The following is a 1153433-nucleotide window of genomic DNA, read 5'->3' as shown; positions in this document are numbered from 1 at the left end:
AACCTTGAATAATTGAAACATAGACACAAGTATATATAAGTATACACATGTATATAAATACACATACGAGTTTGACTTCGAGACTTGAGTCCTCTGAGAGGTGACGGCATCCTCACTGGAGGATGCTTGCAAGAAGCCAAAAGCCTAGGATCTTGATGAGAAAGAGGACAGAAAAGGGTCCATTTTACCAAGCACAAGACAGATGCACACCTCCTGCCTCCCTTCTCTGTGCTGCCAGGGTTTGAAACCACGCTTTTAATTTGTTTTCCCTTGTCTTTAGCACTGTTTTTTTTCTAGATGCTGCACATAATGCATGCACTTTTGAAAGAGGAAGCTGACCCTGTAACACATGTTTTCAAGAACTAGGATCAAATTCTCAAAGTTACTTCTGATATTGCTTCAAAAAGAATACACAGAAGTATATCTGAAGATTTTTTAGGAGTTTCCATCAATAATTTAAGTTTTCTTATTATTGCTGTTGTTTGGCTTTCCTTGTTTCAATTATTCCGCATTGCGGTATGATGTTTTAAGCGCCTCAAGTTATGTTTGCCTAATGTTGAGGCTCAAAACAAAATAAACACATCAATTAAAAATATTGCAAGCATAAAAATTGCACGTATTTTATTTTAGAAAAAAACCAAATACTAGAAACTTTCTTTATACATATTACAGCCTCTAATCTATTTCCTGGGGCTTCAGAACACCTGAATTTTATTATTACTATTAGTAGTAGTATTATTATAGATCAACAAGCTCTCAATACAGTAATGTACAAGTTCATCTGCCTAACCTGGAACAGAACCAATTATCCTCACCAGAACTGACACACATCACTCACACAATGACTGGTAAAGCAGGGCTCCTTTTTAAGTAGTTACATTCAACTTACAGACGCAAAATTTGATCCTGGTCCAACTTAACAAACAACGAGGTGCAAGCTTTCAAATCCACAGCCGTACTTATTATGGTGGAGAGGATATGAGTTGCAGCACCTTGCAGGACAGAATGTACAATAAAGTGATTATATTCTCAGACCGTACACAATAGACACAGGTTTTTGCTGAAGTTATTAGTTTACACTGTGTGAAAGCAGGAAAAGACAAAATTGTTTTTCTTTGTTCTTGTGCAGTTTCTGAACAAACAATGTGTGTCAGGAGCAATACATACTCATAAAAAGCAGAAAAGAAGAAAATCTGTTCTGAATTTGAGTTTGACTCAAGGAGAGCATCAGGTGGACTTTGGGTCTCATCTGCAAGTAGCTGAAGAGCCTGCAAAAGAGAAACAAGGTGGAAGTGGCTTTTGGTTGCTGCACGGCAATGGAAACAAGAGTAGGAGCTCTGAAAAAATTTCTCGTCAAACCTTCCTACAAGATTAGGCTGTGCTTAGCTCCCCAGTCCTTGAGGCCTGGGACTCAGTCTCAGGGGTTTATGCGTGCAGGTCTGAACTAACAACTGATGCTGGTGCTTACACTTCAGGTCCCTTGTCTGTGAGGAAAAGACCAACAGAGCCCAAAAGTGATTATACAGGGGGTTTGCTTTGGTTTTTTGTTTGTTTAAGACTGTCTGTGATTTCCACATACAGATTTTAACTCATGCCTTTGCACTGAGGTTTTGTGCACCCTTTTCCACAGTTGCCTATGACAATGGATGTTTCACAGGAGACTCCTTAAGGAGAAATCCTATGGCAGCCCCTTTCCACCTCCTTCTCAATGGGAGCACTGCACACTTTCTCCACCTTTACCCAGTTCCTCATCAGAGGACCCTGTACTGATCATAGAAGATACTGCAATGTTGCATCCTAAAAAAAAATATAGAAAATCTAGAACAGCAAACATCTTAAAGAGATTAAAAACTGTCAGTTAGTTTCAAGGAAATGGGAAGATAGATGTAGTTGTTACCTTGCCTTCCTTTCATATTATTTTTTCCGAGGCTTTTTTATTGGCATCTGGTCAGCCTGTCTTGACACAGTCCAGTTAAAATTATACATTATCACAGGTATCCTTTCACTAGTGCCAATGTTCCCACTGGACAGATTTTTCTGATAGCATTTTGGTGTCCACTATTCAGTGTTTTAATTTCCTGGCAAATTTATCACGTGTAATTTACCATCAGGGCTGTTCAATCGCATAGTAATAAAAGGTAGAAAAACAGTTTTCCATACCGTTTTATGTATAAACTCTTACCTACATTTAAACTTACATTAAAACTGCAGATTTCTCTAACATGTTCCTTTCCCTGACATGCACACATCTTTGCATTTGGTCATGTTCAGAAGATGTTATTGGTCTGTTTAACTATACAAATCTAAGAAAATATTTAATTATTTTTTGAGTGCCAAAAATCCAACTTGTATCTAGTCCCCAATGTGTTACAGCAACAAATTGAAAAGCAGCAGCCTGTTTTAAAAGCTTGTAGCTCAAAAGAGATGTGCAAGTTTCATAGAAATAACATTTTCCACATTTTACACTGTGATAGCAGAAGCAGGCAAAGATTAATAAAGCAGAAAAAAAAATAGCTTAAAGCCATTTATAAAGTTCCACTGGAAGCTTGTGGGGGAGCAAAAACTTGATAACTAAAGTACAGTTCAGTACCTTTACCACAAAACTCATTTGTCCTTTCATAAATGTCAAATATTGTTAGAAAAAGCAGGTGACTTGCACAGTACTTTTATTTCCTCCTGACAATTGTCTACATCCAAAAACCTAAATTCTATCCCAATGAATATTTTAGACGATTTAAAGAATTTCCATTCTTCAGAATTTCTTCAGAACCATTACCTGAAGCTTGAAATACTTTTTTTTTTTTTTTTTTTTTTTTGAGTTCTAACAGCTGGCAGTATTTCTACTTCTCTTTTAACTGAGAAGGACGCTTAGCATGTGGGATAATGCACATTTTGAAACTAGACAGAGGCAAAAGACAATAACTAATCCAAAAGAGTCACTATGCACTGCTGGGATGGTGATTCATAGAGGAAGAAGATGAGAATCAGTGACTACATTTCTGGGTATTGTTCTTCTCCCAGCATGGTTAAGTTTAATTTAAAGGCTCTTTAGCAGGAAATTTCCAAACTTACACAAATTGCCTGTGCTCCAAGAAAATCTTCCCTTACAGCTTCTGAGCAGTAAGTCTCATCTAAAACAAAAAGGCAATATGCTTGAGATCTGCTCCAAAAAAACTGGAGTTGGATTTTGCTTGTTTACACAGAAATATACTGACTCATGCCTGTACATACTTTTTTATTAACAGTAAGAAACATCTATGTAATAATTATGCTCCAAGGAATATAGTCTAAAGATGTCAGATCACAATGTTCATGTATTCCATTCACCATTAAAGATTTTACAGCCTGATTTGTGAAACACCCATACTCCACAGTATCCTGCCTTCTAGTAGTTAAGAAGCTATTTTAAACTTCAATGTCCATGACTGTATGCAACGTACATATTCCTGTTACATAGGCTACTAAACTTTGAGTATGCTTCTATTCCCAGGAAACACATAAAAGTTACACATATCTGGCAGAATAAAACACTAAACACCTTCAGTTTCCCTTTCTGAGGAGCATTTTCCCATTTGACCAGGAAAAATGTACAAATTCACAGCCACCTGCAATTCAGAGCAGATGTCTACAAGGTTTTGCATCCCCTCAGTCTATCTGCATTTTGTATTTGTATTGGATAACCAGATAATGAACTGAATCCACTACTTCATTTCACACCAGGTATCAAACTTTACCGGCTTTCAACTGCTACTGATTTTTGTCTGAAACTAGAGGGTAAAGAATTTATAAGCCCCTTACCAAACCTTCCAGTCAGTACTCACTTCTCTACTCCTCAATTATCCTACTCTCAGCCTACAGATACACGAGGGATCTATATGTCTAGCAAAGCCCCACAGAACCATGTTTTGTCTCTTCTATGGAAAGAATTTTGCAAGCAAGGTGAAAAACAATTTTAAGTAGTATTTTTACTGATTTTCCATTATAATTTTATGATGCTTATAAATTTATAATTCTATACACAAGCTTATTAAGGTTGAAGGCCCGTAGGAGATAGTTTTTATGAGCAGCAATTTTTTTTCCGAGCCTTGACTGGAATGATTATGAAAGATCCCAAGGCATTTAATTCCTACATGGTAGCAGCTGAGGCTGTCAGCAAACCCTTGTTTTGGATAGCATTCTAATGATAAAAAAACATACTTCTGGGGGCACCTGTCGCTGGGTGCTGACACAAAAAAATCCCATGGATGAATCCATGCATTTCTTTTTTCTCAGCTCTGTGGGTTCAAGACCTGATTCTTCTTTCCTATGTATCACCTGTGCACCTTATTTACACCAGGATGTTCAGAGTTGGGTCATCTGCATGTGATGGTTGCTACTTTTACATATCCTATCAGCCTGGACACGAGACTCCCCGTTTGGTTATATAAAATTATAGAATCATTTCGGTTGGAAAAGACCTTTAAGATCATGGAGTCCAACTGTAACCCAGCACTGCCAAGTCCACCACTAAACCATGTCTCTAGGCACCCAGATTAACTGTGTCAGCTCATAAACACAACCTCAGCCCCTCCACATGTGTACCTGGAGTTTAAATGTGCCTGTACCTGCAAATCTCTTTGTGCTGCTTGTGGATACAAGTAGGGGAAATTCTGAAGCTCCATCCCCTGGTACAGAAATGTTTTCTGTTTCACTGCATCCACCCCCTGCCCACATGAACTGTGAGCAGCCTGAAGCTCATCTGCCCTCAGACTCCTGTTAGCCACAAGAGAAGCAACCTGCTTCCAGACCTTCGCAAGTCACAGAGGTTGCTCTCTCCAGCAGAAAACAAAACAAAACAAAACAACAGAGCAGGTACCTGTGGGTCACTGCAGGTGCAGAGGACTTGTAGAACAAGCTCTTTAAAGAGGCAGAGGTGCAGGTACACACTGCCTGAACGCAACTTGTTTTCTCACAGCAAAAAGTGGAAGCCAAAAAGGCACATGATGAGACATATGGGAATAACAGGGTCAGAGAAAAGGAGGTTAACAAAGGGAATAAGTGTATGAAATGTAAAACGCAGAGAAGCCTCTTTTACACTGAGAAGCATGTCAACAAGAAGCAATTTCCAGACCTCCCAGAAGATGCTGGAGATACAAATCAGGGGGCAAGTGACTGTAATCCAGGTTGGGAAGTGTTCTGAACTGGGAAATCCCTAGCGGTGAAGAGATCTGTGAGACCTGTGGCAAAATCAAAGATTATAAAGGGGAAGGGAGGAAAGCTGAAGATAAATAGTGGCATAAGTATTAAAAAAACAAACAAACAAAAAAAAGAAACAAAGACTTTTTTATAAGCTAACTTTGGAATTACCAATTCTTTTCCTTCCCACTGTCAACCCTTTTCCAATTTCCTATTGAAGTACTCTGATCTTTTCTTTTACTTGCAAGTACCTATATTTACAGTATGTAGATTTTCAACATTATTTAGGTTTAACAATTTAGATTATTGACATTTTTTTCCTCCTATTCTGCTCATCTCTTCAACTGTAATTTGCTCTTCCCAGCCAGCCATGAGAGAAATAAATACAAATGAAAGCTGAATAGCAACACACTTATCCTAATTTATTGCTTTCATTTAATTTGTTCTAGTTCTCTTCCTTTGTCTCTCCTTCATTCCCTACATAATATGACATATCCTTCCCCTCCCCCCATATTTTTTCTTTATCAGCTGCTGTTTTAATTCTAATCTTATTTCTTTGCCTTTTTCAACAGCCAGAGCCTGCCTCCCAATTTTTGGTCACTCCACCCTTCTTTCTCTTTGCAGTTTGCAATACAAACATTGCACATATACACATGCTACCATCTCCCCTTCCCACATATTGCTCCCCTTCCACTACATATAGCCACCATCTCCACTCTCACTGTCTCATCTCCATCCAGCTGTCTTTCCCATGTGAATTCAGAAATCCTTCCATTGAAAAGCCATGTCCACAAAGCAACCCACTCCTCTGCTCCGGGCTCCTGGCTGGAGCACCTCCCCTACTTGTCTTGAATTAACATTACACAGACAAGAAAGGCTGAGAGAGGAAGGAGTAGCTAGAAACTCATTAGACCTTGACTATCTCTCGATCCTAGCTCCTGCCCTTTCAAATATGGGATAAATGGAAGCAGCAGCTGGTAACTGCAGATCACCATGGTGGTTCATCCACCAATAGTAACTGACAGGGAGTTTGTATTTTCAGAAAGCAAAAATAGTTAAATAGTAACTATGACTTTAGCTCAGAGGAAAAGATTGGTTTGATTTTATTTAGAAGTAGGAGAAGAAGAAACTAGCTAGACTCACATCATTATGAGTCTAGATAAGTTCTAGTGTGTTCAGAGAAGTTACTCCAAAGGAAGCACAATTCCATTAGGTGTCTAAAAAATCTCCTTTTTGTCAATGTACACTGTAAGTACTGGGTTATATGTTAGGTGCACTGAAGACTACTACACATGCATTGAGATGCAAGCTTTTGAACATGCAGGCTAGCAACAGCTGAAATTGTTAACATTCAGGAGCTGACTTCTGAAACGTGGGCGAAAAAAAGGCAACGAAAGAAACAGCACAATTCTCTCCTGACAGACCTCTTCAGTTGTGGACAGAGTCGTTTATAGAAAAATTATGTACTAATTAGCATTTCACTTTTCTTCAGCATTGTCAGAAATTTAAATATACCCAATATCTACATAATAATGAGAAACAGCTAATTCCTCTATTACAGGTAATTTTCCAGAGTATCACAGAAGTAATTCATTACCTACTGTGAAAAATATATGGTGGCGGTGACAGCTAGTTCCTTTCCCACCTTCTTCTTAATCTACACACAATTTTCCTTCTACTTGCAGTTTGGTGTTGCACATAATTCATGTGGCATTCACATCAGTCATGTAAGAAAAAACGGTGTAAGGTGGCCAGCAAGCTAGACCTCCTGTGAGATTTCCCCAGTACTGCACCCAGTTCCCCCAAAACAGAAAGCCGCTCTCCCTCCCTTATCCGTGTGCCAGACCTTGCATCAGCGCCTAATTTGTGAAAGGAATTACAGGCAGGGAAAATATTTCATATGAATGAAGCTGGTTTGAACGGATTTCCTCCTTCCTAACATAAGGTTTTAGCCCCTCCGAACTTCTGGCTGCTAAAATGTCACATTATTCATTTCCCCTTTTGTAATTTCAGAAGACAAAATAGGTAGTAGGACAGAAAAGAAACATGAGGCCATAACCACGACGTCCTTACTCTACAACTACACATAGTTATAGTTTCTTGTCTTGGTCCAGCTTGCATTAGGTGAAATCTACTTGTGGGAGTGGGAGAGAAAGTACCATCCTGCCTGGGAAAAGATTTACTAAAATTCAGCCTGAGCGCCAGGTGGGGGGTGTCGGTAGGGATGACTGGGAGATTACTCAGGAATTAATTTATTTTTCTTAGAGAGGACTTTGATTTTTTTAATGTTGTGAAATCTGACTTTTCCTCTTTTTATCTTTGTAATATTTCCTTCAGTTATAATATATTGGTTGTGTTTAATTAAATGTCACATTGCATTGAATTCCTGATCCTCACAGACTCCATTTACAGGGCCATGCTACTTGTTAGATCAGCTGTGAACACACTGTATTAATCATATTGCATAACGCTACAACTAAACGCAAATGTTGTTTCCCAAATAAATGTGACTGATTTGGGCCACTGGAAGCCAGGCAAGTAGTGCATGTCCAAGTCTCCTGCAACATTCTGAAAGTCTCTGCAAACCATTCTAAAGCCCAGCTATAACTTAAATATGGAAACTGCTATATATATTTTATATCTATATATAGGCTGCTATATAGATAGGTAGGAAGTGAATCAAGTCTGGTTAGAAATAATAAGCAAAGGCAAAGTAATGGAGCAGAAAGGCTTATAGCTCCACCGGGAGCTGCCCAGGAACAAGAAACACTTAGTACTGGTGTGAGGCAGACACAAAATAAAAATTTTCTGTTTAGCACTGGTATCCTTTACCTGGATAAGAAGGCAAAAAATTGCAAATAAAAAAACCCATCAGAATAACAAATAACTGCAGAGAGTCACTCCGGACCTATTCTGAAACAACAGAATACACTTTAAAAAGTAGTAAAACCCATAAAAATCCAGTCATCTTGAAAAAGGAGAGTCTTTGCTGCAATAAAGGCAGTCAATAAAGAAGCTCTCTCATTTAAACATCAAATGCACATTGTTTTGCAACACCTGTTATTCAGCCATAATAGCTTTCTTAACCTGTCAAAGTGTTTAAGCTGAGGAAAAGAAATGGGCCTCCAGCTGTGCACTTCGGTGGAGAAAGCCTGCGCAAAGCGATATTAGTTTAATGAAATGTGTACAGATTGTAATTGTGGTAATAAGAGGGCAATTCCCCAAGGGGCAGTAGGAAGGCGGTGAGTGCAATGAAGCAGAAAACAGAAGCTGCAGACTGGAGAGAGAGACTGATATCCCGCACATGGACCCTTGCTCTCCAGCCTGCTTGCCGGCTGCACAGCCCTACAAGATCTCCTCCCCGGCCAGCCCCAGGACCACCCCATGCCCTATCCTCGCCCATTGCCCCACAGTACTTCCCCAAGAAGAGACCGAAGGCAGCCCAGCTCTCAAGCGTGGAGCCTGCCGGCATCTGTAACCCAGGCTCATAAATACACGTGGATATAGAAGAGCCAAACAAAATAAAAAATTAATGCCAAATACATTAGTGTGTATTTCACTGCTCTGTTAAGCCTGAGACTCTGCAGTGCCCCATAAGTTACAAGACATGTTTTCCCAGCAAAAGAAACTGTCATAGTCCTGGAAAAATGAGAAACAGCATTCAGGGAGGAGATGAGGAAAGAGCAACACCAGACAAGATATGGGTCTTTCCCTTCAGTTTCTTAAAAGAAGAACAAACACCGTTGATTCAGCTTGCTTGACCATGTAAGCACAACAAACCCAGCCATACCAGGCAGACTCCCACACGAAACCTGCCAGCACTCAAGTGCATCCCAGGGTTAGTCTAAGAGAAAATGTCAAAACCAACACTCATCACAGCAAGTACTGTTTACAAGAACTTCGGAGCTATGAAATCTTTATCAGCTGATCCTGCTGTAGTAATTTGACAGTGTAATTCAATAAATCCATCCTCACAGTAGTTTAGTCAGACTAGTGGGTGTCACAGAGATGCACCAGCTTCCAGGAGTATTTTCATAAGTAAACACCTCTCTCTGTCTCTCCATCCTGTGAATAGCTTAGCAGCCAGCACGAGCTAAGGCGGAGAGGCACAAGCAAAGCCTGACATTCTTTCCATTAATGTGGAGGTATTATGGAAATACGGGCAAAAACATGATTCCTCAACTCCTTCCAGAATACAGAGATAAACCGTAACTAAAGAAGGCTGAAGAAAGCGGATGGGGCAGAACAGTTTGGTAGAAAGCTTTGGGATTCAGGCTGCTTCAGCTTTCTCAGTGGCTCACCACTTCATGTGTACAGGGAAAAGGACCAAGGATCTGGGGAAGCTGTTGCAGGACTGAAAGGAATGTTTTCTGTATGACAGAAAGAAGATGACCAGGATTCCAGGAGGATTTAAAGACGTACCAGGGCAGAGATGTAAGGACAATGAACACCAATTAACTGTTAAGATCACAGAGTGCTGGGCTTGTAAATACACATGTACATAAGCAGAAACAAATGAATAAAATTATGCTTCACAGAACTCTAGAGTGCCTTTCACTCAGAGGGACAGCACCAGATAACCTCCAAGAGGGCACTTCCCAACTAAATTATTATAAATTTCTACATAAATACGGCAGCAAAGGAGGAGAGGGAAAGAGGAGCAAAGCTGGAGACAGAAAAAGAACAATGAAATCAAGGAATAATAAATGGTCATAATAGAGGAAGAATTAATTACCTAATTACAAGAAGATGTATTGGCTATGTGTGACAAGGTTTTGGTAGCAGAGGGGCTACAAGGGTAGCCTCTGTGAGAACCTACTAGAAGCTTCCCCATGTCTAATGAAGCCAACGCCAGCCAGCTCCAAGACAGACCCACTGCTGGCCAAGGCTGAACCCATCAGCGACGGTGGTAGCACCTCTGGGATAGCTGATTTAAGAAGGGGGGAAAAAACTGTGCAACAGATTGCAGCAGAAGAGAGGAGTGAGGCTATGTGAGAGCAATAACTCTGCAGACACCCAGGTCAGTGAGGAAGGAGGGGCAGGGGGTGCTCCAGGCCCCAGAGCAGAGATCTCCTGGTGGCCTGTGGTGAAGACCACGGTGAGGCAGGCTGTGTCCCTGCAGCCCATGGTGGTTAACGGTGGAGCAGATATCCACCTCTAGCCCATGGAGGACCCCATGCTGGAGCAGGTGGATGCACGAAGGAAGCGGTGACCCATGGGAAGCCCATGCTGGGGCAGGCTCCTGGCAGGACTTGTGGACCTGTAGAGAGAGGAGCCCATGCTGGAGCAGGTTTGCTGTCAGGACTTGTGACCCCACAGGGAACCCACCCTGGAGCAGCCTGCTCCTGGAGGGTTGCACCCCATGGGAGGGACCCACGCTGGAGCAGTTCATGAAGAACTGTAGCCCGTGGGAAGGACTCACATTGGAGCAATTCATGGAGAGCTGTCTTCCACGGGGGGGACCCCACGCTGGAGCAGGGGCAGGGTGTGAGGAGCCCTCTGCCTGAGGAGGAAGGAGCAGCAGAGACAGCATTTGATGAACTGACCACATCCCCGGTTCCCCATTCCCCTGTGCTGATGGGATGAGGAGGAGACAGGGGAATCAGGAATGAAGTTAAGCCTGGGAAGAAGGGAGGGTTGGGGGGAAGGTGTTTTTAGGTTTTGGTTTTATTTCTTGTTATCCTACTCTGATTTGGATGGTAATAAATAAGACTAATTTCCCCAAGTTGAATCTGTTTTGCCTGTGAAAGTTATCAATGAGTGATCTCCCTGTCCTTATCTTGACCCATGAGCTTTCTGTTATATTCTCTCTTGCCCTTTCAGTTTGAGGAGGGGAGTGACAGCAGCTTTGGTGGGCACCTGCTCTCCAGGCAAGGTCAACCCACCACAGAAGGTTAAAAAAACGGTATGAGAGAAAAGAAAAAAAAAAATTAAGACATTTTAGACTGAAAATACGTGAGTACCAAAACCTAAATCATGGTGCAGAAAAGTCTCAATACAAAGGAAGAGGCAGAAAATTGGAAGTATTTTACTTTATAAGCATAAATGAAGGAGCTGAAAAAAGGAGAAAGAGAAATAGATGTCAAGCTAAAGGAATGTCCAAGTTAAATGCACTTAAATGCAGTTAAAGTTTGGAGTTGAGGGTGGGGAGAATTTTTAACCAGGGTCATTATTCAGGAATAGAAAAAAAATTATTCATCTAGTTTCTCCTAGCAGTAAATAGTACCGTGCTGCCTTCTCATTCTCAAAATTGTCTTATTTACCAGTGGTATATTAGGAAAAAAAAAAATACAGAGCTTTATTAGGTGATTTGCAGAATAATGTTTTTTTTCAACTCACCAACGAGCGCTGTATTGTTGTCAATTGGAAAAAAAGGCTGAAAAACATAATTTGGAAAGCAACCACTCATCTGACAGGGTGACACTCATCTGAGTGGTGGAACACACTCCGCCTAACACTGCTCCAAGCAGTTCTAACCCTCTTTTATAGAAAATGTATCTGTGGTTTAGAGTAGGGAGAGCATTTCCTACAGCTACTGCAGGTGAGCACAGAGATATTGCAGACAGCAAGGGAACTTCAGCTATTTGTTTTAGAAACAATGGGAAGCTTTAAAAGGACTATTATTGTTTCAGATCTTCGCTTTCCCAGCTCTGCAACACACACTTCTGCTTCTTTTATGCAGGAACAAGCCAGAGCTGCCTGTTGCTGTTTAGTGACATTAGTGAGCTACCGACCTTTGACAGTGCCAGAGGGAAGCTTGTGAGGAGTAGCTTGCAAAGTGATTGCTGTAATTAGTTAGGACAATGTTGAGAGCATGGCAACAAGGTTCATCAGTCTCAGAGCAACTACAGTTGCTGACGGATAGATTTATGTCACTGATACAGATGTCATAGAGCTCCTTTCTACATGCCTTCAAAACTTCTTCAGCTACAAGTCTTGATTCAGGCTAACTTGGATGACACAGCTAGAAAAGCATGCAGTGTGAAAAGGACTGGAGAGCAAGAAAAGGATGTAAGGCAGTGCTGCGCTTCTCCATCCCGTGTCCCTTTTAATGATGTTTGAGAGAATTGCTCAGACTTCTCCAGCTGAGGCCTCGGTTGTGATGTGACACCATCGCCTCTCATCAGTCACATCTCCTTCCAATCCAGGATGTCATGGAGGACAATGTGACTGATGTAACCTGACACACCATGTCACCATGCCAGGTCTACCAGCTGGGAAACTTGGGAGGGCAGGGGGAGGAAAAAAAAAAAAAAAAGAAAACAGAAGAAAAAAAAAACAGGCTACTGCCTGCAAAAGCCAAAACCAAAGATACAGAACAGAAAAAAAAAACCAAAAAACAAAAAACAACCAACAGATGGGGGACAAATCAGTGACCAAATATTCTACTGAAGGTCTGCTAGAGGTTTAGACAGACCTTCCATAGGGAAGGGAGGGACACAGCAAGGCGGATAGGTCTTTGTGCTGTTCTAGAAATCTACCTTTCTCTCTTTTACCCCTGCTGAAAAACTGTGCCAGCAAACTGAGCCTTTTCTCAAAGGGAAGATTCATGTCCCTAAGGATTGGTCTAAAACGTGCATCAGATGTGTTCTTTTTTTTTTGAAGTGAGAAAGCAAAGACACACTTGTTTATCTTTCCCTTGAAAATAATCAAAATAATTTTAGTTTGAGACAATGCATAATTATGGAAATCATTAAACACTCACACATTTCTGTGATACATACCTTAATATTGGCTGGAGGAGTAGAGATGCAGTTGAGATGCAGCTCTCCCACTGTTGGGGACAACTCCATTGCTTCTTCACTGCAAGCTGGTGAAGAAGCTATACAAAGCAAGAGGATTTACTTTGTAAAAAGCCTCCTACTACAGTCAGATGCTGTAACTAAAAGTCTTACGAGTCACAGGAGCTTCTGTTAATGGTATCTCTGCCAATGCACTTCTGCCACAAGTGCATGATTTGCCTCATTCATGATTTTAACAAATCTGAGATGGCTATATAGACAAATTTAGCAAAGAAAAGGCACAAGCACTTTGAGTTAACAGTGCCTAGTTAATTTCTAACTACTTACTGCTTTTATTTGCTTCTTCATTTTTCCATCTATCCCATAATCCAACAACTGGACGCTTACATATAAGAAGTTACACCACCATGCAACCATACAACTGAAAATCAAATAGTGAAATAGTCACATCGGTTTCCACTGCAACTTTAGCTAAGCTACGTATTGACCCAGATTTTAATAAATTCCGTTCCTGTTTTTGAACAAGCAGCTTTTTGACACAGAAAATGCTGTCACTGGAATGCCAGAGTAATTGTCTGCACATACAATGCGGTACATATATTTGCAATTTGACAAGCATTATGCCTGCCAATAATCATCAGTAGAAAAAATTTTAACTAAGCAAGATCAGCCTGAAATTCTGACACATTACACATTGTAGTTTTTGTTGCTATTTTCATAGCTAAATGAAATTTTGAATTTGCAAGAAATACCACTCAAGTACCACTACCAATTCTACAAATCCCTATCATATCAAGTACCAGTCTTAACAAAGGGAGTTTCCTGATTTTCTAATGCCTTAATTACCAACATTAACTTTTTCAATACAAGACTAGGTGAAAGTTAAATGTTAGTGTCAGTAAAAATCATGTCTCTTCCTTTTTCTTCCCTAGACAGTGTGGAAACATGCAGTCAGCCTGAATGAACTGTCCTGCCAGGGCAGCCCTGTACTGGCAGGCAGGCATTGCTGTCTAGTCCTTCTCACTTATCAATGGGCTTTGGGCAGTTTAGCTGCTGATGCCAATCACTGAGTGAGAGGTTTTATAGTGACATCTGGCTGTCAGCAACTCTGACTGCTTGTGTCTGTCTTCCAGGACAAATTTTCTTCTTAAATGTCAGTTTGCTTAACGACAGTCTGATCGCAGCTGCCAACTATATGCCATAATAGTATTTCCAGTAGAAACCAAGATAAGAGAAAATCTATTAAACACAAAAACATTTAATTCTGGTTTAGCCTCAGGCTTCATCATCCTTAGGGACTGACCCAAGCTCATTGCCGATATCAACAAATTATTTTTATTGCCTTGTTGCTCCTTTGCTTTAATTGATTTTGTTGTTAGTATCACACTGACTCTAATTTGCAGATGACCCACAGCCAGCCAGGGTGGGCTAGAGAGCCCTCTATTACAGTTATGGTGTAGCTCCCTCCTCTTTACTAACAGATTCCTGTCCAGAAGACATTCACTAGCCTGCTTCAAAAACAAGGTCTTGATTCCATTTTGTGGAAGTTACCCAGCTGTCTTTCTAAGTAGACAAAATGCCTATCTTATTGGCTTTCCTTCTTACTATTGGTGAAATACTTAAAAGTTTAACCATGTGAACAGCACTGCTGACTTCAGTATTACCTGCACACTATTTAAAAATTAAATTAATGTTTATGCTTAGTTTACTGATTTCATACCTTTGGTATTTGTGGAAAGGCTGAAATATCAGCTCCCAAAAGGTACTACATATTAGCAGAATTATTGGGGAAAAAAGGCAGGAAAAAGAAAGACCAGTGCAGGTTTGAAACAGGCCAGTACCTTACAGACTTCGTTAGAGGCCTCCAGAATTAAAACCACAACCACTAGAAAAGATGCAAACAGCCAAAGGATGTACATTCTGTGTGATGGAAAGATGACCCTCCCATGTGGTCCCTTCCTAGTCCATCAGTCCTGCCATGGAGAACAGGGCAGCCATCCAGCCCTCAGCACTCTGGGGAGATGCCCACTGCCACTGCTAGTGACAGCCTCGTATGTTGTGATATGGAGCAAAAATCATTTGCATGCACTGCTATGTTCATATCTCATACAGGTGACTGAGTGATCATGTGTGGCCACAGCTTTCACTCAAGCTGAACAATGCAATGAAGCTAAAAATATTTAGCTGGGTTTTCAAATAAGTACAATTACAAGTTTGCACATTGAACTTCAGCCCTACGTGCATTTTAGGTTATTTTTTGGTAACAAATTTTGCAAATAAATTTATTAACAATATCAATCATGGAACTCAGTATGTAACAGCAACATTGTAAAATAACAAAAATTCCTATTTATAAGTTGTTGGTGACCAAAACCATACCCAGCCAGAATGAAATGAATTCAAAATACCCAATGTTCACAATGATTCTCTCATAGTAAAAGCAGCAAAACAGTTAAAATGCAGAGACAAAAGGAAAAACTTTGCTCATGCATATAAAGTACAAATATTACAGCTTCCCCTGGTCCACTGTAGGATACATGAGACATACCAAAAATACATGACAGATTAGAGGCAGTTTTCTTAAAATAAACTGAAATTCAGATCAGGTTGCAATGTCCAGATATCAGGTCCATCAATACTATCGTCCTACTCCTTTATCTTTACCACTGCCTTTGAAGGAGATTGAAGCCAGCAGCATGGATATGAAATGCTGTCTCTACACAGCCACCCAGATTTGTGTTTCAGATTCATTTTCTCCTTTCTTTTCTGTTTATACCTCTCATTTTTAATTTCCTCCTTTATAAAAAGCTATACTTTATCTAAAGCTTTAGCCAGCCAGATAATTTTTCTATGTTTCTGTGTATTTAACACTGGACTGAAATGAAAATTAATAAACCATTTAGAAAATGTGCAAGTATTTCTATACACTACTGAGGCTGGGATAGCCTATTGACAGAGCAGTCTGTTAATGCTATGCAATTACAAAACTATTCCCTTCAAGTAGTGTCCCCTCCCTGGCCCTGGTTTTTAGCCCAGTTCCTTAGAAGACCCACACTGCTCAAGCCACAATCCAGATCTACTACCGAGGGCAAAACAAGAAGCGAAGCCCCAGAGGGAGTGATGACTGCCAACGGATCTGCTTCTTTAACTTCCCTCTCATTAATCCGTCCTCTCCTCTTTCATTCCCCTATTTTTGTCACTTCCCAGATTTACTTCACTTTTTTCCTTTTGGAAGTTGGCTGAATCTTCCTTCCCCTATGCTCCATTTCTTTTCATATTCTTTCTCTTATACCAACAAATGCTCCATAGCAGACATATTCATTCATCTCTAGCACCTTATCTGGTGGAGCATATGTTTCTTTTCTTTGAGGTCAGATTAAGTATTCCTTAAAAATGGTACAAAGAAAAAATATGTGTTGGCAGCAAGTTCTGCTACTCTTAGCCATCATTTTTATCCAGTGCATTAATCCAATTTAACATGCTTAAACATGCCTTTTGTCAACAGCAACAAAAGCAAAAAGCAGCTGAACTATAGTTAATAAATCACTTTCTGGAGGTAGAAAGCGCCTGAGAAACATGATGCCAAGTAGTTACTGCATGTTATACTTACAGTGAGGAAAAATGAGGAGAAAAAGTTAACCAGCTTTCAGTGAGTATAAAAGGTGCTTTCTGTATATGTATATACCTGTGTGTGTACTCACTGAGCTAGTTTAAAAAAAAAAAAAAAAAAAAAAAAAAAAAAAGAGATCACACTGAAGTCCGGTATGTCCCTTTAGACATGGATTCGCCCAGCCCCACTTGGTCTAATTTCCTAATTAGAGAACCAATTCACTAGTATTTAAATTTGAAACTAAGTCTCTATCCCATTAGGCCAACTTCTGCAACTTTTATATATGTGTATACATTAAAATAATATGCAAACCAACGTAGAATATAAACGCTGGAATCACATGACACAGAACCACAGCATTTTCTGCTAGCTCATAGCTTTCCCTGTTCACAGGAAAAATCCAACAACCATAATAACCAAGCAGTAATTAAAGAGAAGTCAAGATGTTCTAGAAGTTACTATTTTAAACCAGACAAATCATTATTTTAATGTCTGGGATGGACGAAATGTAAGCAAAAAGTGAAAATGATGAAGGCTGATTAAGCACCATATTATGATCTGTCATTAATCTGCACTGGTTATCTAAAAAGATCAGGAAGAACAGACAGGAAGGATGAAAGGAAGAATGTGTCTTTCTTCATCTTTTCTAGCTATCCTATCCTTGTTTCAGATAGTCAGTGTAAGCAATAATATATAAAACGTAGATTTCATACCAGGACTACTGCGTTACACCCTGTGAAGGCAAATATTGCAGGAGCGTATTAGCACCTCTGCAAGCCTGGCCATGGAAGGGCCCTTAAACATAGCAAGAAAACAGGATTTTTAGTCAAGTTATCTGCCCTATCTACCTCCTGCCAAAAATACTGCCCAGCTGTCTTGGCTTCAGAGGTGGCTCCTAACGTTCTTTCCATCCTCAGAGTGCACCTCACCCGCTGAGGGAAAGTGGGCAGATTGTTTCTGAACATACCAGTCCTCTGGCCCATTCCTCAAAACCTCATCCCCTTGCTAAAGGGAAGGAAAACCCTCTTGCAAATCTGTTTTTGTATAGCATACATGGTACTGAGCAAAAGATACAAGGAAATTAGCCTAGAAGTGCAGAAGTCTAGAGACAATTCTGTGTCTGCTGGGGAGCTGTATCAAGAATTGGATAATATTGAGGAGAGTTGTCCTGGCAGTGCTGCCTTTCTAGCACAGGGAATTTTGTTCATTCCCAGAAAACTCTGACCGACTGGAATGTACATGCCCAAGGCTGTAACAGCATCATCCAAACTACATGCAACTACACCACTGAAACATTTTTTTATGTTACTACATTGCCTTCTGAGGATTTTAATTTTTTTTTTCGCCACTTATTTTGTTCCAGTGCTAACCCTTCTTTCCTCTTGATATTACAATGGATTTAATCTTCCAAAGGCAATTAGAAGGGAAATTGAAAGTTTGTCTGCGCTCAGTGTTTGAGTTCTGTAACAAAAGGACAGTAGGGACTAACATGAAGTTTTTGTATGTACCAAATTAAATATATATTTAAAAGTTACTACTTTATGAAGTCACATGGGAAACTCTATATAAAGGCTTCTACTAGAAAACGGGGGGCGGGGGGCAACAGATAACAACAGGTCATCGGTGAAAAGCAAGAATTTGGCTTCTTTCACATGTAAAGTAATTTGGTTTTAATTGCATTTTCCTGCACGCACTGTGGCTGCTCTATTCAGAGTTTGCAAAGTTAATGAAAAAAACTAATGTAACTATTGATTAAAAAAAATTTGACAGTTCATAAATTTCAAGCACAAGACTTTTTCATTAACCATGTCTCCTCTAACATCTCCAGTGCTCTTACTTGTTTTTGCTGAGGGACAAGAGCAGAGAGCTGTACCTACAGTTTACCATTTCCTTTCTAAAACGCAATACGGATGCAACCAGAAGCGTGTTGCAGCTTCCAAGCAAACCCATTATCTGCTACCTGTCTTCTGTACCTCAAGGAATACCAATTCACTCTAATGAAAGAAGAACTTATAAACAAATGCCAGACCGCCAGTATTTCCACAGATAGACTGGAAAGTTCTGCTGCCAAGGAATTTTGATTTATAGTGGGGTTTTCACCTGGCAACTGAAAGAAGATGTGTTTGTACTCCCCAAAAAATGGGAGTCATCAGAGCTGGAAAAAACAGCTTGGCCCAGATTACAAGCAGTGCTCAAAATGCTTGGTATAACTCAGAAAAGAAAGCAGTATAAACATAATTTCAGAATATTTGAGTGCTTCTCCCACCTCTGAGACCACTCAGCTACAGGCAGGTCAAGTTATGAATTAAAGAAGCCCTATGTTTGCAGAGGAAGACCCAACAGAGAAGCATAAGAGTGACCAAATAAAGCGCTCTTTTTTTTTCTTTTTTTTTTTTTCTCCCCCACACCCCGTCTTCCATAGCCAGAAGTGGAAGATGGGACAACATGTGCTGTTTCTGTTCCCCAAATAAAAGTCTGAAAGAGTTTTTATTCTCTGAAACACTGAGAACATTGTATAACCCCAGATACCACTAGCTTGCATCTCCACCATAAACCTGTTATTAGGCTTGCACAAGACAGCAGAACCCCTAGGTTAGTCTCTCTCACTTCTTCCCTTACAGGACCTGAACATCTCCTTATACTGCTGTGAAGTTTGGGCTTAATCTTCTCTATATCCTAGGTCTAATCTGAAGGATGGATGGCTATTTTATCCAGTATAACCTGCTTCGGGCAAGGAGAAAGAATAAACATTTCACTGTTCTCACCTCCAAACACTGCTTTTTGTGCCTGCTGTTACTCGGACCACTCTAAAAAGCAAGCCACCTGCCTAGAATAAAGATAATTTATTGAGATCGCTGTCTTTTGATTTTTCCTGCCCTTTCTCTACAGAGGAGAGAGGTTTTAGACCAGACAACACTACCTTTACCGGTAGGTTTCTTGCAAGAAGGTGTCTCACTAGTGTAGAGCACTGATACAGCACGTCCTCCTCAGGTTTCCCCATACCTCTGGGTGGATGAATAAGGGTGAAACTGTCCCAAGCCTTTGCAGCTGCCAGCTGCAGTAGTTCTGACTGCAGGCAGCAGATGGCAAACCCAACCCAGCGTTGCAGTGTTGACAGATGGGAAAGCATTGGATGCAGCCATGCCAGACTGGTGTGTCTGCAAGTGGGGTTAAACTCAGGGAAGAGTTGTACCTTTTGGGATACCCGTGGCACTTAATTCAAGCCTGATTCTTGCATGTGCTATCAGCAGGAGGGAAAGAGTAGGGATTCTTGAACACACCCTCCCTTCATGCTGTCCCCCTTCCAGAGAGCACAGGCAAAGGTCGAAGGAAGAAGGATTGCTTTCCCTTTGAGCCACAGTCAACCGATCAATGCAAGTATATCACCATCATGTCACAAACCCTATGATTCAGAGACTCTTAACAGAGCTCTGAGAGGCATTCACAGAAAACTTATGTTTCCTCTAAAGACTGATGGACTGTAATGGAGCTGCTACTCTCTTCTGCGTAGGCAGATTTTGGCTTTTCACAGAGCACACCCAAGAAGCCCGTAACTGACCCAAAAGCAGAAGCGCAGGAAAAGCTAATGTCCCACCAACTCAGGGCCAGGGGTTGCGGTAGTATTTCCTCAAAATACTTTTAGTGTTTGCATATGGCAGATAATTTCTGCTGGAAAGAGATGCATTTTTCAGCTGATGTCATTCTGCAAACATTCTTACCAACTGCAAATGGAAGAGGCATTGGGGATTTTGGTGCCTTTTACTTGTCCACTCTCTACGGAATAATTTTTTGTTAAATTTAATCTGTCTTTCAAAGCAGTGTGTGTTGCCCCTAATTCTATTCATCTAATGTATGCATATTTGTAGAGAATGTTCCTTTGAAATATTCCCTTATCTGCATTATCAAGATTTTTAAAGAATGAGTCCTTATCATAACAATAACGGTGTTAGATATTATTACACTGTACATTTCACTCAAACTAGATTTTTTAAAATATAAAAAAGTCTTGGAATCATCATTAACAGATTCAGCAAGTTTTAATTTGATCCATATCTGACAGAGACATATGTGACTACACAATTTATTGCAAGAAAATGAGGGGAAAAAAGCCTCTTTCAAAGATTAATGGTTTCCTTTGGGTCTATCTAGCAATCTTATTTTAAAACCTCAAAGGAAATTTCAAGTTCAGAACAACTGCAGAATATTGGACAGTGGGATATGGAAAAAACAAATGTGTCTCAGCTTTCTACATCAAGCAAAAAAGTTTTCTTTATTCACTGTATCACCACACAATAGCTAGCATGCAACATGACTGTGTAGAAAACCTCATAACCATTGCGACACACTGTTTACTTCATGTTATATGTTTGATATAAAAACAGATTATGTTAATATATAATGATTTATAGTTTCACAGACCTTCTTAGTCAATCATTGCCAAGTCCATTTAAAATTTATAGAGCATGATTATTAATTTTTTTAGGTGGTTTTAGTGGGGTTTTGTTTGGGTTTTTTACAACGAAGCAGTATTAAATATTCTTACTCCTCTGGTATAAATCAGCAGCAGCCTGGTGCATCTTCCTAGGATGGCACTCTTGTCTAAGTATTAATCAGCAAATGCACCAAACATTTCAACATCATTTTTGATCATTTCCATTCACACACACACACATAAAAAAAGTACAATCACAGTAATATTCATGCAAGTAACTAATTTTTGCAAAAATATTGGTCGTTATTCTATTTGCATTAATTTGCAAGATATAGCTAAAGAAATAAGGCACATGTTGCTACATTTTTTTACATATGCTGATATCTGATATGCTACAATCAAAGGACTATATTCCTTGCCACGTATACTGCTAAGAAGGGACACTGCTGGATGCTGTACAAGACAAACTAGTGCACAATCTTCCACACCAGGTTTACCAAACTATTTAAAAAGTAAAATGCAGTGGTATACCAAAATCAGAGTTCAAAACATGCACTTTTCTCCCCTCCTTTTTGAATGCAGCTATTAACAGTGACTCTCAAAAGGAGATGACAATAAGGCTTCAAGCACCAGGATGTGTGATTAGTCTGATTGTGAGAGTAGCCTGTTTATCTCAAATCAAAATTTTTCCCTCTTTTTACATCAGCTCCAAAATAATTTCCAATACCAGATTTGAAATGCCGTCCTTACAAATCACACCAATGTATCTCTAAACTTAATCCCACTTTCTGCACCAATATAACAACAGATGGTCACACCTCATTTAATTTAGCACCGCTTGCTTTTTTTTCTTTCCTTCTAATGTCCCTCTGTGAATCACATCAGTTAAGCTAAACAACAGTATTTAAACTTTTTTGGAGCCGCAAACAACACTCCCTTGAGTTTTCTGTGGCTCTGACCTTTACCAGACAACAAAGCTTTAATTTATATACCTGACCACAAACTCTCATCTCATCCCCAAGAAACCTAATTGGTAAAGGATTACTACCACTGGACAGGCTAGGACTACCAGCAAATTAGAACAGATGCTGTGCAGCCAGCACACTTCCAGAACAATGGTGCATCAGTTCTGTTCTCTGCTGCTCACTGTTACCATTACGGAAGCATGCAGCAGCCATAAAATAGAAATGCAAAGAACTGCATTGAATTTAAAGTGTAAAATTGGGGGGGGGGGGGTGGGGGGGGGGGGAGTAGAGCAGAAATCAGTCTTCTGATGGGGAGACAATACTTAGATGCTGGAAACACCTCTGAACTAACACACACTCAAATTCCTACAATGAAATTCCATATATATTTTCCATAGGGATCTAGAGAGAGAAGACTTGGTCTGCAGGTGAGATTGAAAAAGCTTTCTTGTTCAGAGGGAAGTGTTGCCAAGCTCACTAAAATGATCACAGAAATCACTTCACTCCTGAATGCTAATGCAGCATATAGGTTTGGAAGACATGACCACACCTATATTTTGGGATAAACCATCAAACTAACGCAGAGACAGAGGAATACGAACAAAAGAGCATTTCATTTGACTAAAAAGGTCTTTATAATGTTTTTAATCCAGCTTTTTTTCCTAATAACAATGTTTTCAACATCATGTTGATTTGGTCAAGATTCTGTTGCATTGTGGAAAAATGAAGTATTATGTCACTACAAGGCAAGCATCAGAAAAAAAGAAGAGATGTCAAATCAATATGAATCAAAAAAATAAGACTCTTGATTGACTAGTTAATCAGAGGGGGGAAAGGCAGAACTCCTAAGAGTTTCAGGAGTATATCAATAGCTTGCCCTCAAAACACCAGGAATTTTTCTAAAGCATTTTTAAGACACTTTCTACTTTTTTTAAGTAATAAAGGAAAATATCTCAAAAGTCAATTAAAAATAATATTGCTAGCCCAGATTGGACAAGTCTTCTGTAGCTTTTTGCATAACTAAAACATTCCACCCAAAATTTTTAATGTAGAGTTCTGTACAACATTTGATTAAATATAACTTTTAGATACATAAAGCCAGGGGGGAAAAAGAGACTATAAAAGCTTTTTTGTGCAAGATGTATTTTTGAATCAATACATAAATGTTTACTTAAAATACTTTTACATACGATAGGTGCTTTGAAGATCGATACAGACAATTCCTAGATAAAAAATAGCCATTGTAGACTTAATGATAATATATTTGCAGTGAAAGCATGTACAGTATTTCAAAGCCTACAACAAATAATCTCCCTCTTGAGCATTATCTAAAATATTAACAGGGGGAAAGTGAATAAAACAAATATAGAGATGGCATTTAATAAAAAAAAAAAAAAAAGAAAGAAAAAAAAGGACTCTCAAAGATGGGGAAAATAACCTTTTTTTATTATTATTCTCTCATGTTAGAAACCTGCAAGTCTGACACAGCTCATATTTATTTAAAATACTTCGCTTTACCAGTGTAATATATATGAGACATCTTACATAGATTCAGAAGGCTTGTGTCAGAGATGAATTGGACACTCAGCTTTTGAAATTCAGTTTACTTAGTAGCAGGGTTCACTTTATGGCTGTAACAGAGTTTTCTTTTACATTTTTACTGCACTTTGGTGCAATTCAATTTGAACTCTAGGCAAGATCTTCCATGTGGGGAAAAATACAGAACAGACTCTGAAGAGAGCATGAAATTTAAATGGCACAAACATAGCTTTTTCTGTCCATGTCCTTTATTTTCAAACAAATGGGCTCACATATAATGCATTCCTTCATGTGGAATATTGTTAAAATATACTTTTCACATCAGAAAATAGATTCATGCATGCCAGACGTGCTGCAAAGTTGTTGTACATGTGCAAGTGGAGACCAGTTGACTGAAAAATCTGTGCTAGTCTCAACAAGGCCACAGCAAACTCTGCTTGACTATCTAAAAATGTCAGTATATGAAAGGACAATTACAATATTTAAGCAGTGAATATTCTCCTGCTTCCTGAGTCACGCGTGCCCAATGGTGCCACTAATTTCCCACAGTACCTATTTGATACAAAGCAGTAGCATCACAGAAGATCCAAAAGATCATTCTCAGAGAGCAATTATTAGTTTATATCTGCTACACTCAGTGGTTATTTTTCCCAACACAGGAATTTTCCCATAGATGGAGGGATTATTTTTTTTTCTGAAATCGAAGGAAGTGGGAATTTGGTAAAATCGGAGTTGATGGGAGAAAGAGGATACTAGGATGTACAGAGAACCCCTTGTATATTATCTCAGCTTCTATCTTCATAGTCTTGTTGGTGACATGCAAAGCCCTCTCCTAAAAATATTCTTATAGAACCACAGAAAGTCTTTTTTCCAGTGTGGTAGCCACCAGCTCCTCAATAACTGGGAAAGGAGAAACGGAGGTAAAAGGGTGATGCTCTGCCAACCTTCAGAGAACAAGCCAACACGGGTTCTCTAATCAAACAAAACTCAGAGGGGCCGCTCAGGGCTCCTAATAAATTTTTATCTAAGGAACATTGATATTGCAATCCTCCTGCCAAGGTCACTATTTATATCCCATTAATGTGAGACCATGGCAGGACCAGTCACCACTCAGTTCTGCCCATGAGCTGCAGTTATGGTCAGGTGTCTCAGAAGGGCCCGCAAGAGCATGGCAACGAGAACTGCATGCTCCAGTTCTCAAGCCTCGTCCAGTTATACCATAAATGCTCCATTCACTTTGCAGCCTTTTCTCATCGTCTAGATCCATGCAGTGATATTCCCAAATTCCATTTTTTTTCACCCAAATTACACATCTCACACGCGGGAAAAGGTAGGAAACAAGGCTCTACACATAAACCATGTTTAGCTCTGATGGGAAATCACCCAACGTGCTTGTTCAGGTGTCTAAATTAATCCGAATGATTACCCAGACTGACAAAAATTCAGAGCATACTCTCATACACATACATACACAGATACATATACACATGCAAACACAACAGAGTTGCCAAAATCTCTAGCCAAATGCATTCCTGGATCTAGTTATTTAACCCTGGTAAACTGGCATATTTCAGGAAACAAGTGACTCAACGCATAGGTTCAGAAATCTAGAAGCACCTGCTTAGACAGGTGGGAGGTCATGGGATGATTTTCCCAATTGTGGCAACAAAATTACAAGGATTAGCCACAGACATATTGAAAATTCAATTTTAAGATAAGCATTCTAATAAGCATACTTTAAAGTTACACCATTTTAGCATTTGTTATGCATTTGGGCTTGTTCTTTAAACCTTGTTTCTCTTGTTAGTGATGCAACTTTGTAATCTTGTTAAAATAAAACTTGCATGATGGCATTTATGCACCTAAATGTCTGAACAACAGCAGAACTTCATAGCCAGAAACGTAATGCTAGCACTTACACCCTCCAAAAATCATGGTTAAATTCATTGAAAGTTTGTGCTATCTATAGCTACGTGTTGTAAATGAAGTTCATTCAATTAGCCAGAAACTAAAGCCATTACAGAAAGAGAGCATTTTATGAAGTAACACCACTCAAAGCAATTCCAATCTGAAAGGACATAGAAGAGCACAATGCATGCTTACATTCCTTGAAAATCCTACATAAATTTGAAACATTTCAAAAGAAATATCACTAGCTGCAGATTCATTGTGCAACACTTGCAGCCTCCTCAGAGGACGTGCAATACACACACAGGGTTCTGCATTACACATCCTAACCAGCAAGACAACTACTCTCCAGGTGCTACTCACCAAGCCAGCCCCTTCAGGTGTGAAATCCTGCTTTCTGGGGATACTCAGCTTAGATGACATCAAATCTTTCTTCTTCCCAGATGTCATTGGGAAAATACCTGCCAAGGTGATGCAGATCACCACCCCTCCAATTAAGGTTAGCAGTACTGCCTGGTATCACAGGCTTGTTTCTACAACTCCAAGTTTAGTTTCTGAATTTTGATTTGGAAATTTAGGTATCTGTTTAAGATTACACAATTTCAGCTGCTCCCGATTCAAACCAATAACACAAAGGTGCACTCCTTTATACCATTCTCTGGAGCTATTCACCCCTGTGATTTTGAAAACCCACCTATAGACTGACCTAAAAAAATTTTCTGAAACCTGATGATCCCAAAAGGCTTATAATACTAATGAGAATCTGTTAATGTTTAATTTTGCTTGTAAAGCACAGGTGAGCAGGTGCTCTTTAAAGCATAAAATGAAATATTAGAGGCAAAGTATTTCTTATTTATTATCAGAAAGTTTATCAGACTTAAAAGATTTAAAAGATTTCAGTTGCACATTAGTGGGTATCTTTGTCACTCTCCCTAAAGAACTGGTAACATTTAGCCAGGCTCTAGGAGTAACCTTTAAGATGCTGCTTACAAAGGCACCACAAGGGATACTTCAAGATACACAGGCTGCAAACTTTTCCTTGCTGATAGGGGGAGAAAGGAGAGAGGGAGGAAGAATAGAGCATGTGAAAAACAGTTCTTCATTTGTAGTGTATAACATACAAAAGGTTAGTTAATCTAAACCAAGACATATTGTAGCTAAACATTCTAATTGTGTCTCTCAGGTATGTTTCTCCAGGCTCTCAGAACACAATATTAAAACAAAGCAAAAAGCACCACCTTTAGAAACAAGAAAAATCCTTAACTGAAGTTAGACAGACAAGATAAAGATTTTTCTCAAAGATTTTTCAGCCTAGCAAGAAACATGGGAGGTTATAGAGAAGAAACATCTGTATCTGCAAATCAGATCAATCAGGTTTCATGCAGGGTGTAAGTCTGTTGCTGCATTTTAGCAGTTGAAGCACTACCAGACGCTACAGAATGGCACTGGAATCAGCCATTTTATCTAACTTCACATGAAAAAATCTGCCCCTACAAATGTAGTTTTAAAGTCTAACTTTCACCTGGAATGTGTACTCTTTCCCACATGAAAAAGTTGGGTTGCTGATGAGGAGCTACGTATTACAAATAAAAGTTGTTAGTTTACCCTTCAGGCTGGTTGTGGATGTGACAGTTACATCACAGGGGGGAAAAATGCAAGTGTTTGCATGTCATTAATTGCCTGATAATCAATAGGCTATTTACTTATCTTACGATTTCAACAGCAAGGCACTTTGTCTCGCCAGATGTGACCTTATCAACAAAAGCTCCAAAACAAATGTCAATGTCAAAAATATCCTGAAAGTCTTGTTTAACAGAGAACAGGAAGGTTTCAAGATATAATCATACAGCAAGCCTCTGAATAGCATGATCACCAGGACAATATGAATAATGAGTTACAATTGACAGACCAAACTCAATCACACGTCAAAACTTTTTGAAGTCTACCTTACAACGTCTAGAGTCAGTATTGATATGCTGCCTCTAACATGTCAAAAGAAAATCTGGCTAATTTGGGACAAGTCAATTCATTTGTTATCTCTACTGCCACGTGATTCTTCATGCAGGTAAACTGTCCTACAGAAGTCCATAAAAGTTTTAATGACACTGGAAAGTGTAGAAAGAATACTCAAATATTCAAACCATCCCACAAGTTCCAAAACCACAAAAGCTTTTCACGCTTCAAAACCGCGCCAGAATTGAGGTATTTGGGTGCAAGGCAGAAAACAGATTAACAAGTTGGATACACTGGAAATGAGACAGATGCAGCACAGTGAACAGTAGCAGAACTGCCATAGGGACGTGAGTTGCTCTCTGCCACTTTGGTGGTGTTTATGAAATCTCCCAACCCCAGGATTTTTATTTGAAAGCTAGTGCTACAGAGGTACAAAGGATCTGAGCAATCATCATGTCTTGGACACAAGCATCCATTGTATTTAACATAAATGCTGTGACAGGATTCCCTGGACACTTCTGAAAATCTCAACCTAAGCCTTTCCATGAGTAAAGAAATGAATGAGGGATCAACTTCAGAACAACCTGCTGCCTTCCCTCAGCCCCAATGCCTTCCACGTAGCTCAGCTCCTCTGCACTCGCTGTTGCCTGCTTCAGACTGAGACAAATGGCATCACGCTCACAGCATTCATTTGTACTCTGTGATTGTTGCTTTGCACAGGACGACAATTGCCTTTTCATTGACTCCTAGCAGAAGAGCAGAGCAGATTTCAGTTACAGGAAATATTTCCTGAAAGATATTTACAAATGAGTTTAGATGAGATCAAACACGTAATGGGAAGAACTTATACTATACATTAATCCCTAGACATAATTTGTTCATATGCCACTGTCGTCAAACATCATCTGATCCTATTACAGTATTTCAAGTACAAAGGAGTTTTTCTCATAATCTCTGCCTCTTTAAGCAATGATTTGTGATACTGATCTTTCACATATTTCTCCTGAACAGTTATCCATGTCATTTTATAAAGTCCTCAAATGTTTGCTATTGAGTAAAATGTTAAGGACTCCAGCACTGTTCTTTTCAAGCCACAGGCAGGTCTTATAAAACTGATGCTATTGGAAGACATTCATCAAGCAGGCACTCAAGAAAAAAAAAAAAAAAAAAAAAAAAAAAACAAAAAAAAAACCAAATGTGCAGTGATGTGTTACTCATGCAAGCATTGGCTCCTGCTTAGAGCTACAGAAGTCATTTTACAGACACCCCTTTCCTTGGCACTTAGTAACAAGTCAGGTCAGTCTGAGCATTCCTATTTGGTGTCAATGGGCAGAAATTGTCCAAAAAGACAGACTTACGAGCAACAAGGAGCACACAATTATAACTACAGAAACATGGGAAGCAGAATCTGAGCACAAACTATGGCTGCAGTCCTGCACAGATCAGGCATCGTTCAATGTCACAATATTTTCTAAAGGCAACGACTGAGGAAACATCCCAGATAATTTGACTATATGGAACAGAGCAGAATATGGAGAAGGTGACTATATATTATTCATTAAAAGACCAAACGTTTGAAAACAAACAGAGACAATGCTTACACCCTTTCATTGTACTGGTATCTAAAAATCTCACTGTCATCCAGATTACTTCACAAAATTAGTCTGAAGCACCTAAGATGTTTATGTGCAGCTTGCTAGCGTTACTTCTTTTGTAAAACACACTTACATGCTGATTTGACTTGTACGACCTGGAGCGATTGGCTTGCCCACAATAGCTACTGCCACAGCCAGAACGGTAAGAGAGCTGACACACACAGGGCCTGTGTTTTTGCTACTGAGTAGGTCAGTGTGTCCGATATTCCCCAGTGATCTAGGCAAGACTTACAGCGTATATGTCTCCTGGCAGTGAGACTCTGGCATGTTCCTCTGTCACAGAGACAGCCTTCATACATTGTGCAAATCCAAACCCACTCCCTGGTGTGGGGGATTTGTTTTATACCAAGGTCAATCATGTCTGTTCTTCTCTGTAAAGGATAATTTCTTAGACTGCTTTCTTATGAAGGATATAATCTTAATTCCCTAGATTTTGCCTTAAAATACAAAAGTATTCCTAGTCCTTCCTGGTTAGGACGCAGACAGCTTGGGTCTGTGAATCCCTCTGCTTTCCTTTTGCCTGTTTGCTGGATGCTGTCTCAATAGTTGTTTTAAAATTCACAGTCTAAATAGCAATAGGCTGCCTTGAGTTACACTAGCCACCACAGCGCCAAGACACAGCAAAGGAGAAGTCAGTGACATGGGAAGCAGCAGTTTTGGAAGGCTAGCCACGGAGCTGCAAGCACAGGATTACTGTGCTCTACTGCCAGCTCTAGCACCATTTCTCTCTCTATGATCAACACACTATATTTGCCTTGGGATTTCTGGATCAGGTTTACTGAGAAAGCCCAGAAAGCCAACATAGACCTCAGCACCATGTCCCAGCTACAGAAATTCTACCCTGAGTCAGGTTAGGATGTGAAAGTTGGCTGAAGACCCAGACCAGAGTCTGGGAGGTATTCGGTTTCCTACCATGTATGCACGGCCCTTATGAAGTGGCCCTGAGCTGCGGCAATTATTTTGTGTACCCCTTGCACAGAGATCTGTCAAGGCTTTACCTTATACTCATGCATGGGTTGCTCTGCAACAATATCTAATCAGTTTGCAAGTCACATTTAAGAAAAAGAAGAAAAAAAGAAAACCAAGGCAGTCCCATGCTTTCAGCCTCCACAGGGGACAGGAATTGTCTGAGTGCAGAAAAGAAAGCTGACAACACCATTTAGGAAATTAAGGGTTCTGAATATGTTTCTCAAACTGCTTTTAAGCATCTTTAATGTCCAAGAAAGTCAATATAGACTAGACAGACAGAAAACAAAACAAAACAAAAAAAGCAAGCAAAACCCTGGAGAATATAATAGAAAAGAAGTTGTCAAAAAACAGCAGGGAAGAAAACAAAAGATGTTTTCATCAAGGAACACTGCCCACTGAGAGGAACAATGAGAGAGAAGCTAGGAACAACATACTGTGACAGGACACAGAACAGGGTAAGAGAATGAGCAAAGCACATTTATGTGGGAAGTTTTACGGAAAGAGAAGGTGCCATGACTGGGGACCTGATCAAAAGGCTGCATGTCAATACAGCAGAGCTTAAACATGTTTGCTCCAAACAGTACCTGGCACACAAAATATAATGTAATGGATGTAAATCAGCCCAGGGAGGGGAGCAGTGAAACAGGTCTTATTCTGAACTGAGAAGGGCCACTGTATCAGAGGTGTGCTTTGAACAGGAAAGAGACTAATGATAAGTAGGTATATTAAGGTAAGAAACATGTGATGCATATCAGTTACTTAGCAGTGATGCACAGAACACACACCTTTTCTCTAAGGTAGGCAACTGGTGAGTCCTATTCCATTCTATAAGGTATTGTACACCATCAGTACAAAATTTAGCAGACAAGACAGCACTAGAGAAGGTAGTGAAAATCAAACATATCAAGTTCTATATCCCAGTCTACTTGAGCTAATGTACTAAATGGGAAGGCATTACTAGTACTCCCTGGTTAATGCTTTATAGAATTAAATATCACAATGTAGCTGGACATTCCAGGTTAGACTCCCAGCTGGCATAAATAGCTGTAGCCTCACCGCAACCTGCAATTTTTAAATATTATTTCCCCCTGCCAGCCTTTGGAAGGAGGCAGCTGAATTGCAGTTTGCATGTTTGGCACCTCATCTAAAACTTCCTGGTCAACTTGGCCTAATGATATGATTTCTTTTTCTTTTAGCATGTTAAATATCGTGCTTTACAATTTACTTCATCTGCAGCTGACTCTGAACCTCGTCAGCCTTCTATATTAAAAATCATTCTTGTAACTCCACTCAAACACACTGTGTAATGACTGAATGTTATAAAACAGTGGCTGCTTTGAAAGTGACAAAGCAAACAGAACTGACTCACCCATCCACTTATTTTCCTACTTAATACGATTAACTGTCTGAGTCAAACTTCACCTTTTTCGAAGGCTTGCAATGACAAGGATTATCACTACTGAGACACTCCAACGATGATTAAGCATGTATTATTGCTCCCTAAACCCAAATCAACTCTTCCACCACATCTCCATCCCATGCATGTCCACCAGTATTCTTGCTGGACTGAGGCTGCAGTATGCCTTTGCTTTGTGTAGCAATCACATTATGACTTATAGTTATTAGTCAAGAGCAACACGCAAAGGCATAATGGCTTTAAAGCACCAACAAAGTATCAGTAAAGAAAAAATCCAAAATAACTTTTCCCATAAGCAGCTAACAGTAGCTTCTGTGAAACTAATGACATCTTTGTGTGCCTGCAACTAGTTAATTTTGGAGAGTTGGACTGTCTTCCCGCCACCCCACCCCCAGTGGTTCACAGCTCCAGTTAGGAACAAACATTAGCCACAAATATGGCTTAGATGACTCTTTTTACAGAAAGCTTCTAAGCCGGTTTGCATTGTGAATACTGATGGCCCTAAAGAAAATGAAGGGGAAAAAATAAATAAAGTATTTCTCCATGAACAGCAGCAATTCATTACTAAGCAATTAGCTTATTAATAAGTTCCCATTTCTCAGTTTGGGAAATTTCCATGAATATTGGTAATATAATTATGATAAAGGTTGAAGGCATACTACAGTACTCAACTGCTAACAGTCCACGAACAATCTGTCTTCTCATGATAGACAGGAGAGGCTCTAATTACACTGAACATTTCAAGGAAAGATTGAATGTTTGCCAGACAACTCTCCATTGATTGTCTTTAAAGCATAGTACTGGACTGCTGAAGGGAAAATACAGATTCTTGGCTCCAGGTAATTAACTTTCATGCTGTTCTCTTCTTAAACCCTAATGAAGCCCCCTTAAAGTCTTCATTACCAAAGGGTATTTGTTAATAAAAAAGCAGAGAGACAGCCAAAGGTCCTGTTTCCCTCTCCTTCTCTATAAACTCCCCTCTGTTATACATTTCTCAGGACTCAGTAATGTCTTTGAAGTGAGTAATTATGGCCTGAAAAGCGCAAAGGGTGAGGGATACCTAATGAGACAGGGCAAAGCAGGAATGTGGAAAAAGCTGGGACCTGAACAGAGACTTAAAGGAGAGAATGGGCATGTTTGACAGGGAAAAGAGCAGGAGGAAAGGGAAGAACCGTATCAATATTTTGTGAAATGACATTACCATGAAGTTAAACTGATGAAGGAAAAAGAGCAAATCTTTAGGAAAAGCAGCAACTCAGCAGCTGAATCTCAGGGAGATACAACGTTTCTCAGAGATAGTAAATAGCCTAAGTCTAGATTTCATAAGGTAAGGAATAAGATCCCTGGCTGACACTGCTGGCAGAGCTTCCAGGAGGCATCTGCTCAGATATTTAAAGTGTTTAGTGTATCTGGCAGGGTTCTCCACAACAAAGACTCCAGTCCAAGGACAGTGAATCCCCTTGCTCCAGCCTCAAATAAATACTGTTGAGCCAGCTGAGGTATACTGACTACCTAAGGGAATGTGATCCCTTCTGTTGGCTCCACTGAAGACAGTCTTTGGACTGCACTGACCGGGTGGTGATATTTCAATGTATCCTAGTCCTATCCAGCAAAGCACCAGAGTGTTTTAATACAAGGTTCCTGTGAAGTCACCTAAACCCACATTTTCAGTGACTCTTAATTCCTGAGACAATCATACAAGCATTTGTGTAAAAAAAAATAAAAAAATGTCCACAATATTACAGTTGGAGTCTTTGTTAACCAGCACCTGAGTACTGCAGAAAAGTCAAGATGTGCGGTCTACTTCCTCTTTCATTGTCCAGTTGCCTGAATCCAAGCCAGGAGCCACCAGCAGAAAGGAACAAACATTTCTATGTTTTCATTTTCATTTATTTTGTATGTTAATATGTCTTTTCAAGATATTAATCCACATGCTTCACTAGGTCTAAAACCTACATCAAAACCAGGACCTAATCTCTATCCCTTCTTCATGCATTGGCAACAGAGTCTGGCATATAAAGAGCATCACCATCATTCTTAGTCTATATCCACATAGGAGATTTTCCTGGAGTTTCCAAGCTTGCACAGTTCATTCCTGCTGGCTTCACAAAGAAACCATATCCCCATCGCAATTTTGCAGGGACAGCTTTCACATTATAATCTGATAAATTTTAAATAGCACATACAAAAGCACATCCTGGTGATTTATAAAAGGATTCAGATAGAATACCCTCCCTAATCCTCACTAGTCACCATTTGCAATTGCTGAAATGACCTTTTTGGGACACTAAGCATCTGAAGAGACGACAGTGGTTCCAAGTTCATGAATAATTTCTGTTTCCCAAACCAGAAAGTGTTGCTGCCAGAAGTATTTTGGTTGGGGGTGGGGGGTGTTGCTCTTTGTTGTGTTTTGTTTTAATAAACCAAAACCAAACCACAAAACAAAACCCAAAACCAATCTGCAAAAAATTTTCATACTCAAGTGATTTATTCAACTTTTGGGAGAGCACCCAAATTCTACACAGCTGAGTGTCTCACATTTGCTGAAGTTCCACATCCTAGGAAGATATAGCAAAGAATGCTATTAGCAATTTTCTTTGTTAAGCTTATGCTTATGGTTTCTACAGTTGCTGTACTAGTTAAGCCTCTCTAAGGCTGGGATTTATCTTTCTAATTTTGGGATTTATTTATTTTTTTTTTCAGTTGAGACTATAGCTGTCTAATCAGTAGCTGCAAGAGATGTTCATTTAGAAGAAATGGCTTTTGGAGCAGGTTGGAGGCTAGTATAATCTCTTGCTCTTAAAAGTATCTATTAAAAATACAAGCAGGATGTCTCATTAAATAGTATAGAAGCCAAAGCTGCATGAAAGCTAACTTGGGTGAAATGCAAAAACAGTAGTGCAAGTAAATCCAAACAATTAAAGGTGGCATACATATCCAAGAATTTCCTCAAGAGTATCAAACATGAGCAAATATCCTATCAAAACAGGCAAGGAGCTTGCTTTTAGATTTCTCAGTTCAGGAATATTTGGTACAGCTCATATAAATTATGAATTATCACAGAACTAGGTTTTGCATCCAAAGGCCATTATTACTTTGCACCACTTCCATTCAAAACAGCCTAACCACCAGTGATAGGCCAAAGCATCTATTCCAGATCTTTGATATTACAGATACTGGAGAAGCAACAGGTCTTCTGATTGCAGAGGAGAAAAAACTCACCTACAGAGCAAAATGTTCTGTAGTTTCGCTGAACAGGAATCAGCCACTGATTCAGGAACAAACAAAACATTTTTGATCACTCCGAAACTACATTTTCCAAAGCTTTCACTCTGAGAAAAATATGTTTTACTTTTCTACACTGACTCTGCAAACAAATCAGATACAGTATTCAGTTATCACTAGCTCCAAGATAACACTACAGCTTTCATAATAATGCTGATCACCTGTGCCACAGGGCATCGCAACTGCTTATATGTTCAATTGGTCTCTTCCTCCTCAATCTTTTTACCAAAAAGACACAAGGCAGCACTGATAACAGCTAATGAAAAATCTTCTCTAGCAGCAGAAGCCTTTACACTCCTACACTCAAAATCCCAGGTTTTAATACCCTTCCTTACATCGCAGTCTAAATGCAGGCTGTGATGACCTCAGGGGATTCAGGTGTGAAAATGAACTAGCTTCACATGCATCCTGGTGGGGCACATCAGAAAGATGATGCAAACTGATAGGAGATGCATTACCCTCATAATCACACTTCCCAGTGTGACTTCTATGCCACAACTCATTGCAGCAGGGACAGTGACAAGCAAATATTCAGTCCTAGGAATAGAGTGGAAAAAGCTTTTGTCACATTGTTTGTAGATGGTTTGTGTTTTTCTTCAGGAGCATACTTTTGTGGACTATCAACATCTTAGGTCCAGGAATAATGGGAATGGAAAACAACTGCCAATTTTCTCTTCCATTCTCTTCTAAGTTCTTATGTCTATGCTCATTACTGGAACACTTGAGTGCTTTCTAGTAGTTCATGAAGTGACATGACTAACATCTATAACATGTTCATGTCCTCATATCCTTCCCAGGGTAAAATTATATGCAGTGAAATGTTTGGTTTTGCCCTTTCTTCTATTTTTTTATTAGACTTATACATAGACTGCTATATGTTATGTTAGTAAAGACAAGGTCAAACACATGCTTTTCACTTAGCACAGAAGGTGCTTTGGTTTGTATCAGTCCCAGTTCCTGTAGGAGTTCGATCCAGAGTCCTAAACCATGCTCAAGCAAGTCTTTATGTAGCTTCTTGTCTTGCCAGTGACTGGTCAGAGTAGCCACCTACCGTGGAGAGGAAACTGGAATGCAAAAGGATCATGACCTTCCTATGAACTTCAGCATTTGGCTACACTCAGCAAAAACGAACTGGCCATATTCCCCCTAATGCATTGGGCCACCACAGTGGCTCCTTTGCCTTCATGATCATTCCAGATGGGACCATGTACCTGAATCAAATTCCACCTGGAAGAGGCAATGCTGTTCCTCCTCCTCCAAACCAGCACAAGAAACCAACAGGCATTATCTTTTCTTTTACATAGTCTGTAGTAGCTTTCACTTCCACTTTTCCCTGCAATGAAAAAAAAGTAAACCTAGGCCAGGCATTTCCACAGGGCTGTTCTGTTCTTCCTTTTTGTCTTCTCAAACTAGAGGCCAAAGACATTAAGACCAGCACGTCTTCGTGTTCTGCATCTCTCTACTTCTTCCTTCACTTGCTGATCCCTCCAGTCACAGGCTATGACATTTATGGGTCATTTCATTTCCTAACAGAAACACGGAGTTGTAACAGCTCCCTAAAAAGAGCAGCCCATCAAACATGATCTCTTTTTTTTTTTTTTTAAGATGTTGTTGCAGGACTTGATCCTAACACATTTCATTACAAAACAAGGGCAAAATCCAGCCTTTTCCTAAGGGTTTATTAAAAACACAAAAACCCCAGTGAGATTTAAAAAGCAAAGGCAAGTGAAGCTGACCCATTTTTAGATGTTAAAATAAAGCACCAGCACCCTCTATCAGGATATTTCAAATACTGGCAACAGAACAGTGATTTATTCTGAATTGAAAATATGCCTTTAGTAGATATTTAGTATGTGCTGCGATCTTTGTAAGTCTGCTTTAATTAAAAGTGCTATTTCTGTTTTAAAATTGACATGAACCACTACCATCCAGAGCTCTGTTTTGCAGATATTTTTCAGAGCTGTAGAGCAAATTGTTATGCAGTATCACTCAGATAAAGGCCTGCAATAACAGAAGTGATAATGAAGACAGCAGCTGTTACTAAATTACAAAAACAAGACAGATTTGTTGGCAAACACTAACAATCTGGTAAACTTTTTTGCAAGTTCGCCACTTCTGCAAACAGTCCCTATTTGGGTTCCCTCGGTGGAGTGCAATGGTGCCAGCAAAGTTGCTTCACAGGAGACTTACAGCCTTGCTAATGCAACCTGCTGCATCTCACGCTGATCTCCTTCACAGGGAGGAATGATCGTCCACCTTGACACTCCATGCAACCCCTTTTTATGGAAAGGACTATAACATACCCTCCCTTTTCTAAATATTGGGTGCCAGACAGTCAGCAGAAGAACATGCTTCCCTGTTGTGCCTCATGAAAATCATCAATCACTAGAGAAGCAAATCTTTTTCAGTACCGAGGGGCAGTTTTTCACCAGCTCTTTGCATCTAAACCATTGAATAACAGCAGCTTCCAGTCAGTACAGAATCATGACAGTTTTCAAGAGGGAATCTGAAAGAGAGATTTCATAGCCTTTCTTCCAGCTTGTTGCAACTACTGTAATGCCACTGGCTTCTTTAGAGCACTGGCAATTTAAACAACTGCACAGATTCAGGAGTTTTCCAGTGCCCTCTGGTTATGTGCATTTTATCTCTCACAATGACCTTGCATAGTCAGGAAATTTCCGTGTGGAAATTATCAACTCATGGTTTTTCCAGTGCACTATACGAAAGGGCATAGTGTAACACAACTACTCAGCCATGAGGATTACCAATCACTTTGGGCTTTTCATGTGTGTGCAAGTGTACAACATGGATTTTGAAAACCATTTTATTTGCTTCTTTCCTTGCCCCGTCTCCCCAGTAGGTGGCCAAGTATATCCTTTTCTCCTGAAAGGAGCCTCAAGAGCTGCATTTTTTTCTTTCACTGTTACCATCATTAAATTGACATTGCTCAAAACTCCACTCGGTGTCATGGAAGTTCAAGAACGCTTGCTGAAAAAAAATGTAATTGCATCTTCAGTGAAGCAAGGTTACCAGGGCTACTGAAAGTACTGCAGTATGCTTTGACAAAAGAGGCCAGGAAAAACTCACCCCAAAAGATTTCATTATTGTTGAATCTGGTCTCAGTTGAGACTCAGTAAAAAGCAACATGAAGATGTGGAGAAATTTGCCATGTATGTTTCAAATACACAGATCAATATAGGATATAAAGTCTGTGGAAGACACATTCTGCACTAAAGCAAGCAAACTGGAGTTTTGTCCCACTTAAGTAAAGCTATACTTCCTTGAAGTTTCTAGTCCAAAAAGGGGGGGGGGGGGGGGGGGGGGGAAATTTGCATGTCTACATCTACATAGAAGAACCAGTTTTTAATTTGGAAAAGCGATCAATCTCTTTGGATAAGAAATAAACAATGACTTTTGGAAGGAAAGTTTTAATCTGTCTACATTTCTAGAAATATTTCAGAGGGGAAACTGCTGTAGCAGCTATCATAATCATCTGTGTGTGCTCTTTGCCTTTTTGCAATATTTTTTTGAAGGCTTTGGTATACAAAATAGTACTGCATGGAAACAGTTTGCTTTGCCTCAGCTGCTTTGTGGTAATTTCCCAAATGCATGGGATGTTCCCAAATGCGGAATGCCCCATTGCTGCATGTTAAAGGGAGCTTAGCCCTTTCTCATCAAGGGAACTCAAATCTTCCATGGCACATTACACATTACAAATACAAGTACAGTTTCTTCAAATCATGGTAACACATGATTTACCTAGAATCTCTAGGTTCTGTGACTATTTGCCAAAGCAACTTAGGTCTTCTAATACTAATGCATACACTGAACCTCAAAAGTGAAGGAAGTATGTGGTGCTGTAGTAACGGCACTAGTTTCAGAGCGACAACCATCTATCTTGAAACAATAGGTTCATTGGTAAGATTTAATGGACTTTTCTGCAGAAAATTATGGCAAAAGAAGGAAAAATAATAAATTAAGACAAGCCACAGATTCAAATTACAGTCACATTGATGAAAGATATGCTCACTACGAGGTTTCTTCGCAGAGATTACAAAAAGCAGATACTCAAAAGTAGAAAGAGACATTGCTCAGCATAGTTATGCTCCTCTGTAGTCAACAGAAAAGGGTTGTTACTGAGGAACTTGTTCTGTTGTATGTTAGATTTTATATCAAGTGGCACTTCTTGGACAAGAAAGTTGATTTTCAGACAAAATCTTTAGGAAAAAATAGTTTTTAAACAAAAAGGAGAGAAGCAGGGAGCAGATAAGGATAGATAATACTGGGCAGGTATAAAAGATGTAGAAGATTAAAAAAGAAACTTCCTCAGCTCTTCTCAAGGTGGTAGTAGGACTATTCTGGACAGGGAGAAAAGGATCAGTCAACATTGACATCACGTTTCATTTTTTCAGTTATTAGCTTAAATATTTTTTTTTTAATATCCATCAACTGCAAAACAATGATAGTCAATACAGATAATTATTTGGGTTCTGACAACATCAAAATTATCTCTGCCTCTACTAAAAGACTTGATATAGAACATACACTTACTCATCATCTTCTATGTTAACCCCATTTAGTGGTTGTTTCCTATCCAAAATGAAGTCATGCTAGTCAAAACTCGTATTGCATACGCTGCAAGCTTTTTTCATCAGAACTGTTTTAATCATTAAAGATCCCACACCACCTAAGCACAGTCTGGACCGGCTCCAATGGAAGGATTGTTTTCTGTTGGGTATAAAACATGAACTTACCCAGTCATATAATTGTCTGATGGACTCCTCCCAATCTTTTGGGAAGGTAACATGTTTACTACTAATCACAAAGGGACACTGTCTGCTTTCACTGACATTCATTCAGTCCTAACAAGGCTGAGGAGACCTGTAGAGTCTCGTCAGGAGACTAAGGGAGAAGGACACTAGGATCTGATCCTCCAAATATGGGAGAAATACAGAGATCGTATTAAGTAAATACATGCTTTTCTAAATGCTTTACACAAGTAAAGCACAAAGAAGTTGAGCAGCTGGAGCAATAGTCTGAAAACTAAAGACAAAAAAATCGCATCCCAGTTCTGCAACAGACATTGTGTAAATTGAGATTTACTCTGTGAACATGTATAACTCGGTTTCCCTAAAAACAATGTGAAAAGTGATGAGATATTGTGTACTTGCTTCACAGAGGAGCTGTATACATTTGGATATCAGGGTCCCCAAAACTGTAACCAGATCTGCAACATCCAGCTGATTTCAATGGAAATTTTGGCAAGGATCTTCCACCATAAATGCTATAGGTACAATGACTACTTACAAAATTAGTGAAAGTTTGTTAAGTACTTAAGAGTTTCTGAAATTACAAGTGCTATATAAATGCAAACAATTACTGCTATGGCATGTCCATCCTGAGAGAATACAGTGACATTTCTGGAGCTGTTCTGCGAGCTGAGGTGAATAATAGACATTTCATAATTTACCATAAAATACTCATTTATCTTCAAAGACCAGCAACAAGAAAATGAAATGCTAAAAAACAAAAAAAAAAAAACAAAAAAAAAAAAAAAAAAAACAAAAAAAAAAAAAAAAAAAAAAAAAACAAAAAACAAGAGAGAGAGAGAAAAAAAAAGTACACCATATTTTCCTACAAACTGGAGAAAACTCTTGGAAACCAGAACAGCTCCAATCAAATCAGCTAGAAACTAGAGGTGGCAGCCAAGGAGCAGGATTTGATGAAGCAGCCAGTGCTGGTAACAAGGCAGTAGGCAGGACCAGCATTTAAAAGAATTGTATCAATATTGACCAGGGAGGTATAGCTGCATCTGCTGCTGCAGTCCCTCGGGGAACCGTGAAGTGGTTTGGCATTAGCGGTATCCTCAGCAAAACACCATAGAGAATCTGACTGATGCTGACTTGTCTTCAAGGAAGGCATGATCTCCTGCCCTGAGCTGGGATAGCCCAGCACATACAAAAGCAAGGGCTTGTTTCTTGTGAGTCCACTGCTCTTCTCCTTCACCTTCCAGTTCAGACCTGACACAAAAGCTACACCTCCCCAGGCAGAGTTCCCTGCCAAGGCAGGAGGCTAACTGTGGGTCAGAGAGCAGAGAGCCCATCTCACCAAGGCAAGGCAAGTTATTTGGTTTTGTGACAGGAAACTGGTGTTGTCTAGCACTGGGTAGAATTAAACTTTACAAATCCCAAGCTTGGGAGATCTCTGACCAGTTACCAAGTTGCTTGCTTATTTTTGTGAGTAGTCTTCCTGGCTGTAGCTAAATAAAAGGCTATCCCCAAAAACACTTTCCTCTACAAGCACTGAAACTAGCTATGGTGGGTTGACCTTGGCTGGACACCTGGTGCCCACCAAAGCTGCTCTGTCACTCCCCTCCTCAAACTGAACGGGCAAGAGAGAATATAACAGAAAGCTCATGGGTCAAGATAAGGACAGGGAGATCACTCATTGATAACTTTCACAGGCAAAACAGATTCAACTTGGGGAAATTAGTCTTATTTATTACCATCCAAATCAGAGTAGGATAACGAGAAATAAAACCAAAACCTAAAAACACCTTCCCCCCAACCCTCCCTTCTTCCCAGGCTTAACTTCATTCCTGATTCCCCTGTCTCCTCCTCATCCCATCAGCACAGGGGAATGGGGAACCGGGGATGTGGTCAGTTCATCAAATGCTGTCTCTGCCGCTCCTTCCTCCTCAGGCAGAGGGCTCCTCACACCCTGCCCCTGCTCCAGCGTGGGGTCCCTCCCGTGGAAGACAGCTCTCCATGAATTGCTCCAATGTGAGTCCTTCCCACGGGCTACAGTTCTTCATGAACTGCTCCAGCGTGGGTCCCTCCCATGGGGTGCAACCCTCCAGGAGCAGGCTGCTCCAGGGTGCGTTCCCTGTGGGGTCACAAGTCCTGACAGCAAACCTGCTCCAGCATGGGCTCCTCTCTCTACAGGTCCACAAGTCCTGCCAGGAGCCTGCTCCAGCATGGGCTTCCCATGGGTCACCGCTTCCTTCGTGCATCCACCTGCTCCAGCATGGAGTCCTCCATGGGCTAGAGGTGGATATCTGCTCCACCGTTAACCTCCATGGGCTGCAGGGGCACAGCCTGCCTCACCGTGGTCTTCACCACAGGCCGCCAGGAGATCTCTGCTCTGGGGCCTGGAGCACCGCCTGCCCCTCCTTCCTCACTGACCTGGGTGTCTGCAGAGTTATTGCTCTCACATAGCCTCACTCCTCTCTTCTGCTGCAATCTGTTGCACAGTTTTTTCCCCCCTTCTTAAATCAGCTATCCCAGAGGTGCTACCACCGTCGCTGATGGGCTCAGCCTTGGCCAGCAGTGGGTCTGTCTTGGAGCTGGCTGGCGTTGGCTTCATTAGACATGGGGAAGCTTCTAGTAGGTTCTCACAGAGGCTACCCTTGTAGCCCCTCTGCTACCAAAACCTTGTCACACAAAGCCAATGCACTATCTGTGCCAACTGCCTGTTAACCTGCTCACAGAGCAGATTTCATAGTCATTTTCTTTCTGTGGGAGCCTTTGGTGGCAGGGGGGCATTCAGTTACCTCAGAGATCTCCTGAAAGCCTGTGAAAACTATGCTCTGGAGGGGACAGGTGACAACCCATTTCTCCCCCTTGGATTGTCCTTACTTATAACCTACTCCCCCAAACACACACACACCTACACAGCTCCCAGCCATCAACTGATCTGGGAACCAAGTCTTGGTCCTAAACATCACAATGATGACCAGACCAGCCTCTCTGTGCTGCATACTGAATTTTGCCCCACGAGCTCCCAAGACAACTGCTGCCCTCTTGGACAAGGCAGATGACCGTGCTCCAGCAGCAGCAAAGCAGGGAGCCAGGTGTTGCCAGCTGCAGGAATGCTACGGCCACAGCCCCAGAGGAGATGTGCTGCGTGTTGACTGCCTTCAGAAAACTCTGCAAAACCTCCTTCTGTCATACTGCCTTCCCAGCAGTAACAAGGATGACATTCACCCTCTGGGATCCCACTGGTATTAACAGCAGAAAAAAACACTCACTGAAGCAAATGAATACCCAGAAAAATAAACAGATCTCCCAAAGTACTGTACCAGAGACCCAAACACTGCTCGAGCCTGAGGCCGAGATTTTGAACATTTAGAAAGTCCAGAGGCTTTGTGAAGTCCAGTTGGTGTTTTATACCAGATACTGGAGTCTCTATTTAAATTTATTCATATACTGCAATAACAAGTTTCACAGATGCTGAAAGGCACACAGCGCTTTAAATATTATGGACTGTGAGAGCAAGTAACTGTGGTACCAGGTAGCAGAGTTTATACTCACTGCATGAAAGGTGTGAATAGAGCCACTCTGAAAACCAGTGGTTACTTTTCCCTCCTCTAGCACCCAGCACACTGTCAGTGTAAGGCTAAATCCCAAGGTTTTTCACTGAATATTTATTCTGTAAGAGTGCCTGAGAATCATAGGTGAATGATAACCACAGCTTCTGTGGTTATTAGCATAATACAGTGATGGGATTCTTGCATTAGGAAAGGGGGTGGACGGGTGGGGAGGGGAATTTGGCATTCCTCTCCAAGCTTATTTTAAGACACCATTTTCCATCTGGGATCATTTTCATCAGCATGCCTTCTCCCTCCTTTTTCCCATTAAAAGGAACTGGGAATGAACAAGAAATTTGTTTAATCATCTTCTGTGAGATCAGCTGAATTCTAATGCTGTTTGATTACAGCTAGTCACAAAAATGTCAAGTGCATTTCCATTTAGAGTGCTTGCTTAAACAGCCGTGCAAATGGGGACCACCCAAAAATCAGCATACATCATGAGAGATTTGAGCTTCCTTATGGTGTATACTTGTTTCAATCCACTCTCTTCCTTTTTAAAATTGTGCATTTTCACAGCACATCATTTCCCTAAATGAGCATGATACATCACTGCTGCAGATTGACTCATGAGGCCCATTAATAAAGGCCAGGGTTTCTCAGCAGCTTTTCTCATTGGGAAGGTGTTATCTTACCATCTAAATTTGTAATGAATATGACACTCTTAGCCTGTGCCCACCCCACTGTTCCAGCTCCCCTTGTCAATTTGGTTGGAGGTTTTCATTGCACAGGCTGTGGCATCATGTTAGAGAATAAATAATGTATTATTTCTTTCCCTAAGTAAGTAGCTATTCGTTTCAAATGCAGCAAAAATGCTTAAAGTGAAATGGTTACCCTTGTCATATGGGATTCACCTCTTATAAAACACCTCTGCCCTGAGTTTCAAACTTATTATATAATTCCTAGTTTTACACTTCTGTTTGATGCACTATCAGTATTAGACAAGAAATACTAATATTCAGATAGCCTCTGATACTAGGCTTATAGTTTTCCCACATACTTTTGCTTTCCAAAACGAGTAGGACTGATCAGAAAACTGGACTGGAGACTATAACAAGATATGCAAGGAAAAAACCTGAAATCTCAGTTTGAAGAAATGTTGTCTATAAAAATGCTTGGCGGTATCAATTTTTCAGTTTTCCAAGAACAACAAAAGAATAAGGGGGTTATGATGAAATACTGATGAAAAGAAAAAAGTTTTGTTTAAAAATGTAGGGAGTGTAGTATATTATACAGAACAGCATATTTTCTGACACAGTCTGGAAGAGTAATATGTTAGATGTAAATTATCTGATTGGGACTGGGAATTTCAGAAGTCCCTGTAGGGATCAAAAAATCATACAGATATTCACTGAGAACTGGACACTTGATTCCCTGATTGTTTAAATTGGATTATTAAATGATATCTTGAAATGATCAGGTAAATGTTTTGGTTCCCACAACAAAAGATTTTGCAGATTACACAAAAATTATTAGCTTTCATGATCTTCTTTAATTACTAGCTTTTGTAGTCTTCTTTCTTCTTTCATTTCAGGTCTGTGTATTATTGAGAATGGTATATAAGAAATTATCCATGCTTTGGAGGCTTAGAAAAGGTTTCTACTCAAAGCTTCACTAAAATTTGGGGGTGTAGAATTGTACAACACGCTGTACTGTACTCTCAGCCAGCTGAAAACTGTTGTGGTATTTCTCATGATGGTACTTCCACTTCCTCTTCTGGTCAAAATTAGGAAGTGCACAAATATATTCCCATCCTTTGAATTTTAACACAGCACTTTTGAATCCTCAAACATTTCAACAGTCTAGAGCTGTGTTCATTCACCATAGGTCCGGCTCTTCAGCACACCTGTGCAAACTAATTGTTGTTAGCATATGGAATATATACCAACTGTTGGATTTTTACAAAATACTTTTTCCAGCACATAGTAGTATCCCTCCAAGGAATTCACTGTGCAAATATAAAAGTGGAAAGACATTTGGAAACATCACCTCCCTATTCATTTGATTAATTTTAAAGAGCTGCATCTCAAACCTAAGCTGAACAGGCTTAGGCTCCTGTTAGGGCCTGATGAATTTTTAGCAGTTCTAGCTGGTTTAAATGCAGTGACTGTATTTATTACTGAGAGGTATTATAAAACAGACAATGAAGAGCTGTTTGTTCAGAAGCAAGATTTTTATAAAAAACAAAACTCTAAAAGAACAAGAGAATAAAAGCCAAGCGTACCAAGAGACCCCTTAAAGGTATACAACATTGTTACAATGGGAGTAACAAAACATTGGGTTCTCTTTTGTATATTAATTCCACAGAATCAATTAAAACAGAAAATTCAGAATAAGATTGCCCAGATACTTTGGAAAAGAAAAAAAAACCAAAAGCCTAAGATTTACCTAGTTAATTGGACACATTCTTTCTAGATCTAGATAAGATTCTCTAGCCTTACTCTCACAATTCCCTGTAGTCTGCTAAAGTTTCAGATCTAGCCTTGTCTGATGGAATTCAAATTAATAACAGTGTCTTTAAGACACAAGAGGTTTGAGCAACTTTGCAAAAGGCCAGTCTAATAAATGGAAGGTGCACTAGGTCAGTCAGACCTGCAAACTGCATTACTGTGCATACCTGCAGGCTATATTGGACCCAGGAGAGGAGTAACCAGATAATTAGATAGACTGACATTTTACTGCGGGTTGAAGTAATTAGGGATCAGGCAAAACAGAAGAATGACTTTCTAAAGCTTACACGGTTGCATATATTGCCTAGAGTTTAAAGAGAAGAATAGCATAAAGGAGAAAACGTCTCACCCTCTGATGTATCAGATACAAGATTGCCAGATACAGACAGAACCAAGCTGTTTCATTTCAGCTCTGAAATTCTTGAAATTTGTAAGGGCCAGAGCTGGTGTCCTGGTTTGAACCTGCATACAGAAGAGTAGCAAAAAAAAAAAAAAATGTTCACAACAACCACCAAAAAAAAGACTTTAATGCATTTTTGTATATTTAATACGTAGTAATGCTACATGGTAGCTTCCAGAGCTGTAAGACAAGAACACACCTGGCCGCAGCCATCACTCTTTGTTTGCTTCACAAGTTATTCTATACACTCTGTCCACACAGAAGGCAGCAAATAGGACAAAATCCCAATCTGATGTTCATAATTATGCCTCTTAGCCCTTTTCCATAATGTTTTATAACCATACATCAGCCACAAGTGGTAAGCATATTTCCCATCTGCTGGGGCTACATGTGCTGCGATCAGTACCGGCAAAGAGAGACAGAGAGACACTGATACTCTGTCCAACTGGATTAAAATCTGGAAAGCCATGTTATCCAAGGGATGCATTGATTCTGAGGATTTCAGCAATATTTCATGCTGCAGAGCCACTGTCATGAGCTGAACCGTGGTGCGTTGGCACCAAACCTGAAACTTTTCTCTTCAACTTTAATCGAACATCCAATAGTTTAAAAAAAAAAAAAAAAAGCCAACAAAATGGAGGAAAGCAGGCTTTATAATAAAAGATGATTACTTGTTTAGTAAGTACTGACACCCCATAGAAATTGTGCATGCTAAACAGCACTCCACTTACCTCCTCACAAAACCCTCTTTATGGAACCAGGATAAAATACGGTTGCCCCAGGACATGGCACATTTTTATAAGGCCACTCTCTTCATTAGAGAGGCTGAGGTATGGGTAACAATTTTTCTCCTGGTTAAATTGCTGCTGAGAATTGATCAGACTCAGCATGGATGGATGGACATGGAGTTTTTGTCCTCTTAGCAGTTGTATTTGCTTCATTTTACTTAAACTCCTTAGGGACAAGCTACTGTCCTGTGATCCTGACCAAAATACTGGGTTAGACTGTATCACAAGTACTCCAAAGGGGCAGCATGTTTCCTGTAACTTCTCTGGGCTTTTGGCTGTGGAAAGAGGCTGAGAGCCCACCTCCATAGGAAGGACACCTGCCTGGAAGGAGAAAGCAAGAGCAAGACCCCCTGTCATGTGATCAGTTACCCTCGATTTGTAATGCAGAGATCTATAATAAGAGCCATCTGTCTTGCACAAAGCCTCCCTACAATGAACACTTTTACCCAGGGCCCCCAAACCACAAAACCAACTGAGACTTATCCTGAGGCAGTCTGCAGATGAGAAGAAAAGATTTGGATTAAAAGAGACACTTCCCAGGGATGCCTGCTGAATGGTTTTAGGAAACCAGCCAAGGCACTGAAGCCATTACTCACCAAAGACAAAAATCAACCCAGCTGACAATTATTTTCAAGAACCAAGGTTTACTGCCCAAGCTATGTTGATTCCTCTTCTGCATCAGTCACCCCCTCATTTCACTCATGCTGTCATATTCTGCAGCAATGAGAGGAATCCCTTCATGGCAGTAAGCATCAGCCAATCATGCTTTCACATATGTATCTATGATAGCAAAATTTCACAGTTCCTGAGATCCTACACTTAAACCACAATAATTACAAGGAATAAGAACAGCACTTTGCTTTTTCCATAGGGGCTTTTTGAAGTAGCCTTATATGAAAAGGTCATTCATAAGTCTGGTCAGTGCTATGTGTTTTCCTCTGAAGTAAATGCAATGTCTTAAAACGGATTAGATCAGATGCAGGAAAGAAAAGCAGCTTTTTTACTCCAGCTGAATGATCAAAATTTACACTAGCTCAGGGTTCTATCCATTAATCCTGCAAAGTTCATTAAGCTCTTGTGAGATAATAAAAGTTATTACATAAACTTGATAGAAAAAGGAAAAGAACGGAGTATTACACAAATTTTATGGCATTACATAATCTTTAACAGAGGACTTGATAGTTTTTGTTACTTTTTGGTTACGAATGAAACTCAGATCTGGCAGGATCACACAATCACATGGGACATGCTGTTCATGTCACATGCCATATTGCAGTGCCTCTTACCATCCACTTAGCCAGCACAGCATGTAATGTTGCCCTCAGTGCACTGAGGGGATGGCTATTTGTGGGGAGCTCCTCAGCAGACTTCCATGGTCAGCAGCAGCCTTGGAAGAAACTGCAGATAAAATCCCTACAATGCCACTGGGATGGTACTGCACAGGTTATCTGTCTTTGGTCTGTGTGTGCATGCCTGTGTGTACCAACCTTCTGAATGACTTCTGTGAGCAAGCTGTACTAAGAGGCAGCACAGGCTGGAGCCTGGCAGTGGTCCCACAAGCAAGAACGCAGCTGCTTATGGTTCCTGAACTGGAAAACTTGTTTCCTGTTGTTTCCAGAACAGTAGGATAAGCCTCCAAAAAGCAGTGAAGGAGTTATAGTTTTCTGCAGCTGGTGCTATCGCTAGTTATGCTCTCTAATAACAAAGATGTCAAGGTTTAGGCTTATGCTTCGTTCAGCAGCAATGTCTGTGACAGCAGTAACGAGAGGCAGCAGGGAATAATGAACAAGTAGCAGGGAAATGCCTAGAGGGCAGATTTCAAGGTGGCAATGGCAGGGGTCACTTTGATAAATCTGTTTGGTAAGGAAGATGATGAATATATGTGTGCCACGGGGTCTTAAGAGACCAGAAGACTGCCATGTTCATGAGCCTACGTATTCCTGGAAAGAGGGCAAACCTATGACAGGGGGTGGCTGGCCCAGTCTCTGGTGCTAAGGGGCAAGAAACCATGGCAGAGTGAAATAAAAGGATACAGAGGGTAGGACGTTGTGATTCCGATGCATGTCACACACTGTCAGTAAAAGCATTTCTTCACAGCAGCCAAGCAAAGCTGTGCCAAGGGTGTCCTGATGCCATTACTGAATGAGATGCACTCGAAGCACAGGCAGGAAGAGCAATCTGTGCAAGGCTGGCTGGGAGGCTTGCCAAGCTGGTAAATGACAGGGGATTGCTATTTTTATCTCTCCAGCTACAGTACAGTATTCCAGGTCCTAATGCATAAGATGAGAACCTGTGAGTGATTGAGGATATCTTGAGGTTGGAGTTAGGGGGAAGAAAGGAGTGAGGGAATGAGAGCCACCTGGAAGTACTCAATGGCATGAATTCAAGATAAAAACTGACCAGCTCAAAATTTTTTAACATTTCAAAAGGCTGGAGATACAGTGCAAAAGCATGACCGGCATGACCCGTTTTACTCTTCAGCAGTTTGATGAGAAAAGACCACTCAAGCAACTTAAAAGTACTCAGAGCCCCCAAAGCAGGCTTCCTTATTTGACAGCCTAGTTATTTTCTGAATTATGGGCATCTTCTTCAGCACTAGCTGTAACAGTCTTGTGCTGTTCAGCTACTGGGTACCCAGGGTTTGTTAAGATCTGCTGTACAACCCACCCTCACTGTAAGAAGTTGTTGAGCTGTTCCTATTACACTAATGGGCAGGTAAGAGAGCATGTGTTGGTTGCAAGAGTAACTCAAGAGAAAATTACCAATGTGAAAAAAATAAAACCCTAAGGAAAAAGAAAAGAAGGAAATTCAGAAGGCAGCAATTCAACATGTGAGAGGATCAGCCATTACATTTCCCATGCTGTCAACGTTTTAATCTGCGCTGTGGATCAGGATCCATTATGCTTATTATTGTGGGAATTTATATGGAACAAAACCATCATCTTCACTCCACATGTTCTACAACTCAGCTACAGTCTATGTGGGAAAGACAAACAAAACCAATCACTTCTATATTTCTAGTTTACTTGTAAGGTCTATGAATACAGATCTATCCTTCTATGACACCTAGGTGTCCCCAGGAACTGACACAAAATTGACACACAGGGACTAAGAGGGAAAAAAAAAACACCATAGCTGATTGTGAATTCTTGCAATTCCCAAAGAATAGCTGATCATTGACATTTGGCTTAAGGGTATTCTGTGATTTTCACAAAATATTATTACACCATGTTTTATCAAATTCATGTGTTCAGAATACCATAAACTCAAGAAAACATAAATATAGTGTGACCTTTTATTTCCAAGGCACAGATGATAGTGATTCAGTTTTGTCATAGTCTGCCTGTAAGTCACAGATAATTATATACTATATTTGTAGGGAAACTAGTCCATAAATCTTTAAATATAGTACTTTAACCAAGTTTCAAGGAATGAACAGCTGGATAGAATTGAAATGATATATAATGTGGGAGCATAAAAATTGAAGCCTTCCACTTACCTAGTAAATTTTCTCGATTTTATATTTATGTTCTCATCTATAACTTTTATGAGATATATATATATATATATATATAATTTACTTTGGTACTAAGTTTCTTTCTTCTTAACTACAACTATATACAGAGGACACCAGCATCTATGAGTATGGCAAATCTGGACAAGTCTAAATTGATTTGTAGATACAAAAGACACAGCGATTTTCTTAAGCACTTTATAAAAAGCAAAGGGAGCACTTTAGGGTTTATGTTCTCAAACTCTGGCACTTCACAGACTGTAAGGTCATGCAGGCCTGACGGTCTTCCTTCAGTAACAGCCTTGGAAGTTCAGCTGGGCTGGAGAATTTGTCCACCAGCCCAGCTCTGACTCCAGTCACCCGAGCATGACTGAACTATATCTCAGAAGGCATTTGGGAAAGATTCATCTCAGCCAAATTTAGACACTTGGAGAGGCACGCCTGAGGCGTGACTGGTCTCATTCAAGGATAATCTGTCAGATGAAACACTGGCTCTGTCCTCCCCCTTGACTATACAGGCAGTCTAGGCAATTAAATCAAGTGACCATGTGTTTGTTATTTAGACATGTAAAGGGATGTGAGGCACACTGCACCTTGAGCCTTCACCTGAAAGCCCAAGGACAGAGAATGTCTTGTTTATGCAATCAGTAGACCACCGCTTTAGCAGTTTGTGCTGCGCTCACTGCAGTAGGTGCTACCTTTCAATCAGACTAGCTTGCCTGTAATTTCCAGTTTATTATGATTTTTCTCTGGCAAATGGAAGATGCCTCTAATACCAATAGTTTTCACAATGAAAATGCTTTTACATCTGTCAATCTTACCATCACTATCTTCTACTCGGTCTCACTCAATTTAAATGTTGATTTCATATTTACCTATGCAGATGAAGTTTCCTTAGAAAAACATCAACTATGGACTGATATGCTCTGAAGTGTAGTTATCCCACTGAAAAGTTGGCAGCTGGCCTTTTTTCTCCCACTGTAAGATATTTCTAATGCTTACTAAATACAGGAGGGCTATCTCACCTTCTGCAACAGAAATGTATGACTATGATGCAATAAGGGAAAAGCTACATTACAAGCAAATTAGCTTTGAAACAGTAACAAAAATTCATTGTAGATGTCAAACAGTGCTTATGTTTAACTGTAAATTGGTACATTACATACTTTCTCCAGTTTAATGATCAAGGAAAAAAAAAAAGAAAAGCTAGATTTTGAAAAGGTGGATTTTGCAGGGAGATGTCCTGTTGCCCTCTGTAATTACGTTAGTGTGTAACATAAACAGTCATATTTTCTGCTTAGAGCTTAATGTCATTTTTTGGGTAAAATATACACTTTACTGGGGAAAGCAAAGTGAAAGGAGATATACTCCTCCCAAACTAATATTTAAAATATAAAAATATATTCAAATATAAAATATAAAATATAAAAATGGCTATGACAAGCACCTTCTTCGTGGAAGTTTAATATCTAGGGATAGTATAGAGCACAGCATGAGAAAATAATACCAGCCTCCACCTAAAACACTAGTGGTTCTATCTGATAAAATATTTAATTTGAAAAAAAAAATTTAAATGTCTTGAAAAATAAACAAATCAATGATTTCATCATTCATGAGAATTCCAGAGCAAATCTCATTATGCTGAAAGGGAAAGAACCCATTGATTTCAGCAGACTTTGGATTAGGCAATAAAATAAGAAAGACAAAACAGTGGAGAAAGAAATCTGCTAACCATATGTTCAATTCAGCTATGAAAAAGAGTTGCTAAAAATATTGTGAAACAGCCTACTACCTGAGAAAATCTGACAGAATTGAAAGATTTGACTTATTTAGGCAAGGCATATAAAATCTGTTTAGACTTCAACACCTGAACTGAAAGCAATTTACAAACTTTTACAGAGGTCACTTATCAGTACTAATTGTACCACATAAAAGTTTCTATTTAAAAGATTACCTATTTATTATGTTTTTATCTTGCTCCCAATGGATCTAAAACCACTGCCTACAACACAAAAAAATCTGCTATCAAGGCTTAGATGTTCACAATAGTTGTCTGTCTCTATATTGAACCAACCATTGCACCAATTGATGTGACCAACCTCTTCGAACCAGTTCAGACTTGGATCTAAGCTTAACAGTTAATTTTTCTTTCTTTCTCTTTCTACCATATGACAAAGAAAACATTGTTTGTGGCAGCTCATGAGTATGAAAAAATTTGAATCTTATCTCTCATTTTTGCAAAACAGACAAACATAGCATTAGTTAACTAATAAATAAAAATTAGCTTTCTTCTAAAGTCTCTCTAGAAATTAACTTTGAAAAGGAAAATATTTTTGAGAGATTAGAGATGTGAATTTTGCTTCAATTTTAAGACACAATAACATTATTGAATTCATACTTCATTCTGTTTCTGTGTAAAAGAACCCTGCAGTTCTAGAAAGTGCTGAGAAGGGTTTCAGAAGGAAAGTAAGAGGCAAATTACCTCTATGTAGTTGTTTAGATCCAGGCTATGTACATCTACCTGCATCTTATCTTGAGAAATGACAATGCCATGAAATGGGTTTGATATTTCTTCTTAACCAGACAGACACATCTATAACTTCAGGCAGGTATCATCTCATCCACCAATTTCCTCAGTGTTTTTGCAATTGAGGGAAGGTTTTAAATAACAGTGTTCCCTGATTCAGCGAGACTTTTGTAAAGATTCATTGGCAAGGAGGACTCATAGCCAAATTAGATTGTTTTGACTGAGAAAACAGTCATCTCATAATCTTGAATCCTCTGGAATTGAGTTCGCTTTTTTTTTACACTCATAGAAAACAAAATCCAAAATTTTGAGCTGAGGGCATGACATAGCAATTGAAAACATAAAGCTGTGGAATATGTTGTGAAAACGTCCTTCAAATTTTCACCCACCTTGTTTGGTTGATGATATGCCTTATCAAAGAGAAGTGTTCTTTCATACTTGTCAGAATACTTCTTGCTAAGCTCTGCTCTCCAAGAGGACTGCTTCATGACAGCTCAGCTGTAGCTTTTCAAGCCATCACTTTCACAGGCCAGTTAGGAATCCCTTCTCGTACTCAGTCACCAAAAAGATTTAGCATAGAATTCTCAGAGTGGTTCAGAAACTCAAAAGAAAGAAAATATTTTATGAAAGTACCTGTAGCTGTATAATGTTTTTTCAGATTGGTTTCTGCTTCTTTCCAGTCTTCCCAGTCTCACCATTCAGCTCTTCTTTCCAAGAAATCTGCCCACAGTTTATTCCTAGTGTCTGAGGGTTTTAAGTTCAATTAAGGAACTGAATTACATGTTACAATTATTATTGAACAAAATCAGAGCTTTGGTAATATCTCATGTCCAGTTCTTTAAAATTAAGGAAAATAGTTGACAGTTAGATGTGTGTGTCTAAATTTAGTAATCCTTTCATTCTGTTAATATGAACAGATACTACCTGAAGGCCAAGAATGTTGCCTGTTTTAATAAATTCACTTTAGGTCAGGAAACAATATTCTTTGAATTTAAAACATTTTGGCATTTAGATTAGAGATATGTGTTGAGATAATAAATAATAAATAAACTGCATAAAGCTTCTTCTTATGCTATTTTTTTCAACCACTTTTAACGAACAATGAGTGGGAAAAGGATAGAAGAAAGGGAATAAAATGAAACAGATGGAAGACACTTTACTAGAATGTCCCCAGTATAGACCTGCAGCAGATAATTTAGTTAAGGCACACTTGCATGGTTTGCTTACTGAGCAGAACAAACAATCAGATAAGCTGGCTGGAGCATATACACAGGCTTTCACTGAAACAAAATAAAAAATCCCAGTTCCACAGTGTGCTGAGCACTGACCCTAAGACATGGAACAAACAGAAAGTATGATTTATTACAGCATTTATATTACAGAGAATAGTATATAAAGGTGCAGCAGTGGAAAAATGCTTTTTGATCATCTTGTAGTTCATCCTTTTCTCTCTTCCATCATTGAAAAAGAAATAAAAGTGTGCCATTGACCTACAGGTTCCGGGTTTCCAGTAGCACAGCATAAGCTGTAAAACATGCTCTATTCTGCTGGTTCTGTTTGTATGCACACCCAAGTTAATCAGAGTATCTGTTTTCACATTCAATAGGCTAAACCAGCAGAAAAGGAAAAGCAGTAACTGGCAGGCAACTGGCCCAAATGGATCACATGCATTTTTTAATGGATATGCTGAATGCCCTCTTTAAAAATGACATAATAGCCCAGAAAGATGAATTATGTATGAATGGAATTCTGTGATGTCTGTTTCTGAGAAACTACATATACACTTTTTTTTAACTGGCATGCATGTGTATACCAGGTATCTGAAGGCAAGGTAATTTCTTTTCTTGAAGTGGAATACGTGCAGTACAGGGGTATAACATGAGTCATTACACCATGTATTCTCTCTCATCTATACATGCACACAGGCATCTGTATATCTATACCATGTATTTTCTAGTCATGGAGCCTTCCAAAGCTTTAGGATTTCTACAGCTGCTACAGAATCACTCAGCCGTTCTGGAAGTGATTTTGGGTTTTTTTTTCCTTTGAAAGACCACATAGCTCTTCTTAGTTAGTACTGATCAGAGGATCTACCCATATCCTTTCTTGCCAACATGAAACACTAGTCACTGAGACATGCAGCATACCAGGCTAAAATACAATGGCAATTAACAGTGCTTTCAATAACCCGAGTCACTGTATCTGCATTAGGACAAAACTATTTCCATGTTAAAATCATGCACTTTTGGAATATGCTTGATAGATATCAAGCCCTTCTGCAATATACTTGATAGATGTAGGTGTTATATTTAGTCTAACAAATGAATAGTATCTACCACAGGCTAGCAGTTACATCAGTTCAAAATCTCTAGCTGATCCTGCCTTTACAGGTGTACTCAGCAATTGCACATTCATCTTCACCTTTTAGACAATGTTCCTTCCACAGTCACAGTATTTTTGTACAACAGAACTGATATTATTTCTTATGATTAAAGAAACACAGAACCTAAATAATCCACATAATATGAATCATCTCCTATGAATTTTCCTTTTATCTTCCATTATTAGAACTACCCAATATAAAATTCTCAGAAATGCAAGCAAACAGAGCTATCTCTAGCTAAAATCTTCCCTTGCCAAACAAAATTCTGGCCAGGTTTCAACTATTCTCCAAAGTAATTTATGACTTACATTTATTTTATGTATTTTGTCTAGGATGGAAGGCCAAACAATGACTGTTAAATACATTCCAGAAGCTAATATTAAGCTTACAAAAAGTTATTCTTCGATGAATAGTTATAAAAGGTGCAAATAGCAAAGGCCAAAAGAAAATCTAAACACACTCTCTCTTAAATGTCAAGTTTTCCTTTATTACACGTCTCATAGTATAAAATTATCACTTTATCAATCCTAGTCCTACCTCCTCTTCCCTCACCTTCCCTCATCTCACTCCATGCAACTTAAAAAATGTCGGTATTAGAAGGGATCAGAGGGCTTCTTAGAAGGGCACTCACAGATGGTGTTTATGAAAGACAGTCAGACATGCTACGTGCTCACACACGCACATGTATATAAAGTTAAGATACTTCTTACCAGTAGCTGATATAGAGAGAAAATATTTGGAGAGTTTAGCCAGTGCAATTCAATCAATTCATGCATTCTGCAAAACCATTGCTCAGAAAGGTTTTCAAGGAAAACACCAAGCCAGGTTAGATGTGGTTCTATTCAGTCTTCAAAATCACAGCACGTTTTATTTTCTTCTGCAAAACTAAGCATGTGTGAGTGGGTACACGCATATCTACCAACATCTTTGCCCTGCCTTCACTACCTGCCAGACACCAGACCTCTGACAAACTCCACTGCCTTTTTCAGCCTATCTGACCTTATCACTGGCCACCATGAGCTGCCCCTTGGCTGTTTTTTGCCCAGTTTACCAGTTTAAAGTCTTTGCCATCACATTCCTGCCCCCAAACTCCATTTCAAGATGCATTTCCCAACTCATCTTTCAGCACTCATCCCAACTCCTACAAAAGTACCAGTACTCATATTCCTAAGGGTTTTTTTTGTCTTTTATCACATAGTAAATATTTGATGAGCAACACAAAGACTTTCTGAAGTGTCCATTCCCACTGAGTTTCCAGTGAAAAGCAGTACAGAATCAACTTCATAAGGGGAATTAATGCTGTGAGCACATTGAAAAACCTACAACTGGTGTTCTAGGCATTTCCTTTGGCAACTCTGATTTTTTTTGTGGAAACAAGTCATGTATTTCCCAATAGGCAAAATTCAAAAAGAAGGTCTTTTGCACATTTTGGTTATTTTAGATGCCCCAGCACCTTTGTCTACCACTAATTCTTTTACAACTTTGAACATTCACTTCTCATTGGTTCAAAAAATATTTCTTGCACTATCAAGTATTTTGTTTTGTATCACATAGGACTGGTTTATTTCTTTTTTCCCCATAACTTTAATCCTGGCCAATACTGACCTACTCTGGACAATCATCTCATTGTCTCTCTCACCAGACACCGCCTTTTACTATTCTACTTATTAACAATAGTTGCTGATTAGGTTACTATCCAGCAATACCATCAAAGGGTTTGTGCTCAGTAACCTACATGTGGATCATTGATACTCCTGTGTAAGCAGTTGTACAGATTCTGCTGACTAAGCCAGCTTGAGTACTTCTGAAAGGCACTGCTATGTGGGGAGGAATATTTATCTATCAAGGGGAAGGACCGATCTGAACAGCTATTACAACAGGGAAAACTTTCTATGAACATACATGGCAGCTGGTGGCATTTCTAGTGCATCTAGGGTACCGAGATCTCCTTTCTAGGAAAAAAACATCACTGCAGTTACTATTATTAAGCCCTGACAAAAAGCTGCAATAAATTGTCTTTTCACATTCTTAGTTGGTGTGACATTGATGACTACTGCTTGATTATATATGTAAATAAAGTAGTGGCCATCACCTCTCTATGATTATGTTGCTCTGAGTTAATGATGAAGTGAGACATGGGGAGGATATGGGACATGTCAGTGTTAATGAAGATTTATTCAGTAGTGACATTTGATCAAACCTACTTGGCGAAGTCTTAGGTTTCATTAGTTAAAGACATAAAGCAGTCTGTCTGATTAGAGGGAGAAAAAGCAGTGGGAAGCTCACATAAATTACTACAGCTCAATTAGGTGCAGACAGTTTAGTGAGTGTTTATTACCAGTAGAGAGGAAGATTTTCCAATTAGATTAAAAGGTTTTGAAAACAACTCTTATAGTGCATGGTGATTTAGACCCATTGCTGGAATAATACATTGTGAGAAGCTGCATTGATTAAAAGTAAGCTGGTAAGTTATCTGCATTGCTTCATTGTTTATCAATGGAGCCCCTGCTGCCTAGGTACAATTTACCTCACAAGATCAATGTCTGGACTTGGCTAATTTTCTCCTTGCCCTGAAGATTCATATGGATGTAAAGGGCATATGCATCATGGCTGAAAATACCAATGAGATATATTCAAGATAATCATCAAAGAAGTGAAGTTATATCAATCACCAGAAGTGTACCCTGGCCATGCTTGTATCCCTGCTGAAAAGCTGATTTTAAAGAAAAGACATTTTAATCAGAAAGGAACTTGATTCTGGTGAGGTTCCACAGGCTCATTGTGAAAACTGAAAAGGCATTAAAACAAGAGTGAAAGTATATAGAATGCTCAGGCAGTGGTCAGCCAGTGTTTCTGACAACTGATTGAAGGTACTCGGTGTACAGTGCAAGCCCGTGATTCATGAATCCCAGCGTCCGGCAGCGCAGAATGTGACTTCCAGCAGCGCTGAGCTAGCTGGAGTCCAGGTCTGCTTTGCCAAAGGCTGCAAAAGGTAGGGGGTCATTGTCCACGGCTTTGAATGAATGTTTGTTTCCCATGCAGAATGGCATGGGGAAGGCGGGGGGAAGAGGAGCAAAGGAAAAGAAAATTAATGATATTTAAATTCCTTATACTCCAACTGTGCCCTTCAGATCACATGAAGGCCTGCAGCTGCTTCTAATCCCTCTCTCCCAGAATTGTTTATTGTGAAGACTGGAGGAACTGAGACCAACAAGTGGAAAAATAAATAAAATAATTCTAATTTTACATGTTTAGTTTAATAATGACAGAGTTCCACACTGAAGCCTTTCTTTTACTTTTCGTGTAAATAGGACTCAAAAAAATAGAAATGTTACAATATTGAACTCTCATACCTTTACTTCTTTTCCTTGCAACACTTGCACATGCAGCATTTCTCCTCTGTTAATGCAGGTCCCCAAAGTCTAAGTTAAAATCAATGCTGTCAGAGATGCTGACGCTGTTCTGACTGATTGCCGTGAAAGCAGAATTGTGCCCTTCCTTTTGGCTCTAACAATCAGTCCTTTGGCCTTCAGAAAAGTGTATGTGCATAGGGTTGGCAAGGGGGAAGGAGGTATGGCATAGCATCTTCCACAGAAAAATGAAAACTGGGTATGCAGGGGTTGTTGTCCTTCGTTGCACTAACACTCAGAAAAGTACTTTCTCCCCCAAACAGGTTTCCTCACATTTACAGACAGGATGGGTAGTTCTCCTGTATAAACATTTTGACATGTACAACAGCATTGTTTAAAAGCACATGTGTAAGCACAGACTGTTGCACAAACAACACACAACATTTGCTGCTTTTAAAAATATGGTTCTTTGAAGCTACAGCAGTGTGGCACTTACTCATCTGAATAATCCCATTGTTCTACAGGCATGTGCTCACTGCATGCTTCTAAATTACACATTTGAGCCCTAAAAGTCTTTGTTCTTACTTCATAATGAGCAGAGTTCATGTAGTCCATATTCAAAGTGCTTTGTCCTCTACAGTTAAGCCACAAAGCTTTCCATGGGGCTTCTCTGCATTTCACAAGACATCACTGCCCTAACCATAACTACACTTCAACAAAACAACCAGCAACTATTTTTCAACAAAATAGGCACATTCAAACCCCTCCAGGCACCCCAAATATTATCTCTTTACCATATTCAATAACTACTCATGAATAAAACACTGATATTCTTTGTAATGTAAACATCCTTTTGGTTAGCAAAACTGGGCTTTTGGTTTGTTCTCTTTATAATTGGAAGGGCTTGTCATTTAAGGGAACAATTAACATTTGTTACAAGCAACTTGACTGTGAATGAGTCCTGCTATTACACTAAATACATTTAATTATGGTTTATTGGCACATAGCAACAACCTTTCCTAACATCGTAAGCCGACATCCATATCCATTTTAACTTCATTAAATTCATTATAACAACACTTTGCTGGGGGGGGGGGGGAGGGGGAAGAAAAATGGGCAAAACTCAAAATTCCATAATTAACTGTTCAAAATTAAGGTCTTAAGGTAAGTGTGCAGCACATTTCCTAGTATTAAACTGCTACTTTTACTAATTGGAGAAAAATTTGGAAAAGATGTAGATATATGAAGAAGACTCAGGCTTTTGGTATTAGCTATGCGGTTGAAACATTCTTGAACATGGCTTGGGACAAAGGCATCAGCATCCTGCATTGCTCAGTTTATTGATATTTCATCTGTAGGATTTCCTGCATTGTCTTGACTGTTCTGTTCCAAATTAAAAAAAAAAAATCTTGGAAGAAAAAAAAACCACTTTTATTAGGGTCTACATATACAGCACCTTAGCAACTGCCTTTGCCCTCACAACCGGTGACATGGCATTTCATTAAAATTCTTTAAAATACAGTGGTAAAGAATGTTAAATATAGGAGAGAAGGATTTGAATTATTAATCCCCAATAAACCTAGATCCTCCTAAAACTATATCTAAGCCACTTCAAACTAAAAATAAAATCCCTGAACTCAATTTTGTGTGAAATGTAGTGTGACACATTATTTTGTTTAAAATTTGCCAGCGTTGTGGTTTGACATCATTCATACAAAGCATTTAATGGGGACATGGTCAAAATGATGTGTGAAACGTCCTCAGATTCTTTTCTTTCTAACAGGGTTTACTCCTACAGCTCCTGGGTGGAGATTAAAACTTCACCCTGCACACAGACCCCTTCCTTTTGGCTGTTAATCACGAGGTCAGAGCTAAACTACAGCCTGTCAGTACTTCTAATGAATATGTTTTACACATCGTAGCTGGTTGCTTGCTCAGCCACAGCCTGTGCTATCTGGAGGCCAAAGATAAATGCTCAGGGATTACCTTTAAAACAATCCCCCCAGCTCTTTTGTCACTAAGAGCAGGAAGTCAGAACAAAAACTGAGCTGTAATCCTCGTTTCTGTGGACTGGCCAATTTTTAACAATTGAAGGTTCAGAAAAAAGCCCTTGAAAATAGTATCAAAGCTCAACCACAGTGCTGCAGCTGTTGCAAGGTCAGGTTGTCTACTTCAACTCCCTTCTATCTCCCTCAACTTTTTTAACTATTTTACTCTGGTTTGGGCTGTAAGAGCTTGTGCAATGGGGGGTAGGGGTGCTGGGGTTTTTTTTGTTGTTGTTTGTTTGTTTGTTTGTTTTACAAATAAAGAACGAAATCCAGCACAAACACCTTCAGTCCTGGCCGTCACCACATGTGAAGGTAATGCACTGTTGGCCTGTAACTTGCACGGGACAATGGAGAACAAAGAGCTGAGAGAGGAAACGTGCTCTGCAGGGCCTGCCCAGGTGCCCGGGGAAGGAGGCAGCCCTCCGGGCCGAGTTGTCAGTATTTCAGCCACATCCATCGGGGTGCGTGGCACTGACATTCTGACTCTTGAGCCCTTGTTACCCACAGGTCCTGTCGTGGTCCCAGATTTACAGGGCCATTGCTGCACAAAACCTGATTGAAGGGCAGTGTTTTCCCTTGTCAGAAGGCAAGGCATTTCAGAAATGGTCTGACTTTGCTTTGCCCCTTCAGAAAATGAATATTTCCAATTTGTAACTGTGACCAGTGGGTTTTTCAAAAGGAATTCATAAGATATATGGGTAGATACAACTATGACCGTAGCATCATTACATCCACTAGTCAGAGCTGGTTTCCTTAAAACTTAATTTCTCCTCACTGTGCCAACATCTCTGAAGGACCATAAAACACAGTGCTGTACTTACTCCATTGTCTTCAGTGCCTTCCAGATACAGAAGCAGAAGAATATGGATCTCTCCACATTCAACAGATCAGGACTTCAATTGAGCAAGCAGATTACTATCTTACCTTGCAATTTCTCCAAGGTATTACTAAATATTAGCCACAACTTATGCTTGCTCTTCATTTTAAAACTTAATAATAATAATAACAATAATAACAATAATAACAATAATAAATAATAATAATAATAATTTAAAATAATCTACTTTGTTAAGTCCAGACAACAAAATTACAGAATGAACACAAATTTTTCCTCTTCTTCTGTTAGACTACCTGAAAAATCCTCAAACCAATTCTGTGGTAGCTGTGACTTAATAAAAAGAAATTTTCACATTCATGCTAGAAACCCAACCGTGTACTTGAAGCACGAAAGAGGAAGTGAGAAGAAAAAAAATAATAAAAAAATAAAGTCAACCACAGAGGAAAAAGATAACCACAGAGGAACTGAAAGGAGCGAATAGCATGCAGCTAAAATACAGTATCCAGTATACCACCATGGGGTCAGAAACTCCTCAGGATCTTTTAATGATGTAAGAAATTATACTTGCTCTTAAACTTAATTGAAAAGAGCTGCATCTGTAGGCAACAGCCAGCACCACGGGCTTCAGCTCTCAATGCACACATTAAATTCAAAGCTCTGCCTACAGCATGCTTTGTATGCACTGTGACTTGTTCATACGTGCAACTCTGGATTGCACATATTTCCCCCTGCAGACTCAAAACTGCAGGGACAAGCCACAGACAGACCACATAACTGTTCAGAAAAGAAACTCAAACCTTGATTTACCATTTGAAAGGCTGTAAGGTCACCTAGCTGCCAAATCCCCTGTCGTATGTCTTACCCTGGAAGAGCTCTCTAGGTTAATGCGTAAGGACCAGCCCACCCTAAATGTCACCTCAAATCAGAAAGCTTTCACTTTGTTCTGTCACTGAGGAACAGAAAGATCATTGTGGACCATTGCACACTGTGATTCCTATAGGTATTTTGGCTGCATCTGCCATGCCATGCACGTATGAAAATGTCTCAAGGCTGTTCTCCTGCCACCGCCATATGTATACCACCAACACTCACATTCCCTTTTTATCACTTCAGCTACAAAAGAAAAACATGCAAGCAAATGGGCAATTGCATATGTAATTCTTTCTCTTTTTTTTTTTTTTTTTTTACCTATTATTTTGCAATGTGTCTCCTGCACTGCTCCAATCTGAACTTGCAAATGCAGTTGCCACAGCAAGGAAAAAACTGTCGCTGATAGGAAACACATCAACAGCTTGTTCTGAGTATTGCCAGTCAGGATGTTTTTCTGGAAATAAAAAGAGCAGTAATAGTTGAAATATTTAAATTTTACAATATGTTATTAATTCTGCATGGCACTATGGCAGTTAATTATTATGATATTTTATATAATGATACCAGATCTTATTAAAATAAACTGAATGCTCATACAAGTCCCTTAAGTCTTAGCACAGATTTTATGTCAAAATACTTTATTTTCCAACTTCACAACACTAGATCCTATTATTAACACCAATGGGGGCTGCTGTACTAAGAAATTTTTTTGTACTGCTTCTTTTTTGTGGTGTTTAATACAATAAAAGTCTTTACAATCAAGTCAGGTATGCTCAGCACTTCAAAGAAACATGTTCCAGATTAGTGAAGCAGGACAAACCCAGAATGAGTTATTCCAAACCAATGGCTGATTGGAATATCTTTCACCCTAAGAGCTACAGATATTCAATAGACTATGATGACTTTGCTATGCTGGGTGTTGTTTAGTTACCTTATAAATACAGCACTTATCTTCATGCAGCTCATCTTCATGCAGCTCTTTATTTTTTTTTCTTTTAGAGACAAAAGATAAATGTTTTTCATCAATGCCCTACTTTCAAAAATGTTTCAAAACATGTTTCCATGACTGCAGAGCTTTGTTTCCATTTTCAGTGTGCTGGTTAAATGAAAGGAGTTCATGAATTGTTTTGCACTATGAATTTTGCAGAGCTACAATTTCTGAGAATGACTTTGTAGTAGGAAAAGCTCTAGTAGCTAAGCACTGACTTTATTAGGTTGTGATAAAAAGGAGTTATCAATGACTACATTTAATTTTAGACACTTTATTGCTGAGCATTGCGACGATATATTGCAGAATGCTTTTTAATTGGTAGTTAGCTTTCAGTATTTTGCAAAGACCTGCAGTTTACATTTATTCAGTGCCCACATAAAATCAGTTTTACATTTGCACTCAAAATTATTAGTCAGAATTAACAGAAACATTTTTTCTATTTTCAAAAGTTCTTATCTATTAAAGTTCTCTTTTTTCCTTGGTTTTATCCCACTGGTTAAATATCAATATGAAAAGATATGGAGCAATCATTTGTGTATTACATACAAACACTTACCCTCTATCTTATGGGCGTGCCTCATTCCAGAAGAGACGAGTTTTTTCATGGTTACATGGTTAAACTTTTTTTCTTTTATTTTCAATTGTTCATCCTAATGCCTCCAGAACCTCTAAGGGGTGGTACCAGTGACAATAAAGAAGGGAGAAAACTTACTAAGCTACAGTATGTAGGTCATCCTCTTAGTGTATTCTTTGACAAATACTCTAAATTAGTTTTTCTAGTTGCTATCCATTTAAAAGAAATACTTCAGAGGGCCTGAGTTACTGGAAGGTGTTTTCAGTGTAAATAATTTGTGTGTTTACTTACAGGTTCTTGGGAGCAGGGGGGGAGGGGAGTGGGAAGTGGCTTTCAGAGGTACCGCTTTCAGTATTCTTTGAATAAGAGATTCAGAGAAAATTCCTGACACATGAAATCTAGTACTTGCTTCAATGCCAACCATCATAATGAGAAAAGACAGGACCAATGATACTCTAAAGATATAATATTGTACAAAACAGAAGAGATATATGTCATAGCTTTGGCAGCCTGAGAATTCTCTTATTCCAGTGATATGATTTTGAAATTTTTCCAGTACTGGAAGTCTGTGAGATAACAAATCCTGAAAAGACACTGCCTGGATTTCCAAATTATTATAGTTTATTTTGTTGGTTTGTTTCTTAATTATTTAAATTCCAATATTTAGGCAGCCACTATCCTGAGAATTGCACAAATGAAAAGGCATCTGAAGCATGATTCCTATTTTGTACAGCACACAATGCCATATTTTAAGTTTTATATTTTGTAAAAAAGGAAAACTATGCTAGAAGTGAAGTGGGGAGCAATACCATGACATTACCTGGCATGTCACAATAGTACCGGCTGTTCCTGTCACTATCCACCATCGCAATCAATCCTTTGCTACTATTTCTACTTTCTACACTTTTTAAGAAACACTGGAAAAAATGAGTAATGGTAAGTAATGATTCCACTATTCTCCCCTTTGCCTGGTTTACCCTGCTTGCCCAGTTTAGGAGGATGATGGCCATAGTTCTCTTCAGAGGTACTTTTCCCTTCACTAGGATTGTATTTGTCATCAGGGATGAACCTGTTCATTAACCGAGGAAGACTTTGCCTATAGCCAAGTAACGGTACTTATAGGTCTCACCTTCCAACCACGCTGCCATAGACCCTGGTTCCTACAACAGCAGAGCTCCCTCAGCTGGCTGAGTACTCTCCCTGTCTGGGGGAGCAGAACACATGGGACTTTGTTTGATCCATCAGGGATATGAGGGATGTCATTATTTAGTAGAGTAAAATCTACATATGAATGTTGTTACCAGCATAATTCCAATGAAAGGTGGGCAGGTGGGTGACTGAATAAATCAGAGAAGTACAGAATCAGATATGGAGAACTTCATTGTCAATCTGCTTTCCCAGATGTGAATCCCTCACAAGAGCTCTAGGGGTGCTGAGGACCACCCTCCCAGCTTGGAAGGGAAGGGGCAAAGGAAGTCTTTCCTCTGCTTAAAGGCAGTACAGATATCAACCACAGAAGGAACAGTACAGGTTTTCCTTTCTTCTCTTCTATGCCTGTGATAGACTTTTTAGCTCTGTTGGGTCAGTCTGGCTGTAAATTAATTCCCCATGCTAAAGACAGAGGGCAAATGTTTCCACGTTATGTAGAATTTAAAGTTACACAATTTCTGGATTATTTAGAAAAGACCTAGGAGGAAAATCTAATGCTTGTATTTTTGCTCGTACTGTGAGAATAGAGAAGTATGGCATCCAGTAAGAAAGAACAGACATCTGATAAGAAGGAAAAAGTTTAGAGCAGAGAAAAGTCCTTGCAAGAACAGTTTTCCTTTATCAGGAAGATATAAGAACAGCTATTTTGAGCAGCTGGGGATCACCATGAAAGGAATTTCTCCTTTGGAAGGAGCTTTCTGTTTGTCTTTGTCAGTAATGTACCGATGCTGGATTAAGTACTGTGTGCAAGGAAAAAAAAAGAAAAAAAATATTCACTAAATGTAACTTGTCTAAATCTGAAATTAAGAAATGTTTTCAAATCCTCTCTAGCTCATTATAAAGAAAATTTGTTAAGGTCAAATTGCATCCAGAAGATTTATCCAGCTACTGCAGGTAATTAGTGAACCATTAATCTATGTGTATTAAGCTTGGCTGTAAATCTTTTCTTGCAACTACTAGCCAGCCTAAAATTAGCAGAATACATATTGGTGGACCACAAAGCAGAGATGTTAAATTGAATGGTATGTCCTGTAGTCAACAGTTTTGAGCAGAACTACTACTGCTGCAGGACCTGTGACACAATTATTCAGAGACCAGCTTTAAAACATAATCTTCATTGTAGTATAAAAGATTAAAGGTCAATTGGTCACTTTGGTTGTATTTGTAATATACCTTGATATTCAGAATCCTAAACTCATTTGTCACCTTCTGCTATTCACACCCCATTTACAGCCTTTGGCAACTCCCAAGTGCTCATTGTTTTCCTTTGTGGTTACTCAATATGCAGAATTGCATAAATTTGACACCAGGAAAACAAGTTACATCAATTAAAGGTTCAGCTGACAGGCCAGTGATGCTGACTGCAGCTCACAGCCACTGAGATTTGCAGATATTAGATGAAAAATTACCTGAACGATTAAATTCTTTTCTTAGTTAGAATCAGTTGGAAATGCAATGTGGATTTTTAGCAGTAATAAAGACAGGATGGGATAACCAAGCTACCTTTAAAAAAAAAAAAAGAAAAGAAAAGAAAGGGGTTGTAATTTGGTAAGTAAATAAGGAAATATTTCAAATTAATTTGGGTGAAAAGGAGATGAAACCAATATAAATACATCCAAAATTTAAAAAGAACTATCAGAAAATATAGATTTGATATGTCTTTGCCTTCCCACAGGATTCTAATAGGGCAGAAGAAATATATATTTCAGTATAATGCAGTTTAAGAAACCTAACAGTATGCTGCATAACAGACACTACTAGAAGAAAAGTTTGTTGTTTGGGAAGCAAGTGCTAAAGCAGCATTTTCTAACATGGAACCTCAGACAAAAAGTGATATTGCAGTTTCTCTGCAGTACTGGTTGTATGTGGTAGTTAGAGGTAAATAAGTAGTCTTCAGTGATTAACTCAGTTTTCTAAACATTCTTTAATGGTATTTTAGCCTGTTTAAATTAAATGTTTCTTGAATCGTGGTTTCTTTTGCCTGCTTTTGTAATAAATTCAGAATATAGCCTTCATAATCATAATTGTTTCCACAATAACAGAGTACAACACTGAGAGTTCATTGCCCTATTTCTTAGAGAAAAAAAAATGGCCTGTGGAGAAGCCTGCCATCTATATTTCATTTGTATGTAACTTCTTAGTTCCTCCAACATATATCCATAGAAAGTAAACATATATTTGAAAACAAATGGAAATTAAATAGATGTTTTTACCCATCCCTGCAACAATTATAATTTTTTTTAGCTAAAAGCCAAGGATTCTGTTCTGAAATAAATTTTAAAATTTAGTTAATCGAATATCATTCCTTCTGAGTGCAGATATGAATGCTTAGGTGGGGAACTGTGAGTACATTCATTACTTGTTTCTCCACCATACAGAATAATGACACTGCTTAATCAGACAAACAAAGTAAAAATGACTACATTTCTACTTTGGACAATATGCTAGAAAATGCAATCATCTATTTTGAATTTTTAAGGTTTCTAGCAATATAACAATACTCACCATCACAGACACACAGGGGGTCATAGCTTCCTCATTTTTGCAAAAGTGCTTTTCATCCGAGTGGCACCAGGATTCTGTAAAGTAACATTAAACATCCTCTGGAGGCTGGTGTCCTTGAGCAATGGGCTTAGTTGTGGATATACAACCATAAAAGTACCATACAGAAATACAGCAGATGGATCAGGAGTTGGCACACAAAATACAAAACTTTAAAATAATCTTGATTTTATCACTGCTTGGCAAACTACTGGGCAGACGGGAACACACATACCCATTGTAAACACCCACATTGCCAATGCTTCTGTAGGGAAAAGCACCAAAACCTGTTTGCCATACGTATTACTTATTATATACACTGCTGCTTTTGATTTTAAATTGTCAGTTTTTAAATAGTGATGGGAAATGCAGAAGCTTGGTATTTTTGAAACTCAGATACCATATATTTATGTATCTAAATATGTATTCAGGACCCTGGCACAGCAATCCTTTATGACAGCCCTGAAGCCCTGGGGTGACACATCAGGCATAAGTTAGTGCATATATAGGCTAGAATGAATGATAAAACAGAACGATTTTTTTTTTTTCAAAGGAAAAGGGAAAAAAGAAAAAAAATACACAGAAAAAGTAGTGCTTTGGAAAATACTACCTTTCAAGATAAAGATAATTTTGCATTTATAGTTCATTTTTTAAAATATTTTTAGTTATTCATATTTGCTTACTGCTTTGATTAACCACATAATTAAAAAGATTAGAGTGTGGAAACCAACAACTTTAAAGTGAACATACCTTTTGTGTTTGGAATATATTCTGGAAGCTGCTGATACATAGGACTGATAATCAAGACCTTTCCTTAGCAGCCATTGTCTGAACATTCATTAGCTGAATTAAAATGTAATTTACAACCAATGTAACCCACCTTCCAGATAGGTGCTATTCTCAGGGTAACTTTCCCCATGAGAAGGGAAAGCAAAATGTAGTCTGCCAGCAATATTCTAGCGAAGAAATGTGAACAATGGTGCATAATACTTTTCTCACCAACAGAGGAAAGCCCATCGCTTTTGCGGTATCCCTAAAGCCTCCCACGGTCCTGCCAATATCCAGACGTGCCCATAAGTTGAACTCGGACCTGAGTACATCAGCCTGCTGCTTTGCTGTCTCCGTATAGCTTATCAACCTTTTCCCTACCATGCCTGTGCCTCCGTATGTATGTACAGTAATTGAAAGTAGGAATGTGTAATTCAGCTACAAATGACAGAGGTGGTATCTTCAGTAAAACAACCTCAAATTCTACTGTTGGGAAGGGGAAGGTGGGGGTGGGAAGAAGTCCCACAGAACAAGCTTTAGGAGAATACTCTAAGTGGTAAATGTGTCTGAAGGAAACACAAGAAAACATGAGAAAGCTGGAAATAAGATTAGTGTATTTTTGGTCAGAAAACTGCAGACCAAAAAAAAGGAAAAAGAAGTTAGGGAAAACCCTGATTTAGTCATTGCAGGATTGTGTAGGAGCACAGAGGACCTGGAGAGTAGGAAATGGCAAAGTACTGCAGGATTAGGCAGTAGAGCATCCTTCCTACCTCTGTAAGAAACTTCCTTAAAGGAAAATAAGCTGTGGGTGTACATTCATATGTTTCTCTCACATTGAGGTAGTCAAGGCAGTAACAGCATGGCCCAGAGGTCACACACACAACACTAAAACACTGCATACAGGGGGTTTCTTATTTGCTGTGAAATGGAAATACCTGCACTATTAAGAAAAAACAGCAAACCTTTAGAGGATGCTAGTAACAAAGCCTCGTCTCTTTGACAACTGGTGGTCCCACTAAAAGGATTGTCAGAAAAGGTGCCAGTTACAGCGTGTCTTGTAATCTGACCACCTTTCCAGTAGTAACTTGACTAAGACCAGCAACTCATTTTACATAGGTCACTGACCAACCATTGGACAAAAATGAATTTTAGTCATCAGCCTGAGACAGAAATGAACCAGTGAACAGGAGGTGAAAAGACTTACATTGCCAGTCCTCTAATCGATCTTGCCCTTGAACATCTAGCTCCATTCCTACTGTTTACATGTTGTGCAATTTGGTATACTACTTATATTGAACTTGTTTAGCATAACTTGGTTAGCAGTAGTAGCGAAATTTGCTGAAGCCATAGGCCACAAGCTGTGAACTTTCACCTAGACAAGTAAAGAAGGCCCCAGAGCCAGTTTAAGGCAGAAGTCAGGGAAGCTAGATTCATTAATGGAAGCGGCAACCTCAGAGAGAAGAAAGGAAACGGCCTGCCTAGAGACAACGAAAGGACTCGATGAAGAGTAGCAAGCCCCAGACCCTAATATTACTATTAGTCCAAACTGTCACATGAGGGGTGGGGAATTTGGATTGTAAGGGTATTAACCGCATGAGGATTTCTTTGTTCAAGGTCCCTCTTTGGAGACACTCAGCTCAAGCTATAGTGCTATTAATAAAAAGAACTTTATAGAAGAATCTCTTTTGGGCTTATTGAGTCAGAGGAAGCCTAGTGTTGAACCCCATTATGGTGGCTGGCATGCATAATTTCCATAATGTACAAGGGATCAATCACTACAGACACACAATATGAAATATCATTCAGTACTCAATCACCAAGAATTTGGGTCAGGTTTACTTAGCTCCAATCATCAATTATATTACATGATATCATTCTCGAAGAAATTGAACCTAATTGCACACTAAAGCATTAAAAGAATTTGTTATTTGCTGCTCTATAAAAAAATCTTCTGCAGGCAAAATACTTCTGATAAGAAAGAATTTATAATAAAGCAATATGTCCAAAATGTCTGTGTTAAGTGTATTGGGTCTGGCTGAGCCCCGTGGCAGCCCTCCCAGCGCTGTGCTTGTACCAGTAGCTAGAAAGGCGCTGATAACGCAGCGGTGTTCTGGCTGGTGCTGAGCAGCGCTCACACAGCGTCAGGGCTGGCTCTCCAGCCTTCTCCCCAGCCCTCACCAGTAGGCTGGGGGTGGGCAAGGTCTTGGGAGAGGACATGGCCAGGACAGCTGACCCGAAGTGGCCAAAGGGATATTCCATACCGTATGATGACTGCTCAGATATAAAAGCGAAGAGAAAGGGGGAGGAAGGGGAGGTCTTCCAGAGCAATTGCTATGTGTACTGAAGCCCTGCTTCCCAGGAAGTGGCTGAACATCGCCAGCTGACAGGAATTAGACAATAACATCTTCTGATTTCCTTCACTTCTGTGCACGTGACTTCTGCCATTGCTTCATTAAACTGCCTTTATCTTGACCCACAAGGCTTTTTTCCATCATATTTTCTCCACATCTGTTTAGCTGAGGAAGGGAGTGATAGAGCAGCTTGGCAAGCACCTGGTGTCCTGCCAAGGTCAACCCACCACAGTAAAAAATGAAAACCAAGCCAAACCAAAAAAAAGTCCAAAACAAAACAAAACAAACAAACAAACAAAAACCTCACCAAAATAAAACAAACAAAGAAAAAAAGAAGAGGAAATTGAATTACATCTTTGAGTCTCCAAGGATAAAAGAGGAAAAAAATTCAGGAATATAAGCAAAATATTTAATTTATGTTGTTTTCAGGCTTCTGTCAAAAAAACATTATTTTCTGCTGGACAGACAACAATAGTATTTTTCTAGTATTTCTCAGCCATATAAATATGTAACAATCTCTGAGTTGTCTTAATTTATTTGAAGATGCTTTCCTTAATAATCCTTCCTTTAAAGATATCTCCCTGCTTTAACTATCACCATTTTACCATTTTCATCCTAGCTTCTAGCAAGCAGCTTTACAGCTTTTATTTCTCCACATTCAAGTGGCTTTCTGTAATCACACTTCCATTTTTATGACTGGGACTCTAAAAACAAAACACAACAAAACCCATGGCTTTTCCTCTACCCATTACTAGACAGCAAATTAATACAGCTGGTACTATTGACAACCACGCATGGCACTCCCTAGTCTCTTTCTCTCTAGCCCCTCAAAAAGTGGTTATCCTGATGAGATTCTGATGGTTCTCCAAAATTTTATGACGGTAATGGTCCTTTGATTGAAGAATGGGTGGAGACTCCGAGTCTTTTACTTAACTGAAGGTAGCACAGATGCAAAACCAGGAAAAAGACAATATTGCAAAGAGTACATCCATTGAATTATCAATCCTTTAATGCAAACATATTGGCAATCCCAAGCACATGTAAAGGCTGGGTGGAGAATGGATTGAGAGCAGCCCTGAGGAGAAAGATTTGGGGGGGGTGGTTGCCCAGAAGCTCAACATGACCTGGCAATGTGTGCCTTGCAGCCCAGAAAGCCAACTGTATGTTGGGCCACATCAAAAGAAGCATGGCCAGCAGGTCAGGGGAGGCGATTCTCCCCCTCCACTCTGCTCTTGTGAGACCCCCCCTGGTGCACTGCCTTCAGCTCTGGGGCCCCCAACATGAGAAGGGCATGGACCTGTTGGAATGAGTCCAGAGGAGGGCCACAAAGGTGGTGGGAGGGCTGGAGCACCTCTCCTATGAAGACAGGCTGAGAGAGCTGGGGTTGTTCAGCCTGGAGAAGAGAAGGCTCTGGGGAGGCACTATTGCAGCCTTCCGGTACCTAAAGGGGGCTTACAAGAAAGCTGGAGAGGGACTCTTTACAAGGTCCTGTAGTGCCAGGGCAAGGGGGAATGGCTTTCAACAGAAAGAGGGTAGATTTAGATTAGATATTAGGAAGAATTTTTTTTAATGTGAGGGTGGTGAGATAGTTGAACAGATGGCCCAGAGCAGCTGTGGATGCCCCATCCCTGGAAGTGTTCAGGGCCAGCCTGGATGGGGCTTTGAACGACCTGGTCTAGTGGAAGGTGTCCCTGCCCGTGGCAGAGGGGTTGGAACTCAATGATCTTTAAGGTCCCTTCCAACCCAAACCATTCTATGATTCTATGATATAATACATGGAAGCATACAAATTTACATGTTACATACTATACCTTTACTGCTAAGTAAATAGAGGCATATGTAAAAACAATTTGTAAATACACACAGCTCTGCAGCCTTGACTGTTTGTCTCCATCACTCAAAATCTATTTTTACTATAAAACGTTATGCGTGGACTTTGAAAAACTTACTGGGCTTGCAATATAGTTCATTGTAATATTTCTGAGCTGGGTGTAAATTCTTCCATGTTTATAAGTTCATATCCTGTAATCAACTACTTAACTAAGATCTTCATCAATTACTGAGATTATTTCCTGACTGCATATCATAAAAGGATTACATACATTAAATTAATATAGAATTGGCAAGAGCTTTATTATGCATGAAACTACTTAAGGGCTCAGTTTTGCAGAATGTTACTCCTAAGTGTACCTTTTATTTCCATAAGTACTTCAAGAAACAATGTATATAAGAAGGACTTGTGCCAGTGCACATTTACATTAGGAGCTCTGAGGTTTGTGGAGTTAAATTAAAATCTCTATAGGTATTTCAAATGTCTACCTCTGCTCCTAAGGTGTTATTTATATTTTTGCATCACAAAAGCATCATATCCCAGAATTATAATGAACTCCAGAAAAAATCATAGCTCTAAAATGAGATTTCAAGGAAAGGTTCTTAAAAGTTAAAAAAAATGGATTTATGATAGATTAAATAGATGTTGTGAATTCAAATTCTTCATTGATTGTCATGTTCTTTAAAAAAAATAAGAGGAAATGTCTGAGCAGAAAAGGGTTGGTAGCAATGAGTTTGAGTTGGTATAGCTGAACATTCTGGAAATGACTAAAGCACAGGAGTATTTAGCCAGTTTAATGGCCAGATAAAAGAAGTGCATTTAAAAAAAAATAAATACATGACTGCAGGTAAAACAAACAATACTACTATATTATATATGTAAGATATTTGGAGGATGCAGAAAAGACGGCCTGATTCTTTTTTTACTTTCAAATTCTTCAATTCTTTTTTTACTCTTCAACTGCTTTACACTGTTTTGGCAGGAGAAAGCCCTTTGAAAACTTTCCAGCATGTTAGACAGGAATTCTAAACTGATGCAGAAACATCCTTCCAGGTTACTTTCAATTTTTCAAGTTTCAGAGAAAACTAAAATTACCTTGCAAATCACAAGTCAGAACTACAGTCTGCAGAACATATTTGTGAAGAATGAGTAACATTTACAAGCCTTCTTTCTATCAGCGAGTCACCCATGATGTGACTCATTGTTATTTGTAATTGTCCTATTAATAATCTGTGAAAACACATTTCAGCATCAACGTTATTTACAAATGTTTCTTTATACTGATGACTTCAGATATTTGGTGTTCAATATTCAATGACTGCATTCCAAACCAGGTTTTTAGGGAACTTCATGTTCCCTATATAGATAGTGAAGTAAGGGAGAGAGAAAAAGCAAGCACTTTCAGAAAAGTAAAAGAGGAGCACAGAGTACACCTTATCCTGGAAGTCACAGACCAGCCAGAGGCTGATAGTGTGTAATTTCTGAGGACTTTGATTATGCCATTATATATGCCATTATGCCATTTGATTATGCCATATAAGAGATGTCCAGGAAGAGGCAAGAAGTGAGGCCATAAAACAGAATGAAAAAGAAATACAGTTTAAAAAAATAAAGTTGGGGTGGGAGTGGGGGTGGGGGTGTGTCGGGGGTGGGGAATAGTAGAGAATGAAAATGGGAAAGAAGGAAAACTTCAAGTAGCAAAAGTTCTGCACTGATAGTTACTGGTTCGCAGGAAGGAATCTGGAAAGCTGAATGAAAAAAAACATGAAACTTAGAAAAGAAATAAATGAAAAGAAATCAGTGGTGATAGCCAAAAAGATAGCACTAATGAAGTGCCATGGTTTAACCAGTACAGGAGACAATCACTCCCCTTGTCCTGCTGGCCATACTGTTTCTGATACAAGCCAGGATGCTATCAGCCACCTTGGCCACCTGGGCACACTGCTGGCTCATGTTCAGTCAGATGTCAACCAACACTCCCAGGTCCTTTTCCACCGGGCAGCTTTCCAGCCATTCTTCCCCAAGCCTGTAGCATTGTGTGAGGTGGTTGTGACCCAAGTGCAGGACCTGGCACTTCTCCTTCTTGAACTTCATACAATTGGCCTTGGCCCCAGCAATCCAGCCTGTCCAGGTCCCTCTGCAGAGCCTTCCTACACTCAAGCAGATCAACGCACACAACCAACTTGGTGTCATCTGCAAACTTACTGAGGGTGCACTCAGTCTCCTTGTCCAGATTGTCAATAAAGACATCAAACAGGACAAGCCCCATTACTGAGCCCTGAGAAACACCACTTGTGACCAGTCACCAGCAGGATACAACTCCATTTACTACAACTCTTTGGGCTCAACTGTCCAGCCAGCTTTTAATCCAGCATAGAATACACCCATCTAAGCCATGAGCAGCCAGATTCTCCAGGAGAATGCTATGGGAGACCGTGTCAAAGGCTTTCCTAAGGTCCAGGTAGACAACATCCACAGCCTTTCCCTCATCCACTAAACAGGTTATCCTGTCATAGAAGGAGATCAGGTTCATCAAGCAGGACCTGCCCTTCATAAACCCATGCTGGCTGGGCCTGATCTCCTGGTTGTCCTGCACATGACAGATGATGGCTCTCAGGATTATCTGCTCCATAACCTTCCCCAGCACAAAAGTCAGGCTGACAGGCCTGTACTTCCACAGATCTTCCTTCCTGCCCTTCTTGTAGATGGGCGTCACTTCGGCTAACCTCCAGTCTTCTCGGACCTCTCCAGATTGCCAGGACTGTTGATAAATGATGGAGAGTGGCTTGGTGAGCTTCTCCACCAGCTCCCTCAGTACCCTTGGGTGGGCCCATCCAGCCCCATAGACTTCTGCACGTCTAAGTGGAGCAACAGATCACTGACCAGTTCCTCCTGGACTGTGGGGACTTCATTCTGCTCCTCCTCATCCCGGTCTTCCAGCTCACGGGGCTGAGTACCCAGAGGGAAGCAGGTCTTGCTATTAAAAAGTGAGGCAAAGAAAGCACTGAGTACCTCAGCCTTTTCCTCATCCTTTGTGGCAATGTTCCCCACCACATCCAGTAAAGATTGCAGATTATCCTTGGCCCTTCTTTTGTTTCGAATGTATTTGTAAAAGCATTTTTTGTTACCTGTTACAGCAGTGGCCAGCCTGAGTTCTAGCTGGGCTTTCACCTCTCTAATCTTTGCCCTGCATAACCTCGTGACATCCCTATAGCCCTCCAGAGTTGCCTGCCCCTTCTTCCAAAGGTCATAAACTCTCCTTTTTTTCCCTGAGTTGCAGCCAAAGCTCTTTGTTCAGCCAGGCTGGTCTTCTTCCCTGCCGGCTCATCTTTTGGCACACGGGGATGGCCTGCTGCTGCTTCCTTAAGACTACTATCTTGAAGAACATCCAGCCTTCCTGAACCCCTTAACCCTTCAGAACTATCTCCCCAGGGACTCTGTCGACCAGGCCCTTAAACAGGCCAAGGTCGTCCCCCTGGAAGCCCAAGGTGATTCTGCTGACCCTTCTCCTTCTCTGAGAATCAAAAACTCTCATGTCTGATGATCATTACGCCCAAGATGTCCTCTGACCACCACATCACCCACTAGTTCTTCCCTGTAAACAGGAGGCCCAGTGGGGCATCTCCTCCCCTGGCTGGCTCACTGATCAGCTGTGTCAGGCAGTTCTTCCACACTCTTCGGGAACCTTCTGGACTGTTTCCTCTTGGCTGTGTTGTATTTCCAGCGGATGTCCAGTAGGTTGAAGTCCCCCGTGAGAACAAGGGCTAGTGATCCTGAGACCTCCCAGCTGCTTGTAGAATGTGTCATCTGCTTCATCCTGGTTGGGTGGTCTACAACAGACTCCCACCAGGAGTGGCAGCTTATACAGCTGCTACATACACACCAGACTAAATGACTGGCCTGGACACACCTATTATTTCAACATGTCCTTTGGGAAGACTTTAAGCTTTGTACTCCTGTTGCCTACCAGCAACTTACACCAATTTTCATTCAAGGCCATGTTGCTAAACATGCGCTGGGCTGTGTAAGCACATGTTGATCACTTATCAAGTGCAATTGCATTGAATATAAGTTTTAATTTTTTGTTGATTTGCATTGGAGCCATGTACAAAGTGCAGTGTTTGTGAATACAAAATCATCAGAAATGGCAGCGCTTCTGTAGAGAACCATGGTTGAGCATAGATTTCATTTCACTTAAAACTTCAGTGATAAAACATAGCTCAACCAATGTTCATGGAGGTGTTCTCATTTTGAATCTATTCTAGAACTTTAAATGAAAATAAAGACTAACTGTTTTTATATGCAAATCACATTCCACTTTAACAGAATTGCATTTATTACGCATTAAGTATATCTTGAAAAAGATCTCGCTGCCTTCTCTATCCTACTTTATTTGTATTTCTAATTGTATAAAAACTGTATATAATTACTGTGTACATACACACACACACAAACACACACACATTTTTTCCCCCTGAGATTTAAATGTGTCACTCCAGTCTCTGAAAGCTGTTCTTTACTAACTGTCCTTTGTAGCTGCATAGCCTGGTGATCAACATTCAGTCTTAATACTAAATTCAAACTTCTAGTGATAGGTGAACTTGGTTCAGCAAAACTACCTCTTCATAGACTCTAAAAATGACGAATTTTCTTTGACTTAAGGGAGACATTTTATGGCACTAAATGGCTACACTGCTACTGGTTAGATTATCAAGTGTTCTTGAGTATCTAGAGACAATTGCACAATACTTCTGTCCTCTCCATGGTATATAGTGGAGTTCATTAACTTTGCAAGTGAACATAAAAATGCATCCAGTTTACAGAAAGGTAGGTTTGTCTTCTGCAGCATGCTGTCATGGCTCAAGTCAAAGATCTGGGATTTTATTATTGGTCTGAGATAGAAAAAAGTAAGCATAGGACCCATTTTTAAAGTGGTTATCCACATATACTCAGCATAAAAAAAAAAAAAAAGAAACCAACCCAAAATAAAGGTACAAATCAGTAAGTAGTGTAAAGAGCATAGTAAATAAAACATTCTTAGATGCTTGATTTTATATCTAACCTTGTAGTAAGTAATAAAATCAAAATGGAATGGCTGAGAATAATTTTAAACCTACCCAACACAATTCAAAATCATACTGCATCTTTCAACCAAGGATCTCCAGATATTTTAAAAACTGGGCAGGTATCCCTACATTTATTTACAGATTGCACAAGTCAGGTAATTATATTTGTAAGGTAGAACAATTATGCTTTGTTGCTGCCTGCCTGAACCAGTTTGGAGTGTAAGTAAACTTAAAGACAACAAGTTGTATTAATGCTGAGTATAACTGAGAAATCTGGGACAAACTCTGTAGGAAAATAGGAAAGGTTTACATGAACAAGCAATTATAACTGCTCTCTCTGATCAGAGCCTCATATGAGGTGCATTGGATTGAGAAGTTCAGAGAGGATGATGTCCATAATTTTGGAATTTGGAAATAAGCATTGATCTAATGTGGGAAACAGTGAATAACAACATACAACTGAAAATTATTGGTACAAATACTGACAGCATTTTTATTCAAGTGTTTTAATATTAATTAAAGCCAGTATTTTAATGCAATTTTAACTCTTAAAAGACTATATACAGGGAAATGCTTTGTCTAACATGAACTGAACTGAATTACCATAAACTGAATAAGTTAATATTAAAGACTATTAGTGAACTGTAAATCTACAATAAGATCTTTCTTTGGTCCTTTAGGTTTGCATTCTAGGTTCTTGTTAAAATGAGCTCAATGAAAAATAAACCCATGAAAATTCAGAAATATGCAACCAGTAACCTCTCTGAAATCAAGCTCTAGGTTTGTTGTCTTTGCAGATTAAAAAAAAAAAGGGGGGGGGGGGAAGAATGCTTTGTTACTTCACATTTAAATTGTGTTAAACATTTTAAACATTTTCCACTGTCAAATATATAGCAATTCAAGCAAAGGCTGCATTGTATTAATATTTATTACTCTACTGCATTTACAGGCAAAGCTTCAGGTAAAGGTGAGTGCCTTCCTCATTAGCCTCAATTTATATAAATGGAAAGTTAAATTTGGGCCAATATGTTTTCAAACTCAGCTGAAGTAATTTTTTCTAACTGCTTTCCCCTTCTGTTCAATAAATGAACACCTATAAATACCACTAGATTATTTTAGATAACACACATTATCTCACAATCGGACATAGCTCTTCAGGAAAATGGTTACCTGAAGACAGAAATATCTAACCAATATTGACCACACATACTGCAATTTTACTGCAAATTTGTGGGTTTGTACCTATATGAGGAAATGAATTATGTTTACATCACAACTGTTGGTTCTGCATCAGAAGATTCACTTCTACCTCACTAACCACACACTGCTGGAAGCCATGAATCTTTTCCAGGGTATGTAAATATGTTTCTTAGTTACAACTTTCTGAAAATAAGTGTAAACAATCTTGTCTTTTAATGTCATAGGAGGAATAACTATAAAAATTCAAGATACGAAGAACAGAACTCTGCAGATAAAAGACATTCACAGAACAAGAGCCAGAAAATAACCTTATTCTCTCCTTCAGGGTACAAACTTTGCAGATTCTCTTGAGAAGACTAGCAAGGCTTCAGGCTTCAAAAGGAGGAGCTGAAGAGCATTAATTAAAAGAAACAGAAACTCCAGTCTCCTGAAACGAGCATCTGGTCTGGATTTAGTACTGAGGATCACGTCCTGAAAAAGCGTAAACTGAAATACACTTGAGTCTTTCAAATTTCACAAGAAGGTACCTTGGAAAGATGTTCCCAACTCTCATTCACATCTGGCCTTTCTTCCTACATATTCAAGACAATGAATGGTTTCTAAATACATCCATTTCTCAACACATTTCATCCACCCATTTCTCTCATCGTAAACATAAAATCTGGGGTTTTTAATTAATGATAATTCTCTAGCATTATCATTTGGGAGAACACAGATGCCAGATTTCCTTTTTTGCAAATATGTTGGAAGCAGATGAGTTCACACCTACCATTTTGCTGGAGAACTTATCCTATAGATAAGGCACAAACAGATGCATTTCCTCATCCAGAATAATATCAAGTGAAAATCAGCTACCCAGAAAAACGCAAAAATCCAGCACTTCAGAGGAACAGTTAGAACAGCAGAATGACTTCTTCGGAAATAGTCACATAGTCTTAGTGTGTACGTAGATAGCTTCAGGTTGGATGTGGATTGATGTCTATTAAAAGCAGCATCCCACAGAGCAAAACTCTGCTGTTTCAAAAAACACCACACTTCTGAGACACTGAATATCTTTCCACCACACTCTACAGTTTTAGGAAGCCAGGAACTTCTAGTTTCTAATCAAGGCAGACAAAACTATGTGTTTATAAAATTTGTACAAACAAACTTTGCTCTCTTCAGAACAAAAATCACCCTCAGCATCAGTTCCCAAAAACCTGGCCTTTACACTTTCAAAGTTTGAGCCCTAAAAGTAGTTATGCAACTGCAGTTAGTCATCTGTGTCCCCTGGTAGGAGTTCAGAGTTTTTCACTGCTAGCAAATATTCACACAACAGCATTCACAAGTAGCATTTCATTTCATGTCTAGTTAGCTAAAAGTGCACTTCTGAGCACCAGGATAGAATGTCTCATTTAGACATTTAAACTTCAGTCCTTCAGCAATGTGACATCTCTACAGATGAGGACAGTAGGTTTTTTTAGGACCCTTCAAACACCACAGCTTGTAATATATTCTTGTTTTTTTAACTTCAGGACAGTCAGAGCCTAGATACTGCAAATCAGAAATGCCACCTGAAATTACATGAGTTCTTAAGGATCAGCATGTCACTTTAATCAAGGCAAATGTCCTCTGGGAAAAAATGAAAGTGCTCACCTGATCCAAAAATATGAAAAAAAACCTGCACAGGAATGAAGAAGCATCATAAAGCTCACGATTGCCTGATTGAAAACCTGTTTGGGTATGCTTCTTGAAATTTTCTTCTCTAATATACCCATGCAGAACTTTAGTTCAAAAGAGACAAAAAAAAAACCCACCAAAACCAGAACATCAACTTGAGTACTTAATTCTCTAGAGAAATAATAAAAGAATGGCATATGTGGTACTAGACATGTTTGTTTTATGCCCTACAAAAAGTACTTTGCTACAATGGTAGTGCAGGATGTTTCTGGAACTGTTTTGTTTGGCATTCCAGCTGTGCTGCAGTTTCACAAAAAATACTGAGAACCTTTACTTCATATTTTCCCCTTTTAGAACAAGCTTAATGATATCCAGGTTGCACATCTATAAACTTACTAACTGCCATTTCTAAAGTACCCTGGATTATAAAACAATCATTGTCATCAGTGTGTATGGTTTTAGATTGTACCATATTTAAATAGAAAAATCACAAAATGAATGGGAAGACCATCTGTAACAAGTAGCATGAAACAATTCCATTGCTAGAAGGAAGAAGCTGTCAGTAGATATCAGGGACATCTACCAAACTCACCTGGAAGCTGTACAGGGCGGGGCAAGGGGACTCGTTACAGCTCACTGCAGATGCACCTGTGATCATACACAATCTTCCTGACAAATCAGCATTTCTCACCCTACATCTATTGGTGACGGTAGCATCATAAGTGATCTGGGCACTGATTTAGTTTCCTTTGGGAGTTCAAAATGACTATTGGAATGGAAATGTTATTTTCACAATTGATTGTATGCTGTTTGCAAGATAAGGTAGAGAAGGTATGACTTCTGTTGCGTCCTGGCAAGTGTCCAGTCAAATTTTCGTTTCGTAAGAGGGTTGAGCTCTCCCATAAACTGGAGTTGGAAATGCCTCTTGAGTAACAAGGAAGCCAAAACCTTCAGTATTTATTACAACAGAAAGACAAACTCTTTTCACTAGTAACAATTTAACCCTGATACAGTAGAGTCCTAGGAGCTACTTGGAGCAAAGTTAGTAGGAAGAGGACTGGCAGCATAATCCTTGAACAACCACAAGTAATCAATGAAAGAATGATGTCCCACACTACACAATTAATTTCCCAGCAGTGTTCCCAGATAAGTTAATGATGTTGTGGCACAATTAAACCACATTGTCCACTTCTTCCTTTCTTCCTACATAAACAAGACAATATAGGGAAAGAAATTAAGTCATAATGTTTTAAAAGATGCAGTTTCCAGGAAATGCTTACTATATATATTAAGGAAAGTATTTCTAGAAATTCTTAACTGGTAAAAAGATGGTGCTTTAAGGTAACAATCCTACCCCAGGAATCTGCCTCAATAAGAAGATGGAATTGTAGCAAATGTTCCACTTTGAAAAAGAAATACTTCTAAGTCCTAGAATTTTCAACTCAGATTGTTGTCTCCCCATATTTAATCTCAAAATGCTTACACTCTTGAAAAAGTATGCTAGCCTTGAAGACATCTCAGACTGGACATAGGTGTAGCGTATTTTAGTGTAAATAGGATGGAAAGAGTTTAAAGTATCCTGTGGGACAGCTTGACTTGCTGTACAATTTGCAAATCACCAGACATTTTCATGCAGTAATTGGTTATCACAGGCAATAATTAACACTACAGTAAAAAGCTAGGAAGTGAATCCTCTCTAATGTTTTCTTAAAAGGCCATAAAATTTTGAAACTTTTTTTGCCCCCTAGAGCAATGAGCAGTATCAGAAGTCCAATTCTTTACTGATATTGTTTTTCCATCTGATGCCAAGCCACTAGATTAATTTTAATGCTTTAACTCATTACACGGATTAAAGTAGCAGCACAAACAAAAGAAGTAGCTTTGTCATCAGTAAATATGAACATTCAAAAAAATTTTTGTAATAATTTGGTAATAAACCAATTATAATAACATTTATGTTTTGCATAGTGTATCCAAAAAAAAAAAGAAAAAAAAAAGCGCCAAACATTAATTTCATCATTCTACCTGCAACAAAGCTCATACTACTTCACTGCAAACATTTGTTGCAAATAAACTCTCACTGCAAAAAGCACTTTTCCAGTTTCCTTGGAAAAACAAAAGTGTTGCTACTAACATCTGTGTTTAAATCCAGCTACTCAAAATTACTTCAATGAACACAAAAACTCTTAAGGCATGCAAAAACCTATAAGGCTACATTCTCAAAGTTACGGTATCACAAAGTATTTATTCACACTCACACAGGGCTAAATGACAATGATGGATGCCCTCCTATTTTGCTGTAAATTATTCCAAAAGATCCTCGGTCTGAGCATTAATATATGGTTAATGTTAATATAACATTAATATATAAGCCAGGCACAGACCCCTTAGTTCAGGAAGGTATAACTGCTCATGGATAAATCATGTCCAGTCACAACTTTATCTTCCAGGACAGCAGTAAGCATAAGCAAGTTACTGTTATTATCAGGCAAACAAACTGTTATTGTCAGTCAGGCACACAAATATAATCAAAAATAAATTACTTGAAAACAACAATTTATATGTAAACTGGATCAAGGCCAAATGCACAGCACAACAAAGGAGTGAGATATGTTTTCAGGTTGTTCTCTCGTGCTGCATTTTAAATAAGAGTAATTTCCATGGAAGAGCAGCTGATGCGTGCACAGCTCTGTAACTCACAATATTGAAACAGTACTAGTAAAAAAGAGTAATTGCCTCTTGTAAAAAAATTGTTCTCTGTATGCTTGTATGGTCTTTCAGTATTCTGGGACAAACTAGTTGAAGTGTTATATAAAACCCCCGTGATATAAATTTTGTATAGGCAAAATGAATAGATGGAGAGTGCATAGAATAATACAACTCACAAGCATTATCATGTCACTCTTTTACAATTTTTACTGAATAGATAGTACATGATGCATACAGTATGGCAGTCAATTTAAGGGCTGAGTGAGCTGCAGAGATATGGATATACAACCCATCAGAATGTATTTTAAATATAGCGATAACTTTCCTTTTTCACTCCCTAATACCTTAATTTTCTGTTTGTATTTCACAAATTCTAAATGTTAGTAAAAAAATTCAAGTAATATCTTTTTTTTGATGACATTGATGCAAACTTTTACATCAGTGTGGGATAGCAGGAGAGCAGTAGAAAATTATTAGCATTTTTTATTTGATTTTAACAATTAAGCTCTGTGCATTTTCTGAAGAATGAAGTTTAGCAGTTGAACAAAACACCTATTGTAACTCCAAGCAGCAGGAAAAAAGCTGCCTCTGGGAAGGAATTTATTAAACTAGTCTCCCCCCTAGACCCACACTGAACTCAGAATTACACAGCATGCATCCCATCTCCAGATCATGATTTGCCCTTCAGTCAGATGTTTCCTGCTGCTGGTGAAACTTAAGCTGTGTTCCCTGAAAAGGTTCAGCTTGAGAATTATTGCACTGCCATGGTTACAAGGCAAAATATATGGTGGGCTCAGGGGGCCACCAAAGGAAATTGGTGGTCTGAGAAGAAAAATAACCTCTCTATTTGGAATTTTACATATATATATATATATATATATGAATATGACCTTTTGCATTTATGTATGCTACATATCTGTAAAGTTTGAATATCTCATAAATATAATAGTGACCTAATTTACCTGCAGTGCACCAAGTGTGGTCCAACAGTTTGCAACATAGTAGTGTTATCTACCAAGAACATTACAAGAATATTTTCCAGACATAAATGCGTTAGCAAAGCAGCTCTTTTCTTTATTAAAAAAAAAAAAAAACAACAACCAAACAAAAAAAAAAGAGGACAACTTGTGTTTTTCTCAAGAAAAACTATGCATATTTAAAGGTCTGACAGAAAGCCTACATGCATCACAATTCCTGCAACTGCATGCTGTTAACAGCATCCTGTAACATTGCTGGTGCCTCCAACATAAAGAAGAGCTTACAGCTATTTAGAACTGTGAATCAAGCCCTCACCTGGATTTTATTGAAATGTAGGCACAAAGACAGTGGTATCTCTTGAATAGAAAGCAAGGTATCCTTTCTAGAGAGAGAACTGAAAGAGCCAGGTTTTTAGGGGTCCTGAAAACTCTCCATTCCTATACTGTAGGATAATGTACGTGCTGTACATGGCAGGATCTGGGCCCTAGTGTCATTTTTAGGAATATGCTAAGGTTACTTAGCAGGGATAGACAGAAAAGGTATGAAGTCATTAATGTAGACATTACCCACCTCCCCTTTGAATGCATAGGTACAACACTGGGATTACTATTAATCAGAAGCTTAGAGCCAATTCCTGTAGCTGTGAAGGGGAATACACAGAACAGCAAGCAGTGTCCTCAGCAATAAGAATTTATATGACTGAGTATCCAAAAGAGCAGACAGATATTTTCCCAAGGCCTATGAATGTAACAGTCAGAAGACAGTTACTAAAAGGAAAAATAAGATAGAATGCTATTCTGTGAGGAGATAATCCATGGCTCACACATGGTTGCTCATGGGCCTCCGGTTTTCAATTACACATAAGGGATATAGCACTTATTATAGAAATTATCGAGATTTTTTACAGGTTATCCCAATGAAAAGTATCTTATTTATATGGTACAGAACATCTAAGCATTTTTTCCTGATGCATGTATATATGCAGTCACAGAAAATTATTATAATGTATTTAGTACACAGCTTCCATTCAGACTTCAGGTATTGTATAGAGCAGTGATAGACACGCTTTGCTAATCTAATATCCCTTCTGAATGATCCTCCCAGATGACACTTTTCTGTTCACACTCCACAGTTACACTTATTCTTCTCTTCCATATCTCAAATTCCTTATGTCATTTCACAGCACAGTTATGCATATCAGTCATTTACTGTTTTTCTCAAACTTTTTCCTGCTTGAGTACATTTTTTTTCTTATCTCTTTTTAAATTTTCTTACTTTTTTTTTAATATTTAAAATATGAAGTGAGGCAAAATATGAGCCAAGATAAAATGTAGTAAAATGGTTTTTAACCTTACTGATAGCTGTGAGACTCTTCATAAAAGGTGTCTATTTTTCTTATTGCAGTCTGCCAGAATTTGTAGGCATAAAACACAGGAATTCCAAAAGGAACTTGGAACTGAAGAGTATATAGATTCAGAATGTTAAATGTTTTTTTTTCATTTTCCAACATGTTTTTCATAGTTGGAGAACAATGCTTGTAAGAAAGCAGAACTGAATGTAACATTCAATTGCAACTTTATTATTGTTTCATTTAGAAAACAGCCTAATGAATTTATGCTGTATTATGCATTTTAAGACTTCTTAAAATGTTAAGAAGTAATAATGAACTTCAAAATGTTTTTCAGAGTGCTTCTCTTCAATGGAAATTTGAAAATCTAGGGTTATAACTGAAAAACAAGCATATTCTCCCTTGTTGATAAAAAATTGTAATGATTCAGACAGTTTCAAAAAAATATTCTATAAACTGATTAGACAATGAAGATTTTATCATTGCCATTCCTTCTAACATTCAAGAATATTGGAAAAAGTTTCAGAAGTTCAATATAGCTAAACACAATTTTATCCACATTTATATACCTATTTATACAACAGCAGAAGGTCTTATGCAGAGCAAAAGTTCTTGTACTTTTGACAATACATATCATTTATGCATATGCAATCACATGACTGCAAAACAGATCAGTACACAACCTGTAATTCAGTGTATAGCAACAATTTAAAATGTCTTTAATTAGCAAGCATATGGAAAGCTAAGATAAACTAGTTTCATATGCAGAAAACCAAATCCATTCTAAATACAGTGTAACTTTTCTCCTGATTAAATATACTCAGTTGAAGACCCACTGAGGGGGAAAAGTGATCCTGAAAGTTGGTAATCAGCCAGTCTGAGCAGTAAAAAATACTTTTCTTAAAAAGCAATTCAAAGAAATTTTAGTCTGAATGATTGCTGAGTTTCCACCAGAAGTAATCAAAACTGGCATGCCCAGAGATCAGGCAAAACTTCTGCACAGGTAAAAACACTGGATGATTGTCAAGAACGACCACCTCACCATATTCCATATGCCAACAGAAAAGTCTGCAGGCTCTGTAGCAAAAACTGTCTTCCAGATAACATCTACCCACTGAAGCCAAGTAGTATAATCCTAGATTAAGCTGAGGGACAAAGAGAATGTTTCACCTACTAGCACCTTCACCACATAAGCATTTTTCCCATACACAGGACTAGCCCGCTGTCCAAGTAGGCTGACCCAGTGTTCAGCCACTATGCACAGTCCTTAGACTTTGGGAAATCATGGCACCACCATAACTGTAAGGAAGTGAAAGGACCAGGACAGTTAAAGAGCAGAACCATGCATTTCTCAGTACTAAAAAGAAGGCAAGAAAAAGATGAAGTAAACAAAACAGATGGTTAGTCTTTATATTAGGGATATCACATTATGCAATATGTACAGCACTTCTTATCTTCCAAAAAAATTCAGAAAGCATCCATATAGCAAATGTGATTTTAAAAAGACATATTGCCATGTCATCATTCTAGATACTCAAAAAATTCTTAGAAGAATGAAAGTATTTTGGGTGATGACCTAAAGCATTTTAAACCTTTACTTTTTCATTCTCTCGGGTTTAAGTTACCGAAGTACTTTAAAGCACTTGTTCACAATTAATTACAACATTTATGACACTGCAGTATTTCTACAATATTGTACTACTTTGAGTGACATGTTTTACCCAAAGATGCAATTTAAGCAAATGGAAGTAATTGTATTTTACACATAGTGTGTAGCTGGGTGCTTCACCTGCATTTCTGAAATGGAAGGACTAAAGCAGTAAGCTACAATGCATTTTATTCATAATAAAAACTGCACAGAGGAAATCATTATGTCTCAACTGGTAACAAAAGCTGATTCAATGAAATGCATATTTTTGAAGACTCAGAGGTACTGCAATGTACTATTATTTAAGAACTATTAAGTATGATTGTGACAGTAGCTCTACTAAACATTTTATAGTCTTCTCAGTGTATGTATATTTTCTACATCAGCTTTTGCTCTTTTTCAATATTGTTCTAATAATTCAGCATCTAAGCAATGCCACACTTCAACAAATTGAAGTTAGCAGGACATTTTTCTGGAAAGGGAAAAAAAATGTTTATGGCAAAAAGCCTACCTCATCTACATGAATTATAAGTGGTATAAAATATATTGCTGTCTCCAGGTCTCTAATCTTGCAAGGAAATTTTTAAGTGTTTCAGAAGAAAATTTTCATAAATGCAATAAAAGTTTCAAATCTTGGATTTGTACTTCCCAAAGCACCTTTTTGCCATTAACTTTTGGGTTTAATGGCAATAAGAAATGAAGCCTTTGTTCTAGCTATTTGAAATAACGGCATCTCCATACAGTCCTTTAGATTAAAATATCCATTAGCTAAATGAAGTCACAATATGAAGGTGATTTACAGGTAACAGATGCAACTCTAAGCCTGACCAGCTTGTAGGAAGCATCCCCCAGGTGGACCCTTGCCAGGACAGGTGCTGATTCAGCATTTGTAACTAACCATACTGTGAGTGTGACACACTGCTCCTTGGAGCCGAGGACAGCTGATATGAACGCACTTTTCACTCCAGGCAAATGTATGGCTGTCAGAGGTCCAGAATCTGCTTCAGCAGCTAGAAGCGTGCTGTTATGTATTTTGGATAAATGAATTTGAAAGACTCTGTAAATGGTATCACTTTTCCAGGACTATAGCTGGATGTAAAGTTTAGAACTAGATTTTTGACCTTTGATGCCTGTCTTTCTCAAAACTCTCCTATAGAAATGGCCTTCAGTTACAACCAGGATCTAATTCTTCCTAGAGTTTGACGTTGTTCAGTTATGCCAGTCAATAAAAGTATTTTCTGTTTAAAACCAAAATCATTTTTAAGCTATATATTTTGTCGTAACATTTGGCAGGAAAAAGAAAAAAAGCCTAAGTCAATGTCTATACTAGTTCTGGTGGCAGGAAGTATTGAACAAAATATATTTCCCTCTGTGAAGGAAAGCTTTTCTGTAAAAACCTAAATGTTTTCATTTGACCTGTCTGCCTGTTATTGGTGCACATTGCCTGATAGTGGTACACATTGTCAAGTGTACCAAGGACAGAGTGCAAATAATGGATTAACTTTTGCTAGAAAAGGAACTATGTCAAAAAAGAGCTAAATGATTAAGCAAATAAACATTGATTTAAGGTAAGCGCAATGCAGCAGTAAGAGTAATCAGCATCTTTGGAACAGCTACTACAAGGCACTTCTATCTGTAAAGACTGTTTCTAGATGGTAAAATGTTCTTGATACATGTTACAAGCTTGATTCATGTTACATGTTGAGGTCCTAAATACTGATAATTATGGCAACCATCTCACGCAGAAGGTAATCCATATTAATCACACAACAATCATTAATGCTCCACACATAATAAAAAAAGTGAATTGTTTCTGTTAAGATACTTAGCATTACTTAATAATCCTCTCAAGAGAACATTTCAGTCACTTTATCCTTGCGAATCTGAAAGATTATTTAAGGTTTCTTTCTGTCATTTTAAAACATGTCCATGGTAAATTCCTGCTCTAACATGGCACTCAACGTATTTTTTAAAATTAATCCTATGAAATAGCATTCCTCTGTGTGAGAAAGTTTTAGGATATGAAAAACAGTTAAGAAAAATTATGGTCTTGATAAGCAGAAAAAAATGTTTGCTATATCTTAGATTGAAGATTTTCCCATGATGCTTATGAGTAACACACAGGTTATCTTCTTCTTTTTTTTTTTCCCCCTCAAAAAATCTAAGACTTCAACTAAAACTACCTTGGATTCAAAGACAAAATTAGACATTTTTAAGAGAGTCATAATACATAACACTATTATATTGTACACTTAATTGAAAATACCCAGAAAAGTCCAAAATCTACAGGATGGATTTAACACGTGGTGGAGCCTGAACTTGAACTTACAATCTATAAACAGTTCTGGTTTTGAAGTTCAGTGGTTACCATTAAAAATAACATGACAGCAATTTGCTAACGTAGCGTGGATGACTACCAAAGCATATTGTGCTTTGCAACACACCTTTTAATCAAGTTTACTTATATCTCATTTGCCACAAATCAGAAAATCAAAGTGAATAATTGCTTACATAGGAAAGATGAAGTGTCTAGGTTTATTTATATATTTTTTTTTAGATAACAGGGGGGTTTCCCTATAGCCCTATCAAAAGCAGGTAGGGAGGAGAGGATGTCAAGTTCCTAAACATAGAATAGACACTTTCAAGTCAAAAAAGTAGACAAGTTTCTGGATACATAAGGATATTTTTTTTTGCCTAGGCTTTCTCAAAAGTTTATCTCTTCTTTCCCAGGCAACACTAATTATTCTAATAAGACGTGCCTATAAATATGCCTCTGCCCTCAGGCCACCACAACTGAAATAAAAATACCTGAAGAAGAAAGGAAGGAAAATAAAGACTGAAGAATTTCTTCTCCAGCTTTCAGCAGCTAGTTCTTTCCCCTTCTTTTCACTAATTAAAAATTCTTATTATATCATTTTCACTTGACAGTTGGTTCTTCAGTGAAGTAGTAGGAAATACTTCTGGCTACTTAGCATGATTTCCCAGCTGTTATAGAAGGTACTGGAGTCACGAAGAGATGGTTACTCAGAACACTCCCCTCTCTGTCACCACACTCCCTACCCACCCCCAATTCAAACTGCACATTTCTTTAAATGGGAGAGCCCTTAGAGTAACTCCAGGTTAATGTCTTTGTCTGTCAAAGGCTTGTTGCTATCCTGACACCGAACAGAATGAACATTTTACCATATTGATCAAAGATCCTAGACTTTCCAATTGCTATTATGAGTATTAGAAAACTCCTTTATAATTCTTTTTTTCCATTTCTCCTTCTCTCAGCCTGCCTTTGCCTATATCTTATTTCTGTTCTTTTTTCTTACTGCTTTGCCTCTCAATCCATTTAAACTGACCTGCTCTCTCCTCATCACCCACCCTTATGCTGCTTTTTGTTTATTTTTTGTTTCTAGTAATTCACCTTCCTTCCTTCCAGCCCTCACTTCTGCAGGGAGGTAAGATATATATGGATATATACAGCAAAATTCTGGTTTCCTTAAAGTTGATAACACAGCTTCCAGTGACATCAGCGCAGCAAGGATTTTAGCTGTGTACTGACATTTTATATGAAACTATCAAATAGTTTTCCCCCTTGTTTGTGATAAACGCATGTGGATTTTTGATAAAAAATAAGTTCAGGAAAGTTAAACTGCACACCCTATTCAGGAAGGTAAAAATGGTCTCATATCCACACATAATATGTAGTTGTAGGAATCATGAGACACATTTCTGAATGTAATATCTTTTAGAAATTACATACTTCAAAACTTTTGCAGCTGTAAAAGCTTTTTTTCCTTCTCTGAAAGGAACCACCTCTCTCACACCCTCTCTTCCTCCCCTGTGTCCAGTCAGGTAATAGCGAGCGATCCCTAATTCCTGGCTGATGAAGTGGGTGCTACATAGAAGGGTCATAACACAAGAACCATTAGAAAACTATTTTCCCTGAACGTCTACCACCATCCCACTGCCCCAGATATTTTTTGTTTTTCTTTCTTCACTATTTTAATATTAACTATCTGTTATTTATCACTGTAGTTACTAAATGCCTTTTGTTACAAGTGTGTGAATATAGTTCACGTTAGAGTCCATTCTCACTCATTAAAATTTAAGTCAAGATGTACTCCTTTCATCTTCTAAGTCACTCTAGATTCCTGCCAGTGAAATGGTATAGTATTTGGGATTTTCTTTTGCAGTGTTAACAACGGAATCCCTTTCACTATTCTGTCATTCTGCTGCATTTCTTCTGGCAGTAATATCCTAGCATGGGTAGCATGAAGCATTTCTCCTTACAGATTGTTACTTTATTCAAACAGCTGTTACCCATGCACTAAATAGAAGGTGGATGATAGAAAAAGACTTTGTGAACCCATATATCAGGAAGAAAGTTTTATAGCTTTAGTGTTGCTTACAAATCAATTCCTCTGAGTTGGGCTACCATTAGTAGCTTTTAAGATTGCCTAGAGCTGTGTCATTCACTGCTGTTTTGACACATTAATGCATTAATGGTATGTGCAAGCTGACATAACTTGTCTGAAGTACTATTACAGTAATTACTAGAAGTCTTCATTCAACATGACATGCAAAGTTAAGAAAGGTGACAAAAGAGTGTGTAGATACTCAGGCAGTCTTAAAACATTCATTCAGCATTGACAGTGCATAATTAAGAAACTACAAAAACATCAAGACAAGGATTGTCTGCTATGTATACTGTCAGAGAAAACAAGCATGAACGAAAAAGGTAATTATGTGAAAATGATGGCTGATACTATCAAACAATTCTGTTTCAGTAAAAAGAGGTTAAGAGAATCAGGGTTAAAAGTACTAGGTCTGCTCAGTTCAGTTCTTTCACAAAGAAAAATTTAGCATTTAGTAAAGAGGATGCACATTTTTAAAGCCATTTAGGAGGCAGCAGATGCTAGTAATGAATCCTGAGTCTGTGTTTAGAACCTTTGAAACAAAACACATTTCTGCATTTTTTTCAGTTATCACAGATGTCTCCTAAAGCAAATCAGTGAGAGTATAGAACTTCATCTGGAAAAAAGATCTTTGCCATTACAAGTCATTTTGTATTGTGATTCTATAATCCTACAATTTTACTTTATTTCTTCTCGATCAGGTTTATTTTTCCTGAGATAAGTATTAGTCTGAATTACAACTTCAAAATGCTGAAGTTTACTTCCTCTTTTCATCTAAAACCACTCTTTCATCCCCCACATGTACTGTCTAATAAAATGGTTCAATGAATCAAGTACCTTTACATGAAAATTCCTCAACTGTCCTCACTTCACTTGCAACTAGAGACCACCAGTATCTTCACAATTCATTGCCTCATGGTCTGTTGACTGAAGTGCTATATAGGAGTAATTCCTTGGACGACATCTTTGTGGTGGTGGGCAACAGCTGGGATTACTGTGAGAAAACAAGCCTGGACAGCTTCTAGCTTGAGGCTACACATAGGTGTCCTTGGGATTCTGAAGTCTTTATAGTACATTTAAATATCATGCTTAAGAGGATGAAATCACCATTCTTAGAGAAAATATAGTTTCAAAGAATTTCTGTAGGTTGTTCACTCTTGGTATACACATAAGAAGAAATATACAATTATGTGTTATTAATCCAAAAAAAATAATCCTTTTAAAAGTCATCTAATATGTGTATAAGACGTGGAGAGTAGTCTCAAGCTTTTCACAAGCTTTATTTTATGTCATTGAAACCGCTTCTGAATACTTCCCCTCTTGCCTAAGACCCAGCTGCAAATCTACTACTTCCTTCACATCCCACTCCATGAATGTCAGGCCAAGAGATAGCCTTCCTTAAAGTCATACTTGATACTTGTAGTATAACCATTTTCAGCAGGTAAATGGTTAACTCTCTTAGGAAAATATATTTTCAAATCACCATACTTAAACCTAAGTTGGTGTTTTGCAAGAACAAGAGCTGATTAAGGACATCAACACTTTGCTGTTAATTGTTTACAGCCATAAACTATTTCTATATTTAGCCAAAGACACATTTAAATCACTGTGGTTTATTTTATAATCTGAATGAACAGCAAGAATATGGGTGATATTTTAACTGATTCATAAATATGTAAAAGGCTGCTGATTTTCAATCATATCTTTCTGCAATCTGTTTTTCATAAATACTGAATTTAGTGACAGGTTATTTTCAGTAAAATAGCACAATTATCATTCTTCCAGAAAAACAGTTAAAATAGCACAGAAAATCTTTGACTAGGAAGTTCCTTAGTATGATTTATTACCTAAAAGGTAGTAACGTATTTCAGAAGCATGCTAGAGCTGTATTTCTGTTGTTCCTGTTAAGAAATTCTAGCTTCCAGCTTGCCAGTTTGATAGATGTTTCTTCATATGTCTCATGTTTTTCACTGTTGTCATAAGGGCAAAGCGAATTTGACAGCAATATTTACTACTATTCTGCCAAGGCAAGAATATCTGAACACAGATTAAGGAGGAAAGCAACTAAGAAAAGATGGCTTTAATAAATAAAATACTACTTAAAAAAAAAATCCAGAGGCCCTTATGAGGGGGAAATAAATAAATAAAAAGTTTTCCTTTCTCTCTCTACAGCATACAGAACTTTTAGGTTTAAATGTAAACTAATTCCATGGATAAATTTTTACTTGTTAGGAAATTAATGCTACAGATCAGCTATGATATGATGGCACATTCAAACACTGCATATGAATATATAAATACATACATCGATAAATATAGATAAATATAGATGTTTTGTTAGCCATCCCCTTCTCCCACCAGAACTGGGTGATTTTAAATAACCAGATATTTGGAGCAGAAGAAGATACCTTGGTATTTCTCTACCAATTAAATGCTTAGTAGCTATACCTAGTACTCAGTTTTTTGATAATATGGAAACTGATTCTAATGTAATGCACTATAACAGTATAATATTGACTATTGGTCTTCACTGGCTGACTGCTAGCCTAGCCTTTGTGGAATGACCAACTCATAATCCCATCACTAGTCCCATAAAAAAAGCTGCTTTCAAGAATTAATTAGTCATAACATACTCCGTTTGCAGGCCTACCATTCCACAGAACTAAACCAGCAAAAGTTAAATCCTACAAACTACTCTTTTCAATTTCATAAAAACTATTACAAAAAAAAAAAACAAAAAAAAAACAACCACCCTGTTCTGATGACATCACACTGTGATGATAGAGACTCATATAATACAGGGTTAGAAGTCATATTTCTGTATGTTGATGGCAACTTAATAGGCATATGCTCCTGAAAACATCAAAACTCATCTGGGAAGAAAATTTATTTTCAGGACAAATGACAAACAAAACAAGAAAACACTTGATTACCTGAAAATCAAGTTGCTTTCTTAAGAAACACAATTGAAGGAGATCTCAAAATTACTTAATTACATCAGACTACTTAGAAATCATAACAACTTCCTTCTAGGTAAGAAATCAAAGATAAAACGTGAAAATTATGTATAGCTCAGTCAGTATGTTTCAGAAGAATTAAATACTTCCTTAACATGGACCCTTTTAATGCGAAGATTTAGATTAAAGTAGATTCAATTGGTAGGAGGCAAGATAGCCATGAAGTGTCACATTAACGTGTTTTGATATAACTTTTTTTAATTAGGGAAGCAGAAAAATTGTATCAGAAATATCAAGGTTTTATCCAAGTTTGGTTGAATCACTTCAAGTTTGAAAAGCCAAAATGACAGAAAAGCCTTTGAAATATACAACACCGAAGTACATCAAAATTAACAGAAGCGTTGCTCGCCTAGAAACATACACTGTGTTCAATTAGAAACATACAAAGTAATTCCAGCACACCAGTTGAGAATAAATAAGTACAGAAACAGAGATTAAATATTTACATATGCATTTTATACTGTAGGTTATGAACAACGGGTGCAACATTAGGGAACAGATGACCCCAATCGCTTTACTCCTGGAGGTGGCTTTTTCAAGTATGTTTAAAAGTAACAAAAAACCTTGCATAGAGACAGATAATCTTAAAAACAAATTTAGACAACCTAATGTAAAAAGTGTTTACAGATTAATTAACCTGTCCGGCATGAATGAAAAACAGAGTTTCAACTCTACAAATTTAAGAAGGATTCGGTATTACTTCTGGAGTTACTACAGGTGCCTTTGTTTAGATTTCTGTCTTTCAACAATAGCAATTTCTTTCTAACGTAATTTTAACAGCTATATCATAAAGTGTTCTTTTCTATAGTACATCATAAATCTTCGTAGCAGCCAGGATGTGAGTCAAGCTCTAGACTATTCACCCCGTGAAGGCTAAGACATATGAACTACACACAGATAAACGTGTTTTTTAATTTTCAAATTACATATTCTGACATCACAGAACATAAACCTTTGACATACAAATCCATCTATCAGGTGCTAATCTAAAATTGGAGCTAAGGCAGTAAAATGAATGGTTCATTCTGTTTCTAGCAATGCTTTGTTTCACAAGAATAAATGTCAAATCAGTACAAACTATTGGGAAAGTCTAGAGCCACTAGTAAAGAATCCCCAAAAGAAAAAGGGGGAAGGAAAGGGTATACTACAGAGCTTCTTTGCCTGTATAAAGTAAACACAAGAAACTTGAGGAATACATTGTCTCTCTGGAAAGCTTCTTCGCAGAAGCAAGACATTTATGTAATGCCTAATGTACTGCATTCCTCTTTCATAAAGATTTCATAAGTATGTAACAAAATAAACAGAATGACTGAAACAGCCCGGGGGATACCAGTAAATAGAGCTCATTTCATATGCAAAAAACAATAATGAGGAAAGATCAGTTACTGCGCTTCTAATAACAAACAACAGATGGTTCATAAGAGAAACTTAAATAACACTGTGTTTCAGGTGAGCAATCCACACCAGGGACTGGAATTTTTCCTCCCGCTCCCCTAGATTTTCATTTCACTCTGGAAGTACAAAGGAAGTGCAGCGGCATCCTGGTCTTCCCCACAGTATTTTGTTGCTGCATCAGGGCCTTGCAGTGATACAGGATGACTGCAACTGTCCCCAGGGCTCCCCCCTTTCTCAGCCAAAACACATCAGGACGCTGGTAGCATCTTTACAACCAAAATGGTTCTTGGCACTGAAAGCTAATGAGAATAACTTTGAAAAGGTTTGTGCTAGATACTGTCTAAAGGTATAGTGAATAAAATTCATGTATCTCTGCACCTCTCTATCTGATCATTGTGCTGAAATACAACTCAGCAGGAGCTGAGAATAAGGGAGTATTTGCCTCAAGATTTCTGGCAAGATCAAAATAGTTTGTGACTGTGGAAATCTAAGTTGTAGACACAGATTTTCTGCCACACTCCCCTGCCTATTATTTACCCCACATCTACAAGGAAAACATTGGTATCTATTTCAGTTCTTATATTTGATTCATTGTTGACCCATGCAAATTTAATGTTCAGAACAGTAGCTACAGCAACAGATAATTTTTTCATATTAAAAAATGAGAAAGGTGAGGTTACAAATTTGAGGTGGATAGTAGAGTTTTGCTTTGTTATCTCTAAAAGCAGTTGAGCAAATTGAGTTAACTATGTTTAGAAAAAGCAATTCTATGAAAAAACTTTAAAAATACATATCTTCCAGGTTTCACATATCAAATCCTTGATTCAACTTCACACAAATCAAATCTCTCTAAAAGTAGCCAGAGAAACAAAAAGCATAATCTGTATTAATGAACACTTGCCACACACTGTTTCTTTCAAATGCTTTGGGTTTAAGTCATATTATTAAGCACACAGTTGTGGTTTGTTTGGGTTTTTTTAAAACAGAAGTATGAGCAAATGTGAGCTTCATAGTCCTAACACATATATCCTCTAGCTGAAGCGCCCTGACAGGAACCAAGAATTGTTTGTCTGGCTATGGTATAACTGCAATAGAGGCAACCACTGAAAGAACGCAGACTTGGCAGAATCTACTTACATGTTTATGACCACCTACCTTTTCACCTTTGCATATGCCTATCCACATGATGGTTACAGAAACCTAGCCCTGCCTTCTGAGAATCCTACATCACATACGATTAGTGGCGGCTTTTTCTGTGTCATCAGTTGGTACTAAAATATCCCAGGTCATCAGTAGTTTAACTTCTGCATCAGCTTCAGTAGCTTATTCTTTAAAGTAAGTAAATTGGTGTCACAGATAATTTTAGATGTTCAAAATTCACCTGTTTTGCAAAACAGCTTGTACAGTTACATTGCACTTTACTGAACTACGATATCAAACTTTAGCCTTATAGCCCAATAGTTGGATTAAAAGGTTCCTAAACAAAGGTTCCAGAATACCCAGAGTATATTTCTACCTTTAATTTCAGACATTTAATAGTTTTCTTCCTCTTATCTTTGCACATCCTTGCTTACAAAGTCATCCTTTCCACCTCTGTGTGAAATGCATCTTATCTAAAAGCCATAGTTGCTTAAGAATAGAAAATAAATCCGAAACAAAGTCAGATGCAAAGATGAATAGACAGGCATACACAGAACTTAAATATAGCTTTCTAGTAGTTTGTAAGTCACCTGTAAGCTAAGAAGCAACATCCGTGTGACCAAAACATCACTCTGTCTGTTCAGAAAAAAACATTAATGTGACTTCTCTAGGTCAGAAAAGAGGGTGTTATATGACCAAGCATGAACAAAATAACTTAAGAATACATTTGAGATATGGGAAATTTGAAATATTTCATATAACTGGGTTCCAAGAGATCCTGAAAATCACATGAAATCAATGACCACTTAAATGATTGTCCCAAGCAATTTTTTTTCTATCTACTTTTTTCAAGGGCAGAAGCATAATGTTTTCTTTCTTTTGGAAGACAGCAACCTCTAAGAGTTGTAAACGAAATGGAAGTTATTCGCAATTTTACTCATCAGATGTGTATGTTAATTGCCACATAATCAAGCGTTACCAGCAGATCCTAAATATTTTATTATTTTCTTGGCCTCCATTGAAATGCTGAAGTTGCATTAGATCATACGTGGCACATACACTTACATGAGAATAAGACTCCTGCATCAGGAGGGAGGATAATTCATAAAAATTGCATGCATATATCTGGGTCTTTCTTGAAATCAGGATGGAGAAGTGACAAGTCCGTGGCAGCAGCCGGCTCTGCTAAGTGCTGAGATACTGAGCCTGAGCAACTTGGGCCACATGGAAAAGACACGATATGTGTAGAACTGCCACCCACACAGGGAAAAAGTTCCCAGTGAATTTTGGAACATTCAGATTTAAGCAGTGAAAACCGAGCAAAGATCTTGTGGGATGGCAATTTTGACATTGGCTGCTTTCATTTCAGCCAAGCCGTCTTTAGATACCTCAGTCCTTCAGTGGACCTAGCTCTTCCAGATGCATGTGCGGTCTGCTACAGTTCTTCTGCTTTTGATTAAAAGAAACAGATTAGGTAACCCAAGTCCTAATTATTTTTTAGGCTTTTTTTTAGGGATCTTTTCAAAGACCATTAACACATTTTCTCAGTAGTGGACATGACAATTAGACAGAGTATTTCAATAGTTAATCAACCATCATAAAATAGTAATGAATAAAATTCACATATAATTCCACTCAGGCTCTCATAACAGAGTTTAATTGAGCTTTAAGTGATTTGAAACACTTCAGTTGGTTCCTTTCATAAAAGTAAATTTCACTCATTCTGAATTCTTCTGTGTGTTTCTTAAAAATGCCACATTTAAAAAACATTATTTCCACTAGCAATTGTTTACAACTTTGTATGAAATATATGTAATCAGAACAGTTTTTATTCTGTAGTATCTCATGAGGTCTAAGTACTGTAAGTTTTTTCTACCAAAACATTAATGGAAATGTAAGATGAAAGTTGTATCTTAATACCCTGAATATATACAAAACATTATTTTCTGGTGGATGTCAGTTTTAGTTTGTTGTTGCACCTACTAGAAGGGTTTTCCTGTATGTTCATAAAAGACTGGGGTTTGAACTTTTAAACAAAAGATACTTTATTTGAGAAGCCCAAAAGCTTAAGATAAAAACATTAGGGTCAACATTTCTCACCTATATTTAGATTAAAATCTCTTTAATATAGTGGGAATTTCTGAGTAAACACTACAATAAATGGTTCTTTCTGAAACTAGTATATGATATGATTGATGAGATTTCCAAATGTGGAATTCAGAAAATCTAGGTGTAAGAAAATGTCTTTGGACATAATGAAACTTAAGTTTCTGCTATTTTCTATTCCACAGATCATGTGAAAATTCCCCATATTCATGTTACAGTAATACTCTTATTAAAAGTATGTTTTTAATCAATTTTGGGGAGAAAAAAAAAAAACAGCTTTCAATTCAAGAAGGCAATAAAGTATACATAGAAAAACATTTTAATCACAGTTTTAGGCTACAAATAAATGGCACTATTGAGGATAGAAAATACCTCAACTGGACTATGATTATTAACTAAATAATATAGATAATTACTTTCATTTCCTCCCTGAAATAGATTCCAATATTTTTCCCTAGAATACCCAAACTTAGCTCAGAATTAATTGTTCTAGTACCTGTGGAACACAGTATAATAATAAAAAACATCTCTAGAAATGCATAGGCCTCCTGTAAAGGCATATCCAAATGTATAGGCCAGCATGTAAAGAATGTAACCTTCAGATTCACTAAGTTTCTCAGTTGCTGAAAATGTTGTCCAAATAATTTCAGAGTCTCTGTAAAACAAATAATTTGAAGAAGAACCTCTGCTATCTACTGGGATGTGTTAAAAGAAGTTTCACTGTTACATTATTAAGACCATTTTGTAATGTATAAAATAGCTGACAGTTTAAGAAGAATACACGCTTCTCTGGATGTGGATGAATACAATGACACAGGGAGGCACAGTACCTCAATGCTAACTCCCAAGATTCATGTCTCTCCCTATTTGCCATTTACATGTACCTAATTACCAATTCTGATGTTGAAGAAATCATCAGCCATATGGTAAATTTTAGGCATGACAGCATTATTATATAGAAGCTATAATTCTGCTAAAATCTACATTACTAGCTTTTAAGAAGCAAACCATTATTTATAACCCTGAAAAAAAACATATTAATATTTATGACATTATATATCTCCATGAAAGCCAGTGCCTGTTAATAAAGAAAAAAAATTATGGGTTGTTAGGAAATATAATCATTTTGCCAAAGTCTGCAAAACCCCATGGAATGCATATTGTAGCATCTGAGCCATCAGCCTTCTCTTCATGAGTACATCATAAACACTGCTATATAACTTACATATTCCAGTATACCAAGTTATTAATAAGTTTTTTATGTCAGGAAAACATTTTGGGAGGAACTATGAATGGACTGAAATATAGATTGCTTCACACTTATTTAAAAGGTTCTGCTTATTTTTTAAGAAGTTCAGATGATACCATTGCTCACAGGAGATTTGAAATTTTCTGGAGAAAACATCCTATGGAAAGAAAAGTACATTTTCCCTAACAGACTAAACACCTGGCAAGCACAGCTGAGGGGAAGCTATTATAAATTATTGTCCCCTTCACTGATTTTGATTTTACAGGTAAAATTTTGGTAAGTCTGCCAAGCTGCCTCATGAACATAGTAATTCTTACATGGATCCCTCTGAGCACTGAGCAGACGTAGGACCATAACACCTACAGATATTGTCCAAGAAAGCCAAAGAAAGTGTGGTAATTAGGCACCAAATCTACCTGATAAAGCTGAAGGTTCAGTGTTCCATATATCATCCTCATAGTATGAAAAGCAGAACAGTACCTCATGCTAACTCTCAAGGAGATTCACACATCAACCCCTACTTGTCAGACTACTTGTTCTCTGACATGTGATAACATTTGATGTATTATTATCTAATAGAGCTGCTACCCAGAAAGTCATCTCCCACATACCGTAGGTGACAGTTACTTAATTGATACAAAACAATTTTAAAATCACAATTTATGCATACTATTCCATTAAAATTTAATCAAAATGCTCTGCTATATGCAGATTCTCAACATGTGCTAAACAGCAGTCAATCTCTTCATCATCTGCAAAAGAAATGCTTCAGATTTGAAACAGGAACACAAATGTGTAAATGAAGTACTCAATATCTGTGCAGAAAGAAACACCAGGACAGTGACTCAGATTGGAAGTTATCTTTGAGAGACAGAAAAAAATAAAACTCACAGTTTAGAACAGCCCGCGCCTCCCCCCACCCCACCCACCCTCCCAAACAGAAAAATAAAGATTTGAATTTGATTACCACGCTTTCTAAGAAAAGTGAGTATTTTCTTGAAAGTCATACATACAAAACACATAGCATTCTCCTAAAGCTGAGGATTCCAAAAAAGCTGATAAATATGAAATACAGCAAAGGAAAATAAAAATCCTACCCAGGTTTTTTACTCTCATTAATTATAATGCTTTTTAAATAATAAACTTGCTATCATTACAGATGCTTCATGTAACAACTGCACAACCTCAAGCAAGTTGAACCATAAGAATGTCCTGAGGATCCAAAAAATAACTAATATGACTGTTTATTCTATTATAATAACTAATATATTTTAGAGGAAATGAATGAGAGGTATTGAAAAAAGTAATTGAAAACCAGACAATTAAGAACTAGTAACAATTAAGAGCTGATATTGGCACAAATAACTATGACTTCAGAATGACGTCCTGGCAAACAATACCAGATTTTTTCAGGCTTGTTATTAATTTGGACAAAATTCATACTGAAAATCACCTATAGATAATAAGCATAGAATGTGAAGATCTATTAAAGAGTCTCTTTTCAGAATTCAATCATACTGTACAGGGAAAATGAGTTCTGCTGTAGCAAAGAGTAAAAGTTACTAAACCAGTAAAGAACAAGAACAAAACTTAATAGCTTGTATCAAATGGATAGGTATATTTTGAATAAATGGAAACTGTGACGAAAAAGTGGTACATAGGAAAGAAAATGGAGAATGTAATTGTCATAATACAGCACATCAGTGGTCCATCTAGTCCAGCGTTCAGTCTTCAGAAACATGCATTAAAAAAATGCTTAATGAAGCAAACAGGACATGCATAAATCATCAGCTGCCTTCAGCAAATGCTTCATGGACTCAGAGCTGACTATGTCAATAGTATTTAAAAAGGGTATATGCAGAACAGTCTCAAACTATTCTTTAAAAAGTGTATTCGATTCTGCAATTATCTTTTCTGCAAATTTCATATTGTGCTTCTTTTTGTATTTTCATCAGAAATACCACTCCTTGGTATTCAGGTTAAATCTGCTGATGTATAGTAATATGTTTTGTCAGCCTATTTTTTAAAAACCTTGTCTTATAATAGTTTAGAAACATAATGAATTACAGATGTAAGGCTACTGCAGCATCACATGAATTGCTTGTTCATGAAGACTGCGATTACTGTCTGCTTTCTCATTAATATTTCTCATTCCTATATCAGTAATTCAACTACTTTTTTTGTTCTAGTCCCTTATGAACATACACATCCCTACTTTACAAAACTAAGGGAACAATTTATGAATTAACATGGAGTTAATGAATCATAATAAGAATCATCTTGCAGAAAATTACTAAATGCAAAGATTACCACAAAGACAAAGATCTCATTTAACTACTGGATTCCTGTGGCAGAAGCCAGAGGAAGGAAACACTGCAGGATTATAGTGATAGAAACTTCACTCAGAGAGGAGTCAAAGTAACAAGAAGTTACCAAAAAACGCAAGTACCAAGTCTGAAACCAGTCTATCAGGTCAAAGGGGCAGAGAGCAACAGAACAGTATGATGATTCATCAAAAGTTCATTTCAACATGGTGATAACAAATCCATGCAAGAGATGGTATGATAAAGGGCACATGCCCTATCCTTCCTAACTTTCACATCCTTGGGGCACAGTCCTTTCACAGTTGCCACCTTCTAAACATGGTCTGGTGTGTGTTCACAGGCTCACTTGTAATTTGGGGATGTTCTTCACTTTGTAGACTAACCAGTCACTTGGCTTTCATTATTTGATTGCAGACCCTTACTTACAGCCTGCAAATTAGTATAGATGAGGTCTATTTTAAATTCTATTTAATACCAACTTATTTCTAATAGTAACAGTATCACTTGTGACTAGCCATCACAAGAGTGCATCTGACACCAGCATACAAAAAACAATTTAAAGAATGATTTAGCATTAATCCATAAAAAGGAATTGAAAATATGAAGGCCAGCAGAACAAAATCAAAACTCTTATTAAGATAAGCACCACTTCCTACTGCTTTCTGAAAAATGATCTTCTAATTTAATCTTTCTGATACTATTTTCATTTTCAGAAGAAAAAACAGCATGAAGGTTCATGATCAGTATGACCCATTTTCTTCAAGATTTATTATTCTGGACAATCAAAATATTTCCCAAAGTTTTTAGAATATTGAAGTAATATTTTATATTAAGGCAAAAGGACAGAAAAAATTACTTACATGTTAAGTACTTGTTGAATTAATATTCCAATTTATTACATTAATTTGTTCAATTCTAATTATCAATTAATTATTCAATTATTTTACACAATCATTCTGAATACAAGTGGCTACTTTGGCTTCATGGCCAAGGACTGGAAGGAAGGAATCTGATTATTTGAGTGACAGAAGTCTAAATGCTATGCCATGTACTAAGTGTTGGTCATCCTTCCTCAGACATCTACCCTGACCACTTAACAGTCTCTCTATTACAATTGTCACTCAGTCAATCTAGCATTATGTTATTGTGGCCATTTAGTCACACAACTGGCTCATAAAAGGAGGCCATGGGCCTCTTCAGGCTTATTATAAACTGTGTCTGGTGAATGATGTATTCCAGCTGGGGGTACTGCCCTGCTGCATGGGAAGGCAGCATCCCTAACTCATGGATGGCTGACTTTTGATATGACATTATGAGATGGACTGAATGTGTTCTTTGTTGATATACCAAGAAGTCAGGAAGGAAAATTCATCTATTTTTCGAACAGATCTTTCCCTCACTAAAAAATGCCTGTGCAGCATCCTCTCCAAACCAAGCAGGTCTCATTCTCAAAAGCAAACAAATCAGGGTTTCTATTGCAAGCAGTATCCAGTTGGTCTCTAAAAGTATATGAAAAATATAAGATTAATAGGAAGAAAAGATCACAATTTCCTTTTATTCAGACCTAAGTTAACTTCATACTTCTATGACAAAAGTCTATGTTAGAAGTTAGAGGAAGTATCACTGTACATGTGCTGCTACAGAATTCTGCTAGAAAAGACTTCTTGTGTTAGGGTTTTTGAGTCCAGCCCTAAAAATCTGCTTTAATTTATGGGTGGGGTAGGTGGTAGTTGTCTCCTCTCTGCATGTTCCACTTGCAGAAGCTAAAAAAAAAAATCAGGAACTTACTGTTTGTTACTCTGGTTGAAGTTACCAATTAACAAGTAGCGCTGGACTTCAAACAGTTCTCAAGTGCAGTAAATGATGTGATCTGCCTTATTCTAATACGTCTATAGTCCCATTATATTCCAGCAATCCTTTATTGTAAGGATCACACAAAAAGAATAACAGTTGTTTCTTGTTTTTTTAAAATGAACTAGTGCTCTGGTAACAGTAGGAATTGCAATTTTAAAATTCGTTATTAAAGGAAACTCATTACCATTAACAGTGTCTATGTATGTTCTCAGTGTATTTAACATCTACTAAAAAGAGAGGATATTAACTCAAAGTCGTCTTTTCTTCCCCTTCTGTGCCTTCAGATGTTGTAAGCATAAGAACTGGTATGCTGCCTGCACCCAATTTAGACCTCGAGAGGACTGGCAAATGGAAAAAGTACTTTTTCTTCCTTACTCAAAGTGGGCAAAAGGTGGACACGATCTGCATTTCAGACCACGTGACAAGTCTAGTGCCCATGTACAGTGATCATTGATCCAGAAGTCACAAAGCCCATGTATGTTTTCCTTTATGATCTTGCTCTCTAGTCTCCTTTTATTTTTCAAAACTGCAAAATGTGTGAGACATTCATTATACTCACAGGAAAACCATCACTGGCTAATGATAAAAATTTTGTGAGGTTCAAGGAAAAAACATGTTAGATGATGCTTACATGACTGAAGAAATTTCCTTCAATGCATAGACAAGCAAAAAAACAGTCTTACAAGGAATGGTGAAGTTACTTGGTTTGGCATCGCTAGGGCAAAGAATTAACCATATTTAATGTGATCTTGTTCATCATAATGAGCCTCATCTAATTCCATCCTTCAGAAACCTTCATTTATCTAACTTAGAAAGAATATGTTAAACAAAAGCACTTCACAGTATTAGTGCAATTTACATCAAATGCGCTAGAGAAAATTACCTAATACAATTTTCTAAACCATTTAGTAGTATGAACTAGGAACTAAAAGAGAAAATTACATCTTAGGATTTGTAGGATGTTGAAAACACTCTACACCTGAATTCACACTATCTGCATTACCTCACTGTGCTCTCAATGGTAAAAGACCTTAGTAAACCAGAGAACCAGAAATAATCTGCGAATTGAGCACAAAAATATGTTAAGTCCCTCTGGATCTGCATGAGCAAGACACCGCTTGTGGTCTCTGCGCAGACATTGGCATCTGAGCCAGGGAACGTACTTCCACTTTGGCTTGGTTTATTTCCAAAGCAAATTGAAGACAGGAGTGCTGAAACAAGGTTTAAGTTTTCCAAATGCAGAATACACATCTGGACAAGTATTTGGAGATATCATTGGCATTTTTGTTGCTTTTCTGATGTTTGCACAAAATGCCATGAATACAATTGAGCCAACACCCCTCCAACCTGAAACATTAAAAAAAAAAACAAACCAAAAAACAAAACAAACACCACCACCCCCAAAAAAAAAAAAAAAAAAACCCAAAAAAACACAACCAAACCACTTGAAAACTACCAGTAAAGCAAAAAAGGATGAATTCCAGAAGTATTGGTCAACTTATAGGCCTATGCTATGGAAAATTATAGACCTAGAAACTTTCCCAAGGATTCTCCCTCCTGTTACTCAGTAGCTGTTCAGGAAAAATTCACTGCCAAGTCTAAAAAATAAAATTCGATGAATGCCAAGGACTCAAAATTCTCAGTACAATACATAGATTTGGTACATGATCAGACATACTTAGAGCTAAAAAGCAAGAATTCTTCCTGAGAGAAGAGGAAGGTATATTTTGAACAGCAAAAATTGAAATATGTTGACATTTTCTGGAAAAATCAGCTCCAAAATTCCAATAATAATAGTTTTTCAGATACGCAAGCAGATGCAGCAATAAAAACTGTAAAATCTTTAAAATATAGAAACCATTTTTTTCCAAAAGGCAATCTTTGGAGATCTAGTAAAATAGCTCTTTACTAATAGTAATTATTTAATTTCAAAATTTACGTTTATTAATATTAAACTAACTTGCAGTAAACTTTCTTTTTAGGGTCAAGAAATGAGAAAGTCAGATTGCATATGATTTATATTTTGACACAAATCTGTAAGTCGTAGTGTCTAATATACAGAATTTCTACTTCAATATAATATTCTGCTCCCTAAGGGTAGTAAAGGGTTTCTGTTCAATAATCACTAAGAAGCAAATATTTCCAGGAACTTAAGAATTACACAAATACCAAGATGAACAGCTTGCTTCTATTAACTGCTTTAGAAGTAATAAGCTTCTGTTAATTGCTTTGGAAATAATAAATCATTTCATTGTTTTATATTTTTCTCTTCCCTTATGTCTTCTGCTGCTTTTCTAGCATAAAATTACTGGGCTTACCTTTGTTAAATTAATGACAGTCAAGTTTAACCTATGTTAAAATATAAAACTTCAAATAAATGTTTAATTTAGAATTGACTCTGTGTACACCATCAGGAATTCAGGTCATGTCAACATAGGCTATTGTGCTAACAATCCACTACAGTCATCAAACTTTGGTTACTAGAACAACCAAATAAATGTAGAAGTCCTAGAAAGCAAAATTATAAAATTGTGTGTCTGTAGTTTTTATCTGACAATATATGATCAAATGCAGTGGAGCCAAATTGCGAAATGATATCTCAGACTATAAACTTGAAGTGTGTTACAGATGTTCTTATGACTTTCACTTAAACAGCAAAGACTATTTCCCCTTTCCCATGTGCCATAAAGGTCTTTTAGACCTTTAAGATGTCAGAAAGATTGAAAAATACCAAAGTAACTGTATCTCAGCTAAAGAAAAAGGATCTGCTCCTTTAGGGATTTACAGAACTCTCCAGGACAGGTAGCACAGAAAAGAACAAGGCAAAATTGTCTAACGTAATTCTGTATATGAGGTCAAGAGAAAACAGAGGCCACAGAAATACTTTTTTTCTAAACCAAGACCTATTGAGAGAGAAACAGTTATTAAATAACGCTATGTTGGGTAACAAAGATAATGTAAAGAAACTCTGCAGACTTCACCTTTTTCCTGGATAGAAAGATTAATAGCTCCACAGTTAGATTTCCTCTTTCTTTTATGTGATCTGGATCCCATACAAGTGTTAAATCTCTCCGGGGATTTGGAGAACTTGTATATAAATTGTGGAATAAAAATAAAGGTCCTTAAGTATGCAGCTATAACAAATACATCACTGATCATACATGGCAGGTATTCTAGCAGCCTGATACAGTGGAAAACATAAGCATCAAAGTCATATGGGACTCTGTGGGATTTATGTCAAACTGCAATGGAAAGGAAACTGCAGAGAGCATCTCAGTCATTGTAAGTTCTCTTAAATAGCATCTTCACAGAAATCCAGGACAAAACCCAAGAGTGACTGATAAAACTTTCTGTTGCTGTAGCAATTAGTAATATCAATAGCCACCCATTAAACATTTGCTATAAAATCTCTACACAGCAAAATAAATCAAAGCACTTCATTGTTATTCCTTACCTTAAAATCCTAAATACTGAAGGTGGAAAAATAAAGTAGCCATCAGAAAAGTTTTTATCCAAGAGGCCTGATACAACTGACATTCAACTTGAAATTAAAATAATACAAAACTTCAGAACTCTAGAGCTTAGAAAGACAGTCAAAGGCAAAAATAAATTACAAGACTTAATATTTGGTGCTGTGTATGAATAATGGCACAGATTTTATAACACCATCATATTTAGTTAGATAGTAGCAAAGGAAGCAAGTGTGCAAATTGTGTTACCAACACATTTAACAAGAAAGTAGCAAGGAAAGCAACTTTGTAAAAATGAGGTAAAACTTCCAAGTTATTCAAAAGCCTTTAGATGAAAATTACCTTGCAATTGTTCTGTTTATGTGCATGCAATTTTTCCTGAAAGGTTTTACTTTTACTTTGGCCCTTAGTTTTTGTACTAATTTTTTTAAACTCTTATAAAGTATGTATTTAAACACTTTCCTTTAGGTTTTAAACAGCTAGAAATTGCCATATTTAGCACTCTGAGTTTTAAAAAGGAATTAACAAGATAGGTAAAGCAGTAATTACAGCTATTTCCTTCTAATAAAAAATAATATTTCCCACATGTGCAATATACTCCATCCAAGAGTCTCAGCACTGTAGGATGCCTGAGGGTAGAGCTCTGCAGTGATGTGAAAGTTGGGGTACATTACATCATATAAAATATATATTAAAAAATCTGGCATCTACTGCATGCCCAAGTGTAAAATAGTACGGACTGCAGTAAAAAGCAACAAATAGGCCTCTAAAAGATGACGGATGTCTCAATTGAGAAGTCTGCTGTGTCATAAATTCCTTTCCTCTGGTGTTCTCAGAAGGTTACGCTGGTTCAAAACTCTTAACAAACTGTCTGCAGAGTTCTCAGACCGCAGACTGGAAAACCTCTTGCACAGAAACTTGTATTGAACAGGGGAATGCCTGGGACAACTTGTGAACTACACAGGCTGAGTAACTTCCTCTGAAGAAAGCTGGAGAGCAGAAAGACGACACCAGAATTGGCACTTTTCAACCTTTACAGGAAGAGAAAGCATTTTTGTAAAAATGCAGTGCAAAATCATGCTGCATGGTATGAGGGCAAGAAATTTATCATCAGTGTTCAAAACTCATGGATTTCCAAAGAAATCTAACATGTGTTGGAGAAGGGAAGTATTTAGTCAAAAGTAACCAGGGAAGATGCACCTCTTATTTTTGCAAAAACACTACCAACTTTTTTAAATCATAGCCAGAGGTTCCAGGCTTCAAAAATCTAAGGACAAATTACTTTTTTGTCTTTTGCTGCTCCTAAGAAGCATATTAATGCAAAAGCTGTCCTAGGCAAGTACTGTCAAATATGAGACCAAATGGTAGAATCTGACTATAATAATATTATCGGAGACAGCTGCACTTTGGTATCATTTCCATGATAAATATGAACTTTGTATACCAATGATATACTGCAAATTTACACCATAAAATTCATAAATAATGTATCTCTCTTAATGTTTTACAACCAGTCTAGCCTTCTGAAAAATTTTGAGGTGTAGACTACTTGGTATCTAAATGTCAAAACTGTATCAGCAGCAGGTGCTAAGTAGTACCCTTACTAGTAATCGTGTTCAAGCATAGAAATTTAATCAATCATATTCTTCTATCATGTAACTATGCCTAATCTGAACCTATGGCCCTGTGATCTAGAACTGACTGGGAAAAGTCTGTTACCTCTTTTCCTGAAGGTATAAACTAAGCTGTTTCTCTGTGTTGCAGGCAGATTTTGCTAAGAAACCAACAGGTCTTCTTGTAGTTCAAGCCACGCTACTCCAACTCCATTTTTAGTCAGCTCTCCCTTATGCTCCATCTCTATATAAAATTCTTTGACTACCCGTATTGACTACAATAATTTAAAGCTCCTTTCATCTGCAGCATTAATATCAATGCATGCAGTTTAAATATTTTTATGCTAAAATACTTTCAATGCATTTCTGGAAGGAAATTTCTAAGGTGATTTGAATGTCTCTAAAAGGAAAAATGCATGTAGAAATACTCAGTTAATGACAAGAAATAGTTTTTCTTCTTTCCTTCAGCTTTCCTCTTTAAATTTCCAGAAACTAAGCACCAGATCAAAAAGCAGCTCAATCTGGAATACAGTAAAGAGTCTGAACACCAGCATGTTAGGATAAAATGAGCATTAAAACACAAATAACATAATTTTAAAAGATAAACTTGATGCCACAGTGACTCTGTGAAAAAGGGAGTATGTAGTACACAGTCTGACTGAAAAGTGAAAATAACACAAAGCCAGCCCCATTTTTAACTTCACAAATGAAATGCCTCTGACACATAAGAAATGGGTCTCTACATCTTTTGCAATATATAAAATATTCATCTATTATGAGGCTTTAATTCATAACCATCTACCAATGGATAAAGAGTAAGTATCCACACTGGTTTTAACAGATCAAACAGTGGTATTAGATACTCACATATTTTTGTATTCATGTAATGTCATTGAATTCAGAAGATAATTTCTCAGATGAAATCATCCTGCGTTAGGGATGGTTGGAGTAAATGAGAAGCTGTAGAAGCATCAGCTAACTAGGATTGCCACTAGCCATAAATAAATGCATGCAACAGGCAAGCAGCTCTTTACCTGTAAAGAGTAGCAATATTTTTTTAATGTAATTTTTAACTATATGGTAGAAAACATCACTCTGTTGAAGTCAGAAATAAAGTAAATTATTCAAATACGAGCGAGAGAGAGATTGAAATTGTGTTTGTGTTACACTGCTTCTACCAAAATCCCAGGTAAAATACATTGGTGCCATAGCAGAAGTTACAGATCCTATTTAGAATCATGACTGGAATTAACACTGCATATGAAATGAAAAGTCCTCATTATTTAATTGCAAGTATGTGTGATCGATGTGATCTACCAACACACTTGAGGAACAATTCAAATTTTATTTTTCAATTGCAATTGTTTTATTTAAATAATTGTCTTTGATTATATAGATCTTAAATCACCACACAAATATCCTTTTCAATTGACAAACATGTATGTCCCATGTTTCATTTTACCTTATTTTTTTTTCAATTCTTTTATCTATGGGCTCTTCAAATCCCAACTCACCACCATTCAGCTTTGGCTGAAGGCTATGGTTTACATCCTCCATGTACAAAGAAGTACAAGCTCATCAACTGAATACTTAGGTAAGTCTGTCAGCTCCTCATCCATTTCAGAAATTAATTAATTTCCCCCTTAGTATATTTCTTCCATCTTTCCTCAGTGAGTTTCTGTCTTCAGCCTTTGCTTTAAACTGCCTAGGGTTTGGGTTTTGTCCTTCTCTGCATATAAATTACAAACCTGCTGCAAGTCTAAGGACAAGCCATAAAATGTACAATCTACTTTACAGACAATCTGTGGGCTACAAATGTCACATCACTGATGAAGGTAAAACAAGAAAGAAAGAATACTGTTTTCTTTATACATGTTTTATGTGTTACAAATACTAGAGAGCTATATTAATTTTAATATCTAATGTATTGTTTGTTTTGTTGTTATTGTATATGAATAAACACAGGTTTGGGAGCAGAATATCCAGCAGGGTCATCGAGGGTCTAATGAAAGAGGGTGAGGGAGACCTCTACATCAAAGAAGGCTCAAGTTAGTATATATGTGATACAGAAGCCCAGAGGCTTGAAGGGCAAGTGCCAAAGCTGTAATGACACAGACAGAAAATTATATTTTCAGTGGTATTTTGAAGACAAGCAGAGTATCAGAAAATTAAGGACAGCCAGCAGGGAGAAGACTGATGGACTTAATATGTGATAAGGCTAATATAGAATTGCTGTATTTGGCATGTAGATTTTTGGGGGGTAGGAAGAATGGTTGTAGCCGTGTGATGGAAAGATCCTCAAATACAACAGACATTCCATCTGCTCCCTTTTGTGCCGAGTGGCTCATAAGAAGATTATTACTGGAAGCTTCGCAAATACAAGTCTTATTCCCAGCCTGATGTTTAGTGTCGTTTTGAGAAAGCCCATTATGTTTTCCCAAGCTGCTGTAGCTCTCTCTCTACTCACAGAGGAAAGGGACCCCAGAAGGACAGGGAGAACCAAGTGTCTCAGTTTGGTGCAACTAGTTTGGCCAACATTGCTACCCGGAAACACTACGCAACATCTTACCAGGAAAGGTAAGAATTATGCATACTCCAAGCGTATTATAGGTCCTGGAAGTGCCATATGAGGAAGACCGCCTCTGCTGTCAGTGCAGCAGGACACTTCTACAGCTGCCTGACTTTTGACTGCACCTCAGTGGAACAGATGAGTTCATACTTAGAAATCCTTTAATTTAATGTTAGATTTGTAACCTTCTCAGTTATTAGCTGATTAATTTATTACCCCTTAAATGATAGTAGAAAATAGCACACATAAAACTCTTATATTGTACATTAGAATTTAAATATACAGTCATTGCTTTTTTGAATTAATCTGAATCTGTCCTTATCCGTTATGCTGAAGTAAATATCACAGCTGAAATTCCCACCCAAAAATCTAAGCATCCTGAACTTTATTCTTCTTGAATAACTCTTACTGCTGATCCAGATATCTGCATTTCCAAAGTACCTCATGCCAATATATTCCATGGTAAAGGAACAACATTCACCTGTATCTACAGTCTTGGCTCTTTAAAAATTTTCTTTTGGTAATCAAATAAATCCAAAATAATCCCTCATGATCAAATTTATGAAGCCTGAAACAGCAACTTCTTTGTGTTCGGGGTTTTTATTGGAATGTATGCAAACCAGATACTTGGGTTTCAGGAAAAAAAAAAAAATCTTGTAGAAAAGGAACATTTGGGGTTTTTTTCAAGGTGGCTCAAAGCATGATATGAAACAGTACTTTCTGGTTCAGCACAGGTTAGTGTTAACTAAGTTTCCCTATACTGATTCCTATTTAATTTCTAATACGGAGTTAGTATTAATTTACATCTACAAAAGAATGATGAATCAATTCTGTGCAATAATAAACCAAGCTAAATATCTAGACTTTCATTACATACCTAGAAAACAATAATCTATTTTCCAGGCATGCAGTACTTCACCAGAACTCTTGAATACTTCACCACACTTTTCACCAAAGACTTAACAGCAAAATAAAATGTTATGATAGGATAAAATTATGACTTCATTGCTTTCACAGAACATAAATACAATAATGTTTATATACCAAAAAGACATTGTGATAAATTCTAAGCACATAAATGTATATTGGGCACATAAATCAAGCGTCATATAATTTATAAAAACTATTTTAATTAAAATTTGTCAAATGCATGACTAAAACATATTTTGTAATTAAAACTTGAGCATTTTCAAGAATTTAGCTTCTTTATTTATCAAAAGCCAAATACAGAGAAGTGGTCCAAAGAAAGATGGGGCCTAGCAGTGAAAACTACTATTGATTTCCTCAAAACTACTCACATGTTTAAAGTGTGTGCATAAGTGTTTTGCTGGGTCACAGCCCAATTGCCCAAATATGTCACCATTAATCACATTATGAAAGCAATTACTACAGGTTTAGCTTCATTAACTTCAATCTGAAAAAAGTCAAGATTCTATAGGAGACATTCAGTAGCCATCCCAAGGCCATCCTGCACTGTGCACTTTCTTCTGTTCATATATATGTACATAATCTAGCAAGCAACACAGTTTTTCTGTGTTTGTAACATAGGTACAGTAATTGTCGGTGGAGAAACAAAACTGCAGGTCAGACTTGAAGTAGCAAATACACTGCCTCAATGGTTACCTAGCTTTATGGACAATACTGAAAAAAACGCATAATATACTTCTGAATCACCCAGTGGCTGATTTTATTTCCAGTATTATAAAAACATCAACATTTGTGAACACTATTCCTTAGTCTTAAGAGATCATAGCCTACATATATAAAAATCATTATTTTTACATAAGACAAAGGATGAAAAAAATCAAGCTGTCTCACTTTCAGTTAAATGATTTCACAACTTATTTCACATCCTAAAAATATCTTTAGATAGTCTGTATTTCTAAAGGAGACATTTTTCAGGTTGTAAAATGACATGAACTCATTCAAGTCTGAAAGAAATTTTAATTTCTTCTAAAAATAACCCAACAATATTTGAATGCACTTAAAAAAAAAAAAAAACAAAAAAAAAAAACAAAACACAACCACCCACAACTACTTCACCCACCCACCCAAACACTGGGAAGAAGCAAGTGATTCCTACAGAGAAAAATCAGACATTTGCATGGCTGTTAAAGGATTCAAATAGAACAGGAAAGTCATTCAACCAGTAACATTACTGGAAAATTTCATATGTTTATGTCCACACTTCTTTCACATGAAAAATCATGGCTCCCGACTTTGACTTCACTTACTGAAATAATGTTTTAGTGCTGTTATAGAGGAAAAAAACATTATCAGAAAATCACTGCACTGTCTTCCTAAGTGAATAACTACGAACATTTTTTTACCTCATATATATTCAGCAGCTGCAAATTACAACAATTTTTCAGCATTGGCAATGGAACATTTGATCATAATCAATAACAATAATGTCCTCTCAAGCAACATTAGAAAGACATGAACTTGCCTGATGTTAATGTTCCTATCACATTCAATTAACACTAAGTGCCACCACTTCTAGATTGTCAGCACTAGGGAAAGGTCCAGAATGAGATGCACAAATGCAGGCTTGACGACTGCACTGACAGTGTAATGAATAAGGAAGGAAAGGTGGATGTTTAAAAATGTGATTCAGCACAGGGCACTGGCAGGGAAGAAGGCATTAAATCAGCTGACAGGTAGCTAAAAGCCACAAATTAAGTACACACACAAGACTGCAACACCATTTCCTGCAATTTTGTGCCTCAGGCATGTCTTTGTGGTGAAAAGATTCTAATAATAAGAGAAGGAGCAAAAGGTGCTGACAAGCAGTGCTAAGCTTGCTCACAATTATATGAAAGCATTTAAATAAAAAATTTGACCAGGAAGTGGTAAAGCTGGATTTTTGTCCCTGTCTCAAGAATGATTATGGTTTTGGCAATTGGGTTAAAAAAAAATAATCCTATAAATAATTTTGGAGCAGGATCTACAGACCCAGGATTTCCTTCTGCCAGGAAGTGCTCTTGTACATTGTCCTGCTTCCCTAGTCTATAACTCATTAATCTGGCAGTACAGCGGCTAACTTTGAGTCTCCATTCCCCTTCTTGCCTCTTTTGGGTGTTAGGATATGGGTGTATTTTCACTTCTAGGTGATTGCTTTCTCTGACCTTCACACAAAAGATGACTACATCCTCCCTGCACTTACTTCCCTCATGCCTAGCAAGATTGTGTGCAGCCCTCTGGACATCTCACTTCAGTAGAAACTATTCCAGCTCTAGGTATCTACACACAGGGATTTTTTTTAATCAGTTAAAAAGACAACAGCATTCTGTCCCTTAGTCATCTCTGCCAAATCAACAGAGGAAGAGTTAGCAAATTGAACTGACAGCAATGTAAACGTCTTGCTAGGCTGTTCTGCTGGTACAAAATAATGGACCAAACTGTTATTATTCCTAGTACTGTCATACAAAGTTGGGAACCAAACCAACCTCATAAAACAGCAGCCACAGCCGTTTTCCACAAAGCACATCAATGTTCCCTTTTAATAGCCCTGGACATACTACGCACACCAAGAGGAATGGAAAGGTTCAGAAAGAAGGTAGCTGAACATTAACTGTCCTCTCAGCACTTGCCCTCATCAGCCCCAAAGCTCAGCCCATTCTTCCTAGCAAACCCAATTTCTTTCCTTCCCTGCCAGTATTACTGCCCTCTAATGTGGTGCTGTAAAGGCTTGCCGACAACATGGTTACGAGACTCCAGATAAACATGGATACGTTTACTAATGAAGCACTTAGAAAAACTGCAGTGTGAAGAACAGTGAAATTGGATTCTGAACAGTGAAAAGGTCACTTATTTTCCACACATTTCCTAAACCAGAATTTCTCAAATCAGCCTTGCTAAAACCAGGTGCAGCCTTTAACGTATCCAGTAACTGCACACAGCTTTTGAAAATCAGTGGTATTGTGAGAGTCTGTCTCTCCTGAAACCATGTTTTTGCAAGTTGTCAAAAACTTCCTCAGGATAATTATGCTTCAACAATGGCATTTTTTCCTTTCCTAATCCTCACAGTACCTGGTAGTGGATTGAACTGCAAAACCTATCAAGGGATACTAAAAAAATGGTACAATATCAAACAAACACGGGAGCTCAAATATTTAGTTTCCTTTGCTTCCACACTGCAATACAATCTCTCTGCTTCTCACAGTAAGATGAAGTGTAGAGCAGCATACTATCAAGCTTTTCATGCAGAACCCAAACACCAGTAAAAACACTTATTTGTGACATGATACCATAACAAAAGCTCAACTCTACAAAGCAAAATAAAAACACATGGAAATTTTTTTTGAATATTTGTACTCTGTATTATTCATAGAATCACAGAATCATTTAGGTTAGAAAAGACCTTTAAGATGATCAAGTCCAACCATTAACCAGGACTGCCAATAGAGGTATGTTCTGCAGGAAAATGAAAAATGTAAGGAAAAAGCAGAGTACTGTAATCAAATGACTTAGCGTACAAGCAATCAAATTCACCCACTCTACAAGAAAAAAGAAAAAAAAACCAACAACTTTGAAAATTTGATCTTAGGGAGCCTGGAAGGATTAGTATAAACTACAATGTGCATTGACACTTCATTTCAGAAATATTCCTTTTACTCAGTAGCAAACTGATCCTTCTATACTGTGCTCACATGCTGGGTCTGTTGTGCTAAATGGAATTAAAGAATTTGAAGTACTTTGAAAAAGAATACATCTGATTTTTCTGAGTAGTCAGATATAAGGGTTTTCCAGGGATAGACATGTTTATTTCATTTTCTTGGCTAAATTCTAGCTTTCATTAATGACAATGTTCTCATCCACAGTTTTAAAATTCTCCTGTAATGTCTAACATCGTCTGTCCTACCACTGAGTGAGAAATGTCTGCATTTTAATACCTGCAAATCTTCCTCTACTATATGTATTATGTAGAGAAATTAATCAGGTTCTGTAAAACTGTTACATAGAGGAATTAGTCAATGCAGCATTTCTGAAAGGACCATAGATCTACCTCATGCTTACTGTCCTTCATGCCTTCCCCAAGATACTTTGCCCTTTGAAATATGTTCCTGTGGCAGAATAAATCCATGAAGACAGAAGCCAAGGGAAGAAACTGCAGTGACCTCAAGATATATATACAGGACAAATGAAAAGCCAATAAAATCCACCAAGCAAACAAATTCCAAAGACTGAGAAGGAATATATCATACTGGAGAAGACTTCTGTTGCCAAAGAACAAAACCAGGATATTTGATTCTATTGATACTTCTTTGAAGAAAACTGATGGAAATACAAGCACCTTGGTTTTATTTATGCTGTGCCACTGGCCTGCCAGATAGCTGTGGGCAAGTCAGAATAGTCTCAGTTATGCTGTAGTAAACTTAGAATAGCTGGGTATTGTCAATACATTTGTATCAGACACACTGTTTTGATATTTGGTATATTAAACAGCCCATCTTGCAACTCTAAGAAATCACAAAATGTTTGAGGTTGGAAGGGACTTCTGGAGGTCATCTGGTCCAACCATATAGCTACCTATAGCTGGCCATCTATAGCCAGCTCTCCAGGATCATGTCTAGATGGCTTTTGAATATCCCCAAGATAGAGTTGGACTCTATGATCCTTATGGATCCCTTCCAATGTAAGATATTCTGTGATTCTATGAAACACAATGGATGTATTTATACATGCATAGTTTTAACTATTTTCTGAGAAACTGGTTTAAAATTAATTTGCTTCAGATATTATTTTAATGGTTATTATATATCATTTTGTATCAGATACTAAATATATATATTAAATCAACTTCTGAAAGAAACCCCATCATTAAAATAATCAATACTTAAACTATTTACATGACAGTAAACATGGATAGTGATGTACTTAAGCTCCTGGTTCTAAATGATGAGTCTACCTGGAGCAGCTTGACACTGACAGAGTGTAAGTACCCACTCTGGAAGGAATCTGCTTGTTCGGTTTGACGACTAGTTGCAGGTGATGCCATTCAAGCAATAAAAAAAAAATCTAAAAAATGTTCACAATATGATGTCAATAGATGGCTGTGTGATTAGGATACAAAAGAAAAAATCATTTGGGAAGAAAAAAAAAATCCACCAATGCTACTGAAAAAATACATTTATCGCTGCATAAACTAATTAATTTAAACATTAATTATATCTAGTCCTTTTATAAAAATGTGCTCTTCTAATACTTGTGGTGAATGTGGCTTGTATTCTAATTATTCTTGTATTAACTACAGTTGGTAGGAACCTATAATCCACAGTAAATAATACAAAATAGTTATTATTTTTATATTCTAAAATAAAGATTTAAGTCATCAAAGAAGAAAATTTAAGACCATGAGTTTCTGCGTATAAAAAGTATCTTTACAATAACTTCCAGTGAAATACATAGATGATATAGCAGCGCTATTTGTAATAGATACCTTTGTGTAAAATGCACAAACTCCAAGAGCCTGCTTCATTTGATTTATTAATATCTCAGAATCACTGTTAATGCTGAAATAAAATAATTCTGGTTATTATTACCATATGTCAATCTGCTAGAATATTATACCTGAAGAAACTTGTGCCATTGTCATAAAACTTCTATTATGTTAGAAATCTATTAGCAACGATTGACTGAAGAAAAAGTAGGTCAATTTTTAGAAAACAACATAAATTACTTTAAAATACATTGAAAAGCTGACATCACCTTGAAGACTAGTGTTATCTTCCTTCATCTGTCATTGTTGATTATAGGGAATGAACTCCAGCCCAGCAGTGCTAGGCTTATTTATGCTTACACTTACATTGCTGCTATGTATTTTAACTCTTCTCATCAGAAGATGGATTGGCAGGCTCTGGAAAAGCAAGAAACTACCATCTCCTGACTTCTGACATATAAACTGCATTCCTTCTCCACCACGACCCCCCACCCCATTCTCAGTTTATTCTCATTTCCATTCAGTTTAGCTGAAAACTCATATCTTTTTAAAGGTAACTATTCTGATTTTCAAGTCCCCAACTAATGGCATCTGGTAATCTTTTCTGAAATTTCATTTGCTATATGCTAGGAAAATGGTTAAACTTGCTTAAGTTCTAGTCTTGGATATTTTAGAGAATTTATCTGAAAGACTGAGAAACACATAGCAGCACATCACTGGGTAAACACAGATAAAAAGACACTATCCAGCTCTCATACAATATCAGGACTGTTTACGCTTTTTTTTTTTTTTTTTTTTAAACCACACCCCCAGTTGTCTATCTGACCACACAGTGGACTGACTGCTCTTCCTTAAGACTTACAAAATCTGGTTTTCACAAGTTTCTTTATTATTTTGTTATCCCCTGGATCCACCCCTCAATGTTTTCATCCTTATTGAAATAGGATGTCAAACATATCTAGTATTAAGTTTATTAATGTTCTATCTCATCCTTGTCAATGCTGCATATATACGAAAGACCAAATTCCCATGTCAACTTTTAGATATAACTTCTTACTAAAAATAAACAAAACAACACAAACAAACAAACAAAACCACAACCAAAGCATCACGCACACACAAAAAAAGCCTTTTTAGCCATAGTATTTCTGCAAAAGTTCAAAATGGATCTTTAAGGAGGTTGGTTAGTTTTAGGGGAGAGATGGATGAAGTGCTCTGTAGTGATGGGCCATTGTGGAGGGTTATGGTTTTGGTTTCCTCTCCAGTGAGCTGTATTTTTGAAAACAGTGTCCCTTATTTTCATTCTTTGCTCCTGGATGCTCAGATGAGTTGTGTTGAAACATATAGTTGAACCTTATCAGATGTAAACCATTTCCCAAAACTTTAAACTGATAAAGAGATGTCATGAACTTTACCCTTTCTATGAAATATCACTGAAACACCATTATATAATGTGGAAACATGTAGAATGATTATAGCAAAGTTATGGTAAGTATTTTCAAATAGAAATGGATTGATCCAGAAGCCATACAGAACTTGGTCCAGGTATTGCAAGTGTCAGGAAGGGAATATTCTTACAATTGCCAGATTTGTAACAAAGTAGTCTCGGAATGATGTTGTAGTCTGCTTTATTATAAATATGGAGAGAACAAAAAAGAATTACTATAAGCAGATATGTCTTTTTTCAGAAACTTTCAGATCTTACACAAAGGAAATAGATATTATTTCAAATCTATAAATGAAGAATTGAATCTTTAAGAGGAGAATGGACTTGCCCAAAACACAAAGGCATCCGGCCCAGGCACACTCAAATGACTACAGTCTTTGAGTTGGATGATTGCTGTGAGTCTCTTCCAACTGAACTATTCTTTCCTGTTCTACTGTCCACAGAATTTAATAAAGCTGTACCTAGATCATGAAAGACAAATATACCTCTTTGCATCAAACACCCAATTTATCCAAACTAAGAAAGCATTTGAAACACCACATGATTTCAACTGCTGCTCCTTCTAAGTCAAGAGTAAAAATCCCAACTCTTTCTGCCATCCAAAGTCAAAGATGATATCTAAATCTATTACATTTAATCAAGCATTTCATAAAATGTGAAAAGTTTAGGAGCACTTTCAGCTTGCTTTCATATAGCTATTGCCTATAAAGACACAATAGTTAATTTTAGTGTGTTTAATGAAAATCTAATTTTTTAAACATGAAATATTCATATATTAGTTAGCTCTGCCTTTATAAAACTCACTTCAGTAAGAATATTTTGATACATTTTATAAGGCATCAATAAGTAAGCACTGGTTAGGACTCATACTTTTTTTGAGGATAAAATTAGGTCACTGTCTACCACATGCTGGCCTTTTTTAGCTTTCATAAATAATTAAACAAGTGTAATAGAAAGGTTGTAAAATTAAAAATACATATGATCATTTTTCATAAAATCCATTCCTATAATTTCAGATTTCTAAGGTGAGACTTTAATTTTCAACAGTGTATTAATTATTCTATGGAACTAAATTAGCATAAAATTTCTCTACTGTAATTCTATATAATAAGAAGTGACATATGTAGAATTACTGTATACCCTTTTAACAGGCCCATATGAAAAGAACAAAGGCTAAAAATGTCACTTACTTTAGGAGGGATGTTGTTGCTAGGTGTACAAGGTTGGGTGAGCTGTCAAAATAAGATAAATGGAGCTCAGTTGTGCCATTAACCTGTGACATTTTTGACAGTGCAAGGCTATGCACTGTGAGAAAAGCAGAATATGTATCTTTTAACTTTTTTCCTCTCGGTTAGTAATAGAACTAAGAAAAAAGATGCAATGGTCTAATATAAGAAAAAAGAAAGACAAAACAACTCTTTTTCCAGCCCTCAAAAATGTAAGAGCAAAACTGAAGACTCATGCCTTAAGGATATTCTGCAGATACATTCCAGTACAATATATAGAAAAGGAAAAAGTAACTTAAATAAGTTGTATTAAAATTTAGAACACCATAATAATTTATTTTTCATATATCTTGACATTTAAGAACAACAAATAATAACCTCCATACTGAAAATGTGATTTATACTCTGTCAAGCTAACTTTAAGTAACCAGAAAGAAGAAAAGGAATTAATCATTATAAAATTACAGTGTACATGAGGCAACAGTCAATCATTATATTAGGTTCTAGTTTAAACATTATAAATTCCACCAGTTCTTCCTTAATAATATGTGATGTCTTACAGAAAATACAAAAACCACTTTTACAACTTTTTTCAAGTATTTTACAAGTTAATATATGCTAAAAAACAAGGAGACACATTGTGAAAAAAAAACTTTAGATGGTTGATGATCAGAAACCTTCTTCAGTGAATTCAAAATATTAAAACAGTGCTTTTCCAGTGAATGAGAACTGAACGTTTCCTAGTTTATCTAGATATCCTTTGAGGTATAGACAATTTTTATACAGTAAATACAAAATTTATGCATATTTTTATGTATTTAGGAATGATTCTGGGTTTTTATTCTCTTTAGTTTCTGGAATCCTCCATTGCCTACTCTAATAAAGACAGGATCTTTAATTTCTTCTCATGCAACTTTATAGTGGACAGAGCATTAAAAGCCACAGCATACACAAGGATTAGAATTTTTTACTCTACTATTTGATCACATTTTATAAAAGTAAAAAGGTCTTTTACACAATAGCGAAAGTAAAAATATAGTTATGTAGCAAACATCAGCACTGCTAGCATCAGTAGAAGATGCTGGAACCAGTTCTATTAGGATAAATACAGGTCAGTTGTTCATCATTTCTCTTTATTACTCTACCAGCCTTTTTGTCTTTAATGCATGATGGCATCACCAATCAAGGATTTTGTGATGTCTCCCCTAACCTTCCTAAAAGTCCTATCCTGAGAGTCGGTGAGCATCTTCAGTATCAGCAGACAATTACTACAGTCAGGAATTCACATTATCAGTTTATTCCTTTTTTGTATGCCAATACAAAATAATTTTCAAAGGAGTCAAAAGCATATCACATAGCCAGTAATACTGCATTTTATTCTCTCAAACTCTTTGAAGAGTTTCAGATTCATTATCCCATGGAGTATAACTGTTGCTAGCAATAAAATAGAAAAAAAATGTACTACCATAAATAGTACCTTATGAAAAGGGAATCTAAAAATTCAGTAGCTCAGTTACTGTGAGCTAAGGCTTTGCCCTGTGAAGTAGTGAGCCATCACCTCAATCCAGTGAGCAGCGAAAGCAATCTTAGGAAGAACAGCAGCAGTCACTCTGAAGATTGAAAATGTTTCATGGAGTAACTGGAGTGACATTTTATGGCAAAATAGGGTGGGTAAACTCATTACATATCAGCCCTTTGAAAAACATGGTTTCTCCTGCTATTTCAAACAGATTGATTTGGTGGTAGCCAGGAGGACTACAATGTTCATGGAAGAATAGAGGGTCAAAAACTACTGTGTGTCCAGCACAAATTCAGAATGCAAGACTGGTATTTTTGTTTTGGAGTTCAGTTACCCCAGCAAAACTATATTTTCATCAGTCAAATGGCTACCATAGCTTTGATGAAGGCCACATCAACTCATTGACCTGAGGCAGAAGTGAAGAGGTCTGAAGGCCTCCATGAAGGTATATGGAATGGAGACATGAGAGAAGGGGAGAGGCTCTTTTGTCATTGGTGTCAGTCCTTAAAGTCAATATAACCGACAAGGAAGGATGTTTAAGGAACTCAACCTGATCTCTACCTTGTCAAAGCAGGACAGGGTAGGCTACATCCAGAGTGCAAGCTGGTGCTCTGCAAAACAGAATTGTAGACCTTGTATGTTTTGAGGTTTTACAGACCACACAAACAACCCTGGGACTTTTGACATCAGCCTTCCCCCCCCAATAGATGCAACCTGGAAATAAATCTGAAACTGGACTTCCTCTTGTAGGCAGAGCAAACCCAGGGATATCGGATAAAACCCAGAGATATTTGTTTAAGCTCTAGTTCATGATGCTTTGATTGCAAGAGACAAGTACTTTGACAGGTGACTGTAGCTGTGAGGCAGTTGTGAAAGAAAAGAGACTTTAACATTGCAATAGTATCTAGTGATAATTTACTAAAATTGCAAGGAAATGTTTCCTAAATTCAGACAGTAAGAAGCTACACACTGAGGCAACAGATAGCTGAAAGAAAAGTTAAGTCCAGCTTATGCACTTTGCCCTACAAAGCACTAATAATCTCTGGACACATTTGCTGGGCAAATACTCTGAGCTCTAGTAGACAGTTGCACACTTACACCAGGAGTGGAATGGGCATATAGGCAATCATTTGAATGAAAATCCACACATTTCAGTGAAGGATGGTGGAAAGCATAGATGTGTGAAAATAAATCTACTTAGGACAGAACCTAATTCTAGCAAGCAATGAAGATTTTCTCAGCAAAACTGCTTTCCCTAAGTGTGTGAGTCTGTTACTACATTCTGTGCCTCAAAAGTACTGCTGTGTAAAAGCATAAAGTGCTCAAAGTGCTTTACAGAAATCATTAATTCAACCTCACGTCTTCCAAACTGCCATATTGCTTGTGGAATAAATCTGGAGGCTGTCTGGCTCTGAAACATGTAATCAGACTCCTTTCATTTAATTTTAGTACTACTTTGCACAGTTTTGAAACTGAAAGCACACCAGAAAATTTTAAAATATATCTCTTTTTTTATTTTATCCTCAAAATCATAATCCAGTCTAGGTCCAGAAAGATATGGAGAATTGTTCAGATTTTATCTGTATCTAAATCAGAACATCTTACAAAACACTTATCAGAGATTACTGTTGGAGTCAGTTACCAGCATTTTATGGCTTATGCAGGTATTACTAACTACCATTGATGGTCTGCCTCACCTGAGTATTCTTGGAGGGCTAAGCAAGTAAAAGCACTTTAAAAATAAAAGACCTGTGACTAAGAAACTTCCAACCCCTAATCTATTCTTTGAATAGCAATATGTTCCCTTTCTCTCTGTGACTTGGGAAAAACACCATCCAGAAAATGTACCGCAACAGTGCCTAGGTATTCTCTTCCCTGTAGACAGAACAATCACCATTTGCTCCTTTTTGGAGTGATGTAAAAACCCACAATATTGTATTTTAGGAATCGCATATTGTCTACACACTGATGTAATGAATAATTGGATCTTATTTCAATCCTGAAAAAAAAATGGCTCCTTTTTTCAGGCGAGCACCTTACAAAAAACTGTGTCAATGCCAAAGATGAGCCTGACTTACTGAAAAACTGATCCTGATGAACGGAACACTCATCTAGCCTTAGCTATAAAATGACCTACACGATCTTGTGTAGAAAGTGTAGCTGCCTAAAAAATTATTCAAAACTGAAATTGAGCCTGTACTAGAATACCACCCTTTTAAACACAAGAATTAAACATACTAGTCAAATGTAATTAATACATGCTTATTGCAAAGAGAAATTACCAGACATGAGTAAGAATGTCCCCAACTTCTTCTTGCAAAATACAAGTTGATTTTTTCACAGGCAACCATCAGACATTGACATGAAAGATGTTTACTTTTTCATTGAGAAATTCAGCTGGTAGCAGTTTTTTCTGGCCTCAGTGTCTCTCTAAAAGCTGTATTTAGTGTGCTTGTGTTTTTTTGCTTTTGTCTATATGCAAAAAGGAACTTATTATTTCAAAAAATGTTCTTGGATTGACTGACCACAAAAAAAAAGCTTATATCCCTTTAAAATGCAGGACAGCCTCAAATCCTCTCAAAAAAAGTCTACATTAGTCTTCTTACTTCAGAAACACAATTTAGAGCACTACTATATTACTATACATAAAGCAATAAACTCTGCTAAAAACTGTGTGGGCAATCAACTGGAAAATCATGGTTCTTAAGAGAAACAAATCACATGGGTTATGCAGAAGGAACAGGAAAGACCTATGACTTAAAATGATCTACACATATTTATGAAAAGACAGAGCAGGACAACACAAATAAAAACTTTTTGCACTGGAAGCTTGAGAACTAGAAGAGTTCTTTTTTGGGTCAAATTGTGATTATAAGTTATTTTAGGTTGAAATTAATGGGTTTCTGGGGGAAAATGGAGAACAGGGGACTGAAAAGTATTTCTGAGAACAGAAGTGCGGAGGAGAAATTTAACAGTACCTTCTTAAGAATAAGTATGTCCTGACATCTTTCAAATTAATCCAATATCCTTTCTTAAAATGTTACAAATTACTGTTATGGAAATTAAAATGGTATCATACAGCCAGGGCTATTCAGACAAGGACTAAGGTGCAGAAGCTACAAAGCAAACATTTTCATGCAAATATACTTTGTAATAAAGAATAAAGGAAATAGAAAAATTAATAAGGGCATCAACACAGACTAAGATGAAAGAGCTGCTAAATCTCATGCACCTTTTGAAACGAGTCTTGTTACCATGACATGGAACTATAGGTATATGCAAACCCAGTACTCCATATGCTCCATAAAGTACTCCATATGGTGCCACTTTTCTACAAACTGATATAGATATCAATGTTCAATCTGAATCTTATTGTTTCATATTCACCCACACAAAAAGCAAATATAAACAGAAAATACTTCATCAATGCTATCACTCGCACAGTTTTCCTCCTTACAGGCATGACTTTTACCCAACACATGCCTTACATCTCCTTTCTAAGGAAAAAGTTTAAAGCATTCTTGTTATTTTCCACTTTATAATCCCTTTGACTAAATGACATTTTACATTTAGGGGTGTAACTGATCATGGGAAAAGTCAACAGAGTAATATTGCAAACAAATGAAAGTCAGATTTCAAAAGATAACATATTCTTCCAAAAGGCATTCTAAAATGAAACACAAAAGCAAAAGATATTTTCCTGAATGCTTTGTAAGTAATGCTGTGTTGTGTCAAAGAGGTAAAAATCTCTGAAGTCTTTCAAGCTGCTAATCAATTGCCTTTTCTCTTCCACATTTTCTTCTATACTTTAATAGGGGTGGAAAAAATATTTGTCAAGGAACAAGTCACAAATACTGAATACAGCTCTCCTTTATCCTTTTGTTTCATGGTTCCCTTTCATCAAAATCTGAAAGCTGATATGGTACTGAGTTGCTGGAGACCTCTTCTTTGAAATAAATTATTAAGCTCATCAGATGATACACCACTCCACTCATTGATTTTTCCCTGCCTTGGGTCAGATTTAACCAATGAAACACATTCACTTCTTCCATCCTCAAAAATTAAAAATAATAAATGGTAAAAGTGACTTGGCATTATCTTCCAGTAATAAGCAGCATGAACTTATACTGAAAGAAAACCATTTATTGTCCACCTTTAAGAATTGCTTTTTCATTTACAAAAGAACAGAATAACTTTTTGAAATATATTAGAACAAAAAAGAAATATCTATTTTCTTATCTATCAAGTTTTTCATACTGTAAAATTTTCAGCTATTTCCTAATCACAAATCTGGGAACAGTAGGTAAAATTAAGGAGGCAAGGATTTACATGTGTATCAAAATATTGTATCCACCTTTGGCATTTTTATCTAGGGAAAACACATTTATTAAAAGAAAGAGTTCAGCAGTACAGCAATTCTTCCAAAATATCTGAAAATATTTCATGAAACAATCTAATTGAGAAAAATCAGGAATGGGTTGTTTAAATGCCCTCATTTGTCCACAGTGAATATAAAACTGACACTCAACCTATGCTGAAGTTAATAAAAGTGAGGGCTGTTAGCAGTCCTCAGGACTGGCTGCCCTGGGGTGTGTACACTGAGGAGTACAGCACAGATAGCCCAACAAGGTTCTTTGTCTACACAATATACAGCAATGCTACGTAGAAAGCAGTGCAGCAATATTAGCATGGCGCTGCATCTGAACTAGAAAGTCTATCTCCTAACAGTGGTTACACTGTTTTCAGTATCCTAGGAAGGAAAACTGCTACCAGCTCCAGCGACTCTTTAACCTTTAATTGGCAAGTATAGACAAGGCTTTAATAAGCTGCAGGTATGTCTAATTTGCAAAATACAATGCTGTATAAAAGCAACATCATGGCTAATTCTAGGTGAGCTATTTCAGGTACTGCTGACAGCACAGATTAGCAGTTGTTTCTGTTCCTTACATTAAGCAGTCACAGGCTGAAACTCATTACCAATCCTGAGACCAGGAAATTAATTGCAGGACTCCTCCATTCTAGGTAAGTGCTTCTAATCACCAGGGTACAGAATCATGTTCCTCCTTTCACAGACTCTTTTTCTGGCACAGTCCCTGAACTTTTCTTTCATAACTTTAGTAGAACACATAAGGACATGTCAAATTACCACTAATGTGGAGATTGCTCAGAGAGAACTGAATCAGATCTTTCACTTCATGGGCAGAGTGCAATTATTCAGCCATTACAGAAAAGATGGGCAGCGTATTAACCCTCCTTTACAAAATCCTCTAGGATCTATTACTGGACTTAAATGGAAGGGTGTCATTTAATGGTTAAGCCTCAGTAAAGAGCTTTCTTTCAGATGGGCCAACCTGAGGAAAGGCAATTTTTCTAGCACTACTGCTCAAATAACTTGATCTTGTAAGCGTGAATATGGAAAAGACCTATGGGTAAGAGCTAGGTCTATATCACACAGCTACCATAGCAGGCATTAGCATGAATTAAACAACAACAACAAAAATTTCTTTCCACTTTTAGGAGGTCTTGTTTGCTGTCTAATAAAATATATAGACTACCTTTTATGAGACAGTTGGGGAAATCAATGTAAATAGTCTACCACTATTTCACATTCTTCTTACTTAGCAAAGTACTATAAAAAAAACCACCACACTTACACTTATAAACGCAGTACTTTAGTACATCATTGGCAATGAAGATCACATACACGATTGCACATCTTCTGTACCAAGTGCATAAGAACAATAGGGCTTACCATTAGTTTCTGCTTATGTGAGGATGTAGGGTTGATGCAATACATTTCCTCTCCATGCACAGCTGCACAAGACCAAGGGCACATAAATCCCAACACATGAGTCAGTCCTGCTGTATTTATACCACCCTCTAAAGACACTAGATGAACCTGGGAAAACTCTTAACAGAGCTTATCACTGAATGATAAGAATTCTGCATCATCCCCAGCTCTACAGCATCACAAACGTTATGTCTATTGACACCTTTGTGGTACAGAAAGTCCCTAGTTTTGCTCAGAAGTGATTTCTCTTAGTTTTTACCTTGATGGGTTTTGACAGCAGCTCTTCATCCACTTTAAATTCTCTGGAATCCACACCCTACATGCCAGGGGGGTATTTGGGTTTCTCCAGGACAGATTGTTTTCACAGGCATTAAGAGAAAAGAATTGTGCGTTCTCCCAGGTGTCTTTTACAGTGATTTATTTCACTTCCTAGCAATTCCAGGCAGGAAAATGCCACAGGTAGTCGTAGTAACAGAAGCCCCCACCAACTCTAAATGGGAAGCAAAGTTAGCAAGTAACTTACCTCATCAAATTGATTATGTAAGTGTCTGTAGGTGGAAGTCTGTATATTACTTGAACTGCAACTTTAATAGTCAAGAAGGTCTTATCCTAGCTAGTACGAACTTTCAAGTAAAAAGACATGGAGAAATTCAGATCACTTATCTGGCATTAAATATCACAGAATCATATAATCATTTTGGTTGGAAAAGACCTTTAAGATCATGAGGTCCAACCATTAAGCCAAGACTGCCAAGTCCACCACTAAACCATGTCCCTTAGCACCGCATCTACATACATGTCTCTTAAACATCTCCGGGAATGGTGATGCTATCACCTCCCTGGGCAACCTCTTCCAATGTTTGACCACCCTTTCAGTGAAGAAGCTTCTCCTAACATTCAATCTAAACCTCCCCTGGCACAACTTGAGGCCATTTCCTCTTGTCCTATCACTTGTTACTTGGGAGAAGAGACCAACAGCCACCTGCCTACAAACTTTCTTTCAGGTAGCTGTAGAGAGAGATAAGATCCACCTGAGTCTCCTCCAGACTAAACAACCCCAGTTCCCTCAGATGCTCCTGATAAAGCTTGTCCTCTAGACCCTTCACCAGCTTCGTTGCCCTTCTCTGGACACGCTCCAGCACCTCAATGTCTTTCTTGCAGTGAGGGACCCAAAACTGAACACAGGATTTCAGGTGCAGTCTCACTGGCGCTGAGTTCAGGGGACAATCACTCCCCTGGTCCTGCTGGCCATACTGTTTCTGATACAAGCCAGGATGCTATTGGCCTTCTTGGCCACCTGGGCACACTGCTGGCTCATGTTCAGCAAGCCATCAACAAGCACCCCCAGATCCTTCTCCACCAGGCAGCTTCCTGGCCACTCTTCCCCAAGCCTGCAGCATTGTGTGGGGTTGTTGTGACCCAAGTGCAGGACCTGGCACTTCTCCTTCCTGAACCTCATACAATTGGCCTTGGCCCCAGAAACCCAGCCTGTCCAGGTCCCTCTGTAGAGCCTTCCTACACTCAAGCAGATCAATGCACACAACCAACTTGGTGTCATCTGCAAACTTACTGAGGGTGCATTCAATCCACTCATCCAGATCATCGCCATAGATATGAAACGGGACAGGCCCCGATACTGAACCCTGGGGAACACCGCTTGTGACCAGTCCCCAGCTGGATACAACTCCGTTTACTACTACTCTTTGAGCTCAGCTATCCAGACAGCTTTTAATCCAGTGTACAGTACACCCATCTAAGCCATGAGCAGCCAGATTCTCCAGGAGACTGCTGTGGGAGATGGTGTCAAAGGCTTTACTAACGTCCAGATAGACAACATCCACAGCCTTTCCCTCATCCACTAGGCAGGTCATCCTGTCGTAGAAGGAGATCAGGTTTGTCAAGCAGGACCTGCCTTTTCATAAATCCCATGCTGACTGGGTTCTGATCCCCTGGTGGTCCTGCACGTGGCCGATGATGGTGCTCAGGATGATCTGCTCTGTAACCTTACCCCACACCAAGATCAGGCTGACAGGCCTATAATTTCCCAGATCCTCCTTTCCTTGCCCTTCTTTCTGCCTTCTGTGTCATCTCAGCTTACTTCAGTTTTCAGTTTTGAAAACTTTGGCCACATCCTTTCACATTGGCATAGATCAAGATAGTCTCAATGAAAGCCTGCAGCTCATCCTTGTAAAAGGATGACTTTGAGGAGTGTGCTTCATGCGTGCAGAGTCAATGATGATCTTTCCATAAAGGAACTGCATTGGACAAAGCTGTAATGTACTTATTTGTATAAAAACACATTTCATCTTTTGGGAGCAGTCATCATAACCAAACTGAGATATGATCAGACACCTGTTAAAGCTCCATATGAGTAATTTTTAAATAAGCCTTGAAAACAAGCTGATCCAGCAGCTTCATAATATTGCTTCAGGACAAACAAAGCTAAATTAAAATGTTGCTTGTTGACTCATCATGTCACCATCTAAACTTTCTATTTTCTAAATATAGAATTTTATATTTAAAATATATATTTAATATATTTAAATATAAAATATGTATTTAGATATATCTAAACCATCTAAACATCTATTGTCTTCAGGAGACGACTGTCTGCTAGTCAGAATACAAATATACCCAGAATAGATGCTTGCAAAGTTCATACTTAAGTATGTGAATAGCCCGGACTGTTAAATCTTTTGTTCCCTTTAAGAAAACTGGAATACTCTACATAACCAGGAGAATTTAAAAACAACATCAGTAAGTTAATGACTCAGGACTAAGAAGAATAGATAATGAAGTATAGCTGATGAACTTTTCCTCCTTAAATGCTCATCTGTGGATAGATCATTTATTCACTCTGATCAAATCTCCTCTGTAAGCCAGATATACACTTTTGCCTCTCTTGCCATACTTAGAAGATGGAGGGTTCTGGAATCTGTCAAGGTCTGAGACACAAATTGATGTTGACTGCTGCAGAGCATTATGCTCAAAATCTCATTTATGGGGACAGAATAAAGTGCTTTATATATAAAGCTGAGAATTTATTATTTGTATAATAATCTGTCGTTACTATTGAAATCTTAAAAGTCTAATCCAAGAATCATTATAAGTACACATGTAATTACTATCAAGGAAAGAGAAAAAATGCTTCTATTTAAGATTTTTTTTAATAAAAATACAGTTAAAATTATTACACATAGAATTCTTAGTTCCTTTTCCTGACATTAAGCTCATGCTTCCTACAGGTCCTAAGGCAAGTGGTGTCATTCTGCAATTGGCAATGGGGGATGCTACTCGTTAATTACCGTCATCTGTTGATGTGTTTTTTCTTCTGTCTAAAACCCATGTGGGGTCATTTTTATATATTTGCTAACATGCTTTTACACCTTGCTTTTTCTTCATTGGTCTGCAGCTATACGTGACAACTGAATTTACATATATGGTGGTTTTTATGTAGGCAAGATACTTTCTATTTCTTGTCCTTGTTACCCCTAAAACTAGTTTTGTCCATTTCCAGGTCTTGATTTCTTTAACTGACCAAAAGTGATTCATTTACAGACATGGGGAATGCAGTGTCAACCCTGTGCCCCATGTTTTATCATCCCACAGCAGTACTCCCCTAACAATGCATCCTGAACTCTTCTACCATGTATCCTTCCCCAGCCCTCTGCTATCATACCAAGACTGTAATTCTCTACATTACATCATTATGTTAGATAATAAATATCTCATTCTACATAAAAAAAAATCTTGTTTCAGCTATCTATAATAAACTATTGTCATAATGTACAAAGGGTTTTAAAAAAGTCAAATTAGCCACAGACACCTGGTCAATTAGAGAAATTGCTGTCACAGCTAAACAAAGTACAGCAAAGCTGCAAGGAGGTAAAGAAAAGTTCAGAGAGAGTAAGTCTGACAAGCCTCAGTCCTGAGGCCTTGCAAACTCAGTGCAAAGTTTATGGCCAGTTGCTAGCAATTGGAGTAGGCTATGGCAAGGCAGCACAGTTGCAAGAGGTACCTTCTGCCAGCTAAGCTGGCAACAGCTTCAGACAATGACTGAAGCAGCCAAGGCATAAGTTGAGCTAGAGAGCTCACTGGAGAGTATCTGTGTATGTTTGTGAAAAAGACATTGAAACAATTGCTGCATAATGGTAAGTATAAGCTCATACAATTAAAAAATAATCTTCACTTGAATGAAGGGCTTGATTAGATTTAAGGTATTTTCTTTTATACGTAATGAACTCTGAGGCTTAAAGCAAATAAGCAGTTTTAGAAATTAGTGATGAAAGGATGCCAGAAAGTTAGTGAGAGCACATTTATTATTAAAGATCCTTTAATGCAATCTTTCTGTTTTAAGATGATGAACTGAAGAGAACACAAACAATAGCCTTCATTTAAAAGAAGAAATCCAGCAGTGACAAAGGCAGATTAATATAAAGACGAACATGATTTGAACATATGTTATTTCAAATGATAATAATTTTATAATGATTTATATTCTTCAAATGCTGAAATATTACTAAATGTTGAAGGAAAAGAAGGTTGAAAGAAACATTTCAGAATATGAGACAATAAAGTAAATTTGTTTTTCAAATGCCATAGCAGGTACAAAACAGCTGTAGTCAATTTCCATTCTGGAAAAAAAAAAATGAAATCACAAAAGTTCTTCAGGTTAGCAATTCAGATTCTGCTGCAGTGAGTGAGGGGGAAAATAAAAGCTCCAAGGAGATCAGGCATGTATCACTCCATTTCATGTAACAGCTATTTACAAAAGATGATGGAGCAGAAATCTGCAAATATAACCACTGCTTTGTTCTCTTAGTTACAGAGACACAACAGCAAACTACTTTTCCACTGTGAAAAGGGCTATAGAAACACCTTATCTTTTAAATCCATATATGTGCCATGTTTATTAAAGTTCATACTCTTTGCTAGGTAAAAAACTGGCTGGATGGCTGACCCCAAAGAGTTGTGGTCAAAGGAGTTAAATCCAGCTGGGGACTGGTCACAAGTGGTGTTCCCCAGGGTTCAGTATCGGGGCCTGTCCCGTTTCATATCTATGGTGATGGTCTGGATCAGGGGGGATTGAATGCACCCTCAGTAATTTGGAAAATGATACCAAGTTGTTGGGGGAGTGTTGATCTGCTTAAGTGTAGGAAGGCTCTACAGAGGGACCTGGACAGGCTGGGTTTCTGGGGCCAAGGCCAATTGTATGAGGTTCAGGAAGGAGAAGTGCCAGGTCCTGCACTTGGGTCACAACAACCCCACACAATGCTGCAGGCTTGGGGAAGAGTGGCCAGGAAGCTGCCTGGTGGAGAAGGATCTGGGGGTGCTGGTTGATGGCTTGCTGAAGTTGCTACCAGGAACAAAATTCTCACAAACCTTACTTTGTAGGTTTTTAAAAAGTAGCACATAAGTTACCTCATGTTCTGAGTACAAGTTGAAGTTTGTCTGAATTCACTTTATTCTGACATTTAAAATGTTGGAAACATCTTGTAACAGAAACCCTTTCTTAGGTCCAAGTATTTTCCTTAATAGAACTACCACACGCTCACTACTAGTAGAGAAGGTTAATGTCTTCTAAGAAAACAATCCGCCATTTCCACTTAAGAATACCTAGATGTGATACTGCCTACAGGGTTACTCAACCAGGATTACTATGAGTTTGTTTCTCACCTACTATTTTCTCCTTTTCATGCATCACCTATTTGCTTTTCTTAGCATATTAACATTTGAAGCTGAGCTTTTTGAGGCTGAAATCATACTTCTTCAGTTCAGTAGCTTCTAGCATATATGGGTGATACATGAATGAAACACATTACATTAAAACATATATTAAGAAATAGCTTTTGTCTTTGTAAATGAAATTTTGCTGGACTTGTTATTTGCATAAATTGTGTTTTGAAGAAAAATCAAGGAGGTCATGACAGGGAATATCAGAGGCTTTTTTACTTGTATGTTAAATAAAAATGTCACAAACAAATATGTACAGAATACTGCCTGCTCCTTTAAAAATGAAACACTAATAACACAGTCCTGACACATAAATTCAAACCAAACTTGCATATGCACAGCTATTTCAGTAGGATGTCTGTGTCTGTGAAAACTGACAAAAGATGTTACAAATAAAGAACTGTGTGTACTTTTAAAATTTGAATCATTTTAAGCAGTAGAAGTTATCTGAAAATATCCCATCGTTTTCTTAAGATCTAAGAGAAATTCGTATTTTCTTTCTAAAAGAATTTTTTCCAATTTTATTTAATAAAATGAATGGGTCATAGCAAGAACAAAAAAAGTTGTTTTGGTAAAACTAAGCCAATTTCATTTAGTTATATTTGACCCCAGCAGTCTTCAAGATCCCTGCTTCAGACATTGATTTCAAATGAAATTTATATTTACTGAATTCATGGAGAAACATATCCCTCGTTTCTGGGACACAAATAAAAATTTAAGGCTCGGTATTGGAAACTACTGCAGCCAGTGCCTAACAAGGGCTTTTGTCCTATGATATATCAAATTTTACAAGTCACTAAGGGATGAATTTATTCAATGTTTAAAATGACAATCAAAATCCTTCTCCCAGAAGAAAGAAGTGTTATTAACTTGAAAAAAGACAATGTAAAATAGTGCTGGATTCATCCTTTAAATTACTTTAGGGGCTTGGAAAGAAGTTGTTGTTGTAGGAAGAGACAGAACCATTTTATGATTTTGGATATTTAAAGTTCCTAGCAGCCCTTACCAGAAGAACTGCAATGCTTGCTCCTGCATATGGACAACTTTATGTCTGACTATGTGTCCCATTCAGTAGGACTGCCAGGAATATTTTTGAGAAATGTAACGTAATTGAACAGCTTTTCTAGGTCTCAGTTACCACATTAGATCTGATTGGAGTGAAAGGTGAAGAAGAAACCTGAAAATAGATATCTTGAAGCAAATTATTTCAATTAAAAAAATCAAAGATATGTTCTTTTTGTTTTGTTTTGTTTAATTTGTAATCTGAAAACTGATTACAAATCCAAGCTGCTATCCTACAGTCAGCTTTCTGTTGTTCTCTAGCACCTCAGAGCTCAGCTCCATGCCTTCCTTCACCTTCTGTCTTGAGATATCGTGCAATCTTCATTTATGAAATTAGTAAGTCTTAAGTTTCAAAGGAGAGAAGTAACTTTTGAAAGAAATATTATAATAGATACCATGTTATTATATCTGTTTTCCTTCTCACACACAAACACTTCCAGAGGAAATATAACAAACACTCAGGGAAACAAATTATATTTAAAACATGTAAAACACTAGGATTTTTAGATTTCTCACATTCCAAACAGAACATTTATAGTTATCTAAAGAACCTCGGTTTTGCTTTGTCAAACCATACTCAAAAAATGGTTTACAATGCATACGGTATATATCTCTCAATGGGATGCATTAGCAAATTCAATTTCATTCATCAAAGAGAAGGCTTAGACACAATTTGGTCAGGGTGTGAAAAGTGCTTTAGTAGGGACCAGATTTCTGATACAAGTAGGTGAAGACATGATATAGTCTAAAGGCCAGAAATAAGCCAAACAGATTGAAAATTAATTAATAGTGAAGACAATGAATGAGAACAGCTTATCTAAAGATGTACATGAACTGTTCAAAACCACAGTTTTCAAATCGTGAGGAACATTTTCCTTGGCCAGAAGTTAAGAGCAGGAGGTGAGAATTATTGCGGAGCTCTGTGGCCTGGGTTGTACAAGAGGTCAATGTGCACCATTATATTGGTTTCTTCTGAAAACAATCAATCTCTCTACACTTTAATTAAAGATAAATAATATGTCTTCCAGAAACATGCCTTGATAGCTGTGCTACTGAAATACATTAAGTGTCCTCGTTCCTCAGAAAGTGTGAAAATTATAATTCTCCTTGAAGACCTGTGGGTGAGGAACGTAACTGTTCAAAAGGAGCCTGCTTCCTCTGAGGCAAGACATTAGCAAACTCTCCCAGCTCTGGATCCACATGGAATTTTTTAACCCCCATGGCATGCCAGTATAAAAGAATAAACTCTACAGTACCTTCTTCCAAAACCAGTAGTCATTATTTACTAACATAAGAAAGCACAAGACCTCCTGAGAGAAAATACATCAGAAGTGGAAGACATTTTCCAAGATCTAATGGAAACAACATGAATGTGATGTACATACTGATCAGTTTTAAAAAGTGTCCACAAAGGATGCTTGTGGCACAGTGGGACCCATGAGTAAGAAGCCATTTCAGTGTAGGCTGTACAACACAGCTAAAAATTTGGAGAAAAATCTCTTATTGAGCTCTGTTTTCTTAACCGTGTTCTCTAACTTGAGAAATGTGTTTGCTTAGAAATTAAAAAAAAACCAGCCTTTAAAGAGTCAAATTCTTTTAAATTGTCCAGCCTTTAAAGAGTCAAATTCTTTTAAATTGTTTGTAAGTTCTTTTGTTTCTGCACATGACCTTTACTGTAAAATTATTTTCGTTGTGATTACACGATGGCAATGTTTTTTTTCCATCGGTTAAAAGGTTTTAATGGATAACCTTTTAAGAAGCTGTTGAGGCACTATTTAAATATAAGATTTTTGAGCCATTTATGTTATTGCAAATTTCAATAGCACACACAAAATAAATCTCACTTAATGCAGTAAGTGCATATGGAAAAGTATTTACTAATATCCTCTTTATGTAACTGTCTTTTTCATCAACTGAATAGCTTTCATAATGCATCAGCAAACACCATTGTGATAAGTAGCTGGGGGCATTTGTTCTCTTTTAATGACCAATATTGATCTTATTTCTAATCTATCACTGCAAATGCAATGTTCAATGAGCTCGGTCTGCCTAGAAAGAATGTAGAGGGTCACATGTCAGGATACATAGCATTTGAACTTACGCTTCTACATGGTGAGAATGCCACATGCATGCACGTCTTTGAAATACCAGACTCAGTTTTGGCAGAATTCAAGAGAAATTCTTCTACGGACATGAATATAATACATACTGTATTGTTGCCTACTGAAACACAGAGGAACAGAACAGAATACAACACAACACAATACAATATAATAGACTATCTTAGCTAGAAGGCACCCTGTTGAAGTTAAACTCATCTGGTGACTGGTCACAAGTGGTGTTTCCCAGGGTACAGTAATGGGGCCAGTCCCGTTTCATATCTATGGCGATGATCTGGATGAGTGGATTGAATGCACCCTCAGTAAGTTTGCAGATGACACCAAGTTGGTTGTGTGCATTGATCTGCTTGAGTGTAGGAAGGCTCTACAGAGGGACCTGGACAGGCTGGGTTTCTGGGGCCAAGGCCAATTGTATGAGGTTCAGGAAGGAGAAGTGCCAGGTCCTGCACTTGGGTCACAACAACCCCACACAATGCTGCAGGCTTGGGGAAGAGTGGCCAGGAAGCTGCCTGGTGGAGAAGGATCTGGGGGTGCTTGTTGATGGCTTGCTGAACATGAGCCAGCAGTGTGCCCAGGTGGCCAAGAAGGCCAATAGCATCCTGGCTTGTATCAGAAACAGTATGGCCAGCAGGACCAGGGGAGTGATTGTCCCCTGAACTCAGCGCCAGTGAGACTGCACCTGAAATCCTGTGTTCAGTTTTGGGTCCCTCACTGCAAGAAAGACATTGAGGTGCTGGAGCGTGTCCAGAGAAGGGCAACGAAGCTGGTGAAGGGTCTAGAGGACAAGCTTTATCAGGAGCATCTGAGGGAACTGGGGTTGTTTAGTCTGGAGGAGACTCAGGTGGATCTTATCTCTCTCTACAGCTACCTGAAAGAAAGTTTGTAGGCAGGTGGCTGTTGGTCTCTTCTCCCAAGTAACAAGTGATAGGACAAGAGGAAATGGCCTCAAGTTGTGCCAGGGGAGGTTTAGATTGAATGTTAGGAGAAGCTTCTTCACTGAAAGGGTGGTCAAACATTGGAAGAGGTTGCCCAGGGAGGTGATAGCATCACCATTCCCGGAGATGTTTAAGAGACATGTATGTAGATGCGGTGCTAAGGGACATGGTTTAGTGGTGGACTTGGCAGTCTTGGCTTAATGGTTGGACCTCATGATCTTAAAGGTCCTTTCCAACCAAAATAATTCTACAGTTCTACAGTAATCATATAGTGCACTGCCTGACCAATTCAGGGCTAAGTTAAATCACGATATTAAGGGCATCGTCCAAATGCCTCAATCACTGACAGGCTTGGGGCATTGACTACCTGTTCCAGCATTTGACCATCCTCTCAGTAAAGGAATGCTTCCTAACATCCAGTCTAAACGTCCCCTGCTGTAACTTTGAACCACTGCCATGCATCCTATCACTGGATACCAGGGAGAAATGATCCAGCACCTGCCCCTCCACCTCCCCTTCCTCAGGAAGTTGTAGAGAGTAATGAGGTCACCCGTCAATCTCCTTTTCTCCAAACTAGATAAGCCCAAAGTCCTTAGCCATTCCTGATACAATATTCTTTCCAGCCCTTTCACTAGCTTTTTTGCCCTCCTCAGGATGCATGCAAGGACCTCCGCATTCTTCTTAAATTGCAGGGCCTGGAACTGCGCACAGTAATCAAGCTAAGGCTGCACCAATGCTGAATACAGCAGGACAATCACCTCTTTAGACCAGCTGGTTCTCCTGTGTGTGATGCACCCCAGGAGGTGGCCTGCCCTCCTGGCTGCCAGGGTGCACTGCTGACTCACTGAGCCTGCTGCCAGCCAGGCAGCCTGCAGCTGCCCCCGATAACGCCTCTCAATGACGAAGCCTTTTCAGTATCTCCAGTACAACACCAAGATGATCTCATCTGAAGTGTCTCTGGTTGCATATATAAAATTGAGAGCTTTTAAACACTATTATGTGAATTGTCTTAATCAGTGTCATCAACAGAAATAATAAATATATTTGGGGTTAGCCTATTTTAGCTAAACTCTGACATGGCTCTTTTCAATTTAGGCATCATATAAATACTGTGAGCATGCCACAGATTTTTCTCAATAATACTGTCAACCAAATTCTACATATTAACAAGCAGTTTTGGTGGAAAATCTGATAAGAAATTTTGTATATTAAAGAAATCTAAAACATTAATCAGAATCTGTAAATACTTGCTCGCTATTAAGTTATATATAATCTGAAAATATCTTCATGTTGCATATCTGTTATCTTCTACAGACTCCCAGTGTCCTCTTTATGTATAGACATGCCTTCCATGGGAACATATTTTTGCTGGCTTTATTCTTTTATTAAATTCAAATTCATTTTTCACTGAATCATTAAGTTACACAATTAGTTTCTTATTTGTTTATCATTTAAGCTGTTTACTTTGCACACCCAAACAGATCTAAGGTACATAGTAAAGCAAACAGGTTCATATATGATGTTCTTCTCAAGTATTAAGAAAACTATCAATTTAAATTGCTTTTAACAATAAAAGGTATCTGAATATTCTTTTGAATTTTAGATAAGTATAACAGTAATGTTGTATGTGATATTAAGACTTCTAAAAGCAAGTGTCTTTTTACCTCTCAGTGAATATAAGGCGGGGGGGGGGGGGGGGACGGACACACAACAATGGACCCAAAAACAGTTAAGTCACTTGAGAACATATTTGACTGCTGAGAAAAAAGCAGTCAGGCAGGATCTGAAATAAAATGTGATCATTACCTATGAACAGTGATTATAATATTCAAAATCAGAAATTATAACTGCTAAACTCAGTCACGTGTGCTTTTGAATTGGAAAAGTAGGCAAATGTTACATGTTTGTGCCTTTTAGCACATTTTTACTACTCATAAGGAATATAATTCCATGGGGTTAAACACCAAAGCACTTAGCCCAGATTCAACAAGTACTTATACACAGTTCTAGCTTTCAGACGATGATATCAAACACATACTATGTGTTTTCCTGAATGGAATTCTTAGTAGCTAACATAATTTTGTTTTCCCCATTTATACATTATTGACTAAATAGCTTACTTTTGTTCAAGACAAAAATATAAGAAAATAAAAAACAGTGTCTATAAAAGTCTTCTGTGCAGCTCTTGAGTTCAAAGCAAATTTTCCAGCTGAGTTATAAAGTCCTGAAATTAATTTCTAATGAAAATGCTAACAGGCCTTTAGCTACAGTGGTGCATAGCGGGTGTTGCTAAAATAAATACAAATCCCTGCCAGTGCCAGAAAAGCGTCCCATCATTAAAGGCACTTTTCTAGAAGCTTTTTATTGTATCTGGGTGATGATAATCTTCCCAGCAGCAGGCATGCTGGGTTTTGGCACATATCAAGCTTGTCAGAATCATTTTACACATTCCAAACAGCAGGCAGAATAGACAATAACAAAACAGAAAAGAAACTTTTTCAACATGATGCATATCTTTTTTTCTCAGGAGCTACTATTGCCTTTTTAGCAGGGAATGGAGGCAACTTTTTAACTAACCCACTATGAATATTAAAGCCACTGTCTCAAGTTACAGCAGGTATACCAGTGCTTCTTGTCCACCCTCAGCTCTGGCAGAAGAGCGCCGAAGTTAAGTCTGTGTGAAAGTGGAAAACAGTTTTATGACATTTTTCTTTCCAACCACATACACACTATTGTCTTGGTGCTTAGCAGGCCCTGATGCAGCCTGCTACAGCTCTGTGTTCCCTGAAAGCTATTAGGGAAGACCAGGTTCATCATAACATTAGGATATGATAGCTAACAGTCTCCTAGCACAGATCCTTACAAATTGAGTCTTGCAGAGGAAAACAGCACAGGACACAGTTATTCTGAATCAGTCACAGAAATTATCCTTTTCAGCAAAAGTCAGCAGTTGCCATGCGTGCCATTCTCAGTGTCAAAATAAGGAGAACTGCTACCGGGTTTTCCCAGAGCAGCCAAAACCTTAATTTTTAAAACACTGCGACACCATACCGCAGCTGAAAGAGACAAGGGAATAACACAAGGCAATCACAGGAACTGAGACCTAATCCTGCAAACACCAGAAAAGGCTGCTCATGGTAAAAGCATGAGCCTCCAGAGAGGTATTGGAAGGGTTGGATCATACTGGAAGCAAAATCAGGAATGACACTGGACTTTACTGACCATATTTCCCAACAGAGCTGATGCGTACCGTCATGTTACCTCACTTTTTGAGTGATGTTAATAACACAATGTCAGACTGCAAGTGACAATAATGTGCTGTACCCACAGAACAGGAGGAGAGAAAGTAGGGGTGAAACCTGGCCTACAGGACTTCAGTTGCTGACAGCTTTCCACTGAAGCTGGAAAGAAGGCAATTTGTCTCTCATACCGGAGATAATTTGGAGGGATAGAAAATTAAAAACCAGCCAACCTGTTCTTATACTAAGTTTAGCACGTTCACACTGGAAATGACTGAGAAATGACCAATATAGGCCCCACAGTGCTGTTCTCAATTGCCTTTCAGAACTTTTAAAAAATTTTCAAAACAGAACAAATCAACCGATAGTTGTAGTAAAATATCAAATACCAAAAAGGATGTGTCATGGGTGTCATGTCTGCAGAAAAAGTATCTTGCATATGAAAATTATGCAGAATCCTTCATTCTGCAAAGTTATCCCCAACTTAATTACTTCCTCATACTAAAATGTACAGTATTCATAAATGGCTAATTAATGCAATAGATACTATCAAGTGTGAATCTGATTTCACAAAATTACACATATAAGTGAAATGTGTAAATTCATACACTCTCTTTCCTGAACTAATGCCCCCTGAGGTATGTAACTTGCTACAGTCACAGGATTTAACTAAAAAAAGTGCAACACTTGACAGAATTGGATATTTTCTCCTTTCTTTATCATACGAAACTCAAAAATATCTATTATGTTTGCCAAACGTGGCATCACATTAACGTTTTTACACTGTTCTTTACACACATTTCTTCCCACAGTTGTCAGTAACAGCTTTACCCAGACACTGAACCTTTTGAATGACAAGACACTTTCATGCCTTTAGATCCAGCTTTTCAGATGGCAGCACATGGGTGAAACTTGACTTCCACAACTCTGAGTCTGTCATGAACTGAGTCTGAATGACCACCATCAAAAGCAAAACACTCAGGTAGAATCATCTGCCTTAACACATAAGTGAAAACAAAGGGCTAAATCAAGGATTTAGATTAAGATAATATTTCCTCCTTTCAAAGCTGAAAAGAATTTTCTCAACTCTGTATGTAAAAACATACTTTTGTTCATAACTTTCTTCCAGGCTTTCTGCCTACCTTTCAGAAGTAACAGTATCTTAAAAAAAAAAAAAAAAAAAGTGGTACTAAGTCTTCTAAAACTTTTTCCAAAATAATATACATGCTTCACGCTTTATATATCAAATTTTGGCTTGGAGCAAGTTTTTAATGCTAATTTACAAATCCTTGAAATATGGGGTTTAGAACAGAATGCTAATATAACTCTAACTATAGAAATGCTTGCAGGCACTGCTATAATGAAAGAAATAATTACATCAATAAAATTATACTAGTCTGACATTAACAGTTTGCGCAAACAAACAATTCTGAATGACTAACAAGTATTATAAATATGACTGCTGTCATAAATCAAAGCTATCCATGACCAGGGTTCATGCAGCTCTTTGGAATAATATAAAAAGAAAGCATCATTAACAGTATTAGGAATTTCATTAATCACACAATTATGAACTTTGTCTTCCTCTGAAAATTTCATCAAGTAACATGCTTCGGAGTAAATACAACATAAAAGACTTAACATCTCTTTGAGTGATTGTAGTTATTTCTGAACATAGGAAATTACCATATCATTATTATCTTTGTGGTAAAATTTCATATAAATGTACATCATCCAGTTTCTCACATCAATTATTGCAGGCTTTTATCATAGTCGTTTTCTATTTCTTAAAGATATTTTTCTCTATATTTTCTTTGAGGGATAGAAAAAAAAACAATCTAAAAACATTGAGTGATTTTAGCATGTAAACATTTTCATCAAATTCAAAACATGAGAGTCCACAGATACACACCCATTTAAGAAGCTGGCTTCCTTTGATGTTCGATTTTCTTTTCTTTATCTGGTCTAAACTAGAAACAAAAAGTCTTAAAGCTAAATTTGCCCTATCCCATCTTTAAATTTGCTGGAGCATGTCCCAGGAATGGGAATATACAAAATTCCTTATACATTTAGGAACTGAACTGCTGATTCAAAGCTTGTAAACAAGTCTCAACATGGGTTAAATGGTCACCTTTCCCTACAAAACACGTGGCTACCAATAAGCTAGTGAGCTAAGAAAACATTTCTTTTCTAGCTTCCCTTAAGAAAGCAAGCATCACATTAAAGAGGGTAGTAAATAAAATAAATTTCAAACCAAAAGCCAAATACATTTTCCTAAGTACTTGCAACTGCCAGAAACACCTGCCAAGGTAGGACAATACCTTACTGAGTGAAGAGGAGAGTTTGCATTGGAAATATAGCAATTATTTTGTGGACACTACAGAAGCGCTTTACAATATTTCTCTTGGTATATTCCCAAATGTGTTGCATTGATGAGATGATGAGTCATTATAAAGTAAAGCCTGAAAACATAATTAAATTTAAAAACATTTCCCAATAGTTTCTGAAGGAGTCAATATTTTTCAGGCAGTTATTAGAATGGAAGAAAAATGAGTTTTTCATAATCTGGCTATTCTGTTACGGATTGCTCTCAAGTCCAGCGCACTTAATTTGTGTAATGCATAGTGATGATCTATGACATGTAGCATCATCTCAAGCAGAACTAGTGAACTCTTTATTTTTCATTTTGGATAGTGCATCCAGAGGGAAACATTTACATAAAATGAAGAGCTTTAGCATGCAAAGTATGTTGCTACAGTAAATTAATGAGTTAAATTATATTGACAATTCTTATCCTGATGAATATCTTCCTGACCTTTGCTATTATTACATAACAGACCATTGCCATGCACATAGTTATCAAACCTAAATATTATTTCCTTTTGTTACAAGCATGTAAAATTTTCTGCCACTACAGGGATATAGCACAGCTTGAACTATAAAGACCAATGTATTGATGCAGTAGATAACCATACACTGTCAAAAAGCTCAAAGGAGAGCTTCAAGAAAGAGAAAAATTTCAAAACAGGTCTTATGTCAGGTAATCAATTACAGCACTGTCATACTAATGGCTACGAAAAAGCAGAGGAGCAGTGACAATAGGTGCATTCATCTTACTACTGTGCTGGAAAAGCTCCACCTGTATCCCCAAGCACTCTGTCTCCTGCTGTCCCCCAACAAGTGCACCCCATGACAGTGGATCTGATAGTGGGAATATTACGTATCTGTCATCCCTTCTTCCTGAAAGGCACCTTGACTACAGCTAATGACTAAAGGAGAGCCAGCAGCTACCTTCTCCCTCCAGCCACAAGCAGGTTCCTTTGTTATGATACTGAATTTACAGTGAAGTACTGAATAAATCCAAATGTCTAAGGAAAAGATAAAGCATCTTAAAACCCTTTTTTCCAAGTATGTAGAGATGTGTGTATGTGTGTGTGTGTGTGTAAAATATGTTTGCTTTCTCCTGTATAGTTCTGTAAATCTTTGCAATCTTAATCCCCTTGTGGTAAATCACAGTAGCAGGACAGCTCCTGTTGCTAACAACCCTCATACCAATATGGCCAAAAATTACTGTGGCAAAAAAAGGGAGATTCCCCACACCCTTTTGATTTCCTGGTATTCGTGGGACTACTACAGTTTAAAGGGTCTTTAGATCTTGTGCTATCAAAAGACTGTAAACAAATTTTCAGGATTATACCTTGTTTCACTTTGTCTGTGGCTAAAATGTAGGGGAATCACAAAAGCCCTTCATTCTAGTATGGGTTCACAGTCTGAAAAAGACTCTGAAGCAAACCAGCAACCAGATCTGCCTTGGGCTGGCAACACTGAAAAGAGTCACAGTCAGCTGAAAATTCTGGGCCTTAATAATAATCCTGTTTTCTTTGATAAGAAAGAAGGCAACACCTCCACATATATTATTTTTCAACAAAGGCCATTGCTAAGTTTTCCTGTAATTAGATGCCTTTGCAGCAATTACTGTAATGTGATTGATACAATGAATTTTGACAAGATTTGGGAAATCTAATCTTCCCATCTTTGTGAACTTATTTTTTTAAGTAATAGATCTTTTGTTGTGTTGTTGCAACCCCATAAAATTTTACTGACAAATTATTTATTATAGAGAAGTTTAGCTTCTGGATTTCTATTGGCATGGGGTTTACAAATGGAGATAAGACAAGGGAGAATGTTCATTTTCATGATAGCGATAGTGCCTTTTCTCCATAATGATAATAATAATTTGTCCCATCTGTCTAAATCTAATTTAACAGTGTTTATGAGTGGATGAAGGCGGATTTTAATTAAGTCTTGTAGTTGCATTGGTATGTATTTCAGTCCCTCCAGGGATCATTTAAAATCCCAATTTTCAATATAGTCTATGTGACCACTACATCATGTAGGAAGCAACCTGGGCTTGAAGCAGTTAATTTTTCATCTGGATGTGGACCTATTAGCCAGTTAAAACAAACATTTCTGGAAGGGCAGAGGTTCACTGTTCACCACATTCATACCCCAGAAGCTGTTCTAATCTGCCAAGAGTCAAATACCCAAGGTAAAATGTGAACACTTATACTGTTTCCATTTTAACACAGAAATTATATCATAGAACCCTATTATGTAAACATATATTTTTAAGCAGATCCTTTTTTTAAAATCCATTGAAACTCTTTACCTAAAATTCAGTGTCGTAATATTTCTCATAGTCCTTTCAACCTTCAGCTGCAATCCTAACAGGATAGGCTGTATCCGAACACAGAATAAATCTACTAGATAAAACTACTTGAAAGGCACTTGCGTTAAAAATAAGAGTTTTCACTTTTGAAGGAAATTCCTGAACTTTAGACTGCCTAGGCCAGCCTACTGATATCAAGCACACCAATACCGAGGGCACCTTCAAAACTGATATGACATTTCTACTGTCCAACCTGCTCACTCAAGCTTACAATGAATCTCTATCTGTGCACTTCCATCAATGACAACAATTTAAAAACTACTGACTCTCTTGGTCATATTTTGCCTCTGTAAGGGCATATGTTCAACTTTCACATTTTAAAAAGAACAGTGATTACAGACGTAAAGCATTTAGGTTTAGGCCTTGAATTTGTACTCAGGCAAGTCTCTACTGAAGCGACCTGAGCTTTATTCACAGTAAAGTGCATGCAGGCACTCCACACATTCCAGCTAAAACCACATATTCCATACAAAACCTACAAACTTACTGTTTAAGTATGTGTTTTTGTCAATCCCAGCATTTAGGTGTTTATATATATATATTTACAATTACAATAAACATACATGAATCATTGGATTTTAATAATATCAGAGATCACACAGACTACAGGCATAAAGAGTACCTTACAATTTTTATAAAATTACAAATAATGCTCTTCAGAAATTACTCAGAATCATCTAATCTAACCTTACCAGTGTAAAAATAAATTGTATGTCTGGTCCAAGCCAGTCACCTACACCAGTTCTGCAGTCAATAGGGACACTTGTGCCACTGCAATGGACGTCTCATCCCAACAAAAAAAAAAAAAAGCACATACTTCTATATCTGTGCTGATTTTATAGAAAGTCTCTGAAGTCAGGTTAGACTGGACAGTCAAATTACTAGGTTTGACTGCTTTTGGAAGTCAAAAAGTATATCAAATATACCCAGCATTTCTCAGCATGAAACCTATGTGTCGCTGAAGTAGTGCCTGAAATAGATTACTACTCGGAACTTTGTTTATTTCTGTCATGATTTGTATTGTACATAAAAAAACATGCAAGCCCAAGAAGAACTCTCTCCAATACAGGTTTGCTTATGCACAACATAAGGTCCACAACCTTATGAGTTATGACAGCTGCTGAGGCTCAGGTTAGTGACTTTCTGACATTACACTTCCATTAAAGGAAGTCATCCTGCTATGGAAACAGTAATACATCACTCCTTTTTAAATCAATAGGAACTTTGCTATTGACCTGAGCAAGAGTCAGATACCTCCCTTTCACTGTTACTGATATTCATATGATAAATTCTTTCATACACTTGCTTACCCATACATGTTTGCATACCCTTTAAGAGCATACAAAACATGGAAAGCTGGTATGATCAATTCAACTAAATAAAATACACTAAGCATAGATTTAATGACAGCTAAATGCTTTCTTTCAAGCTTTTTTGCTTATTTTGCTTATTTTGCTGTCTTTGCTTAAATATACAGGAAATACTGTCATAAAAAAAAAAAAAGTCTGATTAGTGTGCAAGTATAGCAAGTATAAAAATTACTTAAAAATTGAAAGGTTTTGCTTCCGGACCCTAGTTCTACCAGAGAAACAGATGGGACTCTTTCTTTAATGCTTTCTCTCTCTCTCTCTCTCTCCCTCTCTCCCTCTCTCCTTTAAGGCACTAAAAGTAACCTGAGAATTAGAGATTTTAAATGTTGACTGCTTCAGAATTAGGTATATTGGTTCAGAAGAGTTAAAATGGATTCTCAAACAAAAATGATACAACAAGGACAAAGCAACATGAGTTTTTAATTGTGTATTGTGCTGTTTTTTACTGTTAGACCACTCTGGGGATGCCAGACAAAACATAGACTAAGGAGAAACAGTGGACATATTTTATCTGGATCTTTCAATAGGTTTTGAAATCATCCCTTTCATGAGATTATTAGGAAAACCAGTACACATGGGCAAGTAACGTGTTATCATGGAGTGAAGACTGGATATAACACCCAAATACTGCCAATAAATATTCAGAATTCTTAACACTAATTACTAATTTTTGAGGGTCCTCAAAAGTTTCATACAAGGCTTGTTGTTAATGCTTGTGTTTGGTACGGTGAAGTCACAAGTCTAGACAATGAACAAGTGGACCATTGCAGGAGTTTTGACAATATAAAATACGGGAAAGTCAAAGACTACAGTAATTACTAAATAGTATAGTTTCTGCTAATTATATAAGACATCCCCCATCCCACTACAAATTCAGGGTGGGTTGCCTGTTTTCCAAAGGAATGCTTTAAATTTTGACTAGGTATGTTGTCTAAATAAGTAGTCAATGAAGGTTATTAAAAAAAATCCCTAAATTTGTAGAATGGGAATTCCTACTAAGATAGTTTAAAACCTAAACAGTTTCACTGTGTTAAACTATTGGACAAAGAGCCAAGGCTTTTATTGTTTTTTTAATAACTATTGTTTTCTTAGCAGATGATGCAGAACCAGTTATAGTTGTGAGGCCAATTTAATCACATAAAACAACAAATGATGATTTTTAAGTATAACACTACTGTAGTTAATTTTGTCCCATTTATAAGTCACAGTATAATTTCAACAGTATTGTACTCCAGTACTTGTAATACACAGTGCTTTTGCCACAGATAGATAGTGGGAAAACATGATAATTAGATATCTAAAAAAAAAAAAAAAAAAAAAAAGATCACAGATTTACAAAGAGTCCTCCCCACTTCTTTAGCAACAACAGATCTGATAATTAGATATCTAAAAAAAAAAAAAAAAAAAAAAAAAAAAGATCACAGATTTACAAAGAGTCCTCCCCACTTCTTTAGCAACAACAGATCTATGGAAGTCTTGCTATGATAGTCCCAGCCCTGAAAATTACATGCAATTATCTGGGGCTAGTACTGCACAGAAAGAAGTCCACAAAAATTCCCAAGCACAACTTGCCAACAGCAATGCCACATGGCCTAAAAGATTACATAAAATTTATGAGCACACTGTGCAGCAAGACAAATTTTGGACCATTTTATTTCCTGTTATTTTTCAGTACTACTGAGACATAGAATTGGAAGAATTTCAGAGAAGGGCAGCAAGGGTGACCAAAGGCATGTAACAATCATCACTAAGCATTCTAGGACTTTATTACATAAAGAGGGGGAAGGAAGGAAAAGAAGAAAAAAAAAATTAATTGAGAGCCACTGCTATCATAGAGGTCTATAAAATCATGAGGCATGGGAAGATTGGGTAGGGAGCAGAAGGTTATTGCTTCTTCCAATAAAGGACCTAAGGAGCAGCAACTGAAGCTAATAAATTTGAAAGTGATTAAAGAAGGGAATTGTTCATACAACATCATTAAGCTGCAGAACTCCCTTTTGCAAGATGTTGTAGCTGCAAGAGGTTCACATGGGTTCAATGCAAGATTAGACAGCCTAATGAAGGAGAAACCCATTTCAAGTTTACTCAAAGAAATACACAGAAATACACTTCCAGCCTCCTTGAGATGCAAATTTTTGGATGTCAGGAGAGTTATTCATACAAAGTACTGCTCTCTACTTGTCCCACATTTACATGCTTCCTTGCTGGTGAAGGGATTCTAAGCTACAAACCTTTGATCTAATCCAGTACAGCTATTCTTAAAGGGCATATGAAAGTCCAGACATGAGCAAAGCATCATTGCAGTTTTAGTTTCATGAATAACACTGAGCAGCACTACTCACCATATATAAATCACAACTCTTCACCACATATCCAGTGTAACAGTTACATATTACTCTTGCACAACACTTGCAGAGAGTGGAATCTCACCTGGTGTATATGATCTGCCAGTTGTATTATTTTCCTTAGTCTTAGCAAGTACCCCACTTACTCATCCTTAAACTGTTGATAAGAACAATATAGTCATAGTCATATTGTTATAATTCTTATTCAAATTAATTTGAAGCCAAAATCAATTGACCCATAGTAGCCGGATTACATAATTTCCATCAAAAAAAACCCCACAGCCATTCACTGAAGCAACCTCATTTTGCAGCAAACCAAAAACTAAAATTTCACCAGTTTACGGAGTTTATCTGTTGTGGAAAACCTGTTGTGAATCAAATTAAATATAATGATGGATTGTAATGTTTTCACTTTATTTCAAATGTAGAGATTGTGCACTGAATGCCATTTAAAGCCTTTTTCTAAAACCTGCTAAAAGCCATTTTTTAAAGTCCACAAAGCGCAATTCTTCCATAATCATTAGTTCCAGCACAATCTGACCTCATAGGCTGCCCTTTGCAGGTGACAATAAATACACAATATCGCTTTCATGTCAGCCTGGCTCTGATGCAAAGGTATACGTTTCAAATACTGTATAATTTTAACAGTTTAATATTAAAGAGAGTAGAAAATAAAACTTTTAAGAATATGCTTCCTTATAATTGCAGATAACAGCTTTGTAATGCAGTTCTGCAGGAATTCAAACAAGCTGAAATACTTCAGCCAAGTGCTGCAGAAAGAAAAAATTCATATCAGTTTCCTGTCACCTTCTGATTTGGCCTGAGGCAGAACTATAGCAAAGCACTGAGAGATAAAACACATAGCTTACGGTTCCGATGAGACAAACAATAATGGACTAGAATCAGATTTACTATGCCATATCGGAAATCAAATAAGCAAAATCAAGTACCCAACAATATGTATTAATACTTTATTGGTAGTTTCAGATTTACTATGTATACTGTTAGACTACAAAAGAGATTGTCTCTTGTATAAGGATTAGGATTTGTATCCTGATGTCCTAAATAAATTCTTCATTAACAGCCAGCAGTATATTTAATCAAAATTATCCTTGCAGTTCCAGTGGATAAAACACATTAATTATTATTCTAAACTATTATCAAATATACTTGTTAAAGGCATACATATTCTACCCAAAAGAAACAACAGTACTTCAGTGTTGAATGAAGTTATATAAACAAAATCTTGATATTCTCGAAGTATATTTAAGTGTTTTAAAATCTTTTGCATTAAAAAAAAAACCCAAGTTTTATTTACTGATTACTGCATTTTGCAGTCTTAACATACAACCTCAAAGTCTGTATTAATGCATCAAACAAGTAAAGGCTCTTTTCTAAAGAAAAATAATGCAAAATAATACAAGCTTTTGCTCATATTCCTATTGCCTTATTTTTTTTTGTTATTCTGCAATACAAAGGCAAAAATACAAAAGTTTTTATAAATAACAGGACCAAACATGTAAATAACTAAAAATGATCAGTTACTAAGTAAACTAAAGACAACAGACTAGAAGACTCTTAAAAATTCTCATTTTAAAAAAAAAAAAGTATTTTTAAAAGAGCAGTACAGCATTTAAAGTAATATTCAACTACAAATAATATTATGGATCAAATGTGTCATTACATGGATCAACTAATACTAAGTGAACTTTTTTCTCTCTTCAGACAGATCTGCCTACCATGGTTTTCTTTCAGTGTCCATTGAGTGCTTCCTTTGATTCTCCCCAAACCATTCTCTCCCAGGTTACTCCCATTTCTAACACCAAATCAGAGTTACAGAGAAACAGAGAAAGCTGAGCTTGCCCTCTGCTCTAAGGCTGGGTAAAGCACATCTGTGTATTTTGTTATTGCCACATGAGGGATATTTGTCTGCATGGACCACTGGCCTGAACCACTATGGTCATTCTTACATTCTCTGCTGGCTGAAATGTCATACACTTGCTTGCACCTAACCTATATCTTAATAATCACTTAACGGGCAAGATAGAGATTCTTCTGTCATGAAACCCCTCAATCATTAAGGGGGGGTTTAAGGTTATTGATCAAATTTTCTGGGTGCTTCCTTTGCTTTCTTTTCTGTGCTCTTTCACAGTAGTCATCAAGATCTTATTTCTTCTCTCTGCTCGCCATGGCATTCCATCAGTCCCTACTTCTCTGCGTCTTTCCTATGTGAGCTGATCAATCAACCCTAAGCCTGTAATAACAGATATCTCTGTTTGCCACTTCTCTCTTCCTTCAGGCCCAAATCTCAGATGGCTTCTTGAAAACTTACTACATATAATAGCATTAATCTTCCCTGAGGTTTTAAATTTAAAAAAATAAAAATCTTCTTCTAAACTTTTGGCTCATCATCTGCCTATAATCTTTAAATACACGTTCCTCCTACAGTCATACTTGCTTAAAAAACGCTTCCTTCTAATTACACACAAGATTCAGTTCTCTGTCCAAATTATTAAATGTATTTTCAATATATCAGCCATGCAGTCCCATGGCTCTATTGTTTGTCTTGCCTGCTAATCAATTCTCTAGTCATTCTACAAATTTCAATGATACAACCCTAATTTTGAGCACAATAATGATTATGCTTACACTTGTACCAATACATTTGTCATGGTTTAACTCCAGCCAGCAATGAGGCACCAGGCAGCCACTCACTCATTCACCCCACAGTGGGATAGGGGAGAGAATCGGAAGACTAAAAGTGAGGAAAACTCATGGGTTGAAATAAAAAGTTTAATAAGTAAAGAAAAAGTTGCCTATACAAACAAAACAACACAATGAAGTCATTCACTGCTTTCCATCTGCAATCATCCCCAGGAAAGCAGGGGTCCATCATGTGTAACAGTTACTTGGGAAGACAAACACCATAATGCTGAACATCCCCCCCTTCTTTCTTCTTCCCCCAGCTTATATATTCAGCATGACATCCTATGATATGGAATATCCCTTTGGCTAGTTTAGATCAGCTGCCCTGGCTGTGTCCCCTCCCAATTCCCTGTGCCACTCCAGTCCTCTCCCTGGCAAGGCCTGAGAGACTGAAAAGTCCTTGACTTAGTATAAACCTTACCTAGCAGCAACCAAAACCATCAGTGTGCCCTCAACATTGTTCTTACACCAAATCCAAAACACAGCTACTAAGCACCAGCTACTAAGAAGAAAATTAACTCTATCCCAGATGAAACCCAGACAACACTTCAATGAACAAAAAAAAAAGGAAAGCCCTCAGGAATCATTTTGGTGTATCCATCCCTCTGAATTTTACTGGGAACTGCTCACTATTTAATCAAATTGCATGCATTTGGAAAGAAAACTACTGCTTTCTAGAAGTACTTTTATGAGCTCATACCAAAGGTTATCCCAATGGTAATTAACATCAGGCTTGTCAAGCAAATTCAATTGCATTCTTTGCAAATATTATGTAAAATAGTTTAAAAAGGGGGGGAAAGTGTGTGCAATACATTTTTGCTATTTTGTTTTGGGGGTGTGCATTTCCTTTGTTTAAATCATGGCTAAATACAGCTTGGTAAATCTAAACATGGTCACTTAAGTAAATATGCTTCCTTTCAGAAGTGGTACATAAACACAAACTTATTAATTAAGGACACTATACAGATACTTATGTTTCTTAGAACAGGATAAAAGTCTTGTGTACATTATAAAATCAAAGGGAAATTCTAACTATGGAACTTTCATTAAAGCAAAACACCAAAGAACACACACACACCCTCCCCACCAGCGCTCTGTAGGGCTTTGAAAACTTACTTGATTCTATTCCTCTGTTAAAGAGGGGGGGGGATTCACATTGATTTTTTTTCACCTAAATAAAAGGAAAACACTCTTTGTTCTCAAAATACAAACAGAGGCAAACTGATTGAATTACTGTTGCTGGTTAGCTCACTAAATGTTATGAATGCTGCTGTAAAAGTTTAAGACTCCTCTCATTTACACAAAGAGCATTAATGGTTTGCGGAGTGCATAATTAAGCTAAATGTATGCTTCCCTCAGGTCAACAAAAAATGAATACCAAATTTCCAAGAGGAACTGACCCTTTTGAACATAGGGACTTCTACTTTTATTTGCTTACTTTGTTAGATAGTATCCTCTACTTGTGAAAAGGTCACTGTTAAAGATACCAATAAATCAGTAAGAAAATCATCCATTTTCCTTAGAACATAATATGTTCCTCTGCCTCAAATTATTGACAATTAAGATTTGAAGATTATATGGCAAAAGAATAGGAAATTATTAATTAAAGTCTGAAGAGGAATTAGAATTCCATTTTGTTCTTGATGTTCTCTTACATCTTAATCATGAGAATGTCACATCCATGATATACACAACTAATGAAAAATACATACTTATGCGGAACTCTCTCTATATACATATGATAAAATCCGTTTGCCTTCTCCAGCTGCAGAACTCAGAACTGGTTTGCATGAAGTGCTTCTCAGACTCCAGTGCTTTTTGTCCCAGCACAGGTAGCTCAAAGAATTAGAGGACCAATGAAATTTTGAGAGTATATTATTTAATACAGATAACAGAGTTTTGAGTAAGAAGCCCCTTACTCTTAAAGCTAACAAATGGCTAGCAGCTCCACAACAATAATATTAATGGTTTTGTTCTGTTGTTAAGTTTAGGGATATTTAATTCTGCATTGCAGAATAAAGCTTTATTACTTGTCTGTAGTATCTGAAGCAAATGATGAACCAAGAATATCAGTTAACTACTTGTGTTTTACACCATTACATTTCCTCCAGGTCAGTGATCCTAACCAATCAATGCAGAAGAATCAATCAGAACATCTTGATGAACTCCACTAGACCGGTATTTAAGATGAACATACTAAGGGCAATCATTGGGTAACTTAGGTGGAGAAAACAAACTATTTCATTTAAACTGCCATAAGCAGTTAGGAAAGATAAAAATGTTTACAAATTAGGATAAAAATTTGACAAAATCTGTATGTATTCTGTAAATTTTATTCTATTTTTATATGGCAAGGGGAGGAGCACTCAGATAGAAAAATAATGTCAGAACCAATGTTTAGTTCCCCTCAGAAAAGTTTAAAACAGAAACATAGGATCAGGCACCCAGTTAGCGTAAAACAAAATAGGTTTGCTGAAGTCAACAGCACTACACTATTGATTTGATTTTAAAAGCTGCTCAATAAATTCTGTCTACATCCCACACTCCTTAAAGTAAATTGAAATTTGTGTTTTCCTGATGGTGTTTTTTCCATCAGCAGAAAATCTCTGAAGTACCTAAAAAATAGCATTTATTCATTGTCAGCTAACAGAGCCCTGGAACACACAAAAAGCTTGTTCTGTCAGAAATCCAGCATGATGAAATACATTGAATGGATCACCGCATTCAGCATTTAAAGAATTAATCATTCAGTCTGCATTTCATATCTGAGAAGCTTATTACTGCATCATGTAAATAAATATTTTTTTTCCTTAACTAAACTGAAACACTGTCTCTGTTAGCCAGTTATGCCAGTTTCCCTTCTCAAATACCCACACTTAATGAGCTATTATACTGACTGTGGTGACTCTGTCTGTCTTAAATGCTACCTGTGCAATATCTGAGCAAGAAACTAAGATTATGGATACACAGGAAAATACAATGCCTCGCAGGGATAGTATACAAGCTGGGAAAGGAGAAGGGTACATAGGCAAGCATGATTTTGGAACTCAAGGATTGGTGGATATATACAAAAATATATATGGGAGCCCACACTAAAAAACAAATATACCTACTGGAATCCTAAATATTCTGCTGATTAAACCCACAAGCAAAGGAGGACATATAGTATGACCGAATGACTATGTCAGCAAGGTTAACAGGCAACTCACTAGTTCTTTCTCATAAGAATAAATAAACTCCATTTTCTAGTTGATCTTCACACTGAGACAGGCTAAATTACCAGAAACATTTAATTTTAATATTTGGTGTTTAGGTGACAAGACCCTAGACTAATGTCCACCTGCTGAAGACTAACCATTTCTCTCAAAGGGTTATCTTACTCTTATTTTCCCCCTCTATGGACTGCTTTTCAGAACTCATACACATTATATGACCTGACAGTTTCTGTGTTTGTACCTTTCTCTTCTGTGGTGAGGTTTCTGAGGTCTGGCATTGTAACCTTGATTGTAACCTTGTATCATAAACAGAAAGTTTCCCAAAGAAATCTAGTCTTTCAACAAAGCCCTACTACATATATGGTAGTGTAAATATAAGTATAGTAGTGTTCACAATTAAAACAGGAGTTGAAACAACAAGGAAGTGTGAATTCTACCTATTGTCTTATGTATGAATATACTATAGCATATGAACTATTTAAAAAAACAAAACCATACCCACAAATTTAATATTTAAACTGTACAAATAAAACAAAGGTTTGTAATAAAATAGGCAATCATTGCCATTATACTTGAAAAGGAAATAGAAATAGGAAAACAACTTGTTTGATGCTGTGCTATTTAGATCTAGAAGTAGTAATTACGATACTGAGTTTTATACACCACCTTGCTTTCCATGACACAAGGTATACGTGACTTCTGTATTAACTGCAATTTTATATTATCCAGAATCAATCTTATTCTACTGTGGTGAATAGAGGATGTAAAAATATATACAATTTAAGTCTAAGTTAAAGCTTCAATTCAATGGATATGACCTCATCCCAAAATTCCTGTCAATTATATTAACTCAAATGAAAATAGGACAGTAAACAGAGAGGCCAGAATAGTTCTTACAGTTTTGTTGTTAGATTTATGCACCTCTCATTAAAATTTCCTATAAAAGAAAGCGGCCTCTTTTACTCTGAAATTCATTGCAAACATTATTCCAACTTTTCCAACCACTTGCCCAATGGAACTGTAATTTTCACATGTGAAAGTACACCACACTGCATTACTCAGCAGGCTTAGAAAGAAGTGTCTTTCTAATCTTCTCACAATGGGGACCCACTTTAACTGTATGTCAATAATGTTATACACAGCAACAATATTTACAAGCTAAACAAAAATATTTGTACATTTTATACCGCAGTATTTCTTAAATACATGTAGTTCAACACATTGGATTCCATATAAGTTAGTCAAACTTCTCCAGATTGTACCACTTCCACAAAATTAGATGACAGAAAAACGATCAGATTAGTGCTGCCTCCATTGAAGTCTGCAAATGGTTCACATTCAAGAAACTAAACAAGTTATGATCTTGAGCACAAAGAGTTTTCAAACAAATCTGTTACAAAATGGACTGACACACTTGCTCCCATACTGCCAGGTTAAAAGGAAGCAGCATTTAAAATGAAACAAACACCTATCCACTTGGCATAGTTAATTTTACTTAAAATATCAGAGAGCATATGCAATAAGGATTATATTTTATTAAAATTTTGCAAATTAAAATGAAAACCTAAAATTCATTATCTCTAGCCAAAATGATATTTTGCTGTTTTTTGTATCTGTAAAATATTCCAAAAGTTGTACATTTTGAAAGTATTTTGTGGAACTGCAAAGGACCTGATATTTTGAAGTGTTTTGAGTGAAACTGCAGCTACAAATTTTTTTAAAAGTCAAAAGTCACTGAAGACCTGGGTTTGTACTGACTATGGTGTCCCACCTGTTGTTTTTCAGGATAAATCATTGACTACAAAACCCATTACTTATAAGTAATTCTTTGGTGTGATGTTATAACTATATAGAGACTGAGCCAAAAAATGGTGTTGGCTTACATTTACATCAGGAAATATCAGAGTAAAAAATCATTAGTCTAGTCATGTTAAAAGTCAGCCCCAATACATGTCTAATAATATCACAGAACGGCTGGGGTTGGGAGGGACCTGCACAGTCCATCTTGTGCAACCCCCTGCTAAAGCAGGTTCGCCTAGAGCGGGTTGCACAGGGTCGCGTCCAGGTGGGGTTTGAGTATCTCCAGGGAAGGAGGCTGCACAGCCTCTCTGGGCAGCCTGTGCCAGGGCTCCGACACCCTCCAAGTGAAGACGTTTTCCCTCACACTCGGATGGAATTTCCTGTGTTTCAGTTGGCGCCCGTCGCCCCTTGTCCTGACGCTGGGCACCACTGAAAGGAGCCTGGCCCCATCCTCTTGGCACTTGCCCTTAAGATATTTATGTGCACTGAGGAGATGCCCTCTCACTTTTCCCCAGGCTACACAGGTGCATCTCTGTCAGCCTGTCCTCGTAAGGGAGATAGTCCAGTCCCCTGATGGTCTTTGTAGCCCTCCGCTGGACTCTCTCCAGTAGTTCCCTTTCTCTCTCAAACTGGGAGCCCAGAAGTGGACAACAGCACTCCAGGTGCAGCTGTACTCATAGGCTCCAGGGCCAGCAGTGGTCTCTTTTTGTTCCTTAAAATATCTCACTTTGGGAACAGATGCAGAAATGTGGGAAGCTGATTTCATCACATGTCCCAAGATCAACAAAATTAGAGAGGAGTACTAATGAAATTATTAAATTAATAACTTTCTTTTGAGGGATGTTGTTTTGCTTTGGTTTAGGTCTGAAACATTGCATCATCTAATTCTGTAAATAGACACACCTCTTACTATCTTCTGGGGAAAAACGTGTTAGTAGGATATTTAACCTTTAAAAAATAATATTCATGATACTATCAGAAACAGATCATGCATTTAAATCTTCTGGAAAACACTGTTGTGAAGTAGTCTAGACCTGCTCACACCACCCTGACAAAATGGCTTAGCTTTGCTTTGGAACTATTAACTGAGAGGTGCTAATCCAGTCTCCATTCTGCAGGGGACTCTGGCATTTCTGGCAACATTAGCTAAAATAGAAAGGACCAAATGAGATAACAGTAAGAAAGAAAGAACCAGTTAATATCTTCATAGGACATTAGGGATTATGAGTTTGCAGAATCACATTGGGAACTAATATGTTTGAGATGCTGGTGTTTGTTTTCAGTCTGTGTTTTCATCACCAAAAAGGAAATCAATACATTCCTCACTACTGCAGCTCCACTCACATCGAATAACCCAGTACAGCACATCTGAGCAAGACAGTCTGTGATAACCTCATCTAAATTTCCTTAGCTATGTGAAGGCTCCAAGTCTTGTCTAGGAGATTTTCCAGCATTTTACCCTCAGTTTAAGTTCTCCTTGCTTGATCATACTGGTTTTTTAGCTTACAGAAGGCCTCAGTAAGTATATTAGAATTAACATACAAGAACTGCTTTATCCCTATGTGCTTGTCACAAATTTGGAAAGCACCGCTGCTGAAAGAAGGAAGATTTCTTTTCTTTATATATGTAGTTTTGTTGCTATGTTTTCCAAAAGTGGTGAATATATCAGTATTTATTTTCTTACAGCACCATTTTTTAATTAAAATACCCTTAAGGAAAAATTATTACTCTGCATATAGATACATATTTTGTTTAAAAGAGACACCACCACCACCACAAGAAGAAGAAATAACTCAAGTATTTGAATACACATAGAGAATATATGTTTCCCAAAAGCCAATTAAAAAGAATGGTCAATCAAAACCCAGCCACCCGAACTCTACTGGAAGTCTCAGAGCTGCTGACATTATATAGTAAAAAACCAGGAAGGTATACTGAGTAAACATTTCATGATAGCAAACTTAAAGTAAAATACTCTTTTCCTTCAAAAGCATTCTCCTAAGACTTTTTTAAAATTTTAGAAAACATTGTTACAGTACCGAAAGATCAAAATCTGTTTACTTAGCTGTTGAGCATCATACGCTCTTAATAGTAGTATGGATGGACTTTATTAATTAAACACAGAACTGTTTTTTTCTAAACCATCTATATTGAGACTATCAAAGCAGGGTACAGGAGTTAGGTGCTCATGCTATCTTTGTGCACCTAACATACAATGAAATTACAAGCTTTGTATGATCAACAGAAAAGAGAAGCGAGGAGAAAAGTGCCAAACTGAGCTCAAAAAGCTTCCAGAACAAAGATTTTATTAATTTTGTGGATGAGACTGATAACATTCACTTCAAATGTGAGTTGTAAAAATATATCTTAGCTTCTTCTCTGGTAGCTAATCAATAGCCCTTTTCACAGGTTTGTTTTCATACATAGTTTATTGCATGTACTCTGTTGCCTTCCAGCTTCTGAGAAATACTAAATCTGTTTACGACTACACCTAGATAAATGTTGAGCCATTTTCCTATTCAAATACTGCATTTCCTAGCATAAATACAAAATACTTCACGTTATATTTCCAAGTGACTCTTTCTACGTTTACTGGGGAATGGGTGTTTTTTCTTACAGTGACTAGTTAATGGAGGACAGGAGCTTCGTGATTAATTTAGTCTTAGCCATAAAAGCAGGAGATCACCACATAAGGATCACTAGATGGGAAATCATCTTTTTATAATTTTCGCTTTGCCAGTATCAATCTGGAATTTCACTGTGGATGTATTTTCCCATTTAGTCTCTGATCTCTGCCCAAGCCCAGATGTGTAACATTTATGTTCTCAGTTATCTTTACCTTGTGTATTTGTATAGCAGTTAGCACACACAGCCTTGCTCAGGGTTCCCAGGTACTGCTGTGATAAAAAATAAGCAAGTATTTTTCTTAGACAGTGTCCAGGAAGTGACTGCATGCAGGGTTCAATCAAACAATGAAGTCTGTTAGAACAGGATCAGAATCTCATTTATTGGGAACTGTGTGTCTAGACCATGGCTAATCTGAACAGAAAGAAAAATACACACCATCTTACGAGCAAGATTTCCTGATGTTCATAGAACATGAATACATATTTTCTAGTGAACTAGTTTTGAAAATTATCCATCTGTGGTTTGATACCTAACACGTTTTCTCCTTGTAAAATTTGTTGTGAGTTTACTTCAAAAAAGAAAAAAAAAAAAACCCAAAAAAAAACCAACCCCACCTTTCTCAAAGCATGTGTATAATTTTAAATACTATAAAACAATTATAATGAATTACTTAATTCATTAACTTTATTAAATTTTAAACCACTGTCACTGTGTTGAGTAATAAATAAAAGACATAATTTGACAATCTGCTTGATGTCATCTTTTTCTATTCTATACTATACCTGTTTTAAAACACTAAGCATTTTCTGTACTATACAGATTTTTATCTAAGAATAGTCTCAATTACTTATGCTGCCACTCACGTGATAGAGGTCAAAGACCTGCATAGGCTCTCAAGCATAACTTCTGAGCTGAATTATGTAGAAAGTATCTTTCATTTATTTACTAAAATGCCACACTTTAATCACAGGTCAATGAAGAATAAAACCTTCTCATTAGAAATTAAATACCTATGAAAGGTATGTCTGCATTCTGATTGGTATATAATGGCAAAAATCAAAAAAGTGGGTGACTCGTATAATTATATGCTTTCCAGCCCTATGGTAGCTCACTCTCTATGAAATGTCAACCAATGCTATGGGGCAAAAAAACAGCAGAGAACATGAGGAATGGATAATTTAAAATGAAAATCCGTGCTTCTGGCTTCACACTCTGAGTATTCTACTACATTAGAAGAGGTCTGGAGAACTATTGCTTTTGCAAATAAGAGATTTGAAATCCAAACTAGATCAGAAGCATGAATTCATCTTTGTGACAAGGAAAGAATTTGTTATCCGCATGTTATTCCTCTGCATTACTGGTAGCTACTTTTACTTTTTATATAAGGTAGAAAAATCTACTCTGAATGAATGCTGATGCACAAGAAGGTATATTAGAGGACATAGAATAAAGTGTAATTTCCTAGAGGAGTTTTGAGAAGTTATGTTTCTGATTTATTCTGATGCAGCAGCAAGAAATGGGGAAAATGAATGTATAATGGAGATAATATATTCCCATTTAAGATGCAAGAGGTTTATTATTCTTCTAATACTTCTGTCAGTGAGGTACTGAATAAAAACAGCACAGAAAATAACTTATTACTAACTAATCTATATTTCAATAAAACATTAACATGCAAAGTAAAATATTGCATGTGAACAGATACAGAAGACTGTACCAGACTTTACTGGACTTGTGTGATCTGATTTTTGTTTACAATAAGGAAATTACATTGATTGTTTCAGGGCTAGAAACAATCAAAGTATTACAGGAAAAACTGCTTAATGTTTCAAGTAAAACGAATTTGAAAAATCTTTATTAAAAAAGACACATTCTCCACATCTTACCCTACAAGAAAAACAAAGTACACAAGTCCCTTTTAAATACTTAAACCTTAAGCGTTTTGTTAGGATGCAGTTGGGGCTACATTAATCCCTTCAACTAGGTAGAAAATTTGTTCAAAAAACATTACTGGACAATAATGAAATTAATTGCTTGAACAGAAGTTCAGAAAACAGCATAGCAAGCTCCAAGTTTAATTTGGAGTTGTAAATGGAATTATTAGCATTCATGCTCCCACATCACTCTGCTTACCAAGCCACCGATAGTTTTTTCTCCACTTCTCAAATATGTGAAAGCCTACACAGATGAATGAACTCAGTGTTCTAGGCCATGGAAGGACCACCCACTTTGGGAATTTTAAAATATTTTACAAACGACAACCTTATTAGACAAAAGACTGTTACCCTCACTCCCCTCATTCAGAAAAAAGTCACCATAACAGAACAGCTTTTACATCTACAACTGCATTTAATTGGTCTCAGCTGCACGTGATTAAGTCAGGTTGAAGACTCAGAGTTTACAGCAGTTGTCTATATGGGGAAAAAACATAATACAGAAAAAATACTGAAAGCTTGGTTTCATTTAAGGTTATTTCTCTATTTTAAAAAAATCAGATGCCTTCACCCAAGTGGACATTAGGACTCTGGGCAGACTCTCTCCTCAGCAGTTGCCTTAGTCCCTACACCTGCACATATAGCCTACATCTTTTCCCATATATAATTTGTCCCACCGCACTGTGTGTTGTAAATCCTTTCTTTAAAGACTCATATAGCAAAGTGATCTTCTATTCCAGCTTCTCCTCCCTCTCTTTCCTATCAGTCCTGCATACTGCTGCTCAGGTCCCCCCAGCTGAGATGAGGGTTGGGTGCAGGGTCCAACACACCAGCCAAGAGGATCCCTTCCTCTACCACACCATTTAGGTCCTAATCTTAGGTTCTGCAAGATTATGAGATGCTCAGGTAAAAGATGAAGCAGGGCAACTTTTATTTAGCTGTTCCTGAGAAAATTAATGAATATCTTATTTTCCCATTTGGACAAGGACTTTACAATAAATATTCATGTTAGTCATGTCAAGATTAAATTTTTTTAAGATTTTCTACTATTGAGAAGCTGAAGAGTGGGTTGTTGTGTTTTACAAAGATAATTCTGTAATTTGTGACTACACCAGTAAGGTTTCTCATTTCAAGGTTAAAGTTTTATATGCTTATCTAAGGGATCCTTTTGTAGTTTATGAGAGGATACCCTAGGTTAAGAAGATCTGAGACAGGTAATAAGAACAAGCTGCTGAAAGAACAGGCTTTGTCTACAGCCTCGACTTGTCAATCCTCTAAGTGTGCTACAAAGCTCATCTTTCACCATTCTCTGTTTGGGTTGTGAAAGTAAGTATATTTATGGGGTCTGGTTACTCTAATTGCATGCAATTATTAATGTACAGGAGAGACAGTTTTGCAAGCAGTGGAAGGAAGATTCCAGAAGCCAAAAGGCAATACCCACTAGACCAGAACACCATTTCTGTAAACCAGTTAAGCTCATTGACTGCTGAAGCACTGGAACACCATTTGGGGTGCCATTATAGTGGCTCTGTATCTAGACAGAGAAAGGGGAGAGGAATCAAAAGCAAAGATTTATGAACCTGTGAGGCTCTTGAATCTCTGGTGGGAAACATTTAAAGAAAATAAATCACTTTGTTTTCATTGTAAGGCCTGAGGCATATAAAGGCGTTGTATGTGTTACTTCTTTCAGTGTGTGGAACTGAAGTTGGATACAATTGAACAGTACGTATGTATGAATCAAAGGAATTTTATGGGGCTAATCTGATTAAGGACATAAGGATTTTATATTTTTTATGTAAATTATTTCCATATTTCTTATTCATATTATTAGGTCACCAACAAATGTACTGCAGAAAGGATAAGACACTGTTATGTTATAGATAATGAAGAAGTTACTGTACCCTTCAACTGGAAGTTCCTATAGTAAAAATGGAAAAATTCTTACTATCGTCTACTTAAAAATGCAAAGGATGCAAGTTTACCAGGAACTGAAGTATCATATGTAGAATAAATTCCTGGCCCATAATCTTCTCAGAACATGATCTTTTTCTTTTAACTTTTCTCTAGAGTGCCTAAACTGTTGGTATTATACAAGATACATGCAGATATTGGTATTTGTCTGGTTTCAAAAAGGACTGAAATCCAACATTTCCCAGTGACTTGCTCAAGAACACCATCACTTCTTTTTCTTTGAATATCAGGTACATACCTCAGATACAGAGGAGTAAAAGTATCTACTTCTGTGATTCTTAAAATGTTATTCTTTACAATTGTTTGCAACTTCAGGAATTTTGAACTCTATGAACAAGATGTCCAAGCAAAAAAGTCAATAGGTCAATGAAAAGGGAAAACAAATACTTTCACCAGTAGTAAGCTCTTTCCCAGGTATCTTATGACTTATCCTAAAAGCTTAAATTAAATAGGAGGTACCTCTAAGGTCAGATAGCTCTTCTGGCTTTCATAAGTTGTTTTACATCAGGTAAAGATGCAAGCTATATAAAACCACAAGACAGACATATAGATAAAAGATTATTAGGTTTATACCTTATCTCCTCCTTATTTAATTTTTCAACTCAGTTGTGTATGAGCTTAAATTCTGTGGGCTTCTGTGAATGTCCCCCCCCAACAAAATCAAACAGATCTTAGCCTTCAGGTATATGGATTGAAAGAAAAAAAAGAACACAAAAAATAACATTAGTAACACTGAAAAAAATTATTTTCCTATATTTCCCTAGGTACTGTACAATATTCTGATATCAAATTGTTTGACAAACCCTTCCAGAATAACTTAAACAACCCTATAACCAGTCATACAGTTACATTAAAAACCCCACATATTTTCTTCAGATAGGTGATAACTGAGCTTTTGTGGGTGGACTGACAACTGGACACATTTTCCATTTGGTATCAAGGAAAGACATGTCATATTTAAAACAACTTCATTCACGACAACTGCCGTATATTATAACTTTGATTCTTCATTCATATTTTGATTTTGATGATGGCTTTAAAGGAAATTCTATTAAGAAAAGTGAATGCAACTGCAACATCAGTTTCTACTTTTATCACCTTTCAACCACTTCAGTTCACAAATATCTGTCAGTCTCTGAGCTCTGACAGCATAATGGGCATTTTCTGCTTATGCATCATTATCAAATAAAAAGAAGATCTTGCAGTGTACCCTTCTGTCACAGCAGACTACGTTATTTTCTGTTACACTGCACAACTCACTGTATTCATACTACACAGGAATATATCCTCCTTCTTCTCAAAAAGCTGCCTTAAAAAAGCAGTGATAGGAATAACATCTGTTTCAAAATGGTTTTTGTAACTAAAAGTGTTAGATATAATTTAATCTATATAACAAGAAAATCTGTTAAGAGAACACCATTTACAAAGTTACCATGCAGAGGGAAAAAAGTATGTAATACCATAAATTACAGGTAATCATTACTACTTACTGACCTTTAAAAAAAAAAAAAGTGTTAATTGATGCTGATGGATGAGACTGTGTTCAAGAAATTTGGTGAAAACATAGAAAGGCACCTCTTTGTAGTAAAGTAATATATGAAATAAACATTCCATATTTATTGTGTTGGTTTATAAACCATACTCAAAAATAAGTACCCTTATAGCCCAAGATTTTGCTGACTACTTTCTGGTGTGCATCATTGTAAGCCCGCAAGTTTTTACTATGTTTGATCTTTTATTCTCAATACATGCTGCAACAAACATGTAAAGAAAAGGAAAAGCAAGTGTAGGTTGCTTGTGTGCTTTTGAAGATGCATGCTTTTCAGTATGAATCTCACAGCCCATCATGAAGTTCATGTCTTCCTTGAAAGATGAAGCAATTGTTCACTTTACCCTGAGTGACCTCTGCTGGTAAAAATAACTTACAGCCACACACATTAAAACACTTAAAAGCCCATTTGCGGTTAAGTCATGTTCATACCTGCACGCATACAGAAGCACATTCTCAGTGATTATTTTTTTTTTATATCAGGTAGATGTACACATAACATTCAAATGTTTGCATGCTCAGACAGTTAGTGCGCAAGAAGCATTGACTAAATTTGTTGAACCACTTAGTTTATCTTTCTCCCAGAGTCTTTTAAAGAACTATACAGCTAGAACCTGGTTTAGAGGCAGCATATTTGAAGTAGCAGCTACTGAATAACTAGTGGTATACGAATTATAAGCCTGGAGTTTATTTTTACATGTAGGTCTGGGGTAATACTGTGGTACAGAATAGTTTCTCCCATTCATCCTTCTAGAAGACATATCTGAATCTACAATGCAGCTTTATATATTTTGTGAGGGTTTTTCAGAGTTCATAAACTGATCCATTTAAATTTTATTTGGTCGTTACTTTTAGTAAATAGAAGTCAGTCTTAAGAGTGAGTTTGTTTCACATATCCTTAATGGAGCATAACTAAAATGTATTTATTTTGCAGTACATCAGAACGATACCATGAAAGATTCCTGTTCAATGCATGTCTCTAATTTAAAGAAAAGTGGTTAGAATCATGAGATCATTATAATACAGCAAAAGACAACTAAATTATATTAATTTGTAGTGTGATGCTTGCATTAGAAAAGTATTCACATACTACTAGATTAGAAATGGCAAGAAAACACACCAAGGTACTAATTAAGAATAGGCACCCAAAAACCATCAGTTTTGGTATTTATCAGTAAATATTGCTGAGATAGCATGGAAAACACCTTTACAGAAGCAAAAGGTGTTTCAGGTTTTTGACACTATAACTGATACCTAAACTCTGAGGTCTCCACAAACGTGTCACAGTTGATGCACTCTGAAGAGTTTTGACAAAGAAAATTATTACAATTCATGACTGCTGATCACTGCAATATTCTATCTTATTTAACAATGTTCATGGAAAAAAGAGGAACATATTAGGTCTCTGCTTCAGCAAATACTGAAGTCTATTTATATGCAAATAAGCTATCCATTATTAGTATGAGAAGAGACATAGGCATAAAGGAAGAAATAAATTATCACCAGAAACCCTTAATGAAATCTATTTCAAAACATAACATTTTACAAGAGCCCTCACTCATGTAATATTTGTTCAAGCCTAGAAGGGAATTGGCGAGTTCTGCACTTAGATGAGAACCGATATCATATTATTTCCCATGCCAATTTGTTATATAAAATGCATTTATCCTTCCTTAGGAACAACTTGGTAATTGTAAATTGACTGTTTTCTTATAAAGAACCGTATTCTCATGCTACAATGCAATTTTATGCTCATTTTCCTACTGGCAATATTAAATTATTTCCATTTTTAGTTGAATTATGAACATAAGAATGTGAGAAAATATCAAGATTGTACACTTTTATTCTAAGAATATTAATCTTCAAAAAATAAGGGAACCTCTAGGAAAACTTGATTTCATGGCTGAAAATCCTAACTTTGGTCTAGTGCTGGCTTTTTTGTTTGAAAAAAAATAAAATAAAAACAAAACCAAACAAAAAAAAAAATCTTTCCTGCTTATATATAAGATGTCAACAGTCTAAAGCTTTTTTCACTGAAATAAAAATGCTAGATATTTCAACTGAAACATACAGTGAATACAGAAAAGCAGGAAATAATTTAATGCAAACTTCCTTCATTTAGAGCCTTGAATAGCTGAAGGCAAGCCCAGATGTCAAAATTCTAAATCCTATCTCTTCTTACTCCTCCAACTCATTATTATTTTCATTCCCAGAAGATGAGCTCATGTAAACTATACTTAAAAGAAGATAGGCATGGGAAGTTTAACACTGCACTATGATATCTTAACAAAGACAAATTAAAATACCTTTTTTTATTCCAGAGTATCAGCCAACTACCCCAAAACCCATTCTCTTCATACTTAATTTTAAATAAATCTTATTTCTGTGGAATCCTGTTGAGTACCTTGAGAACTTCATTCAGCAGAACCAGAAAATTCCCCCTTCTTCTTACTTCTAGCCCCAGTTCCAAGACACAAATACCTCACTGTATGGTAGCCAAGAAAGAGGCTTGCTGCATCTATGAGATGAAAGTAAACTAAGCAGGATGTTAGTAATATTTGCTTGACTTGAATCCCAACACAAGTAACCAAAATAACAACTAGTGACAGTGTGTAAGTATTCTGTAACATTGCTAACAGATAATCAGTAACAGTATATGAACACTTTCTAGTATAGCCGAGTAAGAGTATGTAAACAAGGTGTAAGTACACACAGTCAATATGGAGACTTGTGGTGCTGCTGCAAAACAGGGAATAGGAAGAAGGTGCAAGCCGTAAAACCTGTAATGGGATATTTAACAGGCAGGGAGAGTGAGTGTTGGCAACAGAAGAAGTCCCAGTCCCAAAAATAAGATGAGATGAACTGCCTGAGGCAGTTGAAATCCTGTCCCTTTTCTTCTGAAGAGCAGGTGAGAAGCATAAAACAATGATTAGTGTTGAAAAATGGGGAAGAAGAAGGTCGCCCTTCAGCTACAGCTCCCCTTATCTAAAAGGGATGGAGCCTGGTCCCTCTGCCTCAGCAACCGAGACCAGAGCAGACCACAACCACCGGTGCTAATGACACAGCATCCACTTTGTGGGACTGTACAGGCAGAGGTAATGTGAGATATGATTGTTACGGACCATCTGTTTGAATACTTAGTGATAATGATTGATAATGAGTAAGAGCTAACCATTAACACAAATTGTATTACTAATGTACATCAGTCAAGCAAAGGGGTGCTCTGAAATTTGAAACTGGTCTGATTCATCCATCTTCCAAACATGCCTGCCACAGCAACCTCTCACCCCTTTAATTTATATACAGATTATACGCTTGTTCAGTTGTAACAGCACACTCAAATATGGGGAATGATACCAACAAAATTAGATTATTGAAAAATACTAGTCACACTGTAACTAGAGGATCTAGATGTCAGTGGTATTGCTATGAAACTATCAAAAGGGTTTTTTAATGCAACACAAGGAACTTCAAGTTCATCACCTTATTTAAGCATATATTTTTCTCTGTTTCAATCCTTCACTTCCTAAATAAAATAGAATATTTAATAGCTTTATTACATTGTCACTGAGCTTCTTCTGGATCTTGCTGAATTAGTCATTCCAGACATAATCCTGTGCTGAATTACAAATTAGGTCATGAAAAGGACAACTCCGTAGCTACTGTATTTTAAGAGGAGTAAGAAACATGGTTTCACTGTCAAATCTTATGATTTATGAATTCATAGTGACACCTTAAAAATGGGGCATTTGCCAATAATGCTTTCAGTCAAATTTTGAACTATCTCTACCTCTGCTTCCAGTATCAGTGGTACAAAAAGAATAAGAACAAAAGAACAAGAAAATTCCTTTAATGGCTATAATAAATCAAAATTACATCAGTAAGAAGCAATTATAGCATATTTAACTTCATAGCACTCATACCACTCAGGTCAATCTCTAAAATTATGTGTTAATTTCCATTCAAGTGATATTAAAAAAAAGCCCTAAATATTTCCCCCCATGCACCTCCTCTTTGATCTTTTCATTGATCAAATTATCCCATATTCCCTCAAAACCTTTTGACTACAGTGACACTATTAGAAAGGCCATACCCATTTAACATGCTGCTGGTGAAATCTGCCAACAATAGCATTCATACCATTACTAAAAGGATGTATTTTTCAGAGATTGTGGTCTCTTTATGCCTTGAACTAATGTCATATCTCCCAGTTGCTTAGACCCTACAAAATGCTCAATACCAATTACTTTTTCAACACTAATTTTAAGCTCTCAGTGTAAGACGAAGAGGTGAGGGGGGAAGCAGTTCTGAATATCTCAGTCTTTCTATATAGGGAGGATGACTCCTACTTGAGATTCACATTGGGATATGTCAGGACTACTGCTTTATATCTTAGCATGTAATATAAATTGGCATGTTAAAGAAATGCCTATTTCAAGTTTTTTCAAAACAGGAAAAAATACTGGATGACCCAAAACTACTGACGTTAATACAACTGGATTCATTAAGGTATTCAATGGAGTATTTAGGCAAAACACTATAACTCATAAAGCTCCGTTTCCTAGCTAAAATGATAAACTAGAACTAAAAATACACAATAAATATACACCAACATACCTGTGTATGAGTATTAATTTATAATTTAATTTTTAATGGTTAATTAATATTCCCAACTATACCAGTCAAATTCTCAAAGACAAGAAGAGTCAGGAAAGTATAGCTATTTTTCGCTGGGTTTAGTTATATCATTTGTAGATAAATATATCTGTACTAGACTACATGGCATTATTTTTCTTTCTTATCTCCAATTTTATTCCTTTAGTCTAACAATCAGTTTTACAAAAAAGCCTTTCTTTGCCTACAACTTGCACCAACAATTGCACCTGAATCAGTAAAATAAGGAATATATTGACATTTGCCATTTGGGGTGGAAATAACATGAACTAAAAAGACGCAATGCTATATTGTGACAGTGTATTCGTAAGCTTATGAAAGAAACACCCTATCATCCCCAGAGTATTTTGTCTTCAGCCCTCTGTCAATTTGGCCTAACTCCAGACATTTTGCAAATATTCAAAAAAAACCAGAAAGAAACCAAGAAATTATCTCTTTCACCTAACTAATTCTTGAAGAGATCAAGCAGAAGAAGAAAACCATATACATTCCAACAAATTCACAGAGAACAATCCCAACACTTGTGGAAACACTACAATTTAGCCAACATCAAAATTATTCAGTACCAGCCATTCAGCACCACACAACAACAGCAATGACAACAACTATCTCAACATCAAGATGACTACATGAGAAGAAGCATAGTAATATAAAACTATCACTATTTAACATATGGATGGAGGTACCATTCAACTTTCCAATTATCAGCTTAACCAAATTACCACTATACAAGAACACTCTGCCTCTGTAAAGGCCTGTGGCTCCAAGAAGCATCTAAACAACATATAGATATGTGGGGAATTAGATAGATTTTTTCACTGACTGAGTTTTAACAAAAAAATCATTCCATCATCAATTAAGCAGACCTTTCCATCATGACAATCCCTCAAAAGAGATCACTACAAAAAAAATATTAGACGTGCCATATGCAATGCAATCATATCTTGGACCTCTACATTAGGAAATCAACAGTGATGTGCTCAACAAAGTACATATGCATTCATTTTCTCTCCCTCTCTCACCCAAAAGAAATCTATGCAGGTTTTAACATCCAAAACCCAGCAGTTAAACCTGCAGACAGAGCATGAGCTATAGTAACTTAACCATTAAGACTACATTAACAAGTCTAACAAACTACTTTCTGACAGTTCCTACTATGAGCTACAAAGAAGACAGACCTACATAATTATGTAACTTCACAATCACCATTAAATCATTTTTCATATACTCCAAGAAAAAAACAGGAAAAAATAAATCTTTCTTCTCCTCCTCCCACCTCAGAAATACTACACATGCTATCCAGACCAAGAAGGATGATAATCCTGGCAGGTCCACTAATGTGTCACTATGGGAAGAAATTCAGAAATTATTAGATCATCAAAACAGTCCTTAAAGACTTTCTCTCATAATTCAAACAGCAAATTTCCTCCAAGATACATCTGATTTCTACTGAAAAGTTATCCAACATAACCCATCTTTCTGCCCTTCAGGGCACAAAGAATGCCTCCACCAGTCTGTGTGCCAGCCTCCCAGCCCATGAAAGTGTTGTGACCTACCAGGAGTACTTAAAACAGCAAGACAAAATGTTCACAGTTCATTACAGAGATACACATTTCTACTTAACCCACAACAATCCTTTAAGAAATCACATTTATTAACCAACACATAATATATAATATGATCCCAAAATATACAGCTTTCCTCATGAGACATGCTGAAGAAGAGATTTAAAATAACTGTATCGCCTAGCTTTTGATAAGCCTGTGGAACACATTCCCACAATTTGCAGCAGAAGCCTGTACTTTATCACTTATTTCCACCATGAACTAAGTATTATACTTCCATCGGGCTAACTCTAGAATATACATACTCTAACATAATTTTCATAGACACTCTGATGACTACCCAAAGTGTCAACTTCAAAATTGTCATACACAGAAAATCCACAAACAGATCTTGTTCCATTGAAACAGTCACCATCCAAAGTCAGTCTCAATCTTTGATACATGGCTAGGTGCTCTCATATTACCGCATTTGTTCTGGAAAGAATACCTGTGAGACTCACCAAAACGGACCTTTATTCAAGAATAATATTGCTGTAAGAAATACATTGAGGGTTTTTTTAAGCTATCAATTAAAATTCAATAATTTTCTTCAATACAAAACCAAAATACAAATCATGCAGTCCCAGTTGTCACATACTACTCTACCAAGACATTTAAGCCACAAAGCATTAAACTATCTACGTTGGCAGAAAGAAATCATGTCAGAATGATGTCTCCTAGTTTTCAAATGCTCCCAAGCTTAACCAAACTCATCATTAGATGCAAATTTCCCCAAGTCTGGAAAGCACCAAATGAATCTAACTGTGACTGAGTGGGAAATGTCAATTTGCTAATACACGTCCAAAAAAAGTCATGATAAATACTCCCTAAAACAGAATAACCAAACACCCAAGATTTTAGTCTCAAATTTCCTGTAAACTTAAAAACATCAAGTAAACGTATATTTTTATAGACCAATTACTTCTTTGATATCTCTCACTCAGATCCTCTAAAAGAATAGAATTCCTTCCAAAAATGAAGCTAGAAACATGAAATGATACCTGTATTGTATACCAAACACCATAGGCTCCATAGAGGGCCTGCTGTTAGGACATAACTCAACCTTCCTCTCCTCCATTAGCTTCCTATAATCTCTCTTTTTCCGTAGTAAACAACCCTCATAGCCCTTCTTTCTGTCTCGTCCTCTCATCAAAATTCTCTCCCCTCCACAGGTGACAGCTGCTTCTCCTCCGAGATGATCTGAGGCATAGCCAGTTACATGCAAAGCAACAGTTTGCACATTGTATTTTGCTTTGAAGTATGGCACTTCTCTCAGACCTGAGGAAGGGCCTGTGTGCCACAGTCATTCTCTTACACTTGCAAGTACCTGTCAGGACCGCAGAACATCCATCCGTTTACAATACAGTTTATTCCATTTCTAATCTAAGGCTTGAATCCTCAGGGTAGGTGGGGGGAAGAAAAAGAAGAAAAAAAAAAAAAAGACTAAAAAGGAAGATAACAGGGAAAGTGGAAAAGTGAAACAGGACAACTGAGAGAGACTGGAGATTTTCTGGCAGCAATGCTGCAGCTCTGTCCTTTGGTACAGATTAGAAACCACCATTCAGGAACTGTCTGAACTTGGCAGCAAACAAAAGGGACTACAACTGCTTGCACAATTTGTAACTGCAGTTTAGGAGAAACACAAACAACACTCCAGCAAGTTTTGCTGAATCACCCCAGCCAATTATTCCTAAGCAATATTACAAGATCAAAAGTAAGCTTTATCTCTGTTATTCTCAGTAAAGAGGTCAAGACCTGATGCACTTTATCTGTGTGTACTTCTCTCACCTGCATGTTCGTTTTGCATGTGCGAATGAGAACTCAGCTTATTATACTCAGTGAAAGAAAAGGGACACAATTTATTCTTAGGATAGTGAAAAACACTTGTAATGGCAAAGAAGGGACTACCATAACCTTCATTTTAAAATTTGTGATAAATCATTTCCCTTTCTATTAGCGGACTAAACTGATCACTAGGTTTGCAAAATCTTCCCTTATATATACTCCTTTACCATAAAAATCTTGAGTAACTTCCCAACATACTCTGCTTTTGTCATATCTGATATTTGAAAAATCTGAGAAAATCTGAGGAAAATCTGACACAGATTTTCTCATATCTGAGCCCAGATAATAAGCAATATCTTCAAATCTGAAGATACTTTTCAGGTTTTTTACTTGCTCGTGTCTGTAAGGACTGTTCTATTTTGAAGCTTTATAATATTTTTCAAAGTGGAAAAAGAAATAAAAATACATCTTTGCCTCAAGGCAAAATATCTAGTCGCACTTGTATGATTTTAATGGGACTGCTATATGAAAATAGAGGAAAATTAAAAATTGTGAAAGACAACTCTGGTTTATACAAAAGAAAATTAACAGCTAAAATTTCACTTTGGTGCATAATGAGTGGATAATTGACGCTCTGGGGATCTCTACTGTCTATGAGAACACACATCCTAATAGAAAGAAAATAAAACATTATGCTTTTTTATGTAGTCCCAAAACATTAGCATCTGCCATAAAACTAAAAACCTGGGAAGAAAAAGCAAGACTCACAGTGTGCCCAGAAAGATAAAAATTACATTTTATGTATATAACCCACGCTTCAGAAAACCTACATGCCTCTGAAATTACAAAATGTCCTTGAAAGTATTTACCTGAATTAGCTGCAGCATAAGGTAACAGCTCAAAAATGAATTAAGATTTCCTATGTGATTATCACACAGAAGTGGTACTATTGAATATTTTTTTTTAAAATTATAGAATAAAAATATATAATTATTTCTATAAAATTCAGTATCATCAGCAGTCACTACATCACACACGGTGCTGACATAAATACTGTGAGTGACAGGTGCATTGCTTTCTTCGTGTACCTTGAATTTATAGTCACAGTTCAAGACAGAGATAGGCTGCTGACCGTTTCCTTTCCTGAGAAGCACTCTGTCAGAGCCTGAGTCTGGCATATGTACCACAACGGTAAATTTATTTCATACATTTTTGTGGATAGACTGCTCAAACACTTCAGAAAAAGTTGTATATTTCATCTCTTCACTGTGCGTAAATAAACAGTCCTTTAGGCCCAACATTATTCTTACAGAGCTATTTCTTTCTCAAACTACAGTAATCCTGCCAGATCTCCTTGAATAATGACCCTTTCCATTCCAGTTATACAATTACCTTTCTTCAATGACATCTTTGACATCCGTGTGTATAGAACCAAACACACAGGTCAACTAAAAATATCATTCTTGCCACTCACACCAACAATTTTTGATCCAGTTTGTCATCATTCCTTCCTTCAATAGATGCACTTGAAATGCAGCCCCATTAAAGAAACATTAATGTAGCTCCATTAACAGCATTTCTGAATGAAGCAATGTACTGCCTTTTCCTATATCACATAGAAATAATAATGCCTTGACATTTCTTGTCATCGCTTTTGTCAAAAGCATAGGCATTTAATCAAAATTTCACAAACTACTTGTGATTTCACAAATTAGTCTCTAAAAAAGACTTATTTTTTAAAGATCAATTAACAATTTGCAGTTTAACATTTTACAAGTATCTACAATGACTTTATACCTGTTATAGCACCAACCTGGGTCACTTCTAACGTGTTTTTTTCATTCCACAGCTTGATCCAAACCACTGCTACTAACAAGGCTCAGCTAATTCACTTTCACCTTTCAGGCAAAGCTTTTTAATAGTATCTTTTAACAAGCATGTCTCCTGCATGTTGCTACCTGAAACCATTTATCTGCTATCACTCAGGTACACAGGTGACCCATTATAGCTACCTAGACACAGAGGTCTAGAAGTACATAAAATGTAAACTTGAAGTTAAAGAGGAAGGACATTGCTGCAAGAGCAGTAGAAATAAACTAGTCTAAATCCTCTTAAAAATATTAAAACAACAACAATTCTTCAAGCAGGTGAAATTATTCTGAGTATATGCAAAAGTGTTGCTATGTTTATATAGCAAATACAGACAGTTAAACATTTAAAATTCATAATATGAAATGTAATACTATTTAAGACACTAATTATGATAGCGATCTTACTATGGCACAATTCATAGCGTGCATGCTGATTTAAGAACTGTACTTCAGAAAAGTAGTAAAGGTTACTGTACTAAATAATGAAAACAAAATATTTCCCTCTACTGCCAACTTTTTCAAAAGGCTAAGTTCACTCCAGAAAATATTACAAGAAAAAAAATTACCTGGCTTCAACAGGTCAGATCTTCAACAGTTTATCCTTAAGCATATCAGTTTATCTTTTTAGCAATAATTTGATGTCTGAATCCATTTTCAAGGCAAATGATGTCATTCCTGTTTTAGCAGGTCTTTTTAAGCATTTTCTTTAGTTTTCTTTATTAAATAACTCTTCAGTCATCACAAAATAGCTAAATACTCTTTCTGCAACAGTCACTGTCTTCCTTCTTTCTTGTTTTTTTAGTACTTTCATAGAATAAGAGTATTTTTCTTTTGAAGTCTGTGAAACACAGCAGATTTAGTAATAATGCATTATAACTCTAACACTGTTTTGTGTTCCTCCAGCTTCCAAGAATCAAATGACAATGAATCACTTCTAGCAACACTTATAAAAAAATAAAACTAAAGTTAATTTTAAACTTTCAGACTTGGTTAAATGAATACTGTGTTAACATCCTCAAATTTGATGAATAGACAAACAGGACAATTATGCATTTTAATCCAAAATTCATGCAGAAAAGTAAGACTCAAGTATCTAAAAGCTGAAAAACTATAGTCCTATCCATTATCCCTCAGACAGCAAGTCTTTCCTCTGTTGAAAGCAACAGGCCTTAGGGATTTTTGATAAGACACACCTCTGTACATGTTGAAGTGCTATGCAATAATATATGAAGAAAAAAAACCATACAGCTATATTGCAGTTATGTGCAACATAAGCAACCATGTGGTAACTCAAACCCTGCTTTGTAAGTCTCCCATCCCTAAATTATTCTATAATGCCAAAATTACTTTTGTTTAAGGCTGACACACCAAGAACACATATAAAACAATTTTTCCAAGCACAGCAACTTAGTACATTAGTAATAACCCAAAAGGCATAAAGTCAGTTTTGTGCACTTTGATGACAAAACCCCTACTGCAATTTCTACTAATCTCTGGACTGTTTTATCACGCACAGTACCAAGTATATCCAAGACTATTTTAGAACAAGAGATAAATGGAGCACAGAACTGCTCTGTCCTGACAAGACTCCTCTGATTTTCTTCTGCCTCATCTGTTAAAATGTGATATTTACCTACCACACAGGGGAATAGGTTTAGACCTTGCTAAATGAGGATTATGAAATACAGAAGAATTTTTGCAAGAAATCAATGGAAAATACAGGAACAGAATGCAAAGCCTCTAGGCTGTCCGCAAACTGAACATGGCATTCTGATTAAGACAAATAATCACCACTGTTTCAAATCAAAGTTTAATTTCAGTTTAATCCCTCTTTTTTCCCCTCTGTTCTGTTAGATCTTCCTTAGACGTTTATACCACATAAAGCACTATTTGTCTCTAACCCACTTCAATCAGACTGTGAAAAGCAGGGCGCTGCCACTACAGAGCACTGTATTTCCTCGCAGATCAGCTATTCAATAGATCAGCTGAAGATGTGGTAACAGATATGCTGGGGAAACTTCACCACTGGGAGGGTGGGAAGCAGTAGGTGAAAGCAACTACATAAGATGCTTGCTTGTTCCTCAGACTTTGTTCAGCACTTTTGGGCTAAATGATGGCAACTTCACATGCACACAGCTAAAGGAATAAGATATAACTTAATACTGAACAGAAATTAAGTCAAAATATATATTCAAAGGCACAGAAGTGACCCTGGACTCACTGGCTATTCAAGGCAAAAAAACAAAAGAAGTGGGGCCCAGCCCAGGCCATAGCCTGGTATGCCCAATTTCATCACTAAGCTAAATGATTTGCAAAGGCAAATCTTATGGTACTAAGATTTCCATGACCTCATCAATTACCCATGTCTAACAAAGTACAAAGCCATATTTTTTCTAAGAAATAGAAAGAGAAATGATAGATACATTCTTAAAGTAGAAACACAATATGCTAGGCTGTATTCAGCACTGCAAAAAATTACATTCAAGTCAATATTAAATTACTTCAGAGATATTCTTCAGGAGAAATAAACTATGATTAGGAACTATGATTAGGATTTAATGCAATTAAATTCAGCACCTCAAGGCTCACTGTCATATTTGGGGAAAAGTTACCACCATCTAAATTTTACATAAGGACCTTGGAATAACACCATTCTCTACTATAAGTTTCTGCACAGGAGTCCACTGCTGTTGTCCTTCTTGTTTGTCTCTGTACATCTTAGCTCCAGGCATTATCATCTACTAATGCAGCCTCAATATCTATGTCTAGCCAGTGAATATAAAACTGCCTTTCTAGGACAGACAGAGATCTTCCTAAGAAAACTAAATTTTGATCTTTCTCTAACATATTCTTACTGATAACTTTTGTCACCTCATGAGGATTTGTAAAACCTAGCTGTTAGTCTCTAGAACAATTTTCCAGCACTACGGACAACATCATAATCTTTTTTGTCCCTGAGAGGAATAAACTTTATTGGATGCTCACATCTTTCTGATTCTACAGCCCAAACTAAGTCTTGCAGATTCCTTCTTCATAATCAAATGAAGATGTGGCCTACCCACAAAGCAGCTCCTTCTCAGCTGATCAGTATGTCTTAGTTACTGTGAGTTTGGCAAAGTTGTTAATACACCTGAGCAAGCAAACTGCTTAAAAGGAGCAAAATCTTAAAAGAAGCTGAAGAAAAAGAATGTCAGCATAGAGAATAGTTCATCTGGACAGCATTTCAAGTGCCTCATTAAGCAGTTAAAAGAAAATAAATCAAAGAGGTAATAACGCCAGATTTTAACGGCCTGTGGATGAACTCAGGTGAGAAAGACATTTTGAGAGCTGACTGTCAGGGCAAAGAGCAACAGTGGAAACATACATGCACACAGAGACACAATAGAGGTCTATAAGACTATCCAACACTGAATTTTGGAGGTGGAATCCAACAAGGTTTAAATCAAACATAAGAAAAACAAATTGCAAAGAAGCTGGGAAACACCAACTTAATTAGTACAGCACCAATTATTCCAGTAACACTCTGCAGCTGAGTTGATATAACCTCATTCAAAGCCTACTTAAATAGCATAGGAATCCTTCTCCAAGCTTTAAATCAAGCTGTCTGGAAATATAGAGGTTGAAAGAAAGATTAGGAAGAACCAGTGAAGTCAGTGTGGTTTTAATCTTTTATTTTTTCATCTGCAAATCTCAGATTTTGTCTGCTCGATACTTCCAGAGTCTTTACAAATCAAGAACTATTTAATTTGTATCTGCATGCATGTATAGTAGAAAATTCGAAGTTTCTTAATCACCAAAAAAACACTGCAGTAATAAAGAATGGGAAAAATTTGAAATCCTCATTGTTGTTGTGTGGAGAAATGTAAAATTCCAAAACTATCCAGAAACTCTTAAGAATATTAGGACAATATAAATTTGCCTTACTAACTTTTATCTCATCAGCACTTTAACTGTTGTGTAAATTTGGACTGGAGCTTTAACTATGAAACAAAATGCAATATATCTTGAATACAGACAGGATGCGGATGAACCTAGATGGTAAGAATTAGTATTATTCATATACAACAATTAAAAGAAACTATACAGAAGAGAAAAATGTTATCAAAATAATGATTCAAGAGCCTGGAAGCAAAGTATCTACAGACAAAGAATATTTCCCACTTTTCAAAAAGAGCCAGCGTGAAGCTAGGAAGCCAAAAGGCTTTTGTATCACTTTTGATCAAAGATTACAACACACATTTTTAAAAAAATCCACAGTGCTCTTGCTATAGAGAAAATTGGTAGATGGAGGAAATGCAAAACTATCTCTAAAGAGGAAGACTAAAAAACACCTACAAAAGTAATTGTTTTGAGCTGCTTTGATTTTTTTACCTTTTTAAGAAGCTTTGAGTAGATCAAGCACCCTCATGCTCTTACTGATTCTTATACAGCTAACTTTCTTGAGGCTAATACTTGACATAGGTGTTTTCCTCATTTATAAATAAAACAAAGGAAAATACCAGGAGGACAAAAAGCAAGTTCTTAGAGATTTCCAAGACAATAATCTTCTATCAGTAAGAGAGAACCAAACTACTTTTAGAGATTCAGAAAGATAGTAAAACGTAATCTTCTCCTTTGGACATGAAACACAAAGTTTGCCATGACATGATTATCACACAGAAAAATTAGCATTTTCTTACTTGTCATTCATTCTCTGTTGTTACATCAGTATCTTTTCCCCTTTTGTTAACTACTACATATCTCACTCTTGAGTAAAGATATTATATAATTTACAGATATATATTTATATATATATACACACACTGTAAAAAAAACTTCAAGGTAGCATCAGATTTTCAGATTAAGAATTTTCAGATTAATCATATAGTTTACTAATATAAGAAATAGTTTCAAAAGCTGAAGATGCTAGTGGGATATGTAAAGGGGACGGGAAAAACTGAACAGGGATTCCCTCCACTATTGTGTAACACTAAAGAATCATTAGTGGAACAAAGCGTACATCTGCTTAAAGTAAGGTTCTTTCGGCAGCACAATTAGAACAGAGATCTGACATGTTAAATAAAGTTAATGATATGTTCTTGCACTTTATCTTTAAAGTGAAGACTAGGATTTAAATTTGAGATGTTTAAGACACAGCGCCATCTTCATTTCAAAATTCTGCCCTTGATAACAATTTAATTCTATTCAAATTAAAATTGTTTACTTCTAAAGGAAGGTTCCATAATAAAAATTAATCTCTGAGTGGCACTTTTAAAAGCAGAGTAGAATCAGTTTTCACATTTTCTTGACACTTTTACTGCTCTCTTACTATATTTTGAAATTATTCCCTCAAGCCTTTCTGTTTTACCTGCCAACACCTCAGATGTATGGAATCTCACTACTAAGTTAATAGAGCATGGATTTCCTTTGCAGATTTTAAGGAATATAAGTACGTGCTCTGCTACAGCTTCCCTGTTGCACTCCACTAACAGCTGCGTTTGGATCTTTACTGGTATATGTATTTAAACTTATCATTACTTTTTCATTTAAAAGCTGTATATACATCCCGGTAATGATCCTAAATCACAAAGAAATTTTAAAAATGTCTCCACATAACTGCGAAAGAACAACAGGGTAATATATAGTACCAATATTACAATCCAGTCTTTACAATGTAGTGTAGTAATTTTCTAAAGGATTACTGTTCCTTCTCATTTCAGCTCATGACTTCAGAAGGAATGTTTCAGTCTATAAATCCAAACAGCAATTGTGCACAAACATTAGATTTTGACTCTTCTTACTGACACTGGATGACCACAAAGCTCTCTGCCTCACTATGTCTGAACAATTCAAAAGGGAAGTTACATCTCTGCAGAATAGTTTTACCAGGATGACTGTCTTTATGCACTAGAAGCTTCCATTTTAACCTCTGAACACAAGAACCTGCAAAGATAAAGATACAAATTCCAAGGAGACTTACATGCATGCTTAACCATAAGCACTGCAAAGAGCCCTTTTAAATACTTTGTAATATTGAATTGGGCATAAATTTATGACTATGATTAGGTGAGACATCAACATTAAGAAAATACAGACTGCAGAAAGACCTACAAACTGCTTGTATCTTTCTTGTGGAGGAGTTAAAGCTACATTAAGAAAATACAGACTGCAGAAAGACCTACGAACTGCTTGCATCTTTCTTGTGAAGGAGGTAAAGCTAAAGATAATCTCTTATGTACTAGAAAATAATGCTAGATCAAATTTTAAATAACATTGTATAGTTCGTAGTTCTCACCACTTTACTAGTCCTTCTAGTTGAAGTGTGAACAAATGAAAACATCCTTGAACAAATATTTACATCACAAAGTTATTTAATCATTGCTGTGTTTTAATCCCAGCTGGCAACCAAGCACCAGTCAGTCAGTCACTCACTCCCCCCACAGTGGGATGGGGTAGAGAATCAGAAGACTAAAAGTGAGAAAACTCATTTTTTTTAAAACAGGCAAAGCAAAAGCTGCACACACGAGCAAAGCCAAACAAGGAATTCATCTACCACTCCCCATGGGCAGGCAGGTGTTCAGCCATCCCCAGGAAGGCAAGGCTCCATCATATGTAACAGTTACTTGGGAAGACAAATGCCATCACTCTGAATGTCCCCTCCCTTTCTTCTTCCACCAGCTTATATACTCAGCATGACCATCTATGGTATGGAATATCCCTTTGGCCAGGTCAGGTCACCTGTCCTGGCTGTGTCCCCTCCCAATTCCCCGTGCCCCTCCAGCCCTCTGGCTGGCAGGGCCCAAGAAACTGAGAAGTCCTTGAGTTAGTATAAACATTACCCAGCAACAACAAAAACCATCAGTGTGCCCTCAACAGTGTTCTCACATCAAGTTCAAAACACATCACTGTAGCAGGTACTAAAAAGAAAATTAACTCTATCCCATCTGAAACCAGGACAACCATCTAATTTATTATGAATTTTGTTTGCATTTATTCATCTAAGTTTCTTCTGAAGTATCTCTGACAGTAAGGCAAACAATAAAACTTTATTATTATTAATGTCAGTGAACCAGATGAAGTCTAATAGATAATGTGTGATGGGATTAGATGTAAATATAGCTAATCTGAGGGATATAATGAGATGTACATTATAGTGCAAATATATAGACCAAATAGCAAAGAACCATTTAACTTCTGAAAGCTCATGTGGAAGGAAGAAATTAAATGGTGACCAAGAACAGAAACAAAGAGAACAGAAAGCTACCAGACAAGAAAGAAACTCTAGTGGGATGGCATGCTGCACAGCTGCAATACCATGGCTGCAAGCTAATAATAAAAGAGGAAGATAAGAAGAGTCAACAAATAAGAAGTCATCTAGTACAATACCAAGATTTCAAAATAAGCAGGGCACAAAGTGACACAAAATAAAGAAACAGATGGGGGGGGGGGGTGTCTACAAAACAATGGCAACAGGTAATAAGCAGAGGCAGATGGAATGAACTTTTTTTCAGCATAAATCTGAAACAGTGAACTGAGAAAGAGTGGGGGAAAACATATTTGTTGTCTTCAATGGACCATTATCTCAGTTCAAACAGCAAGGTGACAAGCATCTAGACTAAATGGACACAAAACAATAACATGCTTTTTATTAGAGACACTCATAAAAATCATAGAATTAAAAAGAACTGAACTGTGCTTATAATCATGAGGGTTATCTCCTCAAAATGTTGTCTCCCCAAAACCCATATGTGATAGCCTGAGAGTTACATTGAAGACCTCTAGATATGTCTAGGAGACAAACATGAAGTAACGGTACAGAAGTCGTGTTATATTAATATTAGACACTGGAATATCCCTTAGCCAGACACTATCATATTCTGGAGTCCAGAGTTCAATAAATGTGTTGATAGGTTAGAGAAGGTTCAGGGGACAGGCAGAAGAAGAGCTGAAGAACTGAAAAACAAATCATATGCCAAAATGTAAAGGACCTAATATATGAAATAGAGTTAAATTACAATGTAATCACAGACTATGAACTTTAATAGCTCCCTTAGACGGGTAAGTTACTAGAGGTTACTGCACCTTGGCAGGCAAAGATATAAGCATGGAAAGGGGGGAGAACAAGACCAAATGAAACACTGCAAGTGGAAAAAAAATATTAAAGCAAAACACATTCAGACTAAAGAGATAAGATTACTATGACAATGAATATAAATGATCCTTGAAATAGCATTGAAATCAAGATAAACCACTTCAAATCATACTGGAATTTTTCCTTAAAAGATGACAACCTACTTTAACACAGGGACTGGAATCTGAAATGGAAACAGATACCAAGAAACTCTGTTGTCTGTGACACTGTCCCATGAACTCTTCTAGTCCTGATATCAATCACAATTAAGAAAAAAAAAAAAAGATGGTAATGATTTTCTGAAGTTGGAAAAATCTTTCTTCTATTGATCTTACCATATCCTACATTAATAAAATAATAAGACGTATATAGCAATGTTATGTCTTTTGCAATACTGACAGACATTTTCAATTGGGAATTTATTCAGTAACTTTGGAATTAAATCACAAAGGGCTAGTCTAATCCTTTTAAACAAATAAATTTTCCCACTGGATCCTAAATACTCCTTATCAATTAGAAGAAATACATGTGTATACACTTCATTTTTCTGTAAAGTGAAATCACAAACAGTATGATGTTGAGTATGTAAAGAAAAAAAGATTTAAAACATGGAAAAGTATCCTTAAGATCTTCTTTCAAGTTTTCTTTATTTTATGAAAGTAAAGCTTCTTGGACTTCTAATGTCACATAATAAACATCTTTCTGATCTCTAAGTGATGTCCATTTCTGTCCTTCATTTATATGTCCTTCAATATAATATAGAAACATATGTTGGTAACTCTTACTTTCTTTTTTAATGTATTCAATAACCCCAATGTTATTTTTATCAAAAGAAAATAAAAATCACTTATATGTATCCTTTGTTCTTTGTTTCTTAGCTTTGATCTGACATTTAAATTCCTCTCAAATGTCATCTTGCTTTTCTCAGACTACAGACAGTATTGAGCCTTGCTGCAGTAGCCATTTGATTACAGGAAGAAGGGCTGCATGTTTAATGAACTCCTTATTTGATCTGACAATGCAAATGCATTTTTATGTTATTTCTAGTATTGACTTCAAAATGCTTTCACCATTACTGCAAGCAAGAATGGAAAACAGAATAGGAAAGCTAAATAGCCACAGACACCATCTTATCTACCGCTAGCAATACAGAATTTTCAAGGCAAAGGCTTCTATGTGAAATATGATGATTAGCACAGGACACAAATAAATACAATATTTTCTTTGGCACAGCATTTTTAACTTAGAAAATCTTATCGGAGTTATTTCAAGTGACACAAAACTAAACGACAGAGAAATAAGAAAAGTGCAAAAATGACATTTTAGCTGTTCATAAAATTTATGAGGAGCTGAAGTTCAGATGGAGAGAAAGATTATTCTGTATGATAGAAAGTGCAGAGAAGAACAAACCAGAAACCAGTGACAGACTATGGATATACAAGGGCAAAACCCAACAGGACTCTGGAAGATGGCAAATACCAGGAAATACCAAGAAACCAATCTCTATCAGTATAAACCTGTATAATCTGTATGTTTAAAAAAAAGTTAAAAGCTAGATTTTGGAAAGCTGGGAGTTGAAAAAACCTGGAGGGAAAAACTGCAATTTTGAAAGTAATGTGTAAGATCCAAAAAAAAGTGGATTGGAGATATTAAAGTGTGTCATATGTGGGAAGTGTTCCAGAATGAGTGAATAACAAGGTATGTCCATAAAGCGAAAAAACCATGAGAGTTTTTTCTATTGTGATTTCCTGGTCAGGGGCTGATTATGGAAGTGAATGACCCAGGATATCAGTTTGTGTGATTAATTGCTCATTGACTGTCTCTGTTGCATGTGCAACTTAGAGACTGTGTCTTATCTGATGCAACAATGAAAACTTCAGAAAAGTGCTGGAAAACAAATTTTGTGTTCATATGAAAACGTTAAAGGGTACTATGTACATTAGAGTTTTGACACAAATGTTTCCAGACTTATTCCTAAGAAGTTATTCAAAGACAATCAAAAGAAGGCTTCTAAATTCTCCTTTTGTCTCCAGGCTTACCCCTCCCCACGTTTTACATGTGTAAAAATTAAGGAAAAAAATTTTAATAGATAAAGATGAAAGCAGCTAGAAAGACTAGAAGACATATACAAAATTGTCTTCTTATCTACTGACATTTATATGTGGATTCTTGCTTCTTTAAATTGTTTCTAAAGTATCTAATTTAACCTATAAAGTCCTCTCCCACTGTGTTTTGGAAATTTTTTCTTCCTATGCATCCTTCAGTCCATGTTTGTCATATAAGAATTATTAACCTAATCATAAATATAGTAGACCAATCCAAGACACACTTCTTCATATGACCTATTCTCGAAGATAGATAATTTTCCATACAAGATCCTTCCTGGATTTCCAGTTCCCCTGAAGTAACTAAATACCTGTCACTAATCTGAAAAGTGGCCATAAATAGGCAGGACTTGCTCAGTATTTCATACTAGGCCTTCAAAGTGAAGGCTACTACACATAAATATAGCCATGGATAAAGGAAAGCATTCCTTACACAAGGTCTTAAATCCTAAACTATGCTGATTTCCTGACTCAACTGCTTTTCAAAATAGACACATTAAACTACTAATATTTTCAAGACAAAATATTTGGTGAAGTAGACAAATCCAGTCGCGATTAATGTTTTAGAAGCTGATTATGTAAACTTCTTCCATCAAATGAAAATAGGATTTTTCACAGCAAAGCGTTTCTGTATTTCCCTCTGACACTGGTGGAAATAAAAATCTTTTGAAGGGAACCAGTAACTCCACTATAAAGACATATCAGATTGAGTATCTGAAAAGCAGAGATTTAGTATTTTGTCAAACAAACTTCATGCAGAATACAGTGCTTAGGAATGAAATGAATATGATATTGTCTTAGAAGCTTATCCAGTCATATTTTCTATTTATGACAAATAGTACACGTACCGTGCATTGCCTTGCACATAAATTAAGAACACATTTTCCTACTGCTTGATTGAGCTAATTTAGTAAGAAAAGTCAGTAAAAACATACTCCAGAAAAAGTATGTCAACAGCTTAATTCTGTTGGGGTATTTTATCACCATCTGATTGGAAGCCATTCACTGATGTAAATTTTTTTCCAAATTAAATATGGAATTATCTTTCTTAGATGCCTATAATTCTGTTTTTCTTCTACACCCTTCTGAAAGAAACTTTGATTACTTACACTGATAGCATATCTGTCATTAATCTTGTTTAAAAAAAAAAAATGCACAGAGCTCTATAGGGGAGGGAAATTGTGCTCTTTATTCTGCCATTTCATGTAATCAGCTATGAGTACACGACCAAAGAAGCAAAAATGACCTTTTTGATGAATAATACTCTTTTTATTCTTACTGTTGTAAACAACATTGCCAACCAACAAAAAGAAAAATATATCAGAAGTCTTCCATGCCTAATATTTGCAAGTTTGGAGAATACTTTCTTTGTAATTAATTTTTTCTTTTGTTCCTTTCATAAAAAAAAGGCTTCTTCAAAATATGCATTTGTGAATATAAAGTCATGCTCTTCAAGAGCTCAGCAGCCCCTCTGAGCTTCCTGATATTAGATTAAAAGATGCTTTTCAAAAGGAGAAATAGATGAGCATTACAAAGTTATATCAGTGTGTAATACAGATTTATCTAAGGAAAGGAAAAAAAAGAAAGAAAAGTATAACAAAAAATTCCAACCTTCTTCCACTGGAATAAAAAATGGTAGCACTGGTTAAAAAGAATAATCATCACATATATTTTGCTTAATTAATCAAATTAGGAAAAATAAATAACCACAGGATTAAGAACACTGTATTTAAAAGCTAAATACATGTTAGAAATAAAACCTAAGTATGTCCAAATGCTCCTGCAGTATTGTAAAGTGAAATTGAATTTTCATAGGATCGGTGTTAGAAGAGTTATTTAACAATGTAATCACCTAGATAATTATGAAAAATATTGATGTTTTATTGTGATGTAAAAGGTTTTGTGATTTCTCTAACTAAATGCAATTACGAGAAATTCCAGATACAAATACAGAATCTGGGTGCATAGCAAGGGCTGATAAAAATAACCGTTGGACACACACCATACTACTTGGGAAAAAACACTTTAAGTTTCTTATATAGACTGGGAATTCCAAAAGAAGAGTTCTGATCTCATAATGGACTTTCAGGTTTCTTTTATAGCAGCAGGTATTTAGCGCTCCTTGGCTACTCATGTGAATTAAAACTAGATCTGAAGTAACTACAAAATATGTCAAGTGACAGTCATTCAGTGCTTGACCATTAAGATGATAAAATGCAGTTGAGGTCTCCAGAGAAATTACAACAAAAATTATTTACCGATGTGGCTGAATGCAGAAGGAGACCAAGAAAACATCCCATGGTGTGAAAAGGAATCATTAATGCTGAGCTGCAATGGCAAGGGAGTTTGAGGCAGCAATCTGATCTGGAACTGAAGCTGCTGGCTTGTTCCCAGCCCCCCTACCACCAAACCAGCCTGAAAAGCTTAAGCCATAGTCGCACTGTGTTTTCTACATCAGCTTTTACACAGACTGCTGTATATGATAAGCTATATTTGCCCCAGAAGAATCAATAAATTACCTAAAGAATGAGTTCCATTTGGTGGGATTTTTTTAAGCCAACTTAAAATTTGTTTTCTAAATGAGGAAAAAGAGGCTAATTCTGAAACTAGAATTTTCCCGACATAGATCAGTGTAATGGCTTTTCCAAATATCTGAAGTAGGGCAAGAGATACATGCAAGAGGAAGAGACAGAGACAAACATTTTAGCCCTCAGATCACTTATTTGAAAGTAACTGCTGTACAATATTATAAATCCAAATATTTTTAGTTCTAAATGTCAACATATTTATAGGTAAAGGAGGAAAAAAAAAAAAAAAGAGGAAAGGAGAAAGGGGAGGGAGGCTTAACTGGAATAACACTACCAACCCACCCCTCAAACTGGGTGGCAAATGCCATAAAAAAAAAAAAAATACATACTTGGTGAGTTTTAAAGATTCAGTGCTTTGCCCAGACAGTCTTTGAGGGCCTGGGAGATGTTAAGTTCGCATAAAAAACAGCATCTTGAAAATAAAAAAATTACTTCTGCTGATCCTCAGGTAATACTACCTACCACTGCTTCTTAATTTTTTTGTCCATTGTAGGAAAAGTGAAATGTATTACATAAGTTTGTTAGAAATTTTTTGCCAGTTGAAAGTCAATCTTCAGAGGAGCAATGAAATCCCCAGAGAATCAAAGATTAAGAAAGCCTGTGGTCATGTAGCCACCCAGACACTTTCCAAAAGGCTGGGTAACATTAGGCTGCACCTGAAGAGAATTAAACACACATCAATTTTCTGGAAACTGTTCTGTGGAATGAAAAGTTTCACAATCAAGGACAGACTTCAAAATTTAAATGACATACCAGATAGTATGTTTACTCTGTTTTTCCAGGAAAAAAAAAAAAAAAATCCATGACTACTTCCATCAATCACTGCAACAAATATCACATGGAAAAGACAGGTAAAAAAGTAAACATTATGTTAAGATTATGATATAGAGAGAAAAGGCATTTCAAACTGAAGTGTGAGTTTCTCTGAGATCTGCCCAAGGCAGAGCTTATTTCTGCCAGGAATACAGGTTCTATCATGCAAAAACATTTTTCTCTATTTCACCATTGTAAACTAGTTTAATTACAGTTATGCTTCAGAATAGAAATATGCAAATACACATGCACCACCCTTGATTTTTACTTTTTTTAAACAAAATTATAATAGTAAAAGTACTCACAGAAACATAATATTTAAGAAAATGACAAAATTCCTCCTCCAAGTAATCTCTCCTAAATTCTGCAGGGATTAAAAGACAAATAATTTTAAAAATCTACATTAAAAGAAAAAGAAATAACTGCCACAATTTTAAAACTTATGTCAGAGTTGAAACCATGACCTAATAGCTGACAAACGTAACCAATGTATACACAGCCAGCACATAACACAGAAAAGAAAGCACTGGAGAGGCTCTTGTAACCAGTCACAGAAATACATTATTACAAGGGCAGAGCAGCTAACAACAACTATTGCGATTTAACTGACACATTTGTCCACCTCTGTACAGCACAGCTGAGACTCCACTCTAACAGGGTGATTCCACCCCTTGGAAAAGGCTGCAGCCTCCACCTGCTACCCCACTGGGCAGGGATGCCTGTCCATTTCTGAATATCTGAAACTGCCCCAATCCCCCCACACATTGGACATTCCTGATACCCAACAGGTAAAGGAAGAGGAAAAGGAAATATTACTTCATTTTTGTCAACTGTTTGAACGAATACAAAAATGGGGGAAATCAAACACTTAATCATTCTTTTGTCTTTCCTTCCAAAATTTCATTTACCAATCCTTCATAAAACCTTTGTGAAATCATTTTCTTTATCTTCTAATGGAGCACACTATTTCTAGAAATTAAGATTAAACTGCTTTTGAGTCAATTTGAGTATCCTATCAAACACTATCTGAGCTCTGCTCTGTACTTCCAGATGGGAATGACTGATGATTCACTCTGAAATTCCTTGTATTCTACACAGGAACAGATGGCTTCAAAATCATGGGAAAAATTCTGCGGACATCTCAGGGCTTGTGCCTTCAACCAGCCAGTTAGTACAATATTGGCATTCTAAGCTGTTTAGAAAGGTGAGCTAGCTCCTGAACAAAAATACAAAACTGATTTTTAGTTTAAAAGATCCTTTTACTCTCTGAAGTATGTTACATAAACAAAGGAAGCAGAAACCTGCAACAGAAGTATCCCTACATGGCCATATTTATTTTTACTTCTCTTAGTGGTGACACAATGTAAACGTGTTCATCTGGTCATCTCTAGAATGGAGAGGTACACTTTTGCAACTTCTGAAAGCTTCCCTTTTCCTGAGAAAGGTCATGACTGATTGACACATTTGAGTCTGCTACTTCAGAAGCGGGTAAAACTCATACACTGGAAAAGATTTACTTAGGGAAAGCACTATACATTCATAGTACTTTAAATACAGCTATTACTCAAACCTCACAAACCTTCCACCAGAGTTCTAAGTAATCACAGTGGTACTTTTACCCCCACTTGCAAAGAGCAAAGCACAGCACCTCTATTTGATTTTGGTATTTCCATTCTGACATGGGTTCACTTCCATTTGTATTCAATAAAATCCTGCAGCTGAAGTATGAGTACTGTTATGAAAAGAAGCAATGAGGTGGAAAACTGTCTTTTGAACTACTTCTTTTACTGTTAAGAAAGTCATGGTATATTTCAAACAAATAGGAACTGTTACTATCTCTGAAAGCATGTACCCTGGAATGAATCTAATTTAATCCTTACAAAATAAGCTGAGTGGAAAACACAGTTCAGAAAGCAATACTGTACAGTGAATTTCATTTACAAAGAAATGAAATGACTTACCATACAACTATAATCTTTCCTCATACTCTACTGTGATGTTATGATTTTATATAGTGCTATTTTCTTTCCTTGTATTGAATACAATTTTAGTTGTCTAAAATTATTTAGATTAACTTCAAATACATATAATCCCTTGACAAATATTTTACATTATTAAATAAACCCACATTTTGGGTTTGCCTGGCTTCTTTAGTGGGGGCAACGTTCATCTTAGCATGAAGTAAACAATGAAAGATTCCAGAATAACAAACAACAGCAACTAATACAGACTTCTTGAACCACATATGAGGCAATGAAAGATCAATAATTACCTGTTCCCAAGAGTTTATTTCACTGGTGGTTTAGTTCTCATTAAAGGTTAGCTCAAAATTTATTACTATATTCAAAGTAACTAAAATATTCAGCCAAATCCTGGCCTTTAGCTAAAGGCTGCAAGGCAGAGCAGCCTGGTGAAATACAGAAGCATCTTTAAGCAACAGAATGACTTCTGAGGTCCACTGAATACATAGATGGCTTTCCAGAATCTCCACCTATTTTTAAATTATGTTGAGTTGAAAAACTTGCTCCTCACTTAAGCAAATGAATGGGGTTTTACAAAACCAACTGTATTACAAAATCCATCTTTGCGATTTCTTCCATAATAAGCAAAGCCACAAGGGACTTAGTAGTCCCCAACAAGCAACTAGTTTATAATATCACTTTCAGAATTGAAGAATGTGAAATGGACAATATAAAATGAAGAAACTTATTTCTGAGAATAATAAAAGTCTTAGTTGTAAGCTATAGATATACTCCAAAAGCCAGATACTGTGGCTGAAGGACTTCTTGATTCTCTTAATAGCTCTAACAGATTATTTCTTTTCACTGTTAGAAAGACAAGTAATACTAGAACATAGATGCAATTCAGTGCAGTCCTGTAAACGATCTCCATGTTACACAGATATCCCCTGGGCATCATGTTACCAATGGAAAACATACTACAGCAACATAGTAAAAAAAAATACAAAAACCAAACCAACCCACAAAACACAAACAAACCACAAAAAAAAAAAAGCAAAAAAAAAAGGCAAGCCCCCACCACCACCAAAAAATAAAATATTCCATGTGCCACCAAATCTTGGTGGTCCACACTATGCCTGAATTATATACGATTTCAACCAAAGACTATTTCTCAAAAAAACGTGCCATCCAATCTCTTAGAAGCATATGGAACACAAGGCTAAAATTATGCAGGATTTTTTATGTATACACATAAACAAGCATACTAGGGAGTCACCATTTGTTACAAAAAATATTGCTATATTGAAATGAAGAAAAGCAAGAACACAGGTGTGCCTCCTGAGTTTCCAATTGCAAACCCCTAAGGATTCAAGCTTTTCTTCCGACAGCTTCAGAGAACTCATGCAATGACTTAGAAGCCAAACAGAAGAGAAAAAGGAACTTATTATACATGCTACAGCTGGGAAGACACATGGGTTTGGTTTGGGTTTCTTCTAGCTTTGTCTTCTTTTTCTCCCACCACTGGCCAACAGATTGCACAGCCCAAACAAGGCCCCAATGCAAGGTTAGTTGAAACCCATGTGAAAAGATGATCCTTCGTTAACCTCATGTGCAAAAATTTCCAGACATAATCTGATAAAGTCAGATGAGTACATGCTTACATTATTTCAGTGCTTAAAATTTAGCATGGACTCATATGTGCTTCTGCACCTAAGTCAGAAAAATCACAAAGTAAACACTAACATAGAGTTCCAAACCACCAGTCTATCCACATGTCAGTGGAAAAGGATTTCAACACAGGAGTATGTTATAACCTACCTAAGAAATGTCTGCAGATCTTCAAATCCCAGAAGTCTGGAGAAAAATGAAATGTTGACATGGAGAGCTTCTTTCAAAATGTCAAATGCACTGCAGAGATCCCTATAGACCACTCCTGTACTCACAAAAACATGGAAAAAGTATGAGGATTTGTCTGCCACAAACACAGACATAAGAGAATATTGTCTCATATAAATTCAGTAATACTTATATGCATGCCTCTTTAAGGGAATAAAAACAAGTAAAGAACTTGGTTTTGAGTAACTGAATGCAGTACAGCTTTAAATTGAGATGTTGAATAACAGATGATTAAAACCAAGGACTTGGAAATACAATTATAAAAACAGATTATGCAGGGTCACAAGCCTCCAGCTTTAATCATAATTTGAAACAACTCCCACCATGAATAGCTTCAATTGCACCACTTATAGGAATGAATGCAGATGACAGTGCATCACTAAAAGCATCAGGACAAAACATTTCCAATATTAAAGCTTACAACACCCATATCACCTAAATTTTCCATTTGAAAGGCAACTACTCATACACTGCAGATGGTCTTTCCCCGAGTCTAAAATAAGAAAGAATTAACGAATTATCGGCATTCAAGCTTTGATTTTCCCATGAACTTTGGAACACAGAATTAGGAATTAACATAAGCCTGATAGTATCCCAGAAGTGATGGATACAAACTGCACGCACTGACAAAACACACAGAGGTAATGAGCCAAGTGAAGATCATCATCAATGTTGTAGTAGTTCAAGCACTGAGGAACAGAGTAAGCAAAAGAGTTTCCCAAAAGAACATATGGAGTGGGTCATTGTTTCAAAGTTATACAGAGAAATATTTTAACACGGTACAGAGTTAATACAAGTACATTAATAATTAAAGTTTTACAAGGGGTGTTAATTCCTTACTTAGCAGAAGATAACTGGTTCCACTGTATATTAACATAAAGGGGAACTGCAATGTAATACAGCAGTAACAGATAACATCCTATCAAAATTATTTTGCAATAATGTATCAGAGTTTCTTACAAGAGTATGGAAAAAGATATCTTCATCATATATAAAGATAGCTATCAAAGAACAGGAAGGTCTAATGTAATTCTTAAGTAGGAACCCTCCTAATTTTCAGAAACTGTAGGGTAGTCTCAGAATGAAAAAGATTGCAAGTGGTCTGGTATGGTGAAGTAATATCAGAAAGAACAGGAAACAAAGTCTGTGCATAAAAGGCAGAACACAGACGTGATTTTCAGCTTGTGTTACTCTTGAAATGTCTTAATTCAGTTCATGTTTTAGGATGATACTGTTCCTTGAAAAGCAGTAAGGTGGATGATGGTGTAAGCCAACACTGCAAAGTGGAAGGAAGCAGAACCATTCCTAGCCAGTTTTCTGAGCTGCATAATCAAAATCTCACACACTTGGTGCCAGAATAAAAGTAGACCAATACATGCAGGAAAGATTTATTTCACTGTGAAACATCAACAAAGTTTCATCACAGCTCAAATGTACATGGACTTAAGAAAATAAACAAGTATAAATTAATTAATTACTGTATTAATGAATACTAGGATGAACTAACAAAGGTTATCTTTTCAGAGGGAGGGAATACTGGAGACCAAGTTAGTGTAACGCACTGTTTTAATATTGCTGTAAATAAGAGATTCATTTCTTCTAAAATCCCTTAAAACAAATACAAACCTTTGGGAAAACACCTCTAGGGATGTATTCAAACATCTGGTTTTCTGCCTTTAAGTTATCCAACCATATCACTCATATGATTAGAAGTTTTGCATATTTAGCTCTACCTCACACCATAGCTTCAACGTACGCCTGGTCCCCTAGAAGCTAAATTTCCACTAAAGGAGGAACTACACCACAACCCAGAAAACGACCTCTGGTTCACATGGTTTGTCACGTTCACTATCGGATGGTGTTTTAAAAGACTACACTTTTAGTGTAACAGATTACAGTAAACTGTCTAAAGGATCTCCATTAAGATAATAAAGGACTGAACATAAAAGAGGTTTTAACATGTATTGTTAAATCTTCTGCAGTTAATAATACTGTGTACAGCTACATCCATAAGTATACAAACATAGGCTATAAAGGAAAAGAATGCAGCTGTCCAGCTCATGAAGCTGGCATATGGAGTTCACTCACTCTAGCTAAACTAGTTTGTCTCATTGTCAGAGACCCCACATAGTTAAGTAATAATAAAAGTATGAAAATAAGCAAAAATATACTTACTATTTCCCTTTAAGGTGTGCCCAGCATCTACCTACAGTAAGGGAAAAAAAGAGGAGGGAAAAAAACCCACGTAATTTACAACCTGAGGATCCACTCCAAAGATCACTCAAGTCAGTAAGAGCTATTTTCTTCACTCACCAGATACCAGATGCTATTGATTAGAAATCTGGATCAAATTTTAAATGTATCATTTTAGAAACTTGCTTTCACTTAAAAAGGCATCAGAAGCAACAGAAGTAGTTCAGCCTTTACATGTAGTTCCCAGGAACTAAAAATAGTGCTGCTTACAAGACACAGGGGTGGTTGGGTGTTTTTCCCCCTAGGATTTTTTTGGGGTTTTTTTTGTTTGTTTGTTTTTTAGAGCTGACAGTATATATTAGCACACATTAAATTACTAGAAGGATGTTCCTTTGAAATGGTACATTTCACACCAGTTTTTCAGATATTTTATTATTTTGTATGTATTTCCTCCTAAATTTTAGGAGATTGCAAGAGTGGGGCATTTAATTTCACTGTTACTAGTCTGATGTTATTTCAGCTGATTATAAGCTTCATTTTGCATAAAATGTGTCAAAATATTCTGAGAGCTTTTATTCTGAAGCAGTACAAATTAAAGCAAGCAATCAGAATGTATAGAATATTGTTTATGTTGCCCTTTACTAGTACAATCCTTTGAACAGCATCCCATTTAGAAATTAGCTGGCCTTCCTGTAAACAAGTTGATTGCAATACAAGTTTGAGAATTGATCTCATATCTATTCAGTAATTTTGAAAACCTGGAAAAGCATTAGAATTTTTATTTGTATCAGTTTTATTGTTTTTATTTCCTTGACCTGATTATTTAACATCTTCTTTCACGAAATGTGAGCAGCATTTTATGAAAAAGTATCCAGGTGTATCTGAATTATGAGATCGAATCTGCTGATCAACAATGCTGTCAATGTTGCATAGAGCAATTTGTCATAAGCAATATCTTAATGTAGTGACGTATCTTGCAATTTTCAGGTTACTAAACAAATGAAGTTTTCTAGGATCTTTCACAACAGTTCAGAATAGACTAACCTCCAGCAATGCTTATTATACTTACAATACCTACACTAATTAACTTTTGAATGCAGATTAAAAACTGTTGCCAAGTGTTTTCTAACAATGGAAATCCTTGTTAAGAAGTAAAAAAAAAAAAAAAAATGTAATGAAGAAAAATAATTATTTTATTTAAAAGTCTAGTATTTTTTAATTGTAAAATAATGGTAAAAATACATAATTATGTTTTACTAACAGGTAGATGCCAATCACTTTACTTTTATATTCCATCTGATTCCTTGATGTGTCCTCCCATTTTTCTATCTTCAGATTGCATGGTCTATAAATTGAGATAGCACATTCAAAAATACCTGGCTTATTTATCCAAAAATACTCATTACTATTCAAGTGTTGGCCAAATAGTTTCATTTGCTGAATACAATCTCTTATACATGTCTACCAAGATTCCAGATCCATGGTTTAAAACTCAATAGCAGTCAAATATTTTCAGAAATCATTGAAATTTGAAAGATTCTGAATGAAAGTTAGAACAGCAGCACTGGATTTTTTGAAAATGTATAAGGAATGCTTGTGAAGTTTATGCTCCAAGTTAACAAATTGTTCTCAGTTCCCTTCTACCACATTTGGAAAATTCATTTTAAAATGTCTGATTTTAGGACAAAATAGAGAGAAGTTAACCCAATTAATTTTGAAAATGATGGCTCTAATACAGGTGCCAGAAATTCTGTTGTCTGGAAATGTTTGATTAAGCAATAGTGAGATGGAAACCTAAAAGAAAACCATAACCATTTAAAATTGCATCCAGATAAGCTTTCTACAGTCTTTTGGCATGAACATATCCTGCTTAGCTTAACTAAAAAATGCTGTAATAACACTGATTGACAAGTTGTTAATAATGCATGTTTTGAATTTTCTCCTTTGTAAAGAATGTACTGAAATAGAGAAAGCAAATTAAAAGTAAGCATATGCATATGTCCATTACTAATACAGGAACCTGCATACCTATATTTCACAATTACCTTGTAATATGTTGGAGAGAAACTAATTTTTTAAGCCACTGGAGCTGGATAATGCCTTTTAATAGCTGTTTTGCCCCATTACTTTTAATTTGAGTAAAAAAATAAATTGCAGTCTTTTGTTAGAATTGTATCATAAATAAAACATAGTGCAATTAAATAGCTAACATTCAATGTACTAACCAATACTTGTAAAATGTAGGAAAAGCGTTAGATGGTGTCTCTGGCTGCAGATCAGTGAAGGAAGTAAGAGCAGGATCAGTACCTGCCACTCTAATGGTACAGTTGAATTCTACAATAATTTTTGCTGAAAATACAGAAAATATTATTTTTTTCTCACTTGTTTTATACACTTTGTTTGCAAAAACCTAGAAAATAATGACTATAGTAACAAAGGTCTATGGGCTTTTCCACTATAAAATAAATAAACATAGCAGAAGTGTTTACTTCTCCTGCCTGTCAGGCCACTAAGCTGGGGTCATTATGCACACCTGGAGAGCCAGGCTGTGGCCACACTACACACATCTTCCCTCTCACTGCAGCAGTAGGTGACAATGGCTTAAACTAGGAAAACACAAATACTGTTTTCTGGAATAAATCTATTTGCATCTCAAAATGTACTGGCATAGCTTACATTCACAATATACAACATGCAATACAGTAAGTCCACTTTTAGAAGACTAAATAACAGGGCTATACTTTAGAAATACGGGAATTATTCTGCAGTTCAGGATGCATATCAAGAAATAAGTTTATTCCTTCCAATATAGACATAATGACATGAGAAAATGTCTCAAGGACTTGAAAAACAGATGTTACTTCCTATTCCCTCACCCTTATTTTTTGTAGCTTTGTAACATATTTATGAAGCATCAATAAACAACAATTGATCAACACTGTTTTTACTGTTTAGGTCTCCAGATATCACTTGCACAGAATATACTATATATTGAGAAGTGCACTAAAAATTTGGTAGGAAGTATCATACAACATAGGCTCTTCAGTGTTCATTTTCTGTTTAATTCAAATATGACAGCTATTGCAAGGTTGAATCTTTCCAACTGGTATGTCCTTTAAAATTTCTTAATGCCCAAGGTGTCTGAAATATGTCAAAGTTGGTGGAAAAGAACTGTCATACTCTTATTGAGAGTAACCATTCACCAAACTTCAAAAAAAATCATTGATATCAGGATAAACTTCAAGAACATCCTATGGAAGTACAAATGCTTATGCCATGTGAATTATAACCATAATCAGAGCATTTTTTGTTTGCCACAATTGTTATGAAAAGAGTAACACAGGCCACATATTTCAGTATAAAGGACTTTGTGCTAACAGCTATCAGTGAAAGAACCTGTGGTTTTGTCTTTGATTTCAGTAATGTCAATAATTCATTACTGGCCAAATTGTTCAAATTGAGGAGTTCTCAGTATCTGAACACTACAAAAGGCAGCTTTTGAACTGACTTCTTCCCGATCCTGCCCAAAGGGAAATGAGAGCATTTTTGGAGAAGAAAAGACTGAAAGAAAAATACCCGAGGAAAAGGAGATCAGGTGGAAATCTGAGCTTTAGAGTTTTAGCAGATTATTCCACAATTATTCTCAATCCTAAGTATTGGCAATAAACCAATAGCAATATTTTCTGTCTAATTCTAGCAATTTGCACTTCAATTTGTACCATGCACATCTAAGCTAAATTTCTACAGTGTCACTCTGGGAATATCATTTGAACTCTTTTAATGTCCTACTAAAGCCAGGATAAGTTGTGGAAATCTTTTCCATTTTCTACCTATTAAAAATTAAACGAACTCACAAAGTACAGCATTTAAATATTGATCTTTACCGTATACAAGAAACTAACATTGTTGCTGAGTTCCTGCTGCTGAATATGAGGTGGGCCATAAATACTGCAGTAACACTAATTGCAGGTAAAAGCCAGTATTTTAGTGCCAGACACAGTAAATTAGAATAATTTCCTCTTGTTTAACGTCCATCATTAATACATTAGCATACATTTTTATGTTCTTAAAAATGACTGCCCTATTACTGTAACAATATTTGAGAAGATATTTAAATTATATTTACTGATGTGTAACCCTCTGAAGAATTCCTTTGGGAAAACAGGTACTACACATTCATGCTATGCTGGTATTTTATGATCTGTCCCATTCTGATGCTGGTTTTTTTTAAGTCTCTTCAACAGTCTTTAACGCTATCTCATTAATCATTTTAAGTTGATTGAATCAAATTAATTGACCCCCACAAACCTGCCCATTAATATCTATTCTTTGGCTTCAGCTCTGTGAAATTAAGAATCTTCATTTCCTTTATTGGACTTCTTAATTCTCGCCTTTTCTGTTCCTTTTAATTTAAAGTATAAATTGTTTTCACTGACATATTCAAAGCCTTAAGGAGAAACATTTCCAACTTCAGTGTAACACAAAAGCTGTTACAGATGAAATCTAATCTTTAGGCTTCACAGTTTCTTTTTAATACACTTAATGATAACACTGTTATGATCATTATGAACCAACCATATAAAAAAAGCTAAACAAGCCAAGAATACCCCCTAAGTACTACTACACTTCATTTCAGTTCCAAAGAAACCTACATTTCAGACAAATGCAGGGGGGTTTAATTTCCTTTCATATGAATTATATTTGATAAGAACTACTTTTGAAAGAAATATAGAAGTATGGAGTCAGTTAACAGAATTAATAAAGAAACGAATCTCACATCACTTTACATCATCTGAACACAACTTTTGTCCCTTATTTGGGTCTCTGTTGTTGACTATATTTCAAGTTTACATTTTCACATGTTACAACTACCTTCATAAATGAAGAACGATCTTAACATTCCATATAATTTTCTTACAAATACCACTGCTGCTAACTGAAAACTTTGAAGACAGCATAATTAGTAGCCCCTCATCAATGAGGTTTTTCATAGGCGGTGGCCCAGCATTATTTTTAGTGGTACTCAATTCAGAATAACTCTTATCCAGATTTTAGAAACTCAAAGGTTTTATTCAAAGGGATTTGTCATATCCATTCTGATTATAGCATTGCACACTCAAAACTTGAAATTGCTGTGACTTTAGCTAGGCACACACCCTTAGAGGGAAACTTGCCAACAAATGTGCCCAACTATCATTAGTAGCAGCAGCAGCAGAGTTCAACAGTACTTTGCAGGGGGTCACGGTAACAACTGTATGTATCAGCAGTTGCCTTGGGACAAGGTGTATTTTCTTCCACTCTGGATCTCTTGTATATCCTTAACTCACCCTCCATGCCTCCCAAAACTGAAACTCAGGTCAGCTTCTTCTTGCAGAGTGTCATTTTTCAAAGGTATCTGCCTCTGGGAAAGGTTTTGGTTCAGCCAGAGATTAAGCACACCTTACAGGTTAACCAAAGAAACGTTACTGTGATTAATCACTGCAAATCCATTGCCTCCGACCACCAGAAAATAGTTCATACATCATTATGCATAGCACACTGCCAATTTTTAAATCAGGGGCATTTCTAAACAACTGAGAGAATTTTTCTGTAAACAGAAATGCTATTATAACAGTGTATTGCTAATACAATATCATTAGTATTATGTTTGGAAAATGAAACGATGTTATCATTTACAGGTATAAGTATTTTTATCATAAAAATTAAATATTGCTTCAGGGAAAAAACAAATTGCTTGAAGCACTGTCCAAAGGTTTTCTCTTTTCCCCCTCCCCATCCAAAGAAAAACGATGGTTTATACTTCATTTGATTTCAGATATTAAAAAAAAATAATAAAATCAAGTGATAAATTAAAATAATCTAAAAACAAATAGATATTTTTGTTCAACTTAACTTTTATCTACACTGTAAGTTGAGAACCACATAATACAACTGAAGGAGTTGTATACTGCATTATATAGTTTATTTGGTGGGGTCAGTTTTTTACAATTTTTTTTATCTTTGTGATTTGTCTTTTAAAAACCCTATTAATACCTTCAACAAAATAAACAGTCATTTTCTTGCTTTGGGACACACATATTATACTCTTTTTCCTAAATTCATCTGTCCATTAAGTTTGTAATTTCCTTTGCTTGGTATCAGCTGCCTGTAGAAAATTGACATTCTAAATATGAAACAAAAAAAAAAATCAATTTAAAATTGATATGACCAAAATTCATATAGAGATCTCAGTACAGCTGCAGATCTCACATAACTATATCAGCTGACCATCATGAAGTTTATAGGTTTAATTTAGCTTGTGATTTCTTCTGCTATTTTTACTCAGCAATGGGCAAAGAAAAAATTCTACCAAATTCCTGCAATATTAAATACACCAAAGAAAGACCACAGTATAACCAATTATGGGATAAAGCACCCATGATTGTCAGTAGGGAAAAAGTGGATCCCTTAAGACATACTCTTAGAGCCAGTAAGAAGCAAAACACCTTCAGTCTTAAAGATCTTCAGAATTGCTGACACTGCCCCTAGTCACACTCCGGTGCATCACTTTTTCTACCCCAATTTCTCCCTCAAGTCCTTTCTCATGGAAGCATATCCTGTTTACTAAGTAGCATTTATAAGTAACGTGATGATTCTTAGTGAGACCTTCATCTTCACGTGAGAATTAAAGTACTTGCTTAAATGCAAGTTTGCTTCAACAAATAGAAGCAGACTTCTAGAATCATTTAGGCTAGAAAAGACCTTTGAGATCATCAAGTCCAACTGTTAACCCAGGACTGCCAAGTCCACCACTAAACCATGTCCCTAAGCACCACATCTACACATTTTTTAAATATCTCCAAGGATGGTGGTGCCATCACCTCCCCAGGCAGCCTCTTCCAGTGCTTGACCACCCTTTTCAGTGAAGAGTTTTTCCTCATATCCAGTCTAAACATCCCCTGCTGCAAGTCGAGATCATTTCCTCTTGTCCTGTTGCTTGTTTACCTGGGTGAAGAGACCTGCCCTCACCTGTCTACAACCTCCTTTCAGGTAGTTGTAGGAAGCAGTAAGGTCACCCCTGAGCCTCCTCCTCTCCAGGGTAAACAGCCCCAGTTCCCTCATCCACTCCTCACAAGACCTTTTCTCTAGACCCTTCACCAGCCTCATTGCCCTTCTCTGGACATGCTGCAGCACCTCTACATCCCTCCTGAACTGAGGAGCCCAAAACTGAACACAGCATTTGAGGTGCAGCCTCACCAGTGCCAAGTACAGGGGGACAATTACTTCCCTGCTCCTGCTGGCCACACTGTTTCTGATACAAGCCAGGATGCTATTGGCCTCCTTGGCCACCTGGGCTTATGTTCAGCTGGCTGTCAGCCAGCATCCCCAGGTCCTTTTCCAGTGGGCAGCTTCCCAGCCACTCTTCCCCAAGCCTGTAGTGTTCCATGCGGTTGTGACCCAAGTGCAGGACCTGGCACTTCTCCATCTTGAACTTCATACAATTGGCCTTGGCCCCAGCAACCCAGCCTGTCCAGGTCCCTCTGCAGAGCCTTCCTACACTCAAGCAGATCAACAGCAGTGCTGGTTGTGGCTTCACCAAATGCAGCAGAAGCAACACTGAACAGCAGCTTTGGAAAAAAAACCCTAAGCACAAAAGAACTACTCTGAAATAGTACAAGCAGCAGCCATCTTTTGATATCAACAAACTCTTTTCCATTTCTTTGTCTTTCAAATAATGTCAGATAAGACATTTTACCATTTTCCCAAAAGCAGCTGTGGCATTTGTCATCCAGGGATGATAAACTCAAGTCCAGCCTGAAAGAAGTATAACAAGACATACCTATCAATCATACAACCACTGTAGAGTATGTAACTGGAAGAAAGAGGACCCCAAATAAAAATAAAGAAAAGGAAAACAAAATACAAACCACATAACAGCCACTAAGGAAATGATTAGTGGTTTATGTCAGGGGGGAAAGAACAAGGGAAACCAAATCATTGGTGTGCTGAGAGTGTGAGTGTTAACTTTTTCTGGTATGAGAAATATTTAAATTTATGATCTTACTCTGTTTTTTATTCCTGTTATCACAGATTTAAACAGGATTAGCAGATAACTTCCAGCAAATAAATTCAGATTTGCCATCCCTCTTATTTCTGCAGAACACATGGAAAAGAAAAATGCTATAGATTCAGAAACACACATAATGCATGCTGAAAACTTACATGACATTGTACAGTACATTCTGGAAATCAATTTTTAATACCTAAAAATCGACCATGTGTAATTATGCCAAGTCACTGCCATGCTAATGGATCCAAAAGTGTTTCATTAAGCAGCAGCAAACCAGGAAACAGTGACGTGCTCAATATAAAATGAAGATGCAGTGAATATAGAGTATTTGCATGATACAAGCTTCAAATGAGAAGTATCCATCTGCATATGACTAATGATTTGTTTAAAATACATATCTGATACATTGTATCTAAAACATTGCTGTAATTTACATTGACCCTGTCATCGTATTTGATTTTATCTGTATTATTTTCACTGATCCAAATTTATCTTGTATATTTTAGATGTTCTCCTGTAATTTAATTTTAAAATGATACTGTAGTTTAATAGCCATCTTAACAGTCACTGGTCTCTAAAGAATGGGATAATATTGCAAAAATTTTTAAAAATACATTATTTCACTGTAAAAATTATCCCTGTCATGCTATTCCACTCACTTTAACAAAACCACCATAATTTTGGCAATGTTTCCCCATAAAGAGTGTCCCCCCTACACCCACAAACCCTTGTGCATTTGTTAACACCTCTCTGGCTAATTGGAGTACACATGTTCTTATTTCCTAAACACTTCTTCACTCCTCTCCACAATGACATCTTTCTTAGAAGACTCTTAAGAGTTATTAACACCTATATGATTCATGGCATACATGTCAATCTCTGAAACCAGAGACTATCACCCCAGCAGTGGATTTCAAGGTGGCTAGAAAATTAAGTATTTTTTATCAAGAGCAATGAAGGTTAACTGTATATTCAGCTGCACCAGAAAAAGGACAGATTTTCAGAACCTGACAGATTTTCAGAACTTGCACAAGATTTCAGAATCTTGTGCAAGTCAGTCTAACTGTGAAGGCTTTGTGTCAGAGGCTGGAATAGATGACGTTACAGGGTCCTTTCCAACTTCAATTTTTCTTTGATATTATGATTTTCAAAATCATAAAAGAAACGTGTGTTTTGTTCTTTCTGCAAGGTTTTGTGAAGAGTCTTTACTCCTTTACCTGTTTGCTCCCTCATGCCTTGAAATAACCTTAAAACTCTTCTCAGTGCTACTACATATGATGCAAAAGGAAGAAGATGGCAGCTGAAGATCTGCAGAGCAGTGTTCGTGAAGCTCTGCTCCATTAAATTTCTGTCAACATCAATGGTCAAAGACAATCCTTTCTCAGCACTGCTTGGTTTCACATAAAAGGGACTGTCAGCCACCATTTTTTGTCCTTCAAGCTAATTAACAGTGAAAGCAGTTGAAGCAGATTCCAATAATCTATCAAGAAATACGTTCTAAAACTCAAGACAACAACTTGTAATACTCAACATAACAACTTATGATCTGAAAATTGTGGTGATTTCTGTAATACCAGAGAGATAAAAAACAATGCTTTCACAGCCTAAAATGTGCTAGATACACATATTAAGTAAATAACACTGCCTTGATATTTCCACAATAAAAATTCAAGATTTTTAAACAAATTGTTGACATTGCAGATATTTTAGAAGTACAAATGCACTTTGAAGAGCTTAAGTAAGCATTGAATTATCTTCATAAATACTAGACAATAGACGACAATAACAATCCCATTATGAATCTTCAGCTTTATTTGTCCTCTTGGATAAGTTCATTCTATAATACATTACTGGCACTTTAACAGCCAGCAACTCTTAGAATTCCTGATTACATGATTACACTCAAAAGCCTCATTATTTCAAAATGTTTTATCATCAACTGATCGCTTTTATACCGCTTTGGGGACAACTCAACAAGGCTGTTCTTACAAGATTAGCATCACAGTCGTTACCTACATTTTGTTTACTTAACTCTACAGGCCCCTAAAATCTCAAAATTTGGAAAAGGTAGAGAAAAGCTTCCTCATCTGAAAGAAACAGGTAAATGGTTTATTTTCATTCATCTGGTAAAGTATCTTCCCCAATGTAAAGATTTTATTCCTTTTTATTCTTAATTTGTTACTTGGGTGAGGATTAAACAATGTACAAAGAACAGAGCACACTACAGCTGTATCTTGCATGCTGTGATCTAATTAGTCTTTATCAAGTAAATAGGAAAGGACTCAGTCAATATTTGAATGAAGGATTTCCAGTTAGCATCTGCAGTGACAGTTCTGACAGTTTTACATGCAAGTCTGCCTTCTGAACCACAGTCAATACTCCAGCCTAGTGTTAACAGCGCAGGAACATTTTTCTGCCATTTAGCTATTGATAACTCAGTAACCCATATTTTCTTAGTCACCAGCTAGGAGGCAGGAGACACCAGCACTGGGCTGAATTTAAAAGCTCCTCTCCTTCCACTGCAGTTCGTTGCAGCCATGGAGTTGCATGTGTGGCTTCAATCCACTAAAATGCAGTTTTGGGCTGGGACTCAGCAGAGAAAACAGTATTTGCCCCTGACCCATGCAGCACATCTGAGGATCTGAACCTGAAGAAGTAGATCCTCCTTCAGCTCTAGTACTGATATTTCACTGTCTCTTTCTCATCCCTAATTTCTCACAACCTGCATCCAGGCTGTCCTTGACCCACTTATACTACACCTCCAGCTCCAGCAAACCAGCCATCAACACCTTCTCTACGCAGTCATGGCTCTGTGTATCAGAAGGTGTAGCTTCCCAGAGTATCCTTGACTCAAGGAACTTCCAAAGTAATTTAGCTGGGATGAGTTTATATGACTTTTACCAAGCAGACTCCTACAGTTATGACTAAAAAGGCACTCTTGTTAAAAGCAGCAAGACACAGAACCTGTCCAGATAGTCACAGAGAAAACCTGTAACAGTTTTTCAAGGTGCAGAAGCACTAATCCCTCTTGTCCACTTATTGCTCCCTCTAGTTTCAATCCACTGCTGCAAGAAATGTCCAGCAACCTTCCTCTGTCTTCTATTGGATGATGAATCAATATTCACTTCCACTATTTTTACAGCCTCAGAAAAAAAGCTCTACTTATTTTTTTTTACAACTCCTTAATGACAGATAAAATGGCAGACCCATCTAGATGCTTACTTATGGAAGCAGAAATGTTTCAGAGACACTACTACTATGAAAAGAAATTGCTGAAGTGCCACAAAGAAGGACCTACCTTTTAAGACTTACCACAGTTTAATTCTAACCCAGGCCTGTGAACAGGTTGTCCATTGTTAGCTAAAAGATGCTCGCAGTTAATTTGGCAGGGTTTATTGTTTTTTTTTATTTTGTTTTGTTTTGTTTCCAAAAGTATGCAAAGTATTCAAGCACTCTGAAAATATACTGTTCTCTGAACCAAAGTGATGAAACTAGGAATGATCAGCAGATTCACCTCAAAATGTTATGCTTACGAAGTACTCCAAACTACAGTGCAACAGTAAGTGTTCAGAATGTTCAGTAGATGCAATGCTACTGAAAACGGAGCAGAACATAATTTCTTATCAAAAGGAAAAACTGAGAATATTTAAATACACAGAACTTGGAATGCAATATTTATGACTTCCTGCTCTTGGAGAACAGGCCCATAACCTGAGATTCATTTTCATTAAAGTATTTTTATACTGAAAGCTATGAATAAATAATAATTCAAAAACAAATAAAACTTTTTGAAAGCAAACATAATTCTTACATATATGTTCCATTTGTGCATTATTTTGAATAATTTTCCTTCTCTTTGGTTTTCCCTTTCACTTCTAATTTATATTCTTCAATTTCATATTTTAGTATCATGAACAAATTATTTCAATATATTACAAAGACAAATTGTTCCATAAGTAACAGATTGAATGATATTCTGTTTCCTATAGCTTAATGTTTTATGGTTGAATTATTTGATGTCTGGTGAGTGAACACTCCAATAGGAATTATTCCTGTAGCTAGGAATTCATAAAACCTCTCTGCTTTCTTGATTTTTCTCTAGTAAGGAGTGAATTCGCAGTATACCCTTTACTACAGTGAGGGACTAGGAGCCTCTGTCTCTGCTATCCAGCTACCAACATTCACGACCACAGCAGAAATGTATTTTAAGACTAATGTTATTTCTTGTGTTTAAATTGAAGGAAACACATGCAGGAAGGGAGCACGTCAGCACAGAACAAGCACACAAACTTAGCTAAAACCCTTAAACTATGTTAAAGGAAAAAACTATTTTTCCAGCAAGGATGTTGTTATTTCAAGCAAATTTAGTACAGAGGTTCAGATTAAGTGTAAATTATACATGTAAAGTTTTTCTGTTAACACCTGCAGTCCCTTTTTTGCAATTAACAATACAGCTTTTTCCAGACTTAGATTTCATATCAAAAATGTAAGACGTCACAATCTGAATGATAAAATAGCACATTCTCTCTGACTTCTTTTTGTATGATTGATTCTCCTTTAATAAATTTTGCACTTAGAACTGCTTTTTAAGGAGCAAATAATTTTGTAAATATTTGAAAAATTCTTACTTTTATGTTGTTTTTTCTCACTTTGCACAGACTTACAAAAATACAGAAGTCTAGCAACAGACATTATAAATGGGTTTGTAGTTAGAGGGAACCTAATAGTTGCTGGATTCAGAAATCTTCTAAGGATATAAACATTAGTATAAACAAGTAACCTTTAATTCCTGCACAAAAATTAAGATGGCAGATCCACATCTTTTCTTTATCAATTACACTAATACATGAAAAATGGAAGAACGAAACCTACAAAGGAATCAAGGTAATTTTGATCTATTGCATTATAACATTTAATTCTGAGAATACACTATGTTAACAGTTAATTGATTTTAATACTGAAAGTGGTTTCAAAGGTGTTTTAAACACACTGAGTCCAACTGAACAGATTAATATTTTTTTCCAGGAGTGAAACACAGAATATCAGAAGAGGGAAAACACCACGATTTAGAATAAGACTATAATTTAGTACAAAAAGAGTTTTCCATAAGAAAAGACTGATTAGCTTAACAAAAATCCTAGCAAAAACTTCAGGATGCACACAATGGAATAATCAAAGAACTGAACTGTTTTAAAATCAGTCCAACAAGCAAAGAGAAGAAATAATTAGTTCTTACAGAACACTGACTTTTATATCAAAGGTACTGCTTGTAGTCACTGAAAAATGTGGACAAAACTACCTCCATATGGTATGTTCAATTAATTTTAAATGTACGTTTTATTTGTTAAAGTAATTTATTCTAGGATTATGTCTAGAAACATAATGATATTTTCATGAAGATTCAATTTTTTTCTCTGTGACAAAGAAAGACTTTGGTGTAGTGCAGTACTTCATTTTCTCTCTGTATCACTCAGTATCTACCATATATTTTGTGCTGGAAAAGACATGTACAAAATATAGAATAAAGGATAAAATACTCATGATAAATCCAGCCGAATATAGACCTATGATGATTCCTAACGCAATGACTTTCAAATCACTGATATAAACTGACGTAAAATCATTTGCAAAGCTATGAAGGAAAATTCAGTACAGTAACTGAAGACTCACTATCACTGGACTTACTTGATACTACTTTACAAAATGAAATCTGCTAAACTCATACTCCCATTTTCCTAAATAATTACAGGGAAAAGTATACAAAAGAAAATCTCCCCAGAGAAGCAGAAAAATATAAAATGCACATTATCCTGGTGTAAACTTAGCCTAACTATTATCAATAAACTGACAGAAGAGGACCTGTCATTAAAGAATAAGAGAAGTTTCAAGCTCCTTTCATGATATCAGGAATAGAGACCAAAATGAACACTGTGGATCCATACTTGATTCTTAGCATCTATTTCCAATTCATACATCTTATAAACCAAATCAACATTTGATTCATTTAAGCTTGTCAAAGCTGTTTTTAAAAAATAACTGGTAAGATGAGAGGAAAATGTAGAGGACCATTTTCAAGACAAGGACGACTCTAGAGAGCCACTGACCTCCTTTTAAGGAGGGTCTCAGAGAAGTGATATGACTAAGTAATCCAGACGCTTTATACAGGCAGTTACCCAGTCTCAGTTATTTTATTTTAGCTGTGTGGTGAGGCAGACTGCAACACTAGGAGATGAGGGAGTCTGGTAAATATCTCCCTTGGGGCAGAGTTTAAAGCAATCAATTGCCGGCAAAGGGAAATCCCTAGGAACAGAATAGAACAGAACTGTGCATCTTGAACTATGGTGGGCAAGCCTATAACAGCAAATACATTTTGCAGTGGCCTAGAAGACAATAAGGTTTCACAGATGAGACAAAGATCCATAGACCTGACCAGTAAGGGTTTCTCTTTTCACATTATGCCTAATAAAATACCTAACCTGGGACCCAGAATGAGTTAGCACAGTGAAATCTGTACATATACGCTAATACTAGACAGAGTTTATACCTTGATACACACTTTTGAAATAAAGAAACCAGGCAAACAAGCTTGGCCATTCACTCATGCTTTTACATGGTATCAGAATAACCTTGTAATGCTGGGAGGCAGCAAGACCTTTGTGCTTAATGCGATGCCAGATTTTAGCACTATTACTGGCAAGATTTTAAGGGGCTACGTTTGCATGCTTTCTGAAACACACCTGCATATAGGGGCACGGAGATATACACTGTGTGCACACACCATTTGCAGAGTGTTCTTCAAAGAGCATCTGGGCAAGCCACAGAGGCCCAATGTTCTCTCTCCTAGCGTAGCCTGCATAGGCATGCTGTGAATGACTGGCAATAGGATCATCCTTACTTTTCAAAATTCACCATTTTTAGAAGCTGTAAAAATTATATACAATAAGGAAGTAAATATACTTTATTTATTTCATAGCCCTTAACTGAACAGCTCATTTCATTTTAATTTGGGAGTTATATTTATTTTACAAGATGAACCTGTTTAATTCACATTTAATAATTTCAATAAAGCTAAAGCATTTACTGTTTCATCATTTTAAACCCTTAGTGCTTTGCTCCAGTTTTAATAATTTAATCTACATCAAAGTAACGTAAGTATGAATAACGATGATAATAAATCTAGACTGACATTTGAATTTTTGTATACCAAAATTAACAGTTTAATAGCCAGTCTCCCTGTGGACATTAAAACTTACATTTAATTGCAACTTTTTGATTTTGCATTTTTATTTCCTTTTGTTGTATTTGTACCATAATTTTTTTTATTTTTATGTTTTTTTAAAGAAAATCTTCCTTTTTAGATTTATATTGGCCCCTACTCTACACAAAGGCATAATTCCATGTTTCTGACATCACAGCTTCCACAGTAATCACTGCTATGATCCAGAAGATAACAATTTTGAACAGCAACCAAAGGGAAGAAAAACACATTAAGCAACTTTAATCTGGGCTCTTCAGCTGCAGAACCCCTGTATACCTTCAAGGAAGAAAAGCTATCTTCCTCTACCTGCATGTCCCAGGTGTTATGATGCTGTTATTAGCTAACACTGCTTATTGCACACTCACAAAGAAAACCAAGTATTTTTACTAAATATACAGGAATAAGTTAGAAATTTACTGTGTGTACAATAATTCTCTGTCCACATATATCCTTTGTGAAAGCTCATATGCTCTGAAATGAAATAACTCTGACTAGATGACCGTTGTCTCACAGCTCAAATATTTCAGCACTGAGTGTTTAATGTTAGAGATCATTTAAAAATAATAAAAGGATGTAAAATATAAATTGCATACCTATTGCACATTGCCAACTCCTCAACAAACCTGCAAGGCAGAAGAAATTCCCACCAATATTTTCACATGAAGCATGTATAATGTTCATATCAGCAAGTGGGTTCCAGTGAGACACTTGCCAGATGATCTTTGTGAACATGTATATTAGCAGACTTACTTCTTTTACATTACAAAGATAGTAAGTAATGCTTTCACATCTGTGAATAGATTGGCATTTAAAGATTGAAAACTGGCCGGCCTGCCAGGCTCAAAGGGTTGTGATCAGCATCACAAAGTCTGGTTGGAGGCTAGTCACTAGTGGGGTTCCCCAGGGTCAATACAGGACCAATACTGTTTAACAACTTCCATTAACAACATGGAAAATAGGACAGAATGTACCTTCAGCAAGTCTGCAGATGGCACAAAATCGGGAGGATTGGTTGATGCACCTGACACCCATGAAGGACCTGGATAGACTGGAGAAAAATGCTGACAGGAATCTAACTGAAGTTCAGCAATGGGAAATACAAAGCCCTGCACATGGGGAGGAATAACCTCATGCACCAGTACAGACTGGGGGCTAACTGGCTGAAAAGCAGCTCAGCAGAAAGAAGAGTTGGGACTGGATTAAGGGACTGAAGCATCTGTCATATGAGAAGAGACCAAGAAAGCTGGTGTTGTTCAAACTAAAGAAAAGACTCAAGGGGATCTTATCATAGTATATAAATACCTGGTATGGGAGAGTAAAGAAGATCATGCCAGACTTGTATCAGTGGTATCAAATTACAGAACAGGAGGCAATAGACATATATTAAAATATAGGAAATGCCATTTAAACATAAGAAAGGGTGGGGGTGTGTGTTGGAGGGGTTTTTGTTTGTTTAGCAGTTGGTTACTTGTTTGGGTTGGGTTTTTTACTGTGAGGGCAGTCAAACACAGATGACCCAAAGTAGTTGTCAAGTTTCTACCATCCCTGGAGATACTCAACACCCAAGTGGAGATGACCCTGAATAACCTGATACAGCCGACCCAGGTTTGAACAGAGATGGGCTAGATGATCTCCAGACATGTCTTCCATCCTGAATGATTCTGAAAAAAAATTAGCAGCTGCATAAAGCACTCTCTCATGAGAACAGCAGCAGCACTCACATCCTAGATCAAACAATTTCTTGAGCATTTCTCATGGTGGAGGCTGTCTACATCATTTGTATAAAGAAATCTGTTCTTCCCTCACATCCCTCCCCAATCATATACTTGTTCCTACCTATTCCCTTTACTAGTACTAGCAATCATGCGACCATGGAGAGTCGAATATATGGGAAATGAAACAGGTAGAAACAAAACAATGAAATAAACTAAATTTCCAGCTGACACAGCTGACTACATAACACACAACCTCTACTGACAAGTAAAAGACTGTTAGCACCTTAAATTCTTTCAGTATCACCTTAGACAAGTTAAAAAACTGCACTTCAGGCCAAAGTGCCAGAGCCAGATTTTACAATTCAAAAAGACTAGTAAAGGAAAATCAAGTGTTGACATAACAGAAGAAATAAGGAAACACTTCAGCCAAAAATATGACAGCAGCAAAAGGAAAGATTCTCCATTTCAGATAAATACACACACACACACACATATATATATACATGGAAAGGAAAGCCTCTAAGGAAGCCTCTGATATGAAAACAAAGAATATGCAGGAGTGTTAAAAAAATGAATATTTTTTTAATATATTTTTCCACACCCAGATTCATATTTCTTGTCCCACTTAAAGGAACATGATTGCTCTGTCAGCTTTTACATAGTCTATATGTATTTATGTGTTTTAAGCTCAAATTACCACTTGTTTCTGGATAGGCAAAGGGTAATTTCCTAAATCAGTTCCAAGACTAGAACTCAAGAGAAAAGGTAGATTAATTTACTGCCTGGTCTTGGTATCTGGACTCTTAGCAGGTCTTGGGCAGCTTAAACATACCACTCCAGTGGGTAAAGCACAAAACAAGCATCAGATGAACATCCAGCACCTGCAGATGCATCAGATGAACATCCAGCAGCTGCAGATATAATACCAAACAAAAATCTTCTTTACCTTGGGAAGCAGTCTTCAAATGGAATAATTTAGGTTGGAATGGACCGCCTAAAATCATCTGTTCCCACCTCTGAACCACAGCAGAGCTGCTCTCCCAGTTAGATCACAGCGCTCAGGGTTATATCAAGGTCTGAAATCTTCAAGGGTGGAGGTTCCACTGCTTTTCTGACCAGCCTGTTCCAATGCTGCATCACTGTCGTAGTGATGAATTTTGTCCATACATCTAAGCAGTATTTCCCGTCCTGTAATTTGAGTCTATGCCCCTCTGTGAAGAGTCTGGCTCCATGTTCCAACAGCCCTCCCTCCCTTTAAAATAGTGGAGTACTGCAAGAAGACGCCCCTTTATCCTTCTCCATCCAGTCTAGTTACTCTGCTCTGCCAGCCACCTCTCATGCACCACATGCTCCTCTCCCATAACCATCCTGCTGGTGTCCTGCTGGTCTCTCTTCAATACATCGCTATTTCACTTATGCTGGGAATCTCAACACCAGACAAAATACTCCAGATGCACTGCTGCAAGAACTGAATGGAGGGACACTGCTACATACTTATTAACATAGACCAGTACACGATTAGTCATGTCATTACTTAAGGGCATGCCAATAAACTTGTCCATCTAGACAAGCAATGTTCTTCTCTGCAAAGCTGCTTTCTAGCCAGCCAAACTCAACTCCACAGTCACATGGGGTTAGACCATCCCAGCTGCAGGACTTTGTATTTGCCTTTGCTGAACTTCATGAGGTTGCCATCATCTCTGTCACCCTGTCACAGCCCTTCTCAATAGCACTCATACCTCCAACATGCTGATTGCTCCACACAATTTCACTGTCCACACAGTAGGAGTTCTTTTCCTTTGAAGAAGTACAATATGCACCAAGCAGTGGAGGATAGTAAACAGATTCCCAGTTAAGTACCATACAATATAACTCCAGACTCAGAAACAGTTTACTCACATCTGCACACAAAGTAATGAAAAGCTGTAACAAGCAAGACTTTTGGCACCTGAGCCAGATTCTCTGCATAGTGTTGACCTATTCCATGTAGTTTGCCCAGAGCTGAGATATCTAATACAGCACTGCATTATGCCAAGACAACAAGCCCTACTCTTAATATGAGCCAAAGGTATATTCATTCAGTCAAGCTTTCAACCCAGAACACAGATGCTAACAAAGCAATAGGCATAGACCCCTGCTTTAGGAAATAGTATTTCCCTGTAGATAAGCATTTGTTGCAGCATGCTAGTAAAATGAGGGAGATCATTATTTATATACAGAATATTTTGTAAATGGATAAACAAAAACATTTTCACCAGATGAGCATGTCCTCTGAAATACCATGAAAAATCTTCCATGTATGAGAATTTAAAATTTCTTAGTTCAGAATACACTAGCCAGCAACATAACTTAAAGCAAAAAGTCCACTAATTGCTGTACTCCAGCATGATATTTCAGCATTATTCCTTCGGATTAGATGTTTTTTTAAAAAAAAAATTGTATTTACTTGTTTGCTACCATTTACATTACTCAAAATGCTCTAAGCACAATACAGATATTTAAATAAAATATTAATTAATACCACATTAAAAAATGTAGGAAGCAACTGGCAAATAACATATATTCCACATATTTCAAAATCAAGTTCACTATTTCATGGAGTGTAATTTTTATGTCTTGCAAACTAGGCACGTTAACTAACATAGCATCTTACATCTGGAAGTTATCCAGAGAGTATGCATTTTAAGAATGCTTTTAGGTTTGCTTCTGGAAATTTCTGTACTTCCAGTTTATATAGCAGACCTAGTCAAACATTCTCTGTGAGCTTCTCTAAATATTACCATCACAGTGAAACAGGGTAAGTAAGAGAGTGAGCCATAGCTCTAGGAATTTTTAAAAATAATTCTGTCATTATTTTTATTTCCCAGACATATTTTTTTTTTAGTTGGTTTGCCCATTCTTGGAGACACTGGTTTCAGAAGTCTCTTCCCTAAATTTCACAAAGTTGCACATAACATGAAATGCAAAGAAAAAAGTGAACTACTCAGCCTTTTATAACTCTTCCAGCCTTCACAACTTTTCCCCTCATTTATTGGAAAAATAATTCTTTATATATCCAACACATTTGCAAACAGACAAGCTCTTCAGTCACAGTCTCATTTGTGTTAAATGGAAATGTCTGTTATACAAATAAAGCAAAGAAATTGCCATTATGTTACTGGCATGTTGGAAGTTACCAGCTTAAAATCCTTCATAATCTGAATTTATTCATGTTTCACTAAGTGAAAAATCACATACGTGGATGAAAATCATCATAAAGGATCTGGAATCACATGTCTATCATGACCATGTCATAATGGGTGGACAATAGGCTAACCATGAAGGCTGCTAGACTTGCATTTACTTTCTCACTTTTCCGGGGAATAAGAGTTTGAAAATAAGAAACATTCTGTTGCATGTCAAACAAATTGAATAAAGTAGTAATTAAAATACAACTAGTAGTGGAAATAAAGCATTATTCACCACCTTATTTGCAAAGTCATATTATAAGTATCTAAAAATCTTAATTTTTCTCTCTTCTATTCAGAGTCAGAACTTCTATCACACACATACTGATATAAAGTGAATTTACTTTACGGGGGGGGGGGGGGGGGGGGGGGAACAGGAGCTAGTTCTTTTTTCTTTTCCCCAACTAGTTTAGGGAAATTCATTAAATGAACTCTCTGAAATGAGGAAGAAATGGATCAGAAGCATCCCCTGAACCAGTTTAGCTGATCCACACAATGATGTTTGATTTCTAACTTTTATCCCAAAATGCAAAATTCCTATCCAATTTTTATAAAGCAGCTTGAAAAAGGGTCCATACTAAAATAGAATAGTGACCTAAACTCCTTAATATGACCAACCTTTACATTAAGACACAATTTAATATTTTTGTTCATTATCTTACTACAATGTTTGCTTTCTGGAGGAATATCATTAATACTGGACAGGGTAATTCCATTCTTACCTGAGGCCAATGAAAGTCTGTAAAAGGTTTACAATGTCATGAAAAGGGAAGAATCACCTTCTGCTGCAACCCAAGTAAAGACAAGTATTTCTAATAAATGTATTCCAAAATCATTAAGGAAAATGGAATTTCCAAACTGACTAGAAATTTCCTATTGACTAGAAACCTCTTCAACCAAGAACCATCTGACAGGATGATGAAATGCAAGCCACCTGAATATACCCTTAGTTTGGAGGTGAATGACTAAGGATTTCCTGGTGGAAAGAACAGACTGCTATTAATAATGTAATATTTTAAACAAGAAAACACAGACACTGAAATAGTTTAAAGGCAGGAGGACCCAGGAGGAAAACTACAGTTTTATGAGGAGTAGGACCAGACCAGATACAGATAGATGATTAATTTAAACTAAATAAACAATACAATAAATCCTGAGAGGTGTGCAGCCTTTAACGTCATAACAAACCAGGTAGGTCTTCCACTCTTACAAGGTAAGAGCTGTCTTGTTTTAAAGCCACTAACTTTAAATGACATTAATCCAAAGCTAAGGTGTTATCCAAATGGAGAGAGGGAACTTCATTTTGACTAACATCTACAGTGAATATCATCATGCTTTCTCACCTGCTTTATTGAAGGTTTGTGTTATGTTTTTCAGTACAGTTTGTTCTATGTTTGGAATGCTGCCAAAAGCACTATGAAAGTACTAACTTTCTAAAAACTGTGATTTTGCAAAAAGTAATTTCTAAAGGTTTATGAATTGGTTCAATCACATATATTTTCAATGGAATACAAAATACCTTCTCTGAAAAAGGATTAATATTCAGTTGAAGTTTCCATCCCTCAGTCATCAGTACTACAGGAAGTGCTGAAAAGGGGTCCAAAACCTTTTAATGGAAAAAAGTAAGGTCCTCTCTCCCTTTAGAACTAAATTCAATGTTTTGCGCAATATTTTTTAAGTCACATTCAGGCAGAGACCAGACCTGGAAATTTTAAGTAAAACAGAACACATTTTTTAGACATGCACAGTAAATGAAGCTGGAGTACTTCCATTATGAAATACAAAAATTTTCTACAAACATCTACAATCAAATAATTTACATAAATTTTAAAAAGACACTTTATAGTAAAAGCGTGTTTTTCCAGTGGTTTGCAGTTGTGTAGTGTGCCAGTCTCATCAGCACACCACTCAGGTTTTTTTTGTTAAGGCTAAAAAAAACATAAATATCAAAAGAAAAGTGTGGGAACTCCCTTGAAGTTATATTTTTTTACCATTGTTATTCCAAATTGTGTATTGTTTAAGTGAAGTAAATTGAAGGAAAATGCATCTTGGCTGACAGGCATACGTGAGAGAAACAGCCTGAATAATGGTTCTTTCTTGCCTCATTTGTAGCTAGGTTTGTTAAAAAAAAATAGACCTTGATGATCTCAACTGCAACTGACATATCATAATTTTATCTTCACCAACTCTATCCAGCTCACAACAGATACGAACAAAAAATTCCTTCTCTGAGGGGAACTGAAACAAAAGCATTTTGATAAACCAGGCATTTCACTTAACCAGCCAGTCAGCTATCTAACAATCATTTGGAATCTCATGGAGACATTTGAACAGATGCTTCTATAAAGCACAATACACAAATGTCTACTATATAAAGCACGTAGGGTTTTTTTTAAGGTCTTTGGAATTCCATTTATGTGGCAGTTATAGAGGTGCAACAAAAGGTTAATATAACTAAAATAGCAAACGGGTCAGTCTTTTTTACTTCAAGTAAAGGTACTTCCAGTCATTCAAACTAACAGCACGTAATGCTTTGTATTGGAAGATCTACTGGGCTTCAGCAGCACTGATTTTTCTCTCTTCAAGCAAGTATAAATGATTCTGTCCCAGAAACAAGCTCCAATGTCACCAGATAAAAGAATATCTGTGGATAAGTCATCTTGATGCTCTGCTAATATAAAAGCTCCTGACTTAGAATGAACAGAACTAGAAGCACTTAGATCTTCTCTTTCTGTGTCATGTTGCCAATGTTGTTATAGTTACCTTGAGTTTATACTACCTATGCTCTCTCTCCACAGGCTGTGGAGGAAAAGGAAGGCCTGAGAAAACAAATCCTGAGGTGCAAAAGAAAGGCAGCTGGTGTAAACTGAGGATCCATTCTTCAGCAGAATCTCAGACATTCATTCAGGTTTCTGTCAGCAGAAAAAAAAAGGAGAAAAAGAAAAAGGAGAAAAAAAAAGAAAAAGGAGAAAAAAGAAAAAGAAAAAGAAGAAAAAAGAAAAAGAAAAAGGAGAAAAAAGAAAAAGAAAAAGGAGAAAAAAGAAAAAGAAAAAGGAGGAAAAAAAGAAAAAAGAAAAAAAGAAAAATAAAAAAGAAAAATCTCCCAATGTCACTTCTATGCGTGACAAACATCTGATAATCCAGATAACATTTAGAAACCATCTTTTCAACTAATTTCACCAACTTCAGTATTGTAGTTCAGGTTTTTGTATCAACTACATATCAGTCTTGGATCCAAATATAATATTCAGGCAGGCATTCCTGTGTTCCAAAAGAAGCATGCCAGCAATTCCTTCTCTTTGGAGCTCATATACAGAAAGTTTGGGAGTGATGCTTCTATGAAAAAGTTTTATCCTAACTGATGTATTATATTTTGTCTTCAAAAAATTTTAACAAAACATAAGGAAGCAAAGAGAGAGATTCATACAGCTCTTACTGTCCACCTTCTTATCCTTCTTACTCAACATTCTGTGTTTAGGACATTATCAGAATCTGATGTTGCATTTTCTTGCAAGTAGTAACCTATAAATTTTTCTGGTAAGGAGCTGATCTCAGTTGCCCCTCTTAATGCTCTTCCACAGTGTTCAAAATACAGTTGTTAGTAACTATTCAGATACAAGGCACATTTGATTTAGTTAGTATGGAAAGCACCCAATCCCTACCTGCACAGTCTTACATGAGTCACAAATGAGCAGCTGGCCAAATGGTCCTTACGGATTTGGGATTTTCTGAGGCAGACAGTGTATACAAGCTTCAACTCAGACTAATCCCGCTTTTGGTCCGAGCCACTGCCTTTTTGTAGCTTTCAGAAGGCAATGCTGAGTTTCTACTGGGACTTTCTGGGTCATGGACTTCTGCTTTTCATAACTACACAACCAGCCTTGGCGCTCTCTCACTCATTCTTCCCAACCCATACAGAGAAGCTACGAAGTTTGTATCAGCCTACATAGCAACACATGGATACTCATTAAACCTGCTAGTTACAGCACTGACTTCGGAGACAGGGACACACAGGCTCCAATTCACCCTCCAAAGGACAGGCTTGCTTACTTTTCATAAGTATGAAAAGCAATTTCTCAAGAAAAGAATTAACAGTTGTAAACTTTTGAAATGGCATACTGAATATGACATCAAGCTCAATATAAAATAATAATATTGACACTATAAATAAATAAATAGGTGTTAAATAAACACAAGTGAAACTCATCCTCATATAAAGCAATGAATTTCTTTCACTATAGTGGGACTGGGACTAAGATTACATAAATTAAGACAATTTTAATGCTTTTACATTGGAAAGGTTCAGAGGTGCACAATTACAACTACTGTATGTGACCAAATCACACTTTGTAAAATGAGGCCAAAAGCTTGATGCTTTGTATTTCAAGTCCTAAAACTTCATTTCAGGAATGCACTGTCCCCAGTCTGCCATTTTTGCAACTTTCAAATTCCTTAGATAAAGGTTATACAATGACACAACGCATCCCATTTGTCTATGGCTTGATAAACAACATGACTGTTACAGTCCTTGACAGTGGAAATGGAATACTATTCACTGAGGACTCTACATAGTCCATACAGATGATCTGACAAGCTTGTAAGTGACTACATCACCATGAAAAATGAAGTATCCTTAGTCCCTATGCCCTGCCTTTCAGTGTACTGGTTTTGGACCATCTGTAAACACATCACAAGCCAGGAGAACCAAGACAGGAAAGCAATCAAAGCACATAAGTTAAAAAGCCTTTCCCTCTTTTATCTCAGGTCCATATGTTTCTACAATTTCTTTTCATTTTTTTCTTAATATACAACAGAGCTGGAAGCTGACAAATGCAACAGATGCCATCATCTTTATTCATCTCAACACCAAGCAACTTACATTTTCATTATTGCATAACCAAAAAAAGGCTTCCTATTCATGTCTTAGGTGGCTGATGGTTTCTAGTTACCTTCCATATTTTGATTTGGCTGTCCATTTCCACTGGGCAACAGACACAGTAGGCTGACTGGAATTTTCATGATACGCAGTACTTAAGGGATAGAAATTCTTCATTGAACGACTCTTTAAAAATATAATCATATTCCCTTGTAGTTTTCAAATCAATTTCAAATATCAAAATGCATAAGAACTGTCATGTAATCGTAATTCAATTTGATTCAGATGTAATGCAATTTTACTAATCTCTATATAAGACATAAAAAGATGAGGCACCTTATACAGGACTATATCATTCATTAATATTATTGAGGAATTGTCATACTAAAAAGTTACTTCTGAATTTTAACATGTCTTTGAAGATTAAGCTAAATTGTCTTTTGCATTATTTATTGCATAATTTTTAAATGTCTCTAGCACAGTCATTGTGAATCTATAGCTTAATACATGAAAAGGAAATGGAAAAAATCTGGCTATAACATTTAGGACAGGCAAACAGAAAGTACAAATATTGCCAGTTCCATCAACCATTCAGAGTCCATCAAACAATGGCTACTTAATCTCAAAATCTATAGAAATAATGTTTTTAATATTTCAAAGATGCAAGAAAATGTTATACCTCAGTGGCTCAATTCCTATCTAAGTTACAAAACCATAACACAATTTAACAGAACACTGAGTGCCATGTATAGAGATTAAAATATTTTCACACATGGATAGGCAGTTGATATATGCACTTTTAAAAAATGTAAAAGTTCTCAGTACTGTTTGGGTCTTTTGTTTTAGTAAATACCATATTCTAGTATTTGAAATAAAACTTCTTATGTAAGCCATATATCATTAAAATACACATCTACCTTAATTCTTCCTAGAGATATTCTGCTTACTATTGTCAAATATATTCAGATGCATATACACTTTATCATTTACTCACTTTACTACATTTTAATGCTTTAAGAACATTTCTAAAGTGAAAGAAATCTTTTTTAAAGATTGACAAATTGTTATTCACCATTTTGTCATTATTCTAGGCTATTAGATACAGATTTGGCTTCTCTTATTTTCAGAAGGAATCAGCACCAATATCTGGGCATGGGGAAGTGAACAGGGACATGTGCTTCAATTATCACAGTTTTTGTAAACTATACTCCTCAAAACACACTGAATTCATAGAAAGAAATAAAAATTTAATTAGTTATCTTTTCTGCTGTACAAAATGCAAACTATGAAAAGTAGTTGTGAAGAATGTTCTCAACAAGAAACTACTTTAGAATATTTTGTTCCAGTCAAAACATACATTGTGAAAATGAAAACACCAGAAGTAAATATATTAAAAGGATTTGATCTTTCCCATGCAAGTAAATTACAAAAAGCTGAAGTTATTATTTGCTTTTGTATGGTCCTATAAAAACTGTATTTACTGTTCAGTATGTACTTTATTCAAATGTTATTACTTCCTTGAAAAAACGACATTTCTGATTCAAATATATAACCTTATTTCAATGATCATTTTCTCAAAAAAAATTTTTTTTAACCTAATTTATTCTTTTTTTGGTTAATTAAGTGGAAACTTTTTCTCTGTATTTTGCTTGTGTCAGTAATACATAGTGCTGGCTCTTAAGTTACTCCTTTTTTTTGTAGCAAACCAAATTGTAGTACTGGAACAATTTCTCACTTGCAATGAGAAACTTCTGAAGTGAGGAGTATATCATAGCATTATATTCTTTTCCTTCTGTTTCTTAGACAAGTACAAAGTGATTTGGTAATCAGCCAAAAATCGGGATCTAGATGCACTAATCTAAAGGGAAAACTAACTGCTTTATAAATATATAATATATAAATGTACAGATACATATCAGCAGGTTTGAGAGACTTAAAAACCACATTTTCTAATTTAAGTTTCCAAAGAAAAGCATAAACTTATGTAAAATCTAAAAGACTATAATGAAATGTCACAGGTTAAACAGAACTATATAATTATGTTGAACAAATAACCAAAAAATTTGTATGAATATATACTATTTAGAAAATCATAGCAAAGAATTAAAAAATAGAAGTTATGGAAGTTTCTTATGCAACAACACCAGGCAAATATCTTGGACCTTGCCCTAAAGCTGATCCAAATCAATGCAATGACTTCCACTGATTTCACCAGGTTTTGAAGCAGACTTTTAAGTCATTCAGAATTGGAACTATTCACAGATGCAGAATCTAGACATATTTAAAACATTAAGGTAAAGTATACAATCAACATTAACTAATCAGCAGGCTTTTCCAATTCTATAAAGAAGATTCTGGAAGAAGTGATAATACAATATTTTAAGGTCTAGTTATTCAATGAACTACTAGCCATCTTAACTTTAAAGACAACAGTATGAAACTCTCCACAAGTATCACCATAGCTTCCTCAAGAACTTACTAAAACACAGAACATCTGAATCTAACTCCCTGATGCCTGACCAAGTCATACACATATGTACCTTGGTAGTTTCTACATATCTAACAAAACAGAATATTGTAATTAAAGTAGGTGTTATTCACATAAAAGAAGAAATTAATTATGAAATGTTTCTTGAATCTATGTAAACACCTAGTTTAGAGCAAATCCGCATCTGCAGTGTTTCAAAGATATTTCTATTATGAAATAAATATATTATTTACTTGGATGTAGAAATGGGACCAAAGCTGTTCTTTGAAGTCCTAAAGCCTAGCCTGCATTATCGTATGACAAGAAATGGGAGGGTGGTGGGGAAACAGAAGTATATAGAAGACACGGCTTGATTAAAGTTATTTTCAAATTATTTGTGATGCAAAATGTTCAAGTGTGAGATGGCAAAAGTATTTGCAGTGCACAACAGTCTCTGTAGACTAGCACACAGGAAAATTGGGTCTAAAACACAAAAACCATGGTATCTCTTTATTTAAATGAATTTACCAAGTAAAGACAGAAAGGATTCTGAAATCTTCCTATTATCATAAAAGTAGAAAAAGCTTCCATTAATTTGTTCAGTGGATGCCCTTCAGACCTTCCATTTCCAAATATTTTCACTGCTTGTTATAAATGAAAGAATTAACAAGTCACCTGCCCAGCTAGTGAATGCTGGGCTTGCCCTGGCAAAATTCAGATTTGTGGTTACAAGAACATTAAGCATTTATAGTCTGACATACACCTGGCCAAATGATCCTTTCCAGCAGAATGATCTATTGCTATCTTGAATAATACTTTACATAAAACTTCTTCATTTCCAAACCACTGTGCACCTATTAATCAATATAAACAACTTAGTTTAAAGTCATTAAATATTATTCTTTAGCAGATGTAAATTATAAGGCATAAAGATATTAGGAGAAAATACTGGGGGGGGTGGGGAGGGAATAAAAGCAACAAGATCCATTTCTTCAAAGTATTAAGGTGTTTCAAAACTTTTTACGATCCTGAGCTGAGTGACAAAAACTAAAATTCCAGTCCCTTGTCTTGCTTTTGTCTAACCCGTTAGAAGTAGAAACCAGTCTAGTAACATGGTTCAGAGCAGTATTTGTTAGCTGCATAAGGATAAAAATATTTAGAAATCTCCTAAAGTCTAGAGTTGATTTCATACTTACTGCTACTAGTAAGAAAAGAATCAGAACTACTTTGAGGTATATTCTTCAAATAATAATGGCAGTCCTGGGTTAACAGTTGGACTCAATTATCTTAAAGGTCTTTTACAACCTAAATGATTCTATGATTCTATGCATCTTCCTTCCCAAAAAGTCTTTATTTTAACATAAAATAAATGAGTATTGTTTTTCCTTGCATCTTTCTAAAACAACTTGCAGCACCACATTTACATTCTACACTGCTGGTACTCCACATACATTTAAGCTTTTATTTCTGCTGTAATGCAACTCAGCGAGGTTCATAATCTTCTTTCTCTTTATTCCATCATAAGTAGAAAGGCATTCCCTATTTTATCTGATTAGAAAGAAATGTAAAATCTTCAAAATGGTTCCTGATATTTAATTTTTTTAAAAAATTAAACCCATGACCTACTGAAGCCAATGGAAGTTTCACCATTACTCTCATACAAAAGGCAATTGACAATTACAACTGCCAATAAAATTTCTCTAGACAGCATCACCATCCTTGCCTTTTTGTCTTGTTCAGCTTTCACTTGGTAGCTATGAAATCACATCAGTTGTCTAGCACATGCTCACTGTTCACTGAGAAGTCATTCCACACTAATGCTGCCAAAACTCCCTCTCACTTGAACTAAAAACTATATCTGATTTCAAGAATGGATATATAAACTTATATAAAGCAAAAAATTACAAACACAAGATTATATTTGAAATAAAAAGATAACATCTCCATATTCTGAAAAAGCAAAGACATCTATGGTAGCTGCATTGATTTTCAAATGGTTTTTTAAAATCTTTGTTATCCCTCAACCCTCCTCTTTCATATCGTCTACAATTCTTTATATAGGGTGGGGGAAGGCTATTTCATCTTCTGTGCAAGTTCAATTTTTTTTTTTTCCATAAAATTATGTTTCAGTTTCATAAAAAAATCTGCAGTTTATAGGTTTTGTGCCTAGTTTAATAGGTTTTCACATTCATTTCAAAAGTTTTACTCAAGAAAGTATTTTGCAAATATGCAATAAACAGCTTAAATGAACAGGAAATTTCATAAGGAAGCATTAATAATTTTCTCTAGTCTTTAAGGGACAAAGAAAGTAAAGGCCATTTTCTCCACAAACAAAGCTTATGTTTCAATTGGATATTAGAGGAAAACCATACATAAACAGTGCTCAATAACAGACTGTTACTGCAGTAGATGCATTTGCACATGCTTCACTGCAGCACCCACTTACAGAAAAATTTCACTGAATTCACAATTTAAAATCAAAGTATCAGACCCCAAAAATGTGTGTTTTACAAGAGTAATCTGGGATTAACAAACCGGTAAAATATATATATATAAAAGTCCAGTCTTTCCAACATTATTTCCCATAGTCCTTTACACTTGCAAAAATTAATGAAAATTACACCACAGATGAGAAAGTCAGAAGAGTGTGACTGTTGGGGAGGGGGAGAAGACAGGGAACTGAAGACTGATATCATGTAGAAAATTTAAGGTAATATGGTGAATTAATGTTATTTTATGCATAGTAAAGAAAGCCTCTAGCTGGACTATTTATACATCTGAAGAATCTGTGAAGAGTCATTTGTTGCAAGAGACTATCATAAAACATCTGTTTCAGGTAAGTCCCAGAAACTCAGCAAGATGAACAGAACAGTTAATGCAGAGGCCTGCAGGATCTGAGACCATTTTGGAGACTTGGCTGAAAGCACAGAACGGGATTTTTGAGAAATCAGAGTCTCAGTGTCAAAATGCAGAGGATCAGGAAGGCCTTGAGACTGTAGCCGCAGGAATCTATGTCCAAACTATTGACGAGAAGGAAACATGAACTGAGAGGTAAAATAAATAAATCAAGACATAAGACTTCCTGTACTGAGGAAGTAAACGGTACAGAATTATCTTTTTAATTGTTCATATTGTTGTTGGAAGTCAAAAAGTCTATGTTACTTCCAGACGTCTCTCCTGGTCAAGTCCAAGACATAGAAATTTCAGGTTAGTTGAAAACTTGTATTGTTTGCTAGAGAAGGAGCATCTAATTTAAAATATATTGTCTATCTATTTTATACACAGATAGTTTTAATATTCAATTAAATCACCCTTCCACTATAGCTAATTTTTTCTTTTATTTTTTAAATAGCAACAGCAGTTGTCAAACTTAAAAAGACTAAGAACATGAGAACACTATAGACACTATACTTTGAATCCAGGAGGAATTGAAGTCTCTCCCACCAGCCCAACAGTATACTGACACTTCACAGGAAAACACAAGCAGTATCTCTAAAATATTCCCTAAAATTGCACTTACCATTCTTTGTGCTTTGTTATGCTAAACTCTGTGAACTTACTAGAAACCATAAAGTGCAAAAATAATTAAGTTCTAGGAAGTACCCCATAGCTCAATCCTTTATTGAACTCCCTTTAAATTGTATACTTCCTCAAGCATTGCAATAAACACATAGTTTGAGTATTGATCCTAAATGCAAAGACAAAATAAAACAGAAAAAGTACATTTAAGTGATTCACATTTGGATAGGAATGTTTTGTAAGCTTAAAATATTACTCTGTCTTATATCTATGAAAGTCAATAGATAACAGCATTTACATAGGCATGCATCTGTTACTCTTATGCTGATCGAGTAGAATTTCAGAAGAGTCCATTCAGATTAATAAATTTTCACAGTAGGCTGCAAATCAAATCATTACTTCCTGCTCAGAATGCCTCAGAGTAGCTCCACACTAACAACCATAATGAATAGGGAATAGAGCCACAAAACTGCTATTTAGCAATTCTTAGTTCCTAGGCATAGTAACAATGAACAGAAAAACAGGGGCACCCTCCAGAGGAGGAGGAATTGTACACAATTGTGCCTCAGATGAGAAATGTGGGACCGTTAATGCAGTTTATTAGATGCTATTTTAATCTCTCACACCATGAAACACAAGAAGATGGTAAAAGAATCCAATAGTAACTGCCACAACATCATGCTGATTTTCATTAAATTTGTTGAAAGGGGACTCAGCATGGAATTATTAAACTGCTTTCAAAGGCAAATGACTAAAATGGCTCATCTATTTATAGCCATCATTCTCAATCACTTTTTTTTTTATATAGTGACACCTGCTAGTTCCTGCTACAGTTAAGGTTCTGTCAGCCTTTCCTCAAAAACCAAATTTTTTTCAGTCTTCTGATGATAAAAAACTCTCTTCCTTTAAAATTGGCAGTAAAGCTCCTTAGAAATGGTTTTAAGAAAATAAACATAAAGAAACCAAGTAAGGTAACTGTCAACTGATTATTTCTAAAGATCTAAAACCATCATCCATCCTTAGAGGTTCCAAACTGATTTTTACATTTTAATGACCAGGATACAAACTTGTTTTTTCAATAGTAAATTTATTGAACAGTATCTTATACATAAGGTAGATACATCCTTCATATATATATACATGCACACACATATATATACACACACAGATTAATATAGTAGAATTCTGTGCTTCTTGAATACATTTCTAAAGAAAAAAGTTATTATTTTTCAGTAAACTTAATGGTAACCAAAATTTAAGACTACATTGTGTTTATCACAAAAACCTCAGCACATATGCATTTAAGTGATAGGGAAGGTACCGGTGAGAACAGCACTGTCTGGAAAAGGAAGTAAGTGCTGCTGTTGCAACTTAACATAGCCAAAAAAATCTGAGTGACAAGCAAAAGTATCACAGCACTATATACACTCCTAATACTCTACTGTCATAGTACCTGTACTGTGAAAATAGTTCTGAAAATACCTAGTATTTTAGAATTACCCTAAGTGTGGTAACTAGTTTTCTATAGCCATATAGCAAATTCCATCCTTTTGCAAAGACATACAGTTGCCATTTACTTCAAGGCATTCTTGATGTACTTCAAAATAATAGTAGTTATTTTTATATAGCCTTTAAGCTACAAAGAAGTATTCATCCAAATCATCAGCATTTTATTTCCTTCTCTTTTATCCACACATTCAAAATATGCCCTCACCTTATTAAAAAAGTCCCTATTTCAAATGCTTAAGATTTGGTCTGTGCTTATAAAGAAAAATTAACCTATCAGTTTGCCCAACAGATCAATCTGAGCTACTTCAGACCTTGAGATACATCCCATTATAAAGGAAAGTAGTCCCTACAAAGGGAAGAAAAAAGATGCAAGGAGACCCCTTCTTTTTATTAGAAGGGTGTTTAAGCTCCAAGATCTCTGAGATCATTAAAAAGCTGGCAGAAGATGGAAGTATCTTGAGAACAGACAGCTACAAATCCTTTTCAGAACATGGAAGTGTCCAAAGGCTGATCCTATTTCAAAACAATTTCTTTCATGATTTCATGGTAAAAAACCTACCTGAATACTCAGTATTATTCAAATGATCTGCTAAAATGCATTTTAGCATTTGTCTGCCAATTAAAAAAACACTACAATTTTGTGTGATGAACCATTCATGAGATTTTAATTGCAACCAGCCAGGAGGGGCCATTTTGACCTTCTAGTCTTAACAGTCTGCTCAGGCAACTGAGCCTCACCTAAGAAAAGTTGCGCACATGCAGTGTATAGCAAATACATTTTGTCACTATTCATCATCCCTTCTTTTTGTTTGTTAATTCAACTTCTGAAATGCATATGAGCATGCATGTAATTTCAATCATTTGAGAAATTGCTGTCTTTTGACTTTGTACATCGCAATGGGATTGCTGAAGCTTCAAGGTGCAAGCATAACACCAAAAAAAGAGTAACAGCAGCCTACAAAAAAAAAAAAAAAAAAAAAAAAAAAAAAAAGAAAAAAAACACAAACAACAACAAAGTCTTTGCAAGCCCTTGCTGTAAAGCAACAACAATACAGTTTTATGGTAAGGTTTAGGAGACACATTGCTCAGAATCTTTTTGAAAAGAAATCAAGATTAGGCCTACTTGTATACTTCATTACTGCATGCAGTAACATAGAAGAATTGATATGTACCAGATTTCCCTCAAGATGCTACCCGCAAACAAATAAATTTGCAGAAGGCTTGTGAAGATACTACTTAGATTTGCATCTACAGAAGATAATGTGAATACATCAATTTATCCCAACTACAGATGAGATCCAGTTCATTTAAAAATAAATAAGTCAATACGAATAAATTGGTTAAATTAGAGATATTATATATAACCACCTGGAACTTCTATAGTACTCCCAAAGTCCTTCTCAGCAGAGCTACTCTCAAACCCTTTAAATCCCCAGACATTTTTGATAATGGGGATTGCCTCACCCCAGGTGCAGGATCTTGCACTTGGCCTTGTTGAACCTCACGAAGTTCACGTGGGCCCACTTCTCGAGTTCTGGCATGACACTGAACAAAACAGACTGGCCCAGGTGTTCACATGTTCACAGGCTGAAGACGAAGGCATTAGATTTTTAAATTATATGAACAGATGCTGAAAGCATACTGCATGGATTTAGACCTTTTACATTAATTAATATTTTGCTAAGGTTTTTCTTTCAAAGATTTTTCCCTCCTTTTTCTTTTAAACCTATCTGAATGTTAAAAACAGAACGTGGAAGTAACATTGCTGTGGTTGAAGGATATGATGCAAGATTCTTAGAAAGAAGTAATATCTTACCTCTCCTAAACTAGCTGATATAACCAAGAAAAAAGACAGTCAAGAGACAAAAGCATTTCTTCAAGGAAAAGTTTGATTATGTGACAGTAAAAACGATCTCAAAAATTCCACTTACTCCAAATGATACAACTGCAGTACACTGCTGATAGTGTGAATTTGTTTTAAATATTAGCTCTGTATTTACCTGCTTTGAGTAGCAATAAATGTCAATGAGTAAATGCCAGCCTGATTACAGACTCCTCATGTTAGAATTTTACTTCTTTGATCAAATTAATTTTACTGAGTTCACCTGAAATTGCACTTTTCACTATAATTTGTCAAAGGACAAGGTAACAACTTCTCTCAGACTGTCTTCTCTGCAAAGCCCTTATGCTTACACTATGATGCTTTTACCTTGACAACATCTCATTATTGTTTGTTAACTGCATGTATGGGATCACTAGAATCTGTCCAGACACTATTGCAAGCATCACCAAGCAGTTTCTGAAATAAATCACTGGCTCAACAAATGGTGAAAGTGATTACTCTTTGAATTTAACACACAACTATTCATGTTTCCAACTTCTATTTTGTTATAAAACAGCAACACACTATCCATTTAAAATCTAAACACAAGAAGAAATGATTAATCCCAGTTCATACCATTTTTATTTGTATCTAGTACACTGATGCCTTTTGAAACCTTCTGAAGCAAATTTCACTGGCTTCATTTATAGCGTAGTTCCGGATGAACCAAAGGAAGTCAGACTTCATGATCTGAACGCTATATAAATTTGACATTTAAGTTTCAATAACATTATATATATATATACATATATGTATAAATTCATATAGGTAACATCTTATCTTGATAACAAGCAATTAGCAAGTTGGGGAAAGTTGCTTTCCATTTGCTTTCTGAAATTCTTTCTGCTAACAAAATGCACACATTGTCTATAAATCAATTCCAGACTAAGTGTTAGTTACAGAAGTATGAGTATGTCTCTGACATCTCCAAATTCAAGATCATGCAGGTAGGAACTGCATGTACAACCTCCTGTGAATAATGCTAACACGTCAAAGCGATAACTTGGAAACCCACAGCATTTATCATTATTATCAGTTAATATTATCTAAGGATAAACATAAATGAAAACACATTAAAGACCATGTTTTAGTCAAATTACCTCATTTTATTAAAAATTATTGCTCAATATTCCGTGTTGAACATACACACTATCTCAAAATCCAGAAATATCTTTCCAGTTAACTTTCAAAGATGCAATAATGAGTCTATGTTGAGGGGAAACCTTTACAGAATTGTAAGATGTCTACCTGAGAAGGAATGCAAATTCTTATTGCCACATACAGAGTTCAAGACTTTTTCCCTATTAAAAATATCTTTAACATTTTATGAATCAGAGCTATCATGAGCTTTGCATTTAAATGTGTGTAAATGGCAATTAATAGCAAGCAACTGCTGAGTTTAAATTGATTACTGTGTCTCATTTCGTGATAGTCTCAAATTTATCTGTGTAAGAACATAAGTTCTGTGAAAAATAAATTGACTTTCTAAACAGCAAGATGTGAGCAACTTAAGCAGCTGGATGCTAGAGGCACATGCCAAGTTCTCAACGCTTTAAATGTTGCAGCAGATTTTTTTATAAAGACTGACACGTGTTTGAGTACAGAAACAGATCATTATTTTTCACTTCCTTTTTATGTACTGATGTTCAGAGAAAAAGGTTCTTTGTAAAGATATAGAAAGCAAAATCAAATTTCAGAGAAAGTATTGTCCAGAACGAAAAATATCATGCTTGAACATTTTGAAAAACACTGAAAAAGGGTTATATAGTTGATTACTAATTTTTCATCATATTCCATTCAAAAATAATTACCCCAGTTTTCACAGATACAAATTTTAGAGTCACATGGGTGTTTCTTCTCACTCTACTTACCTCATTAATGATGAAAGTTGTAAAGAACAGCTAAAGCCAACTAAATAAAACCTTTTATTGCAGCTTTCATTTGATTCTCTTACAACTGATTAGTATGCACCAAAATGATTAGTACTTACCAGAAAAACAGTCTTTAGATAAGAAGCAGAGAAAAAGGTTCATAATGAAAAAAATTTGCTTCTTGTTCCATGGCAACAAGGTAGTCCAGATGTTTTGTAACTATTTGGGAACTAGGAATGTCAACCTCTTACTGCTTTGATCAAGCTAGGGCACATAAGAGTAGCAGCCAGCAAGGAGCATTTCTTCTGTATAGTCCTCGATGAGTCCATTTTGCCAGAACTTGGCTACTGAGCTTGGTATGAAAAAAAGATGGTTTAGACCTAACAGTTGACACACTGAAATGCACATAAAAAATGTTAATTTTTACTGTTGTTATTATTTCAATAACGATAATTTCTTTTTTATTTTCCCATATACATAATTAGATTGCAACCATCTAAATATAAATTTAGGTTCTGCTTAGTATGCTCCCATCCCTTTGAAGGCTTAAGTAGGATTAAACATACCCATTTTTCCTTCCCTTATTTTTGATGCACACAGCTTATATAAAAGTCTTTCTTATATCGTTACACCACATTCTATAATAGGATGTCACAAATCAAATCCAAAACTGCTATCAATGGTTTCTAATTATAACTTTCTTACTATGAATAAGATAAGGTAACAAAAAAGAAACACTAACTGAAAAGTGTCCTTAATTATTTATTTTTTTTTAATGAGAAATAGGTGTTTGGAAAAGACTGGTGAAATTTTATTTTCTAATCAATATAGTTTAGTTCCCTTTTAAAAATACCTATCCGTAAACAGTTCAACTTCTCAGAGAGTACTAAATTCAGAATATTTAAAGAATATTTAAAACAAGACAATCCATTATAAAAAAAGTACATAAAGAAATACCGTAAAACTCAAAAACTTCAAAAGACAAAAATGTAAAAAAAAAAAAAAAAAAAAAAAAAAAGCTGTGAAAAGAAACCACCATAACCATATCTGAATGAAACCAAAATTTTCAGAGGTTGATCAAACAGACACACAAATTTCTACAATAAGGTTACATTAGGGAAAAATCAGACTGTTTTTCTTCAGTATTTTCAGAAGTATCAAAAAACTGAAAAATAATTCATCCTTAGAAACAAAATCTGAAGCTTACTTCTCAAACAAATGCCACCTTACTGAGCATGATATTCCTCTGCTCTCATGAGACAGTACCTCTGAATCTGCTATCTCAGTTTTCACAGAAATGAAGCATTAAAAGAGGTAGTGGAACAAAAATATAAACATTGTTAGAATGGCTAGAAGTTGCAACTGACCAACATAAACATTAATAATTATCAAGATCCCTCACAAACTTTTCAGCTAAAACAAAATTTGGAAAGGCATGTATCTGGTACCACTCTAAGAAATTATAACATTACTACATTACTTTAAAAGAAAGACTGTTCTCTACTACTTCTTCAGTTGTGGCCAATGGTAATAATTACAGGAGTTGGTTAAGTTCTATTAAAACTACTGTGTGCATACATCTCTGCTTTTGCAATGTAACTTCATGTGATGAAACAAATGTAACCAAGGATATACAACGATCATCGTTACTATATTATGCAGACACAGTTTTGGTAATCTACTGGAACAAAAGGCTATATCTAGCTTGCTTGAGGCTTTATTTCAGTTTTTACCAAACTAGAAAACCTTTTTTCCCTTGTCATTTTCTCACATTGCTCAGGTATGCAGTAATTCAGACATGTCTTAAAACCTGTTTATTCACTGTTTCCCAAGCGCACACACTGTATTGATGTCATGTAAGACCTAGGTTCTATACTTACAGAAGATATAGCAGTATTAAATCTGTCTGTAGCGTAAAAGCCTGGGAGTTCTCTATTTATGCATTATTTGTTCTTCTGACAAAGTGTTAGTTACCAGCATTCTACTTCTATCAGGAAATCCATCCACTTTTTCTATACGCACAAGAATGATTAGCTAGTAAAAAGCTGCTGTATCACATTGTTGCTTAAGAATCTGTTGTCAAGCAAAACAGAAGGTATGAAATTTCTGACTTCAGTGCAGTGATTTTATCAGCTGATATTTTTTAATTAATCAACATGACACAAAACATTTTATATTACTAAATTTAACCTTTACACAGCAAATATGTATGAGAATCATAAAACTGGCATCCACTGCTGGCCACCTACACAGCAGGTTGACTTTTTGTGGTCTGGACTGTAAAGACAGTGAGGGACTTTTGGGACACTGTTGATGCAATGTGTCAGTTAAAAGTTACATTTGTTACTAAGAGAATATAGAAGCTACAAAAAATCATGTTTAAATAACATTTATCCCTTCAAGTATAAAAATCTCTTTCCAAGTGTGACAAGCTAACTTCCTACAACTCAGAGGTCAACTTCATAAAACAGAATTAGTGTTAAACACAAATTAAAATTACAAAGGACCTTGGACATGAATTAACATTTCATAGAGACACTCAAATCCGGAGCTGGCCTTTTTGTAATCCTCAAGGCATATAACAACTGCATTTTTGCAAAAGACCATCCCCAAATATGCTACTGTAAGAAGGAAGACAAACTTGATACAAAAGATAGAAATTTTTTTTTTTTATCACAAAGTTAACATATGTAAAAATGAAACCATCAACAGCACTGACTAAGGACATTCTTTGTGCATGAAACACTATGTGCTTGGGAAAACCTACGTTATTTTTGCGTAACAGGGGTAACACACACAATTTCCCAAAGGCAAACTGAGCACAGATTTTTCAAAAACTAAGTTTGGAAAGAAATGACAGAATCTAAATATGATCATAGTAGCTACATAAAAAGTGCCACTTGCCAGAAATATAATTTACTACAAGATGACAAAAATAAATGTAAAGCATTTAGAAGCTCACAGATCTCCATTGCCATATGGTATCACAGCATTAGATGAGCATAAAATAATAGCTACCTATTGTAAAGTTAATGGAGTAATTTATCTCTTAAAATGAATTTTAAAATCCCACATGAAATCATGCAAAAATTTCCAGGAGCTAAGTATCTTAGTAAGCAGAAAGCTTCAGTTGCACTTGGCTTTACTACTGTTCTAATGCTTGTACACCATGTATTTTCAAAGCACTGTAGTTTCAAGAAATTACCGGTATCATAAATGCCAGACTATGGAAAATTTTATTAACCCTACCTAACAAAATGTTAAGCCTCAAACAGCTTCAAATGTCATTTTAATGGGACTGCTTTTCTTGAACAGGGCAGGAATATAGCTTTAATACAAAATAACAGAGGTAGAGTAGATAACAAAGTTGAACTGTGGACTCTTGTATCTGAAAAGCAATACACAGTGAACCTAGGACACTCCCAAAGGCATAATACAGCAGTCTGATGGAATACTTGCTCTTAAGTGGAAAGTGATAGTTAAGAACAGTGGAAGAAAGGGGGGAAAAAATAACCTATATATATAATTCAACCTGAAATGTAGGTGGTTCTTTCCTAGGATACATGGCTTTTCCCACAGAATCACAGCAAAGGAAAACAGGAAAATGTCAGGAAGGGACAGCCTGCCTTTCAGTTGACATGTTGCTTTTCAGTCCCTGCTGTGTGTTTTGGTAGTAAACACAATGGGTTTAGCACATCACATGATGTAGTTCAGTTTTAGTTCTGTATTTACACTGAACACATCCACTGTTGCAGCTCTAGGGTAATACTTCTCTTAGGGAGTTTCTTTTCCATTCTAGCTCTACCTGCAGCTGTTTCAGCTGAAGACATTTGTATTAAAATGTTCTGAGTGAACCAACACCTGGAAGGAAATTTTGTCATCTGTTGGCCCTAAGCTCCTATCCATCTTTAACTTTTTTCACAATAACAGGTATTTCATTCAGCATCTCTAGAGTTTCTCTTCACTTGTGATCCTCAGAGGAAATCAGGTGACTGCTTTTTCTTAGCAGGCTCTTCTCTGGGTTCCCTAATCTCCTACAACAAAAAGTGCTCTGGACCAGGGAGAAAAATCACTCTCCATTCACATATTCCAGAAACAAGCCTAACACAACAGCATACCATGTCACCTATGACACCTCAACTCCTTGTCCTCCCCACAACACTACCTTTCTTTGCTAGATCCATTTCAGCTATAAATAAGCTAATTGTATGCAAATAATGTTTCTTAGCTGCTCTAGCCACTTTCCTTTTGACAATCACCTTCAAACATCAATCCTTACTACTAAATTGGCTGGTAGTAAGTATGCACACAGTAAATAAAATACAATTATAAAAAATAAGCAAATATTTATTTCTGTATATTGATTTGGAAATGTGTATCAAAATTGGCATTTTTCAGACCAGTACTCTTATAATCATAAATTCATTGGTTTTATTTCTCATCTATTAAGCCAAAGTGGTTTGTTGTGTCTTTTTCAATTAAAATATTGTTGTGTAGGAACAGGAAACAATCTAAGCATTGAATATAACACCAATAAAATGTTTAAACAGAAGCAAAAGATGAGAAACTTGCCACTGCCAACTGTATCCAGTTTTTTATTTTTCATAGTATAACCAGCTACTTTAAGCAATGAAAATATCTATAAACTGTTTGAAGACAGAGACATCATACAAAAGACTGAGCTGGAATCTCTGTATTGTATGTTTACAATCCAAATTAAAACTTTCAGTCAACAACCCAGAATTATACAAAATAACACGGCAACTCTTTGCTCTTCAGTTAACTGGGGCCCATAGTGTGTACTAGTTTTAATATGGGTTCAAAGTGGTTCTATTAATGATTTGGTATGAAAGCTATAATTCTGACAATATACTAAAAATTATTAAGCCTTTAAATGGAAGCCACTGAACTGCTTAGAGATATGCTTACAGAGAAAACAGAGCTAGAAGCAATCCAGTTTCTAAATCACTCAAAATGCTATAGATTTTCAGTTCTTGGTTTTAATGTTTAAACTTTCACATGCATTCACAACTTGAAAATTAAATAAATTCCAAGTTACAGAACAGTTATTTTTAATAAAACAAAAATAAAAAAGAAATTTACTACAATGAAAAAAGGTAGTAAAAACACTAAAAAACCCTGTGTTTTCAGAGTTGTATTTACTCCCATTTTGCACATGCACATCACACTCAGAATGGTCAAAAGCTTCCCATATTGAAAAAGAAGAATATTTTTTTTTAGTGCTCAGCATTCTATTTCTCCATTAGTAAGAATGTTGAAATTCCAAATGACAAAAAATTCAACAATCTTCTACATTTGACCTATATGCTCTATCATTATTAGTACCATTCCTGTACTTGCTTTCTTTCAGATTCATGACTAAATATGATCCAAACGCTACTATTAAAAACATGTAACCTTTTGTCTGGTTTTCATCACTTGCTTCCTTCCTGGTTTTCAGTAAATCAGGTCCAATTTTTTTCCCTGACTTTTGTTTCTTTTTCTCCAATCTCATTTCATCACTATCATCCCATCATTGTTTCTTTCCCTCTGTCCTTCTAGGGCTGTCTTATATTAAGCTATTCTACACATCTAGAATATTTCCTTACTAGACACTCTTCTCTCTTTCTCCTTTACAACACTTTATCAGCCTTTGCTTTATGTCTGATAATTTCTCCTGATACTTTTTTATTTTATATCTCTTATTTATTTGCAAAAGAAAGAGTTTAGCATGCTTCTGACTTAATCAAGCACTCTAAAATCAGAGTTCTGCAGAACCATGTTCTTACGCATTTCCATGGACTTTAACTCAGCTTGTAATTCAGAGAATATCCCCTAGAGCACTTCTGTTCCTACTGTTGCTTAATTCACACCACATCAGGCTGCTAGCTCCATACAGTGGTATCTAGAATGTTATTTTTCCACTACATTAAAAAAAAAATAAGTTGACAGTATTTTCAAATACTAATTATTTTGTGACATCATACACTGTTATAACTAAAGTTTTTTGTTAGTTTTTCTAACTAAAGTAAGTTCTAAGATAAAGTCAGCAAAACCAATGAAAAAATGACTAGTTTTAAGATGCTAAAGACATCTTACCAGAGGATTGCTCAGAAAATGAATACAAAGCTTCAAGACATTTCTGAGCAGCTGGGATCCCTATTTCAATTATCTGGATTTCTACATTTCTCTATGGAAAAGATCTTAGCATCAAAAAAGCTTTATTAGGACTGATGCACATGTTTGATAGTGATCAGTTTTACCATACATCTCACAGTTAGGTAATTCAGATGTTTATTTCACAGTTTCCTGAATGCAGACTTCCAGCAGTGAGAGCTGCAACACTGGAATGCATTAAGATAGAATTTTCAATGTTGATGAAAACACAAAATTCTGTGTTCTCAGAATAAAACCAGGCACATACAAATAGCATCATGCAAGATGTTTAATTTTAAGGGACAATAGAATGCAAAGCAGTTTCTATCATTCAGTTTATAGGGCCTTCTAAAAGTAAAGCTTTTAACTTTTACTACCTAAAACAAACAGAAAAAAACTACTAAATTTTGGTTTGGGGTCGGTTTTTTTCCCCATTTCCTGTAACTTTTAGACTATGAAGGACAGAGAGAAGGGATTTGGGTTTGATTTACTTTTTTTTTTCCTTTTCTGTTTCATAGAAAAGGAATCATGGAGGGTACTGTACAAGACAGATGAGAGGCATATTCCCTACCTTCCAAAGACATTAGTATCTCCTAAAGCACACATATAACAGGAAAAAAATTAAATATGCATCTTCAGATTGGTAATACATCTTAATATTGTGTTATGTAGACTTGACAGACATTTAGACATCTAAACAATGAAATGTATCCATGACATTGAAACAAAAATAACTTTATGGATTTAAATGTTTTAACACTTCCTGAAGAATTTATTTTGCTTTTTTTAAATCCAAGCAATTTTTATTAATCAATCTCAGTACATTTCAGGTGCATGGAAATTGAACGATTAGGTAAAGGGCAGAATCAGCAGTACACTATACTGGGACATTAGTGGCCATAAAAGACTATATTTAATTAAGTCGTCTTTAGAAGTACTGCATGCTATGAATAGCTTAATGGAAGTCTACCAGCAGTTTACATGATTACAGCTTTATAGTGGATTAAACCTGCCAACTTCAGCTTATTTTTTAGTTCATACTTTACAGAAACTTTCTTATCCATGGCAGATTTTAATAACTGGATTTAATTTTTAGTTTGCTGAAAGCGTTGTGAAGAGAACTGTCCATTCTAAATAGCTCCAACATAGACATATAAAAAGCATGCATGTTTCCATAGGCACAGGTGTGATGTATTAATCACAAATCTATTCTCTTTCTACAGGTTACCTCCATTTATAAGCTAGACCATAATTATCTAACTTGCCCTGTAAACTAGTGGATGCAAGTACGCCCATGGCATAATCAGGAGGGATGTGATTCAATTTCAGAAGGCAACATGAGTCACAAAAATTTGCAACTGATGAAACTTAGTAGAGTATTGGCAAAGAAAAATATACAGATTCTGAAGTCCTATCCAAAAAAGGCCTTCAATGTCCTTCACTTTATGAGTAATCCTATTAATTTCAATAGCCTATGCACTCAATTGGTTTAGCGTTCTCTTGGGGCCACAAAATTCATACCAAGAGCTCCTTTTACTGGAGTAGTTCACTTAAACAGAAGAAATAAGGTGAGTTTTCAGGCACAAAAGTCCTTATTATGACCATCCTGCAAAAATATTTTTTTTAAACATCACCTGAAGAACAGCTCAGCTCCCAAAAGCTTATGTTCCCCTGCTCTTATCTCCTCACAAATATAGATATACTATATCTGTTGTTCTAACAAAAATAATTTTTCTCTTCCTACAAACATGGCCTCATGTATAACCTTAGACAAGTATAACTACTACAACGCAGATACTATTTGCTGAGTGAGTGAATATCCTGCAGCACAAATCCCCACAGCTATTACAAGACTCATCCCTACAATTTACATTTATTTGGCTGAAAACAATAACAACACTTCCATCTGTCATTCTCAAAGGCTATCAGCATATACAGGGTTAAATATTTTCATAATATATAAGAATATGTAGGAGATCACTTGATTTTTTTAAAACATAAACATGAGGATCATGTTTGAAGTAGATATTCTGCTGAATTAAAAAGGAGATTTAGAGAATGTTTTGATATATCACAAAGCAATTTTGCATTATATTATTTTAAATACATTTCATATTTGCTCCACTGGCACTTCAAAAGAACAAGAATAATCTTTTGTTAATCTCTTTTTGTATATGCATAGCAATAATGACAGGGTGAAATAATGTTCTGAATTATTATTGCTCATTCTTTATGAATCCATTCCTCCACAAAATAATGTAATAAAGGATAATTTATTAATTAATAGTACTAACATGTATACTTATTTTAAACTGTTAATATTATAGGGGTTGATTTCATTATTGACATTGGGGTTTGAATGTGATTTTATTCAAAATATTATTGTTGCAACACTGAACTTCATTATATAGACTTGATATACTATGAGGTGTCAGTAATACCAACAAAATCATCCACTGCATATGGCCAGATGTGGTGGGTTTGACCTCTGTGGGACACCAGGTGCCCACCAAGCCACTCCATCACACCCCTCTCAACTGTACAGGGGAGAGGAAAGATAATAAAAGGCTCATAGATCAAGATAAGGACAGGGAGATGACCACCAATTACCATTACAGGTAAAACAGACTTGACTCAGAGAAATTAATTTATTGCAATCAAATCAGAGCAGGGTAATGAGAAACAAAAACAAATCTTAAAATACCTTCCTCCCCACAACTTCCTTCTTCCTAGACTCAGCTTCACTCCCAAATTCGCTACTTCCTCCCTCACTGAGTGGCACAGGGGACCAGGCAATGGGACCTGTGGTCGGTTCATCACATGTTGTCTCTACCATTCCTTCCTCCTCAGACCCTTCTCCTGCTCCAGCATGGGGTCCCTCCCACAAGAGACAGTGCTCCACAAACTTCTCCAATGTAGGTCCTTCCCACACGCTGCAGTTCTTCACAAACTGCTCCAGTGTGGATCTCTTCCATGCGTCCTTTCCATAGGGTGCAGTCTTTCAGGAACAGACTGCTCCACCATGGGTCCCCCATGGGGTCACAAGTCCTGCCAGCAAACCTGCTCCAGCATGGGCTCCTCTCCCCCCATGGGGCCACAGGTCCTGTCAGGAACCTGCTCCAGTGCAGGCTCTCCAAAGGGTCACAGCCTCCTCTGGGCATCCACCTGCTCTGGCATGGGATCCTCTCCATGGGCTGCAGGTGGATATCTGCTCCACTGTTAATCTCCATGGGCTGGAGGGCACAGCCTGCCTCACCGTGGTCTTTACCACAGGCTGCAGGGGAATAATGACTCCAGAGCACCCCCTACCCCTCCTTCTCCACTGACCTTGGGTGTCTGCAGAGTTGTTGCTCTCACATATTCTCACCCCTTTCTTCTAGCTGCTGTTGTGCAGCAGTTTTTTCCCCTCCTTAAATATGTTACTGCAGAGGCACTACCACCATCAGATGGGCTCAGCCTTGGCCAGCAGCAGGTCTGTCTTGGAGCCAGCTGGCATTGGCTCCATTGGACATGAGGGAAGCTTCTAGCAGCCCCCATGCTACCAAAACCTTGTCATGCAAACCCGGTACACCAGACATTTCATTTTAAAGCAGCTGTTCAAAATATAAATATAAGTAAGCTGTCAAAGGTCTGAGATACAGAAAGTACAAGAATTTGTTACCCTTAGAAAATTCAGTCAATAATAAAATAACACAAGAAAGTGATTCATTGTTTCTCATGCAGTGAAATAACAATTTTTCTGATTAAAAAGTGAGTATACTGAAACTGTCATATCCAAAATTAGTCAGAAAGGATGCCAATCTTTCAGTTTGTTGGCTGGCAAACTGGTATGACAGCTAGAAGAGAAAGGAAAATGCATTTCTATTAGTTTATTCAAAATATACTTTCCCTCAACCAAAAAAGAAAAAAGGGCGGCCATGGTATTCCTTATCATTATAAAATGATTTTGTTCCTCACTTTCACAGTAGCAATCAAAATTTCAAAGCAGAAACCTATTTCCTTCCTAGAAAAAAATGCATAAAAATACATCGGTTTTATGACTAGTAAGATATAAGTATTGCTATATTTAAGAAAAAATAGCAACAGTGCTGCAGCTAGAGCATGCATTTGGACTCCAGCTAACAGCCGATTCAAAGTACCAGAGTTATCTCTATTTCTGACAAAATTTCAATGCTGCGGTTTATTACAATAATTGGACAAATAACCTCACAATAGCTACCAAAAGTAGACATCATTTCAGACAATAGGCAACTGAGAGATTCAGAAACTTCCATTTCCCCAAGATGTCCTACCCTGCCCTGCTGCATGGGTTCCTGTTCCTTTCAGAATTAAAAGTTGGGACCCACAGGACCAGAACCAGTGGCTCTTGCCCATAAAGTCTTCCCTAGAAACTTGAGAGCTTCCCATGACCTGCATGTTCATAACTCATCCAAGCCTCCATTACTTCCTTCGGATGTACCAATGACTTCTTGTTATTCCTCATAACTAGCGATCTGCCCACTACTACCTTTTCATATATGCTATCCAGGACTGCTGATAATGCAGAATATAAGAGTGCTTAAGGTATTTCAATCAGCCAGAACAAGAGAACAATTTTTAAGTGTTAGAAATAAAAATAATTCGATAATTCCGTAGAGAGGATGCTGAGGCAATCTGTAGAGATTAAACAGGCACAAACAAAAAGACTACAAGAATAGAAGCCAATAACATGCTTTATTAACATGCAATGTCAGACCAGAAAGTGCAACTACACAAGTCCAATGCTGCATTCTAAATAAACTGTGATTGTTAGGAAAAGGACCTTATGGCTGCACTGTTCTAAAAACGTGATCAGCTTGCAACACTGGCAAAAAAACCCGAACACTACAAAAAATGAAAAAAAGTATTTTTAAGAGTACTTTCCAGTTTCATGCATTTTCAAGATGTTATTCTCAAAGATATCATTACATAGACAACATAAAAACTACATGTTGGACTTTCTTCAAGAAAAAACTGTTTATTTCAGCTGAGTTAAGACGCACAAGAACTTGGCCCCACCAACCCTTTTTCACTCAATAATTTAAAAGCAATAGAGGAATTGCAGTAATCTGGGAAGTTTTCTAACCATGGCAGCTGCTATTTTCTGTTGTTGACAAGACAGATAACTACAGAAAACTACAAGGTTTCTGTAGTTTTTCGGTATTTTCTTTGACCTGAAAATTCTGGACTACAGAGAAATGTTAGTCTTTTTAAAATAACTCATTTAAAATTTTCTTTTATAGCTTTAAATTGTATGAATCCTGTTAACATTGGAACCAACGATATGAAGTCAATTCCAGAGGATACTGCTAGTTTCACATACTCTCTACATGTCAGGCAAGTATTACACTATATTTTAAAATGAAGAGCATAAGTTTTATTATTAAAACATTAAATAATAAAACTATTAAAATAGCAACTTAGTCATATTTCTCAACTTGTGTATTTTACAGAGAACATTTATGTAATAGTTGCATAAGTAAACACCTACTACAGGAATCAGAAAAGGTCAAAAACATTGAAGACAAAATCCTTCACATTTCATTTTAATATTTTTAGCTTCACTTTTAAAAATATTTAATGTTATACTAACAATACAAGAATAATGTATTTGAATTTCTGTAAAAGAGTACAGAAAACACTTCTTGGAGGTTATAATAGGCATCTATCATACTTTGTAGCAACGTACAAGATAAACATTTTAAAACACACACCCAGTCATTTCTACCAAGTCTAACACCAGAAATTTGATTCCAGTTTTTTTCATGTGTTTCAAGGAAACACAGAAAATCATGTACAAGTCTCAATGATTTACATTCTATTTGTGTTACTGTAATGTGAGGCTCAAACACCAAAAGTTTTGAGTCAAACTCAAAACTGCTAGAGACGCATGCACTGAGAAGCCAGCATCTCACCATTATTCAGAAAAAGCAGCAAGCCGGTATTCAATTGTATGTACATTCTTAAATCTCAACTTCAGTGCTAAGTGGATATGAGTTTAACTGAACTGGGATGATTTCCTGAATGACTGTGTTCATACACACTGTCTGCCTTTATATCTACATAACAACTTCCCATATGTAGTATCACATATACAAAATTTGGCACAAGAATTGCTATGTGACATAAAAAGTTGCTCCTAAAAAACAAACATAAACACAAAGCAAACAAACAAAAAACAACAACAAAAAAAAAAGCCTAAGAAACAAACAAAAAAACTCAGGACAAAAAGAAGCCCTAGGATCAGGGGAGTCAAGTCCAAGAAATTGGCTAAAGCCATGAGTCTACAAGCTCAAAAGTTCTTTCCAAAAATCTAGAATACATGATGTTAGCAGAAAAAAGAGGAAGTATTCAGTATATCTGAACAAGCCACAGATACACAACTGCTGGAGGGAAGGCTGGAGTTGATTTTGAAACTTCTATCTTTCCTTAGTTATATTCTTCTATTACTCACAACTTTTATGCAACTTTTTTCTTCCAGGAAGTTTGCATACAAAGATCTTACTGAAGAAAGAACAAAACCCAGTAATCCCAAGACTACCTTTTGTGAAAAATACTTCTAAATTTTTGAATATTTTTTATAATATTGAAGAATATACCCCAATATTGACATTTTAAAATATAAAATATTAACTGCAAACATTTTATTCTTTTTAATTCCTCTGGCATATTTTTGGCTTAAAGATATTTTTACACTAAGGCTCAGAACTTCTTAGCAGTCTGCTTCAAACAGTAGAATCCAGTATCTATGTGTATGCATTTTAGCTAAATGTGTATACTCTGTTGTTCTGAAAGGCTAAGTAAAAACTTTTCAAAATGAAGACAGGAATCATCAATGTTTGCTAGCAACTAGTTTTATTATCTAGACCTCTGTCGTGGTTTAACCCTATCCAGCAACTAAGTACCACACAGCTAAATACCACGCAGTACCACCCCACCCCAATCAGACAGGGAGGAGAATTGGGGAAAAATAAACAAAAAGGTAAAACTCATGGAGTAAGACAAGAACAGCTTAATAATTGAAATAAATTAAAATATAATACTAATAATTGTAATGGAAAAGGAGATAAAAAAAGAAAGAGAAATAAAACTCGGGGGTGGACCGGCAGGATATAAACTAGTGAGGCACAATACAAGTGCTCACCACCCACTGACTGATGCCCAGCCAGTCCCTGAGCAACCATCCTGCCCCCCCTCTTAACTCCTCCCAGTTTATAGACTGAGCATAACATCATATTGTATGGAATATCCCTTTGGCCAGTTTTGGTCAGCTGCCCTGGCTTTGTGTCCCGTCCCGTCCCCCCCCTCCCAGTTCCTTGTGCCTCTCCAGCCTTCTCACTGTCAGGGCCTAAGAAGCTGAAGAGTCTTTGACTTAGTAAAAAACACTACTTAGCAACAACTGAAAACACTGGTGTGTTATCAACATTATTCTCATTCTAAATTCAAAACAGCATTGTACCAGCTACTAGGAAGAAAATAAACTCTGTCCCAGCCAAAATCAGGACAGCCTGCAAACATGAATTACCTTCAGTGTACTGTTCTGCCCTTCATTAAACAAGTGTCAACTCTAAATATATCTACAATTAGTTGCCATGATAATATAAGTGAGCAGTTTAGTTTGGCTAATTAAAACCTTGGGGAAACTTACTTATTTCCATTTTTGCAATGCTCAGAAAAAACTATCCCAGCAGATAATCCATTTGGCAAATGAGAAGCCTTTTAGGAGGATTCTCAGATGGTCATATATTTGCTAACAAAGTATCTGAGAGAGAATGAATGGTAGAACACCTTAACCACCTGACAATTGAGGAAAGCAGTAATTTTGTAATTTGGTTCTTTTTATTTCTTAGCTAGATTTTACATCTTTATTTAAATAAAGGTCATGAAATGTATTTTTCTTTCTACAAAATATTATAAACTAAAATGTTAAAAAAAGGGAGGACTATATTTAAAATTTTATATTACTGTGTAAAAAATATACATGAATGAATAATAGAACATTTATTAAATACTGTAATCAGAAAGCAGTACCAAAGATTATGTAAAACCAAAACTATGGCATAAAATTACCAACTGTTACAACAGAAAATGTGGCATTACATCTTATCATTGTCAGTGTAATTCAAAACACTGCAACTAATTATTTTCTACAGATGGAGGTGGGATTATCACCTAATGAAGTTTCTCTTTGAGTAGATGTGTGGAAGTGTATTTCTATAAAATTGAATAGTCCCTAGAAGTATCTTCTGGCTGCAAAATAACCTGCTCTGGAACAAGAGCTTTCAAAGAAAAGCACAGGTAATAATGCTAGCCACTGGTGTGTTCTCAAGACTGGTAAACTTTGTTTAGTTTCTTCTCTCTTCCTTAAAATTACTTTATGAGAAACACATTGAATCGCGTATCAGGCTATTTGTTGCCATACTTTAAAATTGCAGAAAGATTATTCTATGTTAAAATCTAAATGCAGTATTTATCATAGTGAATCTGTAACAAAGAGATAAACCAGGAGGCAAAGGAATTTAATATAGACCTAAAGAGGACTTAAATGCTAATCATGAAACTATGGTGTAAAGGTAAGTAAACTTTACTATAGGTCTTTTTCTAACTTTGGCACAAGAACAAAAAATACAGCCTAACAAGAGAGGACACTTTTACTGAAGTAATAGGATCCTAGCTGCTAGATCCAGAGGTCAATAATCCAACAAGGGATATTTTGCACATGAAAGCTAGTAAAATGTTATACTGCAGTACCACAGAGAGCTGTATAACTAACACAAAGAACTCATTCAAGAAGTGTCTGCACTGTGGGATACATGTGTTTCTAACACTCTGGGGTCAAAGCACATTCCTTACCTACACATTAATTCCTCATCCTGATGTGACTATGCACAAACCATCACCCCAATTTCTGTGGATGACAAAGCTAGGTGTAAAAGGGAGCAACAGTCATATTTTTAATGATCAGAGAACAAGAATCCCCTCAGACATCAGCAGTGTAGGACAAATTTAGCCCCTAAACAACAGAGCATTTACTGATTAAATATTGCAAATGGAAAGGGACAAAACACACTCCATCCTCCAGATTTATTCTTTTATAGCAGCTTAATCTTTGCAGAAAACAGATCTTTATGTTGAATAGCAAGGTAAAACGTGCTTGTTTTAAAGCTCCTGTTCCTGCTAAAGAAGATACAGGGGGAGATTGTAAAAATATATGATGCTCTAGGTTCTTAAAAATTGTTAGTTATCCGGTTCTTTATCTTACCTTCCTAACTCATCCACTTTCTAACCACATTTCTCACATTTTAACATGTTAAACTATGTCTTTGTACTCCACACTTGAATCAGATTATATTTAAGTATTCAAATAGCAGCAATGATGAATGAGCATGATTCTCTTGGAAGTTAGGGCAGAAGGCTAACAATTGAAGTTTACATATCTAAAAAACAATAGGCTATTCATCTATGAATATAATTAAATTACAATTTGCTTTCAGATATGATTAAAGACAAACATGGAACTATATAATACTTAGAATTAATCACGTTCTTGAAACACTTCAGTAGATAATGATTTTGACAGAATGAGATTGCAATATGTTGTAAGACCCTATGACACATTAAGCAAGTAGCAAGTGACATATTTTAAAGGGATCTTTCTTTTTTTAATAGAGGTAGGGAATTGTGACAAAGACCAGAAAGACCATGCAACAAAAATATAATTAGGAAACCTGAAGAGCCTCAGAACTATTTATTCTGAAAACAACTAGTAAAGTGTTTAATTCACTACCAATCTTGTGGGATTTTTTTGCCATTTCTTTGCTAATATTCACATAACTTCATCATCATAAGTTGTCCTTTTAATTGCACCAAAAAACCCAGATTTAATACCCTTGTGAGTAAAATATATTCTGCTTTATATGACAAAAAGTGTCAAAACTGATTGCTTTTGCATTTAAACTCATAGTTTCTACAAAAGAGCAAAAACGTAAATTTGGGGACAAAAGTATAGACATGTTTAATTGGGCATATGCACTATCTACCTCTCTTTTCATTAGCTCTTTATTTCACTAAATACAAATAATTCTTCAAAATATATTACAAATTTGGAAAAAAATAAAATCACTTCCAAAATTCTCAGGCATTTTGTATCTTCTTTACATTCTTTTTAAAGACATACTTTTTAAAGTTACCTGATAATCAGCAGGGTCAGGAGTACAAAAAATCTTGCCTTTCCAAAAAAAGGTAAACATCAAGGAGCTGAAGATCCAAATACTACTGTCTTTACATGTTGGGGTCTCAGCAGGTCTGCAGACAAGTTAGTTGACTTCAAAGACTTAGTCGTGTACCTTTAAGACAGCCGCAAACTGTCAGGTACGTAAACAGGATGTGAAGAACCAGAACTTAGAACCGCAGCATACGGGCACTTACAGCAATAGCAAATAGCAAGCAAGAAGAAGAACACAAAAACCTATCAGGGTCTGACACATGTACTGTCTAAGATATATAAATAATTTGTATCAACAGTAAAGGCCATTTTGTCTGAACCCAGCCACGCAGACATAGTGTTTTTTCAGTCCACCTCGACTTGCATCATCACACTTAGAAGTCTCAAATACACATTTTTTTAAACTTCCATTTTCAATACTATGCAGATTTCACCATTGGGATACCATGGCCATTTAAGTGCTGAATCAGGTATTTCTTGGTATGAAATCTGTCTGGAGGTAAAGAGGTTTTGTGGCTGTAACTGATTTCAGAGTTACACTAAACATCATCAGTCCAAGCCCTATGTTGGTTGCCCTCCTCTTTTTCTTTATGATATGAAAAGGCAATTCTTCTGGAAATCACCTCATCTCCCCTGCCCTGTTTGGCTTTGCGGGTTTGTTTGTTTGGGGGTTTTTTGATAAAGGGGAAACTACTGTACAGACTCACATAACAATGTAGATTTTGCTTTGTACTGAAGTAGGCTTATACAAGAAGCAGTTAACCAAAGATTTGGACTGATAGCAGAGAAGCAAATTGTACTGAATAATCTCTGATGACAGTGTTTAGAACTGAGGCACCTAATGAGATGCACAGCTATGTTCAACAGAAGAGGGCAAGCATAACACAGGTGTAGTTTCAAGGCTTACTAGTAAGGACATGACAGGTAAGCTGAAAATCTATTTAAAAATGAACATCTATCGACAGCAAAGGAGAGAGGAGGTAAGTCTGTATCTTCAGCAGCACTGGGAAGTATAGAAAGAATGACTATCACCTTCTCAGCTTATTCAGAAGACTCAGACAAGGGGGTTTATATCAAAAACTTAAAATACATGGTAACATGCTGTCTTGAGTCTCTGTCATTACTATCAGCACACAACCCAAAACAGTCTCAGAATATTCACCCCAAAGTATGGTGGGGTATGAAAAAAAAAATCTTCCAACCAGTCTCTTAAGTTAATGGCTCCAGCTTATTTCATGCACTTCAGCACATAAAAGGTGCCAAGGGCAATATCTCTCATTGTGACTGATCAGGGTCCAAGACTGGGTGTGTGATGAGATCTGAAGATTGTGGTGTCATTCAGAAGGTGTTTCTGAATATTTTCCTCTTTTCAGTGCAGGGTGTAAATGGCAGATAAAATAGTGGTAGGACACAGATAATTTACATAGGTGGAACAGGCAACTGGCCTGCAAGTTGGTGGGTAAAACAACCATTACCATTTGTCAAGCAGAGCAAAAAGAGAGCTTCATGGAAACCACTGAGTTGCAGATGACTCACATGACTTATCAGCACTTGAGGACAAACCAAGGAGAAACAAATGCAAGAAAAGCTACAGAGGGCACCATGTCTCTGTTCAACAAAGTGACTGGTCACAACAGGTGACCAAAAAGAACTGGTATACCACTAAGTACCATTGACTTTACATAATCATGCACCAACCACAAAAGAGCATGCTATATCAGTGTATCTTTTAGGGATGCATTCTACCACTTGCCCTTTCCCCTACATACCACTATTAAACTGGTGTGAGACACAATCTTGCCAGTAGAGTGAAAGCATAATTCACTTATGTAAAAATATGCTTTCCATATTAAGATTGCATCTTTGGTATTTTTTTGATAGTTAGCTATAAAGCGTCTATTTTAGACAAATAGCCTTATTTAATAATAGCCTTAAATAGGGAAAAATAAGAAATCTAGCAACCATAGACACTATTCATATTGCTTCTTCATTAGGCAGCAATCCTATAAATGAGGTAAACCAAACATACTGTGATAAATCAGTTTGCATAAATAAGTGTTCATATTTCCTAGAGACCCAAAATAATGGTGAGCTGGAAACCATATTGCATTCTTTTGGCCAAAACCCAATACACGCATTTTCTCTAATTCTTAGAATACTTTCATTTCAATTTAATTTCATATTTACTGTATTTTCAATTACAAGATTAATTACTAATGTCCTAGAACATCAGTCTTACTGATATTAGGTTATGTACCCTGAATTTGGTATTTGGACAGCGGTATTCAGACTAATTACAAACCTGGTGTTTTTTCTAGCTTGGAGTCTGGAGTAAATCAAACACCAATTTGACCAAATAGGATCTTTTTCATTGCCGATATTTTGTAGGACTTGAGAGCCGTGCATGGTTTATTACATGTGCCAGGAGCTGGTGTGAATGATTTCTCAGATGGAAATCTCTAGTGACACACAAGGGGAAAAAATATGCCAAAAATTGGTTACAGCACATTCAGAAACTACATAAACAGAAAGTGCTTACATCAGTACAGTACATTTACAGTATTCTTTCTTTCTGCCTTAATGTAATTCAGACACAGTGGCAGATAGCAGCTTGAATATTTCTGGTCACATAGGAGTGGTTTTCAACTGTGTATTAACAGCAAGCATTAACATCACTTAATTGTGCAAAATACTTTGCATATATATGCACAAATACATAGCCATGAATAGCTAACAATATGAAAAATGTTTATTCAGTCAATCCATTCATTAGTGGTATAGCTACAGACATTTTCAAAGACATGCCTACCTTTAAAACATTATACCTTCCATTTGCAATTTACTTGACTACTGTCTCTATATATGGCGCATATTGAATACAATATTGCAGAAATCAAAGTACTTTTGTACTCAGATAAATACCACAAGCCAACTAGTACACATAGCAAAATAATAAAGGAAGGAAGAACTGTAAATTCTTTGTAAATATACTTCAGAGGGAAAGTCTCAGCTTTGTGGACATAAATTGTGCAATGCCAGTTGGCCTTGGTGCCTAAGATTTATCACTGGTATAGAGCATAACCCCTGGCCAACTAAATTTACTATAGTTAGATGTAAACTAAGCCCAAAAAAAGTCTCACTGAAAGCAAATGTATTCCTAAGTCATGTGACTTTTACAGTCCTATTCAAAACACATAACAAGAACTAATATTCCTCCATGAAATTATTTTTCAGTCACCAAAGCAAATTTCAAATTTACCTACATTGACTTGTGCTCACCATCACAGAAAAAACAGGTTAAAGGATTTAGGCATGCACACTTGGGTTTAGACAGTTTCATTTGAATATTCAGCCTTGTTTTTTCCTCATGAATTTTATTTTCAGGAAATAAAAGCTTAAAAGCTTCTGAAATATAAAGTGGGGGGGGAGGGGGGAACCTTTGAAGTTGCTACACTTCAAAAGCTACAAGCTATTCAAAGCCTGGTTTTGTATAACATAACTACAGCATGCATTATTTTGGAATTTAAAAATTAAAGTCAACAAAATAAAAATCAAACAGAAAATTTTAGTTGAATATAAATCAGGAGAAAAGAAGAAACTGCCTTGATGGCCTGATAACTTTTTGAAGAGCAACTTCCTGAAAGTGTTTAAGAAAAGCCAGGCAATTTTTATCCAGCTATAATTTCAGAATACATTATTATTAAGAATGAAAAAATGGAAAGATGATCTAATTGATAAAGAAAAAAATAGATTCTGTCTCAAAAACTTGGGCAAATATCTCATGCTATTGAAGATACATACAGATGGGAGAAAAATAAGCCTTTGGGAAAACAACAAAGAAAGATGTGAGGGAAAGGTTTGTTCTAAGCTGTACTCTAGCGTATGGATACTTCCAGCTTCATATTTGCTAAGTATTTCCTAATATTTTTACAAATTATTTTTCACTTTTAGTCACAGAGTGGTGAAAATGTCACCTTGGATCACTCACAACTGAAAGCCATTACTTAGCTTAGTGACACACACACATATGTATGCATAAAAATTAAAAATATTTTTTAAAATCTTTTGCACTTCAGAAGGGAAGTGAACATCTCAGACATGATGAAATCCCGCACCTGACCTACAGTTCAGTGAAATCTCCTTTAAATATGCAACAGTACCCACTATAAGTACATACTCTATACATGTTATATCGGTTTACATACTCAAAAAAGTTCTCACTTATTTCTGCCATCATGCTTTCAGAGCACAAAACTAAGTATTATGCACTACCTGAAGAAAATTTATAACCATGGAAATGTCTGTGAAACCTCTTCCATGCATTGCATGTGGAATAAATGCTATTCAGATTTCTCATTTACATGAGCATATACATGAACACACATATTTGGTTCACAAGTACTTTTATGTCCGAATTGTATTCACATAGACCTCTAACATCAACAGGTATTCTAAACTATGCAAAACAACACAGAAACAATTAATTAAGCAGTCACAGAAGACTACAATTATTATTTCTTGACAGTTATCTTACTATTGTATTATTCAGGTTATTATACTACTTAAGAGTGAAGAAAGAAAAACATATATAGCTTGCTGTGGACTGGTTTCCCTGTTCTGAAACTGACTTTCCATTTCATATTGACCAGTTTTGTGAAGTTAAGAGTGAACCCTCACATACTTTTTGTTTTAAGGTAAATATAAATGAACTACTAACCAGTCAATGGGAGGATGTGGGGGCATATGGAGTTTTGAGATCTCTCCAAGATCTTATAAAGGTGTATTTTGTGACTGTATTATTCTCTAAAGGAGCTTGGTACCTTTGCCATGGGCAGTAACTACCTTCCCAATACACTAGAAGTTTTAAAGATGCTACCTAGTAAACCACTTGTGTATTCCACTATTTACAAATACAACCACATAACTACTCGTAAGTTTTACTTAGAATTTTCCAGTTTTGTCCAAAGCTTTCTCACATTTTCTCTATAGTTCAAAGCACTCAAATTGAAATATCATCCTTCATAGTGCTGACACAAACGCACTACATGATTCTACGTGAACCAAGGCAACACCTTGGAAACTTTTGCTCATGCAAGATCTGTATTAAAGACTATATATAGCTTGCATTAATCCATTTCGCTTTGGAGAAAACATGATCAGAATCATTGTCAAACATCATAATCCTGCAGAAGAGCACTTTTGTGTTTCTTTTATTAGAATATAAACATAGCAAAATGAATAATAAAATGCTATACTTGAACATGAATTAAAAGAACAATGTTTCTAACCACCTCCATGCTACACAATAATACAAATTCTTGCGAAACCAAATCATAATTCAGAAGGAGAGTTACAGAAAAAAGTTATGCAGTGCCAGTAGAATAAATGAATCCAAAATTATTTCACTTTTAACAACCAGTGACTGTCTCGCATGCTGACAAGGTATTGGCAGATGCAGAGGATTCTAAATACTGTTATCACTATTTTTTCAGTCTACTGAAGTGACAGCATAAATACAGGTGCTTCCTCTCATATGAAAAGTATAATTAATTCTATGTAAGTACAATTTTAAGTACATGCTGGTTGTTTAAAGTATTTTTGGTATGGATCTTATACCAACTCAGCATTTTCCTAGAACACTATAGTATTATATGTTCAATAAGAGGAAAGACTGCTATTAGAGTATAACTCTGTAGTGGTTTTTTGTGAGCTATAACTGGTGATTGATTGTCTAGTTCATAGTACATTTTTTCCATCTTACACAACTGCAGAGATCTTGCATCTGCAAAACTTATTCATGCAACTGCAACATAAATTTATGTTAATCTGAGTTACCAAGTATTCTGTGTTTCAGAAAAAGATCTGTCCTACACGATCAAAACCAGAAATTTATTTTAAAAAAAATCAAACACCTTTATATCAAGCAAGCCTCGTACAAAGAAATCACATGGCTAAAGATGATAGAAAAACAACTTTGGAGTTGATCTGCAATAGTGAAATGAATGATGCTGTCCTTAAAATTATGTACCTGGAATAAAAATTTTTAAAACTTCAGAGCAAAACTAAATCACAAGTGTTCTATAAATTGTATACAAATTGCAACAGTACTGCCATCAATGTTTTTAAATCTAAGAGAAAATAATAATTAACCAAGTGTTTATGCAAAGAACTGTGTTAATTTCTCTTTTCCTTAGGTTGACTTGATCACAACAATTCTGAATTCAAATAGCAACAAAAGAATAAGATCTGTATATGCATTCCTGTCATCCTGGCTGCTCCCCTGTTACCAATGTCAGAGCTTACAATTGGCATTCAAATCCACTTCCAGCAACTCAAGAGGAAATATGTGTTGAAAATATGTGAATAATAATAGTTCAGCTAACAGTACTTCACTTCCAGTCCTAACACATCCTCACACAGGTGGAGCTGAAACATTTTAACTCTGTTAAGTTACACAGACGCAGGTTAACGCACATGCAACTCTTCCACTCCATCTACAAACTCTAAGGCACTCTAAGGTTCCTGACTAGATATGTAAACCTATGAGAAAGTAGTCCAGAAATTATAACATTTATGGTATAATCATTTGCCTTTCCTTTAATGTGGAGGAAAACTAATTACTACTATTTGTGGTGAATATTAATAAGCAGCATCTGATGATATGACACTCTTCCAATGTTGTCTCTCACACTGCAAATATGGCAATGAAGAAAGATAAGTATCTTCATTGCTAATAAAGGCTACCCAATCATCAGATACAAAATTATGCCCAGTCTCCAAGACAGAAAGTTAACTTAGAAAGTGCAGCATAAAAAAAAAAGACATTTTTCTTTATTTTACAGTTTGAGACATTTACTAATTTTACAGACAGCAAAGCCTGTACAAGAATGTAAAAACACTGCTGTATTAGACAATGCGATCTCAGCCTTCTCAGGAAAAAAAAAATAAATACTTTAATCAATGATAAACACAATGTTATAAATTAATTTAGAGATATTGCCTATGATAAAATGCAGATATACCAGCCATGTTTTCTTAAATTTTAAAAATCAGCATGTTCTATTTTAATACCATGCGTTTACTAAAATTTTAATCCCTCTAGTAAGATCTGTTTATATTACAATAGCAGGGGTTTTTATCAAGGGTACAGAAAACTGCTGTATGCAAGTTACTCACTACAGCAGGCAAGGATTAATTTTGTTCTGAGCCACTCTGTTATAAAAAGATATGATTACAGTTAATTAAGTTTGACAGATTTTAATCATCGTTCTCATATTTTTACCCTTTCGTTAAACTGAAATCGTTACAATACAAGCTGTCCTATTGAATCATAAGGAACCAGAATATTTGAACTAGCATCAGATTATTTCGTAGTCTAGAATTGGTGAGAACACATATCATACAAACAAATTTAGGACTATTTAAGTACACAATTACATTTGCTATCAGCTATAGACTTCATGAGCGTTCAGAAACTGTTTTTATTCTATTCTGTAAGATGAGCAAAACATGAAAGGTACTGCAACCTTTGCTTACAAGTTTTTTAATGATTCATAGATACCTATGAATAGAATTATAATCAGCGATGGAAATACAAATCAGACAGTTGTACCAGCGGGTTTTTTTAATGATCCCCCCCACCCCTCAGAGAATGTGTCACTGTATATTTTAAAAGAACATTGAACCAGTCCAACCATGAATTATAATACATTTATTTTGTATAACAGAAAAATCTATTTATACAACAGATTACACTGACTTGAATGTAAAAATCTGGAATGTCTGCATATGAATTGCTTAAGTAAATTCTGAATAACTTCATTTATACTTGAAAGTACTTTCATCCCTATTTTAATGGATAAAAATTGTTCTCACAAACAGGAGCTCTAATCTTAAACTTAAGCAAAAAAAATCACTGAAACTGGCTTACAAATTATCCACAAGACCTTTATTTCATCCCCAAGAACATGAATACTTCAACAAAACACCAGTCCAGTATACTGAAGACAAACATATTCATAAATGCTTACAAATCTGTTTGACGTAAATAGTCCCAGTGACAGACCCAGAGCTTCCAGGAATCCCAGCTCCTCCCAGCCTGGTGAGAACAGAGGACAGACCTTTGTGCAGAGGCAGCCTCTTCAAGAAGAGCCTGACAAGCAGGGATGATCCCAGATAACCTACTTTCAATCTTGTGAGGAACTTGCAAGTCCCCAGTCATCACCTTGCCTGGGAGGCTAAGGAAGAAGTGGAAGTCCTGCTGAAACCTTGCAATCTCCAAGACCACAGCTCAGTGAAGCCTCTAACAGGTCTGGCAAGCAACAAAGCCACCAACTGCTGTGTAGGGTCAGGAATGACTGACAAAGGATACATATCACACAACTACATACTAAGAACAAGAATATTTTGATCATTTTTAGCTTCTCTTACCTACAATATCCTGAACTTCAGTCTGTGTATCAGTATACACGTACAGGGAATGCAGGACAAGTCCCACTAAGGATCAGTGTGAAAAAAAAATATTAGACAGGAAACAGAAAGCACAGAATTAAACTGAAGAGCATCATGCTTTCCATAACCTCAATTTTGTGGTTCAGCATTCCCTACATAGATAATTTTAAACTAAACCAAGAAAACTACTAATTTGCATAAGCAGAGCCTTTATTTTGGTTTAAAGGGAAAAAAGGAGAAAATAGAATCAAAAAGCTTGTATGTGAAAATAAACACAGGGAGATTACTTAGCAATTACCATTATAGGCAAAGCAGATTCAGCTTGGGGAAAGTTAAGTTTAGTTAATTAAAACAGATTCAGGGAGAGAGAAATGAAAAGACAAACATTAAAGCAACACCTTTCCTCTCCATTTTTCCCAGGCTCAACTACATTCCCTCATTCCAGACTCCTCTACCACCCCAAAGCAGCATGAGGGGATGGGAGTTACAGTCAGTACACATTGGTTTCTCTCCTCCACTCCTTCCTTCTCACACTTTTCTTTACTCCAGCATGGGTTCCCCACAGGCTGCAGTCCTTCAGAAAGTCTGCTCCAGCATGGGCCCTCCACAGGCCACAATTCCTGTCAAGGAAAATCTGCTCCAGTGTGGACTGCAGTCCTTCTGGAATACCTATCTGCTCCAGCATGGGTTCTCCACAAGCTTTAGGGGAAAAAATGCTCTGATGCCTGTAGAACCACCTCCTCCTCTGCTGTTTCTCACTCTTTTTATTTCCTCCTCCTTTGCCTGTCTGATATTTTCTGCCTTTTCTTAAATATGTTTTCAAAGAGGCACCAACTTGGCCGATGGACTCAGCTCTGTCCCGTGGTGGGCTCATTGCAGAGCTGTCTGGCAATGGCTGTGTTTGGCTGGAGGCCGTCCCTGACCTCTTCCCGCAGAGGCCACAACTACAGCCTCCCCACTTCGCTAACAAAACCTAGCCACACATACCCAATAGAAATATCTGTTAATGGAAATACAAGAACATGAGAAAGCCTTCCTCGGGAGTTTACCTACTGAATAAAATCAGAATTGATTCAACCTAAGACAGAAACATATACTTTAAAAATAATGGATAAAAGTAAATAGGGCTGATTTATATATATATATACACCTTTACATAGTTATGCTTTAATAGCTACACTAACTCAAATTTAGCTTGCAGTCAGACTTCAGTTCTGAAAAAAAAAAAAAACTGAATCCTGAAGAGACACCTATTGTTGACAGCACACAACAATTCACTTTACTAAGTGTGTTTAAATCCCACTGTATCATTACCCTGGAAGTCGTCTGTTTGTAGTAAGTGTATTTCATTATTTGAAACATAATTTTCTCACTAATTCCATTGGCATGTGTAATATTACCTATCCTATAAGAAAAAAAAAATATGTATAACAGTTACAGCATGGCTGCATTAATGTTACCTCAAAAATGTTAACAATCATAAAATCAAAAAGTTACCTTATTTTGAAGAATGCCAACTATTTAGATTTAGATGCTTCCACCTTGTTCAGTCATTGCTCTTTTCTTTTAGTATCTTATAGCTTGATAAATCTTTTACTTGTTAAATATATGTTACTAAATACTCTGCATGAGAATGCAAAGCATATCTTAATCAAGTCTTCTACTATTGTCACATAGTTTCAAAACCTGCTGCCAAAGAACTTGCTCCTGACTACCAATCTTGGACTTGGCAATGCTTAAAAAGCCAGGCCCTGGGCCAAGAGAGATGTTAATGGATGCCTCAGGTCTGAATATTTACCAGTGGAGATAGTTAAACACGCAGTGTGCCAACACACAAATTGGGGGGGGGTCCTCGGAGCTGCCCAGTAAAATTTAGTAAATCAGTTGTAATCTTGTGTCTTAATCCAGTGCTCACAACTCATTCATTTTACGTTAGACAGCCACTGGTTAAAAAAAAAATCAGAAACAACTGGAACACTAGAATACAGCTAGTCAAGCAATTAGTACAATTATGTCTACCTAACGAGCTCATTTTAAAAAGCTAACATTCAACTATTTTTAAAGTAATTAATCTGTCAAAAGGTATCTTATAATTTCTGTAAAATGATAAAACATCTATTTACTTCACTTTTACACAAAAAAACAAACCAAAACACCAAAAAACCCACACCACAAAAGCAACACCATATTACAACAGCTTTTTTGATATTTCCCAAAAATATTATTTCAGTTGTGGACAGAAACTAAGAATGGAAAATTTCAGCCAAAGTTATTCTGAATGTCTAAAAATAAAAATTTTGAATTATATAAAACTGCAGTTGTCATACAATTCCAAGTTTACTTACAGTCAGAATGTACTTTTTTAAAAGCTAAGCTAAAAGATATTGAAATTGAAATAACAAAGTAATTTTACAATGCTAACACATCAGACATAACTATTTTCAAGGTAATAATTCACTTTATTGATATAAACAGATTCACATTATTAAGGTCAAGCAGTCCATGTAAAGTTCCAGCAGGAAGTTGTCTAGCCAACTATATCATATTTCTTGAAAAGTTTATTACAGGAAATATGGAACAATAGTTTTGTAAGAACTAGGGGGAAAAGGAAAGCGTTAAAGGCAAAGATGAACAATCACATTCAAAGCCATAAAAATGCATGTTAAGATTTCAAAATACCTCACCAGCCATTGAGATTTTAATGTTATTTTTATTTTTAATTTATAGAAGCCTTTACTGTGGAGACTATAGCACAGATTTAACAAGATGCCATCTTTTTTTAAAAAAAAAGCAAACCTCAAGATATAAATTATTACGAATTTTACACTATCTTGTGAAAACTACTTTTCCCTGATGTGCAAATACTGCCTACTGTGAAAATCATGTTCCCCACTATGATGTTCATTTAAGCATGTTATTTCTGTTTGTACATCTGTACCTTTTTGTCGTCCTATAACTTTAAAATGTTTTCTCTCCAAAGTGTTAGTTCCCAAAATGCATTACGCTAACAGAACTAAAAACTAAAATTCTGTATCTTTGTGCTCTAAGAACTGCCAGATGTCAGTTTTCATACTAATGGCTTTTACAATACTCTGAGCCTTTAGTACTTTCCATACCAAGAAATGTAAATCAGTTCAAGACAATGTCAGTACCATGTACAGCCGAACCGTTGCTGTAACGTGTATAAATGCAAAAGTAGACAAAAGCAAACTACCTTAAGCTTACTTTAAAAAGTCTGTTGAAGGTCTGCTGAGAAGTGTTTTTAAAGGTCTAAAGTGCTATCAAATTAGTTGCCTTTAAGTATTAGCAAATATACTAAAACATGATGCAAAAACCCCTTAAGCTGTGTGAACTACTATATGTAGACTCTGCATCCATTTCTGCTGGCTAAAATGAGATTCTCTATGCAAAAGATGAAATAAAACTACACAGCATTTGTAAACATTCTTCCCCACTTACTCAAGCATACCTAGGGACTCAGAGAGAGATGAGGTTCAAAAAAAGTCTTCACACAATTACTTCCCAGCAATCTTTCAACATATTTGTACCTTATTTACAGAAGCATATATCAGAGCAGAGCTTTGTTCAGGTTTCTTTTTTTTTATGGTATTGACTAGTTACAACTAGTTTGAACTTATGCACTTCACAATAAAATCTTTATTATTTGAGCATATAGCATTATTTATGCAAAAAAAATATTCTTTAAAGTAATTGATGAGTAAATTTGTACAACAAATTATGGTTTCTCTCTCAGCCATATAGATCATAAACTGTAATTACTTCAATGGACCTATTCTGGATTTAGCTTAATCCAGACTTTGACCATCTCTTACACACAGATTAAACAGCTCATATTCCAGTCTACCTTTTTTTTTTTTGACTGCCTGTTACATCAAAGCACAGGACCTAAGTGGTAGCATTTTTATTTTTAACTAAGTGGTAGCATTTTTATTTTTAAAACACTACTGTCACTTTCCAACTCATGGATATCTTACAGTACACAACATGCACACACAGCAGGCTTTTTGCAAGTCCTTATCCCCTAACATTCATTTTATGCATTGAATAGAGAAAAGCTCAAGTTCAAAGCATTTCCATCAACGCATTTTCAAAAATTGTAAACGGGATTCTCCCAGAACTTTCTCTCATTCAATCTATATTTGTCTTTATATGAGACAGAGTATTTCTAAGGTTTTTTTTCCAGGTAGTACACTAATTTCCATAAACCATGTGTTCACAAATGCATTGTGCAAGTCTTATACTACTAGAATACTCAAGTGACTTGTTCCATTTCTGGTTAAGACACACATTATTATCAAATAAAGACAAAGTAGTCCAACTTCCATTAAGTAATGGAACTTTTCCTACTGATTCAATGAGGATTGAGTAAAGTATTTAGATTGCCTGCATGAAGCCCAAGTTCCAATCATCCTTAAGCCACCACATTTAAACACTTTTCCACGACCTTAAATAACACAAGTTAAATTGTCAAAATTTACTCTCTTGATAGTAAGTGAATTTCTCATGCTTCTGCCATATTAATGTAAGTACAGCCACTGCTATACTAAAATACTTCTAGAGCAGGAAAAGTCACAGGAGGGAACACCCCACTTATGTCCAGCTAAATTTACCCCCCAATCACCAGAGAGCACAATTTAACTAGCTCTATTTAGACAGGGAAGCAACCAAAAGCAGAGTAATACCACTTCCCTATCTGCCCTGTCCAAAACCAAAAGTTACATCTATTTTCTTTAGAGGGTTAGTACTCACCAGCTGCTGGAGTAAGGCATAATGCTTAAAGACAAATTGGTCAAAACCTCCCTGCCTCCCAAATTAGATTAGAAGTTTAGAAGTGACAAAAACTTGCTATGTTAGCATGACATATCACAGATTTTTCTTGGCATCTGATATTCCAGTTTTGAGCAGCTGTCCTGGTTTCAGATGGGATAGAGTTAATTTTCTTTTTAGTACCTGCTACAGTGATGTGTTTTGGATTTGGTGTGAGAACACTGTTGAGGGCACACTGATGGTTTTTGTTGTTGCTGGATAATGTTTATACTAACTCAAGGACTTCTCAGTTTCTTGGGCCCTGCCAGCCAGAGGGCTGGAGGGGCACAGGGAATTGGGAGGGGACACAGCCAGGACAGGTTACCTGACCTGGCCAAAGGGATATTCCATACCATAGACGGTCATGCTGAGTATATAAACTGGGGGAAGAAGGAATGGGGGAATGTTCAGAGTGACGGCATTTGTCTTCCCAAGTAACTGTTACATGTGATGGAGCCTTGCCTTCTTGGGGATGGCTGAACACCTGCCTGCCCATCGGAAGTGGTGAATGAATTCCTTGTGTTGCTTGCGTGCATGGCTTTTGCTTCACCTGTTATACTGTTTTTACCTCAACCCATGAGTCTTCTCACTTTTACTCTTCTGATCCTCTCCCTCATCCCGCTGTGGGGGGAGCAAGCAAGCAGCTGTGTGGGGCTTAGTCGCCAGCCAGGGTTAAACCACAACAAAAGCTTTGACACAAATTACAACATAGCTGCAGATATCAAAGGCCACTTCTATTAAGATTTCTTTATGTAATAAACAATCTCTTCTTGAGAAACAATACAAAATACTATTACACCAGTATTACCTCGTATCAATGCTCCCTCCATCAAATAAATTTAATCTCCAAAAAGCTCAACTAACTTGCATATTCTAATTAATATCATGCTGAAAATAGTTAATGATGCTAAATTATAGCAATCTTTTTAAAAGGGTCAAATTTGTCAATCTACATTTAAGCTATAAACATCAGGCATGAAAATGAAATGGTTTTGAAGTAACACTAATTCTGAAAGGTCCCACTTAAGAAAATTATTTCCTTGCATAATTTTTTTATGTTTAATCAAGCCATCCAATAAAGGATTATAAGTGATAGCAAATTATAGTGTTGTATCTTTCTTCCTATTGCTCTTAGCAGAAGCCCCCTATTTCTTCCTTCAGGTTTTCACAAAGACTATTCATCAGACATAGTCTCCACAAGGATCTATATATGTACACAATAACAGTACAGCTTTAAAACTATGTTAACACAAGATTGTTTCCTCACTGTTAAGAGATACTTTTATCAATGTGTAATTTTATGCCGTCATGTTCCCACAATAACAACTTCACACTATAGATTGGCACCAACAATTGCCAAGTACAAATTCCCACAAATTCCCAGAGAGTCCTTATTTCATTAGAGTGCTAGTTCATATGCCCCTATTTCCAATTAATAAATAGCTGTCTTATTAAGGTCACCCCACTACCTGCTGAAATTCAGAAAGGTAATCTAGTGAAAAGGAGATCAAGCAGCTATACTGAATGGTCTGGAAAGCAGCATTAATTTATCCGCAAAATTATTCTTTTGCTGATGCTCTTCAGTTAATACTTATAATGTCATACTTCAAAGGTAATAAAAAGTGTGTTGAAAACTACATTAATACTTGTATTGTACCCTTCATATTTTATCCAGGTACAAAATTAACTATACCTAACAATGTTCTTGTGAAGAAAACTTACAGCTATTTGTGTCTGGATAAAGTTTGGTCATAAACCTGACGGATTAGCCACTCTGCTTGCTGTCACACAGAATACATGGCAGAGACAAATAAGGTCATAGGTTTCTGCACAATAAAAAAGTCAAAGCTTTTTTATTTTGCATAGTGGTTTCTTTGAGGTCCTACAGTCAAAATGTTGCACTTCAATTAAAAAAAAGGAAAAAAGAAAAAAAATAACACAACAGACGCTGATAATCATAGGAAGTTCTTTTCCCTTCACAGTATCTGTTTAGCACATAGGTTTCTCAGCCTGAAAGAATACCTGTGATAACTCACAGATCATTTAGAAGCTTACTTCTGAATAAGCAAGTCCAACATATTAAAAGAAAAACCAATTTGAATCAAGACAAGGTTACAGGCCGGAACATGAATTCCACAAGAGGGTCTCATTAGGACAGTACAAACAATAGGTAGCCTCGATAGAGGATGATAGGGGACTGGGCAGTGGAAGGAGATGTTGGCCAAACAAGACCAATCAGTGCAACCGCTGGCAGGAGATTTAATTGAATCTACCAAACATCTTCACAATACTACACCACAAACCTAATATGCACAGAACCTGAACTGAAACAGGACTCTCCTTGTGCAGATTCAGGTAATTTTTTGCCAGGAGGAGAGTAAACAGAAAAAATTCTTACATCTCCATAAAACCTTTTCAGGAAGCTGATAAATCATTTTTTCTCATTTAAAGAACAAGAAGTTGAACAAGACCATTATGCAACAAAAAATTGTAAAAATAGGTGGAATGCCACTCACAAGTGATACAAATACTTCGATAGTATCAACACCTGGAGCATATTTCTTGACCAAAAATGGCATGCAATTAAATTGCATAAACAAGAAGCTATACCGGTATATAGCAGATTAAACATATAAAGATGACAGTGGTAGTTCATTTGAACCTGCAGGTGCCCTTATCTAATACATTATGCCACCTTATCAAATCTGAGTAAGAACCCAATGAAGCAATCATAAAAAATTAAATGGTAGCAGAGAGTATTTATACAATATCTTTGCCAGGAGGTCTTAGGAGTATGTACTTGTATAAACTGACAAATACCATCATGCAAGATACCTAAAAGTCAACAGGCAACTTGCTTTCAGTAATCACCATCTGAAAATTACTAAGTTCTACTATTTATGAGGCAATAGAAAGTTCATTATTACATAATTATTAGTTTTAATAACTATATTAATTACAGTTTTACTGTTAATACCAATACATTTCAGGTCCCATCAAGGGTCATTAAAAAGCCTTTAGTTTGCCTCCAAATTCCAGTAAAGGAAATAAAGGCAAAATGTAGACTTTTAAAAAAATCTTTAAGTAATTACTGTTGCTAATTCTACAGTTAAAAAAAAAAAAAATTAAAATTCTGGTGATATGTGGTGGGTTGACCCTGGCTGGCTGCCAGATGCCCACCAAAGCCATTTTATCATTCCCCTCCTCAGCTGGACAGTGGAGAAAAGAGATAACAAAAAACTCATGGGTCAAAATAAGGACAGGGAGAGACCATTCACCAACTAATGTCAAAACAGATGACTCGGGGAAATTAGTTTATTACCAATAAACTCAGAGTAGGATAATGAGAAATAAACCCAAAACTTAAAAACACCCTCACCCCAACCCTACTTTCTTACTGGGCTTAGCTTCACTCCCAAATTCACTACCTCATCCCCTCGCATGGCACAGAGGAATGGGGACTGCAGTCAGTTCATCACATGTTGCCTGTGCCATTCCTTCCTCCTCAGGGGGAGGGCTCCTCACACTCTTCTCCTGCTCCAGCATGGGGTCCCTCCCACAAGAGACAGTGCTCCACAAACTTCTCCAATGTAGGTTCTTCCCACACGCTGCAGTTCTTCACAAACTGCTCCAGTGTGGATCTCTTCCATGCGTCCTTTCCATAGGGTGCAGTCTTTCAGGAACAGACTGCTCCACCATGGGTCCTCCATGGGGTCACAAGTCCTGCCAGCAAACCTGCTCCAGCGTGGGCTCCTCTCCCCCCATGGGGCCACAGGTCCTGTCAGGAACCTGCTCCAGTGCAGGCTCTCCAAAGGGTCACAGCCTCCTCTGGGCATCCACCTGCTCTGGCATGGGATCCTCTCCATGGGCTGCAGGTGGATATCTGCTCCACTGTTAATCTCCATGGGCTGCAGGTGGACAACCTGCCTCACCATGATCTTTGCCACAGGCTGCAGGGGAATCTCTGCCCTGGTGCTTGGAGCACCTCCTCCCCTCTGTTCCTCACTGACCTTGGGTGTCTGCAGTTGTTGCTCTCACATGTTCTCCCTTCTCTCTCCTGCTGCAGGATTTTCCCTGCCCCCTTCTTAAATATGCTATCGCAGAGGTGCTACCACTGTTGCTGGTTGGCTCAGCCTTGGCCAGCAGCAGATCTGTCTTGGAGCCAGCTGGCGTTGACTCCACTGGACATGGGGGAAAGCTTCTAGCAGCTTCTCACAGAAGCCACCCCTGTAGCCCTTCTGCTACCAAAACCTTGCCATGCAAACCCAATACATTACATAAACAGAACTGTATGAAATAGCCATTTAAAATGAGCGTATGTTTGTCAAATACAGATATCTATACAAAACACATGATTTTTCAATTTCTTAGACACTGAAAGGTAACCCTGTATTTGAACATGCCATTATGAAGCCACTGAAAAGTATTTCCTTCCATCATTCCTTAACCATGAATCACCACGCTAAACGTAAAATTGTGCATGTCGTTAACACAGTAGCAAACACTGCCATATATTTCTAGTGTTATTAACACATCATAACCAGTCAGTGGTTTTAATCAACATAGAGAAGTTTCAAAAGAGCTTGTCCATTTTAATATATTCAAAGTTAAACAGCAGAATGAAAATGACTCATAGTTTTGGTCTATATCAGGAAAGCCGGCTGTTCTAAGAGGAAAAAAAGCTTTTTATGAGAGAACAGAGGGTCACAGAGGCACAAAGGATGGGTGTAAGAATGAAAAGTCTAATGCAAATTACTGAAAAAGGAAGAGATGACAGTAGTAGTGACAATGAACATGACTAGGAGTCATAGAAAGACAGCATACTTTATGCTCTTAGAGAGGCTGAAAAAACCCTACAACAAGCAGCAGAGCAATGCTAGAAATGAAATTGATCACCTGTATTCCAGATTATGGTAAAGAGGATGTGCAATATAAAGCATGGAGCTCAGCAGAATGAGGAAGAAAAAAAAAAAGAAATAAAGAAAAAACACTTCACTCAGTGAACACTATCTATTCTGTACACTCTTAAGGAAAGATCCTGTGGAAAACAGTGTCATCATGTAATTAAAGATTGTATCACAAACTACAGATACAACAAGGCCATATGGAAGTTACCTGCACAATCTTAAATCAAAGCCTCTCAGACCATTTTAATGGCTTCTGTAAACAATGCAAATACATGCAAATATTCCAGATGAATGCTGACGTGATCTTTACTGCTGACTAAACTGAGATCGTAAATACATAAGAACATGTTAACACAGTATGCTATTTCTCAAAAACTGAGACTATGAATAAATTTTAGTATTTTCCTTAAGTTACAGCAACAAGCTTCTATCACCTTTTTATCATGCACAACAGCAAAATATATCTCAACTGAAAAAACTGATAGAATATAGCAACAGCAGCAAGATATTGCACTTCTCATGAGAAACTATTAATGCTCCCTTCCATGTGCCAAACAGAATTAACTGTCATAAATCATCTCTACTGCCAGTAGAAAGCATGTTTTTTGTTTACTGTCCAATTCATCTGCTGTAAATACAACTTCAAACGTTACAGTTTTATCATTCATAAGCATATTACTTCTGACAACCTTACTAATGGTATTTTTCACTAAATATATTAAATGTATTCTAAAATCTATTCAGCAAAAGTTGTTCCTAGGTTTTAACCAAAGGCGACCACCACATGGTTTTATGTTTTTTAAAAATATGAACAGAATAGACAATTCTTCTTACATTAAATGTAACCATGGGACAATGTCATACCGTCCTAAGGAGAATGGTGTCTATTACTAAAACAGGCACAAGCTCCAAAAATACTTTTGCCTTTAAATTCTACTTCAAGTGTTACACCACATACAACAAAACGTATATTCACACACACCCATATAGCATGAGTATTTTCTTACACAAATAATGTTTCACAGAATTTTAGTAAAAGAAATGCAGTTTATAAGAGAAAAATCTCTCAACACTAGAAAAAGAACTGGATAAAATTAGTATTGATTCCAAATTATGAAGAGAGAAGCAATATGATTATTATTTAAATACAGCAAACAACTTCCAAAGTGGACAACTCATTATGAAAAGCTAAAGAAACAAAAATCCTTTGATAATAATTAAGTCCCTTTATAATAATTATGTTTAAGTGAAGGTAAGGTTTGTCCAGTAAAGGAGAGAACCTTGGGGGTTTCTAGGGAGTGTGAGGGTTTGTTTTGTTTGGGGTTTTGTTTTGCTTTTAATACAGCAACACCTTCTTAAAGTGTTAAGGTATGCCTTTCTTCACTGGTAAAGATAGTTCTTTTTCCATTTAGGAAAATGTTCCAGGGGAAAAACTAGTGGCACAATCAGGCTTTCTAGCTGGAATCAGTTTGCCTCACATTTAAAAGCACTTTACATTAAACTCAGTGACTAAAGGAATTTTCTCAAAAAAAAACACTGAAGTTTTATATCATTTATAATACTGCTAACACTGAAAATACATGCTTAAATACTCCAAAGTTTTGAAAGAAGGCAACCCGTAGTGAATAATTGATACATAGCAGGTTTTTGGTTGGGTGGGTTTTTTTCCTCTTTCAAACATCGTGGTAGAACATGAATTAAAAACTCATGCAGTATAAACAGCGATGCTGAAGCAATAAGGAAACAAGGCTTTTACTTTCCTCTTCTCGCGACGGGATTATGAATGCATTTTATCTTCAGCCTTACTTCACAGAATTCTTTCCAAAAGAATCTTAATTTAATTTGTACAGAAAATATTCCAGCTGCATAAAAAGAAATCAAGATCGTGAAACTGGCACCTAGAGTTCAAATGAAAGTACTAATTAACAGTTCAGCATGTTATACTCCATAATATTTTTTAAGAAATATTCATCAATAATTCAAGTCTTTGTTTTAGCCATATTTTCATGTTCTCAAAGCTGGTATCAGACAGAATAATAAGCAAAATAAAAATAAAACCAATAAGTATAAGCTAGCTAGTCCAGTCTAAGGAAAGAGCCTAATGTTATTAGACTTATAAATATCCTCCCTCATTTCTATGAAATAAATATGCATCTGTGTCTTGTATCGACTTTGCCCGTCCTCCAGGTATGCCCAGAGGGCAATGTAGGCTATAATGACCCATCTGTTCACTACTGGCAAGTAGCAAACTTCTAATGAAGACAGATGTGGGTCACCCTGCACAAGAAGGCTGCAGGGTGCTAATGAATCCACCTAATGGTCACTGCCTGCCACTGCTGACTGATTGATGAGCAAAAGGGTTAAGCTTCAAAAAGAAAGACAAGTATTTCAGGTAATCATTAGTCTTACTAGGATTTCTCTGTCACAGTCCCTAATATACCCACACACTTCAAATGTTGTCTTGTTCCGTGGACAGAAAAAAAAAAATTGTTTATTATTTTTCTTTGGACAACATGAAATAACCTGAAAAGCTGAAACAAAGATCTTATGATAAATTTGTTAGGTTTATTGCCCTGAGAAATAGAAGTTCTCAATATTCATAGTAATTTATAAACACATGACCTCTGACAGTAACAGTGAAACCTAAAATCTTAAAGAAAATAGCTACCAGTTGCAAAACTCCACAGGCATTCGTACTTTCTAAATACTACAGTCCAACAGTAATGTAGAAAGGAACTTTTTACTGTGAATTCCATTCACACAGTTAGTGGATTTTTATTATTGTTTTAAATAATGATTACCACAGAAGCTAGTAAGGATTTGACACATTTTGCCCATTTGCACATGAAGGTGATGGCACCAGAAAAGCCAGCTACTTATGAGAAAAGTATTGATGCAAATCTAACCATTCATCAATTCAGGTAGTGAGCAAATGTCAGAAAGAGTTCCAGTGGGGAAACTCCGGAGAGGGAAGTCTCTCTAGAGAAAAAGGAAAGAAAAGAAGAAAAGAAAAAAAAAAAAAAAAAAAAAGGGAGGGGGGGAATCACAAGAACAAAACTAAAAAAAAAAAAAAAAACCCACACCAAAACCATCTTGTAGTGAAAAATGTTATGACTTTGAGCTGCTGTGGGGTGAAACCTGCAGAGAATGTTACCATCTGCCAAGACTCACCAGGATTTTGTTAATAAACAGCTGCAAAGCAAAGCCACAGCACTATCCAAAAATATAGAGAAGTAATAAAATTATATGTAAAGTTAAAATCAGAAAGAAGTATTTTTACGTAACAGCTTTTGAGGACAAGTGGTTCTTTTGCTTTTACAATCAATTTATTTAAAAAAAAAAAAATTCAAAAAAATTCATTTTCAAAACATCACACAAGAATCCACCAACTTATTTTCTGACGTAACTCTACTAACAGTAGATAGGAAACCCAGATTTGCTAAATGCTGCAAATCACTCACTGGGAAAGATTCTTTACCAGATAATACCAGCTAATAATATATTAAAAAAACAATCCTGTAGTAACATTAAAACAGTAATATGTTGCATCAGTAGCTGGTACCATAAAAATGAGGAAGACATCCTTACTAGAAGACATTTTATTCCTTGCCATGCTTATCTGCTGAATAATTCTTAATACACCCTGTAAGCTCATTAGGCCCTTACATTCTTAACTGTAAATCGAACATCAGGATTCTAGCACATTCATTTTGCAAGGCTCAACACGTTCTACGTGGGAGGATGGCGGGGCACGGACACACAAGCATTTTAGGATTAAATGTATTTGAGAAGAGTATTATTACATCCTTATCTTAAGCTAAGAATAGACCTGAGTTTTTGTATTGATAGATGTAGTCTGTATCCAAGTCAGAGCCTAATATAAATTCTCAAAGTTTCAACAAACAAAGGTAACGCTGAACAATTTAATTCTCAATATTATAACACAAAAAACAGCCTTTTCAACTTTTAAGTCACAACACTAGTTTTGAACAGAAATGGAAATACTTGTTGCGAATCTCATACGTATTGAACCTGCTTTTTCATCCATATTTCAAATATCCATGTAAAACTGCTGAGTCAGCAACACTCAAAAACTTACCTTGCATATAAATAATGATTTCTAGAACATAAGGAAATCTTTGCATACTCTGTGAGGGTATAAATTGCAGTTTTGCCTAACACTGCCAGGAGAGACTCCAGTGTAATTTACCTTTTCAAACAGATTCAAATTCACTGGTGATTTACTATTGTTCCCAGAACTGAAACGATTAAGCAGCCTCAGTCTTTTGCCTGAGGCAACAGAAGCTCTTCAAGATCCAGTAACTCCAATCTATATGATCCTCAGAATTCTCTTTTGCAAGAAGCTACTAACATTACATGCAAGATGAAACTAACTATATATGGTTGATTGATTTACAACAGACAATTTCACTGATTTATCCTATGAGAACAAACTAACAGTAGTGAGGTTACGGGGGAAAAACCACAAAACCGAAAGAAACCTCTGGGAGTGATGGGTACTAAACATAAGTGAAGTGTAGCAAAAACATAGCAGTTGTGTATTCATGGGTTTATTCACAATGCCATTGGCAAATAAAAGCTATCACAGTCTAGAAACATGCCCTTAGGATTTAAAAAGAAACTCGAGTGTTAATATCATCATAACAGCATGTGTACAGAACATTCTGAAGAGGAATGCTTTGTTCTTCCAGTAAGCTCACTTGCCTATTGAGAACCTGCAATTCATTAATGAGAAAGACTTACAATTTCAGTAAAATCTGGTTGTTAGGCCCACATTAATGTGTATTCTATTTTTATCCATAATATCCACCTTTAAATGTGTGATTACAATTGATAGTGTAGCTTTAAAAACTTATAGTCCATACAGAGAAGGCATTCCTACTTTCTTAGAATTAAAGATGACAGCAGACACAAGTCTAATAGTGCCTACAAATTAAGTCCTCCCATCATCACACCTTTTTTTAAAGATCTTTTGGATAGAATCTCATTTCCCTATATATACATGCTTCACTCATGCATCATTCTGTTTGCAGAAAAGACAGACTCCTGATTTAAAAAAAAAAATAATATGCTGTTGCACACTTCAATAGTGCAGCATGTCCTTTAAACAAGCACTGAAGGTTAGGACTGCTTGGGAAAAATTGCTGTAAGTATTCACAGGTTCAGATTAACTTGTAAATTGATTTAAATGTATAATTCTGAGGTAAAACACATAAGTATTCTAAAAAAGACGACTGATAAAAAGGTGCCATGTACGAAATTTCTGACGTGTTTACACATTAAGCGGAAACAAGTGATGGCTGAAAGGATACAGCTAGTGATCAACTAGTTGCCTGTATGTTGGTGGAAGAGAAAATGCTCTTTCCAAATTGTGCTTCATTTTCTTACATTTTATCTTCAACTCACACAGAAAAAATTGTTACACATTTCCTACCCTCCTTTCTCAAAGATGTCCACCTTCACAGATCCAGAGGAATATAGCAGATCATTAATTTGTGTCACAAATAGTAACATAGTACCTCCATAAACTACTTTTTTCAATTAATTTATTTTGAGAAAATGAATCAGATGCTTACCAGACTGTTAAAATACATCTACAACATAGTAGCGTTGTTCTACTTAGCACAGCAAGTGAATACATTTTTAACCTCAAGATGTCCCAAATTTCATAGGAATGTATGTTGCACATTCAATAATATACATATGTGTAATGACAGTAATGAAATGAGAACTGAACTGACAACAAGCTTCATGTTTTTTACATTTTTACAATTCATTAGCATTTACATTTTACATTAAGATGTTAGAACTAATCAAACACAAAGTCAGAATTTGCTTTTGGTTTTGCTATCGACAAAATACATCCCTCCTCACCTGAAATGTTCTTTGTTCTCAAAAATAATCTATTCTATTAAAATGTTCCAGACATCTGAGTGTGAAAAAACGCAGCCAAAGTCTCCACAGAGAATAGAACTTGATCAAATTTACAAGCTTTTGATAATAACTCTTTTGAAAGAAGCATGTTTACACAAATCTGTGCTAGGCCAAAGCTTTTCTCTTCTCATCTTGATTACAGAGATTTAGAAATCACATTATTTCCTGTCTCTCTTCAGCAAGCTTTGGCACAGTTGAAGGTTACTAAAGCAAGTCCCCCTTTGTTCTTTACATTAATTAATACAGCTCATTTATTTTTTCTATCTAGGAAGATTCTCTAAATCTCTCATTAGCCTCATTATTTTCCTCTAAACTGGCTCTGATTGGTCTCCACATTTTTAAACCAAAATACATTAGATGAGACACCACACTCCAGATAAAGTCTGCTCCTGTAGCACAGCTAGCAAGAATTATTTCACATGTCCTGCAGGCTATACATCTATGTATGCATTGCAATATGAGATCTGGCATTTCCCCTTTTTCACAACAATGCCACAATTTTGACATACATTCAGCTTAGAGATTGTTGTTCCTTGGCATTCTTCAAGGTATTTGGAACAAAGCTACCTAAAAGTCACCAGTATGAAGGAAGAGATGAGAAACTGACAGCACTTCTCCAAGCTGTGCTTATTTTTTGTTGATATATTAGTAGTCCAACCAACTGAAATCTGGGTTTCCAGTCCTATCTCTGAAATTATTCAAGAAAATAGTATTTTACAGTTGCTCAATAGAAGTTATTACAAGAAGTATCTTTAAAAGCCTAACCTCCTCAAGATAAACTATCTTCAGGGTACTAATATAACTGAAGAAACAGTTTTATGGACTGTTTACCACAAAATGGGAAAGTAGTAAATTTAAAAAGTATCCAGATCAGTGCTTCACATTTTTAGATTAACTCCTCTTTTCTGAGATGGTATGAGCCCCTGGTTTCCTTTCCTACTTCCCAGCTTAAGAACAGTCTACACATGTTTTGGAATTTATAAAGCTACTTCATGAATTCCAAGGTCATACTACTTTATATTAAGCACATATGTAACAGTACAAAAAAAGGCTATAAATATATCAGGATCAGCAAACTATTTACACATTAAGTACCCACAATAAACTTCTACAATAAGCACATGCATACCTTCCTCATTGCATAATTACTACTTTCTTGTAATGCAAATAAAGTCACTATACCTCATAAAATGCCAAAAGCAGTTATCTATTGAAGTTTTATTTACAGTCAGTATATATATTAATACTTATTTTGCCCAACACTACACAAAAATCCTCTGGCATAGCCAGTTTGGTTATCTCTGCTCTTTCAATCCTGACACTGTTTCAGTGACCAAAGTCTGCAACAACCACTCATTCTTCCACCTGGGTCACTAACTCTCTATGGGGAAGGGCTCTGTGTAACTGGCTCTGTGGAACCAGAGTATATTTGCTGCAATACTGAAGTTAGCACCAGGCAAGTGGCATGTTAAAAGATTTCTGCAGTAGCCTATTCACAAGCTTTAAGCTGGTATTTTATAACACCCTTTCTCAGAAGCTTTTAATTCAGCAACTTCAGAAGGGGTCTTAGCTGGGACAACACATTGTCTGCCAAGGTCAGCTCTAGGCTTTGAAACATGGTATTGGTCTTCAAAGAAATGTTATTTAATACTATTAAATAAAACATTATTTAATAAAGGTAAACTACCTGTATCTTAATTCCTCTTCAGAAATACCTAGGCTATTTTATTGAAGCTAAAAAAAAGTCAAGGCAATACCTTTGCAACTATTTCACCTTAAAGAATTGAAATCAGGCAGTTACTACCAGCCAGCAATCCCTCTAAGATGCTATTAATTCTGTCATACACTGCAATGGAATGCAGCCTTTGTTCCCTTAGATTTCTATTATTTTTCTATACTATGTGACAAGATACAGTTTCATAGCATTATGCATGTTCCATCATGTAATCATGATGCACAATTGCAATTTAACTTCAGTGTAAGTACCAGAATTACAAATTTTCAGAAATATAGCAGATAAATATTTTGTATGTAAGATCTGTACATACATTCAGAACTGCAAAACACATTAAAGTACATTCATAAACTTTTTTTTTTTAATCCTATTTACTTTTCCCAAAAGAAATCTTTTTTGTATTGGAGATGTATTAAAGGAAAAGATCTGTTGTCTGCTCTTTTTGAATACATCTGTTTTTCTTTTCAGGACATTATAGAGAGCACAGAGAGCCAGAAAAAGCAAGAAGGTGAGTGGATAGAAAACACCGTAAAGCTTTCTATAGTTTGTGTTTCCTTGATTTTATTAACTTTTCACTTTTAATATAAGCAAAATAAAATTTGCAAGTCCCTCCATACTTTCAGAGATTTTTTTCTGTGCTCTTAGTAAGACTGTTACTTTACCTGTTGATAACTTCTTCCCTCCCCAACAGTTCTATTTTATTTTGCACCTGCTTTAACTAAAAGATCCAGTTCCTTATGAAATATGATTTATATTTTTTTCTCCTTAAACAAGCTGGGGGGGGGGGGGGGGGGAGTTAATGATGAAACCATATTATTATACAAACTTACAGTTAGCAGTAATCACATTCTAAAATCAGGGACCAATCCCACAAACTTCCCTGCCTCTTTTTATTTCTTACTCATAAAGCTGTTAGCACAAATTTCTACATCAAAAAAAAAAAAAAGAAAGGAGGCTAGGGACAGTAACTGTTGAAAATAAAAAAAGTTTACATTAAAATGCATCATACAGACATTAACCTCTGGAAATCCTAATTAAAGTGCAACTTAAAAAACATACAAACAAAAAGAAAAAAACAAAAACAAAAACAACAAACCTCCAAATATTTCCAAAATATAAAAACTCTCAGTAAAATCATTTAGAAAACCCTTGTCTTTCCCAGAAGGGACACTATGACAAATACACAGTTACAACTGAACATTTTAACAGTTGTGAATCTAAATTAGAATGAACTGACGATTAAAAACACTGCAGTTTGCAGCCTGGTCTTTAGAGGAAAAAATGGATATGGTAACACTTAGATATGTAAGTCAATTCATTGATAATTTTGAACTTATTAGTCACTCAACCAAATCTGACTAAGATCTTGCAGGTTCGTTGAGATTAAATTCTCATTAGCTTTGTGAAAGAGAATACTGTGGAAAGGTATTGTTCTGATTAATAGGCTGTATTGTAAACGCAAGTCTTATCAGAAAACTGTGCATCCACAGGAAAGCATTATGAATGCCTTTACAACAGAAAAAGCATAATTAGCATGTAATCTTTCCTGGACACCAGCAAACCCAATCCCAAAGTTCAGGGTTAATTTCAGTTGCAAGAGTAAGGTTTCCAGTTACTGCATTCTAACCCAATGCTCAGGGCTGAGTTCAGCTAATTGTTCACCACTATTTCCCACACACCCCCTTTAACTGTGTATATTATCCTAGCTAAGGACAAAGAGATGTTTTTTACCTGTGCAATTGTGCTTGCCATAGCTTAAAGAACTGAGATCTCTTTAAGGTAATTACAACACACTGTTCATCAACTTCAATTACCGGATGTACTCTCAACTTCAATTCTCACTTAACACATCTTTCATCTGATAATTTTTATAATAAATTTTTATGCTTTAGCACTTAACATAAACCTGAAAAGAATATCGTCATCAGACATTTCATGTAACATTTACCAAACTTTAAAGCCAGATAGAAGAAAAAAAGAAAGAAAAAAAAAAAAAAAAAAACACACCAAACCAAAAAGCATTCTCTGCCTCTACGAAAATGCAAAAAATCTGGTCATCTTTTCCTTTTTTTGTCACTTCCTGCCTACAAACACCAGATTTCCCCTCCCTCCTTAATCTATGTAGTTTTCTGCATTGCTTCTTCCTCAGTAAAAGGAGTGCTAGGTCTTTTCAACTCTTCTTTTTTATACACCCAGAGAAGACTGAACTAGTTTATTAGGAGTTAAGAGATGAAGCATAAAAGAGCTAAGAAGGATGAAACTCACATTTAGACCTCTTAGCATGGCACACATCTGATCATACACCAGAACAGCTGCCTCCTACTAATGCAGTTCCACCCATTCATGTCACTGCTTGGTCCTTTGGCCTTTATGTGAGATAAGGTATTATCTTCCCCATTAATTATCACCTGAGAATATTCCGAATAAGAAACCATGGTTTGCAGTAAATATTCACAAGACAAGACAACCTCATTATTTCAAGAGGTCTCATCAGACAGCTTTTGCAAGTTTATGCTATCCTAGTACAAGTAGTGTCAGGATTCTCTGTATGGTGATACAACAGTCTTAGTTACAATAGCCTTCGGTTGAAAGTTGTGTGCTAAACATAGTATTTTTTCTCAGTTTGCATCTGCATACAACAATTCTCAAAATTCAGAAGTCCCACAGCTATACAAGTAAGCTATAGCTATATAAGTAAGCTATATAAGTAAGTTCCTTGAATTTTAACAAAATTAGACAAGCACAAAATTATTTATTTGAGGCTTTCTCTCAAAACTATAAATGTTACTGTCCTTTGATCCAGTAATGGCAGTTACCTGTTTAATGAAAATCCAATTAGTTACTTCTAGTGCTCACAACTATCGCAAAATGACGCTGGGTGTTTTTCTATCACTTATCCCCTCAAACTGATAGTATCTATACCATTTACTTTACCATTCTCCATAGTGACATTAAGTGAAAGCAGAAAAACTAAGACCATACAATGACAAGGTTCACATCTCAAACACATTTTACTGGAAATATGAAATACTCATTCAAAAGAGAAAATGAAGTTAGATCTAGTGAACCATTGATTATTTTTTTTAATTACAATCTCTAAAAATATAGATATTTATTGCAAATGTAAAAGGAAGCATTTTTAAGTAAGAAAAAAAATATACAGAAGTTAAAGCAATTGCCTGTAGCTTTAGCATTCTCTCTGCATGCATGCCTAAAGGCTCCAAAATTCTGCCATGTTATATAAGTTATCTGAAATATTCCACTTACTCAGTTTAAAACATACTTTAAACCAAAACAATAACACAGGTAATTTATTCTAAATATATTTTGATATATATTTATTGCATCTAGATGAATTCTGAGAGGAGTTATGAGTCAATTTCACATTTGACATACCATTCCAAAAGTGTGTGAAAATACTCAACTTCACAATTTCTACAAGTATAAAAAGCTTATGCTCTTATATTTCACAGGATTTACAGTGCAGCAGGAGAGAAAAAATTAAAAATCACGAATTTTCATTCTTAATTAGTTTTTTTCATTTTTCAATATAAACTGCAGTGGTTTTTGTCATACTGCACATAAAAGCCTTACACCTGAAATCCAGGTATAAATTAGTTTTCAAATAGTAGGAAAAGCTGAAGTGCCATTACCTTCTTTTCTTCCTGTAATTCTGTTACTTCATGGTACTGTGGGAGAGGTCATTTCTTTTCTTGCCTTCTTTTTTGTTGTTGACATTTTCATAATGCAGTGCAGTTTCCCTTGAAAAGTTAAAGGAAAGATTTATGAGTCTTCATTTTTAAATGCTTATCTATATACATTTAGTGAAAGCCTATTCTCCTATTACAAACAGCTGCTGTTTGCAATAACTAATGGAAGCCTAGATTACCCAGTAATGGGAGGGGTCCCACAATATTGTACAATTATGCAGTAAACCCAAAGCAGCAACACAAACCGTGTTTCAAAAATGGCAAAAATTACAGAATTATTATCACAGGATGACTCTAACAACCACTCAACAGAGAAAAATACAAAGCATACAGAAAAGATACAAATTTTGAGATACAGTACCTTAACAAAGCTTCAAGTTATGATTCTCTAACTCTAATTATGAGACTTAACACTATCTATATCACAAATTTTGAAAACTCTCTTGGTAGCAACAACTCTCTAGAGAGCCTTTATATGACTAATTTTAGGAAAAAGCCTTCAAAGGAAATCACTTCAAATAGACAAATAGTTTTTATGACCACTTCAAATGACATTCCAGTAAGTCTGGCCAAGACACTGGAAAGGATTTAAACCATGGCAGATGCTTGCACAGCAAATTAAGACCAACCAGCCTACAGATACTGCATGCTGAAGCTTATTTTTAAAATTTCTCTCTCCAACTTCTAATGAATTTACAGCTGTAATCTGAAAACCCAGGCCCTAGTTAGCCAATTACTTAAGTATACCAACATAAATCTATACTAATTTTATTCAAAAGTTCCATAGACCCAGGCCTCTAAAACACATTTAGAAATCCATCTGTTCAGGCACAAACAACAACACTTAACTAACATTACATTAAAAAAAGCACCTATAAGGCTTAAAAGCATACACCAGGAATAGGCTATTCAGGCATATAAGGTCAGAATCACAAAGATGCAAACTGGAAATGCTCTGCAGTCATAGGATTGGAATTTACAGGCCAGACTTACATGCTTAAGTGCCTTTTATAACAGAGTGTTACCCCCCTACAAACACAACTGATACCAGGCAGCATATTGATCATACTGCTTCTTAAGCCAGCCAGTAGTCACTGAAAGAGATTCTAAAATCTTGGCTTTCCCAAACTTTCCATACTAGCTTCCCATTTCAGTAAGTTTGAGAAGAGGATGTAAAATATGAAATCTGAAGGTTTTGTTGGTTTTTTGTGTGTTTTTTTTAAAAAAAAAAAACAAATCAGAGTCAGTCATTTATACTTCTAAGACAGAAGAGGAAGCAATGGTCATACCCACATTTTCCAGTATCTTAATGAGCACTTATACAGTAGTAGAAATATATTGTCTACAGTATCTTAATGAGCACCTCTACAGGAAGTTACAGACACAAATGAGATGTCTTCCTCTTAACACAAAGCTATAAGCTCCACTAGGAAAAATACTTCCTTACATCCTTTTTGATTATGAACCATTTAGAAATCAAGAGGAGGGGCTAAATTAAGGTTTAGTTAAATGAGGATTAATTTTACTAATTTGCCTTGCACAGTGTTCTCAGGATCTTAAATTCCACTATCACTTTGACCTTCACATCCCCAGAATTTGTCCTTTTTCCATCAGTAATGAGCCCGACAGGGCATCTCTCCTAGCTTTGACTTGCTCAGAGATCCGCGCAACTGTATCCCATAGGGCATGAGTCTGGACGGCCAAGGGGCTCCGGAGAGCTGAGCTGATTGATATTCAAGAACACTCTCCTCAAAGCACATTCTAATGTGCAAAAAGGCTATCAAGTGTGCCAGAAGACCAGTCTGGATGAGTCAAAAGCTCAACCGTGTTACTGAAAGCAGATCATATTTTTTACAAACCGTCAAGTATAAAGTAAATTGGCTTTCAGTAAAATAAACCTTTAAAAATGTGTTCACTGCTCTGAAACCAAAGAAAAATTAATAACTGTAAGGATTAAGTTTCCAGCAAAACAAGAAGAAATGTCTGCATATGTGAAAGGAAAGTGTTCATGAAGTATAACAGCTCAGGAGCAGCAAATAAGCCCCACTGCTGCAAACAGAAAGTCTAAAAACATAGGACAATCGAAATACATTGTCATAATGCAAATAAAACTGAAAAAATATAACAAACTAATTCTGAAGAATAGATGTAACAATTTTGGAATAAATAGGTAAACCAGTAAAAAACAATAACCGGCATATTGTTATTTACAGATTTATATCATATTGCCCAGGTCCTGGCCCTTCTTGAAGTTTAAACTCACAGCTTTTCCAGTTAAATTACTGAAATGTATTTCTTTATATTTCAGGGAAGAATAAGTAACACCCTAATGTAAATGGAAGGGAAGGCGGGAATTAAGTCAAAGAATTTTTCAATTTCTTGGCCACATTTTTTCCCTCTCTACAAAGCATAGCTAAAATATATAGTAGCTACCAGTCAAAAATAAAGTATAAACATTACTTACATGCTTGTATCAAATCTTACACATAAGATTCTGGAGGGCTTACCACAATCACAATATAAACCATGCAGTTTAATTTTATTACATTGTAAAGGCATCCAAACACCTCATTTCCTCACTCACACGACGTCCACCCTCAGCCCCCTCAGTCTCACTGTTCTCTAGGAATAGCAGCTGTGAAACTAACAATTCCCTAACATCAGTTTGCTCCACTAACAACATTGTGATGGGTAATGCTGAAACTACAAAGTGCAATAACTTCATTTATCAGTTAAGAGAGCTTTGAGGATTTACAACTCCGGTGCAGTCCAGTAGGCACACAGCTTGTGATTTCAGACCGCATATTTCACTGTAGGAACAATATTTTTTAAAATGTTTTCTCACTTAAGTTAAATTTTTCATTTTAATTCCTATACAGAGCTGCTTCTTAAGCACATCAAGCAGAGCACAGATATCTTTCCCACAGATGCAGTGGTGATTGCCATAGAAAAGAAAGTACTGATTAACAATTTAGCTTCAAACTACATAGACCAGAATGCATAAAAATGGAAAATTTAACAAAATTCTAGTTATCATTGTCCAAATCAAGCAGTTACAGACCTTAGCACTACAAGCTTGCTCAATGGACCACTCATCTGTCCAATTACACTTTCTGCACACAACTGCATACGTATCTTTCAAGCTGTCAAACACGCATCCAGTTATGTTCTATTCAACAGATATACAGGAATTTAGACCAAAAGCAACAGTTCCATTTAATATGAGGTATATAAAATTTTTTAAATGTTTTTGTTCATACAGTGTCATTTTGTTCTATTATGTGCTTGTGTCATACTTCCCCACCCTGCCCTCCCCAAGTCGGGGCCTGAATTACCCGTTTCCAACATCAATACATTTATAGAGTAATTATGACTTGTAAATTGCTGAAGGAAATATACTAAGCTGGATAGAACACATCTACTTTGACTCATAAAGATCTGTACAAATACTTGGTTTCACTTCCTTACTAACTTTTGGGCTTTATGTCCAACTCTATGCGTATATATGAAATTCAGTCTAGACTATTAAAGGTCACCCTGTATTAGTTAAAAATATGCAGAAAAACACAAACAGTAAACTATTGGAATTTGTAGCACAGCTTCATAGGGTTTGGTATAAAAAATCAATAGGTAGAGTACTTCAATCCAGAAAGTTCAGTGCAAACCCTCAACTGAAATACATTTTTATGATGGAAAAAAAGTCTAAGTCAGAGACTCCTGATAAAGAGCTAACAAAGATATGTGTGTTCCCCAGCAAAAGCTGCTTTTACTAAGATAGTAGAGAGAAATATCAATGAAAAATACCTCACAGACATTATCTCACCTACCCAAAATTACTCTCCCAATTGAATTATTTCCTGCTTAAAGAATCAAAACCATGCTAAATACACACCACACAAAAAACAAATTAACATGGCCTTTGGACTGAATGTCTTTAGACATCAGAAAACAACCAGTTCAGCAAATACAGTATACATCTAAAATTTCACTCACTAATTCTAAATCCATCAACATAATTCACAGCAATTTTTACATGATTTCTAACAAACTGATACATTGACCACCGAGAGATAGTTCTCAAACACAAACTGGGAATAAGAGTGGATACCGATACTCAGCATCTGTTCAAAGAGTATGATCTTCTTAGTATTTGGGAAAAAAAAAATACTTTGCTACCATTAACAGAATGTGCAACCAGGATAAGCATGCATGTTTTAACAATTCAATAGTTTTAGCATTGAAGTCTGTCACATCTCAGGAAAACAACTCATATTTTTCCTTCGTTATGCACAAATAACTTTAGAACCCTGAGAACAGCAGCTAGTTTCTCCCTCAGATTAGATTCCTTTTTTACATGTGTATCATCTCTATATCCAGTGTATATGTTCTCACAATAAAAATTCACAGGTTGAGAGATTTCTTTCTTAACGTGTTACCATTTCCTGGCAAGAAAGAAAAAAAAGAGTAAGAAAGGAAAACAAAATTTTTTTCCTTGCTTGTACAGTTCCTCCTCCTTCACCATTTAAAGCAGTTTAAGATTATCATTATTATAAAGGAAGCATGAGAGCCAAACTGAATTTTCAGAGTAAAAGGGTGACAGCTCCATCAAGTGGCTCTGTAAGGCACTATTTACTACTGGGTTAGTGCATGATAAAAAAAAAAAAAATATTGTCCAGATATGTACAGAATGGACTTCTTAAAATTAGTTTAAATGGTGACAGATTAGATCCTGTAAAAATCTAATTTATTTTTAAGTCTATAATAAGGATAAGCATATTGAATTTTTATATGGTTCATTTTGTGGAATTACCTACATTTTGTTATGATACTAATAAAGGAACAGCATTGTTATTAATGAACAGAACTTTCTCATGGCAGGAAAAGTCTTGTACATTCTAACCCTGCTAGCAGAGGTCTTCATGAGTCGGATGGCTCTGATCTCCAGCATATTCTCTATGATCTGAGAAAATGTCGAGCAGATACCAGCCTCACATCAGTTAAACTTAATTCCTCTGGCAGCTAAAAATGTGGAATGAGCTCCAAACTGAATCCCACCCAGAGAAACGTCAGCTCTAAAAAAAAGGTAAGTCAGCTTGTGTGTCTACAGAAATGAGCTGTAATTATTAGCAATAAACTGTAAAAATATCAAAGCCCGTTAAGAAGAATAAAATATTCAGATTGTCATCTTACTATGAGATTATTTAATCTGTACATTTTTTTTGTTTCTCTTTTCTGGGGGCAACACTTGACACGCAGAACAAGAGTAGTACATTTAGAAACATGTTTTAAACACATCAAACTTTCAATACTATACTACTAGTTTCTGTGATAATGAAAAGTATGTATTTCCATGAGGTATGAAGTCTTCCATGTTTTGCAAATCCAAATTAAAAACAAAAAGCAAATCAAACAAGAAAGTCAAGACATAGTCATTCTCTGGTTTTATGCAGATGCTGCTTATTTGTAGATGTACCCTACTTACAGGGTAGTAAGCTTTACTCACTGACTAAACATTTCAAAATTATGTACAATTTCAAATACCACAATACTACACTGCATTGAAGAATGAGGAATTTCTGATGAAAAACTGAAATCCTGAACAAAATATTAGAAGGGATCTCTGCTTTTAAAACGTGTCACACTATGTAATTTCAAAGAAGTTATCTCTTCCAATCCCTTGTTAATTCAAATTAGTGTATGTTTCCAAATAAAAATAATATGAAAGGAAATTTTGCTATATAAATACATCATCCAATCAGATCGCTGGCATTTCTAGCCATACTCTAACACCTAGACAAGAATGCTCAGCAGAATTTACTTGAGTTACTGTAAAATTGAAAAGTTATTTTAAAAGGCATTTTTAATGCAAAGAGATAATAATAATTTGTATACTTAAATTTATATAAACGATTGAGTATCTTGAACTGAAACCTGTGCTTGCTACTCCCTGGGAAGCTATAAATACATATATACACACACACAATTATTCAACACTTCAATATTCAAAAGTTCCTAGACACCTGACAAACTCTAGATTGAACAGCCCAAAGCCTGTATAATATTTTATTAGGCATGATACAGAAACTGAGAACAGAGATTTAGAGTTAAGAAAGAAATGGGTTAGAGTAATCAGATCATACCGTTTCTCAGTTCTGGTATATGCACATAATGACAACTCCATTAAAGTAAATTTTTATGGCATAGTAACTCAATTCTTGAAGGCAAAACAAAAGGACTATATTCCTAAAAGATCTGCTTGAGGAAAGATGGTAGTTTCATCACTTGTTTTAGAATGGCACGTAGTAAGTACTATTTTCAGAATACGGAACAATATTCTTAACAAGTTAAAATACAGTTTAAATGCATCAAATCAGAACATGAAGCCTAACAGAGTATTTTTTAAAGTAATGATATCTACTTCTTTCTAAACTCAGTAAGGTTTGAGGGTGTTTTTCCCCCTTTGAAGACAGGTATGATCTAATACAAAAATGTGAGCAAACAGGAACTAATGTTAGTTCCCAGCAAATAATATGCACTAATTAGCAGTGTGATTATGTATGCATCTGGATTATGATGACATGCAGTATCAGCTTCCAAAAGGAGAAATATTATAAAAACAACAAGTTGAAAAGTTCAGGAATATTTTCAGTGACAAAACAGAGTTCATTCCTGCTACACTCATTTGTGCCAAGTAACTGTGTTTAGACTAAAATGTTCCAACTACCCCAGTGTAAATTACATCTAAAGGCACAGGTGTTTCATGTTATTATTAAACTACAACTATGAGGTTCTAAACTTTTCTAAACTATGTAAATGTGATTTTACTATTAATCTTCATTTTAATTTACCAAGAAGCATTCATAAAGAATTAACATCTTATTCTGCTCAATTACACTAGCACTCTTTTTTAACATACAATAAATTCAACCATGATAAAACATAACTTCTGAAACAGTGAAATTCAATATCTAAGTATTTATAAATGTATCTATATAAGTGACTTACAGCCAACAGAAATGTGACAGTTATAAATTGCATTTGTAGTGATTGAAGCTACTCAGTTGTAAAGATGGCCCAGTTCAATACACTTCTTCAAACTCTAAACAGTAAGTGTTTTCTTGTATATACATCTTTAAAATCTGCAGTAACAATGATATAAATGGACTGTTACTTAACTTACTAACCTGTACATTAGTCAGGTAAAGTATCCTATCTGTAATGGAATTAAAAAGCTTTTTAAAAATACTGACAGAGACTGAAGAATAAATTGATGCACTCTTAATAACTCTAAATCATCTAGCTCTTTATGCCAAGAAGTGTTGACAATACCAACTTCAAGGTCATTGTCAACTTGGTAAGTCATTAGCAAATAAAATATGGCTTAATTGGAGCAAACTCAGCAAGGAGCTGCATTATTTTAAGTGAACACTGCAATATAACTTGAAGAAAAATTACTAATCGCCACTCCCGTTGACAATGAAATGGATGAAGAAGGTGCCTTATAACTTTTTTTCTATGACTTTCCCGTAATTAAATATGGAAATAGATTCTGTGAAGAATTAAAAGTCCCTGAGTGCATTAATTCAGGCACTAATGGACTGCCTTCCAGCGTTAGAGCACACAGGTAGTTCCCAGCACGTTACCAACATTAGCTAATCTATCAGTGTCAGACTCCAGCAGTACCTTTAGTTTGAATACCCAGCTCCGTAAAGCAGATTTAGGCTGATTACACATGCTGTTTTAAATGGATATATTTTTCACATTCTGAAATACTACCTGAAACTTTACATGCATTGATGATACAGCTTGAGTAAGACCCAAGATCCAGTTACCTGAATGTATGCAGATGTATTACACATATACAGTGCTCAATGTAGCTTTTATAGCCACCTCACTAACCTCTAACATAACAATTGTCCATGACTACAAAAAAAAAAGGAAAATTAAATAAAACACGTTTCAAAAATAACCCCATTCGCATATCTTTCCTCTTTCCCAGCACAATACATCACAAACTGCCCAACACAATGCCATTGAGAGTTATAACATTTAAAATAAAGGAGTTCCTCTCAGCACAGACTTCTTGATAATGCCTCTTTGGTCAAACTCTCCATTTTCTCACTTTATGCCACAGAATTATTCACTTCCTCCAGCTCTCCCTCCAAACCTTATTTTGTGGGCAAGCAGCCCTAACCTTGCAGAGGTCCCTAGGTCCCAGCCTGGTACACTAGCCCTTACACATTTTGAAAGCAACCGCCAGTCTATCAAAGCATGGTAATGTTCACCATAACAGCAAGTGAAAATGAAGAGCTGGTTTGTGTTTTTTTAACTAACTCTGTGATATTTAGAGTGCATATGTTTAAATAGCTAAAATATTTGCATTACAAAACAGGATTTTAATTACTTTTTTTAATTGAAGACTTTGCAGATCTATATCTGTATCAGAGGGCCAAGCTCAGCAACATAATGCAAATTTGTTGCTCTTCATTGGCATTACGTGTGGGCACCAATCCACTAAAACACTTCAGTATGTATGTAGCTTCAAATATGAAAGCAGTCCTACTGCAGTCAAATGCAACAGTCACAGGTTAATAATTAAACACATAGTTAGGTGCTTTGCTGCACTGAGGCCTACATTTGTTTGATACTGAAAATGTGCTTTAGGAATTCATTACTTATGTAAAATATGTACCCTTAGTAAGAAAAGGGCAACAACTTGAGGAAACTGAGATGAGTGGGTCAGGCTTTGAAGGCACACTAAGGGAGCTCTGATCTAAAAGTGGTTTTGTAAAATAAAAAAGATTCAATCCAACGATTACTACACATATTCTGTCAATTCTTTAGGAAAAAAGGGCCAAAACAGCTGCTGCAAATGCTGAAAGAACACTCAAAATGGTTTATTATCCACTTAACACCTTACATATTGTATCCGTTTTCCATGTTGTTCCTTCTTGTGCTATTAAATTTTAACTGTGGAAACTGATTAAATTATTAAAACTTACATACTGCATTTACTTAAGCAAATTTCTATTAAACAAATAAAAATACATAATCGGGTATGTTTTGCTAACAAGAAATCACTGTGAAAAATCCCAGAAGACAATTGTTTTCAGAGTATTTGAAAGCCTTTTCTCTCCTGAGGATCACACTACTTTAGTTTTAGGCTGTTTGTGTGTCTCTCTAAAACTTGATAGCTATTATTGCTCATATATATCCACACTTGATGGCTATTATTGCTCTCTCTATATATACATACAAAAAGTATTAACTGATCCCATTGATCCTGTAATAAGTATTAAGAGAAACGTGCATCTGCAGCAGGTTTTCTGCTATGAAGTATAACCTTGCAAACAAGTCCTTAGAACTAGTGAAAAATTGTCCAGTTCTAAGAGAAACAGGAAGACGACAAGACTCAGGCATGATTATCTCTACCCATACAGAGTCAGAAACATACCCTGAAAAATATGTTACTAAAACCAATGCATAGATACAGAACAAAAAGTTCAACATGTGAATGAACAGTCTCCAATTAATCACTGAAACATTTTCTCCTCTAACCCTCGATTTTGACTACATTAAAAGTATGATCACAAACTGTGACCAGTATTTCTGTGTTGCATTCAACTCCAAAACCCAACTAAAAAGGGCAATGAATCCGAGATCACACACACACACACACACACACACTATCTATAAACACAAACCAAGAGGAACTAGACAAGAAACACAGACAAATCAAAACCAAACAGGACCATACTACAATATTTCTATAACCTATGCATAAGAACAAATGGAGATTGGGCAATGACTGCTGAGACAATCACAAGGACTTGACTTAAAAAAGTACTGAGCCACTCAAACACTTTGCTCTGGCTATGGGTCAGTTTCTTAAACAGAAACTAATAATTACATTCATGAAAGTTGCCTACCTTTTCCCACAAAGGTGTTCATTATTTCCCTTAACAGAGATAAATAAAGCTCTTTGTCCTCCAAAGTCTTAATTTTTCCAACAAATTCAACATACAAATATAGTAGGTAAATTAACATTAGAGTCCTTCAAGAGTTTTATAATTTTTAAAATCCTTTCATGGAGAATAACTACCTCAGAAGTAGCCAACCTTCTTCAAATACCAGCAGTCTTGAAAATAAATTAAAGCTTTCACAATGGAAGATCAAGATATCTTACAGTGTCTAGGACCCCAGATCTGACAAGTTTCCTGCTCTTCTTACACAGTTTCTTCAAGCTCCATTGTACCAGTATTTGCTAATATTTCTTCTACAACAACAGCAATAATTGGTATTTACAAAGGAATGGGCATCCATACAGAACTCACCACCAAGGAGTTCTGAAACTCTTGTGCACTCATACACCAGAATACAGAATACTCTAGTTGTTACTATTTTTAACAGTGATTAAATGGTCAACATTCCTTAAAACACAAAAGTGCATTAAATTCTCATTACAAGCTGTCTTTCAACACCATCACTTAAATCTCAATTTCAAAAATTGTTTCTGAATAAGTTATGTAAAAGGAACACAAATTTTTAAGATAAACTTCAGTGGTCAAGAAACTTATAGAATGTGCCTTTTGTCTCTCTCCCCAAAAGATAAAGCATACAGATAGCTAAAACACAACCTGAAATAATCCAAATCTAGAAACCTGAAGCTTACTTCAGATTGAAATCCTCACATTCCCAAACACCTTTTCAGTATACCATTTAATCTCCTTGCCTTAGCTCTCCATTTGTATAACTACAATAATTACAGATAACTACACATTCTACATATGATTACTTAAAGACTATTCATTTTGCTTATTCAGTGTTGAGAAAACATGATGCCTTGTATTTGTGCAACAGCATTCACCACAGAACATATCGTTCCTAACAAAAATGGTGAATACCGAAGTGTTAGCATGAAACACTTAAGAAATGGTTGCAATCTGGATCACTACATGATTCTGCTGCCCCCTAATGCATTTATTCAAAAAATAATTATGGGGGAAATAGCAACCAAGAAGTAATCCCTTATTCTCTTCTTTATTTTAGTTAATTATGAACTGTAATTCACTGTATGCAGTTAGTACTGCTCAAGCACTCCTTTTGTCATAAATGCTATAAATAGCTGATGTTGCTACCACAGAACCATCTGTAATAAGGAACAGTAGCTATGGAGGCCTTTCAAATGGAAGACAGACACCTTCAATCTGCAATTTGTTTCAGAAGATGCAACAGAAACATTAAAGAACACACTGTTTATTACAGTATCATAAAATCCACATCTCGCAACAGAACACAAGAATTATAACACACCATTTACAGAATTTTGAAACTGTCATGTTTTAAAGTAGAATTGCTAATCTGTAAAAGTTCTCCTAATTAAAATAACATTTTTTTCAGTGTAGATTTCACAGTAGATTTCAAAGAATAGTTTGGATTGGAAAAGACCTTGGTCTTTAGACCATTGAGTTCTAACCCTTCCACTAGACCAAGTTGCTCAAAGGCCCGTCCAACCTGGCCTTGAACACTTCAAGGCATCCACAACTCCTCTGGGCCATCTGGGCCACCTGTTCTAGTATCTCACCAGCCTCAGATTAGAGAATTTCTTCCTAATAGCTAATCTAAATCTACCCTCTTTCAGTAGAAAGCCATTCCCCCTTGTCCTATCGCTACAGGTCCTTGTAAAAAGTCCCTCTCCAGCTTTCTTGTAAGCCCTCTTTAGGTACTAGAGGTCTGCAATAACATCTCCCCAGAGCCTTCCCCAGGCTGAACAACCTCTACTCTCTCAGCCTGTCTTCATAGAAGAGGTGCTCCAGCCCCTCTCATTGTCTTTGTGGCCCTCCTCTGGACCTGCTTCCAACAGCTCCATGTCCTTCTTATGTCATGAGCCCCAGAGATGAAGGCAGTGCACCAGGTAGGGTTTCATGAGAGCAGAGGGGAAGAATGGTCTCCCTTGATCTGCTGGTCATGCTTCTTTTGATGCACCTCAGGATATGGGCTGGCTTTCTGGGGGTGCAAGCGCACATTGCCAGGTCATGCTGAACTTCTGGCCAACCAACAGCCCCAAGTCCTTCTCCTCAGGGTTGCTCTCAACCCATTCTCTGCCCAGCCTGTATTCGTGCTTGTAATTGTCCAGACACACATCCAGGACTTTGCACTTGGCCTTGCTGAACTTCACAAGGTTCGCACAGGCCCAACTCTCAAGCCTGTCAAGGTGTCTCTGGAGGTATTCCTTCCTTCCAGTGCATCAACCACAACACACAACTTGGTGGTGGTGTTGTAGTCAGAATCCAACTCAGTTAGCCTCACACGGGGCACCAAAAAAACTAGTAGACTGCAATGAGGCTTTTACCATCAGTCAGATTCTACTGCCCATGCTGTTTCTCCTTCTTCCAGAGGTCAGACCACACCACTCCTCCTAAATCCAACCACCTCTCCCACACTCCTCAGGGTTATTTAACCACTTAGCAGGAACGAGCTACAGCTGCACATCATCCATGTCAATCAACACACTGCCTTCAGGCAAGGCCACAGCTGCATATTATCAATGCTAATCAACCTACTGCCTTCATTCCTCTACATGTTGTCAGCAAGCTTGCTGAGGGTGCCCCCAATCCTGGGTGTCCTCATTGCTGACAAAGATGTTGAATTTATAGCCTTTCAGCTTTAAAAGCGATTTAACGGTCCGAGAAATATTCAAAACATAATTAATTGAGTAAGCAGTAAATTGAGCTAGAGCTAAAAAAAATACAGGCAGTATAAAAAAGACTTCAGAGCAAAAATGAAGTGGTAATCTACAGACTTTGAAATTAGCATTTTTTGCACAGGCTGATGTAGATCTGTCAACTATTCTGTTAGCAGGAGTCACTCAATTAAATCCCAAGTACCTTTTCAAAAAGACTTTAATATATCACTATCCTGACCTACAATTATACATGTTTAATTAAAGATGAAAATGTCAAGAATGATGAGGAGATAAACATTATAAACAGGAAATGGAAATACTTCAGCCAAAAACCTATCAGTAATAACAGCTACTCAGCAGGCAGATTTCCTTGCAAGATGCCTTAGATTTGGGACTCATTTTTAATATTAAAGTTGCCAGATGTTTACTGTAATGTCTGACACTTTTGAAAATAATTACACATAATACAATTTACTAAGATCCTGAAAACTGAGCAGAACTATCAGAGCTCATTACTTTCCCAAAATAAAAAATTATGAGAAAATTTATTCAAAGAACTCAAGAAAGTCTGTGATTCAACAGGTCTCACACACTGAAATCTTATGTGAAATACTAGAACTTCAAGAGTTTTCTGCAATAGTCCCCTGTAGCTTAGAAAGCACTATCAAAGAACTGCATGACTTTAAGAAATAAATTCTCTTTTATGTATCATACATATATATATATATATGTACATTTTATGTATTACTCTCCTTCTTAAGAGATTAAAGGGCAAAAAAACCCACAACCTCTTTCCTTTGAAATTTTTGTGTTGTTTTCTTGGGTTTGGCAGGTTTTGGGGGGTCTTCTTTCTGGGCTGCCGCTGTGCTTTCAGCTAGCATTTGCTTAGAATGAAGTGTTACAATTTTAAGATCTCTCTTGTGCCATATGTAATTCATTGTCCTTGGTTTTAATGTGGAAAAATTAAGATTGGTTTCCCAAGTGTATTTATATGCATTGAATCTCACGTGCCATTTTATCACTCTGTCATGCAGTATCATTACGTCTTTCTACAACGGTTTGTAACAAGATTTCATTTTTACTACCTTGAATAAATCAGTGCAGTGAGCAAACTTTACCACCTTGCTCATCCCTTTTTTCCAGATCACTTATTATTAGATGGCAGAGATCCTAGAACAAATTCCTGTGAGATTCCCTTCTTAGGAAAGATACCAATTATTTCTTATCTTGTTTTCTATTTGTTGACAGTTATTAGACCTTGATACATGGAAGTTCAATTTCTTTAAACTCATTTGGTGAGTGACACTAGTCAATGTCTTTCTGTAAACTCTGGTAGAATACATCAATTAAATCAAAATTACTGCTTGTTTACTGGCCCTGTCAAAGGCCTCTAATAGGTTTGTAAGGCACCTTTTACAAGTCGTATAGAGCCTTTCCCATTATATTAATCTTATCCACATGCGTACAGCTCTATCCTTTATCACATAAATTTCACCAAATGGCTTCATACAGAAGCCAAACTTACTACCCCTACAGTTCCCAATGTTTCTGGTAAAACTCTTCAGAAACATGTGTCATGTACACCACCACCTGCTCTCCCAGTGCTAACAAAATTGTAAGTAATATTTTGCATACCACAGTGTCAGTGATTTCATATATGAGTTTTGTTTAAACTCTTTGGTGAACACAATCTTGCTCAGGAATCTTATCTTGCCATTTTCTTCTCCCAGCAACCCAATTCTAAGAAAGCTCCTTCAAAACACATACAAGGAGAGACTATACTGTGGGAATCTCCTTAAGCTCCTTTCCAGTCAAGGACAAGATTCAGCTTTCAGGTTTTTTTCTTACATCTTTGTTTTCTTTGGACAACCCTTTTATATCTGTAAAAGGATCAGCTGTTTGCCCTGTAAATTCTTCAACAGGCTTCCGACCTGTGATGTATTTGTACAAGGATTCTTAGTAGTTTCTATTTCCTTGAAAACTCATTCCCCAAAATAATTTTGGCCTTCCCTATTGTGGTTTTATATTCAATTTGTGAGTGTAAGAGTTCCATCTTACTCTCAGTAAATCATTTTACCCAGATTTTGTGTACACTGGTTCACTTTAATTGGTTCAGAATCCAGCTGGTGATAGGCATTTGCCCTACAATTCTTGTATAATTTTTATTAAAAGAGTCCACATCACTTGCAAGCATTTCACCCATTTGGCTGAGCCCTTCCATTTCTTTATGAAAAGCTTTATCATTCTACATAATTCCCCTTTCTGAAATTAAACACGCTTACTATTTACTGCTAGGGTCTTTTTCTTTTCTTTCCTTTCCAGAATGCTAAATTTATTTACAACCACTCTTAAGACTAGCTAGTCAATACTAACATTCTGAACCATGATGCTCAGAAGGTCAAAGCTAGCTGTCCTCTTCTGCAGTTAGTGAATAATTTCTTCATTGTGCCTAAAGAGTACTGGGCCACTCTCAGCACACTGGCAAGCCTGATGAGGTCTCAACTCAACATGCAGAGGGGTAAGAAAAATCTTCCCCATAATGTTTTTTTGTCACCATAGCCCTCTCGATCTTCCTTGTTATGTCACTGCTCCTACCAGTCCAGCATCATATTTTGCTATGAAGAGATATAATCTCAGTTCCGTTTAAAGTAGTTGTTGACAAAAGAACAACTTAGTTGTATGATAAGACTTTAAGGGGACTCAGGCAGGGGTAGTTTGTTTGGGTTTGGGGGATTTCTTTAATTTTACAAACTGCAACTAACACAAAACATTCTGCTGCTCTTCAAGAATTTGTATACTGACAAAGACCAATTGACTGTTTTCTTTCCAAAATTTTCTGGTATATTTTATCTCTCTAAAACTAAGCAATCCTGATCAATTTTTCTATTTTTCACATGAATACTTAGTTCAGTTGTCTATTTGTCTAGCATATTTGATTAACATCTGTCTTATCTTTGAGGTTTTCACAGCTTCACTAACAAGAGCATATACTGTGCCAAATTCTGTAATCTTGCACAGGTCACTTTTGCCCCTAGTCCAAGTTTAAACAATAGGGTCCTAATGCACAGTTGGGTTATATGTTCTGATGAGAGGCATGCATGCCTCAGCCATAAGGCCTGCCCATCTCCTGCTCTCTCTCATGCATGGATTAAGATAACATGATCCCACATCTGCAAATTCTTCAAACTGTTACATTTTTAGTTCACTAAACACAAAATTAATCAACAAAAACAACTACTAAACATACAGAAAATAATGCTGTTTAACTGAACAACAAGTTCTCTGCTTTGTTATTATTATTGGAAAATAGATGCATGTGAAAATAGAGCAGTAAAAATCTGCCCATCTTGGGAAGGTCTTTACTTTTGCTCTCCACATCAACTGAATCCACTATCCTTTCAGAGACAAGTATTTAACAAAACCAATGCACAAATCTTATTTCTTTAGAAATTGTTCTTTTGTTGGCTCATTGGGCTACAAAGAAATTTTCAGCTACAGCACAATTTGAACCTCAAGTAATAATAATAAAAAAAAATAGGAAATGTGACAATTATCTAAAAAGACTAAGGCAAAACTGAGATTTTTGCACATCATATGTAATGTAGCCCCTGAAGGTGAATGCTAAGAACCTTACTACAGAAAAGGAAAGAAACTACGGGAAACATACAGCATACATGAGATAAAATAATAAACATAATAAATCATATCCTCCTATTTTTTTTCCATTGTTGGCCAACTTCTTTGTAAGAAGAGACTATTCTAATCAAATCTGTTATAGGAACACTACTTGGAACTGTTATCCCAAGAACAAGGTTTCAAACTTCCCATGGTAAAAGATGCATGGAGAAGGCTAATCTCCAACTCCACCCTCCCCTATTGTTTACCTAGCTATGGAGCTGCAGTATTTTAAACTGGGTTCATTATGATCATGTACGCTAATAAATATGGTAAGTAGAAAGCACTGGATTAATAAAAGCACATTGAAAACAATTTTAAGATTGAAACACTGAATAAAACAATGCCTAACTGCAAATCTATTTTTAGCAGATATTTTGTTGTGCTCAAATGCATTGCTGTCTTCAGGGTCACCGGAGTAGTTTCCAATCTGTTTGTCACTATTTCTAAACTGTAGCAACACTGATGTAAAGGCAAAAGAAACTCAAGAAAAGAATATACCATTAATTCATATACTTTTGACCATTACTGTTATTTCCTTTCAGTAAGTCAAAGTAAAAAGCTTAAAACTTTTAAAATTGATTTAAAGCATAAAATTTCTCACCCAGGCCTAAATAAGTCTTATGGGTTTAACTGGGTTTATGTTTACAAACTGTTATCTTTAATCCCAACATTACTGGAAAACAAAGAATACTATACTTCTAGAACAGCTTTCTAAGTAATCTGTTGTAAAGGAGTTTAAAGGAGCACATAGTCATCACATATCCTAATAGCTGCAGATCTGAGGACAAGGAAAGGACTAACATTTATATTGCTTGGTAATATTTTAAAAATGCACAGAGTTCTGGCAAAAAAAGTGAAAAGCTGATGAAGCCAAATGAAAACTACACGTGCTACAACTGTGTATATCAAGCCATTGAAAAGTTCCAAGGCATTTTAAGGCTTAGTGGAGATGGAAAAATTAAACTGGCTTCATACTATCGCATTTTTTTATATGCTAAATTGTATCATCTTAGTCTTAACAAGAAAAAGTAGAAAACCTTGTTACAAGTAAGTATGTTTTACTGTGAATGCTCATATTTACACCTCACTGTACACTAACATTATCTGAAATTCACTTTATGTTAACCTGTGCTGGGGCTTAATAAATGATTTTTAACTTTAAAGATGTTATTACCTTACTATTCAAAAAGGGCACATCTACTTCACAAGAGCGCAAGGGGGGGGGGGGGGGGGGTGTGGAGATAATTTATAGTTTTTATGCAAAGCATGGTGATCTCCAAGCTAAGGTAAAATACCGGAGGGAATCTCGCTGAAGAGGGGCGTGCCAGTGAATTTGCACTCTCAAACCTGCCCAGCGCAGAGCTACGCACGGCGAACTCAAAGGCACCTCTCCAGTCCGCAGCTCCGCGGGGCCTCAGCACCCCTCCCCTCACGCCGCGGCTGCCGGCGGCGAGCAAAACGTGTTACCGCTTCCCCCCGTGCAACGCCTGCGTGGCGTGCGGCCCCTACGCGCCTGGCAAACCGCAGAGCCAACGCCGGCGGGGCGCCGAGGGCTCGCTGAGGGGCAGCGCCCTCCTCTCAGCGCCGCCGCTCGTGCCCCGCGCGCTCGGGGCGGGCGCCGACAGAGCCGCCAGCCTCTGGCACGTGCGAGCGGCGGGCGCTGAGCGGCTGCTGCGCGCGGCAGCTGCATAGCAGCGCGCGCAGCAGCCGGCAGCCGCGGGGGCACAGCCAGCAGCGGCGGGCACAGCGCGAGCGCACCGGCCGCCCGGCGAGCCCAGGGGCGCGGCACCCACCGGAGAGGCCGCAACACCAGCAGGCGCCCGCCCGCCCCCGTTCCCCGCGTTCCCGGGCGGGAGGATGCGCCCTCCCGCCCTGCCCGCCCGCGGTCGGGCCGCACAGTTTTGCGCTACAGCTGTTGGCGGCTCGGGGTGCGGTGCAGGGTGGGCGGGCCCGGGCTGTAGCACCTCGTCGGGCTCAGCGTGCCCGCCGGGGCTCAGGGCAGGCATGCTCGGAAGAATTACTCCCTCCTGGGTTTTTGCTTCATCCTTTAAAGTCATACTTGGCCCGCAGCAGAGCTTTGTTTCACATTCAGCCACCACCATTTAGCCTCACAGTAAACCAGACACAGGAAAGTGATGGTGCTTTTGAACAGCCTCATTCTGTGAATTTTAATAGGTCTTACCCAGTTCTGCATCCTTGTTAATGACTGGAGAGTAGTAATGGCAGCTTGAACCCCTCAGCTAAAGTACTTTTGTCCTGCAGAAGCTGTAGGAGAGGTGAGGAGACAACACAGACTTTGGGGAGATAAGCAGCATGTCTCAAAAGCAGGTAGCAAAGTATTCCTCCAGCAGGCCTCAAAAGAGGCTATTGCTAATAGTTACAATAATGAATTTTACACATCGCACCCATGTTTCTATCTTTGTTTCCCAAAAACTCTTAAGTGGCAAATGCTGATCACATAACTCCTTGCTTTCACACCACAGTGACTGAGCTACATGGATAGTTTCCAGCCTTGCATCTACACGTAGATGCTGACTGGCCTCAATGTTTGCTCTCAAAATGCAGTGCTCTGTTGAAAAGGGCCCTCTTTCTGCTTGGACCCCAGGAGCAGCTAGATGACTTGTTTCTTTGCACCAAGCTTACCAGAACAGAGTATAGATGATTTCCAGAAGATGCTCGATACCAAATCTTAGTACACTCAAACCATGGAGAAGTGTGGGATGACAAAAAAAGCAGTACATTTTCTCCCTTGATGTGTGCATTCAGATGGGGATGGTACATCAAGTGTTTCCCACTGCTGAAAAATTACAAGCATAGGTAAAGCATTTACCTCCAAGCACGAAATCATTCACACCCCATTGTTTTCATCTACACTTTTTATTAGAATTGCATTTACCAAGGACTTGTTAAGGTTCCAAGTCCCCTATTTAAACATAACTCAGCCTTTCTGGGAACATCTCACATTTTCACACAGAACGTTTCTATAAAACTGGTGTGAATTCCTTGTGGCCCCAGCTGGCTGTGCAGGCAGCATGTTTAGCCCCCAGCCCAAAAACTAAAAATTCATTTTAAAAAATCTAAACCCAGAGGGATTCAATTCTTAGTGGATTTTTTTTTCTTAACATTAGCATATTAGCATAACTGCATATGTGGGAAAAAATGCAATAAACACAAGGTTAAAAATGTTTAGTCACCTTCATCATTGGTACTAACAGACAGAATTTCTTGATATGGTTTTCAGCACTATCTTTGTAGAAGAAATTAAACACACAAGCATAAGAAAAGAAATACCACAGAGGTAGCTGTAGATGGCGTATTTCCCCAATTTTGCCAAGGTTGTAGGGCTATAGCAACCCTGCCCATTTCACCATTGCAAACATGATGCAGCAGAAAGCTTTTCTATTTTCAGTCCTTTCACCAAAGAAAGTATTTGTAAGTAGTATCTTCAGGCTACTAAAGCTCTGAAATTAAACATATCCATACCATACTATCTACTCACATGAAGAAATGGTACTTCATCAACATCCATTCCAGAGTTAAATGTAATAAGGATCACTTTAAGAAGGTGCTATAAATGGATATCAATAATAAACTCTATCATAAGTTATATTCTTCCTGTTTAGATAAAGTATTCATTATTTTTATTCATGTTATGTATGCAAAATGCTAATGGAGCTCTCACATAAGCAAAGTCTTAAGTAAGACAAATTACAAGGATTAGAGTTTATCTGAGTGTGGGCTTCTGATCCAGGACTGGGTGACCCTGTGCTTGTAACTGCACTCAGTATATAGAAGTCTTTGCTTTTCTAGTAATTTCTGGAGCAGGCTTCATGCAGCAAAACCTGCAGGCTTCTGCTCCTCTCTTTTTCTGGTATCATCCTATTTGAATTGGATGCAGTCATATATTCCCATCTGAGGCTGGAAAGAAATTGCTGTAGCATAAAATCTTGTAATGAGGGGAAGCCAATAAAAATAGATGTTTTACATATCCAAAGAAAATTTAGAAGACTCACACAGGCATCCTCATAAAAAACAGTTTCACAACACTGAACTTGCAGATAAGCAGTTTTCCAAAATACCAGAATAAAGGAAAGAAAGAAAAACCAAACCAAGAAAAGAAGTATTTTTGAGGTGGTTCACATGAGAAGTCCCAGGCTTAAAATGCAGTATGAGACAGAGCTATTTGACATGAAGGAGATCTTCCTAATGAAAAGCGTTTCATGAAACTTGTAGAAATTAAATAATACAAATAGGTATTTTTAAAATAAAAATGTAAATATTCAAAATACAAAGCAAATATATTTAAAATAAGATAGGTACCCAAGTATGAAAAGGTGATTTAACAATGCTGTGCTCATACTCCTGATGCACCTAAGACCATTTAGACTCTTAAATTCACTTACTCTGAATTCTGGTTTATAAAGATGCTGGTTAAAGACAATGTAGCAGTGAGAGAGGACTAAAGTTTAACTAAAGGGCTGGGGGGGGGGAAGACAGGAAAAGTGGCCTTGTTTAACAGCAAACAGGGAAGCTGAAAATTACCAAGTGGGTAAGTTATAAATGTTTTAAAATAATTCAGATAAATAGTCCAGATTTCTAATCCTAGGCCAGATGTCTTTCTGCTGGGAATATTCCCAAGAGATTATTCTCCTTACCCTAGCATTTCTTTCTACATCCTGCTGCAAATTCTGCATCTGTTTCATTTTTCAAGCCTGTCATGTGAAAATATCTAACCATATCTTTCTGTGGCTAAGATCTCACTCTGTTTGCATTATCATCTTCCAGTCTGCTGTAAGATTTGTTGTGTTACTGAAAGATTGGTCAAAGAAACTTTAAGACTTGTTTTGAAGTTTAGAAAGCAGTCATTCTTTCTTACGGTACCAGGAGCACGGGGGATATCTCCTAATGTGCTCACCTTATCCTCAAATACATGTTCCTTATATTCTGCATAATCATACATATGCATTAAGTTTCCCCAAAATCCACACATATTTAATTATTTCCCAGAATTCATTTACATTAGTCCCCCCTTCTTTTGCACACATGTAGTTTCTTCTGATTTGAGCTTTTGTGACCACCAAACCCAAACCCATTTCTAGATACTTCATGACCCGATCATCTTAGTCCTCTTATGATGTTTTCTTGGCAAAACCTGCTAGGTTTCCATGAGATTCAGTCAGTCCTGTTCTTTCATCCTAGATGTTCCTTTCAAGTTAGATCACAAGTCTCATCCATACAATACCAGGTCTTCTCGATCACAATCCAATCATTATACTGATACAAGGACTTCTCAGTTACAATCTAATAGTTATACCAAGGCTTTATGTATACTAAGGTTATAGATTAAACTTCTGGTATCACTAGTATCAGTTGATTAGTTTCCTTTTCCCATTTCCAAATAGCAGTAGTTTCAGCTGCAATTTGCTGTCAGTATAGCTACAAATTAGGTAACTGCATGGACAAATTGTATGTACAGTGTTTGTCTGGAAAAAAGGAGACACTTGTCTGGCTGAGGACAGCTCTGGTAAAGACATAACTTGTTCCAGTTGTTTTCCCTAGTTCCAGTACTGTCCTCTGATTCTTTGTGCATGTCTTCTATTTATCATTATTCATATTTTTTTCAATTCCATCCAAAACACCAAATCCAGGACTAAATTCTCAGTGCAGTGAGCACAGTTGATACACACAAATACAAAGACTTCTGCACATAGAGAAATGCCCATTCCATCACCAGAATAATTTTAAAAATAAGCAAGTTGCATTGCTAAATATGGGCCAAGATTGGTACTTTAGTACTGTTACCTAAACTCCCAAATTAACTATATGTTAAACAAGTATGTGCACAAAGTCTAGGTCAAGCTGATCCACCCTCTCAAGTCATCAAAACAGATTAATGAAAGGACCTCTAATCACAGGAGTCAACCCTGGGAAACAAAGAACAGATAACCATGAGAACACAGTTATCTAAATTATGCAGAAAGAAGCCTCCAAGTGAGAAAGTTTGGGCCACAAGAGAAGACAAGCTGAGAAGGTGTTGCAAGCCACAGAAAATTAGTTAGAAGTAGGACAAAGGTAATCGTGGTAGTGGGAGATCGTGACCTCCAACTCAAATAACCATCCACCCCGCCCTCAAAGCGGGCAAACTCCTGCTTCAAGAACACGCAAAGTTGGTAAAAAAAACTTCAGCAGTGCTATCTAAGGATGCGCACTAATTTGCGTTAGAAGAAAGAAACCTGTAACCGATCCTGTGCATGAATGAAAATGAATATGTAATATTCTATGAATATGCAAGTACTCTACTGTATATAATGTGTACCCCTGAGTAACTTCGTGTGCACATTAGGAGGAGAGATCCCCCATGCACCCAGCGCTGCAGTAAACCAGTGTCAGCTTTCTAAACTATCATTTGGTTTGGAGAGTTTTCCTGATTACGATTTTCAGTAACAATACTGCAACAGTATGTTAGAAACAACTGCACAACATCCAGGACACGCTGTAGGTTGAGAAAGGTGGCATGTTGCATTAGTTATTGAAGCTGAATATTGGATTTCTAAAGAATGGGAAAAAAGCTGAAGTGTAGTTTGGGAGTTTTGCTTGTTTTAAAGAAGATACTATAAATAAAAGCATTATATTACAGCTGCGATTGAGAAGTTCTGAGCTTTCACACCATTTAATATAAACACATTTCATGTTATAATTCTCTCCAAAGAGGTGATTATTATGGATTATAATAATCATTATTATGCTTTGGAATGTATAAAGCTGTCTTTACCTGCTTAGTATTTTCCCTTAACACATATAGCGTATGCATCTATCTACCTTTGTTGTCAATTGAAATGTTTCTTGACAGGAGCTGGTCAAAGACTGGCTTCACTAAGAATAACCATCTTCTCCTACAGAAGACCAGTATAGCAGGCTTGGTCCTTTGGAAACAAATTCCATCAGCTATCTCAAGAAGCAGAACAGTGAACACTATGAACTACTAAAAATATATCCAAGGTTCAAAGTTTCTAGTTATACCCTTTCAGGGCTTTTTGCTGTTATCAGATGAGTATTATTAGAAAATAATAATCAGTGACTATAAACCATGGAGTCTCTGATAAGAAGGGCTGGACCTGGAGTTGTATTTACTAGAAAAAAAGAAAAATATGATGAATGGTTTCCAAGACACTGGCAAGCAGGCACTTCTCAAGTAATACTTAAACAGCATAATCTACACAGCTAGCTGAATTTAGTATGTTCTATCATTTTCATTAGAACTGAAAAGTGAACACATACTGCTGATATAAATATGACACCAGAATAATCTGTAACATTTTCCTTTGTTAATAAACTTTTAGTATCTTTCTCACTTGGCAATTGAGAAACTTTTTTCAAGTTAAGTTCCATAGTCTTACAAATGAGATAAAATATATTTTAAAAGTGGGTTTTAAATATAACTGTACTTAATTATGTTAGAATTTATTTTAAAATGTTCTTTATTACATTAAAAACAGTAATTCCAAAAGAAAAATAAATCTGTTCTGGCAAATACAACTGTTACCGAGTTTTATTAGGCACAAAGACATTAAATAAGACCCACTGAAGTATACCATGGAGGCTACACAAATATAATATTTAAGACTTTAGTAAGGATGAATAGTATTGGGGGGAGGGAGAAAGTCAGTCTTGTCTCATTTATAATGCAATTAAGTGAGAAGTGTGATGAAATCAATGCATAATTCTAAGTTAATTACTACAAATGAGACCAGTATCTGGCATCAGCAGTTGCAAGGGACTGGTAACTAGGTACAATGCTGTTCCCGATTCAAATAGTAGGCAGGAAAAGTAGTAAAAAGAAATTAGATTCCCCTTACAAGGGTTCAGCAGCTCGTGGGAACTGAGAGGGCAGTGTTCTTACTCCAGCTGTCAGTGAACAGCTGCCTGGCTCAGAAAAAACAACAGCACCACAAACTGACAGTGAGACAAATCAGCAGGTACAGCGGCTTTGTCCATATTCTGCACTGGCCAAAGGCATGTGGTTGCAGTTAGCATCACACCAGCCCCAAACTAACAAGCCCTCTTGAAATTTCAGTTTTAGCCTCAGCTCAGGACTGTAGTGGTATAATCACATAATTTCTGGTTGGCTTTAAGAGCAAGTTGGGCTTGCCCATGATGTCTGACTGCAACATACATTGTGAGCATATATGGTGCATGGGCCATTCTTGTGCTTCATCACCTTCCATCAAAAAAATCAGTAAACTATATGTAGACCATTGTATTCATTAACCCTTCTGTTAAATATCCAGGATTCTGGGGATGCCTAAGTATGTCTGTCTCCTGTTAAATCTTCATGTTACCAAACTGGGGCTTTAGTAAATCCAGCAAAATGAGCCTTTTCCTAGTAACTCCTTACTACGGGAGAAACTTAAATCTGAAAGGAAGGCAGGAGACAGAAGGAAAAAAAAGACTCAAGCTTCTAGCTCCTCAGTGTTCTGGGCACACAGCGGTATCACTTCAATGCCACCCAAAATCCCACCCACGCTCAGAAGCAAAACGGAGTGCTGAGGCTGAGCTTGGATGTCAGACAAGTTTCTGCTACATTTACCAGATACAGCTTTCAACAGTCTAGGTCTTTGACTCCCACATTATGTGATCATTCACACAATCTCTATAGATTGCTATCAGAGCAGAATACCTGTGCTCAGCATTCACATTGCCCAGCTGAAAACAATAACACAGACTCTAAAGCTGCAGAAAAATTAGTATTGCCTCTTTTCCAAGGAAAAATTGGATTTTTTCTTAGAACTGAAGAAAGTTGAATTCAATCTTGTTCACCAGGCTAAATAATTCATTCATACAAGGAAAAATTGGATTTTGTCTTAGAACTGAAGCAAGCCGAATACAATCTTTTTCACCTAGCCAAATAATTCTCTTGTACAAGCCTGTGCAAATGCAAAGGCGAGCAAGAGTTTCCCCGTTAAAGTAAGATCGAAGCATGCTACACCCTGTTTCAACTACTGTACCTCTGAGGTGTTTTCTGGCACAAGAGCTTTATCAGCTTGCCCAGTCACAAGTTAATTTGGGAACATGACCACCCCCCACAGCAGTGAGAACAGCTGGGCTAGAGCAATGCATAAGTTTCCTCGAATTATATATTACTTGAACAGTACTCTACAGCACCACCCGAATTCATACTTCGCTGACTATGCATCCTGGACAATTTGAGCAAGATTTGTTCTCAGCCCTACACTTATTCTATTTTAGGAACTAAAAGGCTTATCCCTTCCTCCTTGTCTCATCAGTGGCTTTACACAGCCTGTGGCCAGTTTCTATGGTAACTATAAGGACAGGTGGGAATGTACAGATACCACACAGAACTGCACTTCCAGCAGCAGTCAGGAAGGGGTCAAGGCAAAAGCAGTTCATGGATATATATTTCTCAAAGCTTTTAGATTAGCACTTCAGGGGTGAAGGGAAAAGGGAGGGTCAAAAGCTAAACGCAAAGTAATTACAAGAAGAAAGAGGAGACAAAAAAATTTGAAAACTTAGACTGCAAAACTGAAAAACTACTTGGAGTACTAAGGTAGAAAGATATGAACTCTCTCTAGGAATTATATTTGCATCAAAGCCTACTGTTTGTTCTTTGCTCTGCAAAGACACGTACCTACTGATACAAGATAAATACTTGCACAATTGGGTTTTTGTTAGGTTCTTCCCCTCTACTTAGTGCTGGATAAATTTTTATTTTAAAAAAGCAGTGGTTATTAAACATAGAAGCTTTTACTAAATCCCACTGCTAATACCCTTTGGGATATTTGATAGCATGCCAGCTGTACTGTGAGCTCAGAGGCAAGTAATGTAGGCATTTTAAACAGCAGAGACTATAGGCTCCAAAGCAGCATTCCCTAACTCCCCCCCACTGCCTCCAATATACAAACAGCGCTCTAGGAGACTCCTTTTCCTATGGATGGGCCCCCCTCCACCTCATTTGTAAATGCTGGGCTTCTCATTCCCATTTATGAATGCGTAACACGCTTCAGTAATTCAGCCCTTAAGTACAGGCAAAAGTTACTTTCCCTGAAAAATCGTTTCTGGTTTAACAGGACAGAAACAGCAAGCCAGCACAACTTGCCTCCGTGCTGTGGATGAGGGCTTGTGAGGCTCTAAAAGCTTTTGGTGTGTTCCAACTAGCAGCCACATGCGTGTCCAAGGGTAAAAAATATCTCTATTAGAGCTAGCAGGAAAGTGGAAATAGCATTGGGGTGAATGCAGTGGAATGGCAAAAGGCTGATGTTCCTCTGAGCTCCTAGGGGTTTCCCTGCCCACACTTATTTTCCAGGGGGTGGGGGAAGTAAAGTGTAAATCCTCCTTTTGTCTTTCAGTTTAGGTCAGCTCTCTCCTAACCAAACACCATTTCAAACAAATATAGAAATAAAACTGTAATACACTGTGGATCTAACAGAACACTTGACAAATAATATACTTTGCTATTCCACTACTATATATAAATAAAATACATGTAAATATATTCTATCCTGCTTTCCACCTGCAGAAATGTATATTCTTCAGGGAATGGATTATTACGATACAGTTGTGCAGTATCTAGCACCTTGATCATAACTAAGGTCTATATATGCTGCTAAAATATCTGCTTTGTAAGCAAAGATAAAGACACAACAGTGACGCAGAATTTAAGATCTAACCTACATACCTGGAGATGGCTGATGAAAAGGGAAAGGAGTATTTCTTTTGCTTTAAACACACTGTTATACAGACAGTTCATGTGTAAGATCTAAGGCATGACTGATGATTCCAATCAGCACTTTCCAGAGTAAAGTTGCTTAGCATTTTGGGAACAATCATTGTGCAATTCCGTTGTTATGCTTCAAAAAAATATATTATGTAAATATTTCCTCTGACATGAGCAAACTTTTACAGATATTTTCTGAATTATTAGTGTTTTCTACAAAATATATGTATGTTTTGCATGGTGGCTGACTTCATACTAAAGGTTTTCTGGATTCTTCTGATTTTGATCTTAAATCACAGCTATCGGATTTGTTTCACTTATTTAGTTTTCAGTAAAATGTATGGATTTCTATAGACATCTTCACAAATACAAAATGAAGCAGAACTAATTTGGTTATTACAAAAAAAAAAAACAACTCCCCACAAACAGGAAAATATAAAGTCCTTTCAAATTCAAGCATAAAGAAAGAGCAAATTTTTTAGAAATAAAGACCAAAAAAACACTGGGTAAAAAGGAGAGGACACATTAATCCTGGAATGTCTGAGCAATGAAATATGCATTCACGCTCATGACTTTTCTCCCCTACTTCTTGTTTACTTTTCCTAATTTCTGGTTAGCTTCTATGTTTATCTTACTGTGGACAACCACAGCTGCAAACAGCCTGCCTCAGAGGCTGTTTTCTTCTTGAATTAAATTTCACATTCTCCTACACATGCATTCATAGCACAGGATCCCAGGCAGAGACTTTTGAGTTTTTAGCTGTCTTATTGAGTAAGTAATTAGACTCTCTTCCATTTAGCTTTTAGGAAGGATAACTAGTCCATGCACTATCTTGATTTAAGTCCACAATTGCTTCCTAGTGCCTGCTCCCACATAATGTGGTTTCCTCTCCTGCCTTGCACTTCTAGCCCATAATTACTAAATCAGTTAGTGAGGTATATACTGCTCAATTCATGTGGCCTTTTGCAAAACCTCTGGAAATGGAAAAGTTAGTGTATAAGCCAAGCATATTGCATCACAATTCATCAAGTATTACTTACTGCTTGCCCTAAAACCATAGAAGCCACCTGGGAGGCATCCTATAGACCACATACAATATTTGTGTTAATGATCTCAACACAGAAATTGCATGGACAGTTTTAGCTGCTGCATGTTCAGGGAGCCCTCAGACCCTGCAACACCTTCTATCTCCTCCCCCATACAGCTCCTTCTTTTTCCACATCACCAGAGTAGATCCAGGCTTCCAGCACCTCCATGTGCAACCTATTATCACCCCATCAGAGAGGTGAAAGCAGTCTTCAGCCTGCTCCCAAATAGAAACTGAACTCTAGAGAAGGTGGTTTTCTGGGTTGGCATGCATTCAGCAGAATAATCATTGAATGAGAGCTCATAAGTCTGGCTTTGCCCAAGATGATTTCTTGTCGAGTGCCTAAGTGGCAAGCTCCTCAGGGCTGTATACTGTATAAAATGCTTTACAGATTGGGTGCAGTGCAAATGCATGCAGTCACCTTGCTTAGACCCAGCACTGCAACCAGGCTAATAAGCTCTTTTAAAAAAATATTATTAATAGGGAAGTCTGATATTCATGCACCTGTGTTGCCTGGTAAAAGACAAGAGGAGACCTGGGCAATATTTCAAAGTTTGGTTCTTTACTGACTCTGCAACATTTTTAGGTCTCTATGTTGCAACTTCAATACCTGAATTAGCCAATTTTTTTCATTTGCAAAGTTACACTTTCTTTACTGCTCTCAGAAGTTGAGAGCAAACTCTGTAAGAGATTGTGTTCTGGCATGCTGTTGACAGCTGAGCATGCCATCAAAAGAAACAGTAGTTAACAAATTCACATCCTTTTATTTCTCTGTTGACTTGAGGAAAGTGCTAGAATGGCTTAATTATTTTTTAACCTACTTAGAATTAAATATTTGTAATTCAGAAGCCCAAGTGCAATGAAGAATTTAGTCAACAGAACATCTTAGCTAATGCTATAACATTTTGAATTCTTTCCGGCTAGATTTCCAACTATTTTAGAAGTTACTCCACCAGCCCAGGTATTAAAGAACACTGACTGCCAGACCCTCTCAAGCAAGGCCACATCACGTCAGTATTCATACACACAAAGCATTCTCCTTTAGTATTCTCACTAGCAGTTGTTTTGTCTTCTGCTGGGGCTTTTCATCAGGGAGAAAATGCCTTAAATTCCAATGAACAAGAAACTGGCACACTACCAATCTACTCTAGAATGCCTCAAGGGCTCTTGGCTACGTACAAAACAAATACCATCTCATACCTTTAACAGTGCAGATGAAATCTCTTGTTTCTTTCTTGTAGTGCTTAAGTGTCTTGGCCAACTGAGACAGATAGGTAGTTCCAAGGTGCATATTACAGATTAATTTAAGCTTTGGATGATGAGATTTCTTTTCCTGTGGGTAAATTCTGCAGTACCCTCAGAGGTGGGTCACTTAAGCCCCCTACTCAAATCCCTCATTTTGTCCATTACAGTCAAATAATCATCACAAGGAGTTTTCTCTTCAAAGATAACATCAGTTGAACTGAGGGAATCCAGTTTCTTGCCTCTGCCTTCTGCAGATTATGAATACAGTGTAAAATAGGAGCAGGGTGGAAAAAAACACGTGTTCTTACCCAAGCCCTTGGATGTTTGGAACATCTTACCCAGAAAGCTATCTCCTACTGCAGTCTCAAATCTTTTTCTTCCTTTGTGAGCTTATTATTAAGTTGCTTCACTACTTGCAGCATCTTATTTCAGTATTTCCCAAGTTGGCCAGCAGTTTCTATGTCTCCTCCATTTCCTGGAAAACCTTCCGGTTCTTGACAGCCAGGTCACTGAACACCTCATCAATCTGTCTTGCTTTTACAGACAGAAAGCTCTGATTTGACTTCTACATTCACTCAGACACTTTTAACTGCATAGCTGAGAGCTTTTATCTCCTCTGACAAAGCACTGGAGGTCTCCCAGAAGGGAGGAGAGGATATCTTAATTAATTTTGCAAAATCTCTAGTTCTTGGGTCTCATTTATTGGACTTCTTTTAACAGCTTTTGGTTGCTTCTCAGTGCTCCCAGCACCTCTGTAACGTTCTGTTTGGACTTATTGGGAATATCACATTACAAGTTCCCTGCCTGGAAACTCTCTCACTAACACCAGCGCATCAAAATTTAGCCCACATCTAAATGAACAAAATGATAGGATCTCTATATAGGTTGAATGCCTTGGATAGCACTTTGATTGTTTCACATATTATAGTCCCTATGTGTTAATGAAGAAGAGGGACAGGGTTAGCAAGGTCCAGGTTTGTTCGAGTGTTAAATGTCCATCTTCTGTCTGTCATTAACATAGCACCAAAGCAGCTGTGGAGGGCCTTGGCAGGCCAAGCTAATTGCCCGAAGTTCCTATGGTAAATCCACATCTTTACTTGCCAACACTCTCTTCTGGTAGCTGAGGAACACAAGCATCATTACATGAACTCTGCATCATGCCTAAGCTTTGATGCTACTGTTAAGGCACCTGCAGGTCTGCTTTGTGCCTCCTGTCTGGTGCAAGGCAGTGGCTGCCCATCTGCAGAACGTTTCTGGTTTATGTTAGATAAATCATAAAAAAACCCAAACAAAAAACAACAAAACCCCCACACATACCACAACCACGCAACACAAAACTGACAGCGTGCCCAGATAGGAATGAAAATTGCACTAGTCCAAAGACTGGCTCTTGTCCAGATGAGTCTGGATCAGTACCATATAATGTTACTAGATACTAGAAGAGACCAACTGAATTTTAGTGGTCCTATAATTGTTAGTCCTATAATACTACAAATTCCAAAGCGCTCAAGAACCAAGTATCTCATGTTTTCGATGCTGATAAATAGCTGCTTCTAGAATTAGCATGGATTGAACGACCATAGTTTCAAATTAACTGATGCATTTGCTAATTGGCATCTATACACAACAGTGCAGATCAATACAATTTAGGTATTACCAAACTGGCAAATGAAGCTTTAAATTGACTTAAAGTTTAGGGACTGATTGATAATTGAAGGCAGCAGTAAACTTCCACCTTTTGTAACACAGTTAGACATGCTCACAAGCACATCAATCTCCATTCTAAACCAGACAGGTACTTCAACTATTCAGAAGGCTGATCCAGAATCCTGTTTTCTTTTAATATTTTCTTCTGTCCTGCCTAAATTAAGGTGCATAGCCCATTCATATGTCCCTATGCCATCCCTGCTTTAATTCTGTTTTTCTTGCTCGCTGACTTCTGTCTCACCTCTGTATACTCATAGATAGAAAATGTGATCTTTAGGCCTGCATTTTCAGACTACACAGCAGGTCATACTCCACTTTTACGATATGTACTCCATTTTCTTGTAAGGCAAATATGAATTTACCTTTCCTGAACCTGAGTAATCATAGAGATCCTAGATAAGAGCTAACCACTAAGAGACATCTTACAGCTTGAAGTTTCACATTGGAAACGGATCAAGAGGCCTATGAGATGTTAAAGAAAAGACATTATTAAGGATGTGTAAATTTGACCACCTAAGAGGAGAAGCAGCCCTGGATTAACATACATGTCCCTCTTACTTGAGGTCTCCTATAACCCCATGCTATTCATTGCAAAAGAAAAAAGTAGCTCCTTGATTACAGGCTAGATTGAAGGAAGTGCAAAACCCAGCCCCTATTTATTCCCTTGTTTCACTAAAATAGCAGGACTGAAGAGACTAAAGTAGTTGTTCCTTGCTACTTTCTGCTCATTTAGCCCTTTGTTGCTAATGGATCAGGTTAATGCAAGCAAGCTTAGGAAGAAATGCATGCTGCCTTTTAAAATATTTTTTCCCTTTTTTTGATGTTTATTTATACTTGTTTTTCATTTTTGGCCTGTCCACACAGGTTTTGTACTGCTTTAACTAAGGACCTACTGCAGCAAAAGAGAGAGAAACCTCCTGTGTATGTGGTTTTGTATTTATACCAGGGCAACATCCAGTTCTAATGCCCTTAATCAAAATTAATATTGGCAGAAAATTTACACTGAACTAGTAAGTAATAAACTGTACTTAGTACTGACACTGCTGAACAGTTACACAATTCCTTAACTTGCAGCCATTGTTCATACCAAGACAAATACTCAATTTCAGCAATTACCTTTCACGTATTCTGAAAGTTGTCTTCATTATCATTAGTACCAGAGTGCTTGGTATCTTTTAGATCATTTTCCTTCTTTAGTCCTAGCTGTAGTATTCAAAGCATTTCCTCAGTGCTGTCTGAGGGCTGCAATTACACTCTGCCTGTGCTTAAAACCTCATGCCCAGCCCATTTAATTTCTCTGACAATATCCCATAAGGCACATCTATTTTGCTCACTGAGCTCATTAGTATCTATTCCTGCTCCAGCAGGTAGATCTCAGACTTCCAGGGTCTTTACTTGAAAGACTATTTTATTGGCAACTGTATACAAAGAAAAGGATTATTATGAATAAAAGATTAAAAGAAATCAGTGGCTATCGACTACAACATAAATGTAACAACAGTTATGCCAGCAAAACTTTGTCACGCAGATCTGACCTCAATGACTACTTGAACCAAATTGCAGAAAGAAGAGTGGGTTTACACACCAAGATGCAATTGATACAGTCAAACAATACCTACTTTACTAGCACACCGATGTCTGCATAAAGGTGATTTCCACTCCTAGATATACCTGCTTAAAGTATATCTTCCCCATAAAATTTCTTCCACACTACGGATTTTGTCAGTATGCCAGTTTTACATTAAAAAAAAAATAAAATCATATCTTTATTTACTAGGCCAGAGTAACTACTCATAGCTCCACACAATGTTAGGATCTGCTCTTTAAAGGTTTGGGTTAGATATAACTTAAATGAAGCACCTAGAAGGACCAGGACAAACCCCCTTTCCCTCAGCTACAGAAGACTTCATATTTTCTAAGTTTTAATCATGCTTAGTTACTAATGATGGCAGTTATTGTGTCTCTTCCCAGAAAAATAACAGTTTCTTCTAGAAGATACATTTGCATGTCAATAAATGTCCTTGATAACACTTAAGCCTTTACTGAATTTTCCTAAATGAGCCAAAATTCTATGTAGTTCTCAAAAGTATGGCATACTCTTGCATTTAAATGTTTGTTAGGTGGCATAATATTTATGTCGCTGAATTGTAAAGCATTAAAAAAAAATCTTACAGAGAAAGGGAAAATTAAGATGCTGATTATGGGAATGGTACTAAATTCATATAGGAAGAGGAATGACTCATCTTTTGTGAGGAGTTATCTGAATGCACCCAGCCAGTACTGGCTTCATATCTGCCAGGCTTAGAGTATTTCTGGGAATCTAAAGAGCCTGACATTCCTGTCAGCTCCAACAACGTGTTCCCTTAATTAAGATATGCATACATACATTGATGAAACATCATTCCTGTCAACTGATCCGAGGGCTTGTCTGCGGAGGGAAGCTATTCTTGAACACACAAGGGTGTGAACGTAACCTGTCTGCACCAGGAGCTTGCATTCAACTGGTATCCTGCGATAGCTATTTTATTCTATTTCCCCTTTAGCCAAGGACAAATATGAAAACAAACAGATATGTTTAATTGCAAACACATATTACCTGTGGCGTTAACTTAAGAAGAAGCTTGCAAAAAGACAGAAATCAGTAAATCAGTTACTGAAATCAAAGATTGGGAAGCTTTACTAGGGATTACACAGAAAAAGTTTGCTGAATCTGTTGTTGTATATGCAGGAGAGCTCGCAAACTATGACTATTTGAAAGGTCATTCTTGAGACAACTTGCAGACTAGCATCCTATACATCTGTAACCATTTATTTTAGATAGTTCCAAAAATACGTAATTTGAAGAAGAAAAATCTTGTGGATTTTTTCCTGGAATACTTCTTATTCATTAAGCTCTGAGAAATGGAACATGAAAGATAATAATTTGATAACCTGAACCTATAGGTCTGAATTTTTCCACATCCAAAGAAAATGAAATAGTAATAGCATACTGTGTACACCCCTACCAGTCTGGATACTTCTACCTATGGTGCACATTCACTCTAAAATAGAAGCAGACAGCACAAAATCCCTGGAACGCAGTCTGTCCTTTTTTCTTTGTGATTATTTTCTTGCACTGTCTGTGATGTGATGCAAATGACAGTCTCAATTTCAATCTGGAATTTCACTTTGGAAAGCCCAAGCATGACAAGTTAATTTTATTACACAGAACGTCTGCTGAACAATGCACAGAACTATGCTAACCACTCAAAAAATAACATCTTTGATGTGTGACTTAGCATGGCAACCAGGCAGAAAGCCACCCCTGCAAGGGTTTTACATTCAAAACCACAAGCACAGACTAGACACCACTTTGAGTTATAAAAGGTAAAATTTAGAACAATAAATGCTGGCCATCCCCATCATCTTAATACTTGAGCTCTACACGTCATGGAATAACACAAGTTCCCTACATATTTCAGGGGTTAGGGATAATTCCTTTTCTTCAGACTTGTTCACTGTTTTGTTCATGAAATTGTTTCTTACAGCTAAGATACCTTACAGAAATTTAAAACTACATGATGAAAAGTGGTTAGGTTTCTTACTAAACAGTTTATATAGATGAAATTGCCATAATTCAACATTTACACTGAAGAATAGGAAGAAAGATTAATTATGATTTTCAATAAAAACATACAAGCTCAAAGGCACAGTAATCACAAATAACAAGACAGTGATTGTACCATAATCATTTATCCACATGCACCATTGTAAGGGTCCTGGCACTTAGCAATTACAAGTTTCAATCTTCAGTAATGAGTTTAAAGCACTGCTACGTAAGATCCAACAGCAAATCTGTGTCCACTCTTCCCTGAGCATATTGGCTAAACCACTGAGGATCATTAAACCAGCTGTACCAGGAAATTAAAAAAACCCAAACAACCCCACACGAACAAACACACCCACCACACCACAACACAACCTTATTTCTTTTACATGGTTTAAGTTAAGAGTTGAGATGGGGGTGGCGAGCAGGGCAGCTGAAGAAAAGCAGGAGCTGATGATTCTGAACAGCATGGAAGCTAAGTACATTAACATCTTTTCCTCATAATCTCTAAATAACACCCCTCACCTTCAAGGTACAGACAAGTTCCTTTTAAATAGTACTAAAGGGATATATACACAGACTCCAGTTGCAGGGCTTGGAAACTAGGAGTGGAATAAAATATTACAGGGAAGGACTCTGTAGTGGGGCAGGACAAAAAAGATGACTGGAAACATAGGAGTGTTGATAAGGTTGATAGAAACAGTTCAATGTATTTATAATTTCAGTATAAAAGGCCAAACTTAGTGTATACACTTAGTTTCCTAACATTCTAAAAATCAACAAGCAATTGTAACATGTCATAAATATTAATTAAAATATTTTAATAAAGCATATTATTTTTTAAGATCAGTCACACAGCTTTTTGTATGCTTCAGGTTAGATTCTTGCATCCAGGCTTTTCAAAGGATAAAAATAATAATAATAATAATAATAATTTTCTTCTTGTCCAAAGATACTCCATAAAATATAGCATTGTGTAAATAAAAGGTAACCTCACCAAGTTCGCAACATAAACTAACATGAAAGCAAATGTAAAAAAACAAGCTCAATTTTATTCTTAGGTACATCACATATATTGTGATTATCTCCTTTGATTCAATTGGAATTGTATCATTTTTACTGAAATAAGAACAATGAAGAGCATGGGCAATTATCTTTTGATTTTCTATATTTTTATGGTGATGTCTTGTAAACCCAAAATCAATGGCTGCAAACATGGAAAAGATTAGAAGTGTGTATTCTCCTTCCAGACAAGATAATCCTGAGTCAGTAGAACTGCATGGAAAGTTACACTATGTTATAAGGACTCTATGAAGGGGTTACTTGAGCTTATTTCCAGTACAGAAAATGATAATTTTTCACATCACTGGCCAATTAAATGAGTTCAAACAAACCTCTCATATCCTGGGGTAATGCAAATTTATAAGAAAAAAAATTATAGCACTCAGTCTTAGAAATCCAAACCAGGACATCAAAGGAAAACACATCACAATATCACAAATGCAAATTAGTTTTTGCCTGGGAAACAAAAAGCTCTGCAAAAATGTCCACAACAGCAGAATTCCTAGAGCTCAGAGTTTTATAAAGCCAGTTAGCAGGGTTTGACTCATCTTTGATAACAGAAGCCTGACCCTTAGGAAGTTATTTGTGATATTGGAGAGACAGTCCCAGCTCCCCAAAGTTTGAAGGTTTGGAAATGTTTAATTTTTACTAAATATTGTATCTGAAATGTTTTTATTCTATTTGAAGTTATTGTATTCTACCTGGCCTGCACAACACAGTTTCCTTTAAAATAACAAGCCTAAGGAACAGAGAATTTTTCTAGATTCCAGTAGAATTTGGGCCTGAGTCCAAAAGCCTACAAGAAACTGTAATGCCTTTATTTTAGGTTCTCTCTCTGAGAAGTAAATATCATCCATCTTAATAATGCTTCTAATTTGGGAGAATAAGGTATCAGGGGAAAGTGAATCAAATATTGCAGTGAAACTCTGAGGTAGAGGTTACAGTTGTTGTAGGCTCCAGTTATTTATGCTTGTTCCCTCCTGCAAAATTACCCATGGACTTCTTATTTTCAACCCTTCCAATTTATCAGGGTATGTTATTACTATGCTATTTACTAGTTATTGTTTGCCCTCACTTCCAGATATTTTATGCAGGTAAGACATTTGTAATGCTGAATTTTGATAGCACTGGATCCCACAGGCATCTGCATATGATCCCATAATGGGGTCTAGGAGGCTCAGCTTAGACTTTGGTGTGCATTAATGTTGTCAGAACACACAGCTGCTTCGATTAAGCCACGGTCTCATTGTTAGTCCAAGGGGAGAGGCAGTGGTCCGCCTGGAGTTAGGCAAGCACAAAGAGAAAAGGGAGGAGGCTTCCCTACAAAATACACAGCCCCACAGAATCTCTCTGGAGAAGGTGAGCTAGGAAAAAAACAATATATAGGGAACAGTACAAGGAAAAGAGAAAAAGAAAAAAAAATATTTATTTGTCTCTCTTTACACAATGAGGTAGGTGTAGCTCTCTAACTGAGCAATTTTAAGCAAGTGTTTTGCATGAGATGAGCTTCCTGATTTTTCAGAACCACATCTCTGATCTGCAGGCTCGCATACATGTTTGCACATACTTCATTGTACATGTGGATTATACTTCCAAGTCCACTATGTTAACAAAGTTAGCATGAATACACAGGTGTACCCATAGGCCCAGCTCCAGCTAATCCCTGAACTACTCTTGGCACATCACCAAGCAGTAGCAAATATAACGAACGACAATAGGAAAGAAATGATTGCCTTATCTTTCTGGCAAGCGCTCCACAAGAAACTCATCATCACTAATGCAAGCCCAAGAAAGGAGGGAAGTGTGCTTTCACTAAGCAGCATTCTCACTGGGGGCTCTGTTTAGGATAACATTCACAGGAGCTTAGAAAACTTCCTATAATAAAACAGTCAGTAAAGACTCATGCAGGACAAATGTGTCAAAGCAAACAGGGGAGCAAATAGCCATTTTAACTATATCGGTTCATGACATTTTTTAAATTTTCCTGCTAATCGTTTATTAATCAGGTTTGTGAAAATAAAAGAGTTTTGGGAACTGTTACTTGAGAATACCAGAGATCTTTAACTGATTTTAAATGTTTTTAAATTTAAAGCTTGGGTAGTTACCAGTTTCATACACCAAGAAAAAGGACCTAGCCTCAAACGCAACATCAAAAATCAGAATTCAGCAATATAAAGCAGCAATGAGATTACTTGAAACCTTTTCTTTCTCTTTAACATCCCTGCACTCCTTGCCATCAGGAAGTGCAAGGACTGCAGCTGCAGTCAGCCCCGCAGCAAGAAGTTTAAGGCTTCAAAGCTAATTTTTCAAAGGCCTCTCAGTTTGTTGTTGACAACAGCGTTTTGGTTTCAGTTCCAGAGTTCCTTATAACTAAAAACACTGAGATATGGGTACATATATATGGGTGTCCCTGAACGCAGGCTAACATCAAGCAGGAGACATTTTTTATATAGAAACTGCCAATTTGAAACAGTATCCTTTGGGGTGATGGGGAGGTCAGGGCCATAACATAGAGCTAGGAAACACAAGAGTAGAGGGTACTGGAAAACTGCAATGTAAATCAGAAATGTCTTTATAAGGCTAAAACATAACTCTTATAAAGAAGGTTTTAAAGTTGAAGTTTTATATGTTCTACCTCCCATCATCTGTCCTCCAGCTTCAGTTTGTGCCCCCCTACATTGTTGATTCCTCTTCCAGATGGCAGGCCCAACGCTGCTGCTGCAGCCCTCCTCACCACGCCAAAAACTGTTCAGAGTGCACCAAGCCAGCGCTGCAGGCTTCGACTCCTACCTTCCCCATTCTTCCCCAAGGTAAATCACTCCTAAGAGCAATCTCCACTGCCTGAAGATCAAGGTACTTGGTAATTACCTTTGTTGTGATTTCCAGCCCTGCTTGCACTGCTATGGATAATGTTTTCAGACATGGAAAGTACTGCAAGGTCTTGCAGTTTGTCAAAATGCCTGGCAGGCTAAATTAGCAATGGTGGTGGAAAAAATACGGTAACATATGTATGCAGCACTAAAACAGGGCAACTTCAAATCAGCTGTAAGCTTCAAAGTTGAGTAAACCCAGTATATTAATACCATTATTAGAACAAGTGTGGATCCAGCAGTTTTTAGAAATAGAGCTGTGACTGAACACAAGTTTATGTGCTTTTTGTACAACACATAGGCTACATTATGCTGGCAAGTTGTCATGCTCAGGAATGGTCACAAACATTGGGAGCACACCTGTACAGTTACTGGAAAATGAGGTCCGACCCACAGACTGTCCCACTATTTTTTTCATTAAGGAAACAAAGAGAGAAATTTTCTGTTCCTGCACCTTCTTGTGTTACTCCAATTTTGAGGCTTCCATAAAATAAGAAATAACCCAGACTTCAATGTAAAATGCTGATGGAAATAATCCTTAAATTATATAGTCTGAATTTGACTTTTTCATTCACTTTTTATTTTCCTTTTTGTTTTGGTAGCTTGTTCAGTAGATAATGAAAACACAGAAGTATAAAAGGATCTCTGCATTCCAATTGCACTGACATTCAATTCTGTCTAAGATCTGATCCTCTCTTGCTGGTGCTGTGGCCTGGACATCATCTATCTTGGCAGCTTTCTCTGTATGTCAGAACACTACTGCTAACCACAAATCTTTTCCATCATGCAATATAACCATCAGGTTTTTTTAAATCTCTCTATTGTCTCCTTTTCTCCAGATGCATCAGATTACCTTTCCCTTACTACTTGGGGTATAATAGATAATAACATTATTTCTTTATCTCAAGTGTAATTTCACAATACAAGTGTGAACTCTTCGCAGTCCTATTGTGTGTCTTAATGCTTAGTCCCTTTGTGGTCCAACTGCTGCATCTATCATCAAGTTGCTGTTGTATACCTGAAATCTTCAGCCATCGAGTCCAACCACTCTCACAGCCTTTTTAAGTATCATCTTAAAGATTCTAGACTAAGTAACACCTCTTCTCTTTCACATTTATCAACAATCCTGACGTCCTGTATTATTTGTCTGTGTGTTGTATTGAAATCTCAATCTTTCCCAAGGAAGACAAGTCTTAGGTACAACCCAAACAGCTTAGAGGCAACTGAACCTATGCCCAAAGGCAAGATTAGTATTGTGGGTTTTTTTAAAAAAAGGTATTTTTTTCCAGTCCCACTGGGGAAAACAAATTTGTTTGGGCCTGGAATATCATTATGTTTGGATTTTTTACATGGACCAAACCTTACAAAGGCAAACAATAAAAGTGGGGAACCTGGCTCAGTGAGGATGTTTTAGCAGTATTTTGTGGGAGACAGTTAAAAGTAGCACAGTTCACAACTTTTGAGCTCTCCTGCTACTGTATGTAATTAATGCCCTTCTTGGGGAAAAGGAAAGGCATTAAGGAAGGAGAAACTGACATAAACATTTTGAGATATCAAGCCTTCTGTGAACGCAAATCCCAAGAAGTCTGAAGAATCAGACATCTAGGCTTAACTTATCAGGTAATCAGAGTGAAGTGCTTTGACATCCTGAGAGTAGCTCTTGTGGGCATTTGAATGTCTCAGAATTGCCTTTCTGAAATTCTCAGCCTCAGCAAACAGCCAAGCTTGCCAAGAGCTGGCTATAACATTCAAAGATAACAAGGCAACAGCCTCACTTCTGGTGGCTAGGTGCAGATTTTCCCTAATTCTAGTTTTGGAAAACGCTACCTTTCTCTAGACTTGCTAGAATCTAGAATTCATTCTTGACGCTACAATGGATATGGGTTTTACTGGTAGCATCATTGTTGGTACCAAGATTTCAACATGAAAAAAAAAAAAAAAGATAATAAGAACGTGAAATTCACAGCTACCAAAACTAAGACACTTGCTGGTCCCCTTCATGAACACCAGCATCTTCATTGACTGAAGCAGCATTTACAGTCAATTGCTCCATCATGCACCTTTTATGTACCCTGCCTTAGCTGTTACACATTAATTACTTTCACAGCATAAACTGCTATTCCACCCCAACCTCCTGAACTGCAGCATGGTAGAAAGAAATGCAAGGGAAAAAAGCTTGCGAGTGAGCAGATCAGCCCAGAGCTCAACATCTATCTGAAAATTCAGTTTTCTTCTCAGATTTGCCCAACTGCATTTTTACAACTATAGACGTGTCAGATGCTATTACAGACTTAAGTTTCTTGCAGCCTCTCAAATACAGTATGAGTTTTTAAGAGCCTGTCTAGGAAAAACAACAACTCAAAAAAATTACTTCAAATCACCAGGTTATACCTAGAACTGCCTGGCTGCAAAGCAGGCTCTAAGACCCAGGACAACAGGGTTCAACTAATTATTTATGTTGTGGAATGCAGTCAGAGAAATACGGGTTGCAGTAGCTCAAGGGATAGAAATGGGTAAAAAAAAAAAAAAAAAAAAAAAAAAAAATAAAAGAAAAGAAAAATTAAAGCCTAAGGATTTTGTCTGTGATATTCAAAGTTGTTATTTCAGGCTTCCTCAAATGTAAAATGACTTTTTTTTTCAGTTCATACCTAATTTATATTTTTAAGATATACCAGAAATATCTATGCACATATACATATTAAATATGCAAACATATATATATTTAGTGAAAGCTCTGTTTCTGAAATTCAATGAAACCTACAGCCAATCTTACATTGAAGGAACCACATAGCACACAGGGTCCTACATATACACACACACACAAATTTTGCTACCTTAAGATATAGCCTAAACTCCTGTACTATAGAACAAAAAAATTAAATAAACCATAGAGTTCATATTTCATCTCCTTGAACTAAAGACAGGTTTTAAAAGGACACAGTCCAAGCAGACAGATATTCCCTTCTCCACCTTATTGTAACACTAGCATGTTGTGGAAAATAATGTGGCAAGACACTGCCTCAGAGTTGCAAATTCCTCTGAAGATGGTCATCTGGCAGATGACAGTCAGAATTAGATTGGTTGTCAACTGTAGCAAAATTATTTCCTGACAGGGATGAAGTAAATGGAGTCAAAATAGAGAGAGTTAAGAGTACTGGGGAAGCCCAAGCTTACTGGATTGCAGGGTCTGAAAAAAGCAGGAAGATTTAAATAAGTAAGGCTAACATACACATCTCTGTAATGTCTTATTTAAATTCTGAGAGCTTACTGATGCTATTAAAACATTGCAGTATTGAACTTGGCACTGAGGGATACACTATGTGATAAAGCATAGTGGTTTTTTTCTTTAGCTTTTTTTTTTTTGCTATTTAATTCTATCAGAATACGTACAACAAACAACAGATTGGTTCTTTTCCATCGGTTGTTGAAAGGCAATCCTCATGGACGTACAGTCACAGACCAAAGTAACTTGCTTATACCACCTAGAAAGTATAAGAGGTAGAATATCAAACCAGGTCTTTTTTGTAATTCTACCCTAAACCATATTTTTCTTTGTATTGTAATCGCTAACAGTTGAACACAGTGCCCTTGCTTAGCTACAGCTTTGCTCTTACAGTTATTGCTTAGATAGAATTCAGGTTGTTTCCATTATGATTATCAAGTCAGAAGCTGTTTTTACAAATGAGAAGTTACTGACAGGGCTTAGTTTTATTTACACTGAAGTAGAGAAACTGGCAGAAGCAGAGAAATAAACAGGGCACAGTTGTCCCACTAGAGGAGAAACATTATTTCTGTAGTAATAAATTATAACATTTAAACACAAAAATTCTTCATAACACTTAAAGAAAATACCATAGCAAACTCTGCCACAGAAGCACGCACTTCATTGGGTTAAGTCCAAAAACACGCGATTTAATCAAATGAAGATACAGTAAAGGTATACTACTAGAGTATTGTATAATTGCTTTGTACATCTTTCAACTCCAAAATAAACCAATACCCAAGAACACGATTGTGTATTAGCACTCACTTAGAAACAGCAGCATGAACCTATCAAAAGGTTTAATTCCAATTTATTTCACATGCCTCTAACTTAAGCAGGAAAATAACAAAAATTGTGATGATAACCAGTCAATATTGAGAAGAATATACTTACAAAACAGCTGAAGATGCCTGCAGACAAAACCCCTTTTTAGCAAACACTGTAACCTCTTTCATTTAAATTAGCTGAGGAAAGCTTAAGTTCTTACCTACCACGAAGGGATATAAACCAGAAAGCTAGTTCATCCTTTTCTATGTTTTTCTCCCACCCCTCTCAGCTGCCTTGAATCATTTCCTTAATGCATAACACCAGCAGGGGCAATGAGGTCACCTGTGTATCACAGGCCAATAAATTTAACCATGTTCCATGGATTAGTCTGACTTTACTCACCTGCACCCTAATGGGATTTAGTCAAATTTCACTGTGCACCACCACTGAGGAAGGGGAACCACCAAGTTCTCATACCCAAGACAGCTGCATGACTGGATGCTGGTTTAGGTGAGATTTATAGAGAGAGTTCAACTGGCAAACCACCTCCCATAGCGAAGGGAGAGGCAAATATAGGCAAGGCCCCTATCAATCTCACCTGGAAGCAAGGTCTTTTCCCAAGCCCAGATCTTGTAACTAGGTTATCCAAGCAGATTTTTTGTGCACAAAATAATCTTGGAGCTATTTTTCCCTCCAGTTGCTCTCCTAGCTCTTCTTGAGGACTGTAAGAAAGTCCTACTAAATACAAAACCCTAGCAAATAAACAAAAATTAATACATCTGCCCAGTTAATCTGAGGTGAAGAAGGAAGACTCCTTCCCGACTATGCAGGAAACCTTCTTCAGCTCTTACAATGTAAGACTAGCCTATAGGCTTCAAGTGTAATGAACATACCAAGTATCATATGCCATTTTATTCTCCCCAATACCCAGGAAGAAAGCAGGAGATTGTCGTCATTCAAAAAGTTCCACATTTTCAGGCCAGAAAGAGTTACTGCAATCTTGTAGCATGACAGACAATGCACACATACTCACACAGATTTTTCCTTCAGCCAAATTAAATCTTTGGGTTTTTTGAAAGCTTGGGATTAAGAGATAAAAAATTCCCATGAGTTTCTGATTTCACTTCCCCAGGTCAGCCATTCTGGTATTTAAATTGCACTCACAGCTCACAGCTAGAAAGATGTACTTATTTGAAGGTTGGAGTTTTCTAATTGCAAGTTCCAGCACTTAGCAGAAAGGCTTTATCATGAATACTTACACACCAGATATGGGAACATGAATTAGTTATCATAGAACAAGGTCAGGTGTTCACTTTTGTATTAATAATTGTGTTTACCCCATGGAAAACATGAGGCAGCTTACTCTCAGGGAAAAGGACATCAGGTCATCCCTGGCAACACACCCTGTGCACACTTTGCTGTCTTCCCATTCACATATCACAGGAAGATCTCAACAAGTAGCTTGTTCTGTTTTCCATGTGCAAGTTTACAGGCAGCCCTGCACTATTTCCACCTCTAGTTTTACAAGAACTTGAATTTCTCAGGGCGCCAGGACTTGGAGTGTTTTCTGTGCCTCTAATAGGAAACAAAGGGTAAAGCACTACCCACACTTCTGCTTTTCTTGCCCTTCCTTTACTTACTGTGGAATCAGTTGTGACAGCCTATTCCCATCAGATGATTCAAATTCCACCAAGTTACAGTACTATATTGTATTTCCCTATGTAATTAAGCATCCCAACACCCTCCTGTTGCTCATGTAGGTTTCTAACATCAGTACAGAGGCAATTAAAAAAATATATTCCTTACATACGGTTTTGTGCCAAATTAAATGATACAATGTATGCAAGATTTTCAAGGAGTTGCTGTCAGGGGTGAGCAGAGGCGCTGAGAATTTGAAAGTGGTGCAAGATATGAAAAAGAAAATTCATGAAGCAGTAAGCACTAGAAGGTCACTTTGACTCAATTTTCCATTTTCTTGCAGAACATCAGACATAGTGTTTGGGACTGCAGAGACAGAACTTGCTAACAACTTCATTATTTCTGTAGTCTACAACTCAATTTTCACAGCTGTATTACAAGACCAGAAACAAGCAGTGATCTCATAAGCTGTTCTAAAGGATATTTTTATGAAAGAATCTTCCATTCACTTCCCTGCTGCTGAAATTAAACATCCCCATGAAATCCACAGAATGTGTTTGCACAGGTTTCTTCCCAATTTCTATTGCAAATCTCACTGGTAGCTTAACACATTGCTTCTAGTTTCGAGTTTTCCTCAAAACCCTTGGTTTTTAATTAATTTTTAATTTGATGAATATATCAAGAGCATCATCATTTCTTTGTTTATAATGCGATACTCTCACAGACATCACTGCACCACACTTCACAGGTGATAATCACTTCAAAAAAAATCCAGCACACTGATTTTGTCATTATCTTTTATAGTTATGGTATCTAAAGCCCGGTGGCCCAAAGCTCTTCCATATAGTCTCTTGGAGATGGAAATTATTTTCATGAAGGCTCTCCTCCCTTCTGCAATATAACAGGAGTAGCCATACTTACAGGATCTTGCATTCAGCTGCAAGAATGGCAGGGCATGCTTTGGAGTTTTTTTACAACGGTCCCTTTGTTCTAGTGTAAACTTGCACCTAATTGAGGCACTGACAAAAAAATCAAGTCCTCGGCCCCTCTGGAGTTTTCTCTCTCTCCTAGAATTATGAAGTATTCAGTCAAAAGATCAAAAAGTCTCCCTAGTTTTGCATCGTTCTTTTGGATTTGCTAAAACGAACTATAATCAAAGATATTCTGTAGTGCCAGGCCTCTTTCTGCCAATTTTTTTGAAATCAGAACTGCCCTCAAAATCCTCTCTTATAGCAGGTTAACAGGCTTACCTTTCTGGGTCTTGCAATGATATATGCCTGCATTTCAATTAGGACATGTAAATTAACTTGTGAAAACCACACATTTTACAGATTGCTCTGATTTATGCCAGGTATCCAAGTGGGAAATAATATGGAATAATATGTGGAATATCTCCTTCATGATCTCTCAGAGACAGATCAGTAAGAACAGTATTTCACTGCCTTTTCCCCCAGACAAGTAGAGGAAATATTTGGGAAAGTTATAAAGGCAAAGCAAAATGTATTGCCCGGCGAAACAAATGAGGAGGCAAAAACAGAGGACAAATGTGAATTTCAGGCAAGATTTTAAAACAGAAGCAAGAAGAAAAATACAGCTTTTCACCACAGACTCATTTAAGAATCCCTGTATTTTATTAGGTACCGAATTAGACAAACCCTGCAGTTAAAAAACCAGCATGTTCTCATTTGAATTTTCTGCACTCACAGTGCAATGAAAATGGTACCAAAAATGTTTTAGTTGTCTAGCCATTCTAAAAAACATACTAAATGTCAGTATCAGCTGATCGTAAAATTACATATCTTCAGTGTCAAAAGTTCTGCAGACGGGGACAGTGGTTAACCCCAATGAAGTCAACTGCAAAATTCTGCTGATGCCCTATGGAAGGAGTTGGTCAATCGTAACACTGCGCCAAAGTAAATGAAGAAGCCCCAACATGTCCAGTCTGTACTCCATAGAACTGATGAATTACCCTTTGCTTTGTCATATCACGCTGCCCTTTTACAGGCATGAAAGCTCCCGGGACCTCTTCCAGAGGAAGCCCCTGGCAGCTGCTGATGGCTGATGAAAGCAACTACTGGCATCACTTGTGAAGCCACTGTGGGGGCTGACTCATCCACAACTTCTTTTTACATCACTCATCTCAACTGTCCCTGGCCTACCCATTTCTGCAGAGCAAGCAAAACACTCTGTCATACTCTTCGGTCCTACTCTATTTAACTACACTTAAGGATTTACTCAGTTAAACCTGTGAATACATAAATATGGAAAGATTTGGAAAAAGTGAAAATGCTACAAGAACTACTCAATTTGAAACACCACCACACACACACCACAAATATTAAAAAAATTTCTCACTGAAAGCGCTATAATGAGAGGACTGTAACAGCAAACCGGTCCTTACCGTTCCCTGCATTATAGACTGACTATCCCAGGGCAGAAAGGAAGGGGGAAAAACCAAATAATGGAGATTTATCTTCTTGTTAAAACTGCCTTCACACCTAAGTACTTTGTGCACAAGCCTTTCAGTTTTGGGTGTAAAACTTGTAACGTTCATTCAGCAAAACGTACGGCAATCGGACTTCACTGGGCAGTTTCCTCCCCCAATTCTTCTCCTCACGTATCCCACATAAAATACGCTTTTCCATCCGGCTTAATCCCCCGCTTCGTGCAAAACGCTCCTCATCAAGTCCCTGCTCTCGAATACGAACTTAAACGCCACGCTCCCCATTTTGAAGCCACCCGCCTCCTCCCTTACGTCCAGCCTGTGCCCCGACCCCGCGGCGGGGGCTGCGAGGTGGCAGTGCCGGACCCTGCCGCACCTCCGGCGGCGGCCGCCTGCCCACCCAGCCACCGCGGCTCCCGCGGCACGCACCGCACCGCCCGGCCTCCCGCAGCCCCGGCCACCGGCGAGGCAGCCCGCCTGCCACAAAACGTTCAGGGGTAGCCGGCGCCGCAGGGAAATCCCCCCACCGCCCCACAGGTAACCCTCTCCCCGGAGGGCACGGGCAGGTGGAGGGCGGCGGGAGAAGCGAGGAGCGAGCTCAGGCGCCCGCCGCGCCCGGGGATGGGAGGGTGGGGTCGCCGCGCACGCTCCCCGCCGCTGCCAGCGGTCGGGCCGGCGCCCCTCGCTCCCCCAGCGCCATGCTGCCCCCGCGGCCCGGCGGGCGGCCCCACCCCAGCCCTAACAAAGGAGGCCCGGGGCCGCGGCGAGGGGCGGGAGCCGCTGCTCTCCGCGGGGACCCGCCCCTCGGCTCCCTCCTTCCCAGCCGGGGGCGCTGCCGCCGGCCCCGCACCGCCTCTGCCCTCCGTAGCTGCCCGCCCTTCCCCGGCGGCAGCGGCAGGGTGCCGCCGGGCGGGCGGGGTGTCTCCTAAGCGGCCTTGCCCGGATGTGCTACCCTGACTCATAGCCGCGCCGCACGCAGGCTCCGCGTCGCTGCCGCGCCCGCCCCGCGCTCACGCCTCCCGCGCCTCTCTCCGCGCCCGCGGAGAGGCGGCGGCTGCAGCAGCGGCAGGAGGGGAAGGAGGAGGAGGCTGCGGCGGCACCATGGGTAAGTCGCCCCAGCACCACGCCGTGCAGCCCCCCTGCCGCCGCCCCTCTGCCCCTGGAGGCCGCCGCCCGCTCGTCGCCGGTGGGTGGGGAGAGGCGGCTGGCCCAACTTCCCCGTCGGCCGCCTGCCGCCGCGCCTCAGCCTGGGGGGCAGCGGCGTCCGCCGAGCCCCCGGCGCCGCCGCGGCCACCGGCCGGCCCCTGGCCCTGCAGCGCAAAGTTTCCGCGGCTCCTGCGCCGCCGCCTGCCGGGCTCGGCCCGGCCCGGCGGCTCAGCCCGGGGTGCCCGCCCGGGCGGATTAGGGGCAGAATCGGTTCTCCGGGTGCGAAGGGGGCTTCGGGGCAAGGAGTTACATAAGGCACCCCCGGACGCGCTCCCAGTTACCGTTTGCATAATGGAGACGGTTGGGGCAGTGATTATAAAATAATCTCCCTTCGCCGCTCGTGGAAGACGCAAGGATCCTCGTATTTCTCCGGCTTTTAGGAAGGCGTTACTCGTGCCTACAGATGCAGCCATATTACCTCTGCCTTTTTTTTTTTTTTTTTTTTTTTGGTCTTAAGACTGTAAATTAAGTAGTTTCATGCTGGCTGCTGCTTGCACGGAGCTTCCAACAAATGCCATGTGAATCTAAGTAGTACAGTATTTGATTTTTCTTTACAGAGCACTCAGTGAATTTCTTTTGCCTCCTCCACCTCATCCTCTTGCACAAACTACAGCTCTGCTGGTATTAAACAGCCACCATAAAACAGATTTCCCAGAAATCTGGCTGTAACGCAGATCCCAGGGATGGGTAGGGAGCGCCCACGTTGAGCTGCCAAAGACCCAGCCAGTCTGCCAGGTGTGATGGTGAGACAGAGGGTGCAGATCCGGAGGGTAGGGAGCTGTGGCTCACAACCAGGGTGAGGAGGTGGTGGTTCCCGAGTTGGGCTCAGGGGTTTGACATCAGCACTTCCTGCGGCCTTAGGTAAATCAGTAGTTTCTTTGCAGATCACATGCATCTTTCACTTTTAACTAGAAGTTTCCATGGAAAGAAGCAGTTGCAATGCCTCAGTTTTTCTGGTTATGAGATGGGGGTAGATACTTATTTAACTCCTTTAAAGCAATGGAGAACCTTTGGAGAATGGTTCAAATTAGAAGCTGTCAGGGTCAGGCATGAGGAATGTCGGGTTTCATCCTAGGTAAACTCTTTTCTTGTGCCTTGCCTTTTTAACCCGCGTGAATTTAGTTTGGGTATGTTTCCTGTCTCCTCCAGTCACTAAGTAGGACTATGAATCTCATCGTTCTGTTTAAAGTCTGCTTGTTGGTAACTCTGTTTTGGCTTCCAAAAAAGAAACAACTTAAGGGCATCACTTAAAACCTGTTCAGAAAAGCTGGTGCAGAATGAGCACAGCGCTCCTTTTTAGAGGAGTCTATGCTTCAGTTGCAGGCAGGTTCGTAAACAGCTTGAAAATCTGCTACAGCTTGCTGCATAAGTAAGGGTAGTTATAATTATTTTTAGGAAGACTGAAATAATTTTTCTGTGAATCTATCAGCACCTATCCATAATTGCCCAGAGAGATTGCATGTGAAAATAGAGGAGCCTTCCCCACCCCAACTTCTTCAAGTGTCAGGGTCTGATTCCACTGTCTTTAAAATCAAGGCAAACCGTAAGTAGCCTCTGCAGCAGATCTTGTTGTGAGTGGCAAAGACTGAAATCAGTTTCACCTTGGCTCGCAATCTAATAATGACTTTCCATGCGAGACTTATGTTTAGGCTCATACAATCAATGCACTACCTTCCCTCATTCAGCTTATAGTATTCTTTTTGGTAATGCATTACATAAAAGCTGAAAATCCTTAGAATTAAGGATGAATTTGTTCTTCCTGTAGCTTTTATATCTTTCCCTAATTTGGGCTCAATAAGCTAGCATTTGTGGCAGAGAGAGCACGAATGTCTTAAGGTTAAACATATGATCTATTCTGTATTTATGAAGTTTGGTATGATATTAAGTGGTTTGTATACTGATGATATAAAATGGAAGCCCAAGTAGGTATATTCTAACTCCCAATTAAAATATTTCTATTGTTAAAAATACTGGTTATGTATACGTGGATCTGCTTTTTCTTGACTGTGTAGAAATACTTCTGCTGCCACTCTGATTCCAAGTGTGTATTCCTCTGAAGATATTATGGCTGTTGTTTCCTCCTAGAGGATACTGATTTGCTCTCATTAATATCAGTTCTTTCCAAAATTACCATTTGTGTTGCTTGCATTTATTCAAAGTTCTGTCTGAGTACAGTTTAAACAATATTCAACGTTTGGTGCTGAGAAGCAAGTTGCCGTAAGTCCTTCTGGCGGTAGAGCACTTTGAATACTTGAGATGACATGTGCACCACCAGTACTTTACTTCTGTTTTTATAAGAATAATTACAGGTTTTTACTTTTCAGTTACTAATGTAATACTTCGGTTTCACAATGAATAGCGGGTTTCCAGAGTCAGTTCTTGTTATTTAACCTTGAAAAACACAAGTGGTATACTTGTGCAAACACACTATATCTAAGAAAATCTTTCTATTTTAGAGCAGTGTCCTGTGGTGGTTATTGTAAGCAGGCTGCAGTTATTTTACAAACGTAAATTAGTAAAATAAAAATCAGGAATTTGGTTACATGTTGACCACTCAACAGTAATCCTTTGGCCCCAAAAGATGGAGAAACACCACTTATGAGAGTTTGTATGCGGAATGCAAATACAGATGACAATTTTTTTTTTAATGAGACTTAACAGTTTGTTTGAAGTGTCGTTATGGTCTGTAATAGGGAAAGCTTATAGAAGTATTCTTCCATTTTGAGACTATTGGTTTTGTTAGCAGAAAATGGAAGGCAGCCTCTGCTCTGATGAAGCTTAATACATGCTTAGGCGCTTTGTTGGGCAGCAAACTGTGAAAGCAACCTGCTAAACTCTTTTTACAATACCTAGCCGTAATGGCATGATGACAAGATATAGAAAGCACACAGGCTGCGATGTAGTTGGATTTAAATACTGTCCATTTAGCTACATTGTTGTCAGAACAAAGATTTGTATTGCCTCTGTCTTCCCAATATACTCTTGTTTTCTCTCCCAGATTCCCTGAAGAATTACCATGTGCAACTATGTATCGAGTTTTGGGGTCAGCCTGAGGGTTGTCACACACCAAATCCAAAGTGAACCACAGGTCAGGGTGTAACAAGCCACTCTCTGTCTTCAGGATGTGAGTTCACAAAATAAAGGAGGCAGGAAGGTGTGAAGCTTCAGGCGTGCTTGTGTGTAATACTGTTTTCAGGAAGACAGGGATAGTTCTCCCTGCTTTTTAGTTAAAAATGTAATCACTAGCTTCAGACATGAGAGGAGTGAAAGCTAATGAAAGTCTTCCATCTTGAGAGATTTCCTGTTAGTTTTGTTATAAAAGATGCAAGTCAGACTAATAAGTTGCTTGGAAAAGAGATCTATCCATTGCACAAAAAGATAATTTTTAATTCTTTTAAAATTTTTGCTAAAACAGACTTCTTACACCACCAGTGTATTAGTTCTAGCCAGCCCAAATATTTCAGTTTAAGCCAGTATAAAATATTGTATTAGCATTTCCTAAAAACAAGACTGATTTTTGGTGAAAGTCTTGTATTTAAAAAACAAACATGGAGAAGACTGGTTTTGGACTGCATCTCTTTTGCTTCAGTAATGTTCCTCGAAGTATGCCTCTGAAGCAGCCAGAGAGGTTAGGTTAGTTTGACTGACCTTCCTTAATGAATAACTGTTCCTGTGTTCAGGCCAATATTTGTGATCTTCTGTTATTACGTGAGACTGAAATGAAGCAGTTCTGTCTTTAGCTTTAGGTTAAAGGCTTCATTCGCAAGTAGGTTTCCTGAGAGCAGAATATTCGGAGGTAGTGTCAGAAGTCTGTGAGGAACATCTGGCTTTCTGTAGCATCAAACTGAAAGTGGAAAGAGAAAGGGCAAGAGAACAGCTGAAACCTGAAGGAAACAAAGCGGTAACAATGGAAATGAGAAAGCTACCAAGACAAGAGACAAGAATAGAAGGGAACAAAAATCCCTTAAGGGAAATGCATGGAGGGAGAGAAATACTAGAAGCAGAGGAAAGGCGGGCATAATAGATGGATGAATGGAACAACAGAGGACAGAAATAGGAGAAAGAAATGAGGATCTTGACTCTGTGTTCCCCTCCCATCTCTCCCCCCCCCCAAAAAAAAAAAAAAAAAAGTTAAGAAAATAGTTGTGGTATAAATGTAAATAAAATCAGATAATTTTTACCCTCTTTTTTTGTAGTACCATTTAGCTGCTGCTGACAGCCCTTGAGAAGACCCATTATAATTTTCCGTGTTCCTCAAGTAACGCAGATTTGTTTCTGGGAGTTCTGAGAATTTAATTATTTATAAATATGTTAAAAAATAACATAACCTACAATTGGTTCAGTAAAAGGAAAAATTATGTCATCACCGTTTGATGGAAAGCAGTGGAGATTCATGTATGGCATCTGTCAAGGAGGTTGGTTGTTATCCCTTCTTAACTCTGTGGCAGGATGTAGTTGATGTTTTAGCATAACAAAGGGACATTAAACAGTGACCTAGTTACTGATGTAAGAGAAACTCCATTTTCCAGTGTTGACTAGTCCACCTGGGTCTGTTCACATGCTGTGTGTTCAAGAAAACGAGCATCCCTGCTGTCTTGATATACTGTGGAGGCATCAAATTTCCAATTCTAACTTCTTTCCAGATTAAAATAATTAGGAACTATGTCTAAACTTCTGGAAATTAGGAGTCTTAAAATGTCAATACATGTTCTTCAGCTAATGGAGAATTTTTTTTAATGACAGTTTGAATTTTAATTAGACAAGGAGCTTTTCCTAGTAAGGGATTTTATAAGAAGAGCTTTCACTGCGAGGACAATCTCCCAGGGCCTCTTTTTGTTAGATATGATGTAGAAAAATGTTTCTGTTTACAAATTTTAATGTAATGGCAAGCAAATGAAATTTGTTCTGGTAGAGTAAAATAATAGTTAAAAGTCATGGACTTCTGAATGGTGAAGTTCCTTTTAGTGAAAAAAAAAATAAAATAGCTGTACTAGAATTTGTGTGTGCTCTAGATATGCCTAATACAATTTGTAAACTCTGAAATAAATGACTGTGGTTTAAGGAGCCTCAAAGCTGTGCACACAGCCTGACAACATTTGTTCAGCCTGAGAGTTGCATGGTTCTTGTTCAGAGAGTTTAAGTTGTGCAGAAACTCTGGTGATCTCACTGTGTTCTTAAGCTCTAGTTCAAGTAGGTTATGAAGTCGGCAGATATCCAGAAGAATTTGTCAAATCTATAAACCAGATAATTGCTGTTCATTTAGCTCCAGATAGAGGACAGAATTTAGTGCAGGATGCTTTGGGACCTGCGAATAAATACAGCATACCTTAGCCGTACAAGTATAAGCGTGTGTTGGCAAGGCATATGTCTTGGAAGTATCTCTGACTTGAAACACTTTCAGATACATCTTCTTCACAAATTCTGATAAGAAATGTCAGGGAATAAATGTATGTGTGTCTGAAGAGGTTGGAATTCAAAATATGCATAAATTGAGACAATGCAGATGCCTGTACAAAGTTGTGTTAAAATTTGCAGTATAAAACAAGTGAAGTGCTTTCATTTCATGTTTCCCATTTCTAGTTTAGACACAAACATCATACAAAAATCAAATTTACACATTTAAAAATCCGGGGAAGGGGGACAGAAATCACACTTTTGCAAAGGAAATACTTTAAGTTATCCATTTCAATATTAGGTTCCATTTTCCTCACATTTCACAGCTCTTACAAGCTTCCTGCTTCCTAGTCATGTGTTGTAGGGACATCTTAGACATAAGTCAATTTTGAGCTTTTATTTTAAAACACTAAGCTATTCATTGTGTTAGTGATAGCTCAGGGAGATTAATGAAAGTTAATCAGTGTTGTTTAAGTTCATCAGCTGGTTCCATCCACTGATACTTGCCAGGCACAGACAAAAAGGTGGGAGAAATATGCAAAATTTTTCTATACCTTTAATTTTTTTGTTGACCCCTCCAATCAGTTGACTTAGATTTGACAAGTCATTTCAGTATCTGATTAAATCCAGTTAAGCAGGTGCTTAAATTCCCATGGTGAACAGCAGCCTTTCTTTCAGGCTTACTGCTGGTGCTCTGGAAATGTGGACTCCCAAGTCTGCTTGGGAGTACGACTGGACAGAGAGACAGAGAGTGAGTGAGAAGTCTGATTCATGGAGGAGAGCAGCTAAGCGGTATAGGATAGATGACATGATGAGGATTGAACTAAACCTTGGAGAAATTTGTCAGGGCTACCAATGAGCCTGCGGGGAACAGGCCAGTGCTTGGGAGACCAGGGGAGGTGACAGCTCAGCGTCTCCTGGTATTCTTGAGTTTGCATATTTAGTCAGCCACCTGTGCATTTCTATGGCCTTCCCAATGTCCCAGTACGGGAGCATCAGGGCACGCAACCTGCAGTTGAAAGCCCTATCCTTATTTCATTCTTCACCTTTCAGTAAATGTCTTTACCTCTGGAATACACCAGTCCAGAAACCCCCAGATATTACAGAATACTCATCCTACTCTCATCTTTTCTTCCATACAGTAGAGGTCTACAGTTGGAAGAGAATTCTGTCATACCTAGCACTTTACAAGTTCTGTTCTACCCCTTTTGCCCTTGATTATACCTAGGCTGGAAACTAAAGTTGCATGGTACCATATGGATTAATTCTGTGACAGCATTTTTGTGGAAGGAAGCTGAAAGTTCTGCTAGCTTAGCTATTTGACTTAAATATCAAAAATGCTAAAACATGGCCTGCAAGCCTTTATGGTCTCTAGGGTGAGTGGGGTGACTGTGGAGGTCTGTGAGTTGCTGAGAGTGGCCTGCTCTGGCAGCTAGGAACTCCTCTTGGGAGCATATTTAGAAACACTTCCCATCTTTGATGTTGGACATGACAGTCCAGTGACTTAAATTAATGGGACTATTTTAACATTTCTAGTCTTAAATACAACCTTATAAGTACATGTCAGTATTTACAGGGCCAGTAGTGTACCTGGTCCCTTCTCTAGCCTTGCTGAGTTTATTCCCATATCCCTTGTCTATGGAGAAACCCCATCATGCTTGCAGTCTATATAGCACCCAGTACCCTGCAGGCATAACTTGAGTTCAGTACTGCCAAATAGCTACTTGTGCTACATGAAGGCTTTGGAACAATTTCCTTAAATCAAAATGATGTTCTATCTTGACAGCAGGAACAAAGCATGGGAAGAGAAAAGGGTTTTAAAACCAAAGCAGGACTGTACACATCTTTCTTATCTAAATCTTCCCTGTCCACAGAATGTTTAACTTACCTCCTGGGCCTCTGGAGGAACTGACTGAAGTCAGTCTTCTAAGTCTGGTGTACTTGGTAATAGCAGCATCTTCATATCTCTGATCGCTTTGTTCAGCAATCTTCTGATGTGCACACTGAAAGTCACTGGATTGCTGGTCATGTTAGGACCCTGTTGTACAAATACCTAAGACACCCCTCCTGAACTTCAGTGAGAAATTTAGGAGGAAATGCAGTGAGTGAACGTGACCATCAAGAGGTGTGGTAGCAGCAATGAACAGGTATTTCCACACTTAACTTTCTCTTCACACACACCCCACTCCTTTTCCCCTAAGTAACTAGTAGACATTATTTTTCCTCTGTCCTCTCCCATGCTTATGTGTTGAACTGATTTTAGGATCAGGATGCAGTTCAGGGGGCGGCAAAGGAAGGCCAGCCACAACAGAACACTAGTCTGTGAGCACATTCATTGTAGAATTGTCTGGTGTGATTAAAATCCATTAATATGCTTTATACAAATACATTTGCTATCATCCTGCAGAACCTGTTGGGCAGTCCCCGTTCTTACCTGGTTTTCCACAAAGCTCAGGCAGAATATACAGACATGCTGGCTTCTGCCATATGGAATTAGGGGAAAAGCAGGGAAATGTTGGCAATTGAGGGAAAGAGATGGAACGTGTACATAAGGAATTGCTGACAGGAACCAAGCAGTTTCAGGAGGATGGTTTCTGTTGTTGTGTTGTGGGTTTTTTTGTTGTTGTTTTTTGTTATTATTTTATTTAAACCTTTGCAATAATAATTCCATCACCCATTTGCGGCAAGATAGCGCTTCAGTCCAATCACAGATACTAATCAATACTTGTACATGCAGCAGTGCCCAAAATACAGTGTGCGTTTTCCAGACGAAAAGCACACTTCTGTATCTGATGTTACAGTGTACTTATTTTCTTTGTCTCATCTATTTTACCAAAGAATCCTTTCATAAGCTTCACACACTCTTCCACGGCCTTCCTGTTCCTTCAAGTCTTCTTTATTTCATTCCCCAGGTTTCTGTGAAGTCTTCCTCCTCTCTACCTCCTCCAGTTATCTGTTCATTTGTGTCTTTCTTCCTATCTCCCACTCTCTTTTCTCCTCTGGGTCTATCTTTATTAATTAAATATCTAACAGCTTCTTCCGTCATCTGTGCTTTCTACTATCTTTGTTAGGGAAAGAATTGAAAAACTGGTGCTCCGCTTTCTAATTTCAAGAACTTAAGTGCTTATTTTTTTTCTCTTCTCTTTAGTTAAATATGAGTTATTTATAACCAGTTTAAAATCATGCTTCAGTTTTTTCTAATGTACAGTAAGTGAGAATATATGAAAGAATGTATCTTGTAGGAAAGAAATTAGGTAGAACTGGGCCCTATTCATGTAAATGCTATTTATGCAGCATTCTTGTACCCACACAAAGCCCACACTGAGTACTGCTGAAGTCATTGGGATCCTGCTTTTTCTGACTCAGCTGTAGTAGAGTTTAAACTGCTCTGTTTTGGTGAAACCATGTAAAAAGACACGCATCACCCCATCCGTTCAAGACATAGTAATGTTGACTTTCCAGTTTTACAACGGGGGGAAAATGGCAGACACTGGACCGATTTTGACAATCTGTTAAAATGGCTTTTATTCATAGGTATGGTGCTATACTAACATGTAGCATCTGAAGGAACTTGCCAAATGAAGAAAGAGCCATGTCCTATGATAAAGAAAATAATTTGTTGAACTTGGCTTTTCTTAAAAATTTATAGAATTGTCATTTATGTAGTATGTTTTATCAAAGAGGAAACAAACTGAACACGGAACATCTTCCAGTGAAAGGAATAGTAAGCATGGTGTCTTAAGCTATTAATATACATATGTTCTAGCTTGTAGAAGCATAGGGGGAAAAAGAAAAACTAAGTTTTCAGAAATCTGTTTCAGAAACTGACTTTGTAGCCATTAGGTGATGGCTTTTGGTGCTTGCTGATATTTCCAGCAAATGTTAGGAATTCCTCTTTGCAAGACTGCTACACATAATGCTTCTGATGACGCATATATTTTGAGTGTGGACACTTAATGCTCTGAAGGCAAGAATGATGGAGAGAAACAAAAAGCAATTCAGTACACTTCTTCAGAATACATCTTCATCCCAGAAATGATCTGAAGTGCTTGTTTATCTTTATGAAGGCCATAACTTCCGAGGAGGGTGAAGGCATCGCAGTTCTTTTTTTGGCTGTGGAGGGCAAGGTAGAATTTAAGACTTCCTATGCAGTCTCTGGAAGAGACGGGAAGAGTTCTCTTGTGAACATAGAATTTGAGTTCGGTACATGTACCCAGTTCAAAACAGATGGCTGGAGAGAGAAATGCCCTAGATAATCAGCACTTCATATTAGCAAGGGGTGGCCTGTTTTACTTTTTCTTTAAATTGATATTAAATGGGCTTTCCAATAAAAAGCAACAGCTGTAGACTACTGGATTGTTTTTAGCCTGCTTAGCTCTTTCAGTTCTGAACAGTTTACTGTACTTCAGTGATCACAACAGCAAGGAGTCACTTGGAGGCCAGCATACTTAGCAACTATTTAAACTAAATTGCTTTCTTTTCTAAAATCAGAAACGGTCATCAACAAAACAAGCATATTTGGCTGTACATAAAGAACTTACTGGATTTTTTTGAAAGCTGTTTAATAGGCACATTTTACAAAACGACTTAATCATTGGCAAGTTTTTTGAAACATAGGCTTTTCTGTTTGACCCTTTTTATGCCTTAAAAATAAATAATGAGCCTATTAATTTTTTTCCTGTTACCAGAAATTTATTTCTTACAATCAGAAATATGCCGAGGAGCCTGTTTGCAGGTTAAGATTAGACTCTCTTTGAGCAAAGATGTAACTATGAGACCAAGGATTAGATATCAAACTTTAAAATTCAGGAATTCTTGCAAGTTTCTGATTTTTATTTTTTTTAAAAATCCTTCTTTCTTCTCCCCAGATTCATGTAGTTCTTGCAGAAGCAGCCATTGTAACAAAACAGGCCTCTTCAGGTTTTGGACACAATTTGGAATTAAAATGTTTTTAACAATTCTTTTTTAACACTTAATTGTTGGCCCCTCAAAGAACAATCAGAATAGGTTTTTGACGGCCACTATGGTTATTGTATTTATGTAACAGTAAAAGATTCCATACTATTTAGGCTTTGATCATGTAGCATTGTTAGACTTTAGCATTATTTTGTAACACCTTCAGAGGGCCAGTGCAAGTTTAGAAGCCAAATTCTGCTTGTTTACATAAGCATACTTTTTTGCTCTGTATTTGTAGAACTAATTTGTCCCCAGAATTTAGCACGTCATTTGAATCCTTTCATTCTAGAGGTTTCTACTGCTTCATCTAATGCAATCTGAGGTTAAGATAAAACCATCAGACAAGAAAATCTGGTTGCTTTGACATGAAAGATCTGGATGCGCAACACAGAGCTTATAAAAAGGCATTAATTGAATTAAAGTAATTTTTTTTATTCAGTGCTGAGACATGACTTCTTTAAATTGAATACAGCAAACTCCATTGAAATACAGGTTTAAGTGTGTGTTGTAGGTTTAAATGACTCTGTATTGCAGTGCTTTTAAGTGACCTGGTTGCAGAGCATTTAGAGAAGGTAATCTGTTGAAACCAGCTTTGCTGCTGAAGCTTGTGTGTAGTCAGATTATGGCCTCAGTTCCCCATTGCCCTGTATTATGCATAAAGTGACTGCAAATTTGATTTAAGATGGTAATTGGGCCCAAATTGTAGCTTTAATATTCTGTCTGGGCATAAATGGCCATAGGATAATGGCTAATAAAGTGATGGGTAATAAAATGATGCCCATGGTGCTTTCATATTTGAGATGACTTGAAGTCTCATTTTTAAATACTCATCATGGTTTAGTAGAATTAATGGATTTAAGATCTGCATACATTTTTGAGGCTACAGTGACTCACATCTGTAGAAGCCAGAAAAAGCTGCAGGTGTTTGGTACACCGGAGAATTTGTGGCACAGGGAAATTAGGAGTTGTATTCTCAAAAGACTAGTCAGCTCAGTGTATGATGGCAGACACAGATGAGGAAATTAACTTCTCAGGGGTTAGAAAAGGTAGATGTGCTACCTGTGGGTGACAAAGAGACAGTTACTGAAAAGAGAAGACCACTGATCTCTATCATTAAAAAAAAAAACTCTTCAGAGGGATCTTTAAACACTAATTCATCTAAATAGCCTTTTAAGTGAGAGTGTGAAGCAGGGAAATAAACCCAAATTTAGCCTTCCCCCACCCCCCAGTCTGTTTCTTTAAAGAAGTGAAAACGACAAGACCAAGATAGTAGATTGTAAAAAGGCGTCTTCCCCTCTACTCTTTCTCGTGCAGGATTTAAAGTTTGTATGTTGAAGAAGGCTGCTATGGACCCAGATAGGGAGATAGGAAATAAGCGAAAACTAGATTTTTACCTTGAACTCTGGAATGTGAAAGTAAACAAGTAGCCTACCAAATGAAAAGCGTGCTGTGCAAAAGAGATACTGGTTTGATATATGTGGAAACATTTGCTCCTGAAATGTAGTTTTCTACTGTGACACTGCATCATTAAAAGAGACATCAAGGTGCAAAAGGTGTTACAATGACAGCTAGAATTAAACCCAGCATTTTCAAGGGCCTGTGTTCAGACCACAACTCCTTATTTACCTCAAAATGGTAAAGTTTCTGGATATTTTGATAATTATTGTATACATAGAATCTCCTAATTGGCTGGGAAGTTCCTAACCACTTGTTTTAGTAGGAATGTGCAGAGTTAATATGCTTTTGTGGTTCTACTAGTAAACAGTTCACAAAATGGCCTCTGTGGTTTGTGTCAGGTACAACATCTTCTCACAAATGCCAAATATTTTTTTAACCAGAATTCACATTTTTAGTCTTTTTTTTTTTTCTTTTCAGAGATAGAAATAATTAATAATCTTTCCTCGGTATTAAAATGTAGCTACAGAAAGCAAGCCTCATTCAAGCTTTTTTTTTTTTTTTTTTGCCTTTACAACTGAAGACCGCAGTGAAAGGGACTCCACCTTCTCTGTTCTTCAAAGTTGTGCTCAGATCCTTCTGGAATAGTGTGAAGGACTTAACAAATCAAGATAATTATGTATCACATTCAACAAGTTGCTTTTTCCCAATAGTAAGACTTAGTCTCCATGACATTTTACAGTCACAAGCTGTCATCTTATATGTGGGAATTCAAGCAGTACTGAAAATACATACACCACTGAGTAAATGCAAGACAAGAATCTCACAATAAAAAATAACGGAATGTTAGCAAGAGAAAGGGAATAATTTTATACATACAAAGGAGTCTGCTCTTACCTGTGTTTGAGGATTTTTCTTCTTGAGCCCCAAACTGCTACATTATTTGTAGAACAAAAGGGTACTTACCTGTTTGGAAAGAAGAGGAGAAGTTTTGTTATGTAAGGGTTAAATAGCAGGAATAGTCAGATCAGGATTTTTCCAGTCTGTGCTCTGCTAATTTTTAGTAAGACCAAGTAGTTACATTTCTGTCACGCAGCAAGACTTAGATATACCTGTAATAAGCATGTCCTGCCTGGAGGCATTGTAATAAGCCCTGTGGTATTTACAGTGAAGATGTTCCGAGCTGAAATTTGTAAAGATTCATGGAATTATATAAGAACTACAGAATTGTTATTTGGAAGGATTTTAAAGCAGGGCTGCTGCCAGCACTAGAACCAGGTCAGCTATGACTTTGTCTAGCTACTACTTGAAGCCTCTGTAGTCTTTGTAATGTCCCTTCAGGTAGCTACAGGCCTCCTCTTTGCCAGACTAAAGCAGTCCCCAACCTCCCCTTACATGTCATGTATTGTGGGCATGTGCCCATCTTGTTAGCCCTGTCCTAGACTCTGTCCAGTTTTTCAGTATCCTTCTTGATCTGGGACACCCACAACCAAGGAATTTCGGGACACACAAATCCTTGCCAGGCATGAAGCACAGTGTTGATCTGCTGGCCGTGCTCCTAATATAACCAATACACAGTTTGCTTTATTTACCTTGAGAGCATGCTGCTGCCTCATGTTTTGCTTGGCATCCACTGTAACCCCTGGGTCTTTTCAACAGTTTGTTCCCAGCCTGCTTTGATGCTTGGGGTCATTCTGCCTTAACTGCAGAATTTGGCTCTTAGCCTTTTTGAACTTGATGAGACTCCTGTTGATCCAGTCCCCGGGTTTCTGAAAGGTGCCTCTGGATTGCTATTTGATATGCTAGCCATTGCCCCAAATTTAATGTTGTCTGCAAAAGATTACAAATGCCTATCTATCTTCAGACTATACTGATATCAAACACAAACTGCATACTCGAAATCTGCAGTTTAACCAGTCCATATAGGGCCACGTAGACTCACATTTCACTTCTTGATATTAAGTAAAGCAATGATAAACACTTCGTATCTCTAACTCTAGAAAAAGTAAAAAAGGCTGTGGGCCTGAAAAAAATTTCTAGGAGTGTTTGTTAGACTAGCATTTGTAGATGCAAGTGAATATGAGTTACTGGCAATCATTTAATGCAAGTGAATGGAGGATGGCAAACAATTTGTATGCACTCCAATGGACTTAATTCTGCAGAATCACACTGGTGGTGAAATATGGATTCTCGGGTGTAGCCTAAATGGGATTTCAGCTTTTTCTGTGGTACTTGCTGAGCTGATGAGAAATGCATTGAGATTGACTTGCAGGAGCAATTAATGGGAACCATTTGGTCCAGATCTCCCAGTCATTCTCGTGAGAGCCCTAGAGCCCTACTGAGCATGGAATAGTTCCTACCTTGTCTACGTGTCCGGTTTCCTTTCCAGCTAAGCAGGTGACAGTGCATGTCTTGAGCTGTCTCTGACATAGAATATGGTAAGCCAGAATGCATCCTTAGAAGCTCTCCCAAGTCCCCCAGTTTAGTCATAGCCACAATCTGTCTGTCATGGCCCATATCTTACTTTAGAGGTAAAAGACCCTTCCTACATTGGGTTCATTTATCCCACACATTGTGCTTTTACTTGTGTATTACTATTTTTAAAATATAATATTTTTTTCAGCTTCAGTAATAAATTTTTATCAACCTGGAGCAAAAGGAAGCTTTTCCAAGATAGATAAATCTACACTAGCAGATTTATTTGCTAGCATCTGCCACTATTTTTATCTCTCTAGAGCACCTATGGTGTAGATCTGAAATAGGACAATCAAGACTTCTGCTCAACTAGATCAGAGAATAACTCCTTTTCCTTAGAGGAGTTCAGCTTTGATTACACATGGGAAGTGCTGTCATAGAATAGGGGAGCGCTTAGTCTGAGAAGGCCCAATGTCTAGATGGAACTATGCATGTCCTGTCATCTGTTGGATTTGTAGGGAATTTGAAATGACCAACGGTTACCAAACTACTGCTCGTTGTGCCTAGCTGCCTGTTTCAGTGGGATGTGAGGAAGAAGAAAGACTTCTTTTTGTCTTGTGCTGACAGCTGAAACATTAGCAATTTTCCTGGTAAATATTGCTTTAAGAATCAATTGCTGACTGAATTAATTAATATAACCTCAGTAACACTCCACGTGAGGCTTTGTGTGTTAATAAAATGGAAAGGATGGATATTAAACCTGGTAATGCTTCTTAAAATTTTTATTCTTATGCGCAGCCTCTGGAAGTGAATGGAATATGGCTAGCAACAAAGCTGCACTGATTTATGCCTGCTGATACAGAAGCATTCTGGTCTTTTCCTCATTTGATTAAAAACTCAGCGTATCAACAGTAGTTAAAATTGACAGCAGCTTTTGGCTTGTGCATAATCCACACATTTACTCCATGAAATGTGTCTCTTAAGTTTCCCCCTGTAAGGTGTGACAACTTCTGAACTGTTCTTTTCTCCACTTCCCCTTCCTTCTGCTTTCAAGGGACCGTAACAGTTGAGAAAACAAAGATTCAGAAAAAAACATAATTGGAAAATTTAAAAGGAGAGATTCTTCCCTCAACTGTGGTTCCTTTGTGGCTGGCATCTGTGGGAGTTATATATGCTGACCAAAAGGAATTTCCTTGGCACAAACACTATGAATGTACAATATAGAGAGGACTGTGCTGGTCCTTGATGTTGGTGCAAGATGCCTAGTGGATAATGGGCTGGGGCACATGGGAGTTTTTTAGGCTATTGACAGACTTACAAAGATTCTTAGTGTCTCTTGACTGTCAAGCAGTCCATAAATTACTCCTCTGTACTCAGTTATGCTACAAGCTACAGCATCCTTGCTACGTGCAGGAGCTGGTCAGGAAATCACCTCTCAGAAAATCATGCTGGGTCCCTGCATCTTTCAGCCCTAATGGCAAAAGGACCGGCAGTCGATCAGTAGCTCAGTCCTTCTAGGAGTCTGCCTATGTTGGGTAGTCTACTGACATTATAGACCAGTGTAAGAGCACAACTGCAGTTAACAGTGATACAGTTCTCTGAGACCACGATTGAAAATGGCATAAAATAAATAACATGAATATCCTGAAATATGGACTGACTACAGTGGAAGTTTCTCTGCAGACAGGTGGTTAGGGACAAACTGCGTTACACATACGCTCTGGATTTTAGGTGCTGGTTCCCAGCATGGCATTCAGACACCTGAGCCAGGAGTTTTATCTCCCAAAGCAAACAGTGCCCACAATATTCAGAGTGGGATCAGTCACCAAGCTCAGCAGGAAACCACCCGTCATTAATATGCATACCATTTTCTGATCAGCAAAATTTCTGCCTTAAGCCCAGGGCCTGGAATTATTTCTCAGGGGTGGATGCCTGCACCTTTTCTATTAAATTCTGAACCTTCATTTCTCCTTTTCAAATGTGAGTGGAAGAAGAGACACAACTGGGTTATCACCTTTACCTTCCTTGGGATAGGCACATGTTTACGCAGGAAGCCGAATGGTCCAGGCTTTTTCTCTGCCTGAAAGTGAAGCTGCGCCATCAAACAGACCAGAAAACCAGACAGATCTAATAGTGGTATGTGTTCATAGCCTGTTAGTCAAGGCTTTTTTCAAAAGGTGGAATTGTTTAGTTCCAGCGCTTTTTCCTGTGACTGCTCATTTGTTTTATGCAATGACTGCTTAATATAAAATATATCTCAATAGAAGAAGTAGATGGTGTTTCAGTCCTCACGTGAAAAATATAAAAATCTGATTTGAGTATGTTTTTGGGAAATTGTGTTTAAATCCTTTCAGGTTGAGGAAAGCAATTGGTTTCTTTTCATGTTTAGGCTAATGTGCAAAAGTCACTTTCACATTTTTGCCACCTACTTTCTGTTGGAAGCTAGTGTCTGTCACCAAGAATTCCTGTGTTGACTTTGTGTATGAGGCACATTCGAAGAAGGGACAAGAAGAGTCGCTCTCTCAGAGATCCTGATAATGCTAATACATTATTTTGGTTATTAAGCTGCCTGAGAGGACTAGGAGAGTTCTGCATTTAGGCTTAAGCTGAATGCATGTGGAACCTCAAAGGCAAAAAGGTTAAATTTCTCCAGAATTTTGTGACAGGTGAATGAGACCATGGGAGCTAGGCTTCCTAGAGTCTCCTCTGTGTATAAATGTGATTTTTAAATTATTATTATTTTTTCCTCCCTTGTGATTTAAGGGTCAGTCAAGATCTGCTTGGTCATCAGAGGGATGTCTTTGAGAGTACAGTGGACATTCTTGTTTTTGGGGCCATAGCATTTGCAACTCTACCCAGCTGTCACAGAACCATGCATCCCTTGTGAAACATATTCCAAGGACTTGTTTGTCCTCCCCATCTGTTATTAGCTCTACCCTTCATTCTTGAGACCTGCATGTTGTATGCAGAACCTGACCCTTTATTGTTTCTGTCCATATGACTATTTAGTCTGAGAGATGGTTATTAAGCAGAGAAAGCAAAGCACTCCTCCACTTTGCAACGCAGTCAGATCCTGCTTGTGGGGGAAATAAATGACTTGCAATTTAATATAGCAAGTGGCATTTTGCATAATTTTTTTGTCTTTTAAAAATACATTTCTTTTTGAAAAAAAAATTAAAGTCTTGGTTGCCTTTCTTATTGAGCTTTGTACAAATACGTCTGTCTTGGGAGCATTTCATTTGTTTTTGTGATGTTGTCCAAACACAGCTAATCGCAGATTGGGGGAATAATAGTTTAATTAAGAGTCACAAGATTTAAGACAGATAAAGTAGCCTTTTCTTTTGAAGATTTTTTTTTTTCCATTTGATTTGCACTGTTAGATTTTTCTCTCTCCAAACCCATGTTTTCAGTGGATATGTATTGCATCTTCCCATTCATTGAAATGTTTATTGCAGTGGTTTGAAGTAATACTTGAGGCCTATAGCATTTGGCTTATGATTTACCCAGCTGTGCATATGTACTGTAATGTGCTGCCTCAGAACATCACTATCATGTTTACTGCATTGTCACTGTTGTATAATTTTTACTAAATAAACCTCTTAAACGCTGTGCAGAAGTTAATAATCACTTATAACTGCAGCAGTTATGCAGAATACTAGTGCGTTTTGTGGAAATCTTTCTTTAAAAAACGGTTATATTAAGCATTTTGTGCTCCATTTTAATTTTGCCATCTGATTATGCAGTTTTGTGTCAGTCTTACATGAAAAGTCAGTTAAATTCTTTTCCTCTAGAGAGCATCTGATCCTATCACTGCAGTGTTTTTATTGATGCTCTACATCCTAGGCATTCCAAAGTGAGAACAAATAACTGCATTAATAGGTAAATATTTATCACTAGAGAGATTAACCACAGATGTCTACTAATCTTAGTAACACCAGGTTTAAGGCAGAACATAATACCTATAAAAACAAATTCTAGAGTACATTTTGGCCCTAAATTCTTATAGATGAATGATACTGACAACCCAGTCTTCAATTTACAATATGTAGGCACCACAATCTGCCTACAAAGTGTACATTGTTGATTTGGGGCAATTTTAGTAATTTGTTCTAAACTGCTAAATTGAAGAACTAGTGACATCAGACAATCTCACCAGCCAAGAAGCAGTGCTTTTCAGGATTGAGTTGTTTTCCTTCATATCCTTCATTGACATTAGAGAACATTGAAAGCCTTTTTCTCCAAGGCACGAGGAGACTGCCACACTTCTATCAGCCCTTCTATGGTTAAAGGACATACTTGAATTACAGGTTTTAACAATTGTGTTTTTAGGAGGAAAGACACATTCTTATGTGATAGTCTTTCCCTCTTTTCCTTCCTTGGGACAAAAATGTTTTGCTGAGAGTAACTGTAGTAGGAGAATAGAGCCAAACAAGTACTTATCATATGATTTTTCCATTGAAAGACACTTGTAAATAAAGGGGTTTAGAGTCACTTATTAGATTTGCAGCTGATCTCTTTCTAACAAACTTTCATTGAAAACCAAACAATAGCACAAATGGCAGGTCATTTCCATTATGAACTTGTTTGCAGACACCCATCGGGTTCAAACAATATATTTTCAGGGCTGAAAGCTTTCATGCATAGTTTGTAATTATCATGTAGCTTGTGATTAAAAGTAGTTATTTTGGGGAAAATGAAATAAAAACAAATTAAAAGCAGATTTTGAAAGTTCTCTGGGGAACAGCATAAATCACTGTTAAGACTTCCAATCTAAGGAACAGGTGCCCTTTGGGACATCATTGTGAAGTCCCCCATTCTGACAAGATGCAGAGGCTGCAGCTCTGGTCTTCTGCTGGGATAGACAATTGCGGGAAAACTGCATGTAACTGTGGGGACAGGTGTAGTAGATCAGTTGGTTTAGGATATGTTTCATGCTGTCAAGAAGGAAAATGGAACTTGCATGAGTGTCGTTGTGTAACAGAACATCTTATGTCTTTAATTAGGAGCAGCTAAGCTATTTATGAGTCTCTTTAATTTGTTTCTAAGCTTTATTTTGCCAGTGGCAGATGTATTATTTTACATTTGTATCTCTGTACAAAGTGACCTTTATAATTATATCAAGGTAAACATTTACTCTCCTTGCTGAGGTTTTGTTGAAGTGTGCTTGCGAGCCCTCAGCCTTTCAGTGTCTAATGTTAGATTCTGTGTCAGGGTGGTTTCTCGCAGAGCTAACATGCTAAGGGAACTATATCTGCACAGGACACCATGGTAGCAACTGCCGTTGCTGGACCAGGAGAAAATGGGATGCTGGAGTGCTCTGATCAGCCTTGAATTTAAAATAAGCTGCTTGAAGATCCAGCAAACAAAACCATTTCTTAGCTTGGAAAAGGACTGGGAAATTAAGTCTCCATATTTCAAGAGTTTTTAAAGGGCTTAACATTCAGAAAGGTGTTCAAGGTCCAGACTTCTTCCTAGAATGGTATACATTTGCAGACAGGTACAACAATTTAAATCCATAATCACATGCAAAAAGACAGTAGCAAAAAAAAAAGAGAAGTTATTAACTGATAAAAAATGTAAGATTTCAGACCGGGTGTACAAAAAGCATATTACATAAATTGCTAATTTTCAATGACAACTTCATTTAAGGTGCCAAGATACCTTTAAAAATGTAGTTCTAAGTAATTATAGAACATGTAGAAACATTGTTATGTTCTGTTATTAGGTCTATTATAGCCTTTTCTTAGTTTCACGGCTTTTCCTAGATTATCTACTTTTCCACTGCTCAGGCTAGTTTTATTTTCTGTAGTATTTTCTTTTTGGGTCCTAATCAGATCTGTTACGGCTTTGAAGATTGGAGTAGCTAGTTTTAATTAAGTCCACAGCCAAGAGTTGAAAGAGTATGTCAAAGCAAAATCCTTTACAAAATCAATTTTGTCAAATTGCCCACAAATTAATTAAAACAACAATAAAAGTAGTCTTTATTTTTACAGTTTTATTCCCTTTAGTATCTCATTACATATCAGGACCTCCAAGTGTTTATGCACATGTGGAAGACTGACTTACAAAAATAATCCAGCAAGAGTGAAAAAGTTACTCACAGATAAGCAGTGACAGAATCAGGCCCTTATCTGTCTTCTGAGTGCTTATCCTACAGAGATTTAAGATAAAAATTAATCCCATTAATTCACAGATTTTGTACTTGATTCAGTTAAAAAGTGTGGAGGGATAGGAATGAGGAGGGAGTGTTACTAAACCACTTTTTATAACTGAAATAGCGTTTTTGTCTCACTGCATTCCTCGCATCCCAGATAACTGATCTCCTAGCTGAGAGTCTGGTGGGACATTCAGTGTTGTTTTATCTGTCTGTTTTGACTTAATGTAGTGCAGAAGTGGATCACCTAGATTAATTCTGCCAGTCTTGCAATGCTTTGATTCCTCCCTGATAATTTGGCTATTACTGTGATTATTTTAGTAGTTATTTTGCATTGAAGGCTGTAGACCAGGCCAAGCAATTCAGTGCTGTGTGTTTATGATGTATACATCCTTATCAGATAGACTCATAGCATCACACGAAAAAGTAATTAGGGACATAAGAGGTCACCTAATACAGCTTCCTGTGCCAAGCTGGGCTAACTTTGAAGCTAGATCAGGTTGCTCAGGACATTATTTTTTATTTGGGGGTGGGGTTTTTTTGGTAAATCAATTTCAGTTTTCCAAGGCAAATTTGAATATAAGTTACAGTATGGAGTTTATTTTTCTCTATTAAATACCCATATATTAGCACAGTGACTAGAGAATAATTCTATAACTGATTTTGGCACTAAAAGATACATACTTAATACACACTGAACATAGTACCCATCTGTTGCCAAAATCTCTCTCATTGCTCAGAGCAGTTCTTGAGATTTGTTTCCCCTGTGAATATTTTTGTCACTGAACATTCCTTTAATTTGCTCTCTACGGTGCCTTTAACTCCCTGTACCTTCTCCCATTCCATTGGCTCTGAGCAGGCTGAGCGTATCCTTACTATGCTTGTGGTTTTAGAACAACTAGGCACCAAGTTTTCACTTTCACTTTGTATTTGCCTAAGAAGGAACTTGATGCAGCAGTAGACTGAACAATCCTAAATGCTATAAAAAAAATACACAAACCAAAGCAACAACCCAAAGCCAAACCTCAGCAGCTTACTTTCAAGGTTAGTGTCAAGTTTACATGCAAGTAAACTTGTTAAAACCTAGCCATCTGTACACTATTAGGTGCGTATTTGACAAAAAAAAAAAAAAAAAGTAAATAAAAAACCTGTCAAGTGACTCTTGAACATTCAAATGGCTCAAAGGCTCTTTGTGTGGTAATGTTGGCACAGCTTCTAAGTGACCAGATGGAATTTTATTAACACTCAACAGGACAAGGGCTGAGATTTTGTTTATTAACTTACTATATTTGCAACACTTGTAGAATGTGTCAGAAAGCTTGATGTTTTTTCCTACTACGCAAAATTACACATATACCTTCCCTTAATGCAAAGATGCTGACTGCTTCAGAGGGTGTCATTTCTGTAAGGTGGGTAAGAAAAGAGATATAAGATGTACGGTAATTTAAATATCACAACTTTTTAGTGAATTATAAAAAGATTGCTTCATATGTACAATTAGTGGTCATACTAAAAGCAGAATTTAGAAACAGCCTTTTAATAAATAGACTTGATTAATGTATTTTTATAAGAAAGAATACAAAATATCTTCATTACTAAAATAACCTTGATTTCTGACATCAATAACCACTGACAGTATTGATGTCAGATTCCCATTTAAGGATGCTGGTAGACATATAAACCCATGTGAATTTATGTAAATTCTCCTTTTCTAGCATCCTCATGGGAGTATTGTCAAGTTAGAAATGGCTGAGAACTAAGAATCTCCATTGTCTCTGGTCAAGCGCAGGATTACCTTCAAACCAGACAATTTAAGAAGCAAAGGAACAAAACCTGTAACACACTCTGGACTCCTTGTTTGCCTTGTGCCTTGTAAATGCTTCCTTTCCATATTCAAGGTTTCTGAGGAAGTCGGGAGAGCTAGAAGAGTGCTGTGTTGCAGATTAGTATTTCATAACATCTGACAGAAGACTGATGTGACATACAACTAGAGTTAGCAGTACTAATTTTGAGCCTGGGTATCTTAGGCAAAATTCTCACTGTTGCTTGGTGAAAGATGAGGCTGAGGGCTTTGTAAGAATCAGATCCTGTATTTGTTCAATAACTCAAACTGGTAGCATAAGTATAGTTATGACAGATATTGTACTTTGTACTTATATTGTATAATTTATATGTACTTACTTGCATAGTGTAGGCCAAAGACCAGATACAGAGCTTGTTGAAGTAAAACAGAGTATTTCTGAGCTGCTTCTTCAGCACTGTTGCTAGTCCTGGAACATTGTATCCTCAGCCTTGTGTTGCCTGGTTTTAGTTTATTTATTTATGTATTTATTTTGTTTTTATTAAAGCCTCAGCTGTGTTTATACTCTTCAGATAGGAGAAGATGACAGGCCCAGTATCATTACAAGAGGAAAAAGTCATTTAAACTAGTTTATTGAAAGATCTAACAGTAGATCAACCTTGTTACGTAGATTAGAAATGTATAATTCAAATCTGAATCATTATCTTGCATTATAGCATCCTACAAAGGCCCATTCAGATAAACTTCTGGCATTGCATATGCGTTACTTTGTTGCTTGTCAAGTCATATTTTGTACAGAACCTGGAAAAAGTATAGTGAATTGGGAGCCCCATTAAATTATGCAAGGAAAAAACACACCAGTGTTTGTTCTAATATTATATATCTATTAAATCAGTGCTTGTTCTAATATAGTAAATGAAATAATTTAAAGGAAAATTAAAAAACATTTTAGGAAAGTGCTTTCTTCTTACTTGATTTTGTAGTGTCTAGATTAGCATTTGCCATCTGCAGTCACTTAACTTGAATGACATTAGGATCAAGACGTTTAGAGCAAGTACGGTCAGAAAAGGTTATATGCAGTACCATGGGCAGAGATCATCCCAAAGAAAAGATCAGGCTGAGAGAGCTAACAGTGTTAAATGTGCTGTTTCTAGACTGTACTATTTCTGTAGATTAATTTTCTTTTGTTTGTTTTTTATCACCTGTTCTGTTTTCTTGCTGTCTTGACAAAGTCTCTCTTGCTTGTGAGGTTAAAAAATGCTTCAGGCAGAAATCATCTGGAGGGGCAGAAGAGGAAGGGAAAAGAAAGAGGACAAAAGACAGCTAACATGAATGAAAAAAAGAGCCAGTAAGCAGACGCAAGCCCTGCTAGTTTCGTGTGTGTGCATACACATACAAGTTTTTCTTTTCTATAGTCCTGCTCTGTATGGTTGTCTATTTATATGTAATATAGCATTGTAGGGAATAATAGCATTGATTGTTATGAAGGTTACCCCTTTATTTGAAAAAATCTGTTTCAGTCATTTACTGACTCTTCAGGAAGAGCTATATTCTATGTCAAGTGTCTGCTTTAGGCTGTCCATTTTCATTTCTTGGTTGGTTTTTGTTTTAGTGTTAGCAAGATACAGGTTTGGACTATTGTCTGAAGTATCAGTAGCTGTTTAAGAGACTTTTTGGTCCTGTCAATTTTTCCCCACAAAATATTTCTCATTCTGTGCATAGGGTGGGCAGCAATCCAGGATAATCTGGTGACAGAGACCTTCTGTTGCCTCAAGGACCGTTGCAGTGCTTGGAAGCCATGTCATAAATTAAGGAGGAGTGGACATGTATAGAGAATAATTGGTCTGACAGTTAATAGTTGAATGTTCTTACAAAGAACTGGATCCCTCTCTCCCTCATGACACACAGTTTCTGTGGGAAAATATGGTAGACAATTTTTCAAACCAAAAATAACCCTGGTAATCTATCACATATCTCATGCTTTCCTGATACCTACCCATGGTGTGTTGCAGTCTGCTTTACAGAAGTGCTGAGGAAAACTCATATCTGCATCTGAAGACTCCAAAGGAATCCAGAATGTGCAGTAACTCTGGAACCTGAAAATCAGGAGCTGTCTTGTGTTAGAAACCCCGAATTCCCACACAAATACTTTTGACCTTAAATTTTCAAGTTTCAGTTCTCCCATTCAGTCACATAGTGTATTGATTCCATCTTACCTTATAAACACCCTGTGAAAATAAGCATATTCATATTTTTGAAATACTATGACATAAGGTAATGATACTAATAGTGTAATTGCCAATGAGAAAGTAATCTTTCAGAACAGGATTTTTAATAGTATCTGGTAAATAAGACTAGAACCACATGCCAGGAATGAGAATAAGAGAAGACATTAAGTAGTTGTTCTTTGACAGACCATTTGTCCTGAAAGAGATAGGGGTCCCTTGGAAAGAGCTCTTATAACATGGAATACATGCAACTTTTGCTTAGATACATATTTTACTTATTTGGGCGATTACATTAGTAATAGTATTTGTTGATATCTAAGCAACTTAATGAAACTGACAAGCGTGGGTATAATTGTGGGAAAAACCCACAATGGAATTTGAAAATGCTGAATGATGAGCAAAACATAAAAAAAAAAAAATCAGTGGGATTATTTTGTAAAGAATAAGCCTTTAGTTTGTTTCTGTTTACTCTTGTAATATCTAGTTCATGTTTTCAGGTTGTTGGGTTTTTCCCAAATGTGAGAGCTAAAAAATGCATATTGGGAAATGAAACCTGGTAATTCTCAGATATTTGAGACTCATCGAGAGCCATGCCTTTGGAGAAATGCCAGATAACACATGATAGTATTGTGACAGTTGATGACCTGGGAGTTGCATAATTTGAACTGTTCTTGGGAGCTGTTGTGGGAGGCCACCAAACCAAACAATTCATTTCTATAGTTTGGGCTAAAAAATCAGAAGCTAGTTAACAACAGAAAGAGGCTGTCTCTTTTGTGAATCAAGTGCTGTGACTACATACAGCAGCCAGCTGGTTGGCTTTTTCGCAAAGCAGCTTGTAGTACCTTACATCCTGGAAGAAACCTGTCTACTTCTTGTGGCCACTCCCTTGTTCTTCACTACTGAGGGACTGACGGGGAGACCAGCAATGCTGAAAGAAAGGATACCTGCAGCTTGAGCTTCAGCTCCCGAGCGCTCTTCACGTGAGCTGTCACGTATTATATTGCTACAGATCAGACCTATGGGAAGCAGGAGGAAGAAGGAGCATAACACCCATCACACCCAGCAAGCAGAGGTGTGCATTGGTGTACTTACACAGCTTGCTTTCAAATCCTTAATTGTGTTTCCCTTCTTTTTTCTAAACCACCTGTTCAGTCCATTTGTCTAGAGGCAGCAGTGCCCCTGGCCGTAGTGCTTCTGCACAGCATGGCTAACATAGTAACATAGTTTTGACACAATCTGTCAATGTGAGAACATTTTATCTATTAAATAACATTGCATTTTTGTTAGATGTTACACAGAGGAAGAAAAATCCATATACACCACAATGCACAGGTATTTGTCTCCTGCATTAGATATATTCTCAGGCTATAAAAAAGTTGAGCCTTAACAGGACTCATTGTTTGAACGCTTAGGTTGCGATACACATTTTATAATTTTTCTTTTGTTTTTGACTTGGATCTATGCCTGAGCTATTATTTCTGATGATGGTGTAATCTCTTTACCAGGGAGATGGATTGGTACTTTTTTTCATGTAAATACAGGAGGAAGGTTAGGAAGATTGCTTCTGCAGTGCTACATTACCTGTACGGATTTCCTTGGAAGAGATTTAGAGACTCCACATAACCTAAGTAGGCAGATAAGAACTACGCAAATCCCCAACATGCTAAAGTTAGGCTTTTGACTGTCTTGCAGCTTTTCTTTCTGTGTTGTTGCTGGCAATAGCTGAAGTGTCAAAGGACATTTTTATTTTGTAAGGACACTGGCCAGATGCCCTGCCTTAGCCTTTTTTCTTCATATGGAAAAATTGCTGCAATGAACTTTGATTTTCCTCTATGTTCAAAATTCTGATGCTGCTTTCCAGAAATGCAAGTACCCTGAATAGTAATATGGAGAGAAAAAAACCCTTAAAGATTGTCTTTCTAAAAGAAAGGGAAAAAGCTAAGATCTATTCAGTAGGGCGACTCTGAAGAAATCAACTGAGATATGCATGAAATTTGATGAAAGCGATATATCTATTTGAATTTTTTATGAAAGTAACACATTTTTATTAAATGTATGTAGTTATAAAAAGAGTGATATGAACATGTGAGAATTAAACCAGATGACACAGAGCAATATTATGTATTACTTAGGGTAGAGATGATAAGACATTTTTCTTCCAATCAGCACCCAAACCATTTTTCTCTGAAATTTGGCTGACCTTGATACAACACATCATTTAGGATAAAACAGTCATCTTACAGTGTTTATTATCAGTTTTATAACAGAGCACTGAATAAAGCCACTGATGTAAATTGTTTTGATTGCAGATGATGTTGTGTTTTTCTTGCTTACTAAGGATCCAGTGAGAATTTAAAAGGCTTTTGTCCATCAGAGGTTCCAATTAGTATTTTCTATTACACCCTGCATGTCTCCTGGGTTTTTGTAACATAGCCTGGTGAAGATCAGGCACCTGGAGAAAATAATCTGTATGAAAATAAAATGTGCAGTTACCTGTCATTTAAATGTAATTCCTTACAAATTGGTAGCCATCTTGTGCATGATTTTGTTTACTAGACCTAGTAACAGAGTACTAGAAAAGATCTTTCCATAAACTGAGAACCTGTATGTCTTCCATTGAAATAATTACTTTTTCTATCATTAGCTGATTTTAAAATGAAATTAATCTAGTATAGATTATCAAATAATAATATTTCTTTTTTATTTATGAAAAAATCCATTTCGTCCTTCTTTTATGACTTGTGTTAAGCAAGACCTTTTAGGGCTTTTTGTAAATCAGTAAAAGTTGTTATGTTGATTTCACTGAATTTTAATCGGTTTCTTTGGACATTAAGACAATTCCAGATCTTCAGTGTTTAATGATGAAATATAAAGGTAACTAAATCTGTACACATTTTCCCAGGGAAGGGATAAAAGTGTTCTGAAATGTTGTTCTTATAATCTAGCCTTTGAAAGTCAGGATTTAAATAATAGGGAAAGGATCATTAGCATACAGAAACCAATTACAGCAGCTACAGATCAATATACTATGCAATAGTGTAAATGTGTTTGTATTAATGTTTTGTTTATCTGTGACTATAGTAAAAATCATAGAGATAATTATTTTCAAAGTTCTCAAATTTCCCCCAAAGCAAAGAAACCAAAACAGAAAACAAGAGAACAGTCAATTTAGCTAATATCTGTTTCTGGTTATCTTTAGGGTTGATCCTTTCAATTCTATTTACAGACATGTTATTGAGGGAGTTCAGAAGTAGTAAAAAAACCCAAACAACCACCACCACACTACTCTTTTTTGCTTAAAATGAACAAGAATTCCACAGCAAAATGAAAATTTTGCATTGGCAAGAGATTCCAAGTGAACTGAATGCCAGCTGATGTTTCAGGTTTGTTTTAGGTTTCTGTCCTGATTTTGAATACAAACTAAGTAGTTGTTAGCATGTATAGGCTGACCTGATAATTACAAAAAATAATTAGGTAGTTTACTGCTCAGGTGGCAGTGAGTCATAGCGTGTCAGTATTTTCAGGTAATAAAAATGAAACTTCATGAGGGATCGAAGTGTGAGAAAAACAGATGCGGAAGCAAACAGATAAATGAAAGAGTAACAAGTCTCTAAGACCAGATGGTATATATCTAAGACTCAGAAAGTGTTTAAGAATGAAGCAGCTGAACTGTTAACAAAAATAGGCACTCTCATTAAAATTAGTTACTATACTAGAAAAGTAGAGCAAATGTACCTAAGTTACAAACAGGTTGCAGTAAGAGCCTCGCAGTATTTCTCTAGAACTAGTAAAATCAGTTGGAAAACAAAAATATTAACCCACCTCAGTGAAGATGTTAGGACAGAAACAAACAAGCAGGATTTCTGTTTAAAAAAAAATAAAATCCTCCCTGATTAAGATATCTGGATTCATGGATTTAAGTGTTAATCTGGTTTAGGGCCAGGATCAGCCTCAGGACCTGTTCAGCACCAAAGATGCAGCCGGTAACACAGGAATTACCTTACTGGCTGTGAAGAAACCACGGAACCCAAAATCTTTTCCAGCTTGCTGGATCCAAACAGAAGGCCCAGTAAAGTCCAAACACGTGGGGAGATTTGTTGGCCACCTTCTTGGTGAACTCGAGCACTGAGGTGCAGTGTGACAGTGCAAATACTCTATGGCCCACCTGTAGCCAAAAGTCTGCGCACCCAGTTATCCTATTTCTGACAGTGGATGACCAGTAGCTGATGTCTGGGAAAACACTGGGTGGGGCAGGGACAGGGACAGGAGGTAGGTAAGTACAGGGTGATAATTCTCCCAATTTCTAGTAATCTAACATTTGAGAACTTCCAGAAGTTTTGTGCATATCATAGTATTAATAGCCAAGCATGGACTTTATTTTGCTTGTAATTTTTTCTGATTGAATAAATTAAATGAATCTGTTTATAGTTCCAGCCTCTTAATAGTTCCACAGTTTAATTACGCGTGGTGTGAAAATATACTTTGTCCTGTTTAAGTTGCTTGATAATTTCATTTTGGTATTCTAGTTTTTGTGTTAGAAGAAACAGTAAATACTACCTTTCTTTTCATTACCTTAGTCCTATTCATGATTACATACATCTGGATCATCTTTTACCCAGATTTAAAAAAAAAATTAGTTTTTTTTTCAGAATGAGTCCTTGCCTATTTAACTTTATAACAAGTAGTTGTTCCTTGCCTTTGCTCAGACATATCTGTGCCTTTTCTAGTTTTGCAGCATGTCATTTGCAGCACAAGGTGCCTAGAGTTGTGTGCTGTATTAAAAATGTGAGTACATAGTGATCATTTAACAGTAGCAAAATAGTTTTCTATTTCCTGTTTGTTTCCCAACAAAGCTGTTGACCTTTGAATTGTCTTAGACCATTTGGTCTGTTCTGTTCTTACCAGGTCTCCTGGCTGTGCACCCTCAGACAGTTTAGGTGACCTCAGCCAGGAATAGCCCCAGGCTGCCAGCACATGTCTTGCAGGGCAGCAGAGCAGGCAGAAACAGCATCCTGTGGCTCATGCTACATCCATTCACCCTGGAGAGATGCTGTGTCCCTTCAGAGTCTCAAGGGAACAGGAATGCTTTCAGACTGCCCATTCCACTAGTGGCATAACTCACAGAAGCAACATCTGTAAGGGTCAAAGAGGAATCCCATGCCAGGTTGTTGCTTGGAAAGGTTATGTACAAGAGCACCAGTGCAGCCAAAAGCATCTTGTTCAAATGATGATAAGTGAGGAGAGCCACCTCCAGATACAACCAGTGTGGCTACAGCGCCTGTGCCTGTTTGTCAGCTTTCTGAGACGTGTTTCTTGGCGCCTGGAGATCCTTCTCTGACATTGCTGACTGAATGACGTCTGCAGAACAGAGTGTAATTCTCAGGTAGCCTAAATTTCCACAGCAACCAGGCACAAGAGGGCATGGTAAGGAAAAAAGGCATTTGCTTGCTTTGATGGCCAGCATCTCAGTCTCCCAGCTCTGGCCTGCAATGCCATTATGCAGCAAAGAAGCAAGATGGAGCACAGGTTCATGTAGCAGATGCAGATCCATCTCCTGCCTATGTCCAGCAGTTGATAACCCAGTCTGTGTGTCAGGTGTGGTTCACACTCGGGTTGTCCCAGGTGTGCCCTGGCAGTGTGTGAAATGCCGCATTTGTAAGGACCCGCTCCTCCTGGGCCCACCTGTTTGTTATTCCTGAGATGAGTAAAATGCTGTGGGAATCCATTGAGTCACACTGGACTTCCTTTGCTATTTGAAGGGCACTGTTACTTCTATCATTTTTAGGAGACAATAGCCAGCTAAGTTTCTCCTGGCATTACTTATCAAAACCTAATTCTTTACCACCAGCCTCTGACAGGATATATCTATGTGCTGATTAGATGCCAAGTTTCAAAATTTCCTGGATGGGAAGATCTAAGGGGGCAGGGGCAAGATCAGAGAGTTATTTCAGATGGTGAATTTGGGTGGTTTGACAGAAAGCACTGTACACTTGGGAGCGCTTGAGGGCAGCTGCTGTGAAGAAAGGAGGGGCTGCAGTATTTTTTGGCAATGGCCTAAACATGAGGATAAAGTTCTTTTGTCCTCAGTAAGCTGTGTATTCGGGGTATTTTGCATGTCTAGGGAGATATACTATTGTATGGGACTAGGTATCTTCTGACAAGGTATCTAAGGGGAAGTTTCTCAGCTTTTCCTCATGTAGATTCAAGAAGGATGCATCCCGTGCATTCCTGCCAGTTTATTCAATGTCCTGGGAACTACGGGTTCTGCCTGTTCTGGGCCTGCTCTTCAGGCTTGTGCCACTCCTGTGGCCCTAACCCTGAACAAGATGGATCAACTACCAAATTTTTACAAGATGAAAGAACAGTTTTCTGTATAAAATGTTAGTGGTTGAAAATAGGAATGAGTCAAAGGAAAGCTCTCAGAAGAAAGGGTAAAGTGAAATGAAATGGAATATTAAAGCATTCACTTACGTTAGTGTCTGTTTTTTCTCTGTAAAAACGCCTGTGCAAGAGATAGCAAAAGTTTGTGAGAGATAGTAATAATGCTGTGCCACCAAAAGCAATGTGGGCTACTGTAGTATTTAAACCACCTCATTTGTATGAGTGCTTGTGCAGGCATAGTTATCAGGGGAAAACAAAATGCAGCCATTGGTGGAATGGGCCAGACAGGTCTGATAGCTCTTGCCAGACTCTTATCATGTGTCATTAGGATATACGGGATTAAGGTCTGTGGGATTCAGGGCTTTCTGTCTAGATAGGAGAACTAATTCTTCTGAAAGCAATCTGGTAAGCCAGGTATAAGTATCAGCAGCTCCTTCTGTTTGAGGTCATCAACAAGACAGCTGATAGTTCTGTTAAACTTCTGACTCGATGCCTAACAAACTCACAACCTGATAAAAGATCACTGAGCAACTGTGCTGTAGGGAACCTTACTAGCCTTATCTAACCTTTACTATCCTGATCTTGCCCCAGCCCCCTTAGATCTTCCCAACTAATGTGAGTTTTCTTATGACCTTGCACATTGACAAAATCTACTTAATTCACATTTCCCTGACACTCAGCCAGAAAGATTCCTTATATTGTTTTTATCCTATGGGGTTTTGTCTGTTAGAATCTGATCAGCCTATGCAGTAGTAAGCCTGCTGAAAACAGCTTCTGTAGAAGGAGAGTAAGAGATAGAAAGGTAAGCAGGAGACAATCATAAGAAAACAATATGGTTTTTGTACATGGAAGACAAGCATCTGCAGCTTCTTCCCTAAATGACAGGTTCAGGGCAAATAAGAAACTGCAGAAGTCAGGAAGCCTTGGGTAATTATATGGTAAGAGCCCACTGGAACAGTACAGTTCTTCCTCTCTGAATATCCTTGTCGGTGTCATCTCAAACTGTAAAGTTTTGTTCTTTTCAGACCAGAAAAAAAACCCAAACAACAAAAACACAAACAACCTCTGAATCTATTCAAGATGTATTTGCATATGTCCAAGATTCTCAGGTTTCAGAAGTAAATGTATCTTTCAAAGTATTGACCCGGTTTAGAAGGGAGACCGGCTTTGACAGGAAGAATCAAAGTGGGCAAATAAAGTCTTTCCTGAAGGGTGGTTTTTTCCTCTGCACCAGTGGCCTTCTGACATTGTGTCAGGAGGTCTGTTGTTTCTGCAGTATTCCTACTTATGTTTTCTCCTTTTGCACAAGAATAAGTCTCAAGCTGCAATAAGTTTAGAACTGTAGGCTTGTTAGAAGATCAAGGATTATTGTAATTTATTTTAGAAACATACTTTATGCATATAGTTTCTAGTTTAATTTCTACTATCATTTTAGAAGCTATAGTATCCAGTCATATCTTGTGAAATGGCAGTTTGGCACCTATTGCAACATACTTTAAAAATATCTAATGAAACTAACACGTCAATTTATTTTTGAAGTGTCTGTCTAAAGTTGAAGTTAAATGTCCATGTACGTCAGTGGGATGTGCAGATGCTTGGTACCATGAAAAATTTAGTTGTCTTAGGGAATAAAATATCTGGATAGTCACATTCGAAATTTTTGCCCAAAATACAACATTCTGCGTATCATATGTAACTGTATAGTGATAAAATAGTGAGCTCTTTCCCCAGAAAAACTTAACCTGGCACTGAGCAGGAAGGGGAGGTAGGAAAAAAGTCTGGGAAGACCTTCATAATTATGTTGCAGTTTCTGATGTGGCATGTAGTGGAAGAAATTACAAGTATTTGAGGTAAAGCACTTGTTTCTTTGCACAATAAAATGAAATAATAAGTGGGATCTAGTGATATATTGGGCACATGCAAGGTAGAAGAGGCTGTAAGAGAGAAATAAAGTCTGGTGTGATATCTGATCACAGTAGCCTCTCTCCAGTCTGCAAAACCTGGTGTGAAGGTCAATTTCTTACATATGCGTTTTCTTCTTCCACAGATTGTAGGAACCCCTGTTTTTAATATATGTAGTAGATTTAGTCCTTGTACTAGAAATGGTTGCTACAGTATCAAAGCTGAGTGTGTGAGTATACAGGGACGTGAGATGCCTGTAGGATGGAAGAGAATTGGTGCCATACTAGTGGAAAACTGAAGAAAAAAATATGAGAGGGAGGTGGTTGAGAAAAGTCTTAGAGGAGGTGGAATGTACAATGTTCTGTTGTACTGGGGCTGGACATTGGGTACCATACACCTGTGTCTCTTGAATATTCTTTCTTGAGTAATTTAAACCATGAGACTTTTCAGTGCATGCTCAGCTCTACTGTTGGTTAAGTGTCATTCAATAAATGTGCTGCAGTAAGCCTGCTAGAGGGTAATGTTAAGTCAGTACAAGGGAAAATGATAAATCTTTTTTTTCTTTTTTTTCTTGTTAGCTTGTTCCAGGAGGTATCAGTTCAGTGTAGCGAGGACAGGTGGCAAGGAGGCACAGGTTTAAGATCTCAAGGAGCACAACCGTGCAGCTGCCCCAGAAACTTTTACAGAGTTGCCTGCATGCTGCTGACTGCATTTAGGAGTAATGGAATACCTGGCTATAGTGTAGCTAGGAACATGTTCATTACTTAATAGACAAACAGCCTGATGAACAACTTCATGACAAATTTCTTACCTAAATACTGAGCACTTAAAAAATGAAGCATCTTTATCTGCATGGGATATTGGGCTTCAAAAGCATATGCTAATAAAAAATGGGTGTAGGACAGAAGCCACAGCTTTGAGCAGCAGAACAGCTCCAGAAGGAGTGAGATTGCATGCAGTCTCCTCGTGAGGTGCTTGCTGCAGTGTCTCTGCTGGGCAGCCAGTATCTCAGACAAATAAAGGGAAGTTCTTGCCATGCCTCCTGTCCTTTGCACCATGCCATATGTGGGCAAGTGAAGAGGAGGCAAAGCACAGCAGCTGCCAGCTCGCCTAAGAAGGGGGCTTCCTACATTGGTGTGAAGCTCTAAGGCAGCACTGGCTGCCATTCAGGCATACAGTGATGCATTGCAAAGAAACTGTACCTACAGTTCTGTAGGGCTTGGGTCAAGGCTTTTTGGTTAGTCACTGGGGAACAAGAGACAACTAGACACTATTCAACATTATTTGTTTTGAGTAACACTTTCCGCTTACCGAGAGAGTTGGCATGGAAACTGAATCAGCAGCACTCATTTTTTAGAAGGATAGTCCATTCAGAGTGAGGTTAGTCATCAGCAGGCAAACCAAAGAAACTCAGTCTGCAGCTGCTAACACTTATACCTTGCTTGTGAATATTCGAAATGGTAGCAGTCATATTACTTCAGCTTTTATGGGGAAAAAAAATGTGCATCTATTGAGAATTATATTATGTGGTTTGCATTGGGATGTTGGGTTGTTTTTTTTTTTGAGGGAAGAGTTGTTTAATTATCTGAAATCCACAAAATAACTTTTTTATTTCTACAAGAAGCCTTATGTTTTTATGGATCAGTTGAATTTCAAGAGTTAACACAGTTCATATAAACAGTGGTGCTTATCACGTTGTGGTGGAAAATGGCATAACAGATTAAAAGGGTATAAGCTTAGCTTTAGGGATCTTTGAATATATAGCCTACACAGCACACAGAAAATGACATTTTCAATTAGCTTCCCTTTATTGATGAAAAAAATCAAGATGTGCTTATTTCCATAGTATTTTTTTCTCGCACACAAAGGTAGAAGCAAAGAAACAGCTGCTGGTTTTCTGCATTAACTAGGCCGAGAAAATATTGATGGCTAAATTGCTGTTCAGTGGCATTTCATAAAGTGCCTGTTGGCATCCTATTCTCAGATGCAGAATGATAAAGGTATATTTAAATTTGAGAGGTTTAATTTCATCCATAAACTTTGACTCCTGGCTTTTTATATCCTCGGAATACAGACCATACATGCCTTCTTCATTGCTACAGAATCTTGTTGACTTTACAGTAACTATTTACATTCAAGGCTATAATGCTGTTACCAAATTGATGAGGACACTGATTTCTCTTTTCTTGGTGTTTACCAAGCAGATAATCTAAGTGATGCCCTGAAAAAGCTGCAGATAACAACCACTGACAGCACAGAAGATAGCTTGGAGGGATGCTTGGACTGTCTGCTTCAGGCTCTGGCACAAAACAGTAAGTTGTATGGACCTTTCAAATTTTATATCATATAATGAGATCAATGAAGTAAAATGGAGGTAGTAAAATGTGGAAGACTGACTTAAGCAGTAGGCTCCTGGATTGTCTCTTCTGTGTTTTGGTTTTTTTAACTCATATATTTGTAATGTTCAGGTAGCAACAAAGACAGTGACAGGTGAATACCTGGATATTTGGAACAGCTGTAGTCCAGTCCTTTTTCCAGTATCATGTAGTAGCACAATTACTTGTCCAATTGATCACTCAAGAAACCAAGAAACTGGATGGACAAATAAGCCTGATAGGATTGGGAGAGGGACATGGGAGCTGCTTGCTAACTCTGGTTAAAAGGCCAGAGTTTCCTATTTGTAAGTATTTTTCTTTATACTTCTGATCATATATTTTTTACTTCCAGTAGTTTCAATTAGCAGAAATAGGCTGGATGTCCAAAGATCGTCCAAATTTGACATGTGGTATGATGATAAAAATAACTGAAGAATGGAACAAGATGTCTTTTTCACCAAAAGCTGTAGAATGTATGTCCCCACACACAGTATGCAGAAAGGTACGGTAAATTAAGATGACAGTTTATAAGACTTTTCTGAGTTTAACTTTCTTAGCGCTTCAGATGGTGAAAGAAGAAAAATCTGTGTACAATTTCAGGCTGAAAAACTTGTCAGGATAGATACAAGCCATGATTAGAAATTCTTCATTTAAAAAAAGTATTAGTCCTTTTTAAATATCAATACAGTCAAAAGTATGTACTATTAATAAGTTATGTTTCTTTCCCATGATGGTATTCGGTAAATCACAGCCTTTTGACTTAGTTGTTGTAAAATACTTCATGAGGTTTTTCACAATAAAATATATCCATATCAAACCAAATATGAATTATAATAGTCTCTGCAATTAATGGTAGTGGGTTTTTAATTCTGATTATTTTGCAAGGAGGTGTCAGCCAGAAGATAATAAAATATTTGGGGTTTAGATCAACCCATTTTTTGAAGATGCTGAATCATTTTTCTTATGGGTTTATTTATAATGTATATCAAATATTTCAATCCAACATGCAGTTGGATTTCATATTTCCAGTACTTTCAAGTTTAATACCTAAATGATAATTACTAAAAAGAAGATGGTTTGAAAAGTGACAAAGTACTTAGCGCAGATAACAGAATTTACCATTTTGTCTATGAAGGTCAGATAGCTGTATCACAGAACAAGTTTTGGCACATGCAAAATAGTTTTGACTGATGTACAGCAAACTTAACCAATGCATCCTGGCAACCAGATGACTCTCTTCTGTCTCAGTCTAGGGCTTTGCTCTTCCTTCCAAAATCTTTTCTCTTTGAGTCTCATAACTGCCAGATCAGATAAGCAGATCATTAGGATTTTGACCTTTCTCTTTTGGGTAGTATTACAAAATTTAGCTATAAACCCTCCACCATTTACCATGTTCTTTGTGAGTCAGTAAGATGGATATGACCCTGCTGAGCTGCCATATGACATGCATCTCCACATATTTTCAGTTGCCCAAGATTGAGGGCAACTAAAATAACTCACTGAAAATGAGATGGGCTATAGATGGACATTTTTTTCAACAGATTGCTGCTGAATTAGACACTTCAACACCTAAGTTTTGCTGAGTCTCTTTAGACAACAAACAGGCTTTAGTTCTCAAGATAGTCTGATGATTTTGAAAAAAATGAAAAATTCCTCATAGAAGACAGATTTCTGGTTTGAAATAAATTTGTGAGAACAGCAGTACGTTCAAAAGGCTTCAGAGATTATGAGGTAAATTGCATGTAATAGATTGATTCCACAAACAGATAGAGAATCAGCTTTCTAGATGCTGCGGTCTCTGTGTTATTACTGGGCTACCAATATATTATGACTGTCCTTCCTTTGGATAGTCAACAACAAATGAATGTCCTTTCTCATAGTTCTCATCCATCCAGTTAACATCTTAATATGGATTTTGTTTATTGATTGATTGATTTTTAGTTACAGTGTATATTATCATATATATGAGATATGATACAATCTAGACAGAGGATACACATAGAACTTCTGTTTCTTTGTATAAATTATTATACAGTAATAATTAGAAATCAGATTGTTTATATAAAACTACATGTTAGTTGTAACGCAGAAATAATTTAAATAAGATCTCTCAAATAATTATTCTGCCCTCCTTTAGTATATTCCCATGTGTATGATTATATTAATAAAGTATACGTTCTATTAGAGTAAAATATTAGAGTAAAACTAGAAGAGTAAGCCATGCAAGGAATACCTTATTTTAAGACAATTTTGTAGGACTATGATTTCATTGGAAGTTCATGATGGTATCATAAGTTATAGAATTTAGTTCTATTTACTTTATTAAGACCTGGAGATAAAAATATTATTCTATTTTATATAAAATTTATATATTACTAATACACTAATGCAACCCACTCCCATCTACTGTCAGCCAAAAATGGCAGTTAAACCCAGTGTTAATACAATATTGTGATTTTTAGCAAAGGAAATCATAATTTCCTCATTTTGGGCATATTGCATGTTCATATCAATGTTTCAGAGACCATTACACTGCTTTTAATTGCTAACTGCATGCATGCAGCATAGGGTTGGGGCTGCTGCAGAAATGTAAGTTAAATTCCTTAGTCTACGGTGACAATTATAGTTCCATTTACTTTGCATCCAGTCTTTTAACTTTTCATTATGTTAAAACATTACAGACTACTTGCTTCCCATGTTGTCTACCATATAGAAAGAGATGGCAAAGTTATAATGAATATTGTGGCTTTAAATTTCTTTTTATGTAGTCTGCTGCTCTTTCTTTTGTTTTTCACACCCATTCTGACAGCTGATCTTCTGATAATCCCAAACAGGCTGTATTGCCCCAGAACTGGTACCTCCTGTGTTGCTTTACAAGCTATTCTGCTTTTTGTCACACCAAATGAAGGTGTGTGCACGCATGTGCTATGCTACACAAGGGTGAATCTAATAGTTTGCTGAGTGTGATAACTGCTGGTAAATATTTGGCAAGCCAAATTCAAATGGTTTTAGCTACTGTTTGTCCAGGAAGATAATTGCATAGCCCTTCATTCACATCTGAGACCCAGGTCTGAAAATCCTGCACAGATGGTTTCTTTAAGAGACATTGTTTGGAAACATGAATATTCCTGTTTATGCAGATATTTTAGTTCTTATCTGTCACCAGCACTTCTGGCTGAGACCAGTCCTATATGGCCTAGCTTGAGGCACTTGATAAAACTGAGGACTTTAGGATGGAAGAGGCAGCAATGACAATGTGTCACGGTTTAACCCCAGCTGGCGACTGAGCACCAGGCAGCCGCTCGCTCACTCCCCCCACAGTGGAATGGGGGAGAGGATTGGAAGAGTAAAAGTGAGAAAACTTGTTGGTTGAGATAAATAGTTAATAATAGTTAAAGCAAATGCTGCACATGCAAGCAAAGCAAAACAAGGAATTCATTCACTGCTTTCCATAGGCAGGCAGGTGTTCAGCCATCCCTAGGAAAGCAGGGCTCAGTCACGTGTAATGATTACTTGGGAAGACAAACACCATAATGCTGAATGTCTCTCCCACTTTCTTCTTCTTCCCCCAGCTTATATATACTCAGCATGACCGTCTATGTTATGGAATATCCCTTTGGCCAGTTCGGGTCAGCTGTCCTTGCTGTGTCTGCCCCCCCGCAGTTTCCCATGCCCGTCCAGCCCTCTCGCTGGGAGGGCCAGAGAAACTGAAAAGTCCTTGAGTTAGTATAAACCTTAGCTAGCAACCACTAAAAAGATCAGTGTGTTATCAACATTGTTCTCACACCAAATCCAAATCGCAGCACTGCATGGTCTACTAAGAAGAAAACTAGCTCTATCCCAGCTGACACCAGGACACAGAGGAACAGGAGAGAAGCATGCATTAGAAATGCTTTAGAATAATAACATACCTCATTTTGTGTGGCCTTCCTTCAGCATTTCCAGTGAAGTTAGCTGGCATTGCTGGGAACTTTGCACCTGTAAGGCCTGCAGTAATGAAGACATGCAGTAGGTTAGCTGGGAATCTAGACTAATATTAAGTCTGCACAGCTCTCTTCACCTCTGTGGATCTACCTCATTCACGTAAGCTGAGATTCTGCCCACCTTACTTCTGAAAGGAAAACATGAATGCTTGATTTCTCTCTACCTGCCAGCATTCACCATCTCTAGATGGCTAAACTTTCCATAATTTAGATTTTTAAAGGAAGGCTGTGGTGCATGATCCATAAAGCAGTGTTAGCAGCAAAGAAATACTCAGCCATGCATTGAATGAAGTACTGGCCTATACTGAATGAGGAGATAAAATCCATATATCACATGTGTTTTCTTTTAAAACTATATATTAAAACAAATTACTCCATTGTCTGCCCCACATAATTGGGTTCTTTCTATATAGATGTATTTTGATGTGTTATCGTCAGAAAAGAATTTTGCTGATCTGGAGGCAGACTGCTGTTATATGGAGCGTGGAATGATCCTAGCAGTCAGGAAAGGCAAAATCCAAAGAATTACTTGTCGGAGAATAAGATTCCAAGGTTCTGCAGCTTTTTTTAAAATTCAGCTTAAAAAAGCCCCTCTGAGATTAACTGTGCATTGCAAAATGAAATTTCATTTTGTGTTTAATAGGTCAGAACTCCTTACATTAGAATTTGAGACTTTTTACAAACAGAGGTCATTTTCTACCCCTGCGATGGGCTAGAGCAATAAACAGCTTATCTTGTAGCTGCTTTATAATAATGTGTGTAAAAAAGAAAATAATTGAAGTCTGCAGAAAAAGTCCACAGGAGGAAACTGGGGGAAGGAGAGCTGTAGTAGAGGAATCTGGATGTATTTTTCTCAGAGAAATGCAGCTGTGTCACCTCCCTGTGCTGCCTGCCCTCCCCTTGGGCTTCAGGCAGCCCTCTGACCAGTATACAAGTGTTGCATGCATGTCTGCAGCCCACAGCCATCTAACTCAAGGTCTTAGCCATAGTTATGGAAGCTGTATATTTGCTCTGATATTTTTGCTAAGTTTCTGTCATATTTAGCAACTTCGGAATTCAAGGGTATTTTGTGTTGGTTTTTTAAATGACAGTTTACAGAGGAACATTCTCTGAAATCTCATTCTTCCTCTGCATACAAGTGGTACTGAAAGTTACGCTAAAGATGCAAGGGAGGCATATTTGCTTTCCTGACCAACAGAAATTTTTAGTGCAAATACTGTAGAAAAATTACAGTATTAAAACATCAGCTCCAGTGGCATCATTAGACTGTGTATATTACTGAATTTTACTATTTTTTGAATAATAGGAAACAACTAAATGTTAGAAGCTGAAGTGACTTTCTGTTTTGGAACCAAAACCTATCTTGTGAAAAAGAAAACAGTTATTGGTTTCAACAGTTTTGTTTGTTCTAAAAGCACAATGTTACATGTTTTACTATGATAATTCAAAGAACATAAGAGAACTAAACTGGTTATATGTAGAAAAAAATCTGTGAGACAATGGGTACAACTTCATTTATGATTTTATTGGCTCAGATATTTTCAATATAAGCATTAATGGCAGGCTAAGGTAAGAGAGAAAAAGATGATAACTTAACATATGCTTTGCAGCTTGGAATCTATTTAAAAAAAACCCAACTTGTCAAAAGAATGAGTAAAGCACTTACTGGAGAAAAGTATTTTGAGAGATCGTACACTTACATTTCTGGAAAGAAGTAGTAAGTGCTTTATTTTTTATCTTACACTCAAAGAAAAATATGGGTATGTACTATTGGGTATTGGAAACAATATGTTACTTGTACTGTATAGGGAAATACAACAGAAAACAGTATTTGCCATCGTTTTATATCAACATACACATATTTATACCTACTAAGAGCTGTCTCATAAATATTGTTCCTATCAAAAAAGTGCAGAAATCCTAAGATCCTCAAATAAGAGGTCCACAAGAAAGGACTGCCTGAGGAAAAGAAAACGAGAAGGAAATAGAAGTTTTCTTTTAAACCACAGGCCTTCTGGGACATAATTATTGCAGCAACAACAACAAAAAAAATGTTATTGCTAGTCCAGACATGCTGCGTTTTAGATACAGGAGGTTATAGCAGACATAAATAACCCAGTTTTGATAAATGAGAAATCTGAAAATCTGCTGAGAACGTTATTTTTGGCTCCGGTATACTCAGTGTAAGAGGCTGGAAATGCCTGCTAATCCCAGCCTTCAGCACCTGGCTGTGAAAAATCTGTGACATATGAGCGAAGTGCAAAGGCTAGCATGTGCATTTGAAACATTTTTTTACATACACTTTTTGGGAGGCTAAGAGTATGAGTTTTCCCAAGTTTGTGTGGGAAAATGGCTGAACAAAATCACACGAATAAAGATAAGCTTAACTGAGAAGCCAGGGCCCCAATTCTGAAAGAGATTTAGAAAATTTGGAAAGCTCTTGGAGTTCAAAGAAGATTTAAAATAATGCACTTTACCTTGAAGATGTGGTTGATTAAGATGCGGTGTTTTGTATTTGTTGAGCTATCCTGGTACCTGGTAAGTCAAGGAATCGTCAGATGACAGACGAACATTTTAAATTCATGTTTGAAACTGAAAATTTCAGATTATCCTAAGGCTTCTTTGGCCTTTCATTTTTCTCCTCACACAGTTTCTTTAGGTTATTTTGCTTTGCCCAAAAACATATTTTGATTGTATACTGTAGCAGTGTTTTGCTTTGAATATACTCACTGTGTTGTATCAGAGAAAATAACGTCGTTACAAACTGCCTGAGCAACTATAAGCAACTTCGCCATCACCTCCCGCTGATTCAGCTCTGTGGTGTTGGGATCGTAAGCTCAGCCCTCCTACCTAAAGCTTCTGTTCAGGTTTTTCTCTTGAAAGTCACCAGTGGGTTTTCTCAAATGCGTTGGTTCCTGTTTGACAGCATCACAGAGGAGGATGTGTTAGCATCTGGACTGCTTAAGAAAATGTTGGATTTTTGCAGAGACTGCAGATTTCTCACATTCCTTCATCAGTGATGAAACTTTCCATCCAATGCCCTGAATCTTCTGTAGGCACTTGCTTTCAAAGGCATCTAGTTTCCTCTCTTTAATGTTTTGGTGGATTTCCAGTTCTCACAACCATATGTTAACACAGAGGTTATATTTGAGTTGGAAATTCTTCATTTTATTCTGCTCTTTATGTCTGTGGCTTCCATATGTTGTTGAATACAGTTAGTACTTATGCTCTTCCTATACTTGATGTCCTTTTTCCTGATCTTCACTGGCCATAGAAGATGGAGCAATTCCTCTGCTGAAGCAGAAAAATCATGGAGAATTTAGAGATAATGTTTTGTAATTGTTAAATTCAGAGCTCAACTAAAAAGAATACAAAATTTTAAAATGTATTATTGTCACTATTAATGCCTTTGATTTATGAAAAATATGAGAGCTTTACATATTTTTATCTATTTCCTTTTTGAACATTTTTGACAGTTTACTGTACGTACTCTTATTTATTCATTGCAGAGTCAGGTAAGCAGCACTCTGCTTAACTTTTAACACATGAGAGTGTCATCTGATTTCCATGAAATCTTGTACTTCTTTAGTACACACAGGATTAAGCATTAGTCATTTCATCTTTTGTTTCTGTGATCCTCTCACACATTAGTATGGCAGTAAAAGATGTGTTACCCTCCCACCCCAAACAGAAAAAAATTAAATTGTAGAACCTCTTGTCCTAGCAGAGTTATTCTGAGGTATAAATGTTATCAGAAATCACTTTCATTTTGTCCCATTAGCTAGACATCTTAAGCTTACTCCTTTCCCTTTCTGAAGCATGGAGAAAAAACTCCACGTTTCACAGCTTACTCAAGCAAACCTGTCCTTAAACATCACCAAATTAACCTTTCTCTATTTTGAAGAGACTGTTAGAGCAGATTAAGAGTAAAATCAGGTGACAATCATTTCATGTGGATTGTGACCAAGTAACAAGGCTTTCATGATTGTGAATGCTTGATGTTACAGCAGCACACATGTTTAGAGCACAGAGTAAAATTAGTAAAACAAATATAAGGAAAGGTCCTGATTTTGCCAACATTTATATATATTCTTACTGTTAAGGTCATATAGTCTTACATTCTGGTAGTCCTGCTGAGGTCAAGAGGTATATTTTGTATGTATAAAGCTATATACGTGGCAAAGTGTTTGCATGTTCAAGGCTAAAATATGTACAGCCTCTTTTAGCAATTCCTTTTTTTTTGGGTCACCATCCGTCTTTATTCTTACGGCAGTAGTTGTCAAGGAAAGCATTCTTCTTTCAAAGGTGTATTTTCAGTTTTTTAATTAGTACACTGGCTATGTTGAGCGTCATATGAACCTGGTTTTCTTGATGCAGAGTATAAAGCTGTAAAATCGAAGGAAAAAGCACAACATAAGCTTTAGCTTTTGCCATTGATTTGTTTTACCACATCTATATTAGTAGAAATTAATATAACATTTAACATAATTGGGAATATTTTGCATGATGAAAAATCATTTTAATCGGCTTGTATGCATAAAATCAAGTCTTATGCTCACATAAATGGTGATAATGGATTACAGAGGGAAAAAACTTTGACAGGAGCATTTTCATATGGAGAGATTGTTTTGGTGAGTGAATGTAACAGTACAGCTTCCTACCTGCAACCCCTTACTGCTGATGCAGCTATACTGCCAAAAGCTACAAAAATAATAAAAGTCTGTTTTGTTGGTGATGTTACTTTCTGAGGGATGTAGTGTAAGGAATTGTAGCAAAGGAACATTTTGTAGCAGAGCCAGAAGTTCTAATTGAATTGGGCCAGCTCAGCAAATTAAGCTCATTGCAGTCCATTAAGTTTACCTGAGAAGACTTCTAGTCAAATCCCTTTCTGAAAGTCGGAGATCCTGATGGATGTTTTGTAAGAGGGAGTATTTGCTCAAATACTGTGTTAAGAGACTGTTCCTTCTTTTTGCTGAAGTAAGATATTTGTTACATCTTGGCTCAGGAAGCTGTTGCCTTTTCATGGCACTGTATACACATAATCCAGAGAAGTTTCATCGTAAGTGATATATATAATATATTATTACAGTATACCTATTTAATTGGAACATACTAAATCAAGGTGACTGCTTTTTATTGGACTGCCTCCCAGTAAACTGGCATACCCTAATGATACTGAATGGTAATCACTGCTGCTTAGTGGGATTACATTTTACATAAATTCCTCTTAATAGTGATGTATTTAGCTAGTGCCAGATAGTTAAATGATGTTTATCCAAGTGTTAACTTCCAAGTGCTATTCATTGAATACACAATGTACCAAATAAAGATTATATATTATATATATTTTTCTTCGCAGAAGGCATCAGTGAATAGCAGTTTCAGATAATAGAATTGACAAATTTCTTTTTAGACTGTGTTTCTGAAATGCAATACAGAAGCGAAGAAAAAAGCTTGGTTTTTACAAAAAGTTGTAGTTGGAGATCATGTAAGTCACAATTTCATGTCTGAAATTTCATTCTTAGTTTTGTCTCTGTCCCTTATGACTTATGATTAGCTTTTCCTTAAGCTAATTTGGCAACAAAACTTTGTAAAAATATCAGTAGCTAAAAAATTCCTTTGTATGTAGATGTACTCTTCCAATAAGCATTGGGCAGAATTTTACAGCAGGCATTAGAGCTTGCTTGAGAACACTCTTAAGAGATTGCTTAAAAGGAATACAAAGCACTTCCTGCATATATAATTTGCCGCTTTCAAATCTGATTTGATTTTTAAACTAAATTGGAAAAAGGATTTTACACTATGAGTCTAGTATTTCTCTTATGCAGATTGAAAAACCGAAGCATGAGGATACTTAAGGCTTTACCCAGGGTCTTTGTAGTAAGTCCAGTTAGTACAAGTAACAGAGCAGGCAGATTAAAATGTCCACATGGGTCAAGTATAAAACATGAAGATGCTAGTGGATAACATTTCTACTAAGATGCTAGACAACGAACTTGGCAGCTGAGGCGCTAATATCAAACTTTCACCAACTGTGCTACTGAAGTGGTTACCTCCTGCAGAGGGTAAGTCAGAAGGAGGGAGCGGGGAAACTAACAGCTCAGATAAATCCACCAAACGATGTGTCAGGGCTCTAAACTAGATCGAGTTCAAGAACTCAGGGGTTCTGAGCTGCCTAACTTTAATGTTCTGCCTTGTGCTATGACATATCCGTGGAAGTATTGATGTGCATACATCTTCATTGAAGGCAAAGCTGTCATGTATTTTTATTAAAATACTTCATTGGTACCTGCAGCAGGCTATTCAAGAGGTGGGTCTCATCCTGAATTTCCTTTACTCTTAGGATACAGCTTTTTGAGAATTTAATCAGTAGGAATCATGCAGCTACTTGCTTGATGAATCTCTCCCCATCTGTCCTTCCTTCCTTGTTAGAGCTGAGATTTTAATTACAAACATCTGTGCACTTTCTCTGTTTCGTCATCAAAAATAGGAATTGAATGTCCCTGTTGCTGCTGGCAAAGACAGAACAGAGCAAACACCATGATGGAAACATTTGCACAGCTAAGGGAGAATCTCTCCCACTGCCTCCTTGGGGTCTAGTTAGAAGGGTAGGTGAGCAAGCAGATTGTATTTGTGGGGGCTTCTCCATGTGAGGAGGAGCATAACAAAAGGAAGTTATATTTATACATGTATTTCTATGTATAAATTATTACTAGAGGATTTTTCCCCCCTGTAAAAACAACTCTTTATAGTTGGAACAGTCTTTTTGGCTAAGGTATGTTAAGCAAAAGCCTCCTTATCAGCGGTGTATTCTTTATTACATGAGAGCACATAGATTGTTTCACTGAAGTTCTTTACAACCCACTTTTTGTGCTCTTGTAGTCAGACTAAAACCTCCATTTTGTGGTTTGGAAAATACAGTAGGAGGCTATGGAGAGAGAGAGAGAGAGAGAGCTTGAGGGGGCCATATATGGAGAGAGAGAGCATTAATACTTACTCTTGGTCACGTAAACCTTTTTTACTGTGGTGGTTAGGAAAATGTGCCAGTTAAAAAGATATCCCTCGCTCCCTTCATTCTCCTCCCTTTTGCCTTCTGAAAGAGCAGGTGGGAAGTTCCTTTCATAATACACGTGGCATATCGTTATTTATTCATGTGTTCATCTTTCTTTTTCTGATGAAAGTACATGTAGGAGGAACATAGGAGGAACATTATAAATCCAAGGTAATTTTCTACAGTAGCTACAGGAGGTTTATAAAACATTTTTGCAGCTAGAAATACATGCATTTTTCAAAAAAGTGTATTGCAAACGCAGCTGGCTTAATAAAGAGGACACACAAAGCTGCTCACTTACAGTTCTGTGGCATGCCTCATTTCTCATGTAAAGCTCCACAACATGGGAATTATTGCAGTGCTAGCCTTCACTACTGTTGAGTTACATCTAATAGTGTAACTTAAACTTAATGTTCATAGAGAACAGGAACGGTAAACCTATAGCTTCCTTCTGCTGGCAAGGACAAAGTAGTAGTGCTTCTGAAAGGTATGCTTTGCCTTGCCTTGCCTTCCCCGTCCTTGCCTTTTCTTTCACTTGAAGGTGGATGAAACGATGCAGAGAGGAGAAAAGAGTGAATAGAGAGGAGTGAAATTTCACAGGAAATAGAGCTCAGAGGGAAGAGAGTGTAGAATTTAATTTGAGACATTCATTGGATTTTTTTCCTATAGTGATTTCTGCTACTTAATTAAGCAGTCTCATAGCCACGGTGCTCAGCTCTCCAGCTCTGATCTATGGCATTAAAGAATTTCCTGCCCACACCCTTTATTATTCTGACTTCAGGCGCTGCAAAAAACATGAGAAGCAAGGATATTGATATTTTAATCATCTGGCTATGACGTTAATAAGATTTTGGCGCTATGTGATATAACATACCCTTTGTCTTGATATCTAGTGATACAAAGAGACATCTAGAGCTGCAGGTTTAACCTTGGAGGTTTTTGCCCCAGTTGTGCTGCCATGGCACATCACTGTATTATATTGTGTGCAAAAGGGCTGTTTCTAAAGCAGCAGTTACAGTCCTACAGTGTCTTTGCTTTAAGATAGAGGGCAGCGGGTGCTCTACAGGTGGGTTGGTGCATGCAGTCTGAAAATCAGGCTTTAAAAGGAAGCATTTGAAATCTGGACATCACACATAGCAAAAGGATTTTGAGGTATAGCACCCTAACGTCAGACTACCTAGGTTGTTAGGTTTCCTTAAGAGACAAGTTGAACAGATTTGAAAGGGCGTGCAATTCTGCTAAAGGAGTTAAAATGATAAGGCATAAGCCAGCTTTTTAATGTGTGATTAACATTGGCTATAATTTCCCTTTTCTCCATTATAGAAAGCATGGAAAGAGATTATATGGTCGGGATTTTGCCAAGATCTTTCTTGCTTTTAGAGAAATGTTTGGTTTTACTTGCTCCAACTGCAATTGACAATACATTGAAATAGTGATTCAAAAGATTACAAATGAAATTATTTTGAAAACTTATTTAGGCTCTAGTAATTTACTAGGGTGCCCAGAATGAAACTAGCATGCAGCAGATTCATGTCCTTAACAGACAATACCCCTTTTGTGCATACACATGCGGATAGGAAGCCAGGCAGGCCTTCTCCAGCCTCCAAAGAGAACAAATACAGGCAAAAATTGAGGGTTGTCTGTGATAAAGCCATTAGAAATTTTTTCCCTTCGTTTCTGTCCCTGTCTGTGTCCCATTGCCTTTTATGCATTTATACAGCACTTGTGTTATAGAAGCTGAGCGAAAAAGAGGCAGAGGTGCATGGGCCCCAGCGGATGGGCAGTCTAAATCCATGCTTTCCAAAGGCCCTGCCCTAACAACCATCAGCCATGCCACTCTCTAGTTATAAGTCTGGCTTGATTTAGGGCAGTTATTTGCTTTTCAATCGCAGCGGCAGTCCCCTCCTATCCATTTTTTGCCTTCAGTGCTCACTGCAGACAGCAGGGTCTAGAACTGCACACGACATGTGCGCAGTCACACACCAGACTCGTAGCTCATGTTTTGCAAGTATCTAGAAAGTAATTGTCCCATTTGGGCACTTCTAAGAAACAGATGAACTGCTCATATACCTACAGCTGTGCTGAAATAATCTTCAAAAGCTCCAACTTGGTATTTTTTCTACAGCTATGTATTTCTGAGAAACAAGGAGGATGGGGAGAGGGGCCCCAGCCGCCTGAGCAGTGGGAAGTGGTGAGACACCAAGAACGACAGCTCTGACTCGGCGTGGGCATGGTCAGGAGTGAAGGTGCCCGGACCCCTGCACATACCAAAGCATCCCCTGGGAATGTGGCGAGCAGAGACAGGGCACCTGGGGGGGGCACCACCCCCCTACCAGCTCAAAGAGGCGAGCTCCAATAGTGGTCATTGTCCCCCCAGAAGGAACCTAGCTGTGGTTTCCACCTGGCCAAAAGCCAGTGCTGGAAGGCATGTGGCAGCCGAGATGGAGCTCCCTTGTAAACATGCAGCTGTTCAGGTCCTGGGCTGCAGGGGAGAGCCTGAGCCTGTTGCTGGTACCAGAGGGCAGCAGAGATGACAGCTGTGTGAGGTATGACCAGGTGGATGATCTGCTCAGCCTGGTGGCAGAGCTGAAAGGGGAAGCATGGGCAATAAGGAGGAGGAGCTGGAAGCCATCGCGCAGCAGCAAGACTGACATAATCACCATCATGGAAACATGGCAGGATAACTTGCATGACTGGAGTGCTGCAGTGGATGAGTATAAACTCTTCAAAAGGGATAGACAAGGAAGGAGAGATGGCGGGGAAGCTTTGTAGGTCAGGGAGTGTTTCAACTGCCTAGAGCTGAATGATGGTGACAGTAGGGTTGAGTGTTTGTGGGTAAGAATCAGAGGGAGGGCCAACAAGGCGGGTATCCTGGTGGGAGTCTGTTATAGACCACCCAGCCAGGATGAAGAGACAGATGAAACGTTCTACAAGCATCTGGGAGAAGTCTCAAGATCACTAGCCCTTGTTCTCATGGGGGACTTCCACCTACCAGGTGTCTGCTGGAAATATGACACAGCCAAGAGGAAACAGTCCAGGAGGTTCCTGAAAAGTGTGGAAGAACTGCCTGACACAGCTGGTCAGTGAGCCAGCCAGGGGAGATGTCCCGTTGTGGTGGGTTGACCTTGGCTGGATGCCAGGTGCCCACCAAGCCACTCTATCACTCCCCTTCTCAGCAGAAGGGAGCAGCAGCAGGCCATCCCCGTGTGCCAAAAGATGAGCCGGCAGGGAAGAAGACCAGCCTGGCTGAACAAAGAGCTTTGGCTGAAACTCAGGGAAAAAAAGGAGAGTTTATGACCTTTGGAAGAAGGGGCAGGCAACTCTGGAGGGCTATAGGGATGTCACGAGGTTATGCAGGGCAAAGATTAGAGAGGTGAAAGCCCAGCTAGAACTCAGGCTGGCCACTGCTGTAACAGGTAACAAAAAATGCTTTTACAAATACATTCGAAACAAAAGAAGGGCCAAGGATAATCTGCGATCTTTGCTGGATGTGGTGGGGAACATTGCCACAAAGGATGAGGAAAAGGCTGAGGTACTCAGTGCTTTCTTTGCCTCACTTTTTAATAGCAAGACCTGCTTCCCTCTGGGTACTCAGCCCCGTGAGCTGGAAGACCGGGATGAGGAGGAGCAGAATGAAGTCCCCACAGCCCAGAGGAAGACAGTCAGTGACCTGCTGCTCCACTTAGACGTGCACAAGTCTATGGGGCTGGATGGGACCCACCTGAGGGTACTGAGGGAGCTGTCAGAAGAGTTCATGAAGCCACTCTCTTTGGACCAGGCTGCCCAAGGAGGTGGTGGCATCGCCATCCCTGGAGGTGTTTAGAAAACACATAGATGCAGTGCTTAGGGACATGGTTTATTGATGGACTTGGCAGTCCCAGCTTAATCGTTGAACTTGGTGATCTCAGAGGTCTTTTCCAGCCTGAATACTTCCATGATTTTAACACTTTACTACCTGAATTTTGGTTTGGACTTCCAAGTTTCCACGGGGCAGTCCTGTGCATCATCTGCCTGTTAAGCCCTCCTCCTTTAAAAGAATATAAAAAATACTGAGAAAAAATGCTAGATTTAACAAGGAAATTTTAGGTTTATATATAAGGAGTCTTGGTCCAATTAAAACACCTTTCCTTGTGTAAGCATTTCAAAAGCCCACAAAAAAGATTGATTTGTCTGTAACTGAAATGTCTGCCAATTACATATGACTAAAGAAATTAATTTGTATATTTCAGCACATATCCCCCCCACCTTCTTTATTAGAATGTTAATGTGATGAATACATAATCCCAGAAAAAAAAATATTATTTATTCTGCAGATACAAAGCAAGAACATTTAGAGTAATGTGCATGAGGATGTAACAGCAATTTTATTGGCACATTCCCTTAGGATGCCTTATATGGAGGATGTACTATAAACTACCTGCAAGGATTTAGTGGCATACAGTCATATCTCTATTTTGACACCAAATTAATTTGTATATTACACCAAGTGTAAATTGTAGATGTTCTGCAGAGGAAGAGCAGGGCTTAGGTAGACTTGTAGTAGACAAGCTGAAGCACTCCATGGCATTTTTTACATCCAAGGCAATTACTAATAAAAAAAACCTCGGAGAGCACTGTGGGTGGCATAGGTAGTAGCTATTCTTCTGCTTGATGCCAGAGTAATGTGCTTTTCCCCACAGTTATGCACTCAGTCTGGGTAGTGGAGGTACTAGTTGTGTCCCTGCCCAGTGATAGAGAAACATTCACTGCCAGTCAGATTAATCAGTATTCCCCCTTTTGTGACTAGCAAAGGTTTGTTGTTGGTACTTAGCCTGGGTAACAAGAACCAGTGAGATGTTGGTTTGAAGGAGAGTGTATATGCAGGTGTGCCTCCTGTACTGCCTGAGTAGGAAAAAAGGCAATGGTCTGTTTTCATCTGTGTGATCCCAGCAAGGTGATTACCCAGTTTCTGACCGGTCTGTTAAACGCTGTGCAAAAGTGACCTTATGGTCACTCGCGTATCTTAATAAAATAAATCAGTGCATATCTGCTACACAATTGACCTGGAGAAGCATTTAATTTTATTTTCCCACTTCTTGCAGAATATATTTTGTTCTATTTATACAATTTATGCTTTGCACAGTAATGCATAGTCCTTCAAACTACAGATCATAAAAATAAGACTAGATACTGTATAACTCAGCAGCATGTCAGGAGAAAATACTTTAATGCCTTCTGCCTACTATTACAGGTTCAGAGATATCTACATTTTCAATTTTGAATTCTGTACTTTCAGTTTTGAACTGAAGGGAGAAGGAGGATCTCTTCTTTAATAGACAGCTAAGATGTCTGGACCAGTCTTTAGTTCTGATATGATTTTCTCTGAATTCAAACCTTTCTTCCATCTGCATATATCCATGGGAGAATATATCTACTAAGTGTATGCTATATGTCAGAACTTATAAAATATTCCAAAGAAGCCAAATATCACTGAGATATCACTTAATCACTTAATATCACATTATATCACTGAGAGGGTTTCTCAGTGCATTTGAAAAATTGCAGTTAACTAGATTGCAAACAGGTTAAAAATAATCAGCACATATATTATGCATGATATGTTGAAATTAATCAATCTTTTTTTGATACCTGATCTATTTGTCATCAGATGTCATCACTGATACATTGTAGATGAATAGTCCTAGCCAAAGACCAACATCCCAAGATGGAACTGAATACAGAAATACAGAGACATAGCTGCAATCCAGACTTGAAGTTCTCTCCTTTTAGTCCATTTTCTGTAACCTAGATGTCACTGGCTCCTGGCCACTGAAGCATGTAGATACTGTATATGAGCCATGAAACCCATGTGAGTTACCTCTGCCAGGCTTGTGCTGACTTCTGTTCAGGGTCAGCTCATGGAGATCTCTCCTGCACATGGAGGCAGGAGAGCTTGTCCTGGAGCTGACACAAGTAAAAAATCAGTTACAGCCCTGAGAATGGGCAAAGGGAGGAGGAGGGAGGAGGTGGTGAGCCCAGTGACATGTTACCAATTCACAGGGAAAGCACAGCTAAAGAGTGGTTGGAAACTGTTGCTCTATAAGACTAGCTAGTTGTGGTGCATAAAATACGCATTTACTTGATTAGGGTAAAACTGGAGAATGTTGTCTTGAAAAAAAAATATTGGATTAGTTTAAGGCTATCCTTTGCTGTTCAAAAGTATATAATATCTTGCAGATTTGAAAGATACTATATAAACCCAAAATCCACTGATTACTGCTGTTGCTGCCGAGCCTGACTGTGTCAATAGCTCTTATACCAGAGTAAGGGCGCTTCTAAGAAGCTGCAGATAGTGGTGGTCAGAGGCCTGTCTTTTCAGCTCTGAAATGTCTACATCCGTTTCTTACCATTACTGGCAAGCTCTAGCAATTTTTTTTAATTTTAACTGGCACTTACTGTAAAGCTTTTAAGTGATATGAGGGGGTTTGTGCATGATATAGTGCTTAAAAATGCCCCTGTCAACCAACAGAGTTGCATTCAGATGGATTTGGTTTGCTTTGCAAAAGTCATCAATTAGAGCATCTCAAAGCGATCTTTGGAGAACGCAAGTAACTTCCATGATGATTGGCTTAAGGAGTCTTGCTGCTTTCTAAAGTGATAGCTGCCATCTAATCATATTGTGTGTCACACTAATATTCATCTCAAATATGATGTTATTTGAAAGCATTAGCAAAATACATTTTAGCATCAAGTACCTTATCTTTAATTGCAGTTGAATCAATGTTAATTTTCAGTTTGTAACGGAGCTGTTGGCCAGCAATGCTATGTGGGGCCCTGTTACGGAGCAGCTGCACAATTTGTCCATACTACAGGCAGAAGGAGGAAAGGTTTTGTCCCAGATCTTTGATCTCTACTACAAGAAACTCAGTGTTACTTTTCCCTTTCCCTTCTACTGAGACTATACTGGAACTACTATAGTTTAGCAGAGTAACGCAGAAGGTACTCGAGCTGAGTGTAGGTGGAGTCTAGACCAGGATCTGCATGGCTCACCCTCTTCTCCAGTTTCTGACTCCTACACTGCATTAAGCTGTGCCCTCAGCTGTAAAGTCTTCCTCTGTCATTCCTTGAACGTTTCAAATAATTATAGAGTACCATTCCTTGAGTTTTACATAGTACTTTAGGCTGCTGCCTATCATTTTGTGACCTTTAGTCTTTCTACCAGTCTCTCCAATAGTTTCCTTATGTATGCATGAGTATGTGTCTGTATTTGTTTATATATAACGCAGAGTCACCTTGCAAAGATCAGGAAGATTAGGAATAGCAAAGTATTAAGTTTTATGAGCACATCATATAAAATAAATATGATCACTGAAACAGCAGTTAGCTTTTGATGTGGGAAAATAATTACTTTAATAATTACCTTTGAGAAGACTTCACTTCCCTTCTGCTTTTATTTCTTTTCTTCCTCAAAGCAAGCTGATGCATAAGTCATTTTTGTGTAATGTGTTTTTCAGATATGGAGACAAGTGAAAAAATCCAGAAAAGTGGAGTTCTTCAGGTGTTCGCAAGTCTGTTGACGCCACAATCTTCCTGCACAGCAAAAGTAGCTAACATCATAGCAGAAGTAGCCAGAAATGGTGAGGTTTTCTACAAGAACTTTTCTGCTGGAACATCTTCAGTTTTTCACCTCACTTGTCAGTATGTTTTACTTCATTTATGTTTTCATTTTGTAGATTAGACACTTTTCATATCCCTCTCTTTCACTCTTTTTGTTTTGTCAAATTTTGTTTCTCTGCTTTTTAATATAATCAAAACAGCGTTTGGCTGCTGGATTTTTTTAGTCCTTACTTTCATGCTATTTAGTTTTTAACACAATAGTATAATTTATCGGGCAGAAATAGCATGCACCTGGCTTTATGAAATGCATATAGAAAAAAAAGATGTGCATAATTTGTGCATCCAGTTATACATAGTGCACACAGTTACAACAGTAGTATGTGTAGAGGTGGTTAAAGGATAGTAGATCATTTCTTTGGTCTGAGATTTATGATGACATTATTATCATTATGAAGCCTTTGATACCACATGGAAATCAGTTACTGCTATCAAAAGAGCATTATATGTATTAGAGCAAGAGCCCAAGATCCATTTTGGTATGTATTACATACATACAGCCATATAATATATGAGGTGATCTACAACTATTTAGATTTTTTTTTTCTTTAGGAGAATTATCTTAAAGCTCACCCAATCTTCTGTATACCTTGAGCTCAAATAAATGGTGTCATATCTGCAGGCAGGCGCTACTGTCAGACCCTGTGACACTGGGGTAGAGGAGGTTTGTGGCTGACACTTCTCACTCCTTGACTTGCTGCTTTCCCAGCCAGAGAGGCACAGGTTGCATTTTGCACTTTCCTTTCTCAGACACGAAGCAGAGAAAAGTAGGATGCCTCTTAACTGCTGTCTACATGCAGGCCTGGCAGCTGTATCTCTCTCCCTCTGTAAACTCTCATGCTGATGCTCTACAGAGAAAGGGCTACATTATTGCTGACTGTTTCCACATTCCCTTCCTACTCACAGTATTACAGCTTCTTACTGATAGCCCATGTGACCTCCTCTACCCAGCTCACTGATTTTGAGACAATGTATATATATTCAGAAACAATTATCAACAAGAAGACATATGTATGTGTATATATATATATATATATATGGTTAGGTTTTAAGTTTTAAAATTATTTAATAAATAGTAAAAAGTGTAAACATAGAAATTTAAGCTTACAGATGTTTCAGAATAAGATTAATGCAGCTATCACATGCTAATAATAACACTCATAATAAGTATCTTTAGAATATTGCAGTCAACTGTGTATCCTCATAGTTAGTCCTTTTAGCTCCTACCTCAGAATGGGGAAAGTTAAGAATAAAACCAATGTTCACAATTAACTGATTACTATCCATTGTTTCCTGCCAGATTCTCTTACAGAGCATTTTAGCCAGTATCTTCCAAATCTGAATTAATACACAAAATCTCTGAATAGTTTCTCATGTACCCTTTTCCTTGCCAGCTTTTAAATTGTTGTTATGAGTACACTCTTCAGAGTGTACTTTGAAAGCATTTTACCTGGTTCATCATACAAAATAGCTTTTGTCTTTTTCTTACAGTTATTAGCAGGTATAACTGGGACCTCTGGCAGGTAAGGTTAAAGTGAAGGTATTCAGAAGTTATTTAAGGTGCCCAGTGCTTTCACGACTGAGATGAGCTGGGTGTTCCTCTTCGGATTCTAACTGTTGAAATCATTGCTTAAGCAGGATACCAGGGAACACCTTATTTGAATTCTGTTCTTTTCTTTGTCCTCTGACGTAAGAATACAAATGCTCATGCTTATATTGCAGCTTTTTTCAACAAGCTTCAAGGCACTTAGAGAAAGTTGTGTTATCAACATCCTACAGATGGTAGGCATTAAACCCTGGCAGTTGAACTGATTTCCCTATGGTCATGCCAGGCAGCCCTGGCAGAGCTGGTAGTAGTGCCTCTGACTCTGAATCTGGGCTTTACTGATAAAAGAACATCTTTTGCTTCCCCACTTCTTCTTGACCTTTCCTATTCCCCTCATCTGGTCCAACACACAGACACACACACAGAGACACGCACACACACATATACAGACATGTGACATCATATCCCTCTGCCTCAGTAGTTTTGTTACGTTTCATCTCCTCCGTTCCAGCTCTTTGTGCTCTTGCTCTGTTTCACCTTTCCAGTTCACATGACTTTTCCTCCTCCAAACATGAACCTGTGTTAATCTCTCCCATTTTAAATATCCAAACACACAGATTTCCCCTTAGTCAGTCTTGTCTCTCTAGCTACAGCCATTTCCCTTTCTACTGTGGGCATACTGAAGGCTCAGATGCGCTTGCTACATGGGGTTTCTCTCCCCACTGTGGACCTTTTAAACCCTCTTCTGAGGTCTTCAGTGTCCTCTTCTTTGCCAAGTGTAGGAATGAGAACATCATCTTCATACTCTGTAATACCAAGTCACAATTACATTTCTCTTTTGAAGTCTTGTCCTCCTTTGGTTTGTATTACTCTGTCCTCAGTGGTTCTCCTCTTAACTTTTTAAGTGATTCTTCACTGTTTCCTTCAAAGGATCAGCTTCATTTCCCCCTTCCAGGTTAGTGGAAACCTTCTAAATGGTTCTTTTTCTTTCTCCTATTATTTCTGTGTAGTATCACCTTCAAATACAGTTGCAGTTACCACATTTTTGTTGCTGTCTCACAGATCTATTTTGCTATATATGGCATCATTTCTTTTACTTGTTGTCCTTACACAACCTTGATAAATAAAAGTTTGTTCAGCATATTGCCTAATCATTTTGCTGCTGAATGGGAGACTGAAAGCTTCTGCTCATTCCAAATGGAGGAAGGGTTTCTCACTCCTTTTCACCACATGAGCAAGAACCTAAACATATGACAGAACAGACTGAGACCTCTCAGTCTCTTAGGAAAGATCAAGTTCCATTTTCTGTCACAGACTAGGAGAAAAAAAAATATATCTAATTTTGATAATGTAGAAACTATGGTAAATTAGTGGATGTAAAAGAAAACTGTGCAGGGAGAAGCTGAAGAACAGACGAGGTTTTATAGGCAATTAAGAGGAAAAGGCTGAACGGACAGAGGAAGGAACATAATACATTTAGTAAGTAAACATTGAGATGAAGATGAAAGTGGATGATAAAAAAATAGATAAAAAGTTACATGGACATGGCAAGACCAGTTTTAAAGAACAGATGTATCTGGTATTTGCTCAGTTCATTACGATGGATACCATCACCATTTATCACAGTATAGCATCTGTCTACAATTTTAAGATGTTACATTATCTCAGGAAGGTGGGTCAGTTGTGGTGACTACTGTCTTCTGTTGGACCTGTGCAAGTGTATAGATATTGCTTATTCTGCTTCATCTACTTGTTGGTATATCAAAGTTTATCATCCTGTGAGAATTAGCTCTGTGACAATTATTTCTTTAGCTGAAATAACACTGCAAGATTAACTACAAAAGGTACAAGATGTAGCTACAGAAACATCTAAGAACATTGTAATAGGTGCAACAAAGGGAGTATTTAAGAAGATATATTTGTACTTCAAGCATTGTATGAAATCTTTGAGTTATTGGCATGTTGATCCAGAATCAGAAAAACTTTCTTATCTCTTTTTATGGAAATTGGACACTGGTTCATTCTGTTTCGTAAATGACTAAGTAACAGAAAGGTAAGCTGATTTTAGAAGATCCAACATAGTCTAGGATCAGGAAGAGATATAATTTGCTTTTACAACAAATGTATTGACCTTTTGCCTATTACAATGCTACATCTCTGAATGGTGCTCAGTAGTAAACTATTAAGTAACACTGTTGGTGTGTCAGGTGGTTGCTTCTGTAAATTTCCTTTGTAAAATGTGCAGCACAGTGCCTGTGTAACTGTAGCTCCTTATGGAGACCAGTCCTTTATCTCTCTGATACCAGGATAATTCTCTATCTATGACTTGCATGGATGTGAAATAATACTTTGGTTCTCTGTGACTGGGGGACATAGCAGGAAGGAAGGACAGAAAGGCAGAGAGCTTCCCAGTGGATGGATCCTCTAGCTTTCCTCCCATGGTGGGCATCAGTTAGACTGTGGAAAGGTACAGGCCTTTGGGCTCACCTAATCTCTCTTGTATTTCTCATTCTTTCTTTTTCTTTTCCTTTCCTTACCTTCCAAATAAAGAGCCTGTTACTTGGCATTAATTCTTTTTTTTTTTTTTTTTTTAAAGCAAAAGCTTCTCGGGAGTTCTAATTAAGGGAATAGAGAGTAAAAAATGGTGCTCATTTTGGAATATGAATACTAGTCTTAAGTCATCTTTTGTGTTATTTAATAATTTTAAGTTGAATTTGTTGGGGTGGAGAAAAAGATTGTGAATTCACTGTTCTTTTCAGCACTTCTTTATGATGCTAAAAACATGCTCAGTCTGAGCTATGCTAAATTAGTTTCCATGGAAGTCAATTAAATACTCTTAATTCCTTCTAAATTAACGAATAATGGAAAGAAGATAAGCCCAAATCCTGACTTGGGCTTATTCTCTAGAAACTTGCATGAGAACTTACATTGTTTGTCCATGGATATGTTTATTCTCGCAAAAGGCCCAGATGCAATGCCAGTGTAACTAGAATGCATGAAACCGAAAACAGCCAGCTTGCTTTAATAGGCTTTGCATTATTTCCAGAATTTATGCGGAACCCATGTGTGGATGCTGGGTTGATCCCTCCTTTGGTGCAGCTGTTAAACTGCAAAGACCAGGAAGTATTGCTTCAAACAGGACGTGCCCTGGGCAATATATGCTACGATAGCCGTGAGTGTTGAAATATGCCATATTTTGCAATGCTCTTGTAGGAGGGAGGGAAATGCTTTAGGTGTTCTGTACATTCTGTACCAGGGGATGATTTTCCTTTTTTCTTGATTTTTATTTACCACATGACTTTTCTGATTGTATGGGGCAATTGAATGTCACATTTGCATTACACTTTTGTGACAGAGAGGTTAAAACAACTGATTCAATATTGTGATACGCTGGATATAAGAATAGAAAAATTTGTGATCCTGGGTTTGTTTTCTTTTAAACATAATGAGCTAGGATTTCAAAGAGCAGGTATTATATACACAGAGGCCTGAAAGGTGTTTTTTTCTTCAAACAATGTCTCAGAAGGGAACGGAGTCAGAGGGGAATATTCATATTCTACCAGTCTCAAAGTAACGCAGAGCTAAATATGTGGCTGAAATGATGTCTGACCTATGTTGCTGATTCTCGGAATCCTTGTGTGGCCAATCAGTTGCTTCAAGATTACATATTGGTAGTTTTGGTAGTCAGAGGTTATAGGGAAGGAAGGTTGGTGAGGGGTTTTTTTAGCCTTTTGTGGGCACAGTAAGTTTTGCACTGTCAAGTAATTGAGTTTTGAAATTAAATTGTGACTTCTCATGTTGATTACATGCATGGGTATTTCATTTGCAAAACCAAACCAATAGTCGTAGTGTTTTGAAAATGCCACTTCATTATCCTTTACTTTGAATACTTTGATAAAAAACAATAAATATGGTACAGAAGCAGAGACACCAGAAACATCTTTCTATGCACAGGAATTTAGAAGCCTATGGATGTCTGCAGATGGGAAGTCAGATGAAATTGTAAAAGCATTTTGTTATCTTGAGATTTAGTGCCTTATTTCATATGGCAAGAAATTTTCTTTGTTCTGTGTTGCATTTACTAAAAGTTTTGTTGTTCTGAATACTGTCTGTTGAAAAAACTTTCTCCTTGCTACTTTTTCTCATCCTAGTTTGGAAATGTACATTTTGTATTGTTTTAAACTACCTTGCCTTTGACCTCAAGGAAATTGATCAGATTTTCCATGCTGGCATTTCCATTTACAGACTAACAACTGCTTGAGGATGTTAATGTATAATTCTTTCATTTAGGATCTTCTTTAAGGTGAGCAATCAACTGAACAGCTGCTTCCCCATGGAAACTTCAAGTAGAAGCTGTTGAGCTTTCTATAATATAATTTGTTTACTATATTTTATTTCAGGGTCATATGTGATGTAAAGGTCACTCCCAGGTGGCACTGGTTTATTTCATATAAGTAAAATCTATATAACTATTCATGTCATTGTTGTTCAACCCAGATTCTTTTCATAAAATACAATAAAGACACACAAAAATGGCTTTGTAGTATCAGGTATTGTGGACTACTGCTGGCTTTTACAGTGCAGGATTTATCCAGTACAGAGAGGCTGTATTATGTGCCTTGTGTTGGTTGTCCTTCTGTGGAGCAAAGCTGGCACTGATAAAATCTACCGTAGGCAGTGATGTGTTCTGTGTGCCATGTGTTGCCATGCTCCTGTGGGAGGGCAGTCATTACCTTCCCTGTGTATTCAGATAAGACTAATGAATAAAGTGTAATAAAATGTCACAAAAATCAAGATATTAGCATCTTGGATTTGAGTGGAAGAAGTTATTTACAGTGCTTATTTATTACATCTACCCTACCTGACTTTATTTTGTATGTTATCTTAATGTGTAATGATTATGTAGGTATGTATCCTATCCTAAATTCTTATCTAGGACAAATACTTTCAATATGATTATCACTATAAAATTTAATATATTTTCATGTATGACTATTATTTTTCCCTAACAAAGAGCTCTAAAGTATAACAAAGACAAGGTGTGGAGGCCAATAATTCTAATAAAAAAAATGTTATTATGTATTGATAGTCTTTTTTCTTTTCAGTTGCCACAAACACAGGTGTTATCCTTCTGATAATTGAGACTCATATAGGGAACTTGAAATACATCAGTAACTATATTTTACCATATACATATGCTTTTTTTTTTAACTTGTACTGTGTGTGTAATTAAAGTCCTTCCTCATTACTGCATGTTATAAGTCCTAAATCAAAGTTAGTCTGAAACTATGAAATCAAACCCATACTGAATGGGTCCTATTTATTGAAAGCCCCAATTATCTTGTATTTCATCCTAGCAAGCATGCTACACTTTTAGTGACAAGGAGTTAATCAGGTCTGTGGTTTTGAGAGAGGTCTGCATGGCACAGGACAAAAGTTGTGGGTCAAATGGCTTTTCTTCTAGGGAAGGCCGCTTAAAAGTGGCCTCACAGAGGAGAAAGATTGCCTGAATTTTTTTCGTGATCAAATGAAAATGGCAGTGGTTTCTCAGAGTTCACAAGTCCCAGAGTAGCTGCAGGGAGGCAAGACCATTTCCACGTAAGTTCCGGAAAGGCTACTCCTGGAACACGGCTGCTGTGGGAAACTTATTTCATGGCTAAGTCCCAGTGCTGGAAGAAGTTTAGTACCTTCCACAAGGTAAAAGTGGAATTACTTTCTGGCCAGAGACCTTACTGAATGATTCATCTCCTCACAGAAAACATGAAGTGAAAAGCTGTTGACTTACTGACAGATTTTCTTCTCTATTAAGTTTGAGTTATTGCATGCACAGTGTTATTGTCTGGGTGGTCGTCAGTGTTAGCCTCCTAAAATAATACTGAATCACTGAATCACTTCTTTGAGCAAGGAAGAAAATACAGAGAATTAAATGTATTTTGTAAACGGTTAAGGAGGAAAAAATAGGTCAAATTTATCCCAAGCGGCCTTGAGAGCATCCTTTTTAAAGTATTTATGTTGTGAAGAGATCTGCTTTATGTGAGTCTGAACGTCAAGAATACAGGCAAATATAATTGCAAAGCAAAGTAGAAGAAAGCTTTGTTAGTACTGATGAGGCTTCTAGCCTTCCTCTTGTTTGCAGAGATGAAAGAAACAATTGAGGCAGCCAAAAATATTTTAAGTCAGAAGCGATGAATTTAACTAATCACAGTATGCAGACTGTTCAATGCTGCCCTACAATTCAAGAACAGATACGTTACTGCATGTTCCTGCACAGCCTGTAATTGTTATGCATGCTTTATCTAGTAAATGCTACACACACCTCGGCCCCCAAATATTCATCAAAGCAGAAAATGCAAAGCAAAGAAATGGAGATGTGATCTCTGCTCCTGTCCTTCCTGCTTTCTCCCCCACTGTATCTACAGACTGTACCAAATACAGCTACTTGTACTTCCATATCCCCAGACAATGGATTCCTCAGCCTCACTCAGGAACAGAATTTTGTCTGAACTATATTACTAGAGGCAAAGCTCCTAGCCCACTCATTGCTTTTAACCACCAGATATGGGGTTTTGCTCATAATCAAAGCTAAATTCTTAAGCATTGTCCAGTCAGAGCATAAGACCTGTCCCTCTAGCTGCTTCACCACTCTCTATCCATGAATCAAACTATAGCTACTTTTCTACTGTCTTTCTTTCCAGTCCCCCTGCTGTTCTCCCCAGTGCTATTTCTTTAGTCAGTTTGTACAGATGTTATAGACGGATAGGGCATACCTCCAAAACCCTAAGTACCCCCTGCACCTTGGTTCCACGTACAACATGAAGCTCTTATCTCCATTGTTCAGGAAAGGTTATGTTTAACGTAACATGGTTCTTGCTATGAAAAGCAATGCCTTAAGTCACAGCAGAAATGGTTAATTATGCTGTAGGTAAAGCCTAAAAATTATTTCCTACCATCAGCTCTGCCGGTTGGGATATTAAGTTAAACACCATTATCCAATTTGCAGCTTGTGGTCACTTCATGAACAACCTGATGGCTAGTACATGCCCATGCCTCGGCTCTCTCTGCTGGCTTCTTTCCCAGTAGGCTGGGAAGACTCTGATGACTTTAATGCTGTGGCAGATTGAGAGCTTGGGGGACAGGGAGACGGAGAACACAGTTTTCAGGTTAGGCCTGCCTTCTTGCAAGACCCACATGACTATGTAGGAAAAAGGCAAAACCTGTCTGTAGCCAGGTCTCTGACCTCCTTTGACAGCCGACACACCAACGCAGTTTGTATAGATGAAAGGTCAGGCCAACCAGATCCATTTTAGTCAAGAATTTTAATGGAAGATGATACTGTATTAAAATAGTAGTGTTTTCTGAACAGATAATAGCCTCACGATATTTTTTATAATTGTTTGTGATGCATGTTCTGTCTTAATCTCAGTGATCTTTCCATAAGTAGTTTGTTAAACACTTCAGTTTTGAACTGATTGACAAACTGTTTTCTTGTGATTTATATAGCATTGAGCACACTATAGAAGCTACCATCATTATACTGTAAAAGTGATAATTAAAAGAGGAAGTGAAAAGCTAGGATATTTAGAGCCTGATTCAGTAGCCATACAGACTAGAGGGAGTCATTCTGATTGGCTTCAGCTGAGATTAAATTAGACTCTTACCCATTAGAAAATAATTCCTTCTTGCTATTTGGAGCATCCGCATATTCTGAAAGCTATCAAAAGGAAATAAGCTCTCCATATATCTTGTAACAGAAATGAAAAATTTCCCATTCTGCCCTTGCATAATATTTATATTAATGGCAGTGCTTAGAGACCTCCTTGGGGAGTCTCAAAGCTATTCCTTTCTGCACCTGTCTACAACCTTGTTTCTCCATGAAGCCACCAGCCTGGGTACATGTTCTCACCAACCATACTTCATGATATAAACAGCTATAGAATTGGAAAGAAACTAAAAATGAGAACTCATTCTATAAAGGCTTTCCAGACAACTGCTTATCCAGCTTTTTCTGCAGGAAATTTACTGGATCCTTTTTTCATTTTCCAAGCTGTGTATTTCTTTGTTACCTACCCAGTCTTACTTGGGTTGATGGCAGAGCTCCTCTCTGAATTGCAGCAGTGTGGCCTTTCACATAGACCCAGATCTCTCTTGATCCCAGCCTTAACATCAGACCATGAACATTATACCACTTCTTGTTAGAAAGATCCTACACATGCTATAAATTCTCTATACTCAGTTGTCGATCCTGTAAGGATGTACAGACCTCTTGCAGAGATCTGCTAAGAAAGGCTAAATATAAAAACTACTCAAGTGTAGAGTTACATCTCCTCTCAGGAGATGAGGCTAGTTTCAAGATCTAAAGCAGAAAACCAGACAGCTGAGAATTAAAGGTACTGGAAAGAAGTCAGATTCAGTTTTCTCCAAAAATGGCATAACCTTTCTCAGTACCATATGGAAAACCGGCAGAATCTTAGAACACAACTGGTGTTGATAATGGCACACTACTGGCTAATCATTTCTATGAAGGTCACCCTGATTCATGCAGCCAGGCAACATCTTACCACAGTCTTTCACTTTTCATTGCACCAGATCCTAGCAAATGCAAATGCCACCTATTAAGCTGTTTCCCAAGCAATACCATGAGACTGAGACCAGAGGTTTTAACTTGTTGCTTGAAAAGTGATTGTTTAGAATGGCTTTCAGAGAACAAAAATTCTAGTTTTCAGTTGTACAGTAATAAATATTGTTTTACCTTTAGGTCTGTCCTCTCCAAGACATATCAGTCTTAGAAAACTATAGCATTTTTAACTTAGAAATCCTTGATAATGCAGAATTTTTTTCCCAAGCCTCTGCAGTACAAGTATTGCATCAGCTAGAAACTAAGCACACCATATGCATACCAACACATACTTTCACAGTAATATTTAGTACTTATCAGCAGTTAATCATGAATGTACTTAGGAAGCTGTTAAACAATATTATTGTAATTTACTTATTTTAAGCTGGTCTAAATGGAATCAGAATGATGCGGAAATCTTCCTAGAGCATCAGAAAGAGCCAGGCAAGAGGTCATATGAAAAAACTGAATTCTCATTCTCAGGCTATTACTCTTTCTGAAATTTACATTCTAAATATTAACTCTACTGAAACAAGTGGCAAAATTCTCATGACTTAAGCCAGAGCTTAACAGAAGGCCACACAGGGAAGAAAAAAACCCACAAAACCACCAAAACCAAATTGCCATAGATTTACAACTTTAACCTTCTTTAAGATGAAGGTAGGTATAAGGCCTGATTTTCTGTTTGCTTTAAAGAGTAAAAGGTATGATAGGTTCTGCTTATTTTCTGCAGTGCAAATATTTTACCTCTTCCTGTTTTTTCCAGGAAGATTATTTGAATAAGCAGAATAAGTAGATCAGAATTCTGTCAGTACAGTTGCAAAATGAAAATCTAGAGAAACAAAGCAGATTTTTTTTCTGATTCCTTACTTGCTGCTTCTCCAATATTTCATTCACAGTCTGTAAAGTTTGTGTATTGCTCAGGTTCCAACAGGCTCAAAGACACCTGCTTAATTTACAGTCAAAATAGAAGCCACAAGCAACAAGGAAATTTAACAAAAAAAGAAAAAAAGGGGGGGAAAAAACCCCAGAGAGAGATGAAAGGTGTTTCCAGGGTATTAAAGAAGTTCATTGGCAGACTTGGGAAGGAATTCTGCTTTATTCACTAGATCTTGCTGCCACCCTAAAAGCAAGTTAAGGATTCAGACTTTGGTTAAGGACTGAGCTATTTTTTCATACTTCAAAGCTAAAAAAGTAGGAAAAGCAAAAAACTTGGAATTCCCCATATATTTATGAAGATTATTTTTAGAATTTCAGTAATAAGTGAACAAGACATGTAACTCACTCTTCTCCTTTCAATTCAGCCTCTCTTTTCATGTCTTTTTTTCACTTTGCCTTTTAAGATATTTTAATTTGTTCATATTTGTAGATAACTGCACAGCCACATTTCATTGCTTTCAAGCCCCTCAGAAAGCAAAGCTTGTTAATTTGGTGTCTAGACATGGCCAAAGTGTCTAGCTTATTCTACTTTTATTTAGACAAATAGGCATTATGTGACTAGAATTATCAACTGTCACTGAATCAGCAGTAGTAGAGGATATTAACTAAATTATCATGGAAAACAGAATAAAGGATCTGTGAGCATCTTGCTAAATATTGCTTATTTGTAATTGGGATGTGTTTATCAGACTTTTTTGTTAAACTTGCAGCCATTGTTCTTTTAACTTTGTGTTTTAATACAGTCTAATTATATAATCATAGCTTATTAAATAATAATGTAGAATGTAATTTTGTTGTACTCTCATTTTTGCAACGCTGTGTGCATATGTTGCACAGGCCAAGCCTTTTATTTGTTTATATAATAGCTACACAGGCATCAGGTTTTATACAGCATTTCATACAGCGCAGTAACAGCATAGAGTTAGCACACAACATGCAAACAACCTGAATTAATTCCATTTGTTGTGTCCCTGTCTAAGGAATACTGCACAACTCTCAGAAACAGGAATTGGACATTATTATCAAAGAATGACATTAGTAAAATCTATCCCTTAGTGCAGTGAAAGTCTTGAATGTCACAGCCCTGGCACCAGGACTGTTTAGTCAGTGTCTTTTTATAATACTTTTAGTACACTAATATAATCAAGAGATGGTGCCCACCAGAGGAAGTTGCAGCCGAAGCATTTGATAAAAGTTGGTGAGGAAAGAGTTAGGTAAAAGTACAGATTATAGCAAGAGAGTTAGCATCAGCAATTATAAAGCTGTGTTCCTGTCACACAAGGTGTTGGTGTGTATGAACGAAGTTGGTCTTCAGGCCTCCTTAATCCTGAGACTGCTGTGTGTCTGCATAGTTGTCCAGCCAGCAGAATAGCTTGAGGAGTCAGGGTGGATGCCTTGAATACCCTGCCTACAACAAGATGCACATTTCCCTGAAAAAAGTGTCACTTTCCCGAGACAGTGTCTGGTTTATCAAACACATCTTGGCATCACTTGGCCTCTTGAGCGCCAGCTGTTCTGCAGTCAGTGTATTGCTAGTTGCCCTCCAGTCAAATCAGTGGGTTGCCTTCTGCTAAAGAGGTAAAAGATTTCCTAAGACAAAACACTTCGCTGGTCATTCTCAGGTTGTATTCCACAGCCATGCAAGATACAAGTATCTTCTGCAGGTGAGCTCCTCTGTGCAGGCTGCACACTAACAAGCAACAATGCCCATGTGCTGGTGCTTGGAGCTGCTTCAGAAGGCTGGGTCCTGCCACCCCGCCTTAGGCTTCGTAATTTGGGGCACGGATAGCACTGAGCCCAAACGCAAGACTAACCCCAGCTTTTCCTAGATCCCAGGGTGATTTGTTACTTTCTCACTTCTCCAAATAGTTTTCTTTCTTCCTAGTAAGATCCACGAATACGTTTTATGGCGGGTTTTTTTGGTATTGTTTCATTTTTTGCTTCTTGGGCTTTTCCCAACCTACTCCAAATTCCCACAGGTTACACACTTTCTGAGTCTGCTCTTCTGGCAGCTTTGGTGGAGACCCACAGCTCCCTTGCTCTCCTTCAGCTGACAGTGCCACCCTTACACCATACCAGGCAATGCCCCTTGCCAAGCTCCTTTCAGAGGCACCCAGCAGGAGGCTCCTGTTTTGCACTGGACTGTGACCATGCCATGTTCAGGCCACAGCCTTGTCCTGAAGAGTTTGAAGCTGAGAGACATCATTGCTCTTAAAGACTTAGGAGTAAAAATTCTAAATTAATTGCTGTGGGCAGGTTTATTCTGTTAATAGCATGACATGCTATAAATACCTATTTACCATTCTAGAAAAATTTCCTGATGTTTTACTGTATAATTGAATTCCGTGATTTATTTCATGCTGTATGAAATAATAAGCATGGGCTGGCTTCAGCTCTAACCAACCTAATTTGTTTGACTGCAGTGGAATTAATAAGGAGTTACATAGAGTTATAAAGTCAACTGAAGAATCTGCTGTAAGCATATTGCACATGAAAAGGAAGGCAGAGGGAAGTGCTGCATTCAGATTTGAGGACCTTTACCTGAGTTTTATATATCTAGTAGAACTTTCTCCTACTGGTTAGCTTCTTTATTTTTAAATAGAATTTAGGAGTGGAAATTACTGCACTTTAAAATTAGTATCTCCTCGGAATCCAGAACAAATTACATCCCAATACTGAGACTAGTAGTATTTTATATCGATGCTCATAAAAATATTTCTGCTATTATATTAGAAACTCAGATCCACTAGTAGAAGTTGACTGGAAGTGAAGTATTAAAAAGTCTTGAACAGTAAACTCACCCTATTCTTTTGCCTGAAATAGAAACATTATTTTTCTCATATGTATCTGACATAAGAAGAATATGAAAAATAAGCAAATTTTATTGGAATTAAATTGTGGAGTTGAATCTGGCTTGCATTTGACTGCTGCCTCAGCATAAGATTATGGTGATGTGGTAGTGGCACATTTACCTCCCTTCAAACGTTCTGCCAAACTCATGACTCTGTGGACAAAAGAAATTCCACAATACTCATGAGAGAGATTAGGGTTTGTAGACATTGATATCCTATGGTCCACACATTGAACATATTATAAGAATACCACTAGATCTCCATTTGAATGCAACATTTTAAAGTTGTGTTTGTTAGAAAAAAACCAGTTGCGTAAGAGGGCCAGTATGCTGCTGCATCAGTTGTCATTAGCCAGCAAATATGCTGGCAACAGTTTTATCGAAAAAGATCAGTGCTATATATTCTCAGTCCTTGAAGGCACTATATTAAGTGACAGCGTTCTGTTAGCATTTCTAGTTTACTGTTTACATATTTATCATTTTAGCAGTAATTTCTAAAAGAATAATTTATGAGACAATACCTTCAATGCAGCTGGAGTTGTAGGGCTAAGGATAGTTGCCATCAATTCAAGATGAACTGATTACCAGACTGTACTGTGAAGCAAGCGTAAGTAATTTGAGATTATTTTTTCTTCATAAAGCAAAAATTTTAAGGCTCTATTGATTGATTTTGGTCAGTAAGCAAATAAAAACTGTACTTGTGGTAATCGGAGTATTATAATTCCTGAAGGTATTAAATAAAAGGAAATGAAATTACAGTACAAGATAGAGCAATCACCAAAATTATCTTTCAAATTATTAAAACATGAATCTCAAAATACAGTATTGCTGTATCCTGTCCCTTGTAGACAACTGCACAGTAGACATGGAAAAAGCAGGAAACAAAAATAGTGCAATATAAATACATGAAGCTTACTTTCCTTGAAAAAATAAAATTAATGCAGTGCTGCTGTCTGTTCTGTAATAGGGCTGTAGTCTGTAGACTTGCAGTCAAAATGCTGACAGGGTCCAGAATCCAGTGATTTAAAAGCATACATAAACAGACTGAGGATTAAAAGTAGGGTCAAATATTGACTGACTGAATGACAGCATGGCATTAAAAGATTTATCTTTACAGTGTTCAGACAGAAAAAAAACCAACAACAAAAAAGGAAAACTCCTAGTTTATGTAAGTAGCAATGTTTTTCCTAATGTCTACATAGATAACATGGTTTATACTAGCTAAGGGTTTGCCCGTAACTGTTTTCTGAATGTTATCTCTATTTCCTTAATAAGGAGAGAGAGAAAACATGTAAGCAGGACCTTGCTTCCTTTGGAGTTCTACTCCTGCTGTTTTTTCCCCACACATGGTCATAATTTTCAGCATGTCACACCATCATTTCCTCTGCAGCAGCCAGTTTGATATCATAGATGATTATGACTTCAGTTGAAAGAATAAACAGCAGGAGCAGATGAATGCCTCAGTACAAAAACAATGCAAAGAAGATCTAACTAGAAAGTAGAGGAAAACAAAAACAGAACATGTAGAAAGAACTCTTCCCCCCCGCCCCCCACCTTGGGCTACTGTAAATCAGTTTAATCTAAAAAAAAATATAATAAAATTTATTTATAAAGCACTCATCTAACGTAAGCAATATTTTGGTCAAAAAGAATGCAGGATTGTAGCCAAATGTAATAAAGATTAAGTACTTCCAAGTAAAATGGCAGTATGTAATTTAAATTATTTTATGATTACACCCAATTGCAAAGTAAAATTATTTCAAAAGAAATATTATTTTTTTCCATGTCACCAAAAGCTGCTGTCTTGGCAGGTTGGTTTATGCAAATCGGGGACCTTGATCATAGAAATCATCCTTTCCCTCACTGACTTGCACCATTTATACCACTGTAACTGTTTATACCAATAAACTTTTGCAGAACACGAATTGGCAAAAGGAGAATTCAGGTTTCCAGTTGCAAGGCAAAACCAGAACATTTCAAAGTACATGTCTTAAATTTGAAGCCCGTAAGATCATTTTTAAGAAATACTATCAAGTAGTTTTCTAGCTGATTATATCTAAGAAATGGGTATATATTTGAAGCATACATATATAACAAACATTATAGCAACATGGTAGCTTGTGATTTCTGGTGCTTTTTAAAGGTTAAATCTATTTTATGCATTTTGAATCTGCAAACCAATATAGGGCCCCTACTGAGAAATATCATTACATATGATTATTGTAAAACACAAAATTCACATTTCAGAATGAAGATACACTAACAAAGACTTAGTAAGTAAAGAACTGTTTGGAAAGCAGTGGCATTGTGGCCATTGTGATGTAAAGATATGATAGGCAAAAGTAATAGAGTGTTCATACCTTATCTGTTTTGTGAGAAAAAAAAAAGGGGGCCCAGTTTTCGAACAACCATTTAGTACCTCACTATACTAAACATAATTTTCTATGCTTTTATTTAGTCTTTATTTAACTAGCTACGATACCATCATCACCATAATCATAGCCTAATTTTTACCAGTCTGTGAGTTTACTCACCATATACACACTTAAGCTGTGCATCTTTGCAGGACCAGGATCATTTCAGAAGTGCAAATGAGTTCTAAACTGTAGTTTAAGTATTAGAGATTATGAAGAGAAAAGTGTGGACTAACGGAGGAACCAGACCATTATATATATTTTTTAACTTCATTAAAAATTGGTTAAACCACAACTTTTTAGAACTGTCTGAAAGAGTGTTGTTTTTTTCTCTTGTGAAGACACAGCTCCGTATCCTAATAGAACATCAATAAGAAATGTTTTTTCTCCCAATCTATATGAGATGCATCTGTTTCTTTAATGTCACTTGGATTGGCAGAGCTTGAACTCTGTATTAAAAAAGGGTCCAGTATGAAAACAGCAAAGTTAAGTTAAAGTTTAGATTAAAGAGCACTAGGTGAGTATTTGCAAAAATATTTTCTGATACCTGTCTATACTATGGCACCACCCTTTGCCTGATGTAACTATATTTCCAGAAATAATAAGCTTATAGTGGTGACAAAAATCAAAGTATTGGTGCATGTGTTTTAGAAATAACTCATTGGCTTTGTATAGTTTATCCTTTACATTATTTCCATACTTTAAGCTGTCACTTTAATTCTTTTTTTCTTGTTAATCTTTTATGACAGTGGTTTGTTTTAAGGTTTAGGAAACTGGAGAAGAAAACTCAAGGGACAATTATGCAAATACATCTTAGGAAAAGCAGATTGAAACTAAATGCATTTTAAAGACCTACCAATCATATGCACTAAAAAAATTTTGGTCTTTGACCTGGGCATCCGTTGGAGAAGACATGGCTGAGTCATGGGAAAGTTTGTCAAGATTCTTACTTGTAGAGGGAATGAGAGCAGTCACAGTAATTTGATAATACACATTAAAACCCAGTTTTGCATAAAAGCAAAAGAGACTATACTAGTTCTTAGAGATGGTTGTGGTACATTGGGCTAAAGAACAGTGTGAAAGTAACTCATTCTGTAATAAATCTTACTGTACGTTTTGTAGAGAAAAAAAAATCCCTCTGTTCTCTTGGGTTGTTGTCATTCTGGCATCTTTAAACAGTATTACATGTACTTAAAAAAACCCTATACAACACTATTGCCCATCGTGAGCTGTAGCGAAGCATTTTTAAGCAGAAATGTGAATGCTGTCGTTGAAGTGTTCAATCACTGATCTCTTAGGCACAGCAAATGTTTATTTAAAAAGGTCACAGGAAAAGAATTCAACACAGCTTCTGGGAGGCTGGAAGCATGTTAACTGTGGGAGTTCATATTGCTGCTGAACTGCAAGGTAGCAGTTGGATTGAGAACAAGATACAGCAACATGCTGTGGTCTTGTTTTGACTGTAAATGATTTGGAGTTCAGTGAGTGTTCTTCTGTGCAAAATCTGTTTCTTAGTGACAGAGCAGGGAGAAGTGAGTCGGTAATAAGTACATGGAGCATTCTGAGTCAGAAATATGCTTTTTGCTTGGGGATGCGGCAGGGTGTCATAGCCTGAGCTTGGAGTGGGTAGTCAGGACCTTCAGAATTTTCCTCCTACATCTAGTACAGGGTTCTTTGTGGCCCTGCACTAATGAGCTGAGTTAATCCTCTTGGGCTTAAGGAGGCAGTACCAGGAAATCCTAATTATAGCACTAGCCCAGGTCTGTTCTTCACCCATCTGGCTAGGACAGAGAAGCAGCTACACAGGATGAGCTGTAGCATGGGAAAGAGGTAGAGCAACAAACTCAGTTAAGGCATCTCTTTTATGAATCGACCAACCTATGTAGTCATGTCAAAGTCTGGCACTTATAGCCTGCCAACTAATTGGGAGGGATCCTGAAGTTCATTTTACCCTGACTTTTTGAGTATACTATAAAGACAGACATTTCTTGGAGTGAGATTTGTTTCTGAATCTTTCTGCCTTACTTTTGCTGTCTGTACAGGGTGAAGCTGATTGTCAGTATCTACCTAACAAAAATACTGTGTGGATAAGAATTTTGTCATGTGTTCGACATGAGAGACTATTATGTACTTAAAGATACAGTTGGTTTTTATGTATAACTTCTTTGACAAACCAGAGAGGAAGGAAGTAAAAAGACATACAAGCTAGATTTTCATTTGTTGTAAAGTATTACCACACAATTATTTTCAGTGGAGTTGTGCCAAATTCCATCCAGGTAAGGAACTTGGCTTGTGATTGTTTTTCAGTTTTTTAAATGTTGCTTCCAAATCTTCACCCAACTCTACCTTTATATTATTCTTTGCTTACATTTTTTATATGCAGTTCCATATCAAGACATGTGACCAAGCCTGACAACTGATTCTCAACTCAAGCTTAATTTTATCATGGTTTTAGTTTGTTGAATCCAATTGTGTTATAGCAATTTGAGAACCATATTCAGTACATCTGATATAGAATCAGTGATTAAGTTTGGTTTTGCACATCTGTTTTGACTCACAGAACAGGTGAGTCAAATACAAAATCATGTATTTGCATAACTTTTGTAATAAAAAATGCATGAAGAGGATACCTAAAACAAGGTGCTGGAATATTCCAGCCAAATTTGGGGTGTTTTCTCTGCTGACTAGGTAAACATAAGCACTGAATATGAACACCTGACTTTATTGTCTCACTATATTTTGGTCTGGGACTTCCTTTAATTTCAGCATTATGTCTATGTTTGTCATTGCATCAAGGATGGAAGAGATTTATTTCTTTTCTATTTCTTCTGTTTTTTATAGTCCTTTCTTGACACAGAATCTTGTCTTGAATTTGTTTGACTGTACACAGATTCCAGTTTCTCCTTTTTCAAAATGGAACATACCTACCTGCAGTGAAACACAGTCCCCTGATGTCCTGATAATGTCCAAGATGGAGACAGTTGTGGCAGTGACATTTTTCCTCTTCTGCATCTATTTTTTATCCTGCAAAACACTTATTACTTTTGTAATAAATTTCGTAGTTAAGATCCACCAAGAATTACCCTTCCTCCTTCAGCTCCACACAGCAAATTCTCTGAAGTCCATTTATATACCCCTCATATATATATATATATATATATTTATGAGTATATATAGTGTAACTGTATATGCAATACTTATAATGCTTTTTTAATATATAGAATGTAAGGACTATGTATAGTATAAACAGTATTAACAAAACTTGGAAGATTTATAAACTTCTTTTTGCAGAGCTCTGGAGCAATTTATAGCGGAAGATCATATTCTGAATATGGACAGCCTTGGTTTTCTTACTGAATACATTGCAGAATGAGAACAACCTAGTAGCTTGACCTCCACGTACGATAGAGAGAGAGAAGAGTGGCAATGGAGTGATGAAAAACAAAGGAAAGAGGAGATTTGCTTTGGGGCCATTAAGAAATTGAGGAGAGGGTTTTTTTACGTACTTTGCAAAACTTTTGCTTTAGTGGTTTCCCCCTCAAGGTTTTGTTTTCATCCAGATTTTCCAGTCGATTCCAACTCTAACTCACCTGGAAATCCCTCCTTTGGAAGCCCTGGAATTTAGGTTATTGACTGTTGCCTGTTGCTGATTGCCTGCTGGGAAAGGAAGCAGTATTGTTGATTATTGCAATGGAAGGCCAATTTTTCCTTTATTCCTACACTGATACATCAAATCTGATTTCTTACTCAGAAGGAGTTCCATCCAAGATTATAGTGTGTTACTTACGACACCTCAGAACATTGTAGTCTTTTGTAGATGCAGAAGATTTTGTCTTTTAGCCATGCAAAAAGAATCTGATAGTGGTATTAAATTTCAGGTATAGAAGTACAAAGAACATGCTGTGTGGCAAAGTGAGTGCATGAACAGATTTTGCAACTGGGAAATAGTACCTCTGTCTGCTTTGTCCATTTTATTCCCCATTTTGTTTTTAAGTAACCTAAGCAATTTATTTTCTGTATTTCAATTTCTTGGTCTGCATAATGGCAAAGGTAATTTACCACAAGAGTGTATGGGCTAGGCTTGAAAAGTGCTGAGAACCTCCCTCTGGCAAAACCCAATGTATCTTCAGAATATTATTGATCAGCTCCAGCAGCTCTGCCTTAAACACTGGATTTCTTAACAAAGGTATTAGTGCCAGGTGGTTAATCCCTTTTGTTGTAGGTGTTCTCACTTTCCTAGTTCTGTTGCACTAAAAGCTGGCCCTTAAGCATCTCTCTAGATGAATTTGACAAGACTGGAGGAATGACTTCACTCTATTTAAAAACGTCGTTTTGTATGATTACTGTTACGTTCGGGACTCTACGGTGGGTTCTGGTTTCATTTTTTTTAATGTAACTCTTTGTTTTACAGATGAGGGCAGGAACGCAGTTGACCATGCAGGTGGTGCACATATTGTAGTAGACCATATAAGGTCACTTTGCAGTAAAACAGATCCAGCCAGTGAGAAGCTCTTGACTGTCTTTTGTGGCATGCTGATGAACTATAGCAATGAGAATGGTAAACAACACCAAAAATTTGCTTTATGTCTACCAGGAGAACAATCCCATCAAAAAAAAAAAAAAAAAGAGAAAAGTTAAAGTCAACTGTAGGTTTACACTGTGGATACAAACACTAAGTTATTCTGAAAAGATCAAGTACCTCAATTCACATATACAATTTTCTGTTTCAGTAAAATTATGTTCCCAAAAATACTAGATATCTTCCTGATGCAATTCCATATAGCATATCGTATAAAATTTTAAAATTGACATCTGGAATTTACTACTTTGTCTAAAAGCAATACATGGAGATATATCATACACCTTAGGAAACAACTTTTTTTTAAATTATTTAAAAAAACCAAGAAAAACCCAAGATTTTTGGAAAAAAAAACCAACCAAGATTTACAGAAGTAAACTAGAAGGCTACATTAAGTCCTCTCTTTTTCATTTAGTATCAAACACCATAAGACTAATTTGTTGCAGGCATGCAGTGTTGTCTTGATGATTTGGGGGTATGTATGCCAAACCGCTTTCCTTAATTATTTTTCTCCTTGTGAAATGTATATAAAACCACATGTTACTTTCTTCTAAGATAAATGGGGAATAATTAATGTGTATGTTCAACATGTGTATGTTCTGTGTCTACAGATTATAAATTTATTTTCTTTATGCCATTAAATGGAGATGTTTAGGGGCTGGGACAAAAACACAAGATAGTATCTTAAATGAGAAATCCTTGAGCACTAAGGGTAAGAAAATAGTGTTCTACACTAGTTGTATAAACATACTGATATTTTAGTACCTAGTTTGCTTCTGCATGCAAACATGGTAATATGCCAAAGTATATTTTACAGCATTCACACATTTCCAAGTTTTTTAAAATTTGAATCTCTAAGAAAACGGGGATAAATGAGGAAAGCTAAATAGTGGCTGTTCTCCTGACTTGTAATGGCACAGATTGCACATGTAGTTAGCTAATCACATTTTGTCTTCAATCATGCCCATTTCCTGAATTGTAGTGTTTTATGATAGGAAGAAGTAGCTTCTTTATTAGCTACTCACTATTTCCTTAATGTTGTCACTTGCTGTAACTCACTTTCCAAACCTATGTCCCCCAAACTCTTCTACTTTTCAGGATGGTCCATAGGCTTAACTTTTTTTTACCTTTACTGTATAAATTTTTAATCTGCTTTATCGTCTCTTCTAGCATAGTTTCCTTGTGTGTTTTCTGTGCCATCTCTCTGGATCTCTCCGCTCTTAATGTTACTTTTCCACCTCCAAATATCACTATTGTATATGTCTCATCTCTTTCTCTTGTTCTTACATGCTTGCTTTCCTCCTCCTTTCCTAGTGTTGTCTAAGAATACTTGTTTACAGTATGTCCTCCTCCTTCTCCAAATAGCAACTTTCTAGTTCCTTTATTTTATGTAGTTTTCAGGAATTGTTTTGCTTGGTGTCTGCATGAGCGTCACATTTTATTACATTTCATAGCGTTAACTTTCTATTTTCCTTATTTGTTAAAATATTTGAAACAAATAGATATTCTCACTTCTAAGCTACCAGAATCCTCTGGATTAAGACTAAGGAGCATCTAGTATATTTGGTAGCAGAAGACAGATGAGTCCAAGAGGGCTGTGAAGAGATACTGTATCAGTTTTGCTTCGGTGACCAAACTCCCAGCAGATATTCCCTAGGAAAACTAATTATGAGATAAATCTCGCAAACAAGCAGCTTCTGAACACTTTAACTGTTATGAACATTGAATACATGACTCATTCCATCTAGTAAGAAAGCTTATTCTGATGCAATCAATAAAGCAGTTGTGTAGTTCAGTGACAACTAAGGAGGATTCACTAGTGGCTCTCTACTCTGCTAAATGACATCTTTCATTTCGCATGAACTAACAAACTGACACAATATTCACAGGAGCCACTGAAGCAATGTCAGAAGTGAGAAATGCAGGAGTATTCCCAGCTTCTGGACCTGGGTGCACACCACCATCCTGTCCTACTACCACATCAGGGAGGAATACTGGGGGCTTTCCCCATATGCTTGGTGGTCTTCATGAGAAAAGACCTCGAGTAGGGACCTAGCTCCTGTTTGGCCCAGGACCTGTGGCTGTGCTGTGTAAGACTTAGAATCATAGAATGGTTTGAGTTGGAAGGGACCGTAAAGATTATTTGGTTCCAACCCTCTGCCATGGGCAGGTACACTTTCCATTAGACAGGTTGCTCAAAGGACCTGTGTTCTCTAGTTCCACTGTGAATTTGCTCACCGACTAAGGCAACCACTGAACTAAACCCCCAAAAAATCTGCCAAATCAATATTAAATAAATAAATTAAAGAATTAATTTTTTAGAAGAAAACTCAGTGACTGCACCTGCAGCATGTGAACGGAGAGTCAGTTAGTTGACCTGTCATGTCGGTTTTATTTTAAGAGCCACAAGTACAATTGGACCATAGTTGTGAACTGCTCTAAAAATATCACCTGCAGACCACGGTAGATTTCAGGACAACAGTCTGTCAAACACGAACCCAAGACATCCATTGACTTGCACACATTGCAGCGTCAGATGAATAATAGTATGACTAAATGCAGTTCTTTGCTGACCTGTTAAACAAGAGAACTCAGATTGCTCTGACAGTTAATTGTGCTCACAGATCAGTGGGTAGCATTTTCAGAATTTACTTGCAAAGGCTTGATCCCATATTACTTAGGAAGAAGATAAACACTCCATTTGTTTTGGTGAAGGATGGGTAGCACTGGGTTGCAGCCTGGAGTCCCAGCTCGCTTTGTAGTTATGGAAACAAATTGGACAAAAATAAAAGAAGTAGTATTAGAAATGTAAGAAGGAAGTGTTTCAGTCTTTGAAATAGCAGTTTTACCTTCTCTTTTCTTGTTTCTGTAATCTTTTCCTGCTTAGCATGCTATGTTACAAAATTACAGGTGGGGACTTCTTTGAAGATTTCTTTACTGTTTTCAATGACTTGCACTCTTAAGTTGCACTAGCTATCCAGATAAGGATGATTACAGCATATTTGGTTCTTAGTTGCATCTAATTATCTGTGAACACCCAAATATTTTTTGATCCGTAGCATGTTATGAGCAAAGAGTATATAAATTGTTTTATTTGATTCTAAACAGTATGTCATTCCCAGTCAACTAATTGCCCTCTTTTTCCAATATGTACTACTTTTTTTAATAGCTATCAACCACCTTATTTTTTAATATGAGAGACTCATTCCTGAGTACTTTAAGTTTTTGAATTAGTACAGGAATTTATCACACATGAGTTTTACAAAAACGGCAACTAAAGAGCAGCTGTGAGTCATGCTTACTTTTTCCTAAATGGAGCAAATTAATGGAGCATTCTTGTGCCTTGTCCTCATTCTGGACAATCAGCTTGCAATTATAGCTCCATTCATAACACTGTTGTCTAAACTTTAAAACTAATATTCCCTTTACAAGGTTCTTGTGCCATCTGCTTGTGTTCAGGAATTATTTTTGCCTGCTGTCAATTCTTCCTTTACCTCTTTGGTATCTTTTAATTTCAGTAGTCACTGCAAGGTTAACAGAACAAACTCGGCTCTGGCATCTCTTGCAGTTTTTTTAAGCTTCAAAAAAAAGTGTTTGTTTTTAATTGCATTGCTAGTAATCAGAGGGGTTTTTTTCTGATGGGACGCATCCCTTTGCCTTCAGCCCAGATTATCTTGGCCCTCTCTGTCATAATCGTATTTTACTACCCAAATTCAATCAGACACAAATAGCTCATCCCTACTTTCCATTACTTGTTCTTAAGATGCAGAGTTGCAGCTATGGCTAGGAGCAAAACAAATGTGTCACACATGTTCGTGAATGTTTTTGCTCATAGCTGAATCCTGAAAGAAGCAAGTCTTGGCAAAAACCTACAATAATTCTTTTTCAAGCTATTCCGACTTCATTTGGGGTACAGAGCACCTATGCTTAAAGCTGCTGTTTTGGTACCTTTCAGTGGGTTCAGTATGTTGTTGTGCTTCTCCCATTCTGAAGACTGTTATGCCATATAGTCTCTGTGTAAGCTATGAATCTGCTTAAGAGCAAGAGGCAAAGCAGGCTTGGCTAAAGAGTGAAAAACTAATAACTAATCTAATAAAACTAATAATCACATGCAAACGCTTACGTAAAAGAGTTAGTGACACGAGTAGTTATTCTGCATATCTCATAATCCTGTGAGCCCAGACTATTTACAAGTTAATGGGATCAGTCTATAAGGTAGCTAATTGTCTCTTGAGATTTATAAAACAAACCAGGAAAGCATTTTTAAAGAAGCAGAAATGGTGGAAGAACTAGGCCAGTTGGCTTATTACGTATCAGATTGGAGATAAGGTTAACTGGATTCAGTATGCATGTGTAAAATTATACATACGTTTATATATGGGCATATATATGTAGATAAATACAATCATGTATTGGTTGCTTCCTCATTTCATTTCATATTAAACTTCAGTCTGTCAAGGTTGTCTTTCCTACAGTGCCTTCGTAAAATGCAACATCCTGATGTTAAATCATATAACTGCCAAGCTTTTCTTATTCTCACAAAACTCTCAGTGACTGGAATGAATGTTGGGGACTGATTTTCTCTGTTTACCATCTGTATGTAAATACACAAGAAATGAAAACGAGACTCATGGCACCATTATTATGGTCTAACAGCAATATTCTAGTAATGCTTCCGTCTAAGACTTACCTTTGCTAATTTTCATGCTTGCCGTGTTCTTTTGTTTCATTTACATCACAGCTAAAGATGTCTAGCATGCTTTCAAGACCTAAATATACTTAAATGCAAAATAACCTAAAGCATGTAAAATCAGATAAAAAGTATGTTTCTTATGATAGTGAGATAATCAATACAATCATTTATATGTTATATAATGATCTAACACAGACACGGGGATTGCAAGCAGGTTTCTCTAGGGTACAAAATTATGCCACCAAATTGTACAAAACAGATTTTCCTTTAACATTAAATTCACGGTTACTGATGAAACACAACATGATTAGTTGTTTTCTGAAATTCTGTCCAAAACCATGAACTAACCTAAATCAGCATTTTAAACTTAAATGCCCCCAATAAAGTTCTCAATTTGGGATATTCTCCCCAGATCTTATTGTTTGGAGTTTCCATGTGTGTCACCGAAGGACATGGAGCCATTGAAATTTGAGTTTTAGGTAGGTAATTCTTTGTGCTGGCGCATGTATTGATTGCCTTTTATCTACCTGTACAGCATCACTGTCGGTGCTTTTCACCCCGAGCGAACACAGATGTGTTTTACTAGTGCAGCATGTGATAGCATTGTAAAATTTGAGAGTTTCTTTTGTGGCTTTAAGTCATAAATTCAGAAGAGGCATTCAGGTTTTCATGCTTCTGGCTCACTACACCCAAAGTTCTGCTTAGGAAGCTGGTAGAAATGCTGTTTCATCCTGAGACAGGATGTTGCCTGGCTTCATGGCTCACTTCAGTCCGGTGTCGGGCAACTGCTTGTAGGATGGATGCATGTGTCCCCTGAATTTGTCTCCTGCTCTAGTAGGACCTTAACACTTTGTGCAGTGAAAGGTGGACATACGCTATTCCAAGTTACCCACTCTGCAGTCTTTCGTAGGACAGCCAGGGAACTGCTGGCAGGCAGTCCCTGCAGCTAACGCTGATCCACTTGGATGTTTTTAATTTCTCTGAAAAGTGCTGTAGGTCTCCATACCAGTGAGAAACCTAATACAATACCCTTAAACTACTTCTTAACTGGTTTTGATCTTGCATTTTTTACTAGAGAAAGAGCCTTTTATTGGTGGTAATGACAGATGTAAATGGCAAGTTCAGAATTTGTATGGCAAGCCCAGGCTTAAGTATAAACATAGCAAAGAGCTGCTGGCAGTCTTTTTTTTTTTTTCCCCAAAAAAGGTTTCGTCTCCTATGCAGCTTTGTGACTTACAACGTTGTTCTGTCTTTGACAGAGGAGAAAATTTATCCTTTCACTTACTGCTGTTAAGGTATCAATAGTTTACCTTATTGACAATTCTTATAATCCCATTCCTACCACTGTAGACCATTCCTGTGCTCAGGTGCCACCATTCTACTCCAGGGAAATGAGACCAGTATGACCTGTATATCTGTCACTGGTTTGACCCAGTCCAATTGTTCTTTCTTGGTATATTTCTTTTTCTCTTTTTTCCTACTTAGGAAAGGCCCTTTTAGTACACTCAGGCCTTTTAGGCCCTTCAGTACACTCCATGCTCTCTTGAACAATGTATCTTTCTATTTGGCTAAGATTCTAGTTTCCTTTCAAAGGTGGATATGGTTTCCCTTTTTCCACTGGTATTCTCCTCTATGCTTTTTATATATTTTGTATTAAGAAAGAGATAGCAGAAAAAAAAAACCCTACTCAAAATATACTTTATGCTTCTGATGTCAGAACACATTGCCAAATGAAGCCCGTAGAGATGAATTGTCTCTTTGTCCATTACAGTCGAATAAAGTGATGCTAGAGTCACTAAAGGCAGTCTAGTAACAAAGCAATTTCTTTCCACATAATTTTCTATGGCATTTGTGGTTTGTGTCTCTGTTCTCCTGTTCTCCATGACTACCATTTTTCCTTCAGAATTTTTAAGTGTCTGCAGGGGACAATCACAAACCGAGGACAAAAACAGATTATTTACCAGTAACTTGAGTTCTCCTACATGATCATTTTCTCCACAGAACCATTTCAGCTCCCCCCTCCCCTATTTTCCTATTCAGAGACAGATTTTCACAGCCCATTTGAAATGAAGTAAGAGGGTGTAGTAGTGACTCACACATCTGCTGGAGGTAAAATGGCATTCAATGCATGCGCTAGTGCAATTTGTACTTACCTGAAATTTGACAACTTCAACAGCTCTTTGATGTCTGACATGGCGTTCTCATAAAATTCTGTAAAAACCACCAATCTGTGGAAGAGGTAAACCCTCCCCCCAGAAAAGGAAATTCAGTTACTGGTAAGTAATACAGTTTTATGAAAGATGTCAAGCCATAAGGATTCCTGCTCATCCCCAATAACCTGCAATAACAGTGCCATTCGTTTATCTAGTGTACCAAATCGATAATTATTATTAAAGTGTTTTACACTGCATATAAATGAACTAAACATTCCAGAATTTTTCATAATTTTTATTATATGAAAATCCAGACACACTTGGCAGAATCATGAAGGCAAAGAGTTTTCTGAGAGCATGAGATGATACTAAATATGCTAGTCTTGAGATGTAATATGGTTTTATCTCCCTGTAAAAATCTGCAATATTTATGCGTCTGATTCTACAGGTATAAAAACTCCAATTGATTTCAGTTGCTTGGAATGAAATACTTAAAAAATAGGAAAAGAAAGAAATAATTCCCCTGCAGGGCTTGACCCAAAGCTAAATGAACTAATACAATTCTCTTGGAAGTCACTGGGCTTTGGATCCTTGTCTTTTGAGCGTGTAACATCTAAACATAGTTAAACTGGTTAGAAACAAAGCTTAGGAAAATTACTAAACAACAGCTGGTGTGTTCATGTCTGCTTCATTCTATTCAACTGTGAAACAATGTTTTTCTTCTTTGCTATGTTATAGGTAAAACATGTAAGAGAAAATATTGTTATAAATAATCCTTTAAAACAATCATGTTTCTGCCTAACCATCAAAGCATCTTTCTATTTACAGACATCTAGGAGCAATAACTTTCTTACTTGTAAATACTATAAACTTTCATTCTATGCAAGAAATGATCAGAATGGCTTCTAAGGACTTTTCTTAAACCTTCCATTTTTTTGTCTTTATTAAACTTTCTTTTTTCTCAAGCTCCTCATAATCTACATTGTGACTTCCTGTGTTTATAAAACTTTTCATGTTTATTTCAGTGGCAGTTTATATTCATTCTAATTTTAATTTTCCACTTTTTATCTTTAAGGGAAAACAGTATATAGGAACAAGCTCTCAGATAATTATTTCACTGATGTAGTTTTGTTTGATTTCAGTCAGCTACTCTCAGTGAGCTCAGAATCAAACCCAGCATGTATTAGGACCGTGATAACCACAAAATTATCAGTAGCTGCATAATTCCCTATACCCTATGACCAGATCAGGAGGGAATATTTCTGGGAATACATCCCATTGGCAGGAACAGGGGAAATTATAAGTCCACATCACAAGTCTGGACCAGATCCTAGTGTAGAAGGGTACAGGAGACAGACATTTTAATGCTGCTTAGACTAGAAGTTGCTTTGTGTGAAAAATGCTTTTTCAGAACAGAAATGTAAACTTACTGTTGTACTTTCTTTTTATGTAGATACCCTGCAGTCACAGCTTATCAATATGGGTGTTATTCCTACATTAGTGAAATTGTTGGGTATTCATTGCCAAAATGCAGCTCTGACAGAGATGTGCCTTGTTGCATTTGGCAATTTAGCAGAACTTGGTAAGTCCACAATATTAATTTCAAATTTACATCCAGTTTTCATCCAGTTGGATCTTAAGACTAACGCAGGCTTTGCACTGATGCTTGTTCTGTTCCGTTTGGTACATTCAGAATTCAAAGCAAACAATTTCTGCTTAACGTCTCTAAAATCTATAGCTGTCTTTCCCTCCCCCCCCCTTCAGTAACTGAAATTTATTTGGGTACTTAGTACAACCTTATGTTTTATGTTAACGTTCTTCAATGCAACTAAGCACATTTTAAATCATCTAAACAGTACTTCCTGAGCGCTGTTGCTTACTGTGAATTATTTATTAATAATATAAATTATGTATCCTAGTGTAGCTCCATGAAGTTATATCAGGATTAAATTTGGCTCATGGAAATCACTGAATGAAACAGAGACAGGCATAGTTCATAAATCTGCCTATACAATATTCTTTTAGGTGTAGAGTTTGAACATGTTCTAGTCTAAATACTTATATGTATAAATCATGAATACTACTAGCTGTAGATATTATTTTCAGCAAGTTTAGTTACAACTTCATTTAAATTGAAGAAGTTTGTGGTCCTGTTTTTATCCAATGTCTTTGCAGGTAGATTAGTATCCATTGGAATTCCATCAAGTGTAAACCAACAGGCTGTTAGACCCCCTGTTTTGTTATCACTTGTATTTTACACTGCTGTTCTTTTGTTAACCTATTTTCTGAAATTTTAGTCTTAAGAGTTTTTTTGCACTGAAGTACAATATCAGAGTAGTTATGATATGATATCATCCTGTATTTCTAAGAAGATTTCAGCAGTTAAAATATGAAAAATATATCTGTGAGTTTGTACTGTTTGGTGGCCTGAAGTTATTCACAATTAATAATTCCTAAATACATAGATTTCAAGGCCAGAGAGACTATCATGTTATCTAGTGTAGTCTGATCACACGCATAATACCTTTGCTTATAGCAGACAAGTCTGCTTAACAAACCAACAACTGAAAGAGCCATCAAAATAGCCCTAAAGAAATGAATATATCAGATGTCTTAAAGATGGGCACTGTGTATTGTGTCTGCACAGCAGGAAGTATAATACAAGATGTGTACTAGAAATTCTAGTGCTTAAATGCAACTAAAAACCAGAAGGATTTTAAATATAATAAATGGTATCTTTACTGAGAACTACATTTCCTTTCAATCTTTGGAAAGATCCAGCTCTGTCCAGTTGCATAATAAGAACCATGGGAAAGGAGCTTAACAGCAGCTGCTTCTCTTCCTGTTCCCATACACCAAAAAGATGCTCGTTCTTTAAGATTGGCACAAAATTAATTTAGCTTGTAATACTTTTATCTCCCTTAAGCAACAGCTTAGTCAATCACATTGTAACAGTAATATTTTATTTTTGCCTTTTAACTTCAGGGAATTTTATTATGCAGTTGTCATTTTTTATCACTTAAGAGACAACTGCATTGCACAGATCCCTTGAGAAGCATTATATGAAACTTTTATTCTGTGTCAAAGCAGGTCAAAAACCCAATAAAGAGAGTGATGTTCTGCTTTTAAAAACACTGGAACAATCAAAAATCCTCTTAGAATATGTTATGTACTTCTGCATATTGAGAGAAACCAATAATGGGATATGCACAAAAGGGTCTAGGTCTGCAGTTCATGCTTTTCCCCAGTCCTTGGGGTTAATTCTACATTAGAATAATCCCTAACCATCCATTAGAGCAGTAGCAAAGGTGCTGGAAGGTTTTCTATCTACAGATGGTCCTCAGGAGGTGGCAACTGCAGAATGCAGAACACCAGCCCCTACCACCTGCACCCCCTGTGATACTGCCAGTGAGTAGGAATAAGATACAGGCAATAGAATAGGAGATGCTTTTGTTGAATGTACATTTGAAGAACCGTTACCTGCTGGCTGATCTCCTGGTAGCAAAGCAGCCCATCTGCAAAGCCACTTTATGCTATCTGTGCAGTATGAAATGGCCCTGCAACAGCCACACACAGGTTTAGAAGGAAATGTCACCATCATAAAGCCATGTAAATACTAAAGCATTCAGTATGACTCTTCATCTCGCCCATAGAAAATGCAGTATATAATCTCCTCTCTTCCTGTTAAGCTGAGGGGAATCAAATGCTTAACAATTTTTGTAATTTACTGTTTCTATAGCTACCTTTACATTCTGTTGGGCAGAAACAGCCCCAACAGCCTTGATCATATATTTATATATTTTTAACACCCTTAGTCATAATTAATTCAAGTCAGTACATTTATCTTAAAGTGTTAGACATTTGTCTTTTTATTTAGTGACAAGCATGTCTATTGTTCTTGTCTGTGAAGAGCACTATTAGTCATCTTACCGAATAAACCTGGTAATAAAGAGAAAAAAATAGTCCTACCTTTTGATGTGGTTTGTTGACTTGATACTGAGTTTTTCCTTTTGCTTCACAGAGTCAAGTAAAGAACAGTTTGCCTACACAAACATCGCTGAAGAGCTTGTGAAACTGTTCAAGAAGCAAATAGAGCATGATAAAAAAGAGATGATTTTTGAAGTTTTGGCTCCCCTGGCAGAAAATGGTGGGAAATTGATTTTTTTCCCTTACGCTGTATTTTGTTTATTCCCTTGTATATATTTTGGTATATCAGTGTCTTTCTCAGGGACTAAATGCAGAGTAACTGGCTGCCTTGTTCAAAAGCCACCGTGACTGATCCTCATGGTGATAGTTTCATATAAAGTGTATGAGTCTTGTCTGAGCATATGACAGGAGCCAAAAAATTGTTGATGCTAATTTCACCTCTGATTCACTCTATATACGATTATGTTGTATTCTATTTCCCTGTAACCACAGTAGGAATATTAAAAGCGGCTTTTTAAAGGGCTTTACAATATTTGTCTGCAAAACACGGGCTCAAGCGTTCATAGGCCGTTACAGCACCAGGACATGAGTCATTATGTCATTTTCTGGGATTGTAGAACCCCTGGCAGTTCCATTTCGTATGGACGTTATTTTTGCAAGGGGCATGTTAATTGCAGAATTAAGAGCTGGATGCTCTCCCCCTATTGTCCATTGACAGATCGATCATATGAATTTAATTTGGGTGTTTAATTTTAATTTGGTCACATATTATGGTAGCCCCAGGAGACCTGAGTTTGGTTCACTGCTCAAGCCGGAGCAGGCAGTGCTGTGTGCCCAGTCAACCCTCCAGGATGTTCCTCCCAAAGTAGCTCTGAGTGGTTTGTGTAACTCCCATCTGCCTGTTAAGGAAACAGAACTGAGTTAACAGGTGGAGCTGGACTGAAGTGGGAAGCACTTCGGAGTATGAAAGGCATCATAGTATTTGGTGGCACTATAACCTTATTTTAATCACCTCAGCATTAAAGATCATTTGAATGGGATAAATTATTAGATAGAATTGTAAACTCTGAAGATTTAGGTTTCATCCAACTGTGTTGTACACACTGTCTGTTTCTTTTTTTACATAATATAAATCAAGATAAATTTTTACTTCAATTTAAGAAGTTGTCTTTTAAGTGGTATGTGAAAACCGAATTTCTTTTTACAGTTCTGAAAATGCATATCTTGGCAAAATATATTCATTTATTATATAATAACTAGCAAGTTGCTAGAAGAGTTCCATCCTTGGAGACTTACACAGAATTGGGTTGAACCTGTTGCGAGTTTGACATATTTAAGTTCAGAGTTTAATTTTTCTTAGCCTATGTTTTATAGTCACAATAAAATTTGATTAGTTTGCTGCTGCTGAACACAACTCAGGTGCTTGCATGGTATGAGGTAGTCAGCTGAACTCTTCCACTGTGGATTCAAGGCATACTTAAAGGAGTTCACTGTGCTGGTACCATTTGGGTGCTTTTGACTGTAGATAATTAGCAATAGGTCGGAAGGCAAAAACATCTAAAGTATTTGCAGAGTCTGCATTTTAGTAGTTGGGGTTTTTTGAGGCGTTTTTTATGTTTGTTTTGGTTTGCTGCTGTTCAAGCACACTGGTGTAGCAATTTGTATTTCAAACCACAGAACATTGTAACATGGTATTTTGTAACTAAGGGAACTCTCTATATTTTAAAGTACCTGGGTGCAAAAGTGCAAAAAGATTAAAAAAATCCTGACTGGATATTTTGCATTCCCTGACAAAGTTCATGAGAAGGTCAGCTGCTCTTAGAGGAACAATTAATTTCACGCAGACAAAAAGCCTAGTGACAAGAGGAAATTGAGATTCATTCAGAGTCTTCCTTCACCAGAGGCAGAACTGTTTCCTCACCTAACTGTTGCTTGTAAACTATGTGACAAAAATACTTCCAAAGCTTTGGCCTTCAAAAGTATTTCAACTTTGCTTAAACTTCTTATTGTTAAAACACCCATTTCACACAGAAAGCTAAGAGAAATCAATTTGTTTGCACGTTTCTGCAGTAGTTTGACTGTGCTTTCTAAAATCAGCATGCAAAAACTACCAGAATCACTTTCACTGATCAGAAAGACATAACATGGCATCAGGCAGCCTGCCAGACAACCTTAACAGAAAGGGAGATTAGGCATGTAAAGGAGATTTCCCAGCTTCAAGTTCACAGGGAAAAACCTGTTAAAGATTATGTTGTAGAAACAATAGAAAAAACATTACTCCCAAATCCTATGTCACCACCTGAAAAACATGTTTATCACCTCTGTTGAGCCTCATTGCCAATAACAACTAAGAAATTAGTTTACCTCATTAGTTTCCAGTTTTTCTTCAATCACATTTCTCTCCCAACCCAGCCTTTTGGGTTTGGCCCTACTGTACTTCCAACAAACAGCACAGATTCTGGCTCAGCTAAAAGCAATGACTGATGACTTGCTCTTGAGATTTCATCAAAAAGTTCTATGTGTCATACTTGCACATCTCAGTAAAGTACATGAAACAATAAGAAACCCCAAGTTTGTTCTGCAACACAGTCCAAAGTCTTTTGAAAGCCCAAACATAGCACAGTCCTTATGAGTCTGCTGCATGGTGACTGAGATGCCAGAAGTTTGCTGTAGAGAAATACCCTCATTTTTGAGAAGTCAAGAGCAGCTCCATGCAGCTTCAGTGTAAAATTTTGCTCTACAGGCATTCCAGAGCAGGGGGAATGCCTGGTAAATGAATAAAGTTGGCCCTGAGAATTTAAGATAGGGAAGTTGCAAGTTTTATCTACCCAAGCTCTCTTTGAAACCACTGACATCGCTGCTTCCTTTCACAGTCTGTCCTGCATGTTTGTAAAATAGATGTATTTAAAATCATGATTCTTACTTCTATTATCCATACTATTCTTCAGATGTCATTAAACTGCAGCTTGTTGAAGCAGGCTTGGTGGAGTGCTTACTTGAGATTGTCCAGAAGACTGTGGACAGTGACAAAGAGGATGATATTGCAGAGCTTAAAACAGCTTCTGATCTTATGGTTTTATTATTGCTTGGAGGTGAGTACGGTGTGTCACTATCTTCTGCAAAGCAACAACAGATACTTGTAATGCCATTTGGCTGCTGAATTTTACTATTTATTAATTTTCTAAATAACCTAGAGGACCTGCTACCTGCCAGTTAACATTTAATAGGTCAGATTTTGTCTCTCATCCCATTGCAAGAATGGATTAATTGTAGTGAAGCCAGCAGAGCTTCACAAATATAAAGAGAATTTTCCCTAACAAACACTTCTTTGGCTTGCTGATTGTCTGTGCTTTTCTACCCCAGATGAATCCATGCAAAAGTTATTTGAAGGAGGAAAAGGCAGTGTGTTCCAAAGAGTACTTTCATGGATTCCGTCCAATAGCCATCAGCTACAGCTTGCAGGAGCATTGGCTATTGCAAATTTTGCCAGAAATGGTAAGAATATGCCATAATAGCTTATGTAAATTTATCTGTGCCCTTCTATCATGCTCTGTCTGTACAGCTACAAACAAAAACTGTATGTTGCGGTAAACCTGATATTAAGCTATACAGCAACATCAGTAGTTTTATACTTTATAACCCTGAAAAGTGTTAAACCTACTTTAAAAAATACTGTTTCACATTTGTAGAGGTATAGGGGATTTCTGCTGCCTTCAACCATCACTCTTAAATTTGTCATGAGCATTGCAGCTCCCATTGATGATGGTGGTCAAATTCTCAGCAATGAAATCTAGAAATGAGCAAGGAAATGGGTAACCCTTCTATTCTTAAAAAGCTCTTGTAAAAATCTTAGTAATAACCTTCCATTCACAAGTGACTTATCTCACACAGACGGAAACTGCATCCATATGGTGGATAATGGCATAGTTCAAAAGCTGATGGATCTGCTAGACAGACATGTGGAGGATGGAAATGTAACTGTGCAGCATGCTGCACTGAGTGCTCTCAGAAACCTGGCTATTCCTGGTAAGCCTCACTTTGCATTGCTAATTACCCGAAGGTGAAGTTCTGTTCTCCCTCTGCCCCCCTCCAGGGGATGAGGGAGGGAGAACTCTCTGAGTCCTAGAGGCAGGTCAGACTGCTGCTTTTCATTCAGGCCCGTCATTGCTTTTATGTCTTCTGCACAGCAGCCGTGACAAGCAGTTTATATATATCACAGGCACATTGACCATTCCTTTGCAACTTTGATCCCACGTATTATCCCTCATCACGGCAAGGGCAGCTTTGTAATGGGCAGGGAGCTGAGGAGGCCTTGGATATGATTTCTCAATCCTTTCTGTCTCCAGAGCACTGTATTTCTACTTTTTTTTGTTTGTTTGTTTCATTTGGGATCTCTCTCACAGCTAAAGGGCCCCCACCAGGGAGCAGTGCCAGCTTTGTTGAAACACTGCATCTTACTGTAACTTCCTGATGCTTTGACAATTCCCATATTAGAGCTAGAAGTAGACTGCTAGAATAGCCAGCCTATTGCAATTAGTTACTGTTTGTAGGCAATGAACTGAATGCTAATTTTTTCATTTTAATAACTTAATTTGTATGAGTTTAGATTACCCAAGCATAAAAGGCAGGGCATATGCACATAAAAACAAAGCACGTTTCTAATACTTGCATATGCTTTCTCATACCAAGCCAAAAATAAGCCTTTCATCCATTTAACCTTATTTTACTATTTCCAGTTTTGGCAAACCAGAACTTTCTAAAAAATGATCATGCGTACATAACTAAACCCATGCAGCTTCACAGCATGCCATTTGCTTACGTTTCTCAGCTGAGCAATGCTATTAGCTTCCATCAGTCGGCAAGCTTTCCTGTAGCCTATGCTCAAAAGCATGTCTGCCAGAGACCTACTTAAGATTTCATGTATATTGTTACAGAAAAATGAGCAAGTAATAACCAGCCTCAGTGATGAACTGCTTATTAAACACTACTTTGAATATGAAAGAACTACTTTTTTCTGAGTACAATATTGGACCACATTTGCACCTTACATATATTTCAGACAGCTCCATGAAAGTGTAAAAAGGTAGACTAGAGGAGGGGATGAATGAGAGTTTGGAGGGGCAATACAAGGACTACAGGCTCCGGACATGTCAGGCCACGTGTTGTTTGTATAAAGTATTCAAACCAGGCAAGAGACTATTGTGCTACTTAGGTGCTTTAGTTCCTTTGCCTGTGTGAAATAGAAGAGTGTTGTTGGGAACCAGAGAAGATTCCTCATATTTTGGGGTGCAAGTACCAGCCTGGGCTTCTATTTGATGCATTTTGTGGAAGACGCCTTTCCCAGAGAAAGGGGGAAAAGTCTAACCTTCAGTTTACGTTCAGGCTGAACACTGAAAATGTTGTGCATAGTAGGAAAAAGCACTTAATTTCATACCTGTGTCTTAGCAACTATGACATTTTTTCCACAACGCAGCATTGTCAGTGCACACTCATGTTCCTGAAGTCTGTGTTCACAAGCTATTTTTCAAACCGCGTCTGAAAATTTGCTTCAGGACTGTCTTGGAAATAAACTGCATCTTCCAGAAATGTTCTTGAGATCATCCCTGTTCTTTATTCATGCAGTTGTAAATAAGGCTAAGATGCTATCAGCTGGTGTTGCAGAAGCTGTATTGAAATTTCTCAGATCGGAGATGCCCCCTGTTCAATTCAAGTTGCTGGGAACATTAAGAATGTTAATAGATGCACAAGGTAAAAATAAACTGTTCTCTATGTTAAGTGATTCTCTTTGGTTCGGTTTGTGATATGCTGCCAAGATTCTTACAAGAGAGAAGCAAAGTTTTTTTTAAAACTTTATTCCTGAAGTGTTGGAATAAATCTAATGCATACACAAAGGAATAAGAATGTGGGTTGGGTTTTTTTCAGAACTCCTAAATTGACTGCCAGGGACCCTCAGAATAGGGGTAGAATGCTTATTTACTTCTGTACTTCAGAACTCTCCTACACTGTCACATTACAAGTATGTATTGAGGCGTATTTTAAGCTACCACTCCTGTTTGGCTGTTCACTTACTGCATTTCCTGGCTGTACCTAGCTCCTTGGAACAGACTAATGCACTTGTTAATTGATAAACTGCAGTTTCAAAATGAACAAGCACCTTTTAGTTTAACAGCTTGTTCCAGGATGAGGATTTATAAAATCCGAGGTCTACTAAAATCTCAAAGTATGAGAGAAGCTAGCCAAGTATTTATTTTTGACCCAGCCCTGCAGGTTCTTTCAAAAGATCCATTCTAGTTCTAGCAAAACTATTAGATGTGATATAGAAATTCATCGAAAGATTGTATGTGACTTACAGTCTATAAAACCAAATCTAACTGACCACAGTGCTCCCTTCTAGCAGCAGTCCCTCCTGGTTTTAAAATTTTGAGCTAGCTCATCTGGGGCTGTGACATCACCTGTATTTTCCCTACTCTTAATCAATGCACATGCCTCATTAGCTGGCCGGTAAGCTGTTTTTAAAAACTGGATTATGAAGTTTTCCTGTATTTTGTTTTCATTTTGACTGGCTTTACTTGCTTCCATGCAACCTAGACTTCTCCCACTATCAGTGCAAGCTAGTGAAGTTCTACTAACTCCTTCTAGTTAGTAACTTGCAGCTTATTTTTCTAGCACTTGCTTTAAAAAGTGACAACTTTTTTGTTGTGTTGTTGGCTCCGGCATCATGTAGCAGAAGCAGCTGAACAGCTGGGCAAAAATGTAAAACTGGTGGAACGATTGGTGGAGTGGTGTGAAGCCAAGGATCACGCAGGTGTGATGGGAGAGTCCAACAGACTACTTTCTGCACTTATACGACACAGCAAATCAAAAGTAAGTTAGTGGTGAAAAAGCTTGTAAGAACTAAGAGTTACCTCTGCACTTGGTATTGGTAGCCAAGCCCTTCAGTATGTAATCCTTCTAGAGAGCCAGGTTGATTAATTCATGGGTTACATCTCCTCCACCTCTGGGACACGCCAGTCAGACACAAGCAACAGGTTTAAATGCTCACTGGAACTATGTAGTTAAAAAGACGACAAAAACAAGGCAATGCAATTTCAGAGTGGCAGGGCAGTTGAAGGAACACTGTTAGGATTCACGTGGCTAAGTCGTGACTCATTTTTATATGTATTGTATCCTGTAGAAGTTCAGCATGCCATATTTTCTACATTTTTAATGATGCTAGATATGAAAAATCGCTGCACTCAATTGTTAAGATCTTGCTATATATTTATATAAAATGGAGATCTAGAAATTATCTGTCCCCCTACTCTTCATACAGCATACTTCAGAGTTTTAAGATTCTAGTGGGTCATTACAAATGATCATTTATTCTGAATTCTAACAGAAGTTTGGTTGTACATGGCAAAAGGTATGACGCTAAGAGAAACTGTGGAGCAGGAATTCTGTCTCTGGGATCACCTTCTCATCAACCTTTACATAGCAGCTCAAGTCCACCTCCTTGCTCAGGAGAGTATTAGGCAAAACACAGCCTTAGAAGGGACAAAAGCATCTCCTCTAGAAACAAGCTATTTCAGGCTCAGACTTCACTGATGTGAACACAGGCTGCATGACTGAGCTTAAATAGCAAGGGTGGTTTGGAGAACTCAGACTTTAACAGTGACCTCTTCATTCATGCGTGGCATTTACGAAGTGAAAAACATATTGCGGACCTGATCTATTGAGCCTCTCCAAAAGCAAATCAACAGGCTTTACAGACATTTAAAGCATTGCTGATTTCTAATACTACTGTCTCTTTTTCATACCCATTCTCCATTTTATGTTCAGCCGCAAAACCTGATCAGGTTTCATTTTTTCTGAGTTCTCATTTTTTCTACACCCCACACATAGAGTCCCTGAGGCGCACGTTTATGGCAAACACTGCCACACCTGTGAGTTTTTATCAATACTTTCTACAGCAAAACAGAATTCAGTTCTTAATACAGAGACACTATTGATGGCATCAAATAGATATTAATACAGAAGTTAACAGTTATCACAGCTGAACTTTCATGTAGTTTATGTACTCATAGAGGAAATAGAACTGAAATGGGAAAACAAGGCTGAGAGGGTGGTTTGTTTTTAATGCTTTTACTGCCCTCTAGGCTTGAATATGAGTACAACTGTATGGTTCTTTACAGCAGATCAGATCTGAATTTGGTTTTTAATTTTAAAGTATTTGGGGTAATATTTACAAAGGCAACATTAGTTTGGAAAACTTATGTCTCATTCTAAAAAAAATGGAGTAGGTCATTGTGAGGTAAGCCACACTAGCACCAAACCTGACTGTTGTCACCTCTTCTATCTGTTTGGTACTGCCTTTTAGAGGGTGATGTTCACCTACAAAACAAAAAACCTTGATGTCAAAGGTACTGATTGATCCGCAAGGCTTATATAGCCAAAACTCCACACCAATTCAATTAGCAGTTCCCAGATTATTCCATGTAGTCTCAAAACTACTTTGGAGTTCCACCAGAAAATCACAAATAATAAAATACATCATTGCAAGTAAGGAAAACCATAAAAATACTTACATGTTTGTGCACATCATGTCATTCAAGAAAGAAACAGATTTTAAATATGAAATGCTTGAGTCATTAGGCTGTGACTTATGCCATTAACATCTTCAGTATGATTATCTAACTATTTCAGTTTTCAAGGATTATGATCATATTGTGGCTGTTTCCTTGCATAAAGAATGTCACCACATAGCCTATGCAAGCACTAGAACATAAATCATTCTGAACACATGTATCAGCTAATGAGTTTTGGCTTGTGGCTGGAGTTGGAAAGAGATGTGTGCTTTAAATGGAAATTCAACACTGATTAAAAATTTAAATCAGATTCTTATTTCAAGAACTATTATTTAAAAACTTTGTGCACCCACAGAACAAATAAAAAACAATAAAAAACAAACCACGTTTCCTGGAACAGTTTCCCTTGGGCATGCCAAGTTACCTGGTTTTCAGGCAAACATCTTGCAAGTAGTTTTGGGACATATGATGGTGAAAACATCAGGTGCAAACTCACTTATGAAACAGTAATTATCAAGTAATCAAAGGCCTGCAGACACCAGAAATCTCTATTCATCCTTTGTCACATATGTAAATTGGATCAAGTTGTAGACGTGAAAACAGAATCCCAGCTGTGTATTTTTAAACTGCTTTAAAGCCATTTAACCCAGTCAGTTTTTTCGTTTCCTACATACTGGGCAACAGTTCATTTTAATTGCTGGCTTTAGAACAGAAACCAATACATTGGTATCCCATAACTATCCTTTCCTAACCTGCTTTGTATTTGAAGGAAAATTCTACAATACTTCAAGAGAATGCTGGTCATTTTCCTGCCTGTTTCTAAATTTTTTTTCAAGTACAGCATTTCTGTTACGTAGTAAGGTGTAGTATTGGAGATCTCACCTCTCTGAACATTTTGAAGAAACTAAAAATTCATGGAGAGAGATGATTTTGTAACTTGATTAAAACTATGTTCTTGGGTCTCCTTATCCCAAATACATGGTTTGTTGGGTGCTTTTGATAAGCTGCTCTGAACATCACAACATAAGGGAAAAATACACATCCTTGAACGCCAGCCGAGTTCAAACATAAGAGAGAGTAGACTCACTGTTAGGCAATTCATGGCACGCCATGAGAACTTGAGTTACACAGTATAACCCGAGTTAGTTGTGCATCTTAACTTAGTCTTGGGGTTAACTGGCATGGTTTAACAGGTTGTATCTTATAATTGCAGAGTAATAGCAGACAATTTATAGGCTCACATGCGTGTATGTTCATGTATAAAGTGATTATATGTGCATAGCGCCAACGAGTATCCTTACCCAAAGATGACGTAGCATCCATGACAATTTAATTATTTAATACAGTTTGTATGCAATGCAGAATTTTCTCATTTCTATGTTATTTATTTTAGGATGTTATTAGGACCATTGTACAAAGTGGTGGCATCAAGCATTTAGTAACCATGGCAACCAGTGAACACGTAATAATGCAAAATGAAGCTCTCGTTGCGCTGGCATTAATAGCGGCTTTAGAATTAGGTGAGTATCCCAGTGGTTAACTACCTGTTTCCTTCCCAGTCTGCCAAGAGACGTCATAGAGAGAGCGCTGCGCAAGTTCCTTTTGCAGTGCAGGGCAGCCTCCCACCTGCCTTTCAGTAGCACATAAGCACACAGCAGTTCATGCAGACATAGGCAGGCAGTAAGGTTATGCAGAAAACTGGAGTTTGCTGGTAAAGCAGCATCTGCTGCACCATTCTGGTAGGTGATCATATGATCTAGGAAGGCCCTTCAACATAACTCAGATTTTGGGTAAAACCCTGAAGGCCAACAGTTAAGAGTCATGCTTTAGAGTGGAGACTGTATGTATGACCTGACCACACTCCTACACTGGAATGGTTAATCCCCTTTTGAGAGGGCTTTCACTTACTTAATTAGTAAGAGCTACAGAATACACACAAGAGGTGGATACTGCCCCTGAAACGTCTTTATTAAGAGTTGCCATACGAAGGCAGAGATGATTACATGTCTTGACCTGCCTTTGTAGTAACCTCAGCTTACCAAACAAAAAGGTAAATGCCCAACAGAGGTTTTGTTTATCCTATCTGCTTGCTTCTTAACTAAGGAACATTAGTTCTATTAACTAAGGAAGCAATATTACATATTTTTGCTCATGATTTCACCTCTTGCCATCTCATACTATACGAATGCTATGTTCAACTTCCAAATCAATGCATCAGGGAATTGTTTTAATTAAAAGGAAAAATGTTCCTATTGACATGAATCATCTAACCCTTCTTTGTCTTGTCTTCAGACATTTAAAGGTTTCAAGCCCAAATTCAGTACATAATGTTTCTTAGAAAGCTACTGAGGAAGTAACTCACACTCTGATCTTGAAGTTTTTCACAGCCTTTATAATGGGCTCTGAGCTCCCTCTACCACAGAATCGGGAATTCACCATCTGTTCCAAAAGCAAATTCAGGCAATGGAAGTCTTGAAAGCTGAAATATGCTGTGTTAGCCTAAATAGCTAGAAAGGCTGATGGCTCTTCTGTTAGCTCAATGCACATTTAAGATTGGATTTTATCATTATTCTGTCATTGTCCTTTCAAGCAGTTAGGCTAATTTTACATTTCTGTAGCAAGAGCTGCGATTCCTATCATCATACCTTCTAATAAGTGCTTCAGGTTTATGCCAATAAGCTATGTACCATAGCACCACTTTCACTACTGTGAAATAAATAGCTAGCACAGAAGCATCAAAGCAAGCAGCACTTCCAGATTTATAAATTTTCACTTGTGTTTCAGTCACTGCTGAAAAGGATCTTGAAAATGCTCAGCTTGTTCAGATTCTACACAGACTGCTCTCAGACGACAGGAGTGCTCCAGAAATAAAATACAACTCCATGGTGCTGATCTGTGCCCTTATAGGATCTGGTGAGTATTCAGGAGAGGCTGCTTTCCCAGGAGATTTATGTATTTAAACTCAGATCTTTCTTTTAGCCTAAACACAGAGCATATGCAAACACACTCTGAGACTGGTTCTGTGTTCACAACAAACGTACACAGAAAAGTTCAATTTACTATAATGCTTTATTTACAGCATATATATAGTTTCAAGAAAACTCAGTTCTGGATGTTAACTGCAGAAATTAGATTCTTTGGAATGCAGCTAGCTCAAAATTTAATTGACCGGAGAGAAATGAAAGGCATTTAAAACTGTACAGTATCAGGCTGTCTTTGCAAACATGCAGATAACAAGAACTTTCTTTTCACCTGCAAGTTCTCAATAATTGATGTGATGGTTTTTTTAGATTGGTCAGTTTAGTCAAGTAAGATTTGGTGGAATTTTGCAAGGAGCCTTGTCACTTGTAGTTTTAAGTTCCTGCAAAAATGGTAGGAAGCCAATACAAATACAGGTAATATTTGCAGGGACATGTGCACACAAACAAGTACTTAGCACAGCACATAGGCTATAATCCTGATTTAGGAGGGATCCTCACACCTCACTAGGAGGAGTCCTTCCCTCTGCAGCCCTCACATGCTCAGCCCACCAGGTGCAACTGTTCATGGTTGCTTTGAAAGATGAGCAGGACATGCTCCAACACATGTCAGTGCTGAGTACTGTAAACTCTCCTGAGCTAACCCTCTGCTAGAGGTCAGACTGTTTGAAAGATGGTGTAGCAGGCTATGGTTTGATATTGCAACTTCCCACCTGTGTGTGGGCAACAACAAAAAAAAAAAGCCACAAAACCAAAAACCACCACCACCACAAAACACAAAACCACAACAAAACAAAAATGAGCTAGGTGTCATGGGGAAATTTGATTTCCAGCTGAGGTTTCAAGAAGGGGCTATGTTTCTTTCATTCAGTTCTTTAAGAAGTATTTACTCTATGGAAAGAAAACAAATTTCATTCCCTAAAGGTTTCAAAATTTACAAACAACTAAGATGACATAGAACTGGATTAAGTACAGAAAGGTGGAAACTCAGAGCCTGTCTGCACATGACTTGCCAGCTGTTAAAACATTTGAAGGTTCTCCAGAGATGAGTTTACAGCAATTCAATTGTTATTAAAAATTATCATAGCTAAGTGTGCGCTGTGTCTGTACACCAAGCTGCCTTTTTTTTTTTTTTCTTAGTTTAGCACGCCTACTGTAACTCTGGTGACCTGTAAATCCATGTGAGTGAATGCTGTATTAACTGCCACCTTAAAGGAACAAATATTTTTTAGAGCACTATATACATCTCAGTGTACAAAGATTGCACTTAAAATTTGCTAATGAGCTTCAGCCCCCAGTAGGCATTCACTGTAATGTTAAGACATAATTCAGTTGTTACTCACAACCTTCTTGCGCCATTTTGTGCTTGGGATTATCCATCCATTTTAGAGCAGAAGCCTTTCTAGAGAGGTTCCCCCTCAGCCTCACTGTGATGTTCTTGTGCTTATTCCCACTGCTTCCAACCAAAATAATCATCCTCAGAAATTCTGCCTGACATTTGCATTTTCCCTTCCCTGAGTCTTGTCACTTGCAAGATTAACAGTTACTTAAAGTCAAATACCTGTCTCTCTATTCCACCAAAGTAAGTAGCAGTTTTGTCTTAGGGTGTTTTTTTAGGGTTATCCAACTGGCAGAGTTCCATCTGCCACCGTACTAGAAGCTTTGCCTAGTCGGGAGCCCCCTCCCAGGCTCACAGGGAACAGAGAGCATGTTCATGCAATACGCAGCTGTAAAGGTAAGGCTCAGCGCTTGGCTGACCCAGTGTTCAGCCCTGCTTCCTGATGAACAGACCATGTAAAATCAGTGAGTACATGAGAGTAACAACTGAACAACCCTGGTATTAACTTCTAACTTTTTTTTTTTTTTAACCAGTGAGGGGCAGGATCAAAGATCCAAGTCAGCTTTTTACACATGAAGATACATCTCTCTCCTGGCTCTGTTGCCTCTAACTTATTTTCACCACTGTCTCCACAGAGTGAGCATTTATATTTACATGTTTCCATATTTTACTGTAAACAGACCTGTGTAGTCATTTGAAAGTAATTGACCACAGTATAGTTCCATAAAAAACTAGAAGCGGTTGCACTGGTTTCATTAATTCTCCAGTGACTGCTGCTGTTACTATCTTTTGTTACAGGGCATCGCATTGAATTTGATATTGCCAACAGCTGTGTGCTAAGCAGTAAATAGATATATATTTATATGTGATCTTTTCCATCTGGAAGTTGCTCTTGCAACTGAGTGAATAGATGGAAAGAGGGAAAAATGAGGACAATGGAAAATGGAAACATGTAATATAGAGAATCAGCAAAAGCAGAGCATTCATAGCTGGCACAGTCATTTCTGTGTGTGACCATCTCCAGGCTCACAGGAACCTGGATGTTAAGCAGAACTATTCAGCCACTGTAAAGCACAGCAAATTCCTGAAATTCAGTTCTCTTAACACCTGCTTAAACATGATGCAGGAAGGAGAAAGAGAGCAGCAAGTGCTTACACAGCATAAGCACCCCAACAGCTTCACTGGTGGTGCTCGCTATAGAGAAGTTCCCAGGTGCACAGCAGTGTGAGAGTTCCCAGCTCTTACATGGTATGGGTTAAACTGCAAGAAAACTGAAAACATGTGAACAAGAAAATAGGTAGGAAGGGAAACAAATGTCCAAGTTTTCTATTAGAAAAAAGTAAATGTGCACAGCATACAGCATAGCTCTCTGAAACAGATGGTTGGGATTTCTCTTTGGAAGCTCAGGGATTAGCCCCCCGGCAGCACCTGGGAAGCAAAAATATATAGTATTTGTTGCTGAGTGGGAGTTCACTAAGGTGGCCGGAACAGAGCATAAAACAAAACCAGCTGCTTTGGGTCTCAGCTGTGAGATGTCTAGAGTACAGGGCTTCAAGAAAACTTTTTTTTTTTCTTAAATTGTTCAATTTTATGGGTTGTTCCCAACCTGTACTTATTAATACAAAGTACAGCACAATCCAGGATTGCAATCATGAAAGTGTCTGTTTGAGTAAAACATAAGCGCTGCACACCTATGCACAGCATTGGGCAACACACCATGTGTTGTATTTGCTTTAACTTCAGAGCTGAACTGTAAATGTACAGCTAACAGTGACCAAGTGGTGACACATCCATTAAAGAACCATCTCACCCACTTCACACCCCCACACAACCAACCAGAGCTGATCCGATGCAGACAGATGACATAGTGGACCTTTCAAGGCAAGCTCACTTCATCAGGCTAGTTGTAACAAAGCAGAAAAAACTTTTCACTAAAAACACTTCCTAAACCTCTGTTTTGGAAGGCAGTCCAGGTGGGTTTTTCTATACTGCTATGCACCAGCTTCATCATTCATCTCTACCTGAAATCTGTGGAGTCTCTGCATGCCCCAGGCCCTGGAGAGCTTTCTTTCCATCCTCAAAAGAGATTCAAAGTAGTAAACAAAAAGGTTATGTGTACACACACATTTGTGTGCTTATGTGTGTGCAGGGTTCAGTAGGAAAGTTTCTCACATGTGCCAAGCTTTTCTGTTCCTTTGCCTCTCTCATACAAAGCACCGTTTCTTTTACTATTTCTTTTTCCAGAATCTCTCCAAAAGGAAGTGCAGAGCATGGCGTTTCTAGAAGTCGTATCAAAACTCCGCAGCCATGAGAACAAAACTGTTGCCCAGCAGGCCTCGCTAACAGAGCAGAGACTTGCCGTAGAAAGCTGAGGAAGGTCTTGTTTCCAACGCATCCCATCACAGATTTCACCTTTGTCCTCCGTCCTGCTGCCGCTCCTGCTATGTTTTCCACTGTATCACTTGTGCATGCGTGTAATGTTCCCACACGAATCGATGAACTGCTGTAGGTACCCGTCCAAAAAGGTTTCTACAAATTCATAGGTGGTGTTAACATGAACCTGTCTCCACCCGTAACTGTTCTACTTGTATTCTTGTTGCTTGGGCCACATAGTAGAATGTGCATGTTGTAGTCCTATGATGATGTAGAAGTGGTACTACACAATGACTCTTTCCTCACGCCCCCTAACTGCATAACAATGTACTACTAAATTAGGGACAATACAAGTTGCAGCAAGTCCAGACTAGTGTGCTGACTATAGGATTAAGTAGTAAATCTAGCTCCATTTTTGGTGCTTTGGAGATTCAGGTTTGAATGCAATGTACTGCTGCTCATTCACTGGTCTTGCCTATTAATGTCAAACTTGCGGTACCTAGAGATAACAAATAAAAAATTCAGTGCTCTCACTTTATCCTGTGGTTTGTCCTTTTTTGTAATAACATGCTGAAGCCGCGACTGCACCACCATGCACTGGCAAGGAGCCCTTTTCGTTCCTGGCTCTGGCCCCAATGCAATCACTGCCTTTCAGTTGAGCAAACACAAAAGGAAACTATTCCAACCACTTTCACTGCGTGTGCTCACACAGAGGCACTGTGTGGTTTAACAATAAGGTGTTTTAACAGGAATACACTAATACAGTCCTTATCCCATAAGGCCATGTGGGTATGAGCGCTCTTGGGCTTGCCTGGGATTGGGGTTTTGTTTGTTGGGGGTTTTTTGTAGATTAATTTTTAAAGGCATATCTTGCAGCAAATTTTCAACAGAACCCCATTGAGAAGTGCAGCATGCAAGAGTTCTTTTTTCTTCTTTCCTAGGTAAAGGAGTCAGGAAGCTGCCAGGTTAAGCATCTTCTCTCACAACTGCTCTTGGTAGGTTCGTAACATGCCAGCAAGCAAACCAGCAGACAACTCTTTGACAAAACCAGGAACAGTTGGGATAGCAGTTTCCAGCAAGCCAGCACATGTCAGTTTTGACTGTGCGATACACTGTCTAGCTTGATCAAGCCCACAATGCACAAAGATCGTAAGATCTATAACATTTCAATGTGAATACAGCACTCCCAGTGCTGAAGTGCCAGCCTTGGAAGTATCGGGCTCCTTTTTTTTATCAGCAGAGGCAGCAAACCCAGAGGCCAGGCCTACCACATGGTTGCAAAAACACTGCTTTTGACCTTCTCAAATTCACTTCCCAGCTCTCCATGAAACCACTGGCTATCCTATAGACACTATGATCAGAAGATGCTGGTTGTGATGGGAAAGGGACTATGTAAACACGCTGGGTATGAAGAGAAACTTGCCTCAAATACTCAGTTTTAGCTTTGAGACTGTACCAAAACTCAGCAGATGCTACAGGAGTATTAACAGCAGAGATTCCATGCCCATTTAATCCAGCACCAGAAACACAGGAAAAAACTCTAATGCTGAACTGTACAACAGCCTCTTATTTAAAAAAAAAAAACAGCATTCAAAAGACATTTGCTAGTAATAGCGCAATAAAGCCACTGACAGAGTGTAGAGCTGTGAACATCGACCAGAACCCCGTGCCACCAGGCTCCAGGAAACACAGAACCTCTGCACTGCTGAACGTGACCAGTATGTTTACAGCCACAGTTCATAGTGGACCCATGTGAGCCCAAGTGTTCTCAGGCATAGAAATAATTTCCATTAATTTACACAGATCCCAAAATACATTTGAGAAGAGTTATCAGTGACTTACCTGGTTCTAGAAAGAGACTACTCCTTTCGACAACAGTATAAACTGCCAATGCTCACACAAGCTGATCGTAACCAACAAAGTTGTGACACCAATGAAATTCCCATTCACCTAGTTGTTAAACTGGACCTGAGGTTAAGCATTAGCCGTATCCTTATCACTGAATTTTTAGTAAGGATACCACTGCCACAGCAAGCACAAAGGCCAACACTGATAACCTACTTTCAGATGATTTCCCTGGATGGAGTATCAAGTCGCTTACATCTCTAGATAAAATCTGTGCTAAGCCTATACACAGAAGGAACACCTGCAGCAGGGCAAAGATAGGTGTACGTTGCAGTAGAAGGAAGTAATTGAAGAGACTGTATCCACCCTCACAAATGCTGTGCTGTTCGGAGGCTTGCTACAGCCTGCAGGTCATTTCTATGTAGCTGGTAAATCATTTATCCTCTGAGCCTCTTTTAATAAAAGAAATGGGATCTAAGGACATTACTATTGTTTGCATTTCACTACTTACTTGACTGAAGTCAACTGAATTGAAATTGCTGACAATGGTTCTGATTAGATTTTTAGTGGGTAGATGACATTTAAGCAAAGCTTGACATCTGTTGCTCAGGCTATTTCTCTGATGGTGAGGTAGGACACATCAGGCCTTTTCACTTGTCTGCTGCCACAGTACACCAAACTAAAATGATCACTGCTGCCACACCGCACAGGGCAGGTGGTACCTGCCTGGTGTGTTAGGTTTGGCTGCATCTGTACGAATTTTGCAAGACTTTGCATCACACCAACCAGGAAGATTAAAAGCCTACATGTTTTGACATTTCACAGTGTGGAAATACAAGGAGAAGTTTCCTTTGGGTAAAGCACAACCCCCAACAATAAGGGCCTTGGATCCAGAGGACCCATTGCTCAAATGACACCATAAGACCAGAAAAGGTAATTTGTTTCAGAAGTCCTAGAAATGGTAACCAGCCACAACTTCAAGGAACAGTGTGCAAGTCTGTTAAGAGTTAGACAGAATGCAGGTAGCCACTCCTAGTCTCTCCCTCCATCACGAAAATAGCTTATACAAGTGTGTCACATCTGTTGCATGTTATAAAGATTTAGAGCAATGTCCCTGACTTTGCTTCTTTTTGGATGAATTTTGTTCTTCTCTTCCCTGCCCCTGCCCCCAGGCCTCAATATTTGTATTCTTATTTTGCCAAGTCATTTCCATACATTCTAAAAATGTATATTAAGCAAAAGGCATTGGACTTCAATTTGCAGATTAAGACATGCTTCCTAAATCAGTCATGGTGGTGTTTTGTGGAGAAAACTATAGGTTTGAGGTATTGAATTGTACTAGCTTGCTCTCAGTGTTTTTTAAATACTAAAATCCTGGGCTTTCTCCTCTGTCTAAGCAAGCACAAGACACCATTACCCATTTTTATCTGCACAATAAAATAAGCCAGCTTTCACTACTTCTGTTTAAGGATGTGTTGCACCTAGAAAAGATAAATTCTCACCTCCCTTTACAAAAGTTTAATTGTTATGACAAACCCCCTTTGTACTACTCCCTGCAAAGCAGCAACTTCTGAACAGTTCAGGGTCACTAAAATGATGATGAGGAGAGCTCCAACAGTTGTACTAAGCAGCAGCCACAGCAGTCTGAGGAACACCAACGACCTGTCAGAAAGAAGCAGAGCATGTTCGTTAGCCAGAGACTTCAACAACAGTTGACAGTAGGTATGGGATTACCTCCTGGGGATGTGCTCTTCACATATTAGCTTATTCATTTAAGGGCAGCCACTGGCAGTGTGATAATGTGTTTTGCAACTTAATTAGAACACGATATTCTACACTGTATATAAGAGACTTGGGAATTTATTTCCTCTATTAGTTTCTGGGAGGGCAGGCATAGTGTATTCTCCTAGGGAATTTTGCATGAATGTACCTTTGTCCTGTTAATTTTACATACTACATCAAGAGTACACATTCACAACATCATATTTCACGCAATTTTATTTATAAAATTGTAATTATCTAACAAATTGCATATAAAATGATTTACTTCAAGTAAATACAGAATACTGCACAACTATTAAAACTATTGTATTGTCCATAAGTGTATTAAAACATTCCTAAAAAATGCCTCTATTAAAAAAACAAAACCCAAGAACACAAGTAGCATGATCAAGACCACTTTCAATAGCTTAAAAAGAATTACCAGGAAGTTGCATTAACTTCCTAAGTAGACTCCAGTTACATCCATTGAGATCAGCATGTGATACAATACCACAGTCTAATGCTAAAGATGACAAGTAATACATTATGCACCTGATCTATGCTTTTCTCCTAGACTGAAGGTAACCAGTCCAAAACCAGAAAGCTAAAGCTCAAGTCAAACTCTATTGGGCATGCAGTTCTGTTATAGCAATACTTTCCATCAGTAAGTGTAGTTGGCTTTTACAATCAATTTTACATCTGATAAAAAAAAAAGGAACACCAGAGAATACATTCGTATAAAAAAGGAATGATACACAAAGGGTAAATATCGACATCTTGCTGTACACCTCAGGATGAACCAGAGAGATTCAGTTGGAACTGATCTGGAATATACAGGTCCGAGTCAAAAAACCCAAATCCCAATCTCCCTAGAGCTCAAGGTAGTATCAGGTCCATCCCTACTATGTACACAGCATGAACATGAACACACATACGGATGGAGCTTTTTATTAGCACATATATTGCCAAAACACAAAAAGACAGCTAGCAGCGCTGCCTGGTACACACTAGTAGTCACCACACTTATTTCTATGCTGCACGTTAAGTGAGACAGATCTTTTTTTTGTGGGGTGTGTCATGTCCCCCCCACCATGTGGTACATTTTGGTAGCAAATAGATCCAACAGGGCAGGTTTAGTCTGTTTGCTTTAGACAGTTTCATGACCAGTTGCAGATATCTGAAAAAAATCCAAAGAGAAAACAAAAATGGGAGGGAGGAACTGGAACCTTCAGCAGTGCCTGACACCTGTTGAGAACTAGTCTCCCTGCCAGGGATTTGCAGAACTGCCATTCCAATGCATCCAAAAGTCACACACAGCAAGGCAAACAGAATGAAAAATTCACGAGAGTTTCTCTTGTAACCAACGTTGTTAATCAGAATCAATTTTACCAAGGGCATCTCTAAAGTAGTAAAAAAAGATTAACGTCCAGGACTGTTCTTATAGCACCATATTTAGTCCCGCCATAAGTGACGGCAACCTCTCGTAACTGCCAGGGGTGCTGACACCGACCCTCCGTCTGACTGGCTGGCACTGTTCTAAAGCCCCGTGGCAAGGGGGGAAGGCAAGGGATGCCCTACTCCTGGCCAGGGCCCGAATGGCCACTCAGGCCTCCCCCCGGCCCCCCCGGCTGGCCAGCCTCCCACCGGGGTGCCTTGCAGGGCAGTAACAGACACTTCCAAGGTGAACAGCAGTCATGTGCAAGAATCATTTAATCTGCATGCTGCTATTTACATTGCAAACACTATTTACACACTAGAACTACAATTAGCGTCTCAAAGGGGAGAGAAGGCGGCTTTCAGGACAGACAGGGTACACACTTGAGCAAGCATCTCCACAGCTCCAGACTCTAAGGGGCACAATCAAAATCACGGATTTTGAAGCAAAGAGATCCTACTGCTGCTGAAATAATCACACAGAGACAAAGCAAACGTTTGTCTATTAGGCTATTAAAAAAAAAAAAAAAAAAAAAAAAGGAAGGATATCAGACAGCAGAAAGGCCTGTGAATACAGAGAGTGTTTAGAAAGCAGAGGAGCAAGGACTGCGCTGGCCTTTGGCAAGGGCTCAGTGGGGAATCTGGAAACTGCTCTAAACCCCAGGCGACTGCTGAAGTGACCGAAGTTCTTGTTAGCAATGCCACCATCCCATAAGGGCCATAAGCCTGACAACAAATTTCTGAACACCTACTGCACATTAAAGATAATTATGAGCAACCTCTGAACTCACACCTAGGCTAGCTAGAAACTGCCAAGAAGTCAGACCACCTACCACATCTTATTGCTTTAGAAAATGAGCCCATGTAGCCGGTGGTTGTGCTTTAGTTGCGGCTCACCTGAAGTTTTCACAAAGTCTTCTGGAAGAAAGCTTGCTTGCATTTGGCAGGCTCGGACAATAATAGATTGATTTCCAAGGCCTCCCACAAGCTTTCCAAACTGGATACCTAAGCTGCTGAGTAGCTGCTGATGGGGTATTTCTAGGACACCTTACCCAATCTGTAGACAAAATATATGGGATTTAAATGTGCAATATAGACAACTATCCTAAACATTCAGTATGCATCCATCAAACAACTGCAAAAATGAGCAAAATAAGAGCATCTCTTGGGAGCAGGGAAGCAGGGAGCATCCACATCTGCAATAATAAAGACAAGCTCTAGAAAAATAAGTTATTTAGTGGTTTTTGTAAGAACAGTCAGTCATTCTGGGACTCAGCAGAAGTGTTGCACATTTGCGTGTACATGTGCTAGTGAGAACAAGAATTGCTCACCTCAGAGCATTTACCTTCCTATCACTCTGACACTGCCAACACCACATCCAGCAGACTGGAACTCAGACCACAGCATGACAAGACAGAAGGCAAATACAGTACAACTGCAGAAATTGAAGTAGAAGAATGAAGCTGTCTTCAGAAGCCCACAGCAGCAACAGCAGTATTCAAGATCAGTGGCAACACGGAATGCTTCTGTAATGTAGCCTTTTCTTTCTTTTTCTCCAAACCATAGCACTGGGTCACAATCAAGGCCCTGGGGTGAAGTGTTTACTTGCTCAACCATGGTTCCCTGATTTCTCCCCACACCATTTTGTCTTAGTGCAGCAACACTGGTCCTGATGATCTGTCTGTCCTGTTGCTATCAGGCAAAACAGTGTGTCCTTTTGGGGGGAAACAAACACCAGTAGCTCCTCAAGTTGAGGAGTGGCTAAGAAAAACATAACACTGTGGTGAGGTGGAACCAACTTTATTAAGGACAGTGAATTATAATTGCTTTCAAAGGCTTTAAAAAAAATAAATTACTCTGAGTTGTGGCTGGCCTTTAACAGCAGATACCAAAGGATATGGAGGCTGCCTGATTCAGAGCCAGTCAGTGGGAGTTAACCAGAAGAGCATGAGGCAATGCTCAAAGACAGGAGGACAACAGGACTGAGGCAACTGCAGAGCACCAGTGTGTGCCTACCGCCAGCCTTCAGATGAGGGAAAAAAAACCCCATGGCCAACTAAAGCACAGAAAGGCAAAATGTGCAAGGGTACATATACTCCACATGTTTAAGAGTCATAGGACTAAAAGGACCTTAGTAAGTCATCAGACCAGCCTTCTACCAATCCTCTGGAGCAGGGAAGCTTTGAAAGCAATGCATTCATCTCTCCTACTCCACATACTTCATTTTAGGAAATTCATCTCAGAAAGATGCTATGCTGTTACAAAGAGGTGCTACACACCCTTTGCCACTGTCTGACCAAAGCAGGAGCCAAGACCTCACAGCTTTCAGGACTGGTTCTGCAGATACTGAGAAGGGTCATAGAACAAGCTAAATTTACACAAAGTGCAATAAAATTACCCAAGCCATGGTCAGGTTTGTAAGTTCACTATTATTAGTGAAGAAGAATGAATCAAAAACTCTAAGCTGGATGGAGTCTGATCTAATTCTTCTTCCACTATTTGTGCTTTATTCCAAATTCTACTCTTTTGTACAATTCAAAAGAGTCTGTATTGGCTGATTCTAATACGCGCTTCTATTTTAAAACTTGTATTCCATTGCTTCAAGAAAGCTTTTTGTTGCATTTAGAGCAACAAAGAGAGACATATCTCCATAGCAAGGATTTGTTCACTGGAGGTAAGCATTTAATCTGGCAAAAGCTGTTCTCTCCAACTTCCAAGGGAATGGGATATGATCTTTCCATAATCACATGCATTTACCAATAAATAAGTTTGGATTAGACTGTATTAAAACATATGCACAGATTTGAAGCACTGGAGTGTCACAGATTCTTAACTCCACAGTTCATGCAAGTAAAAAGAAGGAAAAAAAAAAAAAAAAACCCGACCAAAGCCTCAGCTAGGAACAGACCAAGGAATTATCTTAAAAGAAGTTTTGCACAAGTATATCGAAGCACTAATATTAGTGAGATCCCTAAATACATTAGGTTACACCAAATTCCAGAGAAAAACGATTTAGCCGTATCACATACACATGTTTTGATTTTTAAGTTAATATATATTTCATTCTTTGAATAATATTATTCACTTGGACCCAACATCCACACTGCTTTCATACATTTATACAGTTATATCCCATCCTTGCCTTAAGAGACTGATGTTCTAAGGTATGGCAGCAACCAAACGCTCAATAACCCTTGTTTGTCAAATACAAAACTCCTTTCCCTTCATACAAGGGTGGAGAATGAAGAAAGATGTTGATAAAATTAGGCAATTTTCCCTGTTGAGCTTGCTGATTCCAACCTCAAAGTACCACAAGGAGACAGTTGGAAGCTTGCGTAAAAAATATTTTCCCTTGTTTTAAAAACAATTTCTTTTACTGTACAATAGATGCATAGAAAGTTGCTTCCTGCTTGATGGGTTTAGGTCTGTAGCTATGTTTAGCTGTGAAAACAAGAAGATTGTTCCTTTAGGGAGTGGTGAGGAGAGAGACCATCTCAGGAATATTTGGCAGCTATCACAGAGCTCATGACACGAAGAATAAACAGCATATCCACAGACTACAATGATGCAACTCTGTCCCACTGAATACACCAATTTAAAAAAAGTGTCCACTTGTAACTCAGGATCAAGAATACAGTAGAGATTCACAGCTCAACAGCTTTCAAACTTGTGGTTTTAAAGAAAAAAAATGTCAGTGAGCAGCAGATTTTAAATAGCCCACTCTTCTCTCCCCCACCCCAAAGAAACACCAGTTCACTGCAATGTCAGGAACTTAGACTTGAGACTACTTGGGAGAGAAGGCTTCCCTGTCACCCATGTCCATACAGCTTGGTGTCGGAGTGACACACTGGAGGTTTCAGAGGGTTTCGGTTGTCCAGTGTCTTGCTGTGGTTACTTCAGCAGTTTTACCAGCTGGCTCTGACAGCCTCAATGTCACTAACCAAATTCTGGGCTAAGCATATCCCAAATATCTGGAAGAGACAACAGTTTATTATTTGGAGCATCAGACAACTCTTTCCACACAGGCAAACTCCTTAGGTTATATAGAACTTTGATATGAAAACAAGCATCAGAAAGCTAGAAATCAAATTAACAGTAAGTGTTGGAAGAAGGAAGGATATCGAAAATCTCATGTAACCCCAGTATTTTTATAGTGCACTGGATTCTGGGAAATCGAGCAGTTCTAGACTTGCTTCACAAAAGCAACTGTAAAAGCTTTTTGCTGTCCATTTAAGTGCCATCAGAAACTGTAGGTCTGTACAGGCTTAAAAATCTCTACCTAATCTGTTTAACAGAGTGTTAATTCTGACCTGCAGATAGTTGAAAAGAAAAAATGCATCCCTCCAGATAGAAATTAAACACTCAACACAGAGAAAGCCTCATGCATTTAGCTCCCATCACTAAAACCTATGGGTGTTATACTTCTAAGTGCAGCTGACAGTGTATTTCAATTTCTCATATATAGTTCCCACCCTTGTATTTATGGGTTCTTCTGCATAACTCATTGCAGTGAACGTGATGTTTACCTGCAGTAATGCTATCCCAATGAATATACCGGCAACTATGGTAAGATTGTCCTGCAACCATTTCTCAAACTGAGGGACGCAGCCTTTAGTGTAGATAACAATCTGCTGATCAACTTCCTGCCAAGGAGAAGAGGGAAGAAAACAGACAATTATATTCAACTGTCCCGTCAGCAGAAGAACCTGCTCTTGCAAGAAGGATTCAGATCCTTAATATACCACATTAAAAAAAAAACAAAACGCTTACTGGTTTTTGCCTTGCATCGTAGCCACACTGAGTATTAATAACATCTTCCTAGGAGAGAGACAGAAGAGAGGCAATCAGTGCAATGTCTCCCAAACACCCTCTCTCAGCTCCACAGAGTTAGTCTGGAAAGTAGTAAGACAATCACCCTAACTTTGATTACCATACTGCTTTTTAAAAACCCCTTCCTCTTCCATTCAGTGCTATGAGTTACCTGCATCAAACTAAAGCACATCAAAAAATATTTCCTGCTCTCAGGTCAGTAAGCTGGGGAAACTGGCCCTCCACCTGGGTGAAGTCCATGTTTCAGATGAATCATAGAATCATTTAGGTTGGAAAAGACCTTTCAGATCAAGTCCGATCATTAACCAAGGACTGCCAAGTCCATTACTAAAGCATGTCCCTCAGCACCACATCTAAGTGTTTTTAAACACTTCCAAGGACAGTGATTTCACCATCTCCCTGGGCAGCCTGTTCCAATGCTTGACCACCCAGTGTGTGAAGTTTTTCCTAATATCCAATCTAAACCTCCTCTGGCACAACCTGAGGCTGTTTCCTCTTGTTCTGTTGCTTCTTATTTGGGAGAAGAGACCTACCCCCACCTTGCTACACCCTCCTTTCAGGCAGCTGTAGAGAGCAATAAGGTCCCCCCTGAGCCTCCTCCCTACAGACTAAACCACCCCAGTTCCCTCAGCTGCTCCTCGTAAGACTTGTGCTCCACACCCTTCACCAGCTTCGTTGCCCTTCTCAAGCATTCAGAAATCAAAGTAAGGGGATTAAGGAACACCTATTTTAACTAAAAGAACCTTCTGCTAAAAAAGTTTTGCCCATACAGAAAAATATGCCAACACTACTTTTCAGGGTCAGTCTGTGCAGCATGAAGAAGTGAGAAGGGGTAGTTCTGTTGCCGAAGCAGCAAGTTCTTACTGAGGATGTCTGTAGAAATACAAACAGTACCTAGTCCCTTCCCAAGAACTAGGGAGGAAAAAAAGTAATGGGGTAATGAGTAGTTACTGCCTGTTCTTTCTTACAGGAGCTTGATACCAATGGGAAAGGACATGGGTTTTTTTCCTCCTACTGCCTCTGTTTTAGTACTCCCAAAGCACAGCTAATAAAATGGTCTAGAGCAGACTCTTCCCAGCGAACAAGTGCTCCCACTGGAAGCTGAAGCTACATTTACTCTGTATACAGAGTTATTGCAGGACAATAAAATGAAGCAACTACTTTTGGTGTCAGCCACACTGGCAGCAAAATACTAAGTTACTGGCTCATATAACATTGAGCAGAAGGAGGAACTACTCAAGGAAGTGAGAAAACCAGCCAATTTTAGCTAGGTGTACTGAATACCACAATTTAATCAAGTTATGGGAAGTGAGAAAGGCAGCCAGCAGAGAAATAAATTTTTAAAAGCAGCCATATGGAAAAAGGTATCTCCTATCAGCAGTTAAAGCTCCTCTAAGCATTTCCTCACTTTGCAGGAAGTACATCAACAGGCTGCATCCTATCAGTTGCCCAAGTTGGATTCCCTCAATGGACCTTTAAGTTCTGAGCAATTTGTATTATTTAATGAGATTAATATTTCTGTTACAGGATCTAAAATATAAGTGCTACACACTTTCAAGGCTGTAAAAGCAGGTAAGATTGCAACAGAGGTATTTTTAGCTTTCTTCTTTGTACTGAATGCCTAATCAGTGTCTTCTGCCTTTAGCCTTGGAATTTGTTAACCTAAAGAAATTGTGAAGAATGAAATGGAAATAAATCAACTTTTGTAGGCCTTGCCTGTACAGGAACTTGGAACATTTCAACCTGCTAAACTACAGCAAGGTGAACCATAGAAGTCCAAATCCATTTTAAAGGAGACTTATTTTGGCCTATCTTAAACTTACCACTTCCTGATTCAAGCTAAACTAGAAGCCCTGTTCAATAAAGCAGACACATAACTTTTTGCATCCTAATTGCAAAAAACGCAGTCTAACACTGCATCCTAATTCCAAAAGGAATAAATTTGCTTTCCCATAGAATAAACTTGTTTATCACTACAACTGAATCAGTCACAGCTTGGTTACAATTATATCCATGACTTCTAATATTTTCAGAAATGCTATTTTTAGTCTTTATTTTAAAGGCAATTAAGCATGTTGCTTACCTAAAATTAGTAAGAATGAGACTTATCTTTACATTTCTGGTTGCTGCATCACCCCCTAAGAAACTACATAACCATATACACACAAAGACAGAGAGATAACTTTAGCATGGATTATGTATTTATAGGATTACCTTGTACCGCTGTCACTGGTTTGGTTTTATAACAACCACATTTTTAAAACCGGGTTGTGATGACCTCTCTGTGTGGGTGGGTGGACAGATAAGCAAACAGTAGGGGGAATCCTAAGCATAATGTAATGCTTGAGCCTAACCTATATTTTGTTTTAATATTTCATTAAATTTTTTTCAGTGATGTTTGTGAGAGATTCAAACTACTGTGAATACACATTCATTGCAGAGGAACCAGAATGCAGCTTGTGCAAGTGGCAGTGCATTGACTGAACACTGGGAGTAGCAACTGCATTGCATTAGCAACGCAGGAAGCACCTGAGGTGCCTGTTGGCAACTTAGTTAACTTTAGTCAGTGCTACAGGCTCATACATTCAAGGAACCGTAAGTCACTCCAGATGCAGAAAAAAGCCACAGCTGAACTAATACAAGCATTCACAGGCTACTTTTAAGTTACATGAAAGTCAAATGTGTACAGTGTTAGCCACGTAACAGTTTCCATGCACACACCCATCCCTATTCCAAGTCTTTCACTGTGAGTGAACTGCTTCCCTACACTTCACCCTTCATTCTTTACCATGTCTGTGCTAGTAATGCATGGCTCCAGCATCTTCTGCTTGATGATCCAGGAACTACAACTATTTCAGAAGACATAAATTTACCAAAATGCTGTTGCCTCAAACAATTTCTGACCTTGCAAGTCTGATCTTGGGCGACTGTAGAACAAGCAGAAATTTTAAAGGGGAGGAAAAAAGAGCATGTAAAGATGTCCATACCTGGCTCAAGATTCTAATGCAAACATATGTCAGTTCTTCAGGGCACAGACTGTCATTCATTACCATACCTAGCACAGACTGGGTCAAACTGGCTGCAGCCTCAGGACACTGAATTAAGTAATGAGTAATACCTGCTCTAGAGTGTCTAATCTTAGAGTTGCTGTTCTTTAAAGCAGTGAATGAAATACCCTGATGATAATCAATTGAAAGCTTACATCCTTCAACTCATTAAGGGCTTCTGCTTTCTATACTTGCTAACATTAATATGTACGTTCAGCTAAGTCCATGGTTCTCTAATTCTAATGAAAAGCAACAAACGGCATAGAAGATTTAAGTTAGCTCAGGTTTTTTGCTGACTGCAGAGAACTTAGTAGTTAAAGTGAGCTGCAAGTACAAAAAAATACAGGTTGGTGGGAACGTAATGATCATTCATGACTTGCAGAAAAGAAAAAAATCTCAGAGTGATTTAAAATTGGAACAGCAGACCCATCCCACCCTCTTGGTTGTCACTTACAGCAGGGTCTTTAGTGCAGCAAGAGAATGGCACTCCACAGCGCTCCCGACTTGCATTGGAATCTGTGCAATTGAAGTAAATATTAAGGTTCCAGTCATCAGCTCCAAAAGCCCCACAGCACTGCCACTAGAACAAAGAAAGGAGAGCTTCTTGACTTTCAGAACAAACAAATCTCAGCATTAGTTACATGCATCATCATTGCCAGTTTCCCCTCTGGCTTTCAAAACAAAATCCGAGATTCCCTCCAGTTTCATTGAAGCTGCCTTACCTTTTTTATTTTTTAAAAAAGCTCATTCCAAACCTGTAAGTTTTAAATTATCATGTGATTAAAGTTATGTTCGCACCCTGCAACTCTGCTCAGTGGAGAGAAATCCATGGAGTGAGCTGATATGCCTACACAACACCACACTGCTGCACAGGCCTACAAGCTCAGGCCCCAGGGACAGTAGAGCCGAGAGTATGATGTTCTGTCCAGTCTAATGTGCCCTGGCTTCTCAATAAAACTAATCATCTCTGAGGGCTACACCAGTACAGCTACTCCTTTTGCCAGTTTTGGGGGAATCTTTGCCTGGCTGTCCATCAGACAGTATGAATGCTGTTTCCTGAGCATCAAACACTCTACAAATAACATCTTTACTGAATCACAGAATCACATAATGGTCAGGGTTGGAGGGGACCTGCGCAGGCCATGTCGTACAACCCCCTGCTAAAGCCGGTTTGCCTCGAGCGGGTTGCACAGGGTCGCGTCCAGGTGGGGTTTGAGTATCTCCAGGGAAGGAGGCTGCACAGCCTCTCTGGGCAGCCTGTGCCAGGGCTCCGACACCCTCCAAGTGAAGACGTTTTCCCTCACACTCGGATGGAATTTCCTGTGTTTCAGTTGGTGCCCGTCGCCCCTTGTCCTGACGCTGGGCACCACTGAAAGGAGCCTGGCCCCATCCTCTTGGCACTTGCCCTTAAGATATTTATACGCACTGAGGAGATCCCCCCTCAGTCTTCTCTTCTCCAGGCTACACAGGCCCAGCCCTCTCAGCCTGTCCTCATAAGGGAGATGCTCCAGTCCCCTCATCATCTTCATAGCCCTCTGCTGGGCCCTCTCCAGTAGCCATCCCCATCTCTCTTGAACTGGGGAGCCCAGAACTGGACCCAGCACTCCAGGTGCAGCCTCACCAGGGCACAGTAGAAGGGGAGGACAACCTCCCTCGGCCTGCTGGCCACACTCTTCCCAATGCACACCAGGATGGTACCATTAACCTTCTTGGCCACATGGGCACATTGCTGGCTCATGGGTAACTTGCTGTTCACCAGAACTCCCAGGTCCTTCTCTGCAGAGCTGCCCTCCAGCAGGTCAACCCCAGCCTGTACTGGTGCAGGGGGTTGTTCCTCCCCTGGTGCAGGACCCTACATTTCCCCTTATTGAACTTCATGAGGTTCCCCTCCACCCAGCTCTCTGGCCTGTCCAGGTCTCACTGAATGGCAGCGCAGCCCTCTGGTGTGTCAGCCACTGCTCCCAGTTTTGTATCGTCAGCAAACTGCTGAGGGTGCACTCAGTCCCCTCATCCAGGTCATTGATGAACAAGTTGAACAAGACTGGACCCAGCACTGACCCCAGGGGCACACCGGTAGCTACAGGTCTCCAGCCAGACTCTGCACCGCTGATCACAACCTCTGAGCTCTGCCATTCAGCCCGTTCTCAATCCACCTCACTGTCCACTCCTCTAACCCACACCTCCTGAGCTTACCTATGAGGATGTTATGGCAGACAGTGCCAAAAGCCTTGCTGAGGTCAAGTTAGACAACATCCACTGCTCTCCCCTCATCTACCCAGCCAGTTGTTCCATCATAGAAGGCTATTAGATTGGTATGGGATGATTTCCCCTTGGGAATCCATGTTGACTGCTCCTGATGACCTTTTCCTCCACATGCTTCGAGATGACCTTCAGGATGAGTTGTTCCATCACCTTTCCAGGGACGGAGGTGAGGCTGACTGGCCTGTAGTTTCCTGGGGCCTCCTTCCTGCCCTTTTTGAACACTGGAGTGACACTGGCTTTCCTCCAGTCCTCAGGCTCCTCTCCTGTTCTCCACAACCTTTCAAAGATGAAGAGTGGCTTGGCAATAACATCTTCCAGCTCCCTTAGCACTCAGGGGTGGATTCCATTGGGGCCCACAGATTTGTGGGTGGCAAATTTGCTTCAGGGATCTCTAACATGATGCTCCTCAACCAAGGGAAAGTCTTCCTTCCCCCAGACTTCCTCTCTTGCCTCCAGGGTCTGGGAAACCTGAGGGCTGGCCTTGGCAGTAAAAATTGAAGCAAAGGTGGCATTCACCAGCCCCACCTTATCTGTATCCTTCATCATCAGGGCACCCACCTCGTTCAGCAGCAGGCCCACATGTTCCCTAGTCATCCTTTTCCTGCAGATGTACTTGAAGAAGCCCTTCTTGTTATCCTTGACCTCCCTCACGAGATTTAATTCCAAATGGACCTTTGCCTTCCTTGTCACCTTCCTGCACATTCTGACCACATCGCTATATTCCTCCCAACCAAAGGGCTGTCCCTTTTTCCACATCCTGTAAATGTCCTCCTTCTGTCTGAGGTTTACCAGAAGCTCCTTGCTCATCCGCGCAGGCCTCCTGCCACTTTTACTCCATTTCCTGCTCACGGGGATGCACCGACCTTGAGCACGGAGGAAGAGGTGCTGCAATATTAGCCAGCTCTCTTGGACTCCCCCTAGCTTCTAGAGCCCTAACCCATGGGATTCCTCCAAGTAGGTCCTTGAAGAGGCCAAAGTGAGATCTCTTGAAGTCCAGGGTTGCAATCCTACCTGTCGCCCTGCTTCTTCCATGCAGGATCCTGAACTCCCACTATCTCACGGCCACTGCAGCCAAGTCTGCCCCCAGTCTTCACATCCCCAAGCAGTCCTTCTTTGTTTGTGAAGGTCCAGGAGCACACCTTGCCTTGTTGGCTCCTCCAGCACCTGCATCAAGAAGTTATCATCAACACTCTGCAGGAACCTCCTCGGCTGTGTGTGCCTCGCTGTGTTGTCTTTCCAGCAGATGTCAGGGTGGCTGAAGTCCCCCGTGAGAACCAGGGCCTGTGATCATGAGGCTCCCTCCAGCTGTCTGTACAAGGCCTCATCGACTTCCTCTTCCTGATCAGGTGGCCTGTAGCAAACACCCACAACAGTGTCACCCATGTTGGCCTGCCCCTTAATCTCTACATTCCAGTTGCTCCTTCACACAAAGAGCAATTCCACCACCTCTCCTTGCTGGCCTGTCCTTCCTAAAAAGCACACAGCCATCCATGACAGCATTCCTGTTGTGCGAGATATCCCACTGTGTACCTGTAACTGCAGTGAGGGCATGGCCCTGTGACTGCACACAGATCTCTAATTGTTCCTGTGTATTCCCCATGCTGCGTGCGCTGGTGGACAGGCATTTCAGAGCGGGAAACCTGCGTGCTCGATTACCAGGAGGCGTGCAAGAGGATCCACCATAGGCAGGCAGGCAAAAGGCAAGCAGAATCCTTCAAAAAGTAAATATGCCAAATGGCAGGCTTAGATTCTGGCAAAACATGCTGAACACACAAATTGGTAAAACTTGTTGAACATACAAAGAATGGACTAGAAATCAGTGGAGCACTTACAGTTTACAGCATTTAAGGAGCTAGCCCAATGAACCCATCTATGTCAATTGAAAAAAATTAATTTGAAAAACCCCAAACAAACCACATTTTTAAGTGTTGGAATTGCAGTTCTCTTTCTAGATGCAGCAAAGCTCCCTCTGCAATGCCTGAACACGCTGTGTTCAAGCACTATCTCTACTAGCTGAAGAAGTAGCTTGCTCTCCAGACTCATGCTGTCCCTGGCTTACCTGCTAAGATTGCTAATCCAGTTAGGAGAGCAAGTTATATGTAGTGCCTGCAAAAGTGGACTATAGCCTTTTTGTTGCATACAAGTCGATCACTGCTTTCAGACTGTGGTGCCCTCTGACCTTCTCCCAAGTGGACAAGATTCAAACCAGTCTGCAAGGATCCACATCCTGTTACTTACTCATTTTTTCCCCCAACAGATATAAAAGCAAAACAAACACTGAATTAAGTTATTTTAATTGCAGAATGTACAAAAATTAGTAAACATGATTTCAACCAACACTCAACCATGTTAGCTACACAAAGCCAAATTCAAAGAGGAGTGTTGTGACCCAAAATGAGTCGTTCAGGATGACCTACCTTTCCCTTGGGACCAATGACCAAGTTTATGATACCCTTGGACTGAATTGAGGTGAAACACCAACAACCAACCAGTTTTATGATTTATTAATACAAAATACAAGATGTGGTTAGATACAATAGCTCAACGGCAGTTACTTTAACTGGATAAGCAAGTCCTGTGCCAAACGTTATTACTTAGATCTGGCCATCTTAGATTCAATAAAATGAATGGCGAGGGGGAGAGAAAGAGAAAAAAAGAGGTACCACTACTCATGGATACAGCGGCATCCTGTTGGTCCTCTTCACCCTGGGTGTCTTGGTGGTGGGGGTGCCACCCAAGATTTTGTCAATTCGGGTTTTATGCTCTCAAGAGGACACCTCCTCATTCACATACAAAGTGAAGGGGTGCATGGTCAGTGTCTGAGCAAGATCAGCATCTGAGTGGTGGTTGCAGGGGGTCCTCATCAGTGGTTGTGAGGGGTTTAGGCAACCCCTGCTGTGCACATGAGCAGTTGCCTTATGTTACCACAGAAGTTTCTGCCAGGAAGTGCTAGCTAGACTTCGCCTCCACAAGATTCTAAAGCCGTTCCATCCTGTACCACCTTGTGGCTACCAAGTCAGGCAACGCTGGCTCACTTTGCAGCTACAGCTCGTTTCAGTTCCTCTCCAATCGGAGTAGAAAAGCTTTGCACCAGCTTTGCTTGAATTTGTGCATTAAGCAATGTTTAAGGCAATTATCAATATATTGGTTCCTTACAAGGAGTTCATCAACACAGGCCAGAATTGAGTACTGGGCAAGAAGATACTGGCAAAATACCTTGTATACAAAAGTGCAAGACTCCTTTACACACACCGATAAATTACAAGCTTAACCCGTAGTGTCTGGCTTCACCCTTCCCTCCCAAGGGAACGACGCTGTAGCGTCATTTGGGGATTTCATATGAGAACTATGAGGTGCCCACTTCATTAGGCTAACCGCATAAAGTCTCCTTAAAGAAGTAACATTGTAGTTTCACTGCTAAAACATCTCTGCCACTCTGCAGTGTGGTGTGGCACCTCTAATGTTGCTAAAACTACAGCAACATTCATCTCAGAACCAAATTAAGCTTAGAAAAGAATATTATCCTACAATAAAATATCTTGAACACCCCTCCTCCCAGGAATGCTAAAATATCTTCATACGCATACGGAATGTGCTCCAAAAAACTGAACACAAGACAGTGATGATTAACTTGTAGACTTGACACACTATCTCTTCTTCAAGAAGAGTTCAAGAGCAAGTCACCCCAACTCTCCACCTTGTTTTACTCACTTGTACTTCTCACAGGTGTTGTGTACTTGTAGAAATTCCATAAAAAATATAAAAAATATATATGTATCTATTCAAAAATATTATATGCTAGAATACTTGTTGTTCCTTGAAGAAACCAAACAGATGGAAAGCAAGAAATAGAGTAGATATTTCTTTAAAGTAAGCTTTACCAAAAAACCAAACATAGTCCAACTTACATATTCTTGTGTGAAGTCTATGAGGTTTTGCAAATCAATGTCATCTCGGTATGCTCTGATGTTGTTGTTTATAAAGAAATACAGCTGGTCCTTTATCCAATCTTTGAAAACAAATGCTAGAACACCAGCAGTGAGCTCCAAGAAGAAAATAATTCCAAGAAACACAGAAAACTATGAAGGAAAAGAAAAAGGTTAAAATTAGCTTGCTTTATGGCCAGAAACTTATTTTTCAAGGCTCACAATGACGTCGTGTCAAGGCTTTATCTGTTTCAGTGCAAGTTCAAGCTATTCTAGCACACAGGAAATTTTAAATTAAAAATGCATCAGTTTTAATTAGGGCTATAGTACAAGAGTCTTAGTTTTATTCTAACAAATAATAAAAATGGCAACAAATTCAACCCTTGGACATTTCACTGAGATTTTCAAAGAGGTCCAAGAGAATACACTGTAAATTTCAACAGACATGGCTACTCAACACCTGTAGGGCCCTCTGAAAATTCATCTTGAATTTCTACGGAGGCACTTACATTTGCAAATGCATAAACAACCAATAGTGCCAGTGAAATGTTTTTAAGTGACTTTTTCTTTAGACATCATCACTGGCAAAGCTTTGCTTAAGCAGACAAAGGAAAAATTGGTAACAGCAGAAATTAATTAATGACTAAGTCAGAGCAGAATGTCTATGGAATGACTCACATATACATTAAAACCAAATGAGGCTGCTATGATTAATGCAAATTCAGTGGATGCCAAAGGCATTACTAATGATCTGCCACTTTCTCTAAGCATCTCCACTGAGTCTACACCATTTTAAAACACACAGGGGTCTTCGTATACTGGAAGTACATCCCTTTTGCAACTGTGCCTTTGAGTTTCATTTTAATATGCTCTCTGTGTTTTCTCTGATGCATTTTTAATTTCTCCTCCAGCTGCCGTATAGGAAGCTATTTCTGGTACAGCAGATGGGCTCATTTTAGGCATGCTAAGAGAAGCAAGGGAGAAAAAAGCATTACATTAGCTTCCCCCTCCCCACCTTTTTTTTTCTTTTTTTTCTTTTTTTTTTTTTTTTGGCAAGACAAAAGCAAGCTAGAACTATCCCAAGCTGCTTTATAAATGCCTCAAACTGTAACCCTCAACTGCCTCCTCCCCTTATACAACCCATCTGTGGGATCCAAATATGTCATCTGAAGGCAGTTATTTCACTGGAAGCCTTTTCATGTGCGTATTAACAGTTAATGGTTATGAAGACACAACTGCTACCCAGGCTATGCCCACCTCTGGAAGTCAAAGTGGTGGAGGAAAGAATCTTGGATTTTTATTATAAATCTTAGATTTATCTACAATGGAACATGATACTGCTTTCCTCATCTTCAAAGCTCACAGGAGGAAAGCTTTCAAAAAACAGAACCAGGCTACATAGTTAAAGGAGTTTTGAACATTGAGGTATGTTTGTGTATCAGCAGCTCCTTCCCCAACTAACAGTCCAGCCTAGAGACAGACAGTTTCCATTTTCTTTACCTATCCTGGGCACATTCTCCTCCCTTTCTCCCTCTCAGGCTCCAGCACTGCCAGTAAGCAATAAAGCCTTTTCAGATTAGCTGAACAGAACAGAACCGAGAACATCAGCAAGCAATCCCTTATAACAGTCCTATCTACTCTGTACCATGAGGGGCACTTGCACAGCAGAAATCACACAGGTCACATTCAGTGGTCTGTCTACATTCCTCATATTTCACAGGGTGCTAGTTATGGAGTCTTAAGTTCAAGATGCAGATTCTTAGCAGAAATTTCTCTCTTTTTGTGACAGGAAAGCAAAACGTTAGGCTATATCCATATGAAAAGCACTAGTTCCATGTTATGATTCTTACCATCAATAATTTCAAATCTTAAAAAAACAACAGTAAGCACCAGAGACCAAAGAGCTGTAAAGTGTTAACAGTTAGGCAAAAGCTATTCATGGAACAGCAGTCTCCCATTAGGTAACACCTTCCACTCCCAAAAAGACATTTTAAAATCTTCACACAGTTAAGCAGGAACAGAGAACATGACTTATGCTATGCAATTGATGAATGCCACAGTTGCAAAGGCTACTTACAAATTTGAGAAGAAAGGTATTTTCTCGCAAAGCTCCAATGCATCCTGCAAATCCCAAAATGAACATAACTCCTCCTACCACTAAGAAGAGCCAAACTGGATCAAAGCCTCCCAGGTCAGTGATGGAGGAGATATTGGACAGCACTCCCTAAGAAAGAAACAATGCCAAGGGATAACAGGTATGTTCAGCTTTCAGTTGTAAAATTCTGCTTGCATTTTTCTTTTTAAAAGGGTAGAAGGCTACAGCAAATAAACAATCTGTAGTACATCAAGAAAACACAATTAAGAAAATCTTTGCATTACAAAAAAAAAAAAAGAGATAAAAAGGGTGATTATGTACAGTATTTCTGAATCAACATGCGGAATGAACAACAAAATGTGCTTCTAGAGTCCTCTGCGAGAAACCCACACAGCATTTTGCTGCTTCTGTAGCTATAAGAATTACTCTGGCCAGAAAGTCATAACAGGTATTTGAACAAAACTTAACTCAATCTTATTACCCATGCTGAGATGAATTTTAGATATCACATACATTATTTATGCAAGCACACTGTTACACACTATGACAGAAAAAAACATAGTCAATAGCAAGAACACCACCTTGAATTTAGCATTTATACTCTGTATTTACAACAACTGACAGAAATGAGAAGCAAGCTCATAGGTTGCAGCATCTTGTGACAATGAATTTTACACCAAATTTTGACAAACTAGATACCTGGCCAATTCAACTTCAGGCATCTACAGTGCCAAAATCTCATTATATAAAGTACAGCTACTGACTAATCAGCAGGAAAAGACTGAAAATAATGTTAAATCTTTTAGTGGGACATAAGGCAGTTTAAGTACTTGCCTTGGGAGATGGTTTGCACTAACTTAGGTTAGACCTATCATACAGTAAACCACATACACTGTGTTTTAGATATGACAGTCAGCACAGTCTCCTTGCAATGCCACTGCCCCCTTAGAAGCAGAGCTTGGAATGTGATGCCAATAATCCTGAAGAACTTTTTTTTTTTTTAACACATTTTAACCTGAGTTTGGCTGATGTTTAACAGATGGGTCATATCAAGAAGTGAGTACAAAGTCTTCCTTATTATGGCGAGCTTTTTCACAGGAACAGTTAGTTTCCTAAAGCCTTCTGGCAGCAAAAAAGCTGAAGTATCACCGCTTCTTTATTCACCTCCCCAGTGCTTAGGTCAACACAAAGCATGCTGCCGTAGCAGACATTTGTCCATGTGTTTCCTCAAAGAAGCCTGAACACAGGCTGAATGCTTTGGGCTACTGCTTTCCCTACTAACTCCTGAATAAAGCTGTGGCTTGAAAAGCAGCAATGTAGGCTTCAGCCTCTACGGTTCCTTATTTGCAGAATCAACAAGTTCTTCATCATTTTCCTTTTTCCCTGTTCATATCCCCTTTGCTTCTTTGAAATAGTCCCAAACTAGAAATAATTTTGCAGTTGTTATAACCTCATTTCCAAGAGTTGTTAGTAACATTATTTACAGTCACAACTGTGACTTCAGACCTGTGGTGGTTTTGTGTTTGTTTTATTTAATGTACTCAGTCTGGACCACTCAGAACATAAAAATATTCATGTAATCACTATCTTTAATTCAGTATTCCACATGGTTTGCAACCACTCCCATAGTTCCTAAGTAAAACTGATGCTGAGCAAGTAGTAAAGAGACACACAAAACTTTTTAATTCTGTAGACAATAATAGACCAGATAAAACATACACATTAATTTCTCCAATGCATGCAGCAAGGAGCCTTGGAAAAGGGCAGCATGCTAAAAACAAAAGAAAAACTTGATTACAATCCAATCCTAAAGTACGAGCAATAAACCAACAGCATGAATGACATTCTCAAACCAGATTCCTCTCCCTCATACTACAGGAGGCTACTGCCTGACAGAAACGAATGAAAAAAAAAAAAAAAACCAAAATAAAAATAAAAATCACATTCATCACTTTCCTCCTACATTACATATAGTACTAGTCATCTTATCATTCATTAAAAAGACAAAAATAGATGTAAGGCATGATGTAACACAGTGCTGCTCAGAGCCAGTTTTGCTATCAAAGCAGACCAGTTGGCACATCCCTTTTTCTAACTAACTAGTGATGAGAAGATACAGGCCAGGCTGAAATGAACACTTAGCCATTATTAACACTTAAATCAACTCGTGTAGAAGTTTTCCACTACTTTTGTTTCATCACATTTGTCATAGAAAAGAAAGCAAAGACATAATTTTCTTGCTAAGAATCACAAGCAAAAAATAAACGGTATAATCCAATAACACACAAACCTGAACAAGTCATGGCCATGGCTATACACAAGTCAGGAAACACGCCCAAGGGAAGGACTGCTAAGATGACTTCTTCACAAAGTTTTGAAGCCTTTCCTATGTTTCCCCTCTGTGCTTATGTAGTTACCTCAAGATAAAACCAATGCTACCTTAAAGCAAACACTGTTACCCATTTGTTTTAACATTATCTGATTTTGGAATTAATGGATGATAGCGTAGTAGAGTGAGAAAATAGTCACTGGAGAAAGGATGTTGCCTTTGTACTATAATTCTTTTACTAAAAAAAAAAAAAATAATCCAAGAAGGATGAACAGTCATTTAAGTCTCCCTTCATAAGAGACTTAATCTTTCTTTAAAAACAAACCAAAAAACCACCAACCCAAAAAAAAGAAAAAGCAAGAAAGCCCAGAAAAAATTACTATGTTTAATGAACTTCCTACCATATGGAAGTAGTAAAATTCAGATGAATGAAGAAATCCAAGTAAAATTCAGCTGACATTTGTGGACAGTGCTCTTAGAGAAGCAAGTCATAATATAAAGGTTAGTGAGAAAAAATATATCACTTTGCATTTTGTCACATCCCCATCGAAGCTGATGACAATAAAATTTAGTGAACCAGTTGTACGTTGCAGTTCCGACTGTGTCCTTTCACACCTCTACTTGCTTTCCTAGCACTGCCAGGCTCTTAGCACACTGGTATGCCACTCAGTGGTCAGTCACGCAGCAAAAGTCACTCATCTAATCTCTGGTCTCCTCCAGGCTCAAACTCCTCAGAGTAGCTATGACTGACACGTACTGAAACAGAACACCACAAGCTTTATCTGCCATTGTTTGCTGTCCTTGAAAAGCACCTTTATGTGCTGCTTCTGCTAGTCCACATATGGAAATCATAAGCCTAGCCTGGATAAGCCCCAAATAATGCATTATGACAGCGCAAAGCACATGCTGCCTAATTCTCATTTGCACTCTATATAGTCTCTGCATATGAATCCCAAGTTACCAGTATTCTGGAGAGACATCTCAGGATATACAATCAGGGAGACTTTAGCAATAAAAGAACAGCTAGCAGCAGGAATGACAGACAATGCTCTGTGGTTACAGCTAGAGATGCACAGAGGTAGTCTGATAGAGAACTGCTGCATACTGCTGAAATACGGTTTTGCAGCCTTAGGTTTTTTTCTGGACACTTACAAATAAGCTCTCTGACGAGACAGTAGTGAAATACTTTAAAGAAAAGCATATTTTGCTTCAAGCAGCAGGGCAGTGACCGGGAGTGTTACCTCTCTTTATACTGTTAAGAAGAACTAAACATACAGGCCCACAGGCACATACTTCTATCCACCACAAGTTTTTATAAAGGCTACTACCAGTACTCGGTATTTTTTGGCTGTAATGGCTGCTTCTGGGAAAAGTTTGGCAGAGAGGTATAAATGCCTGGTAGTGACAAATTCTATCTCCATCCTGTCTTTAACCAAAAGCAGAAGGGAGTCGTTCCAGAGGTGCTCAAGCAGAGGATCAGAAATGTCATATTCTACCACCATACCCTTCAGTGACATGCTCTGAATCCTCAGGCTGACCAGTCAGTCACAGAATGTATAGCGACTGTTTGTCAACTGATCTCTTGTGTCAATGCAAGACCTAAATAAACTAGTTGTAAATCCTTTAATGTTAGGCTTTCTACAAATACAAAGTATTTTTCTCAGCAACACTACTAGAGTAGTCCAACCTTTACTGCTGAAGAGTTGCAAGTACTACTGACGCTTTAGTATCTGTAAGGAGGAAATAACTTTTTTTTCCTAAACCCTAAATTTCCACAAAATTTTGTTTTGGAAGTATGGTTATTTTTCTGTGGTACAAGCACACCAGTTTCTTGGTAGTTTAAGCATGTCATCTTTATTTGGCAGTAAACATTTTGTTTGTACAAAGCTACATACTCTTAATACTTTTCTTCTCTTGATAGTGTCAACCCAGGGCTCTGCTGTAGTCCCACAAGGACAGCCAGCAGGACATGTTCCCTGGATGATCTCAAGTTCATTTGTTTGCTCTGTTCCCCCACCCTCAATTGCCTACTATACATTATAGCACCTGGGATGTTATTTAACCTTTTAAACAACCACAAGTCAAAATTTGTTTGGAGTAGTGAAGCGACAAAAGCATCACCCATAACTGAACTAAAAATCAATAATGGTGAAGTTATGAAAACCGTTCCTTTATTTGTGAAATTTAAATCACTATGATACAATGATGTAGGCATGAAACAGTAAAGACTGACCTTATATTACCACCCCACCCCAAATTCAGGGGAGGAAGTCAAGCAAAACAGTAGGACCTGCTCTTTCATGCAAAAGGGTAGGGAGAAGAGGCATTGGTGGCACCTTAAGTCACACCAAAAAACATGAGATAACCAAGCCAGGCCTGCCAGAAGCTCCTGCAGAACTGGAGTCCTCTCCTTAAGGCATGTGAGCACAGGCAGAAAAGCAGTCTGTAAGAGATGCCCAAATCCAGTGACAGATCCTCTGTTGTCATGCCCTATTTCCCCCCCCCACGGCTGCAGCCCCCCACCCTGCAACCTGGATCTCATGCATAGCTCTCAAGTGAGAACAAGGCAAAAGACAATGTTGGTCTTGAAGACAGTAACTCAAGAAGGCCCCTCTGGATATTATAGCTGCCCAATTGTTTGCCTTTATCCCCATCAATAAAGATTAAGGAAGCAACAGTCTTAGAAAAGCAATAAGGGTGCACCCTTCACCCCTTCTCCACCTTATACTCCAAGATCATCAGGACAATTTGAACTACTTTTCAGAGACAGATCTCTGACTCCACCTTTGGTGCACATCTATATTTGCATTTCAGGTCAGATCCTGAAATTTAAAGGGATTGCACACAAGCTATGCTTCAGTTCGCACTAGGGAAAAGTCTCAGAGCACACAGACTAGATTACTTAGAAATGAAGATGTGCTCCTGGAACATAACTCACAACCACTAGCAGGCATTCAGTCCATAAAATCACACTAGAACTACGTTGAAAAAAACTCAAACCTTTTAAAACCTGTAGACTGTGCAAGTTGGGTCTTCAACACCATTTCTCTCCTATCAGTCCACACTATTTGCATTTAACAGACATAGCATTTACATGCTGAACCCAGGAAGTTAATTTAGTTTCCCCAGAATATATGGATGCCAACACAGACATCTTGGTTGGTGCAGTGCCTCAGAGTTGGCACAACTATACAATCTGATTGTGTTTCTGATGAGGCCAAATAGAAGGGAGTCACAAGTGCATTAAACTAGCAAGTTTTCCAGACCATCTGTGGTTGTGGTTAGCGTAGAGAATCCACTGCCACGTTGAGGTCTCAGAAATGTCCCCAAGAGTTTGCTAGACTGTTGCTTCTCTCTGGAACAGTTGATTTCACAGGCAGGGTAGCATACTTCAGGGCAAAAGAGAACAGCTCTGAGTGAAAACATCTGAGGCAGCAGCACTTTTGAAAACCTGACCTAGTAATGAAAATTCAAGGCATCTTGAGTCAGAGACAACTTAGGAGAATCATCATCCTAGGGAACAAAGAGGTGATACGCTGTGAAAGTACAAAGAATTTGGCCCACAGGAGTGCATGTTAAAGAACAGGACTCAACACAACAGTCCCTATAACAAACATCATCCCAGAGGGCCACTAAAAGGAAAAAGAAGAAACCAACACCAGTAGGATAGGAGAAATCTGCCTGCCTTTTTTTTTTTTTTCTCCTCTCCAAGATGGGGAAAAAACCTTCTCTGCTGCAGAATCCCATTACTGGGGGGACAAAAAACATTGATGGTCAGAAAAAGATTCAGCAATACAAGATCTTCTGAAACATTTCTTCTTTGCAAACAGATTAGCCTTTCCACAGGCCCATCTGCAGGACTTTGAATCACTGGCAAACAGAAACACATGAGGGTGATGAGAAATACAAGTATTTCCAATGTATGATTTTAAAATGGAAAACTGTCTCCCTACTTTGTTAGTCATAAAATCCATGCAGTTTCTCCATGCTGTGCATCTGAATAAGCATGGGAAACAGAACAATAGTCATTGAAACATGCCAAATTAATTCCACTCCAGAATATTGTCTCTGCAAGCAAGAAACTAGGTGGGGGATGTTTACAGATCTTATTTACATGGTTTTTATTAGATTTTCATTTCTCACAGCAAACAACAATAGCAGCAAAACTTTATTTTTCAGTTTCTAGTGAAGGAGAAGAATGAGTCTAGCTTTCTTGTCATGACAAAGCAGAGTTCGATAGGTAAATAACTGGTATGAATACATGCAAAATACATATTTTTGCATTTTTCAGGATTAATGGTTGCAAGGTCTTGGAACATTAATATAAAGATTTAAGAACCTGTTTAGATAGTGCAACTTTATGTACTGAAATTTAAATTAAATGTAATAGCACATATTAGTATCCCTCTCTTTCCTCCTGAGTCCTATAAAATACACACACAGTCCTGGCTTCCAAGCACGATACATATGCTTTGGGTATCCTTCAGCCCATAAGAACCAGCAGGATATGTGTACGGGTTCCTTGTTGGGAATTGTTTTTACAAGAACTGTGGGATAGACATGTATGCACAACAATGAGTGACTAGTGTATCACTCACTCTTGATGTCTGCCACTCACTAGGACAGTAAAGGAAGTGAGAACTTTTTCCTGAAAACAACTGTAATTTTCATCTGTGGGCAAGCAGAGACAGACTTGTCTGACAAGTTGTGACTGTTTCTATGTAGGGAGCTTAGCCTGTCCCACAACACCAAAGCAAGTCTAAATCACCTTGTACCAACGTGTAAAAGTCTAGCTTAAAATTTGAGATCCAGATTTAGAACTACTGCTCGCCAAGAATACTATGCTGGTACACAGAGGTATTATACTGCTACTCCAAACTGTGTACAACTTGACTTCTGAGCAGGAGCAGCTTCTACTTACGCTGATTTAACAAGAAAAGCCTAGAAACCAAACTTACGCACATGATCAACCTCTTCCACTTCTCCCTCTTCATTTCAGCCAACCTTATACAGGAGCTAAGTCTAACTGAGAAATCTGCAAGGATCTGCAGATTTCCTCCCCCCCACCTCCCTTCAGTAACTCTCTGCCTTTGCTACCTGCTACTTAAAGTATACCCTAAATCCACAGAGCTTTCCTTTTAAAAGCTCCCTTTCCATGGACAGTCTTAATAAGGTCTCAGAAGACATAACAGAAATTCATCAGTCTCTCACTACTCTTGAATATAAATCTCTTGCAGGCAATGAAAACCAGGAAGCTTATTTTCCCCCAAGTACTTACTGACATCACACCATGAACACTCCCAACCAGCCTTAAGACCACATTATCTAATACATACATCCAGGGAGGGAAACACACATTTTATACAAGACTAGTTTATTTTTAAAAAGCCAACAGAATGAATGACTTGAAGTGGTTAAAAAAGCCAGTGAAATATAAACATTTTTCCTCTGCTGCTGAGAAAAGGCAGTAAAAGTTGCTTGGGTTTAGTACAGACTCTGCACATTAACATTGTTCATGTCATTGCTGGGAGGGGTGAGGGGGTAGAAATCTGCTGCCATGGATGGACTTTTATGGTGCAAGCCCAAGCCCAGCATGCCTGAAAACAGTGCGAGATTGTAAGCTATATAGTGCATTCATGTATAGACAGCTTTATTCACCTCTGAGTTTATTGCCCCCACCCCACCCCCCAGCTCGCTTTCAGGTTCATGACTCAGAATGCTAATTGCCCAGTTTTTGTTTAGGGCTGGCTGACTGGCTGTCAAGCCAATTCTATTGCCTATTTGACAAATGAGCTCTTTCACCTCCCTGCAAAGGCTGTAAGGAAGGTCACAAGACTGTATAGTGTGCATTTTTTTCTTCTTTACAACAAAGTTTAAAGGGGAGAATTCAAGCCAACTCAGCAAAACAGAGAAACTAACCAAACCCAGAAATCTCCCCCAAACTCTTTTTAGCCCACAACAAACAGGACTCCTGTAAAATGTGGATTATTTCTTTACATCCTGCATTTTTAATGTGTCCTGGCACACTATCTTTTTATCTGAAAACAATTCTGTGAAGCAGCAAAAGTATATACAAGTTGATGGCCAGGTTACAAAACAACACAGCTGGATATAAAGCCACACCATTCAAAAACAGAAGTAAATCAAAATCCTCCCCACCTCCAAGTCAGTTTACAGTAGAGCATTCCTTCTGAAGACCCCATCCTGTCAGGAAGAAAAAAACACCCAAACAAAGAAACCCAAACCCCTTACAAATCTATGTTTACATATCATACAACAGCAGCATCAATTTCAACTTTGATAAAAACTTAGTTCATTAGGACAGCAGCAGTCTTCGCAGAATGGTTGAAGTTGGAAGGAACCTCTGAAAGTCATCGGATCACCTAGACCTGGCTGCCTAGCACCACATCCAGACTGCTTTTGAGTGTCTCCAAAGAGAAAGACTCCACATCATCTCTGGGCAAACTGTGCCAAAGCTCACTCACAGTAAAGGGAGGGGAGAGAGAAAAAAAAAAAAAAAAAAAAAAAAAAAGAGATGTTTCCAGATGTTCAGTCAGAAGGTCCTGTGTTTCTTTTTGTGTCCATTGCCTCTGTCACTGGGCACCACTGAAAACAGCCTAGCTCCATCCTCTTTGCACTCTCGCTTCAGGTATTTATACACATTAAGGTTCCCTTAATGTGAACAGTCCTAGCTCTCTCAGCCACTCCTTGTAGGAGAGATGCTCTGGTCCCTTAGTCATCTAGGCAGCCCATTGCTGGACTCTCCAGTATGTCAGCATCTCTCTTGTACTGGGGAGCCCAGAACTGGTCCAGATGTGGTCTCACTAGTGTTGAGTAGAGGGGAAGAATCCCCTCCCTCAACCTACTAACAACACTGGTAATACAGCCCAGGAGACAATTAGTCATCTTTGTCACAAGGGCACAGTGCTGGCTCACGTTCAATTTGGTGTACACCAGGACCCGCAGGTCCTTCTCTGCAAAGCTGCTTTTCTGTCTTCAGTATACCATTACAACAACCCATAATGCTCAAGGGATACCCAGGCTAGCCTTAGGTCTTAGAAGTCTAGCTAGAGAAAGGGTTTTCAGTTAAGTTACAAATCTCTCAAGTCTTAGACTTCACCTACTTGGCTTTTGCCTCCAACTCCACAGTTGCAGCAAGAACAGCTCTGTCTGGGATGTAACTGATCTGCCCTCCACTAAGTTGCACAGGCCCTATGAGTAGCTGGAACTTGAGCTTGCTGACCGCAGCTTATGGCCATTCCATGTCCTTTGGAGAGCCAAATGAAAGAAAGGTCTCAAACCGGCTTGACACAAGTCTATTTTTCCCTAATTCTTGCTACAAAAATCAAGTCTGTCTGTGCTCCAGAGCTCTGCAGTTCAGCTACAACTATACTACACATTTTGGTTGACACAACCATGAAATGAAACAGTACACAACAGTTAAGAGAAGCTGGGGAGAGATGTTCATTTTCAAGGAAAGGCCTGTGCTTTAAAAAGACAAACATTATTTTATTTATTAATTTTTACAGAAAAACCCAGTACATATGGAGCCTGAGCTAGTGCATATTAAACTGTTCTAGGTGGTTTTATTTACTTGTCTGAAAAACAACGTAGCATTTTCTTCCAGTTTCAGGAACTGATTAAAAATGGTTTTAAGATGACTTGATAACAGATGTCCAAATCTCAAGTAAAATCATGAGGTTTGGCTTCTTGCTATTAACAATTATGAATTAAATACATTTTTCCTAGGAAGGGGTGGTGGTGCTTTCCATATAGAAAATATGTAAAACCTAACAAATCATTATTCTGCCAGAACACCCTCTAGCTGTACAATTGTCATATTTTAGACTTCAAACACTAGACTACAGCTGTTTTCCCTACTCATTCATTCTAAAGAGGAATCATTTGTGTTATCTACTGAAATTATACAAAAAAATATGTACAATCTCTTCTAGAAAGCCACTTCAAAACAAAATTCTTCTCTGGGACTTAGACATAGATATAAGCTCTGCGAGTATGCTCAGAATGTTAAATTAAACATGTTATTGCATCTTTGCTGAATGAAAAAAAAAATCACCTCTTTCCAAGCCTACTCACACCATCCAACATGAGTATCATATGGTATGTAAGTACAAGTATATATAGGAGTATACAGTACGAGTTAATTACTACCCATTACTATTTGTAAATATTTACATCCAAGGCACATACACAGAGTAATCAGAATCTAAGTTAACAACTCACTTCTGAACCAGCAAAATTTGTCCTAAATTTTTAAGTGGCAAAACTCCAGTGCTTCCAGCATGTTATTTGTTCTGCTGCAAATGCCAGCTATTATGCCTTAAGCGAACACCAATTTGTAACTTTGTCAGTGTTTTCCATTAAAAAAAGAAAAAAAACCAACATTATGTAATTGAGTATCACAGCACCATTGTTACCAGCCAGGTTTTGTTATTTTCAGTCTTTTAAAGTAAAGAAAACTCTGGCTTTCATTCTAGCTGTTGCCTTTTAGCAAGCCAAACTCTTCATCCAGTAATTCAACACATACTGACTTGTTTTGTGTATTATGTCTTGATATTTCATCTTCTTTCCATCCTCTGCAGCAAGCAAATTAAGAATCAGGCTCTAGTTCACAAATGTTTTCTCCTTCCCCCGCCCCCTTTCTTCCCATTTCCAATCTTATTTTACAGTCTTGCAACACAGAGCATTCCAATGGACAGTTTTATTTGCACATCTGTCTCACATTTGGCTTGGTTTTGGGGGTTAATTTTGTTTTGGGTTTTGTTAGGGATTTTCATGTGTGAGTGGTGGTTTATTTGGTTGGTTGGTTTGTTTTGGTTTTTTTAGTTTTGGGGGTTTTGTTAGTCTGGGGGGTTTTTGGTTTTGGGGGGGTTTGTTTGGTTTTTTTGTTGTTGTCATTTTGGTTGGTTTGTTTGTTTTTTTTTTTTAAAGAGGAACAGCAATTAGCAAACTATGTTAAGGCAAAGCCAAGGAGGCTTATTTTTCAGACACTGCCCTGTGATCCATGTAGGCTTCCCTCTCCATTCCTGGGGACACATGCAGCAGAGACACAATGCCAATACTACCTGTAGCAGAGTGTTCTAGTACCTGAACTGCAGTTTGAGCATGCATGGATTGAAATGGTTATTTTATGTGCAAGTGTCTGCCATGATTCCTTGCTAAGGCATTCTTGAGAAAGATGCCTGGGATCTTCCTCTAGGTGAGCCAAGCGAAGGTTTTATCTGACAGAGAAGCTTGATTGTGTTTCGGTAGAAACTGTGTGTGGACACACAAAATGTGTGGCATGTTACTATTCAATATTTCATCAGAGTAAGAAAAAGAAAGAGGAAAACCACAGAGTTTGGTGCTAGATTCAACTTACCTTTTCATTCCATGCCCACAATCCAATCCCAAGAAATGCTATGCCAAGGAACTAAGGGGAAAAAAAAATAATGTCAGAGCAGGCACTATAAATTTATGGATTTTTTATATATATATACATATTGACTCATCCTTTCTGTTGGATAATCAATTTTTTCGGGGCGGAAGGGGGGGGGGGGGGGGGGCGGCGCTTACCAAGAGTTTTAAAATATGCATGTAGCTGTTTACTTTAGAACTTAACCATTGTAACTGGAAGAATTTAAAATTTGCACAACTAATTCAGGGACGTTCCGCATAGGAACAGTAGGTGCAATAAACGTCACTTTCTCAGCATCAATCAAGTAAGGTTCTTTTTGAGTTTGTCAGACTCAAAGCAAACTCCACAGTCAAGCAACACATTATTTTATTATTATATTACCACCACCTGCACAAAACAACTGTTCTCACAGCTCTCTCCCAGTGAAAATGATTAGAAGTCCTAAATATTATCAGTTTTAGCAATGTTTTCCACAGACACACAGCTGTTTAAATACAATATAACCTGTGACTTGGGGAGGGTGGTGGGTGGTGGTGAGAGGAATATATATTACACACTGGTCTAAAAGAGTAAAAAAATTTTAAATCCCTGAAGCCAACATTTTATAACCTTTTTGATACTGAATGCTCCTGTATTTCAAAAAGGAAGTTACAGTCTTTTTCTCCTCCAACAGACTCAAAAGCACCAAGCTTGAAAGACAGCGTCTTTCCCCCATGATGGAAAAGGGAACAGCATCTATAATTTTCTTAAATCCCTCTATTCTGCACTCCACTGAATGCTTTGGAGTACATCGTTTCCCTCCACATACTACAGGGTTTCCATGAAAAACCCACGCTAAGGATCAGTGAAACAAGCAGAACAGGCACAATTAGCACTGTGTCTCCCAATACCACCACTGCCTATTTGGCATGATACAGTACCAATCATGCAGAATTGTTTAAAAAACATTGTAGGTGTCCAAGCACATTTCTAAATGTCCATCTGTCCAACTTTCATCTCCAGTTTTTAAAACCCAAGCACTGTCTAAAACAGAAAACTAGATTCACTTTAGCTTCAGGGCATGTAATGGAACGCTGCTCCAGCATCAAACTGGTTTTCTTTGTGGTTTCTCCACACTGCAGTGTACAGATATATTTTGGCACACAGTACACTTTATCTTGCGTAAACAGTTAAGTACCCTAATGATTTTTCTTTTGCAAAACAGGACAAAAGTGTTTTTCTGCCAAGTAGTGGGAAGACACAGGGATACCAGCTTAAAAAGCTTTCCCAGAAGTGATTTCAACAGCTTCAAAGCAAGATTCCTTCTTCCTTATACGCACTTTTAAGTGGCAATTTTAGTTTTATACTACAAGACCACCTGTAAAGCATACCATATCAAGTGGAATATGCTCACTGCAAATATACTGAGGTTCCCTAGCACCCCTTGCATCTCTGTGACTTTCTCCTCCAAGTGTGCTCTGCCAGCTGACCGAAGGACCATGCACACTACACCCAACCAGCTCACCCAGAAGCCCATCTATACTAGCTGGGAATGAAACTCTCCTTTTTGGACTTGAAGAGTCATGACTGTAAATTTAAACAATACTACAAGCTAGTATTCTTCAAAAGGAGCTGTCACAGGCTTGGCTGTACTTTAATACAAGATAAATGGAAAATTTTCCTAGATGGAAAAACAGAACCGCTGGTCAAGAAAGTCTGTTATTTCAGCAGTCTTAATTGTCTAGTAAGTACAGGACATGGATTTGAGAATGTCAGTACAGCCTCCTGTAATACACCACATGAGCCAAAAAAGGTTAATCTTACCTGTACCAAGACTGCTCTTTTTCTGTAGTTGTAAAGCTTGCCACAACAGTGTGTGTTATCCTCCTGACTGCAGTGATTATTCAAAACTTGAAATAAAGCTGTACAAGTTTCCAAATCACTTTCAGGCAGATGTAGGGGGTTTTGGGGGTTGGTTTGGGGTTTTTCCCCCAGTAACAAGCTTCTTTCCTTCTTTCTTACATAACCAAAAGGCATCAAGATTGAAGGAACAGGAGCGAGGGGGGCAAAAAAGCTACATTATTATAAAAATCCATAAGATGCATTTGGACACGGCAAATTGTTATTTGTAGATATGTATAAAACATCATGTTTTGTTAAGCGCTTAATACAGTTTTGTACAGAATAAGCATGGAAAAATAGAATGAAAGAATTTGATCAGTGCATACAAATGTGTCTTAACAGTCATACACACTAGCTGCAAGTCTCAGTCAGATCCATTAGCTTTATCAAATTTAATCCAGTTAAGTGTCCTGATCCTACACCAGAAGCTGAGACTTAAGGGTTAGATTATTTCATGGGTTGCAAAAGGTGACTTACAGCAGACTACACAGGTGTCAGGCCAGGCCAAGCTCATCTCAATTTAGGGACTGGGTAATGAGACTGTACTATGCTAATCTGAAGCACCTAAACACCTGAGATTGTCAAGCTTCTGGCAAGCCTGTCAAGAAAAATCAAGCAACTGAGTTCTCAGCATTTTCAGGAGGCTCAAAAAATGACATGCTGCTGAGTCTCCTCCATATCCCAAACCAGAAATTTTTGCCCAGTTGGCTTTTGAACAGCTGATGGCACAGGAACAATGGCAGAGAGCCATTAGGAGAAAAAGGTTAAGGATGGAATCACGAACTCTTTATCACAGGATGCTGTGCAAATGAAAGCTTAATGGCATTCAGAAAAATAAAGATTAGATACATTAACGGAGGATCCATAGATATTGAAAGGTTAATACAGCTTCTGGCTCATGATGTTTTTACACTGTTGCCCATTGGGAGATTATAATCAGGAGAAAAAAAATAATCACTGTATGCATGCTTTGTTGCTTAAACGCCTCTTGCCTTGGACAAACTCTACTTGCATTACTCGAGACAAGATACTGAGCCAGGCAAACCACTGACCTAAGCCCCTACAATCACGCCCTAGAAAAGCGCACCCTTGCACAAACACAGCCTGCTATCGGAATGAAGCACACAGGAATGCTCTCAGTAATCCCAACTGGCAGAAAACAGATGTTCATGAGGGGACTTACACCTCTTACCATGATTAACTTTGGATTTTCTTGACAACTATGAAAAACTTCTGCATGGTGTAAAAAAAAAAAAAAAAGTTGGAAGTGCTTAGCAAAATCCTTCTGTTTTTGCTGTTAGAATCAGAAGTAAAACAGGACACATATGCTGCTTATCTTGCAGGCCCTTCTGCAGATGTCTCCAAGATAGTCTTGTCCTGCTTGCTTGTAACCAGAAAAAAAATCATCTCTTCACATCTGAAGCACGTGGGAATGTGGCAAGATGGCACACACATCTCAGTTAATTCTGGAAAATTTCATTTACGTCCATTAAATTATTCCAATGAGTAATTAAAAAAATGGAAGTTTGCCTCATTATCTACAAAACACTCTACTGAGAGAAATAATCTCAATTCTCCACATACGTCTAGTAATACCATTTAGCCTGACTATAAATGGTCACCAGATCTGGGGCAAAGCTTGTAAAATCTTGATACTTTTCCATTTTTAAACAATAATTTGCAGAATATTATAACATTCCTCTGGAGCATTACAGACTCACAAAAAAACTTGCATAGTAGTACTTTCTCAGGCATAGGTTTTCTATTCACAAACATTAAATGCATTCAAATTTCTCTTCTATAAGGATTATATATATTTAAGAGTGGAATGTGTAGCAGTACTTGTACTGTTGCCCTACCTCTAAAGTTCACAGGCAGTTTTCAGAAGTCAATTGATCAATAAGCATTTCAAGCTGCACATATCTATTCCCAATCTATACTGCATGGAGGAAAATGATTTTTAGTTGCTAGGGATACAGCATCATATAGCACAGCATTTCATTTAAAGGGTGCTGGGGTAAATACTAACACAAATACTAGAAAATCTGAGAGAAAGTGACTTAATTGTAGAGTGATCAGATTTACTTCACGTACTGAATTTTTCATCTCACCTGAGATTCTTAAATAACTTGGCACCAGTTTTCAACTAAAAGGACAACAGCCACGGCCAAGCAGTAAAAGGTTGGTTAATGTGCCATGTGCATAAACCAGTATCCATGTGTGGCTTTAAAGACTTGTGTGAGATGGAACTATAGTGCAGCCAGTTAAATTTCACCTCCACCAGAAAAATACACACACACACACACACACCAGAGAAGCGTGTCAAAAATCAGAGTTCAGAACCAGAGCTTCCTCGCAAGAGTTTTGTGGGGGTTCTTTTGGTTTGGGTTTTGGGGTTTTCTTAAGCCCTCAATTTAGGCACTTTGAAGACCTCCCACCTGCCCTTCTGCCCTTGCTTTGAGTTGCCACAAGAACTCTGTGCACTGTGCTAGCAAGGAGACTGTCAGGATTCCTATGGGCACTCTGGTGTTTCTTCCATGGCTATATACTGTCAGTTATTCAGAAAGTGAGATTTCCTTCTGCATGATACAAGTCAGCATAGCACAGGAATGCAAGGGACTGTTATTTAGTGAGAAGCACAGCAGTGACTAGGACAACATGAAGTGTAACATTTCACATCCTGAAATACAATCAGGAAGACACAGGACTTCTGAGCTTTGTACATACACAAAACCAGCACTGATAAGTTCCCAACTGATTTTGAAACTCCAGATGAACAATTTTTTCCAAAGCACTTCCTCTGCAGGACTCTGTGCTCAAACTCACTCAGAGATATTCCAGTCAGAACAGTCACTGCTTTCTTCAAATATTTTATGCCAAATCAGTCTTTTTGCTTTTTAAGCTAGGGCAAAAAGGAGTTTGATGCCTGTGTGAGAGCATAAAAGGGTTTTGTTGCATGTTTAAGTAGCCCTGACAGAGAAAGGGCACCAAAACAGAAATTAAAGTGAAGTTTCAGTTTTCTTCTTCCCTTCACACCACTGATGTGAACTCTGCTTTAAATATGCCAGTTAGCATTCTTTCAAACAAAACAAAGAGGACATCCTCTCAAGTCTCCAGCTTTCTCCTGGGCCAGTATCACAGGGAAGGAAGGTGCCAGAAGTCTGCCCTGTTCCTTCTTCTATTCACCCCAGTTCCAGTGACTTTCCCTTTCTCAACACAAACTGTTAAGAGCATTTCACTTTCATGTGGCTAGACATACATGGTGAAGAAAGGCAAACTGCTCAAAGCGTCCATACACATTTACGTATTTATGCCAATGTTTACAAAGAATGCATTTCCCTAAAGACCGTTTCTTGTTTGCTTTAAGACATTACCACCAGGAAAACTCCATGTACTTATAGTCAGTGAATGAAGATGCAGCATAGGTGACTAATTACCATTTTAGTTCACAGCAACATTCAGATATAGACTAAAAGACATCAAATCTATTTCCATTTTACATGCAGCTTTTAAAAACCATTAAGCTATATTTCACACACAATCATCTCAGTAATACCTTTTCCCTCCCAATACAAAATGCACACATGTGGAAGAAAAAAGAACCATTTCCATACATTTTGCTCAGCTGAATCAGAGACACAAATGATTTTATAGAATCCTTCAAAGTAGAAAAACAGGCCCCAGAACACAATGAGAAAAGCTGTCTGCTCCGTCTTGCAGGACTCTTAGTGTGATGCCTTCTAATGAAAAATTAAGCACATATGACCCAATTCCAAAGCAAAGTACTGTGGCTGGTAATGTATCTTTCATTTTCACCAGTATGGGGGTTTCCATTTTGTCTGACAAGTAAGCAAGGCATATATACTTCCCACCACCACCAATGCAGTCTGTTGCCATTATTTTCTCACTGCTTTCTCCAGTTCTTTGATTACAAAAGCAAGACATCTGCTTTCTGTTACTGTTGCTCTATATATTTGTTTTATTGCTTTCTGGTGGTGCAATTTTAAGCACTGCCAATCAGCTTGGAGCAAGAGTCTCTAAAGGCTGAAGTCCCTCTCCTCTTGTCCACAGAAATTGATATACTAGAAAACAGAGGGAAAAGGATGAATTAGACCCTACTTCCCCTGGTCCAACTTTTGAACAACTACTCCCCTCAAGCCTAAATAAAATAAACTTAACTCTTTCCAAGTTCACAATGAGACTCTCTAAACTCAGGTCCTGCTGAGCAGATTTGGAGCAGATTTTTTTTTAAAGCACACAAAACTTACATATAGCGATCACTTGGTAAAATTCCTCCATAAAAAAGTTTTTGGGAATTTAAAGTTTTTCTTTCAGAGAGATCTAGCTGATTTCCTAAAACCAGTAGCTTTTTCTCCATACAAAAATAAGAGACCTTTAAGGTAAATACCCTACCACTACGCCACAGAAACATTTAAAAAGCCTACAGAGTTTAAGTAACAAGACATCTCCATTCACTGTCACTTTGATACATTCACCTCACATAGATCCTATCCCTTCTCTTCTACTCTTCTTTACACTCTATTGGTGTTTGTTTCACTGTCCTCTCTTTCTCTGCTCTCCCTGAGCCCAGAAGACAATGAGGGAAGACTGAGAAATTCTGCTGCGTGCATCTCTCTATGGGCCTCTTCCCTGCCTTCAGTTCTGAACTACATGAAGTGTTCCATGTCCCTCTGTGTTTCCTATCGAGGCTTGTTCTCTTCATCAGTACCATTCCACCTCTGGCTCACTCCCCACCACTGCAGCTTCTCTGCCTGAAGTCTGTTTCTATTTTTAAAACTATCAAAAAATTATGTAAAGTGGTGCTGTAGCAGTGTATGAAAACAGCATGGGCTTAAAATACAGCTACAAGCAGCAACAAAGTGCAAAAAGAAAATAAGAGAACTGAGAAAAACCCTGAACCTGAATTCCACACCCTGTATCAGTACACGAATAATTTCTCTTAGCCAATTTGACAATGCAAAGATGTAAGTCTTCTCATTCTGGCTTGTAAGAAAGAAAAAGTATGAAGGCAAAAGAAAGCATGTACTGCTTCAAAAGCTGGGGTGAAGCAAAATGTCTGGAAGCAATATTGCAAATGGGTCAGTTTTCCAGGTCTGTCTTGCTGCCTAGTGCTAGCAACTTCCTATCCCAGGGGACATGACTGTTCTCTTCCTGCTGCTGTGCACATCTCATTCATCCCAAACCACCCCACCTGAGCTTCAGGCTATTAGGTGCAGCCCCACCATATCTCTTCTTCATATTCCTTTTCTGAAGCTACTGTCCATTAAAAGCAGAAGTTAAAAAAAAAAAAAACCCAACAAAACAACAACAAACACACACAACACACAGAAACGCCACCATAAAACAAGGCATACATGAAATTCTCATTATGAAACTGCTACTCAAATGCTTACTTTACAGTCACAAGCAGTGAAGTTGTAACATCTAATTCAGGCATTTGATACACCAAACAGAAAGGACCTGAGCTAGTCTTTCACCTTAGTAACAAATGGGAAATTACATTGCCTACACAATTGATTTAAGTAGCTGAGAATGAAAAGTGCAGAGCCAGGAAACACAAACAGGTAGGCTTGTCAACATCACACTGTACTATGAATGCTCAGCATTTCCTTTGGGGAAAGCAGTCTCAGCCTCTAGCTGTGCTCGTAGCTTACGGACAGGGGGTCCCAAAATCTCCTATGCTAGCTAGCTACATAAGCTGGCACATCCCAGGCTGTTTCAACAGACTATACTCAAAGATCCATTCTCTTTGCTTCACAGAGAAGCAAACCCACATGCAGGATAAGGGAGGTACAAAAAGAGTGAACCAGTCTGGATATAGGCACACTATGTGAACACCCACCAGCTTTACAGAGAAACTTGGGCCAAACAGTTCAATCTGGCTCTCCTAGTTAAAAAAAAAAAAAAAAAAAAAAAAAAAAAAAACAACAAAAAAACCACACACAAACAAACAAAATAAAATAAAAAAAAATCCACAACGAACAAAACAACAAACAGCAACCAGCACAAGAAGAAGAAAAAAAAAAAAGCGAACAACAAGGAAGTGGTGAACACAAACCCAACCTGCAAGTGTACATAGAACTTTTCCCAGCAAATTCTACAATAGCTTTATTGCCTCTTACCTTGTTCATTGCTGGTTCTTTTTTGAGAGGTCCTCCACAGTAAGATGTTTAAAGCCATTTACAAAAAAACTGGTACGACATATATAAAAAAATTTTAGCTTAAAAAGGTAGGAAATTATTCACTGCAATTTAATAATGTGTCAGAATCCAGCCTTGGGTATCCAAAATCCTGACACTGATGTGATTGTATAGCCTATCACACCTCTCCCCAGACCAAATCTTGCTCAGAACTATAAATTCTGTAACAGCAAATACATATATGTGTATGGCCTATGTTAATATATAAAACATATCAACTTCTAATAGTCACAGCACCGAGTGTGTGTGGGGTGGAGGACAGAAGGGGACGCAAGGGGGGTAATTCTTCACTTTACAAAGATGCAGAGATCAATACTACCTCATCAACAGAAACAAACCTGTAATCTCAAAAGTCATACCAGCTGTGTGTATGTATGCCTGTGCGTACCTCAGTTTTTCAGAGGGACATGGGAAAAGAAATAAAGGCAAACCACTAATTGAACAGGTATCAAAATCAGTTTCCAATGTCCATGCAAAATTACTATCAGCAATCCAGATGCACAAAGCCAAATTACAAAACACACATTCTGTAAATACTGAACAAAATTCTTTATTATTTTGCACCTTGCAAACATTGCAATAGAGGGAAACATCTCTAAAGAATAGTGTTTTTAGCCACTGTCAATGCTCAACACTTCCTGTGTACTACTCTAACTGCCCAGATCTAAAAATTCTTATTATGTATTCAAAATGGTTTCTGTGTACCTCACAGTACAGCTTCCAGAGGCAGCAGCAGGCCTGTCAACCAGAGCTTTGAAAAATTCTGTTCCAGACAATACTGTCATTCAGCCCTGCATTTTGTCTTGCAGTGAGTGCATTGTTTCTTACTAACTCTAGAAGTTACCATATATGTGCCTGATGTAGACTACACAAGATTATTCACAAAATTAAGCCTTTTTTTTTTTACTTATATCAACACTAACCAATGCTTTATTAGCTATTTTTATACTACAAGATATCTTTCTAATTTCTGAAAGTAGTAAAATTTGCAGGATTTGACATCAGCAAAGTATAGGTATAAAGGAGAACATGTGCAGCATTGAACTGCTAAACTGGGTTCAACACTTCCCTGCCTGCACTGCAATTTGAATCCAAGCTACCAGAGAAAATAGATATTTTGCAGCTCAAAAGTGCAAGCATAACACTACATAGAAAAAACAACTGATCTGAGAAAACATTCCTGAAGGTTTTCCTTTAACTGAAAAACATTGCTTAAGTTTTACCTCAAGGCAAGTGTCAGTTTCACTTTCCAGCCACTAACCATAACAAACACACAGGCAACAGGAGAGGAGACAACTTCAGAGGCAGTGGCATACTTTCCCAGAGAAGGATTTGGAAAGGAAACCATTCAACATAGCTTCTCCAGCTTTCAGCCCCATTTTTTATTTAAAAGCAGGTACATTTGGAAGCCACTTCCAAACCTTCTAGAAGTAAATGCAAACAAAACCACAAAAAAAAAAAAAAAAAACTGAGCAAGGAAAAGCAATATCAAACATCTTTTTCCTGTTTCTCAATAATTTCATCTACTGACCTCTTTTTGAAACAACTGAAGATATTTGCATCTTTACTAACATGCCCAAGAAAATCCAGAATGCTCTGCTTGCCTTCTTTTCCATTTCAAAACAATTCAGTCTGGGCAATTTCCCCATTAATGTGTGCTGTAGTTCATCCACTACCAGAACATAAGAAATCTTTCAGAGTGTGAATTATTTGTCTTCAGTTGTAGTTGCATCATTTTAGGTATTTCTTCATTTGAGCTGCAGCATCAGGACACAGGATGAGACCTTTAAATCTGATCCTCTCCTGCTGCACAAACATTGCAATTAATGCTGCACTGGGCTACCCAGAGGAAGAGTGAGAGAAAAGGTCTTCAGCAGCAGACAGCTGTACAAACTGTCACCATGACTGTGGAGCTATCGGCAAAGATTCTTCACTAATACCTTGTGTTCCTTCCTTCACATAGTGAAGAAAGGTGACCACAAACAAGCGGGAACAGGAGGGCTGAACATATGGGACATACAGATGGAATGGAATTTAACAATCCAAACAGCATCATATATTTAAGGACCAAGAAAGTATCTGCTATAAGCTGAAAATTTATTCACTGGAAACACAACAGAAGACAGCCTTGGAATTGCATGCATCAGTCTGCAAGCTAGTGAGTTGATGGAATATGTAGAAAGGCAAAATAAGATTTTGTGACATTTAGTAAAACATTGTCAGAAAGAAAATAATTGTTTTCTATGAGTTTCCCTCAACTCCATTATCTCTACAAAGGTCTAAACCAGCCAGCACGACTAGTATGGCTGTAGCCACCTAAATGATTGCAGGCTGTTCTTTCAAATGTCACATCAACACTGGCAGTGTCATTACAACTCCTCTATGAGACCGGCTGTGCCCCATCAATACCCAGCAACGAAACTGGGTTCTCGGGATTTTCGTACACGGACCCAAAAGCATAAAACTGCAGGCTCATTAACTAGACTGCAAGGTCATTAACTATACTTTAGTCCAAATAGTGCTAGGGAGATAAAGCATCCCGTGAATATACACTTAAATGTCAACACAAACAGAACCACGTAAGATGACACCCCTAACTCTTCAGGGTGTCCTTTTTTTTTATTAGGGAACATGTCTTCAGCAGCAACTTAGGTTTCCCTGTTAGATCACTTAACTTGTGTCATACAAACAGCAGGTACAGGATTTTTCTAGAATCAGGCCCGTAACTGCTTTGCCCCAAAGTCACTCTCACCAATACTCTTTCATCCAAAACTTCGTTCAACCATCTGTAGGTCAGCCCTTCCCACCTGCCCTGAAAGGACACACTGGCTTTCCAGATTCAGGTGGAGTTCCTCACTGTGTGCCATTTAGATACATCTCCATAAAAATCACAAATTAATTCCATGAGATTTGGTACGGTGCTGACCCCTATTCACACAGAAGGCATGAAAAGAGCCCAGTGTAATGCGACCACATTCCCAGCACTGCCGTGCTCCTCTGGCTGCACTCACATGACCTCTGCTTGGTTCCTGTCACTGCCAAACGGGCAGGGAACAAACAAGTGCAGAGCAGCACATCAGATCCTCTCTCTGATGCACCAAATCAAGTAATTATACTCTACAGCAGCCACCCTCAGGGCATTAGGGAGGGAGAGGGAGAGAGAGAGAGAGAGAGAAAGGGGAACAGTGTGCATGAAGACAGAGACATCACCGATCGCTTTTCGTCTCTCCTTCAGTTCATACAGTAATTAGCACTACCAGCTCTCGCCTCAGGCAGAGCAGAAGGAAAAAACATATGTTGAAGTGATACGCCCCAAATTAAGGAAAGGGGTTGCTTCCCTGCCCTGCCATAACAGTCAATATATATTATGTTTATGTAACAATGCAGGACAACAAATCTATCCCATAGCTTTCTACATTGTCAGTATAGTCTATCACAGACTTGTTCAGTGCTCCTACTCTTGGTTCTCCTACACAACTCCTGACAAGACACAGATGTCTGAGGATGTGCTACAGGAACTTACAAGCCCAATTTTGTAAAATGAGCCCCTGCACTCTCAATCAACGTAATCACATATATGCACAAACAAAGAGCTTCTGATCAGCCGTGAGGCCGTGTGGAGGCTGGAGTTGTGAAAGAAGTAGCAGAAGGAGAAAGCCCACACTCCACAATGTTTCCAGTGACTAAGAGAGATTGGTTTTGGCTGCTGGCTGAGCCGACTGACTGTCCCCATAAAAAACTGCATCTATTATCAATATAAAGGTATAAAATAGAACTGAAATAATGTTCAAAAAATATTTTTTTTAATGTTGGAAAAAATTAGGAATCATTAGTTCTCCAGGCAAAGGATGCACAGCAATCTAAATAGACATACTAAACTGCGGCGCAATTCTTTCAGATTTCCCTTATGACTTTAACAGTAGCTGAAACTACTCGAAGCTTTTGGAGGTTCTCCCCAAATTTATTGCTAACGTCCATAGTACCCGACTTAAAAGAACTAATTGATTACCATATATGTAGTTAAACTGAGAAGTGGAAAAAAAACCCCACAAACATAATGGTAAATGGTTAAGTGTTCCTTAATTCAGATGCCATCCGTTTGCATCACAGAATCAGTAGGCTAAAAATAGTACAAATGTATTTGAAGCCACCTGCTGCATCTCCTCTTCAAAAATAGTTATTATTTTAGAAAGGCAAATTTTAATGAGAATATCTACCAGCCCTACCTACCCTTCTCTGCTTTGTCACCTTAAAACATCAGCAATCCGTTTTGCAGCTGAAATTGTTTCACCTCTCCATCTGAGAATACCTACCTGTATTTTTGTATTTTCTCATGGAGTTAATCAGTCCAGTTTACTTATTTAAAATGGTTATCCCCCTTGCAAAATTAAGGCACCAGATCACAATTTTCCTGGAGAAAAAAGGATGTAACATGTACACAGATTCCCTTTTTTTCATAGTTCAAGGATTCCCTCAGTTCTTGGCTCCCAGTAAATATGCAATAATTTGATCCAGTTTTGATTCAAAAGAAAATACTTACATATGCTTATTAAATACATCAATTTCTTTCTCAACAGCTTCACTGATCAATGTAACACATACTTAGACACCCTGGTGCTCTTCCTACTTCTGCCATACGAATCAGCAATAACTGCAGGAGCAAAACCAAAGACCTAAGCTCCCCGACAGCATATCCTATACACTGGAGCAAACAAAGAGAAAGGGTCTTTTTTGCTACTTCACTGTATTGCTATGCAGCCTTTCCATAAGACAGGGTTGAAAACACTGGCAGTTTGCACCAAAGTAAGAGGACAGCTGCTCTGTGGGTCCATCTCAACTGACAGAAGCAATACAATTAAGAGCTCAGCTTAAGCCCTGACATATACTTTCTACTTCATTCACTCTTCCAAATCCTGTCACCAAGGGCTTTCCGAGTAATCCAGACATCCCATTACTCCAGATATATACAAGAAAGGCAATAATACAGAGGATAAAATCATTACACCTATATATGTATACTGACCACATGCATGCACTTAGAATTTGTACAAAATTTCTCTTCCCTGATACACAGCCTTCTAAGTTAATGAAATATTAGTAAATGCAAAATCAGAACTTTGGTATGGTTTTTTTTAGGAATAAGAATTTTCATATTGATCAGAATATTTCTCTGGCTCTAAAATTCAAAATATAATCAGACACTAATAAAAAAAATACTTCCTGGACCTCAGACCCTTCTACCTCTCCTTTTTTCCTTGCTTTTTTTTAGAGCATGTAGCTCACAGTGCTTCCTAATATTTACATTGTAGTTGAATTCAAATTGGGGTTTTCTTCATGTGCTCAGTGACCTTGAAAATTGCCCATCAGAAGTTGTCCCCTTGGAATTACACTAAACTACTGCCATTTTTAGCACATACAACACGTGGCATGGTAAGCTGCCATGGTAAGCACCCAGGTAAGTTCTCGTTAGCAAGACTCCTCATTTCGTAGTGAAAGTTAACGTACCAGCCTATCATAACTTGTAAAATCACCAATGTTGTTATGCAAGTTAACCCCAATCTACTTTTCAGCGACTACTCCTTGAATAAGGTGTGTGTCACGCAGCAGATAAACTCATTTCCATTGACACATCCAAGCAAGTGCTCGATTCCATTCCACAAAAGGAAGACTGCAACTTGGACAATAACTAATAAGAATCAAAAAGTGTTTTTTCAATTAGCAAGGGGAATTCTTCACTGAATTATTACTGAGTGAGTAGAGCACATCCTTACATCAAATTACAAAAAACAGGACACACTTCAGTGAAATTGTGTAGTCTGATTTTTTTCATCCTATAGATTCTCCACAAAGAGGGATTACGAGCAACAGATTGGTGCCAGGGGAGCAGGGCAGGGCACACAGTGATCAGATCTTTTACTGTATTTTACAAGTCACAGAAAAACACCTAACAAGCGTATTTCTCCTGAACAGTTACAGCGTAATGCCTAACACAATATATTATGTCATTACATATCATTGCTTTATTCTATCACTGAAATTAATAACTGACAAGTCCTCTTATAAGTTACAGCTAAGGTTCTTGTAAAACTTATGTGAAAAACAAAACCACTATAAGACAACGAATGAAGTATCTAATCAATTTATGTTTGGCTGAATGAAGAACAGAACTAAAAATAAGCCTATTTTGTATTCCCATATTCCATTTAACATTTAGAATGCTTTATGCAATATTCTACAGCATTATCTATCGGTATTCATTTGCAGTCCTCTCCATTATTAAAAATTTATCTACCAAATACAGCCGAGGACTAGGCCAATAAATTGTAAACATATTTCACTTCAAAATAAGAGTAGTACAGGCAACTCAGCATTTGCAACAAGTTTAAACAACATGAGAAAAAAGAAACTTCCAGCTATTCCTGATTTCTTCTTCTGTAAATCCTAAGTAAGGAATTTATTTAACACAAAAAAGCATTATCAGTTCTGTTGGGTTTGTTTTATCTTTATGGTCAGCTACAGACATCTAGGACCAAGGCTGTAGCTTCTTCTTTTTGGGAGTTGTTGTTTCCAAACATTTGTTTTAATTTTCACTGTAGTATGAAACACAGAAAACTGCAACCATGTAAGGACAAGAGATGCTGCTGAAATTCCAGGGAAGCTATAGTATAGCAACGATACTACACTTCACAAACAATCCAGGAGCTCCTTCCAGTTCTGGGTTGCGAATCATGACATACCTTGGTCACAAAGCACCGAGCTTGCAGAGGAATGGCTGTTTTTAAAGAAGGGCTCTGAAGTTTCTCCAATTTAGATGCTCTCACACCTTTAATTGGGAGAGGGGCCAATGAGCAAAATGCATTTTGTTTTGATGTATACATAAGGATTCTCTGTTTTTTTAGGACTACTCAGTTTTACATGTGCAAAGATGCATGCAGTTGAACTGCAATTTCTGTACCACGCTTATGCTATACATGAAGTGTAAGAGTTCACTACCATTAAACAAACAAATGCTTAAAACTACACTCACACTGTTTAAATCCTCATTATGTCAGAGAAACTTGAAACAACTTTGGAAGATGAAAGCAACAAAAAGAGGATTACAACATATGGAAACTGTTGCATACTTAGCAAAATTGAATTAGTGGCAGCAGTGCAATGCTACAGTTGCTGACAAAAAGCCTTGGGCCTGAATTACAAGGTTCTGTTTTCTTCACCTTTCACTGACCTTACAATAAAAACAACTGCAAAAACATATATAAACTTTTTTCTTTTTTAGCAGTAGTAACCTGAATCAGGAACTTTTATTAGCATTTTCTAAGGCCATGACCTTTTATTTACATAGTAGAATTTTTGCCCCAGTGTCAATAATCTGCTGATTAAAGGTGTCTCAAGTCCCACAGACACAACAGACCATGACAGCTTAATGACCCGCTTATTACAATCCCGTGTAAAATACTTCTACACATTAATGTTTCCTCATTCCAGATTAGCCTTGAAATTTATGAAGTTCAGAAACAAGACCAAAAGACCTGAAACTATATATTAGATGATGAACTGAAAGTATAGAGATGACAGCATCGCCACCACGAAGTTGACAAGCAGCACTGACCTTCAGTACACACGTCACAAGTCGATTATGAAAGAGCGCCTGGGAAGTAGCAGCCCAAGTGCTGTCTGATCCAGCAATGAGACAACAGCTATGACACCGGAGTTCTCACCATGGCTTTGTCACTGACCTGCAACAAGACCCCACCCAGGTCACATCCCTTCTGCGCCTCAGTTTTTCCTACCATCTTTTGTCTTGCCTAAATACACCGAATTCTTCAGGAAAAGGCCTGTCTGATGGTCCAAGACAATACAATCTGTATTGTATAGGCAAAGAAAAGAATAGTTTCTCAGGCTCAGCAAGGCTAAAAGTGTTGATGAAACACTGGTTTCTTATTGTTTAATTAAACAAGACTGCATTCGGGGTTTTATGACAGACTATTGCTGGTCCACTTCCACTTTAACATACTCCACATACGAGAAAACAGCTTATGAAAAAGCATTTAGCAAAGGTTTCATTTGACCAATACTGCTAACACTCATTCGGTTTTAGCCATACACTATTACAATGGGTTACAAATCCACCATTTGGTAGATTTTAATAAGTTTAAGAGATAATACTGAAGGAGGGAGAAGGGATATAAATGCAGTTGTAATGGAGTGACACTGTGGCCATGTGATAGAAAATACCTATAGGAGATGCAAGAGAAATGCAGAGGCCCACCGTTTCTAGTAGCCTGTCTTACATGTCACTAGAAAATAAACCTAACAGCAGCTTTATCAACCATTCACAGATGACAAACTTTCATCAGCATCAGGACATTAAAGGCTGTTTTGATACATTTAGTCACAGCAAGACAGCTATACTTTAAAAGATGCAATTACCTTGTCTGACAAAGCCAGACATGGGGGTTTTTTCTTAATAAAAGCCTGAGAGTCAAAGGATGGAGAAAAGAAAAATAAGGCAAAGAACATAAAAAGCAGAACAGAGGGGATTCATGTGACTCATACCATCTAGTTCCTTTTCTCCTTGTCTGTCCTAATTAAAGTGCATTTGGGATCAACACAATTAAGTCTAATAATGCCACAGAGGATCCTAAGAAAGCAAGGACACTAAGCTTGTTTGCTTAAAACTGCATGTCCCTGCCCTTGCTCGAGTAATCTGAAGTGCTGACTAGACCAGCCACTACCCCTTGTGATATTTCTGCCACCCTCAGACCTCACAAATAAAAATTGGGGAACTCCAGGCTGGTACGAGCTGAGATTACAGATGGAATCCAGACAAGTCAATGAAAAGATACTAGCAGCAACGTGAAAACAAGAACCACCCCAAAATTGTGCAGAAGCTCCTGTTAACATTTCTCTCTGTGGCAGTATTAGCTACCCATTACCCTCCCTGTTCCAGACTTCCTCACCTGTTTTGCATGTCCACCTAGTTCTCAGAAGAGGAGAAATTCCAATATGAACTGAGGCTTGGAACAAAATCCCTGTCCTGGGACAGCAGTTTTATTCCATTTATTCTCCACTGCAGATTATTTTTTTTTAATGATCTGATGCCATGAATACAAATAAACAGAAACTGCAACAAACAAGAACAGAAACTTGTTCCAACCTGTCTTTACACAGCAACTAGCTTTAATTGGTTCCTCCAGAGAAACAAACCAAGAATGGTTTAATGACCATTCCATGCTCTGCAACATGATATCCTACAAATTTACTGTTCAGTGACAAATGTTCATTCTTTAATGTTCTCTGACAATGTTATTAGCAATGAAGACTGCAAAACGGATCTAGAGTTTTCCATATGAATTATCAACATTAAGCAGCTACTACCAATTTCATATAATTTTAACTGAATATTTTCTGTGCAGTCCCAATGGTTACTGTTTTTAAATAGTTACCATTTTTAAAGGATAATTTCACAAATCAGTATGTTCTAGGTCTCTTTATGTGGAGTGCTGTGGGGTTTTTTGTTTGGGTAGGGTTTTTGTCTTATTTATTAAGAAAAAATATAAGTTACACTTACAAACAGAAGGATTTTTTTAAGTTTCACTTTTTCTTCTAAAACACTGACTCCGCTCATTCCAACATTTCTAATGCTTCCCATGGGTTGTCAGCAATCACAAGACATCACAGTAAATTTTGCATCAAAATTGTCAGGGTATTTTGAAGCATATCAGATACATGAAATGACAATTGATTTTGAAAAACTTAAAAACTTCAAAAGGTAGTGTCTCTGTAAATATTCTTAGTTTTTTTCTTTACAGTCCTTTAAAGCATTTTTGGTAATCAGTAGGAAAAAAAGAAAGGGATTTGAAGTTGCTGCTGCTGTTTTCCTGCTTACAGAGAAGATCAGAATCAAAACATCGGCTCCTGATGCCCAAGCTCTATCATGTTTGCCATGTACCAAGGCAAACCTCCGTCAAGTCTTGCTTTACTTAATGGTTACTCTGTTGCTTTTTCAACTGAGATTATTTATTATATTTCCAAAATCAATAATGGCTCTGAAGCAAATAATGAGTAGCTTCTTTCCCTCCTTTCAGAGATCAAAAAATGTAACTAGAAAAAAAAAAAGTAAATCTGACAGCTGTCTTTGTATTCTTTATGAAATAAACCCTGGAAGATGTTAGGAAGATTCTTCTTATTTTTTCATACCCCAAGACTGCACTTCATTGTGCACTTTAGGTGTTCCTAGAAGACACCCACTGCATTTTGATCAAAAAAAAGTTTCCCTGAGGACACAGACACTGCAGCTGTTGAATGTGCAGTTGGTAACTACTTTGATTAACGTCAACATACAAAGTAAAAATCCTATTCTTACAGCAATATCCTCCCACGAATTCTCTTGTACCTGTTTTGGACCCCATTACCTCCAACAAGACTAACTAACATTTTGCAGGAATTGGAATTAAGACACTTATAATCAAGTTTGGGGAAAGCAGTTTCAGCGAATCTACTAGGACAACAGTGGGAATGAGGAGAAAAAGCTAATTTAGCAAGTAATTACCAGTACCTCACTGCCAAAAAGAACAGACATGACAAGTTTCCAGGTGCTTTTCCTATGTCTATTATTGTTCAATATTTTTATTTACAACCAGGATAAATGAAAACAGCACATTTATTAATTTTTCCCATAGTAATTAGAATGAGACTTTCAGTTTATTTTTACAGAGATCTGGACAGAATGAAATCATCCATTCATTGAAGATAACGTACAAGGAGCTGCTCGGAGCTGACAGTCAAATGCTTAACTGCAGTGCAGAGAACAACTGAGCACGTAGCAACTCCTCACAGAAAAGGATCTAATAGAGGATTACTCAAATGGCCAACACTTGTTAAGACTCTTAATACAAGTAAACTCTGCCCAGACTTCAAGGTCCCAGATATACACACATAGAACACTTAAACATTTCTCAGGAGGATCCCCTACTTCCCCATAGTTTTCCTCACTCCAGGACAGCAACAGCGAAGCACTGCTGCAATTCCAGCCACGATAACACAAATCCAGAGTCACACACTACTTCCTTACTGAGCAGGCATAATTAAGAAAATTAAAGATTAAAAATAGTAAGTATTTTAAAGACCTGTGGTAAATTCTAAGTTGAATGAGTCAACAATAAAAAGCTACTACACAAAAACCACAAGCATCATACAGGAGCTTTAAAATTAAACAATATAGCCTGCAAAATACAAAGAGTAATCCTTTCACTGTATTTAATCCCTGTAAGGCTCAGCTGGTTGTTAAATCTAGTTTTAGGCATTTAACTTCTACAAAGACATGTATCGTTTAGAGTATCTAAGAAAGCAAAGAAATGATTGCTGGCCTAAAAAGAATGAACAGTCTTTGGATCTCTATTTACAAACACAAAGGGCAGCAAACTGTTAATAGCCTTTAACCATTGCATAAAGAAAAAGGAATAACCTCTAGTCTGTGTTCACAACGCAAACAGCAATAGGTTCATATTTCATCAAGGAGGACTCAGACATGTTATCAAGTAAAGCTTTCTAATAAGAGCACAGTAAAGCACTTCAGCTGCTCTGATGAGTCCTATTGCTTTCCTGAGGCCGAAACCATAGACAGTACTTGAGCCTTCCCTGTATAACTCATTACTAACTTGCCTCCCTATTCAACAACACACCCATGTTTCCCCTGAACTTTTTTTACTACTGGCATACTTGTAAAGGCCCTTCTTGTTAACCTTTATGTCCCTAGCTAGTCTTACACTAGACTCTGACCTTCTTGATATCACCCAAGTGCCCAAAGGATGCTTCTATGCATCTTCTGTCTTGCCTGTCCTTGCTTCTATTTCTTCTACGTTCCTTTTTTACATTTGAGATCATTAAAACTCCTTGCTTAGCTAAACTCCCTTCCCCTGAAAATCAGTCCTCCTGCACAGTGTGATTTGTTCCTGACCTCTCAAATACCTTTCTTTAAAGACCTCAGTCAAATCAAACTACTAGCAGTTTTATCAAGTATCAACAAAAGAGCAAAAGAAGTTGATATAGCTTCAAAATAATTTTTGCATCTTTCTGAGATCCAAATGACAAGTTACATGATAGAGTTAAAAATTCTAGAAAGGTAAACACTGCAAAAAACCCTTGTAAAAATAATTTTTAACTGAAGCTACTATAGACCAACTTCAAGCTGTCGTCGTGATTATTTTGCCATTTCTCACCCCATCTCCCACACCTTCAATGAATATGCATTCTTTGCTTTTGAGCTGAAAGGTTTTTTTATTGTGGCAAGAAAAACTTGAATTTATGAAAAAGGTTTTGTGAGCAAGAAAAAACAGTGCAAACTGAAGAGACTCAAGTAAGAGCCCAAATTTAGCAGTATACACTAAGGATAATAATCCTTTACACATCAACACTCTCAGTATTATTGTTGAAGGTTGCATATTTTTTCCTCACTATAAAAGACTTAATTTTTACCATGCTGCAAATGATCTCTGCAAGAAATGTGACAATCCTACTTTTGTCCCCAGATTGGAAAGGGAGCTAATTCACTCCTCCAAACTAGCAAACAAGTCAAGAAGTGTTTATTTATGTAGTCTCACAAATATAAACTAGGTGCCTTTTATATACAAACAGTACTTAAGCAAGAATGGGCAACTGATCAAATAGAGAACAAAATACATCTTATTCCTAAATAGGTTTCATGTAAAATGCACACCAAAAAAAGGACTATGAGATTTTAACGCAAGATTTGTGTACTCATTTGTCCAAGTATCAGCCAGATATCCATATAAAAGAAGGACAGGACTGAGAACACTGGAGTCATTTTAACAGGCTGAAATGAAGTAGGACATGGAAAAACAATCAGGAGCAGCACTCCATTATAAAGGGAATGTAGCTATTTATACCATTGGTCTAGAAATATTGATTTTTATCATTTTGGAATATCACTGAACAGATGTTCAACAAAAACCCATCAGTCCTAACAACAAATTGGAGAAGAAGAAAAAAAAAAACAACCAGAAAACCTGGAAAAAACGGCATACAAAATAATTTAGGCCCAAGACTAAGATCTCACAGCCTTTCCACAGAATAGTTTTTAATTCTTGAATATGTATATTAAACCCGCTACTGGTCACATTGTTTTTAGCAGACACAAATAAAGACAAACAAGACAACAAACCACACTGGGTACTGGGGGCGAGGAAAGTCAGGGAGTTGATGAACAGAGAAGCTGAGACCCTCACCAGAAACTGCAATTTTATGGCCAGGAGCTCTGAAACAAAAAAGGAACTCCATGCCAACTAGCATTTGGATGGCTTCAAGGGTAATCCACTGGTCAACTGCATTGAAAGCAGCTATACTGTCTTATACAGGTGAGCAAAGACAGCACCCTGCTACTGTCTTATGAGTAGCTGACATTGCTGATTCAGAATGATTCTACCCTTAACACTCAGGTTATATACATTGTCAGAGAAAGGCTGTTTGAAAATAAGCCAAAAATTCAAATGGATAACATGAAAGAGCATTTTAAAGTTTTAAAACAAAAAACACACTAGACATGGAAAATAAGACATTTTACTATCCTGCAAGGACCCTAGCAACTTACCAAAAGATTTCCCATCCAGATCAAGAGATCACCAGATTTCTTTGGTGAATAATCATGAAAGTTATCATCACAAAATAATCAAGAGTCTATTTGCTTGGAAACTTGCTTAAAATGCTAGAGATCCCATTCTGTTTAAGTTCTCAATTTGTCTGAGCCAGGGGCTGAATCTGATTTGAATCTCTTCAGCAGACAGAACAAGGGAATTAACCACATTATCAGCCAACCAAACACTTCCATATTGGAACAACAAGGAATATAGGGAAATGTTTTCCCCTAAAAAATAAATAAAAAAGTAAGAATCGGGCACTTGCCTGGTAAGCTTTAACAAACTGGCATTTCTTAATAGATTCTCAGTAAGCTGGTTGACCTTAGAAAGGGAATTTTTCCTTTATCTATTATCATTGAAATGGTTTAATTTGGTAACCTACAAAGGTTACGAAAGAGCCTCTTCCCCCTACTCCCTCCAAATCCCGGAATACTTTCCCCATCTATGCTTTCACAGATGGATGCACAGTCTCTAGGATCCTTGCCTGGACAGATACAACGCCAGCAAGCAGAAGCCTTTGATCAACTGCCAGCTGACTGCTGGAGAGGATTTGTTTAGGGCTCAGGCTGTTGTAAAACAACATGAAAGAAAGTTACTCTGCACATGGGTCACATGAGAGACATGCATTTTCCAAAAGTAATGACGTGGGCTAACAAAAGCTCCCTGTACTACTTTACAGTCCAGAGCTGCTCTTGCTATGAGGAACTTCCTTGCTATTTACTCAAGTAAAATTGTCAAGGGCTAGACTGACTCATCTACCACTGAGAATAAAGTGTGGTGTCCCAAAGGAACTCAATATTAGTATTTCTCCAGCTAAGAAACTGTAGTGGCATTTACTGAAGTACTTTTGCTGCTCTATTTCCTATAATTACTTCTTCAAACTCTAATCTGTTTTGATTGGTATAGGTCCATGACTAGCAAGGAAGCTATCAATGGTTCCTTTGGGGAAAGCAGGGATACAGCTTTACACAGAGAAACCTTTAAATAAGCAACACACTTTGCAGGCCAGTTGGCCAGTGCTCAATATATGCTTCTATTTTTGGTTAGCATCACTTAAAATATTGTGTTCGCAGAATTCTGTCCCTCCCCACTTAAACATCTCCTTTATCTTGGCCAGCCTACTTAACCTCACCTCCATCTGAATCCCTGCCCTGCATATTACCTTCACTAGAAAAAGCAGAAATCAGCATGAACACTATACAAGTAACAAGCTGGAAAAAAAGCATCTTTCTGTTCCTTCCCCCTGAAATGATGCCAGTCAAGGAGTAACCTGTGGCTTGTATGTGGCAAATTGCCTTTTGGACACAGAAAGCAGATGGGTTATGAGCTACTGGATAGTTAAAGTCTTAGAGAGAGAGAAGAAAGGACATTGATTGTTAAATACATCGCTGAAAATCCTCAACAAAAGGCAACTGTCCTTGCTAGCAGGCAGTTCATCTTGATGCCAGCTCAATCGAGGCCACTGGCAGTTCAAAGGCTGCTATGCTGATGCCTTGTAAGTAGTTGTCCAGCACATTCCCAGTCCTAAAAACTCTCTTCCAGCAATCCTCAGAACTTCCCAGTCCACTCAAGAGTCATGCAAAAAACAGCCAAGATGACAGTTGTAGAAATGTGGATAAAATATTGGATGAAAGCCAGCAGTTCCCAGAAAACATATCTTAATTCTGTACTGCATTCCCCCAAGGCAGACTACAGGGCAATGTGCAGTAACTAATTTCTTAGGGGAATGTTAATCCCTTTGGACAGAGATTGGGAGGAGTAAAACACAGGGAGTCCATGGAAGCTAAGAAAATAACCCTGAAAGAGGCAGATGTAAGATAGAGGTGACATTTTCAGCTTTATTTCACTTGATTGGACAGAAGTGCCCATCAGTTGGGCCTTTTGACAAGAACTATGGAAGACTAGAGATGACAAGGCAAGTGAAAAAGAATAACCTAGACTAAAGAACAAATTCACTCAAGAGTTTATGTAAGGTTAAACTAGATCCCTGTCTATTTATGAAACAGAAAGAGACTTAAATGACTGTCTACTTATGAGTAATTATCACAGCTATTATAAAAAGATTTGTTAAGAGAATTTTGGTGTTATATAATTATCCGATGGGTCACCATCTGTCTTTAAGTCTTCATAAAATTAAACATATGTTGTTTTCACCAACTGCTGTAGTAGACTCACATTCTCATCCTGCTTACGTGCTGCAACATAAGAAGTCTATTCATATCATTGGGAATATGTCAGAGCCAAATATCAAGTAGTGCTCTGCTTGCGGTTTCTTTTGAAAGCCAGGCCACTTCCTCCCATGTTCAACTAATACCTCAAGGACATAGACTCATTACACATAGCTCTGCCTGCTGCTTTGCTGCAGCTTTCATTTGGCAACAGAGTTATGGTCTGAAGTATTAAGGATGTTTCAGTTATTCTTAGCTTTTTTTTTTTCCTCTTTTCCCCCCTTCTTTCTCTCAAGTTCTGGAAGAGGACGACTCAATACTTTAACTGCTCAAAGAGTTCCTGTCTATAAACGAAGATCCTCTGTGGAAGGTTCCTACTCCATCCCTTTGGGCAAAGTGTTACTAGTAAGAACTCCCAACAGTGCTCCTAGTCAAAGATATATATTCTTTTTCCTCCCAATAAAAATTGCAGATGTGGGCCAAAGGGTTTCCAGGATTATTAGAGGAAGGAGGAGGGGATAACATATTTAGCACCTTACTTACTCTATATTCTTGCCAGCAAGTCAGCAAAAGTTTGAAGACTGCTGTTTGAGTGGTGGTACAAGAACTATCACACAGAAATGCCATCATTCAGCCCACTGGTGCGGGATGGCACAGGACCAAGATTTAGTACAATATATGCCTCCTCTTTCCAAAGAAAACCTAGGTTTTAGTAGTCACAAATTGTGCTGGATGTTTATACATGCCTTGCTATTTTGGGATACCCGTATTAAAAAACAACAACCACCCAACAACAAAAAAAAAAAGCCAAAACAAAATTAGCAGTTGAACTGAGGAACTGCATGGAAGAGCTGGCTGAACTTTCTAAAAGTAAGATCACATACAATATAAAATATTAAATAGAATCCTTTACCCATACCTGCATGTGGATTTAAACTCAAGAGCCCCCAGAGACAGACTATGCATCAAAACACTGAGCTAAGAGTGCTGCTGACAAGTAGAAGTTCAAACCATTTTTATCAAATAAAGCCAGATGTTTGCATCAAGTCTACATTTATATTTCATTCCCCCCCCCCCCCATAAGTGCAGGAGAGTTAATACAATTTGTCACAGTCACTAGGACAGTTGCAATCAGCTGAAGTGGGTTGTCCCCAAGTGTTTACAGAAGGAACAATAACCTCAGAAGTTGTACAACCAAAGTAATCAGATTTAATTTTTAAAAAATTGCAGAATGACCATTTTTTAACGTGATGACTAGTAATTAAAAAAACCGGCCAGGTATAAAGTAACTTTAATTAAAAATTGAATAAACTGTTGATTAGGCACTATAGATTGACTACAAGCCTTTAAACAAGAATGTGCAATGCAATGCACTACAATTATGTAAATGAGAAGAAACAACAGTAACTTGATTCCAACACCAGACCTTTCAGGCAAAGGGTTACAAAATGCATCTTATACAGACATGCTAACCAGCACTGTGGAAAATTATCTTCATGAGCCACCAGCTTCAGGTCCGAGAATTACACAGCACTTACTTTGTGTAGCCACAAACATCATTAAGTATTGTTAACAGTAGCATTCCACTCAATCAAGAGGAAAGGAGACAGTGTGCGTGGCAAGAGCACTCAGCCTGGTTTTGTTCTGCAGGAACAAAAGGAAATTACAAGTGCATAACCCAAAGATGGTATAGGAGCTGTCTGGGCACTGATCCTGCAGCAGGTGGGTGAGCAAGGCACGCTCAGGCTACCTGCATTGCTTTCCATCCAACACTGACCAACTCAAACCACTATAGCTTCTGTTACTGGCCCAGGTGGCATAAGATCACCCAGTGCTCACCTCACTTTTCCTACTGCAGTCCAGCAAGTTTTGCTGTGCCAAACGCAGAGGTGGTGGCAAAGATAAAAGTGGCTCTTTTATCCTCTTCCCAACCACCTCCAAGTTGTGGAGGTGTGTTTCTTTCATGGCAATCCCCAGGCATCAGCCCAGCTAAATCGGTCTGGGATCAGCATTGGGACACTTGGACCCAAGAAACCCTTTCTTTTATGGCACTGGGCAGCATGGAAGGGACCAACTAACAGATCAATCTGCTATTAGGAAGTCTATCTATTAAGAGATAATCTCTGGCAAATCTCCATCAATTGTTTCTTTCTTCCCAGATCCAAACAAGCTTGTAATTCTTTTGCGTTTCACCACTCCAACAGTGAGTAAAAAGGAAGGCAGGAGGTGTGGAAGAAGTTTTACAAACTCTCCAACCTCCAGCATCCCCTGGTTAGCGCTCTCCAATATCTAACAGCAGAGTAACCAGGTAGGGTTTCATCATCCAAACTGACTGTATGTAAAATGTTTATGGTACTATCAATAGCGTTGTGGCTTGGGGGGGCAGTGGGAATAGCTGTACATCCAGTGCACCCAAACTGTTTCAGTGTTACATCTTAAGAACTCAGATACAAAATAGACACTTACAGTGCTTTACATTACTGTAACGTAAAGGGCTAAAATAATTCCACTTGCCAGTGAGTTGCCTACTTACAAGGTAAAAAGAAAAAAGTTCACACTCAAAACCCCAGAGACAAAATCATCTGCAAACTGACACTTTTTTCAAAAACCTTTGCTATTAATGCTAAGTTTCTACACATTAATGCCTTTCTGAAAATGCATCATTTCTAAGATATTTTAAGTTAACCTCCCTGTTGTGAAATTGCTTGGAGGGTGGTTACTCGCTGAGTTAAGAAGCACAGTAGTAGAGACACCACCCAGAGCAACAGCCATCTCTACTTAGGATATAATGTGCAGCATAAAACCATTTGAAAAAGTTTTTCAATTACTGATCATCATAAACTTGCCAAACTTGTTTCTCAAACCACATTGCTTGTAGTTTGCATTGAGTTACAATCACAATAAATTCCCATAAAGCAAAGCCTCTGGAACAGAAACTGTTGTGTGAGGAGGCGAATTCAGGAGAGCCTATTCACTCCCCTGCCTGCTGCTGCTGCCTCTCCCCAGCCAGAGACACGGAGGTATAGCAAAGCAGCAGCAGATCAGTCCAGGGACTGCCAGCTCCCCTCATAGCGATAAGGAAATGGATGCTGCATGGCCTTTGTATTAAATATGTTTTAAATATGTATATTTATATATATTCTTATATATAATTATTATATTAATATTTAATTGTATATATAATTTAAAAATAAGTATAAAAATAAATGTTGAATCTTCAGTGCTGATACATACACTCCAACTTCCAATACTCACAGGACTGGAGCACAGCAATATTTCCCGTGTATGTATAAAGTAATCTCATGTAAATGAATACCAGGGAACAGTACTTGGATTCAGCAACAAATCCATTGTTAGAAAAAGATTATTTCTTTATCACTAGCTGCTATAAATGTATTTTGATTGGCAACTGTTTGTCAATCCTCAAATTTCTTTGCTTCCCTACAGAATATTCAAAGGTGGAAAACAATTTGAAACACAACGCAAGAAAAATTACAGCACTAGCACTGAATCTCAGCTCTTGTAAAAGGTTTTAAAAGCATTCACCTGAATTTATTATTATGCTGTCATGTAAAATAGGCTTTTCAATAGCCTCAATGCCAGTACGTCTTCCACAATAAAGCAACTTCTAGCACACTTAAAAGTACAGCTTCTTGGAGAAAATATTAAGATAAGGTCTCAACTCCAGCTGATTAGTACAACCCATTCATGATAAAAGCAGGAGTACTAGCTTTTTCACATGCAGGTAGCTCTGATGCTCTTGTATATCAAAAACAAGTTCCAGCACATCACTATTTCCAGCAGAGCTGCTTCTTTCCCTGAGGTCTGCCGAAAGCATAAGCAGCTAAAAGTGGTTAGTGAGGGTGATGGGAAAGTTTTGCAGCTAAGGAGAACGACACCTAACCATATGTGAAGTAGAACTCAAGATCACAGACGACCTAGCAACAAAAGAGAGAACCTTTGCAACAAGAACTTTTCCAACTGCTGCTTAAAGAGCATGGATTTGTATTTCATTCAAAGTCCTTGCAGGAAGAGCATGTCCCAAAGAACAGGGCAGGAATACAGTGTTTGAAGTTAATCAAGAAAGTGCTGGAAGGGAATGACTCATGAGTGAGCACAAACATCAACTACCCTATGCTCAAAGTACAGGCAGAACACAGATCCTCATCAGTAGCCTTGGGTGCCCCTGTCCTATTCAAAGACCTAACAGAAGTGAAGGGACTGTGCGCCAGCTGTATGAAGTTTCTCTTGGCAATGTTCATGCACTTAATTCATGCACTACATACTTTATTGGAACAGGTAATGAGGTAAACATCAGTACTGCCTAAGAACCAGCATTAACATTCCAAGTTACAAGCAGACTACCACATTGGCACACTTCGCTGTCAAAAACTATGCCAGCTAAACACCATATGGGTGCATCTAGATCTTCCAAGCCCATCTCCTATTTGCTTCTGTCAGGACGTGTGATCCCACATTTTGCATGAGAATGCAGGACAAGTTATTCTTGACTACTACATCAATCTCTTTCTTACTATTACAAAGCTATCATTCATCATTAAGGGTAGTGAGACACTGGAAAAGGTTGCCCAGAGAAGCTGTGGATGCCCCATCATCAGAAGATGTCCCTGCTCATGGCAGGGGGTTGGACTAGATGATCTTTAAAAGTTTCTTCCAACCCAAACCATTCTATCATTCTATGATCATGACTACATCGACAACATCAGCTACACTGCAGTAAGTTCAAAACACCAATTCTCTCTTCCCTGCAATGTTGCCAAGGATAATCCAGTATAGAGGTAGGAGGACCTTCCTGCCCTATCCCATTCAGTAAACATGCACTAGTCACTTTTCAAGCAAAAGAAAAATCAAGCAGTAATGCAATCCTCAAAAAAATTCCCCAGAAATTTCAGGTCTGGTTTGGGTAATTTTGACATGTGACTCTGCATGTCTATCACAACTATTTCTTACGTATAAAGTAAAAATGCAGGTCACATTTGAAAAAAGCTCAAAGCAGGTTGCAAAACAATGCTGAAATACAGAGGTTTACATGGTATGGAGAACTGCTGACCTACTGAAATGAAGCAATAAAATGAAAGCTCGTTGTATAATTATACTAATATACAGCAATTTAATTGAGAAAACAAAGGATTATGTAGTCCTGCAGCAAGTAACTTGAATTAAAAAGAGAGAAAAAAAAAACATCTGAGGACAAGCAGGAATTACAGGTAGCTAAAAGGCAAGTAAAGCTTAACAGATTTGGTACTCCCATTTAAAAACATAATCTTCAATAAACTTGTCAAACACACCAGTTATCACATCTGCATGGAAAAGAAGCCTTTTTAAGCTTCTACCATTTCAAATTCAATGCACCATTGCATTTAGCTAGCAAGCACAAAACTATGACAACACCACAGAGCAGCTCCACTACATTCTCTTGCAGTTGATCCTGATTTTGCTTTTAAAGACCGTATGTGTGCACACACTGACATCGACGTCCTCTCTGGGCAGGAGTCTGAGGTTACACAAATAATTTTTCATCATCAACAGATGTTAGGCTTCATATCTTCCCTCCATTGCTCATTTCTGTTCCACCCTGGGACAGAGGCTGCTTCTTCCTCAAAGCATCAGTACTAGCCTTTCTTTAGCTGTTCTCTAAACTGGAACTATGAACTATGTAGTTTTTAGAGGAAACAAGACATTAAAACAAAAAAGCTTTCCATATCCTTGCAACCTATATCATTTCACCATTTCAGTTTAGAGAGCTGTCAAACCAACATTTATGCCAGTACAATTAACAGTGTCACCTACCAGCAGATGGAGAATCTGCTGCCAAGACAGTCAGTCACTTCATATTACACCTAGCTGAAACTCACAGAAATATGAAAGGACACTCTTCAAAACAAAGCATCATTAAAGGGGACAGGATTTTGTATTTTGCTCTGCAAGGAGTTACTGAATGTAACTGGAAGCACCAGGAAGGGGGCGAAGTATTACTAGAGGAAGATTTGCAACTTAAGAATTCTAATGACCAAGTACTTCAAATTAAAGCAGCAGACATGTCATTCACACCTCAATGCTGTCTCACGGATCTGTTCTGCAGGGACTAGAACATACTTGACAATGATCGAGATGTAACACTTAAGCATTTATTTTGCACACACAGCACGTAGCACAACTGAAGTTTTGATCAACAGACCAGCATCATCAGTGCTGAAGAAAACAAACTGAACCAGCACACTTGAGAAGAGTCCTTACTTTCTGCTTCTTATACACCACCATGTCTCAAAGCCCTTCAAAACCCTAGTGGGAACCCCAGTGAGGAAAGTAATCTTCTCCAGTACGCACTGCCACATGCAACTGACTCCACGCCATGGAACCCCGCTAACACTACAGTTACTGTAAGAATACATTCCCTCATCATCAGTGCCAGTTTACATCAACCTAGGACAGCAGCAGCCACTGTTTGACTGCTCTTTTAGCTGGCCACCAGTTTCATTCCCTCAGAGCAGCTGGTTTCCAAAACCTTAGAGAAAAGCTAATTTTAGCAGTGGTGAGAAATCTTAGCAGGTTTCAGAAATTCCCTGTGATTATGCTACAATACCATTTTCTGCAATTTTTAAGTGTCCAGTTGGCTTCTCCATAGTCCCTATGGACATAGGCTAGGAATACAGCTCATGGAAATAGCCTGCAGAAGTCAGTTTTGGTTCCCTTTATCAAGCTACAGTAGACAACAAACAGAAGGGAAAGCAAAGAGAAATCATCTTGCAATATAGCCAAGGTAGAATGACATTTGCTGTGACTGCTTCTTTATGCACACATCCAGCACTTCCCAATCAGAGATGGAGCCCAGATCTTCAAAGCTGAACTTCTTTACAAAATGAAAAAAAAAAAAAAAAAAAAAAAGGATAAAATTTCCTATGCTTATGTCATTAAATATTTAGAATAGAATCACAGGATCATTTTGGTTAGAAAAGACCTTTGAGATCATCAAGTCCAACCATTACTCCAGGACTGCCAAGTCCATCACTAAAGCAAATCCCTAAGCACCACATCTACATGTTTTTTAAACACTTCCACTGATGGTGAATCTACCACCTCCCTGGGCAGCCTCTTCCAATACTCGACCACCCTTCCAGGGAAGATTTTTTTTCCTAACATCCAATCTAAACCTCCCTGGTGTAATTTGAGGCTGGTTCCTCTTGTCCTGTCACTTGTTACTTGGGAGGAGAGACATACCCCCACCTGCCTACATCCTCCTTTCAGGTACTTTTGGAGACCTATTGTAGAGAGTTGTAAAAATATTCCCTGGGCCATCTCCTCTCCAGACTAAACAACCTCAGTTCCCCCCGCTGCTCCTCATATGACTTGTGCTCTGGACTCTTCACCAGCTTTATTGCCCTTCTCTGGACACGCTCCAGCATCTCTATGTCCCTCTTGCAGTAAGGGGACAAAAACTGAACACAGGATTCAAGGTGTGGCCTCACCAATGCTGAGTACAGGGGGGCAATCACTTCCCAAGTCCTGCTGGCCACACTGTTTCTGATCCAAGCCAGGATGCTATCAGTCTCCTTGGCCACCTGGGCACACTGCTGGCTCACAATCAGCTGGCCAGCACCCCCAGGTCCTTTACAGCCAGGCAGCTTTCCAGCCATTCTCCCCAAGCTTGTAGCATTGTGTGGGGTTGTTGTGACCCAAGTGCAGGACCTGGCACCACTTCTTGAACCTCATACAACTGGCCTCACTGCATCGGTCCAGCCTGTCCAGATCCCTGTGTGGAGCCTTCCTACCCTCAAGCAGATCAACACACACACCCAACTTGGTGTCATCTGCAAGCTTACTGAGGGTGCACTCAGTCCCCTTGTCCAGATCGTCAATAAAGACATCAAACAGGACTGGCCCCAATACTGAGCCCTGGGCCCAGTACTGTGACCAGCCCCCAACCAGATGTAACTCCATTTACTACTACTATTCGGGCTCAGCTATCCAGACAGCTTTTAATCCAGTGTACAGTACACCCATCCAGGCCATGAGCAGCCAGTTTCTCCAGGAGAATGCTATGGGAGACCGTGTCAAAGGCTTTCCTAAGGTCCAGGTAGACAACATCCACAGCCTTTCCCTCATCCACTAAACAGGTTATCCTGTCATAGAAGGAGATCAGGTTCATCAAGCAGAACCTGCCTTTCACAAACCCATGCTGGCTGGGCCTGATCCCCCAGTTGTCCCGCACGTGCCACATGATGACACTCAAGATGATCTGCTCCACAACCTTCCCCAGCACCGAGATCAGGCTGACAGGCCTGTAGTTTCCTGGATCCTCCTTCCTGCTCTTCTTGTAGATGGGCATCACACTGGCTAACCTCCAGTCTTTTGGGACCTCTCCAGTTTGCCAGGACTGTTGATAAACAATGGAGAGTGGATTAGCAAGCTCTTCTGCCAGCTCCCTCAGTACCCTCAGGTGGATTCCATCCAGCCCCATAGACTTGTGCATTTAAGTGGAGCAGCAGGTCACTGACCATTTCCTCCTGGACTGTGGGGATTTCATTCTGCTGCTCCTCATCCTGGTCTTCCAGCTCAGGGGGCTGAGTGAATAATAACCAGATGCTCTAGTTATGTAATGAACTCTTAAAATGTTTCCACGTCTATTTTCTACAACAGCTGAGATCTTGCCCTAAGTGACACATTTGGTTGTTCCACAGCAGAGAGCGCCTTTACTTTGCATTCATGTGCACATTCAAATATTGCTTTACACAAGCACCTCAAACACACTACAAAATTTTTATACCTGCATATAAATGCTCCAAGAGCACTAATGGATGTGCGTGGCACATACTATTAAGAAAACCCATTCTAAAGTGAAAACAAAAGAAACAAAATATCAAAGATCCAACAGATTGATATGCTTAATGCAGAGACAGAAGTTACAGCCCCAATTGCAACTGTCACTTTGCTCATCACAACCTCCTTCTACCTTCTCTCAAAAAATAACCAGGAGAAAGGCAACAGAGGCAAGCACTGGGTTTTGGAAGGGGAGGGTGTTAAGCATTTTAAAAGAAAACAGCTTGTGACAGTGTTAACTAATGTACCTATGGAACAGGGACCCATTGTTGGCATGGCATGCTGCAAAATTTGCCACAGTCACTGCTCACAGGCTTTAACTTAATCTCAGCTGGAATAGCAAGAATGATCCTCCCTGCCAGATGCTTGGCCCCTCTATTTTTGCAGTTTTCCTTGATGCATCCATGGGTCTTAAAAACTGAACACTCAAAGCACAGATTCTCCCCAGTACTCTTCCATGGTCAGTGGGGGAACGGCAAGCTATGACAGAGATCTATTTTTTCTCTCCCTCTCTCCAGTCCTTAGAGCTGAAAAACTACTTTTGATGTCCTAACTGTGTGAGAACTGGAGGGGTTTTTTATGTATTGTGTTGAAACCTTAGATTTTTGCCTGCTATTGAGTCTAGCTGTTAAGAAGGCCTTCATTTGATGTGCACAAAGTCAGCCAACAAGATCAACAGTTCTACTGGCACACAGCTCTTGCAAGAGCTCAAGATCACTTCACGTACAGCTGCTTTTACAAGAACTTGAATCAGTTGCTTGGAGGGATTCTAAAAATAATGCTTGCATCTTCCAATTTGGTTTCAACTTGACCACACTGATTGGTAACCAGTGAAAAGGTACAGTGGTATAATGTACTCTCAATTCGGAAAAGTTGGCGTGGGAAGAGCTCAAAGACTTGTAAAATCTTTCATTATTAGCATTCAGCCATCTTTTTGACCAAATACAAGTAGGTACAAGTACTCGTGAACAGCAGTTGATGGTGGTATTGAAAATCCAGAACAATGTCAGTTACCTATTTTCTTTCCACTAGGTAAAACCACTTCATAAGTCACATGACCACCTGGGGAGACCACCATCTGATTCATTTGCAGAACTCACCACACAGAATCCGATACACATATCGCCTTAGCCCCAAAACCAGAGCTTTCTTAAGAAAAATCAAAATTTTCTTTCCTTCACAAAATATGCTCTGTCTTTGGAATCCACCAGAAAGAATACTATAGATGTGGCACCTAGGAACATGGTTTAGTGGTGGACTTGGCAGCTTATGGTTATACTGTATGATCTTAAAGGTCTTTTCCAACCTAACTGATTCTATGATAACCCTGGATACCTTGGCTTTGTAAGGCAGGATGAAGATTATTATACTGCCACTTCCCCAACACTAATAAGGCAACATTTGGGAATAAAACTCAGGAATGTGTAGAGGTATCCCAAATAACATATAGTAGCTGTCTGAACTTCACCAGGTCACACATGAACATTGATGCATGTCACATGTCTTTGCCAACAGTGAACTTCCACAGAGCTATGACTGTACTTGCTCATAGCTAGACCAAAAGCTCTGTGGTTCACCATCTTCATGCTCTGCACAACTGTAATAACAAGTAATAGCTGAGACAGCAGCCACAAAAGAGCAACTCCCTCTCTTGGCAGAGCTCAAAAGAGCTCTCTCCAGCCTCCAGCAGCAGCCCAGCATCACAGATTCATGGCTGTATGATCTAGACGCTCTTTCCACTGCCAGATGGATGCCTTCTGGACTGTTGGATATGTGCTTGGTTTGGTCTTCACTCTGCTTCACTCTCCCTTTACCCCCAGCTCTTACACTGAAAGCACAGTCTTACTTTCAAAACTTCACATTTAAAAAAAAAGAAAAAAAGCAAACAACACCCCACACCTGAGCAAAAGCCTTCACTGCAGTTTATTATCAAAAGGCATTTAGCCCTTTGAAAGTTATAACCCTTAGGGAAGAGAGTAAGCATGCATTATACCCATATTACTGGCAAATATGGACAAAGATTAGCTCTGCTGGATTCCAAACTCAAAAGCAGTAACAAACCAACCAAGCTCCATTCCCTAGCATATACTCTTATTTTGCCCACCTTTCTAGGAAACTCATGATCATACACTGGCTACTGTTAGCTACCTGTCCTTCCCTCAGGAAGGGGCTGAATAAAGTCATGCAAAATAAAGCTCTGGCAGGGAATCATGGAGCTACATGGATTTATCTCATCCTGCCCACTATTCTCTTCTCAATGCACTGTGGACTAAAAGAAAACAAAATGATCAGAACAGCTATCACGACTTGAAACAGCAAGAAAGAAATGAACTATCAAACTGAAGATGCAGACAAGCTATTCCTTTCCTTTAAGCACCTGCATGCAGAAGGGGGCAGAATCACCCACCCACAGCAAGCCACAGGCCCACACAGCCTGCAGCACACAGCTCAGGCATCAGTGATGTATATACTCAAGACAGCAACACCACATGCTATATGCTCAGTTCAAGCAGTTAGAAACAACAGAATAAGTCACAAATTACAAGAGAAAAAACAACCCCAAAACATAAAAAACTAGCAGCATGACAATGTTTAAATTTTAAAAAGGTTTTCCAGCCTCTTGACTTACTTCACTAACAAATACCATTTCCTGAAGTTCGCTCTGTTCCTAAAAATCTGCATTACTGTTTCCATCCCAGATAATTCAAAATGAAACAATTTTAGAAAATGCATCTGCACGGTGCTCAGCAAGGATGACAGAAACAACCATTTATTAGTTAGTTACTCAGTTTCTTTTAGTGTGCCTTGAATAGGAACATATATAGTAGTTTTACTAGATAAGCCATTACAACATAGATATTCCTACTGAGGAAAATATAAATACATTGAGAAGTTACACAGCAGTGTGAAACATACCCTTGTGCTATTTTGGTTAATAAAATTGTTTTCAAAAGCAGCCCTTTCCCCTTAAAAATCTTCCACCTACAAAAGAATAATGCTTCAGACAGGCAGCAGTGTCCATGCAATAGGTGTTTTCTACTATACCAGGGCATTTGTTTCCTAGAGAACTAGAAAAAAAAAAGACAAGAAGTATCCAGTACATTAAATACGTAAATAAACTAGGTCACACCAGTCATATTTCACTGAATGGAGCTAAAAATCCACAGCTTGTTATATTTTGGAGTACAGGATTAGTTTTTCAGTTACTGCTTAAAACTAAATGATATCCATTTTTCCACAGGCACCTCTGAAGTACACTACTTTTTGGGAACAAATGCAAGGTCAGCAAGGAAGGACTGTACTTACAGCATGAAAATACATGCTGGTTTCATGTCAAAAAGAATTCTTAATGCAAGTGTATTCTAACTAGCCAGCTATCTGCTTAGCCTACATTCTGAGCAAAGCATTGCCTACAGCAAGTGACACTAAAGCCTATTATTCCAGTCCAAAACTTTACCAAATTCTAGGCAAGTTTCCACTGTGTTCGTCTATAGCTCATAAGAGACCTCCAGTCTTAAAGAGTAGTTGGCTTCTTAACACACAGACCAGACCAAGCCTCAATGCAGCAGGAAGCAGAGGAAACAGAACAGAGCAAACTACCCTATTGAACAATACCTTTTCAATGTCCTGAAGGTAATGTAACAGCAGTTGTTTCTCAAGCTCCCATGAAAAAATGGAGAGTGTCCAAGGAAGGGTGAGCAGGTCAGTTTCCAAAAAGAACCCAAACCATCACAACCGAAAAACCACCCAAACAAAACAAAAACCACACCACCCCATCCAATACCCTAAAAAAAACCCACCAAACAAACAAAAAACCCAGCAGTTGCACGCCCCCTTCTTTCTTAAAAAGTTCCCCCAGTTCCCACTGGCTTCCAGGGAATTCTTATTTTGGAGAAGAAAACCAAGCTGCACAAGCACAACAGAACATTGTTAGCAACTTGCTCTTTGTTATTACACTTGGAATAATACTTCAAGAATATGCTTGGTCAGAAGGAGAAGCACAATTATTTATATTATTACAGCACCTCCTCTAGTATCCACAGGAAGCATATGCTAGTGCAGTCAACTCAGACTAAGCATCACAAAGCTCAAAATCTCATCGTTAGCATGTTTGAAAGCATGGCAATTACCTAGCAGAATTTTAATTGAACAAAGCAACTTATGTTGTGAAAGGGCCACACCAGTAAGCTGAAAAACTGTCAGCTTCTACACTATAGTTATGCAATGCCTCTCTGACACTGAGCCACCGTTCAAAGAACCTCTTCGGCTCATACTAAACAAGGAGCTGTAACAAAAGCACGCTGGTCATAACTGAGGGTGAAAAAAGTATTGCCTGAAATAAAACAAAACACCATTGCTATTTATAGTGCTTCTACAGTCTTTACAAATCACAGGGTGACAGTAGGCAATTACAGTCTAACTACTTCACTCAGGTACTGTTCCTGTTTGCTGATCTTCCAGCCTGCAGAAGAGACCAGCATAAATAAACATCAAAGGTGCTCTCATGAACTCTTGACATGTTTTCTTAGTTATGGTATTAAATAGGAAAAGGATGCAGATCTACTGGTCAGTCCCTCTCACCTTTAAAGGACAACACAAACAAAGGCATGCCAAAAGTTCAGGGAAATGTTATTTATTTAATCAGTCAGGGAAGGGCAGGGTGGCACTTTACACAAAAGCCCATCTTGTGAACCCACAAGAAAGTCAACCAACAGCAGTTGACAAAAACACTTTCAAGCGTGATACAGTTTCAGAACCAAAAGAGGAGTGAGCACCACCAGCTGAAATGAATGGCACAGCTGCAATTAACTTCACAAGTCCTCAGCAACCTTTTTGTGTATCTCACCGCACCTTGGACTCTTTCTACCAAAATATTCTTGGACTGATCAGAATTAAGCAGGAATTTATATTCCTTCAACATCACCACAAACAGTAAATCAATGCACAGAATACTTCTTGCACTAATTGGCAAGTTCACACCACAGACCTGCTATGGTTTGTATCAGTTGGGATGGGATTACCAGGAAAGAGCTACCAATGGCTACAGAAGTACCCTGCCACCACTCCTCAGCAAGGATGCTGCACGTAAACTTGTATGTGACACAGAAATACAGGATGTCAGCTTACAGGACTATTCATCTGTCACCTGTTAATAGCAGTAAATTTACTGAAGAAAAACATACACATTTTTCACCATGTGTGCATTTGTTTGCTTTCATGTAATAGTTTACTTGCACAACATTACCATCTTGCCCCACCACCAAGGTAGCTTTCAGTTGCCTAATCGACATGATAAAAGGAGCAGCAGGAGCAAGTCCTGCTACTTCCCTATCTCCAAATCTATAAAGTCAATCATATAAATCAAGACATTTTAATGTAACACAACTGTGGATAAAAAGGTTCTAAGCTTACGTATATTTTGGTTTTAGGTTTTCACAAGGCAGGACATTAAGTATGCCAAAATAGAATAGTCTATGTATTCATTCAGGAGAGTTATGTGAATTACCACTGGCATTTGTTCATTACTTCCAGATTTGGGGAATTAGACAAAGAAACACAGTTAACAGCTTGATCCTGAACACCATCCCTTTCACAGAATCATCCTGCTCTCCCTGTGAGCAAGGAGTAGCCAATCCCATTATAGTCCTCCTCACCTAACCTAACAGGACAATAATTCTATTCTGATCAATGGTTATTGATTACCAGTTTTGATTACCAGTTTCAGTTACCATAATGATTGAAATACACTGTAATTCATTCGTTAAGTTAAAGGCTAAAGAAAGTACTGCAAAAGAACACTTCCCCCCACCCACCACCCACCCCCAGGGCGGGCTTTTTTTTAAATTAGTAAAACAGTTCACCCAAGGTGTTAAGGGGGGAAAGGAACATTTTCCCCATTGGTCTTGGAAGAACATTCACCCGAGTGTCAAGTTTAAAAGGAGGACATTTTGATCCTGCCTGTCTGTCATTATAAGCACCACACATGAAAACTGATTGATTAAGGATACAGGGACATTCGTCCTGCTCCTCTTGCATCTCAATACTGTGTGCATCTGCTTTAGGCATTACTGAAGATGTTCCAGATATCCAATATATAGGCAGGAGAAAAAAAAGCCCCAAGAAGCAGCTACCCCATTATCAGGCAGTCTGGCAAGGCCACTGTTTCATTAAGCAGCAGGGAGGCAGCTAAAGCTCTCAGTAGTTGATTCCAGAGGTATTTCATTCAAAGACATTAAAATAGATCTAATTATGAAAGTAGTAATAGCATTTTGTTCTTGTTAAGTCCAACTGGTAGACAAAACAGCAATTCCATGGTTGGTCCCATGATTATTTCTAAACATTACTATATGCTTATACAATTTCCATAATTACTCTGAATACTTTTCAGGAAAAATTTAAAGACAGGGCAAGTTTTCAAAGAGCCCTTACATGATTTAGAAACTTCTGATTAACATTCAACATGGACCTCAGGGCACTGTATTAGCAATGGGAAATTCTTACCAGCCTCCATCAGTCTGAAGCCACTTTTGATAACAGCCAGTTTACACTACTTTATAAAGTTTTACTGAATTCTTTTTCCTTAAACTAAGCCTTCGCAAATTAGGACCCTTTTTCACAGTACATAAAGGCAGTGCCACTGATTTCAGGTAAGACTAAGTGCTTGAAGCCTACCCTTGTCCAGCTAAGGCCTAAATAACTCTTTACAAAAAAACAATTTGATGGCCACACTTAGCTTCATTAAAGAGCTCTAGAAAAATATTGTCAAGACACTTCGTCCAGAACCCACTCAGATGATTCAAGTTAATCAGACCAATACTTTAAATACCCTAACACTGTAGTCAGAACTTCAAGCTCACAATTACATGCCGAAAGAGGGCTGAGGGGAAAAAAGTCCACTGAACTTGAAAATACTTCAGTTTTGAACAAAGAAAACGAAATGGCTGGAAAAGCCTTCATGGCTTAACATGGTCTCCTGAAAATTAAAAGAGGATGTGAAATTCACATACAGATGTATCAATATATTCACACTCCCATTAAGTTTTATAAACTATTTTCCAAGAGGCAGTCTGATTAACTCAGAAAGATGAGGCTTGCATTTAAAGCCAAAACATATCTACATTAGAGCATAGATTTAGATTAGATATTAGGAAGAAATTCTTTACTGTGAGGGTGGTGAGGCCCTGGAACAGGTGGCCCAGAGCAGCTGTGAATGCCCCATCCCTGGCAGTGTTCAGGGCCAGGTTGGATGGGGCTTTGAGCAACCTGGTCTAGTGGAAGGTGTCCCTGCCTATGGCAAGGGGGTTGAAACTCAGTGATCTTTAAGGTCCTGTCCAACCCCAACCATCCTTTAATTAAAGTGAAACCGTTGAGTCATTACATAAATCATGGAGAACCTCCATATCCATCATCTAGAAAACAGTGGATCAGATTAGTAGAGGATGCGACTAACCCTGCATTGAGGACTAGCTGACAAGTACTAAAATGGAATACAAAGGAACAGTTTCTCATGTCTTACATGGTTTTCAGGGACTAAAGATGAACTGTTCACTGAAATGCTTTTCCTTAGGCTTGCCTTCCAATTTTGACAATGCCCTGAAGAGCTACAACAAAAGGGGATACAAGTTTAACAAAGATTTTTCCATTCCATGGAGGGAAAAAAAAAAGAAAAGAACCCGAACAACAAGACATTTAAAGGACTGTTTAAAAAAGAAAACAAACCACCAAAAACCCAAAAACACTCAAATAAAATACTAGTCAGGTGGTTTTTTTCCCCCCCCCACAAAGTTGTTGAAATTCAGGCTCTGGCTGAAATAGATAAGACTGGTAACAGGACTAGCAAAAATGAGAGCAGTCGCCCTTACAGAAGATCATCCACCACCACTGGCATGAGCCAAATACTGGTGCCCAATATAAGCCACATCAGCCTGTGGGGCCTAGAGCAGGAAAAAGCAGAGGAGAGTGGCATAATTATTTTATTTAAAAATTAATAATAATCATCATCACCACCACACATCACCTACAAGGAAGCAGCCTCACATAAAAGCACACTGAGCCAAAGAACATTTGCTATGTCAGACACACACAGGGTAAAACCAAAACAAATCCCCCCAGAAAACACATACACAGTTGGGCCAGGAAAACTACACAGCCAATTTTGTGGCGTTCCATCTCACCAGCAAGTAGCTGCCCCTCCACCCTCTGGGAGTTAAAAAAAACCCATATGAACATTGTAAGATACCAGGCTTCAAGAAAAGAAAAACTCACAGAGAAAACACTCCACTGCTGTGCCCTCAGTCTCACACGCACACACAATGGGAACACAATGGTTCTGCTGTAACACTCTGCCAGCCTGCACAGGGAGACGAGAACAGGAATTAGCCCTGCGTCCTCAGCAGCCGTAAAAAGCACAAAATAGTCCCTCTTCTCCAGGCAGCGTAAAAAGGAAAGAGACTTGAGCTTCTGATGAAACCAACACTGCTAATTCTTTTCTCAGCAAACTGCTCCAGTCACTCAAGTACATAAAACATTTGGAGTGACTGATTGCTGCTCCTATTCAGCCCAGCAGTAAAAGACTGTGACTGACACAAATGCAGGGGAAATTCTTGAGAAAAAGAAGAAAGTCAAGTGAAGATGATGTAGGAAGGTCTGATCTGCCATTGCACTGTCAGCCAAGAGTGGCCACAGGAGACCTTTGTATTTTAATTTATGCTCTCTCAGTCAGGCTGAGGAGCAGCAGCTGCTGCAGTAAGAGCTGAGAACGCATGGCTGTCAGCAAAGCAGACAGAAGGGCAGTCCTTGTGCCTGCTACCCTGTAGAGAGAAGAAAGATAGCAGGAAAAGATTTCCCCAGCAGGGACCCCTCACTGCAAAAACAGATTCTGGCTGGGAAGAGCAAAAGCTGTCCTCTTCAACGAGCCTCAGCAGTATTGGTATGGAGCAGAAATGGAAAAACAGAGCCGGGAAGGGGGTGGGAAGGGAAACACATACACACACACAAATATACCTGTATATATAGAGAGAGAGAAATAAACATCGTAACGTACACTTTTCACACTGGATTTTATTAATGCTAGTAGGATCCACATATTCAAGCAATTATGCCTTTAAGATTATAGCTAGCCTAAAGCATTAAATCCAGTTTGCAGGACGGGGTTTTTTCTCATTAAGACAACTTATCATATTGAAGACCAGGGCATGATGCAGAACACAGTTACACAGCAAACACCAAGGGGAGAGGCACAGAGGGAACAACTCTGCTGCTGCCAAGAAAACATGAATCCAATTATTTCAATTATAAAAATAAAACAACAAAAAAACCACAACAAAACCCACAAAACCAAACATCCCAAACCTTAAGAAAACTAAAGCTATCAACCAAACAAAATAACTCGCCTTTAAATGCTAAGCCTTGAAGTATTTTGTTCCATTGTCCAAGTTTTCATTGAAGTACTTCTAAAATAGACCTCCATGCAGCAAATAAAATAGATTTCAGGATGAACACCTACCAAACTGTTTTCTTGTGCCCTTTTTTTTTTTTTTGTTAAGATTTCCTATCTCAACAGGAATTTGGACTAAGAAGTTGTTTACCTGGAAATCCAGTTCCCAATGGGATCAGACCATGAACCTGGGCACTGCAACAAGGACTTCAAGGCATTCAGAAGCACTCGTTTATTATTTTTGAGTAAAACAAGAAGTCTTAGATCTCTCAGCTTCCCCACCCACCACGCGCTGTAAACTAGCTTAAAGATGAAGTCAGCCTCTGCACAGTCAGCTAGCTTTAAAGGGTCTTGTACTTTTTGGCCAGAATCATAACAACAGATTATGTTGCTATCTTGCCTATCTCTTGTCTTCTCTTTGTCAGCCGGTAAGTACTAGTAGTCACCCATGCCACTTATGTTCTTCTTCCCTTCACATGAATATTATGCAAGTAATCAAGAAAAATCTCACATTTTATCAGATGTCAAACACTGTGGTATAATGCAAGATGATTTCTATAAATTTGCCTTGATTAAAGAATTTGCTTGGGCTACAATACAACCTTAGGGACTTGGGAATGTCATGATGATACCAATGACTCCACTGTACTGTCTGGCCACCAATTTACCTCATGCAACCCCTCAGGATCATACTCTTAACACAACACTTAGCACTGTCTGCTTCAGAGACAGCCTAGGCAAGAGGAAGCACTCCCCAAAAGCCACAGCTTTGTGTATGGCGCTTCTCAGGGTCCAGACCAGCAAGGAACTTCTCACCTTTCCTTCCAAAATAATGGGTAAGTGCCACATTTCAGCTTTTATGTTAAAGCCAACTCCTACTCTTCCAAAACAGAAATCAAAGGAAGGAGTAGTCTGGTGTCTGCCTGAAAACACCCTTCAGATTCATCTGCCCATCACAGAATTCTCATCCCTCATATACTGTTTAATTACTGGATAAGCATCCATGGTAACTAATAGCAGAATTAAATAAGAATTTGGGGAGTGCAGGCTTGCTTTTTTCTTCCTTTGGGGAAGCAAGGGGGAGAGGATGAAAAAGGACAGAACTGAAGGCAAGTGCAATCCTATGTAAAAACTGCCAACTACATACCTTGCTGTTAAACATGGCCTGGGTTGAAAATGCTTAATTCATTATATTTGGAGGAGAAGTGTAAAGATCCAACTAGGTCACCATCTGGAAACTTACAGCTCTGCTTCCCAACAGCAAGCTTTTTCACCTGTGACATCCAGCTGTAGATAACTTGGACTGGTACACATACTTGACTTGACACACCTGCAACATTTTAATTCAACCACCTGAACTACTGAAAAGGAAGGTATCCAGAATTTGTTTCTTAATGGTATTATGTGGAAAAGTCAGGGGCAGAGTACATCAGGGAGCAGATAAAAGGTATTTCAAACTGCATTCTTCAGATGCAGGATTTTCATTGTGGTTTCACAGTAACTAAGTAGATGAACATGAAAGTTAATTGACTCCAAGCTGCAGAAAGCTTTATTACATGCCTGTTGGAACTCCACCTCTCCCAAAAGTAAGCCAAAACTAAAAGGGAAAAGGTACAGCTAACAATGGATGTCATGTACTTCAGAAAGTTAGATTCAAGGCCCAAGCAGACAAATTCACAAAGAAAAATCCATCTAGGGATACCAAGTACAAAGATCCTAATTCTGCCTCTGTTAAGTCTGAGAATTGAGAGGATTTTCCCTAAGAATTATCACTGTCTACCTGCCTTGTTCTTACACTTCTCACCATCTGCATCCCATTGCCCACCATTCTAAGGATGCTTACCTTAAACGGACCTTTTGTCTGGTCCGGTATGATCACTGGTATGTTCTCTTTGTTGCATTTCTAGAAAGGTTCCTTGAGGACTGCCTTGACAGTGACACCTTATTTTAGTTCCCTTCTGTACTGGGAAATGCTTTAATCCAAATGTAATGTTAGATGTCAGGGAGAGAAGAAGGGGAGCTTGACTAGAACACCTAAGAGCACATCACCCATAAAAGACTTCAAACAACTTTCTGTCCAGCCCTGTGCAAGTTTTCATTCTTGTGTTGTATCCAAACCCACGAATGTTCCCTTTCATTTTAAATGCAAAATGCCCCTTAAAGGAAAACAAATGTTTTAATTCTTCTATACACTTATTAAATAACATATTTTTTTGTAAATTTCAGTGCCACTTCCAATAAAGCTCACAAAATTACTTCCAATACTCACTTTGAAACTTAGAGTATTACCCCTTTCGCTCATTTTTTTTTACTGATGATTATAGTTTGTTATGAACATTTCACAGTGATTTCATAACCTCACCCTATTCTCATTCTGAACACTAAGAACTCATTTTGAAATTTCAGAACAGTTTCCAGAGACCATGAAGTCCAAACTGCTGGCATTATCTCAGGTTAGGTCAGAAAAAAGAATTTTCATTAGACACACATTCACCCCAAAGCTCAAGGGAGAAAGAAAAGAGCATACCTTTACCACCCTTCAGTAAAGTACAGTAGAAATACAATTCCAGGCTAACTCATACTGGTCATACCACACATCTTTATCTGTATTAATGGTTTAGTTTCTATAACTTCTGTACTAATTGTAGCTCTGCAGATTTCAACATACCTTTTACTGTTTAGGCATTCCTAACTCATCCTGGGGATCACCAAAGGTATTAGACCTTGAAAACAACAGGGAAATGACAACACATCTTCAGACTTAAGAGCTAATTAACATGAAATATTTCCAAGGGACATTGTTCAGTCTGCAGGGTTTTTTTGCAGATTTGGTCTGTCCATAGAAATGGCTAATTATGCCAAATACTAATTGCAGGGTTGATGTTAGACATGGACAGCACTCACAGAAAAGCCACACAGCTTTAAATCAAGGCAGTTAAACGAGTTAGGTGTTTCAGTAGCAAGAAGGTCCACTGAGTTCCCCAGTCACATCCTCAGCTGAGTGGAGTCGTTTTCCTCCCATGTCCCTCTTCACCAGTCCCTCAGTTGGTTTATGAAGCCGTATCTTACACCACACACTGGCACACAAACTGTTTTAAGCTAGTTTTGCTTGAAATCGTCTTGAAATGTCCTCTTAGACAAGATCATTAAACCTCAAAACTACCTTTAAATCACACAGGACCCCAGACAGAAATTAAGAAATATTCAAAACCATGCCTTTTTATCACATCTCTCATACCATACAAAACACAGCCCATTAATATATTAAGAAAGTGTTGTAGGCATTTAAAAGTTGTCAACATGCACAAAGTTAACAGAAATCGAGACTACATAATCTTCAAAGAAACATTTTTTCAGTTCCTTACATTAAAACTTATTTTCAACTTGTTTAATAGAGTGGTAGGTACATTGATACAGTGTTTCTTCACAGACAGAGAAAAAAAGAGAGCAGGATTCTTTGCCTTAGGGAACTGCCTTGAACTGAATCTAGTCCAAAGGCAAGGCTCAGCCCGTCTCCCCCAAAACCTTGGAACAATTTGTAGCTCTGTAGGTTAATGTTTCATTTGAAGGGACATGACAATCTAGCAGATTAAGGGTTCAGTGCAATAGCTCAAAGTTCTTCATCTCCCTCGGTGGTATGGTGAGTCTAAAAGCAGGGAATGTTAATCTTGCTTTTTTTAATTTTTTTAAAAGCCATCAATAAGAATCAGTTTTACATTTCTTTAAAGCTTTCCTTAAAGGCAAAGGGAAAGGTAGGTTTCGCTGTTTACTTTTCATAGTATTGAAACCATTTGTATTAGGCATATACCTACCTAGACTGTAACTACCCATATTGCATTACAACAAACTGCTGAAACAACCTAACAGTAGAAAATAAATCCAATATTCATCAAGTTTGCATTTAGACAGACTGTTTTTACCTTTTCTCTATCAATCATCAAAGCATAAACAAAACTAGTCCAAGATGTTAAGTTTCCATTCAACTATAAACTGATTTTCAGGCTTGATGTATATACATAGCTTCTTTTATGCTTTGTTTACAGAAATTCATTTATCTGCCACACTAGCTTATTTGGTAAAACATCATTAGCAGTAATGGAACATATTTCACACAAAAGCCATTATCTTTAGCCTAAGCTGCTGTTAAAGTTCAGAAGCCATTAATAAAATGTGGTGATTTCTTATGTGACTAATGGTAGACCACCATAAGTAGCGGTACTTAAAAGATAAGTATTAGTAGCTCCATTGGACATAGATTTATCATTAAGCTGCTGCTATTATGTACATGCCTGGCAAAAGCAGGACTCAGTATTCAACACAGTATTAGTTATAAAAAACATTAGTGGTGACCAGCTTGCTGCCCAGACCACTGGCAAGGTACAGAGCCTGCAAAAAACACCGTTAAGTGATATTACAGCACATGTAGAGTCATCTCATACAAGCACACCACTACACTACAGCTAGAGACAGCACAGTCACAACTGTCTGCTGTGGATGAACGGCTGAGCTCTCTCAATGCTACAAGTATTAGTCATATACAGCTCCTATTATTGAGGGGAAGATCTCATTTAAATGGTCAGACAGAGACACAAAGTATCAGGAACACTGCCCGATAGGCTCCAGTATTCTCTGCCAGAATTTTTTTGGTTAGACTAGTGTCATCACCCTTTTCATCAGTTCTGAGCTACTTAGGCAACTGAAGTAATTCCTCTAGCTCTTTTGAAAGTCTTGTCAGTGTTTTGTTTAGGGGACCTCTTTGGGCTTTCCTTCCCCCCTCGCCCCCACCTCCACCCCATCCCCTTTTTTGTTGGGGAAAAAAAAAAAAAAAAAAAAAAAAGAAAAAGACATTGCTTGAAAACCAATTATGCAGCTGCCACCAAATGATACCCATTGAAGTCAGCAGGAGCTGCTCTTACGCAGAGGCCTTTAACAAGGGCCCAAGCATTTACAGTGCTGAAAGCCTTTGTGCTCTATACCCTAAGTGGATGAAGGCAAGCTATGCAGGGTGCTCATTCAAAATTAATACTACATCAGGAAGTGGATAAGGGAGAGGGAAAGCACTTAATAATTGATCCATGGTTTGTTTTCTGTGAATCCTGAAACATCTTTATGTGTATGTTTGTTTTGGTTTGCCTTTTTGTGTTTGATTTTTCAAGCTAGAGAGTTTTTAAAGAAAAGTTCTGTTAATAGAACAGAGTGAAACAATTACAAGAGAGCTCCCAAAGCAGCGCTTTGATAACAGTAACTGCAGAAAAATACCTACCCAGAAGCAACACAGAGATGGAAGAGAAAACAAGGCAGGTTTTATCCAGACAAAATACGACTACCTTCTCACTTTTAGAAGATGACATTCTCAAAGGTATATACCTTCTGCTTTTTGAACAAGTGGTGTATTCCACTCCTGTGAAAAGTTACAGGTTTCTCTTCTCACCACCATTTATACAGAAGTCCAATCCCACCCCACAATGCAGTCAAAGCCCATCCTTCCAACTTCTAACTCCTCAAGCTAGGACTGTAATCCTGCTTCCATGCACAATTCTGACAGCACAGCTACAACAAAATTGTTCTACTTTGTTCTGTAAATATCACCTGCAGTCATTTTAAAGACATATTACAATGGCAGATTGCAACAAGGTAACATTTTAGAATAAACAAAAATCCAACCCTAGTATGCTAAAGAGATTTAAACAAATAGCAGCACTCACTTAAGTTCTGATAGGTCTCAAAGATACAAAAAAAAAAAAAAAAAAGTCCCACAAACTCTCAGCTTAAAATACTTAGGACTTTACAGTATGCTTCTAACTAGTACAGCAGCAGCAACCACCAGCCTCTTTAAATTTAATTTCAGTCCTATTCTCCAGCCTCAAGCAACATCACTGAGACCTTATGCTTCAAAAGCAACAAGCCTTCCACGTGGTTCAAACAGGAGAGACAGAACATGCCTCAAATCTTTGCTGACCATGCCAGTCTCCACTATAACCCCATCCATTCCACCTCACCTAATTCTACATAGCTCAGTCCTGTAGCAATTGTTTATGAAGCTAAAATGTGAAATTCTGTGCACCAGAGCTAGAGTAGCATATTCAGTTTTGATATTCACCAGCCTTACAGCTTGACATATCAACTAAAAAGGGATTATGTCTGCAGGTGTTACTTGGTAGCTCTTGCACCAACACCAAGGCTTGCTGTTTCAACAGGAGATGCTTGTGCACTACACTGAAAAAAGGCACACGTCTATGGAAAAAAATTGTTTGGCAAGTAGGAAAAAGTGCCTTTTATAATGGAACAAATAATAATTTTATAATGGAAAAAAAAAGCCAGTGCTGATTTTCATACTTCCTTCCCACTCTCCTATGGACTGGTGGCTGGACTCCAGTAACAAAGCCAGCCAACTGCCCCTGTATAAAGCCCTCTCAGAGCATGGTAGTAACCATGCAGGGGCTCCTTTGGGCTAGCAGCACAGAACCCAGCTGAGCGAGCTTTCAATTCCAGGTGACAGGAGTAAGAATAGGCATAGACATATAGTGAGACAAAAAAAGGGCTACTTTGGGGAATGGAGCAGAGAGAACCACCTCTACAAGCTGGAGCACAGCACAAACTGAAAGGAGGGCAAATTCAACAAGAATCAGGTATTTACAAGAGGCATGGTCATTTCAGGCAGTACTCAGCTGCTATTGACAAGAAAACCACAACTAACAGTGGAGTCAAGTATATCAACACTGTCATTTATTAGGCATTACATTTAAAATACATGAAATACTGGATGATAATGGGTTCACTGGAAATCCCACCCATGCACAAAGTTCTGGGATGAGGAAAGCTGAATGCAAAAGCTACTGTTACCCACAGCTGTCCTTTTGCCTCTGCGAGAGGTTAGCACCTCTGCAGAACAGCTAACAGAGCCATGAATCTATGGGGCATAGCAGTACCTCCAACAGAAAACAGGAACAGCCAGATGGAAGTCACAACTCATTCACCTGCTACATCAGAATCCTTCAGTATCAGCCTCATCAGGATTGGTATTTATGGGTTTCTTTAATATGCAAAGCTATTAGCTGTATCTGTTCAGGAGCTACTTCCTTTCCCACATGTATGAGAGTGCTTTAGGAAAAAATGAAGGAGAGCAGAGGCCAGCAAGGATGTAAACCATGTAAAAATATAACTGGCTTGTGTTCCTGACAAACACACCAGTTACTCGCACAGAAAAGATCCTGTAGAATAAAACATTGATTCAGATGTCACCACAAACCTTTTGACTACCCAGGTAGTGGGTTTACCTACCTTCAAAATAACAGGACACTTTGTAAGAGGAAGGAGACTGATTACATACAAAAGAAAGCAACATTTTTAAACCACACACAGCCCCACATGGCTGAAGTGGTAATACTGCTGGTGACCATGCCAGTGCTCCCAGCAGCAGAATAGTAAAATACAGCCAGAGGAAGATCAGTGCAAAAAGTCCTTCTGTGCATGCAACAGCAGTAAGATGGGTTTCCAGTCCCTTCAACTCCTGCTTTTAGGCACATAAGTCAAGGAACTTCTGCTCTAGCAAGTCAGGAATTAACTATTTTTAAATACAGTGATATTCATATGCATATAAACATACATGCATATAAATACACATGAATATATATGAAATAGTGTTATGCATGCATGTGCTATTTATATAAATGTATTCCCAATATTAAATGCATACTAACCTTTTGTTTGCAACAAAGCCATCAAAAAAGGTAATAGATGATCATGATAGACTCTTCAGAGAGGTCATTTGCTACCCCTTCCAGCAGGCAGCTCCAATGAAGTACCTTATTACAGGGAGTGGCACGGTGTTAAGAGTTATGGGAAGGAAAAGAAATCTGAGAGATAGATGGAGCTGTCAACCTAAGTTCAAATTAAGTGCACCTCACAATAAACTTTGTAGACTATCACCATTCTTTCTTTCTCCAACATCACTGAGCAATTAAGAGAAAACAGATAATAACCACAAGTCTTACTAAAATAGAGAAGATCCAAGTGCACTGGAGGAACATCCCAAGTAGCACATATGCCTACATAATAGTCCTCACCAGACTGAGCTAATTACCAACACACATCATGTCTGGTACCTCTGTGTACTCTGCAGTCTGAAACCACCTTACCTGGAGTTGAAACAGGCCCTGCTTGCCCAAACACTTTAAGTTGATCTATACAGGTGAAGGAGGAGACAGTCCTACCATCTTCCCACAAGTCGTTCTTGCAGCCAAACAGTAAGTCAGTAGACACTGACCCAGACGAGAGTTCTCAGTCAGCTCTGGTAACTGACTGCTGGCAGTCCACTGAAGCTGTACTAACACATTTAGTTCTGCAGCCTTGTGCCAGCCTCAGCCGTTCGCAGCCCCCCCGCTGTCATTCTGACAGCAGAACTGGCAAGGCAGCACACCAAAACCAGCCATGAAATCACTGCCATAACCAGGGCAGAAGTGGCCCTGCTACGGAAACAGGTCCTCCCAGCTGTGCAAAGAAAAAAAATAGAATTACACTATTATGAAATCAGTGTGACTTCACATGCCCCTGGATGCCCACAGAAAGGGAAGGAAACAAGAGGAAACAAGCAATATTGATTAAAAACTAGGCCTTAGTTATTTTTTAACTGCGGTCATACATATTTTATATTCACATATACATGTTTTTACAGCCTTCACATAAATCAGATGGCTTAACTTTCATCTAGAAATGGATTACGTAACTCCTTGGAAAACAGGGCTTCTAATTTTAAAAGTTTTCCTCTTTTTTATATTATATATTTAATTATTTAATTGTTGTTGGGGACTGACTGAATTCACACTTATTCCTTTAGACACACACCCACGTAAACTGACAGTCAGGAAGACAACTTTTCCAAAATGCTATCTTTTACCCACAAGGAAAAAGGAACCCTTCTGTTTTCATATTTCAGTGGCAAAAATTAAAATTAAAAATCTGAAACCCTTGCTTTGCATACGGTAGAATACCCCAGCATACGCCCAGTTTTCTAGCCTGAAATACTCATACCACACTGAATTGCAAAGACAGACTTGACAGCTCTTCCACAAGGTGACATGGCTAATTGCAGCATGGCATGAAACAATAAAACCTTTGCCATACATTATCTGTGAATTTTTTTCCTCAGTGTTTCTGCCTTCATATATAAACCCTTTACAGCACATAGAGGGAACCCCCTTCTAGTCCTTTTTAATCACACCTGGTGGGAAAACAGAATGCAGCAGGAGAGATGCAATTCAGGGAGAGAGAAGCACTGAGAACCTAGCCTCACAAAGGCAAATATATACTCAGTGCATGGGTACATAAAGCAAAGGTGTCTGACAAGGAGAACCTGTGATACAAGCTCTGACAAAATGACAGATACCAGGCGGGTCTGCCAGGGATGACACCCCACAGACAGTGCTGCTGCGTCTTTGCTTGGGGCACCAGAGGTCAGTTGGGAGAGTCTTCTCTCTTGACACACAGAAAGTCCTGACATAAAATAATGTCCTGCATCATGGAAGATCTGCCCCTAGATCAAAGTAAATTAAGCTGGACTCTCATTAAATATAAGCTACGGACACTAGGAAACACCCAGTAGGCTGATTTATTGCAAGCATCCTTGCAGTCTCATTTATATCATATCCACCACCCAATAACAGTAGCTTACTGGAGCTAGGACAGCAGGCATACTCAGGTTTTGACTCATTAACACTATACTCAGTAAAACAAAACAGAAGCCTCTATGAACCTGAAATATATCTAAAAGCCTCTAGTCTCCTATTAACCCTTTCTTTGAATAAAATACTACAAAGAAGCATCAAACACTTTTAGAAATAATTTTACTTGCCTATTAAGGAGAAAGAGTACGTATTTAAGCAGAGGTTCTGACAGTTCTTTGATTTTTCCATAAAAGGTTTTGCTGTTGAGAAAACCAGATGGCAATAGGTATGGAATAGGTATTCAAACTGTTTCCATAGCATGCATTTGTCTCGTTGCAAAAAGAAAAGAAAAAAAAAAATCTCCCATCACCACAGATCAGGAACTCGGCTTGAAATGATTTTCAGTATTATTTGATATAATGGAGCCTTCACTAGGAGCAGAGGGATTTTCAAGGCCTGGAAGAGGCATATTGATTTTTCCAAGTTCTGTGGGAAATTGACAGTCCATTCATAAGATCCTTTGTGTGTGCTGAAATACTTATTCTAAATGCTGTCCAGAGGAAAGTGACTGGAAAACTGAAATATTAGCCAAAGAATGTGATGTAGAGATTGATACGTATTAAAATGCATACAGCTACTGCCATTTGCCTCATTTATTTTATACAGCTAAAGGAGTAGGACCTGACTGGTTTTAGCATCTCTGCAAGTCAGGCCATCTGGAGGTTATAGGAGATCACACTGAGTCGCAGTTTGATACCAAATCAAGAGCCCCTGACTGCAAGTCTCAGTGTGTTGGTGACATTTTTAAATGCCAGCATAAGGGGAAGCCTGGACTGCTCTAGATCTCTGTGCATGTAACAGAAGCAGCTACAAAGAACACTGCCAGCAGTGACATCCATCCATACCAACCCTTATATCTGTAGAAAGTCCTGCTGAAATCAGTGGAAATCTATATCCACAGTGATCCACAACAGGGGATATTTTTTTGGCAGAATCAGCAGCACACTCACAAAAAATGGGATGTTTTCCAAACTCGCACAATAGTACCATAGAAAAGAAACAAATCAGGCCTCAAATCAGTAAATAATAATTTATGTTTTCCTGGATTTTGCACTGTACAACTGTAGTGCAATGCAATTCAGTACATTGGTAAAAATGAATAATTTTTTTTTGTTTAATTCATTCTTTATTGCATTGTGACAATATTTGCTGATTGTTAATGAGAAAAGAAGATGGAAACTGGTACAAGAGTAAAAAGTCACTATTAAATGCTAGATAATAAAAAAGTCAGATATGTAGAAGAGTTTAAAAAAATTACTGTACTGGAAAGCACTTTAATGGTTAATGCTGACAGTGACTTCTGGGTCATCTCTAACAGAGCTGGGTTACTTTATGAGCTGTTCAGATCCTTGCTCCTGCCTACATCAATAAAACAATTACAGTCCTGTTGACAGGCTACCAGCCATACATTTGAGAAATATGCTACATGTTTTGGGCAAAGCAAACTATGAAGGCTGATTCCATCCTACTGCACTACAGTTTAAACCGAGAATTCCCTAACCAGCAGAATTAAGTCAGGAGATTTCTTTGGGTCAACAATATTCTCTCACCTCCAGTTTTAATTGGAAGAAAAACACTATATTCTAAATGCTTATAGCAAATCTTCACAGGTTACTGCCCTTGGTTAATGGAGTATAAACTGTTCAAGTACATAGACTGAGCATTTAACAACACATCAGCTTCTTGCTCCAAGTTTTTAACTTCTGGTAGCTGTGGTGCCAAAAATAATTTATAATGCTTTTTCAACAACAGTCTATTTGCAGGAATAGGGCTCAAAAGAAAAGGAAGTGTTGTTTCACTAACAGTAAGCCCAAGTTTCTTATGCTCTACTAATCATTAACTATCGCATCTTACAGTCTAAAGGAATAAATTAAAGTTTTCCAAGAAGTACTTCAGGATTATCATAATCTATGGAACTAGGTCTTAGAGAGCGTTCTTTAAGAACAGATTACATACATTCAAAATCCTGTCCACTTCAAAGGACAATGTTCCTTACATTTTTCTTCTTTCTACTCCCCACACACAGAAAAAAAGAGCCACCCAAAACCCACAGCAAACCACCTTCTCCACCACATTTTCTCTTTGAAAATTATCCTACATCTATTGCACTGTCTGAGAAAAATTGGGTGGGTTGGTTGCTTTTTGTCCCCAAAAATTTATTTTCTGGGTTCCCATTTGGAAAAAAAAGCCTTACTTCCCCAGTACAGCTCATGCTTGCTTTCCCTGTGTGCCTATTATATCATACACTATATAGTTGAAGATGTACATACAATAAATTTATTACCAAATAAATAAATTTACCAAAAAGTTTGTCATGAAAACACTATCTTAACTGAATAAAGGTAGCATGTGCACCTTTAAATTGAACATTACAGAACATGGATCTGTTGCTTTTATTAAGAAAACATTATCAATATGCAATAAGGGGGACGGAACTAAGACCAACGATAACTTGTTTTGCACATACAAATATTCATTAAATGCTTCACTTGCAGAAGTATTATGTTGGGGCTGCCTGTACTCTGGGTGCCATTCACATGCATCAGCTTTTCTCTGACTGGGACACTAAAGATCCAAAATTAACTCTTCATACTTTGAGATAGATGTGCCACCATGTAAAGCTTGCTATGACAATTCAATCAAGGTGGGAGACTGGTTAATATATTTACCAAATTCATCTTAACACAGAAGAAAAGCACGTAAGCTGCATTTGATAATTCCAGTAATATTCGCTTGAAGTATGCCGACCTCAAACATGAGAAGTTGCACAATTAATTACAATTTGTTTTTTCTAGCTCTTGTGCCCTTATACTTCTTCAATCTTTTATCAACTAGAAACATCAAATAGCTTAAAACAATAACATATCTACAAACATCTATTTTTGGCAAAACACACACTTTGGAAAAAGGAAACTGCTTCACCCATGCTCCTCATCTATTGCTTTTTGTATAATCAGTGTTACAGCCTGCTACAAAATTACAAAGGAAAGCAGGGCAAGGAAAATTTTTATTCCAAGAATGACCTCTACAAATCTGAAGCAAGTCCTCTGGAGCCAGCAGAGTTACTGTATTTTTATATGCATTTAAAAGACTGGGGCTACATCTGCCAACAGAGACACTGAGGAATTCAGGAAACCCAAGCTCACAACAACGATCTATTACAAAATAGTCATGTATTTTCCCCAAGACAAGCATTGTTCTGTTTCTGGCAAGACCACTTGTGAAATGCTCTCAAAGTTATCCGTGCTAGTAAGAAATTTAAAAAAACAAACACTAAACAAATAAATAAAATCACTTGATCATAACAGGGGAGGGAGAGTGAACAGAATGCTTCCACTTCCACTGCAAGGGCATCTTCCCAATGCAATTGTTTATAGATCAAATGCTACAGAATGCATCTGAAAATGGCATGGAACAAGCTTCACATTGATTTTTTTTTCCCCCTCTTTTTTTTTTTTAAACCGCTGTGGCAAAAGAAAAATTACATAACCAAAACTTCCTTGTGAATATCTGAAAACCAGCTAACATCAGAAAATGATCTTCTGCCCCTTTGAAAACAATCAATCAACAATGCACAAATGTAATAAACAATCTGTTTGTTGTTCCTTAAAGGTCAGTGCACTTTTCCAACACTTTTCCCATAACACACATATAACCTTATTTGGTTTTCTCTCCACTATCTTCCTGTAATTCAGAAGACTATTTAGACTCTCATATGGTTGCCATCAAAACCAGCAGATGCCAAGCAAATTAAAACACAAATTATGACTTGTAATATGCTGATATATCATAATTGCAGCATATCTCACAACTTACAGTGAATCAGATAAAGCAAAGGTTTCTGAGGTGTCAAGTACTTTTTATACATCTTTCTGATTAGTCTAGGGTCAGTCGAATCAAGTACAGATTGAAATTCAGAGTTGAACAACAGTATATATCCACAGGTTTGCATCCCATATCATACAGCACAGAGAGCAATTTAAAACAGTTCTTGGAACTAAAAGTAGCTTAAAACTGTCTTGTAGAAGGGGAAAGAATGGAAAATGATTCTTGCCCTTTGGGAAGCAGGGCGGCCTAATTTTACTTCTTGCATTGTACCTTTGACATCATTCTAAATGGAAGTCTAAGGGGCAAGGGGGGAGGAAGCATTGTTTGCTTTCTTTAACTACAGAAAAATGTTTTCTGTTACCATATACTACAGCTGGTTTACCTAGACAAAGACATAAAGGCTCATAAAAAAGCACTATTTCAGCAGCCTAGAGAGGTAGCAAATATAATAAGGTGCTTTCACACAGGCATTATGCTACTCAAGTTAAAGCACAGGTGTGTGCCCTAATGAACAACCAGCAGAAGAATGGCAGCTGTGCAATGGAAAGGGAGGAACAATACTGAGTTCTAACTTTTTATTTAGATATATTTGTGCCTATTTGGTCTCAGTTCCTAAATCATACTTCGGCAACTGCAAAAAAGCTTTCCTTTTCCACAAAAGCATAGTAATCTCATAAAATAAGGTTTTCCAAACAAACACTTCCATAATACTTTAATACTGAATTTCCAAAAAATTAACCTTGCAAATATACCCAGAACATTAATTACGCATCACCTCCACAGATAATACTGTCTTCTATAATAGTATGAAACACAATTAGACAAGAATACACTACCTGGGGTGGTGCAAGACTGAGAACTATCTCACAAAGAGCATACTGTCACCTCCAGTTACAACTATGTATAGAGCATTAGACTGCAACTTTCCCATATTCATTATTCTAATAATTCAGCTGTGTTTTTTAAGTAAAGAAATAACAGATTTGCACAAAACCAGAAAACTGGCAAAAAGGTTTGATAATTTATTTTGCCCGTATTCTGTGGCATACAAAGCCTCCAAGTTTTTGTAATATCTTCAGTTAAAGCAGCATGTACAATCATTCCACACATAATTTGAGCAGATCCATAATATTCCTCTGTTCAAGGCACTGACAATTTTCTTGTCAAAACCATTACTCTTCCAACTCAGTTCTCTGTATTTTTAGTCCATTGTTTTACGATGTAGAATAGAGGTAGCTTCCTGTTTGCTTACAAAAAAATTTTACAAGGTTGTGTTAAAACCACTATATAATAACGCTCAGGTAGGAGTTTTAACAAAGGTGTTCAGGAATCTTGCAAACATGGAAATATGCAGGAGAGTTTCATGGGGTTAATACAACGACCTCTTCACCATTTCAATCTGTTTACAATGATTACGTTAGTGGCTATTTTTGATTTGAACCGAATTTACAGTTTTCATCTACAGCTTTTCTGGCCCAGTTTCATGACAGGCTATTGAATGGTTTGCTATTAATTCAGTAAAAACAACATTAAGATGTATTCTGCAAGAGTAACTGGCTACGTTTTCACTCCAAATCATGCGAGACATGGTAATAAACGCAGGCTTCCTCATAAAGAGATTACAATATTCTGAAGAAATTACTAAACTCAAAGTGCTTTGTCTCTGTGGATTTCAAGAAGTTTAGCCAAATACACAAATGACATAATTAGCATTCTGCAAAAGGGAAATCTGTAAGCAAGGGCCACACATCAACCAAATGGCAGAGTGGGTGATATACTCAGGTCTTCAGATAGCATTCCAGCAGTATAAAGCCAGGTGGCCTGGTGAGATATCCTTTAACCCTTTCAGTTACAAAAGGAACATCTGCCCTCATGCAAAAGCTATGCCGCATCAGCCTCAACAGCACAGGAATAAGAAAATGACTAGCCACAAAACACCTAAAACATACTGCTTCCTCACTTGCATCATCCACACATTAACCTTCAGAAAATAACATGAAGGAAATTACAGTGTATATAGCTTCTTATAGACTGATGGCGCCTGAAGGATCAAGATAACATGTTTATGTATATTTCACCATAATCTCCCTTTTTTAGTCCAAGGACACAGCACGCAAATGTTCCTCACGCTATTCTGTTCCCTGCTGAAAAACATCTGTGTTCACAGCAACATATGCCCATGGGAATCAAAATGAAAAAAAAAAAGACAAGTGAAAAGAGCCATGGCAAACTCAGCCACTAAAAACGGACTAAACAGTACAATAAAAACAGCTATTATAGGGTCAGAATACTACAAAGCTTGCAACCACTCATCTCCACAGGTGGGTCTTGGGCCAAGTAAACATTGACACAAAACCTCAATCAACTTCACTTACTTAAGTAAGCAGCTTACTCTTTTCATCAAGAAAAGGTATTTCAGTACCAAAGTGCAATTAATCAAAACTCCCATCTTCCAAAACATCCTTTTCAGGCATCTTTACTTTCCAGAAACAGTGACATGAGGTTAGCCATGAGTACCTGCTAGCCATATAACCACCCTCCTCTGTTCTCCCCAAGGTGGCAATCACAAGCTCAGTACTGGTTAGGTGGTTTCTCTCCTCTAGGCTTCCCTACCTTCCCCCGTAAAACTTCAAGGTGGGGGGTTTTTTTGTTTGTTTTTTCCAGTTCACCTTTCTGGTCCAAAGAAGCCACTGTATCAGATATGTACTCAACTTGCCCTCAAAGACCTTCAAAAACACATTCACCATACTTGAGTTTCTGTATGTTTCTCATAGCTAAATGGAGTACCTCATGAAAAGGAGGATTGTATATCTAAGAGCTTTCACTCAACTTTCACATTCTGTGCATGATAAAACCTCAACATTTATGTTTGTGTGCGATAATGCTCACCCCCTCCCTCTGCGGTTACCAAATTTGGCATACACATCCAACACCAGCTGCCTCTCTTTCAAATCCAACGTTGAGAAGATGCTAGAAATACTATTACAAGCAGGTTACATTTCACTATACAGTTCTGCCTACTCTACAGCCAGTGCTAGAATGGTGCAACAAGATACTGTGCCGTCAGGGTATCGAGCACCACAGCCAGGAACCCCAGCAAATGCCCTGCCAAGACTCCCACGGGCTTGCACTTCAGGGATGGGTGGGAATACTGTTTCCTCCATCCTATTATTGCTGCTACTACTACTATGTGTTAATAGCTAATGGTAATAAGCCCGTGCCGTACACAACCTCATCATTGTGCAATCATTGCCTTACACAGCGCTGTTCGGAGAACTCGAGCTGCAATCTTTTTTTAAATTTTTCATATTTAACAGGGATATCAGCACGAAAACATGCAGATCAATTCGTTCTCTAGGCCTGGGTGTCTAGCTGCTCCCGCCCCCACCACAAGGCAGACGAGGGGGAAGGAGGGAGGATGAAAAAAGGAAAAGGGGGGGGAAAGAAGGCAAGAAATCCTCTTCGCACCTACAACAAAAGCAGTTGGGGGGGCCGGAAGGGAAGCGGGATCAGAGCCTCCGCAGGTGCAGGAATGCAGCTCTCCAACTTGCCCGGCTGAGGCGGCGGCGCTCCCGGTCTCGCGCCCCCGGCCGCCCCGCTCAGACCCCACCGGCGGGGCGCGCGCCCAGCTGTCACGCACGACTCCGTTCCTCCCTGCGCGCTTCTGGCCGTACCCGGCCCGGAGCGGCGGCGGGGGAGGAGGAGGAGGCGGCAGAGGAAGACACGAAGCGCCGTGCAACCGGCCCACTTACCCAGAAAATGACATTGAAGCCGAAGATGAAATATTTGATGCAACAACTGACTTCAGGCCCCTTGTAGTGCTTCCCGGACATCCTCTGCGCTCATGAAGACACTTTGCTCGCAGCCAGGGTGAGAATCGAGAGTGGGGGGTGGGAAAAAAAAAAAGGTGGGGGGCCGGGGACGACACAGACTAGAAGGAGAGGGGCTGGTGGCGGCGCGGCGGGCAGGGCTCAGCGCCGGCAGCGCGCCGTGGGGAGATGCGGCAAGAGCGGAGCGGCGACGGGGCGACTCCGACTTGCCGGGCGCCGGGGATGGCCGGCGAGCAGCTCCCACCTCCTCTTCTCCCGCATGGAGGAGGCCTCGGCTGCTCGCAGCGGGCGGAGGAGAAGAGAGAAGGAGAACGGCGGCCGCCGGGGAAGCAGCCGCCGGGAGGCGCCCGGGCAGAGGCGCGGGGCTGGCGGCCGCCACAGCCCAGCACTGCCCTGCCCTGCCGGAGCCGCGAGGCGCCCCGCACAACGCTCCCGCCCGCCCCCGCAGCACGGCAGCCACCGCGCACGCCCCGCGGAGGGGGCGGGGAAAGGCGCGCCACAGAGCGCCCGGCGGCGTGATTGGCGTCCGCCACGCCAATCCAACTGCGCCGCCGCCGGCACGCGCCGCTGTGGGGGCGGGGAGGGGGCGGCTCTGCAGCACCCCCACCTCTCCCTCCCCCGCCGGCCTCATCCTCAGTGGCGTGCAGGGAGCGCGGTGCGGGCCGGGGGCTGCCGGAGGGGGCGCCAGTGAGGTGGCTCCGGGGGGGCTGGTGGCAGGGGGAGCGGTGCCCGCCGGCCTTTGTCTGCGGCGGTGAGGCGGGGGGCGGCCCGGCTGCTGCCGCCGCCTCGGTTATGTAACGGGGCCGGCGGGCACCGAGGCAGCCGTTGGCGCGGCCCCGGGGGGCGGCCCGCGGAGCGCGTGCGGGGGACCGCGCCTGTAAGCGCTGAGGTAGACCAGCGCGCTGGGTGCTAAGAGACCGTGAGGAATAACGGGCTCGAGGAGGCCGTTCTTCGTTACGGGTTTGTGAGTCAGAGTCGAGGTTTCTTCCGTCCTACGACACCTTCGTCGGCCGGGCCCCCGGCGGGCTGCCTGAGCCGGGGCGTTGCAGAAACGCGGAGGCGCCGGGCCGAGGGGCTCCGTCCTCCCGACAGCTGGGGCACGGCGCGGGCCGGCCGGTGCCGCGCAGCCGGGCTGCGGTGGGAGATCGGGGCCGCGCAGCGCGGGCAGCAAGCCAGGAGAGCGGCACGGCTCCGGGCGGGCGGCGGGCACGGGGAACAGCAAGACCGTAATTGTACTGGGGAGGTTGCTCTCAATGGGTGCCTTCAGATCACCTCCCACGTGAACTCGTGTGCATACACGTGTGGGAAGACAGGAAGAACTATTTTACAATGTTTTAAAGAGTTTGTATTTTTACATACTCTGAATTTATATTGAAGCTGCTGGCTGTAAAGTTAGGTGGCTTAGTTGTATTCCTATGTTGTTGGGGATTCAGAGCCCGCCTGGTCCAGCATTAACAATATAATTAATAGCATTTCTTTGCTGAAGAATATTATCATTTCAGTGTTTCAAGTCTAGCTGGACCAGGAAATTCTGAAGTGCAATACTCTGAATTCAAAAGATTGAATTCTTCGTAATAAATTACATTTCCCATCTCTACAGGGTAGCAAGATAGCACACTTTAAACGTATGATAGTGTTAGAACTACAAAAGAAAGTCTTTGGTTCAAATAACTTCATATTGGTTATGTGCCTTTTTGAGAGAGAAGGGAAATACTTATCTGTCAGGTGTGGTAGATATTGAGAAGATGATCCATGAAAATAAGCAATGTTACTGGTAAATGAGAAAATAATGCAACATGCCTATACAATTTAACTGTGACTATATAGCTTATTACATGAATGTTATCCCTGTGTCTATTGTTACCACTTTCTTTGCAAGACCATCCATGAAAAGGGTGAATGATTACTAATACGTAGGTTCTGTACCAGTGAGTAAAAAGCACATCACCATTTACAGTAGGGTATGGTAATAATGTATTATATTAAGGTGCTGTTTTTACAAGTGGCTTCAAATATCGGTGACAACCTGTACAAACATTTATAATATTCCTGTCATAACACCCTACCAACACCACGTGTTGGCACCCTTTAGCATTTTAATGCTTCACAGGCAAGAGGAAAATACTGTAGAGTAATATTTATTACAATAAATTCAGTAACAATCTCAGATGGTTTGCCCATTAATCCACTCATTCCCAATCAAAAACTTTAAAAAGATATGCAACCTACATCAATTACAGCATCATATTACATGACTTCACTTGCTTTCTCAATCAGAATAGTAGTATTATTGCCAAGCATCATTTTAAGGCATTTCATGTTGTTCCATCGTCTGATCAGCTTAAGGGCAACTTAGGACGTCTGGTGTAAGCAGTTAGACTGCTCACTTGAAGACGGTGTAGAACACAGAACCCTGTTATTTTTAATTCACTTTGGGTGTACGGTTTCTGCGCAGCCTTAGAAATGAGCAACCAGACAGCAAAGGCAGCAGAACAGCTTTGATGTAGGTAATTGATCTCCAGAATGCCAGCTGGAACAGTCTTCTGCACCTGCAGCAGCCTCTCTGGTTTACAAACACATTTTGTCTCCTGTCCTAAACAAACAGGGATTAAAAAAAAATAATAATAATTGGCTTTGTGTCTTCTCTTGTGGATTGCTTCTTACATTCTTTGGCCACCTAGGTCTGGAAGCTGAGCGAGATGACTGTGACAGCACTTAAAATTCACTGTTAGTTACCAGTCAATGCTGAGTTCCAGTGTGATGTTTTGGTACAAAAGCCTGAGGCAATACTAAGCAGGAATGATAACTATCTTTCCTTGCAGTAAGGCATGACAGTTATTCAAATTCTGTTAGTTTATAGTTCATCTGACTAGTCACAGAGTACTAATGAACAGTATTTCAATGACAAAGCAAGGTGTCTAGTAACAGAGTGCTTTATAACACTAGGCAATGCTTTGATTTACTACTGACATGGGAGAAAAAGTCCCATCCAAATGATTAAATCTACTTCCTACCTCTAAGATGTAGATATCAACAGACTTCTGACCAAAAACTGGCCAAGTCTAATGCTAGTAAGTGCAGGAAGTTTGAGAAGTTCATCTCTTAAAAAGGGTATAGTGCAGACTCTGAAAATCTTCCCACCAAGTAAAGAGCTCTCATCCCAATTCCTCAATTCAATAATTTCTTAGATCCAGCACCTTTGTCTTTGTGTCAGCTCCTGCTGTTTGATCTATGAATTCTTTGACATTTTCCAAGGAAAAAGAAATGCAAATCTGAGTGACTTGAGAAAAAGCTAAGCAGCACATTGAAGACAGGGTGTGCCACATTTAGTGAGATAAAGAATTGTGGTCTAAAAAAGTTTGGTATCTGTGTCCCTAAGTCTCTGGTTATTTCCTAGAGAGTTCATTTTAGTTGAAATTCATAGGACAGCAATATTTTTCCATGAGGAAGCCATATAGCTTTCTGACATACAACAAGATTTGTAGTCAGAGGTAATATCTACCTCAGAATATTTTTCAATGTATCTATCATAATGGCTTGTAATGCCATTTGTGTTCATTTGATAGTTTTTCAACCATGAAAACACTTCGTTTGTTTTCTGCTTAGCAAATGAATGACCACTGATGAGGGGGCATTTTTTAGGTTTAAAATGAATTCTGAGATAAGAATTTCATAGGACCAAATGCAAGTGGTGATACAGTTTGGATTAGCCTTGGTAGAATTACATGCCATGTCCCATCTGGCAACATGACTTTAGCTTCCCACAAGAACAGCACAAAAATCTCTTCAATTAATTCATAAGTGCAAGTACTGAGTAATTGCTGTTGTGGCTAACACTGGTTAGTGGCTTTCTGGTGAGTATTAAGCTGCTTTTTCATATGAAACTTAGCTCTCAATACTGAATAATAATATCCTCTTGCAGGACCAACCCAACATCATTGTAATCTGATAACAGCAACGTTGTTAGGATGACTCACAAAGCATTAAGCGTGTCTATACATCTACAGTTAGAGGCTGAAATCTGAAGCTAAGGCATACCAAATAATAACCAATAACTAACTGCATTGTGTGATTTTACTTTCTCACAGGAATGTGTATCTGAGCCTTAATTTTCTTTTTCTAAATGCTGTACTTCTGGTGTAAGTATCCGTTATTTCATGTGTTCTTAAAGTACGGGTAACTATATAAAGACACTGCAAGTGGCATTCACTTTAGTTCCTACCAGCCTTGGGCAGGTTTTGGAACAAGGGTGATGTGAGCTACTAATTGGGATGCAAATTTCTTGGAGAGAACTACCAGGTATTAGCAATAATGGTCACAAAGTCTACTCAGCCAAACTCTACTGCTTGCAGTCTGCAAGCTGGTTTGTTCAAGATGAGCCCAGACAAGTCTTGCAGCAGTCTAAGCAGATAGACATGAAGACACAGCCTCAGAAGTCCCTTTGGAGCAAACATATGCAAAATGAGATATGCAGACCGTTAGTGCCAGAAACGCTACTTTGAAACGGTAGGGAAGAAATGCACCCTGCTGTTTCTTTCCTGTGAGAGAAATAAGGTTATTTATTGTGCCCTGCACCTCGAGCCAGGAGCTGCTGCCTCTGCTTCTTGTGAGAGGAAGGGGTGGGAGCGGTGGCATGCTTCCTCCCTCATGCTGTGCGGTCAAAGGCAAACGAGCAGCTGGGGCTGCAGCTGCACCATGGTGCTGCTTGGGGCAAACATCCAGAAACACAGCTCTGTTTCTGAAGTGCAGTGCCTCAGGAAGCCCCTGTTCTGGAGCTTTTTACAGAGCTTTCTTATTAATTCCCCAACAAGTCTGTACAACAATGAAGCAAGAAGAGTATGAAGTACCTGGTCCGTAGCTCACTTGTCACACAGTGACTGCAGGTGTGGTTCCAAATGCTCTTGCATCCAAAATGGCTCCAAAGTGCATTGACTGTAAGCTACTTCTTACAACCATTTTATACACAGGACAGTGATGGGGCTTAATGAGATAAAGCATATGCATTATTCTACAGAAGACACACAGATTTACAGTCCTGAATTAAGGGTGGCTACAATCAGAATATGGGCAGTCGCTTCCCCTTTCATTATTGGTGCTACAGGACCATGGTCATTAAATACGGTATGGCACTGGACAAACTGCGAATTTTGGAACTATTCGCTCCCCAGACACAGTTTGTTGCTTGTGTATACCTGAAGGTTCTTGTGTAATTCTTGACAATTCTCTGTCCAAAAGGGCAACCAATGTTTATCCTGTGCCGGAACACTATATGATTTTCATAAGTTAAGGTCCATTAGGTTTCTCAAGGCACTCTGAGTTGCTCTCAACCGTTCTTCATCAAATAACACAGGACACCCTTGCTTCGCAGCTGGGAGGTTTAACATACGGTGTTTACTGTGTAATAGCACTCAGGAGAGTGAGGATTTCCTACGAGTGTGTTTTTAATGGTGATAAGATTTTCTGCAAATCCACCGTTTTAAGTAACCTTTGAGTATATTTCCCTTCAAGGGTTTTCTTTACTCAGCCTGAAGTCACCTGATCTTCCCCCATCCCTCCTCCTGTGCAGATTTTTTTTTTCCTGGGAGCTTGGATCAGAGTTGACCACATAAACAATCCCTCAGGAATCAGCCTGGCATCTCTTTCCAGGCAGGACTGTAAATCTGTCAGAAGGTCAGGGAGCAGAAGCAAGAGGCAGGATGAGAGTGCACAAGACTGGGAATCTGGTTGTTGTAGTCTTTAAACACAAGTTGCAGTCACAGTGGTGGGAGGGGCAGCTAGCGCACCAATTAATCTCAGAGCTCAGCTTTTAGAAAAGCTTTCAGCCATGTCCTGGCCAAGAGTTGAGCTAAAAGCTGTTGCAGTAGATGTTTGGGCAGCCTGGTCAAGAGTTCAGCCCCTAGACCTCTGTGCAGGCAGGGCCTTAAATCTTTTTGCTGAGAATAGAGTGGCAAAAGCTGACTGTGCAGCAAGCTCCACTTTTAAATCTAAGCAATGTTTTTTCCATTGGTTTTTAATTCAAATGGCTGTAGGGATGCTGTGATTTGAAGGAACTCTGTATCATTGCGTTCACAGCAGAGAGCTGATCCAAAACCCTCTGAGGAGAGGGATGAGGTGCTCAAGGGAGTCAGCACCTGCTGGAGGAGGCCCCAGATCTGCAGTGCAGTTGGGCTGCAGGCAGCCACCTCCTAACCTCTGGCGGGTACATGCATGCTCATCTGAGCTATGGTAATAGCAGTGGCAAAAGGGCTGCCATCTTTGCTGTGACAATTAACGTCTCCTCTCTGTCAGACCAGATGACAGAGTGTATCCAGGGCCTCTAACAGTTTTTAGGACTATAACAGGAGCTCTGCAAGTGAGCCTTCCCAAAGGAAGGGGTCTGATAATGTTTAACCTGACTTCCTCACAATTTTGTGTCTGGTTCTTCATATACACCTTCTCTACTCACATCTGACAACAGTTACCACATAGCAGGATCAAAAATACCAGTTTCTTTTACCTTTGGTATTGACACTTGATTTCTCAGACAGCTGCCACAGCAAACATAACACTTTTAATAGCACCAGTGAACAGGTATTTTACAGCAATATTCTGTGTAGTTTATATTGATGGACCTGCTTAGGAACAAGGTAAACAAAAGGTAAACACATTTTTTTAGACATTCCCAAAAGCCATAAAACAGCAGTACTAGAGTCATTACAAAACCATGCGATGTTGTTAGAGCATTTTACTTCCCTAGTGTCATGGGAGGAATACACGATGCCTGTTGTAAGGCTACATCTTTAGCAGATAGTCCTCTGTGCTCAGTGATAGCATGCCATTTGTGACAGGATCAAGTAGCAGAAGATAAGACTCAAGCTAGCCACACGATTTCTCTACTTACTTGGGAATTCCTGTATTTTGAAGAGTTCAAAGAGGAGGTAAACTGGGTCCATGCTTTGTTTCTGGACTACTTCCAAGTGCAAGGTTACACTTCATAAATAACCTGTACATATTACCTTTCAGTCACCTTTAAAATAAAGGCACTTCAGAAAAAACATAGCATTTACTTGTTTGCAAGTCCAGGACTTAAAAGTTTCCAAGCCCTTCTTCTCTTTGTTATGTTAACAAAACCAGACATCCTCCTGCAGATGAGAATCGGGCAGCCACTGGTATTCTTGTTGGGTTGAACAATTACTTTCAAAATCTTCTTTTTCAGAGGCTTGTCATTGCTCTATGCTTCACTACTGATGTTTCTCTGTGAGTTTGGATGGGTGGAGTTCATTTTGATTTCTTGCTTTTCCTCTACCACCCTAATTACACCATCAGCTTTTTTTGCTGTCATAGTGCTTTAAGAAAAGTGTGAGTGACTGATACCTGAGACAATATTTGGAAAAGAAATCCCACCCCAGGCTGATTTCTATATTCATCTCCATCTTACCATTTCATGTACCACCATCTTTAGGAACATCTTCAGCATATATTCAGCCTCTCACAAAGCTGTTTAAGTGCCCTGATATTTCCAGGTTTGATATTTTAGATTATACTACCTTGGAGGCAGGGACTATGTCTTCCCCTTGTTCCTGCAAGTGGCAAGCACAAAAAGCTAGTGTTGCAACAGCAAAACAACTACAGTAATTTTAATTTAAAAACGTATCTCTGTTGTTTTGAACTCAAGGATACAAATGCATCTATTAACATGCAGTGTGGACCCAGTAAATATAAATAATGTATCTGAAAATGTGAAGAAGAGACTGATAAGGGAAAAAAGTGGTATCTTCAAGAAACAGATGCATACTTTGTCTACTCCTCTTGTCTGCTTTTGAAGTAAGCCACCTTGCTCTGTATAATGTGTCAGTCTGCAGTCATCAGGAAAGTTGACATTTTTCACTCTGTGAGCAAAATAATTTTACTTAAAGGAAAGCTAATTTTGCTCAGGACAGACATTTCTGCCCCAAATCACAGTGACGTAAATGTCAGTGTGTAAGAGGTTTACAAATTTTATGTCACCAAATTCACCAGACCAAAATATGTGGCTGCTGTGTCATGACATCTCAGGACTTCATTATACTATATCCCAGTCTGAGTGATGAACTGTTAAATGTGTCACACTTATGCACACACCTATGAAATAGAAGACTCAACGAAAGTTGTATTACGTTGTAATGTAATGGAAAAAAGAACAGGATGGGGAATTTTTTTTCTTTTTGTCTTGCAAAACATCTCATTTTCTTAGATATTTGCACAGCTCTTTCGGTGTGTTTGAAAAGTTTGAACTATTCATCATAAAGGTAAATCTGCGAAAAGCATCAGTTGTTTAAAAATATTAAGCTATAAAGGGGGTGGGCAGAGAGCTTACAACGAGTCCATTGTTCTGTTCTAAACACCGTCACTCCGGACTGGGAACAAAACTGAAAGCTGGACAAAAAGGAGGCCCAGCCATCTAGTGGTAAATAACGCTGACGTGCAGCCGCTGATGTCTGCCTTCCATGGGGATGCTCACAGGGCCCCCATGTGCTCCACAGAGAGAGAGAGCAAGGGACATGCCTCAGGTTTTGATAGGTGCAGGACTCAGCAGCAGTCAGACATCTAGGGAGCAAGCTAAAGTGCATAGGACCCTGCAGCCAAATTGGGAGAAAGGTTGGCAGGAGAAGTAACCATATCAAACACAAGGTTAGCTTTTGCTAGGTTGACAAGGAAGAGCTGCAGTCAGTGTTCTACACTATAGAAGTACACCTATTTACAGTTGCTTGCTTACAGTGTTTATTCAGACAGTCTTTTTTACAAAATGTATCTGTGTCCTTGCAAGCTTGTACTTGCCACCCTGCCTGCATCTGTACAGCAGTATTCAGGGGAAATTTTGGGCAGTTTTCCATAATTCCATAGCAGCATGTCCAGAAGATACACACAACAGAATGGCACAATGTGCTCAGGTCCCACAACACACAAGGAAAAGTTGTAAGCCAAACTGTCACAATTGAAACAAGAATGGTGCAATCAAACAGCTACACAAAGCCATATGTTTAGTCCGAGCTAGGGCAAAACACTTACCTACCAAATTTATTGAGACTGAACTGTTTCGTATTGTTACAAACTAATAGTTTAACCTTGGCAAGGCCTGAAGAGACACCAAAATAGTAAACCATTAAATACTTCAAAGAAAGAATAAAAACCATACAATGCATATGCCTGAATACCTCTTGGTATTCAGCCCGGTATGCTAGAGCTCCCATTCCAAAAGTGATGTCAGTGCTTAGAATCTCATATCTCCTTGAAAACCAGTCCGATGCAAGTCCTGCGGGGCCTAGTATGCAATTTATTTAGGCATAGAGAAGAGGTATCCAGTGGAATAGCCTAAGCAGCCTGGACATTAAATGACCATTAGTTTAAATGTGAGTTGAACCTCAGTAAAAACATAAAGCCAGTTATCTGTTTACCCAGCTATAGATGTAAGTGCTTCACTTAACCAAGTTTAAAGATACCACCTCTCTTACATTGTGATAAGCAATTGATTTCAGTCTGCATTTGTTAACCTATGGAGTAGCAGCATGATATTGAATTCCCTGTTGCTACATTTTGCTCCAAGCTATTTTGACTGCTGTTGAACTCTTTGAAATATCAAATTTTGTCCAAAGCACATCTCATTCTTGCCTTACACACTCATGAAACTGCATTGCAGGTTGTACTCAGCTTCAAAACACTAGGCTCAGTACAGTCATGGTTTTACCAGGTAAATATGGAATAATTCTGCAAAACTCCATAGTTACTTCATGCTGTTAGTGAGAATTTTTGTAACTGAAAACAAAGTTTTGTTCCAAGTAGTTGCTGCAGCATGAACTGATTTTAGCAGACATGGTTGTTCCTTATCAGAAAACACAGTACTGGAGGGAGTACAGAGAATAATATTTCCCTTGAGGCAGGGGATATCCGAAGTCAGCTCAGTCACTCTTACTTGCTGACAGCCACTAGCGTAGAAAAGAAATATACAGCTGTTTCCTACTAGAATGGTATCAGCTACTATATATCAAACTCTCACTTCTATTTATATAATGTTTCGATTACCTACAGTGGCTAGCTAAAAATGCAGCGTCGGGAAGTGGGGGGTGGACATCTGGTTGCTACTGTGAGGTGGTATTTGCCACTGATTCTCCTAGCAAAAACTGGAAAGTAGCTAGGGATGCAAATTCATCATGAATGTTTTGTCTGGCTTCTGTTCTAAGGAGCATTTGGCCATGGAGAGGTTGAATCTCCCAACGAGCATTTATGCTCATTTTCCATCTGGTCTTTACCAAACAGGGTCTCTCACCTGGCTAACAGGAGGAACTAACTGCCCAGTGCCTGCAACACCGTGTTCCCTGGCAGGATGTCTGCCTCGCACCATCTGGCTTAGCCCCTCTGCTTTAACTGATAGATCACACCTGATATTTACTGTGAATCCTACATTCCCAAACTTTGAGAGCTGTCTGAAACCACAGACATTAGAAGGAAAATGAGCAGAAAAGCTGTGCTTTTTACTTCTCTGTTTTACCCACTGGGAAGCTGAGGCAACGCATAAGCTGTATTGGACTTTCTTACAGCCATCTCTGTAAATCAGTGCCCACGTTTGCTGCCTGTTCCTGTACTCAGAAGTCAGTAAGAGGCTAGGACAGAGGGCTAGACATGAGCAGTCTGCTTCAAAATCTCTCAGTCTGCTTTTCCTTTTTTCCAGGTGAAAAGGAACAGTGTCCAAATCTGCATTCCTCTGCCATACGTTTTGGATATTCATTGGAACAGGGTTACTTTTTAACTACTTGAAACTGGAATTTAAAAGCTGCTGACTTAAGAAAAAGGAGTCAGGAAGGAGCACAACAGAGAAGGGAGCAATGTTCTTGGGCAGAAAAAATGGAAACAGCACCTCCTTCAATTTGTAAAACACTCACTGGGGTCAGGGTGGGGTGGTTTGGCAATGAGTACAAATGTACACAATCCTGTAGCCATTTGCAGCTGTCTGTATTCAGGGCACCACTGCTGTCTTACTTTCTACGACTCTGCAGGTTGCCTGCTGCGCTCTGCAAACACACTCCTCTCCTGTGGTTATTTTTGAAGCAGCTCCTTAGAACAGATGAACAGATGTCCTCATATATGTCTCTTCCCTACTACATAAATAACAGTTTACCTCATGCTCCCACCATCCTTTTGAACTAACTAAATAAATAAATTAAAAAAAAAAAAAAAAGAGGAAGAGGAAAGACAGTATCCCTTCCCACTGGTGATTTCTGTTGTAGCTTTCATGGCAGTGTCACTCCACAACATGTGTTGCCCTCATGCCCTTCTTAGGGTGAACTACTGTCCTGATTTCAGATGGGATGGAGTTAATTTTCTTCTTAGTAGCTAGTGTGCAGTGCTGTGTTTTGGCTCTGATGCGAGAACAAGGTGGATCACACACTGATATTTTTAGTTGCTGCTGGGTAATGTTCATACTAAGTCAAAGGATTTTCAGTTTCTGAGGCCTTTCCAGCCAGAGAAGCCTGGAGGGGCACAGGAAATTGGGAGGGGACACAGCCAGGACAGCTGACCTGAACTGGCCAAAGAGGTATTCCATACCACATGACATCATGCTTGGTATATAAACTGGGGGAAGAAGGAAGAGGGGGACATGCAGCATTATGGTGTTTGGTTTTGAGTTACACGTGACAGACCCCTGCCTTCCTGGGGATGGCTGGACACCTCACCTGCCTGCCCATAGAAAGTAGTGAATGAATTCCTTGTTTTGCTTCACTTGAGTGTACAGCTTTTGCTTTGCCTGTTAAATTGTTCTTATCTCAACCCTCAAGTTTTGCATTCCTTTCTAATTCTCCTTGCCATCCCTCTGGGGAGGAGCTGGAGGGAGCAGGTGGGCGGCTGCATGGTGCTTGGTTGCCATCTGGGGTTAAACCACTCCGCTGGGGACTGGCTGGGCATCGGTCAGTGGGTGGTGAGCAATTACATTGTCTATCATGTGTTCTCTTTCTTCCTTTCCCTTTGGATTTTATTCTTTCCCTCAATCTTTCCATTATAACTGTTATTGTCATTATTGTTCTTTCATTTTCATTCAGTTTCATTTATTAAGTTGTGCTTATCTCAACCCTTAAGTTTTACATTCCTTTCCAATTCTCCTTCCCATGCCTCTGGGTGAGGGGGGAGTAAGTGAGTGGCTGTGTGGTACTTAATTACCAGCGATGGTTAAACCATGACAACTACAAAGGTTTCTTTCTGGCCTTCTTCCTTGCCCTTCCCAGGACTCTTCCCTCTTTAGTACCTTTCCAACTCTTTCCCTCTTCTCCTTCTCTTAACTTCCTGGAAGCACTGCAAACACCACAAGTCTCACAGAAACTTCTTCTTGAGTAATACTACCAAGGAAAGATCCACATAGACCAGTTACAATTTGTCCTCCTTGCATAGTCTTCCTGCAGTCAGCAGTACCATTGCTTGCCACCCAGGCACACCTGGTTTGGGCATCCGAGGCTCTTCTCGGGGAAGGAATGGTTCTTAACTATTTTGTCCTTCAATTCTCTTGGCATATTCCTGAAGAAGTGAATTGAATGTGTGCAAAATGGGCTAGCTTGAGATGTATGGATGCTGACGTTTCCCTGTGAACCTGACAGAACCAAACCAGTAACACTAATAAGAACCAGTCCATCACATCACTGGAAAAAGCTGAATCAAACCACCATGCTTTCTCTTGGTCTCTCTTTAGAAACCAAGCCTGGCATATTATTGCCAGCTCTCAGAGGATCTGCTCTGCTGTCCCACAAAGCAGCAAGCCCCAGCTTGTACTTCTGGCTTCCAAAGAACGTGCAGAGAACAGCCTTAACTCCAAGATTATGTAACTTGTAAACATTTAGTTTTAGGTGTTGAATCTAGGGAAATCAGCCAAGCAATCCATCAGCCTGTCCATTCCAATGATTAAAGTATGTACTGAGTCATGGAAAAACATACAGAGTAAAATATCTTTTATAAAGTATTTGACCTGAATATTATTATCTGGTACCTTTTATGCAAAGAGGGACTGATTCTGCTAGCCTTGCTCAGAGTAGCCAGGAAGTATCCTTATGGGTTTAAACAGAACAGATCAATAAGGTACTTTTCATGAGCAGACAAAGCAAGCACAAGCCTGCAGAGGCAGAGCAATTACACAGGCCTACAACCTTTGAGCCCTTTGAGATGTGAAATCCCAGCTCAGAGCAAATCAATAGGAGTTTAGCGATTTTGGCTGGGGGTGGAGAGCTTTAACCACACAGCTTATTGGGCAATGTTCCTACCAAAGTACAACACAAGACCAATCTGCAAAGCCAAGAGCTTGGAACAAGAGAATTTCCCCCTGTAGCCAAGGCCCTATGTATGATCACCAATGAATGCCACTGGACACTAAAACAAGATATACTCTATAAAATGCAACATCTCAGAGACAGTCCTGGTGGCGTAATAGCATTCCCAAATGGCTGTTTTAGCACTGTTGCCAACAAGACCTCTGGAATGCCAAACAAGGGTTCAGTAATTGCTAATGCCGCTGGGTTATATTTGCTCCTTTCCAGGTGACTGAAAAATTATCAGACTGTCCATTTCTACTCCTCTTCTTTGCCTGATGTCTCTGAGACCAAGATCCTACAATCTGGGGTGTCTGCAGCAGCTTTGTTACTGGTGGCATAGGGGTTATAGACATGCCATAATGTAGGGGCAGATTTAAATTGGACTCACAAGGTTTGGAACTTCTTTTTCTGTTTGTATTTTATTTATTTTATTCTTTCTTTTTTTTTTTTACCATGTAGTCTCTTAACAGCTGTGCTCCCCCTAATGCTGGAAAAGGAAAATAGGTCTTCTACTAGTCGGTACTAAAAGGAGATTCAAAGATGCTTCACACACAGACAGGCCTTTCACACCCTGCGGAGGTTTTTAGCCTTATATTACATCTCCCAGCATGATTTGGCCAACAGAAGAAACAGAGAATGTGTGTTGCCCGCTAGGCACAACTCTGTGCTACACTGTAAACTATTACACAGTTGTATTTTAACATGGAAAATGGATCTCAGTTGTGATTTCAGGAAGAAGTCGTTGGCTCAACTGCTCAACAGTGGGAAAGGGAAAGCTTTAGCTGCTGCTCTGCCAAACAAAACGAAAACCAAATCCAGTGTGACATGAGCGTGGAGATGCACACTGAAGTTACACTACAAGGTTCCAGATAGTAGATGTGCTAAAAAAAGCCCCCACACCCAAATGCAAAACCAAAATAAAATAAATTAGTTAGAGGAGACAAAGTAAAATCAAACATCCTCACCCCAAGAGCAGCTACGGTGGGGCACACACAGGCTTCAGCACCCTTTCGCTGGCACACGGAGCCCATGGGTAGCGGTACGAACACGGTTACACAGAGCTAAAAGGATGCACTGACCAAGGGTCAGGTCATGGAACAAGAACATGTTTCCTTTTCATGGGCTGCAGGGTTGGGGTGGGCTCACTGTGGAAGCCACCAGAAGGCCTGAGAAACACTCAGTCCAGCTGTGGTACAGCATCCTCCATCAGAAACACTGAGGCTCTTAGCACGTTGGTGGGGCAGTGAAGGAGACCAAGGCAGTGCAGACCTCTCTGTGTCCTTACCCGCTGCAGCAGGCAGGGGCTTAAAATCCCCCACATGCCTGTATCCATTACAACTGAAAATAAATAGCTCACTGTCAGCGCAGTACAGGAGAGGGGAAGGAGAGCACCAACAGGACATTCTCTTTAGGGAAATAGGCTGAAGATGGTGGACAGCAGCACATGACACTTGCTGTTGCTGGTCCTCCACCAGCTCTAGGACATGCTTCCCCATCTCCACCCAGGATGACACTTCCTCCCTCCCACCACAGCCCAGACATCACCACTCCCATACAGCTATCCTGGCAGCTGGGAGGTTGGGCCAAGAAAACTCATCCAGGGTGGACATGACACCGTGCTTCTGGCAATGGAAAGAGCTTGCTGCAGGTCATGTACGCTTTCACCCTGCCACAAAAGCCCAGGCCACCTCCTCCAGACACATTCTGTGCCCTACAGCCAGCAGCTGAGAAAAAAACCCCACCAAAACAACCTAGTGCTGTTTTAGTTAATTTTAAACCAGTGAAAGCTGATTATTGCTTAGCAAGCCTAATCCATGCCTGCTCTCTAAATACAGAGAGAAAAGTGTGTATGTTTTCCCTTATATAGCAAAGAACACTAGGACAAGAATCTCTTTAGGAATTATGACTCAGAGGACTTGATGAAAGCTGTCCAGTTTGATCCTTTTTCTTTCAAACTACCACTGGAGCCAGAACTTGAAATTCTGCTGCACTAAAGCTCTCAGCAGCATGGTCAGCTGTGTGCTATCAGCACTCCAATACTGCAGGCTTACTCACACATTGAAAAAAATATTCCTGCATATCAGCAGCAGTAAATTTCAGAAGCAACAGCAGCAGCCAACAAAAAATAATGGAAACCTAGGTGCCCACGACAGCAAGAACAAAGGTTTAGCAATACATGTCATGCTGACTGCATCAAACCATGGGCAACAGATGTGCTTTGACACCAAATCCTCTTTCTTCACATTTAGGTGTATTAACTGTTTGAGCGAGGGCTTCCTCCCACATACTTATTTTCTATCTCCCTTAATGCGTGGCATTCTGCCACCAGAGAGCAAATTACGTTCACCTTCTTCGGGTCACAAAACAACTCCAGCCATGCTTGAAGCTAAGCAGTCTCTACACTGCCACCACCTGAGTCTTACATCAGTTGAAGCTTATTTAAAGGCAGCAGACATCAAAGCCTTGTCAAGGAAAACATTCCTCCTGCAAAAACTGCATAGTGAAAGGCAAGGGCAGGCAGTTACAGTCCACAGATCTTCCAAAAGAATTTGGAGTGAGGAGCAGAATTGTGCTGAAATGAAAGCAATGCAAGGAGGCTGCTAGGTTGCCCACATCCTCTGGAGACAGGGTAAGGTAGTAGCTTCATCTTCAACCACGACTTGTCTTGGCCCTCTGGCAATAAAGCCAAGAGCAAGGAGCAATACCTACACTCTGATTCCCCTTCTCTTTCTGCAGATGGCAAATACTCCAATTTTCAGATTGCTTTTATGCCTCCCCATGCTTTATCACAGCAAATGCTTGCAGAGCATGCAGTGCTTCTCTGTTCAACCTGTTCTGAGCTGCCTCCTTCTTAGACCCAGATCGTTCCTTCAGCCTACTCTGCGTTGTAGCCTTTGCTTTTCTATTTGCATGGCTTGCTGCGGGGGGTGGGGGGTGTTGCTCTCCTTACCTCTCTACGGTAGTGAAACCTGACAGGTTTAACCTAAAGCCATAGCTTCTCTTACTGCTGTCACTGTAATGAGAAACAGATCTCTACTCAGAGTTTTCATCATAGATGCATACCAGATAAACTTGGCCCATCTGTATAAGGTGAATGACAGTCATAAAATACTTGAGTCCCTTCAAATTTGACCTAGAATACAATTTTTAAATAGTATGAGTACTAGTAAAATTGCACCAGCATGACCTCATAGGTCTGTATAATCACTAGATGAAAAAGCATATATTAATATTGCAAGGCTTAAAAACTGTTTCCAATACAGATTGAACAGAGTTAATGGACACAGCAGCTCCATGGATCCAGTTGCACTCAGTCCTGATGCCTTTTGTGGAGGGATGGACATCTTTTCTAGTACAGGTGAGATCTATAAGAATAACCCTTTGATAAGCATCACCCAGACTGGCCTGTAAGGAGCTTTGTATCATTCAAGTTTGTTATTTCCTTGCAAACCAAAGCAGTGATTCCGATGAGAATGAAATAATGAGCATCTGGGGCTTCATGACATACAGTGATGATGAAAAAAAATGCAGATGGGTGCCACCATCAGTAACAAGATGTTGTAAGTGTTTGTTCATAAGTGTGTAAGTGCTTTCCTTTAAGGGCAGTCATACACCAGAGCAGTACTAGTCTGCCACTGAGAGCTTTGCTCCCCTACAGACATCAGCATCTTCTTATCATCTTCAGTGCAGTTGCTTTATCATTATCAGCAGGGCCCACACCAAATTATTTGCAGAGGGGCAGGCTGGTCAGGTTATCTGGCAGCTTTAAAGCTGTCTTTCTGACAAATACCACATGTTCTGCTCTAGCAAGGAGCTAACCCTTACTTGGAACAGTAAAACAAACCTAGTGGTAAATAAAACTAAAGTCAGATCCAATTAATATATCTGAAGGTAAGCCTGGTAGCATCAAGCAGCCAGGTGAGTTTGACACTTGTATTTCCACAAAATACTGACAGTGGCTGCAGATCACATCTGTTTTCTGCTGTATGGCCCTGCACCCACAGGAGCCATGTGCACTGTAAAAGTGGGCCTTGTCTGTGGTTGTGAAAAAAGGTGTGATCTTAGTTGATATTGTCTAAGGCAAGATAACTAATGCAAGGTAGGTGAAAGAGCAAGTCAGCTGTATTTTTAACAAGAGCTGACAGGATGAAACAACTGATCAGCACCATGCAGTGCTCAGCCCAGTGTGACCCATACCAAAACTACAAACAGCTCTATCCTTGATAGGATACGAACTATCACACACTAACACCACCTTTTTTCCCCAAGCACATATGTGTCCACAAAGTCAGAGAGCAGGAAGCATGTCCTTCCCCCCTTGGGTAAACCCACCTAAAGACATGGAAAATCTGTCGCTATAACTTTTTTGTGAAGCCATTTCGTATGGCAGATGTACATTTGCAGAAGGCCATCCTGTGACAGATACCACAAATAATTGCTTGGGGGACAAAACACATTAGTCTTGTGATTTCATGTCCCTTTTCCATTGCCTTTCCATGGGCACAACAGAGTTTTAACCTGACCAGTTGCAAGAAGAAAATAAGCTCATCCACAGTACGCTCACATTTAAATAGTGTATTATATCTGTACCCGTAGTCCCTTAGCAGCAGTGGCAGCCTCCAGCGCAAGAATGCCTAACCACGTTTAGGGAAAATTATAGAGCAACAACAGGCCATGCACTTTGTGCACAATCCCTGAAGTCAGTGAAAATTTGCGTACACTCTCAGTGACACCTGGCAGCAAAGGAACTGTTCAGATTGTTTTAATAAGATGTTATGCACAGAGTCAAAAAGCCAAAGTCCTACACTTACGGTACCAGAAACCTGAGAATCAGAAGCCAAATTCTTTCCCTTATTGTCAGCCCAAAGGCTGACACAGCAGATTCAGCGACAAGCACAGCTGAGCACCGGCAGTGCCTACAGGACTTCTTCAGCCTTACCACCTTGCTCAAAAAGATGCCATTCTACTTTGAAACTTCATTAAAGAACCAGGCTGAGCTGTCAGCATGACTCAGCAGCAGTCACATCCAGTTTTCACATTTAGCTTTTGAATCTTGTGCACAGAGTTTATCACTGCATTACAGGTCTCAGGAAACTAAGATAGTAAACGCAGCCTATGCATTACATCTAGGTCCATAACACAAACAGAGTTACTTCAATTAAACCTGAGGACCGAAATAAAATGCAAACTGGATGTATCTAAAAATCTTACACTCTTCCTCCTATTACTATTTTTTTTTTTCAAAGGAAATTAGATACCTGCCTGGAATTTTCTGTTATTTAAGCTTGTCTTCTATCACTTCTTGAAAGATTTTTTACATTCAAATTGTAAAGGGATACAAAAGTATGTTAAAGAAGCTATTATGTGGAATGGCTGGTATTTTTGTAAGCTTAAGAAAAGTTTTAATAATAGATTACAGTAGAGAGGTGTGGAAGTGTATTTTATGGAGGCAAGATGAGGAATATTCATTAAAATTCCCTTATTGGTAGAACTTGTACACAAATAAAGCATGATTGGTTTTGGAAATATTTCTATCTTCAACTAGATTTGTCTAGGAAGGATTTCAGGAGGCAACATGATACGAAGTCTGATAAGGCATTTCTTTGGCAGAGAAAAATTAACAGTTCTGCATAGGACAGTTGTAACAATTACACCAGGGTCAGGCTTTTACTCCTTTGCAGACACAGAGTCTCTCAAACATGGAAACTATGCACCTGAGATTCAGGCTCTAGTAACAGGGCAGATTCCCTAAAAAGTAAAATGAATATCCATGAGAAAGTGAAGGGTTTGTACCTATGAGTATTTAGCAGCAACAGTAGTTCTTTCCTTTTTACAAGCTTCACCATGAATTCATTTATTGTAGAACAATCAAAGCAAAAAAACCCCAAACACACTACCAAAAAAACAAACAAAAAACCCTTCCCCTCAAGTGCAGTTCTTGGTCTGCAGAGCCCAGAGGGAGAAGGGAACATATGAAACTCACTCACAGTGACAAAGATGAGTTTACATGATGAGTCATATCTCTTACTACTTCTGTTTGACAACAGAGTTGAGCCAGCTAAGCCTGACTTCCCATGGCAAAATGCCTGATGCGAAAAATTAAGCTGGCTTTGTTTATGGCCATTTATTAGGTCACAAGCTTCCTTAGTAATCAAGAACCCATGGTGCTGTTTGCAAATAGCTAACACAACAGGCACAAGCACAGGAGAGAAGGTTTCTTTGCAAGTGTACACCATTTGAATTTGCTTATTTTTGACTGAAAGAGGACATGCAGCAGCAAAGTGAAAAGCACCGAGGAACGATGGACAGCTCTGCCAAGTGAAATCCAGTCTTAATGATCCGACTACTACCAGGGTCAAAAAATAAAGCTTGTACCTGAAACAAACCCGGTCCTCTTTATGAGGTGAGGTGGACTTGGAGAGTGGCAGCCGGTACTGTTTTGGAAAAGTGCTGCTAATTATCAGAAAGAGTTGCTTCTTTGAATTCAAAATCAGATTTTGTGCTTCTGTAATTCCATTCTTCTTAAGGCACAGTCTGCTAAATTGCACGACTGCTATTTACATACAGTAACTGTATGGTTTGCATTGCCCTAGGTCAAAGGAGTTGTTAACCAGATTTCCAGCACTCAGCAACTGAAGAACCCAACAGAAGGGAAGACACAAACTAAGCTGTAAACAGGATGGGTAGAGAGCACAGTTTAAAAAAAAAAAAAAAAAATCCAAAGCAAGGATCAGTATCTCCACCTTCTTTTGTTAAGTGGTAGTGCCGGCATGTCTGCCACCAAACTGAATTGGAAAGGGAGGCTCAGAGACAAGCGACTACAGGGGATGATGCAGATGGAACTGCCTCCTCGCAAGGCATTGCTATGCTGGAAATCCAATTGCTGTGAGAACATCTAAGGCCAATTCTATGAATTTGTTCAAAGGGATTCACCAAATTAACAGAGACACATCAGTCAGTAGCTATTAAACGTGATAGTCTAGGTGCAGGGTTTTTTGCCAGAAGTTGACAAGGTGTCCCAGAAGAAAGATCACACTATACATCTTCCATTTCTTAAGCTGTTATCTAATCATCTGTCATTAGTCACTCTTGGAAACAGGACATAAACTTAGGTCAATATTTTAACCAAGTCAGTATATAGGAGGATACCTTTTCCTGTCAGCCCCAAGTTTAAAATAACCATGGTCAAGAATACAGTACGTGCCAGAGGAAGGCAAACAGCAGCACTCCTGGCTCCCAAGCAAGCCAGAAAAGCAACTGTCTGCGTGAAATGCTCCAAGCAATAAAGCATCTGTTTTGTAGCTCTACTAGCAGAAATGAAACCCCTGTGTTTGGAGGAATTTTTTGTTTCTTAAGCTGTCTCCAAAGAATAAACAGGCTCTGGATTTCATCACATGGAGAAAAGTAAAGCATATCCCTTTTTTAGTGACGGTCTATGGAACATTAGTTTAATAAGAGAAAACTCCTGTCAGCTCCGTCTACTGTTGTAGTTACACGTAGTTCATTTTTCCTACTTATACCACAACCTATAGTCATAGATAACAATTAACCATATGAATAAAAATATCATAGTTTTGTCCTCCTGAACTGAAGGGAAATAGTCTCATCAAATAATGCTGAAAACTGCTATCAACGCTTTCAAAGGCATCTACCATGGGTTGAGTTACCTTTCTAACCAGGACAGCCACAGAGAACTGCTGCAACTATGGCATTTTGTGACTTGGACTGTGACATGGCACAAGAACCTTTTCTGTAACACTTAATTTTCCTCTTGCACATCTCATGTTGCTAGATAAAAGAAACAAGCTCTCTGAAGGGCTCAGTGCAAAAGCCACCTGCAGGGGGATGTGGCATGAGCTGAAGTCTGTTGATTTTTCCAGGTGTTTTTTTTTTTTTTTTTTTTTTTTTTAAGTCCTTGCTGGGGCAGATATGAACGGCTGTATAGGTAATCACAGTGAAGGTTTTACATGATCCTAAATGATAAACACAAAACCAACTGCTGGGAAAAGGGCAGGCATTGTTGATTTCTACCTTGCTTCACCTGTGCTTTTTTAGTGGAGTTCCATTTGGGACATGCTGCCTTCTGCCATAGTGCAAAATGTTTACCTCTACATGTTTACCACTTGAGATTTTCCATGTTACTATTTTATTACTGCTTGAGGGCACATGATAGCTGGAGGCCAGCACCTGGAGAATGTGCTCTTGCAAGTACTTGAATTACCATCCCATCATTTCAGGCAGGAAGGAGGTGGGAACAGGCCCAGCTGGTAAGCCTTTCACACACCTGGTGAAGCTCTCAAGCACTCCTGTGTGTGATCCACAGCCTGCTGCAGGGAAATACATGGCCATGTTCCCTCAGCAGCTCAGCTCTGCTTTGTGCATGGAAGGGAGGATGCCCAAAAGCCAGGGGTGGCACTGGAGTCAGAAAGGGAGTTTGTAGTCCAGCTGGACTGGAGCTGTTCTAACCTATGCCCTTGGCATACCATCTCCCTCCTGCTAGATCTTCCTAATACCTGCCAGTTCTGTGTGACTGAGGAGTTCCTTTATCCAGGGCAAAATTCTTAAGCCACACATTCCTATCCCTGCCCCTTTTTATAGTCTTTGCAGCAAAATCTTGACCACAACAAATGGTCCCTGTGTTGTTTGATGACAAAGCACAAAAGAAACTTTGCTGAAGGGGGTAAAAAAAAACCCCAAAGGCTAAGTTTAAGCTGTTACCCATGCAGAAAAGTTGTTGACAATGTACTCAGAACAGAACAGACCAAATAAACTTGAAGCTACAAGGCTGAAATCACTGGAAAACAAGAACTCAGTTGTCAGTGTTCACTGATTTTTTTTTTTAAATAACAAAAATCACTAGGTCTCACTATTGAAACAAAAGTTTTAAGTAGCAGCTTAGCTGAATTGTTTCCCCTTCTACAAGATCTCAAACTCAACTGAATGTTCCTGCTGTAAAATATCACAAGGACAGAGGCAGAAGACAGATAGGGAAACCCATGGGACTGCATTTTCTACCCCAGTACTCCTCACACAGACACAAAGACCTGGGTGGACTTACGCAGACTATCAGAGGAAGTCCCATAAACTTACTTTTCTCTGCCTTTCCTACATTCAGGTCACCCCAGAGCTAACATCTGAGAAGCACATTAGACTAATGCTAGGGCAAGCTCTGTCCTGAGAGCAGAAGCCTTTTATTTTCTGGCTGAGTACTGATGTTTACACAAGGACTTTGCCTCACAGAACTGCAAGCTTCTTTCCCCCTCCATTTAATTTTCCACAGTTAAAGTGCCTTTACAGTCAATTGTTTCAAGCTCAAGGCATAGCTCAGACTACAACCTGGAGAACAAATTGCCCTGTTCAACAAAACCATTTCACAAACTCCAATTCTTCTCTGCTTTATTAAGGGATCACCATGGGCAAATCAGAAAAACTTGAAACACTGCATTAAGGTAAGCAACTGGTAGAATTGTTACATACCTCACAGAGCAGGGTTTGACACCAAGGATGAGTTGTAAAACTTATTCAATCTCCATCATGTCAGATACCAGGTTCAGCATCTGCCTAGGGCCCAGGTAAATGCTTTGGCTCAGCTGCCTTCTATTTGTCTTTATTACCATCATTAATAATCCTTTTCTCACTGGAATTAATGTTGGGATGCTACTTGCTTGCTGTACACACTGGCATAAAAACTGCAACATGAGTCATCCATCCCCTGATGCCATGAAAAGGTATGCAGCGTTCGCACATGCTACGCCTCTGAGCTGTTTTGAAACTTCAAGTCCAGTAAAGGAGTTTTTATTGCTTATAGCCCAGCAGCTGTATTTTAACTAGGCAAAAGGCTACCTGAAGAGAAAGTGCACAGCAAAAGCAGCTGGGAGAAGCCCACTGCCTGAGGCACTCTGGCTGGCACAAAAATGCTGCACACGCAGCTCCCCTCGTGCCAGCAGACGCTGTGCTGCTGACCGTGTCACACAGACAGCTCTCCTGCTGCTTGAGCAAAATTGTGCCAAATGTAAAAGTGCAGCTTCTCTGAAACATGCAGAGTGAGGTATGAAATGTTTTGTTCAGAGCCATTTAGGCTCAGACCTATAGAAAGGAGGAACTGTAACATTTAGGACAAAGTCTATAGATTTTAATAGTATATTGGGTTGGCCTTTTAGAATCAGCAGGAGCTGTTCCACAGCTGTTTCACAGCTGAGCAATAGGTTCAGTGTCCTTTGGCACACTCCTGTGAGCCTTCTCCTCTATCTGCTACTGGACATCCCCCCAAAGATGATATTCACGGGCACAACTGAAAGGTTATCCTGTTATCCTAACTACACGCATTCTCCATTTTAATGTCACAGCTCAGTTTTGGGGGAAAAGAGAAAAAACCCCAACCTTAAATAGATGTACCAGGCAGCTAAGAATCTCTTCTCTCCTCCAGGTGAGCCAAGCCAGCTGCAGCCAGCCCAGCCTGCATGTAGGTGCCTTAATCAACATGCTGTTCAAGAACTGTTTGAATATTTTAGTGCTCTGCCAATACGATTATCATTGAGCACAGCTCAACAATGCTTTGGAAATCCTCTGAAACTGTTATAAAATAGGCAAAAATAAAGCCTCTCAAAACAGACACAACACAGGGCAGAAACCGTGCTTTTCCAGCCAGAAGTATACTCACGCATAGCTAAGTGTCCATACAAACCTTGCTAACTCTGTCCCCAGCACTGCAAGGCACAGCAGCTAGGGACAGCCAGCAAGTGATCTCACTGCAAACAGCTCATGCTGCCAAAGCGTTTTACTCCCATCCTGACACACACCAATTCTGCTGCACATTCCAGCAACTGCTTCCTTGAGGGGCAGGAAGACAGAGCTAGGCTAGGGCTGAAACATGTTATAATGAAAGTATGCACAGGGCAGTGTTTCAGAAAAGCTAAGTCTGTTACTCAAACCTAGAAAAACTTGAAAACATGTGTAAGACTGAGTTGCCTCAATATGGTTTTACTAGAGATGACCCTAAACACTATACACTTCAGTGCAATTAAGATGTAGCCTCAAGAGCATAAATGAGAAAAGGTTGTTAGAGCTGCATTCAATTCGGAGTTAACCGCGTTCCAGCAGAACACCTAGAATTCCACAGGAATACTCATCTTAGACTGTATCACAATATTAAAAGCCACAAGGCAACAGTTAGTGCAGTAACATCAGGTGCACCAGATCCGGGAGCACATTTCTACACTGCAATATAAATATAGCTGGTGAAGATTACCTCAGAGGGTAGAAGTGAAAACCTCATCTCTCAGTCCTGGAGCTTACTGAAGATAGCACATAGAACTATAGCAAGAACTTACAAAACACAACCAGCTTCCAGCTGCTGAGAGCTGTGTCTTGGGGCACCCCCTCAGCAATAACCACTGTGCACACTGCAGGGACAGACCTGCTGCACACACATGACTGCGGAGGGCAACATCTGAACAGCACCCCAGCTAAAAGCAAACAATAGCCAAGGAAAAGCATCAAAACTGTTAATTCTTCCTTCATTGTTTTTACATTTCACACAAATGTAAAAGAACCATTTCCTGCTTAAGAAATCATCTATATCCAAACAGGATTTTTTGGGGGTTTTTGCAGTACATTCTTGTAACAGTTCACTGCTGTTGCAGCTTATGACTAGTCTGCTATTACAAACCCCCAAAACACTGGTAAACCCCTAGTTTAATGAAGGTCAAGCGAGACAAATCCACATGGCCCAAAGTCACATTCACAAACTTAAGAAAAACATTACATTGAGGATTTGTGTCTACTTTTGCAATAAAGGAACAGCAGTTCCTTGCAAAGGGAATTGACCCTAAAATTGCATTGCTTTTCAGCTAAACCTGTTGGTCCTTGCATCTACCTTCAGTTTTTTCTCCCCAGAATACCTCTGAACAATCCTCATGGCCTGAGAAAAATCCAATCTCAGTTCTGCCCTTTATGCCCACCTCACCCCCGCCCCACAGTTTGTGCATACAGGGAAGAAACCTCGCTAGTGATGAATTAAGACTTAAGCCTTTTAAGCTTTTAATTTTTACCCAAACCAACCTGGAATGCATCTGTCCCTAGATGGCAGCCTACAGGTATTTCTCACTTGCCTTTAAAGGATGAACTCGAGGACAAATTTTCCAGGGTCAGGGAAACTTTGAAGCAGCACCTCCATCGCTGAAGTCAGTAGTCACCACTTCCTCACGACTCAGGAACACTCCCATTTCCAATGTGAAAGATGAACTGAGGCCATGCAGTGACATCAGTTTACAGCAAACATCTACTCTCGTATCCAAAAATTCTCCAGTATTAAGTGTATAGCTGTGCAATGATACACCTATATTGTTTCTGTCTGGCCTTGAAAGCCCCATAATGGATAGCACAGACTAAAACTGCTCCTGCAAGTTCACAATACTGTCTCCAGCTGTTCAACATCAATAGGGTGGCACAACTGGATCACAGGAGCTCCTATTAGGAGATCACCTGCAATTTTCTGCTAGCTAGTACCACTGTACAAACATATTCAACTACTACCTATCTATGAAACTATGGCAGACAAGGGAAGAGCAGTCAGCAGTATTTTTGCAATCATGTTACACGGGTTTTGTTTAGAACAAGGCTGACCTGTGGGTGAGCTGCAGAAGCCCTAACTACAAACTCCAAACTGAGGGGTGAACACGTATTTCAGAGTAGTACCTTATTAATTTATCTTTGATTTGCATTTCTATACATCCCAAACAGAGTCAAGAAGCTGAGACATTCAGTTCCTCAGAAGCTTTATTTTCATTCAAGCTACACAAATAAAGTAGTACCTTCCAATTTCCCATTATACTTTCTGCGTATTTGTACGGCTCAGCAGGGTGAGATGCACTAGGATAACTACCCTGTACGTATGGAGGAAGACTCAAAACTAGCTTTACTTCAAAAGAATGCCAAACCTTACCTACAAGGTTGGCTCTGATTCCTTGGTAACATAATAGGCACAACATAAGGGGAAAAAAAGATTGATCTAAACTACTTATTGTAAGCAAAATCCAGTAATTCATTACAGAAAGTCATCCAAAGTAACCTTTTAGAAATAATGAAAGTTTTCTACTTTGAAAAAAATAGAAAAAATAAACATGTTATTTTTGCTTTATATATGATGATTCACACACATACTTTCAAGTATCATTTTCACCATTATCACACTTACATGGGTAGAGATAAAAAAAGTGAAAATCCCATAAGCAGACTATTATGCCAAAGTAGTCACACACTGTCTTTATCTGGGTTTAGCAACACCCGGAATTCTCCATGGGATCACAGCAACCAAAAAAAGCAGTGACTATACTCAGTGTAATTTTTCCTTTTATTAAACTTGTTTTAATAAGGCTTGAAAAGTATCAGGATTTAGAAAAACGGGTATGGGAAAAGCAGAGGCAGTCAAATCCCACAAATTCACAGCTAAGCTTGTCACACACTCAGTACTAGCAAGGAATAAAAAAATTAGATCTGAGTTATGCTGGTATCAGTTTGCCTGCTAACCAAACAGACTGACTTCAGCTAGGTTGTTTTTACATTTAAGGCATCACACAAAAGAAGTTAATGCTAGGAAGCACAACAATCATTATGTGCTCAGCCAAAATTCACATTTAGCTCTGGACAACCTGCTTTATTTCCAAATAGGAAGGCTAGAAGGGCATCCCATAGTCTTTTGGGGAAGCCCAGGCAGCAGAAGTGATCATGGTTTTAATCACAGGGGAAGGAATTTAAGTGCTTATTAAAGGCTTTGCTGCAGAGGTGGATGCCTGAAAACAAGTTCTGGTGGAATACAAAAATTTAAGAGCTAAAAAGCAGAAAGTCTGTTCAAGCAGCTACAGTGATGTGTGTCCTGCAAAGAGATAAAAATGGAAAGTTTTCAAAATTTAACAACTTCTGGAGCTTTGAAATGGAGAGATCCAGCAGATGCATTCCACAGCTAGGACTAGTTCTACACTGCTTGCCAATATGCTCTGCACTCCTGCTCTCCAAGTTTCATTTGGATAGACAAGCATGAAAGGACTCAAAATGAAACAGGTATAAACTGTTTCATTACTGGTGATATAATTTTCATTTGTCTGTTTCTCATCCAATATGAAAAGGCACAAATTCCACATTAAAAAAATTTAAGACCTAACTTAAACCTACTCTCAAAAAAATTTGCAGAAACCATTAAATATTCTTAAGAGGGCAAAGTCATCTAAAAGTGCTAGGCAGTCTGAAAGCTCTGTAGGTTTAACTAATAAGCTCAACTATTTGGTTTAGCACTTCAGTGCAGGATGTTCGTAAAAATCTAGTTTTAAAACCATCAGGCCCAGAGTCACAAGTAAAGCTGCTTGCAAACAAGGGAGGTCATATACACCTAAAGGGAACCATGTCACTTTATAAGGCTGAAATGCAGTGTTTTTCTGCTTTTAGTAAGGGTCCTATGGAATCCAGAATATTTTTTTCCAACCATTCCTGTAGGAAAAGATTCCATTAGGTAGGATGGAGCTTTTGAGCTCAGTCCAAGCTTTGCTAAGAGCTACTACTCTAAATTCCCAGGACTGGACAGCATTAAAAAATAAGTTTCCTGAGCTAGAGACAGCCTGAAACACAAGACAGTGACAGCGCAGCAGGACAAAAAGTGACAATGAAAAGCATTGCACAAGGCCTGACTTACAGTACACCCAGAAACTGCTAATTGACAAATACTCCTCATCTGTTACCCCTTCTTCCTAGGCTGTATTTTGGCACATTCTTACAACTCTTTGAACACTGCAAGTTTCTGCTTTCTTTCCTCTCTCTGCTGGTTTTGTACCATATAAAACTGAATAGATGCTTCAGACGTTTATTCCTTAGTCTTCTCAGGCTTGCTGAAACTACACATTGACAATGGCTACCCATTTAACTGGAATTTTCAAGACACTGAATATTTTGTACCAAAACTAGATACTCAAATTTAAACATTTACTGCTTTTTCCTCTTACGAGCCTGTGGCTGTTTTATTAATATGCAGAATGGAGAGCTCTCTGCTTTCTCCCATAGTACAAGAATACAAACACCACCATTATAATCAGGAGAACATTAGTATGCAGCACAAAGCTATTTGCAAGTAGAAGAAAACTAGGTTCACGGTCACTTGTTTCTTCTAGCAATGAATTAAAGGCATAGGTATATATTAGATAGAGCAAGCATGCGATTTAATTTTCACTCAAGTCTTCTGGAAACATTGCAATTGTTATTTAAGCAGTGAAGAGCCTCAAGTGAACCTACTTGCAGTTTTCATATTACAGTGCAAGTCAGTTGGCTGCTTAACAGGCTCATGCTCAAATGCTTGAGACCATACCAAAAAGCTATCACTTTCTAGATGAGCAGAACGCTACTACCCTGAACCATATTCCAGTCAGTCTTGTAGTGAAATTAAAAACAACACTATGTACTTCTCACAACAGCACTCAAGTTGATCTCAACACTCTTGAGCCTTGCCCCAGTGCTCCCAAGTAACATACAGATAGGCAATCTAATCTTACCACTCAGGAAACTGATTCACCTTTACCTTCCCATAGATGCCATCATTACTGGTTTATTCAGAAATATCAAAGCCTTTATAAATACTACTCAGCTTGAGGCTGATGATATGGAACAGAAATAGTTGAGAGAAATTTAGTCCAAAGAGCTTACTTTAATTGCAAAGATGATTAAATATAGCATTAAGCTGGAAAACACACAAGGCCTGCTATATTTTACTAGGAATGGTCCTATTAAACCTGACTTGCTTTGCATGCCTGCAGAATCAGAGCAGGCAACCAGTTACACCAGAATCCACAGAAACCAGCACACAAACAGCCTAATAGCTCCCTCAACACCCAACATCTATCCTTGTTAATGACCAATACTGAAGGCATCATATAATTAGATATAGATGCCTACTATAAGTGTTTCTATTAAACAGACATAATAGTGATCCAGAAGTTAATGTAATACCTTTTTGGTATAGTCTGATATGCTATTTACAACACATCTCTGATAAAAAGTGCAAGAAATTGTTCCAAGTCTACCTGGGCACAGAGAAACACTTCAGTGCCTTAAGCAGATTTAAAAGCCTGGTTCGACTGAAGCTTCAATACCACACTGACTAAACTTGGTTTAAGGGGTTATCACAAAGATCAAAACCTGAATAAGCATCTGCTTTTAACTGAAGAAAGGCTACACAGCCCCAGTAAGGCCTTAAAATACATCACACTGAAAAAACAAAGGAAATTAGCAATAAAGCATTATTTTTGCTGCGTGCTTTTAGAATGAAAACAAAAAGCCTCTCACACTGTGCTCAGAACAAGAGGTTAACTCTAAGGCCTTCAAAATTTTTCCTCAGTCCTGCAAGTCAAGCAAACTACAGCTTCCACAGCAACCTTCAAGCAAGTGTAAGTTTCATTTCAATGTAAGACATACATAATAGCAGACTCTAGATCTCATACTTTTATTTTGTAGCCATGTCTCCAGTGCACCTTTTCATATAGGGATTATATACTTACAAGTAGAATCACTCACTTCAGCGCTTCTAGTGTAGTTCCTACCTAAAACTAAATGGCTTTCTACATACCCTTCAATTTCTTGGTTAGCATAAATGTTAAGCCAAGAGAAACAACGCAAACCATGATCAGTTAGACCAACCACCAAGAAAAAAAAACACTAGCCACATAAATATAATTTCACTTTGATTTTGGGTGCTATCTAATAGATTTATTAGAAGTTCCAACAGACTATAGCTCCAGACTATCTTTCCTGGAAGACACTACAATAGAAGCCACAGTAGAGACTGCCTTGTCACAAGAGGTACAAATACTTGCTGTATAGATGGAGAAATAAAAGGACAAATCTAGTTGTCTAAAAGACAATTCACTGTACACATTTTATTTACAGTTTTGTACACTGTCTTAATATGAATGGGACCGCTTTTCTACTTGAGCCATTTTAACCAAAGCAAAATAACCTAAGTAATACAAAGTGTTAACATACAGCGTAAGATACAAAACAGACATACTATTTCTAGTAAGGAATGTAAATTATGGTGTTACATTAAAAAAATCCACAATTATGTTTAGGAAATCACACAGATCACCGATTTGACTGAAATGCATAAATTTGTAGCAAAGTTTTGATGTTACAAAAAACCAAAAATTACCAAAGAATGCACAAAATTAATGTTTATTCCACCTTTGTCATATTCCCATATTCTTCACCAAATGTTACATGAGAAAAAACAACTGAAATCAAAATATCACTAATGTTATCAAATAGGGAAAACAAATAAATTAATCTAGCAGCCACCAGCATAGGTTACAGCAAAGAGGATGCTGTATAAAAAAATTGCTAGAAAACTGTATGCACCATACTCTTTTTCAAACCAGCAAAATGTTACTGCATACAATGCAAATGTAAAACAGAGTAATTTCCTGCAGGTACAGAAATGCAACTTCTTTTCTGAATACTGTGGATAAACAATTTTTTCTTTTGTAATAGTAATGTTTCTACCAAGCTATTACAGAGTGGGCCAGGAAAACATTTATGGATTTGGGGGGTGAAGTGTACTAAAATTCTGATTTGTAATGGTTACTTCAGCCAAATAGAAAAAACTGAACACAGAAGTACAAGACAAAGGCAAATGAGACTTCCCACAAATCTTAGCAACACTTAGATGGAAATCAAATTTAAATGTAGTCCACTCTGCTTTTGAAGAGGCTTTGGTTCAGCTCCCAAATCTCGATTGCTTGACGCAGTCTCCTATGAAAGAATACTCAGAAGGTGTCTTCTTAAACAACAAACCTATTTTTAGTGGTGGAGCCGCTCTTAGTAGCTGTGTCTGCATGGGACTGATAACCAATCACTATCTTTGGAGGAAGTCCTAATCTTTCCTTGTATACTCTCCTGGAGAAAAGAAATAGAACAACAGTTTAAGCAAAGCCCTTAGGAAGGAATTAGGAACAGGACACCTGCTTTTAAGAACTGCTGACACCTTCATGAAACAGTTACTTAGAAACAATTTCTCAGGTATGAATAAAGGACTCTAAACAAGATTTTTCTAGCTTATTGCATCTAAAATCAGCTTATAGTTTTGTATGAATAACTTACCATATAAAATAGGACAAGCTCTTGCCAAAAACATAACTAACAGGCCTACATTAATGTAGAACACAGGGATTCTACCGCATTCACATGCCTGTCATTAGTATCAGCACCTGAACCAAATGAAACAGCAATTGCTTGGAACAGTTATTATCACCACGCATCTCAGCTGCACAGACTTGCTCTCTTGTCTTTAACTACTTACAGAAAGCACACTCCCATGGTACTACTGGTGACAGTCAGCTACCAAAACAAGAGCTTTAAGAAAAATCAGCTTGGATCTTATGCTTTAAGCAGCAGTACCCATGTTACACATGCTCTAAGCTGTGGAACACAGTGTAAGATATAAGTCACTAATGATACTAGGCTGCAAGCTCTGGCTAAACCACAGAACAAGCCTGTTCAACTGCAGATTGTTAACAAGACTACATAAATTTGGTTTTTTAACTTACCCTAATCATCATGGAGAGTTCACAGTGCCATAGCTTACCTCAGTTTTAACTGTTATATAAAAGCTGATGTATTGTCTTTGGAGTTATGGCAATGTAACAGCAGGTAGTCAACATAACTTAAAAGTCATTGTGTCAGTTTACAAAATCTTACACTTTTCACAGTTCTCTAATGGAGTCACCTTAGGTCCTTAGTTAATGGTTAATACATTCTAAAAATGCTTCTGATGCCTACTAGGTTTGATAAGGTTATTCTCTACTAGCAGAAGATGTGTACCACAGTTGTTTGTTTAGCGTTACACTTACCTTCTAAGTCTGAGCATGACTGCATAATTAAATTGTTAGTATAAAGCAGAGCCCACCAGATTCTTAAAGGTCCAAATGAGGAATGTGTCAAGAGCCACCCAGTAAGTTAAAAACTCAGCAAGCTACTATGCCTGACAGTTTAAGGTCTGGCATAAGAATGTTAAAGTGTCCTAAGCTGGGAAGATAAATAACCTATGCAAAACAACGGAATTAAGTGGCCTACAACAACTGAATTTAACAGCAAGTAATTATGAAGTATCAATACTATAGCATCAGGAATCCACTAACTTTAGCAGTACTTGCTAAACAGAGCACAAGCATTTTCCGTAGTACAGATTCATCATAATCTGAGATGACTACTGTTGTAGTCTTCATTCCAGTAAGCAACATGCTATTACACATGTCAAGTAATCCATGAAACTCAGCTTTATTGTTTGATGTGTACTTGAAAAGAGAAGAGGAGGAGGAAATATATCTGCAGAGTTTCACAGCATGTCACTGTCCAGACTTTTTCAAATATAAGGACATCCTTGTGTCCTTAAGATTTACACTTCCTTCCTATTACTTGTAAGCATCTCTTTCCTGAGAAAAATCTTACCAATGCTCTACTGTTACGGGCTACCCATCTTTACAAACTGGCATCTACATTATCTACAGGTGTTAATTACAATGCGTCATTGTGAAGTGTAAAAATTCTGCCAAGATTTGCGTTCAAATCTTCATTATTTCTAAACTATAGCAAGGTTAGTAACTTCTTTGTACTGCTGCACTAACTAAGCCCTTACAAAAAACTACACTATAACACAAAATTCGGTACTGAATTACTTAATTTGGCATACAGCTCTGCACAGGCTACATCTGCCTGAAGTGCATTCTCTATCAAGTTAGCTGGCTTTAAGTGCCTTGTTACACTTCACATTCAAGACAATTACATTACTTACCCTATATGTGTAACAGCATCCCTGTTTTCACATTCAGTTGTCCATATTGCTATTTTATCACCCTTAGTTCTAACATTAACAACAGCACCACATACATCATCACTGTAGTCATCAAACGACTCCCCAATAAGGCACAGCAGCTACAAAACAAAGATTAACCATTAAAAGTGGCAGTTCAAAGTCAGAATCTTGCTCCACAGGCAAACACAAAGTATACACAAAGGACTGAGGAATACATACTACATTTTACTGCTTATAGTTTGACATAAAACAATCACTTTGTTTACTGCAGTATCTTCTTGAAGTTCCGAATGTTACAAGTGAATGTAAACTCAGCTGTAGTAGGGTATCTTCCTCTTATTTCAAGTTCCCCATCTCTCCTCCTGTCCCAGCAGCTGCAAGTTGATAGTTTTGATGGTGTTGCCTCCCACTCCATCCTCCCAATCCAAAATTATGTAAGGATTAAAGGAATTTATTCTTTTTTCTAAAGTACATTTAACACAAGTAAACAAATCTGAAATTTTAAGTGTTTGCATTTACTATCTAGGAACAACCCGTGAAGTACTATTTGGGCAGTGTGTCAACTACGTATGGTCCAACTTCAGTTCTGAAGAATATCAAATTCAGAGGCAAATCAGACTGCAACTCAGATTAAAACTGCTATCTAATGAAGTACTGCATCCTATCAACATGTGCGGGAAGCTTCAGAGCTCCCACAGACTCTGAAGTGGGAATCAGTCATCCTGAACAGTGTGTATGCAACTGCAACAATACAAGCATATGAGTAACACAAGATTCTTCCCCCACAGATTTCTAGTGGTCAAGCTTAGAATTGGCAGAGGTGGTATACTTCAGGAACACCACAGTGAATTAGGTCACATCGTTGTGTAACATGCCAACCGTGAAAGCAGTATTTAAAAATCTTCAACTTGCAACTTGTTTCACCAGATTTTCAGATATTCAAAACAGTTTGTAGTTAAGACAGATTCATCTAGTCCACACTGAATTAAAAATCATTCTGCACACTGAAGTCTCCAAATGTATGCCTGTGACTTTTACAGTACATTAAACACTGCCACTATATTAATTTTCCAGAATCTCTTGTAACATTTGGAAATTCAACACACAACTTTTTGAACAAAGCAGATCTTTTGGTACCCATGAGAGCTGCAAGGGCTGACTTCATCAAGGAAATACAAAGATGACAGTGTGCTACTGAATAAATCAGGTATAACTACACACACTTAAAATGTTATGTCCAGCTGCAGGCTGCACACATGAGTAATGAAAGCTCTAAATTTTTAAAGTTTAAACCACACACAAACAAAATACTGATCAGCAGCCTTAGGATATATACAAGCCAGTATGGCTACCATGGTCAATAAACACTAGTCAAATACATTTTGTCTTCTGAAATTAAGTTTACTTTACACCTAAGAACATTAAAGATCATTAGATTAAAATAAAAATTTGTTTCAAAGGGGAGTAATAAACAGGCTTTAGTTTTTATTGGAGAAAGTTGGCTACTGAAATTAGAAGTCACAGGGTTGTTTCAGAGCACATATCCCAGTCACCTGGGTATTTGGGCTCTGTGCCATTGCTTGCTGCTAAACAAAAGCCAGAACTCTCTAGCTTTAAGTCTAAATAGACTATATACGTGTTTCCAATCCATATGTAACGGTTACTAAGAATCTGAAGGACTCGTATAGGCATTTAAGTGGAGAGACCAAATGCACACAGCAAGACATTTATTTACTCATGTGCAGTCATATTGGCTAGTAGCGTAATGCTTGCAATCCTTTCTTCAAATCACTACTACAGTGAACTGGAAAGATCATAATAGCGCTGGTACTTTGGATATCTCTGCTTTGATCCAGAAGGGAATTTCTCCCTTTCAAAGGGGTGCAATACTTAATGCCTCTCACAGAAGGGAAACAAAGATCAGAGATTTGATAAAAATTGGTTTGCGTTGTACTATCTGCAATCCATTTCCGTAAACTCCAGATGACAGTGGACTGTTTTAGCCTATTCCGAGTTAGTTCCTAGACAGCACAGTTGTACCCTTTTCTACAACACATTTACTGCAACCCACAAAACCGCTGGAAGTTTATTCACCATTCAAAAAATCTATTCTAAAGAGGTAACAGCAATGGAAAGAAGTTTTTTTATAGTGTACTTACAGGAAGATTGTACTATTACTTGCCTATCCTAGTGTTAGGCTAAGCACAGGAGGAATATAAATAACCTGAAAATCCCTGGTTTCAGCAAGGCCAAAACATCAGAAATACTCATTTTTAACAGTATTTGTAAAACAAATTCTTACATTTAAGCAGTTAAATTACATTCAAGAGACATTATTTTCCCAGTAGCTTGACAGCTATTCTGTACATTCCACAGGAAAGGGTTAATATGTCCTGCAGAATTATCTCTATTACTGCCCATTGTAAGAAAGTATTCAACAGAATACAACTACATTAATCATCATTATTGAAAAATCATGTTTCAAATACAGCCTGTCAATAAAAACTTACAGGACTCTGTGCTGCCAGGAAGTTAAGACATCTAGTGTGGCACACAAAGAACAAACAAGTTAAAATATGAAATAGAAATGCAAGATTCTTCACTTGCAACTTTGTAAGGCCATAGTGCTTACTGTCTCTAGCCAGAAGCGATCAAGGTCACTTCGTCTCTGCTGTTTGTTTAGTGTAATTAGCCATCGCCCTCCTCGCTTGTTTTTTTCATCTTCCCACATTGGTTCAATACCATCCTGCAAAGAAAAGCCAGAAGTTAAATTAGACCTGAACTATATTTTTCCTAAAGAATAACCACAAGGCCAGTGATAACTGAAATAGCAACTTAAGTGGTACAGTTTAAGATACACACCTGTCCAGAAAGACTGTCTCATACTAATAACAAAATTTCAAAACAGCTTAACAAGTACACTGTCTCTAATGAGTTTTTATTTCTACAGAAGAATCACAGCCCAAGCAAGTCTTGGCTACACCACTTACATAAAATCCCCTATGGGAACAGGCAAAGTCAACCATCCACTTTAGCCCGTAAGAAACCAGATAAAATTAGCAGCTACATTCTGAAGTCCTTATTTTAAGTCTTGGACTCAGTGCAACATTGGCCAAGTGCTTCGTTTATGCACAAAGATTACTTAACTGAAACAGACACCCTTGACAGTTTATCTCAGTAACTTCCTGAACACAAGTTGAGAATAAGATAATTTCAATCATCAGGGCCACAAAAATCAACTCACCATTTAGAAGCAAGTTGCATTCCAATTCATGCTTTACCAATGGCCCTGGCACTGAATTAAGTGACTCTGGATGCACCACTGCAGAAAAGCAGCCAGCTGCCACTCCCAAATCTACCAGCTATGCTGCACTTCAGAAAAGTCAGTCATTAAAAAAAAATCAGGTAATTGTCTAGACAGAGAAACTCTGTTAAGAACTGTCTTAATAGACAGTTGCATTACAAAACTTTGGCTGAAAAGGATGGAGTGGTGTCAGCTCAGTTTAAATTTAACACCCTCACTGGCAGCTGCAGAGCTCATACTTCACCTTTAAGAGGCACTCCTAGCAGGTCAGAATTGAAGGACTACAGCTAGAGATTGCTCAGAAGCCTGCAACAGTTACCAATTCTGTACCTGTTTCATGCATTTAACTAAATTATTGCTGAAGCAAACAGAATAGATACAAAAAATTAAAATTCATGCAAAAAATACAAGCATGATCCATAGATACCCTTACCTCTGAAGGGCCTACAGCTTCTAAAAATTTTACTAGGAAGTTTTCTCAGTCACCTAAGATAGTTACCTTCCCAAACCAAAGTATTGCCATCTCTTTACTACCCAAAGCTGCTGGGGTTTACAAACTATGTAAAGTTTACCGAGAACTCCCAGCCAGCAGCTCTGTTTTGTAAGCAGAGGAAGAACCAGGCACCAGCACTCAGGGGATTATTTAGGTATCTGAATCCAGAAAGGAAGCTGTATGTTATAAGCACTTTGGAAAGGCTACGATTTAATTTAGAACTCTGGTTCAGATCTCCACTCCAGCTGAGGCAGGATTTCACGTACACTTTCTCATCGGCATTTCTTATTTGCTAGTCTGAACACTTCCTCAGCATGCTTTAAGTGTCAGTGTTATGTATGAAACAGAAAATTGCACCCAAGTAATACAGCATTTAACTGGTGGTGTAAAAATTAATTATAAGAGCTGCTGCATCTGGCTAGCAGTGTTCAAAGAATACTGGCAAACATTGCAGTCTCCCACAGAACTTGGACATTTTCTCATTTCACATGACACCAAATGACACAGCTGGAAAATCTCTCATTATAAACATTAACAGTTAATTAGCACAAACATCTCGAACAGAATGAAGACAAACAGTAACAGATGAAAACATACTGTCTGTGAAGTGTGTAAAGCAAGTACTTGCATTTTCAGAACTAGTGACAGCCTGATTTTTAGAAGGCATGTGTTTGGGACTTTCTAAAAAAAATTAACATCTTTAAGATATTCCCAACCATATTACTAAACATCCAAAGTGAAATTTTTGGACAGTGTCTTGCTTAGTCAGGAAACCATCCATCAACATTCACAACTGAAGAAAAAAGGTTAGCAAGCATACCTTAAAGAGCGAGTAGTCACAACCAGGCATTAAATTACTAGAGAGCTGGATATGGTTGTATAAACTATTGAAGGGAAAAAAGCAGGATTAAAAACTAAGCATTATTTTAAGGCACACAATTATGACTGAACAGAATACAAAATTTTTTTAAAAAAACATTACTTTAGAAGCAACCCTATTTCTTACCTTTTTTTCAGCAGTATAAAAGCATTAGCTTTAAGATATTTGGGGCTTAAAGAAATAGAATGGAAACTGGTTTATGAACGCTTGCTGGGTTCCTATCCAGTGCTGCTTTTAAACGTAGTTCTAAAAGTTATTAGAAATGTAACTCACTTCAACTTTCACGTGTGTTCATGTTGCGTGCATGTGTATTCTGTACATATACATGGAATATGGTTAATTGTTTATATTTTTAAGGCTACTCTCTCTGCAGAGAGAGGTTTTAGGAGGAATACTTGACTTTGCTATTTAACACAATATTCTAGGGACTAAGGCTGTAGGCCTGGTAACTGAAATAAAGAACTCAAAAGGCAAGAACAAACAACTTAAAGTATAAAATACATGCTCTGAATTAAATCCACAACTACGCAGTTTAGAGAAGAAAACCCAAACAACTAAAGGAGTCTCCTTCTCTAGCAAGAGGACAGACTTCCTCCCCACCCTGCATTGTGAAGGTCAGACTTCAGAAAAAGGCCTGCACATATCACAGTAACCTGCCGGCCAAGACCAACCAACATTCAAGCATGGTCCACCACCAAAAAGGAAATGAATTACTGCAGCGTTCTAACAATTACAAGTCAGGCATAGGAATTTACAAAGCCAGTTACAGATTTACCAGCTTCCCTCCTTTTGAGTTTACCTTAAAATTTTCTCCCCAGAACACCACACCTACTTCCCACTCCAACCACAATGGAGGCTTAACTTCTCAATTGCTTGATTTTACCTTCACTGCAGACATCTAGATTAAGTGCTTCTTTTAATTACCCAGACTATCTTGGTTATAGGAGCTCAAAAAACTTACCCTTAATGAAGTTCAGCAGTGAGTATCAAACAATTTAGCTGCCCATCACATACTCCAAGACTGCAAACTACTGCTCACTCAACCATCAGTCACCCCCATAGTAGAATGGGAAAGCTGGTTACAAGCACAGAATCCTATTCCCCTCGCTCCGATGACTGCACTGATAAATTACTTGTTCAGCATTTTCAACACCTTTATTTCTTCTCTCTTGCTAGTGGGTCACTGATGGGTCTCATTATTCTGCTAAGACACCATCTCTCCCTTACCGACCACATCCAGAAGAAGGTATGCAACAAAAACCTTAAGAACACTACCACTCAATGTAGCATGAAATACTAAGATGAAATATATAATGCATTTTTTTCACCCTCAATTTCAGGCCACTTTCATTTTCTCCATATTCCATCATTATGGCAGGCAAAAAAAAAAAATCTTTCAAGTAAGCCACTTGCATTTGACTGAATCAAGTGTTTGGGAAGTGCAGGCCTACCTTCAAATGCTTTGTTATTGCTCTTTGAGCCTAGCTGCTTTTGGATACCTTCAATTTAGAATGAAGTTAGTTCTTATGTAACCTCTAATGAACTTCTTTCAAGAATGTCATTAATCTGCATCAATCTCCCAAGTACTATGCTCCAAATTCAGGCATTCTTGAACATCTGAAGCCAGCCAGCTGTCTGAGAATTTAGTCAACCAGCAAAATTTGGGACTGAGGAATGACAATTAGTCGGCTACAAGAATTTACAAATTTGCATTACCAAGAGATAGCTACTGCACAAATAGTTTTCTACATGTATGCCATGTACATATAACTATAAGCAGCATTGGAGTGTTAACGGCAACACTGTGTATTTAAAGTGTGAAGAACTCCTCCAATCACCTTTTCTTCAAAGGTTACATTCTACTACATTCTGAAGAATGGGGTAGACATCACCTTCAATTCTGCAAACATTTCATACTATACCCAAAAAGTTACAGTTAATGGAGTATGTTTACTTTGGCATAAGCTTTGCCAACATATGCCAGGTTTATTACCCAGATTGAAAAACCTTTACTTACGCCCAAAAATCTTCAACAGTATCAAACTTCGAGATAAGACGAAGATTTGCTTGCCAAGTTTTGCTCTTGTCATTTTTAAAAAACCACAGTGCCCATCTAAAAAGGAAAACAAAATTGAGTAATAGCATCTAGAAATTAAACTTATATTAAAAATATAATACATTTATATTGTTATATCTAAACTAATTTTAAACCTTAATAATGTAGCATGGAAGTCAGTTTTCATCAATAAGCTACAAGAAAAACTCAGTTCTCAAACTCTCTGCAGATGAACAATATTTGTGTTTCCATTAAAGGAATCATGGCAGATTTGATCAACCCATTTAAGTAAATATTTTAAATAGCTTTGGAACATTTCTAAGACTCTAAACCTCTAAGCCTTAATGTTCCTTCCTGCTGCCACTGAACTGCCATCTCCTACCTCAAATAACTGATTATCGTCTAAAACATCAACTATTCAAACTAGGAGCACAGCTCTCTTTCCAGTAATTTCCTTATGAAGATTACAAAAGCTAATTACAATAAGCTATATATGACATGAAAGTCTCCCAAGCACTCACTAGGACAGCATAAATTTTAAAAAGGAAACTTTTAAATTAAGCTTATTAATGGCAACGATCTTAAATACCACCAACTTTAACTGTTTGAAGTTTTTAGACCTGCATGTATAGAGAGACAAGACTAACTGAAAAATTTCCTATCCAATTTTCTTCATCATCTCTGCTGAGTCCAAATCTCAAGACATATAAACTGAACTTTTCCACACAAAGATGCTCTTTCTGGATCTAAATATTACCGTTTAAAATGCTGCAACAGGATACCTGATGATGCATTTAACCAAAAAGGCTTATTTTTCATTTGATAGTTTCAGTAGTGTTGAACTCACTAGGTTAGCACTAGGGTAGATTTATCTTCTCGCAGTAGAGTACCTTAAGTCACCAGGTGTCAATCTGTTGTTCTGAGACCTTTCCTGACATTTCAAACCTTGTTTTGAAAGTTTACCATTTTCCAGAAATAGTCCCACTACCACTTGTGAAAGAGTGTTAGCATCCATTTAATCAAAGTGATTACATGAAAAAGAGGAAGGATGGAAGTTGAAAGACAACAAAAGGTTCACTTTAAGGCAGCACCTACTTAGCAACATTAAGTATGGAGCACTCCACGTCAGCTCTTCAGCTTAGCTGGAGAAAATTACTTCCTAGCAGCTCTTTTCAAAGTATATGTATGCTGCTGGGGTAACTTTTGTGCACATTTAAAGGAATTCAACTGTAAGCTTATAATATCTTTAGTGTGGGAAAGTACTTCAAGTTCAGGTTTTCAAGCACAAAGCTTCTTGTTAAGTACCCATTATCTCCACAGCTCAGTAAAAAGCTGAGTAGTACCTTCAGAAGCTTTTAAGACATACTTGTTTTCACACACCGAACAATTAAGAGGGCTTTGATTTTTCGATAACTTGTCTTAACTATACTTTTGACTACTGCTCCATGTTTTTCTTGTTAAACAAAAAAATGCCAGTGTCCTACAATTTTTCCTTAGTGACACACTGGTACAAATGTGTGCATGTGCACTTTACAGCATTTCTTCTGCTGTGCTTCCTACAGATAATGAAAACAGTATTACCGGAGACACCAGCCACTCACATGATCAAGTCTAATGAGCTCTTTGGCTGATGAACACAGCTTCTACTACTTTCAGTTCCAAATAGGAGAGGAAAAAAACAAAGGTAAGATATGAAGGAGTAAGACTGTGGTAAGAAATAAGAATAAGAAGTTTTTACCACTGGCACTCAATTGCCCAAAGGACAAGGCAGAGTTCCAGTTCTGCTTGGCAGCAACATCTCACGTCAGTCTCTTAAAACACACCAGACAAAAGCAGTAAAAGCTCTGCTTGCCTCCAATCAAATGCAAAGCCATGCTCTTTCCAATTACCTGGCTGCATTATGAAAATTTGCAAAGATTTTCATCTTTTATAACACCACTCAACACTCCATTAAAAAAGCCTCTAAATTAGAACAGGATCAGATTCTACTTCCTCTGCAACCTCACTGCAAAAATCTTCAAAACATCTGAGAACTCTCAAAATGCTGCTAGAAAACTTAAGGTAAACAAGAGCTTTTGTAAAGCCACAGGCATTTTTATCTTTGCAAAATTATAATCTTGCTTCAGTACTATTTACCTGTTTTGTAGTGGATGCTTAATATACTGTTCAGGGCTGGCAACCTCCTGACTAGGTGCTGGCTCAGTTTTCTCCTCTTCTGAAGGCTGAGGGTTGGGAGTGGTTTCCTGTTTGAAGAAAGGAGTTATTAATACATTCCTTTTCCATTTTTATTGAAGTGATTTAGCTCTTTGAAGTAACTTAAAGACTGAAGCTAAGAGTTCCTCTAATTCATCCTGGATTAGGGGCCCAATGACATCACAGAGGCACAAACTGCATCCCTTTATTCTTCAACATCTGAACAGGTCCTACAATAAATAGTAACTGCAGGAATTTGTATTCTGCTCTTCAGTGATTTGCTTCCTGTGTCATATTTCCAGAATGGTTTACTTAACATACTTGTCTTACTCTGAAACAGTTCTGAGTTATTTCAGAAATACACAATATGCTATGTTATCCAGAATATGCACATCTACAAATTAGTTTCCAAAATCAGTTAGAAAAGTGAAATTATTTTTTAACATTTTCTAACAAAGCATGACTGGAAACAGATGTACAGGCCCTGGGGTTTTTTTGTGTTGTTTTTTTTTAATCTGTTATTGCAAGTAGAAGACATGCCTACAGCTCTCGGGTCTGAAATCAGCTGTCACAAGCAGCTAGAAACTAAAGCAGTAACTAGTATCTTTGCATCCACAACATTACTACTACCAAAGCTTTAGGCATCAAACAGCAGAATTTTAACACATATCAGTTCTCAAATTTCAAACTGCAATAAACGTAGTTACACATTTACCACAGATCAGACCGATTCCAAGTATTTTTTTCATATCTCTAGAGACAGTGCTAGAGATGTCAAATATACTTAAACACAATGAAGTGGCATAATATATTCCCTTTGCATACAAACCCCCTCGGTCTTGTCATTCAGTTCAAAATGACACTGTGTCAGGTTTGAAATCCTAATGCCATTCCTTCAAACCAGGGAGCACAAAGCTTGATTGTGAGGCCAAGTGTCCCCACCAGTTACCACCACCACTCTCTCATCTGCAATCCATGCTAGAATATTAGAGACAGGGAACGAGGACTTTAGCTTATTCCCTACAACCAACACAAAAAATGCCTGTACAGCTGCCCCAGTGAAAGAAAAAATACTTCAGTGATACAAACAAATACTAACTACAGCAGACCCAAAGACTCTATAGACATTCCTAAATGGGGCAATACAGAAGTAGTACTTAAAAACTAAATTTTGTGGTCTGAAGAGAACAAAGCAGTGTTAAGGGTGGATTAAGTAATGGTAAGTCATCTAATTAATGGAACAGTTGACTCCAGACTTCCATGTTGCTCAGTTTATCCTCACCAAAGCTGCTACCACTTCAAATCCATTCCACTTTATAACATAAACACTGTTTAACCTTCACAGTCCCAGCTGTCAAACTCCTGATAACACCTACAGATCTGTCTTAATAGGGATTTTAATTTTCATTATCAATACATTTAGCATTATTAAGCACATTATGTTTTACTTCAAAGAAGCTACACCTTTATGCTTCAAAATAATTAAGTATGCCTTAATTTAACAACTCACCTAGATAAAATCTCCATTCAAAAGCTAATTTACATCACATTCAAGGAATGCTTTCATACATTCCCAGGTTCACAGTTAAAAGACTGAAATGTGAAGGCCTAATGGCCAGCAACAACTAGGCTAGTACTTTGATTTATGCAGTACAGGGGGCAGGTAGCACAATTTCCTGCCTCTTAATAAAACGAAATGGTTTCTGAAGATTCCTTAATGGGGAACAACACTGACAAAACCACAGAAGCACAGGTGAACAATCTGATGAATCTCCTTCAGTGAAACACTAAAAAGCTAAACAGATACTCAGTGCTTCAGAAGTGCTTCAAATTCTATCTAGACTAAAATTTCTAGTGTTAGCCCTCTTTTATTTTTGACAGTATCAAATATACATCTTCCCCTTTAATCACATACAAGAACTCCAGAGAACAAATTAAAAGGGTCAATGCACAAAGGCTCAGGAAGCATTTCAGTACTACTTCTTCCCAGTTATCATTTGTATTATACTACAGAAAGCCAAGTACAGACAACTACAGTTTAAGCATTTCCCCTTCAGGGGTTTCTAACTAGAAGAGTTAGAAATATTACATATGCAAATACAACAAGCATACAAGAAAAGCCTTCATATTTTGGAAATAAACTAAGTGCTAGGTTTTGTGATAAAGTTTGCTTTCATTCACAATACTCCACAGTTGTGACACCTAGTATTCACAATGATGTACAAATACTATTACCCTAAAGATTTTTACATCAAAGACTCACTCTTAATGAATGCAGAGTATCTTCCAAAAATAATTTCAGTTGAGAATCTCATTCATGTTTGCTCAGCAAATAATTTTCAATATATAAAGAGGTCTCCCTGGTCAGTCTTCCAGAAGTATCACAACTATATAAACTGGAAGAGTCAATACAAAACTATTCAGCGCATGCAGGACTATGCCATTTCATAACTTCTAATACAAGAAAACATCAGAAAGGATTAAGGTAGCACCTTCTGATAACTGAAAGAAAAAACACAGTGAGCCTCAACACCTGCCCAGTAAACCAACAGTCACCCTTCACACAACTACATGAAAACCAGCATCTGGACAAATGGGAGACAACTGACTCAGCACAAACATTTTAGTTAAGTCACCGCAACAACAAATCCCTTAAGATATTTTGGAAGCTACCTAGCATTAATGAAACTCAGACTAACCATTATTTCAAGCTCCTGTCCAAAACAGGACATGCCAACTCACCTCCAAGGCCCAGCTAATGATGATCTTGACCCAGGATTACGCCACTGCCCTCAAAAACTAACCCAGCCAGAAGAGGTTTTTTTCAGCACAAGGCTGCCCATCAAGGACAGGTGCAGCTGTACACACCAGAACAAATCTGGAAAAAGTTGTTAAGTTGGAAGAACAGTTCTGGCTGGTCTCAGACAGAAGCCTAAAGCAGCTTGTTTTCACCACCTTTTATTTCCCACTGCTGTCAAGGAAAACAGAAAAAGGACAGTTTTCATTTTTGGCTGGTTAATCATATCAGCTCCCATTTCCTTCCACATTATCCCACTAGTCTGACCACTAACCTAAAGTATTTGTATACCAAAGCACTCTTCATTATTAGTCAAATGCAAAGTATGTTAAGTTCACTAATTGGTATTCAAACTCCATTTCTCATATCCAACCTCTTCGCAGTTACTCAAATCCTACCCCAAACACTAGCATGCAGGTTTTAAGATTCTATAAATGCAACATGAATTAAAGTTTACTGTCCATATTTTACCAATTCATACCTTGAAACCTTGCAATTTCAACACTATTACTTGCTAAAGTCAGACTGTCTCCACCAACAGTTTCTAAGACTACTAAATTTAAAATCCTTCATAATACTTTACTATTGCTTGTAACTAATGCATTCTTAAACCTAAAATTGACTTTGCATCTACTATTAAACTAAGTCACCGCTGGGCTTGTTGCTTTTAAAATGGATGTAATAAAATAGAGTAGTATTACCAGATAAACTGGAACGCTTCGTTATGACCAATCCTACTCCTCATACACAAAGACAGCACATAATTAAAGTGGCATTTATTCACTACCCACATGGTTTTTGATGTAGGAATCAGCTTGCAGAAGTCCATGAAACATTTGCCTACTCAGCACTTAATGACTGTGCATATCTGCACGTTACTTGGATTCTGACACTTGCAGATTTAATTGGTGTTATTTATTCTTTCTCCACAGCACATAACCAACATATCAAAGGAAGGTGTGTGAGTGTATCACCAAGACAGGAAACAAATAGCACTTAGAGTAAAAACTGCTTAATCTGGTTTGTCTATTGAAGAGAACAACTAGCTTGACCAGGTTTCTTTGAGTGTTTTCAGGTGCTGCCCAGACCACATTGCCCACTGAAGTTGTTTAGGAAGTCCAGTCAGCACACAACATTTACGTCCCTTTTGGGACGCAACTTAACACCATTATGCATTCTTGGTGAAAGTTAATAGGATTAATTAGTGGAAGAGGCTTCCAAACTTTTCTTGTGTTAAACCAAAGTAAGCTACATTTGAGAGTGTCCACCTTCTTGTTTGGCATTTCCAAAAGAATGAGAAAACTGCATATCCCAGTAATCAGATGTCTAGGGAAAAAGCATGCCAACTATCTGCTGATCCTTATGCTTCTTGCAGGTAGTTGCTGCTACACTACAGTTAGGGTAACAGTTCACAAGGCACAAAATCAAGAGCTATGTGCTGGACAATAAAAATAAGGATTTAAGCCCACCCAACGAGCTAACATTGTGCACTGTAAGAAAACCAAGTGATGATCTGATATGCAGCTCTGAGGTGTTAGGACTAAGAAATGAGTGACTGCTTTAAGTCTCTACGTTAAAAATAGTCTTGAAACTTATGTGTAACCTTGACTGTAGAATATTTCAAAAGCAAAAAATAAATTTGTATTTATTTTGTATTTATTTGTATTACGATGAAGAGTCACGTTAATTCACTTTAGAAAAATATCTGTATTTCTTTCACAATGCAGGCTCTCTACCAACATCCCTCATTTGATTTCTCCCCTCTATCCCCTCAAAATTCATGCTTATCTTTACCAAGCTGCCAAAAGGGTTACATTTTCTCATCAAAATTTCCCATGCAGCTCCACACCTGCAGGCAGTATCAGTAAATGAAACAATTCAGTCTCATATGCTATTTTTATGCATTACCTTGGGAGAAGCTTGAAATTTTATATGCTATGTGAAATGTAAACTTTGAGAAAAACATTTTTTCTGAAAGCAATGTTAAAAATTACGAGTTGTCCCACATCTTCCTCTTCTTAGAGAAAACTTTGTATTCAGTCAGAAACTTAATTTACAATTTGCAAGTTTATGACAGACATTCTCAATTATCAAACAGCATGCATGATACATTTATCCTGTATCATTTCAGAAATATGCAACGAGCAAGCAACTGTGTTCACAATACTACAGCTTAATACTATACCAATTTCAACCATAGCAGGTCACTTATTACCACAGAAACACCTAGCAATTAAGAGTAAGTCTAAAGTTGTACAGGGCCTGTGCTTAATATACATGCTGTCTGTAAATAATACAAAAGAAATACCTTTCCAGAGGCATTTTTAACTTTCCAGAATTTCACTACAGTTGTAACCCCTTGAGATACCACCACTGTTTCATTTAAAGTTTTGAGTTCTACCTACTGATGATTAGATGTTTAAACAAGCATTTTTCAAGCCATATGTAACTGAAGTTTCACCCATGCATCTTAAAATGGAGTTAATTTCACAAAAATTGCATTTGCTCAAGTGTAACAACTTTCATGAAGCACCCCCCCCCCCCCAAAAAAAAAAAACACCCCAACTATGATGCCCATTTCAAATTTGAATGATGGAGGGATCAGATGCTCACATAAAGTTACTTCCACATGATTAACAGGCACCTAGGAGTTACAGACTTTGTGTAGCCACATTTTAAAGTCATCTTTGGTAAACTACTGTTTACTAAAGCATTACTGTTGGTTTTGTTGTTGACTTTGGGGATTTTTGCATAGTGTTATCTGACCACATTTAACCCTCGTAGGGTGTAATATGAGCATACTAACAGGTCACACTTCTGTATACTCACAAATTAATCTAGAATAGTCTTAACACAATCTGGGTAGCACAAGAAAAACTGAGAATTTTAACCTGTCAGTATTGCAGACTAAGTTTTCCCTGCAGTGGGGAAGTAAACCACTGTACAACAGGTTTGTATTTACTTAGAATAGTCTTGCTTTTCTCAGCAACTTCCATGGGACTCTTCACAGTACTCTAAACTCAAGTTTCAAAATTCCTGAAGAGTTTCAAAAGTGATTTTTTCACCCTCTTAACAAGACTTAAAATGCACATTATGTTTGAGAGCATGGAAGTACTCCGATTTCAGTATGAGCCCACATTTAAAAAAACAAAAAAACCCAAACAAAACATTCAGTCACATTTTGCATTTCCTGACACACATTTTCACACTTGGGAAGCATCACAGATCACAACCTAGATCCAGATTCTGAAGGTCAGCAACAGAAAGACTTCTCTAAGATCAAGAGGTACTCCAATCCCTAACCACACAATTTAACTGTTCCGTTGAAAATCATGTAGTATTTCTGCAACATTAGATGTCTATGCCCTCAGTCACTACACAAGTGTAACTAAGCTTAGGTAGGAGAAGTGTGAGTCACCTAATAGAATTTTTGTTTATTGTCCTTTTATGTAATTAAATCTGAAAATAAGCAAGCATAGCTGACACTTGTTTCCTGAAGTCAAACATACTTCATCTATGGTAGAACATTCAACAGCATTACTTAAAACTGTTGTGAGTGTTGCCCTATCACCACGTTTACTGGCTCAGCACAACTGTTTGTCACTGCATGGGTGAACTGAATGTGCAAAACCAGTATCGCTGGGAAACAGCATGACAAAATCAATTATTTATTTTTGGCTAAACTAGGCCCACAGCTAGCTTAACACACAGCCAGAACAATGGAGAGAATAGTGCAGAAACAGGCTCATGCCAGCATCATAGCTAAGAAAGCCACAAACCCATACCTTTAGAGTCATTTCAATTGCCGGTGGCCATCAGTATTACAAATTATACTGTTAAGCTTCACAGTCATTACAAAGCACTGAGCTGACAGGAAACTCATCTTCAGCTATGCTGGCTACAGCTCAGAAAGATCAGCTTCTGGATGGGAAAGCAAGCATTAACACTGTGGCACAAGAACACTGGAAGGGTGCTGCTGGTGATCCAGCTTACTGTCTTAACAACTGACATTCCTCATGTTTAGAATTGCTAGTCAAGCAATTTATAAATGCTGACATCTTTCTATCCTTTCCTTTTAATAAAGGTGGTGGTGGTAAATTGCTCATGGAAGAAAATACTAACAGGATGATTGTGTCCCTTACACAACACAGTAAAATTAATCTTTATTTAAAAACAGCAAGGTGATTTTCCAACTTAAACACTTTCTGCCTAAAAGTTACAAAGCCCCTGCAAAGTATGCATTGGCTATTTACTCAAAGTAATTCAGCAGCAGCAAGAAGCTAGCCTTCCTTAAGCTTCTCATTTTCCTGAAACCCTAATAGACGGTCTTCTGCTGTCCACTCCTCAAGATACACAAGCGCACAGGATCAGTATAAGAATTACACTCAGACCACTTCCAGCTGCTTCATTTATTTTATGGAAGCGCAGGCTGGGATGGTATTTATAAAATAGAAGATAATATCCTGAACATAACTTAATAACGGGGAAAAGAAAAAAGTAGTTAGTTATAATGAAAACTACAAAAAAGCCTTAATAAAAAAATACCATTGTGATCCAGAAAGATGACACAACCGGAAAACACCAACTTCGTTCGCAACGCGCCGCGCGTCTTACCAGTCACAGTGTTCTCTTCTTTCGGCTGCCGAAGCCCCGAGCGGCGCACCTGGCAGCGCACAGCTCCTCAACGCGGGTCAGCGGCCCCGCGCCGCCTGCCCCGCCGCGGGCTCCCGGGCGCCGCGTCCGCCCGGCGCTACGCCTCCGCCGCTCCCCGCCTACCAGGAGGGCGCTCGCCGGCCGGCGAGGAAGAGCCGCCCCTTCGGTGACCGGCAAGTCAAACCCACCGGCCCCCCCAAGCGGAAAGCAACATGGCCACCCCCACCGCACCACATGCGCCAAGCGCGGCGAACAGCCTCCCGCCGGGCAGCCGGGCCGGGCCGCCGCCGCTCGGGGCTGCTCCTCCTCGCCGCACCTTCCGGCCCCGCCGTCCCCCCGCCCGCCGCAGCGCCGCGGGGGCGGCCAGGTCGGGCCGGGCAACGGGGCCGCGGGCGGGGCGCGACACAATGGGCGCCGCGCGGCAGCCAGCGCCGCCGGCCCGCAGGCCTCGATCCCTCCCGCCCGCCCGGGTCCGCCGCCGGCCCGGCCCAGGGCCCCCCGCGGCGACGCCAGCCCGGCCCTCAGGCCACCGCCCGCCCCTCCCCCCCGCTCCGGCCGGCGCCTCCTGCTCCCCCTCCCCCCGCTCCGTCCCCCTGCGTGCGTGCGCTCCTCGCCGGCCTCATCTCGCCTCGCTGCCCGCGCCCCAGCACCCATCCGCCCCCCATCCGGCCAGGCGCCCACCGCCACCAGGGGGGCCACAGCCCGAGGAGGAGGAGGCGGCAGCGGCGACAGGGTGAGGAAGGAGCAAGAAAGGCGGACGGGAGAAGGGAATGAAACACTCACCGGTTCCACCGTCGCCATCTTAGATCGATCTGATCGCAGAAGCGCTGCGGGAGGGAAGAGGGCGGGTAACAAACCCAGGTTCAAACCCGGTTGGCCGCCGGGCGGTCACGTGAGCCCGGCGGCCGTTTGGGAAGGGGGAGGGGAGGCGCCGGCCACCGGGTCTCAGGCGGGGCGCGGAGGCTGCCGGGAGCTGTAGTCGCCGAGCGCCGGTGACGCCTCGAAGAGGAGGTGCTGCCTGCGCGGCGCCATCACGTGACCAGGAAAAGGCGGGCCGGACGGGGCGGGGCGCAGCGCGGTGCCGCACGGGGCACATGTGAGCGTGCGCCTGGAGCCCGCCGCCTCGTGTTGCCGTTGTTGGCCCGTCTTGCTCCGTGCGCTGGCCCGGGTCGGTCGGTTTGCCCGCAGCGGAGGCGGCTCTGGCTGCTCGCCGTGTCCCTGGGGGGAGCCGTAACGGCACCGCTGCCGCTCGCTGCGGGTGGGTCTCGTGATTTCAGCCACGCGCTTTGTTTCATCTCACTCGGATCTTGTGCCGGTTCCGCGTCTGACTGCGCGGGGCTGCCGAGCTAGTACACGGCCGGTGGCGGCGTCTCCCTGGGCACAAACGGGCGGCGGGACCCGAGGCTCCCCGAAGCCGAGACCCGGCGGGTGGCAGCGGCTGGGCACGGCCGGGCTCCCCGTGGGGGGTGCGGGACAGGCAGTGGGTGAAGCCGGGAGCTGGGAACGCCTTCCCTGCGCGGGGAAATGGGAGCGCACAGGGTATGGGGAAAAGGAGCGGCACTTCCCATCTCTTCCCCTCGCTTCCCCAGCCTTGCAGGAAGGCTGCTGTCAACAGAGGCTGAACCAGCCCATCTAGCACCTTTTCCTCGTTAAAGGATGCAGATGTGGAAACCCGCGCTACCCTCAGCCACCGTGTCCCACTTCCCAGGCCTGGCAGTAGAGCCGTCAGAGGTGTGTGGGAGAGGGGAAGGAAGAAGCACTCCCCAGCCAAGGAAGGATTACACAGGTTTGACATTAAGGGTGCTGAAGCTTTGAATGAGGAAACTGCCAAGCCCTGGACACCTGGTTCAATCACCTACATCAGGGGCTGGGTCGAAGTGTGTTGCAGATGCCTCTTGGCTCATGCCCCGGCTTCCCTCTTGTCCCACAGGGAGCCAGAAAAGGTACTGTTCACACAGGCCTCTTCCCGACACAGAAGCACAACCCAGCCGGGCACAGGCATACAGCACTACCACCCCAGTGCTTGCTTTGGTTGTTGGCAAATGAGGCACAGAAATTCTCAGCTGTCGGGCACATCTCATCTGGTGCACAACAGACTCCCCAAACAGATACTCGTTTGGAGTGTGAAGAATTGTACTTGGCTCTAAGGACACTTGTGTACAAGGTCCGCATGGGCACCACATCTCCTAGGGACAGCTCCAGACGCTGTCAGCTCCCTCCTCAGCACATGGGACACAGTATTCTTAAGCCCATCTGGTAGTTTCAGGCACTGTGAGGCTCACCTGGGCACGCTGTCTTCTAGCGAAATGTCCACCACTTGGTGGGCCATGGCCCATTGTGGGCTTTTTCTGCTGTCATGTCTGCACATGAACTGCCATGTGGATGTCTCTTCTTCGCTTGGTCAGGATGTGTCTGAAAGTAGAGGCAGGCTTACATTCAGCATTTGCGTGTCAGTACACAACTCTAGTTTACTAAAAAGCTGTGACTCTCGGAGAGCAATCATGCCTGTTCCTGTTGTTGGGAACGTAACATCTCAAAATACAGAATCCTGAAAGGTAGAGCCCTCTCAAAGAGAGGAAAAGACAGATTGCTTTTTTTTTAAAAAAGGGCTGCTATTTTAAAACCAAGAGGCCTTAACACTTAACATTGCTGATGTTTTTCTCCAGTTTTGGCGCTCTCGCTCTTTCCACCACCAGTTAGAATTCTATTTCTGACCATAGTAACTACAGGGTTTGCAGCAGCTACGTTTTCCCCAGACATTGGCCCCCAAATAAATGAATTATATGTTCTGAGAAATTTATTCCAGCCACAATGGAAGAAAACTATTGCTTTGCTGTGTGCAAATAGCAGGGTAAAGCACAAAATGAGACCTACCACAGCTGAAATTTTTGATGGTTCCACAGAAGACTGGAAGACACTAAAGGACATCTGAATTGCCACAGCACTCCTAATTTACAAAAAGGGTCTGAAGGTTAAATGGAGCTATTTTAAGAAATGGTATCTTTAAGCAGTGCAGCAGAGCTGATACTTTAGACTGCTATTCATAAGCAAAAATGACACCTGATCAGATGAACCGCAGAAATACAGCAGTACCAGAGGGATAACAGTAAGTTTGAGCTCTAAGTTGGTTCCATGAGAAAAGGCTGTAGCAGCGCTGAATTCCTGTGAGCCTCCAGAAAGAGGCATTTCATTTTCCTTTGAAATGTTCCTGTCACAGAAAGTCTGGTAGGGTATCTGCAAGCATCCGTTCTGCTTTACCTGCTAAAGAGTTTGCTAGCAAGCAGGATGTTTTCAGGCTGTGAGACCAGGTTCATTCCTGCATGTCCATGCAGTATCCCCTCTTCAGGGTGACCTAGAAATGGAGATGCAGCATGAGGAACAGAGGGTTTGTAATTATAGTGGTTAAAATGCTTTCAACTCCTAAAAATCTACTCTTTAAAACTCTCTTATTTGAAATCACTTTGCAGGGTCAGGACAGTATTGCTCATCTCATGACAGAAAGGAAGTAAGAAGTTATGTTCCTGAGAACAGAGGAAGTTAAAAGGAGGTAATGGAGGGATTGAGATGAACCTTATTCAGCACTAAGTTTTAAGGGAACCAGGAAGGTAAGGAAGCTGTTGGGAAGAGGTGAGAGAAACAGCTGTTTAGGGGAGAAAGAAACATGTCACTGGAGATAAATATTCCAAATGCTTCAGGCAGGTATGCATTCCCTTATCTGCCCGAAGCAGATGAGTTACTCCTTGGAAATGCAACACAGACCGTATAAGCCACTTTTTCTCCACACGTAGGTTGACTCTTCAGAGAACTCAGTACATTCATAAGGCAGAATCTCCCTCTACAAGTCATGCTGACTCTTCCAAGTAGGTCATATTTGTCCAGATGTCCACTAGTTGTATTGCCCACCATAGTTTCTACTGATTTGCAAGGGAAAGCAAGCAGACTTCCCTTTCTTCCATGGAACTTTTTAAAGACTGACATCCCATTTTCTATCCTGCAGACACCAGGTATTGGCACACTTTTAAAACTGTAGTTACACACATACCTGTTAGCAATTTCCATCTGGTCCAAGTGGTTTCTTACTGTTCATTTTTATCAATTTCATCCATTCTCTCTTCAAAATCCCTTCCACTTCCAGGATATCCACTGGTGAACACTGACTCAAATAGTTCATTAACTTCTCTGCAACAGCCTTGTTTTCTTTGAGAACTCCTGTTAATACCATGGTTATCAATTAGTCCAGCAGACTTCTGGAAGGCTTCCTGTTCCTAAGGAAGAAAAATTTATTATTAGCTTTGATTCCTTGCAAGGGGACCCAATCTAACAGTTTTCTTACTTTTAATCTACAGAGATATGTGTTTTGTTTCTATTTTATCCATTTCAGTATTACTTCATCTTTTTTTAAAGAAAGCTTCTTGTTTTGAATACCCTCCTTTAGCCTGTGGTTCACCTGTGCTGTCTCCCTTTTTCCCATTCTCAAGCCTTTCTTAATAATCCAAGTTCATACAGACATTAAGTTTCTAAAATGTGCGTCTTTAAAATAGCTTCCTTTCTGCCTCTAGGAATTTAATTCAGCTGCACTTTTAAAGTTACTTTTTTTAACAAACTCTCATATAGTTCCTCTTTTTGAAACTGAGTACAAATCTGCTGAATGTTTTGGCTGCTGCTGCTCCTGTAATGATACTGCATTAAAGTACGTTAAGGCAGTTGTCACAGAATGGCTTTTCAAATATGAGATTTCAAATCAGATCCTGAATGCTACTCAGGGTGAAGCCAAAAGCTGTCTTCTTGTGGGCTTTCTAACAAGCTGTTCCATGGAAAAGATGCCAAAAATGTCTAAAAAGTCAGTCTCTGCATTACACCTAGGTGTAACGTTTGCACAACCCATATGGAAGTAACGAAGTCTCCTGTTCCTGCTGTATTTTCTGCCCTTGCTGATGAACTTGATCCTCCTTAGCATTTCACTATTAGTAAACCAGACCCAATATTAGGTTGGTTAGTTATGGAACAAGTCAGTTATCATTTGTACTCCTCTAAAATCTCCCTCTTTAGGCTTGACATGTTAGCCTATACAGATATTATCTGATCTCTAATAACTTTGTTAACTGGATTTGATTTCAAGAACAGCTTTTCCAAAACCTGAATGGTTTTAAGGGGAGGTGAACTTCTTGTGACTCTGAAATCTGGCCAACACTGACTAAAATGTTGCCTGGCTCAGTTAACTCCTACGGGGGGCCTGTGGTACTGTGAGAATGTTACTGGAAGAATGTTTACAGAGATGCAAGCAAATCCACATCCACAGACAGACTATGCCAGCAGAAAAAGTACTGGGAAGGGCTTGTGCTACTCAGGCTAATGGCTTCATCTCAGGATTTCAGGATTTTTATAGGATTCCAGACAGGCCACGGTCTCCAAGCCAACAGGGTGGTGCAGGGCACGGTATTTGTTGTTTCTTTACTACTAGGAGATAGAATAAAGCAGCCTTCTACTGTATTTGGTTGTAGATTGCTGAATGGCCATTGTTTATAATGAAAATGTATTGGAACAGTTTTTTTTCTGCAATATTTTTTCTGCCATGGAATTCATGTTGGTGTTATGATTTGATTTCTGTTTAACAAAGGCAGAGGGTTCAATTAAGTAATGTTTTTATCTGCCACCTGATGTCTCTAAAGGAAAACACAACAGAAATATATTTAAGTTCTTAACCTTTTACAATACTGTTTTATAAAATAAATACTGTAAAAGTTTTCAAAATAAAATCATTGGGACATATCCCCACTGATAAAACAAAAATTAAGAAAGAAAATATTTCTCCCTATGTTGCATAATGTTAAGCCATGTTACGGTGGCAAAATAAGAACATAATCTATTTGTACATTCATGAAGTGCATCAATACATGCACAGCATTATTTTTTTGTCCAGTGATGTACTCTTCATTTGATCTGTTTTATAGAACTTGTTTCCTAGTGGTTCTTCACAGACTTTTTAATGCAAATGTAGGAATTAATAAGCCTTCCTATTTATTTGCCTAATATGCTGCTAGATGGATCAGATACTCCATTCTACTTGTTTGGCAACCACGCACATTCTTTGACTGCCTGTTTTAATCCTGCCTTTAAGTCTCTTAACATAAATATAGATAATCCATCCAGAATCCTCTTCCTCTCTGATCATTTTATCTTCAGCTTCTTCTGCATTTAACTTCGTATTTTTATTCTCAGCACACCAAGTGTACAGACCTACATTTTATAGCTTTGAATGTCATTTTACTGAGAAGAACTGTAAATGAGTGTTAACCACCAAATTATGCTGGACGTCATAGAGCATTTGGCTGTTTATTTTTTCTTGTGCAATATAGAGATAACAGCATAAAGTCCCCTATAAGACAGGTATGCTTACTAACAGTGTTGAATAAGATAGATGAAAATAATACAGAACATGGCCTACCTTATTACCATGCATATAGGAAGTAAGCATGTGTTATGATTTGGTACATGTTTTTCTTTGATTTTTTGAGTTACAGAGGCAGAAAGCCTCTAAAGATGACATCAGAAGTTACCCAACAATTTATAATAGCAATGAGAGGATTATGAGCTACTGTAGTTTTTTCTTTGAGTCACTGACATGCGGAAACAAGATCCTCAGAAGTGGTATGGCTGCCTTGCAAGTGATATATCTTTAAACCAAAAGTAAAATTAAGACAGAGGGCAAAGAGGTATCATAGATACATCCAGAAATTTCACATCTTTTGAAGTTATAGCAAAAAAACCCATAAGGGTCTGAAGTAAAGAGGAGTTGAATATCTCATCTTCAGTAATCGTCACACACTTTAGGGCTCTCAGTTTTCAGTGTGAATTCAAGTAGTTGTTAGGAACATCTGTTTCACTCTGCGAAGTGTGATATCAAAGTCAGGGGTGTGCGAGTACAAGCGCTAACTGATCTGCACACCTGTATCTCATTGATGGGAGTGGAAATGCAGCAGATCATTCACACCAGTGATGTAACAGTTTTGGAACCACTGTGTTTCATGTAATTAAAAATCTGATCATCTTTGTCTGATTTTGAAACCTGACAATAAGACCTTTAATGTCTCATAGTGTTGTCTGCGATATCTAAAGTGGAAACAAAATACTGTTAGTATTTTACTTTAAGCCTCCTTCTTTTATGGCCTTGATTTGATGACAAAAATTGGGTGAAATCCCTCTTGATATCAGTAACATTCCCATTGAATTCATCATGCCAGAACTTCACTCCATTACTTTCATTGTGTTTCCATAATAAAGAAAAAATATTTTTATCACCTCAAGACACATTCATGGATTCTTTCACATATTACAAGCAGTGGATTCTCTCTTGAAAGCTTACAACTTATTAAATAGGAACACTTTCTAAAAAATACTGTTTTGCTTAAAAAGATGCAGCTTGTTTCCCTTTGTTCTTGGCCCATGATAAACAACCAGTTTCACATGCATATGCTAGAAAATTTTAAGATTCTTGATACCAGAAGAGTGTTATTGAATCCAGAGAGAACCACTCCTAAATCATAGCAGAAATTTTGATCTACTTTATTAATACGTATGCTGCAAGCGGCAGTGCAGCTTGAACAAAAGCAAAACAAAGCAAAAGATTATGCATGATCTTCCTTTTCACCACAATACAGAAAGCATGCTTGGAGTCAGTTTTAAGTAAGGCTGCTCCACCCTGAACTGTGGCTGTAGTGGGCCTTTCAGTAGTTTGGTTTGTACCTCCACCAACAGAAGGAATAAGTGATGCAGGGACTTGAAACACATTGCAACTTCTTTTGACTTACAGAACATGACTGACTTTAAAATCCCATGTCATATTTTTTAAAGAGGAAAAATGGAGACACGTATTTTCTTTAAGGCAACTCTGTTCATTTACAAAGGATGTTTATAAAGTCTTTTTCTCTGTCCATAGTAAGATTAGTTTGCTTTGACCGCAGGTTTGTCTTTTCTTGTGGGTACTGTTTCCTACAAGGGCTCTCTTTCACTCTTATTTTTTATGATCATGCTACCTATTTTTCTGTGGCCGTCTTTGAGACGTTTGTCTTCGTGTGCATTTGTGATGGTTTTGCAATTTCTTTTTTATGTGCACACACAGACACATGCAACTTACATTAACTGTTGCATTTGGTACAAGAAACTCAGTAAGTGCCTGCACCATCTGGCCAAGCCATAATAGTGCACATTTCCTTGTGCTCTAGCTCCTGGGTGGTATTTTTGCATTATGTCAGCTATCACTAAACAAAGAAGCATTTAATTGTGTCTTCAATGAGCCTGAACAGAAGACAGCTACTATACCCAAGAGCTTCACTGGGAAAGTGCAATTGCCCAACCCCCACTAGTGCAATGTACAGAAGCCAAGTGAGGAGGGGGAACATGAGCTAAGGCACTCTCTTAATTAAGTAATGTTAAATTCAGTGGGCATTCTCTTCCTAACCAGCAGCTGTCTTAGCTGCCAGCTGCTCTAGCCTTTTTGCAACAGCTGCCTGACCCATAGCACATTGCTGACCTCTCCTTCTGCCCTTGTTTGCTAATCTCACGCGCTCCCAGCCTTGCATCACTTCAGAGGGAGGACAGCAGGAATACAGCACCAACATAAATCAAGGATCATGAATGGGTTGTAAAATTTCTGACTCATGCATCTCTGTGTGTGTTTGTCTGTGACACAGGGGGACAGGCAGCTGGAAAGTGACATGAAAAGCCTGACAGAAAAAAAAAGAGCTTTACTCAGGGAAGGTCACAGCAAAGGTTGATGAACTTCCCTGGTGAGAATGAGTGTGCCACCAGATAATGGGAAATGGCAGTGGATGGACCTCCAGGAGGCGTGAATTGGTTCACTTTTCAAATCAGAAAATCAAGGCCAAACTGGAAAACAAAAGCATTGAAATACCACAGAACTCACATAATTTTTACTATGCGGATGGTAATACAGGGCTGTTTAAAAGTAAACACAATCATAACAACAACAAAATCTTTAGTCAAATCTTTCAGAATTGGTTATTCTAGGTTGACCCAAAAATGCAGCCTGTGTCCTTTCCACACTGAGGAGGACAAGTAAGCAAGTTTGTTAATTCCTTAATTAGGGGACTCACTGTTCTTTAAATTACATATATTTTTAAATTGTTTAATTGATATATGAATCCATGGCTTCTCCGAGCAAGCAGGGAAACAGCATGTTTTTATTTTGCGCTTTAGAAAGGCAGCAAAGAAATGGAGTAACAGAAGGAACCTTGTCTGCTAGTTGGGAGTCCTCTTTTTTCCTAACCTGCATCACTGTCAACTACTACAAAATGAGCACATATACTGACATTGTTCCAGTAAGGACACTGAAAGACATAAATAGGAACAAATTGTAAAGTTATACCCAGACATGAAATTAAATGTGTATTCAATACTCATAAAGTTTAGTAAATTATCCTAAATTGTTAATGGTGATTATACTAAAATCTCATCAAGCAGCAGATGATGACATTTGAGCAGAAGACACTGGACTAGACCAAACACTATGCTTCAGGTTTTTCACACCATGACAGTGACACCAAGTACTTGTAAACCCTACTTAACCAGGTAAATGATGTCTACAACTCCTTAGGGTTCTTTAAATAGCACAAAGTGACAACTAACATGTACAAAGGTACCTGTCCTGCATTGCTTGGCAGCTTGATTTCTTGGATACTTGGAAAAGGAGCACTGATTTTTCATGGGCTGTACACCTACTAGCAACATCGATCACTTAAGAGTGAATCTGCCCGTTCAGTAAAATTTTACTTTAGGAAGGTTAAAACAAACCTTAAATAATGACTTGGATTTAGAATATGTAAAATCACAGTCTCTGAATGTGTCCTTTGAAGATATTTCATTATGCTGCTTGGCAATTAGTTGCCTGTCTTCAGAATCTGGACCTAGATGCTGTCACAGCACAAGCTGCATGAATCAATACAATACATAGCTATTTTCACTCATTCAAGAAAATAACGGTTGTAATCTTTGTATCTTACAAGCATCTTAGATATGTCTCCTAATTCACTCTCACAGTATTCTCTTTCTACAAACAATAGGCACATACAAGTATTATCTGTTCTAGAGAAATGAAGGTGAGAACTGTCAGAAAGACAGTGTCCATCAGCAATTAAATTTCAGTAATAGCATGGCATCAAATTCTTCAATTTGTTTGAGCATGCAAATGAAAGTATTTTGTCACACAACAAACTAGGATCAGATGCACTATTACCTGTTGCTTCGGTCCCATGATCAGCTGAGCTACTTAGCCACTCTTTACCAATTACACTGTCATAAGATAGCAAGTATTTTTATATGAATACACTCATTTTGATAAAAGAATGCTTTTCTGTTTTGGAGATAGTAATCGGAAATTTTCACTTGACCTTTAAACCTAGGAGATATATACTTTTGTTTTTTTTTTAAGATGGGACCAGAAGACTACCGTGAATATAAAACAGTTGCAGAAAATACTGAGGTTATAGTTTGGATTTGGAATCCCACTTTATGGGGATTTGAGGATCTTTATGCCAGAAAATGACAAGTCTATTTTGTGTAATAAGATCAGAATAAGGATTGATGTCGTTCGATTGAAGTAAATGACACTAAAGCAGGAAAAGAGGATCTGATCCTGCAAAGTTTTGACTGAAATCATAGGCTGTGCCTGCTAGCTAGTGGAAAACAATTGAGATTTAAACACAGAGCGAGATCCCAGCACTAATGGCTGGATCTAACAAATACATGCTCCGAAGCCTTTTGCAGCTATTCTCCTACTCGACAGGCGTCTCTCCACGGTCTTTGTAAAAGCAACTTCCTTGACACACAAACCAGTAAAAAGTGTTTTGTAGTCACATTAGGTTAGAGATTTTTTAATACATGTTGAAAATAGCTTTGACATCAATACTCAAGAGAACATAAGCCTGGTTCGCTTTGTAGGCACAGGTAGTATCTTCTTCAAGATCAACCCATGTAAATAGAAGAAATAAAATGTATGTATTAATCACAGTTATGTTTATGGCAGACCATTGGTATCTGATCTTTCTCTTTCCAGGAAGAAAATCAGCATCCTTCCTGTGGTAACGCCACCGCGACTCTGCAGCCTCTGCAGCCTGTTCTTCTAATTTCAGTTACTGCCTTACTGAATATTGAATTTACGAGGGGTCCACCACCCCCACCCCCAACCAAGTGCCAAAACCTGAGCAAAAGCATTCTGATAAACTACACAGGCGGCCCTACACACCAACACTCCACTCTGAAATAAAGATATGTCTTGAAAAAACTGACACACAGCCTCGCTGGTGAAATACAGGAGGGGACAACAGAGGCGCCCCCCCCCCGCGGGGGCCGCCTGCCGCCCCCCCCAGCCGCGTTTCAAAGCGAACACCGCTGCACCTCCGGCGCACCGCGGGCGCTCGGCAGGATCTCGCCGAGGAACAGCAACGCGAAGCAAAAAGCAGGTCTTGACACCTCCTGTACAAATCTGTTATTAACAGCGCGCCACGCGGCTCGGAGCCAGGAGGCGGGGGATTAGAAGCCTGGCTTCTCTCTCCCCGTACCTCTGCCACCTAGCCCCGGCCCCCCTCCCCGGCTCTCCTCCCCGGGAATTACCGCTCCTGAAGGGCACCTGCGCCTCCCGCCGCCGCTCCCCCGCCTCGCCCCGCGCCTGCACGGAGGGCGGGCGGAGCGGCGCGGCGCTCAGGGCCTCTCCCCTCCCCGCCCGCCTCAGCCGGCGGCACCTCCGGGCGGCGGCTCCTCCCCCGCCGCTCGCCGCGCCGCGCCTGTGGCAGCCCGGCAGCATGGCGGCGGTGGAGACCCGCGTCTGCGAGACGGCCGGCTGCAGCAGCGAGGCCAAGCTGCAGTGCCCGACCTGCCTCAAGCTGGGCATACAGGGCTCCTACTTCTGCTCTCAGGTGAGGCCCCCGCGCTGCCGGCGGCTCGTCTGGGCTGGGCTGCGCTCCCCTTCCCTCCTCTCCCCTCCCCTCCCCGCTCGCCTGCCCGGCGGCCGCCCCGGGAATCCGCCCGTCCCCACGCTGCGGGCCGGGTTTTCCTCTGGCGGGCGGCTCGCCGCGCTGCCGGGCTCCGTGGAGCGCTCTCCTTTCGCGGGGAGGAAATACGGGAGCGGTGGGGAAGACGGTAATGAGATTTCCAGTCAGCAAATGGGGCCGGCGTGCGAGCGCGGGGCCGGGCTCCGGGCGTGCGGCGAGGCGGAGGAGCCGGCTCCTCTCGCCTGCCCCCGCCCGCCCGGGCCCGGCCCTCGGCGTCCGGGCTCTTCGGCGAGCCCGCGGGGTCTCCCTGGGCTCTGGGGAGGGGGCGCCGCCGCTTGGCCCCGCAGAAAGTTCCTCCGCACGGGGCGGAGGGGTGGTGGAGCCTGGGGGTGCTGGGCACGGGTGGGGCGGGAGCCCTCTGCGCTTCCTGGCGGGGGGGGGGGAAGCGGGACCCGGCTTGTAGAGAGCAGTTGTGGCGTTCGTGAGGGGGTGCACGTTTTTTTCTCTGCGTGAAAGTGTGGAGGGTGTCCCGTGGCCGTCCCGTGTCTCCACCCCCCAAAAAAAAATATAAAAAAATAAGGGCTTAGTGGGACAAAATGAGACGTGCTCATCAAATCCTAGCGTGTGCATTTCTGTGTCTGCATCGGCTCTGGCTCTGGAATTGCTTGGCTTTGATAAACACCGGGAGACTTGTTGCTCTGAAAACAGATTTTCTGTTTCCTTTAAATACGAGCTTTTGGGGAAATGATTTGGTGCTTTTCCTTTTTTTTTTTTTTTTTTTTTTTTTTTTTTTTTTTTTTTTTTTTTAAAATGCCCTTGGATATCTCACTTTGAGAGTACCAAGCAGAGAGATTCAGGTCAGGCCAGTTGTACAACTGTCAACTGTCAACTCCTGTTAAACATATTCTGTAGGCCTCTGCTCTCTTTACTTGCTGCCACAGTGGTAATATAGTTTCGTCCTTAACTTAAATAGAAAGGACTGTCTGACGGCTGTTGAATGGGGGGGGTTTGTTCATTTTTTTAGTAACTTTAAAATGCACAGTGAAATACATGACCTAGTCCTTCTGAACTTTTTGTACATGTCATTTCAATCGACATCACTGAGGAAGTCTGTGTTTAATTCAAAGAGTAACCACAAACTTCATTGTCAGAATTATAATTCGGGGTAAAATAATTTAAGTTTTGTAGGTGAACTTAGCAAAATTATTCAGTCACATCAAGCAGATTAATTTACTAATTGGAGAATTGTTTTTTCTGAGTCAGGCTGTAAACTGGTAGTTATGGTTTGCATAGGACTAGGGGAAGGCTGCCCACGTGTGTGTAACACACCCACTGCACGGCTTCTGGTACTTTCCCCTGAGATCTGTGGTGCCGAATGCTGGGAGTTGATGCTAAATTGGATGTACTGCAACTCAAAATTGTTCTGACAATTCTGTGTCTCTTTTTCCCATGTGGTGCTTATAGCTGGTTTGTAGGATTTGCTCTGCATTTCACTACCCGTTTTGACATGTCTGATGTAAAACTCACGGTAAATTAATCTTCAGTGTATACAAATATTAGTTGATGATGACAAAGCCATTTGTTAACAGACCAAACAAGTCTATGTGAGGAGTTCTAGTAACATCTTCACTCCCCTCTGTCCCCTCCCCATCTCAGCTAACTTCATGTAGGATGCCGAGATTCTTGTTATCTATATGTTAGATTTAATTCTTTTGAAATACCTGCTACTGTTGTAAGGTAAAAGGGGAATTACCCAACCTATTTATTAGGTTAACAGGCTGCTGGATAACTGGCTACATGCCTGTAAAACTGTGCTGCCTAGAAAATAAAACACTGAACTGGGAATTCCAGTTGTACTCCTGAGTGATCTTGGGTGTTTTGTTCCTCCTCACTGTCCTTGCTGTCCTGATCAGTAAAGTAGGTAAGCAAAATGATTCCCCATATGAAAAGTGCTTTGAGGGTTTTGGGGTTACATGTTACAGAAGAGAGAAGGAAATTGATGGCAGCCTGTTTTCAAGATGCACAAAAAAATGTCATGCGCTGAGAGAAGAGTCCCTGTGTTCAGCCTGCAGTAAGGACTTTCAGACCCCCTTAGTACCTTCTGTGGGGTCCAGCATGGGGCTGCCCTGAGCTTCCAGCTCTGCCCATCATCTGCTGTGTGCAGCGGGGGAGACTCACAGTAGTGCTCCACGGGTGTCTTGCAAGCCAAGGTCGGGAGGGTAGGTGAGGTGCCGCTGACAACCTGGCTGGCTGTTCAGATAAAGCATATGACAGGCAAAGGAGTCTTAAAAGCCAGTATGTTTTCTCTGAACTTCCAGCAAGTTTCAGCTGACAATACCGGATTGGTTGGCATTCGTGAAGCTTTTCTGAAGTTATCTTTGGTAGTTTTTTTTTCCATTGTGGTATTACACATGTAAATAACTGTTAAGTAAGCTAGTGAGTGTACCTAGGATGTTATTCCACCTTACAGCACAGCCTGCATTATAGCTGGCATGGTCTTGTTCCCTCCCTCTAATGACGCACATTTCTACCCCTTCCATTAAGCTGGCCCTGATTTCTTGGTGAGCCACTTTGTAGTTTGTAGGGTTTTCTTTTAATGGAGGAAAAGCAGTTGCATTACCTTTTTTAGCTGGTTTAGCTCCCCGAAGCTGTGCACTACAAGATCATAGAACACCAGTGCTTCAGGAGCATGCTGCTGTTGTGGCCCAGTTTTGGCATAGCCGTAAAGTCAGTCTGGCCTTACTGAATGCAGTGGTGTTAGCTATGGGTGTGCAGGTGCTTACTCTGGGCTGAGGGCAGGATGTGAGGTGACAAGTTACCTGGCATTGCTTCGAGGGGTAAGTGCATCTGTATGGGCATGGATGCTAGGTGGATTAGTATGCTTGGAAACTTACAATGACTTGTTCATACAGCCGAAACTCCAATCAGCACCAAACCCAAATTTGTCTGTTTTTCTCCAGTGCCAAGAATAAACAATAGGAATTTGTGAACTATTGTAGAAAGGTAGTATGAAGCAATGTGTTTGGATTATAAATAGTAGCGTATAGTTTGCTAAGAGAACATAATGCAGGAGGTACAAGACTGAGAATCTCAGTGTAGTGAGGCAAGTGATTAAGCATAGTTTTTTTGTCACTGCACATACAGAATTAAAGTGAACTTTGCAAGTAGATTTTATGAAGACAGTGATTTCCCCAGTGTCATTTGTGTTTTCCCTTTCCTCTTCCCCAGTACATTCTTTCACTGTCTTGCTTTCGCTTTTTTATAGAGACTCACTACAGTGTTCCATGTGTTTTATTATCTTAGATTGAATGACTGTATCTCACTGTGTCTTCTGAATGTGGAAGTAACACAGATGCTAAGCATCTCAAGTGTGTTGTTCCTCTTACTAAGATGAATGTGCTGTTGTGAAATCTGCATTTATAGATACACATCACTTGTGTGAGAATTATATGTAGTATACATAAACAGTTTGTTTAAAAATCACAATTCACGTTTCTTCTATGAGCCTTCTACAAGCTGCTGAATGATAAACAGAGGGAAATTGGTAATTGTTCTTGAGATCTCCAGTTACCACATTCATATGAACTTTCTAATTGTAAATTGGTATCTTATTAATAATTTTGTGTTGCTTTCATGAAAACTTCCTCTCATACTATTTATATCTCTGTAAGTGTCTCAGATGAAACAGAGTAGTCTCAATTTTTCTGTGGTGTGGACTGGATGTTGGTGTGGGGGCATTGCTGCAGCCAAATTCAGAAATACTTATTTCTAGCCAGACACAGGAAACATTCTCTTAGTGTAAAGCCAGAGGCCTGTGCAGCATTTTTTTTTCCTTCAAGAGGTGGAGGCCACAGATTGTTAGCAGAATAGTAGTCCTAAATTATTCAAGGAGAATGGTTGTCCTTCCCTGCTTTGTGTGCCCATGTGTTGTCAGTCCCAAAGAGGCCCAGGTGTACCAAGTAATCTGGTTATAGAGTCAAAAGTGAGGACCATGACATGGTGAAGTCTGCTGCACGTGAGCAGTGGTTGGACTTATGTTTTAGGTGTTTGAAGGGAAGCGATTTCTCTGTAGGGTACAGCAGGCAGCAGCAATCTCTTTCACAGTACTGGATACCTACTGGCAGGGCTCTTTCCATCTGAGGTGGGGTATGACTTCTGAAATACTAGTGACAAGAAAGAAATGCTGCTCTGGCTTCCCAGTGGGTTTGTACGCTGATTTACTCCTTTCTGGGAGGCACAGTTTCACTGATACACAGACCTGGGCCCTTGACAGCTTTGAATGCTCAAGGTCACAGCAATTTGTGAAAAATCATGGTCCTGAAGAGTGATGGTATCCTGTCCCCTGCATTGCTATTTCCTTTCACCTTCAGTATGTTGGAGGTGGGGAGCAGGAATCGATGGACCTGGATGAAACTATTTTTTGTCCTCTCCTATGTCAGACCATAAGACGTAAGTGCCGTGTTTCATTCTTGGTTCAGTGTTCTTTGGTGTGCCTAAAATAGGCTAAAACCTGCTGCTTGGATCCAACTGCAACACGTATGGGTTTTATGGTCCTCTGCAGATACAGTCTTCTAGAAGATCTTTTGACAGATTTCCTTTGCCAGGAAACTGACATTTTTAATTGCCTGTAAATGACCATAAATACCTGTGTCTGTGGCAAATGCCTGATTACTGTTGAGGCACAAATATGGAGCCCTGAGAAGTTTCTGAAATTAAAACTTCAGACTCGTACAGGCAGGCTTTCTGAGCTAGTTTTCAATATACAAAAAGGATGGTCCAGTTTTAATTTCTCTGTTCCATTGTTCCTTCATTACTCTCAAAAATCACTTGTATAACTCTGTAAATCTGAAAAGTTGCAAAATGCAGTTGATTTCTCAAAGGAAGGGTTCTGTCATGTGGGATCCAGGAGTCTCTGGGTGAGATCAGGCTTTAGATGAAGGAGAAAGCCAAAGCTGCTAATATCAAGGTGCTGCATGTAAGTTCTTCCCTTGGATTTGAATCTGAAAGCATGTATTCAGCTCTTCTGAAAAAACTCACTAGTAGTGTATGCTGCTTAGGTTAGTTTGGGAATTTTGCACTGAGCTTTTTCAGGCCAGAGGCTGTCTCTGTGGGCTTGTACTGCACCTAAACGAATAGGGTTCAGCATGCTAAAAGGAGGCAACTTCTATTCTAACATCAAATGTATTAACAATTGCATTCCTCAACATACTTGCATTTATGGATAAAATGTGCAGTTAATCTATATTGTATTAAATATATAGATCACTGGTAACTTGATATTTTTCTTAAGCTAAATGGCATACTTAAGCTTTTTGTCTTCTGTTTTGCATACCTTCAAGGTGGTTTGGTTAAAAATGAGTTCTCATTAAGCAAAACTACATGATTTCAAATTAAGCCCAAGACAATTTTACATTCCAAAGGACATTGTAACATTCTGTTTAAAAAAACCTGCTCAGAATATTTTAAAATGCAGCATACTGCTTGGCACTGTTTTCTAGATGTTTGCTTATTACAATTCAGGGTATAATGACCTGCAAAGAGACAGCCAGTCTGTCCCCACAGTCTAGATTCTAGCTGCCTTTCTTTTTGTTTTGTTGGGGTTTTTTTCCCTGTAGAATAGAGCCAGCACAGTGGATGGATAGGGGTAATTTTGTTGAAGTTGGACATGAGTTGGAGTTCTCAGTAACTGTACAGTGGGGTAGTTTTTGCATACCTGCTGATGGGTGTATTTACAGCATCAAATGCCAGGTTGTATAAAGCAGAAGTACTTGAAGGTGAAGGGAGCCTGAAGAAGAGTGTCAGCCTTAAGGCTGGAAATTGCTGACAGTGTTGGCAGAGCTAGCTTTAAATGAACTGCTGCCTTGCAGAGGCAGTTCAGAAACACAGTGTGCCTTCAATTCTGTGTTGTGGTGCCTGCATAGTAGCTTCCTGTACTTGGGTAGCTTATTTTAAGCTAGTTTGGTTATGTCTGTGCTATACAGAGTTTTGCAGTGTAGTTATATCCTAATCTTGGTTGATTTAGCACCCTTTTCTCCTCTGGAATTTGCAGTTGGCTGTGTTTTTCTACCTCTTAATCAGGTTGCGTGGATACATGAACCAAAGAATAAGAAGCTCCCCATTATTACTATAAAAATGACAATAAACATAGGGAAAAAAATCCTTGCTGAGTAGCTCAATAACTGTTTTAAAGGGTTTTGTTCTGTTCTTTCAACAGCTGATTAAAAAAACCCCACCTAATATATTTGGTAATGATCATTGTGTTCATAGCAAAAATGCACCCTACTGTAAAAGAAATTCTGCTGTGCTCCATGATTCTGTCAATATTTCAACCAGTAAATAGATGCTGGGCTGAGTCCTTAAGGTAAAAATGATTTACAGAAATAACATGGCTTCCACAAGGTGATCCAAGAGGAATTGTTCTAGATCGTAATGCTGATTGTGCCTTTGGTTACCTTCTGGTAAATGCACAGGTTCTGGTGAACACTGGGTCGAGCTTGTCTCTGAACAGAGAATCGGTGGGATTGGCTGAAGAATGACTTGAAGCCAGAAATTGTTGTTAAAGGTTTAAATGTGTTGACAGCCTCTGTGTAAAACTAGCAATTGCATTATAATGTTTTCAAATATAGCCATGTGAGGTCATGTGTTTCTATTAATTGTAACACAAAAAAATCTTTAATTTCTTTTTGTTAGTATTAAAAATTACCATGGATTTTTTGTTCCTGGCGTTTGTTTATTTAATCATTGAAAATTTTCTATCCTGATCTGTATATGGCATAGGAACATGGAAGAATCATTAGAGACAGGAATGATAATAGGAAGATTGAAGTAAATGTCTCAGCAGAAGGCTGAGAGGAGAAGGCTTAGTGGAAAGCAGAATTTTCTCCAGAAAGTGGCTCAGATGGAGAGAAAGGGTAGCTTTCTTCACGCGGCTTGTCAGGAAGTCTGCTGTATAGAAGGTGAGAGTGTTTGCAATATGCAGTGGTTCACTGGTAGCGCTTTGTCACCAGAGCTGTGATTCTCCAACCTGTGAGATGACAGCTGCCATATTTTTATCTGGAATTACCAAGACAGAGCTCTGCAGGCATGTGCAATGTAGTGGTTGTGCAGTAAGTTGTTGAATATAAATAGTTTGTGTGTACCCGATAAGTCCGGTGCTTACAGGAAGCATATGACTGATCCTACACAAAATACATGGATTGTAGGTGGATGTGCAGCATATCATTTGAGTGCCTTCCAAAAGTGTCAGACCAAGACATATTAATTGATTGTACACTGCATGTGTAATAGCCTGTGCTTACAAAAATGCTTTGGACTTGCTGTGTGTAGTTGCAGTTGATTGATGTGCATATGTCTGGGATGTCCTGGTGTACAGAGGCTTGTTTGGAGCTATGCTGTAGTAGTTCTGACAGAGCTGCTGTTCCTCTGGAAGTAGAGGGCAAAGTACAATCTGGGAAGCATGTTTGGGAAAACTCAGACATATGGCAGCCTTATGCAGGATCCTTTTAGGTTGCTTACAGCCGCAGGAAATAAAAAGCCAAAATGGAGCCTGTCGGGTCATGCCAGCGGTGTGCTGTTTGCCTGGTGCTGTCTGGTTATGGGGCTGGCAAAGGAAAGACTGTTGGAGTTGGGGAAAGGAATGGCATTGCAGAATACACCCCAGAATTTCATGGGGAAGGAGAGAACGAACCACAACCAGTAAGTGCCACAGCTGATGTATGTCTTCACTCCCCAAATGCTCCTTTGTATCCCAAAAAGTGCATTCTAGATTTGCAGACTTGGTAGCTGCTCTAAGTCCTTAGTCGTGTAATCCTTCTTGTTCTCCTTCAGAACAGAGGCTTGTTGTTTAAAAGGGGATTAAAACCATACCGGTGCTTCAAGTGTCCTTGAAATAGATTTTTTTAGCTTTTTAAATTTTTTCTTAAAATAGGCCCCAGTTAAAACTGCTCCTTTTCTCCCAGCTCTCCGACAGAACACAGATAATAGTGCAGTGCAAAAGTCTGTGTATGCAGTGGGTTATACAAATGTGACAGTAAAGCCTTGTGCTGTTTGTTCAAAAAGACTTTTTCTCTGGTGATCGAAATTGTTGCTTTCAAAGCTTCTTGTTGGGCAGACCATTATGTAGCACCATGGCCTGTCAAGTGCCAGTCCACAGAACATGGTGGCTTCAAGTCTGTGGTGCAGAAGAAACCAAACAACTGGTTTTTCTAATGAGGGAAATGGCACACAACAGAGTCCCTTTGAACACAGGCATACTTGTGCGCTACTTTACTGTGGCTTTGTGGATACAATTTGATAACTACTGGTTGCAAGACTAGTGAGAAAATGGGGAAAAGATGGCTCTACAGGAGTAGACAACTAAGAATGCTCAATAGCAACTATGAAGCAGGTAGAATGTTAATATGCTAGGCTTAGTTTACAGATCTGTTATCTTGGACTGGTTGTGTGTTGTATATATTAGGTTGAACTGGTGAACTGGTTGTTGGCTCTGGATGGTAGTTTACAATGATGATTCAGCATTAGTATTGTCTTCCTTATAAAGGAAAACAGTCTGCTTCCTGCCTCTTTCTTAAGAAATTCAGCTGTTATTGTAAATGATTGGGATTAGTTGTTTCCTAATGGTTTTGAGTGTATGTGATCATTGAATTAGACTTTGTTACAAAACCAAGTAATTCCTAATTAACACCTTACAGGACCACCTTTAATGCTGCCTTCTAACCTTTTCTACTTAGATCTCTCCTTTTTTCATGTCTTTCCTTCATCTTAGTCTGTCATTATTCATCTCCAGCTGCCAGCCATTTCCATCTGCCCCTTTGCTGATTCATTGTTCATCACATGAACTGCTCTGTTTGTGCTTGGGAAGAAGAAAAACAAACTACTTCTTCACAGTCACTCTTTTCTTGAATTCCATTTCAACTGTGTCTATTTTTTTCATTTCCTATTTCCATTCAGTAGCTCTCACTTCCCCCCTTTAATCTATTTCATTTGTTCCCCTGTGATCATTCTGATTGGCCTCTGTTGCTGTCATATGCTGAGGAAGGAGGCAGAAAGGATGCAGTTAGCAGGAGGAGATGGTTTCTTGTAGGAGCCTAGGAGCCAAGGGAGGACCATCCTACACACTGCAATGCTGTAATATCTGGTATGGAGATAGAATGCTGTGCTTCAGCCAACCCAGAGCAACCATGGCATTTAGTTAATCATTAAAATGATAAGGGGACAATATTTAGTAGATAGGATTAGATCAGCATGTTTCACTGTGATAGGTGCACCTGTTTGGCTATGCTTTCTGTCTATTCTAGCTCATAAGCTGTTGGACGTAGTATTTTCTATTGTTAAGACTAGCAGTTACAGTAGCCTTTACAGCATGTTGCTATAAGGATTAATGAAATCAGTCTTCTAGTTTTCTTTCAAAATACAGTTGCTTCTTTATTTTGTGAGGATGGCATGTCTGTCCAGGATAATGCTACTTAAAACACATATATTTTGTTTGCAATTCTAGGAATGCTTTAAGGGAAGCTGGGCCACTCACAAATTATTACACAAGAAAGCAAGTAAGTAAATTTTTTAAAATCCATTTTAATATTGTTTTGAATTTGTTTTGTCCTCTGCAGCTGGCTCTAGATGGCCCTGCTTGAGCAGGGGGTTGGGCCAGATGACCTTCAGAGGTCTCTTCCAGCCTCAAGTATCCTGTGATTCTGTGTTTAAGAATAGTATTGATTTTTCCAAGATACCTGGCACTGGATTCTGCATATCTGAAATTTTGTCCAGTTCCTAGTGATCTAAAGTTCTATGTAAAATTTCAGAGGCTTTTGTACAGAAATCTGTTTCTGTTGTGTGAAGTATTCCTTGAGCTACATTGCAAGGTGTATGAAAGAGACAGAGGGATGCTGAAATAAATGACAAGAATAATAAACCTTATTATAAGGCATTGCAAGGCTTGTTCCATCATAACATTTTGATGTCTAATGTAGTAAAAGGCAGGAAAGTGGGAAAGGTTCTTTCAAAGTCTTTGTGATTAGACACACTTGCTGGAATGCAGGCAAGCCAGTCAGAGTGCAGATATTCTGTACGTTTGGGGTGCACCCCTTTGGGAAAAAAATAAAATACTTTTGTGCACTGACAGAGCCATTGATAGGGGGATGTATCATAGATAGGATTTTCTTGAGTTCAGTTGAAGGTAATAAGTGTCTGTATGCCTTAATTACAGCTGGTAGCTCTGGCACAGAAATACTAGCAGACTGATAGATTCTTCCTTGTCTGAGTGGTAAAAATAATCCATAGAGTTTGAAACCAACCAAACAAAAAGAGAGAGCAGACCCCAGTTCTGCCCCCTTGCCGCCTCCCCCCTGCTCCCATCCCGCTGCCCATCTTCATCAAGCCCTGCTTAGGGAGGTGGGATTCAAAAGTAAGTGACATGGCAGAAATTTAAATCCTCAAATAATTCATCTCCTCCTTTTCTAAAACCCAGTAAAACTCCTTTTTCCATAATAAATGCTGCATGGTGAATAGGTTGGAGTAGCACAGATAATTACAATTTTTTTTCCTTCTTTCTGCCTTCCCAGTGTAGAGTTCACACTTGCATTCTGTGTCCTATTTGTACCTGCATGGATGTGAAACTGTCTTTGTAAGTAGTTCTAGTAATACTCTGGTGTGGTCTTCTAATACTGCTGTTTATCTGACAGCAAATTTTTTTATGATTCCACTAAATCCATAATCTTGTTGGCTTCCTGGATAATTGCTCAGCTCATAGTGAGCTGGCTTGGTTTTGATAGCCCTCAAGACATCAGTGCAGCAAATGACTGAAGCATCTCAAGGGAATCCGAAATGTTCCTTATTTTAAACCTTGGATTTTTTAAATTATTAATTCTCAGTGGTTCATCTAAACTGAATGTCATGTGAGCAGATGGCTGAGATGTCAGCTACAGAGATTCTGAGGAACACGTTAGGGCTTGCAATGGCAGACCTTTTGCCATCTCTTCATTCTTGTGAGATATAAAAAGAGAAAGCAAGTTATCAGATTATGAGTTAAAGATTGATGCTGTCCTGGTATTTCTTAACCCTTACCTCCTCTTTCAGAGTAAATATTTTTCCTTTTGGTGATGCTCATGGTCTACTTGCTGCAATCCTTTATGTAAACACCTTAAATCTGCCCTATTAAAACCATGTTATTTGTGAATGAAGTCAGTCACTGGACCACATCAGACATGAATTTCACAGGTTTGAGAGACCTGGGTTGGGACCATCTTGTAAGGTGTACACACTGCCTGTCCTGAAATGCAGAACTGGAAGCATCTGCACTCTCTCCGTTAGATCTGGTGGGGTGTCAGGCTCCATATATTGCAATGAACAGATGGATACCCTCCTTCCCAGCCCAGGTAATTTCTGTCACTGAATTCTAAGAGAAATCACAGAAAAGGAGCATTCACCTACAATGCAGGACTGTTAATTGAAGGGATAATGAATGTTTCTGTAGAAATATGAAATCCTGTGACTGGGGTGTTGGAATAGAAGGATATAGGCTCTTTAGGAAGGATAAGGCAGGGGAGGTAAGGAGAAGGTATCGCTCTCTGTGTCTGTGACCAGCTGGATTGCATGGACCTTCGCCTAGGGATGTATGAGGAGCTGACCAAGAGCTTATGGGTCATGATTAAAGGGAGAGCAGGGACAGGTGACATAATAGTGGGTGTTTGCTATAGGCCATCCGACCAAGAAGACTGAGCAGATGAGGCTGTCAGTAAACAGATAGGAGCGGCCTCACGTTCACAAGCCCTGCACCCCTCTTGGGGGACTTCAGCTCCCCCAATATCTGTTGGAGAGACAACACAGCAGGGCATAAGCAATCTAGGGGGTTCCTGGAATGCATTGATAAAAACTTCCCTCTACAAGTGCTAGAGGAGCCAATGAGGAGAGGTGCTACGCTGGACCATGTTCTCACCACCAAGGAGGGGCTGGTGGGGAATGTGAAGCTCAAGGTCAGCCTTGGCTGCAGTGACCATGAAATGGTGAAGTTCAAGATCCTTAGCGCAGTGAGGAGAGCGCACAGCAAGCTTGCTATGCTGGAGTGCAGGAGAGCGGACTTCAGCCTCTTCAGGGATCTGCTTGGTAGAGTAGTGTGGGATAAAGCCCTGGAGAGAAGAGGGGCCTGAGAAAGCTGGTTGATATTCAAGGATCACCTCCTCCAAGCTCAGGAGCAGTGTGTCCCAACAAAGAGGAAGTCAGGCAGAAGTGCCAGCAGGCTTGTATGGATGAACATGGAGCTCCTGGAGAAACTCAAACACAAAAAGGGATTCTACAGAAGGTAGAAGCAGTAATAGGTAGCCTGGAGGGAGTACAGAGAAATTGTCCAAGCAGCCAGGGATCAGATGAGGAAAGTTAAAGCCCTGGTAGAATGAAATCTGGCCAGGGATGTCAAGGGCAACAAGGAAAGCTTCTATAAGGTACATCAGTGATAAAAGGAAGACTAGGGAAAATGAGGGCCCTCTCTGGAAGGAAGCAGGAGACCTGGTTGCCTGGGACATGGGGAAGGCTGAGGTACTCAATGACTTTATTGCCTTGGTTTTAACTGGCAAGTGCTCCAGCCACACCACCCCCATAGCAGAAGGCAAAGGCAGGGACTGGGAGAATGAAAGACCAACCACTGTAGGAGAAGGTCAGGTTGAAGACCATCTAAAGAAGCTGAAAGTGCACAAGTCTATGGGACCCGATGAGATGCATCCACAGGTCCAGAGGGAACTGGCGGGTGAAGTTGCTAAGCCCCAATCCATTGTATTTGGCAAGTTGTGGCAGTCAGGTGAAGTTCCCACTGACTGGAAAAGGGGAAATGTACCCCCCACTTTTTAAAAAGGGAAAAAGGAAGACCCAGGCAACTACAGGCGAGTCAGTATCACCTCAGTGCCTGGCAAGATCTTGGGGCAGATCCTGGAAACCATGGTAACGCACATGGAAAATAAGGAGGTGGTTGGTGACAGCTGGCAAATTGGCTAGGGGCAAATTGTGCCTGACAAATCCAGTGGACTTCTACAATGGGGTTCCAGTGCTGGTGGATGAGGGAAGAGCAACTGACATCATCTGCCTGGACTTGTGCAAAGCTTTTGACACTGTCCCGCATGACATCCTTGTCTCTAAACTGGAGAGATGTTAATCTGATTGATGGACCACTTGGTGGGTAAGGAACTGGCTGGATGGTCACACTGGGAACAGTTACAGCCAACTGCTCGATGTCCATGTGGAGACCAGTGACAAGTGGCATTCCTCAGGGGTCATTATTGGCACCAATGCTGTTTAATGGCTTTGTGGTGACGTGGACACTGGGATTGAGTGCACCCGCAGCAGATTTGCCAATGACACCAAACTGTGTGGTGTGGTTGACATGCTGGAGAAAAGGGATGTCATCCAGAGGGACCTCGACAGGCTTGAAAGCTGGGCCCGTGTGAACCCCATCAAGTTCAACAAGGCCAATTGCATGGGCCTGCACATGGGTCAGGGCCATCTCAAGTACAGATGTAGGCTGTGTGGGGAATGGATTGAGAGCAGCCCTGAGGAGAAAGACTTGGGGGGTGGTGGATGACCAGAAGCTCAACATGACCAGGCAGTGTGCGCCTGCATCCCAGAAAGTCAAACGTATGTTGGGCCACATCAAAAGAAGCGTGGCCAGCAGGTCAGGGGAGGTGGTTCTCCCCCTCTACTCTGCTCTCATGAGACCCCACTTGGGAGACTGCCTTCAGCTCTGGGGCTCCCAACATAAGGAGGGCATGGAGCTGCTGGAGTGGGTCCAGAGGAGGGCCACAAAGATGATGAGAGGGCTGGAGCACCTCTCCTGTGAAGACAGGCTGAGAGAGTTGGGGTTGTTCAGCCTGCAGAAGGGAAGGCTCTGCAGACACCTTATTGCAGCCTGCCAGTACCTAAAGGGGGCTTACAGGAAAGCCGGAGAGGGACTCTACAAGGGCCTGTAGTGCCAGGGCAAGGGGGAATGGCTTTCAACTGAAAGAGGGTAGATATAGATTAGATATTAGGAAGAAATTCTTTACTGTGAGGGTGGTGAGGCACTGGAACAGGTGGCCCAGAGCAGCTGAGGATCCCTCATCTTTGAGGGGGGTGCTTTGAGGACCCTGGTCTAGTGGAAGGTGTCCCTGCCCATGGCAGGAGGGTTGGAACTTGATGATTTTTAAGGTCCCTTCCAACCTAAACCATTCTATGATTTCTTTTGGCCTTGAAATACGCTTTCCCAAGAGTGAAAATAAGCATGCAACTATGTTTTAAACTAGAAATTAAAGACAACTTAAGTAATTGCTACGCTTTTTGCTTTCAGCATGGTTTGAATAGAGTTGGCAAGATGTGAGTTTTCAATTTGAAAACTTAAGTGCAACACAAAGTAACTGCTGCCAGCACTTTCACATATCAGTGTCTAAAATGCCAGAAAGAAACAAATCTAGGACCCCACATTTCTTATCCTTAGTAGGGCTGAGTGTGTTGCTGCAATTTTATTTTTTTTTTGTCTTTTCAGAAGATGAAAAAGCTAAGCGTGAAGTTTCCTCTTGGACTCTGGAAGGTGATGTTAACACAAATCCCTGGTCTGGTTATCGATATACTGGTAAACTCAGGCCACACTATCCACTGGTAAGCAATGGGTGCCACTCTGTAGTCCAGCACTGCCACATTCTACATCTGTAACAACTAATGCACCAGTCATGACCTGATTACCTTCCATATTTTAGCTGAGAGAGGAAAGCTTCTTAAGCAGTCTGAACTTGATGGCAAGGGCATGTATGACTATCCTTACTCTGGTTCTTGATGACTTAATTTGACCTATCTCTTGGTATATTGAAAATTAAGGAAGTGCCTGAGAGGTAACATGTATCAGTGACAGGCTTAATCTCATACCTTTTGGCTGTATGTTTTGACGCTTACTCTACATCTAAAGTCCTGGTTCATGTGATGGCTTCTCCTAGCAATTTGCTGTTCTCGTAGTAATGGGGCAGCCTGTTTCAGAAAAATTCAGGTGAGTTGATTTAGAATTTAAAGAAATGGGTTTATATTATTTCATGTTAATGGTTTGAAATAACCTGGTGAGTAAGCTGGTGAATAGCTCTGCTGAAGGAACAGAGGTTATAGTAATCTCCAGCACTGGAAAGGTGAAGAATAACTGAAGTCAATTAACATCTTCATCTGTGAAAGGTGGATTTAGAAGATGACCTCAGTTATAGCTGTTTTTTTAAATTGCTACAAGTGTGTAGATGGAGTAAGTAAAAGGTCTTCATAGGAATAACGGCATTCTATTTACATGTGTCTTCTAATAGGCCTGTGCTAGAAATACTGCCCCTCTGGCATCCTCTCTGTAGTCTTCTCCATGTGTAACAGGCCCATCAGGACACATTAACAGAGCCTGAGCCCGTGTGATTATCGGTGTCATTGGCGAAAGTGTGTTTTGGATATGTCCCAGCCAAGTAATTTAGTAGTATTATCATTGAACGTTTGCTTTTTTGTCTTCTGACTGCTGTAGGATTGATGCAAATGAAAATACAATAAAAAGTGCTAATGACTAGGATGATAAGAAGTAACAATCTTGCTAACAGACACTAATAACCAGAGAAAGGAGGGATGTATTTGGAATGAGTACATTTGCAGTCTGGAAAGCAGAATAAACACTACAGCATAACAGAGATAATAAGTTATTATGTTATTAAAAAAAAATTATTTATTGGACACATGAAAGTTTTTTATTTTTACAAAGCTGTGAAGTTGGCTGTTAGAGGTTGTATAATATGAAAGTGATAACGAGTAACAGGAGAATCTTTGAGAATTTAAAATTAGAACTGTTTTGGAGCATTTGCATACTTTTTCTAAGTGGAATTAGCCATATTTCACTGTATTTAATTTTGCTGCATGAGCCTCTTTTTTTTGTGAAAATCCTAAGTATTCTTGCAACCTAACCAGCTTTGACTATGATTTATTTAGACGCCAACAAGACCTGTGCCAAGCTATATTCAGAGACCGGATTATGCTGATCACCCACTAGGTAACTTGAAACAAATAACAGTTATGGGGTGTTGTTGCTTTGTGTTTTTCATGCTTTAAAGGCTTCTTCAATTAAAAGAAAGATACTGGAGAAGGGAACATTTTCTTTTATCTGTTCTTCTTACTCTGCCTCTTCTTTCCCTGCATTAATTGGTTACAATAATAAATATTACTGGTTACAAGTATTTTTTGGGAGTCAAAAGTTTGTAATATGTTATTTTTCAAAGGTGTTCAGGGAAGAAAAAAAAAACCAACCCACAAAAAAAACCCCAAGGCCTAGTCCTGTGGTTCACTTCACAACAAACAGCAGTAAATTGGCTGTCACAGGTGAATTCTGCTAAGCCATTTTCAGTGACATCAGTGTTTCTGTTGGAAATGTGTTATAAAACAACAAAACCAAACAAAATTGCACTAAACAGCCTGCAAAAGAAAGCTGATGCATGAGTTCCAGCTGGTTTTGAACACAGAGGGAATACATTGAAAATTGCTCTTTTATTCGTTTGATTTGGTATTTTGCCCTTTTTATATCAATAGTAGTGCTTTGCATTTTCCAAAAAAGCTGAAAAGCTGCTATGAAGTCTGTTAGAATTATTCTTAAATCTTCAGCCATTCTTTAATTGTTCTTTACAGAATGGAAATATTTAAACAAATCAACGTACTGTCTTTTAGGGTGGTTGCTCAACTAAAAAGCCGAGCTTGTGCAGAATTTGGTAGGAAGAATTTACATATTTGCATCAGCTGATTATTGCAATAGTATAACTAGAGATATTCACAGGCTTATATAATACTATATGGCTCTTTTAGAATATTATTCATTACTAATTATTATCTCCAAAGCAGCTAAAAGAAAAATAAAAAAACTTTCCTATGAATAATATAATTTCCTTGTAAATCTAATTTTTTAAGCTTGTGTTTTAACTAACTGGACATGGTGGGTTTACGTAGTAAATGAACGAGCATCCTCTGCACGTGTGGGCATTATGGTATTGTGGGAGGCTTATAAATTGAAATTAGTCTGGATAATGATTATAGTGCTATGACTTGGTGGGTTCATTATTTTAGTCTGTAGTGAGAAAGTATGTACTTTTATTGCCATTGGTAAGCTAAGTTAGTTTCTTGATTGGACCTGTGTCAATCACTCTGCTAAATAACATGGATTTTTTTCTTTCTTTTTTTCCCCCCTTCCTCCTCCTTTTCTTTTCAGGAATGTCTGAATCAGAACAGGCTTTAAAAGGAACCTCTCAAATAAAAATACTCTCATCTGAGGATATAGAAGGGATGCGAGTAGTGTGTAGGGTAAGGGGGTTTTGGTTTTCATTACAAAGTGCCTTTTATTCTTTAAAAAGCCTAGTGATTTTACTAGTTTGTGACAGCACATTTGAAGTACAAACTTTCAAACTACTTCTGAGCACTGAAAAATAGATTGAGAAATTGAGTATTTTCTTGCTTTTTCTCTCCTTTCAACTCCCAATTCACAGTAAACTATTTTGCAAGTGGAAAGATGACTTTTATCTGTTTTTTGGCTTTGTTGTTACTAGTGAGATAATCTCTGGCTGAAACGTTGTTACTGTTAGGAATATATATTTTATAATGCATAGATGAGAACAGAACTTTTTCCTTTTCTGTAGCACTAAGTAAAAACTAAAAAGCAAAACAGAGCCCCATCCCTAACAGTTTTTGAAAAAAAAGCTGTTTGACTGTAATCACTTCCTCGTACACAAGTCAAACTTTGAAATCTATTTGGGTAGTCTGGTTTAAGATTATGGTATTCAAGGAAATTGTGGTCCAGATCTTAATTGGAGTGTTTTCAAATCTCACGGAGCTGGCTTGGTAATATATCCTGTAGACATCTCAAAGTCTTTATAGAGTTTAAATCTATCCAGCTTTCCTAGCAATCTTGGTCTAGCTCAGGAAAATGGGTTGCTCATGTTCTAGGGAGTAGTCCTGGTCTTATTTTACATCAGTACTCTTGTTTTGTTTGCAGCTTGCTAGAGAAGTATTGGATGTTGCTGCCATGATGGTGAAAGCAGGTGTAACTACTGAAGAAATTGATCATGCTGTCCATTTAGTAAGGTTATTTTCTTGTTCTTCTGGTGTTTGTAAGTGCTTTCTTCCATCTTCTTATTTGTGAATGATTGTTGTGTGGTTTTCTTTGTTGTATGAATTTCTTATTTTGAACTGTTTCCCAATTTGAAGCTAGTGGGTAGTGCAGATGTTAGAAATACGTTACAGCACAATGGTAGATTCAAAATGAATTAGGAACTCCTGGGTGCCTCTCTGTGTCAGCTCCTTCCACGATTTCCAGCTTCAGATTCCCTCTAAGTTTTTTTTCACCTGTTTTCTCAGTTAACATCATACCATTTTCTTTCTTCTAAACCCTTTTTGCTCCACAGATACCGTTATATAAAGAACATCATATGTAGGCCATGGACTTTTTGTGCTCTGTGGTATTGGTTAAGATGTACAGAGGAGAAGACTTAATTATTTATGGTTGGGAATCAGAACTTAAGAACCTCAGAGAGAACTGAAATGACGTTTGATACAGTCAGGCAAATTAAAGCCACAGTCTAGTGAAGTATTTGATAGACATGTTGAAGTATTTTCCTGGCTTAACTATTCATAGATACTTGAATTATGTTATTTTTATTTTTCTTTGCTGTCTTCTCTATAAGGCATGTAAACTGATAATTGAGGATACTGGTGTGCACTGTGGGGAAGGCAACAATTTTGGTATAGTTAAGGCTCTTAGAGCGCTTTCTGGTTGGTGTTTTTTTTTATCTGCGTTTGCAGCTGTTGAGCCAAGATTGCAAAGAACCTACTCTGGTTTCATTAGGCCAGAGTTTTCTGTTGAACTGCATCGAACAGTATACTAGTAGCTTATGCATGATGTCTTTAATGTGAACAACTAGTAGTTAAAATGGTGTTACCCCTCTTCAGCAGTTCTCGGAAACTTTTGCATGGCAGTTTGTTGATACTGACTGATAACCCTGATTGGTACTTTGCAGTTTTAAAAAGTATGATTTATTTTTTTTTTCTCTTAATAAAAGGTTTAACACAGTATTTGCTTGGTATGTCACATAGTGTGTGTATGTATGTATATGTAAGTATATATAAAATTTATGTGTCAGTTTTGCAAAAATCCCGAACAGGTTATTAGAACAAGTGCAAAGGAAGCAGCTTAAGGTTGTAAAGCTAGGGATGAAAGAGTGGTGCTAAAGGTTAGTTTGTCTGACCTTTGTGTTTTGCAAAAATACTTGAAGTCTTAGACTGGGTGCTTAAAAACAGTAATTGAAAATAGCAGTGGTTTTAACTGAATAAATATTGCTGTGCATTGTTTTAAACATGAATGCTTCAAGCATTCATAGTTGAATAACATAACGATGAGTAGAAACAAAATTAAAGTAGCTTTACTTTCATCCTGGTAAGAAATGCAAAGCGTAACAAAATACCATAATGCCAAAAAATACTTGAAGAATCTTATTTTGAAGAGTCACTGCTTTTCAGCCTATTGTGGTTACAGTAAAGCTGTTGTGCATATGCTTGTTCGTTGTACAAAACTTACTAATGTAGAGTGTAAATTGTATTTTCTAAATTAGGCTTGTATTGCAAGGAATTGCTATCCTTCCCCTCTGAATTATTATAATTTCCCTAAGTCGTGTTGCACATCAGTGAATGAAGTGATCTGTCATGGAATTCCTGACAGGAGGCCATTGCAGGAGGGAGATATTGTTAATGGTAAGTGCTATGAAATTAACCTTCAACACTTCTACCTTCTATCCAGTTAAACCATGTCGTAAGGTGAGGTTTCACTAGCAGGCAACATGATTGGAATAGCTTCTTAAGAAAGGCTTGTGTTCTCATTTCCCAGTTAACCTCTTCCCTTTACAAATTTAATGATTTAATAAAATATTTAATAAAAAAATTCAAAAGTTTGGTCCACTTTAAAAGCTTTATGATTCTTCTGCACTGGTCTGTGCATTAGTATAGTATAGTGCCTGAGTGTTCTACTTGTGCACTAGTTTGCATTTGTTCCAGACTGTATAAATAGTGAATAAAATGTATATTGAATTATTCAGCTGGATTAGTTCTGTGTGAATTCTTAATTAGATGGCTGTAGATCCTTAAGATTTTGCTACAGACATCACAATTATGATGACTGTAAAGGTGAGGCATTGTATGGGTGCATATTAAAATCTATACCTTTACTTTGAGCATCTTACAGCCTAACTCTATCAGCTGCTTTTTGTTCATGGTACTCAATATACGTATCCTTCTTGGGTGTTGAGGGATACTTGACTGTTTTTTGTTTTCTTAATTCACTTATTGGTTTGGCAGTAGAAATTAATTACATTTGTTTTGTAGAAACATTTGCACTTTTATTGCATTGGTTTGCTTCTCTCTTATCTGTAAAAAAAATACCCAGTATATCTTAAGGTTTGGCCTACCTCTGGAAGCAGGTTGGAATCCCTTTAGATTGCCAGGTATTTGAGATATATATAGATAGATAGATAGATATAAACATTTAATAATACTTACTAAGACTACAGCTCAGTGCTGTAGGTACCAGCCTTTTCAGAACAAACCTCATGATTGCTGCCCCCTTCTAGATCAGGTTTGGTCTGGCTGATAGCTGTAGCATACATATAACCATTTGGGCAAAGTTCCTTTATTTTTTGTTAGTTTCAAAGATGATGCCTTTGCACAGCTCTCTTGTTGCTATCTTTTTTGGCATTGCTGGAGTCTAAACCAAGAAGCCCAGTTAAGCGTACTAGGTTGGCTTTCATCTACACGGTGCCTTACCATTCTGCTGTTTGCATGCCAAGGCTGCACCTCAGTGCTAGAAAACACCTTTTGTAAGAGAGTTTAGCTTTGTTCAAATCCCTGCCTTGATTGCACTTGCCCAAGCTTTGAGCCTTCTGCTTTGTTTTGGTGAGGAAGAACTAGTTCACTCTTTTGTAGTTGCGTAGGTCTTGTTACGAAATGGTTCACATCTTGTGGATTGAACATGCATTCCCCATGGGCTCAAAAGGCTTCCAAGTCTTGTAGGATTCTCTTTGGTAAGGTAGTGGCTCAAAAGCCTCTTCTAAAGAAAGAACAAAACAGGGTACAAAGGAGGAGACAGAAAAAGTACGGTGCCAATCTACTTAAAACTTTTTAGCCTGCTGGAAGCAAAAGGTGGCCATGTCAGAGTCCAAAACAGGTTTTTAGAATCACAGGAAAACATCATTCAGAAGGGTACTGGCAAGTGATGTCTAGGTCAACCCCCTGCTCCGAGCAGGGCATCATAACATTTTGTTATCGTACAGTTCCCTGGGAGCAGATGTGATCTCTTTGTAAAGCGTAGTGTAACCCTGCACATGCATGCATTCACAACAGGCAATATTGTTTTTGTGTGGTGTTGATTTCATTCTTAAATATTTGCCAGCAGTACAGATTTACTGTTGACACCAAGAATTTTTTTACCCATGCTTTGATGTCATGGTTGTATTGGTGTCTCCAAGCAGCTCATATACCATATTCCTGAAATATTACTGCTTAGCACAGTTTCCTTGATGGTTGTTTACTTGTGAGGGGGTCTGCATGTGAATTTCTTAATGAATAGCAGTTCAGTAACTATTCCAGTGGTTTTGGTATTCCAGCAGCTATTAGACGTACCAGACTACAGACAAAGTCTATTAAGTGCAAAACTACCCATTCTACCACAGGAAGTCAATTTAATAGGCAAATCTAGAATATTTTGCATGTGTTTACTATTTATAATGACTAAGTGATGGCAGGTTTTAATTATTCACTTGTCGACTATGAGACAGGATATTGAAGTAGATGATAGCTATGACTAAACTGGTAGTCCTGTTCCCATGTTTTGTGAAAGGCCTATTTGCAACAAGCATCTTGTATGGATATTCTTAATCCAGATTTTTTTTAATGAGTTAAACTAAAAAAGATTTTTTCCCATTAAAACTACTTATGCTGATATTTTTCAAGAATGGGTTACATCAGTTGGTTTACAACCACCTTTACATGCAAAGCAAATTAAGAGTTTTGCTGTAACATAATTCTAAACTCTTACTCTATGTTCTTCTAAACCTGTTGTTTAAGCATGCCCTTCTCATTCTTGCTGTTTACCTGATACTGAATGTTTAAATTCTTTCATTTGAAAGAAAAAAGAAATTTTTCTTTGGTGTATTTTTCTTAGTTGGGAATGCTATTGGAAAGTTGCTGTGTATTTAATGTTCAAGGTATTTTACCTTTTTGGCTGGAAGCAACAGGTTTTGGCATTACCATTTTTGCAGAGGTGTGATATTATTCTAAACATCCTTAGAAACTACTTAAGTTAAAATGTGGGTTAAAACATGATTACATACCTTCTTAAAATTCAATTTACCCCTATTAGTGCTGGTATTAATTCTAAAACTCTTAATTAATTTTAACCAGGTAAATCACCATGGAGCAAAGAGCTTCTCTTTCCTGTTTTTATGTTTACCTAGAAAACCAATCATAATCTTTCTATGTCTGTGTTGCATTGGTGTAACACTATCGTAGTAGTTAATTCTATAGAATGTAGAGGATAAGCATGAGATAATTGATACTGCTGGAAGAGTTTACATTTGACATTTTTCCAAAGTAATCTTACAATTTCATGATTACAATCCTAGATTCTTACATGTGTGCGCTTGTCCTTTCACAAAACAAGAATGAGAAATACAGTGCTAATACTACAATATGTCTATTTGCAGTGGATATTACTGTCTATCGTAATGGATACCATGGAGATCTGAATGAGACGTTTTACGTTGGAGAAGTTGATGAGGGTGCAAGGAGGCTTGTCCAAACAACTTACGAGTGCCTAATGCAAGCCATTGATGCAGGTAAACCCTTTGGCTAGAACCTGAAGCCTTATGGTTTTGGTTCTCAAACATGGGTGCGCGTATTTGCTACTGCCTGGGAGTGACTTCTGTTGTAGAATGCAGAAGTGCTACTGTGTGTCACAAGCAGATGATGTATATTGTATAAAACAGTGATCCTTGAAATGGCATAGTTCTGTGGCTTGTGGTTGCAACTTTTACTTGGAATGTGGGTTGACAAGGAAAATGTAATTGATATTGAGCTGATCCACGTATGATAATATTTATATGGAAACAGCCTTTTCAGACTACTAGTTAGATGGATGAGGCATCCTTGCTCTGAGTAGTTTAGCGAAGGTGAAGAACAAAGTGTGTTTTGGAAAACCAAAGTATTGCTTCCTACTACTGTAATTTGTATGGTGTTGCACAATGGACCAATAAGATAAAACACTGCTTGGACACATAAAACATATCTCTTTACCCCTGCCAGACCTGATGGTTATTTCATAAAGCTAATTTTGAGCTCTTGATTTTCAGCTGTGGGAATATGCCAGAGAAGACTGATCCATGTCTTTAGTTATGTTGCTTAGCTATAACTCAGGACAGCTTCATTGAGACATGCAATGAGATAGAAAGGTAGCTAGAGAATGTCATGTTCAACTTCATTCATAAAGGAGTATACTAAGTTCTTCTAGACAAACAGAAAACAAAACAAAAATCTCTCAAGTCCTAGAAATATTTGTACTCTCTGTGTCTTTTATACCATTCAGCTTCTTTAAATCCACAGTACAATTTACTTCATGGCCTCTAAAACCTGAAATTTAAGGTGCTGTATCTGAAGGCTTTAAACTTGCATTTAATTGAAAGTCAATGAAAAAAAAATTATGATGTACTTACTTTGGTTAATAATTTGGACACAGCTAGCCAAGCTGAAAGGACAAAAATCCATATAAATGACATCTTGTGCATCCATTGTGTGATGAAGAAAATTGAATTTCAATTTTCAAAATTCAAAAATTTAAAAAACAGAATTGAGCTATGAAGAATATAATTACCTGTTTATGTGGGATAACTGTTCTGAAATGACTACTTTGTTTTTCAGAGCTAAGTCAGTTTGCTTTGCTCCTGTACTTTATTTCTATAGTAATTGTTATATATGTTGTCTCTTATTTTTCATATAATGACTTTGGTGTATGAACTATGACAGAAATTCACTTTGTGTTCATTATAATGAGATTTAAATTCTCAGTGTAACTTTTTCTTTACCAACTTTTTAGATGCTGTAACAGGTTTTAAAGGATTTTAGACATTCCTTGCTAGTAGGAATTCTGGCAGCAAGTTGTCTCTGCTGTTAAAAAGAATAACCTCTCCTCTGTTTAAATCATCTTCATTTCTTGGTGTTGGATCAGCAGAGCTCTAGGAGAGTTGCATGAGAGCAGCAGAGGGCTTCTGGCTGCTTTGAGAGGAGTTGCTTGGTATTGTCAGGCTTGAAGGAGATGGTACTTCACAACCACTTAGCACAAAACAAACAGATTAACTTTTCCTTCTCTTCCCCCCCATGTCGTTCCCCCCCATTTTGGGAAAAGCAGGCACATTCCAGTATTCAGCTTACTGATTTAAGTTGTAGTTGTTTACATTATCAGGTAATTGAACTAAATGGCTTGATTCCTTAAAGATTTAGCTTTTTATGTGAACTCTGCTGAAGATGGCTTCACATAACCACACAGCATCTGGCTCCTGAAGGAACAGCATATATTCAGGGAGTTGTGAATGATCTTGAAATGGCATTTACATTCTCTCTCTTTTTTTTTTTTTTAAGTTGCTCAAGGTTGCTTTTGGTATGCACCTTCATCAGCTGATGGATGAGGCATTGTTGCTTTTACAGTATTGTTGCTAACTTGTCCAAGTGCTGAAAGTGAATTTTTCACACCATTTTCATCTGTTTCAAACTCTTTAAGGCTTCCTAAAAGGATTGTAAAACAAGTTAGTCCCGCATGTAAACATTATTTGCTGTAGTTCTAAAAATCTTGTCTAAAATATACCCATTTTCTCTTGCCACCTCCTCACCCCCTTTTTAATCCTTCATATATAATCATTTTTCCTTTTTATTTGTGTGCACTTTTCACACAGTAGTAGACAAGTATATATTTAAAATACAGTGCATATGTTCATTGAAAGAAGCACTGCAACTCTGGGTATGAGAATTTACCAAATAGTTTGAAAGTATTTTGTTGTCTTTAATTTCAAACTTGGACATCCTTTTAATATATGAGCACTTACATCCACAAAAGGAAGAACGTATTGTTTTCTGAGGCAGTTTTGTTTCTCATTTTCTATAAGACTGTTTCTTCCCTCTCTCATGTTATTGCACTCACATACTTGATAGGTTAAATGATCATAGGAAGTTGCATACGAAAATGCATGGCCATACAAGCCATGAGTGCTACAGAGGTATTAGCCTGCATGGTGTTTAATGGTTAGTTATGTTGAAAGAAAGCTTTCTAAGTTCTGATCTGCATTGCTTTAATTTTGCAGTAAAACCTGGCGTTCGGTACAGAGAACTGGGAAACATTATTCAGAAACATGCTCAAGCAAATGGATTTTCCGTCGTTCGGAGCTACTGTGGTCATGGAATCCACAAACTCTTCCATACAGCCCCTAATGTCCCACATTATGCCAGTGAGTATTCATTCCCTTTGGTTTGTGCAGTAGACAAGGAGTGGCTTGCAATGAATGCACCGAATTTGCTTCTTGCTTATATTCTAATGAAGTAGCAAGTTGTCTGACAGCCATCAAGTTACAATTTTTGCACTTGCGAAATATTTTTTTTTCTAAGCCTTGGACCACAGCATGCTTTATGAACCTAAATAAGGTGAATACAGTATATACTGAGACAGTCTGTGCCTGCACTAATGGTTAGTGTTAGCTCTCATCTGTACTGGGTAATGGCTCAGTGTTTTTTGCCAGAATCCCCAACTAATCTTTTAGACATCCTTGTCTGACATGAATGGGCAAATGTTTCTGTCCTTAGAAGGTGTAAGCAAAAACTTACTGCCATTTCCAGATGTAAATAAAAGACTAATTGAATGGTATAGAGGGGTGTTGGACCTGAATCTGGATCCTGTTATGTTTCACTTTTCTTCATTTGAGTGTTGTGATCTGATGTTCCTGGAAACTTTTGTAGTGTGTGGCAGAGGAGGAATGACCTTTTCTACAGCAGGTTCTCAGCTTTAGGTTTTGGAAATGGCGATGTCCCCGTGACAATTTTTGCCAGGACTAAGCTTTACAGCATCCACAGAGGCAAAAAAGAGAAGCTGAAATGCCAGTGGAGAGCTAAGGATAGAATAAATATGGTGAAGCAGTGATAAACAGTTCATGCCTACTTCAGCTGTAAAGCTCCCCTAATAGGACATTTCCTCAGACCCAACAGATGCCTTCATCTTCCCATCTCCTAACAAGCCTTAAAATAGATTGTAGTTCTAGACCAGGGGTCCTCAAACTACGGCCCGCGGGCTGGATACGGCCCCCCAGGGTCCTCAATCTGGCCCCCGGTATTTAAAGAACCCCCCCGCCCCCCCCCCCCTGCTGGGGGCTGGGGGGGGGGAACCAAGCAGCCGCAGATGACTGCCTGCCACTTCATCCATGCTGGCCTCCTGTTTAAAAAGTTTTAGGACCTCTGTTCTAGATTATAATCTAGTAATCACTGATTTTTCATGTAATTTCCCTGACTTATTTTTTCAGAGAACAGAGAAAACCTACTCTACCTAATCACAGGCTAGAAGGGTATCAAATCCTGGTATTTACTTTTTGTCATGTAAAATGAAGAAAATCTGGATTCTTTGGAGTTGGAGGGCATTTTATATATATATAATATATATTTACTATATATATATATTAAAATGCAATCTGAGAAAAAGGAAACTTCTATCTTTCCTGGCTGTTGGGAATTTTGAAAATTCTTTTTCATTGAGCTAGAATGTCCCTTCCCAGTAAGGAAGATGCTGGGTTTTTTTTAAATACAGATTCATAGCAAAGCAAGTGGAAAGACCTAAGGGAGTTAAAGCTTCTTGAAGAGGAGGAAAAAAAAAAAAAAAAGCTGCTGCTTATTTCTGGCTTACTATGAAAAGACTTTTAAAAGCAAAAAGCTCATTTTATAAGCTTTTAGATTATTTAACAAAATCGTGAGAACTGCAGGGGATAAAAGACAAAATTTATTCAGATGCAGAAGACCATAAACTTCCATTTAACTGAGAGCAAGAAATGTCAGCAGATGATGGAGATAGAAGCAAGACTCTTTTAAGTAAAAGAAAAATGATCTGGTTGCTGTTTTATAAACTTGATGTCAGAGACTTTAAAAATCATCTAGGTGATTTAGACAATCTAATAAACTTACACAATTAGAGTAGACTGGGGGATGGGGAATTTGTATGTAAGAATTGATGCACATTGTCTACAGCAGCAAAGTAACTTGGAGGTAATGGTTCCTGTGTGGTACTGGAGTTTGTTCCAGCTCTGACATGCTAGGCTGAGTCAGATCAAAGCCACACTGCCGTTCCGGGTGAACAGGGCAGAGAAAAAGGGCTGAAGCCTTTCTTCAGTCAAACTACACTCCTAGAGATGTGCTGTGCATCAGTTCGTGTGTCTCCACATAAACATTTTCGGTGTATATAACATCAAGAAGTTCAATATTATTGTCTAGTATGTCTTGAAATTCTCTGCCTTTTTATGTTGGCTAAAAAAATACAGCATTATCACCCTGATACTACTACGACCCCATTACCCAGAGTAACGAGGGGGCCAATGTGTCTTTCATAAATGGAATCATGGGATTGCTTAACAGCTATCATGTTTTGACAGTTTATTGGAACTAATGGTTCAGTGGAAACAAATTAAGAGGTTTCAAGCCTTCTCCGAATAACTTTAAGTACTACTTTTGACTGATATTTTTTTTTTTTTTTTTTTTAAAAAGGTATTTTTCATCTTAGAAGTCTCTGGAAATTCCTGTATTAGATTTGTTCAGGGTTTTTACAGAACTGGAGTTGAACTCCCGTTGAGGAAAGACAGCAATTAATTTTAAGCTACTTGAGTAAATATTGCAGTGTTGGAGGAGGGGGAGAAGGAAAGAACTAAAAGAAAAACCTTAATGTAGAATTGAAAATGGAGTGAATAGGTAATCTGTGAAGGGCTTCTCTGACTGTACAGTATTCTGGCTATATTATTCTAGGACAGGGATTTATTCATTTACTAAGATGGGATCACATTTTCTAACTTGAGTGTTCCTTTTATTGCAGAAAATAAGGCAGTTGGAGTCATGAAGCCAGGTCATGTTTTTACAATTGAACCAATGATCTGTGAAGGTGAGCAATTTAGCAATAGAGTAATATGATTGCTCTTGTTTACTATTAATAAGTGATGGAATAGGCTGGTTCTGTTCTGTATAGCTGATAGATTTTCATTTCTCTTTGGGGAATGGGGAACTGTTATCTGTTACTTAAAAACAGTCAAGAAGTCATCATTTATGTTTTTAGGTGGTTGGCAAGATGAAACATGGCCTGATGGTTGGACTGCTGTAACAAGAGATGGAAAGCGATCTGCCCAGTTTGAACATACGCTTCTGGTCACTGATACAGGCTGTGAGATCTTAACCCGGCGGCTGGATAGTATTTGTCCCCATTTCATGTCCCAGTGATAGTTTAAGACTATGCAGGTGGATCTGAACAATACCTTTTTTTTTTTTTTTTTTTTGTCTCTGTACTATGCATTTTTTAAAGAGTACAGAATAGAGAGATTTCATCATTTACTTTGTTCTCAGTGATTGTAGATAAGAGGACTATCTTGAAGAACCTGACCCAGTGTCTGGAAAAGCAGAGAAGAATTTAAAGATTTTCCTGCTTTCCTCCTACCTACAATGCTTACGCTATAATTTTCTTTTCTCTCCTATTCTCTTTAGCACCTTTCTTTCAATTAGACCCACAATTGCTTCTGTTGCTGCCGTGATATTAGCTAGAAAAATGTGGGTAACCTTTCCCACTGGGACTTGATATTTTGGGATCCAGGTTTTTTTCACCACTTCAGCGTGTCCTGTCGCACTTGGTATGTCAGTGGCACCTGAGATTTTAAGCATTTCTAGTTCCAAAGACTTGCTCCTGCTTCTGCAGATACTGTTCTAATGGGCTGGGCCTTTTTTGTTTATCCGTTGAGAAGGGGGAAGAAGGGAGAAAGACATGCACGTTGGCAAGAATAGGCTACCCTTTAATTCTGTCCCTGTCTCTCTGCTGATGGCCTCAGTGGTGATTGCAGCTGTAGGTGACACACTTAATGGCAGGACTTGTTTCCTTTGCTGGAGATTTGATGGTATGGGCTTCCTACAGGGAAAATTAATAAATTCTCTTATGTGCAGCTCCCTGGAATAAGCTGCTTCTTGGCAAACCAGTATTTGCAGGCAGTGTCCTGCTCCAAAAGCTTGGTGAAGTCGATGTGTTCAGACTTGCCTAGATAAAGGAATGCAACAAGAACCAAAAAGATCTCATGTTCATGGGATCCCTGTGTGTGTTAACTGTGGGACATTTTTTAAAGGTACATCCACGGTAGCTGTAGGGGATTGGATTTGCAAGACTTTACAGTGAAATGAGTACGTATCTCAAAACAAGTCTGAGTGTGAGAAAATGAAACACTTTCAATTCCGTATTCATTTTCTTTTGGTAACTTTAAACAGGTCATTTTTTTCCCCTCAGTTAAGACTTTCTAAAAGCATGAAACTTACTTAGGGGGGGCACCTGATCTTTTTTTCCTCAGACTGGGTATAGAGTGGGCAATGTTAGTACATTTACCACTTTATTTCCTGTTAATGGGTTGTAATGAGCTGGAAACTGTTATGTTAAGGAGTGTGGATTGATTAAGCCTCTCTTCTCTCTACCTTTCTTTTCCCATGCCCACTTCCTTTCCATCATCTTTGGTGTCTCTGCTGAGGGAATTTATTTTTTCTTCTGGACTGTAATGAAAATTTTTTCAGACCCCATTGCAGACTGTCTTACACCACTGTAATACAAGAAATAGTTAAACCAATGCAGACATTAAATCAAAATAATACAATCATGGGCACAAAACACACCTTTACAAGGTGTCCAGTGAATTTGTTGCCACATCAGACCTAAACATATGAGGTACTGCCTAACCTTGGCTCCCCTTGGCACTGCAGAATTTAGGTGGGGGGAAAGGAGTTAGTGCTTCATAATACTGGACTTGTGTCCTAACAAATACCAAATTTGCCAGAAAATGTCTTCTCTGCCCTGAGTGCCTCAGACCTGTGTTGCTGTAAGAGTATCATTGTGATGTTTTCATTACCTGTATTATTATTTTTAATTATGCAGTAAAGTGACCTGAAATGATGCATATAGAATGCGTGTGTGTGTGTGTGTGTGTGCGCGTATAGATTTTAACAAAACAGACTGTAGTATTTGAGTGGAATTACCTGTGTTGAATGAGATGTAATGTATTGAGATGACTGTCCTGGAGGTTTGCCCACCATATCATGCACTTGAATGGTTACAATGGTCTTGCCTTTTCTACATGTGTGTGTATGATGGGGGGGGGGGAGGGGGAGGGGACGGGACTTCACTTTTGGTCTACAAAATAAAAGTTGCAGCTGCTTTTAACAAAACTTTTGTGTGATTCAAAACCAGACATAGCATTCTCAATTATGTTCAGGTTTGCTTGTACCTGGCTGCATGCATCTATCAGTAGTGCTTGCACTGTTAAGTCACCCTTAAACTGCACATGTGCCACTTGAATACCTCTTTGTTGTGGCACCAATACAATCAGATTTAATACTGCATGTTTTGAATATAGGTAATCTGTGGTGATATGCATTTCTGCCTATAAATTGAAATCACAGCATGAATATACTGAGTTCACACTGCTGCAGTATTTTTAAACAAGTGGAAAGCTTAGTCAGCATCTATACCAGTTCTTTCAACATGAGAGAGCACATCAGCCTGGAGAACAACTCATTTAATAAAAATACTCTGAAAGGCTATTTTTTCACCTATGTAGCTGGAACTTTGCTCAAACATCACGTATGTTAGATGTGTGCTGACTGGATTTGTGAAAGTATCTATTTTTGATTCTTACAGAAGTCGCTATCCACTTAAAAATAGTAACTAAGCAAGCAAAAAAACCCAAACAAAAATACCCCACCCCAACTTAAACCTACTTTAGAATGAAGTCTTTAGATATTGCATACACTTGTACTAAAAACACAATCCTGCAATTAGTTCTGAAACAATCCCTTAAAGTATTTTCCCTTTTACTATTCATGTAAGAGAGCCTGGAAACTCTTCATGCTGTTTCTGCAAATTGACGTGAATATTTAAGGAGATAATATTTGATAGCTAATATTGAATAAAAGTTAACAGCGAAAGGAGATGGGACAAGCTGCATCTTTTACATGACATTCAGCAGAGTACATACACTTTTTAGGTACAATCATTTGGTGGAAACTTTTTGTCCGTTGAAATTCTTAGAGTTGTCAAGATGGTACAGTTCAATACAGAGCTTCATTACCAGGAACAGGGTACAAGCTCTTGTGTTTGTGGGTCCCTTTGTTAACTGAGCAACTTCAAAAAGACTATTTCAAACATGCTCCATTCAATCAGCTGCTTTGCAGGACAAGGGTAGTCTGAAAACTCTGCTATGTAATGGCTAGGACATTAATACTTCAGGCTGGAAGAGGCTGTAAGTATTTGAGCCGAGTGCTCTGGTATCACTACACCTCTTTGTTGACATATTACAAGACTAGCTTTCCACACTCCAAGATGCAGATTCTCTAAAGAAATACTGTAACGCAGACAACATGACTGTATGGTCTTGGTTCTGTCTGTGCAGCCTAGAGGAACAACTGTTACAGTATAAACATTTTATATCTGTTAAATCCAGTTGGGGGGTAGTTTTGCTAAGAAGTTGAGCAATATTCTATTGATAATATCTTGTAGTTAGAGAGTACTCTTGCCAGAAAGGCTTGACAGCAACTTTTCTACTGAATGCTTTATCCAGAGCTACAAAGGAGTAAGAATTACTTCATTGCCGCATTGGAAGGCTCACTTCCACTTTTAATGATTTTTAATGAATTTTTTATTAATTCTTATGACACTCACAGGAGTTAACTTTGGTGTTTACTCTGTTTGAAATGAAGCTAGAAATGCAGCTACCTCAACTATTTTCAGAACGCTATAGGGCTATCTTTCCACTGACAAATGGAAAAGATACAACTGTCCCAGCTGTATAGCAGTGTCTTGGGGTAAGGTTATTGTTAGTAGCAAAACAGAATTTCTAATAAGATCACTGTTTGCATTCAATGTTCAAAAACAGTTGTTTTGACCAGACTCCCTTAACACATGAAACTTCTCTCTTCATCAGTGTCCTTGGTTCACTGAAAAGCACTGACTTTTTATGTATATAACTTTTCTTTAACTGGGTAGCCTTCCTGCCTCTGCTTTGCAGTCTGTTTTCTGCAGTTCCTCTGTTTTTCTGCATGTGTGGCACTGCTTCCAGGTTTCAATTCAAAGAAATTTTATCCAGTCAGATCACTTCAACTACAGTTAAGAAAAAACACCTGCAACTCCAAAATTAAGACTTAACCACTCCCCTTCCAACAAACAAAAAATCCCCACAAAACCCTGAAACCTTCATCACACAATGCTCTTTACTGTTGTTCCCTTGCACCCCTCAAGAGCAAGTGGGCTGTTGCACTAATAGTAATGTTACCTGCTTCAAATGGCATGACCCCATTTCTGACTAAATAGAGGTAACAGTCCCACACTGTTTGTTTTTGCTGTGTTGGCTGCCAAGGCTGCTTCAATTGCCAGTAAGTTCAAGAAAATAGCAAAACTGCCACTGAAGTCTTGGAGGACACCACTAGGGCAAGTGACTGTTGTTGTCTATGCTATTATCCTACAATAATGAGCCAAACAGGAAACAGGGCAGAATTTGGACTTCCTAAGTGAACACAAGTACACCTGGATGTTTAGGTCATATATCCAACTACACTCTGCTCTACAGTTAACTGGCTTTAAGGGACAGCTAGATGGTACATCCTTTGTAGTCCTACAATAGCCTCAGAAGCTTGGCAGGTGGAGTTGGAGTTCTTGCCACTCTCAGTACAGTTCAGCACATCAATGCTGCTTCTCAACCCAGCTGTACTTTGTGTAGATGCCTAGAGTAATGAATCCCACGTAATTTCCTATTGACTGAAGAATATTCCTCTGTCATGTACGCACATACCCCAAAATCACTAGAGGAAAACAGTAAGATACAGCAGTCACAGTCTTAATGCTCAATAATTCCAACGCCATGTTTAGAAATAAGCATTTATTAAGTAGATTAACTGAATTAGGCACTGTAAGTTCCACAACCCATGCTAATTATGTAACTCTATTCAGTGGTTACCGATTTTTTTGTTAATTCAGAATGCTCACCCTAAAATACATCATCTTCCTAGTTCCGGTGAGTTTCCATTTGCTTCATTCTACTTTCTATCAGAAATTCCATTATAAAAGGACAGTTACTATGCTGCTGGCCAACTGGAAGGTCCACATTTGACTCTAAAGCTTTAGGACAGTTCGAATGCTTAAAACAGAAAAGAAAAAGAAAAAAAAAGTTACCAGTAAGTCCATTTTCCCCCTTCTGTCCCCTCTCTTTCATTGCCAAGACATGCTTCAACTTAACTTCTGTCTTTTGTAAGAATGAAGTTATGCTTATGCCTCTTACTATTTATTAAAAATACTGGTTTAAAATGGATTAGTAATGCTTGTTATCTTTGGGGTTTTTTAGTCTCTCCTCCAATAAGATACACTCAAAATGGAAGCTTTTTCAAACCAAGTGCCAGTTTTGAGTAGCTAGCCAAGAATGTGGATCAGTAACATTAACATTTACAGGCATTCCCTCTTTTGGCTACTTGGAGAATTCTAAGTAACTTACAGTGTTAACTTAATTGTTAGTAAGTAAGTAACATTGTTTCATAGGGTATGCTTATGTAGGAATAAAGTACTGAAATGATACAGAAGTTTGTAACTGGGAAATGGGATCAACTGCTGGATGCAATTTACATAGATGAAGTGTTTCCAATTGTAAAAAGTACAAAATGCAGTTACCGATAACAGGCTTACCCAAAACAGGACTATATATGAGATAAAGCAGGTGAAGTTATTACTTTTGAGAAAGTTAGAAACACCATGCTGGTTTCTTGAGATAATGCTGCTAACTGTTTATCCACCTGCAGATGAACCTAACTATGGATAAACAGTTGCCTGCATTAGTGCAAACATGCAGGAAAAGATTTTCACTAGAACAACTCTCCAGTTTTTCCTCTTGTACACCTGGTGATTCTTCCTTCATTTAAAACACATTCTTAGAAAGTATGTGACCTAATCTTGTAAATAAGCTGGGTTTCTGCTCTTAGAGGCACTGGTAGCTATCTCATTAAGAGTCTCTGAATTTCCAACAAATTACAGAGCATCTCATTAAAATACTCATTTAAAAGAGGCCTGCTCTTGAAAAGACACAGTAGGACAAGTTTTAACACATCTCAGGCTAAAAGTGTCTAGTCCTTTCCCCTTGTGTGCATTAGATTTTAAGCTGCAGACAGAAGTTCTGCCACAGTATCCCCGTTTTCCCTAAAGCACATCCATGCCTGTATCTGTACAGGGCTTTACAAGGATCACCCAATATATCCTCTGTAACAATATCCTACTTTGCAAAAGCATTGCAGGTTGATCACTACTTGCAAACTATACTGCTATAAGGGCAGCAAGGCTCATCACACATCCAGCAGCTTGGTTTCTTTTTTTACCAGCAAATAAGAGTCACTTCAATATGCAGTGGAGTTGGGCCTTGCTGGGAAGTTTAATACAGCGTAGCCCAAGTCTGCAGCATGTAACAGTCCAAACTTACATTTATCTTAATAAAGCCACAAACTGCTGTACATTTAGTACAAACCCACCATATGAATGTTCTACCCCAGTTCAAACTAGAAAAAAATATTTAAAATGTAGCATATTAGTAGATCATTCCAAGTGATTGTGCTGGTAATCTATCCTAAATAGTTAGAAAATATACTGAAATCTACTATTAAAATAGACTAATAGCTTAATGACTTGTAAAAATGTATTAATGTGAACTCTCCTTCAGTCTCTGCATTTATTTTTCTGAGGAAGAATATTTCAGCAATGTTGGAAGTCTATGACTGGCTTGTCCCCTTTATGAGCTTTACATACTTGTGTATTTCCTTTACACATTATTGCTTGCTTTTTACTCTGCCTGTGTTTTGGCATATGCCTAGAAGCACAGAGAAAATGTATTTGTTTATCTCAGAATGAATGTGCATGGTGTATGTCAGCCTTTATGCTCCCTGTTTAAAACGTGACAGTGAGCAGGGAACCTGTATTTTGACAGTGTCTCATCTTCTACACCGTTCAGTATTATGATGATTACCTCTTTCCTGTATGCATCAGCTCAAAAGCCTCATTAATTTTGTCAAAAGGCAGAGTGTGAGTCACAAATTCATCAACCTTGATCTTTTTGGACATGTAGTCAGTCACCAGTTTCGGTACATTGTCTACGCTCTTCCAGCCTGAAAAATAGAAAGCATGCATTTGGAAAACAGAAAGAAAAAAATACAGCCCTTAGACGGGCACTTGGGTGATAAATATGAAAATGAACTGAGACCTGTTTGTCACTCCTGCTCTAGGCAGGCACTGAGCAAGGAATGCAAGAGGCCTGCTAGGTTTGGAAGAGTACACATTATCCAAACATGTAAGTCCACTAACCTTTCACTAGGTATTGCGGCATTCAACACAACAGCAGCCCTCACCCAGGAAAAGCATGTATGAGGCATCTGTATCAACCCCTCTATGTGTCTTTATGACCCAACTAAGTTCTGTATTCCTTGGAGAAAGGGCAGTGTAATAACAACATCACGTCTGGACACTTTACGAACTTCAGCAATTAGTGAATCCCCAAGTTGCCAGTAGCTGTACAAGTCTCAATATGGTTTTGGTTTGACAGCAAAAGAATTAGTATCAAGCACTTGTTGCTTTTTATTTTAAAGCTCTTTATAGCACATTCCTATGTTAGCCCCATGATTTACTTAGTGATTAAGCAACACAAACATGTTTATGTGAGTTCCCATTTTCCCAAAGACTGGGTCCTTTCACTGGACCAAACTGAACCAAGGCTTTATTTTGTGATAAAGCAGTCCCTCTGTACCATTCTTTTAGTACTATATAGCATAGTTATATTCTCTCTTCCAAGTATGTGAGATACCATACCTATGTGGTTTTTTATAGCCTGTCTATAGGAATCAGATTTTAAGTCTTTATCTTAAAAGTCAACACAGCAATTACTAATAGCCTGTCAGTAGTATATTCCTTGCACAAGCAAAACCAAGGCAGTGTGTTTTTCCTAGCTTTAACCCACAGTAAGTTATTTTTATACCCATACCAAAAAAAAGTTACCTCCAAACGCAGTCCCTTTCCAAGTCCGCCCAGTTACTAGCTGGAATGGCCGTGTGGAGATCTCCTGACCAGCAGCAGCTACTCCAACTATCACACTGACTCCCCAGCCTTTGTGGCAGGCTTCCAAGGCAGCCCTCTTCACAGATGGATAGGACAAAGCAGAACATTTATTGTTAACATTTATGCTGCATAGACTGGTACAGGTTGCACTTCCTTTTCCCAGTATTTAATGAATCACCACATTAGTATGTAAGGTACAATAAATACACTGAAAATTATGTTAAATTTTCCACTGGTTCAGACTTTCTTACACTGTTAAAGATTCACTTTTCTCTTTTTATATCCTGTCTGGCTTTCAGAGAAGTTACTCTGAATTCCCACTGGGAGTTGGGATAAACGGTAATAAAAGACCATGTTACTGACAGTTAGGAATACTGTTGTGATTCCTGAAAATCTAGCCTTTCATTCAGTAATACTTCTGCATTTCCAAAGGTTAAATTCAGTATTTGAGGAACTGGGGAAATACTGAGCACTCCTTGAGATTTTCCTATTTGTTGTACAATATATTTTATGTGGGTTTTGTTAATTTTTGAACCATCAACATATGGGAACTCTGGATTTTGAAGAACTCCTGGTAAGGATAAGTCTGAAAATTACAAGTGTCATTTTCAACCTAAGAAGTAGCATCTGCTTTCATTACATGAGGACTGGGATGTAAACTGGTCTTTTTCCACCATTTTCAGTTATCATTACTATTTAAACAATAAATAAATTAGTATGGCATGTTTTCTGTAACAAGAAAGCAGCTCATTGTGCTATTCAGCTTAGTTGTTTTAAATGACAGCTAGCTATCCCCTCCCTCTACATACTACTGTCAACACAAACACTCACCATGACTCCAACATTACCAATGCACTCAAACGAATAGTCTACACCACCATTGGTCATCTCAACCAGCACCTCCTGTATGGGCTTCTTGAAGTCTTGAGGGCTAATGCACTCAGTAGCTCCAAACTCTTTGGCTTTGGCATACTTATCCTTGTTAAGATCGATGCCAATGATGCGGGATGCTCCTGCTGTTTTGCAGCCCATAATAACTGCCAGCCCAACTCCTCCTAAACCAAAGACAGCACATGTAGAGCCAGGTTCCACCTAGGAATAAGAAAGAAGCCATAAGCAACACAGAGAAAATTCATCCTTCCACATGAATCAGAAACACAAGAAGTCCATAATGAAGGAAACATGAAGGTAAATATATATGGCTATGAGACTTTATCACTTAGATAAGGGAAACTATACAGAACTTTCATCCAAAACCTCCTTAGGTAATAAGCTTTTATTTTTGCCCAAAGACTCAACTCCTCTAACCTGCCCTAGACTCATACACACTCACCTAGCAGCTCTGTCTCACCCTGAGCTTCAAACTGTCGGAATAACTTGCAGCAAGATTAAGATGAATTGGAAAAGTAATTTCTACATAGCTGATATCAAAAGGGATGCAGAACCTTCTTCCTGGACTTCCTCTAAAGGGCATTAGGCCTTTACAATGAAGTTAGAAATTCTTAGCTAAACTTCATCAGTTGAAGAGGAAGAAGAAACAGAAATTTTGTACATCATGTTTACAGTCCCAACCTAGTCCCTAAGCTACATGTATACTTTGGTGCAGATGTAGTTGCAGATAAAAGCCAGAGGCAACCACAACCTTTACCTTAGCAGTGTTAACAGCAGCCCCATAGCCAGTAGAGATGCCACAACCCAGCAGGCACACTTTATCGAGAGGTGCTGCAGCATCTATCTTGGCTACTGAGATGTCAGCCACGACAGTATACTCTGAGAAGGTGCTAGTCCCCATGAAGTGGTAAAGCTGCTTTCCTTTGCAGGTGAACCTGCTGGTACCATCAGGCATGAGTCCTCTCCCTTGAGTAATTCTTAAGGCAAAAAGGAAAGTACAGTCAGTCTTAAACATAAAATACTCTCACCAGACAGTATCCATTAAGTAGCACAGAGATGCAGTTGCACACTTGCACCATTATTTTTTATTCATTACAATAAACCCAGGAGTTCCAAGAAATCAAATGCTAAACTCCTAAAACTTTATGCTGTTAATTCCTTCATAGAAGCACTGAAAGAAATGGGAGTTTATCAACACATTGACCTTATTGGCTACCAGTGCCAGCTGCCTGTGCCACTACAACCCCATCTTCACCTCATTCAGTACAATTCCCTTTAATAGTGCCTGCCAATTATGTCACCAGGGGGTTTTTTAGGTTTAGGAGATTTTTTTTCAGAATGGGAGTTGGAAATTTAGCTGGAAGCAGGTGTTAAGGAAAAAAGAGCTTTTGGCATAACTCTGTGTCACTTGACAGCTTTGGTACTGACTCCCAAAAGCTAAATTCCCTGAAGTGCTGCCCTTAAGTATGGATTAAATATGGAGTCAGAGCATTTATGTTTTCAAAGCTGTGGACACAAGCTAGCAGTTCACACCTTCACACACGTGAAAACTGAGAAACAGATTTATTTAAGGGGAAAAAGAAAAGAAACTTTAAGGAATAAGGGAAAGTAGCATGTAACTGACTCCCTAAAAAATGTACTTTCCAAGTCATTAAATGATGCATCAAGAGATTTATTCTTCAAAGACAACTCCTGTCAATTACTTTTGATAACCAGAACAGGTATACACTGAACAAATACTATACTGTGTGTCAAAATAAAAAGCATACAGACCTTATCTTCTGGCATAGATTTGTTTTAGGATTCTTACAGAACTTGCACTCTCCACACTGGGGGATGTATAGAGGGATAACGGTGTCCCCTAAGAAAAAAAATAATCTGTGGCTCATTATCAAGTCAAGTAAGGCATTAAGTTACTCAATTTTCATGGCTTTTATGTGAGCCTGTGTTCACTTAAAACCTTTGTGTATTAAAACATGTTTAAGGTATAGAGTAGCATTGTTTATAGAGTGCTAGATAAAACACTTTCTTCATGTCTGAGCAGACAGCCAATCAGAAATTCGTCATTCCAGAACAAATAGGAATGTTACTGTAAAACAAAACCACCCCAAATCAACAGTGAACGACATCATTAAACATTTTAAAGCCCTTTAATTATAGCAACAAGTAACAACTATCAGTTGAAAAAAAAAAAACACCACCAAAACAAAGCCATTCTAATTATACTGATCTAATTTCAAGTGATAAATCAGCAGGCTAGGCTCCTTCAAGCATTAAACCAAGAGCACATTGATTAGATTAGTGTTGTATCTCACAGACAAATCTATACAGTATTACACCCCAGAATAAGACCTTATATTGACTCCTGCAATATAGCATCTCAGTGGCCCAATCTAGCAGTTGACCTTGTAGTAAAATAACACTTTTAATGAAGGCAGAAAACTTGTAAGATAACGTTCTTACCCGGCTTTACTTTTGTTACTCCTTCCCCAACACTGTCTACAATTCCTGCTCCTTCATGACCCAAGATCACAGGGAAACATCCTTCAGGATCAGCACCACTCAGAGTATAGGCATCAGTATGACAGACAGCAGTGGCAATTATCTGTGAAGAAATATATAATCTGAGGCATCTTGAAGAACAGAACAGAAGCACAGATCTAAATGTTTCCCTTTGGTCAGAAATTCAGAGCAATTGCTGGGACAAATCTGCCAGCCCGGCAGCATTTGTGATATGGCCAACGTGCTTTCACTCCTGGCAAGGCACAGGGGTGCCAAGGCAAGGCACTACTTCTTACTTTGAAAAAGTAAACTCGTGATAGTACGTCTTTTCTCACTTCCATCAACTAAATTCTGATGCTGAAATGGGTAAAAGATGACCTCTGGTTTCCTAAAGCTTGAAATCAGTACTTCAAGTTGTCTCAAAGTAGGTTGGCATCTCAGATTTGATGTAAGTTAGTTTCTCAAAGGTAAAATGACCAGAGACAGTGCACACAACTCCCAGTGCTGCATAAATCCAGTTTAAGTATTAAACACCATGCAGAGACCCTTTCCACAGAGACAAATTTCACCTTCATGTGTATTTTTGGCAGATACAGGCTACTGGACAGTCCTAATCAAATCAGAAACCTGGGTATGTGGAATCCAAGAGACCAATCATGGCTCAGCAGCTAGTAACTTACAGCCTGACTGAAGTAAAATCCAGCATGTTACACAGCTGCAACAGCTCACAAGCTGCTACCCTTCAAGTAAGATCAAAGGTGTTCCTACTTCAGATATTGTGTGGGGGCTTAGTCTGTAACAACTGGAATTGATCCCCAAGACTAGCCATGATCTTTACACCAGACTGTGAAGTGAGACCATTAAAAATTGAGTGTTTTTCATAAACAGAAGATCTAAATACCATAATTTTCTTCTTTGTAAAGCCAGCTAAGACACTAATGAACTAATGCTATCCATTCAACATTTCTGCTGTTGGTAAACAAACTGTCCGGCTTTGGTACTTTGCCTCCCAAAATACAATGCACACAGCTAATGATTGATTTAATTACCTTGATACGAACTTCATGAGCTTTTGGTGGAGCAACCTCCACCTCCTCCAGAGAGAGAGGTTTACCTGCCTCCCAGGCAACAGCAGCCTTGCATTTAATAACCTAAACGACAACAAAAAAAGAGGACATCTGTTGTATGGTTCATCTCAAGTAATTCTTGTTCAGCCAAGTGAGAAAATGACAGAAACACTACTGGCTTTTGGAAAGAATCCCAGATCTGAAATTTATAATTTCAACACAAAGGCTTAATTGCCCTACATTTGCTTTCAGGAAGCTAAACAGTAATGAGTAAACCAAGATCTGAAATTTGGATGTAATTCTCTTACTGAGCAAAAAACATAATAAACCCAGGACTGCTTAGGAGATACTCAAATACTGCAGTGAAATAAGCAATAGGAATGGAAAATTGCATAATAAATATGGTGGTTTAAAATAACGGACTGGCATTTATTTGAGATGTGTTCCTTGAGCAGAGCATTCAAAGTAAAAAAAAAATCAGCAAACTGGAGGTCACATAAGGGTCTGAGAGCCACATTAAGAGTGAATTCCTTGTTCCTTAGGATGGCTTCCAAGTATGATTTTGGCAAGGAGAAACACGTGCATGAAGCTGAAAGGCAAACCCCTCCAGTGATGCACAGGGACCAGACAGACTTTGCTATATGGTTACTGTCAACAAGTTATTGTGCACTAACACTTTGGCAGAGATTCTGTGGATTACTGTTAGCAAGTCTTCATTCACTGCCCTCAGCACCCTGACAAACCCTGCTCCGCAGCTACTACATCTATATATCCCAAGAAGCTTTTCAAGCCAAACAGTGCAGAACCTGGATGACAGGGCAGGATCTGTCGGTCTGTAAATCTAATCTTGTCAACAGGTACATACGTGCAAGTGACTAAGGAAATCAGCAGGCATTATAGCCATACAATCCAGAGCAGCTTCAGGTGCTGCAAGGGTGCAAGCATCTGGAGTACAACTAGATGTCAGTATCTGAGTCTGTCCTTCAGGATAGCTGGGTATCAGATAATCTGGATTTTGCTTTCTGACAGGTACATATTTCAACGAATGTGGTACTCAATAGCTTCCTGCAGGAGACACATGAGTTGTGAAATCAATTTCCAGACCTTAAAACCTGAGGAAAGGTGTGACAGACGAGACTGCTTCAGAACAGATCTCTTCACAGCCTACTCCAGAACAGCATCCATGTATTTTGGAGTACAGTTATACCAGAAGACGTGCACTGATTCTCTTCCATACAAACAAGGTCTAAGCCAGGGGTCCTCAAACTTTTTAAACAGGGGGCCGGCACGTGGATGAAGCGGCAGGCAGCCATCTGTGGCTGCTTGGTTTCCCCCGCCAACCCCCGGCAGGGCAGGGGAGGGGGCAGGGGAGTTCTGTAAATACCGGGGGCCTGACTGAGGACCCTGGGGGGCTGTATCTGGCCCACGGGCCATAGTTTGAGGACCCCTGGTCTAAGCCATTCCTATGACTATTGGAAATATGAAGCATTTAATAGCATACGCTATAAACTGATACAAGAAAATGACATTTTGTGCATTCAAACTAGCTGTTGTGTTGCTGTAGAATCATTGAAAGGCAGACATACAGTCATCCAGTCTTCCTGAAATTTCACCGCCTGCAAGAGGTAACAGCACCAAGATCACATGTTCACCTTGCCTGGTATGATTTCTCTCTTGTATGTATAGAAGGAAATAATGGGTAGTTTAGGACCTTCTGTAGTATTTTTGTTGTACAGTAAATTGTATCAGACTTTGCCAGAGCCAGCTAACACCCTCGCTGTACCTGTAATAGCAAAACTGCGGGCGTTTACCTTGGCTTAAACTTGCTAAAATAAATGCTGCCAACCTAAACAGAAAACAGGTACCCAATCCTACAGCTGGCAGGAGCATATATTGGATAGAAATACCCTTAGCCTAAAATGGTGAATTCCCCTTGCCCTGCATTTTATTACAAGGATAAATAATATAAAAATGCACTGAATGTGGTCATAATCTCTAAATGTACCAACAATTTTGCCAGAAAATCTAAATTCAAGGCATAAAATGCAAGAGGGGATATCATTCAGCAAATAGTTTACTGGTTCGCAAACCATACCTCACCCTTCTCTGATGCAATCACTTGTTCTTGCACAGGAGACTGCGCATTCCTAAAATCTGAACTTGTACAAGCTTAGCTAAGCACAGGATTAAAGGGGGGAGAAAAGTCTCCATATGGGGTAAGTTCTGATCTTCCCAAAACTAGCATCTGGAAGCATATTTTGAGATAGTATCTCCTAATTCAGAAACTGTTAAACAAGCTGGCTTTTGAAGGCACAGTTAGGCCACACAGCCCTGAGGGCCCCTGGGCCACTCAGCAAGGGCATCAGGTCAGCCCCAATTCGGGCTCCCCAGCAGTCAAACTTGCTGCTGTCCCACTGCTGGAAACCCTAAAACCAACAACTGGAAAAAAAACCCCACCTCAACGTTCACCCATTCTTCATTTTCCCTGTTATTACATTAGCACAGGATCGCGACTGCGGAGTCGCCTGTCGGTCCGCACTCTCTCGCTGTCCCCCTCCACAGGCGGTGGCGTTCGGCAGTGACAGGGGCTGCCCCGCCGGCCCGCGCAGCTCCCACCGCCTGGGCGAACGCGGCCGCCCGGCCGGCCCCGGGCCGCATCAGTAGCTGCGCGGTAACTGCGGCGGCACGGAGGAGGTGCGGGTCCTCGCCCCGCTCCTGCAGCAGCGCGGCAAGCTGCCGGGCCACGGCCTACAGGGCAAGCGGGCCCAGCTGTGCCAGAAACGGCGCTGCGCGGCGGCTCCTTCCCAGGCGCGTCCGCTGCTGCTCCCGCTCAGCGGGCAGCGGGAGAGCACGCGGGCTAGCTGCAGCGCGCGCTTTCGCTCCTAGCGCGGCAAGTACAGCACCGGCCCCCCACGCGCCACCAGCGACGCCCACGCGTGCCGCGCGCCTGGTCCGCGCCGGGCGGGGACCCGGAGGCGTCAGGCCGGACCGGGCCGGGCCGCCCCCGCGCACCGGCGCGCGCACGGCGGCGTTCGGACGGGAGCGACCACCCCGCGCGGGCCCGCAGCCCCGGCCCGGGAAAGCCGCCCCCGCCTGCTGACCGGCGTGCGACCCGGGCCCACCCGCCTCAGCCTCCCACGCGCGGGGGCTGCAGGCGCCGCGCGGGCCTCTCCGCGCGCCCCGGGCGGCAGCACCCCGCCGCGCGCGTCCCCACGGAGCCCACACACGTCCGCGCGCGCGCGCGCGCCGCCTCACCCCGCTCGCCATGGCGCGCGGTCACCGCTACCCGGCAGAAGGGGAAAGCGGCGGGAGCGGGATCAGCTGCGCGAGCGGCAGCCACCGCGCCTCGGCTGCCGCAGCCTCCTGCGCCGCGCATGCGCGCTGCGCCGCGGGATCGAGCGGGGCGGGGCGGGTAGGCGCTGTGAGGCGGCGCGCGGGCCCCCTGCCGCAGTTCTCTCCTTGCGGACCCCGGTACGGGGGGTGTGGCTATTTGTGAGGGAACTCGCGCCAGTGTGGTGGTGTGGTGTGGTGTGGTGTGGTGTGGTGTGGTGTGGTGTGGTGTGGTGTGGTGTGGTGTGGTGTGGTGTGGTGTGGTGTGGTGTGGTGTGGTGTGGTGTGGTGTGGTGTGGTGTGGTGTGGTGTGGTGTGGTGTGGTGTGGTGTGGTGTGGTGTGGTGTGGTGTGGTGTGGTGTGGTGTGGTGTGGTGTGGTGTGGTGTGGTGTGGTGTGGTGTGGTGTGGTGTGGTGTGGGGGGTGGGGTGTGGGGTGGGGTGTGGGGTGGGGTGTGTGTGAGGGAGGGTGGGTGGTGTGGGGTGTGTGTGTGGGGTGGGTCATGTCATGGCTTGGCTTCTGGGGGCTGCATTAACCTGGTAGAACGCGACCCTGTCGGTCTGGCAGGCAGATGTACACACTTCTGTTGGTGAGGGAGCAGACACGTTGGCCTGGCACATGGGTCTAGGCCACTGATCACTGGGCTATCCAGTGTCCTTCCTGAGGAACAGGATGGAATTGAACCCTTTGGTGGAGCGTTGTATGTTGCCTCTGCGGGTAGAGCCTGTCTTGTGGCCAGCCAGAGGTACTTGGTGCCTTCTGTCTCACCTGGACACTGATGGGGGCTGGCCTCATGTCTCCAGTGTGGGTGCTTCACACCTGAATCTATACTTGGCTGGCTAAACTGTAGTGGTGGTGGCTTTACTGGGCAGCAGCGTGCTTCAAACTGTGTGAAGGCAGACCTGTTCCAGTGTAGGGTAAGGGACCTGCAGTGAAACAAAGTTTTGGCTGGGCCCTTGAGATCCCATCCTGCGGCCTTTGAAGCAAAGGGTCTGTTGCTACCAGTTGGGATCATTAACCTGTTCACACTGTTGTTTCGTTTTTCTGAAGAATCTCACTCCAGGCAGGGTAGGAAGGGCTTCTTGTGAGGTGTGCAGACATGGTTGTGTAAGACCAGGTCTTAGAACAGAACAGTTATGCCATGGGCTTTTGGGATTTTACATGAGATGCTGGTGCTTGGGGAATGATTGGGTGTAACTAAGTCCCCCTCAGTAAGAAATGGAAATTTTATTTTCCAGTGACAAGCTTAACAAGCTAAGTGAGTACCACAGTTAGACAACAGCACCAGCTTGGGGAAAAACAAACTTTAATAACACAACATAAACAACTATAGCATTTAATAAATAATATAAAAGTAGCATAACATTTAATAACATAACTAAAATAAAAAAATAAATCTGTAGGCTCAGGAAAGCTGAAACCTTCCTAAAAGGTAATTTGGACAGTGAGAGTGCTGTTTAGTTTTCACATATGGTGAAAGGCATTGAGAAGGAATGAAAGGATGTGTCTCCCCATGGCTTTCTTGAGCCTTTCCACTAGTTACCTCAGTTTATGTTCACTGGCCACCACTAAAACTTTGTTGTTGAAATCAAAGCAGGTCTTGTCCATTTCCCTAGTTAAACTCAGCTCTGCCAGCCCATTGTGTGGATTTCATGATCTTGGTCATGTCTGGTTTGTCAGTGCTTCCAAAAAGCCTCCAAACATTTTTCTGTTTAGCTGAAGTCCGCGGGTGCTCTGCTTCTGTTAGTATCTTTGGTATTCTGGAAACTGTTGGTACTGACTCTAGTAGGCAAAAGCACAGACACATAAATCATAACGCCTTAATGCTCATTGTCCAATTTCAATTTGTCCAATTTGTCCAAAGCAAATTGTCCAATTATCTTTTTTTAATTTTTCCTTCCCTTGCAGTTTTCTGATGCTGCCTCCAATGTTGCTGTGTACTATTGGAAGCCCCCGGATATGGTAAGTGGTTTTGCAATTTTCTTCCTATTCTCATTACTATGCGAGTAAATCAACTTACTGCACTGTGCTCTTGACTGACGTATCTATGCTTTGTCACGCGTGTTTCAGGTTTATATATATATAAGTTCTATAGGTGAGGGCTCCTAGTGCTACTGTGGTTTTTACGTTGGGTTCGTTTTGCTGCTGTTCTAGCAGATGTTAATGTGCTAATCAGGAGCATCAGTTTGGATTGAGAAAAGAGGAGAGCATGGAAGCATTGTGAGCCATGTGGGAGTGAGGCCTTATAATCATGTTTTGGCTTGGAGGATGTTCTCTGTTCTGTGTGGCAAGTGGGGATAAAGCCCAAAAAACCTGTTTTGGATCTGTATTACTTTTGGTTTTTAAAAAACTTCTTTTTATTTTAAATTGTATCGTTGTGTCCATCCTGGAGGCATTAATTTTTAGTGAGGGGTTTCTGTACCTTAATTTGATTTTGAAGTACAAGAAATTGTAGGGCAAGTAGTCACTTTCAAGCTTGGCAGCAATTATATTATAGAATCATAGAATGGTTTGGGTTGGAAGGGACCTCAAAGACCGAGCCAGGGGCATCTTCTAGTAGACCAGGTTGCTCAAAGCTGCATCCAACCTGGCCCTGAACACTTCCAGGGATGAGGCATCCACAGCTGCTCCTGGACAGCCTCTTCCGGTGCCTTACCACCCTCACAGTAAAGAATTTCTTCCTAATATCTAACCTAAACCTATCCTCTTTCAGCTTATATGTATATGCTGAAAGTATATGCAAGTGATCTGCCAGGATGTTCATCCCAGGGCAGTCTGAGTACCAATTGCAGAAGCTGGCCATATGCTGCCATCAAAACTAGGAGGTGGTGGCTTGGTGCTGTAACTGCTGGCTGCAACCACACACACTGGTGAACAGATTGATGAGGCACAGGGAGGCTGCAGAGGACTGATATGCCTACCCACAGGCAAAACTGAAATGTGTTCACACAGACATTTATTTTCCCCAAACAGAAATGATGCTAGATTGACCCAAAGGTAATTTTTCCTCCATTAATACAATTTCCTGAATAAAACCAGTGTAATTTAAGTGGGTTTGATAGATATATTTCCCTAGAAGAATCCCACTAAGCCTGGGATAACCTGTGCACAGATTTCAGCTGTGATGCTTAAGTGTAGCACTTTTTGTGGGGTGCTGCTCTCAAAACCATCCTTTTGAATTATGGTTTGTTTCCTATGAAGTACTGGAGGATAATAATTGAGTAGCAGTTAAAATACTAGAAAACCTTGTCTGTCTTCAAATTGGCATAAATTTATTTTTTTAAAGTACAAATATAGCTAGTTGAAAAATGGATATATTTTAAAACTCAATTTATTTCATTTAAATTGTTCAAAGCTGGTTGATATTTCTTTGGATAGTTCTTAGTTAATTATAATATTCTAATTTTGTAAATACAAATATTTTTAAAATATTCTTCAGTATTTCAAGAAACGGTTGGTTCCAAAGGAAAAATCTGAGCAACAACTTCACTAATTAACCCTAATATTCACTAATTAATCCTTGCATAATTCTAAAGTATATGAAAATAAAATAACTTTTCAAAACAAAGGCTTATGTTAATTAGATGTATTCAAAATAAGTATGAAAGTGTCCATGACAGTTTTGCAATAGAGACACATGAGGCTGGGATAGTGAAAGCTTTTTAGTATTTTAGATATGGAAATAAGTAATTTGGGGAGATTTGTGGTTAAATATGCTCACTTATTTGCTTTCATTGAAAATTGAATAAAACACAAAAAGCTGATGTTTTATGTGCTGATTCTAATAAATTAATAGTAAATGAACAATGCTAGGGAAATTTTAAAGATACAAGTGGTGGAAGGGTTATGCTGGCACCTCCTTGCTTGGCACTTGACAGCATGTTCTTCTGGTATGTATAAATGTCTTTGCTCATCTTTCAAACATAGTTATTTGGTCAGCAGTGAAACCAGTGATGTTTTAGGAATTGAGCAGAATTTGATGAGCTCTCCAATTATCTGCTGAAATTTGAAGTCCTGCCCAGTTAGTGATTGCTATCAAAGGGGCAAGAGAATCTCCAAGTTACTGGAAAGTTAGCAGTAACACATTCACTGGCTCAAGGAAAGGGCAGCTGAACAGCTCTCCACTGGTGCTTGGCATGTTGCAGCTGGTCAAAGAACTTAGCAGTGAGGATGGCAGAACGTTTTGTGGACAACCTCACAGGGCAAACCTCGGCCACAGGTGTCTGCTGCAGGCAGCTGCTGGAGCTGTGCAGAAATTCAACTCCCGCAGCATGTTCAGAAGCTGATGGGCAGTATGCATAGGAAGTAGTGGACAGGTAACCACTGGGTGGCACTGCTACAATGACAGAACTCGTCACTACTCAGAAGTGCTTCCACGCATTTTTACGTAGCAACAGTTCAAAATAATCGGTAAAGTGCAAGCTGCAATTGACTTAAGGCAGAGTTATTTTATAGCAATCGAACTTTGCTTCGTGTAGGTTTAGATTTTTTTAAAAAAAAGCAATTGTTTTTTTTTGTCCCAAACCTGCAGAAATCTATATATGTGTTTATATTTATTACAGAGTTGCTAGGCTAATTCATTACTTTTTTTGAGACTTGTCACTGCTACAAAATTAAGGCTGTGCAGATGTACATGTGGTGTTAGGGAAACGTGTATTGGGAGGAACTTATTGTAGTGTTTTCTTGGTAGGGAAGTGCGAGAACTCAATTAAAACATTTAATGAGTTATTTTGGAGTTATCACCTTCAGTTTTATTTGTTTATGCTTTAAAAGTATTTAAGAGAATTATGGGTAACCTCTATAGCAGGGCAAAAAGTTCTGTGTGCAGAAGTTACAGCAAATTGGCAGACATGATGGTATTTGCTAATCTTTGATAACTAATTTGTGCATTCATGACGTGCTGTGTAATTGCTGATGGTGCTGAGGGGTTTCCAGAAGTTCAAAGGGCTGTGGATTGGAATAAGAGTTACTCAAAAGAGGGCAAAAGGCATTACAGTCTTATGGGTTCAATGTTCAGCACTCAAAGAAGGGTCTGTTGAGCAGAATAACCTGTTCACAGTGGTAATCCTGTTCGCTGGGGAAGGTTTTGCACAGTTGCGCTGTAATATTCTGTGGGACTTGGTGCTGGAAATACATTGAAAGCACGACAGCATTTGCAAAAATGAAACCACATCCATGTATGTGTGTATAAACATTACAGGATAACAACAAAGTTTTCTACTGCTTTGTACAATATGATTCAAATAATATACTGCTAATTGCCATCCCTTATTACATTTCAGTGCTAACCATTCCATATTTGTGTGAGCTGCACTTTCTTAAAAACTTATTAAGTTTTAATACATATTATTAAATATTAGATATTAAATCAATTTGTTAAATAATGAGACCAGCCAAAAATATAGCTTAAATTCAATTGAGAGTCTTCAAAAATTTAAGATCAATCCTTAGAAAATGAAGAAAGTTTGATTGCTGCAACAAAGAAAATCAACCATGTAAAAGTTTGGTTTAAACTTCAGAAAAAAGCCCAACCCACAAACACAAAAAATTGATATATGGAGCTTGGATATGTATAGTATTCACTTACTGTCTTTAGACGTTCCTGTTTCATTAGAGCTTTGGGCAACCTCATTGCTGTGGCTTGTTCATCAATTTAGTAGTATTTCTGGCCTTTGCCAGGCTGTGAAAGTGATAGTTTGATCGGTTGGCTCAGTAGCTTTTTTGTATGCCCATAAAAACTGTCCTCATGCTGAGGAGAAATTTGTCAAAGTTTTCTTCCCTTGCTCTTTGCTAAATTGTCCTTGACACAGATAGTCGCACTAAAGGAGAGTATGACAAAAATATTTGTGAAGACAAAGTACTTTCAAACATCCTTCAATAGAGATCTTTGTAACCTGTTAAATGATTCTCCCACCCCATGCTTCTTGGGTCTGCTCCAATCCTATGCAGTTTCTATTACATAAGCTGAAAATTTTATTGCTCTGCCCTGTCAGTTTATGATGGTTATATAATTAAGTAATGAAGCTTTTGCAGCAAGGTAGAAATTTGCTCAAAGTTCCTGCAGTCAGGTGGAGTGCAGATGTACAAAGCCCTAGGTTCTGTAGGCTAACTCATCTTGAAACTCGCTTACTGTTGCCTAAAAGCCCAGACACATACTTCAGTTTGAAAGTGGAACACAGACTTCATTGTGCGTACACTTTCTTCATAAAGGCTCAGCACTGGGTACCTAAAGCTGTGGAAATAGCCTCATTGACTGCATGTTAATTTTCAGTTTTACATATGAATTAGCAGCAGGAATGAGGTTTTCTTGAAGCATTTGAAGATGTGTCTTTTTTTTTTTCATTTTCTTTTTAAATGCATGACTCATAAGGCAGGGCAATATTCAGCTTCTATGATTAAATGAACAGTATTATTCTTTATATATTATAATTTATATATATTAAATGAGCCTCATGAACAGTATAAGGAAGATTTGATTTTTTGGTAACTTAACCCTTTCCTGAAACCATAAGATTAAAAAAACATCATTGATTTTTTCAAATAGCAATGTATATGACACCAGGACATGCAAATAAAATTTCTTTGCCATATAGTCAGATAACAGCTTTGGTACACTCTCCATGGTCTTCCAACCCAAAATGAAATCCATAAAACCAAGTTCTGTTAACAGTGAACAAACTGAATTGAATTAATAAATCAGGTGACAAGAAAAACCAATTTGATCCAAGATTAGACACCTGCCTGATTTTCTGCTTGATTCCCTACTTTAGTTTTCAAGCCAGTGGTCACACTTTCTTTTCTGATGCTTTTTTTGTATTACCAGACACATACACATTTCACAAAAACTGTTACATCCAATTGATGGATATTTCATGAGTACAGGAAATTAATTTAATATAAAACGTCTCTCAAGTACCTAATTGATGCTGAGTATTCTGTATCTTTCCAGATTAAATATACCCACCACACTAAGCACTAATATACTGATACAGTAATAGTAATAAGCTGAATACTCTGGATACTGCATGAAATGTGCCTCAACAATCCTTTGGTTTTGAGGGACACCTGCTGAACAGAAGAAAAACACCTATAACACTATTACTAGTTAAACGCCAGATCTGTGCTGGTGGTTATTTTTCGGTTGTCTTTGCTATGGGTTTTGATTAAAAGTCAGTGTTTGGTCAGGATACCTTCATTGCTGTATTAGCAGTCAAGTGTTACTCCACAAATAGCTGATTTGTAAGGAGTCAAAATTATAAAGCTTTTTGTATTTTTTTATTTTAAGTATCACATAGTTTAGTTTTTGCTTGATGACACCCAAACAGCTTCAGTAATATCCTGGAGACAGGATATTTAATACATTAAATGCTGTTACATATCCAGTTACATTCTGAAAATGAAAAATTCCTTTGTTGTTGTATTCAGGTATGTGACTTTTAATAAACTGTGACTCTGAATGCTTTATCGCATCTTTTTTATCCAGTGTTTTGAGAAACTGAGAGGCAAACAGGAGAGCCTTATAATGATCTTGTTCTGATAATCACTATCAGAAATTGCAAGCCTCTACTAGGTATACTAACTGCTGAAACAGTGTCATGAAGGAATCTATGTTTTAAAAAGAATACATACCCTTTTTTGCTTCTGCTTTTCCTTTTGTATCTTTCCGAATTTCTGTGTTTCTCTTTCCTGGATACCAAAGATTATTTGGAATTAGATTTAGATTCTTGAAGCATGCATCATTTTGTTACTCTTATTTTCTATTAGAAGATTTGCAGATTTTCTGAGTTGTAAGTTTAATTTCTGAGGTTCCTAGAAGAATAAGGGATAAATCACTTTTGTAACATTCAGTATATACACTGGATGTAGTTGGCCAGGAGCCACCGATCACTACTCAGGAACTGTCTGGGAATTGGCCAGTGGGTGGATTGTATTGTGTCTCACTTGTTTTCCCTTGGGTTTTATTTCTCCCTTTCCCTCTCATCTTCATTACAATGTACAATTATTATTGTTGTTGTTGTTATTATTATTACTAATTTTTTAAAAAAACTTTAATTACTGAATTGTTCTTGTCTCAGCCCATGAGTTTTACCTTTATCTGATTCTCCTTCCCATCCCACAGGGCCGGGTATGTGTGTGGGTAAGAGTGAGCGAGCGTGGTACTTAGTTTCTGGCTGGGCTTAAACCATGACAGTATCTCAGCCCTGTTTCATGTGGTGGGGGAGGAGGTCAGCAGCACTTGCTGCTGGCAGGCTGAACGCCCAGCTCCCAAATCCCCTGAGCCCATCTTTAGCTTCACTGATGTAGACTGGCAGCAGTGCTATGCCCCAGCAGCTGTCTGAGCTCTTGCCTGGGACACGGTGGCCCTGTGGTGTGTCAGTGCTTCCAGCCATGTGGAAGTGCTGCTGGGCAGCCTGTACCCCAGCCCTGCTGCTGCTGGTCAAGTCCAGCTTCTATATGATCATGGCCATGCTGCTGTGCTCCTGTAATGGAGGTGAACACCTGGCACTAGAGTGGCCATGCACTTCTGGATCATTGTGATCTGCATTTCAGGTACCCAGGGATGTTAAACAGTTTTTCCCAGGAAAGTTTTCCTTTTTAATAGCTTTTTTGAGCACCTTTGGTACCCTCCATCAGACTGCAAGCACTGGTGATGTGTAATGTCCCAGGAATAAGGATTTTTAGAAGAAAGTTTTTAAAGTTTTCAGTATTCAGCCTGGTCTGCCTGCTGCATTTAAAAAACAAGAAATCTATCATGACATGTGGTATGATTTATGTGTCTTGCAAGCAAAAACTTTTTTCATGTGTCCTGAGCACCTGAAGATATCTGACAGGCCTTCAACAAAACATTGGGCTGTCTCCCAATTATCTGTGTAGCACAGTGGGTTTTGTCACTGGGATCCGTGCTCTCCATTTGATAACCTAGAAGCAGTAGAGGGGATTATGCTGTGTGGGAACAACCACTTGCCTGTGATGCATGGTCAGGGAGGGTGATCTTACAAGCATGTAAAAACAGAGCTGCCACAGCCATGTCTCTGCGTGCTGGAGCTATACAACTCACCTGTGCTGTTTCCTGGTGGACTTGCTGGGTGGTGGGATGGGGCAGGAGAGCAGAAACACAGGTGTGTTGAGGTGTATGTGAAGCCAAGTGACGTTCAATAAACACTGACCTAGTTTAAGGTCTGAGGAAACACTTGTGCTTTGTCGGACAAAGTTTGTCTCTTGGGAAATTATTTACTTTTTCATCATTTCTGTGGCTTTTTCATAGTGTCGTCATGTGCTAAGGGGCAGATCATGCTCTGATGGGAAGTGGTGGACCCTGCTTGTTCACAGGAAAGTTCCTAAATGGAGGCTTGCATGGCACTGCTGTGGGTGGCCCTGAACCCACCTGGATTACCTCAGAGTCAGGGAGCCATTGGGAAGGTCTGTCAGAAACATGCTGTCCAGAGCTGCACAATCATACAAACAAATCAATCTTCAGCTGAGTGTGGATGGAGATCTGCAGGGAGAAATACTGTAGGATAGTATGAACTATTTTTCATTCTCCAGTTCCTTCATGTGAAGACACCACTAGATGGCTGCATTAAATCATTCTTATTAGAGACATTTTATAACAGGTTTATTGTTTTGGACCCCAGCAACTATCCTAATAAAGATACTAACAGCAGGTGTTTACTATGCTTTGCAGGTTACAACAACAGAAATGGGCTTTGTGTGATCCTGAAGAGGACAGAAGTGAGGAGGTTTGTTGTACTTTATTCCCTAGCTCTATGGGGTTTTTTTTTTCTTCTACTTTGAATACTGTTGTTATAGTCTTTACCATTCATGAAGTAAGGAATGCCTTGGAAAAAACATGTATCTGGCATATGGATACTTTACCTCTCCATACTCCTTTCTGTCCTCAAGCTAGGTTTAAACAGGCCTTCTTTGGCTTCTGTTTAAGTCATGAGTTAAACGTACCTTAGCTGGTACAATAAACTAGCTTGGCCTTCACAGAAAACGTTTTATTAGAATACTCTGAGAATTGAGATATTATTATGCTCTTGTTTCTGCTGAATCCATGTTACTACAGCTGAGATCAATTAAGTGGAATTAAATCCCCTCTCATTCTATTTTGAATAGTGATCTGGTTCACACTGTTGGTTCACACACAACCTGCCTTGGGAAGAGATCAGGACTCTCCAACTGAATTGCACCTGAAAAAAGTTTTTATGTTGCTGAAAAAATCTTCAGATCTGACTGCACAGGTAACCCCATAGGAACAAATACTGAAATCTGGATATTAAACACGTGTATGTATAATAAATTCAGCAATTAAGGATCTTCTGTTAAAGTCTAATCTCTTGGTAAACTTAGCATCAAATCATTAACCTAGCTGTGCAACTCCATGACTCTTTCTGCTGACATAAACAAGTCAGTCATCATTAGCACACAAGTCCTCTTACATCATGGGCTCTTCTACCGAGCTACCATGCACATGAGTGCCTGCAAGCTCTGATTTGTACTTTCAAGAGATAATTCAATGTTGAATTATCACAAAGCAGAACACCACCACAGCAATTTTATATGAAATTCTTGAAAGTGTTTGAAAGTGTTAGTTTGGTAAAATATCCAGTTCCGAGACATTCTCCAGTGCCCAAGTCTATGATTTACTTAAATATAATTTACTGAAATTATTAATTCAAACATATACTCACCGTAAGTTCTAATCTCTGCAGTAATTTCCTTGCCTGTCAGATAATGGAATACTAAAATTATTCAGGATGAATACATAGTTATTACCTAGAGTTTTACTGTGCTGAGCTGCATGCAAAAATCTGTTAAGCTTGCAGTGTTATGAAGGCCCAAAGAAACAGTTTTCTTCAGTTTTCTTTTATTAAAATATTCCATATTGAAAGACATCTTAAAAAATCCAAACCTTTTATAACACCTGTGACAGCACCAAGTCCTAACTATTAAAAGAAAATTGCAGCACAGTACAGAGGATTTAAAGCAAGAATCAGGAGGAAGAGGTAGGAGGAAAAAGATTATTTCATTTATAAATGCTGTGCTTGAAGTCTAGGGTTTGAGCTTGATGGTGGTAGACCTTTCAGAAGTGTCTTTGTTTTTCATACCAGTTGTATCAGAGGATAATGAATTTTGTACTGGTGCTGAGCCATCTGCTGCTTATCAGTTGGGAGTCCTAAAACACCAGGACACTGCGAATACTGCAAGATTAAATGACAAGTTAGTGACTGTAGAAAAGCCCCTGGGCTGACATCAGCCAAAGACTGCTTTTTCTCTGAAAATCTATGCTATTGCTGTCAACTAGGGTACTCCCTCCCGGCTCCCCCCAGCTCCAGCTTGCAGCAGAATGACAACAGATGTGCAAACTTTGCTGCAGATGCAGAGAACAAAATGCATGCCAGATTGCAAAGCCTTCACTCATGAAGCACACGGCTTCTAGCAGTTAGTCACCACATATAGCCAGGGAAGTCCTTGGAGGGAGGCTTTGACACATCTTTCGAGTTACAAATGGCTGTAAGGGCAACCTCTGAACCCTACAGCTTAGTCTGCACTGAAACATTGAAGTGTCTCACTTGGTAAAAACTGTCAGCTGCAACATGCCTCTGTCTTCAGGTTAACTGTCAGTATTTTAGCAAAGCTGATGGCACCTCTGCCCTCACCACTTTCCCCTGTGTGTTACACTAAAATCCAAAACTAATATTTACAGCCCATCTAAAATAAGGACAGTCAAAGAATGAAGTGTGTGCTGCCACAGTTAGAACCTGAGAACAAACCTCTGGGGCTAAATTCTTCTGTTATATGATTTTTATATTTAGAGTAAGTAACACCTAAAATAATTTGTATTTCCTGCTTCTACCAAGGAGAGTTTTCAATTATTCCTGTGGTGAATCTTGTCAATTTCAACTAACTTCCTATTTCAACACCCTATGAAAAGAGCCTGAGCTGAACTCTCACAATATTACAGGAATGCATGAGAGCTAAATTCTGAGTTTCCAATGTATATATACACCAAGTACTTTCCCTTTTGAAAAAGTATGAAGTTCAAGGTAAACTACCCAGTGACTGTAGGACTAATTGCACTGGGGCTCTGTTCTGTAACTCACAGGAGGAATGGTGAGTTGCTGTTCCAGTAAACATAGTCTATTTCTGTGGTCCTGCTCCTCATCCTAAAACATTCCTTGGAATGTGATGTAGCTAAGCCCTGGCACCCTACAGCTTGGCATTCCCAGGCTCCCTTGCTTGTGTGCTTTTTTCCAATGGGTAATGGGAAGGGACTTCCTCATTTGTGTGGTCTTTTCTCCCTTTGTGACCCAGAGTCTTTGCTCAAACTAGAGTCTGAAAGTTCCTCTGCAAGGAAAGATGGGGCCCACTGCATTTCAAAAGCTAAAGCTTTACTTGTTTTATTACTGTACTGCAACCCATGGACACAGACTGGACCAGATTAAGGAGCATAGTGGGTTGCCTTCCCCATTTTCTGCCATGCAGTCATACTCTGTGTTACTGTACAGTTCCTTTAGATAATTTTGTAGAACCTTTACAATGAAACAATGTTTACCTCTTCCCTGTCCTTAACAGATCAAATCCTTCATTGATTTTAGTGAAAGGAAGTGTGTGTGTTATTAATGGATCCAGAACAATTTTTTTCTTCATGTAGTCAGCAACCAGTTTAGGGACTGAATCTTTACTCTTCCAGCCTGAAAAAAAGACCACACAGACAACGGATAATGAAACATTAAATGCGTGTGATAATAGATAAAACCCATGGCAGCTTAAATTTTTAAGTAAACTTTCTAGAGCAAAATAGCATGATGAAATGTTGCAGCATGTCTTTACCTTTGTAACAGAGTGCCAGCAGAGGAAACACAGATGAAATGCAGCTATTCTACACATGACAAACCCAGTCTTTTACTGACCAGTAAAAATTTGAATCTTTAAAGAAGCTAGACTGCCACCACATTAAATGCTAAATTAAATTAAAATATTAAATTAAAATCAAACTAATGTTTAATTAAAATATTAAATTTAAATTAAAACATTTATTTGATTTAATATTTAACTTGTCTATTGATACATTGTCCAGTAAATCACACATCATACAAAAGCCAGAGTGCTGACTTCAATGTTGGTAACTGGAAACTTGATTGCCTGGTCAAAACTGAGGGAAAGTGGGTGGATGTGTCTTTCTTTTCTTACAAGCAGTATTAGATAAAGCTGTCTCACATAGTAGGAAACCCTTCCAGAGGAACTTAGTTTGTCTCTGCTATTTTATTCAGTGTCTATTGAATAGATCAAAGGAACTGGTTGTGAGGAAACCTGTTGTTGGAAACAAGTTTTCTGTGGCCTTCAGCATTGTGTTGAGTGAACTACAGCTTGCTGAGCATGGGACCCTGCTGGGATAGCTCAGGAAGGAGAAAGAACTGGAAGGGACTGATGGCAGCTGGCAAAGGGCTGAGCTTGGGGTCTGACCTATGCAGAAATCATCAGACCCCAATGTCCTTTAGGGTTCTGACTCTCCATCTCTCCCACTCCCTTTTTCTTTCCCTCTCTTTCTGTCTTTCTATCACTCTCATTCTCCTTTTTGCTCTTGCTCTTTTTCTCCCCTCCTCCTTTTCTTTTCCTCACTTTCTCTTGTTTCTCCCTTTGTTATTTTCTCTTATCTTCCTCCTTATTTTTTTCTTTTATTTTTATTTCTTCTTCTTCCTCTCCCCCTCCTTTTTTCTGTCTTCTTCTACCTTTCCCTCTTTCTCTCTCTCTTTTTTCATTTTTTCATCTTTTCTCCCATATTTTTCCCTTTTTCTATTTTTTTGTCTTTTTATCTCTTTCTCTGCCTCTTCTCTCCTTCTTCTCCCCTCCCTCCTTCTCTGTATTTCTCTGTCCTTCTCTTGCCATTAACTAACCGTTCCCATAATTAATTCCCTTTGTGCTGCTTTGTCAGCAAAACAGGCATCAATATTACTTCCAACAGGACAACCTAAGCAATGAATTTATGTATATCCTATTTCATTCAAGAGGAGTTACAAGTTTCCCAAGCCAGTTAAATCGTATCTTTCCAAGTCCTTACCTCCAAAGATGGACCCTTTCCAGGTGCGACCAGTGAAGAGGAGCATGGGGTCAAAAGTGATCTTCTGTGCTGCAGGTGGCACTCCCACAATCACACAGACACCGTAATTGTGCTGGCAACAGGCCAAGGCTGCAGTCTGCATTTGAAACAGAGGGACACCCTGGAGTCATGCAAGATTTGCTGCTGGGGCACACAGGTTTGAAGTTAGCTTGATACTTTGCCAATAACTTTAGGCTCCTCACCCCTGGTGCTTAGTGTGTTAATGAAGAGAGAGCTGACAAGCTAATGCCTCATTTGACTGCAGTTTTGGGTTGCATACCATGGTTTCAGTACGACCGATGACCTCAAAGGAGTAGTCTACGCCATGGCCGGTCATTTCAATCAACACTTCGTGAATAGGCTTCTCAAAATCTTTAGGGTTGACACAATCTGTGGCTCCCAGCTCTTTGGCCGTGGCAAACTTGTTGCTGTTGATATCAATAGCAATGATGCGTGAAGCTCCAGCTGCCTTGCAGCCCATGACAACAGAGAGGCCAACTCCTCCAAGGCCAAAGATGGCACAGGTGGAGCCTGGTTCCACCTATAATAATGACAGAAACATGGCATACTGTTACAGTATAGGTAAATTACACTGTGGGGTGTTTTTGTTTTTTTAAACAGTGCAACATGTTTTTTTCACTTAAGCCACTTCTTGTAATTCAGAGATTACCTGTTGATAAGGAATTGGCACGTGCATACCTACTAGTGCAGTATAGTCCTACATGTGACTAAGATAAATTGTTCGTAAAAATACATATCTGAGACCAGGTTTTCATTACATGTCTCAGCTTCAGGTTTAGATACACATTTTTTTATGATGCTTTATATTCCAGTGCTGTTAAGATCTGTAGTGCCACAGCGACAGCTGTAAAAGTCACAGTCATATATTGCTACAGATTATAAGTGTTGCATATATAGGCTTCCATGTATTCCCAGAGTTAAAATGAAACAAATCACCTCTGTTGTAACATTTTTTCTAGGGATGATATTAATAAGTGATAAGGAGTATTTTTATGGATTTTGAATTAAGACTTCAGAGTACCTTAGAGACAGATAAACTGAAGTAGGCAAAGAACTACCATCTTCCAGGTTCTTCTGGAAACTATGCTAAGGCACATGGAAAATAAAGAGGCAATTTGTGACAGCCAGCATGGCTTCACTAAGGGCAAAATGCCTGACAAATCCAGTGGCCTTCTAACAACGGGGTTCCAGTGCTGGTGGATGAGGGAAGAGCAACTGACATCATCTGACTGGACTTGTGCAAAGCTTTTGACGCTGTCCCGCGTGACATCCTTGTCTCTAAACTGAGATTGGAGAGACATGGATTTGATGGATGGACTGCTTAGTGGATAAGGAACAGGCTGGATGGTCACAGTCAAAGGTCAATGGCCTGATGTTCAGGTGGAGACCAGTGACAAGCGGCATTCCTCAATGGTCAGTATTGGGACCAGCACTGTTTAACATCTTTTTCAGCAACATGGACACTGGGATTGAGTGCACTCCCAGCAAGTCTCAACAAGGCCAAGTGCATGGTCCCCTGCACATGGGTCAGGGCAATCTCAAGCACAAATAAAGGCTGGGTGGAAAAGAACCCAACAGAAGCTCAACATGACCAGGCAGTGTGCGCCTGCAGCCCAGAAAGCCAAATGTACATTGAGCCACATCAAAAGCATGGCCAGCAGGTCAAGGGAGGCGATTCTCCCCCTCTACTCTGCTCTCATGAGACCCCACCTGGTACACTGCCTTCAGCTCTGGGGCCCCCAACATAAGGACATGGAGCTGCTGGAGCAGGTCCAGAGGAGGGCCACAAAGATGATGAGAGGGCTGGAGCACCTCTCCTGTGAAGACAGGCTGAGAGAGTTGGGGTTGTTCAGCCTGCAGAAGGGAAGACTCTGCGGACACCTTATTGCAGCCTTCCAATACCTAAAGGGGGCTTACAAGAAAGCTGGTAAAGAACATTTTATGAGGGCCTGTAGTGCCAGGGCAAGAAGAAATGGCTTTCAACTGAAAGAAGTAGACTTAGATTAGATATTAGGAAGAAATTCTTTACTGTGAGGGTGGTGAGGCACTGGAACAGGTGGCCCAGAGCAGCTGAGGATCCCTCATCCCTGGCAGTGTTCAGGGCCAGGCTGGATGGGTGGTCTGGTGGAAGGTATTCCTGCCCATGGCAGGGGGGTTGGAACTTGATGATCTTTAAGGTCCCTTCCAACCCAAACCATTCTATAGTTCTGCAGTTCTTTCCATCCTGGACTCAGTGGAGTCTATTCTGCCTGGCTGCCATGCTGACGACCTGCTTGAAGGCCACACAATCTTGAACAGACTCCATGAGATACCAGAAACATCTGCCATGATACTTACCTTGGCAGTTTGCAGAGCAGCCCCATAACCAGTTGAAAATCCACAGCCCATTAGACAAACTTTTTCCAGAGGGGCAGCAGAATCAATTTTGGCTACAGCAGTTTCATGCACTACTGTGTATTCAGTGAAGGTACTTGTACCAAAAAAATGGTGAATTGCTTTTCCTTTACAGGTGAATCTAGTGGTGCCATCAGGCATTAATCCAACATTTGAACCCGTGCTGTTTGAAAGATGACCAGAAATAACGGCAAGTGAAATACCAGTTTTGTATAAATAAAATCAAATAAGGGTTGTTGATAAACAGGAAAACTCACTCATTTTTACTGCACAGATTACTTTTGGTGCTTAAGCAGGTGTTGCACTCCCCACACTGTGGAAGAAAGAGTGGAATAACTTTGTCTCCTACAAATAAAACAGTAATGACAGAACGTTAGCAAAGGCAAGTGAAGCATGCAGGTAAAAACATGAAGAAAGTGTACTTAATCCCTAGGCAGATGTGCACTAGGAGTGCAGTGCTGATTTTATTTCCTTCTGCTGCCCTTGGAAGATAAACCATCTCTCTCTCATAAAGGACATTATGGCAAAGTTATGACAACTAATTTCTATATGCAAAATTCCTGCTGTCTTTCATAGACCTGAGTCTGAGCTATGTCATAAACCTCTGTTGGCTACTAGTATCCATAAAGTACTCATTCAACAGTTTATTGCATCTTCTACTTAAAAGGAAAACAAACAGGTAAAGAAACAGAGATAAAAATTGACAACCACTAGGACAGAAAATTGGAGTGCCAAGATAACAGGGCTGTAAACTGTGCATACAAAGAATGGGAAATTAATCATTAATTTGCCAGCCCTTGAGTCTTTCTTATTTGCAGTCTGGTTACTGTTGCATTGGAGTAAAGGCAGATGAAATATTTGTCAGCAAAGCAGTGGCACACACAAGCTAGGACAACATCTCTAATTCTCTGTAGTGGGTTTGCATGGCAAGGTTTGGTAGCAGGGGGCTACAGGGGTGACTTCTGTAAGAAGATGCCAGAAGCTTCCCCCATGTCCAACAGAGCCAATGCCAACCAGCTCCAAGATGGACCCACCGCTGACCAAGGCCACACTAATCAGCAACAGTGGTAGCACCTCTGTGATAACATATTGAAGAAAGGGGAAAAAAAATTATGCGCAAAAAACCCACAACAATCCAGCAGCAGAAGAGAGGAGTGAGAATATGAGAGAGCAACAACTCTGCAAACACCGAGCTCAGTGGAGAAGCAGGGGGAGGAGGTGCTCCAAGCACTGGAGCAGAGATTCCCCTGCAGCCTGCGGCGAAGACCATGTTGAGGCAGGCTGTGCCCCTGCAGCCTATGGAGGTTAATGGTGGAGCAGATATCCACCTGCAGCCTGTGGAATATCACACGCCAGAGCAGGTGGATGCCTGAAGGAGACTGTGACCCTGTGGGAAGCCCACGCTGGAGCAGGTTTGCTGGCAGGACTTGTGACCCAGTGGGGACCCACCCTGGAGCAGTCTGTTCCTGAAGGATTGCACCCCATGGCAGAGACCCACACTGGAGCAGGGGAAGAGTGTGAGAAGGAAGTAGCAGCAGAAACAACATCTGATAAACTGATCACAGCCCCATTCCCTGTTCCCCTGCGCCACTCAGGGGGAGGAGGCAGAAAACTCAGGCAATCAAGGTGTTTTTTTCCAATTTGAATGGTAATGAATTAGACTCAACTTGGGGAAAATTAGTTAGTTTTGTTCATGACAGTAATTGCTGAATAATCTCCCTGTCCTTACCTCAACCCACAAGCCTTTTGTTGTATTTTCTCTCCCCTGTCTGGTTGAGAAGGGGAGTGGTGGGCACTTGGTAATCAGCCAGGGTCAAGCCACCACAAAGTAGCACATAGCTTCCCATGCAATCTTTTACTGCTATACATCCTTGCTGTGGAAAATGCATGGTGAAACACTAAGTCTCTGAACAGGTAATCCCTAATACAGGTCAGTTTGATTTGGCAGTTCTACAATGTGGCTAACCCTCAGCACATTGAAAGTTAGGGGAAATCTTTGATTTCTACTTAAAAATAGAAAAAGCCTACAGAACATGAAATGCCCCCACTACCCTGACCCTCAGTTAACTTAGAACTGCGACATGGGCTTAGTAATCATTCTGCTAAAGAACCTTTACAAATCTTGGAGACTTTTTTAGAACTTCAAGTCATAAATCAAGCAACATCGAAGAAACATGATTTTTTGTTCAGGGCTGCTGTTTCAGCTCACCTGGTAACCCATGGCAGCTAGAATTAGACAACAGAGTGCTTTATGAACCCAAACATAAGAGAAAAAGCAGTTAGAGCTATCACTGAAACTTGAATTATTTGGAGTTAAAGCAGTAATCTTATAAAACTTTTTCTTCTCACACATACCAACCTGCTTTGGACAGACTTCATACTTGTTGCCAGTATGAACAAAGACACTGGAAGCACAGAGGTGTTAAAAGTGAACTACTTAGGTACTGTAACAAACTATCTGGGTAAAATTGAGCATTTCTATGCAGATTTTGTTCACTGCCTATTTTGTATTAATAATCTAGCCCTTAGAATTTGTTCGGTCCTGTAAAAGTGTATATATCTCCCATCTCATCTTGTAGCAGTCGGAGGAAAATCAGCATCTTTCACTGATTTTATCTACCGACTGTGGTTCAAAGAGAGTGTAGCAAGAAGAAGAGCTGGTCCAGATAAGTGTCCTCAGAGTGACCTAGCTCACAGCAAGCAGTGCTGACTCACCTGTATTGGTGCTGCACACAAGCAAAGCCTGCAGCAGGGTGGGCACCCTTGTCATGCCCTGATATTTTAAAGTGAAGTACTCAAACACACAGACCTAAGTTCTGGTCTACTGAAGTTAATGGATTATTTAGCTGTTAGGAGAATTGAAAGAAGGTGTTCTGACATGTTGTCTAGTGCTTTGCTTTGCCTTATTCTTGAGACAGATTAGTTGTGTAAACAGTGTTTAAAGAACCTGCAGCTAATACCTGATTTCCTATGACCAATGGCAAAGAATCTATCTGCTTAAGCCCACGACAGAAAAAGTGCTATGTAAGGGGAAAGCAAGGTGCAGATCTTTTTGCCAAAACCAAAATAAATTGAATAGAACGATCTGAAAATTATCAAGATTGGTAACACAGAAAGATATAAATAGCATGTAGTATCCTTCAGAGAATCCTTGAAAAAACTCAAGAGTTGGAGCATTTTCCTCTGCAATATGAGTACTCATACATGTAATCATCTTTGACTTAAAACAGTTTGGAAACTCAGCACAATTTCATACCTGGTTTGATTGAAGTTACTCCCTGCCCAACACTCTCCACAACACCAGCTGCTTCATGCCCAAGAATTATTGGAAAAGGCATAACCAGTCCACCAGTTATCACATGGTCATCAGAGCGACAGATCCCTGTGGCCACAATCTGATTTAGAGGAAAGACAAGATTGTTTTAGCATTTAACTATGTCATGTTATATGCCGAAGTGAAATGATATCATGTACTTGGAGAAGTCACTTGCTTCCCTCCAAAATCACCTGTGCACACAAAAAAATCTACAAGTAAAATTTTGATTGTGTGATTCATGATTTGCATGGTTTGTATTAGTCTTTAACAAAATGCCTTGCTTTGTAGATCAATGTTTGCTATGCACTACTGAGCTCTATAGGGAGCCTGATTATCTGGCAGAACCTATGTTCTAGCAATACAATCATATATGAAGGACAGAATAAAATTATTTCTAATATCTATATATAAATACATGAATTGAAAAAGCTGGTAATACAGAAGTATTTCAAAATTATGTAAATATAGATTAACTAGCACATTATTTCTAAACAGAAATACATATTTTATGTTCCTTATTTTTAGATTATATTGGAATATATCATATAATGTTATATAAAATATGGTATCACGGTATAACACTATTATATATAACACTATTATATATAACACTATTATATATAACACTATTATATATAACACTATTATATATAACACTATTATATATAACACTATTATATATAACACTATTATATATAACACTATTATATATAACACTATTATATATAACACTATTATATATAACACTATTATATATAACACTATTATATATAACACTATTATATATAACACTATTATATATAATCTATTTTAAGTATACATTATGTTATATATGCAAAAACTTAGGCTAGCTACACATAGATCACATTTTGCCTTTTCTTGCAGGTAGTACAACGGTATTTCTTTTGAAACATTCAGGTATGTCGTTAAAACTTTTATTCTGACAAATGGAGTTATCAACCCCATGAGAGGGTTCTCCTCACTTGTGTAACACTTGAAATTGCTCTAAAATGAAAAGAGCCGCTGTATTCCACTGTAAAAGTTCCTGAAATGTAACAGATGCTCAATACTCATTTAAAAAAGAAAGCTCCCAGCCCTACTGAGTTATTTCCTAGCACAGATTCAAACAAACTAAAAGAGAATGTCTTGCTCCATGCTACAAGAGATTCAGATTTTTGCCTTGTCCTGTAGTTTATTCAGCCCATTAGAAGCACAGGTGTCTTAGTAAACAAAACCCCAACCCTAATTTTTTTTTTTTTTTTTTTTTTTTTTTTTACAAGAACCTCATGATCAAATTTAGGACTTGAAGCACATTCTGTAAGAGTTCACTGAATAGTAACTACTCACCTGTATGTTTTCTGACTGGATCCTAAAAGTTTATAGAAATAATTCTAACAAACAGCGAGATAGAATGCAGGTCATAATAGTTGTTTTAAATTTTAATTTTAGTACCTTTATGCGAACTTCATGTGCCTTTGGTGGGGCAACTTCCACTTCCTCAATAGAAAAGGGTTTATTGGCTTCCCACATTACTGCTGCTTTGCATTTAATAACCTGCAAACAGAGAAAAGAAAAAGGGAATAGCACTAGCATTTACAAGTCACCACAGAGACAGATACTTACATTTCTACCTGTGAAATTCCTGCTCATATTGGGGGTGGGTGGGTAAATTACAGGAAAAAAAACAAACAAAAACCCCCAAGTGCAAAACACAAAAAAAAGCCAACACCAAAGCACAGTGTAAGCGCATTTATTTCCCCCCCCCCAAGATCATGTCTGACTTTGTTCATATTTCTGTCATATGAAGTTTTCAGCAACATGTATAATAGTCTCCTAAGATAACTGTATACCTTATCCATCTTCATTGCTCCTCCTCTGTTTCTAACTTCCTTGGAGAATTATTTTTGCTGTGTTGGATTACTGGTGTGTATTTGTGTCTTCTTTGAGATGGCACACTAAATGATGCCATATACTGGGCTGTGATAAAGTCTGTATTGCCTAGAACTGCCCGTGTTGGGAACTGACAAAATTGTTCAAAATGGAATTCAGAGCCTAATACTGTTTATAAATGTTTTATTACAGCCCAAATTCACCCATGAGGTGATGGCTGAGGGGACACCAATGTAAAATGACATAGCACTATACAGAGGTAATCTAACAACAGTCCCTTTAGTGCAAGATTATCTGTGCTAAGGTACCTTGCTTCTCAAAAGGAATATTTAACTCAAGCGGGGTTACTCCCAACACCCAATATAGCGTTTTTTCTGTTAGGCTGTAGTTTGTCCATTAGCTCCGCAGGCTTTGTCCAGGTGCTGACGAGCCTCAGGGCTCCTCTGATAGTCTGCCACAGAGAAAAATGCACTCAGAAAAGAGAGGAGAATTGTCCACTCCTCATCCCAGGCTCTGAGGCAGGTTTCCACCCTGTAAGCTCACTCCTGGTGTATTCAAAGGTAGCAGGGCTTCTCTGTCCCCATATTCATTCCTGCTCTTCCTTGGTGGTCTCTGCCCATCCCAGGACTTTAAATGACTCCAGGTCCTGAAATATGATTTTCTATTTCACCATTATGGTGGCACTCTTAAGTCTTCAGTCACTGCGTTAAGTCCTACTGATTGCAGACATTCAGGTGGCATTATCTTGAGAGGGAAATGGAGGCAAATTGAGTCCATAATGCAAGATTAACACATGAGTAAGTATCTTGCATGACTGGGACAACTTAACACCAGTGTGCTGCAGAGTTCTCAGGTCAAGAAAACCAAATAAAACAACTTTTTAGTTTTAAAGCTTTTGAAATAGAAGTAGAAATAATGTCTAATTATCAACAAATTATCAACTGGTTACAAAGCAAATAATTACTAGGAATAAACATAGGAAATAGTGCATTTTCAGCAGCCAAACCTAAAGTGGGAAAGAGCACAACACTTTGAAAAAGACAGACTCTAGAGAGGTTTGCATTACATTTAACATTTCATGTGTCAAATGCAAGCATGATTAGTAAAAAATTCACCAGTGAGGCCAAAGATCACATTTTAAAGGGTCACGTTTTCTAGGGAGCTTACTAAAAAAAAAAACCAACAAAAAACCAACTTCTGTATTTATACTGTATCCCACACAGCACAATAATGATTTCACAGCCTGCACGTGCAAAACACACTGTTTATAAGAACAAAGGTAGCCAAGAACTGTGAATTGCTGAGAACAATTAGACACTGGTTAACTATGTGTTCTTCTGATGGCTGACTCCCTGTGAGCTTTTACTGACTGTAACAGGATCCCACAGATGCACCAACAGCACACTATCACCCATTTCATCTATTAAGGCAAGCACTAGCTGGAGTAACAGGGTGTTTTTCAGCTCTTACATTCTACCAGCCTTACAAGTTACTGCAGCAGGGGAGGATAAGTCCAGAAACACACCCTTTTACAGAGCATAAAGATTATGCTGCTTGATCACATAAACTGCACAATAACTCACCTATTACTCCAAGATAAACATAGTGAAAACAAGGCAGTTTAGCTATATCACCACACTTCATTTACTGTCCTCAGTCCAAGGCTGGGCAGAGGACTGAACTCAGTGAATTTACCTACAAGTGAACTGCAATTCGTTTTACATTTGAGGTATCTCAGAATTAAAGAGAGCAAAATTTTTCCCCCTCTTATTTTGTTTGGTTTTAGAATACTGAAGACAGCTGGCAGTAAACAGCAAATGATCCTGACGCTTTCTTAAGGCACATTCCAGCAAGGTACATGCCTTCACTCATTTTCCATATCTGGGTTCCTGTCCATCAACCTCTCTTGCATGTCTCTGTGTGTATGTTGGTATCTCTCAGGTATTGCAAGAAGCAAAACATACTGTTTTCAGCAGTGGTATTAACCTACATCTCTCTTGTCACTTACATCTTTGCTAGCAAGTAAATACTAATTTCAGTCCCAGCTCAGTACTGCATTACATGTGATACTTTTCCTTTTCATTAGCTAAAATGCCAGACTTTTTATACACATATTCAAATTTCATGATTGTTTTAACATCAGCACAGTTACACCCTGAAATTTAACACAATATTAACTGTCGGGTTTCTTTTAGAACACAAACTGATATGAATTATAAAGAAGCTAAAAATAGTTTTAATCACTGTGGGATCTTAGAATGGAAAATGATAGAGCTGATAAATACATTGATCTCAATACTTAATACATTGTATCATATTAAAAACTGTCCAATCAAAGATTAAAATTAGTTTGCTAACCCTGGGGAAAGGAAGATTATTCTTATTCTGGTGCTGTCACCTTAAGTTAGCCCAGTGTTTAATAAAATAAATTATTGCCTTGAAAAGTGTAACAACCATTTCCTAGGAGAGTACAGCAGCCTACAAGTAAAGGCAGCTCTGCTGTACTAGCTTCCTCCAAAACTATCAGTGCTATACTACCAGGACTTACGGTGTTCCTGGAAAGAAACTGCATTTCAAACTGCTTTCACAGTGGCAGTGAAGAACCTTCTCAAATATACACTTTTGCTTACTTTGCCTGCCGTGCTCATGTTGACCAGCGTGTCTGTCTTGCCACCACTGACTTCGCGCACCAAGGAGTCGCTCAGCTGCAAAGCTGTCAGGTTGCCGATACCCCAAGCCCTTCCAACACACTGGGAGCCAGTCTTGTGATGTGCTCCTGCAGGTGCACTGCTCTGGCCTTTTAGCCAAGCCTCTCAGCTCAGAGTCCCGCCCTTAATCAGCCAAAGCGCTAGAATGAAAACAAACCACCCACCCGCAGAAACCTGGCTCTTTGCAGGGCTTCTGCCTCCCCGATTCCCTTGTCACACTCTGCCCCACCCTTGTCGCATCCCACCCACGGCGGAGCCCTGGCTGGAAGCTGTCCCCTCTTCCCACCTCCCTGGGAGCCTGCCCTCCAAACCCACTGCTCCCAGTGGCACTGTAGCTGCAAAGAGAACAGGGCACAGTGGCTCTTGAAGTCTCAGCGGCACGGACACAGTGAGAATGCGAAGGCTTTGCTGAATCCCTTTGCTGACGCTCACAAGAGCCCAGTGGAGATAGTAAAATATCAGTTGAGAAAGATTGGATGGCCAACCTCACAAAGCAAAAATGATTCATACCTCTTGCAGCTAGAGGAAAATCTGGTCCCTGACTCCGTGCATGCCCCAGATACCCAGGCTTGTCTGACCTGAGCGTGGAGTGATGGCTAAAGACCTCAGAGCAGAAGGCTGGGCTTCTCTGGGAAAGTGTATGCAATACCACTATCACAGAGGATGCTTTGTCATGTCAAGTTGAAAATTTGTGAGGTGTGGTGCAATTAAAAAATTGGTAGTATAACACAAAATGTCAACAATATGTATATAAAAACCCCTTTAAATTCTCAAAAGTAAGGACTTCAAGGTGGAAGACATAATCTGTGCCCTCTGTGTCAAAATATATCCAAAACAACGTGACTTACCTTCCTGTAATGTGCTGACAGTTTTACAAAGTCTCAGGAGGTAAGACCTAGTGACTTGTACTTCCTAGAAAAACTTGCTTGTATCAGAAGGAAGATTTCTAGTCCAGTCTATTCCTTGACAGTTATCTTTCTCCTTTCCTCACTTCTGTATTTACCATCCCTCTTCCTTATTGGTCTCGCCTTTGATCCCTTTATGTTTCCTTTGACCTCGAAACTCTCCTCATCTCTTCAGCTATATGCATATCATTCCACAAAATGACTTTTTCAGGGAATGGAGCTGAGGCCCTCCGGAACCTATCTTCTTTGGCCAGAGTGGGTATCTCCAACTGGGAACACTGGGCAGTAGATGATGCCTGCAGCCTGTGCAGGGGTAGGTGGCATGGTCTTTAGGAAGAAGGTTGCCAGAAAAAGGACTGCATATCGTGCCAGTGAAGTACAAGCCGACTTGCATAAATATGTTGCAGAAGCTGCTTTATTTGCATTGCTGTGCCAGATTACTCAAGATCTGGAGCGTGGGGCCATGGCCCGAGGTGTAAAGTGGCCTTGGCATGCAGGGAAGCTATAGTACCGCCTCTTTTACTACTTGCTTACACAAGCCCTCAGGTTCAACACTTTGTCCCAATACTTGCAAGAAAATGCTTAACTGATACTTGGCCCCATCCTATTCCCTTTTGGGGCAGTTCACTATGAAGAGAGTTTTTCCTTATGTTTATCTATGCATTGTATTCCTTCTTACACAATTAAGATATGGTACGTAATTCCCTTATCAGCTTTTTATCTCACTTTGTCCAACTGAACATGTGGCAATAATATTCTGTCTCCAGTGATTTATTAACCTCAGCAGATCGCAGTGAAATGTAGTGACAGAGGCAGAAGAGAAGGAACACATTGGAGTTGTTGATGGCTGGTGAGCTTGCGCACAAAAGTTAGGAGCAGTGAACAAAGGCCCGTTCATGCAACTCCAGGTCATCTTTACTTGGGGGCTGTAACTTGGGCAAAGGACATGAAATGTTGACCATGCTCAGCAGCCTGTAGCCATCGCTACAGTTTCTGACTACAGGCACTTGTAGTGGAAGGTGGTTCTTCTTCACTTTCATTTATTTCACAGGCACTACAGCCTGCTTCCCATTTCTCACTCCTGTCAGAGTTGAGCAGCCTTGCATCGCTTGCTTTCCTCAATCAATGCATGAAATTGACTCCAGGTAAAAAGAGCTAGTGGTTTCTGAAATGGCTTTATTTTAATGTAAACAAAACTAATTCTTCTGCACTGAACTTGACCCAATTTAACAGGAGAATATTAAAATCACAGCTCAACTGACTTAACTGACCAAAGGGATATTCCATACCATATGATATCTGATCAGATACAAAAGCTAAGAGAAAGGAGGAGGAAGAGGGGGCATTCATTATTTAATTTTGTCATCCAGAGCAACCACTATGTGTATTGAAGCCCTGCTTCCCAGGAAGTGGCTGGAAATCGCCTGCTGATGGGAAGTAGAGAATAACATCTTTTGTTTTCCCTTGCTTCCACGTGCATGACCTTTGCTATTGCTTTGTTAAAATTTCCTTTATCTTGACTCACAAGTTTTTTTCCATATTTTTTTCTCCCCTCCCTGTGGAGGAGTGATAGAGCTGTTTGGTGGGCACCTGGTGCCAGCCTAGGTCAACCCACCACAACATTTTACACTATTTGAGGTAAAAATGGAGTAAAAGGGAATGAGCATGAATCAACAATTTTATTATTTACTGGCTTTAGGAGTGTCAGTAGTAGATGCTGTTGTTCCAGCTAACGCAGCCACCTTCTTGGAAGGGAGGCAATTAAGCTATACATTTCAAAAATGGGCCAAAGTTTAGTCAGCTGTAGATTTAGAAGTCATACTGAAGTCCAGCTCTACATTTCAGAGTAATTAATCACACGAAGAATGTGTGCTTACTCAAAGCTTATTTTAAAATCCCCATGCGGAGTAAATGGATACTGTCCAATAACATGAACCAACAGAAATAACAGTGTGGTGAACCTATGATCTTCAGTGTCATTACCTAATGAGCTGCGTGCTGGATCTACCACATATCCCGAGCAATAAAGAGTTCTGTTTAAACAAAGAAATGCTGCAACTCTTGAAACTTCTCCAACCTTATCCTCCAGCTCTAAGGATTTAGGAATGCCACCTTCAGGATCTATTTTACAAATAGGTAAATGCATTATTAATTCACACAAGTCACCTAAATCTGCCCAGCACACAGCAGAATCTTCCCCTAGAAATTCTGTGACAGCACTTGCACTGAGGTACCACCTTACTGATTCAAATCAGATTAACCTCCAAATGTGTTGTTACAGCCACCTACATCATTGCAAAGTAGGCATCAGCAGCATGACAATACCCATAAAACAATAGATGTTTACATCATCATCCATCTACTGATTTTCAGCTGACTATGCATTTGAATAGTTGACACCTGATCTTTCTCAAAGCTTCCAACGGGAAGGTCCAAGTTATTAAGCAGTTTCAGAAAAGGGACTGATGTCAGTAGGTAACAATATTTCAAAGGAAAGCCCAATAGTCCCAGGCTGTGCTTCAGTGTATTTTCTTCTTCAGTTCCTTGGCTCTGGGGTGAAAAAAGTGGGCACAGCCAGTCTCCCAGCTGGCAGTCAGACTGCTGCAAGAGTGCCCTGAGCTGAGGTGCTAACAGGGGTTTTTGGAATAACCAGTCAGTGTAGATCCCCTCAGCCAGCTACACCTCTGTGCAGCATGCCAACTTGCACTGCAAAAAACACTATTGGTGGCCAGCATCTTGACAGAAGCCCCTAAGATATGGGTATTCAGGGAAGTTCTTTGCCACTCAAATCATTTAGATGCCCTCCGGCAGAGCAAGTCTAGAATCAAACACAGTTGCTCCATAAGCAAACATAGAATCAATGAGGATATATGACATGTGACTGGAGTCTATGTGGAAACCAAATAAAAGATAAATTTACCCGAATCCAGTAAAAGGACAAGCGGGGGGGGGGGGGGGGGGGGGGGGGGCGGGGAGCAGTACACTAACCTGCAGTAATATAGTGTTTTGGAAATTGCCACAACGCAGATCCAGATGAACGCTGCTGGGGTCCCTGACTTCAGAAATCTGGCAGATTTTTTACATCCCACCCATAACCAGGGGCGCTGAGTAACAGCGGGAAGGGAACAAGACAACAGGCTTACTTACAGCACTTTGCTGTGACCTCCTCACTGCATGCTGCTAAAAGAAAGTTTGCCCATTTCAGCCAGAAGGTTTGATTTACTGCCATATCCTCTTAATGCTTCCTGCTTCTGAGACTTTCTTTTCAGATTCATTGAGCCATACCTTCTCTATTGCTTTTCTAATGTTTTCTTAGACAGGTGTAAAGATCTCTGGATGTATTCTGCTGCTCAGCAGCTGCTCAGGATTGCCGAGTACTCTGGAAGTACCCGAAACTTTACAAAGCTCAGCGATGAAAATCAGAGCTTTCCTAAGCAGAGCAATAATGCCTGATGGTAAAACACAGTGATAATATCCTAGAGCTTCTGTGCAGCTCTTCTTTTTAATGTTCTTTCCTCCATCTCCATGGTGGCCAGGAAAAAAGCTGACTTAAACAAGGAAGATTCAAATTACACTTCAGAAAAAAAAATTTCTCTGGGCATGGATAGCAAAAAAGGTTGCTTGGAGATCATCCAGCATTTTGAAGGTCTTTAGGAACTGGTTAAACAAACATGCCAGAACCGATCTCCTCTGGGGAAAGCAGGGTGAAGCAGAGAACATGCCTGCCTGTTTTTCTACAGTGATTTTAACTCTGTACAGCTGAACCTGGAGGTTCAAAGAAGGATCTTTCTTTGAGATATGTGCGAGAGCACTGCATGTAAATAATTATTTCTGTTATCACAAGTGAATGCGTTGCCTTTTCCCATTATAAAACAGTACAGTGATTCCTCTCTGCTTTCAGAGCAATACCTGAAATATGCTAGTGTGTCCATCTTGCAATTCTCAATAATACAGCCAAGCATGTAGGTAGCAAACAAAGAATAAACATGCTTTCTTAAATAACATGCCACAAGCTAGAACACCAGAGTGCCAACCAGCGCTATAAATTGCGTACAATATGTAAAAGAAGTTTGGCCTCAGCCCATCGGCGGAGCCTGCCCTGAACAGACGCTGCACACGAGGGCCAGCAAGTTCACACAACAAAGACCGATTCTGAGTCAACGTGTGAACCTCGCTTGAGCCACAACATGTGGAGGAGCAACCGGCACGACTCACAGCTTAGCTGCTCAGGGCAGAACTACTACTATCACTCTAGGAACATCCCCCATCCTCGGATGGTCCGCCACATACCAGGTAAGACTTGCTGAGGGACCACACAGAGAGCCAGGACAACTGCCCTGGCACGCACAGAGAGAAATGTGAGCGTAACCACCATTTTGTTCCAAAAGTACCCACTGCTGCCGTTTCCCATTTCTAAGAGGAGCATTTCCGCAGAGGAAGCTGCTACCTTCATTTCAATCGACTAAGCAGCCTTACCTGTCCTCAGCGAGCAATAACCTCAGCTTAGCCGCACTAAACTCTTTACAAGGTGCAACTACTACTCTTGCACCAAGACAACAGGTAATGTTTAGCTGTCACTACTTTCGGCTTAGTATGTGAACAGAATCAAGGTGCTGAAAATCCTCCACCAGCTACTTCACAGCACTGCTGCTTTGCCATGTGAAACCCAGTTTGACTGGTATTCCATCAGAAAAACAGCGGCTCCTTATGAAATTCCTTTGAGCCTGGCTAAGAAAGGAGGGTTCCAGTTCTCCGTTAAATGCCGCGGCTCTCATTGAAAACCACAAGCCTGTTCTGAAGACAGCCGGACAAATGACACTTTTCTCCTGATTGGCACCGCTCAGGGAGTGGGCTTCACCCCACCTGCCCACTCTCCAGGTCGTACCTGGAGCATCATTACTGTTGAGGTAGCGGCTGGTCACACCGTCCTCCCTAACAGACTGCTTATGGCCCTCTGCCACCTACCCAAGTATGCCAGGTTTACCCAGGGTTTACACACCGTTCCATCAGCCCTGTATCAGGGCCTACAAACTTCAGGTCCGATACCTCCCTTTTCCATCCTTCCAGCACAGAGTCTCCTTGGAGATCACCTGCCAAGTTAACTGCGCATGTTTATTGTAGGAAAAACTGTACCCTTTGGTTTCTTGCACAGGATTAAACAACACTCTGGTCTGTGCTGAAAGCAGCAGCCTGCCAAGAAGACACCCAGAAGGACGTGCCGATGTTCCCGAAAGGCTTGGAAGGAACTCTACTGTGCCTGAAAAGGTATGGGGGGGAAAAAAAAAAGGAAAAAAAAAAGACATGGCTCTTTGTTGCGGCACACTCTCCCTCACTTCTCAACACTGTAACCTGAATTGATGGTCTCCGATTGCTAAGGAGGACAGCGCAGAACCAAAAAGAGGAATGTGAGCATCCCACGTGTAGAACATAGAGCTTGGAAGGGAGATGGTGTCAACAGTACGACAGCTAAACTATAACTGTATCATGTTCAGATCATTAACGCTACTCTGCTTTGGTAGTACTGGGGAAAAAACATTGCACTATACAACAAGCAAGCCCAGGAGAAAGCCTCCTCCCCTCACACACAAAGCTTCTTTAGATTACTTACTGCCAGCAGTTTTCCTTGGGCTGACACCGTTCTCTAGAAGCAGCACACTGAGGTTCAGATGCAACTTTGCAGCTGTGCTCATAAATTCCAGTAAAGGATTCCTGCTGCCATAACTCTTTAGCCTCGAGCTGCAGGCTTAATGGCTTCCTCACCTGACTTCCACCAGTAGTTACCCGGCGTCACTCTCATTCTCCTCCAGCGTTACGCATTTGCCGTAGATATGTACTGCGATTCTCGTCGACTGTGTAGTAGAAGCTGTAACAATTAACCTAATGCAGTTAACCTACAGGTGTTCCTGTTCAAGTGAGCGACAGTTTCAGATGTGTTTTCTGCTGCACACCCTTGCTGGGGACTAGTGTTAGCCCTACGTTTCACACTGCCTTTAAGGGCTGCAGAAATGGAGTCAAGCCACTCCTTGACACGTTGCTTTCTCTTTTGGAGGAGCTTCTGTAGAAACGATTCCAAGCCTCTGCACAAGCTGCACACAGATTGGGACTCCAGGACACGCCTCTCCCCCAGCGTTCCTCCCCATCCGTCAGCTCGCGCTACAGTGCTCGCGTCCAGGGGAGTTCTGACCTCTGCGATGTGGATCGGGAAATTAAGGTAAATCATGAGTGCTACAGTAGATGGCTTCTTTTTTCAGTTTCAACCCCAACTAACTCTTGGCAAATGCTTTTCATAAGGCAACAAAATACACATCCAAAAGAGCTACTCCTTTTAAAAGTGACAAAACACCTTAATATTTTTATAGCACTCTAGTGAGAAAACCAGGGATCATCTGTGGGGAAAGGAAAGCGTGTCAAGGCAAAATGCCAGTAGTACTGGCAGATTCGGATGCCTTAAGAATACTTCATCCTCTCACCTTCCACTGAAGTCAACAGGCTGAGCTGAACAGCTGAGATCCACCACTCCGCTGGGAATGTGCTTGCACCGAAGCCAGGTGCCTCGGCGACTATTTGATGAGCTTGAGCCTGGATCATCACAGAAGAGATCAGATTAGCTCACCCCCCGTCTGACATTTGCCAGGTGCCTTCAACAAACCAACTGTCTTGGGATGTTCCCAGTCTTAGACATTACAGTACCGAGTGTGCCAGGCAAGTGCCCGAGGCAAAGACGACTGTGAACATTAGGGACTGCTACTACCGGAAAGGGAAAAAACCCCACAGGGTAACGGTAATAACAGCTACTAGTCTGTTATTCAACCTCAAAAACCAAACTCTACAACAGATAGCAACTATTAAGAGACAGGGGGCTGCCTCCCTGCGCACACAACCCTTAGGAAAGGCAGAAACAAGAAGGCCTGGACGTCTCCTTTGCTGTTCTCACTTGTTCTCCACTTCACCCCCAGCGTTTGGCCTCAGCCCATCGGCGGAAGAGCCAGCCTGCCCTGAACAAAGACGCTGCACACGAGGGCCAGCAAGTTCACACAACAAAGACCGATTCTGAGTCAACGTGTGAACCTCACTTGAGCCACAACATGTGGAGGAGCAACCGGCATGACTCACAGCTTAGCTGCTCAGGGCAGAACTACTACTATCACTCTAGGAACATCCCCCATCCTCGGATGGTCCGCCACATACCAGGTAAGACTTCCCGAGAGACCACACAGAGAGCCAGGACAACTGCCCTGGCACGCACAGAGAGAAATGTGAGCGCAACCACCATTTTGTTCCAAAAGTACCCACTGCTGCCGTTTCCCATTTCTAAGAGGAGCAGTTCTGCAGAGGAAGCTGCTGCCTTCATTTCAATCGACTAAGCAGCCTTACCTGTCCTCAGCAAGCAATAACCTCAGCTTAGCCGCACTAAACTCTTTACAAGGTGCAACTACTACTCTTGCACCAAGACAACAAGTAACTGTTTCGGCTGTAACTACTTTCGGCTTAGTATGTGAACAGAATCAAGGTGCTGCAAATCCTCCACCAGCTACTTCGCAGCACTGCTGCTTTGCCATGTGAAATCCAGTTTGACTGGTATTCCACCAGAAGAACAGTGGCTCCTTATGAAATTCCTTTGAGCCTGGCTAAGAAAGGAGAGTTCCAGTTCTCCGTTAAATGCCGCGGCTCTCATTGAAAACCACAAGCCTGTTCTGAAGACAGCCGGACAAATGACACTTTTCTCCTGATTGGCACCACTCAGGGAGTGGGCTTCACCCCACTTGCCCACTCTCCAGGTCGTACCTGGAGCATCATTACTGTTGAGGTAGCGGCTGGTCACACCATCCTCCCTAACAGACTGCTTACGGCCCTCTGCCACCTACCCAAGTACGCCAGGTTTACCCAGGGTTTACACACCGTTCCATCAGCCCTGTATCAGGGCCTACAAAGGTCAGGTCTGATACCTCCCTTTTCCATCCTTCCAGCACAGAGTCTCCTTGGAGATCACCTGCCAAGTTAACTGCGCATGTTTATTGTAGGAAAAACTGTACCCTTTGGTTTCTTGCACAGGATTAAACAACACTCTGGTCTGTGCTGAAAGCAGCAGCCTGCCAAGAAGACACCCAGAAGGACGTGCCGATGTTCCCGAAAGGCTTGGAAGGAACTCTACTGTGCCTGAAAAGGTATGGGGGGGAAAAAAAAAAGGAAAAAAAAAAGACATGGCTCTTTGTTGCGGCACACTCTCCCTCACTTCTCAACACTGTAACCTGAATTGATGGTCTCCGATTGCTAAGGAGGACAGCGCAGAACCAAAAAGAGGAATGTGAGCATCCCACGTGTAGAACATAGAGCTTGGAAGGGAGATGGTGTCAACAGTACGACAGCTAAACTATAACTGTATCATGTTCAGATCATTAACGCTACTCTGCTTTGGTAGTACTGGGGAAAAAACATTGCACTATACAACAAGCAAGCCCAGGAGAAAGCCTCCTCCCCTCACACACAAAGCTTCTTTAGATTACTTACTGCCAGCAGTTTTCCTTGGGCTGACACCGTTCTCTAGAAGCAGCACACTGAGGTTCAGATGCAACTTTGCAGCTGTGCTCATAAATTCCAGTAAAGGATTCCTGCTGCCATAACTCTTTAGCCTCGAGCTGCAGGCTTAATGGCTTCCTCACCTGACTTCCACCAGTAGTTACCCGGCGTCACTCTCATTCTCCTCCAGCGTTACGCATTTGCCGTAGATATGTACTGCGATTCTCGTCGACTGTGTAGTAGAAGCTGTAACAATTAACCTAATGCAGTTAACCTACAGGTGTTCCTGTTCAAGTGAGCGACAGTTTCAGATGTGTTTTCTGCTGCACACCCTTGCTGGGGACTAGTGTTAGCCCTACGTTTCACACTGCCTTTAAGGGCTGCAGAAATGGAGTCAAGCCACTCCTTGACACGTTGCTTTCTCTTTTGGAGGAGCTTCTGTAGAAACGATTCCAAGCCTCTGCACAAGCTGCACACAGATTGGGACTCCAGGACACGCCTCTCCCCCAGCGTTCCTCCCCATCCGTCAGCTCGCGCTACAGTGCTCGCGTCCAGGGGAGTTCTGACCTCTGCGATGTGGATCGGGAAATTAAGGTAAATCATGAGTGCTACAGTAGATGGCTTCTTTTTTCAGTTTCAACCCCAACTAACTCTTGGCAAATGCTTTTCATAAGGCAACAAAATACACATCCAAAAGAGCTACTCCTTTTAAAAGTGACAAAACACCTTAATATTTTTATAGCACTCTAGTGAGAAAACCAGGGATCATCTGTGGGGAAAGGAAAGCGTGTCAAGGCAAAATGCCAGTAGTACTGGCAGATTCGGATGCCTTAAGAATACTTCATCCTCTCACCTTCCACTGAAGTCAACAGGCTGAGCTGAACAGCTGAGATCCACCACTCCGCTGGGAATGTGCTTGCACCGAAGCCAGGTGCCTCGGCGACTATTTGATGAGCTTGAGCCTGGATCATCACAGAAGAGATCAGATTAGCTCACCCCCCGTCTGACATTTGCCAGGTGCCTTCAACAAACCAACTGTCTTGGGATGTTCCCAGTCTTAGACATTACAGTACCGAGTGTGCCAGGCAAGTGCCCGAGGCAAAGACGACTGTGAACATTAGGGACTGCTACTACCGGAAAGGGAAAAAACCCCACAGGGTAACGGTAATAACAGCTACTAGTCTGTTATTCAACCTCAAAAACCAAACTCTACAACAGATAGCAACTATTAAGAGACAGGGGGCTGCCTCCCTGCGCACACAACCCTTAGGAAAGGCAGAAACAAGAAGGCCTGGACGTCTCCTTTGCTGTTCTCACTTGTTCTCCACTTCACCCCCAGCGTTTGGCCTCAGCCCATCGGCGGAAGAGCCAGCCTGCCCTGAACAAAGACGCTGCACACGAGGGCCAGCAAGTTCACACAACAAAGACCGATTCTGAGTCAACGTGTGAACCTCACTTGAGCCACAACATGTGGAGGAGCAACCGGCATGACTCACAGCTTAGCTGCTCAGGGCAGAACTACTACTATCACTCTAGGAACATCCCCCATCCTCGGATGGTCCGCCACATACCAGGTAAGACTTCCCGAGAGACCACACAGAGAGCCAGGACAACTGCCCTGGCACGCACAGAGAGAAATGTGAGCGCAACCACCATTTTGTTCCAAAAGTACCCACTGCTGCCGTTTCCCATTTCTAAGAGGAGCAGTTCTGCAGAGGAAGCTGCTGCCTTCATTTCAATCGACTAAGCAGCCTTACCTGTCCTCAGCAAGCAATAACCTCAGCTTAGCCGCACTAAACTCTTTACAAGGTGCAACTACTACTCTTGCACCAAGACAACAAGTAACTGTTTCGGCTGTAACTACTTTCGGCTTAGTATGTGAACAGAATCAAGGTGCTGCAAATCCTCCACCAGCTACTTCGCAGCACTGCTGCTTTGCCATGTGAAATCCAGTTTGACTGGTATTCCACCAGAAGAACAGTGGCTCCTTATGAAATTCCTTTGAGCCTGGCTAAGAAAGGAGAGTTCCAGTTCTCCGTTAAATGCCGCGGCTCTCATTGAAAACCACAAGCCTGTTCTGAAGACAGCCGGACAAATGACACTTTTCTCCTGATTGGCACCACTCAGGGAGTGGGCTTCACCCCACTTGCCCACTCTCCAGGTCGTACCTGGAGCATCATTACTGTTGAGGTAGCGGCTGGTCACACCATCCTCCCTAACAGACTGCTTACGGCCCTCTGCCACCTACCCAAGTACGCCAGGTTTACCCAGGGTTTACACACCGTTCCATCAGCCCTGTATCAGGGCCTACAAAGGTCAGGTCTGATACCTCCCTTTTCCATCCTTCCAGCACAGAGTCTCCTTGGAGATCACCTGCCAAGTTAACTGCGCATGTTTATTGTAGGAAAAACTGTACCCTTTGGTTTCTTGCACAGGATTAAACAACACTCTGGTCTGTGCTGAAAGCAGCAGCCTGCCAAGAAGACACCCAGAAGGACGTGCCGATGTTCCCGAAAGGCTTGGAAGGAACTCTACTGTGCCTGAAAAGGTATGGGGGGGAAAAAAAAAAGGAAAAAAAAAAGACATGGCTCTTTGTTGCGGCACACTCTCCCTCACTTCTCAACACTGTAACCTGAATTGATGGTCTCCGATTGCTAAGGAGGACAGCGCAGAACCAAAAAGAGGAATGTGAGCATCCCACGTGTAGAACATAGAGCTTGGAAGGGAGATGGTGTCAACAGTACGACAGCTAAACTATAACTGTATCATGTTCAGATCATTAACGCTACTCTGCTTTGGTAGTACTGGGGAAAAAACATTGCACTATACAACAAGCAAGCCCAGGAGAAAGCCTCCTCCCCTCACACACAAAGCTTCTTTAGATTACTTACTGCCAGCAGTTTTCCTTGGGCTGACACCGTTCTCTAGAAGCAGCACACTGAGGTTCAGATGCAACTTTGCAGCTGTGCTCATAAATTCCAGTAAAGGATTCCTGCTGCCATAACTCTTTAGCCTCGAGCTGCAGGCTTAATGGCTTCCTCACCTGACTTCCACCAGTAGTTACCCGGCGTCACTCTCATTCTCCTCCAGCGTTACGCATTTGCCGTAGATATGTACTGCGATTCTCGTCGACTGTGTAGTAGAAGCTGTAACAATTAACCTAATGCAGTTAACCTACAGGTGTTCCTGTTCAAGTGAGCGACAGTTTCAGATGTGTTTTCTGCTGCACACCCTTGCTGGGGACTAGTGTTAGCCCTACGTTTCACACTGCCTTTAAGGGCTGCAGAAATGGAGTCAAGCCACTCCTTGACACGTTGCTTTCTCTTTTGGAGGAGCTTCTGTAGAAACGATTCCAAGCCTCTGCACAAGCTGCACACAGATTGGGACTCCAGGACACGCCTCTCCCCCAGCGTTCCTCCCCATCCGTCAGCTCGCGCTACAGTGCTCGCGTCCAGGGGAGTTCTGACCTCTGCGATGTGGATCGGGAAATTAAGGTAAATCATGAGTGCTACAGTAGATGGCTTCTTTTTTCAGTTTCAACCCCAACTAACTCTTGGCAAATGCTTTTCATAAGGCAACAAAATACACATCCAAAAGAGCTACTCCTTTTAAAAGTGACAAAACACCTTAATATTTTTATAGCACTCTAGTGAGAAAACCAGGGATCATCTGTGGGGAAAGGAAAGCGTGTCAAGGCAAAATGCCAGTAGTACTGGCAGATTCGGATGCCTTAAGAATACTTCATCCTCTCACCTTCCACTGAAGTCAACAGGCTGAGCTGAACAGCTGAGATCCACCACTCCGCTGGGAATGTGCTTGCACCGAAGCCAGGTGCCTCGGCGACTATTTGATGAGCTTGAGCCTGGATCATCACAGAAGAGATCAGATTAGCTCACCCCCCGTCTGACATTTGCCAGGTGCCTTCAACAAACCAACTGTCTTGGGATGTTCCCAGTCTTAGACATTACAGTACCGAGTGTGCCAGGCAAGTGCCCGAGGCAAAGACGACTGTGAACATTAGGGACTGCTACTACCGGAAAGGGAAAAAACCCCACAGGGTAACGGTAATAACAGCTACTAGTCTGTTATTCAACCTCAAAAACCAAACTCTACAACAGATAGCAACTATTAAGAGACAGGGGGCTGCCTCCCTGCGCACACAACCCTTAGGAAAGGCAGAAACAAGAAGGCCTGGACGTCTCCTTTGCTGTTCTCACTTGTTCTCCACTTCACTCCCAGCGTTTGGCCTCAGCCCATCGTCGGAAGAGCCAGCCTGCCCTGAACAAAGACGCTGCACACGAGGGCCAGCAAGTTCACACAACAAAGACCGATTCTGAGTCAACGTGTGAACCTCACTTGAGCCACAACATGTGGAGGAGCAACCGGCATGACTCACAGCTTAGCTGCTCAGGGCAGAACTACTACTATCACTCTAGGAACATCCCCCATCCTCGGATGGTCCATCACATACCAGGTAAGACTTGCTGAGGGACCACACAGAGAGCCAGGACAACTGCCCTGGCACGCACAGAGAGAAATGTGAGCGTAACCACCATTTTGTTCCAAAAGTACCCACTGCTGCCGTTTCCCATTTCTAAGAGGAGCATTTCCGCAGAGGAAGCTGCTGCCTTCATTTCAATCGACTAAGCAGCCTTACCTGTCCTCAGCAAGCAATAACCTCAGCTTAGCCGCACTAAACTCTTTACAAGGTGCAACTACTACTCTTGCACCAAGACAACAAGTAACTGTTTCGGCTGTAACTACTTTCGGCTTAGTATGTGAACAGAATCAAGGTGCTGAAAATCCTCCACCAGCTACTTCGCAGCACTGCTGCTTTGCCATGTGAAACCCAGTTTGACTGGTATTCCATCAGAAAAACAGCGGCTCCTTATGAAATTCCTTTGAGCCTGGCTAAGAAAGGAGGGTTCCAGTTCTCCATTAAATGCCGCGGCTCTCATTGAAAACCACAAGCCTGTTCTGAAGACAGCCGGACAAATGACACTTTTCTCCTGATTGGCACCGCTCAGGGAGTGGGCTTCACCCCACTTGCCCACTCTCCAGGTCGTACCTGGAGCATCATTACTGTTGAGGTAGCGGCTGGTCACACCGTCCTCCCTAACAGACTGCTTATGGCCCTCTGCCACCTACCCAAGCATGCCAGGTTTACCCAGGGTTTACACACCGTTCCATCAGCCCTGTATCAGGGCCTACAAACTTCAGGTCCAATACCTCCCTTTTCCATCCTTCCAGCACAGAGTCTCCTTGGAGATCACCTGCCAAATTAACTGCACATGTTTATTGTAGGAAAGACTGTACCCTTTGGTTTCTTGCACAGGATTAAACAACACTCTGGTCTGTGCTGTAAGCAGCAGCCTGCCAAGAAGACACCCAGAAGGACGTGCTGATGTTCCCGAAAGGCTTGGAAGGAACTCTACTGTGCCTGAAAATGTATGGGGGGGGAAAAAAAAGGAAAAAAAAAAGACATGGCTCTTTGTTGCGGCACACTCTCCCTCACTTCTCAACACTGTAACCTGAATTGATGGTCTCCGATTGCCAAGGAGGACAGCGCAGAACCAAAAAGAGGGATGTGAGCATCCCACGTGTAGAACATAGAGCTTGGAAGGGAGATGGTGTCAAGCAGTACGACAGCTAAACCATAACCGTATCGTGTTCAGCGCTGTAACGCCACTGTGCTTTGGTAGTGCCGGGGAGAAAACAGCAAGCTATACAACAAGCAAGCCCAGGAGAAAGCCTCCTCCCCTCACACACAAAGCTTCTTTTGATTACTCAGTCACTTCTGCACGTGCCCAGCTGTGCTAGAGCCTTCAGCGGAGCAGGCTGGTAAGGCTTAAGGAATGTGTGGCCACACATCAGGAAACAGAGTTTTATGAATGGCTGGCCAAAGGCCAGTCACACACAGTGGGCATTACTCAGGTCTGCCTGCCAACTCAGACCACAGAGGCAGAAACTCATTCACACAAAGCCATGCAAATGGGGAACATTTTCTGAGATATGTAATTTCTATCTGAACAAGAGTAGGAGTCTGCCGTCTGCAGTAAATGGGGACGGAGCTTCTAGCAGGAGAGGAGCTGGCAGTGCTTTGCAACTTCCCTGCTGTCTTAGGTGTAAACACTACAAAGTCAGCTGGAAACCAGACAGCAGGGTTAAGTGACCACACACTGACAGGGCTGTGGTAATGACTTGTTGAATGGGCAACACTTGAACTTGAGCAAATGCTTTTGGGCTGTACTCATGACTGTCTTAATCCCATTCAAATCTCTGTCCTGAGTGTTTCCTACCAGCTGTCCCTCAGCACCACGCTGCAGCAGCTGAGCCTGAAAACCTTAATTACATCGCAGAGGCCTCACAGGATCACTACTGAACAGAACCAAAACTAAAGCAACCACATTAATGTAGTCTTTCAACAGCACGGTTGCATTCCCTCCATGAAGTTTGAAGCTGACAGGTCATGGAACAAACGTGATAAGAGCCAGAAGGGCAATAGTTTGCAAGGATAGTTACAATCAATTGCACCTTCTCACCCATTTCCCTTTCCAAAGCACGCGTGACTGTATTTGCTAGATGTCTGACAACAAAGCTCTCTCAAGGGCACTTCACCCATCCTAGTAATAAAGAAAGAACAAGGTTATGTTCAACGTGTGACTCAAGATAAGCATTAAAGCTGTTTGTGTTATGTTATCCTTGATCCCACCTGCCTGCCTTATTAGAGGCCTGGATTCACTAGCAGGAGAAGCTGAAGCAGATTCTTACAATCACGTCAGGGTGCAGCAGCGGCAGAGTAACTCTCAAAACTGCTCTGTGAGGCAGCGACGTTTCTGTGTCCTCTGATAAAATTAGATGGCCCAGCTTCTGAACTATTGCTTGTCCCTACCCCAAAAAGCTGGGAGTCTCTAGTCTTTACGATGTGTCTGCTGTTACTGAGAAGGTTCGGGTAGTACACTGACTTCAACAGTCACACATCCACGTCAACTATTGCTAAATGCTCCGTGAAGTCCTCAGCTTGCAAACTAAGCTTCTTCTGCAAGTACTGCTTTCTGTCCTTCTCCCGAGACGTAATCTTATCACTGCAGAGCTGGCCCACTCGAGAAATACGTGAACTCTTTGGAGTGCACAGCGAACGCAGAAGTAAGCAGGAGTTATGCACTGGATCGTGATGACTGAATACGGCCAAGTTTTCAGAGCCTTCTGAAAAACAAAAACAAACACAGAGCGCTAAACTCAGCTACCTGTGCAGCCGTTCCAAACAACGTCATGAAGCAGTCAAGAAGTAGAATAAAATGCATTAGAATAACACTGACTATTACCAGCTCTGTAACTTACTCGCTGTAGTTAAGTAAAGGAACACTTCAATTCTATCTGAGAACGACAGGAAGCCAGAAGAAATGCACTAACAGTGTCCTCCCAAGGAAGTCAGTCATGTCGCACACCTGGATTCTACAATTTACACCAGGGTAACCGACTTCCCCAACCCACACCCACTCTCCTTCTACATGAGAAGACAAGAAAAAATGTGTAACAGGTGTTCCCTGCAACAAAGTAAGATGAGATTAAAAATACTGAATCACTCAAATGTCCCCCAATACACATTGCTGGCCCCCTGACTTCTCAACCAGCTGCCCATTGCTGCAGAGGTAGGACGTACTACTTGGGGAGTCCACGACCTTCTTCACAGAGGCGGCCACAGACACTCGGGCATTAAACAAAGACACAGGACACAGCATGTGAAGTACGTGGCGGCACGTATATCAGGACCCAAGCAAAATACAGCACAAGGCCAAGACCGCTCAGCATGCTTTTTCCCAGGCGTGTCGGTCCATGGCCAGCCTACCAGCCTCCGCTTTCATGCTGCAAAAAGACGCCGGTGAGACAGGAGGACTGCCTCCCTGCTCTCTCAGGAGGAGTTGCAGCATCATGGCAAGCACTGGAGGGGTCACAAATCGCACAAGCACGCTTGCTTTTACAAGCTGTTCTCTCAGAACCTCTCACAAACGTCCAAAGCCAAAGGTTTCAGCGTCTCGCATTTGACCTGACGCTGGGGCAATTTTCATGTGCTGCAACTAATTTGGCTGTTTTCAACAGTAACTTCACACCGGACTCACCGCAAGAATGGGCCCTTCGGGGCTTCTTGAACACGTCACTTCACATAGCCGCAACCGGCTGCCTGAAAGCAAATCACCACTTTACTCTCTTAGGATCGTGTCTACAGCTGGTGAATACACTGATGAACAGCCAGGCACCTGAAGCATTTAGAAAAGGGTCAGTGCGCACATCGGTGTGAGTCCAGGACCGCAAGAACAGCCTCTTCTAGGTGGCTGCAGAACTGTAGGACGCTGAAAGGCTGAGAACGGCAGCAGCAGCCAGAGGGCTGAGCCCATCGAAACCCCAGTCTACTCTCGCTTGCTGTTCTATCTCGCCAGTGAACACATCCCGAGGACAGCATCCGGGAGAGACGACGCATGACCACAGGCATGAACTTCGTGACGCCTCAACTCCATGCGCACCATGTGCCAACCAAGGCACATGATTCGCGCTTGCGCAGACGTCCATCCTGCTCAAGCTGAAGTCTAAAGCATTGGCGTAACCCCACGCTTGTAGCTCATCTACCGACCCCAGCTATCTACACAGGGTATACAAGTCAGCGTGGCTCAGCTGATGAAGGCAGTTTGGTTGCTGGTGATTGTCTGTTGAGGAGCTCAGGAAAATTAGAATTTCTGCTTGTTTGTGCCGAGTGTTCATGCACACTTTGCAACGGCACTAGCGGAACAGGTTGTGAGGTCACCATTCACCACTTTCAAGAAAACTTAGGGCAGAAACAGAGACGGCGGGATCCATTCAAATAGCAACTACTAATGCTCTTGGGTAACGTGCCCAACTTGGTATGTAGAAAAAGTCACATTTAAAAGAATTAAAAAAAAAAAAAAAAGGGAATGCAATCGCTTCCTTGGGAAACAAAATTAATTCTACATTTGCCATTAGTTTATTTTTTACAAAAATAAGCTATTAATACGGAAGCTTCAGGGTAAAAAAAGCACATTTATCTTTGCCCTTCATGTCCAGAAACAGCTCTGGGCCAGCTACGGAACTATCGAGCATTGGGACAATCCGGTGTCACAAGGGCAGCAGATGGTCTTGGACTCTTGTCCTTGAGGTCTTGTCCTACAACTCCCCCTTCCTGCTGAACAAAAAGAACCCCTGAAATCGAGCAAGTTATTAATTTTTGTAAGTGTTGTAAAAGACAAGGTATAAGTAATTAAACAAACAAAAAAGCAACTAAAGCATATATAATCATCTTCACTAAACTTCTTAACCATCCTGAAATGCCCCAACCACTAAACAGTTTATCTAACCAATCCCAAGTATCACTTTGTTGAAGATGAGAAACTCCACCCTTCAGTCTTTGGATGCTAGCACGAATTGATTTGAATGATCTGAAAGGTTCATGCACCACATCCCTTCAAACTCTTCACAACCATGACCTTGTGCCAGAAGCAAAAAATCTATTGCAGCTCTATTTTGTAATGTCGCGTGGCGAACACTATCAACATCTAATAAAAGACCAGACAGAGCACTGCTTGTGGCGTTAGTTTGTTTGGCAAGCCAACAGCAAGCTTATCTAATGTTGCTAGCGCCTTTCCTGCAGCAGCTCCAGCCAACAGAAGAGATGCAATAAAGCGTTGGCCAAAGGACCAAAATTGCATGTTATCATCACAATCGGAGGCAAATGCATGAACACCACGCTTTGTCCTTCAAGAGTAGCGATGTTGTAAAATCACAGATGTGTTAGGAGTCAGGACGGAAAGTCGCCCTAAGCTACACAGACCTCCTTTTACATGAGAAGGAATGACAGGCCATGCTCGATCACCACAAATGAAAAATACTCCAGCAGGTAGTGAGAGCGGAGTATTGCTAGATTTAGACAAGTTGTTAGCAGTGTAATTACACCAGATACTTGCATTTCTAAAAACAGGATGAATAGGGGAAACGTCCCATGCCCTAGATCGATTATTCCCATGTAGTTAAATTTTATGCAAAAATCCATTTTTACTGAACCAAGGAGTTCAATTTCCTGCGGTTCCAGAGTAGCCAGCGGGAGATGGGGTATCCATACAACCCAATTGTCTGTCACATTTTTTGATACGTTTTTGGGTGGAAAAAGACTTTGAAGGTCCCTAGGTATAGGCCATTCATCTAATGGTAAGCCCACAAGACATGTGGAAAAAGGCTGATCCGGAGTGGCCATAGCAAGACACAGAGTATCCTGTCCAGTCAAGTTCGCCAACGTGACCCAAACATTTACCTTTGGTAGAAAAGGGGGATAAGAGCTACCTTCAATAGGCCAAGGTCCAGGTATGAACATCATTATCCATATTACTGACAACGCTTGTTTCTCTTTTTCTTTTTCCATCGTCGTTTTACAACCAGCCATTCTTCTGGTCGTATTGTCCACGACCGAGGCACTGCCATTGATTGTCCACACTCTAATCCTACAATGATGTTCTTGTTAATAATATAAATTCTGCTTGCTAATACAATATATTGAAACAACAAGCGTGCAATAGCCCGTACTTCTAGGCTTTCAATCAATGATAAAAAATTTGCAAAAACTAAGTTTGGCAAAATCTCAGAACCTAACCCTATAACTCCCTCTAATTCCAAAAGAGGTTTTCCCATAAAACGTTCAGCCCCCTGTATATGATTAAACCTTAATATTTGATTATTACACTCAGAACACATCCAATGACCCCATCTGTCCCTTAGTCTTACAACTCGCCAGCGATCCTGATCACAGAGTTCACAATGAATCTTGATCCACGGTCGACAGAATGGTCCACGTTCATAGCAACATAACCGTAGAAATCGAGACGCCGTCCAATCTGGTTCATGACAGTGTCGTTGAAAGTCGATGTAAGGGAAGATAATATCTGCTAGTGGTGCCGTCAGTGCGTTGGGGATCTGGTCTGGTCCAAACGTATTACCTTTGTTAAGTGGTTTAATCCAGGGCGATATTGTCCGTTCCAAGCGCTGTAAAAAGCAAAATCTAGATGCTATATCCTGAATTTGGTTACCTGACATTAATGCAAAACAGAAATCATCACGCAGTTTTTATTGCATTCTGTAGGGTCGGTGTCGGTATCAGTTGTCTGTGGTAAAGGTTCACGGAAAGGTCGTACATTCTTTGCTGGGATCCATCTGGGTCCTTTTTCTGTGGAGACACAAGCATAACCTTTCCCCCATGTAACAAGAGGATATGGTCCCATAATTTTACCTGTTTCTGGATCTCGGACCGATACTGGGGCTTTAACCCGTAGGAGTTAACCCGTACCTCGAAGGAGGTATTTGCAGTAAAATGTCAAACTATTGGTGGGTTATTATCTATTAAAGAACAATTTCAAAAATTAAAAACATACAATGCTTTCTGTAACCGTTCCTCCGGAATAGCCATTCCCATTCCCCCTTTTTGTTGTTGTAATAGACGTTTTAGAGACCGATGAGACCGTTCAATGAGAGATTGACCGGTGGGGGAATGAGGAATGCCAGTAATATGAGTTATACCCCATAGGGCAAAAAAGTTTTTTATAGTTGTTGAAACATAAGCTGGACCATTATCTGTCTTTATCTTTGAGGGAATACCCAAAGTAGCAAAAGCACGCATTAAATGTCTACGAACATCTCGTGCCTTTTCTCCTGTGTGACAAGAGGCAAACAAGGCACCTGAAAATGCATCAATGGGAGAGTGGATATATTTAAGGTTACCAAATTCAGAATAATGTGTGGCATCTGTTTGCCATAATTGTAGGCTTTGTAATCCTCTAGGGTTAGCTCCTGCAGCAATTGATGGGAAAGAATGTTTTTGACAATCAGGACAGACAGCAATAACATTTGACGCTTGTTGAGAAGTAAGGTCAAACTGTTGTTTAAGAGCTCTAGCATTTTGATGGAAAAAAGAGTGACTCAGTTTAGCTTGTGCAATGCGGTCTGGCGGTACTTGAACTGGTAACGTCAATAGATCAGCTTGTCGATTGCCTTCTGCAAGAAAACCAGGTAGTGAGGTGTGAGACCTAATATGCATAACAAAATAAGGTGCAGATCGAGAGTCCAAAAGGAAAGTAAGTTCCTGTAACAGGGTAAAAAGTTGTGAATGTGAAACATTCCGCAGCACAGAAGCTTCGGCTCGTGTAACAATACCTGCAACATAAGCTGAATCAGTGACAAGGTTGAGCGGTACGTTCCATTTTCGGAAAACACGAACAACTGCATTCAGTTCTACTATTTGAGGTGAACCGGAGACTGTCTCCATGTCCGAGTCCCATCGTCTCCGTTGATCATCCCATTCTGAGTTCTGAAGGTCCCATTAAAATATCAGGGCATGAGGCTGTCGAGCAGGGTTTAAAATAATCAAGTAAAGAGGTAGTTCAGGAGCCCATCGGTGGGCCTGTCGAGAAGCGATAGCTGAGGCAACCTTTTGTAAAGATGTATCTGCTTCGGAGTTAGGATTACGTGGAGAAGAAAGATTAGTGTCCCCTTTTAGTAGTTCAAACAGAGGACCCAAGTCTGTATTAGAAATTCCCAATAGTGGTCGAACCCAATTTATTGTTCCCAGTAATTTTGTGCATCATGCAGGTTTCTTACATTGGTATTGATCTGCAACGGTTGAGGAACAATAGTTTGTGCTCTTATTCGCCAGCCCAGATATTTCCAAGGGGGAAACTTCTGGACCTTTTCTGGTGCTATACAGAGACCTGCCGAATTCACGGCATCTGTGACAAGGGCTACAGCTTTCTCCATGACTTCGTGACGTTGTGCTGCCACTAAAAGGTCATCCATATAATGATACAATAACACAGTTAGGCATAGCATTTCGGACAGGACTGAGTGTTTTCGCAACATACCATTGACACATTGTAGGGCTATTTTTCATACCTTGTGGCAGTACAACCCAGTGATATCTCTGCAACGGAGCTTGCATGTTGATGCTTGGAATTGAAAAGGCAAATTTCGGGGCATCACCTGGATGTAACGGGATACTGAAAAAACAATCTTTAAGATCTATGACAGTTAGATGCCAATGTCGAGGGATCATAGTCGGGGACGGGAGCCCGAGTTGGAGGGCTCCCATATCTTCCATAGCATCGTCAATTTTTCTGAGATCATGGAGCAAGCGCCACTTGCCAGTTTGTTTTTTAATAACAAAACCTGGTGAATTCCATGGGCTAGTAGAAGGTACAGTGTGTCCTTGGGACAGTTGTTCTGAGACTAAGTTTTGAAGTGCGCGAAATTTTTCCAAAGGAAGGGGCCATTGATCCACCCAAATAGGAGCATCAGATTTCCAGGTTATTTTTAGGGTGCCGCGCACTTCAATGGCCCCATCTAAAAATGTGTTTGGATAGACATTCCCCATTGTGACAATACATCACGTCCCCACAAAACCATAGGGACTGGTAGCACAGAAGGTTTAACAGAAGCCACGTGTCCCTCTGGTCCTTGAATTCAAATTAGTTCCAAACTCTGACGACTGTTACCGGTCCCCCCTATCCCAGCCAGGGTCTGAGAGACATTAGTCAGTGGCCATTGCGGAGGCCATTTGGCTTGAGAAATTACTGTGACATCAGCTCCAGTGTCAGTGATTCCATTTGGTGCTATTTGTTGGTCATTGTAAATAAGGGTACACTGATACATAGGTCGCTGTGGAGAAATGGATTGTACCCACAAAATACGAGGTAACCCTGTGGATCCAAAACCTCCTTTCCTCTGCGGAGGGTGATCAGTAGTAAGAGAGCTTACCCTTGCCGGAATCAGAATCAATTGCGCTATTCGACTACCCTGAGGTACCGTACAAGGCAGAAATGGAGTCCATGCCATGATTTTGATTTCGTCCACACTGTCAGAGTCAATAACACCTGGTAAAACAAAGAGACCAGACAATGTTGTGGAAGATCTACCAATTAACAGAGCTTGTGTATCGGGGGGTAATGGTCCTTTGATGTTTGTTGATAATAAATGAACCGAGGAATCGAGCAGTGTTACTGTGTGTGAGGTTGCCAGGTCCAGTCCGGTGCTGCCTGAGGTTGCTGGACAGGGACTTGAGGTGTCGGTGCTTCTCCCCGAGGTTGTTGAAATGTCAGCTGTGGCACTTGTGTCTGCGCGCGTCGTTGCCCCGCGCTCCGTGGTCGGTTTCCCTGTATCGGTTGTCCCTGGAAGTCATACTTAGATCGACATTGATTAGCATAATGACGCCCTTTCCGACATTTCGGACAAACTCCAGGACCAGGAGGTTGTTGTCTATTCCCTGCAGCCCGAGCAAGACAATTTCTCTTTAAATGACCAGGCTAACCACAACCATAGCAATTCCCCACACCACGCACTGCTGCAAAAGCAGCAGCCCTAGCTTCAAACTTATGGTCAACAGTACCGATTTGGTTACATGCTTTCACCATTTCCACCAAAGTGGGGTTCGGGTTGGGAAGAGACTTCAGTAGCCTTTTACAATCAACATTAGCATTTTCAACAGCTAGTTTTGTTAACAATATATCCCGAGCTTCCGCATTATCTACTTGACGTTCCAAAGCTTGTTTTAGTCTATCAATAAACTGCATATAAGGTTCTCGAGACTCCTGAGTGATGTTAGCAAAAGCTTTTTGTGGCTTTTGTACGTCAGGAACCTGGAAAAAAGCCTTTTCCGCCTCTTCTCTAATTGCCTCGAGAGCCGCACGGGGGCAGTGTTGAGCCTGCGCTACCGGATCAGCACGTGCACCGGTGCCCGTAAGATGCTCTGTTGTTAGTGCAGCTAATGCAGCATCATTATGATTAACATGCGTGAGCAGGAGCGCTTGCAGCCCCCCTCTCCAATGCGACTCCCATAACGTGTACTGAGTCGGGGTCAGTAGCAATCGTGCTAAAGATTTCAAATCATGAGGAGTCATGACATAAGTACCAAACACAGAAGATAACAGACTTATAAACTAGGGAGAAGAAATACCATGTTCCGTAACCGTGCGGCGCAGTTCTTTAACAACCGAAAAAGAAAGAGCCTCCCACCGCGCTCCCCCTGCCCGACCCTGAGAATACAAGACCGGAGCAACTATAGTTTTAGCCATTTCTAAATCCTCCTCCTTTAAGGCTTGTTTCTTTATTTTTGCCCACACATCACGCAGATCAGGAGGGTATAAATCAGGTTCTTGTTCAGGGTCTACCGGTCCCGGGTCAAAGGGGTCTTCTTCTGGCGGATACTCCACTGCATTAACACCCAGGGGTTTAGAGCACTGTGATTCAGAGGCTGATAAGGACAGGGCTATAGGAGCTCGCGACTCCTCCTCCTCTCCTTCCTCTGCCTTTTCTTTTTGTGCTTTCATAGTCTCAAAAATAACTCTCCACAAAGAGAGCAGGCGGTGGGACTCAGTATTGCCTTTTGTCGCAGAATCCCACAATTTCACCCCTGTATCGTCCCAAAGTTCCCGCGTGAAAATTGTAGTTGCATCACTGCAGGCATATTTACTTGCACCCACTTAAGCATTGCTTTAAGGTCATGCCCAGAAATACTTTTCTTATGTTTGTTAAGGAGACCTTTCATAAGCTCATATACGTCTCTTTCTGGGGACAAAACCTGATTCCCCATTACGGATTTCCCACAGCTCACCTTGTTGCCCAAATCTCGGAATGAAGAACTTATCGACACCAATGTGATGTAGATAAGCAGACACTTCTTTATTAACGGCCGGGTGCGTGAGCGAGTCCTCTCTCGATCAACGCACGCCAGGTCTCAAAATCAGACACCATATGTAAAACTTATTGATACATATTCATTAAGTATTCATGCATAACCATGACATTTCCCATAAATCATTAACATATTCTCCTCCTATATCCGATTCTGCGCAGTAGAGCTTAGAAAGGTCTAGAAATGGGTCTGGGGTACGATTTGGGTAGGTGGTATATGAGTCGGTGGTCGCGATCTCCCCCTGCCGGAATTACCTTTTACTAAAGTTCACGATTTCTTGGCAGGTAACTACAAGCTGTTCCAGTCGACTCTCCCCGGTTTCCATTAATCTCATATTCTGACATTTCAATACACTTGTACATACAGAAGACTGGTCAGATACAAAGAAACCTTTCAACCCTAAAGTTATTACCTAAGTTTTAACAATGGTTCTAGCCCCTTCTTCTAGCCTTGGTACAGGATGTACAGAAGATCTCGTAGCAGCTTTTACTGTGCAACTATAAGTTTCATTAAAAATATTTCTTATCCTTCTATTTTTCGATTTTATAAAATGATTTTATAAAATCAATTAATCAATCAAATAAAGTCAATCAATCTTAACTTACTAACAAATCGATAACAACCTCTCAACTCCGGAGGGATTTCTGGCCGGCCGGCTCCCGCTTCCTTTCAGCGGATCATTCAAAGTGCTGTGGGACTCGCTGCACGTCGCTCAGTTAGGCGATTCGAGAGTCCCTCCACGTCAGATCCTTCACCGCATCACGTCGGGGTCACCAATTTGCGGCGAATGAAGAGACGGGACGCAGCTTGATGCAAGCAAGTTGTCGGTTTATTAGTGATTTTCTTACAATTATATACGTTTCTACCTTCTACATATTACACACTGATTGCTTAAATCTTAAGCGTAAAAAACACTGATTGGTTGATATTTAAGGCACAGCGTTAAAACAATAGGAACTTACTAGTTTACCTTGACATAGCAACAATTTCTATTCCAAAATTAGGGGGTTTCTTTCTGCGCGGCTTTCTTGATTAACAAAGTTACATATCGGCGCTCTCCGTTCCCTTATCTGGCTACTTGTTTCTCTGTCCGTCTGTTGCCTCCTCAACTGTAACGGCTCAGGGGTCTGCAGTTAGCTTGCTCCTTTGTTCCCAGGGCTTGTGCCCTACAAGTTCTAACAAGTCTGTATTCATCAGGCGAACAGTACTTGGACTCTTGTCCTTGAGGCCTTCTCCTACAGACATGCCCATTTTGAATCTTGCCACCACTGACTTCGCGCACCAAGGAGTCGCTCAGCTGCAAAGCTGTCAGGTTGCCGATACCCCAAGCCCTTCCAACACACTGGGAGCCAGTCTTGTGATGTGCTCCTGCAGGTGCACTGCTCTGGCCTTTTAGCCAAGCCTCTCAGCTCAGAGTCCCGCCCTTAATCAGCCAAAGCGCTAGAATGAAAACAAACCACCCACCCGCAGAAACCTGGCTCTTTGCAGGGCTTCTGCCTCCCCGATTCCCTTGTCACACTCTGCCCCACCCTTGTCGCATCCCACCCACGGCGGAGCCCTGGCTGGAAGCTGTCCCCTCTTCCCACCTCCCTGGGAGCCTGCCCTCCAAACCCACTGCTCCCAGTGGCACTGTAGCTGCAAAGAGAACAGGGCACAGTGGCTCTTGAAGTCTCAGCGGCACGGACACAGTGAGAATGCGAAGGCTTTGCTGAATCCCTTTGCTGACGCTCACAAGAGCCCAGCGGAGATAGTAAAATATGCCATTGCGCAAGCTACTTAAGAACCATACTCTGTCTGCCTGTGGCTGTACCTGCTCCCGATCCCTTGGCTTTACAGTCCAGCTCCTCGGTAACCTGTGGGAATGGCTTTCAGTGAACAGTGAAACAAAGACAATGTGCCGATCGTGCTGATGGGAAAACACAATTCAGTAGGTCAGCAAGATGTGCTGCGAGAGGATGCGCCTCTCTTACCACGTGCAACACCCTGCTCGACTTGTGATCGCCTGAGCCGCTGGCTCCATCAACACCCACAGGCGCAGGCCCCGTTGCTGCCCATGTTCTTGCCCTCTCCTGGCACAACATCCTGCTGCGAGGAACTGGGTGCAGGTCGGCACTACGTGCCTTTGCTGTGGATTTCAAGCCTCAGCTCTTTTCATACGGTGCTCAGCGTTCCCAAATGAAGGTTTTCCCTTCAGAAACAAGCAAAACAGAGGTAAAATGCTGCATATGGCCTAGAGAGGCATCCCTACTCAAGGCGAGAGCTGTGCCAGCTGGTGCTGCACAGCAGAGCTCAATGGGCCCCTGGGCCGTCCAAGATTAACGGAGCCAGAGAATTACCTCACAGTCACATCTGCACACCGCCTACAGAAGTCAGCCTCTTCCAGGCGTGGCCTGAGTCAGACCGTGGCCAGCACTGCCAGGTGGGCACGTTGTTCAAACTAGCCCTTGGCTGTCGGGCTCTTACCTGTCTCCCGGAACGCACTGTGAGCCAGGACCAGAGCCGCCCATCACCGCCACCACTGGTGGTCATCACTTGAGCATTGTGATGCAATACAGGTTAGAATGTGGGGGGTGGGGGGTGGGGACTGGCGACAGGGGGAGCACATCACCACCCTCCACCCCAAGACGACAGTCAGTTGCTCTTACCCTCACAGAGTGGTGGCATGCTCACCTCTTGCCTCTGTGCCATAACTAGGATACTGGTCGTTTACACGCTTACAGGTCCACAGTAAGTAGATAGTCAAGCAAAGCTATTTGTGATGTGCTCATTTGTGTGGTTTGGGTGGCTGAAGCTGGGGTTTTTGTTTTATGATGTACCAAAATGTTGGGGTTTAATCCCAGCCGGCAACCAAGCACCACACAGCTGCTTGTTGACTGCCCACCACCCAGAGGGGTGGGGAGGAGAATTGGAAAGGAATGTTCAAAGTCGAGGGTCGAGATAAGAACAATTTAATAATTTAATCAGAAATGTAAGTAAAATTGACTAGATACCACCAAGATTGAATTCTTTTTCAAATGTAGTTGCGTTATCCCAAATTAACTTTTGAATTTCAGTGGGGAAGGTGCCCTCTGCACCTTCACTTGTAACTGCTGCTACCACAGATTGACCCACAGTTGAGCTTGGATATAAATAAGAGTTAGAGAAACAGGATTTTATTTCTCCCTGGGGGTTTCCCCAGCTCACGGACCACACCCCCACCCCCACCTCCAAGCTGTGACCCACCACTATACTGTGGAATGCGGTTGCCACGGCAAGTGTTTGATGACCGCGTGACTAGATCACAACAGAACACATTAGCTCACACCCCGTGTGACATTTGCCAGGTGCCTTAAAAAAACCGTCTTGGGATGTTCCCAGTCTTAGACATTACAGTACCGAGTGTGCCAGGCAAGTGCCCGAGGCAAAGACGACTGTGAACATTAGGGACTGCTACTGCCGGAAAGGGAAAAAAACCCCACAGGATAACAGTAATAACAGCTACTAGTCTGTTATTCAACCTCACAAACCAAACTCTACAACAGATAGCAACTATTAAGAGACAGGGGGCTGCCTCCCTGCGCACACAACCCTTAGGAAAGGCAGAAACCAAGAAGGCCTGGACGTCTCCTTTGCTGTTCTCACCTGTTCTCCACTTCACCCCCAGCGTTTGGCCTCAGCCCATCGGCGGAAGAGCCAGCCTGCCCTGAACAAAGACGCTGCACACGAGGGCCAGCGAGTTCACACAACAAAGACCGATTCTGAGTCAACGTGTGAACCTCGCTTGAGCCACGACATGTGGAAGAACAACCGGTGTGACTCGCAGCTTAGCTGCTCAGGCGAAAACTACTACTATCACTCTAGGAACATCCCCCATCCTCGGATGGTCCGCCACATACCAGGTAAGACTTGCTGAGGGACCACACAGAGAGCCAGGACAACTGCCCTGGCACGCACAGAGAGAAATGTGAGCGCAACCACCATTTTGTTCCAAAAGTACCCACTGCTGCCGTTTCCCATTTCTAAGAGGAGCATTTCCGCAGAGGAAGCTGCTGCCTTCATTTCAATCGACTAAGCAGCCTTACCTGTCCTCAGCAAGCAATAACCTCAGCTTAGCCGCACTAAACTCTTTACAAGGTGCAACTACTACTCTTGCACCAAGACAACAAGTAACTGTTTCGGCTGTAACTACTTTCGGCTTAGTATGTGAACAGAATCAAGGTGCTGCAAATCCTCCACCAGCTACTTCGCAGCACTGCTGCTTTGCCATGTGAAATCCAGTTTGACTGGTATTCCACCAGAAGAACAGTGGCTCCTTATGAAATTCCTTTGAGCCTGGCTAAGAAAGGAGGGTTCCAGTTCTCCGTTAAATGCCGCGGCTCTCACTGAAAACCACAAGCCTGTTCTGGAGACAGCCGGACAAATGACACTTTTCTCCTGATTGGCACCGCTCAGGGAGTGGGCTTCACCCCACCTGCCCACTCTCCAGGTCATACCTGGAGCATCATTACTGTTGAGGTAGCGGCTGGTCACACCATCCTCCCTAACAGACTGCTTACGGCCCTCTGCCACCTACCCAAGTACGCCAGGTTTACCCAGGGTTTACACACCGTTCCATCAGCCCTGTATCAGGGCCTACAAAGGTCAGGTCCGATACCTCCCTTTTCCATCCTTCCAGCACAGAGTCTCCTTGGAGATCACCTGCCAAATTAACTGCGCATGTTTACTGTATGAAAGACTGTACCCTTTGGTTTCTTGCACAGGATTAAACAACACTCTGGTCTGTGCTGTAAGCAGCAGCCTGCCAAGAGGACACCCAGAAGGACGTGCCGATGTTCCCAAAAGGCTTGGGAAGAACTCTACTGTGCCTGAAAAGGTAATGGGAAGAAAAATGGGAAATGGCTCTTTATTGCGGCACACTTTCCCTCACTTCTCAACACTGTAACCTGAATTGATGGTCTCCGATTGCTAAGGAGGACAGCGCAAAACCAAAAAGAGGGATGTGAGCATCCCACGTGTAGCACATGAGAGCTTGGAAGGGAGACGGTGTCAACAGTACGACAGCTAAACTATAACTGTATCATGTTCAGATCATTAACGCTACTCTGCTTTGGTAGTACTGGGGAAAAAACATTGCACTATACAACAAGCAAGCCCAGGAGAAAGCCTCCTCCCCTCACACACAAAGCTTCTTTAGATTACTTACTGCCAGCAGTTTTCCTTGGGCTGACACCGTTCTCTAGAAGCAGCACACTGAGGTTCAGATGCAACTTTGCAGCTGTGCTCATAAATTCCAGTAAAGGATTCCTGCTGCCATAACTCTTTAGCCTCGAGCTGCAGGCTTAATGGCTTCCTCACCTGACTTCCACCAGTAGTTACCCGGCATCACTCTCATTCTCCTCCACCGTTACGCATTTGCCGTGGACATGTACTGCAATTCTCGGCAACTGTGTAGTAGAAGCTGTAACAATTAACCTAATGCAGTTAACCTACAGGTGTTCCTGTTCAAGCGAGCGACAGTTTCAGATGTGTTTTCTGCTGCACACCCTTGCTGGGGACTAGTGTTAGCCCTACGTTTCACACTGCCTTTAAGCGCTGCAGAAATGGAGTCAAGCCACTCCTTGACACGTTGCTTTCTGTTTTGGAAAAGCTTCTGCAGAAACGATTCCAAGCCTCTGCACAAGCTGCACACAGACTGGGACTCCAGGACACGCCTCTCCCCCAGCGTTCCTCCCCATCCGTCAGCTCGCGTGACCGTGCTCGCGTCCAGGGGAGTTCTGACCTCTGTGATGTGGATCGGGAGATTAAGGTAAATGATGAGTGCTACAGTAGATGGCTTCTTTGTTCCCTTTCAACGCCAACTAACTCTTGGCAAATGCTTTTCATAAGGCAACAAAATACACACCCAAAAGGGCTACTCCTTTTAAAAGTGAAAAAAACACCTTAATATTTTTATAGCACTCTAGGCAAAAAAGCAGGGATCAGCTGTGGGGAAAGGAAAGCGTGTCAAGGCAAAATGCCAGTAGTACTGGCAGAATCGGATGCCTTAATAATATTCATCCTTTCACCTTCCACTGAAGTCAACAGGCTGAGCTGAACGAGGGAACCCTACGGTATCCAAACCTCACAGATCACACAACTTTGGCAACTAACACTACTGCCCTTCACCCGACTCCATCCACGTTGCCTTTCTCCTTCTAGATAGGTCATCATCTTGTAGCGCCAGCAGTAGTACCTCTCCATAGGCATCCTAGGCATCAGGAGCCAGCAGCTACCTGAACCCTTTCTTAGAGCTTCCACTATCAGACGCCTTCTCTTGACAATGTTCAACAGCATCGCAGACTCTACGTTACCCAAACATTACCTATAACGACAAAGAGACACACACGACACAAGTGCCCCTCTTTTTGCCCTCCAAGCATAAAAAATATCTGCCCGTGCTTCTTCCATTTTCTCCTTTTCTCCAGCTCTTACGGACACTAGTCCCACTCCTGGTGAGGACACAAAGACAGAGAGCGTGCCCCATGCCTCTTCAAAAGGCCTTAAAAGCACAACGAGAAACTCTAAATCTGATTTATTGTTGACCTCAGAGACACAGTTTTTATCTTCCTCTTGTGCCCAAGATGGCTTGCAAAACCAACAAAACCAACAACAAGTTACACGAGTAGCATGTAACCCGCAGGTGCAATGTCCTGAAATTGTTGTGCCTCAGGGCCACAAGCTCGTGGACTGCTATGCTATGGCATGCTGCAATGATAATCAACGTTTGGGGTGTCATTTTATCTACAATATAAAAATGACAGTGCTGGCTGGTAGCACCATTCTGGTGCACCATACTGGGTAAAACCCAAACATCCTTGGTTGTCATTTAATTTTACCAATCTCAATATTAGGCATGTCGTAAGTTGCTATTTGGGTAGAATAACACCCCTAAAATCCCCCAAACATATTGTACCAGGAATTATTGTATATAATACAAAGAGGTTGCTAAATAACTAGTGAGATTCTAGACTTCTCTTTCACAAGACAGTTTCAATTCCCACAGAAAATCCATAAAAGTTTTTAGTGAAGAAGAGAACCCTCTCACATGAACTTCATTTTTGAAAACTTCAGTTAGCTATCCCAGGGGGGCGAGCTTGCTGTGCACCCTCCTCGCTGCCCTAAGGATCTTTAGCTCCACCACTGCATGGTCCTTGACCTGTGCAGATGACCACAGAACAATGCCCAGTTGCTGGCTTGTGTGTACCTCAAGTCTCTCACCTTTGGCCAGCGCAATGTCTCCCCCTGAAAGAGGTGCCCTCCCACCCAAACGGCCACCCTGCAAAGCCACCTGTTTGCCCGCCCCGGTCGCAGCGCTCCCCAGGGCTGAACACTGGGGGAGTGAGGAGCAGCTTCCAGGACCCCTGGCCCTGCCCACACCTCTTCAGCTGCTCTCGTGGGAGCTGCTGCCTCCTAGCAGGTCTCTGCCCTCCCAGGGGGTTTCCCTGGCTCACGGACCACTCCCCCCGTATGCTAAGATCCATCACTCCACTGGGGATGCGCCTGCACACAAGCCAGGTGCCTCAGCGAGTATTTGTTGAACTGGAGCCTGGATCATCACAGAAGAGATCAGATTAGCTCATCCCCCACGTGTGACATTTGCCAGGTGCCTTCAACAAACCAACTGTCTTAGACATTACAGTACCGAGTGTGCCAGGCAAGTGCCCGAGGCAAAGACGACTGTGAACATTAGGGACTGCTACTACCGGAAAGGGAAAAAAACCCGCAGGATAACGGTAATAACAGCTACTAGTCTGTTATTCAACCTCACAAACCAAACTCTACAACAGATAGCAACTATTAAGAGACAGGGGGCTGCCTCCCTGCGCACACAACCCTTAGGAAAGGCAGAAATCAAGAAGGCCTGGACGTCTCCTTTGCTGTTCTCACCTGTTCTCCACTTCACCCCCAGCGTTTGGCCTCAGCCCATCGGTGGAAGAGCCAGCCTGCCCTGAACAAAGACGCTGCACACGAGGGCCAGCGAGTTCACACAACAAAGACCGATTCTGAGTCAACGTGTGAACCTCGCTTGAGCCACGACACGTGGAAGAACAACCAGCGTGACTCGCAGCTTAGCTGCTCAGGCGAAAACTGCTACTATCACTCTAGGAACATCCCCCATCCTCGGATGGTCCATCACATACCAGGTAAGACTTCCCGAGAGACCACACAGAGAGCCAGGACAACTGCCCTGGCACGCACAGAGAGAAATGTGAGCGCAACCACCATTTTGTTCCAAAAGTACCCACTGCTGCCGTTTCCCATTTCTAAGAGGAGCAGTTCTGCAGAGGAAGCTGCTGCCTTCATTTCAATCGACTAAGCAGCCTTACCTGTCCTCAGCAAGCAATAACCTCAGCTTAGCCGCACTAAACTCTTTACAAGGTGCAACTACTACTCTTGCACCAAGACAACAAGTAACTGTTTCGGCTGTAACTACTTTCGGCTTAGTATGTGAACAGAATCAAGGTGCTGCAAATCCTCCACCAGCTACTTCGCAGCACTGCTGCTTTGCCATGTGAAATCCAGTTTGACTGGTATTCCACCAGAAGAACAGTGGCTCCTTATGAAATTCCTTTGAGCCTGGCTAAGAAAGGAGGGTTCCAGTTCTCCGTTAAATGCCGCGGCTCTCATTGAAAACCACAAGCCTGTTCTGAAGACAGCCGGACAAATGACACTTTTCTCCTGATTGGCACCACTCAGGGAGTGGGCTTCACCCCACTTGCCCACTCTCCAGGTCGTACCTGGAGCATCATTACTGTTGAGGTAGCGGCTGGTCACACCATCCTCCCTAACAGACTGCTTACGGCCCTCTGCCACCTACCCAAGTACGCCAGGTTTACCCAGGGTTTACACACCGTTCCATCAGCCCTGTATCAGGGCCTACAAAGGTCAGGTCTGATACCTCCCTTTTCCATCCTTCCAGCACAGAGTCTCCTTGGAGATCACCTGCCAAGTTAACTGCGCGTGTTTACTGTATGAAAGACTGTACCCTTTGGTTTCTTGCACAGGATTAAACAACACTCTGGTCTGTGCTGTAAGCAGCAGCCTGCCAAGAGGACACCCAGAAGGACGTGCCGATGTTCCCAAAAGGCTTGGGAAGAACTCTACTGTGCCTGAAAAGGTAATGGGAAGAAAAATGGGAAATGGCTCTTTATTGCGGCACACTTTCCCTCACTTCTCAACACTGTAACCTGAATTGATGGTCTCCGATTGCTAAGGAGGACAGCGCAAAACCAAAAAGAGGGATGTGAGCATCCCACGTGTAGCACATGAGAGCTTGGAAGGGAGACGGTGTCAACAGTACGACAGCTAAACTATAACTGTATCATGTTCAGATCATTAACGCTACTCTGCTTTGGTAGTACTGGGGAAAAAACATTGCACTATACAACAAGCAAGCCCAGGAGAAAGCCTCCTCCCCTCACACACAAAGCTTCTTTAGATTACTTACTGCCAGCAGTTTTCCTTGGGCTGACACCGTTCTCTAGAAGCAGCACACTGAGGTTCAGATGCAACTTTGCAGCTGTGCTCATAAATTCCAGTAAAGGATTCCTGCTGCCATAACTCTTTAGCCTCGAGCTGCAGGCTTAATGGCTTCCTCACCTGACTTCCACCAGTAGTTACCCGCCATCACTCTCATTCTCCTCCACCGTTACGCATTTGCCGTGGACATGTACTGCAATTCTCAGCAACTGTGTAGTAGAAGCTGTAACAATTAACCTAATGCAGTTAACCTACAGGTGTTCCTGTTCAAGCGAGCGACAGTTTCAGATGTGTTTTCTGCTGCACACCCTTGCTGGGGACTAGTGTTAGCCCTACGTTTCACACTGCCTTTAAGCGCTGCAGAAATGGAGTCAAGCCACTCCTTGACACGTTGCTTTCTGTTTTGGAAAAGCTTCTGCAGAAACGATTCCAAGCCTCTGCACAAGCTGCACACAGACTGGGACTCCAGGACACGCCTCTCCCCCAGCGTTCCTCCCCATCCGTCAGCTCGCGCTACAGTGCTCGCGTCCAGGGGAGTTCTGACCTCGGTGACACAGATCAGGAAAAAAAGGTAAAGACACGAGGGCTACAGTACATGGATTCCTATCATGGTGTGCGTTCTTAGTTCTCTGGAGGATGGTGTGGGACTTCAATGGCCAGATTTCCCACTGCCACCACCCCCGTGGGGAGACTACTGGCTTTGGTATTTAGCATTTACCCCTTTAGTTGCTCTCCCCTACCTGGAAGTCGCTATGGGCAATCGCTGGTGGATCGACACAGCTGAAACTTGTTCTCTAAAAAGCAGCCTGTAAATCTGGCATGACACATGCAAGGGGCTTTCCGCGTAGTAAACACTCTTAGCGTTTCCTTGCGGTGTCTCTGAAGTGCCGCGTACACGGCGCTCATGCAACATCACCTTTTGCAGGCTGGCGGCCTTAGCTCACACTGTGGCTAACCTGATGGGACACCTTGGGCTAGGCCGTAAAGCCCACACTCACACAGCTACAGCTAAATGGAAACACATGCAAAAACTGTCACGAATCAGCTTCTCTTCTTTCATGGTCACTATCCTGTACGTCTTCTAGGTGCTGGATAAAATCAGCCAACTTTTGGAGACAGACTCCCTTACCAAGATCCAAGAATGGTTTGCAAGGGCAAGTAAACAAGGTAACAAAGATACACGCCTGCATCCCTTTCTGAGAAGCACGCGCTCTTGTACATTCACATCAAACCCTGAAATTCTCATCGACCTGAGCTGAGTGGCGTTGCCGAGGTGGAAGGTATCGGGTCCAGCAAAGTGCGCTGGGCCCAGCTGTGGCTGCGCTGAGCAGTCAGGTGACAGCAGACAGAAAGTAGTCACTCACACCTCAGCGCTCTCCGGTTTGGTGCGGGGCGGAAAAACGCGCTCTCCCACTGGGGCTCTGGGCGGCTGCGGGCGGGCAGAAAGCAAACAAAATGTCTCTCTCGTGTCTTTAAGCCCTTTGAAAACGTGGTAAGGGAACTCCTGAATTCACCCCCAAACATCCAGATCAGCAGCAAGTGGGAATTTGAACAATATTTCTGCTACCTTCACGTTTCAGAGAAAGACTTTGTGCTCAGTCTGGTGGATTGAGAACTGACTGAGAAAGACGTGCTGAAATCTGAGGAAGGTGCAGCAGAAAACATCAACAGCCCGACTCTGCTGAAGCCTCTCCCTCCACATCAGAGAAGCCTAGACGGGGAAATGACTCCGGCCACGTAAAACCTGCAGGGAGGTTGCCACAATGAGGGATAAGCTAAACCCCACAACCAGAAATTTTTGGGTTCTCTGCAGGAGCGGTCTGCAAACTAGAACCATGCACGGCAATCAGTTAGCTGAGGGGAATGTGCTCGAGCTTGTCTAGACAACAATTAACATGATGAGGCGTGTTTACAGAGCACAGGGGAGTGGGAGACGGATGGCGCCAAGGATGGCACCAAGGAAAGATAACACCTTGCTGTTAATTGCTGGCAGTTAACCACCAATCAGGGATTGCCTAGTATGCAAGGCTTAGCTGCAAGAACCAATCTGTTTAAAACGCGCACCTTCTGAAAGAGTATAAAAACTCGTGCTTCTGTACAATAAATTGACATTTGCTTGCATCAAGCTGCGTCCCGTCTCTTCATTCGCCGCAGTTCTCCTCCTGTGAAAAAGGTAACTTTGTGATTGCAGTTGATCATGGCCAGCCTTCCACAAAAATGCTCCTAAGTACAAGCCACGCCAGGCAATTTGATACAAGTGTAGTTACACGTGTATCAAATTCGATACAAGTTTGATACAAGTACCAAGTTTTAGCAGCACCGGAAACCCCCTGGAGAGCAACCTCCTTTTACATTGCAGTGCACGGTTTACACCTACAAAGACCATCAGGGCACTGGACTATCTCCCTTACGGGGACAGGCTGACAGAGATGCACCTGTGTAGCCTGGGGAAGAGTGAGAGGGCATCTCCTCAGTGCACATAAATATCTTAAGGGCAAGTGCCAAGAGGATGGGGCCAGGCTCCTTTCAGTGGTGCCCAGCGTCAGGACAAGGGGCGACGGGCGCCAACTGAAACACAGGAAATTCCATCCGAGTGTGAGGGAAAACGTCTTCACTTGGAGGGTGTCGGAGCCCTGGCACAGGCTGCCCAGAGAGGCTGTGCAGCCTCCTTCCCTGGAGATACTCAAACCCCACCTGGACGCGACCCTGTGCAACCCGCTCGAGGCAAACCGGCTTTAGCAGGGGGTTGCACGACATGGCCTGCGCAGGTCCCTTCCAACCCCAGCCGTTCTGTGAGCCTGTGACATTCTGAGGTCTGCTCCTGTAAGTTACACGCAAGCTGAAACTCCCTCTGCCAGCAAACTCTGACATTCACCCTCATCTAACATCTCGCCCTCACTCTCTGCAGGCTACGTCAGGCCTCCTCAGACCTTTCCAGCTACCAAAGCCCACTCTTGCACCCTCTACCCAGTCAGGGCAAGCCAAACATACTGGCGCTGCCAAGGAACGCCACTGTCACCTCTTTGTGCCCCTTCTGAAGCACACAGAGGCAACACAAGCCAGTCCCAGCGTACGTGATCATTTTAACAAAGCCACTCATGCCAGCTCTGACGCTGCCAGCATTTACTATTGCTTGGAACTCAGCTGGAGGAGAGGGTGAAGAGGAATCTTACCTAAGAACTAGAAGGAGGAAGAGGAAACCTCCAAAGCAAGCACCTCTGCTTTTCGACAGCGGTGCCCAGTGAGGCTTCTTTGCCAAAGAGCAGATGTGCTTCTATACTCTCAGCTGCGTACCGGACAAAGCCAAACGAGCCTAACAGCATCCTAAGCCTAGCCTCATAATATACAGCTTGCTTTTCCAAAATGTTTTCCAGAAAGGCAGAAAGAACATCTTTTGTTCGCAACGCTGAGAAAGAGAGGTCCAGCGCAAGCAGACACGCTCTTCCCAGGGAAGAGCTACAGCTGAGAAAGCGTGGTGGAAACAAGAGGCCGTCCTGCCCTCACACTCTACCAGAAATCTCACCTGTACCACGGCCGCACCCAAACCACGGATATCCCTTTTCCAGCAGAGGCCTCCCCTATTCACAGCCGCTGAAGCATCTCCCAGCCACCTTCACATACAGAAATATGTGATCTGAGCACTTCGATTATAAAGACAGGCGTTCAGGCTTCCTAATAAAACAATTTGATGTTCATTGTATTTTGTCCTCAAGTCATTCAACCCAACCATGCTGCATAGGTACATGAGACGCGAGCTAAATGAGGAAAGGGACAGAGGCAACGCCTTTTGGCATCAGGGTCATCTGTTTGCGTGACTCAGCTCAGATAAGAGCCAGAACAAAAGAGCTCTTGTGTGTAGGCTTGGCTCTGCAGTCACAGACATACTGGGGTAGGAAGAGGGGCACCTTCTCACCCATTTCCCTTTCCAAAGCACGCGTGACTGTATTTGCTAGATGTCTGACAACAAAGCTCTCTCAAGGGCACTTCACCCATCCTAGTAATGAACAAGGTTATGTTCAACGTGTGACTCAAGATAAGCATTAAAGCTGTTTGTGTTATGTTATCCTTGATCCCACCTGCCTGCCTTATTAGAGGCCTGGATTCACTAGCAGGAGAAGCTGAAGCAGATTCTTACAATCACGTCAGGGTGCAGCAGCGGCAGAGTAACTCTCAAAACTGCTCTGTGAGGCAGCGACGTTTCTGTGTCCTCTGATAAAATTAGATGGCCCAGCTTCTGAACTATTGCTTGTCCCTACCCCAAAAAGCTGGGAGTCTCTAGTCTTTACGATGTGTCTGCTGTTACTGAGAAGGTTCGGGTAGTACACTGACTTCAACAGTCACACATCCACGTCAACTATTGCTAAATGCTCCGTGAAGTCCTCAGCTTGCATACTAAGCTTCTTCTGCAAGTACTGCTTTCTGTCCTTCTCCCGAGACGTAATCTTATCACTGCAGAGCTGGCCCACTCGAGAAATACGTGAACTCTTTGGAGTGCACAGCGAACGCAGAAGTAAGCAGGAGTTATGCACTGGATCGTGATGACTGAATACGGCCAAGTTTTCAGAGCCTTCTGAAAAACAAAAACAAACACAGAGCGCTAAACTCAGCTACCTGTGCAGCCGTTCCAAACAACGTCATGAAGCAGTCAAGAAGTAGAATAAAATGCATTAGAATAACACTGACTATTACCAGCTCTGTAACTTACTCGCTGTAGTTAAGTAAAGGAACACTTCAATTCTATCTGAGAACGACAGGAAGCCAGAAGAAATGCACTAACAGTGTCCTCCCAAGGAAGTCAGTCATGTCGCACACCTGGATTCTACAATTTACACCAGGGTAACCGACTTCCCCAACCCACACCCACTCTCCTTCTACATGAGAAGACAAGAAAAAATGTGTAACAGGTGTTCCCTGCAACAAAGTAAGATGAGATTAAAAATACTGAATCACTCAAATGTCCCCCAATACACATTGCTGGCCCCCTGACTTCTCAACCAGCTGCCCATTGCTGCAGAGGTAGGACGTACTACTTGGGGAGTCCACGACCTTCTTCACAGAGGCGGCCACAGACACTCGGGCATTAAACAAAGACACAGGACACAGCATGTGAAGTACGTGGCGGCACGTATATCAGGACCCAAGCAAAATACAGCACAAGGCCAAGACCGCTCAGCATGCTTTTTCCCAGGCGTGTCGGTCCATGGCCAGCCTACCAGCCTCCGCTTTCATGCTGCAAAAAGACGCCGGTGAGACAGGAGGACTGCCTCCCTGCTCTCTCAGGAGGAGTTGCAGCATCATGGCAAGCACTGGAGGGGTCACAAATCGCACAAGCACGCTTGCTTTTACAAGCTGTTCTCTCAGAACCTCTCACAAACGTCCAAAGCCAAAGGTTTCAGCGTCTCGCATTTGACCTGACGCTGGGGCAATTTTCATGTGCTGCAACTAATTTGGCTGTTTTCAACAGTAACTTCACACCGGACTCACCGCAAGAATGGGCCCTTCGGGGCTTCTTGAACACGTCACTTCACATAGCCGCAACCGGCTGCCTGAAAGCAAATCACCACTTTACTCTCTTAGGATCGTGTCTACAGCTGGTGAATACACTGATGAACAGCCAGGCACCTGAAGCATTTAGAAAAGGGTCAGTGCGCACATCGGTGTGAGTCCAGGACCGCAAGAACAGCCTCTTCTAGGTGGCTGCAGAACTGTAGGACGCTGAAAGGCTGAGAACGGCAGCAGCAGCCAGAGGGCTGAGCCCATCGAAACCCCAGTCTACTCTCGCTTGCTGTTCTATCTCGCCAGTGAACACATCCCGAGGACAGCATCCGGGAGAGACGACGCATGACCACAGGCATGAACTTCGTGACGCCTCAACTCCATGCGCACCATGTGCCAACCAAGGCACATGATTCGCGCTTGCGCAGACGTCCATCCTGCTCAAGCTGAAGTCTAAAGCATTGGCGTAACCCCACGCTTGTAGCTCATCTACCGACCCCAGCTATCTACACAGGGTATACAAGTCAGCGTGGCTCAGCTGATGAAGGCAGTTTGGTTGCTGGTGATTGTCTGTTGAGGAGCTCAGGAAAATTAGAATTTCTGCTTGTTTGTGCCGAGTGTTCATGCACACTTTGCAACGGCACTAGCGGAACAGGTTGTGAGGTCACCATTCACCACTTTCAAGAAAACTTAGGGCAGAAACAGAGACGGCGGGATCCATTCAAATAGCAACTACTAATGCTCTTGGGTAACGTGCCCAACTTGGTATGTAGAAAAAGTCACATTTAAAAGAATTAAAAAAAAAAAAAAAAAGGGAATGCAATCGCTTCCTTGGGAAACAAAATTAATTCTACATTTGCCATTAGTTTATTTTTTACAAAAATAAGCTATTAATACGGAAGCTTCAGGGTAAAAAAAGCACATTTATCTTTGCCCTTCATGTCCAGAAACAGCTCTGGGCCAGCTACGGAACTATCGAGCATTGGGACAATCCGGTGTCACAAGGGCAGCAGATGGTCTTGGACTCTTGTCCTTGAGGCCTTGTCCTACAACTCCCCCTTCCTGCTGAACAAAAAGAACCCCTGAAATCGAGCAAGTTATTAATTTTTGTAAGTGTTGTAAAAGACAAGGTATAAGTAATTAAACAAACAAAAAAGCAACTAAAGCATATATAATCATCTTCACTAAACTTCTTAACCATCCTGAAATGCCCCAACCACTAAACAGTTTATCTAACCAATCCCAAGTATCACTTTGTTGAAGATGAGAAACTCCACCCTTCAGTCTTTGGATGCTAGCACGAATTGATTTGAATGATCTGAAAGGTTCATGCACCACATCCCTTCAAACTCTTCACAACCATGACCTTGTGCCAGAAGCAAAAAATCTATTGCAGCTCTATTTTGTAATGTCGCGTGGCGAACACTATCAACATCTAATAAAAGACCAGACAGAGCACTGCTTGTGGCGTTAGTTTGTTTGGCAAGCCAACAGCAAGCTTATCTAATGTTGCTAGCGCCTTTCCTGCAGCAGCTCCAGCCAACAGAAGAGATGCAATAAAGCGTTGGCCAAAGGACCAAAATTGCATGTTATCATCACAATCGGAGGCAAATGCATGAACACCACGCTTTGTCCTTCAAGAGTAGCGATGTTGTAAAATCATAGATGTGTTAGGAGTCAGGACGGAAAGTCGCCCTAAGCTACACAGACCTCCTTTTACATGAGAAGGAATGACAGGCCATGCTCGATCACCACAAATGAAAAATACTCCAGCAGGTAGTGAGAGCGGAGTATTGCTAGATTTAGACAAGTTGTTAGCAGTGTAATTACACCAGATACTTGCATTTCTAAAAACAGGATGAATAGGGGAAACGTCCCATGCCCTAGATCGATTATTCCCATGTAGTTAAATTTTATGCAAAAATCCATTTTTACTGAACCAAGGAGTTCAATTTCCTGCGGTTCCAGAGTAGCCAGCGGGAGATGGGGTATCCATACAACCCAATTGTCTGTCACATTTTTTGATACGTTTTTGGGTGGAAAAAGACTTTGAAGGTCCCTAGGTATAGGCCATTCATCTAATGGTAAGCCCACAAGACATGTGGAAAAAGGCTGATCCGGAGTGGCCATAGCAAGACACAGAGTATCCTGTCCAGTCAAGTTCGCCAACGTGACCCAAACATTTACCTTTGGTAGAAAAGGGGGATAAGAGCTACCTTCAATAGGCCAAGGTCCAGGTATGAACATCATTATCCATATTACTGACAACGCTTGTTTCTCTTTTTCTTTTTCCATCGTCGTTTTACAACCAGCCATTCTTCTGGTCGTATTGTCCACGACCGAGGCACTGCCATTGATTGTCCACACTCTAATCCTACAATGATGTTCTTGTTAATAATATAAATTCTGCTTGCTAATACAATATATTGAAACAACAAGCGTGCAATAGCCCGTACTTCTAGGCTTTCAATCAATGATAAAAAATTTGCAAAAACTAAGTTTGGCAAAATCTCAGAACCTAACCCTATAACTCCCTCTAATTCCAAAAGAGGTTTTCCCATAAAACGTTCAGCCCCCTGTATATGATTAAACCTTAATATTTGATTATTACACTCAGAACACATCCAATGACCCCATCTGTCCCTTAGTCTTACAACTCGCCAGCGATCCTGATCACAGAGTTCACAATGAATCTTGATCCACGGTCGACAGAATGGTCCACGTTCATAGCAACATAACCGTAGAAATCGAGACGCCGTCCAATCTGGTTCATGACAGTGTCGTTGAAAGTCGATGTAAGGGAAGATAATATCTGCTAGTGGTGCCGTCAGTGCGTTGGGGATCTGGTCTGGTCCAAACGTATTACCTTTGTTAAGTGGTTTAATCCAGGGCGATATTGTCCGTTCCAAGCGCTGTAAAAAGCAAAATCTAGATGCTATATCCTGAATTTGGTTACCTGACATTAATGCAAAACAGAAATCATCACGCAGTTTTTATTGCATTCTGTAGGGTCGGTGTCGGTATCAGTTGTCTGTGGTAAAGGTTCACGGAAAGGTCGTACATTCTTTGCTGGGATCCATCTGGGTCCTTTTTCTGTGGAGACACAAGCATAACCTTTCCCCCATGTAACAAGAGGATATGGTCCCATAATTTTACCTGTTTCTGGATCTCGGACCGATACTGGGGCTTTAACCCGTAGGAGTTAACCCGTACCTCGAAGGAGGTATTTGCAGTAAAATGTCAAACTATTGGTGGGTTATTATCTATTAAAGAACAATTTCAAAAATTAAAAACATACAATGCTTTCTGTAACCGTTCCTCCGGAATAGCCATTCCCATTCCCCCTTTTTGTTGTTGTAATAGACGTTTTAGAGACCGATGAGACCGTTCAATGAGAGATTGACCGGTGGGGGAATGAGGAATGCCAGTAATATGAGTTATACCCCATAGGGCAAAAAAGTTTTTTATAGTTGTTGAAACATAAGCTGGACCATTATCTGTCTTTATCTTTGAGGGAATACCCAAAGTAGCAAAAGCACGCATTAAATGTCTACGAACATCTCGTGCCTTTTCTCCTGTGTGACAAGAGGCAAACAAGGCACCTGAAAATGCATCAATGGGAGAGTGGATATATTTAAGGTTACCAAATTCAGAATAATGTGTGGCATCTGTTTGCCATAATTGTAGGCTTTGTAATCCTCTAGGGTTAGCTCCTGCAGCAATTGATGGGAAAGAATGTTTTTGACAATCAGGACAGACAGCAATAACATTTGACGCTTGTTGAGAAGTAAGGTCAAACTGTTGTTTAAGAGCTCTAGCATTTTGATGGAAAAAAGAGTGACTCAGTTTAGCTTGTGCAATGCGGTCTGGCGGTACTTGAACTGGTAACGTCAATAGATCAGCTTGTCGATTGCCTTCTGCAAGAAAACCAGGTAGTGAGGTGTGAGACCTAATATGCATAACAAAATAAGGTGCAGATCGAGAGTCCAAAAGGAAAGTAAGTTCCTGTAACAGGGTAAAAAGTTGTGAATGTGAAACATTCCGCAGCACAGAAGCTTCGGCTCGTGTAACAATACCTGCAACATAAGCTGAATCAGTGACAAGGTTGAGCGGTACGTTCCATTTTCGGAAAACACGAACAACTGCATTCAGTTCTACTATTTGAGGTGAACCGGAGACTGTCTCCATGTCCGAGTCCCATCGTCTCCGTTGATCATCCCATTCTGAGTTCTGAAGGTCCCATTAAAATATCAGGGCATGAGGCTGTCGAGCAGGGTTTAAAATAATCAAGTAAAGAGGTAGTTCAGGAGCCCATCGGTGGGCCTGTCGAGAAGCGATAGCTGAGGCAACCTTTTGTAAAGATGTATCTGCTTCGGAGTTAGGATTACGTGGAGAAGAAAGATTAGTGTCCCCTTTTAGTAGTTCAAACAGAGGACCCAAGTCTGTATTAGAAATTCCCAATAGTGGTCGAACCCAATTTATTGTTCCCAGTAATTTTGTGCATCATGCAGGTTTCTTACATTGGTATTGATCTGCAACGGTTGAGGAACAATAGTTTGTGCTCTTATTCGCCAGCCCAGATATTTCCAAGGGGGAAACTTCTGGACCTTTTCTGGTGCTATACAGAGACCTGCCGAATTCACGGCATCTGTGACAAGGGCTACAGCTTTCTCCATGACTTCGTGATGTTGTGCTGCCACTAAAAGGTCATCCATATAATGATACAATAACACAGATAGGCATAGCATTTCGGACAGGACTGAGTGTTTTCGCAACATACCATTGACACATTGTAGGGCTATTTTTCATACCTTGTGGCAGTACAACCCAGTGATATCTCTGCAACGGAGCTTGCATGTTGATGCTTGGAATTGAAAAGGCAAATTTCGGGGCATCACCTGGATGTAACGGGATACTGAAAAAACAATCTTTAAGATCTATGACAGTTAGATGCCAATGTCGAGGGATCATAGTCGGGGACGGGAGCCCGAGTTGGAGGGCTCCCATATCTTCCATAGCATCGTCAATTTTTCTGAGATCATGGAGCAAGCGCCACTTGCCAGTTTGTTTTTTAATAACAAAACCTGGTGAATTCCATGGGCTAGTAGAAGGTACAGTGTGTCCTTGGGACAGTTGTTCTGAGACTAAGTTTTGAAGTGCGCGAAATTTTTCCAAAGGAAGGGGCCATTGATCCACCCAAATAGGAGCATCAGATTTCCAGGTTATTTTTAGGGTGCCGCGCACTTCAATGGCCCCATCTAAAAATGTGTTTGGATAGACATTCCCCATTGTGACAATACATCACGTCCCCACAAAACCATAGGGACTGGTAGCACAGAAGGTTTAACAGAAGCCACGTGTCCCTCTGGTCCTTGAATTCAAATTAGTTCCAAACTCTGACGACTGTTACCGGTCCCCCCTATCCCAGCCAGGGTCTGAGAGACATTAGTCAGTGGCCATTGCGAAGGCCATTTGGCTTGAGAAATTACTGTGACATCAGCTCCAGTGTCAGTGATTCCATTTGGTGCTATTTGTTGGTCATTGTAAATAAGGGTACACTGATACATAGGTCGCTGTGGAGAAATGGATTGTACCCACAAAATACGAGGTAACCCTGTGGATCCAAAACCTCCTTTCCTCTGCGGAGGGTGATCAGTAGTAAGAGAGCTTACCCTTGCCGGAATCAGAATCAATTGCGCTATTCGACTACCCTGAGGTACCGTACAAGGCAGAAATGGAGTCCATGCCATGATTTTGATTTCGTCCACACTGTCAGAGTCAATAACACCTGGTAAAACAAAGAGACCAGACAATGTTGTGGAAGATCTACCAATTAACAGAGCTTGTGTATCGGGGGGTAATGGTCCTTTGATGTTTGTTGATAATAAATGAACCGAGGAATCGAGCAGTGTTACTGTGTGTGAGGTTGCCAGGTCCAGTCCGGTGCTGCCTGAGGTTGCTGGACAGGGACTTGAGGTGTCGGTGCTTCTCCCCGAGGTTGTTGAAATATCAGCTGTGGCACTTGTGTCTGCGCGCGTCGTTGCCTCGCGCTCCGTGGTCGGTTTCCCTGTATCGGTTGTCCCTGGAAGTCATACTTAGATCGACATTGATTAGCATAATGACGCCCTTTCCGACATTTCGGACAAACTCCAGGACCAGGAGGTTGTTGTCTATTCCCTGCAGCCCGAGCAAGACAATTTCTCTTTAAATGACCAGGCTAACCACAACCATAGCAATTCCCCACACCACGCACTGCTGCAAAAGCAGCAGCCCTAGCTTCAAACTTATGGTCAACAGTACCGATTTGGTCACATGCTTTCACCATTTCCACCAAAGTGGGGTTCGGGTTGGGAAGAGACTTCAGTAGCCTTTTACAATCAACATTAGCATTTTCAACAGCTAGTATTGTTAACAATATATCCCGAGCTTCCGCATTATCTACTTGACGTTCCAAAGCCTGTTTTAGTCTATCAATAAACTGCATATAAGGTTCTCGAGACTCCTGAGTGATGTTAGCAAAAGCTTTTTGTGGCTTTTGTACGTCAGGAACCTGGAAAAAAGCCTTTTCCGCCTCTTCTCTAATTGCCTCGAGAGCCGCACGGGGGCAGTGTTGAGCCTGCGCTACCGGATCAGCACGTGCACCGGTGCCCGTAAGATGCTCTGTTGTTAGTGCAGCTAATGCAGCATCATTATGATTAACATGCGTGAGCAGGAGCGCTTGCAGCCCCCCTCTCCAATGCGACTCCCATAACGTGTACTGAGTCGGGGTCAGTAGCAATCGTGCTAAAGATTTCAAATCATGAGGAGTCATGACATAAGTACCAAACACAGAAGATAACAGACTTATAAACTAGGGAGAAGAAATACCATGTTCCGTAACCGTGCGGCGCAGTTCTTTAACAACCGAAAAAGAAAGAGCCTCCCACCGCGCTCCCCCTGCCCGACCCTGAGAATACAAGACCGGAGCAACTATAGTTTTAGCCATTTCTAAATCCTCCTCCTTTAAGGCTTGTTTCTTTATTTTTGCCCACACATCACGCAGATCAGGAGGGTATAAATCAGGTTCTTGTTCAGGGTCTACCGGTCCCGGGTCAAAGGGGTCTTCTTCTGGCGGATACTCCACTGCATTAACACCCAGGGGTTTAGAGCACTGTGATTCAGAGGCTGATAAGGACAGGGCTATAGGAGCTCGCGACTCCTCCTCCTCTCCTTCCTCTGCCTTTTCTTTTTGTGCTTTCATAGTCTCAAAAATAACTCTCCACAAAGAGAGCAGGCGGTGGGACTCAGTATTGCCTTTTGTCGCAGAATCCCACAATTTCACTCCTGTATCGTCCCAAAGTTCCCGCGTGAAAATTGTAGTTGCATCACTGCAGGCATATTTACTTGCACCCACTTAAGCATTGCTTTAAGGTCATGCCCAGAAATACTTTTCTTATGTTTGTTAAGGAGACCTTTCATAAGCTCATATACGTCTCTTTCTGGGGACAAAACCTGATTCCCCATTACGGATTTCCCACAGCTCACCTTGTTGCCCAAATCTCGGAATGAAGAACTTATCGACACCAATGTGATGTAGATAAGCAGACACTTCTTTATTAACGGCCGGGTGCGTGAGCGAGTCCTCTCACGATCAACGCACGCCAGGTCTCAAAATCAGACACCATATGTAAAACTTATTGATACATATTCATTAAGTATTCATGCATAACCATGACATTTCCCATAAATCATTAACATATTCTCCTCCTATATCCGATTCTGCGCAGTAGAGCTTAGAAAGGTCTAGAAATGGGTCTGGGGTACGATTTGGGTAGGTGGTATATGAGTCGGTGGTCGCGATCTCCCCCTGCCGGAATTACCTTTTACTAAAGTTCACGATTTCTTGGCAGGTAACTACAAGCTGTTCCAGTCGACTCTCCCCGGTTTCCATTAATCTCATATTCTGACATTTCAATACACTTGTACATACAGAAGACTGGTCAGATACAAAGAAACCTTTCAACCCTAAAGTTATTACCTAAGTTTTAACAATGGTTCTAGCCCCTTCTTCTAGCCTTGGTACAGGATGTACAGAAGATCTCGTAGCAGCTTTTACTGTGCAACTATAAGTTTCATTAAAAATATTTCTTATCCTTCTATTTTTCGATTTTATAAAATGATTTTATAAAATCAATTAATCAATCAAATAAAGTCAATCAATCTTAACTTACTAACAAATCGATAACAACCTCTCAACTCCGGAGGGATTTCTGGCCGGCCGGCTCCCGCTTCCTTTCAGCGGATCATTCAAAGTGCTGTGGGACTCGCTGCACGTCGCTCAGTTAGGCGATTCGAGAGTCCCTCCACGTCAGATCCTTCACCGCATCACGTCGGGGTCACCAATTTGCGGCGAATGAAGAGACGGGACGCAGCTTGATGCAAGCAAGTTGTCGGTTTATTAGTGATTTTCTTACAATTATATACGTTTCTACCTTCTACATATTACACACTGATTGCTTAAATCTTAAGCGTAAAAAACACTGATTGGTTGATATTTAAGGCACAGCGTTAAAACAATAGGAACTTACTAGTTTACCTTGACATAGCAACAATTTCTATTCCAAAATTAGGGGGTTTCTTTCTGCGCGGCTTTCTTGATTAACAAAGTTACATATCGGCGCTCTCCGTTCCCTTATCTGGCTACTTGTTTCTCTGTCCGTCTGTTGCCTCCTCAACTGTAACGGCTCAGGGGTCTGCAGTTAGCTTGCTCCTTTGTTCCCAGGGCTTGTGCCCTACAAGTTCTAACAAGTCTGTATTCATCAGGCGAACAGTACTTGGACTCTTGTCCTTGAGGCCTTCTCCTACAGACATGCCCATTTTGAATCTTGCCACCACTGACTTCGCGCACCAAGGAGTCGCTCAGCTGCAAAGCTGTCAGGTTGCCGATACCCCAAGCCCTTCCAACACACTGGGAGCCAGTCTTGTGATGTGCTCCTGCAGGTGCACTGCTCTGGCCTTTTAGCCAAGCCTCTCAGCTCAGAGTCCCGCCCTTAATCAGCCAAAGCGCTAGAATGAAAACAAACCACCCACCCGCAGAAACCTGGCTCTTTGCAGGGCTTCTGCCTCCCCGATTCCCTTGTCACACTCTGCCCCACCCTTGTCGCATCCCACCCACGGCGGAGCCCTGGCTGGAAGCTGTCCCCTCTTCCCACCTCCCTGGGAGCCTGCCCTCCAAACCCACTGCTCCCAGTGGCACTGTAGCTGCAAAGAGAACAGGGCACAGTGGCTCTTGAAGTCTCAGCGGCACGGACACAGTGAGAATGCGAAGGCTTTGCTGAATCCCTTTGCTGACGCTCACAAGAGCCCAGCGGAGATAGTAAAATATGCCATTGCGCAAGCTACTTAAGAACCATACTCTGTCTGCCTGTGGCTGTACCTGCTCCCGATCCCTTGGCTTTACAGTCCAGCTCCTCGGTAACCTGTGGGAATGGCTTTCAGTGAACAGTGAAACAAAGACAATGTGCCGATCGTGCTGATGGGAAAACACAATTCAGTAGGTCAGCAAGATGTGCTGCGAGAGGATGCGCCTCTCTTACCACGTGCAACACCCTGCTCGACTTGTGATCGCCCGAGCCGCTGGCTCCATCAACACCCACAGGCGCAGGCCCCGTTGCTGCCCATGTTCTTGCCCTCTCCTGGCACAACATCCTGCTGCGAGGAACTGGGTGCAGGTCGGCACTACGTGCCTTTGCTGTGGATTTCAAGCCTCAGCTCTTTTCATACGGTGCTCAGCGTTCCCAAATGAAGGTTTTCCCTTCAGAAACAAGCAAAACAGAGGTAAAATGCTGCATATGGCCTAGAGAGGCATCCCTACTCAAGGCGAGAGCTGTGCCAGCTGGTGCTGCACAGCAGAGCTCAATGGGCCCCTGGGCCGTCCAAGATTAACGGAGCCAGAGAATTACCTCACAGTCACATCTGCACACCGCCTACAGAAGTCAGCCTCTTCCAGGCGTGGCCTGAGTCAGACCGTGGCCAGCACTGCCAGGTGGGCACGTTGTTCAAACTAGCCCTTGGCTGTCGGGCTCTTACCTGTCTCCCGGAACGCACTGTGAGCCAGGACCAGAGCCGCCCATCACCGCCACCACTGGTGGTCATCACTTGAGCATTGTGATGCAATACAGGTTAGAATGTGGGGGGGTGGGGGGTGGGGACTGGCGACAGGGGGAGCACATCACCACCCTCCACCCCAAGACGACAGTCAGTTGCTCTTACCCTCACAGAGTGGTGGCATGCTCACCTCTTGCCTCTGTGCCATAACTAGGATACTGGTCGTTTACACGCTTACAGGTCCACAGTAAGTAGATAGTCAAGCAAAGCTATTTGTGATGTGCTCATTTGTGTGGTTTGGGTGGCTGAAGCTGGGGTTTTTGTTTTATGATGTACCAAAATGTTGGGGTTTAATCCCAGCCGGCAACCAAGCACCACACAGCTGCTTGTTGACTGCCCACCACCCAGAGGGGTGGGGAGGAGAATTGGAAAGGAATGTTCAAAGTCGAGGGTCGAGATAAGAACAATTTAATAATTTAATCAGAAATGTAAGTAAAATTGACTAGATACCACCAAGATTGAATTCTTTTTCAAATGTAGTTGCGTTATCCCAAATTAACTTTTGAATTTCAGTGGGGAAGGTGCCCTCTGCACCTTCACTTGTAACTGCTGCTACCACAGATTGACCCACAGTTGAGCTTGGATATAAATAAGAGTTAGAGAAACAGGATTTTATTTCTCCCTGGGGGTTTCCCCAGCTCACGGACCACACCCCCACCCCCACCTCCAAGCTGTGACCCACCACTATACTGTGGAATGCGGTTGCCACGGCAAGTGTTTGATGACCGCGTGACTAGATCACAACAGAACACATTAGCTCACACCCCGTGTGACATTTGCCAGGTGCCTTAAAAAAACCGTCTTGGGATGTTCCCAGTCTTAGACATTACAGTACCGAGTGTGCCAGGCAAGTGCCCGAGGCAAAGACGACTGTGAACATTAGGGACTGCTACTGCCGGAAAGGGAAAAAAACCCCACAGGATAACAGTAATAACAGCTACTAGTCTGTTATTCAACCTCAAAAACCAAACTCTACAACAGATAGCAACTATTAAGAGACAGGGGGCTGCCTCCCTGCGCACACAACCCTTAGGAAAGGCAGAAACCAAGAAGGCCTGGACGTCTCCTTTGCTGTTCTCACTTGTTCTCCACTTCACCCCCAGCGTTTGGCCTCAGCCCATCGGCGGAAGAGCCAGCCTGCCCTGAACAAAGACGCTGCACACGAGGGCCAGCGAGTTCACACAACAAAGACCGATTCTGAGTCAACGTGTGAACCTCGCTTGAGCCACGACATGTGGAAGAACAACCGGTGTGACTCGCAGCTTAGCTGCTCAGGCGAAAACTACTACTATCACTCTAGGAACATCCCCCATCCTCGGATGGTCCGCCACATACCAGGTAAGACTTGCTGAGGGACCACACAGAGAGCCAGGACAACTGCCCTGGCACGCACAGAGAGAAATGTGAGCGTAACCACCATTTTGTTCCAAAAGTACCCACTGCTGCCGTTTCCCATTTCTAAGAGGAGCATTTCCGCAGAGGAAGCTGCTGCCTTCATTTCAATCGACTAAGCAGCCTTACCTGTCCTCAGCAAGCAATAACCTCAGCTTAGCTGCACTAAACTCTTTACAAGGTGCAGCTACTACTCTTGCACCAAGACAACAAGTAACTGTTTCGGCTGTAACTACTTTCGGCTTAGTATGTGAACAGAATCAAGGTGCTGCAAATCCTCCACCAGCTACTTCGCAGCACTGCTGCTTTGCCATGTGAAATCCAGTTTGACTGGTATTCCACCAGAAGAACAGTGGCTCCTTATGAAATTCCTTTGAGCCTGGCTAAGAAAGGAGGGTTCCAGTTCTCCGTTAAATGCCGCGGCTCTCATTGAAAACCACAAGCCTGTTCTGAAGACAGCCGGACAAATGACACTTTTCTCCTGATTGGCACCACTCAGGGAGTGGGCTTCACCCCACTTGCCCACTCTCCAGGTCGTACCTGGAGCATCATTACTGTTGAGGTAGCGGCTGGTCACACCATCCTCCCTAACAGACTGCTTACGGCCCTCTGCCACCTACCCAAGTACGCCAGGTTTACCCAGGGTTTACACACCGTTCCATCAGCCCTGTATCAGGGCCTACAAAGGTCAGGTCCGATACCTCCCTTTTCCATCCTTCCAGCACAGAGTCTCCTTGGAGATCACCTGCCAAGTTAACTGCGCGTGTTTACTGTATGAAAGACTGTACCCTTTGGTTTCTTGCACAGGATTAAACAACACTCTGGTCTGTGCTGTAAGCAGCAGCCTGCCAAGAGGACACCCAGAAGGACGTGCCGATGTTCCCAAAAGGCTTGGGAAGAACTCTACTGTGCCTGAAAAGGTAATGGGAAGAAAAATGGGAAATGGCTCTTTATTGCGGCACACTCTCCCTCACTTCTCAACACTGTAACCTGAATTGATGGTCTCCGATTGCTAAGGAGGACAGCGCAAAACCAAAAAGAGGGATGTGAGCATCCCACGTGTAGCACATGAGAGCTTGGAAGGGAGACGGTGTCAACAGTACGACAGCTAAACTATAACTGTATCATGTTCAGATCATTAACGCTACTCTGCTTTGGTAGTACTGGGGAAAAAACATTGCACTATACAACAAGCAAGCCCAGGAGAAAGCCTCCTCCCCTCACACACAAAGCTTCTTTAGATTACTTACTGCCAGCAGTTTTCCTTGGGCTGACACCGTTCTCTAGAAGCAGCACACTGAGGTTCAGATGCAACTTTGCAGCTGTGCTCATAAATTCCAGTAAAGGATTCCTGCTGCCATAACTCTTTAGCCTCGAGCTGCAGGCTTAATGGCTTCCTCACCTGACTTCCACCAGTAGTTACCCGCCATCACTCTCATTCTCCTCCACCGTTACGCATTTGCCGTGGACATGTACTGCAATTCTCGGCAACTGTGTAGTAGAAGCTGTAACAATTAACCTAATGCAGTTAACCTACAGGTGTTCCTGTTCAAGCGAGCGACAGTTTCAGATGTGTTTTCTGCTGCACACCCTTGCTGGGGACTAGTGTTAGCCCTACGTTTCACACTGCCTTTAAGCGCTGCAGAAATGGAGTCAAGCCACTCCTTGACACGTTGCTTTCTGTTTTGGAAAAGCTTCTGCAGAAACGATTCCAAGCCTCTGCACAAGCTGCACACAGACTGGGACTCCAGGACACGCCTCTCCCCCAGCGTTCCTCCCCATCCGTCAGCTCGCGTGACCGTGCTCGCGTCCAGGGGAGTTCTGACCTCTGTGATGTGGATCGGGAGATTAAGGTAAATGATGAGTGCTACAGTAGATGGCTTCTTTGTTCCCTTTCAACGCCAACTAACTCTTGGCAAATGCTTTTCATAAGGCAACAAAATACACACCCAAAAGGGCTACTCCTTTTAAAAGTGAAAAAAACACCTTAATATTTTTATAGCACTCTAGGCAAAAAAGCAGGGATCAGCTGTGGGGAAAGGAAAGCGTGTCAAGGCAAAATGCCAGAAGTACTGGCAGAATCGGATGCCTTAATAATATTCATCCTTTCACCTTCCACTGAAGTCAACAGGCTGAGCTGAACGAGGGAACCCTACGGTATCCAAACCTCACAGATCACACAACTTTGGCAACTAACACTACTGCCCTTCACCCGACTCCATCCACGTTGCCTTTCTCCTTCTAGATAGGTCATCATCTTGTAGCGCCAGCAGTAGTACCTCTCCATAGGCATCCTAGGCATCAGGAGCCAGCAGCTACCTGAACCCTTTCTTAGAGCTTCCACTATCAGACGCCTTCTCTTGACAATGTTCAACAGCATCGCAGACTCTACGTTACCCAAACATTACCTATAACGACAAAGAGACACACACGACACAAGTGCCCCTCTTTTTGCCCTCCAAGCATAAAAAATATCTGCCCGTGCTTCTTCCATTTTCTCCTTTTCTCCAGCTCTTACGGACACTAGTCCCACTCCTGGTGAGGACACAAAGACAGAGAGCGTGCCCCATGCCTCTTCAAAAGGCCTTAAAAGCACAACGAGAAACTCTAAATCTGATTTATTGTTGACCTCAGAGACACAGTTTTTATCTTCCTCTTGTGCCCAAGATGGCTTGCAAAACCAACAAAACCAACAACAAGTTACACGAGTAGCATGTAACCCGCAGGTGCAATGTCCTGAAATTGTTGTGCCTCAGGGCCACAAGCTCGTGGACTGCTATGCTATGGCATGCTGCAATGATAATCAACGTTTGGGGTGTCATTTTATCTACAATATAAAAATGACAGTGCTGGCTGGTAGCACCATTCTGGTGCACCATACTGGGTAAAACCCAAACATCCTTGGTTGTCATTTAATTTTACCAATCTCAATATTAGGCATGTCGTAAGTTGCTATTTGGGTAGAATAACACCCCTAAAATCCCCCAAACATATTGTACCAGGAATTATTGTATATAATACAAAGAGGTTGCTAAATAACTAGTGAGATTCTAGACTTCTCTTTCACAAGACAGTTTCAATTCCCACAGAAAATCCATAAAAGTTTTTAGTGAAGAAGAGAACCCTCTCACATGAACTTCATTTTTGAAAACTTCAGTTAGCTATCCCAGGGGGGCGAGCTTGCTGTGCACCCTCCTCGCTGCCCTAAGGATCTTTAGCTCCACCACTGCATGGTCCTTGACCTGTGCAGATGACCACAGAACAATGCCCAGTTGCTGGCTTGTGTGTACCTCAAGTCTCTCACCTTTGGCCAGCGCAATGTCTCCCCCTGAAAGAGGTGCCCTCCCACCCAAACGGCCACCCTGCAAAGCCACCTGTTTGCCCGCCCCGGTCGCAGCGCTCCCCAGGGCTGAACACTGGGGGAGTGAGGAGCAGCTTCCAGGACCCCTGGCCCTGCCCACACCTCTTCAGCTGCTCTCGTGGGAGCTGCTGGCTCCTAGCAGGTCTCTGCCCTCCCAGGGGGTTTCCCTGGCTCACGGACCACTCCCCCCGTATGCTAAGATCCATCACTCCACTGGGGATGCGCCTGCACACAAGCCAGGTGCCTCAGCGAGTATTTGTTGAACTGGAGCCTGGATCATCACAGAAGAGATCAGATTAGCTCATCCCCCACGTGTGACATTTGCCAGGTGCCTTCAACAAACCAACTGTCTTAGACATTACAGTACCGAGTGTGCCAGGCAAGTGCCCGAGGCAAAGACGACTGTGAACATTAGGGACTGCTACTACCGGAAAGGGAAAAAAACCCGCAGGATAACGGTAATAACAGCTACTAGTCTGTTATTCAACCTCACAAACCAAACTCTACAACAGATAGCAACTATTAAGAGACAGGGGGCTGCCTCCCTGCGCACACAACCCTTAGGAAAGGCAGAAATCAAGAAGGCCTGGACGTCTCCTTTGCTGTTCTCACCTGTTCTCCACTTCACCCCCAGCGTTTGGCCTCAGCCCATCGGCGGAAGAGCCAGCCTGCCCTGAACAAAGACGCTGCACACGAGGGCCAGCGAGTTCACACAACAAAGACCGATTCTGAGTCAACGTGTGAACCTCGCTTGAGCCACGCCACGTGGAAGAACAACCAGCGTGACTCGCAGCTTAGCTTCTCAGGCGAAAACTGCTACTATCACTCTAGGAACATCCCCCATCCTCGGATGGTCCATCACATACCAGGTAAGACTTCCCGAGAGACCACACAGAGAGCCAGGACAACTGCCCTGGCACGCACAGAGAGAAATGTGAGCGCAACCACCATTTTGTTCCAAAAGTACCCACTGCTGCCGTTTCCCATTTCTAAGAGGAGCAGTTCTGCAGAGGAAGCTGCTGCCTTCATTTCAATCGACTAAGCAGCCTTACCTGTCCTCAGCAAGCAATAACCTCAGCTTAGCCGCACTAAACTCTTTACAAGGTGCAACTACTACTCTTGCACCAAGACAACAAGTAACTGTTTCGGCTGTAACTACTTTCGGCTTAGTATGTGAACAGAATCAAGGTGCTGCAAATCCTCCACCAGCTACTTCGCAGCACTGCTGCTTTGCCATGTGAAATCCAGTTTGACTGGTATTCCACCAGAAGAACAGTGGCTCCTTATGAAATTCCTTTGAGCCTGGCTAAGAAAGGAGGGTTCCAGTTCTCCGTTAAATGCCGCGGCTCTCATTGAAAACCACAAGCCTGTTCTGAAGACAGCCGGACAAATGACACTTTTCTCCTGATTGGCACCACTCAGGGAGTGGGCTTCACCCCACTTGCCCACTCTCCAGGTCGTACCTGGAGCATCATTACTGTTGAGGTAGCGGCTGGTCACACCATCCTCCCTAACAGACTGCTTACGGCCCTCTGCCACCTACCCAAGTACGCCAGGTTTACCCAGGGTTTACACACCGTTCCATCAGCCCTGTATCAGGGCCTACAAAGGTCAGGTCTGATACCTCCCTTTTCCATCCTTCCAGCACAGAGTCTCCTTGGAGATCACCTGCCAAGTTAACTGCGCGTGTTTACTGTATGAAAGACTGTACCCTTTGGTTTCTTGCACAGGATTAAACAACACTCTGGTCTGTGCTGTAAGCAGCAGCCTGCCAAGAGGACACCCAGAAGGACGTGCCGATGTTCCCAAAAGGCTTGGGAAGAACTCTACTGTGCCTGAAAAGGTAATGGGAAGAAAAATGGGAAATGGCTCTTTATTGCGGCACACTTTCCCTCACTTCTCAACACTGTAACCTGAATTGATGGTCTCCGATTGCTAAGGAGGACAGCGCAAAACCAAAAAGAGGGATGTGAGCATCCCACGTGTAGCACATGAGAGCTTGGAAGGGAGACGGTGTCAACAGTACGACAGCTAAACTATAACTGTATCATGTTCAGATCATTAACGCTACTCTGCTTTGGTAGTACTGGGGAAAAAACATTGCACTATACAACAAGCAAGCCCAGGAGAAAGCCTCCTCCCCTCACACACAAAGCTTCTTTAGATTACTTACTGCCAGCAGTTTTCCTTGGGCTGACACCGTTCTCTAGAAGCAGCACACTGAGGTTCAGATGCAACTTTGCAGCTGTGCTCATAAATTCCAGTAAAGGATTCCTGCTGCCATAACTCTTTAGCCTCGAGCTGCAGGCTTAATGGCTTCCTCACCTGACTTCCACCAGTAGTTACCCGCCATCACTCTCATTCTCCTCCACCGTTACGCATTTGCCGTGGACATGTACTGCAATTCTCAGCAACTGTGTAGTAGAAGCTGTAACAATTAACCTAATGCAGTTAACCTACAGGTGTTCCTGTTCAAGCGAGCGACAGTTTCAGATGTGTTTTCTGCTGCACACCCTTGCTGGGGACTAGTGTTAGCCCTACGTTTCACACTGCCTTTAAGCGCTGCAGAAATGGAGTCAAGCCACTCCTTGACACGTTGCTTTCTCTTTTGGAAAAGCTTCTGCAGAAACGATTCCAAGCCTCTGCACAAGCTGCACACAGACTGGGACTCCAGGACACGCCTCTCCCCCAGCGTTCCTCCCCATCCGTCAGCTCGCGCTACAGTGCTCGCGTCCAGGGGAGTTCTGACCTCGGTGACACAGATCAGGAAAAAAAGGTAAAGACACGAGGGCTACAGTACATGGATTCCTATCATGGTGTGCGTTCTTAGTTCTCTGGAGGATGGTGTGGGACTTCAATGGCCAGATTTCCCACTGCCACCACCCCCGTGGGGAGACTACTGGCTTTGGTATTTAGCATTTACCCCTTTAGTTGCTCTCCCCTACCTGGAAGTCGCTATGGGCAATCGCTGGTGGATCGACACAGCTGAAACTTGTTCTCTAAAAAGCAGCCTGTAAATCTGGCATGACACATGCAAGGGGCTTTCCGCGTAGTAAACACTCTTAGCGTTTCCTTGCGGTGTCTCTGAAGTGCCGCGTACACGGCGCTCATGCAACATCACCTTTTGCAGGCTGGCGGCCTTAGCTCACACTGTGGCTAACCTGATGGGACACCTTGGGCTAGGCCGTAAAGCCCACACTCACACAGCTACAGCTAAATGGAAACACATGCAAAAACTGTCACGAATCAGCTTCTCTTCTTTCATGGTCACTATCCTGTACGTCTTCTAGGTGCTGGATAAAATCAGCCAACTTTTGGAGACAGACTCCCTTACCAAGATCCAAGAATGGTTTGCAAGGGCAAGTAAACAAGGTAACAAAGATACGCGCCTGCATCCCTTTCTGAGAAGCACGCGCTCTTGTACATTCACATCAAACCCTGAAATTCTCATCGACCTGAGCTGAGTGGCGTTGCCGAGGTGGAAGGTATCGGGTCCAGCAAAGTGCGCTGGGCCCAGCTGTGGCTGCGCTGAGCAGTCAGGTGACAGCAGACAGAAAGTAGTCACTCACACCTCAGCGCTCTCCGGTTTGGTGCGGGGCGGAAAAACGCGCTCTCCCACTGGGGCTCTGGGCGGCTGCGGGCGGGCAGAAAGCAAACAAAATGTCTCTCTCGTGTCTTTAAGCCCTTTGAAAACGTGGTAAGGGAACTCCTGAATTCACCCCCAAACATCCAGATCAGCAGCAAGTGGGAATTTGAACAATATTTCTGCTACCTTCACGTTTCAGAGAAAGACTTTGTGCTCAGTCTGGTGGATTGAGAACTGACTGAGAAAGACGTGCTGAAATCTGAGGAAGGTGCAGCAGAAAACATCAACAGCCCGACTCTGCTGAAGCCTCTCCCTCCACATCAGAGAAGCCTAGACGGGGAAATGACTCCGGCCACGTAAAACCTGCAGGGAGGTTGCCACAATGAGGGATAAGCTAAACCCCACAACCAGAAATTTTTGGGTTCTCTGCAGGAGCGGTCTGCAAACTAGAACCATGCACGGCAATCAGTTAGCTGAGGGGAATGTGCTCGAGCTTGTCTAGACAACAATTAACATGATGAGGCGTGTTTACAGAGCACAGGGGAGTGGGAGACGGATGGCGCCAAGGATGGCACCAAGGAAAGATAACACCTTGCTGTTAATTGCTGGCAGTTAACCACCAATCAGGGATTGCCTAGTATGCAAGGCTTAGCTGCAAGAACCAATCTGTTTAAAACGCGCACCTTCTGAAAGAGTATAAAAACTCGTGCTTCTGTACAATAAATTGACATTTGCTTGCATCAAGCTGCGTCCCGTCTCTTCATTCGCCGCAGTTCTCCTCCTGTGAAAAAGGTAACTTTGTGATTGCAGTTGATCATGGCCAGCCTTCCACAAAAATGCTCCTAAGTACAAGCCACGCCAGGCAATTTGATACAAGTGTAGTTACACGTGTATCAAATTCGATACAAGTTTGATACAAGTACCAAGTTTTAGCAGCACCGGAAACCCCCTGGAGAGCAACCTCCTTTTACATTGCAGTGCACGGTTTACACCTACAAAGACCATCAGGGCACTGGACTATCTCCCTTACGGGGACAGGCTGACAGAGATGCACCTGTGTAGCCTGGGGAAGAGTGAGAGGGCATCTCCTCAGTGCACATAAATATCTTAAGGGCAAGTGCCAAGAGGATGGGGCCAGGCTCCTTTCAGTGGTGCCCAGCGTCAGGACAAGGGGCGACGGGCGCCAACTGAAACACAGGAAATTCCATCCGAGTGTGAGGGAAAACGTCTTCACTTGGAGGGTGTCGGAGCCCTGGCACAGGCTGCCCAGAGAGGCTGTGCAGCCTCCTTCCCTGGAGATACTCAAACCCCACCTGGACGCGACCCTGTGCAACCCGCTCGAGGCAAACCGGCTTTAGCAGGGGGTTGCACGACATGGCCTGCGCAGGTCCCTTCCAACCCCAGCCGTTCTGTGAGCCTGTGACATTCTGAGGTCTGCTCCTGTAAGTTACACGCAAGCTGAAACTCCCTCTGCCAGCAAACTCTGACATTCACCCTCATCTAACATCTCGCCCTCACTCTCTGCAGGCTACGTCAGGCCTCCTCAGACCTTTCCAGCTACCAAAGCCCACTCTTGCACCCTCTACCCAGTCAGGGCAAGCCAAACATACTGGCGCTGCCAAGGAACGCCACTGTCACCTCTTTGTGCCCCTTCTGAAGCACACAGAGGCAACACAAGCCAGTCCCAGCGTACGTGATCATTTTAACAAAGCCACTCATGCCAGCTCTGACGCTGCCAGCATTTACTATTGCTTGGAACTCAGCTGGAGGAGAGGGTGAAGAGGAATCTTACCTAAGAACTAGAAGGAGGAAGAGGAAACCTCCAAAGCAAGCACCTCTGCTTTTCGACAGCGGTGCCCAGTGAGGCTTCTTTGCCAAAGAGCAGATGTGCTTCTATACTCTCAGCTGCGTACCGGACAAAGCCAAACGAGCCTAACAGCATCCTAAGCCTAGCCTCATAATATACAGCTTGCTTTTCCAAAATGTTTTCCAGAAAGGCAGAAAGAACATCTTTTGTTCGCAACGCTGAGAAAGAGAGGTCCAGCGCAAGCAGACACGCTCTTCCCAGGGAAGAGCTACAGCTGAGAAAGCGTGGTGGAAACAAGAGGCCGTCCTGCCCTCACACTCTACCAGAAATCTCACCTGTACCACGGCCGCACCCAAACCACGGATATCCCTTTTCCAGCAGAGGCCTCCCCTATTCACAGCCGCTGAAGCATCTCCCAGCCACCTTCACATACAGAAATATGTGATCTGAGCACTTCGATTATAAAGACAGGCGTTCAGGCTTCCTAATAAAACAATTTGATGTTCATTGTATTTTGTCCTCAAGTCATTCAACCCAACCATGCTGCATAGGTACATGAGACGCGAGCTAAATGAGGAAAGGGACAGAGGCAACGCCTTTTGGCATCAGGGTCATCTGTTTGCGTGACTCAGCTCAGATAAGAGCCAGAACAAAAGAGCTCTTGTGTGTAGGCTTGGCTCTGCAGTCACAGACATACTGGGGTAGGAAGAGGGGCACCTTCTCACCCATTTCCCTTTCCAAAGCACGCGTGACTGTATTTGCTAGATGTCTGACAACAAAGCTCTCTCAAGGGCACTTCACCCATCCTAGTAATGAACAAGGTTATGTTCAACGTGTGACTCAAGATAAGCATTAAAGCTGTTTGTGTTATGTTATCCTTGATCCCACCTGCCTGCCTTATTAGAGGCCTGGATTCACTAGCAGGAGAAGCTGAAGCAGATTCTTACAATCACGTCAGGGTGCAGCAGCGGCAGAGTAACTCTCAAAACTGCTCTGTGAGGCAGCGACGTTTCTGTGTCCTCTGATAAAATTAGATGGCCCAGCTTCTGAACTATTGCTTGTCCCTACCCCAAAAAGCTGGGAGTCTCTAGTCTTTACGATGTGTCTGCTGTTACTGAGAAGGTTCGGGTAGTACACTGACTTCAACAGTCACACATCCACGTCAACTATTGCTAAATGCTCCGTGAAGTCCTCAGCTTGCAAACTAAGCTTCTTCTGCAAGTACTGCTTTCTGTCCTTCTCCCGAGACGTAATCTTATCACTGCAGAGCTGGCCCACTCGAGAAATACGTGAACTCTTTGGAGTGCACAGCGAACGCAGAAGTAAGCAGGAGTTATGCACTGGATCGTGATGACTGAATACGGCCAAGTTTTCAGAGCCTTCTGAAAAACAAAAACAAACACAGAGCGCTAAACTCAGCTACCTGTGCAGCCGTTCCAAACAACGTCATGAAGCAGTCAAGAAGTAGAATAAAATGCATTAGAATAACACTGACTATTACCAGCTCTGTAACTTACTCGCTGTAGTTAAGTAAAGGAACACTTCAATTCTATCTGAGAACGACAGGAAGCCAGAAGAAATGCACTAACAGTGTCCTCCCAAGGAAGTCAGTCATGTCGCACACCTGGATTCTACAATTTACACCAGGGTAACCGACTTCCCCAACCCACACCCACTCTCCTTCTACATGAGAAGACAAGAAAAAATGTGTAACAGGTGTTCCCTGCAACAAAGTAAGATGAGATTAAAAATACTGAATCACTCAAATGTCCCCCAATACACATTGCTGGCCCCCTGACTTCTCAACCAGCTGCCCATTGCTGCAGAGGTAGGACGTACTACTTGGGGAGTCCACGACCTTCTTCACAGAGGCGGCCACAGACACTCGGGCATTAAACAAAGACACAGGACACAGCATGTGAAGTACGTGGCGGCACGTATATCAGGACCCAAGCAAAATACAGCACAAGGCCAAGACCGCTCAGCATGCTTTTTCCCAGGCGTGTCGGTCCATGGCCAGCCTACCAGCCTCCGCTTTCATGCTGCAAAAAGACGCCGGTGAGACAGGAGGACTGCCTCCCTGCTCTCTCAGGAGGAGTTGCAGCATCATGGCAAGCACTGGAGGGGTCACAAATCGCACAAGCACGCTTGCTTTTACAAGCTGTTCTCTCAGAACCTCTCACAAACGTCCAAAGCCAAAGGTTTCAGCGTCTCGCATTTGACCTGACGCTGGGGCAATTTTCATGTGCTGCAACTAATTTGGCTGTTTTCAACAGTAACTTCACACCGGACTCACCGCAAGAATGGGCCCTTCGGGGCTTCTTGAACACGTCACTTCACATAGCCGCAACCGGCTGCCTGAAAGCAAATCACCACTTTACTCTCTTAGGATCGTGTCTACAGCTGGTGAATACACTGATGAACAGCCAGGCACCTGAAGCATTTAGAAAAGGGTCAGTGCGCACATCGGTGTGAGTCCAGGACCGCAAGAACAGCCTCTTCTAGGTGGCTGCAGAACTGTAGGACGCTGAAAGGCTGAGAACGGCAGCAGCAGCCAGAGGGCTGAGCCCATCGAAACCCCAGTCTACTCTCGCTTGCTGTTCTATCTCGCCAGTGAACACATCCCGAGGACAGCATCCGGGAGAGACGACGCATGACCACAGGCATGAACTTCGTGACGCCTCAACTCCATGCGCACCATGTGCCAACCAAGGCACATGATTCGCGCTTGCGCAGACGTCCATCCTGCTCAAGCTGAAGTCTAAAGCATTGGCGTAACCCCACGCTTGTAGCTCATCTACCGACCCCAGCTATCTACACAGGGTATACAAGTCAGCGTGGCTCAGCTGATGAAGGCAGTTTGGTTGCTGGTGATTGTCTGTTGAGGAGCTCAGGAAAATTAGAATTTCTGCTTGTTTGTGCCGAGTGTTCATGCACACTTTGCAACGGCACTAGCGGAACAGGTTGTGAGGTCACCATTCACCACTTTCAAGAAAACTTAGGGCAGAAACAGAGACGGCGGGATCCATTCAAATAGCAACTACTAATGCTCTTGGGTAACGTGCCCAACTTGGTATGTAGAAAAAGTCACATTTAAAAGAATTAAAAAAAAAAAAAAAAGGGAATGCAATCGCTTCCTTGGGAAACAAAATTAATTCTACATTTGCCATTAGTTTATTTTTTACAAAAATAAGCTATTAATACGGAAGCTTCAGGGTAAAAAAAGCACATTTATCTTTGCCCTTCATGTCCAGAAACAGCTCTGGGCCAGCTACGGAACTATCGAGCATTGGGACAATCCGGTGTCACAAGGGCAGCAGATGGTCTTGGACTCTTGTCCTTGAGGTCTTGTCCTACAACTCCCCCTTCCTGCTGAACAAAAAGAACCCCTGAAATCGAGCAAGTTATTAATTTTTGTAAGTGTTGTAAAAGACAAGGTATAAGTAATTAAACAAACAAAAAAGCAACTAAAGCATATATAATCATCTTCACTAAACTTCTTAACCATCCTGAAATGCCCCAACCACTAAACAGTTTATCTAACCAATCCCAAGTATCACTTTGTTGAAGATGAGAAACTCCACCCTTCAGTCTTTGGATGCTAGCACGAATTGATTTGAATGATCTGAAAGGTTCATGCACCACATCCCTTCAAACTCTTCACAACCATGACCTTGTGCCAGAAGCAAAAAATCTATTGCAGCTCTATTTTGTAATGTCGCGTGGCGAACACTATCAACATCTAATAAAAGACCAGACAGAGCACTGCTTGTGGCGTTAGTTTGTTTGGCAAGCCAACAGCAAGCTTATCTAATGTTGCTAGCGCCTTTCCTGCAGCAGCTCCAGCCAACAGAAGAGATGCAATAAAGCGTTGGCCAAAGGACCAAAATTGCATGTTATCATCACAATCGGAGGCAAATGCATGAACACCACGCTTTGTCCTTCAAGAGTAGCGATGTTGTAAAATCATAGATGTGTTAGGAGTCAGGACGGAAAGTCGCCCTAAGCTACACAGACCTCCTTTTACATGAGAAGGAATGACAGGCCATGCTCGATCACCACAAATGAAAAATACTCCAGCAGGTAGTGAGAGCGGAGTATTGCTAGATTTAGACAAGTTGTTAGCAGTGTAATTACACCAGATACTTGCATTTCTAAAAACAGGATGAATAGGGGAAACGTCCCATGCCCTAGATCGATTATTCCCATGTAGTTAAATTTTATGCAAAAATCCATTTTTACTGAACCAAGGAGTTCAATTTCCTGCGGTTCCAGAGTAGCCAGCGGGAGATGGGGTATCCATACAACCCAATTGTCTGTCACATTTTTTGATACGTTTTTGGGTGGAAAAAGACTTTGAAGGTCCCTAGGTATAGGCCATTCATCTAATGGTAAGCCCACAAGACATGTGGAAAAAGGCTGATCCGGAGTGGCCATAGCAAGACACAGAGTATCCTGTCCAGTCAAGTTCGCCAACGTGACCCAAACATTTACCTTTGGTAGAAAAGGGGGATAAGAGCTACCTTCAATAGGCCAAGGTCCAGGTATGAACATCATTATCCATATTACTGACAACGCTTGTTTCTCTTTTTCTTTTTCCATCGTCGTTTTACAACCAGCCATTCTTCTGGTCGTATTGTCCACGACCGAGGCACTGCCATTGATTGTCCACACTCTAATCCTACAATGATGTTCTTGTTAATAATATAAATTCTGCTTGCTAATACAATATATTGAAACAACAAGCGTGCAATAGCCCGTACTTCTAGGCTTTCAATCAATGATAAAAAATTTGCAAAAACTAAGTTTGGCAAAATCTCAGAACCTAACCCTATAACTCCCTCTAATTCCAAAAGAGGTTTTCCCATAAAACGTTCAGCCCCCTGTATATGATTAAACCTTAATATTTGATTATTACACTCAGAACACATCCAATGACCCCATCTGTCCCTTAGTCTTACAACTCGCCAGCGATCCTGATCACAGAGTTCACAATGAATCTTGATCCACGGTCGACAGAATGGTCCACGTTCATAGCAACATAACCGTAGAAATCGAGACGCCGTCCAATCTGGTTCATGACAGTGTCGTTGAAAGTCGATGTAAGGGAAGATAATATCTGCTAGTGGTGCCGTCAGTGCGTTGGGGATCTGGTCTGGTCCAAACGTATTACCTTTGTTAAGTGGTTTAATCCAGGGCGATATTGTCCGTTCCAAGCGCTGTAAAAAGCAAAATCTAGATGCTATATCCTGAATTTGGTTACCTGACATTAATGCAAAACAGAAATCATCACGCAGTTTTTATTGCATTCTGTAGGGTCGGTGTCGGTATCAGTTGTCTGTGGTAAAGGTTCACGGAAAGGTCGTACATTCTTTGCTGGGATCCATCTGGGTCCTTTTTCTGTGGAGACACAAGCATAACCTTTCCCCCATGTAACAAGAGGATATGGTCCCATAATTTTACCTGTTTCTGGATCTCGGACCGATACTGGGGCTTTAACCCGTAGGAGTTAACCCGTACCTCGAAGGAGGTATTTGCAGTAAAATGTCAAACTATTGGTGGGTTATTATCTATTAAAGAACAATTTCAAAAATTAAAAACATACAATGCTTTCTGTAACCGTTCCTCCGGAATAGCCATTCCCATTCCCCCTTTTTGTTGTTGTAATAGACGTTTTAGAGACCGATGAGACCGTTCAATGAGAGATTGACCGGTGGGGGAATGAGGAATGCCAGTAATATGAGTTATACCCCATAGGGCAAAAAAGTTTTTTATAGTTGTTGAAACATAAGCTGGACCATTATCTGTCTTTATCTTTGAGGGAATACCCAAAGTAGCAAAAGCACGCATTAAATGTCTACGAACATCTCGTGCCTTTTCTCCTGTGTGACAAGAGGCAAACAAGGCACCTGAAAATGCATCAATGGGAGAGTGGATATATTTAAGGTTACCAAATTCAGAATAATGTGTGGCATCTGTTTGCCATAATTGTAGGCTTTGTAATCCTCTAGGGTTAGCTCCTGCAGCAATTGATGGGAAAGAATGTTTTTGACAATCAGGACAGACAGCAATAACATTTGACGCTTGTTGAGAAGTAAGGTCAAACTGTTGTTTAAGAGCTCTAGCATTTTGATGGAAAAAAGAGTGACTCAGTTTAGCTTGTGCAATGCGGTCTGGCGGTACTTGAACTGGTAACGTCAATAGATCAGCTTGTCGATTGCCTTCTGCAAGAAAACCAGGTAGTGAGGTGTGAGACCTAATATGCATAACAAAATAAGGTGCAGATCGAGAGTCCAAAAGGAAAGTAAGTTCCTGTAACAGGGTAAAAAGTTGTGAATGTGAAACATTCCGCAGCACAGAAGCTTCGGCTCGTGTAACAATACCTGCAACATAAGCTGAATCAGTGACAAGGTTGAGCGGTACGTTCCATTTTCGGAAAACACGAACAACTGCATTCAGTTCTACTATTTGAGGTGAACCGGAGACTGTCTCCATGTCCGAGTCCCATCGTCTCCGTTGATCATCCCATTCTGAGTTCTGAAGGTCCCATTAAAATATCAGGGCATGAGGCTGTCGAGCAGGGTTTAAAATAATCAAGTAAAGAGGTAGTTCAGGAGCCCATCGGTGGGCCTGTCGAGAAGCGATAGCTGAGGCAACCTTTTGTAAAGATGTATCTGCTTCGGAGTTAGGATTACGTGGAGAAGAAAGATTAGTGTCCCCTTTTAGTAGTTCAAACAGAGGACCCAAGTCTGTATTAGAAATTCCCAATAGTGGTCGAACCCAATTTATTGTTCCCAGTAATTTTGTGCATCATGCAGGTTTCTTACATTGGTATTGATCTGCAACGGTTGAGGAACAATAGTTTGTGCTCTTATTCGCCAGCCCAGATATTTCCAAGGGGGAAACTTCTGGACCTTTTCTGGTGCTATACAGAGACCTGCCGAATTCACGGCATCTGTGACAAGGGCTACAGCTTTCTCCATGACTTCGTGATGTTGTGCTGCCACTAAAAGGTCATCCATATAATGATACAATAACACAGATAGGCATAGCATTTCGGACAGGACTGAGTGTTTTCGCAACATACCATTGACACATTGTAGGGCTATTTTTCATACCTTGTGGCAGTACAACCCAGTGATATCTCTGCAACGGAGCTTGCATGTTGATGCTTGGAATTGAAAAGGCAAATTTCGGGGCATCACCTGGATGTAACGGGATACTGAAAAAACAATCTTTAAGATCTATGACAGTTAGATGCCAATGTCGAGGGATCATAGTCGGGGACGGGAGCCCGAGTTGGAGGGCTCCCATATCTTCCATAGCATCGTCAATTTTTCTGAGATCATGGAGCAAGCGCCACTTGCCAGTTTGTTTTTTAATAACAAAACCTGGTGAATTCCATGGGCTAGTAGAAGGTACAGTGTGTCCTTGGGACAGTTGTTCTGAGACTAAGTTTTGAAGTGCGCGAAATTTTTCCAAAGGAAGGGGCCATTGATCCACCCAAATAGGAGCATCAGATTTCCAGGTTATTTTTAGGGTGCCGCGCACTTCAATGGCCCCATCTAAAAATGTGTTTGGATAGACATTCCCCATTGTGACAATACATCACGTCCCCACAAAACCATAGGGACTGGTAGCACAGAAGGTTTAACAGAAGCCACGTGTCCCTCTGGTCCTTGAATTCAAATTAGTTCCAAACTCTGACGACTGTTACCGGTCCCCCCTATCCCAGCCAGGGTCTGAGAGACATTAGTCAGTGGCCATTGCGAAGGCCATTTGGCTTGAGAAATTACTGTGACATCAGCTCCAGTGTCAGTGATTCCATTTGGTGCTATTTGTTGGTCATTGTAAATAAGGGTACACTGATACATAGGTCGCTGTGGAGAAATGGATTGTACCCACAAAATACGAGGTAACCCTGTGGATCCAAAACCTCCTTTCCTCTGCGGAGGGTGATCAGTAGTAAGAGAGCTTACCCTTGCCGGAATCAGAATCAATTGCGCTATTCGACTACCCTGAGGTACCGTACAAGGCAGAAATGGAGTCCATGCCATGATTTTGATTTCGTCCACACTGTCAGAGTCAATAACACCTGGTAAAACAAAGAGACCAGACAATGTTGTGGAAGATCTACCAATTAACAGAGCTTGTGTATCGGGGGGTAATGGTCCTTTGATGTTTGTTGATAATAAATGAACCGAGGAATCGAGCAGTGTTACTGTGTGTGAGGTTGCCAGGTCCAGTCCGGTGCTGCCTGAGGTTGCTGGACAGGGACTTGAGGTGTCGGTGCTTCTCCCCGAGGTTGTTGAAATGTCAGCTGTGGCACTTGTGTCTGCGCGCGTCGTTGCCCCGCGCTCCGTGGTCGGTTTCCCTGTATCGGTTGTCCCTGGAAGTCATACTTAGATCGACATTGATTAGCATAATGACGCCCTTTCCGACATTTCGGACAAACTCCAGGACCAGGAGGTTGTTGTCTATTCCCTGCAGCCCGAGCAAGACAATTTCTCTTTAAATGACCAGGCTAACCACAACCATAGCAATTCCCCACACCACGCACTGCTGCAAAAGCAGCAGCCCTAGCTTCAAACTTATGGTCAACAGTACCGATTTGGTCACATGCTTTCACCATTTCCACCAAAGTGGGGTTCGGGTTGGGAAGAGACTTCAGTAGCCTTTTACAATCAACATTAGCATTTTCAACAGCTAGTATTGTTAACAATATATCCCGAGCTTCCGCATTATCTACTTGACGTTCCAAAGCCTGTTTTAGTCTATCAATAAACTGCATATAAGGTTCTCGAGACTCCTGAGTGATGTTAGCAAAAGCTTTTTGTGGCTTTTGTACGTCAGGAACCTGGAAAAAAGCCTTTTCCGCCTCTTCTCTAATTGCCTCGAGAGCCGCACGGGGGCAGTGTTGAGCCTGCGCTACCGGATCAGCACGTGCACCGGTGCCCGTAAGATGCTCTGTTGTTAGTGCAGCTAATGCAGCATCATTATGATTAACATGCGTGAGCAGGAGCGCTTGCAGCCCCCCTCTCCAATGCGACTCCCATAACGTGTACTGAGTCGGGGTCAGTAGCAATCGTGCTAAAGATTTCAAATCATGAGGAGTCATGACATAAGTACCAAACACAGAAGATAACAGACTTATAAACTAGGGAGAAGAAATACCATGTTCCGTAACCGTGCGGTGCAGTTCTTTAACAACCGAAAAAGAAAGAGCCTCCCACCGCGCTCCCCCTGCCCGACCCTGAGAATACAAGACCGGAGCAACTATAGTTTTAGCCATTTCTAAATCCTCCTCCTTTAAGGCTTGTTTCTTTATTTTTGCCCACACATCACGCAGATCAGGAGGGTATAAATCAGGTTCTTGTTCAGGGTCTACCGGTCCCGGGTCAAAGGGGTCTTCTTCTGGCGGATACTCCACTGCATTAACACCCAGGGGTTTAGAGCACTGTGATTCAGAGGCTGATAAGGACAGGGCTATAGGAGCTCGCGACTCCTCCTCCTCTCCTTCCTCTGCCTTTTCTTTTTGTGCTTTCATAGTCTCAAAAATAACTCTCCACAAAGAGAGCAGGCGGTGGGACTCAGTATTGCCTTTTGTCGCAGAATCCCACAATTTCACTCCTGTATCGTCCCAAAGTTCCCGCGTGAAAATTGTAGTTGCATCACTGCAGGCATATTTACTTGCACCCACTTAAGCATTGCTTTAAGGTCATGCCCAGAAATACTTTTCTTATGTTTGTTAAGGAGACCTTTCATAAGCTCATATACGTCTCTTTCTGGGGACAAAACCTGATTCCCCATTACGGATTTCCCACAGCTCACCTTGTTGCCCAAATCTCGGAATGAAGAACTTATCGACACCAATGTGATGTAGATAAGCAGACACTTCTTTATTAACGGCCGGGTGCGTGAGCGAGTCCTCTCACGATCAACGCACGCCAGGTCTCAAAATCAGACACCATATGTAAAACTTATTGATACATATTCATTAAGTATTCATGCATAACCATGACATTTCCCATAAATCATTAACATATTCTCCTCCTATATCCGATTCTGCGCAGTAGAGCTTAGAAAGGTCTAGAAATGGGTCTGGGGTACGATTTGGGTAGGTGGTATATGAGTCGGTGGTCGCGATCTCCCCCTGCCGGAATTACCTTTTACTAAAGTTCACGATTTCTTGGCAGGTAACTACAAGCTGTTCCAGTCGACTCTCCCCGGTTTCCATTAATCTCATATTCTGACATTTCAATACACTTGTACATACAGAAGACTGGTCAGATACAAAGAAACCTTTCAACCCTAAAGTTATTACCTAAGTTTTAACAATGGTTCTAGCCCCTTCTTCTAGCCTTGGTACAGGATGTACAGAAGATCTCGTAGCAGCTTTTACTGTGCAACTATAAGTTTCATTAAAAATATTTCTTATCCTTCTATTTTTCGATTTTATAAAATGATTTTATAAAATCAATTAATCAATCAAATAAAGTCAATCAATCTTAACTTACTAACAAATCGATAACAACCTCTCAACTCCGGAGGGATTTCTGGCCGGCCGGCTCCCGCTTCCTTTCAGCGGATCATTCAAAGTGCTGTGGGACTCGCTGCACGTCGCTCAGTTAGGCGATTCGAGAGTCCCTCCACGTCAGATCCTTCACCGCATCACGTCGGGGTCACCAATTTGCGGCGAATGAAGAGACGGGACGCAGCTTGATGCAAGCAAGTTGTCGGTTTATTAGTGATTTTCTTACAATTATATACGTTTCTACCTTCTACATATTACACACTGATTGCTTAAATCTTAAGCGTAAAAAACACTGATTGGTTGATATTTAAGGCACAGCGTTAAAACAATAGGAACTTACTAGTTTACCTTGACATAGCAACAATTTCTATTCCAAAATTAGGGGGTTTCTTTCTGCGCGGCTTTCTTGATTAACAAAGTTACATATCGGCGCTCTCCGTTCCCTTATCTGGCTACTTGTTTCTCTGTCCGTCTGTTGCCTCCTCAACTGTAACGGCTCAGGGGTCTGCAGTTAGCTTGCTCCTTTGTTCCCAGGGCTTGTGCCCTACAAGTTCTAACAAGTCTGTATTCATCAGGCGAACAGTACTTGGACTCTTGTCCTTGAGGCCTTCTCCTACAGACATGCCCATTTTGAATCTTGCCACCACTGACTTCGCGCACCAAGGAGTCGCTCAGCTGCAAAGCTGTCAGGTTGCCGATACCCCAAGCCCTTCCAACACACTGGGAGCCAGTCTTGTGATGTGCTCCTGCAGGTGCACTGCTCTGGCCTTTTAGCCAAGCCTCTCAGCTCAGAGTCCCGCCCTTAATCAGCCAAAGCGCTAGAATGAAAACAAACCACCCACCCGCAGAAACCTGGCTCTTTGCAGGGCTTCTGCCTCCCCGATTCCCTTGTCACACTCTGCCCCACCCTTGTCGCATCCCACCCACGGCGGAGCCCTGGCTGGAAGCTGTCCCCTCTTCCCACCTCCCTGGGAGCCTGCCCTCCAAACCCACTGCTCCCAGTGGCACTGTAGCTGCAAAGAGAACAGGGCACAGTGGCTCTTGAAGTCTCAGCGGCACGGACACAGTGAGAATGCGAAGGCTTTGCTGAATCCCTTTGCTGACGCTCACAAGAGCCCAGCGGAGATAGTAAAATATGCCATTGCGCAAGCTACTTAAGAACCATACTCTGTCTGCCTGTGGCTGTACCTGCTCCCGATCCCTTGGCTTTACAGTCCAGCTCCTCGGTAACCTGTGGGAATGGCTTTCAGTGAACAGTGAAACAAAGACAATGTGCCGATCGTGCTGATGGGAAAACACAATTCAGTAGGTCAGCAAGATGTGCTGCGAGAGGATGCGCCTCTCTTACCACGTGCAACACCCTGCTCGACTTGTGATCGCCCGAGCCGCTGGCTCCATCAACACCCACAGGCGCAGGCCCCGTTGCTGCCCATGTTCTTGCCCTCTCCTGGCACAACATCCTGCTGCGAGGAACTGGGTGCAGGTCGGCACTACGTGCCTTTGCTGTGGATTTCAAGCCTCAGCTCTTTTCATACGGTGCTCAGCGTTCCCAAATGAAGGTTTTCCCTTCAGAAACAAGCAAAACAGAGGTAAAATGCTGCATATGGCCTAGAGAGGCATCCCTACTCAAGGCGAGAGCTGTGCCAGCTGGTGCTGCACAGCAGAGCTCAATGGGCCCCTGGGCCGTCCAAGATTAACGGAGCCAGAGAATTACCTCACAGTCACATCTGCACACCGCCTACAGAAGTCAGCCTCTTCCAGGCGTGGCCTGAGTCAGACCGTGGCCAGCACTGCCAGGTGGGCACGTTGTTCAAACTAGCCCTTGGCTGTCGGGCTCTTACCTGTCTCCCGGAACGCACTGTGAGCCAGGACCAGAGCCGCCCATCACCGCCACCACTGGTGGTCATCACTTGAGCATTGTGATGCAATACAGGTTAGAATGTGGGGGGGTGGGGGGTGGGGACTGGCGACAGGGGGAGCACATCACCACCCTCCACCCCAAGACGACAGTCAGTTGCTCTTACCCTCACAGAGTGGTGGCATGCTCACCTCTTGCCTCTGTGCCATAACTAGGATACTGGTCGTTTACACGCTTACAGGTCCACAGTAAGTAGATAGTCAAGCAAAGCTATTTGTGATGTGCTCATTTGTGTGGTTTGGGTGGCTGAAGCTGGGGTTTTTGTTTTATGATGTACCAAAATGTTGGGGTTTAATCCCAGCCGGCAACCAAGCACCACACAGCTGCTTGTTGACTGCCCACCACCCAGAGGGGTGGGGAGGAGAATTGGAAAGGAATGTTCAAAGTCGAGGGTCGAGATAAGAACAATTTAATAATTTAATCAGAAATGTAAGTAAAATTGACTAGATACCACCAAGATTGAATTCTTTTTCAAATGTAGTTGCGTTATCCCAAATTAACTTTTGAATTTCAGTGGGGAAGGTGCCCTCTGCACCTTCACTTGTAACTGCTGCTACCACAGATTGACCCACAGTTGAGCTTGGATATAAATAAGAGTTAGAGAAACAGGATTTTATTTCTCCCTGGGGGTTTCCCCAGCTCACGGACCACACCCCCACCCCCACCTCCAAGCTGTGACCCACCACTATACTGTGGAATGCGGTTGCCACGGCAAGTGTTTGATGACCGCGTGACTAGATCACAACAGAACACATTAGCTCACACCCCGTGTGACATTTGCCAGGTGCCTTCAACAAACCAACTGTCTTGGGATGTTCCCAGTCTTAGACATTACAGTACCGAGTGTGCCAGGCAAGTGCCCGAGGCAAAGACGACTGTGAACATTAGGGACTGCTACTGCCGGAAAGGGAAAAAAACCCCACAGGATAACAGTAATAACAGCTACTAGTCTGTTATTCAACCTCAAAAACCAAACTCTACAACAGATAGCAACTATTAAGAGACAGGGGGCTGCCTCCCTGCGCACACAACCCTTAGGAAAGGCAGAAACCAAGAAGGCCTGGACGTCTCCTTTGCTGTTCTCACTTGTTCTCCACTTCACCCCCAGCGTTTGGCCTCAGCCCATCGGCGGAAGAGCCAGCCTGCCCTGAACAAAGACGCTGCACACGAGGGCCAGCGAGTTCACACAACAAAGACCGATTCTGAGTCAACGTGTGAACCTCGCTTGAGCCACGACATGTGGAAGAACAACCGGTGTGACTCGCAGCTTAGCTGCTCAGGCGAAAACTACTACTATCACTCTAGGAACATCCCCCATCCTCGGATGGTCCGCCACATACCAGGTAAGACTTGCTGAGGGACCACACAGAGAGCCAGGACAACTGCCCTGGCACGCACAGAGAGAAATGTGAGCGTAACCACCATTTTGTTCCAAAAGTACCCACTGCTGCCATTTCCCATTTCTAAGAGGAGCATTTCCGCAGAGGAAGCTGCTGCCTTCATTTCAATCGACTAAGCAGCCTTACCTGTCCTCAGCAAGCAATAACCTCAGCTTAGCTGCACTAAACTCTTTACAAGGTGCAACTACTACTCTTGCACCAAGACAACAAGTAACTGTTTCGGCTGTAACTACTTTCGGCTTAGTATGTGAACAGAATCAAGGTGCTGCAAATCCTCCACCAGCTACTTCGCAGCACTGCTGCTTTGCCATGTGAAATCCAGTTTGACTGGTATTCCACCAGAAGAACAGTGGCTCCTTATGAAATTCCTTTGAGCCTGGCTAAGAAAGGAGGGTTCCAGTTCTCCGTTAAATGCCGCGGCTCTCATTGAAAACCACAAGCCTGTTCTGAAGACAGCCGGACAAATGACACTTTTCTCCTGATTGGCACCACTCAGGGAGTGGGCTTCACCCCACTTGCCCACTCTCCAGGTCGTACCTGGAGCATCATTACTGTTGAGGTAGCGGCTGGTCACACCATCCTCCCTAACAGACTGCTTACGGCCCTCTGCCACCTACCCAAGTACGCCAGGTTTACCCAGGGTTTACACACCGTTCCATCAGCCCTGTATCAGGGCCTACAAAGGTCAGGTCCGATACCTCCCTTTTCCATCCTTCCAGCACAGAGTCTCCTTGGAGATCACCTGCCAAGTTAACTGCGCGTGTTTACTGTATGAAAGACTGTACCCTTTGGTTTCTTGCACAGGATTAAACAACACTCTGGTCTGTGCTGTAAGCAGCAGCCTGCCAAGAGGACACCCAGAAGGACGTGCCGATGTTCCCAAAAGGCTTGGGAAGAACTCTACTGTGCCTGAAAAGGTAATGGGAAGAAAAATGGGAAATGGCTCTTTATTGCGGCACACTCTCCCTCACTTCTCAACACTGTAACCTGAATTGATGGTCTCCGATTGCTAAGGAGGACAGCGCAAAACCAAAAAGAGGGATGTGAGCATCCCACGTGTAGCACATGAGAGCTTGGAAGGGAGACGGTGTCAACAGTACGACAGCTAAACTATAACTGTATCATGTTCAGATCATTAACGCTACTCTGCTTTGGTAGTACTGGGGAAAAAACATTGCACTATACAACAAGCAAGCCCAGGAGAAAGCCTCCTCCCCTCACACACAAAGCTTCTTTAGATTACTTACTGCCAGCAGTTTTCCTTGGGCTGACACCGTTCTCTAGAAGCAGCACACTGAGGTTCAGATGCAACTTTGCAGCTGTGCTCATAAATTCCAGTAAAGGATTCCTGCTGCCATAACTCTTTAGCCTCGAGCTGCAGGCTTAATGGCTTCCTCACCTGACTTCCACCAGTAGTTACCCGCCATCACTCTCATTCTCCTCCACCGTTACGCATTTGCCGTGGACATGTACTGCAATTCTCGGCAACTGTGTAGTAGAAGCTGTAACAATTAACCTAATGCAGTTAACCTACAGGTGTTCCTGTTCAAGCGAGCGACAGTTTCAGATGTGTTTTCTGCTGCACACCCTTGCTGGGGACTAGTGTTAGCCCTACGTTTCACACTGCCTTTAAGCGCTGCAGAAATGGAGTCAAGCCACTCCTTGACACGTTGCTTTCTGTTTTGGAAAAGCTTCTGCAGAAACGATTCCAAGCCTCTGCACAAGCTGCACACAGACTGGGACTCCAGGACACGCCTCTCCCCCAGCGTTCCTCCCCATCCGTCAGCTCGCGTGACCGTGCTCGCGTCCAGGGGAGTTCTGACCTCTGTGATGTGGATCGGGAGATTAAGGTAAATGATGAGTGCTACAGTAGATGGCTTCTTTGTTCCCTTTCAACGCCAACTAACTCTTGGCAAATGCTTTTCATAAGGCAACAAAATACACACCCAAAAGGGCTACTCCTTTTAAAAGTGAAAAAAACACCTTAATATTTTTATAGCACTCTAGGCAAAAAAGCAGGGATCAGCTGTGGGGAAAGGAAAGCGTGTCAAGGCAAAATGCCAGAAGTACTGGCAGAATCGGATGCCTTAATAATATTCATCCTTTCACCTTCCACTGAAGTCAACAGGCTGAGCTGAACGAGGGAACCCTACGGTATCCAAACCTCACAGATCACACAACTTTGGCAACTAACACTACTGCCCTTCACCCGACTCCATCCACGTTGCCTTTCTCCTTCTAGATAGGTCATCATCTTGTAGCGCCAGCAGTAGTACCTCTCCATAGGCATCCTAGGCATCAGGAGCCAGCAGCTACCTGAACCCTTTCTTAGAGCTTCCACTATCAGACGCCTTCTCTTGACAATGTTCAACAGCATCGCAGACTCTACGTTACCCAAACATTACCTATAACGACAAAGAGACACACACGACACAAGTGCCCCTCTTTTTGCCCTCCAAGCATAAAAAATATCTGCCCGTGCTTCTTCCATTTTCTCCTTTTCTCCAGCTCTTACGGACACTAGTCCCACTCCTGGTGAGGACACAAAGACAGAGAGCGTGCCCCATGCCTCTTCAAAAGGCCTTAAAAGCACAACGAGAAACTCTAAATCTGATTTATTGTTGACCTCAGAGACACAGTTTTTATCTTCCTCTTGTGCCCAAGATGGCTTGCAAAACCAACAAAACCAACAACAAGTTACACGAGTAGCATGTAACCCGCAGGTGCAATGTCCTGAAATTGTTGTGCCTCAGGGCCACAAGCTCGTGGACTGCTATGCTATGGCATGCTGCAATGATAATCAACGTTTGGGGTGTCATTTTATCTACAATATAAAAATGACAGTGCTGGCTGGTAGCACCATTCTGGTGCACCATACTGGGTAAAACCCAAACATCCTTGGTTGTCATTTAATTTTACCAATCTCAATATTAGGCATGTCGTAAGTTGCTATTTGGGTAGAATAACACCCCTAAAATCCCCCAAACATATTGTACCAGGAATTATTGTATATAATACAAAGAGGTTGCTAAATAACTAGTGAGATTCTAGACTTCTCTTTCACAAGACAGTTTCAATTCCCACAGAAAATCCATAAAAGTTTTTAGTGAAGAAGAGAACCCTCTCACATGAACTTCATTTTTGAAAACTTCAGTTAGCTATCCCAGGGGGGCGAGCTTGCTGTGCACCCTCCTCGCTGCCCTAAGGATCTTTAGCTCCACCACTGCATGGTCCTTGACCTGTGCAGATGACCACAGAACAATGCCCAGTTGCTGGCTTGTGTGTACCTCAAGTCTCTCACCTTTGGCCAGCGCAATGTCTCCCCCTGAAAGAGGTGCCCTCCCACCCAAACGGCCACCCTGCAAAGCCACCTGTTTGCCCGCCCCGGTCGCAGCGCTCCCCAGGGCTGAACACTGGGGGAGTGAGGAGCAGCTTCCAGGACCCCTGGCCCTGCCCACACCTCTTCAGCTGCTCTCGTGGGAGCTGCTGCCTCCTAGCAGGTCTCTGCCCTCCCAGGGGGTTTCCCTGGCTCACGGACCACTCCCCCCGTATGCTAAGATCCATCACTCCACTGGGGATGCGCCTGCACACAAGCCAGGTGCCTCAGCGAGTATTTGTTGAACTGGAGCCTGGATCATCACAGAAGAGATCAGATTAGCTCATCCCCCACGTGTGACATTTGCCAGGTGCCTTCAACAAACCAACTGTCTTAGACATTACAGTACCGAGTGTGCCAGGCAAGTGCCCGAGGCAAAGACGACTGTGAACATTAGGGACTGCTACTACCGGAAAGGGAAAAAAACCCGCAGGATAACGGTAATAACAGCTACTAGTCTGTTATTCAACCTCACAAACCAAACTCTACAACAGATAGCAACTATTAAGAGACAGGGGGCTGCCTCCCTGCGCACACAACCCTTAGGAAAGGCAGAAATCAAGAAGGCCTGGACGTCTCCTTTGCTGTTCTCACCTGTTCTCCACTTCACCCCCAGCGTTTGGCCTCAGCCCATCGGCGGAAGAGCCAGCCTGCCCTGAACAAAGACGCTGCACACGAGGGCCAGCGAGTTCACACAACAAAGACCGATTCTGAGTCAACGTGTGAACCTCGCTTGAGCCACGCCACGTGGAAGAACAACCAGCGTGACTCGCAGCTTAGCTTCTCAGGCGAAAACTGCTACTATCACTCTAGGAACATCCCCCATCCTCGGATGGTCCATCACATACCAGGTAAGACTTCCCGAGAGACCACACAGAGAGCCAGGACAACTGCCCTGGCACGCACAGAGAGAAATGTGAGCGCAACCACCATTTTGTTCCAAAAGTACCCACTGCTGCCGTTTCCCATTTCTAAGAGGAGCAGTTCTGCAGAGGAAGCTGCTGCCTTCATTTCAATCGACTAAGCAGCCTTACCTGTCCTCAGCAAGCAATAACCTCAGCTTAGCCGCACTAAACTCTTTACAAGGTGCAACTACTACTCTTGCACCAAGACAACAAGTAACTGTTTCGGCTGTAACTACTTTCGGCTTAGTATGTGAACAGAATCAAGGTGCTGCAAATCCTCCACCAGCTACTTCGCAGCACTGCTGCTTTGCCATGTGAAATCCAGTTTGACTGGTATTCCACCAGAAGAACAGTGGCTCCTTATGAAATTCCTTTGAGCCTGGCTAAGAAAGGAGGGTTCCAGTTCTCCGTTAAATGCCGCGGCTCTCATTGAAAACCACAAGCCTGTTCTGAAGACAGCCGGACAAATGACACTTTTCTCCTGATTGGCACCACTCAGGGAGTGGGCTTCACCCCACTTGCCCACTCTCCAGGTCGTACCTGGAGCATCATTACTGTTGAGGTAGCGGCTGGTCACACCATCCTCCCTAACAGACTGCTTACGGCCCTCTGCCACCTACCCAAGTACGCCAGGTTTACCCAGGGTTTACACACCGTTCCATCAGCCCTGTATCAGGGCCTACAAAGGTCAGGTCTGATACCTCCCTTTTCCATCCTTCCAGCACAGAGTCTCCTTGGAGATCACCTGCCAAGTTAACTGCGCGTGTTTACTGTATGAAAGACTGTACCCTTTGGTTTCTTGCACAGGATTAAACAACACTCTGGTCTGTGCTGTAAGCAGCAGCCTGCCAAGAGGACACCCAGAAGGACGTGCCGATGTTCCCAAAAGGCTTGGGAAGAACTCTACTGTGCCTGAAAAGGTAATGGGAAGAAAAATGGGAAATGGCTCTTTATTGCGGCACACTTTCCCTCACTTCTCAACACTGTAACCTGAATTGATGGTCTCCGATTGCTAAGGAGGACAGCGCAAAACCAAAAAGAGGGATGTGAGCATCCCACGTGTAGCACATGAGAGCTTGGAAGGGAGACGGTGTCAACAGTACGACAGCTAAACTATAACTGTATCATGTTCAGATCATTAACGCTACTCTGCTTTGGTAGTACTGGGGAAAAAACATTGCACTATACAACAAGCAAGCCCAGGAGAAAGCCTCCTCCCCTCACACACAAAGCTTCTTTAGATTACTTACTGCCAGCAGTTTTCCTTGGGCTGACACCGTTCTCTAGAAGCAGCACACTGAGGTTCAGATGCAACTTTGCAGCTGTGCTCATAAATTCCAGTAAAGGATTCCTGCTGCCATAACTCTTTAGCCTCGAGCTGCAGGCTTAATGGCTTCCTCACCTGACTTCCACCAGTAGTTACCCGCCATCACTCTCATTCTCCTCCACCGTTACGCATTTGCCGTGGACATGTACTGCAATTCTCAGCAACTGTGTAGTAGAAGCTGTAACAATTAACCTAATGCAGTTAACCTACAGGTGTTCCTGTTCAAGCGAGCGACAGTTTCAGATGTGTTTTCTGCTGCACACCCTTGCTGGGGACTAGTGTTAGCCCTACGTTTCACACTGCCTTTAAGCGCTGCAGAAATGGAGTCAAGCCACTCCTTGACACGTTGCTTTCTGTTTTGGAAAAGCTTCTGCAGAAACGATTCCAAGCCTCTGCACAAGCTGCACACAGACTGGGACTCCAGGACACGCCTCTCCCCCAGCGTTCCTCCCCATCCGTCAGCTCGCGCTACAGTGCTCGCGTCCAGGGGAGTTCTGACCTCGGTGACACAGATCAGGAAAAAAAGGTAAAGACACGAGGGCTACAGTACATGGATTCCTATCATGGTGTGCGTTCTTAGTTCTCTGGAGGATGGTGTGGGACTTCAATGGCCAGATTTCCCACTGCCACCACCCCCGTGGGGAGACTACTGGCTTTGGTATTTAGCATTTACCCCTTTAGTTGCTCTCCCCTACCTGGAAGTCGCTATGGGCAATCGCTGGTGGATCGACACAGCTGAAACTTGTTCTCTAAAAAGCAGCCTGTAAATCTGGCATGACACATGCAAGGGGCTTTCCGCGTAGTAAACACTCTTAGCGTTTCCTTGCGGTGTCTCTGAAGTGCCGCGTACACGGCGCTCATGCAACATCACCTTTTGCAGGCTGGCGGCCTTAGCTCACACTGTGGCTAACCTGATGGGACACCTTGGGCTAGGCCGTAAAGCCCACACTCACACAGCTACAGCTAAATGGAAACACATGCAAAAACTGTCACGAATCAGCTTCTCTTCTTTCATGGTCACTATCCTGTACGTCTTCTAGGTGCTGGATAAAATCAGCCAACTTTTGGAGACAGACTCCCTTACCAAGATCCAAGAATGGTTTGCAAGGGCAAGTAAACAAGGTAACAAAGATACACGCCTGCATCCCTTTCTGAGAAGCACGCGCTCTTGTACATTCACATCAAACCCTGAAATTCTCATCGACCTGAGCTGAGTGGCGTTGCCGAGGTGGAAGGTATCGGGTCCAGCAAAGTGCGCTGGGCCCAGCTGTGGCTGCGCTGAGCAGTCAGGTGACAGCAGACAGAAAGTAGTCACTCACACCTCAGCGCTCTCCGGTTTGGTGCGGGGCGGAAAAACGCGCTCTCCCACTGGGGCTCTGGGCGGCTGCGGGCGGGCAGAAAGCAAACAAAATGTCTCTCTCGTGTCTTTAAGCCCTTTGAAAACGTGGTAAGGGAACTCCTGAATTCACCCCCAAACATCCAGATCAGCAGCAAGTGGGAATTTGAACAATATTTCTGCTACCTTCACGTTTCAGAGAAAGACTTTGTGCTCAGTCTGGTGGATTGAGAACTGACTGAGAAAGACGTGCTGAAATCTGAGGAAGGTGCAGCAGAAAACATCAACAGCCCGACTCTGCTGAAGCCTCTCCCTCCACATCAGAGAAGCCTAGACGGGGAAATGACTCCGGCCACGTAAAACCTGCAGGGAGGTTGCCACAATGAGGGATAAGCTAAACCCCACAACCAGAAATTTTTGGGTTCTCTGCAGGAGCGGTCTGCAAACTAGAACCATGCACAGCAATCAGTTAGCTGAGGGGAATGTGCTCGAGCTTGTCTAGACAACAATTAACATGATGAGGCGTGTTTACAGAGCACAGGGGAGTGGGAGACGGATGGCGCCAAGGATGGCACCAAGGAAAGATAACACCTTGCTGTTAATTGCTGGCAGTTAACCACCAATCAGGGATTGCCTAGTATGCAAGGCTTAGCTGCAAGAACCAATCTGTTTAAAACGCGCACCTTCTGAAAGAGTATAAAAACTCGTGCTTCTGTACAATAAATTGACATTTGCTTGCATCAAGCTGCGTCCCGTCTCTTCATTCGCCGCAGTTCTCCTCCTGTGAAAAAGGTAACTTTGTGATTGCAGTTGATCATGGCCAGCCTTCCACAAAAATGCTCCTAAGTACAAGCCACGCCAGGCAATTTGATACAAGTGTAGTTACACGTGTATCAAATTCGATACAAGTTTGATACAAGTACCAAGTTTTAGCAGCACCGGAAACCCCCTGGAGAGCAACCTCCTTTTACATTGCAGTGCACGGTTTACACCTACAAAGACCATCAGGGCACTGGACTATCTCCCTTACGGGGACAGGCTGACAGAGATGCACCTGTGTAGCCTGGGGAAGAGTGAGAGGGCATCTCCTCAGTGCACATAAATATCTTAAGGGCAAGTGCCAAGAGGATGGGGCCAGGCTCCTTTCAGTGGTGCCCAGCGTCAGGACAAGGGGCGACGGGCGCCAACTGAAACACAGGAAATTCCATCCGAGTGTGAGGGAAAACGTCTTCACTTGGAGGGTGTCGGAGCCCTGGCACAGGCTGCCCAGAGAGGCTGTGCAGCCTCCTTCCCTGGAGATACTCAAACCCCACCTGGACGCGACCCTGTGCAACCCGCTCGAGGCAAACCGGCTTTAGCAGGGGGTTGCACGACATGGCCTGCGCAGGTCCCTTCCAACCCCAGCCGTTCTGTGAGCCTGTGACATTCTGAGGTCTGCTCCTGTAAGTTACACGCAAGCTGAAACTCCCTCTGCCAGCAAACTCTGACATTCACCCTCATCTAACATCTCGCCCTCACTCTCTGCAGGCTACGTCAGGCCTCCTCAGACCTTTCCAGCTACCAAAGCCCACTCTTGCACCCTCTACCCAGTCAGGGCAAGCCAAACATACTGGCGCTGCCAAGGAACGCCACTGTCACCTCTTTGTGCCCCTTCTGAAGCACACAGAGGCAACACAAGCCAGTCCCAGCGTACGTGATCATTTTAACAAAGCCACTCATGCCAGCTCTGACGCTGCCAGCATTTACTATTGCTTGGAACTCAGCTGGAGGAGAGGGTGAAGAGGAATCTTACCTAAGAACTAGAAGGAGGAAGAGGAAACCTCCAAAGCAAGCACCTCTGCTTTTCGACAGCGGTGCCCAGTGAGGCTTCTTTGCCAAAGAGCAGATGTGCTTCTATACTCTCAGCTGCGTACCGGACAAAGCCAAACGAGCCTAACAGCATCCTAAGCCTAGCCTCATAATATACAGCTTGCTTTTCCAAAATGTTTTCCAGAAAGGCAGAAAGAACATCTTTTGTTCGCAACGCTGAGAAAGAGAGGTCCAGCGCAAGCAGACACGCTCTTCCCAGGGAAGAGCTACAGCTGAGAAAGCGTGGTGGAAACAAGAGGCCGTCCTGCCCTCACACTCTACCAGAAATCTCACCTGTACCACGGCCGCACCCAAACCACGGATATCCCTTTTCCAGCAGAGGCCTCCCCTATTCACAGCCGCTGAAGCATCTCCCAGCCACCTTCACATACAGAAATATGTGATCTGAGCACTTCGATTATAAAGACAGGCGTTCAGGCTTCCTAATAAAACAATTTGATGTTCATTGTATTTTGTCCTCAAGTCATTCAACCCAACCATGCTGCATAGGTACATGAGACGCGAGCTAAATGAGGAAAGGGACAGAGGCAACGCCTTTTGGCATCAGGGTCATCTGTTTGCGTGACTCAGCTCAGATAAGAGCCAGAACAAAAGAGCTCTTGTGTGTAGGCTTGGCTCTGCAGTCACAGACATACTGGGGTAGGAAGAGGGGCACCTTCTCACCCATTTCCCTTTCCAAAGCACGCGTGACTGTATTTGCTAGATGTCTGACAACAAAGCTCTCTCAAGGGCACTTCACCCATCCTAGTAATGAACAAGGTTATGTTCAACGTGTGACTCAAGATAAGCATTAAAGCTGTTTGTGTTATGTTATCCTTGATCCCACCTGCCTGCCTTATTAGAGGCCTGGATTCACTAGCAGGAGAAGCTGAAGCAGATTCTTACAATCACGTCAGGGTGCAGCAGCGGCAGAGTAACTCTCAAAACTGCTCTGTGAGGCAGCGACGTTTCTGTGTCCTCTGATAAAATTAGATGGCCCAGCTTCTGAACTATTGCTTGTCCCTACCCCAAAAAGCTGGGAGTCTCTAGTCTTTACGATGTGTCTGCTGTTACTGAGAAGGTTCGGGTAGTACACTGACTTCAACAGTCACACATCCACGTCAACTATTGCTAAATGCTCCGTGAAGTCCTCAGCTTGCAAACTAAGCTTCTTCTGCAAGTACTGCTTTCTGTCCTTCTCCCGAGACGTAATCTTATCACTGCAGAGCTGGCCCACTCGAGAAATACGTGAACTCTTTGGAGTGCACAGCGAACGCAGAAGTAAGCAGGAGTTATGCACTGGATCGTGATGACTGAATACGGCCAAGTTTTCAGAGCCTTCTGAAAAACAAAAACAAACACAGAGCGCTAAACTCAGCTACCTGTGCAGCCGTTCCAAACAACGTCATGAAGCAGTCAAGAAGTAGAATAAAATGCATTAGAATAACACTGACTATTACCAGCTCTGTAACTTACTCGCTGTAGTTAAGTAAAGGAACACTTCAATTCTATCTGAGAACGACAGGAAGCCAGAAGAAATGCACTAACAGTGTCCTCCCAAGGAAGTCAGTCATGTCGCACACCTGGATTCTACAATTTACACCAGGGTAACCGACTTCCCCAACCCACACCCACTCTCCTTCTACATGAGAAGACAAGAAAAAATGTGTAACAGGTGTTCCCTGCAACAAAGTAAGATGAGATTAAAAATACTGAATCACTCAAATGTCCCCCAATACACATTGCTGGCCCCCTGACTTCTCAACCAGCTGCCCATTGCTGCAGAGGTAGGACGTACTACTTGGGGAGTCCACGACCTTCTTCACAGAGGCGGCCACAGACACTCGGGCATTAAACAAAGACACAGGACACAGCATGTGAAGTACGTGGCGGCACGTATATCAGGACCCAAGCAAAATACAGCACAAGGCCAAGACCGCTCAGCATGCTTTTTCCCAGGCGTGTCGGTCCATGGCCAGCCTACCAGCCTCCGCTTTCATGCTGCAAAAAGACGCCGGTGAGACAGGAGGACTGCCTCCCTGCTCTCTCAGGAGGAGTTGCAGCATCATGGCAAGCACTGGAGGGGTCACAAATCGCACAAGCACGCTTGCTTTTACAAGCTGTTCTCTCAGAACCTCTCACAAACGTCCAAAGCCAAAGGTTTCAGCGTCTCGCATTTGACCTGACGCTGGGGCAATTTTCATGTGCTGCAACTAATTTGGCTGTTTTCAACAGTAACTTCACACCGGACTCACCGCAAGAATGGGCCCTTCGGGGCTTCTTGAACACGTCACTTCACATAGCCGCAACCGGCTGCCTGAAAGCAAATCACCACTTTACTCTCTTAGGATCGTGTCTACAGCTGGTGAATACACTGATGAACAGCCAGGCACCTGAAGCATTTAGAAAAGGGTCAGTGCGCACATCGGTGTGAGTCCAGGACCGCAAGAACAGCCTCTTCTAGGTGGCTGCAGAACTGTAGGACGCTGAAAGGCTGAGAACGGCAGCAGCAGCCAGAGGGCTGAGCCCATCGAAACCCCAGTCTACTCTCGCTTGCTGTTCTATCTCGCCAGTGAACACATCCCGAGGACAGCATCCGGGAGAGACGACGCATGACCACAGGCATGAACTTCGTGACGCCTCAACTCCATGCGCACCATGTGCCAACCAAGGCACATGATTCGCGCTTGCGCAGACGTCCATCCTGCTCAAGCTGAAGTCTAAAGCATTGGCGTAACCCCACGCTTGTAGCTCATCTACCGACCCCAGCTATCTACACAGGGTATACAAGTCAGCGTGGCTCAGCTGATGAAGGCAGTTTGGTTGCTGGTGATTGTCTGTTGAGGAGCTCAGGAAAATTAGAATTTCTGCTTGTTTGTGCCGAGTGTTCATGCACACTTTGCAACGGCACTAGCGGAACAGGTTGTGAGGTCACCATTCACCACTTTCAAGAAAACTTAGGGCAGAAACAGAGACGGCGGGATCCATTCAAATAGCAACTACTAATGCTCTTGGGTAACGTGCCCAACTTGGTATGTAGAAAAAGTCACATTTAAAAGAATTAAAAAAAAAAAAAAAAGGGAATGCAATCGCTTCCTTGGGAAACAAAATTAATTCTACATTTGCCATTAGTTTATTTTTTACAAAAATAAGCTATTAATACGGAAGCTTCAGGGTAAAAAAAGCACATTTATCTTTGCCCTTCATGTCCAGAAACAGCTCTGGGCCAGCTACGGAACTATCGAGCATTGGGACAATCCGGTGTCACAAGGGCAGCAGATGGTCTTGGACTCTTGTCCTTGAGGCCTTGTCCTACAACTCCCCCTTCCTGCTGAACAAAAAGAACCCCTGAAATCGAGCAAGTTATTAATTTTTGTAAGTGTTGTAAAAGACAAGGTATAAGTAATTAAACAAACAAAAAAGCAACTAAAGCATATATAATCATCTTCACTAAACTTCTTAACCATCCTGAAATGCCCCAACCACTAAACAGTTTATCTAACCAATCCCAAGTATCACTTTGTTGAAGATGAGAAACTCCACCCTTCAGTCTTTGGATGCTAGCACGAATTGATTTGAATGATCTGAAAGGTTCATGCACCACATCCCTTCAAACTCTTCACAACCATGACCTTGTGCCAGAAGCAAAAAATCTATTGCAGCTCTATTTTGTAATGTCGCGTGGCGAACACTATCAACATCTAATAAAAGACCAGACAGAGCACTGCTTGTGGCGTTAGTTTGTTTGGCAAGCCAACAGCAAGCTTATCTAATGTTGCTAGCGCCTTTCCTGCAGCAGCTCCAGCCAACAGAAGAGATGCAATAAAGCGTTGGCCAAAGGACCAAAATTGCATGTTATCATCACAATCGGAGGCAAATGCATGAACACCACGCTTTGTCCTTCAAGAGTAGCGATGTTGTAAAATCATAGATGTGTTAGGAGTCAGGACGGAAAGTCGCCCTAAGCTACACAGACCTCCTTTTACATGAGAAGGAATGACAGGCCATGCTCGATCACCACAAATGAAAAATACTCCAGCAGGTAGTGAGGGCGGAGTATTGCTAGATTTAGACAAGTTGTTAGCAGTGTAATTACACCAGATACTTGCATTTCTAAAAACAGGATGAATAGGGGAAACGTCCCATGCCCTAGATCGATTATTCCCATGTAGTTAAATTTTATGCAAAAATCCATTTTTACTGAACCAAGGAGTTCAATTTCCTGCGGTTCCAGAGTAGCCAGCGGGAGATGGGGTATCCATACAACCCAATTGTCTGTCACATTTTTTGATACGTTTTTGGGTGGAAAAAGACTTTGAAGGTCCCTAGGTATAGGCCATTCATCTAATGGTAAGCCCACAAGACATGTGGAAAAAGGCTGATCCGGAGTGGCCATAGCAAGACACAGAGTATCCTGTCCAGTCAAGTTCGCCAACGTGACCCAAACATTTACCTTTGGTAGAAAAGGGGGATAAGAGCTACCTTCAATAGGCCAAGGTCCAGGTATGAACATCATTATCCATATTACTGACAACGCTTGTTTCTCTTTTTCTTTTTCCATCGTCGTTTTACAACCAGCCATTCTTCTGGTCGTATTGTCCACGACCGAGGCACTGCCATTGATTGTCCACACTCTAATCCTACAATGATGTTCTTGTTAATAATATAAATTCTGCTTGCTAATACAATATATTGAAACAACAAGCGTGCAATAGCCCGTACTTCTAGGCTTTCAATCAATGATAAAAAATTTGCAAAAACTAAGTTTGGCAAAATCTCAGAACCTAACCCTATAACTCCCTCTAATTCCAAAAGAGGTTTTCCCATAAAACGTTCAGCCCCCTGTATATGATTAAACCTTAATATTTGATTATTACACTCAGAACACATCCAATGACCCCATCTGTCCCTTAGTCTTACAACTCGCCAGCGATCCTGATCACAGAGTTCACAATGAATCTTGATCCACGGTCGACAGAATGGTCCACGTTCATAGCAACATAACCGTAGAAATCGAGACGCCGTCCAATCTGGTTCATGACAGTGTCGTTGAAAGTCGATGTAAGGGAAGATAATATCTGCTAGTGGTGCCGTCAGTGCGTTGGGGATCTGGTCTGGTCCAAACGTATTACCTTTGTTAAGTGGTTTAATCCAGGGCGATATTGTCCGTTCCAAGCGCTGTAAAAAGCAAAATCTAGATGCTATATCCTGAATTTGGTTACCTGACATTAATGCAAAACAGAAATCATCACGCAGTTTTTATTGCATTCTGTAGGGTCGGTGTCGGTATCAGTTGTCTGTGGTAAAGGTTCACGGAAAGGTCGTACATTCTTTGCTGGGATCCATCTGGGTCCTTTTTCTGTGGAGACACAAGCATAACCTTTCCCCCATGTAACAAGAGGATATGGTCCCATAATTTTACCTGTTTCTGGATCTCGGACCGATACTGGGGCTTTAACCCGTAGGAGTTAACCCGTACCTCGAAGGAGGTATTTGCAGTAAAATGTCAAACTATTGGTGGGTTATTATCTATTAAAGAACAATTTCAAAAATTAAAAACATACAATGCTTTCTGTAACCGTTCCTCCGGAATAGCCATTCCCATTCCCCCTTTTTGTTGTTGTAATAGACGTTTTAGAGACCGATGAGACCGTTCAATGAGAGATTGACCGGTGGGGGAATGAGGAATGCCAGTAATATGAGTTATACCCCATAGGGCAAAAAAGTTTTTTATAGTTGTTGAAACATAAGCTGGACCATTATCTGTCTTTATCTTTGAGGGAATACCCAAAGTAGCAAAAGCACGCATTAAATGTCTACGAACATCTCGTGCCTTTTCTCCTGTGTGACAAGAGGCAAACAAGGCACCTGAAAATGCATCAATGGGAGAGTGGATATATTTAAGGTTACCAAATTCAGAATAATGTGTGGCATCTGTTTGCCATAATTGTAGGCTTTGTAATCCTCTAGGGTTAGCTCCTGCAGCAATTGATGGGAAAGAATGTTTTTGACAATCAGGACAGACAGCAATAACATTTGACGCTTGTTGAGAAGTAAGGTCAAACTGTTGTTTAAGAGCTCTAGCATTTTGATGGAAAAAAGAGTGACTCAGTTTAGCTTGTGCAATGCGGTCTGGCGGTACTTGAACTGGTAACGTCAATAGATCAGCTTGTCGATTGCCTTCTGCAAGAAAACCAGGTAGTGAGGTGTGAGACCTAATATGCATAACAAAATAAGGTGCAGATCGAGAGTCCAAAAGGAAAGTAAGTTCCTGTAACAGGGTAAAAAGTTGTGAATGTGAAACATTCCGCAGCACAGAAGCTTCGGCTCGTGTAACAATACCTGCAACATAAGCTGAATCAGTGACAAGGTTGAGCGGTACGTTCCATTTTCGGAAAACACGAACAACTGCATTCAGTTCTACTATTTGAGGTGAACCGGAGACTGTCTCCATGTCCGAGTCCCATCGTCTCCGTTGATCATCCCATTCTGAGTTCTGAAGGTCCCATTAAAATATCAGGGCATGAGGCTGTCGAGCAGGGTTTAAAATAATCAAGTAAAGAGGTAGTTCAGGAGCCCATCGGTGGGCCTGTCGAGAAGCGATAGCTGAGGCAACCTTTTGTAAAGATGTATCTGCTTCGGAGTTAGGATTACGTGGAGAAGAAAGATTAGTGTCCCCTTTTAGTAGTTCAAACAGAGGACCCAAGTCTGTATTAGAAATTCCCAATAGTGGTCGAACCCAATTTATTGTTCCCAGTAATTTTGTGCATCATGCAGGTTTCTTACATTGGTATTGATCTGCAACGGTTGAGGAACAATAGTTTGTGCTCTTATTCGCCAGCCCAGATATTTCCAAGGGGGAAACTTCTGGACCTTTTCTGGTGCTATACAGAGACCTGCCGAATTCACGGCATCTGTGACAAGGGCTACAGCTTTCTCCATGACTTCGTGACGTTGTGCTGCCACTAAAAGGTCATCCATATAATGATACAATAACACAGTTAGGCATAGCATTTCGGACAGGACTGAGTGTTTTCGCAACATACCATTGACACATTGTAGGGCTATTTTTCATACCTTGTGGCAGTACAACCCAGTGATATCTCTGCAACGGAGCTTGCATGTTGATGCTTGGAATTGAAAAGGCAAATTTCGGGGCATCACCTGGATGTAACGGGATACTGAAAAAACAATCTTTAAGATCTATGACAGTTAGATGCCAATGTCGAGGGATCATAGTCGGGGACGGGAGCCCGAGTTGGAGGGCTCCCATATCTTCCATAGCATCGTCAATTTTTCTGAGATCATGGAGCAAGCGCCACTTGCCAGTTTGTTTTTTAATAACAAAACCTGGTGAATTCCATGGGCTAGTAGAAGGTACAGTGTGTCCTTGGGACAGTTGTTCTGAGACTAAGTTTTGAAGTGCGCGAAATTTTTCCAAAGGAAGGGGCCATTGATCCACCCAAATAGGAGCATCAGATTTCCAGGTTATTTTTAGGGTGCCGCGCACTTCAATGGCCCCATCTAAAAATGTGTTTGGATAGACATTCCCCATTGTGACAATACATCACGTCCCCACAAAACCATAGGGACTGGTAGCACAGAAGGTTTAACAGAAGCCACGTGTCCCTCTGGTCCTTGAATTCAAATTAGTTCCAAACTCTGACGACTGTTACCGGTCCCCCCTATCCCAGCCAGGGTCTGAGAGACATTAGTCAGTGGCCATTGCGGAGGCCATTTGGCTTGAGAAATTACTGTGACATCAGCTCCAGTGTCAGTGATTCCATTTGGTGCTATTTGTTGGTCATTGTAAATAAGGGTACACTGATACATAGGTCGCTGTGGAGAAATGGATTGTACCCACAAAATACGAGGTAACCCTGTGGATCCAAAACCTCCTTTCCTCTGCGGAGGGTGATCAGTAGTAAGAGAGCTTACCCTTGCCGGAATCAGAATCAATTGCGCTATTCGACTACCCTGAGGTACCGTACAAGGCAGAAATGGAGTCCATGCCATGATTTTGATTTCGTCCACACTGTCAGAGTCAATAACACCTGGTAAAACAAAGAGACCAGACAATGTTGTGGAAGATCTACCAATTAACAGAGCTTGTGTATCGGGGGGTAATGGTCCTTTGATGTTTGTTGATAATAAATGAACCGAGGAATCGAGCAGTGTTACTGTGTGTGAGGTTGCCAGGTCCAGTCCGGTGCTGCCTGAGGTTGCTGGACAGGGACTTGAGGTGTCGGTGCTTCTCCCCGAGGTTGTTGAAATGTCAGCTGTGGCACTTGTGTCTGCGCGCGTCGTTGCCCCGCGCTCCGTGGTCGGTTTCCCTGTATCGGTTGTCCCTGGAAGTCATACTTAGATCGACATTGATTAGCATAATGACGCCCTTTCCGACATTTCGGACAAACTCCAGGACCAGGAGGTTGTTGTCTATTCCCTGCAGCCCGAGCAAGACAATTTCTCTTTAAATGACCAGGCTAACCACAACCATAGCAATTCCCCACACCACGCACTGCTGCAAAAGCAGCAGCCCTAGCTTCAAACTTATGGTCAACAGTACCGATTTGGTTACATGCTTTCACCATTTCCACCAAAGTGGGGTTCGGGTTGGGAAGAGACTTCAGTAGCCTTTTACAATCAACATTAGCATTTTCAACAGCTAGTTTTGTTAACAATATATCCCGAGCTTCCGCATTATCTACTTGACGTTCCAAAGCTTGTTTTAGTCTATCAATAAACTGCATATAAGGTTCTCGAGACTCCTGAGTGATGTTAGCAAAAGCTTTTTGTGGCTTTTGTACGTCAGGAACCTGGAAAAAAGCCTTTTCCGCCTCTTCTCTAATTGCCTCGAGAGCCGCACGGGGGCAGTGTTGAGCCTGCGCTACCGGATCAGCACGTGCACCGGTGCCCGTAAGATGCTCTGTTGTTAGTGCAGCTAATGCAGCATCATTATGATTAACATGCGTGAGCAGGAGCGCTTGCAGCCCCCCTCTCCAATGCGACTCCCATAACGTGTACTGAGTCGGGGTCAGTAGCAATCGTGCTAAAGATTTCAAATCATGAGGAGTCATGACATAAGTACCAAACACAGAAGATAACAGACTTATAAACTAGGGAGAAGAAATACCATGTTCCGTAACCGTGCGGCGCAGTTCTTTAACAACCGAAAAAGAAAGAGCCTCCCACCGCGCTCCCCCTGCCCGACCCTGAGAATACAAGACCGGAGCAACTATAGTTTTAGCCATTTCTAAATCCTCCTCCTTTAAGGCTTGTTTCTTTATTTTTGCCCACACATCACGCAGATCAGGAGGGTATAAATCAGGTTCTTGTTCAGGGTCTACCGGTCCCGGGTCAAAGGGGTCTTCTTCTGGCGGATACTCCACTGCATTAACACCCAGGGGTTTAGAGCACTGTGATTCAGAGGCTGATAAGGACAGGGCTATAGGAGCTCGCGACTCCTCCTCCTCTCCTTCCTCTGCCTTTTCTTTTTGTGCTTTCATAGTCTCAAAAATAACTCTCCACAAAGAGAGCAGGCGGTGGGACTCAGTATTGCCTTTTGTCGCAGAATCCCACAATTTCACCCCTGTATCGTCCCAAAGTTCCCGCGTGAAAATTGTAGTTGCATCACTGCAGGCATATTTACTTGCACCCACTTAAGCATTGCTTTAAGGTCATGCCCAGAAATACTTTTCTTATGTTTGTTAAGGAGACCTTTCATAAGCTCATATACGTCTCTTTCTGGGGACAAAACCTGATTCCCCATTACGGATTTCCCACAGCTCACCTTGTTGCCCAAATCTCGGAATGAAGAACTTATCGACACCAATGTGATGTAGATAAGCAGACACTTCTTTATTAACGGCCGGGTGTGTGAGCGAGTCCTCTCACGATCAACGCACGCCAGGTCTCAAAATCAGACACCATATGTAAAACTTATTGATACATATTCATTAAGTATTCATGCATAACCATGACATTTCCCATAAATCATTAACATATTCTCCTCCTATATCCGATTCTGCGCAGTAGAGCTTAGAAAGGTCTAGAAATGGGTCTGGGGTACGATTTGGGTAGGTGGTATATGAGTCGGTGGTCGCGATCTCCCCCTGCCGGAATTACCTTTTACTAAAGTTCACGATTTCTTGGCAGGTAACTACAAGCTGTTCCAGTCGACTCTCCCCGGTTTCCATTAATCTCATATTCTGACATTTCAATACACTTGTACATACAGAAGACTGGTCAGATACAAAGAAACCTTTCAACCCTAAAGTTATTACCTAAGTTTTAACAATGGTTCTAGCCCCTTCTTCTAGCCTTGGTACAGGATGTACAGAAGATCTCGTAGCAGCTTTTACTGTGCAACTATAAGTTTCATTAAAAATATTTCTTATCCTTCTATTTTTCAATTTTATAAAATGATTTTATAAAATCAATTAATCAATCAAATAAAGTCAATCAATCTTAACTTACTAACAAATCGATAACAACCTCTCAACTCCGGAGGGATTTCTGGCCGGCCGGCTCCCGCTTCCTTTCAGCGGATCATTCAAAGTGCTGTGGGACTCGCTGCACGTCGCTCAGTTAGGCGATTCGAGAGTCCCTCCACGTCAGATCCTTCACCGCATCACGTCGGGGTCACCAATTTGCGGCGAATGAAGAGACGGGACGCAGCTTGATGCAAGCAAGTTGTCGGTTTATTAGTGATTTTCTTACAATTATATACGTTTCTACCTTCTACATATTACACACTGATTGCTTAAATCTTAAGCGTAAAAAACACTGATTGGTTGATATTTAAGGCACAGCGTTAAAACAATAGGAACTTACTAGTTTACCTTGACATAGCAACAATTTCTATTCCAAAATTAGGGGGTTTCTTTCTGCGCGGCTTTCTTGATTAACAAAGTTACATATCGGCGCTCTCCGTTCCCTTATCTGGCTACTTGTTTCTCTGTCCGTCTGTTGCCTCCTCAACTGTAACGGCTCAGGGGTCTGCAGTTAGCTTGCTCCTTTGTTCCCAGGGCTTGTGCCCTACAAGTTCTAACAAGTCTGTATTCATCAGGCGAACAGTACTTGGACTCTTGTCCTTGAGGCCTTCTCCTACAGACATGCCCATTTTGAATCTTGCCACCACTGACTTCGCGCACCAAGGAGTCGCTCAGCTGCAAAGCTGTCAGGTTGCCGATACCCCAAGCCCTTCCAACACACTGGGAGCCAGTCTTGTGATGTGCTCCTGCAGGTGCACTGCTCTGGCCTTTTAGCCAAGCCTCTCAGCTCAGAGTCCCGCCCTTAATCAGCCAAAGCGCTAGAATGAAAACAAACCACCCACCCGCAGAAACCTGGCTCTTTGCAGGGCTTCTGCCTCCCCGATTCCCTTGTCACACTCTGCCCCACCCTTGTCGCATCCCACCCACGGCGGAGCCCTGGCTGGAAGCTGTCCCCTCTTCCCACCTCCCTGGGAGCCTGCCCTCCAAACCCACTGCTCCCAGTGGCACTGTAGCTGCAAAGAGAACAGGGCACAGTGGCTCTTGAAGTCTCAGCGGCACGGACACAGTGAGAATGCGAAGGCTTTGCTGAATCCCTTTGCTGACGCTCACAAGAGCCCAGCGGAGATAGTAAAATATGCCATTGCGCAAGCTACTTAAGAACCATACTCTGTCTGCCTGTGGCTGTACCTGCTCCCGATCCCTTGGCTTTACAGTCCAGCTCCTCGGTAACCTGTGGGAATGGCTTTCAGTGAACAGTGAAACAAAGACAATGTGCCGATCGTGCTGATGGGAAAACACAATTCAGTAGGTCAGCAAGATGTGCTGCGAGAGGATGCGCCTCTCTTACCACGTGCAACACCCTGCTCGACTTGTGATCGCCCGAGCCGCTGGCTCCATCAACACCCACAGGCGCAGGCCCCGTTGCTGCCCATGTTCTTGCCCTCTCCTGGCACAACATCCTGCTGCGGGGAACTGGGTGCAGGTCGGCACTACGTGCCTTTGCTGTGGATTTCAAGCCTCAGCTCTTTTCATACGGTGCTCAGCGTTCCCAAATGAAGGTTTTCCCTTCAGAAACAAGCAAAACAGAGGTAAAATGCTGCATATGGCCTAGAGAGGCATCCCTACTCAAGGTGAGAGCTGTGCCAGCTGGTGCTGCACAGCAGAGCTCAATGGGCCCCTGGGCCGTCCAAGATTAACGGAGCCAGAGAATTACCTCACAGTCACATCTGCACACCGCCTACAGAAGTCAGCCTCTTCCAGGCGTGGCCTGAGTCAGACCGTGGCCAGCACTGCCAGGTGGGCACGTTGTTCAAACTAGCCCTTGGCTGTCGGGCTCTTACCTGTCTCCCGGAACGCACTGTGAGCCAGGACCAGAGCCGCCCATCACCGCCACCACTGGTGGTCATCACTTGAGCATTGTGATGCAATACAGGTTAGAATGTGGGGGGGTGGGGGGTGGGGACTGGCGACAGGGGGAGCACATCACCACCCTCCACCCCAAGACGACAGTCAGTTGCTCTTACCCTCACAGAGTGGTGGCATGCTCACCTCTTGCCTCTGTGCCATAACTAGGATACTGGTCGTTTACACGCTTACAGGTCCACAGTAAGTAGATAGTCAAGCAAAGCTATTTGTGATGTGCTCATTTGTGTGGTTTGGGTGGCTGAAGCTGGGGTTTTTGTTTTATGATGTACCAAAATGTTGGGGTTTAATCCCAGCCGGCAACCAAGCACCACACAGCTGCTTGTTGACTGCCCACCACCCAGAGGGGTGGGGAGGAGAATTGGAAAGGAATGTTCAAAGTCGAGGGTCGAGATAAGAACAATTTAATAATTTAATCAGAAATGTAAGTAAAATTGACTAGATACCACCAAGATTGAATTCTTTTTCAAATGTAGTTGCGTTATCCCAAATTAACTTTTGAATTTCAGTGGGGAAGGTGCCCTCTGCACCTTCATTTGTAACTGCTGCTACCACAGATTGACCCACAGTTGAGCTTGGATATAAATAAGAGTTAGAGAAACAGGATTTTATTTCTCCCTGGGGGTTTCCCCAGCTCACGGACCACACCCCCACCCCCACCTCCAAGCTGTGACCCACCACTATACTGCGGAATGCGGTTGCCACGGCAAGTGTTTGATGACCGCGTGACTAGATCACAACAGAACACATTAGCTCACACCCCGTGTGACATTTGCCAGGTGCCTTAAAAAAACCGTCTTGGGATGTTCCCAGTCTTAGACATTACAGTACCGAGTGTGCCAGGCAAGTGCCCGAGGCAAAGACGACTGTGAACATTAGGGACTGCTACTGCCGGAAAGGGAAAAAAACCCCACAGGATAACAGTAATAACAGCTACTAGTCTGTTATTCAACCTCAAAAACCAAACTCTACAACAGATAGCAACTATTAAGAGACAGGGGGCTGCCTCCCTGCGCACACAACCCTTAGGAAAGGCAGAAACCAAGAAGGCCTGGACGTCTCCTTTGCTGTTCTCACTTGTTCTCCACTTCACCCCCAGCGTTTGGCCTCAGCCCATCGGCGGAAGAGCCAGCCTGCCCTGAACAAAGACGCTGCACACGAGGGCCAGCGAGTTCACACAACAAAGACCGATTCTGAGTCAACGTGTGAACCTCGCTTGAGCCACGACATGTGGAAGAACAACCGGTGTGACTCGCAGCTTAGCTGCTCAGGCGAAAACTACTACTATCACTCTAGGAACATCCCCCATCCTCGGATGGTCCGCCACATACCAGGTAAGACTTGCTGAGGGACCACACAGAGAGCCAGGACAACTGCCCTGGCACGCACAGAGAGAAATGTGAGCGTAACCACCATTTTGTTCCAAAAGTACCCACTGCTGCCGTTTCCCATTTCTAAGAGGAGCATTTCCGCAGAGGAAGCTGCTGCCTTCATTTCAATCGACTAAGCAGCCTTACCTGTCCTCAGCAAGCAATAACCTCAGCTTAGCCGCACTAAACTCTTTACAAGGTGCAACTACTACTCTTGCACCAAGACAACAAGTAACTGTTTCGGCTGTAACTACTTTCGGCTTAGTATGTGAACAGAATCAAGGTGCTGCAAATCCTCCACCAGCTACTTCGCAGCACTGCTGCTTTGCCATGTGAAATCCAGTTTGACTGGTATTCCACCAGAAGAACAGCGGCTCCTTATGAAATTCCTTTGAGCCTGGCTAAGAAAGGAGGGTTCCAGTTCTCCGTTAAATGCCGCGGCTCTCACTGAAAACCACAAGCCTGTTCTGGAGACAGCCGGACAAATGACACTTTTCTCCTGATTGGCACCGCTCAGGGAGTGGGCTTCACCCCACCTGCCCACTCTCCAGGTCATACCTGGAGCATCATTACTGTTGAGGTAGCGGCTGGTCACACCATCCTCCCTAACAGACTGCTTACGGCCCTCTGTCACCTACCCAAGTACGCCAGGTTTACCCAGGGTTTACACACCGTTCCATCAGCCCTGTATCAGGGCCTACAAAGGTCAGGTCCGATACCTCCCTTTTCCATCCTTCCAGCACAGAGTCTCCTTGGAGATCACCTGCCAAGTTAACTGCGCGTGTTTACTGTATGAAAGACTGTACCCTTTGGTTTCTTGCACAGGATTAAACAACACTCTGGTCTGTGCTGTAAGCAGCAGCCTGCCAAGAGGACACCCAGAAGGACGTGCCGATGTTCCCAAAAGGCTTGGGAAGAACTCTACTGTGCCTGAAAAGGTAATGGGAAGAAAAATGGGAAATGGCTCTTTATTGCGGCACACTTTCCCTCACTTCTCAACACTGTAACCTGAATTGATGGTCTCCGATTGCTAAGGAGGACAGCGCAGAACCAAAAAGAGGGATGTGAGCATCCCACGTGTAGCACATGAGAGCTTGGAAGGGAGACGGTGTCAACAGTACGACAGCTAAACTATAACTGTATCATGTTCAGATCATTAACGCTACTCTGCTTTGGTAGTACTGGGGAAAAAACATTGCACTATACAACAAGCAAGCCCAGGAGAAAGCCTCCTCCCCTCACACACAAAGCTTCTTTAGATTACTTACTGCCAGCAGTTTTCCTTGGGCTGACACCGTTCTCTAGAAGCAGCACACTGAGGTTCAGATGCAACTTTGCAGCTGTGCTCATAAATTCCAGTAAAGGATTCCTGCTGCCATAACTCTTTAGCCTCGAGCTGCAGGCTTAATGGCTTCCTCACCTGACTTCCACCAGTAGTTACCCGCCATCACTCTCATTCTCCTCCACCGTTACGCATTTGCCGTGGACATGTACTGCAATTCTCAGCAACTGTGTAGTAGAAGCTGTAACAATTAACCTAATGCAGTTAACCTACAGGTGTTCCTGTTCAAGCGAGCGACAGTTTCAGATGTGTTTTCTGCTGCACACCCTTGCTGGGGACTAGTGTTAGCCCTACGTTTCACACTGCCTTTAAGCGCTGCAGAAATGGAGTCAAGCCACTCCTTGACACGTTGCTTTCTGTTTTGGAAAAGCTTCTGCAGAAACGATTCCAAGCCTCTGCACAAGCTGCACACAGACTGGGACTCCAGGACACGCCTCTCCCCCAGCGTTCCTCCCCATCCGTCAGCTCGCGTGACCGTGCTCGCGTCCAGGGGAGTTCTGACCTCTGTGATGTGGATCGGGAGATTAAGGTAAATGATGAGTGCTACAGTAGATGGCTTCTTTGTTCCCTTTCAACGCCAACTAACTCTTGGCAAATGCTTTTCATAAGGCAACAAAATACACACCCAAAAGGGCTACTCCTTTTAAAAGTGAAAAAAACACCTTAATATTTTTATAGCACTCTAGGCAAAAAAGCAGGGATCAGCTGTGGGGAAAGGAAAGCGTGTCAAGGCAAAATGCCAGAAGTACTGGCAGAATCGGATGCCTTAATAATATTCATCCTTTCACCTTCCACTGAAGTCAACAGGCTGAGCTGAACGAGGGAACCCTACGGTATCCAAACCTCACAGATCACACAACTTTGGCAACTAACACTACTGCCCTTCACCCGACTCCATCCACGTTGCCTTTCTCCTTCTAGATAGGTCATCATCTTGTAGCGCCAGCAGTAGTACCTCTCCATAGGCATCCTAGGCATCAGGAGCCAGCAGCTACCTGAACCCTTTCTTAGAGCTTCCACTATCAGACGCCTTCTCTTGACAATGTTCAACAGCATCGCAGACTCTACGTTACCCAAACATTACCTATAACGACAAAGAGACACACACGACACAAGTGCCCCTCTTTTTGCCCTCCAAGCATAAAAAATATCTGCCCGTGCTTCTTCCATTTTCTCCTTTTCTCCAGCTCTTACGGACACTAGTCCCACTCCTGGTGAGGACACAAAGACAGAGAGCGTGCCCCATGCCTCTTCAAAAGGCCTTAAAAGCACAACGAGAAACTCTAAATCTGATTTATTGTTGACCTCAGAGACACAGTTTTTATCTTCCTCTTGTGCCCAAGATGGCTTGCAAAACCAACAAAACCAACAACAAGTTACACGAGTAGCATGTAACCCGCAGGTGCAATGTCCTGAAATTGTTGTGCCTCAGGGCCACAAGCTCGTGGACTGCTATGCTATGGCATGCTGCAATGATAATCAACGTTTGGGGTGTCATTTTATCTACAATATAAAAATGACAGTGCTGGCTGGTAGCACCATTCTGGTGCACCATACTGGGTAAAACCCAAACATCCTTGGTTGTCATTTAATTTTACCAATCTCAATATTAGGCATGTCGTAAGTTGCTATTTGGGTAGAATAACACCCCTAAAATCCCCCAAACATATTGTACCAGGAATTATTGTATATAATACAAAGAGGTTGCTAAATAACTAGTGAGATTCTAGACTTCTCTTTCACAAGACAGTTTCAATTCCCACAGAAAATCCATAAAAGTTTTTAGTGAAGAAGAGAACCCTCTCACATGAACTTCATTTTTGAAAACTTCAGTTAGCTATCCCAGGGGGGCGAGCTTGCTGTGCACCCTCCTCGCTGCCCTAAGGATCTTTAGCTCCACCACTGCATGGTCCTTGACCTGTGCAGATGACCACAGAACAATGCCCAGTTGCTGGCTTGTGTGTACCTCAAGTCTCTCACCTTTGGCCAGCGCAATGTCTCCCCCTGAAAGAGGTGCCCTCCCACCCAAACGGCCACCCTGCAAAGCCACCTGTTTGCCCGCCCCGGTCGCAGCGCTCCCCAGGGCTGAACACTGGGGGAGTGAGGAGCAGCTTCCAGGACCCCTGGCCCTGCCCACACCTCTTCAGCTGCTCTCGTGGGAGCTGCTGCCTCCTAGCAGGTCTCTGCCCTCCCAGGGGGTTTTCCTGGCTCACGGACCACTCCCCCCGTATGCTAAGATCCATCACTCCACTGGGGATGCGCCTGCACACAAGCCAGGTGCCTCAGCGAGTATTTGTTGAACTGGAGCCTGGATCATCACAGAAGAGATCAGATTAGCTCATCCCCCACGTGTGACATTTGCCAGGTGCCTTCAACAAACCAACTGTCTTAGACATTACAGTACCGAGTGTGCCAGGCAAGTGCCCGAGGCAAAGACGACTGTGAACATTAGGGACTGCTACTACCGGAAAGGGAAAAAAACCCGCAGGATAACGGTAATAACAGCTACTAGTCTGTTATTCAACCTCACAAACCAAACTCTACAACAGATAGCAACTATAAAGAGACAGGGGGCTGCCTCCCTGTGCACACAACCCTTAGGAAAGGCAGAAATCAAGAAGGCCTGGACGTCTCCTTTGCTGTTCTCACCTGTTCTCCACTTCACCCCCAGCGTTTGGCCTCAGCCCATCGGCGGAAGAGCCAGCCTGCCCTGAACAAAGACGCTGCACACGAGGGCCAGCGAGTTCACACAACAAAGACCGATTCTGAGTCAACGTGTGAACCTCGCTTGAGCCACGACATGTGGAAGAACAACCGGTGTGACTCGCAGCTTAGCTGCTCAGGCGAAAACTACTACTATCACTCTAGGAACATCCCCCATCCTCGGATGGTCCGCCACATACCAGGTAAGACTTGCTGAGGGACCACACAGAGAGCCAGGACAACTGCCCTGGCACGCACAGAGAGAAATGTGAGCGTAACCACCATTTTGTTCCAAAAGTACCCACTGCTGCCGTTTCCCATTTCTAAGAGGAGCAGTTCTGCAGAGGAAGCTGCTGCCTTCATTTCAATCGACTAAGCAGCCTTACCTGTCCTCAGCAAGCAATAACCTCAGCTTAGCCGCACTAAACTCTTTACAAGGTGCAACTACTACTCTTGCACCAAGACAACAAGTAACTGTTTCGGCTGTAACTACTTTCGGCTTAGTATGTGAACAGAATCAAGGTGCTGCAAATCCTCCACCAGCTACTTCGCAGCACTGCTGCTTTGCCATGTGAAATCCAGTTTGACTGGTATTCCACCAGAAGAACAGTGGCTCCTTATGAAATTCCTTTGAGCCTGGCTAAGAAAGGAGGGTTCCAGTTCTCCGTTAAATGCCGCGGCTCTCATTGAAAACCACAAGCCTGTTCTGAAGACAGCCGGACAAATGACACTTTTCTCCTGATTGGCACCACTCAGGGAGTGGGCTTCACCCCACTTGCCCACTCTCCAGGTCGTACCTGGAGCATCATTACTGTTGAGGTAGCGGCTGGTCACACCATCCTCCCTAACAGACTGCTTACGGCCCTCTGCCACCTACCCAAGTACGCCAGGTTTACCCAGGGTTTACACACCGTTCCATCAGCCCTGTATCAGGGCCTACAAACTTCAGGTCCGATACCTCCCTTTTCCATCCTTCCAGCACAGAGTCTCCTTGGAGATCACCTGCCAAGTTAACTGCGCGTGTTTACTGTATGAAAGACTGTACCCTTTGGTTTCTTGCACAGGATTAAACAACACTCTGGTCTGTGCTGTAAGCAGCAGCCTGCCAAGAGGACACCCAGAAGGACGTGCCGATGTTCCCAAAAGGCTTGGGAAGAACTCTACTGTGCCTGAAAAGGTAATGGGAAGAAAAATGGGAAATGGCTCTTTATTGCGGCACACTCTCCCTCACTTCTCAACACTGTAACCTGAATTGATGGTCTCCGATTGCTAAGGAGGACAGCGCAGAACCAAAAAGAGGGATGTGAGCATCCCACGTGTAGCACATGAGAGCTTGGAAGGGAGACGGTGTCAACAGTACGACAGCTAAACTATAACTGTATCATGTTCAGATCATTAACGCTACTCTGCTTTGGTAGTACTGGGGAAAAAACATTGCACTATACAACAAGCAAGCCCAGGAGAAAGCCTCCTCCCCTCACACACAAAGCTTCTTTAGATTACTTACTGCCAGCAGTTTTCCTTGGGCTGACACCGTTCTCTAGAAGCAGCACACTGAGGTTCAGATGCAACTTTGCAGCTGTGCTCATAAATTCCAGTAAAGGATTCCTGCTGCCATAACTCTTTAGCCTCGAGCTGCAGGCTTAATGGCTTCCTCACCTGACTTCCACCAGTAGTTACCCGGCGTCACTCTCATTCTCCTCCACCGTTACGCATTTGCCGTAGATATGTACTGCAATTCTCGGCAACTGTGTAGTAGAAGCTGTAACAATTAACCTAATGCAGTTAACCTACAGGTGTTCCTGTTCAAGCGAGCGACAGTTTCAGATGTGTTTTCTGCTGCACACCCTTGCTGGGGACTAGTGTTAGCCCTACGTTTCACACTGCCTTTAAGCGCTGCAGAAATGGAGTCAAGCCACTCCTTGACACGTTGCTTTCTGTTTTGGAAAAGCTTCTGCAGAAACGATTCCAAGCCTCTGCACAAGCTGCACACAGACTGGGACTCCAGGACACGCCTCTCCCCCAGCGTTCCTCCCCATCCGTCAGCTCGCGCTACAGTGCTCGCGTCCAGGGGAGTTCTGACCTCGGTGACACAGATCAGGAAAAAAAGGTAAAGACACGAGGGCTACAGTACATGGATTCCTATCATGGTGTGCGTTCTTAGTTCTCTGGAGGATGGTGTGGGACTTCAATGGCCAGATTTCCCACTGCCACCACCCCCGTGGGGAGACTACTGGCTTTGGTATTTAGCATTTACCCCTTTAGTTGCTCTCCCCTACCTGGAAGTCGCTATGGGCAATCGCTGGTGGATCGACACAGCTGAAACTTGTTCTCTAAAAAGCAGCCTGTAAATCTGGCATGACACATGCAAGGGGCTTTCCGCGTAGTAAACACTCTTAGCGTTTCCTTGCGGTGTCTCTGAAGTGCCGCGTACACGGCGCTCATGCAACATCACCTTTTGCAGGCTGGCGGCCTTAGCTCACACTGTGGCTAACCTGATGGGACACCTTGGGCTAGGCCGTAAAGCCCACACTCACACAGCTACAGCTAAATGGAAACACATGCAAAAACTGTCACGAATCAGCTTCTCTTCTTTCATGGTCACTATCCTGTACGTCTTCTAGGTGCTGGATAAAATCAGCCAACTTTTGGAGACAGACTCCCTTACCAAGATCCAAGAATGGTTTGCAAGGGCAAGTAAACAAGGTAACAAAGATACGCGCCTGCATCCCTTTCTGAGAAGCACGCGCTCTTGTACATTCACATCAAACCCTGAAATTCTCATCGACCTGAGCTGAGTGGCGTTGCCGAGGTGGAAGGTATCGGGTCCAGCAAAGTGCGCTGGGCCCAGCTGTGGCTGCGCTGAGCAGTCAGGTGACAGCAGACAGAAAGTAGTCACTCACACCTCAGCGCTCTCCGGTTTGGTGCGGGGCGGAAAAACGCGCTCTCCCACTGGGGCTCTGGGCGGCTGCGGGCGGGCAGAAAGCAAACAAAATGTCTCTCTCGTGTCTTTAAGCCCTTTGAAAACGTGGTAAGGGAACTCCTGAATTCACCCCCAAACATCCAGATCAGCAGCAAGTGGGAATTTGAACAATATTTCTGCTACCTTCACGTTTCAGAGAAAGACTTTGTGCTCAGTCTGGTGGATTGAGAACTGACTGAGAAAGACGTGCTGAAATCTGAGGAAGGTGCAGCAGAAAACATCAACAGCCCGACTCTGCTGAAGCCTCTCCCTCCACATCAGAGAAGCCTAGACGGGGAAATGACTCCGGCCACGTAAAACCTGCAGGGAGGTTGCCACAATGAGGGATAAGCTAAACCCCACAACCAGAAATTTTTGGGTTCTCTGCAGGAGCGGTCTGCAAACTAGAACCATGCACGGCAATCAGTTAGCTGAGGGGAATGTGCTCGAGCTTGTCTAGACAACAATTAACATGATGAGGCGTGTTTACAGAGCACAGGGGAGTGGGAGACGGATGGCGCCAAGGATGGCACCAAGGAAAGATAACACCTTGCTGTTAATTGCTGGCAGTTAACCACCAATCAGGGATTGCCTAGTATGCAAGGCTTAGCTGCAAGAACCAATCTGTTTAAAACGCGCACCTTCTGAAAGAGTATAAAAACTCGTGCTTCTGTACAATAAATTGACATTTGCTTGCATCAAGCTGCGTCCCGTCTCTTCATTCGCCGCAGTTCTCCTCCTGTGAAAAAGGTAACTTTGTGATTGCAGTTGATCATGGCCAGCCTTCCACAAAAATGCTCCTAAGTACAAGCCACGCCAGGCAATTTGATACAAGTGTAGTTACACGTGTATCAAATTCGATACAAGTTTGATACAAGTACCAAGTTTTAGCAGCACCGGAAACCCCCTGGAGAGCAACCTCCTTTTACATTGCAGTGCACGGTTTACACCTACAAAGACCATCAGGGCACTGGACTATCTCCCTTACGGGGACAGGCTGACAGAGATGCACCTGTGTAGCCTGGGGAAGAGTGAGAGGGCATCTCCTCAGTGCACATAAATATCTTAAGGGCAAGTGCCAAGAGGATGGGGCCAGGCTCCTTTCAGTGGTGCCCAGCGTCAGGACAAGGGGCGACGGGCGCCAACTGAAACACAGGAAATTCCATCCGAGTGTGAGGGAAAACGTCTTCACTTGGAGGGTGTCGGAGCCCTGGCACAGGCTGCCCAGAGAGGCTGTGCAGCCTCCTTCCCTGGAGATACTCAAACCCCACCTGGACGCGACCCTGTGCAACCCGCTCGAGGCAAACCGGCTTTAGCAGGGGGTTGCACGACATGGCCTGCGCAGGTCCCTTCCAACCCCAGCCGTTCTGTGAGCCTGTGACATTCTGAGGTCTGCTCCTGTAAGTTACACGCAAGCTGAAACTCCCTCTGCCAGCAAACTCTGACATTCACCCTCATCTAACATCTCGCCCTCACTCTCTGCAGGCTACGTCAGGCCTCCTCAGACCTTTCCAGCTACCAAAGCCCACTCTTGCACCCTCTACCCAGTCAGGGCAAGCCAAACATACTGGCGCTGCCAAGGAACGCCACTGTCACCTCTTTGTGCCCCTTCTGAAGCACACAGAGGCAACACAAGCCAGTCCCAGCGTACGTGATCATTTTAACGAAGCCACTCATGCCAGCTCTGACGCTGCCAGCATTTACTATTGCTTGGAACTCAGCTGGAGGAGAGGGTGAAGAGGAATCTTACCTAAGAACTAGAAGGAGGAAGAGGAAACCTCCAAAGCAAGCACCTCTGCTTTTCGACAGCGGTGCCCAGTGAGGCTTCTTTGCCAAAGAGCAGATGTGCTTCTATACTCTCAGCTGCGTACCGGACAAAGCCAAACGAGCCTAACAGCATCCTAAGCCTAGCCTCATAATATACAGCTTGCTTTTCCAAAATGTTTTCCAGAAAGGCAGAAAGAACATCTTTTGTTCGCAACGCTGAGAAAGAGAGGTCCAGCGCAAGCAGACACGCTCTTCCCAGGGAAGAGCTACAGCTGAGAAAGCGTGGTGGAAACAAGAGGCCGTCCTGCCCTCACACTCTACCAGAAATCTCACCTGTACCACGGCCGCACCCAAACCACGGATATCCCTTTTCCAGCAGAGGCCTCCCCTATTCACAGCCGCTGAAGCATCTCCCAGCCACCTTCACATACAGAAATATGTGATCTGAGCACTTCGATTATAAAGACAGGCGTTCAGGCTTCCTAATAAAACAATTTGATGTTCATTGTATTTTGTCCTCAAGTCATTCAACCCAACCATGCTGCATAGGTACATGAGACGCGAGCTAAATGAGGAAAGGGACAGAGGCAACGCCTTTTGGCATCAGGGTCATCTGTTTGCGTGACTCAGCTCAGATAAGAGCCAGAACAAAAGAGCTCTTGTGTGTAGGCTTGGCTCTGCAGTCACAGACATACTGGGGTAGGAAGAGGGGCACCTTCTCACCCATTTCCCTTTCCAAAGCACGCGTGACTGTATTTGCTAGATGTCTGACAACAAAGCTCTCTCAAGGGCACTTCACCCATCCTAGTAATAAAGAAAGAACAAGGTTATGTTCAACGTGTGACTCAAGATAAGCATTAAAGCTGTTTGTGTTATGTTATCCTTGATCCCACCTGCCTGCCTTATTAGAGGCCTGGATTCACTAGCAGGAGAAGCTGAAGCAGATTCTTACAATCACGTCAGGGTGCAGCAGCGGCAGAGTAACTCTCAAAACTGCTCTGTGAGGCAGCGACGTTTCTGTGTCCTCTGATAAAATTAGATGGCCCAGCTTCTGAACTATTGCTTGTCCCTACCCCAAAAAGCTGGGAGTCTCTAGTCTTTACGATGTGTCTGCTGTTACTGAGAAGGTTCGGGTAGTACACTGACTTCAACAGTCACACATCCACGTCAACTATTGCTAAATGCTCCGTGAAGTCCTCAGCTTGCAAACTAAGCTTCTTCTGCAAGTACTGCTTTCTGTCCTTCTCCCGAGACGTAATCTTATCACTGCAGAGCTGGCCCACTCGAGAAATACGTGAACTCTTTGGAGTGCACAGCGAACGCAGAAGTAAGCAGGAGTTATGCACTGGATCGTGATGACTGAATACGGCCAAGTTTTCAGAGCCTTCTGAAAAACAAAAACAAACACAGAGCGCTAAACTCAGCTACCTGTGCAGCCGTTCCAAACAACGTCATGAAGCAGTCAAGAAGTAGAATAAAATGCATTAGAATAACACTGACTATTACCAGCTCTGTAACTTACTCGCTGTAGTTAAGTAAAGGAACACTTCAATTCTATCTGAGAACGACAGGAAGCCAGAAGAAATGCACTAACAGTGTCCTCCCAAGGAAGTCAGTCATGTCGCACACCTGGATTCTACAATTTACACCAGGGTAACCGACTTCCCCAACCCACACCCACTCTCCTTCTACATGAGAAGACAAGAAAAAATGTGTAACAGGTGTTCCCTGCAACAAAGTAAGATGAGATTAAAAATACTGAATCACTCAAATGTCCCCCAATACACATTGCTGGCCCCCTGACTTCTCAACCAGCTGCCCATTGCTGCAGAGGTAGGACGTACTACTTGGGGAGTCCACGACCTTCTTCACAGAGGCGGCCACAGACACTCGGGCATTAAACAAAGACACAGGACACAGCATGTGAAGTACGTGGCGGCACGTATATCAGGACCCAAGCAAAATACAGCACAAGGCCAAGACCGCTCAGCATGCTTTTTCCCAGGCGTGTCGGTCCATGGCCAGCCTACCAGCCTCCGCTTTCATGCTGCAAAAAGACGCCGGTGAGACAGGAGGACTGCCTCCCTGCTCTCTCAGGAGGAGTTGCAGCATCATGGCAAGCACTGGAGGGGTCACAAATCGCACAAGCACGCTTGCTTTTACAAGCTGTTCTCTCAGAACCTCTCACAAACGTCCAAAGCCAAAGGTTTCAGCGTCTCGCATTTGACCTGACGCTGGGGCAATTTTCATGTGCTGCAACTAATTTGGCTGTTTTCAACAGTAACTTCACACCGGACTCACCGCAAGAATGGGCCCTTCGGGGCTTCTTGAACACGTCACTTCACATAGCCGCAACCGGCTGCCTGAAAGCAAATCACCACTTTACTCTCTTAGGATCGTGTCTACAGCTGGTGAATACACTGATGAACAGCCAGGCACCTGAAGCATTTAGAAAAGGGTCAGTGCGCACATCGGTGTGAGTCCAGGACCGCAAGAACAGCCTCTTCTAGGTGGCTGCAGAACTGTAGGACGCTGAAAGGCTGAGAACGGCAGCAGCAGCCAGAGGGCTGAGCCCATCGAAACCCCAGTCTACTCTCGCTTGCTGTTCTATCTCGCCAGTGAACACATCCCGAGGACAGCATCCGGGAGAGACGACGCATGACCACAGGCATGAACTTCGTGACGCCTCAACTCCATGCGCACCATGTGCCAACCAAGGCACATGATTCGCGCTTGCGCAGACGTCCATCCTGCTCAAGCTGAAGTCTAAAGCATTGGCGTAACCCCACGCTTGTAGCTCATCTACCGACCCCAGCTATCTACACAGGGTATACAAGTCAGCGTGGCTCAGCTGATGAAGGCAGTTTGGTTGCTGGTGATTGTCTGTTGAGGAGCTCAGGAAAATTAGAATTTCTGCTTGTTTGTGCCGAGTGTTCATGCACACTTTGCAACGGCACTAGCGGAACAGGTTGTGAGGTCACCATTCACCACTTTCAAGAAAACTTAGGGCAGAAACAGAGACGGCGGGATCCATTCAAATAGCAACTACTAATGCTCTTGGGTAACGTGCCCAACTTGGTATGTAGAAAAAGTCACATTTAAAAGAATTAAAAAAAAAAAAAAAGGGAATGCAATCGCTTCCTTGGGAAACAAAATTAATTCTACATTTGCCATTAGTTTATTTTTTACAAAAATAAGCTATTAATACGGAAGCTTCAGGGTAAAAAAAGCACATTTATCTTTGCCCTTCATGTCCAGAAACAGCTCTGGGCCAGCTACGGAACTATCGAGCATTGGGACAATCCGGTGTCACAAGGGCAGCAGATGGTCTTGGACTCTTGTCCTTGAGGCCTTGTCCTACAACTCCCCCTTCCTGCTGAACAAAAAGAACCCCTGAAATCGAGCAAGTTATTAATTTTTGTAAGTGTTGTAAAAGACAAGGTATAAGTAATTAAACAAACAAAAAAGCAACTAAAGCATATATAATCATCTTCACTAAACTTCTTAACCATCCTGAAATGCCCCAACCACTAAACAGTTTATCTAACCAATCCCAAGTATCACTTTGTTGAAGATGAGAAACTCCACCCTTCAGTCTTTGGATGCTAGCACGAATTGATTTGAATGATCTGAAAGGTTCATGCACCACATCCCTTCAAACTCTTCACAACCATGACCTTGTGCCAGAAGCAAAAAATCTATTGCAGCTCTATTTTGTAATGTCGCGTGGCGAACACTATCAACATCTAATAAAAGACCAGACAGAGCACTGCTTGTGGCGTTAGTTTGTTTGGCAAGCCAACAGCAAGCTTATCTAATGTTGCTAGCGCCTTTCCTGCAGCAGCTCCAGCCAACAGAAGAGATGCAATAAAGCGTTGGCCAAAGGACCAAAATTGCATGTTATCATCACAATCGGAGGCAAATGCATGAACACCACGCTTTGTCCTTCAAGAGTAGCGATGTTGTAAAATCACAGATGTGTTAGGAGTCAGGACGGAAAGTCGCCCTAAGCTACACAGACCTCCTTTTACATGAGAAGGAATGACAGGCCATGCTCGATCACCACAAATGAAAAATACTCCAGCAGGTAGTGAGAGCGGAGTATTGCTAGATTTAGACAAGTTGTTAGCAGTGTAATTACACCAGATACTTGCATTTCTAAAAACAGGATGAATAGGGGAAACGTCCCATGCCCTAGATCGATTATTCCCATGTAGTTAAATTTTATGCAAAAATCCATTTTTACTGAACCAAGGAGTTCAATTTCCTGCGGTTCCAGAGTAGCCAGCGGGAGATGGGGTATCCATACAACCCAATTGTCTGTCACATTTTTTGATACGTTTTTGGGTGGAAAAAGACTTTGAAGGTCCCTAGGTATAGGCCATTCATCTAATGGTAAGCCCACAAGACATGTGGAAAAAGGCTGATCCGGAGTGGCCATAGCAAGACACAGAGTATCCTGTCCAGTCAAGTTCGCCAACGTGACCCAAACATTTACCTTTGGTAGAAAAGGGGGATAAGAGCTACCTTCAATAGGCCAAGGTCCAGGTATGAACATCATTATCCATATTACTGACAACGCTTGTTTCTCTTTTTCTTTTTCCATCGTCGTTTTACAACCAGCCATTCTTCTGGTCGTATTGTCCACGACCGAGGCACTGCCATTGATTGTCCACACTCTAATCCTACAATGATGTTCTTGTTAATAATATAAATTCTGCTTGCTAATACAATATATTGAAACAACAAGCGTGCAATAGCCCGTACTTCTAGGCTTTCAATCAATGATAAAAAATTTGCAAAAACTAAGTTTGGCAAAATCTCAGAACCTAACCCTATAACTCCCTCTAATTCCAAAAGAGGTTTTCCCATAAAACGTTCAGCCCCCTGTATATGATTAAACCTTAATATTTGATTATTACACTCAGAACACATCCAATGACCCCATCTGTCCCTTAGTCTTACAACTCGCCAGCGATCCTGATCACAGAGTTCACAATGAATCTTGATCCACGGTCGACAGAATGGTCCACGTTCATAGCAACATAACCGTAGAAATCGAGACGCCGTCCAATCTGGTTCATGACAGTGTCGTTGAAAGTCGATGTAAGGGAAGATAATATCTGCTAGTGGTGCCGTCAGTGCGTTGGGGATCTGGTCTGGTCCAAACGTATTACCTTTGTTAAGTGGTTTAATCCAGGGCGATATTGTCCGTTCCAAGCGCTGTAAAAAGCAAAATCTAGATGCTATATCCTGAATTTGGTTACCTGACATTAATGCAAAACAGAAATCATCACGCAGTTTTTATTGCATTCTGTAGGGTCGGTGTCGGTATCAGTTGTCTGTGGTAAAGGTTCACGGAAAGGTCGTACATTCTTTGCTGGGATCCATCTGGGTCCTTTTTCTGTGGAGACACAAGCATAACCTTTCCCCCATGTAACAAGAGGATATGGTCCCATAATTTTACCTGTTTCTGGATCTCGGACCGATACTGGGGCTTTAACCCGTAGGAGTTAACCCGTACCTCGAAGGAGGTATTTGCAGTAAAATGTCAAACTATTGGTGGGTTATTATCTATTAAAGAACAATTTCAAAAATTAAAAACATACAATGCTTTCTGTAACCGTTCCTCCGGAATAGCCATTCCCATTCCCCCTTTTTGTTGTTGTAATAGACGTTTTAGAGACCGATGAGACCGTTCAATGAGAGATTGACCGGTGGGGGAATGAGGAATGCCAGTAATATGAGTTATACCCCATAGGGCAAAAAAGTTTTTTATAGTTGTTGAAACATAAGCTGGACCATTATCTGTCTTTATCTTTGAGGGAATACCCAAAGTAGCAAAAGCACGCATTAAATGTCTACGAACATCTCGTGCCTTTTCTCCTGTGTGACAAGAGGCAAACAAGGCACCTGAAAATGCATCAATGGGAGAGTGGATATATTTAAGGTTACCAAATTCAGAATAATGTGTGGCATCTGTTTGCCATAATTGTAGGCTTTGTAATCCTCTAGGGTTAGCTCCTGCAGCAATTGATGGGAAAGAATGTTTTTGACAATCAGGACAGACAGCAATAACATTTGACGCTTGTTGAGAAGTAAGGTCAAACTGTTGTTTAAGAGCTCTAGCATTTTGATGGAAAAAAGAGTGACTCAGTTTAGCTTGTGCAATGCGGTCTGGCGGTACTTGAACTGGTAACGTCAATAGATCAGCTTGTCGATTGCCTTCTGCAAGAAAACCAGGTAGTGAGGTGTGAGACCTAATATGCATAACAAAATAAGGTGCAGATCGAGAGTCCAAAAGGAAAGTAAGTTCCTGTAACAGGGTAAAAAGTTGTGAATGTGAAACATTCCGCAGCACAGAAGCTTCGGCTCGTGTAACAATACCTGCAACATAAGCTGAATCAGTAACAAGGTTGAGCGGTACGTTCCATTTTCGGAAAACACGAACAACTGCATTCAGTTCTACTATTTGAGGTGAACCGGAGACTGTCTCCATGTCCGAGTCCCATCGTCTCCGTTGATCATCCCATTCTGAGTTCTGAAGGTCCCATTAAAATATCAGGGCATGAGGCTGTCGAGCAGGGTTTAAAATAATCAAGTAAAGAGGTAGTTCAGGAGCCCATCGGTGGGCCTGTCGAGAAGCGATAGCTGAGGCAACCTTTTGTAAAGATGTATCTGCTTCGGAGTTAGGATTACGTGGAGAAGAAAGATTAGTGTCCCCTTTTAGTAGTTCAAACAGAGGACCCAAGTCTGTATTAGAAATTCCCAATAGTGGTCGAACCCAATTTATTGTTCCCAGTAATTTTGTGCATCATGCAGGTTTCTTACATTGGTATTGATCTGCAACGGTTGAGGAACAATAGTTTGTGCTCTTATTCGCCAGCCCAGATATTTCCAAGGGGGAAACTTCTGGACCTTTTCTGGTGCTATACAGAGACCTGCCGAATTCACGGCATCTGTGACAAGGGCTACAGCTTTCTCCATGACTTCGTGATGTTGTGCTGCCACTAAAAGGTCATCCATATAATGATACAATAACACAGATAGGCATAGCATTTCGGACAGGACTGAGTGTTTTCGCAACATACCATTGACACATTGTAGGGCTATTTTTCATACCTTGTGGCAGTACAACCCAGTGATATCTCTGCAACGGAGCTTGCATGTTGATGCTTGGAATTGAAAAGGCAAATTTCGGGGCATCACCTGGATGTAACGGGATACTGAAAAAACAATCTTTAAGATCTATGACAGTTAGATGCCAATGTCGAGGGATCATAGTCGGGGACGGGAGCCCGAGTTGGAGGGCTCCCATATCTTCCATAGCATCGTCAATTTTTCTGAGATCATGGAGCAAGCGCCACTTGCCAGTTTGTTTTTTAATAACAAAACCTGGTGAATTCCATGGGCTAGTAGAAGGTACAGTGTGTCCTTGGGACAGTTGTTCTGAGACTAAGTTTTGAAGTGCGCAAAATTTTTCCAAAGGAAGGGGCCATTGATCCACCCAAATAGGAGCATCAGATTTCCAGGTTATTTTTAGGGTGCCGCGCACTTCAATGGCCCCATCTAAAAATGTGTTTGGATAGACATTCCCCATTGTGACAATACATCACGTCCCCACAAAACCATAGGGACTGGTAGCACAGAAGGTTTAACAGAAGCCACGTGTCCCTCTGGTCCTTGAATTCAAATTAGTTCCAAACTCTGACGACTGTTACCGGTCCCCCCTATCCCAGCCAGGGTCTGAGAGACATTAGTCAGTGGCCATTGCGGAGGCCATTTGGCTTGAGAAATTACTGTGACATCAGCTCCAGTGTCAGTGATTCCATTTGGTGCTATTTGTTGGTCATTGTAAATAAGGGTACACTGATACATAGGTCGCTGTGGAGAAATGGATTGTACCCACAAAATACGAGGTAACCCTGTGGATCCAAAACCTCCTTTCCTCTGCGGAGGGTGATCAGTAGTAAGAGAGCTTACCCTTGCCGGAATCAGAATCAATTGCGCTATTCGACTACCCTGAGGTACCGTACAAGGCAGAAATGGAGTCCATGCCATGATTTTGATTTCGTCCACACTGTCAGAGTCAATAACACCTGGTAAAACAAAGAGACCAGACAATGTTGTGGAAGATCTACCAATTAACAGAGCTTGTGTATCGGGGGGTAATGGTCCTTTGATGTTTGTTGATAATAAATGAACCGAGGAATCGAGCAGTGTTACTGTGTGTGAGGTTGCCAGGTCCAGTCCGGTGCTGCCTGAGGTTGCTGGACAGGGACTTGAGGTGTCGGTGCTTCTCCCCGAGGTTGTTGAAATGTCAGCTGTGGCACTTGTGTCTGCGCGCGTCGTTGCCCCGCGCTCCGTGGTCGGTTTCCCTGTATCGGTTGTCCCTGGAAGTCATACTTAGATCGACATTGATTAGCATAATGACGCCCTTTCCGACATTTCGGACAAACTCCAGGACCAGGAGGTTGTTGTCTATTCCCTGCAGCCCGAGCAAGACAATTTCTCTTTAAATGACCAGGCTAACCACAACCATAGCAATTCCCCACACCACGCACTGCTGCAAAAGCAGCAGCCCTAGCTTCAAACTTATGGTCAACAGTACCGATTTGGTTACATGCTTTCACCATTTCCACCAAAGTGGGGTTCGGGTTGGGAAGAGACTTCAGTAGCCTTTTACAATCAACATTAGCATTTTCAACAGCTAGTTTTGTTAACAATATATCCCGAGCTTCCGCATTATCTACTTGACGTTCCAAAGCCTGTTTTAGTCTATCAATAAACTGCATATAAGGTTCTCGAGACTCCTGAGTGATGTTAGCAAAAGCTTTTTGTGGCTTTTGTACGTCAGGAACCTGGAAAAAAGCCTTTTCCGCCTCTTCTCTAATTGCCTCGAGAGCCGCACGGGGGCAGTGTTGAGCCTGCGCTACCGGATCAGCACGTGCACCGGTGCCCGTAAGATGCTCTGTTGTTAGTGCAGCTAATGCAGCATCATTATGATTAACATGCGTGAGCAGGAGCGCTTGCAGCCCCCCTCTCCAATGCGACTCCCATAACGTGTACTGAGTCGGGGTCAGTAGCAATCGTGCTAAAGATTTCAAATCATGAGGAGTCATGACATAAGTACCAAACACAGAAGATAACAGACTTATAAACTAGGGAGAAGAAATACCATGTTCCGTAACCGTGCGGCGCAGTTCTTTAACAACCGAAAAAGAAAGAGCCTCCCACCGCGCTCCCCCTGCCCGACCCTGAGAATACAAGACCGGAGCAACTATAGTTTTAGCCATTTCTAAATCCTCCTCCTTTAAGGCTTGTTTCTTTATTTTTGCCCACACATCACGCAGATCAGGAGGGTATAAATCAGGTTCTTGTTCAGGGTCTACCGGTCCCGGGTCAAAGGGGTCTTCTTCTGGCGGATACTCCACTGCATTAACACCCAGGGGTTTAGAGCACTGTGATTCAGAGGCTGATAAGGACAGGGCTATAGGAGCTCGCGACTCCTCCTCCTCTCCTTCCTCTGCCTTTTCTTTTTGTGCTTTCATAGTCTCAAAAATAACTCTCCACAAAGAGAGCAGGCGGTGGGACTCAGTATTGCCTTTTGTCGCAGAATCCCACAATTTCACCCCTGTATCGTCCCAAAGTTCCCGCGTGAAAATTGTAGTTGCATCACTGCAGGCATATTTACTTGCACCCACTTAAGCATTGCTTTAAGGTCATGCCCAGAAATACTTTTCTTATGTTTGTTAAGGAGACCTTTCATAAGCTCATATACGTCTCTTTCTGGGGACAAAACCTGATTCCCCATTACGGATTTCCCACAGCTCACCTTGTTGCCCAAATCTCGGAATGAAGAACTTATCGACACCAATGTGATGTAGATAAGCAGACACTTCTTTATTAACGGCCGGGTGCGTGAGCGAGTCCTCTCACGATCAACGCACGCCAGGTCTCAAAATCAGACACCATATGTAAAACTTATTGATACATATTCATTAAGTATTCATGCATAACCATGACATTTCCCATAAATCATTAACATATTCTCCTCCTATATCCGATTCTGCGCAGTAGAGCTTAGAAAGGTCTAGAAATGGGTCTGGGGTACGATTTGGGTAGGTGGTATATGAGTCGGTGGTCGCGATCTCCCCCTGCCGGAATTACCTTTTACTAAAGTTCACGATTTCTTGGCAGGTAACTACAAGCTGTTCCAGTCGACTCTCCCCGGTTTCCATTAATCTCATATTCTGACATTTCAATACACTTGTACATACAGAAGACTGGTCAGATACAAAGAAACCTTTCAACCCTAAAGTTATTACCTAAGTTTTAACAATGGTTCTAGCCCCTTCTTCTAGCCTTGGTACAGGATGTACAGAAGATCTCGTAGCAGCTTTTACTGTGCAACTATAAGTTTCATTAAAAATATTTCTTATCCTTCTATTTTTCGATTTTATAAAATGATTTTATAAAATCAATTAATCAATCAAATAAAGTCAATCAATCTTAACTTACTAACAAATCGATAACAACCTCTCAACTCCGGAGGGATTTCTGGCCGGCCGGCTCCCGCTTCCTTTCAGCGGATCATTCAAAGTGCTGTGGGACTCGCTGCACGTCGCTCAGTTAGGCGATTCGAGAGTCCCTCCACGTCAGATCCTTCACCGCATCACGTCGGGGTCACCAATTTGCGGCGAATGAAGAGACGGGACGCAGCTTGATGCAAGCAAGTTGTCGGTTTATTAGTGATTTTCTTACAATTATATACGTTTCTACCTTCTACATATTACACACTGATTGCTTAAATCTTAAGCGTAAAAAACACTGATTGGTTGATATTTAAGGCACAGCGTTAAAACAATAGGAACTTACTAGTTTACCTTGACATAGCAACAATTTCTATTCCAAAATTAGGGGGTTTCTTTCTGCGCGGCTTTCTTGATTAACAAAGTTACATATCGGCGCTCTCCGTTCCCTTATCTGGCTACTTGTTTCTCTGTCCGTCTGTTGCCTCCTCAACTGTAACGGCTCAGGGGTCTGCAGTTAGCTTGCTCCTTTGTTCCCAGGGCTTGTGCCCTACAAGTTCTAACAAGTCTGTATTCATCAGGCGAACAGTACTTGGACTCTTGTCCTTGAGGCCTTCTCCTACAGACATGCCCATTTTGAATCTTGCCACCACTGACTTCGCGCACCAAGGAGTCGCTCAGCTGCAAAGCTGTCAGGTTGCCGATACCCCAAGCCCTTCCAACACACTGGGAGCCAGTCTTGTGATGTGCTCCTGCAGGTGCACTGCTCTGGCCTTTTAGCCAAGCCTCTCAGCTCAGAGTCCCGCCCTTAATCAGCCAAAGCGCTAGAATGAAAACAAACCACCCACCCGCAGAAACCTGGCTCTTTGCAGGGCTTCTGCCTCCCCGATTCCCTTGTCACACTCTGCCCCACCCTTGTCGCATCCCACCCACGGCGGAGCCCTGGCTGGAAGCTGTCCCCTCTTCCCACCTCCCTGGGAGCCTGCCCTCCAAACCCACTGCTCCCAGTGGCACTGTAGCTGCAAAGAGAACAGGGCACAGTGGCTCTTGAAGTCTCAGCGGCACGGACACAGTGAGAATGCGAAGGCTTTGCTGAATCCCTTTGCTGACGCTCACAAGAGCCCAGCGGAGATAGTAAAATATGCCATTGCGCAAGCTACTTAAGAACCATACTCTGTCTGCCTGTGGCTGTACCTGCTCCCGATCCCTTGGCTTTACAGTCCAGCTCCTCGGTAACCTGTGGGAATGGCTTTCAGTGAACAGTGAAACAAAGACAATGTGCCGATCGTGCTGATGGGAAAACACAATTCAGTAGGTCAGCAAGATGTGCTGCGAGAGGATGCGCCTCTCTTACCACGTGCAACACCCTGCTCGACTTGTGATCGCCCGAGCCGCTGGCTCCATCAACACCCACAGGCGCAGGCCCCGTTGCTGCCCATGTTCTTGCCCTCTCCTGGCACAACATCCTGCTGCGAGGAACTGGGTGCAGGTCGGCACTACGTGCCTTTGCTGTGGATTTCAAGCCTCAGCTCTTTTCATACGGTGCTCAGCGTTCCCAAATGAAGGTTTTCCCTTCAGAAACAAGCAAAACAGAGGTAAAATGCTGCATATGGCCTAGAGAGGCATCCCTACTCAAGGCGAGAGCTGTGCCAGCTGGTGCTGCACAGCAGAGCTCAATGGGCCCCTGGGCCGTCCAAGATTAACGGAGCCAGAGAATTACCTCACAGTCACATCTGCACACCGCCTACAGAAGTCAGCCTCTTCCAGGCGTGGCCTGAGTCAGACCGTGGCCAGCACTGCCAGGTGGGCACGTTGTTCAAACTAGCCCTTGGCTGTCGGGCTCTTACCTGTCTCCCGGAACGCACTGTGAGCCAGGACCAGAGCCGCCCATCACCGCCACCACTGGTGGTCATCACTTGAGCATTGTGATGCAATACAGGTTAGAATGTGGGGGGTGGGGGGTGGGGACTGGCGACAGGGGGAGCACATCACCACCCTCCACCCCAAGACGACAGTCAGTTGCTCTTACCCTCACAGAGTGGTGGCATGCTCACCTCTTGCCTCTGTGCCATAACTAGGATACTGGTCGTTTACACGCTTACAGGTCCACAGTAAGTAGATAGTCAAGCAAAGCTATTTGTGATGTGCTCATTTGTGTGGTTTGGGTGGCTGAAGCTGGGGTTTTTGTTTTATGATGTACCAAAATGTTGGGGTTTAATCCCAGCCGGCAACCAAGCACCACACAGCTGCTTGTTGACTGCCCACCACCCAGAGGGGTGGGGAGGAGAATTGGAAAGGAATGTTCAAAGTCGAGGGTCGAGATAAGAACAATTTAATAATTTAATCAGAAATGTAAGTAAAATTGACTAGATACCACCAAGATTGAATTCTTTTTCAAATGTAGTTGCGTTATCCCAAATTAACTTTTGAATTTCAGTGGGGAAGGTGCCCTCTGCACCTTCACTTGTAACTGCTGCTACCACAGATTGACCCACAGTTGAGCTTGGATATAAATAAGAGTTAGAGAAACAGGATTTTATTTCTCCCTGGGGGTTTCCCCAGCTCACGGACCACACCCCCACCCCCACCTCCAAGCTGTGACCCACCACTATACTGTGGAATGCGGTTGCCACGGCAAGTGTTTGATGACCGCGTGACTAGATCACAACAGAACACATTAGCTCACACCCCGTGTGACATTTGCCAGGTGCCTTAAAAAAACCGTCTTGGGATGTTCCCAGTCTTAGACATTACAGTACCGAGTGTGCCAGGCAAGTGCCCGAGGCAAAGACGACTGTGAACATTAGGGACTGCTACTGCCGGAAAGGGAAAAAAACCCCACAGGATAACAGTAATAACAGCTACTAGTCTGTTATTCAACCTCAAAAACCAAACTCTACAACAGATAGCAACTATTAAGAGACAGGGGGCTGCCTCCCTGCGCACACAACCCTTAGGAAAGGCAGAAACCAAGAAGGCCTGGACGTCTCCTTTGCTGTTCTCACTTGTTCTCCACTTCACCCCCAGCGTTTGGCCTCAGCCCATCGGCGGAAGAGCCAGCCTGCCCTGAACAAAGACGCTGCACACGAGGGCCAGCGAGTTCACACAACAAAGACCGATTCTGAGTCAACGTGTGAACCTCGCTTGAGCCACGACATGTGGAAGAACAACCGGTGTGACTCGCAGCTTAGCTGCTCAGGCGAAAACTACTACTATCACTCTAGGAACATCCCCCATCCTCGGATGGTCCGCCACATACCAGGTAAGACTTGCTGAGGGACCACACAGAGAGCCAGGACAACTGCCCTGGCACGCACAGAGAGAAATGTGAGCGTAACCACCATTTTGTTCCAAAAGTACCCACTGCTGCCGTTTCCCATTTCTAAGAGGAGCATTTCCGCAGAGGAAGCTGCTGCCTTCATTTCAATCGACTAAGCAGCCTTACCTGTCCTCAGCAAGCAATAACCTCAGCTTAGCCGCACTAAACTCTTTACAAGGTGCAACTACTACTCTTGCACCAAGACAACAAGTAACTGTTTCGGCTGTAACTACTTTCGGCTTAGTATGTGAACAGAATCAAGGTGCTGCAAATCCTCCACCAGCTACTTCGCAGCACTGCTGCTTTGCCATGTGAAATCCAGTTTGACTGGTATTCCACCAGAAGAACAGCGGCTCCTTATGAAATTCCTTTGAGCCTGGCTAAGAAAGGAGGGTTCCAGTTCTCCGTTAAATGCCGCGGCTCTCACTGAAAACCACAAGCCTGTTCTGGAGACAGCCGGACAAATGACACTTTTCTCCTGATTGGCACCGCTCAGGGAGTGGGCTTCACCCCACCTGCCCACTCTCCAGGTCATACCTGGAGCATCATTACTGTTGAGGTAGCGGCTGGTCACACCATCCTCCCTAACAGACTGCTTACGGCCCTCTGCCACCTACCCAAGTACGCCAGGTTTACCCAGGGTTTACACACCGTTCCATCAGCCCTGTATCAGGGCCTACAAAGGTCAGGTCCGATACCTCCCTTTTCCATCCTTCCAGCACAGAGTCTCCTTGGAGATCACCTGCCAAGTTAACTGCGCGTGTTTACTGTATGAAAGACTGTACCCTTTGGTTTCTTGCACAGGATTAAACAACACTCTGGTCTGTGCTGTAAGCAGCAGCCTGCCAAGAGGACACCCAGAAGGACGTGCCGATGTTCCCAAAAGGCTTGGGAAGAACTCTACTGTGCCTGAAAAGGTAATGGGAAGAAAAATGGGAAATGGCTCTTTATTGCGGCACACTTTCCCTCACTTCTCAACACTGTAACCTGAATTGATGGTCTCCGATTGCTAAGGAGGACAGCGCAAAACCAAAAAGAGGGATGTGAGCATCCCACGTGTAGCACATGAGAGCTTGGAAGGGAGACGGTGTCAACAGTACGACAGCTAAACTATAACTGTATCATGTTCAGATCATTAACGCTACTCTGCTTTGGTAGTACTGGGGAAAAAACATCGCACTATACAACAAGCAAGCCCAGGAGAAAGCCTCCTCCCCTCACACACAAAGCTTCTTTAGATTACTTACTGCCAGCAGTTTTCCTTGGGCTGACACCATTCTCTAGAAGCAGCACACTGAGGTTCAGATGCAACTTTGCAGCTGTGCTCATAAATTCCAGTAAAGGATTCCTGCTGCCATAACTCTTTAGCCTCGAGCTGCAGGCTTAATGGCTTCCTCACCTGACTTCCACCAGTAGTTACCCGCCATCACTCTCATTCTCCTCCACCGTTACGCATTTGCCGTGGACATGTACTGCAATTCTCAGCAACTGTGTAGTAGAAGCTGTAACAATTAACCTAATGCAGTTAACCTACAGGTGTTCCTGTTCAAGCGAGCGACAGTTTCAGATGTGTTTTCTGCTGCACACCCTTGCTGGGGACTAGTGTTAGCCCTACGTTTCACACTGCCTTTAAGCGCTGCAGAAATGGAGTCAAGCCACTCCTTGACACGTTGCTTTCTGTTTTGGAAAAGCTTCTGCAGAAACGATTCCAAGCCTCTGCACAAGCTGCACACAGACTGGGACTCCAGGACATGCCTCTCCCCCAGCGTTCCTCCCCATCCGTCAGCTCGCGTGACCGTGCTCGCGTCCAGGGGAGTTCTGACCTCTGTGATGTGGATCGGGAGATTAAGGTAAATGATGAGTGCTACAGTAGATGGCTTCTTTGTTCCCTTTCAACGCCAACTAACTCTTGGCAAATGCTTTTCATAAGGCAACAAAATACACACCCAAAAGGGCTACTCCTTTTAAAAGTGAAAAAAACACCTTAATATTTTTATAGCACTCTAGGCAAAAAAGCAGGGATCAGCTGTGGGGAAAGGAAAGCGTGTCAAGGCAAAATGCCAGAAGTACTGGCAGAATCGGATGCCTTAATAATATTCATCCTTTCACCTTCCACTGAAGTCAACAGGCTGAGCTGAACGAGGGAACCCTACGGTATCCAAACCTCACAGATCACACAACTTTGGCAACTAACACTACTGCCCTTCACCCGACTCCATCCACGTTGCCTTTCTCCTTCTAGATAGGTCATCATCTTGTAGCGCCAGCAGTAGTACCTCTCCATAGGCATCCTAGGCATCAGGAGCCAGCAGCTACCTGAACCCTTTCTTAGAGCTTCCACTATCAGACGCCTTCTCTTGACAATGTTCAACAGCATCGCAGACTCTACGTTACCCAAACATTACCTATAACAACAAAGAGACACACACGACACAAGTGCCCCTCTTTTTGCCCTCCAAGCATAAAAAATATCTGCCCGTGCTTCTTCCATTTTCTCCTTTTCTCCAGCTCTTACGGACACTAGTCCCACTCCTGGTGAGGACACAAAGACAGAGAGCGTGCCCCATGCCTCTTCAAAAGGCCTTAAAAGCACAACGAGAAACTCTAAATCTGATTTATTGTTGACCTCAGAGACACAGTTTTTATCTTCCTCTTGTGCCCAAGATGGCTTGCAAAACCAACAAAACCAACAACAAGTTACACGAGTAGCATGTAACCCGCAGGTGCAATGTCCTGAAATTGTTGTGCCTCAGGGCCACAAGCTCGTGGACTGCTATGCTATGGCATGCTGCAATGATAATCAACGTTTGGGGTGTCATTTTATCTACAATATAAAAATGACAGTGCTGGCTGGTAGCACCATTCTGGTGCACCATACTGGGTAAAACCCAAACATCCTTGGTTGTCATTTAATTTTACCAATCTCAATATTAGGCATGTCGTAAGTTGCTATTTGGGTAGAATAACACCCCTAAAATCCCCCAAACATATTGTACCAGGAATTATTGTATATAATACAAAGAGGTTGCTAAATAACTAGTGAGATTCTAGACTTCTCTTTCACAAGACAGTTTCAATTCCCACAGAAAATCCATAAAAGTTTTTAGTGAAGAAGAGAACCCTCTCACATGAACTTCATTTTTGAAAACTTCAGTTAGCTATCCCAGGGGGGCGAGCTTGCTGTGCACCCTCCTCGCTGCCCTAAGGATCTTTAGCTCCACCACTGCATGGTCCTTGACCTGTGCAGATGACCACAGAACAATGCCCAGTTGCTGGCTTGTGTGTACCTCAAGTCTCTCACCTTTGGCCAGCGCAATGTCTCCCCCTGAAAGAGGTGCCCTCCCACCCAAACGGCCACCCTGCAAAGCCACCTGTTTGCCCGCCCCGGTCGCAGCGCTCCCCAGGGCTGAACACTGGGGGAGTGAGGAGCAGCTTCCAGGACCCCTGGCCCTGCCCACACCTCTTCAGCTGCTCTCGTGGGAGCTGCTGGCTCCTAGCAGGTCTCTGCCCTCCCAGGGGGTTTCCCTGGCTCACGGACCACTCCCCCCGTATGCTAAGATCCATCACTCCACTGGGGATGCGCCTGCACACAAGCCAGGTGCCTCAGCGAGTATTTGTTGAACTGGAGCCTGGATCATCACAGAAGAGATCAGATTAGCTCATCCCCCACGTGTGACATTTGCCAGGTGCCTTCAACAAACCAACTGTCTTAGACATTACAGTACCGAGTGTGCCAGGCAAGTGCCCGAGGCAAAGACGACTGTGAACATTAGGGACTGCTACTACCGGAAAGGGAAAAAAACCCGCAGGATAACGGTAATAACAGCTACTAGTCTGTTATTCAACCTCACAAACCAAACTCTACAACAGATAGCAACTATTAAGAGACAGGGGGCTGCCTCCCTGCGCACACAACCCTTAGGAAAGGCAGAAATCAAGAAGGCCTGGACGTCTCCTTTGCTGTTCTCACCTGTTCTCCACTTCACCCCCAGCGTTTGGCCTCAGCCCATCGGCGGAAGAGCCAGCCTGCCCTGAACAAAGACGCTGCACACGAGGGCCAGCGAGTTCACACAACAAAGACCGATTCTGAGTCAACGTGTGAACCTCGCTTGAGCCACGACACGTGGAAGAACAACCAGCGTGACTCGCAGCTTAGCTTCTCAGGCGAAAACTGCTACTATCACTCTAGGAACATCCCCCATCCTCGGATGGTCCATCACATACCAGGTAAGACTTCCCGAGAGACCACACAGAGAGCCAGGACAACTGCCCTGGCACGCACAGAGAGAAATGTGAGCGTAACCACCATTTTGTTCCAAAAGTACCCACTGCTGCCGTTTCCCATTTCTAAGAGGAGCATTTCCGCAGAGGAAGCTGCTGCCTTCATTTCAATCGACTAAGCAGCCTTACCTGTCCTCAGCAAGCAATAACCTCAGCTTAGCCGCACTAAACTCTTTACAAGGTGCAACTACTACTCTTGCACCAAGACAACAAGTAACTGTTTCGGCTGTAACTACTTTCGGCTTAGTATGTGAACAGAATCAAGGTGCTGCAAATCCTCCACCAGCTACTTCGCAGCACTGCTGCTTTGCCATGTGAAATCCAGTTTGACTGGTATTCCACCAGAAGAACAGTGGCTCCTTATGAAATTCCTTTGAGCCTGGCTAAGAAAGGAGGGTTCCAGTTCTCCGTTAAATGCCGCGGCTCTCATTGAAAACCACAAGCCTGTTCTGAAGACAGCCGGACAAATGACACTTTTCTCCTGATTGGCACCACTCAGGGAGTGGGCTTCACCCCACTTGCCCACTCTCCAGGTCGTACCTGGAGCATCATTACTGTTGAGGTAGCGGCTGGTCACACCATCCTCCCTAACAGACTGCTTACGGCCCTCTGCCACCTACCCAAGTACGCCAGGTTTACCCAGGGTTTACACACCGTTCCATCAGCCCTGTATCAGGGCCTACAAAGGTCAGGTCTGATACCTCCCTTTTCCATCCTTCCAGCACAGAGTCTCCTTGGAGATCACCTGCCAAGTTAACTGCGCGTGTTTACTGTATGAAAGACTGTACCCTTTGGTTTCTTGCACAGGATTAAACAACACTCTGGTCTGTGCTGTAAGCAGCAGCCTGCCAAGAGGACACCCAGAAGGACGTGCCGATGTTCCCAAAAGGCTTGGGAAGAACTCTACTGTGCCTGAAAAGGTAATGGGAAGAAAAATGGGAAATGGCTCTTTATTGCGGCACACTCTCCCTCACTTCTCAACACTGTAACCTGAATTGATGGTCTCCGATTGCTAAGGAGGACAGCGCAAAACCAAAAAGAGGGATGTGAGCATCCCACGTGTAGCACATGAGAGCTTGGAAGGGAGACGGTGTCAACAGTACGACAGCTAAACTATAACTGTATCATGTTCAGATCATTAACGCTACTCTGCTTTGGTAGTACTGGGGAAAAAACATTGCACTATACAACAAGCAAGCCCAGGAGAAAGCCTCCTCCCCTCACACACAAAGCTTCTTTAGATTACTTACTGCCAGCAGTTTTCCTTGGGCTGACACCGTTCTCTAGAAGCAGCACACTGAGGTTCAGATGCAACTTTGCAGCTGTGCTCATAAATTCCAGTAAAGGATTCCTGCTGCCATAACTCTTTAGCCTCGAGCTGCAGGCTTAATGGCTTCCTCACCTGACTTCCACCAGTAGTTACCCGCCATCACTCTCATTCTCCTCCACCGTTACGCATTTGCCGTGGACATGTACTGCAATTCTCAGCAACTGTGTAGTAGAAGCTGTAACAATTAACCTAATGCAGTTAACCTACAGGTGTTCCTGTTCAAGCGAGCGACAGTTTCAGATGTGTTTTCTGCTGCACACCCTTGCTGGGGACTAGTGTTAGCCCTACGTTTCACACTGCCTTTAAGCGCTGCAGAAATGGAGTCAAGCCACTCCTTGACACGTTGCTTTCTGTTTTGGAAAAGCTTCTGCAGAAACGATTCCAAGCCTCTGCACAAGCTGCACACAGACTGGGACTCCAGGACACGCCTCTCCCCCAGCGTTCCTCCCCATCCGTCAGCTCGCGTGACCGTGCTCGCGTCCAGGGGAGTTCTGACCTCTGTGATGTGGATCGGGAGATTAAGGTAAATGATGAGTGCTACAGTAGATGGCTTCTTTGTTCCCTTTCAACGCCAACTAACTCTTGGCAAATGCTTTTCATAAGGCAACAAAATACACACCCAAAAGGGCTACTCCTTTTAAAAGTGAAAAAACCACCTTAATATTTTTATAGCACTCTAGGCAAAAAAGCAGGGATCAGCTGTGGGGAAAGGAAAGCGTGTCAAGGCAAAATGCCAGAAGTACTGGCAGAATCGGATGCCTTAATAATATTCATCCTTTCACCTTCCACTGAAGTCAACAGGCTGAGCTGAACGAGGGAACCCTACGGTATCCAAACCTCACAGATCACACAACTTTGGCAACTAACACTACTGCCCTTCACCCGACTCCATCCACGTTGCCTTTCTCCTTCTAGATAGGTCATCATCTTGTAGCGCCAGCAGTAGTACCTCTCCATAGGCATCCTAGGCATCAGGAGCCAGCAGCTACCTGAACCCTTTCTTAGAGCTTCCACTATCAGACGCCTTCTCTTGACAATGTTCAACAGCATCGCAGACTCTACGTTACCCAAACATTACCTATAACAACAAAGAGACACACACGACACAAGTGCCCCTCTTTTTGCCCTCCAAGCATAAAAAATATCTGCCCGTGCTTCTTCCATTTTCTCCTTTTCTCCAGCTCTTACGGACACTAGTCCCACTCCTGGTGAGGACACAAAGACAGAGAGCGTGCCCCATGCCTCTTCAAAAGGCCTTAAAAGCACAACGAGAAACTCTAAATCTGATTTATTGTTGACCTCAGAGACACAGTTTTTATCTTCCTCTTGTGCCCAAGATGGCTTGCAAAACCAACAAAACCAACAACAAGTTACACGAGTAGCATGTAACCCGCAGGTGCAATGTCCTGAAATTGTTGTGCCTCAGGGCCACAAGCTCGTGGACTGCTATGCTATGGCATGCTGCAATGATAATCAACGTTTGGGGTGTCATTTTATCTACAATATAAAAATGACAGTGCTGGCTGGTAGCACCATTCTGGTGCACCATACTGGGTAAAACCCAAACATCCTTGGTTGTCATTTAATTTTACCAATCTCAATATTAGGCATGTCGTAAGTTGCTATTTGGGTAGAATAACACCCCTAAAATCCCCCAAACATATTGTACCAGGAATTATTGTATATAATACAAAGAGGTTGCTAAATAACTAGTGAGATTCTAGACTTCTCTTTCACAAGACAGTTTCAATTCCCACAGAAAATCCATAAAAGTTTTTAGTGAAGAAGAGAACCCTCTCACATGAACTTCATTTTTGAAAACTTCAGTTAGCTATCCCAGGGGGGCGAGCTTGCTGTGCACCCTCCTCGCTGCCCTAAGGATCTTTAGCTCCACCACTGCATGGTCCTTGACCTGTGCAGATGACCACAGAACAATGCCCAGTTGCTGGCTTGTGTGTACCTCAAGTCTCTCACCTTTGGCCAGCGCAATGTCTCCCCCTGAAAGAGGTGCCCTCCCACCCAAACGGCCACCCTGCAAAGCCACCTGTTTGCCCGCCCCGGTCGCAGCGCTCCCCAGGGCTGAACACTGGGGGAGTGAGGAGCAGCTTCCAGGACCCCTGGCCCTGCCCACACCTCTTCAGCTGCTCTCGTGGGAGCTGCTGGCTCCTAGCAGGTCTCTGCCCTCCCAGGGGGTTTCCCTGGCTCACGGACCACTCCCCCCGTATGCTAAGATCCATCACTCCACTGGGGATGCGCCTGCACACAAGCCAGGTGCCTCAGCGAGTATTTGTTGAACTGGAGCCTGGATCATCACAGAAGAGATCAGATTAGCTCATCCCCCACGTGTGACATTTGCCAGGTGCCTTCAACAAACCAACTGTCTTAGACATTACAGTACCGAGTGTGCCAGGCAAGTGCCCGAGGCAAAGACGACTGTGAACATTAGGGACTGCTACTACCGGAAAGGGAAAAAAACCCGCAGGATAACGGTAATAACAGCTACTAGTCTGTTATTCAACCTCACAAACCAAACTCTACAACAGATAGCAACTATTAAGAGACAGGGGGCTGCCTCCCTGCGCACACAACCCTTAGGAAAGGCAGAAATCAAGAAGGCCTGGACGTCTCCTTTGCTGTTCTCACCTGTTCTCCACTTCACCCCCAGCGTTTGGCCTCAGCCCATCGGCGGAAGAGCCAGCCTGCCCTGAACAAAGACGCTGCACACGAGGGCCAACGAGTTCACACAACAAAGACCGATTCTGAGTCAACGTGTGAACCTCGCTTGAGCCACGACATGTGGAAGAACAACCGGTGTGACTCGCAGCTTAGCTGCTCAGGCGAAAACTACTACTATCACTCTAGGAACATCCCCCATCCTCGGATGGTCCGCCACATACCAGGTAAGACTTGCTGAGGGACCACACAGAGAGCCAGGACAACTGCCCTGGCACGCACAGAGAGAAATGTGAGCGTAACCACCATTTTGTTCCAAAAGTACCCACTGCTGCCGTTTCCCATTTCTAAGAGGAGCAGTTCTGCAGAGGAAGCTGCTGCCTTCATTTCAATCGACTAAGCAGCCTTACCTGTCCTCAGCAAGCAATAACCTCAGCTTAGCCGCACTAAACTCTTTACAAGGTGCAACTACTACTCTTGCACCAAGACAACAAGTAACTGTTTCGGCTGTAACTACTTTCGGCTTAGTATGTGAACAGAATCAAGGTGCTGCAAATCCTCCACCAGCTACTTCGCAGCACTGCTGCTTTGCCATGTGAAATCCAGTTTGACTGGTATTCCACCAGAAGAACAGTGGCTCCTTATGAAATTCCTTTGAGCCTGGCTAAGAAAGGAGGGTTCCAGTTCTCCGTTAAATGCCGCGGCTCTCATTGAAAACCACAAGCCTGTTCTGAAGACAGCCGGACAAATGACACTTTTCTCCTGATTGGCACCACTCAGGGAGTGGGCTTCACCCCACTTGCCCACTCTCCAGGTCGTACCTGGAGCATCATTACTGTTGAGGTAGCGGCTGGTCACACCATCCTCCCTAACAGACTGCTTACGGCCCTCTGCCACCTACCCAAGTACGCCAGGTTTACCCAGGGTTTACACACCGTTCCATCAGCCCTGTATCAGGGCCTACAAACTTCAGGTCCGATACCTCCCTTTTCCATCCTTCCAGCACAGAGTCTCCTTGGAGATCACCTGCCAAGTTAACTGCGCGTGTTTACTGTATGAAAGACTGTACCCTTTGGTTTCTTGCACAGGATTAAACAACACTCTGGTCTGTGCTGTAAGCAGCAGCCTGCCAAGAGGACACCCAGAAGGACGTGCCGATGTTCCCAAAAGGCTTGGGAAGAACTCTACTGTGCCTGAAAAGGTAATGGGAAGAAAAATGGGAAATGGCTCTTTATTGCGGCACACTCTCCCTCACTTCTCAACACTGTAACCTGAATTGATGGTCTCCGATTGCTAAGGAGGACAGCGCAAAACCAAAAAGAGGGATGTGAGCATCCCACGTGTAGCACATGAGAGCTTGGAAGGGAGACGGTGTCAACAGTACGACAGCTAAACTATAACTGTATCATGTTCAGATCATTAACGCTACTCTGCTTTGGTAGTACTGGGGAAAAAACATTGCACTATACAACAAGCAAGCCCAGGAGAAAGCCTCCTCCCCTCACACACAAAGCTTCTTTAGATTACTTACTGCCAGCAGTTTTCCTTGGGCTGACACCGTTCTCTAGAAGCAGCACACTGAGGTTCAGATGCAACTTTGCAGCTGTGCTCATAAATTCCAGTAAAGGATTCCTGCTGCCATAACTCTTTAGCCTCGAGCTGCAGGCTTAATGGCTTCCTCACCTGACTTCCACCAGTAGTTACCCGGCATCACTCTCATTCTCCTCCACCGTTACGCATTTGCCGTGGACATGTACTGCAATTCTCGGCAACTGTGTAGTAGAAGCTGTAACAATTAACCTAATGCAGTTAACCTACAGGTGTTCCTGTTCAAGCGAGCGACAGTTTCAGATGTGTTTTCTGCTGCACACCCTTGCTGGGGACTAGTGTTAGCCCTACGTTTCACACTGCCTTTAAGCGCTGCAGAAATGGAGTCAAGCCACTCCTTGACACGTTGCTTTCTGTTTTGGAAAAGCTTCTGCAGAAACGATTCCAAGCCTCTGCACAAGCTGCACACAGACTGGGACTCCAGGACACGCCTCTCCCCCAGCGTTCCTCCCCATCCGTCAGCTCGCGTGACCGTGCTCGCGTCCAGGGGAGTTCTGACCTCTGTGATGTGGATCGGGAGATTAAGGTAAATGATGAGTGCTACAGTAGATGGCTTCTTTGTTCCCTTTCAACGCCAACTAACTCTTGGCAAATGCTTTTCATAAGGCAACAAAATACACACCCAAAAGGGCTACTCCTTTTAAAAGTGAAAAAAACACCTTAATATTTTTATAGCACTCTAGGCAAAAAAGCAGGGATCAGCTGTGGGGAAAGGAAAGCGTGTCAAGGCAAAATGCCAGAAGTACTGGCAGAATCGGATGCCTTAATAATATTCATCCTTTCACCTTCCACTGAAGTCAACAGGCTGAGCTGAACGAGGGAACCCTACGGTATCCAAACCTCACAGATCACACAACTTTGGCAACTAACACTACTGCCCTTCACCCGACTCCATCCACGTTGCCTTTCTCCTTCTAGATAGGTCATCATCTTGTAGCGCCAGCAGTAGTACCTCTCCATAGGCATCCTAGGCATCAGGAGCCAGCAGCTACCTGAACCCTTTCTTAGAGCTTCCACTATCAGACGCCTTCTCTTGACAATGTTCAACAGCATCGCAGACTCTACGTTACCCAAACATTACCTATAACAACAAAGAGACACACACGACACAAGTGCCCCTCTTTTTGCCCTCCAAGCATAAAAAATATCTGCCCGTGCTTCTTCCATTTTCTCCTTTTCTCCAGCTCTTACGGACACTAGTCCCACTCCTGGTGAGGACACAAAGACAGAGAGCGTGCCCCATGCCTCTTCAAAAGGCCTTAAAAGCACAACGAGAAACTCTAAATCTGATTTATTGTTGACCTCAGAGACACAGTTTTTATCTTCCTCTTGTGCCCAAGATGGCTTGCAAAACCAACAAAACCAACAACAAGTTACACGAGTAGCATGTAACCCGCAGGTGCAATGTCCTGAAATTGTTGTGCCTCAGGGCCACAAGCTCGTGGACTGCTATGCTATGGCATGCTGCAATGATAATCAACGTTTGGGGTGTCATTTTATCTACAATATAAAAATGACAGTGCTGGCTGGTAGCACCATTCTGGTGCACCATACTGGGTAAAACCCAAACATCCTTGGTTGTCATTTAATTTTACCAATCTCAATATTAGGCATGTCGTAAGTTGCTATTTGGGTAGAATAACACCCCTAAAATCCCCCAAACATATTGTACCAGGAATTATTGTATATAATACAAAGAGGTTGCTAAATAACTAGTGAGATTCTAGACTTCTCTTTCACAAGACAGTTTCAATTCCCACAGAAAATCCATAAAAGTTTTTAGTGAAGAAGAGAACCCTCTCACATGAACTTCATTTTTGAAAACTTCAGTTAGCTATCCCAGGGGGGCGAGCTTGCTGTGCACCCTCCTCGCTGCCCTAAGGATCTTTAGCTCCACCACTGCATGGTCCTTGACCTGTGCAGATGACCACAGAACAATGCCCAGTTGCTGGCTTGTGTGTACCTCAAGTCTCTCACCTTTGGCCAGCGCAATGTCTCCCCCTGAAAGAGGTGCCCTCCCACCCAAACGGCCACCCTGCAAAGCCACCTGTTTGCCCGCCCCGGTCGCAGCGCTCCCCAGGGCTGAACACTGGGGGAGTGAGGAGCAGCTTCCAGGACCCCTGGCCCTGCCCACACCTCTTCAGCTGCTCTCGTGGGAGCTGCTGGCTCCTAGCAGGTCTCTGCCCTCCCAGGGGGTTTCCCTGGCTCACGGACCACTCCCCCCGTATGCTAAGATCCATCACTCCACTGGGGATGCGCCTGCACACAAGCCAGGTGCCTCAGCGAGTATTTGTTGAACTGGAGCCTGGATCATCACAGAAGAGATCAGATTAGCTCATCCCCCACGTGTGACATTTGCCAGGTGCCTTCAACAAACCAACTGTCTTAGACATTACAGTACCGAGTGTGCCAGGCAAGTGCCCGAGGCAAAGACGACTGTGAACATTAGGGACTGCTACTACCGGAAAGGGAAAAAAACCCGCAGGATAACGGTAATAACAGCTACTAGTCTGTTATTCAACCTCACAAACCAAACTCTACAACAGATAGCAACTATTAAGAGACAGGGGGCTGCCTCCCTGCGCACACAACCCTTAGGAAAGGCAGAAATCAAGAAGGCCTGGACGTCTCCTTTGCTGTTCTCACCTGTTCTCCACTTCACCCCCAGCGTTTGGCCTCAGCCCATCGGCGGAAGAGCCAGCCTGCCCTGAACAAAGACGCTGCACACGAGGGCCAGCGAGTTCACACAACAAAGACCGATTCTGAGTCAACGTGTGAACCTCGCTTGAGCCACGACACGTGGAAGAACAACCAGCGTGACTCGCAGCTTAGCTTCTCAGGCGAAAACTGCTACTATCACTCTAGGAACATCCCCCATCCTCGGATGGTCCATCACATACCAGGTAAGACTTCCCGAGAGACCACACAGAGAGCCAGGACAACTGCCCTGGCACGCACAGAGAGAAATGTGAGCGTAACCACCATTTTGTTCCAAAAGTACCCACTGCTGCCGTTTCCCATTTCTAAGAGGAGCATTTCCGCAGAGGAAGCTGCTGCCTTCATTTCAATCGACTAAGCAGCCTTACCTGTCCTCAGCAAGCAATAACCTCAGCTTAGCCGCACTAAACTCTTTACAAGGTGCAACTACTACTCTTGCACCAAGACAACAAGTAACTGTTTCGGCTGTAACTACTTTCGGCTTAGTATGTGAACAGAATCAAGGTGCTGCAAATCCTCCACCAGCTACTTCGCAGCACTGCTGCTTTGCCATGTGAAATCCAGTTTGACTGGTATTCCACCAGAAGAACAGTGGCTCCTTATGAAATTCCTTTGAGCCTGGCTAAGAAAGGAGGGTTCCAGTTCTCCGTTAAATGCCGCGGCTCTCATTGAAAACCACAAGCCTGTTCTGAAGACAGCCGGACAAATGACACTTTTCTCCTGATTGGCACCACTCAGGGAGTGGGCTTCACCCCACTTGCCCACTCTCCAGGTCGTACCTGGAGCATCATTACTGTTGAGGTAGCGGCTGGTCACACCATCCTCCCTAACAGACTGCTTACGGCCCTCTGCCACCTACCCAAGTACGCCAGGTTTACCCAGGGTTTACACACCGTTCCATCAGCCCTGTATCAGGGCCTACAAAGGTCAGGTCTGATACCTCCCTTTTCCATCCTTCCAGCACAGAGTCTCCTTGGAGATCACCTGCCAAGTTAACTGCGCGTGTTTACTGTATGAAAGACTGTACCCTTTGGTTTCTTGCACAGGATTAAACAACACTCTGGTCTGTGCTGTAAGCAGCAGCCTGCCAAGAGGACACCCAGAAGGACGTGCCGATGTTCCCAAAAGGCTTGGGAAGAACTCTACTGTGCCTGAAAAGGTAATGGGAAGAAAAATGGGAAATGGCTCTTTATTGCGGCACACTCTCCCTCACTTCTCAACACTGTAACCTGAATTGATGGTCTCCGATTGCTAAGGAGGACAGCGCAAAACCAAAAAGAGGGATGTGAGCATCCCACGTGTAGCACATGAGAGCTTGGAAGGGAGACGGTGTCAACAGTACGACAGCTAAACTATAACTGTATCATGTTCAGATCATTAACGCTACTCTGCTTTGGTAGTACTGGGGAAAAAACATTGCACTATACAACAAGCAAGCCCAGGAGAAAGCCTCCTCCCCTCACACACAAAGCTTCTTTAGATTACTTACTGCCAGCAGTTTTCCTTGGGCTGACACCGTTCTCTAGAAGCAGCACACTGAGGTTCAGATGCAACTTTGCAGCTGTGCTCATAAATTCCAGTAAAGGATTCCTGCTGCCATAACTCTTTAGCCTCGAGCTGCAGGCTTAATGGCTTCCTCACCTGACTTCCACCAGTAGTTACCCGCCATCACTCTCATTCTCCTCCACCGTTACGCATTTGCCGTGGACATGTACTGCAATTCTCAGCAACTGTGTAGTAGAAGCTGTAACAATTAACCTAATGCAGTTAACCTACAGGTGTTCCTGTTCAAGCGAGCGACAGTTTCAGATGTGTTTTCTGCTGCACACCCTTGCTGGGGACTAGTGTTAGCCCTACGTTTCACACTGCCTTTAAGCGCTGCAGAAATGGAGTCAAGCCACTCCTTGACACGTTGCTTTCTGTTTTGGAAAAGCTTCTGCAGAAACGATTCCAAGCCTCTGCACAAGCTGCACACAGACTGGGACTCCAGGACACGCCTCTCCCCCAGCGTTCCTCCCCATCCGTCAGCTCGCGTGACCGTGCTCGCGTCCAGGGGAGTTCTGACCTCTGTGATGTGGATCGGGAGATTAAGGTAAATGATGAGTGCTACAGTAGATGGCTTCTTTGTTCCCTTTCAACGCCAACTAACTCTTGGCAAATGCTTTTCATAAGGCAACAAAATACACACCCAAAAGGGCTACTCCTTTTAAAAGTGAAAAAACCACCTTAATATTTTTATAGCACTCTAGGCAAAAAAGCAGGGATCAGCTGTGGGGAAAGGAAAGCGTGTCAAGGCAAAATGCCAGAAGTACTGGCAGAATCGGATGCCTTAATAATATTCATCCTTTCACCTTCCACTGAAGTCAACAGGCTGAGCTGAACGAGGGAACCCTACGGTATCCAAACCTCACAGATCACACAACTTTGGCAACTAACACTACTGCCCTTCACCCGACTCCATCCACGTTGCCTTTCTCCTTCTAGATAGGTCATCATCTTGTAGCGCCAGCAGTAGTACCTCTCCATAGGCATCCTAGGCATCAGGAGCCAGCAGCTACCTGAACCCTTTCTTAGAGCTTCCACTATCAGACGCCTTCTCTTGACAATGTTCAACAGCATCGCAGACTCTACGTTACCCAAACATTACCTATAACAACAAAGAGACACACACGACACAAGTGCCCCTCTTTTTGCCCTCCAAGCATAAAAAATATCTGCCCGTGCTTCTTCCATTTTCTCCTTTTCTCCAGCTCTTACGGACACTAGTCCCACTCCTGGTGAGGACACAAAGACAGAGAGCGTGCCCCATGCCTCTTCAAAAGGCCTTAAAAGCACAACGAGAAACTCTAAATCTGATTTATTGTTGACCTCAGAGACACAGTTTTTATCTTCCTCTTGTGCCCAAGATGGCTTGCAAAACCAACAAAACCAACAACAAGTTACACGAGTAGCATGTAACCCGCAGGTGCAATGTCCTGAAATTGTTGTGCCTCAGGGCCACAAGCTCGTGGACTGCTATGCTATGGCATGCTGCAATGATAATCAACGTTTGGGGTGTCATTTTATCTACAATATAAAAATGACAGTGCTGGCTGGTAGCACCATTCTGGTGCACCATACTGGGTAAAACCCAAACATCCTTGGTTGTCATTTAATTTTACCAATCTCAATATTAGGCATGTCGTAAGTTGCTATTTGGGTAGAATAACACCCCTAAAATCCCCCAAACATATTGTACCAGGAATTATTGTATATAATACAAAGAGGTTGCTAAATAACTAGTGAGATTCTAGACTTCTCTTTCACAAGACAGTTTCAATTCCCACAGAAAATCCATAAAAGTTTTTAGTGAAGAAGAGAACCCTCTCACATGAACTTCATTTTTGAAAACTTCAGTTAGCTATCCCAGGGGGGCGAGCTTGCTGTGCACCCTCCTCGCTGCCCTAAGGATCTTTAGCTCCACCACTGCATGGTCCTTGACCTGTGCAGATGACCACAGAACAATGCCCAGTTGCTGGCTTGTGTGTACCTCAAGTCTCTCACCTTTGGCCAGCGCAATGTCTCCCCCTGAAAGAGGTGCCCTCCCACCCAAACGGCCACCCTGCAAAGCCACCTGTTTGCCCGCCCCGGTCGCAGCGCTCCCCAGGGCTGAACACTGGGGGAGTGAGGAGCAGCTTCCAGGACCCCTGGCCCTGCCCACACCTCTTCAGCTGCTCTCGTGGGAGCTGCTGGCTCCTAGCAGGTCTCTGCCCTCCCAGGGGGTTTCCCTGGCTCACGGACCACTCCCCCCGTATGCTAAGATCCATCACTCCACTGGGGATGCGCCTGCACACAAGCCAGGTGCCTCAGCGAGTATTTGTTGAACTGGAGCCTGGATCATCACAGAAGAGATCAGATTAGCTCATCCCCCACGTGTGACATTTGCCAGGTGCCTTCAACAAACCAACTGTCTTAGACATTACAGTACCGAGTGTGCCAGGCAAGTGCCCGAGGCAAAGACGACTGTGAACATTAGGGACTGCTACTACCGGAAAGGGAAAAAAACCCGCAGGATAACGGTAATAACAGCTACTAGTCTGTTATTCAACCTCACAAACCAAACTCTACAACAGATAGCAACTATTAAGAGACAGGGGGCTGCCTCCCTGCGCACACAACCCTTAGGAAAGGCAGAAATCAAGAAGGCCTGGACGTCTCCTTTGCTGTTCTCACCTGTTCTCCACTTCACCCCCAGCGTTTGGCCTCAGCCCATCGGCGGAAGAGCCAGCCTGCCCTGAACAAAGACGCTGCACACGAGGGCCAACGAGTTCACACAACAAAGACCGATTCTGAGTCAACGTGTGAACCTCGCTTGAGCCACGACATGTGGAAGAACAACCGGTGTGACTCGCAGCTTAGCTGCTCAGGCGAAAACTACTACTATCACTCTAGGAACATCCCCCATCCTCGGATGGTCCGCCACATACCAGGTAAGACTTGCTGAGGGACCACACAGAGAGCCAGGACAACTGCCCTGGCACGCACAGAGAGAAATGTGAGCGTAACCACCATTTTGTTCCAAAAGTACCCACTGCTGCCGTTTCCCATTTCTAAGAGGAGCAGTTCTGCAGAGGAAGCTGCTGCCTTCATTTCAATCGACTAAGCAGCCTTACCTGTCCTCAGCAAGCAATAACCTCAGCTTAGCCGCACTAAACTCTTTACAAGGTGCAACTACTACTCTTGCACCAAGACAACAAGTAACTGTTTCGGCTGTAACTACTTTCGGCTTAGTATGTGAACAGAATCAAGGTGCTGCAAATCCTCCACCAGCTACTTCGCAGCACTGCTGCTTTGCCATGTGAAATCCAGTTTGACTGGTATTCCACCAGAAGAACAGTGGCTCCTTATGAAATTCCTTTGAGCCTGGCTAAGAAAGGAGGGTTCCAGTTCTCCGTTAAATGCCGCGGCTCTCATTGAAAACCACAAGCCTGTTCTGAAGACAGCCGGACAAATGACACTTTTCTCCTGATTGGCACCACTCAGGGAGTGGGCTTCACCCCACTTGCCCACTCTCCAGGTCGTACCTGGAGCATCATTACTGTTGAGGTAGCGGCTGGTCACACCATCCTCCCTAACAGACTGCTTACGGCCCTCTGCCACCTACCCAAGTACGCCAGGTTTACCCAGGGTTTACACACCGTTCCATCAGCCCTGTATCAGGGCCTACAAACTTCAGGTCCGATACCTCCCTTTTCCATCCTTCCAGCACAGAGTCTCCTTGGAGATCACCTGCCAAGTTAACTGCGCGTGTTTACTGTATGAAAGACTGTACCCTTTGGTTTCTTGCACAGGATTAAACAACACTCTGGTCTGTGCTGTAAGCAGCAGCCTGCCAAGAGGACACCCAGAAGGACGTGCCGATGTTCCCAAAAGGCTTGGGAAGAACTCTACTGTGCCTGAAAAGGTAATGGGAAGAAAAATGGGAAATGGCTCTTTATTGCGGCACACTCTCCCTCACTTCTCAACACTGTAACCTGAATTGATGGTCTCCGATTGCTAAGGAGGACAGCGCAAAACCAAAAAGAGGGATGTGAGCATCCCACGTGTAGCACATGAGAGCTTGGAAGGGAGACGGTGTCAACAGTACGACAGCTAAACTATAACTGTATCATGTTCAGATCATTAACGCTACTCTGCTTTGGTAGTACTGGGGAAAAAACATTGCACTATACAACAAGCAAGCCCAGGAGAAAGCCTCCTCCCCTCACACACAAAGCTTCTTTAGATTACTTACTGCCAGCAGTTTTCCTTGGGCTGACACCGTTCTCTAGAAGCAGCACACTGAGGTTCAGATGCAACTTTGCAGCTGTGCTCATAAATTCCAGTAAAGGATTCCTGCTGCCATAACTCTTTAGCCTCGAGCTGCAGGCTTAATGGCTTCCTCACCTGACTTCCACCAGTAGTTACCCGGCGTCACTCTCATTCTCCTCCACCGTTACGCATTTGCCGTAGATATGTACTGCAATTCTCGGCAACTGTGTAGTAGAAGCTGTAACAATTAACCTAATGCAGTTAACCTACAGGTGTTCCTGTTCAAGCGAGCGACAGTTTCAGATGTGTTTTCTGCTGCACACCCTTGCTGGGGACTAGTGTTAGCCCTACGTTTCACACTGCCTTTAAGCGCTGCAGAAATGGAGTCAAGCCACTCCTTGACACGTTGCTTTCTCTTTTGGAAAAGCTTCTGCAGAAACGATTCCAAGCCTCTGCACAAGCTGCACACAGACTGGGACTCCAGGACACGCCTCTCCCCCAGCGTTCCTCCCCATCCGTCAGCTCGCGCTACAGTGCTCGCGTCCAGGGGAGTTCTGACCTCGGTGACACAGATCAGGAAAAAAAGGTAAAGACACGAGGGCTACAGTACATGGATTCCTATCATGGTGTGCGTTCTTAGTTCTCTGGAGGATGGTGTGGGACTTCAATGGCCAGATTTCCCACTGCCACCACCCCCGTGGGGAGACTACTGGCTTTGGTATTTAGCATTTACCCCTTTAGTTGCTCTCCCCTACCTGGAAGTCGCTATGGGCAATCGCTGGTGGATCGACACAGCTGAAACTTGTTCTCTAAAAAGCAGCCTGTAAATCTGGCATGACACATGCAAGGGGCTTTCCGCGTAGTAAACACTCTTAGCGTTTCCTTGCGGTGTCTCTGAAGTGCCGCGTACACGGCGCTCATGCAACATCACCTTTTGCAGGCTGGCGGCCTTAGCTCACACTGTGGCTAACCTGATGGGACACCTTGGGCTAGGCCGTAAAGCCCACACTCACACAGCTACAGCTAAATGGAAACACATGCAAAAACTGTCACGAATCAGCTTCTCTTCTTTCATGGTCACTATCCTGTACGTCTTCTAGGTGCTGGATAAAATCAGCCAACTTTTGGAGACAGACTCCCTTACCAAGATCCAAGAATGGTTTGCAAGGGCAAGTAAACAAGGTAACAAAGATACGCGCCTGCATCCCTTTCTGAGAAGCACGCGCTCTTGTACATTCACATCAAACCCTGAAATTCTCATCGACCTGAGCTGAGTGGCGTTGCCGAGGTGGAAGGTATCGGGTCCAGCAAAGTGCGCTGGGCCCAGCTGTGGCTGCGCTGAGCAGTCAGGTGACAGCAGACAGAAAGTAGTCACTCACACCTCAGCGCTCTCCGGTTTGGTGCGGGGCGGAAAAACGCGCTCTCCCACTGGGGCTCTGGGCGGCTGCGGGCGGGCAGAAAGCAAACAAAATGTCTCTCTCGTGTCTTTAAGCCCTTTGAAAACGTGGTAAGGGAACTCCTGAATTCACCCCCAAACATCCAGATCAGCAGCAAGTGGGAATTTGAACAATATTTCTGCTACCTTCACGTTTCAGAGAAAGACTTTGTGCTCAGTCTGGTGGATTGAGAACTGACTGAGAAAGACGTGCTGAAATCTGAGGAAGGTGCAGCAGAAAACATCAACAGCCCGACTCTGCTGAAGCCTCTCCCTCCACATCAGAGAAGCCTAGACGGGGAAATGACTCCGGCCACGTAAAACCTGCAGGGAGGTTGCCACAATGAGGGATAAGCTAAACCCCACAACCAGAAATTTTTGGGTTCTCTGCAGGAGCGGTCTGCAAACTAGAACCATGCACGGCAATCAGTTAGCTGAGGGGAATGTGCTCGAGCTTGTCTAGACAACAATTAACATGATGAGGCGTGTTTACAGAGCACAGGGGAGTGGGAGACGGATGGCGCCAAGGATGGCACCAAGGAAAGATAACACCTTGCTGTTAATTGCTGGCAGTTAACCACCAATCAGGGATTGCCTAGTATGCAAGGCTTAGCTGCAAGAACCAATCTGTTTAAAACGCGCACCTTCTGAAAGAGTATAAAAACTCGTGCTTCTGTACAATAAATTGACATTTGCTTGCATCAAGCTGCGTCCCGTCTCTTCATTCGCCGCAGTTCTCCTCCTGTGAAAAAGGTAACTTTGTGATTGCAGTTGATCATGGCCAGCCTTCCACAAAAATGCTCCTAAGTACAAGCCACGCCAGGCAATTTGATACAAGTGTAGTTACACGTGTATCAAATTCGATACAAGTTTGATACAAGTACCAAGTTTTAGCAGCACCGGAAACCCCCTGGAGAGCAACCTCCTTTTACATTGCAGTGCACGGTTTACACCTACAAAGACCATCAGGGCACTGGACTATCTCCCTTACGGGGACAGGCTGACAGAGATGCACCTGTGTAGCCTGGGGAAGAGTGAGAGGGCATCTCCTCAGTGCACATAAATATCTTAAGGGCAAGTGCCAAGAGGATGGGGCCAGGCTCCTTTCAGTGGTGCCCAGCGTCAGGACAAGGGGCGACGGGCGCCAACTGAAACACAGGAAATTCCATCCGAGTGTGAGGGAAAACGTCTTCACTTGGAGGGTGTCGGAGCCCTGGCACAGGCTGCCCAGAGAGGCTGTGCAGCCTCCTTCCCTGGAGATACTCAAACCCCACCTGGACGCGACCCTGTGCAACCCGCTCGAGGCAAACCGGCTTTAGCAGGGGGTTGCACGACATGGCCTGCGCAGGTCCCTTCCAACCCCAGCCGTTCTGTGAGCCTGTGACATTCTGAGGTCTGCTCCTGTAAGTTACACGCAAGCTGAAACTCCCTCTGCCAGCAAACTCTGACATTCACCCTCATCTAACATCTCGCCCTCACTCTCTGCAGGCTACGTCAGGCCTCCTCAGACCTTTCCAGCTACCAAAGCCCACTCTTGCACCCTCTACCCAGTCAGGGCAAGCCAAACATACTGGCGCTGCCAAGGAACGCCACTGTCACCTCTTTGTGCCCCTTCTGAAGCACACAGAGGCAACACAAGCCAGTCCCAGCGTACGTGATCATTTTAACGAAGCCACTCATGCCAGCTCTGACGCTGCCAGCATTTACTATTGCTTGGAACTCAGCTGGAGGAGAGGGTGAAGAGGAATCTTACCTAAGAACTAGAAGGAGGAAGAGGAAACCTCCAAAGCAAGCACCTCTGCTTTTCGACAGCGGTGCCCAGTGAGGCTTCTTTGCCAAAGAGCAGATGTGCTTCTATACTCTCAGCTGCGTACCGGACAAAGCCAAACGAGCCTAACAGCATCCTAAGCCTAGCCTCATAATATACAGCTTGCTTTTCCAAAATGTTTTCCAGAAAGGCAGAAAGAACATCTTTTGTTCGCAACGCTGAGAAAGAGAGGTCCAGCGCAAGCAGACACGCTCTTCCCAGGGAAGAGCTACAGCTGAGAAAGCGTGGTGGAAACAAGAGGCCGTCCTGCCCTCACACTCTACCAGAAATCTCACCTGTACCACGGCCGCACCCAAACCACGGATATCCCTTTTCCAGCAGAGGCCTCCCCTATTCACAGCCGCTGAAGCATCTCCCAGCCACCTTCACATACAGAAATATGTGATCTGAGCACTTCGATTATAAAGACAGGCGTTCAGGCTTCCTAATAAAACAATTTGATGTTCATTGTATTTTGTCCTCAAGTCATTCAACCCAACCATGCTGCATAGGTACATGAGACGCGAGCTAAATGAGGAAAGGGACAGAGGCAACGCCTTTTGGCATCAGGGTCATCTGTTTGCGTGACTCAGCTCAGATAAGAGCCAGAACAAAAGAGCTCTTGTGTGTAGGCTTGGCTCTGCAGTCACAGACATACTGGGGTAGGAAGAGGGGCACCTTCTCACCCATTTCCCTTTCCAAAGCACGCGTGACTGTATTTGCTAGATGTCTGACAACAAAGCTCTCTCAAGGGCACTTCACCCATCCTAGTAATAAAGAAAGAACAAGGTTATGTTCAACGTGTGACTCAAGATAAGCATTAAAGCTGTTTGTGTTATGTTATCCTTGATCCCACCTGCCTGCCTTATTAGAGGCCTGGATTCACTAGCAGGAGAAGCTGAAGCAGATTCTTACAATCACGTCAGGGTGCAGCAGCGGCAGAGTAACTCTCAAAACTGCTCTGTGAGGCAGCGACGTTTCTGTGTCCTCTGATAAAATTAGATGGCCCAGCTTCTGAACTATTGCTTGTCCCTACCCCAAAAAGCTGGGAGTCTCTAGTCTTTACGATGTGTCTGCTGTTACTGAGAAGGTTCGGGTAGTACACTGACTTCAACAGTCACACATCCACGTCAACTATTGCTAAATGCTCCGTGAAGTCCTCAGCTTGCAAACTAAGCTTCTTCTGCAAGTACTGCTTTCTGTCCTTCTCCCGAGACGTAATCTTATCACTGCAGAGCTGGCCCACTCGAGAAATACGTGAACTCTTTGGAGTGCACAGCGAACGCAGAAGTAAGCAGGAGTTATGCACTGGATCGTGATGACTGAATACGGCCAAGTTTTCAGAGCCTTCTGAAAAACAAAAACAAACACAGAGCGCTAAACTCAGCTACCTGTGCAGCCGTTCCAAACAACGTCATGAAGCAGTCAAGAAGTAGAATAAAATGCATTAGAATAACACTGACTATTACCAGCTCTGTAACTTACTCGCTGTAGTTAAGTAAAGGAACACTTCAATTCTATCTGAGAACGACAGGAAGCCAGAAGAAATGCACTAACAGTGTCCTCCCAAGGAAGTCAGTCATGTCGCACACCTGGATTCTACAATTTACACCAGGGTAACCGACTTCCCCAACCCACACCCACTCTCCTTCTACATGAGAAGACAAGAAAAAATGTGTAACAGGTGTTCCCTGCAACAAAGTAAGATGAGATTAAAAATACTGAATCACTCAAATGTCCCCCAATACACATTGCTGGCCCCCTGACTTCTCAACCAGCTGCCCATTGCTGCAGAGGTAGGACGTACTACTTGGGGAGTCCACGACCTTCTTCACAGAGGCGGCCACAGACACTCGGGCATTAAACAAAGACACAGGACACAGCATGTGAAGTACGTGGCGGCACGTATATCAGGACCCAAGCAAAATACAGCACAAGGCCAAGACCGCTCAGCATGCTTTTTCCCAGGCGTGTCGGTCCATGGCCAGCCTACCAGCCTCCGCTTTCATGCTGCAAAAAGACGCCGGTGAGACAGGAGGACTGCCTCCCTGCTCTCTCAGGAGGAGTTGCAGCATCATGGCAAGCACTGGAGGGGTCACAAATCGCACAAGCACGCTTGCTTTTACAAGCTGTTCTCTCAGAACCTCTCACAAACGTCCAAAGCCAAAGGTTTCAGCGTCTCGCATTTGACCTGACGCTGGGGCAATTTTCATGTGCTGCAACTAATTTGGCTGTTTTCAACAGTAACTTCACACCGGACTCACCGCAAGAATGGGCCCTTCGGGGCTTCTTGAACACGTCACTTCACATAGCCGCAACCGGCTGCCTGAAAGCAAATCACCACTTTACTCTCTTAGGATCGTGTCTACAGCTGGTGAATACACTGATGAACAGCCAGGCACCTGAAGCATTTAGAAAAGGGTCAGTGCGCACATCGGTGTGAGTCCAGGACCGCAAGAACAGCCTCTTCTAGGTGGCTGCAGAACTGTAGGACGCTGAAAGGCTGAGAACGGCAGCAGCAGCCAGAGGGCTGAGCCCATCGAAACCCCAGTCTACTCTCGCTTGCTGTTCTATCTCGCCAGTGAACACATCCCGAGGACAGCATCCGGGAGAGACGACGCATGACCACAGGCATGAACTTCGTGACGCCTCAACTCCATGCGCACCATGTGCCAACCAAGGCACATGATTCGCGCTTGCGCAGACGTCCATCCTGCTCAAGCTGAAGTCTAAAGCATTGGCGTAACCCCACGCTTGTAGCTCATCTACCGACCCCAGCTATCTACACAGGGTATACAAGTCAGCGTGGCTCAGCTGATGAAGGCAGTTTGGTTGCTGGTGATTGTCTGTTGAGGAGCTCAGGAAAATTAGAATTTCTGCTTGTTTGTGCCGAGTGTTCATGCACACTTTGCAACGGCACTAGCGGAACAGGTTGTGAGGTCACCATTCACCACTTTCAAGAAAACTTAGGGCAGAAACAGAGACGGCGGGATCCATTCAAATAGCAACTACTAATGCTCTTGGGTAACGTGCCCAACTTGGTATGTAGAAAAAGTCACATTTAAAAGAATTAAAAAAAAAAAAAAAGGGAATGCAATCGCTTCCTTGGGAAACAAAATTAATTCTACATTTGCCATTAGTTTATTTTTTACAAAAATAAGCTATTAATACGGAAGCTTCAGGGTAAAAAAAGCACATTTATCTTTGCCCTTCATGTCCAGAAACAGCTCTGGGCCAGCTACGGAACTATCGAGCATTGGGACAATCCGGTGTCACAAGGGCAGCAGATGGTCTTGGACTCTTGTCCTTGAGGCCTTGTCCTACAACTCCCCCTTCCTGCTGAACAAAAAGAACCCCTGAAATCGAGCAAGTTATTAATTTTTGTAAGTGTTGTAAAAGACAAGGTATAAGTAATTAAACAAACAAAAAAGCAACTAAAGCATATATAATCATCTTCACTAAACTTCTTAACCATCCTGAAATGCCCCAACCACTAAACAGTTTATCTAACCAATCCCAAGTATCACTTTGTTGAAGATGAGAAACTCCACCCTTCAGTCTTTGGATGCTAGCACGAATTGATTTGAATGATCTGAAAGGTTCATGCACCACATCCCTTCAAACTCTTCACAACCATGACCTTGTGCCAGAAGCAAAAAATCTATTGCAGCTCTATTTTGTAATGTCGCGTGGCGAACACTATCAACATCTAATAAAAGACCAGACAGAGCACTGCTTGTGGCGTTAGTTTGTTTGGCAAGCCAAAAGCAAGCTTATCTAATGTTGCTAGCGCCTTTCCTGCAGCAGCTCCAGCCAACAGAAGAGATGCAATAAAGCGTTGGCCAAAGGACCAAAATTGCATGTTATCATCACAATCGGAGGCAAATGCATGAACACCACGCTTTGTCCTTCAAGAGTAGCGATGTTGTAAAATCACAGATGTGTTAGGAGTCAGGACGGAAAGTCGCCCTAAGCTACACAGACCTCCTTTTACATGAGAAGGAATGACAGGCCATGCTCGATCACCACAAATGAAAAATACTCCAGCAGGTAGTGAGAGCGGAGTATTGCTAGATTTAGACAAGTTGTTAGCAGTGTAATTACACCAGATACTTGCATTTCTAAAAACAGGATGAATAGGGGAAACGTCCCATGCCCTAGATCGATTATTCCCATGTAGTTAAATTTTATGCAAAAATCCATTTTTACTGAACCAAGGAGTTCAATTTCCTGCGGTTCCAGAGTAGCCAGCGGGAGATGGGGTATCCATACAACCCAATTGTCTGTCACATTTTTTGATACGTTTTTGGGTGGAAAAAGACTTTGAAGGTCCCTAGGTATAGGCCATTCATCTAATGGTAAGCCCACAAGACATGTGGAAAAAGGCTGATCCGGAGTGGCCATAGCAAGACACAGAGTATCCTGTCCAGTCAAGTTCGCCAACGTGACCCAAACATTTACCTTTGGTAGAAAAGGGGGATAAGAGCTACCTTCAATAGGCCAAGGTCCAGGTATGAACATCATTATCCATATTACTGACAACGCTTGTTTCTCTTTTTCTTTTTCCATCGTCGTTTTACAACCAGCCATTCTTCTGGTCGTATTGTCCACGACCGAGGCACTGCCATTGATTGTCCACACTCTAATCCTACAATGATGTTCTTGTTAATAATATAAATTCTGCTTGCTAATACAATATATTGAAACAACAAGCGTGCAATAGCCCGTACTTCTAGGCTTTCAATCAATGATAAAAAATTTGCAAAAACTAAGTTTGGCAAAATCTCAGAACCTAACCCTATAACTCCCTCTAATTCCAAAAGAGGTTTTCCCATAAAACGTTCAGCCCCCTGTATATGATTAAACCTTAATATTTGATTATTACACTCAGAACACATCCAATGACCCCATCTGTCCCTTAGTCTTACAACTCGCCAGCGATCCTGATCACAGAGTTCACAATGAATCTTGATCCACGGTCGACAGAATGGTCCACGTTCATAGCAACATAACCGTAGAAATCGAGACGCCGTCCAATCTGGTTCATGACAGTGTCGTTGAAAGTCGATGTAAGGGAAGATAATATCTGCTAGTGGTGCCGTCAGTGCGTTGGGGATCTGGTCTGGTCCAAACGTATTACCTTTGTTAAGTGGTTTAATCCAGGGCGATATTGTCCGTTCCAAGCGCTGTAAAAAGCAAAATCTAGATGCTATATCCTGAATTTGGTTACCTGACATTAATGCAAAACAGAAATCATCACGCAGTTTTTATTGCATTCTGTAGGGTCGGTGTCGGTATCAGTTGTCTGTGGTAAAGGTTCACGGAAAGGTCGTACATTCTTTGCTGGGATCCATCTGGGTCCTTTTTCTGTGGAGACACAAGCATAACCTTTCCCCCATGTAACAAGAGGATATGGTCCCATAATTTTACCTGTTTCTGGATCTCGGACCGATACTGAGGCTTTAACCCGTAGGAGTTAACCCGTACCTCGAAGGAGGTATTTGCAGTAAAATGTCAAACTATTGGTGGGTTATTATCTATTAAAGAACAATTTCAAAAATTAAAAACATACAATGCTTTCTGTAACCGTTCCTCCGGAATAGCCATTCCCATTCCCCCTTTTTGTTGTTGTAATAGACGTTTTAGAGACCGATGAGACCGTTCAATGAGAGATTGACCGGTGGGGGAATGAGGAATGCCAGTAATATGAGTTATACCCCATAGGGCAAAAAAGTTTTTTATAGTTGTTGAAACATAAGCTGGACCATTATCTGTCTTTATCTTTGAGGGAATACCCAAAGTAGCAAAAGCACGCATTAAATGTCTACGAACATCTCGTGCCTTTTCTCCTGTGTGACAAGAGGCAAACAAGGCACCTGAAAATGCATCAATGGGAGAGTGGATATATTTAAGGTTACCAAATTCAGAATAATGTGTGGCATCTGTTTGCCATAATTGTAGGCTTTGTAATCCTCTAGGGTTAGCTCCTGCAGCAATTGATGGGAAAGAATGTTTTTGACAATCAGGACAGACAGCAATAACATTTGACGCTTGTTGAGAAGTAAGGTCAAACTGTTGTTTAAGAGCTCTAGCATTTTGATGGAAAAAAGAGTGACTCAGTTTAGCTTGTGCAATGCGGTCTGGCGGTACTTGAACTGGTAACGTCAATAGATCAGCTTGTCGATTGCCTTCTGCAAGAAAACCAGGTAGTGAGGTGTGAGACCTAATATGCATAACAAAATAAGGTGCAGATCGAGAGTCCAAAAGGAAAGTAAGTTCCTGTAACAGGGTAAAAAGTTGTGAATGTGAAACATTCCGCAGCACAGAAGCTTCGGCTCGTGTAACAATACCTGCAACATAAGCTGAATCAGTAACAAGGTTGAGCGGTACGTTCCATTTTCGGAAAACACGAACAACTGCATTCAGTTCTACTATTTGAGGTGAACCGGAGACTGTCTCCATGTCCGAGTCCCATCGTCTCCGTTGATCATCCCATTCTGAGTTCTGAAGGTCCCATTAAAATATCAGGGCATGAGGCTGTCGAGCAGGGTTTAAAATAATCAAGTAAAGAGGTAGTTCAGGAGCCCATCGGTGGGCCTGTCGAGAAGCGATAGCTGAGGCAACCTTTTGTAAAGATGTATCTGCTTCGGAGTTAGGATTACGTGGAGAAGAAAGATTAGTGTCCCCTTTTAGTAGTTCAAACAGAGGACCCAAGTCTGTATTAGAAATTCCCAATAGTGGTCGAACCCAATTTATTGTTCCCAGTAATTTTGTGCATCATGCAGGTTTCTTACATTGGTATTGATCTGCAACGGTTGAGGAACAATAGTTTGTGCTCTTATTCGCCAGCCCAGATATTTCCAAGGGGGAAACTTCTGGACCTTTTCTGGTGCTATACAGAGACCTGCCGAATTCACGGCATCTGTGACAAGGGCTACAGCTTTCTCCATGACTTCGTGACGTTGTGCTGCCACTAAAAGGTCATCCATATAATGATACAATAACACAGTTAGGCATAGCATTTCGGACAGGACTGAGTGTTTTCGCAACATACCATTGACACATTGTAGGGCTATTTTTCATACCTTGTGGCAGTACAACCCAGTGATATCTCTGCAACGGAGCTTGCATGTTGATGCTTGGAATTGAAAAGGCAAATTTCGGGGCATCACCTGGATGTAACGGGATACTGAAAAAACAATCTTTAAGATCTATGACAGTTAGATGCCAATGTCGAGGGATCATAGTCGGGGACGGGAGCCCGAGTTGGAGGGCTCCCATATCTTCCATAGCATCGTCAATTTTTCTGAGATCATGGAGCAAGCGCCACTTGCCAGTTTGTTTTTTAATAACAAAACCTGGTGAATTCCATGGGCTAGTAGAAGGTACAGTGTGTCCTTGGGACAGTTGTTCTGAGACTAAGTTTTGAAGTGCGCAAAATTTTTCCAAAGGAAGGGGCCATTGATCCACCCAAATAGGAGCATCAGATTTCCAGGTTATTTTTAGGGTGCCGCGCACTTCAATGGCCCCATCTAAAAATGTGTTTGGATAGACATTCCCCATTGTGACAATACATCACGTCCCCACAAAACCATAGGGACTGGTAGCACAGAAGGTTTAACAGAAGCCACGTGTCCCTCTGGTCCTTGAATTCAAATTAGTTCCAAACTCTGACGACTGTTACCGGTCCCCCCTATCCCAGCCAGGGTCTGAGAGACATTAGTCAGTGGCCATTGCGGAGGCCATTTGGCTTGAGAAATTACTGTGACATCAGCTCCAGTGTCAGTGATTCCATTTGGTGCTATTTGTTGGTCATTGTAAATAAGGGTACACTGATACATAGGTCGCTGTGGAGAAATGGATTGTACCCACAAAATACGAGGTAACCCTGTGGATCCAAAACCTCCTTTCCTCTGCGGAGGGTGATCAGTAGTAAGAGAGCTTACCCTTGCCGGAATCAGAATCAATTGCGCTATTCGACTACCCTGAGGTACCGTACAAGGCAGAAATGGAGTCCATGCCATGATTTTGATTTCGTCCACACTGTCAGAGTCAATAACACCTGGTAAAACAAAGAGACCAGACAATGTTGTGGAAGATCTACCAATTAACAGAGCTTGTGTATCGGGGGGTAATGGTCCTTTGATGTTTGTTGATAATAAATGAACCGAGGAATCGAGCAGTGTTACTGTGTGTGAGGTTGCCAGGTCCAGTCCGGTGCTGCCTGAGGTTGCTGGACAGGGACTTGAGGTGTCGGTGCTTCTCCCCGAGGTTGTTGAAATGTCAGCTGTGGCACTTGTGTCTGCGCGCGTCGTTGCCCCGCGCTCCGTGGTCGGTTTCCCTGTATCGGTTGTCCCTGGAAGTCATACTTAGATCGACATTGATTAGCATAATGACGCCCTTTCCGACATTTCGGACAAACTCCAGGACCAGGAGGTTGTTGTCTATTCCCTGCAGCCCGAGCAAGACAATTTCTCTTTAAATGACCAGGCTAACCACAACCATAGCAATTCCCCACACCACGCACTGCTGCAAAAGCAGCAGCCCTAGCTTCAAACTTATGGTCAACAGTACCGATTTGGTTACATGCTTTCACCATTTCCACCAAAGTGGGGTTCGGGTTGGGAAGAGACTTCAGTAGCCTTTTACAATCAACATTAGCATTTTCAACAGCTAGTTTTGTTAACAATATATCCCGAGCTTCCGCATTATCTACTTGACGTTCCAAAGCCTGTTTTAGTCTATCAATAAACTGCATATAAGGTTCTCGAGACTCCTGAGTGATGTTAGCAAAAGCTTTTTGTGGCTTTTGTACGTCAGGAACCTGGAAAAAAGCCTTTTCCGCCTCTTCTCTAATTGCCTCGAGAGCCGCACGGGGGCAGTGTTGAGCCTGCGCTACCGGATCAGCACGTGCACCGGTGCCCGTAAGATGCTCTGTTGTTAGTGCAGCTAATGCAGCATCATTATGATTAACATGCGTGAGCAGGAGCGCTTGCAGCCCCCCTCTCCAATGCGACTCCCATAACGTGTACTGAGTCGGGGTCAGTAGCAATCGTGCTAAAGATTTCAAATCATGAGGAGTCATGACATAAGTACCAAACACAGAAGATAACAGACTTATAAACTAGGGAGAAGAAATACCATGTTCCGTAACCGTGCGGCGCAGTTCTTTAACAACCGAAAAAGAAAGAGCCTCCCACCGCGCTCCCCCTGCCCGACCCTGAGAATACAAGACCGGAGCAACTATAGTTTTAGCCATTTCTAAATCCTCCTCCTTTAAGGCTTGTTTCTTTATTTTTGCCCACACATCACGCAGATCAGGAGGGTATAAATCAGGTTCTTGTTCAGGGTCTACCGGTCCCGGGTCAAAGGGGTCTTCTTCTGGCGGATACTCCACTGCATTAACACCCAGGGGTTTAGAGCACTGTGATTCAGAGGCTGATAAGGACAGGGCTATAGGAGCTCGCGACTCCTCCTCCTCTCCTTCCTCTGCCTTTTCTTTTTGTGCTTTCATAGTCTCAAAAATAACTCTCCACAAAGAGAGCAGGCGGTGGGACTCAGTATTGCCTTTTGTCGCAGAATCCCACAATTTCACCCCTGTATCGTCCCAAAGTTCCCGCGTGAAAATTGTAGTTGCATCACTGCAGGCATATTTACTTGCACCCACTTAAGCATTGCTTTAAGGTCATGCCCAGAAATACTTTTCTTATGTTTGTTAAGGAGACCTTTCATAAGCTCATATACGTCTCTTTCTGGGGACAAAACCTGATTCCCCATTACGGATTTCCCACAGCTCACCTTGTTGCCCAAATCTCGGAATGAAGAACTTATCGACACCAATGTGATGTAGATAAGCAGACACTTCTTTATTAACGGCCGGGTGCGTGAGCGAGTCCTCTCACGATCAACGCACGCCAGGTCTCAAAATCAGACACCATATGTAAAACTTATTGATACATATTCATTAAGTATTCATGCATAACCATGACATTTCCCATAAATCATTAACATATTCTCCTCCTATATCCGATTCTGCGCAGTAGAGCTTAGAAAGGTCTAGAAATGGGTCTGGGGTACGATTTGGGTAGGTGGTATATGAGTCGGTGGTCGCGATCTCCCCCTGCCGGAATTACCTTTTACTAAAGTTCACGATTTCTTGGCAGGTAACTACAAGCTGTTCCAGTCGACTCTCCCCGGTTTCCATTAATCTCATATTCTGACATTTCAATACACTTGTACATACAGAAGACTGGTCAGATACAAAGAAACCTTTCAACCCTAAAGTTATTACCTAAGTTTTAACAATGGTTCTAGCCCCTTCTTCTAGCCTTGGTACAGGATGTACAGAAGATCTCGTAGCAGCTTTTACTGTGCAACTATAAGTTTCATTAAAAATATTTCTTATCCTTCTATTTTTCAATTTTATAAAATGATTTTATAAAATCAATTAATCAATCAAATAAAGTCAATCAATCTTAACTTACTAACAAATCGATAACAACCTCTCAACTCCGGAGGGATTTCTGGCCGGCCGGCTCCCGCTTCCTTTCAGCGGATCATTCAAAGTGCTGTGGGACTCGCTGCACGTCGCTCAGTTAGGCGATTCGAGAGTCCCTCCACGTCAGATCCTTCACCGCATCACGTCGGGGTCACCAATTTGCGGCGAATGAAGAGACGGGACGCAGCTTGATGCAAGCAAGTTGTCGGTTTATTAGTGATTTTCTTACAATTATATACGTTTCTACCTTCTACATATTACACACTGATTGCTTAAATCTTAAGCGTAAAAAACACTGATTGGTTGATATTTAAGGCACAGCGTTAAAACAATAGGAACTTACTAGTTTACCTTGACATAGCAACAATTTCTATTCCAAAATTAGGGGGTTTCTTTCTGCGCGGCTTTCTTGATTAACAAAGTTACATATCGGCGCTCTCCGTTCCCTTATCTGGCTACTTGTTTCTCTGTCCGTCTGTTGCCTCCTCAACTGTAACGGCTCAGGGGTCTGCAGTTAGCTTGCTCCTTTGTTCCCAGGGCTTGTGCCCTACAAGTTCTAACAAGTCTGTATTCATCAGGCGAACAGTACTTGGACTCTTGTCCTTGAGGCCTTCTCCTACAGACATGCCCATTTTGAATCTTGCCACCACTGACTTCGCGCACCAAGGAGTCGCTCAGCTGCAAAGCTGTCAGGTTGCCGATACCCCAAGCCCTTCCAACACACTGGGAGCCAGTCTTGTGATGTGCTCCTGCAGGTGCACTGCTCTGGCCTTTTAGCCAAGCCTCTCAGCTCAGAGTCCCGCCCTTAATCAGCCAAAGCGCTAGAATGAAAACAAACCACCCACCCGCAGAAACCTGGCTCTTTGCAGGGCTTCTGCCTCCCCGATTCCCTTGTCACACTCTGCCCCACCCTTGTCGCATCCCACCCACGGCGGAGCCCTGGCTGGAAGCTGTCCCCTCTTCCCACCTCCCTGGGAGCCTGCCCTCCAAACCCACTGCTCCCAGTGGCACTGTAGCTGCAAAGAGAACAGGGCACAGTGGCTCTTGAAGTCTCAGCGGCACGGACACAGTGAGAATGCGAAGGCTTTGCTGAATCCCTTTGCTGACGCACACAAGAGCCCAGCGGAGATAGTAAAATATGCCATTGCGCAAGCTACTTAAGAACCATACTCTGTCTGCCTGTGGCTGTACCTGCTCCCGATCCCTTGGCTTTACAGTCCAGCTCCTCGGTAACCTGTGGGAATGGCTTTCAGTGAACAGTGAAACAAAGACAATGTGCCGATCGTGCTGATGGGAAAACACAATTCAGTAGGTCAGCAAGATGTGCTGCGAGAGGATGCGCCTCTCTTACCACGTGCAACACCCTGCTCGACTTGTGATCGCCCGAGCCGCTGGCTCCATCAACACCCACAGGCGCAGGCCCCGTTGCTGCCCATGTTCTTGCCCTCTCCTGGCACAACATCCTGCTGCGAGGAACTGGGTGCAGGTCGGCACTACGTGCCTTTGCTGTGGATTTCAAGCCTCAGCTCTTTTCATACGGTGCTCAGCGTTCCCAAATGAAGGTTTTCCCTTCAGAAACAAGCAAAACAGAGGTAAAATGCTGCATATGGCCTAGAGAGGCATCCCTACTCAAGGCGAGAGCTGTGCCAGCTGGTGCTGCACAGCAGAGCTCAATGGGCCCCTGGGCCGTCCAAGATTAACGGAGCCAGAGAATTACCTCACAGTCACATCTGCACACCGCCTACAGAAGTCAGCCTCTTCCAGGCGTGGCCTGAGTCAGACCGTGGCCAGCACTGCCAGGTGGGCACGTTGTTCAAACTAGCCCTTGGCTGTCGGGCTCTTACCTGTCTCCCGGAACGCACTGTGAGCCAGGACCAGAGCCGCCCGTCACCGCCACCACTGGTGGTCATCACTTGAGCATTGTGATGCAATACAGGTTAGAATGTGGGGGGGTGGGGGGTGGGGACTGGCGACAGGGGGAGCACATCACCACCCTCCACCCCAAGACGACAGTCAGTTGCTCTTACCCTCACAGAGTGGTGGCATGCTCACCTCTTGCCTCTGTGCCATAACTAGGATACTGGTCGTTTACACGCTTACAGGTCCACAGTAAGTAGATAGTCAAGCAAAGGTATTTGTGATGTGCTCATTTGTGTGGTTTGGGTGGCTGAAGCTGGGGTTTTTGTTTTATGATGTACCAAAATGTTGGGGTTTAATCCCAGCCGGCAACCAAGCACCACACAGCTGCTTGTTGACTGCCCACCACCCAGAGGGGTGGGGAGGAGAATTGGAAAGGAATGTTCAAAGTCGAGGGTCGAGATAAGAACAATTTAATAATTTAATCAGAAATGTAAGTAAAATTGACTAGATACCACCAAGATTGAATTCTTTTTCAAATGTAGTTGCGTTATCCCAAATTAACTTTTGAATTTCAGTGGGGAAGGTGCCCTCTGCACCTTCACTTGTAACTGCTGCTACCACAGATTGACCCACAGTTGAGCTTGGATATAAATAAGAGTTAGAGAAACAGGATTTTATTTCTCCCTGGGGGTTTCCCCAGCTCACGGACCACACCCCCACCCCCACCTCCAAGCTGTGACCCACCACTATACTGTGGAATGCGGTTGCCACGGCAAGTGTTTGATGACCGCGTGACTAGATCACAACAGAACACATTAGCTCACACCCCGTGTGACATTTGCCAGGTGCCTTAAAAAAACCGTCTTGGGATGTTCCCAGTCTTAGACATTACAGTACCGAGTGTGCCAGGCAAGTGCCCGAGGCAAAGACGACTGTGAACATTAGGGACTGCTACTGCCGGAAAGGGAAAAAAACCCCACAGGATAACAGTAATAACAGCTACTAGTCTGTTATTCAACCTCAAAAACCAAACTCTACAACAGATAGCAACTATTAAGAGACAGGGGGCTGCCTCCCTGCGCACACAACCCTTAGGAAAGGCAGAAACCAAGAAGGCCTGGACGTCTCCTTTGCTGTTCTCACTTGTTCTCCACTTCACCCCCAGCGTTTGGCCTCAGCCCATCGGCGGAAGAGCCAGCCTGCCCTGAACAAAGACGCTGCACACGAGGGCCAGCGAGTTCACACAACAAAGACCGATTCTGAGTCAACGTGTGAACCTCGCTTGAGCCACGACATGTGGAAGAACAACCGGTGTGACTCGCAGCTTAGCTGCTCAGGCGAAAACTACTACTATCACTCTAGGAACATCCCCCATCCTCGGATGGTCCGCCACATACCAGGTAAGACTTGCTGAGGGACCACACAGAGAGCCAGGACAACTGCCCTGGCACGCACAGAGAGAAATGTGAGCGTAACCACCATTTTGTTCCAAAAGTACCCACTGCTGCCGTTTCCCATTTCTAAGAGGAGCATTTCCGCAGAGGAAGCTGCTGCCTTCATTTCAATCGACTAAGCAGCCTTACCTGTCCTCAGCAAGCAATAACCTCAGCTTAGCCGCACTAAACTCTTTACAAGGTGCAACTACTACTCTTGCACCAAGACAACAAGTAACTGTTTCAGCTGTAACTACTTTCGGCTTAGTATGTGAACAGAATCAAGGTGCTGCAAATCCTCCACCAGCTACTTCGCAGCACTGCTGCTTTGCCATGTGAAATCCAGTTTGACTGGTATTCCACCAGAAGAACAGCGGCTCCTTATGAAATTCCTTTGAGCCTGGCTAAGAAAGGAGGGTTCCAGTTCTCCGTTAAATGCCGCGGCTCTCACTGAAAACCACAAGCCTGTTCTGGAGACAGCCGGACAAATGACACTTTTCTCCTGATTGGCACCGCTCAGGGAGTGGGCTTCACCCCACCTGCCCACTCTCCAGGTCATACCTGGAGCATCATTACTGTTGAGGTAGCGGCTGGTCACACCATCCTCCCTAACAGACTGCTTACGGCCCTCTGCCACCTACCCAAGTACGCCAGGTTTACCCAGGGTTTACACACCGTTCCATCAGCCCTGTATCAGGGCCTACAAAGGTCAGGTCCGATACCTCCCTTTTCCATCCTTCCAGCACAGAGTCTCCTTGGAGATCACCTGCCAAGTTAACTGCGCGTGTTTACTGTATGAAAGACTGTACCCTTTGGTTTCTTGCACAGGATTAAACAACACTCTGGTCTGTGCTGTAAGCAGCAGCCTGCCAAGAGGACACCCAGAAGGACGTGCCGATGTTCCCAAAAGGCTTGGGAAGAACTCTACTGTGCCTGAAAAGGTAATGGGAAGAAAAATGGGAAATGGCTCTTTATTGCGGCACACTTTCCCTCACTTCTCAACACTGTAACCTGAATTGATGGTCTCCGATTGCTAAGGAGGACAGCGCAAAACCAAAAAGAGGGATGTGAGCATCCCACGTGTAGCACATGAGAGCTTGGAAGGGAGACGGTGTCAACAGTACGACAGCTAAACTATAACTGTATCATGTTCAGATCATTAACGCTACTCTGCTTTGGTAGTACTGGGGAAAAAACATCGCACTATACAACAAGCAAGCCCAGGAGAAAGCCTCCTCCCCTCACACACAAAGCTTCTTTAGATTACTTACTGCCAGCAGTTTTCCTTGGGCTGACACCGTTCTCTAGAAGCAGCACACTGAGGTTCAGATGCAACTTTGCAGCTGTGCTCATAAATTCCAGTAAAGGATTCCTGCTGCCATAACTCTTTAGCCTCGAGCTGCAGGCTTAATGGCTTCCTCACCTGACTTCCACCAGTAGTTACCCGCCATCACTCTCATTCTCCTCCACCGTTACGCATTTGCCGTAGATATGTACTGCAATTCTCGGCAACTGTGTAGTAGAAGCTGTAACAATTAACCTAATGCAGTTAACCTACAGGTGTTCCTGTTCAAGCGAGCGACAGTTTCAGATGTGTTTTCTGCTGCACACCCTTGCTGGGGACTAGTGTTAGCCCTACGTTTCACACTGCCTTTAAGCACTGCAGAAATGGAGTCAAGCCACTCCTTGACACGTTGCTTTCTCTTTTGGAAAAGCTTCTGCAGAAACGATTCCAAGCCTCTGCACAAGCTGCACACAGACTGGGACTCCAGGACACGCCTCTCCCCCAGCGTTCCTCCCCATCCGTCAGCTCGCGTGACCGTGCTCGCGTCCAGGGGAGTTCTGACCTCTGTGATGTGGATCGGGAGATTAAGGTAAATGATGAGTGCTACAGTAGATGGCTTCTTTGTTCCCTTTCAACGCCAACTAACTCTTGGCAAATGCTTTTCATAAGGCAACAAAATACACACCCAAAAGGGCTACTCCTTTTAAAAGTGAAAAAAACACCTTAATATTTTTATAGCACTCTAGGCAAAAAAGCAGGGATCAGCTGTGGGGAAAGGAAAGCGTGTCAAGGCAAAATGCCAGAAGTACTGGCAGAATCGGATGCCTTAATAATATTCATCCTTTCACCTTCCACTGAAGTCAACAGGCTGAGCTGAACGAGGGAACCCTACGGTATCCAAACCTCACAGATCACACAACTTTGGCAACTAACACTACTGCCCTTCACCCGACTCCATCCACGTTGCCTTTCTCCTTCTAGATAGGTCATCATCTTGTAGCGCCAGCAGTAGTACCTCTCCATAGGCATCCTAGGCATCAGGAGCCAGCAGCTACCTGAACCCTTTCTTAGAGCTTCCACTATCAGACGCCTTCTCTTGACAATGTTCAACAGCATCGCAGACTCTACGTTACCCAAACATTACCTATAACGACAAAGAGACACACACGACACAAGTGCCCCTCTTTTTGCCCTCCAAGCATAAAAAATATCTGCCCGTGCTTCTTCCATTTTCTCCTTTTCTCCAGCTCTTACGGACACTAGTCCCACTCCTGGTGAGGACACAAAGACAGAGAGCGTGCCCCATGCCTCTTCAAAAGGCCTTAAAAGCACAACGAGAAACTCTAAATCTGATTTATTGTTGACCTCAGAGACACAGTTTTTATCTTCCTCTTGTGCCCAAGATGGCTTGCAAAACCAACAAAACCAACAACAAGTTACACGAGTAGCATGTAACCCGCAGGTGCAATGTCCTGAAATTGTTGTGCCTCAGGGCCACAAGCTCGTGGACTGCTATGCTATGGCATGCTGCAATGATAATCAACGTTTGGGGTGTCATTTTATCTACAATATAAAAATGACAGTGCTGGCTGGTAGCACCATTCTGGTGCACCATACTGGGTAAAACCCAAACATCCTTGGTTGTCATTTAATTTTACCAATCTCAATATTAGGCATGTCGTAAGTTGCTATTTGGGTAGAATAACACCCCTAAAATCCCCCAAACATATTGTACCAGGAATTATTGTATATAATACAAAGAGGTTGCTAAATAACTAGTGAGATTCTAGACTTCTCTTTCACAAGACAGTTTCAATTCCCACAGAAAATCCATAAAAGTTTTTAGTGAAGAAGAGAACCCTCTCACATGAACTTCATTTTTGAAAACTTCAGTTAGCTATCCCAGGGGGGCGAGCTTGCTGTGCACCCTCCTCGCTGCCCTAAGGATCTTTAGCTCCACCACTGCATGGTCCTTGACCTGTGCAGATGACCACAGAACAATGCCCAGTTGCTGGCTTGTGTGTACCTCAAGTCTCTCACCTTTGGCCAGCGCAATGTCTCCCCCTGAAAGAGGTGCCCTCCCACCCAAACGGCCACCCTGCAAAGCCACCTGTTTGCCCGCCCCGGTCGCAGCGCTCCCCAGGGCTGAACACTGGGGGAGTGAGGAGCAGCTTCCAGGACCCCTGGCCCTGCCCACACCTCTTCAGCTGCTCTCGTGGGAGCTGCTGGCTCCTAGCAGGTCTCTGCCCTCCCAGGGGGTTTCCCTGGCTCACGGACCACTCCCCCCGTATGCTAAGATCCATCACTCCACTGGGGATGCGCCTGCACACAAGCCAGGTGCCTCAGCGAGTATTTGTTGAACTGGAGCCTGGATCATCACAGAAGAGATCAGATTAGCTCATCCCCCACGTGTGACATTTGCCAGGTGCCTTCAACAAACCAACTGTCTTAGACATTACAGTACCGAGTGTGCCAGGCAAGTGCCCGAGGCAAAGACGACTGTGAACATTAGGGACTGCTACTGCCGGAAAGGGAAAAAAACCCCACAGGATAACAGTAATAACAGCTACTAGTCTGTTATTCAACCTCAAAAACCAAACTCTACAACAGATAGCAACTATTAAGAGACAGGGGGCTGCCTCCCTGCGCACACAACCCTTAGGAAAGGCAGAAACCAAGAAGGCCTGGACGTCTCCTTTGCTGTTCTCACCTGTTCTCCACTTCACCCCCAGCGTTTGGCCTCAGCCCATCGGCGGAAGAGCCAGCCTGCCCTGAACAAAGACGCTGCACACGAGGGCCAGCGAGTTCACACAACAAAGACCGATTCTGAGTCAACGTGTGAACCTCGCTTGAGCCACGACATGTGGAAGAACAACCGGTGTGACTCGCAGCTTAGCTGCTCAGGCGAAAACTACTACTATCACTCTAGGAACATCCCCCATCCTCGGATGGTCCGCCACATACCAGGTAAGACTTGCTGAGGGACCACACAGAGAGCCAGGACAACTGCCCTGGCACGCACAGAGAGAAATGTGAGCGTAACCACCATTTTGTTCCAAAAGTACCCACTGCTGCCGTTTCCCATTTCTAAGAGGAGCAGTTCTGCAGAGGAAGCTGCTGCCTTCATTTCAATCGACTAAGCAGCCTTACCTGTCCTCAGCAAGCAATAACCTCAGCTTAGCCGCACTAAACTCTTTACAAGGTGCAACTACTACTCTTGCACCAAGACAACAAGTAACTGTTTCGGCTGTAACTACTTTCGGCTTAGTATGTGAACAGAATCAAGGTGCTGCAAATCCTCCACCAGCTACTTCGCAGCACTGCTGCTTTGCCATGTGAAATCCAGTTTGACTGGTATTCCACCAGAAGAACAGTGGCTCCTTATGAAATTCCTTTGAGCCTGGCTAAGAAAGGAGGGTTCCAGTTCTCCGTTAAATGCCGCGGCTCTCATTGAAAACCACAAGCCTGTTCTGAAGACAGCCGGACAAATGACACTTTTCTCCTGATTGGCACCACTCAGGGAGTGGGCTTCACCCCACTTGCCCACTCTCCAGGTCGTACCTGGAGCATCATTACTGTTGAGGTAGCGGCTGGTCACACCATCCTCCCTAACAGACTGCTTACGGCCCTCTGCCACCTACCCAAGTACGCCAGGTTTACCCAGGGTTTACACACCGTTCCATCAGCCCTGTATCAGGGCCTACAAACTTCAGGTCCGATACCTCCCTTTTCCATCCTTCCAGCACAGAGTCTCCTTGGAGATCACCTGCCAAGTTAACTGCGCGTGTTTACTGTATGAAAGACTGTACCCTTTGGTTTCTTGCACAGGATTAAACAACACTCTGGTCTGTGCTGTAAGCAGCAGCCTGCCAAGAGGACACCCAGAAGGACGTGCCGATGTTCCCAAAAGGCTTGGGAAGAACTCTACTGTGCCTGAAAAGGTAATGGGAAGAAAAATGGGAAATGGCTCTTTATTGCGGCACACTCTCCCTCACTTCTCAACACTGTAACCTGAATTGATGGTCTCCGATTGCTAAGGAGGACAGCGCAAAACCAAAAAGAGGGATGTGAGCATCCCACGTGTAGCACATGAGAGCTTGGAAGGGAGACGGTGTCAACAGTACGACAGCTAAACTATAACTGTATCATGTTCAGATCATTAACGCTACTCTGCTTTGGTAGTACTGGGGAAAAAACATTGCACTATACAACAAGCAAGCCCAGGAGAAAGCCTCCTCCCCTCACACACAAAGCTTCTTTAGATTACTTACTGCCAGCAGTTTTCCTTGGGCTGACACCGTTCTCTAGAAGCAGCACACTGAGGTTCAGATGCAACTTTGCAGCTGTGCTCATAAATTCCAGTAAAGGATTCCTGCTGCCATAACTCTTTAGCCTCGAGCTGCAGGCTTAATGGCTTCCTCACCTGACTTCCACCAGTAGTTACCCGGCGTCACTCTCATTCTCCTCCACCGTTACGCATTTGCCGTAGATATGTACTGCAATTCTCGGCAACTGTGTAGTAGAAGCTGTAACAATTAACCTAATGCAGTTAACCTACAGGTGTTCCTGTTCAAGCGAGCGACAGTTTCAGATGTGTTTTCTGCTGCACACCCTTGCTGGGGACTAGTGTTAGCCCTACGTTTCACACTGCCTTTAAGCGCTGCAGAAATGGAGTCAAGCCACTCCTTGACACGTTGCTTTCTCTTTTGGAAAAGCTTCTGCAGAAACGATTCCAAGCCTCTGCACAAGCTGCACACAGACTGGGACTCCAGGACACGCCTCTCCCCCAGCGTTCCTCCCCATCCGTCAGCTCGCGCTACAGTGCTCGCGTCCAGGGGAGTTCTGACCTCGGTGACACAGATCAGGAAAAAAAGGTAAAGACACGAGGGCTACAGTACATGGATTCCTATCATGGTGTGCGTTCTTAGTTCTCTGGAGGATGGTGTGGGACTTCAATGGCCAGATTTCCCACTGCCACCACCCCCGTGGGGAGACTACTGGCTTTGGTATTTAGCATTTACCCCTTTAGTTGCTCTCCCCTACCTGGAAGTCGCTATGGGCAATCGCTGGTGGATCGACACAGCTGAAACTTGTTCTCTAAAAAGCAGCCTGTAAATCTGGCATGACACATGCAAGGGGCTTTCCGCGTAGTAAACACTCTTAGCGTTTCCTTGCGGTGTCTCTGAAGTGCCGCGTACACGGCGCTCATGCAACATCACCTTTTGCAGGCTGGCGGCCTTAGCTCACACTGTGGCTAACCTGATGGGACACCTTGGGCTAGGCCGTAAAGCCCACACTCACACAGCTACAGCTAAATGGAAACACATGCAAAAACTGTCACGAATCAGCTTCTCTTCTTTCATGGTCACTATCCTGTACGTCTTCTAGGTGCTGGATAAAATCAGCCAACTTTTGGAGACAGACTCCCTTACCAAGATCCAAGAATGGTTTGCAAGGGCAAGTAAACAAGGTAACAAAGATACGCGCCTGCATCCCTTTCTGAGAAGCACGCGCTCTTGTACATTCACATCAAACCCTGAAATTCTCATCGACCTGAGCTGAGTGGCGTTGCCGAGGTGGAAGGTATCGGGTCCAGCAAAGTGCGCTGGGCCCAGCTGTGGCTGCGCTGAGCAGTCAGGTGACAGCAGACAGAAAGTAGTCACTCACACCTCAGCGCTCTCCGGTTTGGTGCGGGGCGGAAAAACGCGCTCTCCCACTGGGGCTCTGGGCGGCTGCGGGCGGGCAGAAAGCAAACAAAATGTCTCTCTCGTGTCTTTAAGCCCTTTGAAAACGTGGTAAGGGAACTCCTGAATTCACCCCCAAACATCCAGATCAGCAGCAAGTGGGAATTTGAACAATATTTCTGCTACCTTCACGTTTCAGAGAAAGACTTTGTGCTCAGTCTGGTGGATTGAGAACTGACTGAGAAAGACGTGCTGAAATCTGAGGAAGGTGCAGCAGAAAACATCAACAGCCCGACTCTGCTGAAGCCTCTCCCTCCACATCAGAGAAGCCTAGACGGGGAAATGACTCCGGCCACGTAAAACCTGCAGGGAGGTTGCCACAATGAGGGATAAGCTAAACCCCACAACCAGAAATTTTTGGGTTCTCTGCAGGAGCGGTCTGCAAACTAGAACCATGCACGGCAATCAGTTAGCTGAGGGGAATGTGCTCGAGCTTGTCTAGACAACAATTAACATGATGAGGCGTGTTTACAGAGCACAGGGGAGTGGGAGACGGATGGCGCCAAGGATGGCACCAAGGAAAGATAACACCTTGCTGTTAATTGCTGGCAGTTAACCACCAATCAGGGATTGCCTAGTATGCAAGGCTTAGCTGCAAGAACCAATCTGTTTAAAACGCGCACCTTCTGAAAGAGTATAAAAACTCGTGCTTCTGTACAATAAATTGACATTTGCTTGCATCAAGCTGCGTCCCGTCTCTTCATTCGCCGCAGTTCTCCTCCTGTGAAAAAGGTAACTTTGTGATTGCAGTTGATCATGGCCAGCCTTCCACAAAAATGCTCCTAAGTACAAGCCACGCCAGGCAATTTGATACAAGTGTAGTTACACGTGTATCAAATTCGATACAAGTTTGATACAAGTACCAAGTTTTAGCAGCACCGGAAACCCCCTGGAGAGCAACCTCCTTTTACATTGCAGTGCACGGTTTACACCTACAAAGACCATCAGGGCACTGGACTATCTCCCTTACGGGGACAGGCTGACAGAGATGCACCTGTGTAGCCTGGGGAAGAGTGAGAGGGCATCTCCTCAGTGCACATAAATATCTTAAGGGCAAGTGCCAAGAGGATGGGGCCAGGCTCCTTTCAGTGGTGCCCAGCGTCAGGACAAGGGGCGACGGGCGCCAACTGAAACACAGGAAATTCCATCCGAGTGTGAGGGAAAACGTCTTCACTTGGAGGGTGTCGGAGCCCTGGCACAGGCTGCCCAGAGAGGCTGTGCAGCCTCCTTCCCTGGAGATACTCAAACCCCACCTGGACGCGACCCTGTGCAACCCGCTCGAGGCAAACCGGCTTTAGCAGGGGGTTGCACGACATGGCCTGCGCAGGTCCCTTCCAACCCCAGCCGTTCTGTGAGCCTGTGACATTCTGAGGTCTGCTCCTGTAAGTTACACGCAAGCTGAAACTCCCTCTGCCAGCAAACTCTGACATTCACCCTCATCTAACATCTCGCCCTCACTCTCTGCAGGCTACGTCAGGCCTCCTCAGACCTTTCCAGCTACCAAAGCCCACTCTTGCACCCTCTACCCAGTCAGGGCAAGCCAAACATACTGGCGCTGCCAAGGAACGCCACTGTCACCTCTTTGTGCCCCTTCTGAAGCACACAGAGGCAACACAAGCCAGTCCCAGCGTACGTGATCATTTTAACGAAGCCACTCATGCCAGCTCTGACGCTGCCAGCATTTACTATTGCTTGGAACTCAGCTGGAGGAGAGGGTGAAGAGGAATCTTACCTAAGAACTAGAAGGAGGAAGAGGAAACCTCCAAAGCAAGCACCTCTGCTTTTCGACAGCGGTGCCCAGTGAGGCTTCTTTGCCAAAGAGCAGATGTGCTTCTATACTCTCAGCTGCGTACCGGACAAAGCCAAACGAGCCTAACAGCATCCTAAGCCTAGCCTCATAATATACAGCTTGCTTTTCCAAAATGTTTTCCAGAAAGGCAGAAAGAACATCTTTTGTTCGCAACGCTGAGAAAGAGAGGTCCAGCGCAAGCAGACACGCTCTTCCCAGGGAAGAGCTACAGCTGAGAAAGCGTGGTGGAAACAAGAGGCCGTCCTGCCCTCACACTCTACCAGAAATCTCACCTGTACCACGGCCGCACCCAAACCACGGATATCCCTTTTCCAGCAGAGGCCTCCCCTATTCACAGCCGCTGAAGCATCTCCCAGCCACCTTCACATACAGAAATATGTGATCTGAGCACTTCGATTATAAAGACAGGCATTCAGGCTTCCTAATAAAACAATTTGATGTTCATTGTATTTTGTCCTCAAGTCATTCAACCCAACCATGCTGCATAGGTACATGAGACGCGAGCTAAATGAGGAAAGGGACAGAGGCAACGCCTTTTGGCATCAGGGTCATCTGTTTGCGTGACTCAGCTCAGATAAGAGCCAGAACAAAAGAGCTCTTGTGTGTAGGCTTGGCTCTGCAGTCACAGACATACTGGGGTAGGAAGAGGGGCACCTTCTCACCCATTTCCCTTTCCAAAGCACGCGTGACTGTATTTGCTAGATGTCTGACAACAAAGCTCTCTCAAGGGCACTTCACCCATCCTAGTAATAAAGAAAGAACAAGGTTATGTTCAACGTGTGACTCAAGATAAGCATTAAAGCTGTTTGTGTTATGTTATCCTTGATCCCACCTGCCTGCCTTATTAGAGGCCTGGATTCACTAGCAGGAGAAGCTGAAGCAGATTCTTACAATCACGTCAGGGTGCAGCAGCGGCAGAGTAACTCTCAAAACTGCTCTGTGAGGCAGCGACGTTTCTGTGTCCTCTGATAAAATTAGATGGCCCAGCTTCTGAACTATTGCTTGTCCCTACCCCAAAAAGCTGGGAGTCTCTAGTCTTTACGATGTGTCTGCTGTTACTGAGAAGGTTCGGGTAGTACACTGACTTCAACAGTCACACATCCACGTCAACTATTGCTAAATGCTCCGTGAAGTCCTCAGCTTGCAAACTAAGCTTCTTCTGCAAGTACTGCTTTCTGTCCTTCTCCCGAGACGTAATCTTATCACTGCAGAGCTGGCCCACTCGAGAAATACGTGAACTCTTTGGAGTGCACAGCGAACGCAGAAGTAAGCAGGAGTTATGCACTGGATCGTGATGACTGAATACGGCCAAGTTTTCAGAGCCTTCTGAAAAACAAAAACAAACACAGAGCGCTAAACTCAGCTACCTGTGCAGCCGTTCCAAACAACGTCATGAAGCAGTCAAGAAGTAGAATAAAATGCATTAGAATAACACTGACTATTACCAGCTCTGTAACTTACTCGCTGTAGTTAAGTAAAGGAACACTTCAATTCTATCTGAGAACGACAGGAAGCCAGAAGAAATGCACTAACAGTGTCCTCCCAAGGAAGTCAGTCATGTCGCACACCTGGATTCTACAATTTACACCAGGGTAACCGACTTCCCCAACCCACACCCACTCTCCTTCTACATGAGAAGACAAGAAAAAATGTGTAACAGGTGTTCCCTGCAACAAAGTAAGATGAGATTAAAAATACTGAATCACTCAAATGTCCCCCAATACACATTGCTGGCCCCCTGACTTCTCAACCAGCTGCCCATTGCTGCAGAGGTAGGACGTACTACTTGGGGAGTCCACGACCTTCTTCACAGAGGCGGCCACAGACACTCGGGCATTAAACAAAGACACAGGACACAGCATGTGAAGTACGTGGCGGCACGTATATCAGGACCCAAGCAAAATACAGCACAAGGCCAAGACCGCTCAGCATGCTTTTTCCCAGGCGTGTCGGTCCATGGCCAGCCTACCAGCCTCCGCTTTCATGCTGCAAAAAGACGCCGGTGAGACAGGAGGACTGCCTCCCTGCTCTCTCAGGAGGAGTTGCAGCATCATGGCAAGCACTGGAGGGGTCACAAATCGCACAAGCACGCTTGCTTTTACAAGCTGTTCTCTCAGAACCTCTCACAAACGTCCAAAGCCAAAGGTTTCAGCGTCTCGCATTTGACCTGACGCTGGGGCAATTTTCATGTGCTGCAACTAATTTGGCTGTTTTCAACAGTAACTTCACACCGGACTCACCGCAAGAATGGGCCCTTCGGGGCTTCTTGAACACGTCACTTCACATAGCCGCAACCGGCTGCCTGAAAGCAAATCACCACTTTACTCTCTTAGGATCGTGTCTACAGCTGGTGAATACACTGATGAACAGCCAGGCACCTGAAGCATTTAGAAAAGGGTCAGTGCGCACATCGGTGTGAGTCCAGGACCGCAAGAACAGCCTCTTCTAGGTGGCTGCAGAACTGTAGGACGCTGAAAGGCTGAGAACGGCAGCAGCAGCCAGAGGGCTGAGCCCATCGAAACCCCAGTCTACTCTCGCTTGCTGTTCTATCTCGCCAGTGAACACATCCCGAGGACAGCATCCGGGAGAGACGACGCATGACCACAGGCATGAACTTCGTGACGCCTCAACTCCATGCGCACCATGTGCCAACCAAGGCACATGATTCGCGCTTGCGCAGACGTCCATCCTGCTCAAGCTGAAGTCTAAAGCATTGGCGTAACCCCACGCTTGTAGCTCATCTACCGACCCCAGCTATCTACACAGGGTATACAAGTCAGCGTGGCTCAGCTGATGAAGGCAGTTTGGTTGCTGGTGATTGTCTGTTGAGGAGCTCAGGAAAATTAGAATTTCTGCTTGTTTGTGCCGAGTGTTCATGCACACTTTGCAACGGCACTAGCGGAACAGGTTGTGAGGTCACCATTCACCACTTTCAAGAAAACTTAGGGCAGAAACAGAGACGGCGGGATCCATTCAAATAGCAACTACTAATGCTCTTGGGTAACGTGCCCAACTTGGTATGTAGAAAAAGTCACATTTAAAAGAATTAAAAAAAAAAAAAAAAGGGAATGCAATCGCTTCCTTGGGAAACAAAATTAATTCTACATTTGCCATTAGTTTATTTTTTACAAAAATAAGCTATTAATACGGAAGCTTCAGGGTAAAAAAAGCACATTTATCTTTGCCCTTCATGTCCAGAAACAGCTCTGGGCCAGCTACGGAACTATCGAGCATTGGGACAATCCGGTGTCACAAGGGCAGCAGATGGTCTTGGACTCTTGTCCTTGAGGTCTTGTCCTACAACTCCCCCTTCCTGCTGAACAAAAAGAACCCCTGAAATCGAGCAAGTTATTAATTTTTGTAAGTGTTGTAAAAGACAAGGTATAAGTAATTAAACAAACAAAAAAGCAACTAAAGCATATATAATCATCTTCACTAAACTTCTTAACCATCCTGAAATGCCCCAACCACTAAACAGTTTATCTAACCAATCCCAAGTATCACTTTGTTGAAGATGAGAAACTCCACCCTTCAGTCTTTGGATGCTAGCACGAATTGATTTGAATGATCTGAAAGGTTCATGCACCACATCCCTTCAAACTCTTCACAACCATGACCTTGTGCCAGAAGCAAAAAATCTATTGCAGCTCTATTTTGTAATGTCGCGTGGCGAACACTATCAACATCTAATAAAAGACCAGACAGAGCACTGCTTGTGGCGTTAGTTTGTTTGGCAAGCCAACAGCAAGCTTATCTAATGTTGCTAGCGCCTTTCCTGCAGCAGCTCCAGCCAACAGAAGAGATGCAATAAAGCGTTGGCCAAAGGACCAAAATTGCATGTTATCATCACAATCGGAGGCAAATGCATGAACACCACGCTTTGTCCTTCAAGAGTAGCGATGTTGTAAAATCATAGATGTGTTAGGAGTCAGGACAGAAAGTCGCCCTAAGCTACACAGACCTCCTTTTACATGAGAAGGAATGACAGGCCATGCTCGATCACCACAAATGAAAAATACTCCAGCAGGTAGTGAGAGCGGAGTATTGCTAGATTTAGACAAGTTGTTAGCAGTGTAATTACACCAGATACTTGCATTTCTAAAAACAGGATGAATAGGGGAAACGTCCCATGCCCTAGATCGATTATTCCCATGTAGTTAAATTTTATGCAAAAATCCATTTTTACTGAACCAAGGAGTTCAATTTCCTGCGGTTCCAGAGTAGCCAGCGGGAGATGGGGTATCCATACAACCCAATTGTCTGTCACATTTTTTGATACGTTTTTGGGTGGAAAAAGACTTTGAAGGTCCCTAGGTATAGGCCATTCATCTAATGGTAAGCCCACAAGACATGTGGAAAAAGGCTGATCCGGAGTGGCCATAGCAAGACACAGAGTATCCTGTCCAGTCAAGTTCGCCAACGTGACCCAAACATTTACCTTTGGTAGAAAAGGGGGATAAGAGCTACCTTCAATAGGCCAAGGTCCAGGTATGAACATCATTATCCATATTACTGACAACGCTTGTTTCTCTTTTTCTTTTTCCATCGTCGTTTTACAACCAGCCATTCTTCTGGTCGTATTGTCCACGACCGAGGCACTGCCATTGATTGTCCACACTCTAATCCTACAATGATGTTCTTGTTAATAATATAAATTCTGCTTGCTAATACAATATATTGAAACAACAAGCGTGCAATAGCCCGTACTTCTAGGCTTTCAATCAATGATAAAAAATTTGCAAAAACTAAGTTTGGCAAAATCTCAGAACCTAACCCTATAACTCCCTCTAATTCCAAAAGAGGTTTTCCCATAAAACGTTCAGCCCCCTGTATATGATTAAACCTTAATATTTGATTATTACACTCAGAACACATCCAATGACCCCATCTGTCCCTTAGTCTTACAACTCGCCAGCGATCCTGATCACAGAGTTCACAATGAATCTTGATCCACGGTCGACAGAATGGTCCACGTTCATAGCAACATAACCGTAGAAATCGAGACGCCGTCCAATCTGGTTCATGACAGTGTCGTTGAAAGTCGATGTAAGGGAAGATAATATCTGCTAGTGGTGCCGTCAGTGCGTTGGGGATCTGGTCTGGTCCAAACGTATTACCTTTGTTAAGTGGTTTAATCCAGGGCGATATTGTCCGTTCCAAGCGCTGTAAAAAGCAAAATCTAGATGCTATATCCTGAATTTGGTTACCTGACATTAATGCAAAACAGAAATCATCACGCAGTTTTTATTGCATTCTGTAGGGTCGGTGTCGGTATCAGTTGTCTGTGGTAAAGGTTCACGGAAAGGTCGTACATTCTTTGCTGGGATCCATCTGGGTCCTTTTTCTGTGGAGACACAAGCATAACCTTTCCCCCATGTAACAAGAGGATATGGTCCCATAATTTTACCTGTTTCTGGATCTCGGACCGATACTGGGGCTTTAACCCGTAGGAGTTAACCCGTACCTCGAAGGAGGTATTTGCAGTAAAATGTCAAACTATTGGTGGGTTATTATCTATTAAAGAACAATTTCAAAAATTAAAAACATACAATGCTTTCTGTAACCGTTCCTCCGGAATAGCCATTCCCATTCCCCCTTTTTGTTGTTGTAATAGACGTTTTAGAGACCGATGAGACCGTTCAATGAGAGATTGACCGGTGGGGGAATGAGGAATGCCAGTAATATGAGTTATACCCCATAGGGCAAAAAAGTTTTTTATAGTTGTTGAAACATAAGCTGGACCATTATCTGTCTTTATCTTTGAGGGAATACCCAAAGTAGCAAAAGCACGCATTAAATGTCTACGAACATCTCGTGCCTTTTCTCCTGTGTGACAAGAGGCAAACAAGGCACCTGAAAATGCATCAATGGGAGAGTGGATATATTTAAGGTTACCAAATTCAGAATAATGTGTGGCATCTGTTTGCCATAATTGTAGGCTTTGTAATCCTCTAGGGTTAGCTCCTGCAGCAATTGATGGGAAAGAATGTTTTTGACAATCAGGACAGACAGCAATAACATTTGACGCTTGTTGAGAAGTAAGGTCAAACTGTTGTTTAAGAGCTCTAGCATTTTGATGGAAAAAAGAGTGACTCAGTTTAGCTTGTGCAATGCGGTCTGGCGGTACTTGAACTGGTAACGTCAATAGATCAGCTTGTCGATTGCCTTCTGCAAGAAAACCAGGTAGTGAGGTGTGAGACCTAATATGCATAACAAAATAAGGTGCAGATCGAGAGTCCAAAAGGAAAGTAAGTTCCTGTAACAGGGTAAAAAGTTGTGAATGTGAAACATTCCGCAGCACAGAAGCTTCGGCTCGTGTAACAATACCTGCAACATAAGCTGAATCAGTGACAAGGTTGAGCGGTACGTTCCATTTTCGGAAAACACGAACAACTGCATTCAGTTCTACTATTTGAGGTGAACCGGAGACTGTCTCCATGTCCGAGTCCCATCGTCTCCGTTGATCATCCCATTCTGAGTTCTGAAGGTCCCATTAAAATATCAGGGCATGAGGCTGTCGAGCAGGGTTTAAAATAATCAAGTAAAGAGGTAGTTCAGGAGCCCATCGGTGGGCCTGTCGAGAAGCGATAGCTGAGGCAACCTTTTGTAAAGATGTATCTGCTTCGGAGTTAGGATTACGTGGAGAAGAAAGATTAGTGTCCCCTTTTAGTAGTTCAAACAGAGGACCCAAGTCTGTATTAGAAATTCCCAATAGTGGTCGAACCCAATTTATTGTTCCCAGTAATTTTGTGCATCATGCAGGTTTCTTACATTGGTATTGATCTGCAACGGTTGAGGAACAATAGTTTGTGCTCTTATTCGCCAGCCCAGATATTTCCAAGGGGGAAACTTCTGGACCTTTTCTGGTGCTATACAGAGACCTGCCGAATTCACGGCATCTGTGACAAGGGCTACAGCTTTCTCCATGACTTCGTGACGTTGTGCTGCCACTAAAAGGTCATCCATATAATGATACAATAACACAGTTAGGCATAGCATTTCGGACAGGACTGAGTGTTTTCGCAACATACCATTGACACATTGTAGGGCTATTTTTCATACCTTGTGGCAGTACAACCCAGTGATATCTCTGCAACGGAGCTTGCATGTTGATGCTTGGAATTGAAAAGGCAAATTTCGGGGCATCACCTGGATGTAACGGGATACTGAAAAAACAATCTTTAAGATCTATGACAGTTAGATGCCAATGTCGAGGGATCATAGTCGGGGACGGGAGCCCGAGTTGGAGGGCTCCCATATCTTCCATAGCATCGTCAATTTTTCTGAGATCATGGAGCAAGCGCCACTTGCCAGTTTGTTTTTTAATAACAAAACCTGGTGAATTCCATGGGCTAGTAGAAGGTACAGTGTGTCCTTGGGACAGTTGTTCTGAGACTAAGTTTTGAAGTGCGCGAAATTTTTCCAAAGGAAGGGGCCATTGATCCACCCAAATAGGAGCATCAGATTTCCAGGTTATTTTTAGGGTGCCGCGCACTTCAATGGCCCCATCTAAAAATGTGTTTGGATAGACATTCCCCATTGTGACAATACATCACGTCCCCACAAAACCATAGGGACTGGTAGCACAGAAGGTTTAACAGAAGCCACGTGTCCCTCTGGTCCTTGAATTCAAATTAGTTCCAAACTCTGACGACTGTTACCAGTCCCCCCTATCCCAGCCAGGGTCTGAGAGACATTAGTCAGTGGCCATTGCGGAGGCCATTTGGCTTGAGAAATTACTGTGACATCAGCTCCAGTGTCAGTGATTCCATTTGGTGCTATTTGTTGGTCATTGTAAATAAGGGTACACTGATACATAGGTCGCTGTGGAGAAATGGATTGTACCCACAAAATACGAGGTAACCCTGTGGATCCAAAACCTCCTTTCCTCTGCGGAGGGTGATCAGTAGTAAGAGAGCTTACCCTTGCCGGAATCAGAATCAATTGCGCTATTCGACTACCCTGAGGTACCGTACAAGGCAGAAATGGAGTCCATGCCATGATTTTGATTTCGTCCACACTGTCAGAGTCAATAACACCTGGTAAAACAAAGAGACCAGACAATGTTGTGGAAGATCTACCAATTAACAGAGCTTGTGTATCGGGGGGTAATGGTCCTTTGATGTTTGTTGATAATAAATGAACCGAGGAATCGAGCAGTGTTACTGTGTGTGAGGTTGCCAGGTCCAGTCCGGTGCTGCCTGAGGTTGCTGGACAGGGACTTGAGGTGTCGGTGCTTCTCCCCGAGGTTGTTGAAATGTCAGCTGTGGCACTTGTGTCTGCGCGCGTCGTTGCCCCGCGCTCCGTGGTCGGTTTCCCTGTATCGGTTGTCCCTGGAAGTCATACTTAGATCGACATTGATTAGCATAATGACGCCCTTTCCGACATTTCGGACAAACTCCAGGACCAGGAGGTTGTTGTCTATTCCCTGCAGCCCGAGCAAGACAATTTCTCTTTAAATGACCAGGCTAACCACAACCATAGCAATTCCCCACACCACGCACTGCTGCAAAAGCAGCAGCCCTAGCTTCAAACTTATGGTCAACAGTACCGATTTGGTTACATGCTTTCACCATTTCCACCAAAGTGGGGTTCGGGTTGGGAAGAGACTTCAGTAGCCTTTTACAATCAACATTAGCATTTTCAACAGCTAGTTTTGTTAACAATATATCCCGAGCTTCCGCATTATCTACTTGACGTTCCAAAGCCTGTTTTAGTCTATCAATAAACTGCATATAAGGTTCTCGAGACTCCTGAGTGATGTTAGCAAAAGCTTTTTGTGGCTTTTGTACGTCAGGAACCTGGAAAAAAGCCTTTTCCGCCTCTTCTCTAATTGCCTCGAGAGCCGCACGGGGGCAGTGTTGAGCCTGCGCTACCGGATCAGCACGTGCACCGGTGCCCGTAAGATGCTCTGTTGTTAGTGCAGCTAATGCAGCATCATTATGATTAACATGCGTGAGCAGGAGCGCTTGCAGCCCCCCTCTCCAATGCGACTCCCATAACGTGTACTGAGTCGGGGTCAGTAGCAATCGTGCTAAAGATTTCAAATCATGAGGAGTCATGACATAAGTACCAAACACAGAAGATAACAGACTTATAAACTAGGGAGAAGAAATACCATGTTCCGTAACCGTGCGGCGCAGTTCTTTAACAACCGAAAAAGAAAGAGCCTCCCACCGCGCTCCCCCTGCCCGACCCTGAGAATACAAGACCGGAGCAACTATAGTTTTAGCCATTTCTAAATCCTCCTCCTTTAAGGCTTGTTTCTTTATTTTTGCCCACACATCACGCAGATCAGGAGGGTATAAATCAGGTTCTTGTTCAGGGTCTACCGGTCCCGGGTCAAAGGGGTCTTCTTCTGGCGGATACTCCACTGCATTAACACCCAGGGGTTTAGAGCACTGTGATTCAGAGGCTGATAAGGACAGGGCTATAGGAGCTCGCGACTCCTCCTCCTCTCCTTCCTCTGCCTTTTCTTTTTGTGCTTTCATAGTCTCAAAAATAACTCTCCACAAAGAGAGCAGGCGGTGGGACTCAGTATTGCCTTTTGTCGCAGAATCCCACAATTTCACCCCTGTATCGTCCCAAAGTTCCCGCGTGAAAATTGTAGTTGCATCACTGCAGGCATATTTACTTGCACCCACTTAAGCATTGCTTTAAGGTCATGCCCAGAAATACTTTTCTTATGTTTGTTAAGGAGACCTTTCATAAGCTCATATACGTCTCTTTCTGGGGACAAAACCTGATTCCCCATTACGGATTTCCCACAGCTCACCTTGTTGCCCAAATCTCGGAATGAAGAACTTATCGACACCAATGTGATGTAGATAAGCAGACACTTCTTTATTAACGGCCGGGTGCGTGAGCGAGTCCTCTCACGATCAACGCACGCCAGGTCTCAAAATCAGACACCATATGTAAAACTTATTGATACATATTCATTAAGTATTCATGCATAACCATGACATTTCCCATAAATCATTAACATATTCTCCTCCTATATCCGATTCTGCGCAGTAGAGCTTAGAAAGGTCTAGAAATGGGTCTGGGGTACGATTTGGGTAGGTGGTATATGAGTCGGTGGTCGCGATCTCCCCCTGCCGGAATTACCTTTTACTAAAGTTCACGATTTCTTGGCAGGTAACTACAAGCTGTTCCAGTCGACTCTCCCCGGTTTCCATTAATCTCATATTCTGACATTTCAATACACTTGTACATACAGAAGACTGGTCAGATACAAAGAAACCTTTCAACCCTAAAGTTATTACCTAAGTTTTAACAATGGTTCTAGCCCCTTCTTCTAGCCTTGGTACAGGATGTACAGAAGATCTCGTAGCAGCTTTTACTGTGCAACTATAAGTTTCATTAAAAATATTTCTTATCCTTCTATTTTTCGATTTTATAAAATGATTTTATAAAATCAATTAATCAATCAAATAAAGTCAATCAATCTTAACTTACTAACAAATCGATAACAACCTCTCAACTCCGGAGGGATTTCTGGCCGGCCGGCTCCCGCTTCCTTTCAGCGGATCATTCAAAGTGCTGTGGGACTCGCTGCACGTCGCTCAGTTAGGCGATTCGAGAGTCCCTCCACGTCAGATCCTTCACCGCATCACGTCGGGGTCACCAATTTGCGGCGAATGAAGAGACGGGACGCAGCTTGATGCAAGCAAGTTGTCGGTTTATTAGTGATTTTCTTACAATTATATACGTTTCTACCTTCTACATATTACACACTGATTGCTTAAATCTTAAGCGTAAAAAACACTGATTGGTTGATATTTAAGGCACAGCGTTAAAACAATAGGAACTTACTAGTTTACCTTGACATAGCAACAATTTCTATTCCAAAATTAGGGGGTTTCTTTCTGCGCGGCTTTCTTGATTAACAAAGTTACATATCGGCGCTCTCCGTTCCCTTATCTGGCTACTTGTTTCTCTGTCCGTCTGTTGCCTCCTCAACTGTAACGGCTCAGGGGTCTGCAGTTAGCTTGCTCCTTTGTTCCCAGGGCTTGTGCCCTACAAGTTCTAACAAGTCTGTATTCATCAGGCGAACAGTACTTGGACTCTTGTCCTTGAGGCCTTCTCCTACAGACATGCCCATTTTGAATCTTGCCACCACTGACTTCGCGCACCAAGGAGTCGCTCAGCTGCAAAGCTGTCAGGTTGCCGATACCCCAAGCCCTTCCAACACACTGGGAGCCAGTCTTGTGATGTGCTCCTGCAGGTGCACTGCTCTGGCCTTTTAGCCAAGCCTCTCAGCTCAGAGTCCCGCCCTTAATCAGCCAAAGCGCTAGAATGAAAACAAACCACCCACCCGCAGAAACCTGGCTCTTTGCAGGGCTTCTGCCTCCCCGATTCCCTTGTCACACTCTGCCCCACCCTTGTCGCATCCCACCCACGGCGGAGCCCTGGCTGGAAGCTGTCCCCTCTTCCCACCTCCCTGGGAGCCTGCCCTCCAAACCCACTGCTCCCAGTGGCACTGTAGCTGCAAAGAGAACAGGGCACAGTGGCTCTTGAAGTCTCAGCGGCACGGACACAGTGAGAATGCGAAGGCTTTGCTGAATCCCTTTGCTGACGCTCACAAGAGCCCAGCGGAGATAGTAAAATATGCCATTGCGCAAGCTACTTAAGAACCATACTCTGTCTGCCTGTGGCTGTACCTGCTCCCGATCCCTTGGCTTTACAGTCCAGCTCCTCGGTAACCTGTGGGAATGGCTTTCAGTGAACAGTGAAACAAAGACAATGTGCCGATCGTGCTGATGGGAAAACACAATTCAGTAGGTCAGCAAGATGTGCTGCGAGAGGATGCGCCTCTCTTACCACGTGCAACACCCTGCTCGACTTGTGATCGCCCGAGCCGCTGGCTCCATCAACACCCACAGGCGCAGGCCCCGTTGCTGCCCATGTTCTTGCCCTCTCCTGGCACAACATCCTGCTGCGAGGAACTGGGTGCAGGTCGGCACTACGTGCCTTTGCTGTGGATTTCAAGCCTCAGCTCTTTTCATACGGTGCTCAGCGTTCCCAAATGAAGGTTTTCCCTTCAGAAACAAGCAAAACAGAGGTAAAATGCTGCATATGGCCTAGAGAGGCATCCCTACTCAAGGCGAGAGCTGTGCCAGCTGGTGCTGCACAGCAGAGCTCAATGGGCCCCTGGGCCGTCCAAGATTAACGGAGCCAGAGAATTACCTCACAGTCACATCTGCACACCGCCTACAGAAGTCAGCCTCTTCCAGGCGTGGCCTGAGTCAGACCGTGGCCAGCACTGCCAGGTGGGCACGTTGTTCAAACTAGCCCTTGGCTGTCGGGCTCTTACCTGTCTCCCGGAACGCACTGTGAGCCAGGACCAGAGCCGCCCGTCACCGCCACCACTGGTGGTCATCACTTGAGCATTGTGATGCAATACAGGTTAGAATGTGGGGGGGTGGGGGGTGGGGACTGGCGACAGGGGGAGCACATCACCACCCTCCACCCCAAGACGACAGTCAGTTGCTCTTACCCTCACAGAGTGGTGGCATGCTCACCTCTTGCCTCTGTGCCATAACTAGGATACTGGTCGTTTACACGCTTACAGGTCCACAGTAAGTAGATAGTCAAGCAAAGCTATTTGTGATGTGCTCATTTGTGTGGTTTGGGTGGCTGAAGCTGGGGTTTTTGTTTTATGATGTACCAAAATGTTGGGGTTTAATCCCAGCCGGCAACCAAGCACCACACAGCTGCTTGTTGACTGCCCACCACCCAGAGGGGTGGGGAGGAGAATTGGAAAGGAATGTTCAAAGTCGAGGGTCGAGATAAGAACAATTTAATAATTTAATCAGAAATGTAAGTAAAATTGACTAGATACCACCAAGATTGAATTCTTTTTCAAATGTAGTTGCGTTATCCCAAATTAACTTTTGAATTTCAGTGGGGAAGGTGCCCTCTGCACCTTCACTTGTAACTGCTGCTACCACAGATTGACCCACAGTTGAGCTTGGATATAAATAAGAGTTAGAGAAACAGGATTTTATTTCTCCCTGGGGGTTTCCCCAGCTCACGGACCACACCCCCACCCCCACCTCCAAGCTGTGACCCACCACTATACTGTGGAATGCGGTTGCCACGGCAAGTGTTTGATGACCGCGTGACTAGATCACAACAGAACACATTAGCTCACACCCCGTGTGACATTTGCCAGGTGCCTTAAAAAAACCGTCTTGGGATGTTCCCAGTCTTAGACATTACAGTACCGAGTGTGCCAGGCAAGTGCCCGAGGCAAAGACGACTGTGAACATTAGGGACTGCTACTGCCGGAAAGGGAAAAAAACCCCACAGGATAACAGTAATAACAGCTACTAGTCTGTTATTCAACCTCAAAAACCAAACTCTACAACAGATAGCAACTATTAAGAGACAGGGGGCTGCCTCCCTGCGCACACAACCCTTAGGAAAGGCAGAAACCAAGAAGGCCTGGACGTCTCCTTTGCTGTTCTCACTTGTTCTCCACTTCACCCCCAGCGTTTGGCCTCAGCCCATCGGCGGAAGAGCCAGCCTGCCCTGAACAAAGACGCTGCACACGAGGGCCAGCGAGTTCACACAACAAAGACCGATTCTGAGTCAACGTGTGAACCTCGCTTGAGCCACGACATGTGGAAGAACAACCGGTGTGACTCGCAGCTTAGCTGCTCAGGCGAAAACTACTACTATCACTCTAGGAACATCCCCCATCCTCGGATGGTCCGCCACATACCAGGTAAGACTTGCTGAGGGACCACACAGAGAGCCAGGACAACTGCCCTGGCACGCACAGAGAGAAATGTGAGCGTAACCACCATTTTGTTCCAAAAGTACCCACTGCTGCCGTTTCCCATTTCTAAGAGGAGCATTTCCGCAGAGGAAGCTGCTGCCTTCATTTCAATCGACTAAGCAGCCTTACCTGTCCTCAGCAAGCAATAACCTCAGCTTAGCCGCACTAAACTCTTTACAAGGTGCAACTACTACTCTTGCACCAAGACAACAAGTAACTGTTTCAGCTGTAACTACTTTCGGCTTAGTATGTGAACAGAATCAAGGTGCTGCAAATCCTCCACCAGCTACTTCGCAGCACTGCTGCTTTGCCATGTGAAATCCAGTTTGACTGGTATTCCACCAGAAGAACAGCGGCTCCTTATGAAATTCCTTTGAGCCTGGCTAAGAAAGGAGGGTTCCAGTTCTCCGTTAAATGCCGCGGCTCTCACTGAAAACCACAAGCCTGTTCTGGAGACAGCCGGACAAATGACACTTTTCTCCTGATTGGCACCGCTCAGGGAGTGGGCTTCACCCCACCTGCCCACTCTCCAGGTCATACCTGGAGCATCATTACTGTTGAGGTAGCGGCTGGTCACACCATCCTCCCTAACAGACTGCTTACGGCCCTCTGCCACCTACCCAAGTACGCCAGGTTTACCCAGGGTTTACACACCGTTCCATCAGCCCTGTATCAGGGCCTACAAAGGTCAGGTCCGATACCTCCCTTTTCCATCCTTCCAGCACAGAGTCTCCTTGGAGATCACCTGCCAAGTTAACTGCGCGTGTTTACTGTATGAAAGACTGTACCCTTTGGTTTCTTGCACAGGATTAAACAACACTCTGGTCTGTGCTGTAAGCAGCAGCCTGCCAAGAGGACACCCAGAAGGACGTGCCGATGTTCCCAAAAGGCTTGGGAAGAACTCTACTGTGCCTGAAAAGGTAATGGGAAGAAAAATGGGAAATGGCTCTTTATTGCGGCACACTTTCCCTCACTTCTCAACACTGTAACCTGAATTGATGGTCTCCGATTGCTAAGGAGGACAGCGCAAAACCAAAAAGAGGGATGTGAGCATCCCACGTGTAGCACATGAGAGCTTGGAAGGGAGACGGTGTCAACAGTACGACAGCTAAACTATAACTGTATCATGTTCAGATCATTAACGCTACTCTGCTTTGGTAGTACTGGGGAAAAAACATCGCACTATACAACAAGCAAGCCCAGGAGAAAGCCTCCTCCCCTCACACACAAAGCTTCTTTAGATTACTTACTGCCAGCAGTTTTCCTTGGGCTGACACCGTTCTCTAGAAGCAGCACACTGAGGTTCAGATGCAACTTTGCAGCTGTGCTCATAAATTCCAGTAAAGGATTCCTGCTGCCATAACTCTTTAGCCTCGAGCTGCAGGCTTAATGGCTTCCTCACCTGACTTCCACCAGTAGTTACCCGCCATCACTCTCATTCTCCTCCACCGTTACGCATTTGCCGTAGATATGTACTGCAATTCTCGGCAACTGTGTAGTAGAAGCTGTAACAATTAACCTAATGCAGTTAACCTACAGGTGTTCCTGTTCAAGCGAGCGACAGTTTCAGATGTGTTTTCTGCTGCACACCCTTGCTGGGGACTAGTGTTAGCCCTACGTTTCACACTGCCTTTAAGCACTGCAGAAATGGAGTCAAGCCACTCCTTGACACGTTGCTTTCTCTTTTGGAAAAGCTTCTGCAGAAACGATTCCAAGCCTCTGCACAAGCTGCACACAGACTGGGACTCCAGGACACGCCTCTCCCCCAGCGTTCCTCCCCATCCGTCAGCTCGCGTGACCGTGCTCGCGTCCAGGGGAGTTCTGACCTCTGTGATGTGGATCGGGAGATTAAGGTAAATGATGAGTGCTACAGTAGATGGCTTCTTTGTTCCCTTTCAACGCCAACTAACTCTTGGCAAATGCTTTTCATAAGGCAACAAAATACACACCCAAAAGGGCTACTCCTTTTAAAAGTGAAAAAAACACCTTAATATTTTTATAGCACTCTAGGCAAAAAAGCAGGGATCAGCTGTGGGGAAAGGAAAGCGTGTCAAGGCAAAATGCCAGAAGTACTGGCAGAATCGGATGCCTTAATAATATTCATCCTTTCACCTTCCACTGAAGTCAACAGGCTGAGCTGAACGAGGGAACCCTACGGTATCCAAACCTCACAGATCACACAACTTTGGCAACTAACACTACTGCCCTTCACCCGACTCCATCCACGTTGCCTTTCTCCTTCTAGATAGGTCATCATCTTGTAGCGCCAGCAGTAGTACCTCTCCATAGGCATCCTAGGCATCAGGAGCCAGCAGCTACCTGAACCCTTTCTTAGAGCTTCCACTATCAGACGCCTTCTCTTGACAATGTTCAACAGCATCGCAGACTCTACGTTACCCAAACATTACCTATAACGACAAAGAGACACACACGACACAAGTGCCCCTCTTTTTGCCCTCCAAGCATAAAAAATATCTGCCCGTGCTTCTTCCATTTTCTCCTTTTCTCCAGCTCTTACGGACACTAGTCCCACTCCTGGTGAGGACACAAAGACAGAGAGCGTGCCCCATGCCTCTTCAAAAGGCCTTAAAAGCACAACGAGAAACTCTAAATCTGATTTATTGTTGACCTCAGAGACACAGTTTTTATCTTCCTCTTGTGCCCAAGATGGCTTGCAAAACCAACAAAACCAACAACAAGTTACACGAGTAGCATGTAACCCGCAGGTGCAATGTCCTGAAATTGTTGTGCCTCAGGGCCACAAGCTCGTGGACTGCTATGCTATGGCATGCTGCAATGATAATCAACGTTTGGGGTGTCATTTTATCTACAATATAAAAATGACAGTGCTGGCTGGTAGCACCATTCTGGTGCACCATACTGGGTAAAACCCAAACATCCTTGGTTGTCATTTAATTTTACCAATCTCAATATTAGGCATGTCGTAAGTTGCTATTTGGGTAGAATAACACCCCTAAAATCCCCCAAACATATTGTACCAGGAATTATTGTATATAATACAAAGAGGTTGCTAAATAACTAGTGAGATTCTAGACTTCTCTTTCACAAGACAGTTTCAATTCCCACAGAAAATCCATAAAAGTTTTTAGTGAAGAAGAGAACCCTCTCACATGAACTTCATTTTTGAAAACTTCAGTTAGCTATCCCAGGGGGGCGAGCTTGCTGTGCACCCTCCTCGCTGCCCTAAGGATCTTTAGCTCCACCACTGCATGGTCCTTGACCTGTGCAGATGACCACAGAACAATGCCCAGTTGCTGGCTTGTGTGTACCTCAAGTCTCTCACCTTTGGCCAGCGCAATGTCTCCCCCTGAAAGAGGTGCCCTCCCACCCAAACGGCCACCCTGCAAAGCCACCTGTTTGCCCGCCCCGGTCGCAGCGCTCCCCAGGGCTGAACACTGGGGGAGTGAGGAGCAGCTTCCAGGACCCCTGGCCCTGCCCACACCTCTTCAGCTGCTCTCGTGGGAGCTGCTGGCTCCTAGCAGGTCTCTGCCCTCCCAGGGGGTTTCCCTGGCTCACGGACCACTCCCCCCGTATGCTAAGATCCATCACTCCACTGGGGATGCGCCTGCACACAAGCCAGGTGCCTCAGCGAGTATTTGTTGAACTGGAGCCTGGATCATCACAGAAGAGATCAGATTAGCTCATCCCCCACGTGTGACATTTGCCAGGTGCCTTCAACAAACCAACTGTCTTAGACATTACAGTACCGAGTGTGCCAGGCAAGTGCCCGAGGCAAAGACGACTGTGAACATTAGGGACTGCTACTACCGGAAAGGGAAAAAAACCCGCAGGATAACGGTAATAACAGCTACTAGTCTGTTATTCAACCTCACAAACCAAACTCTACAACAGATAGCAACTATAAAGAGACAGGGGGCTGCCTCCCTGCGCACACAACCCTTAGGAAAGGCAGAAATCAAGAAGGCCTGGATGTCTCCTTTGCTGTTCTCACCTGTTCTCCACTTCACCCCCAGCGTTTGGCCTCAGCCCATCGGCGGAAGAGCCAGCCTGCCCTGAACAAAGACGCTGCACACGAGGGCCAGCGAGTTCACACAACAAAGACCGATTCTGAGTCAACGTGTGAACCTCGCTTGAGCCACGACACGTGGAAGAACAACCGGCGTGACTCGCAGCTTAGCTTCTCAGGCGAAAACTACTACTATCACTCTAGGAACATCCCCCATCCTCGGATGGTCCATCACATACCAGGTAAGACTTGCTGAGGGACCACACAGAGAGCCAGGACAACTGCCCTGGCACGCACAGAGAGAAATGTGAGCGCAACCACCATTTTGTTCCAAAAGTACCCACTGCTGCCGTTTCCCATTTCTAAGAGGAGCATTTCTGCAGAGGAAGCTGCTGCCTTCATTTCAATCGACTAAGCAGCCTTACCTGTCCTCAGCAAGCAATAACCTCAGCTTAGCCGTACTAAACTCTTTACAAGGTGCAACTACTACTCTTGCACCAAGACAACAAGTAACTGTTTCGGCTGTAACTACTTTCGGCTTAGTATGTGAACAGAATCAAGGTGCTGCAAATCCTCCACCAGCTACTTCGCAGCACTGCTGCTTTGCCATGTGAAATCCAGTTTGACTGGTATTCCACCAGAAGAACAGCGGCTCCTTATGAAATTCCTTTGAGCCTGGCTAAGAAAGGAGGGTTCCAGTTCTCCGTTAAATGCCGCGGCTCTCATTGAAAACCACAAGCCTGTTCTGAAGACAGCCGGACAAATGACACTTTTCTCCTGATTGGCACCACTCAGGGAGTGGGCTTCACCCCACCTGCCCACTCTCCAGGTCGTACCTGGAGCATCATTACTGTTGAGGTAGCGGCTGGTCACACCATCCTCCCTAACAGACTGCTTACGGCCCTCTGCCACCTACCCAAGTACGCCAGGTTTACCCAGGGTTTACACACCGTTCCATCAGCCCTGTATCAGGGCCTACAAAGGTCAGGTCCGATACCTCCCTTTTCCATCCTTCCAGCACAGAGTCTCCTTGGAGATCACCTGCCAAGTTAACTGCGCGTGTTTACTGTATGAAAGACTGTACCCTTTGGTTTCTTGCACAGGATTAAACAACACTCTGGTCTGTGCTGTAAGCAGCAGCCTGCCAAGAGGACACCCAGAAGGACGTGCCGATGTTCCCAAAAGGCTTGGGAAGAACTCTACTGTGCCTGAAAAGGTAATGGGAAGAAAAATGGGAAATGGCTCTTTATTGCGGCACACTTTCCCTCACTTCTCAACACTGTAACCTGAATTGATGGTCTCCGATTGCTAAGGAGGACAGCGCAGAACCAAAAAGAGGGATGTGAGCATCCCAGTGTAGCACATGAGAGCTTGGAAGGGAGACGGTGTCAACAGTACGACAGCTAAACTATAACTGTATCATGTTCAGATCATTAACGCTACTCTGCTTTGGTAGTACTGGGGAAAAAACATTGCACTATACAACAAGCAAGCCCAGGAGAAAGCCTCCTCCCCTCACACACAAAGCTTCTTTAGATTACTTACTGCCAGCAGTTTTCCTTGGGCTGACACCGTTCTCTAGAAGCAGCACACTGAGGTTCAGATGCAACTTTGCAGCTGTGCTCATAAATTCCAGTAAAGGATTCCTGCTGCCATAACTCTTTAGCCTCGAGCTGCAGGCTTAATGGCTTCCTCACCTGACTTCCACCAGTAGTTACCCGCCATCACTCTCATTCTCCTCCACCGTTACGCATTTGCCGTGGACATGTACTGCAATTCTCGGCAACTGTGTAGTAGAAGCTGTAACAATTAACCTAATGCAGTTAACCTACAGGTGTTCCTGTTCAAGCGAGCGACAGTTTCAGATGTGTTTTCTGCTGCACACCCTTGCTGGGGACTAGTGTTAGCCCTACGTTTCACACTGCCTTTAAGCGCTGCAGAAATGGAGTCAAGCCACTCCTTGACACGTTGCTTTCTGTTTTGGAAAAGCTTCTGCAGAAACGATTCCAAGCCTCTGCACAAGCTGCACACAGACTGGGACTCCAGGACACGCCTCTCCCCCAGCGTTCCTCCCCATCCGTCAGCTCGCGTGACCGTGCTCGCGTCCAGGGGAGTTCTGACCTCTGTGATGTGGATCGGGAGATTAAGGTAAATGATGAGTGCTACAGTAGATGGCTTCTTTGTTCCCTTTCAACGCCAACTAACTCTTGGCAAATGCTTTTCATAAGGCAACAAAATACACACCCAAAAGGGCTACTCCTTTTAAAAGTGAAAAAAACACCTTAATATTTTTATAGCACTCTAGGCAAAAAAGCAGGGATCAGCTGTGGGGAAAGGAAAGCGTGTCAAGGCAAAATGCCAGAAGTACTGGCAGAATCGGATGCCTTAATAATATTCATCCTTTCACCTTCCACTGAAGTCAACAGGCTGAGCTGAACGAGGGAACCCTACGGTATCCAAACCTCACAGATCACACAACTTTGGCAACTAACACTACTGCCCTTCACCCGACTCCATCCACGTTGCCTTTCTCCTTCTAGATAGGTCATCATCTTGTAGCGCCAGCAGTAGTACCTCTCCATAGGCATCCTAGGCATCAGGAGCCAGCAGCTACCTGAACCCTTTCTTAGAGCTTCCACTATCAGACGCCTTCTCTTGACAATGTTCAACAGCATCGCAGACTCTACGTTACCCAAACATTACCTATAACGACAAAGAGACACACACGACACAAGTGCCCCTCTTTTTGCCCTCCAAGCATAAAAAATATCTGCCCGTGCTTCTTCCATTTTCTCCTTTTCTCCAGCTCTTACGGACACTAGTCCCACTCCTGGTGAGGACACAAAGACAGAGAGCGTGCCCCATGCCTCTTCAAAAGGCCTTAAAAGCACAACGAGAAACTCTAAATCTGATTTATTGTTGACCTCAGAGACACAGTTTTTATCTTCCTCTTGTGCCCAAGATGGCTTGCAAAACCAACAAAACCAACAACAAGTTACACGAGTAGCATGTAACCCGCAGGTGCAATGTCCTGAAATTGTTGTGCCTCAGGGCCACAAGCTCGTGGACTGCTATGCTATGGCATGCTGCAATGATAATCAACGTTTGGGGTGTCATTTTATCTACAATATAAAAATGACAGTGCTGGCTGGTAGCACCATTCTGGTGCACCATACTGGGTAAAACCCAAACATCCTTGGTTGTCATTTAATTTTACCAATCTCAATATTAGGCATGTCGTAAGTTGCTATTTGGGTAGAATAACACCCCTAAAATCCCCCAAACATATTGTACCAGGAATTATTGTATATAATACAAAGAGGTTGCTAAATAACTAGTGAGATTCTAGACTTCTCTTTCACAAGACAGTTTCAATTCCCACAGAAAATCCATAAAAGTTTTTAGTGAAGAAGAGAACCCTCTCACATGAACTTCATTTTTGAAAACTTCAGTTAGCTATCCCAGGGGGGCGAGCTTGCTGTGCACCCTCCTCGCTGCCCTAAGGATCTTTAGCTCCACCACTGCATGGTCCTTGACCTGTGCAGATGACCACAGAACAATGCCCAGTTGCTGGCTTGTGTGTACCTCAAGTCTCTCACCTTTGGCCAGCGCAATGTCTCCCCCTGAAAGAGGTGCCCTCCCACCCAAACGGCCACCCTGCAAAGCCACCTGTTTGCCCGCCCCGGTCGCAGCGCTCCCCAGGGCTGAACACTGGGGGAGTGAGGAGCAGCTTCCAGGACCCCTGGCCCTGCCCACACCTCTTCAGCTGCTCTCGTGGGAGCTGCTGGCTCCTAGCAGGTCTCTGCCCTCCCAGGGGGTTTCCCTGGCTCACGGACCACTCCCCCCGTATGCTAAGATCCATCACTCCACTGGGGATGCGCCTGCACACAAGCCAGGTGCCTCAGCGAGTATTTGTTGAACTGGAGCCTGGATCATCACAGAAGAGATCAGATTAGCTCATCCCCCACGTGTGACATTTGCCAGGTGCCTTCAACAAACCAACTGTCTTAGACATTACAGTACCGAGTGTGCCAGGCAAGTGCCCGAGGCAAAGACGACTGTGAACATTAGGGACTGCTACTACCGGAAAGAGAAAAAAACCCGCAGGATAACGGTAATAACAGCTACTAGTCTGTTATTCAACCTCACAAACCAAACTCTACAACAGATAGCAACTATAAAGAGACAGGGGGCTGCCTCCCTGCGCACACAACCCTTAGGAAAGGCAGAAATCAAGAAGGCCTGGACGTCTCCTTTGCTGTTCTCACCTGTTCTCCACTTCACCCCCAGCGTTTGGCCTCAGCCCATCGGCGGAAGAGCCAGCCTGCCCTGAACAAAGACGCTGCACACGAGGGCCAGCGAGTTCACACAACAAAGACCGATTCTGAGTCAACGTGTGAACCTCGCTTGAGCCACGACACGTGGAAGAACAACCGGCGTGACTCGCAGCTTAGCTGCTCAGGCGAAAACTACTACTATCACTCTAGGAACATCCCCCATCCTCGGATGGTCCATCACATACCAGGTAAGACTTCCCGAGAGACCACACAGAGAGCCAGGACAACTGCCCTGGCACGCACAGAGAGAAATGTGAGCGCAACCACCATTTTGTTCCAAAAGTACCCACTGCTGCCGTTTCCCATTTCTAAGAGGAGCATTTCTGCAGAGGAAGCTGCTGCCTTCATTTCAATCGACTAAGCAGCCTTACCTGTCCTCAGCAAGCAATAACCTCAGCTTAGCTGTACTAAACTCTTTACAAGGTGCAACTACTACTCTTGCACCAAGACAACAAGTAACTGTTTCGGCTGTAACTACTTTCGGCTTAGTATGTGAACAGAATCAAGGTGCTGCAAATCCTCCACCAGCTACTTCGCAGCACTGCTGCTTTGCCATGTGAAATCCAGTTTGACTGGTATTCCACCAGAAGAACAGCGGCTCCTTATGAAATTCCTTTGAGCCTGGCTAAGAAAGGAGGGTTCCAGTTCTCCGTTAAATGCCGCGGCTCTCATTGAAAACCACAAGCCTGTTCTGAAGACAGCCGGACAAATGACACTTTTCTCCTGATTGGCACCACTCAGGGAGTGGGCTTCACCCCACCTGCCCACTCTCCAGGTCGTACCTGGAGCATCATTACTGTTGAGGTAGCGGCTGGTCACACCATCCTCCCTAACAGACTGCTTACGGCCCTCTGCCACCTACCCAAGTACGCCAGGTTTACCCAGGGTTTACACACCGTTCCATCAGCCCTGTATCAGGGCCTACAAAGGTCAGGTCCGATACCTCCCTTTTCCATCCTTCCAGCACAGAGTCTCCTTGGAGATCACCTGCCAAGTTAACTGCGCGTGTTTACTGTATGAAAGACTGTACCCTTTGGTTTCTTGCACAGGATTAAACAACACTCTGGTCTGTGCTGTAAGCAGCAGCCTGCCAAGAGGACACCCAGAAGGACGTGCCGATGTTCCCAAAAGGCTTGGGAAGAACTCTACTGTGCCTGAAAAGGTAATGGGAAGAAAAATGGGAAATGGCTCTTTATTGCGGCACACTTTCCCTCACTTCTCAACACTGTAACCTGAATTGATGGTCTCCGATTGCTAAGGAGGACAGCGCAGAACCAAAAAGAGGGATGTGAGCATCCCACGTGTAGCACATGAGAGCTTGGAAGGGAGACGGTGTCAACAGTACGACAGCTAAACTATAACTGTATCATGTTCAGATCATTAACGCTACTCTGCTTTGGTAGTACTGGGGAAAAAACATTGCACTATACAACAAGCAAGCCCAGGAGAAAGCCTCCTCCCCTCACACACAAAGCTTCTTTAGATTACTTACTGCCAGCAGTTTTCCTTGGGCTGACACCGTTCTCTAGAAGCAGCACACTGAGGTTCAGATGCAACTTTGCAGCTGTGCTCATAAATTCCAGTAAAGGATTCCTGCTGCCATAACTCTTTAGCCTCGAGCTGCAGGCTTAATGGCTTCCTCACCTGACTTCCACCAGTAGTTACCCGCCATCACTCTCATTCTCCTCCACCGTTACGCATTTGCCGTAGATATGTACTGCAATTCTCGGCAACTGTGTAGTAGAAGCTGTAACAATTAACCTAATGCAGTTAACCTACAGGTGTTCCTGTTCAAGCGAGCGACAGTTTCAGATGTGTTTTCTGCTGCACACCCTTGCTGGGGACTAGTGTTAGCCCTACGTTTCACACTGCCTTTAAGCGCTGCAGAAATGGAGTCAAGCCACTCCTTGACACGTTGCTTTCTCTTTTGGAAAAGCTTCTGCAGAAACGATTCCAAGCCTCTGCACAAGCTGCACACAGACTGGGACTCCAGGACACGCCTCTCCCCCAGCGTTCCTCCCCATCCGTCAGCTCGCGCTACAGTGCTCGCGTCCAGGGGAGTTCTGACCTCGGTGACACAGATCAGGAAAAAAAGGTAAAGACACGAGGGCTACAGTACATGGATTCCTATCATGGTGTGCGTTCTTAGTTCTCTGGAGGATGGTGTGGGACTTCAATGGCCAGATTTCCCACTGCCACCACCCCCGTGGGGAGACTACTGGCTTTGGTATTTAGCATTTACCCCTTTAGTTGCTCTCCCCTACCTGGAAGTCGCTATGGGCAATCGCTGGTGGATCGACACAGCTGAAACTTGTTCTCTAAAAAGCAGCCTGTAAATCTGGCATGACACATGCAAGGGGCTTTCCGCGTAGTAAACACTCTTAGCGTTTCCTTGCGGTGTCTCTGAAGTGCCGCGTACACGGCGCTCATGCAACATCACCTTTTGCAGGCTGGCGGCCTTAGCTCACACTGTGGCTAACCTGATGGGACACCTTGGGCTAGGCCGTAAAGCCCACACTCACACAGCTACAGCTAAATGGAAACACATGCAAAAACTGTCACGAATCAGCTTCTCTTCTTTCATGGTCACTATCCTGTACGTCTTCTAGGTGCTGGATAAAATCAGCCAACTTTTGGAGACAGACTCCCTTACCAAGATCCAAGAATGGTTTGCAAGGGCAAGTAAACAAGGTAACAAAGATACGCGCCTGCATCCCTTTCTGAGAAGCACGCGCTCTTGTACATTCACATCAAACCCTGAAATTCTCATCGACCTGAGCTGAGTGGCGTTGCCGAGGTGGAAGGTATCGGGTCCAGCAAAGTGCGCTGGGCCCAGCTGTGGCTGCGCTGAGCAGTCAGGTGACAGCAGACAGAAAGTAGTCACTCACACCTCAGCGCTCTCCGGTTTGGTGCGGGGCGGAAAAACGCGCTCTCCCACTGGGGCTCTGGGCGGCTGCGGGCGGGCAGAAAGCAAACAAAATGTCTCTCTCGTGTCTTTAAGCCCTTTGAAAACGTGGTAAGGGAACTCCTGAATTCACCCCCAAACATCCAGATCAGCAGCAAGTGGGAATTTGAACAATATTTCTGCTACCTTCACGTTTCAGAGAAAGACTTTGTGCTCAGTCTGGTGGATTGAGAACTGACTGAGAAAGACGTGCTGAAATCTGAGGAAGGTGCAGCAGAAAACATCAACAGCCCGACTCTGCTGAAGCCTCTCCCTCCACATCAGAGAAGCCTAGACGGGGAAATGACTCCGGCCACGTAAAACCTGCAGGGAGGTTGCCACAATGAGGGATAAGCTAAACCCCACAACCAGAAATTTTTGGGTTCTCTGCAGGAGCGGTCTGCAAACTAGAACCATGCACGGCAATCAGTTAGCTGAGGGGAATGTGCTCGAGCTTGTCTAGACAACAATTAACATGATGAGGCGTGTTTACAGAGCACAGGGGAGTGGGAGACGGATGGCGCCAAGGATGGCACCAAGGAAAGATAACACCTTGCTGTTAATTGCTGGCAGTTAACCACCAATCAGGGATTGCCTAGTATGCAAGGCTTAGCTGCAAGAACCAATCTGTTTAAAACGCGCACCTTCTGAAAGAGTATAAAAACTCGTGCTTCTGTACAATAAATTGACATTTGCTTGCATCAAGCTGCGTCCCGTCTCTTCATTCGCCGCAGTTCTCCTCCTGTGAAAAAGGTAACTTTGTGATTGCAGTTGATCATGGCCAGCCTTCCACAAAAATGCTCCTAAGTACAAGCCACGCCAGGCAATTTGATACAAGTGTAGTTACACGTGTATCAAATTCGATACAAGTTTGATACAAGTACCAAGTTTTAGCAGCACCGGAAACCCCCTGGAGAGCAACCTCCTTTTACATTGCAGTGCACGGTTTACACCTACAAAGACCATCAGGGCACTGGACTATCTCCCTTACGGGGACAGGCTGACAGAGATGCACCTGTGTAGCCTGGGGAAGAGTGAGAGGGCATCTCCTCAGTGCACATAAATATCTTAAGGGCAAGTGCCAAGAGGATGGGGCCAGGCTCCTTTCAGTGGTGCCCAGCGTCAGGACAAGGGGCGACGGGCGCCAACTGAAACACAGGAAATTCCATCCGAGTGTGAGGGAAAACGTCTTCACTTGGAGGGTGTCGGAGCCCTGGCACAGGCTGCCCAGAGAGGCTGTGCAGCCTCCTTCCCTGGAGATACTCAAACCCCACCTGGACGCGACCCTGTGCAACCCGCTCGAGGCAAACCGGCTTTAGCAGGGGGTTGCACGACATGGCCTGCGCAGGTCCCTTCCAACCCCAGCCGTTCTGTGAGCCTGTGACATTCTGAGGTCTGCTCCTGTAAGTTACACGCAAGCTGAAACTCCCTCTGCCAGCAAACTCTGACATTCACCCTCATCTAACATCTCGCCCTCACTCTCTGCAGGCTACGTCAGGCCTCCTCAGACCTTTCCAGCTACCAAAGCCCACTCTTGCACCCTCTACCCAGTCAGGGCAAGCCAAACATACTGGCGCTGCCAAGGAACGCCACTGTCACCTCTTTGTGCCCCTTCTGAAGCACACAGAGGCAACACAAGCCAGTCCCAGCGTACGTGATCATTTTAACGAAGCCACTCATGCCAGCTCTGACGCTGCCAGCATTTACTATTGCTTGGAACTCAGCTGGAGGAGAGGGTGAAGAGGAATCTTACCTAAGAACTAGAAGGAGGAAGAGGAAACCTCCAAAGCAAGCACCTCTGCTTTTCGACAGCGGTGCCCAGTGAGGCTTCTTTGCCAAAGAGCAGATGTGCTTCTATACTCTCAGCTGCGTACCGGACAAAGCCAAACGAGCCTAACAGCATCCTAAGCCTAGCCTCATAATATACAGCTTGCTTTTCCAAAATGTTTTCCAGAAAGGCAGAAAGAACATCTTTTGTTCGCAACGCTGAGAAAGAGAGGTCCAGCGCAAGCAGACACGCTCTTCCCAGGGAAGAGCTACAGCTGAGAAAGCGTGGTGGAAACAAGAGGCCGTCCTGCCCTCACACTCTACCAGAAATCTCACCTGTACCACGGCCGCACCCAAACCACGGATATCCCTTTTCCAGCAGAGGCCTCCCCTATTCACAGCCGCTGAAGCATCTCCCAGCCACCTTCACATACAGAAATATGTGATCTGAGCACTTCGATTATAAAGACAGGCGTTCAGGCTTCCTAATAAAACAATTTGATGTTCATTGTATTTTGTCCTCAAGTCATTCAACCCAACCATGCTGCATAGGTACATGAGATGCGAGCTAAATGAGGAAAGGGACAGAGGCAACGCCTTTTGGCATCAGGGTCATCTGTTTGCGTGACTCAGCTCAGATAAGAGCCAGAACAAAAGAGCTCTTGTGTGTAGGCTTGGCTCTGCAGTCACAGACATACTGGGGTAGGAAGAGGGGCACCTTCTCACCCATTTCCCTTTCCAAAGCACGCGTGACTGTATTTGCTAGATGTCTGACAACAAAGCTCTCTCAAGGGCACTTCACCCATCCTAGTAATAAAGAAAGAACAAGGTTATGTTCAACGTGTGACTCAAGATAAGCATTAAAGCTGTTTGTGTTATGTTATCCTTGATCCCACCTGCCTGCCTTATTAGAGGCCTGGATTCACTAGCAGGAGAAGCTGAAGCAGATTCTTACAATCACGTCAGGGTGCAGCAGCGGCAGAGTAACTCTCAAAACTGCTCTGTGAGGCAGCGACGTTTCTGTGTCCTCTGATAAAATTAGATGGCCCAGCTTCTGAACTATTGCTTGTCCCTACCCCAAAAAGCTGGGAGTCTCTAGTCTTTACGATGTGTCTGCTGTTACTGAGAAGGTTCGGGTAGTACACTGACTTCAACAGTCACACATCCACGTCAACTATTGCTAAATGCTCCGTGAAGTCCTCAGCTTGCAAACTAAGCTTCTTCTGCAAGTACTGCTTTCTGTCCTTCTCCCGAGACGTAATCTTATCACTGCAGAGCTGGCCCACTCGAGAAATACGTGAACTCTTTGGAGTGCACAGCGAACGCAGAAGTAAGCAGGAGTTATGCACTGGATCGTGATGACTGAATACGGCCAAGTTTTCAGAGCCTTCTGAAAAACAAAAACAAACACAGAGCGCTAAACTCAGCTACCTGTGCAGCCGTTCCAAACAACGTCATGAAGCAGTCAAGAAGTAGAATAAAATGCATTAGAATAACACTGACTATTACCAGCTCTGTAACTTACTCGCTGTAGTTAAGTAAAGGAACACTTCAATTCTATCTGAGAACGACAGGAAGCCAGAAGAAATGCACTAACAGTGTCCTCCCAAGGAAGTCAGTCATGTCGCACACCTGGATTCTACAATTTACACCAGGGTAACCGACTTCCCCAACCCACACCCACTCTCCTTCTACATGAGAAGACAAGAAAAAATGTGTAACAGGTGTTCCCTGCAACAAAGTAAGATGAGATTAAAAATACTGAATCACTCAAATGTCCCCCAATACACATTGCTGGCCCCCTGACTTCTCAACCAGCTGCCCATTGCTGCAGAGGTAGGACGTACTACTTGGGGAGTCCACGACCTTCTTCACAGAGGCGGCCACAGACACTCGGGCATTAAACAAAGACACAGGACACAGCATGTGAAGTACGTGGCGGCACGTATATCAGGACCCAAGCAAAATACAGCACAAGGCCAAGACCGCTCAGCATGCTTTTTCCCAGGCGTGTCGGTCCATGGCCAGCCTACCAGCCTCCGCTTTCATGCTGCAAAAAGACGCCGGTGAGACAGGAGGACTGCCTCCCTGCTCTCTCAGGAGGAGTTGCAGCATCATGGCAAGCACTGGAGGGGTCACAAATCGCACAAGCACGCTTGCTTTTACAAGCTGTTCTCTCAGAACCTCTCACAAACGTCCAAAGCCAAAGGTTTCAGCGTCTCGCATTTGACCTGACGCTGGGGCAATTTTCATGTGCTGCAACTAATTTGGCTGTTTTCAACAGTAACTTCACACCGGACTCACCGCAAGAATGGGCCCTTCGGGGCTTCTTGAACACGTCACTTCACATAGCCGCAACCGGCTGCCTGAAAGCAAATCACCACTTTACTCTCTTAGGATCGTGTCTACAGCTGGTGAATACACTGATGAACAGCCAGGCACCTGAAGCATTTAGAAAAGGGTCAGTGCGCACATCGGTGTGAGTCCAGGACCGCAAGAACAGCCTCTTCTAGGTGGCTGCAGAACTGTAGGACGCTGAAAGGCTGAGAACGGCAGCAGCAGCCAGAGGGCTGAGCCCATCGAAACCCCAGTCTACTCTCGCTTGCTGTTCTATCTCGCCAGTGAACACATCCCGAGGACAGCATCCGGGAGAGACGACGCATGACCACAGGCATGAACTTCGTGACGCCTCAACTCCATGCGCACCATGTGCCAACCAAGGCACATGATTCGCGCTTGCGCAGACGTCCATCCTGCTCAAGCTGAAGTCTAAAGCATTGGCGTAACCCCACGCTTGTAGCTCATCTACCGACCCCAGCTATCTACACAGGGTATACAAGTCAGCGTGGCTCAGCTGATGAAGGCAGTTTGGTTGCTGGTGATTGTCTGTTGAGGAGCTCAGGAAAATTAGAATTTCTGCTTGTTTGTGCCGAGTGTTCATGCACACTTTGCAACGGCACTAGCGGAACAGGTTGTGAGGTCACCATTCACCACTTTCAAGAAAACTTAGGGCAGAAACAGAGACGGCGGGATCCATTCAAATAGCAACTACTAATGCTCTTGGGTAACGTGCCCAACTTGGTATGTAGAAAAAGTCACATTTAAAAGAATTAAAAAAAAAAAAAAAAGGGAATGCAATCGCTTCCTTGGGAAACAAAATTAATTCTACATTTGCCATTAGTTTATTTTTTACAAAAATAAGCTATTAATACGGAAGCTTCAGGGTAAAAAAAGCACATTTATCTTTGCCCTTCATGTCCAGAAACAGCTCTGGGCCAGCTACGGAACTATCGAGCATTGGGACAATCCGGTGTCACAAGGGCAGCAGATGGTCTTGGACTCTTGTCCTTGAGGCCTTGTCCTACAACTCCCCCTTCCTGCTGAACAAAAAGAACCCCTGAAATCGAGCAAGTTATTAATTTTTGTAAGTGTTGTAAAAGACAAGGTATAAGTAATTAAACAAACAAAAAAGCAACTAAAGCATATATAATCATCTTCACTAAACTTCTTAACCATCCTGAAATGCCCCAACCACTAAACAGTTTATCTAACCAATCCCAAGTATCACTTTGTTGAAGATGAGAAACTCCACCCTTCAGTCTTTGGATGCTAGCACGAATTGATTTGAATGATCTGAAAGGTTCATGCACCACATCCCTTCAAACTCTTCACAACCATGACCTTGTGCCAGAAGCAAAAAATCTATTGCAGCTCTATTTTGTAATGTCGCGTGGCGAACACTATCAACATCTAATAAAAGACCAGACAGAGCACTGCTTGTGGCGTTAGTTTGTTTGGCAAGCCAACAGCAAGCTTATCTAATGTTGCTAGCGCCTTTCCTGCAGCAGCTCCAGCCAACAGAAGAGATGCAATAAAGCGTTGGCCAAAGGACCAAAATTGCATGTTATCATCACAATCGGAGGCAAATGCATGAACACCACGCTTTGTCCTTCAAGAGTAGCGATGTTGTAAAATCATAGATGTGTTAGGAGTCAGGACGGAAAGTCGCCCTAAGCTACACAGACCTCCTTTTACATGAGAAGGAATGACAGGCCATGCTCGATCACCACAAATGAAAAATACTCCAGCAGGTAGTGAGAGCGGAGTATTGCTAGATTTAGACAAGTTGTTAGCAGTGTAATTACACCAGATACTTGCATTTCTAAAAACAGGATGAATAGGGGAAACGTCCCATGCCCTAGATCGATTATTCCCATGTAGTTAAATTTTATGCAAAAATCCATTTTTACTGAACCAAGGAGTTCAATTTCCTGCGGTTCCAGAGTAGCCAGCGGGAGATGGGGTATCCATACAACCCAATTGTCTGTCACATTTTTTGATACGTTTTTGGGTGGAAAAAGACTTTGAAGGTCCCTAGGTATAGGCCATTCATCTAATGGTAAGCCCACAAGACATGTGGAAAAAGGCTGATCCGGAGTGGCCATAGCAAGACACAGAGTATCCTGTCCAGTCAAGTTCGCCAACGTGACCCAAACATTTACCTTTGGTAGAAAAGGGGGATAAGAGCTACCTTCAATAGGCCAAGGTCCAGGTATGAACATCATTATCCATATTACTGACAACGCTTGTTTCTCTTTTTCTTTTTCCATCGTCGTTTTACAACCAGCCATTCTTCTGGTCGTATTGTCCACGACCGAGGCACTGCCATTGATTGTCCACACTCTAATCCTACAATGATGTTCTTGTTAATAATATAAATTCTGCTTGCTAATACAATATATTGAAACAACAAGCGTGCAATAGCCCGTACTTCTAGGCTTTCAATCAATGATAAAAAATTTGCAAAAACTAAGTTTGGCAAAATCTCAGAACCTAACCCTATAACTCCCTCTAATTCCAAAAGAGGTTTTCCCATAAAACGTTCAGCCCCCTGTATATGATTAAACCTTAATATTTGATTATTACACTCAGAACACATCCAATGACCCCATCTGTCCCTTAGTCTTACAACTCGCCAGCGATCCTGATCACAGAGTTCACAATGAATCTTGATCCACGGTCGACAGAATGGTCCACGTTCATAGCAACATAACCGTAGAAATCGAGACGCCGTCCAATCTGGTTCATGACAGTGTCGTTGAAAGTCGATGTAAGGGAAGATAATATCTGCTAGTGGTGCCGTCAGTGCGTTGGGGATCTGGTCTGGTCCAAACGTATTACCTTTGTTAAGTGGTTTAATCCAGGGCGATATTGTCCGTTCCAAGCGCTGTAAAAAGCAAAATCTAGATGCTATATCCTGAATTTGGTTACCTGACATTAATGCAAAACAGAAATCATCACGCAGTTTTTATTGCATTCTGTAGGGTCGGTGTCGGTATCAGTTGTCTGTGGTAAAGGTTCACGGAAAGGTCGTACATTCTTTGCTGGGATCCATCTGGGTCCTTTTTCTGTGGAGACACAAGCATAACCTTTCCCCCATGTAACAAGAGGATATGGTCCCATAATTTTACCTGTTTCTGGATCTCGGACCGATACTGGGGCTTTAACCCGTAGGAGTTAACCCGTACCTCGAAGGAGGTATTTGCAGTAAAATGTCAAACTATTGGTGGGTTATTATCTATTAAAGAACAATTTCAAAAATTAAAAACATACAATGCTTTCTGTAACCGTTCCTCCGGAATAGCCATTCCCATTCCCCCTTTTTGTTGTTGTAATAGACGTTTTAGAGACCGATGAGACCGTTCAATGAGAGATTGACCGGTGGGGGAATGAGGAATGCCAGTAATATGAGTTATACCCCATAGGGCAAAAAAGTTTTTTATAGTTGTTGAAACATAAGCTGGACCATTATCTGTCTTTATCTTTGAGGGAATACCCAAAGTAGCAAAAGCACGCATTAAATGTCTACGAACATCTCGTGCCTTTTCTCCTGTGTGACAAGAGGCAAACAAGGCACCTGAAAATGCATCAATGGGAGAGTGGATATATTTAAGGTTACCAAATTCAGAATAATGTGTGGCATCTGTTTGCCATAATTGTAGGCTTTGTAATCCTCTAGGGTTAGCTCCTGCAGCAATTGATGGGAAAGAATGTTTTTGACAATCAGGACAGACAGCAATAACATTTGACGCTTGTTGAGAAGTAAGGTCAAACTGTTGTTTAAGAGCTCTAGCATTTTGATGGAAAAAAGAGTGACTCAGTTTAGCTTGTGCAATGCGGTCTGGCGGTACTTGAACTGGTAACGTCAATAGATCAGCTTGTCGATTGCCTTCTGCAAGAAAACCAGGTAGTGAGGTGTGAGACCTAATATGCATAACAAAATAAGGTGCAGATCGAGAGTCCAAAAGGAAAGTAAGTTCCTGTAACAGGGTAAAAAGTTGTGAATGTGAAACATTCCGCAGCACAGAAGCTTCGGCTCGTGTAACAATACCTGCAACATAAGCTGAATCAGTGACAAGGTTGAGCGGTACGTTCCATTTTCGGAAAACACGAACAACTGCATTCAGTTCTACTATTTGAGGTGAACCGGAGACTGTCTCCATGTCCGAGTCCCATCGTCTCCGTTGATCATCCCATTCTGAGTTCTGAAGGTCCCATTAAAATATCAGGGCATGAGGCTGTCGAGCAGGGTTTAAAATAATCAAGTAAAGAGGTAGTTCAGGAGCCCATCGGTGGGCCTGTCGAGAAGCGATAGCTGAGGCAACCTTTTGTAAAGATGTATCTGCTTCGGAGTTAGGATTACGTGGAGAAGAAAGATTAGTGTCCCCTTTTAGTAGTTCAAACAGAGGACCCAAGTCTGTATTAGAAATTCCCAATAGTGGTCGAACCCAATTTATTGTTCCCAGTAATTTTGTGCATCATGCAGGTTTCTTACATTGGTATTGATCTGCAACGGTTGAGGAACAATAGTTTGTGCTCTTATTCGCCAGCCCAGATATTTCCAAGGGGGAAACTTCTGGACCTTTTCTGGTGCTATACAGAGACCTGCCGAATTCACGGCATCTGTGACAAGGGCTACAGCTTTCTCCATGACTTCGTGACGTTGTGCTGCCACTAAAAGGTCATCCATATAATGATACAATAACACAGTTAGGCATAGCATTTCGGACAGGACTGAGTGTTTTCGCAACATACCATTGACACATTGTAGGGCTATTTTTCATACCTTGTGGCAGTACAACCCAGTGATATCTCTGCAACGGAGCTTGCATGTTGATGCTTGGAATTGAAAAGGCAAATTTCGGGGCATCACCTGGATGTAACGGGATACTGAAAAAACAATCTTTAAGATCTATGACAGTTAGATGCCAATGTCGAGGGATCATAGTCGGGGACGGGAGCCCGAGTTGGAGGGCTCCCATATCTTCCATAGCATCGTCAATTTTTCTGAGATCATGGAGCAAGCGCCACTTGCCAGTTTGTTTTTTAATAACAAAACCTGGTGAATTCCATGGGCTAGTAGAAGGTACAGTGTGTCCTTGGGACAGTTGTTCTGAGACTAAGTTTTGAAGTGCGCAAAATTTTTCCAAAGGAAGGGGCCATTGATCCACCCAAATAGGAGCATCAGATTTCCAGGTTATTTTTAGGGTGCCGCGCACTTCAATGGCCCCATCTAAAAATGTGTTTGGATAGACATTCCCCATTGTGACAATACATCACGTCCCCACAAAACCATAGGGACTGGTAGCACAGAAGGTTTAACAGAAGCCACGTGTCCCTCTGGTCCTTGAATTCAAATTAGTTCCAAACTCTGACGACTGTTACCGGTCCCCCCTATCCCAGCCAGGGTCTGAGAGACATTAGTCAGTGGCCATTGCGGAGGCCATTTGGCTTGAGAAATTACTGTGACATCAGCTCCAGTGTCAGTGATTCCATTTGGTGCTATTTGTTGGTCATTGTAAATAAGGGTACACTGATACATAGGTCGCTGTGGAGAAATGGATTGTACCCACAAAATACGAGGTAACCCTGTGGATCCAAAACCTCCTTTCCTCTGCGGAGGGTGATCAGTAGTAAGAGAGCTTACCCTTGCCGGAATCAGAATCAATTGCGCTATTCGACTACCCTGAGGTACCGTACAAGGCAGAAATGGAGTCCATGCCATGATTTTGATTTCGTCCACACTGTCAGAGTCAATAACACCTGGTAAAACAAAGAGACCAGACAATGTTGTGGAAGATCTACCAATTAACAGAGCTTGTGTATCGGGGGGTAATGGTCCTTTGATGTTTGTTGATAATAAATGAACCGAGGAATCGAGCAGTGTTACTGTGTGTGAGGTTGCCAGGTCCAGTCCGGTGCTGCCTGAGGTTGCTGGACAGGGACTTGAGGTGTCGGTGCTTCTCCCCGAGGTTGTTGAAATGTCAGCTGTGGCACTTGTGTCTGCGCGCGTCGTTGCCCCGCGCTCCGTGGTCGGTTTCCCTGTATCGGTTGTCCCTGGAAGTCATACTTAGATCGACATTGATTAGCATAATGACGCCCTTTCCGACATTTCGGACAAACTCCAGGACCAGGAGGTTGTTGTCTATTCCCTGCAGCCCGAGCAAGACAATTTCTCTTTAAATGACCAGGCTAACCACAACCATAGCAATTCCCCACACCACGCACTGCTGCAAAAGCAGCAGCCCTAGCTTCAAACTTATGGTCAACAGTACCGATTTGGTTACATGCTTTCACCATTTCCACCAAAGTGGGGTTCGGGTTGGGAAGAGACTTCAGTAGCCTTTTACAATCAACATTAGCATTTTCAACAGCTAGTTTTGTTAACAATATATCCCGAGCTTCCGCATTATCTACTTGACGTTCCAAAGCCTGTTTTAGTCTATCAATAAACTGCATATAAGGTTCTCGAGACTCCTGAGTGATGTTAGCAAAAGCTTTTTGTGGCTTTTGTACGTCAGGAACCTGGAAAAAAGCCTTTTCCGCCTCTTCTCTAATTGCCTCGAGAGCCGCACGGGGGCAGTGTTGAGCCTGCGCTACCGGATCAGCACGTGCACCGGTGCCCGTAAGATGCTCTGTTGTTAGTGCAGCTAATGCAGCATCATTATGATTAACATGCGTGAGCAGGAGCGCTTGCAGCCCCCCTCTCCAATGCGACTCCCATAACGTGTACTGAGTCGGGGTCAGTAGCAATCGTGCTAAAGATTTCAAATCATGAGGAGTCATGACATAAGTACCAAACACAGAAGATAACAGACTTATAAACTAGGGAGAAGAAATACCATGTTCCGTAACCGTGCGGCGCAGTTCTTTAACAACCGAAAAAGAAAGAGCCTCCCACCGCGCTCCCCCTGCCCGACCCTGAGAATACAAGACCGGAGCAACTATAGTTTTAGCCATTTCTAAATCCTCCTCCTTTAAGGCTTGTTTCTTTATTTTTGCCCACACATCACGCAGATCAGGAGGGTATAAATCAGGTTCTTGTTCAGGGTCTACCGGTCCCGGGTCAAAGGGGTCTTCTTCTGGCGGATACTCCACTGCATTAACACCCAGGGGTTTAGAGCACTGTGATTCAGAGGCTGATAAGGACAGGGCTATAGGAGCTCGCGACTCCTCCTCCTCTCCTTCCTCTGCCTTTTCTTTTTGTGCTTTCATAGTCTCAAAAATAACTCTCCACAAAGAGAGCAGGCGGTGGGACTCAGTATTGCCTTTTGTCGCAGAATCCCACAATTTCACCCCTGTATCGTCCCAAAGTTCCCGCGTGAAAATTGTAGTTGCATCACTGCAGGCATATTTACTTGCACCCACTTAAGCATTGCTTTAAGGTCATGCCCAGAAATACTTTTCTTATGTTTGTTAAGGAGACCTTTCATAAGCTCATATACGTCTCTTTCTGGGGACAAAACCTGATTCCCCATTACGGATTTCCCACAGCTCACCTTGTTGCCCAAATCTCGGAATGAAGAACTTATCGACACCAATGTGATGTAGATAAGCAGACACTTCTTTATTAACGGCCGGGTGCGTGAGCGAGTCCTCTCTCGATCAACGCACGCCAGGTCTCAAAATCAGACACCATATGTAAAACTTATTGATACATATTCATTAAGTATTCATGCATAACCATGACATTTCCCATAAATCATTAACATATTCTCCTCCTATATCCGATTCTGCGCAGTAGAGCTTAGAAAGGTCTAGAAATGGGTCTGGGGTACGATTTGGGTAGGTGGTATATGAGTCGGTGGTCGCGATCTCCCCCTGCCGGAATTACCTTTTACTAAAGTTCACGATTTCTTGGCAGGTAACTACAAGCTGTTCCAGTCGACTCTCCCCGGTTTCCATTAATCTCATATTCTGACATTTCAATACACTTGTACATACAGAAGACTGGTCAGATACAAAGAAACCTTTCAACCCTAAAGTTATTACCTAAGTTTTAACAATGGTTCTAGCCCCTTCTTCTAGCCTTGGTACAGGATGTACAGAAGATCTCGTAGCAGCTTTTACTGTGCAACTATAAGTTTCATTAAAAATATTTCTTATCCTTCTATTTTTCGATTTTATAAAATGATTTTATAAAATCAATTAATCAATCAAATAAAGTCAATCAATCTTAACTTACTAACAAATCGATAACAACCTCTCAACTCCGGAGGGATTTCTGGCCGGCCGGCTCCCGCTTCCTTTCAGCGGATCATTCAAAGTGCTGTGGGACTCGCTGCACGTCGCTCAGTTAGGCGATTCGAGAGTCCCTCCACGTCAGATCCTTCACCGCATCACGTCGGGGTCACCAATTTGCGGCGAATGAAGAGACGGGACGCAGCTTGATGCAAGCAAGTTGTCGGTTTATTAGTGATTTTCTTACAATTATATACGTTTCTACCTTCTACATATTACACACTGATTGCTTAAATCTTAAGCGTAAAAAACACTGATTGGTTGATATTTAAGGCACAGCGTTAAAACAATAGGAACTTACTAGTTTACCTTGACATAGCAACAATTTCTATTCCAAAATTAGGGGGTTTCTTTCTGCGCGGCTTTCTTGATTAACAAAGTTACATATCGGCGCTCTCCGTTCCCTTATCTGGCTACTTGTTTCTCTGTCCGTCTGTTGCCTCCTCAACTGTAACGGCTCAGGGGTCTGCAGTTAGCTTGCTCCTTTGTTCCCAGGGCTTGTGCCCTACAAGTTCTAACAAGTCTGTATTCATCAGGCGAACAGTACTTGGACTCTTGTCCTTGAGGCCTTCTCCTACAGACATGCCCATTTTGAATCTTGCCACCACTGACTTCGCGCACCAAGGAGTCGCTCAGCTGCAAAGCTGTCAGGTTGCCGATACCCCAAGCCCTTCCAACACACTGGGAGCCAGTCTTGTGATGTGCTCCTGCAGGTGCACTGCTCTGGCCTTTTAGCCAAGCCTCTCAGCTCAGAGTCCCGCCCTTAATCAGCCAAAGCGCTAGAATGAAAACAAACCACCCACCCGCAGAAACCTGGCTCTTTGCAGGGCTTCTGCCTCCCCGATTCCCTTGTCACACTCTGCCCCACCCTTGTCGCATCCCACCCACGGCGGAGCCCTGGCTGGAAGCTGTCCCCTCTTCCCACCTCCCTGGGAGCCTGCCCTCCAAACCCACTGCTCCCAGTGGCACTGTAGCTGCAAAGAGAACAGGGCACAGTGGCTCTTGAAGTCTCAGCGGCACGGACACAGTGAGAATGCGAAGGCTTTGCTGAATCCCTTTGCTGACGCTCACAAGAGCCCAGCGGAGATAGTAAAATATGCCATTGCGCAAGCTACTTAAGAACCATACTCTGTCTGCCTGTGGCTGTACCTGCTCCCGATCCCTTGGCTTTACAGTCCAGCTCCTCGGTAACCTGTGGGAATGGCTTTCAGTGAACAGTGAAACAAAGACAATGTGCCGATCGTGCTGATGGGAAAACACAATTCAGTAGGTCAGCAAGATGTGCTGCGAGAGGATGCGCCTCTCTTACCACGTGCAACACCCTGCTCGACTTGTGATCGCCCGAGCCGCTGGCTCCATCAACACCCACAGGCGCAGGCCCCGTTGCTGCCCATGTTCTTGCCCTCTCCTGGCACAACATCCTGCTGCGAGGAACTGGGTGCAGGTCGGCACTACGTGCCTTTGCTGTGGATTTCAAGCCTCAGCTCTTTTCATACGGTGCTCAGCGTTCCCAAATGAAGGTTTTCCCTTCAGAAACAAGCAAAACAGAGGTAAAATGCTGCATATGGCCTAGAGAGGCATTCCTACTCAAGGCGAGAGCTGTGCCAGCTGGTGCTGCACAGCAGAGCTCAACGGGCCCCTGGGCCGTCCAAGATTAACGGAGCCAGAGAATTACCTCACAGTCACATCTGCACACCGCCTACAGAAGTCAGCCTCTTCCAGGCGTGGCCTGAGTCAGACCGTGGCCAGCACTGCCAGGTGGGCACGTTGTTCAAACTAGCCCTTGGCTGTCGGGCTCTTACCTGTCTCCCGGAACGCACTGTGAGCCAGGACCAGAGCCGCCCATCACCGCCACCACTGGTGGTCATCACTTGAGCATTGTGATGCAATACAGGTTAGAATGTGGGGGGTGGGGGGTGGGGACTGGCGACAGGGGGAGCACATCACCACCCTCCACCCCAAGACGACAGTCAGTTGCTCTTACCCTCACAGAGTGGTGGCATGCTCACCTCTTGCCTCTGTGCCATAACTAGGATACTGGTCGTTTACACGCTTACAGGTCCACAGTAAGTAGATAATCAAGCAAAGCTATTTGTGATGTGCTCATTTGTGTGGTTTGGGTGGCTGAAGCTGGGGTTTTTGTTTTATGATGTACCAAAATGTTGGGGTTTAATCCCAGCCGGCAACCAAGCACCACACAGCTGCTTGTTGACTGCCCACCACCCAGAGGGGTGGGGAGGAGAATTGGAAAGGAATGTTCAAAGTCGAGGGTCGAGATAAGAACAATTTAATAATTTAATCAGAAATGTAAGTAAAATTGACTAGATACCACCAAGATTGAATTCTTTTTCAAATGTAGTTGCGTTATCCCAAATTAACTTTTGAATTTCAGTGGGGAAGGTGCCCTCTGCACCTTCACTTGTAACTGCTGCTACCACAGATTGACCCACAGTTGAGCTTGGATATAAATAAGAGTTAGAGAAACAGGATTTTATTTCTCCCTGGGGGTTTCCCCAGCTCACGGACCACACCCCCACCCCCACCTCCAAGCTGTGACCCACCACTATACTGTGGAATGCGGTTGCCACGGCAAGTGTTTGATGACCGCGTGACTAGATCACAACAGAACACATTAGCTCACACCCCGTGTGACATTTGCCAGGTGCCTTAAAAAAACCGTCTTGGGATGTTCCCAGTCTTAGACATTACAGTACCGAGTGTGCCAGGCAAGTGCCCGAGGCAAAGACGACTGTGAACATTAGGGACTGCTACTGCCGGAAAGGGAAAAAAACCCCACAGGATAACAGTAATAACAGCTACTAGTCTGTTATTCAACCTCAAAAACCAAACTCTACAACAGATAGCAACTATTAAGAGACAGGGGGCTGCCTCCCTGCGCACACAACCCTTAGGAAAGGCAGAAACCAAGAAGGCCTGGACGTCTCCTTTGCTGTTCTCACTTGTTCTCCACTTCACCCCCAGCGTTTGGCCTCAGCCCATCGGCGGAAGAGCCAGCCTGCCCTGAACAAAGACGCTGCACACGAGGGCCAGCGAGTTCACACAACAAAGACCGATTCTGAGTCAACGTGTGAACCTCGCTTGAGCCACGACATGTGGAAGAACAACCGGTGTGACTCGCAGCTTAGCTGCTCAGGCGAAAACTACTACTATCACTCTAGGAACATCCCCCATCCTCGGATGGTCCGCCACATACCAGGTAAGACTTGCTGAGGGACCACACAGAGAGCCAGGACAACTGCCCTGGCACGCACAGAGAGAAATGTGAGCGCAACCACCATTTTGTTCCAAAAGTACCCACTGCTGCCGTTTCCCATTTCTAAGAGGAGCAGTTCTGCAGAGGAAGCTGCTGCCTTCATTTCAATCGACTAAGCAGCCTTACCTGTCCTCAGCAAGCAATAACCTCAGCTTAGCCGCACTAAACTCTTTACAAGGTGCAACTACTACTCTTGCACCAAGACCACAAGTAACTGTTTCGGCTGTAACTACTTTCGGCTTAGTATGTGAACAGAATCAAGGTGCTGCAAATCCTCCACCAGCTACTTCGCAGCACTGCTGCTTTGCCATGTGAAATCCAGTTTGACTGGTATTCCACCAGAAGAACAGCGGCTCCTTATGAAATTCCTTTGAGCCTGGCTAAGAAAGGAGGGTTCCAGTTCTCCGTTAAATGCCGCGGCTCTCATTGAAAACCACAAGCCTGTTCTGAAGACAGCCGGACAAATGACACTTTTCTCCTGATTGGCACCACTCAGGGAGTGGGCTTCACCCCACCTGCCCACTCTCCAGGTCGTACCTGGAGCATCATTACTGTTGAGGTAGCGGCTGGTCACACCATCCTCCCTAACAGACTGCTTACGGCCCTCTGCCACCTACCCAAGTACGCCAGGTTTACCCAGGGTTTACACACCGTTCCATCAGCCCTGTATCAGGGCCTACAAAGGTCAGGTCCGATACCTCCCTTTTCCATCCTTCCAGCACAGAGTCTCCTTGGAGATCACCTGCCAAGTTAACTGCGCGTGTTTACTGTATGAAAGACTGTACCCTTTGGTTTCTTGCACAGGATTAAACAACACTCTGGTCTGTGCTGTAAGCAGCAGCCTGCCAAGAGGACACCCAGAAGGACGTGCCGATGTTCCCAAAAGGCTTGGGAAGAACTCTACTGTGCCTGAAAAGGTAATGGGAAGAAAAATGGGAAATGGCTCTTTATTGCGGCACACTTTCCCTCACTTCTCAACACTGTAACCTGAATTGATGGTCTCCGATTGCTAAGGAGGACAGCGCAGAACCAAAAAGAGGGATGTGAGCATCCCACGTGTAGCACATGAGAGCTTGGAAGGGAGACGGTGTCAACAGTACGACAGCTAAACTATAACTGTATCATGTTCAGATCATTAACGCTACTCTGCTTTGGTAGTACTGGGGAAAAAACATTGCACTATACAACAAGCAAGCCCAGGAGAAAGCCTCCTCCCCTCACACACAAAGCTTCTTTAGATTACTTACTGCCAGCAGTTTTCCTTGGGCTGACACCGTTCTCTAGAAGCAGCACACTGAGGTTCAGATGCAACTTTGCAGCTGTGCTCATAAATTCCAGTAAAGGATTCCTGCTGCCATAACTCTTTAGCCTCGAGCTGCAGGCTTAATGGCTTCCTCACCTGACTTCCACCAGTAGTTACCCGCCATCACTCTCATTCTCCTCCACCGTTACGCATTTGCCGTGGACATGTACTGCAATTCTCGGCAACTGTGTAGTAGAAGCTGTAACAATTAACCTAATGCAGTTAACCTACAGGTGTTCCTGTTCAAGCGAGCGACAGTTTCAGATGTGTTTTCTGCTGCACACCCTTGCTGGGGACTAGTGTTAGCCCTACGTTTCACACTGCCTTTAAGCGCTGCAGAAATGGAGTCAAGCCACTCCTTGACACGTTGCTTTCTGTTTTGGAAAAGCTTCTGCAGAAACGATTCCAAGCCTCTGCACAAGCTGCACACAGACTGGGACTCCAGGACACGCCTCTCCCCCAGCGTTCCTCCCCATCCGTCAGCTCGCGTGACCGTGCTCGCGTCCAGGGGAGTTCTGACCTCTGTGATGTGGATCGGGAGATTAAGGTAAATGATGAGTGCTACAGTAGATGGCTTCTTTGTTCCCTTTCAACGCCAACTAACTCTTGGCAAATGCTTTTCATAAGGCAACAAAATACACACCCAAAAGGGCTACTCCTTTTAAAAGTGAAAAAAACACCTTAATATTTTTATAGCACTCTAGGCAAAAAAGCAGGGATCAGCTGTGGGGAAAGGAAAGCGTGTCAAGGCAAAATGCCAGAAGTACTGGCAGAATCGGATGCCTTAATAATATTCATCCTTTCACCTTCCACTGAAGTCAACAGGCTGAGCTGAACGAGGGAACCCTACGGTATCCAAACCTCACAGATCACACAACTTTGGCAACTAACACTACTGCCCTTCACCCGACTCCATCCACGTTGCCTTTCTCCTTCTAGATAGGTCATCATCTTGTAGCGCCAGCAGTAGTACCTCTCCATAGGCATCCTAGGCATCAGGAGCCAGCAGCTACCTGAACCCTTTCTTAGAGCTTCCACTATCAGACGCCTTCTCTTGACAATGTTCAACAGCATCGCAGACTCTACGTTACCCAAACATTACCTATAACGACAAAGAGACACACACGACACAAGTGCCCCTCTTTTTGCCCTCCAAGCATAAAAAATATCTGCCCGTGCTTCTTCCATTTTCTCCTTTTCTCCAGCTCTTACGGACACTAGTCCCACTCCTGGTGAGGACACAAAGACAGAGAGCGTGCCCCATGCCTCTTCAAAAGGCCTTAAAAGCACAACGAGAAACTCTAAATCTGATTTATTGTTGACCTCAGAGACACAGTTTTTATCTTCCTCTTGTGCCCAAGATGGCTTGCAAAACCAACAAAACCAACAACAAGTTACACGAGTAGCATGTAACCCGCAGGTGCAATGTCCTGAAATTGTTGTGCCTCAGGGCCACAAGCTCGTGGACTGCTATGCTATGGCATGCTGCAATGATAATCAACGTTTGGGGTGTCATTTTATCTACAATATAAAAATGACAGTGCTGGCTGGTAGCACCATTCTGGTGCACCATACTGGGTAAAACCCAAACATCCTTGGTTGTCATTTAATTTTACCAATCTCAATATTAGGCATGTCGTAAGTTGCTATTTGGGTAGAATAACACCCCTAAAATCCCCCAAACATATTGTACCAGGAATTATTGTATATAATACAAAGAGGTTGCTAAATAGCTAGTGAGATTCTAGACTTCTCTTTCACAAGACAGTTTCAATTCCCACAGAAAATCCATAAAAGTTTTTAGTGAAGAAGAGAACCCTCTCACATGAACTTCATTTTTGAAAACTTCAGTTAGCTATCCCAGGGGGGCGAGCTTGCTGTGCACCCTCCTCGCTGCCCTAAGGATCTTTAGCTCCACCACTGCATGGTCCTTGACCTGTGCAGATGACCACAGAACAATGCCCAGTTGCTGGCTTGTGTGTACCTCAAGTCTCTCACCTTTGGCCAGCGCAATGTCTCCCCCTGAAAGAGGTGCCCTCCCACCCAAACGGCCACCCTGCAAAGCCACCTGTTTGCCCGCCCCGGTCGCAGCGCTCCCCAGGGCTGAACACTGGGGGAGTGAGGAGCAGCTTCCAGGACCCCTGGCCCTGCCCACACCTCTTCAGCTGCTCTCGTGGGAGCTGCTGCCTCCTAGCAGGTCTCTGCCCTCCCAGGGGGTTTCCCTGGCTCACGGACCACTCCCCCCGTATGCTAAGATCCATCACTCCACTGGGGATGCGCCTGCACACAAGCCAGGTGCCTCAGCGAGTATTTGTTGAACTGGAGCCTGGATCATCACAGAAGAGATCAGATTAGCTCATCCCCCACGTGTGACATTTGCCAGGTGCCTTCAACAAACCAACTGTCTTAGACATTACAGTACCGAGTGTGCCAGGCAAGTGCCCGAGGCAAAGACGACTGTGAACATTAGGGACTGCTACTACCGGAAAGAGAAAAAAACCCGCAGGATAACGGTAATAACAGCTACTAGTCTGTTATTCAACCTCACAAACCAAACTCTACAACAGATAGCAACTATAAAGAGACAGGGGGCTGCCTCCCTGCGCACACAACCCTTAGGAAAGGCAGAAATCAAGAAGGCCTGGACGTCTCCTTTGCTGTTCTCACCTGTTCTCCACTTCACCCCCAGCGTTTGGCCTCAGCCCATCGGCGGAAGAGCCAGCCTGCCCTGAACAAAGACGCTGCACACGAGGGCCAGCGAGTTCACACAACAAAGACCGATTCTGAGTCAACGTGTGAACCTCGCTTGAGCCACGACACGTGGAAGAACAACCGGCGTGACTCGCAGCTTAGCTGCTCAGGCGAAAACTACTACTATCACTCTAGGAACATCCCCCATCCTCGGATGGTCCATCACATACCAGGTAAGACTTCCCGAGAGACCACACAGAGAGCCAGGACAACTGCCCTGGCACGCACAGAGAGAAATGTGAGCGCAACCACCATTTTGTTCCAAAAGTACCCACTGCTGCCGTTTCCCATTTCTAAGAGGAGCATTTCTGCAGAGGAAGCTGCTGCCTTCATTTCAATCGACTAAGCAGCCTTACCTGTCCTCAGCAAGCAATAACCTCAGCTTAGCTGTACTAAACTCTTTACAAGGTGCAACTACTACTCTTGCACCAAGACAACAAGTAACTGTTTCGGCTGTAACTACTTTCGGCTTAGTATGTGAACAGAATCAAGGTGCTGCAAATCCTCCACCAGCTACTTCGCAGCACTGCTGCTTTGCCATGTGAAATCCAGTTTGACTGGTATTCCACCAGAAGAACAGCGGCTCCTTATGAAATTCCTTTGAGCCTGGCTAAGAAAGGAGGGTTCCAGTTCTCCGTTAAATGCCGCGGCTCTCATTGAAAACCACAAGCCTGTTCTGAAGACAGCCGGACAAATGACACTTTTCTCCTGATTGGCACCACTCAGGGAGTGGGCTTCACCCCACCTGCCCACTCTCCAGGTCGTACCTGGAGCATCATTACTGTTGAGGTAGCGGCTGGTCACACCATCCTCCCTAACAGACTGCTTACGGCCCTCTGCCACCTACCCAAGTACGCCAGGTTTACCCAGGGTTTACACACCGTTCCATCAGCCCTGTATCAGGGCCTACAAAGGTCAGGTCCGATACCTCCCTTTTCCATCCTTCCAGCACAGAGTCTCCTTGGAGATCACCTGCCAAGTTAACTGCGCGTGTTTACTGTATGAAAGACTGTACCCTTTGGTTTCTTGCACAGGATTAAACAACACTCTGGTCTGTGCTGTAAGCAGCAGCCTGCCAAGAGGACACCCAGAAGGACGTGCCGATGTTCCCAAAAGGCTTGGGAAGAACTCTACTGTGCCTGAAAAGGTAATGGGAAGAAAAATGGGAAATGGCTCTTTATTGCGGCACACTTTCCCTCACTTCTCAACACTGTAACCTGAATTGATGGTCTCCGATTGCTAAGGAGGACAGCGCAGAACCAAAAAGAGGGATGTGAGCATCCCACGTGTAGCACATGAGAGCTTGGAAGGGAGACGGTGTCAACAGTACGACAGCTAAACTATAACTGTATCATGTTCAGATCATTAACGCTACTCTGCTTTGGTAGTACTGGGGAAAAAACATTGCACTATACAACAAGCAAGCCCAGGAGAAAGCCTCCTCCCCTCACACACAAAGCTTCTTTAGATTACTTACTGCCAGCAGTTTTCCTTGGGCTGACACCGTTCTCTAGAAGCAGCACACTGAGGTTCAGATGCAACTTTGCAGCTGTGCTCATAAATTCCAGTAAAGGATTCCTGCTGCCATAACTCTTTAGCCTCGAGCTGCAGGCTTAATGGCTTCCTCACCTGACTTCCACCAGTAGTTACCCGCCATCACTCTCATTCTCCTCCACCGTTACGCATTTGCCGTAGATATGTACTGCAATTCTCGGCAACTGTGTAGTAGAAGCTGTAACAATTAACCTAATGCAGTTAACCTACAGGTGTTCCTGTTCAAGCGAGCGACAGTTTCAGATGTGTTTTCTGCTGCACACCCTTGCTGGGGACTAGTGTTAGCCCTACGTTTCACACTGCCTTTAAGCGCTGCAGAAATGGAGTCAAGCCACTCCTTGACACGTTGCTTTCTCTTTTGGAAAAGCTTCTGCAGAAACGATTCCAAGCCTCTGCACAAGCTGCACACAGACTGGGACTCCAGGACACGCCTCTCCCCCAGCGTTCCTCCCCATCCGTCAGCTCGCGCTACAGTGCTCGCGTCCAGGGGAGTTCTGACCTCGGTGACACAGATCAGGAAAAAAAGGTAAAGACACGAGGGCTACAGTACATGGATTCCTATCATGGTGTGCGTTCTTAGTTCTCTGGAGGATGGTGTGGGACTTCAATGGCCAGATTTCCCACTGCCACCACCCCCGTGGGGAGACTACTGGCTTTGGTATTTAGCATTTACCCCTTTAGTTGCTCTCCCCTACCTGGAAGTCGCTATGGGCAATCGCTGGTGGATCGACACAGCTGAAACTTGTTCTCTAAAAAGCAGCCTGTAAATCTGGCATGACACATGCAAGGGGCTTTCCGCGTAGTAAACACTCTTAGCGTTTCCTTGCGGTGTCTCTGAAGTGCCGCGTACACGGCGCTCATGCAACATCACCTTTTGCAGGCTGGCGGCCTTAGCTCACACTGTGGCTAACCTGATGGGACACCTTGGGCTAGGCCGTAAAGCCCACACTCACACAGCTACAGCTAAATGGAAACACATGCAAAAACTGTCACGAATCAGCTTCTCTTCTTTCATGGTCACTATCCTGTACGTCTTCTAGGTGCTGGATAAAATCAGCCAACTTTTGGAGACAGACTCCCTTACCAAGATCCAAGAATGGTTTGCAAGGGCAAGTAAACAAGGTAACAAAGATACGCGCCTGCATCCCTTTCTGAGAAGCACGCGCTCTTGTACATTCACATCAAACCCTGAAATTCTCATCGACCTGAGCTGAGTGGCGTTGCCGAGGTGGAAGGTATCGGGTCCAGCAAAGTGCGCTGGGCCCAGCTGTGGCTGCGCTGAGCAGTCAGGTGACAGCAGACAGAAAGTAGTCACTCACACCTCAGCGCTCTCCGGTTTGGTGCGGGGCGGAAAAACGCGCTCTCCCACTGGGGCTCTGGGCGGCTGCGGGCGGGCAGAAAGCAAACAAAATGTCTCTCTCGTGTCTTTAAGCCCTTTGAAAACGTGGTAAGGGAACTCCTGAATTCACCCCCAAACATCCAGATCAGCAGCAAGTGGGAATTTGAACAATATTTCTGCTACCTTCACGTTTCAGAGAAAGACTTTGTGCTCAGTCTGGTGGATTGAGAACTGACTGAGAAAGACGTGCTGAAATCTGAGGAAGGTGCAGCAGAAAACATCAACAGCCCGACTCTGCTGAAGCCTCTCCCTCCACATCAGAGAAGCCTAGACGGGGAAATGACTCCGGCCACGTAAAACCTGCAGGGAGGTTGCCACAATGAGGGATAAGCTAAACCCCACAACCAGAAATTTTTGGGTTCTCTGCAGGAGCGGTCTGCAAACTAGAACCATGCACGGCAATCAGTTAGCTGAGGGGAATGTGCTCGAGCTTGTCTAGACAACAATTAACATGATGAGGCGTGTTTACAGAGCACAGGGGAGTGGGAGACGGATGGCGCCAAGGATGGCACCAAGGAAAGATAACACCTTGCTGTTAATTGCTGGCAGTTAACCACCAATCAGGGATTGCCTAGTATGCAAGGCTTAGCTGCAAGAACCAATCTGTTTAAAACGCGCACCTTCTGAAAGAGTATAAAAACTCGTGCTTCTGTACAATAAATTGACATTTGCTTGCATCAAGCTGCGTCCCGTCTCTTCATTCGCCGCAGTTCTCCTCCTGTGAAAAAGGTAACTTTGTGATTGCAGTTGATCATGGCCAGCCTTCCACAAAAATGCTCCTAAGTACAAGCCACGCCAGGCAATTTGATACAAGTGTAGTTACACGTGTATCAAATTCGATACAAGTTTGATACAAGTACCAAGTTTTAGCAGCACCGGAAACCCCCTGGAGAGCAACCTCCTTTTACATTGCAGTGCACGGTTTACACCTACAAAGACCATCAGGGCACTGGACTATCTCCCTTACGGGGACAGGCTGACAGAGATGCACCTGTGTAGCCTGGGGAAGAGTGAGAGGGCATCTCCTCAGTGCACATAAATATCTTAAGGGCAAGTGCCAAGAGGATGGGGCCAGGCTCCTTTCAGTGGTGCCCAGCGTCAGGACAAGGGGCGACGGGCGCCAACTGAAACACAGGAAATTCCATCCGAGTGTGAGGGAAAACGTCTTCACTTGGAGGGTGTCGGAGCCCTGGCACAGGCTGCCCAGAGAGGCTGTGCAGCCTCCTTCCCTGGAGATACTCAAACCCCACCTGGACGCGACCCTGTGCAACCCGCTCGAGGCAAACCGGCTTTAGCAGGGGGTTGCACGACATGGCCTGCGCAGGTCCCTTCCAACCCCAGCCGTTCTGTGAGCCTGTGACATTCTGAGGTCTGCTCCTGTAAGTTACACGCAAGCTGAAACTCCCTCTGCCAGCAAACTCTGACATTCACCCTCATCTAACATCTCGCCCTCACTCTCTGCAGGCTACGTCAGGCCTCCTCAGACCTTTCCAGCTACCAAAGCCCACTCTTGCACCCTCTACCCAGTCAGGGCAAGCCAAACATACTGGCGCTGCCAAGGAACGCCACTGTCACCTCTTTGTGCCCCTTCTGAAGCACACAGAGGCAACACAAGCCAGTCCCAGCGTACGTGATCATTTTAACGAAGCCACTCATGCCAGCTCTGACGCTGCCAGCATTTACTATTGCTTGGAACTCAGCTGGAGGAGAGGGTGAAGAGGAATCTTACCTAAGAACTAGAAGGAGGAAGAGGAAACCTCCAAAGCAAGCACCTCTGCTTTTCGACAGCGGTGCCCAGTGAGGCTTCTTTGCCAAAGAGCAGATGTGCTTCTATACTCTCAGCTGCGTACCGGACAAAGCCAAACGAGCCTAACAGCATCCTAAGCCTAGCCTCATAATATACAGCTTGCTTTTCCAAAATGTTTTCCAGAAAGGCAGAAAGAACATCTTTTGTTCGCAACGCTGAGAAAGAGAGGTCCAGCGCAAGCAGACACGCTCTTCCCAGGGAAGAGCTACAGCTGAGAAAGCGTGGTGGAAACAAGAGGCCGTCCTGCCCTCACACTCTACCAGAAATCTCACCTGTACCACGGCCGCACCCAAACCACGGATATCCCTTTTCCAGCAGAGGCCTCCCCTATTCACAGCCGCTGAAGCATCTCCCAGCCACCTTCACATACAGAAATATGTGATCTGAGCACTTCGATTATAAAGACAGGCGTTCAGGCTTCCTAATAAAACAATTTGATGTTCATTGTATTTTGTCCTCAAGTCATTCAACCCAACCATGCTGCATAGGTACATGAGACGCGAGCTAAATGAGGAAAGGGACAGAGGCAACGCCTTTTGGCATCAGGGTCATCTGTTTGCGTGACTCAGCTCAGATAAGAGCCAGAACAAAAGAGCTCTTGTGTGTAGGCTTGGCTCTGCAGTCACAGACATACTGGGGTAGGAAGAGGGGCACCTTCTCACCCATTTCCCTTTCCAAAGCACGCGTGACTGTATTTGCTAGATGTCTGACAACAAAGCTCTCTCAAGGGCACTTCACCCATCCTAGTAATAAAGAAAGAACAAGGTTATGTTCAACGTGTGACTCAAGATAAGCATTAAAGCTGTTTGTGTTATGTTATCCTTGATCCCACCTGCCTGCCTTATTAGAGGCCTGGATTCACTAGCAGGAGAAGCTGAAGCAGATTCTTACAATCACGTCAGGGTGCAGCAGCGGCAGAGTAACTCTCAAAACTGCTCTGTGAGGCAGCGACGTTTCTGTGTCCTCTGATAAAATTAGATGGCCCAGCTTCTGAACTATTGCTTGTCCCTACCCCAAAAAGCTGGGAGTCTCTAGTCTTTACGATGTGTCTGCTGTTACTGAGAAGGTTCGGGTAGTACACTGACTTCAACAGTCACACATCCACGTCAACTATTGCTAAATGCTCCGTGAAGTCCTCAGCTTGCAAACTAAGCTTCTTCTGCAAGTACTGCTTTCTGTCCTTCTCCCGAGACGTAATCTTATCACTGCAGAGCTGGCCCACTCGAGAAATACGTGAACTCTTTGGAGTGCACAGCGAACGCAGAAGTAAGCAGGAGTTATGCACTGGATCGTGATGACTGAATACGGCCAAGTTTTCAGAGCCTTCTGAAAAACAAAAACAAACACAGAGCGCTAAACTCAGCTACCTGTGCAGCCGTTCCAAACAACGTCATGAAGCAGTCAAGAAGTAGAATAAAATGCATTAGAATAACACTGACTATTACCAGCTCTGTAACTTACTCGCTGTAGTTAAGTAAAGGAACACTTCAATTCTATCTGAGAACGACAGGAAGCCAGAAGAAATGCACTAACAGTGTCCTCCCAAGGAAGTCAGTCATGTCGCACACCTGGATTCTACAATTTACACCAGGGTAACCGACTTCCCCAACCCACACCCACTCTCCTTCTACATGAGAAGACAAGAAAAAATGTGTAACAGGTGTTCCCTGCAACAAAGTAAGATGAGATTAAAAATACTGAATCACTCAAATGTCCCCCAATACACATTGCTGGCCCCCTGACTTCTCAACCAGCTGCCCATTGCTGCAGAGGTAGGACGTACTACTTGGGGAGTCCACGACCTTCTTCACAGAGGCGGCCACAGACACTCGGGCATTAAACAAAGACACAGGACACAGCATGTGAAGTACGTGGCGGCACGTATATCAGGACCCAAGCAAAATACAGCACAAGGCCAAGACCGCTCAGCATGCTTTTTCCCAGGCGTGTCGGTCCATGGCCAGCCTACCAGCCTCCGCTTTCATGCTGCAAAAAGACGCCGGTGAGACAGGAGGACTGCCTCCCTGCTCTCTCAGGAGGAGTTGCAGCATCATGGCAAGCACTGGAGGGGTCACAAATCGCACAAGCACGCTTGCTTTTACAAGCTGTTCTCTCAGAACCTCTCACAAACGTCCAAAGCCAAAGGTTTCAGCGTCTCGCATTTGACCTGACGCTGGGGCAATTTTCATGTGCTGCAACTAATTTGGCTGTTTTCAACAGTAACTTCACACCGGACTCACCGCAAGAATGGGCCCTTCGGGGCTTCTTGAACACGTCACTTCACATAGCCGCAACCGGCTGCCTGAAAGCAAATCACCACTTTACTCTCTTAGGATCGTGTCTACAGCTGGTGAATACACTGATGAACAGCCAGGCACCTGAAGCATTTAGAAAAGGGTCAGTGCGCACATCGGTGTGAGTCCAGGACCGCAAGAACAGCCTCTTCTAGGTGGCTGCAGAACTGTAGGACGCTGAAAGGCTGAGAACGGCAGCAGCAGCCAGAGGGCTGAGCCCATCGAAACCCCAGTCTACTCTCGCTTGCTGTTCTATCTCGCCAGTGAACACATCCCGAGGACAGCATCCGGGAGAGACGACGCATGACCACAGGCATGAACTTCAGCCTAGTATCACCTGACGAGCTTAGCACAAAGAGAGAGCAAAGGGAAACAGCAGCAATGCCCCACCTCCTGGCTAAGGCGCCAGCGAGAGGACAGGAAGAGCGGGCGACTGAGACAAGCAATGTGTACAAAGAGGCTGCACAGCCGGTCCCCAAGCTGCTGTGATGCTGCCGAGCTGGAAGGCGCCCGGTGCTAAGAGCAACATACCGCAGAGCACCTTTTCCTTCTCTTTCTCCACAGGCAGGTAAGCTTCAGATTTGCAACAGCTTGATCTGAAAATACGTGCATGCGCACGGCGCGGGTGCGTTGGCCTAATTTCACTGGCAACGATGCAGGACAGGCTGCGTAATGCCGTAAGAGGCTTTCAGACCCACTCAGAAAGTCTCCAAAGTCCCCAGTTTGTCTGTGCCACCTGCTCGTGCACTCTCAAGCCTGAGGAGATGAGGCACGTGTACGAAACCATCTTAAGGAAACCTTAGAGAGGCTGAGGAGCCTTAGATCAGGTTTAATAGGTGCTATGTGCATTAACGCGCAGAACCTCAGCTGTAACGATGTAGCTCCTTGTAACTGCATTGCTTGACACGTTTACATCAGAGAATCACTGTAATAGATGGTGGGCATACTCACGCTGCACTTCTTGTTACAGAAATAAGAGCAGCAATGCTCTCATGAAAAAGCTGATCTCGTTTCTGGAACAAAAGCAATCACATTTCTGTAAAGCCTAACAAAAAAGCCCACATTACTTGAGCCACTAGCCACCCTTCTAACAGAACAGGCTTTTCTATGGCTATTCAAAAAGAACAGACAGAAACGCACCGACTGTAGAAAGCCACAACCTGTTGGTTGCCGACCCTTTACAGGCCTGTGGCGATCCCACTTCTAGTCTCCGTTTGAAAGCAGTAACAACAGAGGGAGGAATGAAAATGGATACAAGCCAAGCCATGCCTGGGTCAGCCCCCTGATTCCAGCTCAGCTCAGAACAACAGTTACGATGACGTCTTCTTACGCTCTTCAGCTGACCCGCGCAGAAGCTGTACTTGCTCAGAAGCTGCAGTTACCTGGCTAGTCCCTACAGGAGAAAGGGATGGGGCAGGCTCACAAGCCTGAAGCGAAGCCATGCTTCCACGGTCTCTGTTTCCGTCCTTTGCAAGAGCACTTCCGTCAGTTAGAAATGAGTGGAACCAGAACATCCAGCCAAAACTGAGACTATGCCTCTTTTTGTAAAGGAAAAATATTTGACAGAGAAAACAATGCACGCAAGATCATGTCATAAATCAGACCTACTGAAACTCAGTAAGTGACTTGAAAGAGAGAGCTCCTGTCTCCTGGTACTGTTCTGAGGCTCCATGATCAGTTTTGCTAAGAGGACCGAGAAGTAACCAAAAGCGATTTTGACGCCTCAACTCCATGCGCACCATGTGCCAACCAAGGCACGTGATTCGCGCTTGCGCAGACGTCCATCCTGCTCAAGCTGAAGTCTAAAGCATTGGCGTAACCCCACGCTTGTAGCTCATCTACCGACCCCAGCTATCTACACAGGGTATACAAGTCAGCGTGGCCCAGCTGATGAAGGCAGTTTGGTTGCCGGTGATTGTCTGTTGAGGAGCTCAGGAAAATTAGAATTTCTGCTTGTTTGTGCCGAGTGTTCATGCACACTTTGCAACGGCACTAGCGGAACAGGTTGTGAGGTCACCATTCACCGCTTTCAAGAAAACTTAGGGCAGAAACAGAGACGGCGGGATCCATTCAAATAGCAACTACTAATGCTCTTGGGTAACGTGCCCAACTTGGTATGTAGAAAAAGTCACATTTAAAAGAATTAAAAAAAAAAAAAAAAAAGGAATGCAATCGCTTCCTTGGGAAACAAAATTAATTCTACATTTGCCGTTAGTTTATTTTTTACAAAAATAAGCTATTAATACGGAAGCTTCAGGGTAAAAAAACGCATTTATCTTTGCCCTTCATGTCCAGAAACAGCTCTGGGCCAGCTACGGAACTATCGAGCATTGGGACAATCCGGCGTCACAAGGGCAGCAGATGGTCTTTGGAGCGGAACCACTTCACGTCCAAACTTCATCCCATGGACTACGTGTCCCATCTTTCCCATCGTCTCATTGTGAAGCCTAGTCGCTGTCCGAGTCGTCGTCTCCATCTTTTTTTCCAGACAGAGCACGCTTGGACGAATCATCGGCCTCTCCCAATGCAACAGCCCCTTTCCGCTGTGGCAAGACACTGAAGAAGGCGTCCTTCCAGTCTTTCTTCTCCAGGTATGCAAGGATGATCTCAAACACTGCAACATCAAGAAAGACCACCAGCTCTTCAACAAGGAGGTGAAAGAACTGCTGATAGCACCACCCCCCACATCCATCCTTACAGAGCTTCTCATGCATTCGCTTGCAGCATCTTCAGGCTAAATCTGGTGAAGCACAAGCAGAAGCGGACAAGGCAAGTCTGCTACAGCCACAGCCTAAAGCCAAGCACACTGTGAGCCCCCAGTTACTACCGCAGCGCTTTCCTGCAGCGGCTCCACTTTGAATTAATTGCCCTCAGGGACAGAGAGGAACGGCACCCCACTACTTCAGCTCTCACCACTGCCCTTTATACAGGCACTAATGCTTTCCCACATTCGTTTGACAGGAATATTGCTGTGGATGCACCTTGACAAGGACTTGGTCCCCTCCCTAACATAAGTGCAGCCCAAAGTCTTCCTGAAACCTGCCGTCATTGTCTTCCTCTTACTTTTCCACCTGCGCTTGTGGCAAAAATCCTTATTAGTCTCCAACTCCATGACCCCTTCTTGCCGTTTCTAGTATGCTGACTCTAACAGCCATCTCCTCCTCCTCCTCCTCCTGTTTCAGCTCCTAAAACTTTCCCTAAGTGACAATAACCCCAGACAGCATTACATACAAACCTCACTGGCAGATTCTTGCCCAGAACAACCCCAGGCTATCCAAAAAACCTCTCAACACAGACTGTGGCTCGGCAGCAGCAGGCAAGGCTGGAGGAGGCCCGCTGGCTGGTGAGTAAGCCAGACCTGGATGACAAATGTGGGACAGAGGGGTGGCTCGTCTGGCTTGGGGCTACAGGAATAGTGCTGACACCACCAGAGAATGCTGACTTCAAAGAACGTGCCCAGCACAAGAAGCCTCAGTGCCGAGCGACAGCATACGAGAAAGGTTCAAAGGAGCCCCGGAGGGAAAAAAAGCCTGACAGAGAATTAGGCAGGCATTCAGAAACGGGGGAGCAGCATGGAACTCATACTCGCCGAGAGCCAAGTTACAGAAAACTGTCACATTTACTAGAGGTTTCCTGCACCCAGGCTGACGGGACAGCCAGCTGCTCCCTGGGACGCTGATACTGAAGAGCTGGCCATTTCACTAAGCAGGCTATTCACCTGAAATGTACTGTGAAGGCATGAGCTCTCAAAGGACTGTATCACTATCGCTGTTACTGCAGAAAGCACCTGTGGCAAAAATGCCGGCTGAAGAGACAAGAGGAGTGTAAGGAGCACGTTTCTTCTCCCTTGCCTTGGAACTTCCTTTATCTGCATAGTGAAAACGGAACTGATGGAAACAGAGTGGCTTCCACAGGAGAACAGAGGCTCCTTGGATGGGCTGCGATAGCAGCAACAGTCTTGTGCAAGGACACAAGGCGGCAGTGGGAACAGCCGGCAGCCTCCACTGCAGGCTGGAATGAAGCAACACCATCTTGTAGCGTACGTTACAAAGCATTAGCCTTGGCATACAAACCTGAACAGAAGGAAACACACTCTCCCAGCTACACCTGCAGCTGTGCTTTGCAACACAGTGTTTTACATGGATCTCAGATCATCCAAGTTTGATAGTTCCAGGTCGAGTCAAGGAAAAAAGAAAAGTCTCCTCTTACACCGTGTCAGTTTCCTGGCATCAAGTATTTCACACATACCCGTCTCCCTCATGCCTTTTTAACATGGCAATGCAGGCACTGAACTGCCCGTGCAAATGCATGGAGAGTCAATCCCAAGAGAGGAGGATTCTAAGTAAATAAGCAAAAAGCAACAAGCAAGTTGCCCTGTTACTGACGCCACCAGTCTCCCACCACCAGACGGCCGGTTTCATTAAGGCGCTTCAAAGCCTGACAAGGCCGCTTGGAAGGACTTTCGCCTTCTACAGGACTTCCCAAATTCACACCTGTCACAAGAAGCTCCCCAGGGACAGGGCAGGCCCTGCAGTCTCCTCTGCTGAGCCCCATACCCTCCTCGGCTTGCTTCCACTGCTGCACCGAGGCCAGAGTTACCAAATCAAAAGAGAAAGGGCGAGCAATGGTGCAGTTACACTAAGCAGCGCGGTGGATGTACTCACAGCAAAACACAAAAACCTCGGTGCAAATGTCCTTCTCCTCACCTACACAAAATTTAGAACATGAGACTGGAGAGGCAGCTTGATTCTCTCCACCTTACTCATGCCTTACTGCCCTGAAAGCTGTCTTTTAGGCTCAGCTTGTAAGCTGTCAGGGTTACAATATACAACAGCCTTTGGGACAGCTAGTAAAGGCACCTCTGCTTTTGGTGGTGGTGGGGTTGTGTTTCTTTCCTGCCCAGAAACCTTAAGCAAAACACTGCTCTAGTATAATCCTTGCCTTACGAAGTGTCTCTGCACTAAGAGCCTTTCAGCCGTGATTTGAAAATGTTTGAGAAGGGCAAGGGAAGACAAGCTCACACAAAATGAAAGCTCACCAAATAAAGTGCAGTGAAATCAAATGCCTAAATACCTGGCACCAGAAAAATGCACAAGACCATAAAGCAGATAAATGAAAGCATCAATCTAAGTGACCCAGTATATCCAGCCCTTAAACATGTAGAAGAAAGCCTTCAGAAATATTGACACTAGAGGTCAGTATAAGATTATTGCAGGAAAACTCCAGCACAAAGCTATAGCTGGGATAACTTTGGATTAGTAACTCATAAAGTCCTATTATTGCCTACATAAAGCTACGGCTGAAGATCAAGTTTTAGAAACGTAAAATCTTAACAAAGACATGGATTCCGATGATACTACTATATTCTCCTCCACATTTAAACAATCTTTACTAGCATGCAAATACGTACCTCATCAACCAATGGCATTTTAAGAAAATAAAGTTATCAACAAGCAATGTGTTACAGAATCGAATAAACTTAAAATAAACTAAGGTAAGATAAAAGAATGTGAGGTGGGGCAAAACAGACTTGGACACCATGTCAAAAACTTCCACAAAGGTCTGAGTAGGCTCTATTTTGCCTGCACTTTTGTTTAATGACAGGGAAAGGTAATCTAATAGTGGAACTGAAAGTTTAAACGGAGTAGGATTCAAGACTTGGGTGAGCAATTGTATACTTCAATCAGAACCAAGAAAGCAGGTGCAGATACAGCTATGAAAACTCAGTCGGTGGAGTACTGCTGATAACAAATGAGGCGAGCCTACAGGTACCCAAGGAGTTACTGCTGAACAAAACTGTCCAAAGAGGTGAAAGCATTACAAATGTTTATCCTTCCCTGGGATAAAATACATGGGAAGTTTCAGCATTTTACTCACTTATACATTAAGCCTGGAAACAAGGCCAGGATGGTATGACTGTCAAAATTACTCATGGGACGTGTCAACACAACAGGAGGTGCACTTTTAAGGGGCTAAGACGCCATCCTTTACATTTAATTGTGTCTAAAACAGTTAAAGGCCAGGTCAATTACTGTATCCCAAAGGCAACTAGATTCAAGTCCTATCAACATCACCAAATAAGAGGTAGGCATCTACAGCACAGTGCACATGTTGAAGGTTCAAATTCTGAATATCACAAGTATATTCTAGAATAAAGTCATAATTTTGTGATTTAAAACTTACCATGATTGACAGCTAACACTTTCCGACTGTTCATCTTGACAAAATTCCCAAGCGGGAGCTGCGCGTGACCAATTCCCTGCTCTACAGCTTTTCTGTAAGTAATTCCCTGTGGGAAAGACACCAAAACAACTGGAATGAGAGTCACCGTTTCAGAGCAGCCCATACAGTTTCCTACAATTACATTTTCTGGCAAGAGTTTTGCCCACAATCTTCCTTTAGGAGATGATTACAAAAGAGAAACTTACCCTGATTACACAGTACCTGCTTCAAGGGCTACCTCTGTAAAACTTGATACTTTGCATATATGACACATTGTGAGTACTGTCAAAAGGATCATAAATAAAACTCGTGCATGCAGCCACAGTTCTAGAAAGTGTCAGCCACAGCCTGCTTTAAAGGTGATCTTACAAAGTTACTCAGATCACAGTAACCAGGTATTTTTCCAGAGGAAGAGTAAAGGATAAAGAAATGTTGTTTGCTTTTTTAAACCTGGCAACTCCCGTGTCCAAGATGGGAAAAAAAGACCTCTTAACACTGTGCAAACACTTTATACCATAATGACTATACCAAGGATCTGCTTTAGCTCCCTCCTAACTTTCAGCTGTGGACTAGTTGCTGAGGTACCACTTCGTAAGGTTTAGGACCCATTCCTTTTTGGGGGGATCATTGAAAATATCAGCATCACATTGCAATATTAAACATGTCACCAGAAACTACATAAAAGTATCTTCGAAGAAAAAGCAGTAACAGTGCTTTAATTTCCTGGCTGCAGTCTTTGTGACATTCCAGGTCCACACAGCATGATCCCACATACAGGTATGGAACCAGATGCCAAAGGTATGTCTGTTACTTAGCCAAGTTCTCCTGACAAGCAAACGCATTAAACTGAGACATCCAGGATTCAAGCGCTGTTCTTCATCTGTATTTGGGCACATGCACATACAAGCGCACGCACATGCACAGACACACAAGTACATGAACAGAAACCAAACCCTTTTGTCTGAAAATATAACCCTCAGTAAGCTGAGCAGTGTTAGTAATTCCATTCCTAAATTTAAAATTAAAAAATAAAATCCTAAAAAGATCGGCATGGCTGCACTTTGGAACACAACCTATTGCTAGCAAGTTTTACTTTATAGCTACCAGAACTACCAAGTCTTTTTCCCCATTTCTTCAAAACTTTTTTGAATTAAGTCTTTTTTGAATAACTTTTCTTGTTATTTATTTTTGTTAGCTCACACAGGAACAGCATTAATGTCAAATAAGGTGCAAGGGGGGAAAAAAAAAAAAAAAAAAGGCTCTGTAAGGAAACGGACCCCACAGTTTACCTTGTGGTGATTGTGATCCACCAGTCCTCCAATCACATAGGCTTTCTTCTCATCGAGCTCACTGAGAACATCTGGGGAATCTGAGGTAAGATATACTAGGTCTTCTTTCTTTATTAGCTCACTGTAGTGCTCTGTTCTAATTTGGATATCCTGAAAAAAAGGTAGTTGAAAGAAGTTACATTCAATTATTTCTTATTAATTGCTGGGCAAGATTTACAGACCCAAGATGGAACCAGCAAAAATAAATCCAATAGTATGTAGTCATTCCGCACCCCTCATTCATGTTTAAGTACATAGCCATAGCACAGTGCAGATCGATTTCTGCATAAGTAACTCACAGTTCCTACAGCACTGACTTGTAAAAATCACCAGAAAATTTTCTGAAACCCCAAAAGAACTTTACAAATCCTTAAGCTCTTGTGATTCCTTTCAAATGTTAACATATTTCTCCTAGGGATCCAAACAATTTTCAAGTCCACCTTCCTAAAAAAAAGTCAAACCAGAAGTAAATGCTTAATTAACATGACTTCATTGATAAGAGAGGTTTATGCTATGCTTCTGCAAAGCAGCTATCGCAGAAGACATGCTAAAAGTAAAACTTTTTCTTTACACAGAGTGCTCTTCATCTGAAGTTGCTGGAATACTGGTTTAACAGGAAGTCGCAAAGAAAGCCAACATGAGTTTGACCATAAGACAATCCACTTCTCTAAAGACCACTTTAGTGTTGAGAGGCAACATGACTGAAGTGAAGGTGCACACAAGAGAATCACATCATGACTTCAGAGCCTTATTTTTTGCCAAGAAAAAAACCCCCATTGTTAAGACAGATGACTGTCAGAACTGCCGAAATCAAGCAGTCTTGCTTGGTCTATCAGAGAATGGAAACTGTTTAATAACACCGGTAAAAATAGATGTGTGCAGAGTTTTTCAAGCAAAAATCAAATCTAGATTCAACACAAGCAGTCTTTGGCTTATTTAAGTTAAAGTAGTTAAAAACACAAAGACCCACACCGTTTCTAACATGCTACTGCTCTGACGTCATAGAAAAACCCACATGGAAAAAGCACAGGTCCCTCACAACTAACAACCTAGTTAGCAACTATAATCGGGACGACTTTTTCTCTTTTTACAGAAATAGTCAATTATTCACCTTCCAGTTCACCCATCCTTTGTCGTTTTCATTCATGTTGCACTTCAACTGTCCCCCGTGGCTGGTCAAATAAAACTTCGAAAAGAACAAACAAGAGGTACAAAATACTGAAATGTTAACATGTCAGTCTGTTTCCTCTCTGTACAACACACTTTCTACCCTTAACTATTTGCTGGGTTTAGTTCTGGGGGTTTTTTGCTGGTATTTGCTAGTTCTAGTTGCTAGTATTAAAACCAATAATTCTTTAGATGAAGTGGTACTAAGACCATATTCATACATATTTAAAAGACAAATATGCACTTACAGTCCCTTTTTTTTTCCCCATCTGTCGAAGATAATACTGGGCATCACAGTATCTTAGCGGCATGCCAGTATTTGGCACTCTTCATCTGCATGCACCCACTTTTTTTCATATATATATGGAGAATTTTGTAACATGTGGCTTGAAAATTAACCTACTACAATAGAAATAATTCTCTCACTAAAAGAGGCAGATTAAACTTTTTTTCTACTACAGTTCTCACCACTTAAGCCACAGCTACCTTTCTCATATGCTTGATACATGGCAATACAGTCAGTGCTCTGTTTGTTTAAACATACCTGCACAGGATGGAATGCTTTGCGGTTTTCTGCATAACATCTCTGAATTTGCTTGTGAAGCTTCTTAACATCCTGTATACAACACAATTTGTTTTTACATAGTCCTTCAGACAGAGCACCACAAAATGCTTTACCATGAGCCAGTCAGAAGCTAAAGAGAGGAAAAAGGAAGCTTTTAACTGGCAAAAGCGATACTGATAGTGTGGACATCAAACCCTGAGAAAAAAACAGCCATTGTGAAGGGATTACGCTGACAAGGAAACACATCTTCCACAAAAGTGTGTTTAGAGACACCTCTACATGTGTGCTTGATTTGCATTATTCTAGGAAATAAACAAAAAAAAAAATCACTGGAATTTAATCATATGTAATAACATACTCAAAATTATCTGAGGAATCAAGCAGATTTATCGTTGTGACAACACCCATGAAATACATGAGAAAACCCTGAGAACATAACAGTTCGTATTTCAGAAAACTGCGTTTGCTTAATTAACGTGAAGAAGCCCTAAATAATACAAATAATTTAGTAACTGGCTCTGGCATTTTGACCTGAAAAATTGGAAACAGGTAACCAGTACTACTTAAAAGGCAACAGACTTACTTTTCAGCTAGTTACGGTTTTTGTATGGTATATTACATAGTTTTATTCTCAGTGCCCCCAAAATAGCCGTTTGTAAGTATAACTGATTCCCATTTTAAAATGAAATATCATTATATTGCTTTTATTCACGTAGTACTTTGAGAATGTTTTGTTATCTCTGTAAACTAGACTTTATCATTACAGTATTGTAATGCAAGTTTTTACAGACACTAGAAAAGCATTTAATTCACCCCATTGCCAAAGGCCACAGCCACCTTCGCTTACAATGCTTCAGCCTTGCCAAACATGTGCACAAGTGCCAGTTTTTAGATCACACTTAACAGGGGCTCTGCCTGCCTGACCAAGGAGGGAAATGTGTTTCACGAAGGACAAAGCTCAGCAAGAAACGCCCAGTCAGCATCTCCAAAACTATCAAGGGGGTTCTCTGGTCTCTCCTGGAGCGCTGCTGAAGGGTTCCTCAGGGAACCAAGTTCCAAAATGCCATCTGGAGCTTCCCAAAAATTCTGCAGTGAGGCAGCAAAAGCCTCCGCTAGTGCTATACAAGCCCTGCATTACACTCAACAAGTAGCCAGACTGGCTTTGCAAAAGCTTGAATTCAAGCAGTCCTGCAGAACAGAAAAGTCCCCGGCAGCAGCAGGGCTCAGGATAACAGGGAGGGGAGAGGTCTGCCTCAGAAACCAAAGGCTGTACTCTTAGAGGAGGCTGCAGATTAACATACTTTCCTAGTAGAGTTAAAGCTTTTTGATCTGAAAGCACCACACCAAGTGCCTTGTTCAGTGGCTGAATATATCATGCTGAACTTTCTTATATTTACCTACCCTGTGATCATCTCACCCATCCTTTCATCCACTCTAAAATTTTAGGTATGAGCAGAATAGCGTCCTCCTGTCCCAACTGCTTCTCATGTGACTGAGAAGAAAAGCTCAGTATCATCATAATGCTCAAAATTCTCATTTCCACAGATACTTACTAACACGGCTGGGAACCTCACATCTACTTTGAAAGAGAAAGTAACTGGATGTGGCATTTGCAGCCCCTCTAGCAAAACTATTTTGAGGCAGAATTGCATCTAACTTCATGGTGAACACACGGCACAAACTGTTTCCATATTCCTGGTTTTGGAATCAAATCAACTTACTGCATCTCCATGAAGGCAAACAAAATCTTTGGCAAGCTTAAATAAAGGTAACATTCCAAACCCTAAAAAATTCAGCTACTGACATAAGCAGGTCTGGGAGTCATCACAATCTGAAACATACTAACTGTCCTCTCCAAGTTGCTCTCCAGTTTCTGTGCTCTGACATTGCATCAATACTGTCACCAGAGATTCTTTCAACATGTATATGTGATGGGTAAGTTTCTTTTACCTTCAGCACCATCAGATCGTCAAAGCTACAGTCCACAATGAGGCGAAGTGTACTAGGAACAACTTCCCTTCGCATACGCTTTCTGACATTCCCTTCATTATTGGAGTCCAATTTTGACTGACGTTCTAGTTTTCTCTTCTGGCGTTTTTCTTTTCGTTTCTGCCTAAATAAACAAACAAATCTTCAAAAAACAGTGCCAAATCTGCTGAGGTATGTGTTGTGCACATAAATGCATACTTTTATATCAAGGTGGTTGTCCCCTGACTGTGGTAGTTTAAACTTATCCTGTTGCTTGCATTTGTGCTAAGCTGATACCAGCATGAAACACACACTCCATCTTTCTGAGGTTCTCTATGTACCTCCAAAGACAGGCATCTAACACAAATTTAATGAAGTCAGTAGTGGAAGTCATGGATTTAAGGATGCTCTGAGTCAGGTCTCATAATAGAAACAATCAAAAAGATTGTCAAAATTGCAGTATCAGGGTCAGAATGCGGGAGGCAATTTACCTCCCCTTCCCCTGAACAGTTTTTCAAAAGGCTTCCGAAGCAATTGTTTCTTCCTCCTGCTCCCCCAGTGCGAGCAGGCAGTTAGTCGGGAGATCACATTCTGGAGACAGCTACTTTAACAACCACTGCCTCAGGAAGTCACTTCACATTCAGCACATCAAGGATAAACTACGATCAGCCCACTTGCAGATGCATACGCACCCTCTCAGCAGAAAAAAACAGAAGCTCATCATCTTCCAAAACTATGTTAACAAATCATAAATCAACATAACTTATAGCACAGCATTTCATGTGTCAAAAGAATTTTTTTTATTCACAGTCTTTGTAAGATTCACCAAGTACCAGCACCATGGAAAGAGGGCACAGCCCATTCAGAAAGGCACAAGGCCACATGCTATTTCTCCCTTCTGACAAACCAAAACCACGCAAGTTTGAACCTCTCCTGATAGCCTCGGCAAGCTGAGAAACACTTCCAGTATGAAGAGGGGATGCTTACCTTTATACCTTCTTCATATGCAGGTGGAGTAGCCTGCTTTAAACCTGGCACGGGAGAAAACTGGTTCAACTGCCTTCACTTGCTAAAGCAACCTACACAGAAATTCTGCTGACACATGGTTACTATTGGCACTAAACACTAAAAATGTCCTTGGAAAGCTATTTTGCAAACCATACCTCCGTAGATCTTTCTGTTCTTCCCACTGTTTCTGCTTCAGAAGCTTCTTCCTTTGCCTCTTGGACACAGGCTCAAGGCATTCTTCCTTGTCTGAGCCTGCCTCCTGTTTCCCTACTGGGCTGTCACTTGACTTCACCTCTCCTTCCACATCAGGACCTTCAGGGGACATGGCATTTTCCATTGGCACCTCTGGCCTTCCTGTTGGCATTTCTGATGACATGAGCTTTTGGCCACGTTCACCAACTTGTTTCTTAACAAGTGATAAATATTTCATGAAAAGCAAACTTTTCCCTCACCAATTCTGTAAGACAAAACAATAGTATGAGTGTTATTAACAAGTTCGGATAGAGTAAGTATCACTCTGCACCTACCATAAACCTGAATAAAGAAACAATAATGAATAAGAGATAGCCTTTTTTTGTCTAAAGCTAGGTTAGTGTCTCTGCAAACAGTAACACATAAAATACTGCAGAGATAATAACCTGTGTTCAGTTCATGTCTAAAACTCTGCCTGCTACATCCACAGCTATTCCAGAGTTTGCAATTAAAAATTTTGTGAAAACACAACTGCGTAAAAGTCAGGAATCATACTGGCTTAAATGTAAAACAAAAAGCATAAGCAGTACTATTGTGTGTACAGAAACTATTTTCAAACAGAAAAAATCAGAGGTATCTTTCAATATAACTATGGCAGCATGTTAGAGAAATATAATTTTGAAGAGACTAAAGCCCGGGGGGGGAGGTGGGGGGGAGGAGGGGGGTTGTGTGTCTGTGAACTAGCTGTACCCCTCCAAAAGCTAGTTTTTATTTCTTCTGAGAACCAGAAACATTGACCATCTGTCAGGGGACAAAACACAGGAAATAAGGGAATGAACAACCTAAACTGTTACTCAGCAAAACACTCTCCGTTCGAACCAAATACAATTATACCATCTCCTTTCCAATGGCAAGTATTGTTTTTTCATACTAATGTGCCCCTATACTCAACGGTGGCACAGTTTTTCCAAAGATAACTACTTCACTGGAGAACACTGCATCTACAGAGCCAACATGCAGAAACAATGCCCTGGCTTCTTCAGTAACAGAAGAACCAGAAAACTCAGAGCAGCAGAAAACCGTAAGGTTTGGCTAACACACCCCGATGTCCCAGTACGGGGCTGCTAAGACAGAAGGTCGAGGGAGTAGAGACGACTGTGGGTGCCAAACACCATGGCCTCGCGTGGCATGAGCCTGCCACCACCACAGCACGCACGCCCCGCAGATACTGAGTTCTATACATACATCTGTGTACATATATATAGATACGTATACACACATACAACTATATATACGCGTATCTATGTATACACACATTATATACGTAGAAACACACACATTATTTCTGCTCACGCGCCAAAGTACCTCATAACTCCACAGGACCAACCTCCCCCGCCCACAGGAGCCCGCGAGGGCCGTGATCCCCCCACAGGGGGCAGCTCCAGTCGGGCGTGGCCAGGGGGGTCACACTCCCCAGGCCCTTGGGAGGCCGCCATTTTCTCCTCCTGCCATCTGAGGAAAGCCAAAGCCGAGCCCGATCCCCAGCTCCCCGCTCCCCCTCACCGCCTCAAGGGGTAACGGACGCGGCGGGAGAGCCCAGGCAGCAACGTACTCGCGAGCCGCCCCACGCGCAGGGCCGCGGGCGGGGGGGGCCCGCGGAGGCGAGGAGGCGGCGCAGAAACCCCCACCCCGCGCGCGCACCTCCCCGCCGGCCACGACTGCAAGTCCCGGCGAGCAACGGGCGGCGGTCACGCGGTGCTGAGGGGGCGGGCTCCGGCACGCGCGTCCATAGGCGGGCTCCCCGCTCCGCCCCGAGGAGCGGCTGTTGGCTGCGGCGGGGAGGGAGAGCTGCGCTCGCTCCGGTCCCGCCGGGCGCGGCCGGGGGGGGAGCTACGCTGATGGCTCTGCCCGGAGTCGGCTCTGGTTTCACCTGGAACAGTTTGCCGCCGAACTAAAAAAAAAAAAAAATAAAAAAAATAAAAAAAATACATTTTTTAAAAAGCAACAAGCATTACAAATGCGTTTGAAGATCAGCCTCGGTTTGGGTGGGTTTTTCGTTTGGTGTCAATGCTTGTAACAGACACTGGCAAGCTGAGGCTGTTGGTGGCTGCCGCCGCCCCTGCCAGGGCGGTAGTGAGTGGGGGTGGATGCGGCCGTGGCCAGGCTTCAAGGCCTGCCCTTGCAGGCAGGTGCGCAGAGGAGCAATTGCTTTGAAATTAGTAGGAGTACGTGCTGGCAGTCCCAACAGGTGTGCCAGTGCCCCTCTGAGAAAGCTGTGTTTCCCCCACCTTATGGCTGTGGTGACTCCACGGGATTAAGAGCAGTGAAAAGTAAGAAAACCTTATTTTTATCTGATGGTTTTGATGACACTACTGAGTTCACGCAGGGGCCAGTGAAGTATTTTTAAGCGGTGACATTCCTGAGAGCAGACTTCTAGCTCCAGAGGTCCCTCAGCAGAGCTGTGTTCCCTGCTCCCTTCATGCTTTGTATTTTTAAAGGCTACTGCCAATTAGCTTTTTGAACTCTAGTGTCAGTACTCAATGAAGGGTGACATTCTTTTGCCTCCATATAACTTCATGAAAGAATGCTGCCCTGGTACAGGAGTCAGTTCTGGAGACTGGGTGTATATTTTATGAGGAAAAATGTATTTTGGGCAGCCTAAATATATGGATATCTTCACCCCTGGTTAATGAGGCACACAAAGTTAGCAAACATACGAGTGCATGCTACCATAATACCCTTTTCATCTGCATCCATGTTTATCTCAAGTTTCACTGATTCCATATATACACACCCTTTCAGTTTTAGGGCTGGTTTCAGGTTTGCTATGGCTATGTTAAAGTCACAAAACTGTGTGGTGTCACTATAGTAAGATGCTGACCTACAACTGCTGTTGGTATTTAATATTTATTTTAATTTGTGATTCCTATTCCCTGCATTACTTTAAAAATAGCTAGATTTGCATTTGCTTTTGCTAGCATCTATTTAAAACCACACTTATGTTACTATTAATATCTAGCTTTGCAACACCAGCGTCGCACAAGTCCAAGTGAAGTCCCTGTGAAGAATCCTTCATTTTCTTTTGGTCATTAAAAGGCTGCAGATCAGTTACCAATAGAAGCCTACTTGCTTGCTTGCTTTTTTAAAAAAGCAGAAAGCATTAAAAAATTCACATAATACTCAGATGTGCTTTTTCTTAGAATGAAGAAACTTCTTATGCATTTTGATTTACAAATCTGTTTTTCTCACATTGCACTTTCCAAAGCAGCAGTATTGCTTGTCCAGACTCCTATGTCCTCAGACACTGATAGAGGGTAATGCAGTGTTTTCTGAAGTCTGCCAAGTGCCAAGTGGTGACAAAGCAAAATGAAGATCTGAGGAGTTGCAAATATTGAGAAAGAACTGTCTGACTGAATTTCATCGTTCTGATAGAGCCATACCATGACTTTTCAAGATGCTCCTTCAAATGGCGAGCTCTCCCCAGCAGCAGAACAAACTGAGCACACCATTGTTTAAAACTGTGTATTGAAGCATTTTGTACAAACAACACTACAAGTCAAGAGACAGAGTATGGAGAGAAGAAAAAAGATACTCGGTGGAGTCTCAGGTGTGGACGCAGACATCATTCTCCTTGGGCCAGGTCTGACTGCGGCACTCCTGAGGTGAGGCTTAGGATACGAGTGGCACAGACAACTCACATTTAGCCAGTGGCTTTGTTGGGCATCTCCCTCCCCCTGTCCCCTGTGGCAGAAATGGGGTGTCTTATTCACCGAAACAGTGGGAGCTGGGGCACATGGGCACCAGTTGAAGGCCAAAGATGGACTTGGGTGCGCAGAGCTGTGAGCTTAAAATTAAGATCTTCACACTATTGCTTGAGAAGAAAAAAAACATTCTGTTGACCTCAGAAGATGTGAGGAAATCTCATTAGTTTTATTAGGTTGTATAAAGATATCAGCCTTATAGTTTGGACTCTGGAAAATGTGCAGCAACATTAATACTTTGACCCCAGTACATATGCCAGCATGGCGTGAAACGTACATTAGGGGCTGATCATGCAACCTCTGTGTGTAATGGACTTTGGTGGGCACATCGCTAATTTCATAACGGCTGATTTATTCCTGCCATAACTGAGGAGAGACTCAGACCTCCTATTTTTAAAATATTTCAAGAATACACCAAGTATGCATTATGGGTATGTATATAGGTGTATACATATATATGCACATGGAAATGTCTGTACACCATTTCTCTATATGATGGTTAGTTACATCCTTAGTTCTGTAATTAGCACTACTACAGTGGTGTCCAAAGAGATACGCTGATACACTTCAGCAGGGGATATGGCCTCTGATATTCTACTGTCTGAGAGAGGCCCTTTTTTTTAATAACTTTATTTCAAGGAAGAAATAAATTTTCTGTGTCCCAGGAGCATAAGAAGAGGACAGTTGCTCTTCTCCAGATTTCAGACCAACATCAACTCCTCCTTGTGAGTGAAGTGTGAATGTTGCATGTCCAAAGCAGGATCCATACTACTGGCCTCTCCCTAGCCAGAGTTTGTTTTGCACACAGATAGTGTCCTTTTTCTTTTTTTTTTTTTTTTTTTCAAAAAAACACAGAAAGCCTGACAAACTCCATGTTAACCAAATGCAGCAAAAGGATCAGCTGGAGTTCTCTGTCATGAGCATGTCAAAGCCTGCACAGGGGAAGCAGCATAAATAACCACAAACTGGGGAGAAGCAGTAGCAGTCCCCAGGGTTTCCTACTAATTTTCTCCCTCCCACGTGCATGCACATGCACACACAACACATGCACACAAAGAGCTCCCAGTGGGACTTCCACAAGGTGCAGAGAGATGAGTGTGAGTGAGGAGCATTGGCATGGACCTGCTGTTCCCCACTGCTGGGCAATGACTGACATGCACAGTGTTCGGCTTCCCTTTTGGCACAAGGCAACAGAGGTGGCATTCATACCACTCAAGGCGAAGGCTGTTCTCACCTTATGATTCCTTACTAGTACAGAGGAGCTGGTGGCAGAAATGGCCCATTTGGAGCAGCTAAACACAGCCTGGGGTGGCACTGGTTCATCGGGGGTGTTTGTAGCTTGCAGTCTCGTTAAAGCAGCTCCTGAAAGTGGAGTGAAAGAGCGTGGTGATGGCTCACGGGTGTGCCTCCTCTACAAGCAGGACCATATCCTCCCTGCTTGAAGATCCAGGGAGGCTTCGTATGCCAGGAAGAGGGTGTCTCTTCATAGGCTGTGACATCCAAGGTGTGCCAAGGATTGCTGAGGAGTGCCCTACTGCCTCACCATCACCTGATGGACAAGGAGGTCCTTTAGCAAGGCCTGTGGCCATGAGGCTGAGTGCAAGATGGCTTGGGATTTACTTTCACAGGAATCAGGGAAACATGCAGGTTAGTCAGCTGGGGGCTTATTGGGAGGTGGTGAAGTGAGCGTGAGAAAAGGGGAAAATAGGGGTGAAAAGGAGCGCTTGGTTTGCTCTGCTCCCAGACCCAGCCAAGTAGGTACTCTTCACTGAGGTGGGACAGAACAGCTGGTTTATTTCACCTCTTCAGTCTCTAACCTCTGCCACTGCAATGATGAAGATGGGGACTGGGGCTGCTGAAAGATAATTTATTTGGTATGAACTGACAAAGTAGCATCACTTTTGGGGATGGCACTGGTAAATCTCATGTACTTCTGCTTCCAGGAAGACCCTTAAAAAGCATCTGCCTCTGGGGTTGCTCACAAGACAATGACAGTGGTCAGGATCTGGCCCCTGGAGCAGCAGACCCAGTCGCCCTTTTGTTCAAACAGGAGGAGTGGCAGGATCTCCTGGTCCTGCCAGGACTGTAGGTGGGCTTCCCTACTCAGAATGTGACAGTGTGGGGTCAGTATTCAAAAAATGAAAGCTGAGATGATCAATAAAATGGTGTAGAAACCACCAGTTCCCTTAGTTCTTAATAATTAACTGGAAGTCCTTTGATGAACTTAGTACCTGAGCATGGAATTTGGAATCTGACCTTTACTACATCTAGATAAACAGTGTGGCCGACTCGGCAACTCTCTCTGCAAGCGCCCCTCTGCTCTCAGCAGTTCACTTCCTGGAGGCTCTCACACTTCGTGCTGCAGTCAGGAGCTCAGGGGAGTCCAACATGATTCTTCTTACTGTGCTGTTCCTGTGCATCATTTCCACCTACTCAGCCTCTGTTAAAGGTAGGTCTGTACTGGGCTTGGTTCAGGTTTTGGCTCAGCAAAGGCATAACCAGTGTTTGTATGCAGATCTGTTTTGCATCAAACATTATCATCTTTACTCATCTGTCCTTCAGTAACATAAAATGCATTTAGTAATTACGAAGGTTTAGCACTTGTGGCATTCATATCAGCAGAGGGGATGGAGGAGAAAACGCTTTCTGGTGCATGGGGCCAGCAGTGTGAACCAGGAGACAGGGGATCTTGACCTTGCTTAGTCAGGACATGCTGTGGGGGCACTGACTTGAAAGGGACTATTCACATGCTCAAAAGAAACAGAAAGAAGTGCTCTGGTGGAGCAGAGCCAGGAAGTGCTCAGGGCTCTCCAGGTTTCAGCTTCTAAGCAGTTGACTCAGCTACCACTGAAGTCACTAGCAAGCATCCCATTAATTTCTTACTGGTTGCTCTGCAATAATTCATGAAAACCTGGATGTCTGCACAAGCTCTGGGAGCAGGGCTTTACTCAGGTGTCCTGACAAAGGTCAAGGGTATGAAATCTGGAGGCTGCCTGCTTCAGCCGTGCCAGTATATGAAGCAAGGAAATGTGTCTTTAGTAATCGTCCTTCATGTACAACCTGATTTCAAATTTAGAGGAGCAGCAACATTAGAACAGGAGCCAACACCTAGTTTTCAGTTTAATGAAGATGTCTTCATCATGATGATCCTCCTGCTCCCTGCAAGGGATCCAGGACACTGAATCTGTGTAAGCACGGAGCAGCAACCCTCCTCCCTACCCCCTTACACCAAGAGTTATAAAGCAAAGAAGTTTGCAGGCAGTTCCTCTAGCCGTGACTGTATTTGATGAGACTGCTGAGTAACTATGGTTAGATACCGATGTGCCACAATTCTGGTGTCTGCTCTTCCCAGCTTCTCCTTAATATCAACTAAGCAAAGCTCCTTCTTGATGTGAGGTAATATTTGCTTGTCACTTTATATCCCCAGAGTACTGAGCAAGCATTTTCTCATTAATTAGTCCTCCCCTTCAGCTCTGCCAGGCGTTGTCTCTCTCTTGTGCAGAGAGACTGAGAGCTAAATTACTGGCCCAAAGGCCACTTAGTGACCTCAGTGACAGAGCTGGGATTAGGATGAGTGTTTTACTTCTCCACCAGGCCATGCTGCCTTTTGGAAATATTGAAGGAATATTCTTTTAAGTCAGATAGATCAGCACATGTGAAACTTTCCTACTGTGGTTCCACTTGAAAAATGTTTTCAAAGAAGTGGATGGGGTTTGCTTTTTAAAGCTATCCAGTATCAGAAACAGTGGCAAATATAATTTATGAAGGTAGAACCAGCAAGCAGTTAGAGAAGCACATGCTATGCATGCCATATGTATTAATAAAAGGCACAGGACTTGACAGCTGTCTCTACTCATGCAGTGTAACCTTCTGTATTATACAGTATCATGATTTAATTATAGACTTGGCATGTTACCCTTAATGACAGACACTTAACATTACTAGTCAAACTATGTGTTATGCACTCCACCTTGAAAGCAGGCACTTCTGACCCCAAGAGAGCATGGCCGATTGCAGTCTTTATGTCTATCTCTTCTCCTTTCTCAGTCAGCGGGACATTTGCCATCAGCTGTAATGGCAATAGCTCTACAGGCAACAAGGACCAGAATGCTATGCTGAATACAAAGGAAAGAGCTTCTAAAGGCAGGGGGATTTATTAAGAAAAGTTTCTATCAGAAAGGTGTAGGAATATTCTTTTTCAAATATTTTTTCATGAAAGATGACATGAAAATTTAGTTATGCTGTTTTGAATACTGGTTCTGGGCAGTGATACAGTGTCTCTGTCCCTCAGCCACCGATATCCCCCTTGCCTCTCAAACTGACCGTGCTACCCAATTGTCTCTCTTAGCTTCCCCATTTCCACTGGGGTAAGTGCTAACTCCTTGGGACTGCCTTCAATACTGCCTCATTCCTGCTGCTTCTCTCATTGTGATTGACTGCTGTCTCACCCTTTTCCATCAGTGACATCAGTCTTGCAACTAAAGCCATCTTCTGCCCTGGTTTCTGCAGTGTTTTCCACATATGAAATGGTGAAAGCTTTCAGAACCTAATATTCTTCTAGCTCCCAGAAATACTTGGCAATTATTCATCTCTCATGACACTTGCAAGAAGCTGCTGCATTATTTGCTTGTCTGTTTCCTTCAGGAGGGAACAGCTCTTTTGTATGCGGGGACACGCAAATGCTAAATGGAAGGAAGAGGGAAAGAACTCTTGCAAAAGGGAAAGGAGATGTATGGGTTGAGCTGTGTGAAAAGGAAGAGGATAGGTGAAAGGTGCTTTTAACTGAAAAGAGAGGGACAACAAAACCACAGACATCCACCTTAACTAACAAGACACTTGTCTTTCAGTACCCAGATCATTTTTCTCAGACAGGCTTTTCTCCCACCTTTTATCTTTAGATGAGACTGTGTCACCCTCTGTGTTTAGAAAACACCTAGTGGATGGCATTTGTAAAATCTCAGCTGATATTAAATCATTAGCACTGGTGTTTCTGCTACAAATGAAGGACATTTTGAACTAGGAAGCAGCCAGCTCTGAGGTACTGCAAGGAACCAGGGGTGCCCCTGAGAGGTGCAACCATCTCTGGGCAGGCACTGAGCACAGTCTGCTCTCAAGGGCAATGTAGCATCAAAGCTGATAGGAGTGACGGGAACTGGGGAAGTAGCTAGGAAGTTCACAGTAAACATGAAGGAAGGGTTGTACACCTCTTGGTGACTTTGTTTTGAAGCAGACACACAAGACATGCAAAGCCAGAAGAGCCCCATCATGCCAACGTTAGTGCTTCAGCCTCCCTGCAAAAAAAAGTTACAGCTTTGAGCTCTCACATGCAAACATGCTGCTCCCCCTGGGATGACCAGACTTGCTGCACCACATCTCCAGCTGGCATACAGTGTAAGTCAGTTTAGTTCTGTGTAGCTTTGCCAATTTACACAACTTGCATACCAAACTTGGTGGGGTCACCATTTTCCTTACATTCTTTGAAGCTGATCTTAATCTACTGCTATACCACCTGAGTGAACAGGGGAAGGAAGTGAGCAAAACCTTAAAAAAAAAGGGGGGGTGTGTTGATTCTTTGAGTCCTGCACAATATATCTGTCCAGCCATGATGGAACTACACTGTGTACCTACCTAACTGGGATTTAAAATCTGAGAGCAAAGAAAGAAAAGACTTTGGTTTTCCTTTTTACCAATGCAGTGATTTGAAATTTATTTAGCAGAGTCAAATAAAATGCTGAGGGACATGACGTAAATCAAGATAGCCTGTTGATTCTCTGCAAGGGACTTTGAACACACTGATTACATTACAGTATGCTTAAGAATTTATCTGAGATGTTTTGATAGATTTTTCTTCTTTTTTTTTCCCCCTGCACTTGTCATAAGACTGAGATGCATCTCCCTGAGGACAGCACTTTGCTTTTCTTAGATTAACTCTGTTGTGAGGTTGTAGTCTCTGTTCTTTACCTCCTGAACTCCATGAAGATATTCCCAATGGATTCAGTGGTGCAGCATTTGGGTCTGAGAGGCTAGTACTGTGCTGCTTACAGATAGCACCTAAGGTCACTGTATGTATGTATTTGCTTTGTGGATGTAAGAGCACTTTGTGTACAGCCAGCTTCTCCTCCCTTCCCTTCCCTCTACTAACTGACTTCATCAGTTTTTCTTGTGCGGAAGAGACCTTTGGGCCATCCACACAAGAGGAGGGAAGCCCTCAAAGGCACTGAAAAGGCATGTAATGTATACTCTTTGTGACAAAATATTTAAAGGGTATACAAGAAGAAACTGATTTTCCTTAGCCACAGATTTTAGAGGCATGGTCTTAATTCCTGTGCCTGAGGCTGCATATAGAGTTGTGACACTGGTGCCACACATTCCCCACATGGCTGTGCCTGAGAGAAAAGAAAGAGAAAAAAGGAAAGGGTGTGGTAGTAAGTAGTTTTGTAAAGGAAAAATGAAAGCCATTTGTATACTACATATTTCATTTACACTAACAAGAGCAACTGAATCCCTAGAGAGCAGTCTGAGTGGCTGTTAATGCAGATGGAAATGGCACCATAAATTGTGTAGGCAAGTTGCATTTATGCTAGAATTTGGCTTTTATAACCCTTAAAATGCATCAATTAACAGCAGAGGCACAGCTATAGGGACAATTATTTAGTTTAAAGAACAAGGGCTTAATTATTTAATCAAAAAATATTTTCCCAATGTCTTCATTACATTCACGTCACCCCTGGGCAAGGCTCTCAATGGAAAGATTCTCAATAAATGTGCAAGAGATGCAGAGAAAAATTTCTGTTGGCTCCAACAAATTATATCACTGCCTTTCAAATTGCTAAGCACACAAATTGCATGATTAATTACAATACTTTTACAGTATTTTGAGTTGCAAATTATTTGGGATTCATTTTGAATGCTAACATTTCCAAAGTAAAGATTTTGGTTCTATTAAGTGTAGAGCTAGAACAAAGTATCTGTGGGCATTCTTATTTTAAATATATGAGATCAGTGTCAACTTAATCGCAAAAGAACTTCAGCTGCTCCATTGAGAGAGCCTCTGTAATCAAAGGCAGCAGGATCAGTCCCATAAATTTTCGTTGGCAATTAAATTTTTATTTTTCTAGAGGTATGTTATAGAGAAATTGACAGATTATGTGAGTTAGTCAATTCTAAAACACTGTTTGTTTTTGCTTTCCAAACAGGGCACACTACTGGACCAAGCTTAAATAATGACAAGCTATATAAATTTGCTTACTCAGCTGAAGTGTATGTTGATCGGGTGAAAGCATCACTGCAGAAAAGTGCAGGATACCGGATTTCTTCTGGTGTGGATGTTAACCTGTTATGGAGAAATCCTGACAATGACGACGACCAGTTAATCAAAATTACGGTAATTAATGTCATCAGACAACTTTAAAAAAATCCCTATTTTTTCTACATTTATCTAACTGCTAATCTAATCTTGAGGAATTGATTTTCAGAATATGAGCTAAATCTTTTATTCTTCTCTAGCCTATTTGCTAAATACAAACTGGGATTGGTACTTACTTAACTTTATGGTGAGTTTTTCTGCCACTTATTTCCCCAGTTGGTGAGTGCTGGGGTTTTTTTGAAAGCATAGATTTAGTAATCATGGAAGATTAATGATCAAAACCAGAAATGAAGAAATTAAAAAGAAGTATTAGGTGATTTAGTCTATCCAGCCTACCCCAGGCCAATGCTAGACTGCTCTCTACATGAATTTTCTCTGGTTTTACTTTGCTAGATAAGAGATGTTCAAGTTGAAAATGTGAATGAACGTCCAGCTGCTAAAAACATCTTCACAGGAAAAACCACAGAGAAGATAATTGGGAAAGAATATCTGGAAGCTTTACAGAGACCCATAGTTCTTGAGCTAATCCGCGGAAAAGTAAGACCCTGTCTTTTAAAATTCAGTCCCTGAGGAAACCTGATATAAATCTTTTCTTACAGACTTGGAGAATTTATCAATTCACTATCCTCTCAGTGGTCTTAATATGGCATTGTGTTCCATCTTTCTATGTGAAATGCAGTAGTTTAAAACAGACTGTGATTTACCTGTAAATTGTATTTGGGCCCTTCCAGTCCAAGCTTCTTGTGTGTTGAGAACACCATACAGTATGGAAGTAAACAGCAGATTGACCATGAACATATGATTACACATGTGCACAACTGCTGTGTAAGATTTGTGCTGTTGACTTCAGTGAGGCCAAGATTATATCCAAGGTCTGAAGGCAGAAAAGAAGATACAGTTTGTCACGAGGGAGGTTATACTGAATCTGTGAGGAACACTGTTAATCACTATAAACCCTTACCAAATATTTTAGCATGACTGCTTTCCCTCCTTTCTGGCTTGCTTATTTACTTCAGTGTCACCTGCAGTTTCAACAGTCCCAAGTTAATGAACTTGATGCTGAAAGAGCTACACCCTTTGATGGTGTTCCTTTACTGGGAAACTGTCTCAAAAAATCAGAAGAGAAGGGATGGTGAGCAGGTGTGTCTCAGCATGTACTTGGGTTTTATGGCCTGCCCTGAGAGAGCACCAAAACACTGTCCCACCATAGGAGCACCTATGTCCAATTGTAGCTCTCAGAGTTCCAGTTTTGCTCAGAAGGGGATTCAAGTAAATCCAGCTCCCCCTCTTTTTCCCTGAGAAGCTGCCCACTTGTCCTCTTGTGCTCAGCCTACTGCTCTGGCCAGGGAGTGGTAAGGCTTGAGCCATGGCTGCTCCTGCCTCCTCTCCATGCTCCTTCACCCTCTTGTTTCTTGCTGCATTAGGCTAACAGCCCTGCTCTCCCCTCTGCAGACCAAGCAATGCTCAGCAGGTGGGACATGGGCAGAGGGACAGTGAGAAAGAAGGAAGGTTGAAGGTCACGCTCCCTTTTCTCTTCTGCAGAGTGGAGTGAGGGCTGTGACACCCTACCCCAGCAGATCTTTACCTCCTGCTGTAAATAGGCACTGAGCACATACCCTGGCCGCCAGCTCAGCCTACTGAATTGCAGCTGTTATCAGGCCTGCTCAGTAACTTTCAGACTCAGCCTTGTCATCAGTTTTACACAACATAAAAAGAAACAGAACAGCACTGGCTTCCAGCTGTACGCATCCCTGAAGGAGAGCAGAGGTATCGGAAGAACACTGTCAAAATACATCTGCTTCTAATGCATTAAGCAGTTCACATGCTAAGATTGAGATGTAGCATTAAAAATTTGAGTTTTTTCTCAGGTAACAGGGTCTATACACTCCTTTGATGATTTCTTTATGGTGCGATACTTTCATCCCTGGTACAGTGACCTCACTTTCCAGGGTTACCCTGAGATAACACGCTGATTGTACTTAGAGTTGCTGAAAAAAAGTGCACTTTTAAAGCACCTTGAATGCAAAGTGGAGGTGCAAAGTCTTGTTACCAGAGGAGAGGCTCAAGCACAACAGTTGGCCCATGAAGTGCAAAGGTTGTGATATGTTTGACACGTCATTTAAGTCATTCTAACTGTGATTTACTTATGATTCATTCATAAGTTTTTGTAACCTGTGATTAAATTGCAACAGATACTATGTCCCAGTGGGGAAGGATTATCTAAGGATTATGCAGAAAAATTAGTCACTTTTGAAATGATGTAATTTTTCCCATTTCCTTTCTAAATTCTCTCTAATTAACAGAAAGTTGTTCACTGTACTGAAACTGCATTTAGGTACAGCTGAAGGCCAAAACTTGTTTGTACTGTTATTGACAGGCCCTGCAGCCCTTGGAGTTTGCTTAAATAAGGGCAACAGGTCCAAATTCAGCTTCCCAATCAGAAAAAAGTAAAAGGAGTTTTTTACAGAGATGACCCACACTATCTCTTCCTTTCTTATTTAACCAGACTTGTTATATACTTGTTTTTTATTCCTACAGGTCAAAACCTTCTACTCATATCAAAATGAGCCTGGGTTTACTCAAAATATTAAGAGAGGTCTGGCTAGTCTTTTCCAGCTACAGCTGTACTCTGGTACTGCCCATGAGGTATGGTGCTATATCTGGCAAGATCATCATCATCAGAGAAACAGCCAGAGCCTGGTCTGCTCAGAAAGGCAGACCTTGGCTCCCGCTGACTTCAGAAGGAATGAACTGTGACAGAAATCAGCCCTTTGATCACATTTCACATTGGGGACATAAAGACAGTCTTCTGAATAATCGGTGAAATAAGTTGCTGCAATTAACATAAAGAACTAGGTGAAATCCAATTGATTTAAGATGCTTTTATCAATTTAGCAAAATTTTCTAATAAACCAACTTAAACCAGGTCAGTATAAAAGAGATTATACTGATGTTTAAAGTCAGTAGATTCCTAAGCTCCGTTCAATGGATTAGGCCATTTTAAATCGGAATATCCACGCAAAGTTAGCAATGGTTTAATCACATCCGGTTAACCTGCGTTACATTGTTAAATTTCTACATCTGTCCACATGAGCAAATCTGAAATTTAACTTAAATTCATGAGTATAGTGCCAGTTGCCAGGTGTTTCCTAAATTTTTTCTTTAAACAAACTTTCCTTCACAGCCATCTAATGAAAAGTACCCCTGCTGATCCAAAGCAGGTGGTTAGAAACACTGATACCTTCCAAACTGGTAAATAAACCCAAACAGTGCAACATATCAGGTATAGGATTTAAGCAGTGAAGAAAATGGCTCATCTTTGGAAAGTGTTCTGGGGTCCCCAAGATAAATTCAGGAAAAGTCCTAATTAACTCTTTTTTCCAAGGTGGACATATCTGGGAAATGCAATACTACTTACCGTGTGCAGCAAGATCAAGTGACTAAAACAAAAGCCCTGGACTCCTGTGAAATAGAAAAAGAAGGATTTACCAGCCACAACCAGGTATGATTTCTTTAACAAAATAAAATCTATTCTGCCTATTTAAAATATATTCTTAGAAGTATAGAATCATTTAGGTTGGAAAAGACCTTTGAGATTATCAAGCCCAACTGTTAACCCCGAACTGCCAAGTCCATCACTAAACCATGCCGCTAAGCTTTTTAGTAGCTATTACACAATTTTTCAAAAGTCCATTCTTGCGTTACAGAAAGCAAATTCTACGTGTATATTTTGTACTATTACTAGTACAAATTTCATATGTAGTACCGATGGGGAGAACAGGGAATTGATTCTCCTCTTGTGTAAACCACCTTGGCTCAGCTGACATTGAGTACAGCACACCAATTTGTATAACTTTTGGATCTTCATCCATAACACATTTTAGTTTCTATGCAGATTTACAGCACTTTTGTCCTGGCTGTACTGAAGTTTTAATCGATGTGAGGCTTTTCTTTCTTTGGAGGAAAATACTAGATGCAGTCACAATAGTAACCTTTTCCCCAGCTGCTAAGTCACAGCACTTAGCATATGCAATAAATGCCAGGCAAGATGCTGATTCCTGAATGGAGCCCAGTGAGGCTTGCTTGGAAGGTCAAAGGCTTCCCTAATGCACAGGTGTAATGTAGGAGATGTGCCGTAGAGGTAGCTGAAGCCCTACTATAGCCTTAATGGTTCTCTACTACTACTAAATGCCTTTCTAAGCAGTTACTACTGAGTGCAGGCTGGACACATGCTGAAGGCATTGGGATTCTCTGCATTAGAAACTGACCTTTCTCAGCTCAGAGAAGTACAAAGGTAGCACATGCTTTGTTAACACCTCAACACTGACAGTATTCCTGATTTTAACACTTGCCACAAAGACTTCATCTTGTTTACAAACAAATCAAGCAAAGTGGCTGGCTTTGCTTCACAGGTGTGAACATAACAATCTTATTTACAAGTTATTTCCCTGGAAAAGCTTCTCATTTTATTTTAAATGTATTTTTAACTAAATGAAGTACTGAGTATTTTCTTAGTTGCAGCCTGCTCCATAACTTGCTCCCCTCCTCTGCCTTTTTTTCCCTCCAATATATATTGAATTTGACACATACAGTGCAGAAGTCAGTGGCTGCTTGTTGCAGAAGGAATTTTTGAGAACCTGGTTTATAGGCTTAGCTTGAGATGTTGTCAACCCACATGCACCTTCCGCATTTGGCTCTATTTCATTATGAGTTTTGCCCTGATTTGAAACTGTGAGCTCTTTTCCTATTTTGTTGTTTGTTGATCAACCTTTTTTCTGATTTATTTTTTAATTATTTTCAGATTTTAGATATCAGTTCAAAAGCCACATCTGCCACAATTTATGTGCTGGAAGACAGTTTCATTAAATCCATTAAGGCAGAAGAAAATTATGTTGTGCTTCTGAATTCTCGACGAAAAACAGGTGCCAAAATAGTTTCAAAGTAAGTTGGGCAATTTGACTGTCGTTGATGGTAGCAGGACCACTGGTTCAGGTCAGGTTATATATGTATGTCTTATAGCATCAAGATCTAAGGCTTTAAACTCTCCAGGTAAGGATATAGGTCTCTTGTATCCATATGATAGTCAGTCCAACTTTGATTAGGGGCTGTATGCAAATAATAAATAATATCATTTATAAGGTAGGAAATGAAAACAGCTGGAAATGGCCAAAACATTTTAAGCAACACATAACTTCTGTAGGTGTTCCATTTCCGTGGCCTCTCATTTCTTAAGAAATAGTTCCAATAGATCTCCATTTGTAGTATGTGAAAGCTCAGAAGTATAGGAAAAAAAAATCTGCTGCATAGGAAGGAAATAACATTGAAACCTAATCTGTGTTAGACCCCAGACTCCAAAACACTGAAAGTTTGGAGATACTCATGCAAGATAAATGATTCAGGCATCTCCTCACTGTTATGATATTTTAAAAATGTACATTCAAAATCTCACTTTCCAGATCTTCTTATCAACAGATATATGAAACATTTCAGAATGTATATGGTTACTGAAGACTATTTACCAGCAATATATCCATACTTTAGAAAGTCTATTATTTAGGTATTTTATGCCACATACCTCTCAGTAGTAATTCTGCTGGTATCAGATACTTGTTACCTTAAAAATGCCGTAGATCTGCCATGTTCTGGCAAGTGTATTTTAAAATAAGACTTCGTTAAGTCTGCGTTCTGTGGTTTGGGCCTGTGGAGGATTTTTTTCTTTCCTCTTGCTTTGATTTCTGCATTTTTGCTTTAACGGTGTCTTCACTGTATGGATGCACAGGCAGAGGCTGGAACTGAAGTCAGTACAAGCTGGCCCTGGACTGATCGCTGGCAAGCAAGTCACCGGTGTTATCAAGACTTTGGACTCCAGTTATGTTGCCGTGCCACTAGTAGCAGAGCCAGTCAAATCTGAGTGCAAAAAGTGTCCCTCAGTAAGTAAACACAGGCTCATTGGGAGTCATTGGGATTCTGGTCAATTAGCTGAGCACAACAAGTACGAAAGAAGTTTCTGTCCAAGCACCCCATGAGGAGACATCTAACCTAGCAATATAAAATACACCCCAGAGTGGGGAGCATGGTAGTGGTGCAGTGGTGCTCCACCACACAAGGCTGTTCTAAGAGCTACCTCTAAAAGTACCAACCTTTTTGCTCTCTTTCAAAGACCGAGCGCAGTATTTCTCAAAACAATTAAAAAGAAAATAACCTTTTGTTTTCTCATCTTTGCCAACCCTGAGTTGGCAGGAGCTTATTTCCTCTGGGTAACTGAGTGGGATGGTTGGCCAATGTTTATAAATCATTCTGTGATGGATGAGCTGAACTGCTCCTAGAAATTAAAGGTAGTTAACCATTCCTTAGGCAAGCTAAACATTTGTTGGTAACATATCTAGCCTCTTCTTACTACCTGACCCTGAAGTAAGTCTTTTAAATAAAAGACTTTATAGGTATTTTGTAAGTATAAAATGAGGGTTTAGTATTCTTGGCAAGTCCAATACTGTTCTCATCTTTCCCCTGGAAAAAAAATTACCTTGTTCTTTTTATATTTAAGATGTCTGAAGACTACTAAGAACTTTGTTTGTAAATGCATCATCTTTTCTTTTGCTGATGCTATTCATCATAAACTAATATAAATTACTGCAGTGATTGTTGGCAAACAATTTTAATGCTATTACCATTGTGGAATGTATTTAGCAGAAAATGGGAACATTAATTTTAAAATTATTATGATCTGCTAGTTTTTTATAAGCAAAATAAGGCTTCTATTCAGCACACATACTTTTAATCCTCCAGAGATACTCCTTATGAGCACAAATACCTTACTATATTGGAACTTGTGCTAGTTATTTGGAAGTAGCATTGCACTGTAATAATTTATCTTGTCTAATGCTTGTTAAGCCACAGAGAAGATAAAAAATAGGTGGGGGAAAATGAAACAGAAATGATGCTGCATGTATGCTGGAGCAGTTCTGAGCAGAGAACATCAAGGGATCTTAAACAGAGCAGGGACAGGTGCTTTTTTCCTGACTGCCCATTTGGGTTTGTGCTGATCAATTTGTCACTTGGAACAGAGTTTGTCATAATAGTTATAGAGATAATTTCCAGACCAAGATAACAAACATAGGGTATAATTCCAGAGCACTGCCTGGGGACTGAGCTATGTCATTATAAACCTAATGGCATGATGAGAATGAAGTCCTACTTTCTTACTGTATTTTACAGTAACTGCTATGAAAAGATGGGGGTCTGTAAACAGAACACTGTATCCAAAGCAGCAACATAACATTTGGTGCTTTCATATCATAGTATACATTAAGACCATGCTGACATGATATGCCCTACAGTTTACACTTTCAAGACCCTTTTTAAATCCTAATAGGTCTTACCTCTATCTTTATGAATTTGGTAAAATAACCATTACAAATCCACTTCACACATGGCAGCACTAGCTTCTGTGGGGTTATAACCATCATTTACATTTAAATTTAGGCCTAGATTTCTGTGTTTAGACATCATAAAGCATGCTATCTTCAGAAGAGTTCATAGTTCTTACCCTTTTTTTTTTTTTAATGTTTACGGTTCCGACAGAAAAAGGATGCCTCTTCTGAAACTGAGGTGTGTTTTTTCCATCATGTGCAGCCAGCCTTTGTAGGTTGGTAAATCAGCTGTCACACTAACATTCTAAACCAACTTCTGCTCTGTTTAGGACCTCTTGATTTGGCTTGAATTCTCCTGGAGCGCCCACAAGACCTCTGGTCTGATCTGTCAGACACAGAGATTCTTGTCTGAGCTTGGCTGAGTTGCCATGTGGAAGCGTATGCATCTGTGCCTGAATCCTTGGAGCACTCAAACCAAATTTCCTGAAATTCACATGAGGAGAATGAGGCTCCTTGCAAAGGTCAATTGTGAATGCTGGCTTTTAAAATCATGGTCACTGCAGGAGACAGCAGCTACTCCTTGTAGCAGTCAAATGCTTAGAGCACACCCCCAAAGAGGAAGACTTGGTTTCCACTCTCTTTTTCTTGAGATAGTTCCAGCTCCCACCTTGCTTGTCTCTAGGGTATGTGCTAAGCTAAGATCCGCCTACACAGCTGGGCTCTGCACAGGAGAAAATACAGAATTAATGAGGTTAGAGATTTTTTGCTGGGCTATGGTGCAGCTTAACAGGGGGGAATAGAAAGTGCCCCATACATTTATCCAATTTCAGCTTATAATAGCCACACTGACCTTGGTGCTAAGCACTAATCACCAGCTGAGGTTAATAGACCCATCTGTGCCTCAGAACACGAGCTCCTCCCAGCTGGTCATTAATCCTCAGGAAATATCCTATGTCTCAATCATTGTTGCCTAATTATTGTCTGTTACAGTTGATGGAAGTTGTACTCTGTACTGCTGAACGATACTTATATTTGCCAGCAGGTTTCAGCGTTATTGCCTAGTACAAAACCCATGAAGAGGGGAAGTATTTTAGTAAGGGTCAAATGGGTGCTAGTCTTATTTCCCACTTGGGAAAACTGCAGTAAACACTGCTGCAAAGAACAGCTGAGTTTTCACCAAGGAATGTTCTTAGTAATTTGACATAACAGAGGCAAAGGTGAGGGAGGAAAGGTCAAAATACCTGCACCAGTTTCTTATGGAGTGTATCTGGAAGGACAGATACAGGTTTTATCATGTTGGCTCATTTAGGTCAAAAATGTGGTGTGTGGAATAAATGCAGCAACAGCATTTGAAGAAATTGATACCTGTTCTAATACCATCTTACCTATAGTTTTGTACAATAACCACAAATCCCTCCTCATCTTATGCAGGTTTATGAATAATAAATGGAGCATCCACTCCTGTTCCACACTAAACACAAAATTACCATCTTCTAAGAAAACATGATTAATTTGTGAATTGCAGATTGTGCAACCCGCACTTTAAAAAAAATTACTTAGGAGAAAATGGGAACAGAAGGCAAACACTGTATTCACCAAAAAGCACAGTGAATTTCCCAGAGAAGATAATTCACCTTATTCCAGTTACAGTATAAATAATCATGTTTTATTCCAAAATAGATTGCACATAAAGCAATGTACATTATCAGGAAAATACTGAAGTCTTGGTAGAGAGTTATAGAAAGGTTTCAAAGATATTTGTGTTGGGATGTCACAAATTAAATAATACTTAGCTAAAGGATCAGCAATCTGTTGGATTTCAGCTAATTTGAGCAACAGGTGGCCCACATATCTGCATTTAGTAAATTTGATTTGGAGAACTGAAACCACAATATGAGATATTTAACATAATGTGAATTGTTTTGCAGCTTTCTGAACACTGGCAGAGCATCAGAGAACATATGTATCCTGAAAAACTTTCCAAAGCTGAAGCAGCAAGAAGCTTTTTGTCCTTCATTCAGAACATCAGAAAAGCTACGAAAGAGGAGATACTGCAGATTATTAGAAGTGAAAATAAAGAACTTCTGTAAGTCATCATGAACAAGCTTTCAAAAGGTTTAAGTTACTTAAAAGTGCAGAAGGGCAAATTGCATGCAAACAGATTCAGTTCTACTGGTGATGTCCTAGCAATGCAAAAACAGTATTCAGTAGTTTCTACAGGAAAAGGATTTTTTTTTAAAAGCTGTGTGTGTGCTCATAGTATATTTGCAGCACACTGATCAGCCACCAAGATTGTATCTACAATGCAAGACAAACGTGCTTTGTAACTTACCCAGAGGTTCTCACCCTGACTGCTTGTTCTGAAACACTCTGTAACTTGTTCTTGACTTGCCCATTTGTGTCCTTCAAATGGAAATACAGCAAAGAAGGGGATGATTCATGCCTGGATATTGTGCTAATATCAGAGTTTGGGTGTGAACAGCATGTGCGCCTGGACTTGGGAGTTGGAAAGCATTTCCAAGTCACACCATAGAGTCACGATCTTTCAAACAAATTATAGCAGTTGTTAACAACAGAGATAAACCTGAGAGTAACTCGGGTAGCATGGAAGCCTGTTCTCTAGCTGTCATTGTATATGCAGAAATAAAACACTTCTTTCAATTTACAACCTTGTCCTGTAAACTTTAAGACACTCTAGATAGTTCTGGTTTTTTAATACTTTTTTTGTCCCATATTTGCATAAATTCAAACATTATTATCCATGGATATGATTTTGAGGTGGAAGAATTCAGGGACTCAGTTCTTTTCAACAAGAGTAAAAAATTCTGTCTCATACCTGCAATTAAGAGATCTTTCAGCACATTAGCTTTTCTTTCTACATGCAGCAAAGTCTTTACAGTGTTTTCTAGCTCATTACGATGATACACTCATTTCCACTTCTTTGTAGTCCACAGGTAGTGGATGCCGTAACCTCTGCTCAGACCCCAGCATCACTGGAGGCCATACTGGAGTTTCTTGACTTTAAGGATGCAAGCACTTCTACCCTGCAGGAGAGATTCCTGTATGCTTGTGGATTTGCTTCTCACCCCAGTGAAATGCTCCTGAAATCTTTAACTGTAAGTCAAAAGAGAAAACAAATACAACAGAGTTAATATTCTTGAGCCTCATCCCTGTCAAAGGGGAAGGGAAGAAGAACTGTTGCCATTTCCAGTTTTCCTTTCTTTATCCCTTCCAGGGTTTCCTTTAAGTTTGCAAATAGCATATAGCCTGGAAGCAACAAAAATGTGTAGGTCCAGACTTATTTGCAAAATGTTATCAATATCTACTCCTTGGAAAGCAAACATAATACTGATAATAGCAAAACAATTTCAGGATTGTTTGATTGTTTCTTTATTCAAAACCTGTAACCATTTAGTACTCATTGTTGTTGGGTTTTTTTTACATAGCTTCAGAATGAACCTACTATATGAGACACTGAATGTAACTCAAGGGGGAAATGGCAATCAGTTATTACATCTAATGACAAAATAGTGCTCTGCTTAGTCTGAGCCCAGGCTGTTGGGGTTAATACCTTTGCATTGCAGTAATGTTCACAGGAAGTGAGGGACTATGGTTCATCATATCTAGACAGAGAAACTAACAGCATTGATTTTGCATAACAGGCTAAGTTCAAGGGTGATATCGCAAATGAAGAAATCAGAGAAACTCTTGTCATTGTCATGGGAGCACTCATCAGAAAGCTGTGTGACAGAGAGGGCTGCAAGCTTCCAGTGAGTATCTGCTGTTCAGTGCTGGCCAGATTCTGGTCTGCAACGCATGTAAATGATCCCTGCTAATGTTACTGGGAGAGCAAGAGAGACATGAGAAGGATATTCCCCCCTGTTTTAAAATAAGCCCACAAACTCCTATGTTTGATAGAGAGATATTTTTTTTTTAACAGTGACATCTACTTCATCAGCTTTAGGTTTTAATTTGGCTTTTTCTCATTTCTGTGGATTTGTCCCAGTTTGTCCTTTTTTGACAGAACTTTTTCTCACTTCTGTCAGCAGAAGCAGTACTTGTGCTCCCTTGTGCAAAACCTTTGCAGGTCCTCAGAGAAACTAGCAAACTCAGGATCTATATAATATTTGCAATCCCCTTAGGTTATGTCAGCTCTGTGAAGAAAATAAATTCAAGTACTCAGCTCTGCTCCAGAGATGCACAGAACAGCTCAGAAGGAAGGCTATCACCTTGATCATAGACTAAGTAAATGCTGGTGATAGAGGATGAGAATGATCAGACAGGACACTTCTGCCTGCTGGATCTGTGCTGTTTGGGATTGCAGCACAGTGCTGAAAAGACACAGAGCACCTGAGTGGCCCTTAGAAATCCCATTTTCCTTCCCCTGTTAATTGCCAAGCACTCTTATAACATTATGTTATGAAGCACTAAAGAACACTTCCCTTGTCTGTTTGTGGGGACATGTTGGCCCCATAAGTAAGACCTGTGAAGTCCCCAAATCAGAGCAGGTGCAGCTAGCAAATGAGAAATCTATGGACCAGGTGTCACTGTGACTATAGCCACTTTGGTTATGCTTGAAAGAAGCCATCAACATGCAGTTTACAAATGACACCTTTGCTAACCCTGTGCAACGATGCTTTGAAACAAAAACATGCTAGAACCCAGCCTGCCTCTCCTACCTCTGCAAGGGAAAAAGGTAGGTTTATGATCACCATTTAAACATGCTGTTGATTTTCTTTAGGCTGTTGTGGAAGCCAAAAGGCTGATTTTAAGTAGACTGGAAAAGGCTAAGAAAGATGACAATGTGAGGATGTACTTGCTGGCACTGAAGAATGCACTGCTTCCTGAAGCAATTCCGCTGCTGCTGAAGTACACCGAGTCAGAAGAAGGGTTCATCAGCAATCTTGCTGCCACTACCTTACAGAGATACGATCCTTCTTTTGTCACCAAAGAGGTAAGAAAATGTACTGCTCAAGAAAAGAAGTGCAAGACATTGCATTAAATGTAAAGAATAAGTTAACAGAGTTCATTTGTCAGTCCCACTCTTTTTAAAGATGCCCCACATACGTTTTTTTACCTCCAGAAAATTATTATACACACTTCGGTTCAAGCCAAAAAACTCTACACATTCCTGCTTGCCAAATCCTAGCTGCCAGTCTGCCAGTGCTAGTCAGCCTCATTCACAGACAGCCATTGAAGGTGGCAGGCAGTCTTTAGGGAAAACTGGTCTCCCTTTGCAAGATCACTGCCTTCCCTGTGTGTAACCCCTGTTCTTCCTTGTACTTTCACATAGCCAGAGAGAATGCGTGAAGTTAAAGAAGGGTAAAATAGCTGCATCTTACCTTGCAGCCTCCATGAGTAAGAGAAGAAGTACAAAAGCAGAAGGTGTGGTCCTGCCTTCGCTGCATTACCCTGCAATCAATTTCATGCCTACTGCTGGCAGCTGTGACTAAGGTTGTCAGGGTGTTGCTCTGCAATGAACATGCTGGAAGCTGTTGGGTCAGTGGCTCTCCATGGACTTACCTGTAACAAAGATGTGTCACAACCTTCTCAGGGACGTGAGGCCACCACAGGCATTATCTAGAAAATCAAAATTGCAAGATTCTTGATTTTTTTTAAGTACATATTCCCTTAACAGTCAAGGAAATCTCTCTCTTGGCCTTACCACTGCCATAGTGTTTTGATCTTAGTGCTGCTACTTATTTACAACCCTGCTGTGAAAATCAGTGTGGAAGGCTGTATTTGGACTGTGGCTGAGAAGATAACAGATGCCCCACTTGCCCATGTGGTCACTGAGCTATACATGTCTCGTACATTCCAAAAGGACCATGAAGAACAAGATGCTGAAAATATATCCTTATGTATTAGCCTTAGCTATGGAGCTAGCTTAAGCTGATATTATAAACAAGATTCCAGTCTGTACTTTGCCCAGTCATCTGTGTGAGCACTAACTGAATCTGTTTCCTGACCAGGTGAAGGAAACAATGAACAGGATATACCACCAGAATCGTAAAGTCCACGAAAAGACAGTGCGAACCACTGCAGCTGCTATCATCTTAAACAGTAACCCATCCTACATGGAAGTGAAAAACATCCTGCTCTCCATTGGTGAACTGCCTCTGGAAATGAACAAGTACATGCTCTCCATGATCCAAGATATAGTTCACTTTGAAATGCCTTCCAGGTACATTAAGTTCAGTATAAATAAATATAGCTCATCCTTACTTCTTCGCAGAAACCCAAAGAACACAGAGGTTCTCAATAATTACTACTGTAAAATTTAAGAAGAGTATAAAAGGATGCCTGATTTTTGTGTCACTTTCAGATACTGGTATTTCAGAATAAATCTCTGCATTTTGATGACATTCATTTAATAGCTATTCACATTTTCAGAGGTACAAATAAGAATTAGTCATCAAATTTGCATTACTGTAAGAAATGTTATCTGTTAGTTTTAATTATCTCATTGGGGCACTCACTTTTATATTTTAAGAACCAGCAAACAAGAACAATTTTAAACATCACAGCACTAGAATTAAAATAATCAAAATACCTCTTCTTCTCAACACCATTAATTTTGAAGCAAGACCTTTGCTTGCCTTTCTACCTATGGCTGTAGGGAGTAGCTGAATTTGAGAAAGGTTAAGTATGAATTTTAGTGGGAAAATGTAAGGGTTTTGAAGACCTCCTTTGCTACTGGCAAATTCACCCTTTCTCAAATTTGGTATTTCTACAAACAGTAATACCTTTGGTACGGTAACATTTTTGTGTCTCTGTGGTTCGTTTGTTTGTTTATAAATATCACAGCAAAACTGTTCGGCAAGTTCTGAAGGACATGCGTGCTCATAACTATGATCGCTTCTCCAAGATGGGCTCTTCTTCTGCCTACTCTGGCTATATTACACGTATGTAACCATGAAACTGCCTTTTAACCCTGTTTGTATTCCCAAACATTGGATTAATCCACTAGTTTAGTCACAGGTACCTTCTTTCTTTTTTACTTAAGGTGGTCCCGATGTATCATCCACATACAGCCTCGACATTCTCTATTCAGGCTCTGGTATTTTAAGGAGAAGTAATGTGAATATCCGTATTTTTGACAGAAATGCTGAACTTCATGCCAGCCAGGTAACTGCCACACTGTGCATAAAAACTAAGCCAGTAAATGGTCCTCTTATTACAGCTTCTCAATCAATTCATTTACTTAAGACCATAAGGTTTGCTGCACTGGGGAGAGAACAACCAGTAATGGGAAAAAGAAACTCACAAGAGCCAACGAGGCACACCTTTGCCCTAACCAAAAGACAGATGTTTTGTTCTGTATCATATATCAGGTTCTGTCTCTGGTTAAAGCCTATGCTGTTTATCTGATGTAATCAGTAAAAGTTTGATGAGTTTGTAAAATCAAGTCCTGTGTTTCGGATATAACACTGAATAGAAATACAGGGTGAACATCAAATGCACAAATCAAAGAGATTTAAATAAGATGCCTCTGGTTTGGACTTTTTGTAATGTTGGCAAGTACATTAAATGTTATAAACCTAAATTTCTGCAGCACAAAAATTGTGCAGTGGAACGTCTTTGAGGTTTCCTCCCAACTTTGTGGAAAATAGTCATATGAATAAAGGAAAGAATGTTTGAAAGAAAAGCAGGCTTGGGACTGTGATCTGTATGTGGGCAAATTCTGCTTACATCTAAAGGGAAAAAACATGCCATGAGATTATTTTATTTCCCATTTTTCTAGCTGCTCTACCTAGTTCCCTTAAGTCTTAACCTCATACTTTTTCATCCACAACTACATAAATAAGTTACGTTCTTAGACATTAAGAAAATGTGTAGGATTCTTAACAGCCTGGGACGGGCAGAGTTTTTTTGTTGATTTTGTATCACCGTCGCTTCTTAGGTGGTGATTGAAGCTCAAGGTCTGGAGTCCATAATAGCTGCAACTCCTGATGAAGGCGAGGAAAACCTGGACTCCTTTGCTGGCATGTCAGCCATTCTGTTTGATGTCCAACTCAGGCCAGTTACATTTTTCCAAGGGTATGGTGACTTAATGTCTAAAATGCTCTCAGCAACTGGAGATCCCATTAACGTGGTGAAAGGACTTATCCTCCTGACAGATTACTCACAGGTACTAATGGCACACTGTTTGCTTCTTTTTCTGTCTCCTAAGCACAGATTTTCTTTCTTTTCAACGCTGATAAACCTGATCAAAGTTACATAGGGTTCTCTTACTATGGGAGCAATAGAAAAGTCACAGGTATTAAAAAACAGAATAAAATTACATGAAAAGAAATTTAGAAAAAAGTTGAAAACTTGTATCATTTTAGAAAACAAAGTGACACAGAATAAAAGCAAATCCAGCTGAGTTTCCTCTAGAAAATTCATATTGCAATCAGCTATGGCCTCCCCTCACACAATTTCTTGTGATATAGTATTCTCCCATTGGACCACCTAAGTCTTCCTCTTCACAGGCTTTCTAGAGACCATACGTCCAATTTGGCAAGAACTGTCAGGTGCTGCATGAATGCATCACTGGTACTCAAACTTTCCTAGACAGCTAACCTTCAAAGAACAATGCTAAGAGGTCCAAATTTCAAATGCTTGTTACTAGGCAAAACAAGGGATTAAAATGAGGATTACACAGGTTTTATGCAACTGTCACCCCAAATGGTCAGTTAATTTTATGCTTAAATGTAGACTCATATACAAATACAACTGACTACATAATGTATTATTGGAGGACTAAAAACCTAGACATCTCTCTGAAAGTGCAGGACCCACATTTGGGTTGATATTTTTGTGCTTCCTGTGCAAAGATCTCCTTAACCTGTGGATTTAACAGCAGCACTAGCAGCACTCAGCTCACAAAACATCTGCAGGCTCAGATTTTACTTTCTACTTTTCTGCTTTAATTCTTAGCAAAAAAAGATGCCAAAAGCAGATGATGAGAAAATCCACCCTGATCAAAATTACAAACATCCCCTGCATGACAGCTTTCCCCATCCTGAACTCAGCTCAGCCCCTTTGTAACGGTATTGTAAGGCTACAGGGCTTCCCATGGAGTGCACAAATTGGCTAACTAAAGCTCATCCCAACAATGATTTACAGTTCACACGCAGATTATGGGCAAAAACTTTACCATGACCTATTTAACAAACAGACTGCAGAGGTGAGAAAGATGTTCATGTCCAGTCCGGAGTATACAAGCATGGTCTTTACAGAACTAAGTATTTCCAGCTGCTGTGCATGCACCAAGCTCCATACATACCCTGCCCGAATCAGCTGGCTAGGCACCCCAAGAGCTCTGCCAGCCACTGGATTCTCTACTCCTCATCTTTGGAGGAAGAACCTTACAAAATCCTGGGGCACACCAGGGCTCAGACTGCATGCCATTTTTAACAACATCAGGCTGTAAGATTTTCAGACACTGATTGTCTGGAAGCCCAGGCAGCACTGTGATGAGATGGGATCCCCACCCTGCTTTCTCTCTTGTGTTGCCACTATCACAGTTGCTGCCTAAGCTCTTTGGGACTCAAACAGTGGACACAACCAAAAGCGTGTGTTCACAACCAAAAAGGCACTTGCTCTTACCTAGACACTTCACAAAGCCAAAAATTGTTTAATGCACTGTTGAACACAGGTTCAGGCTGAGATGCATTTTAAACACAGTACATCTTTCTAAGAATGGATTTACAGCTACATTCCAGGTCAACAGCACCACCAACACAGTTCTGGCCACACAACCCAGTCAAGGTTCATGGGAAATGCTTTCAACTGTCAAGTGCCTGAACTGTGATTACAACTGTACCAGTAAACACTGTCAGAATGGAAGTGTGAATGGTGTAATACTGGAACTGAGGAAAAACAGTGCAAGAGAGCAAGAATTAATCTAGCTTCTTGGTAGTTGAGTACTACCTCCACTTTCCCTGGCCAGCATGAACAGTCCTTGCCCAGAACATAAGCCCCTTTTTTTCATGCTGTTGACCACCAAGCCAAACATGGATTTATCTTCTTTCAAAGAAGAAGAACAGGCATGCGAAACAGTTCTCATTCTATGATACTGAAACTCAGTGTGCCACAGCTGGCTGCAGTGTGATTTCAGAACAGGCAAAAAACAAATGTGAGATACAGATAGCGCAGTTGAGATCAAACATCAAAAGGATAGCTTGGAAGCCAAGACTGGAACTTAAAAATAGGGCAACTGAATTGTTAGAAAAGAACGTATGTATCCGAGTTGCAATTTTTGCATTGGTGCAGCCTGATTTTGAGAAAAGTGATTTTAAAATATTAGAAAAGTTTTGCTCCCCTATTGCTTTTTATAAGGATCTTTTTGCATAGAAAGACCAAAACTGAGTTGCTCTCAAAAGTTCTGTCAAATCTCCTAAATAACTCCCTCCCTGGAAAATAGCTTCCTTTCATTAATTTTTCAGCTGAAGTAATTGCAATAGGCACGTTTTGGAGAGGTGATTCCTAAGTTGGTAATATTTCTTCTGAAGCTTACACTCCTGCCCCGCACCATTTGTAACATCTTTTCTCACATAACTCCACAAACTGAAATCAGAGTGTACTTTACAGCCATTGCAAGTTCTGACAGTGTTGTTTGAGGGCTAAGAATAACGGTCCAGAAGTTATAAATTCCCTCTATAAAATAAACAGCTCTCATAAAACAGTTTTTGAGACTCCTAAGTCACCTGCATTAAAGTTCAGTAGTGTTAGTATTTCTCCTAGGCAGCACACCTGCCAGAAGCACAGAGAAATTAAATACTGTAATAATAGGTCAGAGAAACTATTTGAAAGCCAGACCCCAGTGGAAGATAGCCAGTTCCAGAAGAAGTGCCCGCTTCAGCCATCTCTGCATTGCATTACAGTAACACTGCCAGCACAGTACCAAAAGAAACTATATTTTATTGAAACATAGCATGTTTCAGCATTTTAAACGGTAGCAAACTACCTATTCTGATCGTTTGGGATCACATTTTCCACTGCAAATGGCACACAAAGCTCAAGATAGGAAGGGAAAGGAAAATACTGCGCCTGAGGAGGCTGGGTCTCTGCGATTTACACCTCCCATCAGCTTGGATTGGATTTGCAGGAGGCGAAGGACAGGACTGAGCTCTAAATAAGGAAATAGATGAGCTAGTAAAACAGAAGACAAGTGCTCCCTAGCTGCTTTGCTGGTTTCAGTGACAAACCTGACTTAATTCTAGGTAGCCTTTAAAGCCTTAAACTGTGCAGCCATTGCAAACCAAGCCTACTCTAATATTATTAAGTGCAATCTGACAATGCATCTAAAAATATCTGCTCCTCTGGTTTTGTGTACGTGTCTCTGCCAGATTGTATACTGTTACCTCCTTGCTCATTAACCCACCCAATTAAGTCCCGATTAAAAGTGAAGTATAATCAAGTAAAACAAGCTTTGTCTCCACACCTAAACAGACTGACAAGGGAAGTATTCCTTGGCCCACTGCAGTCAGTAGAAAAACTCCCTTTGATTTCAGAAAGAAATCAAATTCTAATTTGATTTCAACAATTCCAACTCATTATTTTTACCTTGGCGAAAATAAGAAATCAGAGCATAATGTGACCACACTTGCTGGGGGCATGCTGCGTTTATAAGTCACAGCGAGTCCACTGCATTCTTACATGAAATCTCAAGCCCACTTCAGCAGCAACTGACTGCCAAGTTGGTTCTGCCAAGAAGATTGTTCCAGAGTTTTTCTTATTTGCTCTATAAGGTGAATATGTATGGGTTTATGTATATTATTATTACGCCATTATATACTATATCTACTGACTGAAATGGGCCAATAATATACATTATGTATATGTATATTATTACGCCAACCTAATAATCCAAGTTCTTGATTATGGCAGGAAAACTTGAATGCTCTGAATAAAAACCTCCCCTAATATTGCTTCTTGCTATAGGGATTAGCAAGCCAGAGAGTCTCTGCTTGTTTCTTTCTTAAATCTTGAGACAGAATTAGTTGAAACCACTGGGCTACTGAATTGCTAAGAAGAGAATAGAGACTTTTAAGGTGCCTGGTCATCAAAAAGGGGAAGGAAGTTGCATATTCACACATCCTACAAATGCCTGCAGCATTACAGGTGCTGAGAATATCACAGGCACAGAAACCCGGGAGGAGAGGCAATACCAGCTGGGAGAGAGGAGGTCCTGTACACAAGGAACAAGATCAAAATAAACTTTTCCCAAATTAACAGTTCTTTTAAAACAGTGAATTAATCCGTTAGTTCTTAGGGAAGCAGGACAACTACATAAAGATCGCCAAGCTGAGTGAACCTTACAATCTTGGCTGTGTGTCAAAACTTAAAAGTAATGTCATGAGCCTGAGCTATATTATCACTTCCGAAACAGACTCCACGTGATCTGTTTCCAGTCCAGCCATAGAGGTTTCAAGAAGCCATGAACACACTTGACAGCTGATGGAAAATGCAATAAATGCAAATTCACAGGGGCAATTAAGGCACATTAGTTTGTGAGTTTCGCCACCCAGACACTGAAGACATAATTACTGCCATATGGTGAGGTCAGAGCCATTACCCACTGCAAAACTGCTTGCAGCACTTTGCATCCTACTGGCAGTACAGGGCTGCCTTTGGGTGTGCAGAAGAAGCCACAATGCACTGCACCATTGCTGGGGCTCCAGCATGGAATTTAATCTGATTTAGCTAGACTGCCAGCAGAGCCTCCATGAAGCTTGCATGGCAGATCTTGGGAGACAGAGACCATGATATTCCTTGCAGTGATACTCCTTGCAGAAATTAATGCCAGCTGGCACACAGGGGAGAGGGGAAAGCACCTTGCCTTAGCTTCATCCCATTTTCTAAGGAGCAAGATACCTCAGGGGTGTTTTGTCCATCCCTTCAGAAAAGCCCTCTATTCCTTTTTGTTCCTGCAAATGACAAGCAGCATGATCACAGCGCAGAAGGGAGTGAGGAAACCACTGAGGTCTGCAGTCAGTAATGGGGGGATACCTGTGCTTTCTGATGCCTCTAGGAGATTCAGCTGCAGTCCGGGCCAAGGGCCAGCGTGGAGTTCCTGGGTGGCCTGGCTATCGACATCTCAGGAGGGATGGAGTTCAGCCTGTGGTACAGGGAATCCAAAACCAACGTCAAGAACCGGTGAGATACTCCCCAGCACATGCTGTAGCTGTGGTCTATAGAAAGCTCAGGCTCCAGAGCCCTGATAGCATCATTGAGAAGAATTTAAATATAAAAGACCTCGCAAATAAGTTAAAATTGTAACGGTTATGTGCAAGGGAGAACATTTGTGCTCCTTTTTTCCTTTCCATTTGGTTATTACCAGTTCACACTGGTCTCACCTGAATTTATATACCTTTACTTGAAGAACAGGCTCCTTTGAGGGCAGTTTTTATGTATGGGTGGTAGAACTGCTTGCAGTTTAATTTCGTCTTTCTTTATGAGTTTTTAATTAATTGTAATGCCTGAATTTATCTGCAGGGTAACCATGTTTATAGCTGGTAACACTGAAGTGGATTCCTTCTTTGTAAAAACTGGTATGGAAACCACTTTGGAAGTAGAAACAGCATTAGACTTCATCTCCACGGTGCAGTTTTCACAGTACCCATTTTTAGTCTGTATGCAGATGGACAGAGTTGAGTCTCCATTCAGGTAAGAACTAAGAGCACACAATTTCTGAGGCATCCTTCCAGCCAGCTGCTGAATCTGGAGCTTTTTGGTGTTCACAGCCACAAGAGATTAACAACAGAGGCCAACTTTCAGCCTAATTGCCTTTTTTTTTTTCTTGCCTAATTTTTGCCTAATTGCCAGCCAGTTTTCAGCCTAATAAAATGCCATATTTTATTAAGTCACCAACTTTCCTGAAGGCTAAACAACTGTGCAATAAGGTAAAAAAAGATGCTTTCCAGTAGCCAAAGACTAGTAATTGCATTGCCATGTGAGAAGCGGGGTTTACTACTCCTCCTAATCCCTATTTGCTAAGACATAAGGGTAGTAACATTTGCAGAGCCTGTGCCAGATTTCCATTCAGGCTTTTCTGATCCAGAAGATGGTAAGCCTGAGAAGAATGGATGAAGTTGAGGATCTTCAGAAAATCCTAAGAAAACAGTATCTGTTATTCTGCAGATACTAGAACATCTTCCGATTGTACCTACAGGTTGTGGAAGTGTAATCTTATCTGGATGTAAAGTGTTTATCTCTCTCTAGCCTCACCCACAGGGTACAGATTTTGCACAAATTTGCTAATGCCAGACCACCACGTTGTGTCTTTACAGGCGTTATGTGACTAAGTATGAAAGTCTACCATCTGGCAGACGGTACACTGCAAGGAGAGGGAAAGCAGAACTGTTGGCAGGTAATGAATACCCTCTCCATCAAGAAAATTCCAACATGTGCAGGAAGGTTTTCGACGCAAAGTCTGATTCCTCCAGCAACTGGTTTTGAAATGAGCACCTGAGCTTCTGCTGTCCTGAATCCATGGCTCCCTCAATGACTTAGGCTTGTACATACCGTACCAACTTGGAGCTTGATCTTGCAAACTGCAGTTAATGGGAAATTTGCCATTGGTTTCAACAAGCCAGGATCAAACTCTCAGTGCTTGCACAGTGTTTACATATTAACCTATATTTAAGACTTTTGTATAAAAACAAGCCAAGGCAAGTAAAGACCAATTTGGTAGTATTCCATGCACTCCCTTCAGGGTGGTGCTAGTTCTTTATTTTCACTTTTTTTGTGCCAAACGCAAAAATAGTCCCTCATTTTTCTTTGTTGGGGAGTATTGAAGTCCATGTTTTTGACATGCAGTAAGAACAATTATGATGTACAAAGAATGATTATTTATGAACATATTTTAAAGTATTTAGGTATTTTAGGCCTATGACTAATCCTTACTCAAATATTCAAGTACAATTAACATCTAAATAGGACCATGAATTCCTGCTTACTCAGTATTGCCTGTTTACAAAAAAGCAGGGTTTATTTTACAAGATTTTAAAATATTTTTCCCTTTTTTAAGCAGTAAGAGCTTGGTTATTATTATTTATCTTTTGGGGGTTTATATTAACTGCTATAGTTAAATATAATTGATTAAAAATGTGTGGTAACATTTCCAGAAGTACTTACAGTTCCCTTAATTCTGAAATTCAGAAATCAGTGGTATAATTTCTGTAGTTATCACCATCAGCAGAGTTAAGCCAACACTGGTTGCTCTTCAAGTTTGGCTCCTAAAAATTTGTGTCCCTGTGTGTAATCAAGGCAGGTGTATTTCAAAAAATGAGCATCCACTAAGGCAATTCTGAACTATTATGAAGGAAAAGGTCCTGAAAGAAATCCATTTTGAATGCACAGTCTAGCAAAGCCTGCACAGAGCCAGAATAGTTTCTTCTAAGTAAGTTAGGCTCATATTTCAATGCAAAAAAATTAATCATTATTCATACAAGTCCTCTGATTAAAATACTTACACCTTTTTGCTCGTTCAAGCAGTGTCTTCATAGGAACTGTGTAAAAAAAAAACCCAAACCCAACATTTTACATTTATAACAGCATTGCAGATTAAGAAAGAATATAGTTCAGCTTAGCTCATATCTTGACATGATCCATCTGATTTAATTTTATACAACAAAGTGGGTGAGTTCTGGTCACAAAAATGTGAAATAAAAAGCCAGGAACAACTGTTCTTCAAAAAACCAAAAACCAGGTGGGAAAAACTCGACTGCCACAAAAAAAAAAAAAATTACAAGAATAAAAAAAAAATACAAATTCTTTTCTGTTGTGAAAAACCAATAGTGCAGAAATTGCAAAAATCAAACTATCAATGGGATGAAACAGACTGGTGGTTGTCTTTCCTGAAAATGCTGACACACTTGTAGTCAAAGAATAAATAAAACAGGTAAAAATACAGTGTGAAAAACGTTGGTTTTCTTTTCACTCTTGGTTTTTGTCTGTTCCCTTCTTGGTTGGGAAAGCCTTTCATTGGGCAAGGAATGGTGTTGATAGGGGCAAGAGAAACCATGTAATTCACCACCACACAGGAACCAATAACGTAACTTGAACACCTGTCACAGCACTCTCCAAACTATCAGGCTGTGACAGGGTCTTTTTACCACTTCATACCAGCATACTCTTCATACAGTCCCTCAGCTGCCTTCACCTCATCCAGTACATGTGTTCTCTCTGCTTCTTCCTCGGCTGCTCTCTCTTCATTGGCTCTCAATCACTGAACAGAATCAGCCAAAGCTGCACCTTATCTACATCAGCCAACCCACCGCCCCTGAAACCAACCCACAGATGTATATTATCAATGCTAATTAACCCAGCTTCATTCCTCTACAAACACTCACTTGTCCTAGGCTCTCCTTCTAGTCAGGAGGCAGAGGTATCTCCATCTGGCGTAGAGCCCAAGCAGGATGCACCACATGCTGGAGGTGCCTGCCTAAATCCTCTGCCCAAAGGAAAGGTAAGACCTAGGTGCCCCTCTTCAGTGGCAACACTCACCAGAAATGAGAGGCCAGTGATACCAACACTGCTGGCAGTGACACCAGCCTCTAGGATAACATGGCTAGCCTTGCTAGAAAACCTGCTCCTGATTCTCAGCCTTAAATGCTCTTTCACTCTTCCGCTGAAGATTTTACACAACACTCCATCCCCAGGCATTCCTCCTCCCTCAAAAAGGGGCAGTTTCTCCTTCCTCCCTTCCAAGCCTCCTCTCCCACTCCCCAAACACAGCCATTCTTCTTTCATCAAGGCTCCCACAAAGCTGTCTCTTTTCCTCAACATCCACGCTCAAAGCCTGCACCCTCTATTTTTTAGACACTGTTTGATACCTCCACTACTGTTTTAGGAACTGAAACTGAAGACAAGCTTTTGTATTTGTTATTAATGCTTGGTATTTGTATCATATAAGACAAAAATAAGAGCTAAGTATTCACACACCTAGGAAGAGGCAGTCTCCTCCTGCAGTGATATGACACCCTAAGCATAGAAGGTGGACAAAGAGTGGCACAAAGAATAGCTATCATCACTATTTCACTTGTAGGGAACTGAGATATCATCAGATGATGACCTCAATCCATATCCTAATTTGCATTAACAATCTGCCAGGCTCGCCCATGACTTCACAACCCAAAATCAGAATAAAAAGGTTCTAGATAATGCAATTTCTATCGGTATGGTCTCTCTCTGATATCAGCAATCCCACTGCAATGCTCACCCCCTCTCAAATCTGTCAATTCTAAGAGCTTTCTGAATGTGTGCCTATAAAACAGGGCCCTTTGGCACATAAAACAATGTACTATCGGTGCTCACTTTTAAAAAAGCGTAACATATTTTCCGATTACAAAAGATAAACTGGCTGTTGCCGAGTATCTGCCCAACACCACCAGGTGTGCTTCTCTTTCAAGTGAAATGCAGAGGTCTGTTTAACATAAATACATCAAGTCTCCCAGAGATACTGATCTGTGTCTTTTGCTTTTTTTATTTACTCATCAGGTAAGCTTGTTGAGGAAAATTGTGTGCTCACCTGCACTTTTGAAAACCAGTCTTTCAGAATGGGACAACCAGCCTGTAATAAGGGCAATTCTGGGGCTTCCACATATTTGCCAACATCCCTTGAAACTAAATCAAACAGAACCTCTGAGGCCAACGTTGCTCCTTTAGAAGTGATACATGTCCTTTGGATACCCCCTGGTATCACAGCAATACACTTGCATCTGAAGCCATCTGACCCTAACAGCTGGACATAATGGGGATTCCAGAAGGGGTTTAGTCCAACAGCTGGGTAATGGAAGGCCATGGCTTCCTTATGTGGGCTCCATAGCTACAGAAACAACAAAACTGACAATCTTCTAAAAATAAGGTGAAATTAATATATTGCTTAAGCCTGCATTTGAAGTGAAAACACACTCAGGGTTACAACCAAAGCAAACACTATGAGCATTTATCAAATCAGGGGAGGTTAATCACAAATGTGCAACATACATCTTTAATGATGGCTATTATATGTACTTTTAAATAATCAGCAATGGTTGCAATTAAGCAGTAATTCATGTGTGAAACGTAGAGAAGCAAATGAATGCTCAGTCCTTTCTAACCAGAAGCCACAGAAAGAACAATGCAATGATAATCCAGCTAACTCCAAAAAACAACCAACCTGCAAGAGATTCTGAAGTTTTCCCCTTAAAATTTCAAAGAGTGCTAGTTTTTAAAGAGTATTTTTCATATATGCTTAAAAAATATTCAAATTTCAGGATTCAGTTTCTCACTTCTAAACATATCCTGGTGCAGAAAGCACAAGGAAATATAAAGATCAATGGTCTGGAATGCAGATCTCCTCACAAGGTTATGAAGTAAGCCATCAGTGCAATACAGATTAGCAGATATGGGGACCAAACATCTTTATTTTGTAACATTTGGCCATAAAATGCTGGTAAAACGCATCATTTCCTACCAATAATGGATACCAACCAGTGCTGCGTGGGTATAATTAAGCATGATCTCAGAATAGCCTGCAATCACACTGACAACATCTTCCTTTCCCTTTGTTAGTGGGAACAAGATTATAATTTTAATTATTTTACTTTTAATAAAATTAATTTATACTCAGTGAAAGGTGCAGGAGTTAACACACATGCAACAACTTGTAAAATACTTAGCCCAGTTTTCCAATGAATACATGTTACTTATAAATTCAACTCTGACTTAATGAGAGCATCTTCTAGAGAATTTGTCTGGCTACACCTCACAGAAGGAACTGCAGTCTTTAAATACGGACATGTTTTAGGAGTTACAAGCCCATGTAATGCATGCTGCACTTGTATCTTACAACACAGGAGGATTTGTTAAAAATAGCAAAATAAAGAGAAGTCCTGATTCTGCAAGGTTTTTAATCACATTTTCAACTTGAACTGTGTGCCTTGTCCAGCAGAGGTCAATGGAAAGCAGGGCAGTGGCTGAGCTGGGCTGGCAGCCACTATTCTGCAGTATTAGGTTCACATTTGGTAACTGGATGATAGGTTCCTCAAAAACAAAACAGCTGGATAGACTAGGGATACAGTTTGGGTTTGGCAAGCAGATTACATGTTCTCAATAGCAACAATCCAAGATGACAGCAATCCTAAATAGTTGCCTTTTCTTTCTTTTCTTTTTTTTTTTAAAGTGGTTTGTTTTATCCTGGATAGCTTGCTCACATCTGACATCAGGAAATTATCTGCTTCTCATTTTGCTTTGTTCCCACTCCTGAAAAAAAGTGCTGCATTTCTAACTTTTGGTCTCATTCCTACCAGTGATGTTTTAAAGACTATTTAGAAACTCATAAGATTTTTTTCCAGCAATCCTTGAAAATCCCAGATAATTCCACCTGAATTTTCAGTTTAATTTAAGGTATCCTAAGAAACCCTCTCACTTTAATTTCAGTGGATTCTTGTAGTGTAAGGTGCATCGCTGTTGGACAAACACTGGCTGCAAGACTGGACCCCTTAGGGGAAGGTGAGAGGCCATGTCTGTCACTGCATTTAATTTTCACCTCTCTTTTGTAGAGGTTTCAGCTTAAAATGTCCACCTACTGTGAGAAACCAGCAGTGCTGTGAAGAGCTCATTGCAGAGGTCCACTGAAATAAGGCTCCCGGAGCTGTTCTTGGAGAAAAGTAAAGGACCAGTTCCCAAATTTTCCTGTTGACAACGCCAGGTCCTTTTGCAATTTCCAGCTTCTCTAGTTTGAACAAAGTGATCTAAGGCCTTTTTCTCTGCTCCACACACCCACTATTAATTTGGTTCTGTTGTGGTCATCCTTTGATCTCCTGTGGCCACCCAGCTTGTTCTCATGAAGCTAAGGCTGTCTGGCTGTGTTGTCCCCCAGTTCATTCCCCCCTTTTCCTAATTCTTCCTTTCAATATCTATTCTCCTTCCACTTGTGTTTGGGGTCTGCCAATTAATCCATTTGTATCTCTGTATCGGAATCACTAACTATACACAGGCAGTGAAGTCACTGACAATATCTATGCTAAACGCAGTGCTAAGGTACCAATTTCAAAGAACCCAGAAAGAGAGAGAGAATGTCACAAGCACCAAACCACTGTTTTACCAGGAAACTTGTGTTTCCAATAAGGTAGGAAGACTGTGTAGCCATGTCTTGGAAAAATACGGCCATCTTCATGTTGTATTACTTGCAGATAAATAATGAGGTGGGCATCTCTTTTCCTTTAAGCATCTAGGGCACGTGATTAAAAAGAAGATCATTATAATATGCCACTTACATACTGAAAACTGAGAAGTGAAAGCATTCTTTTAAAATGCAAACATAATCTTTCCATTTTCAAGTCCATTACGTGATTTTTTGGTGTTTGACTCGTGCCTTTTTAAACATTTGGACTTCACTTAACATCAGAAAGCTACTCAATCTCCATTAGGGTAGAAGGAACCCAGGAAAGCAGCAAAAGGCTTTTCCTAGCAATAATTCAAGCAATACTGCTATCCACTAACAAAGTAACACTATTTTTGATTGTATCGCAGTATTTCACAAAATAACACAGAATGAGCAGAAAAAAGTTATTCACTCCATCAATGCTCTCTCTAAACATTAAAACAGAGATGCAGTTCTTTGGATACCCAAACCCATACACCAGTCAAAGTTAGCACACTGAAACTGGGAAGTTCTTCTTTCATTTAAGTTGTATCTAGGAAAAAAAATAATCAAAGCAAGTCAAATGAAGCAATGGCCCCAACTTCCCTTTGTCCTAAGAGGGCAGAATAAACAGTGAGATCAGGTCAGAAAGAGACTTACAACAAGGCACAAACTTGGAGAGGCTCTGAGTGCAGGGTTTTAGATCTGCTCTCCGGTGAAATCTTCTGTTAGTGTTTACACATTGAACCAAGCAATGCCTCTGTTATCACTTGTTCTGTGCAACAGTGAAGATAATTTGCAAACACAGGACCAAGCAGGGAACTGCAGGCTTACTTGCAGTGTGTCTTTTACTGAAAAATACATTTTATTTATCCTAACATTCAAAAAAAAAAAAAAAACCAACATAATACAAATGCTAACTCATTCAGTTACAAACTTTGGTACTCAGTGGTTTCAGACAGTCCATTCTCACATGGTCGTGACATACTGAAGCACTCCCGACGTGCAACACGCTGCTAGTGCAATTCTCAGAGTGACTCCGCTGTCCTTCAATCCCAGGCTCATGGCATTCTATAGCGGGATCACTTCAGGCTTCGGCTACACACTTGCCACAGTGTCATCGACGCTGAGAGCAGATCAAAGAGTCCATTTTCTTCAGTTATGTATCTTTTTTTATTTCCCCCCCACACAGGCAACAGTCATCAACACAATGTGTTCACAGCATTTTCCCCTTTGCCTTGTAGCCCACCGCTCTCATCAGACATACCACCCACATCCTCTTAGCAATCATTATCCTTACTTCACATTTGCGCTTTTAAATATCTTTACACTGATAACCCACCCACCCACCCTTAAAAAAAGGGAGGAAAAAGAAAAAAATAAAAAAATAAGAAGAAAAAAAAACAAACAAAAAAAGGGGAAAGAAACACAAGCATTTTTAAAGTATGTGTTCTCAGGTAGCCACAAGTTAATGGTAATTCATAAGCATAAGGAATGACACTTTGGCCATCAACACTAGAGAATAAAGGTAGCTTTGAATGCAGACAAGGGAAAAAAAAAAACAACCCCACACAACCCATAAATACATTTTAAATCATTCATCAAGTGATTCACCAAGGATTAAACTTAACTGAGTGAAACCAACCCTGCTGCAAAAGACCAGAAGAACATCCATGCATCACTCCAGTCCCACTCAAACTTTTAATTGGATTCTGACCTAAACCACATGGAAGTGTCTGGCTGGCTGTTGCAGCCCCCGAACCCTGACAGCAGGGCTGGGAGGGAACTCGAGTGGTACACAGGATTTTGCTCTGCTTTGCACACAAGGTGAATTTCAGCTGTAACATACTATGACTGCACCATGAAACATATAATACTAGCAGCTTGTGAACCCTGACACGGAGGGCTTGACTCTAATCCAAGATATGTGGTTACACATCACCCCATTGGCTGGAGAAATCACCACTAGGTATACATGGAGGAGCACCATATTACTGGACTTTTTTCTGGCAACCTTTTGTGGTATTATCTGCTGGGTCAAGCTAAACGCAAGCCCAGAGCTCCAGTCTTACTCATATAAAGTGAAAAACCTGGGACTCGGGTCTGCAAGGCACTCAGTGCTCTGGGCCAAGTTCAGCAAAGCGTTGCATTGATGGGTAAAAAAAAAAAAAAAAAAAAAAAAAATTGCGCTTCCACTGAAGTTCCCAGGAATCTGCTTAGGTATCTGAAGTTAGAGATGCATGTGAAGGCTTTGCTGGACTAGGTCTGTGAAGCGAAGCTCCTTGCAAAACTGACCCCTTGATGCAAACATGGAGTCTCTTTAGTAATAGACAAAGTTAAGCAAACACTGTTTGACATTAGGATTGACACATTCCACTGAAGAAATCTCCCCTGAGAAAAAAAATAGCTGTTGGTATTGCCTCATTTCATTGCTTTCACCTCCACAGGCAGTTAAAAACTGCAAAATTTTCCTCCAACAAATACATGTTGAAATCCTGGGCACTTATTTTCTACACATTTTTTTCCTTTCAAGTACACTGAGTGAAACTGTAAACCCTGAGTTTGTGTGTGCAAACCTGTATCTTGTAAACTGCAACGTGAAACTTTGCTCTGAGCACCGATATAGAAAAAGATAGGACAGAAACATTTTTAAACATGGATGCTAGTATTATAATGTACATACCATACACATGTATGTCACAGTGGACAATCTGCTCTGGTACCTGCACTGTCCTGCAGTCCGAAGTACTGTTTTGTTTAACACCAATACTCCAGGTCGTAGCATCTACAGACTTATCAGTCATGAAAACAGCGAAGAAGCATTCATTTTCTTTAAGAGGCATTCAGCCCAAATCCCAGTGTGAAGTTAAAGCTTCTGACTATAGACTGCATAACTGAAGAGCACAGGGATTAAGCTTAAATGCTATATGCTCTAGCTGGGCACGCCAAGCTCTTTACAAAGGGTTAGAATAATACTTTTTCATTGGATTTCCACAACGATGAAGATAAATGAGAAGACATATTAAATCACTCACTATCTGTATACTTGCAGTGCATTTCATCCTGAGGGCAATTTCAATTTGTGCCTGTAAACAAATAAATTGCATTGAAATACAATTTCACAAATATGGTTAAGACAGTTGTAGTTGTAGCTGAGTTTTCTGTATCTTGTGAGTTACTCAGGAAAATGAAAACCTAGGGCTTTCTTTAAGAATGGAAAACCCCGAAACTTCCTTAGCAGCAGGAAACATTGAGAACAGATGCAGGAAAATCCTATCTTGTGGGCAAATGCTTACATTCAGACTTTCAGGTTTTGCATGTAGATTTTAAATTTCTAACCTGTTACCAGTTATCTTACATTTATTGGCTTCCCAAAGTGCTTAACTGAACTGAAATTCTGGGCAGGGAAAACACTATTGGAGTTTAGTTTTACTGTCATGACAACAATTCTCTTTTGCTGAGACAAACTGCTGGCAACAAAAGAATCAGAGTTCAACACACGGACATATGTGTCACTGTATCTTGAGTGATCTTATTTTATATTTTCTTGTTCAAAAGAGAAATATTTTCTTAGCAAATACAGATGGTGTGGATATAGCCCTCAGATAAACTTGCCAAACAACAGCTACAGAAATGACTGCATGTTACTGGGGCTGTAACATCAGAAAACTCCTCTCACAGGGGAATCACTAGGATTAGGTTTTCAGCAATGTTGCAACTTAAGGAAGAATAGACTGCAGTCTTAAAGAAAAATAAATGCTGTTCTCTCCATTACAACCAGGATCTAAAAAATATTACATTCAATTTCTGGCTTTCCAGTACTTAAACACTGTCATAATTAACGCAACTTGTGATGATTAACACAGTACCGAGGAGCAAACAAAAAAGAAAGCAATCAAATGTGTTTTCTGACATTTACACAATCTGTTTTGAAACATGCCAAAAAATAAACACTAAAGATAATCCTAAAATGACAGATCTCTCCGTTTGAAATTCCAGGTGCAGAAGTATAGAGTACAAAATAGACATCTGATTGCAAATAGTCACCGAAACCTATGGGGAAGACCCTCATTTAACTGCAATGGGAGGGACCCGAGGGCTTTAAAGAGTTGGGCTGCACTGGACCATCACAACACATTCCAGGGACCTGAATGAAGCTGTGCATCGGTCACATTCCAGGGACCTGAATGAAGCTGTGCATCGGTCCACACCAAAACACTGCTGCATTTACACCCTGTGTTTTACAAACTGCTGTAGTGGCACTACTGCTGCTAGCCACCAGCACAGAAGCAACTCCTAAAGCAGACTGGCTTCAATATAAAAACAACTTTGCAGAAAACAATGCAGTAATTTAGTGTTGCTCGCATAATTAAAGTTATGCATACTCCACAACTGGGGGGTATATAGGAGAAAACAAGAAACTTACACACTTGTTTTGTATGATGAAGCAAAAAAAATGAGAAAACTGTAGCAGTTTTTAGGATGAATGTTTAGAGTTACCAAGTATATTTCAGATTAAAGGAGCGTGATTCTTCTTCCTTACCCCTGTAAAAAAAACCACAACAACAACAACAAAAACAAACAGAAAGGCATCATTAATAAAAAGTGGATTGTTAGAGAGCTGCCACAATCATTTGAGCAATCCTTACTACTCCAAAGAAGTGCACAGGATCTCCTTTGCTGTCACACTATTCTTGCTAATTTCCTAAGCTACTCCCAAGAATCAGACAATAGCACCTGACTTTTTAATCCAAGACAGTGGTCAGGCAGACTTATTTTTTGAGCAAACTGATCCTTGCTGCTCAATGTCTGAAACGTGTAGTGCCTTACAATCCTGTGGTTTCCCATGGACTGGCCCTGGGGAACCCCACACACATAGGTGGAAAGAGGGCAAAGAAATCCATCCAGGATTTAAGTGATCCATCCACTTAAGTTACAGATCTGAGCACTTTACCAACACAGCATCCAGCACGGCATACATAAGCAAAATTGAAACAATGTGTAATCATGTGCTCCAAGGAGTTAAGACCTAAATACTGTCTCAGGAAAGCATCCTAGGACAGAAAAGTCATTAAGTTCACCGTTAACTTTTATTGGTATCAAGCTTAAGCGCTATTTAAACATCTCCTAAGTAGCTACGGATTTGAACACAAGTTCATGCTTATCTCCATTTGTAGACTGATTTACTAGAACTAATACTGCAGGCCTTTTAGTTCTTGGAATATTCCTGTAATTCCCACGAAAATTGGATGGATGCTTTACTAAATTCTCAACGAAGGCATCAGCATAAGTAAATTCTACATACTGCATATTTAAACTGACTGTCTGACCTAACGTAGACTATACATTCTGCTGAACAGGACACAACTAAAACAGAGTTTTAAAATATCAATTTATGAGCCTTTAAAAAATCATTCATATATGCTATCCACACAAAAGTAATTTTTAAAGGCAGACAGATTGTCTGATGGCAAGTAGGAAGAAACACAACTAATAGGTAAATTTGCATACTTTGGTGACAGAACTGCTTACATTTGATTTAGCCTACTCTCACCACAAGAATAAATACCCCATGCATTCCTGTAACAATAAGGTGGCTTCAGTTTAGGCACATGTTTGAACAAAGCAAGGAAAAACGCTCTTCTAATACAGGCAGTACAATTTACTACAGTTACTTTCTACTGTGCTACATGTTATTTTCTCATTTATTTACCTAACACAAGGCAGAAACTGCCCAGAGTATAATGTGGGAACAGATACAAAAGTTAAAAACACACATTCAGGATGGGAATGAGCTCCCTTAAGTCAGTCTGCTCACTACAGGTTGGCGCTGTCTAGGTTTGGATGCAAGACTGCAGATTGGCAAGTTCAGTAGAATGGAAAACTAGCATCATTGGGTTTTTTTCATATGAAGGAAGAAGTACAGCAGGCAATAACTACATTGCTAAAAGCTCACCAACTACTGTAAGCAAAGAAGAGGAGGGAGGAAAGCAACCTCATGATATCTCTCAGAAACACGTACATATTCTCCAATACTTGCTGTATATCAAAAATGTAAGAGTTGTTCAGAAATGTCATCTTAGATTTTGCCAGAATCCAAATTGATAGGATCCATTTCACTCAGTGATCATGCAGAAAACAGCACCAGCCAAGGAAAGAAAAGATGGAAGAGCTGCAGATGTGCAGAGGATTCAGTGCCAACAGTGCCACAGGTACCACAGCACCACTAGAGCTTCAAGTCAGCTCTATCATGCTGATCTCCAAGAGATGACAGAGACCAAGATGGAGAACTTCTTGACATGGTGACACAGTTTGTGAATGAAGATGTGAAAAAAAAATAAGAATAAAGAAGGGAGGATGATATTATGTGCAGTGCAGAAAGAAATACAGGAGTGGAAAGAAAGAACATTCATTCAGTTTATTTTGGCTAGTAAATAAAAGGGACCTGAAAGGACAGTATTTTGTTCAAATCCCATGGTCGTGTGATGTAATCTGGCTGGTTTAAAATCCATTTTAGGATTTGCACAGCATCGCTGCAATCAATAAAAACCCCTGATCTGATGTGAAAGCAATTGGAATTAAAAAAATGATCAACAGTTCACCCTCCAGTTCATATGAAATTACACTCCTGTTCTTGGCAGGGGAAAAACTACCCCAAGCAAACAAACACTTTAAATTAGGAAGAGAAAAACAGAAGACATACAGCAAAAGAAAGGGAAAGGAAAAAAAGCAGATAATAAAAGAAGAGAAAACATTATCCACAGGATCATTAAAGTTATGTAGGTAAATGAAAATGCTAAGTAGATGCAAGGAGAGAACAGAATAACAGGAAGAAGCCTACAGATGCAATTCCCCTCGGGCATATACCTCATTTTCCACTGAGAGCTATATGAATAACTGAAGTCTGATGACAAGCTAGACATGTCTTGCAGCATGCAATTAAAATGATTTGGTTTACTGACTCTCAGAACAGATTGAGAAACCCCTCACACTGCATCCATTATACACCAGCAGGACACCTACCTCAGCGGGTCTGAGACGGCAGGGAGGGGGCAGCCCTGTCTGTGTTAGACAACACGCATCTTGGCATCATTAACAGTAAAAGGTGAAAGTCTTCAAACTGCTGAATGACTTTCTGTAACGAGTATGCAAGTTTTTGCATCACTAGTCTTTGGGGGCAGCTTTCACACCTGTGTTGCAATGGTAGCGCTCCAACATAACACAAAAAGGCAGAGCATTGATGCAGTTATTAACTTAACCAATGAGAAAGCAATCTGCTGAGAGAATCGCCCATCTCAACGATGCACCAGGCATCACAGGCAAACCAGCTGCATGACACGGCAGGATAACCCCCTGGGAAACAAAGGGTAAATCACATTAGGAAAAATGATGGGTTTCGCTTTTAAAGAGAAATATAATAGTAGCTAGAGCTTTTCATTTAAATAGCTGCTGTAAGATAGAAATACATGCACTATATACCACACCTTTTCAAAAACATCAAGTCACTAAACTGAAATCTAAAAAATTCCTTGTGCTAGCAGTCTGAATTCAGCCTATAGACCAAATGGAAACATGTATGTTTTGCCATTTTATCTAGATACTCTATCAAGACTTTACTGACAGAATCAACTCAAGCAGCACAGCAGAGCCCAACTTCAATGAGTACTGTCCTGAGTGGCTCCATAAGGACCAATGACAACAATTTCATTTATATCCAGGACAAAAGAATGGCACTTTCACGACAAAGTATTTACAAGCAGAGAAGAAGTAAGTATATGAATCACTTCAGTAAGGTTTCATTCAACAAATAATCTACCATGCAGCAGTAGGTGATGCCAACTAAAAGAACTATGGAAGCAAAAATAGACAACCCAAATGCTGGAAGAAAAAACTAACCCTCAAACATGTAACTGAACAAAACTCAGTGCAAACTAGTGACAAACCCAAACCTCTGGCTGTTGCCGCTCTTTCTCTTTGCCTCTTGATACACACCAAGAACAAACCTCATGAGTCTTTGGTAAGTCACGAAAAGACTTTGGTAGCTCTGCCCAATACTGCACTTGATAAAGATGTATGTTGTTATGCAAGAGGCAAAAGGACCAGCAACACCCATCCTGAAGGCACTTTTTAAAACAAAATGCCATCATTCCTTTATTATTTTGTGCAAGACATCCCGCACTGCGGTTTTGATGCGTGCTGTACATCCAGTCCCATGCCCTGCTCCTGGCTCTGCACGTGCATCCTCTAGTTGGGAGGCTGGCCCTGGGTTACAGGCCCAGGTAACCAGACATGGCAGGACTGTGGCAGGCCAGACTCAGGGTAGCAGTGTGAAATCGTGATTTGCAGTGGTGCCCGCAGGCTCTGCTGGAGCCCTCCTGCAGTGCAGGCAGCTGTGGGTGCTGCTGCTCCTGCCAGCAGCCCCATGGTACCAGGGGAGCACACCAGGGCTCACCCCACGTACCCCGTTTACTCATCCTGCTAACAAGTAGGACATGGACCTGAAATAAGGGTTTGCCTCCATCAGACCCCTTTCCCACACCTTCCGAAGATGGAGAGAAACAGGGGCTCAGGGCAGCCAGACGGCATTCGCCTCCCCTTGGGAGAAATAGGCAAGAGGTGAGAAAGGGGAGGTGTGCCGCTGAGGTGGAGGGGGCCATCTCACGGCTTGCAAGGTGGGTCCAGAGGAGGTGCCCAGCCGCGCTCCCCTCCCCATAAGCGAGGGGACCTCACTGAGACAGGCCCCCCCAGCCACAGGGCTGCACAGATACAGGCTGCATGAGGAGCAGCTATAGTGTGCTTCTACTGAAACTGCCTCTGGGCCACAAAAAAGGGGGCACTTAGCTGCTGCGAGGGACACCAAACTGCACCGATGGGCCTGCATAACCTTTGCGTTTCTGTCTTATCCCTGTATTTTAAGCCAGAGTGAGGGCCTGCCTGCAGGCCCCCGGCCCGTCACTTCCCACCCTCGAGGAGCAGCTGTAGCACAGCCCTCGTCTGGAGGGTAACCCGGGTGGCCCTCACCCCTCGCCGGCGACCGGCATGCCTGGCAGCCTGCACCCACTCACCCGCGCTCTTCACCGGTGCTCCACCACGAAGCGCATGGTGGTGCCGTCAAAGGAGGGCGGCGCGACGATCCGCGGGCCGGTGGCCGGCGCTGTGATGCTGATGACCGGCTTCGACTCGGCTGCCCCACGCCGCGGGGGCGGCGGGCCCTTGCCGGTAGCCACGTAGTAGGGGCTGTCGGCGAACGCCGCCTCCGCCGCTGCCGGGCTGCCTGGCTCGGCCGGGGCGCTGGCGTCGCTGCCCGGGTGGGAGAGCGGGCGCGGCAGGGCGCCGGCCGGCAGCATGGCGGCGGCGGGCAGGAGGCCGGGGTAGAGCATGTACGTGGCGCCGTAGGCCCCGGCGTTGAGGGCCAGGGGCGGGAGAGGCAGCGGGACGGGGGCGACGGTCGGCTGCTGGGGCACCGGCACCTCCACGTACTGCCCGGTCTCGGGGTCGAAGAGGCGCCGCTTGAGGGGCTGCTGCACTGGCGTGTCCACCAGGTAGTACTGCCCGGTGCTCACGTCCAACAGCACCTTGCGCTGCGTCTGCGGGAAGGGGTCAGTCGCGGCCGCCGCGGTGGGCACGGAGGGCGAGAAGCAGAGCAGCGGCGGCGGCGCGGCGCCGGGCAGGGTGGCGTAGGGCAGCGGCGGGCGGTAGAGGGCGGCGGGCGGACCCTCGGCGGACGGCGGGGCGGCGGCGGCGGGCTCCTCGGCGGGCGGGGGGGCGGGCGGGGGTCCGGGGCTGCCGGGGCGCTTGGCGGTGCCGAAGGGCTGCAGGCTGCACAGCGCCGCCGCCGCCGCCGCCGCCGACACGGGGCTGGGGCGGACGCCGCCGCCCGCCCCCGACACCGGTACCGGGGAGGGAGGGGAGCCGGGCTCGGCGGCCGCCTTCAGCGGCAGGGCCAGGTAGTTGCCGCAGTCCGGCCCGCGCTCCGCATCGCCGCCGCCCGCAGGCAGCCGGGGGGAGCGCGGCGCCGCCTGGCCCCGCAGGCCGCCCTCGGAGCGGGGCTTGCCCGGCGCGGGGGCTCCGGCGCCTGCTCCTCCGGCTCCGCGGAGGGTAAGGAGGGCGCGGGGGGCGGGGGGGGGCTCGGCGCGGGGAGGCGGCGGGCCGCGCTGCCGCTGCCGGGCCAGGCTTTCGAAGGCGGCCGCCTTGGCCGAGACCTTGTCGGCGGCGTTGCTGCAGGGGCGGCGGGACAGCCGCTCGCTGCCCGCCCCTTTGGCCGACGGCTCCTCCGCCTTATCTGCCGCCGGCGGCGGGGGGGCAGCGGCGGCGGCGGGGGGAGTCGGCCGGGGCCCGGCGTCCCGCTCCTGGCTGGCGATGAGGGAGAGGACGTGGCTGTCGGTGATGGGCAGCGGGTCGCTCTTGCGCTTCCACTCGCGCTTGTTGAAGCTGTACAGCTCCTCCATGCTCCGCACCGCCGCCGTCAGCTTCTCCAGCGCGTTTTGCACCGGCGCCGCCTTGCCCTCCTCCCGCGGGTCCTCCTCCGGCCCCCGGCCCCTCTCGACGGGCGGCGGCGGGGGCTGGTGCCGCCAGGGCGCGGCGGATTTGGAGACGATCTTCAGCACGGCCGGCTGGCGCGGGTCGCTCTTGTTGGGGGCGATGGTGGCCACCGGCAGCCTCCCCGAGGTGCGGTGCACCAGGACGGTGCCCTCCGGGGGACAGGCCGGCGCCCTGCCCGCCGCCTTGGGCCCCGCCTCGGTGGGCTTGGAGCTGGCGTGCCCGACCGACTGACAGGTGATGACCACGGGGGAGAGGGACCTGGGGACGCCGGCGATGACCAGCTGCTGCCGGGGCTTCTGCTCTGGGCCGCCCTGGTCGGAGGCGACACTGCCCTTGTCGCTGCTGTTGTCCCCCGAGTCGCAGCTGTAGGAGCTTTTGATGAGCTTCCGCACGTCCCGCACCTGGTGGAGCGGCCCCTGGGCTCTGTGCTTGCCGTCCCTCACGTCGCGCACCAGGAACTGCGGCACCTTGTCGGGGCCGTCACCGACTTTGGGCGGCTTGGGATGCTGGCCCCTGCCCTCCTCCGGCGGCCGGCCCGCGATCTGCGGCGTCAGCAGCTGGGCGATGCTGAAGGCGGCGTCCCGGGGCTGCTGCAGGCTGCCCAGGCTGATCTTGATCTCGGGGGCTTTGGGCTTGGCGGTGGGGGGTGAGGAGGAGGCGGCGACGGCGGCAGAGCACTTGGTCGCCCGCTTGCCGGCCTCCTTCTCCCGGGGTGTGTGCTGGATGGCAGGGACGAACAGGCGGGACATCTTGGTGGACTTGCCGGCGGAGATCTCGCCCAGGTCGGCTCGCCAGTCGAGCCTGGGGGAGAGCTTCAGCTTGCCGACGGGCGCCCTCTCCTCCTTCCTTTCCGCCTCCCGCTCCTTCCAGGACCTGAAGGCGCTGTTCTGGCTGCGGAGGAAGGTGGCCTTGATGGCCTCCGAGGCGCTGCGCTTCACCTCGCACAGCTCTTCCGACAGCGCTCGGTCCAGGCTGCGGCTCCCCTCACGGGGCGTCGACGCCTTGGAGACCGGCGACCGGCCGCCGCCGCCCTCGCCCGCTTCCTCCGCCGTCGCTGCGGTGCAGTCCGAGCCGCCCTCCGAGTGCCGGGAGCTCTGCCGCTGCACACCGCCCTCCCCCTGCCGCTCCCGCCCGCCGCCGCCGGCCTCCGCGTCCCGGCCGGCGCCCAGCCCGGTGTAGGAAGTGTCGGTGATCTCGCCCCGCTCCATCTTGAACTCGTGCTCCAGCTGCATCTTCTTGGAGATTACGTTTTTGAGGAGGCTGGAGGCGAACTTGGACTTCTTGCTGGAGCCTCCCCCACCGCCCTCCGCCGCCGGCGGCTCCCCGCCACCCGCCTCGGGGCGCGGCCCGGCCTCGGGGGCATCGCCGAGCTCCAGCAGAGTCACCACCCGGGAGCCCGGCCGCAGCCGCCGCGGCGCCTCGACGTGGGTGATCTCCCCGTCGAGCTTGCTGACCACGAACTCGAGGGCTTTGGTTTGCGACCGGCCGGAGCGCAGCAGGCTGGGCTCGGCTCTCGGCCCCAGGCTGCCGCACTTGAGGTCCAGGTAAGTGGACCAGCGATTGATGCCCAGGGCATTGTCGGGCAGGGAGGCGGAGGAGGCGCGGGAGCCGGGACGCAGGGTGTCGAAGTAGGGGTACGCCAGGCTGCGGAACGCCCTGGCTGTCAGGTTTCGCACTTCTTTGTCGGCATCGTCCAGCTCGCTGACGGCGCTGGAGGCGCCGCTCGAGTGTTCCCCCGCCCTGGCCGCCCCGCACCGGGTCTGCAGCCGCGCGGGGACCGCGATGAATTTTTTCGCGTGGTCGCGGACCGCGTCCGGCTTTAAACTCGCATTGCGTTCAGGACCCGCGGGGACACGGAGGCTCATGTCGCCTTCATGCTTGGCAGCGTAAATAGTATTTTGCTTTCCGCGCACGTTGCTAGACTCATTTATAGCCCGGGAAGCAGCTTTGATTGATAGGAGAAGCTGGGCGGCCGGGCTCCCGCCGGGGCGGCCAGGCTGTTTGGACCGGCTTTCCCCCGAGCTGGCGCGCTTGGCCCCGCCGGGGGTGTCGTATTCGGAGGTAAGGCTGACGATCTCCGTGCTGCTGGTGTTCTCGATGCTGTCCGTCTGGTTGTTAGGGTCGCTGGTGGTCGTGCTGAGTGAGCAGCTATTCTCCTCCTCCGTCGGTGTGTCCCCCGGGGTCTCGTCGCTCCCGAAGGAGGCGTAGTCCACGAAGGAGTAGATCACGTTGTTGTCCTCGAAGTCCCAGCGGGCGGCCAGCCCCGCGTCGAAATCCATGTCGTGGTCCACCTCGCTCAGCTGGATCTCCTGCGTGCTGATATAGTGCGCCTCGTCGCGGCCGCCGCCGGAGGGGATGCCCGGGGGGGCGCCGGGGGCGGCTGCCTTGCGTCCCGCATCCTCGTCCTCCTCGCTTTCGTAGCCGAAGGAGGACGAGGAGGTTTTGCCTTCCGTCGACACCGGGTCGCCCATTGCGGGAAAGCCACTCGCCTTGCTCACCGGCGAAGGGCAGGAGGAGGAGGAGGACTCCGGGCAGCCCCCCGCCTCCGGCGGCCCGCCGCTCCCTGCCGCCCCCCCGCAGCCGGGGCTGGAGTCAGTGCCGCATCCCGCCTCAGCCGCCGCGCTCGGGGAAGGCAGGCGATCCCGCCCGCGGTCCGAGGATGCTGGCCCCGCGGCCCCGCCCGGCGGTCCGCCGCTCGCCGACCCGCCAACATCCCCGGTCCCGCCGGCTCCACTTCCCGGTGCGGGACGGGCCGCTCGCTCCGCGCCGCCGGCCGGGGCCAGCTCGCCGAGCTGCCGGCTCTCCCCCGGCCGCTGCGGCGAGCCGCGAATCTCCACGTACGCCGCCGCCTCCTCCTCGGTGGCCGCCGCCGCGCCCTCGGGGCCGGCTCGGGGGCCGCCGGGCGGCTGGCCGGGCGCGTCCATGCCGGGGCCGTCGGGGCGCGGCAGTGGCCCGAGGGGGCGGGCAGGCATGTGCCGGCAGGGACGGGCAGCGCTGCGGGGACGGGGGGGCGCAACGGGCCGCCCAGCCCCAGCCCCTGCCCTCCCCTTCCCTCCCCTCCTCCGCCCGGCGCGCCGGCTCCCGGCCCGGGCGGGCATCACCGCCGGGGGGCGGAGGGGTCGGGTCGAGCCGAGCTGGGCTCGGCGCTCCCCACACCGCAGCCAGCCGCGGGACAGCGGAGGCCCGCTTGGCCACCGGGGGGAGGTGGCTGGTCGCCCTGCGAGGGATCCCGGGACGGGCCCGGGTCGCTCGGGCGTTTTCAAAGATGGGGCGTCACTTGGCCGGCGCGGACTATACAATAGAGGCGAAGTCGCTTACCCCGGTCGAGCAAAGTCCTATTTTAAATGCCAGTGTTTGCCGGAATAAAGGCGCCCGGACACCCCTTGGGAGGGGGGAGCCGCCCCTGCCTGCAGAGCTGCTGCTGCCGGCTCCCCCGGCTGGAAGAGGCAGCTCCCAGGGCACCCGCTGAGCACACGGGGTTGCCTGCACTAAATGTGCCCTCATTCCACACGCAGCAGTGGCTAAACAGCGTTTTCCTTCCTTAAACTACCCCCCTGCACCCTATGTTCCTGCTTGCAGGATTTGTGTTGCGGAGGGGCACCCCGTAGGTGCTGGCCTGGCCCTGCACATTTGCAGCAGTCCAGAGAGCCATTGGCCAGGGTACCCAAGCTGCCTTTTTCCAGGAGATGCCAGTTTAGACATAACCAGCACCTAAGACCTATTAATAGTCATTTCTATGGCACGCCTGACCTTTGGTGGCTGAAGGCTTTACTGAGCGGTCCCCAAGATGACACACCAAAACCCACTCTAGAGCCATGGAAGAAAAGGGCAAACTGTTAAATACTGAGTAGACATGGAGGAAAGCAAGTTGAGGAACAGCCCTCAGGTATGCAATGCAGATAACAGCCTAAATTTACAGGTTAAAAAACAAATAAGCACCTGCACGCTTGGGTGAGCAAGCTGACCTTGGGCTGGTAACATCAGACATTCATCAGAGCAGGGCTGTGGACACCCCAAAGCAAGTACTGGGATCTCTGTCCTTACAGCTGCATGCACTGGCATGAGGGGTGTGATATGTGGCTCTACCGGAGATGCAGGACCAAGAGTGAAGCAGGCACCATCCCAGACCTGTCTCCAGTGCCATCCACATTAAAACGTGGGTTTCCCAGCGTTCCCAGCACCTCACCGCACCACATAGCCAGGCTGCTCTGCTGCCATCCTCTCTGTGGAGTTGCAGCATTCCCTCAGCCTCCAGGAAAAGCATCCTCCATCCTTTACTGAACCCCAGTAGCAGCTTGTGAGGGTCTCTGCAGCAACGGCAGGTTTCATATCCTATTTTGGAGAAGGGTCTCTTTACTGCCTGGAAGAAAATGAATGAGGTGGCTGCAGCGTAACCTATGTAAATACATGGTAGTTTCTTGGGCTGCAGACTAACTGCATGGAAACCATTGCTGAACTGCCAGGTGATATTTTAACAGAAAGACACACCAAACTTGGAGGGTTTGGAGCAAATTGGGTCAATGTGCAGTGAGACTTTCCCCATGTAGTAGGGATAACTGGTTCCAATCCCTGCTGAGGCTGTCCTGCCTCCAGTGTGTTTTTAGTGTGAAGCTGGGCACCAGCCCTCAGGAGTACTAGGCTTACTCAGCCTTGATCTTTCCTTAGCCCAGGTTCATGTGGCTTCAGCTCTCCTTGTACATGCTATAACTGTGCAGTACCTCCACTGTGGTAAATGGCATTAGCATTCCCTAAACACAACTTCACCAGATTTTGTGTCCCCTCCACACACGTTTTAGACTTGCACCTCTGTCCCAAGCAGCCATAACAAAACCATGACATAACTAGAGAAAGATAATATTTTAGCACCTTATTAAGGAGACATTCTGGTGTTAATTGGCAGTGGGACAAGAGCATGTCCTCAAATACAGTCCTTTCCAAACGCTTGGGATGCAGAGGGATACTAGGTTTTAAACCCTGATCATTCATTGTACTTGGGTGAGTGCCGGCAGGGCAGCGGCAGCATCCCTGCCTCCTGCTCTGCCTCTCTTCTACCACATGCCTCCTTTCAAATGAGGTCTCCACCCCACATTCTCACTGCCCCCACCCTCTGATCCTCCAAACCAGGCTCTTGGGTGTCAGTCTCTCACACCTTGCTCTCCTCTAGTATTTGGGTTTCCTGCATTAAGAATACACAATAAATCAAATTTTTTCTCCCAAAACATGCACAATTAAAAGTGTTGTTGGGGGTTTTAAGTTGTAACAGTTGTTCATATACTCCTGCCAGGATCCCCAGACAAGATCCCCACCAAAACGAGCATTGAAACTTGACTCTTTATTTATCTGTTTCCACAGTCTAGCTTGCAGCTATGGTCCAGAGATGTTTTTTTCTGCTATTTCCCTTGGGTGATATCTTGAACTGAATCTACTCAATCTTACAAAACCAGGCAATGACTCTCACAACTGAGGCTGAGACCATAATGGAACACTCATATGTGTATGTTTATAACATATCTATGTCTCTACCACTGGGAATTTAGGCCCCTGATGACAAAAATACATACATAAAATCCACACCTGTTCTTCTCCGTTTTCAGTTATGGCTAGCCCTGGAGGCCTGCATGCCTTAGGCAGTCAGATCAGTGTATTTCCCATGGGACTAAGAGGTTGCTACAGCATACAGAGCCACCCAAATCTTAATGCCTTTTGAAAAAAGTGAATCTGTAATATCCAGCTTAAGTTCTTTAATTGCTGTATGCATGTTAGAGAAGGGGGAAAAAATGAGAAGGATTTCCTCTTCTTTTTTTTATATCAGAAATTTCTGCACCGATGTGGTGCCAGCCCCTCAGAGATGCTTTGCTGCAAGTCTGGCCCTGAGCAAAGTGTAAAATTCCACAGAGGTTTAGGCTTAATTCCTTCTCCTCAGCCTTTCCTCTTAGATACTTTAATGTCAACTTTTGTAAAGCCTGTTTCAGAGGTGCCTAATAACCCCCATGTATCGTATCCAAAGCTTGGGCGCACAGCTTGAACCCAAGGACTGACTCCCCAGGACTGCTCCCCTGCAGGGGTGCCTTACAAAGGATCAGAATTCTTCAACAGCTTTGCAAGGGTGTAGATTTTTTTTTTCCCCAATTTTTTCTATTATCTATTACTGTTGCTAGATGAACTCTACAGCAAGCAAAAAGTGATAGACCTGTTTGCTCCTAATCAAAAGTACACAGGAAAGCTGTGGCTCCATCACACCTTCTTTGCAAATAACAATTTCTCGCTCTACGCTGGCAAGACATCTCCATTGATTAATAATCAGATCAATGTGATTTTACTTAATACTGTCAGATATCAGTAACTAACACATCATCCTTATGATCCTAGCAGTACTTGGCTGAGGTGTTCATTAACACTGATTACTTTTTTGTGTTTTCCACCTTTAAATCTCTCACTCACTAAAGCTGCCGATGTCTAAGATTTCTGCATCTTAACCTCTCGTGAAGTGTTACTGAAGCTGTCCTGACAACCACACAAAATCTGTATGTTTAATGCCTTTCGTAATGTAATAGGTACTCTACTTATAAGCTCTAACCGTTAAAAATAACACATGCTGTTTAGCCACATTCTGCCCCTTGCTAATATAAGGTTAGATCAGACTGTTAACAGTGACGGGAAAAATAGAGATAGGCTGAATTATCTGTGCACCTTAAAATAATCACTCATGGAAGTAGCAGGGAGGTGGGATTTAAAAGGGTTTTGAGAAGAGGCACTTAAAAGCAGAATAAAGACATTAAGGATGAGGTTAGGGAGACTGCAACTATACTCTGCATAGGAGACCATGCAGAAGAAGGCATAGGGTGTTTTTCCTTTAACTGAGACATGGACAGAAAAGTGATCAACTAGTTGAGGAACAGCAGGAGGGAAAGGATTTGGTTGAGCTTTCTCTGACTAGGGAAAGGGAAAATATTAGTTTGTTAACTAACAGTAAGAAATGTTAATACTGCATTATGCATTTTAGTTCTTACAACGTTGAGTCACATTTTTAAAAAACTGAAGTAGGAATAAAAATCACAGTTAATAAAATCAAGCCATTAAGAAGGGAAATCAAAATATTATTTGCACAGAGAAGACAGATGTGGTTCCAGTAACTAAGACGGCCTGCAGGAGAGGTTATACTTCTCACATGAAAAGAAATGATGTTTTTTGCAGAAAATAAGGAAACAGCAGAAGGATTCTGCTGCATTCTGTGCACACAGCAAAAGACTGTTTCGCTATAGGTTCAGACAGAGATGAAGAATGATACAGTCATAGGAAAAAGCTTTAGTTTTGGCTGATTAGTTGCTTTTGAACAATATTTGAATACTGTTAGATTTGATTTTTCTCTCGGTAGTTTTTTGATAACATTGCACATTGTCAAAGTGAGCTTTGTGGTAGACATGGTCTTTGAAATCAAAGCAAATAAATATTTAGCTTAGATATGTTTGTTAAGGAGAAAGGAAACTTGAAAACAGCACCCTGATTTGCCCTCAGGACTAGTAGCCGAGAAAGAAGGAGCAAAAGCCACATTGGGGAAGGAGAAGGGGACTTGTGGTTTAGCAATAACAGTGAGGCCCAGCACACATCATAAATCTCCAAGAGCTACCAGATACATTGGAAGGAAATATAATACCCACACATGCACATTGGTATGGAAGCTTCCTAACAAACCCAAGTGGAAATAAAATGAGATTTTTGTAGCTTGCACTAAAACGGTGTGTCTTCTGGGATTTAGCAAGGGCCTGCTGACAAAGTACTGACTCCTAAGTAAAAACCAACTCCTGGATGGGTCAATCCCTTCTTACACCGAGAAGACTACACCAGCTGAAGGGATCTTTCCTTTTCCATCCTGAGCCTTTTGGAGAGATTGAGGGGCTTTTCTAAACACTCAACCTACAAATGTAAACCATATGTGGGCTCTTTCGTGGCAGACCTCTCCCTTTTAGTGAAAGCCAGACCTTTTGAAGGAAGGAAACTCTGGAGCTTGGTGGATTTCAAGACCCTAACCTTGTGCTTGAGCTTGCAGGATTCAAAGGCCTTGGCACAGCCTCCGAATGGGAGGCCACTTTTCCTTCCAGGATGGGACAGGATCATGTTCTGGCCATTGCTTTACACTTCCCCAGCGCACTCCCATGTAACTGAGCCCCTGTGAGAATCGGTGGCTGAAGTGCTTGTTAAACAACAACCCCTGCTCCACAGCTCACTATGGCCCTCGCTATAAGCAGCTCCCACTGGATGCCTTACAAGGTATGCAAAAGATGCATATATTTTTAAAACAGATCCTCCCCCTCACTACCCATCCTTCTTTTCCAGACCCCAAAATCTCATGCCAAAACAAACAGGCAGGAACGTAATCCCAGAACGAGCTTAGATTTCTTCGGTGCTTTTCAGTCATGTTGCAAATACAGTCTAAATGTGAGTACATGTATTTATATGGGGAGTCTGCTACTCAGACAAAATAAATACTTGCTGATTTTTTTGTAAGTCAGGTTAAACAGTGTCTACAATGTCATTGGTACAAGAGGATATTCTGGTGGCTATTACACATAGATAGCAATAGCACACGCAGACTGTGGGAACATTTTGGATAAAACCATTTATGACTATGTTATTGCTTTCACAAACATCCTTACAGGTGCCTGTCCATCCTGTTGTGGCAAATTTCTGCTTGCAAAAACCTCACAGCTTCCCCAGGCCACCTTCCCTGCTACCTGATTATTCATATACCACAGAGAGATGGTCCTCAGGTCTATCTGTCTCCTCCTTGCTGTAAAGCTGTTATCTCTGCCATGGGTGGAAGAAGAGATGATTCCCACAGTCTGTGCTGTTGCTTTTTGCATATGACCAGTGTGTTTCCTTCACTCCATCTTTTCACTAGGCCTAACAGCCCTAATTCACTTAACCTTCACCCACAGGACATAACTACTAGATCTCCCATCACCGCTCTTCAGACTTTCTTTAGCACATATGTATGTGCAGGGCAAAGAAGTGGCCACAAGGTGCAAGGTGGAGCCTCACCCCTGGTGAGAAGAAGGGAGGGCTGACTTTGTGCCCAGCTTATAACCCCTGAGTAACATTTGCTATTTTCATGTTGGCATGACCATGTCCTTCAGCTCAGGCCCTACTGTGAGCATGTTTTCCGTTCATCCTCCAGTATGAAAATACTGGACAAATGCAACTCTGTTGATCCCCATAAATTCACTACTAATACAAATGATGTAGTATTTGTAACTGACCTTCGAGCACAACCCAAGCAGCCATTTCTCACCTTGTAATTTCACCTGCACAGTGCTTCCTTAGCTGGCTAAAAAAAGAGTATCATGCTATACCAAAGCCAAATGCCATTTTTGCTCTCTCTGCAAAGCCCGTTGCCCTATTTTAGAAGGAAGTTAGAGGGACTTTGCAAGAACAAACCCTATCAAACTCACACTGGCTGTTATTTATCTCTTCATTATCTTTTAAGGGCCTACAGATTGTACATCTATGCCAGTATTCCTCCAGGAATGGAAGTTATACCAACTGATCTCAACTTTGCTGCTCCTTCCTCCAGGTCTCTTGAGGTCCCTCTTCCCAAGACCACCTCTTCCAGGTCACTGGGTCCGTTCAAGCCTCCCATCATGGGCCTGCCATTGGCAATGAACTTTCCACAGTGACACTATTCTTTGTACAGTATTATCAGGTAACCCAAGAACTGCAGATGTATCTGATCATTGGAACTGTGGAGACGATTGCCACAAAACCTGAAACCATGACCTTTCCTTGAGGTGTTATCAGCCAAGCTGGTGGCAGGACAAGAGAGCTGATTTATGACCATTCATTAAAATTACACGAAACTGATTATTTATAGAGGTAGGCTTGAGCTGAAAGGTTCAGGCTCAAAACCTGTCTTCTTCATAGGTCAGGGTGTTTGGACATGGGAAAACAAGGAATGATCACTTGAAGCAATGTGAGTGTAACTGGATTATCTTTCATTACATTTTTATTATGTTTTGTCTTATATTTTACAATATATTTTGCTATTTATATTCAATTATTTTTACTGTTTTTCTTATAGTTTATTAGCTTATTATTTTTATTAATAGATTTGATGAAATCTGGTTTTATTATTTTAATCTGGTTTTAATTTATTTATTTTTAACTGGCCAGGGGCCATCACATGAAACCACAAAACAGTACCATTGCTTTTCACTTACTTTAGAATTAGAAACGCAAATGGACGGGTTGGATTTTATATTGGATAATACCATCCCTTTATGCAATCAACTGCTTCACAGAGCGGTTTTGAATTCTTGCAACAATTTGTTGACATACAAGAGCTCCTACAGATGAATGTGTGCCCAAGCAATAAACTGTGCATCTGGTACTGCAAGACTGTAACATGAAATTGCCATGCTTTGAAGAGCAGCCAGTGTTGGATTTGGATTAATTTGCTCACAGTGTTCAATAAATAATGTTTGGAGGGCCATGTGAAAAGTGATCCCTGTTCGTTATGCACACCTCCCAGCCATGGGGCCTATGTTTGGTCACTGAACTGGAGTTCGTGCAGCAAACGTCTTGGGAGTATTTCTCACTGGGCTTACTGTAAAAGCCAGCTAAAGTGTCTCCCACCGCCTGGCAATGAAGAGGAGGATCAAGCAGCCCTCTGAGTGAAGCTTCTCTCAGGCTGGAGTTTCTATATATAGGGGAACTCAATAAACACCATTATGAACCGCATGTGATCCGCCTGCCCAGAATTAAGGTCACATACATACTTTTATATATGTTTCTCCACTGGCTCGCTTAGCTTACAAATTAAAGAATTACAGGTGAGAAGCTGGCTACATAACGAGGAGTTATAAATCCAACTAGCTCCCTCCCATCTGACAAACCCCTTTAGTCAGTACACGAAACAACTCTAGGGGAAAGTAAGAATTAAGATTTTTAAACCCAGGTGTAAAATCCATTGTAAAGGTCAGGTTTATAAGGAGACCATCCCAAAATGCTAATGACATGACAGTTTTATGAGGCTGAAAAATGATAGCTTGGCTGAAGCTGAGTAATACTAGAGCAAGGGATTTATTTAAATTGGACTACTTTTTTTTTTTTTTTTAATTTTGTCCTTGATCCTGCCAAATCTCACTGAGATGAGAAATCCTTACTTGTGTAAGTAGCCCCCCACATTCAGCTGAACTACTGAGGTTAAGAAAAGGTTATTTATGTAAGTGATGCATTATTCTATAATCTTATCTTCCAAAAGTTTTATATATTTTTCTGCAGTATATATAATTTAAGGTTATAAAAATGTAATGTCTATACTTTGAAAAAAATATTTTAAAAATCAATTCTTAATAGCTAGCCTCAGAAACAGAAATAGTAAGAGTTGTTACACAATCTTTAACACAGTTTTAACTGCATTTCTCTGTTGTAGTACATGAGGACAACCTGTCCAGAAAAGCTTATAGTCAAATATATACTTTTAACAGAGATGCATACAAGCGAAGCCTGCACAACCTTAGCTCTGCACCTGAAGAATAGGCACTTGTGAATCTAACCACAGCAAAAGTACTTTTTCATTTGCAATGTAAAAACCTCTCTCATCTTAATACTGTTTCTTCAAAAAGCAGTGCCAACACCTGGTTTGTTGTGGTGTTGGTGTTTTTTGTTTTGGGTTTGTTTTTTTTCTTTGTCTTAATTCTTGTGCAATGAGTTAATTCACCTCTAGAAGACTGCAAGCCCCTGGACACATTCTTCAACTGGGCAGTTCTTGTCATGCTGAAGTGTCATGCAGTTTTCGTTAAACTGCAATTTCAAGCTTCAGCCTCAAAGCGTACAGTATCTATCTGTACAGTATCTAGCTATGCTAGGTTTTTGCTTATATAGTTCCGTGTTTCCCACAATTCCTTTAATCAACAGTAGTTTAGGAAAAATAGGAAAAAATTAATTATAAATATTGACTACTCTCTTTTCTCAAAGCAGTCCAAGGTTCTCTGACTAGGTCTACTATTCACTTTACTGCAGTATTTTGAAAACACAGGTGGTGTTTCAGCACCCGGGAGCGTGGGGTTTAGTAGGGCTCTCTGCATCCAGCACACAGGCCTGATCCTGTGAGGTGCTGAGTGCTTCCCAGGAAGCGATGAGCTCTGAAATCCCTGCAATTCAGATCCCCAGGCCAGGCAGACATTGACTACATCCCCCCCAACGCCCTCCTGTGAATCCTTCCCTTTGCAGCATGCACCAACTTCATCCTCCAGTGTTGCCTTCATGGATGTTCTCAGTTAATAAATTGCTCATCCTGGTAAGGAGGCAGGGTAAATTTGGGGCAAAAAAACCCCTGGGGGATCAGGCCCAGTCAGCACGGGCTTATGAAAGGCAGGTCCTGCTTGACTAACCTGATCTCCTTCTATAACAAGGTGACCTGCTTAGTGGATGAGGGAAAGCCTGTGGATGTTGTCTACCTGGACTTTAGTAAAACCTTTGACACCATTTCCCCCAGCATTCTCCTGGAGAAACTGGCAGCTCATGGCTTGGATGGTTGGACTCTGGGTAAAAAACTGCCTGGATGGCCAAGTCCAAAGCGTGGTGGTGAATAGAGTTAAATCCAGTTGGTGACCGGTCACAGGTGGTGTTCCCCAGGGCTCAGTATTGGGGCCACTCCTGTTTAATATCTTTATCAATGATCTGGACAAGGGGATCATGTGCACCCTCAGTAAATTTGCAGATGATGCCAAGCTGGGCAGGAGTGTTGATCTGCTTGAGGGCAGGAAGGCTCTGCAGAGGGGTCTGGACAGGCTGGACCGATGGGCTGAAGCCAGCCATATGAGGTTCAACAAGGAGAAGTGCCAGGTCCTGCACTTGGGTCACAACCACTCCACACAACGCTACAGGCTCGGGGAGAGTGGCTGGGAAGCTGCCTGACAGAAAAGGACCTGGGGGTGCTGGTCAAAAGTTGGTTGAACATGAGCCAGCAGTGTGGCCAAGAAGGCCAATAGCATCCTGGCTTGTATCCAAAACTCTGTGGCCAGCAGGACTAGGGAAGTGATTGCCCCCCTGTACTCAGCACTGGTGAGGCTGCACCTTGAATCCTGTGTTCAGTTTTGGGCCCCTCACTGCAAGAGGGACACTGAGGTGCTGGAGTGTGCCCAGAGAAGGGCAACAAAGCTGCTGAAGGGTGTGGAGCACAAGTCTTATGAGGAGCAGCTGAGGGAACTGGGGTGGTTTAGTCTGGAGAAAAGGAGGCTCAGGGGAGACCTTCCCGCTCTGTACAACTACCTGAAAGGAGGTTGTAGCGAGGTGTGTGTCAGTCTCTTCTCCCAGGTAGCAAGCAATAGGACAAGAGGAAATGGCCTCAAGTTGTGCCAGGGGAGGTTCAGATTGGATGTTAGGCAAAATTTCTTCACTGAAAGTGAAACACTGTGGTCGAGAATTAGAATAGGCTGCCTAGGGAAGTGGTTGAGTCACCGTCCCTAGAGGTGTTTGAAAGACACATAGATGTGGTGCTTAGGGACATGGTTTAGTGATGGTCTTGGCAGTGCTAGGTTAAATGTTGGACTCAATTTGTGGCTGCAGGGTAGCATGTAGCACAGAGATAGCTGAGCTAGCTTTAAATGGGCTAGCTGGGATGCTGGCAATTTGTTCATCTGCAAAAGCAGAAAGGTTATGTTGGGCTGGGATATTTTGCTTTTAGGTGTGCTTGTGTGAGCATTTTTTGTCTCATCACCGCATCACAGTCCCCTCTGCAACAGTGAAGAACCTCATGGGCCAAACCTGAGAACGTGCTCCTCAACAGAGACATTTTATTTGTTTTAGCATTTGCAATGTGAACAAGGAAAAAAAAAAAAAAGCCTAGATTTTTTCACAAAAGCTGCTTCTCACCTGCTGCTCTGTGCTTTACAAGATTGGAAAAATGAAACTTTATCTGAGTTTTTCCCTTGAAAAATATGTATTTTCATTCCTGTTTCCTGACCTCACCAGGACTAGGCACAGATGGGAGAAAAAGCTTCTACAATAAGACTTTTTCTCAAACCTTAAAAAACAGAAAACAAACCCAAAACCACAGCAACCTCTCCAACACCCTAAATCCAAAATCATCTGATACAAAACAAACAGGCAACAGTCAACATGCCCTTAGAAATCTCCCAGTCTAATTTTTAAGGCTGAAAAGACTCCAGGGAGACTCCCTCACTTTAATGGTTTTCTGGCCAAATGTTGATGTTCACTGATCTGTAATTCATCCCACTTCATGCCAGGAACTTGGTCGAGCTGCTCCAATACGAAGCACAGGCTCCTTGTATGGCTAGCAGAGAGGGAATTCACCTAAAGTCCCAGCTGCTCTGTCATTAGCCTACAGTCAAGTCAGCTTCTTACTTCAGCCGAGTCACTTTGGTGCATAAAGGCATGTAGCACAAACTTCCCCATCTGGCTGTAACATAACTGCCTTGCCTCCCATTTACAAGGAAAAGTAGGTGGGGTTTTCCAGAGGGACTGCTGCCCTAAGTCTTTTTTTAAGCAATCGGAGAGGTACGTGATGTACTAGGAAGCCACTGCTGGGTTTCAGTTGAAAGATCTGCTAGATGGGTAGCTCCACCTGAACTGGGATCAGTGGTCTCACCAAGCCTGTGTAGTTAAAGAGGAAGCAACCAAAAACCAGTTTGTGCTTTGGGCTGGCTTTGTGAACGATGTCAAACCATTCAAGTGGATTTGTATGGAAAAAAAGTAATTATATATAAGCTTAGCGCCTGACACCTCAAACAGCGCTGCAGGGATATATTTAGCTTGAATGAACTCCTGAGCCTTGGTTCAAATGCGTTCAACTAGTGCATGCTCATCTCCATGCTGGAAAAAGCTGAGGCACCAAGGTCTTATTCTGGTACACCAGCAGTCTAAGGCAGTTGACTTTCCATGCAGTAAGTCATATGAAATCAATATAAAGCAGGCAGAGAACACTGAATAACAATTTTCTATCACTGGCTGGTAAAAGGAAGCACATGCTGATCTTTTTGGTCAAATCACTGCTCTAAGCTGAAACCTCCATATCTCACCCTGTGAGTATGTTGAAGAGGGTGGGCACTTAAACTGATCCAGACTAAAGTCAAGCACCACTTGATGATAAAGCCCTATTTAACATATATCCTGTTTGGGCTGTACAGTTGTTTTTAGTGATCAGATACAGCAAAAAAACAATTACGGGGATATGATGGCAACCTGAGAAGAGCTGTGCAGTGACAGAGAGAGTATAGCCCTTAGATCAAGCTGAGCAGACCAATGCCGATCTCTAAGGTACGCGGCGAGGCTCTCAAGTTACATGATTTAGTCTGTTGCTTACCAGGAGCAATATAACTAATCACGTATGTTGAGGGGAAAGGCACGATTTATCAGATCCTAACCCAGAGGTTCATGTTCTCTCTCTTTACCTAGAAAAGATGGTCATCCAAGGTTATGGGAGAAGTAGCTAACAGATCAGCATGCAAAAACTTCCATGGCAGCTGCCTTCGTCTGTTAGGCAGGCTTTTCCACCTCAGAGCAGATGGCTTTGAAGTTGGCACAAAAGCCAAACAGACAAGACATAGATACATGTACAAAAGCTTTCTCGCCCCCACATGTATTAATGCCCTCGGAAGACAAGTCACATTGGGCTTTCACAGAGAGGTCTCTGGGTATGAGTGTGGAGGAAGTTCATTACATTCTCCTTTTTAACAAATTAGTTTGGTTCTCAAGCTTTGTTACTCAGGAAATGCCTAGCTAGCTGAAAATTCAATACTGTCACGGTATGCTGCTGCAAGGCATGAAGACATGTTTGTCCTTTACTACATTCTGCACAGGTTTTATTTTCAGATACCATGTTTACAAGTTTATGTGCTGGAAGTAGTGAACAAATACTTAGTAAAAACATATTTAAAATGTACCTGTGTTAAAAGAGCATCTCAAAAAGGAAAACACTGAAAATTCAAGAAATAGCTTTTTCTTTTGTGCTTATCAGAGGATTCTATAGTATATGACTTAAGTCAAATACTGTGGCTTTGTTTTAGGGACACACATCTACACACAGCTCATTAGCAATAAGAAAAGTCAGCAGCGCTATTAATGTTCCTGATGATGCTTTACAAAATTTTCTGAAATTGTATAACCTTGCTGCTGTTCCTGTGCAGAGTGTTTTCCTGGATATGAGTATTAATAATCTCTGAGAGAATAAGGCTATAATTTCCTGATGGATCAGATGACCTACCAGAATACGGATTATCTGATCTTCTTTAATGCAAAGTGGTTGTCAGTACTTTATGGCTGTAGCGTCTGGTCAGCAAGGCAGAGCAGAAGAGCTGAGTTGTTAATAAAAATTAACATTTAAAATAACATACAGTTGGCTGCAGGCACAGAAGTGAAACACACAGAGAGAAGGCAACATCCTTTTAACAAAAAGTTTGTCTGATTTTTTATTTGCAAAACTAGAGAAATAAAACTAGGTCCTAGGCTCATATCTGGGCACTTCCCATTGATCAGGTGCCCCTGACATCAGTATAAGGCGAACCTTTGACCAGAGGAGTGGATAGCCTGTTGACTTCACAGCGTATCTCCAGTTTTACACCAGCATGAAAGCAGAATCAAAGGCTCACTCCACCTGCCAAACAACCTGCAGCACTGCTCCAGCCCTTTCACCAGGCACAAGATGGAGACTTCCTCCCAGCTGGACATTATCTAACCTCCTTAAAGCAGAAGAGGATTTCAAGTTTCTAAACAAAAGAGTGTGGCAATGTACCAAGCTGGTTTTGATTTGATCAAGTAACATTTTAACAGCTCTCATCATCCTGATTTTAAGTGCAGCGTACCATAGCAATCTTCCCTTGTCAGCTGGACAGGACTAGAACACTTCCCAGTAGAAAACAGGAAGGTGAAGTTAAACATCTGAATTTTTTTGCCTTAAGAACCTGGTATCTTCCACAGACACTTTATTATGTTTTGTCACATTAATGCTGACATAAGCATTAAGACAAGGATGTGATAGCTGCACTGTCTATTTATAGAGGCACTGTATAAAGATCAACAGATGTTTTAAGAACAGCCATCAGAACAGCCATGTACTCCAATGGTTACTTGCAAAAATTTCAATGAAAGAAGCTGGAGCATTAGAAAGAACTATAATGCAGAAACCCAAAAATAAAAGCCCTGAATTGTTGAGGTTTTCTAGAGGATCCACCAGTCATTAAGCTAATTGTTGTTCCAGTATGACTGTTGCTGGCTGCTTCCAGCTTTGATCAGTATCAATTTAAAACATGGAAGTGTGGAAAAAGCAAGCCAAAGGTCATGATGCTGTCAATATATTCACAACACCACCTCAGACAATATACATGTTAAATTCTTGGCACTAGATTAAAAGTTAATTGTATTCCAAAGCCCAACATTTAAAATTCAAAATTAATCAGATTTTTTAAAACAGTGTAGCTAGATGTACTGGTTTGGAGCCTCTATTGATCACTCTCAAATTCTGCTATTAAATCACAGTTAATATTTTAGTAAAAGGTGACACTGAAAAATAACCCACATATCAAAACAGAACACCGACTCTGCCACTGTTGTGGCAAAGTTAAAAAGCAGCTGTGGGGTTTTGCTTAAGCACAAAGTAGAAATACAAAGTATACCTTTCAAAATAAGGCATTTTTTGGTGAGAGTCTGACTGCAAAATACTCCCAAAGCAAGTTTTGGCTAAGTCAATATAGAAGTGTAATTGTTTGTTTTATCTTTGAAGTTGGGTTTATTTTACCCAGTCCTGTTTAGTATCTACAGGTGCTGAAGACACCTAATTTTCAGGGTGAACTGTCTAAGCAGTAAGTTATTTCAGAGTGCTTTAATCTGCAGGATAAGTATATGCACCATGTTTGCACAAAAGCATCAGTATTGCAGGCTGAGCAGTCATCAGGCATCTACAGGGTCAGTTTTTTCATAGCAACTGGGAGCAAAGAGTGAAAATGAACATCATTATCACCGCTAATGAAGGATGAAGAGCTCAAGCAAGCCATGCAGTAGAGCCATCAGGAAGGATGTAAAAAATTGGCTAATAAAATCTCGTAAGTGTGAAGTTCATGTGACCTTTCTATATGGAAAGTGAGATCTCCATAGAGAGTGTGCTCTCAGAGCTGCCAGATGGGAGGAAATATCCAGTACAATACCTTCCCTGCCCTCAGTTTAGCATGTGGAGCAGAACAGAGTCTGTGCTTTCGCTAATCTCTCATTACATCTGATGAGCAGCACAGATAACCATCAGGGAGAATATTCTGACCTTCATTAGACATTCGCAGAACCCTGAGCTAGGAGCAACTCACTTTACCAGAATCTTGATAAAATTAACCTCCTGCACTTGAAGGCAGCCTAGAACAAGATACCTAATTTCAGAATTTCAAGATTTAATTTGAAACACCTCCTAGGACTCGGGTCAGGAGTGGAATATGAGAAGAATTTTACTGCCAAACTAAAGGGACCCAACTAAAATCCTGGCTCCAAATAGCTCTGGGTTCTGTGATGCCCAAAATGCAGACTTGGCTTTTTGCAAAACACCACATAGGATTTTCTGTTCCTTTTTTGTCAACACCTATTATTATAGGTGTTATATAGGTTATCCACAGGTTATTAACCTGAATGGCAACACATAAAACCCATGTACTATCTCTGCACATGAGATGAACAACTGGCAAGTTAGCAGACCTCCAAAATTAAGCATCTTAGCTGTTTTAAGCAGAACAGGTGCCTTGCTGTAGCTGTCCTTGCTCATACTGTGGTCCCTGCCAAAGGGTCCATTCAGGACAGAGTTCCAGCTGCACGAGGTGCTGTAAAATCAGCGTCCAAACCTCCCTCACAGAAGAGCTATAGCAAAAGCTTCGAGGGGCTAAAATGGAGGCAGCAAGGAGAGAAAGTGATCAGAGTAAACCTGGCACATGTCCTGCTAGACTGCAGATATCAAACAGGCAGCTCTGAGGACATTGCATTTTAAATTTGGCTTTAACCTATCTGACCCAGTTCCTCCCTTTGAAATTTTCAGTTAAGTCTATAAGAAAAAAGAAACACAGTTTTGTTTAAACCATTGGAAGTAAATAAACCTATTCTGCTGGTTTGAGCAGCAGACTGCAATAACTTATATTATGTTCAGGCAAAACACAATTTTCTCAGATTCTGAAGCTTTCTGCACATTTCCATGATCAAAAATTTCATCCAGAAAACCCCTTCTGCATCTATAAACAGTAGCAGGACCTGTTTGGGTATGAACACCAGCAGGCACAGGAACAGGGGAACTGCCTGTGCACCTCCAGCAGTGGGGCAGTTAGCACAGTTACCACTGGTTGTGGATTTTGATGAAGACTGTGAGCATGGCTGGTCTTGTTCTCTCACCTGAACACAGCCAGGCTGTACTTGGGTCCTTTGTGTGGTCTGCTCATGCAGTGGCACAGAGCAGAGGCACATGAAACATTTCTAGCTAAGAAGGTCCCTCCCAGTGCAGCTTCATCAACCTTCATCAACCAGTCGCTATCCTCCTGCTGTGCTGGTGCTAAATTACAGTCCTTTGCTCGATTGCTTTAAAACTTTCCATACAGTACAAAAAGACAGAGGGCACCGTTTCCCACTGAGGGATTAAAAGTGACCTCTGCCCAAAAGCTCAGGTACTCTTGCCTACAATGAGGCAAAGCGGGGCTCCTTTTGCTTTTGCTGGGTAAGGATGGCAACTTGCTTTATTTGAACTTTTTCAAACTGATCTGATAGCCCCATAAGAATTCCCAGAGAAATTCAGGTTGTTGCAGATTTCTCCAGCACCGTCTTGTCTCCCATCTGAAATTTACAGCTTATGTTCAATTTAGGTGTTTGCCTTCTACAGGCAAGTTCTTGCAATATTGATTGCTGTAACCATATTTTAGATCAACTAACACTTAACCCCAAAGTTTTAGCTGTTCTCCAAGATGGGGCCAGTGTCTGGAGGGACCTTGCAGAATCCCTTGCTAAATGACAAGAAGGGAGATGCACTTAGGGGCATCTAAGGGACAAATTGGCATCTGTGGGATGGAAGAGACATCTGTTGTGCCCATGTTTTAGCAGCACTAATTCATGTCAGGAAGAGCAGGTTTGAAGCCCTCAGGGTTTAAGTCAATCATATTGAAATGCTGTGCACGAGAGGATCAGGGGCGGTAGATGCCTAATCGAGATCTAGATGGGTCATGTTCATTCAAGACAGAGGACATTTGGGAATTTTAAGGAGAGCTAAACCCTTGCCAGCTGTGCCTCACTGCCTTAGGTGGCAAAGGGGAAGAGAGACAAGTGGCAGCTGTCTTGTCTCAGCACAGGAGCACAGGGTGCATGTACAGCTCTCAGGGAGCTATTTCAGAGGCTCCAGCTTTGGACACAGGAACACTGTGCATAACAAGAGGTATGCAAGGACACGCAGAACATGCCCAATCTGTGCAAGGCAGTGCAGGATGAGACCCTCCCCAATCCCTACAGGTCTCCACACCTCATGACCTTGCTGTACAGCAGCACAGACCCCAGAGGCGAGGACCGCATTGGACTGTAACCACATGCATCTCACTTGAGGCAGTCACCTCCAGCACAGTGCTTTGGTGAAGTGGCTATGTTGCTTCTGACTCCAGAGCTAGCTTATCTGGTGTTAACCTCAGTATCTCAACACCCTGTTCCCTTGCATGTGCTCTTTGCTTGTAGGAAACCCTGAATTTACTGCCAATGCAAACAGCCACAGACAGGCACACAAACACATGGAGTTTATGCAGCTTTTCTCCCTACAGCCTGGAAAACCATACCACATTATGACTTGCCTTCCACTCCCTTTTCTAAGGAACTCACAGTACCTGTATATTTCTTAACATGCCCCTTGTTCAACAGGTCAACCTAGCTGAGTAAATGCTACTATAGTAACATTTAGTGCCTACTGTACAGCATTGTTCACATCAAAAGCATTTAGAAGTATTGATTTTCTGCAGCTCTGAGGTAGAGATATTTATAATCCTCATAGCTCTATGTTGTAAATAATTTTTGAATATGGTGAAATGCATGCAGAAAGAGTTAAATGCCAGATTATGGCTGCAAAGCCACTGGCATAGTTCAGGGAATAATGTAACACATACAAATCCTTTGAAAGTAACAGGATAGTCCAGCTTTCACCATGTTTTTTATGAGAAAAGCTTGTAGGTCTTTGTACAGAAACATTCTTTCACTCCTTTAGATCGTGTATGTGATCACATTTCATTCATTTCCTTTACAGACAACAGGGTGGCAAAGATTGCTTGGTGCTTGGCTTCTGCACAGGGAGATGACAAGCTGGAAAGCTAGGTCCTCAGCACCTAGACAGGTAGAGCCATATGAAGCACCTCGCTGCCCTTGAGTGAACAGAAACCACAATCACAGAAGCATGCACTCCACCATTTGGATATGCAGGTTATATTCCCTTCCCATGGCAGGGATGTAGGGCAAGGAACAAAACAAAAATTCAGATGCTACAGCAGAAGATGGGCTTCCAGGTAGAGTCCATAAAAGGCCAGGTCTTCATGTGTTCCAGGTCTCCAGGACCTAACATGGACTGATGGCACTTCAAGGCCTTGATGATGATTCATGCTACAAATAAACTTCAGCAGACAGCAGGTGCTGGCACTTGTCAGAGGACGAAGCACAATTGTTTTCTAGTGAACAGAGTAATTTGAAAAGCATTTGCGCCATCTTGCCAAAAACACAAACTGTGCCACATTTATTTTTAGATACAGATACCCCTCTGGGAAGAAACCACAACTGGTTATGTCACACATAAATCAGAGCTACCTGCTGATACCATCACAGAGCTTACTACAGTGCTTTTTCAAATGGCTAGCTACCCAAATCCAAGGCTACATTGTTCCTTGCCACATGGTGAGCTATGATGTGCTATTAAGTATCCGAACTTTAATTTACATCTCAAACCACCTGCTTTCTCAAGGATCAAAATACTTACTGGGAGAGAGGTGTTGGGCAGGGAAGAGCAAATACGGAGGAGTGGGGCTGCATCCCTCTGCTCCTCGGCACATTCCTATCCCACACTTTCAGCTCCCCAGGGAGTACTCTGTGCTCCCTGATAGGGTATGATTTATTTATTTATTTGTTTATTTTAAACATTTTCCCTGTTGGATGAATAGGACTGTGCAGAGGGGAAGGGAATTGATGTACTGGCCTCAGGGCTATCAAAGCATGCAGTGCAGGGGCCGTATTAGGGATTTAGGTGGATGGATGCTTGATCCTGCTGCGGCAGTTCTGGCTAGTCATGCAGCAAAATCAAGCAGACAGCTCTCTTTAACCTCTGTAGTGGAATAGCCACTGGAGGGACACAAAGGTCTGCACTGGGCTTGTCTGAATTACATCTGGTTGTTGCTCAGGTTATTTTCTGAGGCTTCTTTTTTTTTCTAGTTTGCTTTCAGCACTGCACCACGCTGAGCCCTCTTCTGCTCCAGCTGCCGGGCTCTGGCTCCTCACCACACTAAAGTCTGCATTAAAAGCCATGTGACGTTATTCACCACCAGGTCCTGCACAGCCTGCTACTCTACACACAAAGGCTCCTTCAGGTATCAGCATCCCAGTTAGATTAATAGAATTCATGACAGACAATGGAGCACAAATCATAAAAAAAAAAACCAAACAAAAGCTTCCTATATCAGCAAAAAAGCTTGTACTACACAGCAAACACACGAGCCTTAGAAAAGCATGTGTGAACATATGTGTACACAAACAAAAGGGTTATGTCAAAAGAAAGACATTTCTGCAAAACTTCCTTAATAATATTTTCTTGTTCTTCTGTCATATGCTATAACAGGACTGGTTATCTGTTGTCTCACATTTCCTGCCTTAAAAGACTGACCCTCAGTTCTTTCAAAAAATAATCATATTTTTCATGGTACAAGGTTCTGCAGTTACGCTTTCACTATTCTCACACACACAAAAAAATTTCCACATGCTCTTCACTATTTTGGAAAAAAGGTCTGCAAATCGTGTGAACAAGTACTAGCTCACTAAGGCAGTACGCTTTCTGACTGCATAACTAATTTTGAATACATAGCGTATTTTGAATACTCAACCAAAAGGCTAGATGCAAACTTGCACACATCGGTGGGTAACATTAAGGATTCAGAGTTCTGGTTTAACTCAAGTGTTGCTGGGAATTAAGAGTTAAGAGCTCTGACGTCATTTTTTCTTCTTATTCCTTCCAATTTTTATCATCATCTGTGCTTTTTATGGATACATAATGAGATAAGTATGATGTAATTACTGCAGACAAAAACTGTTTTGAAAAACTCATATAAGAGCCCTTGGTAGCTGCACAGATGGTGCCTTATGGATGGAGGTTGGACTAGATGATCTCCAGAGGCCACTCCCAACTTCAATTTTCCTATGACATTTTACTATGTCCACTTATATGCCAGCACTTAATATTACTCTTCTGCATGCCAGTTCACCCAAACAGAAATACCCCCACAGGGCAGACAGGCCTTGGAGGCTGAAATTCCTCTGCTAGATCACCTCCTGTGCCTTGCCAGACCAAGCTCTAAGGAAAGGCGATATGCTGCTCTCTAAATATGACACAAGCCCCATCCTTGGGGAGCTCAGCAGCGGTGGCATCTGGGAGGATGGACTCACAGATTTGGCAGCTATTGGGATGAAATGACCCACAGAGAGAACCATGTCTTCCACACACTGAGCCTTGCTTTCTCCTTGCAGGGCAAGGACCTTCGCTGAGGTGCTGCTGAACATCATCACACCTACCTGTGATGCAATTCTCCAGCACGGGTGGATGCTTGGGTAACAAGTGTTGAGCAGGGTCTTGCCAGCTTGCTTTGCCCCCTGCCATTGTATACCTTGTGTTCATACTCCACCTCCCACACACCACAGCTGTCAGTGGCCTCCAGACCACACTTCTGATAGAATCCAAGTACATCTGGCCCCCTCACGTTACTGTAATCCTTCACCCTTTTGCTCCGATCCATAAAACAACAGAGGTAAGCCATTTGCACTTCAGCTATTGAGAAAAGAAAGAGGGTTGCTTCCATCTGTTAAAAGTGAGTGTTCCTCCCAGATGTGCCCTTCTGCAGTGTGACACAGAGGATTATGGACACCATTTTCATGTTATGTTAAGCTAATGCCATCCCTGTCCTGCTTCCCAACCATGCAAGCAATAAAGCTTTGTGTAGTCCCTGTGTTTTCCAAGGCATAGTCCATTTTTGGCATGTAAAATCTAAAAATAGCAAATTCTCATGTTCTAAATATCCACCAGCTTACTACCTCCTCAGCACTCAGGCAGCACCTTGCAGGCAGACCAGTATGCCTGTATCTACCTTCAAACAGCTTCCCATAGCCCTTGCCTACTGGTGTTTTCCTCCACTTGGATACATGTACATGTACACACCCACATGGGGACTTCTTTGTTATACGACATCATTTTGTAAGCTATGAATTTGCAGTGGAGGCCCAGTTTCTCTGCCACAGATTGTATACTGCTACAGAGACACTTATTGTTAAGATTAAAGAGCTAATTCATTCCAATTAATCCTAAAATGAAGATTTTTATTCTCATTCTAACAAAAATATATATTCCCTGTTGCCATTGTGGAAGTGGTAATACTAATCCCTACTCAAAACTAGAAGCAAATCCATTTGATATTCTTAACATACAAGATGCACTAGAAACCTCCAGACTGACATGTGTTTACAAATTCCCATTTTGTTCTTCTCCTTATTAACATTAGCCTTGAGGAGGAGCCAGCTGTTTATATCATGACCCACAGATAGTGAAAGCTATTTAATTATAGTCCAAAGTACTTGCTAGGACTACAGCTAGATTCTGGGCTTTCTTTTATTGCAACCTGCTTTTCACCTCTCCACTGCAGGTTTTTTCTTTCTTCCATCATTCCTTCTTCAGTACTTTTAGTTCCTATCTACTCTGTAATTACTCTTTCCCTAGGTTGTCTGGCTCCTGCGCGTTTGCTTGCAAGTTTGACAGTGCATGTCCTATTCTAGAAGAAAACACTTCAGCCTTCCTTTGCCCTTATGCAAACCCCAACTCACAACTTGCTTCCCTGAGCAAGCTTGTGCATTGCTTCAGCACCTGGGGCTGCTCTGGTCCATCTTTGCTCTGCTGGCATTATGGAAACACATCTCCAGAGCCTCATTGCCACCCCTCACCTCTGAATGTTTTGGTGATTTAAAGGCTCTTTCCCCATATGGTATCCCAAAGGCTTCCCGGTGGTATCTCAAAGCACAGATCAATCGCACATGATTTTTCTACCCAGCAGTTTCAGAATTAGATACATTTTATCTACTCTAAAAGAGTGGGCAACAAAGTACCTTTCTGATGCTTAGGTTTTTTTAAAAAAGTGTGCCATTGCCTGCATTTTTCCTTTGGTAACAGTTTTTCTTCTTTGCTACTACTCCAAGTGAAAGTGGTAAAAGCATTTAGAATACAGTGAAGGAGTTGGTTAAGAAGTTAAAAAAGTAAGAAAAAGGTGTGTGTTTGGAAGAGTATTTTGTGTCCTCACCGCCTTCACTTCCTCTCATGCTACTATTATTTTCTTAGTGCCACGGACGTGCTCAAAGGTTTTGGTTTTGTTGTTTTATGGTGTGTATCCACAAAAGCTGAGGAGAACACCTTACTCTTGTCTTCAAAAGGCCTGGACTCTGCTAACGGTTCAAAACATGGTTGGTTTTTAAGGTAGTACCACCACCCATAAGCCCATGAGGCTGCAGATGTCTGCAGGGTCTTCACAAAGTGTGAGCCCACAGGGCAAGCAACAGAACCAGTGAGAAGGCATTTGGAAGAAAGTTTTTCAGTGCAAAATAATGTCTCCATTTTTTTGAGCTAGGGGGAAAGACTGTTTTTTAAAGCTAAAACTGGAAGCTAGAAGAAGTAAAAATATTACCACCTTTTTTTAAAAAATCAAAAGATGTATGCTACTGTAAACTGTGAGTGGGATGAAAAATCTTTCTGAATTCAGTTCCTCCTGCTCTTTCTCTCTAAACAGTGCCCCTTCAGCCAACTCAGTTCCATAGGTCTGAGGGAGCAAAAACTCCTGGGCTTTCTGTAGATGCCAACCCGTGCAACCTTTACAGGGAGCAAGGGAAAGAGAGAAAGGCTCCTTCGAGCCCCACTGACTGGCAGGAAGCAACAATGGAGAATCCCGTGCTGGCATCCAGTTGCTGCTCTTTTCTGGACTCTTGAAATGCCTGTCAGGTAGTTTCTTCTAAGAAAATTGATGTGCAAGAGCAAGACAGTAATGCATTACCCCCTTCTCAACAAAGCTGGTGCTTGTGCAATTTTTGATGAATGACTTATGGTGGCTTGACTTGAAAGGTACACTTTATCCTGCCTTTGGGGAAAAGGTATGGGCACAGCTTGGTGCAAACAGAGCTGCTCACCTTTCATTAAAAAGGCAAACCAGAAGTCCCTGGCTAATCCTCAACACATGGATGTGACCGTTTGAACCTCTCATTCTTTTCAGTCATCTCCCAGACTTCAAAGCAAGGCAGCTCTGAGGCCTGGATGCAGTCAAGAATAACATCAGCCACATTACATATATTATATGCATATGCAGTATGCATCCTTTATTTTCTCTTCCTGATCACGTGATGCCATGATGAGGTGAGGATGCTGATATATGACAACTGCACAAAGAGCTAAACTGCTAGCTGAAATCCCATCTGTGTTTCTCTCCTTTTTAAAACATAAAACAAACAAACAAACAAAAATAAATCCAGATTAGATGATGAGAAAAACTGGGCAACTCCATAGCTGCCGGACAAAGCCCTGCCAAGGACAATTCCATTTTTCCACTCCTCTGGCTTCAGATATCGTGTGCTAACCCCAGCTGCAGAAATTTAAATCTGGTCTTTAAATTTAGGTGACAGGCCACCTTTATGGCTCATCTGGACAGCTGCAAGGCTATCCCAAGTGGAAGGGAGGGGCTTCAGAGCAATTGCTTAGTAGATATGCCTTTAAGTATTGCCTGGAAGAGTTTCAGTACTCTTTCATAACCTTCACAGAACTTATAAACAGTCACTGTTACCTCTACTCTCAGTTTTCTCCCTTTAGACTTCTTTTATTCCATATAACTACATTAAAATTATATTCAGGATTACTCATAAAATAGCAAGTGCCTTCATTTGTGTATACAGTATTTGCCTTTCTGGTTAGTGCCCCCAAAAAAGGAGCTCAGAGACCAGAAATTAAAATACTGTTCTCCAACTTGTCCCCACAGATGCCTCAATGCAAAACCAAATGGATGATCTACTCCTGCAATTTTGCATTTGGCTTCATAATTGAAAGGCTAAAAGAAATTTTAGCTTTTTCACCAAAATTAGTTTCACTAAATATAGCTTCTGTTCCTTTCCTGAATTGCATAATTGCTCAACTAAATTAACAAAACCAACCAACCAAACTTAGTGACATTTGAGGGAAGAGTGTTAGACTTTTAGATGGTAAAAGAAGAATCATCCTCCTGAATTCTCATCTTTGACAGCTCTGATGTTGAAATTTTTCTCCAAAATAAAATCAGTGTTTTATATTTACCTCCCTTGGGGACACTTTTGGAGATTTAAAGCAGAACCCCATGTTACTTCTTCTCCTGTAACTCCAAGTTTTACACATGTTTTCCTGTGTAGAGACTCCTAAAGTAGCCTAAGCATTTTGAAAAAGCTATTCCAAGTTACACACATGTATCATAATGGAAAAAGATGCTAGGGTTTTTTTCTGGAAAATGAAACAAAATAAGATGAGAAGCTCAGCATATGTGCAATGTGCACCATACTTGTTTAAAATTTCCTGTGCTACTAATCTCTCCATACCCTGAACCTGCCAAGTGAGAAATGCAGTGTCAATGCAGCTAAAAGCAGAGCACACTCTGCTTAACTCCTCTGCCCTGACCATCACCACCGCCATCACCCCTACAGCAGCCTGTGACCTTCCTCCTGAGCTGTGACTGGTTTCCCTGGTCAACCCCAGGTGTGCACTTGCAAAAGCAGAGGTGGATGAAGCAGGCCTGTCTCAAGCCTGCACTCTGCACCACCTGGAGGGGCTCTGGTTTTGGCCCCAAAACTAAACAGCTATGTTAGCAAGCCCATGAAGCCCTGTGCTCTCCTGCAATGCAAAGATGCTATAGGAGCAGCATGCCTTACAGTTCTTGTCTACCGAGGCATAGCTCAAAACGATGCTGCTGTTAAGGAAAGTGGTTTGCCCCAAGTTTATCCCAACCTCCCCCAACATACATGCAGACATGAAGTCGCAAGGCAGGAGTTCAGTGATGGAAGAAGTCACGGTGTCAGAAAGCAGCCTCAAACCCACCCTTCCACCACAGAAACCCATTGCTAAATCATATTTATACCATGCTCAGACCTCTCAATGACAGAAGTGATATATAGCTGTCTAGCAGTATTTATACCACAGCGACCACTGCAGTATCTGGGGAGTGCAGTATAAATACAGACCGAGTGATAGCCAGGGAAGCCCAAGGAGTGGGCGATGAGGGCGAGTGGCCAAAGCAGCTGGGAGACATGCTGATTCAGTGCATCTCCTTCAGCTGTCCTCAGCAGCAGGTTGCCATGGAGTAGAGGTTGGGAAGGTTAAAATAACTGATTTTTCTTCCCCCAAGCATGAGCCCATGAGGTTCTTCATCTGAGTATCTGACCACAGCACTTTGTGTTACTACATAAAATATAATAAATACTAAACTGTTTTCTCTAAAGGGATGATTTTGCTCATGCCCACCAACCTGCAGCACTCAGCAGATGAGGTTGGAGTTGTCATCCCTGTCTTACAGATGGGGACATCCATTCAAAGGGAAATTGAACTGTCCCAGCAGGCCCAAGGCTGTGCCAGAAGTAGAGGAGAGGTTCCTGTTCTTACCCAAAAATACAGTCACAGGGCTTTTAAGATGGCAGCTTCAAACATACTCCTGTTTAAATGCGAGGGAAACGGAAATGGTTGTTTAAGAAAAACTCCTGGATGTGAATTTTTCAGTCACATGTTTAGTTTCTTCCCAACATACATTAGAGGCAAATATTTTCAGCTGACTGAACAGGACCTTTCCACAGCAAAATCAGTGAGAATTTGAATTCCAAGCTTTGCTTGTTAACTTCTTTCTTCTCTATAAATAAATCAAAATTTTCTATTCCCAGATGAAACCTTTGAAATAAAATATAAGCAAGGAAGAATTCCTCATACAAACAGAGGATTTGCAACAGAGCTTTGCAAACACATAGCTGGCTTAGGGGAGCTTCTTCCCATCTAGTCTAGCAATACTTGAGTACCCCTCCTTGCTAGAGAAGCAAGGGCACTTTGTTCCATTTTTTCCACTCAGGATACTGTATTTTTTCTGAAGTAATGTGACGGATGCAGCAGCTTACCTACTTGCTGTGATTCCTACAAGAACAGTTTATTTTGACTCTACCACTCTGCAAGGAGCTGGACTTCTCAGCAGCACCCAACATGCACATTACATACTCAGCAACTACCTTCTCTCACGCCTTCAGAGCCCCTTGCATAGCTGGGAATGCTAGAATGAATTGCTTCTGAGGGTAAAATCAGATTTGGGAGGGTAAGATCAGATTTGAGACCCCCTTTTTGCCTGCAGCAGTGGAAATGGAGGTGTGGATTGGACTGCACTTACAGTGCAAAACTTACCTACGGTTTATGGAATTATTACCATTTGACTAATTCGGGCTATTTCTGCCCTTACAAAAGAAACATTCAACTTGGGTAGTGCTGGAAAGCATTACACATCTCTTTGCACGGCCACTCATTCAGAAGGGCGCACGGACACTACTTCTTGTGAACAGCATTTTCCAAGCTGCGTCTCCTGGCTTGATTCACTTAACAGCCTGGTTAAGGACCCTCTCTCCCTGCCAGTTTGGCACTCCAAGCTCTTCAGTAGAAGGTCACCGAGGCAGGCAAAATCAAGCCCAGCTTTATGTGAGGCCCTCACTTCTCAGCATACAAGCAGTGAGAGAGCTTCTGGGAAGAGCTCTCTGACAGATACCTTCTTTGCCCACTATTCTGAGTAACGCGCTGCAGCGCCAGCTTGCTTTGCCTTGCCTTGCCTTGATTTGATTGCAATGCATGCTCAATTATATTCTGCAAGTACATGATACCTTTTCAAAATGTCTCAGTCCTAGTCATTTTCTCCCTGGTTTCGATCACGGAAGATCTGATGCAGCCTTTGTTTTTCTTGCAGTTTTCCTTAGGTACACTCCTGTAGATAATAGCGGCTGTGTATCAGTCTGAAGGCCCTGACAGTACCGACAGTAACAGGAATGTGCCAGCTCCTTCTGGATAAGATTTCCTCTTTCCTCCCCTGCTGCTTTTACTTGCCAACAGGGTATGTCTTTGTGCTTGGACATCCCTGAGACAGGTCTGCTTCAATGTATTGTATTTCTATGCATTTATAATGTTAAAGAAAAATGGAATTTAAGAGCAGAACTGGAAAATAAGATGTTTTCTGGTGTCAGGCTGCAAGGAGGATAGTTTACACTCCCTTTACTTTAGATCCTAAAGGAAGCTTTCAGTACTTCAATATGTGCTGGTAGCACAGAGCAGCCAGTTGAGCCTGCTCCCCACAGTGTGGAGCAGCACAAAAATGTGAGCAGAACCTATGGCTTATAACCCCAAAAAGCAGTTTTCAGCTTGAATCCCAAACAAGTAGAAGTTTGTTTTTCAAAGTGCTAACAGGGACTGCTGCTGCCTAGGTTATTTCTTGTAACCCTGATATCAAACAAAGAATCAAAGTGACATTTTCCTTCTTGGCATCAACTAAACTGCCCCCACCTCCACCCCTGCATCTGACTCCACAGGTTTTTTTCTGGAGATGCTGAGTATGATCCCTATTTATGCACTGGTGAGACATCTCCAAGGTATTCTGGATGAGCAGCTCTCCTTTGACAAATGTGATTATGAACATGCATCTGTTATTAAAATGGATTTTTATCCCCTGTAAAATATGCCACAGACTAAATGCTGTCCAGCTTCTCGGGGCTATACTGTTTTTTACCTCCAGATTTAATTTCTGTAAGTTCTTTGCAGCTTTGCCAGAAATACTCTGACATGACTTGTGACCAATACAGAAGTCAAAATAATTCTCACTACCTGAAGCAGATAAACATTTTGCTTTGTTCTGAGATCTCTGTATCAATTCTGCATCTATTTATTCAGAGTGCTTTTGTTCGATGGACTTCTCATTTACAGAGCTTCGATTTATTTCTGTAAACCTCAAAACTGCTATTAAACCTGCACTAAAGCAACTATGAATTCCAGCAGCATTTCCTAAAAAAATGAGCTTGATTTTAGCAGTTTAAAAATAGTTTCAATCTCATTAATACTCTTCATTGCCATACCATTTCCTTCCCAGAAGTCAGTGATTTGCAAACTTCCATCAGTGATACAGAAATGGATTCAGTTGTAAAAGCACCTGAGTTCTGCTCCCAGCTATGGTACAGGTTGCTCGGCCTTATCAAACGACACAGTTCATCTGGACTTCTGACTATGCATCATCTCCAGTATCTGGTGTGGTTGTGTGTGGCTTTGAACCGTGCCACAAGCAAGAAAGCTCACAGATCTCAATCTTACAATGGCACATCCTGTGAAACTCTCAGCTGGCACATTTCTGGGTCTATCAAGTAAACCAGCACCATTTAGGTGACAAAGTGCTATGGGTCCTCTGCAGCTCTTCGCTTCTGTGTATGTTTGTTGCTTATATTAGAGTGTGACTTGCAGCTGGCTCTCAGGACTGCAAGAATGATTCCCATGGGCAGGATCCTCTGGTCCTTACAGAAACATGGCAGGGAAATCTTCTGCTTAGTATATGAAGCTTGTATGCTTTTTGTAATAACTCACACATGTGCAATATTTAATTTTTACATCTGTTAGTAAAATGCTTTCTGTGGGTATAGCATATTTACTTTGGACAGAAGTGACAATCTGTGGGGTTTTTTAAGGCTGCAAAGATCTGGATTATTATAGAAAAGACATGTAGTTTAAATAACTAAAATTTCCTGGATATAAGTGGGCTTTTTTTTGCCTTTATATATGATTACACCTCTCAATAGATTACAGATCGTGGGTTTTTGGTTTAATTCCACCTCTGGCAAATAGAACCCTGGACTGTCAAATGCTTTCAAAGCAAGGAAGAAGTTCATTAAATTTTAACATTTATAAAAATAATGATGCTGAGAGTTAGCACCTCATGAACTTCTTGTCTCAAACTTAGGATTTCCTGGGAGCCCCCACATAAACAACTCCCTCTTCAACCCATTCATGCACTAAATGTAAAAAAATTTGAGAAATACCAAGAAATGAAGGTGGGCAACAAGAGGTCCCAAATTCCAGTTCCAGGTATCACATCTTAAGAGTCTGTCAGGACTGGGAAAGAAAGCAGACTCACTGACTGACTACATTTGCAAATTGAATTTCTGAGTTCAAAGAGGAGACTCTTAACTTCCTGAAACCAAACCAGGCCATAATAACAATACAACCTCCATGTTTCTAAAAGCCTCCTCAGTTTTCTTTACAGTACTTGGTCTGTCTCAAATATCAATTTCCATAATTCTTCCTCTTCAACCAGAAAGTCCTGACCAGTTTAATCTTAGGTCACACAAAAATTCTCTCTTTGTTCAATTGCAGCTTATATTGCAGTCATCTATATTGCAGGATGCAACTGTCTTTTAATTAGTTTTGCCTATCTGCAATGAAATCAGTGGCTATACTTGGAGCACATCCACAGCGTTGACAAGGTCTGAACTATACCAACTTTGCAACAGATAAACATGAATAAACCCTACTCTGCTGTAAGGTAATGTAACCAAAGATGACAACCGCTACTCTGCAAATACACCATGCAATATTCCTTCCATGCCCAGCTAATTGTCTTCAGTTTAGCCAAGGCAGAAAACATTTTTTTGCTGCAAAATGAAACCACTACATGAAAGCTATATTTTGTTCAAAACAGAGCTGGTCCACTACACCAAAGTCATGCTGGCAAGGACACATCAAAACCAAACTTGCCAGCCCCTCGCTCTCTTACTTGTTTGTGTCAATCAGTTTGGAGATTTTTAACATTTGAGTTATGTTTATCTGAACTGGTTTTCAAGGTCTAATTATAACATGTGTAGCAGGGTGAGATTGCTGCTATGAAAGTTGAAACATAAATAAAGAGGACTTGACGGGCTGACTGATATGTTGGCACAGACCAGACATGTATGTCACGTGGAAGCCCAGTGCAGCTGTTGTATTCCGTGGTACAATAAATAGCTGTGGGGAAGCAGCACGGTCATGCGGGATTTTTTAATACCACCTACTGTGCTACTTGGCCAAATGTACTTGCCTTACAGGAAAACAGGCAGTATCTGAAGTTTAAATGCAGAAGAGTGACAATCCTGGCAGAACAAGGACTGTACATTTTGAAGGCTCTGCAGGAGAACATGGCATGGTTGCCTGCCTCCCTTATCCCATCCTCCTTTCACACAGTCCCACACAGATGACCCAAGCCCAACTTTCCGCTCAGTAAAACCAACAGAGCATGTGTTCTCACCTCTTTGAGCTGGAAGAGTGTGCCATACACAATAAAGTGTACAATCTCTCCTCCTGTTGCAGGAGAGAGCCACTGCATGCAAGGATCATGCCTGGCAGAACTCAAAAGATGGATGTCTCAGGTAAGACTAAGCTTCTGGAGAGGATCTCTATTTATAACCTGGATCCCGATAGGTGGCTGGTCTTGGGTGTTAATGTGACAAAGTATTGGTTTTTAGAGTCGTTGAAATGCCTCAACACGGAATGGAAGATGAAACCACGGCTGGCTTGCAAATGGTCATTCATGCCATGTACTGGTAAGAGAAGAAGCCATCAAGACTGAGCATTCACATTGCACTGAACACCAATTAAACTGATTAGATCCATGAAATATTATAAAGCATCTGCATGCACCCTTTATAAGGTTAGGTTTTTATCTGTTTTAGAAAAAATTGTCCTGCCACAGGACATATGTATCTTTAAATTAGCAACCAGCAATGAACAGAGCTTTTGATAAGGCTCTGGAAAATGCCTGGCATCTACAATTCCAGCACTGGGTTTCTATTATACAGATGTGAGCAGCATATTAAGGCACACTTCCCCAGCAAGAAAAGTCACTACAATGGCAATCACTGTCCTCAGAAAGTAACTTACAGTCCCTTTTCCACCCAGATTCTCAGTATTCTGCTTATGCAGCAGTGGTGCCATAAAATGCAAAATAATACAATATTCAAATGTTTTCAGAGCTACTGATGTAATGTAATTTTATTTGGGTAAAATAATTTTTCTCCCCAGCTCCTTTCTACTCAGCTGTCAGTGTTTGTCCCTATATTCATAAAGGGTTGCATAAAGTGACAGAGCTATCAAGATTGATAGTGCATGGATAGGTTTCATATGTTATTTGAACCTAGACTTTGAAGCTGCAAAAAGCCAAAGTGGCAAATTTCAAAGTTAAACAAAAACAAAAACAAACAAACAAAAAAAAAACCCACAAGAAAAAACATATGTATATGAGCTGTAATAAGATCATACAAGAAACTGAGTTTTACAAAACAGCAAGAAAAACTATTCTTAGCTTTTTTTCCTAACCTCCTTTCTAGTTTAAACAGTTCCATTCTGTATTTTAAGACACTTTTACCTAAACCTAAAAGCATCTGCTGCTATCTCCATCAATTTTGCCGCATATTGTTGGACACTGGCATTTGTGTTCAGTTATGTGCTGGATGCACTAAGCAGTCTCTAGCCTTAAGCACCTCAGGTAGATGCTGTAATCCCAAGTGTGATCTGAACCCCAGCCTGTGGTCAGGTAGGAGCCATAACTCATTACAGATGTGGAGCTGGGGACCCTGGGCCCTGCTGCAGGACAGAGCTATGGGATGGCTTCACAAGCAAGCAGGAGGAGAACAGGAATCCCTGGTGGGACCCCAGGTGTGACAATGTTCAGGTCTTCAACCTTGACAGCTCCCTACCCCAGATCACTACAGCACAGACCCAGATTTGAGGGAGACTGGAGAGCCTCCTCCTCTGTACAGCTTTAATTACCAAGTAGTTGCAGTGCACAGACTTGGCAGCCAGGTGTGATGCCTCTTGGACAGAGACCTGACTGCCAGCAGGTCACTTGACTCAAAGCACCACATGGCCCACAAGAAGGGCTGCCTGGCTCCATTCATACTCCTTAAACTGGCCTTTGGCAACAAGACCCCCTCTCCTCCACCCCTCCATGAGTGCTGCCACTAACAGCCACTGAAACTCACAATTTCTCATGTAAAGAAAATTCCTAGTTGTTTGGGTTTATTGCTTGAGGTTATCTTGGGGTTTGGCTGGACAGAAAAAGCATTTGCAACACACTCCATCTATTCAGACAATGACATTGCTCTAAGGTGGGAAGTTTTAAAGAGTTTTAGCTGGACTTGAGGAGACCTGAAAAACATGTTAAAGTCTTCAAGCACACGTATGTATTAAAGGGTGGATTGAGAAAGTTCCTAGAAAGTTTTCCTTGTAGAACTGAAACTGGGAACACATAATCTTCGCATCATTATTCACATTATTAAATCTGTGAAAACCAAACCACGTGCAATAACACAGCTGTTATAACTAAAGGCATTTAATTTCCCACTGTCATATAAAAATATACATGCTCCAGCTCTTGGTTATGTACACAGCAAGCAAGGACTAGAAAAAATTAATAAGCATCAAGGGAAACTTCCTATACTGATTTCCATGTCCCTTTTCAAGTTCTCAAATTGGGGAAAAAATCCTCCTTTACTTACCCCTAAAGGGGTAGCTGAATTTCCTAGAGCTGAACAAATGAGAGAAGAAAGTGTTAGGCAATTAGAAATGTTAACTGTATTTGGTCCCAAAAGTCACACCTTTAAGAGTATAGAGAATGCTAGTTTTTTAACTAAGAGCAGAGTTTGGCGACTTAAAAAAATCTGAATTCTTAAATTCTGGGATCCCATATGTAATCGTATTCACACATGACATGGCTGGGCCCATCTTACTTGGCAGGAAACTGTACAGAGGCTTCAGAGGACATGCCTGTTGTATCTCTTACCATACCTAGATGGAGGTGTGCTCCTAATCAAGTCTGGGGAACGAGCCTTCACAGCAACACAACTACTGCGATCTTCAGCTACAGAGGCACTGCCCAGCCCAAACTGTAGAAAACTGGGGAGGAACAAACCCTCGTTTTGCCTGACTTGTCTCCAAGCTGCTTTTCCCCAACCGTTTTCTCACCTCTTCTGTTTCCTATTTGAATAAACTGCAGATAACTTAAGGTTATCTGGTATGTTTTGAAAATGTGTTGACAGTGGAAATCAGGAACACGTTAAATAAACGTGTCTCAGGCGCCTCAAAATTTGCAAAGAAAACTTATCATTATGCTGGTATCCACTATGTCAAGTGTTCTCCAACTAAAAGAATGTTTTCAATAAACACTCCAAAGCAACATGTGACAAATTCAAAAGTGAAGAATCAGGTGACTTGCAGAAGATATTAGCATGTATACTGTGTGGGAACACAGTGGAAGGATTTCTGTGGTTGCTCTAGTGGGTTTCATGGTATCCCATGGGATCATACCTGAGTGTAATAGGGATTAGATATCTTGGACCCTGCAAAATTGTCTGATGCAATTACCTTAAAAGGCATAAATTAATTGCTAGCTCTATGTTGTATGGGAAACCTGCACTCCACGGGTGACCACTCTGCTCTAGGGGAGACTGACCCTCCCTGCTGACCATGGAATGAAGCTGTAGGAGCTGCTGAGGGCTTTCCATCACACTGTGCCTGTGGTCACCTTGCACCTGCTGCTGCTCAGTGCTGTGACAAACCCCATCCCACAGCTCCAAACAGCATTCCACACCCCAAACCCACAATGAGCTACAGTTCCATCCCAACCTGCCCCTCATCCCAACAGCATTAACAATGGTTTTGTGATATTTCCATTCCTTTCAGTTTCATTTGGATGAAACCACTCCTTTAGGGTTTGTTTGGGTGGTTCACAGCTATCTGTAATAGTCAGATGATTAGAAGGTAAGGTGAAATGGTAAAAGGAAAGAAAAAAAAAGTTTTGATTCTTTCCTGCCAAGTTTTTTCAAGTAACCGGAGTTAATTACACTTTTTGCAGTGGTCATGTCTCTTTTACCAGCTTTATTAGTCACATGGCTATCTAAGCCAAATTCCCCCTTATTGCATTAATATGTCTTGAAACTCAAGTATAAAATTACAGTTAGCTGAAAAAATCCAAAACTTTCAAATAGTTTTAAGCAATTGCTCTGTAAAAACTTGCAAACCTGGAAGAACTATTGTGATCCTAGGACCTAACCACTTGTAGGACATATGCAACATAACCTCTCCTAGCAATCCCACAATTTCTGCCCAAACACAGGCACATTATCTCCAAATACACTGGATCACTAAAGGAAAGCACCTGCTAGTCTGAGACCTGGTGGCTACAATGTAAAGCATTTACTGGAGTTTAAAAATCTGTTGGTAATTACGTCATTGTGTAATAATCTCATGCAACACAGAACACATGGGATAATTTATACATGTATCAATCATTATTAGCCTTCCCCTCCCCATTTTGATAGCCATAGTTTTCCTTCTGTTTATTCATGACCTAAAGTTAAAACAATAGGGTTTGGTGTTCAGTAGTTTTTTCTTTTTCCCCATGAGATGAAGCAGTTATTCAACCAAGACTTCAAGACTTTTTTTTTTAATTAAATCACACTTTGGTTTATGAAGATTGACAGATGTGAGGAGATGAGAAGAAAACTAAACTATCCCCTGATTTTCAAAGAGGCACCTTATTCTGCTATTTGTTTCTTTTGGTGGTGCTTTGTGCTCCGCAGCCCGCTGAGCAGCAAGCGCTAGAGCACTGCTGCTATCTACAGGTCTACTCTGTGCAGCGCTCAAACCAGACATGAAACCAAGGGGGTGCTCGCGCTTGGGAAAGAGACCAAAACTCTGACACTAAAGTATGCTGGCTTTTGGGAAATGCAAGCTGGCAATCTGTAGCCTTTCTGTCCTGTGGCTAACATATGTTAAAAACCCCAAATCAAGCTGACTTCATTAAAGGGAGGGCTGATTTCTGCTGCATGAGAGTACAATTTCTGCTTTTTTTTCCTTTTTTCCTGCAAACAAAGAGGAAATGTTGCACTTTCAGGTGCAGAGTAAAAGGAAGCATCTGCTCCCACATGGGAACCCTCTCCAACCACAACACAACTGGTGCACAAAACATGACGGGGTACAGAAGGGCTGGAAACCACCTCTGAGCCTGCAATGATGAAACTTTAAGACAATTTGTGATGTAATTAGAATTCACTAAAATTTAGTTGTAGCTCATCACTGTTTGGAATTTACTTAATTATTCTTTCTTTGCTTTTTCTTCTGTAAACCCAGAAAATTTCACAACTGCTTTTGCGCCTCTTTCAATAACACAGGCAAACAAGATAACCTGGAACATGTCCAACACCACTGAAAACAAACAAAGCAGCAATTATAAATAAACCTATCCAGAAAATACAAGAAACTGTAGATATGTCAAAAGCACCTATTTAACCAAAGGCTGTGGATTTCAGGATCACATTACCAAAGACAGTATTGTACCACAAGCTTTCAATAAGTGATAGAAGGGGCAAAGTCTGAAAAAGGGGAAAATATTTTTCCCCTAATGAAAAAAAAAAATATTTTTCCTAATAAGGAAAAAAAATCCCAGCTTATTTGCAAAATCTGTGTCTACAACTGAATGTTTGGCTGCCAAAATGAACAGTCAAGTACAGGAGCAGATCACCTTACAGCCAGGAAAAATGCAATTGTAAGTTTAAACAGCAGGACAGTCTGATCTGATGCGTGGAAAGTCTGTGAAGCTTTGCCCATTTGGAAGGCTGGAAAAGCTCTTCCAAAACTGATTCCTTGAGACCAGCAGAAGGAGCAGGCTTTTAGGCAAGCCTGTTCCAAATGACTCAGTTCCAAATGCAGCATGCTTGTTTGTATGACTGCTTGTGAGAAGACAGGTAGCTGTTACTGCCTATTTAAATATCAGGCTTTCTGGAAACAACTGATTTTCAGTACTGGGTTCTTGGTGAAAACTTTGGGGGGTGTGACTGGAAAATAGCATTCTGCCACTTTTTTTTTCCAAAAGAAGCTTAGTAAAGAATTTGCCAGACCTAGAATAGTTACAGCCCATGAGTGTCACAGCATTCTCCAGACTATCAAGCTGCAACAAGATCTTCTACCATCTCATAGCAGCATACCCTTCATGCAGTCCCTCTGCTGCCTTCTCATCATCTCACCTCATCCAAGACACACTCTTCTCTCTCCTTCTTCCTCGGCTGCTCTTTTTTCATTGGCTCTCAACCACTTAACTTAACCAGCCACACCTGCTAACCTGACACCCCTGAAGCTAGCCCACAGTTGTATAGTATCAATACTAATTAACCCAGCTTCATTCCTCTACACATGAGATATTGAGGAATACAAATCACCTCTAGTGTGCAGCAAACTGTTTAAGCATTTGAAAGGATGGCATGAGGTAATGCTCAGAAATCTCACATCCACAGAGCTCAGTCCCCTGATACAACTGCACTCCCTGCTCAGCAGTATCTTTCTGGTAATCTTTTACATCATATTCCTATTACTGTTTCTGAGAATTCATACTTGAAGGCTGCACAGGGAGGGGTAGCAGCCATAGTAGGCCCCGGGGAGCTGCTTGCCGAGGGGATACAGCCCCCGCAGGGCTCCCCAGGCCGGGGGGCACAGCAGCCAGCACCGGGCGCTTACACAATCGGTACAGGTTTCATCCTAACCCAGCAAACCTCCACGGATTTCCTTACCGAGCACTTCGGCAGGCAGGGAAGAGGTGACGAGCATCCGTTGTGAGAGAAAAATGCATGTACGTGGAATGCTTCTGAGCTTGAACTTCTGGGCGGTACAGGTGATCGAAAATATGAATTATTCTGGGAATGAAATAGAGTATTTCCAGTGTGGGAGAGCCACGGCGCGCCCCGGGGGCTCTGGCGGCCCCTTGTTGAGGGGCCGGCGGGGCCCGACCAGCCTCGGGGCGGTGCCGCTCCCCCGCCGTCGGGGCCGGGCGGGCCTGCCCGCGGCGGGGCACTGCGGGCGGTGAGGGGGGACGGCACCCGCCCGGGAGGTGCGGCCCCGCCCGCGCACTTCCTCAGCGGCCCGCGGCCGCAGCCGTCGTCCCCCGGCGGGGCGGAGACGGGGAGCCGGGCCGGGACCATGACCCAGCGCCGGGAGCCGGGTCCCGCCGTGCCGCTGGACGAGGAGCTGGAGGCGCTCGGGTAAGCGGCGGTTGGGGCAGCGCCGTGGGGGTCCCCGCGCGAATTGGCGGCCCTCGGGTGGTGCTGGGCCAACCGACGGGAGCCGGCAGGGTGGGAGCTACTGGCTCTGGCTGCTGAATGTGGTAAGGGAGTGAGGAATAAGATAACCCGGGGTTTGTTGTAACGAGCCCGCCGAAGGGCGCCGTGCACGGCGTGCAGCCCCTCAGGGAAGCCCGGGGCCTCACCCCCGTGGAGGGTTTGAGAGGCCGGCGGGCTCCCGTCTACAGAGGACTCTGGCGTGCCACAGGTGAGTGGGAGAAATACATAATGGTTAGAAAAACTAGAGTGCAGGCAGGCACTTCAAACGTAGCGGGCAGTTAGACGCTACAGCTTCGCGCAGGGAAGCTCTGCGGCATTGAAACTTTCTCCGTCGGGAAGAGCCAGGGCTGTGCGGGTCTGGAGCTTGTCCCGGAGCTGCCCGTGCTCCCCGGCAGAGCTGTGCCCTCCCTGCGCCGCCTCCTCACGGCCCAGCCCGAGGGGCTGCCCTGCCGGCCGCCCTTGCCGAGCCCCGGGAGGCAGCCGGCTTCCCCAGGGCGCCGCGGGCTTCGGGCTGGGAGCCATGGGCAGCTGCAGCCGTTATGAGGATGTCACCCTCGCTCAAAAGCAAAACCCAAGTTGCTAAAAGGAAAGCTGAAAGTTGCGACAGGCCCCGCTCCCCGTCTGATGTGACCCACCCATTTTGTCTACCGGTTAGTTTTGCTTTTTACAGGAGGGCGGCTCGGGTCACTTTTGACCGGCAGCATTGCCGCGGGTGAGGAGGAACCGGGCTGGAAGAGCAGAACAGGTGGGCGCAGGGAGGCTGGAGGGGGAAGGATCGCTGTCGGCAAAGGGAGGGGGAAACAAAGCAGAAGGGCCAGTGAAGGCAAAGACAGAGCAAAAAGGTTCTGATGTCACTTCTGCATTCAAAAAGAATAAATTCAAAAAGTACGGTTTTTTGCTTTCTGAGAGCTTATGGATAAGGACCAATTCGTTTATTTTTGTGATTAATTCACTTAGTGGAGGGACTGGAGTGCAACAAAGAGACTTGGAATTGGTATCTCGACACTGCTTATATTTCCCCATATTTAGAAGAACTTGTGAATGAAATACCTTTTACCTAGAGCATCTAACAAATATGAAGTCACTTTGCAGTGGTACCCGCAGTGGCCATTATATGCTTTACATCTGTAAGACTTTTTTAGGATGAGCATAATATCTGGGGGGGGGGAGCGGGGGGGGAAGAAAGAGTTGCAGCTGCTGTGGAAAGCATGATTCCCAATGACTTTTATTCATTTAGACTATATGGCCTGAGTTGATTCTGTGCTTATAAACAGCCTCGCTGGCTGGCAAGGAGTTTGTCCTCATAGATGATCTTGTAGAGCTGCAGTCTGATGTGGTACCTCATGTAGTACCAGAGAGAAGGAAAGATCACAAATGAGAAGGCTACAAAGATGCATTTTTAAAGCTGGAGCTTCATTATTTTATTTTCACTTCAATAGAAAACTGAAGCTTTTAACACACTGCTCTGAAGGAGATGCTTAGTATTTTGTGGCAGAGTGAAGTGCACTAAATGTGAATAAGCAATACCAAGCAAAGAGTCCCTTCAAATCACTAAACAAAGCCCAGGTTTTTTTGACTAGCACTAAAGTCTTTTTTTTTTTTTTCTTTTTTCTTCTTTTTACTAAAGAAGAAAAAGAAGTCCTCACACACCAAACATTCTGGTAGCATAGTATAAAAGATCTCTTAATGTAAATCAGCTATCACAGTGCTGAGTTTCCCTTAGACCCAATGCAGTATCTAGCGCAACTGAGGCCCAGTTCTGGTAGGGAATATATGTTATTGCCATAGTAAAGACTAACAGAGACAAGGGTCTTTCAAATGAGGAACAAATTTGACATTCACATGCCTTTGGGGGGAATGTGAAGCAGATTATTTCAGAGCTTCTGCTTTACTGGGTAAATATCAAAGGAGTTGGAGAAGGTTTAAGAAGTGTGAACTGGGAAAGACCTTTTCTTTACTTCTAAGAGAAAGGAGGGTGGGTACTGGGGTATCCTCATAGTTTAGCAGGTCCGCTGGCCACATGGAAAGTTGACAGCAATGTAGGCAGACGTACAGCATAAAAGCTTTCTGACACTCTGCTAGGTTTGGAGACCTGGTATTTTCTGGACTCTTCTAGATTAATGCTCCTGTAATTACACTGAAAATATTGGAGCTGTGAGAGTAAGGCAGGAGGGAGGGAGAAAAAAATATCGATATATGCAAACCTTATACTGATTATTTATTTTTTTTGGTGACAGATGGGATACATCTACAACAGGGGTAAAATAAAGAAATAAGAATCAATAATTCCAGTTATCATCAGGGTCAATCACAGTCACTAAAAGATCTAGAAATATTTACAGCAGTTTATCAGATTGGATTTTTTTCTCCAGAGCCTCGGTATTTGTAAAATGCACTTTCTAATCTTTTACATCTCAACAAAAAAAAGCAAGAGTGATGGGTTTGGCTTTTTTTTTTTTAAAAAAAAACAAACCTATTTCATTCAGCCTGAGGGTAGATGGTGACTTTTATTTATTTGGAGAGTTTGGGTGGTCAAACAATCAAGAGTTCAAAGTGAAAATTCAGATTACTGTCAGCTTTATTGTCAAGGAGTTTATAGGTGGAACTAATGCCTAATGAAATGGAAGATCAAAATTAGACCATGTTGTCAAAAATGTGTTACCTCATTCATTAATTTCTTCCCTAAGCCTATCAAGATATTTAAAAAGGAGTGCTGAATTTTGTCAAAAGAAACAACAGCATCTTAGCTTAAAGGAAAAGGAAAGTGACATGATTCTTCTTTGAAGATCTCTTTGGCTATTCATGGAGTCAACACTTGTTCCAGTTGCCTTTATTGCTGTTACTGCTAAAAGGACAGCCTGCACATAGCAGCGTGCAACTCTCGTAGCTGACCATGTATGATGTAAGTTCGGGGAATTCCACGCTGCAGTTCACATTATTTGCGCAAGAGCTGAGAATGTAGAATATCTGGTCATCCAAGTAATTACAGGCTGGTCTGGTAACACAACTTCCATCCCAACATAGCATAGCTTGAGTGACACTGTTTGTCTTTTGGAGGTGAAAGGAATGGGGCAAGAGGAAGTAAGTTTTTGTAGCTTTTTTTCTTTTGCAGTCCAAGCATTCTTTATCATTCTTTGCAGCAGAGCTTTTATGTTTCTCTTGCTCCAGGTTTGACAATACCATGACAGATGGTATTTGTAAGACTGAACAATATACTTCATGCTTAGTTTTAGTAACAGAAGAGAAATTAGGCCACAGACTTAGATCAGATGATGATAAAATTGGGGAACTGAGTAACTTGTATGACTGGGACAGGGCAAATGGTCATAAGAAATTTTTTTCTTCATCTGTATTTCTAATGTAAACAAGGGCAAATTATAATGGCTGAAAAGTGGGCAAAAGAAATGTGTGAAAATCAGAACAAAGGCAATTGAGAGAAGGGGGAGAGAAAAAAGAAGTGAAAAACAGCAGCTGAACTAGTGAAAGCATACAGTTAGAAGATGTGAACTCTAAGGCTGAATACACAGATGTTATTTCCATATATTTCTATTTTTAAGTTATTTTTCCTATGAAATGGCAGCCTTGTATTCCAACAAAGTACTTTACACAGGTGTGTGATTAAGTGTTTCACATTGAAGGGATGTCTGATAAATACCAATTTGGTTGTATGCCACCTATAACTTCTGTTTAGCGTTATCACCCTTTTGTAGGTTCTCTAGAGCTCTGTCAACTCATGCACCACTTAAAGAAAAGAACAAATGAATATTCTGAGGATGATGAAGAGGGAGCTTCCCATCCTAAAGGTCACAGTAACATACTCCTGATCATCACCACTGTGTAGGGAGGCCTAGTCACTGCATTAACTACACAGAGATCTTAATGAAAGAAGAGATTTTAACATGAGCATGTCCTGGAGTTGTGGTGATTTGCGTAGCTGCAGTGGTACAGCTGGCCAGCACAGCCATGGCTTGTTCTATGGCAGCCACCAGCTTACCCCACAGGAGAACCCCACTGGTGACTGGGTGATCAGATCCTTAGGGCATGTGTGCTCTGTGCTCTCCTGAGTTTTGGTTGTCCAGGGCACAGGGTATCTCTTTTCTTTATTCTCATTCTCTTAATAGCAATATCAGTAAAGCCTTTCCTATGCTCTCACCGATGCAATCTGATCTAAAGAATAGGCTGATTTCTGAAAATGCTTTATTTTCCAAGAGAAACAAAGGTAGTCTCATTAGGTCTGTGTGCCCATCTTAAGACATGCTTTCATGGGCCCAGCAGACTCTTCCACTCTGAAGAGCAGGAAAAATAGCACGGTCCTTCAACAACACGCACTGACAACACAGACATGCTTACACATATGGAATAAAGAGATTTAGAAAAGAAAAACCTCCCAGAAGTATGTATGCATTTGAGACGGGAGGGCGTGCAAGGCTAGGCTACCCAGCAGAAGTGGCCCTGAAGCAGGGAGGGATTTTCCTTTGTCTGTCTTCTTGTGTTTCTTCAGAGATATCTGAATCGGGAACCCTAGGCAATTTCTACACAACTGGTTATTTTCAGTCTCACAAGTATCAAAGTACAGGGCATATTTCTGGATTTTTTATAGTGAAATCAAGACTCCGTAAATTGGGTCAAATAAAGATGACTTTCGGAAGGACCTCTCAGAAACAGTCCAATATGTAAGGTATGCACTGTGGTTCAAGACAACCTTTTTGAAGGACTTGCTAGGGGTTTCAAACAGATGGGTGTTTGTAAAGCCTTTTGATTTCCTTAACTTCTTGTTTTAAGAAAACAAGAAGGTAGATACAGTATTATGTTTTCTATCAGCAGTTTCCTCTGCCTGGTATCACTCAGAAGACAATCAAAACTTAAAGGCAACTGCCCTTTACAGTGTCTTGCTGGATAAGCCGTGTCTCCCACCTTGATTTACTCACAAATTTGAAAGAACTGCCTAGAACATCTTTTTCTAAACAAGAGAAATGGAAGGATTCCCCTTCTGACAAATACTTAAATTTAACTGAAGTGTACCTAGTAGTGTCTAACCACAGGGGTGTTTGGGTTTCTTTTTAGTCCTGTTTACTTGTATTTGTGTCATCAGGTAGGCTTGATTAGGAGAGCAAACTCCTACATTTACATTCCTGGTGATCTGGGTGAAATGCTAAATTTTCCACAGCATTTTTTAATTTTACCTGTGTTCATGCAATTGGAACAAATTGTGAGTGACCATTTTCACAGTGAAATATCCAAGTAACCCAACAACTGTTACTGGTTGAACCATCTGTGACAGGAGGAGAAAAAAGTATATAGATATGTATAACACAGATAGTTTGACGTTAAGATCTGTATTACTGTATGACATCCACTTCTACTTTTTAAGCTGAGCAAGAGGAACACAGTAACATTTGAGAGATTTTTGTCTGAGAGCATATTTAGGCAAGAAGACTGGTGCAAACTTGTCAGCAAAGATTGAACGCTGCACTTTAAAACAATATTATTTTCCCAATTAAGTGGGTGAGTTTTTTTGTTGTTGGTTTGATGTTTGGTTTTTTGGTGGGGGTTTTTTTTCTGCATAGCAGTAAAATTTTATTAGTCATGGGCCTTCTTTGTGTAAAGAGAGAGTAGATTTAAACGCAACATTTTTTTTAAACTTAAGTGACCTCCATTTTAAAATCTTAGTAAAAGGCTTTCTGGAAATAAGATAACAGTGCACTTATGAGCAACCTCAAACTGAACACACCTCCTTTACAAAAATGACCACTTACAGATTTTCTCAATGTATGTTTCTTTTGCACAGAATTGAGAGAAAGTGTTATGAAATTTGACCCAAAACCACAGAGTTGTCTTCTCATCTGTAGGTCCAGCCAAGCGTGCATGCTGATACGATCCTCGTCACATCAGGACAGATCTGACCTTTGGCTGTTACTTACTTGGGCAGTTAATCCCAAAGCAGATTTTGGCTAACAGGTGTTTCAGAGGATGACACTTTGATCTTTAAATATTCATTATTTTATTCTACTGTGTAGATGGTCTACAGAATGCATTCTAGAGCCAAAGCAGCAATACCCTGCCTGTATTGAGTTTCACATGGATCTTGTCTTCCGCAGGGTTAACAGTCTGTAGTCTCTCATGAAGCAATTTATCAGCCAGCTGGCCTTTCAAATAGGCAGCCATCTAAATTCAGAATTAAAACTTTGTGTGAGATGCCAAGTTTAGTGGCAACTTTTGATGAACTGATGAGAAGAAAGAGTGTACAATTACACTTCATTTCAGTTTGAAGACTGCCACAATACAAAGGCCAGAAACTGCTCTGATCACACTTCTGCTTTCAGTCAAACTGTATTTCTCTGGTTGAAACAGTAGTAGACTTTGACCCCAACGCTACAGGCACACGCAGTTTGAAGGGAAGGGTGAATCTTGACACCATTTCGCTGCATACAGAAGAGGGGAAAAGCTTGCTCCCTGCAGAGCATGCCCTGGGTACAGTACCCCCTGCTCCTTCTGCACCACAGGTTCTGGTGTGTGTATGTTAACTATCATTAATATCTGCACACAGCATGTCTTACAGATTGACTCTCCAGCCTTTTATAGCTACAGCTTTTTTGTGTGTTTGTTCTCAGGATCATTTCTAATGAGGTCCTTTTCTATTGAAAGAAATCAGGTGTTTCTATTGTGAATAATTCTGGATGGAAACGAAGCTGTAAACAACATTTGATGATCATCTTTGTAGGATTTTTTGCTGTGAATTCCTTGTGGAATTTTTAATCTAAAAAAACTAATGAAGTTAGTTTTAACTGGAGTTGAATGAAGCAGGCATTTAGATGTTTTCCTGCATTGCTCAGACCACTAATGGCCAAGCACAGCAACAGTGAGATTTTCTAAACTTTCACTTCAAATTCTATCAATTAATGTTTGTCCCCCTCTCTGTTCCTTCTTCTAAGGAATGTTATGCTTCAAATGAAAATTTTAAGCTTTGGCAAATGCATTTAATTGCAGATCTCAGCAGTGCAGATGAACTGAGCTGTGGGAAACGGAGAGTTTGGGAGGAGTTTGTGTTGCCAGTTTGCCCCAAAAGAGGAAGTGTACCAATGCATGTAGATATGTCAGGAAATACAGATTCTGAAAATAGACAAAGGATCTTGTATACACCCCAAAATGGCTTTCACCTTATCAGCACAGGCCTGGGTAATTTGTTGCTCATGCATGTAGAATTTGCAGAGTCTTTTAGATTCAGCAAACAATCGGCTGTTTGTACGCAACTTCATAGTTAACAAAAAATACTTTTCTGAGTTTGTTGAAAGGAGGCTGCTGAAAGAGGCATAGTTCTGTGTAACCTGTCTGTATCTGTGAGAAGGATGGTAATTCAAAATTTTAGCAGTGTTAGTTGCAGCCCTTCCTCTTTCTCTAACTTGGCTCCATAACGCAGCAGAAGCTCTCAGTTAAGAGCTGGATGAATGATGCTTTAACCCCTTGTGTCTTCCCAGGTGGTATCATGATAATCTTACCCGACATGCAGCAGAAGCACTGCTGCTTTCCAATGGGCAGGATGGAAGCTATCTCTTGAGGAAGAGTAATGACAGGGAAGATTTGTACTCCCTCTCTGTCAGGTAAGAGTATGGACAGAAGTGAATTTATCTAATGCTGCACAGCTAGCAGTTTTAAAATCTTCCCTTCCATGTTTGTTTGCACATCTCATGCATTAAGATGACTTGCAGATTTTTTCCTAGGGCTTGAACTATTTTAGCATGTGTTCCTGATAGTGTAATCCCGCTGAATGACATTTTGTTAGAAGAAAAAAATACGTGGATTGAATTTGAAAACTGCTGTTATTTTTCCAAACTATGAATTAATCTTATGGCAAAAAACATCATTCCATGGATTGGCTGTAGGTATTCATTCTGCAGTATGCCAAGCTTGGAAGTTGAGAGAAGTGCAAGTTGCACATACCCTGTTTCCCAGAGGTATAAAAGGGAAGTATGAATTGCTTCCCTCACCTCTGAGAGAAGATCCGGGAGCAAGTGTCCTGTAGATACACTGCTGAAATTATTACCACTATTAGACAGCCATTTATACAACAAGCCTGGGGGTAGGGGGGGTGGGGGTGGGACACAGGACACCAGCAGATCTGAAGGTGATGTTAAAAATTGACTATCCAGAGTAGCAATGACTGAATTGAGTGCAAGTCTTGGGGAAAAAGGATAGTATCATCTGTAAGTAACAGCTTTCTTTAAAAGTAATTTTTAATTCATCACTGTCTTGCTGGTTAATAGTTTTTACTTTAAAATATAAAATCCCATTATTTAAGGTAATCTACCTCAGACAATTCTATTAAAAATATATATATCTTGAAGCTAGTTTTAAAGAGCACTGAGGAAACAACTTACTGTAATAAACCAAAATGTAAATAGTTGTTCTTTTAATAGGAAACAAAAGCTAAAGTGTTAGATAATGAAAATAAATTTGCTGCTTTAACAAATTCTATCCTTAGGAGACCTAAAAAAAAGGTCTGCCTCAGGCCAGTTCCAATCTCTTGTTCAGCTCTCCCTGTGGGAACAAGAGTTACTGCATTGCTGTATGAAACGAAATTCCCAGTCTGGAGTTTGATCTTTTATTCTGTTACATTAGATTTTTGGTGGTGCAGCTCCCTTGAAATACTGATTTTGATTTTAAAATGTTTTAATACTTTTCTACTGTTTGTTTAACTCTAAGTTTTCATTTCCATTTTTTTACTAATAGTAAAACTTAATTTTAGAATAATAATTAAATTTTGTTCTGATACATTTTTGTAGAAAGGATAATTTTAGCAATTCTAGCTGTCATTTTCATTTTCTCCTAAAATGTCTTCTGTAGCTTTTACTTTCTGCCTCTGCCTCAAAAGGAACTTTAGTCATTATTATAGTTTGCTTTAAAAGGAAACAATGCTTAGACATCCCTTGAGGTCTTTATTGACAGCTGGAAGAAGAGATCACATATAGCCTGAAATCCCCTCCCCCAGCTAAATTAGCGAACTTTAAAAAGGAACTAGGAAATAGAGTAGCAGTTACTCTTGTTGCAACATTGTATTTCTTGTGAAATTAAATGGAAAGATGAAAAACCCTATCACTTCAGCAGGGTTGTGGCAGCACTGGGCTTGTACATGTTGTCTCAGCTGACCATAGCACAACACATATGAGAGGTCAATAGAGGCGTGTTCTACAGTATCACAAGTATTGTTCAAAGATACATATTTGTTTAAATACCTGTTTGAAATTATCATCTCCTGTGGAAGTGGAAACAAACGATGGAAAAGATGCTATAAATTCCTTTCTCCGCCATATTTCAGTATATTTACTACACACATTTTTCCTGAGACAAAGTTTTCTCTGGATTATTTTGGATGCTGTTAACAGAAGAAACTAAGTAACTTTTTCACAGGAGAGATACTTCACTGTCTTTTGAAGTCAAAATAGTTGCCAGTCCAGGAAGTGAGGTCTTGCACACTTCTCTAAATACCATCAGCTTTCATAAACAAATGCTGTTACTTCCCCAATAGACAAAGAACCCTGGTTTAACTTTGACAATGCGCACCATAGAGGAACCGTTTGTTTGAGTACAGAGGCAAAGCAGACAAATTCTAAAGCCTTAAGTATCTAAAGTTAGGTTATTAAATCCCTGTTTGGGTGCAAAAAGACGACAGCCTATTTTTGAAAGAGAAACAGACATTTCCAATGAGATTGGGATGCTATCTATCTGAAAAGTAAGACATATACTGAGTAATACAGGTACACCACCAAGACTAAAACCTGGTAAGTGAAGGAATATCATCCTGCTTAGACAGAAGGCTGGAAACCAAGTTTGTGAGTCTTTTTAGCGATTGCCACAAGAGTTAATTTAACTTGCTTGGCCTTTCTAGTCTTTAATCATCTCATATCTGTAAAGCAATAGTTAGATTTTTCTTAGTAAATCTGAATCTCAGGTATGTTGAGTATTAGTGAGGGACAGTAACGGCAGTAGCATTACTGCTAGGACAATGATTGTCATCTTGTGATCTGAGCCAGATTTCCTATAGTAGAAGCTGCTATTTAAGGGTTGTATATGCCAAATGCCTTTGGCATTTATGCCTTGACAAATGTTCATTTTTTATTTTAGAGGAAAAGATTCTGTGAAACACTTCCATGTTGAACATACAGGAACATCATTCAAATTTGGATTTAATGAATTTTCTAGCTTGAAGGAATTAGTCATGCATTTTGCAAATCAGCCTTTAATTGGAAGCGAAACAGGTAAGGAAAGCCATGTGTTTTATGAATATGTAGTCGTGCTTCACACACATCTAAATGAAAGGACCTTCTGATGTGTTGTCAAGTAGATCTACTGCTGAAGTGTTTCTCCTCAGAAATTCATGTTTGTGTTAAGCTCAGATATCTAAGATATTCCTCTTCAAAAACTCTTTAAAGTTGTCTGAAGACAAACTGCATATAAGCTTTACTGTTTTTTTGCTAACCAGGGATATGAGTTCCTTTTGATTTCTCAGGGAGAGGAGGAGGCATTTTGAGATACATGTGTACTGCAAAGAACAGAACTTTCTCAAAACAGGCAACACCAAAGCAGGGTGTTTAGTGAGGAAATATATATTCATCTATGCAGTTGAAGTCCCGCAATAAGAATAAAAGGAAAAGGGACTTGAAACTGTTTAGCTCTACTATTCTTTGTACAAGGAAGAAATCTACAGTGATATGTTCCTCTTTCCTGTAGGGAATGTGGCCTGTATATACCTTGCCCTTTCTGGCTACAGTGGATATGCCATCACAGTGATTTGTCTTGTTTTTAAGAAAAAGAGAGAGAAAAACACAGACTTCTTTAGCAGCCAACATGCTGCCTGAATTAAGAGTAAAAAGATTAAACCTGGTTTCTACAAGTGAGTTGAACACCACCAGACCAGAATCCCTGGAGAACTAGATGCATATTATCATGATAAGGCTAGTTCTAGGTTTAGCTTCAGGTGTAAGTGTTGAAGGTGTGTCAGTACAAGCTAGTGCCAAAAACTTCAATATCCTGTGTGGAAAGTATATGCAAATAACTCAGTATAGTACTAATTATATATGCAAGAGACCAGTTAACTGAGAAATAGCACATGCAGTAACTGTAGTATGTCACACACTAAATATGCACCAGTACTCTTTTATCTCAAGTACTAAATTCAAGGGTTGCTTTGCAAATTTTTTTCCCCTAGAAAAAAGCAGTGGTGCACTGAATATGACACTTGTATCTTTCAAAGTGTTTTTTTTAAAAATTGCTTTTAGGAGTGGTTCGAACACAGGGTTTGTACATGCATCTTTTGTGCCAGTAAGCTATTTTTCCTGTGAAATCAGACAGGCACCCACAGGCAAAAGATTTCAGGTGACACTGAACTTGTGTTTCCCCATTCTTTTACTGCATGTGTTACAGGCGTTATTAATCAAGGCATTGGTGTTATGTGATCTCTGTGGACAGGATCAACATTGCTGAATGATGGGCTCACTTGTCACTTTAAAGCTCCCTAATCAGATTCTGCTGGCTTTCTGAAACCTCTTTTAAGTTGTATGTGCGACAGAATAAGAAAAGCCATTTGAACACAACATCAAGAAACTTTCCAACTTACCTTACCATGGATAGCAGTAGAGAGGAAGAGAGAGTTAGCACTCAGGCAATGTCCCTTCAGATACAGGTGTCAAAGGTCTCCTGGGTGGTAACCAATTTATATCAAAAAGGCGGTAAGAGCTCATCAGAGTCTACTCTAAGCCAAGTGTCAGAATGACCAGCCCAACGCAGGGTCACACAGCAGGTTGCCAGAAGGGCCAGCAACAAAGTCTTATTTCTTAGGCCACGCTTCCTTTCAGTGAAAAGCAGCAAGTGACCTTTAGCCTCAGGTATTTGTAGAAAGTGGTTGAAGTAGTTTTTCTTACTCCTTGTAATACTTACGTGTCTCTATAGAACACTGTGAGAGCAGGAATGAAAGAGTGAAGTATGATGACATTTTTCATCTCCTCCTTACTTATGGACAGGATTTTATAAGACAGACCCACAACATGGTGGAAACTTACCTATTCTATCTTCCATTTAAGTTTGTCTCACTGGAACTAGTTTAGTGTCTGGAGAGGCACACCAGACTCTCTTTGATCAGTACCTGCACATACAGGCTGGCATCCCTGCAAACTGGTCTATGGAATGTAGTCATTCTTTTGTACTGGGACAGCTGCAGGTTGATCTTCAAGCCCAACAAACCTTGTCTTACTACAGCTTCATTTGCTACTCCAAATTGCTGCATGGTCTCACATCTATTTTTCTGCGGTGTAATGTATACACTTCCTTCTGAACTACAGATAATTAAAAGGAAATTGGGGCTGCTATGTTCTGTGAAATTGTTTATCAAACAGGCAAGCTGAATCTATTCCGTTACAAGATTAAAGCAATATACTATCATATTTTTATGTTTTTATCTTTATTCAAAGTGACAAGGTCAACATGTTATTTTTGCCTGTGTGCTTTGTTTATCAGTGTTTACCTAAATTATTTTCAAAACATAAAGTCATTACCCAGACAAAAAAAGAAATATTTCCAGCAACAAGACTCACTTGTATGCTTCCTTAGAAAGAGATGCCACTCACACACACGGCACTCACACACAAACACAGAAGAATAATCTTGCTGCATTGCACATTTTACTAGTTCTTTTGTACAGTTACCAGATGATTCTGTACAAGTATCTTCTGTGGAGCAAAACCACGCATAACTTAATAGAGAATAAATGGTGTATAAAAAGTTAAACTAGTTCTCCAAGTTCTGCAACAGGGCACTTTATCCATGGTGTACATATGATGGCACTGATGCTGTGCTACAGCTTAAGAGTGGTTTCTGTAGACTGGTGATGGACATGTTCTCAATTTCATTTTAAATGACAAAGCATTATTTTTCTGCAATGCCAGAGGAAGTTAGACTGATTTTGACTTTTCATCTACTACAAGTTGAATATATCACATTTGCATACACCCCCTGTGCCTGTGAATGGGTTTCAGTTGGCTACTTCAAATACAATTTTTCCACTTCCCTTTGCAGCCCTTCCCATTACAAAATACACTTTTTCACTTTCAAATTACTCAATCACCTGTAGGTTTCAAGTCCAAGTTCTTAACAGTTCTGGGATCCCTCCTCTTTAAGAGCTGACAATATCAGCATAAAATGTAAATGGAGCAGCATTTGGTATGCTGTGACATTATTTTTAAAGAATGAGACTAGATGGTGTAGCATTTACTGTTCTAAGGAGGTTCTTCACTATTGTGAATAGCATAAAAATTCACTACTGAGAATGCAGCTTTTTTGTAGAGAACATGCAATAAACATGACCTTTTTTGGAGAACAAAGAATGACTATCATCAAAACGTTATTAACTGGAAAGAGCTATGGTAAAACAAGCATGATGGTAATGTGGGCTTACTGTTAGGAAGTCTGTATCTGAAGCTCTGACAGATTAAGTGATTTATATAGCAAGCCGTGGGTTGTTGGCAAAACCAGGATGACTGTTATGGCCTCATATCTAGTCTAACATCCTGCCTACCCACCCAGCCAGCCTCCCATGCAGGAAGGGAATTTAATGTGTTTGAAGGTTTTAAAAAGGTACCATATATTTCTGTTTTCACCAAGTTTTCACAGTTGCCTGTAAACAGGTGTGATAATGTCTGTAGTCACATCTTCATGAATACAGTGAAAGCGTAGGCCAGCATTTCAGCTGTAACTATGGAATCTGTGTTTGAATGTGTTCTGTATTACCTAGTTCCTCCATGACTGGAAAGAAGATTCAAGCAGGACAGGAGACACATGCCTTTGAGGGCTGTCTGATGGTCCTGTTCTGTTGCTGTCACCATGCATGCATTGCAGAAGGGGTTTTATTACCTACTGCTTAGAATAAGTGAAGAGGGTTTTCACAGATGTAAGAATCATTGTCTTCCACTGTACAGGGATAAGGGAATGGATTTAGGCAAGGTCCAGGTGCCCAAGATACTGAGGGCTCTGAGCAACATGACAGAGCCAAGGAAGTGAGACTGGGCAACTGAATCCAGCAGCAGGTGCCCCTCTGTAGATTGCATGGGTGGATTTTTGTAGAAAAAGCCCTTCACAAAGTCTAAAATATTCAGATGATGCATGTTAGAAATATTTGTCTAGCTTTATCAGTATGGGAGAATTGTTTAGAGCAGCTGATTGTTTTCTCTCATGGGTGTGGCCTGAGTCCTGCCCCCTTCCAAGGAAAACCCCTTACAGGAGGTGTTGCAGAGATCTTCGGGAGCTTATCAGCTCTTATGGCTTTTTAATTTTAGGAAAAGGTGAAGTTACCCATTCCACAGACAGGCAGCTACTCTATGTTATTTTCCAAGGCTGTCTTGCCAGATGACTTACCTCTGCTCTTTTTCTTTCCAGGAACTTTAATAGTATTGAAGCATCCCTACCCACGGGAAGTAGAAGAACCTTGTATTTATGAGTCCGTCCGTGTTCACACAGCAATGCAGACAGGAAGGACAGAAAGCGATCTTGTTCCAAATGCTCCCTCAGTAAGTTTTGTTCTGGTGGGAGGGATCTCTTGGTCGGAGTTTAATATGATTGCTGGAGCAAGCTATGCAATAACACCAGTAGTTCATCCCTTTATGGGTTTGTAGATACAGGAAGTCTTTGCTGACTAAGGCAAAACAAACACAGACTTGCTAAGTACAGTCCCATGACAAATAAAGTCTTTTATAGTTGTTGTCACTGGGAAAACATTGTCTGCAGCTGACCTGGGTGAGTCTGACCATTTTAGAATGCCATCTTAGCAGTAATGTTATCAGAATATTTTTTTTTTTTAAAAGTGCAACCCAAACAAAACAACAAAAACCACCACCACACAAAACAAACACAACACTTTTCACATCTTTCTGACAACATTCAACAGGCTGTATACAACAATATGTATGCCAGGTTGCGCAGTAAACCCTTGTTTTGCAAAACATCTTTTACAGCAAGTGGGAAGTCTTTCTCTCCCCCCACAGGTGAGGAGAGGAATACACTAAATAGCAAAACCAAGTAACAGCTATAGGATGTACCACATTTTGTCCGATTCAGTGAATGCAAGGATTAGATACCAGGAAAAAGATAGTAGTACTGACAGAAGACAAACTCATTACTAATTATTTTTGCAGTCGTCTTTGTTATTAGAATTATTTTTCCCAGTTAGCAATATACAGTCTCCATCCTAACCAGGAGGAAGGAAAGAGCATTTCTGACTTTCTAGGTTGGTTTAAAAAGTGACCTTTTGGAAATAATACTCAAAAATGTGCAAGACAGGCAGGAAAAATTTGGAAAAGGAAACCCCAAACTGAAGTGCAGTACAACCAAGATGATAAGAGTATCTATATCCTGATACTGCAACATTACTCAAAAGGGGATTTTGGCATTTTCGCACTTAGATTTTGTTATTTTAGAATCACCTTGTTTTAAAGCAGAAATCTTGCTGTATTCTGACACAGCCTTAAACCCAAAATAGAATGGTATGACAGAAGAGCGTCCATCCTTTCAGCTCTAGTAATTTTGAGCACAGTAAAAAGCTGTGTCATGTTAAAAGCTCTATGCCTTACTGGTGTGAGGAACAAGAGATCATCTTCCTATCATTTGGGCCACCTGCTCTGACATCTGTGACTCACTTGAACAGTAATTAGAGACTTTAAATCCCCAGTAACTCATATCTAAGTAAAACAGGTGGTTTCTCCAGAACAGTATTGCTCAGAACAGAGCGGAAAGTATTTTAATTACATACTATATTTTTTGAGAAAAAGAGGAAGGGTTACGTTAATGTGGGTTAATGAAGTTGATGAAAGAACCACTTCTGACGTGTTCTCACAACCAACCTTTTGTGGCTCCAAAGGTTGCTCCAAAACTTTAGCCTCCAAAGAAACTTGACTTCCACATAAACCAAATAAAAAGGCAAAATTTTTTCAAGAGCAAGTAGTAATTAACTTTGCAAGAATTTGGTTTTCAGAGGTCTGCAGTCTCACAGCTAGGTCCGTCTACAGAGTTTTAGTATCTGAGAAGTCATAGGGTCTCAGCATCACATATGGTAGCAGAGAAACAGTTCAAAACCAGTTTTTCAATAAGCAGTTTTCAGTAAGTTACATTCAATGTAACAGGCTTCTCCTTTCATGCATTTGGCTGTTTGAGAGAAAAAAAATAGCTAAGTAAAACAGCACTTGCCCCTGTCCCCTGCATTACAAGAGCAATTTCTGTGGATAATTCCACTGTCAGCTAAACCCCAGGTGCTTCTCATTACAACATGTACCGAGGGAACTGTGTAACTTCACTAAATAAACTGTAACTGCAACTATTTTGCTAACTTTGTTTGAGAAGATGCAGGCCAGAAGCTTGCTGAGAGGCACAGTCTAGGAGATTGCCTTTAGAGCCGGTGCAGGCCCATGTTTGCCCTGTCAGTGGGTCCAGCCATGTGAGAGGAGCAAGGACAGGGCAAGTGGCCATGGGAAGTTTTCCCAGGAACAGGCTGCTCTTCCATCATCTGGATGTAGACAAAGAGGGACATGTGGGAAATAGAAGCAGAGATCAGTCTCTAACCCTGATCCCTTTCCTTGTTACTTCACAGCTTGGTACAAAAGAAGGATATTTGATAAAACAAGGCAAAATAGTCAAGGTAAGGAAAACTCTTACTCCTTTGCTTCCACTCTGCAATCACCCATAGAAGCTAGAGACAATGTGGGATTGGAATAGCTCCACCTGCATTCCCCTGCAGAGGGGAGCAATTTACAAGCAGGACTGTAAACCAGAGCAAGTCAACAGCTGTAGAAGTTTTCCTTTCTTAAGAAGCATTAGCTAAATTCTCACAAGACAGTTACTATCTGTTCTTGATCTTTCAGAATTGGAAGACAAGGTGGTTTACACTGCATAGGAATGAACTTAAGTATTTCAAAGACCAGACAGTAAGTAGCGAACACCAGTTCTTCTCTTTAGGTAGTTCTACAGAGGCAGCTGTAGCCTCTTCATGTCTCTGGCTTCTTGCATTTCTGTTACAGCTTCCCAAGCTAAAGCTTCCCATACTGTCAGAGCGGTCAGACCTTTCAAATAAAGTCAGAATTTTGCTGATGACTACAACAACAGAAAGTTATTGGTTTACAGCTGGAAAACATTTACTGTGCTCTGTTAGCCTTACCTGCTAGATAGAATTGTTTACAGTGCATTGTTGGTTGCTTTGTTCAGTGGATTTGAAGCTACTGGCACAACACAGACAGCAGTGCTCTTAAAATATTTCTGCAAATACTAGGATATTTTGCATTCCTTGATTTCATCCTTTTATTTTAAGTGGTTGCACCATGCATTTAAGAATGCCATCCTAGCACTCTGACATAGATTAACCTGCTGCATCTGGGAAAAACAGTGTGTTCTTACAGTTGCTGTTCCATGTCTTTCTTAAACTGAATAAAAATAAGAAATGCTTCTAGAGAACCCTTACAATATCTCCAGTTCATGTTCCTTCATAAACACAGCCAAACTGTCTACCTCTGCCAAGCCCTATTTCAAGCATCTAACAGATTTTAATACAACAGCAGACACAACTGCCCTCTCTCACCAAACATGACCATTTATAAACAGTTATGTATTTACAGGGCCTTCCATCAATTTTCATTTCAGTTCAAGCCACCTTGGAATTAAGTTTCCAGGATGACATTTCAAATAGCAGCGCTCCAAATGTTTGAGTAGCATTTGTGACTTACCAGGTGAGGTGTCTTTGTCAGGAATATGACCTCCCGGGCAGTAGCTCTGGTGTCTCCTGGCACTCCCATTGTTGCTGTGGGGTTGCAGATACCTACAGGTGAGCAACTTAGTGCTGGCCCTGGGATGGCATTTGTTAGCCCACCTCAGCACAAACAGCTTTCTTCTAGTGTAGTGTATAACTAACAACTACTGAGCTAGAGGAAAATGTAAGGAAAGGTGAGAAAGCAACAGACAACCTCCATGCACCCAATATAGGGCAATAGAAACAGCTAAGGGTGTTTGGCCAGAAAGCAAACTGTTCTATTTTAGCTGCCTCTTCTGAGGTGCTCAACAGTGTGAGGCTGAAACAATTCAAAAAACTCATACCTGGGAAGAATGAAATTCTTGAGGGAGATAGGCTGCAGCCATAGAGAGACATCATCTACATCCCTGCACCTGAGCACTCCTGGGCCTGTCCCAAGAAACTTCTGTAGACACACACTGTTTGTGCAGCCACACTCATCACTTCTGCTGCAACCACTGCTTTAGCTTTGCTTCTACATTTCTCCCTATCCAACTTCATCCTTTTAAAGCACTTGGGAATTACTTAAATCTCCAACAGCTGGCTACGCCTGATAAGACCTATAACCATTCCCTTGTCTCTGTAAGCTTTAGCTGGAAGCGATACCAGATCTGTTGCTGTGTCAGTTACATTATAATACATCAACCAAAACTTCAGCAGCCTGCACTTAGCTCAAACTTTCCTGCAGCAGAGAGCTCCTCTGTTTTTTGTCTAGATCTGAGTTGACTGTCCTGCTTTTTTTATATTTAGCTCGATTTGCTGTCACTGATGATCAATTAGCTAGCACTGATGATCAATTAGCTAGCACTGATGTTATGCTTGCTAGTTTGGGTCTATGGTGTTAAAGCTATTATAGCTATACCTGGAAAAACATGTTGTGCCTGTAAAGGTCTAGGTACACTGAAGATGAACCAAGCTAGCCTTATCTTTTGTTTTCATGGGTTCACGCTTTAAAACTATTTTATTTTCAAGGCCACGGAACCGATTCGGGCACTTGACTTAACAGAATGCTCCGCTGTGCAATTTGATTATTCCCAGGAAAGAGTCAATTGTTTCTGGTAAGTTGCCATACTTTCTCCACCTTGCTGGGAAGGTCAAAATAGGCAGGGAAGTTTGAAATGTAACCACTGGGTGCTTCTGTAAGCTCCCTTGCTGGCTGTGACCCTGCTCTTCCTCTAATTCATGAGCCTGGTTTTGTCAGCCAGGTGTTGTCGGTCCTGCATGGCTTTGCCAAATTACCACTGGCAAAAGGATTTTTGTCTTGGTGAGGAGGAAGGGTGTAGGCCTGTGCATAGTGGGCATTTCTTTTCCTAATTCTGTAAGCATGTATGATTATCACCTAGACCCGTGGAACTTGGGTACAGTCCAGCTCCCAGTTCAGACATTGCTACGGGTCACACAGTAACGGCTTCTGTGCCCAAATGTGGGTCTTTCGTCCTTAGGGCCTGGGGCAGCGTCTCCCTGAGCTGTAAATTACTTGGCTGCAACCCCTTCTTGGCTCACCTCCCTCCCAGTGACTGAACAGGAGCACAGCCTCCCTGCCCTGCTCCAACTAAACAACTGTTGGTGCAGGCCAGCTGGGTCAGTTTTAGGAAGAACTACCAGTTGTTCTAGCAATTTAAGAAAAAGTTTTGTTTCCTTACAGTTTAGTGTTCCCACTAAGGACGTACTACCTGTGCGCGAAAACTGGAATAGAAGCTGACGAGTGGATTAAAATATTACGATGGAAACTGGTAAGTTGATATGCAGTTTTGCATGGCTCAGGCAGCAGTCGTAAATACCCTGATATTGTAGCACCCAAGTGCTACAGTTCTCAGTATTTGCAAGAAGGAAGCACTTGTTCTGGCTTCCTGGCCGACTAGATTGGAATACATAGGTTTTGCATAATGTATATGCCTGCAAACCCACTTCAGCCTTTTTGGGATGCAGTTTTTACACACATACACGTTAGGAAGAAGAAATTATTTCCACCTTTAAGGATGTCACTGTGTAGATGGTAAAAAGTATGAAGCATCAACACAGACCGCGTGTTGGGTCGTGAAGGAGGCAATGAGAAGACAATGTAAAGGCTTGAAAGTGTTACTTCCTTAAAAATACCAGTATTTGGGTTAATCGTACTCACTGACATCCACGTGCATGCAGACCAACAGTAACAAATTGTTTTTCCGTTCTAGTCACAAATACGGAGGCAACTGGAGCAGCGCAACGCCACCCTCAGTTCCTAGCTGCAGCTCCAGTACTTCTGCTCCTTGCCTCTGCCAAGGGGAAGGCATCGCTTACATAAGGATGGTTTCACTCGCAGTGGGCACACATGCAGCTGCACATAGATGCTTGCATCCAGCTCTGGACACAAAGGGTTTGTACAGCTGAGTGCTCTTGGGCTGCTGAGACACATGTGGAGACTGTTGCAGCATCAGAGCACTGGTTTGATATGCATGGTGTATGCCCGTAAAGCACTTAATTCAAAAACCTGTTAACTAGTCACTGTTTAAAACTTCTGTGGTTATTCAGAGCACTCTTGATAATTTATTGCAAGTTCCATCACAACTAACCATTAGCAGTATATTCTGTAACTCTGAGCCCGTTACTGAAAACATATTTCTTTTGTATTACCTTTTAGGCTCTAAACCAGAAGAAAAATGACAGAGGTAATTGCATTTTTGTAAATAGTACGTACATTACAATCCAGAGACTACTTCAAGGCCCTTTTCAAGGTGATGGATGAGTAACACTTAGTTCTGGCCAAATATGTTTTGTATGGCTTAGATTTATACTGCAGTGATGGCTACAAGTGAATGCTTGTTTTGAACAGCATGTATAGGTAACAGCGAGCAGCATCACACAAGCATGCTTGTTTACAAGCTTGTTATATGAGAAACAGACATCTGGTTCCCTGCACATGTGTGACATCACTGCCACGGGACCCTAAAGATGGGTGACAGGGCTCTGCAGAAAGCTTTGCCTGCAGCAGCCACCAGCATTATTAGCAGCATTATGATTTGAGCCACTTACAGCCCCCCTTGAAAATGGGCTGGATTTTGTATTTTTTCCACACAGAACTGAAAACCAAGGCTTTGTTCAGAACTATGTTTAGAAATAAGTACTGCTTGCTTTATATTTAAAAAAAAGGCAGTGTACACTAAAAATTAAAAGAATACATCTTCTACATAACCTGATGTAAATTTCCATCTGTATTTCGGAAGACATATATATTCAACAGCATTGTGGCTCGCTATGGAGTTGAAAAGCGGAAGCCCAGTACTTTGGTGCTGTAGTCCAAATAGATGTTACATTTTGGAGGCAAAGTTTGACACGCTGGAGGGTCCCAAGACCAGCTTAGCCTGACCTCATGGCTGACTGAGCTGAGCAATCCTGCTCCTCCTGGAGACATGGAGAGGAGAGGGGAGGCCCCCCTCCTCTATCTCCCCCCAGTCAAGTTTCTGCTGAAACAGTGTATGCAAACCTTTCCCACTATGCAAATACTGTGGCACAGGGCTTTGCATTGCTCACGTAAGGTCAGTGTTTGAAGATGAAGGCATCAAAGATGCCTTTACCATGAGAAGGCTGAATAAGAGAGGAAAAACATATTAGAAGAAGAAAGAAAAAAAAATCTAGATTTGGAATCTAGGAATAGGATTTTATTTCAACTTAGAAATTCAAAATATTTGTAAATATTTTTATACAGACTGTTTTTTGAATAAAATGTCATTATAAAACTACCAAAGTTTTTCTGTGTTCCCATACTGTATTGTTAAAGTGTTGTCCTCCTTTTCCCCTTATGTGGTTTAACAAACTAGCATCTGCCACCTAGTTAAAAAGCTTTAATGAGTTTGTGTGAGGCAGAGGCAACATAAGGGGAAGAGAAAGAATATATACTCCAACAGCATCACTGTTCTGTGAAAATGGCTTGGGAATGAAACTTGAAGCATAACCACAAAAGCAGCCTTCCCTTTTTCACATGAACAAGCAGTGTTACAAAAATGTTAGAAGCAAGTTCAGCACATGGTGTCACAAACAGAAGCCAGTAAAAGAAATGGCACCTGGCTGGCCTAGGAAGCAGTCATGGACAAGCTGACCAGAAGCTAACAGCAGGAGTGGGCCATAGATTGAACACAAATGTTTTTTGCCAGAAATGCATATAGATATGCCTTGGGGCTCAGTTTCCAGCTGCTTTAGTAATAACCAGAAACGGAAAGCTCAGGCCAGGAGCTCAGTTTAAATGGAAGAGAGGCACCTGACAACATTTAATCTCCAAGAGAGCTTCTGAGCCAAGAATTCCCAGTCCTCATTTCCAATATCACTGTTTCCCCTCATCCTGCCTGGCACTGCAGGTAGGCAAGGTATAAGTAAGCGGCCAGCAGCACCCCCTTTCCCAGCCTGAGGCAGAGACCAGCCAAGAGCTCTCCCTTAGACCAGCAACGCCTAGTTTTAGCACTGGAAGTCTACACTGCAGCCATCACAAGGGGAATGTGAGAGGAAACAAGGAAAGGCAGAGTATGGGATGGAACCCCACCGATAGGATCTCTGCACCGGCACAGGACTCTGTATCCTTGTCATTCAACTGAAACACATGCTGGTTAGTTTTCAGCCTATGAACTCCTGGATTATTTTTTTTTAAACATCGACAAACAACTCTAAGAGACCTGTTCTCTCTGCAGAAAAGCTGATATACTGTAGAGCATTATAGTGCAACAGAAGAGCGGACCAGGCTCTGTCATTTAAAAATACTGTATTTTATTTACTTCAGAAAACCTAAGGGTAAATGAGTAGAGTGTCACCAGTGATGAACCCACACAAAATCTATGAGACATGAGATCTTCACAACCATATTACACAAAAACCCCATGAAGAAGTGAGACTTGTTTGGATGCTTTTATCTGGGCACAATGAAAACCCCTAAAGCAACAGCTTTCATAGAAATAGCTTTCTTCTTAGTGGAAGCAGGAGGCAACTAACATCCAGATTAGTAGCATTCCCTTGCCAGAGTTATCACCCACATAAGAAAGCTAGGATATTTATTGATTGTACCAACACATCACTGCTAGTAAACTTGCTCTCACAATACTGTTTCAACCACATCTTTGATAATACTATACAACCAATCTGTTTTCCAACACCCAGCAGTATCTGGCCTGAGGATACACCCCACCATGTGTATGGTTTCCTGTAAAGAAAGAGATCTGCGAGTTGCTCATTTGAGCCAACAGCATCATGCCGACCTGGCTCAGCTGGCTGAGCTGAACTCCATGGGAGCTATCGTGGTGGTCTCTCCAGTACTGCACAATACAAGAAGCATGGCCTAAAGTAACATCCACCTACAACACACTAGTAGATAGTTTCAGATTCAGTACTATGTACAATTTACTCTTACTTAGTATACTAAGGAGCTGTGGTATTTCTGAGACTTGTTATTTGACTGAAGATTATTGAATCTTTCTGTCCACTGGGCTGCAGAGGGATGCTGCACTCTGGCTATACCATCAGGTTAAGAAACTTCAACAACCTGCCTCAGTTCTTCAAACAGGGGTGTGAGCTCCTTCTCTAAACTTACAATCAGCCCTGGAAAGAGAAGAGACAGAACATCCCATCAGATGATGTAACTGAGAAACCTTTCTCCAAATCCTACAGCTCCCTCCCCGCTGCATGTCACAGCCAGAGTCTTCCACAACGTGAAATGTTTCACTGGAGCTGCTCATGCTCCACAAGAACAGTGGGCAGCACCCCCAGCACCAACAGGGGCACACCCCATGCAGCACAGCTCTCCCCCATACTGCTGCGTGCCTCTACTATTGCTTTACTGCTTCCCACAGCTACTGAGGCCCAGGCAGCTGTGCAAGAATTAAATCCCTTTTGCTTGCACTCATTAGCAAATGCCCTCATGAGCAAGGCCAGGTGCTTTTCTGAAGCATTTCCCCACTGCACAGAACTGGGTGGATAGAGCCACATGTGTGTAACCTGGAACTGACAGACCAAATAACTGGTACATACAGTACAGTCATTGCTGATGCAGTGAACGCTCCCACACAGCAAGGGTGAGGTTAATCACAGGAGAAGTATGCTTTAACAAAATGACAACTTCAGCAAGTCACCTGAAATCTTGACTTTTTGTTCATGCCTTTCCCCTTCTCTCCTTGACAAATAAGCTGACAGAATTCATAGCAGGAGCAAAGTTTATATACCCTGATATAAATTCGGTTAATTTATTTTCAATTAAACACCTAGGCCTTAAAATACTACAATATTTTAAATACACATGAAGACATACCAGTATTGGCATTGCTGCTAGCAATGAAACTTACTACCAAAGGTAAGCGATTGAACTGCACCACCTGCAAGGAAAGAGAATAGCATTCAGCCAGCAGCGCATGTTGGACGTCACAGCTCTGCCACAGAAATTTCTTCTGAAACAAACAGCCTCCTCAGTTTAAAGGACAGGCAGGAGCAAGAGCCACAAGGCTGACTTTTCAGTGTACCTATTCAGTAAGATTCACGATTAAAAACACCATCGTTTTCTGAACGTGCAGTAATTGGGAATTTGCAGCATGCACTGCTCATACAGCTTTCAGAATCTGTTATGAAGGCTTTATGTTCTGTTTTACAAACATTATCTGTTCATAATTAGTGACACTTAAGTAAGTACCTGCAATCTACTTCATCACTGATCTTGTTGCCACTATGACTTGGGAGATAAGAAAGCTTTGGATATTTTTTTTTCTTTGTACACAAGCTGATTATTTGTGTCCTCAAATCCATCATCAACTAAGTTTCTCCTGCTTCTCAAGTTCTAGTGGCCTTGAGAACCTTTTATTGTGACTGTGGTGAGTGTGCACAGCATCAGTATGTTGCTTTGATTGTCCTGATGCAAGTAGCTTACTGTTGTGCTCAAGATCCCAGCTCCCTATTACTGAAGAAAAGAGACTGCTTGTCACCTGTGGAGAGCATGATCTCCATAGTGCACACTGCAGTGTTTGCAGCTGAGATTTCTGGCAGATAACACCACAGAGCACAGGAGGGAGGGAAATGCCAGGCTTTCTAGGTACAGTACTCTGTACTGTGGTGTCAGTTTTTAATTAACTTTTAACAAAGACCACGCTCTCCACTATACTGTGTGTAAACTCACCCATTCACCCATTTATTTTCCAGAGCTAGATACTGCAGGCTGAATGGTTGGCCAATTTACCTCAGTCACAATAAAAGGTTCTCAAGATCACTAGAACTTGAGAAGCAGGAGAAACTTAGTTGATGATGGATTTGAGGACACAAATAACCAGTTTGTGTACAAAAAAAAAAAATATCCAAAACTTTCTTACCTCAAAGTGGCAGCAAGATTAGTGATGAAATAGGTTGCACACACTTATTTAAGTGTCACTAATTATAAACAGATATTGTTTGTAAAACAAAACATAAAGCCTTCATAACAGATTCTGAAACCCACATGAGCAGCACCTGCTGCAAATTCCCCAATTACATGTTCAGAAAACCACCATTTTCAACCAGTAAATCTCAGTTTTGAGAAATGTAAGAGAAGCTTAACAAACTGCAAAAGTTTAGTTTAGCCATTTAAGCAGTGTGAGAAATAAAACACGAACAGTACAATAGCTGCCAAGTGAGAATCTAGCAGAATGTAAACAACCTTCTCTCCCTTGCTCGATGTAATGTAGGAATATAGCTCAGGTCACAGAGAACAAATCACACTGAGGTTACTCACCTGGTACGTATTGTAATAGCAGATGATACTTTTGTTTTTAGAAAGCCCTAGTTTACTGCCCTGATCTGTGGCAAGGGCAAAGGTGGATAGAAAACCAGGTCGCAGTGCATGTTCCGGAGCATTATCATTGGCAACTGGAACAAAACAAGAAAGATCTTATCTTTACATGGTATAACCTCCGAGAGCATCACAAACCCCTGTCCAGCTTAGTGCCCTGACAAAACCAGATCTGCTGTTGAGGAACACATAACACTTCTTACATGCTTCTGCAACGAGTGCTGGACAGTTCTTCATGAGTGGTACAATATTTAATATTTGGTACTCAATCAGTGCTGATTACACCAGCATCCTTCCTAGCATACCTAAGAAGCAGTCTTTTCCATTAGGATGCACAGCCTGTGCTAATGTCACTTTCGTTTTGTGTCCCTCACCGTTTGTGCTGATTCCAGCCTTCGAATTGATTACTGGCACATGGTCACTTGAATGACAACAAGTGAAGATGTGCAAGTTCTGCTAGGTATTTAAATACTTCGGGACATTAAAAAGCAAACTAAATTAGACAACGTGTAATAGTTGGATGTGCATTGCTTCTGAACAAAGACCAGCTCTCTAGTACTTTGTATCAATCAGCCTGCGAATGACTTAGAAGATACAAGGACCTTACAGCACTCCAACCCTTTTCACAGAGGAAGACTTCCATGGCCTACAATTATCGAGGACACAAACAAAAGGATAAACTTAGAGGTACATAAGCAACCACTGAATTTGAAGTAAGAGTCAAGCTTAATTCTTCAGGTTTGGATATTCAGGGCTTGAGCATAACCAGAGAAGATTCTGCCGTACTTCTCCACCCCCTGCTGTTCAGTCAGGATATCGGTTGCAGGGCACACAAGAAGCTGAAGTTACCTTTGATAACAGGCACACCATCTCTATCTGAGACTACAATAGCATGAAGACCTTCAACGCTGCAAAAAAAAAAAAAAAATAATGAAGAGGAGATGTGATTTTAAAAACTGAGTAATTAGTAGCAAAGATCTTTTTTTCCTGAACAAATGCACAAGGAAGGGGAAAACAGAGAAAACTAATGCCTTTGCTAATTTAGTATTTCACTGAAAGCGATTTGTTCTGTTCAGTATGAGTGGTCTCTTGAAGCAGTAAAGAGAAATAAAAAATAAAACTACAGGCACGAAACTTTCGGCTACAGAAGGAGGCCAGATATTACCAATTAAGTTTCGTTAATCAAGCAAAAGCTCGAGTACGCTGCCCTCGCTGAAGGGACACCGGTGTCACCACACCTGCACGTTACCGCAGACCGGAGCCCTTCCAGGCGGCAGCTCCCGCAGGGAATTCCCAAGGACGCGGGAAGGCAGCCACGCGGGACGCTCCCGGCACAGGCGGGCACAGCTCGTCCCCGAAGGAGCCCCCGGAAGGCTACAGAGCCGCCCGCAGCGCGGGCTGCTTCCCCCTCGGGTGGGCAACAACGAGAGCAGCGCGCCGGGCCACCCCCCGGGCCCCGCCGCCCCCCGGCCCCGGGCTCCGCCGCGGCGGGGGCAGTGCCCAGGTCCCGCCGCACAACTCACCTCGGCAGCTTCTTGTACAGAAACCTCTTCAGGTCCTGGGGGCAGAGACAGGCGGCGCGTTACCGGCTGCCACGGAGGGCGGGCGGAGGGGGCTGCCTGCGCCCCGCTCCCCGCCGCCCGCTCCGGCTCTCCCGCCCCGCCAGGCCCCGGCCCGCCCGCCCCCCGTCCGGCTACGCCCCGGAGCTCCCCCCACATCCCCGCGGCCTCCGCCCGCCGCGGGGCCGCACTTACGTCGGCCATGGCTGGGGCCTCCCAGCGCCAGCGCCGCCGCCGCCGCCTCCGCCGGCCTGCGAGACGAGAGGGCGCCCGGTCACCCGCGATGCGGCGGGAGCGGCCCCCGCCTCCGAAGAGGGCAGCGGCAGCGCTTCGCTCCCTCCCCGAGGCCCAGCCGCCTCCCCCCGCCGCACCACCACGGTAGAGACCGCCCCCACCCGCTCCGGGAAGGGACGGCGGTCGGGCCGAACCACCACCGCACCGGCGAGGGGGTGGGGGGGTGCGTGTGTACTACCCTACCCGCCCCGCCCTACCTGTCCGTGCGGCCGGCTCGCCCTGGGCGCCCACCCGCACGCGCCCGCCGCAGCCGCCGCTTCCCCTTTAAGCCTCTATCACATGACGGCGCGCCACCCCCCGAACCCGGAAGCGCTGCACCGCCGCCGCCCCGCCCTGCCCGCGCTGCATTGGTCCTGCTGCCCACGCCCAGGCATGCGCCCGAGCGGCCGCCGGCAGCGCTCGGCGGGGCGGGGCGGGGCGGGGCCGGGAGGGGCGGGGGCTGCGTGTGGCACCGCCCGGTTCGCGGGGCGGTGCCGCGCTCGTTCCAGGCGCCGGGCTGCGGTGCGGGGCCCGCCACGCGCTGTGCGCCCGCTCGGCGTCAGGGGCTCTGCGGACAGCCGCGGGCTCGGAACGAGCTCCTACTGCAAACAGCGGCGGCGGGACCCGGGCGGGAGCCTGCGAGCCCGAGGTGTCTCCGCCAAGCTCACGGAGCGCACCTCGGGGGCTGCTGCGAGGGTCCCCGCCCCGCCGGGTGGAAAACGCGGGTCGGTGGCAGAAGCGGGGCTCGGCTCCGGGGTGGGCCGGTGCTCTCTGGTGACCCCGCGCCGCTCCCACAGCGGAGGCTTTGGCTGAGGAGCCCGTGTGGGGCGCTGCTGGCAACGGCAGCACGCGCTTGGAGGGGAAAAACCCACCAAACCCACAGCGTTTGAGTCAGAGCAACAGCAACAGCAGCGCCCGTCTGTGCTCAGCGCGGGTGCGCCCCGTTGTCCCGCAGCGATGCCCGTGGCCCGCACTTGCGGACGTGGCCCTCCGAGCCACGGAGCTGCAGGTGAAGAAATAAAACTCACCCAGCTCGTACCCGCAGCGGAACAACGGGAACTGTCTGTTCAAAGCGTTGTGTCAGAATCCAGGTCCCTACTGGTAGATCCAACAAACCCCCCTACAACCCCACTCAGCCTGTAACGGTTTTGGGGTTTTTTTTCTCTCTTAAAAAACCAGAGCCGCTGCGTCCCCGAGCACTGTTGATACCCAGAAGTTTTGCTTAGATGCAATACTGGCACTTAAAATAATAAAACCTGATGCTCACCTGAAAATTGCAAATGTTCCTGAATGTGCAGGTCTGGTGAAGTTTTAAACAACCCGAAAGAATGAGGGAAGCCAGTTTTTTGCAAGTGACAGAGGAAAAGCTCATCCAAAAGGACAGATTTATTTCAGTATTAAGAGTCCGTATCTCCTTCTTGATCCAAGCCATGCAGACGCAGCAGTTTTGATAAGGACTTGGCTGCAACAGAGAGGTACCTAAAGAGATCCCCATAAAATCCTCATGTATAAGCTTCTGGTAGTATTTTGAAAATGCTACCCGGGACAACCTTGGTTCATTCATTTATTAAAAATTTCCCTACCATATGCTGAAAATGTTTTAAAATGCAACTGGCTTTTTATAATTCGTAGGCATGATGCTCAATGATTGATTTTACTTGTTTCCCTGTCACATCGAGCACGAATGAAAGCTATGCAGAAGCATCTGTGACATGGCTCCTGTATTCCTAATATTAATGGGAGTTTTGTCTCCTGTTCCGGTGTGTCCTGGATTTGGCTGGGGTAGGATTAATTTTCTCCCTAGTAGCTGGTACAATCCTGCGTTTTGGATCTAGTATGAGAACAACGATAACACACTGAAGTTTTAGTTGTTGCTAAGGGGTGCTTACTCTAAATCAAGGACTTTTCAGTCTCTCATGCTCTGCCAGGGAGGAGGTGCACAAGGAGCCAGGAGGGAGCAGAGCCAGGACAGCTGACCTGAGGTAGCCAAAGGGCTATTCCATACCATGGAATGTCATGCTCAGTGTATAAACTTGGGGGAGCTGGACAGGGGGCACTGGTCGCTGCTTGGGGACTGGCTGGGCATCAGCGGGTGGTGAGCAGTTGTGTTGTGCATCACTTGTCCTTCTGGTGTTTTATTTCTGTCTCTCTTTTTGTTGTCTCCCTTTTCATTACAATTATTACATTTTATTTTATTTTAATTATTAAACTGTTCTCTCAACCCACGGGATTTACCTTTTTTCCAGTTCTCCCCCCCCCATCCCACCAGGGGCTGGGGGGAGCAAGTGAGCAGCTGTGTAGTACTTAAGTTTCTGGCTGGGGTTAAACCACGATGCAATGACAACCTTTCTATACACAGAACAAACCAGTACTGTTGGGAAAAGTATATCCTACATGAAGGGTAACATTGTAACTAAACATTGTATTCTAATATTATTTATTTTTAAAAATCTGGGGAAATCTGATGCTCAGACTTAGGTCCTGCCAGACTGAGAAGTCTCACAATTATCCTGGAGAAGGTATGAGCAGGGTAAGTTTATAGTAGCATACTGCTTTCCTGTATTTATTACATTTGTACTGTTTGCTCCCTGAAGTATCTTAAACATATGCCAAATACGGCACAAAATTTTACCTTTGTTACATGGTCTCTTTTCTCCAGGCTCCACCCAGTGGTTTGCAAAGGAACACGGGGGAAGCAAGGCAGCGAGATCAGTGGGGCTTGCAAGATTACAATGAATTGTTAGCAGATAAGGGCCACAGCACCAGGGCTTCTGACTGCCAGTCGCCAGGAGTCCTTACAACCAAGCTTCCTCTGGTAAAACTGACTGCACTCTGTTAACCCAGTTTAGACAACTGGGAAGCTAGTACTTTTTAAAGTTACAGCTTCAGGAATTTGTATATTAACTGATTTTTTTACAAGAACAAAATGTTTGCTTTTACTATTACATTTTCTTTCTGCTCTCTTCGACAGACCTACAAGAAGAAAGAGTAACAACTGTTTAGGGGATGAATGAAATTTATGGAACAAACAACCATGTTTGTTTTAAAAAACATATTCTTGCCCTCCCATTTTAATCCTTTTACAGCATTCATTACAAAATTATATTAAAAATGTATATAATTTAAAGTTGTCTCTGCAGCCTATTTAAATGCACCTGTATACATTTCAGTGCTATAATGCTCTACCTTTTCTGGGAAACTTGTAACAGAATCAAGACTGTTTAAAAAAAGTAAAAAACCCAAATTTAATCTTGTTTTACCTTAACAGTTAGAGAACTTGTTGGGAAATGTTCATCAGATATTCATCAGATGTGAACACTGAATTCACCTGTGACTCAGGATGCTCCATAACTAGAACATATACTGATGTTGTATTTCAGCAGATGCAAATCATCTCCCTTTTTCATTATGCTATGTCAGAGAGTCATGCCAAGATTTTTCACTTTTTGCAGGACTTTCCTGCTTGTCCTTTTAGAGCAGAAATCAAGAACTCATGCTTATGCTGTGTTTAATTCTAGATTAAATACAGATGACTAAAAAAATAATTTAAAAAAATCAGGAGTTAACTCTAGGTAGCTAGAAAAGTTGAGATATTTTTAGTCAGGCTGTTCAAAAACAGTTTTGGTTTTCCCTTTTCTTTCCAGTATTTCATTTTAATGAGAACTTAATCTTCTGAAGAAAGGCCATCTGAAAAGATTCAAGTACTTCACCCTCTTCAATAAGCATCTTGCTCATAAGGAAATTTGTTCTGACCTTTCCATCAGATTCCTTCAACAAAACCAGGAAAGATGACATTTCTGAAGAAAAAACCTTCAGGCTTGAGAAAAAAGTAATAATCATGAGGACAGAAACACCCACTTGGAATATTAAAAGAATGTTTGCAGGCTGTATTTAGAGCAGGTTAATCTTTACACTGTAGGAAATAATAGCATCCTTATGCATACTGCTGCATAAGTGCGCAAGTATTTAATCTGTTAAATGCTAAGTAGCATTTTTCCACTAGTATAAACATATTGTTTCCTTCTTTGAAAATGACAATTGCAATAGATAATCCAATGAAACACAGCAGCTTAGGTCTCACTTTTAAACTGCTGGGATGTGTGTGTTGCCATAGGACACATCCACTGCATTACCCATTTTGCTGAAGCACTGACAGCAATCTAACCCACCTAACACAGCTCAACATCCATCCGTTTACCTGCTTCTCAGCTGCAGCAGAAGTAACTGCAGGACAGACATAACCCACCCAATTACTGTAAGCAGCTTTGCTAAGACCATCTCTTCACTCTGACTTCACTGTTCTGACATTTGACAAATGTGTTATATATCCTTTTTCCTCTTAACTAAAAGATCACCTGCAAGCTCAGACTCATTTGTGAACGGGAAGGCCCGAGTACTTGTTAAAGCCTTTAGAACAATTTTCTTCTATTAAGAAGACACAGGAGTACCAATATGTACTTTTGATAGTTTGTTTTCATTACTGTAATTACAATACATTCTGGACAGTTACAAAATCCAGAGAATCATGTTTTCTCCATAAATCTCTGTTGCAAACTTCAAACATTTGGGTGCCTTCCATTACTTTTGCACACTTTGACTATTATCTTAGTAAGGACATCCAGTACAGCAACCCTTTTGTTTGTTTTTTTTTGTTTTGTTTTGTTTCAGCAGCTTTTAGTTCTGCTTTGTGCCTCAGGCTTTGAAGTCCACCTTGAATGCTGGTTTAGCTGCTTAATTAAAAGTCTGCAGCTAGTCTCTCTCATGTTACACTAGTTCATTAGAGGACATTTCCAGTGGGACAGTTTAGAAAAGGTATATATGCAAAATTATTTCTGGGTCACTTAGAGCAATAGCATTCAGCATATCTCTAAAGTCAAATCTTGCTCTAGATCAGAAGGAGTTCCAATGAAGTCGAATGTTAAACTTTCAAATTAGGAGAATTAGTCTCCACATAAAGTGATAGCATTGTTAAAAGACAGCAATTTTCTCAAACAAAAAATACTGCCCTTATTACCAGCAGCTGGCATTCTCAAATACAAGAAACATTCTCCTGCATAACACTGTTAAAAATGTAAAAACATCAGCTACTGAACCTGAAAAGATTTTCAACATGCTTTTGATAAACTTAGCTGCCTCCAAACACCTCTCTGCAACAGCAGGTGTGGCTACACAGTTTCCACGTACAGGCCACTGAGTTACATCATCTTGTATGTAAGAGCCAAATGGTAGGTTTGCTCATTTCTAGGAAGTCAGTCCAGCAACACTCTGGTCCAGAAAAATGCATACCCTACCTCTTCTGCCCTGGGACAAGTGATATGGCTCTGACCACAGGAGTATACTGCAAACTAGCAAAGCATTTAAATAGTTGGCAAAAGTGTCGAAAGGCACATAGCTTGTCCTTAACAATATTTCCGTTCCACTTGCAGTGCCCATTGAGGAATCAGTGTTGGGACCTAGCTTGAAGTGAAAAAATAGTAAGAAAATAGAAGCCTGCCAGGAAAAGAAATTAGGTTGCCTTTTTTTTTTTTTTTTTTTGTCATGCTTTAAGATTTTTACTGTTGCATGTTTTCCTCTACCTTTCCAATGAAAATTAAGGAAGCTATGGATGCATGTTAACCATATATATGGACTTACTACTACTGGAATACCAAGTGGTAGAGCTTCTGTAAACTGTTGCAAGTACCAAAAGCAATGCTTATAATGGTCTGTACAGCATTTGCAAAGATTTACTCTGAAAAGAGATTAATTCTTGGTTTTCTCAGCAATGCTTATAAATGCTAAAAAACTACAACAGTTAACTGGTGCTCTATTCTAGATCAATATACCCCAACAGATATTTAGGAATATATGCCATTATATTTAAAAATACCAAGTTCCCCTAAGCTGGTAAACCTAGAAGAATTCACATAGAGTTAAGAGATAAAATATTAAAAATTCTTGTTTCAACTCCACACACTTGACATCTGAATAGGAGTGATGTAATCATACCATTTATTCCATCAGTGAGACAAAATGTTGTATGGAACTAAATTTCTGAGATTTTAAATAGAAAGTCATTTAACTCCTATATACACAAAGTGTTCTTTCCACAGATATTTACATGGCAAATTATGTTAGAGGAGAACCACTATGACTAAGTCTCTACAAGTACAGCAACCTTTCTGAGCTATTCTCTCTGCTGAAAGAATTCACAGAAGCTTTGAAGTAAAATCTAGACAATTAAAGTTACCTATATTTCACAGTAGGTAAAGAAGCCATTAAATGATATTTCAGCATAAGGTTTCTGGAAACAGCTACACAGTAGAGTTTTACATCCACCCCTCTTTTCCAGCATTCGTGGTGAAACTAAATCTCTTCTTAATTTACAAGAGAGATAACAGCATACGTAAAGATGCATGTGTATAATTGTAGTTCATTCTCCTCGATAGAGGCTGGTCAGCCGTTCTAGTTCTTTGCAGCTGTCCATGGACACGGAGTCTGCTTTCTTTTGGAGACGGTCATCTCGATATACTTTTGCTGCATAAATTAAGTCTGTTTCTTTAAGGAAAAAAGATAAAAGATTGTTCAGGTTAAAAATGGAATGCTTTGCACATGATACATTCCTTCTTAGAGCTATACAAAACCCCCTGGGTTTAATCCTCACTTCTTTTTCCTTCTGTCTATACTAATGACCCATAGGCACCACCTAAACAGCACTGCTACAGCTTCCCTTTGCTGGATCTTCACAAGATTTCATCTTTTTGAGCAGGGAAAGAGGTAACAGTCTTACAGCACCATCACATTTCATACAGCAGTACCTGATTAAAAAAATACAAACAAGCAAAAAATCCCCTACTACTTCTGTCAGACCTCATTAAACAATATGAATACAGGCCACACTCAAGTGATCTTGCTTATTACTGACAGCTCTAGTGTCCTCTCTGCACCCAAAAATCCATTCTGAATGTTAAGCCCATTACTTGAACCGATGCTGCTTCAGACTGCCAGTGTTCAGAGGTTTCTTAATAAAACAGCTCTGTATTATACTGGTGTTCAATGGCTTGACATTGCTGAGCATTTTAATCCTATAAAATCTTTTTCCTCCCTTCAACTCAAAATAGATTAGCTAGGCATTCTTAAATGTCAACCAACAGTGGAAGGATTTTAACTGTAAGGTGATCCAACAAAAACCAGGTATTCTAAATCCGTAAAACCACAAAATCAGCAGTTCCTATAAATAGAGAAAATCTACTAGGGGCCGCTTACTCAAAATCAATTTGGGTAGTTTTCACAACCTGATAAATTGCAAGTAGCAAACAACATGACAGTCACCACTTTCAGATTATTGCCCTTCTTTTCACTAAGGTCAGATGTTTCTGTAGTCATCACATTTTTCTAAGTAAATATGTACATAAAGAAGCACAGGCCTCTTTGCATTGTCCAGGACTCTGTTCAAGCTTTAAAAAGTAAGCATGTCAACAACAAATGCTGAAAATGGGAAAAATATACCTTCTGCTCTTTTCCTCCCCAGGTGGAAACTGCGTATGAATTAAACCTTTCCAAAAATATTTAGCCAGTAACGTATTTTACGAGACACAAATACAGCATGCCAGTAAATCTAAGTGCAATGACTAGGTCACTAAAAGCAAAGTATCCTTTAGTGATCTACACTCTGCTGAAAAAATGTACAAATAGTATGACCTCCTGTTATTGTGCTGGATTATACCTTTAATTTGTCTTCAGTTTTTTGTTAACAACCACCTCTCATTTTCGTAAACTGTTTTATTATAAGATTACCAATCATTCATCCAGCAACTTAGGTATTCATTTCATGAAGAATTAACATATTCAAACATTTCAAGATGATCAAAGGAAATCTGGTTGGAAAAATTTAAGAGGATTTGATATTTGCTTATGAATTATACCCAAAAGTTTTCTGATGATTTCCTGCGATTGAAAAACCTGGAAAAATTATTCTGATAAAATCTAGTTGTCTGGGCAACAATCAAAGTTCTACCTCAAAGGACTGGTGGGTTTTTTGTATACATGTGACCTTTCAGAACAGTTTTCTGCCCACAGGTCTTCCCTGTGGGCAAATTTGTAAAACTGTAGAGACTTACTTGTGCATAAGCAATGTGTACTCATGAGTAAGGCGCATAAAGCCTCCGGGAAGTATTGGGCCTGCTATGAATGGGCAATGCAGTTTGTATACATACAGGTCAACTGTAACGAATGCTTGCGGTCCTTTCCAGGTATTTGACTAGCTGTGATGCCAAGCTGTCTTTTACAACTGGGAGAAACTCAGGGGCCATTCTCAGCTGAAAGGCTTAGCATCACTGGGCTGCAGAGCATAAAGTTGTGCAGGAACACACAATTTCACTCAGGGAAGAGCATTCTATTTGCTTCTGGTCAGTTTACTGACAGTCAATGAACAAATTATTTATCCGGTAAGCTATGAATGAAGTTTACCAGCTGAAAAGTTGAAACCATCTGGTTTCAACACTGATGTCATTTTAGCAATGCTGATCTCACAGAGCATGAAAGGCTCATGAAATGGTCACAGATAATAGAATAACAGGTTAAAATTGATGATGATTTGGAGATGGCTGATGCTATTAAGTATTCTTATGCTTTAATACTGAATTTGAGGCTTATGCAAGAAAACAGCTCCCTGTATAATATTAAACTATATTGGAAAATCGATGGTAAACTAAAACAACCCCCTGTTTTTAAGGTCTGATATAGCCAAGGTACCAACTCCAGGGAGAAAAATTACTCAGCACTAGCAAAAGATTAAGCACTGATACACAGCTTATGATGTTTCACAGGACACGCTGCATGTCCTTGGTAGCCTGGAAAAGCATTGTTTGTATGTACTGTGTTCCAAGGCAGATTATTTTCTTCCTTCTCTGGAAACACCTATGTAAGCTTTTGTTTTATTTATTTATTTATATAAAGTCACCTAGGGAAATGAGATACTGCCATGATATAAATAATGTGGAAGAGATAAGAATTCTTAGCTTTCATCTTTAACTTAGAGCAGTTTCTTTCTCATTATCAATTCAGTGTAGTCTTTAATTTCCTGAGACAGATAGTAGAGTAGCAGGTTCAAATTGTTGATGGGTTTGCAGATGGTTGTTAGGTCACCGAGTAAAACATAAATTAAGTAACACTGGGGACACTTTTAGAAGTGAGAAACAGTAGGGAACCTTACACTTGCTTTCTCATTCAGGTATTTTAATAATACAAGCACTTCATTCTTGCCTGAAGCAATCGTTTTTTATAGTGATGCATGCTTTCACAAAATTACACACATTACCAAACTTACTTTGTTGCCTCTCCTTCCAACAGTTATTACGAATGTTGGACACATAATCCTCTTCCACATTCTTTTCCACTTTCTGTAACGACACTCCTTTGTATTCATTTCTAAAGTCCTTGTTGACATAATAAATAACACCCAAGTTTTCTGTCTGCATTTTTATGGTCTGCCCTGTACTTCTGCAAAAAAGGAGGGAGGGGGGAGACAGAGACTAGATATTTATTTGGTGCGGTTTTTTATACCACAAACACACTTTAAAAATATATTGCTATTAAAGAAGAATAGCACATTAGAGAATTTGCCACTTCAAGACAAGTAATTGTTGTGGTTTAACCTGAGCTGGCAACTAAGTACCACACAGCTGCTCACTCACTCCCCCACTTGCCCTGCCAGTGGGATGCGGAGGAGAATCCTGAAAAGTAAAACCTTTACCTTACTGAATGGTAAAACTTGTCAGTTGAGATAAGAACAGTTTAATAACTGAAATAAAACATGATAATAATAATGAAAAGGGAGATAACAAAGAGAAAGATAAATAAGAGAAACAAGTGATGCACAATACAATTGCTCACCACCCACTGACCGATGCCCAGCCAGTCCCCAAGCAGTGATCAGCGCCCCCGTCCAACTCCACCCAGTTTATACACTGAGCATGACATTCCGTGGTATGGAATAGCCCTTTGGCTACCTCAGGTCAGCTGTCCTGGCTGTGTCCCTTCCCACCTTCCTGAGTACCTCTTCGCTGGCACAGCATGAGAAACTGAAAAGTCCTTGATTTAGGGTAAGCACCCCTTAGCAACAACTAAAACTTCAGTGTGTTGTCAGCATTATTCTCATACTAATTCCACAATGCAGCACTGTACCAGCTACCAGCAAAAACATTTATCCCAGCTGAAACAAGGACAGTAATGAAATGAATGGCTGTATAACCTACCAGAGAATAAAATTACTATGTTACCTGAACATTAAGCTTCTGCTGCTTAAACCTTTAATCTTAAAAAAACCCAACACTTTAGTAAGACAGTTGTTTCATACCTCTTTAGGCAAATATAAGCTTTGGTAATAGAAAATTACACTCAAACTCAACACAAACAAGCAGGTCACTATTCTGTAGCAAGCCCATAGAGGCATCTCCATTCTAAAGTGTTTTCTGCCAGCCCTGACAAATCCATTTTCCTGCTGGCATTCTGCAGATTAAAAAGAAACGACTTGTGCAAACATTTTGGCAGAGAAGTGTTGGTAAGCATCACAACAGTTTAGTTGCAGAAGGGAAAAAGATCACACTGGAAATAAAGAACACTGAAAAATAAGAGAGAAGAAAATAAACCTTTCTGTTGTGGGGGTGAGAGCTCTGCAAGGAACTAAGCACCTTTAAAACAGTTGTGGCAAGTGGGCTAAGCCTGCTAGCTAGTTGCATGCTTGATTAAAGTTATTTCTCTCAAGGAAAAAAGGTTTATATATCCTACAAAACAGGTAAGTTTCACTAGTAGAATTATTCACAAGAAAATGAAGATAAACTATTTTACCATCACTAGAATGAAGCAAAGAATAGACAATTTCACCAGCCTTCATCCAGTTCAAAACTTAAATAAGGATGAGAAAGTTGCTTTCAAGTACTTCACTTGCTACAAGCACAGATGACCCCTAAAGAATAACGAGCCTTAGCAGGTTTCAGAATTCAATATGTTGGAGGTGCAAAACACCTTTGCAACATGCCACACTGCGTCACTGCCTTGTATTAGCAGACCTCCTAAACACCAGGTATTGCTGACCTCTTTCCTCCATTACATTCTCACATGTTCTCTAGCACCTAACTTTCAAGTTTTGCTCTGCTTCATCTATACCCTCCCTTTCGTCACTGTGGGAAATCAAGGACCAACTAATGGAAGGCTCTCCAAAATATTTCTAAATGGGAGAGGGTGATTACAATATCCTCGACTCTGTTTTAAGCTATTGTAATTGTGCATTACTTACGATCTTGGGTATAAGGCGTAAGGAGGGTTAGATACCATCAACTGGCTCAACAAGGAAACAAGGATCAACACAATAATAGGCATCAGCTGAATGAACATAGAGAAACCTCCCTAAGGAACAAAACAAATTCAGGTTATTTCATACAACAACATCAAGTAAATAGGTAAATTTGATAGGATTTAATGCTAGGCTTGACTTTCTGCTTTAAGCACCAAAAGCTGCTTAGAAAAACTGTAACTACAAACACTGGTGTTAACTCCCCATTGCATACACAGTATTCACAGAGTGCTTAAGCTGCAAGAGTTCATGTATAGCATGCAGCCACAAGCAATTACCAAATGAACAGCTGGATTCAGTTACATTGTATGCCATGATTTGGTCTTATCTATACAGGACTATATATTATTCATCTAGATGAATATTAAGACTTAAGTTCATTTCTTACCTCAGCCCAAATAAGTTTGTAAATGCTGACAAGGATTAGTGACCAGAATTAGTGGCATTTTTAGGCTAATACAACCAGTCACTAGCCAAAATAGTGATATACAACAACAGATTTACAAAATCAGGCTATTATCTCCTCAAATTTGCATATCTATTTACCCATCAGTAAGACTACCACCTGCCAAAGTTTTAAAGTATGTAACTGGCAAATACAAAGCTTCCTCTACAGTGAAGAGCTCCTGCAAAATCACGCTGCTGAAAGCATCTACCAGTAAATTTCACAATCCATAGTTAAAAGTCAGTGGCGCTTAAACATACATCACCCCTCTCTTCCTCCCTCTCATGTCCACTCTGACGGTGCTGATTAGGATGACTGTAGCCAGCACGACCATTAGAAAATGAATGTACACTACCTAAGGAAAGAAATATCCACATTTAAATCATGTAAATAACCCCAACTATTTAGAGGTCAAATACAGAAGCATCAACATAAAGCATTTAACATTACTGCACAATGACACATAAAATAACTGAATTTCTAAGGTATATTATGATTTCAAAGTTGTTTACAACAAATATTTTAAGCTTCAAGACAATTGACTTATTTCATGTACTGCAGGGTCACCATAGTAACCCCAAAGAACTGAATTCACATTTTTGGGATTTAGCAACACTTAGGGGAATAATAAACTATGATGCAGATTAAAGGGCTGGGGCTGGAGGCAGGCTGAACTAATTTTACTGTTTTATAATGTCACAATCTCTAATGCCGCTCTGGGCAGTACCACTGTATCTCCGTGATTATACTGATGTATACAAATACCTGTTGGAAAGGCCCCTCCAAAAAACATGTTGAATAGATCCTCTGGAGTAATATCTGCCTCGCAACCTCTGTGGAAGTTGAATCTACCGTTGCTAGGGTGATTGCATGTTTGCTCTTCGCTGCCTGTAAGGTCATACTGCTTTCGTTTTTCTGGATTACTCAGCACAGCATACGCATTTCCAATTTCTGAAGCAAGGAATAAAAAACAATTCCAATAATAAAAGATAAGAACTATTCCAGCATGAAAACTGCAATTTCAAAGTCAAGAATAGGCAGTGAATTATGTCCTCTATTATATGTTACAAATCAACAATAGTAAAACAATGTCCAGAATCATCTCTACTTTTTCTAGGGCAACACCTACACCTGTGCAAATGTTCTCTTTCACTGCAATTACAAAAAAAGCATCAAGCATTACAATTAAAGCTTTGAAGCTGGGTAATTGCAAAGTTCAGTTTGCTCCAGCAGCCTAGCTTAAAAACATCATAGATGCAGTAGGTTTGCTTTGGTTTCATTTGGTAAGTGGTGACTTCTTTGAATGCATCAACTTTATTGTCTACAAGAATGTGAATGTATTTTTCTATATGCTTCTTAAGATGTTTTATGGATTACATTAATAACACAAAGTTTTGCATGATATAACATGAAGAGCACAACATGCACGCGTGACAGGAACATGTGTGTGCCTAAGGTTGTCAATACAACTGCAGTATTTGGAGTGCCTGGCCTGATGCTTGTCTCTGTTTATGCTATATACCACAAATGAACAATTTTGACAGGAGAAAGAATAAAACTGAGTTAGGTGAACACTGAAAGAATCAGCGTGAAAAAACACAAACTCTGCTGACTTTACAAGCTTTAACCCTAGTTGCTGTGCACAGACATACTGCTCTTGCAGACTGAAGGAAAATTTCTGCTGGCACTTGATGAACAATCTTCACTCAGTCATATCTTCATTAAGTCCTTTCTGCCTTCCTTTCTTCTCTCTCCTCCAGGCCTCTCCAACAAAAGGCTCCTTTTGCAGCCAACCAACACAAGGCACAGGGATTATGTTTTTCAGTGTTGAAAAGCCATCAGTCATCAAAAGTTTGTGAAAGGTGCAACACTATAACCTCAACACAGGCAAATAAGACTATGGCTTTGCATAATTGATGCTTTCAACATTATCCAATCTAAAAAAAAATGCTAATGGGTCTTAGCTATGTGCTTTTAAGATGCCCTTAGAAATATTCATTAGTACTTCCTTTAAGTGGAGGAGAAAACCCAAAGAAATGAAGCCTGGTACTTTACACTGAGAGCATGATATACACTACTGACACCAAATCCTGCTACAAGGTTCCTCTTACTCAGCTTGAGGCTAGAATTGGTAGTAAAAGTCTAGATTTTCCCAACAAGCAAGAATTTAGGGAGACATAAATCAGGTGTCTGCACATAAAGTAAAGATACCATACTATCCCAGCATTGTCAGCAATCTTTTTTGACTATTTGTTATTTGCTTTTGATTATTTGATGTTAATTCACAATAAACTTAATTCCAATATAATTTTCTTTAAATAAAGGGCATAAAAATGAAAAAAAGCTGCTCAGAGGTTTCAAAGACAAGATTTTTGATGAAGTCTGTGATTATATTTGGAGATTAAAAGTGATTATATTTGCACAATCTTGTTAATCCAAAATAAAACCTCAAGGAAACTGCTCAATACAGCACAGGAGCAGTATTATGTAGCTCAAGATCTAAGTTAAGTACCTCTCAGAACATCAAACTCAACTGTTTTCTAATGTGACCTTTCCTTCAAATAAAGCATTATTATGAAATAATAGCTATTATTATGAAACGTCTTTTCTCAGCTGGATGTTACAAACTCATCAGACATCTTTAAAGGCAAACTAAATCATAAATTTACTCAGCCATACAAAAAGAATACAATAATTTCAATGCAAGAAAAATGCTAGATTTCATTAAATAATTTTTAGTCAACAAGATTCCACTACAAAATTTTCTGTTCATGTACCTATATAGTTAAGAGCCAGAAAGTGAAGTTAAGCTCAAGAAATCAAATTTGTACAAAGTGCTAATGTTAAATAAAAGATCAAATAATAAGAAAATTGTTTCTAACATTTTAAAGATTATTTAAAATTGTATTAACAAGGAAAAATTATTTTATTCATAGGGGTGGAGACAATTATATAAGAATCGTATCGTTTTTAGATAAATCCATCACATAGCTGTATTAAAATAATTATTGGCAATCAACTTTCCTGCTATGTTCTAGATACTCTTCATCGGGAATTGTTAATATATTATTATAATTACCCCTTGTAGTCTGTATCAGAAGTCTTGCTCAGGACTTCTTTTTCCCCTCCCCCAATTTAAGAGTTTTATCTTACTGATTTTTTCAAATGCCTGCCTGTAAACCTCACACAAGGACAAAAAAAATGTATGACCACCAAATTTCTTATTTATTCATCATCATTTCTTAGAGATTCACATTTTTTGTCATCTGTGTCTGAGACGAAGGTGTAGTTTTCTTTAAAAAGCTTTTCCTCAACAGCTTCCTTTGTGCAGGGCTAAGCTTGGCAGCCTTATATCAGGTCAAGTCAGACTGTAAATTTTACCTAAGAAATGGTCAAAGGCACCTATTAATAAGGCCATGTTTGAACCCAATTGTTTTTGTGTGGAAAGAGTAGTAAAACTACATATATACAAGGAATTCTAAGAAAAATGTAACTTTGTGCGGCACGTGATTCAGTAAAAACTGGATTTTGCTATCCAGTATTACTTTGTTTATTTCAAGCTCAAGTATAGTAAAGATTCAAGACAGTACGATTTAATTGATGACACTAAGTCCACAACAGTAAAAAAGTGCAACTGCGTTTCACAGATAAAGTATTCACTCCCTGTACCTGAAAATTACAGTCAATCCTCAAAAACCAAATCCTATTGCAGAAGTCTGTATTATTTATCTATATTTTCAGGTATATGCTAAGATAATAAAGATCAAAATATTTTCTTAGATAAAAATGTTGGGTTTATATGAGCTACAAAACACCACAATGACAATTTTGTAGGAAGAGAAGTGACCAGCGCAGATTAATTTCTTTTAATCTGAAAAAGTTTAATCATAATAGAAATTTTAAGTAAAAATTGGGATTTTTACTTTTAAAAGCCTCTGTTGCTCCAGGTGCACGGTTTTTGTCTGGGTGGAATTTCAAAGCAAGCTTTCTATAAGCCTTCTTCAGGTCTTCTTCACCTGCATCCTTTGACACCCCAAGGACTTCATAATAATTTTTACATTTCTTTATACTGCAAAAGAAAATGAAGTAAAATGTTATAAACAAAAGCTGCAAATGAGGTAACATACCGCACTGATGCAATACATTACATCTCGCTTTCAATATAAAATATAGAAAAAAATCCACTCTAGAAAAAGAATGCCATTTTTCATAATAAACTATTGAGCACAATAAACTGCTGTACTCAAAATTACTTACTACATACATTTATTTTACTTCTACTGTAGAACAACTACAGTTGTAAAAAAAGGTTTTAGTTTGCAATTACTGTAGCATTTCCTGATCCCCAATTATATGAATATTGCTGTTAATGCATAAAATGAAGATTCCAAATTTACTTTGCGAGCTAGTGAGTAGGAAGGCCTGTTTTGACCGTCAACAGCAAACGCACATTTGTATGCGTGATATAAAACAAAACAAACAACACTTCCCCTTTCCTGAAACAAAAGTCAAGTCATAACACCATTCAAGCATTCACTTTTCAGGGAAATAAGGCATGTGAGAATACCTCTGCGGCTGGGAATGCACCTGGATCCTGACAAACTTTCTGTAAATGTTTATATAAATTCAAAGAAACAATAACAGCTCCAGCAATTACAGATTCAGCTCACCTCATATGTTCAATGTAGCATTTTTTAAAACTCTGAAAACTCAGAAATATTCTTCCTGTAGGCAATCTCACCCAGACAGGAAAAGCAAAATCTGGAAATGATGTAATGATTTAGTATGTTTTACAATACTGAGAAGAGAGAAACAGCAGTTACAGGGGACAGAGAGAACATTAATTCTATGTGGGCAGGAAGAACTGACCAAACCAACAGATGCACCTTAAAATCAAACCAAGTTACCTGGGTAAGAGTTCAGAAACTTAGAAAAATAAAGCTGAATCACAAACTTGCATTGCAGGAATGAGGCACACTGACATTTGGTGCACATCAAAAGAAAAGGGCTGGTCTGAGCAAGAAATAGAAATTACATCCATAAATATTTTAAAAGCTTCATGTGAGTCTCTTCACATGGCTGTAACTGTGTCCAGTTTCTCTTAAATGCACAGATTTCTAAGTAATTACGGGTTTAGTGTTGCAAAGACTACACACAGGGCAACCAAGTGGAAAAAAAGGGGGTAAGCAAGCCTTTAGCATTTTCATGAAAAGAAGAACGGGTACCCTGTAATTAAGGGAATGCTAGCATCAGACGTGCAACCACACCATCATGTGTGGTCCTTCATAGTTCACAGATTGATCAAATCAAGTTTCATTTGAAGGATCTCTTTTCCTGTGTTCAAATAATACAAGCTTTTATGGAAGTCCTGGTGTAATGCTTACAAGAGCACTGAATTGAATGGTACGCAGGCAGCTGCCAATACAAACATCCTGTGAAATAAATATAGCTCGTTATATTGAAGTAACATTTAATAAGCTCCAGTTAGGAAGCTGATAAAGCTAATTAAAAAGAATACAGTGAATCCATTACCAAGAAAGAATGGAAAGAAAATATATTAAATTATACTCTGAGTACTAGAAACTTTTGTTAATTTGTACAAGAAAAAAGTTTGGTAGCATGCAGATCCCTTCATCCTTAGCCTCAAGACCTGGATTACTTATAAACTGTATCAAGAACAGATAGCTTTATTTAAAAGTGTAACAGTATCAAATTAAGCTTTTTTTTTTTTCCAAGAAATTGAATATCCCAAGCATCCAGTCTAAGTTCTTCTCTTCAATAATTCAGTATCTGAATTATCTGTTTGTGAACCAGACTCTTCAGAACTTTGGCTAACACAAAATTAGGTAGTAAGTCATCAACATTTAGCAAAGTTGGTATTTTATTAGCATTAAAACTGTAGTGTTAATCATTTGTTAAAGTGTTTTTAAGCACCGTGCATCCGAAACAACTTTTCCTGCCAACAGCATAGTCATTTCTCATGGAAGTAACAAACATGAAAAAAAACCATTAGAGTTTAATTCTTTGCAGACCTGATATGCATTTATTTCACAACTCTAGGATGCAGAAAGGAGAAAAATGGGGAAAAAAAAACCAAACCCACACCAAAAAACTCAAGAAATGCCAACCTGTTCTTCTAACCCCCAAAAATGTGCCTCAGTTTCCTCCCATTCACAACCAGTCAAAGTCCCACAGTGGGCAACCCTCATGGGAAAAGCAGGAATGGTGGGTATCAACCAGAAAACATTCGAGTCAGCATGTGATCCACCACCATGATCTGCTTAGAGCCAGTCATCAAAACCAGAGCTACTTCCTGATGAGAAAGTGCTGGGAGAAACCTGCCCTGTGGGTCATATAGCACTTGCTCTCCAAAGGGACTGAAAGCAATCACCCTCCGTGCAACAGCTATCCTGAACCTGGTCCGCAAATGAGCTACTGTTACTTACCAAAGTGTTTCTCTTAGCAAGCCTTTGCTAATCACTGCTTTGTTAAACAAAAAATTCTACAAATACACAAGCACCTCTATTCCAACATTTCTCATTTTGTATGAAGCTATGATTTAATATTTCAACCACATCTTATATCAAATCACCCTCATACCCTGCCCTGCTACCCCAGGCTAAACAGCCAGCCTCAAACAAAGAAGCCTTTGTGAATGTGACAGCCAGCCCTGACTTTCCCTTGCCCGTTCTTGTTGGGATGGGCACACTCACAGCAACACTGCCTGGAACAGACCTGTAACTGATCCTCCAGATCATTTACATTGCCCTCCTTTCAACTGCACAGGATCAACACCGAGATACCTAACCCCTGTTCACTGTTTAGACCACTGCCATTTCAGATCTCAACCAAGTCAGCGTGGGCTCTTACAAGCCTCAGAGGCAAGCATAAGCTGCAAGTAGTCTGCTGGATAGCCTGAGGAGCAGCGCTGCAAGTAACTTCACGGGGAATCATATGGAATACATGTATACAAATGGCAATGTTGCAAAGTTTAGCAGGACTTTGAATGAGGCAGATCAAGCTTTAAATATATTAGATGATTGTAATATTGCAATTAGATGATTGTAAAATTGCAAATGCACAGGGGCCAAACACCATACCTAAGCCTGAAATTCTCAGCAATGACCTTGTGCTATGAAGCCCTTGCTACACCCTGCCATTAGACAAGCACTGCTTTGCCACTTGGAGGCAAAAAGCATCTAGACTCTAAGTAGCTAGCATCTGGTTAATGCAAAGTTTCCTACAGGAAGGGAGTTAGTGACTTCTGCCAGGAGGTCCCTTGCTGAGCACAATTCAGGACAATCACTACAGGGTAACCGCTTGCTCTTTCCTGCCTTAGCAAAGTCCACCCGAGTTCTGCACCAAAACTTGTACTGCAGCAGCTTTTCACTGGGGATGATGGGACAAGCAAAGATGGTTAGAAAACACTTGTCAGTATTTGTGACGTGCTCCTGAGAGGCAACACTTTAATACGTCACAAATTCAACCTGGTAGGTCAGTTTATAGCAGGACAAACTGTAGGGGATCACCAGGACAACCCACCAGATCCTCAGGTCATATGTGTGCTGTGCAGTCACCAGGCCTCTCAAAAACTGGGGGAGCACACAGCCCACCCCACCAGGGCCAGACATGCCACATCCCTCCTCCACCTTCGATGGGGATCACAGGCTTTCCACAGCATTTCTCTAAGACTTAAGTCCTATTCCCCAAAACTGCTACTGTCCTGATAAGAAATTTCTCTCCAGCTGCTGGGAGCTGTTGGAAGCCATGGCCAACCCGATCCTTGTCCCTCAGCAGAAGGTGACCATTTTGGACACGTTCCTCACCCCTTGCCTTTAGCAGACTGACGTCTGACAATCCTCACCGTGCCTGGAGCATTGAACTGTCCTCTGGAGATCTGTCACAGGAGGGCAGATGGATGGAAGGAACCATCCCGTTTCCACCCGACTCCCATTGCAGGCCACACTTCATTGGTCAGCAGAGACTGAGAAAAATTAAGAGTAAAACCAGCGGAGGTTTTGGAAAAGGCTGATCACTGATACTACTTATGGCTTTAAACTACACCTAAAAGCCCTGTCCTGCAGCAATCCTAGCAGAAGCAGCTCACTTTCTGAAGGCTGCCTTCAGAATTTCAAATTGGTTGGTTGGTTTTGCTGCACTTAAGGCACTGTAGTCCTTAGTGCTAATCTTGCATATGTAAACTCCACACAGATGTTTCTTTCTAAAATTGCAATTTACATATCACTTGCTTATTGACTGTCACTTTAGTAGTGAACTGGGTTTTTTTGTTGTTGTTTATTTCTGGCTCATTTGAAGTTTGGAGCTTTCACTGTTAATTGCTTTGGGGTTTTGTTTTTATAAGAATTGCTTTTCTTATGTTTTTCATTCCTAGCTGGATCACTTCTGTATCTGAATTACTATCAAATTATTTCTGTTTTTTAGCTAATTTCTGTCCTTGCTGAATTGTTAGTCCCCTGCCAGAACCTTGGCAGTGTCCTTCTGGTTAACAGATGTGCTGGCTGTTTTAGGATGGCACATTACTGGATGCTCCTGAAACAATATCTGACTTTTAGAAAACAGACTTCTCAAACAGCATGAGGACAAGCGATAGCCTATATTCATCCACAATCTGTTGACAGAGATATTTTGTCATGATTTGCAAAGCTCCGCTATTCCAGCTTGCAGTTGACAAGCCACCTGCAGTAGAACTGGTCAGCCAGCTCCTCTCCATGCTCTGACAGCTGAAGGCAGAGGAAGCCCTTCAGATCCTGTAACATCTGCTCTCATCTGCAGAAATTCTGGGGCCATGACCAGTGGTTCTCGCGTGACCACAATATGATGTGATCCTAGTGCTGTACTTCTTGTTTCCCTTTTCAAATCTACAATTCAGATTAGGTCAGCATCAACAGCTTTTATCAGGTTAACAAAATCTATCAGAGATGCTTGCATTTCTGTATCAAATACCTGGAGTGATCCATAATCATGAAGTTTTGAGTACAACTAGGTACTTCAAAGGGCCTTCCAAAGCCTCCATCTACATGCACAGGGACATCCCAAAAGACAGATAATTCAATCACAATCTTGAAAAGTTTCTGATGGGAGCCACAATTTTTTCTCCCAATCTGAAGTAATCTGAACTGAGCAGTGATGAGTATTAGTGACAAAGAACTGAGCCAAAGGAAGGTACACTGACTTCTGATCCCAGAGTTGAGCAGAAAAACACAGTCAAATGCAGTTTCTACATAGGTCAAGTTTCCAATGACGCCAGGGGGCATCTTGCAGCTGAACTGGGAATGTGTTAGTCACAATTTGGATGACAAGTGTGGTCTGCAAAAATGGTCTAGATGGGAAGAGAATGTCACAGTGTCGTCAAGAAACCCAAGCTGGTACCAGCATATCCCTAGTTTCTGGAATGAATGCACCAGAAGTTTCAGATCTCTGTTTTACGGATGGATTCCACAATACATTAGGGTCTTGTCTTAGTACCTTGCTCTTGGATAGAACTGGCCAGTTTGTTTCTCCTGTGTGAAATTACATGAAATATTCAAGGCTGTGTTTACATCACCATATTTTTCTCCAGATTTTGTCTAAACTTTTATTTCAGCTATAGAAAGTGTAGATCAAAGGCAGGAGATTTCTGACAGAGTCCACCATATTTTCTGTGCCACATTTCCAAGACAGGTGCTCTGACTGCGATTTCCACCTTGACTTTCTCAACCATTCAACTGGATACAACAATTCACAGTAGTTCTAGCAGCCTAATTAAAGGCATGCCCTCATTTCTTATCTTTGGTTATTTTTTTTCCATTTTAGCACATGTTGATTGCTCTTATTATTCCGCTTTCAATTAATTATCTTCTTGACCCCATGTTAAAAATGTAATGATGTATCTCTATTTGCTGAATTTGCAGAAATCTCAGCAAAAGGCCTGGAAAAAGCCAGTCACACAACTTACATTCCTTCTAGTTTGATCCACGAAACGTGTAGAGGCAATTGTTTGGTTTACTCCATGAATTCAAATCAAGTTGCTGATTATTCTCAACCACTACTGGATGACATTTAATCCTGCCTTGGAACGTTCCCACAACTCATGCCTCAGTTGGTTTGTTTTGGTTTTAGCTCAGAGATCCAAATATAAAATTTAATTCCTGTGCTTTCTTCTGAGGGGCAGGCACCGGCAGGGCAGAAAAAGCAGTATTCCACCACAGTTTTCACAAGATAGCAATCCAACTTCTGCATACTACTAAATCATGGCAGTTATCTTTCAGATGTCAAAAAGGTAATACGGAATATATGTTACAAGTTATTTACAAAAAGAAAAAAAAGACATCAGACACCATATGAATTTTAAGATCATTTAAAGGGAGTCTGTTTAACATGTACAACCCACATATATTTATCTCCAAAACTACTTTTTTTTTAAATCGTGTAGTAGATAACTGATAATACACACTTCACAGCATAAAAAGGGAAAGATTAACACACAGCAGGCAAATTATGCTTTTTTATGTTTTAATTTCACGCTAGTCCACAAAATCTTTCCAAAGTGTCTGCACACTTAGTATGAGTAGACAGGTATGATGAACAGAATATTTGAAAGTAATGATGAACTCTTTGATAACTGTAATCCTGATCAGCACTTCTTCAGTTAAGTGAACTAGATGAAAAAAGTTTAGATTTTTTCTTACACAAATGTTTCATTTCTTTATCTCAGAAAAAAATTCCAATAACCTACACCAAACAGCGAAGGAATTGCTTTAAAGCAAAGACACAGAATCCAAAAGCAAATTCTCCCTTTTTCGTCATGCACACTATTTTTGTGCATTTATCTTAAGTAGACATTCAGACAGCTTTCAATTGCCTAGAGACTTCTAGGGCACTTGCTCTAAAAAGATGTAAGTCTACTGTGTGTCCTAACATATATCTGCTAGTCTCCTGTTAATATATCCTATATGCAACTCACCTAAAGCGTTAAGGCAACTTGATCCAGCCCTCAGTGACAAGACAAGCACCATTAAGAAAAAGATGCATATACTACAGATGGTATTTTCAAAGCATTTCGAAAGTATCAAAGTGCTTTCGGACATCTCAAGCTTCAAACTCTCACACTGAAATAGTGAGCACTGTTCCCACAAAGAACATCCAGTACTTATGCGATCAGTGGAAAGACACTGCATCTTATGCCTCTCCCTGTTGAGCAACTTGTTTGCAAACTCATGTAATGCTCTGAAGAAATGTTATGGTAGCTCGCTAGTGATCAGTGTCCCCTGTGTGTGCGGAAAAAAATAAAAACAGCATAGAGGTGCTTGTTTATACTAGTACCTACTCACATTACTAGAGTAACCCTGATGAAAATTAAAGCAGTTAATCTAGTTATACTGCTCCAAGCATGTCTCCGCTGTGCTTCTTAAATTAATTGTCACAAGCAAATTCAAGATAGTTGGACAACTCCAGGAACACTAATCAATGATCCAAGTCAGAGGATCCAAGTAGGACACTCCCTTGTCCTACTGATCACTAGAGCCTATAAAAAAAGCAATGGAAATGGCATGTGTAGTTAAATCAGGAATGCTTTCTCTCAGGCTATAGTCAATTACTAATACAGAACCAAAAACTCCTAGAGGGAAGAATACTTGAGGATAATGACCACCTTTCAAATCATAAGCATACAAAACATATTTAGTTTGACAGAGTAGATTCATGGGAAGATTCAGAAATTATTAAAAATTGAAGATTTTGCTACCTTGCTATCTAGAAATTTCTTTCTTACAGGAAAAAATCAGACAAGAAACACTATTTAAAGCCACCTCTTCTCACATGCATTTATTTAACCAATTCAAAATTCTGAAAACCATTCTGCTGTGGTATGGCAGAAGCATATGGTGGTGACAAGCTCTACTCTCTAAAGAATATCCCTCCCCAGAGGGGCATGTTTCATTTAATTGGAAAAGTCTGGGGCCTGATTGAAGCAATAACATATGCAGCCTGTCATGTTTCCAACTAGACAGCTCATTCTCACTGTGGTTTAAACATGAACTTTCCCTCAGCTATCATCACTGAATGTGTTATATTTTTCCATTAAATTTTAGCCCACTGTTTGTATTTAATCCTGTTGTCCTTGGAAAAGCGCATGGGTTTTTTAATTCTTAACCACAAATTTTCTAAGTGGTATACTGATGTCACTAACTGACAGCATGACAAACTTTTCAAAACTTCCAACAAGAACTGGAGACTTGCTCTGTTGATCACTGTACATCTAAACCAAAATTCAGTGTCTCTCCAAAGGTTTGTAATCTGCTATACTAAAGCACGGTAGCATTACTCAAGCTAAGGTCAAGATACTGTTTTAACAGTTGCTTTTCAAGTGGTATGTAAAATGCAAACAAACATGGGGTTGTTGTGCAAGCTATTACAATTGCTTACTTGCAAAGATCTGGGTAGGTTTTAAAACCCCAAATTTAATATTCACAAAACAGATTGTTGAAATAGGTACTAAAGAAGCAATGTTGCATCAAAATTATCCTTAATGTGCAACTTCTCTAACCCTAACTCTGCTTCTGATCTCAACAAACTGCATTAAGTTTATCTGGTATCCAGTGAATCCCTTCGAGGAAGTAATACCCAATGCCATGAAAACATACCATGGAGAAAAGTTGGCTCTACATCATTTTACTCACAACAAAGTAGGCAACATACTTTCTGGTAAAACAAAACAAACAAAAACCTTGCAGGGAGCCTGATGTCAAAGCAGACTGCAGCTCAGAATGCCATGTCACAGGTGAGTGAACACAGCCTTCCTTCTAGCAGCTTTCTGATGTGTGTGGTGGTTTGACCCTGAGTGAATGCCAGGTGCCCATCAAAGCCACTCTATCACTCCCCTCCTTAACCAGACAGGGGAGAGAGAATACAATGAAAGGCTTGTGGGTTGAGCTAAGGACAGGGAGATTCTTCAGCAATTACCATCATGGGCAAAACAGACTTGACTTGGGGAAATTAATTAATTACTGCTGAAATCAGAAAAAAACACCTTTCCCCCACCCCTCCCTTCTTCCCAGGCTTAAACTTAATTCCTATTTCTTTACCTCCTCCCCCTGAGTGGTGCAGGGGAACAGGGAATGGGGGTTACAGTCAGTTCATCACACGTTGTTTCTGCTGCTCATTCCTCCTCACACACTTCCCTGCTCCAGTGTGGGGTCCCTCCCGTGACAGACAGCTCTCCATAAACTTTGCCAGCATAAGTCTTTCCCATGGACTGCAGTTCTTCACACACTGCTCCAGTGTGGGTCCCTGCCATGGGGTGCAATCCTTCAGGAACAGACTGCTCCAGTGTGGTTCCCCACAGGGTCACAAGTCCTGTCAGCAAACCTGCTCCAGTGTGGGCTTCCCTCAGGTCACAGCCTCCTTCAGGCATCCAACTACTCTTGTGTGGGATCCTCCACAGGCTGCAGGTGGATATCTGCTCCAGCATTAACTCCATAGGCTACAGGGGCACAGCCTGCCTCACCATGGTCTTCATCATGAGCTGCAGGGGAATTTCTGCTCTGGAGCACCCGCTGCCTCTCCTTCCTCACAGACCTGGGTGCCTGCAGAGTTGTTATTCTCACATGTTCTCACTCCTCTCTTCCACTGCAGGTTTTTTTGTGCAGATTTTTTTTTAACCCCCTTCTTAAATATGTTATCACAGAGGCGCTACCACCGTCACGATTAGCTCGGCCTTGGCCAGTGACAGGTCCATCTTGGAGCAGGCTGGCACTGGCTGTGTTGGACATGGGGGAAACTTCTGGTATCTTCTCACAGAAGCCACCCCTGTAGCCCCCTGCTACCAAAACCTGGCCATGCAAACCCACTAAAATGTGTTACATATCTTAATGTGATGTAGGCCTCATTTTACAGAGGACTTCCTTCTGGATATTTTGTCTCACATGCATGTGCGCACACACACATATTATGCATTCATTTTAACAGCTAGTATTTCAATGCGGCCAAAAATTTATACACTTATTCAGGTTTTACCTCAGATGTATAATGAGGAACGATAGCATTAATTAAGCAGAGATGATAGCAAATAGCAACACGAAGAGAATAACCATGCCAGAGATGCTGCTGTCTACCTGCCTGAATGCAGAGTTGCTGTATCAACAAAGAAAAGCTACTTTTTCCTCACTGTTAACACAGCTGAACAGATCACCGAACTTCAGTAAAAGATCCCAAGATAATATCAACAGCAACATATATTTCACACATGCATACAAAAAACCAAACCACCACACACAAATTTCTATTTTGCACACAGTTCATCCAATCTACACAGGAAATGATGACTTCTTGATTTCCCTTCTTTGAGCTCCCTTGAAAATATCTGAGCTAAGCTTACCTGAAAATACAGGTGGGTTTGAAGTATGCAGTTTTAGAGTGTCTGTATCCGTATTTCTCTAGCAGAAATCAAGGCACATATCAAACAGTATTTTTCTCACTCCTACAGCCAACAAGTGTGTAATGGTAACATGAATAAAGAGTTACATGCCTCAAAAGGACATTTTTATTAATCTTTATTTCTTTTTGCACATCCTCCTTTCCTGATGTTGCCCCACCTTGTACTTCCAGAACAAAACAATCTTAACGCTGGTCTAAGACCAGCCTGTACAACAAGATTAGCTTAAAAATAAACTTTAGGAGTGAGCATGTATCTTGAGCATAAAAATACTCCAGAATAGAACAACTGCCCTGCAAGTTGTACTGTAGAATTTTCATCACTTCTTCCATTTACCATGAGATCTACTTAAGAACTATTTTGCATATTACCTTTATATAAAGTACCTTGATGGTTTAAAGAGAGCAGCAGCAGCATCTTTCTTGCAGAAAGTGACAGTGTCTCATACTGTGTTTAAACACAGCAAAATTCTCCTCTTCCTTTTAGTCACAATTCAGTACAAGTAACCCCTCTCAGCTAACCTCAAATTTTCTGTTGATTCTTTAGATGCTGGAGCTGAAAGTATAAGGATATAATACACAGAATGAAAAGCAGTGATGTATTTAAGCAAGGTCATACCTTAATACTCCTTCCATTTGGTCTTTCGTGTAGCCTTTTCCGCTTTCACCTGCACAAGATGCATTGCTCTCCTTCGTGCTATTGGGCTTACTTTGATCATTGCTGCTACTCGCTGGTTTTCGGCAGTAAGTACCTCCCCCAGCAGTACTTCCATTCTTCATAATAGCTTCCAACAAAACTATAAAACAACAGCATATCATAGTGTCATTACAGGCATTAGTGATTAAGTTGAGGATCTCAAGTATCTTAAATGGGAGCACTACGTGATAGAAGACTAGCTGCTACATCCTCCTGCATTATCAATCATCACTTTGCACCACAAACGTTTCTGAGGCCAGTCTAGCAACTGCTTTTCATGGCAAAACTATGGAAAATATTTCAAAATTAGTGACTGGGCTCCCCTCCATATCTGCCAAGGTAATTTAATACTTGAGAGAATTCGTCCAGTGTCCAGGTCCTTCATTTCTAGATGTTTTTTAGAAGCACTGAACCCATGCTTTGGGGTGAAAACATCAGAACACCTGAATAAGCAACTGTAAATCGAAAAAAATAATTAACCTAACACTCTGAAGAACCTGGAAATTATTCTGTACAGAGACCAAGCCCATCTCCAGCACATTTCAGTTGCTATAGTACATACCTATTCGTAGCCTGAGCCATTAATGGCCACAAACTGATGCTCTATACCCCCTTCCAAGCAATAGCAGCTGAAAATCAAACTAACTGTTGAAATGCCACAAGTAAATCAGGACCAGCCAACTACACCCAACTCTTAAGACCTGAATCTTGAAAACCAGCGTGCTTTTGCTAGATCTTGAAATCCTTTTTCCTTCCATAGTCCAGCAGATCTCAAATTCAGCAGTTTTAATAAAGCGTCAGACAATAGGTCTTTTTGGATATAAGCCTGTATTTTGGGGTTATCTGTCTTACCAATAAATCAGAAGCAGTACTATTCAAACTTAAGGGACTGCACACAAAGCATAATGTAGATCAAAGATTATCAGTCTATCTTTCCTGAAAAGAGATCCCTTCAGAGCAAAATGGCAAACTAATAGGCCAGATTTGTTTCATAAACAACTGAGAATTACTAAAATAAAAAATGCCCTAATAAAAATTTCCAATGAAAAATGTCCCACTCACTGTGAAAGTATGTTATAGCTTTACTGTTAAAAAACATTTTCTTCTAGAAGCTAGTGAGTAGAATCCTGAAGTATTTTCTTCCAAGTCCAATTCAAAAAAATCCTCCTCTGACTAGCGTGGTCTCCCTTAGAGCAGCAGAAAACTGGGATCCTACATACCATAGCTCGTATCTCACAGAAGCACAGGAAAGAGAAGAAAGCAGAGCTTTGTTTAAAGGAAGAACCCTTCCCTAAGATGCGCTTCTTAAGACTCTCCAGTATTTGCTTTTACTTACCAGTTTGCTTATTACCCACTGGCCACAGCAGTCTGAAGTACTGCAGATGAATAGCTACACTGAACCCGAACAAGAAAGTCAGCTGACTTCAGTGCTGGTCCTGTGGTCCTGCCTGCCTCAGCAAGACTTATCAATTGATCAGATCAGGCATTTTACTGCAGAAATAAATGACTAACACTTAGATGCTGAATTGTATACTGAGGGAATGTTTTTCACTACAAAAGAAATGAAAACAGGTTCTTAAACAGGAGAGCTATAGTTGCATTATGGATTACATCTGAAGCGCATATCCAAATATTTGCAATAGTTAAGTATCATCCATTATGGCATTTAAAGTTCTGAGGCAAATGAAGTAATAACAGCTCCAACAAGGAGATTGTGTCTACAGGCTAAGAACTAATCAAGAATAGAGACTTGAACAGACAGTGTCCTCAGAATCAAGCCTTTTCAGCCCAAATGTGCTCCAGACAAGTGATAACAGAAAACAAAATTATTCTTTTTCTATCCTGTGACATTTGATATTTAGTAATAATATCACGTGGGATCCTATCAATCATGTGACCCTGCCTTACCCTCTAGAAAAAAAATGCTTACTCAACAGTTTTATAAATCCTGCCTTTATATTGGTATTGCTGTAGAAATTCCCCATCCCTGCACTAATGCTTGTGCAAAATCAGTAGTAGCAGTAATGGCAGAAATGCAGATACAGACAACTGTCTGCATTCTTAACACCCAGTGGCTCTTCATAGCAAGTTTAGCTGGTAAGGCTTTTTAACTAAATGGTTTGGCTGCACTATACTTTCAACATTACTACTTCCTAATCACCTTCTCAGAGCTCCCATTCCCGTAATGGAGCTGCACTGCTGAGAACACAATGCAGAACAATAAAAAAACCAACCAAAACCAAACCAAACCCACAAAAAAAATCCCAAACAACCCCTCCCCCCACCCCACCCAATCCATAAGTGCTAACTTCTTAAAATAGCAGAACACAGCATATACAAACCAGCTATTGCTCTATGTTGAAAAAGAAAACCATACAAAGGGTCTGGGGCCGTTGTTTTCTTCAAATAAAATATACAGTTCAGATATTCAGAAGCAACTTTCACTCTTCCATGAACTGCTGGTGGTAAAACTTACTGCTAGAACTGTAGTACTAACAGCGTATTAAAGAAAAATTTCACTGTTCATCTAGGTATTTTAAAGACAGACATACAAAGAACCGAAGACTTATTCTGTTAGCAGGTAAGACAACAAATCTTATCTCCAGTGTCTGAAGGCCCTCCTGTGTGTACCTGCTGCTGAATGAAAGATGCTTGCACTGCATTTGATTCCATTATGCATTGAACATGACCCCCACTTTCACTAATGGAAGGATTGTTTAATTCAGAATTCGTACTAATGCAACAGCCTAAAAAACTAAGCTGACATACTCCTGAAAAGTTTGTTGTTAAAGGCAGCATCAGAAACAGTTCAAGAAAATCTTAAGAACCACTTGAAAAATAGTTGTCCTTAATGTAATTTTCCGCCTTTCACTCCAAACAGAATGGCGTGCAAGTTTGAAAAGGAGATCTTGTCCTTTGTTTCTTTAAACCCACTTACAAATCTTTTCCAGACAAGCAATTAGTTTCCATTCAGTTGCATGATGAATCATTAGCAAAAATCATAATTAAACAATATTTTGAACAGCTGAATTGTAAAACGTTTTCTAGCAAAGTGTGATGTCAACATGAACACTGGTACTATGAAGTCATTAGCTAAGTATCATTAAACGAGCACTGACCTTACATTTCACACCATTAAAGCCTTAAAATAGCACTGCTGCAGTCAGCGTATTCCAGGCAAAGGCTTTGTTTAGCAAAACTAAACTTCACTGATGATTGAACTAGTGCTGAAAACACTTTAAATGCAAATGTCGCCAAAACCAAACCACACATAGTACTGTTTTAGAAACAATAGTTAAAACATGCTTCTGTCCTTTTATAACATTTTACAACATCAGGAGGAAGAAGCTCCCATTAGTAAAAGATTCAGTGCTACTGATTCTCATTGCTTTTATTGTGAAATGGTGGGCAATTGTAAAGATAGCAACCTACAAAGAACCTGTGACTTCAGTGAGAAACTGGTATGAACTACCTTCTAATACATACCTCGAAGAGAAAATGAGTATGGTGACAACTAGGGCTGCACCATATTGTCCTATCACCACATAAACCCAAGACATTATGACTGTAAAATATGGATCTGTGTTAGAACTAAGAAAGCTTACAAAACCTTAACTGTTTCCTTCTCTTTGGTATGAGCTATGACACATTTTTAATTATCTGATTTATGAATTACTGCTGTTTTTTTCCCCAAGTGGATGCTCCACTTAATTTATCTGAAGATGACAATGAGATAACAAAGCAGTCATTTTGTTTGCTCTTAGTGTGAAATGCCAGTTCTAATTTATTGCACACCTTCCAGTTCCTGTCCTGAGAAAAGGACATTTTGTGTCCTTGCAGCTTACTACATCTTTAACAGGGCTATTTATGTGCCACAAAAAGTTAAAAAACCCAAATATATATATATGTTTTCAATGAGTTGGTGTTGTTTTGGGAGGAAATGGGATGAGTAGAAAAGAATTACCAACCTCCACAGCTTGAATACTGAAGCAGAGATACTACAAATTTACAGAGTCCCTAGTTTCTAAGTACCTAGTTCAAATCAGGCCTAGGGCCTGATTTTTTCAGTGGTATTAGGGCATCTGCAATTCTCATTAGCTTCAGATGGAGCTTTAACTGCCCACCAGTTCCACAAATCAGGCCCTTGTTTCAAGCTGTATACCTGAAAAATGAAGCACAAACAATTAGCCATCACTAATGCAAACGGAGCGAAGTGACTTACTTAACATCACAGAGAAATTCTGTGAAGCATTTAGTTTCAGTACACAGTTCCCCAGATTACAGTTCACTACCAGAAGACTACCTTCTTTTCACCAGATCTGCACCTCATTTGTGACACACTTTGCTAATTTCCACAGTGAATAAAACAAGTGTCCTACAGACAATAGCCTAATTAGCCATCTATTTCTTGCACTGAATACTTTACAGCTGGTTATGTAGTAGCAGTCCTACTTAAAAGTAACAAAACCAACCTAACACTCAAAACATAAACCAGATTGAAATATCTTTTTTTTTTTTTTTTTTTTTCTTTTTCTGAAAGCTACTATAAATCCTATTTTGGACGTGTAAGATGGTAATAAGCTGTGTGTAGACCAAGCTATTTGCGGAAGCAGCTGAATTGGAACCTCCTCAACCTTCTTGCCTCCTGACCAACACAGCTTCCAGAACTCTGAAAGTATTTTCATGCACTTTATCTTCTGAAGCCACAGAAATTTAGGGGAATATGGCAAACTTCTGCTTGCTTTTATTTCAGAGAAGTAAGTAATGTTGCAAGGACATACACAGTGCCATGTTCTTGATCCAATGTAACGGTTACCTTTTCCAGGTGATCTACCAGCAACATCCATCCTGTCTTGCTGTAAAAAAATGAAAGAGCCGAAAAAACAACAAACCTACACACACAAAACCATATACTATCAAAAAAAAAAAGCACTGATGACACCTTTGCTTATTGTTTGCATCTCAAAACTAGTCAGGAGACAAGAGAGGCCAAGAAAACGTTCACTGAATCTACTCACCTGACATAAAGGCTTCACTACAGAATAAAATACAGCAAAGAATGCTTCCAGTCAGGACTTTACCCCAAAGTCATGTTCCAAAAATGGAAAATGCTGAGGCCTTTAAGTCAGTACAGAGCACTTAAGTCCTTCCTACCCCTTCCATGGCACAGACAACGTGAGCAAGAACCAGAGGAACGCAACAGGTCACTGCTACGTTTAAAGGTATTTTGAGCCAACTTCTAACACTGTGACAGAAAGACTCCAAGGCAGGTAACAGCTCTGCATACACTGAAACCTTACTATTGACCGTTTTAATTTCTAAACACTTTTTGCTAGGAAGATGCTAATTATTTTTCAAGTTTTAGCCAGAAGTGTCTGAAGTGCCAATTAAGTCATAGGGGGAACGACCTGTCCTGTTTTCTCTAGGACAGTTAAACCCGTGTGCAATTCCTATGTCGCTACTGTACAATCAAAAGGGAAACAAAAACAAAACAAAAAAAACCCAAACCAAACGACAAATAAAACAGAGTATGAAGACACTGCCCAACCTGGAGCAGAAGCTTTTATTGCAGGCTGTCAGTAAGGGGTAATTCAGTGACAGGCAGGGACGCCAACCCAGCCTGCCTCGGCCTGGTGCCTGAGGTGTCCTGCCGGTAACCGGGTCTAAGCCCGGCCTGTGTGCTGCGGGTACACCGGCGGCGACAGGCGGGGGGACACGCAGGCGGCTGGGCCGGCCCAGAGCAAGCCCCTGCGGCGAGGGGGGAGGTAACCCCGCTGCTGCCCACAGCCCGGCGCGGGCGATGGAAACCCGCTGGCCCGAAGCGCTCCCCCCGAGCACTTCAGCCGTCGCTCCGGCCTCCCCTCCCCGCGGGGCCGCGCACCGCCAGCCGGGACGCGGCCGGGGCAGCGCCGTCCCCTCATGGCCGCGTCCCGCTCGCCTCAGCGCCTCGGCTCACGGACCCCCGGGGCGCGGGGACGCCCCCTCCCCCGCCCGCCCACCCACCCACCCGCGGGCACCGCCGTCCGCCCTCGTCCCGACGGAGCAACGCAGCAGAGAAGCAGGAGAGGGGAGGAGGGGCGGCTGCGGGGCCGACGGGGCGCCGGGCGCGAGGAGGGGGCCGGGCTTCACCTCGGGCCGTCTCGGTCGGGTAGAGCTTCTGGGCCTTGCCGAGGAAGCGGAGGGCGCGGTCGCGGTTACCGGCCTCCAGCGCCTCCCGCGCGATACCGATGCACTTCTCGGCCTCGTCCCGGTTCCCCTCCATGGGCTTCTCCTTCCGCCGCCTCCGCCCGCCGCAGCGCAGAGAGAAGGGGCCTGAAGCCAGAGCGGAGCCGGGCGGGGAAGAGAGAGGAGAGAGCGGGCGGGCGGACGGGCGAGGGCTCCCCTCACGCCGCAAGGTTCATCCCGCCGCGTCGCTCCGCGCCGGCGGTACCGCAACCCCAGCGCGGCGCTCGGCTCCGGCAGCCAGCCCGGCCCGCCGCCTGCTTCCGGGGCGCCGCCGCGCATGCGCCGCCCCGCGGGCCCGGGGCCCCGCCGCCGGCCCCGGCAGCCGCCTCGGCGGGGGCCACTGCGCCGCAGACAGCACCGGGCTCGTTCCGGTCGTTGGAGCCGCCCCTCACCGGCGCGCCCGCGGCGCCCCGCCGCCGTCTGGCAGCTGCCCGCGGGAGCCGGCTGCGATGGAAAAGTACCGGGCGGGCGGCTGCATGCTACGGCTGCACTGCGGCCCGCGGAGCGCCGCACCCCCGGCCTGCCGCGACCGTCCTGGAGCCCGTATGGAGCGTGGGGCCCACGCGTTGTCGTTCTTCACAGCACATTAACCACCCTTTAAGGTACTCGTTAGCGCCCTGTAACTGCTCGCTATGATTAAAGACGTCAATTACATCCTGCCAAGGACCGATTTGCTGGGAGGAAGGCAGTCAGGTGCTGCTCCAGCGAAACACCGCAGCTTGGGAGGACGACTGCGGTTAGCACAGGTCTAATCAACATTACAATCTAGGTCAACACCTTCCAGCTACAGTGCTGCAGCAGGGATTAGTACCTGGAAGAGGCTACAGAAACAGAAGAGCCTGTTCAGTGCAGAGGCAACTTTATTTGAAGTATTTCACTGCTGGAGGAGCAGTTTTGCAAGGTACAGAACTTGCTGCCCCCAGCCACAGAACCAGTCTTGACAGCCTCACCAAAAGGATGAGGTTTCCCTTATCACAGCAACAGGCAGCCCTGCTCTGTAGAAAATGAACTTGCAGAAAAAGAAGCACAGCTAAAGAAGGTATCACCAGAACCCCTCTTTAATCTCCTGCTCCTGAGGATGCCACTGTGTGGCAGATGTTGACGCTAACTTTAATACTCCATGAACTCCAAGTTTGGGCCCTCGTCACTTCAGACTAACAGAAAGCAAGTGCTTCCCAATGCAGATCCCTGCAGCCAGCAGAGGTAAAGCCCACACATGGAAAAGCCACACAAAAGCTGTCAGACTGCTACCTCAGAAGCAGGTTTTATACTAGACTCTTCCTCACAACTCACACATTATGAGCCAGCAGAGGCAGCTGCAGTGCAGCACCTGCTTTTATCAAGTCTCCCCATGGTATTTTACATGAAACAGTAAACCGGGCCAGGCTCTACGATTAAGAAAGAGCAGCTGAAGTTCTGAATTTTCAACACCCATTCATCTTACAGGCTTCCTCTGCCACAATTGACTCCTTCCCTCTAGGAAGGCTGACATCAAGCACACCTGCCCTGCTAAAGGCAACCATCACACTACACAGCACATTCATTTAGCAAGAATGTAACTTTGCATGATAAAACCCACATGCCATTTCACTTGATACTATTTACCAAGGGCAGCTACTCTAGAACCATTTCCAGATACTCCAAGCACAGGTGGTACAATTGTCACAGTTGCATATTCTTGGAACTGTTGTCAACCACAGAATGAATGACTCTTCAAGGGCTGTGTAGTCGAGACCAAATTATTTTTCAGTATTATTTAGTGGACAAGAGACAATCAGTCTTGACATAACATTTATTGAATATTTCCACTCTAGTGGATGAAAAGTCTGTACAAAACCAAACATTTCCTTTACTTAAACCAATCTAAAAACAGTCAGCTCAATCAAAACCCACTACAAATACAATAGCTTCTTTGAAGCCATGGTAACACTTAAATACGGTTAAGACTTCAATGCAGAAATTTGGTTTGTTAGAAAGCTCAAGGGAGCTTTAGCTTCTCAAAGTTACAAAAAGGCAAAATTGTGTTTCACAGATACAGTCCACTGGAATCACCAACACTGGACAATTAAGTACTTAAAGTCCTGAGATAACAAGGAATCCTGGTATCCTTTAGACAGTTTTCTGTTGTCCTTTCTTTCCAATGAGAGACTTATGGATATGTGGTATTACACCTAAGAAAGAGCAACAATTAAGACCATGTTATTTCTCTTCAACAGTTTTCCTCAAATTTGCACTTCAAATAAACTGACAGCATTAAGCAACCTCTAATCTGTTAAAGAGTTCTTGCCACCCAAGTCATCACAAGTTATCAAGCAATTTACATACCACCACCAGCAATTGTTGCCTTAATGAGAGAATCCAATTCTTCATCTCCTCTAATTGCAAGCTGCAAATGACGGGGAGTGATACGTTTCACCTTCAAGTCTTTGGATGCATTTCCTGCCAGCTCAAGAACCTGAAGACAAGACCATCTTTAAACTGAGTTACACAAATCAAGTGAGATCAAATGCATGGCCTTGGCTATTTTATACCAAACACATTATTTGTGACACCAAGACAGCAAGCAATGCCTCTTTTGATAGGGTTCCTCCTTTTCAGCTCTGCATTGAGTATCCCCAAGAACAGAGTATTTCACAGCAGATATAAAATGTGCCATTACAGCATGTTGTAAAATACTTTCAGACTTCCATCTTTCCTGTAATTCACAGCAATTTTGTCTGCACACATTGCAGAACAAAAGGTCCCACCCATCCTATGCATATTTCATGGTCTCCTGATGATGCATGCACTAAAACTGGCTCAAAACAAGTGAAGGGTTCAAAGTCCGGTCCAAACTGGCAAAATACAGTAGGCTGTGGTTATTATGCCAGTTTGGAGTTGACCAACTTGCTTACAGTCCTTGCAGGAGCTTTACCTCAGCTGTCAAGTACTCCAGGATTGCAGCGCTATACACTGCAGCTGTGGCTCCTACACGCCCATGGCTGGTAGTCCTAGACTTCAGATGCCTGTGGATGCGGCCAACAGGGAACTGGAAGAATAGAAGCATGAACAGGCTGTGATAACAGAGACAGAAAAAGAAAGCCGCTACTCTAAACCACATGCTGCTCAACAGAATCCCAGTGGCAGAAGTAGAGATGACATTTCACTAGCTGAGAAGCCAGCTAAGAACACTGTATGCCAAGTTCACATCAGCAACTTCAAAATTCTAGCCACAAGCAACTTCTCTTCCCTCCTGCAGAGATATGCAGAAGGTCTAAACATAGTCAAGCCAGACATTAACACTCAAGGATCAAACTGATCCTTACACCATTCTGGAGGACACACTGACAGCTGGCTGTGCAGATTTCACAATACAACCCACCATGAGGTGGGAGGCCAGCCTGGCTTTCATTCACCCATGCCCCCGTGCCTGCTCACCTGCAATCCAGCCCGCTGAGAACGGGACACTGCTTTGGTCTTGGTCTTTCCAGAGTCCTTCCCAGCTTTCCCACCAGCCTAGCGGAGAGAAGAGGTGTCTAAGAGCCAATGCACCCGCCGCCGGCGCTACACCCGTCACCCCCTCCCACCTCAGCGACACCATACCCGCGAGGGACAGCGGTCAGGGATCGCGCTGGCACCGCGCCGCCCCACCACGCATGCGCTGCGCCCCCTCCGGCCCCGCCCTCCCGCGGGGAGGCACGCGCGCCTGCGCGCTGCCCGCTACACCCAGCGGCACAAGCCACTCCCGGGCGCATGCGCAACCGCCACTCCCTCTCCGGCGGCACCAGTGCGCGTGCGACACTCCCCCCCACCCCCATCCGCCTACCGGCAGGTAACGCGCCCACCGGCGCGCGCCGCCGCGATGGCGGCCCCCTCCCCCGCGCGCGCTCCCATCTCATCCCAAGGGCCCGCACCACCGCGATCCCGGACTCCCCCGATAGCCCACCCGCGCCCGAGCGGGCCCCTGACGGCTCCTCACCATCGCGAACCGGAGCGCTGCGCCGCGCAGGCAAAGGAAGAGAGCGTCCCGCACGCACGGAGCCCGGCTGACAGCACCGACCTGGCCCGACCCGCCGCGATTCAAACTGCGTCCGCTCCCGCCTTCCCCCAGCGCTTTATAACGGCCGAACGTGCCTGCATCCGGGAACCCCAGCCTCGCCCCCAGCCAATGGCTGCGGGCGGGGGCGGGCCGCTCTCCCCCAGCGACAACCAATGGCCGGGCGGGGCGGTGCCGGCCTCGCAATGCAGGTTGCGGGAGGCCCGCCCCTGCTTAAAGCGACAGGCGCCTGCCTAGGGCAGCAGTATGACGGCCTAGGAGACAGGCGGGAGAGCCGAGTGTTGGGCGGCGACGCCCAGCGCCGGGGGCTCTGCCTGCGCCAGCGCCGAAGGCCAACGGCAGGGCCCTGCCTGGCATCGCCCAGTAGAGCTTTCCGGCCCGAAGCCCCCCCTCCGCTCTGCGTTTCTGTCCCCGTTATTTCCGGGATACGGAGGCGCAGTCCCCGCACGTCCCGGCCTGGGGACGCGCTCCCGCGGCGCTGCTGCTGTGTGGGGTGGCGCGGGGCGCCTCCAGCGGGCTGCTGCCGGGCGGGGCAGTCGCCTTACGACTCCCGATAACGGGTCTCACCCTCAGGGCGCTTAAGTCTGACTGAAATACAATATAAAATCAAACACCAGCGTACCTGGAGCGGTGTGGGAGCCGGAGCGGCCTCCCGAGGGGCAGCCGCCCGGCCGCCGCCTCAGGCCGCGGCCTCGGCGCTCCGCCAACCGCCCGGCCCCAGGGCCGCCCGGCCGTCGCGCGCCTCCCCCCAGCGGCGGCGCAAGGCCCGGGCCCTGCCTGTCGCCCCTGCCCCGGGCCTTGCGGAGGGGCACGGACCCGGCTGTCGCTCCAGGAAGGCGGCGGCAGCCGCCGCCGCGCAGGCGGGGCCGGCGCGTCGGGCTCGGTGGGATCGGCGGCAGGAGGAGCGGTTGCCTGAGGTTGCCCGGCGCCTCGACTCGCTTCATACGGGTTATTTACTGCCGGGTCCCATTCGTGCCTCGCTCTGCCTCGCCTTTTACTCAAACTGCTTTAGGCTCACGGCGCTGCCGCTTGAAGCCTTCCCCAACAAGGTTAATTGACTTGGTGCACAAAGCACCTCAGAAGCAGCCTGAAGAATGTCACACCCCGGCCTTGGATGAGGCGCTATGGCACGGCATTAGTGAAAGCTCGGGGCTGGCCCGGGCCGTTTGGACGAGGCCGGAGCTGTGCCCACTCTTCATGATGCTGGGGGTGGGGAAGTGCCAGCACGGCCAACAACTCCACACATGTGCACTGGTCTTTATTTTTACTTTCATCTTATGCAAGAGATGCGTGATTACCAAGGGCAACCCTGCCTCAGCCCCATTTGTCTTGCTGGGTATTTCACAAACTATGGTTAAAAAATGTTAATCATGAATTTGGTTCCAAGTGTTACATTTAATTAATGCAGTGCAGATGCCCTCTGCTTGGCCACTTCAAACCCCTGCCTGTATTACCCTGAAACGAAGCCCTAGCCCCATATTTTTTGTTTTTGTTTTTGTTTTGTTTTCAGGTGCCATTTTCAGTACAGCATCATTATTTCTACTTTAGAAAAAAAGCAGCCTAGCCATTAACCTCAGAGCTCAGCTGGGGGTGTTCTCAGTTAATGCACCTCCTTCAACTCCAAAGAAGTGACAATTCCTTGTGCTCATTCGGAACACCGTAAATCTCTGTTATCTGAGAGATACACCATTCATCTGTGATCAGGCACTGACCTCAGGGGGAGACCCTGATCCTCCAGTGGCAGAACAGGTCTTTAGAGGGAAGACTAGCTCGATCTGTTACGTGCTTTACCAATTTAATCACAAATCTACCATTTAGTAGGCCATCATGTGTGTTTTTCCTCTACCTGGATATCGAAGGGTCCCAAGCATGATGAGTACTCTTACAGACAGACATTTAATGGGAGGTAGAGCTGAGGGCATAAAGTTGTGAGGATACTCTCATCGCCATAACTTTTCTACTTTCTTCACGTCTACAACATGTAAAATAATCAAAGCTGTAAAATAGGAGGGTATGTTCTGATCCCTAGAGCTCCACTTCAAGGTATTGCCAGCTTCTCACTGAAACTGTAAAGATTTTAAACTTTGTGGCTCTCCTGCTCCTACAGCTGACTCCAAATACTTGGTCGCCTGGTTGCCAAGGACCCTTTCCTGGAGCCTCCAGCCAGCCCAAGGCCACAGCATCAATGCCTCCAACACCAGTTTCAGTTCAGGCATTTTGAGCTAGCTGCTACGGCTTCAGGGTGGAGAGACCTACTTCCAGGCACGCACGCACACACACAGACAGGACTGAGTTAAGCACAGACACTCCTACATGCAGAAATCTGGTGGTTTGTTTTATGTAACTGTCTGGTGCCTCTGCCTATTTGAAGCATTGGTTGTTTATGATGTCCTTCAGCAAGTAAGAAGATAAGAGGGTTTGGATTTTTTAACAAGTTTAAAAACAAACCTCAAGATTTTATAGAACCTGCAAAAGTTAATATTTCATTCAGCTTCCTATTTTAAAATTATTTCTGTCCAAAGTGCCTACAGCAAGGATCCATTTGCCCTTTTTGTTGAGGGAAAGACAAACCATGCTGCAGGCCATAAACCCCTCTGCAAACAGCATTTGGGATGTAGGAGGAAAAAACCTGATTTTTCTCCCCAATTTCCATCCACAGAAGTGCTAGAAAGCAGAACAAAAAGACATCTTACCAGATGGAGACAATCCCTGCTTCCCACATGAGCCTCCCTGACGGCTTGCTTTGGCTGCATGCTTTCAGCTGCTTGGGGCTCCTTACGGCTGGGATTACGCAGGCAAGGCAGCCTAACACCACAGGTTAAGCTAATGCAAGGATGTCTGTTTACCAAACTGATCAGGTTAGGGACACATTGGATCACCCAATGCTAACTAACCAGCCTCTCAAAAAAGCACACCCCCCCCCAGTAAATATACAGAGAATATAAATATACAGAGAAATTAAAACTTCCTAATGAAACCAGTACCTCAGACCTACATCCCAAATGTTTTATCTAGTTTTTACAATGTAACCACCTCATGAGGGAAAAGGAAGATATTGCTTCAAGTGGGGCAGAGCAAAGTAATTGTACTTTATTGGTCCAATTAACATTAATAGGTCCCTTTAAGGAAGTGAAAAATCTCTTTAAAAGGGAAGGTTATGTGGAACCTGGTGAGGAAAGATGTAGTTGTTCTGTAGGTCTGGAAAGCAAATTGCTGGTAGTTGGACTTGTCTAATGGTATTCATGCCCTGTGGTCTCAGTGGCGTGGTGTGCTGGGGTATCTTTTTATTACCTCTGAAGGTCACAGTGGTGAAAGGCTTTGCATCATTTACCCAGCCCTTGTGCCATTGTTTTGTTAGTATTAAGTTTTTCTGATGCTTCTCATTATAAGATGTTGTAATTGTACTAAACCTTTGTGTTAGCTGTCTTGTGACTGACCTCCTTCTGTTGTAGTGTGATACATGCAATTGAACAGAGAGGCCACTGATACAGTGTCCTGGACCACAGGCACTTCCCACCCATCCCATGACGGTGGACAGCTTTGCTGGTGGCACACCTGCCAGCGCTGAGCACTGTGCCTTGCCTTAGCAGGCTTTGTGCAGGTCCTTGCTGGGAGGCAGGCAGCCTTGCAGCGTGAGCTACCAGATAAAGATTACCTCCTCTTTGCAGATGGAGAGTTGTAGCTGAGGGACGTTCAATCGCCTGGCTATGTCCTTAGAGCACATTTTTCATCATGTCTTAGGAGAACTGAGATGTAGTGCTGCTTTCCTTTCTACCCTGTCTGCTATGTAATATGATTTCCTTGGAGACTGGCACTCATTTTCACTTGCCTGTAAAATAGGAATATGCTCTCTAAAGCAGGGACCGCTTCTCACCCATCACTAACTACTAGGCTATGAACACGATATCATTTAGACTCTCTCTTGAAGTTGTTTCTTGCAGCATTTTAGTTTCTGCAGAAGTGGTGGAGATCATCTTCATTAGTAGACTAACAGATGAAGCGCTCCCAGAAAGCTCTTTGTATCACATCCCTTAGGGAACATTGCAGTTTCTGGATCCAGAGCAAGTTTATGTGGGAGATACACACCTAGGTGCTCAGCCCTGCCATGGTATTCCTGGATCCAAATTTGAATATCTAGGGAATTTCAGAGTCACACAGGAGAAGGCATTTGAAGAATGAATCTTTTTGGTGACGGCTAAGGAGAGACAGCTTACTTTCAGCACACAAGTTTTAGTCAGAGGTTTTAATACGCTTAACTTTGACCTAACTCCCGCTTAGGGGAGCAATTTAGCTTGGGTTTGGTGGGTTGGGTTTTTTGGTTTTGTTTGTTTGGGTTTGTGGTTTTTTTTTTTTTTTTTTTTTGCCTGTAACCACTGCTTACATTCACTTAGGCTCATTTTTTGTGGTGAGGTCAACTACAGTATGGCTTATATTTGCCCCTGGGGTCTTACCTCCTTGCAGAGGGCTTCCCTGCTGCTCTTTTGCAGGACCTCTATCAAATAACAGGGTTCTGCTTGGCTGGTCTGTCTGCCAGCTACTGTATTTGGGTTCAGGAAAAATCACATCCTCTCTGGTTGCACTATTGTGTTCTGTCTGGTGATGAATGGGTGCAACTGTTTGGTCTAACAGATACATTTATTAATCTGTATCTGGAAACAGCTTCACACATCTCTGTAATAGATCTGCGGATAACACTTGCATAGTGATTTCAGAGAGACTTGAACTGCCCTTATATCTATGCTGGCATTCATTGTACACTCTTGTATCAGCTATTAATAGTGTCATAATGACTCGTCTGAATAGATTTTTATCTTGTTCTTGTTTAACCAGCTGTGAAAGAAAGCTATAGCTAGTTAGACAAAATGAAATGCGAGTCTGTCAGAGATGGTGCCAGCCAGAACTCCTTACCCTCACCCATCCCATCATCTTATGCAGAAACTTATCCTCCCCCACTCTTGTTGTTGTTGCTGCATGCCTCAGTCCTCCCCATTACCCGTACTGAGCTCCATTCAGTCCAGTAACTGAAGTAATATTTACATTATATTTTGTGTTGTGCTTTAAAGCCATATGCAAGTACCTACTCCAACTGTGTTCAAGTTGGGGAACTCTCAGGGTGGACCTGATTTTCTGTATGATACCTATATCCAGAGGACACTGTAATTAAATAGCCTTGCACTGGTTGTAGCAATTTGGTTATACCAATTTCTTTTCCTAAGAAAGCCACCTGGAAAAACCTTTTTGGACAAATCACTTTTTGTTGTTTAATCCACCATCACTCCTAGACTAAGCGTGGATTGTAAACAGTCTGTGTCTTGAGGTGGTGAAATCACTGTGTTTGATTTGAATTGGCAGTATGCTATGAGCATGTCTTCTTTTTGTTCATTCTTTTGCTAATATGTATTACATAATTATTTCAATAATTGTGTGTTTCTTCAATCAGTCTTATTTCTAAAAGGTTTAAGTTAATTTGGAAAAGAGAGTTGCGAATGTTAACAAATGAGAAAGGATGAACACAGTGTTTCACATCTGGCTTTCAGTGCAATCCTTCGAAAAGAAAATCCTTTCTTTTCTCTGTAGGACTTCAGTCTAGTCACCAGCTCTCCCAGACCATGACCTTGTCCTATTAACTCTTTACACTCACAGCACCCGTTCTTCTTCTAGCACTTGACATCCACCTTTCAATTGGAGTATCCAAGCACTTCTAGCTCTGACCACACGAAAGCAGCAAGGAGGGAAAGAGAAACCGTGTGATTAGAGAAATCCTTCGTGTGAAAAAGAAATGGGAAGAAAATAGCGTTTTTCCTGAACATGGCTGGGTCCAGGTTTTCAATCAAAATGCCGCTTTGCAGGAGCTGGAAATGGTTCTTCACAACTTGTTCTGTGAAGATGAAAGGGAAAAAAGAAATGCCATCTGCCCCTTGGAAGAACAGAGAGAAATGCACTGGGGTCTTACCCTTTCCTTGCTAAAGTCATTGCAGGTAGAAGGGATCCAATTCTTTTTTGGTAGAGACAGTGACTACATCCATCATTAGTTTCTAGAGGGGCAACTTGGTTTACTGCCTCCTTGTGGTGTAAGTTAAAAGATTTTTGTAGGCAAGCAACTCAAACTTACAACTGCAATGAGACCCTGTACTCCACCTGGCTTGTAATACAGATGGCATGGCCCCCACTGAATAATGCATATTTAATAATAATAATAATAATATAATAACATCAACAACAACAATATTCTCATTTTTAGTCATCTGCAACAAAGAACTGCAAGCCCTAGGCTGTTATATACTGAGAAAAGTACCGGTTTCACAGAGCGAGGCGAGGTGTCAGTATGAATATAACTATTACAAATACACCTTTACTCAGGAGCTCACTTCTGCCAAAATTTGGAAATGCAGATGCAGGGTGGTTCCTGGAGAGGTTGGTTGTGGATTTTTTTTTTTATGTATCTTTAAATTCTAATAATTGTAGATTAAAAAAAAAAAAGGTATTGGACTCCTCACCTTGTTTTGTCTCTTCCTTTACTGCAGTGAAGGTCCTTCTGCTCTGGACTCATTTTAGATATTTCTGAGTTATTTTAATTTCCTTAATGCATAAGTTTGCACTTGGAAGCAATTGATCCTGCAGTATGACTATTAATGTCTAATTAAATGTGATATACTGTGAAAATGGTTCACACTTTGACCAGGGGCATAGAGATGGATGTCTCCAACTGTAATGGGGCTGTGACTGAGCAAATGAGATTGGTCCAACGGTGGCAGCATAACATAAGAAATAAAACGCAGAAGTATGAAGGGTTTCCTTTTCAGAAAGATTTTTAGGCTGAGTCATCACTGCCAAAGAGATAGCCTTGTTCTTTGGGGGTGGGGTTGCCTTTAAAACCAAAGCACAGCATTTATCATGCTGTAAAATTGGAAGGAAAACATTTTATTTTTTGTTATCAGGCAGTCAGGCAAGGTCAGCATTTCACACAAGATGGATCTTGTCTGACAGCCATCCACCTAAGATCCTCTGCTACGACTTCAGAGCAGGAAAGGTAACACGCATTAGGGATCTTGTGTTAAAAAGAGATTTTTTTCTTAGATGTGAAAGCAAAATGGGATTTAATCTTTAAAAGTCACTAGGTAGAGTTACTGCAGATAAATAGAGGCATAACTATACAGCTGTAAAATGACTGCCTCAAACAAGTAAGCTCTTTCCTAGCTCAAAAAAAAAAATAATCCCATTCTGTCAAATTTTGTGGGGGTTTTATATGTTTTGATAATTTCCTGATTATTCATCATTGCATCTTTTCTAATTTTCTCACCTGGCACTGGGCCTGGATGTGATGCCAAAACAGCATAAAGTAACTGCTCAGAGACGAATTTTGTCTTTAAGCAGCAAAGGTATTTATTTTGTGCAACATTGGGGAGCTAGCTGATTCGCACCAGACAAACTAGCTCTGAAGTCTTTAGTGAAAAGTTAGATATTTTATACAGTTTTCATGCGAGGTTACAACATCTTTACATACATATTCATTTGATTTTGACACCCAATCATTCCATTCATAATAGGTGGGATCCAGGTGGAAAAAACCTTTCAATTTTCTTTGTTCAACGATTTCCTGACTTGTGGTCTCCTTATCTCCTTCAGATGTCCACCTTATCTTTTCTAATTATTCAGAGTACATTCCTTTACTTTAACATCCTCAGTGGAACCTTTTCTTGTTCAGAGTACATTCCTTTCTCAACACAAACAAGAGCATCACCCAGAGCATTGTACCAAACGCATCCTGACCAATCTTTTTAAGACCTTGTTCTGTTTCACATGTTCTTGCATTTGTCCAAAATCCAACACATCAGACCCCCACATGCTTGTGGAGGCCATGCAATTGAAATAACAAGATACTGAACATTTGCAGTGGCGGGTAGCATCACCATTGCTTGTGAAGCACTTTCCTTCTCATGCAAAAAGAAGAAAGAAAAAAAAAAACTTCATAAAGTTTGCCAGATACAATGATTTACTGGTGGGGGCTTGCAACACCTGGGAGCAGTCTGAAAGAAGAGAAACATTCAATACAGAGGGAGTTAAACATCGATGGTTTGAAGCAGTTTTGGCAGGAGCAGCATCCGCTTTTTTGTGACTCTTCAAGGGGATGTGTATCCATCCCTCTTATCTTAGTGAAGCAGTTGGGATACTGCTACCATAAATCAGGAACAAAACTAAGGGATGGTAACAGGGAAGACTTATGGCAGAGTGACAGCAGTGCCTGGTGAGCTGGGGATCAGACCAGGTTAAAATGAGGCACTTGGACCTCCTGTGAGAGGGAGAGATGGGAGGCACAAAGCCTGCAGTGCGGAGGCGACAGGAAGGAAGGGGCAGCACAGATACCTGCTGGACAAATCTCTCTGCAGGGGGTGGGAACCCGCACCCTCCCAGCTCAACGTGGAGCAGGTGGGAGGTAAGTGTGGGGATGAGCTCTGGGTGGGAGCACTGGCACTGGGGTGTGATATGACACTCCGGATCCTGCAGACGGCCAGGCATGGCAGTGAGCGATTTCCTGAAAGCCACTGGTACCAGGGTGGGTTGAAGCCACAGGGAGCTGCCTGCACACAACAGCTTCTCAAATGTGAGTCTTGTGGTGCCTTTCTCAGTGCCATGACTTTGCCCAGACTAGATTGCAATGTCACTGAAGCCTCTGTGAAAGTCTCTGGGACTTTCTGCTCATGGGCACAGAAAACTCAATGTAGAACTCACCAATAGTTGTTGCAATGCAGAGTCTGGGGAGCAGGGGCTTTTGCTCATGCACAGCAATGTGGCATTCCTCCATCATAATCATTATGGGTGGGATTTTTAGGCATTCCCCTTGATCACCTTTTTGATCCTGATCACCTGGCACATGGGTGACAGTACAGGTGAGATGCTGAAGCTGTTGTAGGAACCAGGTTGCTGAAATACACATGCACAGCCTGGTTTGGCTCCCCCTGCACCGCCTGGTTCACCAGCATAGCCCCACCAATACTATTGGGCTTCCTCTTGCTGTAGAACAGCCCCAAGATGCAAGGTCTGAAATGTGCAAAGTAGTTTCTGAGAGTCGCCACAGAAGAAAAGGGTGGGATGAGCAAGCAAGAGCTCCCCACAAGACTACAAAGGTGGTTTCAGGCCAGTGGCCTGCTTACCACCCCTGCATGGGGCAAGGTAACAAGGTCCCCATATTCCTGTGTTTGAGGTAGATTAATCTCATTGCCCAGCTGGGGTCTCCGAGGATACCTCAGTTTCAGGGACCTGTCTTCAGTCTCCGGTGCCAGCTGTGTGGGCAAGGGGCTGTGGACAGCCAGCTTGGAGGAAGCCCATGGGGCTCATGCCTCCCTCTCCATACCTCCTGCAGGGAGATCTCACTTCTGGGTGTCCCCTCCCCCTCCCTGTCAGCAGCCACTTCTTGAGAAACATCATTACATCTCCCCTCTTTGTCTTGGAGACATTTAAAACAGCACAACATTTACCTGAGCACAGATGCAGCCACAGACAAAGCAGAGAGCAAAGGAGTATTTTTGTTAACTGCTGATGAAAACGTATGCTAACATCCCTGCTTGCTGTGGGACTAGCTGCATGCTTTTAGATGCCTGGTCAGATGCTGGTGGGCAGCCAAGCAAGGTCTGTTTGTGGTGCCATCTGCCAGAGCTGGTATCAGTGCGCTCCAGCATTTTGTGCACCTGCCTTTTGCTGTGCACGGGTCTTGGTCTTCCTTGCCCTTTAGGAAGGCTTAGAAAAAGAAAACAGAAAAAACCCACAAAAACTAAAAATCAGATTAGCAATGCTCAGTGGACCATTTCTAAAGGAACTGCCCGTGACACCTCCCACTTGCCACATCTGACAGTGCCTACACAACTGCAAAAAGCTGAAAGCCTCACTGCAAAAAACAGCCTGGGACAAAAAGTGGGCATCCAGTTGTTCCTGAGCTACCTGTCTTGCAGGACCCAGGCACAGTGTCACCACAGCAATGAGAGCGGGAACTACCAGCAGCAGATGGGTGACCATCTCCGTCACCATGGGGAGGTGGTGTCCCACAGGAAACATTCATGCTGGGATATACCCCCATGGGGGTCGTCCATGGCTGCAGCCTAGCTGTAGAGGTTTCCCCTGTGACCTGCAGCACCTTTCTCACCGTGTCCTTTTCCCTTTCATTTAGTAGTCACTTTTTTGTTTGCTGTTATGTGTAGTGGATGTACCAGATCTACAATAGAAACAGCTCCTCCCAGCCACCACATTTCCCCCTCCCTTCCTGACACTTCAGGCAGCCTCACATGGAGCATAAAGGAGACACAGCCATGAGCATCTTGCAGCCCCCAAACCTGCACCCATAAAAGCACTGCTGCTGCTTCTTGCAGCATTTTGCACCCTATCTCCTGCAACCGCCTGAAACATTCCCCAACACATTCCAGCCCCAGTAACAATGACAAAGTAGCACAGTGACAGCGTTAGAAAGTGCACAGTCACTGTGTGAAACCAGCCTCTTACTCGACAGCCTTTGCTCTGCTTCAGAAACACTGCCCTTCCTTTCACCAGAAATCCGCATTCAGCTTTGCCTGAGCTGGACCCTCAACAGGAGCCATGTCTACAGCAGGGAGCACTTCTTACCCTATTTCTAGCCACCACAGTTTTTTTCAGGAGTATCATTTCCTCTTTCAAGTAAAAGCAAAAGCATTCAGCAGTAACCAGATCAATTTACGACTTGCATTTCCTCTTGAACTCGCAGGGAATTTACATACCCATCAGTGATTTCGGGCCCACAGGTCCCTGTTGCATTACAGGAAAGCTGGTTTTGTCAAAATGACTAAGAATTACCCGTCTGAGCAACAGCATCGCATGGGCTGAATGGGGTGGGGGATGTCTCAAACAGAACTGCAGAATTTCTTATGTCCCTAAACTCATCAGCCAGCAAATCAAATGGGGCATTTGCATGTCATTATTGATTACCTATTTTGTCTACTTAGCCTAATTAGCTAACTAGGCTCATTTAATCCTTAGCATTCACTATTCCCTGTTAGAGATGGGCCTGAACCAGGACCTGGGTCCTCATTAGATGACAAGCAACCTGCTGCCTCCAGCTGTAGCTGATCGTGGTGTGTGGGAGTGCAGGAGCTCCTATGTACAGCAAGGAAATGCCAGACCCCTGCCACCTCTGCCCTCAAGCTCTATGGACAGCTGGGAAGCAGATCAGGACTTAAATGCACCGTTAACTTTGCAATGGTCTGCACGTATCTCATGTGCCACCCCCCAAAAAACATGAGGGGAGTTTGCTTTTGCACCCATCTGTATCAGTCACATCAAACCATCTGTAGTGGCCAGAGGAGCCCCTGGCTGTTAATGCTCTTGCATCTTGTCATCCTTTTCAGCTGCTTCTTGTCCCCTTGGCTCATTCTGAGCATGGCATGGTGACAAACCCACATACACGCTGTAGCTGCTATTCACAAGTACCCATAGCAACAAATTATGGCCAGATGAAGAAGTGCATTTGTTTTGTGACAGCCGTGGTCACTGGATGTGCCTGAGGACTTCTTTCTGACTTAGCCATTGAAGTGGGGCTGCTCATATCTGCTCTGCTTCTGTGTCCACAAGAGAGAAAGAGACAGTGTCATGCAGGGAACCTGCACATACTTTGGTACATCTCCATGAACATTAGACCCAAGAGTCCAACATTGCTTGCACGAAGCTACAGAACTGAAGGATGAGCATTAATGGTCTCCTCTGGATCACACGCCATCAGCGTGGTTTCTCTCAGCACAGGGTCACACTGAGAAACCTGCTCAGCATTTGCCTCTAGTGTTGTTTTCAAAGACCCATGTCTTCCACCCAGGACTATAGCTGGCCTCCACCTCCCCATGTAGTACGGAAGGATTTTACTTTCTGTGGTGCTGGTGCCATTGAGGCACACTGCTTTCCCCCATGGGGAGGCAAAAAGCTGCTGGTAAAATGTGCTGGCAGGAGGCTCTACATGGGGCTCCCAAAGCCTTTTCCTAACCCTGCTCTTCTTTCCCCAGCCAGGGATCTCTGACCCCACCGAGAAGTGATTACTCAAATTGCCAGCTCCTCTCACTGGAAGCTAATAGCTAGCTCACTGAACAAAGAAAATCCAATTTGGCATCAAAAACAGCCCAATTCTGGTCTCTCATCTTTTTTTCCCTGCTGGTGCAGTACATAAGGCTTTTGCTGATTTATACCTTGGGTGCAAGAAGAGTTTCAGACCCAAGGTTATTGTTCTGTCAGGTGCGGATGTTGGTGACATGTTCTTACTGTAACATGGGATGAAAGGGTTTATGAACCAGGGACATTCACAAAGGGAGCATTCACGTCCATACAGTGTTGCTGCAGTTGGCGGCAGGCAGCTGTGGGCTGAGGACCTGGCTGCCTAGGGAATGAAGCTCCTTCTGGCCAGCCTCCTTGATGAATTGCTTGTAAAAACCTGATGTTGCCTTATGATTTTTTATGGCTTTCTTTTCTTCAGAAGGACCACTAGAAAATGAAATGACTGTAGTTTCTTTTGCTGCAGCAGAGCTTAAAGGGGATATTAACTCAGGAGCTGATCCACTGCTCACTGAAGTTGGTGGCACCTTTTCTGCCAGCTTCAATGGGTGCTGATACTGTCTCTCTGTCAAAGGTGGCTTTGATTTTCTGTGGTTATGTGAGACTTTCCTCCCATTTCTCTGTGGGAAATAGCTTCAGGAGGCTTCAGAGCTCAGATGAAATATTTGCTATAGCTGGTCCTCTGCTTCATGACTGCTCCTGCATCATGACTGCTCCTCTCTTTTACAGTTGGCAGCTGTAGTCACTACTGGCTTCCTCCTGCTCTACATCCTGCTGTGCTACAAGGACTTCCATTTCCATGTGGCTCATGTGTATGCTCGCCTGGGGTACCCCCATGCCCAGCACATCCTGGGACAGAGGTATTTGCAAGGTAACATTTCTCCAAGCTGTAGCTAACTTGCTGCCGGAGTATAAGTCAGAGGCAGAAACATGGCTCTGCTTGATGTGGTACACCACCACACTGCTGGATTTTGGATACTATATTTTATATCCTAACTATGACTTTGCTACCTTGCCTCACACCCAGGAGCTGGAGTGGAAAAAAATGAGGACATGGCCATGCACTGGTTCAGGTGAGGAGCAAAAAAAAAAAAAACCCCAACTCCTGCCATGGGAAATTGCCCTCTCCCAGGGAAAGACTACCGTGGCATGGGGGAAGGAAAAAGAGCTGGCAGTGCTTTGGGGGGAGAGCTGTGCTCAGCTGTCCTGCACCAGCAGGAGGGAGGAGCATGGGGCAGCAGCGGGGAGATGAGGTGCTCCCCACTTCTCACTGTGGGTTGGATTTTTCACTCTGCTTTTCCTACCTGCTATTGCTATCTTTTAAATCAGTGGGAAGAAAGTATCTCGACAGCAAGTGGGCAGAGGGATGTTGGCGCTGCTGTACAGCCTTTTGGGAATGCTTGAGCCCCAGGTGGGCAGCGGGAAAAATGCACAGGTGCAGGAGGGGAGAGGGCCAGTAGCTGCTGAGCCAATGGAAAATCAAGTTATGGCAGCGTATTAATTCCCTGCTCTTGGTACATGCTCTCAAGAGTTTTCTGACACATAAGTGAGGCAGCTGTGCCTGATGTGTGCATATGCTGCGGTACCCATAGTCATTACACCCGTGGTGGGAGCCTGAGCTGTGTCCCCCAAAACCCTCCCACTCCTACTGAGAAATGTAAAGGATGGGGAAAGTTACTGTGCTACCCAAAAAGTGGGGGGTGTGGGCGTGTGTGTGTGTGGGGCATGTTGGATGTTTCTTCCAGGCACAGAAGAGCATCAGGCTGCAGGATTTTTAGGGCAGAAATAACTGTGCCTGTGACACAGGGGCTGTGAACCAGGTCATCTTTAAGGACAGCTGTACTTAGAGAAAGGCTGAAGCTATGGCACCTTTCTGAGTAAGGATGTTTCCCAAATCAGGGCCTGAAAATTTTAAAGGGGTCACATTTCAGGACACTGATTTATACATGCCTGTTTCCTTCTTTATTCTTATCTCACTTTAAAACGTTTCAACTCAGGTTTTCCTCTGCACTTTCTCTTACCACTTTCTTTGCTTCTCTCTGCCCTCCTGCAGGCAGGCTGCGGGGCAGGGCCATCCCCACTCCTCCTTCAACCTGGCAGTAGGGGCACTCAGGAACATGACCATGGCACTTGAAGCAGGGTAACCTGAAGCTATTCATCTTCCTTCCCATTACAGCTGCATTCCCAGCTCCTCCTGGGGAGGAGGGGAAGCTGGTGCTGTAGGCAATCCGTTAATGAAGCTACTCCAGCATTTCTAATGCCTTCTCCTTGTACTGTCGGTAGTGCAGCTCTACCTGTGGCAAGAAAACTGAAAAACCCGGTTAGCCTAACAAGATTTAAAAAATTAGGTGACATGGTGCATAAAATGCCTGTGATCTGATTACGTGTGTATTTCCATCAGTGACTTCCCAGTCAAGGCAAGGGACAAGACCCATACTGGTATAGAATGAGTTATTGAAATGTGAATTTTCTGCTACAAAGACCCCTTTTTGAGGGAGCCCCCTTTTTGCTCTCCTTCCTGTCCAGCGAGGGTGATGAGAGCTTTCCTGTTGACTCCTGGAGTCTGGGTTGAAACTGTCTGGGACATGTTTCTCTCCTCGATGTGCCTGTGCACACTGCACACCAGCATTCCCAGCAAGGCCCACAGCCAAAGAAAACTTACCTTGTGCTTTGTAGATTCACTGCGGTGACTTGTCCTGAGGCCAAGTGAAGCTAAAACAACCAATGAGTTCCCCATCACAGTGAAACTCAGTCCTTTTTTTTTTTTTTTTTGGTGTGTGTATTGTTTTGTTTTGAGTTTTTTATGATTACTCCAAGTCTAAAAATAAAAATTGAGGTTGGAGAGAGCAGTCTTAAGATAACTGAAACTAAAAAAAAAAGCAATGTTTGGGAAAACCTTGTAAGTTGAAGCTAGCACATTTCATTTCAGTCTCTGGTGCATGTCACGTTATCAGGCAGATTCACATATTGAGTAGTAAAAGGAGTATGTATTTCAAGAGCTCCAAATCCATCTCTATTTCAATTCAACTAAGATGAGAAAATCACTAAACCCAAAGCATACATGCTTAGACCACTGTCAGGGAAAAGCAGAAAGAAAATAATTTCTGAATATTCATTTTCTCAATAGTGGAGAGTTAACTGTACAGATGCTTTCAGATCCAGTAGGTGTGGACTTCTTATAAAAGCCTGGGTAAATAAAATTTAGCTAGGAATTAATCAAATCTCCTCCTAGATTTTCTTGATGAAGGTTTCATGTCCTTCAGGGAAGTGGAGAACCTCCTCAGTGTGGCAGCAGCCCATGGGCTCCGAGAAGCTCAGCAGCTTTTGGAAAACATCCTCAGGAGCAGAAATCTTCCTTGAATGACCACTGCAGCACCGATGCTTGTCCAGCCTTGCCTTCTTCTGCACTTATCAACCCTGTTTTCTCCTTGTTGAGTGCCTAGACTTTAGACATTTGAATCATGCTTTGCACTGGATCTCTATGGTCAGATCTATGGCAGTGATGTGTTGCTGCTCCTTCTTCTTTTCTTCCTGGCTCACCACTTCTGAACAGTGCTTGAAAGGCTGGTTGGAGAAGACAAATAGCCTTCAGGGTTACACTGGTGATGGACATATGAATGTTATTGGAAAAGTACCATTAGTGTTGCACCGACTGATCTGCTAATACTGTTAGATCCAAATATTGTTCTGGCCTTCATGTGGTGTTGCTTATGCATTTGTGCCATGTGTGCTTTGTGCTCTGCTTATGCATTTCAATAAAAGATCATGACTAAGGCTTTATCACTGTAAATCAGCATGACATGCATGCATGATGTCATTTGTAATAGAAATGACAGTGATTTAATAGAAAATATAAATGATTCCCTCATTTAACAGCTATCATTCCTTATCAATGTTACCATTGCCATGACAGTTTCAAGGGAAAAGTAATTCAATTTAATGGAAACTGCCTTCATTTTCAGGGTGGTCTCAGTTTAAAACCACACTGGGAGCAATTGCATTTCACGGGAAGTGCACTCACTAAACAAAGATCCACAGCATTTTGCTAGCAATAAAATTGTTTCCCAGGGCCGCCTTTATTGGTATGCAACGTTTCCTTTTTTCCTACCGTGATTATCTAGCTCACTTGTTGCATTACATGGGGTCCTGCACTCCCCCTGGGTGCCTGAGGCCACGCTGGTGAGCACAGGACGCAGGGGCTGCCACTGAAGGAGTAAATGGGACAGCAAGCCCGTGGCAGAGCCAGGCTTTGGTTTCTGAAAATTGCTTCTGTGCCACGACCTGTTGGCAAAGGCATGAAGGATTTTGGCCAGGCCATTTCCCTGTCCCCTCTTGGGTGTGAGCCTCAGTGTCTTTCTAGGGCAATGTTGGGGACCCTGGGGGGCATCCCCTAGGCACACCATGCCAGCACCCTGCACAGCAGGGGCCACTGGGGGGCCACATGTTAGGTGAGGGATGGCTGGGCTTTGCCTTTGCTCTGCCTTGCTGTCCCCAGGTTGGGCTCCTCGGGACCAGCTCTGTGTCTTGCTCCTAAGAGAGGACAGAGTGGAGGCCACCTGGGGCCTGGCTGTCCTTCTGCCTCCCCCAGCTCTTCCCACAGCACCTGCTGCAGACCAGCACTCCCTGTTTGCAGTGCACCCACCTGCTCCCCCGATCTTTTCTCCTCTCTCTTTCCCTTCTGCGCTCCCTCCCACTCGTCCCTTTATTAAATCTGGTACCACAAAACCCACAGCAGAGCAGAGCACAAGGCGAGTTTCTCGTTTCCCTCCTCCTCAAGCAGATAAGCAAGACAGCATTTGCCAATTCAAAAAGGAGCTTATTTCCATGGCCTCTGAGCAGCTGCAGACTGGGGCCCTGAGCCAGAACCCTTTGAAGGCAGGGGAATGTTTCCCTTGACATGGGGCTAGCAGCGCATCGTGTCTCATACCCACTTTTTTTTCTCATGAAGTAAACACGGATGAACTGTACCTCCTGATTTGGAAACTAGACCTATGCTATATGTGTCGTATATAGAGAGATGCAGCAGTTAAGTGCACCAAGCATCCTCTTCAGGCCTGTAGTATGGTCCTTTTTGTGCCTATGAGCAGGAAAATCTTGTATGTGTCCCCACAAAGCAGGATCTACCAGGCGTATGGTGTGAGGAGCTGTATCAAAAGCCCTGCTGCAACCTGGACCTGTGGCGTCTGCTGCCTCTTCTCTACCCTCAAAAGTCATCCTCCTTGTTTTCTCCATCCTCCCTAACCACAGCAGCCAATGTCAGAAGGGCATTCAAGCATGGCTGGGGAGAGCCATGCCCTGGTGTATGCCTCCACCAGCTGGTGATGGCCAAATTCACACCTCTTTCCGACCACCAACTGGCGGCTGTTAGCTGCCCAGGCTTGGCATACAGCAGTACTTTGTCAGCATCAGGCGTACTAACCTGGGGACTGGAACGGTGAATATGCTGAGGGCCTGGTGGGCAGGGTCATTGCACTTCACAGAACTTAAGAAATCACCTTTTTCTGCCCCCAGTCAAAGTGAGCAAGCAGGTTTTTGTGTGCTGATGAATTTTTCACCTGATGTGTCAATGCCCAGCACTGAAATGGGCATTAACACTGAACAAGCCAGCCTCAGAATTTATGCTGCCTTGACTTCAGTGGCAAGCTGTAATATCAGCACATTACTCATTTGCCTGTTCTTTTGTTCACTTTCTCTAAAAATGTTGTTTTGAAATATGACATTTTCCCTTTCTCTCAGCTGTAGTTTTATTACTGGTACACATGCTCTCATACAGCAGGAGAGTGACTATCAGAGAATCACAGAATGGTGGAAGGGACCTGTGCAGGCCATCTCATGCAACCCCCTGCTAAAGCCGGTTTGCCTCGAGTGGGTTGCACAGGGTCGCGTCCAGGTGGGGTTTGAGTATCTCCAGGGAAGGAGGCTGCACAGCCTCTCTGGGCAGCCTGTGCCAGGGCTCCGACACCCTCCAAGTGAAGACGTTTTCCCTCACACTGGGATGGAATTTCCTGTGTTTCAGTTGGTGCCCGTCGCCCCTTGTCCTGACGCTGGGCACCACTGAAAGGAGCCTGGCCCCATCCTCTTGGCACTCATCCTTAAGATATCTGTGTACATTGATAAGATACTTATCATCTAATGCTTTCCAGTTAGCCTTTTTTTTAAAAAAGGAGTAGGAAGAGCTGGACAGTAAATCATGAGCAACCTTGCATACATTTCAATGGAAAAAAAGTAATTATTGACTTAATAAAGCCAGTTATCAAACAGCAGGAGAAGGAGACACTTGCAACTCAATGTGGTGCTGAGACTTCACCCAGAAAAGATACAAGTCAGTTTCATGCAATTTGCAGAATTAACACTTGCATTTTGATCCTCACAGCACCTCCCCTAAGACAAGAGTATCTCCCACCTTAATTACTTTCTGTATGATTTCCCCTTGGACTTTCTTTCAGTCCAATCCCACAAAACACTGTTTTGCAGTCAGTAGCTGAGGGTGCACACATTCACATTCCTCTTACCTTTTTCCCCCTTCTTCCACTGACCTCCTCACCAGGGCTGTGCTGGCTCCCAGTTGGCGCGGGCACCCTGTCCCCCCACAGGGAATGGCCCCCGGTCACGGGGTGCTTGTCCCATGCAACACTGGCTGGACTTCCCCAGCAGCTGCCAGCCCTCTCCTTTGCACTGCCTGTATGCAGGCAATTAGAAGGATTTTCTTTCCCAAAACACAGCTCTAATTATAATCTAATTCAGCTTATTTGAAGTACATTTTGGTAGCATTTCCATTAGGCAAATATCAATTTATTATCCTCACATTATGTTTTGACTACAGTTGTGTTGCTAATTAGAGGCAATTTAACTGCTTTAAAAAACCCCATCCTTTCCTCTCCATGCACCCTTACTTCCTTGCAAACCACACAGCACAGGCATTTAGCATGGAGTCAGTGATGAAAACCTACAGTTATCAGCTCTATTTTCATCACTTTAATTGACTTTCACAATGTTAGAAGCCACTTAGAAAGCACAGATTTTTCTGATTTACTTGGGTTTGGGGATAGAGGTGCAAAAGAGAGGAGGGTGACTTACTCCTCCTGCGTAGCAAACATTTTTCTGCCCAGATTGTTGAATGGGTTTGGTGAGGCCACCCGTTCCCAGTAACTAGCAATGCTGTTGCCTTTGGCTTTGGGGGAAAAATTGTAATGATAATAATGCTGGTCTAGGAAAGATGACACATTTCTGTGATAAAAGAGAGGAAAGCTGGCCCCAGGGAATTGGGATAAAATCGCCCTAAACCAGGCTGTGGTGAAGGTATTTGTGTGTCCTGCTTGGCCTGACTAAGCGGAGGCACTGAGGAACTGAGGCAAAACCTCATGAAAACAGCAATTCCTGTCTGCCCTGACTGAATGCAATGGGGAGACTGTGGGGTTTGGTCATGGAGTCTGTCCAGCTGGGTGTGGGCCTTAGAAGGTGGGCAGTGGAGATTTTTTAGGGGGGGGGGGGGGGGGGAAGTGAGGCAGCCATAGTGAGGTGTGTGGGAATAGGGATTAGGCAGTGGGAGTTTATGGAGGGCTGAGCGCCTGCCAATCTGTCACCTTAAAAATCCCCACAAGATTATTTCTCCCCGTGACTTCTAACCACTTTTCTTTTGCAAACTTCTCTGTTGGGCACATTAGATGTTCTGCTACCACGGCTCAGGGTAGCAAGGGATCATACATGCTACACGGGTGGTGCAAAGGTTTCTGCCTCCCAAAGCATCTCCAAGGGTGTCCCCGTTTGATGTGGCTGGCATGTTTTCTGACTGTAGAAATGTTGTTTTACCAAACTTTTTAAGGAGCTCTCAGAGCTTCCCAGAAAGATGACTTTTGGCAGGGTAAGGGAGAATTTTGCCCATAATAAAAGCCCATCGGAACGATCCAACCCATAGACGGCTAAAGAAGCTGTGCAGCTCTGCCTTTGAAGCGTGTGCTTCAGCAGCAGCTGAACATTAGGGGTCCCCAGTGGACTTTCAAAAGCTTTGTAGGGAGAGGGGGGGAAAAAAAAAAACCGAAACCTGAAGCTTTCCTGAATTTCTCTACGATATAGATCCCAATTCCCCACCCACCTACCAGGCAAGCTCTGTTGATACCAGGGGCGAAACAACAGCATTAGTGCTCTGACGTAAAGCGAAGGCAGCAGCCGCCGCACTGTGCCTACAGAAACCCGGAGCTCTCGGAGAGGGCCTTTTCTTCCTGCCCAAAGTCAAGCTTCAGAGCTTTCTGCTCTGTTTTGTTCTTAATTGCAAGTGCTGTTGCAGTGGGAGGGGTTCTTTTTGCTTTGCTGCTTCCCCCCCGCCACCCCCCACCCCTTCCCTTTTCATTTTTCTCAGGAGACATTATCTTTCATTTGTGGAGTGAATTCAGTGTTCCTGTAATGGAGACTTGATGGCTGTGGGCAGGCATGGGGGAAGCTCTGCTGCAGCACTGCCACACTGCACCAAACCTCCTCTGGTCGGTGAGAAGGTGGGCTTTTCCCACAGGAGAGGAGCTGGCAGTGAGATTAGACAACTCAATTGCGCTTGTTGCATCCATCGAATGTCTTAAGTGTATGGGACACCCCAGCTGTCCCCCTTATTCTGCTCTCCCACCCTGTGAAATGCCATGGGTCCTTCACTGGCACTGTGATGGGAGCACAGCTCAACTTCTGCGTCACAACCATGTGAAGGAGGGATGAGCGCAAGGGGAGGACAAACATTGGTGTCCCGTGTCTGGATGGGAGCTAGCAAGGCTCTTCCCAGCCCAGTTTAGCACTGGTGGTATTGAGGACCTTGCCTTCTCTTCCCTTATCACTCCTGTGAGTATCAGTGACTGTACCAGGCCAGCACATTGCCAAGCCCCAGAAGATCTCTCTGCTGCCGGAGGCTGTTGGGCACTGGTGCGGGCAGCGGGTGGCAAGTGGGGGGCCTTGGCTGGCAGGGGGGAGAGGCAGACCCAAGCAGGTCTCGCACAAGTGCCAGGCAATTGCAGAGCGCTGCAGACAGATCTGCCAAGATCAGCATTTTGTGGAGGGCACAGGGTCTGCAAAAGGCTTCTGTGTGTTGGGAACCCTGTTTAAAGCCCCTAGGTACAGCATCGGTGTGACTCTGACTGCTGGGAGGGGAGGAGTTTTCTACCTACAGTGCAGACAGCTGCAAGAAAGCCATTTTGTTATGTATCCCACTACTGAATAGCAGTACTTTAAATTAAGGAGCTCCCCAGAAAAGGAAGAAATGGTGGATTTGCCTTCCTGAGGCTAAAATGAGTGTTTCGATGCAAGCATCCAGCAAGAGCCTGACAGCACTTTAGAGGGCTGCCATTCCAGTGTCCTGCAGCTGACATCCCTGTAATTCAGCTCTCAGACATTATTGCATATGATAACCCACATTGCTTCCCCTCATAGATTAAAAAGGGACAAATACCATAATATTGCATCTTTAGTGCATTATGAATTTCTTAATGCAAGACAGCTGCAAGACGAGCATTGCTCTTCTTCTTGGTCCGTGTTCTACATGGAGTGCTTTCTGGCAGCTGCTCCCAGCAGGATTTAGGACCTTTTGCAAACACTATCTCTGCAACTGATGGAACAGGGCTTAGCAACCCCCCCTCCCCCCTTTCCATACACAAACCCATTTTTTAATGGTGCAAGTGGCAAAGCCCTGAAACTACTGAAGGTTATCTGAGGGCAGTATCTATTAAAGGGGGGTGTGGTGTCAGCCCTCCTGGCCCCCCTGGGATTAACCCCTCACACAGAGCTGAGTGGTGCCATGGTGCAGGGGATGCCACAGCTCGTGAGGACCGGCAGCGTGGTGGTAGCCATTGCACAGCATCACATCCCCACAACACAAGCCTGGCACAACATAAGCCCAACCTTAGTGGGGGGCACCAAGATCTGTCTGGCCTCATACTCTGTCCTGAATATGTAGGGAAGAAAACCAGTGTGATGCAGAAACCAGGCTGCATGGAGATCTCCATAATAAAATAAAATATAAATATTTTCAGGTTGTGTCAGTTTTCCCTGATGCTATCCAAGTGCCTCTAAGGAAAGTTTTCTTCTGCTCCCCTGCAACAGCAGGTTACCAGCTATTCCTTAGGATGTCAATGCCTTCCCGTATAGCCTCATGTGCAGCATGGAGCCCACTGGCTCTGAGAGTTAAACTGTCTTCATATTGAATTGTGCTGCAGTTCCGCCTCACCAGAAGAAAGGTGTGGATCCACACACTGGGGGGCAAAATTTGTCACCGGACAGTAAAATAAATGATGGATATTAACACCAAATGCAATTATCCTTGGGGTATTCCCAAAGGCAGTAAATCAAGCACCTGTGATTCCCCTGCCCTGTGAACGTTATCACTATTGAGTATGTCAACACATACTCCTGAGCATTCAAAGCCAAAGCTTGTTTGGGAAATGGCTTAAGTGCAGGCAGAATAAGCATCTTCCAGTGCTACGTATCTTAACTGGGACTTACGGAAAACTTAAAAATACAACATCAGCAACCCTGAAGTTTTGAACCTCACACCGCTTTGTCAAACCCATTTCTGAGCAACCACTTCCTTCAGCCACAAGCTGGGGATCAGGGCACCCTCACTGGCTGTGAGCTTTACTTTGTCCCTGTAAACAGGGATTCACTACTTTTTTTCCTATGCTTGAGGTGTCTGGAAGGAAAGGCCCAGCACCTTCCCACCCAAGACTCCCTTAGCACTGCTGATAAATGCCATCTGTTTTCCAGTTTGCTCATGATTACACCAGGGGATTGGATAAAAACCCACCGCATGCCACACAAACTGGCTGGAAAACACCTGCCTGTGACAGGTCACTAATACTGATCAGCCATGACCTACTTCCTCCTTTCTGTGAGGGGGTGAAGGTGGCACCTTTGCAGTTGTGGATCCCCTCTGCTCTGCCAAGTGTCCCCAGTGCATGTCCTGTGGCCAGGGCTGGGAGCGGGGGAGTGGCCTTGGGAATAAATAGGCTGCAGCATAGGAAAATGTTCCAAAGCAGGATTTTGAGGGAGTCATGTGAAGTATGCTGCCTTCTGGGAGCCAAGGTCCGATATGTGGCTGAGAGGGTGCCACAACTTGTCAAGAGCACAGACTGCTATCCACTGCTGTTTGTCCACATTGGTACGAATGACACTGCAAGACAGAACCTAGACAGAATAAATGAAGAATATAAAGCCCTGGGCATACAGGTGAAAAATTTTGGTGCCCAAGTTATCTTCCCTTCCATTTTACAAGAAAGAGGAAAGGGTGCAGCCAGAAATAGACATGTAACGCACACCAACTTCTGGCTTCACAGCTGGTGCCATCATGAGGGGTTTCACTTCTAGGACCATGGGAACTTCTTTGACTGTAGCCTGTTAAGGAGGGATGAGATCCACCTGTCTAGAAGTGGCAAGGGAAGCTTTGGCAGCAGGCTGGCCAGCTTGGTAAGGTGGGCTTTAAACTGAAGGGCTCAGGGGGAGGGGTCCAGCATGGCAATGCATATGCCACTGACTCCAACTGGGGAATAAGCCAGGCCAACCAGAGCGCTGATGTGTGCTCCTTTGCTGCCTCCCAAGATGAGTACCAGAAGGCCAGCCACCTCAGCCACCTCAAGGCCTGCGCGGATGAGCAAGGAGCTTCTGGCAAACCTCAGACAGAAGGAGGACATTTACAGGATGTGGAAAAAGGGACAGGCCACTTGGGCGAAATATAGGGTTGTGGTCAGAACATACAAGAAGGTGACAAGTAAGGTAAAGGTCCATTTGGAATTAAATCTGGTGAGGTAGGTCAAGGACAGCAAGAAGGGCTTCTTTAAACATATCAGCAGGAAAAAGATGACTAGGGAACATGTGGGCAGGCTGCTGAAAGAGGTGGGTGCCTGGATGATGAGGGATACAGATAAGGTGGAGATGCTTCTTTGCTTCAATCTTTACTGCCAAGGCCAGCCCCCAGGTTTTCCAGACCCTGGAGGCAAGAGAGGAAGTCTGGGGGAAGGAAGACTTTCCCTTGGTTGAGGAGGATCATGTTAGAGATCCCTGAAGCAAATTTGTGACCCACAAATCCAAGGGCCCCAATGGGATGTGCCCCTGAGTGCTGAGGGACCTGGCAGATGTTATTGCTCTAGAGCCACTCTCCATTACCTTTGAACAGTCATGGAGAACAGGAGAGGAGCCTGAGGACTGGAGGAAAGCCAGTGTCACTCCAGTGTCCCTTCAAAAAGGGCAAGGAAGAGGGCCCAGGAAACTACAGACCAGTCAGCCTCACCTCTATCCTTGGAAAGGTGATGGAACAACTCATCCTGGAGGTCATCTCGAAGCATGTGGAGGAAAAGAAGGTCATCAGGAGCAGTCAACATGGATTCCCAAGGGGAAATCATCCCATACCAATCTAATAGCCTTCTATGATGGAACAACTGGCTGAGTAGATGAGGGGAGAGCAGTGGATGTTGTCTAACTTGACCTCAGCAAGGCTTTTGGCACTGTCTGCCATAACATCCTCATAGGTAAGCTCAGGAGGTGTGGGTTAGAGGAGGGACAGTGAGGTGGATTGAGAACGGGCTGAATGGCAGAGCTCAGAGGTTGTGATCAGCAGCACAGAGTCTGGCTGGAGGCCTGTAGCTACTGGTGTGCCCCAGGGGTCAGTGCTGGGTCCAGTCCTGTTCAACTTGTTCATCAATGACCTGGATGAGGGGACTGAGTGCACCCTCAGCAGTTTGCTGACGATACAAAACTGGGAGCAGTGGCTGACACACCAGAGGGCTGCGCTGCCATTCAATGAGACCTGGACAGGCCAGAGAGCTGGGTGGAGGGGAACCTCATGAAGTTCAATAAGGGCAAGTGTAGGGTCCTGCACCTGGGGAGGAACAACCCCCTGCACCAGTACAGGCTGGGGCTGACCTGCTGGAAGGCAGCTCTGCAAAGGAAGGGCCTGGGAGCCCTGGCGGACAGCAAGCTGACCATGAGCCAGCAGTGTGCCCTGGTGGGCAAGAAGGCCAAAGGTACCATCCTGGGGTCCATTAGGAGAAGTGCAGCCAGCATGCTGAGAGAGGTTGTCCTCCCCCTCTACTCTGCCCTGGTGAGGCTGCACCTGGAGTGCTGTGTCCAGCTCTGGGCTCCCCCGTTCAAGAGAGACAGGGGAGTACTGGAGAGGGTCCAGTGAAGGGATATGAAGATGATGAGGGGACTGGAGCATCTCCCTTATGAGGAAAGGCTGAGAGCTGGGTCTGTTTAGCCTGTGGAAGAGAAGACTGAGAGGGGATCTTATCAATGTACACAGATATCTTAAGGGCAAGTGCCAAGAGGATGGGGCCAGGCTCCTTTCAGTGGTGCCCAGCGTCAGGACAAGGGGCGACGGGCGCCAACTGAAACACAGGAAATTCCATCCGAGTGTGAGGGAAAACGTCTTCACTTGGAGGGTGTCGGAGCCCTGGCACAGGCTGCCCAGAGAGGCTGTGCAGCCTCCTTCCCTGGAGATACTCAAACCCCACCTGGACGCGACCCTGTGCAACCCGCTCGAGGCAAACCGGCTTTAGCAGGGGGTTGCACGACATGGCCTGCACAGGTCCCTTCCAGCCCTGACCATTATGTGATTCTGTGATTTCAGTGGCCAGGGAAAAACCACAGAGATGCAACATGCACAGCATCAAGAGGTGATCTGCAACATGAGAATTGTCTCATAGATTGATCCAAACATGTCGCTGTTCCTGCTTTTTGCCAGACCATGCCAGTATTTCGTGGAATATAAATGTAAATCCTTACAGAAAGCCATTATCCTTCTCACTGTTTTTCTGCCTTAAACCTAATGAAGAAAAGAGCCAGGAGCAGCTATGAAAAAAAAGACACCCTACGAGATCCATGCAGCAGCAGGGCATGACTGTAAAGCAAGGCCTCACTGCATCCTGCAGTTGGAGCCTCCATTTTATGGTGTGAGACCCTGCAGAGCTGGAACGGAGGCAGAACCATAAGTGCGGAAAATAAGAGCAATATAAAACATGACGCCCACGAGAAGTGAGCTGCTTCCTGCATCATATCAATCATTGCTTTGGCAAGATGGCTCCAAGCAAGTGAGCGTGTTATCAGTAATGGAGCAGAAGATAAATGATGTTTGTAATACCTCGTCATGCCGAGGGTTAACAGCCTAGTAAAACATCAATGTGGCATTATTACCTCCAAGACATAACAGCATGTCATATTGTGTGGTACCTGCTGAGGATTAAGTATCTCAATAAAGTCATCCCCTGACACAAAGTTTCTACAGCAGTCATTACCGACTGCACCACCTAAAAGCAGCAGAAAATCCGGCACACTAAAGCAGCACCGTCGTGGCTGTGGCTGGCCTGGGGGGAAAGGCTTTCCCCACTGGCAGAGCCAGGCTTCTCACTGCAAGGAGCTTTTATTTCCCTTGAGTTGTCCAAACAGCTTGAGACCAGAGTCCGTGGCACTTTATGAACCCCCAAGACAAAACAGAAGTCCATCCTCAGGGGATGGTGCTATAATTCTGTTAAGCCAGACAGTGCCATGTATGGGGTGAGTGGCCAGCGGCACTAGTCTTAAACAGCAAGGTGGTGGCTTGCAGGGAAGGACCTGATGGCATCTGGGGTACTTGAAGCCAGTCGCCCCATTGCAGATCAGCAGTAGGCGCTGGCTGGACAGAAGTCCCTCCAAACTCACCAAAACCCTGAACCAGCTGCACAGGGGTCAATAGCAAACAAAGAGATGATACTTTATTCATCTGCCTGGATGCAGTATCTGCCATGTAATACATGAGGTATTTTGGCCAAGAGTAATGAGGCAACGTGGAGCCTAGGGCTGAGGAGATCCCATTTTAAAGAAATTAATCTCCTCTGCTGAGCCAAGGGCAGATGATGCTTTAGCTCAGGCACCTCAGAAATAACAGGTCCAGTTCTTCCAGGTTTGGGCAATTTTTCTTTCCCTGCCTAGGGTTTGCTGAATAAAACAAGCCACGTACAAGGCACACAGCTTGTCCCAGAGCCATCCTTGGCCAAGTGCCAGTCGTGATGAAGAGATATTCAGTTTATTTTAAGACAGAATCCAAACATGAGATCTAGAATAGCTCCAAGTGCTGTCTGTGTACTTACATGTCGCTGCTGGCCCTCGCAGGTACCCTCCTGGCTCCAACAGCAGATGGATCTGCCATGGACCTTCTTGCAAATCTGGCTTTCCTTCCTCAAAATCACTGTTTGTCATCCAGACGTCAGCAAGAGGTACCAGTTACTCACATCAGTGATTGCATCAGCTACAGCAATGAGGCAAACTGCTGAATTCACTGCCTGCATGTGCAACATACGCCTGCAGGCAGATACACACACCTATTACCTGAAGTTTCACCTGAACATGGATGCTTTTCCCTGGTGAGAAGTGACTTGCATGAGAAACCTCAGATTTCCATTACTGCCCCACATGAGCACTGAACCTGAAGTTCTGACTGACTCAGGAAGACTGAGCACTGGGGATCTGCAAAATGCAGATTGTTCAGGAAACCATCCCTGCCCTCTCTGCTGCTGCTGGCGACTCTGAGTTTGCTGTATGCCATTAAGAAGGACCTCTTCAAGGTTTTCCAGTTGACCATTTTCCCTGGTAATCCCACCCATAGAGGCAATCCCAGTCTTGCCCTGTTAGTCCTATTTCCACCACCAGCCATCCACATGACTTTCCAAAGTGTTGCTTTTAGGTTAAGTAGACCCAAAGTTGCATCTTACACTAAGATGTGCAAAGAACAAACATATTTCTCGTATGTCTGAGCTTCATATCAACCCTTATGGAAGAGCACTGTGAAAGAAAGGAGTTGCTGGGTTGAGATGCAGTGAAAGCTGTGGGCACGGGTAGAAGGAAACAAGACCTTCAGCAAAGAAAAAAGTAAAAGGTATCTTTTTCCACACCTTTACTATGCCTGCCCTCAATATGGGGTTAATAAGAGGCATTGAAATATAGCCACTTTATAGCCCAAAATCAGCCCAGGAAAGGAATTAAGTTGTCCCTTAAGAAAAGACAAATGCCTGGGTGATGTTTGAGAAATAGAGGCAAAATTATCCTCCATGGCTGGGGTACAGCAGTAGATGGCCACGGAAGGAAGAGAGGGACCCCTCTTCTTCCTGCCACAGCCACCCAAGGAAGGACAGGTAGATTTTGGGAGAAGAGCCTCTTAGAAGTGGAAAATGTTTTCTCAGCATTCAGAAAAAAAAAGTGAATTGGGATGGCAGCCTCCACCTTTTGCTACCACACAGCCAATACTTTTATTGCCCATAAAGTGACTGTTTAATTAAGGAGTCAGCTCAACAAAATTAGAATAAACATTGCTGGAGGTTAATGCTGACCAATCCCTTTTAGTGACAATCTTCTTCCAAAATAAATAGCCAGTCATCACCATCTCTGCTGAGGGTGGCTCTTGCCTGACTCTTCTCCATTTGCCACTCACATTAGCACGGCTGACAGCCTTAAAAATAGCTAAATCAGCCAATTCTTCCCCTCTCCCATGTGACTCATACAGCACAATGCTGGCTGATCCTCATCTATTTTCCAAAATGCCTGTGTGCTGGTGTCCAAGTTATCACCAACAGGATTTTTATTTTTTTAGCAAAACATCAGTGCCTGTGCCTAAGCTCTGATAAATATCTGCTTAAAATGAACTGAATCCCACAGGTTTTGCCCCAAAGTCCCAATTCATCAACACACTTAAGTCCACACTTAAATTATTTTCTATTAAATTATTTTATAAAGCAGGATGAATAACTGAGTTGGAGCCTTGGGTCTCTGCCACGTTCAGCAGTTCCCAGGCTGTTTGCCCAAAGCTTGTTCACAAAACAGCAGTAACAACTGCAATATAACTCATGTTTTCAGAGGCGGGGGCAAAAACCCAGGCACACACATTTTCTTTCATACACATAGTGGGAAGCAGACCGGTAAGTAGTTTCCTGAAGCCATTTGCAAGATATGATTTAGGATTTATTTTTTTCTATATATGTCTGAAAAACTGTAGAATAAAAAGTCTTTTGTGGATGCTGCAGCATTTAGAAAAAGCTGACTAAAATGTATTCCCATCACCCAAAGGATGAGTGATCAGCTTAGGGAAAGTGCAGAGTTGTGGGGGACAGGCTCCAGAGCCACCGACGACTGGCACAGCATCACCAGCACTGGCAGAGAGTCAGCCTAGCTGGCTCTTTCCTGACCACCTTTACATCTGGCTATAAGAGGGGAGCAAGTTTTGTGAACAAAATCCATGTTCACAATCTGTCAGGTGTGCAGTCCAGTGCTCTATAAGTCCCATTTAATAGCTAATAACATTCAAACCAAAGAGCAGACTCCTGTTGTTTAAGTAAATATGGAGCCACCGGGATGTGTTTCTGTGCAAACTTTGCTGGAGCAGTGACAAGCTGTCGCTCAGACATGAGTATAACATCCCGGAGATCTCTGGGTTTCTTGGCCATGTATAATGGTAGCACCTGCCTTTGCTATCCTCATATTCACTTATAGAAATGTCTTGTCTGGAAGTTGGCAAGTACTCGGCTACCCAGCAACATCAGCCCATCGCTACCTTATAAACGGGTAGTTCAGATTGTGCAAAATTTCTTTTCAGATATTTCTTCTGTGTTCATCTTGGCTCCTGAGCATGGAAATTTTTTATATCTATCTGTGCCTCACCATCACAACTCTAGCACTCAGGTCACTGGCCAAATTGCAGGAGCACGCTGCCACAGATGAGCAGAGCTAAATCCATCCACTGTGACATTTGGCATGATGTCTGCTGAAAACTCTTCTCAAAGCTTTCTCACTCTAATGTGCTGACTCAAAGCAACCATGGCAAACCCCCACACCCCTGCCCCAGCACTAATGTTAAACAGGGCGAGTCTTCACCAGCAGTGGGTCTGAGCAGTGACTCACTCTGGGAAAGCATGGGGACTTTGGGAGCTGCCCTGATTCAACCCGATGAAATAACAGCCCCAGTGAGCTTTGAACATCTTAAACCCGGCACAGATACATAAATATCACTAATACACCCACCAGCATCCTGTTGCTTCCTCCTAGATAACAAGAGGGGTAATTGTCAACATAAGGGGAGCCCAGCGTGCAGCCAGGGTGACAGCAGCATCCATGATTGAGAGACACCGCCTATATCATATTACAGGAACTCGCATTATATTTCCTAATTCCCAGCTGTGTATGGCCCCCTACATCTGGGGTTCCCCTGCTGGCTCTGGGAGGCCAGGTGGGCTGAGCAGCAGCTGCCGGTGCCTTCGCCCTTGTGATGGTGACATACAGAATTAAACTCTATAACTCGAAAGTTATAAAGTAGGCATGTTTATTGCATGCAGATGCATGGGGGATTGCAGCACCACAAGTGTGCATGCCCGAAGTGACGAACCATCTCATATTTATACAGTAAAACAAATGAATGTTCATCTGACGCCTATACATATTAGTTACCTAAACCCGCTTACTCTCACTTTGTATGTTAATTAGCTTATCAGTCCTTTTCCTGGAATGTGGTGGTCTTGCAAGTTTGCAGCTAATTCATGTCCTTGCTGATCATCTGGTTTTCTTTAGCAAGGAGATCTCTAGATAACATTGGAATGTTTCTCATCCTTTTTATAAATAGCCCCTTTATTAGAGGAAGAAGAGTAGGTATTTCCTTAAAATTATATGGTTACGTGACCAATCACCACACCTATACTCCTTGAGCAGACATATACAATCACAATCGATGTTTATTGTCCCTATTTTGCACTATTTCTCCATATCAATGGGAGATGCATCTGGTTTTCTGGTTTGCTCTGGCCATTTGCAGCCCCATGTCAAAATGCATCCATTTTTTTCTGCTTGGTGCAGGAAAACATGTTCCTGAAGGGTTTCTTTTCCCTTTCCCATTAAAGTTATTCAGCAGAGAGGCAGCAGGGAGAAGCAGATTCAGACAGAGGGGAAATCCATACCTTTTCTAAGTCTTAGCAGAAGCATCACTAAGGTGATTACAGTGATGCCTCCCATCACTAAATGCAACAGCACCTCTACAAAGCAGGAAGAGGCTTTTGGCTATATACCTTTGAATAAAGGGTGCTGCAAGAGGCCTGTGCTTATGACTGCTCCCTCAAACAACCAGTCTGAATGTGTAATTTAAATTGTGGGGTTGCAGGGTACTGGCTTGCCAAGAGACAGGCGAATTTTATCAGCTAAAGAAATGCAACAAGGCCACCAATGATCCACCCAGGATCTCTGGTGCAAACCCTTCCTTTGAAAAAGGATGAGTGAGTTACAGGTGTGTTAATGCACATGACCATAAAGACAGCACCTGGCTGCCTACAGCTCAAGCTTCCTGGCAGGAGAAATACACGGGTTGTGGCTGTAAAGCTGATACAGCAACTGCTGAACCTGCAAATGGGCTTTGGGCGCAGGCAAGTACCGAATCACATCCCACCTGCCACTGCTGCTGCCAACCCTAAACCCACCATCCCTTGCTGATGAGTAGCATCCTTACGTGACCTCAATGGGTTTTTCTGTGCAGCACCCTGGCACTGCAGAAGTTGCTTGTGAACTTTGGCATCCCTCCCCACTGAAAGCCAGCTCCCTGCTTCACATACCTGCCCTACCGCCTGCTGAAGCATGAGCTGGGGTGCAACTGTGGCTTGGCCCTGCTGACACCACTGTTCTGCTTTGAGTTTGTTTGGTTTTTTTTTTATTTTATTTCAAATATACGCAGGCAAGGAAACATTCACCCTGCAGTAGATATCAAGGGAAAAGTTTCTTTAAGGCTATAAGAAGTGATGAGGAGGAGGGGGTAGAGAAGCGCACACTGCAATTTCCTTGCACACACACAGAGCCCTTTGAAGTCACAGTGTTTAGATAGTACCTAAAACCCCCTGAAGTAGTGTCTTTCTGTTCTCTTGTATTAGGTTCCTGACCCATGGGTGGGGCTGAGACCTGCTTTGGGAATGCAAGAGTATGATGGCACTGAAATACCTCTCAGAGTGGTATTTATGGATTAACGAAAGAGAAAGGCCTTTGGTGCCTGCTGCTGCCTGAAGCTCAGTGGAAATGTGGGGGGGCGACCTGATGTCAGGGACATAGAGAGCCTGCCTGGCTTGCTTCACAGACAGAAATCTCTCCGGCAGCACGGATGCCTATTTCCCACTCATCCCTTTTGCTCTCCCCTTATGAGTCAGGATGTCAAGCAGCACATGCAAATCCTTCCTTACACTCCTCTGTCTTCCTCAGAAACAGTTTTTGAGGAGTTTCTTTTCATCCTGTCCCACTTTCAAGCCTAGATAATCAGTGCCTGGTTTGCATTGAAATGTTTAAAGAATTACCCCTACCTGTAGGATGGAGGAGCACAGGAACTGGTATCTCAATTGTCCAGTTCACTTACTGGAGATGCAGCACCCTTCCTTGTGGCCCAGTGAGCCACAGGACTGCAACACAGAAACCCCTTGCCATCAGCGATGCAATTATTCTTTTTTGAGCTCTGGAAAATCACCTTCTTTCACATTCATGATCCTCTGGAGGAGTGGGGGTGATATGAAGAAATAGCGTGAAATAGGGACAATGGACATCGATTGTGATTGTATATGTCTGCTCAAGGAATGTGGGTATGGTGACTGGTCATGGGTGTGGTGTCTTCTCACATAGCCATACAGCTTTGAGGAGACGCCTACTCATTTCCTCTAAAAAAGGGGCTATTTATAAAAAGGATGAGAAAAGGATGAGAGACATTCCAATGTTATCTAGAGGGAGCTCTAAGTCTCCTTGCTGGAGAAGATCCGATGGTCACTAGGACATGAATCACCTACAAACCTGCAAGACCACCACATTCCAGGCAAAGGACTGATAAGCTAATTAACATATGAGGTGAGAGTAAGCGGCTTTAGGTAATGAATATGTATAGGTGTTAATTGAATATTCATTTGTTTTACTGTATAAATGTGAGATGGTTCGTCACTTCGGGTATGCACGCTTGTGGCGGAGCGATCCCCCGTGCGTCTGCGCGCAATAAACATACCTACTTTATAACTTTCGAGTTATAGAGTTTAATTCCGTACGTCAAGGGGTGTGAGTGTAAATAATAAAAAAAATGGAGCCTACCAACCTGTGATCCCACAGACTGGCATGGTAGCTCAAACAGCAGGAGCAGCAGGGTTGTGCACCCAGGACGTTCCCTCTCTGTGTGAGCATCCCCTTGCCTCGGCCCCTTGGCCACCTCCACTGTGAGGTTTATGGAGGAAATGGGTAATGGGACATGGGCACCTGCACTGAGAGCTGCTGGTCCTGTGCCTGCCTGCAGCTCTGTGTGCTTGGAGAATTTGGAGCACATCTCGGAAGTGTCTGAATCCAAACTTGTTTTGGAAAGCCAGGTTGAAGGAAACTGCAATTTAATAAATTTGGCTTTTCTTTTTGAAAAGCTGCTGGGATTTTTTTATTTATCCCCCCTTCCCCACATGAGAAGAATACTGTCTCTGTTGGAGTCTGAAGGGAGGCTGCAGGATCACAGCTGTTGCTGCAGTGTAGTGCAGCCCCCTCCAGCATGTACAGTACCTGACATCTTTTTTTGCTCCCAGGATTTCTGCCTCACTTGGCTCATGGGGTGGCTTCGCAGGGATGGAAGACTAAACTCACCAAGGGAACTGTGCATGGTAGTTCTGATCATTCAGGTACTCACCTTTCAGCACAAGTAATCTGTTCACACGCAACATCTGTTGGAGGCATCAGCAACCAACTCATCCACATCTCCTTTCTTATGCACAAGTGCGTGTGGTTGAAGGACCTGTGTAGGAGGCAGGGACCTTGCTGATGTTCACTTCATTACTTGGATCTCCTGGCCACCTCTTTTGCCCTGGTTTTCCTCTCCCTCAACCCCATTAACCAGCTGTAAGGGAATTCCTGGCAAAACAAGGACATACTGTACCCTTGCAGGAGCTGGACAACCCTGGCCTGCAGATTGCAAAGTTACTTTGAAAATCTTGTACTGTCCTTGAATAGGCAGAATAAAGAATAAGAGCATTGTACAGGAGAAAAGACGGATGCCAAGCAAGATATGAAAACCACTAAGCTAGCACATCCTTATAAGGTGCTTGCAACAAGAATACATAATTAACAACCAATCAACAACTAACCTGAATATATAATTGTAGTCCAATCAACAAGTAACCTGAAGACGTAATTGCAATCAACTAACCAATGATTGTTACCTTGTGAACAGTGTATTAGAAGTATAAATATGACTAAGTTGCTGAATAAAGTAGAACGACATGTAGCTACATTGGTGTGATTGTCATTACTCGGCTGACTCTCCGATTGGGACCCTCTTCAACCAGCCAGCTGGCACATCTGGGAGAAGTTTCCAAAAAACCATAGCATGGCTGGATGCTGCTTTGAGAAGTGAAGGTAGCCCTTGAGCTGCTTTACCAGCAGGTTGCAGGGTAGGTGCTCCTGCACAAGGAAGCTCTTTAAAAACATTAACTCAACTTCAGAGCAATGCGTAGAGGATGAGCGCGGTGGATGTTGGAGCTCCAGGAGGGTTTTTCTCTGATCTTTTTTTTGCCAGAAGAGAGATGGTGGGTTGGTCCTAAGTTGGCAAAGTGCTGTTTCTATCTTACGAGCAAATCCCTTTTGTTTCCTTCTTTTTGTTGCCCCATGGGCAAGGATCATCATGGCCTACTCTCTCCAGAGGATGGGGAAATGAATTCAACCTGGGGAAGTAGATGCAGAGCCGCCTCATCCTGGTAACCAGCTCAGATGTCAGGATTTGTTTCTCACTTCACCATGTGAGGGTGCATCACGCTGGTTTCTGCTCTCCAGTACTGGGCACGCTAATGTACTTCAACCTGAAGTAGGCTCCTCCAAGCTTAGCATCGCTCTGATTGCGGTAGCCTCTGCAATCTCGAGTAATTATCATTGCCAGTGGGTCCTCAGAGCTCAGTGCGAGGATGGCCAAAGCTGCAGTGCTACACAGCAGTCCTCCTCCTTCCCAAACCTTCTCTGATGGGCTCTTGCATTTCTGACCCCGAGCACTGCCGGGAGAGCAGGGAGGAGGAGGTTGGCTCCTAATACCTGGGCAGAGCAAAGAGCTTTGGCATCCTTTCTTCCATTTCAAGGCTTCAGCACTAAGGCATCAGTTTGTCCTGCTTGTTGCAGCACATCTCAACTCCAGTGTTCACGGAGCAGCTTGTTAACAGAGGAGTTGCGGTCCCCGCTGGCTTGGGATTATGATGTATGTCCTTGGCGGTAGACAGGATTTCACATTGCAAAAACCCTATGTTGAAAACCAAAAATAGAGTGTTTAATCTCAGCACAGACATACTAGTTTCTTGTATCTAAGGGTAGGGCTACGCCAGCAAGCAACTGCCATTGTGAAACTAGAAAGATGAGGGTGGCGGAGGAGGCTAACAACAAGTGTCAGTGCAGAATATTCAACCTCTGCAAGTGATACCAGACTTGAAGATACTGCTTGACATTAAAACCATCATGAGTGCAAAACCTCCTTGCACTCAGTGGGGAACAGGACATTTTCCTGTAGTCTGAACCGCAGCTCAGCTGTGATTCTTTCCCAGCAGTCCAAAAAACTGGGCAATTACTGGATACCTCAAAAACTGAAGAGGAAAAAAAAAAAAAAAGCAGCCACCAGCCTGGGTTTTGGGGTCTGAACCATTAGTTTGAACAGCCAAAGAAGAACAGAGAAACCCCCAGGGAGGCTCTGGGAAAAGCCCGCCAGGGAAAGGCCAAATTACTGCTGCTCCCGTGGAGCTGAGGGATGGCTGCTTAGGGCAAAGCCACGGGCATGCCTCGAAGCCAGAAGGTTTATTTCCCTGCCTCAGGAGCTGCCTTGCACTTAGCCCTGTCCCTGAGCTGCACAGAAACAAGCTGCAGAGTCAGGAAACCCACCCTGAGAGCACCCCTCTGACATTGTCCCCCTCCAAGGACGACTCTCTGATGCTGCCCCCAACCCCCACCTCAAATCCTTCCATGCCGGGGAAGTATCACCGCATGGGTCTGCAGAGCTCTCCCTCTGCCAGCATCCTTCCTTGCCCCCAGCACTGCACGGTGGACCTAACTCACCTCTGAAGTGCGCTTTATTGAGCTGCGTTTCAGCTGATTAAACTAATTATTACTCAGGGTTAATGAAGTCATTCACCACTTGACTTTATTATAGCTGCTATTAAGTATTTACATTCTCTAGGTGGCAAAAGGTTCATCTGGAAAGACCACAACATTAGCTGGTGTGAAGGAAAGGCTGTATGTGAGTGCTGAGAACAGCCCTGTGCCATCCCCAAAATGCAGGCAGTGGCTGAGGTGCTGTGGGCAGCGCTGCCACCGTCCTGGCTGCAGTGCTCAGGCTCCGCAGGCACATCTGGGCTTTGCTGGGTGATGGGGGCTGGGGTTTTTACAGGGTCCTTTCCCAAAAGCCCTCATCCAGCTTGATGCATTATAAATCCTCCTCCACTGGGAGCTGTTTGGGTGGCTGGCTGGCTGGAATGGCTCCGAAAGAACAAGAATTATTAGTCCATGGGTCATTAACCTAATATTACTACTCATCTGAGCACAGGAGTCTGGTCCTCCAGGTCAGGAAGAGCAAACTTCTCATTTCAGGTACCAAAAAGGCTTTCCATGGTGTCCTGCTGAAATAACCGTGGCCACTGAGCAGTAAATCCACTTCCAGAAGGAAACACTCAAGAGTCCATGGGGATTCACAGCTGTATTATAGAGAAATGAGAAAAAAAAAAAAAGTAAAAAAAAATAATATGAAAGTTACAGTTTTTTAGGAAAATAAACATTAGAATAAATAGAACATCAGAACAGCCTCTCTTTTGGAAAGAGTGGGGAAAGAAAAGAAACATTCAGGCAATTCTATTACTATTTACATAAAACATATGCAGATAATTGCTCCATAATGCATTAGTTGAAGAAAGAATAGGCTGCAGCCACCAAAAAAAAGTAAATACCAGGGGTGAGTGCCAAAAATCCCACTAAAAGTCTCCTGGCTTGGCACAGACCCAGGCCAGGGAGGAGAGGATGGGGCCACCTTGCTGCTACCCCCTTGGAAATGGTCCATATTAGTAGCGGGGGCTTCTCTCCTCCCTAAAGCCACTTTCGGAAAACTGTCAGAGCCAGCTGGAGCAGCTCACCTAATTGCAAGCTTGGGCTTGCTCCCCTTGAACTGAAAACCAGCTTTGCCACCAGCTTGATCAGGGAAATGTGGAGCATTACACTTCTGTTACTTATGTTATAGTTTTTAAAGGCAGCCACAGTGATTTACCTGCGAACACCCACCATGTCCCAGTGGTCTGCCAAGCTTGCCATGCATGGCCGTGGTCCTGGGAACAGAAGTGATGGGCACAAGCGCCCAAGGAGGAAAAGCTGAGAGGTTTGGGTTTTTTTGGTTTGTTTGAGGTTTTTTTGTTTGTTTGCTTGTTTGCTTGTTTTCATTTGTTTTGGTTTTGCTTTTTAATGAAACTTCTGCTTAGGCTGAAGGAAAATCTGAATTCATGGCCAACCCACCTGTTTACAGCAGCAAGCCTGGACCCCTCTCTGTGCATCACTGGGCTCAGGATACATGGCTAGTTGTGATGAAATATGAGCTTTCAGGAGGCCTTGTTTATCTTATGCTTTCCCCTCTGTAGGAACAAAAAGTATTCCTGGTGTTTCACTGGAGTCTGTTGAAGTATTTAAGAGTTTGAAGTCATCAACCACAATTTCCGACAGTACATTCAAAGCAGGTTATATTCTCTCTCTATGAGGTGTTGCATTGCTGAAATATAACAAATGCTGATGCCTTTGGGGGCAATAAAAATAACTGCAGAATGTGGCAGAAAATGAATTATAATTCAGAATAATTCTTGGTAGAAAGCATACATTTTTTAATTACAATCATAACTACTTTTTGATTCTGAGAAAAGAAGTGGTTACCATAGTGACCCAATCCTTAAAGATAATTTTTGCCCAGCATTGCATAAAACACTATATGATACCTGCCTTCACAGAAAACGATTTATGAAGATGAGTTTTCCAAGTGTTAGGCCTTGGCTATATGGAAAAATAATACCCTTTTGGTTACTGCCTGAGGAGCCTTATACATACATTTCCCTGCAAGTATGCTCATAGACGTTGTCTCAGATTTGGTGCAAGCTACAAAACTTGCTCAGATTTCAAGCCCAAGTAGACTCTGCAAAAGAATTTCAAACCCCTGTGGAGAATCAGGAAAAAATGGAGAAGAAAACCAGAGGCATGCTTGTCCTGCAGAACAAACTACCCACTATTTCCTACCATCAGGGGAGTTAAAAAATGTTTTTAATTACTTTGAACAGTCTTAAGATAATTTCTTTAATAGAATGTTTCCCAAAATCTTCACAAGGAAGCTCTGGTAGATGGTCTAACTCACAACCACAGCCAGAGTCAAGCAAAGGCATGTTTTGACACATGAAATGAAATTAAATCCTCAGTGAGACCAGTACAGATAATTATTAGTCAATAAGATAATGTTTTTGGGGCTTCTTTTGTTAATCCTTGCCTATCTTCCTGCATACATACTGGTCTGCAGGGTTGCATTGGGGATGTTCGCTGTCCCAGGCTGTGTGGGGAGCTGGGTGTCACACTCCCTCTCATCGATAACCCATCATGCGTCCCTGGCAGCAGTGAGGGCAATGATGCCCTCTTCTGCTTGGGTCCCCATGGCAGCAAAACCAACTCATCTGTGGGCAGGTCCCTGTGGACAACCACAGCCACATCTGTGGGGCTGAAGGACTGGGCTGGTTGCTGGGCCTCTGCCACCTTGTGGAGTCCAGTCATTTGCCTACACACAGCTCAAAATCCTTTTGGTTATTAAAGATTGTGAGTCAGAGAGAGGCAGCATTGACCCAGCTGGGGTGGCAAATGGATTTTCTCGTGTTATTGTAGAATTTCTTGTTATCAGTGACAGCCCTGAAGCAGGCTGCTTTACTATACAGCATCCTATATTAAATTTACCACTCTTAAATTACTTTATGACACTTGCTCTGATCCCCAGGGTACTCCTGGCCGGTGAACCATGAGTTTTTCACTTTCTGAGGTGCCTTGTCATATGAAAAAGTCCTGCTGAACTTTAGCCTTCATATGAAGATCCTGATTCTGTAGCTTCAGGTGATTAATATACCGTCAGCTCAATCGGGGCTTAGTTTAGGCTATTGGCTTTAATTAACCTTTTATTTTTGGAAGGTAATAGATGCAAACATCTTCCTTCCCAAAACAGTGAGGCAGGGGTGTTTCAGAGGTGTTACACCTTGCTTCAAAGCTGGCCCACATGGAAGGAGATAAAACAGGTATGTGGCCTTTTCAGCTTCCCTGTGATGTGCAGAGAACTGGCAGGAGGTTTCTCTCCCTCCCACCACCGAGTGATGAATATTTTCAATAGAGGCTTTAATTAAAATATGTTAGACCTTACAATAAGCATCTCCCAGTCCCCTGCTGCGATCGTCTAGCAGTGCTGGGGAAGATCAAGCCTGATCACCTTGAAACGCCTGACTTACTAAAAGCTGCCCCCCCTTTTCCTCAGTGCTCCCTCCTCCCTCGCCCTTGATAACACATTCCTGCTAAAAACCAACCAGTCCTACCCCAAAATACAAGCAGAGACGAGTCCATTTGGCCAACCTCAGCTGTCCCTGGAGCGTGCAGGGGCAAGGTCCCTGCTTTAACATGTAGGACATTTCAAACTCCAGTGAATCCACTCATACTTCATCTCAGCTTAAAAGTTTTTGCTTTCCAAAAATGTTGGGCCAAAGGGCAGTGGTTTAGATAAGAAAAAAATCTTAAAGGAGATTTAATGCTTGATATAAAAATGCTAAGATGCTAGAGCAATTCCAAATACATATTTAACACATGAATAATTAAGTACCTCATAGCAGTCTCCAGGCACTGAATATGAGAAATGAAAGATAAGAATACAACCACCAAAATGAGCCTTTACTGCAATTCCCAGGCACAGGACTGAGGAAAATGGGAGAGCCATGTCCATCCATCCATCCTTAAACACTCACTACTTTGTCAGTTAACTAAAAGCAACAGCCGTAATAACAGAAATTTGTAAGAAATTATCCTCCTCATGTAGAGCATGAGCTGAAAATATCCTTATGCTGCCTGCAGTGCTGAACAAATGTCCACTGTCCTCGCCACACCCGAAAGCACCCGTGGGACCAGACACTGAGGAGCATCCCTACATCTGGCAAGGCTGAGGCAGGATTGCCACCACCCTCAGGAGCCCCAGCCCAGCCCTTTGAACACAGGGTCAGTGAAAGACAGGCGATAGGGTAAACAGAATTTTAATTTCACTTTTTTCCGCTGTGTCACCTTTTGATCCACACCCTATTTGATAGCAGAGCAGGGCATCAGGAGGAAGAACAGTGCTGTCCCCAGGAACAGAGCAAACATCCTCCCAACCTTGTTGTGAAACGCAACCAGAGGAATAGCCAAACAGCTGAAAACTTCAAGACTTCAGACACCCGAAATAAGGATCTAAATTGTTTGGTTTTCATCAGTTAGGGAAAAGAAAAAAAAATAATCAGTGCCTTTGATTTAATTTTAATGGCTGTTTACTAGGGTTAAAATTAAACCAGTCTCATAAGACTTTTCAGCAACAAATTTATACATATTCAGGAGGAGGTATAAGGAAGGGTTTAATTTTGGGGGTTTTAGGTGTGGGGTTTTTTTTAGCTACCAAATGAAAATTTGCATGTTTAGAAAGCACAAGCCCTTCTACAAGCCGAATCCTTACCTCAAGACCAGCACTGCCAGCTCCTATGAAGCTCTTCCCTTTCTAAACAGCCTGTAAACTTAAGGGCGGTCACAACAATACAGCAGTATAAACTCCTGTGTTCAACATTTAGGCTGCAAGACAGACAAAACTTTAATTAGCAGAGCGAAGATCTTAAGCAACCCGTCAAGGAGCATGCCATCAACATGATCATTACCATCACTATCATCTTCATCACCATCACCATCCACTTTCCCACTGAAAAAACAAATTGCCACCAGAGGGAATGAGCAGCCAGCAGCAGCTTTTAGACCCAGGGTGCCAATGTGGGCTGGCAACAAACATCCCTATCAGTCACAGGCAGGTATGTGATGTTTCAGCAAGTGCTGCCAGCATCTACCTGCCCAAATTTTTAGAAGAAATCATGGTGCTGAAAGCACGGGTCTCGTCTCTAATTGCCTGCAGGGTTAAGAGAGACCTACACATTTCCCAGGCTCTGGTTTCACTGCTTGCAAACATCTCCACCTGCCAGCTGGCCACGGCGCTTCACAGATCAGGGGCTGTCGCTGCTGAAATATCCTTCCCTGCACAGGAACCCTGCACAGGGACTTCACATCTTACATTTCCTCTTGAAAATTCTTCTATTTCATTAGTAGAGTTTTCAGTTTCTGGGAATGGAAACCCCAGGGAAAAATAAACGGGCATGGACTTCAGGCACCGTTACCCTACCCACTGCCACTGGCTGCAGCAAACCCAGGGTTGATATAAAGGGCATTTGCAATCAGAATGGCAAAAGATTTCTTTGCTTGTGGAGAAACAAAAATGAAAGGTGGTTGCATTGTTACACTCACATTTCTGGTCTATTTGGACTGAAAGATAAAAGTTTGCTGCAAGTTGTCCTATACAAAAAGCATTACTTTCTTCTGTAAAGCTATTTTTTAATAGGTATTTTTAGGATAGGAATTATTTAGTCCTCTATTGCAGTTTATGGATTTTTTAAGTTGTGCATTTAGTAAGTTGTACATTTACTTCTTCCAACAGATCTCACAGAAGTTCAATCCAAACCACTGCTTTGATTTTGCTTTTTTTACACCTGCTCCACCAGCAGCCTGTCACACAGCTGGGCCTTTGCCAAACCTGTTAAACCAAACGTAAAAGCTGATGTGAACAGAAGTCACTGGGGCAGGCAGGGGATAGCAGCCGAGGGGGGACACGTCCCCAGTCCCACCCCAATGACCCCCCCCTCAACGTGCCTCAGAGCAGGGGGGAAGTTGCTGTCTCTTCAGAGCTGTTTTACCCAGTAAACTCCTGCTGTGTCCCTGGCACGACATTCCCAAAAGCACCTACAGGTTTGTGGGCCTCTTGGCTCAGCCATGGGATGAGACAGCGTGGTAGCCCCTGTACCTTGCTGCTCCAGCATCATCTACGTTCTCTCTGGAAGGGTGAGAAACTCTTCACACCAGTTGCTTGAGCAGGCAATACAGTTGCAGGGGGAATAATCTGCAAATATTCCCTTCTCAGTAATTACCCTGTATTCAGAGTATAGCCAATTATTTTTCTTTTCTTTTCAAGTAAGAGCCCATCAAACACTCCTGATAAAAAAAAATGCAATAAAAATCACATCCATGAGACAGCTGTGGTGTGAAATGCAGGTTGAAATCTACTCCCCAGAGCATCTCCCAGGTGAAATAACAAAGAAGAAAAAAACCCAAACCACACCATCAAACAGTGGGGTGGAAACAAGACACCAAACTGCCTTAGTGAAGGAGAGCAAAAGCTGAAAGCATTGTGGTTTAGGTTGGCATGTTATTGTGAATACAAAGAGCTGCTACCTAGCTTGTTTTGCATCTGTGTTATGAGGTAACCATGGTAAAATGGATGTATGTAATGTTTTAGTCAAGCCCAGTTGTCTTTGGGAAGATTATCTGCGTGGCAGTAGGTTTATAAATGGCTGTTAGGAAAGAGAAATGGTTTCTTTGTGTACAAAGAAGCTCAGCAATTCTCAGTTAAGGGAGTTCCGCTCTTATAATCATGTGTCTGATCCCTCTGTCTCTGCCCCAGGGCTGAACTTCATCAATGCTTTGGGTGTTTCCCTTCTCCCACATCAAGACATCAAATCCCTCTGGAAAAACCAAGACCTCTTGATGAGTCTTTTCACCATTGTGTTCATATCCAGAACTAACTCAAAGCAAATTCAAAGTGCTTCCTCCCCTCCCCCCTCCACATCTGCTGAATAAATGACCTGAAAAGATAATGTCTCTATCCTGCTTCAGTAGTGTTTTTCAGGCAGGTATGAGCTTTTTTACCATGGAAGGTGGAGGTGCAGAGCGAGGGCTTTGCTCGCAAAGCTAGAGGGCCCTGTGCTCTGAGCACCAACGTGCAGCTCATGAACAAGCTGAAGTCCTGGGTAAAGACAGGGGATGGATATCTCTTCTGACAGGAATTATACTTTTCCTGTTCCTTCTTTTTTTCCTTTCCTTATAAGCAGGCCTAGAGAGATCTCTTGAGGGAGCACATTCAGGCTGCTGCTGTTATTTTTGATTGCAGACATAAAGCAATGGACTTGCTTGCTTGCAAGTGAATAGCCCGCCAAGCAACACACTAACACGTGAGTTCTGTTGTACATCATGTTAGAAAAAACTTTCATTCCTTCACAGCAGTGCTGATGTCTGCCTAAATTTGAGGCTTTGATGCAAGTGAATGTGGATAAGGAAACATGCAAAAATTTCATTTTCTGTACAAAAATATAGCCAGCAGCTTCCTCTCCAGAAGGATGACCGGTGGTGGAGTGGCCACGCTGGCATAGCAGCTCCCAGGCTCATCACCTGGCTTTGCAGTGCAGCACTGGCACAGCAGCGTGGCACAGAAAAAGCTTTTTCCATTTTGAAGCCAGCTCAGGTATGGCAGTGTGACACTGGGCTGCTCAGCACAGAAACCAGGCCAAGGAAATCACCTGCTGTCGGTTGAGTGTTCATCTGCATGCTGGGCTGCTCACTGGTCCTCACTGCTTTGTGCTGCCCATTGGAAACCAGGCTTGGTCTTTGCACCCTGGCATCACACCCATGTTGGGGTGGCAAACCAGGGAGGGTTTTCCTGCTTTGCTGCTTCTGCAAAGGCTGATGAAACTCCTTGCTGATGTTTCTCACAGTGAGAGAGCATGTGCTGAGCATCCCCATCATTCATATTGCAGAGTCTTTTCCAGTGCCCTGCCGGAGCAGCCCATGGGTTAGGAAAACCCAAATTCACCTGCTTCAACAGCACATTGATGCAGCGCTGGCTGTCAGCCTCCTGGTGGTCTCTGCCTGCAAAGATGAAATATTACCTGGCAGCACAGGCTGTGCATACCAAAAGGCAAAGATTATTATTTTTTTTAATTTTTATTTTTATTTTAAGATCTCACAAATTAATACAAGAAGGATGTGGGATCATTGAAGCAGTTCAGCTCCCATCTGTGCCTCGAAGGCATTTCAGGGAGGCTGTACAGCAGGTAGCAGGAAGCAATGCTGGTTAAAGTCAGAGCACCAGCTGTCATTCCCTGCAGCGCGGTGAAACGAAGGGAAGAAATTGTTGGTTTGCTGAGGGCCTAGAAATCTGTTTGGGGAGTTTGGTACAGGAAAGAGACCCCAACATAACCAGAGGTGATGTTCTTTGTAAGAACATCACCTTCCTATTCAGGTATTAAAATGCATTATTAAAAGGCATTGGCTTGCCAAACCAGCTTTTGCTTCCTAATGTGCCTGTCTGGGTGTGGATGTGTCCGGGATGCTGAGCTGCTCTGGTGCCCTGCTCCATCTGCAAGAGAAGTTCATGTTCATTTTCCACAGCACAAAGCTAAGCCGCCTGCGGTTTCCTAATGATCTGAGCTGCCCTGCTGTGCTGGCTTCAGGGCCAGTACCTGGGCTTGTGCCTTGCCACCATCCCTGGGACTCATGCCTTGTCACCAGCATGCTGTGGGAAGCGTTGCTGGCAGCCAGTTTGGTCTGCAATAAAACCAGTTCAGTGCCATGTCTCCCCTCCCTGCTGTCTGCCGGAAAGCAGAGGGTGTCTGGTGTTGTGACTTGCTCACGTAAAAACAGAGGTTGCTGAACCCAAATCCTGTGCTGTGTGATTTGCAGGCTGGACACAGGAACAGCTAACAGCAGGACCAAAACAGCGATAACTTCTTTTTGAGGAGAAAAGGAGGCAGAAAGGCGCAGGTAGGCAAGTATCCATTTAACCCAGACCATCATGGCCCATCCTAGTTTGTCTGACATGCCTCAGTATTAAAGTATATAAACAACAGGAATATATCCAGTCGGTGGCTTTGCTTAAGGCTCTTCTATTTCTAACCACCCCACCCCCACCCCCATTTGCAGCAGCAAAGGCAGTGCTCCACCAAGAGTTGCATCAGAACCTGCAGAGCACCAAAAATACCAGCAGCTTGACCCAAATACGTGTAGCAAATAAATAAATACGAGGGTCCCCACATGGCAGATTCCTGTCCTGTGGGACCCATATTCTTCCCACAGTGTCTCTTTGGCTCCGGGCTGGTTTTAGCAGGGAAGGCAATTCCAGACTCTCCAGCTAAGCCAGTCCAGGATCATCTCGTGTCCCAGTAACTTTTTTACACGTGTGAAATGACTGAGCTTAATTTTCTTAGTTATGTATCTGGTATTTTGTGGCACTTCAGAGTATTGCTTAACACAACATACATAATTAAGAAAATTAACCGGACCAAGAGCCCAGACCTGGCGCTCTGTAGGCTCCCCTGTCAGAGGTTTTGGGCCATTGTTATCAAATGCCGATGGGGACATGTTTTCTCCATGCAAGTGCACAGAGGCTGTCAGAGACCACTTTGTATTTGGGTTCTCAAAGGAGAAGGAGGGTTTGCACCAGAAGGCTTCACAATTTCTCTGACACTTTCTTATGGCGTGCTGGAAAATGCAAGTCAGCTTAACTAAAAATAGACTGGTTATAATTAATATGCAAGATGAATGCATATGGACAGGAGCTTCATGGTGTTGGTCTCATCTCATACTGGCTGTTGGCCCAGCAGATGGGGCAGTGATGCTTGGAGGTGGTGAGAGGCAGTTTGGGAGGGTGATGCAACAAGTTTGTGTGCCACATGTTTCTGGTAAAGCAGTTACAGTCAAATAGCATCAGGTGAGCTGCACACACAACGTGGGGGTGAACAATTTGGACAGGAAAAACTGGAAATAAAAGGGGAGCTGTTAACATTATCCCAATATTCTCCTCTAAAAAGTTGACCATCAGTTGTAACTTCCCTTGATTTCTGTTTCACTTGCAGGATTTCAGGCCTGACATGTGTTTTCCTGGGCATTAAACCTGCAGAACAAAGCAGGAACCGGTCCTACGTGAGCCTTGGCGAGCTGCCGTCCCCACCAGAGATGCATGCCATGCCTTGGCAATATGATGCATTTTTGCTCTCATTTTTTCCTCTCGGTAACATGGGGATAACATTACTCATTTTCAATTAGAAAACACAGACACTAAGTATTAATGTGCTCCATTTGAAAGGGATCTCTGAAAGCCTAGAAATTATTTCATCCATAATAGTTAGGACTTCTTCCCTGAAGACCACCTTGAATATCTGGAATGCTCACTCCAGTAATTACGTCCCTTAACTTTTCCTTATTTTGCTCCATCAGGTATGCTGTTTATACTCTGTGCTAATTTCTGCTGCTTCCAAGACACACAGGCAAAATAACTAATTTTATATGTCACACCCAGCTATGGAAAATAAAAACCATATGTGCCTAATGACTGAGGCTCAGCTAAAGTTAGTGCATTGCCTTTGCATTGCAGCTGAATCCTAATGATAGTGTTCCTAAAACTGGCACAGTCAACTAGCTAGTTAGGTGCCCTCATTTAAGGGGTGGGGTGGGTGGGGGGGAAGTCTGAAATATTTTAAATCAAATATTTCTGGATCTGGAAGTCACCTTCATTCTGCAGTCCATAGCAAGCCTCTGAAAGCTGCAGTTTTTCAGACAAGTTTTTTGCAAGTGCAAGAAAACAAAGATCCTCTCTCCTCTGTCCAAATCACATTTCTGTCTCGCAACAGTATCTGACCATCTGCCCCTCAGAGCAGGCTGCAATATTATCAGATCACCTGGTGTAGCTCAAGAAAATACATAGTGCCATGTGCTTTAATTTTATTCTACCAGAGGATGTGTGGGTACACAAACACACACCACTTGCCCCAGTAATGCAGCAACCCCACTGACTTTTTCAGTGTCACCATTGCTCCTCCTTATACATTTTGGTTTAATTTATGACTTGCATGGGGACAGAAAACTGAGCGTGTGGACAAAGCATCACCATACCTGACCCAGTCCTGCTGCATCGAGGTGGCCAGTGATGAACAAAGCTAGCTGGAGAAAGGCAGGGCTGTGTTTTCCGGCCTACAAATGGCACAGGGATGACTTCAGTGCAAGGTCCTCAACCCTCCAAACAGTATATGGCGCATACAGCACACAAAGGACATAATCCCTGAACAGCTCACGCCGTCCGTGATCTGTACACACAGGAAATTTTTTTCTTTGAAACTTTGAAAGCCCGGACCAGAGAGACAGCGTATTTTCACTATTCATTCATCAAAAGCTATCCCTTACCTTTGCTCCCAAGGCACTGGCTGAAGCAGCAGGCTGAACCCCTCCCTGCCTGCTTTGCTCCCACTTCTGCTGCTCTTTCCACATCTCTCCACTCGTGGCAGAGAGATCCATCACCTTCCCTGCGTCATGCTCCTGCACATGCTAATGCTTCAGGCCAGCAATGTTGCAAAGAACCACTAAAACACTTTATAAAAGAGGTTTAAAAAACAATGATGAGCTTTGAGAAATCATTTGAAAGGGAAAGCATCATTCCAGATTGCATCTTTTACAGATTTTGAGGCACAAGGAGCAGAGAGTTAGGCTCCAAACTTTAATGTTGAGTTTAAAATGGAGCTTTTGACTATTTTTTTTTTTAGGTATAGAGCTCAATGGTGGCAATTCTGAGAGGGCCAGGTGGTGCCAGATGCAAATAGCTCTTCTTGGTACACAGATGCTTTTGTGGCTGTGTGAGGGCAGTGGGCGCAAGCAGGTGCCTTCCCCCTTGTCAGGCCATGATTTTTCAGGAAAGGGCAAAAGCAGACCTCCTGAGGGAGCAGCTGAAAGCAGCATCTCTCAAAAGGAAGGAAAGACAGCTACAGGATAATAATTTTTCCCCTCACCTGCCGTAGTTACTCAGCGAGAAACACAATTGCCATGCACAAAGGACCAGGCACTGAGATGCACTCAAATATTGCACAAACCCCCAGCAACCCCCTCCTCCCGGTGCTCAGCCTTCCTGCTCCTAAGCTAGCAGCCAAACGTGGACAACTAGGGGGGAGGGGGGTTTGAGCACATCCAGGTTTTTGGAGGATGGAAAACACCCCAAAGCCTCCATCCTTTGCAAACAGCAGCAGTTATTGCCACAGAGGAAAGCGGAAAGCAGCCCCAGCAATAAGAAACCTACCTGGCAGGAAGGAGGGTGGTACATGGGGCCAGATTTGCCTGGTGATCACACAGTGGAGGCACCTGAAGGAAATGATCAGGGAGATGGGAGACACATGTGCCTCAGTCAGCTCCCCTGAAGGGTGAGCACCCCGGTGTCTCTCCTAGCCCCTCAGTCAAGCACAGTATGGCACAAGAGCATGAAAGCTTGCCGTGGGTTAGAAAGCACCCAGCTTAATCAGCATGAAAGTGTAGGCTAATTCACATCCAGGTTCTTCTGGAGGTCCAGCCCAGGCTCCTCATGTAGAGTGCTGAGCAGAGATTAAGTCCCTGTAGTGCAATAAAATGAAGTCCTTGCTGTCCGTCTCCGCAATGAATGCGTACAGATTTTGATAGAGGGACCTGGAAAGGGTGTGAGAAGCAAGTGTGGTAAGTTCAAGATAGACGAGCTGCCCTGGGCAGCCATACGGGGTTTGAACCAGGTAGGTGCTTTCTCTTCTGATCCTGCCTCTTTGCCCCCTGGCCACGAGCAGGGACTCTGGCTAAGCAGCAGGAGAGCATTTAGTCTTCTTGCAGCTCACCTGTGCAATTTGACCTGCAAGTCCAAGCAGCCCTGATGCTCAACACTCTCTGTCCAGCAGGTACCTGCTATTGCCTGTTCTCTGCCCTTTGCATCAGGTGTGTGCTTCACTGAGTTAAGCTGTTAAATCTGAAAACTTTCCCTCCAATTACTTTTTTGGCAGTAGCAGCTCTTTGCTGAGCTCCCTGGTGCTAGGTCTTCTTTGGAAAAGCGTGCATGGGGTTCATGTAAATAGGACTAGAAGTACGTGAGTGTGATCAAACTGGCTGGTATAGGGCACCTGCAGCTGCATTCTGACCCGCAGCCAACAGCAGTTGTTATAATCTGAGGGCCGAAGGTCAGAGGCTGTTTATTCTTTCCCGTGGGTTTTTCTTGGGGTTGATGCAAGCAGCGGAGTTGGGCTCTGGCTCTGAACTCACCCTAGCTATGCGGGTTTCATTTGGCATGCTCTTTCTCACCCTTCCTCCCTCACTTCACCAGCTAAATTCAGACTAGGCGCTCATATGCATAAAAGCTGTCAAAAGAATAACTTACAAGTACAAGAGCTAGAAAAGGCTTGAAGTGTAAAACTGGCAGCCCTTGAAGAGCTGTGGGGACTATCCAATCCATCTGGTGCTCCTGGGTGCACAGCAAACCAGCTTTTGACTAGTTCATAACCGTGGCACATGCAAAAGTCTCAATTATTGCTTCTTAGAAAAACCAAATTATCTCCTGGAGTCAGAGACTGACAGTCACACAGTCTCTGCAGTGTTATGCACTGCTGAATTTTTGCTGGCTTACTCTCTGCTGTTCTCTACTGCCTGTAATTGCATTGCATTTTAATTGTTTAGCATTGTCAGAACTTCAGCCCGGGGGCAGCAGGGGTGGTGAGAGCTCAACACATCAAATTACTACCCAAAGAGCAAGCAGACAAAAAACAAGAGTGAGGAGGGAGGGAGACAAATGAGTGACATTCATTAAAAGAACAGCAACCCTGACCAGGGAAGTGTGCTACTGATGTAATAAGAAAGCTGAAAGTTGTTAATAATAATAAAGAGCATAATAACACAACATCTGGAAAAAACTAACGCACTGTGGAAAGCAGAGATGAAAACCAGTAAAATGCTCCTTGCCCACATAATCCTGTCTTCCCTCCCAGTTTTATTTTGTGGGTTTTCTTGTGGGGTTGAGCTCTGTAGTTGCACTGTTTAGTGCTGTTCCCTTGAGTGCTACGATGTGGCCCCAGAAGCTGGCATCCCTGCTGCAGAAATCCCACCGTGCAAGGCAGCGAGGCAAGCTTTCCCGCAGGCAGGCTTCTGTTTTGCCCTTGGCCAGCCTGAGGTCCTGAGGGCTGGTCCTTTGGCATCCCCAAAAGATGCTGCAGGTTCAAGTCCCTGGGGCAGGTTTTGAAGGAAAGGGCTGCTTGCAGGCTGTCCCGCAGCACAGGGGACAACAGCAGTGGCAGGGCAGAGGCAGAAACCAAGGGAGTGGGACAGGTGCAACACAGGCCCCTGCGCTTGCAAAGGTTGGGCATAAAGTGCATCTTTTTTTTCTTTTCTGGAAGGTCTGCCTGTGGGGACCAAAAGGGGTGGATGAAATGGCTGGATCACGTGCTGTTGAGGAAATAAATGAGTTTTGCCACCTGTGAGTGTCCTGAAGCCCATCAGAGCCCATGCTGGGGCTGCCCTGCTGAGGCACCATGGTAGCTTTGACCTCAAATAACTGACTAAACTCTGTGCAGAACCTGGAGCTCCTTAACACCCTTAAGTTACGAGAGATCCTTCCAGGGAACAGGTACAGCACAACATGGCAGCCACGATGTTACCTGTAGCTGCCTGAAGAACAGTCCTGGGGCTGCCCACCATGGTGCAGGGTCCCCATGCCCCAGCAGGACCTGTTCAGTGTCCCTTCCAGGCCACTAGCAGGCAGCTCCTGGGTCTTTCTCCCGGCTACCTGCAAAGCCATGGGTAGATAAGATCATAGAATGGTTTGGGCTGGAAGGGACCTTTTTAAAGATCATCTAGTCCAACCCTCAAGATGAAGGCAAACAGATCAGCACCTCAACAGGCACAGCTGGCACTTCCAGCAATGAAGTTGCTGGTGGTAGCAGAGAGGTTTCTGGCCCAGGCCCTGGTGCAGCCCGGTGGGGAAATGCCTCTGCTGCGGCCCTTCACCCAGGGCAGTGTGCAGGGTGGACACGGGGGAGCTGAGAAGATCCTTCAGCTGCCTGTGCTGAATATTTTGAGGGTATTGGCATTTCACATCAGCTGCACTCACCAGGGTTAGTTAAAGCCTGTGTTTTATAGATCGCTCTCGGCCATAAACTGTAAAGCTGCCTCAACTGGGAATCAATAGAGTAATCGTTAAGCTCATTTATTTCATTAGGTATAGAGTCCTAATTTGAAGAAGTTGAGGAGCCATAATTAATGGTGTCAAAGAGGCCCTGAGATGTATATTTAAAGCTTCCTAAGGAGAGCACGTTGCCCATAGACACAGTGTGCTGGAAGTACCCGGCACGCCAGAGTGTGCAGGGGGCTGGGGGATGCTCTGGGGGCGAGCCCCGGGGAGCGCCCCAGCACCACAGAAGCCCAACAGCAATTCAACAGCCAGCACCCTGCGCTGCTCCCCTGCCCACAAACTGAAGTGTAGGCTGCAAACAGCAGCATTGCCACCATGGGGCACAGCAGAAAAGCCAGATTCTGGGGTCAGCAGAGGGGTGCCTGCTGGCAACCAAGGCATCCAAGAGATGCTGCAAACACCCTCCCCGTCCTGAGCCAGTGAGACGTATGTGCTTTATGCCCTTCTCCAATTCTGCTGTGTGTCGGTGTGCAGTTAAATGGTTTGCCCCTCCTCAGTGGGGTGGAGTAGCTCTGGCACCCCAGAAGCCTTTAGAGGTTTTGAAGGGTGAAGTATCTGGATGGTGCCGCTGTTTTTCCTTGCAGCGGTCTTCCCAGATGGTGGTACTGCTTTCCCACACCAAACAGACAGCCCCCGAGGAATACTTTTTTATTTAAGCACCTTTCTGAGCAGTGCCATAAGCAGCCTGTAAATAGTCCTGTCCACAGAGCCAGGGGTATTAAGGGCTGGAATGATTCCTGTGATCCAATAAGCAGAATAACAAACAAAAGACTGACCCACTCATGAGCAGTTCACTTAAGGCCCTTGGCCAAACATGCAAAAATAAATATTTAAGTACTTAGAAGGCTAATAAGCTGCTTGTGGGATTTTTAAAAGCACCTAATGCCTACCTCTTCAGCCTCTACCTTTTAGAAATAATTATTTCATTTTTCTGTTTCTCATTTTTGGACCTTCTTCCTGTAAATAACGATCAAAGTCTTTTTCTTTCTGGTATTTATTCTCCTATGTTAGTCACATAAGTTGCTTGATACAGCATCTTACTGTGGGAAGTCAATAGTCAATGCACTGTACTACACCCTTCTGTATGGGTGTTTTAGTGCTCACTTCTCTTGTTTGGGACTGGGTCCGAAATCCCAATGTGCTGCAGCTTGGTCACTCTCAAAATATTGCCATTTTTTTAACTGAACAGGGTTAGGAGTCTGGGAAGAGCCTAGGGAAACTTTTCTGTCCTTGAAGACAGTGACTCGCCTTCCCAAGCTGAGCCCAAGATGAATAGTGCTGGAAGTGCCTTCCCTCCTCACAAACCTGACCCCTGCGGGCATCACTGACCCTGACTAACGATACCCCAAACAGCCTTTGCCAGCAAGTTACCTTCTTTAGTTTTGGATTGTAACAAGTAGATCAGAAGCATATACTCGACCTAAAAACTTGTTTAACTAGTAACTCATGAGCTGAACTAATTTGAAAGCAGATTCAGTTCAATCACATTTGCTTGGGCATGCTCATTCCACGCTGAAGTGGATGTCACTCACTTCTGTAGCAAATTATGATACAGAAGTTAAAGAACACTCAATTTAGGTGGGACTGTCCACAAAAAATGTATTTAAGCTTTAGTAGAATGTGCTTTACAAATGTAGAACCAGTTTCCTAGGTATCTTTATATAGACAAACATGGAGGGCCAACTTTTACTTTTGTTTTTGTTTTGTTTTTTGGCTATGCTAGCAACTAGAAAAACTCAAGTGGATCTTTTAGACATGTATTACACTAGAGCTGTTGAGGCAGACAAGTGGAATTGATTTTTCATTTCTTTTTCATCTACCTGAGTCATTGCGTGTAACTTCTTTGCTAACTGAGCTCTCTCTGCAGTCAGTTCATCACCTCCCATTAACGACAATTCCAGCATCCCTAGCTTTGCGAAGAAAGAGCCCCAAATATTCTTCCAAATTCTTTCTGTGGTTTACAGATATCCTTCAAGCAAATCTGTCTTCTTGCCTTCATATAAACATCAGTTCCCTGCTGATCCTTCGCAAGGATGGAAGTTCATACATTTCCCTTTACCACAAGCTCTGTTGCCACAGGGGTTAAGAGGATCACAGGTTCTTTATTTCTGCTCTCCACTAAACCCATCTCTTTTGCCTCACGCATGCTCACAAAAGCCAGTCACTTTGAGACACATTTCCCAGCCTTCCGATAAAAGCTTGGTTGTCTGCCATCCCCTTATCATGAAAAGCCCAAACATCTTCCTCCCTTGTTTTGGTGTTTTTCACTTTTCCAGTACCATGATTTGCAGCAAGTCCTGCTCTCTTACCCTCAACTCTTGTCATAAGGAGGACTTTTCTGTACCCTGCTTGCCACCAAGAGCATGCCTTCTGCAAGGTCTCATGCTCTCCCTGCCACCACCACTCCCAGAATATGTAGTGTCTGCTCTCTAGGCTCACTGTAAAAAGTTCAGCACGCTCTGCTACAGGAATGCAGAGTAATTAACAATAATTTTATTAGGTATGGGTAATGAATTGCATTTCTGCAAAAAGAAAGAGTCACTTAATAAAGAGGATAGCTTTTAATAGGCAGTTAAAATGTTTTTTTTTGACACACCATGGTAGTTCCTGAACAGATTTTGTGCAAACATATATATATATATATATCTCACAACCTTTCTCTGCTTTTTTCTACTGTACTTTTTTAATGATGCATCATGCTACAAATTTTTTTTTTAATCAACATCAAAATCCACAATGATTGCTTTTTTCATAGGAAACTTCAGCAATCAGGAATCTGAATACTTGCAGATGCCACCTAGAGTATTTCCAGATGGCCTGACCCTTCCAAAGTAGGTATCCAAGACTTTTCTGCTCCTGAACAACCCAAGTGATCCAGGAATACTTGAATGAACCACATGAGCTCAGCTGCAGCATGGAGGACACTTGTTGGTTCCCCATCTTTCACAGAACTTCATCAAAATTTTCTCTTGGTGCCGCTAAAACAGAGGTTTATTAGACCCATCGAAGTGGCGATAAGAGCAACAGTGAAGCACAGGGAAATGAACACTTTTCAGCTTTGTGTATAAACATAAACTAACACATTTGCTCAATCTCCTACCATACCACTAGGTAAGTTTTATTATTTCAGAGAGGGAAATTGGAGAGCGAAGTTCCTCAAAAGCATTGTATCAGTAAGTATCAAAATTTTGATCATCGTCCTGGCTCTTGGTCCTGCACTTACACCACCAGTTGTCTTATTTCCATTTGCCAATAAAACAACGGAAGCTCCTGGCATGCTACCAGAGTCAGTGGATTGAGACTGAGCAGATGCTCACAGTAATACAATTTTCAGACATTTATAGTTCTAGAAAAGTAGGATACATGCAGATAGCACTACTTGATATTTTTGAATTGCTAGCTCTGTACAAATTAAGAGAGCCTGTAATTAGCACTTGAAACACTCTTTAAACTTCCAGAATTATTCAATAACCCACAGGAATCCCCTGCATTACTCAGAACAGCGGGAAGAAGTTCATCTGTAAAATTGCTTATCTTGCTGATCCCCGCTGTGTGTCCCAGGCTGTATAAGAGAAATACTTATAGCACACATAATGTAATTAGCCAAGGAACAGGTGAAAATAAACTATATTGCCTGCTACATTACAAGGATCATATTCAGTAATTTACAGAACTTCAAAGAGCCTCAGTGCAAGGTATATAGCCCCTTCACAGAAAAAAGCACACGCTTCAGCATTTCACCCAGGCATCCCATCCTGTAAACATTTATGACAAGCAAAGTGTGTGCTACAGTGAGGAGTCTCATGGAAATCACTGAATTAATTTTCATAGTGGCAGTTTTCCCAGTACTGTTTCAAGGGTCAGGCCCTGTTTGTATTTTGCTACATACAATTAAAAGAACCCTATCTACTAAGTTCAACAAAGTATGCTAACATATTCCTTCCTGTATGTGCAGAAAACATTTTTAGTTACTGCTATGCAAGCATCGCCTGATTTTTACATTCTCTTCAATCTTCTTGAAAGTTTTCCTGCTTTTACTATATGTGAAAACAATAAATACATATGATATGCCAGTTATTAAGCCATCAAAAAATTACATGTCATTCCAGAAGGGACAGGAGACACTTGACGTTTAGAAGTCAAAAGCCGGTCATTGATGCAAATGTCCTGCCTGGTAAAAAGCTTCAGCTACTCCATGTTTCCAGTGGAACTGCAGCTTTGGTTGGGAAGTTCCTGCACACTGTGATAAAATAGGCTGCTTCACATCTGAAACGACAACAGTATCTCAAGCTTATTATTCCAGGTAAGGTCATTCAGGAAAATAAGAGTAGATTAAAAATGGATGACATAGAGTAAATCCAATATTGGATAGACAATAAGGAATAAATCCATTGTCCAGGATATTGTCCTGCATCTGCACAAACAAAACCACCTCTGGGTTTTCAGTAATGTAGGCAAAATCACAGTCTGCTGCTCTAATTCAAGGGACAAAGAAGGTTATTTTGTCCTTGCTGTTGGCATCAGGAAAGCTCGGTTTATACATCTTGGGGAAAATGAGAATAGGCCAAAGATGTTTTGTCAAAGGGTGTCTCCACGTTTCTGGTCAACCAGATCTCTCAGTGGAGGGTGATGGGACCCGTTCTAGAGGGGCTTCATCCTACAGTGACGGTGGAAGGCTGGGCTTCAACCAGGCCCAGCCTAGCTGCCTCTCTGCAGTCCATCTCACATACGCTGTGACACTTAGTTCCTCAGGCCATCCTTCTCCTCTACCTTCCTGCACTACCCTGGTCCCGCAGGGCCCTTCCCACAGCCTGCCTCTTTCCCCCATCCTCAGCAAAGGACCCCATTTCCCCACAAACAAGAGAAGTAACTTTGTGGGAAGTGGAGATGGTGGTGCCTGAGAAAGTTTCATACATGAAGGAAAATGCAGTGCCCACATGACAAACAGTGGGTTTCAGAGGTGCTCTGACTGTCTTTGCCCTCACACACATAAAATTACTGTCCAACACCTGCCAATTTTACATTAGCCACCAAGGAATTCCAGCCATAATAAACCACCTCAATGAAAGTGCTTGCGTTTGCATGATGTGGAACGGACACAGATTTTTCATTAAACCGAAGGAGCTGAACACTTCTGGGTACCAAGTTCCTTTTTTTTTTTATAGGTAAGTGCCTTTAAAAATATCTTACTTCTCACACAAACAAGAAAGAAAATTCACCTAGGGAATTACAGCCAGGGAATGCTCCACGGTTAAAGCCAAATGCTGTGCCCATAAAGGTCTACCTCTGTGAGGTGGAAGCTTCTTCAGTCACTCAGTTTGCCTGGGATTCTATGATATCGTGCTCAAGCTGAGCTTTGTTTAAGCCATTGCTCCTTGAGGCTGCCACCAACTGAAGCCATTGCTCTTTTTGTGTTGCATTTTTAACCCTTTTGTTTAGTTACATGGCACAATACTGAGACTAAAAAATGCTATGTTACAGGGCGTAAGACAAAAGCAATAAACTCACACATTTATTGCTGAGGTGTGGATAGTTGCCGAGTTTTATTCTTCCCCTGAGATGAGTGCTCTCCTACAAAACAGAAAATATATTTGTATTAATTAAACATGCAAACACAAAAGGACAAATGAGTCTAGCAGGAATACATTACCGACCACCATACAAACTACTCAGTTTTAAGATTTACTTAACCAGCAAAAACTGGCCACACAAAAGATTTTTACTATGCTCTCACTGTTTTATAGCTTATTTCCCCTGTGTTTTGCTCTCAAGTGGTGGGTTACTACCACAAAGTATTTCCAAGGGAGTTCTCAAGGGGTTAGAAGGGTTAGAAAAGGTATGACTTTCATTCATTTGTAACTATGATTAGAACATTAAATAATATAAAGGTACAACTATAAAATTAATTTTTGCTGTTATCACAGACAGCAGCTCAGTTCCTCCAAAGCAGGAAAAGTCAACATTTAACAACTTCAGTCCTGGGGAAGTGGAGCCACTGCCAGCAGTCACAGTCAGACAAATAAGCCTCCAGATGACGATGTGTTTACAGTTGTCCTATTTTCAAACGTGTGTCCCAGGAATGGCAGTGGGATTTCTTTGAGTCAGAGATTCATACATGTTGATGAATGGGGAATGGCATCCCCAGGCTGGACAGATCCCCATGGAAACAGGCATAAGGGTGGGAAAACCCAAATGACTCCAGGAAACTGCCTTCTGCCTCTCTGCTCACCTGCAGGAGACAATTTAATGCCTGACACGTGCAAGAGGCAAGGAAGCGAGGAGTTGTGTTACATTCTAGTAAAAGTGAATATGTATTAAAAAGCTTGCATATGATCTATAGCCTGGGGTTGAAAATTGTAGTACAAGTTAGGATTATAACAAATTCACTGATTAGGCATTTAAATAATTAGCAGTCAAATTGAACAGTTGCATTCCTGAAGAAAATAGGAAAGACTTGTCAATGGCTTTCAGACAGCTTTTCTTGTCAGCAAAAAAGGGCTCTTCAATTTAGTGCAGCTTTTTGGAGATGGGTAGAAAACTTGGTATCTAACAGGCTTCAATGAGAAACACTGAAAATTTTTCAGCAATACCGTGAGGAAATGGTGTTTGCTTCCCAAGTTTGGATAAAATTATTTTAAAAACATTATAAAGTGTTGCTAAGTTAGAGCTTCAGAAGTTATGATGATGTTAAATTTCAGCTAAAAAGGCCTTCAGCAACTACTTCAATAATGCATAATAGAATTTTTTAGAGAAAAGGAAAGCACAAGTTTCTGGTAGAAAAACCCCCAACATTTCAACAAGATTTATACGTTTTTGGTACGTGAAAAAATTTTGTTAGATACAAATTTTGTTTTTAAAAGCTAAAATAAAGTGAACCAGTTCAAAATTGTATAGTTTTGCACTAACAAATGAATGAGATTTTCAAGAACTCTCATTTTTTTAAAATTTATTTTTATTTATTTTTTCCTTTATTATTCTTTCCTTCTGCATGATTTTAACTTTCCTGTTATATATACAGAAATGGAAAATTTAACAGAGTGTGAAAGGGAGAAATTGGAAAGATTGTTTAAAAAAGAAGGTGGAGGAAAAATGAATTGAGAAATATATTACCATGGAGAAGATGATATTCAACAGTTGTAATAAATATCAATACTTTGTTATCAGTTCCACTCTCAGCTGATTGTTCTGTCCATGCCAGAAATTAGCCAAACTCAAATGGAAGACTTTGCACCACAGGAAAATAACATGCCTAAGGACAAGCTCCAGAGCCAGCACAGCTCCCTGGGTCACGTCCCATAAGACCATAGCACACAGACACTCACGTAACCTACCTAGGTCTCCTGATGCTACACACATAATCCCTGGAAAGAGTGAAATGCCACAAACTATTGCTGGGGTCAATGTCCCCTATAATATCAATGATTGTTCAATGAGGGTTCAATGCAGGCAGGGATGCTCTTCATTGCTTTGCCCCTGCACTCCCAAGAGAGTGGGAACCTGCCAGTATTCTGAAACAAAACCAAGTTATTGCTACTCCACGGTTGCAAATGTGTCTGAAGATATTTGCTTTATAGGTCCTATAATCATTAGTGCCAACTAACAATTCAGTGATGAAGAGAGAATGGTTATATACTTGAGAAGAAATGGTCAGAGAGATGCTCTCTATTCAAGAGTAACAAGGGTAATAGTTTCAGACACAGGGCTGCAGTACGCCTTGAAACTGCACAGAGAGGTGTCTAGAACGATTTTGGAGTCTAATGGCTCAGCAGTTTGATGTTGTGCTAAATATCCAGCTGCAACACAAAGAGCAAATTAATAAGAACATTCAGGTTAGTTGCAATTGGGGAGACAGTTTTACTGATCTTAAAACAGCCTTAACTGACAGAAAAATTCCAAGACTGCAAAACCCCAAATTTGCCCCCAAACCATCACCCACTAAAAACAATGGATTAGACCTTGCTTCCCATAAGGGAAATGAAAAACAAATACTTGTGTTTAGTATTTTGTTTGAACAGATGATATTTTAATCGACTGAAGAAATTATCTCACACTGAACTGTTTGCTGATGGAGAAAATACACATTGCAGTGGCAGTACTCAACCAGTCTAGACAGGTTACCTGCATGCTTTGAAGGCTGTCGTTGAGAGAGAATGCCAAATACACCAACAAATGCAAAACTGCTGGACAATGTCATCAGTGAAAAATTGGCTTTTGTTGATTCTGGATTATGCATTTAGGAGAGGATGACACACAAACTATTGTACACTAGGAGATGGAAGGTATCAAGAGAGACTTGAACCATCACAGTACAGTTATTGACTTCTCACAATATAGTTACACAGCATCTTGCATAAAGCTATCGGGTGATCCAATTTGATAGGAACTATGGCAATAGTTTTCTGATAATGGGTTGAAAATCCATTGCACATTTGCCTATTTTGGTAAGTAAAAGTGGGAGACAAAGGGATCTGGAAGAAAGTATTTGATGCAGTTAAAGTGCTGTCAACTGCACAGCTGCAAGTGCAATGTGACCCCCTTTACCTGTGATCCTGCCTTGTGACACCTCTCCTGATGGAGGAGGAGTTGTGGGCTCAGATAGATTGGCAGAGGGCAGTGAGAAGCCAACCTCATATATATCACGCACTTCTACAAAAACTGAAAGAAATGATGCACAGTTTGAGAAAGAGGCCTTACGCAGAATATTTGGAAAACAAACTGAGACTGATACTGACATGGAAGTTTTAGTTGACAAGCAAACCCTTCCATTGAACCTTTTATTCTCCCTCTCATCCTCCAACGTTGCACCTGTTTGTTCATTTTTGTCTGAAATTGGATTGTAAACACAAAGATATAGGCACAATGAAGTCTCTAAACATTAATGTAATATAATACAGACAGAACTGTAGTTAAACTGCCTAACTTACTGCTGAGGGAGGCTGTGGGTGCCACAGGGGGTAAGATAAATTCATGAAAGTAAAAGCCACTGAGAACTATGAAGCACCAAAAATACAACCATTGATTCAGGATATCTCCAAGCCACAGACTGCTGGAAGGCTATGGAGGAGAACACGTTACTGGACACCTTCCCTATCTGTTATCCTTCCCTCCACATCTCATGCTAGCCACTGTCACTGACAGGACTTGGGGCCACACAGATCCAGGACCTGAGCAAGTACATCTGGCTCAGACCACAGCTTCTTAGCTTCAATATTAAAAGAGAAGGTGCTCTAGCAACTACTGTAATACATCACCGTTCTTTCATACGCACAGCCTCCCATGTGCCACCCCTCAAACTCTTCTGCTGGAGTCCTGATCATTGATTCACCCAGTTAGCAGTCTAGCCAGGGGGCCCGATCCAATACACACTGCATACATCCCCCTCTAAAACGCAGTCATACTTAAAAAGGACAAGGGTAAGGAAGAAGCAACAGGAAAACTTTCGCATTCATAATTCCTGATCCTTTAACATATTTATGTTAAGAGCATGGGAAGTAGCCTGGGTATACAGATTCTGATGTTAACCAGGAAAGGAATAGTACTTCAGTAAAAACACAAGGCTTTCTAATTAAAATTTCACTTCTGCAGTATTTGATTTGATTTTTCATTCTCAGAGATATACTAGTTTCTGACTACTAATGTTGCATCTTGATGCCAGTATATGTGGATAAGTAGTGGGACTCTGAAACAAACATTTTTTCGCCTCACATTTGCAGAAGGCAAATTAATTATTAAGGTATTAATCCCACTGTAATTTCCACCCCCCCGGCCCTCCCCTCCCCCCCCCCCCCTTTGTTTCAGAATCTTTATATATTATTCAGAATACACATAACTGCAGAACATGAAGAGAGTTAACAGTTCATATCACTATAAGTACAGAAAATTTTTGACCTGGGCACAACCGTCTGACATTATTGGGAAAGCAGAAAGAAAAAGGATATAAAAAATAGGTTTTGAAATCAAAAATAGGTTGTACTGCATCTCAGATTACATTCTCTGTAAGAAAAAATGAGTTGCACTGTTATTTCACTGTAATATCTGCTGCTGAGGTATTGCTCATAGGCAGCAATCTGGTTTGGAGCAAAGAATTAAAGCAACTTTTTCATAAAATAAGATTGCAGAAACCTATTTTTTTATAAAAGTATAAAACTACCTCTGCAGACACAGTATTCTAAATATCTATTTTTACCATGCTGAACTAAAAGAAAGAGGGGTGCATTACAGATGCTGGAGAACAGCACCAAGCAGGACCCAGCACCTGGATGCATTGGCTGGGTTTGGTGTGGGCCAGTGGTCCAGCCCCTGCGACATGCTGCAGTGCTCCCTGTCACGCACTTCACCAGTGCCCCTGCAAACTGCTCCTTGCCACCATCAGCAGAAGGATCTGTGCAGTTGACTAAGGCAGAGACCACATATAGAAACATTTGGGCGAAGGATAGGAATGCAATTGCTGCTGCATGGCCAGCAAAGGGTGGGAGGTGGCTCCCCCAAGCAGAGGGGGATCTCGGAAAGCTGCAGGCTGGAAAGTTAGCAAATGCTGCACAGATGAAAACATCACCTGACCCTCAGTAGTCTCAGTAAGAGACTGCTTTAAAAACCCTTGCAAATATGCACAACTCACAAACTGAATTAGAAATACAGAAGGAAGCAGGTGTTACTTAATTTTAGACTACAGGTTTGCCCAAAAGTCTCAGCTGGAAACGTGTGCAGTCAGATCTTTGTGGTGCAAGTAAACACAAACAGAATTCAGTCATGAGCTGCAAAAGGCTGAGGAAGTTTATTCTTCAGTTTCTCTGAAGAAAGAAAACACAACTTCAGGCCATTATACAAGGCTAAAAAAAATAGTATCAGAAAATGAGAAAGAGAAGGAAAGGGAAGCAGGTACTTGATCTATTTCTCTGTAGCGAGGAGATCCTTTTCTGTGAAGCAGTTTCTAGGTTTTCTACCTGCAGGGGAAAAAAGAAAAAAAAGACACTGAAAGTACAGTTCATAAGAGGAAAAAGGAATAATCAATATCATATCCTCACATTAGTAGGAACTCTTGCTCTTACCACTTCTAAGTGTGCAGCATGCCAGAAGACTTCTCTTCGCTGACCTGCATTGCTTCTCTTGCAAGCAAGAGGAGGAAGGAAAGGAATTTTCAGTGACAAAGTGCCTCGCCTAGAGACCAGGCTTCTTCACTGGCTCCTAGAGGCATCCACCTGGATCCTAGACAAAATGAGAGAGAGATGAAACTACCAATGCATCCCCCATCCCATGGCCTGCTACGGAACCATGTCCCCTGGCAGGGGTAGATTTCCCTGGACTGGGCCCTTAATGATGTAAGACATAAAGATTTTTTACCTCCTTAAATGCCATGGTCCATCCTCAGATGTGCTCAGCATAATAGAAACCAAGGAGGAATAATCCTTTGCCCCAGCTCCAGATTCGTTGCATTGGACCACAGCCACATCTGTGGTCTGATGTGTGAGGCAGAACCATTAAACAGTCTCAGCATTTGCAGATTCATGGAAAGCGGTGATGCAGGTATTGTCGTTCAACTACATTATTTCAGAAGACCACAAGATTTTCCAGGTCCAAACCCTAGCACCACAGTGGGCTGTCTTGTCAGGTGCTGAACTTCATGTGTATTCCAATGACCGAGGCAAGGTTTTGTGATGAATGAGAACAAGGGTTTTTCTTTTGTTTGGGGATGATTTTGGTACTCAGTTGCTAAGTATAGTACCGTCCCCAGCCTCTGATGTCAAAGGCTCGGAATCCACAAAGCTTTTACAGAGAAGGCTTTGGAAATTCAGGAGGTCCAGAGGAATGCCACAGGCACAAACTAGGGTCATTTCAAAAGTGACTGAAACTATGGTGTCCAATTAATCTATGCCATGAAACCCCACATATCTTCAAGGTAGGTAGCTCATCTTGTGCAAGGAATGCACCCGAGAAATATTACAAAAATCTATAGGCAGAAGGTACATCCAGCTGAAGCAGCAGATAACAATTCTCAGGTTGTTATTACTGTTAACAGCAGCAACTTTTGGAAGAGATGTGGAACATATGGGGAATGCTGGGTTTTCTGTATCCTCAGTTCATACTATTTGGTACTGCACTGCCACCTCAGAGCATCTTGAGATATTGACCGAGCCCTTTCTCCAGTATGATTACAATAAGTTAAGATTGTTTCACATGTGACAGACCAGCTGTCTCCTCAAATACCCATGTTTGCCTGGTACACTTTCCCAGCTTTGTTTAGCAGCAACATTTGAATTTTCATTCGTGTTCTCAGTGGGTGTCCTGGGAAGCCCTAATGCAGATGTATACCATAGACCTTTCTCCAGCCACCTTCCATTCCAGGTGCATCACCAAAATCTGAGCCACATCAGCTGGGACACATTTAATATCCTTCCACTAAATTCAATGCAGAACAGACAACACCCCTGAAAGCCAAGTCAGTCATATTATACCCTATAATCTCAAAAAAGCACACACTGGTTAGATAGCATGCCCTAAGGAATCAGCTTATGCTTAGGTGCCAGGATTATACCTAACAACTGAAATATTATGTCACCTGCACATTCCTATGAGACTTTATATTGAATATTGAGCTGGTGTGCTGCTACTATAAAGGCCCTTCATACGTTTTACCTGCTCTAGAATGGGTACTCCAGGCAAAGACCATAAAAGAAAATGGTCAAGTCATTACACAGGTATCAATATTTCTATCATGCATCATTCAACTGTATGGAGTAGCCTTACCCCAATTTCTATTTCTCAACCTTTCTGTTACTGAGGAATTTCCATCCCTCAACATTTTTCATGAGTCCTGAAAGGTGATCAATACCTTTGCTGGTTTTCAGTGAAATACACAAGAACTCTCACAGAAGTTAGTTCCGTTTTCAAGATAGGTAATACTCTACCATTAGTATCATGGATGATGGAACTGATCTCTTAGTAATCAAGTAAAACCCTCCATCTTATATTCTCAGGAAACATATCTACCACTGACAAGCCAAACATGCAATTCCGTGGGCTACGTTGAAACTCAAATAAGAAATATTTTTTGCAGGTAGACTTTCTAGAGCTCTGTATTGTAAAAGAACATTTATTCTCCCTAGGAAAAGCCACCCTAAATCTGCCTGTATATTGAACACGTAATGGCTGCAGTAAGTCCTGCAATTGCATAGTGTAAAACTTTCAAGACTATTCAGTTTCCTGAGCATTTTTATCCAAGCTGAGTTTTCACAAAAAATGCACGTACAGGCTTATCTTACATCAGGTATTGCAGTTCACTGGCAAACATACATGAAAAATCCAAGATGTTTAGTTTTGTCTTTTTATTTTACATCAGTTCTCAACTCTGCCTTAGAGCTTATAGCCATCGGCAGCTCTATCTTTCTAAGAAGAGTTTTAAAAAATGAGAATATTAAAGCTCAGTTTTACCTAGTGTTCCTGATGATACTGCTCCGTTAAAACCATTACTTTAGTCCAGGCTTAATTGAACACTGTTTTATTTTCCTGTATTCTTTCACATTAATTGTAGGTATTGGAAATAATATTCTTGATGAAATTAAATTCAGCTGTGCTTCTGAAAGAGGAGTCTTTCCTTTTTCTTTCAATTTATAGCCAGAACCCAATTTTAGAAGTCCTAACATTGGATCCTTCAGTAGTCAATGGACCTCCATAGGTCAGTCATTCGCTCATTCCAGTTCAAGAAATATGTCCAAGGCAGACGGGATAAATAGCCCTCTGGACACATACATCTCTTTCAACTGACTCTGTGCAGCCAGCTTAGTTTTTAGATAGATAAAATAAGGCAAGATTAAATTCACCATAGCCTTTGATCAAGATATATCATGCACAACCTGACACAGGGTTTTTTTAGGTTGCCTGCTTGAGCAGTTTGCAGGTCATATCCTCATTTGTTTTGTATATATGTTTTTTACATATTTCTAACAAATTATGTAATCTCAAAATCTTCTGTTTGGAATAAAAAGTAAAAAATAATGTATACTTATAATAAAGCTTAATCTGAACACATGTCAAAACAGAACTTCGTTGCATACATGCTTGACCTATGGCAGCTGAACAGCCTATTGATAGAGGATGATGTAGGTCTATCTGTAAAGGTAAGGCTGCTCTTAGGAACTTTCTAGTTTTAGTCAAAACCTTTTGTAGTTTTGTTGATATGTACAATCAAAGGCATCTACAACATACACTTTCTAAATGGCTGGACAATTAATTCACCTTTTATATGAGCTGGATTTTATGTGTCTAAAAAGGCAAAAGAACACCACACGTAAAGCACTTTACACAGTGCAATGGTTTTCAGCAGTTGTAAGAAGGACCATGAGTCAGACATCTCTCAAGTTTGTATCTCTACTGTAAGAAAAACTTGCCTTTATTCCTGAGAGCTTTTAATGAAGCAAGTAAATCTTATTCAAATGGGCAGGCATCCTAACTTATTCAAAAATACCTGTATAAGTGAGAAATATTTCTGTAAGAAAATGGGGCCTTCTTTCAGAGTGCTTTTATTTTAAGAAGTGTCTCTAAAAACCTGGGGAAAAACAGGACTTCAATTTCTGTGAAAGCATGTTTAATTTTGAAACATGTGAAGATGTATGAACTCAAGAGAAAATGGTAGCTAGTTTAAATATGAATTGTATTAATGAGAAGGCGGCAAGAATCTTTTTTCTAAGTGGTTATGACTCATACCTTCCAATTATAGCATGCATACATCATATTTCAGTAAAAAAGAATATAAAAAATCCTCTGGATGGAAGATATTCGGATACTTGGTGAAACAGTAACTGATTAACAAGCACCCAACCTCATCATGTGAAAGAAACAGTGAGCCTGAGTCTTTTCTCATTTACCCTGCTATAAAACACAAATAATTCTGCTGCTGCCAATAAAGTTACTTTATTGCTGAAACTGGTCAGAGGGCAGAATCAATCAAAAAAATGTCTATGAATTCCAGTTTCTGACTTCATTCAGCTTTCAAAGAAAAGATTATGATTTTAAATGAAAACATACACACAACTCCATACCCCTTAAAATACCACCCCCCCCCCAGCATTTCCAAATCACAAAGCTCTGAAGTGCAGTCACTTAAGTGCCAAAGCACAGTGGCTAAAGTGCCAAGGTGTAGTTTGCATTTGCTCAGCAGCAGTGGGGAAGAACGATGCACCCTGCAGTGGTGCAGGCCCTTCTCCCTCTCTAGCCTCCTAGCACGCCACTCTGTGTCAGTGAGGCTGCAGGGACCCTGCATGACTCTGGTTTGTTGATGCACTATGCAGTGGTGCAGGCCCTTCTCCTCCCTCTCTAGCCTCCTAGCATGCCACTGTGTCAGTGAGGCTGCAGGGAGGCTGCATGACTCTGGTTTGTTGCAAGGGTTGCCCTTTGGGTCTTTTGAATTGTGCAGAAGCTTCTGGGAGTTGCAAAGAAGGCCTGAGAGTCCAAACTGTGCCCCTCCAGCAAGTAGAAGTTCAGATCAAGTGCTGTATTTCAGAGAACTTCCCGAGAAATTTATAGGAAAAGGGAGAACAGCTAGCAGAAAACCTCTGAAATGTCAGTAGGGGAAACAGACAGCCAAAAACTGTAAAAAAGGGTGTTTTATACCTAAAAAAGCATAAAGTAAGAGGCTGTCTTTCCTGGAGGACTTCTGCGGATGCGGCGAGAGCAAAGGTGGGACCTACCTGACTGAGGAAGCAAACTTCAGCGGGTGAAGGGGGAAAGTTTCATCATGAGTAGCTCTGCCATGACAGGTTTCATTTTTCGTGTGTGTGTATGGGTGGGTTTTTTTGTTGTTGTTGTCGAATAGCTGGGAATGAGATTGGTCAGAATTTTGTTCTGCCTCAGTCTTACTTTGTGCTGCTCAGTTTCTTGCAGAACCTGTAACTGCATAGGATTTTGAATGCAAAGGGTGGCTGGGTACAGGGCTGACTGAACACTGCCAACACCAACTCCAGCAGAGACCTGATTACCTACAGCACCAAGTCCGAAACATTTTGGCCCCTGGGATATTATGATTCCTAGAACTTCCTTGTATAGCCAGATCTAGCTGATAAATATAATGAATATAGTTACTCCTGAACATGACTGGCTGTAGATCACTTACTAAATGATTTTAAAAAAATATTGTCCCTAAACCAATCATACTTCTCACTCCCAAATACTGATACCACACACAATGCAGCTGCACTGCAGCTCTACAGGAAATCTGGAGATTTGCACTGTAAAGGAATTGTTTGCAGTGACTTTGACCTGACAGGAACTGAAGATGGTTTTGCTATTGGAAACAACATCCCAAAACTACTATTCTCTGTGCTCAGAGATGAAGGCAGATGTACACACAGAGGAAACTCACCAGTCTCAGGAGAAGTGGTCTTCACAGAAAGAAGTTTGACACCTTCTTTATCTGACTGGGCCCTGTTGAAGTCAGAAAACATTTAAGCAGACAGTCAGCATGTATGTTGGTCAGCCAAACAAACCTCTAAGATTATGATCTGGAGAAGGCAGCACCTATGCACTTGAAATGGGTGTTGCATGGGATCCTGTCTAAGTCTTGCTGGTGGAAAACATCATATACCAATACCTCTAAAGACACCTTTCTCTTAAAATATCTAACAAATCAAGTCGCATGACTCCAGGTTCAATCTAGTGCTCCACAGAAGAAGTACATCTGGGGAAAAAGAGGATAGTCATCTTTTTTCTTTGCCAATACAAAGCTTTTAGCCATGTTGAAATGCAAGAAGAACCACTTCAGATGTTCAGGGAGTCAGGGCTAGCAAGTAAACCAGCAGCCCAAATGGTGCTTTTGGTAATACAAAACATAGAAGCCACAGCCAGACTCAATGGCCTCTAGCAGGTATCTTCTAATGGATCTTTCTCAGTTTCACTCTCCTCAAACTCCTTATGCCAATACTGTTTTAACTGACCCTCTGCAAATGGACTAGTAGAGAGAAGATGGGACAGAGGAACATAAAATAATGGGGAATATGAGAAAAATAAAAATAATACAGAATAATTGAAGAGAGAAAAGATGAACGAGAGAAGGGGGATAGGAAAGGATGGAGGAAAAAAAAATCAATCGAGGAAAAACTGAAAAAGAGAAGAAAGACTGGGTGAATGAGCCCTGTGGCACATCATAAGCCATTTACTGATTTCAAAAGGATCTCCTGCAAAACGGTTGAGAGCCATCACATTTCTATCCATGCTGGAACAGCTGCTTATCATGCATACAGGTGTGTAATAACTGCAAGCGCATCACTTAACAGGATATTTGTCTTCGGGCTGGCCACTGCTTCTTATGTTTAAACAGAGCAAGATCAAAAAAATCTTATGTGGAATCTGCTGCATTCACAAGTGCCCCATGATAGATCCCAAAGCAATGAAAATCAGGGTTCAACCTACTGTTCAGTGCCGTTCTCTTGTCTCTCTGGAAGAGGGAACAAAGTTAGTGTCATTTTGACTGCTGGAACTCAAGTAAATGTTTTAAACACAGCAATTGCAGTTGCTAGCAGAAGGCTTAGTTGTGATTTTGCAATATTGCATTTCAACCAGCTTGAATGGTAATTGTTACTGTTCTAGTTCATCTTCCCAAAAGATAACCATTTCATCTATGAAAGTGAACTGATATTGCTCAAATCAATACTTCTAGAAACTAGGGAGAATGATATGCGACTTGCACAAGAGCACAACAGAAGCATGTTTTTCCCTGTTGCTCTCAAATAGGCAGATGGCTGGCACAAAGGAGGCAAGCATGCCATGGTTCTTGAGTACATAACAACTGAACTAAAAGATACAGGATGAGGGAACAAGGTGCCAGGCTGTATGCTCTGGGGGCTTTAACCTGGCACAACACCTGAGAACAGAGCTTGTCATCCCCGTTGATGAGGAACAGGTTTCTCCCCAAAATTAATCATACAGTGAATATATTTTATTCTTATGTGCAAGTGTGGACAGATATATGGGGCCAGGGGGTTACATTGGAGACATGGAGCCAATTCTAGCCCTGTGGCACTGGGCACAGGCTCTCCATCCATGAGGGAAGCACACTGGATAGACCTGGGCAAATGCTATGGGAAGCACCACAGATATCTGTCTACTCTTGCTTCCAAGTGAATTTGCTAGTACTGTGCCTGCTGGCATATGCACGTGGGGAGGCTGGCAAGGAAACGTTCTTCACCTCCTATCTTTATCTCTTGATTCTGAATATTTAGTAATTTCCTAAGCAAAAACCACACCTTCCTCTGTTTATCTGTGTCTGGTTTTCCATGTCATTGGCTAAATTGGTTGTGACGCACTGTTTGCTTTGGTGTACAGCTTCAACACCTTGTTGGAATTTAGTGGAATTATACCCCGTTATCTTAAGTATTTCATGGACAGCAGTGAAACAGATACTGACTTTAGCTGCTCTGTCAAAACAACTGTTTCTGAAAACACTATTTGCTCAGGATTTTGTTCCCATGTACCTTATACTGTAACTGGAAAATTTTACTTTATATGTGTGTATATGTATGTATATATCAGGTATTTCCTACAAGAAAGCACTGATATTTCTTTGCCTGTATCTAGAAGAGAGATAAAATAAATAGAGCAATTTTGTTAAACAATATCTCTAAACTTAGTTTTCACTGTCTTTTTCTGCCCAATTGACTGATTGTGTTAGCACTGCTGTTTGTTAGTTCTTTGTAGCTGCAAAAGTGTGAACAAAAAGCTTTACAGCATTATGCATTCTCAAAAAATCAGAGAGATTTTTTGCTCCCTCTGTTCTTCCTACTGATTCTGAAAATGAAGTGCTACTTTCCTACTTCAGGCAAAATACTTTGAAATATAAGAAGCTTTCCTATCATAGTGCAACATCTATGGTTGAGGTAATGTAAAAAAAACCCCAGAGATCTTATAATAATAAAAAGCACACTGATCTTTTCCCCCACCTTCAGAGAAAGCAAACCAAATACCTGGAGTTTTCTTCTGGCACATTCTATACAAAGCCACCAGCAAGAATACAGAGAGCGTAATGACTATCAAGGCGATGACAATTGGCAGGATGATGTCTGGAAAAGAGGGACAACATAATTTTTCCTGCTGCCCCTGGCTTACATTGCCTTCATGTACAGGCAGTCACACACACAAAGGCGAGAGGCATCTCCAGCTCTACAACACCAAACATGAGCAGTTCCTCTGGAACAGGGCAACTTGCTGCTCCTGTTACTCCTCCCACACCCACTGAGCCTCAGGCTCACAGCCCTTGTGGAGGGAGGACTTAGACACCTTCCTTCCCCCACCCTTTAGTCCTTCCCTGACACTTGCACTGCCCTGTAGAGCTGGTTTCACCCGTTTTTCTGCAGGAGAGTGAAGTTTTAGCACCTAGCCCACTGGGATCACCATAGTCTTGATCAAAATATGCACAATTCACCCCCAGTGCTGGTGGCCCCCAAAGGTTTTGCGAAACAGTCGTGTTTCAGGAATAAATCTTTGATACATGCAATTTATTTTTTCCTCTTTTTTGAAAACAAGACTCATCTGAAATTCAGCAACTGAAGTGATTATTCTTCTTTTAAAGTTGTACACCCAGAAAGACACTGAGGAGTTACATAATTCAGTAACATTCCCCACAGCAGTTACAACCAGGGATAGAAAATGCAAGATCTCATTTTTAAATGAGGACATTTCTTTCCTTTTATTATTTCCCACCATCTGCCATTTCCTGACAGGTGTTTCCCAGCCAAGAAGCAAAAAGGAAAGAATTATGTAATGAAGAGAAGCTTTCCTGGGGAAATATAAAAGCTCAGCTTCTCCCTATTTGTCTTTTTTTTCTGGCAGCTATCAGCCATATTTAACAGGCTCTCTCTTGCCTGCTGGCCTAAGCCCTGTGTCAGGGGAGGCTGCAGCTGCATTCTTGCAGCCTTCCACAGCATTAGCCATCATGCCCACCCGGTATTTTGAAGTAGCATCTTTGATGGCTCTTGATGCAATTAATATTGAATATTCATATAGATGTGCACGTGCATCGATGGAACTAGAGGAAGAACCTGGAGACTAGTTTGCAGTGGGAAAACATCAAACATATCTTGCTAAGCCAGTACTTCGAGTGGGAATAGCAGATCTGCAGCAACACTCCTGCCCTAGAGATGCATAATACTAAAATAAAATATTAAGAAACATGCCTTATGCAAATATCAAGTGCTTGAAGAGTCTTCAGGAGACTCCCTCCTAGTCCTTGTCTCTCATGACAATATGAACAATATTTTCATATAATACTTTCATAACAATATATTCATAAACTATGTACTCATAATGGTATATGATCAACATTTTCATATGCTTCCTTTTGTCTTCTCTCACAAGAGATGACTCTGTTCACTTCCTCCCCGCCCTGCCCCCTTCCCCCCCCCCCCGTTTATTACTTCAAATCAATCCTTGGGAATAATCATGCTGTTCTCAAATGACAGTGGTGTCACCTTGTTAAGCTGTTTCTCTTTGAGAGGAGTTTTGTAACAGTTAAACCAATTTTTTTATAGAGTCTATGTCTAGTAAGCATAGAAATAAAACTGCCAGCTTCATTTCCCTGCTGCTCCAATCACTCATCAAAAGCCAAACTGATGGACTGAAAACTCAAAAGCGGGACAATAAAGTAGGAATACTCACTAGAATAGTGGATATCACTCCCTGGCACTTTCTTGTTTCCAGGACTGTCAAAAGCTAGATTTGCAAAAGAAATATTGCCTTTCAGGTTAACATGTTATTGCCAGAACTAACATGTCATTGTCAGAAATCCCCAAACACCACCCCCTCCCCAAAATTACCCTCCCAAAACAGCTTTTGTGTCCCCTGTTCTGGAGCGTTTGGTGCTCCACAGGTATAGTTCTTCTCAAAAATACCTGGATGACTTGGCAAGAGAGGTGGAAAAGTTTATCTAGTGTTGCCTAGAAGAAACACACGCTTACAGGTTATAAGCTACAAACTTTTTCACTTTCAGGAGGTTAAGGTACTGTTTGACATTAGGAGAGAACTCTTCACAAGCAAATAAACAAGCAAAAGAGTGAAAGTTAGACCTGCCCCCAAAAGAAGAAAGACCAAAATATTTCACTGCTGATTAAAAAAAAGTGCTATTAGTAGATTAAGAAGTCCAAAGAACTGCAATATTAGTAGCTAGCGATTTTCTTGAGAGTTGAGTGTTATAAAGGGATGTGCATGCTCTCTCTGCCACATTTGGGAACAGCAGTAAGTGTTGGCAGCCTCTGGGGTGTTTTTTAGGGCAGGGTTTAAAGGAATGCATTTCTACCTTCAGGTGCTAATCTGATTTTCTGTCAGGTATCAACAACCCAAAATATTTATTACCTTGTGGCATACAGTCTGTAGAAAAACAATCACTGAACTTCCAGAGAGAAAAAAGATAAAGTAGAAATCGGTGCTGCCCTAGTTACATTATACAGCACACAGGATTGTATTCTGTATTGGGTAGAGGCTTGAGTAGATGTGTGCTTACTGCCGCTGAAGAAGCTGACCAGCTGGAAAAATGTGATGCAAGGCCAAGTGTTCCATTGCTCATTTAAATATCAGAATGGCTCTCAAAGAAAGGTTCCTGAGGAATGTGGTCTCTCAAGCAGGGGTCCTAGCAGAGAGTATAACTCCATATATAAGTAGTTAGAATATGAGAGCAGCCACTGAGGTTTTATTGGAGGCTCTGATCCATTGTTTAGGTATCCACTCATATCTCGTACCTGTATGGATGCACAGTTCCTCTTCCAAAGAACAGAAGAAGGCTCAAATTGATGGGTGGAAGCCATGAAACTGAGTCATTAAAACAAGTTTCCCAGGGTAATTTTGAGACCTAGAATACGATTTTGTTCTCCAAAGACTCTGAATGATATGTCCCTAATTTTACAGAGGCTTTTGTATAGACAGTACTTGTAATTCTAGATCGCTGAATTAAGAGTAACAAACAAGGTTTGATTGTCCTAACCGTGCAGGACTCCCTCTTCCTTGCTGCACTGATTTTAAACTCAAGCTTGCTATTGAGAAATGTTTTGGTGATTGCTTTTTCTCCACTATTCTCCTTTTGTCCATATTCCCATTCTCACAACATACTAGTCTGTTCAGATATGTGAAAGTACATTGTCTACTGGTGCAAGAGGAGAAAAGCAGAGAACAGCCAGGGGCCGGTTTCTCCATAGGTTTGCTGGATATGCCAGTACACTGGATTTTCCAGGTAACTAGGAGCCACATGGTCCTACTTAAAAATTTATTTGGATTGACTGGTAGTGCAAAGGGAAAGATTTGAGAGTGCCGTGTTTTCATTTTTGTTCTGCTCGTGTAGCTGTGTGAATTTTGGATGGATTGTTTAGCTTCTCTGTTTACTTTCCTTCCCTTGCCACCCGCTATCCCCCCCCCCCTTCATTTTTCTAGTTGAAGTCTGAAACCTCCTAGGGAAAAATGATCGTTTACTATGTGCTTGTGTGATGACTAAACAAAACAGCCACAGCCAAGACATTCTGATATTATAGCACAGGAAACAATCATTGTCTGATACCCTTATCTCTGAAAAATCACAGAAAAGAACAACAGAAGTTCTCTCTCCCGTAGTGCCTGTCTGCTGAGGGGTGATAATGTAAGAATGGAAACTGTGAGCCATCATCAAGTGACTGAAATAATTCTTATGAATTCATAACTCCATGTGATTGCTTTAGATTTCCCAGGGAAATGCTACCGCCCTTTTTGCTACTTTACCTGATATACTACATGATATACAGGGCAAGCAGGCAATTATCATGGCAATGAGTTATCCTGGATACTGACTGAAAATGTCAACAGAAACAAATTACACTGAAAAACATGAATGTGTATCCCTGCATTGTGCAGCATTTCCTCAGGAGAAAAACTGAGGATTCCAGTCCTGGTTGTTTTCCTAGTTCTCTGTTAAATGACCAAGATGTGAGTAATGCAGAAAAGAACAATATTTTAACTACTTGAGACCATCAAGAAGAAATAGAATGGCTATAAAGAAGCACTACCGAATGAACAAAATGGATTAAGGAATTAAAACCTCTAACTCAGTTACCCACTTCATTCACTAAAGTTTCTCACAAGCCAGCCCACCCTGTCTAGTTTCTCTGAATCTGGAAAGTGAATCTGGAAGATATTTTCCAGCTATGGAATGTCTGGGATCAGAATACCAGTTCACTGGAGTAATACATCCATCACGGTAACAGGGGAGCAGGTTTTGCTGGCAGCAGCAGCAAGAACTGCAGGGATCAGTAGAGAAGAAACTGTTTCCTGATAAGCCCAGAGAAAGGAAAATGGGACCATACAGGTTCACTAGCACAGGAAACTCTTGCCTTACTCTGGGACCTGCTGCTTCTAAGCACAGGACGAGGAATAAGAGCCACTGACAAGAACAATCTCCTTGGTAAACACTCTATTTATATCAGTTTCCCATTGCAGCACACCAGGCCTGAATTTTTTTTGTGCTCCCACCCTGTTTTCTTTTCAGTATCTGCTAGTCCAACATGGCATTCATCTGAAATCACAGCAAACTTACTCATTGCTACAAGTTGAGCATCACTCCTCTGCTTCTCTGTACTACACTTCAGGTTCATTCTTCCCCCAGAGCCTCCCTGTTCCCTGAAGGTTTCCTTTCCTCAGGCCGCCCCCCTCCCACCCCACGCCAGCCCTTTTCACCAGTGTGCACAGAGCACACTCTTCTGTTGCTCTTACTTTTCGATTCTGTTGAGGAGCTCACGTGAAGGCCTGCAATAAAACAGAAGGAACATGTTCATTAGTATCTGTTTTAGATGTCCAGATCCTTCACAGCATACAAACTGGCAGACTCCAGCAATGTGCTCAGTAACCCCACAAGAAATGCTGCCCCAGAACAGACACACTGACACTGTTCCCAAGCCCAGAAAATCTGAGCTGTGAAAGTCTGCAGACGTCCATTATAAAAGGGAGTAGAATCCAAAGCTCAGCCTATGCTAGCTATTCTGCTCAAAGGAAGAAAATCCCAAATTAATTGATACATTCCTAAAACATTCCTCCTGCCAAAACCAAATAAGTGCCTGGGAGTGAATAGCTGGCATTTAACTGGCAAATAAGTGTTTTAATAAAAGAAACTCAAATGCCTAATTGAGACATGTCTTCAAGTGTCACAAAATCCTTTAAAAATGAATCCTCATTAATTATCTTGGTGCTTTTGGCTAGCAGACTGCCGAGCAGCAGGAGCAAAAGACATTGGTAATGAGGAAGAAATGGACCTTGCAGAGTGCTGTACACCATGCTTACTGGCTCACTACTGTCAGCTTCCCCCAGCCACTTCACAAGTTTTTTGTTAGCTTTTAGTTAGTATGCTGCTGCTTTTGTGCATCTAGATTGTAGCAGGCTTGGAAATTAAGGCAACCATGAATACTTGAGACTTGGAGGCTAACCACAGACAATTCTCCCACAGTGATTTTTATTATGTTGCATTAAATCTCTTCTGTGATCTCTCTAAAGTCAAAGGGAGCTGGACACCTAACTCGTCCATGTCTTCAAGACTATCCACCTGCATGAACAAGCAGCAAAACATTTGTTTGTACAAGACAGACTCTCTTGCCAGGGACAAGTGACTGGCACTCTGCCTGCCTGAGGAGGCCTCTCACACTGGATTACTGGAGCTACCATGGAAAAAAATCCTTCAGGGACTATATCCTCAGCAGCTGCTCATTATTTTAAGGTTAAAATCACAGTGTTTGGTCACCTTTCTCTAGACTGTAGGGCACCAGTAGGGCTTTTAAGCCCCCTCACTGGTTCTTTTCAGGGTTCACTGCTGACACAGCATCTGTGGGGAACATAGTGCATCTGACCCTGCCCTGGGAGCTCCCCAGGAGCATGTGACACACCAACACATCCTCCAGGCTGGGAGACCACAGATGGAGCGGTGTGACAGCTGTAACTCTGGATAGGCATCGAGCCTCTCCCTTGAGTGCCCTGGGCTGCAGTGCTCCTCCTCCAACCGGGATCCCCAGGGAGTACAAATCCACCGTTATGCCCTTGCTGCACTTTCTGCGCTGTGGACTGATGCTTTGTACAAAGACAGCTACTACCACTGGAGCTGTAACAGAAGGGAAGCACATTATTCTACTGCTGTGAATGTACTTTGAAAACAAGAATGGCTGCTCTTGTTTTTCCTCCTCTCTACACCCAATTAAAAATGGATCACTTGAGCCACTGAGGTGCAAATAAAAACTTTGCTAATGATATATCTGACAGAGCTTTAACTGCATTTTGATCACAAATATGCATGAAAAGCACGTTCAGGTTGAAAAGCCAAGTGCTTAGAAGTCAGCAGTTAAGAGCTCTTCTTGAACATACTAAATATTAGTAATGCTAAATACTCTGAAGGTACACAGTTATCTTGCCTTGGCTTCCTAGGGTCCAGAGGAGACTTCTTTCTTAAGCCCTTTATCATCTCCTCAGTCCATCTGCAAAAACCAATGTCACCTTCCTCAGAGAGGATCCCTGTGATGATTCATTAGGCAATGTTTATAGCATGTTTGGGCAACATTCACAACAAAAGCCAAGGAAAAGCTTTCCTGAAGTTAATCATTCGCCTGTCAAAGGAGGTTTGAAATAACACACAGTGCAGAATGCAGCAGGACACATACCTGGCATTAAGGAAACATCCAAATATATGGTTGCTTGTTACCCAAATAATGCCTTTCCTTCAATCTATAAGGAGTGGGATCCCATGGAAAAAATACACCAAACTGTAAAGCCCTGTGTGTGCATATCCTTGGAGAAAGGTAGAAGACCTTGTCAAATCTTACAAATAGGTCACTTCTCTATGAAAGCTCAAACCTTGTCTCCCAAGCCTGAGGAGAGCTGAGCTTTCCTAAGACCCTCACCCCCCACAAGGATTATAACATAATTATACATTTTCCCTTCATTCTCACCAACAAAGTGAACCATCTTGGATCAGATTAGAGCAAAAAAAATAAACAGAAAAAGCATGTAAAGCCAAAGTTCACCCCAAAGACTTAAGGTTTGTCAAAGTTGTATGCAGGTGACAGGCTCTGCAAACAGGAAAGGTTGGGTGACCTGTGGTTCACTACCCATAGGCACAACCCAAACCCACGCTGCTGCCCTGGCCAGACCTCGCCACTTCAGTAAACACAGACAGCAGAAATGATCCCAGGTAGGAAACATGAAAGCAGCCCCCTGTCCTTCCTTCAAGGACTGTCGGAGCCTCCTGAGCTTATGTTATTTTTTAAAAACTTCACACATCTACACACAATAAAACAAGCATCTTTTGCAAAGATACGTCACCCAGATTCAGCTAGAGCATGAAAAATTAAATAGGAAAAATCTCATGCCTTTCTTTTTCTCCCCTTGCTTCCAGTATGCAAGCAAGGTGCCAGCTCACCCTCTGTTCAGAAATTGCTCAGCCCTGCCACACAATGCTGTGCTTATCAGAGATGGTTCAGCAGGTGCTTTCAGTTTGCATTTTCTAAATAACCATCCAGTGCCCTTTTTGGTGATGGGGTCACATGTTCTAAAAAAAAAGAGAAAGGTAGAAGGAAAGGCAGCATTTCACTTGCTAACGTAGTTACTGTAGTTGTTCTAGCTGCCTCTTCAGAGCTTACCACGTCCTCTGGGGCTGTGAGTTAGGGGGCAGATGCTTTGCATAAATAATCTGGGAAGATTTCCAGATTCATCATGAAAAGTGAGGTGTGCAACACTGGGTGTGCTGAATCCTCGTTGTTCAGTAAGGAGGAAAAGGATAAAAAATTTGGCGCGTGACAGTGGTTTGATTTGAAAATACCTGCCTGAGTCAGTTCAGTGCTGGTTAGAAGCTTGACAGATGGAGAAAGAGACCAATAAATAACCTCTCCCCACTCTGTTCTCCAACGACTGCTACCTAAGCAGCCTGGATACCCTGCAGTTTGCTGCTTCTGTTTTTGGAGGGCAGCCACATGAAACTGTGTTCACTGGCAAAACAAATGAATAAATTTGGCTGATTACTCAGAGGGGATACCACAATATAAATCAAAGCAAAATTAAGAACTTCAAAACCCCTCCTTGCCCTGACCATGCTATAGATCTGTAGTTGCGTTAACTGAGGCTTTGCTATATTTTCCATCTCCCAGACACTTTGATTTTTGTGTGTCTCTCTTTGTGAAGAAGATGAAGTTATGGTAGGTAATTTTTACCTAATATCACTATCCAGAGTTCCTACACAGTTTGTGTACAGAAGGAGTCAAACCCTCATTGTCTTACTCATAGAAATTTTTCTTAGGGAGATGCCTCCTGTGAATCAAATGAGTAGGATTTATAATTGGAGGAGTGCAATAAAGATATCAATAGATGCAGCAGGTTGATTCATCTGACACTTTATTATAATAGATCTTCTGATCTTATCACCCTGCTGGGTGAACTTAAGCTCATACTGCTTTACGGATTTTTTGTTGTTTAGGTCACAGAAATAAAAACTACACTACTTGTAGTTTTTCAGATGTAGTTAGACTCTGACTGATCCATTAAATTTCTTATTTTTCATTAATTAAACAAAAGAAGAAAATTAAATATTAAAAAGCAATCATCTGTGGAGGTGGAGAATGAGTAGGAGGTATATTATACGTGCAGCCAGAGTTAAAGTTAAGGAAGCGTATGTGTCAATGGCACGCATGCAGGTTGCTCTCTTTGCTAAAACAGTCTCTATTGCCTTCTTTAGCCTGGGTGAGCACTATGCAGCCCCTCCTCCATGGCTGGTGGTTTCAATCTTCTTTAATACAGCAATACTGTTCTCTGATGTATCTCCAAGTTCTTTCCTAGGCTCTCCCACTCATTTCAGTTGCTCTCCAGCTCACTGTGGCACTCATCCCACACTCTGATCTTTTGATATGGCTGATTGGAAATTCCTCTTCAAAATGTGCTTTTCCCCGCCCTGTTTTTCTACAGCAAGAAAGGAAATTTTCACCAAAATGGCCTTTTTAAAAAAAAATGGACTCAAAACTACACATATTATTTTGCACTGAGGTTAGCCAGCTGAATTATTTTGGTTGAGTACACCAAATAGAAACGTTCTGTTTTGGATCAATCTCACATTAATTTGTCTTCCCCTGAGCTCCCACGCAAAAGCTGTGGCTTGGGTGCCTTCAGCTTGTGATCTCTGCTATCCCCTGTGGGCTGCAACACCAGCACCACTGTGCATACCAGCCGCTGATATGGTGAACAAAAGCTATCCAACCCCTATGTAAGTCCCTGAATGTGAAATTTGAAAGAGCTGGGAAAAAATAAGCTAATGACAAGTGAGAGAGACAGCATTTCTTCTAGTCTCAGCACAGAGTGAAACAACCGGCTTCACACTTGCATTGCTTTAAAAGTTATTAGGGCGTAGCATATGGCTTCCCTTGGCCCTGAGAGATTGCGTATAAGAGAAAAAAGCTGTTTAGAGGGAATCAAACAATTTTTTCTTAAAGTCTTTAACATAGAGAACAAGGGCGCAAGGGTGGCTGAAAGGTGCATTCATTCAGTAAGCTACTTAAGTCATCAGGGTGAGTAATGGGATTTCTTGTGTATTTAAGCTGCAAGAAAGAAGCAAGGAGCTGGTGCTGTGAGGAGACAGGAAAGGTGTAAATGTGGAAATCATGGTTACAGGAAGAAGCGATTTTGAAATGGCAGATTTATGGGAACTCAAAGTACTGGCTATGCCAAGCATCTAGACTCACTCCCCCTGGATAGATGGGGCCTTTATTTCTCAGCCAGGCAATTGCAGTACTGGCATCTCAGGTAGTCCCTGAGTTCAGGAACACTTATTGGTTTTACAGCAAGGTGAGCTGAGTAAGATGATGACTTTCACAAACAGTCCCAAGGAAAGTTGTAAAACTTTCTGGGTAAATGTCAGATGTAAAATGTAACTGCACAAACAATGCAATAGGTAATTCAATGTGTGATCCATAGCCAAATATATGTTACAATTTCATTTCAACCTGGAGAATTTACCTGCGTGAGGGAACCTTTCAACTAAAAACATGGTAATTTACTGTTTTATTGCAGTATACCAATGGTACATTTTCCATACCATGCATGTGTCTGCCAAAAGACACCAAACCTAACAGGATAATCAGGTAACTACAAGATCACAATATATACATTAAGGAGCATAGGCTTATTGAAATAATTGCAAAGAATCCTCTCTAAATTAGTGGCCTTGGATTAAAAATGAAAAAATCCCAGCTTCCTTAGACAGCTTATTATCATATCTTTTTGCATGCTTCTAAGCATTTCAGTGCATACTGAGCATGTGATATTACACCACTTTTATATCCAATCTTACCCTCTATGAGAAAGAAATCACAGTACACATGCGTGCTTATCTCCCACAAACACAATCCAGAGGTTGTAAAAAGTCTTGTATCACTTGGGGGATGTTACACATTAATAATAATTGGGATACGCAAACAAAATCTGTGTCCTTATTGGATTTACACATGAGTAGCTGAAAGAAAGTACTGAGTTAAGTGAAGGCTCAAGAGACCTTAAAAAAACCCTGAATAAGTGATTCTTCAAAGTCTAGGAAATTTAAGCCAGTTAGAAGCATAAGAAATTATCAGTCATACGATCTGGCATCTACATTCACCACAGTGTGTCTTAGTGGATAAACACACAAAAACACACCCAGAAAAACAATAAAAGCAGACTGGAGTTGGGAAGGATTAATATCTTTTTGACCTTGTATGTGACCATGTTGTATTTTGAACAATATCATTTAATTGGTAATATGCATTAACTTGCCCTCCAGATTTATTAAAAACTGTAAAAATTATAGCTGTTTTCTCCTTTGTCTCCTTTGCTTTGCAGCCAGAGGATTTATCTTGATGACCTCCTCTGGCGGTCTATGCTACACAATGACCACATACAGCATATATAAAGATTGCTATTATCTTTTGTAATTTATGTCTTCCTGTAATGATATTGAGTATCCCAACTGAATGTTTTGAAATTCACCCATCACTCATTATAACTTCATAGCTAGATGACACAGACACAGTGTACCCTGCATGAATAAGGAGGTGGCCCTCCTTACAGAACAATGCACAACAAATGAAAAAGAGATTTGAAACTATTTGCATCTTTTTAACTGTTTGTATAAGAAAACAGAGTGTATGTTTTCAAGACTTACTTGAGGTTCCAGGAGCAGAAGTGGTTTTTTGCAGAGAGATTGTAAAAGACGTTGTCATAGTAGTTGAAGCACCCAAACTCTCATTTTGTGCCAATGGTGTTCCACTTGCCTGTGTAGCTGGAAATAAGACAGATGTTCAGGTTAGATACACCTGCGTAAGCATTGTATTAGATCTTAGACCATCCCTCAGACAAATGCTTCCACCATCATAGAAGAGACTTAAGGCCAGAAAGCACTACAACTTCTGGTAACTGCTTGACAAGCAATGAACCATCCCGATGGAGTTGTTACTGCTGGCATAGTCAAGGCATCTTTAAAGAACATCTTAGCACCAGAAACAGCCTCACATCTGGGCCAGCAGACAGCCTAGAGCTTTGATTTGGGAGCCCAAAATAACTAGACAGTCTTGCACCAACCGCAACATGAGCAGAAGAGAAGCTAGCCTACTGCCCTCTATCTTTAACCTTCATTAAAAAAAAAAAGGCAGCATGTTTCAGCCACAACTGTCACATAACGTGATATCATAAAAAGTTTTAGGGATTGTAAATAAGCGCAGAGTTAATTACTTCGTTCTGTGCTGTTAAGGCCTAGGAAATAATATATCCCTGAAAATTAACATATGAAAAATGAAAGTGTCTTATTTCTGCTCTCTCACAGTCAATAGAGAATCAAGGCCACCTGTGTCACAAGATTTGCAGCCTAAGTTGAGTCCAAGACGATGGTGCAGGGCACCACCTGAGCCCGTGGAACTGAAGGTCACCAAATGACAAGAAAGAATTTCAGTTGTTCCAGCATAGCTGATAGTTGTTCCAGCACAGCTGATAATTCCTACGTCTACACTCAAACCTCAGCATAACAACAGGCAGGACAGTGCCTACTGAATAAAACATACGGGTGCCCAAGAGTAACCTTATGCTTCCTTTCTGATATAAATCAGAGATGTGACTGAGCTGTAAACTACTTGCAGTGCCTCTTCATATGAGTTTCAAACACTGGAACATAACAACTTTAAGACGTTTTAGTCAAACGAGTGCAACAACATTCACACACAACATGTGAATCTTGAGGAATGCTTCATCCCATGTTTTATGCAGAAATTCTGATTACCAGATTGGCCCCTCAAAGAACCCTTTTCTTATGAAAAAAACCCCAACACCCAAAGTTCCATGTTCTACCACCACACACCTTTAACTTGGCCCTTCCCTTCCCCTCTGGTTTATTAAGTGCAATACCTTGGAGAGGCAAGCTTCAAAAATCAACAAGCTAAGAAAGAGTGAGCTGAAGCCACTGGACTCAGGGGATTCATACAGCTTTGGGAACTGAGAGGAGCTGGACAGCCAGGGATGGTAACTTTGAAGATCAAGACATAGAAGGAAACTGTACTGAAAAATATGCAGCAAACCAAGCTTTAATGCCTAAAACTTTCACTGGGATTCTAGTGATGAGAACCGTAATTTCATTGTCAACTCCCTCCAGAAACCTCAATGTTGTACCCCTTCATTATGCAAGCCTAATCTGCAGTAGAAATAAGTGTAAAAGGCCCCTTTACCTCACTTTTTACAATGGTATAATGCAGAGATCTGAGAACTTTAGTAATCCCTGCATTGTCATAGAAGCCTTGCATGAATCTTTAAAAGCAAACTTTTCCCACTTTTCTTTCTTACTGTGATTGCTTTAGACTCAAATTTTAAGTGCTGAATTTGAATCTGAGATTATTTTAAAAAAAGGTAAGAAATCCAAAGAACCTCTCTCTCCCTTTAACATGCATGGGCTTGTAACAGCAACAGCAAATGTCTTTTGGCTCCCTGATAAGTTAGTAAAAGCTTGCATGGGACAATGAAAAGTAAGGCCAGAATAACAGTAAGCCTTCATGTGCAGAGGCATTTGAACACACACTTTGTGAACACTGCAAAACAATCAGGCGTGTGGGAGAGCTGAGGAGGGAGGCAGCCAGTCGCCTTGCAACCCTATGGAGAGCTGTTTTCCCATGAGGATCACACGTTCCAGACGTCCTATTAGTCCTGGCAGCAGCTCAGCCCTGGGTGCTCCTCTTGTGTTTGGGAGCTGCAAGAACAGATCGTTCTCAGGAACACGGGCTGTGCACTGGATATGCTTCCGTGGGGGATCAGGAGGGATGATAGCATTTCCATTTAATTTTTTTTTTAATTCAGCCTGGGTGAGATTCTTCCTGGGACTTGGGTAGCACCAGGTATGACTCACACTTTTACTTAGGGCCTGGAATGCAGCTTGTTGCATTTCAGCAAGACTGCAGAATAGGCTCTGTGCTCCCAGTGTCAAGGGGAGAAGTGGATGTGCTACAGTACAAGTCGGTGCCATTTTTCTCCAACTCCAAGATGAAAAAATGCCAACTGGAGAGGAAGGTTCCCTTAATTCCACTGTACTACTGTAAGATTAAATCCTAGCAACCCAATTCTCCGCTGACTTGCAGCTCTGAACCAGCTTTTAAGCAGCAACCAAGCCTCATGCCTAATACACAGCATAGGCTCTACCATTAACACATATAACACATCGAACAGCTTCTGTGCCAAAAGCCTGTGGAAACAGAAGCATCCGTATCCAGCCACTGCTCACATACACTATGGCAGCACTGACATAACTCATATCTATGCAAGGTTTAATTTGATCTCAACAGGAGGAGACAGCGCAAGTTCTTGCTGCGGTGCCCATACTCTGTGCAGGAACGGGCGGGGGACTCTGCGCAGGCACATGGTGACTCAGTTCTGCTGTCCCCACTGACACATCGCTGCAGTAATTCATCACGCTTTGGCTCAGCCAGCTGCAGCAAAGATTTCTGCCTGCCTGGCAGGGGAGGTCTGGACTCACAGAAAAGCAGCACGGCAGAGAAGGGTGGCTGCTGCTGCTGCAAAGGCACTCACATCATCAGTTAATGCGTTTGTTGTCAACGGCTGATTATGAATAAAAATGTCCGAACGGGGATGATTGCTGCAGCGGCAGAACTGCCTGGTGGTGATGCAGGTCTCCCTGCGCATATTTTGATAAGATAAATGACAGTGTGTTACATGTATTTGTCAAAGGGATAATCAACAGCAGGGAACCTGAAGCTGCTCTGCAAAGCTGCTCTCTGAGCCTCAGGTATTTCTTTACTCTTTGTGCTCTGAAAACCCTTCATTTTCTTTAACCAGCTGAAATTGGACACATATCCTCACTTGATCTTAGCATGATTTTCTACTTAACATACATATAATCCACATATGTTTTGGCATTATCCAACAGTCCTTTAAATTTTCTTTACAGCAGGCTATTACTTAATTAGCTTTGAAATCATAAGATGCTTCAAGTAAGCAGTGAATACTCTGCATATATTTTACGCACTGCAGAGAATTTAGACAACTGTATGTGTTACAACCCTACTTGGCCAATCAATGAATCGAGGAAACACCTTTACTAGGCAGAAGAACTGCACCCAAACCATGTTAAAATGCCAGCACAAGGGCTTTGTCAGATGGGAAACTAAACATTCTCCCTTGAGCTTGTCTCTTTAGCATAAAGACACATACAGGCCTCACCCCTGTAATCAATAGCCTGAGAAACAATTTGCATTAATGAATGCATTAATGAAATCTTTGAAAAATCCCAGTGCAGCAAAACCAATACAACTGCATGCCCATTCAGAGGAACGGAAATTGGCTAGGGAGGTAACCAAGCAGATCTCAGTTTTAATGTTTACACCATAGCTGATTGCATCTGCTGTCTGCCAGCTTTACTTTTTCTGGTACGCAAAAAACCCCAAGTATTTAAAAATGTATGTTTTAAAACATCTCTCTGCCTAACATGTCTCAGCAGCCAACTACACTCAGTGTTTACCTATAACGTGGTAACAACCTGAGGACAATTGAGCAATACCCTCTTCTGGTAGTTTTAAGTAAAGCTTCCTTTGTAATTACAAGTAATTTGATAAAAAGAGAAAAAGTATCTCTTCTGTTCTTTCCTATTCTCACTTTTTAATATTTAATATTTCATTGCACCACAATAAGCATCATCCAGGAGAGCAGCATGAAATAAATCAGAAACACAACAGCCAAAAATCCACTCTTACGTATAATTTAATACATTGAGCACTGACATTGCATAAGATGCTTGCTCCATATCTGAGGGAGGAAGAACATAATTTTTTGTTGCATTTCATTTTGTATTCTCTTTGATAACTCCAAGTGTTCCAGGATATGAAATTCTGATTGCAGATGCAACTTGCTGTAGTTTAGCACCATATAAATTCTTATTTCGGGACCTGGACTGCACAAGTGAGGTCACTCTCTCACTAAATGTGAACTATTGGATTTGAACTCTTATATTAATAAATCAGAAGGTTAAGGAGACAAGTCTAATTTCTGGCTTCCAAAATAATAGACAGGGCAGGAGGGCAAAGAGGGAGAGATTATGGTTATGTCGTGCAGAGGAAAAGAATACTGAGGAATTAAAAAGTAAAAAAAAGGAAGTTGTTTGCAGAATTTCACAGCATATGGAGAACTGGGGGCTTTTCCTGAATCTGTAATAAAAGGTGACAGCAGCTGGAGAAATTATAACATAGACAGGAAGCCCTGTCAAATCTCTGCTACATGAATGTGACCATTTGCTGAAGCTTTTAGCAGGGATTGAAGCAGAGAAAGCAATGGCCTCCATTTACAAAACAAGAGGTGCCTGCTTTTTATGAAAAATCAGGTGTAGTAAAGGAAATTTTGAAGTGTCATAAAGGCACTGCCAATTTCTGTCTTAGTCATATACAGCCAGCCCAAAAAGGGGGAGAAGTGAGTGCCAGTGAAAAAGAAAGAGAGAGTAGCAATGTTCTTCTCCTGTCCTTCTTGAGAGCAGAACTCTCGTTATGTCTGTGCTCGCTTCAGGAAGTACTACTCCCCTAGCCCTGTGCTGCTGCTGGGGATGCCGGCAGGGGCTGGGAAGATGCAATGAAGCAAACAGCACTTTGCTGTGCCAACATGTGGGATGGAAACAGAGAGATGGCTGCAGCCAGCAGCCAGATGGTGGTTGAAGGGTCTGTGGGTTTTCTGCAAGGGCTGGCCATGCAACTGCCCAGCCCCTGTGCCATGCCCAGTACCAAAGCCACTACCTTGTCCCCCATCCCACTCTGTTGTGCTGAAGCCAAGGCTATGACTTTCTTGCAAGGTAGCCCAGAATTTTGCCTTAAAAAACACTTAAATTTGTTTTCACATACACAGTTTTTCAAAACACTACCTAGCATTGAAACAAAATACTAAGTCTTTTAATGCAGGGCGGTTCTCAATGTCTTATTTGGTCTTCCTTTTTACAAAGGGGACTGAGAGGCAGGTAAGCTCTGTTTTTAGGTTCATTTATCAGCCATTTTTATCACAAGTTTTGGGTCTTTTTTTTAGCTTAAATCAGGAGTTTTAAAAACTCTAAGCAACTAGGGACTGAACAAAGAACACAAGAGGAATAGAAAGGAAGCACACTGGTGAAAACTTCATGCCCAGACCGATCGTACCTCCAGCATCATTGTACTCCCAGCACCCTTTTTTTGCGGCATCAGTGCAGACCAGTGGCCAGAGCTAAGCTGCAGTGGCAGACATGCCTTTCCTCATTAGCTTGCCTTCTTCTGCCAGGAGCTTTACCTGTCACCAAGGTTTAGTTCCAGGCGGCTGTGCTGCTCTGGTACCCACAAGCCAGGAACCTCCGCCAAACCAAAAAAGACTAGGAATTGCATCTGTAATACAATGTGCCATGCTGGTGGCTTTTGGCAGAACCACAGGGTCACAAATGCAAGCTTAAAAAGATTCTTTGTGGCTTTCAGTATCACTTCAGGAGCTTATGTATTGGCCAGACTGTATTCTGTGAGTCACCGATACTGGCATTTAAAAGCCAAGCCCCAAACCAAAAGACTTCAGGCTGGCAATCACCAGCCTACTCCCTACACCAAGCATAGTGGGAAAGCTGCATCAGTAGAAGACATAACCACTAAGTGAAAAGGTGATTGCTCTCTAGGCAGCTTAGCAGGCTCAGGTCTGCGAGCGGTGGCTTTAAAAAAGAATTTGCACAAAGAAATCATTCAGGCCATTTCATAGGTGTCCCTTTTTAGACAAGGAATTCAGGGGAAGAGAAGCCAAATTCTAATCATTTGTCACAATTCAGTATGCTCTAAATATCAGTTCTGAGAACACTGGTGTATCCCTGACTGCCGAGTTAAATATCTGGAGTATTTACTGTTAATTTTTTGAGTCAATTAAATATAAATAATTCAAATATTTAAAAGCTCCACTTGAGCAAAAGACTTAAGAAAACATTTACAGTGCAGTTTACAGACAAAAAAATGAGCCTGAATTTTATCTGAAGTTTATCTGATCTCCTTTTGGTTGTTAAACTTGTTTAAATTAATCCAGCTACTTGCTGGATATGTGGGATTTTTAAAAAAAGGGTTTTTTTTTTCATTTTCTTTTTCTGGAATTCAGTTTGATGCACTGGGCCAATAGATGCATTATTATGAAGATTTATGGGGGATAAAAGTGTTTTCTAAGATTGATGCAGAGTAATTAGTACCACCTCTCTGCTTTCAGTATTGTGACTCATAATAATGCTGAACATAATTAATTGTACCACTGTAACATATATAAAAATAAAAAAAACCCAAAGGGGACTGTTCTGACACCACTCCAATCACATAGAATCATTTATTTTCAAGCAAATACTTATTTAAAAAAAACAAACACAGAAGAAAATAAAAATTTTAATCCCTTCCAAATCCATCTCTCCCAAATACAGGGAGATTAAAATCCTGTGTAATGGTTTCAGATCACCTCCACTACAAATTAAAAGTATAATATTCTTTGTGTAAGATTCTAGGGCAAGATTTATTAAAAATATGTAATATATTAAGATGAATAGTTCTACTTCCCCAAACATCCAAATTCATAATTCAAACTACTCTTTCTGACCTCCTTTTATTGCTCCACACCTTTTTATAGAAATGTAGTGTACAAGGAATCAAAATGGCTGAATTAAATTATCACTTACTGTTTGTTGTGCTGTCACTTTTATCTGTTGCTGTAGTGGTCGCTTTTACTGGTGGTTGTGTTGTTGTACCTTGTGTTATTTGTTGTGTAGCATTAGGTGAAGAAGGTGTGGAGTCTAATAAAGGAACAACATTCAGATTATTTCCTCAATTTTGTATACACACATAAGCATACACACAAAACAAACCTACTGTCATGCTTGCATCCTAGTTTTAAATTATCAAAAAAATATTTCATTTAAATTGAAGACCAACAGGGACAGCCCCCTTCACTGCAGAGAAAACCACTCCCTGTCCCATAGATGGGCCATGCCACTGAAGACAAGCCTGTGATAATACAATTACAAGGCCTAGCTTGGAGCTGCCTTCAGCCTAGCCAGGAGGAAGATCCTGCACACACCTACACGGTTTCACCCAAGAGTTCACTATCTGTAAAAAGTTCTCAAGCCAAGAAGCACTGTTGCTTAATTTTCTGAATGACCACTGGAACAGCATCAACAATTATCTCCAAGAAATTTTCACTTACGGGTTGTGATGGATTCATTTGTAGCTCTGACTGCAGCTGCTGTCAGCACTGGCACTTGCAAAGTTGTTGCTTGTGAAGTTGTTAGGTTCACATCTTTCGTTACTGCAAGAAATGCATTCACATCTTTATTGGTTTATTTTACCATGCATAAATAAACGTCACATACCTCTGGCTACCTTCTCTCACAAAGGCAGTGACTTCCTGTTTAAAGTCTGGCCCTTGCAGAACTTTCTTACCCACACATTTTTAAAGAGGATTCAAAACGCACATGGTTGGTATCAGAAGGAAAGTTTGGCCAGTGGACAATCTGCAAGTTGCCTACTGAAAGTCAGCAGCTGTACCTTCCAGCCATCCTCTAAAGCAGAGGTATATGCTCTTTGGGAGTTATACAGAGATGCTTCACGTGGACTTCAAGGAAAGAGGTGCGGGGAAAGGGGCCTGGCATGGGTGGATGGGTTCACTGTGCTGCTGGACTAGACTGCTGACCAGCACTTTGCTGCATACCTGTTCAATAGAAGGAGAGATATTAACTCCCCAGAAAGAGGCATGAGTGACACACAGGAACACAGCTTACATATTACAGGTAAAGACCCAAAAGAGGAGAGACTCTACTAGTCTTTGTGCAGTTTTTTCCTCTTCTCTCTGCTGTCCACCTCGAGCCCCAGTTGAGTCTTCTTTTTTGGCTAGCTTTTCCAGACCTTCTTCCTCTGCACTCAGATTTCTGGGGAAAAAGAGCATCCAGCAGGCCTTCCTCCAAGGTGTGCAGCAGAGTTTAGGATGTTGTGGATGAGATGAATAGTAATCTCTAGCAAGTGATGTTCCCCAAGGTGAACTTGGTGCCCTTTGTGGTGACTCCTGGTAGTTCTCTCCTCCAGAGAGGTGAGATCTGGAAGCCAAGGGGAGGGGAAAGGGCTCCCTCAGGCAGCAGGGATCACTTCCAGCGGCTGCTGGTACAGAAAGAGGGCAGCAGAGCTGCCCAAACGTCACTAAGGCGATAGCAAGATTTAAATCAGCACGTCCTGCTGTGCATGGATGGCATACTGCAGGTCCTATGTACCCCTGGCACATGCTCAAGGGAACAGACTGGCCAAATTGCTGCTGAGGAATCTGAGCTAAAAACCCTATAACTAATAATTTTAAGAGCCCAGCTTTCAGTTCTGTAATTGAATACTAACAGAAGGTGCTACTATCAGCTACAGAGGTTCATTTAAATCCCTGACAACAATCCAACATGTGTCCTACTACCTCTTCTAGCACTTTTCATGGATGGGATATGTGAAAGAATAGCAACAGATCATGACGTCATTTTCTCTCATGTGACTTGAGTACTTCTTAATGCAGGGTTCACATCAGCATTCACATCACATATGAAAAAATAACTTCGACTTTCTTTCTCCACTTTCCGTTTGCTGGCTGTTCACCTAGAATACCATTGCCTCAAAAAATGGGCATGGTTCAGAGCTTGCTCCACACTCACAAAGTGCATTAATCTCATAGCAGGCTTCTGATGCTTTTCTCATAGGCATAAATAACAATACTGCTTTCCCTTCTGTGACAAAAAGCTGCAAGAGAAATTTCAGTGAAACGTTGCAAGAGCTCATTCACTGTGAGGTGTTGAGCCTTTATGAAATGTTATTGAAACAGCCATGAACATCAGGGGTTTTGAAACATAAAAGGACTGCAATACAATTTGAAAAGGACTAATTATTCTGCTGTAATAAACATAACATATGCATATTTCACCTGGCTGCATCTTATTCACCTCCATTATTAGCAATTCAAGTGTATACATCATATTCATCTCAGTTCTTTCAGCTCCAAACCAGACTCATTAGCATCTCTAGTTATCAAAAAATAGAATCCTGTGTCCAAATTTTCTTCTCTCACATCCATCGCTTATTAAATGCAACAGTCTTCAATATTCAGGCTAATGAAGGAGAGGTTGTTTAGCTCACATGAATGAAATATGGTCAGTATTGATTTTTCATAGCTACAAAGCTACAGAATAAAGAGAACTGAATGGGTCAGTTGAAGATGTAAACCAGAATCACAGGCTTTTACCATCTGAAGCAGGTATTTTCTCTTTTAAGTCTTCATAGTTTTAGGACTTTAAGTTTGATCTAGTTAAAACAATCACAAACAAAAGAGAAAAGGAATGTAGTTTTTGAAAGTGAAGGCACTGGTGCCACCACCTTGTCCCCAAAAGTGAATCTTGATAATAATAGCTTCAGTTATCTGCTTCATAATAATAATAATAGCTTCAGAAGTTATCAGTAGCATTTTTGCAAACGACAGCTTTATACACATGTATTGTCTCCTATTAACTGAGACCCAACATTGACATATATTGTGTAATTCTTTACTATCAAAGTTCGCATCCTCTTCCATCACTCTACACCCATCATGTCAGCTACTCCCTGCTGCCATAGCCCTTAACTGGTGCTGTTTCCCAAATGATTCTTAATCTGACGACCCTTGAACTATGAGTCTTAGCTAATTTGTTAATATCTGATCAAGCCTGGACCACTCCTTGAGAGCACAGGAACTCACAGAATTTCAGCCTTTTTCACTTGAAACACAAAATACAGCCTGCTCAAATTAACTCTCTCCTTACTAAGACCTCTCAATTCTTTCTTATCAACAGAGTTTTATAAGAGGCCCAGGGAAATACATTGCTCTATGATCACCTTACATGAATTAATTCACCTAATTTCTCCCAGCACCTGGAAAAGCTGAAAGGTAAAAAGGCAATAGGAGCTTCAGAATACCACATAACAGCGAATTTGAACTCTTACCAGATATTGATGTTGATGCTGATGCAAAAACGGTTGCATTGACGGTGGTACTGGCTGGACTACTGTCTTCTGAAATAAACACAGAAAGAATCTCATTACTTCAGCCACCTTCCACATCTATTTAGCACTACATAAGCATATAAGGCAGAAAGCAGCATGGACCTTCCTGGAAAATCAAGTTCAGAAACCTATTAGCAAAGCAACCAAATCATGTAACTCTTCTAGCAATCTTTTCAAGCTGTATCCTAAATCTCTTAGCTTTTCCCTCACTGCTGTAATAGGGAACATCTGCTACAGTATCATCCCTTGGACTGTGGGTCATTTTCCAACAGGTATTAGTGTCTGTAAGAGTAATTTGGAAAAAAACCCTGAGGCAATTACAGGTATTTTTTCTAGCTCCTCCTCTCCCCGAGTACAACCACAGCTGCTCTGGGTCTTCAGGGTGGAGGATTAACTAAAATAACTGACTGCAGGAGTAAGCACCTATTTCCCTGCCTTGGAGGAACAAAATTGTACTAGCTTCCTGGCTAGTACAAACAATTCAGGAGGGGTTTTCAGCATCAGCCTAATCCCTGTATGTGAGGAGAAGAAGAGGATTCACAGAACATGGGTGGGGAAGCACCAGGTTGAGTAATGACTGACTTTCCCTATTTCCCTCAAGGCAGTGTTCCAGCTGCTGGGAGTTTGCTGCAATAAATGATGCCAGTCTTAAAAATTCTAGGTCAAGATAGAGGTGAAAGTCTCCAGTGTTACAAAGCATCCAAAAAAACTCCCACCAAACCTAAAGTAAATTAATTTCTGTATCTTCTCCCTATGCTGAAAAGTTGTAACAGTGTAACTCAACTAGAATTTTGGCTTCAAGTAAGATTTTCAGTCTTTGTATTTTTCTACTAATGTTTTAGTTAGGGATGTGAGGAAGGGGGTGAAAAACTGACATTGAGTCAGAAACAGTGGCATTTCTCAATCATTTTACACTGCTGTGAGACAAGGATGGGCACATTTGGGAAGGAAGAGATCAGCTCTGTGACTGAATGGGAGAGCAAAATAGCACAAACTAATCCTCCAGTGCTTTCAGGTCTGGAGTGTGATGTTCTGTCATGCTGCATTAACATGCTTTAACACAGACATCGCAAAACTGAGTCAGGACAGCATGTCACTATTCTTGTGTGACTCCAATCATGGTAATATCTCCTGGCATTCTCTCTTTTTTTTGGATACAGGGCAGAACAGTCAGCTTTGTTCCCTTTGCTCAGCATGCTGCGCTCTGATTAACATTTCACGAGCACCACCCGAGGCCTGCCAGAGTCACAGATCTAACCTGGGAAAAAAAAATACATAATGCAATTGCAGGAGCTCTGCAGGCACATATTAAAGTCTAGTCAGATGAACCCTTACCTCCTTTTCAAGCAGTGTAAGGTGTTATCAGCCTTCTTGGCACCTGTGCATTTGTAATGAGTCTTAGTTGGGATGTTGCCTCTTCCCAGTGAGTCCCACTTTCTTGGGTATCCTCTCTAAGTATGCTGCTGCCTTCATAATGCCTTGTCAGAGCACATGATGGCCCAGTTTGATATGGGCATATCCCATATCAAATTAAACCAGTTCCCTACATGCCTCCTGCTGCCCCAGCCCTACCCCCCAAGGATATGTGAATACAGTCAAGCTCTGCACAGCCCCCTTAAACTACCGGTTTTCCTGCCATGTAGTTAACCAGTCAGAATAATGCTTTATAACCCACACTTGAAATACACTGAAAACAAATCGTATCCAAACAGACGAAAAAGAGGTCTTGTTTCCCTAAATAACAAGCATTTTTCCATCTCTTCATTCTCATTATGAGCTGCTGACAAAGCTCCTGTAATTCCCCATGCCACAAGGCCACAGCACTAAAACAGAATGTTTTTTCAACAGTGCCTACATTTCATATGGTTTGTTATAACATCTCCCAGTAACTACCATGACTGTAACACCAGCTGAATGCACTAGCTGGCCAATTAGCTCATTCCCTAACTCACTCTTCCCCTAACTCCGCATGACTTTCTGGAAAGCCCATTGCAATACTTAGATAATTCATCCTTTAAAGGCACTCAATTTAATAACCATGTTGACAGGCTGAAGTTTTCTTAAAGCTAAAAAAAATGAGAATTTAAGTCACACCTTTGTTATGATTCACAATTTGCTGATTTTATCACAGGCTAGAGATAAACTAAGGTAAATTTGATTAGCAGAGTAGAATAGTGTTTATGAATTAATTGTTTTCTTAAAATGATGGATAATTAAGTCTACTTTAAAAACAAGTTGAAATCAACATGCAAAAATGCTTAAAACTCACCAGGATTTTTGGGGGAACTGGCTGATTAAAAGAAGTGCTAGAACTGGTGGCTTATTATGCTCTTATTTGCAGTGTTAAGTTGTGACTAAGTAGAATCCTATGGGGGATAAAAGCAAGAGATCAAAAATGATTGAGAACATAATTCTGGCCCATTAGAGACTGTTGCTAGACAAACAGACAGAAAGATTCACTTTTCTGCTCACGTCAGGTTGGCTGCAGGCTCAGATGAATGACAACCAAGTAAAGTTACACTTGCCTGGGTTTTGGCAAATTTAGGTGCCGTGATCCCTTTGATAAGAGAGCACCTTGATGTACTGTGACGTGGGAGTAGCCAAAATCTACTCAGCAATTGCTCCCATACACAAACCTCTCTCATTTGCCATGCTTGCTGGCAGTATACTCAGCCAAAAGAGCATGGGTAACCTGTGATGTAGCACCCTTGTGTCTCCAGAACACGCACAGAGCTAAAATGTGCTCAGATGTGACACTGGGCTGAACAAAGGGATGGTGGTGGTAAGATCCAAAAGGGGAAAAAAAATATCTGTCTGAAAGTAGATAACAAAAACTGGCAGAAAGATAATAGGACAGGAAGAAGATGAGAGGGGAAGGGCAGGAAGGCCCAGAGACAGTAAGACAGTAAGAGTGTCAGTGAAAAATAAGAAATTAAGAAGTGCTCAAAAAACGTTTGATCCATGGCCACAAGGCCCAAATGAAAAAAGAGTAACTGTTGAGTTTTTTTCTTTTAAGTTCATAGAATTTCCCTTTACTGTATTTTCTGGCTTGCATTTAAATGGTAATTTATTCTACAATTAAAACAACAGTACAATCATTTGTAACTGGTCTTCAGACATGATTTCAAAATGAATGAACTGAAACACTGAACCTACTTTCTTTTTTAAAATTCAGAAGTAGCCCCTGAATTCAGCCAGGGCTGACCAACGGCCACAGCTGTCCTCAAACTACAGCTTTTGATGCAGGCTTCTGTCTCCAAGGTCTGAGCTTGGAGCTCTCACAATTTCTTCCCTCTCTCTCTCATTATCTTTACCTTTACACTGGGAAGACTAAGATAATCAGGGTTTGACCTTGTGTTAATTAGGTGCCAGTTATTGCTATAATCAAGACAGAAAAAAAGCAGAAATGTCTGCATGATGTTAAATCAGTAATTCTGTTTATACACTACAGGATACTACAGGGCACAAACCACTAAGTTTAAAACACCACATGAAACAGCTAATAAAAAAGCGAATGCCCAAAAGTCAAAACAAAAACATTTTAAAAAATTAATAGATTGTTCAAAATATGTATTGATTATATTCATTACATGAATTACTGAATTTAAATGCTGTCCAGTTTGTGATAAATACCTGATTCTGAAAAGAAATTATTTTAATGGAAAAGTCACTATCATTACAGAAATACTGACTGTGAGAATAGTCACAGAATAGTGAGTGAGAATACAGAAAAAAAATGGCCTGTTTGACATTTTTTCACTTGACCGTGCACTAGGTAGACAGGAGCATATGTTCATATTAAAATCCCTCCATTCAGCTGAACACTGGTTAGGCCACAGCTGAAGTAATTGGTGCAGCTTTGGAGGGACATTGAAAATGGGGTGGATGCCTGGAGCAGGTGTTAATGGAGAACCATAAAAATCATCAGGAGTCTAGGGAAAAAATGACCTCTCAGGAAGGACTGCAAAAATTGCATTTGCTAGCCCAGAGAGGGAAAGATTAATTGAAGGCATGATTAACAGTACTCAAGTAGGTGAGGGGCTGCAACAAAGTAATAAACTTCTCCTTATATCCACCAAGGATGAAACTAAATGTAACAGGCAAGGGAGATTTGGATTAGAAACTTTGCAGGTTTTCCAGTGCCTGTGTCGAGCTGATGGCGTTAACAGTCAGAAGCTAGTGTTTAACCATTTTCCTGATGAGGATGTAAAATATTCTCACTCAAAACCAGACCAATACCCAAAAGGCTGTAGCTGGGAACAATTACCAAAGAGGTGTCCTGAGGAAACCTGTACGTGTTAATTCCCTGCTTCAAGGCTATAAAGCAGAACGTACAGGTGGTGGTGTTATATTATGTTTGGTTATTGTATATTATGTTACATTATGCTTGATTGTGTGACTCTGGGCCTTTGCAATTGTGCACAAGTCACAGATAAGTCAGTTTCTTTCTTGATTTCTATCTTTCCACACCATCAGAAATAAATAGTGATCTTTTCCCAGGAAGCAAATGAGAATTCTGCCATCCCCCACAACCATGATAGAGCCTCCTGTAACAGCTCCTCCAGTGGTATCTGTGGAAAGACTGTACACTTCATCTGACATTTAGCCCTTTCTGGAGAAAGTTATAGCTGTCCTTGTGAGAAAAGCTGGTACTGATATTCTCAGAGTTCTCAATAAATAGCTGCTCGCTGACAATATACATGACCTGTTTACTCTTACCTTGGAGCTCTGTTGTCTATTATGTTTTCTCTTTCATTTTCATTTATTGCTGCTTCATCTCTTCATTCTTTCTGATCTTTCCTCAGGCTCAGTGTAGTTCTTACACTTCTCTTATTTCTGTTTTCATTCCTCACCCATATTTCTTTCCCAGTTCATGACCTTCTACCTTAAACCTTGAGATAAATTTATTTTTTCTTTTGTAATGCATTTTTGTGTAAATGTTCACACATCCTCAAAAAAAAAAATAAAAAATTATGGTTTGCCTACATGAGTGGTTCACCTCCCATCAACCAGTCTTGCACAAACACCACTTTCATATGCAGAGAACAAAAGCAAGTTTTAAGCACTGCTCAAACCCTACTCAAGCCCTCCAAACAGAACTCAAGTGCACCTGAACATATTAATTTAGGGATCAAACTTAAGGTTTAATTTCTGATAAGAAAATAGAGATAGGCCTTCTACATGGGCCTTCTACCTGGTGAGGTTTAGCATTTAGGTGCTCTTGGGCTTGCCTCCTCAGCAATGTTTTGCAGAGGCCCAGGTTGCACTTCCAGTGAAGGGGGAGAAGGCGGAGTGCTACAAGCAGTGTTCAGGAAACCCAGGATCCGTTTTCTGCACAGCTTCAGGGTAATATTCTGCTAATACAGATACAAAGATGCTTTAAAGTAGCTGCCACTGATGCTTATGGGTGGTTTGTAACTATACGGTGCTGGCTAGTTCTCCAAGGATCCACCTGACTTCCTGGATGTCTGTGGCATCCACATTAGGTATTGTGCTACCATAAATAGTGTGTGAGCTTGCCAGTTTATAGCTCTCTTGGATATATCATCACAAACAAAGTAAATGGCTATGACTGCAGAGTAGAGATTGCTCCATCCTCCCTGGAATGGCTATGTTGAACAACAGAGTTTAATCAGTTTAGATGGAGCTCCTGGAACTTAATCTGCCTCATTCAGATCAGCTTGGGTATTTCTATGCATTTTACTATATAGACACTCCCTGTGTCCCATTTTCCAGTCAGTAAAAGAGGAACAATAGTGTGTTCTTATTTTCTAGAGGACTACAAACCGCAACACACAATGGCACCCCACTCTAGCATTAATGGAGTTATGCAAGAAACAGAGATATTTGCAGGTCAAGATCTCAACTGTTTCTGCAGTTTTTATCATTTGGATCTTCTAGATTAAAAATATGGATACAACCTGCAAAGTCTGCATTTCCAACTGATCTCGGCTTTCTCAATATTTTGCTTTGTCTGGAGCATGTGTTCAGTGCAGAATCAACCTTCTGAAAATACTGCAGAAAGCTGTAACGTAGGACACAGCAAGGAATGGGATTAATTTTAGATGACTGTTGTTATTTCAGTCCTCCCTCTGCTTTTCTGCAGTTTATTTTATTTTTACTACATATAGCTTCCACACATACACACGTACAAATAAGAGCTACCTAATACCAAGAGAAATGTATTGCCAGGAAATCTGCAGGTTCAAGACAGGCATGTTTCTAAGAGCACAGGAATATATCTACAGTACTTTGATAAATCTTAAGAACAGCGGTCCCTGTAGTACTTTCAGCTTCATCTGAAGTATTTTGTTAAGACTGAAATCATGATATAAAACCACCCAAAAATTAAAAAAGTGTTGTGTTCATAGTTTAGCCACTGGTTGGCTAAAAATGACTAACCCATACTATGCAAATTATTTAGAAAGCCAGCAAGCACTGTAAAAAATTATAGATGCTTCCAGATCACAAAAACTTCCATTTGGGATGTACTGTTAGAAGAGGCTTAAGTGCAATTTTAATAGTATTGTTCAAAACCATCAGCTCTTTTCTTCCTATTCAAAACCCTTAAGATAACAAATACAAAATCTATGAACATTCCAGAATTTTTTAAAAATAAAAATATTAAAAACCTGCAGATATTTTGTTCTGAAAGTATCAGTTTCATAGAAGTAATACTTGTTCTAGTGCATTTAATATTTAAGGGCTCACACTTTGAATCTTCCCTGTATGGTCAGAGCAGCTGTATTTTAAGTGGGAACCAAGGTTCTGATGTAATTCAGTGAATTACATCAGCTGGAGCTGATAACAATGTGTAGTAAAGGATGTTAAATTAAACAAAGCCATTTGCAAACTTCATGAACTCCAAGCACACTCAAAAAAAGTACACAACCTTCTTTTCTTCATATTTCTTCAGTGTACTAAAGCAATACACAAGGCATGGCATGCCTCACAAATGCATTCAGATGTATTTGTAATAGTATCTGCACACAACTGTTTATTCTGTGACAGCACTTGGTGAAAGGAAAGTGCATGCCTAATAACAGTCCCATGCTGAATCACCACGACTGCAATATCATCACAAGTCAGAATTCCAAATTGTTTTTCCAGCCTGGTCTCACAATGCTCTTGGACTTCTGCAAATGCTCTTAATGCAGCCTTCTGCAACATAAGCCATTTTTCTACTCAGGATTTTCTCCACTGTGAATATCTTACAATGGCAACTGGAAGGACTGTGTTGATCCTGAACAAAGCTACATGTTTAGCTTCATGTTTAAGGTGAACCCCTGTAAGATGTAGTCAGAAACAGGTAATGCTAAAAACCATAAGGCAGGGAGAGAGGCCACATTCTTCACTACCTGATGCCAACCAGCTGGAAGCCTGTGACTCCTGCTGCCTAGGGAGGTGGGAAACCACCTCCCATTTGCCAAGCTGTTACCTTCCTTTCAGTCATGCCTCTTTAGCAGCAAACTGAAAACATACTATACAAATCCAACATGTTGAGATCTTACATTTAAGTTCAACTTTCTACCTCTGCGCTGTAGCTCCTGGTCCTGGTTTGCAGATTGGTGTCACAGGACAGAGACAATCTGCTCTAAAAGAGTGGGAAGAAGCATGGGCAAGAGCATGGGGAAAGACACCAAGGCAGGAGGGAGAAGCTCCTGGGCCAGAAGGGCATAGCACCCTCCCTGCAGAAAGCAAAAGCACCTGAAAACAGGAAAGAGAGGAGGGTGTTAGGGAAGACCATAAATGCAAAGCTGCAAAGGGAGACAGGGACAGGGCTGCTTCTGTGTGGCCTAGGAACAAACAGCAGCAACTGGGGCAACGTGGGACTTGGGTTCTGCAGAGGAAATGCAAACCAGGTAGGCGGGAGGCACCCAACAGCAAGAGCTGAGGAGAGGAAGGAAAGGGAGGTAGGTGCTGCAATTTCCCCAGCAGGGAATGGGAGAAGGTAGGAAGCACTGCCCCAGTGCTCCTCCTGCTCACCCATGCATGCAGCTACCATGACCCAACACTAAACACTAGCAGGCAGCTGGTAGGAATTACTAATTCCCCAAGCAAACAGCACTGCTTCCAATAAAACCTGGTCAAAACACCCAGCAAACAGGGAGCCACCACACACGCTGAAAAAGCAGTTGCCAAGGACTGGCCTCAGCTAACATGGCTGTAGGCTGTTGAAGGCTCCCCCTCAACAAAAATGGTAATGAGAAGGGTTGGATGAGTGCCCCTGTGTTTTATTGATTATCTGAAATAATGCAAGCACAGCATGCTTTGCCCCTCTGCATGTGTGGACACAGAAATCTGGGCACTTAGCAGCCAGTTTCATGGTTTTGTTTATCAACTCAGAAGAAATGCAAAATCTCTACCAAGAGCTTTTAAATCACCAGCTTTGTCAGTGCACTTTCTGCTCCTATGTGAAGCTTGGTGGATGTCTTTATTACTGTGTACTACAGAGGGATGAGCACAGTGTTTGCACTCTATAAAATAATAAATGTGCTCAGCATGCTCATCAGCACTCCAGCCTGCCTTGGACAAAGGCTCCAAGCTCTGCACTTCTCTGTTTAAACCTGTTAAACCTAGTAAATAGGTTTTAATTAAACCCTTTAAAGCTAGCTAAACCTGGATTGTCACCCTTTGGTGATGTATTTGTCTGTCTGCGTGTAAAATAAAAGGTAGGAGTTACTAATGGCTATTTTATAGTATGAAAAATAAACTAACACACCCCCCTTGTGTTAGCCATGATAAATCAATTTGAAAAATGTCTTTAATGGGTGCAGTTTTATACAGAAAGAGCTTTTTACATATTGTGCATTGCTGAACAGAAGAGGAAAGAGAGCCCCTTCCCCTGCAAAAAGAAAGAACAGAAGCATTGGTATAAGTCACCCCCACCCAGAAGGCACAGAGAAAAATGCATCCTTCCCTGAGTAATGATGCTTTTTCCTTACCATGCTATTTGCAAGCCTATTTTTGTTTCCCAGGAAAGAGTGCATTTGGGTAGGGCAGATATATAACAGCCAGAGGGGAAGCTGAGCCCAGGTCAATCGGTAGTTCTCTTTCACAACGTGCTGCAGCAGTTAGTAAAATCATAGTTCTTTTGTGCTATGTTTGTGATCCAAATGCATCTCCAGCAACATGACTAATTGTATAATTCAGGAAAGGGTCACTGCAGTGTCTGCTATGATGTATTTATTTTTAGCACATCCGGGAATAGCCTAGACACCCATTTCAGCCACACCCGCCCATGTCACTCTGTTCCTGACAAAGCTTTAAAAGCCTCTGGAGCACCAAAACCCTGTTCCTGTCAGAAAACTTCTGTGAAAACACTGCAAATTACTTCTACAATTAATGTAATTCCATGCTCGGTTGAGTCCCTCTTCATCTTTCCCACACTGCCTAGAACAAAGGTTGAAATGGTACAGGATATCCCAAATGGAAAGCCCAAATTGGGCTTTGCAAGCCCAAAGTGGAGTACGGTCTCACTGGAGTTAAGTTATATGCAAAGATGAAGGATATATTCTGAAAATACCTGATTTCTGTAACTGGCCCATACAGGTCATAAAGCTGTGAGTATCTTGCCAAGCTGATTGAATACTCACGTTATTTTTAATTCCTACCAATCTGATACAACTGCTAAGCTCAGATGTGAAACTGAAATGCTTTTCTCACATGCTTCATATTCCAAAGTATTCCTATTAAAAAACCAAAGTTAATATTAGGAGAGCACTTGAAGCAGAGAGTCAGCACTGAGGACCTACACTACCAAACAGCAGTGCGATAGCCATGCCAGCACCTACACCGATAACCACATTCCTAGTGGAGCAGAAAGTGGACCATAGTCAGATGCTCAGGCTTGTCAAAACCCTGGGTCCCAGACATTGCACTAGGAAGTCATGGTGAGCCTGGCGCTGATCATCTCATGTCGATGAACAGCTATAGACATCACTTGTACTTTTATTGGCAATTAGCATAGTTTTATTCCCCATGACAATTACAACTATTGTGAATGAGTTGTTCCATTCCTACTTAAACCCTTCTGATCATCTTACCCCTTGGCCATTTCTTCTATAAATAACCAATCCCCATTTTACATTTCACACCTGAAAATAGTATTTTCTGGCAGTTTGTGGAAATGCAAGGTGACAGCAATTAAAGAGTGAGCAGACAGTGCACTGCAAGAGTCACCAAGCCAGTAAGATAAATTGTCCACTAGTTCACCTAAATTCAACAGCATTTAAGACACACTAGCTACATGACTCCATTAGCATGGGGAATGGCATGCAGAGGGAAATATTGGATTCTTCTGAAGCCATTTGAACTAGACAGGATAAAATGTGCAGTCCTAGACCAGGAGGTTTTTGCCTCTAATACCTGTGCTGTGTCCTTCCCTTGCTGTCATTGGCACGTTTGAGGGATTGGGTTATTTGACATAGACTTCTCATTAAGTTTTTCCTCTTGTTACACCTTGGAAACTACTCTAGTGAGTTGTTGCAATTGAAACCCAACGGTTTGGTAAATACACTTGCTCTCTCCTGAACCACAGTAAATATACTAACACACTGCTTTTATAAGAAACAAACTTCCTAGAGAGAACTCAAAGCTGCTCTACTGTAATAACCTTTCTGGGCAGCCAGCTTTTGTTGTTGGCTACAGTTTCTAAGACCTATGTGTTTTGTGGCAAAGCAGACAAACTCCATAGTAAGTTCAGAAAGCTCCATAATTCAAAGAATTCAGTAGTTTTCAGAAAAAGATTTTAATCATCCTGTGATTGGTTATGAAATGAGTAACTACAATCAAATTGTATGTGGTCCCCAGATATTTCTTTTGACATGTCACAGACTTCTGCCTTTATGACTGTCTGTAGGAGTCAAGGGTAAATGAGGTTTGGACAACTTCATAGGATTTTCAGAGAGTCTAATTCTGGGGGTGGGGGAAGCCCACATTTTGGCTTTTGGGGACTTGGAATGGCAGTAGAAGCATTAGCCATGTATCATGTCCAAAGCTGCCCCTCTCTACCTAACACGACATGGGGCATTTGGGAGTGAAAATATTTGAATTTCTCATTTCTTGCCAGAGCAATCCTTAACTTTTTTGCCATTTCACCTAACAATGTTTGGTGATAGTTTTGCTTCCACAGCCTTTGAATGAGTTTGCAAACACTGATATTTACATCATCTATATTGCTATGATGTAACACCCATGCTGAGATGAGGAGGGGTAATTAATCTGTCAAAGAAAGGTGATTTCAGATGCTCAGACTGGGATAGATAGCACCACACACATTAAACATTTAGAAGGTTATCAATACTGTATTTCAAGTAAAAGCCTAGACTCAATGTTGAACATGCTAAAAAGTAGGAAAACTGGTAAAAAATGAAGCAATAAATGGGGCTTTGATCACTTTGAATAATTATCATGCAATGAAAACATGCCTCAACAAGTAAGGAAGGTATTTTACAGTAGAAAATAATGCAAATCCTTGGACAGGAAGGTTAGTAAATCTCCTGGCACTCTTTTCCTCAGACTAATCCAAAGCTTTTGCCATTCTGATCAGTTGTTGCCTCAATAGCCAAACCTGTCAAGCCCAAATACAATATTAATCTCCTAATAAAGACTATGAAAAAAGAAATCTGCAGGAAGCATAAATGTCTCATTAATGTAATCAGGGATTTAATTGATTTAACCCTAAAGTTTTAATTACACTGACACTCCTCAAACCAAGTACCACACTGAGAAATTACAGTACTAAGACAAAATGAATGTGCTTCTTAGAATGATTACATATCTTGCAGAAATATTCATACAGCAAGGCTGGTGTATTGCTCCCATCCCAGCAAAATGTGTAATTTTGTTACAGTGATAAGGCAAGGCAGAAAGGTTAGACTAGATAAATATGATGCAAAACTATGTGCCATGTGCTCTGTGGTTTCAGCAACCTGAGATACGTTGCTATCTACAACATGCAGCTAACACCGAGGAGCACGTTACTGCCATTGGAAAGAGAGATTAAAAATTGTTGTAAAAATACTCTCTTGATAAATAGGCTAGGATTTGCACCCGTAAAAAAGTCAGGCAAGCATCCACTTTCCACATAAAAGCAGTCAAAAATGCTTGCCCTATTGCTAGTTTGAAATGTAACCTTTGGAGCATTAGCTAGTTAGTCTGGCCTGAAAGGGGCTGTCGTCCAGCCTGGCTGCCAGGAAAAATAATTATTTGTAAATAATTTGAATGACTCCAGACCAGCCTCTAGTACACATGCAGGTGGCATCAGAGAGCTTCCTATCCCCTTCCTACCTCTCCTGCAAGGGGACAATAGCCTAGCAGATTATATCAGCAAGCGATCATCAGAGCACAGCTTTCTCACATGGGAGGAAGGTTCAGAAGGAACATCACAGAGCTAGCATCATATTAAATTGTGTCAAACTACTTTTCCTGTTGCAGATACAGCGTGCTGCTGTTAGGGCATCCAAAGATCCACTTTCATGAGATGAATGCCAAGGTATTGCTACCCAGATCAGGTGCTGGGAAAATGACAGTGGCTTGCACGGCAGAACATGGTGTGACTCAAGGTTTTGACTCTGCTGTTTAAATTTGGGACACCTATTTTCAGAATGCTAGCTGAAATCAAAAGTAAATGTTTATCTTCTAGGGGAGCCAAGTCCTTAATTCTTGACTTGTATTTGGAAATAACAGCTGTTACTCACACAAATCCAACATTGTCTCTCTGTTTAGAGAACTGCAAAATAAAACCAATAAAGGGTCTTCCTTGAGTTGTGTCACCAAAAAACACAAACTACACCCCAGCCCTCCTTAATGAGGAACACAAGTAATAAGGAGTAAAAAACTTTACCATGTGATTTTACTGTGGGGCCTTACTCATCTTTAGACTGTGAACTTAGCCTGGCTACTGAATGGTACCAGTTAAAAAGAATTCCTTCCCCAGGTTAAGAGTTTCTTAAAGATTATTTTTAATTTGTATTTTTGCAGTTTTTTTACATAGGACTCAGCTGTATAAACAATTGAAGACAAAATTCAAGGTCCTTTCCTATCTAGGAGAAACCCACAAAACCAAACCAAAACATAAGCCCTAGCAGATCTTTTTTCCTAATTTATAGAGGAGTAAAGACTAATAAGAACTTTAGGTTTCAATCTGAATAAAAGAGACACCTAAATAAAAGACAAAACATTCTGGTAAATTTTCAGAAGAGACAACCATTTGTTGGGCATTTTATATGGCATTATGTATTCTCAGGTTTGGAGCCAAATGCTGCAGGCAATTTGCCCTTCAAATTCAGTTTCCATTTATTTTGGCTGCAAATCATAATCTCCTTATCAAGCAGGTATCAAGCCATCTGCTTCTGTCCTCAGTAAATGCAGTAAACTTGCATTTGGGTTTGGGGCTAGAACAAGCAGTTTTCTTCTGTTCAGTTTTAAATACACCTTTAAAATCCATCAGGCAAAACCAGCCAAATACAAGAAAAGTCTAATGAATGAGAGGAATGTGTCAGGGGGGTGGTGGGGTGGGGGTGGGGTGGGTGAAGAAGGAAAAAAAATCTGTGCAAGAAAAGAAAATCTCAATTGAAGGCTACAGTAAGCTCCAGCACCATAATTTGATTTTTGAGAAAGCTACTCTTGCAAAGTGCTAGGAACAGTCGAAACACCCCAAACATATTTTTCACAACAGGCAAACTCTCAAGACATTGAAAGTTTGAGTTCAAGTAATCTAAAGTCATGAAAAAGCAGCTGGTTATCTAAAGTTTATTCACATTTCTCAAATTTTCAGGGATGAGACAAACAATCTGACTGTGATAGCCTGTGCTTTGCTGGTGTCTCCCAGGACACAGCCATAAATGTTAACCGAGAATGAGGGGAGAACATGCTCAAAACAGTTTAGTTAGTATTTAATTTAAAAAATGATTTTTTAAAAAGACTTGAAGGATTGTGAGCTGAGAGCACAGAAGATGGAAAAGGAAAAGGCTGTCCATCTCCTCTGGTTAACATCAACAAGAGCAGAGTTCAGGTGGCTGCAAATGTATGTGATCACTACAGGAGCCCTGGTTTAGTGTAACTGTTCTCAAGCTATCAGCCTGGGAGCTGGGATTAATCTGCTGTGTTGTAGGGTTGGGATGATGTCCCAGGATCCACAGCATCCCGTTAATGGGGAAGCAGGGGGATTGGGAAGTAATTTAGGGTTGGTCCACTGTGTAAAGGAACAGGTCCAAATTGATTTAGTGCTTTTGTACCAGGCTCTCAATACCAAGATTTTCTCCTACCTTTCCAAAATGAAAAACACCCTTAGTTTTTTTCTAGTGCCATAAATTTTGACAAGAGCACTCCTGGAGAAAGGTACTGTTAGCTGTCAACAGGGGTCACTAATCAGACGTTAATAAACCCACTCACTGTACGTCTACAACACAAGACAATACGTTCCAGCTTTTATATTTGAGTGAATAACCTGAACACATCCAGACTGATGCCAAAAAGAGCACAACGCCATTCTTTTCTGCTGTCATTTCTGCAAGAAAGAAACCTGGGTGTCTGAGTAAGAAGGAAGCTGTTGTGTGCTACAAGCACTTTGTGGAGGACATCTGCTATGGTGTATAGCCATAGCCATGTAGTATTACAAGGCCAAGGCACATGAAGAGGTAACCTCTAAGCACTTACATTATAAGCACATGTCAATTCCTCTGCCCTCTTATTTTAAAAGAACAAACTTCATCTTTACACATTTTAAAAATAATTACTCAAGAACATTTACATTTGATTCCTATCATTTGGCAATATATTGTCTGACCCATTCTGTTGTCTAAAGTTGCAAATGCTATGAACCAACCCAGAAAGAATTTCCGTTTGGGATACATTTTGGAGCAGGTAAGAATAAAGGACAATATGCCAGGAGGACTGAACACCCTGAGATGAGCACAAAGGAACTCCTGCTTTAAGCATGTTATTTAGCTCTCAAAGGGTTAAGAAAAGCCTCTAGAGGAGGGACGAGTTGTCAGGATGCTATCAGCCTGCATATCTCTACATAACCAAGCCTCTAGTAATTTGCTGACAGAGGGTGGATCCCACCAAAACATTAGGGACTTCTGAGGATGCAAGATCCTAAGATGAATTAGAAAATTACCAAGAAAGCACCAGCAGCACACAGGCTGAAGACAAGGCATGAAATTTGCAAGCCCCACAGGAGACTTGGTGCATTCTTTACTAACCACAGTGGAAACATCCTTGACCACTTCTGCATGATTTACAAAAGAGAAAAAGACAAGCATTTTATGTGTATTATGTGAAGAGGCTGCAAGCCCACACTTTACTTGTCTTGGTAAGCTTTGAAGATAAACTACCCTAAAACTTGGGAGGAGGAGTATTAAAATGCTGGGGTGTGATTTGACCTTTTCTAAATTTTACTAAGCATAATTTTAAAATACTAGAAATGTTTCTGAGCAACTGGAGAAATGCCTTGCTGTTGCCTCCAATGTTCAAAAAAGGGAGATGGAGCATGAGGGAGACTGATGCCACCATCCTTACCATCCATTCCTCTTTTCATGTCATAAGATCCTGCTGTTACAGCCCAGATGTCTAGGACACTTTTGAGACCACAGACAGGGGAAATCCAAAGACTTTGGTCCAGCCTCATATAACAGACAATAAAACTGCTTCTGTCGTAACAGGTCGATGCATGGGTTAGCCTAAAGGAAGCTTGACCTGATGATGTACTTTGACAGGGTAGATAGAGACATACTGCAAATCTGCCCACACATATTCTTAATCTTCTAATGTGAATTTACCAACAGGATTTCACTACCATGTCTACCTTGCAATAAAGCATTTTTTTAAAAACATATTTTTACAGAACCAGAATTGTTCCAAATGAATGTATCCTATATAAAATTTGCTTATTCATTGTCATCAGGTCTGCCCCGTTCATATCACGCAGAGGAGGGAAAATCCTTTTTAAAGAAAGGATTGTGTAAATTTGACAGAATTCCTCCCACTTTTGCATGTTGCTTTCTGATAAGCTTTATGGACTGTTGTGTTAAATATGCTTCTTTTGATCCAACTCCACTTTGCTTTTCAGAAGTTGTGAAATTAAAGGTTTAACAATGACAGGAAGACTATTTATACTAGGAGTAGCAGACAGAGAATAAATAGTACCTCAACATAGACTTTCAGGGGTTTTACTTACTTAACAGTTTTAAAAGCAGTTATTTCTGTGGCACAATCTTATTTTTAATCTCCTTTATTGATTTTTTTTTCCTAACAGCAGTTAACTCAAGTAATAACATGAGCTTCACCACAAAAGATTTCTAGACTTTTAACACATAATCTGAGTGAAAGTTGATTAACTTTAGATCAGTTAATCCAGTATTATCAATTTTTTAACTTCTGATTCATAAAATCCCTTACAGGCAATCTATAGGCATTTGTAGAAGCTTTGGTTATAAGTATTCACACCAGAGGGCCAGCAAATGAAAGTACAGATAAAAAGAAGACTGGACTTCAAATGTATCTTTTGACAAAGGTGACAATAGACTCTGGCCCTTGTTGCAGTTTCTTTCACCCTTTCAGGTTTTACTAATTAATTCCACTTTAAAGGCCTGATAGAATAATGAAAGCTGAAGAATAATGAAAACAGCAGTTCAGTGACCATATGAACACCACAAAGTTTGATTAAATCTGTGCATTTGAGAATAATTTTTAAAAGATACTGTATTCAGTAACTAATATCACCCCTAGGCTTGCATCCTTCATTATTTGACACTCAATAACCGCTGTAAGCTCCTATGTCTTTGGGGGCAAAACTAAAATAATTTCTGAAAGACACCCTTGGTCAAACTCATTACTGGCATAGTGCCAGGAAAATCCATCAGGATAGAATTGATTTGCAAGAGCAGTATTTGCAAATCTGACAGACATTTCAATTCTCCCCTTAAAGCCATCTCTACAAAAGATGCATTATTTTAAAGAAGAAAAACAGAACAGAAAACCTTTGTAAATATACCTCTGCTTTTAACTCCTTTCAGATTGAGGAGCTTCATGACACCTAGAAAGAGAGCTGTCACAAAAATACAATGGCAAAAAAGTTTTTCGCAGAATACATACAACTCAACTACCAGTTAGTACCTTCTCCTCCTCCAACACAGTTTTTAAATCACTGAACTGCCAAGAAAAAAAAAGAAAAAAAAAAGGGGGGGGGGCTAAAAAGGCATCCAGGTACTGACAGCTAAGCTTTTGCTCACAAAACACCCCACAGATGTGACAAGTCTATCCAAAAAAGGCAAAGAACTTACCTCCCACAGTGCAAACACAGAGTGTGGCTAGGAAAAAGAAGGCAATCCCCAGGAGCTTCATGCTTGGTGGTGGTGGTGCTGTCAGCTCTCCCTCACACAGCTGGGCAGGGAGTGCTCTCTCACTGAGGCAGGCCTTAATTACTCCATGGAAAAAGGTGTGTAGAGACTGTGCCTAGCCACTGCCCATTCCTGCTTATTTTGGGGACTTTGATAAAGAACAGGAGGAAACACAACATACTCCCTCTGGGAGTTCAGTGCGGAGGAGATTTATTGTTTCAGTCCTTACAGGAACTCCTTTTCTTTGGCAGTGAACCATGTTTTTGTTAATGCATTATTTTGTTCTTCTTCAGCCTTGAGGTCAGGAAGATTTTTGAACTGAGGCAAATCGTTCTTTAGAATGTGCTATACATCACCAACTTTCACACTGTAGCTGGGGATCCTTCTAAAGGGGACATTTATGAGTAGTGAGGGAGCCCAGGTAGGGGGTGAGGGGATAACACAGCCAGGAATGGAGGAGCAAAACAAGAAATCGGAGCCCTCACCTGGCTCTTCTTTGTGTTGCGCAAAGTGGCCTTAGTGAAAATTACAGTTGCTTCACATTAAAGGCAGAGTGCTTCCCAGAGAGAGAGAGCTGCCATCCTGCCACAGAGAGGATGTGAGGGGCCACCAGCACTAGGCGAGGAAGTGACGCCTGCAAGGTGCCCCCAGCAGGGAGAGGCTCTGGTCTCCACAGAGTTAGGGCTGGATTATATGGGTTTTTTCTTTAAATAAAAAATGGTAGCATTATGTGTTTGTTTTTTTTTTTTTTTTAATTTGAAAAGTTGCAACTAGCTTTGAGTGTGTTTGCTCCATTAGTAATGGAAAGTTTTTTTTATTCTTCTGTGTAGGTACTTGCTGTGCCATGAGGTAGGAATACACTCCCCATAGTGAGCCAGTTACCTGGGTCATCTCATAACCCAGGGCAGAATCGCTGTCTTCTCCTCAGGACAGGCTGATCTGGGAAATTTTGATCCCCTCCTCACAGCCGTTCCTCTGACTTCTGTGAAAGAAACCTGAACACAGCTGTAGAGCTAAAGGCTACCAAAACATGGTATTTTAATACTCTTGTGCTCTGTGCCTTAACGATTCAAGGCAGCTGATGGCAATTAATCACAAAATTTCAGCCACAATGAGAATGCGTTACACTATGTTTGCTCATCTCCCTCTCTCACAACTTTTAGGAAGATTTGGTGGAAAGCTTGACCTCACAAACATCCTGACTCATTAAATATTCAACTTTACTTATTGCAGTAATCAAGATTTTTTTTTCCCTCATGACTGTTTCTCACTATAAGGGGAAGTTTTGGAAGGGCTTCACATGCAGGAGCTCCTAGGAGCTAAGCCACAGTGTTTCCAGCAACAGCACTGTTTTATTTATGGAATGAGGAAAACAGTAGCAGCTCAACATCATGGGTGGAATAACTTTTGTTTAGTTAAAGAAATTATATTTCTACATCTTAATGCTATGACACATCCTCTGCCTACCACAGGTGACAGAAGCTGGTGCTCAACAGAAATCTGATGGTAGACAATGAATTTCTGGCTCTTCATTTGGACAAACTTAGGTATTTGCATTCATGAGAGATGCCAACATATAAGTTCTCCTTACTGAGACTGTTTTCACCATCAAAGTAATACAAACTTGACTCGGAGTAGAGCTGGGCCACACAATGACACTTTTGTCAAGTTGGTCGAAGCATATGGCAGGGACTTAGCATCAGTGCTCTGTTTTTATGCTAGTTTTGTGCCAACATAGGACCTAAAGTTAGAATGGGCTAGAAAAGCAGTAACTACTTGCAGCAGAAAGCCTTCAAGCAGAAAGATAAATTTGAGGATAGGGAGTGAATTCATCCCAGGTTAATGCTGTTTCGCAAAAGAGGGACTCTAACCTTTTATTTACAGCATTGCCAAACCACCACCTCAAGTGTTAATATTTCTTTCTGTATCCTTTTTCAGGATTATTTTATTGACTGAAATGAAACCTCTGCAAAATCTAAGAGGCCTGAGGACAGGAACCCTTCCTTAGCTTTTGAGACCCAGAGAAACTATCTGAATGCCTAACAGAATATTGATTCAGTTCTACGCTGTTCATCCGAGCAGCATCATCACAAGGACTCCTCAGTGTTCTGCTGCTGCTGAAGATGACTGTGGTGTTTATCTGCAACTCACTGAAGGCAGAACGGGCACAAAGTTTTGCAGCCTTGCAGTAGCTACCCATATCACAGGTACCAGTGTGGAAAAAAGCTCCCCAACCTCATGGAAGTGGTTGGGAGGGAAAGAGAAAGGACCAAGTGTCTTTGCCTTACACCATGTCATACAACTCAAGTTGTACCTCAGAAAGTCCTAAGGCAACTTATTGCCTCCCTGAAGCATCAGGAGAACTGTATCCCTCTGAGATGCTCACTAACATCAACATCAAAGGCAGCTAAATTTTGCTAGATCAAACTTGGTATGAATAGCAGCAGCATGCAGAGTAGGAATAATAGGAATAGAAGAGGAGCAGCTCAAGTAATTCACTGAAAGAGAAACTCTGGCCAAAGCTGAGGTGTAGCTTCTGGCTTGGAGTATCTGAGCTGCAGAAAAGAGATTTTCTCAACTTCTGTCAATGGAAACATTTTTTTTTCCCTTTAAAAAGAAATCAGTTAAGTTTTTAAAAGCTTCCAGTGATCTTTGTAGCAAAAGATTATTCCTCTATGTGTTTACTGAAGAGAAATCTTCTCTTTTCCTCCCTACCAGCAAATAAGTTTTCCTTTATTGAATAAATGTTGTTCTTTCTTTCCTCAAACCAAGAAACTTAGCTTCAGTGCCAACATGTGCTCTGTTTTATAAAGAGAAATTTAGTCATCGGTACTGCTGCCAACTGTGGTGTTACTGCCAGTGCTGGAATATCTGGAGTTTCACTTCGAGCCCCAGAACAAGTGACTGTGTGACAGTCTCAGTTTCCACATTTTTTCAAGATTTTAGCCCTCCTAGTTGCAGAAGAAAACTTGAAACATGACCAAAGAGCACTCTAGAGAATGAAAGGACTCTCTGTTTTAAAATACTGTTATTTTGTAGTCCAATAATGGTTGGGGTAGCCCGAGTTATATATTTATTTTTGCCAGTGTGGTATTTCATTATTAAAGGAAACCCTTTACTGCCACAGTGGATTTGCAGTTACAGATTTATTAGTCTTAGGCTATATTTATAGATTCTTTCTTAGTTCACATTGCTTGGACTAAAACATTGCCCTTTTATGCACAGTTCTCCTGTGAGGTTCAAATAATCCTTTTCAGATTTAGAGAATGTAAAAATTTTACATATCATTCAATATGGTTGAAGCACCACTGCAAAAAACAGGAAATAATATGGACAGCTATGCTGTCTTGCTGTGGGCTACTGGCAGTTTCAAATGTGCGTGCAAAGAGTAAATTCATCAGCCTTCACAAAAGCAAAAATAAAAAGATACAAAAGATACACAGTCTTTGATGATTTACTGAAGTGAAGAAAAACACACTGACTAAATCTGCTGGCCTTTCCCATTGGTGCCTGCTATCCCTTCCACTGATGCTGAATTTCACTTTTATAGCAGCATGACAGGAAAAAGGCAGACAAGACTCAAACTCTTATTGCTTTGCTACATCTGTATTTCAGCAAATATATCTAAAGTGATATTTTATCAGAAATTACCTATGACTTACCTGTACATTTGGTTATACTCCCTTAAGCAGGGTAAATTTACATTGAAAATGCAATTGTATCATGTAGAAATACATTGCTTAATTATGCTTTCTGATATTTTCAAAATTGTTCTTAAAAGTACTTGGTTTAGGCTATTACAATACATTAAAATTTTAATATATAGTAGAACTCCAAAGAACTTGAATATAACAGTATGAAACCAAGATACGTATAGGAGTTACTCTGAAGATTCATGCTGAGGGACATTTTAAAATGTAGATTATTTTGTTCTGAATTTTTTATGGAAGAACTGGAACATCTCAGGGAATAGAAATGTCACTGCCCAAATTCCTTTGCACACAATAACAGTAAAAATATGAAAGATCAAGCTTGCAAATGTATTTAAGTGCTTAAAAAACCCAAGATAGCCACCTATTCTTTGTAGCATGGAAATGCTTAAATCTCATTGATTTGATTCAGAGCCAGGCGCTAAAGTGAAAAATTCCACTAAATCTCTGTCTACATGCCTTTAGGTAAGCACTGAAGACCAAAATGCATTTAGTCTGTATTCAGTACTCTTTTTATGAAAGATATTTTCAAGGACAAATCTAATAAAATTACTGCAACTCTAGCTATCAGGCTTGAGTATTTTTTATTTGCAATACCAACAGACTCTGTAAGGATATCTGTCGCTGTTTTTTCCTACTCTTTCATACCTGAAACTTTACTGAGGTACTACAGGGAGTGAAAATATGTTCGAAGGAACTGACTCAATGTTTATTCACTTGCAAATGATAGAAGTCAGGACCATATTTGTAGAAATGGAGTTGTCACTCTGCTAGAGTGCCAAATTTCAAAGGATGTTGTATGTTTGAAGTATTCAGAGTTACATGTCATTGTCAAAACGGTGCAGCAAATTTACACTCCTGAGATATCTCTGTCCATCTCTTTCTCACTGTACGCTCCCATTCTGCTGCTACCAAAACATGAGATAGAAAGAGGGCTCTGCACTTAAGTGTTTCATGTTTCCATTCCCAAAACTGTATTTCCATCCTAAGCCACACTTTATTTCACAGTCTCATGAGTCCTGGGTATCAATAAAGACAGTCTGATTTTTGTGCTCAGTCCTTATTTCCTAATCCAGTAGACAACATATGTTAACAGAGGACACCAATTTACCCTATACCAAACGACCTGGTTCATTGGCTTCAGAAGTTACTCAGTTCTGGATTATGCACTTGAAAAGCTGTACTTGGCTGTTTCAGCTAGTCACCCTGTGGTTTCTCTTGACTTTGTGAGCTCCTCACTTGGAGTTGCAACGGGCTACTTAACAGCCAAGATTCTTCTAAGGACATCATTGTAGGTCCATTCTTTCTCTGTTAGTGGGTTACTGGTGTATAGTTATTTAAATCTTGCTTGTCAGAGAGAAGCTTAAGCATAACTACAGTGACAGAAAGAAGAAAGCTATGAAGGGAAAGGTGCTGCTGCCTCAAGTCATATTTCATGCTTATGTACAGGGAATCAGGAGAGCTGGAAGAGAGAGACCATAAACAGTCATTCTAGGGGTATAAAAAACGGGGCTTGCAGAATTAGAGCAAGGAACTTCATGTCATGTAAAGATCCACACAGAATGTGTTTATAGGCTTTGCATCCTGTCCTGAGCTAATGAAAAGGGAAACAGTGAGTCAGTCTCAGTTTTTCATGTTATTTGAAATGCATGGAATGATTATACGATTGGCTGTCTCAGAGGAAACAAAACAGAAGTATGTGTTTGAATCATGCCTTAATTTCCAAAAGGCTGAATAAACCCAGCCACTATCTATCCAGACATATATCTCTTCTTTATTGTTGTAAACTACAATGAGCTCTTTCTTCTTGGGCCTGGTTAAAAAGTTGGCAGTAGTATGAGACTGCAGTGGACCTCAGTACTGAAAAGCAAGATGTACTTTCTGTTCCAACTGTACTTGTCAGTTTTCCTGTGCAAGATGTTGTTGGACATTAAGCCTCTGCCGAGCTGAATTTCTGTGGCTTCTCTTTTCCATTTGGTTTCCTCTGCACAAGCAGTGGAAAAATGTATCAGATTTCTTGTCTGTCCCATGAGGGGATACTCTGTGCATTAGTCTGTCTAAGTTACAGTTTTTAACAGTGTCAGCTGTGTTTTCAGATGACTAGTGCCAGAAAAGACCATCTTAGAGCATTATATATATATCACATATAGAGTATGTGATTATAAAGAGCCTATTGAACTGAAATACAAGTATTATAGCTTTCTCAGCAGCCAATGCTATGGCTGTGCTAGTGTCCCAATATCTATTGTAAACCTATGTTTTCATCCACTCATAAAAGGAGTCAGTGAAAAAATGTGTCCAGAGTCCTCATTGCCCAGTTTTGTTTCTTTTGGTCAGCACGGTGAGATGTGGGGGGTTTGGGCTACTTCTTAGAGGACCCTGGGAGCTTCTGAGCTGAAGGACGTGGGACTGGAAAAAGGGAGAGTTACAGGAGATTTGGCAGCTGGGCAGAATTTAATGTTGGGCAGATAGAGATTATGCAGGAACTGCTGGGCCAGCACACTCATTTCCTGCATATCTTACTCTGTTAAGAAAGTGAGGTAAAGACACAATTCATAATGAACAGTTTTTTCTGGAACTCATAACAAGAAGCCAGAATTCACATATTAAGAATATGAGACTACGTTACTCTCCAAGACAATGCCTAGGAGACATTTTGTTGCACAGAGCCGCTCTCGAACTTAAGACAACCTCTCTGCTTGGCATTTTTCCTCGTGCTTTTTTTTCTTTTGCAGCTATCTACCATCTCGTCCAATCCAACTTCCAGCATTGATTAGCTTGAACTCTTTGTGGCTTAACCTCCTTATCCAGAATAGCTATTACTGCTGCTCTTCAGTGTCAGGCTTCCCAAGCCTTCATTCCTTTGGTGTATTTCACACTTCCTGTTGTTGCTATCAGAATGAGTCCTGCTAGCAGTTTTTGACACATGCAAAATACAATGCATGTCCGGTCTGATAAGGAAACAACGTCGCCAAGAAAAGTGGGTAAAATCCCTGTGCCAAAGTATACCCCCAGCATTTCAGCTTCCTGGCAGACTGTGTATCTGCCCCTTCACAGATATCATAAACATTTTCCTGTTCTTTGCATTTCTAATCTCCAATTTACTCAGCAATAGGGGACTAAATGCTTTCCATGGCATGTAATAGTTAGGTAATGAGTAGCCAACTGAAAATAAAAACAACTTGGGCACCTGCTAAAGGCAGGTATTTCAGATCATCCACAGCTGGAAAATGCACAGAAATTTTGACACATACATGCTTTTAGTAATTTGTTATATTGCTGGACAGTTTGTCATCAGGAATGAACTGATTCACATTCATCTCTGCTTACACTCACCGAAGTTTTTGTTGCAGACAGCTGGGATAAGACTAAAACTATTTTAAGGGGACCCCCCCCCCCCCAAACAATGGACAAAAACGGACTACCAGCAGTCTGTGCTGCCACATGCTGTATTTAGAACTGTTCAGTAGCAATGAAAAATGCTTGTAGTAACAAAAACCTGTTAATAAACTACTACATATTATGCAAATCACCTTTTTAAATTAACTTTATGATATACACTGTCATATAGTTATATGTCATAGAGTTATAAAACTATGCTCACAGACATTAGCACCATGGGTGTTTGCAGCAAGAACACCATATCTCAATTTAGCATTAAAAAATGCTGATTTGGAGTCAAGACCTATGCAAATAAGTTTGGGTTACCATAAGAAGATGACTAGGCAAAGAATAGTTTTTAAAAATTGCTTCTCTCCTACATCTATCCATGAAGAACAGGACCACATATAACCTACGTAATATGCTCTGACAAGTTAAGACAACATGTTTTCCTTTACAGTTGGATCAGGTTAGGAGATTGTTAATCGCCAGGGCTCAGTGAAAAAGCAAACCCCCAGTGAGCTCCAGTAAATGAGGTGGAGTTACACTCTGAAGTTCAGTACTTCAGACCCTGAAGTTGATACTTTGCTTTCATTTTTGTTTAGTGCTGGAAATAGCAGGTGGACATTAATTGCTTCTACAGACTAGTTATTTTTGTTTCTTGAAGGATGGGAAAAGAAAGGAGAAACAATGGCAAGGCTGGGGCAATGCAGTCCACACAACTGTAGCTTCAGGCTGAGTACCCTAATCAGATTCATGAAGGAAGTTAAGTACTCAATAAAACTATGGCATATTGTTTTCATCCAGCTTTCTACTGTTTGAATAGTTGGGCTGAAGACAAAGAGTATTGCTATCATCAAAAGCATATAAAACCAGGTTAATATCTGTCAGAGATAACGCATCATGGTTTATAACAGATATCTGAGTCACATTTCTGTAGGACCCTTGCTATCCTGCAAGTCTGTGAGGTAGAATTTCAGTCTGGAAAATGTATCATCAGTTTATTAATCCACTGGTTATCTAACTTCTGTCATCACCCACAGATACAGAGGCCCGTTATCAGCCTGCATGTGTAGACCACAGCTGGGGAGACTGGGGGGTTACTCCATGAAGATGAAATGTAAAGTCTGTCAAGGGCTAGCTGAGGTGGCAATTCCTCATACACAGACTATCAAATCCCTGTGTTAACAAAAGATGGGTAGAAATAACCAAAACCTGTGAAGTGACATGTTGTATCATAGTATTTACTGAAATAGATATAATGGTAACACAAAACTCCTTCTTTGCAGAGATATTACTGTATGAGAGTAAGCTCAGTTTTGCAGAATAGCTTCATCCATATTAGGAGAAATGTAAAGTGCTGGCAATTGTTCCACTACTCATTAAGGAAACCTAAAATTTTTATTTAATTGGCATAAGCCTTTTCTATCATCTTCATTGCACAACAGAGCATAGCTTATAGCTGCTGGAAATCACTATATAACCTGGCGCTTGGATCTGCTCTACAACTAAGGCTTGGAAGAAAAAAAGCACCAGAAAGCACAGATGTGTTTCAGGAAGTAATATCTAGACATTAGTAGTGCTCCAGCAGAATACCAATGAGCAAGGGGCAAGAGGAGCAACACCTCACTGACAACACATGGCCAGCCCCTCCTCTGTGGTCTCCTTCCTTTGATCAAGTAGTTTATAGCAATCACTCCTTGCTTTTGACAGAGGGGAGGAGGGCTCCTGCACTTCAATCCCTCTGTAGCAATTGGTGTTAGAAATACTTCATTTCCATGGGATCCTGTTGTTCGGCTGGGAGGCCCTGGGGTGAGTCACTGAGCCACCCACCACAAAACAACAGGAAAAGTCACAAAATCCTTCAAGAATAACAATGACTGGGAGGTGTCTTCATCCAGTCTAGATTGCTGGTTACTGACAACATTTGCAATTGCCTCGGAAATATGCTTCTTTCAGGCTATGATTTTATTTTATTCCCTCTCCTAAAATGGGAACGTTTTCACAAAATCTTTCAAAGAGTAGAGCTGATGGATTACTGTTTATCAAGCTATTTAGTGAGTTTTTCTACTTTTTATTGAAAGATCTATTTAATAAATGATTTTTTTAACATTTGATCATCTTCAGAGTTGGCAATATATGTCTTTTCAGTATATATTTTTCAGAGTAAATAGCAATATCTGCTGAGGAATTTAACTGAAAATAATGTTTTCTGGTGTTGAGCCAGACCAGATCTGCACTCAAGCCAGGCCAGATCTGCTCCCCAGCCAAAGTTCCAGGGCAGATTCTTCAAATCTTTCCAGACTGGCCTAACTGTGCTTCCAGTGAAGTCAACTAAAAAAGCCCAAACCAACCTTGTATTAGGGCTGATCACCTCGGAAAATTCTGCTCACACCTATTCTACGCTTATTTTAGCGGCAGGTTAACAAATCTGTACTTTGAATGTCTAATGATTATTCCTATGAAATTCAGCTGGACATCTTAACATACAAAGTTATACATGCAAGAGTTCACAGAATCAGGCCCTGGAGAAGGAACTGTGGCATGTGAAGTCCTGTATTTCTATTTTCTGCAAATCTCCTGCATCCTATTCCAGCCTCATATTGCATTCCCACACATATCAGTATGTTGGCCTCATTCAGAGTGGGAACTACATGGAATAAGGATGATCTTTATTTTCACTGGGCATTAGCCCAATTTATGGGACAGAATGAAACCTACAAGTTAGAAACAATACCACCACCAACAGGAATTTTCCATCACATCAAATCTAGGACTGAGTCGTGAACTCGCTGAACGATTGGCCTGTGACATTCACTGTGCATGAAGACGAGTATATAGACAATACTAAGTAACCGAGCATGGAACACGAAGCACACATCATATTTACTTTAAAAGGTACAGACAGATGTGATTTACACGTCAACCAAAACACCTGATACTGCCCTTGTGCAACTCAGCTGCTCCTTATACAGGAATCACCTATCACTTAGAGCCGCAAATGACCTTGTTAATGTGACCCACAGATACCTGAATGCTCAACTGTTAGAGTAACAAAAGAGTACCCCACTGCATATAGATATGTAATAGTAATTAACAGAGAAGGCACTTACAGTAATGTTGCCAGTTCTCCCTGGTTTGTGCACCTCCCATAACACCATGGAGGTAAAGACTCATCCAAACACTACGTTTTGTCTTGCTTTCAGTATCGTGAGACTTTAAACATTTTGTATCCCAGTTCTCAACATTTTTGACATGCCTTCCATTTCCCTGCAATAAGTGTTGCTTCTCTTTCGTTCCCCCCCACCCCTCTGTTACGTCTTTATACACTCAGATTTCACTTCTCCCCTGCACTGATAACAAATAATATTCTTCTGCATTTATGAAACAGGCAATGTGGTACATACCCAGCTGGAGTGGGTTCTGACCATATGACTGCCTGGCAAACCTACACAACTAAGGTCTCACTAGCCAAATTATTCTCTTGGAGATCATAAACCCAAGATAAATAATTGGCCAGGAGAGAAAAATTAAGATAGTGTTCACACATCTGTAGCTGGCTGGTACTCCTTCAGTTTCATGCAGTTATCACTTTTTGCCAAATGCATTTCATTGGTCAGTAAAAGCAGGGAGAACCTCTGGCAGTCTTCAGCCAGTATGTCTGAACTCCTGTAATGTTTCATGATGGGCTGTGGGGTGGCTGAGGGAAAATATATCTATTTAACACAAGACATCAAAAGGAGTCTCAGGCTTGTATTTGGGAAAAACTTCACCCAACCCCCCCCCCCCCCCCCCAACCCTCCCCCTCCAAAAAAACCCAACCCCCCAAAATAAATCAGGAATTACTAAAACTCAATGTCAGCATGCTTCAAAAGTGGGTGTCTAATGTTAGGCTCCTAAATCCTTTTTAGCTACCAAGATTAGTAGCTTGCTCTTTGCTACTGGTAATTGCCCAGCAGGTTCTGGGAAAGCAGCTTATTTAGGCACCTAAATGTGAGGTTTAGGAGCCTAATTTAGTCTCTCAAGCCCAAAATCTTGGTCATGCATTCTCAATCAAGGACAAATAAGAGCGCCAGGATTTTCAGTTACTACTAAAGTTTTACTTCCAGGTCAAACACAAAATCAGGAGGGCTCTGATTTCCTAGTTCCATTTTAGATACAACCCCAAATTTCATCGTTGTTGTACTATTCTGTAGGTGGAAGAGAGAGGGGTAAAAGGGACAATGGTGGAGCCCTAAGCACCAGAACAACTCTGCAGCCATAGCTTTGCTTCCTTTCCTCCTTCCACCTTCTTGTGAAGTTGCCTGAGGTCCTGCTGCATTTCCCCCAGTTACTTCCTTCCTTTCGTCTCATTATCTATGCAAAAGGCACCCATGGCCTATCTGCCTAGCCTCCAGTAGGGCTTCATGGGCTTTCACATAGCTTTCAGCCCATGCAGTGGCACCGTTCCCACCCTCTGCAAGACAAGGGACCCCTGAGGCCCCAGGGATCTCATACACTACAGCAGGTGAGACTACCTGCCTTTTTCTTCGAAGACCTTGATCTGTCTTTGCTACATAACTAGTAACAGGACACTCTACAGGGAATTGAAAGATAAAAATAAAAATAAGCTGTTTTAATTGGCTACTTTTAACGAGACTGTTTTCCTTGTTGAGACCCTCCAGAACACAGGAAGCTTAACTCCAGGGTATGGCTATGCTTGAAACCAAAACCTAGTCAAAATCTTAAACAGAAGCCAAAGCCAAACCAGAAGCACAAATCAAAACCAAATGTATAACTCGATTCCTAGAAAGTCCTCTTTTCAAATAAAAATGTAATTATGCTCTTATTTTCTCAAGCCTCGCCTATACACAAAAGCTGTAACCATTTTACTAACCCCCTTTAGAAACTTTTTATTTTAATTAGGACAGCCTTTTTATATCCTTTTTGGTTATTCTCAGAACACCTTGCACTGATTTGTCTTAATTCATTCCTTACAGACCAGGGAAGGTTTTGTCTCTGGAGTTCTCAGAGTGAATATATTATGTATTTTTCTGTCCAGTTTTTTTTTTAATGACTACATTTGAATAATTTTTAAAAGAGTAAGAACCTTTCTGAATTCCTTAATTGAATTTAGTGTAAAACTTGTATGTCTAAAGGAATTAATGTAAGTCATCCTCTGCAGGATTGCGATGTGGACTGTAGGATAATAGTGTTGACTGGTCATACAGAGGTAGGGAATTAATCCAACGGGGCACTAAAAATAGCATGAGGAAGAAGCTTTCCTGACTGTAGCCACCCTACTCAGTGAGTCGACCAAAGTGGCAAATTTTTTTTCTGAGATGTCTGAGAAAGATTACAAAACAAACATTAAAAGGCAACTGATGTGAGCTTAAACCCTTAAATATCCCTTAGATAAAAGGAGAAAACATTTTCACAGGAGAGTGGGGTTCCTACTTTGTAGAATGTCTGGGATTATCTCCTGGAACTGCTGACCCTCTGAAATCCACTGCAGCAGAGCTGGCAGGGTCATGAAGAAAACACAATGAGGATGACAGTGTAAAACAGCACAGATTAAGTGAACAAATGCAGTGGGCTGTTGAAGCAGTATTTTCAAGAGCTCACACATACACAGTTGCTCCACATATTTTAGTACATACTTGTGCCCAAGTTCAAAGTTACAAAACTTTGCAATGAATTTTCAAGGGCTTTCTGCTGCAGCATTACCATGTATGCAAGACTCGAATTGTGAATTCAGGGATGGCCACATCCTGGCTTTAGTTGCACCATCCTTGCTGGTAAAATAAAGTTAGTAAATTGATAAGAACTACTTGGTGGAAGGTAACTGCAGTAGCTGAAATGCAAGATCAGCTTGTTCTTCATGAATGTGGCTGATT

General features: G+C 41.4%; 16 protein-coding genes and 6 long non-coding RNA genes across 41 annotated transcripts; 8 read left to right on the top strand and 14 right to left on the bottom strand.

The window, feature by feature from the left end:
- Window positions 1-325615: 325615 nt before the first annotated feature.
- RAP1GDS1 (Rap1 GTPase-GDP dissociation stimulator 1) lies at window positions 325616-427086 on the top strand. 11 transcript variants are annotated; one of them, XM_080369013.1, is made up of 16 exons: window positions 348058-348076; window positions 360721-360828; window positions 361244-361393; window positions 379419-379541; window positions 384171-384296; window positions 400354-400500; window positions 408821-408949; window positions 411389-411514; window positions 414243-414386; window positions 414658-414789; window positions 415186-415320; window positions 416917-417042; window positions 418019-418158; window positions 421252-421378; window positions 422643-422771; window positions 426420-427086. In XM_080369013.1, the coding sequence occupies exons 3-16, from the start codon at window positions 361327-361329 to the stop codon at window positions 426545-426547; spliced, it is 1779 nt and encodes a 592-aa protein (XP_080225139.1). In that variant the 5' UTR covers window positions 348058-348076; window positions 360721-360828; window positions 361244-361326; the 3' UTR covers window positions 426548-427086. The 11 variants fall into 11 exon arrangements, with proteins under 11 accessions (XP_080225142.1, XP_080225140.1, XP_080225136.1 ...); XM_080369009.1 differs by lacking the exons at window positions 348058-348076; window positions 361244-361393 and adding an exon at window positions 325620-325789 and having other exon boundaries at window positions 360718-360828; XM_080369012.1 differs by lacking the exons at window positions 348058-348076; window positions 361244-361393 and adding an exon at window positions 325621-325789.
- Window positions 384231-400347, bottom strand: LOC308055456. Its single transcript, XR_013924534.1, has 2 exons — window positions 398871-400347; window positions 384231-394122 (listed from the first exon to the last, which is right to left on the bottom strand). It is a non-coding gene; the product is annotated as an uncharacterized lncRNA (long non-coding RNA).
- Window positions 427087-430373: 3287 nt separating the features above from the next.
- TSPAN5 (tetraspanin 5) lies at window positions 430374-519639 on the bottom strand. Its single transcript, XM_080369244.1, has 8 exons — window positions 518997-519639; window positions 459460-459510; window positions 447731-447877; window positions 445636-445806; window positions 439920-440045; window positions 436359-436406; window positions 436115-436231; window positions 430374-435559 (listed from the first exon to the last, which is right to left on the bottom strand). The coding sequence occupies exons 1-8, from the start codon at window positions 519075-519077 to the stop codon at window positions 435494-435496; spliced, it is 807 nt and encodes a 268-aa protein (XP_080225370.1). The 5' UTR covers window positions 519078-519639; the 3' UTR covers window positions 430374-435493.
- LOC308055451 lies at window positions 518984-541774 on the top strand. The gene is made up of 3 exons (XR_013924533.1): window positions 518984-519114; window positions 529759-535007; window positions 535642-541774. It is a non-coding gene; the product is annotated as an uncharacterized lncRNA (long non-coding RNA).
- Window positions 541775-545711: 3937 nt separating this feature from the next.
- Window positions 545712-569521, bottom strand: EIF4E (eukaryotic translation initiation factor 4E). Its single transcript, XM_080369264.1, has 7 exons — window positions 569381-569521; window positions 561091-561197; window positions 558916-559011; window positions 556839-556902; window positions 554854-554967; window positions 552201-552340; window positions 545712-550306 (listed from the first exon to the last, which is right to left on the bottom strand). The coding sequence occupies exons 1-7, from the start codon at window positions 569396-569398 to the stop codon at window positions 550192-550194; spliced, it is 654 nt and encodes a 217-aa protein (XP_080225390.1). The 5' UTR covers window positions 569399-569521; the 3' UTR covers window positions 545712-550191.
- Window positions 569522-569656: 135 nt separating this feature from the next.
- Window positions 569657-579900, top strand: LOC308055432. The gene is made up of 2 exons (XR_013924526.1): window positions 569657-578185; window positions 579669-579900. It is a non-coding gene; the product is annotated as an uncharacterized lncRNA (long non-coding RNA).
- A 391-nt stretch (window positions 579901-580291) lies between these two features.
- Window positions 580292-610850, top strand: METAP1 (methionyl aminopeptidase 1). The gene is made up of 11 exons (XM_080369160.1): window positions 580292-580527; window positions 590099-590150; window positions 595103-595215; window positions 596554-596614; window positions 597818-597909; window positions 598598-598681; window positions 600210-600348; window positions 603351-603482; window positions 605994-606137; window positions 608750-608815; window positions 608987-610850. The coding sequence occupies exons 1-11, from the start codon at window positions 580414-580416 to the stop codon at window positions 609145-609147; spliced, it is 1158 nt and encodes a 385-aa protein (XP_080225286.1). The 5' UTR covers window positions 580292-580413; the 3' UTR covers window positions 609148-610850.
- A 2958-nt stretch (window positions 610851-613808) lies between these two features.
- Window positions 613809-624876, bottom strand: LOC308055339 (alcohol dehydrogenase class-3). Its single transcript, XM_080369211.1, has 9 exons — window positions 624742-624876; window positions 621469-621570; window positions 620381-620522; window positions 619691-619778; window positions 618675-618894; window positions 617858-618118; window positions 616967-617102; window positions 615945-616083; window positions 613809-614081 (listed from the first exon to the last, which is right to left on the bottom strand). Exons 1-9 carry the CDS (start codon window positions 624751-624753, stop codon window positions 614057-614059), a joined length of 1125 nt encoding a protein of 374 aa, XP_080225337.1. The 5' UTR covers window positions 624754-624876; the 3' UTR covers window positions 613809-614056.
- Window positions 624752-635055, top strand: LOC308055412 (uncharacterized protein; the record flags this gene model as incomplete). Its single annotated transcript, XM_080369313.1, has 4 exons — window positions 624752-624957; window positions 626724-626777; window positions 634501-634555; window positions 634935-635055. The coding sequence occupies 4 exons, from the start codon at window positions 624752-624754 to the stop codon at window positions 634935-634937; spliced, it is 318 nt and encodes a 105-aa protein (XP_080225439.1). The 3' UTR covers window positions 634938-635055.
- On the bottom strand, window positions 635053-866321 carry LOC308055311 (alcohol dehydrogenase 1; the record flags this gene model as incomplete). Its single annotated transcript, XM_080369152.1, has 9 exons — window positions 635053-636019; window positions 637375-637513; window positions 638881-639016; window positions 639200-639460; window positions 641278-641497; window positions 641592-641679; window positions 644591-644729; window positions 646103-646204; window positions 866190-866321. 9 exons carry the CDS (start codon window positions 866319-866321, stop codon window positions 635995-635997), a joined length of 1242 nt encoding a protein of 413 aa, XP_080225278.1. The 3' UTR covers window positions 635053-635994.
- On the bottom strand, window positions 738857-750004 carry LOC308060115. Its single transcript, XR_013926615.1, has 3 exons — window positions 749990-750004; window positions 742831-745705; window positions 738857-742126 (listed from the first exon to the last, which is right to left on the bottom strand). It is a non-coding gene; the product is annotated as an uncharacterized lncRNA (long non-coding RNA).
- On the bottom strand, window positions 761702-769708 carry LOC308060111. Its single transcript, XR_013926611.1, has 2 exons — window positions 765436-769708; window positions 761702-764731 (listed from the first exon to the last, which is right to left on the bottom strand). It is a non-coding gene; the product is annotated as an uncharacterized lncRNA (long non-coding RNA).
- A 681-nt stretch (window positions 866322-867002) lies between the features above and the next one.
- On the bottom strand, window positions 867003-878912 carry TRMT10A (tRNA methyltransferase 10A). Of its 2 annotated transcripts, XM_080369225.1 has the most exons (8): window positions 878623-878897; window positions 877221-877522; window positions 876040-876202; window positions 874069-874140; window positions 873469-873543; window positions 872319-872468; window positions 870991-871096; window positions 867003-867421 (listed from the first exon to the last, which is right to left on the bottom strand). In XM_080369225.1, exons 2-8 carry the CDS (start codon window positions 877493-877495, stop codon window positions 867255-867257), a joined length of 1008 nt encoding a protein of 335 aa, XP_080225351.1. In that variant the 5' UTR covers window positions 877496-877522; window positions 878623-878897; the 3' UTR covers window positions 867003-867254. The 2 variants fall into 2 exon arrangements, with proteins under 2 accessions (XP_080225351.1, XP_080225350.1); XM_080369224.1 differs by lacking the exon at window positions 870991-871096 and having other exon boundaries at window positions 878623-878912.
- Window positions 878913-881008: 2096 nt separating this feature from the next.
- On the bottom strand, window positions 881009-898670 carry LOC308055438. The gene is made up of 7 exons (XR_013924528.1): window positions 898087-898670; window positions 891803-891846; window positions 889346-889486; window positions 889089-889258; window positions 888268-888351; window positions 882253-882380; window positions 881009-881128 (listed from the first exon to the last, which is right to left on the bottom strand). It is a non-coding gene; the product is annotated as an uncharacterized lncRNA (long non-coding RNA).
- MTTP (microsomal triglyceride transfer protein) lies at window positions 882947-911657 on the top strand. 2 transcript variants are annotated; one of them, XM_080368819.1, is made up of 18 exons: window positions 882947-883467; window positions 888215-888402; window positions 888778-888921; window positions 890923-891030; window positions 891770-891886; window positions 893186-893325; window positions 894164-894314; window positions 897683-897840; window positions 898702-898870; window positions 899417-899524; window positions 900496-900708; window positions 901727-901938; window positions 902562-902659; window positions 902761-902882; window positions 903658-903885; window positions 908776-908900; window positions 909240-909410; window positions 910034-911657. In XM_080368819.1, exons 1-18 carry the CDS (start codon window positions 883407-883409, stop codon window positions 910200-910202), a joined length of 2682 nt encoding a protein of 893 aa, XP_080224945.1. In that variant the 5' UTR covers window positions 882947-883406; the 3' UTR covers window positions 910203-911657. The 2 variants fall into 2 exon arrangements, with proteins under 2 accessions (XP_080224945.1, XP_080224944.1); XM_080368818.1 differs by lacking the exon at window positions 882947-883467 and adding an exon at window positions 884249-886409.
- Window positions 898813-966445, bottom strand: LOC308055117 (uncharacterized protein C4orf54 homolog). 3 transcript variants are annotated; one of them, XR_013924338.1, is made up of 3 exons: window positions 966298-966445; window positions 920300-920418; window positions 910821-918959 (listed from the first exon to the last, which is right to left on the bottom strand). XR_013924338.1 is itself a non-coding variant. In XM_080368719.1 (2 exons), exon 1 carries the CDS (start codon window positions 929511-929513, stop codon window positions 924948-924950), a length of 4566 nt encoding a protein of 1521 aa, XP_080224845.1. In that variant the 5' UTR covers window positions 929514-966291; the 3' UTR covers window positions 898813-898868; window positions 924939-924947. The 3 variants fall into 3 exon arrangements, 1 of the variants encoding a protein (XP_080224845.1); XR_013924339.1 differs by lacking the exon at window positions 966298-966445 and adding an exon at window positions 924939-966291; XM_080368719.1 differs by lacking the exons at window positions 910821-918959; window positions 920300-920418; window positions 966298-966445 and adding exons at window positions 898813-898868; window positions 924939-966291.
- Window positions 966446-966632: 187 nt separating this feature from the next.
- On the top strand, window positions 966633-988379 carry DAPP1 (dual adaptor of phosphotyrosine and 3-phosphoinositides 1). The gene is made up of 9 exons (XM_080369254.1): window positions 966633-966765; window positions 974319-974441; window positions 976963-977096; window positions 981265-981395; window positions 983468-983515; window positions 983739-983801; window positions 985628-985713; window positions 986301-986388; window positions 986830-988379. Exons 1-9 carry the CDS (start codon window positions 966704-966706, stop codon window positions 986878-986880), a joined length of 786 nt encoding a protein of 261 aa, XP_080225380.1. The 5' UTR covers window positions 966633-966703; the 3' UTR covers window positions 986881-988379.
- Window positions 988380-989367: 988 nt separating this feature from the next.
- On the bottom strand, window positions 989368-994511 carry LAMTOR3 (late endosomal/lysosomal adaptor, MAPK and MTOR activator 3). The gene is made up of 7 exons (XM_080369301.1): window positions 994471-994511; window positions 994175-994230; window positions 993944-993978; window positions 993270-993328; window positions 992364-992497; window positions 990921-990984; window positions 989368-990214 (listed from the first exon to the last, which is right to left on the bottom strand). Exons 2-7 carry the CDS (start codon window positions 994181-994183, stop codon window positions 990141-990143), a joined length of 375 nt encoding a protein of 124 aa, XP_080225427.1. The 5' UTR covers window positions 994184-994230; window positions 994471-994511; the 3' UTR covers window positions 989368-990140.
- A 5709-nt stretch (window positions 994512-1000220) lies between these two features.
- On the bottom strand, window positions 1000221-1027636 carry DNAJB14 (DnaJ heat shock protein family (Hsp40) member B14). Of its 4 annotated transcripts, XM_080369173.1 has the most exons (8): window positions 1027286-1027625; window positions 1021079-1021256; window positions 1009953-1010098; window positions 1006795-1006980; window positions 1006290-1006384; window positions 1005528-1005637; window positions 1003560-1003732; window positions 1000221-1000789 (listed from the first exon to the last, which is right to left on the bottom strand). In XM_080369173.1, exons 1-8 carry the CDS (start codon window positions 1027416-1027418, stop codon window positions 1000665-1000667), a joined length of 1146 nt encoding a protein of 381 aa, XP_080225299.1. In that variant the 5' UTR covers window positions 1027419-1027625; the 3' UTR covers window positions 1000221-1000664. The 4 variants fall into 4 exon arrangements, with proteins under 4 accessions (XP_080225299.1, XP_080225300.1, XP_080225301.1 ...); XM_080369174.1 differs by lacking the exons at window positions 1000221-1000789; window positions 1003560-1003732; window positions 1005528-1005637; ... (1 more) ...; window positions 1006795-1006980; window positions 1009953-1010098 and adding an exon at window positions 1010709-1010790 and having other exon boundaries at window positions 1027286-1027636; XM_080369175.1 differs by lacking the exons at window positions 1000221-1000789; window positions 1003560-1003732; window positions 1005528-1005637; ... (1 more) ...; window positions 1006795-1006980; window positions 1009953-1010098 and adding an exon at window positions 1013989-1014013 and having other exon boundaries at window positions 1027286-1027634.
- A 1523-nt stretch (window positions 1027637-1029159) lies between these two features.
- On the bottom strand, window positions 1029160-1031511 carry H2AZ1 (H2A.Z variant histone 1). The gene is made up of 5 exons (XM_080369347.1): window positions 1031340-1031511; window positions 1030799-1030876; window positions 1030296-1030409; window positions 1029707-1029836; window positions 1029160-1029552 (listed from the first exon to the last, which is right to left on the bottom strand). The coding sequence occupies exons 1-5, from the start codon at window positions 1031340-1031342 to the stop codon at window positions 1029491-1029493; spliced, it is 387 nt and encodes a 128-aa protein (XP_080225473.1). The 5' UTR covers window positions 1031343-1031511; the 3' UTR covers window positions 1029160-1029490.
- A 113-nt stretch (window positions 1031512-1031624) lies between these two features.
- Window positions 1031625-1062648, top strand: LOC308055397 (uncharacterized protein). The gene is made up of 5 exons (XM_080369289.1): window positions 1031625-1039851; window positions 1044204-1044345; window positions 1044502-1044547; window positions 1045528-1045614; window positions 1046738-1062648. The coding sequence occupies exons 1-5, from the start codon at window positions 1039723-1039725 to the stop codon at window positions 1046832-1046834; spliced, it is 501 nt and encodes a 166-aa protein (XP_080225415.1). The 5' UTR covers window positions 1031625-1039722; the 3' UTR covers window positions 1046835-1062648.
- A 22394-nt stretch (window positions 1062649-1085042) lies between these two features.
- EMCN (endomucin) lies at window positions 1085043-1149067 on the bottom strand. 3 transcript variants are annotated; one of them, XR_013924333.1, is made up of 13 exons: window positions 1140410-1149067; window positions 1123062-1123130; window positions 1120267-1120368; window positions 1119743-1119856; window positions 1112723-1112839; window positions 1106281-1106313; window positions 1103212-1103265; window positions 1101522-1101617; window positions 1099972-1099996; window positions 1098926-1098987; window positions 1098255-1098456; window positions 1088080-1088142; window positions 1085043-1086837 (listed from the first exon to the last, which is right to left on the bottom strand). XR_013924333.1 is itself a non-coding variant. In XM_080368679.1 (13 exons), the coding sequence occupies exons 1-12, from the start codon at window positions 1140468-1140470 to the stop codon at window positions 1088084-1088086; spliced, it is 906 nt and encodes a 301-aa protein (XP_080224805.1). In that variant the 5' UTR covers window positions 1140471-1149067; the 3' UTR covers window positions 1085043-1086837; window positions 1088080-1088083. The 3 variants fall into 3 exon arrangements, 2 of the variants coding, with proteins under 2 accessions (XP_080224805.1, XP_080224806.1); XM_080368679.1 differs by lacking the exon at window positions 1098255-1098456 and adding an exon at window positions 1091113-1091226; XM_080368680.1 differs by lacking the exon at window positions 1098255-1098456.
- Between the last annotated feature and the right edge of the window lie 4366 nt (window positions 1149068-1153433).

The sequence above is a fragment of the Falco punctatus genome (assembly GCF_963210335.1).
Source record: "Falco punctatus genome assembly, chromosome: 1".
NCBI lineage: Eukaryota > Metazoa > Chordata > Aves > Falconiformes > Falconidae > Falco > Falco punctatus.
The sequence above is the reverse complement of the archived record's forward strand: the minus strand, read 5'-3'. Positions and strand labels throughout refer to the sequence as shown.

Excerpts from the sequence above, each read along its gene's own strand:
- H2AZ1 (XM_080369347.1), bottom strand. Across the intron at positions 1,030,410-1,030,798 it reads CTCAGCGGGCTGGATTGCAG|TTCCCTGTTGGCCGCATCCA; the intron begins GTGAGCAGGCAC and ends CTATTCTTCCAG. Across the intron at positions 1,029,837-1,030,295 it reads TGGAGTACTTGACAGCTGAG|GTTCTTGAGCTGGCAGGAAA; the intron begins GTAAAGCTCCTG and ends TCTTGTCTTCAG.
- RAP1GDS1 (XM_080369009.1), top strand. Across the intron at positions 384,297-400,353 it reads CAATATATGCTACGATAGCC|ATGAGGGCAGGAACGCAGTT; the intron begins GTGAGTGTTGAA and ends TTTGTTTTACAG. Across the intron at positions 414,790-415,185 it reads TGCAAATTTTGCCAGAAATG|ACGGAAACTGCATCCATATG; the intron begins GTAAGAATATGC and ends TATCTCACACAG.
- EMCN (XM_080368679.1), bottom strand. The coding sequence starts at position 1,140,470 with ATGAAGCTCCTGGGGATTGCCTTCTTTTTCCTAGCCACACTCTGTGTT. Across the intron at positions 1,101,618-1,103,211 it reads GAGTGATATCCACTATTCTA|ACATCATCCTGCCAATTGTC; the intron begins GTGAGTATTCCT and ends CCTCTTTTCCAG. Across the intron at positions 1,098,988-1,099,971 it reads CAAGAGAACGGCACTGAACA|GGCCCAGTCAGATAAAGAAG; the intron begins GTAGGTTGAACC and ends TGACTTCAACAG.
- DNAJB14 (XM_080369173.1), bottom strand. The coding sequence starts at position 1,027,418 with ATGGAGGGGAACCGGGACGAGGCCGAGAAGTGCATCGGTATCGCGCGG. Across the intron at positions 1,021,257-1,027,285 it reads CCCGACCGAGACGGCCCGAG|TTTTGTTGGAAGCTATTATG; the intron begins GTGAAGCCCGGC and ends GTTGTTTTATAG. Across the intron at positions 1,005,638-1,006,289 it reads GGGAGGAAGAGAGGGGTGAT|GGAGGTTTCTCTATGTTCAT; the intron begins GTATGTTTAAGC and ends TTTGTTCCTTAG.
- METAP1 (XM_080369160.1), top strand. The coding sequence starts at position 580,414 with ATGGCGGCGGTGGAGACCCGCGTCTGCGAGACGGCCGGCTGCAGCAGC. Across the intron at positions 595,216-596,553 it reads TCAGGCCACACTATCCACTG|ACGCCAACAAGACCTGTGCC; the intron begins GTAAGCAATGGG and ends TGATTTATTTAG. Across the intron at positions 600,349-603,350 it reads GGAGGGAGATATTGTTAATG|TGGATATTACTGTCTATCGT; the intron begins GTAAGTGCTATG and ends GTCTATTTGCAG.
- TRMT10A (XM_080369224.1), bottom strand. The coding sequence starts at position 877,495 with ATGAAATATTTATCACTTGTTAAGAAACAAGTTGGTGAACGTGGCCAA. Across the intron at positions 876,203-877,220 it reads GAACAGAAAGATCTACGGAG|GCAGAAACGAAAAGAAAAAC; the intron begins GTATGGTTTGCA and ends TTGTTTATTTAG. Across the intron at positions 874,141-876,039 it reads ACGATCTGATGGTGCTGAAG|GATGTTAAGAAGCTTCACAA; the intron begins GTAAAAGAAACT and ends TGTTGTATACAG.
- EIF4E (XM_080369264.1), bottom strand. Across the intron at positions 556,903-558,915 it reads ACTGTTGAAGATTTTTGGGC|TTTATACAACCATATCCAGC; the intron begins GTAAGTAAAGGT and ends TCCCTTCAATAG. Across the intron at positions 554,968-556,838 it reads GTGACTACTCGCTCTTTAAG|GATGGTATTGAACCAATGTG; the intron begins GTATGCTTGCTA and ends TTTTCTTTGCAG.
- LOC308055339 (XM_080369211.1), bottom strand. Across the intron at positions 618,119-618,674 it reads CTGCTGTTAACACTGCTAAG|GTGGAACCTGGCTCTACATG; the intron begins GTAAAGGTTGTG and ends TCTTATTCCTAG. Across the intron at positions 616,084-616,966 it reads GAAAGGGACTGCGTTTGGAG|GCTGGAAGAGCGTAGACAAT; the intron begins GTAACTTTTTTT and ends TCTATTTTTCAG.
- DAPP1 (XM_080369254.1), top strand. The coding sequence starts at position 966,704 with ATGACCCAGCGCCGGGAGCCGGGTCCCGCCGTGCCGCTGGACGAGGAG. Across the intron at positions 983,802-985,627 it reads AGTATTTCAAAGACCAGACA|GCCACGGAACCGATTCGGGC; the intron begins GTAAGTAGCGAA and ends TTTATTTTCAAG. Across the intron at positions 986,389-986,829 it reads AAATATTACGATGGAAACTG|TCACAAATACGGAGGCAACT; the intron begins GTAAGTTGATAT and ends TTTCCGTTCTAG.
- TSPAN5 (XM_080369244.1), bottom strand. The coding sequence starts at position 519,077 with ATGTCCGGGAAGCACTACAAGGGGCCTGAAGTCAGTTGTTGCATCAAA. Across the intron at positions 445,807-447,730 it reads ATACCTTTCTTCTCAAATTT|TTTTCTGTGTTTCTTGGAAT; the intron begins GTAAGTAGCCTT and ends TTTCCTTCATAG. Across the intron at positions 440,046-445,635 it reads TAGACTTCACACAAGAATAT|TGGCAGTGCTGTGGGGCTTT; the intron begins GTAAGTTGGACT and ends TCTTTGTTCTAG.
- LAMTOR3 (XM_080369301.1), bottom strand. Across the intron at positions 992,498-993,269 it reads TGGTGTGCCTGTTATCAAAG|TTGCCAATGATAATGCTCCG; the intron begins GTAACTTCAGCT and ends GTTTTGTTCCAG. Across the intron at positions 990,215-990,920 it reads TAGCAGCAATGCCAATACTG|GGCTGATTGTAAGTTTAGAG; the intron begins GTATGTCTTCAT and ends TTCTCTTTCCAG.
- MTTP (XM_080368818.1), top strand. The coding sequence starts at position 886,343 with ATGCAAACATGCTGCTCCCCCTGGGATGACCAGACTTGCTGCACCACA. Across the intron at positions 888,922-890,922 it reads TTGAGCTAATCCGCGGAAAA|GTCAAAACCTTCTACTCATA; the intron begins GTAAGACCCTGT and ends TTATTCCTACAG. Across the intron at positions 902,660-902,760 it reads CTACTCTGGCTATATTACAC|GTGGTCCCGATGTATCATCC; the intron begins GTATGTAACCAT and ends TTTTTACTTAAG.
- LOC308055397 (XM_080369289.1), top strand. The coding sequence starts at position 1,039,723 with ATGGGAGGCACAAAGCCTGCAGTGCGGAGGCGACAGGAAGGAAGGGGC. Across the intron at positions 1,044,548-1,045,527 it reads ATGGCCATGCACTGGTTCAG|GCAGGCTGCGGGGCAGGGCC; the intron begins GTGAGGAGCAAA and ends GCCCTCCTGCAG. Across the intron at positions 1,045,615-1,046,737 it reads ACCATGGCACTTGAAGCAGG|GGAAGTGGAGAACCTCCTCA; the intron begins GTAACCTGAAGC and ends CATGTCCTTCAG.
- LOC308055117 (XM_080368719.1), bottom strand. The coding sequence starts at position 929,513 with ATGCCCGCCCGGGCCGGGAGCCGGCGCGCCGGGCGGAGGAGGGGAGGG.